This window comes from Meles meles, chromosome 14 (assembly GCF_922984935.1).
Source record: "Meles meles chromosome 14, mMelMel3.1 paternal haplotype, whole genome shotgun sequence".
Lineage (NCBI taxonomy): Eukaryota > Metazoa > Chordata > Mammalia > Carnivora > Mustelidae > Meles > Meles meles.
Genome location: NC_060079.1, coordinates 29,631,821 through 30,744,922, shown reverse-complemented (window position 1 = coordinate 30,744,922; position 1,113,102 = coordinate 29,631,821). Strand labels below are relative to the sequence as shown.

The 1,113,102-nt window shown below is 40.0% G+C and overlaps 5 protein-coding genes and 2 pseudogenes across 15 annotated transcripts; 4 read left to right on the top strand and 3 right to left on the bottom strand.

Moving 5' to 3' along the window:
- The first annotated feature begins 30,936 nt into the window (after window positions 1-30,936).
- DNAJC15 (DnaJ heat shock protein family (Hsp40) member C15) lies at window positions 30,937-111,616 on the top strand. 2 transcript variants are annotated; one of them, XM_045978162.1, is made up of 7 exons: window positions 30,963-31,094; window positions 36,080-36,197; window positions 60,108-60,159; window positions 63,422-63,495; window positions 73,294-73,370; window positions 82,798-82,868; window positions 111,384-111,616. In XM_045978162.1, the coding sequence occupies exons 2-7, from the start codon at window positions 36,168-36,170 to the stop codon at window positions 111,452-111,454; spliced, it is 375 nt and encodes a 124-aa protein (XP_045834118.1). In that variant the 5' UTR covers window positions 30,963-31,094; window positions 36,080-36,167; the 3' UTR covers window positions 111,455-111,616. The 2 variants fall into 2 exon arrangements, with proteins under 2 accessions (XP_045834117.1, XP_045834118.1); XM_045978161.1 differs by lacking the exon at window positions 36,080-36,197 and having other exon boundaries at window positions 30,937-31,094.
- A 97,737-nt stretch (window positions 111,617-209,353) lies between these two features.
- On the top strand, window positions 209,354-213,634 carry LOC123956047 (annotated as a pseudogene).
- A 27,430-nt stretch (window positions 213,635-241,064) lies between these two features.
- Window positions 241,065-822,633, bottom strand: ENOX1 (ecto-NOX disulfide-thiol exchanger 1). 3 transcript variants are annotated; one of them, XM_046028124.1, is made up of 19 exons: window positions 822,361-822,633; window positions 702,582-702,646; window positions 648,582-648,724; window positions 533,620-533,766; window positions 507,285-507,431; window positions 460,433-460,576; window positions 459,219-459,356; window positions 412,380-412,553; window positions 410,926-411,132; window positions 407,115-407,348; window positions 397,171-397,383; window positions 378,437-378,543; window positions 374,249-374,366; window positions 349,707-349,891; window positions 315,530-315,637; window positions 311,007-311,063; window positions 263,834-263,936; window positions 251,781-251,866; window positions 241,065-242,021 (listed from the first exon to the last, which is right to left on the bottom strand). In XM_046028124.1, exons 5-19 carry the CDS (start codon window positions 507,370-507,372, stop codon window positions 241,890-241,892), a joined length of 2,094 nt encoding a protein of 697 aa, XP_045884080.1. In that variant the 5' UTR covers window positions 507,373-507,431; window positions 533,620-533,766; window positions 648,582-648,724; window positions 702,582-702,646; window positions 822,361-822,633; the 3' UTR covers window positions 241,065-241,889. The 3 variants fall into 3 exon arrangements, with proteins under 3 accessions (XP_045884080.1, XP_045884082.1, XP_045884081.1); XM_046028126.1 differs by lacking the exon at window positions 507,285-507,431; XM_046028125.1 differs by lacking the exons at window positions 507,285-507,431; window positions 533,620-533,766; window positions 648,582-648,724; window positions 702,582-702,646; window positions 822,361-822,633 and adding an exon at window positions 501,675-501,761.
- Window positions 822,634-874,036: 51,403 nt separating this feature from the next.
- Window positions 874,037-874,380, bottom strand: LOC123925167 (barrier-to-autointegration factor-like). The gene has a single exon (XM_045978357.1). It carries the CDS (start codon window positions 874,319-874,321, stop codon window positions 874,052-874,054), a length of 270 nt encoding a protein of 89 aa, XP_045834313.1. The 5' UTR covers window positions 874,322-874,380; the 3' UTR covers window positions 874,037-874,051.
- An 11,653-nt stretch (window positions 874,381-886,033) lies between these two features.
- CCDC122 (coiled-coil domain containing 122) lies at window positions 886,034-925,349 on the bottom strand. Its single transcript, XM_045977895.1, has 5 exons — window positions 924,267-925,349; window positions 919,069-919,184; window positions 916,001-916,399; window positions 914,980-915,096; window positions 886,034-886,305 (listed from the first exon to the last, which is right to left on the bottom strand). The coding sequence occupies exons 1-5, from the start codon at window positions 924,334-924,336 to the stop codon at window positions 886,156-886,158; spliced, it is 852 nt and encodes a 283-aa protein (XP_045833851.1). The 5' UTR covers window positions 924,337-925,349; the 3' UTR covers window positions 886,034-886,155.
- Window positions 925,350-926,241: 892 nt separating this feature from the next.
- LACC1 (laccase domain containing 1) lies at window positions 926,242-939,099 on the top strand. Of its 8 annotated transcripts, none has more exons than XM_045977892.1 (8): window positions 926,242-928,384; window positions 928,758-928,951; window positions 929,508-930,123; window positions 931,425-931,603; window positions 932,284-932,449; window positions 935,426-935,651; window positions 936,739-936,899; window positions 937,881-939,099. In XM_045977892.1, exons 3-7 carry the CDS (start codon window positions 929,562-929,564, stop codon window positions 936,896-936,898), a joined length of 1,293 nt encoding a protein of 430 aa, XP_045833848.1. In that variant the 5' UTR covers window positions 926,242-928,384; window positions 928,758-928,951; window positions 929,508-929,561; the 3' UTR covers window position 936,899; window positions 937,881-939,099. The 8 variants fall into 8 exon arrangements, with proteins under 8 accessions (XP_045833848.1, XP_045833847.1, XP_045833845.1 ...); XM_045977891.1 differs by having other exon boundaries at window positions 926,242-928,393; XM_045977889.1 differs by having other exon boundaries at window positions 926,242-928,466; window positions 928,758-928,932.
- A 21,836-nt stretch (window positions 939,100-960,935) lies between these two features.
- On the top strand, window positions 960,936-961,165 carry LOC123925316 (annotated as a pseudogene).
- The last annotated feature ends 151,937 nt before the right edge of the window (window positions 961,166-1,113,102 follow it).

The window sequence follows — 1,113,102 nt, the reverse complement described above, 5'->3', positions numbered from 1 at the left end:
GTTATGTAATAAGATGTTTGAGAATGCTCTGCCAGCAATGTGAAAAGGAGACTGAAAAATGAAGAGACTGAAATCCCAGGGAGAAATTAAGAGCCTGGTTGTTACAATCTAGGTAGGAAATACAGACCTGAACAAAGGGGGTAGCAAGTGAAGCAGGAAGTAGGGAACAAAATCAAGGCATTCCGAATGAAAGGTTAACATGGTTAGATAAAAAACTAGATACACGGGTGCCTGGCTGGCTCAGTCAGAGGAGCAGGCGACTCTTGATCTTGGGGTTGTGAGTTTGAGCCTCACATTGGGTATAGAGATTACTTAAAAAATTATAATAATAATTTTGGGGCTCTGGGTGGCTCAGTGGGTTAAGCCTCTGCCTCATGATCTCAGGTCCTGGGATCGAGTCCCGCATCAGGCTCTCTCTCTCTGTCTGCCTCTCTGCCTACTTGTGATCTCTCTCTGTCAAAAAAATAAATAAAATCTTTAAATAAATGAATAATAATAATAATAATCTTTAAAAAAAAATACTTAACTAAAAACAACTAGATGCAAAAGGAATTGAGCTCCAGAGGTAGCAAAGACAGATGGGGAGACAGCTTTTACAGTACCCTGAAACTCAGCTCTGCCACATACCTGCCCCATGACCAAGGACAAGTCAATGATTTCCCCAAAGGCCCATTTTCCTGATCTACATCATGTGGAATGAAGCTACAATACTTAGCTTGTGGGATACTGTAAAGAATGAAGAGATAGTCCATGTCAGTGCTTCTAAATGGAGTTGGAGTTGCTTTTGCTTCCAGTAGACTTTTGGCAGTGCCCGGAGACACCTTTTATTGTGAAGCCTAGGGTCAGGATGTATCTCGTGGTGTCTAGAGGGTAGAGGCCAGGAATACTGCTAAATACCCTGTAATGGACAGGACAGCCTCCCAGAGCAGAGAATCATCCTGCCCAAGATGTCAATAGCACTGAGGTTGAAAAATCCTGATCTCCAAAATTTGCTTAACTTAGAGTCCCAGTAATTTAATGGTACTGATTGATGGTAACTGTAAGGTCTTAGCTTTGTGTGTGGTTGGAAGGCAGAACTGTTGATCTCAACCAGGAGGAGAGACAGGTTTTTGGCAAAAGTGAAAGACTTTGATTTGGAAACTGTTGGGTTGCAGGTGCCTGCAGGGTAAGAAAGGGTAAGAAAGGCAGTTGACCAGCCCACCAAAAAGTGAATCTGGCTAGTTTCTCTGGAGGCCATTTCCTCAGAACGTCATCTGGGAAAAATACCACTGGAACTTTTGTTTCAGAGGAAAAAGCAATTGTTTTGGTGATTGGATTCAATAGAGAGTTTGAATAAGGGAAATCCAGTTCTTCTAAAGGAGCTAGTAATAGTAATGCTGACCTCTGGAATACGCTTAGTTGACTGTTACGTATTTTGCAACCCAGCCATGGAGCACACCAAAGTTTCAAACATGAGATAGAAATAGAGGATAATAGGCCAAATATAAATCGCTTGATCTGTTCATTTCTCATTTTGCTACAGTGTTAAAAAAAAAATGTGACTATGATTTATTACTGCAACGGACATCTGTAGGCTCCTTTAGGATACTTGAGAGTGGGTCATCTACTTGTGTATCACGTATGCTCTTATGTTATGTGTTTGTGTGAACATATGGACTGACCTCTTACTCGGGCTGCTCAGAGTCATGTGCCTCTGCAGCAATGGCTGGTGGAGCGAAGCATGGTGAGTGGAGAAGGTTCTGAATCCCACCACTGCCTCAGCCAGAGTACTTGAGCCCTTATCTCTTCCATGTACCAGATTGCTGCCTGATTTTGTTTGCACAAGAGTTCTGTGGCTTAAAGTTTGACAAACCATTGTACCAGACAATTACCTGTATGTTTCTTTTTTTGGCGGGAGGCAGGGGTTGGATCATTCTTGATTGTAGCCTGTCCAATGCATCCTGGGATGTCCAACAGCATCCTTAGCCTCACTGGATGTCAGCATTACCTGTATGTCTCAAGGGCTATGGGGGAATCTCTGAAATCCAGTGAGATTGCTAAATTGCCTGAAGTTTGGCTGATTAGAGATTCCTTTAGGAAATGGTTTTCTTTTAAAATGTAACTGCCTCTAGGGGCGCCTGGGTGACTCAGTGGGTTAAGCTGCTGCCTTCCGCTCAGGTCATGATCTCAGGGTCCTGGGATCGAGCTCCGCATCAAGCTCCTCATCGGGCTCTCTGCTCAGCGGGGAGCCTGCTTCCCTTCCTCTCTCTCTGCCTGCCTCTCTGCCTACTTGTGATCTCTGTCTGTCAAATAAATAAATAAAATCTTTAAAAAAAAATGTAACTGCCTCCAGGAAATAATCATTTATTTATTCATTCCTTAGGTAAAGAAGTTTAATCTAAGCAAAAGACATTTTGGTTGGAGGAAAGGAAACCTGAGTGGAAAGAAAAGGAGGATTCAAAAGGCTGTATACAGGAAAATGTTGTAAAATGAGATATTGATAGGAAATAGCAATTTGGGACTACAATGAGCCCAACACACTAGGATAAGATTAAAGATAAGATGAAATCAAAAAGAAACGCCACCAGTTTGGGCTAATGCTAACATATCCAAGTATGTCCTTTATCTTCAAAGGAAATAAGTGAAAACAGAGTGCCTGGTGGCTCAGTGGGTTAAGCCTCTGCCTTCAGCTCAGGTCATGGTCTCAGGGTCCTGGGACTGAGCCTCGAATCGGACTCTCTGCTCAGCAGGGAGCCTGCTTCCCGGTCTTTCTCTGCCTGCCTCTCTCCCTCCTTGTGATTTCTCTCTGTCAAATAAATAAATCTTAAAAAAAAAAAAAAGAAATGAAAACATATATCTGATTTTAAGAGTAGTTGCCTTCTATTACTCTTTCATTATTGTGAATAAATACATAGAGACGTAGCATCTCAGCTGTTTCTTGTCATAAAGTGTCTCAATGAAAATATTAGTCTCTGAAAATTCAAAAATGTCATGCTTCCTTAAGTATGAATCTGCGGTGTAAGGTTAAATTAACACAAAAGATTGAGGAGAGCAGTTATTAAAGCTTTGATTTCTCTCTTCAACAAAGGAACTATGTAAACCTCACCTGCTACTAAGCATCTCCTCACTTTAAACATGTGTGGGGTGGGGGGGCTGACTTGTGTTGTGGCAATTTCATATTCTTTAGAAATTCTTTAAACTTAGGCCATAAAATCATGGAATGGTACAATTATAAGTCACCTTAAGTTCTTGTAATAGATGTTTATTGAATGATAAGCATAGACTGCTCACTCTGTCAGACCCAGGAGCTACGGTGGGGGACAGAACCTTGTCATGCTAATTCCATGTTTAAGGTCATCTAGCCACCTCATTTTAGATGGGAAGAAATGGAGATATAAGGAAGTCAAGTGTCTTGCTAGTATTGTGGGACAATTTAGTGGGAGAACCCAGAATTTGAATTTAGGTCTTCTGAGTCCATGTCTAGCTTTCCACATTTTGGAAAATGATTGTAACAATATATATCTTTTGACAAAATTCAGAAATTGGAATGCTTTTCATTTGTTATAATTTTCCCCATGAGCAGCTATGTATTCTTTTCCAAAAACAGATATGTCAAAGTCTCTAAACCTATTAGAATCAACATTAATAAAAACCATTGTGCTCCAACATTCATCCCTATAATTACATGGTCAGATAATCCTTACAGTGACAGTGCTTTACACAACTTGTCAAATTGTCATAAGTAGCAAACATACTAAATTTGGGTTAGAATTCCTTTTTCTTCAACAGTGTTAAAATAGTGAGCTTTGTAGTGTAGCATGAAGAATTCTACTTAGGAATGGAAAGAGGTACATTTGTTTGCTCTGTTTTTCTGATGACAATGAGTACTGTCACTTGGGGGAAAAGGGGGGGGGAAGTACTTTCAATAATATTTGATATCTTCTGGAAGGTGGTTGCATTGCTTTGTTAACTCTGATCTGAGGCAAGGGTAGTGGCTTCCATCCCTGGGTTCTAACACTACATAGTAGCTGTCACAAGACCTCTGCTAACTGCAAGGATACAAGGAATTTCCCTTAACTGGGGAAAGTTCTGAAGACTCTGTCAGTGGCATGGGAGAGAAATTCCCCTGAAGGGTTCCTTTAGTTGTGATAAATGAATCAAACAGAAACTTTGCACAGCCCTGCTCATTTTTAAACCCCACCACTATGCTTTTTCCAAAAATGCCCACTCTTAGGGAACTCCTAATTGTCCTGATGTTTGAACTCTACGCCAAGTCCTGTAAGTATTCACATCCTTTATAAATATAGCCAGGTATATGTAAAAGAAAGTGTAGTGTAGGGACAGAAGACCTGAACTTGAGACTTGGCAGAGCCATTTAAGAATTTTGTGACCTCAGACAAATACTGAAACTCTCTGAGCTTTGGCTGCTTCATTTGTAAAATGGAAATATTAATCATAATAAGACCAGCTGTCCAATCTACCTTCAGGGGTTTGTGATGGCCAAATGAGATAACATATGTGAAAGTGGTTCCTAAATTGCACCTTGATGCCACATAAATGGAAGGTTGTGTTGTGGGGTTTTTTTGAGCTGTCAACACAAGCGCTTTATGTATGTTTTCTAATAATACTTAAATTTGTCCTCAAAGAGTTCTTAACTTCAGTTCCAGCCGCTCTTGACTTTCAATTGCTAAAACACTACAGAGCTATATTCTCAGTGTGCTTTATCTTGAAATCCCTTTCAGAATGGAAATAAAGCAGTATGCAGTTTTAACTACCAATATATAAATACCTGGCATAAGTGTAGAGTCCCCACTGAAGTGGAACTCTGTTGGCATAATAGGAAGGTACTGAGTACTCTCTAGACATTTCATGACACTATTCCATCCCTAATATCTTCAGGAAGCCAACAAGTGTTCCATTTCTGTAGATAAAACCTAAGGTTCTTCTATTTGAGTTGATTTGTAAAAAGGAGTCATACTAGAAATTCCCATGGCCTTATAGCTTCCAGGAGGGTGATTTGGGCTTGGGACTCGCCACAGGCATACCACAGAGGTTAGAGTTCAAGACTCTCTTGAATAGTCTTCAGGAGCCAACCAACTATATGGCTCTTCTCCCTGGGGTTCCAGTAAAACAATCTCTGACAAAAGGAGGGTGATGAAAATGATTATGATAATGAAGTTACATGCAGTCTGAAGAAAGGCAGTGATTCCCATGATATCCCCCACACGTTTGTCATGCAAGCTTCAGGCTTTGTCAGATCGGCCTGGGTTTAGATCTTGACTCTACCACTTAAAACTGAGACACTTTGGGTGAACTACTGAACATCCCAGGGCTTCGGTTTCTTCAACTATAAAAAGGAAATGAGATATAGACCTACTGAACATTGTTGTTGTATATATAAAGTAAGCATAAAGTGCTTAGTACCATGTATCCAACGTAGTATACTCAATAAATATACTGATCAATACTATTTAAATTGTTTTATTTGTTCAAGATTTTATTTGAGAGAGAGAGTGAGAGAGAGAATGATAGGGGAGAGGGTCAGAGGGAGAAGCAGACACCCCACTGAGCAGGGATTCCTGATGCAGTACTTGATCCCAGGACTCTGGGATCATGACCTGAGCCGAAAGCAGTCACTTAATCAACTGAGCCACAAAGGTGCCCAATACTATTTAAATTCTCAAAAAATAAAGTGAGCTGGGTGAAATACTTGAACAAGCACTTTACATTAAAAAAGAAGAAGAAGAAGAAGAAAAATAAAAAGATATCCAAGTGGCTAGTAAATATATGGAAAGGAGTTCTACTTCATCTATCATGGGAGAAATGTGAATTAAAATAATGGTGAGATACCTTCATACACTGAACAGAATTACTAAAATGAAAGAGAAAAAGTACCATGAGTAAGGATGTGAAACCAAAATTTTCATGCCCCACTAGTGGACTTTTGAATTAGTACCTCTTTGGAAAATTGGCAAAATCTTCTGAAGCTGAATATTTTCTTATCTAGCCATCACTATGTTCACCAAGTCCTGTATAAGAATTTCATATGAGCATGATTCATAAGAGTATAAAACTAGAAACAAATTAACATACCTATCAGAAATGGATGGATTGTAAATCAAACCATCATGTTATGCACTTTAAACTGATCCATTGGTGGGGCACCTGAATGGCCCAGTTGGTTAAGCATCTGCCTTTGGCTTAGCATCCTGGGATCAAGTCTTGCATCAGGCTCCTTGCTCAGTGGAGAGTTTGCTTCTCCCTCTGCCCCTCTCCCCAACTCATGCTCTCTCTCTCTCTCTCTCACTCTGTTCTCTCTCTCTCAATTAAATAGAATCTTAAAAAAAAATTGATCCAGTGTTGAATGCCAAGTATATCTTAAAACTTGGGAATAAACAAGGAAAAGAAATAATAATAGATGGTGGAGTATTCCAACAATGTAATCCTATACACGAGGAGTTCTGTATTTGTTATTCTCTAAGTGCTAAATGGTCATTTATCTTCCTTCCTCAGGCTATTTTTAGGCATGATTGTATTTCTATCTAGCCCCTCTCATGTAATGTATTAGTTAAACTACAGGTTCTGCTGCAATAGTAGAGACTCAAAATAACTGTGGTTTAAACAGCTTAGAAATTTGCTATTAGATACAAATCCCACCATATTCAGGCCAGGGCTAGTGTAGTGATGGTGTTACTCTATTCCAGTGTTAAGGGTCCAGGCTTCTACTGTGTTGCTCTGCCTTCTCTAGCATGTTTCTCTTATCTGCAGCTAATGCATAAATAATCCAGCCAGTGAGGAGAGAGTAAAAGAAACTGCAGGACAAGTTTACCTTTAAGTACACAACCTAGAAATCACACTCATGACTTCCACTCACATTTTGCTGGTCAAATTTAGTTGCCTAGCCACACCTAGTTACAACAAAGGCCAAGAAACAGCCCTACTTCAGTCATTTAACACACACATATTGAGTACCTACTATAAGCCAGGCACTAGGGATATAGTAGTGAATAAACTCATCAAAAATCCCTCTGCCACACGCTTTCATTCTAGATGGACAACTAAGAAAGCAAATAAGTAAGATACGTAGTTTATTATTGTTAATTACAGAAGTAGTTAGATTTCAAGATGGCCTCCAGTGATTCTTGCTTCCTACCCCAAATCTGAGATGAAGTGTACTGCAGAAGTTAACAAGTAATATAAATGATAGTACCTGGAAGTGTGGCATAGTCTAACAAAAACTGCATCTATGGGCTTGGCTTTAAAACTGGTCAGAGGGCAGAAGCAGGAAGGACTCTGGGGAGAATGTCATTGCAAGCTGAGGAGCACTGTGAGGGATCTTTATAGTGTGGTGGTAGACAGCAACCCTGTGATCTGTCGTAATGCAGGAAGTAGAAAACATGCTTGATGATCTGAGTGAGCCAGCTGAGAAGACGTCCAGGCAGAATGTGGAAGATCTTGCCTCTTTCGTTCCTCCTGCTTATAGTAAAGTGTGGGAAGAGGGTTACTAACCTAAAAGGAGCTAGGAATTGCTGGTTTTGGAAGTTCCCAACCTCTCTAAATGGCAAATTATGCTAATTTGGCTTAGTTTGGCTTGCCAAGAAATGGCTCCAGGAAGAGTTCAAGTCAGGGCACCATCCTGAAAGCCTGATCTAAAGTGGAACATAAGAGAGTGCCTATTAATTTGTTCATTAAGACATTAGAATGATCTAAGGAAACACATATCTCCAGGAACCATTCAATCAAAGAATAAAACTTTCAGAAGCTTAGGAATGTTGGCCTTAAATAGTCTAGCAGAAGCCCAAAGTAGACAGAAGCCAAGATGTGTTTTTTGTCCAATGGGATAAACTAAAATTAAATTTGTAAAGAACACTCAGACTTTATTTATTTATTTATGTATTTCTTTAGAAGTAATCTCTGTACCCAAAGTAGGCCTTGATCTTACCACCCTGAGATCAAGAGTTGCAGGCTCTACTGACTGAGCCAGACAGGCACCCCTCTCCCCTTAAGACTTTTGGAGAGAATTGTACTTTCAGAAATGCCACCAGTTTGGAATGAAAGGAATAGACACATAATGAAATGAAGTCTCGCACTGACAGAGATCAGGCTGGGAAAACTACCAACTGCACACTTGGGCTGCCTTTCATGGAAAAGAGAAGATCACTCAAAGAGAACTGAAAGCCCACAGTGTGTAACCAAATGCCACAAACAATGATTCCCATGCCTTGAGTCCTAATCAAGGAAGTGCAAGCCTATACCTTGCTGAATTTCAGAATCATTATAGCCCAGTGACACCTATGTTCTTCCCATTTCCTCCTTTGAACAAACCTATACTGGTTTTGAACAAACCATATACTTTGAACAAACCTGTACTATCCTATGCACATCCTACAATTTTATGTGGGCTATATTGGTGGTCGAGTCTCCAGGTCAAGAGAAACCACACTGGAGAAGCTGTACCTAAGTAACTACACGTGTGGGGTCTCACCTGCCCCAGACTTGATTTAGATAACAAGATTCTAGATTTTGAGCTGATGCCGTAGTGAGCAGAGTTTGCATGTGAACCCCATGGGGACCAGTGGGCATACTGTCTAAGGCAACCTCCAGTGATTCTTGTGTTCTGCTATTCTTGCCCTTAAGTAGTTCCCTCCAACTCTGAATAGGATGGTGTTGTGTAAGCTCCAGCTTCTGTCAAGATGATTATAACTCTAGCTGACATCTTGGTGCAACCTGAGCAAGAATCATGTAGCTAAGCCATTCCCGCATTTCTGCCTCACAGAAACTGCTCGAGAGAATAAATATTTAATATTGTTTAAAGCCACTATATTTTGGGGTAATATGTGATGCAGCAAAGAATAACTAATACAAGTATGAGGAGAAAAATTAAAGTGGAAAGAGAATGGAAAGTAAAATTGGTATGAAATTTTAAATAGGGTGGCCAGAGAATGTCTTCTTGTGACCTCTGAATAGGGATCTCAGGGATGACAGGGCACAGGAAGAACATTTCAGGTAGAAGCATGTCGATACTCAGAATATTTAACAATCAGTATGACACAAGCAGTGACCAGTCACAGCATATGCCCAAACCAATAAAATCTAATGCAAGTCATAAACATCCCCTACTGCCCCATGTTGAAACCCAGCTGAATTTCAACCTTGAGCAATTGGGATGGAGTCAAATGCCCTGAGGTAAGAAAATGTCGGTTGGATAAACAAGAAGGTTGATGTGAGCAGAAGGAGAGAGTAGTAGGAAGTGAGGACAGAAGCATAACATGGGGCCAGATCATATAGGGTTCTTTAAGTCATAGTAAAGCTTTTGGCTTTCACTCTGCAGGAAATAGGAAGCATTTGGAGGATTTGGTGCAGGGAAGTAACGTGATGTAACATGTTTTAACAAGATCACTGGGACTGGTATTTTGAGAATAGACTGAAGAAAAGCAAGAGTAGAAGCAGGAAGGAAAGTTGAGAGGCAATTGCAATAATCCAGATGAGAAATGATGGTGGCTTGAACCATACATACGCGCGCGCGCGTGTGCGCACGCGCGCACACACACACACACACACACACACACACACACACACTAGAAGTGGTGAGAAATGCCCAGATCCTTGATATATTTTAAAAGTCTAATGAACAGGATTTCAAATGAAGGATGAACAGAAACAAATTGGATGTGACTTGCAGAGAAAGAGTCAAGGGTGATTTGAAGGTTTTTCGACTTAGTTGCTGGAAGATGGAGTTACCATCAACCAAGTTGAGAAAGGCTGTGATGGGGGTGTTTCTGGTATTGGTGGTGAGGAAGGGTATTGTCATAAGCTCACTTTGGGACATGTTGGGTTTTTAAGAACCTACTAGACATCCAAGTAGAGTAAGTTGTTAAAGTAGAACTGTGGGTTCAAGGATGATGTCCAAAATGAATACATAAATTTGGAACTCATTGGCTTATAGAGTATATTTAAAGCCAAGTGGTTGTATGAGATTACCTAGGAAGGGAGTATAAACAGAAAAGAAAATTTGGGTGTCCTTTTCCTAGCTTTAAATGATAGAAGCAATTTTATCACTACAGAAGAAGAGAAGAAACAATATCGAAAGAGAACTAGAATTCTCTTCCTGCTTACTCCAGGTCCAGGCTGGTTAGTTAGTTAGAATGCATAGGTGTCTATGGAAAGAACCTAGATGTCCATCAACAGAGGAATGGATAAAGAAGATGTGGCATAGATACACAATGGAATACTATGCAGCCATCAAAAGAAATGAAATCTTGCCATTTGCGACGACGTGGATGGAACTAGAGGGTATCATGCTTAGTGAAATAAGTCAATCGGAGAAAGACAACTATCATATGATCTCCCTGATATGAGGATGTGGAGATGCAACATGGGGGGTTAGGGGGATTGGAGAAGAATAAATGAAACAAGATGGGATTGGGAGGGAGACAAACCATAAATGACTCTTAATCTCACAAAACAAACTGGGGGTTGCTGGGGAGAGGTGGGGTTGGGAGAGGGGGAGGGGGTTATGGACATTGGGGAGGGTATGTGCTATCGTGAGCGTGAGTACTGTGAAGTGTGTAAACCTGGCGATTCACACACCTGTACCCCTGGGGATAAAAATACATTATATGTTTATAAAAAAAAAAAATTGGAAGGGAAGGCAAACCATAAGAGACTATGGACTCTGAAAAACAACCTGAGGGTTTTGAAGGGGTGGGGGTGGAAGGTTGGGGGAACCAGGTGGTGGGTAATAGGGAGGGCACGTATTGCATGGAGCACTGGGTGTTGTGCAAAAACAATGAATACTGTTACACTGAAAAAAATAAATAAATTAAAAAAAAAAAAAAAGAATGCATAGGTGTCCAGGGATGGATATTAGTGAGCCAGGCCAATGTTCCAGTGGTGTGGGGTCAACACTGAGAGTACAGGAACAAACAGACACATCTGAACATATAAAACTCAAGTCCAATTAAGAATACAGTCACAGACAAGGTAGAATAGCTATTGACTAACCAGCAGCTGTGAAGCAGCTCTTTATAGTCTACTCAGTGGTTCTCAGTGTCAGCCATCTTTGGAACCACTTGGGCAGCTTTAGAATCACTGAGGCTTGGGTCGCACCCCAGAATTCTGATTTACTCAATCTGGGATACAACATGGGCATGGGAAGTTTTACATGCTTGCCAGGGATTCCAGTGTACAGCCAAGGCTGAGAATCAACACTGTAGATGAAGCACTACAGTTCATAAGTCAGCTTTACCAGCTTTTTTAAGAGAGCTCTTAGTTTCCTTTTTGTCCAGACAGACATTAGAGAGAAGATACTAAAGTATAACAAAATGATAGCTTAGAAGGCTGAAAAACAAAGTATAAAAAAAAGTCTTGAACTTATATTTTACATTGCTTCTAGTAGGTCATTTCTCAGAACATTAGGTCTAGACCAAATAAATGCTGGCTGCAAGCAGAACAATAATTTGGGTTTCTTTTTTCATAGTTTGTGATAGAGTCGGTGTTGTATAGCATAGAGCAGAATCATCAGCTGGATAGGATAATGACATATGTACACAGAATGTACTGAAACAGAGGCTGTGGCGGTTAAAGCAATACCTGACACTTTTTAGGAAAATGAGGAAAAAGTAAGGATATAAAATTGTTTATTGATGTAAGAAATTTCTAAATGTTTAGATAGTGCTTTCAAAACTCCTTCTGAACACACATCCAGTAAGTCTGTTTGTTAGAGTCTGGTTCTACTGGACCCCATGCAGCTGACCCTGAAGAGGTCACACTGCTCTTGGGTCTGGAGTACAGGTACATCACCTCAATGAGATGAGTTTTGTGACACAGTGTTGTGAAAAATTCAAGTATTTTGAAGGGCAAGCCCACATCCCACTTAGTCCCTTTGCTTTCAATAAATTTTCATGGCTATAAAGTAGGAAGAACAAGTAAAATTCAAGGAAAGTAGTACAATTTGCATTCTGTCAGTATTAGATAGAGGTTCTTTGCTACTCGGTGTAGGTTAAAACAATCCAATAGAGGTTGTCTCAAAACCTCGCATGTTTACATAGAATCTGCCACAAAAGCAAAGTTGAGGGGCGCCTGGGTGGCTCAGAGGGTTAAACCTCTGACTTTGACTCAGGTCATGATCCCAGGGTCCTAGGATCGAGCCCCACATCGGGCTCTCTGCTCTGCAGGGGACATGTTTTCCCCTCTCTCTCTGCCTGCCTCTCTGCCTACTTGTGATCTCTCTCTCTGTGTCAAATAAATAAATAAAATCTTTAAAAACAAAACAAATCAAAAAACAAAGTTGAGACCCAAACAAAAAACAAACAAACAAACAAACAAAAAACCCCCAATGTTTTCTATTTCCTTGTGTTTGTCAGCAATGCCTTTTCTGACGCAAACAGTCTCGGATCATCATGCTGTTAGTCCCTTGTGGGATGTATTTAATCCAAGATAAAACATGCTCCTGGGCTACGGAATGCCAAGATGAATTTTCAACCCACTGGGAGAATAAATGAAGCAATCAAACGTATTCTGTTATAAATAGTAATAAGTGGGTTAGTTCTCAGGTACCATCAACAATCTATGCTTCAAACCAGATGTTTACTTCTGGCTAAGCTGTGTTCTAGACAGATGACTGACAGCGGTATTTTAGGAATTTTAAATAAGTAGGTTGCCCATGTTGTCTCTTCTTCTTAAAAGCTACATGACCTTGAGTGAATTACACAACTCCTCTGAACCTGTTTCCCTCTCTGTAAAACCTTTCTTACCCCATTTGCTTTTATATGATTTCAGGGCCAAATGTGATCATGCCCCACTGGAAATTATAAAGGTGGTTTTTCAGGTCTGTTTTCCAGTTGTTATTTCACAAGTTAACAATGGCAAACCTGACCATCCGGGTCTGCAAATAGGAATTGTAAGCATGTATTAGTGGGGTAGTAACATTTTCATAGATAAGTGTTCTCTGCAGGAGGGTTTAGAAGTTAAAAAGAAATTTTACATTTATTATCTCATTATTTATCCTGACATCCTGTGAAAATGTTAGTTTCTCGATATTAAATTTAAAGCAAGCAACTCAGAATTATTGCATAATAATTCACACACACACACACACACACACACACACACATTTACACTTATTGGATGTGTACTACTGTGTGTCAGACATTGATAGGCATTTTCACCTGTGTTGGGTCAATTCCAAAAGCAGGCTTCAGATCTAATTCATCTAATTCTCTACCACTCTCTCCCCTGCCTCACTGCTTTTTCATATTGGCCATTTTAAAGGAGATGCTATCAAATAAGGAAATAAAAATTAAAAGAGAGTATCATAGTCCATTTGGGCTGCTATGACAAACACCACAGGCTGGGTGGCTTATAAACAGAAATGTATCGCTCCAGTTCTAGAGGCTGGAAGTCCAAGGTCAGGGTGACAGCATGGTCAAGTGAGGCCCCCCTCTAGGTGACAGACTTCTTGTTGTGTATTCTTACATGGCAAAAGGAACTAAGGAAACTCTGTCCACCTCTTTTATAAAAGCACCAGTCCCGTTCATGAGGCTTCCACCTACATGACCTAACTTCCTGCCAAAGGCCCCTACCTAGTAATAGCGTCACCTTTGGGGTAAGGATTTCAACCCTAACACACATATTCTGACCATACCAGACATCATACGCAAGACTCTCATAGGTATGTGGATGAAAGTGATGTGCATAGAAAAATAACAAATACTTTTTATGTGTACATAGAGACACATTATTATATTGCTTTTTCAGTTGCTCTTTTAAAATATCCAGAAAATCATATGCATAAGATGCTGGTGTTAATAGCAAGCAAGCAATTTGGTTTGTCTTCGTTTTCTAGGGCTGTCATCTCAAAGTATCACAAACTGGGCAGCTTGAAGCAACAGAAAGTTAAGGTCTTTTTTTTTTCTCTCTCTCTCTTTTTTTTTTTATTCGTTTATTTGTTTATTTACAGCATAACAGTGTTCATTGTTTTGGCATCACACCCAGTGCTCCATGCAGTACGTGCCCTCCCTATTACCCACCACCTGGTTCCTCAACCTCCCCCCACCCCCCCGCCCCTTCAAAACCCTCTGGTTGTTTTTCAGAGTCCATAGTCTCTCATGGTTCATCTCCCCTTCCAGTTTCCCTCAACTCCCTCTCCTCTCCATCTCCCCATGTCCTCTATGTTCTTTGTTATGCTCCACAAATAAGTGAGACCATATGATACTTGACTCTCTCTGCTTGACTTATTTCGCTCAGCATAATCTCTTCCAGTCCCGTCCATGTTGCTACAAAAGTTGGGTATTCATCCTTTCTGATGGAGGCATAATACTCCATTGTGTATATGGACCACATCTTCCTTATCCATTCATCCGTTGAAGGGCATCTTGGTTCTTTCCACAGTTTGGCGACAGTAGCCATTGCTGCAATAAACATTGGGGTACAGATGGCCCTTCTTTTCACTACATCTGTATCTTTGGGGTAAATACCCAGCAGTGCAATTGCAGGGTCATAGGGAAGCTCTATTCTTAATTTCTTCAGGAGTCTCCACACTGTTCTCCAAAGTGGCTGCACTAACTTGCATTCCCACCAAGAGTGTAAGAGGGTTCCCCTTTCTCCACATCCTCTCCAACACACGTTGTTTCCTATCTTGCTAATTTTGGCCATTCTAACTGGTGTCAGGTGGTATCTCAATGTTGTTTTAATTTGAATCTCCCTGATGGCAGGTGATGATGAACATTTTTTCATGTGTCTGATAGCCATTCGTATGTCTTCGTTGGAGAAGTGTCTGTTCATATCTTCTGCCCATTTTTCGATATGATTATCTGTTTTGTGTGTGTTGAGTTTGAGAAGTTCTTTATAGATCCTGGATATCAACCTTTTGTCTGTACTGTCATTTGCAAATATCTTCTCCCATTCCGTGGGTTGCCTCTTTGTTTTGTTGACTGTTTCCTTTGCTGTGCAGAAGCTTTTGATCTTGATGAAGTCCCAAAAGTTCATTTTTGTTTTTGTTTCCTTGGCCTTTGGAGACATATCTTGAAAGAAGTTGCTGTGGCTGATATCGAAGAGGTTACTGCCTATGTTCTCCTCTAGGATTCTGATAGATTCCTGTCTCACGTTGAGGTCTTTTATCCATTTCGAGTTTATCTTTGTGTACGGTGTAAGAGAATGGTCGAGTTTCATTCTTCTACATATCGCTGTCCAGTTTTCCCAGCACCATTTATTGAAGAGACTGTCTTTTTTCCATTGAATATTTTTTCCTGTTTTGTCGAAGATTATTTGACCATAGAGTTGAGGGTCCATATCTGGGCTCTCCACTCTATTCCACTGGTCTATGTGTCTGTTTTTATGCCAGTACCACGCTGTCTTGGTGATCACGGCTTTGTAGTAAAGCTTGAAATCGGGTAACGTGATGCTGCCAGTTTTGTTTTTGTTTTTCAACATTTCCTTAGCAATTCGGGGTCTCTTCTGATTCCATACAAATTTTAGGATTATTTGCTCCAGCTCTTTGAAAAATACTGGTGGAATTTTGATCGGAATGGCATTAAAAGTATAGATTGCTCTAGGCAGTATAGACATTTTAACAATGTTTATTCTTCCGATCCAAGAGCATGGAACGGTCTTCCATCTTTTTGTGTCTTCTTCAATTTCTTTCATGAGTGTTCTGTAGTTCCTCGAGTACAGGTCCTTTACCTCTTTGGTTAGGTTTATTCCCAGGTATCTTAGGGTTCTTGGTGCTATAGTAAATGGAATCGATTCTCTAATTTCCCTTTCTGTATTTTCATTGTTAGTGTATAAGAAAGGCACTGATTTCTGTACATTGACTTTGTATCCTGCCACGTTACTGAATTGCTGTATGAGTTCTAGTAGTTTGGGGGTGGAGTCTTTGGGGTTTTCCATATAAAGAATCATGTCATCTGCGAAGAGAGAGAGTTTGACTTCTTCCTTGCCAATTTGGATACCTTTGATTTCTCTTTGTTGTCTGATTGCCGTTGCTAGAACTTCTAATACTATGTTAAACAAGAGTGGTGAGAGTAGGCATCCTTGTGTTCCTGATCTCAACGGGAAGGCTGCAAGCTTTTTCCCATTGAGGATGATATCTGCTGTGGGTCTTTCATAGATAGATTTTATGAAGTTGAGGAATGTTCCCTCTATCCCTATACTTTGAAGCGTTTTCATCAGGAACGGATGCTGGATTTTGTCAAATGCTTTTTCTGCATCAATTGAGAGGACCATGTGGTTCTTCTCTCTTCTCTTATTGATTTGTTCTATCACATTGATTGATTTGTGAATGTTGAACCAACCTTGCAACCCAGGGATGAATCCCACCTGGTCATGGTGGATAATCTTTTTAATGTGCTGCTGGATCCTGTTTGCTAGGATCTTGTTGAGAATCTTTGCATCCATATTCATCAGTGATATTGGTCTGAAATTCTCCTAGAAAGTTAAGGTCTTACAGTTCCAGAGGCTGGAGGCGCAAAATCAAGGTGTCGACCAGAACTGGTTCCTGCTGGAGGCTCTGAGGGAGACTCTGTTCCACACTTGTCTCTTAGCTTCTGGTGTTTGTCGGAAATCCTTAGTCTATAACTGTATCACCCCAACCTCTCCCTCTACCATCACATGGCCTTTTTCCTTGTGTCCCTGTACCTCCTGATCTCTCTCTCATCATAAGGTCATCGGTCATTGTATTGAGGGGCTACCCTAATCCGGTATGCCCTCATTTTAACTTTGATTCCATCTGCAAAATCCCACTTGCAAATGAGGACACATTCAGAGGGATGGAGTTAAATCTTCAACATTATCTTTTTTGGAGGGCACAATTCAACCTTCAACAGGATTTTTAAAACTTATTTTTGCTGAAACATTTGAGTGTAAGTTGTAGACACATAGCCCCATTACTCCTAAATACTAAGGCATGCATTTCCTAAAAATGGAGACACTCTTCTACATAACCTTAGTATCCACATAAAAATCAAGATATTAACATCAATACCTGCTGCCATCTAGGCCACAAAATTCCATTCACATTTTGCCACTGTGTCAAAAAAATCCTTCCTAACAAAAACAAAGAGAAAACTTCTTTCCTTTTTCCCCTTTCTTCTTGATCCAGGATCTAGAACAACTTTGTGGTTGTGCCTCTGATCTCTTTCAAGCTGGAACTGGTTCCAATTTTTCCTCATCTCTAGTGACCTTGACATTTTTTGGAGAGTATAGGCTAGTAATTCTGCAGTTTTCTTTGCAAAGGTTTGTCTGGTATTTCCTCAAGATTCAAATAAAGCTATGCATTTCGGCAGAAATACCACCACAGGGATAATCTGTTTTTCTCAGTACATCATATTGGGAAACATACAATGGCAGTCTGTCCCATTATTGGCTATACTGTTATCACTTGGTGAAAATAGTACGGTCTGGATTTCTCCACTGTATAGTTAATGAATAATTAATAAGCAATTGGTATGTAATTCGTGGGAAGTTACTTTGAGGCTATGTAAATATCCCATTCCTCATCAGACTTTTACACACTGGCTTTAGCATCCACTGATATTTTTGCCTGAATCATTTGTGATTGCAAGAGAATAATTTCTAACTCTATCATCTCTTCCACATTTATTAGATAACATTCTGCTTTTAGATAACATTCATTTCCCCTTTTCCTTTACGTATCCAATTATACCAATAAGGACTCGTGGATATCTATTTGATTCAATAGGTTATAATCCATTATTATCATTATTTAGATTGTCACATTTGGCTAATGAGAATCCCTTCATCCTGACCCCTGATCCTTTTGACATGGCCTATCATTTTTTGAGCACTCCTTACTTTCTGTTGCAAGGCCTCTTGTACTTGCCCTGCTTCAACCATAGAATTATCCAAGAAACCCTATTTCCACTTAGTGGGGAATGATATTTAGAAACCATTTGAAAAAAAAAAAAAAAAGAAACCATTTGAGTGCAAGGTGTACTCATTGATCCTGGGGTATCATCGTTTCTAGGCTCTTTCCAAAGACATGTATAGGAAATACACACACACATGTAAACATTTCTGTATCTTTCCACATAGATATTTACTAACCCATTGATATTATGGGAAAAAGAATTCTAAAGATAGCTTGCCTAAGATTCTTGTCTCTCATTTATTCACTCAAACACCAACTGGGTACTGCCGTGAAGGGATTTTGCAGATATAATTAAAGTCCCAAATCATTTGACCTTGAAAAAAGATGGTTCAGGTAGGTGAGTCCTTTAAAAGCAGAGAGTTTTCTCCAGCTGGAAGCAGAAGGAAAGTCAAAGATGGGAAACACAAGAAGGTTTGACATGCTTTTGCTGGCTTGAAGATGAAGGGACAGTATATTGAAGAATACAGGTGGCCTCAGGTAGTGGAGGATGGCCCTGACAGCCAGAAAGAAACAGGGACCTCAGTCCTTGCAACCACAAGAAACATAACTCTGTCAACAACATGACTAAAATAGATGCTTTCCCAGAGCTTCCAGATAAAATCCCAGCCTGACCAACACCTTGATTTTGGTTTTCTGAGACCTTGGGCATAGAACCCAACTGAGCCCCCTTGGATTTCTGACCTACAGAACTCTGAGCTAATAAATGAGTATTGTTTTAAGCCACTAAATTTGTGGTAATTTTATAGTAGCAATAGAAAACTTATACAGATGGGCAATGATATAAATATAAAACTGAATTTACACTGATTCTAACTGAAAACCACTGGGTTTTTCTAATCTTCCCTTTTTCATATCTGAACCTTCAAAAATTAATAACCAATTCCTCTTATCTTCAAGATATTTAGTTATTTGCTTAATCATCTTATATATAACCAACTGCTTTACCTGTGGACCAACCACTTCACCTATGAGTCATCTCCTGACCTTGACCTCATAGTACAGGGGTTGTACTGGTTGAATTCCCACCACTTGTGACCCCATTATACACACTAAACCCAGGCTTTACCATCCATGGGGGCCATGCTAGCCAAGTTATGACACTTGGCCTATGCTCTGCTCCTTCACTCTAGAGATTTCTGTTTAAGTATATTCATTTTTTTAGCATCATTTTAGAGACAGTTCTTCTCTCTTAAAAAATGGTGGTTAGGGGGGCATCTGGGTGTCTCAGTGGGTTAAGCGACTGACTTCAGCTCAGGTCATGATCTCAGGGTCCCTGTATCCAGCCCCCATAGGGTTCCCCACTCAGCGGGAAGTCTTCTTGTTCCTCTGCCCCTTCCCCCGCTTGTGCGTGCACATGCACTCTCTTTCTCTCTCGAATAAGTAGATAAAATACATTTTTTTAAATGGTGGTTATGTACCGCTTCCTATTCTAACAACTTTATTGCTGCCATAAACATGAAACAGCACTTGACTGAGTATCACAGTACTCACTGCTGTGTTAGATGTTCTGATGCACTTCTAAATGAGAAATATGATGCCTGCTTCCAGACTACCATTTTATAATATAATAAGTGGGGAAGAATTACAACCCTGAATTGATAGCTGAACTTTTACTTTGGCTAACATTGTTTTTCCAAAAAAAATAGACTTTCTCATCCAATTCTGAGATTTTTGTTTTAAACAGTCCACATGTTTATTAGTATAAAGGAAAAAACATGCCTGTGTTTCTCCTTTGCTACTCAAGCTGAACCCTTCAGACACTCCTGGTCACAAATGTGTGTGTGTGTGTGTGTGTGTGTGTGTGTGTGTGTGTTGGGGAGTGTGGGTTTCCCCACACCAAGCAATTCTGCAACACCAGCTGGGTGTTCTATTCAATTCAATTCTGACACAACCTAAATACAGCATTAGATCTCAGATGTTAAGGGCTCAGACCCACAGGACTACAACCTCAGTCTCACCTCCTATGGCAGTTGCAAGTCCAGGTTCTTATCCGTGTTTCTGTCTTACTGGCTAGAAATTGGGGATTTCCAAGACTGTCTCCTCAGGTTTGATTAATTTATTAAGAATAATCCACAGAACTCAAAGAAACATTTAACTTTTGTTTACCAGTTGACTATAAAGGATATTACAGAGGACACAGATGAACCTCCAGAGTCCAGAAGAGTGCCAGGCACAGGAGTTTCTATCCCTTTAAAACTGGGGTGCATCACCCTCTTGCATTCACCAACCTGGAAGCTCAACAAATCTCATAGTTCCAGAGTTTTTATAGATTTTAATGTGCAGCCCCCCAGCCCCTCTCTCATTCCCAGAGGTTGGTGGTTGGGGTTGAAAGTTCCAACTTTCTAATTACTTGGTTTTTTGTGACTGGCCCCATCCTGAAGCTATCTAGGGACCCCACCCTAAGCCACTCATTAACATAAACTTAGGCTGCTCAGAAGACATCCCTTATGAATAATAAGGGACAATCCTATTGATCAAGAAATTCCGAGGTATTCAGAATTGTGCCAGTAACCAGGAACAAAGATCAACTATATTTCTTATTATACTACAATTAGGAACACATCTTCCATACATTTCTTCTCTTTTGGAAAGAGAGAGAAAAGGAACGGGCTAGATTTGGAAAAATATAAAACATCATAAATTTTAATTATAATAGGCAGGTAATAGAAAGAACTTGTTTTGCTATCTGGTAGAAAAAGCCCTCCTCTTTCAACTATAAATCTGGCTGAGAGACAAGGACAAAATAATTATATATGCACCTCAGTCTTTCAATAAAGGCAGAAAGAGCTTTCCATTTCAAATTTGTTTTGTTTTGTACCACATGTGGGTTAATTAGATAAAACCATGTCATGTGCCAGATTCAATCAGCCTGAAAATAATCAGAAAACCGGGTTTGGCATTGTTTATGCTGTTCTGGCTCAGATCGACAAAGGCACAAAATGTAAATTGGCTCCAGAAAATAACATATGTGCACTGGTGCCAGGTTTTCTTTGATGGGATTTTCTCTAGCTGGCACAGGAACAGCAGATGCTGCTCTGGGTGACCATTAGACAATCCTACACCATGTAGATCCCCATTTTCTGTGAGTGGACACCTCCACGAAGGGCACTTGTCTTCCTGCCTTTGACATTGGCCCAAACCAGCTTTCCAGCTATTGGCAGCCAGTCAACTGAAAATGCACGTTGAAGTTTAAAAATGAAAATGCATTTTTGTTTGGCTTATCCCCCAGTGACTTGCTTTGGGTTTATTTCTTTGTTTTTAAAATCTCCTGTAAGATTAGAAATATAGTCCTGACACCACTCCCCTATTTGTTTGCTGTAGATAGTTCAGTGAATATTACTAAGGGGAAAATGGCAGAATATTTTCTTGTCTACCTACTTAAGTTCCAAGGGAGGGATAAACATTTTAGCAATTATCCAAGCAATCATGGAATTGAGGTGGTTTTGAAGTATAGGTGAGGTTTGGTGGGGTGAAGTCTGGAGCCAACAACCAAGAAAGAATTCTTGACATGTCTTTGGTGCAAAATGGTGGTTTATTAAAGCACAGGGACAGGACCCACAACAGAAAGACATGCTGCCCTGGGTTTTGAGGAGTGGCTGATTATATATTTGGGAGTTGGGGAAGTAAGAAAAAGGGAGGTTTCAAAATAACTTTTATTTGCTAAGATACTTACAAGATACCCACATGATACCTACAAATTACCAGAGGCCTTGCCATTGCCAAGTTAAGGTTGTTTTCACCTCTAGCAAGGTATTAACATTAAGATAGTTGAGAGATTCCTGGAAGAATGTCATACATACACCACCTAAGAGTAGGGGGTCGGGGGAGGTTACCGGTGTCAGCTTATGTTTTGTCTTCAGCCAGCCTTCTGTTCCCTTATCAGAATGACATCCATTGGATGATAGAATCCAAACTAGCTAGCTTTTCCTTCTCTTTGTGCTATGTAAACTCTCTGATATCAATGCACAGGGGAATAGGAATTGCTCTCCTTACTTTTTTTTAATAAGGAATATATTTTTAGAATATTCTAGAATTTTTTTTAGCATATTCTAGAATGTGTGATGGTGGTGATCACTTCTCCCAGTATGGATGAAACTACTTTGCTCAGGTCACCAGTGAGTACCTGGGTTAGGGAAACTAAAGGGATTCCATGAAGAGTTGCTTTCTTGTTCCTTTTCCTGATTCTATTTTTGCTAGGACCTGCACCCCTGCCCCATTCACACTTATAATATGTCCTCTTTTAAGGATCAAGGAGTTAATGATTTCTTTGGAATCTTCCAACACAGTAGATAACATCTAAGGAGTGACCATGTGAGATCATCATGTATGTTTTCCAGACCACTGACTCCAGACACCTTGACCCCAAGACAGACCCCTAGCTCTGTTATGGAAAATAAAAATCGGCCTGGTGAGAAACCAAGTGACACACGGAAAAGTAGGAGAACTTGGGTTTATTTTATGCAGGTGGACCCTGAGGAGCTCACATTGGAAATTCTGGGCCCTGGGTAGCAGGGTCACAGAACTTTTACAGGGAAGTGCTGGGGGTCAAGTTACAAGGGCTGTGCTGACCCCTGGTAGTTGACAGTGGGGGTTGCTCTAGGTGGGAACAGTGGATAGTGCAGTGGCCTGGAGCTTGTTTACAGAAGCAGAAATGGCTGGTTATCTCTTGCTCAAGTAGGACTCCTGGTTATGTCTCGGTATTGCTAGTAACTTTCTATCTTCTGGGGCTTGAGGGCCCAGGTCTGTCTGAGTTATTTTCCTCTTCAGCTTCAGGGCATAAATGACTTATGGAGGGTACCGGGACCCTTGTTTTTGCTTAAACCAGTTCCGGGATGCCTGAGAGGACATGTACACCAGACCACAATCCTCAATAAAAACCCAGACCCCAAGCAAAGGGGACTGTTAGGTCCGTTATTAAACAAAACGAGACTGAGACAAAGTGAAAGTTATTTAAAGCTTTATTTTATGATAAGTATTAAAAGTTAGACTGATTGATCAGGGGAACAAGACTGAGACAAGGTGAAAGTTATGCAAAGTTCTATTCTATGCTAAGCATTAGAAGTCAGACTGACCAGCCAGGGCTGTCTCGGAAGAGAGCGACCCCTCCCCATCTTACAGACTACCTTTTATAGAGCAAAAGCCTGGCCACACATAGGTGGCCAATGAGATTGTAACACACAGAGAAAGTTGCATAGTCATGTTAGGTCACACACAGGTGGCCAATTGAATTACAGTTTACCCTATAGTAGTTGTTGTGAACTAGCCTGTTACTCTGGTCAGAACTGGCGCTCAGGTTTGGCGCCCAAAAGGCAGGGTTTACATTCTTTGGTGGTTAGGGAGACAATATGTGTACTTTTACTGATTGGATGTCTCCACCTGGCCTGACTCATCCTTGTATCCTGGGCTCTGTTATCAGGAACTGGCCGACCTGGCCTTGTATTCTGGGCTCTGTTATTAGGAACTGGCCGACCATATTTTACTAGTTTCCCAGACTTGCTTCTAAAAGTTTCTCGGGGGTGGGGGGGTTGGGGGCAGGGTCAGTTTAAGTTTTACTGCACAAACAACAAAATGGCTTTTAACCAAGATGGAGTTGCTTTGGCTAAATAGGCCCTTGCAGGGATAATCACCCTCCCCTTAGAGGCTTCCAGATCCTTGGTCCAAATCTGCACTCTCTCTGTGTCTTCAGTAAACTCTGCTCTCACTTCCTTCTGGCTCATGTTTCATTTCAATCCTGTGTGAAGCTGTTGGATCCCCAATGGTGAGTCCCCCAATAATGGGTCTATGGTCAAAGGAGCGAGACTGATACAAAGCAAAGGTCAAGCAAAGCTTTATTTCACACCAAGCATCAAGAATCAAACCGACCGTCAAACAGATCAGTGGGGGCCGCCCCTTAGAGAGAGGGCGACCCCTCCCTGCCTCATAGACTAACTTTTTAAGATTTTTTTTTTTTTTTTTTACAGACAGAGATCACAAGTAGGCAGAGAGGCAGGCAGAGAGAGGAGGAAGCAAGGCTCCCCACTGAGCAGAGAGCCCGATGCAGGGCTCGATCCCAGGACCCTGAGATCATGACCTGAGCCGAAGGCAGAGGCTTAACCCACTGAGCCACCCAGGCGCCGCCCCCTCACAGACTAACTTTTATAGAGCAAAGGCCATGTGGTTGGGCCTGGCCACACACAGGTGGCGAATGAGATTGTAACACACAGAGAAAGCTGCAGAGTCATGCTAGGTCACACATGGGTGGCCAATTGAATTACAGTTTACCCCATAGTAGATATTTGAACTAGCCTATCACCTTGGTCAGAATTGGCACCCAAAAGGCAGGGCCCACACTCCTTGGTAGCTAGGGAGACAGTATGTGTGCCCCACTGATTGGATGTCTCCACCTGGCCCGACTCATCCCTGCATTCCGGCTCTGTTACCTCCACCGGACCTGACCCGCCCTTGTATTTCGGCTCTGTTACCTGGGACTGGTTTCCCCGACTTGCTTTTAAGTAAGTTCCCCTGGGGGGTGGGGGGGTTGAGGGGGGAGGCAGGGTCAGTTTAAAGTTTTACTGCAGAAACAATAAAATGGCTGTTCAACCAAGGTGGGACTGCTCTGGCTAAATAGGCCTGTACAAAGCCAAGAACCCTTTTGGCTGGTCCTGCTGGACCACTTCTGGGTCTCCAGGCCTGGCCTGAGTATGGCATACTTACTTGTCAAATTCAGTGGACACATTTTATCCTCATCTTACTTGGTTGTTCTATAGGTATCAGGCATTTTTCACTATTTCATCCTTTTTGAAATTTCCTTTTTTTCACTCTCTCCTGACTTCTACCACTTTTATCTCTGGCTTTTTATTTGTAGTTCCTTTTCTTTCCCCTTTCTTCTGTCCACTTTTGAGTCTCAGTGTGCAGAGTCTAATCTTTTCTTTCTTTCTTTTTTTCCTTCCATGATTTCCTTAGTTCTGTAGTTGCCAATGGCAGAGAGCTAAGATTCTTGGATTCTTCCCTTTTCCTTAACCCTTCTATCTGCTCAACTCCATGTCTTCTTGACACTATCTCTTCACCCCTTAGATTTCTCCTCTTGGAATAGTAAGACTACTTTGGTTGCAAATATAGAAAATTCCACCAAACCTGGTTTAAAAATAGGGTGACAGTTTCTTCAACAAGTCACTGGGTGATGGACATTAAGGAGGGCTGGTGATGTTGATGAGGGAGCAGAAGGCTAGCTGAAGACAAAACATAAGCTGACACCAGTCACCTCCCCCGCCCCCAACTCTTGGGTGGGACATGCATAATATTCTTCCAGGAGTCTCCCAACTATGGTAATGTTAATACCTCGCTAGAGGGGAAAACAACCTTAACTTGACAATGTCAAGGCCTCTGGTATTTGTAGGAATCCTAGAGGTATCATATCTTGTAGGTTGGTCCTCTTTAGCATATGAAAGTTCTTTTGAAACCTCCCTTTTCCTTACTCCCCCCAACTCCCAAGTATATAATCAGCCACTGTTCAAGACCCTGGGGCAGCATCTCTTTCTGCTGTGGGCCCTGTGCCTGTGCTTTAATAAACCACCACTTTGCACCAAAAATATGCCAAGGCTCCCTGCTAGTCAGGAAGCCTGCTTCTCCTTCTCCCACTTCCCCTGCTTGTGTTCCCTCTCTCACTGTTTCTCTCTCTGTCAAATAAATAAAAAATCTTAAAAAAAAAATCATCTTTTGGTTGTCAGCTCTGGACCTCACCCCACCAAACCTTACCAATATTCCAAAACCACATTAGTGTAATGATGTAAACCACATCAGGGTATTATATAAAACTGATGAGTCACTGAGCTCTTCCTCTGAAACTAATCATACATTATGTTAACAAATTGAATTTAAATTAAAAAAAGAAAAAAGTTTTTTTGTAACAGAAATTTGCATAAGAACTGGATATTAGATGACACTGTAGGGACAAGAGTGGAGTGCCCCAAGATGGACCACTTTGGCATGAACATTATTTTGAGTTAAAAGTTATCAAAACCCAGTACGCTTCTCTGTTCATGCCCAGCTAACTAGAGAAAAAGTTCCTTCCCCAGAAGCACCCAGCAAACATTTTCTGTAACCCCAGTGTCCAAGAAGGGCTATGTGCCCATCCATGAAACGAATCACCATGGTTAGAATGATGAGATACCTTGGTTGGCTTAGCTTAAGCAGAGTCGGTCCTGAGAGTAGGGGGCAGAGTTAATCCTTGGGTCCTCTTTGGGTAGGGCTATGAGGAATTGAATGTGGGGAGGAAATCAATAAAGGTAATTAGACTCCTCTTTGCCATGTCCCTGCCACTGTCCTAGTTTAGCACCCAACATTTCTTACTCAGACTACTGAAATAACTTTCTTGCTAATTTTCCTCCTTTAGTTTTGGCCCATCAAGCCCACATTACTAGCAAAATGATCCTAGCATGCAGATCTGATCATGTCACTGCTACATTCAACATTTTTTTTTTTTTTTTTGATGTCTTGGCTTTACCTATAAGATCAATTCCAAATGCCTTTTCTTATTAGGTAAAGCTCTTTAATATCCGGCCCTTTTCTGGTTATCTGTCCACTCTTATCTATCTATATTCTCTTCTCTATACTTTAAACTTTAGCAAAACTGAATTACTTGTAGTACTGTTCATATGCAGTGCTTTCTCATACCTAGTTCCCCTAAGCCTGCCTCAATCTTATCAACTCAGCTTGAATGCTATCTTCTCTAACTCCTTTCTTTCTTTTCAGACCCATCCTTTTTTATGCCCACTGCACTTGCCACACAGCAGAGCCCTCTTTTCTGATCATACCGGCATAGTGGTTGATGGGTTAACTGAAGAACTAATTAAATTGGGGATCATAACAATAATGATACATACTTTAAACATTATATATATATATATAATAATCTCTTTTAAAAAGATTTTATTTATTTATTTGACAGAGAGAGATACAGCAAGAGAAGGAACATAAGCAGAGGGAGTGGGAAAGGGAGAAGCAGGCCCCCTGCTGAACAGGGAGCCTGATTCAGGGCTTGATCCCAAGATGCTGGGATCATGACCTGAGCTGAATGCAGATGCTTAATGACTGAGCCTCCCAGACGCCCCTAAACATTATATTTTTAGGATTTTATTTATTTATTTAATTGAGAGAAAGAGAGAAGGGATGGGCAGAGGGGGAGGGAAAGAAAGAATCTGAAGCAGGATCTGATTTCAGATTCAGAAAGAATCTGAAGCAGGATCTGCACTGAGAGCCCAATGTAGGGCTCAGTCCTACGACTGAGATTATGACCTGAGCAGAAACCAAGAGTCAGACACTTAATGGACTGAGCCATCCAGGTGTCCCTAAACGTTATTTTTTTAAACATCACATACAAATCACTATTTCTTAGTAAGGAGTGTTGTTTGTTTGCTTGTTTATTTATTTATTTATTTATTTATTTAAGCAAGATCTATACCCAATGTGAGGCATGAACTCACAACCCTGAGATCAAGAGTCATATGCTCTACCAAATGAGGGAGCCAAGCACCCATTACTATGGAGCTCTTTTAGACTTTTTCCAGTAGCACCCTTCCTCCCTCTCCCTGTGTTTTTTAATACCACAACAGACACACACTATATCTATTCATGCACTCTATGGTCTACAGGATCAAGGCCTTTCATTTGGATGTGGGTCCTCTGCCTCAGATTTTTTTCCACATCAATAATCTATCTTATATGATGCCTAATTTTGGTTTGTTTAAATTAGAGGGGAACAAAACATTTTAAAAACAAACTGAATGTAATGACTCAATTGTTATTTTATTCCCATGCCTACCACTTGACAGTTTCTTACACTATGTGTGTGTGTGTGTATAAAACTTGCTGTTCTTAAGTCTTTCCGAAGCTTTTAATTTAGTTTTCATAAAAATAACTTGTTCTCTCCCCCACATTTACACTTTATCACTAAACAATGTCTAATCACATTTTATCATTTCAAAGACAAGACAACCACTGGAGGAGCCAACACTACTGTTGCAGGGGGCAGCAATAAGAAAATATACAGGGGATGCCTGGGTGGCTCCATTGGTTAAGCAGCTGCTTTCGGCTCAGGTCATGATCCCAGGGTCCTGGGATCAAGTCCTGCATCTGGCTCCTTGTTCAGCAGGGAGCCTGCTTCTCCTTCTCCCTCTCCCTCTGCTGTGCTGTCTTGTGTTCTCTCTCTCTCGTGCTCTCTCTCTCTGACAAATACATAAATAAATAAATAAAATCTTAAATATATATATGTGTATATATATATACAGGAAACAAGTGAAATAAGTAATATACAGAAAATAGTAACTATCAGAGAATTTATAAGGTATAAAGCACTGTTTGAAGAGCTTTACAAAAGTCAGCTCGTTTACTCCTCACAACCAGGGCTCTATTATTACCCCCATTTTCCTGATAAGGAGACTGAGGCACATAGAGGCCAAAAAAATTTTTTTTTCTTTTTGCCAACAGTCTTTTTAAACAACAGATGTTTAAAACATCTTTTACCAAGATGTTTCTAAGAAATATTACCAACATCTGCCTTTCTTTCACAATGTCTATTGAACATAATGTAACCTGTTTCTAAAATGGTATAACTAATAAAAATAAGCTGATGAAAATTTAATGTGGCTTCCCTTACGATTTCACTAAAGCGTTCCTCTTCATTCTCAGGGAAACCAAAGGAGTGAGTTTAGCTAAATCAGGATGAGCTCTGTGTGAGGAGAGGCAAGACTTAATTGCTCTTGTTTCCAATCTTTATTAGGAGGGGAGGGTGACCTTAGCAAAGAACCAAAAGCTGAGAACTGATAGTCTTTATGGAAGGTTTTTCTTTAAAACTGATTCCTGCTGTAGGAGCAGATGCTCCATGCTCCAGTCAGCAGTAGAGCTGGGGCAAGTCAGCAATCTGCTTTCATTAGGTTGGGTTTTGAGCTGAGGCACAATCCTGCTGATTGTGGGGAGCCCACCTCCCCAGAATGTTACCATTCTCTCCCCTGCCCCATTATCTTTTCTCTCTTTTCCTGACTTGTGCTATGGAAACTTCCTTCTAGTTCTGGAGCAGGGGCAGCAGCTTCCTTAAGAGGAGCTGGGGCTGACTTGGGTCTTGCTCTAACCGCTTGTTTGCTCTAGGCTGGTAGCGGATGACTGTGAGGACCCAGCTGCTAGGGCACACTAGAACCCTCCCATAGTATGGAATGCAAAGAATCAGTAATCTTACTTACTTGACCCTGGAGGCCCAATGCATAGTGTAGTGTGCAAGACCTAAGAGATGCTAAATACTTACCGAACAAATAAATGGATGGATGAATGAATGAATGAATGAATGACCTGTGAGCCCCAACCTAATTCATTTGCTTAATTCATCAGCATTCTTGATAGTTGTGGATCAGTCTAAGGAAAATTAATTTTTGTAATAAGATTGAAGTGAGAGAGCAGGGTTCTTGTCTCATGGAGTCAAAGAATGAATCTCATGGACAAAGTAGAGTGAGAAAACCTGTAGAGTTTTATTGAGTGAGGATACAGAAAAAGTCTCAGGAATGAGAGGGGTCCCATTAGGGTTGCCATTGAGGGCTTTTAGGGTTGGTCTTTTATAAAAAGTTAACCAGGGAACTTAAATCTTTTTGACTTCTCTACTGGGAGCATCATTGATTAAGGACTAGTGATAACACTTTCAATAGCTTACTTCTTTTTAGGGTCTGCTTATTTTCTCTTGACCACAGGAGACTGTCAAAAATCAGATTTCCCTTTGGACGCCTAGGGCAGGGTGGTGTGGTGCGTTCCCTTATTTCTGGTTTCCTCACACCTCCACATTTTTGGGATTTCTGGGAGTCTGATCCCAGAGCCCCTTATCTATCTCTCCATTCCTAGCCCTGCCTGTCCCTTACTCAAGATCATGTCTCTGAAGATCTTGGCATGATTGCCTTTTTTTTTTTTTTTTTTTAGTCCAGTTTTACATCCCACCTTTGTCATTTCTTTGCATTTGTTTCCAGCTGAAATTTTCAGCCCTCTTCCTCTTCCACCTAAAAATGTCTCACCCATTCTTTACTGACCATCTCAGCAGCTAAGCCTCCACTGACCCTTCTCTGAAACCTGGTTAAGAGTGAACATTCCCTCCCATAAATGCCAATAGGACAGACGGTAACTGTGTAAGTGTATGGTAAGCGCATTGTACAAATTGCTTCCATATCCTTCTCTCCCCTCCCCTTTTGTTCATTTTATCCTTGTAACTTTCTGAGTCATTATGTTAGACAAATATTATTCCCCTTATCCACAGATAAGGAGATTTGGAGAGGTAAATGGGTATTTCAGGGACACAAGCCTAGAAAATTATAGAACATACAGTAGAACTTGTGTCTCTTACAATGGATACAGAGGGCAAAAGCACTGCCTTGTTGGCTCAGGAGTTGGAAAACACTTCACCAGCTTCATTTGTTGGTTAAGTTTTGCTCCAGAATGTTTTTATTTAAAAATTAATTTAAAAAATGGGTCTTTCCACGTCCAAGTCAGCACAAAACCATTTGTGGGGAGTGAGGTTTATTTACTTGCTTGTAAGTTTCTTCTTTGTTTCATCTTAAATATAGCCATTCATGTGGAGAGAAGGGATAGAATAAGCAAATGGCCATTTCTGTCGCTTTCATGGGTGGGAGATTGCGGCATTAAAGAGAAGTATGATCAGCTGCTGGGTGGGAAGAACGGTCTGGTGTGGGTCAAGGACCTTCAAGAACTGCAGCTGGAGTCTCCGGGTCTCCCCTTGATAGCCCTTTGGTGAGACCAAAATCTGACCATAGGGCTTAAATCCCGGTCCTTGGTTGGGAAGAGGGCTGGGGAGGAGCCAGGCTCCACCACACAATGCCCAGGAGACCCAACGTTGACTTTGGGCCTGCGGATCAGAAACAAACAAAAAACACCTCCACGTCCCAGGGGCCTCAGCTCCGAGTCTGACCCTCGGCTTCGTGGGGACAAAGTGGCCCGAGCCTGGGGGAGAACGAGATCTCCCGGCGACCTGCCCTCCACCCGCGAGGCAGGGGCGGCGCCAGCGAAACCCGCGAGTGAACCGCCCTAACTAGTTTGTCCCTGCGGCCGTCTCGTAGGCGACGCCTCGGCGCCCCGAGTCTCCCTGCGTCGTATTGCCATGGCTGCCCGCGGCGGCGTCGCACCTGCGGGCGAGGGTCTGCGCTACGCCGAGTACTCGCCGCCGGCGACCAAACGGCCGGACACGGACGTGGACCAGGGACTGGTGAGTCCCGCCGGCTGCTCCCACCCCTCCGCGGGCCTGCCTGCTGGCACCCCCTGATTCCCGAGGGCGCTGCCTCACTCCTTTGTACCCTCTCACCCCCCCGCACCGCGGTGATCTCGATATTCACATCTTTGTCCCACCTCCTCCTTCGTCCCGCGGAGTCGTGCTCTGTGCCCGGCGCACAGAGTCGCTGTTCCCTCCAGGAGCTCACAGTGTTGTCGGGGGTCCGAACGGGGAGACAAGCAATTGAACCTACTGTGTGATAAGTACTCCAGGGGAGGATTCTCAGAGGAGGAGAGCCCAGTCGAGTCTTGCGGGGTGGGGAGTGAGGTCAGAGGAGGCGTCCTGGAGAAAGGGACGTTTAAAAACGGAACTGTGGAAAATGAGTGGCTGTGAAGTCAGCGGAAGGAGGAGGAAAAAGTGTTTGACTCACCAGTAGTAGTAGTTACAGAGTCGTAGGCCAGAGGACCAGGGCCCCGTTGGAAATCGCCAAGTGGTTTATTCAGGCTGAGCTGCTGAGTTGGAAAAAGTGTTCCACAGAAACATAATGAGAGCCTCGTATATGTCTTTAAGTTTTCCGTAGTGATATTTGAAATCTAAAAACGAGATGACTTTCATTTTAAGTGTATTTTTATTTAACCCAATGTATCCACAATAATATTTGTATTTCAATATTTGTAATCAATATAAAATTACTGAGATATTTTACATTCTTTTTTTTTTCCTATTTTGTACCACGTCTTTGAAATCCAGTGTGTGTTTTATAATAACAGCACATCTCACTTGGGACTAGCCACATTTCATGTGTTCAGCCACGTGTAGCTAGTGGCTACATTATTAATCATTTTAGTTCCCAAAGATTAATGGGAATTAGAACATATGAAGCATCTGGTAAAGCACCTGAAGGAGTTGGGATATCCTGAGGGCAGTGGTACCATTTTGATGAGTTTTAAGCTGAGAAGTGATAGATTGGGCTGTTAAACAAAGCTCTCTCAGGCTTTGTATAAGAAGAATGGATTAGGGGCGCCTGGGTGGCTCAGCGGGTTAAAGCCTCTGCCTTCAGCTCAGGTCATGATCCCAGGGTCCTGGGATCGAGCCCCGCATCGGGCTCTCTGCTTGGCTGGGAGCCTGCTTCCTCCTCTCTCTCTGCCTGCCTCTCTGCCTACTTGTAATCTCTATCTGTCAAATAAATAAATCTTTAAAAAAAAAAAAAGAAGAATGGATTAGGGGATGCCTGGGTGGTTCAGTTGGTTAAGTGGCTGCCTTCAGCTCAGGTCATGATCCCAGCATCTTGGGATCGAGTCCCACATCGGGCTCCTTGCTCAGCAGTGAGCCTGCTTCTCCCTCTGCCTCTGCCCGTCACTCTGTCTGCCTGTGCTCTCCCTCTCTGACAAATAAATAAATAAAATCTTAAAAAAAAAAAAAAAGAAGAATGGATTAGTTGGAGAAAGTCTAGCGACAGGGCTGTTTAAATTCTTTTTCACGGCATTCCATGCTGTGCCAGCCCGCAGTGCTATATACTTTGCCTTTACATGCATAGCACTTATTGTCCATACCAGTTGCTGACTACTCACACACTGTTTTGTGACATCTTTTATGTTGACCTGTCATTTTCCAGCATTTTTCTAAGTTTCCGAAGAGCAGGGACTGCGGATTTACTTCAAGGAAGCACCCAATTTATGAGCACTCAATTATCGTTACTTGATTAATGGGTAGATTTCTGCAGCCATCAGATGGGCTTTCATGGGAAGGTTTCAGAAAGCAATATGCTTTCATTCAACAGACATTTCTTGAATACTGCTAGGTGCCCCGTATTATCCTAAGACCTTGGAATAGATAAAAAAACAAAACAGATTGGGGCGCCTGGGTGGCTCAGTGGATTAAAGCCTCTGCCTTCAGCTCAGGTCATGATCTCAGGTTCCTGGGATCGAGCCCTGCATCAGGCTCTCTGCTCAACAAGGGGGAGCCTGCTTCCCCCTCTCTCTGCCTGCCTCTCTGCCTACTTGTGATCTCTCTATGTCAAATAAATAAATAAATAAAATCTTAAAAAACAAAAAAAGAAAGAAAACAGATAAAAGTTTGAAGTAGCAGGCTCTAAGCTTCTGCTTGTCTGATTCCTTCTTTACCACAACCTTGTGAGGCAAGTCCTTTTTAATTCTCTTTTTTTTTAATTTAGTTTTTTCAGTGTTTCAAGATTCATTGTTTATGCACTACACCCAATGTTCCACGCAATACGTGTCCTCCTTAATACCCACCTCACTTGAGAAATGAGGAGACTCAGTGATGCTTGGGTGGCTCAGGTTAAGAGTCTGCCTTCCACTCAGGTCACCATTCCAGGGTCTGGGATCCAGGCCCGTGTGGGGTTCCCTGCTCAGCTGGGAGCCTGCTTCTCTCTCTCATCCCTACTCCTCTCTCTCTCTCTCAAATAAATAACTAAAATCTTACAAAAAGAAAGAGAGAGACTTAAAGTGGTAAGCAACCTACCCAGAATCATTCTCCTAATAAATGACAGACCTAGGATTCCAAATCCTATATATCGTTTCCACTTGCTGACTTCTTACAAATAAGGCTTTCTGAGTGGAGTGTTCAGTCTGTGATGTAGACTGGATAAATTATTAGGTTAGGTAGAAGGAATCTCTTTATGGAGAGTTGTAAAAATCTCCATACTCGACTGATTTGCAAGGCAGCTGGGAGCTCTGTGGTATTTTGAAGATAGAAGTAATGTTGGTGATCTCTAACATCTGTAGGTACTTCATTTGGAAGAAGATATGTGTAGAATTTAAGATATCAGTTAGGCGACATCTTTAGTAGTCCAGTCACATGAAGGCTAAGATGTAAGCCAGTGATTCTAGTCATTCCTGTCCAACCTAGTGCCCCTTTTTTTATAACCAATATTCTTCAAAGTCTCCTGTAATATCCTAAAATGATACTGACAGGCAATGAAATCTGTTCATAAAATAACTTAAAAATCAGTATAATGCTCTAATTGAGACATAAAGGTGAAGTATTTTATTAAAAAAAACATGTTTACTATTTAAGCATGTAAATGGTCAGACACGATTACATTAGGAGACATAATGAAGTAATCAGTTGCTGGCATTTTGCACCAGTGCAAAGAACCACTGTGAGTGTAACAGCTACAAATACAGACCACTTTTCCAATGTATTATACTGGCATTTCAGATACCATAAGGGCCTTTGTCATTGGCAAACTGATTTTTTCCCAAATTGTTAACAATTTTTGGTAGAATTTTAAATTAAATAAAGTGGAATCTTCCCTCAGTTTACATAAGATTTGTACTTACGAAAAATTCGGTCTTTGTAAAACTGTGAAATGATACATTTTATATATACTGTATTACATAACATTCTAGACTAAGATGATCACAAATAAGCTTTTTACCTACTTCAGTGTATAGTAGAATCTTTTAAAACACTGAGGGATGCAGGTAGTTCTTTGTTGTAAAGGTTGTTTCATACATTTTAGAACTTCTAGGATGAATAGTCCCCCATCCACCAAATACTTGCCCTCCTTTCCAAATTATTATTGCAACCAAAAGGTCCTCACAAATTTTCAAAGTGTCCCTAAGGGCCTATTCTGCTTCTGTTGGAATCATTGGTCCAGGTAATTATGAGTGATGAGTTAGAAGTTAAGAGAACTGATAATAATAATTTGGGGGGAGCTCGGAAATACTGAAAATGATGGAAGGCTGACAAAGGGTAAGTGTTAGGAAAAAATAAATGACCCAGGAGTGGGACATTTTGGCAATCTTACTGAAAACAGTAGAAAATAAAATGTCAAGGAGTTGAAGAAAAGATTTTTCTCATCATTTTTTTTTAAGGTGCAATTTATTTTGAAGTTTTTGAAATATAGCATCTGCAGTTGTAGATGTTAAATAACTCTTGGGTAAACTTTCCCTTAGGGACTAAGAATTATGTGCATTAACCATTTTAGGAGATTAAAAAGATAAAAATGTAGATAAAAGTACTTGGGTAGTACCTTGAATAAAATAGTGTCTTACAAGTACTCATGTAATAGTCAGAGGTCATGGGCAGATTTTGCTTTAGCAAATCTGATTCTCATGGAAAAGTAGAGAAGAAGCTTTAACGTTAGGAAGAGAATATTACCAATTTTTAAAGCATTTTGAAAAAAAACCCAGTTTGTATGAAATGATAACCTTTAGTTTTCAGTATTTTCCCCCAAAGTTTAACTCCTTGTGTTAGTAGGATAGTGTAAAATACAAGAAAATTTGCTATATATACATTTCAGTTGTAGGCCAACTTATAACATGAAAACTAAAAACCTATCAAACTTGTAAATTATTAAGTACTTGCTTATTACTGAAACAAAAGAAAGCACTTCTACTATTATTCATTTAAAATATTAACCTTGAAGCTTCCTTTTAAGAAATCACATGGATTACAGATTGTATATCTTTTTTTTGAGAGCAACAGGGGTGCTGGGTGGCTTAGCTGGTTAAGCATCTGTCTTTGGCTCAGGTCATGATCCCAGGAGCCTGGGATCAAGCCCCACGTTTTCATCATCAGGGCTCCCTGCTCAGTTAGGAGTCTGCTCCTCCTTCTGCCTGCCACTCTCCCTGCTTCTGCTCTCTCTCCCTCTCTTTCTGACAAATGAATAAATAAAATCCTCAAAAAAAAAAAAAAAAGTGACAGCAAACATGAGCTGGGGGGAGAGTGGAAGAGGGGGTGGAGAGAATATTAAGCAGGCTCCACAGCCCAAGGTAGGGCCATCTCAAGACCTAGAATCATGATCAGCCAAAGCAGAGTTGAATGCTCAGCTAGTCGACTGAGCCACTCAGGGGCCCCTGGACAAGAACTTTTATATGCTTCTGTCATTGGCACTGTATTTGACTCATGGTAGTCACTTAGTTATTCATTAAATGAACAGATATTAACTTCTATTACTATTGAGTGACTTTGAATGTTTGATTCTAACATATTGATAAAGGTATTTTTTTCTGTAGGACTTCTCCTTAATGTTAGTGTCTAAAGGAGAACAAGAGTCTTTCTTACTCACTATTCTATCCTGGAACTTAGCACAAGGTCTGGTGCATGCTGAATAAATATTTGCTGATGTATATGGTAAGTGCTAAGTAAATATTTGTGGTATGAGTGAATAGTCTCCATCTTTCCTTTCTCCATCACAACTATCTTCTTGAGGCAGAATAATGTTTTTCCTTATTAATTTCCCACGTACAACTATTGTCTATCTTGAACTTAAATATTATAGTCTTGAGATGGAAGTTTTGGCATTTTATAATGCTTTCAGCAATTTATATTCATTGAGATGGTTATTACTGCTTATTTACTGTTTTGGAAGAATTAAATGCCTTAGGGAATTTGTACACAACTTTGATTCCCTCCCCCCCCCACCACCACCACTGAGCAATAGCTGTGATAGAATGGGCTGTTTTCCCAGTTTACAGACATTCTTTGATTCTTTGATTCATAGTAGTGGAACATTTAATTTTTCTGGTTTGTTTTTTGTTTGTTTTTTTCCAGTGGATATATTTTTTAAAGATTATATTTACTTATTTGTAAATAGGGAGAGAGAGAGAGAGTGTACAAGGGCTGGGGAGGAACAGAGGGAGAGGAAGAAGCAGACTACCCACTGAGCAGGGAGCCCAGCGTGGGGCTGATTTCAGGACCCTGGGATCATGACCTGAGCTGAAGGCAGATGCTTAACCAACTGAGCCACCCAGGTGCCCTGGTTTTTTTCTGGTGGATATTTGAAACTAGGTGGCAGTAACGAGAGATACCATACTTGGCTCATTTGTTGATTTGCTGGTGTTATTTAAATAGTACTTCTCCTTTTTGAAATATGTCTTTTATTTATTTTTAAAGATTTATTTATTTTAGAGAGAGAGAAAGAGAGCGCAAGCAGGAGCAGGAGGGGCAGAGGGAGAGGGAGAGTGAATCCAAAGCAGACTCTGTGCTGAGCTCAGTGCCCAGTGTGGGGCTCAATCTCACAACCCTGAGATCACAACCTGAGGGGGTGCTTAAACCTTCCACCACCCAGGTACCCCTGAAATATGTCTTTTAAATTAAAATTAGAGGGATACCTGGTGGCTCAATGGGTTAAGCCTCTGCCTTTGCTCAGGTCATGATCACAGGGTCCTGGGATCGAGCCCCACATCGGGCTCTCTGCTCAGCGGGGAGCCTGCTTTCCTCTCTCTCTCTGCCTGCCTCTCTGCCTACTTTGTGATCTCTGTCCGTGAAATAAAAAATTTAAAAAAAATCTTAAAAAAATTAAGATTAGATATTTATTATAGGCAGAGATCATGTTTTAAGGATCCTCATTCTCTCAGCTCTTAACATAGTACCAGTACCAGTCACATAGTTACTGCTCCATAAATTTTTGTTAAATGGTTAAATTAGTGGTTCAGTGAAACAACTGGATAGGAAAAAAAATAGAGGATTTGAGAAATGTTTTATAGAATTACAAGCTGATAGCCCTAAGGAATAAAAAGAGTAAGATAAACGAGACTGTCTCTTTTTTTTTTTTTTACTTTTTTAATAGTAAAGGCTAAAATATAAGCATCTAATACATTTTATATACCATCAGAGTACACACTGGGCTTCTGATGGTTTTTGTCATTTTATTGCTTATTACTCCAAAAACACAGTCTCCAAATCTCTTTTTGAAGTTTGTCAGTGCATTCAGTTTAATAAAAAAAATTTTTTTTTGAATAACATACAGGGAGGCTATATACTAGATGTCTGTGGGGCAGATATGGATAAACCACAATTGCCCCCTCAAGGACAGAGGTCAAAAAATTTATTTGGTAGAGGGCTAAATAGTATTTTAGGCTTTGTAGGCTGTGTGGTTGGTCTCTGCTAAACTAAGGAACTCTGCCATTATCAAGCAAAAACAGCCATAGATAATGCATAAATGTAGCTGTGTTTCAATAAAACTTTATTTACAAAAGTAGTTGGAGGGCCAGATTTGGGTGTGGCCTGTAAGTTTGCCAGGCACCCTCTAGAAGGTAAATTGGATCAAATTTAAATACCTAATTCAAGACCAGCTCTAGTAAGTGCTCATTCATTGTTCATTCATTCATTCAACACTTATTTATTGAGTCTCACTTTAAAACTCCTAGAAAAAAACATGGCACTAATTGCTTTGATATTGGCCTTAGCCATATTTTTTAGATATGTCTCCTTGGGCAAAGGATACAAAAGCCAAACTTCCTAAATGTGAGATCTGGAGTCCCATTAGGTAAGGTACTGAGGCTAAGTGCTGTAGTTAAGTACAAAGACACATTAAACATGGGTTTTGTCCTCAAGGGGCTTGAAGAACATTTGATTTTTCAAGAGAAGCTAGAGAGAGAGAAAAGCAAATGTAGCTTACTATCAAAGGGAAAAAAATAAGGAAAAATACATTGGGATTACAGTTGTGAATATACCTGAGTGGCAGGTTTAGGAGCAAGGACCATGTCTATAGGCACTTGAAGTTTTGTAGGAGCTGGGCTTCATGAATATTAAGCCTAGAGAAATGTTTAACAGAGGGGTAGAGGATAGAGAAGCAGAAGAGGGCAGGATCAGTGAAGACTGTATTAGAATGGGCAGTCCTCTGGAGTCTAGAGGCCATAACGGCAGCAGTAATAATAGTGGTAGCCAAATGTTTTTTACCAGGCATTAGGCTAATTCTTTAAATGCATGAACTCATTTAGTCCATGTAATAACCCTGTGAGATGTAGGTACTATTACAACCTCCCACTTACAGATCTAAATTGAGGCATAAAGCAATGAAATAATTTGCCCAAGGTCCCACAGTTGATGTGTGGATGAACCCCAAAGGTATTCTGCTTTCTGGCCTCTGCTTTTAGTCAAAATATAATTCTATCTTCTTTCCCCTTCAGATTTCCTAATTGTGTCAGGGAAGGTCTAACCAGGAAAACAGGCACATCTAAATTACGTAAAACAAAGGAAATGTAGCACAGAGAGTTGGCTTTATAGGTGAAGGAGTTGCTGTGAAGCCAGGCCGGATTGTGAGGCAGTACAGAGGTTGAGAACAGGAAAAAGCTGTTAGCCTTCTCAGGGCTGTGGGGTCAAAAGAAAAGAGGTAGTGTTTTCATAACCATCCTTGGTAACTGGACCACATGGGGTCTGTCCAGTGGGGAGCTGCAGCCACGGAGACACAGAAAGGAAAGAGGAGAGGTACCCTGGCCTTTCCCCTTTACCACCCTCCTGTCTCCCATGATTGTATCCCATTGGTGGGACCCCGCTGGAGCCAGGTGACACAGGAGCCTGCAGGACTTCGCTGTCCTGCCAACGGAGCGGCGTAGGAGGAAGCCGGGGAATGGATCAGTGAATACAGACAGCTCTGGGACGAACACTCTCATGTTGGTTATTTTCAGCTGTGAGGTGATTTGAATTCCACAGAGGTTGAGAAATTTGTAAGCATAGTCTTCTAAAAACACTGTTACAGAACACTATTTTATAAACGGTGTGTAGTCCCTTAGTCCACAGGAGTCTCACTCACTCGCAGTGTAAGGCAGAGTATTCTTTCAGGAATTCCATTTTCACCGTCTTAACGCTCTCTGAGTATTATTTAAATGCTATTAGGGATTAAATAAGCATTTTCGCTCTCATGAAAATCTGATCACCGTGGGTAACATTTTTTCCTTTTAAAATTAAATAGGCTTTTTTTCCAAATACAGATTTAGATTTATAGAAAAGCGAAAAGATAGCACACAGAATCCCCGTGTACCTCACTCAGTTTCCCCTGTTAACATCTTGTGTTAGTATGGTCTGCTATCATTAATAAACCAATATTGCTTAATAACAGTATTAACCAAAGTCTGTACATTTTTCAGATTCTTCATTTTTTACCTATTGTCCTTTTAATGTCCCAGGATCCCATCCACAGTACCACATTACGTTGAGTTTTTGTGTCTCTTTTGGTTCCTCTTGGCTATGAGAGTTTCTCAGACTCACCTTGTTTTTGATGACCCTGACAGATTTGAGGAATGCTGGTCAAATATTTTGTAGAATTTGTCCATATGAAAGGCACATACTATAAACATGATCTCTCACTATATAGGTTAGCCTTGATCTAATGTGATGAAGTAGTATTTTTCTGGTTTCTCCATGGTAAGGTTAACTTTTTTCCCCTTTCTATGTAGTAATTTTTGAAAGGAAGTCACTATGTGTGGCGCACATTTAAGGAGTGGGGAGTTAAGCTTCCCCTCCTTGAGGGTGGAATTCTTTATGAAATCATTTGGAATTTTTCTGCACAGAAGATCTGTCTTTTCTCCCCCACTTATTTACTCAGTCATTTATTTATGTCAATCAGGATTTGTGGATATTTATACTTGGGCGGTTATAATCCAGTATTGTTTATCTTGTAGCTCAAATTGTTCCACCTTTGGCCTTGGTGGCTCTTTCAGTTGGCTCCTGTCCACTTTCGACATACCCCATTGCTGTGGGGTTTTTTTTGAGCCTTCCTTACTTTTGGCACTATAAGGTAAGGTGCTCTAGGCTCATTTTGTATATTTTTGTCCCTGTCCTAGAATCAACCATCTCTCTAAGAAGCATTGTGTGTATTACGTTTTATCTCATGGGAAACTTCATTCTGGGTCACGACTCTGGATCCTAATAGTTCCTTTTTAACCTCTTACCCAACTTTTCCCTATTTTCCTTTTCTTCTCCTTGTATCGCTGATGAAGTATGATAGTAAAAGAGTTCCTTGTCTTGGGGTAAGTGGCTGCCTTTTCAGTCCACCAGAAAGTGTAGCATTTCTCCTGCAGCTTCAGCCATGCTCTTTTTTGTTTGTTGGTTTGGCTTTATTTTTATTTTTCAATGTCTTCTATTAGGGATTGCTAATAGAGGATGCCTATGCACTGTGAAATCAAAGAGAGAGACAGAGAGAGAGAGATTCATCAGTCTTTTTGTATTTATCATTATATTTCAGGTTTGTTACAGAATCTTACTGAGTCAGTGAGCCGAAGTGCCTATTTCTAGGTATAGAGTAAAATATTGCATATTCTCTAAAAGATTTTTTATGATCTTCCAGGGAATAATTTCCATTTCCCTTTTAGCATACCTGGAATTTAACAACAGTTGTTACTACCCCCTCAACTGAAAAAATAATTTTGTATAGCAGGTATATGGAACTGAAAAGATAAGAACTAAAACAGTGATGAAATCAGTTACAGATGGCACTTGCAAAGCACTTTTTCCCTTAAATACTTTCTATCTGCAATGATGCTAAAGTTTTACTCACCAAGAACTTTATAACTCTATAGTACTTAATTTTTTTATTAACATACAATGTATTATTTGTTTCAGGGGTACAGGTCGATGATTCATCAGTCTTACATAATTCACAATTACTTGCCACAGCACATACCCTCCCCAACGTCCATCACCCACATTACTTAATATTTCTAGGTATATTTTATGGGTTTTTGTGAAGAGTTTTAAATAAAAGTTTTAAAAAGTACCATAAATTGATACCTAATTTGTATATTTCCTTTAAGTGATTTGGGGTAACCTGTTTCAGCCTTTACTTCCATTCTAGAAAAACTTGTGCTATTCTATTAAAAAATATTTAAAATATCATGTAGTTTAAAACAGTTGGAATATCATGTAGGAATATCATGACTCATTCATTCTCTTTTCTAAGTGTCAACAGATCTGTTTCTGACACGAATGTTATTGTCTGCATTGGCATCCTCGGGCTTTTTTTTTTTTTTTTTAATATTTTATTTATTTATTTGACAGAGAGATCACAAGTAGGCAGAGAGGCAGGCAGAGAGAGAGAGGGAAGCAGGCCCCCTGCTGAGCAGAGAGCCCGATACGGGGCTCGATCCCAGGACCCTGAGATCATGACCTGAGCCGAAGGCAGCGGCTTAACCCACTGAGCCACCCAGGCACCCTCCTCGGGCTTTTTGACACTGAGATTTTGTAGAATATCATTTTAGGTCTTTGTACTACAAATATACTTTTAGCCAGTATAAGTTTTTTCTAAGTTTGTTTGCCCCAAAACACTGCTTCTTAATCTTTTTTAAGTATGTTATTTTATAAAGTGAAACAAATTCATACCTATCTCCTCCTTCCATAATATTAGTAATATTTTCTATTTTTATTTGTTGAATATATAAAAATAAGATAAAACAGAATGATAGGCATGAAGGTACTGAGTTCATGATGTGCAGCACATAATTGAGGAAGTAAACTAGCACTTAGTCAATGTCTGCTAATTACCAGATGCTGTGATTACATTTTCCCATTTCTCATAATAACTCTGAGAAGGTGGATGTTACTTTTCACCATTTTACATACGAGAAAACTGAGGACCAAAGTGGTCAAGGTCATATAGCTAGTAAGTGGCAGGACTAAGATATGAAGCCAATTTTGACTTGAAAAGTCCTTGACTTTTTCACTGAATGATGTTGCTGCTCCATCATTTAGATATTGGAACCTGATGAAATCCAACTCTGAGAAATGATTTATAGTCCTGGTATTTGTGGTAATTTTCAGTCTTCAGATACTTCAAGATATATTTAAAAATTCTTAAACCTTGCAGCAGAGTTAATTTCATTTCACCTTAACTCAGAAAGGAAGAAAAGAATACTGTGTAATGAAATTTAAGCTGTAAGCATAGCCACTCTAAGAAATTGTTGCCTACAGTGAAATAGCTTATTGTAAGGGAGTAAAAGTTTTCAGAAAATGGCATGATTTCCCAAGCAAGAAGAATAAGCAAAGCTACAGTGTTGCAGGTAAGGTATACATCAGATGTAAGCCAAAAGAGTTTAGGGAGTACTTTCCAGGGACTCTAAAGTTGGTGTAATAAAAGCTTGTAGGAGTACACGATAAAGACGAGGCTAGCTAGAGGTGCAGCAAGATCATTTTTATGATCAGGGTGCAAAATTAAGTGTAGCAATAAAAAGGGAGATGCCAAAGATCAGTGCATTTGGTTTTTATTGAAGAGGGCCAGGAGGAGTTTGTTTTCAAAGTTTATTTGGAAATAGGTCAGAGGGTTTCTGGCTTAAGAAATTAAGTTATTAGGGGCGCCTGGGTGGCTCAGTGGTTTAAGCCGCTGCCTTCGGCTCAGGTCATGATCTCAGGGTCCTGGGATCGAGTCCCGCATTGGGCTTTCTGCTCGGCAGGGAGCCTGCTTCCCTCTCACTCTCTCTGCCTGCCTCTCTGCCTACTTGCGATCTCTCTGTCAAATAAATAAATAAAAATCTTTAAAAAAAAAAAAAGAAATTAAGTTATTAAACCCTTCTGACCAAGTAGGATATTCACAAGATTTTTCTTTCTTAGTAACCTTTATTTTTTCCTCTGACTTTGAAAGAAACAACCGTGTAATAATATATTATAGTAATTGTAATTAATACCTACCATTTATTAAATGCTTATCACATCGCAAATACTAAGTGATATATGTGAATGTTCTAATTTATAAAAATTCATACTTATCTATAATTATTATCCTCATTTTACAGATGAGAAGGTTAAGTAATTTGTCAGAGGTCATGGAGCTGACAAATGAATATTCAAAGGTCAAACCATATTTCTTTGATTTAAAAATCTGTGATCCTAGGACTTTGTTTAAATGATAAAATGTAGGTACTAAGAATATGTAACTACGGTTAAATTTTGGTTTATCTCATTCTGTTTCCTTTTTCTTCTGTGTATATGCTGTACATTCTGTTTTATGATCATTTATTATATCATCTATAACCCTTCCTCAGTATATTATTTGTCAGTGCATATTTCAGGTATGCCCTAATTTATTTAATTATCCCCCTATTGCTGGGTATTTGAATTTTTTCCAGTTTTTATATTGCGAATAGTGCAGTGATGAGTGTTCTCGTATGTAAGTTTTTATGCACCTCTCTGATTATTTTCTTAAGGATAATTTTTTTAAATTATACTTACTGAGCCTAATGACTTGAATATATTTAAGGCTGTTGATTCCAATGATGAAATTACCCTCAAGACAGATTGTCCCAATTTGAATTCCTAGCATCAGTTCATGAGATTTTTTTACTGACTCCCTCCCTCAACAACTTGTAAGACTTGGAGTTGTTGGCTAAAATGTATGTTTCTCATTAGTGGCCTTTGTACTGGAAGAATGACAAGATTGCCGCATGTCCCTATCTAGAAGGAAAGTTTAAGGATATAAGAGTGATGGGGCGCCTGGATGACTCAGTGGGTTGAAGCCTCTGCCTTTGGTTCAGGTCATGATCCCAGGATCCTGGGATCGAGCCCCGCATCGGCTCTCTGCTCAGCAGGGAGCCTGCTTCCTCCTCTCTTTCTCTCTGCCTGCCTCTCTGCCTACTTGTGATCTCTGTCTATCAAATAAATAAATAAAATCTTTAAAAAAAAAAGGATATAAGAGTGATTTCACTTACATACTTATTAAAGTGGTCAGTGTAATCTATTTCCATACTTAACAAACTGAGTGATTTTATATTAAATGTAAGAATATTGAAATTACAACTTCTTGGGGGTGGGTGAGGGAAGATCAAATTTTGTGAAAAAGTAGGGAGTTATAAGAAGCAAGGGCATCAAGGACTGGTGCTAGGATCTAGTTTGGCATTAGATAATTAAATGATATTATGTTTTCTAGGTGATTAAATAATAAATAGGATAAGACATGACAAGGTTTTTGTGAATGGTCATTAAAGTCAGATAGGGATGTTTCATCAAATATGAGCTTACAGTGGAAAGATGGACAGGTTTTTATAATTTAAAGAGTATGGGACTAATTTTAAATTGTTGGTTGAAGACATAGGGTCCCGTATGGAATTAAAATACTTATATTTTGGTTCTAATGCAGACACTGATAACCCCGCTATAACTTGGACAAGCATGTCACTTTTCAGGACTTCAGTGTCTTCCTCTGGAAAATTTGGGTTTTTTTCTATGCTAGATGTTTTTTGTCTTTTGTTTGACCTCTATAATTGTGACTTTGACTTACTGTGTTGCAGTAAGAAATGCCGGCAAAACATTGGACACCCTGTGGAAGCTGTTGGAAATAAAACAGAAATATATCTTTTTGTATAAAAGTATAGTGTCTCTATATCTAGAATAATGTGAGTACTTCTGCTTGCATCTTTTAAGACAGTCAATAGAAATTTTCCAGAAAGAGACAACAAATAAATATATTGAGGGGAGAAGTAGGTGTGGAGTGTGGAGGTGTGGGGAGGGGAAATCTCATTTGAAAAAAGTTAAAAAGTTTAGGGGCGCCTGGGTGGCTCAGAGGGTTAAAGCCTCTGCCTTCGGCTCTGGTCATGGTCCCAGGGTCCTGGGATCGAGCCCCTCATCGGACTCTGCTCAGCAGGAAGCCTGCTTCCTCCTCTCTCTCCGCCTGCCTCTCTGCCTACTTGTGATCTCTCTCTCTCTGTCAAATAAATAAATTAAATTAAATTAAATTAAAAAAGGCTAAAAAGTTTAGACCTGAATTTAGGGATAGTTTAGAACTCTTAATTCAGGAAGTCACTGGACAAAGAAATAATTTAATAAAAGTACAGTAATAAAATGGTAAAGGATATCCATTGGGTGAAAAAGTCCCTTTCTTCCAAATTTTAGAAACAGAACTAAGGATACTCCTTAAACTTGAAAGAGAGAAATTTAGGGCAGTGAAGAAAGTTAAACCAACTCTTAGACCTAAATGAACCTTGAGTCCCTAAAAGACGCAGCTTTTGAGAGCAGGTGTATCTGAAGCTTCAGACCAAAGAACAAGTCTCAAAAGTTATATTTATAGATTTGGCATGTTTAGCATTGGGAAACACAAAGCAAGGATGCAGAGCCTACACTTGTTCTTACTTCTTAACAAATCTTTTCCAAATGTGATAGTTGTTTTTCAGTACCATTCTGAGTTAATTTTCTGATTAGAATTTTGCTTTGAAGATCTTGCCTGCTTCTGGCCGGTTTGCTTAATCTTGAGATGATTCCATATTGTTAAATAGATGGAAGTTGAGTTTATATAAGTTGTCTGGTTGAATCTGTTTAAATATTTCACAGGTAATGAATCTAATCTAGATTTAACATTTTATAGGTATTTAACATAGTTTATAGATGATCCCTGCTCTCCAACACACAGACATATTCACTCATGGTGACCTAAGTTCACAGTGAATTAAGAGCAAAACCTTAATCAGAATTCAGGTTCCCCATCTTCTAACCTTTATTTGTCCCAGTACCTTTCCATTTTCCTCCTTGGCCTAATCTTGACTCTGTCCTTCAGGTTAATCTGGACTCTTCTCAGAAGCCATCTATTAACCCAGAAGCAGAGTACTCAGCCACCTGGCCATCTGTCTGTCTAACCATCTATCCCCGTATGCATCCATCCTGTCACTCATTTAGCCCATGCTCTGTTTTGGGACTACAAAGATGAATAAAGCCTACTTCTTGCTCTATAGAGGCTTACAGTTTAGTAGGGGAGACAGATTATGATGTTGTAGTCTGGGATCACAACAGAAATATACTGGGAGGTAGAGAGGTGGGGCTATTGCAATAGAGGAGTTTCCAGTGGCATTGATTTCTTTCTTATTTGGGTGTTTACTTGATCTTGCTGCCTGTGTAGAGTAGTTCCATTTTTCTTCTTTGCTGTTTAGTAGCTGAAAAGCCATATATCAAACACCCTTCTGTGTTAGGGATAGGGAGTGATCATATCTTTTAGTGAAGGGTGGTGAAACAGAAGGGCAGGGACAAATAGAGTCAGTGAGAGTAGTGGGGATATGACTCAGGTACCTCCACTCCCTTCCTCACAGCCAGCAGCTTCAGAGGAGGGAGAGTTTAGTTTGAGAAAAAGTGCCATGGTCCGGTTAGAGGGTGGGACCAGCTTTCAGGGAAAATGTGTAAGAGTAGGTTCAGGTGTCTTATTGGTGCCCCCTGGTCAAGTATCTGCTGAAGTCATCTTTCAGCCTCTCCATTCCACTGCTCCCTACTACATTGACTAAATTGTAATAAAGATATAAAAATGAAGTCTTCCCATCTTAAGTTAAAGTTTTTACAAATTTTTAGATAATTCCAATTACTATGTTACTATAATTTTATATGCTTAGGGTTTTTGGTTAGTGCATCCTTGTTCCAAAATTGACCGATGAACCTTGTTAACACCAGCAAAGTCTGTGCACTACATTATTCTCCGCACACTGTTATCTCAGTATAATTGTATAAAGCAGTGGATCTTAACCTCAGTGTTCCTGCATGTTAATATAGCAAGATGAGGAAAGGGATGGCATTTATAGCCAGGTGCCTTTGCAAAGAAACTGGAGTATATTTTATCTGGTTTAAAATTTGAGCTTAAGAATGGCAATGTCCTATGTGTCAACTTTTGAGAATCATTGACAAATAGTATTAGCATACTTTTATTATTTCAGGAAGTATTTCTGGCTAAAAATCTAGTAAGTTCTCAAAGGAATTAGATACATTTATAGATAAATAAAATAATTAAAGCAAGCTAGCAAAATTTGAAGACATACATGTTTTGTTTTAAAATTTTCTATCAGTTTATAACTTTCGTGAGGTCATCTTCCTGTTCTATTTCTTTATCCCTAGAGCAGTGCCTGGTCTGTAGTAGGCACCCAGATTAAATGTTTGAATATTGGATTAATTAGTGAACAATGAACAAATTAAGGGCATATGACTAAAGGCTTTATTTTCTGATCCTGAAACACTGCAGAAATCTCTATCAGTCAGGATTTTTCAGAAAACTGAACCAAGTAGTATGTATTATTTATTTTGCTGATTTGGCTTACATAATTGTGTGGACTGGCAAGTCTAAAATTTGTAGGGCAGGAGTGCCTGGGTGGCTCAACCGGTTAAGCATCTGCCTTTGGCTCAGGTCATGATCCCGGGGTCCTGGGTCTGAGCCTCACATGGCATCAGGCTCTCTGCTCAGCAGGGAGTCTGCTTTTCTCTCTCCCTCTGCCCTCCACTCCCTGCTCATCCTCTCTTTCTCTCTCAAATAAATAAGTCTTAAAAAAAAAATTATAGGGCAGGCCTAAGGGCTGGAAACGTTTAGACAGTAGCTTTTTCTTGAGGTTGAAGTTCTACTTCCTGAGGGAAACCTCGGTTTTGTTCTTAGGGCCTTTCAACTGATTGTATGAGGCCCACAATATTATCAAAGATAAACTCCTTTAAAAGCAACTGATAGTAAACACTAACCACGTGTTCGAAATAATCCACACAGCAACACCTCCATCAGTGTTGCATTGACTGACCTAACCAAATGGACATGGAGATGAACCATCTTTGAGTTTAAGGACTTGTAACCAAATGTACAACCTGGTTGGGCAAACCTGTGATAAGCCCAGGAGCTCTTCATATTCTCTGAGGCATCCGCAGCTCCGTTGATACGGGGCGGGACTTTCGACCAGCCACACTTAATATCAACAAAGAAAGCTGCTTATTTTATTAGGAGAAAGTGGAGACAAGGTGGAACACAAGAAAGTGGATCACTGAAAAAACAGTACTTAAAAGACTATTCTTGGGGTGCCTGGGTGGCTCAGTGGGTTAAGTCTCTGCCTTCAGCTCAGGTCATGATCTCAGGGTCCTGGGATCTAATCCCTCCCGCATCGGGCTCTGTGCTCAGCAGGGAGCCTGCTTCCCTTTCTCTCTCTGCCTGCTGCTCTGCCTACTTGTGATCTCTGTCTGTCAAATAAATAAATAAAATCTTAAAAAAAAAGATTATTCTTAAGACATCATTATGTAGGGGCACCTGGGTGGTTCAGTCCGTCAAGCATCTGCCTTCAGCTCAGGTTATAGTCCCAGGGTCCTAGGATTGAGTCCTCCATAAGGCTCCCCACTTGGTTAGGAGTCTGCTTCTCCCTCTCTTTCTGACCTTCCTCCCCCCTTGTGCTCTCTCTTTTTCTCTCTCTCTCAAATGAATAAATTAAAAAAAGAAATCATTATGTATAGCAAGGTTATAAGTTTGGGGGAATTTTTATTAATTATTTTAGAAGTTAGAGAAAAACTCAATTGGGCCAAGCCTGAGAGTTTTGTTTTTTATTATGTTTGGTTTTTGGTTTTATTTTATTGTTTTGCTTTGTTTTTGTTTTGCCGTTTATTTACTCTCTAGTCTTGGTGTAGAAATTAATGCTTGCCTGCAGTTAAAAATAAATCAAGTGACTTTAAAGTGGAGCAAATCAAGATGTAGTTCACTTTATCTTTCCTTTTCTGCTTAATTTAAGGTTTTCAGGGGAATTCGTGTTTTGAGAGAGTTTCACATGTTATTTGTTTTTGGCAATGGATGGTAAAGGCTAAGTAAATTAATGTGTACTGGTCCAATTTAGATATGAAAATCTGTGAAATTCATGCCAGCTTGAAGATTTAAGAGAAGGATTATTGTAAAATTTCTCTTCCTAATGTCATTTTATCATGTCTGACACTTTTTCTTGAGTATAAATTGTCTTCCCCTCTTTCTTTTGATCTGTATGTGCAATACCTTTCTTTTCCAAATTCTGCTGATTTGCCACAGTCTTTCTTGTTTCCTCTCTTTTTTCTTTTTCACTTACGTTGTTTAAATTCAAAGAGCTTTCTTTGTAGAAATTGAACCAAATAATAAGGCAGCATAAAACACTGAGTTCAGCAGAAAGTGATTTGCTTGTGATTAACCCTTGAGAGTTGAGTCACTACAAGATAACAAAGAAAAAATATTTTTTGAAACAACCTGCTCATTCTTCTTTTCCATTCCTAGATGAGAACTTTTTTTTCTCCCCAGGTGTAATGAATTCACATACCGCTTTGCCTGGGCTTTATTTACCATTTTCATCATGGTATGTTTTTAGGAAAAAAAGTCCAGAAGAGAGCTGATGACCTCCTTTTCTCTGACCTCAGTCCTCTCACAGTTTTTTCTCTCAGGCAACTCCATCCTTCCAGTTGTTTAACGCAATAACCTTGACATTCCTTTTTATAACCCAGCTTTATTGAGTTATAATTTATAAGTAAAAATTGTATATATTGAAGGTATACAGTATAATTTGATATACGTATACATTGTGTATGATTACCACAACCAAGCTAATTAACACATCCATCACCTCACATTTTGTGTGTGTATGTGTGTGGTGAGAACACTTAAGACACACTCTTAGCAAATTCAGGTGTAAAACTTACTCATCTTATAACTGCAAGTTTGACCACCATCCCCCCATTTCTCCTACCCCCAGCCCCTGGCAACCACCATTTTAATCTCCGCTTCAGTGAGTTCATGAGTTCAGCTTTTTTAGATTCCAAATAAATGTTATATCATATATAGTATTTGTCTTGCTGTGTCTGGGTTATTTCACTTTGCATAATGTACTCCAGGTTCATCCATATTGTCACAAATCCCAGAATTTGCTTGTTTTTTATGGGTGAATAATATCCCATTGTGTGTATGTGTACACACACACACACACATTTTCTTTATCCATTCATCTGTCATTGGATACTGTTTCTTCTCTTTCTCTGGTCACTTCCAATCTCTCAACAAATCTTAATGCCTTCAGAATGTATCCAGAAGCAGACTACTTTTCCCCATCTTCATCACTAATCCCTTTGGTGCAAGCTACTGTTATTTCTCGGATTGTTTTAATAGACTCCTAAGTCATCTCCCTGTCTCTGGCTTTGACATGTTTATTCTTAACATGACATCTAGTGAATTTTAGAATTCTAAATAAGATAATGTTAGGCTTCTTCTCAAAACAGTCATGCCTCATATCACTCAGAGTTAAAATCCTTATGTTGACCCCTAAGGCCTGACATGATCTGTCCCCGTGTTACCTTCTGACCTCATTCCATAATCCTTCCCACTCTGTCGATTTCTGCTCTGTGCACACTGGCCTTCTGGGTATTCCTTAAACACACCAGGCATACCCTTCCCTTGGGGCCTTCATACTTATTCTTCCTGCCCTGCCCAGTGATCTTTCCTTAGACACTGACATGGCTTCTCCACTTTCTTTAGGTTTTTTTCCCCCCACTAAAAGTCACCTTTTCAGTGAAGCTTTCCCTGTTTACTCTATCTAAATTTGTTGCTCTCAGTATACAAATACACACCCACTTCTTTACCTGCTTAATATTCTCTACAGCACATAACACTTTCTATTATATATTTTCCTGATTTATATTGTTTAATGTCTGTTTCTTGTGCTAAAGTGTAGCTTCAGAAGGATAAGGATTTTGTCTGATAAATCATCAGAACTTAGAATTGGGACTGGCATATAATATAGTAGGCGCTCACTGAGTATTTATTGAAACCAGTCAACCAGTCAAAGATAAGAGATAGCCTCCAAATAGCTACTTGAAAAGTACCTAACTCTTTTATTGGAAGTTTCTTTCTTTTCTTTCTTAAAACAATTCAGTCTTTTCATGTTTTCCTGATTATCTTGATTTTTGTAATGAAATTTAACTGCCACACAGCTCTTTATTTCATTTCTCAGTCATCTGTGAGATTCTTAGATATATTTACCTGGTCTAGGATGTTTAGGGACATGATTATGTGTTAGTGTCTTAGTGAAATTTGATGACCACTGTCTATTTCTTTTCCCATTTCAAATATAATTCCATTCACTAGCAGACACACAATGCAGTATATAAATTATATAGATTCTAAAAGCCATTTGGATAGTGGGGAAGCTTCTTAATTAAGGTCATTTTCATCTCATACAAATTTTTAAAAACTACTTTGTACTGGGTACTTTGTTAGATATTGGAAATCCAAAGAGATAATAGTCCCTACTTCCAGAAAGCTAACATTTTAGAAAGAGTTTGAAATAGACAGGTAAAACCATTGTTAAATTGTGTACCATGTGTTATAATAGATCTGTTAAATACTGTGGGGGCACTAAAGAGTTTGCTTGGGTAAGGAGATGGATGGGGAAGGCTTCCCTGGGAGATAACCTTGAAACAATTTGTTGAGGAGTAAGTAGGAATTTTCCAGGAGGACTGAGCAAAGAGGGTGGAGTAAGAGTAAAGAAGTAAGAGTAAAAGAAGTAAAAGAGTAAAGAAGCACTAGCAGAGATCTGCCACGTTTACAGTGTGCTGGTCAGTTTTCATAACCTTGTCTCATAACTTATTTTGAGCGTACTATGACATAGGTATTCACATTTCCATTGTATAGATGAAGAAATGGGTTCAGACAAATCAGCTTAGGGTAACAGAACCACTAAATGTTGATTTGGATTTTGAGCCTGATTAACTTCTAAGCCCATACTTTCAGGGGTGAAAGGTATGGATAATCAGGGTGGAAGACTGAGGTAGTTCATGCTTGCCACATGGATGAAAAACATGAAGTCTTATAAAAGAATACAAATTTAGGGGCGCCTGGGTGGCTCAGTGGGTTAAAGCCTCTGCCTTCGGCTCAGGTCATGATCTCAGCGTCCTGGGATTGAGCCCCACATCGGGCTCTCTGCTCAGCAGGGAGCCTGCTTCCTCCTCTCTCTCTCTCTGCTTGCCTCTCTGCCTACTTGTGATCTCTCTCTGTGTGTGAAATAAATTTTTTAAAAAACTTTAAAAAAGAATACAAATTTAGAATTCTAAAGGCAAAGAGAAATAGGGGATGGTATGAGTTAAGGATGAGGAGGAGATGATATTGAGCAGATTTGAAGGCCAACGGACATCAGAAGCCATAATGTTCTTCTGGTACCTTTTAGTGTGGACATAAGACTTTTTTCTTCAGTCAGACTTAGCAGTATAAGAAAAGGAATCTCTGTGGTACCTCTCCAACTATTTTGAAACCATTCAATGATTTCGTTGAGATTTTATCATTCATTGGTTTCTGCAATGCTATTATGCATATGCCTGAACATTTTAATATCTAAAGTATTCATGCTTCATGTATGGTCAAAGGTAACACAGTGAAAACTATGTTTTTTGATATTTTTCACAGATAAAATCTAAAGTTGTCCTGAATTTTTAAGAATTAAATATCATTAGGGCACCTGGGTGGCTCAGTGGGTTAAAGCCTCTGCCTTCAGCTCAGGGGTGATCCCGGGGTCCTGGGATTGAGCCCTGCATCAGGCTCTCTGCTCAGCGGAGTGACTGCCTCCTCTTTTCTCTCTCTGCCTGCCTTTCTGCCTACTTATCTGTCAAATAAATAAATAAAATCTTTAAAAAAAAATCTTTCTAAAAAAAATAGAATTAAATACCATTGGCCAATATCACATGAATTTGTTATGTGTATACATATTGATACATATTGTCTTTGTTTTTCAAGGTGACCATAATGAAATTGTTAAAAACTGAATTTCTGAATTGGGGCAAATAGAACGTTTTCTATTTTCCCTGTATAGACCACTGTTTCCAAACACCAGTCTGGACTAGTTGTAAAAGAATTAGTTGGTAGAGTTTCTAACTGATGTGTAATTGATTTAGTTCTTACGTATATATGTATGCATTTTTTCTAAGTTTTTATTATAACCAATTAATTCCAGTTGGTTAACATATAGTGTAATATTACTTTCAGATGTAGAATGTGACTCATCACTTAAAGTATGACACCAGGTGCTCATCACAGTGCCCTCCTTAATCCCCATCATCTATTTCACCCATACCCCCCACCCCTGTAACCGTCAGTTTGTTCTCTGTAGGTAAGAGTCTGTTTCTTGATTTGCTCGCTCTCTCTTTTCTTCCCCCATGTTCATTTGTTTTGTTTCTTAAATTCCTTATATGAGTAAAATCACATGGTATCTGTCGTTCTTATTATCTGCACATTTTTATAGAAAGATCAGCTTCTTTAAGTATGTGCTAGCCTAATTTTGTACAGAGAAGAAAAATGTATCTAAGAATTTATGTAGACCTTCTATGGGTCTAGATAATACTCTTTCCAAACCCATATACATCCGAGTCTGCAGATATTTCAAAACTAAAACTTGCCCAAGGCAGCTTTGTGGATATTTTTAAAAACAACAACAAAAACCATTGTATGGCATCCACATTTACCATCTTCTCTTTCCTGCGTGTGTAGGACAACAATGGCAGTTTTAGCTAGGCGAGAGTAAAGGTATATACATCTTTCTTTTTTAAATACCACTGCCTGATTATTTTTATTTTCAGCACATATTGTAGTTTTCCTAAGTCAAAGAAATAGCATTTCTCTAGTTTCTGTAAAATCACAGAAGTACCATAATGCTAATCCAGTCGCATGAGCAATTTTAGACATTTAACCTAGTTATTGCCTCGTTGTTAGAAAATGACTTTCCTGGTGGTACTAACACTATGCCTGACTCACCCTTTTGCTTTTAAATTGTCTTTTCAGTGTTGTTTTTGTCATACTGTTACTGGCAATTTAGCTTTACAGAGTCATTATTTAAAAAAACATTCAAAATAAAAATTGAAGAATACCATGAGCTTGACACTGGATCAGATACAGTGTTGCATATGTGAAAGAAATTAATTAGATCCTGTTAGCCTGAGGATAGAATACTGAAGTTTAAGTAAATGTGAAATAGCGTAGTAATAAAGCTTATGTGAAATTTTTTCAACAGTTGTAAATTAGAGAAGATGTTGATGGAATTCTCTGATATTTACCCAGTTGTGCCAGGTAACCATGGGCAATTTAAAAGCCCAAGTATGTTTTAGATGTTATTTTACTTTTGAAAATTAAAGCCAAATAAAGGTATGGTTAAGAGTTCTGTGTAAGCTACTTGATGAGATTTCAGATTTGCTCTTCTGTGCTTCCTGTTTTCTGTATTTGTAATTAGATAGTTTCTTTTCCCCATTGGGGTCATTCGCGTATGTGGAGGGCTGGGGAATTTATTGCTCTTTTAGAGCTTTCTCAATTTGTGTCTGAAAAAGAAAAATACCAATGAATTTTTAGTGAATGGAAAACGGTTAGGTAGTAGATAAATATGTTTTTATGGGAAATTGATCATATTCTTATTCTGGACCAGTTAAGGTTAAAGTTTTAACTTAATGGCTTATGGCTAACAGTTTTAGTATTTCCACTGAAAACTTTATGAGAAAGACCTTTGTTCTTATGTCAGAGTACAAAATCTGATTGTGTAAGTAAGATACATGGTATTTTTTTGAAAATCTCAAGTTGAGTTCATCTTCCAAATAATATGTTTTTGTTATCAATTATCTGTGCTTAAAAGCATAAATTATTTTAATATCAAATTAATTGCAAATACCGTTAAAGAGATAAATTAGATATAACACCTTCCAATAAGGAATTTTAATCCCATTAAGGAGAATGAGTTTTTGATGAGCTGTGCTATAGTTTGTCCATTCATTGTGGATAAATAAGACTTGATTGCACAGGTTTTGGTCCTATATTGAATATTTTTATTTGCTCCAGTGATCTACCTAATCTGGGTTTGGTTTTGTTGTTGTTTTTAAAGGTTGCAAGGCCTTTCGTGTTTATCTTTCTGTAACGTTAGTCTTTAGAAATAGAGGTTAACTCTGGCATCAACATTATTTTTCTTATATTACTATTTTGTTATATTATTAATATTTTTCTTGTTAAATGAATGAAAAATGAAATTACATGGCAGGTTTCTGATGTGCTCTAGGAGCTCAAATATATCAGATAGACTGTTACTTTAGTGAGCTTCTTTTTTTACAGAGAGTCTCATACTGGGACTTGTAAACTGAAAATCTTCAGAGAAATCCTTGGATCCCTTCAAACTATATAAAAATTTTGCTGTGTGTATATATTTGTGGTTTTCCAGAATGATCCATAGATTTCATTAGATTTTTAAAGGACACTTGATATCTAGAAAAGCTGAAGGAGACAACACATTTAACTATTAATTAGTGTAATTTTGTAATAACGGTAAAATTAAAAAGGTCTTTGGGAGATTCATGAAAACACTGGAGGCCCACCATGGTCAGTGTCCTACACAGGACTCATTTGATATAGGCCTTTGCCTTGTTCATAGTATAGTGACTGCTGTATATAATGTGTGTATTAGTGAGAGTCTGGTGGTAATGGGTGGTTTTTTTGAAGATAGTTTAATGGAGGGATTATTAGCAGAGGTAGGTATGCTTTAAGGTAACCAGTAATGAATGATGAATCACCCAGAGCCTGGCAAAGGTTAGAAACTTATCCACCCAGGGAAAGGGGCAAGAGGATGAGAATTGTGTTCCAGAACCCAATGAGAGTTGTAGGCTTGGAAGAGGAGCCCTTTAACAGGAGCTGTGGCCAAAGAGGAAGCATAGCAGGGATAAATTGTACCATTACTTCTATCTCCTTCTACCGTTTGCTTTTCTGCTGATGCTTCCTGTTGGGAAGGACTGTCTCTTATGCACAGTATTCGGTCCCAGCTGGCCACATACAAGTGGGTCTTGGGCTCAGAATTCTTCCCTATCAAGAGATGAGGACCTCATATAGCCTGTGCTGGATTTCCCACCTCTGTTTATCTTTCCTGGTTTCAGGCTTATTGAGTGTTTCTTTGCTCCGCTTCAGTATAGTCAATGGCTTTCACATATGCCTCAGATATTTCAGTGTTTCAGACTCCAGAGACAGTGTGGGGTAGGGAGGGGGAAGGTCCTTCCAGCACACCACCAGAGAGGTGGGTGCTTGTAGGCCCATTTCCGTTAAGTCAGCTAACTGCTGGGGGCACCCACTAGCCATAAGGGACTAATGCATAAAACTAGAACTGATCTTTATCTTCTTTAAGTAAGTAAAGCATTATTCAGTGCTTGACTTTACAGTGTTTTCCTTGGCAACTTTGATACCAAGATGCAGTAGGCAGAAGTGTCTGGAGTCCTGCCTGCTATTGGTAACCAATGCTTGGTGTTCTTTTTGACACTTCCTCTCCTTGGCAAAACCCACCCAGAAACTAGAGGGCAAGTGAGGACTTGGATAATGTGGTCTTTAGAAATAAAGGAAGACAGAAGTACAAAGAAAGTCTAAACACAGTTTAGGTTTATGTATTAAAGTGAAAAATGAAAAAAAAAATTAAAAAAAAAAGTGAAAAATGACCAAATGCCTAGTGCTTTAATGTTTCTGATATAAGTACCTTTAAATTAAAATCTCTTTGGAATTGTAGAGACAGCTATTTTTGTTTTGAGTAGTTGAAGTCATAAAAATGACACAATATTAATCTATAAAAATATGAAATTAGACTAACTCAACTTTTCAAGACTTTGTATTTTTTAAATATGCATTTTTTGAAATGTGAAAATTGGGATTATTTAATCTAGAAAAGATCAATTCATTTTCTAGGGGCTACCTCAAATACTACTTCCGTGAATCTTCCTCTAGATGAATTTCAGGGTTTATAGAACACCATTCATACTTCTGTCATACCACTTACATTCAGTAATAGCTAGTTATTTTTATTGATAATATTAAAAGCAGTTCCCATTTACTGACTATTTACTCTGTGCCAACCCACTATATTAAGCCCTTTATATACATTATTATATTTTATCCTTACAATAATCCTGGGAAGTATAGATACTGTTGCTTGGTGCTTAGGATCCCTCAGTAGGCAGAATAAGTTCCACAAAGGCTAGAGATCTTTATATACTGGTATTAATATTTCAGCACCATTTTGTTGTTGTTGTTAGTATCCCCTAGTTACTCTTTCAGTTGAGTACTTTTTATATGTTTTAACCATTTAGATTTTTTTATATGAATCTCCTGATGTTTTGCCCATTTTTCTATTGGATTGTCCCCCTACTTATTATTGATGTGGGGTAATTCTATATATGTCTTTGGATATGTGCTCATTGTAATGTGTTACAAATGACTTCTCCCATTCTGTGGCATATTTAGGCTGAAGTGTTAAGAACAAGTCCTATCTGGGTAGGCAAAGATAAATATTTCTAGTCAGGTGAAAGAATAAACAAGGTTTAAGGAAGGAAAATAAATTCACACATGAAATAGTTGAGTAGTTTGTTTGGACTGAAGTTCATTGAAGTGAACCAGTGGAAGATAAGACTGAACATTTCAAACTATATAGCTTCAGAGAAGCTCTAGAAAATAGCAAAAATATACCTCAAGAGAATATCTTCTTTTAAATCAGTACTCACTTCTCTTCTGTTCAGGACAACCTGTTTAGACAACCTAAAGGGAACTTTGGGAACTATTTTGCCTCTCTCTATAGCTAGCTCTAGGCTTCCACTCCTCTGCCAGGGAAAAATTCTTCCTTTCCTAAAGTGTGCCAATGTACTGCCTGGTGAAAGGTGTGTCTTAGAACTAGAACTGAGAACTATAGATAAACTTCATCTTGTCTATGAAGAGCTCTAGATTTCTAAGAGAGAGCTACTGGATATTAAAGTTAAAGTGCCTCATACAGCTGCTTTTTGTTTCCTGGTGTTTCTCATGATAAAATCTCCCCCTGAAGATTTGGGGCTTTGATTTCCCGAGACTTGTATTCCCTCATGGAACTTGTAGGCTGATGTTTGCAGGGCTTTTTGGTTTTATCATCCCTCTGGTCTCAGCCTCCATCTTACTGCTTATGCATCAATGTGAAATGAATCCATTCTGTTCTGTACTGAGATTGTTCTAGATTTGTTTTTGATGGTCTTTCCTGGATTTTGTGGATTTACCTGTCTCACCATTAATCAGACAGAAACATTTCTGTGGTGTCTCTACTTAATTCTGTATCATCAAAATTTGATTTGGTTGCAAGTGCCTGGAAATAATAGTGGCTTATGAAGCTAGAATTCTATTATTATCTCACATAAATAAAGGCAGTCCAGGGGTGCTGTGGCGGCTCTGTGATAATCTAGGATACAGCCTCCTTTCATCCATTGTTTTTCCTTCTTTATCCAAGATCTGCTCCAGGTAGAATGTCTACATTTCCAGGAAGCAGGAATGGAAAAGTTTTCGAGAAGGACATTTCCCCTGTCCCCGAAGGGCTTCTCAGAAGTTGCACATACCACCACCCTGCTTATTATCTTAAAAGCCAACACTTAGTTAACATAGCATAGTCTAAGAGAGGCTTAGAAATATGTCCAGCTAAAAATAGGAACTCCTGATCCTAGAGAACAAAGGGAGAATGGATGTTGGGGGTGGGGGGGACATTGATCTCTGCTACATAAACCTTTTCTATTGTGACTGAAATATTTTTCTGAGATGGTAAAGGAGAAAAGCCTAGAATAATATGGAGTATATAACCAATTTAAAGTAGATTTTTATCAGAATGAGCTCATAATTTTAGATTCTGAATTCTTGACTCATTTAAAAATTTTTACATTGGTCTAGAAAGGTAGAAATTAACTTTTAAGTTATTCATAATTTTTAAAAATATTTTTAAAATTATTTATTTATTTGATAGACAGAGATCACAAGTAGGCAGAGAGGCAGGCAGAGAGAGGAGGAAGCAGAGAGCCCGATGCGGGGCTCAATCCCAGACCTTGAGATCATGAACTGAGCCAAAGACAGAGGCTTTAACCCACTAAGCCACCCAGGCACCCCAAAGTTATTCATAATTTTTGCTAACTTTTGTCCGGTTGACTTATTTACTAAACATAGATCTAATATTTTGTCAAAATTTTAAATATAGCAAATGCCATTGAGCATTGTAAATATTAAGGAAATATGTGTGTTTTATCTTTGTAGAAGATAAATATATTTAACTGACTATTAAGAATAATTTACAGGAGTGCCTGAGTGGCTCAGTTAACTGAGCATCCAACTTTTGGTTTTGGCTCAGGTAAGGATCTTGGGGTTGTGGGATCATGTCCCATTTTGGGCTCTGTGCTCGGTGTGGAGTCTGCTTGTCCTTCCCCCTCTGTTTCCCCACCCCTCCAAATAAATAAATACATAAATACATAAATAAATAAAATCTTAAAAATGAGTAATCTACAGAAAATATATTATCAATAGTAACATACAAACTCTTGGGTAGAATGAATTCAAATATATGGAAATTAAATGATATCTAGAATGATTTTAGTTTACTGAAAATTAGCTGATATAGTATGCAATATGTAGACTCCCATAGACACTGAAGATGAAAAAAAATTCTCGTTTTCACAGCAGAGCTTGAGGAAAATGTATTTAACATAATTATTTTCATTATTTAAAATGGTTTACTTTAAAAAAGCTAGTGCATAAGACCATAAGTGATATAATCATTTTTTCCTTCATAGGCAAGAAGTTTGATCGCTGTAGGACTGGGTGTTGCAGCTCTTGCATTTGCAGGTAAGATAAATAAAGAAAACTTACCAATAAATGTTGCAGGAGAAATATTTTCAAATAGTTTCTGTAGTGATTCATGAAGAGACCCTCTGTATTCTGAGGTTTGGGTTTTAAGACCTACATTCTCATTTTTTCCTCCATGTATAGTCACTGAACATTTGTCAATGTAGCAAAAACTAGGTAAACCATGTAGTGAAGAAAATTAACAGAGTAGAAGTTAGGAAAACTAGCCCTAATAGTAGTTGACCTTCCTGGCATTTTTTTTTTTTTTTAGTTTGAACTATAGTATACTTTAAAGAAATTCTTTAATAGGAAGCAGTGTAAGTGATATAGGGTTCCTTTAACCTCCCATGTTGATTTTTTTTCTTGCAGGATTAGATTACACATTTCCTGAGCTGTTGCTTGTTCTGATGAGCATAGTTCCCTGTAATGTATTAGTAACTTCATTTTTAACACATTGCTTTAATTTCTTTGATAAACTCAGGAGACTTTCTTTTACTGCCCAAATCACCAAAGAATAGGTATAAAAATTTAAAGCAAAAATTGCTTTCTCTTCCAGGCGTTAACTTACAGTTTTAAATTGCATAGCTATTTCCTAATCATACGTTATCTGAGAACATCTCCTTGTTGATAAAGATTTACAATTTTTGTTTTAGCATTTGTATCTCAAGTTCCATGGATTTGATTTTGCTTTTTAGATCTTCTTAAGTGGGGGCACCTGGGTGGCTCACTGGGTTAAGCCTCTGCCTTCGGCTCAGGTCATGATCTCAGGGTCCTGGGATCAAGCCCCGCATCGGGCTCTCTGCTCAGCAGGGAGCCTGCTTCCCCCTCTCTCTCTGCCTGCCTCTTTGCCTACTTGTGCTCTCATTCTCTCTCTGTCCAAAAAAAAAAAAAAAGAAAAAAACAACAGATCTTCTTAAGTGAAGCTACATACCATTGTGGTATATATCCAGAAGAAAAATGAAACATAAAAAATTGTTGTTTTGTTTTATATGGTACTTAATTTCACACAGATCTCTTTTAAAGCACCTTAACAATAAACGCTTTAAAATCAAGAAGATCAGTGGTTCAGATTCTCTTGGTCTTTTTGCCATCAGAGTCTTGTGTCTTGGCATTATAATTATACTGACATTTCATGAGGAGACTCTCATGTCCAGAAAGGAATTCTGACAAACTTGCCCATAAACATGAAACAATTGTAGTGCTGTTACAGTATCAACTATTACTGACATAGTTATTTTAAAATTCAAATGTAAGGTTTTTATTTGAAATTAAAGATGCTGTACTTCTTCCAGGTTCTTCTTTCTAAAATGAGAAGAACTGGCATGTGTATTGTATATATACCACACTGTTGCCAAGTTCTTATTACTAACTAGAATATTAAGTAGCAGGCAGATATTTTCCAGAGCCAAATATAACTGAATAATAGAATTTAGGAGAAAGTACACTTAAACTTGTTGGAACTAGATCTTCTGGTTTATGATTCAAGTAAACCTCTAGATGTCACTTGTTGAAGGCCTTACTTGCTGTTTTCATTGAGACTGCCTGATTCTATGTGCTTTTAAAAGAATTCCAAAGTAATTTAAAAGCTATGCTTTGTACTATTGTAGAATCAGATGGAAGTTCAAGATGGGATCTGGAGGGAGACAAACCATAAGTGACTCTTAATCTCACAAAACAAACTTAGGGTTGCTGGGGGGAGGGGGGTTGGGAGAGGGTGGTGGGGTTATGGACATTGGAGAGCGTTGTGCTATGGTGAGTGCTGTGAAGTGTGTAAACCTGGTGATTCACAGACCTGTACCCCTGGGGGTAAAAATACATTATATGTTTATGAAAAAATATATGTGCTGCCGAAGCGAGCACTATTTATGAAAAAATAAAAAATCTCTAGGATAAGAGATTTGAAGGAGTTAGGTTTTCACTTATTTTAGTTATTTAATTTCACTTGTTTAATTTATTTAATGTTCTCCTTGATCTCAAGAATTTTTTTATCTTCTGCTTGGGTTGACTACTTCCAATTGTCCATTTCTAGCATCCCGTTTTTCATTTTTAAATGTTGTTTGCACAGGAATAACAGTATGGTTAGACGGTAACTTTTTCTAAAAGATGTATATAATTGAGCTTTCCCAGTGGAAATCTTGATTTGCGAAGAAGGTTATGGCTGGAAATTAATAAAGTCCAGAGTGTCATAATGGGTTTTCTAGCAAGACTTTTGGGAAGAAAGACAATACTATTAGTAGATCTATATGCTGATTAGGGTACAAAAGGTAAATTGGCATGGTAATATTTTATTCTTGTTTTATACCCTTGAAACAGTTTGGAACCTGTTTTGCTATTGAAGAGTCAGAGGAGTTTTAATTAATAGGATACCTAAGAAAAGAAAGCACCAAAATAAAATATGTTCTTAGGATCCTCAGTGAGAAATTGACAGAAAACATCTTTGGTGAATATTTTTTACATAACTGCTTTTTTACTTTAGAGGTAACACCATTAAAATTATTCCTGTGTTGTACAGATCATAAGTAATTTTTGTTTTCTGTATATTTCAAAGTGATTATCACCGAGAAAACCAGTACAAATAACCAGATGTGTAATATACATACGTGAAAGGACTTTATCTATAGTTTGTGGCGTAAAGAGTACTAGGTATTATTTTTTTTGTTACCTAGTATATTGTATATGTGTAAGATACATAAAAATTGACATTTTCTAATCTCATAATCATGAATTAGAACTTGATAAATTTAGAGACTATTTTAATTATGTTAAAATGAATGCTTCCTCTATTTAATAAATTAGAATTTGAGAATAATAGGACTTTCCAAGCAGAGAAAGTAAATTATCATATGGTTTCACTTACTTGTGGAGCATAAGGAATAACATGGAGGACATTAGGAGAAGGAAAGGAAAAGTGAATTGGGGTAAATCGGAGGGGGAGATGAACCATGAGAGACTGTGGACTCTGAGAAACAAACTGAGGTTTTGGAGGGAGGAGGGTGAGGGGATGGGTGAGCCTGGTGGTATTAAGGAGGGCATGAATTACATAGAGCACTGGGTATGGTGCATAAACAATGAATCTTGGAACACTGAAAAAAATAAAAGAAAATGTAATAAAAGAAAAAATAGGACTTTCTGGTAGATTTTGAAATGGTCGTTGAAATAACATATATAGAAGAAGCTATCAGTAAATATTGTAGTTAGTACCTTGTGGGTATTGTGTTTGATTGTAGAAAATATATTTGCTTTTATTCCTGTTATTATTTAGGTCGCTATGCGTTTCAGATCTGGAAGCCCCTAGAACAAGTAATCACAGAAACAGCAAAGAAGATTTCCACTCCTGTGAGTATAAGATGGCTTTAGTTAGAAGGCTCATTTTGATTTTTGTTTATATGCCATATTTGATAGCAATTCAGAAAATGTCTTGGATTTTCCAACATTTGTAGTTTTCTTCATTATATCCTTAGACAGTTTGTTTAATTTATTGATTTTTTTAGTTTCTTGGTCACATTATTTTTATTTCTAACCTCATTCCTATTTTGACATCTAATTACTATATTCCTTTTAGTAGTATCACACCAACTTTGAGGTAATTTATTGTTTTTTGTTTAATTAATACTAATTTATTCTTGCAGTGATTTTCTGTACTAATCCCTGTGGTAGAAGCTGGGTATAGTTAATGAACAAAACAGATATGGTCCCTCCCCTGATGGAGCTTACCTAGGAGTTTATTTCATCCTAAAATTTGAAATGGGTCCCCTTGTACCACCACCTGGTCATCTCAAACACAAAATTAGAAGATTCCAATCCTGAAATCTGTATGATTTCTACATTCATCTACAGGCATTATAGTTACTCTCTGAGCTGAATATAAGTGAAGAATGAGTGATAGTAGGTATCTGAAAAGCTACAGTGTAGTGAACTGGTTTGTAACCACTGGACATAATGCAAAGAAAACTAACTGAAGCGTTACAGCATAAACATTGACTTTTGGGCAATAGAAGTGGATCAACTTGGGATAGATCAGCTTGGCTTGCAGCAATCTGAGAATGAGTGGCTTGTTGTAGCAAAGTCATTACAGGCTTGTGAGGCTTAGTTAGTCATGAACAATGACCACACTTTCAAAGGATGACATACTGACAAGTAATTAAACTCAGGTTCAGAAGAACTGCAAGTGATTTTGCAGACCTAGAAATGCATGTCTGTGATTAGAGGGAACATGTGTTTTTTTTTTTTTTTTTTTTTTTTTGACGGGGAGTTCCTTCTGTTTTCCTATTTATATTTTATTTGGCTGCAGTATTAATAGGTATTTAGCATTCATTCAGTAAATATTCATTAAACTCCTACTACATGCCAGATGTTGTTGTGGGGAGTGGGCTATGGTCAGGGACCATACAAAGACATTGCCCTTAGGAGCATACATTTCAGTGGACACAGGCAATGAACAAGTAAATAAGTAAAATACATGATATGTAGAAGTGTTGACTGCTTTTAAGAAAGCAGGGTAAGAGGTTAAAGAATAACAGCAGTGAGGAATCTATGTTAGATGGATCAGGGAAGACTTCTATGAGAAGATGAGGGACTTGGCCAGGTGAATCTCTTTCCAAGCAGTGAGAACCCTGCAGAGGTCCTGAGGTGGAAATGAGCTTTGCCGTAAGAATAACTCCAGAGGAGTATGAAAAGATAATAGTGGAAGAGTAGGGCCTAGGTCATTTAAAGCCGCATAGATTATAGATAAAAACTACTACAAATTTTACTTACAGTGTAATGGAAGGAAAGCTTTTGGAAGGTTTTAACCGTGGAGGCAATGTGATTTGCATTTTGGATTATCACTTTGCCTGCGGTGGAGTGTAGACAAGAATGAGCCAGAGTAAAAGCTATCAGCGCAGTTAAGAGGGTATTGAGATAGTGCAGGTAATAGATAATGGTGGCTTGAAATCTAGGAATGGAAATAGTAGCATTTCTTTAGTTTAAAGAACTAAAGCATAGTTCTTTAATGGATTGTTATTTATTTTTTTCCATATGTTTATAAATAACGAATGGAGAAAATTTCAGAAATTATTTCTCTTCTGTTAAGATGATCTTCAATAGATATATTTATATTGTAAATAAAAGACTCACAAGTTTTGTAGAACTACATCATTAAACATACAGGAAGAGAGAGCAAGAAAATGAGGAAATTTTCACTGCTCTGTGGAGGCTCACAGATAAGGTGGAATAATTTAAGAGATTGTCATGGGTATACTGAACTTGGTACCTGCATTTCTTAAGGAGTGAGAAATGATGTATCCCTCTTATCCTTCACCTTTGTGGGCCTGAGCTAAGGAACACTGTTATATAAATCTGGTCCTACCCCACCCCCAACAAAGTACTATTCCTACAATTTGCAGTGAAAATATGTCGTAGAACATCTTTATCATCATCACTGTCATCATAATTATACCTCTGTGAAGATAAGAGCATCTTAAACAGTTCTTTAAATATTAATAATTCTAGGGAAACTGAGAAATAAATATATACATACTTTCTATTGGCACTAATGATTTCAAATTGTCAGACTTCGCAAAACACAATGTTTACAGTGTTTTGATGTTGTATGATTCATTATGAAACCAAATAGAGTTGCTAAAAAATGCGAATTGTAATCATGGGCCACTAAATCTCTGTGACTCAAAAGAAAGCCTGCAAGGTTCAAGTTTCTGTGAAGTTTACTTTCTCTGTGCTTTAACATCATCTTGTTCTTAAATCTCATCTTTGCTTTTTCATATCTTTTCCCTCCATTTTTCTAGAATACTGCCTGGAGTAATTTTTTTCATATGGGATGCATGGATGGTAAATGTCTTAAATTCTTCTCTGCTAACAACTTGTTTCTTTTGCTCTCACCATTAATCATCAGTTAGCTGCTGACTCTTTGGAATCTGATGGAATCAGTATGAGAGGAGTATAGAAATCTCTGCTTAGGGGGCTCCTGGCTGGCTCAGACAGTGGAGCCTGCTGCAACTCTTGATCTTGGGTCTTGAGTTTGAGCCCCACATTGGGGGTAGAGATTACTTAAAAAAAAAAAAAAAAAATCTCTGCTCAGATTGAATGAACCTCAGTGCCCACGTACATACTTTCCTACATATTCTTAGCCACATTTTCTGGTACACTCAAGGCTCTCAGCCAGAATTTCTGATGTTCTTATTCTTACTCCTTTGTAAGCTGCCTGTTTTGGTTTTCTTTTGTTTTTTGTGTTTTATGCTTTTGGGTTTTTTTGGTGATTTTTGGTTGTTTTTTTAACTCTGGAAGTTTTGGGGTGTTCTCTTTATTATTGATGTTCTGAAATTTCACAGGTCTTCTTAGTGAAACTTAAGTGAAAATTGCCTATCTTTTATTTTATAAGATTCTCTTAGACTGTTTTTTATTTTTTTCCTTCCATTGTCTCTCTTCTCTGTTCCTGGAACTCTTATTAGAGACACATTGGACCTCTAAGTATATCTTTATGTCTCTGAACATTTTCTTTCTATTTTCAATCTTCTTATCTTTTTGTTTTACATTCCATAGTATTTCCACATCTTATTTTCCAGATCACCAGATTGGTTTTTAGCAGTGACCATTCTCTTATTTAGTCCACCTGCTAAAATTTTTTATATCAGTAATATTTTAATATCTGAAAATTTTCTTGTTTCTTTTTCATAGCAACTTACACTTTTATGGATATAAGATACTAATTCAAATTTTGACAAATCCTCTTCTGGTTCCTGATTTATCTCTTTCCTCCAAAAGCCAGTTGTTATTTGTTCATCTTTGTTCTGCTTTTCCCCCATGATACTGGATTTGTTCAAATGTCTGGTAATCCTTGGTTTTTGGTTCATGTTTGTGAGAACTAAGTTGATTAATATAAGTGGCCTTCCTCAGCAGTTTGGTAGACTCACTTCAATAATTTTATTGAATGAGAAGATTGGTAGTGAGCTGTGAATAGGTAGATGGGATATGTCAGTAGCATGTCTTCCCAAGCAAGGAGCCAAGAGGCAGGTTTGGGACCTCCAGAGAGAGGTTGAGGAGACATTGAGTTCTATGTATATCTTATTCATTGGCATAACTGTGTCCCTCATTGGCATAACTGTATCCCTCCCTGGCCTTGTGGGTTCTGATATGTGATCTGCTAGTACTCCACCTTGCTTCTCTTGGGACCTACCCCCCACAATGAGATACGTCCCAGGACATGCAGTTGTCTTTCTTAGCCTAAGGGCAAAATGACAGGCAGTAGGCCCCTTAAGCTCTGTATTATTGAGGTTAGAAATTGTCATTTCTGCTGTTGTAGTTTAATTAATTATCCTGATACTATTTTATGGTTGATTCTAAAGGTATGGATTTCTTTTTAATTTCCTGAAAAGGGTTTTCTTCTTTCCTCTGGTGTTTAAGGCTGTAGTGATTTTTCCATATGTGCAAGTCTTACCTGTTTTCAGCCTTTCAGTATTTATCTTTAAAGTTTTTGGTTTGCTACTTGTATCATCTCTTGTTTTCTAGGGCTATAATGGACTTTTCTTTTAAAAACATCTCTCTTGGGGCACCTGGGTGGCTCAGTGAGTTAAAGCCTCTGCCTTCAGCTCAGGTCATGATCCCAGGGTCCTGGGATCGAGCCCCACATCGGGCTCTCTGTTCAGCGGGGAGCCTGCTTCCTCCTCTCTCTCTCTCTGCCTGCCTCTCTGCCTACTTGTGATCTCTCTCTATCAAATAAGTAAATAAATAAAGTATTTAAAAAAAAATTTTTTAAAATCTCTCTTAAAAAAAAAAATCTCCTCATTTCAGAGGCACTTTAGAAAGCAAAAGAGTTTTTTTTAATGCAATCTTCTGTTTTGAACCAGTACTTTTTTGCTTGATTTTTAATATGTTAGTATGTTATTAACTTAGCTAATATTTAAGTACCCTTATTTTTTTCCCCTGGGAGGAAAAAACCTAAGTCATTCATCTTCTTTTAAGGGTTTTTACTTTTCTATTTCTGAAAATGTCTTTTAATTTTAATATAATTTTTAAAGAATTGGACTTCCTTTGTCTTTTTTTAAATTTTTTTTATTATTTTTTTATTTTTTTATAAACATATAATGTATTTTTATCCCCAGGGGTACAGGTCTGTGAATCCCCAGGTTTACACACTTCACAGCGCTCACCATAGCACATACCCTCCCCAATGTCCATGACCCCACCCCCTTCTTCCAGCCCCCCTCCCCCCAACAACCCTCAGTTTGTTTTTTGAGATAAAGAGTCACTTATGGTTTGTCTCCCTCCCAATCCCATCTTGTTTCATTTATTCTTCTCCTAACCCCCATGTTGCATCTCCACTTCCTCATATCAGGGCGATCATATGATAGTTGTCTTTCTCCAATTGACTTATTTCACTAAGCATGAAACCCTCTAGTTCATTCCACGTCGTTGCAAATGGCAAGATTTCATTTCTTTTGATGGCTGCGTAGCATTCCATCGTGTATATATACCACCTCTTCTTTATCCATTCATCTGTTGATGGACATCTAGGTTCTTTCCATAGTTTGGCTATTGTAGACATTGCTGCTATAAACATTCGGGTGCACGTGCCCCTTCGGATCACTACATTTTTATCTTTAAGGTAAATAACCAGTAGTACAATTGCTGAGTCATAGAATAGTGCTATTTTCAACATTTTGAGGAACCTCCATGCTGTTTTCCAGAGTGGTTGCACCAGCTTGCATTCCCACCAACAGTGGAGGAGGGTTCCCCTTTCTCCGCATCCTCGCCAGCATCTGTCATTTCCTGACTTGTTAATTTTAGCCATTCTGACTGGTGTGAGGTGATATCTCATTGTGGTTTTGATTTGTATTTCCCTGATGCCGAGTGATGTGGAGCACTTTTTCATATGTCTATTGGCCATCTGGATGTCTTCTTTGCAGAAATGTCTGTTCATGTCCTCTGCCCATTTCTTGATTGGATTATTTGTTCTTTGGGCATTGAGTTTGCTAAGTTCTTTATAGATTTTGGATACTAGCCCTTTATCTGTTATGTTGTTTGCAAATATCTTCTCCCATTCTGTCAGTTGTCTTTTGGTTTTGTTAACTGTTTCCTTTGCTGTGCAAAAGCTTTTGATCTTGATGAAGTCCCAATAGTTCATTTTTGCCCTTGCTTCCCTTGCCTTTGGCGATGTTCCTAGGAAAACGTTGCTATGGCTGAGGTCGAAGAGGTTGCTGCCTGTGTTCTCCTCAAGGATTTTGATGGATTCCTTTCTCACATTGAGGTCCTTCATCCATTTTGAGTCTATTTTCGTGTGTGGTGTAAGGAAATGGTCCAATTTCATTTTTCTGCATGTGGCTGTCCAATTTTCTCAACACCATTTATTAAAGAGGCTGTCTTTTTTCCATTGGACATTCTTTCCTGCTTTGTTGAAGATTAGTTGACCATAGAGTTGAGGGTCTATTTCTGGGCTCTCTATTCTGTTCCACTGATCTATGTGTCTGTTTTTGTGCCAGTACCATGCTGTCTTTACGATGACAGCTTTGTAATAGAGCTTGAAGTCTGGAATTGTGATGCCACCAACTTTGGCTTTGGACTTTATGGTTAAGTGAAATTCATGGAAACAGCACAAATTAAAATCATTCCTCTGTGGCTAAGTGAAATAGATTATTGTAAATAATAGGAATTTATAGTTTATGGTAAATGTATTTTTTCTCTTAAGATTATGGAATGATATATTTCTTTGGTTGTTTGGAGAGTTTCTGTGTATCTAGCTCTTGGCTGAGTAAATTTTCTAATGAAGATTTTGTTTAACTTGATTCATTTCGTATTTCTTTTGATAATATATGGCACTATAGTATTTAATGCTAATTTTAGATGGAAAATGACTTTGAGGTATGTTTATATATATACTCTATGAATAGAATAACACAAAATAATAATTTGTAAGGTGCAGGGTATATTTCAAATAGACAGCAGCATAAAAGTAGTGGAGTCATACTGCTTTTGTTCTTAGAAATTCTATTAGAAAGGTATAACAACAACAAAAAAGTTCTAATCATCCACTCTATTTGATGGAGTTGTTCTATAGTTGTTCCTTATAGATATGCACATACTCACTTATTCTTTGGCAGGTCTGTGTTTTAGGGTATGAGCCTTATCCGAATGCTGGATTTTAAGTTCTGCTCTCCTTTTCCGCCTGGGCAATACTAAAAGTAAACAACTGCTCAGATACAATTCCTACCATTAGGGTTAATGAGCATTGTGACTAGTGGGAGTGACACTTCTTGAAACATCAATTTATCGTGTTTATTATGTTGAAATTTTGGAGCTCCCTAAGCTAAATAAATACTTACAGAAATGTTAGGGAGGAAGGTATGCATCTAGGAAAAACTTTAGTCTGCTGAGAGAAAACGTAAAACCATCTGTTATTTCTCTGTTAAATCCCCTAGTCCTTTATATATTCCCCTCTCTGTGTGTGGAAGTGTACGTGTGTGCATGTGTATAATTTGTCCAGGTTACTATGTGTACTTAAATAATTTGATTCTCTTCCGCCCCTCACAACTTGGAGAAGGGTATTGTTTTTAGTTTTCTTTCTAGATTGCAAATTACTTGAAACTTGAAATAGTATGTAATTTTCCTCCCACCCCTGGTACATTAATAGATTAGCATCTCTGTGATGAAGAACTAAACTTGACCTGTCTCATTTGAAATGTTCCTGGCTTTACTAGGTGCTGAAGTGCTTGTTACATGAATTAATTGCCAGCGAATTCTTACCAAGTAGAAATTTATCACAGGCTGTTCAAAGACAACAGCTTATATAAATGACCAGATCTGGCTCATTTTTTAAGTTCTACTAATTTCCTTGGTCCTTTATTTAGTTCTCCTTTTTAAAAAATTATACAGGTAGCCTGTGTTCATTTTTGAAAATTTAGAAAGTAAAAATAAACATAAGAAAAAAATTATTCATGATGTCACCAACCCAAAATAACATTTTAGTGTATATACTTTCTGATGTTGTTTTATGAAAACATACACTTACTTATTTTTCCTTAAAAAAATAGGGGCTCATGTTTTAAAAACATGTATGCAATACAATCATTGATGCATTTTTTTCCTTCTAAAAGTTGAGTTCATTTTCTTTGTTAAGAACTCTTAAAGCATTGTCTGTACTACTGTTTCCCATTCTTTCCCTCCTGTTCTCTCTCTCTCTCTTTTTTTGTTAAGATTATGGGTTTTTTTTTAATTATTTGTTTTTTGTTTTTCAAGATTTTATTTATTTATTTGACAGAGATCACAAGTAGGCAGAGAGGCAGGCAGAGAGAGAGAGAGAGAGAGAGGGGGAAGCAGGCTCCCCATGGCGCAGAGAGCCTGATGCGGTGCTTGATCCCCGGACCCTGGGATCATGACCAGAGCTGAAGGCAGAGGCTTTAACCCACTGAACCACCCAGGCGCCCCTCTCCTGTTCTCTTAAATCCACCCTAATCAGACTCTCACTCCCACTCCCTGTAGCTCTTGTCAAAGAGTTTGACCTCTTTGATAAATCCAACAGCCAGGTCTCAGCTCAGTCTGACATACCTATCAGAAGTGTTTGAAACTGTTTTTCCCTCCCTTACTTTTGGTGTCTGCTTTTCCTTCGGCCTCACTGCTGGGCCTCCTCAGTCTGCTTACTGACTTGTCTCCATTTCTCTGCCCCTCAAACTAGTAATCCCTAGGGCTCAGTCTTTGGACTTTTTTCTCTTCTCTCACTCCTTAGGTGATCTCATCCAGTGTCATGCCTTAGCAGCCATTCCACAGGGGGCCCACACTCAGGAAGCTTCAGATAGTTCCAGAAGAGCTCATAAGAACCCCTGGATTTAAATGTCAAACGGCAACCCTCTTGGGTCCCCTCCCTCTCTGGGAGCTTTGTACTACCGCTCAGTAAAGTTCCCCTTGCTGCCCACCGCTCATCGTCTGGTCTACCTCTTCATTCTTTGAAGCAGCTTGACCAAGAACTGCGGGCACTAAAGGAATGGAAATCCTGCAACAGTACTTCATTAGGAAGTGCTCTTAGGAGCCACAGCTCCAGAAGGGAAAAGAAGGGAGAAAGGCAGAGGGACAAGGACTGAGCTCTAGAGAACTACAGTGTTTATACCCCCATTATCAACCAGTCATTACGTAGAGACTGCTCTGGGAAAGGGACCCGAACTTGACTTTCTTCAGCCAAGGCAATTCCTAAAGAGTCTTGACAGCTGACTGCTGTCTGCCAGCGATAGCCTGAGCACCCAAAGTGTTAAGTCCTTCACTTCTGAAGGGGAAGCTGCACAGTGTATAGTGTGTTTAGTACATCATCGTCAATCCCTCTCTTTCTCATATCCTTTATTTAATCTACCAAGAAAATGTTAGGGTTGCTTTCAGTATACATCTAGAATCAGATCACTTTTAAACTAGCTCCGCTCTTACCATGTTGGCGCATACCACTATCATCTCTTGACTAGATTATTGTTGTGTCCTCTTGACTGGTCTCCTGTTCCCTCTTGCACCTTTCTTTCTATTCTCCGCATAGCATTTAGAGTAATCCTTTCAAAATATAGTCAGATGACTTTACTCCAGTGCTCTGAGAATAGACTCCTAAATTATTTCTGTTGCTTACAGCCTTGCTCCACCATTCTGGCCCAGCTGCCTCTCTGATTCTACTCTCTTTCTTGCTCATGCCTTTCAGCCACCTTTCAGTGACCTTGCAGTCCTTTGCTGGTCTCCCTTGGCCTGCCTTTCTGCTCTCCTGATGTCCTCCCCACTTTGTCAGTTCCTTTTCTTCCTTCTTTATCAGCCAGTCCAGGAGGTAAAAAAGATGTGTGTCCTATCAACCTTAGTGACTTAGCAAGGTTATCCAAAGAGAAAATTACTGCAGAGCTTAGGAAAAGTTCACGCCTTTTTCTTCTACTGATTTATTTTAATTCTGTTATATCTTAGTGTAGAAAAATTAATGTATTTGAAAGTGAAAAAAATTGTTAATGTTTTTTAAGTTCATTTTGGTCATAGTTTCTTGTAAAGGATCATTGTTTAGTGCTCCTCCCTCCACAGTTTCAAGTTGACTTCTGGTAAAATGCATTACTCTTACTGCAGCTATGATGGGATTGAGGTCATGCCACCTCATACATGGAACTAATTATTTCATGCTCTTTCTTTCCTGTACAGAGCCTTTCATCCTACTATAAAGGAGGATTTGAACAGAAAATGAGTAGGCGAGAAGCTAGTCTTATTTTGGGTATAAGGTAGGTGTGCTGCATAAGTTTTATTTTGTTCTGTAGCCAAGCTTGTTTTGAAAAAAAATGAGAAAATGTTACAATAAATTTATCCTTATATTTTAAGTTATGAATAGGAGGCAGAGGAGAAAATACAAAATTTTTACATTTTAAAACCTCAAATCTAAAAATATATCCTACTCCCACTAAAAATATCAGGCGTGACGTAATATGTCTTTATTTATTTATTTATTTATTTTTAAAGTGTTTTGTTTTTTTGTTTGTTTGTTTGTTTGTTTGACAGAGAGATCACAAGTAGGCAGAGAGGCAGGCAGGGGTGGTGGGAAACAGGCTTCTCCTGGAGCAGAGAGCCTGACGCTGGGCTCGATCCCAGAATCCCAAGACCATGACCTGAGCCTAAGGCAGAGGCTCAACTCACTGAGCCACCCAGGAGCCCCGTGATATGTCTTTATTAACAAGGAACTCTAAATATTAATTTCACAGCAATTATCAAAATATCTCTTATTGTGACACTGAATTTTTTTTGGATTTTTTAGTTTTATAATTTCATATCTGTCATTTTTCTGTTATAATATGGGATCTGTCTCACAGTTCTTTTTCCATAATTTGACATCTAGCATATTTTATTATAATTGTTTCACCTTAATAATCTGTTTATTGTGTGACTTTGGACAGTGTAGGAGAAAGTTAATGTTGTGTGATTGCCCTGTGATATTTTCTTAACTTAGTGTTAAGTGATGTCCCTGCTATAGATTTGCCAGTCGCTAATATTCAGTTTGTTTACCTTATGATCCTTTAGAACTCACTTAAATTTTTGTGGGGGTTGGTTACAGTATGTCATCTACAGCAGATCTTCTGATAATTTAATCAAACAAGCAAAATAGGTCATAAAGCCCTATGTTGAGATAGTCTTTTAAATCTCTTGTAGATCAGCATATTTTTAAGACCAAAACATTTAATTATTTCTTTGACTTAGCAAGAAAGCCAAAGGGGTGGAGAGCAACGGAAACAGCTCTTTCAGCTCGGTGCTTTATTAAATAAGAGATGAATTATCTCACTGGGAATAAGTTTTACGTAGGGGAAACCAAATTAGGAAGTTGGCTATATTGCTGATTATTATTTGCTTTAATATTATTCAGGATGGCATTGTTATTTTTCTTGAACTTTTATTGGACCCCCATACCATTCCATTCATAGTCTTGAAATGGGAATATGAAACTTACTTTAAAACTGAACACAAAGGTTTTTGAGAATATTAGTTAATATCATCAACCAGTCCTGTTGAAACAGATAATTAGGACTTAAGATTTCTGGTTATAAAGGTTTATCCTATTGAACTAGAAGCTGTAGAAAATTTTACAAGGATAATTTGCTAATTAAGATTAAGAGTATATCCTCTAATAGCAGGTGAGTATGAGTATGAATACTGGTTTTATCATTTACTAGCTATGTGACCTCAATGTCATTATTTGTAAAATAGAGATAATATCAGTTTCTATTGCCTAGAATTGTTGTGAGGATTAGTGCATATATAATACATGCATTCTTTGAAAGATTTTATTTATTTACTTGACAGAGAAAGAGAGAGAGAGTAGGAACACAAGCAGGGGGAGTAGGAGAGGGAAAGCAGGCCCCCTGCCAAGCAGGGAGCCTGATGTGGGGCTCAATCCCAGGACCCCGGGATCATGACCTGAGCCGAAGGCAGATGCTTAATGACTAAACCACCTGGGTGTCCCAATACATACATTCTTAATATAAACATGGCACTTAGTAACTACTCAACAAATACCAGCTGAGCCAAACAGATCCTTCTCCTGGTTCTGTCACTGAAGCACCGCATTGTGTGAGCCTCTTCAACTTATTTTTAGCTCTTCTGCCCTTCAGTTTCTTCAGTTTTGAATAGAATTAATATGATTTAGCCTTGCTGAAATAATATAAAATGATAGGAGGATACTATCATAAAATGATAGGAGGATACTTTTTATAAAAGTACCTACCAAACAACAGGTGCAAAATAAATGTTGGTTCCTCTTTCTTCCCATCGATATCACCAACAGAAGCTAAATATTTGCCCTTAACACATTAAATAGAAAGGGAAGCCTTATTTGCTTTCCTCTAGCCTTTCTTTCAATCAGGTAGTATTGTATTTTGAGAAGATTCTTTAAAATATGAATACATTGCCGTGGCTTATTCTCTGTGATCAATGAATCTAAACTATTTAGACTATATAACAAGTAGGCAAAGGAAAAAGGGAGCTGACTGTATTGATGAACTATTAAAAAATTATCTCTGTGCTATTAGATGATTCTGTACATTCTTACATATTTCATGAAGCCTAAAATATTTTACTGAGCTGCCCAGAAAAACTATTACTATACCTGTTACTTTCTGAAATGATGCACATGTGTGATTTTCATACTTTCTGAAAACTTCTGTGGAACTGTGTTCAGCTAAATATTATTCAAAAAGACCAATATGAAAAACCATCAAACCAAAGCTGCTCCATTTGCCACAGGATTAGAGAACACCACTCAGTTCCATGTATCCTACTTCCCAGTCCCAGTCAAATGCATTCCAGGGAACACAGTGTATATTCCTTGATCTTGGAGATGGGTTATTTAAAGTTATACTTTCAGTTTCATGGTGAAATTATCTGTGCTGGAGATACATTTGCTCTTTATTTAATTTTTATACTGTGTTTAATAACTAGGATTCACCCATCTTGTTTAATCTTTAGAATGAAAAATATATTTATTAAACTGTACTGAGTTCCTAGAGACTTAATATAGCAATAAGGCAAAGGGAATAAATTCTATAGGCACACAAGAGTACTTCTCTCATCCCCTATATTTATCATTAAGAGTCTGATAGTTATTATCTTAAGAGTAGAATGTTTTGAATGGCCATACTTGTACATATAAACTCTCCTTGCATTTCTTACTTCCTCTAATCTCTCAGTTCGGTGGTTGACAGACCTCATTGTACATAATGCTTTATGGACTTTCATGTACAAAACCACATGTACTGTTTTTTATAGGTAATATAAGTGATTATCAAGGATAATCTATCAGGTATAATTATCAAGGATAATATTCAAATTTTGTCTCATGTGCTAAAGTAAAGTTTAATATCCAGAATAAGATACAACCTACCATATAAACGCCCCCTCCCCCTAAAACACACACAATGCATATTTGCATTTTACTGGACTTAGAACTTAATTATGTAGTGGTCCACTTTAAGGAATGTTTTTTAAAGCTCCTCTTTTTCTACTTTAAAATTTTCTGTAATACAGTAATGCCTTAGAGTGTTAGTATTTACTAATATAGAGCCATTATTCTTTGAAGGAGTTTGCCTTTTTAATAGCCATTTTCTTTTGGAGGGTGCATAAAATGCATTATTATACTATTATTATACTATTGTGTATTCAATACTAGATAACACCTTTTTTTAAGATTTTATTTATTTATTTGACACAGAGAGAGAGCAAGAGAGGGAACACAAGCAGGGGGAGTGGGAGAGGGAGAAACAGCCTTCCCGCTGAGCAGGGAGCCTGATGTGGGATTCGATCCCACATAGCTTCTGCTCTTTAGTTTAGTGTCCACCTAAGGAGACATATCAAATGTCTACAGAACAACTAGAAAACATAACTAATAAAGGAATGCAATAATACAGAGCAACACAAAAGAAATGATAAATGTATATTTATTACAAGAAACTAAACATACTGGAATTTTTAAAAATAATGTATTTTTCATTTCTTAGTAGGCAGTTAAACAATAAAGTGTTCATAGCCCTGGTGTAGTGTTTAGTGACTTCTTTTTCAAACTTAGTAGTCTTTAGAATCAGACAGTGTCTTGACTGGTTATGTGGGAAGTATCTGCAAACCAAAAAAATAAGTTTGAAATGGTCCCCCAGACGACTTTCATAAATAGCCGAAAGGAATACCCTACTAGTCCTTACAGAAAAAGGCTTTTTTATTATTTTTTTGAACTAAACTTTTTTATTATTCAAAAATGTTTTTTAATTTAAAAATTTTTTCCTTTCATTTTATTGAGATATAATTGACATATAACATTGTATATATATTTTTTAAAGATTTTATTTATTTATTTGACAGACAGAGATCACAAGTAGGCGGAGAGGCAGGCAGAGAGAGAGGGGGAAGCAGGCTCCCTGCTGAGCAGAGAGCCTGATGCAGGGCTTGATCCCAGGACCCCGGGATCATGACCTGAGCCGAAGGCAGAGGCTTTAACCCATTGACCCACCCAGGTGCCTCTAATGTTGTATATTTAAGATGAATAACATAGTGATTTGATATATGTATAATATGTATAGATTGCAAAATGATTACCACAAAAACTTAGTTAACATCCTTTACTTCACAGTGTTACAGATTTGTTTTTTCTTATGATGAAAACTTTTAAGATCTACTCTTTCAGCAACTTTCAAATATAAAGTACAGCATTGTTAACTGTAGTCACTATGCTGTGCATTCCATCCCCAGGACTCACTCATAACCGTAAGCTGGACCTTTTGACTACCTTCACCTATTTCCCCCACCGTCCTACTCTTGCCTCTGACAACCACCAGTCTATTCTCTGTTTCTATGAGTTTTGCTTTTTCAGATTTCCCATATATATGAGATCATACAGCATTTGTCTTTCTCTCTCTCTCTGACTTATTTCACTTAGCGTAATGCTCTCAAGGCCCGTTCATGTTGTCAACAAATAGCAAGATTTTCTTCCTTTTTAGTTGATGGACACAGATTGTTTCCATGTCTTGGGTATTGTAAACAATGCTGCAGGGATCATGAGGGTGCAGATATCTCTTGGAGACAGTGATTTTATTTCCTTCAGACACATACCTACAAGTGGATTACTGGGTCATAAGGTAGTTCTATTTTTAATTTTTTTCAGAACCTCCATACTGTTCCATAGTAGCTGTACCAGTTTACATTTCCATGAACAGTGTGCAAGGGTTCCCTTCACATCTTTTTGACACTTGTTTATCTCAACTTTTTGATGGCAGTCATTCTATAAGCTGTGATGTTGTATCATTGTGGTTTTGATTTGCATCTCAGTGATGTTTAGTGATGCTGATCACCTAATGTACCTGTTTGATATTTTCTGTTTTTTGTAAAAATTTTGTAGAAATTCCTCCACTCATTTGGAAATCAGATCTACTTATCTGTGTATCTAGCTATGCTGTACTATTGAATTGTATGAGTTCTTATTTTGGCAATAACCTCTTATCAGATATATGATTTGCAGATATTTTCTCCCTATTTCATGGGTTAATTTTTTTCATTTTTTTTTATAGTTTTCCTTGCTGTGTAGAAATTTTTTAAAGTTTGATGTAGTCCCAGCTGTTTAATTTTGTTTTCTTGCCTTTGCTTTTCATTTCAAATTTAAAAAGTTACTGCAAAGACTCATGTCAAGGAGCTTTATCCCCTGTATTTTCTTCTAGGGATTTTATGGTTTCAGGTCTTTATCAAGGCTTTAATCCATTTTGAGTTGATTTTCATGTGTTGTGTAAGGGAAGGGTCCAGTTTCATTCCTTTGTGTGTGGCTGTCCCGATTTCTCAGTACCATTTATTGAGGAGACTATATTTTATTTGTTTTATGTTTTTGTCTCCTTTGTTATATGTTAATTGACCATATATGCATGGGTTTATTTCTGGGTTCTCTCTTCTGTTCCATTGATGTATGTATCTGTTTTTTAGTCTAATACCATGCTATTTTGATTATATTTTAGCTTTGTAATATAATTTGAATTTAAGAAGTATGATGCTTTGTCCTTTCCCGAGATTGCTTTGGCTATTTGGAGTCTTCGTGGTTCCATACAAATTTTAGGATTGTTCCATTTTTGTGAAAAATGCCTTTGGAATTTTGATAGAGATTTCATTGTATCTGTAGATAGCTTTGAATAGTATGGGCATTTTAACAAAATGAATTCTTCCAATCCATGAATGTGGGATAGCCTTCTATTTATTGGTGTTTTTAATTTCTTTCATCAGTGTCCTACAGTTTTCAGTGTATAGGTCTTTAACTTCCTAGTCCCATTTATTTCTAGGTATTTTATTCTTTTTTTTTTTTTGATGCAATTGTAAATGGAATTGTTTTCTTTCTCTTTCTGATAGTTTATTAGTGTATAGAGGGGCAACAGATTTTTGTATATTGATTTTGTATCCTCCAACGTTACCAAATTTGTTGATTAGTTTTAACAGTTTTAGGGTTTTCTTTATGTAATAATCATATCACATGCACTTTTCCTTCTTTGTTTCTGATTTGGACGCCCTTCATTTCTTCTTCTTGCCAAATTGCTCTGGCCATGACTTCCAGTACTATGTTGGAAAAAAGTGGTAAGAGCATACAACCTTGTGCTATATCTGATTTAAGAAGAAAAACTCTGAGCTTTTCACCAGTAAGTATGATATTTGCTATTCATTTGTCATATGGCCTTTATCATGTTGAAGTATGTTCCCTCTATACTGAATTTGTTGAGAGTTTTTGTCATGAATGGGTATTGAATTTTGTCAAATGGTTTTTCTACATTTGGAAATGTCATATGATTTTTATCCTTCATTTTGTTTCACATTTATGGTGTTTCACATGGACTGATTTGTGAATGTTGTACAATCCTTTCATCCCTGGAATAAATCCTACCTACTTGTTCATGATACATGATCCTTTAATGTTTTGTTGAATTTGACTTGCTAATATTTTGCTGAAGACTTTGGTATCTGTGTTCATCAGGGAAATCGGCTTGTAATTTTCTTCTAGTGTCCCGTCTACGTATGGTATCAGGATAATGCTTGCCGCATAAAATAGTTTGGAAGCATTTCCTCTTCTATTTTTGGGAAAAGTTTCAGAAGAATTGGTATTCCTTAGATGTTTGGTATATTTCAGTGAAGCTGTCTGGTCCTGGACTTTTCTTTGTTGGGAGGTTTTTGATTAGTGATTCAATTTCATTGTTAATAATTGGTCTTTTCAGATTTTCTTTCTTCCATTCAGTCTTGGTAGTTTATATGTTTGTAGGATTTATCTATTTCTTCTACGTTGTCCATTTTGTCAGTGTATAACTGTTGATAGTATTCTCTTATGATCCTTTTTATTTCTGTGGTATCATTGTAAAGTTTTTTCTTTAGTTTCTGATTTTATTTGAGTCCTCTCTGCTTTTTTTTCTTGTGAGTCCAGCTAATGGTTTGTTTGTTTTGTTTATCTTAAAAAAAAAAAAAACAGCTCTTAGTTTCATTAATACAATAAAAGATAAACTTTTATTGTCTTTTTAGTCTCTGTTTCATTTATTTTATTCTAGATCTTTGTTATTTCCTTCCTTCAGCTAACTTTGTCTTAGTTTAGCCTTCTTTTTTCTACTTTCCTGAGGCATAGATAAAGTTGTTTATTTGAGCTCTTTCTTTTTTCTTAATGTAAGCATTTATTACTATAAACTTACTATAAACTTTCATCTTAGAACTCCTTTCACTGTATCCCATAAATTTGTTGTTATATTTCCAGTTTCATTTCCATTTGTCTCAGGATGTTTTTTCTTTTTTGATTTTGTCTTTGACTCAAGACTTTTTTTTTTATTCATAGAAGAATATTTTATATGCATATTCAGCAATTGATAGTGCGTTTTAACATGCTTGGTGATCTGTTACTTAATCTCAAAAGATTAGAAGTATAAGTAACTGTCAAAGAATAGCTAGACTGGAACAATGGCAGAATCAAGGGTTCACAGCTGATAGCAAGGGGGGCAGTGCTAAAAAACAGACAGAGGAACTTAAATGGAAAGCATTGGAGGACTTTTTAAGGGTGACAAATCTCTTCAGATCTTAAGAATGTCTTTGCTCTTAATTTATACTCAGATTAATACTATTGAGTCATTCAAGAAACATTAAATTAGGTGATTTATATATTTCTAGAAGTGGGAAGTATGTAATATATTTTCATAAACATGCTTTATCTTTATGGTAATAACTAAAGACTAGTTATTTTTGAACACTTTCAATGCTAACTCTCTGCTAGGTCATGCTAATCCTTTTACTTGCATTATCTAATTTATTCTTAAAATAAATTATAAATTATATTTATAAATTATAAATTTATAAATTATAAAATAAATTATAAATTTATAAATTATAAAATAAATTATAAAATAGTCCTGGGAGGTAGTTTAGTATGTTCATTTTACTTATGAGAGAATTTTCGCTCAGAGTTTAAGTGAGCAGGACAGACTTTTTTGCAGCTAATGAATGGTGGAATCAGGATGTTGAACCTATGTCTGATATCTCTAAAAGTATCTGCTTTTATAGCCAGTACAATGTGGTTCATCCATACAAATTAAATTACTTTGAGCTTTGCAACAAGCACTCTGTACTTTAAGTCAGCTGCTATTATCCCAATTTGAGGCCCAAAAAAGTTAAGTAACTTAGATAAAATAATGTAACTATTAATTAGCAACACCAGAATTTTGTTGTTGTTAAATGTTAATTTTGTTTCCTTGCTTGGAAAATGTAATAGTAAGAAACATTTACAATACTGGATAAATTAGTTTTTATTGCAATAATTTTAAGTTGATTTAACTTTCTCAATTTTTGTCTATAGCAAGGGCTTCTCCTATACATTTCTCACAAGTTAAATAAACTACGAGTTATGAAGAGTTTTGAGATGCTCTGTTGAAATATAATAATTAATAATAAAAACTAACTGTTTTGGAACCGTTGCTACATTCCAGGCACTGTTCTAGCACTTTGATGGTTTTAATTAATTTAATCCCTACAGTCTCTCTATGAGGAATATGTTGTTCCTAGCCTTGTTTTACAATGAGGAAATTGAAGTACAGAGAGGTTAAGTTTACCCCATCCTAAGTAGCAATGGAAATGAAATCTGGCTGTCTAGTATCTCTGGAGTCTGGATACCTGTCTGTTACACTATTTAAGCTGCCTTCCCCCAAATAACTTGAGGCATATGTTTTCAAACTCAATCTAGTCTAGAGACAATGCCCCTCCTACCTTGTATGCTGTTTTATTTATTTATTTTAGAGAGAGAGAGGGAGAGAGAATCTTAAGCAGATTCCACGTGGAGCCTAGAGACCAACTCGGGGCTCGAGCTCATGATCCTGAGATCACAACCTGAGCTGAAACCAAGAGTCGGTTATTTAACCAACTGCCCCACCCAGGCACCCCATTGTATTTTATTTTTTAAATTGATTGAAAAAAGAGACTGGCATTACAAAGGAAGAAAAATACATGCATCAGTCAACAGTTTATTTTGATGGTTAGTAGACTTAAGTGACAAGCTGTAATTTCATATTTATCCACAAGATGGTGAAATTCTCATTAGTTTTTAATTCCTTGAAACCCATATAAACTGTTAATTTATAAACTGCATTTGACACTATTTATTATAAGCACTTTAATTTCTTTTTACAGCCCATCTGCTGGCAGGGCCAAGATTAGAACGGCTCATAGGAGAATTATGATTTTGAATCACCCAGATAAAGGTAAGTAAAATTCCTATTATTCATAAAATGTGCATCTGAATCTGCTCTGAATTCCTTTCAGTTTACTTAAACTCATTATAAGTGATACATATAAGTGATATATATATATATAAATATATGTGTATATATAATTGAAATGGAAGTTTATATGCCACATGTATTGTGATTTTCTTATAAATAAATAAGCTTTTGGATTGAGTTAAGTAGCCCACAGAAGTGATGGATTCATATTTGTGCTTTCAAGAACTTAGTTACTGATTTTTATCTATGTGTACCTAGCCTCTATGTGAGGCTCCTAGCATTTTGACTGGGAAAGAGAAAACATGAGTTGTGAACTCTTATGTAAACTGATATGGGCATCATGAATTATGTTTGTTTAACCTTAAACATAAAAGCATAAGATTTAGAGGATATCTTCTAAATCTCTGTACTATGTCATAGGTAATTCTAAATTTCTTAATTTTATTCTGGAAGGCTCTGAGGCTGAGCCATTTGTTTTTAACTGGCCAGGTTTTTAATGTAAATTTATCTTACAGAAAGACAATTATTATAACTTTAACTACACTACAGCTGCTTGAGAGAGAAAGCCCATATGTTCATTACTGTTTCTTCTCTAAAATAACAGATGGTAGAAAGTTGCACTGTATTTCAGAAGTCAAGGGTGCGGTAAGGGGAAGAGAGTAAAGGGTTTTTTGGATTCTTATTTATAGACTTTCAGTTTTCTAATTTTTTTGAAAAAAATTAAAAACAAATTTTAGATTTCTGCACATCGTAACTGACACCAAAGTAGGACATTCTTTTTCACTTTTCTCAATTAATTATATACTATAAAAATTCTTTTCACTAAACATCATCTTTGGCTTTTTATTTGCTGTTCTTTAGTATGAATAAACAAGAGATTAAACTTTGAAAAGAGATTTTGCTTAAAATTTCTAAATAGCCTCAACAGTTACTGAACGATCCACTCAACTAATTTACTTCGCATTGTGGGCTTTCAGAGTGATTGACTCAGAAAGAAATGTGTTTAAAGTGCCTACTTGAAGCCCTCTGTCTCCTACTAAACATCCTTTGTCCTTTCCAGGTCAAGTGTATGCCCTTCTCTGATTGATTGCAGTAGGATCAGGCACTCATGGCTTTCAGATGATTGACAAGTTGTTGATTGTGCCTACTGGGAGGGAAGCAAGTTCTAAAATGTATCTAAGAGAAATTGTATTTTTAGATACCTTTAGTAAAGAAAGAAAATGTGTGTCCTGTGAGCCAGTAATATTTACAGAATTACTTGATTTACTCTGAGGTTATATATTTATCAGAAGTGGGATTGATTGCCTGTAGTATGCTTATGGTTACCCATTCTAGCCCTGTGTAGGTAGCAGGATGTAAGGGAATGAACCTGGAAGCCAGAGGCTGGTGTTTTTCTCTGGCTTCTGCCTTCTAACTACCAGTATGACCATGAATATTCCCTTAACCTCTCCAAATGTCAATTTTATCTTACACAAAATGAAGAGATTTATTTCTTAAGTCCTTTTTGTTAAGTAATATAGTATCTTTTTTTTTTTCAAAGATTTTATTTACTTATTCGACAGACAGAGATCACAAGTAGGCAGAGGCAGGCAGTGAGAGAGGAGGAAGCAGGCTCCCTGCTGAGCAGAGAGCCTGATGTGGGGCTCGATCCCAGGACTCTGGGATCATGACCTGAGCCGAAGGCAGAGGTTTTAACCCACTGAGCCACCCAGGCGCCCTAGTAATATAGTATCTTTATATGCCTATTCAATTAATGAAGAACATGTACCCTATATTTCTATTCAGATCACATTTTTCACTCCAGAAAGATGCTTTTAATCATTTTGGATTATTGTACCCTCTAGGAATGTATTAACAACTGGACATTTCGTTCATATAATTGGTCATTCACCCACAATTTTAAAAACATTTGGAGTTTCAGAATTCATAGATTCCCAACACCCATGCATAAGCTCACAGTTAAGAACTCCTGCTCTAGTAAAAAGTAGGGTAAATTAAGGAATATTCCTTAATTTATTGGCATGACTGGAGGGAAGGTATTCATGGATGATGGAGTTGGGAGATGATAATGCATAAATCCTAAAATGGTCTCTTGAGAAGGAAGGTGGTTTGTTTTGTTTTCTTTTCTTTCTTTCTTTTTTTTTTTTTTTCCAATGAGAAGAAGTTACCAGATTTTAAACAACAATGTCTCATTGCCTTGGATAGAGAAAGCTAGAAGTATTTGGGGAAATATGAGAATAGGCAACTCTTAATTTTGTCTACTCTTTTTCCTAATTTATTATCATGATTTGCTTTGGCCAGCTCAGCACTGACCGAGTATTATATAGGTAGTTTCAAAAACTTAAATCCTCTACTCCATGCTTCTGAAATTCATGAATGTACCCCCACTTCATCCCCAAGTCAGTTTTCTTCTGGTTTTGCTGTCAGCTAGTAAAACAAAGTTAGAACTTCAAATGTGTGATCAACTATAATTCATCACACATTTCATTATCAGTTTATGCAAAGAAGGTGACATGAGAAAATTAGATGTGGAGATAGCTGAAAATAAATTTTTTGTAACTAGTTTGAAATGAGCATTCAGATGTGTTTTGGTAAAAAGCATATTTTGCTATTCAGTTTAGTGAGATAAAATCTCAGTTGATCTAATACTTTCAGGTTAATATCTTTTAGGTTATGCTTTTTTAAATTGCTGAAGAGAGAAGTTAATTGTTAGGAAATAAGCAGTTCATATTATGCTTAATATAAAGGATGACAGACTAGGTAAATTTGAAAAGCTATAGAACCTCAGTGATCTCTTATAAACTTTCTAATTCAGTGCTACTCAAAAGTATAGTTTGCTTGTTCACAAGGGCCAATTTGTTACCGGTATGCAATGAGTTAAGAACAGAAGTCAAAAGAAACCCTTATGGCAGTTTGACATTGCAGTAACATCCAAATGTGTGATACTTTTGTAATTTGTAATGTATTGGTTTACCACAGAATGGAAATTTCTTTACAAGTGCGTCTTCATCATAGTTTGAGAGACACTGATCTGAACAATGCTGCCTACTAAGTCAAGACTGTTTCTGCTGTATCATGGGGACAATGTCCGATTAGTTCTCCTTAAAGATTTTTAGTGGTAGAGAGCTTCCTGCTTTATAGGAAGCCTATTGGTAGGCAGCTCTAAGTACTAGAAAGTTCTTCCTTATATTTCCTGCCTATAGCAGAGATTCTCATTCCTTTTTCATTTATGGCCCCTTTCAATAAACATACAGTACTGTCACTCTTCTTTAATAGTATTTAAATAGGGCGCCTGGATGGCTCAGTCAGTTAAGGGTCCTGGGATCGAGTTCCACATTGGGCTACCTGCTCAGCAGGGAGTCTGCTTCTCCCTCTCCCTCTCCACTGCTTGTGTTCTCTCTTCTCTCTCATGCTCTCTCTCAAATAAATAAATAAAATCTTCCAAAAACAGGATTTAAATAAAAATTAAATATTGGGACTAATAACAAATCTAAGTGAAGGGATTTTCACTAATTACTCTCATTGTAGAAGAAACTAAATTTGACAGAAAGTCCTGGTAATAATATATTACGATTTATTATGATATAGTACATTTAAAAGGTGTATTGTAAACATTTACAAAGAGAGACACATGATTGCCAAGAGTCAAAATGAACTCACTAAGAAAAAGTCATGCCTAATTAGCTTGGTTTCCTTTTTTTGATAGCTGTAACTAGACTATTAACTTCTTTCAAAGGTCTCATCTTTTCTTCCCCTTATTTTAACATTTTAATTAGACTTAAGGTTTTATATTTAATAACTTTTTTGGTAAAAGTATAATTTTGTTTTATCCATATTCATTTTCTTTGATAAATGATGTGATCTTTAAAGGTAAGGGACATGGCTTATTCATTTTTATAATCTCTATTGCTGACACTTAAACTCTTAATTTTTTTCATGAATGAATAAGCAAGTGAATCAAAAGATGGTATACAAAGGAAATGTACAAGTAAAATAGAATTGAGATTGATAACTAATACATAATGATCATATGAAAAATTTTGAAGACTTATTACACTGATATGAAACAACCTATAATTATTCTTTAATTCATTCAGAAAGTATTTACTCAACTTCTCTAATGTGCCAGATATTGTGGTAAACCTTGGAGCTTTAACTGTAAAACAGGACAACTACATCCTTGTCTTCATAGAATATGCATGCTGATGGAGGGACAGACAAAAAAGAAGTAAACCTATTTCACATTGTAGTAAAGGGTGCAGCAGGCAGAGATATAGAATATGAGAAAGAGGCAGCTTAACATAAAGTGACTGGGAAGACCTCTGTGAGGAGAGACTTAAAGGATGGAAAGAAGATATCTCTGTGAAGAATGGTTGGAAGGTCGGGGAACTAGCATATGCAAAGGCTCTAAGGGAGGAAAAAAATAATGAGCTTAAGGACTTGAAAGAAAACTAGCTTGCTAGAGATGTAATATGTAAGGGGAGAGATAGCCTGAAATGAGGTGGTGTTCACATTTTGAAAACTGCAGGTGTGCTTTCTGATAATGAAACACTATATGTGCTGTGTAATATTTGAACTTGATTCTAAAGACAGTGGGACGTTTCCGTTAGCATTTAAGCAGTAGAGTGGTGTAATTTAATTTACTTTTTAAGAAATCACTTTTCTCCTCAATATTTCCTTACTTCTTTTTATTTTTAAATATACTTCATATTGAAGTATATAGTCAGAAAAGTGGACAAATCATTAAGTATATATCTACGTAAATTTTTACAAACACCTGTATAACCAGCCTCCAGGTTAAGAACTAGGACATTATCACACCTCTGAATCCCCTTCATGAGCCCTCCCAGTCTGCTTCATCCCTAGAACGAACACTGTCTTGATTTATAATATCATGTTAGTTTTGCCTCTTTTGAATGTGTGTGGTCATTTGCATCTGGCTGCTTTCAGTCAATATTTATCCTTGTGAGAATCATCCATATTGTAATGTGGAGCAGTAATGTGTTCATTCTCATTGATATATAGCAGCCTTAGCAAAATAATCCTAATCTTTTGGTACCAGTTGAGACCTGATTTGTGACCCATTATGTGATCTATTCTGGAAAATGTTCCATGTGCACTTGAGGAGAATATGTATTCTGTTGCTTTAGGATGGAATATTCCAAATATATCTGTGATGTCTGTCTGGTCCAGTGTGTCGTTCAAAGCCCTTATTTCCTTGTTGACTTTCTGCTTAGATGATCTGTCCATTTCAGTGAGGAGGCTGTTAAAGTCCCTACTATTATTTTATTATTATCAATGTATTCTTTGATTTTGTTATTAATCGGCTTATGTAATTGTCTCCTCCCATGTTAGGGGCATAAATATTTAAAATTGTTAGATCTTTTTCTTGGATAGACCCTTTAAATTATGATAGAGTATCCTCTCTCCCTCCTTCTTACTACAGTCATTGGTTTAAAATCTAATTTGTCTGATATAAGGATTGCTAGCCCAGATATCTTTTGATGTCAATTAGCATGATAAATGGTTTTCCACCCCTTCACTTTAAATATGGGGGTGTCTTGGGGCCCTAAAATGAGTTTCTTGCAGACTGCATATTGATGGGTCTTGCTTTTTTATCCAGCCTGATACCTTGTTTCTTTTGATTAGGGCATTTATCCCATTTACATTGAGAGTAACCATTGAGAGAAAGGAATTTAGTGCCATTGTATTACATGAAAAGTGACTGTTACTGTATATGGTCTCTGTTTCTTTCTGGTCTATGCTACCTTTGGGCTCTTTCTGCTTAGAGGATCCCTTTGACTATTTCTTGCAGGGCTGGTTTAGTGATCACAAATTCTTTTAGTTTCTGTTTGTCCTGGAAGGTTTTTATCACTCCTGTTTTGAATAACATCCTAGTTGGATAAAGTATTCTTGACTCCATATTTTTCTCATTTTTTAAAAAGATTATTTATTTATTTATTTGATAGAGAGAGATCACAAGTAGGCAGTGAGTCAGGCAGAGAGAGGGGGAGAATAAGGCTCCCCGCTGAGCAGAGAGCCCGATGTGAGGCTCGATCCCAGGACCCTGGGATCATGACCTGAGCTGAAGGCAGAGGCTTAACCCACTGAGCCACCCAGGTACCCCATATTTTTCTCATTTAGTACTCTGAATATATCATGCTGGCCCTTTCTGGCCTGCCAGGTCTCTGTGGGTAGGTCTGCTGCCAGTCTAATGTTTCTGCTATTGTAGGTTATAGACCTCTTGTCCTGAGCTACTTTTAGGATTTTCTCTTTGTCTCAGATTTGTAAGTTTTACTATTAGATGTTGCGGTGTTGACCTATTTTCATTGATTTTGAGGGGGGATTTCTCTGTGCCTCCTGGATTTTGATTCCCATTTCCTTCCCCAGATTAGGAACATTTTCTGTCATAATTTGCTCCAATATACTTTCTGCCCCCCCTTTCCTTTTCTTCTGGGGTCCCAATTATTCTAATATTGTTTCTTTTATCTTTTGAATTCTCCCCCTCATGATCCACTCATTGCTTATTACTCGTTTTCTCAGCTTCTTTATTCTCCGTCATTTGGTCTTGTGTATCACTAATTCCCTCTTCTGCCTCCTTTATCCTAGCAGTTAGAGCCTCCATTTTTTATTGCCTTTTTGATTTCGATGTGGTTAGATTTTAGTTCTTTTATTTCTCCAGAAAGGGATTCTCTAGTATCTTCTATGCTTTTTTCCAAGCCCAGATAGTATCTTTATAATCATTGCTCTGAAATCTAGTTCCAACATCTTACTTATGTCCATACTGATTAGGTCCCTGGCAATCAGTACTTCCTCTTGTTCTCTTTTTTGAGATGAGTTTTTCCACCTTGTTATTCTGTCCAGAGAAGAATAGATGAATGAAAGAACAAAATACTAAAATGGTAAAAACAGCCCCGGATAAATAGACACTAAACAGATCAGAATCAACATGAAATCAGAGTTGGGGGAGGAGAAACAAAAGAGATAAAGAGAATATAATCAGACAGGTGAGCAGAATAGAGCAATAGCTGGATTCTGTGTGTAGTTTGGTCTGCTTTTTAGAAAATGAGATCCCATAATTGTAAAGAAAGAAAACTTTATCTGTGTACAAAAATAAAATTAAATACAAGGAAAGTTAGAATGTCTCTATAAAAGTGGAAATTAAGGGACGCCTGGGTGGCTCAGTGGGTTAAGCCGCTGCCTTCAGCTCGGGTCATGATCCTAGGGTCCTGGGATCGAGTCCTGCATGGCCTCCTTGCTCGGCAGGGAGCCTGCTTCTCTCTCCACCTCTGCCTGCCTCTCTGCCTGCCTGTGTGCTCTCTCTCTCTCTCCTTCTCTCTGACAAATAAATAAAATAAAATATTAAAAAAAAAAGTGGAAATTAAAAGGCAAGAAAAAACAAAAGAGAAAAAAAAACCCTTAAAAAGGGAAGGGATATAAACATACAGGTGAACAGAACAGAGTAATACACTATCTTCTGAGGGTATTTTGGTCAGTTTGTTAGAAGAAACTACATCTCAAAATTGTAAAGAAAAATGTATATTAAAAAATAAGATTAATTAATTACTATTAAAAGGATAGAATGTAACTGTAAAGATACATTTTTTAAAAAAGATTTTATTGTTTATTTGTCAGAGAGAGATTGTACAGCAGGCAGAAGGAGAAGTAGGCTCCTGCTTCAGCACAGCAGGGAGCCTGATGCGGAATTTGATCCCAGGACCCTGGGATCATGACTGGAGCCAAAGGCAGGCGCTTAACCAACTGAGCCACCCAGGCATCCCTAAAGATGAAAATTTAAAAAGACTTTAACAAAAAAACAAAAACAAAACAAAAAGGAAGAAGAAAAAGAAAAAAAACCCACAAAACAACAAAAAAAGGGAATATGATCAGACAAGTGAATAGAACAATGCCATACAGTAGATTTTGGATGTATTTTGGTCTGTTAGAAGAAACTTTTAAATTTTTTTAATTTTAAAGAAAGAAATTTTAAAGAAATTTTAAAGAAAGATTTTTTAAAGAAAAATTTAAATAATTTTAAATTTTAAAAGAAATTTTAAAGAAATTTTAAATTTTCTTTTTAAAATTTTAAAGAAAGAAAAACTTTAAAATTTTAAAGAAAGAAAAACTTTTATATATATATATTTAAAACTTTAAATAAGATTAAATACAATGAAAGGGATACAGTGTAACTGTAAAAATGAAGATTAAAAAAGATTTAAGAAAGGAGTTGATAAGAAATTGGTAGAAAAGGGAAAGAAAAAAATTTTTTTTTTTAAATTGAACTTAATGGATTAAATAATCATTGGGGAAAAGCCATGAATTCTATATGCTGTATTCCCTTAGTGCTGGAGTTCTGCAGTTCTCATTGATCAGTAAACTTGGTCTTGGCTGGATGTTCCTGCTGATCTTCTGGGGGAGGGGCCTGTTGCAGTGATTCTCAAGTGTTTTTGCCTCAGGCAGAATTGCACCTCACTTGCCAGGAGGCCTGGCTAAGTTAAGTAATCTCCTGTTTCCTCTGTTTGGCTTTTGTTCCCTGAAGGCTTTCTGTGCAGCTTTAGAGGATGAGAATGAAAATGGTGGCCTCCCAATCTCTGCCCGGAGCTGAAAGCTCGAGGCCACACTCCATGTTCACCAGTCACGGTGTTTCTATCTCTAGCACACAGCCCATTTGGAATCTCCAAACCTTGCACACTCCTAGGGGAGGAAATTGGGGGTGATCTTGCTGGTTCTCCTGCTTACTGGGCCCCTGCTTAGGAGCAGTTGCTTGACTGTGCTGCAGTTTGCAGTTTATGGCAACCCCAAGCTGAGAGCCCATTCCTGGGCTTGCTCTTTGCAGCTGGCTTGCCTGTTCTGATGCCTGGGAATTCTGCTGCACTCAGGCACCCAGTCTTCCTGTGACCCGAGGGTCTTGAGACCACAATGTCCCATCTAGGTTTCCGCCCCCACTTGGCCATCCGAGTGATGTCCCTCACCGGAGCAGACTTCTAAAAGTTCCAATTTTATGCTCCGCTGCTCTACCGCTTTCCAGGAGCCAGCTAACGGAGACTCCCTCCCTCAGGTCCGTCTTCTCATTTATCACCTTGGATTCATTTCTCTGCACCTCCTACCTTACAAAAAGTCATCACTTTTCTACTCGTAGACTTGAGGTTATTCTTTTCTTCTATCTCTGGTTACGTCTGCAGGTGTTCAGAATGATATGAAAGCCTTCTAGCTGAATACCTGGGACCAGGCATAATTAAGATCCCCTACTCCACCATCTTGGACTCACTCCTATCCTTGCTGATTTCTTATTTACCTGCTATGGTTGTATGTTTGTTTATTTCCCCATTTAGGTTTTGTTTGTTTTGCTTTACTTACTGTGGCGATATGATTATATGATTTGGGGACAGATAATTTAGAATTATTATATTTTCCTTGTGGATTGAACCCTCCTCATTTTAAAATGTCCTCCTTCATATCTAGTAATGCTTCTTGCCGTAAAGTCTGCTTTACTTGTAATTATAAATTCATCAGGTTACTTTGGGTTAGTGTTTACATGGTATATCTTTTCAGTCTTTTTCTTCAGTCTTTCTATATCTTTATTTTTGAAGTTTGAAGTTGGTCTTTCCTAAGAAGCATGCAGTTGGGTTTTAATTTTTTTAAAGACTTATTTATTTGAAAGAGAAAAAGCCATGTGCACACACCCATTTGAGTTAGAGGAGGGACAGAGGAAGAGAATCCCCAAGCAAACTCTTTCCTGAGCATGGAGCCCAACATGTGGCTCGGTCCCATGACCCATGAGATAGTGACCTGAGCCAAAACCAAGAATCAGTCACTCAACTGAATCAGCCATCCAGGCAGCCCTGGGCTTTACTTTTTTTAATCAGGTCTGACAATTTTTGACTTTTAATACAAGTTTTAGTTCTTTTACATTTAATGTACTTAGTGACGTTTGAATATATTTATACCATGTTACTATTTGTTTTGTTTGGTTTTTTTTTCATTTTATATTATTTCTTTTTAGTGTTCCAAAATTCATTGTTTTTTGCACCACACCCAGTGCTCCCTGCAATACTGTTTGTTTTCTATCTGGCTCACCTCTTTTTTGTTCCTTCTTCTTTACTTCTTTTGGCATATTCAAAATTTTAAAAGATTGGAGTGTCTTTTTCTTCAGTGACTTCATAGATATACTTAAAAAAATGAGTAGAGTGAAGAGAATGGTGCCATAGAAGCTAAAAGAGAATAAATGAAACCAGTGATCAGCTATGCTGAATATTACTGTGAGAATCATTAAGATGAAGACAGAGAAGAGGATCCATAGTATTTTTGCAACTTTGGAAAACTTTGATGACCTTATAAAACAGTTTAATTGGTGGTGAAAGAAGTGAAAGGAAGATGAGGAAGTTGAGTTAGCTTATATAAACAGCTTTCTTTAGAAGTATTATAAGGAAGATGAGGAGAGAAAAGGAATAGTAGCTGGACGGTAAGGATGTGGCATTAAGGGAAAGAATTTCTTTTGTTTTTTACTTGTAAAATATGCTTTTTGGAAGCTTGTTGAGCAGTTTTGAGCAGGTTTTTATGTCAGTGGAAATGATCAACTAGAGAGATCAATGATTTAGAAGAGATTAAATTTAAACTCAACAGGGATAAAGGTAATGTTCTTTTAGGTCCCCTAAATCAATTGTGTAAATACAGGACGGAGACTTGGCAGTGTTTCAGATGTAAAGGAGCCATGGGGGTATATTTGGTCTCAAAGCCTATAAGACTCAGCAGTGTAAAAGTCACTAAAATATGTCAGTGGATTCTTAAACTGCCTTAAAGGACACACAGTATCAGTATTATGAGACTGAATGTTACTGTAGTCTTTTGTGCTTGTCATTCATTCACTCATTCATTCACCTGATACTTATTTTCCTGCTGTACAGAGCTTGGGCAGTTAGACCTTATGTAAAATTTTATATCCCTTTCTAGATCCCAAATTTTGAAGGATGCTGACAAACTAAGTAGTATTCAAAGGAAAGCAAACAGGATGGTGAAGGGCTGAAAGCAATGTCATGTGAATGGTCATTCATTCATTCAACACACATTTACTGAATATATAATACAAGCCAGACATATACTAGACACCGAAAAGAGAGCCAATCTTGCCTTCACAGATCTTATATTCCACTGGGAGAGACAGTAGATAGATAATTTGTTAGGTTAAAATTGTCTACAAATTCTTTACAGCACCTCACATCAAGAGATGGTCTGTTTTGTTACCCTTTATATTTAGGCTGGCCTTGTAACTTGATTTGACCAATAGGATATAGTAGAGCTCAAGAAGTATTGCAGCTTCAGCTCTTACCCTCTTAGAACCTGGAGACCACCATACGAAGAAAACCAGGCTCAGCTCCTGAAGGATGAAAGACAAGTGAGAGCGGCCTAGCTGTGCAGCCAAGGTCCCAGTCCATCATTTGGCCCAGGGTATCCTATCCAGGTTATAACCATCCAGTTATAGCAGACCTGACCCAACTCAGAAGAACCACCCAGCTTAATCCACTGAGTAGTGAGAATAAAAAACTATTGTTTTTAACCACTAAGTCTTGGGTTAGTTTGTTATGCAGAAAAGGCTAATATGGAAAATGTCCCATGATGGTACGTGCTTTTAGGAAAAATGAAGTAGGGGGACTAGAGATTGGCAGCTGGAGAGAGGCAGTTACAGCCTCCTGTAACTGCAGTATTACTTATAGCATCTTAGAAATTCTCTGTAAGGAGATAATATTTGAGCAGAGACCTGAAGGAGTAAGTTATACAAAAATCTGAAGAAAGAGTATTTTAGGCAGAAAGAACATCAAGTACAAAGAGCATACTATATGTTATGGAATTGTAAGGAGATTGTCCAGAGTATAATGAGTGAAGGAAGGAATGACAGGAGGTATGATTAGATAGGATACCCAGGGTTTAATGATGGTGTAGCTTGCAAGCTATACAAGAATTTTGGCTTTTATTTTTAAGTGTGACAGGCATGATGTTACTTGATTTACAATAATTAGACTACTTAGGTATGGAGAAAATAGGGAGTCAAGAGTAGAAGCAAGGAAGTTAGTAGAGAATATTGTAACCCAAGAAAGAATGATACTGGTTTAGGCTAGGATTTTTGTGATGAAAGAGGTAAAGAATGGTCTATTTGATGATACGGTTTGAAATTGAAGCCAGCGAGAGGTACCTGGGTGGCTCAATGGGTTAAGCTTCTGTCTTCAGCTCAGGTCATGGTCTCACGGTCCTGGGATCAAGCCCCGCATCAGGCTTTCTGCTCATCAGGAACCTTGCTTCCCCTTCTCTCTCTCTGCCTGCCTTTCTGCCTACTTGTGATCTCTCTCTGTCAAATAAATAAACAAAATCTTTAAAAAAAAGAAAAGTAAAAAGAAAGTGAAGCCAATGAAGTTGATGGATTGGGGATAAGAAAAAAGTAAGGAAGAATGACTTAGGTTTTTGGCCAAAACAGTAAAGAACAAGAAACCTTACTATAATGAGAAACTTGGGGGGCTTCTTTGCAACATCTAATATTTAAAATGTTGCACATATGTGTGAAGTCTCTCTTCTATGCCTTTGTGAGGACAGAAGTATGTTTACTGAGAAGAGACCATGAGCAGTTTGAATAGTGGACCTCTATGTGGAAGACTGTTCTTATAGCTGGAGTTATATTAGTTCCCCTTCAAAAGATATGTCAGCTAGTTATTATGGAGTACCTTTTGGGAGCCAGGCCCTTTTCTAGGCACTGCAGCCACAGCAGTGGAAGAAGAGACGTTCAGACAGAGCAGTGAAGTGAACTTGAGATTGAGAACTGCTGGAGGACAATTTGTTAGGGATATCATAGGAAGTGTTCATTTATTGGGTAATGAGGTGTAGAACCCTTTAAGACTCTTCCAACTCTATGTTTCAGTGATTCTCTACACCTGATACACTGAATCAAGATTCAAAGTATTCTTCAAATTCTCCTGTCTCTACATAATTTTTTAAAGCAGCTATATTGTTATATAATTCATGTATCATGTGATTCATCCTTTAAATTGTACAATTCAGTCGTTTCTGATTTATTTACAGATATGTGCAGCCATCACCACTGTTAATTAGACTATTTTCATTACCTCACAAAGAAACCCCATATCCTTTAGCCAAAGCCTCCTTTCCCTCTCCCCTCCCCTTCTCCCTTCTCCTAATTCCCAGTTCTATTTCACTTATCTGCATGTTTGTCCACCAGTTCCACACTATTTTTGGTGACTTTTGCTTTGTTTTTTTTTTTCTCTCTCTGTCTTTTTTAAACTTTATTTCTTTTCAGTGTTCCAGAATTCATTGTTTATGCACCACACCCAGTGCTCTAGGCAGTACGTGCCCTCCATAATACCCACCACTAAGCTCACCCAACCCCCACTCTCCTTCCCTCCAAAACCCCCAGTTTGTTTCTCAGAGTCCACAGTCTGTCATGGTTCATCTCCCCCTCCAATTTCCCCCAACCCACTTCTCTTCATCTCCCAATGTACTCCGTGTTATTCCTTATGCTCCACAAGTAAGTGAAACCATATGATAATTGACTCTCTCTGCTTGACTTATTCATTCAGCATAATCTCTTCCAGTCCCGTCCATGTTGATACAAAAGTTGGGTATTCATCCTTTCTCATGGAGACATAATACCCCATTGTATATATGGACCATATCTTCTTTATCCATTCATCCATCGAAGGGCGTCTTGGTGCTTTCTGCGATTTGGCAACTGTGGCCATTGCTGCTATGAACATTGGGGTACAGATTGCCCTTCTTTTCACTACATCTGTATCTTTGGGGTAAATACCCAGTAGTGCAATTGCAGGGTCATAGGGAAGCTCTATTTTTAATTTCTTAAGGAATCTTCCCAAAGTGGCTGTTCCAGCTTGCATTCCCACCAACAGTGTAAGAGGGTTCCCCTTTCTCCACATCCCCTCCAACACTTATTGTTTACTGTCTTGTTGATTTTGGCCATTCTAACTGGTATAAGGTGGTATCTCAATGTGGTTTTGATTTGAATCTCCCTGGTGGTTAATGATGATGAATATTTTTTCATGTGTCTGTTAGCCATTTGTATGTCTGTTTACAGTCTTCTGCCCATTTTTTGACGTGATTATCTGTTTTGTGTGTGTTGAGTTTGAGTTCTTTATAGATCTTGGATATTATCCCTTTGTCTGTAGTGTCATTTGTGAATATCTTCTCGTATTCCGTGGGTTGCCTCTTTGTTTTGTTGACTGTTTCCTTTGCTGTGCAGGGGCTTTTGATTTTGATGAAGTCCCAAAAGTTCATTTTCGCTTTTGTTTCCTTTGCCTTTGGAGACATGTATGAAAGAAGTTGCTGTGCCTGATGTCGAAGAGGTTACTGCCTATGTCCTCCTCTAGGATTTTGATAGATTCCTGCCTCATGTTGAGGTCTTTTATCCATTTTGAGTTTATCTTTGTGTATGGTGTAAGAGAATGGTCGAGTTTCGTTCTTCTACATATAGCTGTCCAATTTTCCCAGCACCATTTATTGAAGAGACTGTTTTTTTTTTCCCATGTATATTTTTTTCCTGCTTTGCCAAAGATTATTTGACCATAGAGTTGAGGGTCCATATCTGGGCTCTCTACTCTGTTCCAGTGGTCTCTGTGTCTGTTTTTGTGCCAGTACCATGCTGTCTTGGTGATCACAGCTTTGTAATAAAGCTTGAAATCAGGCAATGTGATGCCCTCAGTTTTGTTTTTCTTTTTCAGCATTTCCTTGGCAATTCGAGGTCTCTTCTAGTTCCATACACATTTTAGGACTGTTTGTTCCAGCTCTTTGAAAAATGCTAGTGGAATTTTGATCAGGATGGCATTGAAAGTATAGATAGCTCTAGGCAGTATAGACATTTTAACAATGTTTATTCTTCCGATCCATGAACATGGAATGGTCTTCCATCTTTTTGTGTCGTCTTCAATTTCTTTCATAAGTGTTCTGTAGTTCCTTGAGTACAGATCCTTTACCTCTTTGATTGGGTTTATTCCCAGGTATCTTATGGTTCTTGGTGCTATAGTAAATGGAATCAATTCTCTTATTTCCTTTTTATATTTTCATTGCTAGTGTATAAGAAAGCAACTGATTTCTGTACATTGATTTTGTATCCTGCCACATTACTGAATTGCTGTATGAGTTCTAGTAGTTTGGTGATGGAGTCTTTTGGGTTTCCCATATGAAGTATCATGTCATCTGTGAAGAAAGAGAGTTTGACTTCTTCCTTGCCAATTTGAATACCTTTTATTTCTTTTTGTTGTCTGATTGCAGTTACTAGGACTTCTAGTACTATGTTGAACAAGATTGGCAAGAGTGGGCATCCTTTTCATGTTCCTGATCTCAAAGGGAAGGCTGTCAGCTTTTTCCCATTGAGGATGATACTCTTTGTGGGTTTTTCATAAATAGATTTTATGAAGTTGAGGAATGTTCCTTCTGTCCCTATACTTTGAATCATTTTAATCAGGACCAGATGCTGTATCTTATCAAATGCTTTTTCTACATCAATTGGGAGGACCTTGTGGTTCTTCTCTCTTCTTTTAATGATTTGTTCTGTCACACTGATTGATTTGCGAATGTTGAACCACACTTACATCCCTTGGATATATCCCACCTGGTCATGGTGGATAATCTTTTTAATGTACTGTTGTATCCTATTAGCTAGGATCTTGTTGAGGATCCTAGCATCCATATTCATCATCAGGGATATTGGTCTGAAATTCTCCTTTTGGTGGGGTCCCCCTGGTTTGGGGATCAGAGTAATGCTGTCTTCATAAAAAGAGTCTGTAAGTTTTCCTTCTGTTTCTATTTTTTGAAACAGCTTCAGGAAAATAGGTATTATTTCTTCTTTGAGTGTTTGGTAGAATTCTCTAGGGGATCTTTGTAATAAGTTTTAATTTTGTGAAGTGCAAGTCCTCTTACCATATTCTTCTTTTTAGGATTGTTTCAGCTATTCTGGGTCCCCTGGAATTCCATATGAATTTTAGAATCAGGTTGTCAATTTTTACAAAGAAGTTAGCTGGATTCTGATAGAGATTGTGTTGAATCTGTAAGTCAGTTTAGGGAATATTGCATCTTAACATGTTAGGCCATTGATCCATGGACATGGGATGTTTTCCTCTTCATTTAAATAATTTAATTTCTTTCAACACTAATTTTATAGTTCTAAGTGTGTAAGTTTTGCACTTTTTAAGTTTATTCCTAAGTGTATTATTCTCTTTGATGCTAGTATGAGAAGAATTATTTTCTTAAGTTCATTTTTATATTATTCATTGAAAATGTATAGGAATATCACTGATTTTTATATATTGGTCTTATCACCCGCAACCTTGCTGAACTTGTTATTAGTTCCAGTGCTTTTTTAGTGGTTTCAGGAGAATATCGTGTCACCAGTGAATAGAGGTAGTTTTATTTCTTCCTTTCCTGTCTGGATCCCTGTATTTCTTTTTCTTACCCAATTGCCCTGAGTAGTCTCCAGTACAATATTGAAAAGTTGTGAGAGCAGATAGTCTTATCTTGTTTCTGATATTAGGGAAAAGCATCCAGTCTTTACCCCATTAGTATGATATAACTGTGGGGTTTTTATGGATGCCCTTTATCAGGTTAGGAAGTTCCCTTCTGTTTTTGTTTTTTGCTCTGTAGATGTAATGGATCATATTAATGATCCCTGGGATGAATTTCAGTTGGTCTGGTGTATAATTTTTTAAAAATGTGGCTAGATTCAGTTTGCTTGTATTTCGTTGAGTTTTTTTAAATCCATACTCATAAGAAATATTAGTCTGTAGTTTTATTGTGATGTCTGTGGTTTTAGTGTCAAGATAATGTGGGCCTTATAGAATGAGTTAGGAAGTGTTTCCTCCTCTTCTATAAACCATCTAGGCTCAGCCTTTGCTTTGTGCAAAGTTTTTTGATTACTGATTCAGTCTCTGAAGTTGTTAAAGCTCTCTTCAATTGTCTGTTCCTTCTTGAGTTAAGTTTCAGTAATTTGTATTTTCCAAGGAATTTGTTCACTTTATCTAAATTGCCTAATTTGTTGAAATGCAGTTGTTCATAGTATTCTTTCATAGTCTTTTTTAATTCTTTAAGGTTGATAGTAACATTGGTTTCTAATTCTAGTAATTTGACTGTGTTGTTTTTCTTGGCCAAACAAGCTTAAGGTTTGTATTGCTGATCAACAAGTTAAAGGATTCTTTCCAAAAAACCAGCTTTTGAGATTGTTAATTTCTCTCTCTCTCTTTTTTCTTTTGTTTTCTCTTTTATTTCTGTTTTAACTCTTTCCTTCCTTTTACTTGCCTTAGGTTTATTCTTCTTTTTAGTGTTTTAAGGTTGAAGTTAGGTCATTGATTTAAGATCTCTCTGTTAACATGGGCATTTACAGCTATAATTGCCAGTTGTAGACACTGATTTCGTTGTACTCCATGAGTTTTAATACATTGTGTTTTCATTATCATTTATCTTAAAGTACTTTCTGATTTTCCTTTTGATTTCTTTTTTGACTTGTTGATTGTTTAAGAGTATGTTTAATTCCCACAAATTTATTTCTTAAATATGTCCTTGTTTCTATTTCTAATTTTATACCATTATGTTTGGAAAACATGATATATTATTTCTATCCTTTTAATTTATTCAGGTCTCTTTAATAGTCTAGCACATGGTCTCTCCTGGAGAATGTTTCATATGCTCTTGAGAAGAATGTATATTCTGTTTTTGTTTGGTGAAGTGTTCTGTAGATGTCTGTTAGATCTAGTTGGTTTAAGTGTTGTGTAGTTTTTTGTTTTCTTGTTGATCTTCTGTCCATTAATTGAAAGTGGAGCATTAATTTTTGTTGTTGAATTGTCTTTTTTCTCTGTTTATGTCTTTTAGTTTCTGTTTTTGTGCTCTGTTGTTTGATGCATATATGTTTATAATTGCCAAATCTTAATGAATTGGCCCTTTTATCACTACTAAATGTCCCTTTTAAAGTCTCATTTACATTTTTTGTTTCAAAGCCTATTTTGAGTATATGCACTCTAGTTTTTCTGTGATTGATTTTTTTTTTTTTTTCATGATACATCTTTTTGCATCCTTTGACCTTCAGTCTGTTTGTCTTTTAATCTGAAGTGTGTCTCTGGCAGATAGCATGTAGTTGGGTCATGTTTTTTAAATCAAATCTGATAACTTTTTGATTGATTGGATTATTTAATCCATTCACATATATTATTATTAACATAATTGCATTTATACCTGATTTACTTTTTGTTTCTATATCTCATGTCTTTTTTACTCCTTTATTAATCCTCTTTTACTACTTTCTTTTACACTGAGTGAATGTTTTCTATGTAGCTTTTTAATGTCATTAATTCGTTTTTCATGGTTTTTGAGATTTTTAAAAAGTGATTGGGGTGCCTGGGTGGCTTAGTAGGTTAAGCGTCTGCCTTTAGCTCAGGTCATGATCCCAGGCTTCTGGGATCAAGCTCTAAGTCAGACTGACTGCTCAGTGGGGACTCTGCTTCTTCCTCTCCCTCTCCCTCTACCCCACCCCTTGTGCATTCTCTTTCTGTCTCAAATAAATACATTCTTTAAAAAATTTTTTTAAATTGTATTTATTTATTTGACAGAGAGAGAGATCACAAGTAGGCAGAGGCAGGTAGAGGGGGATGGGGAAGCAGGCTCCCTGCCGAGCAGAGAGCCTGATGTGGGGTTCGATCCCAGGACCCTGAGATCATGACCTGAGCCAAAGGCAGAGGCTCAACCCACTGAGCCACCCAAGCGTTCCTCTTTAAAAAAATTTTTAAGAGTTTATTTGAGCAAAAAAATCTATTTGAATTGGGTATCGCCAAACTGAAATTGGTTAAGAACACTCCACTGACAGGAGCTAGGGGAAATGTTTTTATAGAGAAGAGGCAGAAGCAAAACAAATTATTTGATTGGCTGCAGCTTAAGCATTTGCTTTATTTAGAAAAGCCTAGTTGACTGTTTGTGATTAGTTGTCCTCAGGTTTCAATTTCTTAATGTTAAGGGATTTACAGCCTTAGGTTTTGATTTGGTTATATAGGCTACTGAAGCATTAAAGCCACTTCAGTCTAATGGCTTCTTTATTTAATCAATTTAACACTACTTTCTAGATTTTCTCCTTGTCTTTGACTTTCTGCATTTTTACTATGATTTAGATTTACTATGTTTTTAGATTTCTTTTTATCCTACTTGGTGCATGTTGACCTCATTAGATGTATAGGTTTTTGTTTTTCAGTAAACTATGGAAGTTTTAAGCTATTTTTTCTTCAAAGTTTTCTTTGATTTTCTTTCTCTCCTCTTCTTCTAGTACTCCCATTACATGTATATTTGTGAGTTTAATGATGTCCCACATCTTTCTAAGGCTCTGTTCTTTTTTCTTTTAAATCTTTGGCTTCCTTAATCTCAATTGTTCTATCTTCAGGTTCACTAATTCTTTCTAAACACCAGTTCAGATCTACTCTTCAGCACCTCTAGTGGATTTTTTAAAAAATTTTGTTCTGTAGATCTATAATGACTACTTTGGAATCTTTTGTCATAAATGCATCTGATCACTTTCACAGGTAGTTTCTGTTGCTGCTTTTTTCATTACATATGCATGGCTCATACTGTCATACTTTCCTTTTTCTTTGCATGCCTTGCATATTTTGTTGGAAACTGAACATTTTATATTATGTGCCATAGCAGCTCTGGGTACTTGTCCACCCCAGGGAGGGCTTATTATTTTTATTTGTTTAGTAACTGTCAGTATTATTTTAGTGAAATCTATACCCCCACCTTGAAATGTTCAGCTTCTTACACTGCTCCCCAAGGAGGTATAGCGTTGGGTATGCCATCAGTTACCATGGGATGACAGTGGTATAGTAGGGCACTCTTCCTCTCTTTTCTTGATCACACCCAATTGTAAACTACCCTAATTTCTGACCAATTACTCAGTCATTCTCAACAATGCCCTGAGATATAAATTCCTCTACAAACTAATACAATCAAATAGTTGCTCCTTTGATGGAACAGTTTCTGCGGTCAGTGTTTGATATTTGTTCTGACCCCAGAGGGGCTCCTCTCTCTCTGTTTGTTCCCTGGTTCTGTCCTGTGTACTGGCCTATAATCTATGCTGTATGTTCACTAGGTTCATGAATCTTCTTCCAATTGTTTTTTGTCCCTGTGAGCACCCTCCATGCTATGTTGCAAATGAAGTCTGTTCCTTTGGAAAGAAATTAGGGGCTCTCTGTTTTATGGCCTGTGTATTTCACAGGCAAAATCTCTGCTGGGGCTCTGGAGCTGAGGGTGGAAACTATGGCAGTCTTCTTTCCAAATGAAACCCCCCACTGTTGGAGCCAAGCATGTAATGCAAGGAGCAGTAGTCTTCTTGGCTTGCCTCTTCTGTGTGAGACTACCATGCATGATGGACTGGGAAAAGGGCTCTTGAGACCCAATATTCTAAGGGAGCCACAATTAAGGTATAACTTGTGTATCACTTCCTTAGGACTTAGCCTCAGTGTCAGGTAGCTAGGAGCAGGAAGGGGAATATGGAGAGCCTGCTCCTCCCAAGAAGAAAGTCCTTTGTGCAGGAGCTGAGGAGAAAGGGAGCCCTGCGTTTTTGGCTGCAGCAGTCCAGTGCCTGAGCTGGGAGGAGAGAAGGAAGAAGCTGTTTGGGTTCAAATACCAGTTTCCTGCCTTTCTTACTGAATTTTTCATGGGTTTTCTTGAATGGATGTTTCTTTTTAACTTTTACTTTTAAGACCAATTTTAGAGGTTTTAAGTGATTGGGGTTTTTTACATAATTTTCACCGGTTCCAATGGGGAGCAGATCAGTGGAACTCATGTCAGAAGTCAAACTATCTGCCTCCACATGATTTTACCATCTTTCTTTTAAGAAATGTGGGTGGCCTTTAAGAACCCTTCAAACAGTAGATGATAATACTTTTTACTTCTGTCTCAAAGATTTGGTATGTAGGTATTCATAAGTTATAATGAAAGTTAAAGAATGTATAAAAATCCATGAAAAGATCTAAGAAAGACCCAAGGATATAAGGCAACTTGTATCTTCTTATTCCTCAGATAGGTGTGCTTGTTATGAAACTCACATTAATGGGCCGCCTGGGTGGCTCCGTGGGTTAAGCCGCTGCCTTCGGTTCAGGTCATGATCTCAGGGTCCTGGGATTGAGTCCCGCATCGGGCTCTCTGCTCAGCAGGGAGCCTGCTTCCCTCTCTCTCTCTCTGCCTGCCTCTCTATCTACTTGTGATCTCTCTCTGTCAAATAAATAAAATAAAATCTTAAAAAAAAAAGAAACTCACATTAGTAACAATTATTATACTTGATTAGATATAATTATTATCATCAAATTATAACTAATATTATTAGTTACATATAATTATTAATTCTACCTAGCTTTGAAATACTTGTTATTTATAGAATATTTGCTTATTTTCTCTTGTGCTGGTTAGATTTCTTACTCAGATATTTTGTAGAATTTATTTATTTTTTAAAGCACCTACTTGTAACACTCTTGTTAACCTGTTTTCTGAGTCTTTGGAGTGGTTTTACTTCTGTGAAGCTGGTACCTGATGCAAGAAAATAATGGAATAGTGACTCATCACTTTTCCTACTCCTCCACAAAGAGTATCTCAAGCCCCATCTGTATACTCAGAGCTGTGTTGATAATACATAAATATCTAAGGCAAGATTGCTCTTCAAGGTATTTATTATCTAATGGGTAAATAGACATATTTAAATGATAAATCACAGTCATGATTTCAATCTTTTCCAGGAGGAAGGGAACCTGGGATGAGATTATATAAAAAAGTAGACTAATGCCTAGTCACTGTCCTCATCATCATGGTTTTGATCATAGGTTTGTTGAGCCCTAGTGATTTGGGGAAAGTATAAATTTATAGTGTCACTGAACTGCAGCAGGTCAACATATCTTAGTAAATTTTTTTTTAAGATTTTATTTATTTATTTGACAGAGAGAGAGAAAGCACTAGCAGTGGGAGCAGCATGCAGAGGGAGAGGGAGGAGGAGGCTCTCTGCAAAGCAGGAAGCCAGATGCAGGACTCAATCCCAGGACCCTGGGATCATGACCTGAGCCAAAGGCAGAGGCTTAACCATCTGAGCCACCCAGGCTCCCCTATAGTAAATTTTTCAATAAACTTTAAAAAATTGAAATATGTATATTTATAAAAGTACACAGATCATAAATATACAACTCAATGAATTGTCACAAAGTGAACCAATTTATGTAGCCATTACCCAGATTAAGAAAACCATACCAAACCTCTCCTCAGGGGGCACCTGGGTGGCTCAGTGGGTTGGACCTCTGCCTTGGCCTCTGGTCATGATCTCGGGGTCCTGGGATCGAGCCCCGTGTTGGGCTCTCTGCTCAGTAGGGAGCCTCCTTCCCACCCCGCCCCACGCCTGCCTCTCTACCTAGTTGTGATCTTTGTCAAATAAATAAATAAAATCTTTAAAAAAAAAAAAACACCTCTCCTCAGGTACATTTCCTGTCATTCCCCACTCCCCAAAAGTGATCACTATCCTAGCTTTTATTGCCATAGATCAGCTTTGCCTGTTTTCTGAACTTCGTGTGGGTAGAATCATATAGCATGCAGTCTTCTGTATTTGTCTTCTTTCATTTATTATCTTTGTGAGATTCATTTATGTAGCAGTTAATGCAGTAGTAATGATTCTCTCATTTTTATTGCTGTATAGTATTCCAGGGTATGAATATCCTGCATTTATTCATTTTTTTCTGTTGTGTCATCTCCTTTTCTTATTGGCTTCTGAGAAAATCATATATTTTGGTATTCTAGACATGAGTCTTTGTGTTGTAGGTATCTTCTCTCTGTGGCTTGCTTTTGCCTCTTAGTGGTATCCATTCATTGTGCAGAAAATTTTAAATTTTAATATATTCCAGGTAATCTAATTTTTCCTTTATACTTAGTGTGTTTTGTTTTGCCTAGGAAATTTTTGCCTGTCTCCAGGTCATGAAATAATTTATGAAACCTTTATTATCTTGCATAATTACACTTATAATAAACTAGAATCAATTTTTGTATATCATGTGAGATATTAACATAGATATCCAAGTGGTCCAGCATTATTTATTCAAAAGAATGTTCTTTCACCTGGTGATCTACAGTATTACTTTGTTATAAGTCAAGTAACTAGATATTTATGGAGATCTTTTTGTATTTTCTCTCTTCTTCTGGTTGTTAAATTCTTTGTCTTTATGCCAATACCATACTATTTTAATTTGTGTAGCTTCATAACAGATCTTTATTTTTGGTAGTGTAAATCCTACTTAAGATTTTTTTACTATGTTTGGCCCTTTGCACTTTAATATAAATTAGGAATTAAGTGCACACATACACATTCATACACAAACCTCCTGGGGTTATGATTGGGATTGCCATGAATCTGTAGATCCATTTCAGGAGAATTGACATCTTTACAATATTGAATTTTCCAATCCAGGAGCAAGACATATCATTCCGTTTATTCCGTATGTGATCTTTAATTTGTTTCAATAAGGCTTTTCCGTGTTGTGGGCTGTAGTCATATACTTAATTTGTTAAATTTATCCTTAGATGTTAGTTTTTTAATGCTGCTATAGATTGTGATGTTTCAAAAGTTTATATTGTATAGTCATTTTTTTCTAAGACATAACTATTGAGTTTGTATATTTGTTGTTCTGTATCCAACAACTTGTTAAATTCATTTAGTTCTATGATTTTTGTCTTTAGATCCTTTTGGATTTTCTACATATTCAGTCATGTCATTTGTGAAGAATGACAGTTTCATTCTAATCATTATTTCTTTTTTTTTTAATTGGGAAAGGAGAGGAGCATTTATTAAAATGGCTAGACCCTTGAATATAATGTTAAATAGAAATTATGATAGTAAGCATCTTTTTTCTTATTGCTGATCTCAGAGGCAAAGGTCTCATCATTTTACTAAGTATGTTTGCTATATTTTTTGATGACTTCTGTTACATAAAAGAACTTCCCTTCCATTTCGAGTTTACTAAAAGTTTTTGTTATGAATATGCATTGAGTTTTCTACATCTATTGAGATGATTATAGGATATTTATTCTTTATTCTACTAATGTAGTGAATTACATTGATTCATTTTCTAATGTTGAAGCCAGTCTTAGATTCTTGGTCATGATATTTAGCCTGATTTGATAAGCTAATATTTTGTTTGTTTTTGCATTTATGTTCATCTAATGATCCTTCTATCAGGGTTTGTTATCAAAGATATGCTAGCCTCATAAAAAGTTGAAATGTGGGAGGGGGAGGTTTTCTTTCTTTTAGTTTTTGGAAAAATTCACTGATGAAACCATCCTGACTAGGCTTTTTATTTGTGGGAAGATTTTGATTATAGATCCAGTTTCTCAAAAAGAGAGGATTCTTTTGGTATTCTATTTCTTCTTGTATCAGTTTTGATATATTACATTTTTCCTGGAGTTCATTTCTTTTCTTTTTTTTTTTTTTAGATTATTTATTTACTTATTTGACAGACAGAGATCTCAAGTAGGCAGAGAGGCTGAGCAGAGCGCCCCATGTGGGGCTCGATCCCAGGACTCTGGGATCATGAACTGAGCCGAAGGCAGAGGCTTTAACCCACTGAGCCACCCAGGCGCCCCATTTTCTGGAGTTTATTTCATTTAAAGTTCAAATGCTTTGGTATGAATTTGATCAGTTTTTTTCAGAGAACTAAACTTTAACTCTGTTAATTCTCTTGAATGCTAATTTCTGTTACATTTTCCTTGATGCATGGGTTATTTACAAATATAGTGATTAATTTTCAAGCATTAGGATCCCCTAGGTGTGTTTATTATTGTTGTCCACCTTAATTCTACTGAAGTCAATTAGCATATTTCATACAGTACTTCTCAGACTGTGATAGAGGACTTGTTCCTTTTTCCCAATCTATGTTGGACTAGCAACTTTTAAAAAATACATAAAAATGAATTTATTAGAAAATCAAAATAAAAAGATATATAAGAGCAAAATCCCAGGTTTATTTTTTATTATTAGGTTCTACAAAACGCAATACTATATCAAATGGCTATATTTTCTAAACACTTATTCTCAATATCTAAACCTATCTAGTTGTGGTCCATTAACACCTGTGAACCAGCACTAGTCCATGGGACACACTTCCATGTTGCACTGCTTGTTGTGATTTTAGTCTTCAGAGTTTGTTGAGACTTGCTCTATAACCTTCCACTGGTCAGCTTCAGTAAATGTTCCTCATGCAGTTTAAAAGAAGGCATATTCTATACTTGCAGGGTGGAGTGTTTTACGTATGTTACTTAGATTATTTCTTTATCATGTTTTTTAACTTAACTATATTGAGACATAATTTACATGCAATAAAATATATCTATTTAAATGCACTGTTTGATGGATTTTGACAAATGTAGACATCCAGGTAACCACTAACACAATTAATGCAGAACATTTTAAAACTCAGTGCCAGTCCCTAACCCCAACTCAGGCAATCACCGTTCTACGTTCTGCAGCTGTGGGTTTGATTAGATAGATTTGTGTTGTTGTTGTCGTTGTTGTTTTAAATGGGGAAGAAGGCCCAGAAGGAGAGGAAGAGACAGAACATAGTACAGAGGCCGATGTGGGTCTTGATCTCACATTCCTGAGATCACAACCCGAGCTGAAATCAAGAGTCAGATGCTTAACTGACTAAGCCACCTAGGCACCCCTAGAAATGTCTTTTCTAACATTTCATATAAGCGGAGTTGTATAGTATGTGCTATTTTGTGTCTGATTTCTGTGAAGGATATAAATAGTGCAGAATGTTGGGCTCATTACAATGCATTTTCCTTATCTCTAAGATCTTGACCCTGAAGACCTGGCTGACGTAGAACTCCAGTGCTTTCCTACTAATGTGTTTTTTTCAGCTCTTGTAGTTGGTGTCAGTGGGATGGTCGGTGTAAAACAATAGTTCATGGTAGCCAAAGGCAGAAGAGCTCTGGCAGTATTTAGTGAAGGTACAGTGGTATAGAGATCAGGTGTGAGGGTGAGTGTTCTAACTAAATGGAATTCAGATGACTCTCCCGAGAAATCTGAGCAGGATTAAAAGATCCAAAAGTAGATTATGTCCATTAAATATAGGCTATGTATCATTATATCGGTCAAAAGATTCAGTGCCAGAAACTGGATGTTCTAAACAGGAAAGTGTTAAATACAATGAGTTAGTGTTTACAGATTGTTGGAAGGTTTGAAGGAGTAAAGTCTAGACTTGGCCTACAAAAATGGCTCCCGAAATAACGCTAGAGCTGCTCTGTCAGGGAAACTGCTGCGTCGTGGACTGCTACTGGCACTGCACATGAAGCACAGTTGCTGCCACTACCGGGCCACGATCTCAGTGATAACAGCAAGAACAAAGAGGACCAGCAAGGAAGCCTTACTGTCACTTGAGCCTTCCAGATTTTACAAGATTGCCCTTCACTGAGAGATCCTAATTAGAATCACACATTACTTGTAAAGAATATAGGAGTTGTAGTTTTCCAAGTTTTAGGAAGACAGAATGAGGGTAGAATGAGAGCCAACCAAAGTTTCTACCATGCACATAAATTGAAAGTCCAGTGTGCCTCTGACTTAAAGAGGGAGAGAGGTAATTCAGCCATATTCTAAATTGTCAGTTCTTTTTCTGTAACTCTGCCATCAGTAAATGTGTTTAATGCAATTTTTTAAAAAAGATTTTATTCAAGTAGGCATAGAGGCAGGCAGAGAGAGAGAGAGGAGGAAGCAGGCTCCCTGCTGAACAGAGATCCTGATGTGGGGCTCGATCCCAGTAACCTGAGATCGTGACCGGAGCCGAAGGCAGAGGCTTTAACCCACTGAGCCACCCAGGCGCCCCTTTAATGCATCTTTTAATTTAAGTGTCTCTGTTTTTTTCTGGCTGCTAAATGAGCATATTATGGTCTATGATTTAAATATCCAGAGTGCATATCAATCAATTACAGGTTATATTTGAGTTCAATTAATATTTTAATATCTGTTGAAGACATACAAAATGCCTGGCATCACCTTGGTAACTCTAAACATTCAAACATCTTACCAAGATTGACATTACCTAATTCAAGATTATTTTCAAAGATAATCATGAAATCAGTTTATTTCATAACCAAGTACATATGGAAATGTTCATCAACTTCATTTGTAATTCTTGCTGTATATTCAAGGACACTCCATAATATATCCCATAAGTGTTCATAGCAATTCAGATCTTGATATGGAAATGTCAGTAGTATCCTCAAGGGCAAAAAGCTAAATATAGCTTCCTCTAGCATTGCCCTTTCTGCTATAGCATCAGGTTTGTTGATCTGTTTTCCCTGCTTTCTTCTTCCTGTATAAGTTGGTGGTATGATACTAATAAAAGGCTTGGTTATGGTCTGGACAGTTTACACACCAGTGCTGTCTAGATGTGTTTTGGTTTGTTGTAAGCTACTGAGATTTTCTGAGGTTTTCACAAGCCATAGATGGTTTGTACTCAGGGGGAGAATGAAAAAATAAAAACAAACACAAAGAGACTGGTGAACCGTAGTATGATTGTTAGCTCAAGCATTAAGCAGTGAAAATATTCAGGACTGGAAGTTAGAAGGCATATAATGCTTAAATAGCTTTAATGTGACTTTTGGGGGCTAGTATTTTTGTGTGTCAGATTCTGTTTGTGATTCATAATGATTCTGAATTTGAAATTCAGCTCAGTTTCCTTCCATCTTGCTGTTTGCATTAGAAAGAATTCATTGTAAAGAATTCTAAAAAAAGAACTGATGTAATTTTATTTTAGGGCACAGTGAATCTAAGACTACTCCATAAGTATTCTAATTAGGATCATTTCAGAGAATAGGGAGCACTTCCTTTAACATTATTTTTATTATCTTCATTTATTAGTTTACTCACCTGTATTAATAGTTATGATTTTCAGAACTGGATAGTACAGAAATTGCATTTTCTAATATTTTGTATGTGTGTGTGGAAATGTAAGGCTTGATATGACTCTGAAAGCTCCCTTGAATTGCTTTACCTCCTTCAGAAAGATACCCTCCTTCATAGTTGAATATTCTTCCCTTTACAGAAAAAAGTTTTGGAGTGAGACCATTATTTTATATACCTTACCATCCACTTAATTTCAGAAAATTCTCTGATCAAATATTTGAATGATGACATCTGACCAGTGAAATATTTGAGTGTTTTTCAAATTACTCCTGATCATAGCTTTCTTTCATTATTTTTTTCAGAGGTTATCTTTGATTGTTGGATATCTATAGTGCTTCGCTAAACACATTTAATTTATGCTGTTGTGATTTCTACTTAGCTTATAAAATAATTTGTCAAGAAGATGAATATGTGGGAAAGTATCAGAGAATTCTAATTAAGAGTGTTTTTCTCTACTTGAGACTTTAGAAAATATCAATAATGAAGTGTGTTTTAATCCATTTATTTTTTCTTTGTCCTCTCAGGTGGATCTCCTTACTTAGCAACCAAAATAAATGAAGCAAAAGACTTATTAGAAGCAACCACCAAACATTGATCGATACTTAAGAATCATTCTGAAGGAAAAGAAGGGAGAATATAAAACAAAAAAGTCCTGCAAATTAATCTAAACCATGGTGTTCATAATTTTCATACATGTACTGACCACAATCATTTATTCCACTATTGAGGTATATAATAATAAAAGATTAGCAATCTATCTTTTATTATCTTTCTTTTTAAAGATTTTATTTATTTGAGAGAGAGAGAGAGCGCAAGCAGGGGGAACGGCAGTGGGAGAGGGAGAAGCAGGCTCCCTGCTGAGCAGAGAGCCCGATGCAGGGCCTGATCCCAGGACCCTGAAATCGTGACCTGAGCTGAAGGCAGACGTTTAACTTATTGAGTCACCAAGATGCCCCTATCTTTTTATTATCTTTTAAAGGAACACCTTAAAATTCAAAGACTGATCTTCTTTCTTTTTTTTTTCCTTCCTTTCTCTATGATAGTCATACATTTGAAGTTTTTTGTTCTTTTAGTCCTAAGTTCTCTTGGCTCCCCACCCTCACTCAGTTATTGTCATCAGTAATGTGGGAATTATGAGCAATAAGTAGAAATTTTCTTACTTCTGATACTGATATTCACAATATCCCTTGTTTCCTTAGAGGACTTTACTACTCTGCCTATGTAAGGGTTTGAGGTCAAATGCTGACTGCCATCCCATGAGAAAATGATTGGAAACTCAATCAAATTTACTAAATAGTGTTTTGTAAAATACTGGTTAGGACTTGTTAAAGAACTGTGTTCTCTCTGAGACCCTATAACTGAAGCATGGGAACTTGGAGAGCTACTAAAATGATTAAAGATTTTCAAAATGAGCCCAGTGAGGAAAAGTTGAAAAGTGGTAGGAGAAGTCTGAGGAATTTGTCTTTAATTACAGCCTTCCAGTACTGTATATTTATTCAATTACTCATTCTGCAAATATTTATTGACCACCTATAATGTATAAGGCTCTGTAGTGGGTCCTCTGAGAGTTGTGAACCAACCATGGATCATGACCCCAAAGAAGTTACATTTAGAGAAAAGATAAATCACACTATTAGAGAAGTACAGGTGATATGCTAACGAAGTACAAAGAAGAAAAGAATATTTTAAACTGAGAGCATAAAGGAGGAACTTCATAGAATAAGTGGCATGAAAGCTGGGCTTTAGATACAATTAATAAGAGATAAACCATATGATTGGTGAGTCAGTGTTGTTTCCCCTGAGATCACTCACAATTAACAGCAATAGGATTTATTAGTGTGATTAGAGTACAGAGTTTCTCAGAAGCAATGGACAGACACATAATCTTGAAGGACCAGCCCTTTAATTTACACTGCATGAAATTATTGTCTCCAATAGCCCTCAGTCATCATCACTTTACTGTCCCAAAGGTGAGAAAACAGATTCAGATACAGAGTAACAACATCATTTTCTTTTCTTTCCTTTTTTTAAAAACATTTTAGTTATTGATTTGACAGAGAGAGACACAGCAAGAGAGGGAACACAAGTAGGGGGAGTGGGAGAGGGAGGAGCAGGCTTCCTGCCAAGCACAGAGCCCAGTGTGAGGCTCGATCCCAAGACTCTGGGATCAGGACCTGAGCCGAAGGCACACGCATAACAACTGAGCCACCCAGGTGTCCCAGCAGCATCATTTTCCAGTATTCCTTTATAAATCCTGGGTCATCCCAGGTAAACTGAACCACTATATTTCAACTACCTTAAAATTACTTTTTAAATACTGTGGAGGAGCCTCTTCATGTTGCTGGTAAGTGAGTACCCGCTTTGACTGGAAGGTTGACCAGGGCCATCAACCAGGAGGAGCCTCAGTTGCTCTCCACATAGGCTTCTCCCCAGGGCTGTGGAGAGAAGCATCATCACACGACAGCGGCTGTGTAATGAGAGAAAGTGAAGAAACAGGAAGTGGAAGCTGCAAACTCAAGCTGGCTCCGGTAGTGGTTCCCATAGGCGCCGAGCCTGCCTAGACTCAAAGGCAGAGGGTATAGGGGATCGTGAAAGAACTAGTGGCCATTTTTAACATGTAGTAGGGCAGGGTTTAGATGTTTTCCCCCGCTTACTCAAATCAGTTAAGGCATTGCTTTAAAAATTTTGTCAGGAGCATAGAATTCAAGTAAACTAGAGTAGTTTCAGATGACACAAGTACTAAGGTAGATATTAATTCAGTAGTCATTCTGTAAATGGTGTTATACTTATGCAATTGGGTTTTAAAAGCTACCCACCCTCAACTCCTTAGTATCTGTAAAAAGCTTATTTGAACGGTTACCTGTCCTCAGTAAAGATGGCTTTTACATATTTGCTGTCATTGCATATTCTTCTTAATTAAGTTCTTTGTTGATATTGCAGTTTCTGTTTATTCTTACAACTTAGATGCAATCTGAGAAAGCAGAAAAGACCTTTTAAAAATAAGACAGTTACTTCCCAGATCCAGAGAAAGTGTAAGTCAAACGGACAGTTAATTAAAGGGAGCGCAGGATGCCATTTAGACCGTAGTTGATGGCGCTAATCTCCAGCATAAAGTCAAAAGTGGAGAGTTGTTCAGTAAGGAAAAAGCTATGGTGATTGCAGAAGACATTGTTTTATTTAGTCTTCAGACCATTCCCTTTATTTGGGGGTTAATATTCGGTTAATATAATAATTCGGTTAATATTAAATACTATGTCAGGCAGTAAAGATCTAAAATAAGTACATTCTTAAAATGCATAATATGCTCAAAGTAAATAGAAAAAACAGATTCTTACTTTTTTTTCCCTGATACTGCTGAATTAAGAAATTCTAAATTTTATGACCGGGCACGCTTGTGATTACCCAACATGGTCATTAGATATAACATATTTTATCCAAGGACAGAAATCCCTTGGTTGTCATGGAGAATCTTAAATACAAAAAAGAGCCTTTAGTGACAAATCTTCAACACGTTTGACAATTAGCTTAAGGTAGTTTACTGACATTTGTGGGAGAAGAATCAAAAATACTGAAGGTTCTCTGACTCAATTCACTGAAGATGAGCTGTAGAGGCTGCAGCGCAAAGTTAAATATCTAGATAGGCCAGCTTAGTTTGCACACTGGGAACCATACCATCCACAGGCACTCAGCTCCTCGCCCACAGTCATCTCCTTAAAGGCCTCTGGCTCCAGCAAGGATTTGATGGCATTGAGGGAATGTCAGCAGTGTGCCTCCCTCCTATCAGAAGGGCAACCCAAAGAGCATGTCCCATTAACACTACCTCAGTATCATGTACTTGTCAAAAGCATTCCATGAATTATGGGCCGAATTTTATTTATGGTAGAGTTAGACACATTAGAAAATTAGAATTTTAATTTATTAGCTGGAAAAGTTGAGAAGTTCTCTGGACTCATTTTTTTTTAGGTAGAATCTAAGTGATCTGGATCATTGCCCACCAGTGAAATTGCTGGGCATGATAGACAAAGAAAATGTTCCTTCTAATGGTTTTTATGAGCTGAGTAGCTATTGTTCCCAGTTGAGTGCTCTTTTCCTTTTTTTATTGTTGCTGAGCAAAAGAATTTATAAAAAGCTTTTTTTTTTTTATTAAAAACCCTGCTCAATTGAAATGCAAGTTCATTAAGTACTATTCATTTCTCTTCCTGCCATAATAACCCTTTCCCCCTCTGCTCAATTCACTAGTGCCTAGCAGCCCTGGTCAACATTTTAAGTCTGAGCGGACCATAATATAGATGGAGATACGCAATCTCCAACATCAAGAGAGAGTTTTATTTCACGTGAGCAGAATATGATCACTCAGGCTAGATGTTAGCTGTAAATTTCACTTAAGTACCTCAACTTAGAGGGGGAAGATGCCCCTGGAAAGTTAAATCAACAGTGGGAAATTTAATTCAGTTTTGACAAGATGAAAATCACATTGAAAATACTAGTTCAGGGGCGCCTGGATGGCTCAGTGGGTTAAAGCCTCTGCCTTCAGCTCAGGGCATGATCCCAGGATCCTGGGATTGAGCCCCACGTTGGGCTCTCTGCTCAGCGGGGAGACTGCTTCCCCCCACCCCCCGCCTGCCTCTCTGCACACTTGTGATCTCCATCTGTCAAATAAATAAATAAGATCTTTAAAAAAAAAAAATACTAGTTCAATATTGACATCTAAGCTGTAGTGCTAAAGACTAAGAAATTAGAATCAGCTCGTTATCATAAGTCAGATTTTATTAATCATAGCTAATAGTTGTTGAGCACCTTGTGCCAAGCATCCTGCCTACATTATCTCTTTTAATTTTCACAGTACTCCTAAGAAATAGGTACTATTTATATCCCCATTTTACAGATAAATAAAGGTAAGGTAAGGTCAGAGGAGTTTAGGAACTTTAACAAAATTATGTAATTAATAAGCAGTGGGACTAGGATCCAAATCCAGTTTGACTTGACTCTGAAGCACATACTCTTTACCTTCCCATTATATTGCACTGATTCTAGACATGTGGGAATCACTGTAAAATGAAGGGGCTCACATGGCCCTGTACTCATTCATCGATAACCCTGAATGTTGGGTGATAGGTTGTAAAATGTTTATGGAAGGGTCATGTCATTTAGCACTATGAATGAGGACTGCCTAATGTCTTGATTTCTGCCCTGGAAACGTGATGTGATGCCCGTCCAGCTGCACATAGTGAAAGTTCACTTGTAGAGTTTAGCAGCTGGTTTCTCTGACTTGAGTGGGGATCGATGAAACTTAGAAGAGATTTTATGTGAAACTTTCATGGGCCAAAGCTTCCTAGGAAAACATCAAGAGCAAAGTTCAGAAGACGGCTTGTGAAACTGAAGCAGCAGGCACTGGGAGAGAAATGAAGAAATTGCTCAATATAATAAAGATGAGAATAAGAAGGCTGAACTTACTGAAAAGAACGGGGGTAATGAAAAAATTAAGGTTAATAAGAGAGACAACTGAACCAAGAAGAGACCACTTACAGCATTTGAAAGAGAATTGCCAGAACTCAGTAGATGTCTTGAAAACCACTTTGCAATATTCCCAGTTGTAGACTGGGTTATTTGTTCATGCCATGCTTTTATGCCAAATTCCAGAATTAAAGTCTTGTCTGGTAGAACCCACAGTTTTAAGTCGCTGATCTAAGAATGTGTCTTAAGATTATCACTTAATTTTCTGTGTTCTCAGCTGCTCTACTCAAATGGTGAAAAGGTTCCTAACTTCCAGAGATTTGTAACTCTGCATGACTCTAATATTCATAGTGGATTTGTGAGTTCTTTGAACGTCAGATACCCCTATATTCACGAATAAGTTCATTCCAAAGCCAACTGCCAGATCTCTCCATCTATCTGCTCTTAGATTCCCAGGCCCTTTGCTCTTTCTTTCTGTAAACGTGGACCATCAAGAGTTCATTTTCGAAGTGTTTACATCTTGGCTTCTATGCCTCTGGAGTGGGATGAAATTATCTAATGATGTTTGTCCTGTGGTGGTGGGAAGTCAGATGATATCTGCATCGTCTGCATCTCTTAGGCTGTCCTGGAATGTTGTAGCGCAGCGTGGCAGAGAGAGCAGCAGGTACAGAAATGCAGCCCTCCCTAACCAGCCCCCACTCAGATCTGATGGTATGCTTGGTTCCTCAGCTTCTGTGTACTTAAGTATTCAGTCTTTTACTAAGTATTCTACTCTTTTACACTCTTACACTATATACTCGTTTGGGCTTTTTTCCTTTTGCAAACATTTTTTTGAGCCCAATATGTAAAAATTATATACATACTTACATATATACGTATATACTACTGTGTTTGTTTTGCTTTAAAATTGTAAAGGATAAACTAAGATACTTCTATCTGTCTTGTTTTCCAACACAGTTAAAATTAAATCTGACTTGGTAAAATTGAATTTACACTAAATTTTTTCTGTCATACAACTCTTGAAGAAAATGCACTAATCATATGTGTTGTGTAACTTCGTTTACACCGTGATGACTCTTGCAGGCACTGCTTTTATTTCTTTTATACCTCTGTTTCAGGAGATGCTGGGCCCGGCTGCCTCTCAGGACACAGTATTGATTGATTGGTTCATTTCTAAGGGCTACTATCAGAAACTGAAATTGTAGACACGTAGATTTTCTTAGAAGCCTTTGGTGAAACTTGAGTTTTTACCCTTCATACCAAAATAAGCAAGGGGAAAAAATAGAAATCAGCCCAATAATACTTTAAAATTGATTTGTGTATTTATCTTGTAACACAGATACCAAAGAAAGTACCTATTTCCTTGGTTTATTTCTTTCTTGCCTCAGGTGTATCTCTAGCAGCTTTGGGCCTGCAGCTGCGTAAAGAGCTCTAAGCAGAGGCATTGGTATTCGAAATGCTGGTGCAGCCAAACTGTTACCCTGGGTATTACTGAATATGTCTGCACAAATGCCCGGATTCCACACTTAGTGTAAATGATGGATAGGCTACTCTTCTGTCTCCAACTTCTCACCGACGGGAGTACAGACAGGCGTGCCCTATGTTTCTCGTCTCTCGCCCTTCATCATCTCGCCAGCCCCACACAGACACCATGTGGCGTAAAGTGGTCACTTCGTAATTCTCTCCCAAGGCCAGTTGGACAGTGCACGCCACAGTCACCTAGCCTGGGAGGGTCTCGTGTTGTCATGAGACACCATCCTGCGATGTGTTTGCAAACAGGAAGGGGAAAGAGGACTGACAGTGTTGGGCTAACATAACATGAAGGGTGTGTCTATCATAAAATACGAGCTTGAGTTTTGTTTTGTCAGGAAAGGAATATGTTTTCCACAGCAGTCTGGTGAATTAAGAACAATATACTGAGTCCTACAGGGAATGTGTCCTATTTGACTCTGTTGATAGGATTTATGTATGGAACATCAATTTTCTGTACAGACATAATTGAGTACATATTACCATGATATGAAAAACTGGAGGCATACATATGGTTGTGTAGGCTGTTAAATTTTAAGAAATGTAACAAAGAGGAAAATCAAACCTGAAAACAACACAGCTGATGAAATTATTAACTTGAAGTTTTTGCTCAAGATATATGTGAAGTACACACATTCTATGTAGAAATACAAAGACAAATAAAGTATCTTAATGTGTTACCTTCTTCCTTTTCGGATTAAATTTTTTAACAGCAAGAATGCCTAACGGGCAGTTCCTGGGTCTTATGGATGGCTCGGTGACAGCGGGTTCAACAACAGCTTCAGCCCTCAGGGCTCCGAGTAGAGTGTCTGGTGTCAGGAGGTCCAAGGGCCTTTTGTCCTCGTGCATTTTTTCCCCAAAGCCAGGCTGAAAGTTACTCCTGGGGACAGAAAAAGAACTTGGCTGACCAATCTGTCACCAGTCTGAAAGAACTATGTAGGAATCCTACATGTATAGTAAGTGGGGATCAGCTGGAAGCCAGGCAGTCTTTGTTCAGAGCCTCCTTCATGGCCCATGGTGGAATTACCATGGCATAATGTGACTGTAGGGGAAAATTTGATCAACCAAAAGAGGTTTGAAGATTTTTAGTGTTGGTGTTACAACAAAGGTTCCGATGTTCTGATCCCGTGAAGAAATGCATAGCAACTGACTGCTTATCTTTAGGTGTTGTGTCCCCTTCCAAGCCCCAATAGCAAGCATTTCTTGTTCGTCAAGCGGCCTAGCCTGAGGCCGAGATTTTGGTGTTTGCTCTCTGGGAGTTAGAAGTCCACCATATGGCAGCCAGAGTTTTTCTCTGTCCTAATAAGCCCATCTGCCTTTGTCCTCTCCTACTGTTGGTCTCTTTTTCACTTTCACACCAGCCACAACTTCATCAGGCTGGGAGACTCCCCACTGTCAGGGCGCTGGGTCATGTTTCCTGCTTCGCCATCCGTGAGCTCTGGGCCCACAGCCCAGCACCCCAACCCACCTCAACATGTTTGCTCCCAGGAATACCATCCACCTACCTGTCCATAGAGTGAGACAGTGAGACTAATGAGAAAGGAGTGGAAAATAATGAAATAATGAGAACCACACGGAATGTTCTGGACACCTTCGAGAGAGGTTCAAGGCATTAATATCTTTGCAAGGAACGGCAACGTTGATTTTTTCATCTGAGAACCATTCTGCATGTGTACAGAATTGGAATGTTGAAACTTCCTCTTGTAGGGGCAGTTGGTTAAGCATCTGCCTTCAGCTCTGGTCATGAGCCCAGGGTCCTGGGATTGAGCCCTGCATTGGGTTCCCTGCTCAGTGGAGAACTGCTTCTCCCTCTCCCTCTGCCTGCTACTCCCCTACTTGTGCTCTCTCTCTGTCAAATAAATAAATAAAATCTTTTTTAAAAGAAAGGAAGGAAGGGAGGAAGGAAAGAAGGAAACTTTCTCTTGTAAATGGGCGAAATGCCTCACCCACAGCCTAATAGCACAGACTTTGAAGTCAGCATTTCTTATTTCCAGTTCCACGTATGAATCTCTGCTCCATTTTGTCAGTGGCTGGGAGATAATACTGCTTTCTTTTCAGTTTTCTACCTGGAGCTCAGTGTATGAGTTAGCCAATGTCGAGCACATACGCCATCGTGCCAAGAATGCTCAGTACAGACTCTGTGCTGCAAACTTAGCACACGGATGGATTTGAAAATTTCCTTTGCAACCCAGCCAATCAGGTGTCCGACTCTACCTTGAAGCCAATTAGTATTTTTCACAGAGCCAGGTGCAAAGCTGCCAGGTAACATCTGTAAGTGACTTGGATTGCTCTAATGGGATCTGCATATGTTCAGCCCTATATGAAGATGTTTTTCACTTGACACAGAGTCATCTTTGGTCTTGTTCTCCACCCACTCCATTAAGCAGACACACCTACACATGTTACCGATTTGATTTGCTTTCCAAGGAGGATGGTGCCTAGATTTTCTCTTCCTGATGCTACTATTTGTGCAGATGACTCTTGGAAAACTACCCATCCCAAGTGCTTTCAGAGGGGAGGGGACAACAAATCTTATGTTATTATCAAGGCATTTTTCTCATAATCCTGCATGTCTAACCTAAATTATCCAGTAATGATTTATTTGAGTATCTTGTGTTTTCTTTTTTTAACATAAAGATAGCACTATTCTTCAAAGGGACAACGCACCTGAGTTCCTGTAACTTTGGGGACTGGACACTTGGGTTCTAATCCCCTAGCTCTGCAGCTCATAAGCTCTGTGACTCTGGACAGGATGTAGCCTTTTCTGAGCCACTTGAATTAGCTGTTTTCTAAGAGTCAAGCAGTCTGTTGAAGAAGCACTTGTTCCCAAGTCACACAGACCTAAGTGTAAGTGTCTGAACCACCTTCGATTAGAGTGGTCTTGTGGAAGTTTTGTAGCCTCTCTGGGCTTCCTGACCCATAAAATGGGTATAATAATATGTACCTCAGAAGGTGATTTCAGGAGTTTAATAATTTCATAGACAAGGATGTGCCTGTTTACCAATGCCTGTACATGGTAGCTTCTCCACAAATGTTCGTTTTTACTGCTTATCAATTTGGCTTTACTTTTTGTTTTCTCTCAAGTACTGCACAAATATAACAGCAATTAAAGGATTTTTAAAAGAATGAATAACAAATTACCAATAATTCCAATATCCTAACATCAACCATTTTCTTTTTTTCTGGGGCCCCTTCCTGTGCCTCTTAATATAGATCTTGGGAATTTCTCTTCCAGAAAATGCCTATAGACAAATACATAGATCTCTAGATTGGAAATCAAGCTGTAATATTTTATAATATTATCTCAAATTAAAATGCTTTTACTAGAATGAATACTTTTATCAATGCTAGTGACTAAATAAGAATATTTGCTCTTATTTATTTAACAGCTGAAAAATTGATCCAGGGCACCTGGGTGGCTCAGTGGGTTAAGCCTCTGCCTTCGGCTCAGGTCATGATCTCAGGGTCCTGGGATCGAGCCCCGCATCAGGCTCTCTGCTTGGCAGGGAGCCTGCTTCCTCCTCTCTCTCTCTCTGCCTGCCTCTCTGCCTACTTTTGATCTCTTTCTGTCAAATAAATAAAAATCTAAAATATATATATATTAAAATTTTTTTTAAAAAATTTTAAAAAAGAAAAATTGATCCAAGAGAATCTAGAGAAAGAACAGTCCTTTGGCCAGCTTTACGGCAAAGCAAGGTATAGCAACGGACAATTATTGGGTGCCTCATGTTTGTGCCAGACATTCTTTATATACATGATGTCTTTACTCCCCAAAACAACCCAGTTAGCTAGGTGTTTTTATGCCCATTTCATCCACAAAGCGGGGGGTTCAAGAGCTTAAGCACCTTGCTCAGAATCCCAATTAGGAAGGTGTGGAGTTGGATCTGCTCCCAGGTTGACTAACCCCAAAGTCCGTCCTCTTTCCCTTTTCCTGCTGCCGTCCAGGGAGTGTTCTCAGCCAAGTACAAAACTCCTTGCCCTAAAGATTTTTAGCCTACGTTCCTAAAAACTTCACTCCTGGCTTAAAGTGGATGCTGGGGATTTTATTAAGTCTCCTTGGTGTGGTCATTCATTCCAACATGATCGCAGTCCAAGGACCTCCCTACCTCTGAAAACATTTGTCACTTGTCATGTTGCATTCAGGGTGCCAGAGGAGGCATCCAGCAAAACGAACGGAGGCCCTTTCGTGACCAATAGACTTACAAAGACGGAGTTGGAGCTGGAAAGGACCTTGCAGATCTGCGGGCCTCCTTCAGGCGCTGTCTGATGGATTTCCAGATCCGTGGCGTTTTCTAAGCATTTGATCACAGCAAAGAGGATAAACACTGTGAGTTAAAAGGGATAGCATCAGGCCTGGGGGCAAAAGAGAATGTTACCTCTTTCATGTCCCCTCCACTGGGAACCGGCAGGCTTCCAAGAACTCAGGCTTTAGAGGTGGACTGATGTGGGTTTAAATTCTTGCTCATGCACTTGTGGCTTTAGACAAGTTACTTAACTACTACTTTTTTTTTTAAAGACGTGAGTCTATATTTATTTTTAAGGAATTATTTCTTTTTAAAATAAAAATGGGGCACAAATTACTACTTTGCTAGGTACAGTAACCATTATATCACTCTTGTTTTATCGACTGGTTCTTATTTATTTATCTATTTAAAAAAATTTTAATTCCCGTATAGTTAACATACAGTGTTATATTAGTTTCAGGCGTACAATATATAGTGATTCAACAATTCTATACATTACTCAGTGCTCATCGTGATAAGAAGTTACTTAACTTCTATGAACCCTCAGTTTCCTTCTCTGAAAAATGGGGATCACGTCACCACTTCACAGAATTGCTGTGAGGATGAAATAAAGTGATGTGAGTCAAATACCGGACATCTGTCCAATGCATAGCCTGCAGTCCCTCACTGTGCACATGACTGATTTCCTTTCACAAAGCCAGGACTTCTCTACTTTGACTATTCCTTAGCATCACCTGTGTAGCTTTTACAACTCTTAATGTCCAGGCAGTGCCCCAGACTCTCAGAGTTTCTGGGGCGGGAGCCAGGCCACGGTTTTTTCCAAAACCCCTCCGTATGTCCATGTCCAGCCAAGGTTGGGCATCCTGGGACCGGGTAAAGTGTGAGTGACCCAGCAGGTGCACAGGGCTGAGCCTGTTTGCACAGACTCTGCAGGAGCACAGTGGACTAGGCATCAGGGACTGAGAGCCACAGGGCCACGTTGGGGGGACTCTCAACTCTCCCTGGGAGCTGTGGGCAGAGCTGTCCCCAGGGCCCAGCTGAAGTTAATCACCCTGGGGCCACTCCTTCCCCGCCCCCCACACCCCAGAATTTTTAATCCAAGTGAAACCAGCTTAAAATGGAATTTGAGGGCATCTTGGGAAAGAACCAGGGCCAAAACAGATCGCTTAAGGGGAGATGGCGTGTAAAGGGGGAGAAGAGGCAGCAGAAGGAGATGGTGAGAGCAAGCTGTATTCGCAGGTCCTGACCATGAAGGCACTCTGACTTTCAGTGCAAGGTGCCCAGAGTTACCCTCTCCTTGTCTCTCCAGAGTCAAAGACCAATGGACTCATTACTTTGAATGAGGTCTCCCCGTATCATTGTTGGGAAGTGCAGTGTGGTTAGTCCTGGGACCAGCAGTATCACTGGGGAGCCAGTGAGAAATGCAGAATCTCAGACCCTCACTCCTTGGCCAACCTGAACCAGAATCCTTAGGGGCAGGGCCTAGGATTATGCAATTAATGAGGTTCCCAAGTGAGTCTGATGCTCATTAAAGATTGAGAAGCACAACTATAGTGAAAACAGAACAAGTTTTAGAGGTGAGCAGTGCTTCTAAGTTTGAACCCTGGCTCTTTCACTTACTCTGTGATCTTGGAAAAGTTAATTTCTCTGATGTCTGGTTTCCTCTTCTGAAAACTGGGGATACAAACATTTACTTTAATAACAGACTGCCAAGGGGATTGTGGATGGAATCCGGGGGGTTTACGGACAGGATGGGAATGAAAACATTGTCATTCTCAACAATCTTTAACTGAAATTTAACATCCTGTTTAATTATGAATGTCAGCAACAAATTATGACTTTGTCAATAGTGGAAGTCACAGAAGTTTGCATATCACGTTACAGTTGCGGATATCTCAACATACATTTGTATTTGTCTACTTCAAAATTATAGCTTCAGACTTGCTGCTAGATCTCAATATTTAATGCATTAATAATGAGGCACTTATTAATTTTATTAATTAAACAAAATTAACAAAAATTAACAAAAAACCCCAAATTAACAAAAAAACCAAAATTAATTTAATTTAATAAAACATCATAAATGTTTTAAATCTTTATGAAGATTGTGTTTTGGACTAATTGGTTTTCTTTGTAATTTTATTTATTTATTTATTTTATGTGTGCATTTGAAAACTTTATTCTGAAAAGGGGTTCAGTGCCCCAGGGCACAAAAATGTTTAAGAAACCCCTCTCCTGCTTGCAAGTTGTAATGATTAAACAAGGGAATCCAGTGTCTCTAACACTTAGCAGAGATGTAAATAACAACACCCTGACTGTTCTCAACAACATCATGCTTTGTCCTACACCTGGACCATAGGATCCTCTAGTCTTTCCACATGCACTGTGTCTGGTCAACATTCCCTGTAGGCATCTTTCTGGTTAATTCTGGTTTTATGGAATGAAAGTTATTCCTTACTGAGTGTCTGCTCTGTGTCAGAGAGGTGAAGTGAACTCTCTAGAATCACACTAGCTAGTGTTGGGAAAGAAGGCATTCAACCTTCACATTGCATTGTATATTCCTATATCTAGATGTAGATATAGATCTAGATAGATCTAGATATAGATACAGATCTAGGGGACTAGATTAAGGGTTCCTGCATCCTCCTGGTTCAAAGAGACTATCATAGAGGTGGTATCATCTGGCTCACTGAACACCTACATTCTCTTAGTTCTTGTACATTCAATAAACATGTATAGAAGAACACTTAGGGAGAAAGTTCCTTGACATTGGTCTTGGCGATGACTTTTTGGATTTGATACCAAAAGCAAAGGCAACAAAAGCAAAAATAAACAAGCAAATAAACAAGCAAAAATAAACCAAAGAGTCTGGACAACAAAGGAAAACATCAACAAAATGAAAAGGCAGCCTACCAAACTGGAGAAAATATTTGCAAGGCATATATCTGATAAGAGGTTAATGTCCCAAGTATATTAAAAAACTCGTATAACTCAATAACAAAAAAAGAGAAAAAAGGTGATAAAAAAATGGCAGAGGATCTGAATAGACATTCTTCCAAAAGAGACATATAGCTAGCCAAGAGGTTCATCAAGGAAATGCAAATCACACCACATCAAACGCATAAAAACTGCAAGGAGCTATCACCTCACACCTGTTACAGTAAGTCTATCCTCAAAAGATAAGAGACAGCAAGTGTCGATGAGGGAGTGTAAATCAATGCAGCAAGGAAGGAACACAATGTGGAGGCTCATAAAAAAATTGAAGAGAGAACTACCACATGAACCAGCAATCCCATTTCTGGATATGTATCCAGAGGAAATGAAGTCAGGATAATGAAGAAATATCTGCACTCCCATGTTCGTGTCAGCTTTATTCACAATAACCAAGATACATACAGAAACAACCTTAACGTCTACAACGGATGAATGATTGAGAAGATGTGGTACAGATATATGATGGAATAGTATGTAACTACAAGGCAGAAGGAAATCCCGCCATTTGTAACAGCATGGATGGACCTTGAGGCATTATGCTAAGTGAACTAAGTCAGAGAAAGACAAATATTGTATGATCTTACACATGTAAGATGTAGAATCTGAAAAGGCCAAATCATGCAAACAAAGAGTAGAATGGTTGCCACAAGCTAGGGCATGGGATAAAGGTATTGGTCAAAGGACATTAACTTGGGGCGCCTGGGTGGCTCAGTGGGTTAAACCTCTGCCTTCGGCTCAGGTCATCATCCCAGGGTCCTGGGATCAAGCCCCACGTTAGGGTCTCTGCTCAGCGGGGGAGCCAGCTTCCCCCTCTCTCTCTGCCTGCCTCTCTGCCTACTTGTGATCTCTCTCTGTGTGTTAAATAAATAAAATCTTTAAAAGGGGGGGCATTAACTTTCAGTAATAAGATGCATAAGTTCAGGCGATCCAATGCACAGCACGGGGTCATAGTTAACAGTACTGTATTATACACATCAAAGTTGCTGAGAGAGTAGATCTTAAATGTTCTTACCACACACAAAAAATGGTAATTATATAATGTGATAGAAGTGTTAACTAAAGCCTATTGTAATTATGTTGCCATGATTACGTAAAGAGACCAAATTATCAGCTTGTATATCTTAAATGTATACAAACTTTAGGTCAATTATATCTCAGTAAAGGTGGAACAAAAATAAAATTTAAAGAAATAACAACAAAAAAATCCTGTTAAGTCCAATTGGCTCTATCCATTTGTGATTATGTACCCATGTGCTTTACTTTTTGTTTGGTTCTGTTTTATTACAGGGCTCCTGGCCTGAGGTTCAAGGGTTCTGGGCCTCAGAGATTTTTCTCTCTCAACAATGGTGTATCTTGACTCCTGGAAATTGTGCTGGTTTACTGGACACAGACCATTTAGGGAGCACTGAGAAGTCTGGGGTTAGGGAGAAAGGAAATAACATTTTTTTAAAAAGATTTTATTTATTTATTTGACAGGCAGAAATCACAAGTAGGCAGAGAAGCAGGAAGAGAGAGAGGAGGAAGCAGGCTCCCTGCTGAGCAGAGAGCCCGATGCAGGGCTCGATCCCAGGACCCTGGGATCATGACCTGGCTGAAGGCAGAGGCCTTAACCCACTGAGCCACCCAGGCGCCCCAGGAAATAACATTTATTGAGTGCTTGGCACTATGCATTTTACATTCATTTTAATCTCTAGTTATTAGCACACACAAAGGTATTTACAAAAAAGAATTCTGTCCATTTCACAGACAAGAAAACTAATGTCTAGAGAGGGTAAATGACTTTCCTACATCACCCAGCTAGCAGGAAGGATCAGAGCTGGCATCCAAACTGCAGTGTGTTTGTCTACACCCAAGCCAGTCGAGGCCAGGCTCTTTAAAACCCAGGTGTACCTTCTCGCAGAAGGTGCTTCCTACCACCAGTGGACCCCCGCAGCCACGCCAACCCCTCTGTGAGAGATTACTCTGTACCCTGCTTAAAGCCAACCAGGACCACCAAGCTGTCAAAGAAAGAAGCCCTGGAGTCTCAGCAGACTTTGAAACATCCAACTTTGGTCTTGGTGCAGAGCTTGGGCTCACCCCCGACTCTCTGGGCCTCAGGCATGTTGGGCATCAAGCTCCACTTGACCTTGCTCCGGATCATGTTCCACTGTGTCCCCGCCATCTTGCTCTGCTGATGAGAATGTTACATTGGGCAGAGCTGAGAGCTCTCCTGAAGCCCTGGGAGATTGCATCTATTTCTGCTTCTTTATCTGTGTGTGCTTTCATTCTATCAGACAAGGAAATTAAATAGGTCTGGCACCATTTGCTCTCCAGAAAGCTACTTTGGCTGCTAAATCTACCAAAAAGGGTGGATTTATTTGGGTGTTCCTTTCCGAAATGAGTGAACAGGCCTCTTCAGAGCTGCCCACGATTAGCCAAAAGGCCTGAGCTGTCGTGCCAGGCCCACCTGTCAAAAGGACGGCAGCCAAATGGGGCAGATGGGATCGGACCAAGGCCAACAGATAGCCTCTTAATTTGGCCTCAGAGTCCTTTCCCACTCTGCTCTGAGTGCCCCTGGGAAGAGGAATCCATGGAAGGCAAGAACATGGGTCAGAAAAAACCATCCAGGAGCCCGTGCGTTAAAAACTCACCTCCAAACCACAGCTTAAAACCAAACCACAGGTAATTCTTTAGGGGGGAAGAAAAGCTGAAAACCAAAATTAACATTAATTAAACCAAAATTAAATATTGGTTTTGCTCATGCTTCCTGGAAGGCTCTCCCTTGCCTTGTCCTCTTTGTGAATAAATGTCTACCTCTCTATCCTTCAAAGGTCATCTCCTCTCAGGAGCTTTCCCCAGCACTGCCTCCTCTCCCCACCTCCCCAGGCAGGCCCGCCCATGCTTCTTTGTGCATATTGAAACAACCTCTTGGCATAGTTGTGAGTTCATATTATTGAATATTTTTAATTTTGACATGCTCCAAGAGGGAGGTTACGGTGGATTGCAAATGTACAATTAAAATGTAAAATAGGGGCGCCTGGGTGGCTCAGCGGGTTAAAGCCTCTGCCTTCGGCTCAGGTCATGATCCCAGGGTGCTGGGATCGAGCCCCGCATCGGGCTCTCTGCTTAGCTGGGAGCCTGCTTCCTCCTCTCTCTCTGCCTGCCTCTCTGCCTACTTGTGATCTCTGTCTGTCAAATAAATAAATCTTTAAAAAAAAAAAAATGTAAAATAAACCGCATACTTTAAAGTAGGTGAAAAATCAGGGCATGGGGAAAAAGGTTTAAAACATAAGAAATAATAAAGACTGAGGTTTATGCATAGAATCCACATTCTGGGGTCTTCTACTCAGGCTTCGGATGGGCCCCAGCTTCAACCCTAAGCATTATAGCAACCCACCCAAGCCTTTGAGTGGTTGTCAGCAATGTCCTCAGCAGCATCCTTGGAATGGACATAGTACAGCTCATGGGGCTGTGTTAGGAAACATACTTGACTGTCCACCTATGGCATCACATCTGAGTGCCCTTCGGGGTAAGCCATTCTGCATGGTGGCCCATTCAAGGAGATCTGGCTACACAGTCTTCGCTTGGCCTAGCTAGATTCACAGACAGGCTTTACTGAATCAGAGGAACTGCAGGTCTTGCTGGCCTCCATGGAGATTTGGAGAAGGGCAATGCAGCGGTCAGGAAGGATATTCATTCTCTTCATTACTGAGCATCGGAGCCCCTTCCTAGCTTTGTGGAATTCCCTGAGCTGACATGGATCCTCCCTACCATTGCAGAAGCTGAAAAGGGCAGCTCCTTGCTCCGCCAGCCTCCTTTGCAACTGGGAGGTGGGCAGGTGACCCGGGCAGCACCAACTTGCCCCGGAGTTACGATGACAACATCGGTCCTGGCAGGGGCTGCGGAAGGATGACCTTTTGAGGGTAGCACCGGCACCCACCTTGACTGGTGGCGCGCAGTGACTGATGTCAGCACTATTAGTAGTGGAGATTGTGAACTCCCCATTTGGCTAAAGCCACTATCCTGGCTGCAGGACCCTGAACCTGGTTCCCGTGTCCTCCTGGTGATTCTGTGCACCTCTAAGTATCCTTGTAATGAGTTTATTTTCTGCTAAAATCAGCCTGAGTTAGTTCCAGTCTCTTGCAAGAAAAAGCCTGTGTGATTCATGCAGCTCTTCTCCCCTGCCTCCTGCTACTTGTACACAGAGCAAATCAAAGTCAAATGACTGTGAAAATCAGGGCTGTGTAAGAACATAAGGACACAACCCAGGTCTGCCCACAGAGTCCCTAGATGTGTGAATGGGAGAACTGAACATGTGAGGGGAGACTGTTCCAGCGCCAGCCCACCTGGAATCTCAAACCCTAGAATTGTGCTGACCAATATGGTAGCCAGTGGCCATATTGGTGGTTAAAATATGAATTTAGTTAAAATTAAATACAATTATAAATTTATTTTCTCAGGTGCGCTATCTCCATATCAAGTAATCAATAGCCACCTGAACTTAGGGGCTACCATTTTGCACAGCAAAGATACAGAATAGTTTCAACATTGAAGAAAGCTCCATTGAACTATACTGGCCTATGACCTTGAGATTCCAGGGTTGAGGGTAGGATTACTGCCTTGTTTGGCCACATCCATCTTTCTGGTGGCTGATGAGCCTGGATGTACAAAGGCAATGGGCCAGCAGTTCTGTGCTTCTCCATTCTGGTGGACCTCAAATCCATACCAGCGGGCAGGACCAGGATACACTGGGTGTGCCCTGTGAGAAATGGCAGAGGTATGGGGAACCCCCCCACTACCCTCCTGCCTCTTTATCTGTTTACGTCCCATATGCTGCTTGTTGTTGGCTGCCTCAGAGGGAAACAAAAGTAAAAGCAACTTTGAATCTAGTCTCCCCATCATTCTCATGGTTCTAGGACCTGGACCATGCTTTGCAACCCAGGGAGGGACAAAGGCTGCCTCATGCAGAGACACGTGTGAGTGGTGGGGGCTCTGTGCTTACCCAGGACTGGCGCAGTGCTTGGCTTACTGAAGTACCCAGCAAGTGTTCATCGGGTTGACACAGATCTAATGCAGACCCCCAGGGTCCTGATGTAGCACAGTCAGGTAATTTTCACGCCAAATACTTTTCATTCAGGGGGTAAGGGAGACGGTATAATAATGATGACATGATGGTGTATGAAATAAATGGGAGTTTAGGGTGTAAGTTCATTATAATTGGAACTATGGAAAAAATAGGTTGCATGTGTGAAAATGTTTAGAGTTCTGGGATTTTTTTCTTTTGAAATTCCTTAAATATGATATATATCAGGATGGTTAAGAATATGGTCAAATAGATGTGATCCCTTCTGTGAAATGAGAGCAGTAATAGTGCCTACTCATTGGGTTGTATGAGGAATAAATGAGATAATGCATGAAAAACATTTAGGACAGCCCTTGGCACATGATAAATGCTAAGTACAAGATAGCTATTACTGTGATTTTGCTCTAGAAATCTGCAGGATAATAAAAGATCAAGGATCCTTGGCATCCCTATCATGTTATGGCTTTGGTCCCCTTTCCAGTGGGACAGGGCTGGGAAGGGACCGAGCTTGGGGGTGGTTTCTGGATACTGTCAGCCCCAGCCCTCTGCCCACAGGGCAGCCCTGCTAAGTCTCCGTTGCCCCCTCTCTCCAGGAGGACGCTGCCAACCACTCACACCGCTTTACACTTCTTGGCTTAAGCCATGGAGGTTTGGAGGGATTTTTTAAATTACAAGTCTGTCATTTTTGCAAATGATTTTTGTCTTTTGCAGCAATTCCACCCCAAACAAACACACTCTCCAGTGTTCCTTCCATTGGCCTGTCTCCTGCCTTCTGTTCACATCCTATGGCTATTAATGAGGGCTCAGTCGACAACCTGGGAGGACCCACAGAGCCGCCTCCTCCTCCCTCCCTCTTTCTGTCTCTATGCGTGTTTGTGTCTTTCTCTGTGCATCTGTTTCTGTCCCTCCTCCCTTGCCTGTCACCCTTCTGCTCTTTGTGTCCCTTGAATCTTTAAAACCCCTCTGGGGGCTGTGGTTTGGAATGCAGACACTACAATAAACACCATGCTCCCCTCCCCAAGCTCTAACACACCCTCAGCAGGCATATATTGGAGGAGCAGGAAGGGGGCTGACCATCAGAAAATGGATTCCTAGGGCGCCTGGGTGGCTCAGTCATTAAGCATCTGCCTTTAGCTCAGGTCCTGATCCAAGGGTTCCAGGATCGAGCCCTTCATCCTACTGCAGCCCTGCGTTGTGCTCCCTGCTCAGCGGGAAGTCTGCTTCTCCCTCTGCCACTCTCCCTGCTTGTGTCCCCTCTCTCACTGTCTCTCTCTCTTTCTGTCAAATAAACAAATAAAATCTTAAAAAAAGAAAGAAAGAAAGAAAGGAAGAAAGAAAATGGATTCCTCCTTCCTAGGCAGGAGATCAAAATTCACCCCTCTTCTTACCGCCCTCTCTCTGAAATAGAAATTACTGTACGCTGGTTCCTGCCTGGAAAAACTTCTGGTTGAGGAAGTCCTGTTGCAAAACAAACCTTTAAATATCAGATGTATTGAAACGAAATCTTCGTGGCTGTTTAACTGGTTTAGTCTACTTGCAGACATACAGAATACCTAAAAACAAAATGTTTATAATTATAGCAGTGTGCTGTATCTTAACCCTTTCATAATGTATTTTTTGATATATTATCCCACTCTTTGTCTCTCAGGATAAACTTTTCATAGTAGGAGAGGTGGTATTTTTTTTTTAATTTATGTATATGTTTTTGAGTGAGAGAGAGTGGAGGGAGGGGCAGAGGAGAGGCAGCAGACCCTCCACTGAGCACAGAGCCTGCCAGTCCAGCACAGGCCACAGTCCCACCACCACGAGATCACGACCTGAATGGAAACCAAGAGTCAGACAGACACTTAAGCAACTGAGCCACCCAGGCGCCCCAAGGTGGCATTATGATTATTGTCTCCATTTTGAAGAATGGGAACTGAGATTTGCCCTCTGTCACAAAGTTTCATTGTCCTGGGCCCCCATCCCCTGGGGACCTTGAAGCCTCACTCCCCTCCATGGCCTCAGCTCTTAGACTCTATGGTTCCCTCCAGAAATTCCAAACAACTCAGACCGAACTTGCCCCAGAGAGTCAGTGTGGCTTGTATGCACATGGTGTCCTCCATAAATCCTGGTCTAGGGTCGCAGGAGCTGGCTGGGGCTCCAGGCTGAGCACCGCTCAGAGATCTAATCACGTTCTCGGTTTTAGTCATCGCAGTGAATCTTACAGCGGAGCTGCGAGAGCCAAAGCAGAAACCCTGGTGACAGAAGGAAGTCTCGGAAGGTTTGGTGGAATAAATTACTCAAACACTTGGGTTTCTCTAAAAGCGATGAAACTTAATTTCTGGTATGATACCGGGATAAACGGAATGTAATCTACAGCATTGTCCTAGCTCATCCAAATCGTATCTTCTTTTTCCATGGAAGTAATTGGGGAAAAAAAAATTGCAGAGACCTTCTGGAGCATTATCTTATTTAGATCCGATTTTAACCAGAATGCGAAATATTTCATACTGAAGGCAAGTGCATAGTCGCCTGTAAATGCAAGGCGAAGTTCAAGGTGAAGTAGCTCCCCGGTATGATGGCAAATGCAAATGTTTAAAGCTACTCAACAATTTTCCCCTTGCAGCTGCCCATTTTATCTCTTGCAAAACTAGTAATGATACAAGCAGTTGATTATGGTTTACAATAGCAATAAACCTCTCACAATTGGTTGTTTCCAAAATAAATAGCCATTCTGTTAAATGTTAAATAACAAGTCATAAACTGCTGAAAACAACCAATTTCTTGTGGATTATTGCCTGAATAAATTTCAGCGGGAAAGGCAGATCATTAAGCCGTGAACACCACAGATCAAATATACCGAAATTAAAAAAAAAAATCAATCAATCAACTAATCCATGAAGAAGAACTCCTGTTTTACCATCAGAATCACACCACATATCCTAACATATTCTTTGGATCCTCTCCTTTCAGTGGTCACGGTTAGCTCTATTCTTGCCCGAATCCTTACACACTCTTTCAGAGATGGAGGAGTATCTAGCTTGGTGGTGAAATGGGCCACTCTGAGGGCAGACAATTTCACGCAGCTGCATTCTATAGGCACCATCTGTAAAGTCTACAATATTCCAATTGATAAAGCACAGACCTGTCCACTAAGTTACACATTTGAGTCAAAGCTCAGTGGCAAATGTATTCAAACCGCAGTTCTAATAGAAGCTGTTCTCGCAAGAGGAGCCAACTTCATGAGAGTGATTGACAGAAGATTCCTCGCCATAGCAACCGGGGTTATCTCTCTGGAACAACAACATCAACCTCCTTAATAGCCAGTTTTTCATCCTTAAGTATAAAAGGCAGTTGCATGCATCTTGCGTGATCCTTTATTTTTATTTTTGAGTGAACAGTTAGCATGTAGATAAAATAGGACGAGAGGCGGGGGATCCAGATGAATTTCAAATTTCTCCTGGAAAAATCACGTCAGTGGGTCTTGTGGGTAGAACGGTTAAAGGGCAGGAAGGATGATGGCAGAGAGATTTCTGTTCCTCCATCATCTTTAAAATAGCCTACTGCATTGCACTGATTTGCTTTGGGCATTCGTGCGGCTAGGCTGGAGACTTTTTTCAGATCGTATTCCTGACTCATTCTTTGGCCTCGTAACTCCTAATACATGTGCACATGCTTGCACACACACACACACACACACACCCCACACGCCCCTACCTTAGCTGTGTTCAAGTACTGAATAATAAATGGTCTGTGGAAAACGGTGGGAAAAGCATCTTCTATCTGGGAAAATATGCATATGCTATCACTTTTTTTAACGACATTGCTAAATGGATCCGAACCCCTTTTCATCTTACATCTTGAGTTCTGTGGAAGTCTTAGACGTCAGTGCATTAAAACGTCACTGAGGCACTTCGGCAGCATCTCGCTTAGATCCCATGTCCCCGCTCCAGGCCCTCCTTCTACCACCCACTCTGCAAGTGAAAAGCGGAGCACTCCAGCCTCAAGGAACACTTGGACGGTGATGAGGAGAGATAGACCATAAACATGAATGGGCCGCCGCCGAGTGTCGTTCTCCCCATCTCATATCCCAGCTCAGAATCATTTCCCAAGGGAGCCCGCTTAATTGCAATTGCTACCTTGACAGGTTGAGCAATCTTTCTTGAGGCTTGTGTATCATTCAAAGTCACAATCATGCAGCCTGAGTGCTGAGGGAAGGGACTAGGTGGGAAAGGAAAAAAGGTGTCACCCGGGCTACAGCGAGAGGAATCCGGGAATATCGTATTGAAAACGAGCAGAACAACAGGGGCCGAAAGAGGGGGAAGGTAGCAGAATCCTTCCAGGCAAAGCTTTGACCTGATTTGGATTTAAGCAAACCAGTGAGCCCAAAAGGAATGGCAACAGATTTCAAAAAATTGTTCTGTGATGCCACTTTGTACTAAGCTTGGAAGCAGGAAGAATTTTTTTGAGAAATCCATTGTATTTGGACCCAAACGCTGAAGATCTCCTCAGATTCTCTTTACGACCACCTTGCTCCCGAGGGTGCTGCCCATTCCCTCATCCCCCACAGACAGCGCTGTTGCCTTTGCCAAGCTCTGGAATTGCCCAGATGCCAAGCAGAGGCCGTAAACCTTACAGCCTCACTGCCGAGCTCATTCATCCCAAGTTGCTCTCCACCCTGGGAGTTAGATGTAACGCCACAGCCATGGGACATGGGACCTGGTTTCCTGAGTGGCTGCTGAGGGACCAGATGACACCCGGAAGACCAGGGTGTTGCCCCCCTGGGAGTGAACCTGGGCTCGGGTCACTGGAGATGGAGAGCCTATTCTGTCTCTACCCTGGGGTAGGGCTTCTGCTGGCAAACCTACAGCGGTTGCTTGGGCAGAGCAGCCCGTGTCCTCGGCCACCCACCAAGCAGCAGTGCCTGGGGCGGGCACCGCCACATCTCATCGCCATGGCTCGTCCTCCCTGCCCTTCCGCCGTCTTCTTCTCATTCTCCCCGCTCTGGGGCTTTACTTCCCAAATACAGTAGCTGTCCCTGTCCTCGCCTCAGTCTCTGCAAGCAGGATGTAGCTGAGAAAATCACCTCTAAGAGCCCTACTTCAGGGCTCTGGCAATGTTCTCTAAACAGCTTTTAGGCAAATAAATGGGCAGCGGAAAGTATAGCCCTTCCCTCTGAGTGGTCCAAAGACCCTCCCTTTCGTTTGTTGAATGATTCGTGACCCACCGTCAGCTCTGGAAGCCGCGAGTTTCCTAAAGACTGAGGCAGGAGAAAGAGTTGGTTATTTGGTTTTAAGAAATAGCGTTATGGGCCTTTCTTTCTTTCTTTTTTTTTAAAGATTTTATTTATTTATTTATTTTTCCATTTTATTTATTTTTTCAGCGTAACAGTATTCATTGTTTTTGCACAACACTCAGTGCTCCATGCAATACGTGCCCTCCCCATTACCCACCACCTGTTCCCCCAACCTCCCACCCCTGACCCTTCAAAACCCTCAGGTTGTTTTTCAGAGTCCATAGTCTCTTATGGTTCGCCTCCCCTTCCAAATTTTTTTTTTAATACACATGTAATGTATTTTTATCCCCAGGGGTACAGGTCTGTGAATCGCCAGGTTTACACACTTCACAGCACTCACCATAGCACATACCCTCCCCAATGTCCATAGCCCCCTCCCCCTCTCCCAATCCCACCTCCCCCCAGCAACCCCCAGTTTGTTTTGTGAGATTAAGAGTCATTTATGGTTTGTCTCCCTCCCAATCCCATCTTGTTTCATTTATTCTTCTCCTATCCCCCTAACCCCCCATGTTGCTTCTCCATGTCCTCATATCAGGGAGATCATATGATAGTTGTCTTTCTCTGATTGACTTATTTCACTAAGCGTGATACGCTCTAGTTCCATCCACGTCGTCGCAAATGGCAAGATTTCATTTCTTTGGATGGCTGCATAGTATTCCACTGTGTATATATACCACATCTTCTTTACCCATTCATCTGTTGATGGACATCTAGGTTCTTTCCATAGTTTGGCTACTGTAGACATTGCTGCTATAAACATTCAGGTGCACGTGCCCCTTCGGATCACTATGTTTGTATCTTTAGGGTAAATACCCAGTAGTGCAATTGCTGGGTCATAGGGTAGTTCTATTTTCAACATTTTGAGGAACCTCCATGCTGTTTTCCAGAGTGGTTGCACCAGCTTGCATTCCCACCAACAGTGGAGGAGGGTTCCCCTTTCTCCGCATCCTCGCCAGCATCTGTCATTTCCTGACTTGTTAATTTTAGCCATTCTGACTGGTGTGAGGTGATATCTCATTGTGGTTTTGATTTGTATTTCCCTGATGCTGAGTGACGTGGAGCACTTTTTCATGTGTCTGTTGGCCTTCTTTGCAGAAATGTCTGTTCATGTCCTCTGCCCATTTCTTGATTGGATTGTTTGTTCTTTAAGGGGTGTTGAGTTTGCTAAGTTCCTTATAGATTTTGGACACTAGCCCTTTATCTGATATGTCGTTTGCAAATATCTTCTCCCATTCTGTCAGTTGTCTTTTGGTTTTGTTAACTGTTTCCTTTGCTGTGCAAAAGCTTTTGATCTTGATGAAATCCCAATAGTTCATTTTTGCCCTTGCTTCCCTTGCCTTTGCCGTTGTTCCTAGGAAGATGTTGCTACGGCTGAGGTCGAAGAGGTTGCTGCCTGCATTCTCCTCAAGGATTTTGATGGATTCCTTTCTCCCATTGAGGTCCTTCATCCATTTGGAGTCTATTTTCGTGTGTGGTGTAAGGAAGTGGTCCAATTTCATTTTTCTGCATGTGGCTGTCCAATTTTCCCAGCACCATTTATTGAAGAGGCTGTCTTTTTTCCATTGGACATTCTTTCCTGCTTTGTCGAAGATTAGTTGACCATAGAGTTGAGGGTCGATTTCTGGGCTCTCTATTCTGTTCCACTGATCTATGTGTCTGTTTTTGTGCCAGTACCATGCTGTCTTGATGATGACGGCTTTGTAATAGAGCTTGAAGTCCGGAATTGTGATGCCACCAACTTTGGCTTTCTTTTTCAATATTCCTTTGGCTATTCGAGGTCTTTTCTGGTCCCATATAAATTTTAGGATTATTTGTTCCATTTCTTTGAAAAAAAATGGATGCTATTTTGAAAGGGATTGCATTAAATGTGTAGATTGCTTTAGGTAGCATGGACATTTTCACAATATTTATTCTTCCAATCCAGGAGCATGGAACATTTTTCCATTTCTTTGTGTCTTCCTCAATTTCTTTCATGAGTACTTTATAATTTTCTGTGTATAGATTCTTAGCCTCTTTGGTTAGGTTTATTCCTAGGTATCTTATAGTTTTGGGTACAATTGTAAATGGGATTGACTCCTTCATTTCTCTTTCTTCTGTCTTGTTGTTGGTGTACAGAAATGCAACTGATTTCTGTGCATTGATTTTATATCCTGACACTTTACTGAATTCCTGTACAACTTCTAGCAGTTTTGGAGTGGAGTCTTTTGGGTTTTCCACATATAGTATCATATCATCTGCAAAGAGTGATAGTTTGACTTCTTCTTTACCAATTTGGATGCCTTTAATTTCTTTTTGTTGTCTGATTGCTGAGGCTAGGACTTCTAGTACTATGTTGAATAGCAGTGGTGATAATGGACATCCCCGCCGTGTTCCTGACCTTAGCGGAAGATCTTTCAGTTTTTCTCCATTGAGAATGATATTTGTGGTGGGTTTTTCATAGATGGCTTTGATAATATTGAGGTATGTGCCCTCTATCCCTACACTTTGAAGAGTTTTGATCAGGAAGGGATGCTGTACTTTGTCAAATGCTTTTTCAGCATTTATTGAGAGTATCATATGGTTCTTGTTCTTTCTTTTATTAATGTGTTCTATCACATTGATTGATTTGCGGATGTTGAACCAACCCTACAGCCCAGGAATAAATCCCACTTGATCGTGGTGAATAATCCTTTTAATGTACTGTTGAATCCTGTTCGCTAGTATTTTGGCGAGAATTTTTGCGTCTGTGTTCATCAAGGATATTGGTCTGTAGTTCTCTTTTTTGGTGGGATCCTTGTCTGGTTTTGGGATCAAGGTGATGCTGGCCTCATAAAATGAGTTTGGAAGTTTTCCTTCCATTTCTATTTTTTGGAACAGTTTCAGGAGAATAGGAATTAGTTCTTCTTTAAATGTTTGGTAGAATTCCCCTGGGAAGCCGTCTGGTCCTGGGCTTTTGTTTGTTTGGAGATTTTTGATGACCGTTTCAATCTCCTTACTGGTTATGGGCCTGTTCAGGTTTTCTATTTCTTCCTGGTTCAGTTGTGGTAGTTTATATGTCTCTAGGAATGCATCCATATCTTCCAGATTGTCAAATTTGTTGGCGTAGAGTTGCTCATGGTATGTTCTTATAATTGTCTGTATTTCTTTGGTGTTAGTTGTGATCTCTCCTCTTTCATTCATGATTTTATTTATTTAGGTCCTTTCTCTTTTCTTTTTGATGAGTCTGGCCAGGGGTTTATCAATCTTATTGATTCTTTCAAAGAACCAGCTCCTAGTTTCATTGATTTTTTCTATTGTTTTTTTGGTTTCTATTTCATTGATTTCTGCTCTGATCTTTATGATTTCTCTTCTCCTGCTGGGTTTAGGGTTTCTTTCTTGTTCTTTCTCCAGCTCCTTTACGTGTAGGGTTAGGTTGTGTACTTGAGACCTTTCTTGTTTCTTGAGAAAGGCTTGTACCACTATATATTTTCCCCTCAGGACTGCCTTTGCTGTGTCCCACAGATTTTTAACTGTTGTGTTTTCATTATCATTTGTTTCCATGAATTTTTTCAATTCTTCTTTAATTTCCTGGTTGACCCATTCATTCTTTAGAAGGATGCTGTTTAGTCTCCATGTATTTGGATTCTTTCCAGCTTTCTTCTTGTGATTGAGTTCTAGCTTCAGAGCATTGTGGTCTGAAAATATGCAGGGAATGATCCTAATCTTTTGATACCGGTTGAGACCTGATTTGTGACCCAGGATGTGATCTATTCTGCAGAAGGTTCCATGTGCACTAGAGAAGAATGTGTATTCTGTTGCTTTGGGATGAAATGTTCTGAATAGGTCTGTGATGTCCATCTGGTCCAGTGTGTCATGTAAGGCCTTTATTTCCTTGTTGATCTTTTGCTTGGATGATCTGTCCATTTCAGTGAGGGGAGTGTTCAAGTCCCCTACTATTATTGTATTATTATTGATGTGTTTCTTTGATTTTGCTATTAATTGGTTGATATAGTTGGCTGCTCCCACGTTAGGGGCATAGATATTTAAAATTCTTAGATCTTCTTGTGGGACAGACCCTTTGAGTAGGATATAGTGTCCTTCCTCATCTCTTATTATAGTCTTTGGCTTAAAATCTAATTGATCTAAGGATTGCCACCCCAGCTTTCTTCTGATGCCCATTAGCATGGTAAATTGTTTCCCACCCCCTCACTTTAAATCTGGAGGTGTCTTCGTGTCTAAAATGAGTTTCTTGTAGGCAACATACTGATGGGTTTTGTTTTTTTATCCATTCTGATACCCTGTGTCTTTTGATTGGGGCATTTAGCCCATTAACATTCAGGGTAACTATTGAGAGATATGAATTTAGTGCCATTATTAGCCTGTAAGGTGACTGTTACTGTACATTGTCTCTGTACCTTTCTGATCTACTACTTTTAGGCTCTCTCTTTGCTTAGAGGACCCCTTTCAATATTTCCTGGAGAGCTGGTTGGTGTTTGCAAATTCTTTCAGTTTTTGTTTGTCCTGGAAGCTTTTGATCTCTCCTTCTATTTTCAATGATAGCCTAGCTGGATAGAGTATTCTTGGCTGCATGTTTTTCTCGTTTAGTGCTCTGAATATATCATGCCAGCTCTTTCTGGCCTGCCAGGTCTCTGTGTATAAGTCTGCTGCCAATCTAATATTTTTACCATTGTATGTTACAGACTTCTTTTCTCGGGCTGCTTTCAGGATTTTCTCTTTGTCACTAAGACTTGTCAATTTTACTATTAGGTGACGGGGTGTGGACCTATTCTTGTTGACTTTGAGGGGGGTTCTCTGCATCTCCTGGATTTTGATGCTTGTTCCCTTTGCCATATTAGGGAAATTCTCTCCAATAGACCTTCTGCTCCTCTCTCTGTTTCTTCTTCTTCTGGAATCCCAATTATTCTAATGTTGTTTCATCTTATGGTGTCACTTATCTCTCGAATTCTCCCCTCGTGGTCCAGTAGCTGTTTGTCCCTCTTTTGTTCGGCTTCCTTATTCTCTGTCATTTGGTCTTCTATATCACTAATTCTTTCTTCTGCCTCATTTATCCTAGTAGTGAGAGCCTCCATTTTTGATTGCACCTCATTAATAGCTTTTTTTATTTCAACTTGGTTAGATTTTAGTTCTTTAATTTCTCCAGAAAGGGCTTTAATATCTCCAGAGAGGGTTTCTCTAATATCTTCCATGCCTTTTTGGAGCCCGGCTAGAATGTTCAGAATCGTCATTCTGAACTCTTGATCTGACATATTACCAATGCCTATGTTGATTAGGTCCCTAGCCTTCGGTACTGTCTCTTGTTCTTTTGTTTGTGGTGATTTTTTCCGCCTTGTCATTTTGTCCAGATAAGAGGATATGAAGGAGCAAATAAAATACTAAAAGGGTGGCAAAGACCCCAGAAAAATGCGCTATAACCAAATGAGAAGAGACCCCAAATTGTGGGGGGGAGAAAGGGGATAAAAAGAGGTTCAGAAAAAAAAGAAAAAAATTTAAATAAAACAAATAAAGAAAAAATATAAAAAAAGAAAGAAAATATATATATATTTAGATAAACTAGTCAAAAAACGTTAAAAAGGAAAAGGGTAAAAGTTTTAAAAAATTTAGCAGAAGAAGAAAAAAGAAAAAAGAAAAAAAATTGAAAAAAGAAAAAAAAATTGAAGTAGCCGCAAGACTAAAGTATCATGGGGAGAAAGCCATGAGTTCCGTGCTTTGCTGTCTCCTCCTCTGGAATTGCGCTGCTCTCTTAGGAATTGAACCTACTTTCCTTGATAGATGAACTTCGTCCTGGCTGGATATTTTGTTGATCTTCTGGGGGAGGGGCCTGTTGTAGTGATTCTCAAGTGTCTTTGCCCGAGGCGGAATTGCACCGCCCTTACCGGCGGCCGGACTAAGTAATCGGCTCGGGTTCGCTTTTGGGAGCTTCTGTTCCCTGAACGCTTTCCGTAGAGTTCCGGAGGACGGGAATGAAAATGGCGCCTCCTAGTCTCCGGCCTGGAGGAGCCGAGAGCCCGGGGCCCCACTCCTCAGTGCGCCCCCAGAGGACAGCATCCAATGACTCCCATATCCCCAGCCTCTAGCCACGCTCCGAGCTCACCCAGCCCGCGACCAGTTCAAGGTAACCCCGAGCTGAGAGTTTAGTCCTCGGCTCTGTCTCTCCAGCCGGCTTCTCCGTTCTAATACCTGCGAGCTCTCCGACACTCCGACACCTCTGATCCTTCTGTGACCCTGCGGGACCTGGGGCCACGCTGACCTCACGTGGGCTTCACCCTGGTTTAGCCTCTGGAGCAGTTTCCCTCAGTGGAACAGACTTTTAAAAGTCCTGATTTTGTGCTCCGTTCCTCCGCCGCTTGCCAGGAGCCGGCCCCTCCCCCCGCGGTCTATCTTCCCGTCGTTTTAGATTCACTTCTCCGCCAGTCCTACCTTTCAGAAAGTGGTTGATTTTCTGTTTCTAGAGTTGCTGTTCTTCTTCTCTTCGCTCTCCCGTTGGATTTGTAGGTGTTTGCAATGTTTAGATAAGCTATCGAGCTGATCTCCTGCTACCTGATGTAGTCTCAGCCTGCTACTTCTCCACCATCTTGGCTCCTCCTCCACGTTATGGGCCTTTCTTATTCATCAACAAAGGTATTGAACTGGGAGAAAATTAAGCCTCTTTGCGTCCAAGGTGTTTGCAATTAGTTTCTTTTAAAACAGAAAGAAATGTATTCTAGTAATCCACAGAACAGTAACAACAGCCGCAAAACGCCTCACAAATTGCTGTGTTAGCAGACTGAGGAGACCTAAGGCCTCCTTTAAAAAAAGCACAGAGGTGGCATCGCCTTTCCTGGTTGAGAGGAAAGAACACCGATGCTCCTGCTTTCCCACTCAATGCTCTCCTCACCAAGTCTTGCTAAACCCTGTGGCTCATGTAAATATTTCATTATTTACTTGTGTGTTGGTTTATTCATGTGTCTGCCCCAGCCATCATGTGTCCTCTCTTTGTTTCGCGGAGTCTGTGTGTGACGGGTGGGTGGCAGCTGGTGCTAATGAGGCCAAAGTCTGGGTTCAATCCCTGCGGGGACCAGTTAACTTCACTTTGCTCTCCCGCCCAGGACTGCACCCAGCCACGCTGGTTGGAGCCTGTGCGTGTGACCCTGCGCGAAGGGCACGCCAAAGGAAAGGAGGGAGTGGCAAGAGACAAATGGCTCCACAGGCTGTCTCCACCTCTCCCGGAGAAACAGCAATGCCCCATAATACCTCTACGCTCTGCAAAGGTCCACACTGGTTTGCTCTAAGATTTCCTATTAGATCCTGGGAGGTGACATTTGGGAGATGACTTCCTCTTGAAGGTGATTGCACATGTGTTTTTGGACCGTTCAATTTTCATTAAATGAGCAAGTATTTTATTTGCTGGTTACCTGCCACACATTAAGGACTGTTACACACTTCTTTTGCCTCAATTCCCTGGCACGTTTGTTGTTCACTTACTAGAGTACACCAAAGACTCTGGTGGGGAAGGCGGGGAGAGCAGTTTGTGGACATCAGAAAATAAACTAGGTGGTGTTAGAGATTTTGTAACGGGTTTTGAGACTAGAGCTACGGCAGTTATAGTGTGGGGGTCAATAAGCAATAAAGAGAAAAGCTAGTAAAAAAACAGCGTGTTACCGGATGGTAACTGCTAAGGAGAAAATTCAAGCAGGAGCAGGAATGGAGGTGGCTGGGAAAGATTAGGTGATTATAAAGATGGCGGTCAACACTTAACCTCACAGAGGAGTGACATTACGGCAAGGACCTGACAAGGGAGAGATAGTTGTATGAATAAGAGGTGGGAGAACATTCCAGTCAGAGGGGAACAGCAAAGGTAGAAACCATGAGGGGGAGCATGCACAACATGTTTGAAGAAGAGCGAAGGGGCCAGTGTGGCTGAGGCATAGTGAGCAAAGGCGAAGCGATGGGAGATGCAGCAAGAAGGGAGGGAGGCTCAAGTGTCAGGGAGGGTCTATAAGCACTTGTAAGGGTGTTGGCTTCTTTCTGAAGAAATCAGAAAGCGGTTCATCAAAGACAGTACTTCAGAGCTGGATCTTAAAGGCTGAGACGTGTTAATACATTCTCCCAAGGAAAGAGGTGTTGCCAGACCTACCATGCAATTTGGGAGTTGACATTTGTGTGTATCAGGGTGTATTGTCAGACTTGAAGACTGACTGAAGTTAGCATCTACTCCCTGCCCTGCGCCTCACCCATCCTGTCCCTAAGTGCATCCTCGCTGCAAGCCTGGGCATCGCATGTGGTCCTATGGCAGGAACCTATGCTCTCACTGGGATGACTTTTCCCACCAGCTGGGCAAATGGGGGCTCAGAACAGATGTAGAAGAATAAAGGGCTGAGTCATTTCTTGCCCTGGAGAGTTAGGGTCATCCGTTCATACCTGACCAAGAATCATGAAAATTACGTCACAAGGCAACTCAATGCCAAATGAGTGAGGAAGAAAGCAGACACTCCCTGAGTTCCAAGCAAGAGAGGGTGATCTCAGGGTGACTTGGGTGGGGGTTGTGTGTTGATGAGGGGTTATTGTGGAACACATAGAGGAGGGGAGATTTGAGTAGGTCGTGGAACATGGCTAAGATGTGGATCCTGAACAGGAGAAAGAACACTACAAATTTATGTCCCTGTGTGATGGACAGTAGGCTATTTTGGACATGTTCAGGGTTGAGGAAGACAGCCCAGGCTAGAACAGAATGGCTGTACTGGGAAAGAAGAGAAAGGGGCTGGCAAAGAGTAGGGCAGATAGTGGAAGTCCTGGCATGCCAGACAGAGAAGTTTGGACTTGTCCTAGGGGCGAGTCTCTGCTTTGGACGTCAGGGTTATAGCGGATGGAACCATGTCTGTTCCCTTTACGCATCTATTTATGTATGTTGTAGCCACGCCAGATATCAAATGCAGGAGACCCAGTTAAGTTTGTATTTCAGATAAACAACAGATCATTTTTCAGCATAAGCACATCCCATGAAATATTTGAGACACAAATACAGGACACCCAGGTAAATTTGTATTTCAGATAAACAATGGACAAATTTTTTTTTTTAACTATAAGTCAGAAAGGTACCTGGGACCTACTGAGACTGAAAAAGAAAATCCGTGGTTTATAAGAAGTTCAAATTTATCTGGACATTGGGTACTTTTCTGTGTTAAGTTTGGGAACCCTGGTGTATGGTGCTGAGAAGTGCTGCTTTTTGACCCTGTGAACTCCAGGGCAGGGTCCCCTTCTGTTACATGAACAAGCCTGGAGAGCTCTGCCCCAGGCTCATTTCTCAGCCACCTTGGGTGCTGGCCCAGCTCTCCGATAACTCCAGCGTGTGAATTACCTATGAGATCTGCTGGACACCCAGCTGTCTCCCCAAGGGACGGCAGCAGCTCCCCAGATCCGCCTCTCTGGAGTCGAGCAGAGCATAGCCATCCTGACTTTGGCCCACAGAGCAGTAACAGCACAGAGAAGCGATAGGAAGCCCGACATGTGGAGTGGGCTGGGGTACAAGGGGCTACCCTGAGCCAGTATTGATTGTGCAGGCAGGCTGTCCATAAACCAGGCAGGCATGCTGAAAGCGGATGGTGTCAGCAGCCTTGACGTTCATGGGTAAGACTCTTCAGATATCCCTGAAAGTCTGACAGGCTGGAAGGGAGAACCAGCAACTTCTTTCCATTCACGAATGCAATGCCTGGGGGAGTTACATTATATTCTTTTTCTCCCCGTTTCTTTTTTAAATACTAAGTTGAGGGTTAAACACCCACCCACGTCTTCTCTCCTTCAGGACTCTGTCTCTTAAATGTGGTCCTTCATTCAGTGTAGGCACCAAAGCCAAAAACAGAAAAACGAAGAAAAGTTGCTTTGAAAGTCTAGAATGTGCTGCGTCCTATCATGAGCATTTTTTATAGATTATGGTGTTTTGTCCCTTAGGAATTCTAGGAGATAGACAATACTCTCCCCATTTCAGATTCAGAAATAGAGACTCGGCAAGCCTAAGTGATCTGCTCAGGGCATCCTGCTAGTAGGTCAGAACCTGGGTTCAAACTCGGGTCAATTTGACTTAACGCTACTGCCCGCTCACAGACCCACTATGCTACCAAACCACTGGTTTGTCCCTGAATATTCTGACATGATAAAAAAAATTCCTCTTACTATTGCTGGTTGCTTTTAAAAAGGTCAGGTACCTCTCAGCTCTCAGATGATTTCCTTCCCATTGGTGTTGTTAAATAACCCCTCCCGGCCCCTTTGTGCTATGAAGATGTTCACCTTTCTGCATCTCCATTTATCCCTGAGGTCCTCAAGGTCAGCAACAGCCTTTTTCTATTAAGTGTGTCCCTTTCTACCTGCAGGGCCTAGGATACTGCTTGGCATACAGTAGACTCAAGAAATATCTGCTGTTGGATACTATTATTTCTAATTCTCTTTTCCCATGTGTGTGGGTATCTCTAAGAGTGCTATCGTGTTGATGTGTTTCATTTGTGACTGCTGGTCTTCTGCATTCTTCTCTTTCTCTCTCTCTCTCTCTTTTTTTACAGTGGGTTTTATATTTTCCTGTCCTCACTGAGGACTCAACTCACTGGTCAATACCAATACTGAAAGAAGTTTCCTCCATGGCTGAAAGACTGGACAAGCATGGTTGCCAGACGGCTATATTTGCAGAAGCCCAAGCTAGTCTTCTCAGTTGTTCATCTCTGCCATTTGGTGGGAGGGTTTGAAAAGAAGCAAACCCAATGAGAAACCAAACTTCCTGGACTTAGGATCTTAAGGCCAATGTGCCTTCAGTCACAGTGATATAGGGAGGGAGTATTAAGAGAAGGGGATAGAACACACCGAGGAAAGAGAATGACAGATTAGTTCTGATTCTTCCTCCTTCCGAAAACTTCACAGGAGAAAGTCACCCTAGTTTTGAAAAGAGCATATGTTCCCACAAAGCCTTCTAGGAAGTAGATGGACAAATTTTCTCACGGTTCTGCAGAGGGAAATATGGGTATAAAAGGAAACATGTGATCCCATGTGTAGGATGGCCCTTCAGGGATGAACAGGCTGTGGGGCTGGTAGTTGTTCACGGACAGGCTGAGGAGGTGGCGTGGATCTTGAGCCTGGCCACCGGACGCTCAAGCACGAAGGAGGTCTATAAATGGAGATCATGGCATTTAAACATTTTCCATCTTTGTGGTCCTCTGCAGGTCTGAGGTCCTTCAAGGGGTTTTATGACTCACAGTGATTGCCCTGTCACATTAATTCATTTCACATCGGCTGGTTTTTTTATAGATCCTATCTGGGGCGAAGACGACTGTGACAGAAATCTGGACTTGTTCTTGCTGACAGAGTTAAATTTGGTCTGTGTTTCTTCTGCATAAGAAGAAAGCCTGAATGGCACTGAACAACTGTCTTGAGGGCATGTCCAGAGCTGAGTTTGTCTTGCTCATCTTCAACCTTTTATTGTTTTTGTTACTGTACATATATTTCAGTGATGTCAGGATTTTTTAAGGCTCTACCTTGGGAGAAGCTCAAGAAATGGTCTGTGTTAGCATTGGTGAGGCTAAGACAGTTTTATGCATATGATCCTGGCTGTTTATTGATCCCATGGAATAAGAAACCATTTGGAATACCTTGGCTGTGAGAAATACAACCCCTGACCAGCTAAAGCCATTCGTCTGCCTTCCCTGTCGAGGCAAGCATGTTTAAACGTCCTCACCTGGGAAGAACTTCTTGGAAAGAATATTTCATGTAAAATGAATACACTTCTTAGACTTGAATCGCAATTTGGATAAGAAAAAAATGAGCTCATTACTTCTGGGCATACATTTTGTTAGAGGCCATCTTGAGAGCAAGAGCAAAGATGATTCAAGGGTGCTTGTGTATCACCTATCTTGGAGTAGATTTTGGATATATTTTGCTCCCAGTCCTGTATGAGGGGTTCTGGGCTGGGACTTCTGATACTGTTGATTTAATGCTGTTTGTTGCTAGGGAGGAAGCCCCAGTAAAGTTCAGAATTCTAAAATAAAGTGCTAAAATATGCTGGGAGGAAATGGAGAACATTTCTCAATTGCTATCTTGAGGGCTTTATGGATATTTACTGAGGAAAAAAAAAACCCTCCAAAAATTAGTCAGATTTATACTTTGTATACATTTAGAATTTGAAAGAATGTTACATTGCCCTCCAGAGGTTCTGTTTTGTTTTTTAAACTAGTCACTCTGTGAAATGCATTCTCTGAGGAATGTTGAAGAAACGTCCAATCAATATTTTCAGTTTCTGCTGCTTCGGGGGCACCAACCGTGCCCAGAAATTTCTTCCTTACAACATGCCACTTCCAAATTACTGATCTTGGAAGGCAGCTGACTGAGTGGTCAGTGCTATGAGGACTTTACTAGAGAATGGATTTCCATAGCCCACTGTGAGGTAATATGGGCTGTGGTCCCTGCTAGGGACTTGGTTACACATCCGTTGCAGCCATGAACTTTTTCAAAGTTGGAGGAGGGCGTTTGACTACAGAAACCTTAGATGTTTAAAGAAAAAAGATACACCCCCCCCCCAACACACACACACAGAACATGACCATCATCATCACCACATGGATTTTGAGAAGTTCCTCTTCCAAGAATGAACCAGAGGGGCAAGACTCTTTTGAATGCACGGCCTCTCACTCAGCATGTGGGATGTCGGAAGTGGTGTCTCCTAATGTCATGGACATCATCCAGGGTATGTGTGAAACCCAGATATCAGCACTTTTTAAATTTTTCCTTCTCAAATGCTACTTTGCATGTGAATTCCACAGGAGCTTGTTAAAGTTCAGATTTGGGTTCAGTAGGATTAGGTGAGACCCAAGATTCTTCCTTCCCAGTAAGACCCCAGGTGGTATTCCAGCTGCATATCAAGGATCCACCTTCTCCCTCACACTTAGAAACACAACCTTTCTGTCTGGTGTCAACAAGACTGAGATGGGCATCTCCTTTAGGGTCTGGCTGAAGCTTGGCTACTCAAGTTTGCAATACAAGGGAAGAAACTAAAGGGTTGAAACTCGTTCAGAGAGGGATAGGGTTTACCGAGGTAGAATGGGGGAGATGTGGACACTGGGGAGCTAGAAAGAGGGAGCTGTGTAGGGACCACAAGAAGATTGAGGGTCAGGAGAGAGGAAGAAAGGCGACTGTGAGAAATGCCCATGCCACCAGCATGTTTGACAGGCCCAAACCTAGTCCTTCCTTCCATGAGCAGTCAGTGTCCAAATGAAATCCACGAAGAACTTCTGTTTCTCCATATGGTAATGCTACTGTGAGCTATACCTGACCCTTTAATAAAGACCTTTTTACTAGTTTGGGGCACCTGGATGGCTCAATTGGTTAAGTGTCTGACTCTTGATCTCAGCTCAAGCCTTCATCTCAGGGTCATGAGTTCAAGCCCCACATTGGGCTCCACACTGGGCATGGAGACTACTTAAAAAAAAAAAGACATTTTTACTAGTTCCATCATAATCCTCTTACTACCATACATGTTTCAGCTGCACACAGTGGGGTACCTCCTATTTTTTACTTATCATTCCCGTTCAGTCCTGCTCTTTCCTGCCCTTGGACAATACCTAGGGCAGAATGCATAACCCTTCCAGTTATTTCCAGGTGAAAAATCTCCATTCTTATTAGCAGACATTAAAAACTGCAAAACAATCTGATATCAAAATTGTTATCTCTCATCTTCTGTAAGCTGTCCTCTTCCCTCTAGCTGAAGCCAGATTCAGAAACTTGCAGGGAAGGAAGATAAAAACAATTTCCTCCCCTCCCTCCTGCTCTTTTGCTTTGGGTTCCAACTGGACTGGGTTTGGGGAGAGGAGCAGCAAAGGGAGGTAAAGATCTTTTCTACCTGAGCCCATGGAATCGGCCATTGGGACCCTCTGCATGGCCTGGGCCTAATTGACCTGTTCCCTGACAGTAATTTCAGTAACAGCATTTACTCAGTAATGTTGATGGCACTGTTTTTTATTTTGTTTTGTTTTGTTTCTGTGGGAAATGAAGGTCATCAAAATAACCCACTGTTGTTATTCAGGGTTTGTAAAGTGCTGTTCTCCCTCAAGGAAAGCTCTAGTTCCAACCCTAAAAGTGGGCCTCATTTAGGAGACCAGTAGGCAGGCCTGAGGCATTTCCCTGGGTGACCATGTGCAGATGGCTCTTCACTTCATAAGAAAGTTCTTGGTCTCTCAGTCGCCTGACCAAGAAGTCTGCTCAAGACAGGCTTCTCCACACACCTTTCCTCAAAATACACAGATGATTGGTGGTGGTTGGAATTGAAAAATTTCAAGTCCCCCTGATAAGAATTGGTTGGATCATGTCAAAATAGTATATTCTAGCATTCAGAATAAGATGCCATGGGAAGAGAAAAAAAAAGAGAGAGAAGAAGGGGCCCATGTTCCCCCGTGGGTAGACATTAGTGGCTCTGAGTGGGTCAACCCTATACTGGCAGGGCAGCCCTGACACCCAAAGGACAAATGCCTGACTGGGAACAGTGTCAAGTGTTGACTCTTTGGCCAGAAAAGTCAGATCATGTTCATGCTACAGTCCCGCATACAGAGTAAGAGTTAATCCTTAATTTTGTTCTCATTCACAAGAAGGCATCAAGCTTTTTAAAGATCCCTCTGATATGAGTTGACTTATGTCCCCCCCACATACATTCAGAAAAGATGAGAGTTGAAGTCCTAAACCCCCAACCTCCGATATGACCTTATGAGGAAATAGGGTCATAACAGATATAATCAGTTCATCTGAGGCTATATTGGAATATGATGGGCCCCTAATCTGATATGATTAGGGTCCTTGTAAGAAGAGGGCTATGTATACGCAGAAACACTCAGAACACCCTAGGACCACAAAGGTAGACGTTGGACTGATGCACCTTAAGAGTAAGGAGTCCCAAAGCATGCTGACAACAAACAGAAACTAGGAAGAGAAAAAGAAGGATCCTCTGGTAGAGCCTTCAGAGAAAGCTGGCTCCCTGCCGATGCCTTGATTTCAGACTTCTAGCCTCCAGAAGTATAAGCAAAAAAAATTTCTGTTGTGTTAAGGCACCCAGTTTGTTAAGTGGCCCTAGCAAACCAGTAGGACCTCTTATGGTCCTTAGAGCAGGACAGTAATCTCATTGACTTGTGATCTCACTGAGTAGCCCGGAAGCTCCGAAGACTCCCTACAGCCCACTTCCTAACACAGATCACAGTGCTTGCTCGTAAATATTGGCTAAATGAACACATTTTAGGACTTTAGATCTTAATGGTTTATTTAATACGACTAAAATATAAGAATTAACAAGGGAGAGATGGCTGCTTAAATTGCATTGGTGTGTATATTTTATTCATAACAGCATTACCTAATCTTACGATTTGCACAAGTGAATTATCATGCTATCATTTGAAACTCCCATCTGTGGCTTCTCCTTGCTACTTGAAGGAAACAGAACAGAAGTCTTCGTCTCCCCTCTGGGTGTTAAAGATAATTATTGTGTTTGTCAAATGACAGACCCTGGTCTTTACCCCTCTTAACTTCTTAGCCTCTTCTCCAGTTTCTCACTGGAGCTGGAATGGCTGCTGGGGGACTCTTCCTGCCTATGAGATTTACATTATTGGAGATTTAAAGCAAACACTATTTCGGAACCAGCAGTAACTTCAATAATTGACTGAAGTTAATGCCCCAAGGCAGAATCTCAGATCATCAATTTAACTTACCTGGTTTCTAATTGTTAAGAAGTAGCCGACATCTGGATGATTGCTGTGTACCTCGGAGGCCATGACAGGAGGGACCCAGTGCCTTGGAGGAATTTGTGAGGTTCGTCTCACTGGGTCTTTATTTCTTCATGGATTCTTTTTCTGAATAGCAACTTAGCAGATACTCAAGTTGACAGGGACAACGGGGTGTGTGTGTGTGTGTGTGTGTGTGTGTGTGTGTGTGTGTTCATCCAAGAACCAGAGCCAGCAGAGGTAAAGGACCGGGGAGGACCCACACTGCAATCTTTTTTTTTTTTTTTTAATTTTTTTTTTCTTTTTTACAGATAGAGAGAGAGAGAGAGAGAGAGAGATTACAAGTAGGCAGAGCAGCAGCCAGAGAGGGGAGGAAGCAGGCTCCCTGCCAAGCAGAGAGCCCGATACGGGGCTCGATCCCAGAGACCCTGAGATCATGACCTGAGCTGAAGGCAGAGGCTTAACCCACTGAGCCACCCAGGCGCCCCCCCACACTGCAATTTTACAGAGAATGTGGAAGAAAATATATGGGAGGCAAGAGAAAGAAAAATGGAACTAATTAGAGAGGTTCTTAATTCCTATAATGATTTTGTTTCTCTTTTCACAACTGCTGGTTCTTTGTATCTAAAGATTCTACTTCCATTGGTGATGTCATTTACTTCTTGTTGAAATGAGATGAGCAATGATCTTTTGGGGGACTTCCTGTTCTGATCCTGATAGAGGCCATGCCCTCCAACCTCCTCCTTAAATCTATCACCCAGAGGCACATTTTCTTCAATCTGGCTTTAATTCAGTACAATAAGTATGAGAGATTACTGACTTTATGCCAAATTCAATGTTTGATGGTTGAATACAAAGATAAGTTAAACACAGCTGTAGACCATGAGGCCGTTATAATCTGGAGGGGGCAGTGGATGTATTGCATTGATATGGTAGAGTCCCTTCATTTTCTGTTCATAAAGGTGACTTTTGCCAACCCTTAGAGGAGAGTCAAGAGGTTAAGTCACATTGCCTCCCAAATCTGGAGTCTTATCTAGCATCTCCTGGGTCATGAGTCTCTCCTCTGCAGCTAGCTCTGTAGTTTATCCCAGAAGGAACTCACCCAAAGGGCTGGACTGGGTCTCTCTCTCCCTGGACTACCCTGTGCTTCATCCTCGACCCCGTCCACTACTTAAAATCACAGTGTAGGTGCATGAAATTCCTTACTGGATGCTTATTGATTTGGAGGTTCTGCCTAATCCAGAAATGGTACAAGTTGCCACCTTAGGAATTAAAAGATTGGAGCCACTTTATTGTGGGTCCAGCAAGTGCTAAATGACCTTGAGAGTATAGGTCTTCTGGGCCACTCTGGACTATAGCATTGGGGCGGGGGGAGAGCACCCACGGTCAAATTGTCCTTTCTTACTCCCTTCCCCAGAATTGAAGTTATAAGGCCCCCAGTGAAGGCCAGCTGATCTCCCCATTGAGTCACAGATGAAGGAAGAAGAACTAAGGGACAGACACCTGGCCCAGTCTCCCCACAGTAGGCCCATCTGGTTTGTGACCTCCTCTCCATGCAGCCTGGGGATACAAGGGACACCTCAGCCTGAGCACAGACAGGCCAGGAGAGCAAGGAAAGGGCTGAACCTATTCCCCACCTTTAAGGCCAAGTACCCCTACCTGCTGGAATAGGGGATGTGATCCCAGGAATTTGTCAGGAATTTGTCTTCTGTCAACTCATCAATCAGACCACTTCCTTCTCCTTTGGGAAGAGTGAAGAGAGGGTGAGAAGAGAGGACACAATATGCATCCCAATACCTCTTTCTGATGTTGAGGTGGAAATCCTTTTCCTCCATGAAAATGTGTGTGCCCTGAGTGGAAGCGGCAGCCGGGAACGTTCCCAACAGTGAGACCAGACGAACAACTGCCAGACAAAATCTCTGAAGAGTATTGGCAAAGGGAGAATTAGAACTGAAATTCTAGGTAGACATTTCCTTGTGCCCCACCTTCCAGACTTGGGCCCATACATGGAGGTTGTCCCCTCACATTAGCGCCCGCCCCCCGCTCTGGTCTTGGATTTCTTCCCTCTGTCTATCCACCCTACAGCTGCTCCCCCAGATCCCAGTGCAGGGACCCCACACCCGCACTGGGGAAATGCTATGCCTTTCCAAAGTTTCCTTCAAGAATTCTGTAACCTTTGCCTCCACATGCAATGATCTTTCCCACTCAGTCATCACAGCTGCTGGACAGGGTGGGCTGAGGACGGCTGACAGGCCCAGGGAGCCTGTGGACTGGCCAACTGCCTTACTGGGTCATCTGTGACGTTGTACCTCATGAGTCTACCACTGACTTTCCTCAGAGACCGCACAGCCTAATCCTAGAATCTACAGGGAAAAAAGGGCATGTTTCCAATTTACCTGCTTTTGGTCTTATCTCAGGAATGGTGGGCGTCTGCCCTGCCCCACCCTCCCAGGCCCGGGGCCTTCCTGAGGTCATCAGGAGGGGCTCCCGGGTGCAGAGGGAGACTGGTGCCCTGCCTCGGATTAAATTGTCTTGATCCTGGTCTTCTTCTAATAAAAAGCAGGTTGGAAGCAGGGGCTCCAGTTCACACCCAAACAGACATGTAGATAAATGAGCTTATTCAGGGAAGAGAGGGCAAGGACTCCATGGGAAATGCTGAGAAACTTTTGAAGGTTTCAAAGATTAAAAAGCTGAAATGCAGGCAGGCCCCCCGAGGAGGCACCCAGAGGCGGCTCTCTGGGAGAGAAGTGCAAGTGGGAGAGACGGTGAGAGCGGAGGCCCGGAGCTGAGGAAGCGGGCCCACCGCGCTTCGTTGAATGAGGCTCACGTCTGGCTGTGGTGGGGGCCGTCAGGTCGGAGGTGGGAAGATGGGCAAGCGCAGCGGGCCGAAAGCCAGGCTGTGGGGTCCAGACTGCATACCGGAGGCATCTGCAGCTCCCGAAGGTGTCTGAAGAGAGTGATCAGATCAGAGCGGGCTTCCGGAAGTCAATCCCCCTGCGGTGTCATCAGGACCTGGGGAGAGAGAGGTCCAGGAAGAAGGGGGAAGAGCCAGCTGGTCAGGGTGAGAAGGAGGAAGATGATGATGGAAGGTAAGCCTTATAGTGGCATTCATGGCTTCTGGCACTTTGAGTCCATCCCCACAACACCATGGTGAGGGAGGCTGCTGTTTTCACCGTTTTACAGATAAGCAAACGAAGGGACAGAGAGGTTAAGTCACCAGTTCAGGGTCCCCCAGGTCATAGGTGAAAGACCCAGGATACAGCTAGGGGCACTAATCCGTTTATTCAGGCAAAATGCAATGAGGGCCTGAGCAAAAGTGAGGGGCGGTGGAGGCACGGTGTGATCTCATGGAATCAGAGGCCACCGGGCCATGTGTGATGGCAGGAGGGGAGTGGGAGGGATTGGAGAAGAAAAGGTGAGAAGGATTGCCCAGCTTCTTGCTGGAGGTCTCCAGGAAATAGCAGTACCATCCCTGGGATAGGGGCGCCTGGAGGAGGAGCTGGTTTGCAGAGAAGACGGAGCGATGGTGTCGGGCACCGGCATCTCAGTTCTGAGCTACCACAGCCTGCAGTAGCTTTTGGGCCACCTCCCTCCTTTCTGCTGTCCTACGACCCCTCTCTACATGCTGAGCTCTGCCTGGTGTAAAGCAGGTCCTCTTCTGCCCTGGTAGATCCCCGCAGCGTCTTCCTGGCACACAAATGGATAGTCCGGGCTACTGACTCCGGCCGACAAAGTCTCCCAGTTGTGGCTCCGGCCGGTCCATCTGACACCATCTCACAGCTGGCTCCTGACGCGCACGGAGCCCCGCCTGCCCCTCCTGCCCACTGCCCAGAGCCGGCCTTTCTGGCCCTGCCTTGCTCCGGGACACGCAGGCTCCCATGGACCTTCTCAGGGCAGAGAGCCCTGCCTTGGTCATGTCGCCCGAGGTGGCGCCTCTAGTCACCACCTGTCGCAGCCCCGGGCGTGTCCATCACCCGCAGTCTACTCGTGTTTCCCTGTGCACGTATGTGTTCATCCCCTGTGGCTGCGGAAACCCATCACCACACACTTGCTGACTCGAAACAACGCAAGTGTATCCTCCCACGATTAATGCAGGCCGCAAGTCTGAGGTCCGCATCCCTGGGCCAAAATCACGGTGTCGGTCAGCAAGGCCATTCTCCCTCCGGAGGCCCTCGAGGTGAATTCACTCTTGCCTCTCCCAGCAGCACTCCTTGGTTCGTGGCTGCGAACCTCCAGCCTCCGAGGCCGGCATCTTCTCTCAGCTCCATTTTCACATCACCTTCTCTGTCCGTCTGTGTCAAAACCTCCCTCTGCCTCCTTCTTAGGAGAACATGTGTAATTGCACTGGAGGCCGGCTCTGATCAGCTCCCATACCAAGAGCCTCCCCTTAATCACACCTACAAAGCCCCTCTTTCCGGGCAAGGTGGCATTTCCGGGCAAGGTGGTGCTCACAGGTTCCAGGAATTAGGGCCTGATATCTTTTGGGGACCATTATCCTGTTTCCCGCAATGTCTGTCTCCCTCAATGGCTCCGTGGAGGAAATCCGCTCCACCCCAGGCACCTAGAACCATGCCCACAACGGAGAGATTCTTAGCTCCTATCTACCGAGGGACTAAATAAATAAATATAGGCAAGTGTATTTTATTCTAGAAAGTGTTTTTCATTATATGTTCATAATTTAATAACAATACGCCATACTGTTTTTAACTTCTATAACAATAAAATAGCTTTGATACGACAGTCATCTTACATAAATGAAAACATGATTTAATGAAATGGCATTTTATGAGCTTTAGGCAAAGCAAATGTTTGAATTATCTTGTTTAAATTAAATGGCTCTTTTGTGTTCAATAGTAAGCATCACTAAGTGTGTCTATCTTGCTAATACAGTGGCATCATTATATTCTAAATTATACAATTTAATTACATGTAACTTGAAATTTAAACTGAAGTATTGTTGAGAAACAAGCGTGACCTTTACATCCACTCCTTACTTTTTTTTTTTTCAAATGACGTGACGCTCAGAAGTTAACAAAATCTGATGTTTTCAACCAGCTAAATAAGCAGGAAGATATGGAAAAACCAGTTTGAACCCTTCCTTTGCCACTTACTGGCTGCGTAGGCCCGGGCAGGATATTTGAGTACTCTGGGATTCACAGCTCCCACTCTGTAAAATGAGCTCAGATAAGCACCTAATGTGTGCCTCTCGGTGCTCAGCCTGTGTTCCCTCTGCCTTTACCCTTCTGTTCTCATAAACACACGGGGTTGGGGGCGGCTGAGGTGGGGAGGAAATCCATTTTACCTCTGTTAACTCCACAAACCCACACATATATGGAAACACACTGGCATAAAAATATAGGGCACGAAGCACTAGCCCTTCCGGTTGGAGCCCTGCGTGTTTCTTTCCCGTTGCTCAGCACAGTGAGAAACCACCCCACCCCACCACACCCAGGAGCCTGCTAGGGATTGATGCCTCAGCCAGACGGATGAGGGAAGAGCCATGAGAAGGGTTGGAGTTGAGAACTTTGCAGAGAGGATGCTGTGCGGGGGGACAGAGGGAAAGGAGGGGTTGTCGTCAGAACTGCCCAAGAGACAGGGAGATAAAAGCGGACTAGAGCGTGGTGATCCCCACGTTTCCTTTAAGGGGAAACAGACCACCTGTGGGGTGAGCTTTTTGGGAACACGGAACAAAGGCCAGGTTACCAATCTAAGGCTAAGCGGGCAGCTGTGCCAGAAGTCACAGAAGATATGTCAAAGCAGAGTGGGGTGTTTCCTCTCCCCCCTCCCCCGTACTTCCTGTTATGATGGGCTCACTATTTGGTTTAGGGACTTTGAGATTCAGAGGAGTCCTAAGAGATAATTTGCCTTAACCTCCTTCCCCATGCGGAAATCTTCTTTATGACATTCTTGGCAGACACACAACAAGTGGTGTTGCCTTTGTTATAATTTATTTTCTTTAGTAATTGGTTTTTATAGAACATCATTAACTTAAAGAGTTTATTTTTCAAGTTCCCATTGGAAAGGCTATCTATTTACTGTGTGTGTGTGTGTGTGTGTGTGTGTGTGTGTGTGTCCCATATCAGATTAGACCCTGGGACTTTCTGCTCCCTGGTGGCTCCAACTATGAGTGGGGGCAGTAAAGGGGACAGGAGGTTTCGACGTCTCAGACAAGACTCCTGGGTAGGATTCAGGCCAGGGAAGAGGAAGAGAAGGTCAGGAATAATAATAAAAAAAGTTTTCTAGTTTGAGAAAAGGTTTTTCTGAACTTCACTGATACTGTTATTGTTTTAAATAATGCTAATTGATATTTTCTCCTATAAATAACCCAGTCCAAAGAAAAATTTTAGAGATACATAAAAAGCATACAAAAATCATAAACATTTGAGGATCTTGCAATTCTATGGTTTCTTCCAGTTTCATATTCTTCTCTTTTTACATTATATTGTGGAAATTTCCCATGTTATTCTATGTTCTTTAGCAATGTAATTCCTAATTATGCAGCATAGTCTATTGCACGGCGGTAGAATTATTTACTTAACCAGCCTTAGCTCCTCTCACCTCTTGCCTCTTCCTGCTGGTCAGGGAAGCTGCTTCTGGCATAAGCACTTCTTAATCTGCCTTGACTTTCATCCAGACACAAAATGCTTGTCCGAGTGTATTTGGAAGGGATGATACAATTACAGTGTGTTTCCTGGGAGTAATCACGGTGGTGCTGTGGAGTCCATCTTTGGGCTTTGTGTAGATGATGTGTTAATTATATTCTGTCAAGCCACAAACTTCTATTCCCCAAGCCTCTCTCTGTATAAGCACAATCATTTGTGTTTCACACGGCAAGTGAGACTCAGTCGAACAGGTCCCTTTAAGTCAGGCTGGGCTGCTAACTGTGGGCTCTATTGGCCGTGCTGTGGTTACTGAGAAGAGGACGCCACAGTCCCTGAAAGCAGAAGGCGAACCCTTGCAGTGGGAATCCAGGAGAGTCTCCATGACCCTGTTAGGTGAAAGACATAGTGAGGGATGCTGAAGGTATTGAATCTTGGGCCCCTCTAGGACAACTGGCTTTTTTCACTTGGGTCGTTCGGCCGACAGATACACACACACACACACACACACACACACACACACACACACCTTTAAAAGAAATCCCCAGGGCCAGTAAGTCTCTACTTGTTGGTTTGATCTCTGGGTTCCCAAGTCTCTTTCTCATTTCTTGCTCACCGAACAGCTGTCCAGAAAGCCGGCCCCAGACACTGGTCTTGATTCTGAAATTTTCGCCTCCTCTTCCTACAGATTCACACCCTGGATATTGTCACCATCTTACTTCATCTTACTTCCTCCTATGCTAGATATAATTGCTGATCTCACGTGGGGACACTGGGCATCAGACTATGAGTTTTCACATGAAGGAATGCCCTTCTTCTCTTCTTGGTGATGCAGGGTGTCCCTTGGGCCTTAAATAGTGTTGCTGGTGTTCTGAGTCTCATGATGGCATTGGCAGTGTTGAAGTCTTACCAGGAGGCTTCAGAACCATAGACACAGATGAGCAGGAACGGATTACAGAGGGAGACACGTGTGTAGTGGCCTGAGGTAGCCTTTGATTTTGTCTGACACGCTCTTTCTCCTAGTAATGGACTTTGTCCCCCAGCTGCAGAAACGGGCAAGTGACCCAGGCTCACTAATCATTACTTCCCTTTTCCTGGACACAGTGATGTGTCCGGGCAAGGGCATGAGAGCCACAGAGAGTTCATCAGAGTCTGTCCCTGGGATCGATTCACATCACTGCCATGATCTGTGCCATGTGGGTAAGGACAGAACATGAAGCCAGTACATAAAGAAGAGCAAAGACAGCCGAAATGAGAAACAGGAGGAGAGAGAAGTAGTGTGGAGGCACCGAGCGCTGGTTCTAGTCCCGGGGCCCTGGGCCCCTCCACTGCTACTTGAATTACATGAAAATCATCAGCCTTTTTTTCTGAACAATGGGAGCCAGTTACTTTCTCGTCTTCCATAAGCTGGTTTGTGATGGCCTTGAACACACGTGGCAAAATGGGCCTGACTAATGCACTTTCTGATGCCAGCAGGTGCCAGTTTGATTTGTGAATACAGTTGAGACATCCCTCTAGGGCTTCTGGAAATAACACGAAGACACTGTGAGGAAGACTCGTTTCCTGCAGGCACGCAGGATGAGGCCTCCTGTCATAATAATTTGGATCGTAAAAGGGAAGTATGACCTTGTTTTGTAATCATAGGCCGGTGAAGTCAGGAAAAATGTAGGTTATGCTCTCACAAATTCACACAAATCTCTTAACCAAACTGGCTCGTGGCTAGATCTCCCCCACCGGCCCAGGGCCCAGATGTATCAGACAAGCTGAAACCCAGGTCAAAAACATAGCCCTGGAGATCACTTGGGCTCTGGGCTGGACACACCGTCTGTACTGAACAGAGGGAAGTTGCTAATGGAGAATTGTGAGGTTTCAACAGTCAGGTAAGTGGAGAAAGAGGAGAAGGAGGAGAAAGAGGGAAAGGAGGAAAAATAATCAAAGGTAACATCAAGATTTAAGGTTGAGAAGGGAGGTGCTCGGTGATGGCCCTAGCCTAGATAAAAAATTATTGAGGGGAGAGCAGGTATGTAAAAGATACATTCAGAGTTGGACCTCGTGCAGACAGTGCATGAAAGGCACCTGGGGTCCACTGTTCCTGCTGTTGTAGCAGATCTAGAAACACAGAACTAGAACTTAGGAAAGAGCTAGATGTCATCGGTATGTAGATGGAATTGAGACCATGAGGACTGAATAAAATATTTAAGATGCCTGTACTAGTTTCCTAGGGCTGCTAGAACAAATTGTCATAAGCTGGGATAAAAGAGCAGAGATGTATTCTCTTCTTAGAGTCCAGGAGTCTAGATGCCTGAAATCAGCTTGTCACCAGGTCCATGCCCTAGAGAAGAATCCTTCCTGGCCCCTTCCTACTTTCTGGGAGCTCCTGGCAATTGTTGGTGTTCCTTGGCTTGCAACTGCATCAATTCAATCTCTGCCTCTGTTGTCACGTGGCCTTCCCTCCGTGTCGGTCTATTTTTGTGGGTCCTGTGCTTTTCTTGTAAGGGTATCAGTTATGCTGGATTTAGGACCTGGCCTAATCCGGCATAACCTCAACTTAGCTAATTGTGTCCTCCAAGACCCTAGTTCCAAAGAAGCTCACGTTCCGCAGTTCTGAGTGAACATGAATTTGATCGGGTCACTATTCAATGCAGTGCAAAGGGAAAGAAAAAAGGAAAGAAAGCTAAGGGCAGAATCCTGAGAGACACTAACACTCTGGAGGTTAGAAGGGAAGTGTCAGTGGAGAAATGAGAGGAGAGATAGGGAAAGTAAGAATGAGAGAGGGAGGAGGCAAGGAAACCAGGAGAATAAAGAGTCTTCTGAAAGTACAAGGACGAACTCACATCCACAGCTGTTGAGAGGTCAAGTGTGAGGGGTGCGGACAGGTCACTGCACGTGTGCTGGGAACCTCAGTATGTTGTCCATGGCTGCGGGGGGGTTGGGGGCTGCCTTAGATGCAGGGCGTTCAGCACAGGGCCAGGACCCCCTGGACAGTTGGTCTCCCTCCCTCAGCATTAGCAGTTACTTGTCACTGAGGGTGGAAAGACAACAGGGTTGAAATTTAACAGGTTGGGAAGTGAGTGGGAGTTAAGAAATGTACCTGTTGGGGGTATGATCTTGGCTTTCATGGTTGCACTGTGTTTTTCTGACAATTTCACTACACTGGGAATTTCACTGGTTAGGATGTAGGGCCTGGGTATTTAGTCCAAAGTGAAGTCTTCCAGTAAGGTCAGCTTGGTCTCTAACCACCTGACATCATGGAACAACCACATTACTGGAGATCAGAGTGCCCCTCCAATGCAGTGAAAGCCACTCTGACCTTTCTTGTCTGGCGGGATACTCTAGGGCATGCTATTTAAATGAACACATTTTTGAAATTTTGCCCATCTCTCCTGAATATGATAGTTATCTTGCTCTGCCTTCAGAGCACTTATCTTCAAAGCATTCAACACTAGGCAAAAGTCTTGATTTTTCCTTAAAAAGAAATCATCAGGATGTCTGACTCCATCCAGACCTTTGGATGTATGATTTCATTATTCATGGCTGGAGCTCCTCTTGTGGCTTTTGATCTGTAGTTTACAGAATATGTGCGTAAGGAGGCTCTCTTTTCCATAAACTGATCTCTTTACCCTCTCAGCCCAGAATAACTTTCCCTTTATTCCTCTGATAAAGCGTTGATGCTGTGAGCCGGCATATATTAAATCTATCATTATACAAACACAGCACTAGACTTTTATCCAGCCCAGATCAGCAACCAGATCACTGTCAGGGCTCCTCAAGTGCTTGCTGATGATGAACAGCAAAGGGGACCTGAGGCTTTTCACAACCATCAAATCTGGAGAAGGAATCTCGTCTGAGAACAGTTTGCAGTCTATCGCCAGCGTCCCAGGGCTATTGCTAGCTGGCCAAGGTACCGAAATAAATAATCTGAGCCTTAACTCACTAATATGCATTTTAAAATACACATCAAAACACCACTTCATTTAAATTCTTCAGTGGCTTTTCTGCCTCTCTTCTGATGAAACTCAATCATTAACATGGCTTGGGAGGACCCTGCCATCTCTTGGGAACTCACAAATACATATGTATCTTTTATGGTCCTATATAGCTCTTGTAACCCCATGATTTGTTAAGTACAGACGTCAATGTCTTATCCATATTTCTAGATTATACACTCTTGTCGATTAGGAAGATTCTGTATCTGTTTCACCCTCGAGTATCCCACAATGCCTAACCATGTACTTATAGAAAGTAGATGCTCTATAAAATTTATTAAATTAAGTCATAGTCAAATGATTTTGGAAAGCATTTTCTTTTCTTGTGTATTTCTGAGAAATATAAGAATCTTCATCTTTTCCCCTCAATAATATTGTTAGTAAATGTAATTCCCAATGTCTCTGTTAGTAAGTCATTCAAAAGAAAAGAAGTCGGGGGCACCTGGGTGGCTCAGTGGGTTAAAGCCTCTGCCTTCAGCTCAGGTCATGATCCCAGGGTCCTGGGATCGAGCCCCACATCAGACTCTCTGCTCTGGGGGAGCCTGCTTCCTCCTCTCTCTCTCTCTGCCTGCCTCTCTGCCTAGTTGTGATTTCTCTCTGTCAAATAAATAAAATATTAAAAAAAAAAAAAAGAAAAGAAGTTTATCTAAATATGCATGTCTGTGCTACTTTTGACCCCATAAAGAATCGACTCCACTCCTTCCATTCAATTGAGTAAGTGTTAATTAAATGCCTATGATGTCCAAGGCATGGGACATGAACATCATTTCACTGAAATAAAACAGTGTTTCATTTCAGCAGAATGATTTGGGATTAAAAAAATATATATAGATCTGAACAATTTTGGGCTCCTGAGTCTGACTCGAGCAGTCACCAAAGGATTCTCCCATGTTTACGCTGTATCTCCTCTCCTTCCCTGCCCCCCTTCCTTCCCTCCACCAGACTTTGTTGACCATCTATTAGATATGGTTGTGACAGCTCTGGATTAGATATTTCGGAAGGAGTGAGACAAAAGAAGAGATCATGCTTGTCCTTGCCCATTTGGAAAGAAAAGTTCAGTCAATAAGGCATCTGACAGAGAGCAAGAGACCTGGGGTTAATTCCCACCCCTGTTCTGTCACTAAGAAGCAAAGTGAGCTTAGCAAGTCACTCCCACAGCTCAGGACCTCAGTTTGTTGTCTGTAAAATTACGGCAGCAGACTGATACCTGAAGAATAGTAGGGATTAGAAAATCATTGAGCCAGATGGCTCTCGCCGGTAACTAGAGCTGGAAGGCAAAATACCGCTTTGTGGTTTAATTTTTTTTTTAATTTTGGAAGGATGAACATAAGTAACCAAACTACTGTAGATACTGGAGATGCTTCTTTCAAAGAAGTCTGAGATTAGATCAATTACACGCAGTCAGTTCCAGGTAACTGAAAACCCAATGACTGAAATCATGAGAACATTTGTTGTTCACCCAGAAAGATGTCTGGAGGTGGGTGATTCCAGGTGTCAGAGCCCGGATTTCTATCTTTGCCACTTTCTTGCTTTCTCTGTTGTAAAATGGCCACCATAGCTCCAGATATCAATTCCCTGCAAACTGTAACTACAAGAAGAAAGTAGGGAAGCAGAATAGCCCTGGCCCAGTGTACCTCTCCATTTATTAGAAAGAAAATCACCTTCCCAGAAGCCTTCTCTGCAGATTTCCCTTTTATTTCAACAGCAAAGGAAGCTGACAAAGAAAATACCCATTTGTTGTTTTCAGCTTCTACTTTGGAAGGTATACAAGGGAAAGGAAGATTGGGCATGGCTATGGATGGCCTGCCAGAGTGTTTACCAGAATCCATCTCCTTGGCCACTCACCGTCTCTAGGCCTTTTTCCTCCCCAGTAGCCACTGTGGCTGGAGTGCTGTCACCCATTTTCTTTTCTTTTTTTAAAAATTTTGTTTATTTATTTGACAGACAGAGACCACAAGTAGGCAGAGAGGCAGGCAGAGAGAGGGGGAAGCAGGCTCCCTGCTGAGCAGACAGCCCGATGTGGGGTTCGATCCCCGGACCCTGAGATCATGACCTGAGCCGAAGGCAGAGGCTTTAACCCACTGAGCCACCCAGGCACCCCTGTCACCCATTTTCAATGGGAGAAGAAGTGTGCTGAATCACCCAGTTACTGAAGCTGCCACCAAATCTCGAATCTCTGGCTGGCTGGTAATCTTCTCCATCATGTCTCAATGTAGATTCTTCAAGTGCAACAGCCTCTAACTAAAAAACAACGTAGCCACTTCAAACACAATGATGTAGAAAGAAGAAGATGCCTTCAATAAAATCTTGCATTTGGAAAAGGGCGTAATGGGAAGCCTACAATAATCCCTGGTTTTTAGCACGTACTCAGTACTGTTGCTCTTTAATGATAAGAATGAGAGAGGATTCCATTTCTTCATCAGCCTATCTGGCAACATATGATACAGAACAAGGAGATACGACACGAGGCGAGGAAAATAAGACGCAAGGCAAGGAAGGTCTATGCTGTCGATCAAAGAACACCTGTTGAGAGAGAAAATGGTGAAGTACGATTGGGCAGGAGAAGCCTCCTACTGTGCTACAGATCTGATTAAAGTCTTTGCTAATTCAATAGAGACCTTCAGAGCAAAGAAATAACCAGCCTTGCTGACTCCTGCTGTACTTAGTCATTGACCAGAGGCTTCTCAGAGCCCGGCTCCCAGTGTAAAGCTGGGCCGGAGCCCGAGGGGGCTAACAGCTGGAGGCTATCAGCTAACTACCTTCGCCGTGTGTTCCTTCTTGCCCAAGTGGGGCCCCTCCTCAGCAGCCCCGGCCAGGGATATGGTTGACCAGCTTCAGGTCCACTCTTTACTAGTTTAATGGTGGCAGCCGTGAAGCAGCTCAAAACAAGAGGGTTGGGTGGGGCGGCTCCATTTTTATCAGAACTTTTCTGGCAGGCATGTCTGCTTTGCCTGACAAAGAAAATAGAAACGGTCAGAGTTTGAGTGGTTGGGTTCTAATTTTGCCGGTCTTATCTCTTGCTCTGTCTACATGCCCCTGCTTCTGACTCCAGGAAGTCTCCGAATTGTGGAATTCTCAGTCAATTTAGATTGCTGGTTACCAGCAAAGAACATCCCAGAAGGGATCTTTTTCTTCCCTTGCTAATGACAGATCTTCTCTAACCTATGTTTATCTTCTTGTGGGACCTTACCAAAAGCTGAAAGAGGTAGCCAACATCACATAACATCTTCAATGTTCCTCACTACTTCCCTTCAGGCTATAGCCTCAGTAGGCACGTGCTTATGTTGCTGGCTGGCTGGGTCCAAGGACCCAGAGGGGTTCTGCAGGACCAGCCAAGAGGATCCTTGGCTTCATGCAGGATGGAAATCAAACATGAGCCGAGAGGAAGTGAGAGCAGAATTTACTGAGCATATAGAAAGAGAGTATGGATACAGACAGGGCATCTGAGAGACTTGGAAAGGAAAGTGACTCTCATCTTTGCTCAGAGGCTGGGGTTTTTATTGAGGATGGTAGTCTGGTATACATGTCCTCTCAGACATCCAGGAACAAAGTCAAGTGTTTGGGTGTTTTCCATATGTCACTTATGCCCTCGAGTCAGAGGTCTTCATGAGTCAGTGTCTTGAAAAATGTTCATGGTGACCCTGCCAGGTCACTCCTTAGGTGTTGTGATCTACTGTGCGGAAAGACTTCAAAGAAAACTTCAATTCCTTGACCTTTACAAGGAAGACTTACTTTGTGTGTCTTATAAGGCATGTGTAAGGTGGGGGTGTAGATCCTAGCAAGAATGGAAGCAGGAAAAGGAGGGAATAAAGCAGTTTTCCATGGGGTCCCTTTTGTTTCCCTGTTGCAGTTTGAATCTCAAGGCATGAAAATCAAGAGTCTGAAACAAATGCCTTGTCACCACCTAGTAAGTGTTACCAAAGTCCCAGCCTCTAACAGAAGGCCACACTGTCCCCTGTACCACCATCTTGACTCCATCATTCTGTATTCTCAGATGTATTATTTGTGCTGCTCTGTTTATTTCAACTAAATTTTAAAAAAATCTGTTTGGCTACAAGTAACAGAAAACCTGAAATGTGGGGCCTTAAAAATAAATATATTTTTATTTACTTAACAAGAAGTCTGGAGGGATGGGCGCCTGGGTGGCTCAGTGGGTTAAGCCACTGCCTTCGGCTCAGGTCATGATCTCAGGGTCCTGAGATCGAGTCCCACGTCGGGCTCTTTGCTCAGCGGGAGCCTGCTTCCTTCTCTCTCTCTCTGCCTGCCTCTCTGTCTATTTGTGATCTCGCTCTGTCAGATAAATAAATAAAATCTTTAAAAAAAAAAAAAAAGAAGTCTGGAGGGAGGTGGTTCCTGGGTAAATTTTGCATTTTTGTGATATCAAGACACCAGATTGTCATCTCATTCAGTTTTTTTCCTCCTCCTCATGCTCACAAGATGGTTGCCACAGCTCCAGGCACTATATCCTCACCTAATCATGTCCAAAAGGCAGAAAGGAGGATCACATAAAAGTGTTCCCCTTGTGTGCCTCCCACCTTCTGTTGAGGTCTCCCAGAGACCTCCCAGCATAGTTCTGTTAGCACTACTTCTGTAGCAAAGGAGGTTTAGACATGAGTCTCTGGTATTTTCACTCTTTAGAATGGGAGAAGGGCAAAAGGGAAGGAGGATTTGGAGGATAGCCAGACAACAGTGTTTACCATGGGATCATGCCTATTGATCTTAGTCCTTCAACCTCCAATTTGAAAATAGGGATGAACCATCTGTTTTCGCTTCCTGGGGAGTAGCAACTTATGAATAAATTATGCAGCCAGAGCCCCAGAGAGTCCTTAAAACAAAGTATTGTCAATCCAAGGCCCTCATTTCATTAAACCTATATTAGTTTCTATTGCTCATTTGATGGCATCTGATTGTTCCCTAGGATAAGAACTGGCAATATAGGAGAAAGGAGAAAATTACCTCAAATCTACTCTACCAACCCCCACCTCTCCCCAGTGCTGAATAATCATGGGATCCCCACATCCTCCAGTCATTTCTGTGTAACCAGCAAGCTAACGCTACAAGTTCAGGCCAGGGGACTGACATGTTCCAGAAATCTCTTGGGCTCTTAGAGTGCTGAGAAGACAATTGAAGAGGGATACATTATCAAAGGAGTGAATTTAGCCACCAGTGACAAAGGTGGGTTATTAGGGAGCGCTGTGTCATTAGGTGTCCCTGAAATGACCCCTTTGTAAAGCTGCCCATCCACCTTCCTGCCCACAACACTATTCTTGGCTCTCTCAAAAATTATCTTCCCAGTTTTCTTAATCTTTGGATTTTTTTTTTTTAAATCTCAGCATTCTTAAAAGGGTTTGAAAGCAGTTCTCTGGCTTTCTTGAATGAAAATGGCTGAACATATTTATTTATAGTTTAAAATATCTAAGTTATTTTCTTATCAAAGTGATTTCACAGTGTTACGTATTTAATTTGTGGTTTGTTTTGTCTTGCCTTGTAATCTTTTACCTAGAAAACTGTCTCTTCTTATCTGGGGTGTAGTCTCCAGCGGTCAGGATGGCTCTTCCCCACCCGCGGCCAGTCCAAGTCTCTTTTATTTCAGGAGGGCAGTGGAGGGTCCAAAGCCAGATGCCTCTGTACTTGCCTCTTGTTCTTAACTCAATTAAGAAAAATAAAGGTAACTACCCCCTCCCCCAAATCCTTCTTTTTCAGGAGGCATTTCCTTTGGCAGTAGGCCTGGCTGATGACTGATTATGGACCCACAAGACTAAACTAGAAAGCCGGAATATGCCAGAGGTCTTCAGGGGCACCCTGAAGAATCAGATGCAGTCATGTAATCATGACTTGTCACCTCTGGCCTGAGTTCTCACAGTCCACCCAGGTTTCCTATGCCAAGGGGCTGCGACCATGCAGGCAAGAGCTGTATCTCTGTACCCCTGCACTTCTCTCTCACATGGCCAACCTACCCTTCTTGTTTTCCCCTTTCCTCCTCAGCTCCTCCTGGCGTTGTTGATCTGGCTCAACTGTATCTCTCTGACACAATGTGTTTCTTGCTCCCTGATGCTTGGGGAGTGGGCGCAAGCAGGGACCCCCACCAAGTAACCACTCCAGGCTCCTAGGGACACATACTGCTCTGGTTGGCCTATCAGCTTCCCCAAGCCCATCATTCCAAACCAAGAAGTGGGATCCGAGTTGTGACTGCTTCCTGGATCTTGGAACTTGAACTGGCTTCTTCAAGGTTTTACTGGATTTGGTCTACATTTTTCCTGAACCATGGCCAGTTCCTCTGTTCCCTACTCATACCCTAGCCAGTGCTGTTCTGGCTCCCAGAAATAGAATTGCTGCATGAAGGGCAGCATCCCAATGGGCTCTCACCTCCATGGGCTGCTAGGGCTTATTTGTGAGCCGTGACTTGATACCTGGTTTCCAAGGGTACCAGTAGACTGACACCACCATCAAAATGGCACAGCCCTGAATCCATTAGGTTGAAATGGTGAATCCCAAGGAATTTCCAGCTCGGATGTCAGCTAGGATCCTTATGCCTTTGAGAGTCAAATGACATTGGCTTTTAAGCATGGTGAAAAAAACATGGCTCTCGCTGTTACTGTTAGCTCTGCCTCATGAGACAGAAAGACCTTGTGGGTGAGGTTACCTTTCTTCTAGTAACTATGGCTCCAAAGGTCTGCTGCAGCTACAAGAGGCCAGTGCCAGGGAGTGTCTAGCCATCTCATGCTCTCTGGGTGTCTTGTACACTACCACTCCTATGCTCCATGCCACCCAGATTTCTTTTGTGCCCACTAATGTCTGATCTATAAGGCTGTATATGCAGAAGCCTTCCTGAAGTGGTAGGGCAGTGAGGGGGATGTGTAACGCAGTGCTACACAACCTAGATATAAATATCAGAGAGCAAGTTCCCAGCCTCCAACCCTCTCCCCATCTCTTTACTGACTGCCTCTTTCCTTCACTTCGTTTCTCTGTGTGCTTAGGGTAAAGTCCTTGGATTTTACTTCCTGCACCAAAAAATTCCCAGCTTTTTCTTGAACAAAGATAGTTCTGTAGTCCTAAGAGGAACTCAAGTTGCAGCTTTTTAAACATCAAAAATTCCCCTTTTTATATGTTGATGATGATAACTAATTGTGACAAGCAAAGATTTAAATGGGCACTAATAACAAAATGGCAACAAAACACTACCATTAGCATGTGTTTTACAGTTTACAAAGCACTTTCGAATTCTTTATTGTCTCATTTGAATAAATTTCCTATTCTGTTTATGCCTGGAAGGCTTATGGATAAGAGCTTCATACCAGAGGAGGAACACACACCAGTACCATAAACACAATCATCTGTGCACATGGGGACTCTGTGAGGCTCACATAGAGCTCCATGAGGGACGAGGTCCCTGATCAATAGATAGACAAAGTCATTGGTGCAGTTTTTATTGATCCTGAGTCCAAGGCTGGGACCGCCTGACATGGTGGGCCACCACAAGGAGCTATTACGACTCTGCTCTATTAGCGGCTACACGTATTGAGTTTCCAAAAATTCAGAGAACGGATAGGCTCATCTTCTGCCGAGATTATTGGGTCATTTCTCAGCATGTCTGCAGCCTGAACAAGAGTGAGGCTCTGATGAATCACACTCAGCATCTACAGTTCAAGCAGGAGAAATCTGGAGTTTGAACAAAGATTTGAGTACTTCCAAGTACACAGCATTTCATCTTTAAGGACTAATTCACAGTGTGCATTTTATACATCTTTAGAGTGTTATGTTGCCATTCCTGGACCCTTATTTCTTAGCAAATGGGGGATGGAGTGACACTTACAAGTGAATGCATTCAGTGGAAGAGCTTGCTTTGACATGTATTTCACCGGGAGAGGCCATAAATATTTTCCGCACGTGTGTCTGTATCTGCGTGATGCTTCATTCTGAAAAACAACAATAACAACTGCATCATTAAGCAACAGAGAGGCTAATGTGTCAGCTAGCCTAGTGGGAAAGACAAACAAGGATCATCTTGTCAAGTCATGCAATGGATTGCGCATTGGCACAAGCATCCTGCCGTCTCTGTGTTCCACAGTTCAAGGGCGAATTTAACCTGCGGCTGTAATTCAAGGTATCACTGTGACCTCAGCCAGCTTACCAGCTTCTTTCTGCCCTCTGGGGTCCTGCCACGGCTGGGGTGGGAAGTTCTTGGAAGCCTACAATGTGGACCGGTCATTGCCCAGGACTTTCCAAAGTGTCCTGAATGGAAAAAAAGCACAGTGGTTTGTCAGGCCTGTCCCTAAGGTCTTTGGCACCATCTAAGCTTTCAAACACACATTTAACATTGTAATTGCTGATCACTTCTCAGTCACCATCATTAGATCAAACACTCCAGGCAGAGACTGCCCTATATATCTCCATAGCTCCAGCATCTAACACAATACCTGGCATAATTAATTAATAGGTTTGTTGATTGAATAAGTGAATGGCCTTGTGCCAGCAGGACAAAGGAAATATTTTTCTTTTGAACTAATGTTTCTCCTATGGCAATGCCCAACTCCCCCCAATTTCCTTCGAGTCACTTCATGGCTCTTGTGTTGCATGTACGTAATGAGTACTGAGAACACTTACACTTTATTTATTTACTTTCTCCCGCAACTGGGACACAATGAATACTCCCACCATAAAATCAAATGAAAGGTCAAAGGGAGGTATGATGGATTGGGAGCGTGGGAGAAGGGTTGCCTAAGCTTGTCCTGAGGCCAGACTTGATGCAGATGTCTAAGCATCTTTATCTTGGGGTGGGTCTCAGAATAAGTGGCCCTTAATGGGTGGGGGTCAAGGGTGCTTAACATCCTGTAACACTTGGGTCAATCCCTCTGATGAATAATTTTCTGCCCAAATGCTATTAATGCCCAAGATGAGAGTCATCTTTTATATTGTAAGTTAATTTCATTTCCGGATATGATGTTTCTTTTCTTCCTCCACGCTTTCTTTCCTTCCCTCCTGCTCCCTTCCTCCTTCCCATAGTTACTGAACATCCACTACAGGAAATGTTGGGTGAGCATTATGACTTGGCCTCAGGGATCACAGTCATGCAAGGGAAGACATGACATCTTCTCAAAAAAACAAGAGAACTAGGCAGAAAACCATAACTGGAGAGCGAGTAAAAGGAAAGTGTTACAGGGGACAGATGTGCCTGATGTTTTCAAAGAAATATGTCTTATAAATCAAGATCTGGTTGTGTTGTATAAAACTTTACGGTTCACAAAGGTCTCTCCTATATATTTTCTGGTTTTATTAAAACTCACAATAACCCTATAAAGGTACTTAGTTTGCCCTCAGATTTATTCCTCATTGGTTCTCAGCTCTGCTGTGTACTGCCGGAGCCCTGACCCTGCAGGCCATGCCTTCTCCCTGTTAGCAGGCTTCCAATGCTGAGCTGGCTAATGAGAAGCACCCGTGGGAGGTGGGGTCTCCTCCATTTACGAATCGAGTGGCTGTTCCTGCTCTGGAGCTCCACCTCCCACCAGACATGCCTTTAGTACCTGGAATTGCAAATTCTGCCTCCTTGCCTTTTTCTTTTGCTTCTGCTGTGAACCTGCTTTACCTTACCATCACTTCCGGCTCAGAGCTTCTAGCACCTGAGGAAGCAATTCTTTGCATTAACATCCCTTGGTTCTAAATATTTGAGGGGGGTTGTGTTTTCCTAACAAGGTTCTAATTAGAAGGGAAGCATTTTTTTTTAATCTTTAGAGATAAGGAGAGAAGAATTAAATGACTTTCCCAACGTCAGCTATGTACAGGAGACAAAGCCCAGCCCCGGCTCCTGACTCTAAATCCACTGCCTGGGCTGCCTCCCCTAGAGGTACTAGCAATGAAAAGGTCATATAAAGAGTTCTCTAAGGTCTTATGAAAGCCACATCTGATTGGTTTTCACTGTGTACGTTTAAATGTGAAAGAGCTTTAAGCTTGTATGATGTGGCCTTTGTTTTCATTTGCTCTTGAAGAAGTTAGCATATTGGCTAGATTAGGGGAATGCCTCACAATGCCTTGTGGTCATTAGCTGGCCATTTGGTGGAATAATGCTTGTTGGCACAGTCACGTGGATTAGTAAAATGATGCAAGATAAAAACCAGCCCTCATAGTACTTTATGTTTTAGTATCATAGTGTTGTTCTGATTATCATGATTATCTCACCTCAAAAGAAGAAAAAAGTAGAAGTCATATTGAATATGCTCTGGCTTTAGAAAAGCTTTTAGGCATTTATGAATAAGACATGTTACTATATGCTGGCTATAAGAATGTTTTCATGCTCAGTGTTAGTAAATTAATGACTAAATGTGGGACACCTGAGTGGCTTAGTTGGATCAGCATCTGCCTTCAGCTCAGGTCATGATCCCAGGGTTCCAAGATGGAGCCCCTGCATTAGGCTCCCTGCTAAGGGAGCTTGCTTCTCCCTCTCCCTCTGCCCTTCTCCTCTTACTCATGTTCTAATCTGCTTTGCTCTCTCTCTCAAATAAATAAATAAATATTTAAAAAATTAATAAATGTTACAATCACTTAATCAATTGATTTAATAATAATGAAGCCCTGTACTCTGAAAAGGCCCATGAGGAAGGGCCCCAGTCTGTAGCAAGGGCCTTAAGGGATATGGGCCAGTGGGGAGCTGATCCTGGAGAGATGGACAGGAAGGGGCGGCTCTGTAAGAAGGCTCAGTTTGGGGGTGCTGCTGATGCAGAAGGCTCTTTTGGGGTGGGGGCTGTTTGTTCTGGTGATGCCATGCCTGGACTCCTTTTATTTCTCTTACAGAATAAGCAACTGAAAATAGGAATCCAGAAGTATCATATCACAGTTCAAGAACGATCACTTACATCACACATCAATCAGCTGGCAAATCTATTTTGCCTGGAAGGCAGAGGGGGAGGAGTAGGAGGAAGGCATTTGATGGTGCTATTTCCTTCTTTGCACATGAAACCAAATAAATAGCCTCTTCTTTTTAAAGTGCATGGTATGAAGGTTAAAATATCTGTGTCTATCAAATACGGTGTGATCTCACTTATATGTGGATTCTAAAAACAAATCCCAGCAAACTCTTAGAAAAAGAGATCAGATTTGTGTTTACCAGAATCAGGAATTTGGGGAGGGGGAATCAAAGGAAGGTGGTTAAAAGGCACAAACTTCCAGTTATGTGGTAAATAAGTACTAAGGATAAAATGTACAACATGACGACTATAGCCAACACTGCTGCATGATATACGGAGAAGCCACTAAGAGAGTAAACCCTAAGCATTCTCATCACAGGGGTATTTTTTTCTATTCTTTTTATGGTATCTATAGGAGATGCTAGGTGTTAATAAAACTTCCTGTGGTAACCATTTCACAAGATACGTAAATCCAACCATCATGCTGTATGCCTGAAATGTATACAGTGATGTATGTCAATTATTTCTCAAAAAAAAAAAAGAAAGAAAGAAAGAAAGAAACTGGGAAAAAGTTATCCACTTCTTCAAAGGGTTGGGTTTGGATAAGTTTACGTATAAATCCCAGGGATTCTCAGTTGTGGATCCTAGGATACCTATGAAAATTGGAGTCATTTTTGTTAGACACAGTAGCTAGGGTTGTTTAGTGCATGTCATGGTAGTTGTTAGGACAGTTCCACACAAGGAAGAATTTTTCTAGAACCATCCCACCTCCCCCTCTAAGTGGAACATGTTGTCATCTTATGATTGTCATGTTAAGATGATACAGGTGAGACTACACTTCCCAGGTATCAATTTTTTGGAGAAGAGCTGATTTATCAGGAAAAATTCTCATAGTTCTGTGGGACGAGGCATCTAGGAGTGTTTCCTCTTCAAACAGATGTGGGACCACCTGCCAGAGAGTCAATGGAGGAGTCATATTGTTTTGTTGCCAGGACGGGCCAAGAATCCACAGCAGAGAGGACTTGGGAACTGGTGGAATCATCACCAAATTTCTCTGGACTGTGGAAGGAACAAGTTCACCTATTTCATCTAACTCAACTAGTGAAAGCATCTCTTCCACATTGTTTGGATTGGTGGAAAGTGAGTTTCTCTTCAGTGAGCGTATTACAGGGGTTTCAGCAGCTCCTGAGATCTTGGTGGTGACGGCAGTAATGCCAATGAGAGAGCTCCAAAGGAAGGCAAAACCCTATGGGGAAAAGAGTAAGGCTGCAAGTTTCATTGACCCTTTCCCACTCAGGAAGTCCCCTGTTATTGCCAACCTTGAACGATGGAGGTTTTATTATTATAAAACTATAGCTAGATGCTCATCAATACTATTTCCTCTTCCTGGAGATACTGAAAGACTACATTTCCCAACGTTAGTTGGAGACCATGTAACTGATACAGTCCATAGGATGTGGACAGGAGTAACAAAGGCCCCCTTTTAAAATAATTTTTTAAGAGAGTCAAGTATCATATGGTTTCACTTATTTGTGGAGCATAACAAATAACATGGAGGACATGGGGAGATGGAGAGGAGAAGGGAGTTGAGGGAAACTGGAAGGGGAGATGAACCATGAGAGACGATGGACTCTGAAAAACAACCTGAGGGTTTTGAAGGAGCGGTGGGGGGGGGGGTGGTGGGAGGTTGGGGAACCAGGTGGTGGGTAATGGGGAGGGCATGTATTGCATGGAGCACTGGGTGTGGTGCAAAAACAATGAATACTGTTACGCTGAAAAGAAATTTTAAAAAAGTGAAAAAAAATAAAATTTTTAAAAGACTTTATTTATTTATTTGTCAGAGAGAGAGAGCGCACACAGGCAGAGTGGCAGGCAGAGGCAGAAAAAGAAGCAGGCTCCCTGCAAGGAACCCAATGTGGGACTCGATCCCAGGATGCTGGAATCATGACCTGAGCCGAAGGCAGGCACTTAACCAACTGAGCCATCCAGGTGTCCCAATAAAGGCCACTTTTTAACCTACCTCATAAAATCTCCTGTAAGACACTTAGCTCACTCTCTCTGTGCCCCATCCACCACATGCATGGTATAGAGATGGAAACCAGCCCAATTCCCTCGGTGGTGCATAGAGGCAAACTGCCTAGGAGAGTTGCCTAACCTACACTAGACCGAGACATGAGTAAGAATTAAATTTCTAAGTCACTGATATTTGGGGGTTTATTTGTTATAACAGCATATCCTAGTTTAGGTGCTAAAATGTTGAAAGAGCACTAATCAATGAACTGTTGCCTATTACCTGGGGAAAAAGGGGTATGGTGGTATATGACATGGCTCTGGCTTTGCTCTCTACCTGTTAGTGCTCTGGATGAGGTGGCACCTGGCTGGCTCAGGCAGTAGATCATGTGGCTCTTGATCTCAGGGTCATGAGTTTGAGTCCCACATTGGGCATGGAGCCTACCTTAAAAAAAAAAAAAAATCTGGATGGGGACATTGATAATATGTTGATGAAATTAGAAACTGTATAGGCAACAGGAAGGGATATCTTGTCTACCTGATAGTAACATAAGAATCTGAAAAATAACTAAAAAATTTAGAATAATGGGCCAAAGGAAAGATAAACTTCTTTAGGGCCAAATGGAAACTCCTACACTTATAACCAAAAAGTTAATCTTACAAGTATAGAATGGATGACATCTGAAAAATGACTTCAATTTTTAACATGACAGTAAGGTCAGTATGCGTTAATGTGATGAAAGTATACAACATAATCTTCAGCTACCTTAAAAGGAATACAGAGTCTGAGACTGTAGCTATCAGTCCCATTCTATTTTATACTGATCAAATCAATACTCTACTCTTTAGTTGCCTCAGATTAAATTTTAGGAATATCCCCAAAGAAAAAAGTCACCATTATGTAGAAGTTTGAATTAATGGTATGAGGAATGATTGGTTAGACTGGACATGTTTACTCTGGAGAAAACTTACAGGGACTCTGTTAACCATGTAAAAAATATACATTTTTGAGATATAATTCATATATCATAAAACTCACTTTTTTTTAAAAGATTTTATTTATTTATTTATTTGACAGACAGAGAGATAACAAGTAGGCAGAGAGGCAGGCAGGCAGAGAGGGAGGGGAAAGCAGGCTCCCCGCTGAGCAGAGAGCCCCATGCTGATCCCAGGACCCTGAAATCATGACCTGAGCAGAAGGCAGAGGCTTTAACCCACTGAGCCACCCAGGTGCCCCCATAAAACTCACTTTTAAAAATTATATAATTTAGTGATTTTTAGTATATTTATAACATTTTGAAACTATCACCACTATCTAATTTCACAACATTTACATCACCCCAGAAGAAAACTCCATATTCATTAGCAGTCACTCCCCATTTCCTTCCCACCAACAGTCACTAGCAATCACCAATCCACGCTTCTATGTATTTGACTATTTTGCACATTATATTTTATTTTTTAAAATTTTTCTTTTCTTTTATTTTATTTTCAGTGTTCCAGAATTCATTGTTTATGCACCACACCCAGCGCTCCATGCAATACGTGCCCTCTGCAATACCCACCACCAGGCATTTTATATAAGTGGAGTAATATAATTTGTTGTATGATGTGTCTGGCTTCTATCACTTAGTAAAATTTTTTCAAAATTCATCTACTGTGTAGGATTTACCAATACTTCATTGCTTTTTATGGCTGAATAATATTCCATTATATGGATATACATTTGCTTATCCATTAGTTGACATACATTTAGATTGTGCTCACCTTTTGGCTGTTGGAAATAATGCTTCAATGAACATTGGCCCACAATTTTTTAATGACATATGGGTTTTTTGTTGTTGTTGTTTTATTTGACAGACAAAGATCACAAGTAGGCAGAGAGAGAGGAGGAAGCAGGCTTCCCGCCAAGCAGAGAGCCCGATTCGGGGCTCGATCCCAGGACCCTGAGATCATGACCTGAGCTGAAGGCAGAGGCTTTAACCCACTGAGCCACCGAGGTGCCCCGACATATGTTTTCAATTCTTTTGGGCATACACTTAGGAATGGAAATGCTGGGTCATACGACATTCTCTTTAATGTTTTGGGGAACTGCTACACTGTTTTCCAAAGAAGCTGCACTATTTTACATTCTTATGAGCAATGATGATAGCTCCAACTTCTCTACAAACTGACTTGTCATTGTCCATTTTTTAAATTATAGCCATTTAGTGGGTGTGAAGTAGTATCTCACTCTGACTCAATAGCATTTGCCTAATGATTAATGATACTGAGAATCTTTTCATGTGCTTATTGGCCACTTGTATATCTTCTTTGGAGGAATGTCTATTCAGATGCTTTCCCATTTTTAAATTGGGTTGTCTTTTTATTGTTGACTCAAAATGGGTCTTTCTATGTTCTGGACATTGGGTCTGATCAGACACATACTTTGTCAATATTCTGTCCCATCTTGTGAGTTATCTTTGCAATTTCTTGATAGGGTCCTTTTAAAAAAGTCTTCAATTTTGATGGAGTCCTATGTGTTTTTTTTTTTTTCCTTTGATTGCTTGTGAATAGCAGTAGTGAGATTGGATATCCTTCTCTTGCTCCTAATTATAGGGGGGAAAATCTCCTTCACTGTTAAGTATGAGGTTAGCTGTGGGGGGTTTTCCCCTTAGCTTTATTGTAGTATAATTGACAAATAAAAATTGTGTATATTTAAGGTATATAATGTGATGTTTTCATATACATACACATTGTGAAATGATTACCACAATCAGGCTAATTAGCATATCCATCACCTAACACTGGGAGAGAATACAACATCTACTCTCTGAGCAAAGTTTAAGTATGCAATACAGTACACTTAACTGTAATCACCATGCTGTCTATCAGATCTCCAGAACTTACTCATCTGGCACAACTGAACTTTGTACGCTTTGACTAACATCTCGCCATCTCCCCCACCTCCCAGTCCCTGGCAACCACCATTTTACTCTGCTTTTATCAGTTCAACTTTTAAAAATTTCATATACAAATGAGATCATGCAGTGTTGGGTCTTTCTGTGTCTGGCTTATTTCATTTAGCATAATGTTCTTCAGATTTATTCATGTTGTCATAAATGGCAGGATTTCCTGCTTTTTAATGGCTGAATTGTATTCCATAACAAATAAACCAAGAAGCCAAACATTTATTACACACACACACACACACACACACACACACACACACACCCGCCCCCACATGTTCTTAATCCATTAGTCTATTGATATTAGGTAAGTTTCTCAAATTTGGTTACTGTGAATAATGCTGCAATAAACTTGGGAATGTATACATATCACTTTAAGGTAGCAAATTCATGTCCTTTGGACATATACCAAAAAGTGGGATTGCTGGATCAAATGGAGGTTCTATTTTTAAGTTTTTGAGGAATCTGTTTTCCACAGTGGCTGCATCAACTTACATTTCTACTGCCAGTGTATAAGGGTTCCCTTTCCTCTACATCCTCACCAACACTTATCTTTTACTTTTTTGATAATTGTAATTCTAAGAGGTGTGAAGAGATACTGCATTGTTTTAATTTGTACTTCCCTAACAATTAGCACCTTGTCATATATTTGACGGCCATTTATATATCTTCTTTTGAGAAATGTCTATGTCCTTTGCCCTGTTTTAAATTAGGTTATTTGGTTGTTTTTGCTATTGAGTTGTCTGAATTCCATAACTATTTTGGATATTAATCCCTTATTAGATATAGGATTTGCTAATACTTTTTCCTATCCTTTCGGTTGTCTTTTTACTCTGTGGATTATTTCCTTCATGGTACAGAATTTTTTGGATTGAAGCAATCCCACTTGTCCATTTTTGCTTTGGGGGTAATATCTAACAAAAAAAAAAGAAAAAAATCATTGCCCCAACCATTGTCATGAAGATTTCACCCCTCTGTTTTCTTCTAGTGCTTTTACAGTTTCAGGTGTTACCTTTAAGTCTTTATTTTTTTTAAGTTTTTTTTTATAAAGATTTTTATTTATTTATTTGACAGAGAGAGATCACAAGTAGGCAGAGAGGCAGGCAGAGAGAGGGGGGGAAGCAGGCTCCCCACTGAGCGGAGAGCCTGAAGCGGGGCTCGATCCCAGGACCCTGAGATCATGACCTGAGCCGAAGGCAGAGGCTTAACCCACTGAGCCACCCAGGCGCCCCTAAGTCTTTATTTTTAATTGATTTTTGTACATAGTGTGAGAAAAGGATTCAATCTGGATATCCAGTGGATATCCAGTTTTTCCAACACCATTAATTGAAGGGACTATCATTTCCCTCTTGTGTGTTCTTGTCACCCTTATTGAAGATCAATGATCATAAAGAGTAGATTTATTTCTGGGCTCTGTGTTATGTTCCATTGGTCTGTATGTCTGTTCTTAAATCAGTATCATACTGTTTTGTTTACTATAGCTTTTGTAAATTTTGTAATACATTTTGAAATCAGGAAATGTGATGCCTCTAGCTATATTCTTCTTGACTCAAGATTGCTTTGCTTACACAGGGTCTTTAGTTCCAAGTGACTTCTAGAATTTTTTTCTATTTCTGTGAAAAATGCTTTTGGAATTTTGATAGAGAGTGCATTAAATCTGTAGATCACTTTGCATGGTATGGGCATTTTAACAATATTAAACCTGCTAATCCATGAACCGGGGCTCTCTCTCCATTTATTTGTTTCTTCTTAAATTTCTTCCATCTATATTTTGTAGTTTTCAGTGCATAGATCTTTCATCTCCTTGATTAAATTTATTTAAGTATTTTATTCTTTTTGATATTATTGTGACTCTAATTGTTTTCTTTCTTTTTTAGATAGTTCATTGTTGATATATATATAGAGATGCAACTGGGGCACCTGGGTGGCTCAGTGGGTTAAGCCGCTGCCTTCGGCTCAGGTCATGATCTCAGGGTCCTGGGATCGAGTCCCGCATGGGGCTCTCTGCTCAGCGGGGAGCCTGCTTCCCTCTCTCTCTCTCTCTCTGCCTGCCTCTCTGCCTACTTGTGATCTCTCTCTGTCAAATAAATAAATAAAATTAAAAAAAAAAAGAAATGCAACTGATTTTTGTATGTTTTGTATGTTGTATGTTGATTTTGAATCAAGTCACTTAATTAAATTCATTCATTAGTTCTAAGTGTTTTGATGGTGTCTTCAGGGTTTCCTGCATATAAGATCATGTTATCCGCAAAGAAGGATAATTTTACTTTTTCCCTCTTACTTGGATGCCTTTTATTTTTTTTTCTTGCCTAATTAGTCTGGTTAGTACTTCCAGAACTATGTTGAACGGAAGTGGTACGAGTGGACACCCCTGCCTCATTCCTGATTTTAGAGAAAAAGATTTTAGCTTTTCACTGTTGAGTATGATATTAACTATGGGCTTATCATATGTGACTTTTGTGATATTGAGCTACATTTGTTCTATAGCTCAGTTTTTATAGTTTTTATCATAAATAGATGTTGAATTTTATCAAATGCTTCTTCTGCATCTATTGAAATGATCGTATAATTTTTATCTTTCATTTTGTTAATGTATCACACAGATTGATTTATGGGTGTTAAATCATCTTTATACTCCTGAAATAAATCCCACTTGATCATACTATATAATCCTTTCAATGTTTTTTTGAATTTGGTTTGCTAGTATTTTGCTGAGGATATCTAGCACTATCTTCATCAGTAATACTGACCCATAATTTTCTTTTCTTGTAATGTCCTTGTCTGGTTTTGAATGCACATGTTGGAAGAGAAGAAAAATCTGAAATCAATCATCTAACATTCCACCTTAGGAAACCAGAAAATGAGGAGAAAATTAAATCCAAAGTAAGTAGAAGAAAAGAAAAAAGCATTAGAGCAGAAATCATTGAAATTGAAAACAGGAAATCAATAGAGAAATTCAAGGACACCAAAAGCTGGTTCTTTGAAAAGAACAATAAAATCCATAAGCTCTTGCTAACTAAGAAAAAAAAGAGATGGGGCAAAAATGACTAATATAAAAAATGAAATAGATGATATGACTACAGATATCATGGAAATTAAAAGGATAATAAGGAATAGTGTGAACAACTCTGTGTTCCCAAATTTGATAGCCTAGGTGAAATGGACCAATTCCTTGAAAGACACAATTCTGCTAAAACATACACAGGAAGAAATAGACAATTTGAATATGCCCATATCTATTTAAAAATTTGAATCAATAATTAACCTTTTAAAACAAAAAGCACCAGGCCAAGAGGAGTTCACTGGAAATTCTACCAAACATTTAAGGAAGCATTATACTAGTTCTCTGTCATCTCTGTCAGGGGATAGAAGCAGAGGGAATACTTCCTAACTCATGCTATGAGGCCAGAATTACATTAAGACCAAAACTAGACAAAGATATTACAAGAAAACTGTAGACGAATCTCTCTTATGAACAAGACCCTTCTGCTTTTGGGTCTCCTATTATGCATATATTGATGTGCTTGATGTGAACCACATTTCTCTGAGTCTCTATTCATTTCTTTTTAAAAAGATTTTCATTTGAGAGGGAGAGACAGAGAGAGCAAAAGCAGGGGGAGAGACAGAGGGAGGGGGAGATGCAGACTCCTTGCTAAACTGGGAGCCTGACATGGGGCTCAATTCCAGGACCTAGAGATTATGAACTGAGCAGAAGGCAGACACCCAACCATCTGAGCCACCCAGACACACCTCTATTCATTTTTTTCTGTTTTTTTTCCTATTATTCACACTGTGTAATTTTCATTGACTTATCTTCAAGTGTGCTGATTCTTATTCTGCCTACTCAAATTGGATGTTGAGCCCCGTACTGAAATCTCACTTCAGGCTTTGTGTTTTTTAACTCTAAAATTTTATTCTTTTTATAATTTTTGTCCTTATTGAGATTCTCTATTTGGTGAGACATCATCCTCATACTTTCCTTTAATTCTTTAGACATGGTTTCCTTTAGTTCTTTGGACACATTTAAAACACATAATTGTAGGGGCACCTTGTGTCTCAGTGGGTTAAGCCTCTGCCTTCAGATCAGGTCATGATCTCAGGGTCCTGGGATGGAGCCCCATATCGGGCTCTCTGCTCAGCAGAGAGCCTGCTTCCTCCCCTCTCCCTGCCTGCCTCTCTGCCTACTTGTGATTTTTCTCTCTCTCTGTCAAATAAATAGGGGCCTCTGGGTGGCTCAGTGGGTTAAAGCCTCTGCCTTCGGCTCGGGTCATGGTCTCGGATCATGGGATTGAGCCCAGCATCGGGCTCTCTGCTCAGGGGGGAGCCTGCTTCCTCCTTTCTCTCTCTCTCTGCCTGTCTGTCTGCCTGCTTGTGATCTCTGTCTGTCAAATAAATAAATAAAATCTTTAAAAAAATAAATAAAATACATAATTGTAAAGTATTGTTGTTTTTTTAAAAGTAAGCACAACATCTGGGCTTCCCCAGGGACACTTCTTATCACCCTCTTGTCCCCCCCATTTATGGGTCATACTTCCTTATTTCTGTACATATCTCATAATTATTTGTTGAAATTGGGTATTTTAAATAAAATGATGTGGTGACTCTGAGAAGCAATTTCTCTCTTCTACTTGAGATTTAGTTTGTTCTTGTTGGCATTTGTTATTTTTAAAGATTTATTTATTTATTTTAGAGGGGGGAGGGGCAGAGAGAAAGGGAGAGAGAATCCTCAAGCAGACTCCCCATAGTGCCCAGTGTGGGGCTTGATCTCAGGACCCTGAGATCATGACCTGAGCTGAAACCAAGAGTCAGATGCTTAACCAACTGTGCCATCCAGGTGCCCCCCTGCTACTTGATACTGATGTTGTTTGTGTATATATTACCTGACTTCTGAACTAGTTTTGTAAAGTCTATATTTTTTTGTTATGTGTGGCCACAAAGTCTGTTCGGTTAGCTTATTAGTGAGTTAAATGGTGCTGCGGAAGTAGGATGTACATGTAGAAAATGAAACTTGACTCCTACTCACACCTTCCCCCACCAAACACACAAATCAATTCCTGGTGGATCATAGATCTAAGCATTAAAAAGATAACATAAAGATTTAGAACATTGGATAACATCTACATGACCTTAGACAAATATTCTTAAAATAGTAAAGAATGGTATAAACCTATAAAAGTTGATGTCAACTTATTTTACCATATTCAAGGAAAGAAAAATATAGTTATCTCAACAGATGTAGAAATTCAATGCTTTTTCAATGAAAAAAATACTAAAATCTCTTTGCTAACAGAATAAAGATGAATAGCATCATAGATCAAGTATACTTATATATGTAGGTCTATCTCTAGACTCCCTATTCTATTTCATTGGTTTATTTGCTTATCCTAGCCCCAATACCACACTCTCTTCATACTTAATATTCAGTATCGAGTAGAGTAGGCCTTTAATATTTTTGCTGTTCAGGATTGATTTTTGGACTTTTGTATTTCCATGTAGTATTTAGAATGACCTTGTCAATTTACACAATAAGGATAGATGGGATTTTGTTCTAGATTGCACTGCATTACTGAATCTGTTTAGGGAAATTGACATCTTGACAATTGAGTCTCTTAGTATCTGTATTTGGTATATCTCTCCATTTATTTAGCAATTTCTTAATTTTCCTTTGGTAATGATTTCATCGTTTTCTACGTAGAGGTCTTGCATATGCTTTGTGAGATCATTTTCATAGATATTTTATGCTTTTGGTTGTTATTGCAGGTGAAATCCCTTTAAATTTTATTTTCCTTTTTCTGGGGGGCGGGCCCGGTATAAAGAAGTATGATTAATTGGTCTATTAGAGTTCTTCAAAGAAACAGAACCAATAGGATGTATATAGACGTACATATGAGGAGATAAATTTCGGGAATTTGCTCATGCTGTTATGAAGGCCAAGAAGTCCCTTCATCTGCTGTTTGCAAGCTGGAGAACAAGGCAAATGGGTGTTGTAATCAGTTGAATCTGAAAGCCTGAGAATTGGGGGGGCCAAAGGTGTACGAAATTGTGAGTACAAAAACCAGAGAACCAGAAGCACTGATGTCTAAGGGTAGGAGAGCATGGGTGTCTTAGTTCAGAGAGAGCAAATCTGCCTCTTCTCCACCTTTTTTGTGCTATTCAGGGCTTCCAATGATTGAATGATGCCTGCCTTTATTGGTAATGGAGATCTTTATGCAATCCACTGATTCAAAAGCTAATCTCTTCTGTCAACACCTTCACAGACACACCCAGAAATAATGTTTTACAAGCTATTTTGACATCCTTTAGCCCAGTCAAGTTGACAGGTAAAGTTAACTGTCACAATTGGAATATTTGCCACTTGTGGTAAACATATAAACTGCAGCTTATAAATGTGATTTTAATTTTTAATAGCATGCGTTTATACTTTGAACTTTCTACACATACAATTTTGACTTCTGAAAAAAAAGAAAGGAAAAAAATGTGAGGAAAAATTTTGTTTTATTTCTTCTTTTCTAAAACTCATGTGTTTCTTTTTCTGGCTTCATTGTACTGGCTGTGTTTTAAAATATGAATATAAGTGGTGATACCAAGCATCTTTGACTCACTTAAAATCTTAAAGCCAAATCTTTTTTTTTTTAAAGATTTTATTTATTTATTTGGCAGAGAGAGATCACAAGTAGGCAGAGAGGCAGGCAGAGAGAGAGAGAGAGAAGCAGGCTCGCTGCTGAGCAGAGAGCCCGATGCGGGACTCGATCCCAGGACCCTGAGATCATGACCTGAGCCGAAGGCAGCGGTTTAACCCACTGAGCCACCCAGGCACCCAAAGTCAAATCTTTAAACAATTAACCATTAGCTGTGATGATGACCGTAGGTTTGGATAGATAGATAAAGGATATTTTCTTCTATTATTTGTGAACCAAAGGATTTCTGCATCTGTTGAGATGACAATATTTTGTCTTTTTCTGTTAATGTGGTAAAATACATTGACTTTTGTTTTGGTTTTTGGTTGTTTTGTTCTCCCTTCCAGGTCATGAATATTTATTTCCATAACCCCTTGGGAAAAAAGTAGTGAGGTCTTTTACATCTTTATAACAGAGAGGGGTATACCATACTTTAAGAATACCTTTTTTAAAGAACTGCAAAAAGTTACAATATATGATGATATCCTAATTTTGAAGTTCACTGTTAAACTACTAGCCTTTTCTAACAAAACAAGAGTCCATACCAGAGGTTGCAAACTGGTGCTCTACAGAGAGAATGTGGCCTGCAGTGGTTTTGTCTGTCCCATGGTAGTTTTGAACAACGCCTATCCCCCAACACACACAGTTTTTTACTATACAGAGATTTTACATTTACAACCATGGTTTCTGCCTTCTCTTAAACATGTATCTCTCTCTCTATATACCTATATGTATGTATGTATGTATGTGTGTGTGTATATATATATATATATATATATATATATATATGACAATAATGGGCTTGCATGTAACAATTAGCTGGAGAGTACCCTCTTTTGACAAGGCAAAGCATTTATTCTTTAATTTGCCATTGCTGTGTAATGACATACCAAATGTCTACTTCTAATTTTTTGTACATATTGCATTCTTGGCAGACTACTGGCCATTTCATGAAAATGTTGTTTAGTAAGTAAACAGCATAAAAACATCTACATTTTACACGGCTCTAAAATGCTGTAATAGATAATACCAAAATGGAAAAGGTAAATTAAAGGGGAAGTGAGGGGTGTTGGAACTTGGACTCTTTTTTTTAAAAGATTTTATTTATTTATTTGACAGACAGAGATCACAAGTAGATAGAGAGGCAGGCAGAGAGAGGGGGGAGGGAAGCAGGTTCCCTGCTGAACAGAGAGCCCCATGTGGGCCTCCATTCCAGGACCCTGAGGTCATAACCTGAGCTAAAGGCAGAGGCTTAAGCCACTGAGCCACCCAGGCACCTCAGAACTTGGGCTTTTAAGATTCAAAAGCAAGCTAAACCACAGAAAATGTTGTGTGTGTACAACACAAGGTAGACCCTGAAGGTAACTTGAATATCAGCAGTTTGTAAGGGAAAATAAATCTGTGTTTGAGATAGTATGAGATAATTCACCTCTTTCTCAGGTCACACTACACGAGCCACCCAGCACTGCAGATGTTTCATTGATTTCTGCGGCCCAGTCCCTAAGGCCCTCACAACAGCCTGAACTGTTAGAGGCCAACTCTTGGGTTGCTATTAAAATAGGATTGCAGGACATTAAAAAGGAAAAAAAAAAAGGATTACAGGATGATTATGTTTTTTGGGAAGTCATCACCCAATTTACAAATCACATAAATGGGGAAAGCCACCACTTCCCACGTGTCCCCTTCTCTTCCTGGATTACATCTTCGAGGAATTTGCAGCTTTTCTGCATCCCTCCATTCCACATTCCAAGAATTGCAAAGGGCTGGGTAGGGTACGGAGTAAACAACAGGCAGCCACCTCCACTCGAGGCCTGACACCCAGCAACAGCTAGGGTGCCCAGAATCCAGAAGTGATTCCGCACTGCCCGTGCGGAAGCATGCCTCTAGCTCAGCAACTGCTGGGAGGACATTGTCGGGTGGTTCAGGAGCCACAGAAGGCTGTCTGGTCCTCCAGATCAGTCACAATGGGTACTCCTGGAAAGCTGTCCTGTTGGATCTGTGGCTTTGCATTAGAATACTGACAAAATGGCTCTGAAGAGTGTTGGGGCTGATTCCACTTAAAACCTGTTAAACCCTTAGGGCCTGCCTGGGCCTACTTAGCCATAGTGACTCCATGTTACCTACGTAGCCATTCTGTTGTTTAATAAATGCCTCAGCAGTTACTGATACAGTTCCAGGTAACCCTTACTAAAACACACAGGTAGGAAACATCCAATCAGCCAAAGCCACATACGTAGAGGTCTGCGGTTGTGCCCTATAAAACTAACTTGTAAGACCAAGGAGGGGGGTGTTGCTCTCTTTGGAGGTGGCCCTGACCGGTCAGTCTAACTTCTAATACTTGGCATAGAATAAGGCTTTGCATAACTTTCACTTTCTCTCAGTCTTGTTCCTTTGATAACGGACCCAACAAAGAGCAATGATCTTCAGCACTTTCGGTGTCTGCAGGCAGCCCAACCCCTGAGTTACAACACCGAGCACCCCATCATCCCTGCAGTTAGTCACCATCTCCCCTGGAGAAGGTGGGAGAGACACAGAAAGCACCAAGCCAGCCGGCTGGCTATGATTTAGACCTGGAAGTGCCAGGCACAGGCCTATGTGCGAGGCTGGCACTCTGGTCAGCCCCTACTGGTCATTAACCAGACAGGCACGTGAGCAATCTGTCGGCGGGTCCTGAAGATGGAGAGGTCTGGAGCTGCCATGGCGTCAGGGCCTGTGCACAGGGTATGCACTCCATGCCGGTGTAACGCAGGGGCCAAAAAGTTCTCATCATGCAGAACCTGGCGGCCCGGTTGCTCCCCTCTATCAGCTGGTAGTCGGCCAGACCAAGGCCGCCCACGCCAGGTTGCCAGGAACTGAGCCCACGTGTGGTCCAGGTCACTGCCGCCCAGTACCCACGCAGCAGTGGCAAGCGCGGACATCCGCGTAGCCCCGCGCACAGAGCTAGGTGGGGGCTGCTGCAGCACCGGAAGCGGATGCTCGGGCTTGGTTCCGCCTCTGGTGGGGCTGGGCTCCTTTAAAAGACAGTGCAGGCGCCTCTGCCTGAGGCAGTTCAGGTCTTGCTGGCACACGTGTCTGGTCGGCTTCATCTAGCAAGGTGAGTACCTCCTCTGTGGCAGCCATGACTGTCTTTTCTGGAAACTGCCAGTACATTGGTTTTTTAAGTTATGCAAATGAGCTAATACATTACTACCACATTACATCACTTTTTGAGTTAGAGTAACATGACCTTGAAAACTAGCGAAAGACTTGACAAAGCAAGAGTACATTAAGTCCTACATATATATTTTGGTTTTTAGTGACCGCATCTCGTGTCTTAGGTGTAACACTAGAAAATTTATGGTACACTTAGGATATCCTAAGTTCGGAGTACACTCTGTCTTCAAAAGTGACATATTTAACAGCATTTAAATCGAAAGAGTTTGATGAGGTTTGAAAACAGATAAGCATATATTGAACCAAGTGTTTTAAGACAAAATACGCCAATTGTTTACAGCTTTGGTGTGAGAAGGAAGATGTAAATTCAAGGTACATTTTCCTCTACCTTTAATGTATATTATGTACTTAAGAGTGCAAAAAAGTTTTTTAAACTTTTAAAATAGCAAAATCAGCCTTATTTAATGTTTTAAAATATTCTTCAGGGTACAAAATATCATGTACAAAAAATACTGTAAAAAGATACTCTCTTTTAAGAATAGAAGAACATGAAGAGCTTCTGTAACATTCTGCACAGCCAGTTTCTTCCACAAATTTTCAGTACCCATAAAGATAAGCATAGGATGTTCCTATCCAAATACCCTCTGACTGCAGTTCTTTAGTGAGAACTGGCATAATGGATGGAAAGCAGAATTATTGTCTCATAATATTCATGTCCAGTCCGCTAAGCAAGTTCCAAGATGTGGAGATTCTAAGAGGGGAGAAAAGATTGGAAAAAACCTGACAGCAATGGGAAATGTCGGGAACAGCAATCTAGAAAGATAGAGTAAATAATTTGGCTTTGAGCGCATTTCAGGTGTGCCTAACAGATCCAGCTTTGACTATGGGAAAGAGGACCCATTTTCATTAAACCTCTTTCCAGGTGGGCTCATGATGAGCTTGTTAATCAAAGCTGTAAGTCCTTTAAATGACCAATAGTTCCTTAAGCCATGAGCACTTCACCAGGAAATAGCTGAGCTGCTAATCATGCACCTGGGAGCAAGGTTGTTTTTATTCCAATTAGTTATTTTATACTTTGTTAGTACATTGATTTTTGAATGTTAAAACATTATTTTCTTTCTTAAACATAAATTGTTCATGGTGTGTTATCCTTTCTGCATATTGTTGGATTTGGTAAAATTTTGTGTAGGATTTTTGCTTTTATGTAAATGAGAGAGATGGCCCTCTAATTTTCCTTTATTGTAAATATTCTTGGCAAATTTTTATTTCAGTGTTATACTTTCCTCATAAAATGAGTTGGAAAGTATTCCCTTTTAATGCTCTACCGAATTGGTCAGTTAGATAGAATGTATTCCTTAAACATTTGATGGAAGTGGCTGGTGAATTCTGGATCTAAGATTTTCATTGAGAGGAGACATTTGATTATGGATTTATTCCTTTAATGATAAGGAACTATTTGAAGTTTCTATTTGGTTTTAGTAAGTTGAGCTTCCCTTAGGGTCTATTTCATCTAAAATTTTAAATTAATTAACGTAAAGTTATTCATAGTAAGCCATTATGACTGTTATGATTTTTCTAATGTAGGACCTATAATGAGGTCTCCTGTTTAATTTCTAATTTTTGTTTGTGTTTCTCTCTCTCTCTCTCTCTCTCTCATGTGCACACGCATGCACACCATACATGTCTTGCTCTGGGTTCGTCATTAACAGGCTGGCCAACTGCAGCCTTGTATACAACCTTGTATAACAGGCACAGATATAACCTTGTGTCTGTTTTTGTACATTAAGTTTTGTTGTGACACAACCACACTTACTCACTTATTATCTATGGCTGCTTTCCCACCATAATGCCAAATAAAAAGACATCATAAGGCTTGCAAAGACTGAGAGAAGAATCACCTGGCCTTTTAAGAAAAAGTTTTCTTACTCCTACTCTTGATCATTGCTATTAGTCAACGGAAAGTACTAACTTTTGCCTTTATCTTTTATATGCATGTTTATTTCAATAATTTCAATAACTTATTTTCTTGCTTTTATTATTTTCCTTCATTTGCCTTTTTAAAAAATAACTTCTTGAGTGTTTGCTCAGATAAATTGATTTTCAGTCTTCCTTTACTATTAAGTGACAAATTTCCCTCCACCCAGAGCTTTAACAGCAATCTACAAACTTTGATGTGTTTCCAATACCATTTAGTTCAAAATATTTTCTAATTTCCATTGTAATTATTTAATTGGTGGGTTATTGAGAATTGGATTTCTTAATTCCAAGACATATTTTCCAGTTATTTTTTGTTAATCATTTCTAGATTAATTTCACAGTGGTCTGGCAATATAGTCTACATGATTTTATTTGAAATTTTTGAGACTCTTTCTATGGCTCAACAGATCATAAGTTTTGGTAAATAATGTGTGTGTCCTTAAAAAAAAAGTGCCCTTTGAAATTGTTATGTGCAATGTTCTAAACATGTCAGTTGGGCCAGGTTTTGTAATCCTCTCGTTTATATTTATCCTTACTGATTTATTGTCTGCTTGTTCTTCAATTATTGAGAAAGGTATTTTGCAATCTCTCCATTATGACTGTGAATTTTTTTTACAGTTTTTTTTTTTTTTTTAAGTAATCTCTACACCCACCACAGGGCTTGAACTCACAACTCTTGAGATTAAGAGTTGCATGCTCTACCAACTGAGCCCTCCAGGCACCCCTATGACTGTGAATTTTGTATATGTCCTTTTACTTCTGTCATTTTGCTTTATATGTAATTTTGCCTACAAACAGAGATTAGGTACATAAATTTTTAGGATTGTATATTGTCCTGGTGAATTGACCATTTTATCTTTGAAACATTCTTGTTTGTTTCTGATGGGGCCTCTTGCCTCAGTGCTTACCTGTCTCATGTGCAGCAAGCTATCATGGCTTTGTTTGTTTAGCATTTGAATGCTTTTTTATTCTTTTCTGTTCTTTACTTTCTATTCTTTACTTTGAATATTCTTTTCTATTCTTTCTGTTTTCTATTCTTTACTTTCAATATTTAAATGGGATTATAGTTAATAACTTTTTTATAAGAAGCATATGTCTGGGTTTGATACTCATTCTACAAATCTTTGTATTTTAATTGAGTGTTTAATATAGATGTATAGTGCCCGTGAAAGCTGTTTTCTCACCTGCTGTTTCTTTTTCTAACCTTTATTGACTCCTTTGAATTATTTCGTATAATTCAGATTTTCCATAATATTTACATATTCTATTTAGTGATTGTATGTATGACATATTAAAAAGTAAAATAAATTAATGCCTTTACCCATCCTTAGAAAATATAAGGACTTTAACATACTTTAAAGCCACTTATCCTCTCTACTAACTTCTATGCTATTGTTATGTGTTTCATTTCTATTATAAAATTTGAAATCCTAAAAGTTATTATTTCATAGAATCAGGATTCTTTTGCATTTACCCATCTATTCACTGGTTTACATTACTTAGACTAGTCATTGTTACCTTTGGCATCTCTTTCCTTCACTGAGCCCAAGAACACTTTTTCAGTATTTCCTGTAGAGTGAATCTGCTGTGATTAATTCTCTCAATTTTGTTTGATTACAAATGTCTTTATTATTTTTTAATAAGGAAAATTTCTTTTTCTGCTTTTCTAATTTCTTCTTTGATGTTAGTTTCGGAAGTTTTAGTGTGGTATAACTAGGTATGGCTTCCTTGCATGTATCTTTCTATGGTTAATGGAACTTTGTGAATGTGTTGAGGATCAAGCATTCTGTCCCTTCAGTGGTTCTAGCCAGACTAAGAATCAAATTGAAATGAGACAGATAGGAAAAAAATTAAATAGCATACCTATGGGGAATCCACACAAACATAGAAATTCCAAAGAGAGTTAGACAAAATGAGGTATATATGTCATTCTGAACTAAGGAGAAGGGAGTGGGGGTCTGGGACTTTCAGAGGAAAGGAATGTATAATTCACAGGATGGTAAAAAGAAGAGCAGATGTTTGGCAATTAGCTGTTTGCCCTGGCATACAGATGGGTCATGCAGATAAAATTTTTCTTTGTGGTAACCCTTATTCTGGAAAGATCCTTCACTTTAGATTCTTCTGTGTAGTTAAGGGAGAGGCAGAAGTTTCTCTTGAGCCCCCAGGGTCTCAATGGCCTTTAATTTAGCTTAAAATAATATGCATGCCAAAGTGCACATTCTGGAGGGACCTGTTCCAAATCCCTTCAAATTTGTGGCATAATACTTCCTTTTTGTCTGTTTTGAAGGAACATTCATGGTAATTATTTTCCCATTTTGGACATTCAAGATCTTTATTTTTCCTATTGTTACTTTTGCTCTATTTTCTCCCTCTGAAACTCCCAATTATAGATATGTTAGACTTTTCACCAAATTCCATATTTTTCATCTTTTTATCCCTTTTTGTTCAGTTAATACCTTTTATTTATTTTTTTTTTTTCATTTTATTTCTTACCATGGTAAGTGTACTCTTTAATCCCTTCCCCTTCACCCTACCTCCCCACTCCCCTCTGGTAGCCATTAGTTTGCTCTGTATAGTTAAGGGTCTGTGGTTTGCCTCTCTCTCTTTCTTCCTTTGCTCATTTGTTTTTTCTTAAATTCCACATATGAGTGAGAACATACTGTATTTGTCTTTCTCTGACTGGTTTATTTCACTTAGCATTATACTTTCTAGCTCTATTCATGTTGTTGCAACTGGAATGATTTCGTTCTATTTCATGGCCGAATAATATTCCACTGTATATATATACACCATTTTTAAAAAATCCATTCATCAATTGATGGACATTTGGACTGCTTCCGTAATTTGGCTATTGTAAATAATACTGCTGTAAACATAGGGGTGCATGTTCACTTTTGATTTAGTGGGGCTTTTTGTTTTTTGTTTGTTTGTTGGTTGGTTGGTATTTTGGGGGTAAATACAAATAGCATAGGACAGTTCTATTTTTAACTTTTTTGAGGACCCTCCATACTGTTTTCCATAATGGCTGCACCAATTTGCATTTCCACTGACAGCGGAAGAGGATTTCTTTTTCTCCACATCTTCACTGGTACTTGTTTATTGTTTTTATTTATCTTGTTATTTGTTTAAGTCTTGTTTTTGATTTTAGTCATTCTGACAGGTGAGAGGTGATATCACAGATATTAGATTTGCATTTCCTTGATGATTGGTGATGTTGAGCATCTTTTCATGTATCTGTTGGCCATCTGGATGTCTTCCTTGGAAAAATGTCTGCTCATGTCTTCTGCCAATGTTTTAATTGGATTATTTCTTTTTGGGTATTGAGTTGTATCAGTTCTTTATACATTTTAGATACTAACTCTTTATCAGAGATGTCATTTGCAAATATTTTCTCCCATTTAGTAATTTGTCTTTTTTCTTGATTGTTTGCTTTGCTTTGTAGAAGCTTTTTATTTTTAGTCCTAGGGGTTTATTTTTGCTTTTATTTTCCTTGCCTCAGGAGATATATTTAGAAAGAAATTGCTATAGCTGATGTTGGAGAAATTACTGTCTGTGGTCTATTCTAGGATTTTTATAGTTTCAGGTCTCACATTTAGGTCCTTAATCCATTTCTAATGGATTGTAATGGATTTGAATGGTATATGGTATAAACCAGGGGGCCAGGTTCATTCTTGTGCATGTAGCTGTCTATTTCTCCCAGCACCACTTATTGAAAAGATTGTCTTTTTCCCATTATATTTTCTTTCTTCCTAATCGTAAGTTTATTTGTGGGCTTTCTATTCTATCCCATTGATCTGTGTGCCGGTTTTTGTGCCAGTACCATACTGTTTTGATTACTACAGTTTTAGTATAACCTGCAATCTGGAATTGTGATACCTCCAACTTTTGTTTGTTTTTCAAGATTGTTTTGGCTATTTGGGGTCTTCTGTGATTGCTTATAAATTTTAGGATTGCTTGTTCTAGTTCCCTGAAGAATGTTGTTGATATTTTGATAGGGATTGTGTTAAATCTGTAGATTCTTTGGGTAGTATGGACATTTTAACAGTCTTTGTTCTTCCAACCCATGAGCATGGAATGTATTTTGATTTCTTTGCATCATCTTAAGTGGATTTTCATATAAGGAATGTTGAGATGTGTTTTCTCTAGACCTATTTTACAGAGGGTTTTTATTGTGAATGGATGTTGTACTTTGTCAGATGCTTTTTCTGCTGTTTCATCTTTTGAAATGATCATATAGGTTTTTATCTTTTTTTTTTTTAAATTGGTGTGAGGTATCATGTTGTTTGGTGAATATTGAACCACCCTTGCATGGAGGGAATAAATCCCACTCGATTATGGTGAATGATTTTTTAAATAAATTATATTTGGTTTGCTATTTTGTTGAGGATTTTTGCATTGATATTCATGAGAGGTACTGGCCTGTAGTTCTCTCTCTCCATCTCTTTTTTTCTTTATTTAATTTTTTTTTAAATTTTTTCAATTGTGGTGGCTTTATCTGGTTTTGGTATCAGAAAATTCAGAAGCCAGATACTGGCTTCATAGAATGAATTTGAAAGTTTTCCTTCCTCTTGTGTTTTTTGGAATTGTTTGAGGAGAATAGGTATTAGCTCTTCTATAAGTGTTTGGTAGAATTCATCTGTGAACCTCTCTGGTCCTGCACTTTTGTTTTTTGGGAGTTTTTTGATTACTGATTCAATTTCATTGCTGGTGATTTTTTTGGTATATTATGTTTCTAGGAATTTATTTCTTTGGCATTTATCCAATTTTTTGGCATAGAGGTTTTCATAATATTCTATTATAATTTTTTGTATTTCTGTGGTGTTAGAGGTTATTTCTCCTGTTAGTAAATTTGTTTGAGTACTCCCTCCCCCCCCTTTTAATGAGGTGTGCTAGAGTTCTATCAATTTTGTCAGTCTTTTCAAAGAACCATCTCCGGGTTTCATTGATATCTTCTATTGTGGTTCTTTTTTTCCAGCTTCTTCTTTGTCTTCTTCTTCTTCTTTAATATTTTATTTATTTAAGAAAGAGTGAGCACAAAAGAGTACAAGCAGGGGGAGCGGCAGAGAAAGAGGGAGAAGAAGGCTCCCCACTGAGCAGGGAGCCCAACATGGGACATGATCCCAGAACTCTGTGATCAAGACCTGAGCCAAAGGCAGACACTTGACTGAGCTATCCAAGCACCCCAAAGACTTCTCTTGCTTCTTGAGGTAGGCCTGTATTGCTATAAACTTTTCTCTTAGAACATCTTTTGCTGCATTCCAAAGGTCTTGGACCATTGTATTTTCATTTCCATTTGTGTCTGTGTGTTTTTTTAAAAATATTTGTTTATTTTAGAGAGAGAGTACACATGGTGGGGAGGGGCAGAGGGAGAGGGCAGAGAGAAACCCAAGTAGACTCTAAGCTGAACATGGAGCTTGACTCAGGGCTTGTTCCCACAACCCTGAGATCACAATGTGAGCTGAAACCAAGAGTAAGACACTTAACCAACTGTGCCACGCAGGTACCTTTCCATGTATTTTTTTCATCTCCTCTTTCATTCTTTGGTTGACCCATCCATTGTTTAGTAGCATGTTACTTAACTTCCATGTGTTTATGTTCTTTCCAGATTTTTTCTTGTGGTTGATTTTTAGTTTCATGGCATGTGGTCTGAAAAGGTGCATAGTATGACTTAAGTCTTCTTGAATTTGTCAAGATTTGTTTTGTGGCCTACTATGTGATCTTCTAGAAAATGTTGCATGTGCACTTGAAAAAATATATATATTCTTTTGCTTTAGGATAGAATGTCTTGAATACATCTGTCAGATCTGTCTGGTCCAATTATTTCATTCAAAACTGTTTGCTTGTTGACTTTCTGTTAGATGATCTGTCTATTGATATAAGTGTGGTGTTAAAGTCCCTTACTATCATTGTATTACTATTGGTTACTTCCTTTACATTTGTTATTGGATGCTTAATGTATTCGGGTGCTCCCTTGTTGGGTGCATAAATATTTACAGTTGTTATGTCTTCTCATTGGATTCTTCCTCTTATGATTAAATAGTGACCTTCTTTGTCTCTTATTATAGTCTGTTTTAAAGTTTATTTTCTCCTATATAAGTATGCTACCCTGACTTTTTTTCACTATCATTTATATTATAAATGCTTTTACATCCCTTTACTTTAAATCATCATGTGTCTTATGTATGAATTGAATCTTTTGTAGGCAGCAAGCATATAGATAGGTCTTGTCTTTTTATCCATTTTGGTACCCAGTGTCTTTTGTTTCAAGTATTTAGTCCATTAACATTCAAAGTAACTATTGGTAGGTATGTACTTACATTCTGTTGTTTATTTTATGGTTTTTTTTTAGTTTTTCTCTGTTCCTTTCTTCTCTTGCTCTTCCCTCTCATGCTTTGGTTGCTTTCTTTGGTCATGTACTTGGATTCTTTTCTCTTTATTTTTTGCATTATATATTATTACTGGATTTTGATTTATGGTTACCATTAGGTTTGTGTATAACATATTATGTATAGCAGTCTATATTAAGTGGGTCATTTAAGTTTGAACCCATTCTTTACTCCTTCCCTCTCCACCACACATTTTAGGTATAAGTTTCATACTTTAACATCCATTTGTGAATTTCTTGACTATTTTTTTTACAGAAATATTTATTTTTACTTCTTTTGTGCTTCCTAACTTTTCTTACTCCTACCTTCTTCCCTCTCAAAAAGTTTGCCTTAATAATTCTTGTAGGGCTGGTTTAATGGTTATGAATTCCTTTAAGTTTTGTTTGGGAAACAAAAATTCCCTTTTAGCACTTTGAATATATATTGCCTCTTTTTTTCTGGCCTGCTGAAAAATCAGGTGAATAGGCTTATGGGGTTTCCCTTGTATATAACTGTTTTCTTTTGCTGCTTTTATTTTTTATTTATTTATTTATTTTTATTTTTTAAAGATTTTATTTATTTATTTGACAGAGAGAGAGATCACAAGTAGGCAGAGAGGCAGGCAGAGAGAGAGGAGGAAGCAGGCTCCCCGCGGAGCAGAGAGCCTGACGCAGGGCTCGATCCCAGGACCCCGAGATCATGACCTGAGCCGAAGGCAGCGGCCCAATCCACTGAGCCACCCAGGCACCCCTCTTTTGCTGCTTTTAAAAGTCTCTCTTCACTATTATTTTTTTTGGAATTTTAAGTACTATATGTCTTGGTTGTATACCTCCTTGGGTTGATTTTGCTGCGGGGTTCTTCGTGGGTCCTGGATCTGGGTTTCTGTTTCCTTACCCAGAATTGGGAAGTTTTCTGATATTATTTCTTTGAATAAATTTTCTGCTCCTTTTTCTGTGTTCTCCTATTGGGATCTCTATAGTTTGCATGTTATTACATTAGATGGTGTCATAGGCTGCTCTGTTTTCATTTTTTATTATTTTTTTTCCTCTCCTGTTCAGCTTTGTTTTTCATTATTCTGTCCTCCAGGTCACTGATCTGTTTTTCCTGCTTCCTCTAATCTGTTTATTTCATTTAATGTATTTTTAATTTCAGTTACTGAGTTCTTCATCTCTACTGATTGTGTTTGCTATCTCTTTGGTAAAGATCTCACTGAGGTCCTCCACTCTTTTCTCAAGTCCAGTGAGTATCTTTATGACCATTACTTTAAATTCTCTATGGGGCATATTACTTATCTGTTGTGCATATGTCTGTTGTGTGATTTTGTTCTCTTCTTTCATTTGGGCCATATTCTCAGTCTTCTCATTTTGTCTAACTCACTGTGTCTCCTTCTGTGTAATAGAAAAGTCGGCTAAGTCTCCTACTCTTGAAAGCAGTGGCCTTATGAAGAAGAAGCCCTGTAATGAACTGCAGTGCAATATTCCCTGTTCATCAGAACCTGGGGCTTCAGGAGTGTCTCCTGTATGTGTTATCTGACTTTACTGTTGTGGCTGAGCCATGTTCTGTCTTCAGTTGAGTTGCCTGTAATGGATCTCTTTGCCTGCTGTGGGCTGGAGTGGGTGCATCCACAGAAAGGGCAGGCGTGGGGCACACTGTATTGACAAGTTCTTCTAGGTTTGTTGTAGGAGACCCAGAGCTGAAGCTCTGGAGGAGCTGGGTCTGCAGAATGCAGGGGCAGGGTGTACTGTTACTCAGTTAGGTGGAGGGTGTTGGTGCTGTGCTGGGTGCTGCAGTTGTCTAGATACACAAGCTGGGAGGTGGGGGAAGGAAATGGAGCCTGTCAGCTCTTTTGGTTTTGGAGAAGTCTCCCAACTATTCCTACCCCTCTAGGACATAGTTTGAGATTCATAAATAATACCATAATCATTTTAGCCATTTTTACAACCCCCAAAGACACCCTGTGCTCCCTAGCTCATAGCATCTCATAATCTCCCATCTTGCCTACCCCCAGGCAACCACTAGTCTACTTTCTGCCTCTATAGATTTGCCTGTTCTGGACTTTTCATATAAATGGAATCTAACAATATGCAGTCTTTTGTGGCTGGCTTAATGTTTTCAAGATTCACCCACGTTGTTCCATGTATCACTACTTCTTTTTATTTCTGAATAATGTGTAAATGTACCAAATTTTATTTATCATCCATTAATAGATGTTTGGATTGTTTTAGGTTGTTCATTTATTGAGTTTCAAATTTCATTTATTATATTTTTTAATTATAGGATATTAATTTGGTTCCTTTTTAATATTTTCTAGTTTGAACTTTTATCTTGTTTCATGAGCTTATCAGTCTATGATATCTACAGTTTCTGGATTTTTTGGTTGTTGCTCTGTTTTTATGGTCTGTCTCTCATTTTTCCTTTCTAGTCTTACATACTTAGTCATATTTTTATTAAGTGTCAGACATTTTGTGTGAAAAATGGTAGAGATGATTTGTGGCTCTGGATTATGCTGTCTTCCTTCAGAGAAGATTTATTTTGCTTCTGTAAGGCATTTAGGCTAAGGAACTGATCACCTTAATCCAATCAAGCTGGATTTAAGTGTTTGTGAGGTATGGCTATTTCTGGTTCACCCTTAAAGTGTGGGCCTTTTAGGTTTCCAATCCTGAAAGCCTAGGATATTTACCAGAGTCCCTCCTCCTTAGTCATTTCCAAGTTTTGACCCCTCAGCTTGAGACTGCTGAAGCTCTATTCTGGTTCTCAGGCTCATAGCTGACACTTTAACTTTCAATGTCAGTAATATTAACTATAAAAATGACACTAACTTTATATTTTAAAATTTTTCTTCCATATCTCTTCCCTGCAAATTTCATTTTCTTGGTAGTTCTCTTCTTTTTGTTCCCCTTAAAGATTGATTGATTGATTGATTGATTGAAGAGATCCAGAGAAAGAACTGAGGGAGAGGCAGAGGGAGAGGGAGATAAGCAGACTCACCTGTGAGCACAGAGCCCAATAGGGTGCTTGATCCTAGGACCCAGAGATCATGACCAGAGCCAAAACCAAGAGCTACATGCTCAACCCTGAGCCACCCAGGCACCCCAGGTCTCTGATTTAAAAAGATTTCTTTTAATTTTAATTTAAAAGATTTCTTTTAATACATTTTGTCTAGCTTTTCCGGTTATCCTCAGGTAGAAGGTTTTTATAGTCTTATCAGCCAGTTGTGGAAGCAGAAGTTTAACCACAAATTTTTTAAGAATCTGTTCTCTCAAGTATCTGGTGAAGCAAACATTCCTACACATGGCTGATTAGAATGTAATTTAGTGTATCTTTCTAAAAAGTTGTGTGTTAAAACCCATGGTTTTTAAACAAATTATACTCTTTCACCCAGCAATTTCTATTTTGTGAACAAATCAAATTATTAGAGATGTAGAAAAAAGATTTGTATATAAGGATGTTCAGTACGACATTTAATAGAGAAAATTGGTTGTAAACTATCCAGTGATAAGGACAATAATTATGGTACATCTATAAGATAGAATAATATGTGATGATTCAAAATCGTGTTTTGAAAAGTATTTACTGATATGGGAAAATAAAATGTAAGGGAGAAAACAGTATTTTACTTTTCAAATGGCATGATTTCAATTTTTAAAAAGGGCATATCTTCAGAGATAAAATGCTAGAAAGATGAAAAGCAGTTTTTAATGTGCTTAACTCTGAGTGGAAAGATTAGGGATTTTTTTTTTAGTGGATTTTTCCCCATGTTTGAGATATAATTGACATACAAAACTGTGTAAGTTTAAGGTATTACAGCGTAATGACTTTTATATATTGCCAATTGGTTACCATAGTAAATGTAGTTAATATCCATTATTTCATATAGATATAAAAATGTTTTTTTAATAATAACTCTTAATATCTATTCTCTTAACTTTCGAATACACCACATAGCACTGTTAACTGTAGTCATCATGTATATTACATCTGAAGGGTTGTTTATTTTTTCTTTATACATCTTTGTGTTTTCAAAAGTTTTTTGTTTTTTGTTTTTTGTTTTTCAAGATTTTATTTGTCAGAGAGAGCATGAGTGAGTAAGCACGGGGAGGAGGAACAGCAGACAGAGGGAGAAGCAGGCTCCCTGCTGAGTAAGCAGCCAGATGTAGGACTCCATCCCAGGACCCTGGGATCATGACCCAAGCCAAAGGCAAACCCTTAACTGCGCCATCCAGGTGTCCTCAAAAGTTTTTTATGTGGGGTATGTACTATTTTTATAATCAAGAAAAAGAGTCACTAAAAAATAATCCTAAAGTTCATCTTGAATCTAATGGATTATCTAAACTTTCTTCATCACAAATTCTTTAGCAAGCTAGAGATTCTTTAGAGATTTAGTTCCTGTGTTTCACACTAAGAAATTAAGACAAAGACACTGGAGGCATCCACCTAAGAGGTTGCTGGAGAGAAAACACTGAGCATCTTCATGATGTTCCAGGGAGCAATGTGCTTCCTGGCTCCAGTTGTCTTTTCAGTAGTTGGCAGCAGTTTCCAGTTGTCTTTTCAGCAGTTGGCACAGAGTACTAGTAATTGAATCAGTTCTTTACAGAAGTAGAATAGATTTTTTGTCTTTTTCATTATGAAAGGAATGAATCCAACCAGAGTCTATTAGTTAAATATTTTGTTTTTAAAAGTACCTGATGGTACTCAAAGGAAAAGTGCAAAAGTATAAAAAAAACCCAAAAACATATGAATAATGTTACAGGAATTCTCTTCTTGAAAGCTCTGATAAGAACCAATTTTTCCCTGTTACTTATAGAGTGGGTCATTTGTGGAGGGTCTTCAGAGAGGAAGTCTGAAGAGGGCTAAAGAAGGATGATTCCATTGCTTGACTGATTGCACAGCATCTCCATATGAGACGTTATATTTCACATTCTTGAATTATCTGACGCCTTAGTCCAGATGGGCTGGACTATGTCCAGATTGGGCTGCTATGACAGAAATACCATAGACTGGGTGGCTTGAACAACAAACATTTATTTCTCACAGTTCTAGAGACTGGAAGACGGTGTCTGGTGAGAACTCCCTTCTTTGTTCATAGATGGCTGTCTTCTTGCTACAACCTCATGAGTGGAAGGGGCAAGAGAACAGTCAGAGGTTGGTTTCATAAGGGCGTTTATCCCATTCATGAGGGCTCCACCTTCCAAAGGCCTTACCTTCAAATTGGGGGTTAGGATTTCAACATAGAAATTTGGGGTCTGGGGCACAGTCAGTAGCACTTGGCTTCTGTTATCTTTCAAATGTTGATGAACTACCTCATGACCCCTCTTTTTTCTCTAGCTTAGTTTAAGAAAACTGCAGAACTTATTTTGTTTATTGCTTTAGATATGGATGACTTGGGAACTTTCCAAAGTTTTTCAGTGATCATTTTTGGCTAAAAATTTCCCTGATATCCCCAGGACCCTGAATTCTGCTCTAATTAATGAAATGGTCTGTTTTCTTATTTAAATTTGGCTTGTAAGGGTAAGGCCTTTTTTATGTAGTTAGGGGGTCTGCTACCCTGAACTGTCACTCAAAAGCATATTTCAGTTTTATTTGAAAGCTATTTTTATGTGTATTCCCCCAAAGCACCTTAGCTGAAAATCAAATTTTAGTTTAGAGCTTTATACAGACCAATGTCTCCTTCTTGCTCCTGTATTCCAATAAAATTGTGTATTTCATTTTAACCTCAATCTGCCTGTGTTTAAAATATAAAGGTAAGGTTAAGGGTTTTCACTGCTGGCAACCCTACCTGGGCATCTCAATTTCTAGATAAAATCTTTTACAGAGAACTTTTTATTAGCTCCACAGCTCAATTCTGCCATATATGCCAGTTTATCCTATTAATCCGTAGCTGCGAAAATACCAGGATCATTTATGAACTAAAGTTTGTTTTAGCCCTTTAGTTTTTATGAGCCTTTTTCATGTTATTTCCATCAGCTTGGTTGCTGGGACTGCTCTTTCTCTCTTCCCTCTCCCACTGCCTTTGTCCCTGGGTGGGGGAAGAGTGTTTCAGACTGTAAGAAGCTATAGGACTGTCTACCTGTTGTAGCTGGCCCTTTCCTGTTAGCCCCGTGGTATCTCTTGATACCTCTTGGTGGAAAAGGAGAGTTGAGGCCTGGGAGGAAGGAGAGTGCCTCCTGGCAATTTCTGGTGGGCCTCCAGTGATCCTTCTTTGTTGTCAGAGGGTCTCCTGGTCTTTTCCAGGGAGGAATATCCTGGGAGGCCTTCTCTTGCTAGGTTGGAGATTGGGGGTTCTGTTGGAACCCGCAGAGGAAGGGTGGCCTTCCTCTTTTGGGTTGGGGGGAATGCAAGATGCCTCATCACTGTGTTGTGCCTCAGGTCCTGGGTTCTCAAATCAGCTAGCCTCCTTCTTACCACATTTTGCTCTCCTTGGTGTGTCTTATAAGATTTTCAGGTTTTTATACTTGTGCTTAGTAGAGAGGTGTCAGGAGAATGGGTATACACCATCTTACCGGAACTTTTTTTTTTTTTTAAGATTTATTTTAGAGAGAGAGTAGGGGGAGGGTCAGAAGGAGAGAGAAACCTGAGACTCCCCACTGAGCATGGACATCATGCTCCTATACACACATGTGACCAAGTCTATGAAGAAAAATAGAAGAGGTAGGGATTGAGAGCAACCGCAAAGTGGAGAAAGCATTTTATACACAGTGGTCAGCAGTGACCTGATGGGAGCCATTTGAGCAGTTACAGAGGGAGCCACACAGATATGTGGGGGAAGAGCACTGCAAGCAGAAGGGATTTTAGGTGTGCAGGTGCTGAGCTGGGGGAGTGCTTGGTAAGCCTGAGGACTGACGTTGCTGGAGAGGAGCAAGCAAAGACCATGAGGAAATGAGGTCAGTGAAATATCAGGGGCTAGATCATGGAGGGCCCTAGAGACCACTGAAGAACTTTGAATTTTGCCCTGAGTGAGATGGAAAACGTTAGAGGGATTTATTTATTTATTTTAAGAAGATTTTATTTATCTATCTATTTATTTATTTATTTGACAGAGTGAGATCACAAGTAGGCAGAGAGGCAGGCAGAGAGAGCTGGGAAGCAGGCTCCCTGCTGAGCAGAGAGCCCTATGTGGGGCTCGATCCCAGGACCCTGAGATCGTGACCTGAGCCAAAGGCAGAGGCTTAACCCACTGAGCCAACCATGCACCCCTTATTTTATTTTTATTTTTTTAAGATTTTTTTTATTCATTTGCCAGAGAGAGACATGGCGAGAGAGGGAACACAAGCAGGGAGAGTGGGAGAAGGAGAAGCATGCTCCCCCATGGAGCAGGGAGCTCAATGCAGGGCTCGATTTGGGGCTGAATCCCAGGACCCTGGGATCATGACCTTAGCCAAAGACAGTTTCTTAATAACTGAGCCATCCAGGTGCCCCCATTTGGAGGGATTTAAACAGAGGAATCATAATCTGACATGCATTTCTGTGGCAGAGGAGCCAGAGGGGAGAGAAGAGCACTTAGTGAGCCAGTAGACTGAGAGGTGAGGGGGGTTTGCTGGGGGGCAGTGATGGGAACATTGAGAAGCTGCTAGATTATGGATTTATTAGAAGATGGTGTTGACAAGATTTTTGGATGAGTTAGATATGGAATGTGAAGGAAAGAGAAGAGTTGAGAAAAATACATGTCTGTACCTGAACTCCAGCAGTGACTGTGGCTTAAGTTCTTTCCCAGGAAACACCTCATGCTATCAGTTCTGTTCCATCAGTTCTCCAGGTGCCGCCACACATTGTGCAAGCCCAGTGGTTGTGATGTCCAGGCTTAACTTCAGATCCCTGCTTTGGGAAATGCAGTTCTGGACACAACCAAGTCTGGGAGGCTTTCTCAGGAGAGGCAAAATCTTTGAAGCAATAAAAATCCCTGACCTAGCAACCAGCCTGTATGTACCCTTGTTTAACATGAAAGGGCAGAAAATATGGCATTGGTTCCCCAGCCCCTAATTCCAGCCGATTTATACATTTTTGCCTAGCTCATGAGTATGATGTTAAATCTCGCTATGAGTATGAATTCTGGAACCAAGTTCTAAGACATCTTAAGTCTCTGTTAAATAACTGGTCCAAACAATTATTTACCAGGTTCTATAGCATTTCAACCCAATCACTGCTTTTGTACATGAGCAGAGAACAGTCCTGGAGTTTTCTGGACATGAAAATCACAGAAGATTTCTGCATGTAGCCATTTTATAAATAAGTGTAAATAAAAGAAAATCTCTTAGGTGTGCCTGGATGGCTCAGTCAGTTAAGCATCTGCCTTTGGCTCAGGTCATGATCCCAGGGTCCTGGGATCAAGCCCCATGTTGAGCTGCCTGCTCAGTGGAGAGCCTTTTTCCCCAGCTCCATTTGCCCCTCCCCCTGCTTGTGCATGCCCTCTCTCTCTCTCTCTCTCTCTCAAATAAGTAAATCTTTTAAAAAAATCTTTTATACAGCTAAAAACAGTTCAGGGGCGCTTAGGTGGTCAGTTGGTTAAACACTTGACTCTTAATGTTGTGAATGAATAGAAATGACCTGTACATCTCTGCATCATGGAATTGGAAAGCCTCAGACCTGCAGAATTTGGGGTGCCTGAGTGGCTTAGTCTGTTAAATGTCTGCCTTCAGCTCAGGTCATGATCCCAGGGTCCTGGGATCAAGCTCCATGTTGGGTTCCCTGCTCAGCAGGGAGTCTGCTTCTCTCTCTTCCTCTGTCCCTTCCCCTTCTTGTGCATGCTCACGTGCACTCTCTCTCTCTCAGATAAATAAATAAATAAATAAAATCTTAAAAACAAACAAACAAACAAACACCTGCAGAGTTTTAACCAGTAGCTGAGAAGGGTAATTCTGAAGACTGAGTAATGACTATCTTTAGACCCAGTACCCATGGATGGATACCTCTCTGATCCTTGGAAATCAGGAAGATCCATTTCCCTGAACTGTAAATTATGGGTGCCAAAGAACACTGCTGTGGGGCCACTGAATAGAGAGAACCATTTCTTCCCTTTTGCCATGTATTAGTTTTGTACTTCTTTGCAATATACTACTAAAACTTAGCAGCTTAAAACAACATTCATTTATATTCTCTGATTTCCGTAGGTCAGATGTCCAGGCAGGCATGGCTGGGTTCTATGCTTCGGGTCTCACAATGCTGAAGTCAAGGTGTCTTGTCTAGGGCTCTTACCTGGGCTCTGGGGAAGAATCTGTTTCCGGGTTCATTCAGGTTGATGACCGAATTCAGTTCCTTGTGGTTGAAGGTCTGAGGTCCTTGTTATCAGTCTGGCTGTTAGCAAGGGGCCACTTTTAGTTTCTAGAGGGTACCAAATTTCTCTCTCTGATGTCCCTCCATCTTCAAGCCAGCAACACTATATCAAATCCTTCTTGTGCTTCATCTCTCCTTCACTTCTCCCTGTGCCATGAGCTGGAGAAAACTGTCTGCTTTTAAAGGGTTCAATAGGTTTAATTAGGCTTACCTAGATAATCTTTCCTTTGCCGTATAAGGTAACATTCACAGGAGTGACATCTCATCATGTCTGAAGATCCCACACACACTCAAAAGGGAAGGGCTGCAAAGGTGATGGTCACCGTGGGTCACCCTTAAACTTCTATCTAGTGGGCTCAGTTCACTGCACAGCTCAACACAGCTCAGTGCTGAAAAGTGTTACCTGACAGAGGAGCAATGGTACCCACTGCACTTCTGAGACAAATAGTGGAACTGGTGGGGACGGTTTCGCCTTGACGAAGGCTGGTGGGAAATGAGATACTTCTGGCAGACCGGTGACACTAGCAGGAACAGAGCTACCCTATAGAGACCTGTGGAAAGACTCGAGATGCAAAGAATTTCCAAAGGGCAGGTGATCCTGCAGCAGAAGAGGGACCACAAACAAATATGAGTTATTACTGTTCGGGTGACTATGTTTATATGCAGAGGACAGTGAGGATTGGGAAAATTTTCCCCTGGTAGAGCAAATGGTAGTAACTTAATCTGATGAGGTCCTGAAGATCTAATGTTTGACCTTCTATGGCCTTCTTTTAATTTCAAGATCATAACCTGGTAAGTAGCTAAGCCAGAATTCAACTATAGGCTATCAAACTCAAAAGCCAATGAACTCTCTTAAGCACTCTGCAAGGGATGGGAAATGTGTGGCACATTTGCTGTGACTCACTACTCCCATGTCCTGTCATGGGCTGACCACACAGACCTGCCTGCTGAGACTGGTGCAGTCTCAGAATTAGCTTCTGCTCCCAGGCACCACTGGCAATTAAACAGAATTGAAATCCAGGGCAGAATTCATCTCCCATTCTCTGGACTACACCATACCTGAAACTCCAGCAGTTTAAGAAAGATTTCTGCCTTTTTCTTATGCTGGCTGCAAAATTGCATATTGTAGATGTTAGAGCAACACCTCGTCTCCCTCTATTGTGTGCCATTAGCTGAATCTGACTAGAGAAAGAGAAGTGAAAAGAATTGAAATACTTTTAAAAAGGCTATTACTCAAACTTATATGAATTCTGGGATTCTCCTCTCCTAGCATTCCTCTTTTCTAATGAATGGGAAAGGAATTAAAATGATTACACAGCAAGAGTGTAGACCCAAAAAGGATATAATAAAGCCATTTGTGCTATTTAGCCTTCTTAGAAGGGACGGACGAGGTTGTGGTCTGTTCCCACAGAGAAGCAGGGCAGCCCTGGGAGAGCTGTCAAGAAGCTCAAGCGAATGGAAGATGCTGGGAGCCATGTAATCTGTTGCCAAGAGAAGCAAAGGGGCCTCTTGGGTGGTACGGCTCTTCTGTTTGGAGCTGGGAAGTAGAGAGGGCTACTGGAGCCTTGTCATCCTGTGGTTTGGAACTCAAGAGTTCAGTTCTTTAAGTTGACATTTCTAGAATGGACCTACATATTGCAGCCAGCTCACACACTAGAGATCAGGTATTTCTTTCCAATATTTCTAGACAACTAAGACAAAGAAAAAAACCATGCCTCAGTCTAAAAGAAAGTAAATAGAAGTTACCTTTAACCTGGCCTTCCAGAGCTGGATGACTTAACCCCTACGTCTTCCGCAGTATGTCTCATGATCTGGGTGGGAGCCCTCTGGCTACGAGGCATTCTTCGTTGCTGTTCTCTCTTCCTGGTCTGCTCTCTCCTGACTCTTTGGCTAACTCCTCTTCCTGTCCTCCTATCTCAGATACTCCAGTTACACCCCTGCCTAGAGCCTGTACTTGAGCTCAGTTACACTTGCAGTTACTATGTAATAGCGCTCACTAGCTCGCTAAATCATTAATCGTGTCATTCTTTGTGTAATGGGACTGCAAGTTCCTGGAGGGCAGGATTTTCCTCTTTCTTCATCACTGCAGTATCTGCAGTCTGACTCAGGCCGGGACTTAGTAAATACGTGTTGAATAAATGTTTGAAAGAACCCCCAAACTGAGCACATGACCTTTGGGGCACTAGCTGTGATGAAAGCATGTAGCATGTAGGTTCTATTTTTAGCACACCTTCTCCTTTTCTTGGTGTGTCTGCTCCTGCAAACACCTTTGGATTCTGGGCTCATGTGCGGAGGGCTTAGCTCTTGGTTGGCTGTAAGGTATTTCCTCAGTTAAGGAACTGAACTGACAATGTCCAGGGCTATTTTAAGGTGTTTTTGGAGAATCTTAAAAAACGTTTCTAAGTTTCAGCTGCTTGGGAGATTCTAAATTGGTAATCTAGGTGCTGATCTAGGAAATGTCATGTGCTATAAGGAGATTCTCCCCAGACTGTTAAAGGACTCTTCCAAATCAGGCCATACATAGCAGATGGAGGGTAGGTGAGAGAGAATTTTTTTGTGGTGTTGTAAGTGGAGGAGGTTAGGTCAGATCAACTGTTGTTTGTTTTTAACAGAGAGCTGGGATGCTTAAAAATGCCTGACGAGACAGCTGGCATTTTAGTGAAGTCACCAGCAATTATATATCTCAGTAATATGTGCCTTGCAGGCAAGGGTTCTGTTGGGATTTTCTTTTCTTCTGTGCTCTCCCCAGCCAGCAGTAGGCCCCTTGGGACAGGAAGCTGGTCACCCAGACTTATTTCCAGGGCTCAAATACAGTGCTTCACAGGTCAGTTCTTAAGACAGGCCTGCTGATTTAAACTGAGTTCTCCATCACTACCAAGCCTTGACTGGCCATGGAGAAACAAGTGTAAAACATCTGACCCCCTTCCTCTGTCTGCCTGTCTCTCTCTCTTGCTCTTTCTTGGGAGTGTCCCTTCATCTTCCTTTCCCTTCTTTTTCTTCCTTTCCTTCTCTTACCTTCTTTTTTCATCCTTCCCTCTCCATTTCATTTTCTGTGTCTAAGCTTGGTTTCTCTCTGCACGAGTCTCTTAACCCTTGTTGTCTCTTTCTCAGCTTCCTCCCTTCTGTTTGCCATGTAAAGGTTTGTAGGTTGTTAACTGCATAAGGACAGCTTGCCAGGAAGAGAAATAAAGGTGGAAATGCATCCTATGCTCTGCTTACTGAGGCAGAAGCGCTGGCATAGGGCCTTGTCAGCCTAGAGGAGGCATCTTGTTCTAATTTACACAACAACATTTTTGGGGGGCTAACCGCAGCTCTTTCCTCCCTTAGAATATTCCCAGGGGAAAGCAGTCACTTTGTATTTTTCTTTTGACCTAGGCTTCCTCCGAATCTCAATAGGAACCTGCATTGCCCTCCTTCTCCCACCTGCTGACTAAACCTGGACAGGTTGGAATTGCATTTGTATCACAAACATACCATTCACAAGTGTTCCTGTGCTGTTTTAGTGCTTTCATCTTTTTTTCTGGTGATCTTTATTTTCGTTGGGATGCGGGTTGAAGAGCTAACCTTTCAGTCATTGGCTTTAGACATTTAACTCTCATTTTCTCTTCTTAGCTGTCTGTACAGCTAAACCCTTTTACACTCCTGTTGGTTCATTGGCAGTGGTGGTGTTTCTTTAACAGTGGAGTTCATCCCATAATCTCTGACCAGAGCTGTGAGGGTGGGACACCTCTGATTGGGCAAGCTGCCAAACAATCAGAAAACCATGGACTTAGTTCAAGTTCTGTGAATGCTCTCAAGATTGAGGTCCATTTTTTTTCTTTTTTAAGATTTTATTTATTTATTTGACAGAGATAGCACAAGTAGGCAGAGCAGCAGGCACAGGGAGAGTGAGAAGCAGGCTCTCCACTGAGCAAGGAGCCCAATGTGGGGCTGGAGCCCTATGCGGGGCTCGATCCCAGGACCCTGGGATCATGACCTGAGCCGAAGGCAGCCACTTAATCCACCGAGTCATCCAGGCGCCCCTTGAGGTCCATTTCTAATTTTCCTCTGTATCTTAAGTGCCTGGTACATTGCTTGGCACATAATAGGCATTCAAGACTCTTGGATGCCTGAATCAAGAAGTGCATAAGTAAATCTTCCTCTAAGCACAGGCCACCTAGGAGATTCACCCTGGCACTAAAGGTAGCTGTTATGAACCCACATCAAGGTGGGTACACTGACCCGCACATTTAGTTGACCCGGGCTACGGTGAGATAACACCTCTGGTGAGATGCAAGCAACAGGAACATCCTGAGGTTAAGTCAGTTAAGAAGTAGAAAGTACACAGGGAAAGGCAGGGAGACTGGAAACCAGCTCATTAGCCATGGAGCAAGGCCTCATGCCAGGTTACTCAGGAGAGCAGGTGGACCTGCGTCATCACTGTGGTGACAGCACGTTTGGCCTGCCTCTTGTCCCCTTGACTGACTTCTTGTTCTCCAATTTCATAGCTTCTGCTTGCTGCCTGGTCTTGGGATATCTCTCAGCTTCTGGAGTCCTTCCTCTCTGTAGATCTCACTTTCCAGTTTTTCAGGAAGGGTCTAACTGGGTTGGCTGGCCACATCCAGCAGAGGCCCAGCCCCGTGTGCAGAGAGCTTGTCCTAGGCCGCATCAGGGATAGTGCCCCATATACTGCCAGCCCCTCCAGATGGAGACTGGGGGGTGGGGGCGTAGGCATTCAGGGCTTCCCAGGAGTGGTCAGAGTGCATGGCCTACATGCTTTACTAGGATTGTCTCTTGAGTGTCAAACTAGAATGTTTTTATAAGGTTACAGTCCTAAACTGTTCAACACTGACACATTTAGTGCGGCTTATCCCATGAATACTTTTATGGTACCATATACAAATCCAGTGTGGTCCAGAACCTTCTGTGTAGTCAGTAATTGGACAGTGGAATAGGTCAACCAGTAGAGGGAACACCGTGGATGCTCTCAGCCAGTTGGCACTTGTAGGACCTAGCTTCCCTTGCTTTATAGTCACTTTCATAGGGAGGTGATTTTTCTTTATATCACTGACTCATTGTGCCTGACAAAAGGTGCGAGAGGTGCCTCAGAAGTGCCAAGGAGGAGAGTATCACCCTGGAATGTTCTACTGAAACCTGAGCCTCCTTCAAGAAAACAGCTCAGAAAACAGAATGCGGCCATTTGGGGTTGGCAGAAATTCTTTGATGTGATGAAAGAAGGACATCATAAACTCACTGAAGCATGGGAGGACTAACTAAAGAATATGTGGAATTGGAAGAAATGGTGTTTGGAAGACTTGTCAAACCTCGGGACATTTGATGAGAACAGTCACCAGCCCTTTAAGCATTATGCTGTAATGACTGTGTACATCATGGATTCCTTGGTGCTTCCATTTGGGGGAATGCATTATCTCAACCCCTGCCCCATGCTCCTTCCCAAGAAATGAACACAAGACAGTAAGAGCCTGATCCCTCTCCCATCCTCACACAACTGGCACTCACTAGCATTTTCTCCGCCAGTGTAAGGGACCCGGGGCTGCATCTGTTCTCTTGTTCCACAATGAGTGTTGCCAGGAGTCCAAACACTGTTTCCCTTTTGGAGACTTGGCAGCTTGCCCAAGCCTCCTGCCTGGGATTGGGTCGGGGGGATTATGGAGAGGCTGCCCAGGTCATTGTCCTTGTCCCCCTCGATCTCTCCTTTTAAGTAGCAGACTCAGTCACTGGCGCCATCAATCTAGCACATTTCATAAACAATAAATTCATTTTAAAAACCTGCCACTGAGCAGCCATCTGTCTCCATTTTTGTCAATCTGCTATTATAACAATGCTACTGTACTGTGCGCCTTTCACTAAAGACTTGGTGATCTGAAGGCGAATGTGTTAAGCATGGAGACAAGAGCTATGGGCCAACTGACACCATTTCCACCCGCTGGCCTTTCATCACTGAAGCCTGGAATTTAAATCCTGCTTTTGACCTAAGGTGATGATATTGATGGTTTCTATATTTTGCTGTGTTTGATTTATATTCTTTAAGATTACAAAGTGTTCCAGCAACCTGATTTATTACTTATTAGGTAGGAAGAAGGCAGACAAATGTTGAATATTGCTGGTGGATAAACTGAGGCATAGGTAGTTAAGTGCCCAAAGTCAGATAGCAGAGGAAGAGAAATGGGAATATATTTTGGAACTATGATCTCTCTCTTGAACAACTGAATCATCTCCTTTTATGGTTTTTTTTTTTCCTTGTAGCACTTAAGCATTTCACAAAACCACTACACATGGGCAATTTGCTCTCCAGAGGCCAGTCTGAACATAGCAAAGAGAATTGGAACTAGCTCAGAGCTGAGTTGTAAGAAGAAACTGACACCTGGATCCCAAGCCAGTTTTTAATACATAACATCCTGTAATGTATTTTTGCAGCACTCAGGACCTCTCTCCACTAATCATTTTTATTAGGGAGAAAACACATTAAAGAAAACCAAAAAAACCTCAACAACATAAAATCTCTGAAACCAAGCCAGGGATGCAGACAGCACTGGAAGGGATTGTAGGTAGTGGAAATCCCTCTTGCAAAGGAAGCTCGTTAACTTGTGCTCAGTCCCCACATGCCTTGTCTCTAGATGGAACATTTGCAAGAGCTCAGCATGTATCTTCATGTGCTTACCATCAATGAACACCCTTAAAAGCCATTTGGGATCAAAGAACAGTTTTAGGTGGGAAGAAGGTTTTCAGAGCTATTTAAAACCACATTATTTCCAGGCCGAGCCACACCTTATCTGTTAACATGGAGATTTACCTTAAACAAGTGAAATCTAATTTGCAAGCATGGATTTCAAGGAAGGAAGCCATACTGTTTTGCTCCTTCCTGCAGCATCTAGGGCTGTCACTGCCCAGGGGCATCATTTCCCCTTTGCCTTCCTTTTCTCAATGTGCTTCAGGCTTCCAACACGTTCCTTCTAGTTTTTGGGCTAATCCTCTCTGTGACTTTCTACGGCTTTGTTCTTATTTTTGATGCATTGAGTATAGCGCCTCCTTCTTGCTGGAACGGAAAAGGCCAGCTTCCCTTTGAGCATTCACTGGATACTAAGAACAACACTGCTACCTTATTCTTGTTTCTTGGGGTGATGATAATTAATTTTAAGTGTCACCTTGATTAGGTTGTTGTGCTCTGTCTAGACTAGTGCACTAGGGTTCGGTGAAACGCTAGTGTGGGTGTTGCTGTGAAGGTATTATTTAGATGTACTAATGTTTAAATCAGATTTTCAGTAAAAGCAGATCATTCTCCCTCCAATCTGAAGGCTGCAAGGGCAAAGATAAGTTTCCCAAAGAAAAAGAAATTTGTGTCAAAATTCCAACATAGAAATTCTGCCTGAGTTTCCAGACTTCTGGCCTGCCCTGCAGTTTCCAGTGGCAAGACTGCAAGCAACCTCATCCTGAGTTTCCGCCCACTGACATGCCTTACAAATTTTAAATTTGCTAGCTTCCATAATTGCATGGACAATAATTTAAACTAAATCTGCTGCCCTCTTCCTCTTTTTCCTCTCTCTCCACATATATGTTTTCTGTCTATTGGTTCTGTTACTTTGGACAACTCTGGACCACTGTACTTGGTTAATACCAAACTCTCATTTCTTTCTGTCCAAAGGACTAGCAGGTAATTAAAGCATTCTAGAACTTGTCCAGTCCTGCTTCATAGTATCTGTGTGATCTTGGTCAAGTCACGAACCTCTCTGTGCATCCATTTACTCAACCTTTAAATAGTAATAAAGAGCCTTTCTGCATTACCCCCAGAGCGGGGTCCAACAGAGTTGTTCTGAGTTTTCATCATGACTTCTCTCGAGCCCTTGATGTCCTACAAGTGAAGGAGGGAGTCTCCTTAGATTTCTCGCAGCAGGAATCCACTTAGATGGCACCAACCCTGACTTTCAAATGGATCAGTGCATCTACAAAAGGAAAATGGCATCTACGCCATAAATGTGAAGAGAGCCTGGGAGAAGCTCTGCAGGCAGCTCGTGCCATTGTTGCCATTGAAAACCCGGTGGTGTCATGTCACGTCCTCCAGGAATACTGGCCAGCAGGCTGTGCTGAAGTGTGCTGCAGCCCCTGGAGCCACTCCTGGTGCTGGCTGCTTCGTTCCTGGAACCTTCCGTAACCAGATCCAGGCAGCCTTCCAGGGCCGAAAGTTCTGGTGGCTTCTGCTCCCAGTACTCACCACCAACCTCTCCAAAGCCGTCTCATGTTAACCTGCCTACTGTCACTCAGTATGACAGACTGTCCTCCACCGATGTGGACACGGCCACCCCGTGCAACCACAGGGACCTAACCAGATGGGTCTGAGGAGGCAGACGCTGGCTGGGAAGTTCTGCGCATGTGCAGTCCTGGCTCCCATGAGCTCTGGCGGGAGGTCCTACGAGTTCTCTGCTTCCTCAGAGATCCTGAGGAGACTGACAAGGAAGAGCCGGCTGCTGCTGGAAAAGCTGTGAGCAAGGAGGAATTTCAGGCCGAATGCACAGCCCGGTCTCCAGAGTTCATGGCTACTCAGCTGGAGGTGATGTGGGGTCTGAAGGCACAAGGGTGCCCTCTGGACGCTACTGGCCATTGGTTCCTTGCCGAGGCCTGGGCTACAGCTCCTACCGCTCAGGCCTGAGTGTGGGGACTACTGACCAGTCTGAAGCTTTTCTTCCAGCGACTCTAAACAGAAAGTGGGAATAAGGTTGATGGAAAATAAACAGCTCTGAAAGCTGCCAATTAAAAGGAATAAAGAGTATTTGCTGCTAGGTTATTGTAAGGATTAAATAAGGGTGTACTTGCCACGTGGCAACCATTATATGGTTTTTAGATGAGTATCACCATCTGCTGATTTGGTGTGTAGGCATACAATCATGTCTGTGTGTGCACTGTTGTGGGAGGAGAGGTAGGGGAAATTGTGGAATGCCCTTCATGGTATTCCCGATTCTATTTTTCTTGAAGGAATGCATTTGTGTGGTGGTGAAGGAAATAGTATGAGCATTTGGAGGTAGATGAACCCACGTTCTCCCATCTGCTAGCTTTATGATTTAAAAAAGATGATATACCTTTTTGAGACTCCAGACTTAAGACTTTTAGCTGACCCTAGCTCAGTAGGAGTGGAGGTCTTGAAGTGGGCTTAGCTGAGTCCATAGAGAATTTGCTCTGAAGGAGGAAGAATGGAAAATGCATGTTTTGATACATCTCCTTGGCTCACCATCCTGGGAAGCAAGACTTTTGAATGTGATGTCATGATATGCCATGGGAGTCTTCCCCAATTTTGGCACTAGATGTGTCATCTTTGGCTCAAGATTGGTTGTCATTAAATCCTGGAGAGTGGACTCCCTATTGGAAGCCTGATGAAGAGCTCAAAAACTTTGGTGTGTAGAGTGGCAAAAGATATTAGGCGGTGGACGACAAGTGGGAAAACTACAGAACAGCTGCTGGATTAGGGTCTTTGTTGTGAACAACTGTGGGAAGTTCCAGCTGCACACAAGGACTTGGGGGGAAGCTCAGGATGTTACTTGGTAGTGGTATCCATTTTTCACACAAAAATTGGGATCCCCCCCATACTTTAGAGCACTGGTTCTTATCCATTAGAGATTTTGTCCCCCCACCCCCCAGGGGACTTTTGGAAGCGTCTGGAGTAATTTTGTATTTTTGCATCAGGGGTGGGGGTTGCTGTTATCATCCAGTGGGCATCTAGAGCTGTTAAACATCCTACAATGCACAGGACCACCCCATAATAAAGTATCCAGCTCAAAATGTCAATAGTGCGTAGAGCAGAGAAATCCTGCTCTGAAGGCCCTCCCTCCCTATAGGAAGGAGAAACAACCCTAGTATATACTGTTAGACTGGTAGCAATAGAAGGATGGAAGCCATATTGCTTTTTCTGGAGAACAGGAGACTCATGTATTTTGGATATTTCCTGCAAGACAGAGTATTTCACTGAGTGCCTGATGTGGTGCTGCGGGTACTGCTGTACCAAAGCCAGACATTAGATCGTAGAGTAAGAAATTATTTTGAGACCAGTTCTCCTCATTGTCTCAGCACAATGGTGAGGTAAAGCCAAGATGGATTCCGTAACAGTGAAATAGCTTCCCTGACAAAGTGACCTTGTTTCTGCAATTCAGTTGGTACCTTCTCTGTGGTCTCCTATTACTCCAGATTTTATCTCCCCAGTTAGAGGGCAAGTTTGGTGCATCCAAGGGCTCTGGATTCTCCCTCTGTTGGGCCTCCTGCCATTCCTAACAAAGGGCAAGCCCTCAGGAAAGAAATGTTTAATAAAGGAAAGTCACCACCTAGCTTAATGTAGTCCAACAGGCTGACAACCTGAAAAAAAAAAAATTTAGGACAGGAAGAAGAAAACCATCCTCAGTGATGAATGTTCTAAAATTAGTGTCTGCAGTACACGTATTGTGTCTCCTCAGAATATTAATATGCCCTCAGTGGAATACATCATCGAGATTTCACTGGAAAATTAGAAAGGGCAAGGGAAGAATTTCAGGCTGGAAGGATATTTTGAATATCTTAAGTGATTGAAACAAACAAATCAAAAAATGAATTTGTTATGTTCAGGACCAGATTAATGATAAGGCAGTAAGTTTTTTTTTTCCCATTTTATTTATTTTTTCAGCGTAACAGTATTCATTCTTTTTGCACAACACCCAGTGCTCCATGCAAAACGTGCCCTCCCCATTACCCACCACCTGTTCCCCCAACCTCCCACCCTTGACCCTTCAAAACCCTCAGGTTGCCCCAACCTCCCACCCCTGACCCTTCAAAACCCTCAGGTTGTTTTTCAGAGTCCATAGTCTCTTATGGTTCGCCTCCCCTCCCCAATGTCCATAGCCCACTCCCCCTCTCCCAATCCCACCTCCCCCCAGCAACCCCCAGTTTGTTTTGTGAGATTAAGAGTCATTTATGGTTTGTCTCCCTCCCAATCCCATCTTGTTTCATTTATTCTTCTCCTATCCCCCTACCCCCCCATGTTGCTTCTCCATGTCCTCATATCAGGGAGATCATATGATAGTTGTCTTTCTCCGATTGATTTATTTCACTAAGCATGATACGCTCTAGTTCCATCCACGTCATCGCAAATGGCAAGATTTCATTTCTTTGGATGGCTGCATAGTATTCCATTGTGTATATATACCACATCTTCTTTATCCATTCATCTGTTGATGGACATCTAGGTTCTTTCCATAGTCTGGCTATTGTAGACATTGCTGCTATAAACATTCGGGTACACGTGCCCCTTCGGATCACTGTGTTTGTATCTTTAGGGTAAATACCCAGTAGTGCAATTGCTGGGTCATAGGGTAGTTCTATTTTCAACATTTTGAGGAAACTCCATGCTGTTTTCCAGAGTGGTTGCACCAGCTTGCATTCCCACCAACAGTGGAGGAGGGTTCCCCTTTCTCCACATCCTCGCCAGCATCTCTCATTTCCTGACTTGTTAATTTTAGCCATTCTGACTGGTGTGAGGTGATATCTCATTGTGGTTTTGATTTGTATTTCCCTGATGCCGAGTGACGTGGAGCACTTTTTCATGTGTCTGTTGGCCATCTGGATGTCTTCTTTGCAGAAATGTCTGTTCATGTCCTCTGCCCATTTCTTGATTGGATTGTTTGTTCTTTAAGGGGTGTTGAGTTTGCTAAGTTCCTTATAGATTTTGGATACTAGCCCTTTATCTGATATGTCGTTTGCAAATATCTTCTCCCATTCTGTCAGTTGTCTTTGGGTTTTGTTAACTGTTTCCTTTGCTGTGCAAAAGCTTTTGATCTTGATGAAATCCCAATAGTTCATTTTTGCCCTTGCTTCCCTTGCCTTTGCCGTTGTTCCTAGGAAGATGTTGCTACGGCTGAGGTCGAAGAGGTTGCTGCCTGCATTCTCCTCAAGGATTTTGATGGATTCCTTTCTCCCATTGAGGTCCTTCATCCATTTGGAGTCTATTTTCGTGTGTGGTGTAAGGAAGTGGTCCAATTTCATTTTTCTGCATGTGGCTGTCCAATTTTCCCAGCACCATTTATTGAAGAGGCTGTCTTTTTTCCATTGGACATTCTTTCCTGCTTTGTCGAAGATGAGTTGGCCATAGAGTTGAGGGTCGATTTCTGGGCTCTCTATTCTGTTCCACTGATCTATGTGTCTGTTTTTGTGCCAGTACCATGCTGTCTTGATGATGACAGCTTTGTAATAGAGCTTGAAGTCCGGAATTGTGATGCCACCAACTTTGGCTTTGTTCTTCAATATTCCTTTGGCTATTCGAGGTCTTTTCTGGTTCCATATAAATTTTAGGATTATTTGTTCCATTTCTTTGAAAAAAATGGATGGTATTTTGATAGGGATTGCATTAAATGTGTAGATTGCTTTAGGTAGCATAGACATTTTCACAATATTTATTCTTCCAATCCAGGAGCATGGAACATTTTTCCATTTTTTTGTGTCTTCCTCAATTTCTTTCATGAGTACTTTATAATTTTCTGTGTATAGATTCTTAGTCTCTTTGGTTAGGTTTATTCCTAGGTATCTTATAGTTTTGGGTACAATTGTAAATGGGATTGACTCCTTAATTTCTCTTTCTTCAGTCTTGTTGTTGGTGTACAGAAATGCAACTGATTTCTGTGCATTGATTTTATATCCTGACACTTTACTGAATTCCTCTACAAGTTCTAGCAGTTTTGGAGTGGAGTCTTTTGGGTTTTCCACATATAGTATCATATCATCTGCGAAGAGTGATAGTTTGACTTCTTCTTTACCAATTTGGATGCCTTTAATTTCTTTTTGTTGTCTGATTGCTGAGGCTAGGACTTCTAGTACTATGTTGAATAGCAGTGGTGATAATGGACATCCCTGCCGTGTTCCTGACCAAGCTTTCAGTTTTTCTCCATTGAGAATGATATTTGCGGTGGGTTTTTCATAGATGGCTTTGATAATATTGAGGTATGTGCCCTCTATCCCTACACTTTGAAGAGTTTTGATCAGGAAGGGATGCTGTACTTTGTCAAATGCTTTTTCAGCATCTATTGAGAGTATCATATGGTTCTTGTTCTTTCTTTTATTAATGTGTTGTATCACATTGATTGATTTGCGGATGTTGAACCAACCCTGCAGCCCTGGAATAAATCCCACTTGATCGTGGTGAATAATCCTTTTAATGTATTGTTGAATCCTATTGGCTAGTATTTTGGCGAGAATTTTTGCATCTGTGTTCATCAAGGATATTGGTCTGTAGTTCTCTTTTTTGGTGGGATCCTTGTCTGGTTTTGGGATCAAGGTGATGCTGGCCTCATAAAATGAGTTTGGAAGTTTTCCTTCCATTTCTATTTTTTGGAACAGTTTCAGGAGAATAGGAATGAGTTCTTCTTTAAATGTTTGGTCGAATTCCCCTGGGAAGCCGTCTGGTCCTGGGCTTTTGTTTGTTTGGAGATTTTTGATGACTGTTTCAATCTCCTTACTGGTGATGGGCCTGTTCAGGTTTTCTATTTCTTCCTGGTTCAGTTGTGGTAGTTTATATGTCTCTAGGAATGCATCCATTTCTTCCAGATTGTCCAATTTGTTGGCGTAGAGTTGCTCATAGTATGTTCTTATAATTGTCTGTATTTCTTTGGTGTTAGTTGTGATCTCTCCTCTTTCATTCATGATTTTATTTATTTCGGTCCTTTCTCTTTTCTTTTGGATGAGTCTGGCCAGGGGTTTATCAATCCTATTGATTCTTTCAAAGAACCAGCTCCTAGTTTCATTGATTTTTTCTATTGTTTTTTTGGTTTCTATTTCATTGATTTCTGCTCTGATCTTTATGATTTCTCTTCTCCTGCTGGGTTTAGGGTTTCTTTCTTGTTCTTTCTCCAGCTCCTTTACGCGTAGGGTTAGGTTGTGTACTTGAGACCTTTCTTGTTTCTTGAGAAAGGCTTGTACCGCTATATATTTTCCTCTCAGGACTGCCTTTGCTGTGTCCCACAGATTTTGAACTGTTGTGTTTTCATTATCATTTGTTCCCATGAATTTTTTCAATTCTTCTTTAATTTCCTGGTTAACCCATTCATTCTTTAGAAGGATGCTGTTTAGTCTCCATGTATTTGGGTTCTTTCCAGCTTTCCTCTTGTGATTGAGTTCTAGCTTCAGAGCATTGTGGTCTGAAAATATGCAGGGAATAATCCTAATCTTTTGATACCAGTTGAGACCTGATTTGTGACCCAGGATGTGATCTATTCTGGAGAAGGTTCCATGTGCACTAGAGAAGAATGTGTATTCTGTTGCTTTAGGATGAAATGTTCTGAATATGTCTGTGATGTCCATCTGGTCCAGTGTGTCATGTAAGGCCTTTATTTCCTTGTTGATCTTTTGCTTGGATGATCTGTCCATTTCAGTGAGGGGAGTGTTAAACTCCCCTACTATTATTGTATTATTATTGATGTGTTTCTTTGATTTTGTTATTAATTGGTTGATATAGTTGGCTGCTCCCACGTTAGGGGCATAGATATTTAAAATTGTTAGATCTTCTTGTTGGACAGACCCTTTGAGTAGGATATAGTGTCCTTCCTCATCTCTTATTATAGTCTTTGGCTTAAAATCTAATTGATCTGATATAAGGATTGCCACCCCAGCTTTCTTCTGATGCCCATTAGCATGGTAAATTGTTTTCCACCCCCTCACTTTAAATCTGGAGGTGTCTTCGCGTCTAAAATGAGTTTCTTGTAGGCAACATACTGATGGGTTTTGTTTTTTTATCCATTCTGATACCCTGTGTCTTTTGATTGGGGCATTTAGCCCATTAACATTCAGGGTAACTATTGAGAGATATGAATTTAGTGCCATTATTAGCCTGTAAGGTGACTGTTACTGTATATTGTCTCTGTACCTTTCTGATCTACTACTTTTAGGCTCTCTCTTTGCTTAGAGGACCCCTTTCAATATTTCCTGGAGAGCTGGTTTGGTATTTGCAAATTCTTTCAGTTTTTGTTTGTCCTGGAAGCTTTTGATCTCTCCTTCTATTTCCAATGATAGCCTAGCTGGATAGAGTATTCTTGGCTGCATGTTTTTCTCGTTTAGTGCTCTGAATATATCATGCCAGCTCTTCCTGGCCTGCCAGGTCTCTGTGGATAAGTCTGCCGCCAATCTAATATTTTTACCATTGTATGTTACAGACTTCTTTTCCCGGGCTGCTTTCAGGATTTTCTCTTTGTCACTAAGACTTGTCAATTTTACTATTAGGTGACGGGGTGTGGACCTATTCTTGTTGACTTTGAGGGGGGTTCTCTGCATCTCCTGGATTTTAATGCTTGTTCCCTTTGCCATATTAGGGAAATTCTCTCCAATGATTCTCTCCAATAGACCTTCTGCTCCCCTCTCTGTTTCTTCTTCTTCTGGAATCCCAATTATTCTAATGTTGTTTCGTCTTATGGTGTCACTTATCTCTCGAATTCTCCCCTCATGGTCCAGTAGCTGTTTGTCCCTCTTTTGCTCGGCTTCCTTATTCTCTGTCATTTGGTCTTCTATATCACTAATTCTTTCTTCTGCCTCATTGATCCTAGCAGTGAGAGCCTCCATTTTTGATTGCACCTCATTAATAGCTTTTTTGATTTCAACTTGGTTAGATTTTAGTTCTTTAATTTCTCCAGAAAGGGCTTTAATATCTCCAGAGAGGGTTTCTCTAATATCTTCCATGCCTTTTTCGAGCCCGGCTAGAATGTTCAGAATCGTCATTCTGAACTCTTGATCTGACATAATACCCATGTCTGTGTTGATTAGTCCCCTAGCCTTTGGTACTGTCTCTTGTTCTTTTGTTTGTGGTGATTTTTTTCCGCCTTGTCATTTTGTCCAGATAAGAGGATATGAAGGAGCAAATAAACTACTAAAAGGGTGGCAAAGACCCCGGAAAAATGCGCTGTAACCAGATCAGAAGAGACCCCAAATTGTGGGGGGGAGAAAGGGGATAAAAAACAGGTTCTGAAAAAAAAAGAAAAAAAAAGAAAAGAAAAAAATTTAAAAAATAAAACAAATAAAAAAATATAAAAAAGAAAGAAAAAATATATATATTTAGATGAACTAGTCAAAAAACGTTAAAAAAGAAAAGGGTAAAAGTTTTAAAAAATTTAGCAGAAGAAGAAAAAAGAAAAAAGAAAAAAATTGAAAAAAGAAAAAAAAATTGAAGTAGCCGCAAGACTAAAGTATCATGGGGAGAAAGCCATGAGTTCCGTGCTTTGCTGTCTCCTCCTCTGGAATTGCGCTGCTCTCTTAGGAATTGAACCTACTTTCCTTGATAGATGAACTTCGTCCTGGCTGGATATTTTGTTGATCTTCTGGGGGAGGGGCCTGTTGTAGTGACTCTCAAGTGTCTTTGCCCGAGGCGGGATTGCACTGCCCTTACCGGCGGCCGGACTAAGTAATCGGCTCGGGTTCGCTTTTGGGAGCTTCCGTTCCCTGAACACTTTCCGTAGAGTTCCGGAGGACGGGAATGAAAATGGCGCCTCCTAGTCTCCGGCCTGGAGGAGCCGAGAGCCCGGGGCCCCACTCCTCAGTGCGCCCCCAGAGGACAGCACCCAATCACTCCCGTATCCCCAGCCTCTAGCCGCACTCCGAGCTCACCCAGCCCGCGACCAGTTCAAGGTAACCCCGAGCTGAGAGTTTAGTCCTCGGCTCTGTCTCTCCAGCCGGCTTCTCCGTTCTAATACCTGCGAGCTCTCCGACACCCCCGATCCTTCTGTGACCCTGCGGGACCTGGGGCCACGCTGGCCCCGCGTGGGCTTCACCCTGGTTTAGCCTCTGGAGCAGTTTCCCTCAGTGGAACAGACTTTTAAAAGTCCTGATTTTGTGCTCCGTTGCTCCGCCGCTTGCCGGGAGCCGGCCCCTCCCCCCGTGGTCTATCTTCCCGTCGTTTTAGATTCACTTCTCCGCCAGTCCTACCTTTCAGAAAGTGGTTGATTTTCTGTTTCTAGAGTTGCTGTTCTTCTTCTCTTCGCTCTCCCGTTGGATTTGTAGGTGTTTGCAATGTTTAGATAAGCTATCGAGCTGATCTCCTGCTACCTGATGTAGTCTCAGGCTGCTACTTCTCTGCCATCTTGACTCCTCCCCCTAAGGCAGTAAGTTTTAGGTCATCTTTACGGTGGCAGTTGGGAGAGCCTCAGAAGATTCTTGTGTCCCAGAGAACTGTTCGTCAAAATATTTTCCAGGTTCTTTGAGGTACAAGGGAGTAAAAAAAAAAAAAAAGGTATTTCCAGTATACTCTGCTAAGAAGGTTGTGACCTGCTCAATATCACTTAGTGGCAAAGCCAGCACTAAAGCAAATTTCGTTAAGTATTAGACTATCATCATGTACTGCTTCACGTACCATCTGTCATGGTGTCTGATATTCCACCATTGACAGGTAGGGCAATGAAAAGATGATGGGTGTTTGGGAGCAGGCAGATATGGATATACATTCCAGCTTTGCTGCTCTGCTCTCTTTCTGTGGGGCTTGCTTAACTTTTTTGAATTTGGTTTTCTCATCTAGGAATAGAGAAAATCATCACTAATGGTATTTTTTTTTTTTTATCTGTGCTGTGAAAGCTTCTGGGTCTGCCAAATCTCTCTATTGTAATGCAGTTATTGTAAGGAGTTTTCATAACTTAGACTAGTGCTTCTCAGACTGACTCAGGGAATAGTTGTTGTGTAAGCTATGTTTGAGAGTTTTCTGTGATTAATGTGTTTCATGACTAAATTACTGTGGTAGAGAACAGTTAAACCAGGTTAAACAGACATAGGAATTCTCAGAGTCTTTAATAACTTAATGAGAACTGTGACTCACCTAGAATAAATAAATAAGCAGCATTTCACAAATTTATATGACCACAGAACTCTTTTTCAGTAGAACATCTTAAAACATCTGTGGGACATTGGTTTCCAGAGAAGATAGTTTGGGAATTATGGTAGGTTGATTGTATTGACGGTCTCATCCCTTGTTTCTGGGCTCAGTCATTCACTTATTTTGGCCAGTCAGTTGTTAGCAAGTGTGATGCAATCAGAGGGTTGAAAAATGCATTGAGGCTTGCTCTCTTGCTGCTTTTCATAACCATGATCTTAATCATCTGTTTTCTTTCTCCATCAGAGTCATGATTTTATGCTAAGTCTAATCTCTTGGAAGGATGAGACAATCTTGTGGAGGAGAGATTTGTCATGGGTGAGGTCACTTGAGACATGGTTGTCCCAAGCCAACCACCACTGTAAACATGATCCTAGCCGTTCACCAGCTGACCTAGAAAACATGCAAGTGAGCCCACCCAAGATCAGGAGAAATTCCCAACTTAAATCACAAATCGGCAAATCTATGAGCTAATAAATAAATGATTTGTTTCAAGCCATTCAGTTTTTGGTCATCCGTTATGCAGTGTTATGTGTGGCAATAGAACACTGATACAGAAATTGGAGTGGAAACTGCTACAGAAATGAAATGTCCATACTTTCGTCTCAGCTATTCATTTTATGCTCACATGCAAAATATACTTGCTTCCTCTTCCCAAGATCCCTAAAGATCCCATCTAATCACATAATGCTCAAGGTCCAGGATCTCAACATGTATTAACAGATCCAAATCTGGCTCCTTGAATGCAGTTCCTTTGAGTTCAAGATCTATGAATGAAAAAAAAAATGATTTGTCCCCAACCCTAATTAATTGAGGTAAGAAAGAATAGGTTAATCATAGTACACTATCCCATTTTAAAAGAGGAAGAATGGAACACACTTACAAGGCACTAGTTTATAGCAGCTCTGAAGGCTAGCCTTGCAAATGCTGCCGAGTCTGCCATTCATAAGAAGAGTGAAATGTTCCTTGATCAGGCCTCATTTCTCCCTAAGAGTGACTTTCCAGTCCATTGTTTTGTATAGCTCTGTGCTCCAGCATCTGGGATATCTACTTTTCTACCATCCTTAGCCATTTCTGTGTGCTTTGAACAGTATTCTCAGTCTGCTTCCTGCTTGTGGAAATGGAGAGCCCAGAGGTTTTCTTAATGTTCCTGACAGTCTCTATTTCTTTTAGTATAAATTGGTTAGATGTTTAGCAATACAGTACCCTTGAACTTTTTGTAGGTTTCTTATAAATCTGATGAGCCAAAAGCAACACCTTACAATACTTTTAGAAGTAGAGCTCTCTCAAAACTTACTTATTGGGGAAGTCAGATTCCTGTGGGACAACGCTTTTAAGATTTCTAGTAGCCTTTTTGTCTAGCTTAAAGGATCTTCTAGGTGGTTCTATATCTCTTTCAGAGGTCATAAAAGTCTTAAATATTTGGATACTTGCCCCTGGATATATTTTACTTTGAGAATTTTTTGCTAACTAGAGAACTAGAGATGAGATAGAATTTTATTTTCTAGCCCTGAAGTCCCAGTCCCATTATATTCCCTCTAAGTTTGCTTACACACTGTCAGTTATTTTTCTAAACCTTCTCTTTGTTGTAGAACCTTATCAATATACAAGTAGTGGGAGCCACAGACACTGTGAACATTCTGCCTGGAAATGTTACTGCTCGAATCCCAAACTTCGTTAGTACATTTTCTATCTTCTGAATGATCACATGTGGTGGTTTTACCATTTTTCTTCTCTGCTACTACATAACACAAGTCATTTTTTACATCCTTCTAGAACAGTTTTCTTACTGTTTTTCTAGCCTCTGTATACTGCCTGGTCTCAAAGCCAATGTCACATTTTTAAGTTTGGGTTGTTACAGTATCCTGATTCTAAATAATTTCTGTGTCAGTTATCTATTGCCACAAATAATGCTATGTAACAGGTCACCCCCAAATTCGGTAGCTTAACACAGCCATTGATTTAACTCACAAGTCTACAATCAACACTTGAGGTTGAATTGTACTTCTTGTCTTTGACATGTTTCCTTAAACTATCAACTGGCTTTCAGCTAACGTAGGATAGCCTTGGCTTGGGCCACTTGCCTCAACTGCATAGACTGTTCATTCTCCGGTGGGCGAGTCCAGTGTGTTCTCATAACCGTGGCACAGTGCAGGAGTGTCCAAACCCAGTCATGCATGAAGGCATGCAGAAGCTTGCGTACTCTTGTCAAGCTTCTTCCAACAGCTCTTTGGCCAAAGCAGGGCAAATGACTAAGTTCAGAGTTGGAGTAGGAGGAGATTACAATAGTTATAGGAAACTATATTAACGGCCTGTTAATAATCTCCATCTACTACAGAAATTATTCCTGGGGAAGTATTAGAATCTTTTGTGGTGCAACCTTGCTCCAGTGCCTTCCTGGAACAGGGTTCACTGAAGTCTTCATCGGTTAGCTATCCCAGGTTCTTTGCCTTTTCTGGCTCTTTCATAAATTTGTTTGAAATATTTTCAAATACACCTACATTTCTTGCCAGTGTTATCTTTTCAAAGTTCTGTATGTTGATTACCTACAGAGTTGAGTGGCACTATCTCTTATTTGTTGTAAGTTAATCATTCTCCTTGGAAGAGTAAATAGCTGATGGATTTAAAAAAAAAAAAAAAGGAGAGGGACGAACCTAAGGGAAGGAAATGATTTCCAAAAGCAGAGGGGTTTGAGTGTCAATGAAGTGAATGTGTATAAATGTGACTACATGTACATGTACATTTTCATTGTGTGTGTACATAACAATCTGTTAGTGTACATGTGTGTGAATAATATCTATACACTTGTGCATTAGTGCATGTATATATATGCATGGGGTGAGTATTCCTTTCCAGTTTACTAAAAAATACCCCTGCATTTGATCTGATAAATCAATGAGACATGAGGTGAGTGCTCATGGGGCAAAGCCCAATGGGAAAAGAAAGAAATAGGAGTCAAAAGGGTTCTAAGAACAAAGTAGGAATTGGGGGCTCCTGCATCCATCCTATACTTTCAGATTTGAGAAATTGCAGATGGCAGTTATGAGCAGTTTCTTGGCCCTTCTCCCCCTCTGTCCTCCATTAAACCTGGTTGCTAGGGGAATGTGGGCAATAAATGCATCTGTGTTGTTGCCCTACTGTAAAGTAATGCAAAACAGAGTAGCACAGGATAGATTTTTATCTCTTTGATTTTCCCACAGGATGTCCCATCCTTATTGGAGATAGAAGACTAGGAATAAGACATTTAGTTCTTTCTCTGTCTCAAGAATGGGATATTCTATTTCCTCTGAAATATTTTATATTTGAGAAAACACATCAGGTTTGTCTTCGTCAAGACTCTTTTCCAAGAGGCCTCATTTGAGTTAGGAACTTTGCTGGTTATTCATCCACTCTACGAGTCCCTCAAACCTCCCAGTGAGGCCATGGAATCTGGAGTTCTCTTGAAGTCTGAATTCTAGTTCTGCGCAGTGCACTGGACTCTTGGGACTGCTGGAGATTTCCTGTTATAATATTTAAAATACTTGTTTTTCCAGGGAGGACTCAGGAAGGTGGTTCTATTTGATATGTTAGTGTTAACCTCTGAGGAGAAATACTTTTCAGTTGGCAGTGGTCTGTGTGAGGCTATGAGATTGAAAACTTACTAGAAGAGTTCATAATCTTAGATGACCTAGGAAGGTCTATCAATGGATAAAATTTACAGAAAGACTATGAGATAGGTATTACCAATCCCGGTTTCAGAGATTAAGTCATATGATTACTCACTTGGAATGATTCCAGAAAAATGCTCTTGAATATCTCACTATAGAGCGTCTACAAGCAGGTGATCTACCCCTTCCATGACCAAAAGTCTGGAGTCTTCAGTTACCAGCCCCCAGTAGTAAGCTGCCATGCAAAATACTTGACTGTAGACTGGCAGAGTCTAGATTTCACTGTTTCACCTTGGCTGCCTACAGTTACCAGGCCCAGCACCACAAAGTCTATTCTTTGTCATGCTTTGAACCAAAGTTATTTTAGCTGCTCAAGGAACAGATAATGAGGTGCAGAACATTATTTAGTCACTGCTCAGTTTAGGAAGTGACAAATATCTTAAGAATTCATAGCACTTCCTATGTGAAACTTGATTTACTGTGATTGTAAGTCATAAAAATGATGCATGATATGTTGATTTGATGTAACAATCAATGTCTGTTTAATAAATGGCCGACAATGGTTTTCATACATTATCTCCACCTGAAGACAATGTTTGATTTTTCCAGCCCATACTTCACATTCTAGCTCAAAACATGCTAGAGAAAAAAATCCTCACTTATACATAAACATATTCAAAGGCAAAAGATTTATTTATTGATGAAGGCTTCAAATTGACCAATTTTTAGCGTTTTCTTCTGAAAAGAAGAAAGCTTTCCAAAAAAAGATTGCTACCAGATGTAGTGGATTACACAGCACTTGCTTAGATATGAAAAGCGGATGAAATGGAATATTCTGGTTTCTGATTCAACCCTATTCTTATCTACACATAGCTCTTCTTAAGTGAACTTGACAGTGTTGTGGGCTGATATTAAGATAGACGACTTTAGTAAACAAGAAAAAGGGTTTCACTCCCTACAATAGCAAATGGGCTTTATAATAGAAATTTCTTTGTGCAGAGGAAGATATTACAATTTTCAACACAAAATAAATATATTTTCTAGACAAAAAATGCATTTCATTACATGCAATGCACTTTCTATTGTACATTAACCACTTTCTTGCTTTGTGTAGAAAAGTGCCATTTTCTACTGTAAAATGTCTGCAATTTATTTTTATGAGTCTGCTTTTCCTATGAAGTAAGAATATTCCATTACATAACCGTGTACTGATAAATGTACATTATATAAGAGGTGAAATGTGCAGTATAAACGTCTGAGCTTTTATTGTTTGGGTATCTATATAGTTCTGAGAGCAGAGTTAAAATTTTGGACCAGAACAGCTAATTTTATTAACAACCAGTCTGTAATTGCTAGGTTTACTGGAGTCATTTACTTTCATTCTCTCTGCAACCATAATGGATATATAAAATAATACTATTGCATGCTTCAGCTACACCCACAACTTTTCCTGATGATATCTCTGCTGGGTTAAAAAAAACATAATTAATACTTTATTTAATCCTTGCTTATTCTATACCTTGTTGACCATCATTCAAAGTGGCATGTGCCCAGTTGAAGGTATTTGACCCTGATTACTGTTTACTAGAAATAGCTCAAATAAGTAAAAAAGGACTTAAAACAAAGAATTCCTGCTCTGCATTTTCTCTGTGTTGAGGGTCACAGTGACTGTGACTTCCTGGTGGCCTATAAGAGTTAGGAGAGTCTTTGTAGGTTAGAGAGTTACAGTTATTTTTCTTATGTCTTACACTTGCACATATAAGATGGACTGTTTGTGGGGATGATGCTTGTACTAATTATTTTATTCTTACATTTAGAAACCTAAACACTTTATCCCCAAGGACGGGGTAGTAGGGGAAAGGTCTTGCCTCCTTTGCTTGGTTGGAATGGTGTATCTAGGTACGATTCTTATGTGGAACATAAGCAATAGCACAGAGGACCATAGGGGAAGGGAGGGAAATCCGAACGGGGAGAAATCATAGAGGGAGATGAACCATGAGAGACTGTGGACCCTGGGAAACCAACTGAGGGTTTCAGAGGGGTGAGGGTTTGGGGGAGGAAGTAACAGGGTGATGGGTAATAAGGAGGGCACATGTGATGAGCACTGGGTGTTATACACAACTAATGAATCATTGAACACTACATCAAAAACTAATGATGTCCTATACAGTGGCTAACTGAACATAATTTAAAGAATTAAAGAAAAAAAAAAGAAGTATAATGTTTGAAGGAACCAGTGCCTTCAGTTGGCCTGGCTTTATGTTAGGAGCTGTATGTATCGTATCTTATTTACCCATCACAGCAACCCTATGAAGTAGGCTTTCACATGACCATATCATGAATCTGGGACTAGCACCTCACTAGGCACCGAGTTCCATGCCTTAGTCACAAGCCCAGCTGATGCTGGGCTGGGACTTTACTCCAGCACAATCTGGATATTCTGCTATACAGTATGAAAAATTTCAAAATATTTGAAGCCCAGAAATGAAAAATAAAATCCACTTGAAAGCCAAAGAAGAAACTTGGAGGTGGTGGAACTAAGACACACTATTTCTGGTGATCTAATATATAATTCGTTATGATTTAACTCTGAGATGTTCCTTTGGTGTGCTACACTTAGAAGCACAGGCGTAACGGGGTTACTATAGGTTTGGTGCCAGGCCACAGTAATAAAGTGAGTATCAAGAAACAGTGAATCAGGTGAATTTTTTGGTTTCCCAGTGCATATGAAAGTTATGTATACACTATATGTAGTCTGTTAAGTGTGTGGTAGCATTATGTTTAAAAAACAGTGCACATATTTAATTAAAAGTACTTTGTTGCTGAAACAGGCTAACCCTCATCTGAGCTTCCCAACCCTCTCCTGAGCTTTCCTTGAGTCATATCTTTTTGTTGGCAGAGGGTCTTGCTTGATATCGATGGCTGCTGGCTGATCAGGATGATTGTTGCCAACGACTGGGATGGCTGTGGCAATTTCTTAAAATAAGACCATGAAGTTTACCCCACCCATTGACTCTTCCTCTCATGAATGATTTCTCTGTAGCAGGTAATGCGGTTTGATTCTAGGACTTCTGTAGGACTTCTTTCAAAATTGGAGTCAGTCCTCTCACACCCTGCCACAACTTTATCAGCTAAGTTTATTTAATACTCTAAATCCTTCATTGTCATCTCAACAATACTCACAGCATCATCACCGGGTGTAGGTTCCATCTTAAGCAGCTATTTTCTTTCTTATCCATAAGAAGCAACTCTTTCTTCATTTGTTCTCATCATGAGATTGCAGCAATGCAGTGACCTCTTCAGGCTCTACTTCTTTTTTTTGTTTGTTTTTTGTTTTTTGTTTATTTACAGCATAACAGTGTTCATTGTTTTGGCATCACACCCAGTGCTCCATGCAGTACGTGCCCTCCCTATTACCCACCACCTGGTTCCTCAACCTCCCAACCCCGCCCCCCCCCCGCCACCCCTTCATAACCCTCTGGTTGTTTTTCAGAGTCCATAGTCTCTCATGGTTCATCTCCCCTTCCAGTTTCCCTCAACTCCCTCTCCTCTCCATCTCCCCATGTCCTCCATGTTCTTTGTTATGCTCCACAAATAAGTGAGACCATATGATACTTGACTCTCTCTGCTTATTTCGCTCAGCATAATTTCTTCCAGTCCCGTCCATGTTGCTACAAAAGTTGGGTATTCGTCCTTTCTGATGGAGGCATAATACTCCATTGTGTATATGGACCACATCTTCCTTATCCATTCATCCGTTGAAGGGCATCTTGGTTCTTTCCACAGTTTGGCGACCATAGCCATTGCTGCAATAAACATTGGGGTACAAATGGCCCTTCTTTTCACTACATCTGTATCTTTGGGGTAAATACCCAGCAGTGCAATTGCAGGGTCATAGGGAAGCTCTATTTTTAATTTCTTCAGGAATCTCCACACTGTTCTCCAAAGTGGCTGCACTAACTTGCATTCCCACCAACAGTGTAAGAGGGTTCCCCTTTCTGCACATCCTCTCCAGCACACGTTGTTTCCTGTCTTGCTAATTTTGGCCATTCTAACTGGTGTGAGGTGGTATCTCAATGTTGTTTTAATTTGAATCTCCCTGATGGCTAGTGATGATGAACATTTTTTCATGTGTCTGATAGCCATTCGTATGTCTTCATTGGAGAAGTGTCTGTTCATATCTTCTGCCCATTTTTTGATATGATTATCTGTTTTGTGTGTGTTGAGTTTGAGAAGTTCTTTATAGATCCTGGATATCAACCTTTTGTCTGTACTGTCATTTGCAAATATCTTCTCCCATTCCGTGGGTTGCCTTTTTGTTTTGTTGACTGTTTCCTTTGCTGTGCAGAAGCTTTTGATCTTGATGAAGTCCCAAAAGTTCATTTTTGCTTTTGTTTCCTTGGCCTTTGGAGACATATCTTGAAAGAAGTTGCTGTGGCTGATATCGAAGAGGTTACTGCCTATGTTCTCCTCTAGGATTCTGATAGATTCCTGTCTCACGTTGAGGTCTTTTATCCATTTCGAGTTTATCTTTGTGTACGGTGTAAGAGAATGGTCGAGTTTCATTGTTCTACATATCGCTGTCCAGTTTTCCCAGCACCATTTATTGAAGAGACTGTCTTTTTTCCATTGAATATTTTTTCCTGTTTTGTCGAAGATTATTTGACCATAGAGTTGAGGGTCCATATCTGGGCTCTCCACTCTGTTCCACTGGTCTATGTGTCTGTTTTTATGCCAGTACCATGCTGTCTTGGTGATTACAGCTTTGTAGTAAAGCTTGAAATCGGGTAATGTGATGCCGCCAGTTTTGTTTTTGTTTTTCAACATTTCCTTAGCAATTCGGGTCTCTTCTGATTCCATACAAATTTTAGGATTATTTGCTCCATCCAGCTCTTTGAAAAATACCGGTGGAATTTTGATCGGAATGGCATTAAAAGTATAGATTGCTCTAGGCAGTATAGACATTTTAACAATGTTTATTCTTACGATCCAAGAGCATGGAACGGTCTTCCATCTTTTTGTGTCTTCTTCAGTTTCTTTCATGAGTGTTCTGTAGTTCCTCGAGTACAGGTCCTTTACCTCTTTGGTTAGGTTTATTCCCAGGTATCTTATGGTTCTTGGTGCTATAGTAAATGGAATCGATTCTCTAATTTCCCTTTCTGTATTTTCATTGTTAGTGTATAAGAAAGCCACTGATTTCTGTACATTGACTTTGTATCCTGCCACGTTACTGAATTGCTGTATGAGTTCTAGTAGTTTGGGGGTGGAGTCTTTGGGGTTTTCCATATAAAGAATCATGTCATCTGCGAAGAGAGAGAGTTTGACTTCTTCCTTGCCAATTTGGATACCTTTTATTTCTCTTTGTTGTCTGATTGCCGTTGCTAGAACTTCTAATACTATGTTGAACAAGAGTGGTGAGAGTGGGCATCCTTGTCGTGTTCCTGATCTCAACGGGAAGGCTGCAAGCTTTTTCCCATTGAGGATGATATTTGCTGTGGGTCTTTCATAGATAGATTTTATGAAGTTCAGGAATGTTCCCTCTATCCCTATACTTTGAAGCGTTTTCATCAGGAACGGATGCTGGATTTTGTCAAATGCTTTTTCTGCAGGCTCTACTTCTAACACTAGTTTCTCGGGTTCTTGCCACCACATCTGCAGTTATTTTGTCTACTGAAATCTTGAACCCCTTTAAAGACGTCCATGAAGGGTGGAATCAGCTTCCTCCAAACCCTTGTTAGTGTTGGTATTTTGACCTCTTCCCATGAATCACAAATGTTCTTAATGACATCTAACATAGTGAAACCTTTCTAGAAGGTTTTCAATTTACTTTGCCCAGAGCCACCAGAGGAATCACTGTTTATGGCAGCTATAGCCTTATGAAGTATATTTTTTTAGATTAATTTTTAAAATTTTTATTCTGGTGTAGTTAACATACAGTGTTACAATGGTTTCAGGTGTACAATATAGCGATTCAACAGTTCTGTGCATCATTCAGTAAGCGTCATGGCAAGTGGACTCTAAACCCCCTTCACCTGTGTCACCCCCCACCCAACTCACCTCCCCGCTGGCAACCACCACTTTGTTTTCTATAGTTAAGAGTCTGTTTCTTGGTTTGTCTCTCTTTTGTTTGCCTTTGCTCATTTGTTTCTGAAATTCCACACATGAGTGAAATCATATGATGTTTGTCCTTCTCTGACTTATTTTGCTTGGCATTATACTCTCTGGCTCCGTTCGTGTTGTTGCAACTGGCATGATTTCATTCTATTTTATGGCTGAATAATATTCCATTACATAAATACCACATCTTCTTTATCTGTTCATCAGTCAGTGGACACTTGGGCTGCTTCCATAGTTTGGCCATTATAAAAAATGCTGCAATAAATAGAGGGGTGCATGTATATGTATGCTTTTGAATTAGTGTTTTTGTTTTTTGAGTTTTTTTTGGTAAATGCCCAGTAGTGCAATTACTTGATCATAGGATAGTTCTATTTTTAACTTTCTGGGGGAAGTTCCATACTGTTTTCCAGAATGGCTGCACTAGTTTGCATTCCCACAACAGTGCACGAGGATTCCTATTTCTCCACATCCTCCCAACACTTGCTATTTCTTGTGTTTTTGACTTTAGCCATTCTAATAGGTGTGAAGTGGTATCTCAGTTTAGTTTTGATTTGCATTTCCCTGATGATTAGTGATATTGAACATCTTTTCATGTGTCTGTTGGCCATTTGTATTTCTTCTTTGGAGAAATATCTGTTCGTATCTTCTTCCAAAATTTTTTTTTAAAAGGCATGAGTCTTTTTTTTTTTTTTTTAATTTATTTGACAGAGAGAAATCATAACTAGGCAGAGAGGCAGGCAGAGAGAGGAGGAAGCAGGCTCCCTGCGGAGCAGAGATCCGGACGTGGGGCTCGATCCCAGGACCCGGGGATCATGATCTGAGCTGAAGGCAGAGGCCTTAACCCACTGAGCCACCCAGGTGCCCCTTCTTCCAACTTTTTAATTGGATTATTTGTTTTTGGATGTTGAGTTGTGTCAGTTCTTTATATATTTTAGATCCTAACCTTTATTTGCAAATATCTTCTCCCATTTAATAGGTAGTTTTAGTTTTCTTGATTGTTTTCTTTGCCATGCAGAAGCTTTTTATTTTGATGTAGTCCTAATAGCTTATTTTTGCTTTTATTTCCCTTGCCTCAGAGGTATATCTAGAAAGAAGTTGCTATGACTGATGTTGGAGAAATTATTGCCTGTGGTCTCTTCTAGGATTTTTATAGTTTCAGGTCTCACATTTAGGTCCTTAATCCATTTTGAATTTATCTTTATGTATGGTATAAGCTGGGGATCCAGTTCCATTCTTTTTACATGTAGCTGTCCTGGCCTCCCAGTACCATTTGTTGAAGAGGTTGTCTTTTCGCATTGCATTTTCTTTCCTCCGTTGTCATAGATTGATCATATAAACATAGATTTATTTAGGGCTTTCTATTCTGTTCTGCTGATCTGCGTGCCTTATTTTCTGCTAGTACCATACTGTTTTGACTACTGTGGCTTTGTAGTATAACTTGAGATCTGGAGTTTTGATACCTCCAGCTTTTTCTTTTTCAAGATGGTTTTTGTTATTTATGGAACCACAGAAGACCTCATAAATCTAGGGATTGTTTGTTCTAGTTCTATGAAAAATGTTGGTGTTTTGGTAGAGATTGCATTAAATCCATAGAAGCTTTGGGGAGTATGGGTATTTTAGCAATATTTGCTCTCCCCATCCATACACATGGAATGACTTTCCATTTCTTTGTCTTCAACTTCTTTCAATGTGTTATAGTTTTCAGAGTACAGATCTTTTAACTCCTTGGTTAAGTTTATATTCCTAGGTATCTTATTTTTGGTGCAATTATAAATGGGATTTTTTTTTCTTAATTTCTTTTTCTGCTTCATTATTAGTGTATAGAAATGCAATAGATTTCTATACGTTGATTTTGTATTCTTCAAGTTTACTGAATTCATTTATCAGTTGTAGTTTTTTTCGTGAGGTCTTTATGGATTTCTATGTATAGAGAGTATCACATTATCTGTAAACAGTAAGTTTTACTTCTTCCTTACCAATTTGGATGCCTTTATTTCTTTTTGGTGTCTGATTGCTATGGCTAGGACTTCCAGTACTATGTTAAATTGTAGTGGTGAGAGTGGATATCCCTGGCTTCTTCCTGACCTTAGGGAATACACTTTCCATGTTTCCCCTTTGAATATGATGCAAGCTTTGGGATTTTCCTATATGGCCTTTATTATGTTGAGGTATGTACCCTCTAAACCTACTGTGTTCAGGGTTTTTATTCATGAATAGCTATTATACTTTGTCAGATGCTATTTCTGCATCTATTGAAATTATCATATGGTTTTTAGCCCTTCTTTTGTTATGATGCGATGTAGCACATTGACTTGGGAATATTGAACCACCCTTGCATTGCAGGGATAAATCCCAATTGATCATGGTGAATGATTTTTTTTTTAATGTATCATTGGATTCAGTTTGATAATATTTTGTAGTATTTTGTAATACTTTGTAGTATTTTGTAGTGTTTTTTGCATTTTTGAATTTGGTTCATCAGAGATACTGGCCTGTCATTCTCTTTTTGTAGTGTCTTTTTATTTGGTTTTGGTATCAGAGTAATGCTGGCTTCATAGAATAAATTTGGAAACTTTTCTTCCTCTTCTAATTTTTGGAATAGTTTGAGAAGAGTAGGTAACAACTTTTCTTTAAATGCTTGGTAGAATTTATCTGTGAAGCTGTCTGGCCCTGGACTTCTGTTTACTGGGGGGTTTTTGTTGTTGTTCTTGTTTGTTTTGTTTTGTTTTTGAGTACTGATTCAATTTCAGTGCAGGTAATCAGTCTTTTCAAATTTTATATTTTTTTCCTGACTTAGTTTTGAAAGGTTATGTTTCTAGGAATTTATCCATTTCTTCCAGGTTGTCCAATTTGTTGGCATATAATTTTTCATAATATTCTCTTACAGTTTTTTGTATTTCTGTGTTATTGGTTATTTCTCCCCTTTCATTTCTGATTCTATTTATTTGAGTCCTCTTTTCTTTTTCCTGTTTTTATTGTTTTTTCGTTTTGTGGTTTTTTTTGTTTTGTTTTTTTTTTGGTGAGTGGGGCTAAAGGTTTATTGATTTTTGTTGATCTTTTCAAACAGCCAGCCCCTGGTTTCATTGATATGTTCTATTGGTTGTTTTAGTTTCTATTTTGTTTATTTTTGCTCTAATCTTTATTATTTCCACAAAGTGTATTTCTTAACAAACCTTGAAAGTTAGAATTATGCCTTGATCCACAGGCTAAAGTGGATGTTGTGTTAGCAGGCATAAAATAACATATTCTCGTACATCTTCATCAGAGCTGTTGGGTGATCAGGCACATTGTCAGTGAGCAGTCATATCTTGAAATGAATCTTTTTTTCTGAGCAGTACGTCTTAGCAGAGAGGTTAGAATACTTAGTAAATCATGTTGTAAACAGAGGTGTTCTGGGCTTTCTTCTTCCATTTATAGATAGGCAGAGAAGATTTAGTATAATTCTTTAGGATGCTAGGATTTTCAGAATGATAAATGAGCATTGTCTTCAAGTCACCATCTGTGTTAGCCCCTAACAAGAGTCAGTCTGTCTTTGAAGCTTTAAAACCAGGCATTGTCTTCTCCTCTTTCTTTTATGAAAGTCCTAGATGCTTTTTTTTTTTCCCCAACAGATTACTGCTTTGTCTACACTGAACATATGTTGTTCAGTGTAGCTATCTTCATTAATGATCTTAGCCGGGTCTCCTGGATAACTTGCTGCAGCTTCTACATTAGCATTTGCTGGCTCACCTTGCAATTTTATGTTCTGGAGAAGTCTTTCCTTAAACCTCATGAGCCAGCCTCTGCCAGCTTCAGATGAATTCTCAGCATCCTCACCTTTCTCTGCCTTCCTAGAATTGAAGAGAGTTAGGGCCTCGCTCTACATTAGGCTTTGGCTTCAGGGAATGTTGTGGCTGGCTTGATCCTCTATCCAGACCACTCAGACTTTCTTCATCTCAGCAATAAAACTGTTTGGCTTTACCGTCCATATGTCTGCTGGGTTTTAATTTTCTTCAATAACTTTACTTTTGCATTCACAACTTAGCTATGTGGCACAAGAGACCTAGCTTCCGGCTTGTTTGGGCATTTGACATGCCTTCCTCACTAAGTGTAATGTATTCTGGCTTTTGATTTAAAGTGAGAGAAAGGCAACTCTTCCTTTCACTTAAACACTTAGAGGCCATTGTAGGATTACTAGTTTAGCCAAACTTCAATATTCTTGCATCTCCATGGAATAGGGAGGGAGGTGGGGGAATGGCCAGGCAGTGAAGCAGTCAGAACACACATAACATTTATCCTTTAAGTTTGCCATCTTATATGGGTGCAGTTTGTGGCACCCCAAAACAGTTACAATAGTAACACCAAAGATCACTGATAACACAAACACTAATAATAAAAAGTTGGAAGTATTGTGAGAATTACCAAAATGTGACACAGAAACATAAAGAGCAAATGCTATTGGAAGAATGGTGCCAACAGACTTGCTTGACACAGGGTTGCCACAAACCTTGCATTTGTAAAACGCACAATATCTGCAAAGCACAATAAAGTGAGATGCAATAATATGAGGGATGCCTGTAGTTCATTCAGATACTAACGACAGCTGGTTGAATATTCATGTTAACCTCTTATCTTTTTGATATAAAGTGAACCAAGCTATAAAATTTTAGGCAACTCTAAAATCTCTGTTTTCTCAGTTTATGAGAAGAAACTGAGTTTTGGTAAAAACAGTTCGTATGCTTTCAGGATAAAACATCTCTTATTCAGTGGAACAAACAGAGCAGCCACTTTTGGTAAAAGGATTTCAAAAAAATCTCCAAGTATAACATCCCTAACCCTTACCCAGAAGAAAACCAACTTGTTTATCATATCATGTTTGTCACATGGATATTTGTTTAAACAGTCTTGTTTTCTATACAATTCCTACCAGCGTTTTCTACTTTTGTCCTTTCATTTTCATCATCCGTGATGAAAAGGAGTTTATCCAGATGGAAAAACACGCCTCTCTATACTTTCACATTTTAGTTTTGATGTGGTATTTAATAAAAATATTTAAGGTTTTTTAAACATAGACAATTGACTTTCCCTTGCTGCAGTAGGTAAAGGATACTTAAGCCAGCAAGGAGCGTTCTGACACAATGGCATATTATTTCGTCTCAAAACAGGAATGAGGCTCCGACACGTGCTACAACGTGGGTGAGCACTGAAGACATTGCGCTATGAAAGAAATGAGACAGAGAAACACAAATACCCTGTTTCCATCTCTGTTCTACAGAGTTGTACACAAAGTAGACAAAGAGACACAAAGTAGAATTGAGATTACCAGGGGCTGGAAGGAAGGGTGAAGGGAGTTTTGTTTTTTTGTTTTTTGTTTTTGTTTTTAATAGGTTTTTTTTAAAACCTTAAAGTTTTTTAGTGGGGATGATGATGAAAAATTATAGTCGTGACTGGAAGCATAACTTTGTAAATATATTTAATGTCACAGAATTGTACAATTACAAATGGTTTAAATGATAAATGTTATGTATAGTTTGAGACAATGAAAAACATTTTGAAAAAGAAGGTAAGAATTCTGCTAAGATCTTACAACTGAGGAGCAGAAAGTTCTGGCTTCTATTACTGGGCCTGAAGTCTGAATATGAGCTGGTTCAGCAAATTCGGAAAGTTCCTGTGTGGGCTCCTTCTTTCATCCATTTGGTTCATTCCATTGATAAATATTTATTTAAAAATAAAAAGTCACGGTATGTCATTTAGACTGAGGATTGGAAAGGTGAGTAAGGGAGCCTGTGGGACTGGGAGAATAGCCATTTCACATATGATTAAAATACTGTAGAAAGGCTGCTCTAGAAATACAATGAATAGTGGTGGGAACTTCGGAGAGGAGGTTCCTGAGGGGATCAGGGCTTCATAGAAGAGTCGATAATTTATCTGGGTTTGAACTTTGTGAAGGAATTGGTTGCTTTTGGTATTTTAGTAATAGGCAGTACATGATCACTCATGATTTGATGCCTTGGAATCTTGGATCTAAGATATTTGCAGGCTTTTCAAATATTTCGTGACTTTTTCTCCTAAGGGTACCAGCAAACTGGTTCCTGGAGGTGTGAAGACATGTTGGTTTGTTCTCTGTTCTGTTTTTTAAAAACTTTAAGCAGAACAACTTTGAGAAATAATTCGAAGTAAATGAAACACATTCAGATCTTTCAAAGAGTTTATAATCTAATAGGGAGATAAGGTAGAGACAGCTGGGCGGTAAGGGTCTTAAACAGTCAATGTCGGATAGCTGTGCAGGGGCTGGAGAAGCAACTTCATGGGGGAGGGAGAAAAGTATGGTGGGGGAGGGGGAGAGTCTTTGCACTTACCCTTTAAGGCTTTGTAGAACTGTGGTAACTAGATGTGAAGAAGGTAATTTTATTTGGCTAGAAAGATAGGAGCAAAGCAGAAAGACAGCAAAAACTTGGTCCTATTCAGGGAAGCAGTAAAAAAGCAAGCCAGAAAGGCCCTTTGGGGCCAGGTTATGAGGATCTCCAAACTTTCAATGTTCTGCTTATTCTAGGGGTCTAGGAAGCATGATTTGTAACTGGTAGATTTGGAAGAGAAAGGCTAGCATCTTCACAGCCATTCTCCTGTACATGGGATGGCGGAGAAAAAGGAGAGCAAAAGCGGTGATCCAGAATCCCTGGATGAACGCTGGGCTCCTGGGAGGGGTGGGAATACATTGAACTAGAAACATGACACAGTGAGAACAACATCTTTGGAGTCAGTCAGCTGTGGGTTCACATCCTGTAATCAGCATTTACTGTGTAGACTTTGCCAGATTACTCAGAACTGCTGAGCCTCATTCTCCTTGTGTGACAAATGGGGATACTGGTGTCTTTATGTAGGATTGTCCTAAGAGTTCGAGAATGGGGCGACACACATACGTAGACTCCACATGGCCCCAGGTGATCCCTAGGGTACCTTTTGAATGTGAAATAAATTTGAAAATTTTTCCGGCAAATATAACTTACTCCCGCAATTGAAGTTACATTTTAACTCATATATTTCTAGACAATTAATATAATGAATTTCAAGTAGCAATAAAACCACCACAGCCAAAACAGATTACTCTGGTACAGAAACTTATCTCTGGGAATTACTCAAATATTTTGGAAGCTGTGTTAACTATTTCAGTCCTATATGTTACCATTTCCGCCTCAGAACGATGTGTTTACACAATGGTGTTCTTTTGGCAGATCTGATCTAAGGTTTGTCTAATTGCTTTTCCTGATCGAAGCTCTGTTAGGGTTTTACTCTGCGAAGTGTATCCTGCTAAAGTGACTACAGGCACTACTTGAAAGTGTGAATGCACATTTGAAAACCTCTCCCGTGCTTTCCATTAGAAATAGTCTAGATTGTGGTACCTTGTATCTCTATTAGAGTTTAACTAGTTAGATTATGGAAATATTTTTTTCTAATTATTCTTCAGGCGAACTTCTTAGGTTTTCTGTTTGATGATGTTTGTATATGAGGTCATCTCCTTGCTGATGGTTGTATCCTTATTTGTGTGTCCTGACCTAGAGATAAACATGTCAGGATGATGATAGCGGTGGAAAGAAGGGCCTCTAGTGTTTCAGTATTTGATATGATATTGACATTTAGTTTGAATCCCATAGCAGCACCCTGTTCTATCTTTCTAGTCACCTGGCTCACATTATGTAGAAACCTTTGGGAAAATGTCTTTTTCCTGTTGAACTCTGAGCTCATGAAGGACAGGGTCTTTCTTACTCATCTCTGTATGCACAGGATTAGCACTGAGCCTGAACAAAACATGTAGGTATTCATGGGAAGCATGACCAAGTACCTTAATTTATCAGGGCTCAGTAAAAAGATCCTGAAGACAATATATTTCCTATGTAATAGGAAATTATGAACATATTTTCAGAATTTTGAAGAAGACTCACTATTGAGTAATCTTCCTAAAAAAAAGTTTCATTTAAAATTAATATCTTGAAAACTTGTCTTTTTTGTGATTCTTATATAAGAAAGCAGGAGGAGAAACGGTTTAAACTCTATCCTACAAGTTTAAACCTCTATCCTTAAATAATGAAGGCCCAAATTCTGACTCAACTTTTGGCTCAAGTGTGAATTCTTTAATTCCTTTTCTAACTTGTATGTTTTCCAGAGAACATACAAATAAATACATCCAGGAATTAAAATTAACTAATTGGCTCTTTTGTACTTGCCTCTGCAGACAAAAAACAAAGGTAATATTTATATTGATTGTATTTGGATTGAGGTGTTGGTATTTTAAAATGCTGTGTACCCTAATGCTGTATAATCCCCTTGTCTTGGTACCAGTTTTTATAGATTTCTGTTTGAAATAATGTTTTGTCTCACGTCCTTCATGTAGACAATCATTTAAATACGGTGGGATATGAGATGGAACTGAATAATGGTGAAGAAAGGTATATCAAAGAATAATTTGCAAAACCTTTATGGCAGAAGTCATATTTATTGAAAAAAATTAATATCTTTGCTATAAAATTTGTAACAGGAATATTTACTGAATGTTTATTTTGATGCATAAACCTGAATATTACATACCAAGTACAAGACAGCAGCACTAGCTTTTCCTTTATTTACATTTTATGAAAATCGTTACGCAGTCCATGTTAAAAGAACTTATGATGGAGAATTGTTACATTAGAAAAATAATATTCTTGATAAAGCATTCTCAAGGAGTCCAAGGAGTCCAGTCACATTTTCTGCCTCTTCAATAAGGCAAAAGTCCCTGGAATAGCATATAACTTAATTTACAAAATACAATAAATGTTTAGACACATATTCAAGTTTCCTTTTGGTATGATTTTTCCTCACTGTAAAATTACTTCTTATTTTTATTTTTTATTTTTTTTTTTTTTTACTAAAACAGAAAGACTTTCAGGAAAATGTCATTGAATGATTTCAGCTATACATTACATATACAACTCTGCAGCCTAGCGACAACCATTGCTACACCGTCATTCACCTTAAATATTTTGCTGGGTGAGCTATTCTCAAATGTAGCATATTTTAAGATTTTGCCATCATTAGGACTGTGGAATCGTTGGTTTTCATAGGAAACAGATCTGTCACAGTATGAAGCTTTGTTTTAGGGAACTGGTACACAAGCACATTTCCACTCACAGGAGAACGCCACAGATGTAACTGAAGTCAGGCCCCGACGGCTCCACAGGGGCCCCAGGCTGGACCATCCCCAGCCTCCAGTGCTCACGCTGCACAGCCCTGGCCCCGTCAGGCACCTTCGTTTCCAGAGACTTGCCAGCTCTTCACAGTTAGGTCGTTTTAATTCCTTCAAAGGCACACAGCTTCCACCTTTTTTCCAGTGTTGCTCCCACGCCTGTGAATTCCTGTTTAAACATGCGTGGCAGCCTCATCAGAAGCATTTCGATTTCATTTGCAGATATCTGTTAGGGAAGAAAAGTCACTCTTGGAGACAAGAATCCTCAGAGAGGAGGCAAGGGGTTGGGTAGGGATGCACTTGCCCAGGGAGATAAATGATATGACTTGACTGTCAAGTCATGTGCTTGGGAGAGGAGCGCTGATTAGGGGCTGGATGGGACTGTCCTGGTCTCCAACAGCTGGCGGGGCGGGGCAGGAGATGGGGTGCAAATCCAAGGCTCACCATTCCTGTGCATGGCTAGCCTACTGGGTAGTGTCATGCGTGAACAGCACTCCCCACCCTGATGTAAAAGGATATGAGAATGGGATTTAAGAGGGCTGAGAGCAAGTTCATCACCACTCCTGGTGCCCCCATCCTCTTCAAAATGGGCAGCGCTTTCAGCTAACTCAGTGAGGGCCAGTGGGCTTCTGGGTAGATTTCTGGCCACCCTAACTTCTCTTTATTTAATTTTCACAGAGACCAGAGGATCATACAGGTTTAGAAAGAAATGAAAACCCAGAACCTACAACCTGAAAGTCTCAACATCCATTCTTAAAGTCCAGGTAGTTTTTAAAAAAATTTTTTAGGTTTTATTTAAGTAATCTCTACACCCCATATGAAGCTTGAACTCAGAACCCTGAGATCAAGAGTTGCATGCTCTTCTGACTAACCAGCCAGCACCCTGCCAGGTAGTTCATTATTTCTTCTTTTAAATTAAAAAAATTTTTTTGAAGATTTTATCTACTTATCTGAGAGAGAAAGATAGCAAGAGAGAGCACTGACTGGGGAAGAGGGGGAAAAGCAGGCTGTCCGCTGACCGGGGAGCTCAGTGTGGGACTCGATTCCAGAACCCTGGGATCACGACCCTAGCCAAAGGCAGATGCTTAACCCACTAAGCCACCCAGGGACTCCTATCCCCACCCTGGTAGCTTTTTAATGCAGTTTTTTTCTTCCACCAGTTTTTCTTTATTACATACATTTTTATACCACTAATTCATTTAACCTTAAATAAAGGACAAATCAGCCATGATCCTTCTGATTTAACAGTCATTGTTCTCATCTTCCTGTCTTTGTTTCCCAGCCCATGTGCTTGCATGGGGATCTCCTACAGCAAGGTGGCTAAGACCCTGGAACCAGGGGGCTAACATTTTTGTTTGAATACTGTATCTACTATTGTTATGAGTTAAATGTCTCCAACCAAGATAATTAGTCTCTCTAAGTCTCAGCAAATGGGAGTAACAACACGTAATAAGGATGTATGAAGACTACTGGCTTAGCATAGATTTGGCACATAGAAATGTTTAATGAATCAGACCTATTATTATTTTTCATGGTACTATCACTGGATAGATATCATTTTAGAGTCTACATTTTCCATTTAAAGTTTAAATGTTAAACTTACTTAACATTTATTTTAAAGAGGGACCAAATAGATCAGGAAGTCAAATCAGTTCATCTAATGTTCACATGAAAAAGATTTCACATATTTTCCATATTCCTAGGCCTATGACCAAAAAAACAAAACAAAAAAACAAAAACAAACACACACAAAAAACCTTTCGAGGCAGTCCTGAAAGTTGAAGTAAATTGCATTTTGAAATTTTTGTGTGAATTATTTTGAAATCTGAATGCATTTTCCCCAAAAGCCATGTTAAAGGGATTATTAGATTGCCAGGTCAGCCCACAAAAGCCTATTAAACAGATGATTAAAAGGTTGCATGTGATTTTGAAACTTTTTCTTTCAGTGAGCACTGTGCAGAATGCCTTCACCAGTGTCCTCATTCCACTGGCCCAGCACTCCTGTGACATACATGGGGTGAAATGTTAGGCTCTATCTTCATTTTATAGCCAAGAAAGCAGAGTGAACTACAGAGGGTTAAGTGCTTTTTCAAAGAAACAACTGGGAAAGAGCCCACGGCTTGTGCCTGGGAACTAGGCATTGGTATGCTTCGCGTGCTCTGCATGACTTCAGCAAGCTGTGGGTGAAGAACCAGGAGTGTAGTGCTTTCTTTTGAAATATCAAGCACCTGGGGTTCCTGTTAAAAAAAACTCAAGATTCCTTAGCCTCCTCTCTGGAGACTCGGATTCAGCTGATCTCAGGTGTAGCTCATAGACTCTATTTTTGATAATCATCCCAGGATATTCTTAAGATCAGAATTTTAAAGAATGGGATTTTAAATCAGACAGGTTTGGATTTTAATCTGGCTGAGGCCAACCTGTATAACCATGGGCAGGTCATTTAATAACTGTCATTCTCAGTTGCTTCATGTGTAGAATAGAAATAATCTCTCAGCCTGATCGTGAGGATTATACATGAAATGTACCATGGTGCCTGGCATGAGACGCTCTCTCTATACGTACCAGACAATGCTGATAGAATACGACACTGTTATCAGCCTCTCTGTGGTGGGTGGGTCAAGCTCTGTGCTCCTAAGCCAAAGCAAACAAACACAGAGAAGTGTGTAGTCGAACCCACTTTCACTTGGTCCAGAAGGCAGTTTTCTGAAGCCAAATTATCCTCTTAACCTCCTTTCTTTCCTTTGGAGGAGGACGGCACAGGTCGTCTACAGTAGGCTCTGGTCTCCCCTCAATTCAGGTGATACCCCTGAGAGGAGCTGTCCTTCCCCAGATCAGGCAGAGCCACAGAGAAGCTGCCAGAGCCCCAGGTTAACAGCCAGCCCATCTCAGGTTTATTTTCAGGATAACTATCAGCTCCCATGGAAAAGTAGGGAAAGGAGCTTTGTGGTGTTCATTAGGAAGGAGAGAAAAAGCTAAATTCTTGAGAGTAAAATAAAGTTTTGATGTAAAGATAACTCTATCTATGCCATTAGTGACCCCAGCAGCCCTGTAGCTGTAGCTGATTGGGAGAAGTGTGACAACTCCTAAGTCCTAGCCAGACTCTTGAAAACACTTCTGTTAATTCTCACTATACTCTCGTAAGACAGGGGTTGATTTACAGATGAGGAAACTGAGGTCCAGACAGATTAGGGACCTTGTGCAGGGTAACCCAGGCACTGAGTGGAGCTGAGAGGCAGATCCAGACTCCTTGGCCTTGTTTTCAAACACTGATGCCAGCTGCCATGGGGGGCGGGGGACTGTCTCCCTGTGGGGGAAGGGGTTCACGGGGAAGGGGTTTGTGTACTGGAGGGCAGGTCTGTGATGAACAAGACTTCAGAGTGTTATGAGTGTCAGTAACAAGAAACTCCGAATTTCCAGCTCATCCAGCTCAGACACGCTGCAAGTGCTAACGCTTGGGTGCCCCCACAGAAACCCTTCACCAAAATAGCCAGCAAATGGTGGGGAATCTTGTTTCCCACAGTGCCTTTTGACCCGAGTCTAGGCTAGAACCACAGAGGAAGCTGGAGTAGTCCACCGGAGGAGAGAGGCACCCCCCCTGCTTCGTGAGTCCTCCCTGGGGGCCAGGTACAGAGCATGTGCGTAAGGCCCGTTCATTCTGTCAGCTCTTTAAACACGTGAACAAACTCCTCACTTGGTGGAAGAAAGGAATGTGGAGGGAAAACATTTGGAATCCAGTCATGGAACAACCATTAACCAGCTTCATTGACTTGTCTAAATCACTTAATCTCTTTGGGTGTTCCCTCATTTGTAAGACAAAGGAATGGGAAAGAAATCCCGGGATGTTCTAAGATCTTGGATTTGGGTGCTGGCCCTGCCATCTGTTGGCCTTTCCTCAAGCTACTTAAAATTCATGGGACCGCTAGGTTGCTGCAGAGCTCTCACACTGACAGAATGGGCTAGATCTCCTGTGCGCTTGAAAGCACAAATGGCAACTGATACGCAGTAGTACGTGCTGTGCTGTGTGTACTCTCCTGAGTGCTTCTCTTGTAGTCAGTCATTTATTACACACGATAGTCCATAAAACCCATTTTACAGAGGGTAAAACTGAGGCACAAAGATGTTAAATAAGTGACTAAAGTCCCCACTAGTAAAACTGGGATTTGAAATCCTTATGATTACTTAGTTTGGATGACCAATTAGCCATTTCCTTGGATTTGGCCAGAGCCGGAAATTAGCATAGTGGAAATGAGTGTCCTCAAAAGTAGTTAATGCTGAGTGGCTCTTGGTAGTGCAAGGTAACTGCCTGGATGTGGATAGGGATGTGTCACAAGTACAGACGAGACCACCTCAGAACTATCCGAAATCTCCATTTAATAAGGCTCAAAGATGAATTCCAGAGCATTTCCTTAAAGATGTTTTATATCTCATGCCAGAGGAAAGATCAGGAGAAACTGCTTTCAAGTTAGTTTGATGGTTTTTAAAACTTTCTGTATCCTGACAGAGTAACTTCGATGATATATCACATTTTGGGATTTTTCAAGACAAAGAGTGGATTTAATTTGTCCTTTTTTTTTTTTTTTTAACCCTGTGGCTAAAGAGGTTTTACTTTTGCCTTGACAATATCCTTTATCTTCCTACCTATAATTTCTTGGTTTCAAGAACTGAAAGAGTCCTGGAGTCCTCACATAAGACAAAGCAGCCAGATCTCACTGGTTAAGCTCTGAGTGTGATGTATCCTAACCTGTCCTCAAATCCATTCTGAGCTCAGGACTTCTCTCTAAGTGCCTGTCTGTCCTGGATGGAAGCTACTGGGGGCCAGGGAAGGGGGGACTCGGCCAGCAGGTGATGTGGGGTTTTGGATGCCAAAGCCAGCCCTGTTTTAAGGGTTTAAATACACGTGACCTCTGTATGGCATTATCATCTAGGTTAGAGACCTGTGCTGTGCCTGTAAAATCTCATTTACCCGTAGACCATGTAGTTGGTGCTCTAGAAAGTGGGGACAGGACGGTGGTCACAGATGTGATGCTTTCATCACCCGCTTCCTCAGCTGGCTGTTGTCCGAAAAAAATTGGTGGTCTGTGTGTTTTCAGTCTTTGATGTTGTCAGTGGATCCCTGGCCACTTCTGTTTTGTTTAAAATTTTCTAATTCTGACATCTGTTCTTTTAGAAAGGATTGATTTGTTCTAATTAAGGGGGAAAAAAAAGATGAGAAGGAATAAAGGCTCCATGTAACCAAGGGGCTTGTGTGCTTCTAACACTGTGGAGGTAATTTCTAAGATCTGCGTGATTTATTTTCTGATTTGCTGACTCCAGCCCAAGCCCACTACTTCCTTGCCAGGCCTCTAAGCATGTATATAAATTGACACAAGCAGACATAAATCAGTTTTATGATGGGGATGGTTGGCTCCATGTCCCATATCAGTCAGGCAAGAGAAGCTGAGTGATAAGGGGTTCTTGTTTGAGGCACTGAAAAGACCTGGCATAGGCTTTGTCAAGGCTGAAGAGTCAGGGAAGCCAATTGCAAAACCAAATTTCCTTCCCTAGGATAAACTGTTGGCTTTTAGTGCACATTTAAGTCTTGTTCATTCTTCGTATCCCTGGGCAACGCATGGCACCAGCACACAGACTCCTTGCAGTAAACGTTTGCAGAGAGAAATGTGGAATATGGATGGAGAAAGAAGAGAAGGGAAGGGAGGGAGGGAGAAATAAGGAAAGAAGCTAAACGTAAGTAAGGAATTATGAAGACAGAAGGAAAGAACTAGAGAGAAGAGGAACAGGGAGGGAGGGAAGGAGGAAAAGAAAGGAAGAAGATGAACAGAAGGAGGAAAATGGAGGGTCTGGATGGAAAATGAGAGGAGGAGAGAAGGGAGGGTAGAAGGTGTAAGCTGGGATGGCACTGGCGACAGGACCCCGAAAGCAGGTGTGAGAGTGAGCGCACACTCAAGGATATCTCCTGGTAAATATGGTTCACAGGGACTTCAACTTCACCCTTTCCCAACTTCTGTCCCACTAAAACTCTGCCTGCCCAGTATAGCCCTTCATTAGTTCATGTCTGATTATCCAGTTATTCCCATAAATATTCTGGCATCTCCTCAGTTAGACTACAAACTTTTTGAGAGTGACGTTCTTTCTCAGATTGCTTTTGTGCTCTGGCCATCCTTGTTCCTCCCTCATCCCCAGGACATGCTGGGTTCACGAAAAGCAGTGAATTATCCCAGTGTTCACTGGGTCCCTGGTAACCTTGTCAGTGCATGAGCAACTTCCTTTTTATTCTTTACGTAGCCAAGTACTGTTACCCCCGATGCTTCATTTATCATGTGCTTTCCAGAGGTGTCATCATATCTAAAAACACACTCATTATAGCCTAAACAATAGAAAACTCAGTCACTCATTAAGGTACTATGACAGGTGGCAATTTAGGAGAACACTGGAATATACCTAATACTGAAGACTTTTCAGAGTGGAGGGGGGAACCTTAACAAACACCACTGTGAACATTCCATCTAGCCTTACTGCCTAACGATAGTCTAGGAAGGAATGGTTTCCAATTATGGCAATTTGAATCTCCTTGGAACTGACCAGATATTTTAATTTTGTGTTTCTAGAGGTATGCTCTTAGTACAACATGCAAATGGCTTGTGCCTCTGGTGGGAGATGTACAAGCCTATGGCCCCCAAGCCCATCAGTGAACAGTGGGATCCTGTCAAAACGGCAGGTCTTTGTAAATCCTCCAGTATCCATGGCCATATTATGTTGCTGTTGAGTCTGGTTTTCAGAATCAAATCTACTTGGTGGGCGCGGGGAGGAGGCTATATACCTATGTAGAGGGGACAGCCAGACACATTTAGGAGAACTTAAGTCCAAAAGAATATGTAAACTGGGGGAAAAGCAGAAGAATGCCTCCTCTTGACTGTAAGACAGGATATGCTCATCTGCTAACGCTCAACTCGATGTGACTTTCTTGCTGCTCAGGGTCAGGGAGCGGGCTGACCTGGGGGTTCTCTGCATTGATCAGAAACCATTTCAGGATAGTGCTGCCTTCTTTGAAGAGCTTACCTGCCTGCACCCAGGGCACAGTTTTTAACTCGGCAAAGTTTTAGGAAGCCATCTCCCCCCACCACCCTTCTCCTGCCTTCCTCTGAGTGAATCTTTGTAATGTGGTCATACGGTGACATTCTGCTATAAGAGGGCTAAGTGAATGCGAGTGGACAGTTTAGAAGAGGCTGAGAAGAGAAAAATATGCAAATATCATTATCAAGAGCAGGAATGATATTTAACTGGAAAATGGCCTATTACTGGGCTATACAGTTTTAGGAGCCATGTGCAGTTCACATGCCCAGCATAATTTAAATTAATTCCTGGCTCTCCTTCCATTTCTAATCATTCTTATACTCATATGTGGCCTTTGGGGAAATCCTAATAAAATCAGTTGCATTACAGGCTGGATTGATTGAGCCTGCTTTCCTTGCTCTCGTCAGCACTGGAGTAGCCAGAACCTAAATGTTACTTTATAATTGTCATAATGGTGATGTTGTCTGATATCAAACCGGGCTGTTCTAATCGGAATTTTAAAAAACCCATCCTATAAGAATCAGTGAACCCTCCGTGTGTCGTAGAGGCTAAACTGAATCCATTGCCTTCATGCAACATTAACCAAAACTTAGGGGGGTCTTGGTGACCCCCAACTCCTTCTGATTAACCAGAGGCAGGTGCACCAGGCCATTGCACTGGAAAGCCTCTGAGTCCATGGGCTGGTGGTGGCTCCCCGATTCTGAGCTTTCTGGCAGCTGATACAAGGACAAGGCCCTGGTGGGTACTTAAAGGGCAAACCTCTCATTATTTTGTTTTCTATTTTAAAGCCCCAAGGATATGGAATTCCAGTGTACAGCAATAATTTGGTCTGTGGATTAGAAAGTCTAAATATCCCTTCAGCCTCACTGGAATAGAAAGAATATTTGGTCTAATTGCTGGCATCTAGGAGTTTTAGTCAGAGCACTTTTTCTATGTAGTTTTTACTTCAGGCATGAGGTAACAATCTGACAGCTCTCTTGAACATTTCATTCAGGAGATGGAGGGCTGTGTGGGGAAGACCCTGTGTATTTCCTCTGTGAAGGAAATATTTTCCTCCTTATCTTCTAAAATAAAAGTACCAGTCTGAGATACAGTGGAATTTCCTTTAACCGAATCCCTTCCAGAAAGGCCAGTCTTCTAATGGTCAGAGACCAGGGGTGTGAATTCTCTCCTCAGAGACTCCTGAGAGAGACCACACAAATTTTGCCTGAACAAATGGATGATGGACACTCTGTTCTGATGGTAAGAATAGAACAAAATAATTCATTATTTATCACCCCACCAGGTGATTTTATACCCCCCCCCCCCAACATACACACACACACACAGACTCACAAACTCACATATATACTAAAACAACAACTGCTTCCCGACAAAGGCTTCCCACTTGGGATTTCCAGGAGGGGAAGGAAAGCAATGTCAACAATGCAAGGGAAGGATAATAGCAACAATAGGAATAATTTCTTGAGGACTTATTTTATGCCAAGCCACTCTGGTGAAAGCAGTACTTCATTTTTCTTTCAGGCAAAGGGAGGGTTGATACTAAGAATGAAATTGGTGAGGGTAAAAAGCAAAGAAGCCCTTCAAGAAAGCTTAATTTCAACAAAGTAACACTGTATAGCTGACCCTCATTTTATCTGAGTTAACATAAGCATTTTCTATCCCTCCCTGTCCATGAGACAGAAGGCCACAAAGAAGACAATAATGTGTGTATGAACTTTCAGAATCTTATAATCTCCTCACCCCCTTTCACTCTGTTTTGGTTTACCCTATTATCAGCTGTGAGAGATGAAAAGGGCATGAATCCCTGTGACTGAAAAATACGTTTTGTTCAGATGATTCTCTCAGAGGGGAAGTGTAAGACCCATTAGAAAGGTTAAGCAGTTGTGGGATCATGAATAGGTAAGATAATTTAACTCCAATTGAGAGCACAGTGTAGTCATTTAATTTATACTGGCCATTGAAGATTTAGAATGGCTTGTATGTGTGCGTAGTCAGGGTCACAGAACTGTGGGCCAGGGTCCAGGGTCCTGGTCCTACACGTCCCGTGCACTTTGCTGCACTCTGTGCAAGGGTTTATTTCCATTTTCCCTCCCAGCAGGACATTTAACAAGCGACTCAGTGGCCGCCTTCAATTCTCTGCTTCTGTGTCCATCCCCTTCCAAGGCTTTCCCCAGCACTGCTGCCTAATGACGTGACTTTATTTCAGCAGGGCCCCCCTCATTGTTCACTGGAATTTGATACAGAAATTGATACACACATTGAACCCTTTGTGTCTTTTTTCTTTTAGAACACAACTACTGCAGTGGGTTAGGAGCATAACTAATTTGCAGATGAGGCCAACTGAGCCTCAGAGAAATGAAGAATGATGTCCTGACTCTGGGCGTCACCCCTGGGCGGGGGTGTGGGGCACCACTGATAATAACTTTGTGGTCATTTTTTCCATTTAGAGAATAATGCTGAAAAACAACCATTAATACCATTTTCTTGAGAGTCCTATCAGATCTTTGTTATTTGAGGTGATTTGCCCTCTATCGTGGGGAGTCCTTATCACAGAATCCTGTGAGAATATGGTCTCAGGATAATGCCCCATTAGCCACCCTGACCTGATTTCTCCCTGTTTCGGGAACTTTCAGGCCAACCTGTAATTTTCAGTCCCTCATATGCTTTTCAGAGTAATTTGGCATCTGCTGAAAGTCATTGTCATTTTAGATAACTGCTCTTCTTCCTATAAAGACAAAAGCAAGTGAAAAGAAGACAGCTATCTGCCCAAAACGGAGGTCCTTGTGGAAAAGTACTGATGAAACTCCAAATGCTGTTCTATCCCCAAGGCGGCTCCCACGGGCCCACCGGCAGCCAGCAGTCAACACGCTAAATCTTAGCAGTGCGAGTCCCCCGGAGAAAGAGAATTTACCTTGGAGTCCAGCTGCTGCATGTATGACCAAAGATACTCTATATTGGCTCCAAAAGGATGGACGTGAAGAAACGTTGATATGATCCCTGAATTAAAGAGACAAACAATGGACATCACTGAAAGGTGAGTAAGAGTCGGAGTCAAATAATGTCGTCTAACCCCGTAATGGTTTCATTAGGCTGAGTTACGGTCTCACCACTGTAAGAGCACTCAGCAAGCACTCAGTAACAGCCCATTCCGAAACCTAGAAACATGGCGAACAGAACACTCTAGCTCCTGGAATGATGGTAGTTAGAAAAGCTAGGCTCGGAGATAATATATAGATGAATAAAGGTATTTGCTAAACAAAGACTCCTGGAAGCATTTCAACTACCAATTTTATGCTTGATTTACCAATATAAAATTGTAGTTATTGGGAGGATAAAATTCTCTTTTCTTTCCCTTGGTGGACTTCGCAGTATGAAAATGGCTCATACAGCTGTGTCAGAGATCGCACGGCCTCCGATTTCGCTGATAATTACAGTTGCTAGTTACGAAAAGTATTTAATCCACATTTCCCCTAACTGCCACTGAAGGAAGCTCAGATCCTTTCTGAAACCTTTATTTCCCCCCTGGTTGTTGGTGCTATGTAAACAGAGCCAGCTCTCCCTCTCTCTTCCTCGCTGTTGTAATTTATAGGATCGTTTAAAAAGGCCCAGGAATGGATGGTTTGGCTGGAGTCTGATTCTAAATCAGAAGTCTTTTCAATTGTGAAAATCAGCTGTCAACATGGTACTGACAAATGAAAAGCGGGGTGTTCGGTGTCAGGGCTGAAGTAAAAGCATTCCTGTTCTCTCCTTCCTATTCCCATATCCAGAATCAAGACTCCATAGATTGTACGCTGCTGTTTGCTAGGAAACTGTGTTCAGACTGACATTTTTTTAGTTCTAAGTAGACTTCGAGATGAATTAAATCTGAGGATAAGCCCTCATGTTGTTTATTGGGCCACTGAGAGGCAGTGGTCAAGAGAAAGACCCGCACCTGTCTGATGTGCAGGCAGGACGAGCCCTCAAGGAGGCGTCGCTCTTTGCGTGAGGTCATCCTGGGAATTGCAGGGGGACCTTGGGTTGGTCTGGGATGAGGTCTGGTGGCCTCCTGATCTGTGTGATGCTTGGGATGCTCTGGGATGAGTGTCTGTTTTCAAGCAAAGTTCCCAGTTCAGCCTTTGTCTGAGGATAGAGAACCAAAGGGTCTAGCCCGCGCTCTCAAAGGACTGTCCTCAGAACACTGCTTCTGTGAGGTTTATAGTGGTTAACAGAGAAATGAGGAAGATGGAAATAATTCATTATTTCTCCATTATGCCAAAACCTCAGTTTTCAGAGATTGACCCCATTTTTCTTGAGGTATAAAGAACTACCAATTTATTCTGAGATTATGTTTTTGCTTTTTTTGCTAAAATGCCCTTTGATGAAATAATGGCCATGTAAAAGGTACTAATGGCAGTTTTAATATCTTTAAGTGGCGAATAGCTGTTTTAATATACTGAAGTGGAACTGTTTTGTTCCCCTCCTACCACTTTATTTGTTAATTTATATTCTAATTTTACAGACCTGGCAACTACTTTCCTGTGTTTCTGAGGTTCTCAAATCTGGTGAGGTGGCACAGGAAGTGATTCTCTTACTAATGAGTTAAAATACAGAAGCTCATGAAGGACTTACTTAAAAAATAACTTAGAAGTATTTAAACAATAATACGTATTTGCATTTATTAAGTGGGGGGGGGGGCAGAATTCTTAAGGGGAAAGTCCTATTGCAGGATGGTGAATGGGATTCTCCCTCCTGTCCCAGGCTGAGGGCAAGTGGTGCTCTGTCCACTAGTTTCCACAAGGAGCCTGTGACAAATGGTAGGTGGGCCCTCCTCCCACCTCCATTAGAGGACAAGGGGGAAGAATGAGTAGTCATCTCTGGCTTTGTGAAAGGCGAACCTCTTCCCTTCTTCTCCTGGCATACAGGTTCTCCCAGGCAGGGAGAGGGTGCTCCAAGAGAATGGCTCCGAGAGCCAGGAGGGGTCCTGAAAGACAGGGGCAGTAGTCCCTTCCTTGGTGGGACCTCTGCTTAGGCAGCAGACTGACTGATCAGCCTTTGGGGTGACAAGGATGTGTGTGTTTCCCATGAGGTGAGCAGACATCTTAGAAGGTAGGGAGGTGTGGAGCAGCCTTAAGGAGTAAACTTCCCCAAGGGCACTAGCAGATAAACACACTTTTCATTATTAAAATCTCTACTGAACAGACTCCTCACCATCTTCTAGATAACCCACAGCCTCTCCTATAAATATCCACAGGAATGTGATGTGAAGTTAAATGTCTTCCGTAGAATAAATAGAATGAATCAGAAGAGGGCTGGGATGGGGGGGAACGGGGAAGAGGTTGATAACTTTTGGCCTGGGAGATGATGTACTGAAGGAGGAAATTTAGGAATACCAGTCATGGGAGGACCTGGAGCGGCTGCTTTTGTTGCCCTCTGTGATGTTGATACCCCTCTGCGTACATGCTCCCTCACGAGTTACAATCTGACCCTTAGGCCCACTGTTGGGTCCGTAACCCCTGGGAATTCTGCCCTTAACACAATCTGTGCCTGTTCTGGTTCAGTATTAGGAATATAGTATACATTTAAAATAAATGTATATTGAATGAATTTACCCTCTAGAAGTAAGACTGGCCAGTATACTTCCTTAAAAATTTCTACTATTCTATTGATAAATGGAGATAAATAAGAACCTTAAAAATTGCACAGTAGTTGGGGCGCCTGGGTGTCTCGGTGGGTTAAAGCCTCTGCCTTCGGCTCAGGTCATGATCCCAGGATCCTGGGATCGAGCCCCGCATCAGGCTCTCTGCTCAGCAGAGAGCCTGCATCTCCCTCTCTCTCTGCCTACTTGTGATCTCTGTCTGTCAAATGAATAAATAAAATCTTTAAAAAAATTGCACAGTACTAACCAATAATGTAGTAGTCTTCCAAAAGTCAGGTAACTTTGAGCCATTATTCACTGGTGATTCTTGCCCTTAACTCATCCGCTTTATGGATTCAGGACAAAGCAACCTGAATGTTTTGGGCATGGAAACTTTTTTATTGAAACACTTTCTTGCTCAAAAAGTAAAAAGAAAATGCTTATATGACTTCTATATGTCTTTCTAAAATCAGATTAGAAATCTGATTTTAAAATCAGACATGAATATCTTTCCTTAGGAGAGTATTCAAAACCATCACTGTAGTAGCTGATACCAATAAGCCATTAGCTTTTCTTTTCTTTTTTTTTAAAAGATTTTTTTTTTAATCTGACAGAGACAGAGATCACAAGTAGCAGAGAGAGGGAAGGGGAAGCAAGCTCCCCGCTGAGCAGAGAGCCCGATGCGGGGCCTGATCCCAGGACCCTGGGATCTCGACCAGAGCCGAAGGCAGACACTCAACTGACGGAGCCACCCAGGTGCCCTAAGCCATTAGCTTTTCTTTAAAAAAAAAAAAAAAAAAAAAAATTGAGCAATTGCCACTAGATTCATCTGGGGCCAAAGTAGGTAGTTAAAGGTTTTGTCTTGTTTTTTAATCTTCATTTATTTGACAGCACAAGCAGGGGGAGTGGCAGAGGCAGAGGGAGAAGCAGGCTCCCCACTGAGCAGGGAACCCGATGCAGCTGGATCCCAGGACCCCAGGATTATGACCTGAGCTAAAGGCAGATGTTTGACTGAGCCACCCAGGTGCCCCCAAAGTATGTAGTTAAATAAAGGCTTCGAAGCACTTCCTATGGATGGCAACTAAGCTATTCAGTATTGCTAGAGATACAGCAGAAATGGGAAACATTAGTCATATCCTCCGGAGTACTGCGCCCCTCCTCTTCCCTACTCCCACCCTACCGCTGCCCATCAGTCTCATCACAGCAGCATTAGTCATGCCATCTGAGAAAATGTGGTTTCTAAGCCCTGGTTTGGGATTGGATTCATGGGCTGGGTGAGGTGGGGCTTCCGGAATAATCAATTAAAGCCTCTTTGTAGCTCCTTCAAAAGAACGAGGATATTTCCTGGGAATGGAAAAAAGGACAGGTGTAGCTCATAATTTAATAAGCAACGCTGCAAACCAGAAACTGGAGACTGTTTCATGGCCCTCTGGGAGGGATCTAAGAGCTTGGTTAAACACACTGACAACCGAGGGTGGAGAACGGAGCCAGGACTGAACTGCTGGATCTCCAAAGGGACAGACTCAGTCACTGGTCTTGGATATTTCCATGGAGAAGCAGAAGTCTCCATATTTAAGGATGGGTTTCCCAACTAGGAAAATACAAGTGTAAGTAGCTAATTTAAATAAATTTTGAAAAAGGAACAGAGGAGGCTGTCACTACTCTTGAGCTTTCTGCATATTTCAGGACCTTAAAAATTGCTTTAGGAAGACCTATAGACCAGCGCTGTACAACGTGTGGCAAGCCCCTCATTAGGAAGGCCCATTTAAATAGGGACATACACCATTTTGAGCTTTCTCCATCAAAATCATTGAGTTTATCCTCATTTTCTCACTAAGACCAAGGAAGCAGCAGCATTTAAATTAGCCAAATAGTGCTAGATTTTTACTGCTTCATTCACTCTTCTTTAAGCATTTCCTTAGCAACAGTTAGCTGCCAGAGTGCTAAGGACACAGCATTGCACAAGACAGACAAGGTTTCTGCTCTGGGGGAATTTATATTCTAGGTAAGTTACAGAGGATAAACACAAAGATTAAAAATAAAGGAAATATTTTCAGGTAGTGGTAAACATGGTGACGAAACAGGCTCAAGCTTGGTGCGGTGCTACTTCACACGGGAAGGTGGACTGAAGGTAAATTTTCCTGTGTCAGATGGGAAGGAGCCAGCCACAGGCAGCCTGGGGAAAGATTCTTCCAGGTACAGTCAACAGAATGCGCAAAAGACCTGAGGTGGAGATGAGCTGGCAGGAACATACTTGGCTGGTGAGTGGTGGTACAGCATGCATAGGAAGCCAGATCACTTAGGGCTGTGAACTGACAGAGGAAGGGATGTGGATTAAATTCTAAAAATATCAGGAAACCAACAGAAGAGTTCTTAGTGGCATGATATGATCTGAATTATGTTTTTATAATTTCATTCAAGTTACTGTTTGGTGAATAGATGAAAAGGAAACTGGGAGACCATTTAGAAGTGTCTGCACAAGAACTGAAGTGGTAGGGCGCCTGGGTGGCTCAGTGGGTTAAAGCCTCTGCCTTTGGCTCAGGTCATGATCCCAGGGTCCTGGGATCGAGCCCCACATTGGGCTCTTTGCTCAGCAGGGAGCCTATTTCCTCCTCTCTCTCTGCCTGCCTCTGCCTACTAGTGATCTCTCTCTGTCAAATAAATAAAATCTTAAAAAAAAAAACAAAAAAAAGACCTGATGTGGTAAGCAGTGGTCTGGACCAAAGGGTAGTGGGCATTGAAGGTAGAGCTGGTGGAATGCTTGTGAGTGGTAAGGGCTTGGGAGGAGGAGTTCTCACTGTTTGGCTTGAGCAGCTAGGTGGTAGCATTTTCTCAGCTGGGAGTACCAGGGAGGAGCATATTAGGGCAGAGAAAAGGGGGAATCAAGGGTTCTCTTCTGGGCTTTTTAAATTTGAGATGTCCATTAGCATCTAAATGGAGACACCATATGGTAGTTGGAGAGGGTATCTGGGAGTCAATGGCCACAAAAAGGGATTCAAAGCCAAAGTGCACATTGACATTCCGTAGGCAGAGAAGAGGCCTCCAGCCCGAACCCCAAAGAAGCCCAAAATTTAGAGGTTGAGGAAAACTCATCAAAGGAATCTGAGTGGGAGTGATCAATTAGAAAGAATGGTGTCATGATAGCTAAGAGAAGAAAGTATTTCTGCTCAGAAGATGGGAGGAGTCCACTGTATAAAGTGCAGATGACAAATGGAGTTGAGAAATTGGCAACATGGCATGCTCTGGTCATGTTGACAGAACGACTTCAGTGTGAGGGTGCCAGCCATCCTGGAGCGGTGGCCGGAGAGGGAGCGGGGGGTGGGGGTGGGGTAGAAGCTGTGAGTATAGCAGTGCTTTAGAGAATTAGGCTTGGATGGGGAGGAGGGAAATGGGCTGTTGGAGTCAAGACAAGTTTTCCTTCTCTTTTGTTTTCAAGATAGTAGAGTTCACGTTCATATGCTGAGGGTATGAGCATCTGCCACCCACGTGGCAGTGCAGCTTTCCTAATAGTCCTCATAGATTACAGAGTAGTGAGGTGAAGACGACCATCTAATCAGACCTCCTAGCTTTGGACAGTGTGAGGAATCAGATCCGCCATGGATCAGTGCCTTGCCCGGTGAATTGATGCCTCCATCTGCCTGTACTCAGAACAGGCCTCCCTGGCTGAGGGCTGTTCAGGGATCATCAGGTACTGTGACTTGTCACAAGGCCAAACGATCCCACTCCCATCTTTTTTTCTGATGGACTCCTCCATTTTAAACAAGTTTATTGGTTACCTGTTGAGAACAAAATATCAGTTTGTATATTCATTTTGGTCAGATGGAATCCTACCAGAACAGACTCCCCTTCCTCAGGCTGCTTGGAGTTTCATTCCAAACTCCCTGTGTCAGCTTGTAACATCCTGGCTGAGATTAGCCTTCCCTGTGTCCACATTGGCTGATGGTCTCCTGGGGACTTCAGATATCTCTGAGGTCTGGTGGCTTGCTGGGGGAGAGGGCCTCCCAGAGAGTTCCAGGAACCTCAGCTCTGCAGAGGAACAGCTGTCTTTCTGGATGGTTCTGTCTTGCTGAAAACCAAGAGAGGCCTGACCAGAAGCCAGTCTGAAATGTTCTTGCCTCTTGTTGCAGCCTACAAGGCTTCATGAACACTGAACCGGAGAGGCAACCGGGAGGGTGCCGTGTGAAATCTGGGTTTCCCACTAAGCCACGAGCCTACAGGTATCTGTGAGCAGCTGCAGGGCGCTAAACCGATTATGGGAACTGGGCCGAGGCGGGGCTGTGAGTGAGGGGTAGTCGGACCCAACGCTGTGATTTGTCTCATGCTTCTCAATGCGCTGGGATTCTGAAAAGCTTTCATTTTCCAAAAAGCAGTTTGGTCCATGTATCTGGTGAGTGCCGTACTCGATCTTGCACAGTTAGGTTGTTTTTTGGTTTTTGTTTTTAACGTAAAGAAATTTAAAAAGTCTGTCAGTCTTATTATAACTAAACCCCTGAGACTATATCTGGTCCCTTCAGTACTTCGTTCCTTGTGTCTGAAAGGCCTTGACAACTCCTTTATCCCTTCAGAGAAACTCTGTGCATCCTTGAGGACTTGCTTGACTGTCCCTTCTTCTAACAAGGCATCTGTAGGGTAAGTAGCCCTTTCTCGGGATTTCTGATTTTAGTACAAACCATATTTCATTGTGATTAACTGCTTTCTTTCTCACTAGTCTATGACTTCTTGAGGGAAGAGATCATCTGATCACTGCTGTTGGGGAACACAGGTTCAGGCATATGGCAGGCCACTAGTTCTCAAAACACGGTCCCACCAGTGCCTGTTTGAGTGTCACCTCGGATGCCAGTTTTACAATGAACATTACCTGGGAGGGGGTGAGGCAGAGATTCTGCCTTTTAAACAGACTGCCCAGATGATTCCTTTCCACAGTGAAGGCTGGTAATTTTTTAGTAGGCTCTTGACAAATGTTTGTTGATTTATTGGTATGGACATTTGTGTCTTGGCAGCAAGATTTAGATCAATGACTCATTCTTTACGGTCAGTAGCTTTCAGAGAAGCACACACTTCCCAGATTACTTTTCTCAGGTGCAGCCTAAATACAGCCTTGACTCCATTCACTGAAAACACCAAAACCTCACCATTTAACCTTCTTTAAGTGTATTTCTCTACAGTCCACTCATCTGCTTCCTAACACCCATTATCAGGGGGAATGTTCCTGTTCAGATAAAGACTGGTTGTGCGCAGCCGGGTGAACCAGTGGTAGGGGTGGAAATGGTGCGGGGGGCGGGGGGCGCACTGACGGGAGGCAACATCCTGGTTCCCTGTAACATGTATGTCCTGATCTGTAGAGGAGTCAGGGTGATCTGTAAAGAAGTTTGCCTTATCGTTAAGAATTTTCAGCTGGTTTTAAATCACAGGTCTGAGGAAGTTCTGAAGAAAGATACTTTATCAACAGAGCTGTTAAGGTTTTGACTATATCGGGGTGGGATTTACAGTGATGACTAGCATCGACAGGGTGCCAATCAGGGCTGCTAGGACTGGAAATCTACTTTATTAGAATTACTTAAAAAGAGAAGGTGGAGTGATACAGACACAGAGTTATACTGTTCACATCTCTTCTGAGCTATCTGCCTATCAATAAAAATTCTTTTGATCCATTCTTCATAACAATAGCTAGTGGTTTCCAGAGCTTTGGTTATAAATCAAAAGTATTGTCTCCTTCTATCCCATATAAGTTCAGTGAATGCCAGATCTAAGTGTAGGCCAAATGTGAAGAGGACTAGGAGTTTGGGCTTCGATGCTAGACAACATCATGCCGACCTAATGTGTAGTTACCATAGAGTTGTGAGCTATAAAATAGTACCCTGCATTGCCCTCCATAATCACGTAATTTTAGATCTAATTATATGTTAACCTGTCTTTACAAGGATTGATTATAAAATAATCCAGAAATCAAAATAATAAAGTGCTTTTTAAGGACCCATCTTTTTAGCTGAGTTGGAATACAGCACTTAATCTTCATTAATTGTCAAGCAGAAAGTTTAGCAGAATGGTTGAATTGTCAAGGGACTCAATCCAAATCTGCCAGACTCCCAACTATATCAGTGAAATCCCACTGATCATCTGTGATGTATATTTACCTTATGTCTTAAAGACTTCAGTTTTATAAAAAGGACATGAGAATGTGTGGAAAGAACACACTTTTGCCGGTTACATTAGTGTCACAAATAATTAGCATTGCTTATTGTTTAGGAAGTTCTAGCCCAGAGAAGTTTTACGTTCTCTGTATGTGGAATCTATTTGAATAGCTTATTTCTCCCTCCCTGCTTCTCTTCCAGGAAATCAAGATTTATGCCACTGTGCTTTTTTATATAACATTTATGTGTCCCAAGAGTGTTATCTGAATATATTTGCATATAGCATATAATATAGGTACCCAGATATGATGAAGATTTTGCTAATAAGTATTTCCAATTCAAGGGAGATTTTTGCTGTGCTCCTGGCCTTCTAGGCTGATTTGGAGCAGGCCCATTGTACCCTCTATATGGGCTTAATTATTCCAAGGGAAGATTCCAAGGAAATTGCAAAGAGTATTCCGGACCTCTCCAGATATAGCATTAGTCCAGGGGACTCCCAGAGTCATTCTACCTATAAGTGTTCTTCAGAAAAGAGTAGCCCCAGCACCAAAAACTCCTTTCTCTGTGTAGTTTGGTCCAAAGAAGTTTGGGACCCCATAGTCTGTCATTCTGTCCCTGTCACAACCCTTATCTAAATTCCAGAAGCTGCAGGAGAGGTCTTTTTGGTCCCAACATTCAGGTTTCTACAAAGTATGGATGGCCAAACTCAGCAGAGAGACACACTTAATGGCAGCATCGATTTTGCAGGTCTTAGAAACGGTTTTCTACCTTGGCTTTCCTCTGGATTACTCCGTCTGACGACAAGTGTAAGTACCTCAGTATTTTGGGGGATGGTATGGATTGGAAAACACATCATTTTAAAACTTATATTAAGGTAAAGTAAGATAAGTACCAAGGTAGAGAGGTAATGGAGAAATGAAGGGAAAAAAAGACACTCCCAAGTTTATTTCAATCAAAAAACTTGAGTCTCTAGCCTCCCTTCTATCTAAACATTCTCATATAGTGATCAAAAGGAGTGTCAAAAGCTAATACAGGTAAACCAGTTCGAAAGACCAAAAATGAGGGGGGAAATCTTGGAAAATTTAGAGTTGGTTGTGCCTACTTTTTTTTTCCTTTTTTTTTTTTTTTTACTTATTCATGAGAGACATAGAGAGGCAGGGGGAAAAGCAGGCTCCCTAAGAAGGAGGGATTCTGATGTGGGACTCGATCTCAGGACTCTGGGATCATGACCTGAGCTGAAGGCAGATGCTTAACCATCTGAGCCACCCAGGTGCCCGTTCGTGGTTGCTCTTTATTGAAGATTCTGACTTACTAAATTTTTTTTCTTTCTCATACACTTGTGAATTTTCTAATAGTAAAGACCTAAGCAGAGATAACATGTTATAAATTATCTATTCCTATTAACCTATGTTGTTTAAAGCAGATCATTTCTTAAATTTTGAGGGAGCTGATTGAAAAGAAAAATGTGTATGTGTGTAGTACTATTTAGGAGACAGTGTAACTAAACTTTGGTCTCCAAGCACAAAATACAAGGAGAAGTACTCTTTAGTGAGAGGCATGAAATTATATAAAATGGAGACTGATTCCCATTTTTTTTAAAAAATATTTTATTTATTTGACAGAGAAATCACAACTAGGCAGAGAGGCAGGCAGAGAGAGAGGAGGAAGCAGGCTCCCTGCGGAGCAGAGAGCCCGATGCGGGGCTCGATCCCAGGACGCTGGGATCATGACCTGAGCCGAAGGCAGAGGCTTTAACCCACTGAGCCACTCAGGCGCCCCCTGATTCCCATTTTTTAAAGCTTCAAGTGGTCTGTATTATTCACACTTAGAGAAGGAATGTTTACTGATCATCATGTGCTTTGTTCACACCCTAAAATCATGGGGATATCCCAACTTTGTCACACTGAGCAAAAGAGAAACAGTTGTCAGCATTTGTCACATTTTCCAAAAGAAGAAAAATCCAGTTGCCAACTACATTCAGGTTCATTGTGGGTTCCTGGAACTGATAACACATCAGCATGTCTTATGAAACTTGTGCATGGCACAAGCTGTATTACAGCTGTATATCATCAGAGAGAAAAAAATAATTGGTTTTCCTTGGAGTATCTCTAAGTTGATGTCATATTCAATACCCCTGTAGTTGAAAAATCTATATATGATGGATGAAGTTTGGACTATCTTGAATTTAATTCCTCCTGTGCCAGCTTCTACAGGCCCGGGTGTACCTGTCATTTTGAGGTGAGTGCACGCATTATTTAGAAAATGCAGCCGGGTGCTACTTCTGCTAGAATACCAACTAGAGAAGAACAGTTTGTCTCACATGCACAACAGCCTCATTCTTCACTCTTAACAGTGCCAAGGAGGAGCCGGTTTAAACTTGGAGCCTCACACCAGGGTCAGTGCCAAGGTTCAGCTTGAATCAGTGCTGGGCATCACAGAGCGAGGAGGACAGCTTCTCTTTCTCTAGAGTGAGTACTATGGAGAGAGCCCTTAAACATACCAGCCTCCACAGTGGGGGCCCAGGCACATCACCAACATATCCTCATCATGAACTCTTCCTTGTGAGAGTAAGTACTACTTCTGGATCTGAGTGCTCATGAGGACTCTCAAAAGAGATCAGTTAGAGCTTGGTCTCTGGTCCAGACCAAAAAAACAAACAAACAAACAAACAAAAAACAAAAACCAAACCAACCTAGATGTATTTTGTGGGGCAGATAACAGTAAAATTTTCCCTTCCTTCCCCTTCCTTAGTGGCCGCTCTTTTTATTTATCTTGGTTAAATGGATCCAGACATGGGCAGGGAAGCCTGCATTAGCCTAGTGGTGTAGTCCAGATGTTCCTGTACCATTAGCATTATAGGGCTGACCTCAGTATGCAGCCTCTTTTGATACTGGGGATCTGGCTTGATTTGCAACTTTTGAATTGGATGCAACCTGGACTTCCAAATTTTGGAATTTAGGTTTGTAACATGTGAGATGCAAAATAATCGATCATCTTGCAAGCAGTTCTATGTTGTATGGCCAACTAATATACATGGTTACAGAAGAGCAAAACCCCTTAGTTTGTATGTCCCTAATTTGAAGTGTAAGTGTAATATTACCTTGACGAAGTTAATCTCACCTCTGACCAGAAGGCAAAGCTTTTTCAATTGTTAATGTGTTGGAGGTGAGTTAGTTTAGTATTATTTAAGACAAAGGATGAGGAAAACAATTTCCTTACCGATTAGTAGAGCTTCTTTCTCTGATTTTAAGCCTTGGCTTCTTTTTTCAATATTGTTCTCTCGGTCTTGGTTGACCAATGCAACTGTCAACACATTGATTTCCTATGAGGTTAAAAAACAAAAACCATATAGGCATGCATATAGATTTTGTGCACTTCGATAAAAGCCACCAGGTCTTTTCAACTCAATAGATAAGGTCATCACTTCCATTTATAACTGAACATCAACTTTTATAAATAATTGACCTATGTGCCCAACAACAGAAAAGTAATACTAAAACTTAGGTTCCTAGTTACTGCTCCCAGCAAATCAAGTAACTATGCAAAAGTGGCACATTTGGCATAAATTATCTTAGGTTTTTGTCCAGTGTGTTGATTAAACTCCGTTAGCAAAGACTGTTTGCTTGTAGCTACTTTAACATGTTTTTTATTTCAAATATAAAAGACTTCCCCAAAAGCATGCACAGACTGGTTTATATTACTCTGCTAGTAACTTGTATGAGTGTGTGGGGAAATAGGGCCTATTGGGAAGGTGAGATAGGATTATTATTAGAAGTATTTACATTGAATAAATATATGTCCTTATACACAACTGGAAAAGGTAGATAAAGCAAAGGTTGAGAAATTCTTTTCTTTGGAAACTAAAAATGAAGAATTGTACAACAAACCAATAACATGTAGAACACTGAAGTTGAACTATTTCTAGTTCTTCCAATGGTCTTTTTTATTTAGAAACAGAGAAAAAAATTTAACTCCTATGTTCCCAGACTTTGTATTAGGACTCAAAATGGAGAATGACTTAATAGAAAATCAAATGTAATGACCAGAGACATACATATATGGGTTAGAATCATTAGGTAGTTGAGTTTTGGAGGAAAGTTTCTCACTGAAAGGTCTCAAAGAAGGATGAGCATATTGAGCAAAGAGTTAAGGATACTCCATTAGATGATGTCACAAGGCTAGAGGTTAAACGTAGGGAGGGATAAAGGAGAACTTAGAAGGTCTGGGCAGAAGGTTTGGCAGGTGTTGCCAGGACTAGAACTGGTTACAGATATTGATCTAGTTAATACAAATCAGTAAAGTTGGACAGATAGAAGAATACAGAAAATTGTTGGGAACATGTTGAGCATGTGAGTAGCACAAACCCCATCTGAAGGCATTCAAATAAAAGAAAAAAGAAAACCTTCAGTGTATGTCAGTCTCAAAGTTCCATGAGCTGTGTTTAACCTATGAGCTGGTACTTTATAAGTCAGGGGTAATCAGAAATTGCCAGAAAAGAAGTCTCTGCTAAGAAATTGCAATTGGCAATATTTGGTGAGCATTTTGGAGGTTCCTCTAAAGGTCAGATTTAACTGCTGCAGACAGAGTAAGAGGTGAAGGTGGGTGTAAACTGAAGAATTCAGGGAATCAAAGTGATGTGGTAATAGATCAGAGGAAGATGCTGGTTGGTTAAGAAGGTACCAGTGAGGACTGAGGCTGATAACAGGAATGTGCCCAGGAGGATAGGAATCAGAAAGGGTTTAAGGAATGGTCCACAGAAAGGCTGGAGCCAGCCAGACATAAAAGACCATTAGAGATGAAAGATGCTCTTATACTTCCAAAAAGGGATCTTGGGAACCGGCGCCAGGAGAAAGAGAGTCCAGAATTTTAAAACCAAACAAACTCAATGATTTATGTAGGTGAGCTCAGAAAAGGAGTTTCAGGAGAGGTAAAGGAATTCCCTCTGTGATGAAATACCATATGGATATGTTTTAAGGGCTAGAGGAGTTCTGGAGGAAAGAGATGGAAAGATACTACCTAGGAGGATGATAGTATTATTTAAGAAATAATGATCCCAAGGGATGAATGGAAACAGTATCTTTCAAGAAAGGGTGATCTGTTCACAGCCTGGATGATAACTGGAGCCAAATGAAATTACTCAAAAGAGTTTAACAGACAACAGGCCCACATTAATTGACAAAATTGAGTGGTGTCCTGGAGTCATCACACAGTTGAGGATCCAGGTTTAGTAAGGGAGAGGGACCACAGAAGGCAGGCAGGACCTAAGGAACCAGCAGGAAATGGCAAGGACAGAACAGACAGAGACCATTCAAAGGGTTTATTAGGCACTTGTCTCATACTCAGAGCTGGCAAAATCTGGCTTTGTAATAGGCCAGTTGATTCCAGCAAATTCTACAAGAAGCCAGATACGGCCTACCACTGACTGATTCTGTGATGATGATTTAGGCTTGGGTAAAGGAGAATGGAAAGAGATGAGTCCTAGGAAATATCTTTGAGATTGCATTTTGCAGCAAGTGCTCTGTTGCCCACAAATGTGTTCCCTGGCACGGTCACTTTCAGTGACTCTGGAGTGGACACACCTCCCTGCGAGACTTCAGCAGCATCCACTAGGCCTGGGCCTAACAGAGATCTGAGGCTTGGGAATGCTTCCATCTTCGGGTTCCACTGTGGGTTCTGCCCAGGATGGATATGTTGCTGCTTTTCTTACCCCTTTCTGGAGAAGAACTATTCTGGGAAGTGGTACAGGACCTAATGAAGTGGACCAGGCAGGCTCCAGGTGGTGCTTGCATGCTGTAATAAGCTGGTGTCAAGAGCTGGCAAAAAGGGAACTGTCATTTCCTTTAGAGTGCAAGGAGTGTCCCAGCGAACTGAGAGACCTGGGTCCACAACATCATGGGTAGAGCGGACCAGCCTGTGGCCACTCAAAAGCATTACTATTGGCCAAGTGTCCTGGAGCCCAGGCCTGTCACAGGCATGGTACGGAAACTCAGACTTGGAGGTTCTGGTCCAAGATGGCAACACCGACTCTGAACACACCCCCTCCAGAGAACACACCAAGTTACACCTATTTATAGAAGAATTCCTCCTGAAGAAGAACTAAAGGCTGACTGAACAGGCTCTGGGTGACAAAAGATAGAATGGCAAAAGAGATCAGTAAGAGACCGGTAAGGAAGGCAGCCCCCATCCCCCATGCTGTGAATGCCACTGGGGAGGGAAAGTACTGAAGACCTGGAAGAAATTCCTTATAATTGGGCACAGAAAAAAGCCATGGTTTAAAAGAGTGACTAGTATCTAAAAGAGCCAGCCCCTGAATGCCACCAAATGGTGGAAAAGCTGTGGGAACACACTCTGAGTCAGAGAGACTGGAGAACAACACAGTTAAACCACCATCCCCCCAACTTTAAAAGCATAGACCAGATCAGGGTCCAGTCTCCATAGCTGGCTTGGCCAGCTCAGCAAGCCCCAGGTCTCCTAGGCAGACACCAGCTTCAGATGGTGGGGCACAGGGGAAAAAAAAAAAAAAAAAGCCATAGTTTAAAAGATCAACTGGCCTATTAGAAAGCCATCTCTAAAACTGCCAAATGTAGGGGTAGCTGCTGGGGTGCTCTGCAGGTGGGAGGGGTTGATAAACATAGTCTACACTTACTACCCCTCACACACACCTTAAAAACACAGAATGATGCATGGTCCCAGTGGCCTACTGGCCTGCTGCCTTGGTGAGCCCTAGACCTCTGACTCACACCAGTACCATCCGGCCCACCAAGGCAGCAAAAGGGATGCCCTTGGTTAGCACTACAGCTCTAGCTCATGCCAAGGTCACAGGCAGAAAGCGCCCCAGAACACTCAAGGGGCCTACACCACTTTGGCTTCAGATGACTTACTAGGGTGCCTCCAGTGTAGAGTGCTCCAGAACCTTTTGGCTAACATCTGCTTGAGATCCAACTGCCCTGCCAGGGTGCCCCCAGCATGTAGTACCCCAGGAACCCCCAGCCCATGCCTGTATCAGTTCTAGTTATCCTCTGTACAGAGCACCCCCAAAACACTCTTGCTCACACTGGCCTTGGCTCCAGTTGCCTGGCCAGGGGAGACCCCCTGCACTAAGTACCCAGAGACACCACAGCTTGTACCCAGTTCAGCTACAGCTGTCCTGCCAAGATACAGTTTGTGTAGACAGCTCAGGGACCACGCCATCCCATGCCCAGTTTAGATTTCAGTGCCCTGCCAGGATGCAGTATGCATCCATCTGGGGCAAGTATGCTCCAGAACCTGCTGCCCTATACCCTGCCTCAATGCCATCTACCCCTTCAATGCATCCTCTGTGCCAGGAGTCCTGGAACATCCCAGTTTATGTTCACTTCAGCTTCAGCTAGCCTACCAATGTGCCCTCTGTGCTAAGAACCACAGGTCACCCTCGCTTGCACCCACTTTAGTTTCAGCTATCCTGTCAGGGCACTCTCTATGTAGACAACTCCAAGAACTCCTAGCAAGCACACTGCTTTAGCTATCCTCCCTTCTAGGGCATGCCTTATACACAGTGCCTCAGACACCGTAGGTTGTACTACCCATTTCAGCTTCAGCTGTCTTGCCAGAGTGCCCTCAGTGCATAGTATCCAGGGACACCTAGGCCTGCATCCACTTCAGCTAGCTATCCAGACAGGGTGCCTGCTATGTGGAAAGCACTGGAACCCATAGTCCAGGCCAGCCACAGCTCAAGCCAACCAGCAAAGGTCACCAAGCACACGCAGTCTACCCAGAGGATGACCATACAAGATGATTCCTTCAAATTAAGAAGAAGTAACTGCTTCACTAATCCATAGAAACAAACACAGGAAATTAATGAAAATAGGGAAATGGAGGAATATACTCCAAAATAACAGGACAAGACCTCTGAAAAAGAACTAAGTGAAATAGGGATAAGCAATATGCCTGATAAAGATTTTAAATTAGTGAACATAAAAATGCTCACTGGGCTGGAGAGAAGAGTAGACGAATTCAGTGAGGCCTTCAATGAAGAGATTGAAAATATAAAAAAGAATCAGAATTGAACACAATAACAAACACAGTAGAGGGAATCAACAGATTACTGGATGCAGAAGAATATCAGTGATCTGGAAGACAGGGTAAAGGAAAGCAAACAAACTGAACAGCAAAGGAGGAAAGAATTAAAAAACCCATAGGTTAAGGGAATCTCAAAATCAAGCAAACAAACATTTGCATTATAGGGGTCCCTGCAGAAGGGAGAGAAAAAGGGGTAGAAAACTTAGCTGAAGAAATAATAGGTGAAAACTTCCCTAACCTGGGGAAGGAAACAGACATCCAGGTCCAAGAACCATGTAACATTTCACATAAGATTAACTTGAGGTCCACACCATGATACATAATTAAAATATCAAAGGTAAAGAGAATTTTAAAAGCAAGAGAGAAGCAAAAAGTTACCTACAAAGGAAAACCTGTAAGATTATCAGCTGATCTTCTTTCAGCAGACATTTTGCAGGCCAGAATGGAGTGGCGTGATATATTCAAAATGCTGTAAGGAAAAAGGCTATAACATAAAATACTCTACTTTGCAAGGTTAGGGTTCATATTTGAAGGACAGAGAGTTTCTCAGACAAACAAAAGATAAAGGAGTTTATTACCAGTAAGTAAGCCTTACTGGAAATGTTTAAGGGACTTCTTGAAGTGGAAAAGAAATGGTCAGATGAGATGTAATAAAATATGAATAAAAAGATATACAACAGGATATAAATAAAATATGGAGAAGGCATGAAAAAAGTTTTTTAAAGAATGTGTTTGAACTTAAATGATCATCAGATTAATATAGACTGCTATTTACTTAGGATGTTTATATCAACCTCTTGGTAATCACAAATCCAAAACCTGTAATAGATACACAAAAAAATAAAGAGAAGCCAAACATAACACTATAAACTTATCAATCACGAAGAAAGAGAACAAGAGGAGAAACAGAGAAGAGCTAGAAAACAACTGGAAAACAAATAACAAAGTAGAAATTAGTAAATATCTGTCAATTACTTTAAATGTAAATGACCTAAATGCTCCAATAAAAAGGCGCTGTGTTGCACAATGGATAAAAAAATCAAGACCATCTATATTCTGCCTACAAGAGACTCACCTCAGACCTAAAGACATATAAAGTGAAGGGGATGGAAAAACATTTACCATGCAAATCAAAGCAAAAAAAAAAAAAAACCCACAGGGGCACCTGGGTGGCTCAGTGGGTTAAGCCTCTGCCTTCAGCTCAGGTCATGATCCCAGGGTCCTGGGATCGAGCCCCGCATCGGGCTCTCTGCTCAGTGGGGAGCCTGTTTCTCCCTCTCTCTCTGCCTGCCTCTCTGTCTACTTGTGACCTCTCTCTCTGTCAAATAAATAAATAAAATATTAAAAAAAAAAAGAATGTCAATAGCATTTTTCACAAAACTAGAACAAATACTCATTAAATGTGTGTGGAACCACAGCAGACCTTGGATAGCCAAAGCAGTCCTAAGAAAGAAAAAGCTAGAAATTTTATAATTCCACATTTCAGGATATACAACAAACCTATAGTTTTCAGAATTGTAGAGAGCTCCCAAATAAACCCAAACTTATCTGGTAAATCTATGACAGTGGAGGCATGAATATACAGTGAAGAAAATAGTCTCTTCAATAAATGATTTTGGGAAAACTGGACTACTTTCTAACACCATACACAAAAATAAACTCACAATGAGTTAAAGACCTAAATGTGAGACCTGAAACCTAAAATGTAAAAATCCTAGAAGAAAACACTGGCAGTAATTTTTCAGCATTAACAACATTTTTATAGATAGGTCTCCTACAGCAAGTGAAATAAAAGCAAAAATAAAATATTGGGATTACATCAAAATTAAAAGCTTTTGCACAGTGAAGGAAACCATCAACAAAACAAAAGAAAAGGCAGCTTACTGAATGGGAGAAGATACTTGCAAATAATATTCAATAAAAGCTTAATATCCCACATATGTAAAGAACTTACACAGCTCAACACCAAAAACCCTCCAAACAATCCTATTTAAAAATGGGCAGAGTACCTGAATGGATGGCTTTCAAAAGACCTACAAATGGCCAATACACAGATGAAAAGATCCTCAACATCACTCATGATCAGGGAAATGCGAATCAAAACAACAGTGAGTTATCACCTCACATTTGTGAGAAAGGCTAGAATCAAAAACACAAGAAGCAACAAGTGTTGGTGAGGATGTGGCAAAAAGGAACACTCATGCACCATCGGTAGGAATGTAAATTGGTTAGTCACTGTGGAAAACAGTACAGAGATTCCTCAAAAAATTAAAAATAGAGGAACCTCCAGGGAAGATGGTGGAGGAGAACCCTAAGCTCACTTTGTCCCATCGGACAACTAGATAACATCAGTATAAATAACCTGAAAGATAACCTGAAGACTGGCAGAACAGACTCTCCGCAGCTAAATGTGGAGAGTCCACCACACTGAAGAGGCTAGGAAAGACAGAGACATGGTTGGGAGCAAGATGGACCCATGATACTGTGTGCAGGAGGATGGAGGGACATTGTGGGTGTGGAGAGGGGAAAGAAAAAGACTATTAAACTAGGCACCCAGGCACAGGGAACTTGCACAGGAAAGATGAATCCCTGTAACATGGCTTTGGAAACCAGACGGGCAAGAAATTTCATGAGTTCTTACATTCAGAAGGACTTAACACCTGTAACTTTAAAAGTCTACAGGCTCCTCTCTGGGAGAGCCAGGAAAGTGAGAGGAAACAGAGTCCATGCCCTAAAAGAGACAGCACAAAAACAGCCCTGCAGATACAGAGCACAGAAGCAGCAGTCTGGAAGATGCCTGGGGAATATGAGAGGGAGACAGTTTTCTAGTCTCAGAGCATGTGCTGGAGGGGTAGGGATCACTGGGAGACTTCTCCAGCAATACAAGAGCTGGAAAGTACTACTGCCTTCCCCCTGCTTCCCAGTACACAGACACCAGTGGAAACCAGTAGCGTGCCAAACTCTCCACCTAACTTGCTAACAGGGCACCCCACCCCTTGTTCTCCTGTGGATAAGCCCCCTCTAGCCAGGCCTCTGCTCCAGGTCTCCTTCTACAAGCAGACTTGAGCATACCTAGTTAATATGGCTTTCCCTGCCCCTGCTGTTTCTGCTAATCAGGTCTCTGCCCTGAAGCAGGGGTTTTATAGAGCAGGTCCGGTCCCTTCCCACAGTACACACATGCACTTGCTCACACCACATGCTCCACCCCTGAATTATCCTGCACACATGCCCTTATAATATGTCCCGGGTCAGAGCCCATTCAAAGCTGTGCCACAAGCCTGGCAGTGTGCAAGCACTCCTGATGGGCCAGCACCACTCCAAAGGGACTCCTGCCCAGGGGAGAGTAGAAGATAACTACACACAGCAGTCCAGATACAGGTAGCAGTGGGCTACCACAGCAGTGGGCTGGGGGGCAGATATCTGGTATGAGATTTATTATGAGATCCGGGTATGAGCCCCGCCCACCAATGAAAGCTTCTCAGGGAAAGCATCCTGCGGTTTGGTCCTACTGCCTCTCTAGAAAATGCCTGGTCTGACGACTCAAGTTCAGGACAGGTCCAGACTGGCCCACTAACAACAGAGGGACCAAACCCTGTTCATAACACTCAAAGACAGCCATTGCAGGCGACTAGACTGAGGCATAATGCGGCTCAGGCACAACAGCAGAGCACACACAACACACATAGGAGACACCCCTGAAGCTCCAGGTTCTGGTAAAGAGGGGTCACTGCACTTCAAAGCACTATAAGACATCTTCATAAGGCCACTACTTTCAAGAGTAGTAGATGTAGCTGACATTTCTAACACACGAAATAGACACAGAGAGACAAAATAAGGTAGAGGAATATGCCCTAAATGAAAGAACAAAACCACAGCAAGAGAGCTAAATGAAACAGAAGTAACATGCCCCATAGGTAATTTAAAGTAAAGGTCATAAATATATTCACTGGACTGGAGAAAAGAGAGGAGGACCTCAGTGAGACCCTTAGGAAAGAGACAAAACATAAAGAACCAATCAGAGATGGAGGACTCAATAACTAAAATTAAAAATACATTAGATGGGCAGTGTCTGGGTGTCTCAGTCGGTTAAGCATCTGAATCTTGATTTCAACTCAGGTCATGATCTTAGGGTTGTGAGACCGAACCCCATGTTGGACTCCATGCTGGGTGTGGAGCCTGCTTAAGATTTGCACTCCTCCTCCCTCTTCCCCTCCCCACTACTCTCCCTCTCCCCCTCTTTTTTTTTTTTTTAAGATTTTATTTATTTATTTGACGGAGATCACAAGTAGGCAGAGTGGCAGGCAGGGAGTGAGGAAGAGAAGCAGGCACCCCGCTGAGCAGAGAGCCCGATGTGGGCTCCATCCCAGAACCCTGGGATCACGACCTGAGCCGAAGACAGAGGCTTTAACCCACTGAGCCACCCAGGCTTCCCCTCTCCCCCTCTTAAGAAAAAAAAAAACCTATAGGGAATAAATAGTATACTAGAAGAAGCAGAAGAATGGATCAGCAACCTGAAGGACAGAGTAATAAAAGGCAATCAAGCTGAACAGGAGAGAGAGAAAAAAAGCAATAACATTTGCAGTATATGGATCCCAGAAGATGAAAAGAAAGAAAAGTGGGCAAAAAAGTTATATGAAGAAATAATAGCTGAAAACTTCTCAAATCTCAGGAAGGAAACAAATCCAGATTCAGGAGGCAAAGATACCAAAGTCTAGAAGCAGACAGCTTCACAGATGAATTCTACCTAATATTTAAGAGTTAATACCTATTCTTATCAAACTATTTCCAAAAAACAGAGGAGGATGGAGAGCTTTCAAATACATTGCAGGAGGGCAGAATTACCCTGATACTAAAACCAAATAAAGACACTACAAAAAAAGAGAACTACGGGCCATTATTCCTGATGAACATAGATGCAAAAATCCTCAACAAAAGGTTAGCAAAGCAAATCCAGTAATACATTAAAAAAAAAAAAAATCCTTCGCCATGGCAGTGGGGAAAGCATTCACCATGATCAAGTGAATTTATTCCTGGGATGCAAGGGTGCTTCAATATTCTCAAATCAATATAATCAGAGAAAGAATAAAAATCATATTACCATTTTCAATAGATGCAGAAAAAGCACTTGACAAAGTCCAACATCTACTCATGATAAAAGCCTTCAACATATAGGTTCAGAGGGAACATACCCCACTGTAATAAAGGCCATATATGAAAAACCCACAGCTAACACCATACTCAATGGTGAAAAACTGAGAGCTTTCCTCGTAAGATCAGGAACAAGAAAAGAGTATCTGCTCTCACTACTTTTATTAAGCATAGTACTAAGAAGTCCTCGCCACAGCGATCACGTGAGAAAGAGAAATAAAAGGCATCCAAATGGGTAAGGACTTGCAGATAACACAGTACTCTATATAGGAAATCCTAAAAACTAAAAAACAAACAAACCTACCAGAAAAGTGATAAATGAAATAAGTAAAATTGTAAGATACAAAATCAGTATATATACCTTGCATTTCTATACACTAATAATGAAGCAGCAGAAAGAGAAATTAAGAGAACATTCCCATTTACAGTTGTGTCAAAAAGAATAAAATACCTAGGAATAAATTTAACCAAGCAGGTGAAAGACCCGTAATCTGAAAAGTATGAAAGTAATTGAGATGATACAGATGGAAAGATATTCCATGCTCACGGGTTGGAATAACATATTATTAAAATGTCCATACTACACAAAGCAATCAACAGATTTAAATTGATCTCTATAAAGTAGCAATTGCATTTTTCACTAGAGCAAAGAATCTTAAAATTTGTATGGGACCACAAAAAGACCCTGAATAGTGATAGCAACTTGAGGTATCACAATCCCAGATTTTAACAGTACTGCAAAGCTATAGTAATCAAAGCAGTGTGGTACCAGCACAAAAATAGACACATAGATTAATGAAACAGAATAGAGAGCCCAGAAATAAACTCATAGTTATATGGTCAGTTAATCTTTGACAAAGCAAGAAACAATATCCAATGGGAAAAAGACAGTCTCTTCAACAAATGGTGTTGGGAAAACAGAAAAGCTACATGCAAAAGAATGGAACCAGACAACTTTCTTATACCATGCACAAAAATAAACTCAAAATGGATTAAAGACCTGAGATCTGATGCCATAAAAATCCTAGAAGAGAGAACAGATACTAATTGCTCTGGCATCAGCTGTAACATTTTTCTAGATAGGTCTCCTGAGGCAAGGGAAACAAAAAGAAAAATAAACTAAAAGTAAACTACTGGTACTTCATCAAAATAAAAAGCTTCTGCATAGTGAAGGAAACAACAAAACTAAAAGGCAACCTATTGAATGGGAGAAGATATTTGCAAATGACCTGATAAAAGGTCAGTATCCAAAATATATAAAAAACTGATACAGTCAACACCAAAAATCCCAGATAATCCAATTAAAAATGGGCAGACACAATAAACAGATATTTCTCCAAGGAAGACTTTAAGATGGCCAGTAAACACATGTAAAGTCACTCAACATCACTAATCATGATGGAAATGAAAATCAAAAGTACCCTGAGATACTGCCTCACACCTGTCAGAATGGCTAAAATCAAAAGCACAAGAAGCAACAAGTGTTGGTGAGGATGTGAAGAAAAAGGAGCCCTCTTTCATTGTTGGTCTGAATGCAAATTGGTGTGGGCACTGCAGAAAACAGTATGGAGGTTCTCAAAAGTAAAAAGGAACTACCTTATGATCCAATAATATTGCTACTGGGTATTTACCCCCAAAACAGAAGAACACTAATTCAAAGGGATACATGAAGCCCTCTGTTTATTGCAGCATTATTTATATTAGTCAAGATATGGAAGCTGCCCAGGTGTCCCATCACGAGATGAATGTATAAAGAAAAACTGGTACACACACATACACACACACACACACACACACACACACAGAATATTATTCAGCTATAAAAAATGAAATTTTGCCATTTGCAGCAACATGGATGAAACTAGAGAGTATAATACTAAGCAAAATAAGTCAAAGACAAACACCATATAATTTCATTCATATGTGGAATTCAAGAAGCAAAACAAATGAGCAAAGGGAAAGAGAGACAGACGAACTCAGAAACAGACTCAACACAGAGAACAAAGTGATGGTAACAGAGGAGAGTGGTGGTAGATGGGAAATAGGTGATGGGGATTAAAGAGCAGTGAGCACTGGGTGATGTATGGAAGTGCTGAATCACTATATTGCACATCTGAAACTGATCTAACACTGGAATTAAAATTTTAAAAAGTGAGATAAAATACTAATTAATTAATTAAAACAAAAACCGAAGTAGTATATATGCAACACCGATTCCCTCTTTCCATGTTTTCACTTAGTGCCTACAAACTGAAATTATCATGCGATATTTGTCATAAGAGAGCCATCCTTATGACTGGTTAAGGGGAGGGGAATACAGAGAGAATGTGGAACTAACTCATTTCCCAAGCCAAACTTTTGTGGCATTTCATTTCAGCTAAGCCTCTTTTTCTTTTCAGCCATCGGATAAGTATTTATACATATATAATATATACATATATTGCATGCCTACTGTATGCCAAGTAATGGTAACTTGTTAAGGACATGGAGTCCAGAATGGCAAAAGGTATGTGCTTACCCTGGGGTCAACAGGCAGTTCTTTTCTGAAAGGTCAGTAAGAAAACTCAGAGGAAATGTCAGTAGCTGAAGCTGGAGAAGTAGGTAGATCATGAGGAGGAGTTTGGGTTTTATCTGGAAAGCTCAAGTACTGAAAAGTGCTCAGCACAGGAGTTATGTGAGTGACTCCACACGTTAGGAGCACATGAAAGTGGAGGCAGGGATGGAACCTGGATGGATGGATGGAACCAACCTCCAGGTTGGAGTCTCCTGCAAATAGTCTATTATTTTTCACGATAAGGCTCCAAACCGGGTCAGTGGTGCACAGAGTGCATAGCGTAGGAGACATTTAAGAGGCAGAACTGAGAAAACATCTGGTGAGCTGGGGGGTGAGGTCAGTGCTGGGGATGAGTAAGTGCCCTGGCGAATAGGAAAACAGAGAAAAAGGAAAGTGTGAGAGACAATGCATCCAGTTCTGGAAATGGTGAATTTTAGTTTTCTGTGACATCTTGTCAAGATATTTTGGAGAAAATGGGATATAGAGGTTTTTGAACTTAGAAGCAGGGCCTGACAGCTCTTTTTATGGGCCATTTCTCAGGTTTGTGTTTACAGCCAGCAACCCTGATGTCTCCTTCTGGGACAAAGGAAGGCTCGCTTACTATTTTCTATAAAAGAAGTGGATTCCCCAGGCTCAGTGTTCCTCTCCGGTCACATAACCCATTGCATATGTTTCCATCTGGGCACCTCTGGGGATGATGAGCTTGGAAGATCCACGAGGATAAATCTGGTGAAGCTGGGATGGCCGTTTGGTAGCTCACGATAAAACCTCAAGTGCACACTGGCCAAGACCTTCTCTGAGAACAACCTATTATACTAGTGACAAATTGACCATAATATTAAGCACTAAGAGAGCACATTTCAAGAATATGATTTCAAGTATATCAGAGGATATAACCAGTGTATGCTTCATCTCTTAATTATGGACAAAACATGAAGTTTATGTCTTAGCTTATAAATTTCATATTCCCTACCCAGGATGTTCCAACTTCTCTATTTAGTAATCTGGGACACTTTTTCACTGAGACACTGGTCATAAGTAATAAAGTAACAAAGGCTTTGCCCTTTTCTTTAAAACATCACTGCCCTTATTAATCCTTCTCATCCCAAATCTCTGGAAAGTGGAAGAAACTTTATCAGAATGGGAAAGTTTTATCATTAGAAACATAAAATTCTGGGCACCTGGGTGGCTCAGGTAGTTAAGCAACTGCCTTCAGCTTAGGTCATGATCCCAGAGTTCCGGGATCAAGTCCCATATCGAGCTCCCAGCTCCACAGGGAGTCTGCCTCTCCCTCTGACCTTCTCCCCTCTCATGCTCTCTCTCTCAAAGAAATAAAATCTTAAAAAAGAAGGAAACATAAAATTCTGAAGACTCTTTTTTATCTTTTATCATGTTAAAATCCTTTACCCTGATGATGTAATAAGCCCTGAAGAATTGTGTGTCTTCCAGATGTTCTGGAGAAGGTGCTTTAGTTGCCTGGAGATTGCAAACTGGCTGTGGATAAGAGGAAATGGGATTGCAAGGACGTTATTAAGGACAAACTGTTAATGGTGTATCAAGTGTACAGAAGGAAGGAACATTAGGATGAAGATCAAAAGTATCTTCACAGTGAGATCAATAGGATTATAAAATAATAATCTAAGGGAAGTGGTGGGAACACCATTCACTTGATACAGTAAAAGGCACTCCAGGCTAGAAAATGCTCGATAGGTAACAATTCTGCACTTGGCAAGAGGATTATTTAACAAATCTTTTCTCAGTCCACTTTTTAACTCTAATTTCTGTGAACTTAGAAGGAATCATTAAAGAGCTGGAAGAAGAGGTTTTCAATAACTGGAAACTAGGTATCACAGACTTTTTCAAAGACTTCTTCAAAGAGTCAGCTACCTGAAGGCAGAAATTTCCCTTCTAAGAGTCCTTATCAGTTACTTTGAGCAATGAGCAGTTGATCCATTTCCATAGAAAAGCTCTTTATCAGAAATTTACTGACCTAGAATTGTCTTTGTTGTTTTATTTTTGTTCCTTTCCATTCACCAAGCCCTTAAGAACCAAGAACATGGCTTCCCCAGCTTCAACTCCTGTTATTCCTTTCGCTTCATCATTCCCATGACCTCCTTAACTTTAGTGCTATTCCGTATCAGCTACAAAGCTGCATGAATATGTAGTATATGCCCCCTGTGTCTACTGCCTTCCCATCTCAAAGCTCAGCTTTCTCATCAGTCACCCCATTAACTGTCCTTTGAAAGATTTTCAGAGACTGTGTTTTCTCAGTCTCTTACCATGTGTAATATTTGACATCATTGACATCAGCCCCTCCTAAATCATTTGTCTCATTTGCTCCTGTTACATAAAAGGTCCTGGGCTTTTTCTTCCCAAATTTTGTTTAGTTTTCACTGGCTTTTTAATTCCCTCTGCTGGCCCAGGACACATGGAGAAGGTTACTTTGTTCTTCCTCTTATACTCCAACTTTGGTACTTGCCAGAGTTTACTCACCACTCTTCTCTATTGCCTTTTACCAGAGATGTTTCATTCTCACACGTTCAACTATCATCATGCTTAGCTCTCTGCCTTCTGCTCCTTATCATTCCCTGACCACTGGGCTTGTCTACTTGAACTTACCTCTGCCCAGTTTGAGTTCAAAGTGAAAAGTGACCACGAGGTGGTGCAAGACATACTCCATACTTGAGTGCTGGCCTTCACTCTTCAACAACTGCTTGACCTTGGGCGAGTTACTCAACCTCATCAAGCCTTAGCTCACTTGTCTACAAAGGAGGGTGCTAGGTGGAGCCAGTCATCTCTGGATAATGCTCCGTGAAGCCCTGTTAGCTCTACACAGGTGATGTGGAAAGTTCAAAGAGCAGGTCTTCAGAATTCCCACTCATTTACTGCTTTTTTTCTGTTTTAGATACAGGACTTCTATGTAAATCTTCATCTAAGGAAATTTCCTCATTAAAAAAAAAAAAAAAAAATTCTGAACCCAGGTCCTGCCTAATGTGGTTCTTTTAAAATTCTCTAAAATCTAATTAATCTCACCTGTCAGGCTACAGCCTCTTCTAACTTTCTCATTTCTATTAGTAGCACCATTCTTCTTCTACTTATAAGGGCTTGAAATATCCATCTTATTTTGATTTTTTCTCTCCTACTCCCTAAGGGCTTCTAAGGCCTCTCTAGATCTGAGTCCTATCAGGTCTCTGTGAAATGTCTCCCATGGCCCTTGGGAGCCATGGCTTCCATTTCCACCCCTGGCACTCCCTATTTCCACCACTGGCACTCTGATACAGTTCTGCTAGTTTCTTGCTTTGACCACTGCGAGAACCTCCTACTTAGTCTCCTCCTCTGGGCTTTTCCTCTTCTAATCTACCTTACATGAGATTATTAGACCAGTTTTCTAAAATACCACTTTCATTTTGTTAATCTCCAATTTAAACCTTGGATACTTTCTGGTAACCTGTGGGAAAAAGCCAGATCAAGTGTGGCATTTCAGGCTCAATCCTATCAAAACAGCTTATTTCCTGTATCCATTATGTCCAGATACGTTCTTGGACAGCCTTGTCCTTTTCTTTACCACTTCCGGCTCACATTGTCCACACATTATATCCAAGTCCCATATCTCTCAGGGGCCTTTCTTGCAGGCTATTTGCAAGTTTTCCCTATCGTCACACATATCCTATGTCACTTATGAGGCACTTGATTATTTACACAGTTGGGTAGAACTGATTCATCTGTGTTGTTTCTTCAGTAACACCACCAACTCCTTTAGGGAAGTCACCATTCCCTAGCCAGTGAGGCAGTGTGGCCGAGGGGACTTGTGTTCTCCTTCTGTCACCATTATTTATGTTAACTTTAGGCTCAAAGCAGCTTCCTCTTATGTAAAACATGGATAAGAAGTCAAGGTTGCTGTGAAGGCCAAATGTCCTATGTGAGATCATGCTTTTGAAAACTGCAAACTTTGAGGAAGATACTGTGGCATCATTTTTATCATCATGATTGATTTGTATTATTCTCAGGTTGACTGGATACCGGTCAGGTGCACACTGCATACCTGGGGTACTGAATCCCTGCAAGAACTCTGTACAAGATCTTGACTGCAATTCTATGAAAGCATGCATGCAGAAGTGATAACTGTGACAGTGTCCAAACTGTGCATATTTTCTATTTTTCTATATGTTTGTGGCTGTATTAGTCTACTGCTATTCTTATAATTTAAAAGAAATAGAGGCCAGTGACATACAGACGACATTTGGAAGAGCTCTATGTAAGCACAGCCAGTAGCTGACCTCTTCACTGAATACCATCTTGAATAGACATCCCCACTCCACACCAAATAGGGATACCTCCACCGAGTGACTCCTCTGTGGCACTTTAAGGGCTGGGGGCCTCTATGTCTATTAGTCCAAGGTGAGTGGGACAGTTGTCAAGATCCCCATGGTTTGGATTCTCCATGTCACCTCCCACTCTGCCAGCACCACACCATAAGGCCGCTATTCCTTCTCAGGGTCCCTGAGACCATAGTCAAGATGCTCTAATTAGCTACTTCAATAGACTTTACCTACATTTTTTCAAAGTACCAAAAGCAATCATTTGAGTGACATGATAGTCTGCAATAACTGTCAGGCTATTCCTTATAAGACTGCAGGTGTGGTCAGGGGCAGAAAGAGAATAGAAATGCCTTTCACACGTTTCTTGATGAGCCAGTGACTAAGCCATAGCAGATGCCCTGTGGCTGACAGATGAAGGAATGACCTTAAACGATGGCCTGGAATAGTGGGAAAAATGATGGGTCTGGACACAGATGACTGGTTCTAATTGCTACTGACTTGCTGTGTACCCTTGCTTGTGTCATTATTTCTGTTTGTAAAAAGTGAGATTTGAAACACATGGTATCTGCAGTGTCCTCCTGCTCCAAGATTCCGTGCCTGTTCTTTGCCCTTACCCTTGACGTGGAACGTCCCTTCAGAAAAAGGTAGCCAATTCGGTACAGATGCTGTGTACTTATTTTGGATTTCAGTGGTCATATGAACCAGAAAGGAAGAGGAGACAAGATGGCAGAAAAGTAGGAGACAAGTATCATTAGGTCCCAGGAGTTCAGCTAGATAGTTATCAAACCATTCTGAACACCTACAAACTCAATAGGAGATCAGAAGAAGAGCGGCAATTCTAGGAACAGAAAATCGACCACTTTTCAGAAGGTAGGACGTGCGGAGAAGTAAATCTGAGCGATGGGAAGATAGACCCTGGAGGTAGGGGCCATCTCCCAGCAAGGGGTAGGGCAGCAGAGCACAGAATGGGAACTTTTAGAAGTCTGCTCCACTGAGGGAGCTGCTCCAAAACCTAAGCGGGGGTGGAACCTTCACAAGGACAGTGTGGTCTTAGGATCCACAGGATCACAGAAAGATCGGGGTGTCTGAGTGTGAGAGAGCTGCCAGGTATCAGAGCAGGGAAGCCGGATGCAGAGACAGAGCCGAGAGTGAGTTCTCAGCTCAGGTTTACCTTAAACCGTGATCCAAGGCACAGCTGGACCATGACTCTTCGAGCAGGGACCCCATAAGTGGCAGATCCAGGAAGATTCACCTTCCTCCTCTAGAGGCAGGAATCTGCTGGGTTTGGAGGCTTCAAAAGGGGCCGTGCGCCAGAGATAGAAATGCTCGGTCATAGGCCGGGTGAGCATGGAGTGTGGCTGGAGACCAGGGAGATGGGAGGGATTGACTGTTTTTCTCTGAGGGCTCAAACTCCCTCCCGGCCGGAGATTGGGAGTTCGCCATCTTCATTCCCGTCCTCCAAAGTTCTACGGAAAGCATTCAGGGAACAGAAGCTCCCAAGAGTGAACCCAAGCAGATTACTTAGCCTGGGCCCTGGCAAGGGTGGTACAATTCCGCCCTGGGGCAAAGACATTTGAGAATCACTGCAACAGGCCCCTCCCCCAGAAGACCAGCAAGAACATCCAGCCAAGACCAAGTTCCCCAGTGAGAACTTTGGAACTCCAGAGTTAGGGGAAAGCAACACATAGAATTCATAGCTTTTTCCCCATGATCCTTCAGTCTTTCAAATTTAAATTTTTTTATTTTATATTTTCTTATTCTATTTTTTTAACTTTTCCTCGTTTAATGTTTAACTATTTTATCAATACCTTTTTAAGAATCTTAAATTTTCATTGTTATAGTAACATTTTATCACTTCATTGTATTTAAGCTTATTTGTATACATATAGGTATTTTTTTTTCTTTAAAAATTTGGAATATAATTTCTTCTAATAAGTCAAAATATACCCTAAATCTAGCGCATGTCTTTTTTCTAGTCTACAGACTGATCACATTCTTTTTTTTTTTCCTTTTCCCAACCAACTTACCAATTCCTTTTCTACAATCTTTTAAAGTTTTCATCTTTACAGTCATATTCCATCCCTTCATCATGTTTACCCTTATTTTTGTATATATGTAAGTTTTTTCTTTAAAATTTTGAGAGGTAGTTCCTTATAAGAGACCAGAATAAACCCAAAATCAAGTGGGTGGCTCTGTTCTATTCACCAGTTTCACCAGACATATATATACACACACACACACACACACATATATATATATATTTGTTTTTTATTTCCCTTTTACTTCTCCCCCAGTTTCAGGTCTCCTCTGATTTTGATAGTGTATATTTTTCTGGGGTCTTTGCCACCCTTTTAGTATTCTGTTCTCTCATTCATTTATTCTTATCTGGATAAAATGACAAGGTGGGAAAACTCACCACAAAAAAAAAAAAAAGAACAAGAGGCAGTACCAAGCTACAGACCTAATCAATATGGACATTAGTAATACGTCAGAACTAGAGTTCAAAATGACTTATCAAGGTGCTAGCTGGGCTCAAAAAAAGCATGGAAGACATTAGAGAATCCCTTTCTGTAGAAATAAAATCCCTGGGGAGGAGTCAAGATGGTGTAGAAGTAGCAGGCTGAGACTACATCAGGTAGCGGGAGATCAGCTAGATAGCTTATCTAAACATTGCAAACACCTACAAATCCAATGGGAGATCGAAGAGAAGAAGAACAGCAATTCTAGAAACAGAAAATCAACCACTTTCTGAAAGGTAGGGCTGGCGGAGAAGTGAATACAAAACGACGGGAAGATAGACCATGCGGGGGAGGGGCCGGCTCCTGGCAAGTGGCGGAGCAACGGAGCACAAAATCAGGACTTTTAAAAGTCTGCTCCACTGAGGGACATCGCTCCAGAGGCTAAACCGGGGAGAAGCCCACACGGGGTCAGCGTGGCCCCAGGTCCCACAGGGTCACAGAAGGATTGGGGGTGTCGGAGTGTCGCAGAGCTTGCAGGTGTTAGAACAGGGAAGTCGGCTACAGAGACAGAGCCGAGGAGTGAGCTCTCAGCTCAGGGTTACCTTGAACTGGTCACAGGCTGGGTGAGCTCAGAGCGCGGCCGGAGGCCGGGGATATGGGAGTGATTGGGCGCTGTTCTCCAGGGGGTGCACTGAGGAGTGGGACCCTGGGCTATTGGTTCCTTCGGGCCGGAGGCTGGGAGGCCGCCATTTTCATTCCCATCTTCCAGAACTCTATGGAAAGCGTTCAGGGAACAAAAGTGAACCTGAGCGGATTACTAAGAATGGCCCCTGGTAAGGGTGGTGCAATTCTGCCTCGGGCAGAGAAACTTGAGAATCACTACAACAGGCCCCTCCCCAGAAGATCAACAAGAAATCCAGCCAGGACCAAGTTCACCTACCAAGGAGAGCAGGTTCAATACCAAGGACAGCAGCGGAATTCCAGAGGAGGAGAAAGCAAAGCATGGAACTCATGGCTTTCTCCCCATGATTCTTTAGTCTTGTGGTTAATTTAATTTTTTTTCAATTTTTTTTTCTCTTCTTCTGCTAATTTTTTTTAACTTTTACCCTTTTCTTTTTTAACGTTTTTTTAACTAGTTTATCTAATATATATATTTTTTCTTTCCTTTTTATACTTTTTCATTTGTTTTCTTTTTTTAATTTTTTCTTTCTTTTTTTTTTTTTTGAATCTCTTTTTATCCCCTTTCTCCTCCCCACGATTTGGGGTCTCTTCTGATTTGGTAAAAGCACATTTTTCTGGGGATCTTTGCCACCCTTTTAGTATTTTACTTGCTCCTTCATATACTCTTATCGGGACAAAATGACAAGGCACAAAATTCACCACAAAAAAAAGAACAAGAGGCAGTACCGAAGGCTAGGGACCTAATGAGTACAGACATTGGTAGTATGTCAGATCTAGAGTTCAGAATGACAATTCTGAACATTCTAGCCGGGCTCGAAAAAGGCATAGAAGATATTAGAGAAACCCTCTCTGGAGATATTAAAGCCCTTTCTGGAGAAATTAAAGAACTAAAATCTAACCAAGTTGAAATAAAAAAAGCTATTAATGAGGTGCAATCAAAAATGGAGGCTCTCACTGCTAGGATAAATGAGGCGGAAGAAAGAATTAGTGAATAGAAGACCAAATGACAGAGAATAAAGAAGCTGAGCAAAAGAGGGACAAACAGCTACTGGAACATGAGGGGAGAATTCGAGAGATAAGTGACACCATAAGACGAAACAACATTAGAATAATTGGGATTCCGGGGCGCCTGGGTGGCTCAATGGGTTAAAGCCTCTGCCTTCGGCTCTGGTCATGAGCCCAGGGTCCTGGGATCAAGCCCCACATCGGACTTTCTGCTCCGCAGGGAGCCTGCTTCCTCCTCTCTCTCTGCCTGCCTCTCTACCTAGTTGTGATTTCTCTCGGTCAAATAAATAAAATATTTAAAAAAAAAAAAAAAGAATAATTGGGATTCCAGAAGAAGAAGAAACAGAGAGGGGAGCAGAAGGTCTATTGGAGAGAATTTTCCTAATATGGCAAAGGGAACAAGCATCAAAATCCAGGAGGTGCAGAGAACCCCCCTCAAAGTCAACAAGAATAGGTCCACACCCCATCACCTAATAGTAAAATTTACAAGTCTTAGTGACAAAGAGAAAATCCTGAAAGCAGCCCGGGAAAAGAAGTCTGTAACATACAATGGTAAAAATATTAGATTGGCAGCAGACTTATCCACAGAGACCTGGCAGGCCAGGAAGAGCTGGCATGATATATTCAGAGCACTAAACGAGAAAAACATGCAGCCAAGAATACTCTATCCAGCTAGGCTATCATTGGAAATAGAAGGAGAGATAAAAAGCTTCCAGGACAAACAAAAAACTGAAAGAATTTGCAAACACCAAACCAGCTCTCCAGGAAATATTGAAAGGGGTCCTCTAAGCAAAGAGAGAGCCTAAAAGTAGTAGATCAGAAAGGTACAGAGACGGGGCGCCTGGGTGGCTCAGTGGGTTAAAGCCTCTGCCTTCAGCTCAGGTCATGATCCCAGGGTCCTGGGATCGAGCCCCGCATCGGGCTCTCTGCTTGGCTGGGAGCCTGCTTCCTCCTCTCTCTCTCTGCCTACTTGTAATCTCTATCTGTCAAATAAATAAATCTTTAAAAAAAAAAAAAAGAAAGGTACAGAGACAATATACAGTAACAGTCACCTTACAGGCTAATAATGGCACTAAATTCATATCTCTCAATAGTTACCCTGAATGTTAATGGGCTAAATGCCCCAATCAAAAGACACAGGGTATCAGAATGGATAAAAAAACAAAACCCATCAGTATGTTGCCTATAAGAAACTCATTTTAGACGCGAAGACACCTGCAGATTTAAAGTGAGGGGGTGGAAAACAATTTACCATGCTAATGGTCATCAGAAGAAAGCTGGGGTGGCAATCCTTATATCAGATCAATTAGATTTTAAGCCAAAGACTATAATAAGAGATGAGGAAGGACACTATATCCTACTCAAAGGGTCTGTCCAACAAGAAGATCTAACAATTTTAAATATCTATGCCCCTAACGTGGGAGCAGCCAACTATATCAACCAATTAATAACAAAATCAAAGAAACACATCAATAATAATACAATAATAGTAGGGGACTTTAACACTCCCCTCACTGAAATGGACAGATCATCCAAGCAAAAGATCAACAAGGAAATAAAGGCCTTACATGACACACTGGACCAGATGGACATCACAGATATATTCAGAACATTTCATCCCAAAGCAACAGAATACACATTCTTCTCTAGTGCACATGGAACCTTCTCCAGAATAGATCACATCCTGGGTCACAAATCAGGTCTCAACCAGTATCAAAAGATTAGGATCATTCCCTGCATATTTTCAGACCACAATGCTCTGAAGCTAGAACTCAATCACAAGAGGAAAGCTGGAAAGAACCCAAATACACGGAGACTAAACAGCATCCTTCTAAAGAATGAATGGGTCAACCAGGAAATTAAAGAAGAATTGAAAAAATTCATGGAAACAAAGGATAATGAAAACACAACAGTTCAAAATCTGTGGGACACAGCAAAGGCAGTCCTGAGAGGAAAATATATAGCGGTACAACCTTTTCTCAAGAAAGAAGAAAGGTCTCAAGTATACAACCTAACCCTACACGTAAAGGAGCTGGAGAAAGAACAAGAAAGAAACCCTAAACCCAGCAGGAGAAGAGAAATCATAAAGATCAGAGCAGAAATCAATGAAATAGAAACAAACAAACAAAAAAAATCAATGAAACTAGGAGCTGGTTCTTTGAAAGAATCAATAAGATTGATAAACCCCTGGCCAGACTCATCAAAAAGAAAAGAGAAAGGACCGAAATAAATAAAATCATGAATGAAAGAGGAGAGATCACAACTAACACCAAAGAAACACAGACAATTATAAGAACATACTATGAGCAACTCTACGCCAACAAATTTGACAATCTGGAAGAAATGGATGCATTCCTAGAGACATATAAACTACCACAACTGAACCGGAAGAAATAGAAAACCTGAACAGGCCCATAACCAGTAAGGAGATTGAAACAGTCATCAAAAATCTCCAAACAAACAAAAGCCCAGGGCCAGATGGCTTCCCAGGGGAATTCTACCAAACATTTAAAGAAGAACTCATTCCTATTCTCCTGAAACTGTTCCAAAAAATAGAAATGGAAGGAAAACTTCCAAACTCATTTTATGAGGCCAGCATCACCTTGATCCCAAAACCAGACAAGGATCCCACCAAAAAAGAGAACTACAGACCAATATCCTTGATGAACACAGACGCAAAAATTCTCGCCAAAATACTAGCCAATAGGATTCAACAATACATTAAAAGGATTATTCACCACGACCAAGTGGGATTTATTCCAGGGCTGCCGGGTTGGTTCAACATCCGCAAATCAATCAATGTGATACAACACATTAATAAAAGAAAGAACAAGAACCATATGATACTCTCAATAGATGCTGAAAAAGCATTTGACAAAGTACAGCATCCCTTCCTGATCAAAACTCTTCAAAGTGTAGGGATAGAGGGCACATACCTCAATATTATCAAAGCCATCTATGAAAAACCCACCGCAAATATCATTCTCAATGGAGAAAAACTGAAAGCTTTTCCGCTAAGGTCAGGAACACGGCAGGGATGTCCATTATCACCACTGCTATTCAACACAGTACTAGAAGTCCTAGCCTCAGCAATCAGACAACAAAAAGAAATTAAAGGCATCCAAATTGGTAAAGAAGAAGTCAAACTATCACTCTTTGCAGATGATATGATACCATATGTGGAAAACCCAAAAGACTCCACTCTAAAACTGCTAGAAGTTGTACAGGAATTCAGTAAAGTGTCAGGATATAAAATCAATGCACAGAAATCAGTTGCATTTCTGTACACCAACAACAAGACAGAAGAAAGAGAAATTAAGGAGTCAATCCCATTTACGATTGTACCCAAAACAATAAGATACCTAGGAATAAACCTAACCAAAGAGGCTAAGAATCTATACACAGAAAATTATAAAGTACTCATGAAAGAAATTGAGGAAGACACAAAGAAATGGAAAAATGTTCCATGCTCCTGGATTGGAAGAATAAATATTGTGAAAATGTCCATGCTACCTAAAGCAATCTACACATTTAATGTAATCCCTATCAAAATACCATCCATTTTTTTCAAAGAAATGGAACAAATAATCCTAAAATTTATATGGAACCAGAAAAGACCTCGAATAGCCAAAGGAATATTGATAAAGAAAGCCAAAGTTGGTGGCATCACAATTCCGGACTTCAAGCTCTATTACAAAGCCGTCATCATCAAGACAGCATGGTACTGGCACAAAAACAGACACATAGATCAGTGGAACAGAATAGAGAGCCCAGAAATCGACCCTCAACTCTATGGTCAACTCATCTTCGACAAAGCAGGAAAGAATGTCCAATGGAAAAAAGACAGCCTCTTCAATAAATGGTGCTGGGAAAATTGGACAGCCACATGTAGAAAAATGAAATTGGACCACTTCCTTACACCACACACGAAAATAGACTCCAAATGGATGAAGGACCTCAATGGGAGAAAGGAATCCATCAAAATCCTTGAGGAGAATGCAGGCAGCAACCTCTTCGACCTCAGCCGCAGCAACATCTTCCTAGGAACAACGGCAAAGGCAAGGGAAGCAAGGGCAAAAATGAACTATTGGGATTTCATCAAGATCAAAAGCTTTTGCACAGCAAAGGAAACAGTTAACAAAACCAAAAGACAACTGACAGAATGGGAGAAGATATTTGCAAACGACATATCAGATAAAGGGCTAGTATCCAAAATCTATAAGGAACTTAGCAAACTCAACACCCAAAGAACAAACAATCCAATCAAGAAATGGGCAGAGGACATGAACAGACATTTCTGCAAAGAAGACATCCAGGGGCACCTGGGTGGCTCAGTGGGTTAAAGCCTCTGCCTTCGGCTCAGGTCATGATCCCAGGGCCTGGGATCGAGCCCCGCATCGGGCTCTCTGCTCAGCGGGGAGCCTGCTTCCGTTCCTCTCTCTCTCTGCCTGCCTTTCTGCCTAATTGTGATTTCTCTCTATCAAATAAAATATTAAAAAAAAAAAAAAGACATCCAGATGGCCAACAGACACATGAAAAAGTGCTCCACGTCACTCGGCATCAGGGAAATACAAATCAAAACCACAATGAGATATCACTTCACACCAGTCAGAATGGCTAAAATTAACAAGTCAGGAAATGACAGATGCTGGAGAGGATGTGGAGAAAGGGGAACCCTCCTCCACTGTTGGTGGGAATGCAAGCTGGTGCAACCACTCTGGAAAACAGCATGGAGGTTCCTCAAAATGTTGAAAATAGAACTACCCTATGACCCAGCAATTGCATTACTGGGTATTTACCCTAAAGATACAAACATAGTGATCCGAAGGGGCACGTGTACCCGAATGTTTATAGCAGCAATGTCTACAATAGCCAAACTATGGAAAGAACCTAGATGTCCATCAACAGATGAATGGGTAAAGATGTGGTATATATACACAATGGAATACTATGCAGCCATCCAAAGAAATGAAATCTTGCCATTTGCGATGACGTGGATGGAACTAGAGCGTATCATGCTTAGTGAAATAAGTCAATCGGAGAAAGACAACTATCATATGATCTCCCTGTATGAGGATATGGAGAAGCAACATGGGGGGTTAGGGGGATAGGAGAAGAATAAATGAAACAAGATGACTGGGAGGGAGACAAACCATAAATGACTCTTAATCTCACAAAACAAACTGGGGGTTGCTGGGGGGAGGTGGGATTGGGAGAGGGGGAGGGGGCTATGGACATTGGGGAGGGTATGCGCTATCGTGAGTGCTGTGAAGTGTGTAAACCTGGCGATTCACAGACCTGTACCCCTGGGGATAAAAATACATTATATGTTTATTAAAAAAAAACAATTTGGAAGGGGAGGCGAACCATAAGAGACTATGGACTCTGAAAAATAACCTGAGGGTTTTGAAGGGTCAGGGGTGGGAGGTTGGGGGAACAGGTGGTGGGTAATAGGGAGGGCACGTATTGCATGGAGCACTGGGTGTTGTGCAAAAACAATGAATACTGTTATGCTGAAAAAATAAATAAAATGGAGAAAAAAAATTAAAAAAAATAAAAAAGCGAAATGACATCCCTTTCTGGAGAATAAAAGAACTAAAATCTAATCAAGTTGAAATAAAAAAAGTTATTAATGAGGTGCACTAAAAAATGGAGGCTCTTACTGCTAAGATAAATGAGGCAGAAGGGAGAATTAGTGATATACAAGACGAAATGACATAGAAGAAAGAAGCTAAGGAAAAGAGAGACAAACAACTACTGGACCATGTGGGAAGATCTTGAGACATATGTGATACCATTAAGATGAAACAATATTAGAATAATTGGGATTCCAGAAGAAGAAAAAAGAGAGAGGGGGAGCAGAAGGTATATTGGAGTGTATTATTGAGAGAATTTTCCCAATATGGCAAAGGGAATAAGCAACAAAATCCAGGAGGCACAGGGAACTCCCCTCAAAATCAATAAAAATAGGTCCATACTCTGTCATCTAATAGTAAAACTTACAAGTCCTAGTGACAAAGAGAAAATTCTGAAAGCAGCTCAGGACAAGAGGTCTATAAGATACAATGGCAGAAATATTAGATTGGCAGCAGACTTATCCACAGAGACCTGGCAGGCCAGACAAGACTGGCATATATATTCAGAGCACTAAATGAGAAAACTATGCAGCCAAGAATACTATATCCAGCTAGGCTGTCACTGAAAATAGAAGGAAAATAAAACGTTTCCAGGACAAACAAAACTAAAAGAATTTGCAAACACCAAATCAGCCTTACAGGAAATATTGAAAAATAAGCAAAGAGAGAGCCTAAAAGTAATAGACCACAAAGGAACAGGGACAATATACAGTAACAGTCTCCTTACAGGCAATACAATGTCACTAAATTCATGTCTTTCAATAATTACCCTGAATGTCAATAGCCTAAATGGCCCAATCAAAAGACAGAGGGTATCAGAATGGATAAAAAAACAAGAACCATCAATATGCTGTCATAAGAAACTCATTTTAGACCCAAAGACACCTCCAGATTTAAAGTGAGGGGGTGTAAAAAAAATTTACCATTATAATGGACATCCAAAGAAAGCTGGGGTAGCAATCCTTATATCAGATCAATTAGGTTTTAAGCAAAAGCCTATAATAAGAGATGAGGAAGGACACTATATCCTACTTAAAGGGTCTGTCCAACAAGAAGATCTAACAATTTTAAATATCTATGCCCCTAATGTGGGAGCAGCCAACTATATCAACCAATTAATAACAAAATCAAAGAAACACATCAATAATAATACAATAATGGTAGGGGACTTTAACACTCCTCTCACTGAAATGGACAGATCATCCAAGCAAAAGATCAACAAGGAAATAAAGGCCTTAAATGACACACTGGACCAGATGGACATCACAGATATATTCAGAACATTTCATCCCAAAGCAACAGAATACACATTCTTCTCTACTGCACATGGAAAATTCTCCAGAATAGATCACATCCTGGGTCCTAAATCAGGTCTCAACCAGTATCAAAAGATTAGGATCATTCCCTGCATATTTTCAGACCACAATGCTCTGAAGCTAGAACTCAATCGCAAGAGGAAATTTGGAAAGAACCCAAATACACGGAGATTAAACAGCATCCTTCTAAAGAATGAATGGGTCAACCAGGAAATTAAAGAAGAATTGAAAAAATTCATGGAAACAAAGGATAATGAAAACACAACGGTTCAAAATCTGTGGGACGCAACAAAGGTAGTCCTGAGAGGAAAATATATAGCGATACAAGACTTTCTCAAGAAACAAGAAAGGTCTCAAATACACAACCTAACCCTACACCTAAAGGAGCTGGAGAAAGAATAGCAAAGAAAGCCTAAACCCAGCAGGAGAAGAGAAATAATAAAGATTAGAGCAGAAATCAATGAAATAGGAACCAAAAGAACAGTAGAACAAATCAACGGAACTAGGAGCTCATTCTTTGAAAGAATTAATAAGATTGATAAACCTCTGGCCACTTATCAAAAAGAAGAGATAAAGGACCCTGATTAATAAAATCATGAATGAAAGAGGAGAGATCAACACCAAATACAAACAATTATAAGAACATATTATGAGCAACTATATGCCAGCAAATTTGACAATCCTGAAGAAATGGATGCATTCCTACAGACATATAAACTATGTCTGTAAACAAAACTGAAGCAGAAAGAAAAAGAAAACATGAACAGACCCATAACCAGTAAGGGGATTGAAGCTTTCATCAAAAATCTCCCAACAAGAGCCCAGGGCCAGGTGGCTTCCCAGGAGAATTCTATCAAACATTTAAAGAATTAATACCTTTTCTCCTGAAACTGATCCAAAAAATAGAAATGGAAGGAAAAGTTCCAAACTCATTTTGTGAGACCAGCATTACCTTGATCCCCAAACCAGACAAAGACACCATCAAAAAGGAGAGTTACAGACCAATATCCTTGATGAACATGGATGCAAAAATTCTCACAAAAATACTAGCCAGTAGGATCCAACAGTAAATTAAAAGAATTATTCACCATGACCACGTGGGATTTGTTCCTGGCCTGCAAGATCTGCAAATCAATCAATGGGATACAATTCATCAATAAAGGAAATAACAAGAACCATATGATACTCTCAATAGATGCTGAAAAAGCATTTGACAAAGTACAGCATCTTTTCTTCATCAAAACTCTTCAGAGTGTACGGATAGAGGGTACATACATCAATATCATCAAAGCCATCTATGAAAAACCCACAGTAAATATCATTCTCAATGGGGAAAACTGAGAGCTTTTCCCCTAAGGTCAGGAACACAGCAGGATGTCCACTATCAGCACTGCTATTCAACATAGTACTAGAAGTCTTAGCCTCAGCAATCACACAACAAAAGAAATTAAAGGCATCCAAATCAGCAAAGAAGAAATCAAACTCTCATTCTTTGCAGATATGATACTTTATGTGGAAAACCCAAAAGACTCCACTCCAAAACTTCTAGAACTCATACAGGAATTCAGCAAACTGTTGGGATATAAAATCAATGCACAGAAATCAGTTGCATTTCTATACACCAACAGCAAGACAGAAAAAAAAGAAATTAAGGAATTGATTCCATTTACAATTGCATCTAGAACCATAAGATACCTAGGAAAAAACCTAACCAAAGAGGCTAAGAATCTGTACTCAGAAAACTATAAAGTACTCATGAAAGAAACTGAGAAAGGCACAAAGAAATGGAAAAATGTTCCATGCTTATGGATCGGAAGAACAAATATTGTGAAACTGTCTATACTATCTAAAGCAATCTACACATTTAAGGCAATCCCTATCAAAATACCATCCATTTTTTCAAAGAAATAGAACAAATAATCCTAAAATTTATATGGAACCAGAAAAGACCTCGAATAGCCAGAGGAATTTTGAGAAAGAACACCAAAGTTGGTGGCATCACAATTCTCGACTTCAAGCTCTATTACAAAGCTGTCATCATCAAGATAGCATGGTCCTGGCACAAAACCAACACCTAGATCAATGGAACAGAATAGAAAGCCCAGAAATAGACCCTCAACTCTATGGTCAACTAATCTTTGACAAAGGAGGAAAGAATGTCTAATGGAAAAAAAGATAGTGTCTTCAACAATTGCAGTTGGGAAAATTGGACAGCCACAAGCAGAAGAATGAAACTGGACCATTCTTTACACCACACACAAAAATAGACTCAAAATGAATGAAAGACCTCAATATGAGACAAGAGTAATCCATCAAAATCCTTGAGGAGAACACAGGCAGCAACCTCTTCAACCTCCGCTGCAGCAACTTCTTCCTAGAAACATCGCCAAAGGCAAAGGAAGCAAGGGCAAAAATGAACAATTGGGACTTCATTAAGATCAAAAGCTTTTGCACAGCAAAGGAAACAGTCAACAAAACCAAAAGACAACTGACAGAATGGGAGAAGATATTTGCAAATGGCATATCAGATAAAGGGCTAGTTTCCAAAATCTATGAAGAATTTATCAAGCTCAACACCCAAGGAACAAATAATCCAGTCACGAAATTGGCAAAAGATGGAGTACTGGGTGTTGTGCAAAAACAATGAATACTGTTACGCTGAAAAAAAAAAAATTAAAAAAAAATACAAAAAAAATAATAAAAAAAATAAAAAATAAAAATAAATTCTTTAAAAAAAAAAAAAGAAATGGGCAAAAGACATGAACAGACATTTCTGCAAAGAAGACATCCAGATGGCCAACAGACACATGAAAAAGTGTTCCACATCACTCGGCATCAGAGAAATACAAATCAAAGCCACACTGAGCTACCACCTCAAACTAGTCAGAATGGCTAAAATTAACAAGTCAGGAAACGACAGATGTTGGTGAGGATGCGGAGGAAGGGGAACTGTCCTACACTGCTGTTGGGAATGTAAGCTGGTGCAGCCACTCTGGAAACAACATGGAGGTTCCTCAAAAAGTTGAAAATAGAGCTACCCTATGACTTAGCAATAACACTACTGGGTATTTACCCTAAAGATATAGATGTAGTGATCCGAAGGGGCATGTGCACCCGAATGTTTATAGCAGCAATGTCTACAATAGCCATACTATGGAAAGAACCTAGATGCCCATCAACAGATGAATGGATAAAGAAGATGTGGCATAGGGGCGCCTGGGTGGCTCAGTGGTTTAAGCCTCTGCCTTCCGCTCAGGTCATGGTCTCAGGATCCTGGGATCGAGCCCTGCATCGGGCTCTCTGCTCTGCGGGAAGCCTGCTTCTCCCGGCCTCCCCTCTCTCTGCCTGCCTCTCTGCCTACCTGTGATCTCTGTCTGTAAATAAATAAATAAAATCTTAAAAAAAAGAAAAAAAGATGTGGTGTGTGTATATATATATATATATATATATATATATATATACACACACATACACACTGGAATACTATGGAGCCATCAAAAGAAATGAAATCTTGCCATTTGCAACAATGTGGATGGAACTAGAGGGCATTATACTGAGCGAAATAAGTCAATCAGAGAAAGATAATTATCATGAATTATATGATCTTTCTGATCCTCATATGAGGAATTTGAGAGGCAGGGTGGGAGTTTGTAGAGAGTAGGGAAGAAAAAATGAAACAAGATGGGATTGGGAGGGAGAAAAACCATAAGAGACTCTTAATCTCACAAAACAAACTAAGGGTTGCTGGGGGGCGGGGAGTAGGGAGAGGGTGGCTGGGTTATGGACATTGGGGAGGGTATATGCTATGATGAGTGCTGTGCAATGTGTAAGCCTAATGATTCCCAGACCTATACCCCTGGGGCACATAAAAATAAAATAAAATCAAAAACTAAAAAAAAAAAAGAATCAGAAAGCAAAGAGGAAGCAGAGGGAGAAACACAGTGAAAAAGCAAATGGATGAGAAAGAGATTGATGGGAACGAGTAACTGAATAAGCTTCAAATTTTCTTACGGCTCAAAGAAATGTAAGAAAGCATCAGTCTCCAAGAGTGAGCAGGATCTCAGGAATTTTCTGTGGGTAGGAAGCAGCAAGATCTCCCTAATCTTATCAATTACTAAAGCTTGCTACCATTCGTCCCAAGGGTCATGGGCTCCTGCTGCCTTGTGCCCTTTCCTCAGAAGCCACTGGTGTTCAGGGTCTGCATGAGGGGAGCCTCAGAGAGACTACGTGTGAGTGGACATGTCGGGCTCCTGCCGCCAGCTGCATCACACACACTGCAACCCCATTTTGTGTGCTGAGATGTTCCACTTCATTGAGGTTCAGTTGCTTGACCCAGAGGACATGTGTTACGTCCTGAGACAACTCCAAGAACTGTGTTTTCTAAGACTTCCAATGGCAAAGATGAAGATAGTTGAGAACTGGTTACAGATTATAAAAGGGACCTTTTTAAGAAAGACAAGTGAAAGCTCAGTGTGGGTTAGGTGCCAGAGGAATCCAGATATAGGATTTCTCCTGGTAGCCTTCCTTTCAGGTCATTCTTGGTTATATTTATTTAATAAATACTTCGATAGTGCTTACTGTGTGCAGGTAGTATTATAAGAGCTTTATGAATATGAACTCATTTAATCCTTCTTACAGCCCAATGAGGTATTTCTGGATTCTCATGTTACAGATGAGGAAAGTGAGGCATGGAGAGGCTAATGACTTGCCTAAAGTCACACAACTAGTAGGAAACAGATGCCATATTTGAACAAATGATATCTCACTCCAGAGGCATCATTAACTACAGTGCGAGGCTGCCTTTCTTAAATGCTCTGCTGATACCTTTTACAATCCTTGTCAATTGAAAAATGCCTGTTGAACACTAGGATCAAATCCTTTTCTGAGGACTGCCTCCAGGGCTCACCCATTTGGAGCCAGCCCCGGCTCTTGCACAATCATGAAAGCAAAGGGGAGCAAGGCAGAAAGCCTCAGGGGCCTGGCAGAGAAGCAGTGTTAGCAGGGATGGGGCCTGGCTGCCCGCTATTGTTAGATGGTGACGGACTTCCTTCAGACAAGTGTGACTTGGAACCCTGACCTGGGTAACAGGTAGAAATTCCGAAAGCAGAATGCAGGGGGCCAGTAAAGAAGGTGCCACATGCATGTTCTGGTTTGGAGGAGGTAGGCGGGAGAGGGCCCAGGTCAGAGCAGGACTTCAGACCAAGTGTGGGCCACAGGCAGGACTAGCTAACAGGTAAAGAGGCTCAGGCAGGCATACCCTGGATGTAGCTCCAGCTACACCCCTACCATTGACGTGGTAGGAAAAGAGAAAAGGTGGGAGGCATAGAAGCCATTCCAAAGAAAGAATGGACAGATTCTGTGTGCAAAACAGAGCAAAGGAGAGTTAGAAAAAAAAAAAAAAAATTAAAACAAGTCTGGATGACTAGCAGAATAATGATACTAGAATCAGAGAGCACAGAGTTATGAGAAGTACAGGCTTCAATAATTCAGAAATTCTGGGTTTAAGGTCTTAAAAGGGCAGCTGGAAATCTGGCGCACCAGCTCTGGAGAGCGGTTGCGCCAGGAATGACTTCCAGCCCATCTGTCTCTCTCCCTCTTGCACAGTCCCATAGCACCCCTGTTGTCCCAGTAGTATTATCAGTGCTCCTTGTCACCTCAAGAGTTGCTTGGCCTTTGTGGGACTGCTCTAGCAGCAAGCATTTCTCTGCACCGGGACAACGTCCCTCGTACCTGGCAGAGTCCCTTGCACACAGGACATCTGCAACCAGTATTTTTGAAAGAGTCAGTAGGAGACTCTCAGTAGTATTTGTTGAGTTAAATCAATTGGATGGACCTGTTACTACAGACAGAGAGGATAATCATATGTGAGACTGAGAGGCAATGAGAGGATCTGGTCAGGACCTGGCCCGGAGTGATTTACAAGCAGACTGTGAGGAGCATATCCAGTGGACAGTGACAAGGCCAGTCACCGTTGCTTCAACTGTTTTGCATTTATTCTTTTGGTTCCTAAATGCATTTGGTGAAATATCATTTTCAAGTAAATCATTGCTTTACTATCTCAGGTTGGAGAAAGTAAAAAAGTTAATTTTTAGTTTATATACATTATTAATGCTTCCAATATGTTTTTAATTTAAATACTGACTCTTTTTGGAGATCATTATAAGCTTATAACTTTGTTCTTTTCCTTTCCTTTCCAAAATTTAAGGCAGTTCTCCAGTTCACTTTAATCCTTAGTGATAATCTTTCTTGGTTTTCTCATTACAAATTAAATATATATATTTTCAATATCATTGAAAAAATCATAAAATATAAAAGGAAATAGTTAAATTAACAGAAACTTTTCTACCCAGACATAAGCAGTCTTAACATTCAGATATTTACCTTTTACGTTTTCTACATAACCCTCCCCCCCCACATATATAGAACATCACACACACACACACACACACACACACACATTACTGTTTGGTTCTTATTTGAAAAACAGGAATTCTTCCACGTGTACTTTTAAAAGAGAACAGAGACTTTGACAGGAATGACTAATTTCAATTTTGTAGTGTTTCCCGTTAAATAGTAAGAGCATCACTGCTGCCTGCATCATAACTTAGTTATCGGTATGACAGTTCACACCGTGCTTACGCTGTGCTCTCAAGCTGGCAAAATGAATGACTTTCTTTGACACAGTCTTGTGACAGTCCTATTAAATACACATGATCTAAAAATGAGAAAAAAATTCCTTCATATTCCAATAACTCCATTCATTATTTAATGTGTATGGTGTAGTATTTTGAGTTTCCTATGTGCCATTTCTAGTTGGTCCCCAATACACCTGATCTCAAACACAGCCCTGTGTTTCTCTTCAATATTTAAGAAATGTAACACGCACCATGATACCTACACCAGTACAAACCCTTCACAGCCTGCAGAAGTACTGACATGAAAAATCTCCTTAACCAATAAAAGCAGAGCTCCAAACAGAAGAAACTCAAGTGAACTACTTCTAAATGTATGTATGTGCATCCAGAATTAGTTGGCTTGATTTATCTTGTATGATACTGACTCTATTGCTGGTAGAGATTAATTGTATTATGGTGCTCTTGGCATGTTATTTTCCTAGTCCATTTCTCAGTATGACATTTCTTATTTTTCTCCGCTACAAAGGACCCACTATCATAATTTTCACCTGCTGAGTTTACATTACTAATGATAATATTAAAATTCAGAGTTTTTTTTGACCTTTATAGCAGTAAATTAGGTCATAAGAATAGATGGGATGCAATCTGATAAATGAGGAAGACATTTAATTATTACTAAAGTAAAATCAAATTTCACAAGGTTGGCCAGGCACACTATGAGATCTCAGTAAATGTTAAATAGTCTCCCCTCCCCAACACACTGAAGTCCAGTTCTCTCCTCTGTGTTCCTGCCTAGGCAACACGAGAAATATTCCAAGAACAGAGTGTCTGGATTGCCAGAGAACAGTACATGTGTAATATGAAGTCCTCTGAATAACGAAAAACATGAATAATGGTCATGATGATAATGCTAATATGTAGCCCTTGCTGAATGCTTGGTAGATGCCATATCCTGGTACGATTATTATCCCTGTTTATAGATGGAACAATTGAAGTTCAAATAAGGTGAGCAGCTTCCTAAGTTCAGGGACCTGGAAAATAAAGGCTCTAAGACTGGGACCCAATCAGACTCTGGAGCTATTAGTGTGGCGTGTGCGACCTTCTGTCTGAGTCATCTCTCAGGGAATCATGACTTCACTTCATTCAAGCCCCATGTTCCTTCCTTACTGAGAGCCAGTCTTTGGTGATTTCCCTTTTTTTGTCAGCTGCTCCCTGAGGACAGTGACCGGGCTGTGGTGGCCTCCATTCCCCACACAGCTCTGTGCCTACAACACTGCACTGCCTGGTACCTGCATGAGGGGGGACATGCTCGTTGGAAGTCTGCTGTCTTCTGAGTGCTCTCCGAGTGCATGTGCTTCCTTATGAACCAGAGTCTGGCAATTACTAACTGTATAGTCTTTTCTTTTGGGGGTTTGGATGGCAGAAAAGTTCCACATTTGGACTAAATGAGATCCCTAGACACAGTTTGATTGGAATTTATTGGGCCTCCACCATGCTTACATTCATCAAATATTTTTTGAGCATTGACTCTGTCTGTGGTAGGCTTTGTGCTAGATGAGATTCACAGATGAATAACAGTAGTTCTGCTCTCAGAGAATGTACATGTCCGGAGGATGACAGGCATGTAAAAGATAGTAAAATAAAGTGTGATCTAAGCTATAACATGGCTTGGCCTTGGGTGCTGTGGGCAGCACGTGATCTGGGCAGGTAGAAAGCAGGTGGCAATTAGGCAGGGTGTCGTCTGGCGTCATGTGGGAGTTTATCAGAAATGCAGATTTGCAGGGCCCAGCCCAGATCTGCCCAATCTGAAACTCTAGTTAGTCTTAGGAAACTCTCCATTAGATTCTGTTGCTTGCTAAAGTCTGAGAAATACTGCCTTCCAGAATGTAGACTCATAAGCACATATTTAGGCAAGAAAACACATACTAAATTAAAATCCATAAAGTAAGGGTTAGCTGATTGATCCCTACCACCTCAGCTCTAACTTTCATAGTCTATGAGATTTCTGTACACATTTTTAAAAAATTGGTTTAGAGAGAGCATGTGACTAGGGGGAAGGGCAAAGGGAGAGGGACAGAAGGAATCTCAAGCAGACTCTGCACTGAGCCCAGAGCCTGATGTGGGGCTTAATCTCATGACCCTGAGATCATGACCTGAGCTGAAATCAAGAGTCAGATGCTTAACTCACTGAGCCACCCAGGTGTCCCTTCTGTACGCAAGTGAAGTGGAATGGAATCCATTTACCTTCAAGATCACCTGCAGATAAAATACACAAGGAAGCGTGTGCAGCTCTCATCTAACCAGTCCAAGTGGACTCACAGAGCTGTTCTAGGCTGCCACAAATTCTACGTCAGCTGGGCGCCTGGGTGGCTCAGTTGGTTGGGCATCTGTCTTCGGTTCAGGTCATGACCCCAGGGTGCTAGGAACAAGTCCCGCGTTGGGCTCCCTGCTCATTAGAGAGCCTGCTTCTCCTTCTCCCTCTGCCCTTCCCCCTGCTTGTGTTTGCTCTCTCTCATAAATACATAAAAATCTTTTTTAAAAAAAATTCTACATCAATTAAATCATCAGTTGGTATTTTAACTGTGATATAAACATACCCGCCTATGTCGGCTCATCATTATGGTAGGTTCTATAAGGCATACAAACATCACCTGCCATTAAGGCACTTATGCCTGAGTTGAGGCAGTAGGTCCATCATGGGTTGTTCAGAATGTCTGGAAGGCTGCTAAATACCATGGGAACCTGGAGAAGATGCTAACTGATTTGGGCCAATCTTAGGATAAGGCCCCAAGAAATGGCAATTGAGCTGGCCTTACAAACAGGTGGAATCTGCATGGCAGGCAAAACCTAGCTAGCTCATCAGCATACACTGAGCAGTCTGGAAATGGTCCAGACAAAGGCACTCTGTAATCTCATGGGAAAGCTGACATAACAATAAAAATGACGGTGATACCGAGCACCAGAAGCCACAAATCTCCCCTACAAGGGCAATTTCAGGGCTGGAAAGGCTGAGGTTTATAGGATTTTCTTGGAAAAAAAAAAAAAAATCAAACGAACAGAAATCTGAAAAAAAAAAAAAAAAAGATGAAGTGGTCTAAAGCTGGGGAGTCTCCTCGGGGGAACTGCAGAGGTCTTGGAGAACAGCGGCCATATACCTGACCAGGCACTGCCTGCCAGTTTCCGAGGGACTGGGCGTGTTCACAGGCGGGCTGCTGCCTAGGCGGGTGACCGCAGAGACCTCCGTGCTCCTGCCGGCCACACACCTCAGATCTACTCCCTCATTCCTCCAGAAGTCCCCCCATCTTTCTGTAATGAATCTAAGCCATGATGGCCTCTTCTGTGAGCACCAGCTTCCCTCCCCAGTTCAGCGCGTGCTCTGCCTGAGGCAGGAGCACGTGGAGGGCATTCACCCGGAGGTCTGGTCTGCTGAAATTCTGTGGTACCCTAAGTTAGATTTAAAGCCAGAGTTTGAGGTTCACAACCTGCCTGGAGGTTTGAATACACTGCTCAGTTACAGGTGGCTACGTCAGGGCCTCTGGTGCCCAGGAGAGCAGCTAGGGTGGGCGTCCCTCTGCGCACGTGTGGGGCTGGGACAGGGAGGGGAGCCACACTTGGCGGACAGTGGACTCACAGCCCTCCACGGCCCGGTGGACTGCCACCTCTTGGGCCCTAGAGAGGGAGGGAGGGAATGGAGAGAGGGGTCTCCCTCAAGGCTGGGGAGAGTTTTGAGGTTGAAGGATTTAGAGCACGTTTCCCCTGATTGTCGTGGGTCGAACAGATATCTTTCCAGGTCCAGCCTTGGTAGTTACTCCCAGGAAGCCCACCAATCCTTCATTCGCAGATTAGCACCTCAGCTTTTTTGCTTCGAGTTCAAGAACTGATTTGTGGATCAAGTTTCCACGAAGTGTGTACATCCGTGCAGCCACAAACAGACCTCCGTGCAGGCAGAGCTGGCAAGGCGTGTGTGCCGGCCGAGGCCCCGCTCCGCTCCCCGCCAGGGCTGATTGAGAGGGGCTGGTGGGCAGCAGCAGATGATGGAACAGGAAAACTTCCTGTCGCAGCCTTTCCCGCCCTCATCTCCCTTTTGCTTCTTCCCATCTCTCCACCTACTTTTCTTTTTTGTCATCTTCCTACACATTTCCTCAAAGAAATGCCACAGTCCAGTGAGTTATGTGGCAGGATAATGGATGAGGTCTGGAGATGAGCAGCATGTGTGAAAACGGGGAAGGCCCGCTCTGTTCCATGTCACAGAGCGCCTCTGGCTGAGCCTGGACGAGACCCATGTCGCAGACGGGGAGCTCACCACTGCTGACCCCGGGCTGGCTGTGGCATTTCCCACCTCTCCCCTTCCTGCTCTCCTGCACTATCAGCATGAACTAGAAGTGTGGGGGGGGGGGTCCCAAGAACACTGAATAGTCTAACATTCTCAGGAGCCCCGTGGCACCACAGAGACAGGACTCAGAAGGGACCTTTTCAGGCTGGTGAGTCCCTGCTCCATGCTCTTTTCAGACCACTACTCTTGGTGCTGCGCCAGTGGGAACCGAAGCTGTTTGCGTCTCAGAGGCTCCTGGGACTCTCCCTTAATGTCTTCAAGAGGCACCAGAACAAACTTCTGCTTCTATTCAGCTTTTGGACTCCAGGGTTTTACCCACAAATGTTCCCAGACTTTCTCCCTATTCACTTTTGATCAGCGTATCGGGTAGCGCTAAGCCATAGAGCTGTGATTAAGCCCTCTGGGTCTCTTTGACTTTAAAATGATGTTTCTTGCACTCAAGTCATGCCTGCATGCTTATGCATGCCTCTCTTGTTGATGGTTTGGCCGTATTAGAAATCTTGGCCACATTAGAAATAAAACTTTCATTCTTTATTTGGGATTAGAACTCTTTTTGTTTTTAATTGATCACTCTTATTAATCTCATGCATTTTTCTCCAGAGGGTGGACAAGCCTCAGTGGGGTAGGGGTGGCCTGGTTCTGTGTGCCTGGGTCTGGGATCCACACAGAGAACAGACTCCATAATCCCGAGACCGCCAAGAAGTCTGACCTGCCGTTCACAGCACAAAACCCAAATATCATGTCTTGCTATTATTCTTCTAAATAATTCATCAAGTATATATCGTTTACCTTTCTCTTCAGAAGGCAAATATTCTTGGGAGTTGCATTTCCTCTACTGCTGAGGAACTCAGGAGTCTCTTTCAGCGCGCTAACACCCAAACGTTAGAACTGGCTATGTATCTCACCACTCACCACATAGGTGCTGAGCGCTAACATTTCTAAACAATCCGTGGATCTCCCGCCGTCCCTAAATCCCACTCAAACGAGAATCTCCCACATTTGAAAAGTGAATTAACTAGTATGTTGTTAATGTTCACAGCATACTGTCTGTGACGGCAAGAACAAATATTTTGAGGTCCCATGGCAGGAACTGATTAAAACTAGAGCATATGTGTGTCATGAAGTATGAGGCCGTCATTAAAAGTCATAACTAAAAAAATACTTAATAACATGGGGGAAAGCCTAATGATTTATAAGGGGAAAAGCATAGGCTATAAACTGCCAACGGGATATGCTTCAAGTGTGGTAGACGAGTGTACGTGTGCTCACAGAGATGAAGGAATTACAAAGAAGTGGAAACACCAATTTCTGAATGGTGAGATTGCAGGTGGTTTTCTTTTTCTTTATATTTTTCTGCATTTTCCAAATTTTCCACAAAAACAGATGGTGCTTTTAAGAAAAGAAGCATTCACAGGTATGTAGATCGGCTCTATTTGTCACCGGTCTTCCATTTTAAATAATTCCTTTGCTTCTGCACCAGGCAGGATCATTCAGCCTTTCAGGGAAAGTACATTTGGTTTCTTCAAGCTCAAAAACTTTTGTTTCAGATCTTGGCTTTAGCTATCTTGGTATCCATGTCCGTGTCAGACCATTTTACATAGAGCTGAAATTTAGGTCTCTTTTGCTTACTCTTCTCTAACCTGGCCTGGGGAAAGAAGGTATTTCCACTTCTCTAAGGCCAAACCAGCAGCTTTACTGGACATGTGCTTATTTCGTTACCTGCTCCAAATCCACTACTGGCCAAGCAGCTACTGCCAAGTCAACTCCCATCCTGACAAAAAGGACAGAACCGTAGCCCCCAGGTCCAGCTGGGGAAACACACTGTTGGTTGGCAGTGAGGAGTTTGCTAAGATAACGTCTCAGGTGTTTACTGGAAACAAAAGCACAGACCATGAAGCCAGCTTCTGCCCATTTTTGATGGCAGCTCCCTCTTATCCTTCCCTGGGGCTCTGTGCGAGCCAGAAAGTGGTACAGGGCCTTTTCCAGGCACTGGTCCCTTTCAAGGGTACAGGGTTGGGATGTGTGTGTGGGTTTTTTAAGACAGAATGACGGATTTCATGGTAACAGCACAACATGTGGTTAATTCACAGCAGATAACGTAAGGCTGCTGTGTTGTGGCAGGAGGGGGTAGGAGGGATGAGGATGGGGAAGGGAGCACGCAACGATGCTACAGGAGCTGTAATTTAAGGAGAAGACCAAGTCCTGGAAGTCAGCATTTGGTATATGAGCAGAGTTGTATATTACAAGGTAAAGGGAATTCTAGTCCATTACAAGTCCACCTTCTTGATTTCAAACATCTCCCGAGCAAGGGTTCCCTCAGGCCTACACTGTGGGTCCATGTCTCCCTGAAGAAAGACAAAGTGGTTGCTGGTTTTCCAGTTGAGCTTCTCAAGGGTCCTAAAGCTCCCTGTGTATCTACATAGCACATCCCATTCCTGTCAGACTCTTCTCTCCATGGGGCCAGTCCTTCTGATAAAGGACTCATCTCCAGAAAGTTACTGGAAACATGCAAATAAGTTACCTCAAGTCTGTGATGCCCGCTGTGATACTAACTTGATGGTGGAGAGTGAGCCCTGATAGGCTGAAACATAGGACGAGCAAGTTTTGCTAAGGGTAGGGTGTGTGATAGGAGGTCAGCTCCCCCTGGGCTAGAACCATGTTGACATGACTCACTGATGGATCTCCAGCCTGTGGCGCAGCAGCTGGCCTGTGGAAGGCCAGGGTAATAACAATACGTAACACGTACCAACCATGTCTGCACTGCTATGCCATGCTCACAATGAACCCTGTGAAGCAGGTGTGAAATTAACTTCAATTTAGAAGTGAAAAAAATGTTGGTACAAGGGGGCAGTGATCACTCAAGGTCTCCTGGACAGTAAGGGGCAGAGCCAGCATTGAGGCCAGGCCGCTTGGTGCTGAGACTTGTTCCAAACCCTAATACTCTGCTGCCTGCTTCCCCACTCAAAGACTACTTGATTAACAGAGTGAGAAGAGGATGGCGGGACAAAGCAGAGACTCCATAAGGCTGAGGGCAGTAGGACATGGTGAGAAGAGGTCCGCATGGCTAGAGGAAGTGTGACCTCTGTAGTCTCACACCCCAGTCCCGCTAGGCTCATGCTCGCCAGGTCAGGGGCACATATTGCCCTCATAGAGCCTGTGGGATGAGATGTGGGAAGAGTGGTTCCTTCCATCTTATCTGCTCCCCTTCCAGTTCCAGGTCAGGGGGACCCCCAAGAGCAGGTAGGTAACAAGTTGTTACGGAAGGAAAGGATGGCGCCAAGGTGTCTTAGCCTTTTGAGAATATGGGCCCATTCTCCTGTGGGGCTTTCCTTTCTTCTTTCCTGCCTTATTTACTACACCAGTGTATATTTTTACCTACTGTGTTCGCCAGCCTCAAGGATGAAAGAAAGCCACGTTCCGAAACTGGGCAACAGACCCAACCCTTGTGGAAGTTCCGCCACAGACATCATTAAAATACAGGGTTAACAGTGGCTTTCTGCTGTGGTGTGCAAAACCTGAAGAATGTTCTTCACACAGTTATCTCTTCTCCACACTCCTAACATCTTTACTTTGACAGATTTAAAGACAACTCTGAGGATTTACTTTCTTACAGAGGCAGCGTGAAAAACTGAAAAGTCTTTTCTCTTTTGTGTTTTTGTTTTATTGTTCGGTGCGAAGGGTGTTGTACTTGACAGTGGGAACCTTCAGTATCATGAATTAAAAGTCTCTTCACAGGTTGCAAATGATTCCTCTAACTCCAGTGTGTGAGCCTGAACTGGGCAACCAAAAGACTATGGTGTCTAGGCTTTACTATAGCAGACACAAGGGTGGAAACAGTGGAAATTCATGGAAAATTCTTAGACCAAATTGTTCATAAAACTGCGGGCTTCAGCCACCACTGTACTTGACTCCTCCAAATTCTTTCTACATTTCTCGCATCCTCTCTCTTCCCCTCCACATTCTCACCAAACATTCACATGTAAGGATCATAGGTGGGGATAGCTCTGGGGAGAAGGTCATCAAAAAAGAGATGCAAGATGAGCACAGATGATCTTTTTTTTTTTTAGACTTTGGTCTCTGTTATATATAATTACTAGGGGCCAGGCTATTTGTTTAGCAGTTCTGGGGATTAGGAGATAGCTCAGAGACAGAGATAAAAAGGAAATTCTTAGTTTGCTTTTTAGGAAAGGAAACTAGGTCTGGAATAACTGAAATTTCTAAAGGAACTGTGATCAAGGCTAAACTCGGCTACACTTAGAAAGCTGGACTGCCCAGCTGTCATTAACATATCCAGTTCCAAACAGAAGGAAAAACCTATTTAAAATCAGAAAGTGCAGTGCTCTTGGAAAGCAAGGTATTGGCAGGTGATCTCAGTTTCTGGCTCTGATGGTTTTAAATCAGACCTCAGAAAACTTTTCTCATGCACATGAGCTTCCAGATCTTGTGATAGGGGACAAGGGTAGGTTTTTTAAGGCGCTTCGGTTTGGGGACCTCAGGAATACCAGACAAGGTGGTGATGGTCAGAGAGTTGTTGCTCAATAAAATGTAAACACAGTGGAGAAATAATAGTAACAGACCAAATCTACGTGTGGTTAACATCCCATAAGCCTGACAACTCTTGGGACTAAGGCAACAGAGTCAGTAAATTACAAGACTAGACATATTTTTATGGGTCCCTTCAGGACCACTAATGGATACCATAAGTGTACATCTGCTCTACGACATTCTAAATGCTAACAATTCTGTAAGTCTGACGCTCCCTGCCAGACTTGATGACATGGCTATTAATATACGGTATCCCCCAGAAACAAATATGAAAGATGCCGAACAAGATTTACGGGCATGTTAATTACAGCACTATTTATAATAGTGAAAAAATGAGAAGTTAAATGCCTAACACATAGGCCTGTGGTTCAATTATTGCATATCTGCATTACGCAGTCATTAAGAATCACGTCTTTGAGGAACATTTGGTGACAAGGAAAATACTTAAGATATAATGAGAAATCAAAAAGGTACAAAACTGAAAATAATATGATAATATTTATTTATGGGTTTTTCCCTCTGGTCATATATATGCACATGACTGGAGAGAAGGAAAATAAAACATTAACATGGTTACCTCTGAGTAATGAAATACTAAGTGATTTTTCTTTACCTCTGTATTTTTTTCTGTAATTTTCCAGTTCCATACAAACTACTTCTTTTACAATAAAATGTATTGTTTTTAAAAAGCACTTGTCAACTCTCACAAGAATATCCAGCTAAGCCGGCACCAGTCCTGTATAATTGTTACTAATTAATAATATGCAAAACTTCTGCATATGTGAATAATGACAATGAAAAAAAAAAATCTATATGTCTTTGTCAGTAACCTCTGGGCCAGAGGCTTTAAACCTCATGAATTGCATTAAAATCCATCCTGTCAAAGTTCCGCTTTCTACATTAAACACGTCATGGGGCTAAGTGAAGAGAGGGAACTGATGCTGAGTATGCAGTCTGACCCTGGTGTTTATGTATCTGGTTTCCCTAAGCACACTTATGGATAGGGAAGGTGAAGTTCAAAAAGGTCAAATAACTTGCTCTGGTCACAAGTTTATTCAGGGGCCAAAATGGGACTTAAAACCTCTCAGTCTGGTTTGAAAGCTTTGATTCCTTCTACCACTGCAGAGCTGGTGGAAACTTTAGATGGGACACAGACTTCATAGCAGACATTTAAAAATATCTTCATAAGATATTGCTCAGGGGCTTCTCATTGTGGCCAAAATAACTTATTTTTGTTTCTTTTCATTCACATCACCCCAGTGAAGGTGGTAGAGAAACTGCCCAAAGGAGACAACACTACAGACAAAAGAGAGAAAGACAAGTGAAGAGCCTACTTACTGGGAAACCCCTGAATGACCAGGCAGTGATTATGATGAGTACCCAGCCTTCTGGTCCGTGAGGCCGTGGCCATGAGCAGTGACCAGCAAGTGTGGCTGGGCTCAGCCTTCCACAAATATTTCACCCGTCCCTGGTCACGATGCTGCTCCTCCCTCCTACTTGGCCTGAACCTCATCTCCCAACAGTCATTTCTTCTGCTGATTACAAAGCCCATATCCTGGATTCCAGAGAGGAATTTTTCAAAGCTAAAAACTTCCCTTTAGGAAGAAAAGACCTCAAAGATGATCTTCCATTTTTTTTCATTTAATAATGAACGGATTTTGACATTTCTCAAAATGAGAGCCTAGGGACTAGATATTATGGTAGGCTTATCTTCACAAGTATCGTCAATTTAATTAAACCAACAGATGAGCCCATAATCGTAACTACATCCTGCTCAGAACCTCACAGTTACAAAGTAATTCCACGTCTGTTCTCTCATTTCCTTCTCACCATAAGCCTTATGGAAAGAAAGGCAGGTAACACCATCCCCATTTACAGGCCAGGAAACTGAGGCATACTGCAGTTTTGGCTGGCTTGCTGGATTTATGGTAGCTTCCTTGGAAGGCACAGAGGTACTGACTGAGGGGAGAGCACATGAAGCTTCTGGTTGAGAACATCGCAATGTGTTGCTGGAGGACAGAACCCTGGAAAAAAGCCCTAGGGTAAGAATGGGGCTTATGAAATATTTGAGTAGGAAGAGAAAATACTTCGGTAGAAATATTGCCTGTAGAGAGCGTCTTCCTCTCCTTTTCTACTTTCTCAGCCTCTCCATTCTTCAGAGCCAACCCAAATCCCACAGATCTGGGAAGCCATTTTTTTTTTTTTAAGATTTTATGTATTTATTTGGCAGAGAAGACAGAGAGAGCACAAGCAGGGGGCGGGGCAGAAGGAAACAGAGAAGCAGGCACCCTACTGAGCAGGGAGCCTGATGCCAGGCTTGATCCCAGGACCCTGAGATCATCACCCGAGCTGAAGGCAGACGCTTGACTGACTGAGCCACCCAGAATGGAAAGCCATTCTTAATTATCCACCACAAGGAAACCCTAATACCACCACCTTAAGGTTCCCACGTGCCTTAGCTCATTGCAACATCATGACACATTTCTGAGGGTGGCTTTGCCATGTTTTACAAACAAAAATGAAGCTCAGGAGGGCTTGCCTGCCCCAACTGGCACGGTTAATAAGACGCAAAGTCCAGATTTCAAACTACATCATGTCACAGCTGCCTCACGTTCCTGTACACTTATCACATCTTATGTATCACTCAAGTGTCCCCTCGTTCCTCCACTGAGTTCTAAGTTCTCGGAGAGAAGACGGCAAGCCTTACGTTTCCTTGTAACGGTCCCCACTGCCAGCACTTAGCAGAGCTCCATGTACACAGTAGGTTCTCAATAAATGTCAGACGTTAACTATCTGTTTAGTAGGAACAACAGCTATTAAGAGGGATTTTTTGGTGCTTTGGATGTCAGGCTTTCCGCAGTATATAATTAAAACAAGAGTGAACATGAAATGTATAATTTCTCCTAGCTCTAGCTTAATCAGGCATTCATTACCATGTCTGATTCTGTGTTAGATGAAAAGAACTGCTTAGTAAGCATTTTCTGTGATGAGGATAATCAAATACATACAGATATCAGATCTTTAAAAGACAAAAGCAAAATTATCCAACCCAGGGAGAGACAATGATCTACACGGAATAATGTTCCATCTGAGACTGAGGACCTTCCAAGGCAAAGAGAGTACTTGACTAAGGCTGGCAACTGGATACGCAAGGAAAACAGAGAGGAAATCAGGGTGCTCACTGGGATCTTGTATCAAGAAGATGGACGGACCATGCTACTGTTCTGATCAGAAACAAAGAGAGGCAATGCTTTCAAAGGCTTTTCTGAGAGAAGGAGTTTGCTCTGAATCCTTTCTAGCATAACAATCATTTCATTTCCATCTTCAGTGACAAGCAAACTTAATAAAATATACATGCAATATACAACTTAGTACCCTGTTTGGTCTCATTCCATTTGCCCTCCCAACCCATCATTAGTGTATAGCTTTGAAAATATAAAGAGCTCAAAGAAATTCACTGAGATGAGAATTTTTACAATAGAGATTGGCTCATGTACCTTGAAATTGACGTTTGCTAATCTCAGCTAACAACGGCAGTACCTGTCTTCCACACTTTGTTGCCAAACCATTCACAGTAATCTTAATAAGCCACTGAGAGGTAGGGCTTCTGACTTCCTTGGTGTTATAAATAAAATGCCACATACCTGTGGGCATTCAACCAACATCAAGCAACAAGAGCAAATATCAGGTGAGCGGTACCTACATTTGTGTCCTCATGGCTGTGGCCATTGGTCTCAACCAATTCCTTGGTACCTTTTAACTGCAAAAGAAAAAACAAAATGCCCAAATGAATAAGCAAGCATATCTGTCAAGTATATATCATCCTGTTACTTCTGATTTATCTTGAGGTTGCACTTTATAAAACTTCTGAGAAAAAAAAAACAGATGGAACACATAATTCTAATGAGTCTTATTGAAACCAGTCGGAGACCAATACTTTATAAAACTTAATGGCTGGCAAAAAATAAATGGGTCTTGGTCATTATTTTTTAAATAATAAGATTAGAAAGCAGTTCCATAGGCATAAAATGTATAAAATTGGTTCTTAAGAATAATAAATGATTTCATTTCCTAGTTGTATTGCTATTAATTTCAACCCTGCAGCGTTTGCAAGTTGCCACCAGCTAAATGATGTTATACTAACGATTACTCGTGAATGATGTATTTTCGGTTGTTCTAACATGCTGCAGTGCTACTCTATGTGTCCTCCTTGAGAACATATTTGAATGACTGGCATTGTTTCTGGAGGCCTGAAAAAAAAAGATGATTTTCTTCTTTTTGTAAAGGAAGGATTGGGAAGACATTTCCTTGGTCACTGAGGCATCAGAAGAAAAGCTCTTTCTCAAATGAGATTTTTAACAGTGAACATTTGAAAACACTACTCTCTTTACTCTCTCAGAAGGCTTAGGAGTGATCCGTTATCAGGAGATTTCTGGAAACCTTTAATTGGCATTTTATCCTCGCCCGGCTCAAAGCAGACATTTGGAAGCAGAGAGCAAGGGCAAAGGGTGAGCAGACCTCGCAGCTGCCGACCAGTATTTCTTCCTGCCTTATTAGTGCTTAGGAAGCAGCAGCTTCGTCATCATCTTTTTTTATGCCAAAAATAAAGTATTCATGGCAGGAAATAAATGCTTAAAGTTGGAAAGAAAAGAAGAAAATAAATGCATGTATATTGACAGTGCATCTGATCCAGAATATTGGTTCTGATTATCTGTACATATTGAAACAAAAGTGTCTTGTTTTTTTTAAAGACAATGTCCAATTCTCAGCAATAAAGCCACACGCTCTCCGGGCCAAGAGACGGGCTTTGCCAGAGGAGGGGTAACACGAAGATGCTGAGGCTGGGGCAGCGGACTCTGGACCAGAGGCTCTTTGGCTCATTTGCACATCATTCCCACTTGAGAAACAAGAATTGCGCCCACTGGTCTTCAGGGCTCCCTCACTGATGTTTCCCCACATAACTACAATATGTTACAGACATGAAAAGCAGACGGTGGCACCTGGGTGGCTCAGTGGGTTAAGCGTCTGCCTTCGGCTCAGGTCATGATCTCGGGGTCCTGGGATAGAGGCCCACATCGGGCTCTCCACTCAGCGGGAAGCCTGCTTCCCTCTCTCTCTCTGCCTGCCTCTCTGCCTGCTTGTGATCTTGTTCTGGCAAATAAATAAATAAAATCTAAAAAAGAAAAGCAGAGAAAAGCAGATGAGCCCCACAGTGATAGCAAGACCAGCCAATATCACAAGGCACGGAAGGACTCAAGACCCTCTCTGTGTTCCTGGCGAAAGTTTTCTGTCTTATAGGGATTTTACCCCCACCCCCTTCTCCTCACCAACCCTTTCTGCTCACGCTAGGTCCTGAGGCTCTGCTTCCGTGACACAAAGCCGGCTTAGCAAGGGAAGACTTTGGTATTTTGCTGTGGAAGTAAAGGACCATGTCGTGGAAGCCGGTTCCACCCTTTACAAGTTTACTGGCACGGACAGGCCCACTGCTCTCCTCCCTTGTAAAAAGATTCCATCCTGATGCTCTACATCCTCCTGTCTTTGGACACTCGCTGTTGGCTCTCCTCATACTCCCTGTCTACTGGTCCTGCTCCCTGCCCTGGTCTCCTCTGCCGGAGCTGCCACAGGCCACCGCTCCCTCCCGCACCTGCAGGCTGGTCGCTGCTTTGCCCTCATTGGCCTCCGCCCATCCTTCTCTCCTCTAGCGGCTCCCCTCCTGCAGATGGCGTGGAGGGGCGTCCTGGCTGATGATACCCGGGCTTGGGAAGGAGCTCCAGATGTCAAAAGCTGCGGCTTTGGAAAGGAGGTGAAGGGCAGGAGCTGGTGGGGCCTGAAGGGACTGAGAGAAGCTGCATCCTAACAAATAGGGCAGGCTGGGACCTTCCTTAGGGAACCTGGGGAATAATCCTGCCTCCCCTGATGGGGATGATGCAGGGGCTCTCAGCGGTAAGGGTCTACCCTCATGAGCTAGTCTTTCTTTTTAGGATTCCCATCAAATGGCATCACTTTGAATAGCAAAGTACTCGGTCTTCAGAATAAGGTGGGTCTCTTCCTGTGTGTGTGTGTGTGTGTGTGTGTGTGTACACGAAAACAAGACTAGGCACACAGAGACATACTCCCCAGGAGTGCCTACCTATGCAGGCACTGAACACATGTAGTTACTCCACCTACGTCCAAAGAAAGCCTAATGGGGCAATGCTCATGGCGGTACAGAGGTGCGTTTTCAAGCGTATGTCTGTGCGCGGGTGGTTGGCCCCAAGGAGACAGAAGGAATGTGTCCTCTGTGCTCCCAGTTGCAAGGATGACCGGGGCACCCACCTAGGGGCGCTTGGAAAAACAGTCTGGGGACAGTAGGAGCACCCAGATGTGTTTGCTGTGGTGCCTTCTCAGATGGACGTGCTTTTGATGTCTTTGCTTGAAAAGAGCTATCCCCTTTAGATGAGCACAGCAGATCTAAAAATGATTCCTTCCCAGTCATATTTTCTAGCTCTTTAATGATTTTAGTTGTTTTGGAGTTTCTTCATGTTCCCCATTTTTTTTAAGGAATGGGGATGAAGTGTGATGTTTCACTACTGCCTGTGTATGAGCTTTTTGCTCTCTAAAAATGCAGGTCCCACCAAGAAGATACCAGTGCTTTCTGCAACCCTCAGAATCTCTTTTTTGTGACTGGGGCTCAGACTTCAAATCAAAATACAGGCATAGCTCAGAGGCATCGCAGGTTCGGTTCCAGACCTCAGTAAAGCAAGTCAACAGAACTTCTGGGTTTTCCAGTGAATATAAAAGTTAAGTTTTCACTGTCCTGTGGTCTACTAAATGCGCGACAGCATCATGTCTAAAAAGACAACGTACTGAAAAGATGGGAGTCCTCTGGGACTCCCATGGGAGAAAGGAGAAATCCACCCCTCCCCATCCCAGCAAAGGGAGGAGGCGGGGGGTGGTGGGGGGAGTCGTGGGGGGAGGAGGTGCAAAGGGAGGAAGAGCACAGAACTGGAAAGCTTAGAGCTCTGTCTGATCAGAAGCAAATGTGGACCAAATCAGTGCTGCTCTACTCTTCTGGAAGTCTTTCAGTCATGCAGAGGAGGAAAGCCCAGGGAGTTGGGGGCACCTAGCTAGCCGGTCACAGAGAATTCAGTTTCCATCCAATCGAACTTCACCCCAAATCACACACCTTCAGCCTCAGTCGCCGTTACTCAATCTGTGGTAATCGCATGATCAGCAGTTTCACAAAGCATGTTCCTACGAAGCTTGGGAAGCATCCCACATCTTCACTTTTCACTCAAAAGTCACTTAATACTTTCAGGGGAAAGAAACGGAAACTGTATTTTCCTGCTCCCAAGCCACAAAAATCTAAAAACCACTTGTAAAGTGACTGAGTCACAGCTGGCTATATTCTCCCAACGTCATATTTTTAGAAATATCACTTTTGAAGTTATTTCTATGGTACAAAGAAACTTCGCATAAGCCACTGTGGGTGAAAAAAATGTTAAACAAGCTAAATTTGATTACCCCAAAGGGTTGGGGTTACTCTATGTGATTTTTTTTTTCTGCCTCCCAATTACCATTCATTCCATCCTTGGCAACGTGGGAAGGCCAGAAATAGGAAAGCATTTCAAGAGCTCTCCAGCGCAGATAGGGAGCTCAGATTTCGCTCGGATATCACCCTGCTGCCCAGCAATCCATATTACCCTGCTGTAAGACAATACTTCCAAATCCACTTATCAATGTCAGGCCACACTTCAGTATCAAAGAAAGCCGGGATGAAACGGTCAGATTTACAAACTTCATAGAAAAGGTTTGTTGCTCACTGTGGTTAGATAAGTGCCCTGATGGGCGGGGATGATTTTTTCTTTTTTTAACATCCCTATGAATCAGTCATTCCCATTCATATGTCTGCCTGAGTGCCATGGGTAATGCTGAACTCACATTCCTCGCTGTAACACTTAAGGGGAAACTAGCGGCCTGCTTTGACATATATCTGCATCTCTGAGACTTTAAACTTTATCAAAATCCCTTTGTCTTTTGGAGGAAATTTTCACAGGTCGCTGGCAGGCTCGGGTGGTCCCCATCGGGGCAGGAGTGAGGACAGATTGTGAATTCCAGGCAGCAACGCTGCCAGGAGGTGTGATGGGTAGAGGCAGACTGTACCACAGACGGGCTTCAGAAGCGCCTGGGTGCGGGCGGGGCAGGAGAGATGCACGGGTCCGAAACGGAGCTGCTGCCTTCACTTACCTGCTCCTGGAGGACTTTTAGTAATGCCTGCGTGTGTGACTGCTCTTCCTTTGCTTGTTCCAGTTCTGACTTCTTGTTGTTTAACTCCTCCTGGATGGTCAGCAATTGCTGCCAAAGTAAGAACATTTAAGATAAGTAGGACGGAAGGCCTGGTAACTGTGAGATATTAACAACCTTTCAAACGCATGAGGAGATTTTTGCATATTAATAGCTTAATCCAGACTTCAGTTAACTTTTGTGCACACCCATTCACTTAGTGTAACAATATTGCAGATACTTTTTTTTTTTTGATATTTTATTTATTTACTTGAGAGAAAGAGCGAAGAGGGAGACGGAGAACAATGAGCAAGGAGCCTGATGTGGGACGTGACCCCAGGACCCTGGGATCATGACCTGACCCAAAAGCAGACGCTTAAGGGACGGAGCCACCCAGGTGCCCCAATATTGCAGGTTGTGATGCGTAATTAGGCTGTTGAGATCCTGCCACATGATAAAACAAGTCTGGGTTCGGTATTTATGAAGGCACCCTCGTAGTCCTTGAAACAAATGTGTATTTGTAAAAATATGCAAACTAGTGTTAATAGACAATAGCTCTTGATAGATGAATAAGTTAAATAATTAAAAAAAAAAAAACAAACCCCAAAACTGGATAGAATTCGTCAGTTTGCCCAAGGTCACTTCATCTGCCATCAGCCGGGAAGGCTGGCCTTCTAGCAGCAGCTCTGTAGAGCTATTTCCCGAGTGGCTGGGACCACAAGAGATCCTTTTACTTTCTCTGTTATGACGGTGATGTTTTATTAGATCAGCAGGACTGAAGTCCAAACGGCAATCAATGTATCAGCCGAGAAAACTGCTGATCTAAGCTGTCAAAACACTAAGCTATGGCCTGCACTGCTATTTTTAAGCAGGGCCACTGAAGGGATTTCTGTAAGCCTTGCCTTGAGCTTCCCTGGCCCTATCCACTGTAACTCATGTTGAGGCTTAGCCCCTGTCTGCTGGGAGCACCCGGCGCGAATTCTCGGCAGCGGGGTTATAGGTTAATATACACGCGGGCTGAGAAACGCATTCGAGAGCGTTGCAAAGGGCTGCAGAAAAGGCTGTATCGACTCAGAATTTTTTTTTTTTTTTAATAAATAAACCACATTCACTTTACTAGCATGTGTTGGTGATGCTCAAACATGACCGATCCGTGGTTCTTCGGCATTTACTCAGAAGCTTAACAACAAAGGGCCAGTTGGAAAAGACAAAAGAGCCTTTCTCCCGCTCGCCCGCATGACAAGTGCTGCGCCAATGACAGAAAGTGTGAGCACATTTCTGCCACGAAGGCAGGGGTCCCCAGCAAGGAGGCTGCTACTGGGTGGGCAGCGGCGGCGGCTGTCGCACAGTGCCTGACCGGCTCTGAACACCCGGGGCTGAGGAAATACTGGTGCTGGATTGCTGAGGCTTAAACCCACCAACTGGAAGGATTAAACTAAATCTTTAAAACCTAGTTTTGGGGTATGCTGGGGAGCAGGCAGCACTCAGCAAAACACACTGTGCTTTCTCCTGGGCTTGCCTCTTCTGTTCCCTGCTTTGGCACTGGATATTTAGGAACCTACTTTTGTTTCCCGCCCCCGCCCCGCATGAACAGTGATTTCCTTGCCATTTCCTAAAAACTCAACGCCTCCCGTTTCACCACCTGCGCACGTGAGACTCACAGGTCAGGTGACGCACACGGTCCACATGGGCGCCCTCAGTGCCCCATGTGATTTAATTGTCATCAATCGACTGAAGTACAGAAACCAGAGAGCCCATGTTGTACTTCGGCATCCCGACAAGTACATAGAATGACTGCTTCCAGAGAGTGGGGAGTGACTCTGCTCCTTCACTGTCATTCACAACTGGCCCCTGGAACCGCTCCCTGGGCCGGGGCAGGAGGGGTTTGTGGGGGGGGGGGGGGGATGCTGGTGCTTGGACATTGACAACACCCAGGGAATTTTTATGTATAAGACAAGTTTCAAACCCGATCCTTAAGCCTCCTTTAAACAGGAGCCAAAGGAAGGACAGGAAATCATCTTTGAAGGTAGGTAGCTTGTGTCTGTTCACTGTGGTAGCTGGGACCACAGGGTTTGTGACAGCTAGTGTCCAGCGGAAGAGGGCTGGCTCGGTCAGGGACAGACATCTGTATGGTGGGGCTCCATGCAGTCGGGGAAAACCACAAACGTGTCTGCGCATGGAAGAAGCCCAGAGTACACGGTATCCCCATGGACATGTCAGGTTATAGGAAGGGCTCCCTGAATTTTGCAATGTGCTCGTAGGAAAGGATCTGGATACTTTCCCTGGGTGCGAGGGTTTAAGGATCATTAGGTCAGTTTCACTGATAATTTTCTGGTATGTCTGTAAGGAGCATATGTTGCTTAAGTAGTGTTATTATTACAGCACTGAACAAATAAGAGGGTAAGTGAGATTTGTATTGGAATCTGCCATTTCATCCACACATTTACAACATCACTTTATTCTACCGAAACACACACACACACACACTCTCCTCCCCTGGACCTCATTTCTCATTCCATTCTTTCTGAGAATCACACTTTCTATTATTTTTAATTGTATTTATTTTACTTTTTATTTTTAAATTTTTTTCTTAATTTAAGTATAGTTGCCACACAATGCTATAATAGTTTCAAGGGATGTGACAATTGCCTTGCTCCGTGCTCACCACAGTTAAGTGTGGTCACCATCTGTCACAATATGATGTTGTTATATTACAGACTATATTCCCTATGCTGTATTTTTCATCTCTGTGGAATCACTTTTAAAAATAAAATCTCGGGCGCCTGGGTGGCTCAGTGGGTTAAGCCGCTGCCTTCAGCTCAGGTCATGATCTCAGGGTCCTGGGATCGAGTCCCACATCAGGCTCTCTGCTCAGCGGGGAGTCTGCTTCTCTCTCTCTCTCTCTCTGCCTGCCTCTCTGTCTACTTGTAATATCTCTCTGTCAAATAAATAAATAAAATCTTAAAAAAAAATAAATAAAATCTCTTCTCTGTCATCCTCACTTCCTTCTCCTATGTAGGCAACTACTTTTAATGGTTTGTATCTTTTTTGAGTATTTTTTTCTAAAATATATGTTGATTTCTGAGGATGCGTTATGTGATTTTGTCATATTTGTTGTTACTTATGTTTTTACTAAACATTATTTTTTAAAGACCCATCCATATGATACATACATCCATATGTATCTAACCTGTTGCTTCTGAGGGCTGCGTAATATCCTATGAAGTCCATCCACCCAGTTATACCTGATCCACTCTCCCAGAGAAAGCCACTCAGATTACCTCTAGTTCTCCCCCTATACAAGGTTTCAGTGGAACATGCTGGCACACATCACCTTACAGGCCCGCAGGAGGATTTCCAAGCATGCCTATCCAGTGGCGGAACACTCACCATAGGGTGTGCCTAAGGGGTCAAGTTGCCCAAGATGCTCTACCAAATGGTACCAGTCTACCCACCCACCGGCAGTGATCAAGAATCTCTGTGCCCAGGATCTATAAAGAACTTCTCAAACTCAACACACACAAAACAGATAATCATATCAAAAAATGGGCAGAAGATATGAACAGACACTTCTCCAATGAAGACATACAAATGGCTATCAGACACATGAAAAAATGTTCATCATCACTAGCCATCAGGGAGATTCAAATTAAAACAACATTGAGATACCACCTAACACCAGTTAGAATGGCCAAAATTAGCAAGACAGGAAACAACGTGTGTTGGAGAGGATGTGCAGAAAGGGGAACCCTCTTACACTGTTGGTGGGAATGCAAGTTAGTGCAGCCACTTTGGAGAACAGTGTGGAGATTCCTGAAGAAATTAAAAATAGAGCTTCCCTATGACCCTGCAATTGCACTGCTGGGTATTTACCCCAAAGATACAGATGTAGTGAAAAGAAGGGCCATTTGTACCCCAATGTTTATTGCAGCAATGGCTATGGTCGCCAAACTGTGGAAAGAACCAAGATGCCCTTCAACGGATGAATGGATAAGGAAGATGTGGTCCATATACACAATGGAGTATTATGCCTCCATCAGAAAGGACGAATACCCAACTTTTGTAGCAACATGGACGGGACTGGAAGAAATTATGCTGAGCGAAATAAGTCAAGCAGAGAGAGTCAAGTATCCTATGGTCTCACTTATTTGTGGAGCATAACAAATAACATGGAGGACATGGGGAGATGGAGAGGAGAGGGAGTTGAGGGAAACTGGAAGGGGAGATGAACCATGAGAGACTATGGACTCTGAAAAACAACCAGAGGGTTATGAAGGGGTGGCAGGGGGGTGGGGGGGGTGGGAGGTTGAGGAACCAGGTGGTGGGTAATAGGGAGGGCACGTACTGCATGGAGCACTGGGTGTGATGCCAAAACAATGAACACTGTTATGCTGTAAATAAACAAATAAAAATAAATATAAAAAAAAATAAGAATCTCTGTGCCCCACAGCCACACTAACTCTTAGAGTTGCCCACCCAGCTTCCTAATACTTGTCAGAGTTCTCATATTTGTGTAATAATATAGAGATTCTTCATGAAACATTTTTGTACTTCTTATTTTTTAAATTTTTTTATTTTCTAAATATTTATTTATTTGTCAAAGAGCGAGCTAGCATACACAAGTAGGGGGGACAGTAGGCAGAGGGAGAAGCAGGCTCCCTGCTAAGCAGGGAGCCCCATGTAGGACTTGATCCCAGGACCCTGGAATTACAATCTGAGCCGAAAGCAGACGCTTAACCAACCCAGCCACCCAGGTATTCCCTCCTTGTAATTTTAAATATGGCATCATATATTGCTAGCTGCTGAGGTTTATTCACATTTCTTAGAAGACTATTCAAAGGAAATGGTTCTTAAGTATGGGAATAATATTTTTTATTTAAAGATTTTATTTTAGAGAGAGTGCAAGCTGGGGGAGGGGCAGAAGGAGAGGGAGGGAGAGAATCTTTTTTTTTTTTTTTAAAGATTTTATTTATTTATTTGACAGAGAAAGAAAGATCACAAGTAGGTAGAGAGACAGGCAGAGAGAGCGGGGAAGCTGGCTCCCCACTGAGCAGAGAGCCTTACACGGGGCTCGATCCCAGGACCCTGAGATCATGACCTGAGCCGAAGGCAGAGGCTTAACCCACTGAGCCACCCAGGCGCCCCGAGGGAGAGAATATTAAGCAGTCTCCCCGCTGAGCACAGAGCCCCTGGTGGGGTTCGACCACACAACCCTGAGATCATGACCTGAGCGGAAACCAAGAATTGGATGTTTAACCTGCTGAGCTACCCAGGCGCTGTAAATATCAGGAACTTTTCAAAACCATACTGATTTGGGGGGCCTCAAGAAGAACGATTAACTCAGAATATCTAGGCCATGATAGTTTAAAAGAAAACAGCAACAACAACCTTAATAGACAATTCTAATGTGCAGCTGGGATGAAAACCACTGTTTCCTTGAACGCTCATGTAAGCCTCCTTTTACTACAGCGTGACATCCATCCAGAGTGCCCTCCTCATACTGCTTTTCTCCCGGCCAGCCAGCATGCCAGGTTCTTTTCTTCTTGCTCCATGCCTTCTCTAAGGCATCTGTTCACATCCTTGACTTCAACTGTACATTTCACATGCTTACATTTTACACGCATGACTTTTCAGCCTCTGCTTCATTCCTACTACCCACTAGACCCTTAACTTACAGTGTTTCAAACTCTGCGTATGATCACACTTCCCTTCCCGTACCTGAGTCTGCTCCCCTGGAATCCAGAGTTAAAAGTTTGAAGTCCATCCCTTCGTAACCCTCCCTGCCAACTCCTCTGCCTTTCTCCAATTTTCACTGTCGTAGTTAAGGCAACCCTTTCTCCCACTCTGGATTTGTTTGTTCCCTCATCATTCATTCTAGGCTCCTGAGAGAACTGACCATTTAAAAATTCAAGTGCTCTGATACTTAAAAAATATTACTGGTTCAGCATTTTTCACAGAACTAGAACAATACTAAAATTTGTATGGAACCACAAAAGACCCCAAAGAGCCACAGCTATCTTGAGAAAGAATAACAAAACTGGAGGTATCACAATTCCGGATTTAAAGACCTACTACAAAGCCATAGTAATCAAAACAGTATGGTACCAGGACAAAAATAGATCACTGGAAAAGAACAGAGAGTCCAGAAATAAACCCACGCATATAAGGTCAATCTACAGCAAAGTAGGCAAGAATACTCACTGGGGAAAAGACAGTGTCTTCTGTAAACGGTGCCGGGGAAACTGGACAGCTACACTCAAAAGAAGGAAACTGCATCACTTTCTTAGACCATACACAAAAATAAACTCAAAATGAATTAAAGACCTAAATGGGAGACCTGAAACCATAAAACTCCTAGAAGAAAATGTAGGCAGGAATTTCTCTGACATCGGCCATAGCAACATTTTCCTAGATATGTTTTCTCTGTCGAGAGAAACAAAAGCAAATATAAACTACTGGGACTGCACTAAGGTAGGAAGCTTCTGCATCCTGAAGGAAACTATCAACAAAACAAAAAGGCAACCTACTGGATGGGAGAAGATATTTGTGAGTGATATACCTGATAAGGGGTTGTATCCAAAATATATGAAGAACTCACACAATTCAACATCAAAAAACTGTGGTCTGCCTAAAACTAATAGAACAGTGTGTCAACTATACTTAAATAAAAATAATTTAAAAATACTTTTGGTTCCCCACCCTCTACTGGATAAAAGCCAAACCACTGATCTCATCTTTCCCTGGATGTGCCAGGTCCTTTCCTGACTGTGACAAGGTCACTACCCAGAATTCTGCCAGGCAGATTCCTATTTATTCTTCTATTTATTTATTTTTAAAGATTTTATTTGTTTATTTGACAGAGAAAGACACAGTGAGAGAGGGAACACATGTAGGGGACCGAGAGAGGGAAAAGCAGGCTCTCTGCTGAGGAGAGAGTCTGATGCGGGACTCGATCCCAGGACCCTGGGATCATAACCCAAGCCGAAGGCAGATGCTTAACAACTGAGCCACCCAGACCCCCCTCATTCTTCCATTTAAAGAATGTTTTCAGATGAGCACCACCCACATTATGACTTTACACAACAGAAAACAGCCTCATCCAATAGAGAGCCATGACTCCTCAGTAGGGCACACGGTTAGGCAGTGAAGTGGGAGCTTGATTTAAACCCACTCACCCGTTTGGCCTGGTGCCTTTGTCCACGGCAGCACCTGCACAACCATATGTGGCATCCTTGGGTTCTTCTGCAATAAAGACCTCCCAATCATCCAAAGCTAACTGTCCTAATTTCTATGCTCCCAAAGCACTTCATATGCAATACTACCTTTCATAGCAACTTCCCCAACTAGACTATACCCACCTGAGCCAATCAGGTCATGATCCCAGCATCCTGGGATCGAGTCCCCACATCAGGTTCCCTGCACAGCAAGAAGCCTGCTTCTCCCTCTCCCTCTACTGCTTCCCCTGCTTGTGCTCTCGCTCTCTCTCAAATAAATCTTGAAAAACAAAACAATTAGTGCATCCCTAACACATAGTAGGGCTGAATGAATGAATGAGTAAAAAAAGGAATGAATGCTTGCTCTGGTTTCCCCACTTATGGGATTAAGCCGTGATCTAGTAGAAAAACAAAACAAAAAAACTGCACACATAGACAAAACTCAAAACAACTACAATAACAAAAACTACCTGAGGGTCTGTCACTGGGCGGTTCATTCTCATAGACATCAAGACACACAGGCACACACAGGGAGACAAAGGGAGAATACGGCGCTTTCAGAAAAGAATAGCAGTTCCAAGGAAGACATTTTCATTCCTGATTCTGGTAGTCCCAGATCTCCTCCTTAATCTAGTGGGGACTATTTCTTAAAAGGCTTAGGCAATCCGCTCATGGAATGTGTAATTCTGTAATTTTTCCCTGTGTTCCATCAAAGAGAAAAAAAAGGAACCAAACCACCACTAGAGGAAAAACAAGATTAACAGCCCCTAGACTATTTTCCACTTTCTTCAAGACTAATGTTTTCCTTTGTTTACAAAGCATGAACTCGTGAATCTAATATTTATGTATGCAAAACAGTGGTGGTGCGTCAAAACTGCTATTCTTCATTTGACTAGACGTCCCATAAAAACGAGCTAGTCCGCACCGAGGTAATTTAAGTCAGCCTCTCTGGTTCTTCTTCACTTGAAATGTAGGAGACTGTATCATCTTCTTTCTAGTTTGAATGCTGAAGTACTAAAATGCCTCAATTACAGAAGTTCACAGGCAGCTAGAACTTAATCAGAAGAGTCTCTCGGTTGGATTGGCTGACTGCAGCATAATTTTAATTTAACACTGGAGAGTATGACATTAAACAGATGCACTATTACATTTTTTGGTGGTTACAATCGAGTGTGTTCCAATTAGACAATTATCCATATGCCAATCAAGAGTGAACACTCTGGCAGCCAATAACAGGTAAATAAATGCTGTACCTGACGCATCTTGGTATTTCCAGGCCACTGATTTAATAGGATCATTTGTAATGCTCTTTGGGGATGTAGACTTCCGTGTGTAATGGGTCTTTCTCTCTGACAAATTCAAAGAGCATTACAAATGTTATTTGGAGCCCCGGAATAAGTGAGGTCACATTTCCATTTCTACAGATGGGCGAATCATGGCCACACAAAGGTTAAGTCATGTATGCAAGGCCACTCTGTCTGAGAGAGACCTACCGCTTGCACATCTCAATTTTCCTGCTTCAAACCATGGTTCCCACACTGACAACCACACTGCACTGCCAGCTGAAAATGGAAATCAGGACATGCCAAACTCGATCCTCCTAGCAACAACTTCTACCCAGGCATTCACCACTTCCACTTAAAAGCAAGGCTCCTGGAGGCATGCTTTTGTTGTATACTTTTGTGAAACCCTGTGGTGCATTTAACTTCACTTTAGAAACTGCAACCCCAGGGTGCCTGGGTGGCTCAGTCAGTTAAGCATCTGCCTTTGGCTCAGGTCATGATCCCAGAATCCTGGGATTGAGCCCCTGCATTGGGATCCCCGCACAGCAAGAAGCCTGCTTCTCCCTCTCCCTCTGCTGCTTCCCCTGCTTATGTTTTCTCTCTCCTCGTGATCTCTGTCAAATAAATAAATAAAATCTTAAAAAATATACAAAAAAAACCCCTGCAACCCCTCTCCTTGTCTTTTTTCCTTTAATTTTACAATTTTGCTATCAAGGTGAAGTTTTGATATAGCTAGCAGCTTATGGAAGGTTAGATTCCCTAAAAGCCACAGACAACAGAGCAGGTACTCTCTACATGAAGTGTCCCAGCAACATCCCAGTAGAGGCTGACACTCAGAGAACTGTGGTAACAGGAGTCTCTGGCAGGACTGGTGGGCAGCTGGGAGGTAGAGGTGAGGGTCGGCATAAAATTGAGAGGACCCATGAATAGCACACTGATTTGACGACAGCACAAGATGCTCTAATAATGGCTATAGCCCATAGAGGTTCCCTAGGAGATTTTTGGGGATCAGTTTAGATATTAGGAGAATATGGACCCAGGGGGTCCATTCTGAATCAGAATTCATTCTGTTTATTCGAAATGAGCCACTGAATATTCATGCATCAAAGCCTAGAAATATCTGAACCCAGGGAGGGTCATCAATTTAAACCTAAAGGTGTTTTTGCTCTTTTGATTCAGTTTTAATGTTATTCCATCTCCATAACTTCGCTGTAAATTAGATGCCCTACTCAGTGGGATATGCCTTCGAGGCCGGTCAAATATCTGCTGAGGAAGTGAGGTCTCCAGCCCTCCGAAGTCTGTGGTGGATGTGACTGTCGCTGGGTCAACCGACTGCAACTGGTGTTTCAATACCGGGCGAGCTACGCAGCCAGGCCTGCAAGCCTCCAGCATCACCCTGTCCGTGCACTTGGTCTCCAATCTGTTTTCTCCATTTTAGCTTGTGATCTGAACCCCACCCTGGCCAGCTCTGCCAGACCCTTGTCACTTTGTCCTGCAGTAAGGAGAGAAGATGCACCCATTTATCCTTTCTCCCTTGGTGAGAGCCTGCTACCCAAACACAGCCGGAACCACTTAGGGATGTCAGTCATTAGTCCTGCTGATGAAGTCACCTGTACCTGCTTTCCATCTATCACAGTGAATCCTGAGCCAATCAATCCCTGATTGTTAGGGGAAGTTTGAGATGTGGAAAATCAAGTGCATATGATCGGAAGGTAAGAGCAAGGCTGTGCCAGAAGGCAAACACATCTCGCCGTATTCCGGACAGAGAAGAGCGAGCTGGCTCAGGGGAAGGACAGTCATTTACCACCTGGTAGCAACAACTTTCACTTTTTTCCTTGGGGGGGAAAAAAAAGATGGAATTGAACTAGCCTGAATTTTCTTGTCACACAAGGTGGTAAGACGACTCAAGATCTATTCTAGTTTAAAATGTCATCTGCTTCCACCTGGGGATGAAACCGCACTTCAATTTACGGTAAGGTGTGAGGGTAACCGAGCCTGTGGCCCGTTTTATCAATCGCGATGCCTCTCTGTCGGCCTCCAGCACGGTGACCCCTGAGGGAGAAACATCTCTAGGAGAGAGCTCCACCGTTCAGATGACTGATAACAGGAACACTGGATCAGAGAAATGAAATTGTGCTCTGAGCCTAATATCCTATTACACCAGGCTATACATATTTAATTCCTTGGGTCTTTCCTCATAAATCAATTCCTTCAGGCCCTTAATCTCGTCAATATCTTTTCTGATATTGAATTTTAAATGCCATTCTCATTGCTAGGCAGAAAGGCAATCTCTTTGCTCGTGATGGGATCAGGCTTCATTTACAGCCAAGAGACCCTGGAGTGCCGCCCTATTCCCTGACCTTGCTGTTAAGATCCTAACGCCGACCTGAGCTAAACAGTCCAAGCACAGGCCTGACTGGGGGCTTGCCCTCTCGTAGGTCAAGACCATGAACTGGGGTCATGACTATCAGTCTTCTGGGAGTCTGAGCCAGTTCTGAGAGACTGATGAGAAAGTGAGCATTTTCAAGGGCTTTGGGCTTGGACCCTCAAGGGGGTGTCTGAGACCCTGAGGCATGCGGCTCCCGGCCACCCACTCAGGGCAGTGTGCTCTGACAAGGATTCTGAGTGTATGAGTAAGGGTCTGACGGAAGAACACACACAGTGGGCCTACATCTGAGCAAGATCTCATGGGGCGTGGTGAGATGAAGGGAGGGCACAGGCTGTGGATTCTCTAGGGGAGAGAAGGTGCCTGATCCCAGAGAGCAGGGGGGTTTCCAGGTTCCCAGGGGCTGGCCCAGAACACTGCGGACTTTTCCCTTCTCGGCAGCAGGGGAAATCCCAGAGTTGTGAGTCTTGCAAAATTTCCAAAGGGAGGAAGGAGTGACAAATATAAGACTTCAAGAGTGACTAAGAGGCTGGGAAGCACTGGGAGGCACTGAGATGCAGAACTGCAGGCCTAAGTCTGCAGTCAGTGGTGGGATATCAAGGGCTGAGGCCTGAGAGCTGTCTGCCTCAGCCCAGGAAATAAGCAGGTGCAACTGTCTGAAATTCAACAATAAAAAAATAACTAAAGGTCCATCCACTTATTATCACTGTGTACCAGTAATTCTACACGAAATCAGTGATAAAGTACTCCTGTCTGACAAAAATCGTTTGTTGGTCTAAAATTGCTGCTGTTCCAGTTAAGATTAAATATATATGTAATCTTCAAATTAACATTTTCATTACTTACACTTTAACAAACATACTCTGTGTAGAAACTAATTTGGAACATGTCCAGCTTCTGCTCCTACTCCCAACCCGCCCTGCCCTCCCACCATCTCACCCACGGGCCTTGGCTACACACATCGGCCTCTGAGTCCCTGGAGTTTGCTTTAGACACAGTGACTCCAATCCCATTAGCACTGCATGCATTCCTACACTTGCACAGTAGATCTGAAATAAACAAAGACAGCACAACTATTGCAAAGACTAGGAACTAGAACCTGAGCTACTTCAAGTCATTCCACAGGACCCGAGAAAGAATCTTTAGGTTTAAGAGTTAAACAACAGAACTTGGTGAGAACCATGAGTGCTATTTTTGGTAAGTGTGAACTTCAGTTCATAGGTTAAGTATTCTCACTGAATTAAGAGTATTTCAAAAATTGAAATGCATTCTTTTAAAATTGTTTGCTTTAAAGCTAAAGGACGAATAAAGAAAATGTTACATCAGCGGTACAATTAATAGTTGCCTCAACCGTACCTTTTTCATTTGGTTTTCTAAAAATTCACTTATTTACTGGGAACAATTATTATTATTTTTTTGTTTTTGTTTTTAAAGATTTTATTTATTTATTTGACAGAGATCACAAGTATGGAGAGAGGCAGGCATAGAGAGAGAGAGGAGGAAGCAGGCTCCCTGCCAAGCAGAGAGCCCGATGTGGGGCTCGATCCCAAGACCCTGGGATCATGACCTGAGCGAAGGGCAGAGGCTTTAACCCACTGAGCCACCCAGGCGCCTCTGGGAACAATTATTTATATCCTGTGTACCATAATCAAAGAATCAAAGTTCAAACTGTTTGTTGGATTAAAAAAAAAAACACCGAATAGATAGTTGTGAATTTTTTTCCTTTCATTGTACCATTTTAGGTTTTGGGTTTTTTGTTTTTTTTCTTTTTTATAGGCAAATTATATGTGAAAATCAATAGGAAAATGTTAATGTCTGCATTTCTTTCTTGGTGGTTATTATTCACTTTATTTCACGATTATTACTGAAAATAATTTTGTCATTCAGAGGAGGATGTATAAAAAAGGATCCTTTCCGAGTTCAAATTACACTAGGCACCTCACTGACCAGCAGCCCAGTATCTGAACTGGAGAGGGAGATCATGACCTTGGCTTGCTGGGTGGAGGAGGGGAGGCCAGGTTTCTTCAGACATGGTTTTTAGAGACCATCTCTTTCACTTGACTACCCTTCTGGAAGGGACTTGCATTACAAATGGATACTTTTGGCATTTTATAATCCAGTGGAGTTACTGGTAATAATACTCTCTATCCTGATAAGGCAACATTATTATAAATGTGTGTGGGGGGGGGGGGGGAGAGAGAGAGAAGCATTGTGTGTAAAGGCAAAAAATAAGCCACTGGTCAGCATTTCAAAGGCTAGCGTGGTTGGCTCCCTCACTGTATAACCTGCAGACTACTTTACTGCTCTCATGTCTCTTTTTCTCCCACAATTGTCTCCTGAAGAATAATTTATCATTTGAAAAGTAAAACATCAATTAATTTCTTGAATAGTGAATACAGGAAAAGCAGATGCAAAAGTGGGTTGGAAGGCTCTAAAACCTATTTTTCTTTCTTCACATGATTTTTCTTTTCTTTTTTTTCATTTTCTTTTTAAAGACTTTTAAAATCTGGGGCGCCTGGGTGGATCAGTGGGTTAAAGCCTCTGCCTTCAGCTCAGATCATGATCCCAGGGTCCTGGGATCGAGCCCCACATGGGGCTTTCTGCTCTACAGGGAGCCTGCTTCCTCCTCTCTCTCTGCCTGCCTCTCTGCCTAGTTGTGATTTCTCTCTGTAAAATAAATAAAATATTAAAAAAAAAAGACTTTTAAAATCTTGTTAATTTGAGAGAGGGAGAGAGAACACACCATTGAGAGCAGGAGCAGGGGGAGGGGGATGAGCAGAGGGAGAGGCAGAGGGAGAAGCAGACTCCCCACTGAGCAGGGAGCCCCATGTGAGGCTTGATTCCAGAATCATGACCTAAGCTGAAGGCAGACTTTAACCAACCAAACTACCCAGGCGTCCCAATTTTTCTTTTTTAATAGTGTGATGTGCAGGGTCATTTCGTCTTTCTGGCTTTCACTTTCTTCCCATGTTAAATAAAGATAACAATACTCACCAGTAGGATACTATGAGACTAAAGAACATCCATTAAGTACATGAGGCTCCTTGAATGGCGAGAAGTACCAAGTTAAATCAAAGTGCTACTATTATCTTCTTTGCAAGAATCTCTGGAGAGACTAAGACCCAGCAAGGTCAAGTGACTTTTAACTTACCAAGTGGACAGTCCTGGGGATTAGTATTCAGAGAGAAAGGGCTGTGATTCAGCCCCACCCAGGCATGCTGGTTGCCCTCCTTCAGCCAATTTTCAAAACACAGGACAGCCAACTTGAATTAACACTATTCATTCAATTCACAAGGGAAGGCGTCAAATGCTTTGCTGAAGTAGGAGTATATGTCAGTGATAATTCTCTCCATTGCCTTTGCTGGCAATCCTACTGCAAGTGATAATCCAATTTGCTCGGACTTATTTATGCCTATCACTTTTTTTTTTGCAGTTATATGAGGTGGTCATCACCCCGGCCTCTGGGCACATGTACAGCTGTTAATGTAGAAATTTAAAATATTAACATGCTTTCCAGCCAGGTTGGCCCATTTACTTCAAACAAGAACTTGATTGAACAGCTGGGTCTTGCACTGTGCCCCAAAGGCCAATAGAGATTTGTTCTTTCTTTGCAGGGTTTATAACCCACTCATGGTCAGAGCTTAGAGCTAGAAAACCCTTTATGGGTGACTTTTTTGACCGAAGTCCTGTGGCCATCTTTGGAGGTGGCTTATACAAAATGATCGGGGCCTCATCCAGTTTAGCTCCTGAAGAGCCAAACCATGCTCCTTCTAGACTCATTAACATCAGATGTTACCACCATCACTGACTTCCTGGCTTGTAGTTTTAGGAAAGCAGCTTTTGACTTAATGGTTATGGGATAAGAACTTGTGTTGCGGTCTTCAGAGTTTTTACTTGAATCCTAATGGTGAGAAGTTGTAATGCTCTAACATGGTCTGCAGAACAATGAAGTGAGAGAGCATAGCGGTACGTTCTATCTCTGCGTCAGCCATAGATGCTGAAGGGTCTAGAAGGCCTCCACCACCCACATTACTTACCTGCTAGTCACCGCTGAACTTTAATGAAGCGCATTAATTCAATGATTACGATATTCCCACATCTCCTTTGTTAACACAAGTTACCATTTCTTTATAACTAGGACACTAGGACGTCTTAGGGGCAGGATCAGAAAAAGAACAGCCCTTGAACTTACTGGCATTTTGAATCTTTAGGTTCCACTGGAACAAGCTCTGCAAATAAACGGGCATGTTCATCTATCACAGAGGAGGAATGAGGCAGAGGAAGTCTGCTGGCTTCCCCAAGGGCTCCAAGTTATTTTAATACATTTAGCCTGGTCTGCAAGCCCACGTGTTAGGAATCTCGTTGTAACTAGCACCTCTGGAGAGCTCCACGTTTCCCCCAGTCCCTCCTCCAGGGCTGAGCCCTAGTTAGACAGGTGTGGGCGCAATGAATAGAGCTTCTCTGAGGAGCTTTAACCACCGCAGGTGGTCGGTGTGACAGCTCCAGAGCCCCCGACTACCTCAGGTTTTCTCTGAACTGCACGCTGTCTTTAAGGGGAAAACAACAGCAGCAGCAACAGAAAGCTTCAATACACCCTGTCACTGTGAAGCGTGGCATATATATTCTCAACACCTGCACCTGAACTCTAGCTGGTAAAATAAAATACAGCACCACCCATCTTGCCTGGATCACAAAAGTGCAGACAGAAAACTACCATTTTAAACCAATCTTCTCTGCTACAGAAACATTCAATATAGGGAGCTTTAAAGAAGCGAACTGAATTACTCAGACCCTTTCCCACAAATGGTGTCAGCATGGCCATGAACAGTAACAGCAAGAAAGGCTCCCAAGGTATACAAATGCACAGAAATTAGAGCTGTAGCTTTACACTTAATATCGGTCTACCCCAGGAAGCGTTCCTCCAGCCTCAGCAGTCCTCGTGCTCAAGATCGACGACTACATGCACTTGAACACTACTTGCACCCGTGTCATTTTAACAAAAGTTTCCATCGCGGGTTTGCCAAAGTCAGCTCAAAGACTTCTCCTGACAATGATGGCACAGAAAAGATCATCACCTATGATAAAAAGCTGGTGGAGTGAGCATCCTAGAAACATGGGATAATACCAAAGTTAGTGGTAATGACTTGGAATTTTTCATTTTTTTAAAGATTTTATTTATTTATTTGACACAGAGAGAGAAATCACAAGTAGGCAGAGAGGCAGGCAGAGAGAGGAGGGGAAGCAGGCTCCCTGCTGAGCAGAGAGCCTGATGCAGGGCTTGATCCCAGGACCCTGAGATCATGACCTGTGTTGAAGACAGAGGCTTAATCCACTGAGACACCCAGGTGCCCCAGCTTGGAATTTTTCAAAAAGAAAGAATAGGGAAACCACATTTTTAGGGTCTATTGGCAGACTTTGGGCAGTAATCATTTTTCTGCTTCCAGATGATAATTTAAAAATATAAATTGTGATACAGAGCAAGTCATCCAAAGCAGTTGCATTATAGCCCAAGTAATTATATCAGGATTAAGAAAGATTATGTTGGGGGCGCCTGGGTGGCTCAGTGGGTTAAAGCCTCTGCCTTTCACTCAGGTCATGATCCCAGGGTCCTGGGATCGAGCCCCACATCGAGCTCTCTGCTTGGCAGGGAGCCTGCTTCCTCCTCTCTCTCTCTCTGCCTGCCTCTCTCCCTACTTGTGATCTCTGTCAAATAAATAAATAAAATCTTTAAAAAAAAAAAAAAAGAACGATTATGTTGGTATTACTTGGGGAGGGTTAGAAAATAATCACTTGTTTTGCCACTGAGTTCACTGTGGATCATCTTCAACCAGATAAGAAAATTCTCTTTTGTTTGTTTGCTTATTTATTTATTTATTTGACAGAGAGAGACACATCGAGAGAGGGAACACAAACACAGGGAGTGGGAGAGGGCAAAGCAGGCTTCCTACTGAGCAGGGAGCCTGATGCAGGACTCCATCCCAGAACTCTGGGGTTTATGATCTGAGTTGAAGGCAGACGCTTAACAACTGAGCCACCCAGGCTCCTGAAGAAAGTTCTCTTTTAATCCAAGTTCTTAAATCTTTAGATCTTCCTTTGTTGTATTAGTTTTAAATCATGAATGGGTATTCTCTAGCTATTAAACTGATATTCTGGTTCAATTCTGGTTCAATCCTGTTAATGGGATATATTACATTAATAGACTTTTGTAATGTTGAACTAACCTTGCATTCCTGTGATGAATCCAATAGGGTGGTTTATAAAATACCAGATTAATTTAGCTTTAAAAAAGGAATTTTAAATCAATGTTCCTAAGTGAGACTGACTTATAATCCCCTGACCACCTCTTTTTTTTTTTTTTTTTAACTGTCCTTGCCCCTTTTTGGTATCAAGTATCCTAGACTTATGAATTCGTGAAGACACATTTCCTTCTTTCCTGTTCTCTGAATGAGTTAGTAAAAGACTGGCATAATCCTCCTTGAATGGTAAAACTTGACTGTAAATCCATTCTGGGACTGTTGCTCTGATGCTAAGATTTTAATAATTTTTTTAAAAAAGTTTTATTTATTTATGTGAGATAAAGCATGTGTGTGAGGGGTAGTGTGGGGGGAGGGAGGACAGAGGGAGAGACAGAATCTCAAGCAGATTACCCACTGAGCATGGAGCCTAACATGGGCCTTGATCCCAGGACCCTGAGATCATGACCTGAGCTGAAATCAAGAGTCAGAGGCTCTACTGACTGGGTCACCAGGTGCCCCAAGATTTTAATGATTTTTAATGAGATGGCTCAGGCTTCTTCCTGATTTAATTTTGGTAAGGTATTTTTTTTCCTATAGGAATTTATCCATGTCACCAAAGTTTAAGAATTTGTCATAAAGATATTTCTGATTTTCTCATATGTCTGTAGTTATTCCTCATTTTAACTTCTTAAAAATATTTTATTTATTTATTTAACAGAGATCACAAGCACGCAGAGAGGCAGGTGGGGTGGGGGAAAGCAGGCTCCCTGCTGCAGGGCTCCATCCCAGGACCCTGAGATCATGACCTGAGCTGAAGGCAGAGGCTTAACCCACTGAGCCACCTAGGCATCCCTTTCATTTTAATTTTTAATATTATTTACCTGGTCTTCTTTTTTTGCAATTCATATTACCAAAGATTTTCCATTTTATTAGTCTTTTCAAATAAACAGCATTAGCTTTGTTGACCTTCTGTACTGGAAGACTGTTTGCTCTTTTAGTCATTTCTATCCTTGTTTTTATCCTTCCTTCTTTGAGTTTATTATTTTTTAGAAAATGTTGGATGCTTACTCCTGTTTATGCTTTTCTTTTTTCCTTAAACGTGAATTTAAAAATTTTTATTTTTCCTCTAGGTTCTGTTTCAGCTGCATACTACAAGTTTTGCTATGTTGTATTTTAATTATCAAACACTTGTAAGTATTTTAAAATTACATTTCTGATTTCTTTGGACTTGTGGATTTAGATGTGTGCTTTTAAATTTCCAAATACATAGGATTTATTTTAGTTATCTTTAGTAATACTGATTTCTAACAGTTTTGTTGTGGTCAGAAAATATGATAGTGCTCCTTGGAAATGTGTTCAGATGTCCTTTAATATGTAGTATAATTAACAAGACAATAAACAACAAGTGTTGGAGAGGATATGGAGAAAGGGGAACCCTCTTACACTGTTGGCGGGAATGCAAGTTGGTGCAGCCACTTTGGAAAACAGTGTGGCTTCCCTATGACCCTGCAATTGCACTACTGGGTATTTACCCTAAAGATACAGATGTAGTGAAAAGAAGGGCCATCTGTACCCCAATGTTCATAGCAGCAATGGCCACGGTCGTGAAACTGTGGAAAGAGCCAAAATGCCCTTCAACAGATGAATGGATAAAGAAGATGTGGTCCATATATACAATGGAATATTACGCCTCCATCAGAAAGGATGAATACCCAACTTTTGTATCGACATGGATGGGACTGGAGGAGATTATGCTGAGCGAAATAAGTTAAGCAGAGAGAGTCAATCATCATATGGTTTCACTTACTTTTGGAGCATAAGGAATAACATGGAGGATACTGGGAGAAGGAAAGGAAAAGTGAATTGGAGGAAATCAGAGGGGAAGATGAACCACGAGAAACTATGAACCCTGAGAAACAAACTGGGGGTTTTGGAGGAAAGGGGGGTGGGGGGATGGGTGAGCCTGGTGGTGGGTATTAAGGAGGGCATGTATTACATGAAGCACTGGGTGTGGTGCATAAACAATTGAATCTTGGAACACTAAAAAAAAAAATTAAATTAAAAAAAAACAAAAGCTATTGCAATTTTTAAAAACTTTGTAAAAAAAATAATATGTAGCATAAGATGCATTTTTGTAAACGTTCCAGGTATATTTGAAAAGTACAGTTTTGCATTCATGTCCCAAGCCTATAGGGGCTGAGTCGTATGGAAATGCTTCGTAGACTGCAAACATTAGCAGCAACGGCAAGAGGGAGGGAACAGCAGAGCTGTTTAGAAAAATGTCCTTATTTCCTGACTATTTTAGGGTTTTTTACAATAGAGTGGGGTGGGCATGTTCCCCATTGTCATTCCAATCTCAATTTGTCACATAATGTCACCTTCAACATTAGGAAGAAATATGTTAAGAACTGTACTGTCTGGTTTGGAGGCTTCTTCCCTATGGTTTCTAATCCCTGGTTCCTTAATAAGCATGGTACAAATAAAAATGTCATCTCCTAGGACCCATTAAAGCTGTGAGAGCTTTTGGACCATAGAAAGATGCTGTCTTCACAGAAACATTTGTGACTGCACACACACACAGTCAGCGTGAGTGGATGGCTGGGGCCATCCTCTGGGAGCCCGGAGCCTCACTGGCCATGCTGAGAAGGTCAGGAACTAGTACCCCCAGCCCCAGGGAACTGCCGTGCCAGCGGAGAGCATTTATGACCTCTAAAGACAGAAGGACTTGATCAGTGCTAATATGTGAACCAGTACTTCTCAGAAGGCCAGTTTTATCCAGTCAGTGAGATGAGATTATTACTTGTTTGGGCATGCCTAGGGAATACAGCAGAGATGAGGAAAGAGGGACGCTGGTTGAGAGTTTTCTGTCACACAATAAATTGTGTGTGGTGACTCAACAATTTATTTTCTTCATTCATTTATTCAGATAGTGGTTGGATACAAACGACTACATTAGTCCTAAGAGACTGGTCTCAGGTGCTAGCGTTAGTTTCAACTGTGATGTCAGAAGAAAAAAGAAATGAATACTCGTTTAACCCGTCGGGGGAAAATGGCCCCTGTGCCTCAACTCATTTTTCAGAGGCATGGGAGACAGAGAGATACAAATGAGTGGGTAAGGAAAAGGTTCTCAGAATGTAAGCCAAGGAGGGGGAGGCAGAGTGAGGACCTGAGAACAGGAAACTGGGAGCCCTGGGCAGCCGAGGGGACACGGTGCCGTGGGGGCACTTAGCTCAGTGACTTAGCCTCTCCATTTGATTGTAACTAGGAAGTAATGCTGGATTAGGGGCTCACCAATGCCCTTCCTGGTCTTAATATTCTGTATTTTGTGGTTCTTTTGCCATAACAATAGTGGTAAAACTGAGACCATATATCCAGCCCAGATTTTATATCCAAAACAGAATTTCCATTATCATTTTATTCTACCTTGCTTTTTTAGTGTGAGTGGACCCCATAGCCAAAGCAAAGCATGGATTTTGCATGAAAAATGGCCAGAAAATTGTGGACTTAAAAGAAAATCCGTCAGTCACCAGCTGGGCAGAAAAGATGACTGAGGGCCCGCAGGAGAGGGCATGGACCTGGGAGTGCCCCTTCAGTGACCTGGCAATTCTCTGAAGAGCTCATATCATCAGGTGTAGAGTAGGAAAACTACATTATAACCCAATCCCCCTTTTCCTTCTCCCCAAATGACAAACAGGAGGATTATGGTGGGGAGGATTATCTTGTAAAGAGAAACTCAACACCACAGCTTTTAAAATAAACTTTACAGTTAAGTCATTATCAAAACCTTCCTGAGGTCATTGTGAGTAGCACAATTTAAGACCTACAAACCACTGGGGGTGGTTAAGTGTCTGTCTCTTAATTTCAGCTCAGGTCATGATCTCAGGGTTGTGAAATCGAGTTCTGTGTCGGGATCCAAACTCAATGCGGAGTGTGCTTGAGATTCTCTCCCTTTCCCTTTGCGCCTCCCCCTACTCATGTGCTCTCTCTGTCCAATAAATAAATAAAATCTTTAGCAAAAAATAAAGAAATACAAACCACGGGAGAAGAAATACCAGCCCAGGAGAAAAGAAGACAAGGTGCACAGAGAACTAGCGAAGGACGAAATTGCAGAGTACCAGTCTGTGTTGAAATGATGGAAAAACGTATAATACACGGGCTCAGGAAAGGACTTATTCAAGATAAAATGCAAAGTGTGGGTGAAAATACACACCTTTAAGATCCCCCCAACCGCAATCGCTAATGCAAGTCCTCTGACCGGAATACCGGAGCCATAGCAGGTTTCAACGAATAAGGTGGGGGCGATGATGGATGGAAGAGATGGAATGTGTAGGCAAGGGGGAGGACAGCAGAATAAATTAAGAGAACAAAAGGAGTTATAAAAGTGATAATACAGCTCTGAAATGTCACTCTGCTCGTCGTTCATTTATAAGCACTACTTGTAATACCTTTCCTTGGAAACCTACAACCCGAGTTCAAATAGCCTCTCCCCTCTTCTACCCTCCCAGTATGGCCAGAAAATACTAGAGCTGTTGTGGCTGTTTGCTGAGGGTGTATGTGAGATAGAGAGGGAGGGAGGGAGAGAGGAGGCAGCGCAGACACACACAGAAAGTACTAAAACTGGAGAGGTAACCGGCACCCTGAGGATTCGGCATCAAGATAAGAACTGAGCAGTCCGGGTCTTGCCAGTGATTGAGTGAATGAAGCGGGTGGTCTATCAAGTGAGGGCAAGATTGGGCACTAACTTTGTTCACGTCTCCCTTGATGACTATTCAGAGTGCTTTGTTAAACCGAGGGGAAAACATAGTCTTTAACTAACCATCTAAGATCTCAGAGCTGAATGCCCAATCCCATGCTTGGGGGACAATTCCACAAACGAGAGCTGAGTGAATGTGGATGTTGCGCTGGTCAGTGGGCATGATCTGGGGCACGACGACCCCGCGCTGTGCCAGTGCACCTTAGAGAGGAAGCCTGAGAGGACATACGTAAATGGTTAACAATTGTTGCATCTGGGAGGGGACGTGAGGAGCGCTGTCTCCTTTACAGGCTTCTTTTAGTTTTCCAAGTTTGCTGCACGGAGCGTATATTCTTTTGTGAAAAGGAAAATAAAACAAAAATTAAAATGACAAACCTAGATCCTGAAGAACTGCAACTCCCGCCCACATTCATCTTCCTAAAGAGGATCCCGCCCCACCCCCGGACTCATTCCTCTCCTTCCTTCTTGGTCTCCACGTTGTGTTGTTGCGTCCACCAGGGTTCTCCCTGCATTGGCTCCAAGGGTGCTCCTTTCCCAGGAGGAGGGGGGGGAAGGGGAGGGGAGGGGGGAGAGGCTAAGGAGGAGCGGGGGAGGGGAGGAGGAAGAGGAGGGGGAGATGATTGGCGGGTGTTCCACCCTCCTGTTTCCTCTTCTCACCAGCTGCACAGAGAAAGCCCCAGGGCCTGTTCCCTCCCTGCGCAGCCCAGCATGGGAGCTGGTAATGACAGCAGTCTGGCCGGGAGCATGACACCTGCTGTACAGAGGCGGCAGTCTGTGCCGGCCGGATTCCGGCCGCCGTGGGCAGGAGGCTGCCTCTGCGTGCTGGCAGGCTTCAGAGAGAAGAAGTCAAGGCTAGAGCGCAGGGATTCATTTCAGTGTCCATGGCTGGAGGGAGAGACGACAACGGTCGGACGGAGGGAAAGGCCAATGCGTGTCTGGCGCCGAGGCCCGTTTTGATTTACTACATTTAAGAAAAGATCCATTTCGCTATAAATCTGGTACTGTTGGTGTGCTAGGGCCTTGAAGTCAGGAGGCAATTTCCAAAGGAGGTGGCGGAAGGGAGGGTCGTTTGAAGATCATCCGAGGATTGCAGCTGACAGTGGTGGGAAAGCAGAGTTGCTTTAGCCCGGGAATGGCTGCAAGTCTCCGGGAGATCGCTAGTTCCCGCGGCAGATGTCCGGAAAAGAAGTCAAAGGTAGAAGCCAAACGATTTTAATGGTCTGCAGGGTAATGTCATTATTTCTACCCCTGGCTCCTCCATTGATTCGGCTGCTAGCCTCATTATTTTTAGAAGGGATGATTACTAATGAGGATGCATTTGATGATCACCTTAATTAATGGAAGAGCAGGGTAACTAATTATGAGATGAAGCCTCCCATAGTTAAATTTTATTAGGGCTGCTACTTTCCTTCCCTGAAGTGAAGAAATTTATTTTCCAAGTTCACATTTAATAAATAAAAGCCACATGTATGTTATTTTCTTTTTGCTAGCTCTTATTCGGCTAATGGGAAGACCCAATCTGGGACTAGGATTGAGTCGGAAAATAAGCAGCGGGTTCTTGCCAGTAATATTTCTAGCAATCGACAAGCACAGGAAGGACCGAGTTTTCTGCTCTTCTGCTCTCCTGATGACTACAGGTCTGGAGCACCCCTTACAGAGGACCCTGTGGAAAGTTTTGTTGGAACAGACAGAATGCAGGGGTTGTGACAGACAGACCTGGGTTGGCGTTCTGAGTCCACCAGGAACATTCTGTATCCTGGGCGAATCACCGGACATCTGTCACCATGAGAATCTGAGATAAGCACTCAGAGTTCAAGTGCTGGTGGACTGGGAGTCCTGGGGACAGGCCTCGAGGGCACAGGGGTGTAGGAGCAACAACAGGAGGTCTCACCACCCCACCCCCACCCCCCGCTATCAGGTAACTCCCACTTGTCGATTTGTCCAGACTTGCTCTGCAAATCCTGGGTCTTCTCTTAAACCTCTACATTTCTTCATATTTTATGTACAATGGGGCATTCATGTTGGTATAATAGCTGTCCGAACTATGTTCACCTACATGATATCCTTTGATTGCAACAGCCTCTAACTGAGGGTGGACCACCTGTCGTCTGCAGGAAGAACCCTGAGGTTCAGACGGGCTGACTGATGCCAAGTGGCACAGAAAATAGCCTGGAGCCAACGTTTCCTTCTACTGGTTCAGGGTTTTCATTTCCTTGTGCAAAACCCTGGCATGCTCAGCTAGCAGAGAGGCAGCTAGCTGATCTCCTTCCTTATCTTACCGTCTCTGTCCCGTGAGAGGGGCAAGATATCCCATGGCCCATCCTTGTGTGAAACTGCTAAGAGAAAAAATGCAGGGAGGTTTCCCTCCCTTATTGTTGCTTCCCATTTTTTTTATCTTGTCCAGAGTCAAATGGGAATGTGCTTTTAAAACTTTCCAACCCAGGTGCGATTGTCAGGTATGATCATTTCCAACAGGTAGGGCTCTGTAATGGAAAGTGCTGGAAAGTGCTGGGCCAAGAATCGCAGAATCGCTTTCTTTCTTCGTCTTTTTTTTTTTTTTTAAGATTTTATTTATTCATTTGACAGAGAGAGAGAGATAGACCAGAAGTAGGCAGAGAGGCAGGCAGAGAGAGAGAAAGCAACTTACAGCATATCACATATAATGCAATCAGACAGAAGCAGGCTCCCTGCTGTAGGGCTTGATCCCAGGACCCTGAGATCATGACCTGAGCCCAAGGCAGATGCTTAACCCACTGAGCCACCAGGCACCCCTGACGTTTTTTTTTTTTTTTTTTTTAAGATTTTATTTATTTGTCAGAAAGAGAGAGAGAAAGCACAAGTCGGGGAAGTGGCAGGGAGAGAGAGAAGCGGGGTCCCACTGAGTAGAGAGCCTGACATGGGACTCTATCCCAGGACTCAGGGTCATGACCCAAGCCGAAGGCAAATGCTTAACTGACTGAGCCACCCAGGCACCCTGGTGAATCGGTTTCTATTTCTGGTTGCAAATGTACCTAATGACCTTCTAAGGGTCTCAAACCGAAGTGGGATGTACACACTCTTCAGATGTGCCCGGGACTGAATCTGCAAAATGCTAGAAAATACACATGTTGCCGTTGGGAGGCCACCTGTCACTTTTAAGGAGTCTCATGAAAGGGGTCATTGAATTATAAATGAGGATTATCGTCCTCGTCTCCATCATACTGCATCACCCCAAGACACCTGGCTGACGAATGGGTAGAAAACGAAAGTACACACTCTGGGGAATTGAAGTTAAAAAAAAAAAAAAAAAAAAAGACAACAGTGGACCCCCAATTTGGCTGTGGTGAACCTTGAGGTCCAGGCCTTAAACCTTTTACAATATCTTTTTTTTTTTTTTTTAAGATTTTATGTATTTATTTGAGAAAGAGACAGTGAGAAGAGAGCATGAGTGAGGAGAAGGTGAAAGGGAGAAGCAGACTCCCCGTGGAGTTGGGAGCCCGATGTGGGATTCAATCCCAGAACTCTGGGATCATGACCTGAGCTGAAGGCAGTCGCTTAACTGACTGAGCCACCCAGGCGTGCCAGGCCTTACACCGTTTAAAAGCCCCACCATCGGGGGCGCCTGGGTGGCTCAGTGGTTTAAGCCGCTGCCTTCGGCTCAGGTCATGATCTCAGGGTCCTGGGATCGAGTCCCACGTCGGGCTCTCTGCACTGAAGGGAGCCTGCTTCCCTCTCACTCTCTCTGCCTGCCTCTCTGCCTACTTGTGATCTCTCTCTGTCAAAATTAATAAATAAAATCTTTAAAAAAAAAAAAAAAAGAAAAGAAAAGCCCCACCATCTGAGAGAGATGTGTATATGTTTTATACGCTTTCTGATTCTAGTAAAATGTCAAAGACTTTTAATATGAATGTGGGCAATGTCTTAGGAGTTGTTTTCTAGGGGTGCCTGGGTGGCTCAGTGGGCTAAAGCCTCTGCCTTCGGCTCAGGTCCTGGGATCGAGCCCCGCATCGGGCTCTCTGCTCTGCAGGGATCCTGCTTCCTCCTCTCTTTCTCTCTCTGCCTGCCTCTCTGCCTACTTGTGATCTCTATCTGTCAAATAAATTAAAAAAAAAAAAAAAAAAAGGAGTTGTTTTCTATTCAGAAAGAAAAAGATGTCAGTGAGGAAGCGGAAATCAAATCAGACCAGCATAGGGTGTGTCCCCGCAGCCTAGGGTCCAGATCGGTCTGTGTTTATGTACACACATAGTTTTTGAACTTTTTTTTTTAAGGTCTTTTTTTTTTTAATTTTTTGTATTTTCAGCATAACAGTATTCATTGTTTTTGCACCACACCCAGTGCTCCATGCAATACATGCCCTGCCTATTACCCACCACCTGGTTCCCCAACCTCTCACCACCCCCCACCCCCCACCCCTTCAAAACCCTCTGGCTGTTTTTCAGAGTCCATAGTCTCTCATGGTTCATCTCCCCTTCCAATTTCCCTCTTTTTTGAACTTTTTAAGATTAAAGGTTTTACTACCTACACATGAAAGTCTGAAAGAAAGCCTTTTTCTCTACACTGTAATATTGTGATTTTGATTTCCTTTTTTTCTAAATAATGTGATTTTTCTTGCCCTATGCTATGATACCAAATTATTTTCTGCACTGATGTTTTTGTACATTAAAGATATTATGATAATGTTGTTACAGGCTTCTTCTTGAATGAGTAAACAACCAGATCATTATGTATGTGCTATTTCTTCCTTCTAATGAACATTTTTGAGGTTCATAAACCCTACCGAGAAGGAATCCCCATAATACATTGTAGCTGAAATTCCAAACTTATCAACCCTTAGTTCACTTGTCTAAATATTTCATAAAAGTTCTTAAAACATAATTTACCATTATAAAAATGTTGAATTTCTTTGAGAAAAATGCCTTTTTCCCTTTTTCTTGTTCTTCTATGTTTACATTTCTGCCTTCTTCCTTTTTTTTTTTTAACTACAGAAGAACTCTTCTTCCTACTGTGCCTTCCCTGGCCTCTGCATATCCTTCTCCTCCTTCCCTCTAGAACAGCTTCTCTCCTCTGCTCTGTGCACAGCCCTGTGAGCTGATGCTCAGCCCCCTTCATCCCATCAGGTCTTTTCTCAATTCCCTGCTTCTTTTATTCCCCCAGGACAAAAACCCCAAAACAGAATGGATAAATGCCATTTCTCTATCGTTATTCCAGATTTCAGCCTCTTTCTGTTTGTCTCCCTTTCCTCTACCCTAAAAAACCCTCCTAATTTATTTATCTGCCCCCTTGTCCTGAAGCAGCTATCTTTACTCCATTTCAAATATGCTGCCTTAAGTCCCTATGTCCACTCCTCTCAGACATCTGTAAGATGAGCTTGCGCTTCTCGCTTTCCTCATTTATTTCTGGACAGCCAGAATAAATTGCCGTACCTTCCCCCTGGCCACCTCACTGGCCCACACCTTAACCAGGAATTCATCAGGGACACCTGGGTGGGTCGGTCAGTTACGTGTCTGCCTTTGGCTCAGGTCATGATCTCAGGGTCCTGGGATCAAGCCCTGCATAGCATTTGGCTCCCTGCTCAGTGGGGAACCTGCTTCTCCTTCTCCCTCTGCTTGCCACTCCCCCTGCCCTGCTCTCTCTGTCAAATAAATGAATACAATCTTAAAAAGAAAGAAAGAAAGAAAGAGAGAGAGAGAGAGAATTCATCAGAGGATTAAAGTTCAAAGCCCCTGAAACAGGTTCTTGAACGTCCAAGATGTCAGACACAGAACATGTGTCTACTCTTTGGTTTTCCTTCTTCCAGAAACTCAGTTAAGCTGGCTGTTGGTGAATAAACTTAAAAGAGCGAAGAGAATAGGAAGAGACTTCCAGGGAGTTCTCACATGGGACAGATTCTGGCATTTGCAGGATCCCCAACTGTCCTGCAAGTGATGCCTGGCCATCAGAGCACCACCGCATGGAGCCACGGCTGAGGGGGGGTGAAAAGGAAAGGGGAAGAGGGGGGACGCCCAGCTGGGAACACGCTTGCCCCCATGGCTCCCAGGGGAAGTGAGCCCCACGCTGCTCAATGGAAGCACACCAACCAACACCACCACATGGGAAGAAACCTGCAGCAGCAAAGAGACAGACTGAGACACAAAACCAAAGACCCAATCTTAGAATAAATAGAAATGGCTCTGGAACAAACAGAATTTCAAGTATTCTAATTAGCATTCTCAGAAAGATTTGAAAAGATACTGAAACCAAAAAAATAAATGTGTACAAAGAGAAAATAATCGAAGACAAAAAAGAACACTTGGAAATAAAATAACACGATGATCAAACAGAACCTTCGGTGGCGAGGATAAAAGATACAGTTTAAACAGATAACAGGAGAAAAACGGGTAATGAGCACATTAGCATCAGCCTGGTAAAGGTCTGTTATCTGACTGGTGGGCATTTCAGAAAGAAAATAGAAACTGAAAACAAAAGGAAAAATTATCCAAGAAAGAGAGAAACTCCCATGGCAAACTCCTGCTACATCTGATTGTGTTCTTTGCCTATAACACCTTCCCCAGGCTCTTCCCAGCACCGCCTCTTGAAGCCTGCTGGGAGCAGCGGGCTAGCTGGGCTTCAGATGATTTTTATAATTTTTAAGGGACGTGCTTTTTATGTTTCAGAAAAAAACTTGGTTTTAAATCCTCTGAAATTTTCTGGAATGTGCTCATTTTACCTGTCTTTCCCTAAGATTTTCCAATGGTCAAAAGCACCACCTTCCCCACTGCAGCTGCCTTCAGCCCCACAGTCACCATCACCGCCACCAACAGCACCATTCCTGCTGCCATGATCCTCATCCTGGCTTTGACCTGTGTGTGCGAGACTTCACTGTGTGGGAACGTGGGAGAGGAAATGAGCACAAAATTTCATGGTCTCTTTTACTTAGATTTGTTTATGTTTAGATTGATTTATTTATGTTTAGATTTATTTATTTCAGCGATAGGGAGCGAGCGAACTGGGGGAGGGGCAGAGGGAGACAGAGTCCTTAAGCAGACTCCCTACTGAGCACAGAGCCCAACATGGGGCTCCATCCCAGGACCCTGAGATCATGACTTGAGCCAAAATCAAGAATTGGCCACCAAACCGACTGAGTTACTCAGATGCCCCTCATTATCTCTTTTAAAAAGTACTTACTAAGCAACTGAGTAGTTTAGAGAGGATTCGAAAGAGATGCTTTACTTAAGTGGTCAGATATACTCATCCATGTCACCTTAACAACTTTCTTTTATTTCTTAATAGCTGCCCCCAAGGACCAGTTCTTGAGCGACATTTGGAAAACTACCTGGGGTTACTATATATTTTAGAAAATAACAGTATTATATGTCTCGGTCTCCTTCTTTAAAATTAGTCTAGGGACACCTGGGTGGCTCAGTGGGTTAAGCCGCTGCCTTCAGCTCGGGTCATGATCCCAGGGTCCTGGGATCGAGTCCCGCATGGTCTCCTTGCTCGGCAGGGAGCCTGCTTCTCTCTCCACCTCTGCCTGCCTGTGTGCTCTCTCTCTCTCCTTCTCTCTGATAAATAAAATAAAATATTAAAAAAAATTAGTCTAGATTAGTGAGATTTATAATACATATAGAGAAAATTCATACAAATATTCCTTTTCTAGCATAATGAGAAAAACCCTTGTCAGTTAATTTCTAAAACGCTGTCAATTATAATAATCCTCTTTTCCCCAGGTTTGTCCTGATCTTGCTAAATAAAAGTTGTCCAGACAGCCCTGGTCTTTAACTAATGGCAAGCCAAGAGTGTTAGAAACCTACTGCTCTACATGGGCCAATGGTTTACTGGCCTAAAGACAGCTGGTCTTCAAATGACATCTGCTAACACTATTAAAAAGTATTGGCTCAAAGTATTTATGAGGGACCCTTCTGACATAATCATCATCAGTCACACACAGTTTTATGACCAGCAGCTTATAATGGGATCCTGTTGTTATGTGAATATTCACCAGTCCTGTCAATATGATTTACAAAAGACTTCAAAAGGAATTGATTTTTCAACTGGTTATTTAAAAATATAATATATTGACCTATGCTCACGAATGAAAATACAAGTATTGTTTAAATTTAGGTGTGGTTAAAACCATACTGAGATACCACTCTACCCTTACTCTAGTGGTTAAAAAAGATAAACAAAACAAAACAAACCGACCTTACCAAGCACTGACTGACAAGGATGCAGAATGACTGGAATTTTCCTGTATCCCAAGGGAATGCATGATGGTACAGACACTTTGGGAAACAGTCCAGCCGTTTCTTAAAACAGTTAAGCATACTGTCCATATGACCCAGCAGTTCTAGTCCTAGGTGTTTACCAAAGTGGAATGAAAATTTATGTCCAAACAAAAAGTGTGAAAGTGAATGTTTGCAGCACATTTATTCATTGTAGCCCCAAAGAGGAAACCACCCATATGTCCATTAACTGGGGACTAGATAAACAAATTATGGCTCTTCTTTATCACTATTTAGTCAAAACTACTATCAGTAGTCTGATCAGTATGAACTACTGATACATATGGTTGGGCCATGTGCAGGAATCTCTAAATCATTGTGCTAGCTGAGAGAAGCCAGACTCGACAGTTCTTCATTCTATATACTTCCACTTATAGAACATTCTGGAAAAGGCCAAACCATAAAAGGTAGAAAACAAACCTGTAGTTGCTGGGATTTGGGTTGACTAAAAAGGGGGATAAGGGAATTTTTTGGGGGGGAGGGTGATAGAACAATTTTATATATTGATTGTGGTAGTAGTATCATGAGGCTATCAATTCGTCAAAATTCATGGAACTGCAGCCCTAACAAGAATATTTTTATTATATGTAAATTTTGCCTCAATAAATTCAGTGTGATAATTGGAAGATAAATGAGAGTTTAGGATAGGTATACCCTTTCCTTGCATACGTAAAGATACAAATGAAAGGGGCGCCTGGGTGGCTCAGTGGGTTAAGCCGCTGCCTTCGGTTCAGGTCATGGTCTCAGGGTTCTGGGATCGAGTCCCGCATCGGGCTCTCTGCTCAGCAGGGAGCCTGCTTCCCTCTCTCTCTCTCTCTCTCTCTCTCTCTCTGCCTGCCTCTCTGCCTACTTGTGATCTCTTTCTGTCAAGTAAATAAATAAAATCTTTAAAAAAAAAAAAAAAGATACAAATGAAAGCCAACAACCTCACTCTCCTTGTGGCAGACACAGGTTAACTTCATTGCCAGCTTAAGATCAGGTGAAGGCTACAGTGTTACCATGGATACAAGCTATTATTTCCTTTTGTGTGAAATCTCTAATATTAAATGGTGACTCACATGTAATATCGGGGTAGACTCAGAAACAACCAAAGTCACCCAAGGGTTTTTAGCCTTCGCACCCCTGCCCATAACATTTTCTTCATGAACATAAGAGAAACTATAATGTCAGTGAAAATATCTTTAAAGAACTAAAAGAAGAAAGGGTAAAACTTTTTGGCTAAACTTGAGGGCAATTCTAAAAATGGCCAGCTAGTTCGAAGGCTGTGAAGACTGTATTTTCTTTTATTTGTCACAGAAATAATTTCCCATAGATCAATTGCTGAAACAACAATGTGTGGGAGGCTAACCTGCCCTCTAGCTGTTGACTTTCCCGTGAGAGCATGGTTTTCTAATTAAGAAAGTGGATAGTGGGAAGATCGAGAGAAAATTTAAAAATCAGCAGAATTCTTTGTGGTAGGGCTCAAATTAGCATGTTATGGTCATTTATTCAGAACGATACGAAGGTAGAAATTGACTCCGAAAGAGCACATATTTTTGAACATTATTAAAGCTATGTTGCCAGAAAGGCTGCCATGCAGCCACCTACTAACCACTAAAAATTAAAATCATAGTTTTTGCCACTGAGGGAGTGCCTCCCACGTTACTAGGAGGAGCTACATGTAAATGTACCTCTAGGATGTTGGCTTCCTATATACGGTCCAAGAATCCAGAGGTCCCCACAGGCTCCACGTTAGTCCTTCTTCTGTGCTTCTGTCCATTATTCTGACATTCAACAGGTGTATTTGCCTACCATGTGTTTATTAGTGATTGAATTATGTCCCCTCAAAATTTCCATTTTCAAATCCTAGCCCCCTGTGCCTCAGAATGTGATGTTATTTGGAAACAAGTCATTACAGGTCTGATCAGTTCAGATGAGGTCACACTAGAACAGCACGGGCCCCTCGGTCCTATACAAATCGTGTCCTTAGAAAAAGCAGGAATGTGGATGCTGATGTGCATAGCAAGAAATGAAGGCAAAAAGCAGGGTGACGTGTCTACAAACCAGAGACCACCAAAGACTGCCAGCAAAGCACCGGAAGCTAGGGGACAGAATGGGGAGCAGATTCTCCACACAACCCTCAGCAGAACCAACCCAGCCGACACTTGGATCTGGCACTTCTTACCTCCAGAACTCAGATGACACATTTCTATTGTTCAAACCAAACCCTATGAAACCAAACCCCACAAAACAAAACTGAAGTACACTTCCTATTGACAAGAAGATTCTGTCAATGTCTCAGAGGCTGCAATAGCAGAACATTTCCTCCAAGGGGCTGCAGCTCTGTGGTGACCTCCGACATGGCTCCTGTGTAGACCAGGCTCCCAGGACCCAGCACTGACCCCCTAGAGTGCTTCTCCCTGACTGACAAGCTCCCCCTTATCTCCTCAGACTGCCTTCAGACATGAGTCTTTGAGCATCGTAACAGTTTTATCAACTGGAAAAGCAACTGAGGTCAACTTTCCTAGAGGAAAAGAGGGCCTTTTGCATGAGGTGTGAGATGGTAGCCGTGGTCTCGGCCTGGCATAGCCATCTCTGGGGGAACTGACAGACAGGCTCTCCTGGCAAGGGCGTCGAGGCACACCCAGCGTCGGGACATGTGGACAACCCCGGGAGCCTCGCACAGCAGCTGTTACACCCATTTCCAAGCGCAGGGACATGAGCGGCGACTGTAATGACATTTTCCTGGCGAGCACTGACCTCTGAATTGCACTGATTTGCCTAACACACACTGTGAAACATCAACCAGTTAGGACTCAAAGCCAAGACTCAAAAATGGCTTTAAAATGGCAGGAGATGTTTAAGACATAATTTCAGTGTCTTGGTCATTAACTTGTTTCTATTCCAGTCTGCACATCTTTTTTTTCTTTTTTTTATACCCTTTGCTCTAAATTATTTTTCCCTGTTTGGCTAATGTTTCTGTAGCAGTTACCTCTAATCACTAAGACACTTGTGTAGGCAATTCATGCTCCTGACCTTGGAGAGCAGTCAATATGGACGGGGAATTAAAACAATATCCCACTTACTATACAGTTTGGTTGCCCATCATTCTATTTACATTTCCCTTGTTTAAATAAAAAGTTTTTTTCCCCCAGAAAAGAGTAGTTAGGTTTGTACATTCTGAGGGGCAATACAGAATACCCACGTGTGACGATAATTTATGCCGTATTGTTCCACAGCAACTCCAAGGCTCAAACACCGTAATTCTGTCACAAGTCACTTGAGATTTTCAGACCTCGATCCCGCTATGAATCTTTGATTCTATTCCCCATCTGCTGTGCTGGGGCCTCCCGTCCCCTCAACCCCTCACCCCCACAGTCTGTGCTCCTTCTCCCTCCTCCATTGCCCAGTGGCTCCTGTTTCTTCCTAACAACTTCCACAGACACATCTTTAGCTTCAGCGTGGGAGGCTGAAGTCTGGCGCTCCTTCGCAAAAGCACAGACACCACCCTGTTCCCAAAATTGCCCATTCTGGTGCTTCATCCATTCCATCAATAAACATCTTAAGTCTGCACAGTAGCATGTTCATGAGACCCAACTAGATCCTCACTATGATCCAGAAGAAGTGAGAACAATAGCGTTTACATTTACATGGATCTTGGAAACAAGCTCACCATGCCTTCGTAAAATCCGTTGGCACGCTTTTAACTTAGAAGTTCTCAAGGACAAAACACCATCGCCACGATCCATAAGGATTTTCTGACCATTTGCCACGAGGCTGAATTCCAGCCACAAACCTCTCCACCTCCTCGATTCTCTCCCTTAGCTTCCAACCTCAAGGGCGTATTTCTTCAACATAATTCTTTAGCTTTGCTGTTTCTCCACATTCTGCCCTCCAACACCCACTAGCACTTTCCTTTCCTTACGACTTGGTGTCCAGTTGTGCTTTCTTTTCCTTCACCCTTCCCGGCAAATGGCTGCCATTTCGCTTCCACTTAACACACACGTCCCTCTCCCTCAGACCAAAGAGAACAAAATCTGGGCCTGGTACCTGCTGCATGCCTTGCATGGTCTGCTGCAGGAACTGGAGCTGCTGGTCCTTGGTGACAGTTTCCTCTGTTCGAAAAAGCTGCTCCTTCTCTTGTTTGAGCAGCTCTACCTCGTTCCTGTAGGCATCCAGCTGCCAACGGAGACTGTCGTTCTCCTCCTTGAGAGCGTAGGCCTGAGCGGCCAGGGCTGCAACACAAACAGAGTGAGTTAAAGTCAGTCACCTTCCTGCTTTGACGTAGGGGGGCCTTTCGTGGGAGGGGAAGTCTCTCACCCCAATTCTTACTGTTAGCTCCAGCTCAGAGACAACCCCAAAGGCCTTGCCCAAGGGCTCTTTAGTTTGCGGTTGGTGGGCATGACCACTTTGGGGATTTTTACCTATTCTATTTGCCCTGTTTTATGGAGGAATGTTTCCTGGGGGCACAGGAATAGTTCCTTCCAAAGGCCCGTCTCTTGACCTCTCCCCCAATCTGAGGCTCTAAGAAGTCCAGATGGTGGCTAAGCGGCGACAGCATTGACAATTCCAAGCAACAATCGCACCCACCCCGCTACTGTCCTGTTTCTGCAGGCTGGCGTGGCGGCTCAGGGGCCACTTTCTTCCAGCAATCAGCCATTCCACAGGTGGAGGCCTGCAGCAGTGCTCTCAGGGAGGGAGGAATTGACAGGCATGCCATTCCTCCCTCACAGTGGCTGGGACACATCAGACAGCTTGTTTGCTCACTCCTGTCAGAAGGGTAACCTAGTTCCATTTGTTTCACCGACAGATTAAAACTCTGAGTCCCTACAAGGCTGAGTCGTTACTCAAATACTCCTTCTTGAAACCTAAAACTCCCAGGTGTGGACTTGGACCTCACGCACATCTCCATCTTCCCAAGAGACAGAGACCGTTAACACAGGGTCCTCCACACCTCAGAGCTTCGGAAACAGCAGAGACTGAAGAAGAAAGACTGAGTGGTACAAACAACACTGAAGATGGTTTCCAGCTTAGGGCTTTGTGGCCTCTCCAGTGATGAGAACCATCAGCTGGACGCGTACCAAGTGACAGGCCCTAGACCTAGACCTTTGTTTGGACTGTCCCTGTACCCCTCATCAAGCCTGCTCTTATTCCCCCTCTTCACAGGTGACAGAAGTGAGGCACAGAGAAGTTAGAGAACTCTTCTCATCCCACAAAGTAGCAGGAATAGTCTTGGGGCACCTGGGTGGCTTAGTCGGTTAAATGTCCAACGCTTGGTTTCAGCTCAGGCCATAATCTCATGGATTGTGGGATCGAGCCCCGTGTCAGGCTGCTTGCTCAGTGGGGAGTCTGCTCAAAGATTCTCTTTCTCTGCTCCTACCCCAATTCATTCTCTCTTTAAAATAAGTAAATCTTAAAAAAAAAAAAAAAAAAAAGTAGCATGAACAGTTTTCAAGTCACTGGGCTGTTCTGCCAGTCTGAGTGTGTTTTGTTCTTACTAATTTGAAACTCCTCGCGAATTCTCTCCTCCACTCTCCTACCAGTATCCCACACTTTCTCCCCCTCCCACGGCAAATTCATGCTCTACTGTTGTAAGCAAGATAAAAGTGGAAGAGAAATTTCAAAACTTAACAGACTTCTTCAAAGAAGTGGCTTCCAGTCTGTAAGGGCGGGATGTGAGGCCTACTGTACGGCCGGTTCTCAGTGTGTGCTCATCTCTACCTCTCACTTCCGAAACCAGACAGCACTGGAGGTCAGCCCCTGCGTGTTCTAACTTCACGTTGCAGTACACTGACAACTGATCTTCACAGAGGTGCTCTGAAATCCCTGTGAATGCTCTCCTCAAGTATCAAACATGAAATTATGTTAATAATAGCTTTATAGTTGAGTGGCTTATGGTATTCTGCTTTGCAAAATGATTATGTATAGTACACAGGAAAGACTAATCAAATAGAACATGCAATTAACCAGAAAATTCCCTACCTCAAACCATCAGGGATCAATTAGTCAACAAGCATTTACTGCATACGGACTCTGTGCCCAGGCCTGTCTGGGCATCTTGGATCACAAAAGGAGGAGCCGGAATAGGTCTCTTCTCTCAAGCAGTTCAGAGTATGAGAAACTGATTCATTTGTAAAGAAACTAACACATTCTGGGGAAGAGGGATCAGCCTGATGCCTGGCATATAGTAGGAACTGAATGTTGGCTGACTGAACAAATAAATGGGCAACTTAGTGTCAAGGACCTATAGGAGCTTCCGGAAGAGAAAGGAAGACACAGATCAGAATAATAAAAGAGGGTTTCAGAGGCCGGAAGCCCAAGATCAGGGAAGGATGTCTCAGCCTAAGCAAAAGCCCAGGGAGGAGAATAGGAGAGCTACTCCTTGGGGCAAGGAGGTTCACTATTTGGGGCAGGAAGAAGAGAAGCTCCATCCACAAGGCAAGTGTTGGTCTGCAGGCAGGGAGAGAAAGGTGAGCCAGGTCTGGTGATGAGAGGGGATGGAGGCTCAGAAGTCAGGCTAGAGAGCCCGATTCAGTGCAGCAGCCAGCGGAGAACCACTCCAGGTGCCTCGGCAGTGAAAGGACACTATGAAGCCAGTGATTTAGTAAGATTGGTTTGGCAATGGTGCGTGGAATGAACTAGAGGCTGAAGAGAATGAATAGAGGAAATTGTATTTGGTGTCCATGTGTGTGCAAAACCAAAGAGCAGCCAATTTTACAGTTTTCGGGGACGTATAAAATCAGAAATGACCCAGAATATGGCCAGGAGCGTGAGCTAGTGCTTTTTAACAATACGTGGCCCAACTTTAGATCTTGTCCACACCCCAAGACACCAAGCCCTGACAACTCAGTTTACCAATCTGCAAGGAAATGGCTGTGAGGCATCGTTTGAGAGGGATGCTGTAATAGGGCAAAATTACAGAAAATGCAAATGATGGAAAAAGTGTTGGCACTACATAAGCACATTACTACATTTAGTAGCATTCAAAGACACTTAAGTCATTTCCTTAGGAAGCTCTATTTGGCCCTTTTTCAATTTAGAGTGGCATTTTTATTATCATAACTGATAGCAGGTGTTTGTGAAGAAATCGATTAGTATGCAGGGATGGAAATTACATTTTCCAAATGAATTGCATAGTCTGCAAGATACGCTGAAATCTGTGTAGCAAAATGCAAGCAGCTATAAAGCATGTGCCAGCAACATTATTTAAATAAATTATCGGAACATAAAGACATATAGGAAAGTGCACCATCCATTATTTCATGGGCTCTTCTTAGAAGCCTGTGGAACGGCGCTGCTGACAGCTCTTGTTCTTGGCTGAGGTCAGTGACCACTGCTTCTGCCAAGGAAGAGACAATGCTGTTTGCATTTCTGGAATAGGACAGTGATATCATTATATTAAAAAAAAAAAAAAACAAACCAGCAGTTGTAACTCTGTAACAACCCCCTCCCCCCAAATCAATACCATAGCCAATCCCATCAACGTTTTTGTAACTGAGGCATATAACGAATTTACATTTCTGATTAAATGATTTCAAGCTTGATATTTGAAAAAAAAAACAACAAATGGTTACTCATGTGGCAGCAAAGTGGTTATTTCTGAAGAGTGAGAAATTGTGTATTGACTCCACTTAACTTCAGGACACCTGTTTGTAAACATTATTCAATATCATGCCTCAGCCCTGAATGTAACCTTCAGATGAGGCTTCCTGCAACAGGCTATGTTTCTTTTAGAAACATAATACTGATAATTCCTACCTTAATATCATTTTTTTCAGTATATTAAAAGTTCAGAAACTTGAGAGTTCTGCTCTTTCATTTCTCTCTCCGTTTTTTACTCTTTAGTTCTTTCTGGGACACTGTATTAAACAGTTTTGAAAAATGTGTCATCGAGCTTCCATGATAAAATTTACCCTTGAGAGACTGCATAATAAATTCACTATTCAAATAAGCATAAGGATTAAAAATAAACTACAGTGTGCATCTTTTAGTAAGAATCCCTGAGGAGTGCACTATGTTTCAATAAATGGAATATTTAGCTAAGAGCCACCCTATGTGGATTACCAATTTTCAATAATAATAAAAAAAGAATACAGTAAGACTTCAGTGTAAACTACTCTCCTGACTATAATTAAATCTTCCTCTGGTGATTATAAAGGTGCTCCGAATCCAGTAGTGCCCATGGATTATCATTGGTTCATTCACCAACCAACAGATTATTGAGAGGCTCTGTAAAGAAACTGCGGCATTGGGCGCCTGGGTGGCTCAGTCAGCTAAGCGTCTGACTCTTGATTTCCACTCAGGTCATGATCTCAGAGTTGTGAGATCAAGCCCCAAGCCCCTTGTGGGGCTTTATACTCAGCAGGGCCTCTGCTTAGATTCTCTCCCCTTCCCCCTGTGCACAGTTGCATGTGTGAGCTCTCACTCTCTCAAATAAGTAAATAAAACAAATCTTAATTAAAAAAAAAGAAGCGGCAGCATACACAAGGGGAAGGCCAGTGTGGTTGTCAATTCATACTTGCTCAGGCCTTAGAAAACTTCTGTTACTGGGATTTTCCAAATGGATCGCAAATGCAATAACAATGTAAGAAAAACTCTGCTAACCAAGATTAAATTACATTTCAAAAATTAGCACCGGGCTACTAAAATTACCAAAGTGACATTAGTGTAGGAAATTGATCCCAAGATTAAATTGCACTGCTGAAAGGAGAGATTTAAAGGTATTACAGCAGCTTGCTGTACCCTTTACTGGATTCTATATAAACCATTATTCTTTATATTAATTATGGTCAAAGTGACCTCTTCGTGTCTCCCGGATTACTTACTGTGTTTCCATGGGAACAGACAGTGGCATGCTTAACTTCTTTAAGTAAATAATCTGGTGAAAGCCTGGAAATCTCTCTCTTACTAGCCTGAGCCAGCCTCAGAAAAATAATTAGCACTATATGAAGAATGTAAGTTATTTTGGGTTATGTCCCAGTAAGCTGACAGTATGTTAATATCTTTTTCATGCTCAGGCTAGATGTAACTAAATAATAAAACACTTTAACATATTATTGCTAACAATATCTGGATTTCTCAGGGACTGTTCATCTTGGCTTCTTTGGGGAACTCTGTGTTTAGCATTCTCCCTCTGCTCTGCCAGATGTCCCCCTGGAATGCCGGAAGGGTGCTGTCAAGTGGGTGTTTCTTTCCCACATGCAAAGAGTCTCTTCCAAGGATTTCATCAGCTGCTACCCAGCTAGGCAGTTGTGCTGATAGGTCCAGAATGCAGGATGATGTAGATGGATCCAAAACCCAGAGGACATCCTCACCATACCTGTTGCCTACCAGTCCCTGTGGGCTGGTGACTTAGCTAATCCCTGGACTCCACCTGGCTCCCTGCACCCCACCTCTTCTTGTAGGTTGCCTGGGGCGGGGGTGAGGGGTGGAGCTTGCAGAGACCGCACACTAGGTACCCAAACTCATGCCCTTCCTTATTTAGTGCAGTGCTGTTCCTGAAAGATGACTGCCCCAGAGGCTGCCACGGGAATTTCTCTCCAGTGCGGCACAAGGGAGTGATGTGTGTCTTCTGAATAATCCGTCTCTTCCTGCTGCTGGAATGGGCCTGGGTCTCCGAATTACCATAAAGAAGAAAGGTGCCAAAGACCAACAATATCTGCTTCGAAATCTTCTGTGCTCAAGAATAAACTATTTGTTGCTGTTAAACCCCTGAAAATGGGAGACTTATTAATGACATAGCTGGTGTTTATCTAATCCCAGTAATGGCTTACATCAGGATCTCCTGGTGGGCATGCTGAGACCCAGACTTCTGAGCCCTACCTCCAGAGTTGGCAATTTGGTGTGTCCGGGATGAAGCCTGAGAATCTGCATTCCTCCAGGTTCTCAGGGGGTCCTGGTGTTGTGGGGGTAGGGAGCATCCTTTGAGAATTGCTGCCCAGACTGGCACTCACTCACTCTCTTGGTTCCTGAATTAGGGCGATGGTTGACTTGCGTGGACAGATTCTAAAGGAACCACATGCTTGGCTTGTCATTCCGGTTTCCTTCCTTGACCTTCGTCTGTGTGAGCCCCAGCTCCATGCTCTGCACCAGGGAGGGCTGTCCCGCCCCCGCCTCATTCCTGTGCCCTGAGCACCTCCTCATGGAGTGAGGGCGAGAGCACTCCTTTCCCCATTTTCCCCAAATAAAAGTAGTAACAGCAATGGTGGTGGTAATAGCTAACCATTCTGAGATGATGCCAGGCTACGGGCTAAGCATTTCACCTGCACAATCTCAGTGAACAGAATTACTGTTTCCGTTCTACAGGTCGATGGAGCTGGGTTGGAGAGACACAGGGGCTGCGCAGCTGGCGGTGGTGCAGGGCTTACACTCAGCACCTGTGACTCCAGAACCTCTAGTACAGGACTGGGGTAGCCAGGTGCAGCTCAGAGCTGGTGCAGGAGAGAGCGGGGGAAACCAAGGACACCACCCTCGCAGCAACTTGATGGCTAAAAGAGAAAGAGTAGTCCATTGTGGCAAGGTATGGGGAGTGTTCTGCTTGAGCCTCTACTTAAAAATAGACCACATGTATCTTCCGTGGGAGAATCGCTATGGAAGGACCCTTTGGCTCAGACCACATAGGGACCCTCCTTCTGCTCTGTGTCTCTCTCCGAGATGGCCACGCTGACAGTTGCTAACTGCTGAGCTCTTGAGCCGCAGTCAGTTAATAAGGCTCCTGTGAGAGGGCTGAGTCCATCCCACTCATGCCGATCTTGGGGTCTCTCAACAACCACAGTTAGATGCCCCCCCTCCCATCTGACCTCACTTGCGTTGTTACTGCGGCATGCGCCTTTTGGTAGAGCGCAACTGGTGAAAACCTCCCTTCTCAAAGGGTCCTGTCCCCAAGACCTCCTCTGAATGGGCTGAGGAAGCCCCAAGACAAGGCCCAGGCCCAACCTCAGCGGACCAGGAAAAGGCGTGGGGTCCTCCAATGTCCTGGCTTGGAGCTGAAAGGCACGGCGGCCACCCGCAGCACGGCCAGGCTCCTGCCAGCCAGCCTCCTACCGTCCCGACAAACTGTAATCGATCTGTTTTTCAGTAACACCTGTATCACCGCGGAAGCAGCTCTTCCTCAAATTGCTCACGGAAATTCCTTCTGCTTCATTTTTGCAGGATTATTATTATTACAACTTAGCATTGACATAACATTTTATATTTGCAGTGTGCATTATAGTCTGCACATTAGCTATTATTAGGGAGAGCTAAACAGAAGCACAATGCGGTGTCTATTTCCATCTTTGTGTGAGGCCACTGGAATAAGGGTAATTTGGAGAGTGCAGGTAAGCTAGATCCTGTTATTACAATGGCTTAAGTGTGAGTCTGGAGGCACAACGGGCAGCAGGTGACTCTGGAAAAAAAGAGAAATGCTCTGTTTCTCCCTGCATACAGCTCTTTCTAACGAAGGGGTCTGCTGGGTGCAGACACTACTGAGAATTGACATCAAGTCTTCCTGCTTTGCCACCAAACTTATTATCCTCTGACGCCGCTCCCAACTCCCCCTCACTGTCCTCAGGAGAAAATAAGCAAAGGGAAGAGGCTTGCCCACTTCTTTCAGCAGGCGAGGTCTGCCATTTAAAATACCGTAGAAAGGTGCTCTGTGGGCTGAGGGATGCGTTTCAAGGCCTCAGGCAAGCACCTATCAGCGAGCCCTGCAAATTGTAGCAGAGCGCCTTCTCTGGGCCAGGCACAGCCCCACCTGACCTCAGCAGCTCCCCAGCCAGCTGCGGGAAGAACCTGGGATAGGTGTGGACGCAGTGGCAGCCAGGAGGGGCTCTCCCGACCACGTGGTGTGGAAGGAGGCCCAAGGGAGAGGAGGCTTCTGGCTGGGGAGGGCTGCCGGAGAGAGCCTCTTTCCTGAAGAAGGTGGGGAGAGTGTCTTCAGGTCAAGCTCACTAAAGGGAAGCCTAAGTGGAGACCTCTTTCACAAAGGACCCAGAAGTCTCTAGGAGAAGGGTCCCCCAACCACTCCCCCCAGGCAGCCAGGGCAAGATCAGGGGGAGGGAGGGAGGAAGGGGCTGGGTTGTTGGAACCCTAAATTCACCCCAATTCACCCTTTTCTTTTGACTAAACTTCAGTTTTCTTTTTCACTTTCAATCCCTATGCTGATTTCTAAGATTCAGAGCTACATTTTTTTTCCCCTCTCTAAAGGCTTTTAAATCATTTTTTGTTAAGATTTTATTTTTGTTAAATTTCGTTAAGATATTTTGTTAAGATATTTATGTATGTATGTATGTATGTATGTATTTATGGGGGGAGGGAGACAGAGAGAAACAGCATGGGCAGGAGGGGCAGAGGAAGAGGGAGAGAGAGAACATCAAGCAGACCCCATGCTGAGTGTGGAGACCGTTGTGGGGCTTGATCCCAGGACCCTGAGATTACAACCTGAGCCGAAACCAAGAGTCGAGTGCTGAACTGATTGCACCATCCAAGAGCCCCACCTTCTGAAGGCTAAATTTAAAAATTCTCTTTTAAAGCAGTCAGACTCAGACCAAGGTAAATCACAAAATGACACGTTTCTGGGGGTGGCCACCTCTCCCTTGGCGGTGGCTCCCACGTTCGCAGACAGAGCACCTCCCTTGGGGACGGTACTGCACCACTGGGTTTTGCTCTGTGAGACTTCATCCTAACTAAGCAGCTGGTCTTGGCCAAAGAGAGAAGCTTTAAACAGCAACTCTTCCCTTGAAGCAGTTACTGTGTGAGGACCGTCACCTCTTTCCCCCACCAACCTGCAGATTCCTTTCCCTTTTAACAAATGGTCACTTCTAATTTTCTTCAAGAAAACTTCCCCTCGAGAGGCGATGATTTCCTGCTCTAACAGCCTCTCCCCCAGACACACGCAAACTGACACCCACATGAAACACATCCATACCCTGAAATGTGAAATGAAGGTCAGCCCCAACTTAAACAACGTTCTCAGATCTAGGCACCGTCTAGGGCAAGGAATGTAATTGAATCCACAGTTTTTCTTTTTCTAACACCAAATACTTGGGATAACAAAGATGAGTTGTAAAGAAGCCCTTTTTCTCTCCTCAGTTTTTGTTTGATATAAACTTTATCCAGTCTATCACAAGAGAACCACCAATTTGCTCTTAAGCTTTGGGGGGAAATGGAGGCATGTGAAGGCATGTCCTCTCTACTATCCTGGTCACTAGTGTTGAAATTCATTTATGCACACGTATTTGTGCCTGACATTAGAAAGAATCCCGTCCTCTCCAAACATACCTACCACAGTAGGATGGTGCTCATCTGAATAACTAAGGCCGGTATTCCTCAAAGTTTGTTCCACACACAGCCTTCATTTGTCCTACTTTGATAGCTCTTAAATGAGGATTCCTGGACCCATCCCAGACCCTCTGAATCTGACTGTCTGGAATGTGCAGTTAACTACTTTCTAGGGTGGGCAGAATGCATGCCCACATTTTACAACCACTTCCCTGGCTTTTTAGGGACCAGATCCCCATTTCTTCATGCTTTCTTCTTTTTTCCAGTCTTATAAATATCTCAATATTTTTTTGACACCTGCCTTCTCTAACTGCTTTTCTGTTATTAGAAGGACCTTGCCTGTCCAGCTTCAACCTTTCAACATGGCTGTCTCAGCCTCTCTGCCACCTGCCTTGCCTTCTCACATTTCATGAATCTATCGACCTGTTCCTCTCGGAATGCTACTTACTGCCTCTCCCGCGATGATATTGTGACTGAATGCTTTCATAAATCCTCCAGGCAGTGTCTCCAAAACACATTTTTCTGATCTACTGGGTGTTGTTGTGTATTACTTTTCTTTGCAGGCATATTTCTGGAGAAAGTTCCAGTTGCAGCCGATTTGTGGCTTGCACGCAGGAGACGCCCAGCTCAACCTCTGTGTTCTGTGGGAAATAATGATCCCTTACCAGGACCTCAGACCAGCTTCTCCCTGATGAGACGGGGCCCATCCTGTGTGCCCACTCTCCCCAGACTTGTCGCTGGATCCTCAGAGGCTTTTCTCTTTGGCACGGGGCCAGGCGTCGCTGCTTCCTTCTCTCACCACTGATGGATGAGGAAGCAGTCCCTGGCTATTCTTTTAGGGTCTGAGAAAAGCCGAGACTCTGTTCCTGGCCTTCATCACATCTTTCTGCATCAGGTTACCTTCATTTTTTTTTTCCTTCCTCCCAGCTAGCCTTTCCCCCATTAGCCACAGGATACTTCACGTGTTCCTCACACGGATATGATGAGGGGGGCTGTCCACCCGTTTTGTGTCTGCCATACTTAAACTCAAGAAAGAGCTCTCATTCATTTCTTCTTTCTTCAGTTCTTTATTATTGCCTATGTCAGTCACTTCTTTTCCACTAAATATTTTTATCTTTTACTTCACTTTTATTGTCTTTTCATATTTCATTACCCTACCTCAGCCTGTTTTTTCCCCCTTTCTTTCTTACCAATTATTGACAGACATCAATCCTCAGGTTACATACTGGTAGTTCTCAAGCTTCTGCGCAGCAGAAATACCTGCATGGTAATGTATAACTTCCATGAGTGGGACTGAACTCCCAGGCATTGCTAGGAAAGCTTCCCAGCTCTTTGTCATGTGGAGGCAGGGCCGTGAGCCGCTCACTCACACCTTCTGTTATTGCTCCTCAGTATCCGTCCTTCACACTGCCATGGTACCAGGTATTGGTAAAATGCCATGGAACCCCTTACTTGGTTATTTCTTACAACTTCATATGAACTCTCTTAGGATGAGCCTTATGTTACTACTGAGAAGGCTGAGGCTTGGAAGAAACCCATCATTTGCCAACTCACACCAGAAACAAAACTCAGATACCTCCAGGGCCTCTGACCTCATCTGGTTCCAAGTTACTTCTTTTCTATGTTAAACATCTCCAAGCTCTCTCTTCCTGGGACTCCAATTCTCACTCACGTATCCATTTCTTCAGACCCTTACTGGTGATTTTACCACCCAAATGACCCCCTCATCCAAAGAGCATCAAGGTGAGCTTAGCCTTCCTCAGGCCCAGGAAATAGAAAGGAAATGTGGAAGGAAGTCTTTCAAAAACTTATTTTCAGAACTCTTGACTTCTTATCCATTCAGACGGTTCCAGTTCACATTCCTCAACTGGACACATCTTCTCATTACTTCTCTCATCCCCAAAGGTTGAACACTACAAAATTCTGCTTTGACAAACTATGCATTTATCTTCCCCGAGTCCTTGGGCAGGGAAAAGTGCACATATTTTAAAAACTGCCTAGATGGCTAAATTACAGCAATTTTTCCCTGGGAGAGAGTTGTTCAGATATTAAAACCCTCTATGTATTGAGTACGATAATCTTTCTCACATCCCCATGAAAAGCAGTTTTTGCTTTACTCATAAAAATGATTTGTTTTTGGTTTTTGATGAGTATAATTTTTCAGGTAGCAATGTTTTATTCTTACTAGCAACTCCTTGAAAACCCTCCGTGAGCGCTGAAGCCCCAGTTAAGCACTATTAATCAAACACTAAATGCTTTTAAACAGCTCTACCCCTTTTTCTAATTGAGAAATAGAGCTGTTTGGGCAAGTTTATGAGGTGACCTTGATTGAATTAAAGAGGTCAGGGATGGAACAGACTTCAAACTCATATTCAATGATTTTAAAGAAATGACTTCCCTCCAATTAAGCAGGAATTAGCATGAAATATTTTGTTTCTGAAAGGTTAAAAGAATTCCTCTGAGAAACTAGCTCTCTTGTTTGCTCGCTCTTTATTGAACATGAGAGAGAAGGCGCCATGGATAGTTTTCTGTAACGTGTTCTGTTAACAGGGGGCCAATGATCCAGCATCAATTATAACATTCTTAAGAGTCATAAATGTTGTACTGAAGGGGCAAGGAGTCCAATTTAAGTTTTAGTTTCTATTTCAAAAGCCCAGAGATCCAACAATGTTCAATTACTAAAAAAAAAAAAAATCATCAAGATACATTTTTCCATCTGCATTAATTTCAACATAGTTCTAGGGGGAAAAGTTCCAATATTACTTGGTTTCTCTGGTATTTCTCCTTCTAGCTTCATCCCTCACCTTGCCACAGTCCCCCAACTTTTAATGACCTGAAAGGACGTGTCGTTCTTCCTGCTCTAAAAAGTAACACAGAAGAGTCTTTGTTATAGAATTATGGAAGCTGGATTCCACAGAGGAGGGCAAAGGGACTGACATGAATGGTCCCACACATGGGGACTCCAGGATATTATTTTTTTTTCCTTAAGATTTTATTTATTTATTTGACAGAGAGGAAGAGAGGGAGCACAAGCATGGAGAATGGAAGGCAGAGCAAGAGGGAGAGGGACAAGCAGACTCCCTGCCGAACAAGGAGCCTAACACAGGGCTTGATCTCAGGATCAAGACCTGAGCTGAAGGCAGACACTTAACTGACTGAGCCACCCAGACTCCCCATCCAGGGTACTGTTTCTGAGGAGCAGTAGTCCTGAGAAGAACACAGGCCATGTTACTTTGTGTCCCTGCTCCCATCAACTTCAGGGAGTTGTGCAGACATAGATTATACAGAGGAGGGAGGCAAAGGAGGTAGGACAGAGAGCAAGAAGGGACTTTAAACCCACATTCCTCTTATGAGAGTTGGAGCAAGTTGGTAAACCTCCATTAGACCTCAGGGTCCTCATCTGAAAAACCTGGTCAGTACTGTGAGGATTAAATAGATACTAGATATGGGTTTTTTTTTTTTTTCTTTTGTGTGTGTGTGGGGGGGGGGGGGAGTTTCCTAAACTGGAAAAAAGTCCTTTAACAGATTAGAAATTAGTTATTCCAGGTTTGAATTTCCTATTCCAACATTTCATCCATTCCTGTCCACCTACTGTATACATAATGCCATATGCTGGCCATTCAGAAAGGAAAAGATCTCAAAATAGTTTTTAAAGAACATACGGGGTGTCATCATGTTTCCACTCTTACTTGCTTGAAACAAAACATAAGCCATGGATAAGACAGAGTTCAGATGAACAGATTTATACAACTGCTTCGCAGATAATATCTGCTCTCATAGCTCTTGATGCCAGAGTGTATCTGTTCGCTTGGGCTCTAATTGCAGAAAGTACTGGGGGCAGACCCTGTATGGACCCATGACCCAGGTCTATCCCATGATGATCTATCACATGATGATGTGATATGAGAATTCTTCAGAGTAGATAAGCAACACTCTCAGATTAAAGACTGAGTTTCCATTAGTCTTTTAAGGCTTTGCTAATTTTTCCCTTTAATCTGGCACTGTAAGACAAATATCATGGTCCCATATACATCGTAAAAATTTGGTGGATATTCATTTTATCACGGCTTTGTATTACAACATTGTTTGAGATAATTCATGGAGGCAAAGAGCTAAGAAGGATAGAGAAATGGATGGCTTTAGGATACTCAGATTATACAAACCATACTACAAAGTCCATATGGCAGGTGGAGACAATTCTTTAAAAACTGATAAGTCACTAAAAGAAGAATAAAATCTTATCCTAACCCCAGAAGATTTGCCAAATTGTCACTTATATTGTACCTGAAAACTTGCAATTTTTTTTTATAATGACAAAAACTACCCAATATAAACTTGCAGAATTTATTTATTAGCATTTCAAATAATTATTGTTGGGGGTTAAAAAAAAGCCCCAATTTTTCTCATTAAATTAAAATATGGGATGGAGAGGGAGAGGACCTATTCCTTGTAAGATCTCTTCTGGATCAAAATGTCCTGAGTCTGTGCATCTTCATAGGACTGATATTATTGTAGATGCTGTCCCAGACTGAGATTTATTGAGAAGTACATCTCATAAAAAAGGGGAAAAAAGCGCCCTAGGAACAAAGAAGCTAGGACAGCACTTCAATAAGTCCTGAAATTAGATAGAGAGTCAATAAACTGGTGATCTTCTCGTAGGCTCTCCCAGCCCCTGAGGATGCAAAGGAAATATGGGATGAGACGGGAAATAAAAGGGCTAATACCGTAGCTCAGATCATTCCAGATCAACCATCAAGTCTGTGCCTGTGTTTTGAGAGGTATCTTGATTTTTCTCTTTACTTTTTTAAGATTTTATTTATTTATTTGACAGAGAGAGAGATCACAAGTAGGCAGAGAGGCAGGCAGAGAGAGAGGAGGAAGCAGGCTCCCTGCAGAGCAGACAGCCCGATGCGGGGCTCGATCCCAGGACCCCAAGATCACGACCCGAGCCGAAGGCAGCGGCTCAATCCACTGAGCCACCCAGGTGCCCCTCTCTTTACTTTTTTGGAGAGTTTGGGAATGGAAAACATGAGTTGGGACAGTATGCATGGTTCAGCAAAGGAAATGCATGACAGGGCACGGCTCCATCCCAATGTACTTCACCTCTTCAAAGTATTTCTTTTTCTTGCCTGAAGCCACAGAACAGATTGCTTTTGAGGAAATAAATATCACTCAACTAGAAAAGAGACTGTGCCAATTTCCTGGGTATTTTTAAAAGCTGGCACTGCTGTTGGAATGGGCTTAAGGACAGTTTGCTGGATGCACTGCTTATGTTGAAGCCAATCTCTTTCTAGTTAGTAGAAATACAGAAAATAATGGGAAAACTAAACATAAGCCCCAGTCATATTTGTCTGGAGTAAGTTGTTAAGGTAATCAACTCTGCCATCTACCTCTGCCTCCCAAATAGCCTCATGGTGCCATGCACATCGCAGACGATGATTTTATTTGATTACTGACTCTTATGATTCCACTTAAGGCATTTGGGAAGGTTTTTTTTTTCTTCCCAGCAAACTTAGTGGTGGCATATGAAGGTCACTAACCTGGAAAGAAGGAAACTAGTACTGAGTTCTAGACTTTCTACTTGCTACCCTGGGGAAATAACATAACTTCTCAGCATGTGACTGCACATTCCTATCTGTAAAAAAAAAAAAAAAAGATGGTTGTATAAGATGATTTCTAAGGGTCTCATCCACATCTGCAGAGACTCATCATTGCCACTCCCTGGAGGTAAGAATTCAACATGTCTGCCTGGTTTAGAACTTGAATTATTTCCTGACTCTTAATTTAATAGTTATGTAAATATGATCAGCCCTTGGAATAGGAAATTGTAAGACAATGTGATCTGGATATTAAATGTGGAAATTCCCTAATGTAAAGCTGAAGAAGGCAATTCAATAAACTTCCATCATCTGGTACTGGTTACCATTTGTTACCACTTTAAGTTTTCCTGTATAATTGGAAATGGCCAGCTATTCCCCAACCGATGGGAATTTTATCACATTTTCTCCTAGGTAATTTTAAAATAACTATTTATTACAGTTTAATGATTAAAATAATACAGGTATATTCTGAGATGCACAGAGAAGAAAACAAAAATCACTTATAGTCACACCATCTAAAAATCATCACTCTGAATATTTTGACCTGTATCCTTATATATTTCCCCCAACATACAAACTGTGATGACAACACATACATAAACCAGTTGGAATGATCTGTACACTTATTTGTAATTGATTTTATCACCTAGCACAAAACTGAGAACCTCTCATGCCATTATATAGCCTTCCACAGTAAGATTTTTCTCAAGGCTGCTTATGGATATGTAATTAATTAACCCATATCCCACTGTTAGATATTAATGTGTTTCTAAAATAATACTGAAAACTGAAAATTTAGGTAACCACATCATTTGGCAATGACAAATTTCCTTTCCTTGAGTGGAAAGCAAAAGTCTCTGGGACACAGCAGATTTGGAAGCTACAGTGGGCTCATTAGAGAACCTCCAACACCCTGCCTGAAGTACCACAATGAATACATCTGTCTTGCAGCTTCTGCTCCGGAAGTATTTCTCCCTACTTCTCTGATACTGCTGGGGAATCTAAAATAAAATTTCCTTTCCTTAACCACTTCCCAGAAGGCTGTACACATTGTGTCCTGGAACTGGAGAGGAGTGGCTGAGCCCTTAGTCCCTTCCTGGTATCAAGGACATTCACCCAAGGAAAAGAGAAGAGTCTGTAAGCCGTTTAGACATGGGAGAGATCACTGTAATAATGATTTGAAAACTGTTATAAACTTCAAAGTCTAGGGGCTTCTAAGTATAAATATCATATCATTCAGGTAGAATTTCCAAGAAAGCAAAGAAAGTAATTACTTCTTTCAATTCCTTTTTTCATTAGTTATGAGGCCCCTAACTGTGCATGGCTTCCTGGAATTCTATAGGATGTCCTCTTGTCCTGGCTTACTGTGTTCATACAGTAGACCTAGCATCGTCAGGTCTTTGACGAATGGAGCTTGTGTGCAATAGTGTTAGGAGTCAGGGTGTAATAACTATGTCACTAACTGTGTTTTGATGAACAAAGCAATATGAAAACATAGGAGACTTAAGACAATGCTGTTCATAAACAGTACATCAGTGCTAAGAAGTTGGTAACAGCATATGTTTTAATATAGTCTGGTATTGATTCTTTTGGCCAATGTCCTACTTTAATAGTGTTATAATCATACTTTAAGATTTTTAGATGGAGAGGTATACAAGAAAAATCAATAGATACTATCTTTCCACTACCAACCAGCCTCATATATATAGCCCCTCTGCCACACTCACATTTAAGGGACCTAAAAGATGCTTTGGGGATGGCTGGTCCAGTTATCAGGCTTTTAATAACCTCAAGCATCCACTCTGACCACCTCAGAGGTTAGAGCTTCAGCTTACAAAGACTCATGCAAAGGGGGGGTGCCTGGGTGGCTCAGTGGGTTAAAGCCTCTGCCTTCGGCTCAGGTCATGATCCCAGGGTTCTGGGATCGAGCCCCGCATCGGGTTCTCTGCTCTGCGGACAGCCTGCTTCCTCCTCTCTCTCTCTCTGCCTGCCTCTCGGCCTACTTGTGATCTCTGTCTGTCAAATAAATAAATAAAATCTTAAAAAAAAAAAAAAAGATTCACGCAAAGGAGCCTATGATGATCCAGAAAAGATAACCATTCGTTTTCTCTATATTTTCTATTTCATTAATGCATAAAAAGGAAGCTTTAAAAAAAAAAAACCCATTCACTCTTACAGAAGGAGAGCTGCCTAAAAACAAAATCATATAGAATTATTGTTTTTGAGACTTGAAAAATATATAGATAAGTGCTTCTATAGTTACACTGTGCAGGAGAAAACAGTTGAAAATACAAAACTATCTTTTTAGTATTGTAACAGTTTTCTTCTTTCATTCTTCTTAGTCATTAGATTTTCCAAAATGACCAAGTACAATTTTTATATGAAAAACTGATTTTATTTTTAAAATGTTACATGCTGCTGGAGGGCAATGAGCTGATCCACTTAAAGTATTTTCTGTAAGCACCAACTAGAATCAGTTGATTCTAATGGACACTTGACAAATTATGTCAGTGTTGGAAAGGATGATCCCTGTTTCATGAGCAGAAATCCCTACTTATTATTTACAAACTAAAAGGAACAACTAGGAAAAGGAACACTAAGGAATTCTTTCTTATGTTTAGAAATAAAGAAAAAAAAAAACTTAAAAACTTACCCAGATTCTGTCATCTAAACTCTCTTGAAAATATTCTGATTTTTTCCAGAAGTTGTATAAACCACACTTAAATTCCAACAACACTGTGTTAATTTTGCTCAAATGCAAGCTGAAAACATATTTTAACATCCTGTCAGAATGAGGTACTAAGAGTGTCGATAAAATGACACTAAAATAAATGCAAATTTAGATTGCAGTTACAAGTGGCTGCCTGACTCTGGGAAGATGTTAGGTTGCTATAGTATTTTCCATAGCAACTTTGCATCTTATTACATAAATATTCCTTCAGTGTCCTTACAGCCTACTAAGAAAACAGGATTAAATCTACTCTCCTATGTAATGATCCTGCATCAAACCTTATCAGAATGAAATGCCCAGAAAACATAAGAAACCGCAATCTAGACCACAGTGCTTTGGCAGGTGAGAGGGTCAGAGGGCCACGGGCTGTGCCCAAGCAGCTATGCGTGACCTCGTGCTGCACGCTGGCTATTCATCCACGCTCTACCTGGGTTATGAGCTCTGTACTTCTCCCTTCATGAGGATGGGCTGTGAACTTCCTCACTTTTCTCCTCTGTTTGCTAACTGCCAACAGGGGCTTGCATCACTAGACAAGAAGCCAGAGCGTAACAGAGCTGCAGCGGGCTCCACAAATGCAGCTGTGAGCCCGTACGGGGCTGTCACACAGGAAACCATTAGGAGAGCCACCGCCAGCTCCGAGCTAGTTGCACCAGGCATACGTTCTTTGAGATTCTCGGAGAGGTTCTACTGGGTTTTGTGGGGGTATAGCACAGCTGCATGCTTAGAGTATTGGGCAAAATCTGTGGTCTCCTAGACACAACACAATTTCAGCAGAACAAATCCATTTTACATGAAACACGTGATTATGGAGATCCGTGCCTAGGTGAGAGATGTCAGGAATACGGCACTGCCAGGTACTATATATAATTCAGATTATAAGGGGGCTAAGCTTGAAGGGAGTGTCAAATGTGACTTTACAAAACAGACAGTCTGGCTGGACAGGAGTGCTTCCGTTACAAAGAAATCCTACGCTTGAGGATCAATTTAATGGCATCTGTTTCTTCCATTTAAAAGGTAAAGCAATTTACAAAAATATATCTATTTCTAAACTCTTCAAAGACATGTCCTTTACGAAAAGAGAACTGTAACTGCACATGAAACCAGGGAACTGAAAAATCTACCTGAAATAAGCATTTGTTTGATTTCCTTTGGTAAGACTAGAAAGATTTAAAAGGGAAAGTGGTTGGGGGTGGGTGGCCAGAGTCTTGGCTCCTTGAGAATGAAGCTCTATTTTAAGAGTTCAAGAATGAAGCAGGCTGCTCAGCCCACATCAGAAGATTTATTTCATCATCTTTCAGCCATATTAGTTTTAATTAATCACATTTCTTTGTTTGGCACTTGGATTCCCAGAAGGCATTCTGTTGTGGTTGAAAATAAAAGGCTCGTCTTTAATTCAGTGGTAGCTGATGAACACACGCTGCTGCTCTATTTCTCCTTTGGGTTGTCACCACATGCAGAAAAGTCTGCTAACAGACTATCCTTCCATGCCTCCTCTAGCCACTGGTGCCCCTGCCTTGGGGGTCTGCTGGTACGAGGAGCTCAGCACGGCTGTGGCCTTACTGAGTCACCTCACTTTTCATGTCTGAGCACTCTTGCTCCTCTGCCAAGTTCCGAGTAACTCCAGAGTTAGCCTGCTTAGATCCTAAAAGCTTCTATGACATGTGACATGACATATGTGATATGTCATATGTGACATGGCCCCCTTCAGTGGGTCCCCCATGAGTCGGTGGCAGGACCAGGTGCTGGTGGCCAGTGGCTCCTTCCTTCTGTGCCCAGGCTAGTGCCCACGGCAGCAGTAATCCTCTTCTCAGGCTTGTGACAAACTGTAATCTGTTGTGCATCCTTTATGTCTTTCAAAATCACTCTTGTATAAGAAATAAACCAAAGCAGAAACAACAGTGGCAGTCCCAGTGTTCAAAGAGAGTAAGGGGAGGGGCTCCTGGGTGGTTCACTTGCTCTTGGTTTTGGCTCAGGTTATGATCTCATTGGGGAGGCTGCTTCTCTCCCTCTCCCTCTGCCCCTACCCCTCTGCCATTAAAATCAATCAATCAATCAATTTTTTTTTTAAAGATTCATTTGAGTGAGAGAGAGAGAGCATGCAAGAGCACATGAGCAGAGGGAGGGGCAGAGGGAGAGGCCAACTCCCGACTGAGTAGCGAGCCCTATGCCGGGACTGGATGCTAGGACCCTGAGATCATGACCCAAGCCAAAGGCAGACACTTAACTGAGCCACACTGGTACACCAATAAATTAATAAATCCTTTAAAAAAAAAAAACAAAACCCAAAGAGATCAAGGGGGTAGCCAGAGAGAGCCTAATTATTATTATTACTAATTTCTTTTAACCTCAAGCTTCTAGCTACATACAGAATTATTCAGAAAACCTAATACTGATAATTCCAACTGAACCTGATTATGAGTCCCTACCTTGATTCAGTTAGCTGAAATATTGGGGAAATCCTTGCTGGACATCTTATTGAAGTTGCAAAAAGAAATCTGTACCTACACATGTGAGTTTCCATGGCAAATCAACAACCCAGAAAACACTTTTCATAATTACAAGAATATGTGCTCTCATAAGGAGCTCAGAGTTTGAATGAGGTGTAATTAAAACCCAGAACCTTCGTTCATACGTTATGAAATGTTTTAAGGGTGGTCTATTACATAAAGATATTTTAGTTTCACTCTTCTAAAATTTGTGTTCAATGTACAATCTATACTCACCATATCCTAGACGAGGTGCATCACTGGACAGTAATATTCATTTTGGTTTCTACTGAATTTAAAGCAATGGCTTTAGAATATATTTGGCATTAGGCTTTTAGGCATTATACTTTTGACTTAAAATGCGTATTTCTTCTCTTCAAAAAGCATCTCACACTCTTGAGGGCAGGGGAGATGGTGTCTAGCCCTTTCTATACCTCCTAGATCCACAGTGCCTTGAGCACAAGAAGGGCTTGACAAATGTCTGTTGATAATTAGAATGATGCTGAGCGTCAGCTCTCTGGGCCCTAGTCAATTCAGCACGTGGCGCCGGATTCTGAATGCATAAAAGTTTTGCACATTTTGGAGAAATGAATCATCCTTGTTTGAACAAGCTTCTTAATGCTTGCCATTTAAATTTAGAGCAAATGTTCTCAGGGTTACACCCTTCCCATTAACTTATGGGACAAAGGCATCAAAAAGACCAGAAGAAGGGGATATGCAATTGAAGTCAACAAAATTCATTTACTTGGAGAAAGGCCCAGCCAGGTGCCAGAGGGCAACTAAGGCAAGAGGAGTTCGCGGTGACTGAGCATTTGCTATGTGCGCCACGCTCTAAGTAAGGTTGGAAGGGCTCTACCTGCTTTGACTCCACAGTCCTACAACTAATTCGGCTCCACCACATGAGGCCTAACAATCTGGACAGACATCTTCTTTTCTTCCCTTTTTTCCCTGTGTACTCCTCCCCAAACCCACTGTCAACCTGGAGGAGGGAGGGGAAGAAGGAGCAAAGTTGGACTTAATTCTAGTAAGGGGCAGACTTTGCAGCAATAAATTTGCATTTTTATCAAAAATTATCTTCATAGGCTTTGGAGCAGGATGCCAATCTTCTTGAATGAATGCTTCGATAAATCTGTCTTGATTTTCAAATTTACTAACAAAATTCATTTTCATTTTTATCGGCATCTTAGTTTTGCTCCAGCAAACTCTTTTTCCCCTGTAAGAGTCAACTGATAAGGAATAGTGAGCCGCCTGCCCAGAATTATATGGTAGTGATGGCAATGTCGGGGAGCTCTCCAGCCAAAGACACACTGAAAGTTATTATGTGTGGTAAAAAGCAAAAGTACAACGGAAGTCTTCTTCATAACCAGAAAAGCAGAGATACACGGAAAAACACAGATTTTAAAAAAATAAATAAATAAACCCAAGCTATCACATCAGTCCTCACAAAAAAAATCCTGTCCTTTCTAGAAACCAAAGTTGACTCTCTCCATCTCCCCCTCAGAAATAAAACCCATGCAGCTTGGTCTCTGCGCTAGGAGAGGTGAAGAGCAAGGGAGGCCGAGGGGGACCCGCTTCACGCATCCCCAAGAGGTGGTCTTGTTACAGTCCTCTCAGGCAGGAGGCTCCATGAAGGATGTTCTCTCCTGGAATTCCCAAGAAGTCTTGGGTCACCTGCTTCCCGGGAGGCTGGAGGCAAAAGTTCACTGTTTCAGCAGAAAGGAGGGCAAGGGATTCTTTAAAGAATAGAGGAATTTACTTCTAGGTCAGTCCTTGGCAATTGCTGTCAGTGAATTGGAGCGCTAAGTTTTGAGATGCCTGCTCCTGGGTGACTGACAGATACAAGTTTGCACCTAAAATGAATACAGAGTCACCTAACTTCACTGAAAGGTGTTTCCCTTAGGCTTCAGGGTCTCAATCCTGCCCCTTCCAGCTGTAGTCTGCAGGGATCTGGAGGAAGCTTGGTCAAAGGACAAGATGGAAATCCTTGCTGTCAGGTTATGTCCCCGAATATGCTGGGTAGAAGGAAAAACAGCTGCCAGCCTTTTGGTGGGATCTTCTGGGCCCAGAGGAATAAAAATGTTAGTCACGTTCCCTTCCCTCTAATTGGTCCTGAACTTCCTCCATCAACCACATGCTGCATTCTCTGGCCCATCTCATTTTTGAAAAGCACAAAAAAGACTTTGAACTCCTAGGGACCTGGCATTTGAACTCCAGTTCTTCCATCTCTTCCCCCAGCACTCGGTACAAAACATGCTCGGTGCTGTGTTCATTCATACTGCTGACCAAGGAATAAGCCTGGAAAACTCAAAGTTCAGCTCCTGCTTTAGTCTCCTATTAGATGCTTGGGGAAAAAAAAACCAACAGAGATCTGGGAAGCGGGCTCCTCAGTGAAGCTTCCAGAGAGGATCTCGTGCCCCCGCTGAGCAAAGGGCTCTTTGAGTCCTTCTCCATCAGAGTTCAGGGGCTGATGCTGCTGGTCTGTGCTTGTTGCCATGGTTTGTAAGACTTCCTGTTGGACCTGACTGTTCTGAGCCATTCTTACTCTTGTCCTCTTCCGAGCAGACTAAGAAATTATACATATTCCTTACTTGGAAAATTGACAACTTGTTTAAAAAGAAATGTCACCCCCAAATTAAAAAAAAAAAAAGTCACGGGTTCAAACAAGAATTTCTGATGGATTCAGTTCTTTTCTTCTACACCTACCTTATAAGAATGTTAAAGATCCAAGTTTCATGTAAACTTGCTCCTCATCTAGAAACTTCAAAAATGATGAAAGCTTTCTTGAGCGGAAAAAAATTTATTTATTTATCGGAAGATCTCATTAAATTTAAGAAACTCACACTAAAACTCGCTCTTTTCTTTTGATAAATGAAGGCTTGCAGAATAGAGATTGCCACCCTCAAATAAGCAAGTCCAAGTCCAATAATCAAGCAGTCCTGAGAAATCTCATCTCCACTTAATAAGAGACATACATTGACACATAAATGCTAGGTTCATTTTTCAGACAAAGGATATATGGCTTCAAAAAATAGTGGCATGGTGCCTGCTTTTATGCTAAGCTTCTAAAAGATTTAAATGAGTGGAATTTGAGGATGAAAGGGAAATTTTCTAAGACACTGGTCCTGAAACTTTAGCATGCTTCAGAATTCCCGGGAGGATTTAAATCACAGATTGCTGGATCTCACACCCACCTTTGCCTCCCCTAGAGTGTCTGATTCCCTTGAGTAGGGCCTGAGGATTTACATTTCTAACAAGTTCCTAGGTGATGCTGATGTTGCTGGACTGGGGACCACACGTTCAGAACCACTACTCTAATGAATTTAAAGTCCGTTCTGTAACCGCCTGGATGCAGAGCACTTTCTGGTGATCATCATTTATGTCCCTGGCCCTCTCTAAAGCCTGAAGAAACATAACGCTCTGACCACTTTGCAATCTTGCTAATCTGACCCTGCTGGAATCTTGATTTTGGCTTCTACCAACACATTGTTCTGGATTTTGTTAAAGAGCCTGAGAGGGGTGAGTAGTTGTAGTCACAGGTATGTGTGAGGAGACAGGTCAAATCTACGCAAACCCTCTGATTTTCTTTTCTGGAAATGGTGGCAACTGTGGTCCTTCCCAGGCCCTTTAGACAACACTCTTACACTCAGACAAGCAGTCTCCCTTGGTGTTTCCCACATCTGAGTGAGAATTTCTCTTGCCTGCAATACTGAGATTTACATCTAATTTGAGAAAAGAGATTTCAATCGGCCTCTTGGTTCAGGCAGAGCACATAAAGCAAGGTTCTCACTCAGCTTCTCTTTTTACAACTGAAGGAGTGATACTCCTTTCTTGGTACCAAATGGGGCCACCCTTTGATTACGGGTTAGGTAACGTTTATTGGAAAAACGTCTCATTCCCCAGCACATTGGCTCAGAGGCTAGAAAGCTTCGTCTGAGATTAAAGAATTCCCACATAAGAAGTACACTGAATGAAACCAAATTTTATGTGCGTTTCAGCACCAGCAGTGGCTGCCACGCTCTGGAAAAGGATTTTTATGGGAATAGGCAAATATCCCTGAGAAAAAAACAACAGCCCTAGATCCATGGATGGAGAAACAACTGGAGCAATTTAAATCACCATGTCCCTAAGAAGGAGTTACGAGTTCTATTAATAAAAAGCAGAGTCACACAAAGATGAAGGTTTAGTATAACTCAAATAAAAGTGAGTTACGTGGCCATTTCCTAATACCTACATCCCCACCTGAGATATGGAAGAGCATGGCGGCATCTCATGATGGCGCCTCACAGGGGTGCGTGAGGCAGAGCATGACGGCGCCTCACAGGAGTGCGTGTGGAAGAGCACAACAGCACCTCACAGGGGTGCGTGAGGAAGACCATGATGGCACCTCATGACAGCGCCTCACAGGGGTGCATGTGGAAGAGCACGACAGCACCTCACAGGGGTGCGTGAGGAAGACCATGATGGCGCCTCATGACAGCACCTCGCAGGGGTGCGTGTGTCCATCGTCAGCATTACCTGATTCATCGACTCGCATTTTTTTAGTAGGGCTATCACAGTTCTCATCATCGGACATTTCCATCTCTTCTTCACGGCGGATGCCCATGAGCTGCTCACTTTGAGCGTTCCGGAGCTCCTGAAAGCAGAAGACAGGAGGATTGTCAGAGTCACAGACACACGTCCACACACCTTTTCCCAGTGGTCTTTAGGTGTACTGTGACTGATATGTGAATGCTTAGAACCTGAAGTGTTCCCCTCCCAAACACTGCTCCAGGTAATCTGGAATAAAGTTCTGAGAGCTGTGGGGGAGTAGGAAGACCCCACGATAAACCCCTGCTCACCAGTGACTAGTCAGGGTGTCTTTAGCAAATTATTTCATCTCTTGAGTCTCAATTTCCTCATTTGCCAAAAAGGGGATAATAACATCACCTAGTAGGATTCCACAGAAATGCCTCTTGCCATGAATGGCACATGGGAGGGACTCTGAGCTAATGATAAGAAAAATGCACGATGACATTTATAAAAGGTCTTGTCGACCACTGTGTAAATTCAGGAATGTTTCTTCATCTCTCTAAACCTTGATTTACTCATTGGAATACTGTGATAATAACAGTTTTGAGGATCAAATAAATTAATGCATGCAAAACTCCTTAGGATTATGGTAGACACTTGGTTTGCTAAGTTGATAACATAGACAACTATAATTCTTCACGCAAAGTAGCACCTCTGCGGGGTGTCTGGGTGGCTCAGTCAGTTAAGGTTAAGCGTCTACCTTCAACTCAGGTCATGATCCCAGGGCCCTGGGATTGAGCCGGTGTGGGCTCCTGCTCAGCACGGGGTCTACTTCTCCCTGTCCCTCTGCCCCAACCCCACTTATGATTCCTCTCCAATAAATGAATAACATCTTTAAAAAAAAAGTAGTGCCCTTACATTGTGTGTGCACGCCCACGTGTGATCATACGCACACACTATTCAGATAGCGAAATGGAAAAATGCCAAAGATGCTGGATGACAAAATAGAACCAATGCCTTCTTTTTGGTGTTTCATGTCATCATGTAGCGTCTAGTGTTTCTGTGTGATGGCTGTTTTGACATCACTGAGAGATCTTAGGATCATATCTTACTTTCTCTATTTACCAGAGGAGTGACGGTAGTCAAAGAGTATATGTGAAAACTCACTGTAAAAAGTAACAAGTCACAATAAATTTTTTACTCCCTTGCCAAAAAACTAGGACATTAATTATTCATAGTAAGTAATTATATTAATTTGTATTAAGCTGAATATTGTGTATTTGTGAATCCTTACCAGTTCTGATCTGCAAATGTACTATCCTCAAGAAAACAAAATAAAACAGGGAAAGAACTACATTATTCTTTTTCTCACCTCCGAAATTGAAATCTCTAAATAGAAGTCAAAGAGCTAAAATAATTTTGCTTCTGAATAACAATAAAACTAAATTATAACACCTAATGTATTAATGGCATGATTTTAAACATAGTTCTAGTGTCCATCTAATGGATGTGCATATTTTATTGTGTTACAGGTTCTCTGAACTCTCCTCTCTCCTTAGCTCACAGATTTTAACTGTAGTAGGACCAAAAGAAAATTAGGTCTTGCTTGCAGTATTTTCATGGTCAACTCTGAACCCTGGGAATGAGCCCTGCAGAGGACCGGGAAAGGGGAAGGAGGGCAGAGAGTCAAGGTCCCTGGGAGAGGGACGCCCATCATGGGGAGCCTTGAGAGGCTTCCAGGAGGATGGGCAGTGCCTCCTCACTTGACCCCACTGGCCAGTAGAAAGAGGTGCCAATTCCGCCGTAAATAACACCAGTGGCTCTTGGAGGCGGATGTCACGTGTGATTAGTGGGGACGCCTTTAGGTTGTGTACAGCTAATTTTTCTACTGACAAAGAACCCAGTTCCTAAAGAGGTGGCGTGAAAATACTTGAAACAAGAAAAAGTCAGGTGGAAGGAATAAATGAGGCTGAAAGGGCCTGTTGTTGCGTCCCCACAATTAATGACAAACTGTCATATTGTAGCTGTTCTTGTGTGGAAGGGTGTTGGAAAGAAAAAAAACAAAAAACAAAAAAAAACTGGAGGGGAAAAAAAAAAGCCGAGGGTGTTTCCACAGGGTGCCTCTGGTTCAGCAGTAAATCACTCGTACACTCTCATAAATCTGCGAAGGTGTTGCAGATAATTAACAGATGCTGTACATGGGAACGCGGAAAAAATCAAGCCAATTATCAAGCTTATACGCAACAGAGAAATCATCCACAATGTTAAATTACCAACTGGTATTTAATCAATTAAGCGACATGTAGGAGAGAAAATCAAAGGTAATTTAGAATTCTATTTCCTAGAATATCAAAAGAGGTGGTAGGAGTGGCAGGGAGGCACAAAGCCGCTTTGCAGGAGCACCTTTCGGGAACATGTGCATCCATTTCTGCTACGCCCTGTGGACCCAGCAAAGTGAGCAGAACAAAGCTGGAAGCTTCGTGTGCCCTGCTCAGCAGCGGGGACACAGCTCCCGTTCCTTTGGGGACCAGGGCTAGGGGCAGCAGACCAGGCCGGTGGGAAGTGTGATTTAGATCAATAAGGGATTATTTCCTAACATTCACATACAAATGACAGCCTTTTGATGTCAGATCATTAGCATATGTCAGATCATTAGCATAATGCCACTTGCCTTCCCCTTAACATTTCTTTTAATCATGTTTGCTGTTTATATGAAGGAAAAAAAAATTAGATAAACAATTCTTAGACCCTCTATTCCCAAATCTGTATCAGTTTATGGATTTCAATTTGTGTTTTTAAAACCCTCGATCTGTATATTTCATCTTAAACGAGGACTCTCTCTCCTCCTGAAAATCAACCTTGACGCAGGTCTCAATTCAGTGTCTGGGAGAGCAGCAGGTAAGCACCCTTTGTTTTTCTTCCCTGAAAAATTAGAAGAAATCCCACTTCCTCCTTACTCATAATCCTGAACAGAGGAACAGAACTACATCAGTCACCAGCCACCTTCTTAAGTATTTGTGAACAAAATAAAAAAATGTCCTTCTTAATAAATTGCACTAGCATTTTAAGTGTCCCATTATTGTGGAGTCATTCAGTATTCACCATAATAGTGATAATAAAGGATTCATTTGGTATTCATGTGGATGTTACATTTAGTGCCATTGGTATTTAGCTGTAATTTAGCGTTAGTTAATGGGCACTTAAAATGCTACCCAAATGACTGATGTTATTGTACTTTGTGGTTCTTCAAACTCCAAATAAAAAAACTTATTTTACAAGTGTGAGCCCAAATTATTAAATAAACAAGCCTTACCTTCTATAAGTTTGGGGATTTTGAGAGAGGGGAGTATCATTTAGAGAACTTTAATATTAACATGCTAGAGATGGAGAGGCATCCAAATGGAAAACATTCTCTCGTTAAAAAAAAACAAAACCACAAAACACAAAAAAAACAAATAAGCAAACAAAGATAGTATACTTACTTTTAAACGACAGGTTCAAAGCGTACACTAAACTGTGAAGTTAAAAATAACAGCTGCACGACCAATGACTAATGACACATTCTGGTCTTTCTGGGTGGCAAGGAAGGTCAGGTCTGGCCTCTTTCCTTGGGGTGGATACTCACACTTCACACATGCATTGCTGCAGAAGGTAGACTCTGGCTAGCCTGGACATTCGCTCCCCCAGGGAAAGGCGCTCTGGGGAGAGCTGTTACATACCCGGCTGGCTAGCAAGGGGACTAGGGCATGGTTTATGATGGGAAGGCACAGAAGAAAGGCTTACTTGCCATTTCTAGCCCAAAGAGCAAAGCATCATCATCATGTTGCAGAACACTGGGGAGAAAAAAAAAACCCTCCATATTTATTTAAAAAGCCAGTTTTCTATTTTACATTACACTTTTCTTCAGAATAGGCAGGCAAAGTGTCTTGGCTTATTTCCGAGCTTTTTGCTGTGAATGGGAGAGATGCCTTTCTTCCTTTGCAGGGGTAGAAAAGCACTCTGTTTTCTAAGCATTAAGTCAGCTGCTCTTCTGGCTAAGGCCCAAGTCTGAGCTGGGTTTGGAGCTGACAATGAGACAGGACAACGATACAACAGCTGCCCGCTATAACAAAAACCGAAATGGCTGCAGCCACACTATTCTCTGCCAATCCAGCTGTGTGATGGTGGTTAAAAAGTAATCATAAAATCACCAACCTCCGAGTGCTTTCGCCAAATGTCTATGTTCTTGCGCTGAGCTTTCGAGAAATGGTCCCAAGCTTTTTGTCTGGTAGAAGCGTTGAAAACGGCCACAATCTGCTCAACTTTGGTGAACAAGGAAGTCAAACAAGACAAGTAATTTATGTTGTGATCACTATAGGGAAGCAAAGCAAAGACACTAGGAGTCTATGGATGATGTCACAGTAGAAATAACATCATCAATATCCATCCAATTTGTGCCTTTTTATACTTACATTTTAGCAAGGTTGGGGAGGTCTCCCTTCAAGTCAGTCTCCATAACTTTAGGTTAAAACAAATTCTAAATACGACTGGGAAGACATGGGCATCGGCTTCCAAGCATTCCACAGCTCTTGTTTAAAAATGGGACTTGCTATGTCTATATACCAAGATCTACAGAGATAGCTCTGGAGTTGTCATACAGATACAGATATATGGATAGAGTAATGCCGGTTGGGGGCTTAGAGGTGAAGCCGGGGTGGAGGGGCTGAATGAGGAAAAGCCAAACACATATCTTTTCTCTTTTGGTCTCCATCTCAAGGACTCAACTGCAGTCCTCGGACGACAGAACCATGTCCAAGTTCCAAGCTGGGGCAATGAGTAGTTATTTCATATTGCCCCTCAATCTCAACGGCCATTTTTACTCCTTGGCTCCTTTCTCCTTCCTGCCCCTCTCCCTCCCAGCCCCTGCACTCACTGCAGTCAGCCCTCCAGCCCTCTGGCAGGGACCAGGAGCCATAGCCTCCATTCAAACAGACCAAGGCTCCCCCAACCAGCTGTACAGGCATGCAGATCGCATTTAAACACCACGTGGTGCCCTCTGTAGCTCATCACAATCATGTACCATTCTGTTCTATCATTTTCACTTTCATAAGGCTGCCCTCCCAAACCCCTTGAAGTGCTAACTCTCTCACTTGGACTTCATTTAGTACTTTTGGGGCTCCTGGGCAGAGTGCTACTGGAATGATAAATGTTGGGGGGCTCTGAACAAAGCTATACAGAGAAGGGCATGAGCTCTTAGTAGTGGATCTTAGGCATGGGGCCAACCAACAGTTATTGATCTAATAAGCATGGGATTAGGAAATCATAGCATCGAATTAACCGTACAATTAAACTTGAATTTCTGAATATTTAGTTAGGAAGGCACAGTTAGAATTAGCCTCTCATGGATGCTAATACTCTATCTAACATAAATCCTTCTTAAGTGATTCCCAAGGCTCTATTATAAAAAAGGGCATCAAAGCTCTTCCAAATCTTCCAGGTGTCCAAAGTATGGCAAAGAGTAATAGAGTAATCCCCACAGAAGAACAACAATCTTAAAAAGAAGCCCACAAAACAAACAAGAGTGTGATGGAGCAAAGAAGGAAAGTAGATTCTGTTCACTTATCACACTGTAAATGTCTCATAAGGCTAATGAGCAACCACTTCCTGATCAATGCGTAATTCTCACAAAGGTTGTGATGTTTACTCTTTACTACCTTGAAAGAATCCCAACTCCAAACCTTCCTACTCATCAAACTTTATCATCAGGTCACATGATGAATTGGTTGCACCCAGTTTGCAGCAGGAGGAGGTGCCACCCCCTTCGCTCACACTCTCCATGCGTACACGTGGCTCCCTTCCCCCACCTTGTCTGGACAGGGTCACACAATGTGTGCTGCTCTAGGTGTGGATGTGTACCTGACCACCAGCTCTCAGACCTCTGTTGGGCTCCAGGGCAGCACAGCCGGTGGACGACTGTCTCTGCCCTCATGCCCGGGCTCCCTGCTGTTTTGTCTACATGCAGGCTGGGGTCATGGGGAACTTTAAGCTACCTTCTGCAGGGGCAACACAGAGCAGTCAGCCCAATATGCACTGGTGAAATCCGCAGTCAGATGAGGTTATCTGGCAGGGTGGTAATCACAAGCCTGTTAAAGAGGACCCAACCCCACTGCTTTAAGAGTAGAGCTTTATAACAGCCATCTACAAGAGTGAGAACTGTGGTATCCAGAGGGGAAGGGGCAGTAAGGATTGAGGCTGAATATTTGGGTGGTGGCAGTCAAAATTCTGCCATCAATCAAGAAAGGTTGTTAATAAAGGGAATAAACTAGAGAGAAAATTTTCTGTTCATATATGTGTGTGAAGTAGAGGGAAGGTAAGAGTGGCCAGTAACACCTCTGGAAGCATATGGAAGGGAAAGCACTTAGAAAAAAGACCCAGTGGCCAAATACTGCACAAGTTCAAGGGTAAAAATAGATCCTCTCATACATACTCAAGCCATGTTCTGTGGCAAATGTTTCGTGTTTCAGTTATTTAGAACAAGTTGTTACCATATCCGAGGACATACTTTCAATGCAATCAACCATCCATCCATCCATCCATCCTTTCGTACAGTAAACATCTGAGATCCTCTAGTTACCAAACACTCGACTGACTGCTAGAAATACATAATTAAGACAGTGCTTGTCCTTGATGAGATCACAGGCTCCAGGGAGAAAGAAAGATAAGCAGTTAATTACCCTATGCTAGAGACGTGTGGATGCTATGGGGACACAGTAACTAACTCAGTAGGTGGAGTCAGGAAATACTCCCAAAACTCCCAAAAAGGCATCATTGTTGCTAGGCCTTAAATGATGGATCAATGCTTGCTCCTGAGTTCAAAGGGTAGTATGGAGTCATGAAAGGACTTAGTAGGGTTGGGCAAATGCTGAATGAGGATGGATGAAGAAGGACAGTGGATGCTGAGCCAGCTGGTGAACTTCGTATTGTAGCCCTAGGGCACACATCTGAGTAGGATTTGTTTGGGAGAAATGATGAAGGCTTGAGTTAAAGCAGAGCATTACAGTACAGGCAGGAGCAAGGAGTCATTTGAGGGAGTGAGTTGGTACCACAAGTGGCTGACTTGCTATGAGTCTCCTTTTCAAGGAGAAGGGGAGACAAGGATGGCTCAGGCTGGGAAAGTATATAGAGACCATGAGGACAAGCACAGGAGGAAGTCTGAGAGAGAAGGTAGAGAGTTTGCTTTTGAACATGCTGAACTTGACATGCTTGAAGGCCATCTCGATAGAGCTGAAACAAATACTGGGGGTTCAGACTCAAAATTGAGACAGGTCTTAAATTTTCCAGACTATTCTCAATTTCAGGAATTATGTTTTTTCGGTATGGTAATTAATTAAAAGCAAAACTACATGTGGCTAACTTTTTACTTCTAAGTTTTATACTTTCTCCACATATATTAACAAATAATAAAGAACCCCTCCAAAACCAAAAACTGTGGAACGCAGCTTAGGTTTAAAAAATATTCTCATAGTGTTTCCAAGGCCCAGTTTACTTCTCTCATTTCTGTGCAGACTGCCCCCAACCAGCCATTTGTCTTGCAATGAAAGTTCTTGGGCACACAAAAGGACTCAGAAAGAGTGCCTGGATCAGCAGGAATTCATCATCCTTAGGGAAAAACCACCTCAAAGAGTATGCCTTAATGAATGTGATTTAAAGACAGCAGATTTTCAAAATCATAAATCAGGATGATTGCTGGTGGTGATGTCACAGGTAAAGATCATACACTTTTTTTTTTTTTTTAAGATGTTAAAAGAGAACACGCGTGAGTGGACAGGATGTAGGGAAAGGGAGAGAGAATCTGAAGCCGGCTCCAGACTTGGGGCTCGATCTCATGACCCCGAGATCAGGACCTGATCTGAAACCAAGAGTCGGATGCTCAACTGACTGCACCACCCAGGGGCCCCAGTGTACACTCTTTATTGTCTCCAGCAGGGAACCCCAAAAAGCAAATCACCAAATTTGACCACCACTCACTACTTCCCTGGTATATAATTCATACTACTTGTTCTATATATAATAAAACTGTTAGTAGTTACTAACTGAACTGAATTTTTAAAATTCTACCTAAGGGGTACCTGGGCATCTGCCTTTGGCTCAGGTCATGATCCCAGGGTCCTGGGATCGAGCCCCCCAGTGGGGCTCCCTGCTCAGTGGGGAATCTGCTTCTCACTCTCCCTCTCCCTCTGTGTTCTCCCTCTGTCTCAAATGAAGAAATAAAATCTTAAAAAATAATAATAAAATTAATAAAATAAAATTCTACCAGAAAGCTCAGAGAAGAGAAAAATAGTAAACAAGATGGTACCGGCATTTGTTCAAAAAAGCAGCTTACAGAGGAACAAGTTCAGATCAGCCCCACCCCGTGCCGGTAGCACGCCCGGTGGGCTAGAGACTATGAGGCTCCGAGGTCCCAGGTGAGGCTGGATCAGCCGTACACAGAAATATTTGTAAAGTACTATCAATAGAAAGAGATCAGTTGGAAAACTTAAATCTACATTCACACACCTTGCAAATTTCCCCCAGCCCACTGCCAAATTCTACATTATAATGTTTTGCCTAAATTAGGTTATTTGAGAATCAAGAAAAAATTAAAAGTGATTTTTTTTCACAGTATGTTTGAAAGTCAGTGTTAGATGTCATATGAGATTCTGTAACATATATCCAGCAGGTATAAGTGAACCTAAGAGGAGGGGAACAGAGCTTCGATGAAGTTGCTAATCACTCTTTGCAGCTGCAGACCCCTCGTTAAAAGATTAACTGAGGTCTATTAAAAATCTGAAGAGTTTACTTGAGCAAAATGGATGGAATCAGGCTGTGCCAAACAGGAAGTGGTTAGGAGCACTCCCCTTCTTGGCAGGAGCTGGGGAGAGGCTTTTCTAGCAGAAGCAACACAAGGAAATCATGGATTGGTCACAGCTTCAGGTCTAATTGGCTGCTTGTGATTGGTTGTGTTTAGGTTTTGATTTTGTGACTTTCGGGCATTTGTAGACTTGGATTTGGGTTTGCCTATGTATGCCACAACCACATCAGAGCCACCTCTGTCTGGGGTTCTCCTTGTTCAATTAACTGAATATCCTACTAGTGATTAGTCATTCTTTGCTGTGTGTAAATAGACCCACATACACACACATAACACACATGTGTATATGTATAATCTTCAGAGTTTTTTTTAAAATCCATTAAGAATAATTTAATAATCTTTTTTTTTTTTTTTTTTTTTTTTGTACTTTCCTCCACCTCAAAATGTTTCGACATCTGCTGAGTTCAGAACATACTTCTCACTTGGGAGAGAGCTTTGTAAATTACCATTAGAAGCACTTGCCTTCAGTCTAAGAGAAGGAAAGCTCAGAACAGGACATCCGTTTACCCAGAAACAGGCCCTGCAGAAACAAGCTCTCTGCGGGCCGCCTGGGTAGCTCAGTCCATTAAGCATCTGCCTTCAGCTCAGGTTATGATCTCAGGGTGCTAGTGATCTAGTCCCACATTGAGCTCTCTGCTTAGTGGGGAGTCTGCTCCTTCTCCTGCCTGCTGCTCCCCCTACTTGTGCTCACTCTCTCTCTGGCATATAAATAAATAAAATCTAAATAAATAAAATAAAATAAACTCTCTGAGAAGGATCAGAGCATCAAGCACAAAACTTCTGGTTTCAGGGTTGTACAAGGCTCCTAAATTCTGAGCTCTGGGCAGAAAAGCTTTGGAAGCAAGGAAGAGGGAGGTTAGGCTCCTCCAAAGAACACAAACCCAGCATTTTCCTTGTCCTCCTGACTGCATTCTTCCGCAGTCCCTGCACTTCCTACCTCTTGCACTCTAGCTAAATGGCTGCGAGAGAGCCTTTGATCCCTTTACCGTGGCAAATATCTGGAGAAACTAAGTCCTTCCAGGCAGAAGGCTTGCCTAAATAGAGTATCTCAAACAAGTCTTCCAAGCTCAATTTTTGTTTTTCATGTTATCTGGGCTCACCATAGAGCCTAAGTCTGTAAGTTTCTGAGGAAATGTGGTTTTCCTTTAAGGGATAACATTTTTCCACATCCTCTAAGAATAGCTCAGAAAAGATGCTCAAAGAAAGGCACATAACTAATGAAAGAGTTGACCCCCCCCCACCAGCTTGTTACTGTTGTTTTTAAATCCTAAAAGCTGGGGTGGAATTGATGAGTCTTGGCTCCAGACTGAAGAATTGTAACAGAGAAAATACAGTAAGTGATTCAGGGTCTCAGGACGCCCAGAGGAGCAAGACAAAGCCAGAGGGAGGAGCGGTTAGTGTCTGACAGGGGCAGGGCAAGCCTGGAGGAGAGATTCGGAGAAAGATTCCTGCCTACTCACTCTGGGTCCTGAGCATAGAGAAGCCTGCCAGTCAGCCTGGCAGGAAGCCCGGGAAATAGAGAATTAACACGGTCAGACCCATACATTAGGAAGGCATGGCCTGAAATTTCAACTTGAGGAGGAAAAAGGGCAGTCTGGGGTTTTCTCTGGAGATGAGTGAAAAAGAGCACTGCTGAGTGACACTGTGAATCCATCACAGTCCCATTAAACCTGAGGCTGGACACCCCGGGCCAGCAGCACGTTTCTTAACTTCCTGGCTAGACGAGGCCAGATGGTTAGTTCTTTGGGGGGAAATGGCGATGGAGACAGAAAGAAAAAGAAACATGGTGATCAAATTATAAAAAAAAAGAAATAGGATGCTTTTAGCCAACTTCAAGTAAGCAGGGGCTGGTGATTCAAATAAATGGTGAGGTGACTTCTTAAGTCACCTTAAATGGTGATGACTTCTTAAGCTTTGTATAAATCTGGATACATTTCAGGAACTGGAGATCCCCTTGTTAATGCATATATTCCAACATTTTGAGAAGTATCAAAACAACAATCTATAAGAATATTATAATTTTAATGGCTCCTTACCATATACAGCATTTATGAGGCTTTTAAAATCCAATAAATCCTCCTGGGTAGATTATCCCTATCAACTAAATGAAAGTAATAGATATATATAAGAAAAAAGGAACAAAGCAAAATGTAAAAGGCTACCTTCCCATCCTGGCTGCCTCCCATCCAGTTTCTCTCTTTAAAGGTAACCACTCTTAACAGATGTTTGCATCTCTGTCCAGAGAAAAACCTTAAGCATATGGTATAGACTTGTCTATTTTTCTGTGTACAACATTCCTTTCTTTACACACAAGTGCTAGCATTATATACACTGTGCTGGGACTTGCTTCCACTTAACGTATCTTGGAAATCTACTGATGTGCATGTGAAAGGCACACTTCATTTCACCATGCTTCCCTTTATTACACTTCACAGATAATTGTGATTTTTATGAATTGAAGGCTCCTGGCAACTCTCTGTCCTTCGCATCCACCAACATTCTTTTTCCAACAGCATTTGTTCACTGCATGTCTCTGTGCCATATTTTGGTAATGCTTGCAATATCTCAAATTCTCATCATTATTATATTTGTTATGATGATATTGATCAGGGGACTTTAGTATTACTATTGTAATTGTTTTAGAGGTGCTGCAAACCAAACCCACATAAGATGGCAAACTTAATCAATCACTGTGTGTGTTCTGGTGCTGCACTGACGGGCTGTTCCCCCACCTTTCTTCCTCTCCTGGGGTCTTCCTAGTTCCTGAGATACAACAATATTGCAATTAGGCCAATAAATTTACAGCAGCCTCTAAATGTTCAAGTGAAAGGAAGAGTCAACTAATATGGCAAACTTTACTGCTGTCTTATTTTTTTTTTAAGATTTTATTAATTTACTTGACAGAGAGAGATCACAAATAGGCAGAGAGGCAGGCAGAGAGAGAGACGAGGAAGCAGGCTCCCTGCTGAGCAGAGAGTCCGATGCGGGACTCGATCCCAGGACCCTGAAATCATGACCTGAGCTGAAGGCAGAGGCTTAACCCACTGAGCCACCCAGGTGCCCCCACTGCTGTCTTATTTTAAGGAACTCCCACAACCAACCCAGCCTTCAGCGAGCACTAACCTGAACAGTCAGCAGTCATCAGTAACGAGGCAGGACCCTCCACTAGCAAAAAGATTACAACTCCCTGAAAACTCAGATGGCTAGCATTTTGTAGCTACAAAGTATTTTTATTTTTATTTTATTTTATTTTTTAGAGAGAGAGAGAAACTTCAGCAAGCTCCTTGCCCAGTGAGAAGCCTGACACAGGGCTCAATCTCATGACCCTGAGATCATGACTTGAGCCTAAATCGAGTGTCAGATGCTTAACCGACTGAATCACCCAGGCACCCCAGCCACAAACTACTTTTTAATCAAGCTATGTACAATGTTTTTTTTTTTAGAGACATAAGGCTTTTGCACCCTTAATAGACTTACCACAGGGTAAGTATACCTTTTATATGCACTGGGAAACCAAAAAATTCATTGGGCTCACTTTATTGTGATATTCACTTTCTTGTGGGAGTCTGGAACTGAGCTCACAGTATCTTTGAGGTATTCCTGTATAGTAAGGCTGCAATGAACATCCTCAGACATATCTTTTGACATTTTTATATAAGAGTCTTTATAAGAAATTCTTAGCAGTGGAACAGATAAAAAAGTATCTGAATTTTAAATTTTTGAGAGCTACTGCCAAACTGTATTCCAATTTCATGCCCACTAGGTACTTCTCAGATTAACTGGAAGTTGGTACCTTTTGACGTCCTTCACCCATTTCCTGTACCCTTAAACTCAACCTCTGAAAACCACCAATCCCATAGACTGTTTTAACAAGCTTTCCAGATCATTCCAATGAATGTTGAAGTTTGAGAACTCTGATTTAAACCATTATCTCATTTAAATTTTCCAGCAACCTCTGGGACTGTTCTTCCATTATGCCCATTTCATGGAGAAAGAAACAGATTCTCAGAGAGGTATTATTACTTGTCCAAGGTCATATACTTAGCAAGTGGCGAAATCGGGAATGGAATTGTATCTGTTTGACTTCAACTTATGTATATCTGACCATGGAACAATGCAGGGGTGACGGATACCGACCTGCCCCACCCCCAGTCAAAAATTGCATATAGCTTTTGACTCCCCCAAAACTTAATAGCCTCCTGTTTGCAGTTTATAAAATAGCTGATCAACACATATTTTGTATACCATATGAATCACATACTGTATTCTTATAATAAAGGAGGCTAGAGGAACATTAAGATAGTCATAAGAGAAAATGCATTTACAGTTCTACTGTGCTGTATTGAAAAAAATCTGTGGACCAGCAGTTCAAACCCATGTTATTCCCTGGCCAACTGTATTTATAAACATTCGTATATGGATTTATACTATGGGCAAAGTCTCATGAGCACTGTGGGGTGTACCATGCCAGGCATTGTGCTAGGCACTGGGGATAGGGCTGAAGATACTCCTGGTTCTTGCAGCCCTGGGGGAAGACCACCACTGACAGGACAGAGTCATAGGAGGAGAAGAAGCTTGAAGAGAGCACCCGAGGAGGCAGGAAAGGCTTGAAGGACCCCTGGGCCAAAACATTAAGGTATGTAGAATTTTCTAAAAGGAAGAAGCCAAATAGTTGAGATTGTTATGGGGCAGGAAGCTGACTGACCCCTCTCCCGAAGCATACCAAGGAATCCAGAAGACAATGAAAAAGAGGAGTGTCTGCAAAAGGGCCCCTACTTCTTGTGCATCTCCCGGACTAGAACGGACTTCCCTCCCTCAGCACACAGTCATCTGAAATCCACTCCGCCCTACTTTTGTTCATCACTGTTGTTGGATAATAAACCCGGGGGAGGGGAGAACCTGAGACGGTGGGGCCGGGCTGAGGGAGTGTTTATAGTAATGGGCACTGTGGGGCTGCATGTGAGCTTGAGAGGGGAGGGAGAGCCAGGAAGCCGCGTTGTGGGGGAGTCTGAGCTCTAGCACCAAGCAGCCATGTGGCCTCAAGAAAGCCTCTATGTTTGAGGTCCAAAGCAAAAGGGGATGGTCTAGCTGTTTCTAAATATCCGCCCCAGCTCTGGGATCCTACGGAAGATGAAGGCAGGTCAGCAAGCTTTTTCCACAAAGAAACAGGAAATATTTTTTGCACGTCATACGATGGACACCAACTTGTATTTCTTCATCAGTTGCATAAAAGAGTCCAGCACACATCATCTCTGCCTTAAAGTAACTATACTGACACCTCACTTTTCTTTAGATCTAGTTAAAAGTGTCTTGGCTTTAAAAAGTTTTTGTGGAAAAAAAAATGTTTGCAGGCAGTTTCTTTCCAAAGTAGCTCAGAGATGACTTCCTCATAGCGTATCCTCTCCTCCTCCACCCATGTCCCCCACCCCCCCACCTCCTCCTTACACTTGGCAGTGCCTTCTTTTCCAGTCCCTTCAAGTGGGCTCATATTAAGATGGCAGGGTTTCACCTCTAGCTCCTCCAAATTCTGTCTTTTCTGAATTGCTGTCCTCTTCACTCAACATATACTATATTAACTCTTGAAATCTAGGCTTCCACAATTCCTTATTATTCCAGAGTGTAAGGCTTAATTTCTGTCTCTTATTTTGCTATCAGTAAAACGTTTTTTGTATGTGTGTTATTATCGTAGTGGTATTATTTGGCTCAGTACATATATTTTCAGTGAGACTGAAAGGAGAGAGACCAAAAAAGGCTCAACTCAGATCTGGCAGTCATCCAGTATCCTCTCCTATTGCTTTTCGTATCCTGTGAAATAGGAAATTCTGCGCTCATTCTTGATTTGGAAGTTTTTATAAAAAATATTTTCTCTGGACATTGATTCTCTGAGAGCAAATAGGTTTTTGCTTTTTTTTTTTTTTTTAATGAAAATAATGCTTCCAGCACTTAACACACTGGCAAATATAGCTATCAGTATGATTTGGAGGAGAAGCAGAAAACCTGCCAAGTTGCTAAAGCAGTTAGGGTTCTTTTTTTTTTTTTTTTCCCATGGATGAACGATAGCAATGACGACCACAGACATGGAAAACATTTTAACACTTCATAAAATTCCTTTCCAACAGCAGGAACATAGAAGCCAAATTTCCCTTGGCAAAAATTAAAAAAAAAAAGGTTTAGCTGAGATGTTCCTAAGAAGTGAATGGTTTCAGAAAGAGCTTTTCAGGCAGAAGAAATGGGGATGATACCCATCTGCCTGGAAGCGGGGTCACAGTCCACAGGGAGATCACAGACCCTGCATCTGTCACTCCAGCACTCTGCGTACTACTGGGTATTTAACAGGCACTCAGTAAATATTTGTGGGTGAATTTCATAATGCATTCAAACACCTAAGGTTCTTACGATTTTAATCAAGAAAAAGATGGGGATGAGATAGAGGAGACTGGTCAGGGAAGGTGCAGCCCCCCCAACAAGAATCCTGACCTGTCTAGACTCTGCAGCACCCCAGCAGGGTGCCGCACACAGACTCCCAGGGTTGAAATGTGGTTTGAAATTTGCAAAACTGCCCTGCAGACATGACCTCCACAGTGAGGCAGAAGCGGGGCATGCGCCTAGGAGGGTATAAGAGCCACTCTTCTGTGATCAGCTAAGGAGCTCTTGGCATCCTGGCTGGATCCCAGCAGGGAGGCTGGTTCTGTTTCAGATATTCAAGGAAAAAGGGATCAAAGTCATGAACATGATAATGACTGTAGAATTTTCAAAGTGGGAATGGGCTTTAGAGGGGGTGCTGTCTGGTCAAATCCTTCTGCTACCAAATAGATGGGGAAACGGAGACCCGGGATGCTCAGGGGACTGTCTTAAAGTCACCTGGCTAACTGATGGTAGAGCCAGGATTAGAACCAGCATCTCTTCAGGCCTGGTCAACAGCCTCTCCTCTGTCTGTTTTCAAGATCTAAGATGAGGGTGGCATTGAATCCTATCATAAACACACAAAGCAAATGTGCACGGTAGTCCTCAGCTCTCCGATCTCCAGCTCAACAATATTAATAATAGGGCTGGAATAGCACTACTGCAAGGTGCTCAGCTGAAGAATACCCTGTGTGTTCTACTGGAAGGAGGATGGCATGTTGGAGCGAAGTCAGCCAAGCTCACGGTTTATTCAAACAGCCCAGCATTTAGAACATGTCTTGCAGTTTTTAGGGTCCAGCCCGATTTCCGATACCACCTTCATTTCCATCTACAATCTTTGATCAACAGCCAGTAGTTGTACTGAGGTCTCTGATACAAAGCTGGGAATTATACAGACCGGGGCATGGTGCAGGGAGGAGGGAAAGGGGACAATTAAATGGCCTCTGTGTCACCTAAAGTCTTGCCAGAAGGAAAAACACAAACCCCACAACACGACGTGCATAAGATAATTGGAAAGAATTAAATGCTCCAGGGGATAGGGAGCGTGGTAAAAAGCACTGTTGAGGGTACTGGAGGGGACGGGGGCTGTGAGCTGTATCAGGAGCATGCATGACAGAGGCTCCTGCCTGGGCCCAAGGGAAATACTGGAGGTGAGGGATGGAGCGTCGGCACCAGCGTGGAGGGGGAGAGAGGAGACCGCTAGAGGCAAAGGCTTCATTTCCTAACCAGGCAGCAGCATTTATATTCCTTGTGAAGCCGGCAAGGAGAGTCACCGAACATTTCTTCAACTCCACCTGTATGCTATAAATTTACAGCTATAATGTCTTCTGCTCATTTTTGCTGTTCATAAAAACACACCTAGGCACAGTGGTAGACAGCTAAGTGCACAATGGGCCAAGAGTCCTGGGTTCTGATCTGCCCACAGACTGCTAAATGACCAAGGCGTGTCCTGTCCACTCTAGAACCTCTGTTCGCTCCTCTCTAAAATGACCGGGTATGAGAAAATGGGTCTCTGAACTCTCCTCTTGCTCTGACATTCTAGTTTCTACTTTTCAGTTCTGCTCATTGTATTTATGGCACGTATTCTTAAATTAATATTAATCGACCCTTCTCCACTGCCGTCTGCTTTCCCAATTGCCTTTCCCCCACATTCCTCCCTTACTTCTCTTCTCTCTTACTGGGAAGTGTACTGGGGAAGTACCAAAGTGGGGATATCATGGAGTGTTTAAATTTTCATTAGATGAGTGTGTGTTGTAACAAGGCATGCACAATTGATCATCTTGGCATGCATATTAATAATTGAATGCTGTGGTACATGCTTCCTGAACTTTATAAACAGCTCCTCTCTGAGCTTTGAAATGACAAGCTTTGCTGTAACTGAAAAACAGAAAGTGGGCAGGCCTACGGGGAGTGCCTATGGAGCATACATTTTTAAAAAGCGAAGAAGATCAGAACCCCAAAATCTCTCTGTGGAAAAAATGGGGAAGTTTTCAGCCAAATGGACAGGTTAAGAAATGAAACAAACAGGAATCAAGGATGACCTAAGGATAAGATGACATAAGAGTGAGATGATTCACCTGAGCTGACATTTTTTTTCCTCGTCCTTCTATATCTCGCAGATGAGATCTATCCAGCTGGCCGGAAAAGATGAGAGAGAGCCCCAGCTGCCACACAACGATACATGGCGTCCACCACTAACACCTTTCAGAACTGTACGAACATGGTCTAAAGTAAAAAATGATCCCAAACAGAAGTGAGTGGATGCTGAACTCCCCAAGCTCTTGGTTGCACCAGGTGCTATCCCTTGATGCTTAAAGCCAAGGCTCAGATGGAAACCACGCCTGCTTGATTCTGTTTAATAGCTGCTCCTGGGGTGATGACCAGAGATACAAGGAAGCCTAGAACTTAAACAAATGTTTGCAGGATTGAACACCAACAAGGCTGCTCGAAGGTAACTTCTGGACCTTGATGCAAGCCTTGAAATAAATCACAACTTTTTCATGTTATTATTCATGGCTCTTGATTTTTTCTCCCCTTTGAGCAAATGCTATCTGCTCAAATTTGAAAGCAAGGACAAATATGACAAGCAAAGCAAGGATGGGTGCATCTAATCCAGTTTAATGGACTAATACTTAGTGAAATCTCCCTTTCCTATTTCCAGTAAAATCTATCGAGGGACCCAAACTTTTACCACACTTAGCGTTTTGCAAAAATGTGCCTGAACTTCTCTGGAAGTTGTTAAATGAGCCTTCCCCTCAGGACACCAGGCCAGCCCCATCTGCTGTAATAAGCTAGCTCATCAATATACTTGCTTTCAAATTGCCTTAGAACACTTTCCGGAAAGTCGGAACGTCATGGCTTTCCAATGGAGAGCCCACCATGGGGCACGAGGGAGAAGGGCAGGAGTGCTGTGGAGAACTTCTATGTGGGAGGGTGGACTCAGGGTTACTGCCAAACAACCCAATTTCCAGCCCCTCAGGAGAAAGAAAACTGAGATACCATTCCTGAATCTTCCTGCTTAACAATCATGATCTAACTCTAAATGAGAGAGCTGAAATGTGATTCCTGTGGTGTTTTCCAGAAGCATTAATGCAGACAAAAGGGGGTGTGGCTGGTTCGGCTCTTGGAAAATGCAGCAAGTGTGCCAGTCGCTGTGGACTTTGGCCGTCATTATGTTGGAAGCAGCATCACATACTGATGCCAAACTCCCCCCACTATGCTAAAGGGTTCTGGAATAAGTGGAAAACGTGGTCGAGACAAACAGACGTAACTGCACTAGACGTGAAAGGAGACTATTTAAAATTCAAAGAGCGATGAAATGTGCACACACCTCACTGCCCAGCCAGGTGACTTTTGTCATGACGGATGGTAGGCTTGAGTTCCCCTTTGCACCTGGGGAGTGGTCATCTTTGTGACAGCACATAAGAAGAATGGAAAATTCTGAGCTTGCTCAGTAAGGCAGGCCATCTTCCTGTTCTCCCTCAAAGGCTTCATTCCCGGTTAACACTCACGTTTAAGGTCTCTAAGACCTTGGAAGTTGTCCCGAAGGCCTTAGCTATCAAGGCACATGAAGGCCCCTCAAGCCCTCCGTGGCTGGGATGGGCCACACTGCACTGTGGGCTGTCAACGTCAGCTGGGACTTTTCACAGTCTCTGCTGACCGCTGAAACACTTCCCCAGAAGCCAAGTACAGGGCTGAGGGGGGTCTTTCCCGCAGCAATAGGTAGATGGGAAATGTGTTTGCAACTGAGGAATGCCAACACGAATTTCTCTGTTGACTCCTCCATGCTGACTCCCCTAACGCCCCCCAGCCTGCTACCAGGGGTCTGGGAGAGCACGGCAGCTGCCAACCAAGGCACGGCTAGTGAGTTTTCAGATGTGCTTGGTCACACAAGCAGAGCTGAAGGCCCAGGACCCCGGACCGTGCCGCCCATGCCTAACCACTCTCGGAGGGCCCTGGGAACTTCTGAACTGTCTCCAGTTTCCTTCCTGCCAATCTTCCCATTTACTCATGTGCTCGCTCACTCATCATCCTGAGTCTGTGTTCCAGACACTTGGTATGCGTGCAAGACGGATAATCACAAGCAGACAAATCATGACATCATTGCACACTTCAGTAAGTGCTCCAAAGGACCTTGAACTTGATGAACCTCCTGGGGAAGGGTGAAGCGGAAAGGTCTCTCTGAAGGGTGGGCTTTGGGCCAAGGCGTAAAGGATGGGAGGGATTCACACATGCAGGGTGGGGGGCAGTAACCAACAGGCAGGACAGAGGTGCACAGGCTTGCGGGTAGGAGGCGATTCTGACAGGCTCCAGGGCAGGGAGGCCTGTGGGGATGAGGCACGGTAAGCCAAGGGAAAACGGATGTGGAAAAGGCAGGAATGGAGAGCTTTAAGTCTGGGGAGAGTGAATATTACTATAAGTGCAATGGGAAGCTCCTCAAGGGAGTTAAGTGGGGAAGATATGATGTGAATTATATTAGACGATGTGTGAAAAATAGATTGAACAGGAATAAAAGTGGGAAAGGAGGGACTATATGCAGCAGAAACTGCAAAATGCCTCCAGGCAGCCATCCTCCCCTCCTTCCTTCCTATGAGATCTCCAGTTTTATTCTGGGGAGCAACGTGCCCACTCAAGAAAGGATATTTCCTACATTCCTTATAGCTAGGCATGGACACATGTAATAATTCTGCACAATGAGACAGAAACGAAAGTCTGTTGGGGATCTTTGGGCAATTTTTGCTTTCTTGCTCTAAAGGCACAACCTGGTCCTCTGCTTTTTTCCTTATGCGACTTGAGCGTGTAAAAAAAGATGAGATGGCCCGAGTAAGAGTGGTGATTTTGGACCATCACCTAGGAAAAGCTAATAGCCTCACAGACACCTCAGGCCTGACAGCCCTGCACCCCTGAACCCATGCCAACAAACACCTAAATCCAGATTTTACCGAGTCTGAAAAGGAAAAAACCTCTCTTGTTTCAGGCAAAGTTAGGTAGGGTTTTTTGTTACTCACAGGTGGACACCAGGCCTAACTGAGGAACCAGGCCACTGCCACAGTGCAGGCAGCCTGCCCTTGAATGCTGGCAGTTAAAATGAAGAAAAGCGGTCGTTTTTGAATGCTGACTCAGTGGGGTTTCCTGATGGCCTGAATACGAGCTTTGGTGGAGGGAGATGATGAGGGTAAAAACTACTTGTAGGATTTGGGTTTGAGAATTCCCTAAAATGTAAAGGAAAAATCTTAAACAGAATGGGTTTAAAGATTAAAAGCAAGAATTCCATTTTTGATATTTCATAGTGGGAAGTACTGAAGAGGCATCTAGGACAGGAGTCTCCACTCCTAGGTTTCCGTGAGGTGAATTTCCTTCCAGAATTCCTGGTCCTGCTCCACCTTTTACTTTCTCCTTCCCAGAGAAGGAGCAGCCAGCCTGCCCATACCAACCTCCCACCCCACCCCCATTCCCCTCTGCTCCTCCTCACTGTACAGTGGGGCCCAAGGCTTCTGGGCTGCCTGTGGCCAGATGCGCCCCCTGGAGGCCTTACCGTAGAAAAGTAGAAAGCCTGTTTTTTTTTTTTTTTTTAAGATTTTATTTATTTATTTGACAGAGAGGGATCACAAGTAGGCAGAGAGGCAAGCAGAGAGAGTGAGAGGGAAGCAGGCTCCCTGCCGAGCAGAGAGCCCGATGCGGGACTCGATCCCAGGACCCTGAGATCATGACCTGAGCCGAAGGCAGTGGCCTAAACCACTGAGCCACCCAGGCGCCCCAGAAAGCCTGTTGTTAAAAGGACTTCAACTTCCCTTTCTAGTTCAGCCTCTATCAGTAACCCAATGCTGATGTCTGGACCCTGCCACAAGCCAGACTTCTTCCTCTATCTCTCTCTTCAAACAGAGGCCAGCTCAGTCCTGCATCATGTTAGGCGCATTGAATTTCTTCAGTCACAGGAGCTGGGCCTCTTTTTAATAGGTGCTTCTTTTAATGGATAAGACCAAAGTACAGGGAATTGCTCCCCTATTCTAATGCATGGCTGCCTTCCTACCTTCATTGTCAGGGTCAAGGGTTGAATGTTCCCTGCTGGGTATGACTGTAAAGTCACGGGAGTGAAAATGTATTTAAAATTGATGCTAGCAAACAAAAGGTACCCAGTAATATTCCCATGTTCAGGTACCTGGCTTGCCATCGCTTTGGAGGGACTGTATCAGAGTTGAGTGGCCTTTCCCTGTCTTCCTTTTCTCCATTACCAAGCCAGCCTTACCTCCCTCCACCCACTCATCCATTCCATGCTTCCCTCCTTTTAAAAAGGGAATCAGTATTAGTGTCCTTTATCCTATCCCTAGTAACCCTAACTTCAGAGCTGCTGGGCGTATGTAGTCCAAGGAAGGGCTGTCCCTCACGAGAGATCATCGAGGGAAAGTGGTCTGATGGGGGATATTGGTCTGATGAGACAGCAGCATTTCTGTTTTTCCTTTTCCTTTTCTATAAAGACAGGTGTCCCAGGTTAGTCTCCTACTGGTATCTGGTCACTTACCAGATTTCACGTTTGCACGTTTCTTATATATTTTATGTTGCTGCAAAAAAATGTTCTTCTGACAACAAAGTCACATAAGATACCCTTCCACTTGAGAGCCTGGTTTTTCATGTCCCTCTCTCTTCCCGTCCTAACAGATAGATACGTCATCCCTTGGGTTTACAGAGATGAAAGAGGCGATCGACGTTTTGGCACACTGCATCATTGAAAATATTTCTCATTCTTGGAATGAATATGTAAATTGCATATGTCGCCATCCCACATGGCACTCTGCATCTGGTACCGAATGGAGCGGGCATTGTTACAGTGTCATTCGATGGCTTTAACCAACCACGGGAACATCAGCAACTGTAATGCATGATGCTGCTGTGACGCTAACTACAGACACAGACAGAGTGCCCAGAAGAAAAATATACGCCCTTTTTTGGAATAGAGCCCTGGGTAATTACCCTGACTATTGTTCTATGAGAAAGCCCATTTATACCTCTTCATCAATTTAAGGTCTGGACATGAAAAATCGCCAGCATTAAGCAGTTAAGGCAATTTGCTTTCCAGACGAAGAAAGGACAAAAAAATTAGACTGTAGAAAAATCTCGACTCCTGAGTTGTGCACGTTGACAGCCAAAGCTCACCTCAAATTAAGGATCCTGAGGAGGAGTTTTTCTGATGGTGCCTTCATCCTAAACAGAGCTCAAGGACAATGTACTTGGGGTCTGCTTCCTAGTATTGGCACTAGGAGGCCATGCAGGTCACGTCCTGCATGTGGGGCCAGCCCGCAGGTAAAGGGTGGCTGCCCCACAGGTGCAGTGTGACCTGAGGTGGGTCCACAGCAGGTACAGAAGCTTCTGGCTGCCCTGCCCCAGGGGCCGGGTTTGGTGTTCTGAGGAAAAGCTACAGAAACGTTGCTCACCTTGAGAAGTAAGCTCTCAGGGCAGGGTCCGTGTTCCGCCAAGTTGCCACAGAACATGAATTAGGTAATGAGGTTTGCCATTCCGTATGGAGTAAAATGGGAAATTATTGAACTACTTACCCCCAAAATGAAAACCAAAATTAAAGGAATGCAAAAGAAAAGGCAAAATCACAACGAAAACAAATGGCCCCCAAAATTTTACTTACATTGGGTGAGGATTCCGGTTAAGGCATTTTTAAAATTCTCCTTGGCCTCTTCCATCTCCTGTTCATGGGTGGCTTTTTCATTCATCAGCCGGCGGACGTGGCTATTGGCTGACTGCACCATGGAATAGAACTGGTTTGCGGAACGCCGATTCACCTCCCCACGTTCGATCCAGGAAAGGAGCACTGTGATAGCCTCTGAAAACTTGCTATCATCTGGAAATGGAAAACCACCAAGTACAAATCATGGCCAAGGCAAGAAAATGGACTTGACTTTAGGCTCTTCTCAAAAGACCTAACAGGGACCATCTTAATGAATGCATTTCCCGAACTTCACAAATTATCTCTCCTGAGATGAAGTGCTCTAGCATCCTCTGGCTTCCCCTTCCACCTCTAACTCCATGGTCCCATAGAGCCATCCAAGAAACAAACAGTGGTTCACTCTCTCATCTACGAAACGAGCGAATTCAGTTTGAGGTCTCTTCTGGGCATTCTTGGTAAAACAGTATGCCAAACCCTGATTTCTCTTTCTTAAGACTGGCTGGAAAAACTGTCATTAACCTATCTGGTATCCACTTTATTCTTTCATCAGATATGTTATACAATGATACTACTTTTCTGGCTTAGAATCAGAAGAATTAGTGTCTAAATATGGATGATAGAGTTAACTATTTTAAAACTGGATGTAACGGATGATATTGTTCCCAAGGTTTTACTAGGAATTAGTCAGTTTTTTTATACTACAGTTCAAAACTAATATCATCTTACGTTTAATACAACATATTTAATTAGGCTGAAAAACAGAATATTTCCTTGTTTTCAGCAAAAGAGGACTTGTTATCTGGGTGGTCAATATTTTCTCCGGAAGCAATTTGGAAGCCTATTGGAATGCATTTGAACTTGGTTTGAGGTATAAATGGGGATTTGGGGGTGGGGGGGGAATGAGGTTCTACCTGTAAATAAAAGATAAAGTTTATTTGAAAGAAAACAAACTTGCCTGTTTGGGAATTGTTACCGGAACAGACCTGTTATATGGCTTAGAAGTGGGGGGGGGGGGGGGGGGGGGGGCAAGTTTGAAGGTAATTAAGTTAATTAGAACTGGAAGTTATATGTCAATTATCACAACATTTAATCGATCCTACTGCTGAAGGCTTCCTGCATACTTCCCAGGCAAATTTGAGGGGAGAAGTCTTCCACTTATATTTTTCTACCCTTGGAAAATGTGGCTTGAGAAGAATACCCTACATTTCTCAAGAAAACTAGATAGGCTCTGAATTCTAAAAATCAGGAGCAAAATTAAACTGGAAGATTCAGATTCTTACTTATTTATCTGACAGATACTGAGTGCTGATTATGATCCCTCCACTGGAGGAACATCAGAAAAACCATGTGTGTATATTTTTGTTTGGATATATTTTCTATATTATTATCTATTTTTGTTTATTACATATTATTTACACACACACCCCAGATGACTGGACAGGGTGTGATTCATACTTGGTAGAGGAGTTTTGTTTTCTCTAACACACCACATGTTTTTAATCAACCACTGTTGTTGGTATGTTACACATCATACAAAACCTTCCTTCTTGGGGCTCTCTGTGAATTTCATAGCGCATTACAGAAATACCTTTAGTACTTTTCCTGCCAGAGGCCCCCTCCCAGAAAGGGCACCCCTTCCTTGCGGTGGCTGTTGCCTGCGCAGAAGTACGTGTGCTGAACGAAGGCAGGACCAGCCTGACCCCGTGTGTGGGATGTGCTCTGCTTTCTCCACGGTGGAAGTACACAACGAACACATGCTACTGATCAGCACCCACCAAGGCCCTCTCCCACTGCGGCAGGGGCAGTCTAGGGTTGGGGATCAAAGCCTTTTTTCAGCGCAAACCTGCCCCTCCACCCTCATACCTTCACCGGAGGAGACAACAAGCCCTGGGAACGCCCACAGGGCACCCCACAAAGACACCTTTCCTTGAAAATCTCAATACACAGGCGCAGAACACATGCGTGCAGTCTCACGGCGGGCTCATCCAATTCTGTTAACTCTGGAATTTCAGTCTGAGCTCAACCCTCTGTGAACTCCAGCTGCAGCGGTTTCTTATCTCATTTCATGGACCGGAGCGGCTCGTGTAAGATAAAATCCATCATACAACTTAACATTACGTTCAGCCCATGGAGAGGCCCATAATTTAGCATTATGTTTGTGAGAGGCCCACTGTGACCGTTACAGTCAGAATAAATTTTGCCTCCCGCGCGCACTCTCTACCTCTCTCCCTGCCAATATATGTTAGGAGAATGGACCTCCCAAAAGACAGCACGAATAAACCTAACGCTTATAAGAAATCTTTTTCCCCCTCTTAAAAAATAACAACAACAAAAAAGAAAACACCAACTTCATGTACCATTTTTCCCCTTAGCTGGGATTTTCATCTCTGCATAACACAGAGCAAAAGAAACCCTCCACGATTTTGTTGGGGAGCTAACTAGGACAGAGAACAATGCTGTTCTACTTTTCCCTCCTGTTACTGGTTGTTTTTCCTTCTCTTGCCTGTGGTCACTGAGTTCATAAATACACTAATTTACTGTCAGGGAGAACACACTTCAATTTTAAAAATATATGTTTGTTCAAATGATCTGAAAACCAAATTTTATTGTTCCTCGCTCCTAGACGGAGTGTGTAAGTTCACCAGCAGATCACAGTTAATTGATAGTTTTCAGAAAGAGAAACAGCAGTTTTAGGATTAAGCAATTGAAAATATACAATTTATAAAATAAGGAAGCAAGAGCCTTGCTCGTATTTTAACAAGTGTTAAAAAAAATATGTAACACGAGTAATTGTAGGCAGAACTCGATTAGCTTAAAAGAAGTGTACACTTCTGGTGAAAACTCCCGATTTCATCCTCATTTCTGAACTCTCTAAAACTGCCAGGCCAATGTATAATTGATGTACTGACATGTAAATTAAATGTGAAGACATTAGTTAAGGCGCATTTGGTTAAGTTTGGGCAGTATCTGTTGTTGTGTAAGAAGGGATTTATATTAATTAAGACTAACACAGCAACTCACTCTGAATGGTTACAGGAGTGTAAGGGGAGTGGTCATTTTCAATATCCAACTGTAAATTCAATTTTGTATTCAGTGGCAAGATCATTGAGAAAACAGAAAACAATATAAACTAATTTAAACAGGACTTAGATTGCAGCATTATTAAAGCTATTCATGTGAAAAGAAATTAACAGTGCTCATAAAAATCACATCAAAGATGCAGTTATAAAAATTCCAAATATTTTCTGTGAACATGCTTAGGCATAACTCTGAACACAGGTGCAGTTTAGAAACTAGATGTGCAGAGGTGCTTTTTCCACAGCAAGAATTGGGAAGATCGGTGCAATAAGGACTGAATACGGACCACTTGCTCATTAAAAATTGTGCAGTGTTTTCTAATCAGGGTCTTCGAGACATCACACCCAGGTTACTGCACATATTTGCCCCATGACTTTTCTTGATTTGCATTTTCCTCTTCAATCCATCCCCCATTCCCTTATTGTTCTCCCCTTTGTTAAAAACCATGGCCACACACACCCCCAGCCTTTGCCTGTCTGTGCACTCATCCTAGGAACCTTCTAGTTTCTGGCCCACCTGTTCTGGTTCCCTCACGATTCAGCTTCAGTGCCTTTCATGAAGGCAGCTTTTCTGGAACCCCAACATGAATTATGTGTCCATTTGCTATGTTTCCACAATTCCCTAAATATCCTGCTACTAAAACATCAGTCACTCTATATAGTAATTGCTGGTTTATGGATGGGTCTCCAGTTTTGAAGGGCTGACATGAGAATAAAGCTTCCAAAACATATTTCAATCTCCTGGTCGTTTTGAGCTTTTCTCTTTGCAGTTTACCTATATTTGATACACTATTTCTAATAGACTTGACGTGATTAGAGCTAGAGAGCCACAAATTCAGTGGTCAGGAGTTGGGAAACATCAGTTGGGAATAAACATTTCAATTTTGTGTTAAAGAGTATTTTCACAGTGACTCTCAGAGATAAATGTCCTCCTGGCAGTTAGGCTAGCTTGTCCTTTACCCTTCAGGCCTCTGAGGTCATTACCACTGGCAATGAAAGTTAAGAATGATGTCAGATAATCACAGAGAAGAAGAACTTTCTGCAGTAAGGCACTAACTAACAAGCTTGTCATATGAGTCAAAAATCTTTTTGAAGACATTTTCAGTTCTGGGGAAATAATGACCAACTTTAGTTTTGTGAGAAATAAACAATATTATAATGACTATCATCCCTCAATGTCACGACCTAAAGCCATACCCATCTCAGACTTTATCAATCTCCTTCCCTCTCTTTCCCTCTCTTCCATAATTCTTGAGCACCTGGCACACAGTAGGTATTTAAAAAATTGCACATGGTATAAATCTTTGCTATTCAAAGACTTTAAGCTTGAGCCTCATTTGGGGAGCTCTTTGAAAATGCAGACTCACTCTTACTCAGGCTTCCTGACTCAGAATCTGCACCCTACTCCAAGTGATTCATACGCACATTAAAGTTTTGGAAGCACTGGAAGAAATCAGTCAATGAAAAACCAAAAAATTGGCTGGGAGCTCATCTACGTTAAAAGATAACAAAACCCTGAAATGGAAAGTAGCAGCTGAGGTAGTGGAGAATACTGAAAGGATGTGATGTGATCCTTAGGAGCTTCGTGAATCCCTGTCCCTAACCTCCCCCACCGGCATTTAAGGAAGAGCTGCTTTGGCACCTGGCATCCCCATCCCAGGAAAAAAAAAATGTGGAAAAAAAATTGTCCACGACTTGCAAATGGGCATAGAGACCACTGCAGAGCCTTTCAGTGAAATGCTGGCTATGGCCTAGAGGACCCTCTCCATTGCTCCCACCCACCCCCAGAATTATCTGATTCGATGGGGGGAGTGAATCTTTCATTAATTTGACCAGGCTATCTTATTACTATTTAGGGGCAGGACATAAATTGTGGAGTGCTGGTAACAACACAAATAATTCTCCCTAACAATGGAGATGAATTTTTGTTCAGTAGAAAATATGAATCATTGTAGAGCAAATTCTCTTTTGAACCAGTTTTTAATGTCTAAATGAGTTAAAGAAAATCACTGGCACTGTTCAATTCATATTCGTAAGTCATGGTTCCACAGCCACAATATCCTTTAGCCACCCTTGAACTGTAAATTCCTCAAAGGCCAGGCCCGTGCTATAATCAGATCTGAAACCTCAGGGCCATGACGCAGAGCCCAGGACCCAGCAGGTGGACACAGGGTGAACTTCAGTCAAACTGATGAATAGATAATAAAGGGGAAAAGGACTCAAACTGGTAAGCAGTTTTTTCCTCCCCCTTTGTGTATGGAGGGAGATCTGGCCTTGATTTTCAGAACAATATGTGGGATGAGAGCCAGGCCGTGAACACTGACTATGAAAACTTAGGTGAGATGTAATACCCTTATTTATGGCTGGGTCTATAAAGGAATAACAGGAGAGGAGATTAATGTTTGAATAAAATGTCCTGAGAATGAGATAAAAGGAAGATGTTCTACATCCCCCCCCCCAAAAAAAGGGGGGGGGGAGACAGACAGACAGACAGACACACACACACACACACACACACACACACACACACAGTGAACCACAGGAATGGTGTGCTGATCTAGCTATCACTGATTTCTGCTTCTATGATAGCTGGAAACAGCTTACAGTGTAGAGTCGTATATTGACCCAAGCAGAATGGGGATTCCAGGATGGCCAAGCATTAATACTACAACATCCCTAAAATTTCAACACGTGTCCCTCAACATTGGACATCCCTAAACAAGCCTCCATTTTTTGGCTGCTCAATGCACTATTAAAAGAGGTATAACCTTATCAATCCTCCAAATCACAGGTAGCAGGAAAGGTGATGCAAATGGTTAATGCACCCTTCTCCCCCCAACACATACACACAATCTCCCCCAACTCTCATAGTACCTGTAAAAATGAAAACAATTACAGGTGGTGGCAATACGAAAATGCACTGGTTATTCCAGCGTTGGGGTTAAGCAAGATGTTTCCAGATGCAGTGGCCTAGCTTGCCTCTGTGAAGGTCAATAACGCCTAAGGAAGTGATTCTCAAACAGGCTGTGCTTCTCATTTCCCTTGCCCTAAGAAGGAAGCCTGGCTTTTAGCTAATGGAACTTCCACTTGGCTTACAGCATTATTGATTTTTACTTTCTGGGAGCCATAAATATTGACAACTGTCTCAGCAAGACGCCAGCACCACTACCACCCCTCCTCCCTCTGGCAGGCTGACATGGGCCATTCTATATGCAAATCAGAATCTAGCCCTCCGGAAATTATGAATGCTGATCCCGGGAGAGCTGAATTCATGATGGCACACCAGGGGGACCCCAAGGGCACTGCTTCAAAGCTTTGTCAAAACTTCACCTGATGCACAGAGAAACTCTTCATTTCATCACATAATGAAAGATTATGTGAAGCTTTCCAAAGGGGGAAAAAGTACACAAAAACTTTTAAATGCTCTTGCCAGGAGAAACCTCCAGTGAATTAGGATATAATCTTTCTCACCGTCTAATCAATCTCTTCCTTCCACAGTCCAAACACAGGGTTACTCCAGGGGTGGATGGTCTGTGTTAGACACACTGAAATTCATTATCTCATCTGCCTCGTGCTACTGTTTCCAATAAAGTGTAATTATGGTGTTATTGAGCTCCTTCTCACTTTCTCAAAGCCATGCTATAAAGTTTGGGTCTGTGAGCAGTTACTTCCCAATCAGTCTTCATTAAGTTGAATTGTCTCAGAACAATGTCTATTTAACCAGCAGGGTGCCTGCTACGTTTCTTTTTTAGAATTTGTATCAATGTAACAGACGCTGCTTTAGACACTACACAATTACAACTTGACTTCTCCTCTGCCTTCAAGAAGGCCCAGTGGCCACTGGATCTGGGGTGAGCTGGTCTCAGAAGTTCCGCCCTTGCACCCTGTCCAGCTGGGTTGCGGGTCACTCCTGGGAGCTCCCACTGCACTTCTCACACACAATATCAGCAAGACCCGGTACTTTGTAACTGCCTTCTACCATGTCAGAAGCCTAAACTCTGTGAGGTGGGGCTTGCACGTCGTTGTCTCCCCCCGCAGTGCTTATGAGCACAGTCCCAACTACACCATAAAGATCTCCACAAATATTTGTGCAATGCTGGTGGTGAGCATCACTCTCCCCTGTACTTCCGACCATGCCAGGTGGCACCAGTGGCCAGAAATGTAACATAGCTCAAAACTCCAAATCGCTGAGGGAAGGAGGAAGGATCTCAGCATTTTACTATGCACATAGTTTTAACAACTGGGCAGGATGTAGAGGGCCTTGTGGGTCATAATAAAGAGTTGGCTTGTACAGATTTTGCTAGATAGAGCGGATTTTCAAAAAGAAAACTCCAAGAATAAACAAGTACAATGTAAAATGGGGCGGGGGGTGTTTGTAATAAACCTAAGATAGCATGATTTCTCAGGGGAGAAAAAAAAATCAAATCCAATTAGGTATTTTCAGATCGTATTTCCATCTTCTGTTTTTACTCAGGCTTCTTTACATTGGGTTTTGACTGCATTTTTCTTTCTTTTTTTTTTTAATCTCCACATCAATGAAATCATCTTCAGGGAAGCAGTTTCCTTGGCCCCTCCAGTCTGGCTTTGCAGTGTTATATAGGGAGCATGGAGTGGATTTCCTCTCTGAGGCAGCCAATTTCCTAAGCAATTAAATGCTGTTTATATTCCAAACTCTGTGCTTGGGTTGAAATTGTCAAGCTTGATATTACCTGACTGGTTGCCTGAGATGTATCCCCAGCTAGTTCATTCTACTGTAACTGCCATCTATTAAATTTTCCAATCTGTTCTCTCAAGGGATCACAAAGTACTTGGAGAAGGTGCAGCTCCTAAATTCTGCAAATTATACTCATCTATATAAATATATATTTTTGAAATGGCAAAGCTTGCAAATTACTTCACCCAGTTGACATCCCAATCTGTGATCCTCTCACAGCAAAGGCAGTGCTGCGTTCCTCTCACGTGCATGGACATTTCTGTGCTCGTTCCTTAAAAAGAAGAGGAGGCAGCCAGATTTTTGTAAAATCCCTCCAAGCGGTCACAGAATGAAGGCACTAGTTTTTGTCATGTGTAGGTGTAGCCCATAAGATGATAACGCACAATGTGCAGGATAGTAAAAAACTACTTGTTCCAAAATCAACATTCCTGGCTGAGGGTGGGGTGTTGTGCTCTCTCATTCTGAGTGCTCCTTCTGATCTGTAGCCTGAATGGAAAAGGGAGATGATGCCTGTGTTTGCATTTGGTGTGTTTTTTGTTAAAGGGACACCCGTGGCCTGTGTATTTATGTCTGTCAGATGGGCCCTCCCAGAGCAGCACAACATAGGCTGGTGGCAAAAAAGCCCTGGTAGTTACAGTGGGGGGCTTTCAGCCAAAACAGCAGCTGATTAGGGGCTCCCAAGGCCTGACCAGGACATGAGGGCTAGAAGCAGACATCCTTTTTAACTCTTTTAAAGAAACAGAATGTCAACCTCCTATCCTCCTAAAATAGGTTTTGGGCAGCTTTCACACATCTCAGTTAGTGAAAACATCCAATCCACTTACATGCTGCCAGCAGTGTGCTAGGAGCTATGCTCTAAGACACTCCAAGGATCAATCACATCTCTCTTCTCATAAGAAAACATTAGTGGCTTCTCCACTGCTTATGGAGTAAAACCCCAATCCAGCAGCAGCTTTCAGGGCCCTGCCACACTTCCAGCTGCACCCTGCTCTATAAACTTCCAAGCCGCTCTCCTGCGTGCTGGAGCAGGCCCCCTGCCTTTCTCCTCCCGGGCCACCTTCTTCTCTGCTTCCTTGTGTCTTTTATCCCAGAGCTCCTGCCTCTGACTGGCTGTCTTTAAGGCCCTTCTTCTGGGAAAGAAAAACCTGTTTATCCTGCACGGTTCTCCTGGAAGATTTTCTGGATACTTTCATCAACACTAGCCCACTGTGTTCCCAAAGCCTGCTGCTACTCTGTTGGTTGAGTCAGCCGCTGGCTTTGTCCTAGAGTTACTCATTTACTTGAGACGCCTGGGTGTGGTCAGCTACCCAACCTGCGTTCTCCAGTTAAAACCCGACACACTCAATAGTCTGAGGAAGGTCTGACCACAATTTGCCTGTAAATGCAGATGCTGCTCAGATTACAGGACTCTGATCAATAATGTAAGAGAATTCACACATATGCGTGCTCCCGAGTTACAGTCTGGCCCCTCCCCTATCATCCGCCATTCCCTGGGGCAGGTACTAAAGCCTCCATGTGGCTTTATCCCCCATAGCATCAAACAGGTGAAACGAGCAAACTCTACAGAAATGAAATGTACTCCTCTTAATTCCCGATTATTCTGTAGTGTCAGCAGTGTCCCTTCAACTCCATTTCTGAAGGCAGGGATCCTGTTCCACATTTCGCTTCTACCCTCCACAGACCCCAGCGCTCTTTCCCACGTGAAGGGAGACTTTGAGAAGAGTGCAGGTAGGTGGAAGCTCCAGAACCGGAGCCCCACCAGGACCCGGAGCCCCCCAGGACCCGCCTGCCTGCAGGAGACACTGGCCTCGCTCGGTCCGCACAGGTGGGAAGACAGGAGCCTGCTCTGGGGCGACGGCACATGACCCTTCTCCCCTCTTCTACGGATCGCGTTGCGTGACCCTACACACTCGTGCACGAACACAGGTGAGCAGGGGCCGGGCTGCGTCCCAACAGTGGGAGGAAGCGCAAGGGTCCCCTGCTTCCGGGTGCCGTCGCCTGCACACACCCAGCACGCGGAGACCGAGCCGTCGGGGGCGCTGGGGGATGGCGGTGTTGCCCTGCGAGCGGGCCATGCCTCCCGCCGGGCCGGAGACGCGAGGGCGGCCCCCTACCTTTCAGCTTGTCGGCCAGCAGCGCGGCCTCGTGCTCGGAGTAGTGCATGATGGCCGGCGGCGAGGGCGGCCGCAGCCGGTCCTCCTCCAGCTTGCGCCGGTGCCGCTCCTCGCGCGCGCGCATCCGCTGCTTGCATTCCCACTCATAAAAGTCGTCCCTGGCCTGGGCGAAGTCCACGTGCAGGCGGCCCGAGTCCTTTTTGTCCGTGCTGGACCCTAATCGCATCCGGTAACCTGAAAGCAATGGAGAGGCCGGTGGCGTCATGATGTCACCACGGCGATGACGGCACCGTTTTGGCCCCGCTCTCAAAACACCCGGACGAACCCCGCCCCGTTTTTTTTTTGCCCATAGGAAGGGCACTGCATTCCTTCCATAGGAGGCAGGAAGCAATTACCCTCTTCTCCCAGGTGATAAGGAAGTGCTTCGAAGTTCAGCTTATCCCAGATGTGGGGGTAAACACAGTTCTGGGAGGTGTCCCAGCCATCTTTCAAGCCCACGTTACTGAGATGATGACCTCAAGAACCAGGGCACTTACCATAACTCCTTCTTCCCTCTGGCTTCCAGGGAGCTCAGAAACAAATTTGGCATGTAGCATTTTCCCCCTACCTGCGTTTCTAGGGCCAGTGGTATTATATTTTCAATTTACGGTAACTCTCTTGCATTAGTGTTCTTAAATTCTTTTTTAAAAAAGTCAGAATAGGAGTAAATAAAGAATATCTATGGTATTTAAAAAGATCTACAAAGTAAATTCCACAACACCTCACTCCCAGGTTATTGCTTCATTCCCCTAGAAAATGCTGCTCCATTCTCTCTCGGCAGCTGCAAAAGCCACAATTACCAAGGCAATTTTGCAATGCTGTTTTATTTCCACTTATCCTCTCGGGTATGCGGGAGAATATTTTACCTTCAATCAAGAGGCCTCACCAGCTGCCTTCCTTACAGCCCTGCAGCACCTCATCTAGGATGCAGCCCCACACAAATTGTCCACACAATCTTTGAAGGCCACGGGAGCCTGCGCAAGAGCGCAGAGCTGGACCAATAAAAAAAGGGGAGGGGGGAACCTGGAAATCTTTGGGGGATTTACTGCGAGCTAGCCAACTTATAAAGATGACATGCAGAAACCTGATGGGAGAAATCAACACAAACGGAACTGAACCCAGACAGCCAGCCTCACTTCAGATGAAGACGACTTGGCTTTGAGGCTGCTCTTCACTTTGGGGTACTCAGATTTTAAAAACATAAATTCAGGTCCCAGCAGGATCACAGCTGTTGGGGCTGCCAGAGGAGAGAGCAAAATGAGCACTTTTGCTGTGTAGGGGCTTTGCAAATGAGATACCACTGTGAAATGCTATGCTGCACTAACGCTGACATTCGAAATCTCTGTGGTGGATTTCAATGGATTATCTTGGCATTTGGGCTGAAACTCAGCTGAAACCCTTGCAGAGGCTGACTTCTTCCCTGTAGGGCGCTTCACACCTTTGAGAAGTTACAAATACCAAACAGATCTCACATCTGATTCCTGTTACACCCTTCTCATTGCTAGGTTTAAATGGTGTTCTCTAAAAATGGGAAGATACGACAATACCAACCAAAAACGCAAACATCCGATCACGTATGAGCAAAATTCATGCTAAAGCTGAGCGTGTCTTAGTTCTGGGCCGTAGAAACTTAATGAGTCAGCAGGCCACGGTGACAAATCGGCAACAGCTGAGCAGCCCGCCCCGCCTAAGGCTGGCCTGTGACCCTGACTGGTCGGGTGTCCAGAGCACCACTCTTTCGATAATTCTGGTTCCAAAAATTAGCCTTTCTTTCACCAAAACATCATCATTAAGGCCTTAAAAGAGATCCTGATGAGGCTGAGTCTAAAATTAGCTTGGACTTCAACTATGAACACGGTCCTAAAATTAGGCCTAGCAGCTGGGTATGGACTTGTAGGAGCTCACGCACAGGACGGACAGCCTTCCTTCCCTCCTGCCCCTCCAGTTAATCGGACTTTCGGATCTTCCCTGGACTAATGAACAACGTCCCCAGGGTGGCTGAGGCTGAGAGGTAGGAGACCACTGTACATCCAGGCAGGGAGGCTGGAGGTGAGGCCTTTGTTGTGGGCTCCTTCTGCTGCCAAGAGGCAGACCAAGGGGCAATCAGACGACTGGCTCAGAAGCAGGACCAAGGTCCATGCTGGGAAGTGCCTAGCATCAAGGAAGAAATACAGGAATACCTTTCCCGTGCCTAAATTTGGACCTGTTCATCTTTGGCGATGTCTCATGGGGTTTCTGATCGGGTCTAAACGTTGTGTTCTGTTGGAGATGAAAAGCGGTTCTGATCTACTCTACTGCTCTTATTTCATCAGGTGGAGTAAAGTAATAGTTTTATTGGTAGAGCTGTGGTTACAACCCAGGTTCCCCGGGGCACGTCTGTGAGAAACGAGAATCAGTCCTTCTTTACCACCTTTGGGATATCTGTGTTAAAAACATCCATTTTTGCTCAGTGGTTCCTCCTGCTGCAGGTGTCCTGCTAAGCACTTACTCTCCATTATTTGGATTCATTCCTCATCATGATCCTCTGAGTTAGTACTGGTACTGTACTACCTCAGTTTCACAGATGAGAAAATGGAGGCCAGAGAGAAGGTATCTTGCCTGAGGCATGTCGACCCACGGCCACGACAGAGTCCCCAGCTGTGTGCTAGATTACTCTGATGTGATGGCCCGAGATACATGACAGGTGAAACTCAAAGCTATTTGTGTGTTGTAAAATATTTTTTTCTACGTTTCTTCTTCCACTTCTATTTTAGAATGCTTTCAGATTCCACCCCCCACTCCCCACCTTTGTAAGGTTTTATCGGAATAAGGGTTTTAAAGTTCTCCACAGCACTACCTGGGCTCAGGAAAGTTGCAGCAGCATTGGAATAACTCCAAGGCTTCTGGGGTTTGCAAGGGAATTGCGCGAGGCAATAGCAGCTGCCTGCAGGAATTAAGTAAGCCTGGCAGTAGCATTCAGTTGTTGTTTTTTTTTTCCCTATTCTTTTCTCACCTTCTCTCATTAGCTTTCCGTCAGGAATAGGGAGGTGGTGTGCCCAGCAACAGACTGAAATAAACAGAAGGAGAGCGCGAGAGAATGGCAATCAGTTGATTCTAAGCAGCATCTCCTGAAAACCACATACCAGATCTGTGGTTCTTCGATTTGGCAAAGGCCTCGAGGACAGAGGCTGTACGGCCTCTGTACACTTGCTCCAAGACCCACAGGCAGCACTGGGTCTAATTTCAACATCTGTGAAAATCTCCCCTATCAACTGGCACCAAAGAAGCAGGTATCCTGGGGGTAGGCTTTACCACTCTAAAGGCACTAGCAATTGGGCAGTGAGATTGGGCCTCCCCCTAGGACCTGTGGACTACTTTCTGCAAGGAAACTGATCTTGATGTGGTACCCTGGGGTCTAGAAAGTGAACCACTTCTGAAAAACTGAAATTATGCTGAGAGAGTACTTTATTCCCCCGAGGAATTACATCCAGTAATAATAATGGTCCTCAGTATTCATAATATTGCTTTTCATCTAATAAGCACTTGAGAACATTAATTAGAAACTCAATGGAATTCCTCAAGACTGGTGGTGGGAAACCCTTCCTGCCTGGAGGTGGGCTCTCAGTCTTAACGTGGAGCTTCTGGCAGCCCAGGGTAAAGGCAGAGGTCCTCCTTTTCCAGCCCCAAGCGGTGAGGACTTTATTGTGCGTGAAGGCAAAAGGGAAGTAAGCTCATATTAACATCACAAAACATAACAAAATGCCTCGAAAACCCCTTATGTAATGCAAAGTACCGGAAAGGTAAATGGCTTTATCAACCATGAACTCCTCCGCAAAGCGAATGTGACAAAAATTCTTCTTGCTTTTCCGAATGGCTGTAATATCACCACACTGCTCAAAGACTTCTTGAATAATTTCCTCAGTAGCGTTTTCTGGTAATCCTCCGACAAACACGGTCTTACACCCAGGAGGTCGTTCTCTCGTGGAAGGAGGCGGAAGATCTAATAATCACAACAGAAACAGAGGGGCGTGCTCTTTATTTCTTTGCGCGCTTCCTGGTTCATCTGGCAAAAGGGAAACTCGGCAGAGCAATGTTCTCAACCAAGAGTCCTGATGAATGTCTACTCCGACTTAACACTGATAGTGGCCTGCCCTATTCTTACCTCCTCTCCCCTCTTCCTCCCAACCTTTACTTTCTGGGGTCCTTTCTACACGGGGTAGCTAAGCTTGTCCCAGAACAGAGATAAATGCCAATGTTACAATAATTTCATTTCCCCTTCATAATACAGAAGCCCAGAAAATGGTGGCGGGGGGGGGGGGGGGGGGGGGTAGTTCACAAGGTACAAAGCATGATTAGATGACAACATGATGGGGAATTTGGGCTTATTATCTGCTTTGTCTTGCTGTGGATAATGGATAACGGATAAGCAAGACAGAGAATAGTACCTGCAAGCATGCTTAGTCCTTGCTGGGCTAGGGGAACACCAGGACTGAAAACAACACTTTTTTTTAAAAATTCACATTTAAATGAGCTAACGATTACATTTGGGGGAGGCTGTAGGAAAAGATAAAACGTACACTGTCACAACATTTTACCTAGTTTATATGTAGATTACTAAAGCAATCTCCTGAAAAGTCCACTTCGAAAAGGCAACACTGATTAATATGAATAAAAAAAAAAATTCTCGCTATTTAAGCCCATAAACTTAGTATCTGAGACTAAATTAAAAAAAAAAATTCTGACTCATTTATTTCATCAAATGTAGGTTTCCTTCAAGCAAATGCCATTTGGCCCAGAAACTCTGAGATGCGGCCTTCCCCCAAAATTGCTAACTGCCAAATTAATTCAATTTTCCATCTAGCAAAGCATATTTCAGAATTTTTCTCCCACATTTGTGAAGATGGATAGAAACGCTCATATATTTCACACTATGTTCTGCGGCAAATGCTAGACTTTGTTGCATGCAAAAAGATTCTTAATGCTGGGTCTGTATCTCCACATCACATACACTAGCTTCATGGTGTCTGTTCAGCTCCTGGATAGAACCCATGGACACAGCCCCATCCATTTGTGTGAATCTAGAGACAAAAGCCTCATGTCAAATGGATCCCCACTTGGTGCATCCATGGGGAAGAATTCTGAGTCACATCTGAAAGTGCACGCAATGCTACATTACAAAAAAAAAAAAAAAAGGAAAACTTAAATCTTAAATGGAGGAGCAGATTATTTGTTGCAGGTATCACTTACTTGGATTTTGAGGGAAAAGAGTACAACTTTTGCAGTGGATTATTTCTTTGACGACAGCCACTTCTGTTGGGGGTGGGGGTGGCACCAGCCCCAGGCCTGGAATCATTGGGTTAATGGGCGTAATCCCAGTCATCATGTTGAGGCCTGGATCAAAGCCTGGGACACAGATTGAGTCTGTAAAGTACACAAGATAACATTTTGGCTGGAGGGTCTTAAATCAATTTTCATTGTTATTTTTGCTGTTTTCCTGCAAAGATTATTTGACTTTACACTTTCTATTTTTGTTGTTGTTGTTGTTGTTAGGAATTTCAACTAGCATAGGATGCAGCCTTGTAGAGAGCTATTCCAGAAAGGTAAAGAGAAAATAAAAGATGAACTTGAAACTACATGAAAAGGAAATTATGTCACTTAAAACATTAACATGGCAGAACAGAATACAGCATATTAAAGTGGAAAACCTTGCACCATAAAGCTTTGCTATTGTCGCGAATGTGATTTTCTGTGTCTTAACATCGGCGTATTGTTTATACTTGCTGCCTTATGACCCAGAATGTGGGAAGAATGTCATTTAACATTGAAGTGCCCTGTGAATCTAATTGTCAGTCTGGTTTTCTCAAAAGAGCCTTCTTATCCAAGTGACCTAGATTTAGAAAAGTCCAATTTATATGTGCATACTTTATAATGATGCATTCAGGTCCAACCTAACCTATTTCCCCCAGGAAATAAAAAACAAAGAGTTATTACTATGGCTGGGTTAAGTACACATAGGCACAGAATTAGCTGTATATGCTTCTGCATTCCATTGGATGATCACACTTTCTTCCTATAATTCAGTCAACAAATAAATAATGGACCAACCCTCCTGAAATCTTTATACCCTGTTATTAAAAAAAAAAAATTACACTCTGTATAAAAAAACATAAGGGGGCCGAAAGAATGGGTTTTCCAATATAAGCAATGAATTGTTTTTTTTTTTTTTTTTTAAGCATGGTAATGAAACAAGTAATTTCAATGGTCATATGCAGGGATTTTCTTTTCCTAAAGAAGTCAGATTGATTTACAAGCAGGGGTTGTTAGAATACTGCTAAGGGATCCGTCTCTGAAGAGCACTTCTGTTTGCAGAAAGCAGGCACTCTCACTGGTGCTGTGATGATGCTCAGGGAGACACACAGGAGCACAGATGCCACCAGAAGCCACGGTGACCCTCCGCGACTCCTCGGCAATGAACTCCCTTTTCTTTTCCTACTGTCCTATGTTTTCTCTTTCTTCTTCCTGGATCATTCCCATTCCACCCTCTTGGCTCTCAGGGACAGCCTCGGCCTCAGCCCAGGCGTGGTCTCACTCTGCTCACCTGTGCTGAAAGGTAGGCGATACCCAGAGGCAGATGAAGTGACAGGGACACGCTCTGTTTATGAAGACACTCCAGAGCATACAAAGCACCGGCAAACACTCTTACATTCGGGGAAAAGGCTTTTGATAGCTTTCCCCTATACCCTGGATATTTCTGCTCTTCCTCTGGGTCGAACAGAATAAGCAGGGTGCTCCTGATTTCTTAACCCCAAGAGGACTGCTGTCCCATTTCTTAGGAAATCCATCTAACTTGAGAGTGCACCAGCATGACTTTAATAAAATGAGGTTGGTTTGGTTTTTTTTCAACGTTGGTTTTGTTAAAAAACAAACAAGCAAAAACCACATAAACATAAATGCCAAATAAGCATTCTAGTTCAAAGGCGTCACCTTGACATTCTTGGTATTTCCTCTGTAATTATGGTTCTCAGTTTCTTTGTCTGTAACATGGGACTGTTAGGCTGAATAATCTCTTGGAGCACTAGTGTTCCAGATTCTGTGCTGACATTGCTCAAAACAAGTGAGACAGAAAAGACATAAAGCTTGGGAAGTGACAGAGAAGATTCACCCTTGGAATTTAAAAAGTTTCACAGGTCTTATTCTCATTTTATAGATGAAGAAACTGAGGCATAAAGCAGTTGCATGGAATCCCCAGCATCACAAAGCGGACACATGGGCAGAGTCGGCTCCGTGCCCCGGGTCTTGGTCTCGGTCTCTGTCTCTGGCTCCTTATGTAAACAAGACTCTTGTGACTACCTTAACGTCTCCATATAGAATGACCTGACTTGATGATTCACCTGATACATGTCACTTCTAAAAATTTACTCTGATCCAGCTGCCAGGTCTAAAGGGGGAAGTTCCAGAACAGAAGGGCTTTCAGTGTCAGCATCACTGAAACAACAGATTGGCTTTCAAGGTGAATATATTAGAAATTGAAATATTGGCAGGCTCATGCCTTTATTTAATCTCATTCCGTGCACAGGATTCGTCTGTTCCTTTCCTGGCCTGGCCCTCACTGTTGTTTGCCAACACAGGGTGATTTAAGGCTGAAACCGCTCAGGACAGAGAACCCTGTGAATTACAATAACCAGATGTTGCCCACAAATGAGATGAGAAGCCCAGCGCTTGCATCCTCTTTTAGTTGTAACAGACTTCTGTTTCCTTTCGGAAGGCCAAATAAACACATCTCTAGAAATGGGGACAAAAGACACTACTCTTGAGCGAAATATTTTAATATAGAGCAAGAGTTACTTTGCTTTTTACGAAAACATCAGTATGAAGAGACTCTGAGGTTTAATGAAATCTGCATGGTGAGTGCAGTAGCTTGAAAAGAGCTTAGAAGGAATTAACACTTAAATTATGTTGGACCTCAAAGGATCTGAGATTCAGTATTTGAGAGGAGGAAGTAGGGAAGCATTAGACTTTTTTTTTTTTTTTAATAAGAACCCATTACTTTTTAACAATATATGAACAGATGGAAATTGTTTTCTCAAACAGCACAGGAACCTATTATGTACTAACTCATTAAAGCAAATGCACACTTTTTGGGAGTCTGAGAAAGACACAGGCACAGGAAGACAAAGGTGAGGAGAGAATGCAAGCTCTAAGAGTCAGTTCCTTGTCTTGCTTAGAAAAGCTGCCCCTGTGAACTTCAGAGATAATGAGTTACAATTCCACTCAGAGAAAGGAGGAAGAAGGTTTAAATTGCAGCAAGAAAGAATCCAATTAAGTATAGAGTAGAACTTTCTTTCAGAAATTGTACTTAAATAAGAGGAAGGGTTATTTATTTCCAAGACCAGAGCCCTGTCCAGATTTCCCCTTGTGCTGCAGACAGCGAGCACACAGGAGCCAAGGCCAAGGCTCAGAAAGTATTTCTTTCTCATTGTCTTTTCCCAACTGGACAAGACAAAACCAGAAAAAAAAAAAAATCTGCTTCCTGATTCATATATAGTGCAGTGTTTCTTCAATTAGATGAGCAGGTGGCAGAGGGCAGGTTCGGGTTTGAGTTCAGGGTATTAAGAGGCATGGCAGTATCCTTCTTTTGATCATTCATGTGGCATTTCCTGGGCACGTACTATTGCTGAGATATGGGGTCAGGACTGTAACATGGTCCTTGCTTGGGGAAATCACCGGGTTTAAGGAGAACATGAAGGATGGGCACCAAACTTAGCAGAAGACTTGAGAAGTGTAAACCAAGACTCACGGAGTGGCCCAGGAAGGGATGGGCCGGAGACAGCCTGATAAGCTTGGGGGATGCCAACCTGCTGTCCATGCTCCAGCATAGCGAGCGAGCGACACTGTGACCCATGTCCTGAGGGGCTGCGGGAGTCAGATTAGAGAAGAAGGGATCTTCGTGCTCAAGCTAGTGCATTCTGGTTTTATTCTCACTGGGACAGCAGCCAGCCAAGGTCAGATGTGCCCTCTGCCGGGCAGAGGCCCCTTCCTGATGTGCTGTACCCCATTGGTCCACTGCCCCGAGCAGCGGCTGGCCCCATTCTGCCCTTTCCAACATCAATGCCTCCCTGAAGTCTAATTATTTGCAATGAGAACTTGATCCCCCTTGGAAGAAAGGCAATAGAGGCCTGTCTTGGTCAAGTCTGGGCCTAATTAGGGTAGGTGTGGGCATGGTTGCTGGGCTGGGTTGAGGTTAGGGGGATAGAGGTACAATGTCAGCGCCAGGAACAAGTGTGGCCCAGCAGGCAGAGTACCATGTTCCAAGAGAATATTATTCCAAGAGAATAATAAGAGAAATGAGGCAGCAATCAGGCCAAAGGTTAGCAGTAGCTCTAGTCCCAGGCAGAGATCCTTAGCAGCAGACAAAACACAAGTGCGGGCAGGCCAGCTTCGCCAGGGAACTCTGTTGGCAGGTCATCGGGGCTGAACCACCCTGATCCAGGTTCTAACTCAGTCCAGGGCCCCCTTCCTTGTACCTGAGGCCCAGGTGGGACCTCGAGTCCAGAGAGATGCAAGGCTTGGGGGGGCCAGGGCAGAGCGACAGGCTGGAGGGGCTCTGAGAAACATGTAGATGCTCCTCTCCTTTCTCCAGAGGACTTACTGCCTCAGAATATGATCCATTATCATTGGGCAGAGAAGCTACGTGGTGATATGTGGGCTCATTCTGTTCATTGCAACTGACAGCCTTAGACTTCTGTAATGTTGGTTAAATTCACAGACTATTAAAGCAAATGCTTTTTTCTCACTCCATGTACTCCTTTTCTCTAATATTCTCAAAAATCGTTTCACGATCAAAAAGTCAAAAAAGGAAAGCAGATTCTAAAAAAGGTGAACTTGAACTAAAAGGATCTGGGCAACAGCTGAGGGACCCTAAGGCTGACCGATCCCTCAACCTCTCTGGGCTTCAGGTAAACATGAGCATGAACCCAGACATACTACGTCCACAGAATGGGAGCCTCAGAGAGCACCGTCTGTGCGAAGGCAGCGTATCAACGTGTCAGGTGCCCAAATCCGCAATCAAATGTACCTGGGACCATGTCCTGGATCTCCTACACACTGGCTGTGTGACCTCAGGACCTTGAATCTTCCTAAGCCTCATTTATAGTATCTTCAAAACGTGGATCATCATATTTAAATTTTAATATTCTTGTGAGGATTAAATGAGATTTTAAAAAAATATGAAGTGTTGAATGTAATGTTTGGCACATGGTGAATACGCAAAAAATGGTAGAATTTATGTGCAGTGTGAATACGTATTTCATGTATAATAATATTTATGTAACCTTATATAAATATGTTATTCATATTGTAGACACAGAAAGGATGACGAAGACGATGACGAAGTATTTCTTTTGACAAACGTTCGAGTGCCTACTAGGTGTTGGATGTTCCGCTAGGTACTTCGCCTGCAAAGATGTTATGTGAGTCGCTCCTACAATGAAGGGACAGTCTGATGAAAAAACTCCTGTGCAGAAAATGACAATACAGTATGACAACTGTTGTGAGACATTTAAACGGGAGATGCTAAGCACAGAGAAGGGGAGCACGGAAAGCAGTCTGGGATACAGGCGTGATGGTTTCTGTCGTATCTCTCTGAACAGAGAGGCTGAAGTCATGACCCCCCCGGTACCTGTGATGTAACTTTATTGAGAAAGAGGGGACTGCGGATGTAACCAAGGGAAGACAATGTTACAGCCAATGAGGGTGGGCTCTGTCTGATAGGACAGGTGTCCTCATCAGCAGGGCAGGGAAGAGACACAGGGTGCAGAGAGACCGCCACGTGACAACGGATTCAGTTATGTAGCTGCAAGCCAAGATACCAAGAATTGCTAACAAAAACCAGAAATGGAGGTAAAGGCATATGACAGATTCTTCCCTGGTTCCTTCCCAGAGAGAAGATGGCCCTGCCAACACCTTGCTTTCTGATGCTTGTCTCCAGAGCTGAGAGGATAACATTTCTGTTTGAAGCTGTTGCAGGGTTTGTGGTACTATGTTAAGGCAATTCCAGAACCTAATACAGGGGGACAGGGTCACTATAGGAATGCTGGAGGGGGTGACAGCTGACCTGAGTCTTATAAAGGATGACTTCTATGAGTGTGTAGAGAAGATGTTCTTGGGGCGCTTGGGTGGCACATTTGCTTAAGCGTCTGACTCTTAGTTTCGGCTCAGATCATGATCTCAGAGTCATGGGATCAAACACCACGTCTGGCTCTGTGCTCAGCATGGAGTCTGCTTGAGATTCTCTCTCTCCCTCTCCCTTTGCCCCTCTCCCGCTTGTGCTTCTCTCTCAAATAAATAAATAAATCTTAAAAAAAAGTTATTCTCAAAATATACTTATTAGGATCATAAATACAAAAGATATTTCTAAATGTTCTCTTGGAAAAAATGTTCAAAACCAGTTCCCTGGAGGGAGGATAGCTTTTACATTTTCCCTCTGTGAAAAAACCCGACCTTGAAGATGGCTACATATTTATCAAGAACAAATCAACTCTACAGATTATAAGTTAACGTTACAGTGTACTTTATGAGGTAAGTGAATGCCTACAAGCAGAATCAAGGAAAGTTAACATTGATGATGCTTTTGTGATCTTTCCAAAGAGATCCAAAAGTGGTGAGGTATGTTTTCTATTTGAATGCAAGATATATACCCAAGGTGAGCTCCTGGAGCCTGACTGTGCTCATGCTGTAAACAAAGACCTCATTCAATAAATAAAACCCTCTGTCTCCTTTGACTGGGGATATAATGCTGGCGGGACGGAGGAATGCAGCCATCAACAGGTATTTTAAGTGCTGTTGACTTGAGCGGGGAGATTTGTGTCCATGTTTGAAACTATGACACGGCACCCAGTGAAGAGAATTTCCACACTTCTCACCAAAATTGCTGCAGAGAGCAATGACTGCGGAAAGAAGTCTGTCAGATCTTTCCAGCCACCTGTGCATGGAGCGTGCACTTGAAAACCAAATATAATTGGAGTGAGCAGGAAGTAAAAGCCCATCAGAGGTCCTGTGAAATTCCCTCGCACTGCGGGCTGGGCGATTTGAATTTGACGCCAGCACTCGGTACAGAGGCCTGAACTGTCACACTCAAAGTAAGCCGCTCTGTTTTCTGAGCCTGTGGAAACACACACTCTTCAGACACAATGGGTCTCACAGCTGAGGCATAAAGACCATGCTGGCACACGCTAGGCAGGTGTGGAGGGGCTCACTTTGACAAGGAAGGAAAGGATGCCAGGCCTCACCACAGACCGTGAAGTTTCAAAGCTGAAAGAGACTTTGAGTATTTCCTAGTCTGACCTTCTTGATTGAGCGACGAAAAAATGGAGGCTTCGCAAGGTTAAGTGACTTGCCCAAAGTGACACAGCTGGTTAAGAGTAGAGCTGAAATCAGGATCAGGGGTCCTGCTTGCTTCACCACTGTGCGTTTGAGTTCCCCACATCTCCCATCCTGCCTTCCCTAAGACACATCTAATGACAGATTATTTGCTACTTCCTAAGACAGTCCGTTCCCTTTTCTAACGGGTTCACAGTGAGACATTTACCTCTCTTATATTGCCTCAGGACCTGAAATCCTGTACTAAACCCATTGTCCTGATTCTGCTCTCCTGGGCTATTGTCAGAAGTCTGCTTCTCTGTCCTGGTGCTACTGGTCAGTCCCACGGAGAAGGCTCCAGGAACGCCTGCGTCTTCTCCAGCTCAGCTTCAGTGACCCTGCTTCCCTCAGCCCTTCCACAAGGGACTTCCTCTAAAACCCACCTTTTCTGCAGTCTAGGGGAAGCTCCAGAAATAGGCCCTATAGAATGTGACCTATGGGATTAGCAGTGTTTTTGACCTTTCTTGATTCTGAGCTCTATCTTTGTGGCTGACCTGGTACATTATGATTAAAAAAACAGTGGCCACACTCAAATGCTTGCTTTGGGCCAGGCCTGCACTGAAAGTGTCACATCAGCTCATGAGTGAGTCTTTCTGGCAGTCTCATCGTGGAGTTGACACGTGTCAAATGACCTCCTTCAACTAAAACATGTATGTCTGTCTCTGCAGGGTGCTGTCATACAGCTTTGTGGTTGAAGTTTTAAAACTAAATAAAAGGGTTTGCATTCTCCGTTGGGTTTTCCAAATCTTTTTTCTTAGGATCTCCTTCCATCTTGAGTTTTCCCCACCTGGCCCTCAGTATCTATATAATGGCAAGACAACTCTTTCTTAAAGTTCCTACCCCTTCTGATTTCTCCTTACAGGTCAGACTCAGCCACAGAAGAAAAGAAAACCCTCTTAGACAAATCTATATAGACTCTTTCCCCCTAACATTTACTTCTCCTAAACTCTTGTTGCTTTCTTGTTCTGAGGGACAGAGCCAAATTCTCACTGCACAGGGGAGGAAGGGGGTCACCCTGAATTCCTTGGGTTGGAAGCTCATGCTGAGTAATTTGCTCTGCTCTGTGGCCTGCTGGTACCCTTATGCTTGTGTCTGTGTGCATCTGAATGCCCTCCATAGCAAACCGCTGAGTGCCCAGGTCATCTGCCCTATGCCCGGACAGAGTAACTTGAGGGCTTGCCTATTTTCTTTTAATGGCGCTTCCCCTTTCTCAGTTCCTAGTTTAAAAACCTCCATAGGCAACTTCATCCAGTCACATGCCAAAACCTTCAGACAGAGCTACCTTTGAAAAACCTCTCTACATCATTGCATTGGTACCCACTGCTATGTGGGTTCTTATTAGCTCTCATCTGGAGGATTCCAAAAACCGCTTTGTATGCCCAGAGGCCGTGGCTTCTTTATCTCCTCCCCCCCACCTCCCCACCCCGGTGCCCTTCTTACACCCCTGAACCTTGGATCAACCAGCTGTGCCCACAGGAGACCCACGAGAACAGGCCCTAATTGGGGCCTCTAAATTACGTCTTTCAAACTTCTTTTCACATCCCCATCTCATTAGCCGATGATTAATTTTCTCTCTATACCATGTTATGTGACTTTGTCCAGCAGGATTGTTGCATAATGATAGAACAAAGAGGACTGAATACGCTGTTGGTGTTCTCTGCTTTGAACCTACTGACAGCCTTATGGCACGGGGCAGAACACAGCGGCAAAACACGGCGGAATCGTGGAAAATGGTTTTGAATATTCAGTTAAACATGTAAGAAGCAACTATAATTCTTAGGTATCTATCCATTGATCTTTTTAAGGATGGGGACCCTCTGAATATATATTAAAGTCTAACTGATTTATGTCAACACGTTTCTTTCTGGCATTCAATGCCTCCTCGCTCTGCAGAGCTGTTCGTCTCTGAAGTCAGGCTGATAGCCTGGTGTCATATTGATGGAAAGCCCACTGCGGTCTGTGGCCGGGACAACAGAGGTGGTATTCATAGCGTGTGAATTTCTACACAGGGATCTTCCCTTGGAAACCTGCATCTTCCCAAGATAATAATGCCAGGGCTAACCTTTTGATTTTATTTACCCACCTTAGTTTTAGTTTACAAAGGCATTGGGGAGATAGGGAACATCTCATAAATTTAAACAAGAACAAAGGAAAAACTTATTCAATATGTAGCTTCAAAGAAAACATTCATATCACATTATTTTAAACAATTTATGTAAGTTTCAATTTAAACTTACTGCTTGAAGGGGCTGAAGCAACACAGAGTTTGTCTCTTTAAATAAGATCAGCATATAGCCCTGGGCTGGGGGAGAAAATAGAGCCTCTTTCAAAAGCAAACACATCATGAGCGCTCCTAAAGGAAACTTCGGGTCATGTGTTGTTTTAAAATCACAGACTGATCCAATATTAATTTAATTTTTCTACTTGACTGTGTGGGCAAGGACAACCGGCTGGGAAGAAACAAGAGTCGAAGATGGAAAGAAAAGAGACATCCAAGGGAGAGGCAGCAAGAGGGAGAGGGGAAACCTGAGTACTGGGCTCAAGGACAGGATTTCTCTGCGGCTCAGTGTCCCAACCTCCTTAGGCCTTGGGCCTGAATCTGCGGAAAGAGTTTTAAAAATATATTTATGTTGATAGACTTGTTGTGAGGATTAAGTGAGTTAAAGCATATAAAGGGCTTAAAAGAGTGCCCGGTGGAGGAAGCACTCAGTGCATATTAGCTGTCGTTTGAACCAGGAAGATTATATTTGTGTGCACACCTGTATGTGTGTGCTACTCAGTGTACATGGTTCTACGTCACCGTGGTGTCATTCCTCTTTAAAAAAAGGCATATCTCAATTTTCTGTTGTCTTCTAAATTAATGTTTTCTTACCTATTCTGACTTCAAGAAGTAATTCTTTGGGTGGAAACCAGGAAGGTCTTCTAGAAAAATAACTAACGAGGAAGTGCCATATAGTTTTGCCACAGGAGGAATTTCTCCAACAGAGAAATGTATTGGGGGGGGGGCAAGCAAAAAACCCCTGTCTATCCCCAAGGGCCCAAGATGTTTTCCAGTGCCTGGAAATGAGAATTACAGAGTTCAGAGCTGTTTGCTATTTCCTCCCTGCTTTTTTCTGCCAAGAAGATTAGGTTTTATACCCAAATTCACCAGGTGGACTCACTCAAGTTTGGCTATCCGCTTTCCCCATAAACCTAGTTTTTCCGCTGAAATCCTATTGTGTTAATTTCAGTGAATAGGTCTATGTTATTAAGCTTCTTTACACACATGCACACCTTTCTAATAAATTAAAGTCGAGCAACACCAGATTTCAAAAATACTTTCTTACATCTGAGACCCTGTTCAGATTTAGTTACTTGTATGTTGATAAGCATTTTAATTTAGAAAGCATCAAGGCCACGTCCTCCTCTCCGATAGCCTGTCATTTCGGGCAAAACCCTGAGTAATGCCAGTAGATAATTTTTCAGAGAAGTAAATGAAGGTGGAATGGTTCAAGTATCAAATTCAGCCTCTTGGGTTGAGTGCAGCTAATGTGGAGAAGCGTTTCTCGGGGTTTGGAGCAACAGTGTGTCTTTCCCTACAGGGCTGACCCCTGGACATGAAAAACTCAAGAGAAAAACATGCCCCAAACAGTGGGTTATTTCTCGCATGAAAAGCATACCCCAAACAGTGGTTTGTTTTTGTTTTTGTTTTCCTGGAGAGTGCAAGGTTAGAAACAGAAATTATTACCCAGATTTTCATTTAAAATTCATCATTTCCATCCATTTGTCAATTCAAAGAACGTTTTTGTTCCTCATTCAGGGATCTACATCTCCTTCTTGTTTCCAGAGGTGTCCAGTTTTGAACTGTTACCTTTATGCAATGTTATATTTTCAAAATCCCTTTTCAATCTTTCAATAAGCTAGTTTTCATCACATCTCTCCAAGGCCCCTTTACCCGCACACCACTGGCTTCGCTCATGAACGAGGAAGTAGAGGTTGGGGAGACAAGAGACATCTGATGGCAGCATCCCTGGATCTGGAGGAGAAGCAAACTGTGGTCCCCACTGTCCTGGCTGTGATGAAAGCCCACCTGCCTGTGCTTTGCAGGCCCACACGGCACACGGAGAAACCAGGATGCACCCTATCTGGGCCTTCATCCCATCCTCCCAAGGCTCCTCACCTTCCATGTAAGGCTAAAACCTTCCACACTCACTTCGCATTGTTATTACGGATGCCCAGTTATGTGATGGGCATTTATATGCCAGCAGTTTACAAACAAGGAAATCAATCAATACACAAATGTAAATTATAGGTAGGATTTTTCCTACTGCAAAGGTCTCCGGGGCTCCCCAATGGCACTAAGTGCTAATTTTGTGCAGAAAGAGAATTCAATAGATTATTCTGTATATTTCTGTGCTTTGGAGTATACACAAACCTGCCAGGAGGGAGGAGAAGGAAGAGAGGGAGGAGAAGAGTAAGCAAGAATGTGTGTGTGTGTGTGTGTGTGTGTGTGTGTGTGTGTGCATGTGTGCGGTGTACCCTTGTTCTTCTCATGGAACTCACATTCACCTTAGAACTACGCATTCTCCGTGTCAGGGTCATCTACTAAGTTTTATAGCTGAAAAAACTGAGGAGCTGAGTGGCATACTGCCCTAGGTCCCTCTGATATTTGCTCATTCCCCACTACTAATCATCTACAAGCTTCCTAAGCCATGCTCTAGATGCAGGGAACACGCGGCCAAGTCGGGGTCTCTGGCCCAAGGTGCACAGTGCACGCTGACGCAGACATGTGGGCACGTAGCTGCATTGGAGAGTGGCAGCAAAATTCGGGAGGCATACTCGGCACCTGTGCCATCAGTCCGAAAAGAGCCTGCCACACTCTGAATTACAAGTGGCCCTCCTCACTGAAAGTATCTCTCAAGCTTAGCCGCTGGGTCCTCAGATCCAAGCACAGAGCACTTTGTAAATACACAGCCAAGTCAGAGACCAGCCGTCCCTCAGGACTCGGTCCACACTTTCAAAGAAGTCATTTTTACTGCATTTATCAAATGACGTTTTGAGGGCAGAGGCCTGTCGGGTGTTTTACTTCTCTTCCTTTGGCTATATCATTATATATTTTTCTCCTCTTCTTACTACTGAGGGCATTCTGGATCACCAGGCTTTCTTCAGGCTGTGTTTACATCAAAAGTGCCGGTGGTGTGGAGGTTACAAGGTATGGATTTGTCAGGGACTAAGTCTAAGGCCCAACTTAGAGACTGGGGGACTTCCATTTGCCAGAAACGCCAGAATGGAAATGTTAGCTTGGGCATTCACATCCTTAGTCAATTATTGTTACTATTATTTTTTTACTATAACAAGGACAGATCATTACATTTTCTTCTCAAATACATTTAGAAAGTCAGTCAAGAGAATCTGAAAATCTTATCACAGTTAACTTTCTTCCATCACAGAGTGATGGGACAGAGGCATGAGAGATGTGAATAATTTCAAGCATAAAGTGTTTGTTGAACAAACAGAGCCAAGTTTAAATAAAATAAAATCGAATAAACTGGCAGGATGTATCAAGTGTATATCAGGAGGATTTATCCCAGGGCCTTTTCTGCTCAATATCTTTATTCTGTGTTTTGGACAAAGAACTCTATGACATGTTCATCAAATACTGTCAGTCACCACCAGGCACGTGTGCTCAGGTGTGCCACAGTGACTGGGAACACAAAAAGGTTGAAGGCAAATGTTTGAGCTTTGTGTTGCCAGAGAGACAGAAACCTTCAGTGACAATGAAAGTGACAAACAAAAAAATACCCTCATTTGTTGAAAAATACCCTAAAATGAAATGAAAGGGCAGACAGTATGTGTTGAGCTCATGCCCGACACGTTCATAGTGGATTATGAAGAGAAAGTCCTACGTGTAGGAGGCAAATCCTAATCCTTGAGGAGGAGGTCAGAGAAATCCAGTCCTACAAAGTGTCCTTCACACTGCCCCCCTTTGCCACCATTTGTCAAGGGACTATGGCAGGACAGCTCTGAATTGTCGTCCCTTAAGGAGCAGAGAGGTATGAGTTGGGAGGAGGCATGTCAGACTCCTGCTACACACTTCTGAATTCAGGTGCCTGTCGCCCTGCCTTACCCCTCTCCACACCCGGCCGGGGCTGGCGTGCCTTGCATGGGCCTCTCCTGTGGTGGTGGGTACCAGCTCCCAGGGACCCACTTCACACCAGCCTGACCGGGAGGCTTGTTTCGCTGTCGTGATCAAAACACCTAATCACCCTTCCCTGGTGCCTCACAGTGGAGTCTTTGGGCTCCCCTTCCCCACAGGAGGGGCTTAGGGGGATGGTCCTTTCTTTCTCCCAGGTGGGTTGCCCTCTGAGTAAAACTCTGCTGTTGGCAGAGCACTGAGGAATCCAAATGGATCATGGAGAAAGGTCTGGGAAGGGGAAGGGTTCTCATTACAACTGCGTATATTAGGTGTCAGGCAGGATGCCAGGAACCTTCACATACATCCCCCCCACTTTATCTCCACCACAGTGCAGGGAAAACGAAGGAATGGAGGAAATTTAAGTCCAGGGGTCAGCTAGAAATGTTAGAGTCCAAACTCAAACCCAGGTGGGTCTTACCGCAAAAGTCTTTCTGTCTCACCAGGACTGTCTGTGACAAACTACTGAGCTGGATGGATTCTGGGTCTCATCACTACACAGGACTGACCTTCAGCTGGTAAACACATGTCCAGTTAATGCCGACATCTATCTGTTCTGTTTGGTCAGTGCCCAAACCCCAACTTGTTAAATATTTGGGCATCACTGTTGCCCTTATCAAAATGAAATATGTGGCAAATAACAAATGTTTGACTTCTACTTCTGGCAAGGAAAAGAGTAACAGACACAGGATATACTCCCCCAACTGAACCAGCCAAAAACCTAGATAAAATATGAAATATAGTTTTCAGATATTGGATCTCGGGCAATATAAGACAATGATTCCTGAGGGAAGAGAAACAAACAAGGTGAGCCATAGGATTGCCCAGCCTGGAGACATCATTGCCAAAAGAGAATTTCCAGGCTACAGCCCAGGGAAGAGAAACCCTGGAGGAGCCTGGCAGTCTTCCTGATTAACATTATAGTTGGTAGTTTGAGATGGTTGAGGTCACTAGAATTTGCAGGGCAGAGCACTCAATAGAACCACACACACACATTCATGTGTACACATGTGCTCACACATGTCCACGCACACACACATGTCCACGACTCAGAGATGTAAGGCAGGAATATCTTGAATCTTCAGTTCTCAGCTGAGAACTAATCAGTGTATGCATGTGAGGAACTTGTGCAAGGCTAGGAGAAGAACGACCCATAGGGATTATAGGAATACTTCAGATAGATCACAAAAGCTAAGAAGAGATCATGTCCCTTTCAGCTGGAGTAGAAAAGTCACATAATTCATGAGGTATTGTGTAAAACACTCAGAATGGTACAGCTTCTGTAGTAGGACAAAATTAGCCCTCAATGCTGCTATGGTTTCTTATAACAAAACTCAAAAGCAAGCCTCAGAATGTTCAAACTCTGCCCAATAAACTTAAATCCATCCCATAATAAGCCTCAAGGATTTTATTTTAGGAATGCAAAAATATCCAGCACCTAACAAGGTGAAATTCACATATCTGGCAGCCACTGAAAAATGACCAGATCTGATAGGCTAATCCCTACATCTGTGACTATGTTATTACTTGGCAAAGGGGGATTAATCCTGAAGAGAGCATTAAGGCTGTTAATCAGCTGATGGTGAAATAAAGATAAAGAGACTCCCCTACTAGGAATCCTAATACAATCACTAGAGTCCTTAAAGGGGGAGGAGGAAGGCAAGAGAGAAAGAGTGATTTAATGTGAGAGCCATCGCTGGCTTTGAAGATGGAGGGGACCACAAGCCATAGGATGCAGGAAGCCTCTAGAGGTTAGAAAAGGCTGGGGCCCCTGGGTGGCTCAGCTGGTTAAGTGTTTGACTCTTGGTTTTGGCTCAGGTCATGATCTCATGGGTCATGAGATAGAACCCATACACTGGGATCCTCACTCCACGCGGAGCCTGCTTAAAGATTCTCTCTCTCCCTCGCGGCACCCCCCACCAATCACTCTCTCTCAAAAATCAATCAATCAATTTTAAAAAAAAAAGAAGTTAGAAAAGGCCAGGAAGCAAACAGGAATACAGAGCATGGAGACTCCAGAAAGGAATAAGACCCTGATGACATCTTGACTGAGACCAGTGAAGTTTTCTAACCTACAGTGCTGTAAGATAATAAAGTTGTTTTTAAGTCACCATGTTTGTTGTTACTAGTTACGGCAGCAGTAAAACAAACAAACAAACAAAACACCATGTGTACAATGAAGCAGGAAAAAGTGACCTGTAATAAGGGAAAAAAAAAATTCCATAGAAACAAAACGGAACATAACAAAACAAAAACATAAACGACACAGATGACAGAATTAGTAGACAAAGGTAGTGAGATGGTCATAACTCTGTTCCATATATTCAAGAATGTGGAATAAAGACTGAACATGTTAAAGAGATAGATGGAAGACTGAAACTGCACATCCAAAAATAAAGAGCTACACTGTGTGATGGAAATAAACTTCATGAAATTAATAGATTAGACATTAAATTAAAAAGTTAGGGATCATGTAGACACAGAAATAGAAAATGTCCAAAATGAAACAGAGGGATAAGAAATAAGAACAACAGCGAAAAAAGATCATAAAAAGAGCTAAGAAAACTACCAGCAGCCTAATATATTTGTGGTTAAGTTCTCTGAAGAAAGGAGATAGGGTCAGAAAAATATTTAAAGAAATGATGGCTGAGTCATCCAAAATTGGTAAAACTATTAACTCACAGATACAAAAGGCTTAAGAATATAAGACACAAGAAACATGAAGAGAAGTATACCAGGACATATCATAGTAAGTTACTTAAAACCAGTGATAAAGACAAGTTCTTAAAAGTATCCAGTGAAAAAAGCTGTATTATGTAAAGAGCAAAATGACAACAAATGAAAGCCGATTCCTTGTTGAAAACAAGGTAAGCCAAAAGACACCAGAGTGACACCTATAAAAAAACTGAAATTAAAAATATGGCAACCTAGAGTTTTATAACCAGTGAAAATGTCCAAATGTGGAAATGACATGAAGACTTTTTCAGACATAACTGAAAAAAAATTGATCACCAGCAGATCCACACTATAAGAAATATTAAAGGCAGCCCTTTAGGCAGAGAAACATGATATAAAGTGCAAATCTTAATCTTAATCTACACAAAGGAAGGAAGAACAGTAGGAATAGAAAGCATGTTGTTCAACATAAAAGACTTTTTGTTATTTATTTAAAAGATAATTGACAGAAAAAGCAAAAATACTAACAATGTATTTGGGGTTTATAACATATGTAGAAATAAAATATATGACAGCAGATAATGTAGGAGAAGAGGGGGGAATAAAATCATCCTGTTTATGGTTCTTATATTACACATAAAGTGGTAAAACCAACAAAAGAGATTAAATCAGAATCTTACAACGTAATTCAAAATAAGGCACAAAAATAGAAAAGATGGAATAAAGAACAGAATAGACAAAAAAATCAGTTAATAAGATTTATTTTAGCTGAATCATATAATCATAGTAAATGTAAGCAATACCCCAATTAAAAGGCAGGATTTATTAGATTAAGTTAAAAAAAAAAAAAGCCAACTATATGCTGCCTACAACAGACCCATTTATAAGTTTTCATTCCAAGGGGTGCCTGGGTGGCTCAGTGGGTTAAAGCCTCTGCCTTAGGCTCAGGTCATGATCCCAGAGTCCTGGGATCGAGTCCCGCATCTGGCTCTCTGCAGGGAACCTGCTTCCCCCTCTCTCTCTCTGCCTGCCTCTCTGCCTACTTGGATCTGTCTCTCTGTCAAATAAATAAATAAAATCTTAAAAAAAAAAAAAAGAATATAAGTTTTCATTCCAATAGCGTTAACATCCTGCAATTAGCGCTTTATTAGTTTCAGGTGTACAATATAGTAATTCAGCAATTCTAAGGCACCTGTGTGGCTCAGTTGGTTGGGTGACTGCCTTTGGCTCAAGTCATGATCCTGGAGTCCCAGAACTGAGTCCCACATCGGGCTCCCTGCTCAGCAAGGAGTCTGCTTCTCCCTCTGACCCTCCTCCCTCTCGTGCTCTCTCTCTCTCAAATAAATAAATAAAACCTTAAAAAATTTCAACAGTTCTATATATTACTCAGTGGTCATCAAGAGCCCCATCTCCTATTTCACCCATCCCCCTACCCACCTCCCCTCTGGTAACCATCTGTTTGTTCTCTGTAGTTAAGGATCTCTTTTTTGGTTCCTCCCTTTCTCTTTTTTTTCCTTTGTTCATTTGTTTTGTTTCTTAAATTCCACATATGAGTGAAATTATATGGCATTTGTCCTTCCCTGACTGACTTATTTCACCAAGGGAACATAACAATCCTAAACATTCAGGAACCGAATAAGACATCAAAATACATAAAGTAAAAACTGAAAGCCCAGGAAGGTAAAATAGACAAATCCACAATAACAGAGATTTCAATAACCCTTTCTCAATAATTGCTAGGACAAGTAAACAAAAAAATCAATAAGGATATAGAAAACTTAAGTAACACTATCAACTATTTTGATCTAACTAATACTTGAGAAACAATTCACCCAGCAATAGAAGAAAACCCATTCTTTTCAAGTATCAAGGTACACTTACCAAGACAGGCCATATTCTGGGGCTGAAGAAATCCTCAATAAAATCACAAAGACACAAATCATTAAAAGTGCAGGGTATGTTCTTGGACCATAGTGGAATTACATTAGAAATTAATGACAGTAGGACATCTGGAAAATCACCAAATACCTGGAAACTAAATAACATATTTCTAAATAACTTGTAAGTAAAAGAAGAAATCAAAAGAGGAATAGATAGTATTTTTAACTAGATGAAAATAAAAACAACATACTACAACTCAAGGGATGGGGCTAAAGCAGTACTTAGAAGGAAATTTATGGCACTAAATGTCTGTATTTGAAAAGAGTCTCAAATTAATGACTTTGGTTCCCACCTTAAAAAACTGGAAAAAGAAGAGCAAGTTAAGTCTAATGTGAGCAGAAAAGGAACTAGTAAACACGAGAGCAAGAGTCAATAAAATAGAAAACAAAAAAATTATAGAGAAATTCAATGAAACCCATCGCCATTATTTGTGAAGATCAGTAAAATTCATAAACCTCCAGTCAGCCCCAGGAAGGAGAAGACAGAAGACACAAAATACTGGCAGCAGGCATGACAGAGGGTACTAACTACATACAGGTCCTATAGCAATTATAGGTACAAAGAAATACTGAGAACACATTTAGCAGTAAATTTGACAATTTAGATGTTAAAAGAGAGTCCCGGAGAGACACAAATTACCAAAGATGACTAAAGGAAAAATAATCTATACGGTCCCTATTCAAGAAACAGGATTTGCAATTAAAATCATTCCCATAAAGAAACTTTAAATCCCAGATGATTTAACTGGGGAATTTCACTCTAGTAGAAATTAAATATTAGAGAAAAAATAATGGTTATTCTATTATACAAATGCTTCCAGAACACTGAAGAGGAGGGAATGCATCCCAGTTCATTTTATGAGGCCAGCATTACCCTGATACCAAAACCAGACAGAGACATTAGAAGAAAATTATAGACAATATTTGTCATGAACTTCCATGTAAAATTTTCACAAATTGAATCTAATGATCTACATAAAGGGTAATACATCATGACCAAGCAGGGTTTATCCCAGGAATGCAAGATTGGTTTAACATAAAAAAAAAAATCAATCAATGTAATTTGCCGAACTGGCAGGCTGAGAAAGAAAAAACACCTGTGATCATCTCCCTAAGACACAGATAAAGCATTTTTAAAAATCCGATATCCACTCTCTTAGAAAACTAAAATTTGAAGGAAACTTCCTCAACCTAATGAAGATGATGTATTTAAAACCTACAGGTATCCTCATACTTAATTGCATTTTCCTTATAAGATCAGGAACAGGTCAAGGATATATCCCTATTGACTGGTACTGTTCAGCTGTCCATATGCTTGACAACATGGGTGGATTTTAAAATAATTATACTGAGTGAAAGAGGCCAGATATTGAGCATATTCCTGGATAATGCCAAATAATTTATAGAGACAGGTAGAAGGATCCAGGATTTGCCTGGGGAGTTGAGTAGGTGGGAGGGAGAGATTGCAAAAAGAACAAGAAAACTGTTTGGTATAATAGATATGCTCACTATTTTGATTGTGATAAGGATTTCACGAGTGCGTAGATCTGTCAGACCTTATCAAATTATACAGTTTAAATGTGTGCAGTTTATTGTATGTCAATTATACTTTATTGAAGCTATAAAATACAACAGACTTTTAGGTCACTGTAAGCCTGCTAAGGTGAAGATATCCAAAGTCTTGGTCTCAGCAAGCAATGCATTATAGGAGGGGATGGCCGTTCTTCCTGAGGTGAACTTAAAAATGTGAGGTGTGCATATGCAAAGCTTTTTAGTCTCCCAACAAGACAGAAACTTTATGGATCCTGATTTAGACAGTCAATTTTATAATCTCAGAAGACAACAGGAAGCAGACTGGGGATTATACATGAAATGAGCAAAATTTGGCATGAAACATGGCTCCCGACCTCAGGAGGTTGTGAAAATTGTAGATGATTTGGCAGGATGAGATTAATGCTCACTCCTAACTCAATCCTAGAGAGAAAAATTTCCCAGGCTACATCAGATCTTGCAGGGTTTCAGATGTCACTGTACGTCTGAATTTACTCCACAGAAATTTTCCCAACTTGTTCGATTTCAAGACTTCTCCTTGGAGCCATGAGCAGAATGAGAAACACACAGATGGCTCAAGCCCACCATAATCATGATTCAAGGCAAGCAAAGCCTAAGCTGTTTGTATTTCAGATTAAAATAGAATGGAGGAGAGAAACATCATTATCCTGGGTGCTAAAAGGAGTATTAAGAGAAAGCTCGTTTAGATTGCTAATATTGCAATATTATTGTTTTAGGTTTACAATCCGTGGGAAACCTATATATCCTTCTCTTGCTTCCGTTAGAGTTAGTATTTTAAATAACTTCTACATGCTTAATAAATAAGGTCTATTTATTTGCTCAAAGGCAACAGACCCTATGGTATGATCAACAAAGGCTTCCCTCCTGGTCTCCTGCAGCTCGTGTTTACAGGGCTGCAATTACAGAAGGGCGTTCTCGGCAAAACAAGAAATGACACTATTACCGTCGACAGGAATTCTCCTGGCACTGTGGAGACTCCTGACTGAAAGGAACACAAAGCTGGTTTGTTGTGAGCAGAGCGCATGGATTTTGTGTGGCTGTGGCTTTGCTCCTTGCGGACACCGACCTGCTGGTTAATGACACTCAACTCTGGGCATCTTCCTTTTCCTTCTAGCAGGTGTTTTCATGTCTAAGTGAAATGTCCCAGAACGTGAAGGCTGCCACTCTTGGGGGACAGCACAGCAACGCGCCAGAGTCTGCTGGGCAGGGGAGCCGGGCTGCCAGGGTTCGCGTCCCAGCTGTGGCCCTCAACACCAGTCTGTTCCGGGAGGGACTCCTCAGTCTCTCTGTGCCTCGGTGTGTTAACCACAGCACCTATTTCATAACTGTGAGATGCTTAGGGAAAGATCTGGCACAGACACCACAGAAGGAAGCAACCATTGTTACTAACACAGATTTGCTGACAGGAGAGTGGCTGGGGAGAACAGATGACAGTAGCACCTCCAAGCTGCCCGCTGCTGCAAGCACAGGAGGAATAAGAAAGAGAAGTGCTTCTTCCACCGGTGCAGCAAAATCTTCTGGGACAGAGGACTGGGCAAGCCCAGAGTATCAAATAATAACTACCTAATGCCACCCCTCACTGAGCGCCTTCTGCATCGAGGGCAATGTATAAAGGGCATCGCGTACACCATCTCATTAATTCCAACAACAACCCCATGGTGTAGATGACAGAATTTCCATTTTCCAGACCAGAAAACTGAGGTCTAAGAACTTCTAAGAAGAAGTCAAATAACTGGCTTCTGTTCACACAGCTGGGGAGAACATTTCTGCACACAACCATCTGGCCCTTAGCCCGTGGTTTTTCCACTCTCCCAAGCAGCTTCACTTTTCGATCCAGAAAGTGCTGGTGTATTCTGAGCAAAGGCATTCAGGAGGAAAACATGTCTGTCAGGAGGTGGTGTTCCCTACAGCGCCCAGGCTTTTTGAAATCATTAAAAGGACAAGAGTCTTAAGTACTGCTGGGAGAAACATAGTTTCCTTGTCATACCTGAACATGGAGATAACAATCACCATCACTGGGTCATCTCTGCATGTGAGCAGAATCTACATGAAATGATAATCAAGTTTTTCCTTGGTTCATACCTAGTACTATAATTCAAATGAGGCTGTTCAGTGCTCCCTTCCTCAGAAAAGGGTATTATGCAGAAAGTGTAGAGAAAAGAAATGTATGGCTTGTTAGCACCAAGACATCACAGAGGTTGGAAGGGCCTGTGGCATGAAGAGCTAGAGGAAGTGTCCCTTCTTCCTAGGTGGGAGGGAGAGATTGTCTGAAGGCTGCTTAAATGAGCACACTCTCACAAACATTTGCAATAGTTCATGAATAAAAATTAGAAAGTAATTATAAGCAGGAGAAAATTTCATCTCATAATATCAATAGGCTCATAACTATCAGAGTATTCTTAGGATCAATTTTGAAATAAAACTTGTAATTAACTTTTAGGTGAAGTAATAATTCTGTAAAGCACGGTAACCTAAATTAAACTCAAACCATTACTACTAAAAATAGTCCCAAAATATATAATGTATAAAGGACAAAGTCTTCAGTATATAAAGGACCTTAAAAAGTCAAAAAGGAAACAACAAAAAAAGAATGTTTCAATAGAAAATAAACAGGGAGGGGTGCCTGGGTGGCTCAGTCAGTTAAATGACCAACTCTTCATCTCAGCTCAGGTCTTAATTTTAGGGTTGTGAGTTAAAGTTCCTCTTTGGTGGAGCTTAGAAAAAGACAAAGAGAAAAGAAATGAAATGAAACAGGGAATTCACAAAAAAAGAGATATGGCCAATTAAGATTTGAAAAGGTTCATTTCTATACTCTACCAATGAAGTCACAGATAGAGAAATTAAGAAAACAATTCCATTTACAATTGCACCAAAAAGAATCAAATACCTAGGAATAAACTTAACTAGGAGGTATAAGACCTATACTCTGAAAACTATAAAACACTGATGAAAGAAAGTGAAGAGGACACAAACAAATAGAAAGATGTTCCATGCTCATGAACTTGGAAGAACAAACATTGGTACAATGTCCCTACTACCCAAAGCAATCCACAGATTCAGTGCAATCCCAATCAAAACAGCATTTTTCACAAAACTGAAGAAAATAATACTAAAATCTTTATGGGACTACAAATAAGCCCAACGAGCCAAAGCAACGTTGAGAACGAACACAGCTGGAGGCATTGCAATCCCAGATTTCAAGTTACCTTACAAAGCTATAGTGATCAGAAGAATATGGTGCTGGCACAAAAACAGACAGATCAATGGAATAGAAAACCCAGAAATAAACCCAAATTTATATGATCAATTAATCTATTAATTTTACAAAGGAGGTAAGAATACACAATAAGTAACAGTTTTTTCAGTAAATGGTGCTGGAAAAACAAGACAGCTATATGTAAAACAATAAAATTGGACTACTTTCTAATACCATACACAAAAATAAACTCAAAACGGTTTAAAACCCTAAATGTGGTATATGAAACCATAACAATCCTAGAAGAGAACCCAGGCAGTAGTTTCTCTGATATCAGACAAAGCAACATTTTTCTAGATATGTTTTCTGAGGCAAGGGAAAGCAAAATAAATGATTGGGACCACATCAAAATAAAAAGTTTTTGCACAGCAAAGCAAACCATCAAGAAAACAAACAGACAACATACTAAATGGGAGAAAATATTTGCAAATGATATATCTGATAAGGGGTTAATATCCAAAATTATATATGCAACTTAGATGCTAACATACAACTTACACAGCTCAACAACAAAAAAAACCCAAACAATCCGATTCAAAAAGTGGACAGAGGAACTGAGTAGACATTTTTCCAAACAAGACACCTAAATGGCCAACAGATGTGTGATAGGATGCTCAACATCACTCATCATCGAGGGAATGAAAATCAAAACCACAGTGAGATATCACCTCACACCTGTTAGAATGGCTAAAATCAAGACGATAAGAAATAACCAGTGCTGCCAAGGATGTGGAGAAAAAGGAGCCCTCATGCACCAGTGGTGGGAATGTAAATTGGCACAGCCACTGTAGAAAACAGTATGGAAGTTCCTCAAGAAGTTAAGAATAAAAATACCAAATGATCCAACAATTCCACTATTGCGTATTTACCCAGGGAGAAGTCAAAACACTAATTTGAAAAAATATAGGTACCCCTATGTTTATTGCACCATTATTTACAATAGCTAAGACATGGAAACAACCTAAGTGTCCACCAATAAACAAATGGAAAAAGAAAAAGTGGTACATATAAACAATGGACTATTACACAGCCATAAAAAGGATGAGCTTGTGCTGTTTGAGATATCATGGATGAACCTAGAGGGTATTAAGCTAAAAATAAGTCAGACGGAGAAAGACAAATACTATATGATTCACTCATAAATGGAATCTTAAAAAAAACATGAATAGAACAACAAAAAGCAGAATTAGAACTGTAAATACAGAGAGCAAACTGATGGTTGTCAGAGGTGAGGGGGTTGGGGGTTGGTAAAATATATGACAGGAAGTGGGAGATACAGGCTTCCAGTTATGGAATAAGTAAGTCACAGGAATAAAAAGCAGAGCATAAAGAATACAGTCAATGTTACTCTAATAATGATGTAATGGGACAGACCGTACCTACTCCCGTGAACATAGCATAATATATACCCTGTCAAACCACTCAGTTGTATACCTGAAACTAACGTAGGTGTCAACTATACTTAAAAAAAAAAAAAAGGAAAGAAAGAAAGAAAGAAAAGACTTGAAAAGATTAAAATAAATCCAGATACTTTTACCCATCTCATTAACAAAGATTCAAAACATAATAGCAGGTTTAGAAAGGATCTGAAGAACAGACAAAAAATATGTGTCTAAGTCGATTATTTTGCATCCAAAGAATATTTACTGACATGAGAAAATTGTATCTTTTTCCCCTACTGGTAAGAAAATGATAACCCAAATTTTTAGAATTAAACACATTTGTTTTTACATATGCAGAAAGGCTACTGGAAGGAAATACATTGATATAAGTAGTGGTTATTTCTGCACCTTCAAATTGCACAATTTTTTTTCATCATTATGCCATAATGTACTAAAATTATTTAAATAAGAAAATGCTATTAAAACTTTCCTCTGTACTTTCCAAGTTCTTTTTTCCCTTTTAACTCTATCTTTGATGGGAAATGGATGAGTCAGGATTCACATTACATTGTGATTGTAATTGTCATTACCAAGGCATGCTGATGATGCATAAAATTTCTTTGTAGCAATGTTGTTGTTTCCCCAGGAAGATTATATAAGATTGGTCAGGTAGGCCTTCCAGAAAATATAACTCTATAGAAAATAATTTTTAGAACCCTAAGTCTAGTTCAACACTGGTAGACTCTTCTATGATAAAAGAATGAAGGGAACACAAATTACATTACTATATTTAACATATTATTTTTCCCAAGCAAATGCTATGCTTACTATCTGTTTCCCACTCAATAAATCTAAAACGGTAAAAACTGATTGAAACTAAGGTTCACCAAAGAATGATATTAATAAACCATTTCTCGGGACGCCTGGGTGGCTCAGTTGGTTAAGCAGCTGCCTTCGGCTCAGGTCATGATCCCAGCGTCCTGGGATCGAGTCCCACATCGGGTTCCTTGCTCGGCGGGGAGCCTGCTTCTCCCTCTGACTCTGCCTGCCACTCTGTCTGCCTGTGATCCCTCTCTCCCTCTCTCTCTCTCTCTCTCTCTCTGACAAATAAAAAATAAAATCTTTAAAAATAATAATAATAAAAAATAAACCATTTCTCATCACCCATCATTTAGAGTAAAATTTTTAGCTTTTTGTTCGGATAGTTAAAAAAATAGAAATAAAATTAATTGTAGGCATTTTGAATTAAATGGTACAAGAACATGGTGTCTTGGTGATTTGGGAAATGCGCATTGAAATTTCACCTACTTCTTTTTATTTTTTTATTTAAATTCTAGTTAGTTAACATATAGTGTAATATTAGTTCCAGGAGTAGAATATAGTGATTCATCATCGCTCATTTTAGTAAATAGAAATTCTTCAGGGTGTTCTCTTAAAATGTTTAGAACTGATTTTAACACATTTTAGTTTATCCTTTGCAGTAGCTTTTCACAATAAGCTTTCTAATTCCTACTAGGAATTAGAGTTCAGATATCAAAACTTGCCCTGATAACATTAACTCTAGAAAAAGCTTGGGCAACACCTTTAAAAAGCTGTTAAAAAGTAAACCCCAGTGAATTAGGAACAGGAGAAGAAAATCATATGAAAGTTTGAGAGTCCTCTCAGGCTAATGCTCCATTGATGCTTTTCTTCCCCCCATTACTATTATTTATGTTAGTGTTTTCTGTGTGCCAGGCATTGTTTTAAGAACCGGAGACACAACTTGGAGCAAGACAGACTTGCTGCCTCCTTTCCTGGAAGCTCACCTCCTGGCAGGAGTCAACGGGACATAAACAAGCCTTAAGGAAAGAAGTTACTTCGTAGGAGTGGTAAATGCCAGGATAGGGATGTAAGGGTTACCCCGGGGTGGGAGAGAAGGGGGGAAGCCACTTGGCAGGTCAAGAAAGGTCTCTCTGCAAATGTGACTTTTGATTTGAGCTTCTAATAACAGGCAGCCAGGTTGTGAGAAGTAGGAAATTCTAGGTGGGGAGATTCTGGGCAGGGAGATGGGGAGAACAAAGCCCCAAGGGCAAGAACAAGCTAGCAAGTTCCAGATATACAAAAGAGGCCAGTGTTGGTGGAGCCTGGTGGGCAAGGATTATGCTGAAGAGATGTGATCAATGGCAGGGGACGAATCATGCTTTTGAACAATGTTCCAAGGGCCTCCTCATCCCTGCTATTCAACTAGATAATCACTATCTTTTATGCCTATTGACTTTCTGCTTGAATGATCATTCAGAAGTATTTTAAAGGTTAAAGAGAAATCTTTGAAAACCTCTGTAAATAGTTTTAATTATGTTCTAATTGCTAGAAGATATACAGACACATATACTTATATATACATATGTATGCACATCTCTATACACAACTATATAAACACAGATCTAGAAACATATATACTATCAAATATATACACATAAATATACGCACATATAGATACAAACATACACACACACACACACACACACACACACAAAGACAGGTGCTTTTGAACATTAGGTGAGGATTCATACCAGACAATCAGGCTTAGAAGTCATGGTACGGGGAGTAAAATTGAACATCCATGATTTGGAGGTATTTTAAGCTAGGGAGGCAAAGTTAGCCATAGGTGGGTGGAAGCTCTTCCCTAGCCGGAGAAGCTCAGTATGTCAGTGAAACCAGAGATTACTGACAAAAGACACATGAATGACATGAACAGGTATATTCTGAAAATAGCAGAGCTGGAAAATGCCAACATTAGAGATGGAGTCAATAATAACAATGAAGGCTGCCAGGCTCAAGTGGTTTGGTGTCGCTTAAGAGACATGATCCAAACAGAGAAGAAATTCAACCCACTGTGTGAGTGTGCTTATGGTATTTTGTTGGAGGAGAAACTAATCCTGGAATATGCTGGAAGACTAAACAAGAAGAGACCATGAGGGAAAGGTACCGAAAAAACAAATCAGAATGGCATAAAGACAGTAATGTCTGAAAGCAAAGCATAACGGTGACTTTGATCTGGCTGTTCAGAGTCCTAGGAATGGCCTATACTATGTTACCGTTTGGAGTGAAATCCTTTTGGAGTGAATTCAGTTCAATACAGCCGATAATATTAATTAGTTCTCTCTGTGTGGCTAGCACTGTTCTTTTAGGAAGTGTCTCCTTACAGAATAAAACCTCCTGGAGAGAAAGGGCATGGTGTGAACACCGCCTTGCAGGTGGAGTGTATCCTTTTATAAAATCTTAAAAGCAAAGCCAGTAATGGAAACAAATTAACTACAGTTCGGGGTCACACCATATGAGAAGAGCAATGAGGGCCTTGGGGTGGGTGGGAAAGGGCATGACTGACTTTGGCCAGAGCTATCAGGGAAGCCTATTTGGATGACGTGGGACTTGAAGTGCCTTTAAAGAAGTTGGTAGAATTTAGGTAGGTGGGGAGGCAGGGGAAGGTGTTTCTGAATCATTAACAGCTCAGCAAGAACAGTTCAATCTGATCCAACTGCGGGCATGGAAATATTGCCTAATTATTAACCAGCAGGTGAAAGAACAGAAAATAAACCTTTGGTGTCACTGCCAGGCTTCCATCTGGCTATAGGACCATCAGGAGGCCCTTTAAATTATGGTTCCTGGGCAATAAAAAGTCAACATCTTTCACTTTTACTAAATTAGCAAAAATACTTTCAGTAACACCCAGAGCGAGCAAGGAGGCTAAAATGAAAACATTGAGGCATCTCTGAATATATATTGTATACATAAATACGTACTGAATATAAATTGCAAAACTCTTCTGAAGGTAATTTCGTGATGTCTCAAGAGCAACTGAAATGACCATATCATCTGTTCAGTGGAAACCGATCTTAAGGAAACATTCCAAGTGGGAAATCAAGACTCAAAGATACTCAACAGCGGAATTATCTGCACAATTTGCAAATTGGGAACAGCTAGCTCAAAGACTACCAACAGAGTAGTCAACGTACTGCAAAGAGATGTGGGAGGTCATTTTTCACCCATGGAGGTAGAAGGATTAAACCCATTTAAAAATACCCACTATGGGGATGAGGGTAATATGGATTCAGCTTATGTAGGAGACAATTTGGCAATATTAAAATTTTCAATATACATTCCCCTGAATTAGCTCTAGAAACTTTGAGAAGGTGAATGATTAGATAGTTAAAATATTTAAAGTGTGTAAAGAACTTTATGAACACTGAAGCAACTCTTAATTTCTGGTTTTAAATTTCACAATACACCACACACTTGATCCCTGGAAGAAAGGACAGTGCAATCGTATTATCAATAGGCCGGTTTTCTAACAGGGAAATGGAAGGCCACAGAGATTAAGAGACTTACCCTTACTGGCCCTAAGTAGGACTACCAAGGAAAAATCAAATCTTTTACTAGTTTTCCATGGTGACCATGGTAGGAATTTCACAAGGCTAAATGCAATCATCTTGTTTAGGTGAAAATCTCTCTTCAGGCGTGGAACTGCATTTCATGGAGGCAAACCACTAGGGTCTGGGGGAATGGTCAGGCCAGCCTTATCTTTCCTGCAGGGTAACAAATAACATTGCTCTACACTACATTCTGGAAGTGGGGTGGGGAAGCGGGGGAGGTGGGGAGAGAGAGGGGTGATTTGTTGGTCCTCTGACCTAGCCTGTGACCTGGCAAGAAGCAGCAAAACTAACCTACATGCAAATATAAGATACAGTGTGAATGCTTAAAAGGAGGCGATACCTGGGAGAGCCCTATTATTCAGGAGTGTGGCGTGTATTTGGACAGCAGGTTCCAACAGGGAGGGGAGGCATTACGATTTCATGGCAGGAGAAATAATAACTCTCCTCCTTTCCAAAAGCCATGTATGGACTTCAGTGGTTTCCCCAATAATCAATTAATTAACCAAAGTCAATATTTAGAGTGAGTTATAGCACAAAGGGATGAAATCAAGGCAAATAAATGAGCTTTAGACATGGAAACTTAACTCCTCGGAGGAGAAATTACTCAAAAGGGAGCAGTGGGGTTGCACCAGATGGCCATGCCCAATACCAGCTTCTGTGGACACGTATGAGTGTTCTCTTATTTATCAAGGGAAATGTCTGCAAAGATTCAGCAATTGTATACAAGATTTTGGCAAGTATAAGACTGTGTTGATCAATAATATATTTCATTTTGAGTTTTAAAACCCTCCCTCTCTCAGTGGCTCCGTATTTGATCCGAGACCAAGGGCTCATTATCTTTCTACACTACAGCCTCACTATGTGTACTAGGGACAGGAAAGCTTTACCCAAATCAGGTTTGGGATTCTTTGTTTACACTTACCTCTCAACATACTTGTTTCTATCTGAGGGACTATTTCTGAAAGAGTATAGTCATGTCCCATCAGTTTGTCTTCATTTTCTCTTGAGCCCATATCTGCCCACCCCCGCCAAGTACCTCTCAATTCATCTGCTTCCTTTCTAGACGAACATATTCAAAGAGTTGACCGTATGTTTTTACCTTTCATTTATCATTATTTTTTCTTTCTTCCTTCCCCTCTTTCTTTTATTTTTTTTGGAAGAGGGTTTAATAGTCCAAATTTAAATATGAAACAAAAATGACAAATAGTGAATCCATTAATATCACGAAGGTATTATTACTCATAATAATCTATTTTCTTTGTGTAGCCATGTTTGGCTTTGCACAGGGCCTCCCTAAGCATCACCTCGCTTGACCCTTAAAGTATCATTAAAGTATCCGTAAAGTATCATTCAGTCTTACAGACCTGGTTTCTACCACCGTCCGTAATTCCACCCATATATGACCTCGCCACTGTAGTCTTTCCACTTGATCTCTCAGAAGCCATCAGTCCTGCTGGCTACGACGTGCCCGAGATACTACTGGCTCACATGATATTATTGCACATTTCTCTTTTCCTTCTGATTTTCTGGCTGCTCTCTCTTTTCAACCCCCTCTACTGGCTTAACCTCTTCTTCCCAAACTTTAAATGCTGGGAATGTCCAAGCCAGCTCCTGAAACCCACCTCCCTCTATTTTCTTGCCATTTCCCTCATATCCATGGTGTAGAACATCCTACTTGCTGATGACACATAAACCTTGATGTGTGTATATGTCCGGCACACGTGTCTCTCACGCCAGACACACATATCCATATGCCTCCTTCACTTCACTGCTTAGCTTTCTCATGGGAGCACAAACCTGAGATGGATAAATGCCCATGTCTGATTACATGCATTTGCTCCTCCTGTGTTTTTCTCATTTCGTGAAATGCCACCACCATTTGCCCCATTGCTCAAGCTAAAAACATGCAGTTTATCTCGATTCCCCTTTCTCTTTCACTCCTCTCTCTCTCTCATTTAATCACCAAATCCTAAGGGCTCGACCTCAACAATATATCACAAATCTGTCCTCACCTCTCCAACCTCACTAGCACCCCGCTACTCGAAGCCACACCCATGTCTGGGCATGGACTTGTGCTGCCTTTTTGATGACTCCCTTGTTCCCACTTTTATCCTGTCATGGGTCCTTTTTCTCTCTTCTTAAGATTTTGTTTATTTGCAAGAGCAAGAGAGAGAGTGCAAGAAGAGGGGAGGGGTGGAGGGGAAGAGGCCCCTTTCCTGCTGAGCAGGGAGCCAGATGCAGAATTTGATCCCAGGACCCTGGAATCATGACCTGAGCTAAAGGCAGACACTTAACTGACTAAGCCACCCAAGCACCCTGATCCTTTCTCTTTTAACATTAAATTCAATCACGGAATCCCTCTGTTGAGTGAGTGAATGAATGAATGACCTACAGTTAATCTTAGAATTAAGTTTGAACTCTTTCTCAGGACCCACAGGGCCTTGAACCACATCACACCTCTCACAATAGTCTCCAGCTCTTCCACTAAACTGGCCCTAAAGCAGTTCTTCAAGCAAGTCAAGCTCTTTCTGCCTTTAGCATCCTCTTGGACACTCTTCCATCCTTTTCCAGAGCTGGCTCCTTCTCCTCCTTAGCATCTTAGCTTGAGTTTTGTCTCCACAGAGAAACTTCTATTGATCATGTTAAGATCCACAGTGGAGGGCGCCTGGGTGGCTCAGTGGGTTAAAGCCTCTGCCTTCAGCTCAGGTCATGATCCCAGGGTCCTGGGATCAAGCCCCGCATCAGGCTTTCTGCTCAGGGGGAGCCTGCTTCCTCCTCTCTCTCTGCCTGCTTCTCTGCCTACTTGTGATCTCTGTCTGACAAATAAATAAATAAAATCTTAAAAAAAAAATAAAAGATCCACAGTGGATTCCCCCTTTGCGCTCAATCATTGTGGTATCCTACTATTTCCTCAGAACGTTGTTACAATTTGCATATTATACCCATATTAACATGTCTGTTATCTATCTCCACCATCAAAGCATGAGCTCCATGAGGCAGAGATAACTTTAGTTCTCATAGTGAAAGGTGATCAACAAGTATGGAAGGAAAGAAGGCAGGGAAGAAGGGAGGGTAGAGAAAAGAGTGGGAGAGAGGAAGGAAAGACGGGAGGGAAGAAGGGATAAATGGACAGATGGATGGATGGACTGACAGAGTGTAAGGAATGGATGGACGACTGAGCACGGTCTCACAGGGAAAAGAAAGTAACAAGAATGAGAAATAAAACAAGGAGAAGTTAAGGACACTGATTATAAATGCGAAGAAATAAGCATGGTTCATTAATTTCATCCATATCTCAGTTGTCATATGAAATTATTAATAGTCTTTTCCTTTAAATACACACAATTGTTATAGTAAATGATGAAAACCATTAAGTCTTCCCATTAAATCTTCCGCATAAGCAGCCAAGGTTAGACCTTCCCTGTTTTTCCTTATAACCAGTCAATTTCATTCAGTGAAAAGTACGAGGGCCCTCCCAAACCTGGCATGCTCTTCATCGCACACGGAAGGGAACGGGCGAGAGTCCCTGAGGTGCTCCTCTCAAGCCAATCAACAGTGGTGAGAATAGTCAGGGTAAACTGTCCTGTAGAACTTCACTAAACCTTCTCTGGACCTCTAGCTCCTCATCCATAAAATGAAAGATCCAGTGTTCGCAGAAGGACTCCATGTTTACACTGGTGTTGGCTGCTTGGAGAGCTATGCTGGGACATAAGGACACATCTCCCTTCAGCAGGAAAAAGGGCGCTGACAATCATGTTAGCAATGTCTGCCCCCAGTTCAGGAGTAGTATGAGACACATCGGCCACTGCAGAGCAAAGTGTTACAGCCAAAAAGAAGTATTATATCTGAAGTCTCTCAGATAATGAAGCACTAAATACCAGGATGATATATTACTATTTAAATCCTTTCTAACTCTGGAATCTTCTTTCGACTGAGTTGGTGCTATCATCTTCCTTCCCATCCGGTGGCCACCATATTACAATACATTTTAAATTATCCTCATTTCAGTTATTTTGCTCCTAGTCTTATTTCCAGGTTCTCATTAACACGATTGGAATGAGCTTGGCCTTATTTACTTTTCCTTCCCAAGCATGGAGCCCAGTAGGAGGCCAGTTAAAACAGAATACTTCATTTACTCATTCCAAGAGGGATCCATCACACACAGACTGAACAAAGCATGGCACAGATGCCACATGGGCTCTTCCTCGGTTCGAGCACACGCTCCCGAGGACAGCGATGGCTTTGCAAAGAGAAAGGTAGGTGAGAAAGTGCACATTTCTGATTCCTTCTTACTCATATTTTTACAAAATCCCCCAGTTTTCTGCAAAGAACTACAAATTCATAGATCAGATTAGCAAGACAAAACAAACAAGACCACTCATTTCAGATTTCAGGTGGTCTTTAGCCATGCCCTTCCACTGAGAGGAAAATGCCTGATAAGAGGCACCTCACACACTTCCTAGGCCTGCTGGAGACGCTCCAATTGAAGAGAATGTCCATTCCTCCTCATCTTCGTGTCTGCCTTCAGTTACCGGCTATTCAGTGGTCACCACGGCTATGTCAAAGGCCATGAAACTGCTAGGAGTACATCCTCCCCTCTCTTGCACCTTGTTTCTTCAAAGACTAGAAATATTGAAGTTCCTTACAATGATTCTCCTACATTATTCAAGGGGTTGTCTGTGTGATTAACTCTGTAGGCGCTCTCCAGATCCATTAAAGAATACGCAAACAAACAAAAAACACCACCACCACCAAAAAAGATTACCTTAATTATAGAGATACTCTTCCTGTGGTTCCTGTTAAAAGTTGTCTTGCTTTATTTCCTCGAGATATTAACTGGATGCTCGTCACTCTAGCATTGTGCATATTAATATCTTATGCTCTTGATTTTGGGAGATTTTCCTAAAGCATGGGATTTCAGAGCATTAAGGATGCCCGGATCCCCTCCTTTGACAGGTGGGGATAACAAGTCTCTCAAAATCCGTGGGACTGGCCCATGGTTGCCTAACCAGCACGGGACAGAAGAGAGGAAGAGTAACACCATGTTTTCAGGGCCCTGGCACTCTATTTCCCAGAGGATCCTGGTTGCTTTTTCTGCCCCTGAATGCCCATCTTGGTCTTCTCCAGCCAGTCACGGCCTGCTGCGCCCTGGGCTCCCCTCCTTTTCCCATGCAGAGCCTATGTCTGTCCTCTCCCCTGGCTCAGTCCTGACAAGGATGACATAGAGATCCAGGCAAGGATGAAATCATCGTCTTCCTCTATTATTTCTTTAAATTGCTTTTTTCCTACCCGTGACTAGGCAGTATTTTCTCACAGCTGGGGATGAACAAATTCAAAAAGATGTTCTCAAATACATGATTTCCAAGATAGAGGCCACTGAGTTTTGAAAATATAAAATGAGCATTTTTGAGTGATTGCACAGCTCATAAAAATGTCTCTGGTTAGAACCTCGTCAGCAATGATTCACTCTGTGCGAGGGTCCCCTGTGGAGACTTTAGTTGCCTCACATTAGAGCGCTGAGGCCTATTTTTCCTGCTGAGATAGAATAAATGACTAGGAGGCATTAACTGATGGAGGTCACAAGAGTCCCATCCAGGGAGGGGAGGGATATTTCTTTAAAGATGCCCTCATGGTTGGAACATGTAGTAAACTTGAAGACAATAGTATTTCTCCTTCCCCTTTAGAATAAAGTATCCCTTTGTCTCACAGGCATAAACTTTCTGACGTAAAACTTCAAGGTCAAAACTGTGACTCCTATGCTCAGAAGCAAATGCCCTCGACAAAGAGGAAAATACAGTTTATTATAGTCCAAGGATGTGTGTTTCCATGCCCAAGAAAGCTTTTGCAAGCTAAAACCTGATTAAATGAGATTATACACGTGCTTGAGCATAGTGGTTACTCAATATAGGACTTTTAAATTTGCATCAGCAGGTTCCGTTTAGGTACTTTTAGTCTTGGCGACTTTTACAAAAAAATTTCAGTTGTAAAATTGCATTAGAGTTAAGAGACCACAGAAATGTAGCATCAAACAAGTTTCACCGCCTATTTCTAGGCCAAAAGAAGTTGTTTTGTCTTGTTTCTCCTTTTCCCACTAGCCTAGACCCTGAAGTGCTTCAAACAGCTGTATTCTCAGATTTTCATTTGTAGTTTCCAGGGCCTCATGTTCCAGATAGCTGAAATTGGCCAGAAATCTATAGTCCAGGAAATACTGACACAGGAGATCAGTGGAAAATCCTCTGAGTAATACTATCTTAGAGCTACAATTTGTGGTTGTGTTCTGGGGCATGTGGGAGCCTTCACATGGCTTGTAGAGGAAAGAGGTTGTCACTGCTCCTAGGACAGGATTTGAAAAGTCAGAACATGGGGACCATTTTTTTCCCCTCCACTGGAGCCAAGTCTTCCTCCTTTAATCCATTAAAATTCAGTCATCCAAGGGCGTTCTTCTCCCCTACCCTGCTCTTCCCTAACTGCTGTCCAGTTCCTTGTTCCTTTAAGGAGCAAGGAATCTAACCCATCTGGATCCCTCCAATATGTCCCATACCTTACATCACCAGATTCTGGAAGCTGCTACAATTCTCTGATGTTGATACCATTCCATCCCTCTTTATAGACAAACAAACTCAGGGAAGTTAAATGTGACTTGCCCAAGGAAAAGAGCCTAGACTCAAACCCAGGACCTCAGGCACTAACGCCACCATCTGCCCCTTGCAGAGACAGCTCATCCGTTTCCAGGGAAAAGAATTCTTCTATTACAGATACTATTCTTCCCACCCCCCACTCCTGCTTACCTTCTCTCTTGTGTGAACACTCTCTCTATATATAAAATAAATAAATAACTCTTTAAAAAAAATAAAAATGTGAAGATAGGGCAGCCCTGAGTCAAAAATCTAGGCTTTGCTTCAGTCATTTTCCTCTAAATCTTCACATAGTAGAAACAGATTAGGTACACAGACTAGGATTCAACTCCAGCACTCCCTCTGTCCACCTGAATAACTTTGGGTAAGTTAATTAACATCCCTCAAACTCAGGGTTAATAAATTTTGCTAGCAGAAGATTAAATGAAGTGATATTTAGAGTGCTTGGTACATATTATGTGCTCAGTAGTTGGTGGGTTTATTATCCCCTTTTTTAGCATTCCTAAAACAAGTCACTTACACCATAGCCTTGGATTTATACTGTTTATGTCCCTAAAGAACACACACATTTTTTTTAAAAGACTTTGTCTGAAAACTTCTGCCGCCAGCTATGAAGAAGTAACAAGGAGAGAATTTATCCTCCTGCCTCAAGCAACTTAAAAGTCAGACAAAGTACAAGAAACGACAGTTTCTGGGCACTGGACAAGACAAAGTACAGAACAGTGATAATTGAGAGAGGGGAGACAGGTAAGTAAAAGCTGTGATTGTTCCAGTCTACTGTCTAGAAAGTTTCTCAGAGTTAACCCAAGAAAGAAACTCAAACAGAGTCTGAGAAGTACCTTAGTTCAGTGTTCAGGAGGTCACATCACTTGCAAACAACAGGGAAGAGCCCTGCAGAGGAAGGTGCTGACCAGAGAGCTAGCTCTGAAAATCTTCAGAGGGTTCCCTTCAAGTCTTTGGCTGAGATCAGGTATGTGAAGGACGTACCAAGGCTGAGGCAAAGACCATGGGAAAGGAGCAGGTGGAACTGTTTCTGAAGCTTACAGAAGGACTGAAGACAGATTGAATTTTCCATATCCAGAGAGGAGAAACTTTGCAATATACTACTTTGCAATTTATAGAACTGTCCTGCCTCAGAAGTGGGACAGAATTATTTCTAGTCTATTGAAAGGCTGCCGATCCACCTATCCGGGCATAAAAGCAAGTCTTGAAAGAATTCAACTGTTTCTAAGGAATTTAATGGCATCCCGGAACAGATCTCAAAAACAGTTAAAGGGAAACCAATAATAATAATAATAATAGTTCATCCCCTCACATTGCAAAATTCACAATGTCTGGCATCCAATAAAAAATTACTAGGCATGCAAAGAAGAAGAAAAATATGACCCATCATGAGGACCAATAGAAAGACACTTAGAAACCTTGCAGAAAACAGAATTAGCAGATAAGTGCACTAGAACAGCTATTATATACTCCATGTGTACAAGACGGTAAATGAAAATATACACATGATAAGGAGAGATAGGGAAGACACAGTCTTTAAAAAGAAGAAAAAAGAAATAATGGGGAAGATAATGCTCAATTACGGGAGAAATAAATCACAGATGTCAAATAAGGGAGTTGATGGTTGTAGCTCCCCTTCATATCTGACCATGATTAAAAACATGAAAGTTATACTTTAGAACAGTGTAAAGGCCAGGAAAAAGTGACTTTTGCAAAATTTACACATCTTTATGGAGTTATTTACATAAATGAATCAAACCATACTTTTGCTCCACAGTTTGGTTACAGAGCCCCTGGCTCTGTGTTTGATGATAGAGGAAACACAAAGATGAACTAGATGTGGTTCTTGCCCATATAAATGTACAGCGTAGCACAGTCTATTATATAAATGATAGCCCAATTATATAAATGCACAATGCAATATATATACCACTCAACAATGTGGTATGTAACACACAGTAAATGATAAGGCTGCAGAACAGTAAAAGGAAATAAGAGGAAACAAGATATAGTTGAGGAGAAGTCACTACAGAATTACTCCATATTGACACATAAAAGGCCTTGACATTAACTCAAAACAAAAATCCAATATATGGTGATGTGTGTGTATGTGCGCACACGCACGTGCGCACACTGGATAGGAACATATAAATTAATTTTAAAATAGGAATTTAAGTTTGATTTTTCTTCCTGTTTCCAGTTGCATTAGAATGTCTACTAAGGGGGCACCTGGGTGGCTCAGTGGGTTAAAGCCTCTGCCTTCGGCTCAGGTCATGATCCCAGGGTCCTGGGATCGAGCCCCACATCAGACTCTCTGCTCTGGGGGAGCCTGCTTCCTCCTCTCTCTCTCTCTGCCTGCCTCTCTGCCTAGTTGTGATTTCTCTCTGTCAAATAAATAAAATATTAAAAAAAAAAAAAAAAAAAGAGAGGTAAAGCCATTCGGTAAAAAAAAAAAAAAAAAAAAAAAAAAATGTCTACTAAGGGGGCAGCATACAATCAATTTTCCATTATGTAATGCAAATATTTCCCTTTAGCTCCTGTTGCTGTTAAAGATACCAAAGTTTCTCTATTCCAGCGGAAGAAAAGGAAACCAAGAAAATCAGAGAATGTGTGTGTTTGTTATGTATATGCATATATACACATTACATACTTGTATGTAATATGCATACGTTTAATTTATTGATATATATGTAAGTACATTCAGTTATTTCAAAATATTTTTTCTAATTTTAGTCTAGTGAGTAAGAAAGTGACCAATGTAGTTCAAAAGGCTAGCTGGGTAAGTTGATTGGCACATACACAAGAGTACGACAGACCAAGTAAAGACAAGGCTAATCAAGAGATGGAACTAGTATAAAATTGTTTAAAAATACATTTGTTGGGGCACCTGGGTGGCTCAGTGGGTTAAAGCCTCTGCTTTCGGCTCAGGTCATGGTCCCAGGGTCCTGGGATCGAGCCCCGCATCGGGCTCTCTGCTCAGCGAGAAGCCTGCTTCCCTCTCTCTCTGTCTACGTCTCTGCCTACTTGAGATCTCTGTCTGTCAAATAAATATTAAAAAAAAATACATTTGTTGTGGCCTACACAGGAAGAACAAAATTACACATTCATAATTCAGAAGTCAATCTACAAAGCAAATAAATTCATGTACTTCGTTGCATGGAAGGGAAAAATGACTGTATTTCAAATGACTAGATCACGTTAGGCAAGCATCTGAAAATGGTTTTCATTTTATAACATCTCTAGCCAACAAGGATACAGGTTGTTGTTACTTGTGGAGAGTTATTCGAGGACAAGCCTTGATTTGTTTTAAGTGATGCCAATTACTTTATATAGCACACAGTACAGGAAGCAGCAAATATTTTTTGGAAACAACTTTCTACAAATTCTCTCATCTCCAGAAATACTGTAGACGCACACGTCATGTATGGAGCACTGGGATGAGAGCTCCGGGAGGACAGCCACATGTACCCCCAGCGCCTACAGCAATGCCAGATGCATGGGAGGTGCTCAACTGGGTTATAACCAGGCTATCTACCTGGCTAGTTTTCTGGACTCCCAGCCGCCTTCTGGATATATGCTAGACACCTCTTTTGCCAGCCAACCTGCCAACCCCGCCCCATCTCAGTCACCCCCTCCTACCGGCATACATCATCCCACGTTCACATCCTTGCAGTGGCCAAACTCCTCCTGCTTCAGGCCTTTGCATGGTGCATTTTATACTTCTAGAATTTCTCATCTTCCCAGATCCCCCTTCTCTTCCTGTTCTTTCCTCCCGCTACCTGTAAACTCTCATTCATCCTTGGGTGCTTGGCCCAAATAAATATTCCTTCTTCAGAGCAACTTCTCTGCACACCCCCTCCAATACCTCCAAGCCAAGCTGGGCTCCCCATCGCGCTTTTGTAACATTTCACTGTTGTAATGAAACAATCCCTTACACAGTTGTTTGAACAACATCTGCTTCTTTAGAAATATGAATGCTGCACAGGAGGGTCACCTGTCTGTCGTGCAAACTGCTGTTTCTCTAGGGGCTTGTACAATATGTTGTACATTTTTGAACCTTCTGTAACACTGTGGAGAATGAATGAATATACCGATGTACTGTCCTAATGTCCTGGGGAGAAAAGGGTAAGTAACTGTGGGATGTGTAACTGAGCTGTCAAGAATACATGAAATCAGGGGCATAAATTGTGAAACACAAGTTGAGGGCCTCTTTGTTTTCTGACATTTGATAATGAAAAATCTTTCAGCAAGATGGAAAATAAAAACTAAACAAGACTCTGCGCATCATCCTTTCGAGAGCCCGGCCCCTGTGCACCAGGCTGTCTGGATCCCCTTCATCACGTCTGTGGTCAGAGAGGGCCACCGTTAACATGGGAAGGGGCTAAAGAAAGGAAGCCTGCTGGTTGGAGTGTTACTTTCATCTTAGAAACAAATATGTGGGATGGTTTACCGACAGAAAGCCCATCTGAGCGTCTCTGTAAGCTGATGGGATGGTTTCAGGCATAGATTCTTAGCTTATTGTGTTTTTAAATCTCTGACTGCTTCTTTCTTTCCAGACCTTGGAGCCCACTGATGGGCAGGAATCCAGAGGGTCAGGAGAGGAAACAGATGAAGCAGAGATTTAGAGACTCAGTTTGGGGTCAGACTAACACTTGTCTGAGCCCCTGAGGGCTTATTTAGAATTGCACAGCAAAAGCAAGCCTGGGGAGAGAAGGGAGTCAGTGACCATCCATGGACCAGGACTGCAGAAGGCACATCCCCACTGCCCCTTCTCTCATGAACCCTAGACCCTTAGATCTGACAGTTCTTCAAACTCAACACATGCAAAAAGAATCTTACCATCTTCCCCTACCACTTCTCTTCCAGCCTTCTCCATCACAGCAAATGACCCCAGCATTTACACAATCTCTGAAGCTAGACACCCAGGAGTCACGGCTGATTCCTCACTCCCTTTACATTCTATGAGGACTTGGTCATGAGTTCCTCTTGTTTCTAGAGTTAAACGTCTCCTGGGGCCCTTCAGTTCTCTCCATCTCCACTGCCATGATTATTATTGATTGCCGTCATTATCTCTTATCTGAGTAACTGCTACAGTCCTCCGTCCGACCTCCCTGCCACCTACCTTTCCACTCTCCATCTATTCTCTGCAGGACTTACAAAAGTTCTCTGTAAAAACGCAACTTTAATCACGCTACTCCCTGCTTAACACTCTCTGGTGACATCCTGTAGCCCCCTTTATCTGCTAGTGGCAGAACCACTCATCATGTTGACTTGTATTAGCTTATTTACTCTTCTCTGTTTCTCCCGCTAGGCTCCCAAAGGCCTACGTCTCGTATTCCCAGCATTCGGCACAATGTCTGGCTCAATAAATCCCAGTTAAGAGCGATGCTCCAGGAGATGAAAGGATTTAGCACATGCCTTCTCATATCTGAGCATATTAAAGAGGATCAAGGTGTTCCTGGGAGGATTAAACAACCCGAGGAGGAAACGAGAAAAAATCTTTGGAGCAGGCGGAGAGGAATGAAAATGAATGGAAGCCTGAGTGAGTGGAAGAAGAGAAGGAGAGGATAGAGAGGAGGCTGTGGCCCATCCCGGCCTCCCCATTAGTTCCAAAGCTCGTCTCTCATCTCAGAGTGGCAGAAATGGAAGCAATGATGGTGAAACACTAGAGCTTCTGAAGAAGCAGCAGCAAGGTGTGAACTGAGGGACAATTCTGAGTGTTCACAGATCCTTGTAAGAGGGAAGACCTCTTTTATTGGCTCCAAGTTAATCCCTGATAAGACCGGTGACACTACCTTGTAGACAGTGTTTCTGCAGCTAACTGGGAAGTGGGGTGCCTTTTTGGAACACGTATTTGAAAAACAACAAATGGCATGCCAAGAAATTTGAGGTATGTCAATCAAAGTCAGTAACAGCTAAGGACAGGCATTCAGACGGCCCGTCTGATGACAAACTGTCCCATATACTGGTTTTCTTGAACAAAAATAACATTCAAACTGGCAAACTTCCTTTCTTTAGTCCCTTCACAGATGAGTGGTGACACCCCCTGACCCGGGCGTGATTGTGGGGACACAGAGAGCTGGTATATAGTAGCCAGGCTCTTTAAAAGATGCTGCTCAGAGTCCTCTTTTGTTTTCGGTTTTTATCTCACTGAAAGAATTTGAAATTAGGAAGGAAAACTTCAAAAAGTTCAGAGACAAGCAAGGTATAATCTCATGGCCAGAGAATATCCAGGAAGTACTACCAATTCCCATGCAGGCCCAGGGAAAAAACTTAAAACCTGGGGTCGCAGCTGCCACTTTTTTTGACTCTTCCAGTTGATGATTATAACTTTGGAGAAGAAGCCAGGGTGGATAGGAAGGGAGCAGCTGCCCCCACAGATGGTGTCAAAGCTCACGATCTGAGGTTCGGAATTTCGGCTGATGACACCCGTGGTGGGGGCTCCTGGAAAGTGACGCGCAGCATAGAAAACTGGGAAGAAGGCTTCAGGGAAACTCCTGTCCAACAAGTGAATTATTTTGCAACTGGAGAGTAGGTAGTAACACTGTTCGGTGAAAACATAAACAAAACTGTAAACCAGATCATAGGCAGAGATCATAAATGGCATAGAGAGAAGGACGATAGTGGGAAAGGCTCTCCCCAGCTGATGCGAAAAATCTGGGTTACGTGGCTAGTCTAGTGTCTCATGAGAGAGACATGAGAGTGTCTCGTTGTTTTTTTTTTAAAGCTAAATTAAGTTTTGGGAAGCCTATATATTAGATACTACTCTTTGAAACTGTACTTTGCACATTAGGATAGTAAAGGCTTTAAGGAAACTCACAAAGAAAACAACCTATCTGCTTTAAGCCCTGAATTTGCCATGGCTTTTTGGGCCAGGTAAATACTTGCAGGACATCCGCTCTACCTAACAGCCGTGTGGCACCGATGTTCTAACAGATCACTTTAGAAAAATCTAAAATCTCTATCTTTAGAAATCTTTTCACTTTAGAAAAATCTAGATCTCTATCAACGCACAAAGTATTGAAATGCACAAAAATGAGAAATTTCACAAAACGAAAAGTATGGGGAATAAAATAAACATGAAACAATAACACAGGGAGGTAAACGTTACGTTATACATAAACCGAGACACTGAAGTAGGGGATTTAAGGCTGGGATAAAACAACATAATGGTATGTTCTGGACCAAAGAAACCAATTCAATGCAATGATCTGAAGCAGCACTTGGTAAGAAGAGGGTAAGTAGGGAAGTTCCTGAGAGGGGATGGAATTATGGTGGGCCCATGAGAGGAATGACAGAGGAAAGGAAAATGGAGAAGGGGTCGCTATGGGAGTCACAACAGCACATTAGAAAGGCACGATGAGACAACGACGGTAAGTGATCTGATCTCCTAGGAAACCCTTCTGATAAAATCAGAGGACACGAAAAAAGGTGTGCCTTCCTTTGCTGATAATCTTAGTTCCTCAATAAGCACAAGGAATAGTAAGGCATGACTGGGTATCAATTTAGTTTTAACCAATATGGGAAGACGGGTTGCTCATTTAGAAATATCAGAAACTTTGGGAGAAGGCCAGGTGCTCATAAAATCCAGTGTCTCCATAATCCTGTCAGAGACAGTTTAGCTGAGATGTCTTGGGAGGGAGGCCACACTAAATCATCTTTAAGCCCCTTCTGAGACTGTGGGGCCTGTGTTTCACATTCTGTCTCACACGCTGAACACTTTCAGAGGTGTCCCCAAGTGGACTGTGCGACGAGCTCTGGCTGTAGCGGTGTGGAAAGGAATGAGCAGGAAAGGAATGGGGTACGGTAACAAGAGCACAAGGTAGGTCATATAAATACTCGATCGAGCTCTCAGAGCTGAAACAATGTGGTGCTTGGACAAACACAGATCAGTAGTACAGAGCAGCTACTTCACAAGTAGATTAAAATACACATAACAGAAAAAAAAATACACATAACGGAAGGTCTGATCAAAGAAAGAAGTAAACCAATGAAGACACAGAAAATTGGGAATACCTATCAACTTCCAGCCTGGGCCAGGCATTTCTGTAGTTAGAAATGCAATAAAGAACTCATCAAGGGAAAGTTAAACCTATTTAAAACAAACAAACAAACAAACAAACAAACAAACTGCATTAAGGGGCCAAAAACAGACTAGATAAGTATCTTTTAGGAGACAGAATTCCAAGATTAAAATGCTTAATTGTTAATGACCAAAAACAAAACAAAACAAACAAAAAAAAAACAAACAAAAATTCTCCACCAAGAATTCTGTGTGATAAATGGATATGGTGTGAAAATCATCTATTTACAAAAGAGGAAACAGGAATAGAAGATAGAGAGGGAAAGTAAATAATTTACAAAGGGTAGTTATTAAAGAATTTAAGATCAAATAATAGGATGCCATCTTTACATATCAAGTTAGTAAATAAATATTAAATACACATATATTTTGGAAATTAATTGTCCAGTATTTCATTTTAAAATATTCATTTCTTGTGACAGAGGAATCTATCCAAGGGCAATAATTCTAATTGCTGAAAAGCCCTATGCATGGAAATGTTCATGTAATATTATTATTTTTTTAAAGAGCAAAATGGAAGGAATAAGTTAATATTTAATGAATGCTTACTAGGCCTAGGTACTATGCAGTTTTTGCATGTAAGTAATCATATTAAAATCTCACAACAATCCCATGAAACAGATACAATCATCATTTCTCAGGAAAGGTAAAATGCTTCCACATGCTTGAAGAGATTAAGTTCTCCAAAGAAACTTGGCTAGGAAGAGTAAAGCAATGGAAACACTCTACACAGAAACACTAGCATGGTTAAATAAAGGAGATTCCTTCAATGGACTAAATTTCTTAAACATAAAACAATAACATGGAAAAATAATTTAGGAAAAGGTGTTACTAAAAATGCATCACTGAATAGCTTGCATTTCATATGATTAAACCATTTGGGTGGAAAAAAGACTGGAAGAGAATACATACACACAAAGTAAATAAAACCAGTCCCAACCCTGAGACAGAGTCAGTGGGCAGCCCTGGAAACAAAGCAAAGTGCTGTTCCACTGACGCAGTGCGGACCTGATGAAAGGGCACCCAGGAAGACCCTGAAAGGCTCAAAACAGTTTAAAGCAGGCTGGCTAATACAGGAGATAGAGAACATAATTCAGGGTAGATACGGTAAATCTTCTATAACGAGCAGGGCTGTAATTCTTTTCATGGTAAGTTGCTGGGAAAATCATAAATTGGTCATGGTTAAAATGTCAGAAGACTCAAAATCATAAGAAAAAATAATGAATTATTGAGGTTGAGGCTTACTTTGGAAGTCACACAACATTTTTGGAGAGAAGTGGGAGGTGGAGACGAGTCATTTCTGCTAGATGAATATTTCAATTAGGCAAATGGGAAAATTTGGATGGAAAAATACAAATCTTTGCTCTCAAGTCAGTAGAGAGAAGTATCTGTCTGGGTTAAGCTTTAGGAAAAAGGGGTCTGGATAAACACATGTCCAAACCATAGAAAATGTCCCTTATGTCCATACATATATGTCATGCACCAGACTAATCCTCCCTTCCACGTGAATTTTATAATATTTTGAAGAATTTTATAAATATCCTAAGTACAATGCTTTGTAACTTAATTTTTCGTCTTTTAATTTTACAGAGAGAGGAGGAGAGAGTGCGCTAACCTGCAAGTTGGGAGAGTGGCTGAGGAAGAGAATCTTTAAGCAAACTCCCCACTTAGCTCAGAGCCCAATGCGGCCTTGATCTCAGAATCCTGAGATCAAGATCTGAGCCAAAACCCAGTGATGCTTAACTGACTGAGACACCCAGGCACCCCTGTAACTCAATCTTTGACTTTCCTTTTTCTGTTTCCCACTTTCCCCTACCTGTCTTCTCTCATGTTCTTTCTTATTATATGAAAATATTATATCTTATTATATGAAAAAATAAACCACATGTAAATACCTATAGGTATACACACATGTAATTTACTATAACTAGTTTAGAATTTCTATTTATGGACATTATTAAAAAGTTACAACAACTAACCAACCAACCAACAGATGCTTGGTCAACTCAGTACAAAATATACAAGTCTGTGTGTGTAGAAATGACCTCTCCAAAAGCTGTTGGTTTCTACCTAATGTGTACCATCTATCCTCATCTAACTCAATGGACAAAAGTGAATTGTTCTTGTGACATTAAAACAATGACCAAAACATAATAACTGACTGTTACCTTTCCATTGCAAATTCCAGGAGGGAGGGACCACGCCTGCTTGATTTACAGCTGGAACTCCTCCACCCCCTCATCCCGCACAGGGACAGTAACTCAATAAATACTTGCTGAATGAACCAATGAGTGAGTGAGTGAATACTGCTAATTTTACTTAACTTGTTGGACAGTTCAAGTCCTACCTCCCTGATAATATCTTCTCTTAGAGCCACAGTATTCATCTTTCTGGAAATTACTACATTATTAGCCTGCACCACCACTTAACACCTGGTTCTACATATTAATTTTGTTGCAATTTTTTTTTTTTTTTGCTGTGTTTTGCTATTTAGGGAGACATGGTCCTCAAATGTGTATATATATATGTATACACAGACACACAAACATACACACATATAATTATTAATTAAAAATTTTTTGATTGAAAAATTAATTAAAATTTTTAATTAAAATTAATTTTAATTTGTTGGCTTTAAATATACATTAATTTATATTTAATATAAATAATAAATATATATATTTATTCTGTTTCCCAATGTACTTTTACAGGGCACATGGAAAATCCTCAATAAACATGTATTAAATTGATGGATGAAACCTTTTAACTGGCCTTCCACTTTGTGACATTTCTTTTTTTTTTAATATTTTATTTATTTGACAGAGAGAAATCACAACTAGGCAGAGAGGCAGGCAGAGAGAGAGGAGGAAGCAGGCTCCCTGAAGAGCAGAGAGCCCGATGTGGGGCTCGATCCCAGGACCCTGGGATCATGACCTGAGCCTAAGGCAGAGGCTTTAACCCACTGAGCCACCCAGGCGCCCCCACTTTGTGACATTTCTAAACACTTTCCTTATTTAATGCATTTTATTATGATTCCTAAGTGTGATGGAAAAAAATGTAGAGTCTATTGAGTTGGGTTTCTAGTTCTGCTACTTCAGTGCTGGAAAAGCCAACTAAAGTCTTGTCCTTTGTTTCCCTGTCTTTTAAATGGAAACATTAGTCAATCATTCAATCAATCAATAAACAACAATATCTACTTGCTTCAAAAAGATGACTGTGGAATCAAATGGCATAATGTATGTGAAAGAGTTTTGCGAATTAGAAAGCGAATGTTAGCTCTTCTAAGCAGCAATTTAAAATGTGAACTCGAAACTGCAATGCTATGAAGGTTACACACCGCCTATGGCCTTTTTCTGAGAATAGCTCTTCGGCAGGAGAGCGAGGTGATGAGGAGAAGAACCTCCAGCACAACCTGCCAAACATGGCCCCATCATAAATCACAGACTCTGCTCAACACTTGCGTGTGAGGGAGACGATCGGGCCCCTCTCACCCCCACCCTCTGGCACCGCCGCCGAGTCCCTTCAAGCCCAAGCTTACCGGACACGAGCTGCTGTCCAGGCAGCCCCACGGGAACCATGCCCAGGTTATTCATGGCGGTGGCCCAGGCTGTGGGATCTGTCACGGACATGTTGAGCTGCGTGGTGTCTATCGCTATACTCCCCAAACCATCAGCTGCTGTGGGAAGAAACAATGACTTCCAGTCAACAAGGCGAGAGAGTGTTTGTCTTAAAGGAGAGCACGTTTCTGGAGATGGGAGACTTCATTTAGCACATTCCCAAACCACACAAAAATAAAGCGCTGTAATCGACGGCACTGTTTTCTCCAGATGTAAACATAAAGAGTTTCCGAATACATTCTGGGACTAAACTTAATGACATGTAGTTTGTATTACCCACAGCATGCCATTAAGAAAGGACTCCTGGAGGGCGCCTGGGTGGCTCAGTGGGTTAAACCGCTGCCTTCGGCTCAGGTCATGATCTCAGGGTCCTGGGATCGAGTCCCACATCGGGCTCTCTGCTCTCTGCTCGGCAGGGAGCCTGCTTCCCTCTCTCTCTCTGCCTGCCTCTCTGCCTACTTGTGATCTCTCTCTCTCTCTCGCTGTCAAATAAATAAATAAAATAAAATCTTTAAAAAAGCTTAAAAAAAAAAAAAAAAGGACTCCTGGAAAAACAAAATGAAATAATACTGAAGAACTGCTTCTTTCTCTCAGTGAAAAAACACTAGTTAAGTTCCAAGGTTGAGAGGCAAAGCAGGCTTACTCCTTTGGTAAAACAAGTCGATTGGCTTAGTAGATTAAAAATAAATGCAATCATCTGCTTCTGAGTAGGATTCTGGAGCAGGCACACCTTCTGACTAATTACTAGAATCTTTAGAAACTGTTGTCAACTAGCCAAGCTGGTCCTGACTGAATTCATTAGTGTTGCCTTGTAACGTATTCTTTCCGTAATGTTAAGGAAATGCAGGTGTCTGCCTAAAAGTGTCTTTCAAAATATTTCTTCTAAGGTCAGACTTTCAGCAAAACAAGCAAATAAATAATATTAAAAACAAATAGCACAGAGTTTAAAAAAAAAAACAAACCCTCAACAAAATATGTGCCATTTGACTGAATGCTTCTTAATGTACACTAGCTCCACGACCTGGTTTCTTTAAAGATCCCAGGTTCCTGGGTCAACGCACAAGTTAATGGTCAGGCCAGCTTTCCACTAAATCAAAAGGCCTTGTGTCCTGTGCCAGCTGCCCCCAACATTTACCTGCAGCCATCATCTGAGGAAGCTGCTGGGGACACCGGGTGATGCTTTCAAGGCCACCAGCATCTACTACTGAAGTAGGACCATCCTGGGCAGCAGGAGCGCTCTGATGGCTGAGTGCAGGGTCCCCACGGAGGTCATCGGATTCTGCAAAAGGGAAAGCAGTGTGATGAGTGATCGTGATGGGGACCTGAGGGAGCCCTAGATGGGAGAACCGTTGTTTAGGCAAAAACAGAGAGTGGCAAGGGGCAAGTTCCCATCACAGAGTCACGGGCACGGGCCGAGCACAGGGGCTACTCCCCGTGCTCCAGCAGCCCGCTCCTGCCTGGGTTCACAGCTCCTGGTGCAGGGGTCAGCTGTCAGTTCCCCGGGAGCTGCGCTGCCTGGATAGGCAGCCCCAGGCACCAGTGAGCGGCTAGGGCCTTGCCTCCTTCTGAAGAGACATCACAGACAGGGCTTATCAGTCCCGGTACAGCCTCTTCCACATGCTCCACATAAATGCAGAGGGAAGACTCAGGGCTAAAGATGATTTTTTTTTTTAAGTTAAAAAATTAATTGATGTTGTTATTTTGGAAGACGGTCATCTGTGAAATGTATTCAGAGACAGGGGAAAAAAGCAAGAAAGGAGAAGAGAAAGGCATGAAGCTCTTTGCCTTGAGGCTGGTAAAGGAGTGCACCCAAATTACAATAGTCAGGAAAGGCAAAAGGAAAGAATGGCAGGCGGTGCATAAAAGAAGAGCGAGAGGATGTTGGGGCAGCAAAGGAAACGCAGTTGTTTCTTTTAGTTCTATGGAGATAAAGTGAACAGGCTATATAGTTGGTTTGGTCTGAATTTTCCCTAAAGTCTCACAACACACACACACACACACACACACACACACACACACACACACACACCTGTATTCTTATTACACTTTTCATAGCACTTTTCTAATAAAAACAAATAACAATACATTTAATAAAGTTGCAAAGGAAAGGGTGCCCTTATTGCACACTATTTATAAAATGCTACACCTTCTCTCCATCCTTAAAAATATTTCTTTCTATTTAGGTATAAATTAAAATTTTTTTTTAAGATTTTAGATATTTATTTATTTGATAGATAGACAAGTAGGCAGAGCAGCAGACCAAGGGAGAGGGAGAAGGAGGCTCTCCGCTGAGCAGAGAGCCTGACGCGGGGCTTGACTCCAGGACCCTGGGATCATGACCTGAGCTGAAGGCAGATGCCTAACAGAATGAGCCACCCAGGCAACCCTAGAAATTTTCCTAAGCCATGTTTCTGCCAATAGCTACTGTAGAATTAGAGGTTATGGCCCGTTTGTGCAAAGTTGTGCAAAGTTTGGCCCTTTTATGGTATGCTCTTTTATTTCTTTGATTCTTAGGTAGAAGAATCAGTAATCCCTTTGAACACTATACTGCCAAAGAAAACTCACTGCCTGCTGAGTATAGTTCTAGCTCAAATGGAAGCTCAGATTTCAATACTTCAAGGATAGGTGGATAAAATGAGCAAATTGTTTCCATGGCCTCCACAAACCCCTAGTCTGAGACCAGAGAGGCATGCAAGATAGTGGGGATTTTCCTTAGTTTGTCAGCAAGGCAAACCATCACCAGGCAGTAGAAAACAATTGAACTTTGGGAGCAAACTGGACTCAGGACAAATGTTTTATACCTTGCAATTAAACTCTATTACCCAAATGAATTGAGAACTTGTTTATCTATGGTGAATCAATTATCTTGGGCAATGGATGCCATCGGACGACGTCTCACCATAGAAATTCAACTCAGTAACATAAAGACACAGCTAACCTAAATGTGTGCCCTTTGGCTACCCACACACCAGCTGTATTTCTATGAGGAAACTTCGAAGCACTTTCCCCTCTCCACCTTCAGCCAGTTCAGATCACCACAGCAGAGTCTGGCTACACTGTTCCTTCTTTGGCTCGATTGGCCATGCCGTAGAGTCATTTCAGATCATGGCAAGGTCACTATTTGTCTTACTTATCTCCCCAAATGAAGTTTAGTTGGCTGGCTTCCCTCCAGCTTGGGTTCTCCCCAGATGGGCATTAATCACAGCTTTCTGTCCAGTGAGTCTATGGTTCTGGAACTTTATAGCAGAGAACATCCCTTTACTTTGTAGACTTCACAACTCGTACCTGACCAGCCATATTTCACTTTGTCTTTTTACAACAGTACTTTAGGGATGGTGTCAGCTTTCCATGGCTCCATAACTGTCTGTTCCGATGGCACTTTTTTTCTTTAGTGGTTATGGTGTTACAAAGGGGCATCAAATGTCCCGGGGGCCCACAGCACCTCCGCACACTTTCATGCCCATCCTAAAAGGATGCATTCATTCATGTATTTATTGATTGCATCAGTGAAACAAAAACAAACAAACAAAACCTCATTGCTTTGTTGGCAGGATGTGGTTTGTAAACCTTATTCCCTAAGGAGACTCTGACATTTGTTACATTCTTTAGTCTACCAATCCAATGGTTTCAATGTCATACAACTTCATGTAGCTACCATCTACCCAGAACGGTAACTCTAAAGTAAGTTCTACAACATCTTAGGCATATCCAAGAGTCTCAAGGATGCCATGCAATTCTTTTAAAAATGTTAATTTCCTTGATGCTCAGACGAAAGATGATATTTTTAATTAATTACTACCCAGTAATTTATGAACAGTGGCAAGAGTGATTTTCATACTCTACTAACATCTATTGTTCCTATTGAATACCTGCCTCTTTAGATGACTCAAAGCCATAATGCCTAATTTATCATTCAAATCAATTTCTCTGCCTTAGCGTTCTTATTTCTAAACTATAGAAAAGATTAATATTGCTAATGGTGTTTATTTACACACAGAGATGTGGGGAGTTAAAAAAAATTATAGCTAATAAAGTACTTGGAATATAGTAGGTGCTAATTATTATTATTTTATTTGGAAGTGTAGTGTTTCTATTAAGGTACCCTGGGATCTTACTGTTCTACCGGATAATTATGCAATTAATTCTAAAACAGTGAGTAACACTTGATATTTCTAAAAGTAAGCATTGCCCTAGTTTTCTATGCCACACCTAAATGGTAGCAAAATGTTTCACTTTCTACAAATCCTTTATAAAATAATATAATGTGATTTAAAAGATGTATGATTTTTTTTCCTCCAGGTTTTTTTCCTGTCTATGCAACTATGAAAGCTTTCAGGAGACTGATGGCCCTTTATGAAATTGGTAGTATGAATTTACAGTTTTTAGGGCAATGAGATCACCACAAAATAATCAGAGGTACAAAATGCCAAAGATAATAATGCAGCTTTGTCCAGGGTTCAGCTGAAATCTAACCTGTTCTTTATTAAGGTATATTTAAGTACAAAACCTCATACTCAATTTCATAACTGTTTAAGAAGCTCTAAGCTCAGGATTTATCGATGTGGCAAATTAATTTTTCAAACTGACCAAATCTATGCAAATACTATTTTCTTCTTCCCCCCTCTCAAAAACAGCCAAACAAACAAACAAATGGCACGTGCTTCTCTCACTGTAAATAACACAGCTCTTGCTAACCTGGTCCAACTTTTACGGGTCCCAAGGACACAAACATGCTATGAATAATAAAACCCATCTGTAACTATCCACGAAGCATAGATTGCTATAAAATGGGATGGAGATGCATTAAGTTTTGAAAATTCTCTTTCTAATTTAAAAGAATGATTTTGTTTGAGGTTAAGTCCTCAGGTTCATGCCTACATCAGTAGAAAAATAATTATAGTGAGAAAATCATATTTATTAATGTGTTCTTAAGAGTTGGTTCCAAAAGAAACTTATTTCATATGACATGTGAATCTTATTTTGTAGTAATTATTCATTAGCATTACCATGGCTTATAGTTATAGCAAAAAGAGAAATGCGTTCCCATCCAAAGTTCTACTTTTCTTTTCCACGACGAAGAAAATATTTCATTTTGATGTTCCTGTAATCAGTAGGATATTTTTGAGGTTATAGAAATGTTCCCTAGTTTAAAAAAAAACCCAGAATATTGTTAAAGAGATGTTGCTTCTTTATTAATTCCATGATTTTTAAGCAACTGTCTATGAATAATAAGGGAGACATTTCTGCTTCCTGCAATGGTAAACTAAGTAATTCACACCAATTCTCCCACTGAGAAACAACTAGAAAAGCTTAATGTCTTTTCAGCTGTTTTGTGAACTTCTATTATTTCTTCAAATACAAAAGGATCCCAAAGGACACATTCTAATTACTGTAGAGGGTTACTAGGCTTCTAAGGAGAATGGGTCCTGCCACATACTGGGTCTTAGTGTTTTACTGATCTAGAAAATGAGTGGCCTCTGCAAGTTTTGAGGCAGAGTGGAATTGCTTTGCAAAACATGGTAAGAGAGGACCCCAAGGGTAAGCACACTGAGGGGAAATAAAGAAGGGGTCTTGGTGGCCCCCAGTGGGGAAAAAAGCACTTTGGAAAAGAGAAACGACGAGGCAGATTTTTAGGTGGCTCATTGGGAAGTATACAATGTATGAAAGCATTTTCCTGCCCCACTCTAGACAGAAATGCCTACATGACTCCCTAATTCTTAGATAAGGAGTTATTTTGGGAATTCTGGGTGTGCTTTAGGGGAGCAGCAGATAATGAAGATTACTTAAGGTACCACATGATAAGGCATGATAACATTTTCAAGTCTGTTAAATATACAGGATGTTGGTTATGAATGATCAATATCTCCTGATTAGTGAGAATAAAAAGGTTTCGAAGAAGAAGAAGAGGTTTAGATTTAACTGGATTTTATGAAGAATTAGAGTTTATGGGAGAATTCCTAATGCGAGAATTGTAAAGTAGGAATATTCTATCAAAGAAGGATACAAAGATCCTTCTCAGTGATGGAGAGAAAAGTCACCTCTTGGAGACGATTCTGGGCAGAGGTTGGAACTGAGCAAAGAGCAATTCAGGCAGGGCTGAACCTTATAGCACGTTCTGGAAAAACCATGAAATCAAAAAGGTCTTCTTTAATATCTAACCTGTGACTCATATGTTCATACAATCACTGGCCTTTTCTCAATAGTGTCACAATTTGACATAGACAGCAGTACTGTGCCCCTCAGGAGAGAGGCCATTCCCCGGTTCATAATTTGTAGTTTATTCTTTAAAAGAGAAGGCAAAGGAGATATGTACTCCCCCGCTATGCTCCTATAGCTCCCTGGACCTTTATACCAGTATTTGTGACTTTATATTCAAATTAGTTGTTTATGTCTATGTCCCTTATAAACAACACGCTTACAATGATTCAGGAGAAGAGTCATCTTTGCATAGCTTGCAGCTAGCAAGCACAGTACCCAAAATGTGTATGTGTTTAAACTCTCTCTCTCTCTCTCTCCATATATATATATTTTTTTAATTATCTATATTTTCATTAATGAGGGGGATGAGTTGACCCATTATATGTAATTATACATGTCATGTTTAATGTATAGTTATATTGATTATATATAATCAATAGTTACATATAATACATAATTTGTTATATACAATGTTATAATGTTTATAAATTCACAAAATATATGGAAAATGACATATAAGTTATATGTGTGTATATATACACATTCATACATGTTTTTCAAGTGAATTCAGTCATAGAAGGAAGAAAGGAAATTAAAAAGGAAAATAAGATGAGAAAGAAGAAAATAATAAAGGAGCAAAGGGATAAACTTCAGTTCCAGGGTCCAATTCCAAAGGCTGGAGTTTTGAAAGCTAAAGAACACAAAAGGGGAAATTGCTTCTGGAAACTAGAACACAGACGAATTTAAAGTGTCAAAGGAAGATAATTTTTAAAAATGTTAGATCCTTCCAGATAAGCTTTTGGTGCACTTAACAAGTCATTCTCCAAGATCTAAGATCCCACACCTCCCTGGCAACCAATGCAGGGTCATAATCGGGCTACAGTGAGGATCCCCCTTGGTGAGACTTTTTGCAGCTGTTCTTTGAATGTACCGCAATCTATAAATAACAGCATCTCCAGACCCATTAAGCAGGACAGTGGTGTAATAAGGGCATTGATATACATATATGCTGAAGAAGTGAAATCATCGGAAGAAAGGAAAAATCTCTATTTGGCGTGCACCACAGAGGACAAAAGGCAGGTCTGGCCATTTCTCAAGCACAAAAGGTTGTTAAGGATTTGTGATTATGTCCTCCATTTTTCCACTCTGTCTAGCAGCCAGTTTTAAACTACAAATCATTGTCCTTCCATCTTGGGGAGGACATGGTTATTGAATGGATGATAGGGTTTTACCCATGACATGTCTGTCTTCAAAGAACTCAATGTTGAAAAAGACAGAGAGAGACAGAGGGAGATGGAGACAGAGAGAGAGAATATGATTGAGACAAAATGAGGTCTTCTTCTGAACTCATAAAATGAAACAAAATCACCAGATTTGCCAGAGACAGCTCAACCAGCACAGGCATGAAAGTGATAAAAGCCAATTATCTTCTGACACCAAGAAAAATACAATTTGGCATTATGTTGTAAACGTAGAAAAATGATAAAGGTAAAATTATTTTGTTTTCAGGAAACCTATTCTTTTAAAAATATTATATTTCATATATCTAAATTGAACAAAATAATAAAAGAGAAAGCTTGAGACCTTAGGGAAAAAGTATTTCCCTTTCCATTAAAAATCGAAAAGAAAACATGACAAGATGCTATGGTGACAATATATAATTTCAAAGTCTTCGTATAGGCAAGTTTTAAGATACAGGAGCTTCCACACTTAGATTAGTTCAGATTTTCTGAGAAGGGCAATATTATACCTGAAGGCTATTTATGAAACATGTAATGGGTCAACTCTGACCTCTCATTCATGGATATCCATCAACCACATACACAGTATGTTGTCATACGTTGTTTCCTACCTTCCAAAATACACCTAGCACAGGGAATGTTATCACTGCTGACTCTGCTGGTGAGTGAATTATTAAAGGAAGCAATCTCATCCATAAACAGAAGCCTGGGTCCATTAAAACCATAAGAGTCTCACTTTAAGCAAAGCTTTTTCTAAGTCCCTAACGATTCAGGACAAACACACCAGGTTCACAGAACATCAAGGTTCAAGCCCGAGATTTCATTAATTTCAATTTCTCCTGGGTGTGGACTGCCCACCAAGTCAATCAGACAAATTTATGAATGTGAGTCAGGACATATCAGAGAACCGGTGCTTCTCCTCACCAGACAAGTTGGTTTCCTCTTTGCACAACTCTCTGTTCTCCTCACATTCCCATTCAAACAGTTCTGCTGGTGAGACCAAGCAAATACAATGCTGTAACTACACAGAAACTTCCCTTGAGATGGCAGAGCAATGGGCGGCCAAGAAAGTGCAATAGAGACCTGAAGAAGCAGACCTTCTGAAAGAGAGGTAACACCTCCAAAACAGACTTTGGGCGGACTTCAGGCTTCAAAGGTATGAGGTCCATAAACTACCCATCCATCAAAAAGTAATTTTGTATGCATGTATAGTGTATTTGCATGTATGTGGCATATTGGTTCCACGCTGGTTTTTCCAACCCCACTTCTACACAGAAAGCAAGTTCTGTAAACGTTATTATCTTCTTATATAAGAGAAGGCTGGCAATATCATTCTATAACTTGTGCTGTTTTGAACTCTGTTTTTTCATTATGTACTCATTTTACACATTGCCCCAACCACGAAAAACGTATTAAGCTACATTTTAATTGTAGCGGGTGACTAACTGACCCTTATGTGGCTGCAAACTCAGGTATATGAATTATCTGTTTTCCAAAAAAAGCCCTGATTAGAGCTTTCTAATCTATGGAAATCCACCTGCAGTAAAATTCAGATCAGAGCCTGACCAGCCTGAGCCAGACGCTCATCCTGATTAACATTTCTCCTCGCTGGGTCACAAACAACGCTTTAGTTATTCTTTAAACTAATGTGCTCTTAATGATGCCTTTGCAACACCATGGATGAAGTATTAGCCCTAGAGTCATGACCGCCCCAGGATTTAGACTTAGCAGGACTCCTCACCTCCACTGGGGTACCCAGAGCCAGAGGCCTTGTTTTCTGTTTCCTTAAATGACCACACACAGCCCTTGTTTATGGTCTGAAAACAGTGAACAGGATGGTGGGGGGCCTTGGATTCCTAGGAACAGTCCTTTCCACACAGATGCTGTGGTTACCTCATGGGAGTGGGCCAGCTGGAGAAGGGCTTGCTCCTGGGGCAAATGAATGTACAGCCAGATATCTGACTGGAAAGTTCTAGGCTGGTGGGAAGTGTTCTGAGGAAGTGGTCAAGCCCTGGATGTCCCTGGCTGTGTTCACCAAGCTTCAGATGGAGGTGCTCAGACAAGAGGAAGGTCTTCAGGGCCTGAAAACATGCAGGTTCTTGAGCTTGGAGGTTGCAGGGTGTATAGCAAGATGGTTTTAGCTTCTAGGGACATTGTGATTTTGAAGCTAATAGAAAGATGGTCTTGGTTCTTTTGTGGTGAAGCCTTTATGTTCTAACTGCTGTTGGAGGTGGGGATCCTCAAAGGTAAAGACTTGCCTGACCATCATGATCTTAGTGAGGCCCTTATAACACAAAAATCCTCCATGGAGGCTCCTGCCCCCGAAAAGCAGGGTGGGATAAAAGCAATGGAAGGTTCCAGCACTGCGAACAAGGCTGAAGGTCACTGGAAAATGCTGCTGTCATAGCTGTAACTCCATTTCTGCTCTCAATCTTGGTTACATATTTCCATACAAGGGTGTAAATGTGCTATCCTCCACCCTACCTTCCCCCATTAATACTCCTTCTCCCTGTCAGTAGGAGGAAATATGTGCCTCTTCAGAATGTCAAACAGAAATCCTTCTGTACAAGGGAATGGCATTTGGAGGACTAAGCTCCTCAAATAGCATCTCTTTTTCTACTCCAGTCTTCCAGATCAACAACGCATCTGCCCTGGGAAAGTAGCCTAGTTTTCTAGCTGTGGCTGTGTTATCAATTATGAACTAAAGGCACAGAGTCTCCCATAAAACTGGAGAGCTGAAAACATTTTGTGTCAACAGACAGTGAAACATGCATCACCAGAACCAAATACTTATTTAATGAAACACCAGGAAATGTTGTGTTATGACAACTTCTCTAATTCTCAAATTTAATAGTCATATAGACTTCATTATGATTGAAAATTGGTTGTAAGTGGGGCTTTCTCAGATTGCAAAAAGAACTCCTGAGTCTGCCCTGTTATGGATAAATCAGAGCTGGTTTTTAATGAGAGGAGTCACTCGTAGGAAAATCATTTCAAAAGCAGAATTACAGAAGTTCTGTCCAAAAGTCCTATAGACAAAATGGTATCGAATATCAGATGTGAGTGTATTTTGTGTGTCCAGTACCATGTGGTGGGGGGGGGCCTCCAAAAGCGAGGTCCAGCTGTCAGTCACCCGGGGAGTCTGCAACAGTCTTATTAAACGGCTGCTCTGAGGCCCTGTCTCCTTCCTGCCTACGATGTATGAGATAAACAAGGCTCTATTTTCCCCTTAAATTTGCCAACCTCCATTTAGGATCAAATGCCATCCCCAGTTACTTCTTCACAGACAACTTACATATGATTGGGGGGAAAGTGGAGGAGGGCACAAAGACTGGCCGGAAGAAATGGATACGAGAGGAAAACATCTGGCCTGCGGTACTGACTGTAATTTCATGTTAGCTTTAAAGTAATCATTTTTATTTATGGTTTTCTTATTTATATAAAAAAAGAAATTATGCTGAATGTGCTTTGTGGGAATTACAGAGCATTGTTATTGCTACTGTGGTTTATTATTTTCACAGCAAGATGGCTTAAACCCAACCTCGACAAATACTTTAAATGAATTCCCACTAGTCCTATCGCATCTTTTTTTTTCCTTTTTAGTCTTAATGAAAAAGATATTCTGCTCCTCAAGTCCTCTGATGTTCTTATTCTTATGCAATTCTAAATGTTATGGTTTATTAGGAGATAATGTTTATTGTAAAATAATGGCGAAGAAAATGCCCGGCGCCCAGGGGTGGTTCTACAGCAGCATACATAAGGGTGTTTGACGGGGCAATGGCTGCCAACTCCAGATAGTCGCCAGGCCTTGACCATGAATGCAATCAAAATAATGACTTTATGATTTGCATAGTCAAGTAGACATGTGATCACGTACTTCTCCCAAGCATCAACCCAACACAGTCACTAAGACACAAAGCATTTTATTAGTAACTGACCAACAAGGTCGACATCACCAGGAGACACATAATCAAAGTGGAACTAAATTCAGCATCCTTTCCAGACTTCTCACAGTACATTCTCTGAATACTAAACTCTTACGAACAGGAGACACCATCCTCATTCAAACGGACGCCCCATGCCCTTGTTGCCATTCTAACCCACCGATGCCACAGTCCCTTTTTCTCTGCTAGTGACATTTGTGGTGGTAGAATCCAGTGACATCCTTCCCAATCTGAGAATAAACACCATTATGGGCTTGGTAGATAGAAATGAATATTCTTTCAAGGGCATTTTTATTTTCAAGGTATCGTGATTAACACTAAGACTTTTAATGAGTTCAGGAATCGAACGTCTGTAAGGTAAAGGGAGAATGTCATTCCCTCAGCCCTTCTCCCAGAGGCATCCCGTGGGAAAACAGCTTCTTGTGTAACAATCCCACATCTTTGATCTTATGAAAAATCAATAACCACCTACGAGATAGATGTTATTGGCCAGTTTCTACAAAAGATGAAAAGATTCAGAAAGTGAAGACTTTGGCTCATATACCCAAGGTCACAAAACTAATGAATCGCAGAACCCCAAGGTTCAGTTCATTTTAGCCTGGGCCTCTGTTGTTGTAGATTTGGGGAACTGAGGTTTTCTCCAACAAAGGCCAGACTCAGAAGCCCTTCCTGGTTTGACTGGCTCTAAAGGCACCAGTGTCTGAGGTGAAGGGTTACCCCATTCCCCGGGGGACACATTCACTCAGCAGATCTTTATTAAATTCTTATTGCATGCAGGCAATGTGCTTGAGAGCAAGAATGTAATGGCGAGCAAGACACAGACGCAGTTGTGGGTCTGCAAAATAAAAAAGCATTACCAGACTTGGGCTGGCTGTAGTGTGGCAAACTAGGTATTCCTAGTGATGAGGGAGCAGAAGGCAAGCTGAGGACAAAGAACAAGCTGACACCCTGCAAACCAACCCCCCACCCCAACTCCTGAGTGGGACATGTGTAACATTCATCCAGGAAGCTTCTACCGGTCTTAATATTAATGCCTTGCTAGAAGGAAAAACAACTTGAACTTGACAATGGCAAGGCCTCCAGTATCCTGTAAGTCCTTAACGTATGAAAATCCTTTCGAAACCTCCCTTTTCCTTACCTCCCCCAACTCCCAAGATTATGATCAGCCACCCTCACAACCCCCATGCAGCAGCTCTTTCTGCCCCCGGGTCCTGTCCCTGTGCTTTAATAAAACCAACTTTTTGCACCAAAGATGTCTCAAGAATTCTTTCTTGGATGTTGGCTCCAGACCCCAACCCACCAAACCTCACCTACATTCCAAAACCACATCACTAGGAACTTGCCTATCATAAGAAAACAATAACAACAACAACAACAAGATTCTGGATATAATTATTCATTAGAGTATTGTTAGGCTTGCAGTAAGGAAGGGCACTCACTAAGATTCCTTCCTTCACCCACATTCCCAAAAAAGACAGGGAGGCTGAAACCAAGAATTGCTATGAGCAGAAGTATACAAGAAGCCCAAGTTGTTGGGAGAGAAAATACCAGTATCAGTACTGTGCCAGGAGATGGCCTGCCTAGTCAAGGTAAAGCCACAGTCTGAGGATCCCAAGATAGTCAGGACCCAGAAACTGTTATCTTCACAAGGTCCTTCCCCCAGTTCCCAGTCATCCAAGCTGATCCTTGTACTTCAGTTATAAAAGTAGGCAAGGGAAAGAATTTGAGCGAATCAGAAATCACTGCTGGAGGGGCACCCGGGTGGCTCAGTGGGTTAAAGCCTCTGCCTTCGGCTCAGGTCATGATCCCAGGGTCCTGGGATCGAGTCCCGCATCGGGCTCTCTGCTCCGCAGGGAGCCTACTTCCTCCTCTCTCTCTGCCTGCTTCTCTGACTAGTTGTGATTTCTCTCTGTCAAATAAATAAAATATTAAAAAAAAAAAAAAGAAATCACTACTGGAAAACATGTCAAGACCATTGTTTCATTGAGAAGCACATTTTTCTTAAAGTCAGGGTATTAACTGTGCATTTAGAGAAAAGGATAGTGGAGAAAGATGCTTAAGACAGCTACCTACAGTTGACCTTACAGGTTAGGTTTTACCAAAAAGTCTCACAGATGTCTTGGCCTAAACTGAGCTTAACTTTGTCCAAATACATATATTGAGGGTAAATCTGTGATCAGAGCTGGGAATGTGGTGTAAGCATCATCCCCACCAAAGATGCCCAGAACTGTTCTGTGTGGGTAGCTCCTATGTGTACTGTCCAGTTCACCAGCTCCCCACACCCCCATGATTTTACTACCTAATGAAATACCATACGAGAAAGAAGGATGGCAAGATGGAAAGGCTGCCCTGGGCCATATGAATAGGACAGGTGGGAGGTATTACAGGGACGGGTTACTATTCCTTTCCTTACCCAATTTGTGCTAACTATCCCTCTCGTCCAACTTCTCTAACCTCTACCTGAGGTGCTGTCCCCAACACAGGCTATCTCGTTACCCCAGCAGCTGGCTACAAGGCAGGCCAGGGGTTCAGTTCTCCTTTCTGCTTGACAGCATGAACAAGAGCTACAGAAAAGCAGGAGGTGGAGATCCTGTGCAGCTGGGAGCTGAGTAAACCAGAAATCCCATTGTCTAATCCCTGGCCCAAGAGGTCACTGACAAATGGGAGGTGCTGGAGGCATGAGGATCTGTGTTACTGTGGGACATCCACTTGAATCAGAGTCCCGCCATGTGCTTATCAGAGTCATCATCATTGTGGCAGTTACTCTGCAACCCAGCAAAGATAAACTGTCAACCTGGGCACGGAGCTGGGGACTTCCCTCTCCTGCAAAACATAGCAGGGCAGTTGGCAGCGCAGTTTCCATATCGCAGGACAGCTCCTGCCGCAAATTCCCTGGGGGTCAGTTTCTCCGAGCTGTTCCACTTTGTGCCTTCAATCCTCATCTCCCAAGTTATTTCAGGGGCTAACACATTATGTCTGTTGGAGGAACCGAAAGAAATGAGACATCACTGGCAACGTGGTCAGGTATTTTGACAGTTAAAACCCAGATGCCTTTAGCTAGGTTCTCATAGAGGAATTCTATCGATTCCAAAACAGCAGCATAAATTCCATCAAGGACAATTTTGTGATCCCATCTTCACACTGACTATTCCTCCCCTTCCCCCTGGAAAAGGACATATTCTGGTCTCGTTGGTTTTTCTACCAGTGTCTTGGTTTAATTCATTGCTAGTTCACATGACACCAGAATCACAAATTAGTGGGCTTGAGTCTGAACGTGGTAAGGGTTTGGTAGTAGCATCTCTGTTTTGGTCTGTAAACTCCTGTGCTCCAGCGGATCAGACAGCAGGAAAAGCATGTAGTGGAATCCTGATGTCCTAATACAGCAAAGGAAATTCGGAACAATGGCTGACAAGGGAGGGACCTTTCAGTTAAGTGTTGTTAGAGCACTCTTGGGAACCAAGGAGATAAGCAGGCCAGTTTAAGAAAGGCAGAAAATGAAAGAGAAAACATGAGTTAACACTGAAAATATGAGGCAGGATAAAATGAAAGTTATAGTTGCAGTCTTCTAATCAAAGTTGGATGGGACTCAAATTGTTTCTGAATTTGCAAGCTCCTTGTTGAGCTAAATTGCCAAAATAAGTGTATATTAGGAGAAAAGGTAACTTCTAAAATACATTAAATGTAACACAATGATTGTAAATATAAATGAAATCCAGACAAGTACATTTCCTCTATGCCCTGTGATCAGTTTTTTGTCACATACAGTTATGCATTTTTATAATCTACACTAGTTTTCTTGTATTTGCACATTCTTTTTTTTTCCTTAAGATTTTATTTATTTGACAGAGCAAGAGAGATCACAAATAGGTGGAGATAGAGGGAAAGCAGGCTCCCCGGTGAGCAGAGGACTGGATGTGGGGCTCCATACCAGAACCCTGAGATCATGACCTGAGCCAAAGGTAGAGACTTAACCCACTGAGCCACCCAGATGTCCTTGCACATTTTTTTTTTTAATTTCAATTTAATTTAGTTAACATATACTGTATTATTAGTTTCAGGGGTAGAATTTAGTGATTCATCATTTGCATATAACACTCAGTGCTCATTACATCAAGTGTCCTCCTTAATGCCCATCGCCCAGTTACCCCATCCCCCAACCTACTTCTCCAGCAACTCTCAGGTTGTTTCCTATAGTTAAGAGCCTCTTAGGGTTTTCCTCCCTCTTTGATTTCATCTTGTTTTATTTTTCCTTCCCTTCCCCTATGTTCATGCTGTTTCCTAAATTTCACATGAGTGAGATCATATGGTATTTGTCTTTCCCTGACTTATTTTGTTTAGCATAATATCTTCTAGTTCCATCCACGTCATTGCAAATGGCAAGGTTTCATTCTTTTTGATGGCTGAGTGATATTCCATTACATACACATACACACACACCCCACACACCACATCTTCTTTCTCCATTCATCTGTCAATGGACATCTGGTCTCTTTCCCTAGTTTGGCTATTGTGGACATTGCTGCCATAAACATCGGGGTGCACGTGCCCCTTTGGATCACTATGTTTATATCCTTTGGAGAAATACCTAGTAGTGCAATTGCTGGGTCATAGGGTAGTTCTATTTTTAACTTTTTGAGGAAACTCCATACTGTTTTCCAGAGTGTCTGTACCAGTTTTGCATAGTCTTCTTATTTATTTTTTTAGGAGGGAGGGACAGAGAGGAGAGAGAGTGGGGGGAGGGGCAGAGGGAGAGAGAGAGAGAATCTTAAGCGGGCTCCACACCTAGAGGGGAGCTCGGTCTCACAACCCTGAGATCATGACCTGAGCTGAAATCTAGACCCTTAACCAACTGAGCCACCCAGGCACCCCATGTGTTTGAATATTCTCAACCCAAATCAGTGAAAGCTTATAAACAACAGGGGGGCTCACCATGGAGGCTAACCAAAAGCACTGCTTGTCTTGTCCATTGCCACCAATAGCATGCACTCTATTAACAAGCCAAGTGTGACTTAGGTCTCACTAATGTGGGTGGATAGGCGCTAACCAATGGCAAGGTGCCCCCTCTCAGGTTTCCTCCCTTTCTCTGAAACAACTGACCAGGTCTTTGTTAACAACACACGTAAAGTTTGCTGAGAGGAAGAAGTCAGTGGCTATAATAAGATACAGAGGCTAGCAGAAGACTGTTTGCCCTGTCTCTTCACCTGCCTATACTAAAACTGAATCAGGAAACTGCAGCATATTTGGTCAGAAGGTCTTTCTACTTATACTCGTAATTTCTTTCTTTCTTTTCTAATTTTTTTTTTCTTTTCCCTCAGAGAGATGGGTGTTTCAAAATTCCGATCAGAATTGGCAGTGAGAAAAGAGCAGGGGGAATAATGGTACTCCAGTACTTCTGTGGCATATTCACAAACCCTATGAATTTTTAACGAAGGAACAATGTCCACAATTAGATTTGAAATGAGGTTTTGTTTGTAGGCATGCTTACGGTAAGTGGAGTATGAGTGGATTTTACTTTATATTCAGTAAACGATACCAAGTACAAAAAACAGCATGATTTAATAGAAAATAAAAGCAAATTGTTGATTGTTCACAGATCTCTTTTTCTCCTCCTAGATTTACAGAAGTGTGGCAGTTTCTAAAATTGCATTTTACTTTATTTAAACTCCAATATATGCCAAGGAACTCAATGGTACAGAAAGTCATTTTCAAGAAGTCATGACCTGAAAGCTCTCCTTTTGTTATTATATGGAGAATTTTTTATTTCTGTTATATATATACACATATATGTGTGTGTGTGTATATATATATATATATTTATTTATTTATTTTAGGATTTTATTTATTTATTTGTCAGAGAGAGAGTTAAGCACACGCAGGCAGAGCAGCAGGCAGAGGGAGAAGCAGACTCCCTGCTGAGCAGGGAGCCCAATGGAGTACTCAATCCCATGACCCTGGCATCATGACCAGAGCCAAAGGCTGATGCTTAACCAGCTGTGCCACCCAGGTGTTCTGGTGTGGTATATTTTAAACTATAAAAAAGAATTCCCAACATATACCTTTGGGGAGAAAGATATTAAGCTTCCCCATTAGAAAACTAATCCATCTCAAATGAATATTAAAAAAAGTTAAGAGCAAAGAAGAAAATAGCCTGGGGTTATGGCAACTTGATTTGCATTTTGAAGCCAAAGCTGAACTCTTGTCTTCCTATGGCTCAAGTTTCTGGCATCACAGAATCATACACAAACAGCCTCCAGCACCCCTGGATGGCTTTCAGGGTCCTCTGGAATCTGCCTCCTGGTCACCTCGGCTACCTCAGTTCCTACGGCATCCCCTGTCCCGGAGCCCCCAGGACTCAGGCCTCGTTACTCTTCCTTGAGCCTGCCAAGCAGGGTCCTCGCTCAGTGACTGTGTCCTTGTGTCCCCCCACATCCTGTCCCCCCACTTGCTCTCCTCTCAGTCCCCTCTCTGCTGAAATGTCACCCCCTGCAGACAGGCCCTCCATGACCCACCCAAAACCAGTTCTTCTGTCCTTCTCCCGTCCTTGTTTATCTCCACAGGATTTCGCAGGTTCTGAGGCTGTATTACATAATCACGTCTTTGGGAGGTTGGTCTCCTGTAAGGGCAGGCTGACCAAAAAAAATGTGCTTTTCCTGCTAAATCTCCATTAGCCCAAATGGTGTCTAGTACACAGTAGACATGCGTCCTCCTTTCCCCCCACCACAAATTCACTGAATAAATGTTCTGAGTGTGTTTGTGTACACACATGCTCACACAGACACACACACAGAGTATTAATCGGGTCTTTCATTTTCTGTATTTCCTGATGCAGGAAGGAGCCTGCGTCTGGAGGCTCGGTGGCACTGGAGGGACCACCGCTTCCAGGGCTAGCCCATTCCCGGAGACAGCAAACAACTCACCTGAGACCACACTCTTCAAATGCGAACCTAGAACCCAGACCTCATACTCTCAATCATCTCTGTCCTAGGCGCTCACACTCTAAACCACCATTCCTCTGCCCTCACTGCCCCAGGGCCAGGCACCATATACCCGGAGAGAACCCCTGTACCTCAGGGCCTGCTCAAATTATTCCAGCTAGTCAATCCTAAACCTGCTTCCTCTGCTTCGCTCATTCCCTTCCTCAGAAACCACACTAAAGCTCTTGCCCATATTTCCCCCTCACCCCCCTGGGCTCCCGCTGCATCTTGACTGACCTTAGTGTGGCTCCCGGTGTGGCCCAAGGGCACACTCTGCTCTCTTAGGAACTCTGAGTAACAAAATATTTTTCAATGTATCTCTTGATCTCTTGGCTTAGTCAAACCTAAATAATAATAAAACCTGCATTTTAAAATATACACATACAAATTTGCTAAATGACTCAAACAAATGAAGTTCACTGTGTCATCAAGCAAAATGACATGACCGTGACCAGGAGTCACGGTTTTCCTGGACTCATGAGAAATAAAGTGTCTGTGATGTTTTAAAGATTTAAATGTAATTTAGCCCTCATCTTGGTTCTGAGATTAATTTATGAATTGTTTTTGTGGTCATTATTGTTGAATTCTACTTTGACCCTCAAGCATTTTTTTTTTTTAAGATCTAAATACCAGTAAGTCAACAGAGCAGCCCTGCCTTGTTCTTTTTTTTTTTTTTTTTTTAAGATTTTATTTATTTATTTGAGAAAGAGAGAGAGAGCTAGAGCGTGAGGGGGGGATGGGTCAGGAGGGGCAGAAGGAGAAGCAGACTCCCTGCTGAGCAGGGAGCTGACTCGGTACTTGATCCCAGGACATCAGGATCATGACCTGAGTGGAAAGTGGACACTTAAATGACTGAGCCACCCACGCACCCCTGCCTTGTCCTTTTTTGCCAGACACAAATAATTAACACTAGACACCAAATACCAATAAACTGTCAATGAAGCACACACAAATTTATTCTCTTTAAACTTAAGGAAACAGTAGTCCTACCTATAATTTTCTAAATTATAGTAAGCTTTAAAAGCAGTGAGGACACATTTCCATGACTTGAAGCACTCAGTGAGTTTTTCAAAGAACATTAGAACCATTACAACACAGTTGTTCTCTTCTCATTCCAAAAAAATATAGTTCACGTTGCTCCATGGCCCACCGGTCAGATGCCTCGATGTTCTCTGCTGGCACACACCTTGGGCAGGGTTAAGTCTGGGCCTGACAGGCGGGGCAGTCCCAGAAACTGATCCTGAGAAAGTGACCTTTGATTCACCCTCACCGTAAGCTCAGAGGAATGTGCTGGGTGGTTACCCTTTACTTGCACCTGGTAAGGAGGAAAGCCTGAGGCTGGAGTCTTCAGCACAGTAGGGATGGCCAAAAAGCTACAAAGATGACCACAGGAATGGCAAAAGGAGATTCTAGAATGAACTGAAGGGAGCCTAAGCCCAGTCAGTTGCTGCCTCTGGCAGACAAGTCTTCAGTGGGATTTGATAGCCAGGGAAGCTTACTCTCTATGGGGGAAAGTGCCACAGAACCTTCCATTCCATGCAGCTGTCCTCACGTGGTCAAACTCATGCCTTCTCCACTTACGTTACACAGCACTACATAGCCACGGTCACCCTACTGACACCCATATCCTCCCTAATAGAAATACCTTATCCTGCTTAAGGTATTAGTAATAATAAGAGCATGATTTTCAGCAAACTTCAGAAAGGTCTTAAAACTGTGTTCACATGCTCTGAAAAGATGCTTTCCTAATCTATGCAAGGATTAAAGATTTATACCAGAGGAGAGAGACACACACACAGAGAGAGAGAGAGAGGAGTGCTTTCTCTAGGGAATCAGCTTTAGTTTCTCACCCAAAGTCCCCACTACCTCCCACACCCACAGCAGGGCCGCTGCCCTCAGAGCCCTGCCCTGCCCTCTCCGCACAGCCTTCCTTCCAAGCAAACATGGAAGCCCGCCTCCTCCAGAAACCTGAGGAGATAGACTCTTTATGGCAGCTTGCTCCCTCCAACTCAAGGGTGGTATGTCCAGGGATTTGATGGGAGACGTGAAACCATTAGTTTAACTTTTAAGAGTTATGTTTACTTTTAGCCATGTGAAACTGATGTTTCTGTGGATTTAAAAAATGGTCAAATATTGGAAGTTTCACATAGTTCAACCTCACACGTGTCAAAAAAAAAAACGTATCAGAAGAAAGCTGTATGATTTTGCTGATATTACTGCTTAGGAAGAAGACTAAAATAAATACTTTAGCGAGTCATGTATAAATAAGTAAAAAAATGTTCTGATGGTACAAACATGGCAAAACGTGTTAAACTGATATTCACCTTCGAAGGGCAAACATCTGCATTTTGACAACCAGTGTTTCATATGCCTCTTTGGCCATTTCACATGCCCCATTTTGGTGGTTATTTTCTCTGTGTGTCTATGTGTTTGTGTTTTCTCTTCAACTGGTTTCCCAGACACTCAAAGGCAGGGAGTAATCTGAATGGTCAACGTCTCAGCATAGTACATTGAACATCACAGACGGACTTATCCTATGGACCAGCCGGTCTCTTACAATGGTATCACCAGGAAACACCATTTGTTTAAAGGTTTGTTTGTTTGATTTCTTTGAAGTAGGCTCTATGCCCAACGCGGGGCTTGAACTCATGACTCTGAGCTCAAGCATGGCATGCTCCACTGTCAGAGCAAGCCAGGCACCCTGTTTTCCTTCTTGTTTTTCTAAAGCTGGAAAGCGATTGGCCATGTTATTATGGCCAGGAAGCCTTAGGCCTGCAGCAACTTAAACTGAGGACTTCTAACAATGTGGCACGTTAGAAACTGCCAAAAAGTATTAAGAGGCAGTGTGGTCTACTGGACAGAACACGGGCTGACCATCTGAACTCGCTCCATTTAGCAGCCGAATATGCATAGTTTCCTCTGCTTCCCCATCCCAACAGACAGTGCCACAAAAAGGTAGGAGACGAGAGACTATAGGAAGCCAGCTCCTCCTATGACATGTTCCTGGCCCCATCCTCTCTGTTCAGCTACTGACCACTGCAGCCAGCATTAAGTTCAGTTGAATACTGTCCTTTAAAAAAATGATGCCCAGGGAGGAGTCAAGATGGCAGGGAAGTAGGAGGAGGCACCATTTCAACCTGTACCCCAAAGTGAGCTGATTACCTACCAAAGAACTCCGACCACCCATGAAATCAGCCTGAGATCAGAATTATACACGTCTGGATCTCTACTGGAGCAGAAGACGCCAGTGGCAGGTAAAGCAGACTGGGAGCATCGGACTGATATCGGAAGATAAACAAAAGGGGGAGGGAGCCACCAGAGGTGACCGATTGGAAAGTAACACCCCAACACGAGAGTGCTCTGCGTCTGGGGACCAGCATTAACTTGGAGTCTGGTTGAAAGCACTCAAAAAACAAACAGCAAAGGATCGCGGTGGGGGGGGTGGGTAATAGTGGGAACCTGGGCGGTTAGGGTCAGGGTCTAAGTCCCCGGACCCAGGACAGCCTCCCCAGGCGCAGAGCCAGAGAGAGTGCGGCGGAGAAATCAGGTCTCCGTCCCTGAGCCGCGAGTGCACCTGAACGCCAGCGCGCCTGAGAACGAGTGGGGTCTGGCTCCGGTGAGGGGCTGGGAGCCTGGCCTGACGGCAATCCTGAGACGTGCGCGTCCCACACCCTCCCTTGGGATAGGTGCTCATTAGGCGCTAGCCTGGAGCTCTGGCAGCCGGAAAAAACAGACATTCCCAGCCCGGGACAGCGGGAAAATCTCAGCGCGCGATCTCTGCTCGGAACCTCTCTGGCTGTCTGGAGCTGCCTAGACAGCCACCGCTGCCCTGGTTTTGGGCACAACGAGGAGCTCCTGCATCCCCAGGGACAGTGACTCAGAACCAACTCTGCCAGTAGCTTCTGCAAAACAGTCTGAGGCATCTTTTTGAGAGGGAGGTTGGGGTGCTGTTTGCTCTCCTCTAAACCTCCAAAAACCATCAAAAGCTGTCAAGGCGAGAGAAAGCAGATGAAAGAACATAAAAACCCCCAGAGAACAATAGGCTGAAAAAAAAAAAAAAAAACAGTTTCCTGAAAAAAAAAAAGAGCTCACCCCCTTGAGGGGAGTGGGAGGACCTAACTCAGGGAACATCATTGTCTGAAAACCACGTGGCAGGCCCCTCCCCCAGAAAACCAACCAGGAAGGAAGAAAAAAAAAAAAAAAAAGACTACAAGAGAACAACCACCACTACTTCATAAATACAACTTTTATTTTGAACTCTTTGCCAATATTCTGGTTCTTTTTTTTTTTTATACATACACATAATTTTTAACCTATTTACCATCACACTGAGATGTCCAGTACATCAAATTCTTTAATAACCTTCTAACCTGAACCTTTTGATACATACACCCGTGTTTTTCATTTGTTTTTCTATTTTTTTAATTCTTTTTTAATTTTAACTTAGTTTAGTCTAGTTTATTCTTTTTTTAATTTTTATTTTCTACTACACATATAGAGTTAAACTTCAAGGTAATCCCCTTTCCCCAATCAATGCTACCCCTATAGGCAAACCAGTTTCTAATCCCCCTGTAACTTAGGAAAGTTGAGTCCCTTAACAAAAACATCAAGATACCTTCAGGAAGAATTAAAATAACCTTCCTCACCCACACTGAGAATCTATAACCATTCTCCCAATTTTTCCTTCTGTCAGTGTTTCTGTGAATTTGTGTCTGTCCTGAAAATATATAAATCTTATACTTGGGGTTCTTTCTGAGGAGGTTTTTCCCTTTTTTTTTGCTTATATATACATATTTTTTTCTCTTGTCATATACTTTTATCACTCTTTTTGTCTGTCTGTTTTTGTTTGTATACTCCATAAATCTTACCTTGTGGCCCATTTGGGCTGAGCCTTCTCTTGTATCTTCCCTTTTTTTCCTCTCTCTCTCTCTCTCTTTTTTTTTTCCTTTTTTCTTTCCCCCTTTTTTTTCTTTCTTCTTCTCTATTTCTTTTTCTTTTCTTTTTTCTCTCATTTGGGTGGGGAATCCTGATTGCACAGAAGCGTTCCAGGGTGCACATTGACTGCACCACAATCGATAAGTCCAGCTGCATCTGTTTAGTCATCTCTTACCAAAATGACTAGGAAGAGGAATACCCAACAGAAGAAAAATACAGAGGATGGGCCTTCTGCAACAGAACTAATGGCTATCGACATAGACAATATGTCAGAAAAGGAATTCAGACTAACAATTATCCAGGCAATAGCTAGGTTGGAGAAAGCCATGGATGACCAAACAGAATTGATTAGGGCAGAACTGAAAGCCACCAGGGATGATGTTCACAATGTTAGGGCAGAACTGAAAGCCACCAGGGATGATGTTCAAAATGCTCTCAATGAGTTCCAATCCAATCTAAACTCTCTAAAAGCTAGGGTAACTGAGACAGAAGATAGAATTAGTGATCTGGAGGACAAACAGATAGAGAGAAAGGATCAGGAGGAAGCCTGGAACAAACAGCTCAGAAGCCACGAAAACAGAATCAGGGAAATAAACGATGCCATGAAACGTTCCAACGTCAGAATTATTGGAATCCCTGAAGGGGAAGAAAAAGAAAGAAGTCTAGAAGATATAGTGGAAGAAGTTGTCTATGAAAATTTTCCCAATCTCACGAATGGAAACAACGTTCATGTACTAGAGGCAGAAAGATTTCCTCCCAAGATTTTAGATTCTCGAAAGTCCTCACGGCACCTTATAGTTAGAATGGGGAATTATGTTTCAAGAGAGACCCTCTTAAAAGCAGCTAGGACAAAGAAGCTTCTTACATACAGAGGAAAGCCCATTAGAATAACGTCAGACCTTTCCACAGAGACCTGGAAAGCCAGGAAGGGCTGGCAAAATATATTCAGAGTACTAAATGAGAAGAACATGCAACCAAGAATACTCTATCCAGCAAGACTGACATTTAAAATGGATGGAGAGATAAAGAGTTTCCAAGACCAGCAAGGCTTAAAAGACTATGCAACCACCAAGCCGACACTGCAGGAAATATTAAGGGGGGTCCTATAAAAGAGAAAAAATCCTAAGAATATCATTGAACAGAAATATAGAAACAATCTATAGACAGAAAGACTTCAAAGGCAACACGATGTCAATAAAAACCTATCTCTCAATAATCACTCTCAATGTGAATGGCCCAAATGCGCCCATAAAACGACACAGGGTTGCAGATTGGATAAAACGACAGGACCCATCCATATGTTGTCTACAAGAGACCCATTTTGAACCTAAGGATACACCCAGACTGAAAGTGAAGGGATGGAGAAGCATCTTTCATGCCAATGGGCCTCAAAAGAAGGCCGGAGTAGTGATTCTCATATCAGATAAATTAGATTTTAAACTAAGGACTGTAGTCAGAGATACAGAAGGACACTACATAATTCTTAAAGGTACTATCCGCCAAGACGATCTAACAATTGTGAATATCTATGCCCCCAATATGGGAGCACCCAATTATGTAAGAAAACTATTAATCAAGATAAAGAACCATATTGATATGAATACAATAATAGTAGGAGATCTTAATACGCCTCTCTCAGAAATAGACAGATCATCGAAGCAGAAAATTAATAAAGAAATAAGAGCATTGAATGAAACATTGGACCAGATGGACCTCATAGACATATACAGAACATTCCACCCTAAAACAACAGAATACTCATTCTTCTCAAGTGCACATGGAACCTTCTCCAGAATAGACCACATACTGGGTCACAAAGCAGGACTCAACCGATACCAAAAGACTGACATTATTCCCTGCATATTCTCCAATCACAATGCTTTGAAACTGGAGCTCAATCACAAGGAAAAGTTCAGAAGGAACTCAAACACCTGGAAGCTAAAGACCACCTTGCTTAAGAATGCTTGGATCAACCAGGAGATCAAAGATGAACTTAAACAATTCATGGAAACCAATGAGAATGAAGACACCTCGGTCCAAAATCTATGGGATACAGCAAAGGCGGTTCTAAGGGGGAAATACATAGCCATCCAAGCCTCCCTCAAAAACATTGAAAAATCCAGAATACACCAGCTGTCTCTACACCTTAAAGAACTGGAGAATCAACAACAAATCAAACCAACTCCACATGCAAGAAGGGAAATAATCAAGATTAGAGCAGAGATCAATGAGGTAGAAACGAGAGATACAGTAGAACGTATCAATGAAACTAGAAGCTGGTTTTTTGAGAGAATCAATAAGATCGATAAACCATTGGCCACACTAATCCAAAAGAAAAGAGAGAAAGCCCAAATTAATAAAATTATGAATGAAAAGGGAGAGATCACAACTAACACCAAGGAAATAGAAACAATCATCAGAAATTATTACCAACAGTTATATGCCAATAAGCTAAGCAACCTAGATGAAATGGATGCATTCCTGGAAAGCTACAAACTCCCAAAATTGAACCAGGAAGAAATTGACAACCTGAATAGACCGATATCTAGTAATGAGATTGAAGCAGTGATCAAAAACCTCCCAAAAAACAAGAGCCCAGGACCTGACGGATTCCCTGGGGAATTCTACCAAACTTTCAAAGAAGAAATAACACCAATTCTCCTGAAGCTGTTCCAAAAAATTGAAGCAGAAGGAAAACTTCCAGACTCTTTTTATGAAGCCAGCATTACCCTGATCCCCAAACCAGGCAAAGACCCTACCAAAAAGGAGAATTTCAGACCAATATCACTGATGAATATGGATGCAAAGATTCTCAACAAGATCCTAGCAAACAGGATCCAGCAGCACATTAAAAAGATTATCCACCATGACCAGGTAGGATTCATCCCTGGGTTGCAAGGATGGTTCAACATTAGCAAATCAATCAGTGTGATAGAACACATCAATAAGAGAAGAGAGAAGAACCACATGGTCCTCTCAATTGATGCAGAAAAAGCATTTGACAAAATCCAGCATCCGTTCCTGATGAAAACGCTTCAAAGTATAGGGATAGAGGGAACATTCCTGAACTTCATAAAATCTATCTATGAAAGACCCACAGCAAATATCATCCTCAATGGGAAAAAGCTTGCAGCCTTCCCGTTGAGATCAGGAACACGACAAGGATGCCCACTCTCACCACTCTTGTTCAACATAGTATTAGAAGTTCTAGCAACGGCAATCAGACAACAAAGAGAAATAAAAGGTATCCAAATTGGCAAGGAAGAAGTCAAACTCTCTCTCTTCGCAGATGACATGATTCTTTATATGGAAAACCCCAAAGACTCCACCCCCAAACTACTAGAACTCATACAGCAATTCAGTAACGTGGCAGGATACAAAGTCAATGTACAGAAATCAGTGGCTTTCTTATACACTAACAATGAAAATACAGAAAGGGAAATTAGAGAATCGATTCCATTTACTATAGCACCAAGAACCATAAGATACCTGGGCATAAACCTAACCAAAGAAGTAAAGGACCTGTACTCAAGGAACTACAGAACACTCATGAAAGAAATTGAAGAAGACACAAAAAGATGGAAGACCGTTCCATGCTCTTGGATTGGAAGAATAAACATTGTTAAAATGTCTATACTGCCTAGAGCAATCTATACTTTTAATGCCATTCCGATCAAGATTCCACCGATATTTTTCAAAGAGCTGGAGCAAATAATCCTAAAATTTGTATGGAGCCAGAAGAGACCCCGAATTGCTAAGGAAATGTTGAAAAACAAAAACAAAACTGGCGGCATCACGTTACCCGATTTCAAGCTTTACTACAAAGCTGTGATCACCAAGACAGCGTGGTACTGGCATAAAAACAGACACATAGACCAGTGGAACAGAGTAGAGAGCCCAGATATGGACCCTCAACTCTATGGTCAAATAATCTTCGACAAAACAGGAAAAAATATTCAATGGAAAAAAGACAGTCTCTTCAATAAATGGTGCTGGGAAAACTGGACAGCGATATGTAGAAGAATGAAACTCGACCATTCTCTTACACCGTACACAAAGATAAACTCGAAATGGATAAAAGACCTCAACGTGAGACAGGAATCTATCAGAATCCTAGAGGAGAACATAGGCAGTAAACTCTTCGATATCAGCCACAGCAACTTCTTTCAAGATATGTCTCCAAAGGCCAAGGAAACAAAAGCAAAAATGAGCTTTTGGGACTTCATCAAGATCAAAAGCTTCTGCACAGCAAAGGAAACAGTCAACAAAACAAAGAGGCAACCCACGGAATGGGAGAAGATATTTGTAAATGACAGTACAGACAAAAGGTTGATATCCAGGATCTACAAAGAACTTCTCAAACTCAACACACACAAAACAGATAATCATATCAAAAAATGGGCAGAAGATATGAACAGACACTTCTCCAACGAAGACATACAAATGGCTATCAGACACATGAAAAAATGTTCATCATCACTAGCCATCAGGGAGATTCAAATTAAAACAACATTGAGATACCACCTCACACCAGTTAGAATGGCCAAAATTAGCAAGACAGGAAACAACGTGTGCTGGAGAGGATGTGCAGAAAGGGGAACCCTCTTACACTGTTGGTGGGAATGCAAGTTAGTGCAGCCACTTTGGAGAACAGTGTGGAGATTCCTGAAGAAATTAAAAATAGAGCTTCCCTATGACCCTGCAATTGCACTGCTCGGTATTTACCCCAAAGATACAGATGTAGTGAAAAGAAGGGCCATCTGTACCCCAATGTTTATTGCAGCAATGGCTACGGTCGCCAAACTGTGGAAAGAACCAAGATGCCCTTCAACGGATGAATGGATAAGGAAGATGTGGTCCATATACACAATGGAGTATTATGCCTCCATCAGAAAGGACGAGTACCCAACTTTTGTAGCAACATGGACGGGACTGGAAGAAATTATGCTGAGCGAAATAAGTCAAGCAGAGAGAGTCAAGTATCATATGGTCTCACTTATTTGTGGAGCATAACAAATAACATGGAGGACATGGGGAGATGGAGAGGAGAGGGAGTTGAGGGAAACTGGAAGGGGAGATGAACCATAAGAGACTATGGACTCTGAAAAACAACCAGAGGGTTATGAAGGGGCGGCAGGGGGGGGGGGGTGGGAGGTTGAGGAACCAGGTGGTGGGTAATAGGGAGGGCAGGTACTGCATGGAGCACTGGGTGTGATGCCAAAACAATGAACACTGTTATGCTGTAAATAAGCAAATAAAAATAAATAAATAAATTTAAAAAAAAAAGAATGTACTAAGAGATCCTAAAAAAAAAAAAAAAAAAAAAAAAATGATGCCCAGGTCTTTTGAAATGTGTGGGGATAATTACGGCTCCCATGTTTCAAAACATTAACTAATGTCACTCATACAACCTATCTACTTCACTTTTCATTTAAAAACACAAAATATTACACACAGTTGGTATTCTGAAAGGTCTTGTAACATGTTTCTTTTAGATACAGCAATTAAGAAAAAAATTATGCCTACTAACTGGTCTTGCTCCGAATTGTAGAATGCTAGGTCTTCATAATACCTAGGAGGTCGGTCACAAAGATGTTACGATCAATAATATTTTTTATAAATTATTATTGAAATGTGTGGTGAGGAGAGAAGAAAGATTGCTTTCATCTGGGGTGTCAGGGAAGTAGCACAGAGAAGAAAACTATGGGCTGAGTCTTGAGGGATTAAAAAAAATACCTCAATGGGGAGAGAAAGGGAAAATGGTAGCCCAGGAAGGGAATGAAAAACCCCAGTGTGGGAAATCCAGAGTGGCGGAGACCACTGAAAGGACAGGGTTGTGTCTCTCTTCACTATGTTACAGTTAAGTGGAGTTATTCGATTATATTGGTCTCTGTATCTACAGAATGACAATGGTAGTTTACATTCCCTAAAATGTTGCTTTGAGAAGGATGTGAAGGAATTTAAATTCATGCTTCCTAAATATAATGTTTTCCTCTATAAAGATGCTATCTTATCAACTAGAAAACTGAAGTAAAATTTTTATAAAAAGACAGACTGAAAGGATTAGGAAGGTCTTGAGAATATAAACATACATTTACTCACCAACTCATGAAATACTAAAACTAGGGTTTTACTGCTCAAAGCGTAAAAGGAAACATTTTAGTAGAAAGAAATTAAAGCACATTTTACAGCATAGAAAGTAATCTCAGAATTCACTAACCAAGAGACCAAAATATATACAAAATATATATTTTAAAAGAGTTTTATATAAAGTCATGGAAAATAGATTCATAATGATTTAGTTAAACCAGGTCAGGAATGGCAGGAGTCTGTTCACAACCTTCGAGGAACCCCAATGTGAGCTTTCTATAGCCTTAATATTGACCAGTTGCAAGGAAGAAAAAAAAAAAAGTCAATAACAACATAAAGATTACTGGACTCTTTGAAGAAAGTTACTGTACCAGCCTGATGTTCATAATAGTGAGGACAGAGAACGTTAATTCTAATCGGGTACCCGCCATTGACTTGTGAAAAACATTTTAAAAGTTCAGTGAAAAGGTAAGTATGCTATGAACACAGACATATCAACTCTAATAGAAAAGAGATTCTGAAATATAAAATTTTGATCATATAAAACTCTATAGTCATAATCTTAGAGAAAGAAAAGGGGATGCCGTTACAGAAATCGCTGTCTTTACAAGAACTGCTGTGGTGAATTCTGGTTCTACAAAAATGAGAAGTAAATGGCAACAATGACACAGAAGTAAAGATAATCATGAAAGTGGGAAGAATTCTTAGAAGAATGCTAGAGAGGCCTATCCTCAAAAGGACTGGAACTGAACATTTTGAAAAAATACCAAAGGTAGGGGTACCTGGTTGGCTCAGTGGGTTAAGCCTCTGCCTTCAGCTCAGGGCATGATCTCAGGGTCCTGGGATCAAGCCCTGCATCAGGCTCTCTGCTCAGCAGGGAGCCTGCTTCCTCCTCTCTCTCTGCCTGCCTCTCTGCTTACTTGTGATCTCTGTCTGTCAAATAAATAAATAAAATCTTAAAAAAAAAAAAAAAAAACCAAAGGTGGTACATGGGATATATTTAAACATACCTGAAGAGAAGGAACAAGGACAAATAGAAATACTTCGGGGCAAGGCCATTAACAATGCGCAAAAAACATGAAAAAATTGCTCAATTCCTATTTTGTGGATCTCCCTCTGCAAGCACACAATGCAGTAATTGGAAATGGTATAATAAACCCCCAGGGGCATGGAATTTCAGCCCAGGTGGTAGTAGGAATAGAGAGAGGGAAGACAGAGTATCTTCAGATACTCTCAGAATAAGAAACAAATGTGCCGCTGAATATAGGCGCCAATGAGATAGGATATTAGGTTAAATACTACCCACTTCTCTTCCCTGCAAATCTGAGTTTGTAGCAAGTTTATTAAGATTAGCTCATTTGACCTTGAGAACTTAGTGCCACACTGAAACTGCTCACAACAACTACAGAATTCCAAAGAATGGTGTCGGTTTTGGAATAACAATTTACTAGCTTGGTGACTCAGGGAAAAAAGAGAAAGGGTGAAGCTAATCTTCACATATTAAAAGGAAAGCAAATATAGAAGATAGATCAGATTAGTTAAGTGATACATCAAAGAATGGAATGAGGACCAATGGGATATGGCAAACCCATTTCAGGTTCATTCATTCTTTTCCCCTTTGGCTCAGTGAATATTTAGTTAACTCCTGTTGCATAGCATTGGTTTAAGTCCTACAACCAACAAAAAACTCACTCCAAAGAAGACTGGCCCAGATATATAGGGCAATACACAGGTATAAATGAATGGATAGATAGCCAAACACGTACTTTAATTAAAACATGGGTTTATATCAAGGACAGAGAGGAAGAATCAATCAATGCTCCCAGTGAAGTGATCTTAGATTTTCTTCATGGATGGTTGAAGGTTAAAACTGGAAGGGCATTAACAAGAAATGAAAAGTGTTTCAATGATCAACAACACTATGAACAAAGACACTCGGGTGAAGAGTACATGGCATGTACAGAAATGAGTGTTTTTGTCTGGCTGTAGCTTAAGGGGCAAATGGTGGGGAATGATACTGAAAATACAGGCAGGGGAATGCTAGGGAGTTTGATTTCCATAGGCAATGGGGCCCTAATGGAGTATTTTAAATTGGGAGTGACAGGATCAAATTTGTAATTTAAAACAATTCTTCAAGTGATATAGAGGGGAAGTTCACAGGGAGGAAAGCTTGAAGAGGTGAACCTATTCTGATAATAATTACTAGGGTCCAGGCAAGATATGGCAGTAGCAGAGGAGAGAGACAGTGGGAGTAGATTAGAGATATTTCTGCAGACAGAAAGATAGGACTTGGTGAGCAATTGGAATATGGAGGTAATGATGCAAGAAGTTAATATTCAAATATGATTCTCCTGTTTATGGCTCAGGCGACTTGGTGGATAAAAATAGGGGATTTCCAAGGCATAAGAACAGTTAAAATGTGAGTTTAGTGTGGAAGGAGGAAAATGTGAGTTTTTTTTTTTTGAAGATTTTATTCATCTATTTGACAGTGAGAGAGACAACTAGAGACAGAACACAAGCACAGGGAGCGGGAGAGGGAGAAGCAGGCTTCCGCCTAGCAGGGAGCCCAATGTGGGGCTCAATCCCAGGACCCTGGGATCATGACTGGAGCAGAAGGCAGACAACTGAGCCAGTCAGGAGCCCCAATGTGAGCTTTCTATAGAGCAATCAATTGCCCTCATTAATGGACTTACATAATATATGCAAGCATGTTGTCCCCCAGGCAGATATCTGATTCTACTGACAGCTACAGAGCTAGCCTCTGTGCTCGGAATACAGTGATTCTTGGCCTTTGATGGACACTGGAATCCCCTGAGGAGGTTTTTGTAACTATATCTGGTCTCCACACTCTGATTTCTAAACCCTCAGTGGATCTGAGGTGAGGTTCCAAGCATTTTTTGAAACCACTCCAAAGGAGATTCTCATGTACATCAAAATTTGACAGCCACTGGGGATATAGTCAACAAATAACTGATCCATTAATTAAAAGAGGAAGGGAAGGAGAGAAGGCTTCCTGAGGTTTTCAAAGGAGAAGCTAGTTGCCTCTGCTCAAAGGTATGGAGTTGGTTGGAAAGTAAGCAACATGACCTTTCATATTTTCCAATCTAAAGGTTTCATGAATGTGATGTTATGGTGTCCCTAGCTTTGACTCTTGAAGACAGAGCACTGGTTGAGTGGTCAATAAATCTTTTTGACGTCTTTCTCTTGCATTATTAACGGCCATCCTGCCTAATAGCAACACATTATTTAACTTTGTAATTTTATTTACTTGCCCCAATGCCTGTCTCTTCTAGAATGGAGTTCCACAAGGTAGGCATGCTAGGTTTTTTTGCTCGCTATTGTGTGTCCAGCATTTACCCAGCAAAACACAGATATTCAGTGAATAAATGAGAAATGAGCCAGATTTTTCTTGTGAAAATTTTTAGGCTATACTATATCACTTTCGATAAGCCTACGGACCTGTTCGTGAGTGTATTATAGATCCAGAAAACAGCTTCAGAAATAATAAAAACACATAAAGCAACAGACAAGACATTTTAATATATTTTTTACCTCAAGGAAACACTTTGCCTCCAAAACTTTAAGGTTATATACACAGCTCCTTATAGAAAATAACTGAAAAATATGGAATAAATATCTAAAAGAATGAAACAGGCCCAGGTGTTTAATCTGAGAAATATTTAAACCATGGTCCTATTCCTTATCTAGATCTAGGAAGTCTTAACCTCAAAGTCTGATTGACCTGGGGCTTTCATATCCATTATGTGTTAGTAATCAGGTCTGACAATTAGGTATAAAACAAATACACGAATGAAAGGGTGGGAAGGACGCAAAGCTCAAAGTTCATCTTAGAGCAAAGAGGTAGAAACAGGTGGCTGATGTGAAGACCCCAAAATGTTACAAATCCCTATATTAATTGTGATCGATATGCTTCTATATGTTGAACAGTTAAACATCGGCTTATAGTACTTACTACAGTATTCAACCAACTCCTGACATTTTTTGACATTTTACTGCCCTGGGACTGAATGGGAGTTGTTTGTTTCCTCCCTCCCTCCCTCCCTCCCTCTCTTCCTTCCTTCCTCCCTCCCTCCCTCCCTCTCTCATTTCCCTCCCTCCCTTCTTTCCTTCCTTCCTTTTTGGACAAAAATGATCAAAATCGGAATTCTCCTTTATCTACGATTTGCCAAGCATCTACAGCCTTCACATATGTTAGCTCCTCTAACTGCCACAGCAGCTCGACAGATCAGGAAACTAGAGATCGGAGTGTCCTGATGTATGCCTGAAACTGGAATACCATAAAAAGTGTCCATTATTTAAAAAAAAAAAAAAAATCACTGAAGCATCATTTTGATCCAGGGGAAAATGTATATTCTATGTATAAAAGCACAGTTTTATTCAAATACTAAATATAAACCTCAGTTACGAGAACCATAAAGCACTGTGTTCTAATGATAGAATTTGGCTTCCTAAGAAGAAAATAGTATTGTTTCAACTAGTGGTACCAAAAGGATGTTAAAATCAGTGGTAGGATATACTGACCTCATATGCCTTTTGACCTGGGACACTGAGAAGGATATATCACCTCTGTGATATTCTTGCTAAAACTGTATAACCTCAATTTAATCAGAAGAGAGCATCAGACAAACCCATATCAAAGACATCCTGCAAATAACTAACCAGTACTCTTAAGAAAAAATGTCATGGGTATGGAAGAAAAAGAAATAATGCAGGACTGTTCTATTCATTTTTGGTGTATTTGCATCGTCAGTTTGAAGACCAGTGCCAATACACAGTATTGGAAGTATAAATGTAGGGTTAATTATGTATTGCATCCAGGATATTAGCTAAACTTTATGATGCAAACTTGTTTTAATATTATTTGCAATCTTCCCTAAACAGTTACAATCGAAAGAGGATTCTCTGTTAACTAGAAACTCCAGTTAACGGATTGAAAATGACTTTACACTAAGCTAAATATAGATGTCATTTCTTACAAAGGTTGTATGTCTTCCCAAATCAGTATCTGAGCTCAGAAGATTAGAATCAGGATGACTAGTTCCATTGTCCTAACCAGAGAGCAGACCTACAAGAGAAGTAGAACAAAAAAGGTGGGGGGCGGGGGGGGGGGGGCAGGGATTGAAGCCAGGAGGAAGGAAACACTATTCCCTTAAAACACATTAATTAGCCTGTGAATACTACTAGATGCTCCAGGCTAGAAGTGAGCAGCTTGCTTCTAAACAGATTTTAATTTTTAATCCAGTGGAATAGGTCAGAAGCAGCTCTCCCACCTGGAGGCCCTGGTCCAGAACCTACCTGCCCCCAGGCACGACTGCGGGTCTGCTGGTAACAGTCACCTTTGGGTAAACGCAATCTCCAGGCAGCTGCATGGCTCTGGGAGCTCTGATCCCAAGGAGCAGTAATAAAAGCTGGACGAGATCTCACAGTAGGGTGGGGGGTTTTGTCTTTGGTATTTTTGCAGAAAAGAGAAAGGACTTCATCAATTAAAAAAAAAATTTTTTTTTTTTTAAATAGGAGCGGAGATACCTATGTTTGAAATAAAATTCTAATAAAGATCAGCTTTACTACTTAATTAAATTTGGGTAGAGGAATATGTGTTAGTGCAAACGTGATATTCATGAGACAAACTGTCTGACATGGGGAAGATCTCCCAGGGAATCAAACGTCTAAATGCAGGGGGCCCTGAACAGAGCGGTCCCCAGCATGTCTAGACACGGAGCTAAAACAAGTAGTGATGAACGGAGTCTGACTGATTCCCAAGCTCCTCACAGACCTCAGATTAGCTGGGTATTAGTGCAGCAGGTCTCAGCTGTCCATGGAAAGGAGAACACATTTTAAAAGCTGCATTTGAATTTTAAAGGTATTCAACATCTCTGCATTGTTTACTGAAAAAGGTCAACATGCCTGTGTCTTATTTATGCAAGGCATAATCTGAAATCACTAGGTTTGCCACATGGCATTTGCTAAGAATGTGTTAAATGCATAGTTCCAGAATCAGAGTATTATTTTTCAACTCAGTGAATGCATTATTAAAGGACTACTGCTGTGTCCTTATGGGCAGACAGGAGAGGAAGCAGGGACACTAAGTCACTCACTATAAATTCACAGCCACAACACCAAACCCACAGGACTCCACCCCTCTTCAATTCCCTTTTGGCCAATCTAGAAAAAAAAGAAAAATGGAAACATTTAAATAAAACACATCTAAAACTTCAGAGCCAAGAGCAGGGTCTTTGGTTCTTTGGATAACAAGCACTTCATGGAGATTTGTGCCTGGTGTCCTTTCCCATATTTTGGATCTGTGTGAACATTCACAAGAGTCCTCAATTTTTCCTGCAGATCAGAAGTATAATACACTGACTCCTTCCAATAAGATGTGTGTTAAAATCATGAAATGCCCACACAAGTAATTTTTTATTAACTGAACCTGAAATAATACATAATACATACCAATTTTATGACAGTGAGAAGAGTTCTGCACTGTAGTAAGCTGAGAGTATCTGTTGTATAAATTAAATCTTCTTAGGAGTAAATCCAGTGTTTTAAATAGGCTATGGAAAAGCATGATATTAATGCCAGGCAAGTTTCGACTGGAACACAGGCAAGCCTTTATCATTCTAAGAGAAATACTTCTCTGTAATAGAGAAATTCCCTGATAAATTCAGAAATTATCTTTTTTACATATTTTTCAGTTGGAAAAATGTTCTCTTTAAACTGTTCTCTTTAAACTATGCATTTTTTATACATTATTGGATGCACAGCTATTAGATTTACATACAACTGTTCCAGGAGACATCTTCTATACAAAACGAAGTGAATCGGTGACAAAAATTCCTACCCTATTCTGATGTGGGAAGCAAATAAATGACCAGTATCCCCCAAAGCATGGTACGATATGCCTAGTTTTATGTAACACTTTTCTTTTAAAAATAAGAATATGTAAAAAAACAAAAAACAAAACTTAAGTCTTTGGAAACTTTCTTCAGGAAATTTCAGAAGACTATGGTTTTTAAATTACACTTTAATTGGCTGTATTTTCCTCAACCTCAGAATTCTTATATTAAAAGAGCTGATGCTGACATAAATTGGTCCAACCCTTCCATAGGGACAGTGCACATCACTCACTCTGCTCTGCGTGGGTAAAAGGAGATGAATCAGGCACAGTCCACGGGTCCTGCCTTCCAAGAGCCCACTGCTGGGCTGGCAGGACGGACAGCTAGATACCTGGGGGTACCAGACTGGGACTCTGTTCCAGCAGTATGAAGAACATGCTCTGGCAGCTCAGAATAAAGAGCGAGGATTCAGGAAGGGGACATGGGTAAGGAGGGCAGATGCTCAGCAGAGCAGATGACTTCTGAGCTGGATCTTAGAGCATGAGTAAGATTCGACCAGGCAGATGAGAGCATTCTAAGCTGGAAAAAGACAAATCAGCCCATGCATGCCAAATTTAAAAATCAGACTTTTAAGAGTGTTTGATTTCAGGGGATGCCTGGGTGGCTCAGTTGGTTAAGTGTCTGCCTTCCACTCAGGTCATGATCCTGGGTTCCTGGGATGGAGCCCCTCAGTGGGGCTCCCTGCTCAGTGGGGAGCCTCCTTCTCTCTCTCCCTCTGTCCCCAGCACATGCACGCATACTCTCTCTCAGTTAAATAAATAAAACCTTCTTTTTAAAAAAAGTGTTTTGCTTTGGGGTGCCTGGGTGGCTCAGTGGGTTAAAACCTCTGCCTCCGGCTCAGGTCATGATCTCCGGGTTCTGGGATCGAACCCTGCATCAGGCTTTCTGCTCAGGAGGGAGCCTGCTTCACCCTCCCTCTCTGCCTGCCTCTCTGCCTACTTGTGCTCTCTCTGTCAAATAAATAAATAAAATCTTAAAAAAATAAAAAAGTGTTTTGCTTCAAAAAGATTTAAGTTTGCAAAGCCTAACATGAGATAAGATCATGAAGTGTGGATGGTTACGTTCTCACCAGCCTGCCCTTCTCCCAAGCACCCTAGATGCTTAGGAAGTAGGTATAATTAGAAAGAGCAGAGGACTGAGAGCCCCTTGCTAGAAGCAGAGAAAGTGAGAATCCTTCCGGAACTGAAGTAAGACTGGGAACCAGCACTACATGCCTGTGAGGACAGGTGTTCCTGCTGAAATGAGAAAAAGCATATCACAGTGATCACGCATTCTCGGTCTGCTTAAAATGCAAGTTACTCTCTTTAAGAAAGAGGGCCTGCCAAGAAAAAAGCCTGCAAAGTGCCATTAGCTACAGGGTCTGTAAGAATTCTGCTCTGTGCTAGCGCCTACTGGTCACAAGTTGAGGTGAAATCAAGAATTTCCTTTCAGTGACTGAGTCACTTTGGTGCTTGAGCGCAGGTCAAGATAGGCCTGGTGTTTTGTGCTCTGCCCATCTCCTGCCACAGAGGGAAAAGAGAGGGGAAAAGCAAGGTCAGTAGGCCTGGAGAAGGAAAGGAGTTATGGGAAGTCCCTGTCCTCAGCTGGGCTCTAGGCAACGGCTCTAAGCTCTGAGGATTCTAGCACTCAAGGGAGGATGGCTGGTTAGTGGCTGAGAGATGACGAGGAGGACAGAACTTGGATGTACTTTCATAGTGCCTAGAAGCTAGCCAAATCAGAGTTTAAAAACCTAAGGGACATTTAGGAAGCCAGAACCTAAATATAATAGGTAATATTTTGCTTATTCCTCTTTTATAAAATGAAGTTCATCCATTCATATTGGTATTATTTTCGAAGGGGTATTATGTGTGAGTGTCTAAGTGTGCACCGGTGTGTGTGTGTGAGAGAGAGAGTTTAAAAAAATAAACTGAGCGTCTGGAGTGTGTGCATTGTATATTTTTCTTTGGGCCATCTATAGAGGTAGAGCCAAGTTTCCGGAAGAATATATTTAGGATGCTTGAGTGTCCTATTGTAATTCCCTTTTTATATGGGGAATTATAAGATTATAATTCCCCATATAAAAGGAGGCAGTTTCTGAGAGCTGTGTGATTGGCCCCTGAGCCCGTGGGGCCCTGCATGCCTCCTCCTGGGGAGTGTAGGCTGTGAGGCATGGGGCAGGGCTGCTCTAGGCTCTCAAGGCTTGGATTCTGACTCCCAGTTTTGGGAGGTGTCTGCTGCTGGCCCACTGCATGAACTTGGGCTGGTCACAGTTTTCTCAGGTAAAAACGCAAAGCCAGGGCTTGGATTTTAGGGATTTTTCATGGCTGTTTCCTCCTGCAGTGTTCTCTGACTCGGTAGCACAGCGTGATGTTCTAAAAAGAGGTTTTCATCTTTTCTGGGTTTTACTTACTCACATTTGAGAGTCGCCGTAATAATAACAATGCCCCATCTAGTGTCCAAATGGGGAATACTGGTCCAGGAGTACATGGTGAGGAATGGCTCTCGGCCTTCCGTGGCATCAGGGCACAGAACAGCAGCTGGCAGAAAGGCTGCCCGGGGGGTCTTTATATCTCACTGACCCAACTTGGTGGCAAAGGACATTTTTGAAAAAGCTGGGTTTTGCAACTTCTAAGGATGATGTACAACGCCAGCACAGTAAGACTTTTATTAAGGTTGCCCAGAATGATCTTTCCTAATATTTTTACTGGCAGCGATGGCCATAAACACAGATGAGCCTCAGGGGGCTGGAGATCAGAAGGCAGCAGCTTGCTGATGGACGGAAGGAAGGGATTCTGGGCGTGCCCCAAGCAATCCAGCCACGTTCTGGCATCTCACGTAGATTTTCACAGACAAAATCTGGAAGTCTGGCAGGGTTTCAATTCCCTCACCTTTCCATTTTTGTTTCTTTCCTTCCAAATGCTCTCACAAGGAAAACGAGTCTGATCATTAGCAGCTAAGCACAGGCTCTTAGAACGTCCCATGTTCCTTACCACTCTCTGTCCCCCTTCCGACTGAATGCTACCCCACAGCGAAGAAAGCATGGGAGGGAAGGAACACGAATTCTGGGACAATGCATGTATCAGTTAGGCAAACAGGCCTCCTCCTCCTGTGTTTGACTCTCTTGTGCTTCTTTTTCTTCACTAAGTGCGGGGGCAATTTAATTTTTATATTGCCTTATAAAACTCGCTGCACTGTGGGACCTGCCTCCCTCTGGGAAGCCAGGTCGGTTCTGTGGAACATTTGGGCAGTGTCTCCTGCATGCCAGACACTGTCTTAATGATGTCTGGGCTAAGAGAACATAACGAGCCCAAACTCAGAAATTCTCCATCGGGCTGCCCATCCTGCCCACAGCCCTGTGACCTAGATTACTGGAAGCACGTTTCACTTCTTGTTACCAAGTTCTTAGCAGCAGAGATTTTTCTCCTTGTTTATTACACTTAAGCCTGAATCTCTTGATGGTTGAACTGACCCCAGCAGCTGCATATCTTTTGGAATTCTGCAATGCTGACGCGGGGCTGATGGCCAGAAAAACTCACCTGCCTGTTGACCTGCTTTGATCTCTTCTTACTAAACTGGTTGCTTCTCTGTCACCTCCCTCATTAGTCTGCCTTCTGTCCTTACCTTCCAGTCGGTCACTTGGAATTCTATGATTTACTAGCCCCTTGCAACTTCTGCTCATCCCTGAACTTTGGTTTGCCAGCCAGTTTAATCTGCCTCCACTGACATCCATATTCCAAAAATCACTTGATTCTGGGGTGTCCCAAATTTTCCTGACCCCCCTCATCACACACTCCATATACCTGCTCCATGGTCTTCATGCCCATCCTGAGAGCAGCACGCCCTGTGACTGAGTTCAGAGTGACGATCTCTGCTCAGTCCCACTAATCTAAATACAGGTCTAGTGAGGTGTGGTATTCCTGACTACAACTATCACTTGGTAACCAGCAGCTCAGGAGGTTCAAACAGAAAACTGGCAAATGAAATTTGCCTTAGAGGCCCTATATAGCACAGTGATCTTTGACAGATACTGAAGATAGAAGACATCTGGAATATTTACTGAACATCTAGAATGGTACCTGGTACATGATAGGGATTCAAAAACATTTTTGCAAGTTATATGTGGATATCTTTTAAATAACAAATTATAAATGTTTGGAGTTAGAATTGGATATTGTCAACTCCTTTCGGTTAAAGAATCTATCTGGTTCATATCGATATCCCCAGGACCCAGCATAGTGCCTGCCATATAGTAGGGTTGATAGAAATTTGCTGAATTAAAATGACTTTGCAGAGAAAAGTATGTCAAAATCACTTCTGGAAGATGTCTAATTTCCCAGGAGGCTAGATGTGGTAGGACAGCTTAAGATGTCCAGACAAAACTATCAGATCAGTTGGACCCCTAAATATTCTGGAGACACTAGAGTCTGTGAATCTACCCCATGGGTATGAATCTCAACAAGAGAGGAATAGGAACTCTTCAGTGACCTAATGTACATTCCCCTCCTGCTGGGAGCCTCTGTGCCTTCAGGTTTAACCTGGGAGGTAAAACCCTTCTGGACAGCTGCTTACTCATAAGCAAAACTAGGAAGCTGAGCTTGGCCATGCCCCACTGACACCTGAAACACGGATGAACATGAAACAGCCAGCTATGGACCCTCTAATGGAGCCCAACATAGTTGCCACAACAGCTGGATGGCAAAGGGCCAAGAATGTAATGCTCTTAGTGAATGGTGTAAGGCTAAGTGGTTTAGGACACTTAATTTTTTGTTATAGTTGAAGCTATCCAGAAATGTAGGAAACACTACACTTAGGTCATTCAAGGGTGCAAGATTCTCAGAGTATATTAGAATGTGTTAGTGCTCATTTCACATAAACCATAAAGCATCCATTTTTAAAATACTCATAGCAATCAATGTTTTTAATTGAGCAGAAAAACATACAGAGCTATAGAAATGTTTAGTCTGAGTTGTGGTTCCTGACAGTCATCTTCGGAGATAAATTTCCACAATGGATGTTTCAATTAAGACAGTAATATTTATTGAAAGGTAAACCATAAAGGCATAGTCACTTGAAACATTATTGAACAGAAGTAATTTATACTGCAGCTGGAGCACTGCATTTTAGTCCTGCTTTGATTTTATCAGCATTTGTCAATTAATCAACGTGAACCTTGTAAAACATGTTCTCTTATTAGTGGAAACAAGCAATTGCTTGCAGACTTTGAAGGAAAGGTCACTTAATAATTTGCTAATTGTGCAAAGATAGATTTAAACTTAAAAAGAAAGGCAAACAAACTCCCGTTACTGCTGTGCATACATGCAACTTTAAGTTTAACCTTGCTCACTTAAATGTGGTCCATGATTCCATTTTTGTTTTCATTTTTAACTGAACAGCAGAGAAAGATTAAGACAGAAAAAAAAGGGGCGCCTGGGTGGCTCAGTGGGTTAAAGCCTCTGCCTTCGGCTCAGGTCATGATCCCAGGGTCCTGGGATCGAGCCCCACATCGAGCCCCACATCGGGCTCTCTGCTCTGCAGGGAGCCTGCTTCCTCCTCTCTCTCTGCCTGCCTCTCTGCCTAGTTGTGATTTCTCTCTGTCAAATAAATAAAATATTAAAAAAAAAGACAGAAAAAAAAGTAACCTCAGGTTTTAAAATTTATTTTAAGAAACTTTTTGTTGTCACCTTTACCATTTCAAAGGAGTTGCTGGCCTTGAGGTTATGGTTCTAAAAAATTAACTACATTTTCTTGGAGGAAAAAAAAGAGAGAGAGAGAGAAAAGACAAAGCAAAAGAAATAGAAAACAGCAGCACCAAAGAGCCATACAGTGGCAATGTTCTGTTTCCTTCTTTCTTTTCGGTTTTTTCATGTGCCTCAACTCATCCTTCATCCTGCGAGATGAGATGTCAGCTCCTGCTTCTGACTGCTGGTTCATTTTAAGTTCAGTAAGTGAGCGAGAAGCTGAGTCAAGTTCTCCCGGGGCAAACCCCCGCACCCGCGCACAGGCTGACTTGACTCCCTCCACCCCCCAGAAAGTGCTTCCAATTCCAGCACCGCTACTCTCTGCAGTCACCCACGGGATGCCACATTTAAAACGGGAACATACCTCGGGGAGCAATTTCTACACTGGCGTCTGCAGGACTGAATCGAGAAATCCTCACCATCTTGGAAGTGGCTGTGACACGGAGGACAAGATCACATGCCTCGAGGCATTTGTAAGACTAAGAATTCTGCACGGAGTTTACGGAGAGGAGACCGACATTTGTGGAACGAAGATGGGTGCTGCCAGACCCAGTCTGGGCAAACTGCTTTGCTGCACGGCTCCTTTTATAAGGGTTACGAGGCCCAGAGTTGCTCTCTGCCTGCTCAAACTGGCTTATCAATCCATTCCATTCCGTTCTCCGTTCTAAATAAGTCATTATTTCAGGCACATTTCCCTAAGCAGATGCAAACACTCTTTTCCTGTGTGAGATTCCCTTGGGCAAATTAGGCTTCTTGGAAAAGGGTCAAGGAGCAATCAAACAAAATACCTACTGCGAAATAAGCCTCTGTTTTTGGGGGATGCTGTCAGTCACATCGGCCAGGAATCTGATTTGAGACACTGCCTGGGCCGCAATCTTGAATGTGATAGAGCAGGTGATGGGGCGCAGACTCCTGATATCTGCAGCCCAAGTCTCTTTTTATGGTCATAACCGATAGGCTTATTTTTTCCCCAGCTTTATTGAGGTAGAACTGGCAGGAACAATTATATAAATTTAACGTGTACATACAGTGGTGATAGATACCACAACTTTATTGTGGTAATCATCTCACAAAATTACCTTTCTGGTGAGAAGGGTTTATGTCTCAAGGAAACAAAACTGATAGTCATAAGACAATGGAAAAAAATCTCCTTGTCTAATATTTCTAATTAAATGCTGCTAATCAAATTCTAATTTCTTAATTAAACTGTAATAAAAACTTTTATAAGGGAAAAGTTACTATAAAATTGCTATCTTGTGTTCTCATCATCTTATCTAAAAAATGTGGGATATTTCTGAAATAAACACTCATTCAAGTTTTTTTTTAGTCCGAGGGAGAAAAGTCCCTTCTATGTTATTTGACTATCTGCCTTAATTCACTTTGGGTTCAGGTTGCTCACTTGCATATACCAAGATTTTTTTCCAAACAGGAGAGACAAGAGGCACATGCAAAGGCGGCAGGCTGGCGGCTGGGTTACAGAAGGGCTGTTCCCCGACAGGAGTTATTTCAACATAAACACATATACCACATTACGAAGCCACAGGGAAAAATGAATGGATGTGGATGGCAGGTTTTCATTTGTTTCCCTGACATTCTGTAAATAAGTTTGTGTGTTTCAATTCAAACGGTTCCATTATCTCAGAGGTCTTAATCATTTGTGATAGCAGTTTCGGAAATGCTCAAAGCGGATGCTTAAGGAGCATTACTGGCATTTGGCATAGTCGTGCTACCTTAAGCAGATTTACAACTTTGTTCATGGTTATTCCTGATCATCTCTATTTAAAAGTAATTTCAGGCTCATGAGGTGGCTCAAGCATCTTCTGGTGTTTCTGTCTGTTGGTCAGCTCTCCCCCCACCATACTGGCTCTGCTGGGCACCCTCACACTCTTCCCATGAAACTACAGTGGGCAAGGTGAAGGGGGGGCAATGGTGGCCGGTGGCACTAAACTAGGAAACACATTTAAAGAGGGCAGCCTTGTTTGAAAACGCCCCTGGATTTTGGTTGTATCAGGTAAGGCCAGAATTTTAGGAGATGTTTACCCATTGCTCTATGCAGTTCCCAAGAGGAGGGGGCCATGCAGTGCCAAGAGGGTCTGGAGGCACCAGGGTCAGCTGGAATCAGAGGGAATAAGGGGGGAACTTGTGCAACAAACTTGTTTGTGGTTTCTGCAGGAAAGGCAAAGCAAGGCAAGATAAGAGGTTTAGGGTTGGCTAGTTGGTCAAATTTCAGTGGGTTCTGCCCTTTACGACTGGCTCCCAACTGTCCAGTATCTGGCCTTGAGGTAATTTGGGCGGGGGGGGGGGGGGCGGCGGCGGGGGATAATATTCTGGACTGCAAGAGCCTGAGAAAAGGAGGCAGGTTGGGGCAAAGTCTCAGGATGGCTTGATCTGCACATCCAAAGAGTGTTCCTAGGCCAATTGTTTCAGATCTCTAGGAATTAGCTAACCCTGCAAGGACAGAACCTTCCCCAGGATCTGCGAGGCCCTAGGATGTCCAAGTATCATGAAATACAGAAAATAAAAAACACAGTTAATGCAACCCTGTCAGAAACACTGCCTAAGAAGCATAAGAACAGAGTTTCTCAGACTCCATGGTGCAGAGAAATCACCAGGTATTTTGTTAAACTACATGCGGATTCATTCGATCAGGTGGGGTTTGAGACTCTGCATTTCCTATAAACTCCCTGGTGTCGCTGGAACCACCAGAGAGAACCTAGAGAGAAGAATATCCCTACAAGTCTGCTCTCTAGCTCACCTTCTGCAGAGAAAAGGGGAGGACTTCACATTTACTGAGCCCTGCTGTGAACCATCTCCCGCCGGGCACTGAATATTCAGACTTCATCCTGTCTCACTTTGACAACACCCTCTGCTCCTAGAAAAAATTATCCCCGTTTTAGAGGTAGGAGAACTGAGGCTCCGGGTGATTAAGTCATGTGGCTTGGGTCACTTAGTAAGAAGTTATAAATGTATCTGACCTAAAAACCTTTTTTTTTTTTTTTGCCCCATTACAACATCAGTACAGATGGCACCACTTTGATGGAAAATAAAAAGTCTGATCTGATAAAGTCTTCATAAAGTATAAAGTCCATGGGCTTGAATCATGGGGCATTTATAACTTGACTTCTGAAAAGAAGGGAAATTCTAAATGGTGTTCATTATCTCGGGACCAGAAGTAAATGGTGCTGACTAAATAACTTCTATTTTTTTATGGCCTTTCGAGAAACACTGCAAATGGGACTCCCTCTTAAACTAGTGTTTTTATTTTAAGAAGTGATACGTGTATGCGGTAAGATATATGCAACAGAAGTTACTCTTCCTCCCACGTGCCCTTAGTTCTACGGCTCACAGAGAACTGTCGGTAGGTTTGTGGCCTTCTAGAGACTCTGGATGAATAATATTCTATGCAAATAATGCACTTTTTCATACAAATTCATTCATACAGTCATTTTAAGGCACTGGGGGGGGCAGTAAATAAAACACACAGAAACCCTACTGTACCTTACATTCCAGTAAGGAATATATAGATCATAAACAAAATAAATACATGATATGTCAAATAGGGATAAAAGTTAATGGAGAAAAAGCAGGAGAGGGGATGATTGTGATTGTAAAAGCAGTGGTTAAGGAAGAGCAAACTGAAACAGCGACATTGCCATAAAGACAAGAAGGGAATCCTCCCGTTCCATGCTGACTTTCCCTTCGGCAGTGTGTGTTAAAGCTCTCCCCATAACAGAACTGAACAGGTCTACCTCATTCTCTTTCCTGGGTCCATAGTATGCCACTCTTTGCACATAGGAAGGTTCTAGATTAATCCTGTTGTGTAATTTGTTAAGATAATCAGTTAGTGGTTATAAAAAGATTGGGGCAATGCGGCATCCAACCTGATGAATTAGAAAGGGACCTCAGGTGCTCAGGTGTGAGAAGCTCTGGATATAAGTCCCAGGGCCACTCACAGCTGCTCCCCCCAACCGGTGCTTGTGTTATCCTTGAGTATTGCTGGAATGACTTTTTTAGTGTTCTGGCCTCAGGAGAGGTTCTCCCTTCTCCCGCCTCATCTTAGCCTATGCTACTGTGGATCAGACACAGGGTGATGTCTAGAAGCTCCTCTAGCTGGGGTTGGTGGGGTAGCCAAGGCAACACCCTGTTTGCAATTTTCCTCAATGCCAGGCTACCTGGAATCCTTACAGAGTCAAAGGAAATCTTTGACCCTCCAGGTGAGAAGCTTTATACATCCGCCACAAATGAAGTAGAGCAAACATTTTAGGGAGCAGGTAACCCTCTGGGCTCTGAAGGCAATCTTCCCCTTTAGAAGAAAGCATGTAAGCTTCCCTAAAACAAAACAAACAAAATCCTTACCGTCCAGTAATATTTATTAATGTGGATAGAGATGTTTAACTCTGGGCCATCTGACTGAACAGATTCCACATTTAATGAAAGATTAATTTATTCATTTAATTATTATCTGAGGCGGGACCTGGATTATGTCAGCACTCAGCCAAGCTCTGTAGGAGGAATAAATACCAGTGCAACATGGTTCCTGCCCTTGTCACCTTCTAGCTTTCAGCAAAGACAGGACAAGTAAAAAACAAAACAAAGCAACACAACACAACATAGCAGGACTGTGGTAAGTGGTGCCAAATGCAATACAACAAGGATTAAAACAAAGGGGAGAACACTATGATCCAGGGCTTCTTGAAGACCCTTCAGAGAGGAATCTGAGGTGAGATACAAAATGGGGAAAGTGGAACAGGGAGACTCTGGGACTGGGTGAGTGTGTGTGAATACGTGTGAGCGGAAGGGGAGCACAGGCCCAGCTGAGGGGAAGAACGGATGCTGCAAGGGACCACGCAGTGACCCTGTAGAGCTTCAGTGCTGAATGTGGGGTGTGCTTGTGGATGGCAGGCAACGCTGGCTGGGGTGAGACCAGCAGAGGGTCCTAGGGCCCCGACTTCGTTATTAGATGTGGGATAAATACATTAGTTCCAAAAGAGATCCCAAAAAGCACCATCAGCTTCTTCCTCTGTTTTTGTTTTTTTGTGGTATACAGGAGTGGGGGTGGGTTGTACACTTTGGTTTTACAACCACTACTTCTAATTCCAGTAATTTTAAAAACCCACTTCATACTTCTTAAAATAAGATATGCCTATAGTTTAAAAAAGCTAAAAAAAAAAAAAAAAAGCTATAAGGCCTATAGTTAAAAACAACCATCCCCTCTATCACCTGTCCCCCACCCCCACCCCTTCCTGTTCCTTGGAGGAGACCGCGTTTTTGGCTTGCTTTATTATGAAGGAGAGTTATTTGCCAGAGTGAGCTCGCTACACAGGTAAGTCTTTGGCCCCACCCAGTTAGTTACTCTCAGTTTGGTAAATCTATGTGTTATCCAGAGGAGAGAGACTAACCGGTAACCAACCCCATCTCTCCCCACAAAGAGGATGAATCCTGCCGTGGAAGAGAAAACTACTTTCAACTTCCAAATTTAATTTAAGTAATGTGTACATGCTGATATTTCTCAAGTTACCGTTTTTAGAGATTACCTTCTGTCTCCCTAGTAGACAAAGAAAAACTTAGCAGCCCTGTACCATCACCACCTCCCAGCAAGCTTCCTCCCGCATCTCCCCAGTACATTAAAGTAGCGATTTGGGGTTGAATCAAAACTCTGTGTTTAGATTGTTATGACTGTATAATAATTGTTTACTATCGAGCCACATACTGTAAGAAAACACTTCCTAGCTTGTGCAATATTTAGTTTTTCTGGTGGCTCCCCCTGCCTTTTTGTCTATTACTTATTGCTCCTGCACTTTTTTTAAAGTTTAAACTTTTTAACTACAAAAGCCCTATTAAAACCATTTTTTCTTTCCGTGATCAACACCATGATGTTTCCATTATCAACGGTTAATCTGTCACATCTAGTCTTCCCTCGAGGATCCTCCCACTGAGTGGTCTGGTCTAGTGGTTTCCCAGGCCAGCTGCCCACCTGTTGTCCTGGGGCTTCTTTTTAACACCATCTTGCGAAATCCCTGCGCCTCTCGCCTGTGTTGGGTCCCCCGTTTCCTGGATCCCATGGCTTCCTCTTTCTTGGTTTACATCCTCATTTTTGTAGAGCACATTCTCTAGTAGCTTCCTGAGAAAAGGTACATGGGAGGTAAATTTGTTGAGACCTTCCTTGAGCGTCTGAAAACGTCTTAATTCTACACTCAACACTTGCTATACTTAATCTTGTCATTGAATCCTAAGTAAAAAGTCATCCGCCTAAGCATTGTGAGGGCTGAACTGTCTTTGGGCACATGAGGAGCCTGGTGTCATTGGAATTCCTGATCGTTTATATATGACCTATTTTTCTGGAAGGTTTTAGAATCTTCTTTGTAATCCCTGGTATTCTGAAACCTCATATTAAAGGATCTCAGTGAGGATATTTTCTTATCCATTGTTCTGGACCCTTCAAATGTGGATATGCCTATTGTTTCATTTTGAAATTTCTCTTGTATTATCTTTTGATACTTGTCTCCTCACCATTTTTTCCCGTTTTCTGTTTCTGAAACTCCTATCATAAAATGCTGAAACTCATGGACTCATCCACTGCATTTCTTACCTTCTTTTCCTTCTTCCCTCATTGTCCATCTTTGCCCTGTTAATCTACTTTCTAGAAAGTTTACTTGACTTTATCTTCTATACCTCTGGATTTTTTTTTTTTTTACTGTAAGTTTAATTTCCAGGAGCTCTTATCTTCAGATTATCCTTTTTTTTTTTAAATAGGATGCCCTTTTTATTTTGTAGATCTAATACTGTCCTCTAATCTTTCTGAAGATATTTAGGTTCTTAAAAGTTTTTCTTCTACTTCTGAGTTTTCTATATTTTCACTGAGCAAACTCCCCAACTTCTCTGTTTTGATCTCTATATTTTATTCTGTATTTTATGTTGGGGCTTATACTCACTGGTGATGACTCTCTCACTAATCATTTATATTTCAGACACACACACACACACACACACACTTTGGAAGAGTGAGTCTTTACAAGACTAAGTGGAAGCCCTGCGTGGGTGCAGGGCATTTTTATTACCTGGCAAGCATCTTTGTGGGGTAACTGGGTGGGGAATCCAGTCATTTTGATGGGAATTCCAAACACCAGTCAGGTCATTTCTTTGAGTTGTTCAGTTTCTCTAGATGAGCATCCTTTAAACTCTTATTTAAAGAGCCGGTCCCCAGCACTAGGTGCTCTGGAGCTCTGCTAGGAAATAGTCCAGGAGGGTCAAACTTGTTCCCTGTGGAGTTTAATTCTCCTGACTTTACCTCTCCAGTCTGGGCTGCATTTCCATGAGTCCAGAGCATCTCTGAGTCACTTTAGCTGGAGACTGTGCCTCAAGCATCCAGCACGGATGGAGAACTGGTAGGGATGGTGTGATGCAGGGAGAGGACTAATGCTCACACCCTTCCAAGCCTCCCAGGGTCCTGCAGAATGAATTTGCAGGCTTTTCCCAGGCTAGCTCAGCTCCTCCTCCTCCATCATGGTGACATCTTCCCCAAATCTGCTGACATCTCCTACTTGGCAGCATCTCCTTCTTGGCTTGGTCTTTCTTGCTCTCATTCTCTTTTTATCTTTTTGTCGCTTTTTTGACCCTTTACTACGATTTCAGGGAGATTTTGGGATAAGAAGATATGAATGCATTGTCTTCAATCTGACAGAACACAGGTTTCCAGTCTTATAAATTTTTCCTGGGTTTTATGTACTTATTATGTATTCTATTCTGGTCTAGTTTATTTATCCAGATAATTTCAGGTTACCCCAAATCAATGACTAACTACTTGAAACCTATTTTCAGGGAGGATGTTGCCCAAATCATTTTAATTATCCATTATTTTCAAGGGAGTGTTATGCAAAGTAAGTTGAACTCCTCTAAGAATTTAGCTTTATAGTGTCTCATTGTTATCTTGACTCCAGAAGTTTGGACCCATATTCAACTTGAGGTAGATGCCACATTAATTTCTTACTACAGGGGAAGGAAGGAAAGAAGGGAGGGAGGGAGGAAGGGAGGGTTGAGAAGGTGAGCTGGGGGGACAGAGTGGGTAAGGAAATAAAAGAAACAGACATCAAGAAAAGGATTTTTAAAAATCCTGAAATGACTGGCCCAAATAACTATTTTAAGAAAAGCTGTGTAAGTTGATTAAACAAGAGAAAAGACGGCAGAAAGTCATCTGACTTTAAGATAACTCTAAACAATGCTCACTCACATGGAAGGCATTCAAGTAATGAAATCACTAAGTGTTTAGGGAGAAACTCCATTCATTCATTCATTCATTCATTCATTCAGGAACATGAACCCAAAATTCATAAAAAAAACACCATTATCCATCAAAAACAATCCAGATAAGAAAGCGTCACAATTACATGCTCAGATTATCTTCCAGTTATGTTCCTGTCCTTTTTTTTTTTTTTTTAAGATTTTATTTGTTTATTTGACAGAGAGAGATCACAAGCAGGCAGAGAGGCAGGCAGAGAGAGGTGGGGGAAACAGGCTCCCCGCTGAGCAGAGAGCCTGATGCGGGGCTCGATCCCAGGACACTGGGATCATGACCTGAGCCGAAGACAGAGGTCTTAACCCACTGAGCCACCCAGGTGCCCCTGTTCCTGTCCTTTTATGGCCCCAAAAGCTATCTATGTTTGGTTTCAGAATGCAGGCATGTATGTATGCACTAATGTATATTGTATATATTCCTTACCTCATTCCCAAAATGAATTTAGGTCAGATTACTGGTTATCCTTTTAATATGTTTTTATTTTTCCTGAGTATATTTCTTACAAATTTATCTACCTGAAATTATATAATTCTCCCTATACTATGCCATAACTAAATTACGGGCCAATAACTTTTTTAAAAAGTAAGTATGTTGTCAACAACAATGCTTCTAAAGCAGCTGTGATCATATTTTTGCGCTTGATAAGATGAAAGACTTTGCAGTCAGACCGACCTTGTTTTAAATCCTAACTCTTCCAACTTACTGAATGTATGATCTTCAGAAAGCTCACAATCTCCTTAACAGGAAAACGGACATAATATTATCTATTTTGCAGGTTTTTATGAGGATCAAATCACATAATACATATAAAGAGCCTGACATATTCTACATGCCCAATAAGTAAAAGCCTTTAAAATCAGAGCATAAGAAGAAACATTTAACTCTCTAGAAGTACATCTTTTCTAAGTGAACAGTTTTTACTTCTGTTCTTAAGCATCACATCACTAGTAAGCTGGTCCATTAGAAGGAACATGTGAGTTACTTAGGAGTGATGGGGATAATTTCCATAGGCAATTAGGGAAAGCAATATGGGGGGGCAGGGACTGTGGAAAAAAATTAAAGATAATATTTGACTCTGGATCAGTTTCTTAACCTTTTGGGGACACTATTTAACAGCAAAATTGGGAGGCTAGATGAAGCTCCTTCAGATATTAATGAGAAAGAGTTCTACAGTTAGGTAATTTTGGGAATATGTGTTCATTTCCCCCATTCCAGGGACTGGTTTAGATTTGTTTGACCTGGCATATCACAAACTTATTTGCTTACAAATCATCCCCACTTTTTTTTTTTTTTTTCAGGTACTACTTATTAACATATTGTGGAAAGGATGTTGAGTTGACCTGCAGCTTCTCATTCTATAATGTTTCTCTGAGTCTTATGGCCTCAGCTAAATGGTCTAGATAAGGAAAATATAATGTGTCAGAGGTTTTATTTATTGATTTCTCCTATAGCAGCTTATAACACTCAAGGGAGAAAGTCTATCATGATTTCAAGGAAATTTCTAAGTATAGGTTAACATCTCCTCCGCATGGTACCATCAGTATCTCTGATCACCAACACATTGAATGAACTGCTGCCAATTTGGTAGATTTGATTTGGTGAAGAAGAGAGTCAGATTACTAGGACACATCTGGCAACTTTGGCAATCAGTGAATGAAATGAATCAGCAGGGTAGTGATCGGACTTGCTGCTCAGTGATCAACAGGACCTGGATGAAAAATCTCTGCGGGATAAATTAATCCTGAGGCTACTGGACTACACCGTGAAAACAGAAGAAGACTCAAATGGGCATTTCATGGGCATAATTCTTAATGCTACAATTACAAGTTAAACTGCTAAAACGATTTGTCAACTAAAACAATTTCACTTCTCCGATCAACCTACCAGCATTTACTTTGATCTGAAAGGAAAGGGCTGTGCTGTATGTTGCTGGCAATAAAAGGATATACAGCAGGAAAGAGGCCAAAGAACCTACCAAAAGAGTATCCAAGAGCCAGAAGCTGTGTCAGGAACTTTCCATGTAGCCTTCAATAAGTCTTTGTTTTCTTACTGGTAAAAATAACTATCCTCAAGGAGCTTATAGCTAAGTTGATTATATTTACAAATTTGGGATTTTCATTTAATGCCTTCTTACATTACAAAATCATTCTTAATTTATCTACATAGCAGAGATAAAAGTGAATGAATATGTTGATGTTCTTTAATTAATTACATGAAATAAACCCCCCTCCTTCATCTTAATTGCAGGAATTCCAACACAACCTGTTGCTATATTTTCCCTTTTTTCTCTTGATGTGTCTCTTTCCCCTCAAGGCTGCTAAGGTTTTAAAGTGTTCTAATTATTTCTATCTTTTCATTAAATACTCTGCCTCAAAAGCATACTTTTCCTCCTCCTTAAAAGGAAATTTATCAAAAAAACAACATTGTAGAATCCAAAGAATAAGTGTTTTCGTAGTAGGGTAGCCCAATCATCCTAGTTTATCCAGGACTGATAGGTGTCCCATGTGTTGGGCCTTCCGGGCTAAAACTGAGATAGTCTCTGGCAAATAGTGACAGTGGGTCACCTTGGTTTGTTGCCTGAGTGAGAGGACTGGACTCTTGCACCAGAAAGTTGTAATTTTAATCTCCCTATTAGAAGTTCTCTTCTTTCATTGCCAAACAGCTGTAGAAAGCAATCAGACACCAGATGGATGAATGAATTTAATGACCTTTAAGTTTCCTTTACACCGGTGATTCTCAATTCTGGCTCCTTTCTAGATCATCTGGTTAAGTTTTTTAAAATGATGCTATTCCATGATTTGGTCTGAAGGTGAGTCCCAATCATTAGAATATATATTTGAAATTCCCCAGTTTATTCTAAGGTCACCATGGGCTAAAAAACACTACTTTGCATACATTCTGGGATTCAAACTATAGATCTAATAAGAGCCACTCAAAGCCAGGAGAAATCTACTTTATGGGCACTGACTTTTTAAATATTACATGTAAGTTTCCATCTCACATTTTAAACACATGAGAACCCACAAACTGACTGTACATTTATTTACCTAAGGATCAGGATATATGTGTCTGTCTTTTCATGTTTTCATTCTGACCATCAAACACCACCATCTATTGCCTTTGTGTGTGTGTACCGGGCACTGTGGAGCCACAAAGGTTTAAAACTCAAAACTCAAGCTGCCTTCAGGGAGCTCACCATGTAACACATGAAAGGTGACTAAACAATGGAGTCACCAACCGCAAGAGGAGATCAAAGTGGAAATGGCTATGCCCAGAGACGGTTGGGAAATCTGCACAGGGTGGTAGGTAGGGTTTACACAAGGCCTTGAAGACTGGGTGGAATTTCAATTAGAACCAGGAAAGGCAAACCCAGGACGGAGAAAGACACTTTTGGGGTAGGTAAGAAGCAAATATAAATATAATAGTGGTGCCTGGGTGGCTCAGTGGGTTAAAGTCTCTGCCTTCAGCTCAGGTCATGATCCCAGGGTCCTGGGATCGAGCCCCACATCGGTCTCTCTGCTCAGCAGGGAGCCTGCTTTCCCCTCTCTCTCTGCCTGTCTCTCTGCCTACTTGTGATCTCTGTATGTCAAATAAATAAATAAAATCATAAAAAAAATAAAATAATGTAAATATATATATTTATATTCATTCTACACAATGCAAACCATATCTAGGGAGGCATGTAGCTCAGTATAAGGCCAACTGCTGAGCAAGGGGGTCATAATCACCTAATCATTTTTTTGATGATGATCACCCATGACACTGAAAATGAGAACTGGACTGGTAGACGAAAGATTTATCTTTCATCTGGTTTAAGACAGGCATAAAGTCAAGGTTGGGGACCAAGCCATAAAGTCAAGCTTGGAGACCAAGCCACTGAACGGCAGTGACAGAAGTCCCTTTCCTCTCTTGTGCTAGACCCACTAAAGAGACCTCATCACCCAGACATCAAGTCAAATGCTCCAGCAGTCGTGGCCAAACTCTTGAGGTTCCACCCTATCCAATCAAGTGGTGATTTAATGTTGAAGGACTACAGTTACAATAGAACTTGTGCAAAAGTTACTCATTAGTTGTCATGTTATGTGATTATCAAGCATTGATTTTCAATTACTTTTATAATGCAATGGCCTTTTCTCTGATTTCAGAATTAAAGCACTACTATTCCATTTGTCTTTGCCTCCTAAAAGAGTTAATTTTCCTATTTATTCCAATATCTGGTCTTCATGCAAGATATGAACTAAATGTCAATGAATGATCTGGGTATGCATCATCTCAGGAAGTCAGTGGGCAAAATTAACATTTAGAAGTAGGCACCACTGGTTATTTCACACATTATTAACTTATATTACAATTCAAATAAGCTTACAGCTGGCAAAAAAAATCTCTTCTGTAAAGTGATCTCAAACATAATAGGCTTAATCAGAGATAAATTAAATTAGGCAGCCATGCATACTACAGCATATTAATTCTGAGTAGTTATTAAATACATTTTCTGTTATCAGTGGTGTGAACAACATTATATGCAAACATCCTTCAAGAGGGTAGCAACTAAAGTTTATGTCTGGGATGCTATGTGCCTGACCTTTTCCTATGCCTTCTTACACTTTTAAATAATCTTCTCTGCTAATAGGGGCGCTCGTTTTAGTTCCCATAAATGAGTCAACTTTACTCCCAGATAATTAAGCAAAAGAACAGCAAACAAAACTGCCCGGGGGGAGGGGTGGTTTTTTCCAAAGGGAACTTTCCTTTCTATGGCAATTTTTTTTTTTTTCTTTTTTAAAAGAAGGCACTAGTGAAACACAGCTCGGGTAAAACTGTCCAAAGTATAAGGCAGTGAATATTATGTGAAAAACTGATGCATCTCATTCTGTGTTTTGGGTCACCTGTGTTGCCTAAGAATATCCAAAGAAGGAAATTATTAAGGTGCAAAGTTATTTTGTAGAGATCCTACCATGCTCTCTTTCCTTAAATGGTAGTAATCTAAGCCATCAACTAGCACTTGGATTCTCTAAGCTAGCATACAGTGCTTCTGTGAAAGAAAGTAGATACACCAAAGCCTTTATATACACACGTGCACATGCACCCTCTTCCTTGATTGACTTCTGCCATACTCTCTTGTTCTTTTATTAATCAATCAGGCCCTTTAGTTTCTGTATCCAGAAGCAATGCAAGTAAGTAGGTGTGACCACCCTCCCACCCCCAAGTTGGAGAAAAGCATTTGACACTTTTTGCACTTTGCACATTTAAAACTCAATGTAAGGTGACAGGAACATTAAGCTGCCCGGTGAGCAAAATGTGAGACTAATCACTATCTGTTCTTATCCGTGGGTACAATAATTGGCAAATTAAAGTGCCTGAGAAGAGTTGGCCCACCTGCATCAAAAAGCATCACTTTGAAACGGCTAATGAAGATGAATGCAGCCACCAGCTTTACTGACAAGTCCTCCAAACACCAGCGGACTGTAAAAGCAACATTACAGCCCCCATCTAATGGACTGTAAAGTATGCACCATGTAGACTTTTTGTTATTTAAAGGGGTAAAATCCAAACCCCTTCAGTACGTTTTCTAGACATACTGGTGGAATTAAGTCTAGTATTTATCCCCCAAGACCCAATGTTTTTCTTTTTATCCTAGCAAACTGCAAATAATTCGCCTACTAGAATGTTGAGTTTGTAGCTTTAGAACAGCCAGATTCAAATAAATATAAACGCCACAAAAAAAGGACATAACTTAGTTTTAGTAACCTTGCTACTGTCCATTCACCCACCCAGCCATTTATCCATTTACTTGACATGTACTTAATACCTGCTCTGTCCTAGGTATTTCTTGATATTTGGCACAAAGAGATGAATGACATTTCTTAGGGGGCTTGCCACCCCCAAGGAAGGCTGCCTGCATACAAACAGCGAAGAGTGATGACCCGTTTATCATGGAAATACTGCCAGAGCACCTTCCTCCCCTTAGAGACTTTGGAGAGGAGACTGTTGAGCTGAATTCTCAGATGATCTAGGCATAAAATGGAGAGTTTTTGAGGCTGAACAAACTTGAGAAAAATCTTCTAAGCTAAAAGAACAGCATGGGCAAAATCAACACAAAGGTCATGGTCTGCTTGAAGGAAAGAAATTGCCTTCAGAATATATGATGGAAATAAATACAGGAGGCAGGAGATCAACAGATGATGAAGGGAGAGGGAGGCAAAGGCGAGGATATGAAGGGCACTGGAAGGCATGTCAAGGAGTTTGGGTTTAATTCTAAAGTGGTTGTTTGCAAAATCCGGGCCAGATAACCCTGGAGCCCTAGGGAGGGAGGGAGGTGGGATGAGGATGGAGTGGAGGGAGGGGGAGGCCAGGGAGTCAGGACTCTGGATCCTGCAACTCTACCTGAAGCACAGCAGCTTGGCGAGTATCTCTCTTATACTGGGCCTTCTTAATTTTTTAAATAGCTCTTAAAATTTGAACTAGTTTTATAGAAAAGTTGCCAAGATAGTACAGAGAGTTCCCATAAATGCTTCACTGAGTTTCCCCTAACATTAACCTTTTATATTACTGTGGCACATTTGTCATAACCAAAAAACCAATACCAGTACTGCTATTAGCTAAACTCCAGCCTTCGTTCCTATCCCACCAGTATTTCTGCAAATGTACTTTCTCTGTTCCAGCATCCAGTCCAAGATACCACATTGCGTGTCATTGTAACAGGTTCTCGGTTTTTCCTTGTTACCCATGACCCTGACAGTTTTGAGAAATATTAGCCAGTTTTTTAGAGGAAGTCCTTCACTTTGGTTTTGTCTACTGTTTTCCATATGACCAGACTACAGTTATGGGTTTGGGGAGGAATACTGCAGAGATAAGGTACATTTTTTTCATCAGGTCACAGCAGGAGCTGTATGATATCAACAAGACTTACCACGTGTGATGATAACTTTGATCACTAATGTTTACCAGGATTCTCCTCTGGAAAGTTACTCTTTCTCTTCTTCACAAATTCTCTTATTGGGAGTCGGTCATTAAGTTCAATTCCCACTGGAGGATGAAAGTAAACTTTACTTGCTGGAGGAAGCCATAGCTGCCTTTGCTAGGTGGAATTATATTATAAGGAAGATTTGTCCCCTCCATTCCAGTTATTAATTTATTCAATCATTTATTTATATGGATGAACTCATATATATTCATCTTATACTTTCAACTGTAATCCAATACCATGTTATCTATTTTGTTCTCAAATTATTCGAGCCTTGGTCACTGGGAACTTTTTTAGGTTGGCTCTTATGTCCCTTTTGACATGCCCCCATTCTTCTGGTTCTTGAGTGCCTTATTGCTATGGGGAATAATGCTCCAAGTTTACATTGTATTTTTTCATCCTCAGCCCTAGAACCAGCCATTTCTCCAAATATTCCTAGTTCCTTTTATTGGGGCATGATGTTTAGAAACTAGTATTTGGGCACTGGTGTTTAAGCTGCTATGGGGGTAGCACTGCCCCCAGGGCCTGTCAGCAGGAAGAGCTAGGGAAGGTACAGATATATTCAAGCCAGGTATACACACATAACCACAATTGTTCCTATACCTGTCTGTCGGTATATATATATTAGGTTACATGTTCCTACGTGACATGTCCAACTCTAACCCAGCACTAAGTTTTTCATTCTAGCCTCCCCTCCTTGCTTATCTGCAAATGCCATAGCAGGGAGAAAACTGGCTCTTACCATCTATTTACTGTTTTGTTCAACTCCAGGATTTTAACCTGAAAACAGATTTCTACTACTTTAAAATAAGAAGAAAAAGCCTGAAAACAGATACTGTAAGAGAAGGTCATTAGATTATTTAATGTATAAAGGTACCATAATTATATTTGTATTTTTAGAAATGTTACCCTAAAATGAGTGAGAGATGGCTCAAAGGGGCTGAGCTGTAAGGCAGGATGCTGTGATTCTCCACATGGAGGGTAAGGACCTGCCATAGCTATGGAAATACAGAAGAAAGAATCAACCTGAGAGAGACTTTAGAAGATTAATGCATTGAAGTGATTAGATGTGGAAAGTGAGAGAGATAAGTCAGAGACGAATGTGGATTAAATAATGGGGTGCCCAATGTGCTTTTATCTGCGTTAGACAAGACACAGGGAAGAAAGGGTTCGGGAAGGAAATAACACAGTCTGGGGACTTTTAAGTGGAATATCCATGTGGACATGCTTCAAAGGCTTGCTGGAATGAGGTTCGGATTTCAGGAGAGTTGTCTAAGCTGTAGAAGTGAATTTCAGGGTCTTCGGCCCAAAAAGGAAGATGGAAAACCTTGGGACTGGATGAAAAGGCCAGAAATGTATGAAGAATAAAGAACAGATAGGAGCAACAGCCTATCATGATAGATACATGCTGAATTCTAATACAAATCATAGAAAATGGAAAGAACTTTTGAATTAGATAGTATATAGTGCTACAGAAATGTATAGCTTTATTTTTTTTCTTTAATCATCATCACTGTAATTGTTCTGTTTTCACCAAATCATTTCATGGTTCTTCTAGGCACATAGGAAGACTATAATTCCCACTAGCCCTTGCATTTAGGTGTAAAGGTAACTAGTTATAGACAAAGGAATGTGGATTGCCACATGCAGCCTGAGCCCTGAAAATCTCCTGTGGGATCCTGTACTTAATTGTCTATCCCAGTGTCAATTTCATTGATAATCAGGTACAAGATAAGTGAAAGATTCAAGAATAAAAGAGAAAAACTTATGAGGCACTGAATGGATAAAGAAGAAAACTTTGAGAAAATTAAACATCCATTTATGATAAAACAATAACCAACTAGAAATGGAAAAGAACTTTTCCAATTTGATAAAAAGCATCTCTGAAAATCCTACAGCTAAAATCTTATTCAATTTTTAATTCAATAGAAGAGTCCTCAGGAAATCAGAAGCAAGGCAAGGATACCCAATCTCACCACTTCCTTCCCAGAAGGTTTGAACCACTACAATAAAGTAAGAAAAAGAAATAGAAGATAAACATTGGAAAGAAACAAAACTGTCCCTATGTGCATAGTTTATATTTTAAAATCCTATGAAATCTACCAAACAATAATTATAGCTGGTAAATAAGCTTATAAAATCAGTACAGTTTTATCTTTATACTGAGATATAATTCACATACCATATATTTCATCCTTTTTAAGTATATAGTTCAATGGTTCTGCATATATTTACAAGATTGTGCACCTATTATCCTTATCTAATTTCAGAATATTTTATCATCTGAGAAGGAAACCTGTACCATGAGCACTCACTCCCCATTCCCCCAAGTCCCTGGTAACCACTAGTCTACTTTCTGTCTTCATGGGGTTGCCTTGTCTGAACACTCCACCTAAATGGGATAAGACAACGTGATGTCTTTTTTGTCTGACTTCTTTCCCTTGGCATTCTGTTTACAAGTTTCATCCACATTGTAGCATTTATCCATATCTCATTCCCTTTTTTGGCTGAATAATAATCTGTTGTGTGTATATGCCACATTTTGTTTATCTGTTCATTAGCTGTTTGGGTTTTCAATACTTTCGGCTATTAGGAATAATATGGTGATGAACATTTGTATATGAGTTTTTCGTGTGAATGTATATATATAGATATGTATTTTTAAAGATTTTATTTATTTGCCAGAGAGAGGGTGAAGGAGAGAGAGTATAAGGAGGGAGAGTGGCAGGCAGAAGGAGAAGCAGGCTCCCTGCTAAGCAAAGAGCCAGAAGACGGACTTGATCCCAGAACTCTGGGATCATGACCTGAGCTGAAGGCAGATGCTTAACCGACTGGACCACCCAGGTGTCCCAGTGTGAACATATATTCTCAGTTCTCTTGGTTTTATACCTGAGAGTACAATTTCAAGGTCAAATGGTAATTCTATGAATAACTTTTTGAGGAAATGCCAAACTCTGTTCCAAAGTGGTTGCAGTATTTCACGTTCCCACCAAAAGGAATAATGGTTCAAAATCTCTACCTCCTCACCAACACTTATTATCATCAGTGGTTTGGTTTTTTTTTTATAGTAATCCAAGTGGGTATGAAGAGGTATTTTACTGTGATTTTCATTTATGTTTTCTTAAAAACTAATGATGATATTTTGTGTTATATTCATACATTCGTAGATTGCTATCTCAACAACATTAGTCTTCAAGAACATGTGGTGTCTCTCTACTTAGGTCATTTTTTTTTTTTTTGACATTGCTTTTTTAGTGTTCACTGTCCACATATCATGCTTCTTTTGCTATACTTATTCCTAAGCATTAAAAAAAATTTTTGATGCTATTTTAAATGGAACTGTTTTCTTAATTTCATTTTTAGATTGCTCATTGCTGGTGTATAGAAATATAACTGGTTGTAATACACTGATCTATCCTGCAGCCTTTCTGAACTCATTCATTAGCCCCAGTGGTTTTGTGTGTATGTGAATTCCTTAGGATTTTGTCTATATAAGACTGTGCCATCTGTATTCAGAGTTTGTTTTATTTGTCCCTTTCCAATTCAGATGCCCTTCATTTCTTTTCTTTCCTGCCTTGGCTAAAACCCCCAGTATATTATTGAATAGAGGTGGCAAGAGAAGATATCCTTGTCTTATTCCTCATCTTTGGTGAGAAACATTTTCAGTCTTTTACCAATAAGTATGACGTTAGTTGTAGGTTTTTCATAGATATCCTTTATCAGGTTGAGAAATTTTCTTTATATTTCTAGTTTGTTGAATAGTTTTATTATGAAAGGTATTGGTCAAATGTTCTTTCTGGGTCTACTGAGATGATCACATGGTTTTTGCCCTTTTTTTCTATTAATATGGCATCTTAAATTGATTAACTTTTGAATATTGTACTAGCCTTGCATTCCTGAGATAAATCCCACTTGGCCATGGTGTATAATTCTCTTCACATGTTGTTTTATTCCTAAAGAATATTGGTCTGTAGCTTTCTTGTATTTGTTTGATTTTGGTATCAGGATAATACTATAATTATAGTTTTTTATGTTAGCAGTAAGCAATTAGGAGATAAAAAAATCAAAATTTCACCTGAAGTATTAAAAATACTTAAAATTCTTAGTAATATGAAACAAGAAGCATATAAGAATTTTACATAAAAACTACCAAATATTGCTGATAAATACTAAAGAAGATCTATCAAAATAGAGAAGGTATATATGTTTATAAATTGTGCTTATGAATTATGCTCATTATTGATGATACTCAAATCTTCCCAAATTGAGGCTTAGATTTAATATATTCCCAATCAAAGCCCCACTAAGCTGATTATTTTTAGAAACTGGCAAGCTAATTCTAAAATGTATATAAAATTCCATAACAACTAAGATATCTAAGCCAATACTGTAAAAGAAGAACAAAGATGTAAGGCATATATATGTATATGTATATATATATGTGTGTGTATATATATATATATAGTAATATAGTAAACCTCAAAAATAGAAGCATAAACAACCCAACATAGAGATGAGAAAATAATTTAATGGACATTTTATGCAGGAAGATATATGAATGTCTAGTAAGCACATAAAGAAGGTTTCCAGAAATGAATCATCAAGAAAAACACATATTAGATAAGGAAGTACCACTAAAAACCCAACACAGTGGCTAAAATTCAAAAGACTGACAATACCAAATGTTGAGGATATAGAATAACCAAAACTATCATATGCTGTATGTAGGGATGTAAAATGCTGCAACTGCTTTGGACAAAGACCTGTAATTTCTTGTAAAACTGAATATGTACCTACTATGACTTAAATTCCACTCTTCAATATTGACCTAATGGAAATGAAAGCCTACATTTACAAAAGGACTTGTTCAGGAATGCTCATAATAACTTCATTTATTAAAGTCAAACCTGCAAAGAGCAAAGGTGTTCATCCATCAAAGAATGATCAATGAGGGGGCGCCTGGGTGGCTCAGTGGGTTAAGCCTCTGCCTTCGGTTCAGGTCATGATCTCAGGTTCCTGGGATCGAGCCCCACATTGGGCTTTCTGTTCAGCAGGGAGCCTGCTTCCCTTCCTCTCTCTCTCTGCCTGCCTCTCCGCCTACTTGTGATCTCTCTCTCTCTGTCAAATAAATAAATAAAATATTTAAAAAAAAAAAAAAAAGAATGATCAATGAACTGTGGTATATTTATGGAATACAATATCAGTCCCCAGGAAATAGAAAGTACAGCAAAGGAAACAGCCACCAAAACTAAAAGACAACCTACAGAATGGGAGAAGATTTTTGCAAATGTTTTATCAGATGAAGATGGATATCCAAAATCTATAAAGAACTTATCAAACTCAACACCTGAAGAATAACCCAGTCAAGAAATGAGCAGATGACATGAACAGACACTTCTCCAAAGAAGACATATAAAGGCCAAAAGACACATGAAAAAATGCTCAACATCACTCGATATCAGGGAAATACAAATCAAAACCACAGCGAGATACCACCTCACATCAGTCAGAATGGCTAAAATGAACCAGTCAAGAAATGACAGGTGTTGGCAAGGATGCAGAGAAAGGGGAACCCTCCTACATTGTTGGTGGGAATGCAAGCTGGTGCAGCCACTCTGGAAAACAGTATGGAGGTTCCTCAAAATTTGAAAATAGAGCTACCGTATGACCCAGCAATCACACTACTGGGTATTTACCCTAAAGATACAAGATGTAGTGATCTGAAGGGGCACGTGTACCTTAATGTTTATAACAGCAATGTCCACAACAGCCAAACTGTGGAAAGAGTCCAGATGTCTACCGACAGACGAATGGATAAAGATATGGTGTGTACGTATGTGTGTATATATATACACACACACAATGGATATTACTCAGCCATCAAAAAAAAAACTAGAAGAAATCTTGCCATTTGCAATAATGTGGATGGAACTAGAGGGTATCTAAGTGAAATAAGTAATCAGAGAAAGAAAATTATTGTATGATTTCACTCATATGTGGAATTTAAGAAACAAAACAGAGGAGCATAGAGAAAGGGAAGGAAAAATAAAACAAGACTTGATCAGAGAGGGAGACAAACCATAAGAGACTCTTAACCATAGGAAGAAAACTGGGGGTTGCTGGAGGGGAGGAGGGTGAGGGTATGGGGTAACAGGATGATGGGCATTAAGGAGGGCATGCGATGTAATGAGCACTGGGTGTTATATATGACTGATGAATCACTGAACTCTACCTCTGAAACTAATACACTATATGTTAATTAAGTGACTTAAATAAAAATTTAAAAATTAGAAAAAAAAAAAGAAATGCACTGATAAACTCAGGAACAGAATCATCTCAAAAACATTACATTATTTGAAAGAAACCTGACACAGAAGAGTATGCGGTATATGATTCTGGTTACATGAAGTTCTAAAACAGAAGTGATTTACTCGGATGTGAAGAGGGCTGGGGATTTGCTGGGAAGGGGTATGAGGGAATTTTCTGAGGTGATTCAGATTTGAGCACATTTGTCAGAACTTACAAAAATGTATACTTAAGATCTGTGTATTTTATGTAAATATATATTTTGCCTAAAAAAGAATTATTAAATAAAACACAAAGTTTGAATTCTAGTAATGATATATAACCCAAAGTATTTGGGGGGAAACGGTAGTGATGTCTACAACTTACTTATTAAAATGGGTCCGAAAATAGGATGGATTCGTAGATGGCTAGAAGGACGGAGGGATAGTGGTGGGTACATGAGTGTTCACTAAACATTTCTTCCTACCTTTTTGTATGGTTAAAGATTTTCATAATAAAATGATGCAAAAGAAAAAAATTCTTAAAACCGGAGTCTTTCATAATAAATGAATTTAAAAAAATCAAAAGGAAAAAAGAAAGCAATCCCAGCTTTGTAAGATACTAGCCATGTGAATTTGGCAAACTATTTAAATAGTCTAAGTATAAATTTCCTTATTTATAAAATGTAATGGGATAAATAATACCTCGTATAAAGGATTGGTAAAGGACTAGACTTGCTGATATATGTAAAGAACAGTTCCTGGGATAAATAAGCACTGAGTAAATGTTTTAGCAACTATTTTTAGTGAGCGTGGAGTGCCTGTGGCCATAAACCCACAAAAATAAGATGTCTCAAAAACAGAAGAGGAGGATAGTGTTTGCACATTCCGTGAAAGCAGTTGTTATGCTTGTTGCATAGATAAAGTCAGATTCACTGTGATTTTTTCCAATGCATGAATGGCATTTATTAGGACCTCAAAGTGAATGAGTTAGTAGAAAGGAAATACTATATTTTTGAAAACCCATAAAGCGTATTTTTAGAAATGGTATTTCCTTGACTTTCATTCCAGGAAAATGCTAACACACGGCATGAAGCATGCTGGGCCCAGAAAAGCGAGCCTGCCAGATGCCACAGCAATAAATAGAGTGAGTCCTTGGAGAGGAAGGGTAAAACGAGAACATGTAGCATTATGTCTCCCAAACCCTTCCCATCTGGTATTTAGCCCACTGAAGTCATGGGGTTTTGGGAAATTCACCCTTGTAGGCCACTTTTAATTAATTTTCTTATTTATTTGTTCAGCAAACACTTAAATCACAGCCTACTTACGGCACCGTTCTACTATGCGTTGCCCTCCAGGACCTAACCAAAATGAAGCTGGATAAGGTAATCTTGGGGGAAAAAGTTCTAAGTGCGGTAAAAGAATAAAATAGTACTATTTACACCCCGCCACCTCCTTTTCAAGATTCACTTTAAACATACGATTTTTAGCATTTTTAATCAATAGATGAAGCAACTGCATGTTTTCCTAAGTGACAGAAATTCTCAGACAGAAAAGAAGGGAGCAGAATTTATGTGGGTTATATCCTACTTTGCTGAGAAGTGTATAAATAAAAATACATTTTTATAAATGATATTTTCTATAGTGCTTATAAACATCATTTTTATAAATGGTTATTGTAAATGGAAGTGGAATGTCTTCATGTTATATCTTTTACTAAATTGAAATGTAGCAATGTTTCTAATAAGAAAACTGACCTCTAGAATGTTGAAAATTGTTTCATCTTATTATCGCTGTTGTTTCGGGGATTGTCAAATATATATACTTTTGATAATTCCAAGAAACTGTGATTAATGGATTTTTGCCCAGGATTTTAAAACAACAAAAGAAATTCTTTTAAATGAAAGGAAAAGTACATTCCATTCCCTCAACTCATCTTTATTTTGGGATTATACTGTCTCTGCTAAAATTGAAGATGGAATTTCTAACAGTGATGGCATTGTTCAGTAAATAGCACTCCTTTGTGTGTGTGAAACATTTCAAATGAATAGAAATGGTCTCCGACTTTTTAATCAGAAAACTTTCACCTATAGTATTTATTCAAATCTTGGCCATATTTTCAGGGAAGAATTTAGAAAAATGTCTTTCTCATAAAAATATGTCATTCCCTTGTGTCTATTTAAAAAGGAACTCCCTTTCCTCCCTGCAGTTTGCAGGCACACACACACACAAACCCAACACTATCAATAGAAGCTAAAGATAAAATTAAAGAGACATTGGCAGCATGCCAGATTCTGGGATAAGAGGGAAGAGGAAGCTGGTTGGCAGTCACCTCTCCCTGCTCTTATCTTTTCCTCCCACTTCTCTCTCTTGGGCTGGGGCTCTGGGATGTCCATACTCTATGACCTCTTTCTTGAGTGGAGACGGCAAGCTGGGAGTCAAGTGTCCTGTGCTTTAATGTCTTATTATCCTTCCCCTCAAGCGAAACCTTACTGCTGAGGGGAAATGAAATGTTACATGTAAATGAAAACAGTCACTTGGAAATCATCTTTCTGGGTTCCATCACTGATACACCTGTAATTTTAAAACAGCCTTTTAATTTAAATAGCAAAAATTTGTCAGACAAGTATATTAAGGAGATCTATACTCAAAGTTTACCACTGACTTTAGGCTAATCTACTGTTTTCTAGATTAATACACATTGCTGGGGCACCTGGGTGGCTCATTTGGTTAAGCATCTGCCTTTGGGTCATGTCAGTATCTGCTTGGGGGCTTGGATGGAACCCCCCAGTGGGATCCCCAGTCAGCAGGGAGCCTGCTTCTCCCTCTACCTCTGCCAGCCCCCACTTGTGCTCTCTCTCTCTCAAATAAATAAAAATCTTAAAAAAATTAATCCACATTTTCAGAATGGCAAAAGGCTAAACTTCTGTAATTCCTCTAAGTGTGGATCATCTTAGAATAAAATTATTAGGAAGAAGTTAGGGATTCATGAAGCAGGATAGAGAGGGTTTATGTTGTTCTTGAGATTTTTACTACTGTATTTACTACTGTATCTTCTTGAGAGGTTATAACTACACTGAGATTAAACATCACATAATTCCAACAAGTGTGCTGTCTCTGATTCACCCAGACCAGGCAGGTTTCCTCATGTTAATTTTGTCTCTTTTACAATCATCCTCAAAATTCTTTGTCCTTCCTTAATTATTTATATCTATATCTCAAGTAGTAAGAGCACACTTGAAATTTACGAATTTGCTAGGTTCCTAACACTTATTAGTTCTGTTTTCTGCCTAGACTTGTTAAGCTAATTTTGTCTTCAACACATTCAGGAATAATGCATTCACTTATCTTTACATTTTGCATAGTTGTTTCTATTTTGAAGAATCCAAATTTAGGTTTCAATTTGCTCAAAATGAACTTGCTGATCAAATCTGAATCAAAAACCAGACTGATTTTTTACTCTTTTCCGTTCCATTTCAAATGTTAACATACTTTCTCAAATAACATTTGGAAAACTTATAATCCAACCTACGACCAACTGTCTTTCTCCCAAGCCAGGGATGGCCTGGTTATTTCTTTTCTTTTAAAAAAAAATTCTATGGACTCTGATATAAAATAAAAGGAAACAAAATATAAAGGGATGACAGCAGGCCTATTACTACTGGGTACATTTCCTCATTTTCTTCTGTGGCTCCATGGGGCTGGGATTAGAACCCTGCTGTCCCACTCCAGCTCCTAGGAAGATCAGCCCAAAGAGGAAGGCAAAAAGGCTACCAATTTGGTGACAACTGGAGCTGAGTCCCAGTGCAACACTGTGGAGGCAGATAGATGGATAGAGCAGATATCTTATTTTCTAAAGCAAGATCTGCCAAAATGAAGGGTGTACGATTTGCTGGAATTACACCACAGTTACTAACAAATATGCCAAATGAGAACCTGGGGTCATCTGCAGATCTATCATGATCATGGGTACTGATACAACTCATAATTTAATGTTAGAAGATGGCCCTAATGATCTCACACTGGGAATATTTGTACTACCAGAACAATCTTAAAAACAGATTGAAGATTGAAAGCATTTCCCTGCTCATTCCAGACATATAGCAAAGCCTGAGTATTTTGGGGAGGCCCAGCAGAGCCGCTATAGGTAATGTGTGTAGGCATTTCTGACAGAAGCTCTATTTTCTGAACACTTACACTCAGGTACAAAAGTCTGCTGAAAACTAAACGTGGCCCAAATCTCAACTTAGTAGAACGCCATCAAATACAGAGAAAAATAAAGGTTAAGGGGGGAAAAAACCCTATGGACTTGACTTTCAGAAAAGACCACAGCATTGCTTGCAAGGGAGAACAAAGGAAATCTCAATACTTATTAATCTTTTTGTATAGAAAATTACATTTGGCAAGTGGTAAGAAAATTTACAGTATAATAATTTCCAGCATCTTGAAGGAACTAAATAATTAAAAAGAGTGAGAACTGAACCCAGGAAAGGTTCTGCAATTCTAGAAATAATTGCTTTACTCCTGAATTTTTCTAAGTTGCATTTTGTTAGTGGGGTCAACTGGGTCAGCCCACTGTCATATACAGAAATATGATTTACCAAAAAAAAAGCTTTAATCCCTTAGAATAACAAAACAGAACCAAATATGAGAGGGGCCCAAACTCTAATACACAGAGCTGTTACAATTTTAAGGAAGTAGACACAAGTTTGGCAGCCTGGAAAGATCTGGGAACCCTGAAACTGAGACTTAAATCTAATAACTCTCAAAAATTAATGCTCTCAGTTAACTCTGATCTTTCATTTCTGCTTATACCTCAGTTTTCAATCACAGGAGGTCGAAATGTTGAAGCTAAGTGTTCTGGTAGATGAAAGATGATTACTAGGAAGGCTAAAATACCTCCAAGTCAAATGACCACATAACCTCTACAAATATTTATTACTGTAACCTCTACAACAATTTATTACCCTGTTTATTCATTCAACCATTCGACGAAGATTTATTTAGCACACACTAGGCAAAACACTCACAAGACAGCCCTAAAATCTACTAAAAAAGTACAAATATGTATTCTTTTGAGGATTTTTAATAGTACCCCCTTTTTTTGAAAGCACCATACACTAAACAAACATCTAACCTTAGATCTGGAAATTTTTAACATTATATCTACCTTTAAAAAAAAATCATATGCATTTTTCTAATGTTGTTATGAAACCAAGAGATGAAAGGAAATGTTTGCTTGCTCCATTGGAAAAGAAATGGCTTCTAGGATCAGGGGCCCCCTGGGATGGTGGAGTATAAAACCCCGTGCAAATTTACTTGAAAAACTCTCTCTTGTGGATGCCAACTGAAGGTCAGAATCTGAGGGCTGGAAAGGAATACCTTCTTCCTTCTTGCATTCTCTCTCTGTCTTTCGTCTATTTCTTCTGTCTTTTCTCACAGTCTGGACACACTTATCCTTGAGTGAGATGGAATGGGCAAAGCCACATTAGAAAATGCCCGTCGGAAAAATCAGGAGGGAAAGAGGAAGGCACATCTACCAGTAACAACAGAGCAAGAAGTAGAAGAGTTTGCTGACAAGAAAGAAGAAAAGGTTTATTTACAGAATTTAAAGAACAAGTATTTCCCAAGGGCCTATTCCAGTGGCAGGCAGGATACAGCCACACCAAGTACGAAACCCTATGTCCTCTGTGAACGATAAAAGATTAAAAAAAAAAAAAAAAAGAACCCTGGTAAATGCTCTGTTATGAGACAGTAGATAGGCTTTATTTGGGAGACTAAACAATAATTAGCTACTAAGAATGAGCCAGATGTCCATATATTAACATAATTTTAAAAAGTGTTAAGGAAAAACAAGTTGCAAAGGTACAAATTCAGTATGATCTCCCCCATTTAAAAATAATATTCTAATATACACAGGGACAGACTTATATTAGTTAGGATATATATCTATATGTCAACATCTATACCTCCATAACCAGTATATATAACACATTATAAATGGAATAATAGACAACAATTTTATTAGTGTTAATATTTCGCCTGGGGAATGGATGAATAGGAAGGATGTTGATTTTTTTTTAGCTTTAAAAAAAAAGAAATCCAAAGCAAATATGATAATATAAATACATTAAAATATGGGGGTGGATATATAGGCTTTTTAAATTTTCCGTAGGTTTAAACTACTTCATAATAAAAAATATATTTTAAAAAATTTTGTGGTTTAAAAGAAAGATGCGGTAGAAATTTAGGCAATTAGAACAAACTATTCTTGTAAGTCCAATTTTCTTACTTTTGAGCCTAGAATATACAAGGCTGATTATTTTCCATCTTTAGCAAGAGGAACAATGGAGAGTTAATGTAGAAGAAAAGACTGTCCTTGATATGGTAAGTCAGTGGCACTCTTGGAAAATGAATGGTAATTTCCAGATGGAACTGAATTATCTGAACATAATTATATTGAATCCTCTAGGTTTAAAAGAGTGTTTCAATCATCTACTATCCATGTAAGTCACTCTTTTCTTCCTTATGGGGTATGAATGTGAGGTTTAAGGAATGGATACTGCATTTTCACTGCTGCTAAAAATGTATCATTAGAGTCTGGATTTGGGAATAACAATTTAAACATTTAAAGTATTGATTAGCTTTTCAAGACCACACTTAACTTTTTTTTTTTTTTAACCCCTCATGAATTCTTCCTGTTCTTTCAAAATTACCATAAAGCATTTTCCTAATGTAATTCCAAGGAGCTCACTGGGTCTGAAGTACTCTAGCAGGAAGGAAACTTGAAAACATTTTATTAACTTTGGATCATTTGCAATTCTTAGAATTAATACCAAAGAGCCAGAGAGTTTTTTTTTGTTTTTGTTTTTGTTTTTATACATCATAATGGCAAATAAGCCGGAAATGTTTCACTAGTGAGGCAAGAGTCATGAGATATATTGTTAAATACGAGGGGTGAAAATATATCACAGACACAAGTGGTATTACTCGGTACACATTTTTCTGAAAAAGTAGTCTCCATGCATGAGGATTAGATATATACCCACAATAAGAGGGCATATTGACCTATAATTTTCAATATTACATCCTTGTATTTTTTATTATATGCTATTTTTCAGCTAGTAGAGGAACATGGCCTCATAAAGCTAATATTTATTCTTCCATGTTTATAGAGCTAGTAGTGCATTTCAGGAAATGAGAAACTCTGAGAAGTCAAATATAACTTGGTGTCTTGTGCACAAAAGAAGACAGAACAGGAAAATCACCATGTTTAAAGAATCTGGCTGAGGAACTCAGTCATAAAGCTTTCAATAATTAAATAACATAAGATAAGGGAAGCCTTTGATGCTATTCTTTCTCTCTTCATACATGTATGCATTTTTGGATAGGATAAATCTTCTCATGTAGGATTCCTCAGTTTACTAGAAAACTAGATAGAAAACTAAATAGAGTCCTCTATTTCAGTCTATTTTCATAAACTCTGTACTTAACATGTGTATTTTGTAAGAAGGTAAGGCAGATATTAAGTATAATCTATTACAACAACCCAGATACTCCTACTTAGAATTGTATCTGTAAGTCATGAACCCATCTCATTTTCTTCATAAGTAACTTCTGTACTAGGGAATTATATGATTTCTTACGTTAATTTAAAAAAAACATAGTGAATGAGATTTTATTTTCTATGAAAAGGTACTTATAGTAAATGTCTCAAGAAAGCAGAGCCATTTTAAAAAAAACATTTCAGAGAGAAAGGGAGAGAGCTCTACATACTACATATTACAATATATTTCTAGGGTGTGCTTTTTTAAAAAAGATTTCCTATTTTAGAGAGAGCACATATGCACGTGAGAGAGAAGGGGGAGCAGAAGGAGGGGGAGAGAGAGAATCTCAAGTAGACTCCCTGCTAAGTGCAGTGCCCAAAGAGGAGCTTGATTTCACGAATCCTGAGATCTTGACCTGAGCTGAAATCAGGAGTCTGATGCTTAACCGACAGAGCTACCCAGGAGCCCTGAGAAATCAGAGCCTTAACAGACCTTCTGGGGGAGAAATTTCCTGAAGCTCAATTGTTTCTACATTCTTTCAATTTACAACTTTCCTTGGGACCTTGGAAGGATCCAGAAAAATAAAAGGCATCAAGTCATTTCCCCGTTCTCTGCTTGAAGCATGGAGTAGCAGTCATCAATAAGCAAGTGCAGGAGAGAGGAGAAATGCTGACAGAGGGCGGGTGAGGCAAGGGATACTGGACTGCAGGGAGGGAGAGTTTCAGCTGCAGTCAACAGCCCTTTAATCTCCCCCGAAACTGATCCTGGAATTTCTGGGGAAGCCCGTGACATGGAGTAGGAAGTTGAAACTAGGGTACGCAGTGAAAAGCAAGGGAAGAAATACTCCTTTGCTAATTATTTAACCTTTTTCAGTCTCCCCTCAGATGTCAGCTTTTTTACTTTTTTGAACTAACACCTCTGCAACATCAACCTCATTATTTCCTCTGGGGTCTAGGTCCTGTCTTTCCTCTAAATCTTCGGAGCTGTCGTCTCTTTGCTATTTTCCTGCACTGAGTTCTGGTATTGTCTTTCCCATAGCCATGTTCCCGCATCAAAAAAAACACTGATGTTGTTTAAACACTAAATCAGAAATTCTAGTTTATATATGCACATTACTGTTTCTGGAGAGCTGAGAAATAAATGTAACTAAGCCCAGAATAGAAGTATGATGGAGTGGGCAGAGAATGGTACCCAGTGTTAAAAACTGGGGTTTAGGCTCAGCCCCAGCCTTTGCTCAACTCTGCCAATGTTAGCATCTTCAGTTCTAAGTGAGGAGTTTGTTGTCTGGGCAGTCCTGGTCCTCTGCAGCCAGATGGGAAGGAGGTCAGAACCTGGTTACCTATTGCAATGACTGGAGGCTGAGGGAGCTAACTACACTTTGGTTCCTGGAAACCAGGACCACTGACCATTCTAAAACTCCCGGGACAATCTTGCATCATAAAGAACTGCCCCCATCAAAATGTCAATACTGGCCCCACCGAGAAACATTAATAGATGATTTTTAATGCTCCTTCAATCAGTCTGGATTCCTAATCTTAAATGGATCATAGAGATCTTCAGAGTCTCAGAAGAAAACTGTGAGGATAAGTAAATTTTTGGATTTACAATTTCATAGAAAAAGTTCACAAAATGGGTTCCTTTCTCCTGAAGAGGAAAAGGATGATTTGAGAACTGAGTCTTTGATGAGACAGGGGGTCTCTGATGAGTAAATTCTCTCTCTCCCTGGGAGAAGGATGCGTTGTCATGCTAGGTGGTCAGGGATTGCTTTGGTTTTCTTGACAACAGGGTTTCTAAGAAAGGAGACTCTATTAGGTTTCAAAAGGAAAGAGGATACCTAGGTATGAAGGTTGGAAGACAAATAGATTCTCATTGGTTTCAGACAGTTCAAGTGGGTTCTTCCTTATAGACGAGTAAAGAATGTTTAGGTAACTACTGAAGTCCTTTCTAGCACTTCTGTTTCCATGGATACGCTTATTAGGTTTCTACACCCCACAATTTACTACCAAATGGACAGACTGGAGAGGTAAAGGTGGAGACACAACTTCCCATCTGCCCTCCCTCTCTCCCAGTACGTCCTGTGTGCCTCACCCTTCAGAGTGAGCCACTCAGGCCACCCAGTGAGGAAGGGTGCAGTGGGAGACCTGGAATCTGGGCCAGCACTGCAGTAAAATCTACTTTGATTTATCAGCAGAAATAAAAGAAATAAGAAGAAAACCCACAGAAAAGGGCCATTAGAGGAAAAAACATTGGTCACTGTGGACAGAATAAAAGTCCAACCAAATGAAATAAACACCTTTGGAAAAAGACATGTCATTCTAGGGAAAGTACGATGTTGCTTCTTACTTGCTCTTCATTGAGTATTTGTCCACTCAGTGGGACCAAGCTTTACCCCCTCCCCTTATTTTCCCCCCATGAAAGATGCATGGGTTGAATCCAGCCTTTGGGTAGGTCTTTGTCGGAAAGTACTTTCAAAATAAAAGTATTTTCCTTGGTATGATCTCAACAGCAAAACATGTACTTCCAAAATAAGATGCTTGCTTTGCTAGCAAGCTTTTTTATTGAGTAAGCAACACTATTGTTAGCAAATTTTTAAGCTGTTAATATATACATATATAAAAGCAATAACAACAACCCTGTTCTAACATTATAAATCACAGGGTGAGTTCCCCTTGGTAGACCCAATTGAAAACATTCAGGCCACTGAGGCTTTCTAATTGAAAAGCTGTCATCGTCGTCGTCATCATCATCATCATCATCATCATAATAGTTGATACTGACCAATGCAGTTTTGGTTTTTTAATCCTTCAAGATATAATTTATCTACAAAGTCTCTAATTGATATTATTTAGATACTCAATATAAATTTATTGAATCTATTCAGTTAGAATTTATGAATGAAAAGATAATTTTTTTAAGCCATTGTGGGGGACATTTTATTTCTAATATCCTTACAATACCCAACAGAGCGTATGATAATAAGTATGAGAAGTAGAATATCAAATTTCTTTTCATTTGTATCTATCTCCCAAGGGAATCAAGGGATTATAATCTGTGCATAATCTATTTCAGAGTTCTTATAGAATAAGAGTTCTTATAGACTCTATTTGAGAGTTCTTATAGAATAAGAGTTCTTATAGAATAGAGCAAGATTATGATCCATTTTAAAATATCCCTCAAAATTAATAATATCTTCACTAAGAAAAATAAAAAATATGAACACAAACCTTAAGATTTCCAGCAGATCAGAAGACAAATACGTTCTCTGGGGACCTGGTTGAAACAATATATTCACAAAAGTCTTTTAAATGGAAGCTGTTCACAGAGGGAGTCCCATGGAAGATAACAGTGTGGCTCTGACATGCCAGGTGCTTCTGGAAGGAAAGAAAAGCACGCTATTAGGAAGTATCCAAGTAATCCAGTGACTGCCAGTCTCAGCCATCATGGTCTGTATTAAAACCTACTGTTATTATTAATATAATGTATTCATTTCTGTTATTTTATACCCCCCCCCCATCTTAGTCACAAATGGCAGGGTCAGACGGTACTCTCTCAGTCCTGTATCTAAAAACCTTTAAAGATGAGGAGTATTGAAGAACCGTGCCTGGGGGATGAACACAGAGGCAGCAACTCTGGTATTTATGGAGTGCCCACCAGCATAGCAAGGGGCTCTGCGAGGGGCTGCTTATATCTGGGCTCTTCATCTGAACCACGGGCCTGCCAGTGGAGAGTACTGGCTCCATTTCACAGATGAGAAAACTGAAGTACAGACTCCTGAGGTCAGGCTTAGAACCTGGGTCTGTCTAAGCCCCAAGGCTTCAGGGCTGGCTTTTTCCCTCTTTCACTCCGTGGCCTATGTGGTTTAGAGAAACATTTCACAAGCAGAATTGACAAGACAATAGACAAGGCTGCAATTTATTAAATTAATTCAAATATCATCAAATTCAGACATTTTCTTTCCTAATTTGCTTTAGTTTTATGTATAATCCTGTCTTAATTCAGTCACAGAAATACTGATTCTCTGTTCTCAACAGGGCAGTTTGTCTCCCATTTTGTTCTTCAGGTAAAGAGAGAAAACCCGCTGGCAACTCCGCAGCCCCCCTGTTAAGACCGCCATGTCCGTTTGTGTGCTGTGCACCATCTGGGGGATGCCGTCCTCTTCCTCTGGGGTCTCTGCCTCACCTCCTGTTCCTTCCCCGGGACAGCAAAAGGGGAGTGTGTGCCTGCTACAGTTGAGGCTGGAAGCCGCAGCTTCCATGGCATCTCTGAGTGCTATTACTGTATCTCCTCGTGGCCACGTCCTTCTGAAGGTGACCGGGCAAGGCTCGGCAGGGCACCATCTAGATTTCCATTCTTCTTAGTTAAACAGCGACGTGTCTCTGGTTGCTCTGGTGCCAACACAGAGCAGCCCTCAGCCCACCCTCCACCGGAGGTCCCAGCACCCCCTCTCACAGCGCGTTTCAGGGTCACTGCCCACCAATTAACCACGTCAAAACCTCCCTTGAAGTTCCAGCTTTTAATGCCACTGACTTCTGAGTATTGGGACTTTTAGTTCATATCCACACCACATTTGGGAAGCTCCTCCAAAAAGCTGGAGAATGATGGAGCAGGAAGGTCACACATAACTATAAAAAAAAAAAACAACTTATTTTATTTTTGGCAACAAAAGCTTAAGTCATGAATAAAGAGACAGGGGGAAACGATTGATAGTCCTTTCAGAGTTCTGTAGGACTGGAGCCTGGGATTATTACATGGGGGAAAAAGAAAAAAGAACAGAGCCAAACAGAGCTAGTTTATCTTTGCTTAAGAGAAAGAGGAAGAGCTTGACAAAGAACTGGGAAAACGAAGTATTTGGACCATAGGATCTAACCTAAGTGACAGGGATAAAAATAAACAGAAACTCTTCTTAACACCTTGTATACTAGCATTCTGTTTTCTTCATATCCCTCAAAAGCAAAATTTTAGGAGATATGCTTGTACACCCTGCTTCGCATAAAATCCAGATGGCAGTTTTCAAATTCACTCGGCCACTGTTGACTGCTCATTTCTTTATGAGTCAATCAGTAAGTCAGCAAACTCCAGGAATATGGAAATAAGCAAGGTAGTCCTCCTCTCGTACCTGTTAACTTATCTTGAGTAGGATGTCAAAAATTTTAAGAAGGGAGTGCTAATAAGTGTTTGAAATAATGCGATCTGGGGGCACCTGGGTGGCTCAGTGGGTTAAGCCTCTCCCTTTGGCTCAGGTCCTGATCCCAGAGTCCTGGGATCGAGCCCCGCATCGTGCTCTCTGCAGGGCAGGGAGCCTGCTTCCCCCTCTCTCTCTGCCTCCTTGTGATCTCTCTCTCTCTGCCAAATAAATAAATAAAATCTTAAAAAAAAAAAAAAAAGAAAGAAAGAAAGAAAGAAAAAGAAAGAAAGCAAGGAAGAATGGGGTCTGGACCAGACTGCCTAAGGGTGCTCCTGTTTCAGCACTTACCAGCCATCTGACCTGGGGCAAGGTATTTAACTCTTTATTTACCCTCAGCTTTCTCATCTGCCAAATGCAGAAATGATATATTTCCCATGCAGGTTTTTGTGATCATGAAGTCAGATCACCTAGAGAAAGTGTTTGGCACAATGAGTGGAACATAGTAAGAACCCAGCAAATATTAGGGAGAAGTAATATTCCTGCTGTGTAGCGGACCATGATGTCAGCAAGGCAAAAAGTGTTCCAAAGCTTTAGTGAGTTGGAATCCTCTCTGTAGGGGCTGAAGGCAATCAAGAAGGCAGCAGTGGAAAGGTAGCATTCAAGATCCACCATAACTAAATACGCACAAATGACTAGGCTTTTACAGAAATCCCCTTTAAGCTGGAAAATGAGCTACGTTAGGAAAAAAAAAATAGGTCCATGAAATTAGACATTATTTCCCAGGATATGGTGTGAAAGTAGATATCTACCATAACAACACAGCCAGGGAATGATACAAAGAAGAAACTCTATGTATTGCTACTAAGAAAGATACAGTATCTTGCCGAATCCTGTTTTACTCAACTGTAATCCAAAATGACACCATGGCTTTTAAAGGAACTTGGCAAGCTCTAGACATACCACTTTTAAACTTAGCTTCAAATTTAAATCACAGGGCTTGTGACTCAAATCTCCAATGTGACCTTTATAGGGTATTGTTCAAGAAAACATGTCTGTCATTGTGCAGAGAAACTATACACCCTTTTATTCTGGGAAGTATAATGGAAAGATGTCCTATATTGTTATAAGCACAGAGCCACAGAATGATTGTGACTTTGATTCTTGAGAAGCAATGAAAACAAAGACTTTACTTGATTTTGCATCATTCATTTAGAAATGTTGTCTTCTTCCATTAATGAATATTCTTACTCCCCCCTACTCTGGACTTTTTAACTCAAAAGAAGCTTAGCAGGAATCCCATCATTTATAGATTTAAAATGTCCTTCTGTAGTCTCTTTTCAAGGGCTTACTGAGCCATGCTACGTTGTCCTTTGCCAGACACATACAATATTGCTCTAAACAGAAGAGCTAGAAGCACAGTGGCTTGAATTCTCCCACATCCCCCGCTGCTTTATGGCCCAGAGAGGTCTGCATTAGGAGAATGAATGAGCCCGCAAAGCTTCTGGTAGCATCGTTCCCTTCTCACCCTTTTTCATCCCTTCCACTGAGTTGGGAAATCCTACCAATGCTTCTTCCCATTCATCCAACTCATGACATTATACTTTATGTACTCCCCTAAGCTTCTAGCTGGTTTTCTTTCTTGTAGCTCATCCTGAAAACAGTTCAGAGATCAGTCATCCTCTCTGACTGGTCTAGGGTAGTGTCAAATATTTGGAAGAAAAATGAATGAATGACTACATAAATGAAATAAAATGCAACCCTAATTATGTATATTCACTACCGAAGAACCTACAATGGTGCCCTATTGTCTCAAGGATGAGTTCTAAGTTCCTCAAATTATGACCTATTTGGCGACTGGAATGGTGATTTTACAGAGTTGGAGAAGAAGACCAGAGTTTGAACTCCAGAGTTCCAAACTTGAAATTCTGTAGTGTGGCTCAGAGCTTCCGGCAGGGTTTTGATGTGGAGTTTGATGTAGTGTGTGTCCCTAAAAATGAATGTGGCATCAGTGGTCAAAATGAGGGGGGGGGAAAGGGCAGGACTGCTGCAAAGAGAGTGAATTTGAGAGAAAGCAGTGAAAATACTGAGGAAGGACTAGACAGGAGAAAGAGGCAGGGAACAAAAGAAATTCCATCAATTTGGTAGAATTCATAATAAAATAAGAGAAGTGGTCAAAAAATGTAAGAATAGTTTGAGCCTTGGCCTGTAAGAACACTGACAAAATGTAGAATTCAAGAGGGGATCTGGCACGTGTCTGCATGCCTGGGAAGTGGAAAGCAATAATGAACTCTGCTTGGAGGTGCAGAGTTGGAGAAATGTGACATTTCTTCCTATGCTTATGAATACTGCAAACCCAAGCTTTGATAAATCCTTCCCCAAAGAACAGTTCCAAATTTCAAAGACGAGGTCTTTATTTTTTTCCAACTGGGATATAATTTACATATGGTAAAAGGCACAGATCTTCAGTATACGGTTTGGTGAGCTTTGTCAAAGATACACTCCCAAGTAACCTGCATACTAGTTAAGATAAAGAGCATTTCCATCACCCCACTCTTTTCCAGGCAAATCCTCCCAAAAGGGGAGTTCTGATTTGGGTCACTATAGAGAGTTCTGTCTATATGTGAACTACATATATATAGAATCATGTGGTATATATTCTTTTTTTGTCTGGCTTCCTTTGCTCAACATAATAATGATGATTTATTCTTGTTTTTAAATCTATTAGTTAATCCATGAGAATTACTCCGTTGTGTAAATGTGTAGTATTCCATTGCATGAAAACACCAGGCTCGTATTGACGGACATTTCAGGCTGATCCAATCTGGGCCATTATACACAAAGCTATTAAGAACTTCTTATTCAAGGTTTTTTTTTTGTGGCTATATCTTCTCATTTTCTCATGTAAATAACTGGGCATGAGGTTGCTCGGGCATAGGGCAGGTACATGTTTGGGTTTCAAAGGAATCACCAGTTTCCCAAACGTGACTGTACTATTTTACCCCTCACCAGCACTGCAGGAGTCTCTGCCTCCCCACGTCCTCATAAGCATTTGGTGTCATCAGTGTTTTTATTTTTAGTTATTCTAGTGGGCATGAAGTAGTACTTAAATTTCCATTTCCCTTATGACTAATACTGTCTTTATTACAACTTCAAACATGTTTTGTATATTGTATTTTCTTCTGTGAAGGTTTTGTTCAAGTCATTTGCCCTTTAGGGGAAGGATGTTCTTTGTCTTTTTAAATTACGTTGTAAAAGTTTCTTTATATATTCTGAATTCAATTTCTTTATCATATATATGTATTACAAATTATTTTTCCAGTCTGTGCCTTCTCTATTAACAATGTCTGTTCATGAGCAGGAGTTTTTTATTTTGGTAAAGTCCCCTTTATCAGGTTTTTCCAAGAGTGTTAGTGCTTTTGGTACCTTAAGGTACTGTTGTCATCTTTTTAAAAAATACTCCTACATTTTTTTTTTCTAGAAGCTTTACAGTTTTTGTTTTCATGTAAAAAACTATGATATATCCTGAATTAATTTCCGTGTGAGGTAAGCATTAAGTTTCATTTTGTTTCAATACAGTTAATAAATTGCTCCAATACTATTTGTTGATAAGCCTTTCCTTTATCCCACGAAATTGCTTTGGCGCTTTTGTTGAAAATCAACTAACTACATAATTGCTTCTTTCCTGATACCAATTCTGTTCCACTGATCGACTTTTCTATCCTTATCTAATACCATATTTTCTTAACTATTGATGATTTTATGTAACTCTTGTAATCAGGGAGTAAGAGTTCCCCAGTACTGACATTCTTTTTTTTTTTTTTTTTTAAGTTTGACTCAGTAGGAAAAAAAAAAAAAAGAGGAAAAAATGTTTTAATTCTTTTAAGTCCTTGTACTTCCATACAAATTTTAACTTGTCAATTTTTACCAATAAGCCTTTTTGATAGAACAACAATAAAACCTTTTGGGACTACATTACATCTCTCCATTATTTTGGGAAAAACCAACATTTTAACAATGCTGAGTCTTCCATTCTAGAACATACTATGTATCTCTCCACTTATTTACATCTTCTTTAATTTTTATCAGAAATGTTTTACAATTTTCAGTGTATAGGTCATGTACTTATTTATTTAAATATATTACTACTTTAGGATTTTGATACTAATGTAATTGGTTTTGCTTTAAATTCTACTTCCTAATTGTTTCTTAGTGTATAGAAATAGAACTGATATTTTGCATTGACCTTGTATCCTGAAACCGTGCTAAATTCAATACATTTTTGCTAAGTTCAAATAGGTCTTTTTAGGGCCCTTAGGGTTTTCTAGATACACAATCATGTCATTTGCAAATAGAGACGATTTAATCACTTCTTCCTTTCTAATCTGTAAGCTTTAAAAATTTCTTTAACTGGTTAACTCTATTGCATTGGCTAGGATCTCCAGTACAGTGTTAAACAGAATTAGTGAGAATAGACACCCATGCATTCTTCCTGATTTAGGAGGAAAGCATTCTTTGTTTCAACATTGTTAGTTGCAGATTTTTCATAGACTTTCTTTATCAGGTTAAGGATGATTCCTTTTATTTGTAGTTTTGCTGAGAGTTTTTATGATGACTTGGTGCTAAATTCTGCCAAATGCTGTTTCTGGGTCTACTGACATAATCATATGATTTTTATCCTGTATGTGGACTGATTTTTTAATGTTAATGCATACTTGCATAATTGGAATAAATTCAATTTGGTCATGATATATCATTCTTTAAATATATCACTGCATTCTATTCCTAATTGTGGGTCAAATATTTTTGTGTCTATGGTCATTAGGGGTATCAATGTGCAATTTTCTTTTAGAGTGTTCCTTCTCAGGACTTAGTATTCAAGTTATGCAGGTCTCAGAAAATGATTTGGGAAGTGTTGTCTCTAATTCTATTTGTTTCAGATTTGTATTACTTCTTCTTTAAAAATTTGAAGGAATTCATTAGTGAAACCAGCTGGATCTGAATTTTTCTTTGTGGTAAGGCTTTTAATTATAAATTCAATTTATTTAACAAATATAGAGCTATGTCTGCTTTCTATTTCTTCTTATATCAAAGTTAGTAGATTTTATCTTACTAAACAAGAAATTTTCTATTTCATCTAAGATGACTTTGTCTCTTACTGCTTCTTACACCATAAAATAACAATTCCTGAACTTGCGTCTTTTCCTTTCTATTTCACTTGACCAAACTATATGCATCTCTCCTGGCTTTCTTCTTGACGTATTTAACTAAATCTTATTTTTCCTTTTATGTAAGCTTCTGTAGCCCTTACTGATTTAATATTGTGCTGCTTTATTTTTTGGTTATCTTTCATTAGTTTATTTTATCTCTAAAAATAGGTAGAATCCTTGAAGGCAGAAATTACTTCTTCAACTTCATTGTTCTCCATACCATCAAACATAATTTTTTAACATTAAATAAATGTTATGAGATTATTGATTTGTCTACTCTGTGGTTTACCCTAAACATCTATTGTGGATAAGTTTGGAGCATCTTATAATGCCATGAAGCATGGAAGTGTTGAAAATAATGATACTAATAAAAATTATTATTCAGCATGTCTAAAGGCAAAGGAGCCAACCTGAAAGAGTTCCCAATGGCCAATAGGAGAAACAAAATAAATAATGATAACTTTAGACTATGTAACCCAAAACTAAAATAAATAGCCATGAGTCCATAATGACATAAAAATGATTGAATAAACAAATAAATATGAGAAAAGAGAGAAGTCTTCTTACAGAATTTCAAATAAAAAATGTAAAAGGTGGATATGGGGAGATGGAGAGGAGAGGGAGTTGAGGGAAACTGGAAGGGGAGATGAACCATGAGAAACTATGGACTCTGAAAAACAACCAGAGGGTTTTGAAGGGGCAGGGGGGTGGGAGGTTGAGGAACCAGGTGGTGGGTAATAGGGAGGGCACGTACTGCATGGAGCACTGGGTGTGGTGCAAAAACAATGAACACTGTTACGCTGAAAATAAACCAAAAAAAAAAAAAAAATCACCAAAAAAAAAAAAATGTAAAAGGAACGAGGGAAACAGAAAATAATTAGAACAACCAGTAGTAAATGCTACAGAAAATATTTAATGATGAATACTAAAATTAGTGGGCAAAAACTTAAAGAAGAGCATGATAGTTAAATAGCCTCTAAAGTAGCCCCTCTAAAATATTAAAAATTACCTTAGTAGTTTTAACATATGTCCAAAATATTTTGATGCTCTTCTACCCAGGAGATGCAACTTAATTTCTCTCCACTTGACTGTATGCTAGATTTAGTAACTTGTTCTAAATGAATGTAATATTGAAAAAGAAAATAGTAACTGTGAAGGAAATGGGCAGACATTACCTCATTCAGGTGATCAAGATTCATACCATCAGTAAAAGTCTTGTTGATATCATGTGCCTTTGATATAACAAGAAGGGTACTTCACCTCTGTGGTTCCCTAGAATCCCCAAACTCTTGTTTAATCATGGTAAAACATCAGGTAATAAAAAGTGAGGAAGGGGCGCCTGGGTGGCTCAGTGAGTTAAAGCCTCTGCCTTCAGCTCAGGTCATGATCTCAGGGTCTTGGGATCTAGCCCTGCATCAGGCTCTCTGCTCAGCGGGGAGCCTGCTTCCCCCCCCCCCACCTCTCTGCCTGCCTCTCTGCCTACTTTTGATCTGTCAAATAAATAAATAAAATCTTTTAAAAAAGAATAAGAAAAAGTGAGGAAAATTCTATAAGATATCTGACTAATACTCTTCAAAACTTTCAGGGTCATGAAAGACAGGGAAAAACTATGGAATTGTCACAGATTGGAGAAAACTATGGGGACATGATCCCTGTGGTATCTTAGATGGTATCCTGGAACAGAAAAAAGACAGAAATGAAAAACCAGTGAAGTCCAAATAAAGTAAGGAGTATAGGGGAGATTTTTTTTTTAATTTTTAAAATTTTATTTATTTGAGAGAGAGAGAGAGCATGAGCAGGGGGAAGGGGAAGAGGCAGAGGGACAAGAAGACTTTCCACTGAGTGGGAGCCAAACTTGGGACTCGATCTCAGGACCCCGAGATCATGACCTGAGCTGAAGGCAGATGCCTAACTGACTGAGCCACCCAGGGGCTCCCCTGTCCCCCTCTTTTTTTTAAACATGTAACTAGTTGATACAAATCTAATAGGATTTGTTAAAATCAGTCACATCTAATAATACACCTGAAGTGTTCTTGTATAAAATATCACGCAAAGAAAACAAGATTTATCAATGTCTAAAAAAGTTAGTTTGTTCAGAGACAATCTGACATTACCATAAAAAGTGTTTCCTGAGACATAAGGAAATGCAACATTATTTTTCTTGAACTGTTTTAGCTCAGTATTTTCCACTTAATAAAATAGCTGAGGATCTGAAACTGAGAAAATATATTTGAGTACGAACATCTTATGAAACTTAATACTTTTTTCTTTTTCCCCCCTTTTTTTTGCATCATCAAGAGGGTATTACTAAATTCACAACCAACTTGCCTGCTCAGCATGCATTTCAAATGGGAGACAGACTTCTGTATGGGAGTCTGTATGCCTGCAGTGGTCTAACATGGGCACAGAGTTTTCTCCCCATTCTCTGTAGTAATTTAATCTTCCTAACAGCAAAAGAGGTCACCAGCCCCCATAGACCAAAGGGACTAGAGTCATAGGAAGGGGGAAACATCAGTTAAGCATCCAACTCCTGATTTAAGCTCAGGTCATGATCTCGGGGTCCTAGGAGCAAGCCCTGGGTTGGGCTTCCCACCCATGGGGAGTCTGCTTGGTCCCACACACTCTGGCCCTCCCCCTGCTCATGCTATTTTTCTCAAATAAATGAATCTTAAAAAAATAAAGTATGGTTTTGATAAATGTACTGAGGTTAGGTAACCATGGCACAGGTACCATTAGGGGGTCTGAATGAAGAGTATACACAAACTACCTTTATTATCTTTCTAATTCTTTGGTAAAGTAAAATTATTTCAAAATGAAAAGGTTGTTTTTATTTTTAAATAATAAAAAAAAATCTATTGAATCAGACCACATATTTATATTTGGATTCATTGGAAGTCTGCTCAATTATTAATAGTTGAATTTATGCTCCCTTTTGTGAAATACAGTCTAGGTTGAATTTATAACTACACATAAACAATTTTAAGAAATGGGCTAAACAAGAGTAATTTATTAGAAACATCATCAGTAATAGCCATAACAACTATATCCAAGAAGACACAGGCTACCATAGAGAAGTAAATAATAAAAGTCAATATCCAAAACCATTGTCACTCCAAAAGTCAGTGAGATAATACTGATCCTCTTAGGAAATAAATAAATAAACTTACAGATATTTGGTACAGAAATACCAAAATATTTTACATTTTAACTTCTTAAGCAACTTAAAAAACATAAGAAACTTATACTGGTTCTTAATGATAACATACAGGCAGATTATACAATGAAAAACAAAAGCAATTAGAAACTGTAGGAAAACAAAAAGCTATATAATATTAGACAATGTATTCATAGTATATTACTTGGATCAGCAGATGAGTGATGCATATTCATAGTAATTTTTTAAAAGATTTTATTTATTTATTTGACACACAGAGTGAGCAAGAGAGGGAATACAAGCAGGGGGAATATGAGAGGGAGAAGCAGGCTTCCCACTGAGCAGGGAGCCTGATGTGGGGCTGGATCCCAGGACCCTGGGATCATGACCTGAGCCAAAGGTAGACACTTAACGACTGAGCCACCCAGGTGTCTCTCATAATAATTTTTTATTGATTTTAAAGCTTTAGAATCAATCTACAGACAAAACACTGAAGCCTTAATATGGCTAAAAATAGAATATAAATGTAGAATTAACAGTACAAATGAGAGAAACTAGAAGATATTAAAAAGAAAAGAAGTTATGGAAAGGGCAATATTTTCATCTTACTATGTAAGAAATCATTAGATATTATCTAAAGTTAAGAGAGAAATACAGAAATAAGTTTATTATTTTAGGGATGCCTGGGTGGCTCAGTCGTTTAAGCATCTGCCTTTGGTTCAGGTCACAATTCTGGTGTCCTGGGATGGAGTCCTGCATCAGGCTCCCTGCTCAGCGGGGAGTCTGCTTCTCACTCTCCCTCTACTCCTCCCCTCTGCTTGTGCACTCTCTCTTTCAAATAAATAAAATCTTTTTTTTTTTTAAAGAAATAAGTATATTATTGTAAGGTGTATAGGTAATAAGAGAACTAAAAAAGGGAGTATATTGAGAATAGGGAGCTAGTGGCACAAATAAGCTAGATCCTTATCTATGTGGTAGTGAGTCAAAGATCTTTTTGTGTCCTAAGACTCAATTACCAAAGTGGGGGAGGGTGATTCCCCCCACATCACCAAAGGTATCTGAAGATACCAGCAGGGTGTCTAATAATTGAACTCAATTCTGATACTATCTACTTGGAGATGGCATCAGCTTCTACAGGTTAATGGTTTCATCCTATAGGACTGCCTTCCCCCTGACTCACTTCAGATGATAGTTGCAAGGTTGGGTCTTTACTTATGCTTCAGATCCACACACTTCAGATCCCACGACCACTTCCTTGGGTTTCAGATGCCTGTCACAAGTCCAGATTGTTATCTGCATTTCTGACCAACTGGATATAAATCAGAGGTTCCTAAGGCCTCCTTCTTGGGTTTGATTAGTTTGCTAGAACTTCTCACAGAATTCAGGAAACATCTTACTAGATTATCAGTTTATTATAAAATGATATAATTCAGGAACAGCCAAATCGAAGAGATGAGAGGACCAAATACGGGGAAAAGAGTATAGAACGTCCATGCTCTCCGAGTGCACCCTTCTCCCCAATATCCATGTATTCACTGATAAGGAAGCTCCTGGAACTCTGTCCTTTGGGTTTTTATGGAGGCTTCGTCACATAGACATGAGTGATTAAATCATCAATCATTGCCAATAGATTCAACCTCCAGTCTCTCATCTCCTCCCAGAAAATCAGGGGTTGAAAACGAAAGTTCCGATTTTCTATTTATAGTTGGTTCCCAGGTGCTTCCAAAACTTCACCACATTAACATAAACCCAGCTGAGGTAGAAAGGGGTTTATTCAGAATAATAAGACACCCATTTCGCCTTTATGGATATGAAGCAGATTTCAGAAACTTGGGAAAAGATCAAATATTGTAACCAAAGACACTCCTATTCTTTTATCACTCAGGAAATTTCAAGAGTTTTGGGAGCTATGAGCCAGGAACCATGGACAAAGACCAAACACACGTGAGAAATATATATTTGGCCAATCAGATGATTGATATATATTTCTTATAAACCACACAGTATTATAACAGATAATATCTAAATTTCATAAATCAGGAATTGGTGGTTATAAACACAGACACACTCACTCACACTTGATTTAGCCAATATTACCAGTCTATTTAGAACTTGAAAGGCACTAACAAGAGTATAAACACAGAAACAGAAGAATTACAAGCTTTTCTCTGGGCAATAACTCTGGAGGTGGAATCCAGAACTACAGTTTTTCATTATAAGCCCACTGTATTTTTCAATTTTTAAAAGCATATATATATGTATTTTATTGATGAAAGTAAATGTGAAATATTTATTTGGAAATCCTCCAACTAGACTATGCTTCATGGTGCAGCCCTCAGCATTTAAATAAGCTTTTGGATTTCAGAAATTAAAACACAACATTTTCAAACCTGAAATAGAAATAACTGCTACAAATTCTACTCTGTGGCAGATAGTATCACAGAAACAATTTAGAACACATGACAAAATCGCCTACTTCAGGTTATTAGGTGTTAAAGATATTAAAAACTGTGGTTAGAATATTTGTGAGAAAATAGGAAGTAGGTAAATCCCAGCCCTTGATGACTCTCCACGATGGTACCTAACACATATTACAGAAAGGGTCACATCGGTCTTAATAGCTCACTAACACAACAATAGAAGACTGCTAAAATTGGACCCGTCCTGGGATATCCTGTGCCTGTCATTTATTCCCTCTGTGATTTCCAGTGAGCCAGGTGACAAACTGCCCATCAGAATGAGGATCTGTGAGCTATATCCCCACTTTCGTTTCTAGGACACAATACCTCCACCATCAAACATGATAGAACTCAAATGACTTCAGGCATACTATGACACCACAGAATTTATGTCACCTGAAATTAGGGATGTACCTGATATGGCATGAATTTGAATTTTCTGGATATAACAACTGCTCTCTGTGATAGAGATGTGAAAAAAAGTAAAGTGAAGTGGGAAATTTTAAAAAGAGACAAATGTCAAAATAAGAACGATTGTAGAGTCTGTGGATGGTATTCTCATTCATCTTCAAATTTCCTTGGCTCCATGTTTAAACATTTCAAATGAAGAGTTTTTCCAATGTCATTCGATACGGGCAAACATCTGAAATTCAACAGCAGACTTTGAATACTTCTCATCTTATAGGAGCTGTAAAAATGAATGCTGGCTTGCTTTTCCTAAAGAAAAAAAATATATATGGGCTTTTATCCCCCTTCCTTACTGAGAATCTTCCAGCCCTGGCTAAGTTTCCGGATGTAAGATCTCAGAGTTGGACAGTCCTCTATCTAAAAACTCCTTTTTAGCAAAAATTAGGTCCCAGAAAATTTCCAAGTTGTAACAGACTTCAGATTTCTGTTGGAAGTCATTATGGAAAGAATTTATCTGTACCTATATGTGGATATAACTAGAAGAGGACAGTCTCCATAATGTTTTTGTAATAGAATAACAATTAAAAAGTAAATAATGTCTAAATGTTTTAAGATTGCCTTGCTGTGAATGAAATCAGAGCTTAAAGGGACTCCAGATCATGCCACGTGAGCTTTCACAAGCCTTCCAGAAACAGGAAAGGCAAAGATTTAGCTGCCCGGCCAGCCTACACTGTTGTTTCTGATGCATTCACGTGTAGCAGTGGTTGTTACCATTATAATTACTATACAATCTTTTAAGTAAAGTGCCATGAAAAGAAGGACGTTGTCTCATTTACTACTGTATTCCATAATCTAGAAGAGTGTCTGACATAGAATAGGTATTTAACAAGTTTCTTAAACGAAGAACTCCCTTATAATTTCATTGTAAAGAGCGAAGGAACAAGTTCAGGTGAAAGTGCCTTGCAAAGTCGAAAACACTCTAAGACAGGAGTTATCATTGTTGTTATTCAGCATAATCTAGATCCCACTGGGACCAGTGCCTACAGCTCTGACAGCCATTCCCTGCACTTTGGATCCTGCTGCTGGGCTACGAAATCAGACTCACCTACCGGGGAGAGGCAGAACGGCACTGTTGTCAGGGTCTAAATGAAAACGCTGCCTCTACCGCTCATGACTCACTTCTTGGCTGAATGAAGTTGAGCCAGTTATTTAAAACTCTGTGCTTAGATCACTCATCTGTAAACGAGGCGCTGTAACAGGGCCTAACTAATAGAGCTGTTGTGAGAATTAGATGGGTTACTCCATGCAACTTGCTGAAACAAGGCCCGGTGTACAGAAAGCGCTAAGTGCCACCGTGAGAGCTGAGGCTACAACTTCCGTTACTATAGGGATTCTGGAAACACAGAAGGAAATTCAGTAATGTCCGTGCTGTGATTTTTCTTTTAAACTAATGCCATACAAGTTTAAGGACAGATTTTTTTTTTTTTTTTTCCTGAATTCCTCTGAAGTTTCGGTGTGATGAACTACTCTTCTCCATATTTAGCTCCTTAAGGAGCCCCGTGGAGCCTCGGCTCAGTAGGCTATATTTTGGGGGAGAATATGGATATTAGCAGAGGCATTGACTCACAGAGGAAGCTTCAGGGTCTCTATTCACTCTTTGTGGGTTTTTCAAAGCACATTGCTCAATGTGTTTTCACTTTCATGAAGACCTCTCAATGTGACTTAGATGTGACAAGCTTCTTTACACGTAAAAGTTATACTTTTGATTGAGATTTGCTTTAGGAGCATTCTTTGTGGAGGTAAGCTAACATGTCTTCAGATAGCAGCTTCATTCAGAAGAGCTTAGTTTATTATCATTGTACACATGACAGAGCTTGTGCGGTTATGTTTATATTCACTCTTTGCTCCATTAGTATTGAAATCCAGATGTCAGCTTACTTCAATGTAAACATATCAGACTGACCTGAATTTTTTTGGGAGCATTTAAAAGGAAAAGCCCAAAACAAAACAACACACTATTTCTGAATCATACTCCATGGTGAGCAAGAGCTTTCTGTTATAATTTCCAAATTAGGCAAGGGGTTCTCCTGGGGCGGCGCTGGGGTGGGGGGGATATATAGTTTGCCAAAGAAATTCCAAAATTCCCAAAATAAAGCATAAAATGATTTGCTACTTCACTGATTCTTGTTTGTTCTTTTAGAGCACTTTGGGAAATGTTAGCCCATTGGTCTGCATCATTTCACCTCCTTGTAGGGGAAAAACTGTCAACAGCAGCTGTTGCTTCAGACTTTAATAATCTTCCAGGTTCTTTCTAAGAGATCCAAGAGGATATCACCTGAAATTCTCTTTCCACAGGTGATCATGCCAGTAACCTAGTGTAAAGCTTCATAGCATGTGTGTCTCTTTGTTTATGTATTCATGTATATATACATAATATACATGAGGTGTTATTTACTTAGAGCCCAGGAAGCTACTTCTAATTTTCTTTCCTTCTGACTGTACTATACACTTCTAATTACACAACACTATGAGGTTCTTGTACCATTTTGCACATTTTTATCCCAAAATTCAAACCTATTTCATCCTGAGAACAAAAGCTGGCAAGAAGCACGCAAGCGATGAGTGAACAAAATGCAATAAAAAAGCAACATACTGACATGGAAATGTCATGTGAGCTGCTGAATGGCACACAGCTCCAAAGTTTACCAAAATATTTTGAAACACTTTGCCAATGAACATATAAGACTTGCCAGCACCATTCTAGAGATGTCTAACATACCATATAATAAAGAAAATCATTTACAAAAAATTAAATGTTAAAATACATTTTTAAAGAGCTTCCAAAACCAATGTGTTTTCCCCCATTTTTGGCCAAGAAAATAACTTAGATATTACCAAGCTTTCATGTTTTCATGTTCACATTTTACTTGCTGCCTATTGCTTGCCTTTCTTCCTGACAGTCAAATAAATCATTCAATCAACCTGTATTTATTATTGAGAAACTAAGAAGTACAATTTCCCTGGCTCAAATTGCTATTGGTAAGATCCTGCTTCACGAGGCCAGCATCTGTCCTTCTTTATGAGCATATAGTTTTCCTTCCATCCGTCCACCCATCCATGCATCCATCTAACCATCCATCCATCTATCCATTTTTCCAACAAGTGTTAGTCAAGTGTATCTAAGATGTGTCAAGTGCTGTGCTGGTTGCCAGAGAAATAATGACAAACACGAGGGATTCCCTGCCCTCATGGAGTTTATAGTATAGCTGGGAAGATTCACTTTGTGCTAAGTGCTAGGATAAAGAAAGAACAGCCTTCTAAATGGGGAGTAGAGAGAAAGGTCATAAAGGATTTCTGAAAGAAACAGTGTTTGTCCTGAGGCTTTATGAATAAGTGGTACGGGGTCAGAAAAAAAAATGAACAGTGTTAGGAACCAGAAGGAACAGCACAATTAAATGGCACAGGGGGAAAAAGGTAAAACATTAAAAACAAACAAACAGGGGCGCCTGGGTGGCTTAGTGGGTTAAGCCGCTACCTTCGGCTCAGGTCATGATCTCAGGGTCCTGGGATCGAGTCCCGCATCGGGCTCTCTGCTCTGCAGAGAGCCTGCTTCCCTCTCTCTCTCTCTCTGCCTGCCTCTCTATCTACTTGTGATCTCTCTCTGTCAAATAAATAAATAAAATATTAACAAACAAACAAACAAACAAACCCTCATAGAAGGAGGGGCTGGTGTACAGAGACAAGGAGAGAAGTGGCAAGAAATACGATGGGAGAGGTGGGCACAGGTTAGGACTACCCCTATCTTTCTGAGATTCATCCTCCGCCCTCAATCCCTCTCCCCTGACAATTTATCACTTTAATCAATACTGGGTAGGATGACTCTAATGATACACCCTGAAGTAGCAATAAACAATTCAAGTGTTACTCCAGTATTCTTAACATGAACCTCTCCTTGCAACGCAGTGAACCGTCTACAACTAAACACAAGCCACTCTCCACCCACTCCACCGGAGAATTCTGGAGAGCTTTTTAAGTGACAGGTCAAGCATTATGGCCATGTCACCATCTGTGATTTACACTTCCTTTCTGAAACTCAGCATAATGAGGAAAAATAACACAAAACAAATGAGCACTTTGAATGTCAAGAAATAAAAAAGGAGAGGCAACACCAATACTCCTTTAACTTCAAGTAAACGTTCTTCCTTGGCTATCGATCACAGTTTGGAAAACGAGTTTTCAAAGAAAAAATAAAGATCTCAGCACAACAATTTGCCATTATTTCATTATATAAACAATGAAATGTTTTCATAGAAAACATCAAAATCTTAAATTATGAAATTCATGTATTAATGCAATGCTTGTTTATATTCAGACACGTTGATACATACATTCATATGTGCATGTATTTCATAATAGGCAGTGGGGGGAGCAGTAATAATTAGCTTTTATCTTTGTGGGTTAAGTCATAATCACCTCTGAAGACAGAGAGGCAATTTTAGGTTTCAGCTCTTTCTCTTGTTGGATTCATTTAAAATTAAAGTAGAAAAAAGGGTGATTCAAATCAGTTTTACATACCCTAATTTCCAACTGAGAGTTTGTTTTTAGTACTAAATATTTTGTTTCATAATAGTAAGTCCCCAATGGGTAGCTGCTAAATTCCCAAACCAGAAGCAACTATATTTTAGGAAAATATTTGTATCTAGCACCAAATTTATTTTTATCTTAATAAATGATAAAATGTATCCTGTCCTTTTGTTTTCCCCATCCTCTTTTCTTTTCATTTTGGCATGTGAACTTGTAGCTACAGCCAAAGACAGTGGTTGAGAGTCAGTACTCACTGAAACAGCTGGATAGGAAGATGGCATGAAGCTTAGCTGGCTCCCTTCACTAGTCAACCCTCCTTGAGCTCTCCCCACCCAAGTTCTGGGTTCTGGCCCCACTCAATCCAAACAGCCTGTTCTAATTAACCCTTCCACAACCCAGTTGTCTAAAACGATATAGCAAAATCTATCAGCAGGCCCATTTTGGCTTAATCTGTTGAACCTTCTTACAACCACAGCTGTCTAATAACTGGGACTATTTATTTCATCAAGTAGTAACTCCCCCTCACCTATATGTCTGAGCACCAGACTATTAACTGGATAATCGATCAAGATGCCACAGAAGAGACAAATGGTTTCTGTGGAGGAAAGTAGCCAGAGATTCAGCTTCAACCACACCCCACGTCCCCAATCATAAAATAACCTTGACATCAGGATGGAGATTTCCTGTCTGCCCAGCTGTGGGTTGAGGCCCCCCTAGTTCCAGTAACAAGATGACTTAACAGTGGTGTCTTTCAGACACACATCTTATTTCACCTTCACAGAAGTCCAATGATATTATTCCCAGACAAAGAAATAGATGCTCAGAGAATTAAATCACTTGTCCAAAGTCAAACAACCAGGAGTGGGAGAGCTGGAACCAGAACACAGGGTCTTCTTAGTCCCTGGGGGTCTTGTGCTCTAGAAGGGCAATGACTCAAGAAATATCTCAAAAAGATTCCGGGACAGGCTGTATGAAACTCATTATGGGTAATTTCAAGAAATGCATATTCCTGAATTCTGGCCAAGGGCTATCAATTAGATTCTTGGGAGGTAGGGCCGAGAATCTGTATTTCAATAAGCTCTCTAGATGTTTCTTATTCACAGGAGAGTCAGAGAACCACTAATCTAAGTCTTTCTTCTATCTCTAAACTTTGGAGGTTTAGCTTTTCATTAGGGACGCTCTTGGGATTTTTTTATTCACTATTTGGATATCTTTTATGAATAAGCCACAGCCCTGGTCCTCCTAGTCTCACATTTTTTAAAAATTTATTTAACAGATACTTATATAGTATTTACTACATGCTAGACACTACTGATGATTCGATTCTCACCACCTTATGTATTAGATAATATTATAATCCTCATGTTATAAATGAGACATTTATGCACAGAAAGGCTAGAGTTTCTTGCCTCAAGAGTCCCAAGATGTGATCCTAGGCTGTCTGGCTTGAGGCCATGTGTCAACTGCTACAATGTGTTCCAGACAAAGACTTGAAGCTTCAGCCAAGATTTACAGTTGTAATGTGAAGTACTGGAAGAAGATGGCTTCCCAGCCCTTGATGTGAGCTCTGTGGAATGGCTTCGAGTTCCTTAAGATGTCCTCTTGCTCCCTATCCTTGTGCCTTCATGTGCTCTGCGCTCTCTGCTAACATGTCCACCACGCCTTCCGCACATGGCTCATTCCTCCTCATGGGACAAATCTAAATGCTATTGCTGGATGTCCAGGTTGAATTTGATTCCTGTCTTCTTTACTCCCAGGGCGCAGCGCTCTCTGGCCCCATGCGCTGATTACCCACACTCTGCTCCCACCTTCCACAGGAGACTGTAAACCCCTGGAGGGCATACGCTGGGACTTACTTATTTTCTGCTCCAGGTGTCTAGTGATGAGAAGGTGCTCCATAGGTGTGTGCGGCAAAATGAACAGTCATATACAATGTAAGGGAAGGTTATTCGCTTTATGACAGAATTTACCAAAGGCTTCCAAACCCCTGTGTTCATTTACATATCATTAATTTCTGGACAGAAAGCCTGGAGGGTAGAAAGTTAAAGTCATTGCCAACTGGAAGGCAATCCAAATTCCAGATAAAATGTCTCTGAAATTATAATTTAAGTCAGTGGGAAATCTACTATTGATCTATGAAAATGTGAATTAGACACAGGTTTTCAGGGACCCTCCTGTTGCATAAAGGGATGTGGACACATTAAAGTGTGTTGGCTTTGGTGCTATAAATGTGTAAGCAGATGGGGGAAGTGAAGCTTGGCTTGTGAATTCAGTCCTTTCCTCTCCAGCTGGCAGAAGCAAGAAATTTTGAGAGCTCTGCTCTCCTGACTACCGAAGGAGGATCAAGTTTCCTTGCTCTGCAATGACCACTGAAGCCATCTGGGGAAAACAAAATTCTTTCACACAAGAAGAACATAAGGAACAATGGGGAAGCTGCAGTTCTTTGGTTCTTCAGCTCCTGCTTCTAGAAAAGTCTAGCTGGTGTTTTATCTAGCTTATCTCTAAGTGGCCCAGTAAATCAAACAGGATAGTTGAAAATGTTCTACAATCTTAGGGTAAGAATTTCTTACATGCCCAGGAAGCTACTAGAGTTATAATTAAATTCCTCAAACAAGCAAAGCTGCCCCAAACAGACTATCAGCTTCCCCATTTTGTGCAGCTTCCATTCCTGAGATTGTGTACATGCTAAACAGACTTGCTGACATTTTTCTTTCTTTAAGAGAGATTTAGACTTTTTCCCTCACATCAAAGAAAGTATATCAAAAAATACAAAGCAGAATATGTGATTAGCCGAAACAGACCATATTAATTTTTCCTTCTAAACAATACCCTAAGAGGAAAGCAGGCTAAACCCATTATGCTAATTCAGTGATGGAACACTCAGATTATCCACAAAAATAAACAATGTGCTTCAGATAAAACAGACTATGCTGCATCTCCCAATTATATTTCATGGTAAAAACAGGTTTATGGGGGCACCTGGTTGGCTCAGTGAGTTAAAGCCTCTGCCTTCAGCTCAGGTCATGGTCCCAGGGTCCTGGGATGGAGCCCTGCAGCGGGCTCCCAACTCAGCAGGGAGCCTGCTTCCCTTCCTCTCTCTCTGCCTGCGTCTCTGCCTACTTGTGATCTCTTTCCGTCAAATAAATAAATAAAATCTTAAAAAAAAAAAAAAAACCAGGTTTATGAAGCTTTTGGCCTGGTGATTTAAGGAAAATGCCCCACATACTTCATACGAAACATGCAGTTCTATGAAACCCATATTTAAGGAAATCAAGTCCAGTCAGTATTTTTGACCAAAAGTTTAGAAGTACCTCCTGGTCAATGAATGCAGCGTTACTTTCCTGCAAAACTGATCCTATGGGACAACCTCATGCATGATTAGAGAGAGCAGCCCCAAACAAAACCAATGGAAACAATGCATTCCTCACTAAGGAGAACTCATCAATCCCATGAATAAATTTTCCTTTTTCTTGAAATGTCCCCCCGAATTCATTTCCTTCTCAAGAAATGTACTGTGAGGGGTGGCTCAGTGGGTTAAAGCCTCTGCCTTTGGCTCAGGTCATGATCTCAGGGTCCTGGGATCGAGCCCCGCACTGGGCTCTCTGCTCAGCGGGAGCCTGCTTCCCTTCCTCTCTCTCTCTGCCTGCCTCTCTGCCTACTTGTGATCTCTGTCAAATAAATAAAGTCTTTAAAAAAAAAAAAAAAGAAACGTACTGTGAGATCTGATCTAAGCCAATCTGATCATTCCTCAGTATGCGGTTCCTTCTGGTACGTGGGACCTGGAGGTCTCCTCTCCCACAAGCCTGTGCCCAGCTGTGCCACACCCCCCAACACATATTCTGCACATATTAGTGAGCAGGTATGAAAACAGTTATGCCAACAGCTCCCTGAGAAGTTCCTCTTTGCTCTTCTCAGCGTTCCATCAGCATTTCGGATGAAAAGTTCAGTGCAGACAGATATGATCTTCTAATACAACATTTTGCTCTCTTTCAGTTAGTTTAGGATGATAGTCTCGCACACAGGATGGTCCAGAACTGTAAACCTAGGGTCATCTTCAAAAGGGCACTGGGGGCGCCTGGGTGGCTCAGTGGGTTAAGCCGCTGCCTTCAGCTCAGGTCATGATCTCAGGGTCCTGGGATCGAGTCCCGCATCGGGCTCTCTGCTCAGCGGAGAGCCTGCTTCCCTTCCTCTCTCTCTGCCTGCCTCTCTTGTGATTTCTCTCTGTCAAATAAATAAAATAAACAAAATCTTTAAAAAAAAAAAAAAAGGGCACTGGGTCCCCCACCCTTGGTTCACTAGATCTTAACATCTTGCTCTTGTCATGGTATGGAATCCACAGATCTTAAACTCCATTCATTTCCACCACTGTGGGAAATAATAATTCTAAATCTCCCTTGTTGATCAGAAACAAAGATCACTGAAGCATTTATTGTAACCATTTCATGAATCTTTCAAATACTAGCTAAACACCCTGAACTAAATATTCTCAATTAGGTGTTGTAGATATTAGTTTGCCATCTTTGAGATGCAGATTAATTCACATGCAACACACATACCCTACAGTGTCTCCGCTGAAGAATTTTAAAGTAAATTACAGAAAACATAATCAAGTGAAATCTCCATTCATTTTAACATCCTTTTTATTAAATTTAAGATTGACGTTAGTGATTCTAGGCGATACACGACAAAACTCTCCCTTACTGAAGTCAAGAATCCTTGCTAAATATTCTTTCCTTTCTACTGACTAAAAATGACTGGGCGGGGGGGGGGCGGGGGGCAGCTAAGGAGGACATGGGTGGAGGACACAAAAAGCCTGGGTACTACTTCTACATATGCACATAACCATGTGATTCCTTTTAGTTAAGAACCTCTGTGCTAAAATTTCCCTAAAAGGTATTGTCAGAGCAACTGAGATGCATATTAATTCATACCAAGACAAGTGTAACAGATTATGTTAAAGTCAATAATGTTACTTCACACATGTATGTGTTTCTCCCAATCTAACCACCTACCCTATATACCCACCTCTGACCCCTTAGCCTACAGCACTGCATTAATCATATGCCAATTGAAAAACAAACGAAAAACAAACTTATCTGTCTACTAATAAGGAACAGATTCTCTGGCCTAAGAACAAAACTCCAACCTATCTCTAGCCTAATTGACCACCACTTTGACCATTTCTTCCCATTTCCTGCATCTGTACTTGCCTCAGCTCCAGCTGTTCCCAGCACTTGAAATGCCTTTCCATGCCCTCTCCAGGATCTCCCTCTACCTAGCTCTGAGACTGTCATAAATTCATCTCTGTTTCCCCATAACACCTGGCAGAAAGCCTCACTGGGCACATGGCTGGCTGCCAGACAAACTGGGCTGGGGAAAGCAGAGAGCGGGAGACCCCAGACTACAAGGCAGGTCCTCAGAGCAGGCCTTAGGGAGAGAGAAGGGAGTTAGTCAGCAAGAGGAAGCAGAACCCAGCCCAGGAAGTCCAAGAAATCCTTCATCCCATATGATCAGGCTTGTGCCATAACTCACCTGCTTGGCAGTCTCAGACTTGTACCCAATGCCTTTGTCTTCTATACAAGCCACCTTTTCTCTCCATGCCCTTGACTTAGATGAGAGGAGTGGATCTTGACTTCCCATGGGTTCAGTGTTCCTCCTAGGCCCCCAACAATATGAACACTATCACCATCCCTGAACATTTACACTGCCTTTCTGAGTGCCTACTCATGTATCTGCCTCCCCACTGGGCTATAAGCTTTCTGAAAGAGCAGGGACCTCATTCATCTTCATGTTCTCAGAAGCATGCAGAGCACCTAGCCCATAGTAAATGCTTTTTTAAAAAGTTCATCAAATAATTGAACAAATAATTGAACTCTAGTTTAGAAATGTGACCGTGCCTGTTGAAGGACTGTTCCCTGGCTTAGTGATCTGATTTCATCCCAATGACCCTGGACAATACCCATCCCCTTACTAATTCTCCCATAGCAGGTCAGAAACAAGTTCTAGAGCTGCTTCCCCAGCAACCTTTCCTGGAAGGTTCTTCATTGGTATTGTCCCTGGTTATTCTCTATATTCCACTATGTGTAATGGTCACCCTGCACAGGTGATGTTCCACAGGTTCTTGATGTTCCAATGATCTTACTAGTGAACTACCTAAAGTAAAAGGCAGTTTTTAAAAGGATTTCATAATTACATTTTATTTAAATTCTGAAAAGTTCTCTAATACCATTGCTACGGTCTGAATGTTTGTATCCGTCCAAAATGCATTAAGTTGGAACCTAATGCCCAATACGATGGTATCAAGAGGTAGGGCCACTTCGAGGTGACTAGGTCACAAAAGGCAAAGCCCTCATTAATGAGATTAGTGCCCTATAAAAGATCCATTGCCCCTCTGCCATGTGAGGTTACAGTGAAAAGACAACAGAAAATGGGCCCTCACTAGACACAGAAATCTGTGAGTGCCTTGATCTTGGGCTGCCCAGCCTCCAGGACTGTGCAAAAGGCATTTCCATTGTTTCTAAGCTGGTCGATGTTATGGTATTTGTGTGATAGACAGCAGCGTACAGAGACTAAAATAATTACTAATTACTAACAAATACTGCCTTAATCTCCTATGTGCAAGAAACTATGCATGAAACTAGCTAGATGGAGCCTAAAAATGACAAGACGTCATATTTCTTTTCACAGGGCCTTGCAGGTCAAGGAAGCGATTGCAAGCAGGATGCTCTGTGGGCAGGAAGAGGCAGGGGGCGGGCTCTGAGTTAGGATCCACGGAATCAGGGAATCATGGGAGCCGGCTCACCCCAGGGCTTCAACCTTCACTCTTTAAAGGCAATCCTTTCATGAACCTGCTTCCTCTTTAGACATCAAGATAAAAAAACAAAACAAACAGAACAAAACAAAACAACAGTTTACTAAACTGAGACAGCTAATAAATATTCTAAGCTGCTGCAAACTTTTCAGTGTGGCATTTTTCTATTGAAGAAAAAAAGAAAAACACCGACCGAGAGGAAGTGGAGTTCCAGCATCGCCACGGAGGAGCCCCAAATGGCCAAAGGCTGAAGCAAACACCTTAGAAGATGAGCAATGACAAGGGACCACATGTAAAGGTGAAGGGCACAACCATGTAACATGGCAGAGCGCCATGTTTTTCCAAAGATAATCTCCGACCACGTGTAACTGCATGTACCCATTCTTTAGAAATTCAACTTTAAAGGTCTAGTGTAAGAATTCTAAACCACTGCATCTCTTTTCATAGACACAGTATAAGATAATAGCATCATGTCTGAACTTTAGTTGAAATTAAGTGACTTTCTTCAACACAGAAACCTACATTCCCCCCCTTTATTATCTGCAGAGGGTTTGTGCTTCATTTCTAAATTCAACAGGAGATCCTTCCTACTCCAAAAAAAAAATGTTGTATTAATTCAGGGAGTTGAAACATAAAGGCTGCACCTACTGACCACAACTTAGAAAGAATGCAGCCATTCCCTTTCTCTCACTTATAATTATACTAGGTGAGAGAAAGGGAGGGAAAAGCAACTTACTGATTCCCTTATTTAATTCCTACAACCCTGTAATAGGTTTGACTATCTTCATTTTAAGAGATGAAGGAAGTGAGGCTAGAGGAGTAAGTTGTCCAAGGCCACAGAACTACTACGCAGCGGACTTAGGACTCAATCCCACCTTGAGTCCAGAACCTCTCAGGTCCTTGTTCACATTTAAACAGGAGCCAAGCACCTTGCTGAGCTTGGTGGATGATGTAGGAAACAGGGACAGATGTAATGTGTATAGGAATTAGCAAGAAAGTCATAATTATACCTATCAATGCTATTTTTATTTTTATTTATTTATTTTTAAAGATTTTGTTTATTAATTTGACAGTAAGGGAGACCGAGAGAGAGGGAACACAAGCAGGGGGAGTGGGAGAGGGAGACGCAGGCTTCCTGTAGAGCAGGGAGCCCAATGGGGGACTCCATCCCAGGACCCTGGGATCATGACCTGAGTCGAAGGCAGACACTTCATGACTGAGCCACCCAGGCTCCCCTAGATGCTGTTTTTAAAAACAGAATGTGATGTCAAATATCTCATTACAGAAAAACATAACTACTCAGTTAATTTGGCTCTCTGAAATGACCCAGGCTGGCAGATGTGGAGAGAAGGTGGTCTCTTTCAGAAGAGCTTACTCATTCACTCTGTTGCTCCTCATTGACCCCCAGCTGTAGGAATAATAGCTCACTGATTAGAATGGGAAGGAGGGAAGGAAGCTCTTGTGTATAAACTTCTAGGAATCTGGTAACGTATATACACTTTGCCAGAGACAGATTTCCTTAACATAGGGACACATGAGAACAATTCACTGCTTTCCAAACAAACCCCAAAAGTGCATGCTGTAACCCACTCTTTCCTTTGGAGCTTTGTGGAGAAGCAAACGTAATTTGAGTTTTGCCTAGACCTGCAGGAGGAACACTGAATAGTACAGGTATGACATCTGGAAACCAGCTTTTTCTCTGTAAGAGAACAACTAAATTCCATATTTTATAGGTACATTATGAAAGACACAAATCGATAAACTCTAGTGTTTTACTGACATGACCAATTGAATAATAAAACATTTAGCATTGATTTGAGAGCAATGAGATTTCCACCCTTAGAAGATGTGTTCAGGTGCAGCCCAACGAGACGCTGCACGCTGGGAGGGATGGGACAGGCTGTGTAGAGAGAAGCAGTCAGGACTGTCCAGACACTGCCTCCAGAGGCTCATCGCAGTCAACTTAACAACTCCTCTGGGGCCAGTGCTCCCACTCCCCCCAGGGATAGCACCCAACTTCTCTTCCCCAGGAGATATGTGACTACCCTCACCTGCACACAGAGGGCTGTGAAGCTTCCCTAAGCCCTGTATAGCGGGCACACAAATTCAGTCCTTTGGTGCCAAAGCAGTGCTTTGTTCCTGACGCCTACAAGGAACCCTTACATGCCTCGTTCTGAAAAGGAAGGATAGGGAGCAGGGCTTCCCTGAGCATTCTCTGCAGGTTGGGTGGGGGGTGGGGGAATGGGGGAGAGGGGGAGTGAGTGGGTTGAGTACACCTGTGACCTAAAGGTCCGGTCTGCACCAGAAGATTCTTTGCCCTAAAAAACCATTGCTTGGGGACACTCGAGTGGCTCGGTCAGTTAAAAGTCTGCCTTCAGCTCAGACTGGAATCCTGCGATGGAGCCCTGCATCGAGCTCCCTGCTCCACAGCAAGTCTACTTCTCTCTCTCCCCCTCCCCCTCCCCCTGCTTGCATGTGTGCTCTTTCTCAAATAAATAAAATCTTAAGAAGAGAAAACATTGCTTAGAGCAAACATGAATACAAGTTTGAGTACGAAGACTGAAAATATAAACTTTCCACCACCACATTTATGCCACGTTATAATGATTTGTCTGTAACCCTAACTGCTCTACCGGGTTGTGAGCTCCCTGAGTCTGGGGCTGTCCTCAAGGCCTCACCCCCTGTTTGGCAGACAGTGCAGGCTCACTACATGCTTGCTAATACAAGAAAAACATAAATGCTACAAAGGCACAAGAGTTGCCCCAAATGAAAATGTGAGTTTTAAAGCTCACGCGGCATTGAAGAATTCATGAGAGCACAGCGACTGATTTGTATAGAATCACGAATAGCATCTGATCCTAAATATCTGAAGATCTGTGGACCAGAGGACTGGAACATGACTGCGGACACCAAAATGGGTCCACCTGACAAGACAGAGATTGGTACTCAAAGACATACACCTCTTGGCATCCAGTTCCTGAACGAGGAGGAAAAACTCTATTTAGAAATAGGGAAATTGAAAAAAATGGGTCTTGCATTAACTAGATTCAGATAATTCAATATTTCCACTACTAAACCACAGAGATCTAGATTACGAGGGAATAGCAATTGCTGTGAATTAAATATCACTCTGGGTAAGCCAGTGTTGGCTTAATGAGTTTTTTGTGTACCAGGCTTAATAAGAAATTGTGTTAGTCATTTCATACAAATATGGTAGAGTTGATGAATTACTCATAATGAAGGAAAATAACCCCTAATCCTTTTTAATAATTCCCTTATTTCAAAACAGAAATTTATCCTTAAGCATATAGAATCCTTGATGATGATACAGGCCCAGAGAAATGAAGTGATTTGCTAAAGTCACAGAACTAATTAATGATGGAGGTAAGATTAGAATGTAGGTCTCACAACTCTGTGTCTGGACCACTTTCCACCACATCAGTGGTTTTCAATCAGTGTTCCACGGAGCCCTCTAGGGATCTGGACAGGGGAGGGGGGCCTTGAAGGGCACAGTTCCACTGTTTATCTCATGGTTTCTGTTCAGCTAAACACATTGGGCTTTAGTACCTAGGTATCCAGATTTGTGGATTTTGTGCTACTGAAAAAAAAACAACCCACGTATAATTACCATGATGCCATAAAACAAGGGATGTTTCACTTGAACATTAAAAAACATTTTAAGGGGCGCCTGGGTGGCTCAGTGGTTTAAGCCGCTGACTTCAGCTCAGGTTATGATCTCAGGGTCCCGGGATCGAGTCCCGCATTAGGCTTTCTGCTCGGCAGGGAGCCTGCTTCCCTCTCACTCTCTTTGCCTGCCTCTCTGCCTACTTGTGATCTCTCTCTGTCAAATAAATAAATAAAAAATCTTGAAAAAAAACAAAAAAACAAACATTTTAAGATGAGATATTTTAATACTAAGGACTTTTAGAAGGATAGAATCTCAATAAATGGCGATTCTTGATAAAACATAATGTTTTCCCACATTTTACTCATTTGACTACGGGTCACAGAAAAAAAAAGCCCATATGAAAAGTCACTTTTCTGTGTATCTGAATTTGGGAAGCAATGGTTTTGTCGAAAGAACACAGAATTTAGGTCTCAAACACATCATAGTGACAGGACATCCTTAGGTGTCTCCTTTTGATCTGCCTTTTATCCACAAAGTTCAGTAATTCCTGACCCACCCACTGCTAGGGTTATTCCTTCACCAAAAAACAGGGTTTGGTTATTCTCAAAATGTGGCCTCAGGACTTCCTGCATCAGAATCATGTGAGGTGCATATTACAAGTCCAAGTTCCTTGGCCCACCCTGGATGCAGTTCTCAGGAATGGGGTCTAGTTCTAAGGAATGCAGGCTTCTTATTTTTCAAATAATAGTTGATAAAATCTGCTCTAATCTCCACGGAGGCTGGTGGCAAGATTATAAGGATATAATTCCTTTGAGAATCTTCAGCAGCTGTAACAGCGGAAAAGAGGAGAACAAGAAAAGGAGAAAAAGAGTGAGAAGGATGAGAATAAAGAGAATAGCTGAAGAAGGCAAATCGCTTATGTTCACATTCTGTGTTCTCATCTGACAGACAAGGGTTATGAACAAGACTGGGGACTTTTTAACCCCCCTCTTAGCAGCTCAACTATTTTCAAACAATATCTTTCAAGGAAGCATTGTCTTTGGATACACTCAGAGCTACTGTGATGGAAGTGACCTGGAGCCCTGTCCCTTCTGCTCCCCTTTCTCTGATACCCTCCACCCTCCAGGTGACATTTGAGACCCCCCCATGCGAGACAGTAACAGAACAACTCGGTCTTTGAGGTATCATTCTGGCTCCAGAGAGGGTAAATCTAGCCACGGAACACCAGTCTTCAAGCAACGCCACTGGTTTGATGATCATCAGCACAGAACATGAAGCCACTAACTCACCAGACGTGGGCGTGCAAGGGTTGCAGGTGTACAAGGGAAGTGGCATGGTACACCACAAACAGCATCAACCCATCAAAAGAAATTACCCTTAACTTTTTTTGGTAATCCATTACCATTCTTAACGCAGACGTTCTAACCAAGTATTTTGCCCCCTTTGTTTCTTCATAGTACCTATGGAATCTGTTTCTTCCTTTACATCCCTCATGGCTACAGGCACAGTACAAATCTCTAGAAACTCTCTAAGCCACTCAACTGCCTTCCTCACCCTGTCCTAGCTTTCAGACCCCTTAGGTAAACACAAGCCTTCTTTCTGACTCATTGTCTTGATAACGACAAATCCAACTGGGATCAGCCTTAAGTTCTTATCCCACAACCTTCACACAGATACCTACCCATCGGCTGCATTCCCTAGCAGCTTTCATTGACAAGCATCTTTGCCTAGTACTCTTACTGATTAATCAGGCTCCAGGCTCTTGTTCCCCACCCTTGACATGTGTTACATTCCAGGTCCTCATCTTGGCAGACAGAAGATTCCACCATTCATCTAGGTGAGGTGCTGAGGTCAAGTCTTTGGACTCATTCTTTTTTTTTTTTTTTTTTAACATTTTATTTATTTGACAGAGAGAAATCACAACTAGGCAGAGAGACAGGCAGAGAGAGAGGAGGAAGCAGGTTCCCTGCTGAGCAAGAGCCTGATGCAGGGCTCAATCCCAGGACCCTGGGATCATGACCTGAGGCGAAGGCAGAGGCTTTAACCCACTGAGCCACCCAGGCGCCCCCTTTGGACTCATTGACACATGTGCTGCCTTCACATTCTAACCAGCTCAAGTCTGTCATAACCATGAAAATATGGCCACTTTACCCCTTGCTCAGCTCACTCTGCTCCAGCTTCCTGGATTCCTTGTTGTCCTCAAGGACACCAAGCACATTCCAGATTCACAACCTTTGCCCTTGCTGGTTCCCCTACTTGGGATAATCCTCCCCCAGATATTTGCATGGACGTATCATTCTTCTCATTCAGGTTTCTGTGTAAAGGTCATCTCTTCAGAAAGGTCTTAGCTAACTAACCACTCTGGTTAAAACAGTGCTTCTATTTCTTAGTCTTTACCTGATTTATTTTTTTCATAACATTACCACCTGAAATTCAATTATGTGTACTTTAGTTGATATGTTTATTATCTGGTTGTGCTCTCCTGAGTTATTCAGCAACATGAGTTCTGAGCTGTAACTTTGTTTTTAACCCAATATCCCCGGTTTCAAGAATAATATGGGACACATAGAAGGTGTCTGATAAATATTAGCAAAAAAGAAAGGAAAAATTTGATTTTGTTTTTAAAGCCCTCATTTCATCAAGTACCTATTCATACTTAATGTCAATGTACGTATATTTAAAATTGTGGTAATATACACAGAAAATCTACCATCTTAACCATTTCTAAGTGTACAGTTCAGTGGCGTTAAGTACATTCACACTGCTGTGCAACAATCACTATCCTCTATCTCCAAAAATCTTCTCATTTTGCAAAACTGAAACTTTGTAGCTATTTAAGAACAGCTCCCATTTCTCCCACCTTCAGCCCCTGGGAACCACCATCCCACCTTCTGGCTCCATGAAGTTGCTTATTCTAGGTACCTCATACAAGTGGAATCATGCAGTATTTGTTTTTTTGTGACTGGCATATTTCACTGAGAATAAGGTCCTCAAGGTTCACCCACATTGTAACATGTGTCAGAACTTCCTTCCTCCTTAAGGCTAAGTAATATTACATTGTGTGTACAAACAACATTTTGTTTACTCACTCATCCATCAATAGACAACCAGGCTGCTTCCACGTTTTGGGCATTATGAATAATGGTGCTGTGAACACGAGTGTACAAATATCTCTTTGAGACCCTGCTTTTAATTCTTTTGGATACAGACCCAGAAGTAGAATTGCTGGATCATATGGTAATTCTATTTTTACTTTTTTTGAGCATCTGCCATGCTGTTTTCCATAGCAGCTGTGTCATTTTATATTCCTACCAGCAGTGAACAAGTGTTCCCTTTTCTCCCCATCCTCACCAATACTTGCCATTTTCTGTTTTTTTGGATGGTAGCCATCCTAAGGGGTGTGAGGACATAGCTCATTTTGTTTTGACTTGCATTTCTCTCATGAATAGTGATATTGGGCATCTTTCATATACCTGTTGGCCAGTTGTATATCTGGTCTTTAATATTTATTTATTTATTTATTTGAGAGAGAGAGTACATGCAGTGGGAAGGGCAGAGAGAGAGGGAGAGAGGGAGAGAGAGGGAGAGAGAGAGAGAGAGGGAGAGTCCCAAGCAGACTCTGCACTGAGCATGGAGCACAATGTAGGGCTTGATCCCACAACCCCACGATCATGATCTGAGCTGAAACCAGGAGTCAGATGCCTAACTGACCGTGCCACCTGGGAGCCCCTGTATATCTTTTTTGGAGAAATGCCTCTTCCAGTCCTTTGCCCATTTTTGAAGTTGGGTTGTTTGGTTTTGTTGTTGTTGTTGAGTTGTAGGGGTTCTTTGTATATTCTCGATATTAATCCTTATCAGATGTATGATTTACAAATATTTTCTCCCATTCAGTGGGTTGCTAAATAATGTATATTTTTAATTTGTTGAACTTTTTGGTGTGCTTTTAGCCTGTCCATTCTATTTCAGGTGGTGAACTTCTAGAGAAGAGAAGTGGTGCCCTGATTTGACCCATGCAATTCTTAGCAAACAATGCTCTATGCAGGCTTTCTGAGGATGATTACAAGGCAACGTGAGATACTATTTGGTATCACTTTTCTTTCAATAGTGGCTGACAAATGGAAGTACAACTGCTAATTAAAAGCACATAATGTTGCCTGATTATGAATAAAATGTCCCCAGCTCACTAGAGCATAATTCCTACAGCATTAGTGAAGAATTAACTAGCTTTATTAAAGATTTAGAGGACTAGTCACTTTTCCATCATCCTTTAATTAAAACCTCTACATCTTGTACTTGGAAGCATTTGTTTCTTACCCATTATTTTCATTCTTTATTCTGTCTTAAAAAAACCAGGATGAAAAATAAAAAAAGCACTAAAGTTTTTAAATGAGCTTTTCATGCTCTGTAATAACAGAACAGCATAGTTTTCTAAAATATTGAAAAAAAAACCAAGATTTTTAATGTTCTTTGAACCAGAAGACCAAGAAAAAAGAAGAAAAGCAGTTTGGTTAGCAGAACATTTGGATTTCAAGTTCTTTTATAGTCCAAAATAAATTCATATTAATATAAAATTTCTTTCCCTCTCCCTATCTACATTGAATTAAAGATACCATAGTTTAGAAGCATCAGTTCAAAGTCTGAAAGCAGAAAATTACCCAGTAATTACCCAGTAAGCACACCTTACTTTATCTTCTTCTTCACTTGAAATAATTATTTGCCCTCTGGAAATGGTACAGCAATACAACTTCCCTCAACCTTGGTTCCTTTCCCCTCCTAAAGACCCACACATGAGTGCCTCACATAGTGCCAGACACCCAGAGACACTCAGTAGAAGTTTGTGAGATAAATTAGTAATTTAAATCTATTCGCCAGGATCTTGTTGGATATTATGTGCCAGGCTTCATGCTGTGTGCTGCACAATCATGGTGTCAAATGCCACAAGCAATTCTTGTTGCTTCGTGATCACTAAACTATTCTACACTCGATTCCACATTTTCCCCCATAAGCCCCCAGTTACGGGCTTTTTCTCTTCGAAAAATTCTACTGTATACTACTTAAGGAAAGGAGAACTTGCTTGGTATTTTTTTATATGATTTTGGGTCTCACATCTCTAAATCCTTTTATACAAGTAAAGTTTATTACATAGCTAATTTCAGCCCGGCTGAGAAGAAATCTAAGAATAATATATTTATTTCATCTTCTGTTACTGAATGTAGCCTGATGTATCTTGCAAGAAGAAAAACGGATACTATGTATGTGATAAAGAGTATGAGTGATAGAAAGCAATAAGAGAGCCAGCTAACTTTCTACACCAGAATTATTATTTGTATGATTAAAATATAAAGACACCTGAATTTATTTTTTCTGTTTATGCTGTTTGGGTCTCATTAAGTCTATGTTTCTGCTTTCTTCTAAATATTGTTTTCCATATTTCAAACATCTAATTAAGTAAACAATGCAAAGTGAGATGATATATTCTTTGGAAAACCATAAAATTACAGAGTAGATAGACTTCCATAATAACCCAATTTTCACTCTGTCATAATTTTCTAAAAGGGTTTCCTTGGGGGCTAAAACTTTCTAAGCTTGATTTCAGCTCAAAACTGAATGTCTTGATTCACCTGAATCCAGAAAAGGAGTCTTTTCTCTGTTGATCACATCAGTTGTTTCCTATAAAAATAGATCAGGCTTAATCTCCTTTTGGATAATGCAGCCTCTGACAGACTTCAGAAGCCTCTCTCCTTTTGAATTCTTGGGCACTTAACGCACTTATTTGAGTCATGCAAGTGGTACAGAAGATGATGACATAATGATGAGATGGTGTTCTTTGCCCAGTCTCTGCCCAGGCCTACACTTGGCACAACATACACCTGAGTACACAGCCTTTCTATATGTAGGAGTACATACATATTTTCTTATTATAGATACTTGGAACTGTTGGATCAATTGGAATGTGTATTTTATTTTTTTGAAGATTTTATTTATTTATTTGAGAGAGAGTGAGACAGAACACATAAGCATAAGCAGCGAGGGGGGACAGCGAGGAAAGGAGAAGCAGACTCCTTCTGCCCCACAGAAACAGGGAACCCAAGGCAGGGCTCAATCCCAGGACCCTGGTATCAGGACCAAAGCTGAAGGCAGATACCTAATATATTTTACCAAAGTATCTTCCAAGATGACTGCATGCAATTGGTATAATTTCACCTAAAGTACATACATGAGAATACCTATTTCCCATATTCACCAACACTGGATATTATCATTCTCTTGGATAAGAATCTCTTCATTGTTATTTTAATATGAAATCCCAAAACTGTTATGACCCTGCTAACATAATGCTCTTTCTTAGGTTGCTTCTTTCTTCTTCTTCTTCTTCTTCTTATTTTTTTTTTCAAACAGAATTTTTTCTTTATCCAAGGAATTCTGAAATTTTATCAAGATGCACCTCACTATGCATTATTTTCCTTTCACTGAGCTGGAAATCTGCCAAGTCGTTTAATCTCAAAACAGAACTCTATCTTCAAGTTAGAGAATTACCTTCTGTCATTTCTTTGATGATTTCTTTGAATATTTTCTTATCTACTTTCTCTGTTCCTTTCTAGAACTCCTAGTCAATAAATGTTTGACCTCTTGGATTGATTTTCCATGCCCCAGTTTTCTCTCATGTTTTCATCCTGCTTTCTTGCTGCTTTGTACTTTGGAAGGACTGCCTGAAGTTCCCAAATCACCATGCTGGCATTCAGCATATTTATTTTCTTCGTCAGCTGCCCCATGGATTCTTCTAATTTGGGAAATTATACATGTACCAGTATCTTTTTCTTGTTCTCTGATTCTACCATTTCGATTCCCTTAGTTTCAAGTCTACAAAGGATCATACTGTCTGACACTTGAAACAGATCTTAATGAGGCCAGAGTATACAAAATTTGACTCCCAAACTATGGGGACTATAATATGGCATTTGAATGTAGGATGCTTAACACACAAATTTGGGGGAATTGTTTAACATTATTGTGTGCTTACCGATATAAAGAATTATAGTACTACGAATAATAGTCCATATATATTAAAGAATTTCTTGCTTGTCTTATTTTATATGTATTAACCCATTCAACGCTCATAGAAACTCTATTATTTCTGTTTAACAGATAAAGATATTGACTGAAAGTGGCTAACTTTCCCAAATGATAATATTAGAAGTAGAGGAGCTGGATTTAATCCCAACTAGAGTATCTCCAGTGCCCATTCAATTTAAAAAGCCAATATTCTAATAATTGTTTGCACAACTATTAAAACAGCAAACTATTAGTGTAGCTGTCACACTGAGCTGTCCAACCTGGAATAGTCTGAGTTTAGATGCCAAAAATGCCTCTGACTCAGGATCTCTCTGAATCAATTATTAAAGCCAGGATGACTCTCCTGTGTGTATGTTTTAATATTCATCTAATATTTCATGTGGCATGTGAGCGAAGGCTATCTTGGAGCAGACAGGAAATAACTAAACAAAACATCCTATGTTCATAGTATTTCAAACAATACCTATCAGCTTTCATAAATCATCTATTTCAATGGAGGTAACAAGCTTGACATAGATATCGTTAAGAACTGAAGTACATAATCAGAGTAGACAAGATGTCTAGGGGATTTACCTTGTGATAGACAGAAAGAGTAAAATTTCTCCATAAAGAACTAAAGTTGAACAAAGGAAAGGTGCTGCCATTCAATTATTTTTTACTTATCACTTCTGATAGGAAGCCACCTGGGAGTGACCCTGCAGAGTCTATGTGTGTTAAAAGTGCCCTCATCTAGAGCTCATCATACAAGTGATGTTAAGAAATGAAAATTATATGGTTTAGCAAATGGTTGTAGCTGAAGGCCAACCAGCAGAAATCTCTCCTATGTAGACATAATGCGACACTAAAATTTAAAAATAGTTAGTTCTCCATATTAGCCCTAAGTTGTGTGTGGAATAAACCAAGTTGAGAATGACTGAAATTAAAAGAATATATTTACAGCAACAATAACATTAAACAAAACTGACTAAATTAAAGCATCTTTGGCTATTTTTAAATCTTTAAGAACAAACAGAAGCTGGCTAAACCATTAAAATCAAATTAGCATAATTTAATATCTAAAATTATTAGAGTATTAATGTAACAATTACATTTCTTTAAACCTAGTTAATGAAAAATCATCATTACTTCCTTTTAGAAAAAATTACATTAACTAATATCATTGGATACCATTGAGATTAGCCAGTTCATCTCCATATGAACCAAAATTTGTAACACTAATTAGAATGCTAATATTTCATATATAATTATAATGAACGCTTCTTGACAATATACAGCACTAAGTGGAAAAATGAATTTTCTATCACTCTACAAAAAACACTCCTCAAAATACAAATACAAATGAATAAAAACTAAAATGAACAAGAAGTAAAAACAAATAAGCTCTAGAGATCTGTTGTACAATATTGTGTCTATAGTCAATAATGCTATATTGTGCACTTAAAAATATGAAGGGGTAGATCTATGATAAGTGTTCTCATACCATAATAAAACAAAAAAACAGTATTGTTAAGGTAATGGGACTATAGGAGGTTTTGTATTTTGCTTAAATTTTAAAAAACACTTGATTTCTAATATGTTAAAGACTGAATTAATAACTTTATTCCCTTGTGAAATATTTTCTGCAGGAGGTTCTATGAAATAAACAAGGAGAAGAAAATGAATTATCCATAATTCTTCTATCCTGAAATAATATGTTTAACAGTTTGATATACACTTTCAAGTTTTTCTACAGACTATAAATATTTTTATTTAAAAAATGGAACGCTTCTATCCCTTTATTACTGAACAATACACTGTGGAATTTTTTCAGCATTTAAGTGGTCTTCCATAACAGCAATTCTCTAAGTACAGACTTCAGACTTCTAGGTGTCCCTGAGATCCTTTCTTTGGGTCTGGGAGGTCAAACCTATTTTCATAATAATATTAAAACATTATTTGCTTTTTTCACCATGTTGACATTTCCGCTGGTGAGTCAAAAGCAATGATGGGTAAAAACGCTATAGCTTTACAAAGAATCAAGGTAGTTTTTGAGTTCTGGCGCACGATCAAAGAAAAATATCCACAATGATCCAAAAAGGCTATTAAAATACTCCTTTCTTTACAGCAATATATATATTTGTGGAACTGGATTCTTTTTATTGTTCGACTGAAACATCAAAACAGACTGACAGGGACAAGAATCCATATGTCTTACAAATGGCTAACAGACATGTAAAATATGCTCCACAGCACTCAACATCAGGGAAATACATATCAAAACCACAATGAGATACCGCCTTACACCAGTTAGAATGGCAAAAATTAACAAAACGGGAAAGAACAAATGTTGGCGAGGATGTGGAGAAAGGGAAATGCTCTTACACTGTTGATGGGAATGCAAGCTGGTGCAGCCACCCTGGAAAACAGTTTGGAGGTTCCTCAAGATATTAAGAATAGAGCTACCCTACAACCCAGTAATTGCAGTACTGGATATTTACCCCAAAGATACAGATGCCATGAAAAGAAGGGGCACATGCACCCCAATGTTCATGGCAGCTATGTCCACAGTAGCCAAACTGTGGGAGGAGCTGAGATGTCCTTCAACAGATGGATGGACAAAGAAGATGTGGTCCGTACATACAATGGAATATTATTCAGCCATCAGAAATGATGAATACCCACCATTTGCATTGACATGGATGGAACTGGAGGCGATTATATTAAGTGAAGTAAGTCAAGTAGAGAAAGACAATTATCATAGGGTTTCACTCATATGTGGAACATAAACAATAGCACAGAGGACCATAGGGGAAGGAAAGGAAATCCAAAGGGGGAGAAATAAGAGCGGGAGATGAACTATGAGAGACTATGGACCCCAAGAAACAATCTGGGGGTTTCAGAGGGCAGGTGGGTGGGGGAGGGGGTAACAAGGTGATGGGTATTGAGGAGGGCACACACTGTGATGAGTGCTGGGTGTTTTACTTAACTAATGAATCACTGAACACTGTATCAAAGACTAATTATGTACTATACAGTGGCTAACTGAACATAACAAAAAAATTTAAAAAAGAATCCATATGTCTTCTATTAAACCAGTCAAGTAAGATATTAAAGAGATTTGCAAAAATGTCAAAGAACGCTAAACTTCTAACATTTTTTGTTTTGAAAAATACATGTTCCAAAAAGTGTGTTGTTTATGTTAGCAGGTAATGTCTGCTGTTTTTAAATGGATAAATACACAAACATATTCAAGTTTTCTATATAATTTCTAATATAATAAATATTGATAGCTATAAACCACATGAATGAAAGTTATTTGGAAACTTCAATAACTTTTAAGAAGTCTTGAAACCAAAAAGTTTGGGATATGTTGTCTTACAACAAGGCTTTTATCAAACATATAATGGACATCCTTAACTTATTTAGCTCCAGAATATACAATTCTTGAAAGCAAACACAGCTATGTAAATCCTAAAGTACAGTAAAGGGACTGTTCCCAGTGAGTAAATGATTAAGTAATGCTCAATCAGGTTGAATCCTGACCACCTTAGTTTTCTTTTTTTATCCCTTTCCAAACTCACTGCTTCTCAGTCAAATCACTGGAGATCTGCATGGCCCTAAATGAGTCAGAAGTATTATTTAATCAGCCTTTTTTTTTTTTTACAAGTTTAAGAATATATTTATAGAAGAACTCATGAACTGGTTTATCTTGTAAATCTGGATTTTCTTAAATGAGGATTATCTACACTAATGAACTGATTTTTAAAATTAACCCAGGATTTAAAAAACAACAAGGCAATCCACACAGTCCTAAAATGCCATTCTCTTATGTATTAATGTTACTTTTTAATGAATTAAATATATAGAGAGTTAGCCTCATTAAACTCGAACGGTCTCTGGGGGTCTTACCTAAATAACTTTAAACCAGACTATACTCCCTGAAACATTTTTCGCTGTACTTGGGAATTTTCATTGTCAGGCTCTCGAGTACCCATTTTAAGTAGTCGAGGGTATCTGTGCCAGAATGCTAAAGAGTAGAGCTAAATGACAGTACAGCCACGTAAGAGTCTCAAAGTGTGAACACTGGAGTGCAGAGCCTATATTTTAGTGCAAAATGAATAGGGGAATCTTTATCAGTGATATTCAAATGCAAAAGCTGACTTTCCTCTCCAAAAATCTACACTGGCTTTTCCTATCTTAAATTAAAACACACCCTTTTGTGGGGGTGCCTGGGTGGCTCAGTCAGTAAGTGTCTGCCTTTGCTCAGGTCGTGATCCCAGAGTCCCAGGATGGAGTTCCGCATTGGGCTCTCTGCTCAGCGGGAAGCCTCCTTCTCCCCCTACCCACAACCGCAGACCCCATGCGTGCTCTCTCCCAAGTAATAAATAAAAAAATCTTTAAACACACACACACACACACATTCTCTCTCTCTCTCTCTCTCTCTCCTGTCCAACATACCCTTTCTATTTTATGATTCAATCACAGATTTTGGGTCCTCAATAAATGGAGATTCTAAAGAAATGTAGGAGCAGGGTATGTAACCACCCACTGGATCCTCCTCCCACCTCCCACTGGGCCTAGGACCCAGGCTTGTGTTCTCAAGACTCAGCCTAATGCTGCTGCATCCGACCGCCGGATTATACTCTTGCCTCCGGTATGACACCCTTCCTCTATGGCCTTATTCCTCATTATCACCATTTCCTCTCCCAGGATTAGAAAATAATTTTCTTGGGACAAATTCTTGTCATTTTCCTGGGATAATGTTTTTGCCTTCTCTCATCTTCTATAACAGAAGGGAAAAAAAAATAGAAAAAACAAAAATCATAAACTGCTCCCAACCTTATCCCCTAAGCTCTCAAGCGTGAAGACAGTGGTGGCCTCACAGCAGGTGGTAAATATACCTAAGGTAGATCTGCCAATGAACGGATCTTGAAGCGGATGCTGTCGTAATATTCCCAGATGACCGTCGTAGGAATGGATACTTCTCCAGTAGAAGCCTAAGGTGACCTTCTAAGGTCTGCACTTCTAAACTGGCCACAGTTTTGCCAGAGATAATTTTGGTCATTACAACTTGGAAGGGGGGGGGGCACCCACTGGCTTCTAGTGGGTATAAGTTAGGGATATTGCTAAACACCCTCCAAGACAAAGGACAACCCCCACAACAAAGTATTATCCAGCCACAAATGCCAATGGGTTAAGAAACCCTGTCCTAGTCTAATGCCAAACACACCATTTTAGGAGCCATCTATATAAATGGGATTACTGCTTTCATCATTCAATAGTTCATTCCAGTATTCGCACTTTTATACCATTTTCATTATTAGAGATCTCTGATCCCCAGTTCTAACACTTATCAGTTGTGAGACCTTCAACAAGGAGCTTAAACTTTGCACTTTATATACCAATGTTAAGAAGTAATGCCTCCACACAACTGTTGTGAAGACTGCCTTGGATAAAACTTACAAAATGCTCCATGATAAATGTTAGCTGCTGCTACCACCACCAGCAGCATCGTCCGCAGCAAACACTTAAAACTACCAGGTGCCCGACACTATGTTGTGATCTGAAAATACATGAACGAATAAAGACTTGGAATGCATCACTAAGGAGATCACAGACACACTCAGCTAAGCAAAAACACAACAAGACATATCTCAAAGTTCTGAAATCCTGAAGAATTGTCCCCAAGCAAGGGGCACTCCTCTGCCCCATGACTGCTCAGTGAGATACACCTTTTCATTCTCCACTAGCCACAGAGGAAGCCACGCTTGTTCTAACTCGGCTTTCTCAGGCTCTGCTTCTCTGCTACCTCTCCCTCCCAACAGAACCCCAGATTCTCCAAGCTGGGACCTCAGGGGTTTAGTGGTGGAAAGTTATGCTCACGGTGAAGAGCATGTAGCACGGAAATGGGGTGATTTCCCATGGGCCTCGGAAAAGGGGAGGGTGAGCAGGGTCACCATGTCCAAATTCAAGGGTCAACGTTTCAGCCCAAGAGGGGCATGTGGTCAGAACATACCATCAGGCTTCCTGCTCCCTGTGGCATTTTTAGCATGTATCAGCCAGAAATTCTTAATTTAGCAGAAATGAGCCATCTTTTAAGGAAAAAATTCCCCTGGCTAAAAAATTCTTCCTAATTTATTTTCCTTATTGTATCAAATGACTTTTACTTATCCCTCTTCTGTCACCTGATACAGCTCTGCTCCTTGCTCTGTGCAAGAAAGTTATAATTTGCACATGCACGTTATAATTTGCAACTGTACAAATGACTGAGGTGTCACATTCATGAGAATAACGACCTGTAGCATAAATAAATGGGGGTTGTGAGGAGGGCATGCGCCTTGCGAGACTATCCTTTAAGCTCTGCAGTTCAGAAACGAAGTTCTGTCTTGCACCATTCCACACATTGAGCAGCAGGAAAATTACTTGAAAGGTAAAATCTCCATTTAGATGTTGCATATTTTTTTGTTGATTTGGATTAAACCCAAATGATTATTTTTAAGTTAATGCAGAAACACTGTGGAAAAATGAATCATGTTTTAATTGCTACAATGCTGAATCATTTACTTACACTAGAAATGATTGGTGAATCTGGGTTGGGGGTACGTCCTAAAGAAGCCAAATAGTACACAGATTAACCTCTGTAATCACTCTTCAGCCAATTGTTTTCCATAATTTTTTCCAAAGAATTTATTTGCACTCATGTTTCCTAATGAGACAGGTAACTAGCCTTGCATTTCAGGAATTTGGTTTTCTAGCATAAAAAAACTAACATTATTTCCTTTGGAGAAATTTATTGCTGATTTACTTGCATGTAATCCTAAAGTCCTCTATTCTGCTAAAAGGCAGCATACAAGATGGCTAGTTTGGGGACTATTAGAAGAGAGTTTCACTTAAAACAAACAAACAAACAAACAAACACAACCCCCCCATGGTTCCAACACTGTAAACCCTTCTTTAAGAAAAATACACATTCCACACCAGAATGGTAAAGGAGGGCAGAGACATGCCTGCATGACAGACTTCCTCCTTCAAAATATAGCATCACCTTTCATAACATCTATGATTCTGGTCACTCACAATCTTATATGTTCAGGAAGGAATATTTTTTAAGATCTAATTGTAAAAAGCACTAAAATGTTTCTTTTTTTGTTGGGGCAGCCCTAGGAGTATACATACTTATGCCCCATATATGAGCTAAAGCCCGCGTGTGCTCGGAGTCAGGTGAGCTATTATTTTTGGAGGACTGGGAGGTAGATTCTCTCTAAACTAACCTACACAAGGAGGAGCTTCTGAGGATAAAAACAGAAGGGAAAGTAGTGACGAGGAAACTATTTTCTTCTAGGACAAGGAACCATACAAGAAAAAAGAAGCAATGCTGAGAACCACAGAATGTCTACTCTTTGAATATGGGAAGGCATACCGGGGTACTGCGTAGAAAAATTTCAATAAATTTAACACTAAAAAATAAGAGTGAGTTGTCTGAAATCTCAGCAGGGCACTAGAAGATATTAGTGTCATTTGTCCAGTACCATTTCTTAATTTATGACACTCACGCTTGGGCTGCACCTAGTTAATGCAATTGTCGGTGTTAATATAGGCTTTCCCCACTATATGAAAGTAAAGCATTCCCTTGAAAACTTTCCTGACCCAAAATGGTGTAAAGCAAAGAAGCATTTATCATTAATATATATGGAAAAATTTTTAAGCATTCCCAGACCCAAATGTTTTTCTGATACTTAAGGACACATCTTGCTAACATATGCACAAAATAAATCAAGATAAAGCACAGATGCTCACAGATGGAGTTCAAAGCTTGACGCTAAGATGTTGAGCACAGTTCCCAGGGAAGGAGCTTGGTGGGGGGCCACTCTGCCCCAATAAGGGCTTGCTGTAGAAAAAGTGCTATTTTTCACTTTTCACCTTTTTACGTAAAGGCAGAAATCCTCTCTGGACTTTTTTTTTTTCCAGTTAATGAAAACAGGCAGTAGTGTAGCTTTTTCCTAAAAGTAAAGTGGCATAACACAAACTTAGGAAAATAAGGGGATACCTGTATAGTCCTGGATATGAGGTCTGTCACCCTTGGATGGGTGTCAGTAGGACTCTTAGTTATCAATGACATAGGGACTGCATGTGCAGTCACATGACTGGAAACCTTGCCCAGGATGAAGGGAGAATCAACTTGCTGGTGATGAGCAGTCATTGGAAGACTCACCCACACGTGCATGAAAGACACTCCTTGAGACTCCAAAGCTGTTTGGGAGGGACCCAGGACAGCTAGCTGAAGCCAAAGAAAGGCTGTTGTGTAACTTTTGCTGTGATCTGTTTTTATTCCCAGGATGGAGCAGCTTGGGAAACACAGGAAATGGGCAGAAATAGAAATGTTGACTATGGTAGTAGCTACTTTATTTTCTACGTAGTTGTCTGCATTGTTTCTGTGAAACAGGACAACTGTATCAGGATACTTCAGTGGAAATTAATAAGCACACAAGTTAAACTCTGTGACATGAGACACAATATCCAAAAGTACTGACCCAAATGGAGGAAACTGCTGAGAATCAGTGTTCCCTCTACCTCCTCATGATGATACACCATGGACAAAAACATTTCTTGGTTTATTACACTTTGTCCCCAAGGAGTAGAAGAACTAACTTCGCCTCTGTCCCCCAATCATTCAATAGCCCTGTCTCTAAGTGAACTTAAATTTCCTGTGCTCTGGACCCAGCCTTCAGGGATCTATGACAGCTCCTCATCTTCTCAGTATTAGCTGATTTCTCCCAGCTTGTCCTAGGGCTTGACCTTGACCTGTCTTCTGGATCTGTCCTGCCCTGCCAATTCTGTATTCCTGTTGATACTGTTATTCTCTTGCTTGAGAGAATGCCTAACTTAAAATTATATCAATATATTTAACCTACTCTTACCATTTTCTTTTTATTTGTTTATTTACAGCATAACAGTGTTCATTGTTTTGGCATCACACCCAGTGCTCCATGCAGTACGTGCCCTCCCTATTACCCACCACCTGGTTCCTCAACCTCCCACCCCCCCGCCCCTTCAAAACCCTGTTTGTTTTTCAGAGTCCATAGTCTCGCATGGTTCATCTCCCCTTCCAGTTTCCCTCAACTCCCTCTCCTCTCCATCTCCCCATGTCCTCCATGTTATTTGTTATGCTCCACAAATAAGTGAGACCATATGATACTTGACTCTCTCTGCTTGACTTATTTCGCTCAACATAATTTCTTCCAGTCCCGTCCATGTTGCTACAAAAGTTTGGTATTCATCCTTTCTGATGGAGGCATAATACTCCATCGTGTATAGGTACCACATCTTCCTTATCCATTCATCCGTTGAAGGGCATCTTGGTTCTTTCCACAGTTTGGCGACCGTAGCCATTGCTGCAATAAACATTGGGGTACAGATGGCCCTTCTTTTCACTACATCTGTATCTTTGGGGTAAATACCCAGCAGTGCAATTGCAGGGTCATAGGGAAGCTCTATTCTTAATTTCTTGAGGAATCTCCACACTGTTCTCCAAAGTGTATTCTTACCATTTTTATAGGCAATACTGTATGGTTTCAGAAATAAAAATATTTCCTTCATTGTTCCTTTATTTCCTTTTTTTTTTTTTTTTTTACAAAATCATAAAGAAGATGAACAACTTAATGTGGAGAATGGCACAACACAGGTCAGAACGGGGCCAGAAATGGCCCCTGATAGGACACAGGCTTTAATTGTAGATTTGGGGTGCAAATACATAAACTATACTGTAGATTTTGGTGTGGATATCTTTTTTGGACTAAGAAAACTTCCTTCTCTTCCTGGTATACCAGATGCAGGGCATCTGGGTGACTCAGTTGTTAAGCGTCTGATCCCGAGTCCTGGATCAAGCCCTGCATCAGACTCTGCTCAGCGGGGGAATCTGCTTCTCCTCACCCTCTGCCTGCCTCTCTGCCTACTTGTGATCTCTCTCCCTGTCAAATAAATAAATAAAATCTTTTAAAAAAAAGAATTATTATCATGAACTAACGCTGTTTTAATAAATATCAGTATATAATAAGGTAATCATATGGTTCTTCTTTTATATAGTGTGGAAAATTACATTAAAGCAATCTTGTGTCTCTGATTTGAAATCAATTTGCTCATGTAGGGGTATCTTGGGTGGCTCAATCGGTTAAATATCCAACTCTTGGTTTCAGCTCAGGTCATGATCTCAGGGTTGAGGGATGAAACCCTGCATTGGCCTGTGCTTCCCTCTCAGTACAGAGTCTGCTTGTCCCTCTCCCTTCCTCTCTGCTGCTCCCCCCAACCCTTGTACTCTCTCTCTCAAAAAAATAAATAAAATTTTTAAAGTCAACTCTCTCATGTATTAATTTTTTAATATATTTACAACTTGCTAATATTTTCTTCAGAAATTTTATACTTAAAAAAACAAAAAAAGAAACTTTACACTTATTAAAGTTGTTGATAATATCCTTTTACTATATTTTCAATGTCTGCAAGGAACTATGATGATATTACCTTTTATCATTCCCATCACCAGGTTATTTAATCTTTTTTCTTGTTTGAGCATGCCAATTTTAATAGACTTTTCAAAGAACAAAATTTTGGCTTTGAGGAAAGTCTCTGCTATGCATTAGTTTTTTGTTTTTTAATTTTATTTTCTGCTCTTCTCCTTTCTTCTTACTTCTACTTTCTTTCAGTATAGTTTTCCTTCCTTTTTTCCTTCTTTTTTATCAGTTTTTGAAATGGATGCTCAGTTCATTAACTTTCAGTTTAAATATTCATGTAAGGCTATAAATTTCCCTCAAATATGGCTTTAGTTGCATTGTATACAATTTGATATGTCAAAATTTCATTACTATTCAGGTGCAAATATTTTCTAATTGAAATCGTGATTTCTTTTTTGACCCTGTATCTATTTAGAAAAATAATTCTTAATTTTTAAATATGGGAATATTCAAGATTTTACTACTGTTCTCAATATTACTATTGTTGATTTGTAGCTTAAATGAATAGTGATCAACTTTTAATTCCTCATAAAATTTTAATCCTTTTAAATACAAATCAGTAAGAGAAGAGAGAAGAACCACATGGGCCTCTCAACTGATGCAGAAAAAACATTTGACAAGGTACAGCATCTGTTCCTGATTAAAACACTTCAAAATATAGGGATAGAGGGAACATTCCTCAACTGCATAAAACCTACCTATGAAAAACCCACAGCGAATATCATTCTCAATAGGGAAAAGCTGACAGCCTTCCCTTTGAGATCAGGAACACGAGGATGTCCACTCTCACCACTGTTGTTCAACATAGTACTAGAACTCCTAGCAACAGCAATCAGAAAACAACAACAAAAAGGTATTCAAAGTGGCAAAGAAGAAGTCAAACTCACTCTCTTCGCAGATGACATGATACTTTATATGGAAAACCCAAAAGACTCCACCCCCAAACTATTAGAATTCATACAGCAATTCAGTAATGTGGCAGGATACCAAATCAACGTACAGAAATCAGTTGCTTTCTTATACACTAACAATGAAAATACAGAAAGGGAAATTAGAGAATCGATTCCATTTACTACAGCACCAAGAACTATAAGATACCTGGGAATAACCTAACCAGAGAGGTAAAGGATCTGTACTTGAGGAACTACAGAGCACTCATGAAAGAAATTGAAGAAGACACTAAAAGATGGAAGACCATTCCATGTTCATGGATCGGAAGCATAAACATTGTTAAAACGTCTATACTGCCTAGAGCCATCTATACTCTCAAGGCCATCCTGATCAAAATTCCACAGACACTTTTCAAAGAGCTGGAACAAACAATCCTAAAATTTGTATGGAACCAGCAGAGACCCTGAATTCCTAAGAAAATATTGAAAAAAAAAGCAAAACTAGGGGCATCACATTGCCGGATTTCAAGCTTTACTACAAAGCTGTGATCACCAAGACAGCATGGTACTGGCATAAAAACAGATACATAGACCAGTGGAACAGAGTACAGAGCCCAGATATGGACCCTTAACTCTATGGTCAAATAATCTTTGACAAAGCAGGAAAAAATATACAGTGGAAAAAAGACAGTCTCTTCAAAAAATGGTGCAGGGAAAATTGGACAGCTATGTATAGAAGAATGAAACTCGACCATTCTTTTACACCGTACACAAAGATAAACTCGAAATGGATAAAAGACCACAACATGAGGCAGGAATCTATCAAAATCATAGAGGAGAACATAGGCAGTAACCTCTTCAACATCAGCCACAGCAACTTCTCTCAAGACATGTCTCCAAAGGCAAAGGAAACAAAAGAGAAAATGAACTTTTGGGACTTCATCAAGATCAAAAGCTTCTGCACAGCAAAGGCAACAGTCAACAAAACAGAGGCAACCCACAGAATGGAACAAGATACTTGCAAATGACACTACAGACAAAGGGCTGATATCCAAAATCTATAAAGAACTCAAACTCAACACACACAAAACAGATAATCACAACAAAAAATGGGCAGAAGACATGAACAGACACTTCTCCAAAGAAGACATACAAATGGCTAACAGACAGATGAAAAAATGTTCATCATCATTAGCCATCAGGGAGATTCAAATCAAAATCACATTGAGATACCACATTACACCAGTTAGAATGGCCAAAATCAATAAGACAATAAACAAATGTTGGAGAGGATGTGGAGATTCCTTAAGAAATTAAAAATAGAGCTTCCCTATGACCCTGCAATTACACTACTGGGTATTTACCCCAAAGATACAGATGTAGTAAAAAGAAGGGCCATCTGTACCCCAATGTTCATAGCAGCAATGGCCACAATCACCAAACTGTGGGAAGAGCCAAGATGCCCTTCAACAGATGAATGGATAAAGAAGATATGGTCCATATATACAATGGAATATTACACCTCCTTCAGAAAGGATGAATACCCAACTTTTGTATCAACATGGACAGGACTGGAGGAGATTATTCCGAGTGAAATAAGTCAAACAGAGAGAGTCAATTATGATATGGTTTCACTTACTTGTGGAGCATAAGGAATAACATGGAGGACATTGGGAGATGGAGAGGCGAAGTGAGTTGGGGGAAATCAGAGGGGGAGATGAACCATGAGAGACTGTGAACTCTGAGAAAGAAACTGAGGGTTTTGGAGGGGAGAGGGGTGGGAGCTTGGGTGAGGCTGGTGGTGGGTAAGAAGGAGGGCATGTATTGCATGGAGCACTGGGTGTGGTGCATAAACAATGAATCTTGGAACACTGAAAAAAATTAAATTGAATTGAATTATGTTAAAGAGACTACAATATTCTAAAACAAACTCAGTATTACTAAATATCCTTCCACTGAAGATTTTCTCCAAAACAAACAAACAAAATAACAAACCTGTAAGCTCTTAGATGCTACTTCAGAGAAAGTTAAAAAAAATACATTGAGTGATGGCAGCCTCATAACAATATACCCACAGGCTCCTAATGGACTTCTTCAGAAGAAGCAAAGCTCATGACATTTGGCTTGGGACAGTATGTGGGAAGGCTCTGAGGCAGAGAGGGTCTCAATGAGTTCGAGGGATGGAAAGGAGGCCAGTGTGGGAAGAAGAGGTGACTAGTGATGGGGTCATAAGTGATATCCTGGAGAGCTTTATGGGGTTATTGACTGTGTTAGAAATGTACTTTCCAGTATATAGGACAATGTGGTATGATTTATGTTTTTATAGTTTACTTGGACAGCTACTGATTAGAGAAGGCAAAAATGGAAGTGGGGTGGAGGATAAAGGAGCCATTTCGGAACGTCTCCTAAAGACATACCCACCCTCCACAAAATGTGGTGGTACCTTTGACTTGAGAAAGAGAAGCAGGTGGACTTGAGGTATTTCTGAGGAGAGAATCGGTAGGACATAATAATGCCTCATGTGGGGAATGAGGGAGAGTGTGGTGTTAAGGAGGGTTTCAGGATTCTGGCTCAAGCAACTCACCCATGGCAAGTGTTTATAGTGAATTTGTAGCTACAATGAAGTCTAATACTTATAGACTAGTTACCAAATCTACTGCTTATTATCTGCTTTTCAGTATCTTATTTCCATCACTTAATAAACTTTAAAAATTGCAAGTTTGTGAATACCTCTCATAGTTCCACAAACTCCAATCTCTCTATAGTATTTTTCCTTTGCAGTATTGTGCTCAAAATGATTCTAAGTAAAACTGAACGGTGTACCACATACTATATTATTCTTCTTACAAAAGACACTATAAGGTTTGAGCAAAAACCCTAAGTGGTTCAGACCAGGTTAACACTAACCACAACAACAACAAAATCCACAAAAACAACAAAAAAAATTGCATTTTTCAGGAGAAAACAAAACATTTCAATACAATTCTGATGGAAGACAATCTGTTTTTCTACAACACAAAACTTTAGTACCATTACTTTCAGAAGAAGCATTTCTATTATAAAAAAAACCAGCATATTTGTAATTGAAATGATAACCCTCTAATCATTCCTTGGGCATACATTTCATTTAGGTTTCTAAGTTTTGACCTTTCTCTCTAAAAGAAAAAATTAAGTTCTTAATGGAATTGTAAGACTGTTGAATGGCAAAGATTTTCTTCTTTTTCTAGTTATAAAAGGTATGTTGAAAAGCATCCAGAATTAGGACTGTTTCCTGACAACGAGAGAAGTGTCATTTACTGGGGGAGAAAAAAGTCCCTTCAGCAATCACAATCTGCAGAGCACCAATAAAGAATGGGACACTCTCCCATCTGCAGAAAAGGAAGGGGATAGATACTGGTGGTCCCTTGTGTTTGAAGCCCCAGTCTGTGTGGAGGGTGAGAGGAGGCGCACCTGTGTTGAACATGGGGATGTAGAACAAGGAAGAGGGGGTGATGAGTGTCAGTTCTTCTATTTTTACTAGGGATGTTTGTCTTGGGGTTGAGGGATAAAGAGAGGAGAAGGGAAAAAATTGAGGGATTAGAGCCAGCTTTGTTTTTCAAACACTATGCTGTGAGCAATCAGTGAGTAGATCGAGACCAGAATTTGTTTTATGAGCTAGAAGAGAACATACCAAAGTATACTGTTTATAATAGAGATAATATTTCATTAGACTCTGTCTCACATCTATGTGACTATATTTTGTGGGATTATATAAATACGTATATGTTGATTTGTCATATAAAATGTTTCCAACTCTATGCTTTGTAGTAAAAAGTAAATCAGTGAGCTACATTATATAAGATTCCCTGCCCTCTCCTTCTGACAAAAAAGGACCTCTATGTTAAAGACTTGCTCATTTTTCACTTGGGCTTTATACCTTCAAAACAAAACACTATGTTTCCCTTTTATTTCTGTTTCCAGTAATGGAACAAAGACAAAAACCTTGATTCCAACTTCTCAGAATTTTTCCCTTCTTTGTCTCATTCGGTGTCATATGTTGATTCTCTGCTAAATAGTTCTCAAATCCTTCAGGCACAGTGGATCACTGATCTTTGAAAGATTATGAAGATCATTTCTTTCCTTTGCTTATCTCTTCTGTAGATGGTATTAAAAACTGGCGTATGAGCTGGCTGCATTTATACATTCCTGTCTAAATTATTGTCCAACAGAAAAAAAAAAGGGAATGAATCAGAATCACTTCCTTGCTGTATAAATTTGGAAAGTTATTCATCTTCTCAGCCTTAGTTTCTTTGGCTGTAAATTAAAGTTAATACTATCTCTCTAGCCAGACTGTTGCAAGGAGTAGAGATGATTCGTGCAAAATGTCTGACAGAAGTTAGGCATTCAATAAATGACTATTTTGAATTATAATAAAATAGAACACGAGCACGCAACTGTTTCTCATCCTTCTCATATATAAGCAGGCATCTTGTTCTCTGCCTTCCTGAAGAGCATTTTTCATCTCTTTTCATCCCCCGAGTGCAACACATGGCCTGACACACTGTAGATGCTTGATAAAAGTTGACAGAATTGAATTAAGAAAAGGTGCTGTTGTTGCGTATATTTATTGCAAAATAATTATAAAAGCCAATCTTTACGCCCATATTAGCTTACGGATTTTTTTGGACTGGGTGTGTAATCCCAATAGGAAACCCCCAACTCCCAAATGGCCCAACTACAAAGAGAGCCAAAGTCAAGTTTCATCCGGTAGGCTTCATGTTCCCTGACAGGAATTTAAACGCATCTCTCCACTCTGGGAACAAGCCAGTAATTGAAAACACCTGCCAGTCAAGACAAGCAAAGCACCTAGACTTGAGGAAGCTGTGATATTTCTGCTTATCTTCAAAAGGGAAGAACGAGCCGATAAGATATAGAACAGCCATTTTGCTCTGAAACAAGCCTACAAAAAACCATATTAAATAGAGACCAGTCCTTGTTTTCTTTTCAAAACTTCCCTTCTTCTGATCCCATCTATATAAACACACCTCACACTCCTACTCCTACCGCCACCACTGTTCTGTGCTTTAAATCCGTAGTCCCTTGAGGTGACAAGGCATCTTTGCACACCTGACCAGCTGCCCTCACTGGGGGCTCACTCTCTCATGACCCGCCTATGTCTGAGAGAGGAGGGGAGCATGCTGGTCCACATTTGTCATCTCGGAGGAATTCCAGATATCATTAAAACCAAATGCCTGTGCCTCTGAATAAAACAGGTCACATATGTTTCAGTAAATGGGACAGTCATCTCTAAAGGACCCCTAGGTGTATGAAGCGACTGCGTTTTTCCCATCCTACCATCTTCAAAGTAACAATGAAAATGCAATTCTTATACATCTAGCCTTTCCAACTGACCCTAGGGTGGCATTCACTGTCTATTCTGCCATTAAACTGCCTCACAAAAATAATTCTTTTGGTCAAGTTTTTGTTTCTTCTCTTACACACATGAATAAGGGGCCCCAGGGGAGGAGGAATGTTTGGGTGGGGAGGGATGAAAGGGAATCCTGAGGACATCCTCTGTCAGCGGCCTGGTCTACAGGCCCCAGGTCCCTGCGAAAGGTCTGCTGGGAACGCCAAGCTCTTTCCCAGAACCTGCCTCTCTTCCTGCCAGGTGGCATGATTATACATTTCATAAAACAAATCCAAAGGTCACAGATGGAGAAATGGCAGAACACTTCAAGGACTTGTTAATTTTCAAAAACTGATGCATGTGCCATGTAGCCACGTGCAGGCTCCCTGGGGGTGGGGAGAGGGTGATCCCTGTTTGCGTCCAGAAGATGCTTCAGGGGAATGTGTCCTCCCTCCCCCAGGCAAGTGATACACGTTTCATTGTTAGCATCTACTGTTCTTGCTGTTCTTTTACTCAGTAAAATAGACTGCCTTGTCTGAGCTACTAGGACCTCTGACAGGTGTGGGGGGGGGCGGGGGGAGGGATGCCATTTCAGGTGGCTGAAGTTTCCCCCATAATGGCAAGGGGGAACTGCTTATGTGTGGTACATATATAATAATGGATCAGACATCAAATAGGTCTAGAAAACTCAAAAGTTCATTGTTAAAAGACCATCTATATTGTACCAGATGATGCTTAAGGGCAGGGAATACAGTGGTAAACAAGGTCTCTCCCTCATGGAACATGAATTCTAGTAGGAAGAGATGGAAAATAGACAAGCTAAAAAATAATTTCAAATAGTGATAAGCGCTACGAAGAAGGTAGAACATGTTCACTGCATAGAGTGACTGAATATGGACTGGAGGCAATGGCAGGCAGGATTAGAGAAGGCTTCTTGGAGATGCTGCCATGTAAGCTGGAAGCTGAAGGATCCGAAGGTGCTGCTGAGATCTGACTGTGGTCAAGAGCATCTCAGGTAGAAGATGCAAATGGCCTGTGGTGGCTGTAGAGGGGAGGCTGGTGGATCCAGAGCCTGCTAACCAGTGAGCAAGTGACATGACCCTGAGGTCACAAGGCAGCAGAGCCAGATCCCACAGGGGCTTGTAGATCCTGGAAAGGAGTTCCTGTCACTCTAATAGCAAAGGGAAACCACTGGAGGGGATCTAAACCCAAATAAATACCCTCTGCTTCTTCACTGCATGTCTCCAGCTCACCCCCTTCTAAGGATCCATGCCTTTCAGGCCTCTCTAGAATCAACAGCACAAAAATATATTCTCCATACCCCAATTTCTGCTTTATCATTATTGGTGACTCAACTGAGACTGAACTTTGATGACAAATTGCTTACATTTAAATAAACCTATCATTAAAAAAAAGAACTCTCACCTACCACTATGCTCTCACTTATCATTCTTATACTTCACAATGACTTTTTTTTTTAAGATTTTTTTAATTTATTTGAGACAGAGTGCAAAAGAGAGAGAAAGAGAGAGAGAACAGGAGCAGGATTGGGGGAGGAGTACAGGACAAAGAAGAAGCAGACTCCCCGCTGAGCAGGAAGCCAGAGGACCGCTGGACTCAATCCCAGTACGGTGAGATCATGACCTGAGCCGAAGACAAGATACTTAAACCAACTGAGCCACCCAGGTGCCCCCACAATGACTTGAATACTAAGGAAGAGGAACCAGAAAATAGTTATCTGTACAAATGAATCTAAATTACTCTTCTCACCACATCCTTGAGAATGACTTGCCAAGTACATCATCACATTGGATTCCCTAGAAGTAAGCGCCTTCTGCAAAGTTTCACAGGCACGGATAAGGCAGGCTGGGCTGAACTGCTTTTCTTCCCAGATGAGTTGTCAACATCTCCCTTTGGACCAATCAAGGACTGTTGTTTCAACAAGGCAAGCAAGCTCGTTGTTTGTTAAGCTGCATCAGCCCACCATTAAATCATGTGAGAGGCATGCCTGGCTCATCCTCTTGCCTCTGGTCTCCAAGAAACCACCTGCCCCCACCCTAGGTCCACAGACCCAATGGGGAGGAAGGCTCGTTAGTGAAGTCTGAGTTCTGTTTCCACGAGGAAAGATGTCTCTAACACAATCAACTACTTCTGTCAAGTTAATGTTCTCAAGTCTATATCTGCTTTGGTTTCCTTAATGAAAACAAACTAGAAACCAAAGTAAGGAAAGGAAGTGGTTTCAGACAGCCAGAGAGCCCCTAGAAGAGCATGCTCATTTAATTTGTACTGCCAGATAAATGACAAGATAGGTGTACAGGGGAAGCCAACTTTTAAAAAATTCATTAACGATGTGTGAAGATAAAAGTTATCTTTGATTGGAAAAGGTAACTGATAAAGACATCAAAGAAGAAGATCTGAAAGTGCACTTGCTAAATAATCAGGAGATAAGATTGAGGTAGGCACAATTTTGGTTTACTTTGGTGTGTAGGTTGAAAGGGAATGCTTTTCATTTTGAAATGGTGAGCAAACAACTCAGGAAAGTCTACTAGTCGAAATGACTAGTTTAACAGTAATGATCAGATAGTCTAAGACCATGTTCTTGCCTAAATGCATCTGCATATCTTCAGGTGACACATAGAACCCACAATGAGACTAAGTAAGAGGCAGTTTCCTCAGAGGCATCTCTGGAAGCTGGACATCTCTGGCATGGAGATTGCAAAGCCCGAAGGGAGAGGTCTGGGCTTCCATGTGCTTTCGGGCAAGGCAGGGTGGACCCAGCATGGGTGTGCACGATCAACCATCCCCCCGCCCCAGGGCACCATGTCCAGAAACCTAAATCCTCCCCACCAAGAGGGTGGCTAGAGAGTCTACACACACACACACACACACACACACACACACACACACACACACACACACAATTTTACGTGACATTTTACACAAAATTAACGGCTTTCAAAAATGCCTACAATTTGGGGAAAGCCTTCTTTTCTTTTGAGTGTAATCAATATAAAATGCTCCTCTAAAATAAGGTAGTAGTTTTAGAATGGAGTGAAATTTTCTGATTATTTGAACATATAATAGAATGAAGAAGAAATAGGTTTCCCTTTCAGAGGAAACACGCTTATTTGGAAACTGCCACAGTTTCTCTTTAAGCCAAAACTAACAAAATTTCTTAAAAGCAAAATAATTTCTTAAACAAATGAACAAACAAACAAACCAAAACACTTTATTAGAACTATTTAGGTTTCAAATGACAGAAACCCAACTCAAGGTAGCTGATGTGCAAAAGGGAATTTATTGGTACATTTAACTGAAAGGTCCAAGGGATAATGGATTCAGCTATGGCTAAATCTAAGTGCTTAAATTATATTATCAGAAACTTTCTCCATCTCTTCATTCTGCTACCCTCTTCATTGGCTTCATTTTCAAGTTGGTTATCTTTACTAGAGGCAAAGTGACCACCAGAAGCACCAGATTTATGTTCTATCATGTAACAACCTTAGTTAAAACAAAAACAAAAGCAAAAAGAAAAAACACCTTTTCCACAAATTCATCAAAGCTTTCAGGGTTGGGTCTCACCCATCTAGATTAGTTCACATACCGTCTCGGTAGTCTGTGGGGGGAGAGAATAATACTCTGAACAGTCAAGTGAGTGGCCCAGGGGGTCTACCCTCCCACCCTCTAGCTGGAGGATGAGGATAGCACCAGTTGAATTTCACAGGTTAAGAAGAGACCTGATTCCCCAAGGAAACGTTAGGTGCTGCTACCCAGGAAGGAATGTGCACTTCTATGGGCGGCCAACAGGTATTTACCGTATCATGTCCATGCTGTTCCCTCCCTTTAATTGTTTCCCTTCTCTTTTCATCAAAAAAGTCATCAAAACTGAGTTCAGGGGCGCCTGGGTGGCTCAGTGGGTTAAGCCTCTGCCTTAGGCTCAGGTCATGATCTCAGGATCCTGGGATTGAGCCCCGCATCGGGCTCTCTGCTCCGTGGGGAGCCTGCTTCTTCCTCTCTCTCTGCCTGCCTCTCTGCCTACTTGTGATTTCTCTCTCTCTCTCAAATAAATAAATAAAACCTTAAAAAAAAAAAACACAAAACCTGAGTTCAAATATTCCCTTCTGCAAAACGCTCTCCCCAAACTCTGATGAAATATTCACTTTAAAATGGTTAATTAAAACAAAAACAAGGTATCAAAAAGAGAGCTGCACCCCCACGTTCACTGCAGCATTATTCACAACAGTCAAGGCATGGAAACAAACCTAAGTGTCTATCCACAAATAAATGGATAAAGAAGATCTCTCTCTCTCTCTCTCTCTCTCTCACACACACACACACACACACACACACACACACACACACACACACGGAGGAATATTATACAGCCATGAGAAAGAAGGAAATCCTGCTATTTATGGCAACATGGATGGACCTTGAGAACACTCTGCTAAACAAGGTAAGTCAGACAGAGACAGAAATGCTGTATGATAAAACTCACATACAAAATCTAAAAAGCCAAACTCATAAAAATAGCAAGTAGATTGGTAGCTACCAGAGGCGCGGTGAAGAGTGGGAGAATTGGGGAGATGTTGAAGGGTAAAAACTTGCTACTAATCTGTAGTAAGTCCTGGAGATCTAGTGCACAGTGTGGTGATTATGGTTGATGATACTACATCAGAAACATCAGAGTTCTCACTACAAAAAAGAAATAATAACTATATGACAATAGAGATGTTAGTTAACATTATAGTGATAATCATATTACAATATATAAATGTATCCAAAAAAACATATTGTATAACTGATATTTACAAAATGTTACAGGCCAATTATATCTCAATAAAAACAAAGAAAAACACAAAAACAAACAAACCAAAATCTCTCTTCAGACTCTTACCCTTTGGTTTAAGAAACCCTTTCTGGTATTCCCACAGACAGTGGTGCTTCCCACTATTGCTGAGTTTACTACACTTTTGGAACCACTCTGTTTATGTGTTTGCCTTAAATGTAACAAATTCCCGAAAGGCTTTTTATCCTTGTCACCTACGACAATCCTTAGCACAAAATAGTAAAAATTTATGGAATTAGACTGTTGTTGCCAGGGCGGTTCTTCCCCTGAAGACTGATTGATTGGTATATCCATCAGTCACTGTAATATCAGTTACCCTGAATTTTTCTGAAATCATAATGACATAATCTCTAGCAAAGCTTCCCTCTTTAGTGTTTCTATATTCTCAACAGAAATTAGAAAATTCAGTTAAATGAGAAATGCATTTTTACCTAGTCACTAAAGCCCAAACTTGGACAAGAAAACAGAATATTAACTGCCTAAGTATTTTAAAATGATTCATTAGGAAGTGCTGGTCCCTGTATTCAATCTAAAATCTAGTAAAATAACTTTAATTCATCTCTAACTCCATTTATATTTTCAGTTCATACTCTGACTTCACAAAAGCAGATATTTTGTGTTTCACTGTGATGAAAGATGCTTCATGTAAAAATAGCCTATGGACTAGCAATGCATGTTATTTTTAACATTACTTCAATTCACCATTACTTAAAATATAAGCGCATAAGTAGATTCTAGAGGATACTTCTCTGTATCCTGCAAACGCATATGTGCTCTGCATCTCATTCCCTCCTAAGTCTCCTCCTCAGCACCTGATGAAAATGAGCACTGTCTCCCAGTAACCCAGTTCTAACACCTCAGACTTCAGAACCATCTACTTCAAGTGGGACTCTCATGGTCAAGGCCTTATGGCTGTACTATTATGTCCCACTTTCAGGTCCTATTGACAAATTCTCAGGAAAGGACTGATACCAAGGCACTAGGGGCAAGGGAAAAGGGAAAAGGAAACTAAGACTGCCTATAAAAGACACACTGCTGGACATCTTACACACATGTGAGGTCCACCATATGCAAGGTTTCATCCAACATGGTGCCTTCCTCCAGAGCTCATCATTGGCAACCACCAGTCTCATGCTGGAGGGATGACGGGCCGTGCACGATGTCCCAAGGGATAGTAGAAATAGGCGAAGAACCACACTTGCTGTTCTTTATGGAAGATTTAGGGGCATTTAAAAAAGTACTTTAGCCTACATATCTTTCTCAACTTGTACTGATTGCAGGTGATGTACATCTAATCCCTAATTGATATAAGATGCAACTCCAATGCTCAGAGCCTCAGTCGACCATCACAACAGCTCTGAGAGTTAAATTATTACTGGCCAGTTTATACATGAGAAAATGGAACCTCAGAGGGGTTGAGTAACTCTCCCATAATTGTGTGCTTTAAAAAATACAATTCTCCTCCTTTCGGGGAGATTCTAAGAGCCATATTCAGGATACTTGTACTATCAAAGATGCACTTTATACTATGTTTAAAAAAAGTGTTAATCATTTTGGTGATGAACCTTCAGAGGTATTGCAACAGTCATTTACATCACCATTTTATTTGATTAAGGCAAGGGTTTGACATCGCAAAATCTGTCTCAAATTGTTTAAAAGTTTAGATCATAAACAACCCACATCTAGATCAAATCCTAGTATAATGATGTTTGTGCTCAGCAACATCTCTCAAACACTCTAATAACCCAAGAGACTTAAAAAAAAAAGATAACAACTTTAACAACTTCAGATAACTCTTAAAAAAGACACACAATCCTAAATTTAATTTCACTTGGCTTTTAAAAATAAAACAAAAATTGTGAATGCTGTCTCCTCAAGAAATGCTTTCTCAAATCCTCCTCCAAGCATAACACACCTAACACAGAACACAACTGACATTTGCTCATGGTGAGACCTCAAAATGGAGCAATTAAGTCAAGTTGGGGGGGGTAGTTATTTATCTTCTAAAAACTACATGACATATTTCTGCTCCAGAAAGCCACTGAGCTTTTAAAGCAATTAAAAAAATAATTCTTTTATCTTTAAAGGTACATTGCAATTGAGTCATATTTGATGATCCTAAGTTTAATTAGCTGAAATAGTCGATGACTGCATTTGATAACAGGATGGCTGCAAAGCAGAAGAACATTTGGTGTCTGAACACCACGCGGATTGTACAGGACACCACAAGGGCACAGTTAGCCGCGAAGCTGTCCTAGCCTCCTCTCTCCTTCCAGGGAGGCGTTCACCAGGGCAGGAGAGGATGGATCCATTGCCGCTGGGTGTGGGCCCAACTCACACCAGGAGAGACTGTTTTGACTTACTGTGCGTGCAGTAGGTTCAGTGTGTTGAGTTTCTCTTTACAAACACTTAAACATATACCCTCCCTCTCCAGCCCCCAAGCCCCCACCCCCATTGCTTCTTCAGTTTAGAGGACACTGATTTTTATCAGGAGCTGGATTTTTGTTCTCCACCTTTCTGCTGCCTGCTCTGGTTTCTGCCTGATGCCTCGGTGCTTGAGGGGTGAGGGGTCTGAATCTCTGCTGGGAGAGAGCAGGGACCTTCAGCCCTGCCACCCCAAGGGATTTTTGAACTCTTATAACCTTCTTTGAGAGTTCTGGCTCAGGAAAGAAAATGTGGACATATTTATTGGCAGCCTCAACTTCACCATGGGAGGCCTTCTCTGATGTCATGAAAGGGGCATGCCAGTGAAGCCACATACTGATTGCTTTTTTTTTTTTTTATTTTGTTTATTGGTTTGTCTGATGGTGGACATGAGTTATTTCCACCTTTTGGCTATTGTGAATATTGCTGTACTGAATTGAATGTTGGCACGAGGACCTGTTATTGTCCCATTCTTAATTCTTTTGTTTACCGAGCAGTGGAATTGTAGGTCATATTCTAGATTTACCTTTTCGAGAAACTGATATATCGGCTTTCACAGTACCTATACCATTTTACATTTCCATCAGCTACGTAGAAGGGCTCCAGTTTCTCCACATCATCAGCAAAAGCTATCTTGCTTTTTATTGCAGACATAGTAGTAGTGTGAAGTGATATTTCACTGTGGCTTTGATTTGTATTTTCCTAATGACTGATGTTGTTTCTTATGTTTTTTTGGCTTTGTGTATCTTTGATGAAATTTCTCCAAGTCCTCTGTCCACTTTTTTTTTTTTTTTAATTTATTTTTGTTTATTTACAGCATAACAGTGTTCATTGTTTTGGCATCACACCCAGTGCTCCATGCAGTACGTGCCCTCTCTATTACCCACCACCTGGTTCCTCAACCTCCCACCCCACCCCCCCCCCTGCTGCCCCTTCATAACCCTCTGGTTGTTTTTCAGAGTCCATAGTCTCTCATGGTTCATCTCCCCTTCCAGTTTCCCTCAACTCCCTCTCCTCTCCATCTCCCCATGTCCTCCATGTTATTTGTTATGCTCCACAAATAAGTGAGACCATATGATACTTGACTCTCTCTGCTTGACTTATTTCGCTCAGCACAATTTCTTCCAGTCCCGTCCATGTTGCTACAAAAGTTGGGTACTCGTCCTTTCTGATGGAGGCATAATACTCCATTGTGCATATGGACCACATCTTCCTTATCCATTCATCCGTTGAAGGGCATCTTGGTTCTTTCCACAGTTTGGCGACCGTAGCCATTGCTGCAATAAACATTGGGGTACAAATGGCCCTTCTTTTCACTACATCTGTATCTTTGGGGTAAATACCCAGCAGTGCAATTGCAGGGTCATAGGGAAGCTCTATTTTTAATTTCTTCAGGAATCTCCACACTGTTCTCCAAAGTGGCTGCACTAACTTGCATTCCCACCAACAGTGTAAGAGGGTTCCCCTTTCTCCACATCCTCTCCAACACACGTTGTTTCCTGTCTTGCTAATTTTGGCCATTCTAACTGGTGTAATGTGGTATCTCAATGTTGTTTTAATTTGAATCTCCCTGATGGCTAGTGATGATGAACATTTTTTCATGTGTCTGATAGCCATTTGTATGTCTTCATTGGAGAAGTGTCTGTTCATATCTTCTGCCCATTTTTTGATATGATTATCTGTTTTGTGTGTGTTGAGTTTCAGAAGTTCTTTATAGATCCTGGATATCAACCTTTTGTCTGTACTGTCATTTGCAAATATCTTCTCCCATTCCGTGGGTTGCCTCTTTGTTTTGTTGACTGTTTCCTTTGCTGTGCAGAAGCTTTTGATCTTGATGAAGTCCCAAAAGTTCATTTTTGCTTTTGTTTCCTTGGCCTTTGGAGACATATCTTGAAAGAAGTTGCTGTGGCTGATATCGAAGAGTTTACTGCCTATGTTCTCCTCTAGGATTCTGATAGATTCCTGTCTCACGTTGAGGTCTTTTATCCATTTCGAGTTTATCTTTGTGTACGGTGTAAGAGAATGGTCGAGTTTCATTGTTCTACATATCGCTGTCCAGTTTTCCCAGCACCATTTATTGAAGAGACTGTCTTTTTTCCATTGAATATTTTTTCCTGTTTTGTCGAAGATTATTTGACCTTAGAGTTGAGGGTCCATATCTGGGCACTCCACTCTGTTCCACTGGTCTATGTGTCTGTTTTTATGCCAGTACCACGCTGTCTTGGTGATCACAGCTTTGTAGTAAAGCTTGAAATCGGGTAACGTGATGTCGCCAGTTTTGTTTTTGTTTTTCAACATTTCCTTAGCAATTCGGGGTCTCTTCTGGCTCCATACAAATTTTAGGATTATTTGCTCCAGCTCTTTGAAAAATATCGGTGGAATTTTGATCGGAATGGCATTAAAAGTATAGATTGCTCTAGGCAGTATAGACATTTTAACAATGTTTATTCTTCCAATCCAAGAGCATGGAACAGTCTTCCATCTTTTTGTGTCTTCTTCAATTTCTTTCATGAGTGTTCTGTAGTTCCTCGAGTACAGGTCCTTTACTTCTTTGGTTAGGTTTATGCCCAGGTATCTTATGGTTCTTGGTGCTATAGTAAATGGAATCGATTCTCTAATTTCCCTTTCTGTATTTTCATTATTGGTGTATAAGAAAGGCACTGATTTCTGTACATTGACTTTGTATCCTGCCACGTTACTGAATTGCTGTATGAGTTCTAGTAGTTTGGGGGTGGAGTCTTTGGGGTTTTCCATATAAGAATCATGTCATCTGCGAAGAGAGAGAGTTTGACTTCTTCCTTGCCAATTTGGATACCTTTTATTTCTCTTTGTTGTCTGATTGCCGTTGCTAGAACTTCTAATACTATGTTGAACAAGAGTGGTGAGAGTGGGCATCCTTGTCATGTTCCTGATCTCAACGGGAAGGCTGCAAGCTTTTTCCCATTGAAGATGATATTTGCTGTGGGTCTTTCATAGATAGATTTTATGAAGTTCAGGAATGTTCCCTCTATCCCTATACTTTGAAGCGTTTTCATCAGGAACGGATGCTGGATTTTGTCAAATGCTTTTTCTGCATCAATTGAGAGGACCATGTGGTTCTTCTCTCTTCTCTTATTGATGTGTTCTATCACACTGATTGATTTGCGAATGTTGAACCAACCTTGCAACCCAGTGACGTATACAGAACATTCCACCCTAAAACACCAGAATATTCATTCTTCTCAAGTGCACATGGAACCTTCTCCAGAATAGACCACATACTGGGTCACAAAGCAGGACTCAACCGATACCAAAAGACTGACATTATTCCCTGCATATTCTCCAATCACAATGCTTTGAAACTGGAGCTCAATCACAAGGAAAAGTTCAGAAGGAACTCAAACACCTGGAAGCTAAAGACCACCTTGCTTAAGAATGCTTGGATCAACCAGGAGATCAAAGACGAACTTAAACAATTCATGGAAACCAATGAGAATGAAGACACCTCGGTCCAAAACCTATGGGATACAGCAAAGGCGGTTCTAAGGGGGAAATACATAGCCATCCAAGCCTCCCTCAAAAACATTGAAAAATCCAGAATACACCAGCTGTCTCTACACCTTAAAGAACTGGAGAATCAACAACAAATCAAACCAACTCCACATGCAAGAAGGGAAATAATCAAGATTAGAGCAGAGATCAATGAGGTAGAAACGAGAGATACAGTAGAACGTATCAATGAAACTAGAAGCTGGTTTTTTGAAAGAATCAATAAGATCGATAAACCATTGGCCACACTAATCCAAAAGAAAAGAGAGAAAGCCCAAATTAATAAAATTATGAATGAAAAGGGAGAGATCACAACTAACACCAAGGAAATAGAAACAATCATCAGAAATTATTACTATTGTGCTTAGGATCATACTGTGGGAGTTACAACCTCTATATATTGAATTTGGGAAACTTGCATTGAGAAGTCTAAAAAGTCATGGCGAAAGTTAGTAGTGAATGGAGGACTACTACAATTCCACGACTGTTTTAATTTTCGCAAACAAAACAAAACGAACACCAAAAAATGCTACCCCATAAGATGGCCTGGACTTGACACTTGGCTGCCCTGATGACAAGGTCTGAAGAGAAAGTCCACATTTCCCTGGGGTCAAAGTACTTATCGAGTCCTTACAACTGGTTCACATAAATCTATCTACCTTCTTCCTTTTGGAAGTCATTTGTAGGATTCAATTTTGCTTTGGTTTCTGGTTTTACAAATTGCTAGTTCCTGCAGATAATGACAAGTAGAGGGATTCAAGGAAGTAAAGGATAATGAACAAACGAAAGGCACAGCATAAATCAGGCACACAGTGATATTTACTTCAGGAAGATATGTTGAAGTACTGGTTTGTTGTTGTTGCTGTTTCCATTCGAGGCCCAGAATACTGTGGGAAAGCACAAAGCCTCTTTCCAAGAGCATCAATGGTACTTGGGGAGAATATAGATAATTAGAAGTGGATCCTGGATAATGAGACATTCTTTGTTATTTCCAAAGGGATTCCATAATCTCTGGAAACTCCAAAGGGATTTTTTGTCCCTTCCAAAATGTATATATAGGGATGACAAAGGCATGTGCACAAGCATCCAGTTACACTTCTAATCAGAAGGAACAGCACACATCCAAACAGGAAGCAATGTTACTGACTTAACAGCAGTCTGGGTTGCGATACTACTTCTACCTACGTTTATCTCAAAAGAAATCCTTCACTGGCCTTTATGTAATTGCAAATGATTTTTTTTTAAAGTTACATCCAAAATTATTAGCATAAAATAATTCTGTAAAGTCACAGGATACAAATTCAACATACAAAAATTAGCTGCATTTCTATACACTAACACCAAATTATCTGAAAAAGAAATGAACAATCCCATTTGCAATAGTATCAAAAATAATACCTAGAAATAAATTTAACCAAGGAGGTGAAAAATTGAAAATTATAAGGCACAGATGAAAGAAATGGAAGAAAACACAAATAAATGAAAAGAAATCTGATGTTCATTGATTGGAAGATACAATATTGTAAGATATCAATACTACTCAAAGTGATCTATAGACTTAATGCAATCCCTATCAAAATCTCAGGGTTTTTTTTGCAGAAATGTAAAACTTCACTTTAAAATTCATAGAGAATCACAAGAAACTTTGAGTAGTCAAACATTCTTGAAAAAGAACAAAGTTAGACATTTTTCTCAGGAAGACATACAAATGGCCAGCAGGCACATGAAAAGGGGCTTGAACTCATTGATCACTGGGGAAATTCAAATCAAAACCACAATAGGGCGCCTGGGTGGCTCAGTGGGTTGAGCTGCTGCCTTCGGCTCGGGTCATGATCTCGGGGTCCTGGGATCGAGTCCCGCATCTGGCTCTCTGCTCAGCGGGGAGCCTGCTTCCCCCTCTCTCTCTGCCTGCCTCTCTGCCTACTTGTGATCTGTGTCTGTCAAATAAATAAATAAAATCTTTAAAAATAGAAAAAAAAAGATTTAAAAACCACAATAAAATATCACCTCACACCTGTTAGAATTGCTAATATCAAAAAGAGAAATGACAAATGTTGGCAAAGATGTGGAGAAAGGGAACTCTGGAGAACTTTGGTGGGAATGTAAACTGGTATAGCCACAAAGCAAAAGAGTATGGAGGTTCCTCAAGAAATTAATAAGAGAACTACCATATGATCCAGCAATTCCACTTATTGGTATTTACTGAAGGAAATGTAATTACTATCTCGAAGAGCTGTCTGCACCCCCATGTTCATTGCAGCATTATTCACAATAACCAAGACAGGGAAAAACCTAAATGTCCACCAATAAATGAACAGATAAAGAGAATGTGATATATATAAAAATATGCATATTATATATTAATATATAATATAAAATGTATCATATAATATATGTATCATATAAATATATAAAATAGAGTATTATTCAGTCATATATTTTATATATTTCATATATAAAATGTATCATATAAATTTATAAAATATATAAAAATATATATAAAATATATATTTTAAAATTATACAAAATATAATTTATTATATATTTATAATTATATAATTTATAATTATATAAAATATATATTTTATATATATTTTAAAATTATATAAATTTTATATATAAATTATAGATATATAAAATATATATGAATATTTAAAAATATATAAAATATATATAAAATGTAGAATGAAATTCTGCTTTCTGTGACAACATGGATGGACCCTGAGGACATTACACTAAGTGAAATAAATCAGATAGAGAAAAATAAATACTGTATGTATAGAATCTAAATTATATAGAATCTAAAAAAGCTGAACTCATAGAAATAGAGAGTCAAATGGTTGCTGCCAGGGACTGGAAGTGGGGGAATAGGGAGATGCTGATCAAAGGGTACAAACTCCAGCTATAAAATGAGAAAGTTCTGGGGATCTAAAGAATGACATGGTGATTATAATTTGCAACACTATATTAAATACTTGAAATGTGTTGAGAGGAGATCTTAATGGCATCACTACATAAAAAAAAGGTAAAACATGTGAGGGGATGGAATATTAACTAATTTATTGTGGTTATCACTTCAAAATACATATGCATATCATATAATCATGTTGTGTACCTTAAATTTACATATGTTATATGTCAATAATATCTCAATAAAGCTGGGGAAGGAAGAAAATAGAGAGTTATATCTCTATGGTATTTTGTAACTCATGAAGTAATTGGGTATTCATTATTTCCTTTGATTCTTTTATATATATAAAAGAATAAATAAAACTATAAATATATAGTTCTAGAATAAACTTACAAATACATAGTTTTGAATCTGTAGTTCCAGGATGATGAAATTGATACCTAAAACACCTGTGTCACCACTACAAGGATGCACAATGACTTGTTATAAAGTCAGGAACCAAACTTGGTCTTCTGACTCCCAGCCCAATACACTTTCTGTTATACCAGCCATGTTTTTCTTATTTTCAAAGCTGGATTAACTGTACCTTGAATGATAGTTAAGACTTCTAAGATATTTTGAAAATTTAAAATAGCTTTATGTGTAACAAAACGATACTCACATTGTAATGTTATTTTTCTACCCAAGAGCTCAGTGTTAAATGATGTTTTCCTATCCATTGGTGTCTTGAGATACTAAATTCTGAAAAAATGAATCTAAAATAAACCTGAAACCCACTAATATCCCAAAGCTTCTCTAAGTAAAAAGAAGTTAGGGTCAAGGAGAAAAGCTATAAAGGAAAGGTGCTATTATTACAACATCACCCTAGCTGTGTCCCAATCATCATATAAAAGACAACTGCTATCAGTAATATGTATGTCCTCAACAACTGGTGTTCTCAACCCTTGCCTCTTTGCATTGTACCTAAGTTTGCTAATTTCACAGTGCTATACAATACTTCTTTACATTATACATAGTACTCTATTTAGACATGTTGACTTCACTAATGAGTCTATAAATACTTGACTTTTACCCACTGCTTTGATAAGTGAGATAATTGCAGAGGAAAGGCCAAAGCATTTATGGTCAATCAGATGACGAGGAAAGGAATATGGTCTTTCAGCTAAGTTAAGTGTAAAACATTATGTGGCAAGGCAGAAGCTATTAGCAGGATCAATATTTCTCCTAGTACCTTAATAAATCATTATATCAAAGCTCTGACACAGGATGGGGAAAATCTCAGTCTACCTACATGGAAGCTCCCTAAATGGAAAATAAAATTCCATTTAAATTACAAAGACTTAACTGGTATACAAAGGAAATGACAAGCTACAAAACCATTCTCCAAATACTGGATGTGTTAAGACTTTTTGAATCATTAGTGCAGGAAGAGAGGAAGAAAGACAAAGAACACTGCTACTCTCCAGGCTGCACATTTATAATTTGTGACTGGTAAATATGTATGAATCTGTTCCACGCAGCTCAGGATGACATACTGCTTTACAGAGATAGCACAGAGCAGAGAAATCAAAGTCGGGGAAGGTTCAGCAGTTATAACCCACCTCCTCCCACATTTAACAGTTTCCAATCTTCCCAAATCTCTGCTTACTTAAAATACTCTCCTTTGGGGATGGTTTCCTAAAATGAAAAGTACCTTGATGCCAATGGACGTTCAAAGCATAGCAAAAAGTGTCTCGTGGTGAGCTCTAACTGTATCACAAAGCGTAAATCATAGTATTTTTTTTCCCTAAACGCTTAACTGCTCCCATTCTCTTTGATGATCCCTCTAGGAAAATAAGCAAGCAATTAAAAAAAGTTACCACACTTAGTTGTCCAATTATTTTAACCCTAGAACTCATGATTTTTCTTTTCTAATATGTTGCAAAAAATAAAAGAAACGTTTTACGGTGATCGATACCAGAGAACACAATGCTTTCCCTTAAGGACACCACATTATCTTATTTATAGAGATGATAGTCAATAGAGACACTATTTTAACTATGCTACAACTTTTACTTTATACTTACGATGTTTAATTTAAAATATTTTTTTCCTTATAAGCTCATATTACTTTACTGTAACTCTTTCAACCCTCAAAGCAGGTTAAAGCTGAGAACTAAGAGGTCACATCAGGAAATTTGTGTATAAAGGTCACAGCTGGCAAGTTGGCAACAAAAGAAGGCACGTCTCCCAAACATCTTTAAATACTTATTCATGATTGATTGATTCTTTCATTCAACAAACACCAGACACTTAAATATCAGACACAGGCTTGACGATAATTGTATTAAAAAAAAGTTCTCAGAAGGTTCTACCCTTAAAGAGCTTAACAGTTGAAGTAGATATATAAGGTACACAACACTTAAAAAGTCAAATGGCACTAAAGCTTTAAATTTTAATATGAAATAAGTTGTCGTGACCACTGTATATAATTATGGAAAGGAAAGGCTACATTTAATATGTGTAGAAGTCTCTACTGGCAGGAGTTTCCAGGGAAGGGACTGGAGGAAGGATGATGAGACATGGGCAAGACAGGATTGGAGTAGGTGAAAAAGAAAATGACAAATATTCCAATCAGTAGGAAAAACAACGACAAGGAGGTGACAGCACACAGCCTCACTTGAAAGCCAGAGACGGTTCCCACACGGATCAGTGGTGGGTAAGGGAGAGAAGGCCCACCTCAGCAACCAGAAGGAGAGTGGCAGGACTGCATGAAGCTTTTGACTGAAGATGGGAGAGGAAATGGAGTCAGGAGAACGTTCACACCATCTCCAAGTCTCGGAACATTTGCGATGGAGGAACTGTAACGGAAGAACGTCTTCTACATATGAGGCATGGATGTAAGAGGCAGATTCCACTCATGGCCAGCAGATGACAGGGAGAGATAGAATCTATAAGGAAATCTTTGGCTTTCAGGAAATCTGCTTTCTATAGAAAATAGGTTCTGGAAGACGTAGGAGTAAGCTACAATTTCAGGGAAGGGTTACAGGGAAGATGGTCCTGGTAGAAGGAACTCCCTGAAAGAAACAAAAATGAGTAGATGAGAGAGGACCCCCTATCTCGGAAGGCTTCCACATCCCGAGGAGCAAAGATGACAGAGACAAAGAGCCTGTGGCTTTGACTGATCTTCTGGTTCTGAATGGAATCTGGTGCTATGCAGGTTCAAGAGTTTCACTCCGTGCTCGAAATAGCACCCTCCTCTGACCTCACCTGTTGCTGGCAAGGATAATATCCTAAGATGCCTTTCAGTTAAACCTGCTAGCTTCTAGCAGCTTAAGGACTTGGGCTGAAAGCAGGAGGTTCATTTTGTGGCTCAACGTAGGGAAAAAAAAAAAAAAAAGGCAGGAATGGTGAGAAACAAATTGTGGGAGACTTATTGGTTAGAAGGTCATGGCTGATGGGGCTGTACGATGAGCTAGAACTGAAAGTCTTCCACACTCATTCTTACCTCCTGCCTGAGAGAGTTGAAGCAAATCTAGGCCCAGTATCCCACCATGGTAAACCATGACAAAGAGAATTGTTGAAGGTCCGGTCCCTGAGAGCTGCAACATGAGCGCATGTTACTTGGAAGGGCTGCCTCTGTGGTACATTCTGAGAGCCGGGGAACCAACATGGTACCGAAGGCAGCATCTGCCAGTGTGGGCACCTCTGGGCAGATCAGGCAACGTCTTTGCTAGGCTTCTAGTTGGCAGCTGCCTTTTTCCATCCCATAAGCACCTCTATGACCACTGTCAGTTTTTCAGCAGAAAGGCCATCAGCTGTGGTGTTGATGACAGGGCTTGACTGGCTGGAAGAATTTTGCAGTCTCCAATATGAACTGTGCCTCTGGGTGTCCTTGCTCAAGTGGCAGTTAAGTTGAAAACCATTAGCTGGCTGCCTGCTTCCTTGGAGGTGTAGTGAGGCTGGGTGGGCTACTGGGCTGGACTAAGATTCCAACACAACACTCAAAGAGGCAGAATGTTTCCAAGCTGGCTCCAAGTTCGGGCTGACATCAAGGGAAGGTGAGCATTTCTACCACAGATCACAACAAATTATTCATTGATCTGCCTTAGTTGGTCTGCTAGGTTTTCATTTATTTATATTCACCTCTATGGTAAGGAGATACTTCTACCTTTCAACACTAAACGGATCAGACAATTATCCATTACTATGCATTCTTTTTCTTTTTTCCTACTCTTCAAGGTAAAGGATAACATGGATCATTATGCCAAATTATACACAAGAAATCAACAATAGATGCAAAGATGAAAGAGAAGTAGATTTTTTTTTTTAATTTATTTATTTTTTTTCAGCGTAACAGTATTCATTCTTTTTGCACAACACCCAGTGCTCCATGCAAAACGTGCCCTCCCCATCACCCACCACCTGTTCCCCCAACCTCCCACCCCTGACCCTTCAAAACCCTCAGGTTGTTTTTCAGAGTCCATAGTCTCTTATAGAAGTAGATTTTTATAAGAAAACTATTGGATTTGTTTTTTAAAATATTTTCATGTGGCAGACTTCCTTTTGTCAGCTGGCCAATGTGGTCTTTGGGAGTGACAGCTTTCTGATAAGGGTATTTCTTGTCTGCCACTTGAATGTTTAAGTCTAACTTCGAACCATGTTCACTCTCTATCCCCTTAAAGAGGGCAAAATGCAGCATGAGAAAATGCATCTCCTTTCCGCCTCCCTATCCTTTGACCCTCTTTTCTCTGCACACCATTTGGCTTCCACAACAAAAAGGTACCACAAGCAGGTGAAAAATATGTTCCTAGTGACTTTCTCAATTCATTGCACCACTCACTCAGCTAAATCTGGCAAACTCGCACACCTCTGGCCTACTGGTGAGTCTCAGTAAAATTCAGCTGGTGCCTTCACAAGGACCCAGGGGGATAACATTTAGTCAGACCCACCCTCCGGCTCGATAATGCCTCCGGTGTGCAAGGGTCACAGGCCACAAATAGCCCCTCCAAGCAAATGAATCCTTACTTGGCCTTTTGATAGTTTTATTTTTTTCAGTGTTTAATTCTCTGCTTTAAAAGCATTTTTGTCTTTTGGCTCTTTATAAAAAGCACTAGACTCTGGTGTTCTGTGCACCTTACTTTCTGCACAGCATGGACGAGAGTGCAGGATTCAAGGGGACTTTGAATCTACGGATGCCAAACCCACTGCAGATTCTATAGACTTAGACTTCGCTGCCTCTCAGGCAATTGAGATGACTTCTGAAAAGGAGTACTTACTGTAAATATGTTTCCCTTCATGCTCTTGGGGTATACATAAATTATCCCCAATCATACATTGCCAAAACTAGGAAAAGGAGCACAAGGATCATAACTGCAGCGGATGTGTGGAATTTCCTCCTTCAAGTCAGTTGTCAAAGGTAATACAATAGAAAAGGAACCACCCAGAACAGTGGTAGCAGAGTCATGGAGGAAGACAGCAAAATGCGTGGTGTTTATAATTTATAACAAAGAAAACTTTAATTTCTAACAAGAATTACAACGTGTCAGGAGCATGGGCCACAAGGAAAATTATCTAATTTTTCAGGCCAACTCACTTTTTAGAAATGCCAAAACATCTTCTCCTTTGGTAAAGGGCTTTAGATATACTCTAACTAGGGCTTCTCTTTAAAAGTAATGTAAGAGTTGGGGCCCCTGGATGGCTCAGTGGGTTAAAGCCTCTGCCTTCGGCTCGGGTCATGATCCCAGGGTCCTGGGATCGAGCCCCACATCGGGCTCTCTGCTCAGCAGAAAGCCTGCTTCCTCCTCTCTCTCTGCTTGCCTCTCTGCCTAGTTGTGATTTCTGTCAAATAAATAAAATATTAATAAAAAAAAGTAATGTAAGAGTAAAGCTAAAGTTTCAATGAGCTCAAAAGACTAAGTAAGAAATGCAGGCTTGCCTCCCACCACAGTCCCACTTTATAGAGCTAAGAACCATGAACAGTTTAGTCTACAGCCCATGTATATAAAAGCATGCATATCTGCATATTTACACATGTGCATATTTGCTGGTATATGCTTAAACTCTAAGAAACATGCTATCTTATCTAAATACGCTCCACTGTATATAAAACTCAAGCAACACTGTTCCGTATCATTTGCACAGATTGGCTTGCTTTTTTTATTTTTAAAATATTATTTATTTATTTATCAGAGAGAGAGAGAGAGAGAGAGAGAGCGAGCATGCATAAGCAGGGGGAGCAGCAGAGGGAGAGGGAGAAGCAGGCTCCCCACTGAGCAGGGAGCCCGATTTGGAACTCGATCCCAGGACCCTGGGACCATGACATGAGCCAAAGGCAGACATTTAACCAACTGAGCCACCCTGGTCCCTTGACTTGCTTTTTTAAAATGGCTACATTGCATCCTATTGAAAAGGTCACTGTAGAGCCTGTATCCCTATTGGTGTATTTTTAGGCTACTTCCAACTTCCAAATGTTACAAAAGAAGACGCAATATGCTTTCCTATAGTGACAGCTACATATCTGTATAGACAGGACGGAAACTCCTCCAAAATGTATTTCGCCAAACCACACTCCTTCCAGCAGTGCAAACGCGCCTCGCTATCACTGGAGAGTAACAGCTGCTTAACTTGTTTTCAATTGACAAGTGCAAAATACTATCTTATCTTTTTTTCTCTCTCATCATTAATGAGGCCATGTTTCTGAGAAGCCACTGTATTGTTCTTTGAACTGACCATTCATATTCTTTACTCATTTTCTTCCACTGGGTTGCTATTGTTAATTGATTGATAAAAATGAGCCATGTGTTTAGCAAGGAAATGAGCTCACCGTCTATCGTATGTATTGCGAATACTTGTGATTTTTCATTTGTCTGTGGCTTTTGCTTCTGCACTGGGATGGGGGTATAGTCTTCTTGAAAAGACATTTTAAGGAATCTGTCCATCAGTAACTGTAAGACACAGATTGCATGATGCTGCGAATGACCTGCTCTGTTCGGGCGTCATGCTTAGCTTAGTTAACAGGTCACTAGGACTAATCGGTGGAGACCCCCTGCAATTTTCAGTCATGGAGTCACTTACAAAGTGGTCATTCTCACCCAGAAGCCTCTTGCCTTATTCTCAGTTGGGATTTTGACCAAAAGAACCAGCTTCTTTTATCCAGAAGTCACTCAGAAGGCAGTTAACAAAATTTCTTTGCTCTTTTGTTTCCCCTGTTCCCTTACTAACAATTTTAGATGGAGTAGAGGAGAACATAAAGTGTGCAACCAAAAGAAAGGTCTAGAAAATTATTGCACTGATGAGAGAATTTGGCTAATCCCCAGGATTTCTTTTGCATGTTCACACTGATTACCCCAGACTTTATATTTTGGGGGTTTTTATCCCACTCCTTACTGTGATCATTAATGTACATTTATTGAGAATGTCCTCTGTGTAGGGTCCTGACAGGACTCACCTGTAGTGCATAAAGAATGTCCGGGCATGAGCCCAGCTGGCAACAAGCTTGTCTGTACTTGTACAGATGGGGAGCCAGCTGCAAGGTGCAAATCCTGACCCTACCCCAGCCTCAGCCTGCCTCAGACTTGATCATTGTATTACCCAAAGCCAGGTAACCTCTCGGGGCTCAGATTCCTTATCTGTAGGATACAGATGAGCAGCTACATTAAAGGATGGCTGTAGAATAAAAGGGGTTACTCAGCAGAGCAGTGTACATGGCCAGTTTTACATAAACATGGCCCCAAAACAATAATTAATACAGAAAGAAACGTAAGTGAGAGAGTCCAGTAACCCATACTCCATACTCTGTGACTGCAGAAAGGGTAGCCCCAAAGGAGCAGTCAGGAAGTGCAGCTAGCCAAAGGCAAGATGTGAACAGGATGACCTAGGATGAGCAAAGGCACAGATGTGGTCCCAGGTGGGGAAGGGCCCAAGGGCCCACAGCAGCACCACAGTGGCAATGAGCACCCTAGTGTAAGTATGACAGAGGACTGTGTCCGGACAGAAGGAGGAAATAACTTTCAAAACATACATGGCCAAGGACTTAAATAAACACCAAGCATTCAAACATCTCAACTCTGTTTGTTTAAGTAAGAAAATGTTTACTTGTTCTTTGCTCTCAGTTAATAAATGGAATCAACTCTTATCACAGAAGCAGAGCTAATCCCTAACTTAAGAAAGAAGAGTCATGGGGACGCCTGGGTGGCTCAGTGGGTTAAGCCTCTGCCTTCGGCTCAGGTCATGATCTCAGGGTCCTGGGATCGAGTCCCACATCGGGCTCTCTGCTCAGCGGGGAGCCTGCTTCCCTTCCTCTCTCTCTGCTTGCCTCTCTGCCTGCTTGTGATTTCTGTCAAATAAATAAATAAAATCTTTAAAAAAAAAAAAGAAGAAGAAGAGTTGTGTTCCAAAACTTTATCTCCAACGCATGTATTTGAGAAGAGAACACCTGCCCCACAGAAGCCCTGTGGTAGGGTGGTGCCTGCAGCCCCAGACCAAGAATGCTGCTAAGGCAGTGTTAGAACTCTGTCATCCCTCTCATTCATTCGTTCCTTCCTCTGTACATTCCATCTGATGAATGCCTACCACCAGTGCCTCACTGTCCTAAGAGAGGGCAATGGTCCTGAGCCAGGAGAAGCAAGGTGTCTACTCTCAGGAGGCTTGTATTTCAGGGTTAAGGGGGGAGGCAAGGAACACAGAGCATAAAAATGACCAAATAAATGAGTGAGATTACACCATGAAAAGTGCTATGAAGAAAGTAAAAGTGAGTATTGTCAAGGGGTGGAAGGCCACTCTATGTGGAAGGAAGTGTGTGATACCTGAATGATGAGCAGACAAGTGGCAGGAAGTTCCAGGCAGAGCAAACAGTGAGCACAAAGCCACAGCGGCTGGGAAAAGCTTGGGGTGTTCACTGAACAAAATGGCAGCCAGTGAGGCTGCAGCAGAGGGAGGGGAAAAACTCCAGGGGCAATGCTTCATCAATGGGAAGGAATTCTGAAGTCCAGCTTTGGGCAACAAACACACACCTCCTCTTTCCTCCTTCCTTTTGTGGGCAGGGCTGGCCAGAGGTTGAGCAGCTCCTCAGCAGTTGACAGAAAATGCATGAGGCTGGGGACCTCAGAGGCTCTGGTGACCTAAGGCCTTGGGCTCCAGAGGACATGGTGGGAGGAGAGTGGGAGACTTGGGTGAGCCAAGTCCAACACAAGGATAGCGGCACCAGTACCCACAAAGACACACTTTGGAGAGTGAGGGTAGGGACCTCAGTCTCTCTCCGACAGAATTTTAGGGCATCTTGTTTAGTTAGGGGAAAGAGTTCTGCCTTTTCCTTACCTATTTTGTCTGTGAACTTCCAAATTAGCACTTTGTACAAAACTGGGAATAACAGAAAGTACGAAGTTATTTCACTTTAATATTGTCACCAGAATTCCTGTAATTGCACAACTGTTATTTTACAGTGTAGACAAGAATTCAGCTCTAGCCTGCTATTGCTTTAGATATATATATCTCTGAAAAGCCAAAGTGGATCAGAATTGCCAAAGGATTTTCCCTGTCATTGTTGGATACAATCTACTTTCTTTATTATTGATAGGCACATTGACAGCCTCACTTAAAATTCTTTCTACAGGAACAGGTCTGATTTCAGGACTACCCAGTCAAGGATCCCATGAATGAAATTCCAGTCCAGACCAGAGGAACAAAGATAATTGCTGGTTTTATCTCTACCCTTTCAAGATTTATAAAACAAAAAACAACAAACAAACAAACAATGCCTTCGTAGTAAATGTCCCTTAGGGTCTCTCTGAAAAGCAGAATAAAAACCACTGATGGATGGAAAAGGAGTCTCACCTATTAGGACAATTTTCCAGAGGTTTTTCTATTTTTTCTTGGCCTCACTTTTAAATGCTGAATCTTTATAATCACTATTCATATTATAGTATCAAAGTAACTTGTGACTGATGATAATTAAGAATAGGAAATTTCAGAAGTGCCTGTTTTTCTAGGCCAAGTTCAACTAAATGTTTTCACTACTAAAATTATGCTTTTTTAAAATTTTTAATTAATTAATTTATTTTTTCAGCGTAACAGTATTCATTGTTTTTGCACAACACCCAGTGCTCCATGCAACACGTGCCCTCCCTATTACCCACCACCTGGTTAAAATTATGCTTTCTTATACAAATGTTGAATAACGAAGTTGCTCTGGAGATGTTAAGGTTTATATTTTTTCTCACTTCTTATTTTCTAGCCTGGATTAATCTCCCAGTTTATATTTGACACTAGATTTATTTATTCTTAAAATAATCAGGCCACATTTCTCAATGAGGTCATACTACTTTCTTGTAATGAATGATTATTCCTCAGTCGTAAGAGGTAAAAACTCAGCGATCCTAGCCACAACCATCAGTGTGTAGGTCCAAGAATTTTATACTTTTATATCACATGAATTCTATTCTACTACTATTTCTAAGTAAGATGAACACCCAGGGTGAATAAATGTATTTTATTTCTGGATTTGGAATATACAAACTGTTATTCTCAATGGCAACAGCATATCCGTTTTCTGCTAGAAAGTGATTTTTTTTGAGGAACGCCTGGGTGGCTCAGTTGGTTAAGAATCTGCCTCTGGCTCAGGTCATGATCCCAGGATCTCAGGTCATGATCCCTGCTCAGCAGGAATCCTGCATCTCCCTCTCTCTCTGCCTCTCCCCTGCTCGAGCTCTCTCTTGCATTTCTCTCTCTCAAATTAATAAATAAAATCTTTTTTAAAAAAAGAATGTTATTTTCTGTTAAAGTCCTTTTATCTGCAGCAAAACAGAGGGAATACTGGTTAATTGAGGAATAAAGTATTATTTCTGAAAGACAAAGAGCTAAGACTAGAAGCTAAGAACATTAAGAACCTAGTATTATCTGGACTGGCATCATTTGATAGTAGTATAATTAGAAGACATTGTGTCCACTCTCAGAAGAGTATAGATCTTTCAGAAGCTTAATAACTTACTGAACTGTACTTGTATTCTAAATCAAATGAATTCAAATATTCATATGTCTGAAAATGATTTTCAAATTATAAAATACTGTTAAAATGTAAGGTCATACCATTATTATTACTGGAGTTGTTCTATTATGCCAACTATTATGACGAAAGTCCTGTCATTATTTTTCCAGTGATCAGGCCCGAAGCATCTTAAATAAGAATGCATGGAACAGTTTACCCTCCTGAAATTAGAGATAGCCAATGGAAAATGTTATTGCATTCAATAAATCAATTGTGTCCTCCTAATTTGAATGAAGTACCTTGCAGTCAATTTCTGATTGGTCTTTCCATGAACTTTTTTAAAACTTACCAGAACTGATGGAAAGAAAAATACAACTAACACCTGACAGCGTAATTTGTGGCTTGAAAGCCTAGAGGAAAAACCACATCATAACCAAACCCTTATCAGGAAGGTCAGTATCAGGGCATATTCCTTACACTTAACTCTTCAGAGTTATCAAAGTAACACATCAGAATCCAACGTCAGCATCAAGTGTTTTCCTCCATATCAAAGTTCACTTGTAATCTTTCTGCCTCTATATATGTTTCAAAAATCATGCCCTCTTCAGTCCAGAGTTCTATCACTTTATTCTAACATTTAGATAATAGTTTTCAATCTTTTTATGCTTCAAAATGGACACAATTATATCCATTAAATTAAAAAAACATTAAAATTGACTAAAATAATAACCATAATTCCTAGAGTTAATTTTACCCCGTCTAGACATGGTCCAAGGATTTCATTGTTGTATACTTAAGAAAAGTAGGAAAAGGAAGATCATAAATGTCCCTAATTTAGAGGAAAGAAACTGAGGTCTGAAGGGATAACTACCTTGCAAAGGAGGGATGAGTACTTAATCCACAAGTCTACTCTGTGCCCTTCCCACATTCAGAGCTGCAAGGAGGAGAAACAGAATTTGTAAAGTAAGATTTTTAAATCATGATAAACATGAGTCAGGGTACAATTATGTAACTTTAAACATCGCTGAATTTAACAAGATAGAAACCCAAATCTTGATGTTTATTGAATTACTTACATGCCTTTTCCTGGTTTCTTGTTTACAATAAATTTTATGGGAGGATATTTCAATTTGTGACTTCTAGCCAGTCTGTTCTCTAATGAGACTACAGCCTGTTTGGGTCTTAAAGCTTTCTGACATTTAAAAGTGTTTACTTTGGGTCTCTAAAAGCCACAGAGAAGGCTTCCCTACTATAAAAATGATGATCTGCTGCACTTTCAAAACATAGTATGAAAAACCCCGAGGAGACAGATCTTTCTTTGTGATAGAATAACACTTTTTTCAAACCTTTGACAATTGGCACTATTACTTATAAACTTAAGTTAAACTGGATAGTATATGGCTGCAGCCACAATATTTTGACCGAAAGTGTCAGATAAATGCTTTTCCTCCGAGGATAATCCAGAAGCCCTCTCCTCCTTCCCTGACCTGCATGAAGCCTTCTGAAACAGCTAGCAGATAGTGCACGGCCCAAGAGGAATGACACGCATGAAAAGCACCCAATACATGAATTACAACTTCAGCTTTTAACAGGGGGCAGTTGTCCTCAGCAAATATGTCGGAGTGCCTTTGGAAGAAAGTCAGACTCCACGGGCCATTTCAGACATGAAGAGAGAGAAACGTCGTACTTGAACCAAACCGAAATCAGCATGACCACCTCCTCCCAGAAACTCTGTTAGATCTGCCCATTCCACCTAAGCTTCGAAGGGTCAAGTCAGATCACAAGTTGGGAGAAGAGAGAGCAGCACAAATAAGAAAGAAGCGAGCTCCTCAAATAATGCATCCAGATGGTCACCAGTCTAGCCTTAGCCGCTCTTTCACCCAGAGCAAGTCCGGGAACTTGCGTTTTTCTGGGTCTGCCAAAATTCAAGTTCCTACATTAATCTGTTGATTTCAGTCCATTAGTATAAATATTATTTTCATCACTGCAATCATTAGGTTTTTAAAACTCATTGTATTGATGAGATTAGACAGAGAAAGGCAAACAGACTCCATTTTGAAAGCCAATTTTGATCTATTAGCAGTGGCTGGCTGGCTGAACTAAGAAGAATTCTGAGGCCGGTATGACGGGAAAGTGCAACATAATGATTTCATGCTTCCATTATGGATACAGGTCTGTCAAATCCCCAGGACTTACAGCACACGTAGGTAATCAATAAGTGTTTAATGAAACAATGATTTTATGCAATATGGCTGGGTTCTCTTTGTCAGAGCAGCTTAAAACACACACACACACACACACACTCACACACAGGTAACGGAGTAAATAGCTGTATGCTCTTAGGTATAAATGTGTTCCTTCATTTATTCATCCGCTCACTTTACCTTTCACCTGGAGTACTTCAATAGTTCCTTAAGGAGTCTTTCTGTCTCTACTGTCACCCCTGTCTAAGCCACTGCTATTAAAATGACCTTTTTCTATAATACTATTAGATCATGCTTGCCCTTCTCATCCCTGGTTCTTCACTCTCATTGGGCTCTCTTATGAAGTATGCCACACAAGCATATAAAAACCAGCCATAGCAGACAGATAAATAAATTGTGTGGATGGCTGGCTGGCTGACAGGGAGGGGGAGACGGAGAGCTAGACAGACCCCAGATATTCAACCAGGAGCCTCCATTAGTCAATTCACCAATTACTCCCTCTTCTCTGTTTCCCTGAATCGCCTTTGCTTTGGCTCACAGATCTTCTTAAAAACTCTGATTTCATGGAAATCCATAGGCTTGGGTCAAGGTGCGGGAGGCGGGGGAGAGACTTCCCTGGCATTTCTGCATGGAGAGGCATATTGAAACAATGTCTCTTCCTTTACGAAAGTCTCTTACATGAGGTAAGACAGGACAAGCTCCTTAGCAGTGCACAAACCATCCTTCCCCATCTGGCCTTTTCTGCTCTGGCTGAGCTTCATTTCTGCTCTGGCTGAGCTTCATCCCCTAAGAGTGAGCCCCTCATAACTCCCTGACTATACCATGATGTTTCCAGTATCAGGTCTTTTTACAGGGTGTTTTTGCTTATTTGTCTGCTGGACGAACTCCAGCTTGGTTCCAGTAACCCAGTTCACAAATTAGCCCACACCACACCCTGGAAAAAGCTAGTCATTCCCTTCTTTAGGTTAGCTCTGTATCTCTCCCATAAATATTTCATCACTGCACCAGTCACGTGCTCTGTTAATGAGTTTAAAGTAAGATCTGAGAGCTGGTCGAGAGTAGGAACTTTGTCTTAATTTGTCTCTGTTTTCTTAGCTCCCAACACAGTTTAGGAGACACTGAATATAACAGAGGACACCTTCAAGGTTTTCAGTTTAGGAGGCAAAGGAAACAGTAATGACATTCATTGAGAGATGGGAAGAAACCAGAAGAAAGTCAGGAAGTCTAGACCTAGGACTAGAAAAAGGGGTGGGAGCTGAAGGTAGCAGAAGTCATGGGTGGGTAAGGAAGACCTAAGAAAGGGGGTAAGGAAAAGAACCCTGCAGGAATGCTCTGGAGAATAAGATACCAAAGAAACTAGAGGCCAGAAGGAAGCCAAAGGCTGGAAAATTTAAATAAGACAGGACCATGTTAGTGTCTCATAATGATCGAGGGGGATGAAAACCAAACACAGATGGTGGATTGGACAACTGAGAGGAGAAAGTACAGGGAAAAGTGAGACATCACGGAAAATAATTTCAATGGAGGGAAGGGAACAGGAAAAACCAGACTGCATTTGGTCAGAGTGAATGAATATCTTTCATCCATACTCATTACAGAGACTAGGAGTTTGAATGAAAGATGGCTTGAGCAGGAAGCTGTCAGTGGCCGGTGGCCGCCTGAGTGAACAGCAGAGGGAAAGAAGAAATGGAGAGGCCTGGAGAGAAGGAATTAGCAAATGAGCAAAGCGGGAAGAATTTTACTTTTCCCACTGCAATATGTTTCATATTTTCTATTTTGGGCAAGATGTCCTTACGAAAAAGTTTCCACAATTCCTACTGGGGATGAATGCTTACCTGCCACTCTCCCACCCCCTGCCATTCCTTGTGTTTCCACAGAAAGGAGGGAACATCAACTTCACAAGAAGATATCATCTCTGCCTTCCTACTCACTTCCTCTGAGGAAGGAGTCATTTATCTAATTTTTTAGTTTGGGAAAAGGGATTGAGCTTGCCCAGCTCATCATCCTCTTCCCTTAAATTCATAGGAGGCCTGCCACAGCAGAGGGGCAGAGGTCGGCTAGCTCTGCCCATATTTGAGGGGTCAGTTTATATCAGAGGGCCAGGCTGTATAAGGAGATCCATGTGGTCTCAGATGTAAGCCATAGTCTCCAGTTCAGCCAGACTGGTAATAAACCCACCGTGTGAGCTCCCCTTATCTGTCTCCAGAGTTAGCTTCTCAACTGGATCTGAACTCAAGTGGGGGAGTCCACACCGCAAAACTACAAATGAGATTATTAAAGACAAAATACAGAAATACAACAGCTTTAACTCGTGTGGGAGATTTGAAGGGGTGGAAGTAGATAATCTCCTAAGCACCCTTCAGCAACCTCTGAACATGTTGTCCATGTGCATATCAGACGAGTAAGGGGAACCATGAGTCAGAAACTTCTCAGAAGCAAAAGGGGGTATTTCAGTAGAAGCTGATGGGCAGCAACAGCACAGCAGTCAAGTCGCCTGGGACAAAGACAATTTAAGAGACTATAGGATACCTTTTCAGGAGCCTTCTCAGAGACAGAAAGAGATCAACACAATATTTGCAGGCGCACATACAATCAATACATTGTATTTATATAAATAAAACATATGCTCCAATAAATGCACAAAAATATAGACAAACAACAACAACAACAACAACAAAATATAGAATCAAGCTTGAGAAAATTCCAGTTCCTACCAGCTGGAATTCTATGCTTACATAAGCTTCTTCCCCAACTAGATGATAAGATTGTACTTTTGCACCTACATTTGCCCCAAGAAAAAACGAGTAGCCACAGTATGCTTAAAAGAAAATGCTAAAAACTGTTTGGCTAAAAGAACAGAACAGCTTTTAACTAAACTGAAGACAGTAGAATATTATTTTGCTCTCTTGTCCCTTGGAAGCCCTGAGACCTTTCCAGTTGCAACATTCCACATACCAGGGGCTGAGGCCGGGAGGGTTTCCAGGCTCTGAGCTCGAGGAAAACAATGAAGATCCAGAAAACAATGAAGATCCAGCACCAGTCCCTGGCACTCCTGGTTTAAGGACTAATGGATTTTATCTGATTCATCAGTGAGCACCTTAAGGAACAGAGGAGAAAAAGCAGTTTTTTGCTTTTTGGTGTTTTTTGCTTTTGTTTTTGTTTTTTTCTTCCCGCAGCTGCTGTAAACAGAAATCTCACTCGGCCTCGTCCCAAATTCTTGCACGGGAAATCTCTGCTCACCTGCCTTTTGAGACCCAGGTCTCCAGTAGGCACTCTCCAGAGGCAGAAGGAAGGCGTGTTCCGCGCAGTGCAATCAGTGGCTATGTGTTCCATTGTGGCAACCGGGATTCACAAGGGCAAAGCTGATCCACCGCAGCTTTCAGCTATAATCCCCCTGGAATCTGGCCCTGCTGTTAGAGGGATAATTATCTGGTTATCCCTGAGGCCAGTTCTTACAGTTTTCACATAAAAATCACCTCTTGCATAAGACATGAAATTTAAAATCATCCCTTCACAGATATCACTGAGTCACTCCATTACCTTTGGGACAGATATAAATTATGCATTCTTTGATTCTCTTTAAAATTTTAGAAGCACATGGGGACAGAGAAGGATCTCATTGGTACTAAAAAATATAAGGCATTCCAGAAAGAAACAATAACTTGTGTGATATTAACTGCTACTAGGGCTCCAAAGGCTCCCCGCTTGGTCAAGAAAATCACATAAAGCATGAAAAACTAACAGCAGGCTTGCATACTAATGACTGCTGGTGACAAGGACTCATTGAATGTCACTGCTTCACGTCCTCATGCTGCTCATTTTTCTTATCTCGGTGACTTCTCCTTCCACAAGACTGATGTACCCCTATGAATTAGCGTCCTTCTGGGTGTCTGCAACCAAGAAGGCACTCAGGAATGTCTGTGATCAAAGCCCATGCGCTCTTAATATCTTTCCCTTCCCCCTGGTTCCACTCCCTAATACTGAGAGAATTTGTATCATGGAAATGGTATTGTATGAATCCTGGGCAGCTAGTTTGGTTTTTACCTCTAAATGCTGCCACGGCTTTGCTATCATACATGTATTCATATTTAGAGAGGGCGTGACATTTTCATAATTAGCATGAATAAATGCAATGGCTGTCGCTGCGAGAATAAAGAAATCCGTGTGTTCGCATGCTCTGCTGCTGCGATGACCTATTTCACACCAGCATCTGTTCCTTACTGATGAACTATTCCAGACACAGCTCGCAACACAGGCCCGCACGTATGTTACCCACACAGACATGGCTACAGAGGTTCCTTTCCACGGTCCACATTCGTTATTAACCTCCCTTCCCCCATTATTATTCCACTGAAGGAACATTCCGTAAGGATTCAAACCCAGTTTACTGTTCGCCTCAGACGCCTGAGAACTTGAGGACAAATAAGAAGAATGGCATCCAAAAAAAGTAAAATCAAATCAAATCAGTCCTGCCACAGAAGTTACTTCAATTGCGTGGTCCTCACAGCTGCTGATAAGAGTTTGAGGAGTTCTCTGACTTATGGGAGAAGTGAGACAAACTTCAGTATCCTGTTTTAAAGGCTTTCCTGAAGCAAAATGCACTGAGCAATATTAATTTTTCAAGCTAAAAATTAGAGGCATTTGAAAACTATTGTTCCCCCCAAACAGGAAAGAAAATCGCTGTTGAGAGACTAAAATGTGTACCACTGTCACCAAAAACATATGCCAATTCTACACAAAATGCCTTTAAGCCCTTGACCTAATGAAGTTAGTGACAGGATATGGATGACTAGAGCAGAAAACGAAACTCAGGAAGAATTTTGTTCACGAACTGCCATATTTCTCCTGTCTTTTAACCAATTTTCCCCCTCAAAATTAGAACATGGACTGCAAATCTCCATGGCTCCTGCTGCATATGACAGGCTAAGTGCTATTTAAAATGTAATGTTATATGTGTCAAACTGGTAGGGAAAAACAAGAGTTTGCGGGAAGGACTTTTCAGATAGGTAGGGGTCTTAAAACGTTATAAAGATGCCAGTCAAGACAGTGAAACACAAAACAGCCTTTCCCATCCAATTAGAAAACATGCAATATTATCTCCGAGTTCTGCAAATGCAAGAATCCTTTCAGCCTGGGCACTCACTAGCACAGTCCCACTCTATTAACTTGACCTCCAGTGTACAATACATCACTTTCTACTAAAATTAATCCTTTGGGTTAAAATCAATGCTTAGATAACATGAATGAAAATGATTTAATGGATGCATCAAGCATGCTATTTCCAAAGTTTTTAATCTTTGTAATTTGCTGTAAACCCAAATCAGGAGCGGTGGAAGGACCATCAAGGGTTGTAACACTTCCACTGCTGAGTAGAACATACGCTTCCATTTTCAACTTCAATCCCAGCCAAGGCATCTGTGCTACCTAAACACCGTCATGCTTGAGTTCTCAGCAAAGAGAAACCACTGGTTTTCTACAAACTACTTTATCATAGTAGGGGACTTTCTTCCTCAAGAATCACTCCATTAGGGCGCCTGGGTGGCTCAGTGGGTTAAGCCACTGCCTTCGGCTCAGGTCATGATCTCAGGGTCCTGGGATCGAGCCCCGCATCGGGCTCTCTGCTCAGCAGGGAGCCTGCTTCCCTCTCTCTCTCTCTGCCTGCCTCTCTGTCTACTTGTGATCTCTCTCTGTCAAATAAATAAATAAAATCTTAAAAAAAAAAAAGAATCACTCCATTAGATATTCACATGGATGCACCAAGAGACACAGGGTGTGGAAAATCCAGGTTATTCAAGATTCTTCCACAATGATTGGCCACCCATGTTGAAAAACACTTAACTGCATTATGCGTATACCTACTTAATGCTTTAGCAACTAGATACCATTTGAAATATGACAGGAAGGGAAATGGGCCAGTTAAAGATGTAAGTTTTTTCCTTCCCTCGTGGAAATTTCTGCAAAGTACGGTCTGAAAATAGAGACAAGACTGGAAGTTTGCAAAACTTAGACTGTTTTCATTTTTTTTAAAGATTTTTATTTATTTATTTGACAGAGAGATATCACAAGTAGGCAGAGAGGCAGGCAGAGAGAGAGAGGAAGGGAAGCAGGCTCTCCGCTGAGCAGAGAGCCGGATGCGGGGCTTGATCCCAGGACCCTGAGACCATGACCTGAGCCGAAGGCAGCGGCTTAACCCACTGAGCCATCCAGGCGCCCCAAAACTTAGACTGTTTTCATAAAGCAAACAGGTGAATCATAGGGAACTGCACTACTGCTGTGTTCTCTCCCCCCACCTCCTCAACCTTGCCCCTCTGGAAATGCAAAAATACTTCAGCTCCACTCTGGACAGATGCAGTAACATAGAATTCAGGAGGGGGCTCCTGATGGCTCAGTGGGTTAAAGCCTCTGCCTTTGGCTCAGGTCATGGTCCCAGGGTCCTGAGATCGAGCCCCACCTCGGGCTCTCTGCTCAGCAGTGAGCCTGCTTTCCCTTCTCTCTCCCTGCCTGCCTCTCTACTTGTGATCTCTCTCTCTCTGTGTCAAAGAAATAAATAAAATTAAAAAGAAAAGAAAAGAAAAGACTACAGTAGGCCATATTCAGTCCGTATCTTCCAATCATCTATAATCAGCTTTACTCAACTGTTCCTAAGAAGTGCCTCTGCCTTCCTTTAGAGCCACCAATCTTGAAATTCTTCTCAAGAGGCTCATGTTACAGGCTGTGTTTACACTGGGGTTACTAGCAAGTAACCAGCAGGTCAAACTGCAGGACCAGGAGAGCAGAAGAATTAAACACAGATTCCTCAGGAATTTAGCCAAGTGCCACCTATGGTTCTCTTCATCCAGTGAGATGCCTGCCTGGCCATTTGGAATTGTGTGCCAGCTTCCTCATCTGTAAAATCAACCTACAGAGGTGGCCAGATAGTCTGCTGTGGTTACAAGGGATGGAGCGTTACACCTTGATGGGATCCAGAGGGTAATGGCCCAGGCAGGGGAGAATTCAGAAAGCACATCCTAGGGGCGCTTGGGTGGCTCATGATTCTGGCTCAGGTCAGGATCTCATAGGTCCTGAGATCGAGCCTCGCATCAGGTTTTGTGCTCAGCATGGAGTCTGCTTGGGATTCTTCACCTTTCCCTCTGCCCCTGCCCCCATACTCACAAGCGCGCGTGCTCTCTCTCTCTCTCACACACACACACACTCTTTCTCTGTCTCTCAAATAAATAAAACTTTTTTTTTTAAAAAAAAAGCAAGCACATATCAGAAATATGTTGTAATATGCAAGTTCCTAAACACTACGAAGAAAAAAACGGAATAATTTACAATACACTGAAATACACTGACCTTGTGGTCTAAAGGGAAACTTGTGAGAGAAGATAATGGAACACAAAATATTTTCTTCAATTTGAAAGACAAGTCAGATAAAAAAAAACGTTAAGAAGGAAGAAAACTCGATCTTAAAAGCAGTCAGGGTAGTTCTCTAAGAATTGCATATCTAATCCCAACATTTCTCTACTTAGCTGGCCCCAAATCCGTAACATGAACTGTTGTCACAGGATAATAGAAGCTATTTAAGGGTTTTAAACTAGCAGAGGAGGGGAGCATAAAATCTCTCCTTCTGCTTATAAGACCCAATCTACTTGTCATTCAGGTTATTGCTTTCTCTAGGAAACCACCTCACACCTCACCGTGAGATCAGAGGCCTACGGTATGATCTTGTAGGAACCTGTACTTGGTCTTGATATATATCTCCGTTGTCATTATTTTTCAGTGTCTCGCTCACCCCCCAGTGATCTGTGCTGTCCAGTATGGCTGACACTGGCCACTTGTGGCTAGTGAGCACTTGAAATATGGCTAATTCAAATGGAGATGTCCTTCTGTATGAAACACATATCATATTTGGAAGACTACTACGGATTTCTCCAGAAGGAAGGTAGCCCTGCTAACACTTTGATTTCAGCCCAGTATTCCAACCTTAGTACTGTGAGAGAGTAAGTGTAGGTTGTTTAAAGCCACTGTTTGCGGTCATTGTTACAGCAGTAGTAACAAACAAATACATGTAGGTACTAGAATGTTTCCATATGTCGATCCCATATTCTTTGTCTTGGACAGCCCTGGGTTCAGTGGTAAACTCCAGGAAGGCGGGGCCGCTTCTATTCCATTCACGGCTCCATAACCTGCGCTCAGCACACTGCCTGCTCCTGCTGTTCAGTCCCAAGTCCTGGGAATGAACGTAGCACTTGAAATCAAGGCAGTTCCTCTCCTTTCAGAAAAGTGTAATCCATTCATTATTCTAATAAACATTTATTAAGCACTTACTCGAAGCCAGGTACTATGCAAGGCGCTGAGGACACAAAAATAAATAAGCAGTGGTTGCCAGGGGCTGAGGGGAGGGAGCAACTGCTTGACGGGTGTGGGGTTTCCTTTGAGGATGATGAAAATATTCTGGAACTAGATAGCAGTGCTGGTTGCACAACACTGTGAACGCACTAACTGCTACTAAATCGTTCACTTTAAAATGGTAATTTTTGTTATGTGAACTTCACTGCAATAAAAAAATAAAATAAAATACATAAGATGCATGATCCCTGACCGCAAGGATCTCAGCGTAGCTCAGAGCTGCATGTATATAAGCATGTGCAGGCCAGAAAGCACTAGAGGTCTGAAGCCACAAGGCCGTATCCAGGACACAGCTGCTTCAGAGGGAGGCCAAGGCAAGGAAGAGGATATGTCTAGATAAGGAAGTGGGTGCCAGGAAAACCTTGAAAACATGAAATGGGGGTGTTTGAGCTAAATCTTCAAAGATGAATAAGATTTAAAACAAACAAACAACCATGCAAACCATGGAAGGAGGTGTATTCCAGCCAGAGAGCACAGACATTTATAGCATCTCTAGATAACTTTCAAACTGCTGGCATTCTGCGTCAATTGACAACTGTCTGCTTCCATGTCCCTATTCTAACTGAGAGTCCTTACAGAGTAAAGCCTTAATCCTTAAAGTCACAGCTTCTGTAATCCACAAACTACTGTACCCACAATCACAGAACCTACGGAGCAAAGAGCTTTTTAAAATGGGAAACAATGGAGAAAGGAAATGGAAACCAGAAACTTCATTGACTTTATGGGTGATCCAATCAAATGTACATGTAATATATAATTAGAGACAGGGGGAAAAGAAACCCTAGTTTTGCTCAGAGTTTGACCACACAAGACAGTCATTTGAAACCATCTGGCTTCTGATACAAACAAGATGTATAGACCAAAACATAATTTAGGAAGTACACCAAGAAGTTATCAAAATCACAGGATAGACATCAAGGTAGATGAAGCCTCTTGGCTTCTCTTCTGGTTGGGAAAGATATAAATACAACCTGAGAATATCAATAACAGGGATCTCAACTAAGAACAGATTCAAACTCAACTGTATTCTGGATAAAGGAAAAGCAGTAAATTGGGGAAAATGTATTATATTTATGCTATAGGAGGATTTTATTTTACTGTCAAAATTTCTGACACACTTGAAAACTTTTACTTCTGATTCTTAATAATAATAAATGAAATACCAAATATTTTTTCTTAGTTCAAATATTAACTCCCCAGAAAGTAGAATACCTCCTGCCAAAAGTAGAATCACTCAATAGTTTCAATCAAATCACCTTGCTGGATTTCCCTGTGATCGTTAGGTGATACTTTCTGGTTCACTATCTGTTTACCTCTGCCTCCCCTCTCCAGAATGTGCGCTCCCTTAGGGCATGCTGGTATGTCTTATTCCCTGGGTCATCTGCAGCACCTATAAGGGTGTCAACCCTTAGTAGGTACATTTGTTGAATGAATAAATAAACAAGAAATTCAAATATTTCCTGAATTAATTCCACATCTCATCTCTCCCCAATGATTTATAAAATTTTATAACTGAAATATTTGTTAATTTTATATCTATTCTAGAGATTATACTAGATGTATTGAATACCGTAGGGTCAATTAAGAGCATGGGAACTAGAGATCCTATGGTCTAGATAGGAGTCCGAGTTCCTTCTAGTTTTGTGGCCTTGCGTAGTCTACTTAACTTTTCTATAACTTGGTTTCCTCACTGGTAAGATTAAGTTATTAATATTAGCTATGTCATAATGTTTTTCTGAAGACTAAATTTGCACAGAATATTTCCTGGGACCTACCAAGCAGTCACTAAATATAAACTCTATAATGGGTTGAAGTCACAGAGAAAAGAATAGTGGTTTAACAAAATACAGAGTTTTCTATCCTCAGCAGGTTTTAGGAGTGAGCTATCTGTACCCAGAAGTGTTCAAACAAAGACTTAAGTATACATTTGATTGAAATATTGAAGAGAGGATTTATGCATCATAAAATAATTTATATTGGATAACTTTTAACATTGCCCTTTCTTCTCTTCAAAGCCTAAGATCCTATGGTCATGACTAACACTGTAAACTGAAATCAAGAAGTATATAACACAGTTCCTAAATGCAAAAACAAGGACCATTCAGCCTCCCATGTCCAGAAGATGCATGTGTACTATTTTCACAAGAGAGTCAATCTCTTCTCTGGACACAGGGAACTTCCTGTTGACCTCTGACCCCTGACATTACTGATCTCCTCATGAGACCACATGGAATTAGAGATGGAAGAACACGGGAACTGAAGCCCAGGTGTTCTTGGAGACACAAAAAGTTAGGCTTGCCTAGAAGGCTCAGGTTAAAGAAAATTTAGAATAAGCCTGAAGGAGAGAAGCTGCAAATGAGCCAAAACAAACAAACAAACAAACAAAGACAAATAAACACTACAGTTCTTAATAGGAGAGTAAAATTTAATTGTAACCAAATCCAAAGAAGCCCATTTCTTGATTGAAGATAGCGGGATAGGAAACAGGGAAAAAGCTGACCTATCCCAAAGAGGGCTTATGCGTAGGGAAGAATGGCTTCCAGGGGTTCTCTGAAAGGACCACCAATAGGACTGGCACAAAAGGTAGGAACAGGCATCAAAAACTGTGTACACGGGGCAAGCATCCAGATGCAAGGGGCTGGTGGTTAGGTCTTCTTAAAGGAAGGGGAGACCTGAAAAATCTAAATCCAGGCTCTGAGGGAGAGAATGAATCAAAGGGCTTCTTTCAAATTTGTGGTATCAGAACATAACCTGGGATATGTCCTTGAGATACAGAAGACTATAAGTGGCTTGCTATACCAGAAAAGACCAATCAAATGGCATTCTGCATTTAATTTTTACGTGAAATGGATTTTTATCATACTCCAGTTGGCTACAAATTAGCAGTCTGTGCATACTTAGTCAGCTGACCTTCAGCTTGTTTTTATTTTTTGTAAACAAGAATGGACCCTTTCAGCCCCAAATAAGTAATGTTATGAACATTCACAGACATAGTACAACTTAATTCTCAGCAGTGGTAGATTTAGAGCAGCTTCTCTGTGAGGTATTTTCAAGAGCTGACCAGAATAGCTGTGCCAACAACAGCTCCTGTATGCTCAGGTGAATACCTAAAAATACACACTCACTCTCCTTTCTATAGCAGTGAAAGTCATTTCCAGTGACCCTACAAAGGACTTTGATGTCAGTGTGTGTTAGACTCAGCTAAGTTGTTCAAATCCTATATACACATTGGGCAGGGGAGGGGCTTCTTTGAAAATTCTGAGGAGCTAGCCAAAAGTTATTTTGAAATTACTCTATTTCTTCCACATTGTTTGCACACAATTTTTAGTAAGCTCATCTTCAGCTCAAAGAACTTCAGTTTATTTTTACAGGTAAGGTTCTACTCTGTATCGATGGCACGCTTTTTTGTGTGTATATAAGCCATGTGTATAGAAACTTGCTTGAGTATTTACGAATTTAGTTGAGAACCTTCAGAAGTTTTCAATGTAATGTATATATGTTATTGAGTATGCTGTGTTTATATTCAAGAACCTGTCGATTTAATATGGCTTGCCCATTGGGAGATTAATTGCGGCAGATGGTAATAAAAGTTAGGACTCTGTGTTGAAATATGATATACAGATTTATTTTAAGGCTATTGGAAGAGTTAGTTTATTTGGTAGACCTTGTAGTCTCTTGTACCCAAACATAGAGCAAAATACTGGAAGGGGAAGGTTTGACCCGAATCATTTTAATAATGATTCCTTATTATATATATATATTTTATATATATATATATATATATATATATATATATATATATATATATGGGTTCCTTCTGGCATCACTATTTCACTGGTTTCGGCCAATTCCCAGAGAGGGAAAAAAAAAAAAAAAACAAGAACAAAAAACAATTTCTTTTATACACAATTAAAAACAATTTTTTTAAAATTTAAAATTTTCTCACAAGTCATATAGAATTATCACAGAAATGGAGAAGTTTAAAAAGCATATTTCCAACCATAAGTGGTTCTAAATTATAAATGATAGTGTCCCTAGCATCTTAATTGGTGTTTTTGGTTATCACAATAAACTGGAGGACTCCACCGACCTTTACTACATAGGAGCCAAGAAGGCTCAGCATCTTGCAGTGCACAGGACAGTAATTCACCATGGGAACTGTCCAACCAAAAATGTCACAAAGAGAAAATATAGAAACAGATGAAGAGCAGAAAATCCTTTCCTTCTGTTCATGATAAATCAAGTGGACATAAAAATATATAATGATATATCGTATCATACCATAATGCCAGAGATCTACCATAGAATACCATAACTAAAATCACAGATCTACTTAGTATATATCATATCTACACCCTGGAAACAGATAAAGTATCCTTCCTCTCCAATATCTGTCAAACAGGCACAAAATTCAACAATGTATTATGCCACAAATAAAACATCGATACATTCCCCCAAAAAGGAAAGTACAGAAAACATTCTCTTATCATAATGCAATAAAACTATCAATTACTCACAAAACTAGAAAAAAATATTCTCTGACTTCTGACAAATTTAAACCTGTCTCTTAATTCTGGAGTCAAAAAAAGGAGAGCATCTAGAAAATACCTATGTAAAAATAAATCCATGGAATAGCTAAAGTAGTGCTCAAAGGAAAATTCATAGATTTCGGTAGTTTATTAATAAACAAGGAAGAATAAAAAATAAAATAAGTATCTAAGTTAGGAAGTTAAGGGAAACAAAAACCACAGAAAGCAGAAAAAGGAATTAATATACATAGTACAAATTAATTGGAAGAGAATAGAGGATTAACAAATCAAAAAGTGGGTACTTCAACTGTTAGCTAATCAAATCAAGGGGGATGACGAAGGAAACTGATTCAATTAAAGAAAATAAGAATCAATAAGAGACAAATAACACCAATATAGAGGACATTTTAAAAAATCGTTTAACAGATTTCTCTGCTCAATTCTGTGCAAATAAATCTCAAAACTTGGATGACAAAGATAATTTCTAGAACATATGGTATGCCAAACTGCTTCCAGAAGAGAGAAAAGATCTAATCAGATAATTACCATACAAATAAAGGAAGTAGTTAGTTACCACCAAAACTGGGAACACACACACACAGCCTAGATGGTTTCAAGGTGCAACTTGCCAAACCTAAAATACAGGTTAATTCCAAAACCATTTAAACTATTCCAGGGCACCTGGGTTTCTCAGTTGGTTAAATGTCTGCCTTCAACTCAGGTCATGATCCCAGGGTCCTGGAACAGAGTCCTGCATCAGGCTCCCTGCTCAGTGAGGAGTCTGCTTCTTCTTCTGCCCCTTCCCCTGCACGTGTTCCTACATGCTCTCTCTCTCTCTCTAAAATAAATAAACTCCTAAAAAGAATTTTAAAAATAAACTCTTCCAGAGTTTACAAAGCAACAGTAACATTGATACCAAACCTGACAGACTGCACCAAAAAGAAAATTATAGAGCAAACTCAGTTAGGAATAGCAATGCAAAAATCCTAAATTAAATACTGACAAATAGAATCGGATTTAAATAATAATGTGCCTGGCCAAATGGAATTTATTTCTGGAGTGTAGAGAATAAAAATTAAAAAAAAAAAAAGAACAAAAACTCAAGAAAAAATATATCAGCACCAAATCCCTCACTAGTCGGACATTCGATGCCTTTTAGAGTATGATAGTTTTTATTTCCCACATTAACGTCACCGGTCCGATGACATTCAGTCTCCTGCGTACTTATACCATGTCATATCTCTTGACCTCTGCCAACTTTGTGTCTGTGTTTGGAATGTCACAAGACCAAACTTGCTCCCAGTTCTAAAGGTCCTATCCTCCCATCAAAACTAAATTTAAATATTAACTCATAAGAAAAGCTTCCTTGATTCTCCCCACAATCAGAAACTTTTCTCCTTTTGTTGAGCAACCGAAAGCTTTCTCCCTCTCTCTTACGGCACCATCACAGTTAACGGTTTAGTATCACAGGGGTCCGTGCAAAGCACTGCTTCTCCTATTGACTGGAAACTTTTTAGAACGTAAGGACCATGTCTTATGTTCCTTTGTAGGCCAATCCCTGCAAGCACAGATCCTTACATACTTTCATGTTTTGACGTACAAACGCAAAAGTCCAGGGCACAAAAGCAACAGGAAGCTGAAGACTGACGAGTCGTGGTTTCCCTATAAATGCTACTGCATGTGTACAGAATGAAGGCTTCAAATCTGCACATCAGCAGGGCGGTGGCCACGCCAGCCCCACTACCGTCCTGCGGCTGGAGTCAGGGCAGCACTCAGCACTGGATGCACTCTTGCTCCAGACTGAGAAACTCTAATTACCCTCAGACTGCCAGAAAGCAGACAGCAGGAGCTACTGCAGAAGCCAGAAAGCAGCTAGAACCATGGATGCAGGGCATGGAGGTGACGGGGAGTAAAGAAGTCAGGATGGAATTACTGGTTTCATTAGACTGTTGGTTTGGAAGCAAGTGCTTCACACACACACGCCGACCCAACCATACACATGCATCCCCTTCCTATTTCATTTTCCTGAAGTCCAAATATTAACCCGTGTCCTAAAATTTCACTGAAAATGTATAAGCTTGTGAGACAGTCATAATGTCGAGTTTCAAATGTATGTGTAATTTGTTATGTGCAGCAGGGTCAACAGTCCTATCAAAATTGCACCAGAAGGTTTGCGAAGAACAGAATATTAAACAGAGCAGAGACTATGGGATTTAACGTGAGAAACTGACATTAAGTTAAAACGGCACTAAAAGGCCACATTCCAACCATGGTTGATACACTATTTGAGAATTGGACTTTCAATGTAAACGTGTTATTCTGGGTACAACTTCAAAAGCAATGAAACCCAATGAAATGACAAATTTCTGGTTCATTCTGAAGACAAGAGTTACAGTTTAAGACCGTGTCAACAAAGAAGTTACATGGTTGACACTTTCCTGTAGGGAAATCTAGCAGTTGTTGTTTTTTTTTTTTCCTCCCGTTTTTCATGTTGCTCTGTCCCTCCTTCAGAATGTGCCCTTTACAGATGTTCAAGACTTGTGCTCCTGGTTTTCCTTCTACTTCACTAATGCTCCTTCCTCTTTGCAGACTCTCCACATGCCCTGATAGCTCAGTAGCTGTCAGGCCTCCATACTCAGCTCTCATCTCATCCCACTCTGCACACTTGGCCATTTCAGAGCTCACAGCTATTCACAGCTTCAACACTAACCAGCAATAACAGTCTTATTGTCCCCAAAATCTATCTCTGGGTAAGAATCATATAACTAAGTATCCAGAGCTCATCAGCCTCACATACACAAATTATATTCACTTCCTCCATCCAAATTGGGAGACACTGAAAGATGGTCTTCCAAATATGTCCATGTCTTCATGTCCAGAACCTTTGGTTATGTTACCTTACATGGCAAAAAGGATTTTACAGATAGAATTTAGTTAAGGGTCTTGAGATTATCCAAGTAGATTAATGTAGTCACAAAAGCACTTCCAAGAGTCAGTGTTAGAGTGATTCAATGTGAGAAACTCTTGACTGGCCATTGCTGGTTTTGAAGGTGGAAGGGAACCATAAAGCCAAGAATGTAAAGAGCCCTTAGGAGCTGGAAGAAGGAAGGACAGATTCTCCTCTAGAATGTTCAGAGGGAGTGCAGCCATGCTATGTGCCTTGATTTTGGCCCAGTGAAACCCATTTTGGACTTACTACAACCATAACTGTAACATAACAATGCTGTATTGTTTTAAGCCACTAAATTTGTGGTAATCCGTCACAACAGCAGTAAGGTACTAATACCACCAATTTTCCCAATTGCCACTCTGCCACATGACTTGCCAAGACCTATTGATTCTTCCTCCTAAATCCTTTATGCCTCCTGCCACCCATTTGTTCTTATTCCCATGGGTGCTTCCTGAGAAGAAAAATGTATCCTGTGAGTCTTCGCTAGTCTTCCTGTGTCTACTCAGGCCACTGCCTCCTCCAACCCTAACCTGGGCAAGATCCGTCTTCAAACTGCCCCCAAAGACCTTTACAAGACACAAATCTGATAGTCTCAAGCCAAATGGCTCACTATTGACAACAGGGTGACAAATTACCAAATAAAAGGGCCTTCATATTTTGACACTTACCCAACTACCCAATTTTAATCTCTGTCCTCTGTCCAATCCTGGTGCCCCACCCAGCATTCCATTCACACTTGGTACTTCATCTTCACTCCATACCATGTTCTCACTACCTGTTTAACTGGCAAACTCCTGCATACCTTTGAATACTGATTCAACTTCGTTGGCAAGCTCTCGAGAATGAGCTCCTTGAAGGCAAGGACCTCTCTCCATCTCTTCCCCACAATGCCTAGCCCAGCCCTCACTCTGAACAAACAGAAGGAACAAGTTTTCCCTTCACATGACCTCTGGCATATGCCTGATCTATCTTTCTCTTAGTTTTGGCTCATATTTGGCTTTGGAATTGCTTTGAGAACAACCCCATAAGACACCATGCCCTCATAGGCCTATATTTTCAAGAAGCAGGTGCTAGATTTGAGAACTAGTACTCGAACAACCAGCCCTGGCATCATGGCCACTTCTTCCAGTGCTAAGAACTTCACTTTGAAAGACAGATTGAGAACAAGAGGCACCTGTCAGTCCCAATTCTGCGACAGGTAAGACTGACTCAAAACTCCTCTCATGCCCCCCCTTCACTTTCCCTTCTCGGTGAGAAAGAATTCCACTTTCAGTTCGTGGCATAGTAAGTTCTTGTACTTTCACATCATTTCATTCCTTTTCTCTGGCCCTCCTCCAATTTCCCAATATTGTGTTTAAAATATGGAGATGAAAATGAGACTCAAATATGGGCTTTATCAATGCTGAACACTGTGAATGGATTATTTTATGATTCTTGTGTGTTACATTCTGGCTAATGCAACCCCAGATCATGTTCTCCTTTTTGATAACAGCCCTATATATTGCTGACTCATATCCCTGAGTGACAGGGTGAGACTGGCTTTTTACCTGCAGAATACTTACATGTCAATTCCATTCTTGGCTAGGATAATCTATCAGTATTTTTTCCCAGAAATAGAAAAACCTCACACTTTTGCAAGAACTATCTAATGCACTGACAGTAGAGCTCATCTTGACTTGATGTTCCAATCTCTAATTGGAACCATTAGACTCGAATCAAAGCCTCACAAAGTTCTCTAGCCACTTTCTTCATTTTTAAACATATGTTATATATTTATGTGGGTAACATTTTAGTTCAAAATAAAAACAAACACACTATTCTTTACCTGTCAGTTTAGAAGCCGTGCTTCATTTTAGAAGCCATAAACAGCAGAAATAATGAGTTAGGCAGACCACGTGGAAGTAGTTTCAGGGGCTATCCTCTGATTCCATTAACTTCTGTGCATTTTTTTCTTTTAAATCTATGACTAGAAAGACACAGTTGAAAGCAGAGGATGCTTTTTAAGTTAATCTGCCTCTCTGATAAAGCCATAGAAATGGAGGCTCAAATTATATTTCTGAAGTAAATGGAATAAGATAAACAAAAAATTTCATCTCTAATTGGCTCCTGGGGAAAAAAATCTCAATGCAGATTAAGTATGTTTCTATTAATTCAAGTAAATTAGTTCATTTTACTTTCTCACATTGATGTGATATAATTGAAGCATGCACATTTAAAATTTTTTGACATACTTTAAAGATAAATTTAATATTATCTCATTAAAACAGATATATAAATGAGTGGATTTGGAGTGGAAAAATCTGAATCACAGTTTTAGCTCATTTGTTTACTATCAGATCAAAAAAGTCCCATCACCCCTTCTAGATCTCCATTTCTTTTATTCAGTAATGGCGATCAGTAACACACTCACTAAGTTTATACCTCGTCTTTATTCCTTTCTTGTGAGTATGAGAAAACCAAACTACACTTAAAGGAATGAAGAATAAGATAAACATACAAAGCTGTAGTGCGGACCAGTATAGGATTTAGAAAAGGACCTCGCACTCCAATGCGGGGAAAGTGAGGTTGAAATTTGAAGCTGAAATTCTTACTTGCCCCCCATTTCTTATGCCTCCTAGAATAGGGCTTCTGAGCTATAGCTTCTTCATCAATCCATCACACTAATGGCACCCATTTCAAAACTTTGTTCTTACAGCAGAAAATCTACTCAGAATCTTAAAAAATAAATGATAAAAACAGGGCTACTCTAGTGATACAAAATGTGTGGATACAGGACCTTTCTCAGTCTAACTCAGCCTCAGATCCACATATAGCAAAATCTTAAAATCAACAAATGAGATTTAAATATTGTTGTTCCAATACTGAGGACTCAGTGTATCTAAACTTTGTGCACTTGTCCAATGTGGAATGAGGAAGTGGTATTTTAAACACAAAGAGCACTGTGTCAGACTTGTATTTCCAACTGTTGCTGGACTAAATACTCAGAAAGTCTATCCTGTCAGAAAACACCTACATATTGGATAAACTATAACTAGTTCACACATAAACACATTGCTGAGCTCTCCAGAAAACAAGGGTAGCTAATAAAAAATGGAATCCATAAACTAAAATCATAAAGTGGTAAGAAAACCCTGAAGTTAAGGTTTCCCTGAGGACAAGTGACTAAACCAGGTACCCACAGGTGGATATTATTAATGAGAGAAGAGGAGGGCTATTAAGTCTGAGACTTCTAAATTGAGCTTGTACTTGAAGAAAATGCACCCTCAGTATGTATGAGCACTAGAAGCTAACAACCCGTAGCAGAGGAAATAGATAGAAAGCCTACCTGTCCCTAGGATAAAAAATGCAAAAATGAATATAATAACGTAATAGTCTTCCCTTAAAATCTACACCAGGACACCAGATCTCACATGGGTGTGGTGTTCAAATTTACATTACTTGGGCTTTCAGGAAAACCACAGGCCAAATAAATAAATAAAAGCTGCCCTAAGCACTCTCCGATGCCTGGCTAAAGAAGAGGCAAGTCTACACTGGAGAAAAACCAGCATCCTTAATGCTTAGTCATCTCAGGCTGCCATAACAAAATACCATGGACTGGGTGGCTTAAACAACTGAAATTCATGTTCTCCTAGGTCTAGAAGCTGGAAATCTCAGATCAGGGTGTCAGGATGGTCAGGTCCTGGCTTCTAGACCGTTGCCATCTCATTCTGTCATCCCATGGTGGGAAGAGAGACAGAGATCTGTCCCTTCTCTTTTTATAAGGCTACAGGCCTATCTGCTTAGGGCCCCACCATGAATACCTAATTTAACCTCAATTACCTCCTAAAGTTTCTATCTCCAGGTACAGTCACACAGGAGTTAGAACTTCAATATATGAAGGGGGGGTGGAATTCAGTCCATAGCAATTAATATCATTCTTCATAATTTCCACAGATTAAGTTCAGCCAAATATGAGCTCACAATCAACTATTATAAAATGAAGATAAGAAACCAAGTCACCATGGGTACCAGTCAGAAGTACCATAAGTCAGAGGTTTAAAACTTCAGTGGCCTCAAATATTAGCATGACCCAATACAGAATATAAAAGAATTATGTTCCAAATGGAAAAAGAAATAAAGAACATTTCTCATGAGCAAAAAATAACACTATCAAAAAATATTCAGTCAAACTTAAAAGATAATAAAATAGATGTTTATGGAAATTAAAAAGAAAATCTTTGATATTAAAACTCAGTGATACCTAGGGGTGCCTAGGTGGCTCAGTGGGTTAAAGCCTCTGCCTTCAGCTCAGGTCATGATCCTGGGGTCCTGTTCTGAGCAGGGAGCCTGTTCCTCCTCTCTCTCTGCCTGCCTCTCTGCCTACTTGTGATCTCTGTCTGTCAAATAAATAAATAAAATCTTAAAAAAAAAAAACAACTCAGTGATACCTAATACCACAAATTAGCACACAATCAGAAAGAAAAACTAAGTGAGCTAGAAGGCAGACTTAAAGGACAAAGACCACGGCACAGTGTTACAAAGTAACCACGGGGAATGTGAAAGAGGTACAAGATGGGGTTAGAAAATGACAAGAAATACATCATGATCAAAAGTTTCTTTATCCAGAGATGCCATAAAGAGAGGGAAGAGTTAACCCACAAACCTGGTAAAGGTAAAACCCACAAAGGATTTTAGTTAGCATACATAGAGAATGCCTCTCCATCATCCATAGATGACCCAACAGAAAAATGGGCAAACGTCTGAAACAGATACTTCAAAGAAGAAGAAACACAAATGACCCATAAACTTATGAACAGATGGTCAAATCCTAACTAGAGAAATATAAAAGTAAACCATGAGATATCAGTCAATACCCAAGATTGGAGGGTGAGAGTTAGAAAACCTGTGGTTTCCAAATATTGACAAGATGCAGAGTATTGAGAACCACTGTGAATTTAAATTTGTACAACCACTTTTTTTTTTTTTAAGAGAGAGAGTGTGTGTGCACATATATGCAACCGGAAGGGGGAGGGGCCGAGGGAGAGAATCTATTGGAGGCTCCCTGCCCAGTGTAGAGTCTGACTCAGGGCTTGATCTCATGACTCTGAAATCATGACCTGAGCTAAAAGCAAGAGTCCAGCACTTAACCAACTGAGCCACCCATGTGCCCCAAATTTGTAAACCACTTTAGAAAACAATTTGGCATGACATTTGAAGATATACATATCCACTGAGAAATCATTTCAATTGATTAAAGCTACTTCCTAGGAAAACACTTACACATAGGAATCTGACTTGAGAAAGGTCAAAGGTCTTAGCAGCATTGTTTGTTAAAGAAAAAAAAAAAAACGAAAAAGAAAGAGAAAATCGAACTATGAGGAGTTCAAATGAAGTCCACCAACAGATCACCAAAAACTATTGGCATACTCATACAATAGAATATCTCACAGCGTGAAAATTAATGAATTGTAGCTACACTAATCAACATGGGTACATCTCAGAAAAATAACGTTGACTTAAAAAAAGCAAAACAGGGGCACCTGGGTGGCTCAGTGGTTTAAGCCTCTGCCTTCGGCTCGGGTCATGATCTCAGGGTCCTGGGATCAAGCCCCGCATAGGGCTCTCTGCTCAGTGAGGAGCCTGTTTCTCCCTTTCTCTCTGCCTGTCTCTCTGCCCACTTGTGACCTCTCTGTCAAATAAATAAATAAAATAAAAAAATAAAAAAAAATAAAAAAAAGCAAAACAGAGCTGACTCTGTATAAACTTTGAAAATCTGTAACAATATATTGTGTACAGATGCATGTGTAGTAAAATCATAAGACAGAACACTGTAATCACAGAGTGGTTTGGTGGGAGAGGGAGGTGAGAGAAACAAAGCAAAGATGGGGAGACAGAAGACATTTGATTTATTGCTGATACTCCCTTTCTTCAGCTGAGTGGCACATGCACAAATGCTGTTTCATTCTTTTTTCATAATGTAAATATATGTGATGTATTTTTCATTGTATGTATAAAATATTTCATGAAAATTCTAAAAAGAGCACAGGGGAAGGGGGCGAGCAGCAAACTCTGAGCAAATCTGGGGACCTGACTGGGTATGTCTTTGGTTTCCTCCCACCTGCGTCTTTTCTCAACCTTAAAGGCACATCTAATAGGTTCCACCCACAAATCCTGCCAAAGGATTATGTGATAATCATGGTTTGCGCTAATAAAAGTTTGAGGTGACTTTTCCAAGGGAACCTTTGAAGTCAAAACACCAGCTTGGGCTTTGAAGCGCTCCCCATCACCTGCCCATCTGCCGGGTGTCACCTTCCCTCCGCAGCTCCCACCACTGCCGGGCTCTCAGTGGAGGGGACTGGAGGATTGGCCTGCAGACCACTTCAAACAGTTTCTTGGAGCTGATTTGAGATAGCTAATTACTCCTAATTATCACAACACTATGTATGTATTTTTTACAATATGTGGTCGGCAAGTTTTTAATCATTCATCTTAGTGGGGGGAAAAAGGCACTTGAACATCTTTTTGACTAGATATGAAACGTAAAAGGACTCTAGGAAAGTGTACCAGTCCAACTTCTTGTAATTTGATTACCATTTAAGCATAGTGAGTTTTGGATTCAAGACTTTTGTTACTGCATGTCAGCTAATCAATGTTTCCTGAAACATTCAGTCTTTATAAACATAACTTACTGTATATGCGGTAACAGACCATCTGGGACAGGTAAAAAAAAAAAAGTGTGATTACCTTATGCGAACATTCATGTGGTTTTATTCACAGATGCTTTAAAATACAATTATTGTTGTACTTTTTAAAATAAAAACAAATCTACACAGAATGGGAAAGGAAATCCTAGAGGGGAAAAAACATTAAGGACTGGGCCATTTGATTTTTCCTGATTAACTTCTGTATTTAATAGAATATCAATATCTATTAGTAGTTGATTTATACTAATTAATCAAATTATTTTGGTTGAATTTTCATTTTCATATCAGAATGTAAAGCTTATTGGTATAGATTTTTCTATGCTGCGTCTACGGCCATACCACCCTGAACGCGCCCGATCTCGTCTGATCTCGGAAGCTAAGCAGGGTCGGGCCTGGTTAGTACTTGGATGGGAGATTTTTCTATGCTGCAAATTTAATCTTAATGAAATATAATATGGAAGGGAAAAAAAGAAGGGAGGAAAAGGAAGAAATTAAGACTTCTGCTAAAAACAGCCTACATGACAACTAAGCCAACTTGTACATTGATATCAGACTGCTATCCTCCTCTGCAGTGGACAGGTCCTAAATACACTACTATTTATCATAAACTCTTCTAAAGTCAATTTTGGTTTTGATGAAGTTGATGATTATTCAACATTCTGAAAATCAATCTCAAGTAGTTGCTGCTCATAATGATTTCTTTGCCAGGTAACTATAGAAAAACAATTGCAGAAACTATTAAAGTTTAGTATTCTATATCACCAAAGTTTTCAAAAGCATCAGTAGCTATCATTATAGTTATTCAGTAATCATATTTGGCTAGTGTTTCATATATGAACAGAATAAATGCCAACTAATTCTAAGAATTGCTAGTATAAAAATTTTGCTAACAATTATTTTAGAGGAGAATAACAGCCTAGGGTCTAATAGAGACTGTGTCCTAGAGTGACTTCCAGGGAGTCTATTTATCTTCCTGTCATTTTTGTGGATTACTTCATTGGCAACAAAGAGATTCTCCTATTTTGTCCAAACTGCATGTTCAAGTCTACACATATCCAGGGAGAAGGACCAAAAGGAAAAAATGATTCCATAGCCTACCTCCTGATGGGGTTAGAAATAAAATTCTTTGGGGATGGGGTAATTGGGAGCTTGAGGGGTAAGTGGGAGTCTGGGATTGCGGGAGGAAGCCCCTTCCAGATCTTTGGAGGCAGCTGCAATTTCCCCAACTTTGCTCTCTTGGTTCCCCTGCCTGTAGTGAAACCTTTAAAATAAAACAAAACAAAACAAAAAGCCCTTCAAAGCTTACCTGGAAGGTGAAGGGAAACGAGGAGTTGCTACAGTGAGTGCTCATCACGCAGCAGGAGTCAGAATGGGTGGGGGGGCAGCCTCCCCCATGAAGACCCACCTGGATTTACAATTCTGCTGCTCTCCTCCACTGCCCCCAGCATATACTAGGACTCCTTCTAAAACAACTCATCAGCCTTCTCTCAGGAGAAGTTCTTAGACTGTTTAAAATTCAACTCATAATGAGGATGCTCAGTAAATAGGAGTTTTCTTAACTGCTCCTCCTCCTTCCTTCAAATCAATGACTTATTTTGTACAGAGGAAGCTGAGTGAGTTGAAAAGTGCACTAAAACCGGCATTTCAGCCAACTGAATCTACTTGGGTTTTTGGACTGAAGTCCAGTCCTCCTGTCTTCTACAAGGTCAGCCAGGAGCTGTGCCCTAATGTGCCCTCTTCTCTAGGACTGAGCCCTATCCAAACCAAGGCCTGACTGTGCTTGGGTGAATGAAAGTGTGTGGAATTGCAAGAAAAGGGGGCAGAAGAAATTCTCCCAAGATGCTCAGGTAATCTGCTCCTTCAGACAGCTCTCTTCCCTCTGCAACCTGGAATGCTCTATCCAGAAGTGTGGACAATTCTTTGAGGAGGGGACTCTGATTGTCAGCAAGTGAATGGCAGCCATGAAAACAGCAACAGGCCTAGGTCTGTGAATGGAGGTCAAGTACTTAGCTAGACTATGCTTACCTGCTGTCAATAGTAGGAATAAATCTTAATCCGTACATGTATACACACACAATCCCTCAAAATAGTATCTTCATATAAGTAGAGTTACATTTGTATAAAACAAAGTATTTAAAAATTATAGGCAATGTAGCAACAATTCTTGCATTATCCTTTTGTTTAGTTAGTGCTTTAGTTCACAAGGCTAATTTGGATTTTGTTTAAGTTGTAGGAAGAGGCTGACATAGGACCCACACTATCTCATCTTTGGCTAATGCAGCAGGTAGCTGGGACAGGCCAGGTACTGCCTATTTATTACCTCCTTCTGTTTATTACCTCCCTGAACTTTCACAACAACCTTGGGAAGTAGGTATTATTATGTCCATTTTACAAACAAAGAAACAAATGTTGAGGGAATTTAGATAACTGCTCATGGTCCTGCAGCTGTTAGAAGAGCTAACATTCAAACTCTAAATCCTGTACTCCTGACTAAAGCACTAGTCATCAGGAAATGGCGCACGTGGTGGACATGGAGGTGCCCCTTCCAGTCTCCCTTTAAGAGAAGCCACTACAGGAGCACAGCTGATGGGACAGTTGCTGTCACTTTGCATGCACAGTGGCTTTCCTCTGAGACCATGGTTCCCTGGGGCTAAGCATGGGGGCGGGTAGCAGAATTGGCCCATTCCTACTGGACCCCGGGATTGCCTCTAGAGTTGCATTTGGCAACCACTAGCCTTATGTGGCTACTGAGCACCCAGAATGTGGGTAGTGTCACTAAGGAACTGAATGCTTATTTTTATTTCATTTTAATTAATTTTAATCTAAGTAGCTCCAAGTGGCTCTTAGCGATCATGCTGGACAACACAAACATACAACCTTTCTGCTGTTGCAGGAAGTACTATTAATCTGTACTGCCCTGAAAGGACAGCTTTTGCTTAGGGAGATCACTGGGGTGAACTCTACACAGATCCAAAAGAGAAAGAAGAGAGACTTCCTTCAGAGGCACTTCCTTTTGCAACAGTGAGCAATGGACACCAAAAAAGGCTGCCAGAGGAAGAGCTCAGGCGATCCCACAGGAAGGGGTGTGGAGAGTAGAAAAGGAGAGGGTTGGGGGGGCACAGATCCCAGATGACTCAGGGATGCCCAGCCTTCTTGATCGGGACCCACAGGTGAGGACAAAGGGGTGCCACAGATAGGGGAGAGTGACATTCCCATCAAAATGGGGTTTGGTGGGCAGGATTTTATGTTGTGATTGAGTGAGATGGAAAACTAGGGCCCAGATGAGTAAAGGTTTGAGAAGAAAGGAGTTTTATAGAGTATTGACCAATAGGAGTTATATACATTTTCCTCCTCTTCAGTTTCTCCTATGCTCTTCTTTGTCCTTGACTATCTGACTCTGATATCTTAAAAAAAAAAAAAAAAACCTTCTTCTCCCTCTTCTTTTACCTTCCAGTCACCAGAAAAAATATATAACTGCAATAAATATTTTATTTCGTCCATGTATTAGACTTTTATGTTCATTGTTCTTCACACAGATTAATTGAACATTAAAATTTTTCTTTCTCGAGAAGAACTAACCACTCTTTTAGTGTGTATTATGGCCCTCAGTTAACATTCCTTTATAGGGTCATTGGGTCAATGGTGAGAGGAGGCCACATTTTTTTACTTTCATCAAAGGTATTTTCACAGGAAAATACAGGCTAACAGTTTTCTTGTGTAAAACAAAAATAAAACACTAGTGGAAATAAAATATAAAATATGCATATAAAATTTCACTTACTGAAGAGCTAAAATCAAGGCAAAGGTTTTTTTTTTTTTTTCTTGAAACAACCCACTTTAGGAGTTACTTGCAAATTAGAGTCTCTTTTTTTCTTTACTGTACAGAGGAAAATGAAAGATTCATATTGACAGTTTTAAACTCTGTAGTCTCAATGACCAGATATGCTCTTATTAATGGGATCTATGAATTCTTTTTCAGAATGTGTGGAATTAACCAATTCGACTGGAAAGGCAACAGAGTGTTCATATATAGCTTGAAAATACCAATTTCGAAACACAGATGTTCTACCAAATCCTCGCTTGCTTATTCTCAGCTCAGCTCAGCTCAACCTCTGAGCTTTAAAAAGATTTTCTAAACTGTTAAGGACAAAAAAAAAAAATGACATTATACATTTACATCTGGCTCTATCACCATTTAGGGCATGCTATTACACACATTAAACATCTGGGCAGGGGGAAAGGATCTATTTGGGAGCTTCTGGCTACCGTGACAACAGGAGGACACAGTCTCTCAAACCATTCAGTCTCTGCACCTCTACTTTTGACACCACTGCAACCTTTCCATGTTTATTCCAAAAGCCGAGAGTAGGTGCCACTTTAAAACCACAATCATCACAGTAAGCAATATTGATGTATGGAAGGTAAGTTCCTAGGGGATGCTTTTCTTGCTTGTGCACTAGTTCAATATTATGGATAAGGCAAATCCCTTCCTTTTGCAGCAATGTTGTTAAAATAATTTGGATTTTATGGCTTTTAGATGTGGAAGTCTTCTATTTCTGAGTTAAGGGATGGCTCCTAGTGAAACGGTCTTAACAGAAATGGTGAAAATTTGCCACCATTATTTTTCCTGTTAAGAAGTCTCCCTTGTGGATATTCGAAACATTTAACAACATTTTAAACGGCATCGAATATGGACAATAATTACAGCTTCCATGTATTAATGTTTCATGTACATTGAATGTATAATGCAATTTGGACACAGCATTTTTCCATTTATTCTTCAAAACTCAGTATTATTATTTAGACCTCACAGTTTCAGAAACTGAACTGTGGACAAAGGTACATCAACATTCACTCAACAAACTATTCACTGAGTACCGACTATGTGGCAGGCTCTGTGCTAGGCTATATCCTATCCCTACCTTCGGGGGGCTTACCATCCATGAGCAAGGTCTGGTCCAAAGGGAAACAAACAGTTAGGGAGGAATGCAGGCAGAAAGAGAATCTGAGTCTGACCTCAAAACAAAACACAAAAGCTCAGGTCTGACTGACTGACGTAGATACCAAGAGCCTCAGAGTCGTCTCTGACTCACCTCTGCCTGCCACACTACACATCCAATCCGCTGAACAGATCATTTTGGCTCTGACATGCAATAAATCCAGAAGGTGACCACATCTAACCACCCTGGTCCAAATCACGGCCATCTCTCACCTGGGCTATTTCATGGGCTCATGAAGAAACTCCCAGTGTCTGGCCCTTTCTCCACTTACTCTCAAGAGACCAGTCACCCGGGGTCTGGCTGAAATGTTTAATCACACCATGTCACTCTTCTGCCCAAGACCCTCTGACTCGTCACTCAGAGGAAGAGCAAAGTCCTTACTAATGCACTGCAGACCTGGCTCAGCGTGGGTCCGTCTCACGTCATCTCCTGCCCCTCACTATCTCTGCTCACTGGTGTGGGCTTCAGGACTTCCCCGCCCACACCGAACACGTCCGGCGCTTTTGCACTTCAAAGCCCCACACTTGCTGTTCCCTCTGTCTGGATCTTGCTTTCCAAGACATTTGCATTTGTTCCCTTACTTCCTCTGGCCTTTACCCAGTGTACCCATCTCCACAAGGCATTCTCTGATCACCATATTTAGGAATGCAACCCTCCCCAAACATTCCTTATTCTCCCCTTCCTGCTTTATCATCCTCCATAGTACCAATCCCCACCTGACATGTTACACATTCTACTCATTTCCTCTGTTTATTGGCTCCCTCTCTTAGCTCTCTCCAACTCCAGATAGTCTGAAATCAGACACTAATAATTAGCTTTCCCCCCCCGAGAGCCAAATAAGTAGCATAACACTCTCCTCCCAGAAATATCTGGCAGTCCCCCACAAACAAAACAAAACAAAACAAAAAACAAAAAACAAAAAGAAAAACACGCTTCAGGAAGCAGAGTTTTTGTCTGCTTCGCTCAGAGCCTTCTCCACATGACCTATAGTGCTTGGTACATTGTAGGAGCTAAAAATTTGTTGAATGAATTAATATTTCACTGTATCTCCTATACACAAGCCAATTGAAAGAGCACCAAAACTCTAAAATGCTATTGTCAGAAGTGCTATAAACACATTTTGTGGTTTGAATAGTTGGGCCATTTCCCTGAGCTTACTTCATCTGTTCATAAATGAGACTTCTAACCACCTGCATGGCTCACGAACACAAGATACAGGGATTGCTAGTGAATCTTAGACTCTGGAAATACTTCTAACTGACAAAGGCAAATGGTAAATTGCAAAAAGCATGACACAGCTGGTTTTCATCTTTACTGCAACTTGTTAAAACAATATTAAACTACAGGTGATGCAGTGTCCTATGTATAACATTGTAGGAAAGGGTTTAAGCCCCCTTAAAATACACTGTTTAGAATGTGAAACCATTTTTTTTAAGGATTCCAGGAGTAGTTTAACAGGAATTCTGAAGGACACCAAGCTGACAAGAACCTACAGAAGAAAAACGCTATTCTCTCTCTCACACTAAGGACAGCTCTGTGGTAAGTAAAACGTTGCTATCAGAGAGAGAACGCTGCTGACCCACTTACAAGTGTTAGTAGGATCTTGACTAGATTTAAGTGAAAATACTAGAGTGTTAGTGAGCTTACTGAATGAATACCAGGGAGGCCGTCAGGATTCTGTTGAGAAGGTGGGAGAGTCTGTAACGAAGATAATAAAGTCAAAGTACTAGAGGAACTGGCGGAAGAGTGTATAGTCTGTGTTTCTTGTGAGAAGAACTTCCCTTCTTACGAATAACACTTTTTCTTTTCCTTACTTTGGAGTTACCATTTACCCTAAATAACTAATTTGTGACTGTAGACCTTATTAGTAAAACATTCCTTATAATCTCCCTTACTTTTCAACCAGTATCAGCAGTAATAAATTAATGCATCCTTGGGAGCAAAGCTACTAAAAGTTGGTCTGGTCACAGAGAGAACTGTGGCCCAAAGCGCATTTAGCACCTTGAAATCCCTCCAGTGCGTCACACATATTATTTCTTATGATCTGGCCAACAATCCTGTAGGGGAGATATCAGAATACTCATTTTATAATCAGGAAAACTGAAGCTCATGGAGTTATAGTTCAGATGGGGCAAATGTGGTCACTGACATCCTAGCCCATGGACTCCAGAACCTACAGCTCTTTCTACTGCACAGCATGAGTTCTCTTAAAGGAAAATTAGGTCTCTTCAGAGATGCATGATAGGTCTAGATAGAGATGAGGATGCCTTGGCCATACTTCAGGTAGAGGTATCTTAGGAAAGGTCTGTAGTCCTTGAACCTAACTTATGTCTGTCTAAGTCCAACCTTGAGCTTAGGGTATTGTATAGACTTGCGCTAGCAGCTTCCAACTCACTGAGCTAAGAACCAGGTAGGCACAGGCACGAGTATGCCTGGCACCTGTGATGCAGAACAGCGGAGAACAGTTCTTCATGGGACACTACCCTGACAAGACCTTCCTCTGATCAACATTCCTAAAAATGTCTTAGAAACATATCCTCTCTGTTACTAAAGACACTTCCATGACCAAGTCCTTAATTCAATACATGGAAACATCATCTTATTTTGTGGATTAGAAATGGGTAGGAGTATGGGTAGGGCAAAACACCATTTCTGGTTGAGTACCCAGATAATGGGAATGCTGAATTTTAAACAATGCAAATCTCTTCCCTCAAATCTTAAATTATTTCTGTTCTGTTCAGTGTCACAAATATTTTACCTTCTATGTGAAAAACATTGTGCTAGGTGTCAAGGATATAAAAACGAATAAGAGATGATATCTTACTCTCAAGGAATCATTAATCTCATGGAAAAAAAAGGAAATCTTTCTCAAATAACATCTTTTTTTTTTTTTAAAGATTTTATTTATTTATTTGACAGCGAGAGAGAGAGAGATCACAAGTAGGCAGAGAGGCAGGCAGAGAGAGAGAGAGAGAGAGGGAAGCAGGCTCCCTGCCGAGCAGAGAGCCCGATGTGGGACTCAATCCCAGGACCCTGAGACCATGACCTGAGCCGAAGGCAGCGGCTTAACCCACTGAGCCACCCAGGCGCCCCTCAAATAACATCTTACTTGTATCTACCTTCTTTAAAAGTGTCTACTGAATATTATACTGAATATTTCTTTGGTGATTTAAGGTCAGCATTATGAACATTAGCTGATGTCCTGGGCCACACGATAGGCACAGGTATAGTGAGAACCCAATGGGTCACAGACACTAAGGGCTACTGATCATAGACTTTAACTAAGAACTGTTAACTCTAGTAGTTATCTATACTGGTAACTCCAAAAAAAGTAACCACTAACTGTCCATCTGTCCTCTGCCTTCTTGAATTGGGCAGATGGATGGACAGATAGATGAATGGAAGGAACAACAGACAGATGGATATAAACACCCCTGATGTCCCTCTGCTTTCTGGTGTTTTCCTGTTTTTTCCACCCCAGATACAAACTAAAGACATGCTGTATGGTAAATGTGCTTTGAATAAGTATAAAACTGCCTTTAGTCACCACTAAGGCACAGAAAGTGGCTAAAGCCTTCTGCTGAGCACCCTTCCTTCCGAGTGCCCAGAACTGGCCTGTTATTTCTTATTGCTAAGCCACTTCTCTGACATTACTGTCAGCTCCCCACCTCCTTTTTATCGCTTGAATTTCCAGGAGGCTTGCACCAGCCCTTCTAATCTCTGTCCATTACTAGACTATTCATCATGCTCTTTGTTCTTCTCAAATTACAACGTGCATTAAATGCCTAGCAGTGAGCTGTCACAGAGCAGGCACTCAGTAAATGCAAGGACCCATTTCCCATTCACAGGCCAATCTTTGATCTGACACTGCCCCCAGTCTCTGAGACCATCAGGTTGACCCACATAGATACTGCTCCTCTTTGTGGTCAACAAACCATGTGGTCACAATCCATCACTTTTTATTGGTGCATATCTGTGAATAAAGCTTTGTTTTCTTTAACCCCTGCATAAGACAACCATTATGCTTGTAATAACTCATTTGTAGCTGTACAGTCTGATAGCTTAGAAGTGCCTTATTGTTTTCATAAATTTTCTCCACCCAGTGGTTCTCATTTAATAAAATAGTCACTTTTGTGTTATTTATATTTTTATAAATAGTTTGTGTTTTGGTGATAATGGATAACAATGGGTCTCAGTTGTGTTAGCGTGGATATACAACTCAAGCTTTCTAGAAGCAGCATTACTACCATTCCAGTGCTGCTTCCTCTCATCCAAGGACGGCAAGCCTATAGAGGAGATGAAAGCCTGAGGTTCATGTCTAAAAAGTAAAGCGATCATAAAGTATGACACATGTGGCATCTGATTATTTCTCCCCATACACCGCTACAATTGCAACTGAAAAAAAAGCTCTTATTTGTAACATAAACCATGTCATGGAATCTTTTTATATTCATCTCTTTGCAGGCTCTCATTAAAGCTAGCACACATATTATAATAGCATTAAAGAGGAATAACTATTACAGTACTATGACACAAGAATTAACGGAATGTGCCTCAACCCAAATATCAAAAATGACTGTTACTAACACAGAAAAACATTACTCCATCACACTCATTATTTTAAGATTTTTCCCATCTCCTGTTCATCCAGATAAGACCCAGATAAATTACAGTCTCTGATCCAAACATATCTTTTACTAGTAACATTGTTTTCTCAGAAATTAACTTCCTATGATCCCCCCCAACAGGTTCTGAAATTTTGCACCCTCTAATAACTATATGAAAATCCTAGCATTCCACTTCAACCCATTTCAAGATTTACATGGCAGAGTTCCAAATGCTGAGAACTGCAAAGTGTCCATTCTTAATGCATGATATCAACCGTTTACCCTGGCCATCAGGACAGAGCCCAGATTTTTCTCCAATGTCATATTATAAAGGCAAAGTGCTCTCGGTATTTATGTCAAGTTTTTGTGAAATTTGCAGGTGATAAATAAATTCTAGCCTTCTCAAACTGAAACCCATCTCGCATGCGAGTACGTTTCCTGTGCTGTGTATTCAATTCTGCATGCTTGTACTAGCTCACACATGTGGCTCTGTCTCCAACACACACACACATACACACACACACCACACACACACACACACACAACACATACACACACAAACACACACACACACACAATCTGCCAAACAGAGATTAAATCGTGGAAGTGTCCTCTGAAAGGCTAATTTGGTAACCATTGAAACCGTTATTTTTCAAGTATTACTGAACATTTATGAAGTGGAATTGGGAGAAAGTTATTTTGTATTAACAGAAGTGTGTGTATCTCTTTATAGTTTATAGAATTAGTTATTCATACTTACCAGGGCAATGGTAAAGTACACAGATATAGTTACAAAATGGCTTTCAAATTCTTTTGTTTGTTTACTTTCATGTTGTCAAAACACTTTCCACTTTTCCATGGTCCTTTTTTCAGTTCAGCTTCCTTTTATGATTTACCAAACTCAAAAATTCTTGGAAAGCACACTAATAACTTTTAGATGGAAAAAAATAATAAATGCTATGGTGACTGTAGTTAATAATACTGTAATATAAATTTGGGAGTTGTTTAGAGAGTACATCTTAAAAATCTCCATCACAAGAAAAAATTATAATTAAATATGTTAATAGATATTAACTAGACTTATTATGGTGATCATTTTGCAGTATATACATATATCAAATCATTAAGTTGTATACCTGAAATTAATATGATGTTACATGTCAATTATACCTCAATAAAGTGAAATAAATGTTCAAAACTAAACCACTCATTTCTAATAAACAGACCTATACAATATAACATTCAGTATAAGAATTTCAACTGACTGACGATTGCCAAAATCGAGTGATTCCAAACTAAGATAGTGGTGTGGCTTGCTGTAACACTCTGCAAAATATTCAAAAGAGGCAATTAGGCAATGCCAAGAGTTTTTCACTATTGTTACGAAAATATTCAATAGAGATAGTTCAACAGTGGCAACAATTCTTAATGCTATCTTGTTCCCTGTCCCTATGAGGGAGTTGGAATAAATATTGTCTTACCAACTGCCTGAGTGTTACATGTAGAAATCTGAGTTGACAGGTGCCGTGTTTACTGTCTACACTAATGATGTTCCACTGGTATACAGTGATGCCTGTGGAAGCTGTCATTCCTGAATCTAGCTCCATGTACCCAGACATGCACATGCTTCCAACGATCCATCTGTTAGGCATCAAGAATTACCATACTTAAGAAGAATAATCCTTCAGTCTAAATTTAAATGTTAGATGCTAAATGTACACTGAAGGATTTGAAGCAAGCAATACGCAACTATGACTCAGTCTCACATCTGGTCCAGCCCCGTCCGGATGTCAGAATGCATCAGTCATTTTGGATTTATTCATAATGAGAGAAATCAAGTCATAGCCCATGTGGTCTCAGAGGCCTACTTAGATGATGATGAAGACCTATGATACTCCCTGAAGTATGGCAGACTTTCCAAGCTTATTAAGTATATACGTTTCTGACATTCTAAATATCTTAAGTCAGTGATTTTAGCCACTTGGGAAAAACAATGTTGCTGCATATAATTTAGGTTATTTCAACAGAGCCAGTTCAATCTTAAATCATCATTTCTAATGCATCCCAGTATTGCTACTTTTGTAAAGCCACTTTGTAAAGCAACCACAGAATGTGACTTAACAACCAATTACTCTGTAAAGTGTGCAAAACAAGTAAACCTCCCAGCAGTTGGGAGCTCTGCCCAGAGGCCTGAGCTTATCCCTGGCATGGGACCTTGCTCTTCTTCATGAGTTTCAGCAATGTCACATTGCTTGCCAGACTCACGCACTGGCGTCATAAACAGATTCTCTAAAATATCCCCAAGATTCTGATGTCACATTTGGGGTGGACACTTTCTTTTCCTTTTTGCCAATTCTGCATATTTTTTTTTAATCATTCATACCTAGTCAATCACTGTCAATAGCCATCCTCACATACGAATGTTAATACTCTATTTTTTTACTTTTTAATTTTTTTTTGGTGAAAGAGCTTTATTTTTTTATTTTCTAACATCTTAATTTTATTTTTTTCAGTGTTCCAAGATTCATTGTTTATGCACCAAACCCAGTGCTCCATGCAATACATGCTCTCTTTAATATCCACCACGGGCTCCCACATCCCCCCACCTCTCTCCCCTCCCAAACCCTCAGTTTGTTTCTCAGGTCCACAGTCTCTCACGCTTCGTCTCTCCCTCTGATTTACCCCAATTCACCATTTTTAAGAATTCTTGGTAATTTGTTTCATAGGGGAGGGTGACCATAGGAAGGCAAACCAAAGAAAACCCACTGCAACTACTCAAAGCTGACCTCTGTGAGGCAGTGACAGAGAAGAGACTTATGTCCCACACAGGCTCATTTTGAATAAGACAGTGTGTACTACAGATAGGAAGGGCCAACAAAGTAAATCTCCGTGGCCCAACTAGTTAACAGTAGCAGAAAATGTTAGAGGTGAAAACACAAATGCACCCCAAATGGATTACACTCATACTCTTGTAAGTTACTAGTTCGAGATTATTACATTTAAGATACATCACCTCACATCTGTTAGGATGGCCATTATAAAATATAAACAAACAAAATAGCAAGTGTTCTGTAAATGAATGAAAAAGGGTGCAGCCAATGGAGAAAACAGGATGCAGATTCCTCAAAAGACTACAAACAGAATAACCATATGACCAAACAATCCCATTTCTGGGTATGTATCCAAAGAACAGAAATCAGGATCTCAGAGAGATACCTGCACACCTGTATTCACAACAGCGTTATTCACGATAGCCAAAAAGTGAAAACAACTGACAAGGCCATCCACAGAAGAATGAATAAAGAAAATGGAGTATATACATGCACTAGAGTACGACTTGACCATAAAAAACGAAATGCTGACCCATGATACAACATGGATGAAACCTGAGGACATAAGGCTAAGTGAAATAAACCACTCACAGAAAGACAAATACTCCATGATCCCAACTCCAAGGGACAGAAAATAGAGTGGTGGTTGCAGGTTGCAGGTTTCAGGGAGTATCATAGGTCTGGGGCTGGAGGTAAAAGGAAACAGGGAGTCTCAGAGGCTATAGAACTTCAGCTTTATGAGTGAACACAAAGTTCTAGAGATCTGCACAGTATTGTACGGAGAGTTAACAGTACCAGACTGAACACTTCAGAACGCCTTAAGAAGGCAAACATCATGTTATATGTTTGTGTGTTTTTACCACAGACAAAGATATGTGCATCAGCTCTCCTAGGGATGAAAAGTACCAAAATTAGGAGCCACCGCGCATTTCGTGCTTTTCTTCGTTTTCCCTGACAGTAACAAGTCCTATGTCTGTGATGGCCGGAGTCGCGGGTGTGGGAAGGCACCTCTTCAGAGCTCCGCACCCCACACCACCCCACCAAGGACGTGCAGGAGCATCACCGCACAAGAGCACAATGTCAAAAACACCATGCAAAGGCTTTACCGTGGGCTGAGGAACCTAGGGAACGCCGGACGTGCTCAGCTCCTGAGAATTCCCAGAAGAGGTCACAGGTCACAGGTCACAGGTCACAGGTGGGCCGGCCGCCTGCTGGGAGGGCTGTGGCTACACACAGCGTGCCCTAAAGCCTGAAATGGAAGCAACGGTATGTGTGAGACTGGAGTTGAGCAATTCTGAGGGTCTTCCTCTACACTCTGGAATTCCTGCAAGACGAACTCCCCGCCTTCCCCGGGGCTTCTGAGGCAGGCTGGAAACGACAAGACTCTGCCCAGCTCCTTTACTCAGACCGCTTCCTCAAAGGAGCTCAGCTAGAGGTGGGCTTTTCCTCCTCACGAGGGCTCGCTTTCTGGCTCTCAGTCGGCCTCCACTCACCCACTGTCCTCCGCCGTGTCTGGCGCTTCAGGCAATCCAGGTCCTATATTTGCATTCCCACTTACGTGCTCACCAGCCGCACCTAAGAGCCACAGCCTGGGGGCACCTGGGTGGCTCAGTGGGTTAAAGCCTCTGTCTTCAGCTCAGGTCACGGTCCCCAGGTCCTAGGATCAAGCCCCACATCGGGCTCTCTGCTCAGCAGGGAGCCTGCTTCCTCCTCTCTCTCTCTGCCTGCCTCTCTGCCTACTTGTGATCTGTCTGTCAAATAAATAAAATCTTAAAAAAAAAAAAAAAAAGAACCACAGCCTGGAACATTCCCCGGCACCTTCCATGTTGAGGGCCTGGAGGTACCTTCCGGCTTCTGAGGAGGGGTTGCCGCACACAGCTTGGAAGGGGTGGGGCCTCGCTCTACACCAGGTGTGGTCCGCGGACCGGCGGCGCCGCTTTCCCATGGAGCGTGCTGAAAACACGCACGGTGCTAGACCCCACTCCAGACCGACTGCATCAGAACCTGCATTGCCACAAGATCGCCGCGTGAACTGAATGCTGAGCGTGCGTTCAAGTTCAGGAAGCCCTGAAGTGAAATCTGAATATATTTCGAAGCCAAATTTCAGAATTCGGAGGAGGGGTACAGTTTCTATAAGTGTGGGGCTATTTCTGGAATAAATAAATAAATAATATTAATCAAATTCTTATTCGTTGAATGAATTACTTTAAAAATAATAGAAATAAATAAATCCAATTATTATATGTATAGGGCCTTGAAGTGTCAATAAGTTTAACAACCTTCCACAGTAAGATTTAAATATGTATTCTTTTCCTTTGTATTTTAATGAACCTGTCTTCAAGACATCTTTAAATTGCTTTATTAACAAATAGTTAGGTTGTCATAATTTAACAATTTTGAGCAATAATTCCCCCTAAAAGGGAAACAGGGCATAAGAAAAGAAAGTTTATGTGTCTAAATAGGTAAATTTAACATGAAATAAAAGGAACTTTAAGTGCTAGGACCCTCCATTTCCAAATGCCTTTCCAAGAGCCAGTAAATAACATTGTATTAAAAATTTTGTTCTTTTTCTTAAAGGCAGACTCAAAAATTATATACCTTTAAAACTTCACGAAACCTGATCTAATTAATTATTAAAACTCTTTTTAAGTTTGTGATATACCACTTTTTAAGTCTTTCCAATATACTAGAAAATACTTAGAATTATATCATGATCATTCAATCTATAAATGAAAATAACTGTATTGAAGGATGATCTAGAAATAATTCTACTCATATGTAAGAGAAGTTCTTTGTAAGATTGTAAGATTCATATCTTTCAATGTTACCTTGTAACACGATTAAACTTAACAAGTACACAGTTTATTTATATTTCTTTATCTTCCCTTGTTTTTCTTCCATTTTAACTAAAATCCCTGAATAGTGCTGAGTGGGGGGTGGAGATAACTCTAAGAAATATACAAAAAGGCTGTTCTGGCACTTTTGTTTACTTGTGTTTTATTATTTTTTTCAGGTATTATAAAGTCATATCTCCCTGTGCTTCCTTGTTTTTTTTAGAAATGAAAGGTAAAACTGAAAAAAGAAAAAAAATACACAGGAAAACTTAGATAAATTCTGTTAACATTTTAATGACTAATGTCTCAAACTATTTAGATACAGATGTTCTTTATAATATGATTTTGAGTATGTATTTTTAAGTGTGTGTGAATGTGTTTACATAAGATGTAGAGATCTGGGGTGTCTGGGTGGCTCAGTGGGTTAAGCCTCTGCCTTCAGCTCAGGTCATGATCTCAGGATCCTGGGATTGAGCCCCGCATCCGGCTCTCTGCTCAGTGGAGAGCCTGTTTCTCCCCTCCTCCACCTGCCTCTCTGCCTACTTGTGATTTCTCTCTCTGTCAAATAAATAAATAAAAATCTTAAAAAAAAAAAAAAAAGATGTAGAGATCTAATATTGTTACTTCATTCACCAAACTATTTATATTGCATTCCACACAAAGAAACATCTCCCTGCTTGGTGTATCTAGCAAATTGGTATATATTCCTTATGTATCATTATGAGTTAAATAATCTTTCAATGTCGGGCATTTAGTTTGCTTCTGATTTTTCATTTTTATAAATAAAGCTATTATGAAAATCATTATAGATGTTCCCTCTTACATTTTTCTCACTGTATCCTTAGGACAAATTCCCTTAATAGAAATTGTTAAGTAAAATTTTGAAACACATCACCAGTTTGCCTTCTGAAAACTTTTACATTTATAGTACCATCAAAAGACAACTTCAAGGGGCGCCTGGGTGGCTCAGTGGTTTAAGCCTCTGCCTTCGGCTCAGGTCATGATCTCAGGGTCCTGGGATCGAGCCCCGCATCGGGCTCTCTGCTCAGTGGGGAGCCTGTTTCTCCCTCTCTCTCTCTGCCTGCCTCTCTGCCTACTTGTGACCGTCTCTCTCTGTCAAATAAATAAATAGAATATTAAAAAAAAAAAAGACAACTTCAATAAAAGTCTTCACCAATATGGAAATCAAAAAGTGTTATATTTTTGTTTGTATGTTTTAAAAACTGCTTTTTTTTAAAAAAAAAGATTTTATTTACTTATTTGAGAGAGAGAAAGTGAGAAAGAGCATGAGAGGGGAGAAGATCAGAGGGAGAAGCAGACTCCCCGTGGAGCTGGGAGCCTGATGCAGGACTCAATCCCGGGACTCCGGGATCATGACCTGAACCGAAGGCAGTTGCTTAACCAACTGAGCCACCCAGGTGCCCCTAAAACTGTTTTCTTAAAGTAAAATATGCATATAGAATAGTATACAGCTTAATGACCTATCACAAAGCAAACACACCTATACTACCACCTAAGATATGGAACATGAGCAGAGTCGTGGAAGCCCGCTCATGTCCACCCTGCCAGTCACGACTCTATCCTTCCTCTTGAAAGCAAACCACCCTCCTGACATTTAACACCATGGACTGGTTTTGTAAATAACTTCTTTGGATCAACATTATATCCACAAAATTTATCCATGCTGCTCCTATAGTTTATTCATTTTTGTTACTGTGTAGTAACTAACTATGCAAATATACCACAATTTATTTTCCATTCTCTTCTTAAGGAGCAGTGTCATATCTTTTGATGTAATTTATATATTTGGACACTTATAGGCATACAAAAGAATAAACTTATATATATTTAATATATATATATATTAAATCTGTCAATCTTTTTCCTTTGTGATTACATTGCTGGTGCTATGCTTTCAAAAAACTTTCCCTACCCCAAGATGATGAAATATTTACCTAATATTTTTTTCATTGTTTACAATTATATATTCATGTCATTTGGAATTCATTTAGATATAAAGAGTTAAGTAGTTGTATGACTGTTCATCCTCCCTTAATGGCTAGGCAGTTTTCCCAAGATCTTTCATGAAATAACACATCTTTTCCCCTTACTGTCATAAAATGCTTCCTTTATTATATACTAAATTCCCGTGTGTGTATGTGTGTGTGTGTGTGTGTGTGTGTGTGTGTGTGTGTATACTTGAGTCTCTGGATGTTCTCTTTTTTTTTTTAACATGCTCATATATTCTTCAATTGGTCATAGAAATACAATGTACAAAATTCAAGAGGAACAACAGAGTGTATATAGATAGTGAATAAGGGTTCAATCACACCAGCCCACCAGACACACAGCTCCTCAAGTTCATCCATGGTTTTGAGTCACTTATCTAACATTCCAAAAGTAATCCCTGCATATGAAAGTGTAAATATAGACACTTGGGTATATTAATAGGTCATTAAAATAATGTACCAAAGCATGGTTTTGGAGTATGCATTTCCATATGAATCAGTATATTTGTGCTATCTCATTCTTTGTAACATCTGCATTATATGAATTTATTTAAAACCTATGTCCCTTGGGGCACCTGGGTGGCTTAGTGGGTTAAAGCCTCTGCCTTCAGCTATGGTCATGATCTCAGGGTCCTGGGATTGAGTCCCGCATCAGGCTCTCTGCTCAGCAGGGAGCCTGCTTCCCTTCCTCTCTCTGCCTGCCTCTCTGCCTACTTGTAATCTCTCTCTGTCAAATAAATAAATAAAATCTTTAAAAAAAAAAACAACTATACCCCTCGATGAACTAAAACACTCTTTGTAATCTTTGCTATTATAACTAGACCTGAAATGATGATCTATGGCTAAATCTCAGAAGTACAATTCAGGATCAAATTATATATGTATTTGTAAAACTATTTATTTCGAAGTAAGTATAGATACATGCCTTTGTAAGAAATAATACAGACATAAACTGTACCCTTTACCTAGTTTTCTCCAATGATAACATCTTGCAAAACTATAATATAATATTACAACCAAGATATATTTTCACTGAAACAGTTAATATACAGAATTCATCCATCACAAGAAATGTTCATGTTGCCCTTATATAGTCATACCCACTTATCTCCGTTATCCCATTTGTAGCCCCTGGGAACCTACTTGTCTCGTCTCCATTTCAATATCCTTGTCATTTAAAAAATGAATGTTACAAGGATACGTGTGTGGCTCAGGTCCTGGAATCAAGCTCCATGTCAGTCTCCCTGCTCCCACGGAGCTCCGTGGGAGCAGGGAGACTCGCCCTCTACCCTCACATGCCCCCAATCATGCTCTTTCTTGCTAATAAATGAAATATTAAAAAAAAACAGAAAATAAAAAAATGAATGTCACATAAATGAGAGTCATGTAGAATGTAACTTTTTGAGATTGGCATTTTTCACTCGGCATAATTCTCTGGGGATTCACCAAGGTTGTTGCCTGTATCAATAGTTCAGTCCTGTTTTATTGCTGAGTACTATTCTATGGCATGTATGTATCATGGTTCATTAACCAAAGGGCCTTTGAAGGACATTTGGGTTGCTTCCAATTTTTTGGTTATTACAGATAAACACGCTACAAACATTTGCCTGTAGGTTTCCCTGTGATCATAAATCTTCATTTTTCTGTGATAGATGTCCAATAATTCAATTGTTGGTTTGTATGGCAGTTGCAATGCTTAGTTTTTTAAGAAATCGCCAAACTGTTTTTCCAAAGTGGCTGTATCATTTAACATTCCTACCAGGATTATGTAGGTGATTCAGTTTCTCTGCATCTTTGCCAGCATTTGATGTTGTCACTAGTTTTTATTTTAGCTATTTTAACAGGTTTATAGTGAAACATCTTTGTGATTTTAATTTGCATTTCCGTAATGACTAATGATGTCCAACATCTTTTCACATGTTTAGTGACCATCTACATATACACTTCAGTAAAATGTCTCTTCATGTCTTTTCCCCATTTTCTAATTGGATTGTTTTTTATTATTGACTTTTGAGATTTCTTCATATATTCTAAGGTACTAGTCTTTTCCCAGTGAAGTGGTTTGCAAATATTTTTCCCAGTCTGGAGCTTACATTTTCATCTTCCCAACACTCTTGCAGAGTTAAAAAAATTTTTTTTAATAATGATTAAGTTCGATATATTGATTTTTCCTTCTAAGAATCATGCTTTTGGTGTCAAGCCTAAGAATTCTTTGTCTATTCCTAAATCCCCAACATTTTCTATTTTATTCTAATAGTTTTGTAGTTTTAAGTCTATGATTATTTTGAGTTAATTTTGCATACTATGATGAGACTGCAATTGAGGTTCATTTTGCCTATGAATTTCCAATTGCTCCACCACGATTTGTTAAAAGGTTATCTATCTCCATGAATTTCATTTGAACCTCTATCAAAAGTCAGTTGTGCATATTTATGTGGGTTCTTATCTGGGTTTTCTGTCCTCTTCCATTGATCTATGTATCTATCCCTCCACCAATACTCCAGTCTTGATTATAGTGGCTATGTAATAAATGATGGAATCGGGCAGACCAATTCCTTCCATTTTATTTTGCTTTTCTTCAAAATTCTTAAACTAGTTCCTTTGCTTTTCCATATAAAATTAAGAATAATCCTGTCAACATCCATAAAAATCTTCTTGAGCTTTTGAGAGGAAATTGCTGTCAAAACTTATATATCACCTTCGGGAGAATATAGATCTTCCACTCCATGAACATGGCATGTCTTTCCCTTTATTTAGAACTTTTATCTTTCACAATAACTGTGTATTTTTCAGCATACAAGTCTTGTATATGTTTTGTTAGGTTTATAACTATTTCTCTTTTTTGAGCAATTGTGACATTGTATTTTTAAATTTCTGTGTCAAAATATTCATTGCTAGTACACAAAAATAAAATTGATTTTTGTATATTTAGCCTGTACTGTGACCTTGCTGAACTCACTTATTAGTTCTGGGCTTTTTGTTTTACAAATTCTTATATATTTGCTGTGTACATAAGTTATATAATCTACAAATAAAGACAATTTTTATTCCTTCCTTCTCAATATGTGTGCCTTTTTTCCCTTTGCTTGCCTTGTATCACTCTGTTACATAAGAGCGTTGAAAGCAGATATCCTTGCCTTGTTTTCAATCTTAAAAACAAAGTATTAAATCCTTCACCTTTAAAAAAAAAAAAAAAAGATTTTATTTATTTATTTGCAGACAGAGATCTCAAGTAGGCAGAGAGGCAGGCGGGGCGGGGGGCGGTGGGGAAGCAGGCTCCCCGCCGAGCAGAGAACCCAATATGGGGCTAGATCCCAGGACCCTGAGATCATGACCTGAGCCGAAGGCAGAGGCTTTAACTCACTGAGCCACGCAGGTGCCCCAAATCCTTCACCTTTAACTATAATGTTATCTGTAGCAATCTTTTGAAGACTGTTATATATTGAATGGAAAAAATTTCTTCTATTCCTATTTTTTATGAAAGTCTACTGTGAATAGGTGTTGAATTTTGTCAAATGCTTTTTCTGTATCAGTTGACATGGTCATCTGTCTTCTCTTCTCTAACCTGTTAATATAGTGGATCACGGAGGTTGATTTTCAAATATTGAACCATCCTTGTATCCATGGAATGCATCCCACTAGGTCATGATTTATAATTCTTCTATATATTGCTGAATTTTATTTGCTACTATTTTGTTAAGGATTTTTGCATGTCTGTTTATAAAAGATAATGGTATGGGTTTTTCTTTTTTTGTACTGTTTTTGTCTGGTTTTGGTATTAGAGCAATACGACCATCATCTAATACATTGAGAAGGCTTCCCTTCTGTTCTAGTTTCTGGAAGAGACTGTGCAGAATTGTTATTATTTCTTTGAAGTGTGCAATAAAACTCTCCAGTGAAACCAGCTGAGCCTGGAGATTTCTTTTGGGAAAGCTTTCACATTATGAATCCCATTTCCTTAATAGTTACAGGACTATTCAAATTATCTACATCATATAGGGTGATTTTTGTGTTTTTTTAAGGACTTGATATCTTCCATCTAAGTTGTTAAATTCATGTGGGTAAAACTGTTCATATTACCTTTATTTCTTTTTGATGTCTGCAGGACCTGCAGTGATATCTGCTGTTCCAATCCTGATATTAGTAATTTGTGTTTCTCCTTGACATTTTTGCTAAAGTTTTGTCAATTATATTGATCTTTACAAAGAAGTTTTTTCATTCCGTTTTCTCTACTGTTTCCCTGTTTTCAATTTCATTGATTTTTTTAAGGTTTAAGTATTTTTTTTAAGATTTTATTTTAGTTTACAGAGAGAGAGAGAAGGAGAGAGAGAGAATACAAGCAAGTGGAGCAGCAGGCAGAGGGAGAGGAGAAGCAGACTCCTCACGGATCATGACGTGAGCTGGAGGCAGATGTTTGACTGAGGCTCCCAGGTGCCCCTAATTTCACAGATATCTAATTTTATTTTTATTCTTTTCTTTCTTCTGATTGCTTTGGGTTTAGTCTGCTATTCTTTTTATAGGTTCTTCAGATGGGAACTTAGATTATTGATTTAAGACATTTCTTCATTTTTAATACATGAGTTTATTCCTATACATTTTCTTCTCACAACTGTAGTGGCTGCTATCCACAGATTTTGTTATGTTGCATTTTCATTTTCATTTAGTTTAATGTATTTTTTAATTTCCCTTGACACTTCTTTGACCCATGGATTATTTAGAAAAATGTCAGTTAGTTTCAAAGCATTAGATCATATTATCTTTCTGTTACTGATTTCTAGTTTAATTTTATTGGGGTCAGAGAACATACTCTACATGGTATCAATTCTATTAAATTTGTAAGATTGTTTTATGATGCAGGATGAGGTCTTTTGTGCTGTATGTTCAATAGGTACTTGAAAAGAATATGTACTTTGCTATTATTAGGTAGTGTATTTTGTTATGAATTTTTCTATCCTTCCTGATTTTTTGTGTAGTTGTTTTATCAGCTGTGAAGGAAGAGGTGTTGAAGTGTCCACCTATAACTATGGATATGTTGACTTCTCCCTTCAGTTCCATCAGTTTTTACTTCATATATTCTGTAGCTATGTCGTTTGGTGCAGTTACATTTAGGATTGTTAGGTCTTTTTGGTGGACTGACCCTTTTATATAATGTCTAGCTCTGTCTCTGGCAATTTTCTTTGTCTACATTATCTAATAATATAATCTTGAATTCCTTTACGAATTTGCATAATATATATATGTAATTGCATGATTTTATATATAAATTCCTGTACCTTTTATTTTCAACATGTCTAATTGTTATACTTGGTTTTTTTTTCATTGTTATATTTGAAGTGAGTTTCTTACAGATAGCATATAGTTGGTTTATATAATCCACCCTGAAAATTTATGTCTCTGATTTTTTAGATTATCTCTCTTAATGTAATTATTGATACACTAGGACTTAGGTCTGCCATCTTATTTTTTATTTTCTGTTCTAGTTTTTGTTTGTTTTTTATCATGTTTCAAGTGGATTAGATGGTATTGTAGAATTCCATTTTGATTTATCTAGTATTTTGGAATATATCTCTTTGTATAATCTTCTGATGCCTGTTCTAGGTATTACACATATACATAACTTACCTATTTTTGCCAGTTCAAGTGACATACAGGAAACTTACCTACTTTTATGTCCCTTCCCCTTCTCTATTTAAAATAAAATTGTATTACATATTTCTTCTATACTCATTTAGAACCTTCATCAGACAGTATTGTAATTTTCATTTCAACCACCAACTATAATTTAGAAACCTCAAGAGAAGGAAAGTCTAATGTATTTACCCATACTTTTGCCTTCCACGTTTTCTTGATTTCCCAGTTCCTTTTTTTGCTGTTTCCTTTCTGTTCAGAGAAGTTCCTCAAGCTACTTTTTGTTTTTAGAGAAGGTCTGCTAATATCTAATTCTTTTAGTTTTCCTTTTCTGAAAATGTCTTGGTATCTTCTTCATTCCTAAAGGATATTGCACTGGACTTAGGTTGTGGGTTCATAGTTCTTTCAGCACTTCAAAAATACTGTGTCATTTCCTTCTGGCTTCCATTGTCTCTGATCAGAAATGTGCTGGGGGCACCTGGGTGGCTCAGTGGATTAAGCCGCTGTCTTCGGCTCAGGTCATGATCTCAGGGTCCTGGGATCGAGCCCCGCATCGGGCTCTCTGCTCTGTGGGGAGCCTGCTTCCTCCTCTCTCTCTCTGCCTGCCTCTCTGCCTGCTTGAAATCTCTATCTGTCAAATATATAAATAAAATCTTTAAAAAAAAAAAAAAAAAAGAAATGTGCTGTCCATCTGCTTGTCTCCTGTAGGTAAGGTGTCATTTCTCTCCTTGCTTTCAAGTTTACTTGACAATAGTTTTCATAAACTTAATTATAATATAATAATTGGTGTGGATTTATTTGCTTATTCTGTTTGGGACTTTCTCCGCTTCTTGAATCTAGGTTTATACCTCTTGCCAAATTTAGCAAGTTTTCAGCCATTGTATCTTTTTTTCCCCCTGTTATAATTCCAGGTACTTTTTTAGCACTGTCCTCTTTCTCCTTTCCTTCTGGTACTTCAGTGATATATATATTAGATTTCTATTATAATCCTACAAGTCCCTGAGACTGTGTTCCCTGATTTTTATTCTATTTTCTCTGTACTGTTGAGATGAAGTTAGTTTCTCTCATTTTGTCTTCCACTTCACTAGTTCTTTCCTCTATCCTTTCCATTCTGCTGTTGAGCCCATCCTTATTTTAGGTTTTATATTTTTAGTTCTAAAAATTCCCTATGGTTCTTCTCCATATTTTATATTTCCTTACTGAGACTTCCTATTTCTATTTTCTATTTCTATTAAAAGGCCGGGGCCTTCTAATTTTTCATGTATTTCAAGTGTGTTTGTAGTTGCTCGTTGAAGCATTTTTATCATGGGTGCCTTAAAACCCTTGTCAGTATTGACTTTGAGGAGTTCTTTATAGATCTTGAATATCAGCCTTTGTAGTGTCATTTGTGAATATTTTTTTCCCATTCCATGGGTTGCCTCTTTGTTTTGTGGACAGTTTCTTTTGCTGTGCAAAAGCTTTTGATCTTGATGAAGTCCCAAAAGTTCATTTTCACTTTTGTTTCCTTTGCCTTTGGAGACATGTCTTGAAAGAAGTTGCTGTGGCCAATGTCAAAGAGGTAACTGCCTATATTCTCCTCTAGGATTTTGACAGATTCCTGCCTCACATTGAGGTCTTTTATCCATTTCGAGTTTATCTTTGTGTATTGTGTATGATAATGGTCGAGTTTCATTCTTCTACACATAGCTTTCCATATTTCCAATGGAATATTATGCCTCCATCAGAAAGGATGAATACCCAACTTTTATATCAACATGGATGGGACTAGAAGAGATTATGCTGAGTGAAATAACTCAAGCAGAGAGAGTCAATTATCATATGGTTTCACTTACTTGTGGAGCTTAAGGAATAACACAGAGGACATTGGGAGATGGAGAGAAGAAGCAAGTTGGGGGAAATCAGAGGGGGAGACAAACCATGAGAGACTGTGGACTCTGAGAAACAAACTGGGGGTTTTGGAGGGGTTTGGAGGGGTGCTTGGGTGAGCCTGGTGGTGGATATTAAGGAAGGCACGTATTGCATAGAGCACTGGGTGTGGTGCATAAACAATGAATTTTGGAACACTGAAAAGAAATTAAATTAAATTTTTAAAAAATCCTTGTCAGATAACTCTGACAGTCACTCAATGTTGGCATCTCTTGATTATCTTTTTTTCATACAATTTGAAATCTTCCTGATTCTTTTTATGAAGAGAAATCTTCACTTGACACCTGCTCAGAGACTCGGGGCCTTATTTAAACCTCTGGTTTTTGTTTGTTTGTTTTTGTTTTTTTAATTTATTTATTTGCTAGAGAGAGAGAGATCATAAGTAGGCAGAGAGGCAGGCAGAGAGAGAGGGGGAAGCAGGCTCCCTGCTGAGCAGAGAGCCCGATGTGGGGCTCGATCCCAGGACCCTGAGATCATGTCCTGAGCTGAAGGCAGAGGCTTTAACCCACTGAGCCACCCATGCGCCCCTAAACCTCTGTTTTAATTGGCCTTCCCTGACACTGATCTTATAGGGGAAGGGAGGATAACACCTCATTATTGCTCCCTTGAGATCCAAGTGGGAGTTTCTCATTACTGCTGATCACACTTGAAAGTTCTGGCTCCCTATTGGGTCTCCTAAGACACTGAGCTGGGAGTAGCTTCATTACCACTGGGCTATGGTGAGTCTCCGCCAGGTCTCTCTGTCACAGTGTGAGCAGGAAGAGAGAGGGATGCCTAATTTTTTCCAGGTGGAAGTTGAAGTCTAGACTCTCCATTTCCATTGATAATGCAACAAGGAAGGGAAAAGGAGCAGCTTACTACTGGCCAGTGGGAATGAAAGTCCTGGCTCCCTGTTGGGTCTCTGACAGCACATAATTAGGAGTATTGTTACAGCCTCTAATGGGTGAAAGTCAGATTCCCCACTCGGCCTTTCCTGGCATGGATCACGGCGGTGCTAGTTTTTTTCTGCAGTGTTTGGAGGAGTAAGGTGGTTGTTGTGTAAAAATATTGTCTTATCCACTATTTCTTTCCTATCTTTCTGGATAAAAAGGGTAGACTTCACTGGGATTTCTTTTTTATCTGTAGCCATTAGCACTCCATGTTGCTGGCTTCTTCAGTATCCAGTCTTCAATATACTAGACAAGGACAAAATTTAGAGAATGCACCACTGGGTCACTAGTCTGGTCCTCATGTCCTCAACCAATTTGCCTCCTTGTCCTTTTCAGAACCTTGTCTTTGTCCTATGTGTAATGTCCATGGTTTTCAGTTGTACTTAGTGAGAGGAACGGGAAATAGTATATCTACTCCAATTACCCAAAAGTCTACACTTTTATTTTATATTAGCATTTGCTGTTCCCTAATTGCCTTCCATAGATGTACCAATTTACATTTCTACAGAGTTGGTCTTGTTTTCTATGGTGTTCATCGCAGAAATTGCTCTTTATCATTTATTTTTGCCCTCACATCTAATCTGTACCTGCCATTTTAGAGCAAACTTAAGAATTTCTTAAAGGAAATACTTCTTATAGGGTGAAAGGACATAGGTACTGTCATTCAGAAGAAAGCTTTCCATAAATGTTCTCCTTCTTTCATTTGTCTGCCTCCTATCCAGCCCTATTTCACCTGATTTGAAGACTGTTAGTGAAACTTTTCTAAACCTGCCCCACCTACAGAAATAAACACTGCATGGAGTCCTGGGGAAATTTTATTCCAATTCCTGATGCCTTCTTTTAATTTTTTCAAAATCAGACTGTATTTTACAAAACTTCCTTGATGCTTGTGGTATTGTATCAGGATAATTCTCTAGTCCCAGCATTCCCTCCCATCCCTATGCATGCCTCTTATTGTCCATTTTCATCAGCATTTTTGAGAGTATGTGAATTGCCACCTTTCAGAGAAGCCTCAAGTGGACGCTTTTTATAAGTAATTTTTTTTTTTCAGCGGCAGAAGATACTAACATAGGTAAGAAAATTGAGGCTGAGCAACAGAAATGTTCGTAACTGAGTGTCCATTTTCAGTTGTTTGCCCTCACACTTGATTATAACACATCTTTGTTTTCCAGACTTTTGTGCTTCGTAAGTCATTAAATGCTACGTTCAACACTAGTACTAACAGCATATTCCAAGAGGAAGAAAGTGGCAATAAAGTGTGGAAGACTTATCATTTGAAACAGGAATACAATGAAAACATCTTCTCTCAGCTAAAGCTTACTGCCTTTGATACAAAGTGTTCCTAGTGAGTTTTGCCTGTTGCTGTGTTTTTAACTGAAAAGCTGAAGGTCCTGCTCTTCTCTACAAAGAAACATACACACACAAGATAAAAAGATTAACTCCCTGTGTACCCCAATGTAGTATATGATAACTATTTTCTTCTGATAAAATATTTGCTCACAGTAAAATATTTGGGGCAGAAAAAAGAAATGCATAAAAATATAACTCCACATAATACGATTTAGCTATAAACTGTTAGATTTCCTTTGGAATATTCCACTCTAGTTTCTTCCTATGCACTTTTTCCCCTTCTTTTTATAAAATGGGCTCATACTGTAAATACCATTTGAACCCTGCTTTATTCACTTAACATAATAATGCTTTTTCTCATTTGGTTAAATGGTGTTTTAAAACATGAGTCTTTAATGGCTATAATAATATTCTACCTTCATGAAGGTGCCATAATTTATTTAAACATTCTTCTATTTGAGGGTAAGCTTCTACATTTTTGCTGTTTTTAATAATGCTGAATGCATATTATTTTACATGAATCTTTGATTCTTTTTTTTTCCCCCCCTTAGGATAGACTGCTAGAATTTGGATTACTGGATTGCGGCCACTGGCAGCACAAGGCTCCCTCCTAGAGCAGGAAACACTGCAGTGGGTCAGGACCAAGTTCACTACTCATCATGGCACTGAAAAGAGATCACAAATTCTGCATCTTTCTAGCAACACACTGTTGAGGTTTCCTTTCAAGTACTTCTTTCCTATGCAGCAAGTGTGGCCAGGCAAACCAGAGTTTCCTCCAGCTTGCCAAAAGATTTACCTCCTCTGCTCCTTAGGAAAGCTGCTAGGAACCAGGGAAACTGAGTCAAAAACTGAGTCCATTACTGGAGTAGTAAACCAGAGGAGATTGTGATTCAGCAGAAAGGTGAGACATTTTCTGCCCGAAGTCTCATCTACTGATTTATTTCAGAACAGAAGAGTTTCCATGCTATAAGGCCACAGTATCTTTAAAACAAAATTGGAAACACAGTAACTATACATAAGTAGTCTTTTTATTATTTAGTTGTCGTTTTTTGTGGGTGGGAGTAAAATTGAGAAACTCTATGGTTTCACACTATGTGACTGTAATGGTATCTCTGACCACATTTTGCTTTCAGTAAGGCACTTCTGAAGCTGTTTTCTTTTCCTTAATAAATCTTGTAAGTTATTTAATTGTAAAAATGTGGCATGTCCTATACTACCTTCTAATATTACATTCTCTAAAACAAGAAAGTTTTCTGTTGCTGCCAACACAAATAGCAGTATCTTTTCACAAAAGGAGCTCTCATCTGTCAACTAACTTTTAAACACCCAATTTCCATCAGCTGTTTGCTCTTCTTGGAGCAGCCCTAGCAGGGAAGGATTTACATTTTATTTATTCATGCTCTTTGCTCATTTTTCTATTGAAGTGTTAGGGTTTTTTTTTTCTTATGGATTTGAGAAATTCCTTTAAATATTGATGATATTAACCCTATGTCTCTCATATTTGCTGCAAATATTTTTCCTAGTTATCAGGGCCATTTGATTTTGTACCTGGTGCCTGCCTGCCTTCCTCCCACCCTCCCCCCTTCTTTCTTCTTTCCTTCCTTCCTTCTTTTTTTCTTCCTTCCTCCCTCCCTCCCCCCTTCTTTCTTCTTTCCTTCCTTCCTTTTTTTCTTCCTTCCTCCCTCCCTTCCTCCCTCCCTCCCCCCATCCTCCCTCCCTCCCTCTCTTTCTTTCTTTCCCATTCAGAGATGTTTAAATTTAGTATGTTAAGGTATCTTTTGCTTTAGCATTTTCCTTTCTTATAGTTTACACCTTCCCAAGTCCAAAATCATATGTATATTAAGGTATATTTTCTTCTAGTTTTACTATGATTTTACTATTTTATTATGATTTTAAACAAAATATTTTTGAGAAATCATTTGATTTATCATTGATTTAGATGTCATCTTTATCATATACTACATTATTTCATTTATGGCATATTTTATAGCCCTTCTAGTTTGCTACTGTGTTGCCTTTTGATTCCTAGACTGCTTCCTGGGAGTGTACTGAATATCCTGACTATTTTTCAGTCTTTCTTCCACTGCCATCGAGCTTTTCTTTTCCTCAAAATCTCAACTAGCTGACCCATTTATTCTTTGAAATGGATTTTAGGACCAACAATTCAAAAGAAAAATCCACTTATATTTTAAACATTAGACTTAAACTTCATAATTATTAAAGATGTTTATTACCAGTAGACACATAAAAAGGCATTCAATTTTATCACTAACCATAGCATAACAAGTAGATAAAAATTTTGAAGTTTGATAATGTCCAGTGTTGGCATAAATATGGGGAAAATGGGCATTTTCATAAACCACTGATGAGAAAGGAAATTGGTGGTTGATTTAGAGGAAATTTATATCTATCAAAATGCAAAGTGTGTATACTATTTTTTGTTTACTTGCTTGTTTTTAAAGATTTTATTTATTTGACAGAGAGAGAGCACAAGTAGGGGGAGCAGCAGTCAGAGGGAGGAGCAGGCTCCCCACTGAGCAGGGAGCCAGAAGCAGAGCTCAATCCCAGGACTGCTGGATCATGACCTGAGCTGAAGGCAGATGCTTAATGCCTGAGCCACTCAGGAGGTCCAAAATGTGTATACTAATTGAGCCAACAATCCCCTTTCTAGGAACCTGTATCACAGACATTCTTACACGTGTATATAAATATATAAGGCAATTCACTGTACCATTGATTGTAATAATCCCATGACGGAATTCACATAAAAGTCCACTTACAGGAGAATGGTAAACTATAGAGTATATATACGATCGGATATTATACAGTTGTGAAAAAGAATGAAGTATACCTATCTGCAATAATACGGAACAAAATGAGATATATTAGATAAAAAAATAACTTTCAGGGCAAATATGACCAACATAATGCTGGTTATATTTTTAAATCTCTGTCTTTGTGTGTGTAAGTAGATAAGCTGTGTGTGTGTGTGTGTGTGTGTATGTATATATATACATATATTATATAAAAGGTATTTAGAAGGACAGACCCTAAAGGGTAATTGTATTTAACGTTTAGGGAGGTAACTGAGGTTAGAGATAAAAAGAGATTATAGGGGCGCCTGGGTGGCTCAGTGGGTTAAGCCTCTGCCTTCGGCTCAGGTCATGATCTCAGGGTCCTGGGATCGAGCTCTGCATCGGACTCTCTGCTCAGCAGGAAGCCTGCTTCCCCTTCTCTCTCTGCCTGCCTCTCTGCCTACTTGTGATCTCTCTCTCTGTCAAATAAATAAATAAAATATTTTTTAAAAAGAGAGATTATAGTTTTTAATCTAAGTATTTCTACATTATTTTAATTATCCATTACATGCATGTGTTCATGTACAACTGCTGTATTTTAAATAAAATATTTTAAAAGCAACATATATTAATTATTTACATTACATTCTGCTGGACCATCATTTTGGATGCCTTTCTGCTTATTCACTCTTGAACTAGAAGAAAGTTACCCATACTTGAAGTTGGCCAACAAGTAATACATATAACTCCTGGCTTACCAATGGGTAAGGCCCATTGGATTGTAGTTTCTGAACCCCCTCGAGGTCCTACCCTATGGGTACAAGTTGCTCTAGGCATTTTGGGTACTTACCTAGCATTCATTGTGGACTACCCTAAGTGACCAAGGTAAGATTTTTTCCCCCCGTCATTGTATATTTCTCTACTCCAAGTCCCATCAAAGAGTACCATAGAAGCCACAGTCCATGCACTCAATGCAAGACAAGCTCTTTCTGCCTTCACCTACATAATCTTGATGGTGTGTTAGAACAGGGAGGGGACTTTACCACCTGGGATGGATTTTATTCTTCCCCTCCAACAGCACCACTAAACAAGGAGGTACAGCCTATGAAGATATAAAAAATTAATGCAGAGGAGAAGACCTGCTTCAATATTTTGTACGTGCCAGCAAGCATACAATCTACAGGAGACAGCTGCTTGGGTTTTCTGACTGAAACAGAAACCCAATAGTGGCCGACAGTGTCTATTCTCAATTCAGCTCCATCTGCCTTGTGATCAGTGGAAGTTCCTCCAGGAATCCTGCAAAAGGCTATGGGTCTTATTTTCCACTGGTATTATGCTTTTACCTTTTTCTGTGTCACCATGGTTATTTAAATACAAAGTTGGGAGAGGCTGCTTCAAGACCTATCAGCCAGATGACACCATAAACATGTTCTTTTGTAAATAAAAGTAAAGTTCAAAACACGACATACCCATGCTAATGGACAAAAGAGGCCATGAGCACAAAAGGTGCTTCTGTGGACAAACACAAGCCTTAGAATACCTGTTTATGCTCTGGTGAGTGTAGCTGCCACTTACTAAGCAAGCTTGGTGGCTTTCCAGGGTATTAATTCTGGTAAGGAGCAAATATCTGTTTATTGTGGTGTGTGTGTGTCTGTGTGTGTGTGTGTGTATGCAGAGAACGGCAAAGGTTTGTGGCAGCTGCTCTACAGATCAGGAGCAAGGGGAGAAAAAGGAATGAGGGGAGAATGAAGGGACACAGAGAGGCTGAAATCTGAGTGGAATGAAGGCAGAAGTGGGCATCAACAGGGGATTAATACCTGTGAAGGGATGAAAAGGACAGAGTCCAAGAAAGGGTGCAGGAGGAAAACTCTATCAAATTATCCATGGAAAACAGAAATGACATTCAGCTTAATTTTGGGGGGATTTAAAACTGACATTTAGTGGCATCAGAAAATAGTAGGTAAGCATGAAAGCTGAGGTAACTGGTCATTTCCACTGATAAGCATTTCTTGATTTGAACAAATGTCCACTATATAAAAAAAAAAAAAAATCCGCAATGGAATTAACAACCCGGCTCACAGTGATTGTTCCCAGTAGGGAAAAAACAAACAAACAGACAATCAAACAAACAAAACCTGAGGAAAAAATACACTGTAAAAATAGGGAATATTTGATTTTTTTGGTCTTCTGACAGAGATAAATGTGCTAGAGGGGTTATCTTCCACTTTTTACTTTAAACGTAGAAGTATTTGCTCAGTTCATATACTTCCTATAATCTCTACGTGTGAGAAGTGAGTATCTAAAGTTATCCCCTATCAGTAAAACAGGAGGTAGGTGAGGGTTTTGTCTGGTCTTCTCAGCGACTCCTAGCGAGAGAAAGCAGCCAAGGAAGGGAACGTGGCCCTGGGCTTGCAGCTGGACCGAGTGTGGGCACACGGGGCGAGGCGAAGCCCACTGTACCCTCCCGCTTCAGTTCAGGGCAGAAGGGGAAAGAGGGGGTGCCAGGACCAGGGCGGTACACTCTAAGTGGGCCAGTCGTCCTTGGACAGCCTCCTGCCACGTCGGCAGACACTTATCTGTCACCGAGGGCAGCGGCAGGGCCTGTCACCGGGTCACACCTGTGGGCTAGCACAGCCCCAACAGAGCCACGAGGGGAACCAGGGTAGCCAGGCAGGGCCTCTGTCCTGCAAAGGAGACCAACTGATTGAATGAGAAGAGGGTTCAGACCTGGACCCCACGGAAGGTGCCTGAAGTTTCAAAAGTCAGGCACAGAGGTCGGCTACATAAAGAGGCGTCGAGAAGGGTTAATGCGGAATGAGCCGACAACGGGTTGTGAGCACTGGGAGCCATGCCCGGGGTCACGTGCATCACAGCGACACAGAGCAAGCCCTATGAATCTCCTATTATTAACAGTAGCATAACACCACATCCTATCTCAAATGACAGAATCTTCTCAAAGGAGATATTCTGTGTTTAATGTCTGTGGTGAACACAGTTTCATTGCATCATGGGAAAAGGACTATGGGAGAGCAGATAGACCAGCAGCTCAGGCTCCCAGACTGCTGCCATCTGTCCGGGCCCTGGGGTAATCTCCCCGTTAACTCTGAGCATCATCAGCTAACCTTCCAGGGCGTTAGTATTCTCATCCCAACAGTCTCCACCGCTACCTTGGAAACTTCCGTGGAAGCCCGTAAATCTTTAGTAGGAGGCTCCTATTACAAATATTCTTAGTTAAGATTATCCTGTATTGTGACATTGGAATTACTCAACAAATCTAAAGGAAATAACCACACTCCATGATGGTTGTTCAGAACATTCCAGCTTCTGTCACCAAAGCCCTTTGAAACATAGACACAGTAACAAGCAAACCACAACCTTGTAAGACTAGGAATGAAATAAACTGTGTTAATCCAGGCTTTGTGCAATCTCTCTCACCTTTCTATGCCTCAGTCAGTCTTCCCCGAGGCAAGAGCTGGCTCTGTCCCAGGAGTTGGGGCCATTGTTCCTATCTCCCATCTGCCTGCTGGGCACAGCTGTGGTGAGGCTGGGCAGCAGGACACTGTTGGCTTTCATGAGGAGGCAGAAAGAAGAAAAACTGCTCTTAGAGGCACCCAGAATGTGGCGCTGGGCTGGGTATGAGGGACGGGGTGCACAGAGCATCTCATCCCCGCCATTAACTGTGGCAATAGGCCCTCAGCTGGGCCAGGGTAACCCAATCAGAAAGATTTCTCGATAGACCCAAATTTCCTGGTATGGGTTTCTCCCAGTTCCCACAGGTCAGTGCTACTTCAAACACAAGGGAAGACCTGACATCCCAGAGACCGGCAGCAGCCTGGATGTCTACATGAAGAATTTCCCTGGCCTAACCCAGTCATCATTTCACTACCACCTTGGGACCAAAAGGGGAAGACTGGAAAGAAAAGGGCAAGGTGGGGCGAAACCATTATGATCTAACTTTATGGAGAACAGCACCAGCTTTCTAATGGTGCTGCTAGGGAGTCCCACTTCCTAAAGCCCAGAGTCTCAGCTCACAGCCCCTCCTCATTTACGGAATCCCAACCCTGGCCTGACACTCATACCTGGAAGTTATTCAGAGCCAACTTCCCAAGAGCGCAAAATATTGTGCACAAGTATTCATTTTTATTAATCTACTAAATCTCCACAAAGTTCCTTTCCCTTTGGTTAATCTCTTAACGCCTTGTTCAACTGGCGGGGCATGATTTAAAGAAAACAGACACTCTACCACAGGCTATATAGAAAGTTAAGGAGGACACTCAGAAATACTGGTCCCTAAAGGAGAAAAAAAAATCAACAGCACATTCACAAGTCTTTGCCCCTGAAGCTCCACAGGCCACATGACGTCCAGGAAAGGCCAGGCCCACTCCCAGCCCTTCCTGGTCTCAGACACCGAGGAAGCAGGAGGCACGTTCAGGGCATGTATGGATTAGGCTGTTCTGATCTCGGGGGCGGTTGTCATGTGTGAATTCAAGTCGTTTCAGAACAACACTAACAAATGCTCACTGAGGATCTTGGCTTTATCTACAGAGATGTTCAAAAGCGCTCTTCATCTCCTGTTTCTCCCCACTCTTAGTAACAGTCTCCCCCGACACCTCCAGTGCTGTCCGTCCCTAATGGCTCCTCGACAAATCAATCTGAAAATGGTAAGCACGCTTCACCTCTGTCCTGCCAGGATTTCACAAGGTTGAGAACGTGGGTTTAGTTCAAAACTCATCATTACAAAACCGACCTCACCCCATAAAGGGAAAAACCCCAATCGTAATTCTCTGCTGAGAGTCATTAGAGAAAGCCCAAGAAAGAACCGGGGGAAGGGTCAGAGAGCGACTCTTTAGCTTACAGAAGCACACAAAACTCTATTCAAGTCCTCTGCTAACAAGCATATATATGGACTAGGAGATTTTTATCACTACAGCTTCATTCTACAAAAGAGCATTGCATTTGCTCATCTTTCTGGATGGCCATGAAATAATGGTACATCTTGTAAATGTAGGTTGGTTACTTCGGAGAGGGGAGTAGGAATTAATTTTAAACCTATCACATAGTTTCAAGTTATTTCCCATGAGATTTCATACCAGGCCACAGCACTGGAAGCCATAATTTCCATATTTATTGGAAACAGCATCTCAACCAAAGTGGTGCATTTTGTTCTCACAGTGAGACCTCACTGGGGGAAATAGAATTAACTCACACTAGCATCGTAATGTCCAGGGCCTTTTTTCAAAAACCTGTAACATTTGATCCCCTAATTCAAGAAATTTTCTTCAAATCCACTGCACTTTAGCAAGGACAATAATTGGAGGAGCTGATTTTAACCCTAATAAACTTCTCTGCCAAACTAATTGAAGAAGTTGAAATCTGTGTTGTGCAAATGGCTATTTTTTATTTTTGACTCAAATGTCTCCTAGCATTATTGCTTAGCTGGGTCTCTGTTTATCTATTGTTATGTATTTTATGCTCCAGTTTCACAATCTGTTAAAATAAATTTTTATATGAAAAAAAATCTGTTTTCACTATGTATTTTATATGTGAAAACTACATGTACTCGTGTTTGTTTACATGTGCTCATGCGTGTGTCTATATGTGGGTAAGAGTGTATAGGCTCACATATATTCTAACTGCAAAGAAACAACTGATGAATAAAGAATGCTCTATCTGGGGCGCCTGGGTGGCTCAGTGGGTTAAGCTGCTGTCTTTGGCTCAGGTCATGATCTCAGGGTCCTGGGATTGAGTCCCGCATCGGGCTCTCTGCTCAGCAGGGAGCCTGCTTCTCCCTCTCTCTCTCTCTCTCTGCCTGCCTCTCTGCCTACTTGTGATCTCTCTCTGCCAAATAAATGAATAAAATCTTAAAAAAAAAAAAAAAGAATGCTCTATCTGTTTATCTTCCTTCCTTCTTTTCCTTTTTTTTTTTAAAGTAGGCTCCACACCCAGCATGGAGCCCAACCCCGGGCTTGAACTCACAATTCCAAGTTTAAGACATGAGCTGAGATCAAGAGTTGGACCCTTAAATCAACTAAGCCACCCAGGCGCTCCTGGAATGCTATGTCTTTCACATGTAATATATCTGAATATTGGATTTTAAAACCACTGATGGTTGTCATTAGGTTATTAATTCATTGAGGCTTCCAGCTCGGAATACAACTGCCTGTAACTTTGGATTTTTAGTTTTAGTTTCCTTTGTTCGAGGAATATTAATACCTTTTTAGAAACTACAGACAGCACAGGGTGGGCATGAACATGAACACATTCACCACAAAACTTATAACATAAAAAAACTCTTGCATGAAAAGAAAAAGCTTGAGATATTAGGTAAAATTAGCTAAAGAGAACAAACTGGATATTGTATAAAATTGTTAAGAAACCAGTATTTTCTTAAAAAGAATTGCACTAATACCATAGATTGGTATTAGTCTTAGATCACCAGCATGGATTCCGTCCATTCATGCTCATTCATTGATCTTTTAATAAATTAATTAAATTGAAAATAAACAGCATTGATCCAGACAGTCTGAGTGAGGAACAAGCACTGACCTTTGGGGTTGAAAATGGTATTCTCCATAATATATCTTGTGGTAGCTGAGGAATCTTATCCAGCATGGTTTTTGGTTTTTGTTTCTAAAAATCCCTTTTACATCTCTAAGTGGTTTATTTAGAAAATTTCCAATGCTGTTTTAAATAAAAATCTTTTTGTTATTTTTTTTATATAAAAATATTTTGTCAGAGGGGCGCCTGGGTGGCTCAGTGGATTAAGCCGCTGTCTTCGGCTCAGGTCATGATCTCAGGGTCCTGGGATCGAGCCCCGCATCGGGCTCTCTGCTCCGCAGGGAGCCTGCTTCCTCCTCTCTCTCTGCCTGCCTCTCTGCCTACTTGTGATCTCTCTCTCTGTCAAATGAATAAATAAAATCTTTAAAAAAAAAATATTTTGTCAGAGTTGCAAAAATAATCTTAAAATACTTCCCAAAAAATTACTACATTCAGAGTAGAATATATACCCCCTAAAAAGAGAGTATTTCTTTTTATCTCTGAGTAGCTAAAACCATGTAGTCTGTTTATTCCCCACTTAAAAATGTCGTATTTCTAAGGAAAACAAATGAAGTTTTCAGGTTCATCATTAATCACATCTACTTCCACAGCTCCTCAATTCCAGGATTGGCATTTTTTTTCCACACTTAAGATTTTCGGTTTGGGGGCACCTGGGTGGCTCAGTGGGCTAAGCCTCTGCCTTCAGCTCAGGTCATGATCCCAGGGTCCTGGGATTGAGTCCCACATCAGGCTCTCTGCTCAGCAGGGAGCCTGATTTCTCCTCTCTCTCTGTCTGCTTGCCTCTCTGCCTACTTGTGATCTCTCTCTGTCAAATAAATAAAATCTTAAAAAAAGAGAGATCAGTTTGTTTTTTATTAATTTGTTTATTTTAGAGAGAGAGAGAGAGAGAGAGCTTGCAGGTGCACACACCAGCAGAGGGGGGCAGACAGAGGGAGAGAATCCTCAAGGAGACTCCTGGCATCCCAAGGGTGGAGCCCCATGTCTGCAGGATCCCAGGACCCATGAGACCATGACCTAAAATGAAATGAAGTCCCACGCTCAACTGACTGAGTCACCCAGGTGTCCCCGCATTTTAAGGTTTTTGAAAATGAGAAACATCTTAAAATAACATCTAGATTCAATGTGAGTACGCTTTTCTTTAAATTCCAAAAGACTATATTGTGTCTGGCGATCCACAGATTATTATACATGAGAAAATACATGATTTGCCCCATAATTTTTCTACTGCAAGTTTCTGCTAGATGCTTACTATAACAGTATCTCTAACACAGAGAAATCCCTAGAATCAGATTTGATGATGGCCTAAGACCCACAGTCAACCCCCCTTTCCCTTGAGACGAAAAGTGGTGGCAACGGTAGACACTAAAAGGAATGGAAAAGTGAAATGCTTTCTCCAGCAAACCCTTCAACAAGCAGTGGTCATGTGACTCTGTTCTGGCCAATGGGGGGAAAGCTGGAACCTAGTAGTTCCAGGAAAGCTTGCATTTTATTTCAGACGAAGAGAAGAAACTTGGCTGGTGTGTCCCCTTTTCCTCTCTTCTCACTGTCTTAAGGATGATGGCACAAGGCTTAGAGAGGTCAAAATAACTCCCCCAAACTATGTAGCTGGTAAGCGGCAGAGCCAGAGGCAATCAGCCTCAGGGCAGTAAGCCAATTCCTTTGGAGCCCATTTCTTTATAGTGCTAAAATGTTAGTCCAGTGATATGCATGAAGCAACTCAAATTTCATCATGTAACCCTTCATGCAACTAGCAAAATATAAAAACAGCACTCTCAAATAGGAAAAAGTCTGTCTCTACCCACTCACCCACCCACCAAAGAAAACCTGCCCAGAATGGTCTGTCTCGTTGGAGGAACCCACTCTCACTGCCCGCTAAAATTCTGAAACCAAATAAGCACCACTGGTGTTCTTTGACTGAAGCAAGGGAGATATTTTATTATCTAATATGTCAATCTTTTAATACACCTCCCAATTACTTGCTGGATCGAGAAAGCACACACATGCACACACAGTCTAAAGTAAAATCAAGAAAAACTAAAATAGCAAAACTTTCACCTTTCAGTATTTTTAACCACAGATCATTGATCCTGCTTGGACCAGAGAAAGTAAATAAATTAGTGAATCTGTTAATAAATTGTGTTTTCATTACTGAAAATAATTTCCCTTGTGCCTCCATTAAATATGATTGAACAGATACTGAAAGAATAGAGATTTGGGGGGGAACCCAGGTACCTTGGACCCAATCTCAGCAGGGCTGAAACTCAAATCTCAAGTCTTTCCGCCTCCAGATTTGGCTTTAGGACCTCAGAGATCCTGAGTCCAGTAAGGCAAATCAAGTAACCTCATTGCTAATAAGAAACAAGAATTAAATCCAGACCCAGATTGTTGTCCAAATTGGTTGAGTACCTGCTGTGAGTAAAGTGTTTTCCTAGAGATGATGGACATCAGGATAGAACATATTCCCAATGCCAAGGCCCTCGAGCCTCTCTGACCATTGTGTGATCTAAATCGATTCAACTGAAATCAGAGACACAATGAGTAATAGAATATTTTTTAAAAGAAGTGCCTCTGAAGATATCTCAAAGTAAAAAGAAGCTAACAAACCTCTAAAATATAAATAGTCAAGATAAAAACGACTAGAATTATAATGGTCACAATGATAACATTTATTATTGAGCACTTACTATGTACTAAGCAATACTTTAAATGCTTTTCAACTTTGAATACACAACTAGACCATTTAGATACTAGTATCCTAATTTTACAGATGAATGAACAAAAAAGATTAGAGCATTACTTAATAACTTGCCCAAATTTACATATGCTAATAATCACTACACAATTCAGTCTCCAATTTCAAAAGATTCTGCCACTTCCTATAAATAGTTTTTTTGTAAAGGGGTAGCAACTGTCACACACACATAGTTTTATCTGTCTCCATGTGTTTGTTGATTTTGAATATCTCAAAATTTAGTCAATATCAAGAAAAAAAGCTAGGAGCTAAAAGCTGAAATACTACCCATTCAGAATTGGCCGTTTGTGATAAATAAATAAATTGATATGGTAAAGAATACAAAGACTTTAAACGAGAGAGTTTCCAATACATTTTTCTTTAATTAATTGTGAACTGAAGAAATTATTGGGAGAAAAAGAAGGTACTTTTAGAAAAGCAATTAAACTTAGCCTGTGGGTATCACTGACAGTAAGGTCATCCCAACAAAAAGGATTTTCGAAGTAATAGAAGCAAATCTTAGGACACAGACACCCAAAAGATGGCTACTACAGAATCAAAGACCAGTTTGCCCCAATGTTCAAGGAGAAGAAAGTATTGACCTCATTTCCCCAAGATTCCACTGGGATTGGATGTCTTTACTTAATTAAGTACTCATGCATGATACCATCTAAAAAATGCTGACCCCACAGCTTTGTGCAGATAACTTGCTGTAGCCTCAACAGCTCTATTTATTGGAATATCCATTTTCCTGTCTAATAGAGCCCAGAGTCTGAACTTCCTCCACGTGAGCTGACATTCTACTTCTTCATTTATGTTACAGCTGCATTTGTACTAGAATGTGTTGGATATTTGTATCCATGATTATATGCAGTCCAAGGTAAAGAAAAATATAAGTAGAATATAAAATGCAGGAAATACTCCAATTTCAGTGTCTTTCAAAGTAAAACACTTGTAATTACGTAGCAAAAAAAAAAAAAAAAAAAAAACCCTTTAAAAATTAACTTGGTTTGTAGACAAAGAAAAATTGTCACAAAGATTTAAATGTGTGTATGTGTCCTGTCTCACCAATGTGCGCTTTTCCCTACCATATCATAATGTTCTTAAGAGCAAGAGTTAGATTCAGAAACCTCATCTCACAGGGGATGCAAGGCCTGAGGGTGGGTACATGGTTTGTGTCCCCAGGCCCTACATTCTGGCTGTGAATGAACTGAGGAGAGAAGCTAACTATCATGATCAGTTTAGTTACTACAGACCCTACCTATGGTAAGAGCTTATTTAATATGAGTTGGACTAAATAGAAATAATGTCATCGTCCAGTTACCTCCATTGACAACCAGTGGAGACTAGTTTTGATATATCTTGCAAATCGTTCATCCCCTTCCACCCTCAGAATAGCTACTATCTCAGAAGTTTAGGCATGTGGTCATATGTACTTAGCCAGAAGGAAAGGTTTGACCCAATCTCTAAGTAAAGCCTTTAGCATTTTCTATGGAATCTGAAGACACAGTGAATTGTCTAAATATGACATTTCCCCTTTATCTGCAGTTTTCCTTTCTCTAGTCTCAGTTATCTGTGGTCAACCATGGTCCAGAAGCAGATGGTTCTCCTTCTAATGCGTCATCCGACGGTCATTAGTGCCTAACACTGCCTCACGATATCGGCCTCATTCACTTCACTTCATCTCATTACACAGGCATCTATCTTCTCACATCATCACAAGACAAAAAGTGGGAGTATGTTATAATAAAATACTTCAAGAGAAACCACATTCATGTAACATGTATTACAGTTTGTATTGTCATAATAGTTCTATTTTATTATTATTGGTAATCTCTTACTGTGCCTACTTCATAAATTAAACGTTATCATAGGTATGTAGGAATAAGGAAAACATAGTATAGATATATAGGATTTGGTATTATCTGAGGTTTTAGACATCTAGTGGGGTCCTGGAACGAATCCCTTGCAGATAAAGAGGGGACCACGGTACACACACACATTTGGCATAAAGGCTGTTTTCATCATATAGTGCTTTTTTCTACATGTGGCAGTGAGCAGAGATTTACATATTTGGAGGAGGCAAGTGACTTATCATTTATCTTCCTTCATCCCATCGACTGACATACAATTTTCCCCTCTCTCACTCCCTATCTCCTCAGTCTTGGCCACCTTTATATTGAGAACACAGTAGCTGCTCATTTTAAAAAGTACAGAATTTTACTTAACTCTCTTCTGCTTGTTGTGTTTTCTCATTCCATTCCCCCTGCAAAGCTCTTAAGTTGTTTGTCAAATCTAAAATATCTCTCCTACTTTTCATTGGAGAGACTGATTAAATTGATAAAAATAGAATCCCAAATTGTCACAGCTCTTTTAGTCATCTTAATTAATTGTAATTAGTTTTTTAAATATTCAGCTCCTGATTTCCCATAAAACGGAGGGCATCACACACATGCGAGCTGTCATTATTTCTTAATACCAGCACTGGTAATAGAAAGGTACCCGTCCACTCTTCCCTGTGGTCTCTCATACTTACAACCCTGATTAGTATGTGTGTGGCTGGTAAGTAATTGAATTAATTTTATAGTGAGTGACATATTTTGAAATCTGCAAAGCATCTTATTCTGGGAATTTAAGCCAACCCTTGTTTTTCCCTAGGTAGCTCTCTGTATGCCTCCAGTAGTAAGTGGGAGCAGGTTCTTGACTTTCCCATTAGCATCTAGCAATTTACGAGCATTTGATATCCATGGGATGATTTTTAAAGGATGATTTTAATTCCCCAATGCACCTAGATAACTAGAAAAATAATAGACAATAAATGAGTACTTTAGAGAAGGAATTTAACTAAGAATTTAAGGCTTCACCCAAGCTGAAAGTAATCAAAAAAACTTCGTAATGGTCCTGAACTGACTTCAATATTCCCTTTACATTATTAAAGGAATGTGTCAGCTTTGAATAACTTATTTCACTTAGGCTGTACAACTATCCCACGAACCAGTCGTCACCATCCACGATTTTTAGATGAGGAAATCGAGGCTCAGATATTGTAGGTAAATTACAGAATTAGGAAGTAGCAGAGCTGGGGTTCAATCCAGATGCAGCCGTATTTAAAGCCATGTTCAGAGCACTATCCCAGCCCCCAGGCGGAATGTGGGTCCTTAATCTCCTGACATCTACAACACCAGTAGGTCCTTTTATCAAGTTTACACCTAAAATATTCAAAGTTCAGTTATTTCATGGATATCATTTGGGTTCAGTTTATGCCTGACAACATACTATGTAGGCAACGATAGGGCTATAATTCTTAAGCATGGCCAAAAATAAAATTTAACACATCTGGAGAATGAAAAAATCAAATATAAAGAAACTTGTATATCAAATAATAATTCTCCCAATAAGAATCTGCCTAGAAAACTGAAGATTGAAATGAAAGGAAAAGCGTGTGTTATTCTAAGCAAAAATCTTTGCATAAATTCCTATCAGTACCATCCACTGTCACAGCATAAAATTCTTACTGTTGTTACTCCTGTAACCAAAGTTGATCGAAGAGACAATCAACCATATGCCCTCTGCATACTCCACGTAAAGAACTTTTGATCGAAATATCATTTGATTACCAATTCATTGGAAGTTCTGAATTCCATGGTAATTATTTAAGCAACAAGTTTGGCTGGATCGCCATCCTAAAATATTGAGTAGAACTCACTAGGCGAAGAGAATTAGAAATGGATTTTTTTTTTTTCTCAGACAGAATTCATATTATATCCACTCACAGATACAATTCTGTACATTGAAAGACAAATACCTTCCATAGGTCACTATTAGGAATTCAGCAGATTATGTACTAGTTTCTAATGGGAGACTTTGCTACTTGTCTCATGACAGCTTTTATTCCAGACTCTCTTTTCAAGGATGTTTGTGAAGCAAACAGCCTGGAAGGATGAAGACAGTGTCTCCCTCCCTGACAGGACAGATTTGTTTCCTGACCAGGGTGATAAAGGCTGGGCAAGTTTGCCAGTAGCTCTTTATAAAACTGGTGATTTCCTAAACTCTGTGTTCCTCAGCTGTGACACAGACCCACCATGGCCTGGTCTGAATTGTCCCCTCTGAGAGCTGGGGGACAAGGGAAACCAATAGGAACAGGAAGCCATATCATGAGGAACAAAGTCCTTTGTGTCTGACCCAAAGATTTCCTGTCTTCTGCCAGCATCTAGGAAGTGGAGGCAGGCGCACTTATTAGCTTACAGGCAGGGTAAATTTAAAAGCCTTTGCAATGCTTGATGGTTGTGTATTACTGATTATCTGAGTAAGTATTTTAAGAGGCTCACTAACTCCAAGGTAAATTTCTGTACCTCCTTCTGAAGCTGTCACTTGTGCTCAATTACGTCAAACCCACTAAAGAATTCCACTTCAATGCATGAAATTCTTGGAACTGTCTGGCCACACTCTAGCCACCACAGTGAGGGAGGTGGACACAAGTGGTGGAGGCCTACCCTTTTGATGACCACATTTGGATTATCAGAACTATCAGGACCACGGGTCTGGACACTAAAGACAAGCTAGCCGCCGTACGCCCTGATTGATGGCTTGCCTTCATAGGCTGACCTGGAAATCCCTGCCATCAATGAGTCTCTCTCACAGAGGCCACAGGAAGATGTCCTGTCTTGCCCACACCCTCCAGTTTACTCCCCAGGGCAACGCAAACCAGACACCTTTTGGGTGCTCATACGAAGTACTTTTCCTCACGCTGTTGTTTAGGCACATGGACAGTAAAGACCAATCTTTAGAGTCCTTCACAACAACGATTTGATCTTTCTCCCTCCCTGGAGATGTGGACAAAAAAGAATTTGTATTTTTTCTTCACAGAGGCTCAGTGTGTTGACCCAGGCCTAGATCTGGTAACTGATATAGTGGACACTAAACTCAGGGCTTCTGACTTGTCCTCTGTTCCATTCCAGTCTTTGTACTTCATGAAACTCAGATGCCCAACGGATGGTTCAGCCAGTTGTACAGTGGAAACAGGAACTGCTGGTGAGCTGCGAGGTTCTGCGACCTCCCAAGCACAAACAGCATCTTAGCCTCTCCGGACTCCAAGTGGCTACATCGGACATACAGTACGGTCTTCCCTATGCTTCCAAGGCAGAAACCACAAGGTCCAAACAACAAGCAAGCCTGCACACCCGCACAGAAATGGAGGCTCTGCTCCCCGGCACCCACCTCTGTCCTCTCACGGGCTCCTTCAGCCACCCTATAATTGGCCCCATGAGAGGTAGGAGAGTACAGTGGGAGCAGAGTCTAGAGCCAGATGGCCTCGGACTTTGAAGCCTGGCTCCGTCACTTATTAGTCTGGGGTGAACCTGTTTGTGCCTTAGTATCATCAGCTGTACAATGGGGACAATGATAGTACCTCTATCACAGGACCATTGTAAGGATTACATAAATGAAATAAATCCTCCAAACAGGCCTGTACTCAATAAATGTTGTTTATTGTAGGTAAACAGTATTACCTGTTATCACTGTCCCCACTACCATGCTGCTCTGAGTCCTCTTTGGGCCCACCGATCCCATTCTGGTTAGCACCCCAGTCTCTATCAGGCCTAGTTCTGAATTCAGGTGAGCTTCTGCAGGGTCTCCCAACCCAACAAAACAGCAGTGTAGGCTGGCCCAGCCCATCACCAGAAACAGAACTGTCAAGGAGAATATAATGAGCTTTACAAATATTTGTTGAATGAATAAGAGAGTTGGGAATTTTCTTTCACAGTACATATTCTAGAAGAGAAATGAGGCTGTCCCTCCACCTCTCTTGTGAGTAGATCCGTGTGGTAGACAGAAGAGTGACACCTCTTCCCCCCACAACGTGTCCACCGTGTATTCCCCAGAACGAGAATATGTTCCCTAACGTGGCAAAGGATACTTTACAGGAGTGATTAACATTAAGGACATCGAGATGAGAGATTTTCCCAGATTATCCGAGTAAACTCCGTTTAATCACATGAGTCCTTAACTCATAGCTCTGGAAAGTTGGAGATATGGCAGCATGAGAAAGACTCTACCGCCCTTGCTGGCTCTGAAGATGGAAAGGGGTCCCAGACTACAGAACGCGTGCAACTTCTAGAAGCTGAAAAAGGCAAGAAAACAAAATTTTCCCTGGAGCCTCCAGGAAGGAGAGCAGCCCTGCTGACACCTTGACTTTAGCCCAATCCCCCTTGTGTTGGACTTCTGACTTCCAGAACTTCAAGAAAAGAAATCTGCACATTTAATCCACTAAGTTTATGACAACCTGTTAGCACAACAATCCCCCTCGGGATTCTTCTACCAGGAAAGACCAGTTTCTGGGCACTGTCCTGTGGGATGAAGCAGATGAAGCAACAGAAAAGCACATATTTACCCACTAACTCATCCACTGATTGCTTCACTCACTGAATTTATGGAGCACATCCCGTAGGTCACGCACGGTTCTACGTGTGACAGAAAACAACAGTCAACCGAGAGCGGGGCTGGCTTCTGTTCTCATGGAGCTTCTGTTCCAGGGGTAAGACAGAGAGACACTACGCAGGCCAGTAAATAAATAAAATAATTTCAAACGGTGCTAAGTGCTGTGAATGAAGTAAAACAGGGTAATGACAGGGATCACAAGAGGCAGAGTTGGGGGGAAAGGAAATTGAAGGCTGGGCGGGAGGAAGGTTCTCTGAGAAATGACAATTTAGCTGAAATCAAAGAAGTACAAGAAGCCTGGAAGACAAAGACTCAAGTCAGCTCCAGAGCCAATAACCACAGCTGACCTGGCCTTCTTAAGGGTACTGTAAGAGATGAAATACCCACTCTGAGGAATTGACAGGACCTCTTGCTCCGAGGGAAAGTGCACTGAGTGAATTGCTACACTCATTTTCCTGTCCTCACTCTTCACAAGCATGACTTTAAAGGCTTTATTTTTTAACATATTTTATGAGCAGTGTAAAAGCAGCATTATCCCAGAGTCCCTGGATATCATTCTCCAGGAAAGCCCTGAGTGCTCTCCTTCTGTGAATATGGATGTGGTTAGACTCCTGGAGACAGCTGGATTGCTGGTCTATGACGGATCCCCCTGGGGCCGGTGGCTGCCTGTCGCTGGGACGCTGGCCCCGGGACTGAATCCATCGCTCAGCTTCAGACTGTGATGGAGAGCCACAGCCTGTGCAGACCACGGCCAGCTCCCCTGCACCCTTCATTACGACAGACTATCAAAGTACGTAGGTGGTGGGCAAATGCATAACATCCTCTCTCGTACCTATCCTGTAGGAATGACGGTCTTTGATATCTAAAACATACAGACACAGAACAGGTCACTCAATTTATCTATTGCATAATGTCTTGCTCTGACGTCTATGATAAAACAGTGAAAACAGCTCCAGTTTGGGTAAGGGTTGTCACGGTGTCATTAATTATTTCTCGCAACTGTTCCCTTCATAGGTTCTGAAGGTCAAACTTGACTTCAAGTAATCTGTCTCAGCCCAGAGTTCCCAGAGCATGCAAATGACGCCAGACACCCCGTCAAGAGCTTCTTCCACGTGTACTTGTCCATGGAGAAGATGGCAAAGCTGAGGTACACAAAATCTGCCGGTTCTAGGGCTGTTCTGCCATTTCTGTTGTTTTTACAGTAATATAATGAACTTACAAAGAGACTTTATATTAAGCAAGAAGGCTTTGTGTTAGGGGAGAGGGGAGCAGAGACAACACTACATAGTGATAATTCATTGACTCTGAGAACGCTGCCCAGGTTTTAGACCAGAGTATCTGGGTTTGATTTCCAACTCCATCATATAGTAACTATATGACCTTGAACAGGACACATCTCTGACCAAGCATCAGTGCCTTTTTTCTCTATAAATTGAGGTCAAAAGCAACATCCTTCCTGCCTGCTTCAGAGGGTTTTCATAATTACAAAATGAGACATACCTGGTAAACTACAGAATATAAGTATAAACCAAAAGTCCCCCTGGTGCCTTCTTGTTCATGATGCTGCAAATATGTTGACTTAAGGCAACAGACTAAGTCCCAATTCCCTACACAGCACCCACGATTTTTCTCCTCGGTTACTCCCTCTGGGATGCCCTGGGGGTGGTGGGAGTGAATGTCGACCACACACACAGACCTGAGGCCTGCCACTCGACAGCCCTCCCCTTCTTTGCTTTTCCTCTGCTCCACTGACCCGTCACTCTGCCATCCACCAGTCACAATCAACGCTGCTGACAACATTGTCTGGGCTAGTGACTTCCTCTAGAACACCAGTCCCAAGGCCCAGATATCAGGGAGACCATTTCTAGTCTTGGGCCTTGCTCTTCCAAAAAAAGGGCCACTGAAAAAGAGCCATTTTATCAATCAGTTCTTGGTAGGGGGCAGCAAACGTTATCTGTTAAGGGACAGACAATAAATATTTTAGGCTTCAAAGGCCTAACTATTGTCTCTGGAACACATTCTTCTTTGCTTTCTTTATAGGGCTTTAAAATTTGAAAACAATTCTTAGCCCTTTGTCCTTACAAAAACAGGCCACAGCCTGCATCGGTCCCAAGGCTGGCGTTTGCTGACCCCGGCTCTATGCGGCAGCCCTCACTCAGGCCACAACATACTTGTTTTTGTGTGTGCGAGGAGGGATCTGCCCTTGGTAAGGGGAGTTGAGGGGAAGCTGATTAGATCAGAGAGGGTACCTGGAACCACTGCTCCCTCAAACATCCAGACCCTGTCGCTCAGTCTCCTCCACTCTGGCAGATGTCTTCACTCATGGCTTTCTCTCAGGGACCCCGTCACTTCCCTCGACCCAGCCTCTTCTGGGGACTCCTAAGCCATGGGAGAGATCAGTACATGTGTGAACTCCAAAAGGGTTCAGTTCTTACACTCAGGCTCCTGAGCTGTATGTAAATCAAGCATGTGGCCGCCATGTCCCTAAACATTCTATGACAGTTAGAAGCCACCACTCTCCCCACGGCACATGGGACCTTGCTCTGGAGTTACCCAGGAGACAACCAGCCTGGTAAAAATGCATCTCTGAGCCACCCAGAACACTGTATGCATTTATTAGCTGCTATGCTCATTATCAAAAGAGGAAGAAGATAAGGGAGAGTGGAAGTGAGGGAGAGAGAGAGAGATGAGGAGGAATGGAAAGAGAAACCACTGTAGAATATTTTATCTGGACATCTTACTGATCACAAAGTTATCTTTACTTGGCACTTACATCTGATTCATCACACACAGTCACATAATTCAAAAGTAAAAGCAAGGTCCCCGCTATTTATGGTTTGTAAAGGGGAGCGAGTAGATTTGGTTTTCCTTTTAATGTTTTCCCCTCTTAACAGAAAACTTCACATTGTTTCTCCTTGATTTTCCCATATGTACTGTAAGTCCAGGCATCTAAAAGCTTATAGGGTACCCAACTACAAATGATGTAAACGACGCCCTTGCAACTCCCTGGTGGGTTAGGAGATGGTGTCCCTTCTGCTCTGGGTCTCGTATGATTTGGCTGGTGGGCGGTGCCTTTGTTGGGGAGGACTCGGGGTGGAGTTCACCCCCTCATCTGGCAGATCCAGCTGTGGCCCAGGACACACAGTTGGTGAGCAGACCCAAGACAGATTCTCATCCCAGCTCGTGTCCTTTGCCAGGCTGCCCAATGCCACACAGGGTGTCTGACCTGGATCTTGTGTCCACGTCCACAGGCCGGATGAATCGAGTCCATTTTGTGCATCTCTTCGTACGAAGCTGACGCAGAGGTTACCAATGGTATTTATGGTGGTGGTGGTGGTCGTCCCAGTACAACTTGTCAGCTAGACAGTCTTTGCTCATTATCACTTAATTAGGGCTGATACTGAGGTGGAGGAAGGTAACTCAGGTCGAGTGGTCTGCAGTGTTGGCAAGGTGCAGAAAGAGGGGGACTAATGGTCCACGAAGATGTGCGGCTCAGCTAGGACACAGAAGCAGACTGCTGAAGTTGAGAATGAGTGTCTGCTCCCCACAAGGGACGCTGAACCACCACGAGGTCTAAACCGAAAGATGTTCTTTAGTAGTGGGGAGGAAGGATCATGAAGCCTTGTTGGAGCCGGACAGAAGAGGTGAGTAAGCAGCTGAGAAGCCACGGGGCCAGTGAGGAGGATTCACTTGTCCCACTGGAAAAAGTGGCTGTGGCCGTGGCCTAGAGATGTGCGAGGAGGAGACAATCCATCGCCGCCTGGGAGCTGCCTGGCAGAACCCTGCGACAGATCGGAAGGGGAGAGGAAAAGGTCATGGCCCAGTCAAGGATGACTGGAGCTCCCCGCCTGAGGGAGGACGGATGGCTGTGTTTATGTTGCCAAGACAACAAGCCTAAATGGAGGCCAGAGAGGCGACAGAGTCTCTCTCTGGGATTCTCCCCTTCTTGGTTATGAAGTCCAGAACGGCTCTTCCACTTAAAAGTACAAAATGCCGCTCTGTTACGTGAGGGGAGCTCATCAGCTGAGATGACTCACCCCCAATCATACCAGAATGCTGCAGGTTGCAATCCTGCTTCAGAAACACGTTTTTCAGCACGTTAATGGAAACCAACATCTGCAACACCTCATCCAAGCCCATTCATAGGAAAGATAAATACATAAAAACAGTGTAACCTTTAACATGATGCATAATTTCTTTAAACACGGAGAGCTTTGTAGCGGCGATCTACCTTTCCAGGAGAGAATGCACTACGTATTTTTCTCTCGAAACTAAAGATACTACATATAAATTTGAAAATATATATTTCTTCAAAGTATTAATTTTTAAAGCGGCCAAAATTGCTAACAACCAGGGAAAGTACCGATTTATAAATTATGTTCTCGGCATAGAGTATACATTGTGAATTTGCATGCATATTAAATGCAAATAACCAGAAGAGCATAACGTTAAGGCTTTAAATTTATATGTGCAAAAGACAGTAAATTCTAACATTAAAATTCTTTCCAGAAAATATTAACTCCCCAAACCCCACATGATTGTCACACAGCCAGCAGAGCAGTCTCACTTCAGGGCTTAAGAAATCCATAACCTCTTACATCCAGGCTCACACGCCCCCCCCACCAGGCAGAGCGGACAGGATCATTTGGCATCGTGTAGGACAGAACAGAAGGACTCTGACATCGCCCAGCCTTTCAAACAAGACTTTTTTTTTTTTTAAGGATTTTATTTATTTATTTGACACTGAAAGAGAGAGAGAGCGTGCGCACAAGAGAGAGGCAGGGGAGAAGCAGGCAAAGGGAGAGCGAGAAGCAGGCTTCACACTGAGCAGGGAGCCAGATGTGGGGCTCGATCCCAGGACCCTGGGATCATGACCTGAGCTGAAGGCAGTAGCTTAACCGACTGAGCCACCCAGACACCCCTCAAACAAAATGTTTAAAATAACTCAACATAACAGAGGTATGGTGAAACTGCCACCATAGAATCACTCAGAGAATCTTTTTCCAGTGTAAAGATTTCAAATTGAAGCAGTGAGGCAAAATACGGCTGACTCTGTTCTTTCGCTATAACAAAAAAAAGAAATTTATGACGGCAAAATTTTAGACATCAGCCTGGTAAGCTACAGTGCTCAGGTATATGTTCCAACATCAGTACAGATGTTGCTCTAAAGGTATTTTGTAGATGTGATTAATATTATTCATTAACTGACCTCAGATGAAGAAGATTCCCCTGCATAATCAGAGTGGGCCTCATCCAATCAGTTGAAGGCCTTAGGAGCAAAAACTAAGTTTCCCCAAGGAATTCTACCTGAAGACAATAAACATCGAAATTCTAAGTTTCCAGCATGTCAACTTGTCCTATAGATTCCAGACTCAAGGCTCTATCGACACCTGCCTGTCTGGCTGTCCTAGGAGTTTCAGACTCACCAGCTGCCACAATTACATGAGTCGATTCCTTAAAATAAATCTCTTCATACATACTGTATATACACACACATATATGTGCCTATCTGTTAATTCACTTTCTTGGAAAAGCCTGACACAAGATTCAAAAGCACTTCCAGTTTAGAGAACTAACAAAACGTACAGTGTTCTAATCCATCCCAGTGGGCAGGTGAGTGCTGGTTGATTTTATTTACAATGGAGAAGCTAATGCTTTCTCTTTCCAAATTTTTTAGTTGAGCTATAATTGATATTAGTTTCGGGTGAACACCATAATCCTTCGATATATGAATATACTGCGAAACGATCACCACGGTAAGTCCAGTTAACATCGCTATGCTAATTACAAGTTTTTCTTCTTGGGAAGAGAACTTTAAAGATCTCCTTTCTTAGCAGTTTCCAAACACATGAAACAGTCTTGTTAACAGTAGTCACCATGCTGTATGTGCCATCCCCAGGACGTCTTCGTTTTACCACTGGAAATGTGTACCTTTTGACCTCCTTCACCCTCTGGCTAAATCGCTCCACCACCATGGAGTGCAGAATTTTCTTGACAATTTCCTGACATCCACCTAAAGAATTCTCATGGTGCGATCTTGGAAGAAACGAGGGTCAACTGTATTTGTTTTTTTTTTTTTTTTTTTTTTTTCCCCTTTTTATTAATTTTTTCAGCGTAACAGTATTCATTCTTTTTGCACAACACCCAGTGCTCCATGCAAAACGTGCCCTCCCCATCACCCACCACCTGTTCCCCCAACCTCCCACCCCTGACCCTTCAAAACCCTCAGGTTGTTTTTCAGAGTCCATAGTCTCTTATGGTTCGCCTCCCCTCCCCAATGTCCATAGCCCGCTCCCCCTCTCCCAATCCCACCTCCCCCAGCAACCCCCAGTTTGTTTTGTGAGATTAAGAGTCATTTATGGTTTGTCTCCCTCCCAATCCCATCTTGTTTCATTTATTCTTCTCCTATCCCCCTACCCCGCCATGTTGCTTCTCCATGTCCTCATATCAGGGAGATCATATGATAGTTGTCTTTCTCCGATTGACTTATTTCACTAAGCATGATACGCTCTAGTTCCATCCACGTCGTCGCAAATGGCAAGATTTCATTTCTTTTCATGGCTGCATAGTATTCCATTGTGTATATATACCACATCTTCTTGATCCATTCATCTGTTGATGGACATCTAGGTTCTTTCCATAGTCTGGCTATTGTAGACATTGCTGCTATAAACATTCGGGTACACGTGCCCCTTCGGATCACTATGTTTGTATCTTTAGGGTAAATACCCAGTAGTGCAATTGCTGGGTCATAGGGTAGTTCTATTTTCAACATTTTGAGGAACCTCCATGCTGTTTTCCAGAGTGGTTGGACCAGCTTGCATTCCCACCAACAGTGGAGGAGGGTTCCCCTTTCTCCACATCCTCTCCAGCATCTGTCATTTCCTGACTTGTTCATTTTAGCCATTCTGACTGGTGTGAGGTGATATCTCATTGTGGTTTTGATTTGTATTTCCCTGATGCCGAGTGACGTGGAGCACTTTTTCATGTGTCTGTTGGCCATCTGGATGTCTTCTTTGCAGAAATGTCTGTTCATGTCCTCTGCCCATTTCTTGATTGGATTGTTTGTTCTTTGGGTGGGTCAACTGTATTTGTAAAGGAGTAGTGGCTCATGGATATCTCTCTGGCAGCTGAACTTCTGCTTGGCCAAGCTGCTTTGGGCGTTTGTCTTGCTGTGTTTTTGTTGTGAGGTCTCTCCGGATACTCAGTCTTGGGGGATGGAACCGCCCCTTCACTCATGACCTAAAAGCCCGATTCATACTGTCGGCTCTAATGAAGCAGATACCTATTTCAAGTTTAGATCAAACAATTTCACGGGTTTGCTGCCACCCTGACCGCTCCTTCTCTGGCTTCTTTCCTCCCTTGGCCTTCTCACAAAGCGTTCACAATGTTTGCGTCCAAGCCTCTGCTCTTCCCTCTCTTCTCTGTGATGTGGAATGCTTATTCACACACCCAGATCCAGTTACAGCAAATGCACCAAAGATCCACAGGCCTGTGTTCCCTTCCCTAACCCCTAACTCTTAGCACACTCCTTTATTTACTGATGCCTGGAGGGTCTCCTGGGAGCTGGTGGAATTAGGGGAAGGGTCTGAGTGCCTCCAAATGAGAACTGATCAACTTAACAAACTCCTGTCTTTCGCAATCTGTTCCATTTCCACTGTTCCGTGACTTGCAGGCTCAGAAGAGAACTGACACATTCCAGAAAGCATTTGGACATTTCTTCTGGATACCCTGTTTTGTTTTGTTTTGTTTTGTTTTGTTTTGTTTTGTTTTGTTTTGTTTTGTTTGACTTGCAGGGACTGGAGGAGTTCTCCAAGGAAGTAGCCCTAGGCTTGACTGAAAGTTACCTGTAACTTCTCTTTCTCTTCTATCTTCTCTGTGGATCTTGTCACCAAGTGCAAGCCCTTCTCCTTTTTCCTTCCCCAGGGGCAGTCCTCCTCATCATGCACCAGGCTTCTTCCTCTTGTGAGTTATTTTGTAACCCACAGCAAGAACCAACCTCCCCCAAATGGCATTTTGATCATGTCACTTGTTGCCAAGTGTGCCAAATGTTGCTTTTGAAATTAAATTTCCAACCCCAGATTTACAAATCCACCAGCTGACTCCCTTCCTTCCCTGACTCTCCCCTTCCCAGCTGTGCCCCACTCCCTTGCCGTAGACCTGTCTGTGGAGCCTCTGCTCTCCAGGCAGTGGTGCCAACACTTCTGTCCCACTATCCTTCCCCATGGTATGTTCTTGCTCTCCTTTGAATCTCCACTTAGAACAGCTCATTTCCCACCAGGCAAATTCAAGAGCTGATGGGTTTCCTTGATTCCATATCCCAAAAAACTAACTCATCATGGTTTTCCACCGTTTGGTTCGGATCATAAGGTCTGGACTCACACCCAGCTCACAACCAGGAATCCTGGGGCAATAAGCTGGTAACCGCCTGATTAATAACTACCTTGACCTCATCCAAAAGCACTCTTGCTCTTATCATTCTCATAACAAAGTCTTAAATGAGAAATGTCACCCAAATTTCACCTTTCCTCTTGACAAATTCTCTGAGATACATAAACCCACCTACACAAGTATTACTAGGCAAGCATATCAGAATACATTTCCTATTGTGATTTATGCACATGTTACATACAGGTATAGATTATTTTTGGAAAATTGTTTTTTAAATATTTAATAACCATGACATGGGTAAAATAATACTCTGTTCCTTACGGAACAGTGAGAAGTCCTTCTAGCACTTTTTGCAAGAATTTGCAATTGTAATCAGTAATGTGGGCAGAAAGAATGCCAATGTTTTTCAATCATCACTGGTAAAAATGTAAATTTTTAAAAATTAAGACTCTAAAGTTCACCTGAATTAATCTATGGCTAATGCAAGCCGGGACTATTTCCTAGGATTCTGAGTGGCTTAAACATCATCAAGACATGTCACAAGCTCCCTCCAAATTATTCAGTGCACACCATGCATTATTCCGAACCTCTCAGAAGATGAAACAGGGAGAGGCAATGAGAGTGTCTGGAGAACAAAAGGAAAAATGAAGCACGGGGACCTCAGGCTAAAAGTATAAAACCCTTGAGAGTGTTTTAAGGACATATTAGATGTCTGAAAAATGAGCATAAATCAGCAGGTCCATTAGCTGAGCAGCGAATTAAAGCACCATTGTTCCCAATTTCAGCCTTGACTATGGAGGGCACCAAATGGACCACGCGCTCTGTCCCCTCTGCATTAGGAAAGAGAGAGAGTTCTCCACTATGTATTCTCAAGTGTGTTTCTTCTTTCCCAGCTAATTTAGTGAAAAGAGTGACTATCCATTTCCTAACTCTTCTCCTAAAACATTATTGCTAACTTCCCCAGAACAGCAGGAAAACAATAAACTAAAGATTCAAAACACAAGCTATATTCCCCATTAATTTCAAATTCTCTTCCCACTTCATGAAAAATGAAGTTTGCTATCCTCAAAGGTACTGTCTTTTCCCTTATCTTAATTTTTGAGACAAAATGGTGAAATACAGCATATACATAATCCACAAGCTGTGCGGCTCCTAAAGTGTATCCCGTTTCACAACTGCATACATTTCACTGTTTCGTCACATGAAAACAGAGTGGAAAGCACTTCTTCCCAATGCCTTGATAAGACAAAAGGTCTAGAAGATCTGGAACACATGAAAGATGTTTTCTTAAAAAAAATAGTTTGTATTAAGGGAAAAATGAAACAAGATGGGATAGGGATTCTTAATCTCACAAAACAAACTGAGGGTTGCTGGGGGTGGGGGGTAGGGATAGGGTGACTGGGTGATGGACATTGGGGAGGATAAATGCAATGGTGAGTGCTCTGAGATGTGTAAGCCTGACAATTCACAGACCTGTACCCCTGGGGCAAATAATACATTATATATTAATAAAAATAATTTAAAATATAGTTCGTATTTATACCCACTGATTCATACCACAGCTTCAACCATTACATCATCCTGGGTCCAGAGCTTAAGTGCTTTCAGGTTTCTAGGTAATTATTCTGGACTTGGCTGCCACAGCTGGAAATCAGCGCTCTCCAACCAGTAGCAGGTCCTGACACACTGCTGTGCTGTGAATGGGTTCCAAGTTGGCCAATGCCCCTTGGCCCCTCGGAAGCAGGTGGGGGGCGGGCAAGGCTGGGGCACCTGGCACCTCTGGACAGGTGACAACAGGACGTCAGTTTTGCCAGAGACCAAAAATGTGGTACTCCCTGCCTGGCTGAGAGGCATTAAACATGTCCATAGATCCCCACTTCAACAGTGTCCCTGCCCTTTGTGGAGAAATGACCCATGAAGCTGGTAAATGAGCTTGGGGAAGGGGACCCGGTGGACAAAGCTACAGAGGACAGCTCCCCAAATTCTCTCCATAAGGTTTCCTGATACCTCTTTCCATCTGGGGCTCATGTACTCTTTCATTGACAACCAAGCTACCTACGGGGTGTCTGCTCCCAACACTGAACATGAACAAACATTTTGCAATTAAGGCCTCCTCATTATTTTTCATTATTTTATAGGAAAAAATTCAATGGGGGCTATCAGAGTATAGCATTTAAATACTAAGACAAAGGATTAAAGCTATTGATTTTTTTAAATTTTAACTTTTGTAAAACTTGGGATAGTGTTGTGAAATGGCTTGAATTTTTTTTTTTAAATCACTGCTTGTGTAGTATCCAATAATGACTAACAAGAATTTAGAGAATCACTAAAATCTTAATAAAGAAACGTGTTTAGTAGGGGCGCCTGGGTGGCTCAGTGGATTAAGCCATTGCCTTCGGCTCAGGTCATGATCTCAGGGTCCTGGGATCAAGCCCCACATCGGGCTCTCTGCTCCGCAGTGAGCCTGCTTCCTCCTCTCTCTCTGCCTGTCTCTCTGCCTACTTGTGATCTCTATCTGTGTCAAATAAATAAATAAAATCTTAAAAAAAAAAAAAAAGAAACGTGTTTAGCTACTTGAGGCATGTATGCAATATTTAAAAAGTTATGTTTGTAAAAGCAAGATCAGGTTTCTCATTAGAAAATCTGAAAAGGGGGTGATTGAACGGCTCAGTGTGTTGAGTGTATGTCTTCAGCTCAGGTCATGATCTCAGAGTCCTGGGATTGAGCCCTGCATCGGGCTCCCTGCTCAGTGGGGAGCCTGCTTCTCCCTTTCCCTCTGCTCCCCCTGCTTGTGCGTGCTCTCTCTGTGTCAAATAAACAAAATCTTTTAAAAAAATCTGTAAAAATTCTATCCAGAACTTTCATATCTATACAATATTCTCCAAATGGATGTCCTAAACTCGCTGCATTATTAAGTATCAGTTTCTATGTGTGCTATAATGAGGCAAAACTGATAACTGATTTAAATAACATGCTTATAGTACCACTTCTAGGTGTCTCCATTTCAGGTACTGCCTATTGGTTTCCCAGTGAGAAAGAAGAGGGTTAGCATTCTTTCACACACATAAACATGCCCCATGACCCCGTCCTCTCAAAATTCTACCACAATCTTGGTTACCTTAAACATCAATTTTGAGATCATTATAGCCGTAGGGGTACCATTAGTATTTGAATCATGTAATAATCTATGATTATATTTCTGTTTCTTATTTTTTGTCTTTCCTGAAGTTAATCACTGTTACATTTAATTTGGGTTAGTTTCCTATATACTTTTCATGAGGTTATCCCCATAGCTTCCCCAGACTTGTAACTCTCAACTCCACACAAACACAGCAAGAGCTTTATCAGTTTTTCCACGTTGAGGAAGTCTCTCCCAAGCCCCTCTCCCCACCCCAGCTTCCATCAGAGGATCACTAGTCCCGCTGTACTCCTGGCTCTTGTGTTGGTCCTGTCTCAGGGATCCTGAGCCTTCGGATTGGCTCACTCTGTCATTTACTGGAGCACATCATCATTTTGTAAGTTTCATGAACACGTATTGGCAAAATCTCTTGATTAGAAATTCCTACCTCTGATTGTAGGAAATTTTGTTAAACTATCTCTTTGATAATTTTCTATACTCATTTTCTCAATCTGGTGTTAACTATTTTTGGACACAGGACCTCATGAACCACTCCTACACATTTTCTATCTTTTTATATTTTCTATTCTTTTTATTTTCACTCCACATTCTAGGAAGTTTTTTTTTTAATATATTTGTATATATATACAAATATATAAAATTTGTATATATTTGTATATATAAAATTTGAAACTTATATTTGTCTCCTATCTCTTATAGATTCTATTCCTCTTTCATGGTTTTAATATGTACTTTTTTTTTTTTAAAGATTTTATTTATTTATTTGACAGACAGAGATTTCAAGCAGGCAGAGAGGCAGGCAGAGAAAGAGAGGAGGAAGCAGGCTCCCCGCGGAGCAGAGAGCCCAATGCGGGGCTCGATCCCAGGACCCTGAGATCATGACCTGAGCCGAAGGCAGCGGCTTAATCCACTGAGCCACCCAGGCGCCCCTGGTTTTAATATGTACTTTATCCCTCCAAAGATACAGATGATTTCTTTTTTAAGATTTCTTCTTCCTACAAAAGGTTCAGTTTCCTCCAAGCTGCTTTTTTAAATGTTTGCCTGTTTTAGTTTTTATCTCTCATGATACTTTTCTTAAATGTCTGATGATCCTTGGCCATGTGCTGATATTTAGAAGTGAAGAACTAGAAAGTCAACAGTAAAGTTGCAGGGCTGTGTTTTTGGTTTGGGGTTTATTGTAGGATTGTTCTAGTTAGGTCTCTTCTTTGGGGGAACCCTAGCTGTCAGTATCCTTGAGTTTTATTTTTAGCTCCTAACCCCAGGGAAGTATCCTGGAGTCTCCTTCAGGTAGGGTATCATCCTGGCTGCCCTCAGGCTACGGTGCACAGAGAAAGAGGCTGTGATTCTCAGGATTTGGTAAATTAATACAATCTTCCTGATTTCAAGACAATATAATGCCACTTTAAACCTCTCCTGATATCTGCAAATCCAGAAACCCGTTTTATCATTTCTACAAGAAAAAATAATCTCCATTCCTCTGTTGGGAGGGGAAGAGGGGAAGTTACCTGCTTGTATACAGTTGGGAAGCAGAACTGAACTTTCAATCAAATACTCCTATTGTTACCCCTATTTTCACTTTCATTTCCAAGGGGTTCTTGTTGCTGAGAATTCCTGAGCTTCTGCAGGTTTCGCTAGGGTAAACTGGGCTCCTCCTTCCTTTCTCCTCTGCCAAATTAAAACTCTGCTTTCTGGGGCGCCTGGGTGGCTCAGTGGGTTAAAGCCTCTGCCTTCGGCTCAGGTCATGATCTCAGGGTCCTGGGATCCAGCCCCACATCAGGCTCTCTGCTCAGCAGGGAGCCTGCTTCCCTTCCTCTCTCTCTGCCTGCCTTTCTGCCTCCTTGTGATCTCTGTCAAATAAATAAATAAAATCTTAAAAAAAAAAACAACAAAAAACTCTGCTTTCTGAGGCCTGCTCCATAAGCCACTACTCATCCAGCTGTATATCCCAGATTCTCAAACGCTACCGCTGTTGCCTTCTTTCTTTGTTCTTATAGGTATGTGCCTTAAAAAAAAAAAAAAAAAAAAAAACCCTTAAAAGTCATTTTAATGGAGTTTCAGGAAGGACCAGGAAGTAAATAAAACATGTGCTCATCTTTAATCTGAAAACTGTCAATCACTCTTCATCCTTTCACATTGAAATGGGCATTATTTAATTTTTCTTCACCATTAAGACAGGGATGTCCAATGTTCAAGAGGAACGGGAAGAAGGAAAGTTAGAAATTGGGATTTTGGTGGAACTGAATGTGATGACTGCATGCTCTTATAACTGAATGTACCTCACTGTCTTAACAATGTGTTTAGCACTGTGGGAAATAAAAGTGTGTCTCTATTTCAGAACAGCCTGGAAAAATTCTCAAAAAGGTTAACTATTTAAAGGGTCCTTGAATTGATAATTAACCAAAATGAGAGTATTCAGAGGGAAAAACCATCAGCCAAAGGAATGGAATAGTCAGAGGCAAACCCAAGGAAGGCAGCTTTGAAAAATAAACACTTAGAAACATTTCTTTTGTGGAGTTTGCATAATGTGTATTAGATACAAAGTGATCAACTGACTGAAGAATGAGGTTTACTTTATGCAGAGGAAGGCTGCTGGCATACAGAAAAAAAGAAACTGTTCTGCTTACAATACAGCTGCTTTAAAATCTTTATTCTGTATTTTTCACCATAGCAGGTAATAAAGATGTGAAATGATTTTTTTTTAAATACCAGTTTAGTGCCCTGCAACCTTATGAAAAGAGATATAGTAAAACGTTATATTTTTTCAGTGATGTGCTGGTTTTAAAGTTACAGTCTTCTACAGATTGAAAACACCATCATCATCATCATCATTGTTACTGAAATAACTGCAGGTAAAATAACTGCAGGTAAAACAACTTTGTTTCTGTGCCCCTGCAACTCTCTAATCCCTAACGCCAATTATCCCACCGAAATAATTGTCTTCATAACATGGGTTCTGATAATGAACAAGTTTAGGAATATAACTACTGCCTGAGACAGAGCGGGCTTTTAATTGGATGCATACAGCTATGAGAGGAAGGACTCCAAGGAGAATATTGCACATGTTCAAAAACGAAGACAAATCTGTCTTCCCCTTCGGATCTGGATAGTAGGTGGTGGGAAGGGAAGTGTGGCTGAGAGGTACGGATGTCTGAATGCAGAAGCTTCCCAAAGCCATAGAGTAGGGAATGAACTCAGAAGTACAATGAATGCAGCGGCGCCTGGATGGCTCAGTTGGTTAAGCATCTGACTCCTGGCTTCAGCTCAGGTCATGACCTCAGGGTCTTGAGATCAAGCCCCATGTCGGGCTCCACACTCAACAGGGAATCTTCTTAAAATTCTCTCTCTCCCTCTCTCCCTGCCCCTCCCCGCATTCATGCATGCGTTCTCTCTCTCTAAAAAGTAAATAAATAAATCTTAAAAAAAAAAAAGAAAGAAAGAAAGAAAGGAGTACGATGAGCCTGTAACTTTGTAGACAAAGAGAAGGCACAGAACAAGGAGTACCATCATCAAAATGAGGTTTCAAAAAATGTAATCTGCCAGTACACTATGGGGCAAAAAGTCTAGCCACAGAAAACAGCTCAGTCATTGCAAGGATCCCAGGCCACGTGAAGCTGGCCTAGATGGCTTGGCAGTAAAAATGTGAGAGACTCACTTCCCAGATCAATGGCATTGAGGCATCCACATTTACAGTCATGTGGATAGAGCCAAGCGAAAGGAACAGACTGGATTAATACTGATGAAGGGGCTTACCCAACGGTATCCTTTGGTTTTTAATTCAAGAAACATTTACTGAGTATCTACTATGTGTGAGGCATATAGTCTTTTCTCATCATTTGTCTCATTACCTTATAAGCCAAATGTAAAAAAAAAAAAAATCCAGTTAATTGATTTCACAGACTGATTGATGTTCTTCTGTAAGAACAACAGATTGATTTTTTCATAGACAGCAATACTAATTCCTCCATTACGTCCTCCTCCTCCTGTGCACACGGTCCAATCGACTTCAGAGCCAACTCAATACAAAGAGCAGAAGAAAGGCATTAAGAGAACAAGGCCCATTAGGCCCAATATTGCCTCAATTACTTTAATTCCATTATTCCTGTTCATATTACTTCTTTAATCAATATCTCCTTTCAGTTATTCATGTTTACCCTTTTCAAAATCGCAAGTAATAGGATTATGGTCTTTTGAGCTCAGTAGCAACAGACTTTCATAAATATATTTCTGAATTTGTGATTGTCTCCAGATCTGCAACTGAGGAGTCTGAAATTGAATCAGGTCCTCCAGAGGCCCTCTCATATAAAGACGCAGAGCTTCTTAATGCAATATAGGTGCTCTTACCTGTTAGGCCATCTGTCACTCCCTGTCAAGACCACTCACGTAAGCTTTAATGGCGTTCAAAGTTTCTTCTTCCTGTGTCTAAGCTCCAGGGTCATGTAACTAGTTTTCAGAATGGATCTCTTTTCCGTACATATTCCTGCTTTTCATTGCACATAATCCTTCTACCTTCCACTGACAATTACTCTGCCCTGCAATAGTTTCATCTGGACATGACATGAGCCACAGCCACTCCTGCATGACAATTAATCAACCCCTCTGTAAGAGCTCTAGAAATTAAAGGAACTCTGTTCCTCTCCATTCTTCTAACAAACATCAATGCAGTGCCTACTAGATGCGAGAAGTTGCTCTTCAGGCTTGGACAGGATCTGTAACGGGCTGTTGGCCCTTCCCTATAACAAGCACCAGTCCTCCCAAAGTGCTGTCAAGAATGTGGGATTTATTATTTTTTTTTAAAGATCTTATTTATTTATTTGACAGAGAGAGATCACAAGTAGGCAAAGAGAGGGGGGAAGCAGGTTCCCCGCTGAGCAGAGAGCCCCATGCGGGGCTCAATCCCAGGACTCTGAGATCATGACCTAAACTTAAGGCAGAGGCTTAACCCAGTGAGCCACCCAGGTGCCCAATAACATGGGATTTAAAGAAGCGTGTGAAATTGTGATGTGAAGAGTCCCTCAGAAGTTCTCCTGGAGTTCAGAGGGTGTAAAATCACATATGAGCAGAGAAAAGCTTCATAAAGGAAGTGAATTCGAGTGAGATCTTGGAGGATGGGAGGATTTTGAAAAGGGAAGCTAGGAAGAGAAAGGGACAAACTGTGTGTGAAAAGAAAGGCAGCAGATTTAGCTGGGGGTCAATGATTTTCAGACCAAATGCAAGAGAGAAATGGCTGAGATCCTCAAGGGACAGGTGAGGAAGGCCTGACTTCCTCGGGAAGCAATAAGACCAGGGAGGTGCGAGGCAGGACATAGCTCTTCCTCACACAGCCTCATCACCATATGCACGATGAATTGAAGGCAGCTGCAACTTACAGACACGAGGCAGGAAGGCAGGCAAGGCAAGATGCAAGGGGATCTCCTCTCCAAGATGTGATTCCTGCCCACCCTACCTGGCCGCACAGGCTCTTTCCCACTTCCTGTTCCACGAACACCCAAACGTCAAGCACACTCCCTGCTCTGCATAGTTCTGTGCTAAGCTGCCCTCCCTCTGTCTCCTTTGGAACATTCTCTCTCCACCACACTAGTCCATCTGGCAGTGTTCAACTCCTTCCAATCTCTGCTCAAAGGCTAACTTCTCTATAAGGCATTTCCTGACTGCCCCAAGCCAAACCACTTGCTCCGTTCCCTTGTGTGAGGGAAAGCTACTATGTAGCTCCATCAGAGCAACTGTTCCTAAAGGATCATCTCCCAACTGAACTATAACACCCTTGATATTACCCCCAGAACAATTATTGGCACATGTGGGAAGGACAATACATGAGTGAATGAATGAATGAATGAATGAATGAATGAAGTGAATACTCGTATGAACAAACAAAAGAAAAAGAAGACTACAAAAGGATGGCCATAGATGAAAAGGAAAAAGAAAGTAAAACTATGAAAGAATATAGAAACCTGGAGAACTTAGTAATAACTAAATGTAGAATAATTGGGGGCACCTGGGTGGCTTAGTGGGTTAAAGCCTCTGACTCCGGCTCAGGTCATGATCCTAGGTTCCTAGGAACTAGCCCCACATACAGCTTTCTGCTTAGCGGGGAGCCTGCTTCCCCCTCTCTCTCTCTGCCTGCCTCTCTGCCTACTTGTGATCTCTGTCTGTCGAATAAATAAGTAAATAAATAAATAATCTTTAAAAAAATAAATAAATGTAGGGTAAGCAAAACAAGGAGAATGCCAAGCTTCTGAGTTCTCTGCCAGAAGCCCAATGCTCTTCTTCATTGCTTTTCACATTATCAGCTTAGAAACACTGAGCATAAACATTTGGATTTAAAAGAAACAAAGAAGGAACCACCAGGAGATGGAGGCAGGGAAGAACCCAGACAGAACAAACACTAAGATTCCTATTTTAACTTACTCGGGTGTAAACATTTTCTGAGAAAAGTTTGATAGATTCTTCATTCAAAGTATAGTTTCTTGGGGCGCCTGGGTGGCTCAATGGGTTAAAGCCTCTGCCTTAGGCTCAGGTCATAATCCCAGGGTCCTGGGATCAAGCCCCACATTGGGCTCTCTGCTCAGCAGGGAGCCTGCTTCCTCCTCTCTCTCTGCCTGCCTCTCTGCCTACTTGTAATCTGTCTGTCAAATAAATAAATAAAAATCCAAAGTATAGTTTCTTTAATTAGAAGAGTTTCCATGTAACATAAATATACTCTAATTTCAGAAGCATAAAAAACTACCATGTTAATTATTAACTACCTAAAGGGACACAGAAAATCATTTCCCCTTTGTAAAAATCAGAGTTTAACAATGAATATATTATTATCAATTCCATAGAACTCTTACATCTGAATTTTCAGAAATCTAAGGTTAGGGAAATTAGAGAATATAAAACAGAAGGGGGGAAAGGACTAAGCAACAGTAAATTAGTTTTTAATTTTCAGGGCACCTGAGGTTTTATTTCTCATGTATTTTCTCTTTAATAGTAGGGAATAGTAGGGAAGTTCTGGTACACATAAAATAACCTAACTATTAAAAGAGGATTTATTAGAATGTTATAATTGTACTAACATACCATAGAGTACACAGAAAGGTATTTAAGGACAGTCTAATGACCAAAATGTAATTGCTCACTGAACTCTACATGTAATTGTCAAAGGGCTATTCCATCATCATTCAGACTTAATCCCTATGTGACAATATAAATTGGTTGTTTTAATTTCTTTTCTTTCCTTTTTTTTTTTTTTCATGTAGTCTCCACACCCAGTGGGTCCTGAACTCCTGACCCTGAGATCAAGACCCAAGCTGAGATCAAGAGACAGATGCCCAGCCAACTGAGCCACCCGAGCGCCCTGGTTCTTTTAATTTCAATGAAGCCCCAAAGACACACTCTCACCAACCAAACAAGGAGATTCCCATGGTAAGTCACAGAGGGCCTCTAACTAAGGGTAGCAGGCTGTTGAACAAAATGAAGTAGAAAAGCAAGCAATGGAGGCGCCAGGATGGAGTTTACATCCATACACAGCGTCTGGTAGAACCATGCCTGCGTGCATCATACACTCCATAAATATCTGCCATTGGATTCACCAGTTTTCTTTGGACTAATGTCGGTGTGAAAAACGGTAAAATGAATTTTTACTTTCATTTTCATTTTCTACTGCCTGTCATCATCTTACAAATCCATGCTGTCTAGGCCAATGCTATCACTTGGCCATGGTGCAGGGTGCAGCCCCACCCCCAGGAACATGAAAGCCTCCATGGGAGTGAGAAGACGGTAAATAAATTATTCCAGCCTGGCTGCTGTACAGGTTTCCGGAAGGCCAGGGCCTGAGACCCTCAGTCCCTCGTCGACTTGGCCTGCCAACCTGTAGTAGGTAACACCAATGCACAGGCTCCTAAAGATGCTTACTTCACCCCACCTTCCCCAGGAGGAAATCCCTCCTGGCCTTTGACTTCTCTCAGCAGGAGACTTCCTTTTGATATAAAAAGGTAATGCTCTCCTGGAAGTAAGGTAGACATGGCCGGAAAGCTCTACCCTTACAGGAAACAGGGGCTTTCTAAATAGACATTTCTAAAGAATGGGTTCAAAGCAGCAATGTCCACAGTCACCAAACTGCGGAAAGAGCCAAGATGCCCTTCAACAGACGAATGGATAAAGAAGATATGGTCCATATATACAATGGAGTATTACTCAGCCATCAGAAAGGACGAACACCCAACCTTTGCATCAACATGAATGGGACTGGAGATTATGCTGAGTGAAATAATCAAGCAGAGAGAGTCAATTATCACGTGGTCTCACTTAACTTGTGGAACATAAGGAATAACATGGAGGACATTAGGAGAAGGAAAGGAAAAGTAAATTGAGGGAAACAGGAGAGGGAGACGAAGCATGAGACACTGTGGACTCTGAGAAACAAACTGAGAGTTTTGCGGGGAGGGGGGGGTGAGCCTGGTGGTGGGTATTATGGAGGGCACGTATTGCATGGAGCACTGGGTGTGGTGCATAAACAATGAATCTTGGAACACTGAGAAAATAAAATAAAATAAAATAAAAATTTAAAAAAGAATGGTGATCAAGGGCTACCTGGAGACCAGGATCCTCATATTTGATCAACACTCAAATCTAAACACTCAAAAGAGAACTTTTAATAATTTCGAGCTGAGGAAGAACAGAGGGGGAGATGGCACAAGAGCAGATCTGTCTCAGATAGCCTTCATGGATTAGTGCTAGGGAGCAGAACACTACATTTAATAAGTGCGAGGCAATGCGGCAGGGAAGGAAGAACAGCCCGACTAAGTATGATTTAAGTGGTACTGAATTAGCTGGAAAGCTATCTTGATGTACTGATAGGGGCGGCATGTAAATTGGCAGTTCAGCCTGAAATGAGAAGGCACGACTTGCTCACACAGAGGGCTCTATTTTATAGAAACTGCAGTTGCTATTACTTTTAAAGGGAAAATCTTAGCACGTTCATGACGTTGTTTAACTTGGACTATCCTGAAAGTAAGCGTTCGCCGAAGCCAAGTATCAGCAGAAGACTTGTCCACCTCTGATGGCCACATTTATTTTTTCAACTTAAATTTGACCAGGGCCATTATGGTCTCTGTTATTCATTCATTCAACCAATATTAAGCAAAAGGCACTGTGCTCGTTTCTTTAAGGGATACGAAACGAATTAAGTGTCCTTTCCTAGGATGGTGTGATGGGTTTTGAAATGTGTACGCCAAAGGGATGTTGAAGGCCTAATCTCTCATACTTGTAAATGTGACCTGCTTTAGAAGTAGGGTCTTTTTAGACGGTCAAGTTATGATGAAGTCATTAAAGTGGTTCCCAATCCAATGTGAAAGTTACCCTTGTACAAAGGGGAAATTTGAACAGAGAGATAGACACACATAAAAGGAAGACAATGTCAACACCCAGGGAGAAGGATGGCCATGCACATGCCAGAAACACCAAAGGTCACCAGAAGCTAGGAGAGAGGCATGCAAAAGGGTCTCTCTCACAGCTCTCAGAAGAAATCAACCTCACTGACACCTGGACGTCTGGCCTCCGGAACCACCAATGATAAGTTTAAGTCACCAGGGTTTGGGCTACTTTGGTATAGCCGTCAGAAAAAACTAATATAAACTGGGTCACAAAAGAAGTGAGGCCAGTGACAAAACTGCCAGGAAACAGAACTCTCTGAGGGGGTCTTTCCACAGATGCTCTGACTCGGTGAAAGCGGGCAGGTTCACTCACTGGACCACAGGTCACCCCCTTCTATAGTAGTTCCATAAAGGTCATCAAAGAAAAATATGGTTTATATCCTATATGAAGGCTGACCCAATGGGAACTGTTTAATCCTCTAAAAAGATGATTAGAAAGAAACAGAAGCAATAAAGGTTAATGGAAAATTAATCTTGGTGACCTATTTGGGCAAATCAAAGTTGTGGGACATGCATTTATTTAAAAAGAAAATGCAAAGAATATTTAGAACGGCAACTCCAGATAAGGGGACGGAGATAAGACTTTAATTAGAAGAGTTTCAATACTCACATATTTACAGACATGTTGAAAAGATAAATGCCTTCTGATCGGGTAATAGAGATGAACAATAGTGGTAATACTACGTTAACTCTGCAGAAAACGGAAAGAGAGTTCCGGTGACTAGTCCTATTTCCCCACTGGCTGTGTACAGAGGCCCTATTGTAGGGACTTTGCAGGTGCTCCTCAAAGGCATGCTAGTTCCCCGAGCTCACCGAGGACTGGTCCTCTGCACCCGAGGTGTAAGGGAGTGAAACACACAAGAGAGAATGATGTCAATGGTATAATTAAGCTGAATCACCTCTCCCGCAGTGACAAACAACATGCCACTAGTCCTACTTGTCACTCCCTGGACACACCATCCCTTTACCTGAGCATGGTGAGCGCTCTCTCTTGCACGTCTTACAGAGATGATATCATGCTGCTTCCGAGGACCTGTAAAATAAAGGGCCATCTTGTTAGAAGAAACTCCAAACACCGAATTCAGAGAGCTGTTTGAACCTGTGGAGGCAGACGCAAGGTTTCACTTGCAAAGTTTGAGCTGAACGCTGCCCTTTCTTATTTCTAGCCATTCCAACTGACTGCCCTTGGAGAACGTCTCTGCGTGATGCTAACCCGGTAACAATCAATAAATGAAGGTCTTATCGTAAACCCAGCCCACGAGCCATCAATCTTCCAAAGAGTATTTCTGCTTTGAAGGTAGTCCTTGTTGCCAAAGTAGCTCCGGCAGGGCCAAGGCTAGAGCCAGGGCCTCCCACATCTAAGAAAACCTAAATAAATAAAGCTGTATATTAATTAAAGGCAGTACAACGTAGAGTATCACTCCAGAGTTGTTCTGGGGGCTGACTGGTATAGGATTAGCATGTTTAAGTGTGGGAAAGGCTTCTTCCAAATTTCTAAGATAAAGTAACAGAAACATAGAAGTTTCCTCTCAGAAAGTCTGCTGTGGTGCAAACTATAAAAATGCATCTAGACATTTTCATAAGATAAATCCCAACCTTATTTTCTAGAAAATACTTTAAAGTCCTCTTACTCCAGCTGGATCCATAGACCAGCAACATCATCATCACCAGGGAGCCTGAGAACCTACCTGAGACCTACTGAAATTGAATCTGCATTTTACTGAGACCTTCAGGGGGTTCCCATGCATATTCAGGTCTGAGAAGCATGGTTCTGAAGTGCATTATGCATCTGGCCTGTGATTATTAGAATCACAAGAACGAAGTCACCTGAGACTTCTAAGACTGTCCTCTGGTCTCCAGGAGTTAATGAAATCAAAATCCCTTTACTACAGTTGCATGAATCTGGGAACCTACTAAACTCCCCAGAAGCCACTTCCTGCTGCCTACATCAGCTTTTCCTTTCCAGAACATGTTATGCTAATTATCAACTGATATCTAAAAGCATAATATTATTCTGGAAGGATTTTGTTTTACAGTCCAAAGACCATCATCATAGGTCATTCATTCATTCTATATAACCAGATAGTAAACATCTACTCAGGTGATCTATAATAACCAACATTGTTCAAAGAACCCAAAGTCTACTGGAAGGACAGAAATTTCAACATTGAATTGTAGGTCTACTATGGAAAGGTCAGCACAGAAAACCAGGCTGCAGAGGTGGGCAGTGGTGCATACTTGGGAAGCATCTGACCCAGACCTGGAATACTGGGAAGTCTTCCTGAGCTCAGCTTTGGGGAAAAAAAAAGATGAAAGATTTTTCAAGAAGCAGCCCACCTATAGGCACAGTGAGTGTGGTATTGGGTTATGGCAAGTACCTAGACCAGCAATGAAAGAGGCAACTACCTTACTTAGAAAAAACATTGGATTGCGATTGTATGGGGGTTTTTTCCCAACTGCTTTGAATATTTGTATGCATGAGCTATAAATGTGGCGGCCCTTAGGAACATTTTTTTCCCTTTTAACTCTCCTACCTGTAGACAAAGAGGAATGGCAAACATCAAATGCAAGAAACACAAACTCAGAAGTCTTTGGAACATTGCAAGGGGGCAGGGATAACAGAACGGTGCCCTCCACATTTGCTATTTGATCACAGAGAGTGTCAATGAAACTGCAACCAGCAATTCGGGGGCCTTAAAGAGAATTGCATTAAAGTTAATACAAAAGTCAGGGAAATGTCTCAGGCGAGGGACACTGGCTGTTTGGCAGGTGCACTGCTGGGAGCAACTGAAAGCTCTCAGTGGGACACTGAGTGCACACCTCTCTCCAAGCCTGTCTCTTCTCTGTGCATTTAAATAGTTCTTATCCCATCTCCTTCCCCCTCACTTACTCTTGCGATTTCTCTCGGTCATTTTCCTTCTCCCCTAGTACCTCCAGGTGCCCTCCAGTCTCTGATTCAACTCTCATCTATTTTGCTTCTAATCCGCCTGCTTGTCCACACCCTCCTTTTGTGAGGAGATAAGGGACAGAAGCAAGGACAACCAAAAACATCTTTCTACTCTCTTCCCTTGATCTCTCTTCCCTTTGCTCCACTAACATCCCCACACTTCTGTTCCCCTCTCCTACACTCACTTTCCTTGCCTAGAGTTGATCTCCATTATCAGTATGTAGCCAGTTCTTCCAAGCACAGAGCTCAGAAATGACAGATCTGCGGGCGCCTCTACTGTTCCAGTATTCTGTCTGTCCCAGATTCTCCTAACCTGCCAGGTCAACAGTTGAGAAGAAAAAAAAAATATTTTGAAAATGTAGTAATGTAACATTTTCTTAGTTTTAAAATGTAGAACAATTCTGGATTATCCAGCTGCTGTGCTAAATGGGTAACAAAGGTATAAAGTATACTAGGCAAAGGGTTTCATTCTAACCCCGGTTCTCCTTAAGTGCATTCCCTCCGACCCACCATGAATCCAACCTTTTCATTACTCTTCTCCCTCTTTGTACAGATCCCCTACACCCTCTTGGAATGACTGAAATGTGCCTCATTACCAGCCCAAGGAAGATGAATGACACAGGTCGGAGTTAACGGAGTGCTTCTTGACAAAGACACAATGCAGCACACGAAAAGGCTCATTTAACGCCCCATCAGGAAGCCTTACAAGTTACAGCTTAATAAATATATGAAGATTATTGTAATACAGAAAACATCTAGTACCGCTTCCCACGTGAAATGCACTTACAGAGAACTCTACGGAGCAGGCTTTGATACGGCAATCTCACACTTACTCTCCGAATTGGAGAAAAGCAATTTGGTTTTCTTTAGGCATTTCACTCTATTTTCAACCCCTGTGGATTATTTTCAACCCCTGTGAACTATCGGCAAAACTTTGTAGACAAATCCCTGTCTTCTATCCCAGTCCCTAGATGTAGCATATGCCCCTCGCATATAGTATATGCTCTCCAAATTTTTGATGAATGAATGAGTTAATTCATCAATTAACTTACTGATCAGTGTAAGCCTAAGCACAACAGAATTAAGTAGAGGAAAACACTATCACACACTAAAGCACTTTGAAAAATTCCAAGGTTTTGGCATTGTCATCTAATCATATGGTCAACTTAGAGTCTTGGATGTAACTTGCCTCTGAGATCTAGTAAAGGGAAGAGGGACTGGTTGGGTGGGGACACAGAGTTGTCCAGTGGGGAAGAGGGACTGGTTGGGCGGGGACACAGAGTTGTCCAATGCCATGACAGACATTCTAATAGCAAACAAGCAGATATAAAAACTCTAAGAAGAGGACGAAAGTTCTCAAAAAATTTTAAAAATACAGTTAGCTTGGGATAAATTAGTGAATCTTTCCATGTGTTCCCATGATGCACACCCCTTTATTACTGATGGTCTCATCACATCATTACCTCTCCTCAACAGTTTCTGTGTCACACGAGGGAGTCAAGACCAGGGCACAGCCCCCCAAGATTTTTTAGACAAGCCAAGAAAGCTCCAGAATGGATTCACTGTAGGCCGTGATCCTATCTTAGATAAGGGGAAGAGGAGACACAACAAGCTGAGCTACGCCTTAACAGAAGGAGTCCCCATCTCCTTGGATTCACCTCAAAATTAGCAGTTCCCCCAACTAGGGACTGCCAGTCACTCCTCTCAATCAAAGAGGAGTTAGAGGCAGAGCTGGCCTGGCCTGCAGTGGTAACTTGTTATATTTTGCTCTGTATCTCTTAATAATTTCTTAAAGATCTATTTCATTTTATATAATCAACAGTGTTCCAGAAATTAGAGTTCCTTTCTTTATGTTAAAAACTGTAAGAAGAAAAAAAACCAAAAAAACTGTAAGAGGTTCTTTTTAACATTAACACCATTAATATCGTCAGGGTGAGATGGTCATCCCTCCAGAAAAGAATGCCTCAGAATCCTATCTAATCTAATCCCACAGGAAGAGCTCCCTGTGCTAACTTTCAACTCCATTGCTCCCTCAGACTCCAGTCAGTTTTAACAAATGCCCTGCACTCACATTTGAAAAGAAGGATTTGACCCCTTGAAGAAAAAGCTTTGACAGCTCTAGGACACATGTATTTTAATTTAAATCTGACCCAGAGTGAGACGTTTAAATGACCCATCAATGGAAAAAAGAAAAAATATATTTGAAAACAATCCCTAGTTATTACTTATATTACTATCTCTGCATATCATAAGACACAGATGTGTTACCATTCAACAGTGTTTTCTAATAATAAAGAACTGAAGAAAAGATATCATATTTTAACTTTTTTTACCCCCTCAATTTCATGTTGAGGGTTCCAGCAATCTAGTTTCCTAGCAATATAGGAATCCCAACTCTACAATTTAGTCATATCTATACAGTATGAAAAGCATTTCCAAAAAGAAAAAAAATAGATGTATTTGCCATCTGTACTCACTACCTTAAGTTCTACAGCTATGTTTTTGCACTGGGGTGTTGAAAACAGCGGAGAGAAGGTGGGGAGGAATAGTTCTGAGTGTCTTCTCCCTCTTTGATTCACATGGTATCTTTTCAACACCAATTCTCTGTTCAAATTATCTCAGTATCTTTGGATTTCTTCTATTCTCATCCCAATAAGCTAGTATCTTTGGGAGCAATTAAAAAAAAAAAAACTACTTCCACAATATTTGCGTCCGTGTGTGTATATATGTGGTCATCTGTCATATGACTTCCAAATCTGAACTTAAGACCAAAGAGTCAAATAGTACATACCAACTATGAGCTACTGAATGAAAACAGGTCAGTGAAGGAGTCCTGCCACCACTGCTACTACTACGTCCCTGAAGGATATAATCTGGAAAAGCTACTTCCCAGGCCCTTGATCCAGCCAAGCCCTCCATTAAACAGACCTTCCAGACAGAGGGGACTGGGTGAATGCCTCCGTAAGAGATCACCACATATTTTCATAGTTTACAAGGATAAAGCAATTACAGCTTTAGTCGTTCATGAATAAAGCCTCTTTAACATTTTAATGAGAACATTAAACTCAGCTTCACTTGGTTTGTTCTCCCCAGAAAGTCTGTTAGCCTAAGAGAAAGTTTCTTTAAAAAGCAGTAATGAAATTGCAGGCCTGTCTGTGTCCCCTAGGGCATGACTCGGCCACAAACACTAGCTGTGTTATGTCCCCACCCCCCCCCCACCCCCCGCCGAACAAGTCTATATATTTTGATAAGACTATAGTTAGAGAAATGAGAGACGGTCTCTGAAGAAACACCCCCCTCTCCGTAGTACTGGTGTGCTTGTGTGTGCTCACTCATTTTATCTCTGACTTGTCTCCTAATTCGCTTTTATGTTATACACAGCTTTGACTACAATGTGTGACTCAATAAATGTTCAATCATACTTTTCTGCTATTTTCCCTTAATCATTTTCTACCAGCTCTGTTCTCTCTTGCACTGTGACTGATTCCCACCAAGGCTACCAACTGCTGTTCGCCTGGAGACCCATTAAATTCCGCAGACAACCAAGAGAGCTTCAGAAGCAAAAGGTGAACAAGAAATCATTCTCAGACTCAGTGACTTAGCATGAATGTCTGCCTCTTCTTAACAAAACCTGAAGCAGCGTAAGAGAAAGAGTTTGTCACCTTGAAAATCGAGTGGAAGAGACGAGTAAAACCAAAGGGGGTTCGTCTACAGGTAATGCATGACATTTCCTGAACACCAACTGTGAACGAAGAGCTATTTTAGGTCCTGGGGGGACAGTGAGGAATGAAACAGACAAGACCTCCATTCCCACTGAGCTTAAGAACTAGCTGGAGAAACAGGGAGTAAACAAACAAACGTATCAGAAGGTAACGAGGGCTACAAAGAAAATAACAGACCCAGGGGATAAGACAGACCAGTTAAATAGGATGGACAGGAAAAGCCCAGCAGAGCAAAAATCTAGAACAAATCCTTAACGTCATGAAAAGACCTGGAGAAACCTGAAATGCAGGTTACTAAGTGAAAGAAGGTAATCTGTATAATTCCAGCTATGTGACATTCTGGAAAAGGCAAAACTCCAGTGGAGATAGTAAAAAAGATCAGTGGTTTCCAGGGGTTGGGGAGAGGAAGGGATGAACAGGCAGAGTACAGAGGAGTTTAACACAGTGAAACTGTTCTGTACAATACTTCATAATGGTAGATACATGTCATTATACGTTGTCAAAAGTCATAAAATGCACAACACTAAGAGCGAACCCCGAAGTAAACTACAGGCTCTGGGTGATAATGACATGTCAGTGTAGGAGCACTGCTGTAACGAAGGCATCACTCTGGTGTGGGATGTCTGTCCTGGAAAGGGCTGTGTGTGTGGTGGGGTAGAGAACAGGAGACATAGGAGAACTCTCTGTACTTTCTGTTCAGTTTTGCTATGAATCTAAATTGCTCTAAAAAATAAACTCTTTTTAAAAAAATCCTTAAGGTAAGAGAGTGTGGTGTGTAGAAGAACTGAAAGAAGTTCAGCTTCGCCAGAGTCTAGTGAACAAGGCAGAGAAGAATGACATCAGGAGAGCCAAGGAGGTCATGGTTAGAAGTCTGAGTTTCACCCTAAAAGCACCAGGAGCCACTGTCTGGTTTTAGGCAGGGCCTGTTTTAATGTGTTTTACATTTCTGAAATGTCATTCTGGCTACTGTGTGGAAAATGGTTACAGAGAGGCAATAAACAGAGGCTGTTAATGGTGGTCTAACTGGGGTGGGAGAAGCGGGCCGGTTTGAAAGTGCATTTCGAAGAGGAGCTGACAGGATTGGTGATGGGGGCAATGGATATGGGGCGTGAGGGAGAAAGAGAAATCAAAGATGATTTCTCAATGGGAGGAGACAGCCCTTCCCGAGATGGGGAAGTTCCCCGGGGAACTACCTTGAGGACCACACAAGGTGCCATATGCCATGTGACAGACCAACGGAAGCCATGGGAGTGTCTGGGTCCACCAAAGACACATGTGCCTTCATGTGAAAAGCAGATGGATGTATGTGCCAGTCACAGACACACATACGTTCCCCGGTCCAGGGAGATGTACGTGAATATATATAAAGGTTAGTAAATTGTCTCTGCAACTTAAAGCAAATGTAACATCACTTCCGGAATCTTTCAAGGACTAAAGAGAAAGATTATCGGTATTTCCATTAACTTGTAAGGAAGCGGAAGGCAAATAACACGAAGGGTCTCGCTGAGGGTCACACAGCCACTGGCCAGCAGAGCTGACACTAGGAACCAGGTTTCCGGGCAGATCACACCATACATACATCACACACGCCTGTGTATCCTCCAGAACATGAGGACACACGTGCTGGATGCGGGCAGGGCGCCGCCACACTGCCTGCACCTCAGCCTGTGAGATGTTATTCAAATAATCTAGAAAATGTGGCTGACAAAACTAAAAAAATGTCCATAACACAGGAGCAAACCTGACACAGAGCAAATCAAACACTAAAGTGAAACATGCCACAGACTTTTAAATGAACACCCCAATGACAAACACCGCCGTCTCCTGTGCACAAGCTCTTCAGAAGCCCTCGTCAGGGTTACACAGACGGAGCTTCCTCCAAAATGGAAGACACGCACATGCCCATGACTCACTGGCATAACCTTATCTCCTCATACACTTCATCTGGAATTCCTCTTCTATTCCTCAGGTTTCTAAAAGGGAACCAACAGCCCGAATAAATTTTAGGAAAAGAGAAAAAAAAAAAAGCTAGAAGCCAAAGAACTGACAGGTCTGGTTTTTGTACCATTACCTCAAAGAGTAAAATTCCACCAGGTGAAATTACCACTAAAGTAAGTCAGACCATATTTTAAAAAGACAAACACCATAGACAGGACTGGGAGGCCTAGACATGCTGTTTAGTCTGCATACTACCTATACAAGTTTTTGTTTTTGTTTTTTTTAAAATAGGCTTCTTTCTGCCAGGCTCTCCCTCAGAAACAGTGAGGACTCCCACTTCACAACATTTAGAAGTCTGAAAGGGAAAGAGTGAGGGGGTGTCTGCCTCTGTGTTTGTCCCTGTGAGTCATACACTCTCTGTTCTTACTGAATGTGGGTTGTTTGTTTTCTTGTTGATTTGCAGACTTCCTCTCTGCTGCTTTTCTCTACTAACGTTTTTCCAAAGGACCCCTCCAGAGCAAGAACAGCCCACTAATGGACAACATGGCCACAGTCAGTGGTACTCATAATACCTAGACTGAGAACACCCGAAGAAGGGGGTTCAGAAAAAGAGTTTAAAATGATTAGTCAGATAACCCCATTCTCTAACCTGAGAAAATATGTTTCAGGGCTAAAATCATGTATAAAGATGGGAACCACTCTCTTCAGCCAGTGATTTTCTTACCAAGTGCTTTCATGAACCCACACAAGGGATATGCTCTCAGCACACAGAGAAGGACAGGTGACACTTGCCCGGTTGTAAGAGAAACACTCAGAGGGCTCACTCCTGAACTCCCCACAGGCTCTCACTAAGCTTCCATTCACATCAAGATCCCCCACCCAGACCTGACCTATTCCTGTCCATTCTGCTCTATGGAATGGTTTTTACTGTAGGACACTCCACCCTCCCATATCATTCGATTTTTTTTTTTTCCTTTTTGGGTAGGATGGTAATTGAGATTTGCAACGAGAGTTCAGGAAAGACGGATGGCAAGAGTCAAGGCAAAATGGGGTTAATTCATACGAACCTGACTCACAGAGCCTGCTCCTAGGCAGGGCCTAAGCTGGTGATCAAGATGGAGGCCTGGGGAGTGCAGACAAATACATCAGGAGCAGTGACTGGGAAAAAGCAGTGGATTGGAAACCAAGGAGGCATGCAAGGCGGTGGCCACTATAAGACATCTTAGAGACAACTCCAGGGGCCAGGAGCAGAGGCTGCAAGGATGCCAGTGGTACCTGTTACAGGAAATGGTGAGGAATCAAGCAGGCAAAAATCAGGTAAATAATGGTACCCTTTCCCCTTTGTAGTCAAAACCACCTCATTCCATTTATTTTTCCATAGTCTTCCTTCCTTCAGAGCCTGAGCTCAATGTTAAACGTCCTATCTTCCTCATACAACACCTGAAACCCTGGCCTGCCAATTATCACAGTGAGGATCCTATGAAGATCTGCGCACAAGGACACATTGTAACATTCCTTGCAAAGCACCTTTCACTTCTATTGTGTCATTTAATTCCCACAACACCATGTGATATAAGCACTTAAATAAATAAATCCAGGCCCAAAGAGACTCACCTTGCACAGAGTAAGACCCTTCATTCAAACCCAGATCTTTTTTTTTTTTTTTAAGATTTTATTTGTTTATTTGAGAGAGAGAGAGAGGAAGAGAGAGGGCGTGTGCATGTGTGTAGGAAAGGGCAAGGGGGTACAGAGAAAAGATCTGAAGCAGACTCTGTACCGAGCGTGGAGCCCCCATGAGGCTCAACCCCACCACCACGAGATCATGACCTGAGCCAAAACCAAGAGTCAGACACTTAACTGACTGAGCCACCCATGTGGCCCTAAACCCAAATCTTGTGACTTGAGATCCTGTGCTTCTAGAATATGCTGTTAGTGCATTTCTTGTTCTCTAAATTGATGTGCTATAAATTACATTAGTGTAGAAGTCACAGATTTAGAACTGGTGAGGCAATAAAATAGCATCATGTGATCCCCCACTTACTTGGGAATCTGGGATGTGCTACAGTAAGAGTTGTGCTTAAAATATAGGTACAGGATATTGGACGGGGCAGCTGTCCTGCACCCTGAAGGTGCAAAAAAAGAAAGTCTGCCCTAGTTTAGTCGATCTGAGCCAATATCACCAACTTAGCACCAACATTCAACTTGGAAAAAAAAAAAAAAAGTGGGGTTGCCTTCGTGGCTCAGTCTGTTAAGCATCAACTCTACTCATGATCATCTCAGGGTCATAAGATTAACCCCCCCTCCCAGCTCTACGCTGGGCGTGAAGCCTGCTGAAGATTCTCTCCCTCCCTCCTCCCTCCCCGCATCCCTGCCCTGGTTGCATTCACTCTCTCTTTAAAAAAAAAAAAAAAGTTCTAACTACAAATGATAGAAGTCTGTGCTCAAGGCTAATCAATGTTTTTTGGTTTTTTTCTTTTATTTCCAAATATATATATATATAAGGTATGATCTTCAAGTAATAGCACTGAGTCTATAAGCTGAAAGAGAAAACAACCACCCTCCCATGACTTCCAAGTACCTTAAAATGTCTCATTTTATCCTGTAGTTCAAATTTTCTCTTAATTCATATCTGGCTCTCCTTAACAATTATAGCATAAAGCTGGTTTTCAAATATTTGTTGAGAGGAGGGATGGAGGGCACATAAATGAAAGAATTCACGTGTCCATCAAGCTACACTCCATGTCAGGCGAAGGGTGAAATGCCACTTGAGTCAGACCCGGCAGACTAAAGCTGGGCTTTGCCATCATGGAGATCCTGCTGTTTGTCATCAAATCCTGCTGTTTGTAACTATATTGCTGTGAGGAATTCACTCAACTCCTAATTCTAGGCTTCCTTGTGAGCAAGACGGGGAGAGCCCTGAGTACCACGCAGAACTGGTGTGCAAGTTAAAGTCACAGATTTGACCACTGTCTAGGTGGCAGAAGTTTCTGTACCTTAGGAATCCTCTCCTCTCTCTCTATCCCACAATTAAGGTGACCGCTACACACCCGTTCATAACAGTGCTTCTCTGCAGAAAACCCTCTTATAAAGCTAATGGCTAAATGTCAACTTTATTTACAGTGATGGTCAATTTCCCCTCCATGAACATCAAACTTCTCTATTCATGGTCTAGAGATAAGCTGTGCATAGTTAGTATTCAAACAAATTTTGATGCCTTTTGAGTAAATGTTCCAGAGATGTGAACCTCACTTTTATACACCAATACCTATATTTGAAAGCTTTCTAAAATGTATTAAGCACTTAACCACTTTGGTAAAAGAGCAGCCTGAAAGAGCTTTAACCTTTTTTTGACTCAGGGTTTATTGTCATGGACTTAAGACATAGCACTGGCATGAAAGATTTTAATTTTTTTAGAGGCTTTTTTTTAAGTCTGTGGATTTTCTCATGTTAAATATTCTCAGATTCCTACACTGTGATCATTCCTTTCATTTCTTCCTGTGGTCAGCACCTTCATCTCCTGGAAGGCATGAGACACTATGGAATTTACAGAACAAAGTCCCTGTCATCTTCAAAGTGTTCGCCAAGAATCATTCTCAGATCTTTCTCATCTGTGGCCTCATGAACACACATTTGGGAAGAGTGTCCAGGAAGGTCTACATATTTCCTGGTCTAAGATGGACTGGTCTGTCCCTAATGTCTTTACGTTTTATCCCTCTACATTATAAGGTACTCAACAAATAGTTATAAAATGAATTAACAGCATTTATGCAACATTTGTAATTAATATTTTCTATATGAGACTTTGTTCTAATCCACATCTAGTTTCCTTACCCATCTGAGGCCATATTTTTTTTTAAAGATTTTATTTATTTATATATTTGAGAGAGCACACACATAAGATAGAGAGAGCATGAGAACCACAGTTCCCACTAAGCAGGGAGTCTGACATGGGGCTCGATCCCAGGACCCTGAGATCACGATCAGAGGTGAAGGCGGTCATCCACCAACTGAGCCACTCATTCACCCCGGGACTGTATGCTTTTATCTGCAAAATAAGACAATTTGGTTAAATTATCCCCAAGGTTTTTTCCAACATTAATCTCCCACGATCCTATCCCTCTAGGCACATATATGTGTTCTATGAGAGAGAAATGCTGGAAATCTGACCACCAGATAAGTGAAGACTTAGAGGACATGGTGAATAAACAATGCATCCTTTGCCCTGTAATTGAGAAACCCTAGCAAGAAGGCACTTATCCTTATACATGGCAGCAAATATAGGAAGAATGAACTCTCTTACTCATTTCTCCCACCATTAATATCTTATATAGGAGTAGAAATATTGAACTTGGGAGTGTAAACATATTGATTTGTGTGTGTGTGTGTCAAATGTTCATAGGTGAAAAACCTAGTATTTCTCAAAAGAAGTCAACTACAACCAGGTAAATAAAACTTTAACAGAATTTTTTTTTCAAATTACTATATCTAGGGCTTCCACTGACCCTTTGTTCCAAGCTATTTCTTCAAATATCACTTTGTTCATATACTAACTTATCAGCTACATTTGTTTCAATAATACTACAGTTTCACTATCTGCACAGAAATTCAATTCAACTTCTATAAACTACAGTCTAACTTTCTCTGTTAAAACCAAAATCTCCAGGGGCGCCTGGGTGGCTCAGTGGGTTAAAGCCTTTGCCTTCGGCTCAGGTCATGATCCCAGGGTCCTGGGATGGAGCTCTGCATCAGGCTTTCTGCTCAGTGGGGAGCCTGCTTCCTCCTCTCTCTGCCTGCCTCTCTGCTTACTTGTGATCTCTGTCTGCCAAATAAATAAAATCTTAAAAAAAAAAAAAAACCAAAATCTCCAAATTAAAGGAGTTCATGGGTTTTACCCAGAAAGAAAGTAGATGCAAAAGTCGAACGTTTATCCACAAGCACACTTGGGAAGGCATTGGGAATATGACTTTTCCCCTAGATTTCCCCTAGAGGCCCAAGGCATGGAAGCCATGGACAGCTTTCTCTTTCAGGCAGGATGGTGTTCCTTCAATTCAATTTTACATGAATTCAAGGTATACTTTCCTCAAGCACTGCACCAAATTCTCAAGAGAGTACAAAAAATGAATATACATCATCTCTGCCTCAGAGGAGATGCAGCGAAGCCAAACACATAGAAGGAGTAACACTAAAAAAGGACTACCTAGGACAGAATCCCAACTTTTCCATAATTAGCTGTGAAACTTGGACAAGTGACTTTACCTTTCTGATGCAGTGTCTTTATCTACACAATGGTGATGACAACAGGACTCACCTCACAGTGTTGGAGTGAGGATGACATCAGTCATTATGCCTAAGGCATTAAGAGCAGTTCCTGGCACAAAGGAAGCACTCATGGTTCGTATCATCATCGTGATGGTCATCAGTGTCTTTATAAACATATATTTCATAAGCGAAAATTTTTCATTTTGTTATTTATTAAAATTGAAGCTACAACAAACTCTAGGAAATGCAAGGGGAGGGGGAAACAAACTGAAAAACTATTTTTCCAACAAGCTGCTTTATCTACGCTGACAAATCCTAACTACACCTACTTCTCAGAGAGATGCAAAGATGGCAGAGAGTAAAGAAACAAACATGACAAAGAAGAGAAAAAAGGAAAAAGAAAGGGTGCAGATGGAAGGGCATTTCTGAGTTCTTTAAAGATTTATTTTTATTTATGGGGCGGGACACAGGAGAGAGGGGCAAAGTGAGAGAGTCTGAAGCAGACTTGGCGGGGACCCCTACATGGGGCTCAATTCCACAACCTTGAGATCACAAACTGAGCTGCTCAACCGACTCTGCCACCCAGGCACCCCACGTTTCTGAGTTCATTAAAGCCACCAGACAGGCAGGAGTTGAATGAGAGAGAGAGAGAAGGGGACATTTGCTCAGCCCTGCTGGGACTCTTTCCCTTCTCTGCTCAGAAAATCCTTCCTCAAACATTGAACTACCTCACTTAGCTTTTCCTTCCCATTTTCATGCATTTATTTCCACTGTTTATACTTTGTTTCACAAAATACTGGATGTATGAAGGACTTTAGAAGTCACTTAATCCAATTCTCTTGATTTTATACATGAGAAAAACTGAGGGCCAATGAGACAAAGTCATTGCCCCTGGTGGTTCAACTTTAAAATGGAGCTCCCTGTGCCCCAGACCTGGGTTGTCTCCCTTAGGACAACAAAAGGAGTACATTTACCAAAAAGCAGTCTTGCTGGCCCTGTTCCATTTGGCAGATACACAAATTTTTATCTTGGGAAGAAAATCTTGAGAAATATTTTTAAACGAATTAACAAGAATCACACTGTTTTTAATTCAATAGACATGTTTTATTATTAACTTCATTGCCTGCTAAGCCTGAAATTAGGTTTTTCTATGCTTGGGCAGGTCCTGTCTAACCAATAACAGGACAATCAGATTTCAATTAAACAGATATTCCCACTTGGGCCATACACATAAACACACACACACACACACACACACACACACACACAATCAAGAGGCACTTAATCAAAACAAAGTTTGAGCCCATTTTTGTCATTCTCCTGGCCTCAGTTTAGGAACAGAAGATATCAAACATTTTAAGATAAGGCTCTCCTAATACAGAAATTTCAAATCATTTATTTTCCAAAAGAGGACCAAGTTTCTTGCTATTGCTCCATATTCTATTTCTAGTCCAACAACAGAAGGCAGCCTAACCACAGCCTTCAACACGCTCCCACATCTGGCTTCCGAATGTCTTCAGTCTGGTCCGCCCAAGCCAGGTCAATAGTCTCCTACGTATTCAATTTCCTCACTCCCGGCTTTCAATTCCACACTGGAAGACCAAAGCTCTAAAACCAGAGGCTTTCAATACCCTTTAATAACGTATTTAAAAATAGACGCTACATCTATATTCCTGTTGTTTATCTCAAATCTTCAAGACAAACACTTTGAAACCAGGAAAAAAAAAAAATCTTAAAAAAGACCCTTCTCTTTCCCCTCTATCTGAGTAGCACCTTCTGTCTCATTTGCTTCACTCCGTGGGGTTTCAAAGGTATGATCTCACTGTGATTAAGGGAAAGATTCAGGCATTCGTCTCACAGCTGTTTAGACTCCAGGAACATCTGAATCTGGGCCACTAAAAATAACTCAGCCCTGCTGTCTAAATAGGTGTTTACCTTTAGCAGCCTTAGACACATATACGGCTGATGGATTCGCACTGTGTTTGGTGAGTATTATTTACACGGATCTATGCTCTACTACTACTATGCGCTTTGTTTTTCTTTTCTCTTCTCCTTTCACGGTAGATAGAGGCTGGACACTGGCACGGGTGGCAGCTGTGGCTGCCATTCTCACTCATATGACATTCGACAATAGGGAAAACAGAAGCCAACATTACAAAAACAAATCGCACACATCGAACGCTCAGCTCTGGAGGAACGGAACCAAGATTCGAAAGTTTCCGAGCAAGGAAAAGAAAAAGTTGTCTCATCCTCCCACCCTGGATGCCAACTAGCAGTGGCCGCTCAGTCTCTCCAGATGCCTCGCAAAGAAAGAAACCCACAAATGTAACAGGAGTGGAGATCCTGGGGGAGCCAATTAGATTTAAGCTGCTTTCAAAATTTTGTTTAAAAAAAAAAACAACGGAATTAGAAAAGAAACTTGGCACTTGAAATGACATTTCATGTGTGCTGCTTAGAGCCTGTGGAATAGTACTCAGATAATGACTAGTTGTCACACTTATAAAATAAACCTTGGGTTTTTAATATCGTGGAATAAAGTCATTAGCTGGAGAAACAAACCTAGCTTCAGAGGAAGAATGTGGCACATCAAATCTAATAGGTACCTCATCCTTCATTTCTGGAATTCCCAGGCGAAACATGACAAATTAGGCCAAGGTCAATGGCAGACAACTGCGGAGAAGCTCCTGCAATAGCTGGCCGTGTACTCCTTTGAGGTTCCTGCAATTGCCTGGCAAGGCTAGGGTGGGGAAGATCTGTCAGAGAGGAGGGATTTTCAGATTCCATGCCCTGCCTGTAATGCAAGCTTGATGGCCTTTTGATAACCTGTGGCAGGAGAGGCTGGGGCCGAGGAAGAGGAGGAGCTCTCAGAAAAATGACAAGTGTCTCCGCAGTTGCAGATTAGCCGGAGAGACTGAACTATCACTGTTAATAGGCGGGCAGGGTAGGAAAATGCAGCAATTTTTTTTTTCCTTCCTTAGAAATTTTCAAGTCTTTGTTCAATTCTTCTCACGGTTAAGCATTTGATTTTTGCAATTGTTTTTGTACACTGGGTTCTGTTTGGATGGGTTTCAGCTGTTGGTGGGAACAGAGAACCTGGTGTCCCTTGACTCCTGGATCTCTCCAGAGCTCACTACACTAATTTGATGGCTATTTGTGAATCAATTAGACGCATAACAGATGTGTTGAAGACAACAGAATCAGGGAAAAAGATAGTAATACTTAAAACAGCCAATTTCAGTTGAGGTTCTGGGATGGTTTCTCTTTATTCAAGGATGAAGTAGCCACAGATCCATCTCCAAAGATTATGTAAAAGCAGACTCTACCCTTGAGGCCCTCATTGACTCCTTTACTGCCTTAATGTAACATCAAAGTAACTGGATCCAAAAAGCCCACAAAGAAGTAAAGGAAAACAGATCCTCTTGAAAAACATTCCAGGGTTCCTGGGCAAAGATACACTTCTGTTCTATGAGGTGGTGTAATGGTTCAGGCGCATCACTTCAATCCTTCTCCTTCTAGAAGGGATGCTAATTTTATTGTCTCTACTGACAAATATGGATGAGGCACCTAGTCTGTGTCAAGCACTGAACCATGTGTCAGGAAGGACAGTAGGAGAAAAGAACACATATTCAGCCTCCACAGGGACTGCTCTAAGCTAATGAAGATGTAGATGTCTCTTGGAGATCAGCCTTAGCAACTGGATACATCTTCTCAGGGAAGCGAAAATGAAAATAAACTACCTCAAACTAAACAGCTTTTTTGCACAGAGAAGGAAGATATCAACCAAACAAAAAGACAACCTACTGGATGGTAGAAGATATCTGCAAGTGGTAAATTCAATAAGGGGATAATATCCAAAATATATAAGGAACTCATATAACTCAACACCAAAAAACAAAACAAAACAAAAAATAAATAATCCAATTAAAAAATAGGCAGAGACCTGAGTAGACATTTTTCCAAATAAGACCTGCAGATGACCACAAGGCAATTGGAAAGATGCTCAACATCAATAATCATCAGGGTCATGCAAGTCAAAACCATAACATCACATCTTACCGGTAAGAATGGCTAGTATCAAAAAGATAAGAACAAGTATTGAGGATGTGGAGAAAAGGGGCCCTTGTGCACTGTTGGTAAGATGTAAATTGATACAGCCACTACTGAGAACAGTATGAACATTTCAAAAAAATTAAAAATAGAACTACCTTATGATCCAGAAATGCCACTTCTATTTAATCAAAGAAAACAAAACTATTTAAAAATATATATGCACCCCAGTGTTTACTGCAGCATTATTTACAGTAGCCAAGGTACAAAAGCAACCTAAGGGTCCCCTGACAGATGAATGGATAAAGCGGATGCGTTATATATACACAGTGGAATACTGACCATAATAAAGAATTAAATCCTACCAAACATGACACATGGATGGATCTAGAGCGTATTATGCTATATAAATCAGACACAGAAAGACAATACCATATGATTTCACTTATATATGGAATCTAAACAAATAAAAATAAAAACAAAACAAAACAAAAACCCCAGAGAACAGAAACAGACCCATAAATACAGAGAACAAACTGGTGGTTGCCAGAGAGGAAAGGGTTGGGGGAGTGGGCAAGATAGATGAAGAGGATTAAGAGGTAGAAACTTCCAGTTACAAAGTAGGTAAGTCATGGGATGAAGAGTACAACACAGGGAATATGGTCAATAATATCGTAATAAGGTTGTATGATGACAGAAGATGACTATACTTATGGTGTTGAGCACTGGGTAATGGATAGAACCGCTGAACACTGTGCTGTACGCACATCTGAAGCTAATGTAACATTGCATGTCAAGTGTGCTTCAAATAAAAAAGTGTGCATGTCTCTTGTGTCTGTGCAAGGGGCAACTCACCTTTCAAAACTGATGTGTTTCAAGTTCTACCTTAAATATAACCTATTCCATGAGATTGTTCTGAGGTCCTAACCAGAAATAACAACTCCCTTCCTTGAGCTCCTCTATCTTTTGCTATTTTGTATTTTAACCGTTTATATAACTCTCTTGTGAACCCCTTAAGTTCTTTAAACATATTACTTAATGACTAGAAAAAAAGTATGTCAGTAAATGTCAAGTTCTTGAATGTATGATAAAGATGTGTCTTTAGTTACTGAAGTCAGCAGAGAATTCATCTAGCTGTACCCAATAGGACACTAGAGTTGAATCACCAAAGAGAAGAAAGAAGAGCATATCTACACTAAGGAAGAAAATAAGCAAAAGCCTGATGTCCTAGGATGTCTCTTAACACAGACATTTAAAATGTGGCAGGTTCTGATGACCCTCTGAGCAGCCATGAGGGGCAAATCAAAATCCAAAGATGGGACCATCAATCCCATGACAGTGTTCCTACTCCACACCAGTGGCTGGGGAATAATAGTATCTTTGTTTTTGAGGCCCTAGAACTCCTCTGAGAACCATCACCCTGCAGAGAACAGGTAATTTTCGGAAACAATTGAATTCCCCTGTTTGCATTTACCACACTGAATGATATGACCTCTTTAGAGAGAAGGAAGGATTAGGAACTTAATTAAACCAATGCTGTGTTATGCACACCAGCTATAGCCAATCACAGACGGTGGCCAGCTTTGTCTTTCTATGGACTTTTTTGAACAGTATTTTCCCTAGATAATTACAAAATGGGAACACATACATTATATCAGCCAAATCCAAACATTTCATGATCATAACTAAATAGTATCAATACAAATGTTTGAGCTGTGGAATGGTTTTCAAAGAAAGAGCATTTAGAAAGTCTCTTTAGAGCAGACAGTCTTTAGAAATTACTGTTCCTTGGGGAGGCGAACCATAAGAGACTATGGACTCTGAAAAACAACCTGAGGGTTTTGAAGGGGCGGGGGTGGGAGGTGGTGGGTAATAGGGAGGGCACGTATTGCATAGAGCACTGGGTGTTGTGCAAAAACAATGAATACTGTTACGCTGAAAAAATAATAAATTAAAAAAAAAGAAATTACTGTTCCTTAAGCACTTAACTTTCTTTTTGGCCCCCTTGTGTAAATCATGCTGCTGTTCCTCAATTTCCCAGGATCCTCAAGGTCATTCTCTACAGTGTTTGCTTTAAATGCAACTTAGTGCCAAGATTCTGCCTCAGCTTCCGGATTCTCTTGGATGACCCTTTCCCACGCGGAGTCTCTTCATACTTCCCTGCATCCAGATCTAGCTGATCTGCATTTTCTGCAAAAAGTTTCACTTCCTACTAACTGCAATCTGCCTCTTGCATAGTTTCTTTCCATTCCCCTGGGTAGGTCCCTGCCAGGAAGGCAGAGAGTTGGAGTTCTTTGATGCTAATGAGGCCTCAGTGCAGGACTCCAAGCTAATGGTGAAGAGCCCAGTATGGGACTTCCCTGGGGAGCCCAGGTGAATGCAAGTGTAAGGGCACAGCTGAGAGTCATTTGAGCACCTTGCTGTTAGCCTAAAACAGGTATTCCAACATCTGAGCAGTGACCTGTAAATGGCTTACATAATGATGAGTCAGTGTACTTGGCAATTCAGACCTGAACTACATAAGGTATTAATTCAAAAGGAAACCTGAGAACTGTTAAATGGTGATGGATGTTTTTTTTCTTTGAGGTGCTGGTGATAGAATAAGGGTTCATAAATTATGGACATCAGAATTCTGCTGTTTTCTGTTGTTGTGAACTTTTAGAGGAGTGTGAGGTCCACATTGTGCCCAGTTAGTCTTGCCTCCTGGGTATGATGGGGAATGAGAGCACCATGGCCTGCTGAGAGCCATACCCATTATTATCAGATTAGCCCACCTCTGAAACTGAAGAAACTTGCCGCAGTCTTTTAGAAGACCGGGAGGGGGGATGCGGGGAGGGGGTGTGGGGTGGGGGAGGTGGAGATCATCACATGGTTTTAAACACGGAGAAATCTCCAAAAATAAGCCAAGTCTCAGCCAACCCACACCAACTGAGGAGTCAAAGTCACATATGAGAACCTAGGGTAATCTTTCAGTAGGCTCTTGCCACAGTCATGGTTGGAATGACAAAGGAAAAGTGCCTGCTATTCTAAAGAGAGAAGGAACATAGGCAAGTCTTACCCTTGGGGACCTAATGATAAACTGTTAAGGAGCTCTTAGGATATAATACCAGGAATGTATTTGCATTATCTCATTTAATCCTCATGATGATTGTGTGAGTTAGATGGTAACATTAATACTCTCATTTTTAAAAAGGATTTTATTAGAGAGAGAGAGGGAGAGAATGAACAGGGGGGAAGGACAGTGGGAGAAGCAGACTCTCTGTTGAGCAGGGAGACCAACACCAAGACCCTGAGATCCTGACCTGAACTGAAAGCAGATGCTTAACCAGTGACCAAGCCAGGTGCCCAATATTCTCACTTTGAAGATAGGGAAACTGAGGCTTAGTAAGCTTAATTAAAGTAAATCATCCAAGTCTCCCCAGTGAATAAGTGGCACCGATGGGATGTGAATCCAAGTTATCAATTACTAACACTATCAGTAACCAGGGAGTTTTTCTATCACAATTCTGTGAGCAGAAAAAAATAAGAATTCCTCAACAACAGCAACCACAGGACTCTGACAAGAAAAGAAAAAAAAATCTGAGGAAAACACAGAATTTCTGCAACTACACTGTCAGTTCACTTCTCCATTATCTGACTTCATGAGGCAAAGGGAGATTCTGAAGTTGAAGCATACAAATGTTTGCCCACAAAGACAAGTTTGTCTTTTTTTTTTTTTTTCATCTTATTTATTTATATGACAGACAGAGATCACAAGTAGGTGGAAAGGGAGGCAGAGAGAGAGAGGGGAAAGCAGGCTCCCCACTGAGCAGAGATCCTGATGCGGGGCTCGATCCCAGGACCCTGGGATCATGACCTGAGCCAAAGGCAGAGGCTTTAACCCACTGAGCCACCCAGGTGCCCCAAGTTTGTTCTTAGTAAACCGAGTCATCAGTTAAAGTTTCCCATGTAGACTAAAACTTCACTCATATGGTATCACTCTTATTCAAGTATGACTTGTTCCCATTTGGCTATTTCAAGTGGTCAACGCCCAGGAACCAAGTTTTTCCTACTGTGTCTCCTCCTTCGGGAGGCTGGGGAGAAGGGGTGGCATCATGGGAGCAATCTCTGTGTGTTCTGCTATGACTCAACTGAGTATGTCACTGCTAGTCTCCCAGCGATGCATGAATTATTCCATCTGCCAAGCAAATTCTTATGGAAAACAGTACTCTCTCCATCCCAGCCCTGAAGAAAAGGGGAGAAAGGCAGCAATAAGAAATTACTCGAGCAAAACTACACAAGAGAAGTGAGCGTCACCCATTCCCTTCATGCCTCACACACAGAAAGAACTCACACATTTACATTTCATATTGCCAGAAACAGGTAAAAACAGAATGTACTTCCTCCTCTGTGCTCTCATACTACTCTGTACAAATTGCTAAATTATAGTGCTCACCATATTGTCCTGTAATTATATTTTAAGTGTCTGCCTTCCCACTAATGTAATAGCTCCCTTTCCCCCTTAATATCTGTATCCAATGCATCTGGTATCAGGCTGAACAAAGATTTGTTAAACAAACAAATGAAAGATTGAATGTAACAATGAATGAATGACAACTTGTTCAAAGGCTCTGTTTAACTAGGGCAAAAAGTAATGTTCTCTTCTCTCTACTCTTTATGACTAAAGATGGTTGACACTGTCATGATTAGACTGGGGGGTGGATCATGTCTGTTTATAGTATTAGGTTTCTAGAATGTTTTGGCACTTACTGAATGTGTGTTGTGTGTGTGTGTGTGTGTGCGTGTGCTGTAGGCACACGCTCCTATATTCTATAGAATTCGTCTCTCTAACCTTAATATATACCAAGCTTACCTATCTCATAACTTGCTCCCTTAATCACTGGTTTTCATGGAACCTAACTAATTGAATTAGTATCTTTACACACAAAAAAAAATCTTTACTCAAAAAAACTTCTTATTTTAAGTTCTTATTGTAAGTTCCTAGAAAGAGGAAAGGGCAGCAAATGTGAGTTGGTATTACCCCACGTTGCTGCCTACAACCTGCCAGCCATGTCCCAAGTATGATGGATGCTGGATATTCCACAAGACTCAATACAGACATGGCCCGGCCTTTTGCAGTATTTATAGTTAGTGGGAAGAAGAGAGATAAATAATAAGGCAAGTAAAGTGTAGTAACTGTAATGACAGAGGAAACACAGGGTGTTACGGGAGCATATAGGAAGGAGATCAGACCTCCTTTGGAGATCAGGAAGGACCTCCTAGACAAAGTATCTTTTACGTTTTGGCTTGGGCAGATAAATGAGACTTAACCAGGTAAAACGGGAATGTGGGAATGAGAGAAGGTCCAGAGACAAGGGAGTACACAACACAACCAAAACACTGAAAGAAGGTAATGATGGTGAGGATTTAAGTCAAGAGGCAAGGGTGGACCTTAGCTATTTTATTCGAAAGACAATGGGAAGCCACTGAATGATTTTAACCAAGGTGGTGATAGTTGAATCTGAGATTAAAGAGAGAGACTTGGGTTGCGGTTAAAAACACATAGATTGGGGGAGCGGGGGGAGTCAAGATGGCAGAGGAGTAGCATACTGAGATGACACCAGGTTGCAGGAGTTCGGTTAGATAGGTATCAAACCATTCCGAACACCTACAAATTCAACAGGCAATAAAAAGAGAAGAAGAGCAGCAATTCTAGAAACAGAAAACTGACCACTTTCTGAAAGGAGAGGTGAATTCAAAGCAATGGGAAGATAGACCGCAAGGGGAGGGGCTGGCTCCCAGGAAGCGGTGGAGCAATGGAGCACAAAATTTGAACTTTTAAAAGGCTGCTCCACTGAGGGAAATTGCTTGGGAGGCTAAGCAGGGCTGGAGCCCTCACAGGGACAGCGTGGTCTCAGGTCCCGCAGGGTTGCAGAAGAATCTGAGTGTCGCAGAGTTGCAGGTATTAGAATGGGGAAGCTGGCTACAGAGACGGAGCCAAGGAGGGAGCTTTCAGCTCGCGGTTACCTTAAACTGCGATCCATGCACAGTCAGGCCACTGCTCTTTTAGGAGGGACCCCACAAGTGGCAGATCTGGAGAGACCCACTGAAAGAGCAGAGCGGCAGGAATCTGCTGGGATTGGACTCCAAACGGCGCTGTGTGCCAGAAACAGAAACGTTCAGTCATAGGGTGGGTGAGCTCGGAGTGCGGCCAGAGATCAGGAGTGATTGAGCGCTTTTCTCTTAGGGCACAAAGAAGAGTGGGGCTCCGAACTCTCGGCTCCCCTGGGCCAGAGATTGGGAGGCTGCCATTTTCATTCCCGTCCTCCAGAGTTCTACGGAAAGTGTTCAGGGAACAGGAGCTCCCAAGAGCGAACTGGAGCAGATTATTTAGCCTGGCCCCTGGTGAGGGTGGTACAATTCTGCCTCGGGCAAAGACATTTGAGAATCACAGCAACAGGCCCCTCCCCCAGAAGATCAGCAAGAACATCCAGCCAAGACCAAATTCACTGATCAAGCAGAACATCAGAAATCCAGAGGAGGAGAAAGCAAAGCATAGAATTCATGGCTTTCTCCCCATGATTCTTTAATCTTGCAAAGTTAAGTTTTTTTAATTTTATTTTTTTCTTATACTAATTTTCTTTAACTTTTCCTCTTTTAACATTTTTTAACTAGTTTATCTTAACAATACCTTTCTAAAAAACAAAAATCTTTTTAAAACTTGATTATTACAGTCATATTTCCTCCTTTATTATACCTAACTTTATTTTTTGTATACATATAGGGTTTTGTTTTCTAAAAAATTTGGGAATAAAACTTCTTTTAATAGATCAAAATATACCATAAATCTAGTACAGGGTTTTGTTCTAGTTGCCAGACTGAGCAAATTCTCTCCACTTTCTTTTTCTTTATTTTACCAACCAACTTATCAATTCCTTTTTTAGAATTTTTTAAAAACTTTTTATCTTTACAGTCATATTCCATCCCTTCATTGTGTTTATCATTATTTTTGTATATATATAATTTTTTCTTTCTTTAAAATTTTGGGAGGTAGTTTCTTCTAAGAGACCAAAATACACCCAAAATCAAATGGGTGACTCTGTTCTATTCACCAGTCATATATATATATATATATATATATATATATATACACAAATATATATATATACACATATGTGTGTATATATATACACACAAATATATATATACACATATGTGTGTATATATATATATACACATATGTGTGTATATATATATATATACACACATATACACATATATATACACACATATGTGTATATATATATTTTTTTAATTTTTTTAAAAAAAATTCTTAAACTTCTCTTTACCCCCTTACTTCTCCCCCAATTTGGGGTCTCTTCTGATTTGGCTAGCATATATTTTTCTGGGATCATTGCTACCCTTTTAGTATTTTATTCTCTCATTCGTATATTCTTATCTGGATAAAATGACAAGGCAGAAAAACTCACAACAAAAAAAAAGAACAAAAGGCAGTACTGAAGGCTAGGGACCTAATTAAAATGGACATTGATAATATGTCGGATCTAGAGTTCAGAATGATGATTCTCAAGGTGCTAGCTGGGCTCTAAAAAGACGTGGAAGATATTAGAGAAAGCTGTCTCGAGAAATGAAAGAACTAAAATCTAACCAAGCAGAAATCAAAAAAGCTATTAATGAGGTTCAATAAAAAATGGAGGCTCTTACTGCTAGGATAAATGATGTGGAAGAGAGAATTGAGATATAGAAGACCAAATGATGGAGAATAAAGAAGCTGAGCAAAAGAGAGACAAACAACTACTGGACCACAGGGGGAGAAATCAAGAGATAAGTGATACCATAAGATGGAACAATATTAGAATAATTGGGATCCCAGAAGAAGAAAGAGGAGGGCAGAAGGAATATTGGTACAAATTATAGTAGAGATTTTCCCTAATATGGCAAAGGGAATAAGCATCAAAGTCCAGGAGGCACAGAGAACCCCCTCAAAATCAATAAAAATGGGTGCACACCCCATCATCTAATAGTAAAACTTATGAGTCCTAGTGATAAAGAGAAAATCCTGAAAGCAGCTCAGGACAAGAGGTCCGTCACATAAAATGGTAGAAAAATTAGAATAGCAGCAGGCTTATCCACAGACACCTGGTACGCCAGAAAGAACTGGCATGATATATTCATAGTACTAAATGAGAAAAACATGCAGCCAATAATACTGTATCCAGCTAGGCTATCATTGAAAATAGAAGGAGAGATAAAAAGCTTCCAGGACAAACAAAAACTAAAGAATTTGCAAACACCAATCTAGCCCTAGAGGAAATATTGAAAGGGGTCCTCTAAGCAAAGAGAGAGCCTAAAAGTAGTAGACCAGAAAGGACAGAGAAAATATACAGTAACAGTCTCCTTACAGGCAATACAATGGCACTAAATTCCTATCTTTCAATAGTTACCCTGAATGTAAATGGGCTAAATGCCCCAACCAAAGACACAGGGTATCAGAATCAAAAAAAAAAAAAAAAAAAAAAAAAAAAGACCCATTGTATGCTGTCACAAGAAACTCATTTTAGACCCAAAGACACTCCAGATTTAAAGTGAGGGGGTGGAAAAAATTCACCATGATAATGGACATCAAAAGAAAGCTAGGGTGCCATTCCTTATATCAGATAAATTAGATTTATAATAAGAGATGAGGAAGGACCTTATATCATACTCAAAGGGTCTTTCCAACAAGAAGATCTAACAATTTTAAATATCTATGCCCCTAACATGGGAGCAGCCTATTATATAAGCCAATTAATAACAAAATAAAAGAAACACATCAACAACAATACAATAATAGTAGTGGACTTTTACACCCCCCCACCACTGTAATGGACAGATCATCTAAGCAAAAGATCAACAAGGAAATAAAGGCCTTAAATGACACACTGGACCAGATGGACATCACAGATATATTCAGAACATTTCATCCCAAAGCAACAGAATACACATTCTTCTCTAGTGCACATGGAACCTTCTCCAGAATAGATCACGTCCTGGGTAACAAATCAGGTCTCAACCCGTATCAAAAGATTAGGATCATTCCTGCATATTTTCAGACCACAATGCTCTGAAGCTAGAACTCAATCACAAGAGGGAATTGGGAAAAAACTCAAATACATGTAGGCTAAAGAGCATCCTACTAAAGAATGAATGGATAAACCAGTAAATTTAAGAAGAATTGAAAACATTCATGGAAACAAAAGATAATGAAAACACAACTATTCAAAATCTGTGGGTACAGCAAAGGCAGTCCTGAGAGGAAAATATATAGTGCTACAAGCTTTTCTCAAGAAATAAGAAAGATCTCAAATACACAACCTAACCCTACACCTAAAGGAGCTGGAGAAAGAACAGCAAAGAAAGCCTAAACCCAGCAGGAGAAGAGAAATAATAAAGATCAGAGCAGAAATCAATGAAATAGAAACAACAACAACAAAAACCCAGTAGAACAAATCTACAAAACTAGGAGCTGGTTCTTTGAAAGAATTAATAAGATTGATAAACCCCTGGCCAGACTTATCAAAAAGAAAAGAGAAAGGACCAAAATAAGTAAAATAATGAATGAAAGAGGAGAGAGCACAAGCAACACCAAAGAAATACAAACAATTATGAGAACATATTATGAGCAACTATATACAAGGAAATTTGAAAATCTAGAAGAAATGGATCCATTCTTAGAGATGTATAAACTACCAAAACCGAGACAGGGAAGAAATAGAAAACCTGAACAGACCCATAACCAGTAAGGAGATTGAAGCAGTTCTGAAAAATCTCCCAACAAATGAGAGCCCAGGGCCAGACGGCATCCCAGTGGAATTCTACCAAACATTTAAAGAAGAATTAACACCTATTCTACTGAAACTGTTCCAAAAAATAGAAATGTAAAGAAAACTTTCAAACTCATTTTATGAGGCCAGAATTACCTTGATCCCAAAACCAGACAAAGACCCTATCAAAAAAGAGAATTACAGGCCAATATCCTTGATGAACACAGATGCAAGAATTCTCACCAAAATACTAGCCAAATACATCCAACAGTACATTAAAAGGATTATTCACCACGACCAAGTGGGATTTATTCCTGGGATCCAAGGTTGTTTCAACATCTGCAAATCAATTGATCTGATACAATACATTCATAAAAGAAAGAACTCTCAATAGATGCTGTAAAAGCATCTGACAAAGTACAGCATCCTTTCTTGATCAAAACTCTGCAAAGTGTAGGGATAGAGGATACATTCCTCAATATCATCAAAGCCACCTATGAAAAACCCACAGTGAATATCATTCTCAGTGGAGAAAAACTGAGTGTTTTCCGCTAAGGTCAGGAACACAGCAGGGATGTCCACTATCACTACTGCTCTTCAACATAGTACTAGAAGTCCTATCCTAAGCAATCAGACAACAAAAAGAAATTAAAGGCATCCAAATTGGCAAAGAAGTCAAACTATCACTCTTTGCAGATGATATGATACTTTAGGTGGAAAACCCAAAAGACTCCACTCCAAAATGCTAGAACATGTACAGGAATTCAGTAAAGTGTCAGGATATAAAATCAATACACAGAAATCAGTTGTAGTTCTATACACCAAAAAGAAGACAGAAGAAAGAGAAATTAAGGAATCAATCCCATTTACAATTGCACCCAAAACCATAAGATACCTAGGAATAAACCTAATCAAAGAATCTGTCCTCAGAAAACTATAAAGTACTCATGAAAGAAATTGAGGAAGACACAAAGAAAAAGAAAAATGTTCCATGCTCATGGAATGGAAGAACAAACATTGTGAAAATGTCTATGCTCCTAAAGCAATCTACACGTTTAATGCAATCCCTATAAAAATGCCATCAGTTTATTTTCAAAGAAATGGAACAAATAATCCTAAAATTTATATGGAACCAGAAAAGACCTGAAATAGCCAGAGGAATGTTGAAAAAGAACGTCAAAGGTGGTTGCATCACAATTCCAGACTTCAAGCACTATTACAAAGCTATCATCATCAAGACAGTATGGTACTGGCAGAAAAGCAGACATATAGATCAATGGAACAGACTAGAGAGCCCAGAAATAGACCCTTAACTCTATGGTCAACTAATCTTTGACAAAACAGGAAAGAATGTCCAATGGAAAAAAGATAGTGTCTTCAACAAATGGTGTTGGAAAAATTGGACAGCCACATGCAGAAAAATGAAACTGGACAATTTCCTTAAACCACACACAAAAATAGACTCAAAACAGATGAAAGACCTAAATGTGAGAAAGGACTCCATCAAAATCCTTAAGGAGAACACAGGCAGCAACTTCTTGAACTTCAGGGGCAGCAACTTCTTCCTAGAAACATAGCCAAAGGCAAGGGAAGCAAGAGCAAAAATAAACTATTGTGACTTCATCAAGATCAAAGCTTTGCACAGCAAAGGAAAGAGTCAACAAAACCAAAAGACAACTGTCAGAATGGGAGAAGATATTTGCATACGACATATCAGATAAATGGTTAGTATCCAAAATCTAAAAAGAACTTATCAAACTCAACATCCAAAAAACAAACAATCCAATTAAGAAATGGGCAGAGGACAGGAACAGACATTTCTGCAAAGAAGACATCTAGGTGGCCAGCAGACACATGAAAAACTGTTCCACATCACTTGGCATCAGGGAAATACAAATCAAAGCCACAATGAGGTAACATTTCATACCAGTCAGAATGGCTAAAATTAACAAGTCAAGAAACAACAGATGCTGGCGAGGATGTGGAGAAAGGGGAACCCTCCTACACTGTTGGTGGGAATGCAAGCTGGTGCAGCCGCTCTGGAAAACACCATGGAGGTTCCTCAAATAGTTGAAAATAGAGCTACCCTATGACCCAGCAATTGCACTACTAGGTATTTACTCTAAAGATACAAATGTAGTGATCCAAAGGGGCACATACACCTGAATGTTTATAGCAGCAATGTCCACAAGAGCTGAACTATGGAAGGAACCTAGATGTCCATCAACAGATGAATGGATAAAGAAGATGTGTTGTATATATACACAATGGAATACTATACAGCCATCAAAAGAAATAAAATTTGCCATTTGCGACGATGTGGATGGAACTAGAGGATATTATGTTGAGTGAAATAAGTCAGAGAAGGGCACCTGGGTGGCTCAGTGGGTTAAAGCCTCTGCCTTCAGCTCAGATCATGATCCCAGGGTCCTGGGATTGAGGCCTACATGGGCTCTCTGCTCAGCGGGGAGCCTGCTTCCCTTCCTCTTTCTCTGCCTGCCTCTCTGCCTTCTTGTGATCTCTGTCAAATAAATAAATAAAATCTTTAAAAAAAAGAAAAAATTCAGAGAAAGAAAATTATCATATGATCTCCCTGATATAAGGAATTTGAGAGGCAGGGTAGGGAGTTGTGGGAGGTAGGGAAGGAAAAAATGAAACAAGATGGGATCGGGAGGGAGACAAACCAAAAGAGACTCTTAATCTCAGAAAAAACTGAGGGTTGCCAGGTGGAGGTGGGTAGGGAGAGGGTGGCTGGGTTATGGACATTGGGGTGGGTAGGAGCTATGGTAAGTGTTGTGAAGTGTGTAAGCCTGACAATTCATAGACCTGTACCTCTGGGGCTAATAATATATGTTAATTTTAAAAAACAAAACAAAACAACAAACACATAGATTTGGGAGGTGTGTTAGTAGAGTAGGCTAAGAGAAACAATAAACGGATCTTCAGCATTTCCCATGTAGCATTTCCCATGTATGACTTTGGCTGCCGTATGGAGGATGGATCATAAAACTGTGAGACAACATACACAGAAACAGTAGTCCACATGAGGATAGGAATGACAGTGGCAACGTAAAGAAGTAGATGGGTTCAAAAGACTGTTAAGAAGACAGAATTAACAGACTCGGGCAATTTGACTAGACCAGGGTTGGCACAATTTTCTGTAAGGGACAGATGGACAAAATTTAGGCTTTGACAGTCATATGGCTTATGCCACAATTACTCAACTTTGGTGTTTTGTTGAGAAAGGGGACACAGAAGATATTTAAGTGAAATATTTAAGGGGACACTGCATACCAACATTTATTTATTCAAACAAACAAACAAACAAACAGGCAAATGGGCCAAATTTAGCCCGAGACTGAAATTTGCTGACCCCTTAGACTGAGGGATGAAGCAGTAAGAACAGCCAAAAAGGACTTGGAAGTATGTCAGTTGGCATCTGGTTGGCTGGGCTTACCAGTTACAGAGAAAGCAATATTAGAAAAGGGATGGGGTCAGAGAGAGGGAGGTAGTGGTCAGGTTTTAGACAAGCTGAGTTTAAGACACCTAGAGGACATTACCCACGACATGTCCGGTAAGAATTTAGATGTTTGGATCTCAGTTAGGAAAAGACCTGGGCTCTAGGTAAAGACAGAGAGGTCTGGGAATTGTCTTAATTAGGGCAGACTAAATATTATTATCAGACCACCAAAAATCAGTGGCTTTAGTTAGAAGTTTCTCCCATGGGGGCACAAGGATCTCAGATGAGGGTGGGAAGACAGTCATTCCAAGAGCCTGTCCATCCCACTTAGCTAGAGAAAGAAGGTTCAGAGAGGAGCCCCTGGAGGGCTTTCCATGGGCCAGCTCTAGAAAGGGCTCATGCCATGTCTACTCACATTCCCCTGGGGAGATCTCACTCATGTGGCCCCCTCCCTACCGGCGAGGCTGGGAAATGCACTAGGGCTGTGTGTGTCTAGGACAAAGGTAGAATGGTGGGTAGCTATCAGGATCCACCAGAAGAGTCAAAATTACACAATAGGCCAGGAAGGCATGAAAATGAATAAAAGGGACTCAGACCACTGCGAAGAGTGAGGACAAGTTCAGAGCTCTGAAGAATGCAAATGTCAGAAGATGACCTGAGGAGGAAGCAGAGCCAACAAAATAGGACAATGACAAAATGAAAATTAAACTGGAAGATTGTGTTAGATATTTAATGAACATAAGTAGAAAGTGCAAATTTAATTATTAAGTATTGATCCCATCTCTGACAAGCTGACACTTACCTGGTACCACTGATACTATGAAAAAATGGTATGAAATAGAAGCCAAATTGCATTTAAGAGAAAAATGACAAAATCAGCTCCTCAAAAGAGCCAGATTTTCATTACCATTCAGATGGACTGCTTTAGGGCTATGCATTGCAATATTCACTTTTTTCATTCAATTCTGTGTCTGTAAATCAATCTATATAAGTAAAATATATATTCTGTATCAAAATTTTTTGTGATCTTATACACACATGAACATATTAATATAAATATGAATATATAGCTGCATACACATACACACTCAGCACTCACGGGATTCGTTACCACAACGCATTTCTGTTTTGCTTCCATTTTTTGCAATTCTCCGTGCTCTCTGCTTTGCTCAAGGCTTCTCCTCCAACTCCCAACCCACCTGTTTGTATGGCTGTTCCTGGCTCCCGATGAGAAGACCAAGAAAACAGTTGGATTCTACCCTGATAACACTTCATACATTACTTCACTATTACCAAATACGAGACAGCCTGTAGCTTAAATAAACAAACAAACAAAATCCAGCCCAGAACATTCATGCTTGCTTTCTGGGCAATTCTGCATCAAGCGGACTTCAGCGAGGACAAGAACAACCTGAGGTTTTGCAGAGCTATCGACCAATCTACCCTCTTCTCTCTCTCTTTGGAATGCAAAGTTTGGGGGGCAAACTTTTTTTTTTTTTTTTTTTTTTTTGGCAGAACAGCCAGTCTTGCTTATAAATAAGTTAAAAAAAAAAAAAAAAAAAAAAAAGACAAGCAGATTTAAAAAAAAAAAAATTATCTGCCCAGGAGGTACACAGATGGTAAAGAAAACAAAATTAGTAACCTCTTCTACTTGCTCAGCATAAATTATTAGTGTACTCAACCTGACCAAGGGACTATTTATAAGCCTGACCTCGAACATCGCAGCATTCAATAAATATAAATTGAGGATGGTGACAATGCTCCCATTTCCTAACTTAATGACACAGAGTTGGCACGTCAGTGGCACAAATCATATGCATTTTATTCTTCCTCTACTGCTCTCCATACTCTCTTATCAGATGTGAATCTATTAGAAATAGTCATCCAATTAGCAAAATTAACTCCTCCTTTGATTTGAGAGAGGTCAACTAGTGCGTACACATAAAGAAAAATTTTGGAAGGAGCATTTTGTCCCTGGCTTCTGTGAGGAGATTTTCTGTCAGCTCCGACAAGTCTTTCTTATTGCTGCTTTTACAGGGTCATCATTATTCAAAGTCGGCTAGCTTCAAATATCATCTGCAAGGCACATCTAGAAATTTAGCTGCTGATGCAGACAATGTACGAAACTGAGAAACTGCAACTTGTCTCACACTGGCGAGGTTAAATATGGAGCTTTTAAAAAAAATTCTAGACTCATAGCTCGTCCACAGGGGAGTTAGAGAAGGGCAGGAGTTCGCCACCAGGACGTGTATGTAACCTGTGGAAAAGCCGGAAGTGTTTGTTCGGAAAGAAGCCGGGAATGTGAAACTCACAGTGGGAACACCCTGTCTATGGCCTTCAAATGGCGTCGGTTGCGGAGGTCCACCAGTTTTGTCAGGTCAGATGGTTCCCTCATCCCTGTCTGTCTCCTAAAGTCACCAAGTTTCTCTGTCATCTCCTCCTCTTCACAAGACAGACTTGTCTCCTCCACATCTAGAAACTTGAGGCCATTCACCAAGGCTGGAAACCTGGAGCCAATTTTCACTCTTCTGTGAACATCACCAGCCATCCTTCACGTAGCTCACCAAAACGGGCCTCTCATCTGACCTTCTTCTCTCCTTCTGTGATGCCACCTCTGTTGGTTCAGGTCCCTGTCACCCTTTATTTAGATGACTACAGAAATGTCAGTGATCTCTTTACCTGATTTCTCTAGAAGAGAGCATACATGGGAAAAGAGAAAGAAAATCTCTCTAAAACTCAGACAGTGTCAAGGCTCTACTTAAAACACCTTAACTATCTAAATTTCTTACACGGTTGAAAGTCCCAGAAGCATTAGGCACCTGACCACGGCTATGACTTTTTTTCTCATGGCATCTGACTCATATTTCACATAACACCCATGTGCACGTGCACACACATGCCATTCTGCTACTTCTCACCTCTGAGACCACTCACGCTAACATCTCTGCCTGGACTGCACTTCCCCATTACCCCAACCTGACCCTCACTTGTCTTAACTGCTGCTACATCTTTACGGTTCATTCAGGGGTCACCTCCTGGAAGCCTTAGGAATCACTCTCAATACTCCTCAAATACTCTCCACCTAACTATGTGAGGGAAAGTTGGCCCTGCTTCATGATCAAGTGTTTTTGCATCTCTGAGTTAGTATCATGGTAATCGATCTGTGGAACAGAACAGAGGAAGCAGAATTAGATCCAAAAACCCATGGGGACTTTGTATATGATGAAAGTAGCAGGGGACACTGAAATGCCAGTGCTGGGCTAATGAGTTAAACATGCAGAAATTATAATTTTGGATCCTGCCAAGTATCTGTCCCCAAAACTAATTCCAGATAGATTAAATATCTAAATATTTAAAAAGTCACAAAACTGAAAGAAAATTCAAGGAACAATTTCTATACTCTTAGTGGAAGAAGATTTTTCCAAGCATGCCTTTAAAGCCAAAAACTATAAAGATTAACACATTTGACTAAATAAATAAGTAGCTTTTGGGGAGGGAAATGCTATAAATCCAAAAGAAAAGACAATCAACAAATTGAGAAAAATGCCTTTTGCCCCATTGCCTGGGACCTAATTTAAGTAATTTGATTTATATGGCAGAGGGTTCCTCTCCCTAATACATAAAGAACTCTTATGAACCAATACAAAAATGCAAATCTTTTATGAGAAAAAGCAAAATAAACAACATGACCAGGTTCACAGAGTGCCTCTAAATTTATGTAAAGTTTTCAAACTTTCAAATCAAGGAAATTTAAACTTTAAAAGGTATTTTCCATTATCAGAATGACAAAAATTTAAAAAATACTCTGTTACTGAAGGTATGAGAAAATGGGCACTGTTAAATACCATTGATAACAAAGCCCTAGAAAGTGGTTTAACAGTATCAAAAATTTCACCCCAGGATTTTCACCAGAATTTATCCTAGAGAACGCCTTAAATGTCTATCAATTGGGAGTTGCTTAATAAATTATAGTGGATCTTCATAGTGCAATACCATACACCTCAAAATGAAAGATATATGTATATTTAATTTAATAGAAAGCTATGCATAAGCCATGCATAACATGTTACAAATGTTACATGCTTCTAAAATTGGGTTAGAAACAATGTACCTGTATTAAAATATATTTATTTATACACAGAGAAGAAAAAGAAAAAAACAAAACAAGCACACACTTGGAAGGATATTTACCAAAATGGAAATAATTATTATCTCTGAAAAGTTAGGACTATAAATTTTTTCTTCACACCTATGTTTCTTCATACCTTTTCATATTATCCGATTTTTTCCCAAGAGCATGTGTATTTTTATAATTAAAAAGTAATTACCAACAGTATGACTATTTCCATTGTTGAAAAAGAATAGATAACATGGGGAAAGAAGACAAAAACAATGTTCCCGAATAGACTGGGAGAGCAGGGTCACGTGTGTAAAGCATGGCAACCGTAACTAAAGGCTCACAAACGCCAACTAGGAGCTGCCATGAAGTTGATCTGTTTCAGGTCTGCCAAGCCCAAACTAGGGCACACCAAAGGACCACCAAAACCACTGCCTGCATACCAACATTATAAATTTATTTCTCCGAATCTTTCTCATACACAAGACAAACCACCAGCTATTCTGATCCCAGTGAGCATTAAAAAAGGGATGAATTGTTAATCTTTATAATAGAAGAGGTAGGACTAATTTCTTCTCTCCTTCTCTCTGACAGTTTGCCTATTTTTAGTCAGGAAAAAAAAAAAAAGCTGAAAGACCTTTTGGCTGTAAGGATAAACCCATGAAAAGGTTATCAGAACATGCTGCAAGTCTTTACATATGTTTCCTTTTTTTTTTTTTTTAATGTCTATGATTAGCTAATAGTTCTCACAAAACAGATGGAAATCAGAATATGGTTAGAAAAATGCAACAAACAAAATGTCAACTAACTAAACTTTAAATTCTACAGATTTTGTCTCCCAATATTTGTTTAGGCCCATCATTTTAAAATAGGGCCCTTCGACCACAGGGAGCAGGACATAGCTAGGACTGCCTGACTCGTCTTTCTGAAAACAAAAGTAAAAGTTATTTATAGTGACCTTTTAATGTTTACCTTAGAGCTGGCTAATCAGATGTAAATTGTCACCCATGGATATGCATAATCAACTTTATTCCCTGTGCTAATTGAGAAATAGAGCTGTTAATGTCAAAAAACATTTGAAAAATGCACCAAGCTTGCTCAGTGGAGCAAGTTCTTTATAAAAGTCAGACTTTCCATATGGCAAAATCATGGAAATTAGGCTAAGGGGGGAAAAAAAAACTAAGAAAGACTAATTTGTTATTGAGCTAGTCTGTGCTGGAACAAAATCAGTCTTAAGGACCCTAAATGTGGGATTTTTTTACCACTTTTACGTTCAAAAATAACTCCGTCAGTCCTTATGAAAGATCATTCCATCATCTTAGTCCAAAGTTCCTCTCCTGCTGAGTTTATGCCTTTCAAGCTGGCTGTGGCTCCGGCACATTGTTGATAGACTTCCTTACCTGGGGAACATGGTTCACACAAGTCAGCCCCTTCCCCTTCTCGAACTCTCCTGATATCTTCTAATTTTTTTAAAACATTTTATTTATTTATTTGACAGACAGAGATCACAAATACGCAGAGAGACAGGAGGGGAAGCAGACTCCCTGCTGAGCAGAGAGGCCGATGTGGGGCTCAATCCCAGGACCCTGGGATCATGACCTGAGCTGAAGGCAGAGGCTTTAACCCACTGAGCCACCCAGGCACCCCTTCTAGTTTCTTTTGAAACGACTACAACAGATCTGTGCCTCTCACTTCAGTTGTGCAGAAAGAGAACAATGTATCACCTTAAGTAACGCTTCAAGATGGCTTCCACTTTTATAATTCCTGCAGAAGTATGCATCATTTTAACTTATTGATGATGCTGGGAAAGATAGGGCTGAAGCAGTGGCTAACCACAAAGGACCACCCTGACTTCTATTCTGAGACAAGACTCACTTCCACCCTTATTCACTGACTCCCTTGCTTTATGAAACCCAAGTGTTCTTCCTCCTGAGACAGTCCTCATTAAAGAACATTCTTTTACAACAACTTGAGTAAAATCCACTCCTGAATAGTCGGTGCATTTTGTGTTTCATGTAGTGCTTTTCAGAAATTATAGACACCCCGAATCATAGGCCCCAACCATTTTCCTTTCACAGAGATAACCAATAATTACTCTGTTTTGAGTAAAGAAAATACAGGAACATAGTAAGCTGATCACAGGCATTAATAGCACACACATCTATAGCACTATTTAAGTCACCAGAAGCAGACGGGGGGCGGGGGGGTGCTTTAAGTCCAGACTTCAAACTAACAGTCATCAGGCCTCCTTGAGCAATATGTTCACTAGACATATCTCATATCAGGTGTACGCTCTTCTGGGAAGGTAACAAGTGGAAAACGCATGTGTTTTGAATGATTCCTTCAGTCATTGCCACCACACACTACAAAATGTTAAGTGGGTTAATTTCTCTGAGGCTTCATTTCCTCATCTCCTCATCAGTCTAACCAGTCAGAGGGCTCACCTTGGTTCAATGAAACATATTCAAAACCTTTCTCCTTCTTTAAATTCTCTAATCTCTTCTTCTTCTTTAAGATTTTATTTATTTGAGAGAGAGAAATGGGGAGAGAGAATGAGTGAGTGTAGGGAGGGCAGAGAGAGAGAAGGATAAGCTGGCTCCCCATTGAGCAGTGAGCCAAAGCGGGGCTTGATCCCAGGACCCCAAGATCATGACCTGAACCGAAGGTAGACACTTCACCAACTGAGCCTCTCAGGTGCCCCTCTTCTTCTTCTTCTTCTTTTTTTTTTAAATAGCTTTACTAGGGTATAAATTCACATGCCATGAAAGTTTAACCATTTAAAATGTATAATTTAGTGGATTTTAGAACATTCAGGGTTATGTAACTATTACTACTATCTAATCCCAGAACACTTTCATAATCCCCAAAAGAAAACCCATACCCATCAGCAATCACTCGCCATACTTCTATCACAACCTATGGCAACCACCAATGTATTTTCTGTTTCTAAGGATTTGCCTACCATGGACATTCCGTATAAAGAGAATCAGAAGGTGGCCTCTGCGGCTGGCTTCTGCGAAAGAATTCAGTGAAGGAGAACAATGTGTTGAAGAATAACCCTTGTTCTAGCACATGTCAGTACTTCACTCCTTTTCATAGCTGAATAAAAGTCCACTGTATGGATATACTCGTTTTTATTTTTCCGCTCATCACTTGATGGACATGTGGATTGTTTCCATTTGTTCGCTATTATGAATAATGCTGTTATGAACATTTGCATAGAGGTATTCGTGGGGACATATATCTTCATTTCTCGCGGGTATATACCTAAGAGAAAAACTGCTCCATCATATCCTAACTTATGTCTAAAATTTGAGGAACCAAACTTTTTTCCAAACTAGTTAGACTGTTTTCTTTGCTTTTTTACTTCTTTTGGTTCCTTCTGTGTCAGCTTTCTGGTACTTTGAGCTCAGCTGGGAAAATAATTGGGGTGATTATAAAGACATTTTCTATAGAATGGGCAATTTGGGGCCATTGCAGGTAAACACAAACACAACAAGGTGGTTGATGTGAGTTTGGGGAAACACAAAGCTGTGCTAGAGAACACACAGACAGAATAACCATGGCAGGCAGCAGTGATGCCTGCAGTGCAGGAACCAACTCAGGAAGTTCTGAGAGGGTTTGGATACAGTTTAAACTTTTATGCTCTAGACTTATAATGATAAACCTTATAAATATAAGCACATCCCTATCTTTATGTCAGGTGCTTACAATAGAAAAATACAATAGGAACATAAATAATGACACATATGGTTAAAAAAAAAAAAACTAATATATGAGAGATTCATTCCAGTTAGGCACATCAGGGAAGATTATTTTGGAATGGAAGGCATCTTTACTAGCTGTCAAAGGATACCCAGGTTTTAAAAAAGCAAAAGTGAGGAGAAACTGCATTTCAAACAGAAGAAATAGAATAAACAAAAAGTGCAGGGTGAAGGAATAAGAATGAGGAGTTAGAAAAGCAGAGGAAAGACAACAAAGAAGAACTGATGTTTGGGCAGTTGGCTAAATGTGAAGTGAGGCAGAAGAGGCAGGAGAAGATGCCCCCCAGCTGCAGCAAAAGCTGTTCTGAGAGGGAAGATTATAGCAACACAGGCCTACCTCAAGAAGCAAGAAAACGCCAAACAACTTAACCGTACACCCAAAGGAGTTACAAAAAGAAGAATAAACAAGACCCAAGATGAGCAGAAGGAAGGGAATAATAAAGATTAGAGTAGAAATAAGTGAAGTAGAAACTGAAAAGTAATAGAACCAATCAATGTGGGTCGCCTGGATGGCACAGTCAGTTGAGTGTCTAATTCTTGATTTTGGCTCAGGTCATGAACACAGGGTTGTGAGATCAAGCCGCACGTCAGGCTCCATGCTGGGCATGGAGCCCGCTTATGAATCTGTCTCTCCCTCTCTCTCTGCTCCTCCTCCTCCCCCAAAACTAGAACCAATCAATGAAACCAGGAGTTGGTTCTTGGAAAAGATCAACAAAATTGATAAACCTCTAGCCAGATTCATTAGGAAAAAAAAAAAAAGAAAGAGAGAATACAAATCAACAAAATCGGAAATGAAAGAGGAGAAATAATAACTGACATCACAGAAATACAAATGACTGTAATATTTCACAATATTCATTGTGAAAAATTATATGCTAAATATTGGACAACCTAGAGGAAATGGGTAAATTCCTAGAAATATAACCTACCAAAAATGAAGCAGGAAGAAATAGAAAATTTGAGTAGACTGATTATCAACAATTAAATTTAATCAGTAATCAAAAAACTCCCAACAAACAAAAGTCCAGGACCAGATGGCTTCACAGATGAATTCTACAAACATTGAAAGAAAAGTTAATACCTATTCTTCTTGAACTTTTCCAAAAAAGAAAAGAGGAAAGAAAACTTCCAAGTCCAATGATGACAGAATTACCTTGATTCTAAAACCAGATAAATACACCATACACACACACACACACACACACACACACACACACACACAGAACTACAGGCTATTATCTCTAATGAACAAGGATGCAAAGATCCTCAGACAAATATTAGCAAACTGAATCCAGTGATACATTAAAATACATGCACCACCATCAAGAAGGATTTATTCCTGGGATGCAAAGGAGGCTCAGTATTTGCAAACCGATCAACGGGATACATCAACATTAATAATGGAAAAGATGAAAACCATCTGATCTTTTCAACAGATGTAGTAAAAGCATATGACAAAATACAACATCCATTCATGATAAAAACCCTCAACAAAGTACGTTTAGAGGGAACATACCTCAACAAAATAAAGACCATATATGAAAAACCCATAGAAACATCGTACTCAATAGTGAAAAACTGAGAGTTTTCCCCCTAAGGTCAGGAACAAGACAAGGATGTCTGCTCTCACCACTTTCATTCAACATAATACTGGAAGTCCTAGCCACAGCAATCAGACAACAAAAAGAAATAAATGTTATCCTCATTGGTAAGGAAGAAGTAAAACTTTCACTATTTGTAGATGACATAATACTATATATAGAAAATCCTAAAGACTCTACCAGAGGATTACTAGAACTGATAAATGAATTCAGTAAAGTGGCAGGATACAAAATCAATGTACAGAAATCCATTGTATTTCTATACACTAATAATGAAGCAACAGAAGGAGAAATTATGAAAACAATCCCATTTAAAATTATGCCAAAAATAATAAATACTTAGACATAAATTTAACCAAAGAAGTGAAAGACCTATACTCTGAAAACCATAAAACATCAATAAAAAAACTGAAGATGACACAATGAAATGGAAAGACATTCCATATTCATGGATTGGAAGAACAAATATTGTTTATAATGTCTATACTACCCAAAACAATCTGCAGATTTATTACAATCCCTATCAAAATACCAAGAGTATTTTTCATAGAAGTAGAGGAAACAATCCTAAAATTTCTGTGGGACCACAAAAGACTCTGAATAGCCAAAGCAACCTTGGAAAACAAACAAACAAAAAAACCTGGAAGTATCACAGTCTCAGACTTCAAGCTATTTTACAAAGCTGTATTAATCAAAACAGTATGGTACTGGCACAAAAACAGACACATGAATAGAGTAAAATAGAAAGTCCAGAAATGAACCCACAATTGTAAGGTCAATTAATCTTCAACAAAGAAGGCAAGAATAGGCAATGGGAAAAAGACAGTCTTTTCAACAAATGGTGTTGAGAAAACTGCACAGCTATGTGCAAAAGAATGAAACTGAACAACTTTCTTACAACATACACAAAAATAAACTCAAAATGGGTTAAAGATCCTAATGTGAGACCCGAAACCATAAAAATTCTGAGGAAAGCAGAGTCAATAATTTCTCTGACATCACCCATAGCAAAATTTTTCTAGATAAATCTCCTGAGGCAAGGGAAACTGAAATAAAAAGAAACTATTGGTACTACATCAAAATAAAAAGCTTCTGCACAGCAAAGGAAATAATCAATAAAAGTAAAAAGCAACCCACTGAATGGGAGAAAATATTTGCAAATGACATATCCGATATAAGGTTAGTATCCAAAATACATAAAGAACTTAAACAACTCAATACCCTAGAAACAAATAATCCAATTAAAAAGTGGGCAGAAGGCGTGAACAGATATCTCTCCAAAGAAAACATCCAAATGGCCAACAGACACATGAAAAGATGCTCAATATCACTCATTGTCAGGGAAATGCAAATTAAAACCACAATGAGATATCACTTCACACCTGTTATGGCTAAAATTAAAAACTCAAGGTAACAAGTATTGGTGAGGGATGGAGAAAAAGGAACCCTTGTGCACTGCTGGTAGGAATGCAAACTGGTAGAATCACTATGGAAAACAATATGGAGATTCCTCAAAAAATTAAAAGTAGAACTACTATATGATCCACTAATTCCACTCTTGGGTATTACCCAAAGAATATGAAAATAGCAATTCGGAAGGATATATGTACCCTTATGCTTATTACAGCATTATTTACAATAGGCAAGATACAGAAGCTTCCAAGTGTCCACTGAATGATGAATGGATAAGGAAGTCTCACACACACACACACACACACACACAGAGAGAGAGTGGAATATTATTCAGCCATGAGAAAGAATGAAATCTTCCCATTTGCAACAACATGACAGATCTGGAGAGTACAATGCTAAGTGAAATAGGCCAGTCAGAGAAAGACAAACACCCTGTGACTCCACCCATATGTAGGATTTAAGAAACAAAGGAACAAAGCAAAAGAGAGAGAAATAAACCAAAAAACCTGATTCCTAATTACAGAACAAACTGACAGTTACCAGAGGGGAGGTAGATGGGGGGATCAGTAAATTAGGCAACCTGGATCAGCAAATTAGGCAATGTGGATTAAGATTGCCCTTATCATGAAGAGCACAGAGTAAGACACGGACCTGTTGAATCACTATATGGTACACCTAGAACTAATATAACTATGTTAACTACACTGGCATTAAGATAAAAATAAATATTCAAGAATAAATTTTTTAAAAATCAATATTAAAAAAAAAACCCGAAAGAAAGAAAATGACTCCGAGGGTTTTAGCATAGCAGACGGGATAAACGGGAGCGCCTGGGTGGCTCAGTGGGTTAAAGCCACTGCTTTCAGCTCAGGTCATAATCCTAGGGTCTTGGAATCGAGCCCCGCATCGGACTATCTGCTCAGTAGGGAGCCTGCTTCCCCCTCTCTCTCTGCCTGCTTCTCTGCGTACTTGTGATCTCCGTCTGTCAAATAAATAAATAAAATATTTAAAAAATAAATAAATAAAATAAAATTCATTTCCCCTCTTAAAAAAAAAAAAAAAAGATGGGATAAATGATAGTGCCATTAAAGGAAATAATGGGAAAGCCTACTGGAAGAACTAGTATGAGTGGGAAGGCAGAGTCCAATTTCAGACATACATTGAGTTTAAAATACCAGAGGAACGTAAGTAGGTGGGATCTACCCGGCAGATGAAAATACAGAGTTGGAGCTTAGGAAATTCTTCTAATGGAGATCGCTGCTAAAGCCTTCAGAGTGGGTGAAGAGAGAGAGGGAGAACGGCCTGTTTTAACTCCCACTTCAACAGGAAACAGTCTACAGGGGAACCAAAGGTGGCCAGGACTAGGTAGGGCGAGGGTTTGGGAAAGTGACCAAACTTTAGGTCTTACCCTTGAGGTCGTTCAACTACCAAGGTGTGAGGGACACAGCAAATTCAGCTTAACTCGGGCTACTGCTTTAGGTTTAATCTAGCAGGCCAGGCTCAACCATAAACATTTCCCATTAGAGAGTTTAGCATATTAGAGAAGATCTCTGTCACTGACCAAAAAGCTGAAAGGCAGAGTCCAGCCTCTCAGGATGAGCGAGAGCTGGACAAAATACCCAAAATAGCCAAGTTTCATCCAAAGGGATGTGTCCAACAGAGGCGTGGTTCACACAGAAGGCATAGCAGCCTCCGGAGTAGAGATACAGCTCGACGTGGATGTAGCTCCTCACTCTCCACATCGCCTTTCACAGAGCAAGACTGATCTGGAGCCCCGTACGCTATAGGAAATGAAGCTCCCATTATTGTTTCCGCCCTGCTCAGGAAAGGCTCAGAAAGCAAGCAAAGCAGAGCTAGACGCTCAGTTACTCCAGAGTCGGGTTGAGGGACAGAACCATAAAGAACATGCACATTTGTCAGGGGGAAGAAGGAAGAGGGAGAAAAAAGACAAGGCAGAGAAAACATTCAAACGACACTGTGCAGCAGTGCAATGATGGTGAAGCCGACCAGAGAAATCCAAGGAGACAACTTGGAAGAAATGCATGGGTCACCCGGGGGCCCTACTGATCTCACTGGTTTTCACCAAAATTTTCATTTCATGTCAGTGATGTGCTCTCACAAATGTTTTGTTGGTTGGCCCATTTTAAAAAGCTGCCCTTTCTGTTTTGGCAACCAATATTTAAGAGTGGGAAGTCCTATAGAAATACCTTTCGGTAAACACATGCAATCTTGACCTACAAGCTAACTTAAAAACCAAGAAAAGATCAACAATAATATAAAATTGGAAATACAGGCCTCTAAAGGCCCTAATTCCTAGAGTAGTGGGTAAAATATCAGAAATCCTGCAGAATGCCAAGTCACAGAGCAAATAACAAAATACAAAACTCAGTGGTTACAAAATAGATTGTGAGCTAAACTTTAGACAAATAAACTATATTATAAAAAGGCACCTTTGAGTATTTAAAACATGACAATTTTAATACAAAACAACAAACTCATAAAAATGAATAGTTGGTTTTTCCCCCTTGTATTTTATTGAAGCAAAAAGTAAAACAAAAATTATCTTAACACCAAGACCAAAAATAGAAAATTTCAATCAACACCGCACTTTCCACAAAATTATAACAGGCTGAAAGCTGCAAGTAGCACATGTCAAGTCTTTTGCACATTTCACTAAAGATATATTTATTCAAAACAAAATGTCTCCCAATAATCCTGCTCTAGAAGGAACATGAGTCATCTATGCTGAGAAGCTCTCCTCACAGTTTTAACCTTTTGGGGAAAAAAATGCAGAGCTTCCAACCCATACACTACTAAAGAGACATGTGAAAAATAATTTCACAGTTTTAAAAAGCAAGACTCACTTTGGCACTTTGAGACCTGATATCCAACATTTCAGATACAGAAACAAAGAACTCATTACTGCCTTATAACTTGGAAAGCAATTGCATAATGACTCATTCTGGAACCAGTTCAGACACGGGGACAAACACCACAAAACTTGTCAGGGAGCAAAAAATCCCGGTAGGTAAGAAATCAACATGGTCCCTTGGGACCTCTATGTAACATCTCATGGAAAAGCTTGGTGACCCCTGACGTCACACTGGGGCATTGGTTTAGAAGGGAACTGATGGCAGAATGCCACCTCTGGAATGATCAGCAAGCCAAATAAATCACTTCATGTTTACACACGGTGGCTTCTGGTTCAGAGTTTTGATTTGAGGCTCTACAGAGGAACGAACACACACACACACACACACACACACACACACACACACACACACACACACACACACACACACACGCCAGGGAACAGCAGCAAAGAAAGAGATTTGTTTTCTCCTTCTCTGTTGGAGAAAGTGCCCCACTACAATAGCAATAGCTACAGGGAAGATATGCTTCAGAGCTTTCCTAAAGTTACTCCTTTTCTGAATACTAAAGAACTTTTCTCAGGCTTTTGGAATGAGCCAAAAACCAGTTTTGAAAGATAAGATATTAAACCATTTCTATAGGGAATAAGAACACTGGAGATTATTTACTTTACTGTAATTACTCTGGCACATAGGGAGATTAGCTTTCAACTGCTACTAGGTTTGCATACAGAGATTTCAATAATGAAGAAAAATTAGTTCATGTTTTGAATATTTAGGGGCTTGAAGTATATATTACTACTAAAGAGCGAACACTAGTTAATACCTGTGCAGTGAATAATAATTACCCAAACCATTCATCGTTCCTAAGTCTGAACTTCTTTCCCTCAAACCAATCACTTGTTTTTAAAAAACACTTGATTTTATTACAACCAATGGTAAACGAAAATGTATTTTTATATTCACAAACGAGTGCAAGTTTCATTAAGTCGGATTTTAAACCAGGAAGCAAGGCAGCCAACAGTCTCATCCAGTAAGGGTAGAAATAAAATCTGCTTTCAAGTTAAAAAAAATAATAATAACCTTTAGCAAGAGATAGATGAACTTTAAAAATTCATTCTTGACTAGGGTATTTTCTTGGGTTTTCAAGATTATCTGTGTCATGATTTTAGCAGAGACTAAATATATTACAGCCAAGTCTCTTACAGCATGTCCAGCTTTGTAAGTTTTAGCTCCTCCCCCTGCTTGTTATCTTTTAAGTGAGGGGGAACTTAACTGACACTATTTGCACAGTCTGGTTTTTTTTCTTACTTTTTATTTGAAATAATTTTTGACTCACAGAGAATTATAAAAATAGTAGAGAGTTCTGTGTACCTATAGCTCAGCTTCCCCCAGATAGTAGCATTCTATGGCACAGTATCAAATCCAGGACAACTGCATTGGTGCAATACTATTCAGGTCTTATTCAGGTTTTAGCAGCATTAACATGGCTTGTGTGTAGTGCTTGCATATAATTTTCTCCCCTGTATCTATTCATGTAACCTCCATGCCAGGCAAGATACAGTACTCTATCCCCACCAAGGAACTCTCCTATCTGCTCCCCTACCCCATCCCTGTCCCCCGGTCACCGTCAACATACTCTCCATCTCTAGAATTATGCCATTTGAAGAATGTTATATAAATAGAATCATATTCTACATAACCTCCAAAGATGGGCCTTTCTCTCCCTCGGCACCTCGGCATTATTCCCTTTAGATCCATCCAAATTGTTGCATGTTTGAATAGTTTGCACTGTTTTTTAGTGCTTTAAAAATACCGTTACCATTTTCATCATAATTCAAACTGGGTACAAAAATATAAAGTTGGATTTGCAAGGACTGACAAATAACACTCTGAAGTTTCAAACAAAATAAGAAGGTAAATGAAGCAGATAAATAGGGGATAAAGATATCAGTGTTTTACTGTTCAATCTGATTGGAGAATATGGCTTTATTCGTACTTACCGTCAAAATGGCTGGCTAATATTCTACTAAAGGATTAAATTTACCCACTGGCATAGCTGGAAAACTACTGGTGGGAGATCTCAAAGTCAGGGGCATGCAGAGTTTCTACTCCCTAACAAACCTCTCAGAGAGCTTCAAACCCAGCAGAAGAGTAAGTGAGAAGTCACAGTGAAATGGAGCGCTCCTCCCATAGTCTTCCTTGCTCAAGCAAGTGTACAAATGTACTTTTCTACAGAAACACGAAGAGTCGGGAATAATTGTTCCCATCCCCAAATTTAACTTCCTTCTCTTGTTCCATTCACTTTCTTTTTACTTATCCCCTTCCCTGATGGGTAACCAGAAATGTGGTTGTTCCCCTGAATAGAGACCACTTATCAGGACCACAAAGGCAGGACCACTCAGGCAGCCTTGGGTGGTATTATCAGTTACCTTTCTTAGGCTTCTCCGGGATTATTACACGTATTTCCTCTATTGTCCAAAAGCCCAGCGATGAGCCTATTCTTAACTGATATCTATAGAATATCTCAACGTTATTTCTCAACAGAGTTTTACTCAGTAGCTGAGACACTCAGAGGAAAACTTAAAATAAGCAGATGATATGTTAGGAATTAAGAGAATTTACCTTAAATTTAAAATGAAGATTCTGTTTTCTCCTAATGTTTGTTCAAAAAGGAATCACTGACTATAAAAAATACACTGCTTACAATTCTATACTGGCCTTCCTTTAGAAGCTGTTTCTTTATTAGTTTCTCAGTTTTACGTTTTAAAAAATGACCCTGTATCTAATGGAATGTTTTATTTTTAGAAAGCTATATGCAAAATGGTTAATTATTAAATGCTATTGTATCTTTTACCCATGCTCAAACCTGAAGAAAATATCCTTGAGAACAAAGACCTAAAATTCTAAAATACCAAAATGACAGGGATGGAGAAAAATACCAAAGACACGTGTACTGCTATACACTGCTTGATAGGGAAGATCACAGATAACAATTAAGATATTGACAGAAAAAAATGAAAAACAGGTAAAAAAAATCACCTAAGGAATAAAAATCGAGTAAATATTTTTTTAAACAAACAAAAGAAAATCTGATACATTCAAAGGAATTTAGAAAAGAGGGGTAAAACGAAAAGAAAAAAAACAGTAAATATAAAATGTGAATATGATGGCAGAAATAAATCCTGCCATAACAGTAATTAAAATCATTGTAAATGGTTTAACGTCAGCAACTAAGACCTTCAGAAGTGTTCTGACTTCTAATAATGGTAGAGTAGCTCTTTTCAGACTAAACCTCCTGCTGAAAACAAGTAAAAACTACACAAAATATAAAAACAACTCTTTTGAAGGCACTGAAGAGAAACCAAACAAAGAGGAGAGCTGACCTTTGAAAGGAAGAAAAAAAAAAAAACCACACCAGGTAAGATCTACTTTTATACATCTTTTCCCTTAGGGCAATGTAGACAGAATTAAAGTAGAAATCCATAGTCTTATTAATCTGAGGAATCAGAGGACAGAGTCTGAGGCTGACAGAGCACTTACAAAGTGCTCATGGTTGGAATAGGAATCCAGGAAACAAGAAAGCCATAGAAGGAAAACATGAAACCTACAATCTACATAAAAACCCTTGGGTGATTATTTAATTGTACAGGCGCTGGGGCAAGACTTCAAAAAAGCACAGGAGAAAACCAACCAATGAAACACAGAAAGAACCAAATAATAGATTTTAACAGCTCCTTATCTCAAAGGAAACAGAGTTTGCAATTCAAAACTTGCTAACTGAGGTCTGGCTTGGGAAACAACTTGGGCTTTCCAGTGACACCACAGAAGGGCCACAACTTTGAAGAGAAAAAACTCTTGTCCTATTTGTCCGATTTGTCCTAGGATTAAAGGCAAAACCAAAACAGGCCTAACCTAACAAAATCTAATACCAAACCTCCAAAAGTTTAACATAATTATTATGAAACATAATTGGCTACTCCAAAACAATTCAGAAGTATTTAAAGGAAAATAACATAATACAGAGTATCTACAACATATCCATGATTATTAGTGTAATAAAAACCCACTCAGTATAAAAATACATAAGAAAATGTGACAGTCAAGAGAAAATTCAGGCAATAGAAAAAACTTTGGTGTTGGAATTAGCAAACCAAAAACTAATGATGTCTAAAAGATGACTGGTTGGGGAATAATAGGAAAGGTATAAAAACTGTAAAAACAGACACACAGAAATCCTAAAGTGAAAAACAGAATATCTCAAATTAAAATTTGGAATTAACAGCAGATGGGCCACAAAAAAAGAAATCAATAAGCATGAAATGAGATCAACAGAAATCATCTAAGCTAAAGCATAGAAATCAGAAATAAATACATTTATTATTATTACAGTCTTAACAGGCTGAGGGTAATCACAAAGTACTCTAACATACCTGCAATTGGAAACCTCAGATGAGCAAAGAGACATATTGGAACAGGAAAACTATCTACAGAAAAAAACACTGAGAGAAAATTTTATAAATTTTCTTTTAATTTGTAATTAAATTTAATTCTTTTAATTTGTTATTTTATAAATTATAAGAAAGAAATACAAAAATTTCTTATAAAAACAACAATGGCAAATATAATATAAATAAAAATAAAACTACAGCTTGAAAAAAATCATATTCACACCATAAAAAAGGCAAATGAAATGAAAAATAGTCTACATACACTCACACACACACACACACACACACACACAGGAAGAGAACAGAGAGGAGAGGAGAGAATTGTAACAGGTCTACTGTTAGAAGTAATGAAAACCAGGAGACAATGGAATGACATTTTTTGAGTGCTGACAGAAAAACAACTAAAATTCTGTATTTGGGAAAAAATAGCTGTTCAGTACTTTTCATTTCAAAAATGAAGGCAAAATGAAGATACTTCCAGATAAACAAAAGCCATTTATAGCAGATCTGCATAATAATAAAGACTTTTTGCTAAAGAGAAATGGTACTGACACCATTTAAAACATTACATATTGGATATTGAAGTCTATAGGAAAGGACAAAAAGACTGAAATAATTAGTATATGGATAAATATAAAATACGACCTCTTTAGCTCGATTTTTAAGTCAGTTCACTAATGCTCAGCAATAGAAATAATGATAGCAACATATTCTGCTTTAAAACATAGAGAAGAAAAATATGAGACATCAATAGCACAAAGGCAAAGAGAGATAAAAATAGAAACAAAGTGCTACAAGGTCCTTCCATTCTATATGCATTTTATAACATTAATTGAAGGTAGTTTGTAATGAGATAAAACTAAGTACTGCAATGTCTAGAGTAATTATTAAAAAATAATTCAAGAGATATAAATAAAAAAAGCTATTAAAAAAGAATAGAGATGACAAATAGATGATGGAAGGATAGATTTAAAAAGAAAATAAAAAGCTGTTTATGCTTTACCAGGACATTATTTAATTTATAGGTTTTCTCCAAATTTGTTTCTCCAAATCTCATACCTTTTTAGCAGTAAATGTTTCATTTTCACCAATTATTTATGGAAACATCTACTTTGAGGAACTAGAGGCAGCTGGAGAATTGATATGACTTCCAATTATAAGTTTTCTATCACTTAGAAAAAAATAAAAAGTTGAGGTTATAAAATGGGATATCAAAAATATTCAATTAACTAAAAAAGGACAAGAGAAAAGGAACAAGAAAACATAAGAGAGAGTGGAGAAATAAAAACCAAATAGCAAGGTTGTATAAACACAAACATCAATAATTACATTAAATATACACAGAATAAATCATCAAACTACAATGTACAGATTGTCAAACTATATAAGGAAGAAAACAATTACACGCTCTATAAAAAAGATGCACTTTGAATACTTTGAATGTAAACACACAGGTTAAAAAAAAGAACGGGAAAAATATATATCATGTCATATGACACATAAGAAAGCTAATGTGGCTATATAAATATCCAAGTACTTTAAGCCAGTGGATATTGGATATTGAGTCATTTTAAAATAATAAAGGATATGACAGAGGACCACTTCATTAATAAAAAATAACAACCCAAATATATATGTACTTAAGAATTTTAATATACATATAGTAAAAAACTGATAGAAATTCAGGGTAAAATGGAAAAATTCACACATAATTGGAGATTTATAAAATCTCTCAGGAGCTGATAAAAATAGAGAAAAAACAGTATGTATATATAAAGTTTGAACAACACTATTTACCAAATTAACTTAAAATATACATAGAATACTAAAGTCAACAATGCAGAATTCACACATTATACATGCTTGTCAAGTACTTTAAAGAATATTTAATAAAAAATACCATATATTAGAACATAAAACAAATCTCGATAATTTTGAAATATCATACAAAAGATTTATAATATCTACCTACAAATATTTAAAAGAATTTAAATTAAAAATCAATATTAAGAGGTCTAGGAATTCTGATCCAATTATTTGGAGATTAAGCAACACCCTTTTAAATAGTGTGAGTCCAAGGAAGAAATCATGAGAAATTAGAAAATATCTATAACTTTATAATAATGGAAACATAACATACAAAAACTTGTGAAATTAAAGTGTGCTTAGAGAAAAATCGGTAGCTTTAAGAAAAGCTTAACTTAAAAAATAGTAATGGTTTAAAATGACTGTGCTTAAAAAAAGCTAGAAAATAATTTTTTAAAACTAAGAAACTGGCTACCCACCCTAGAAACTGGGGCAGCTGGCAGATTGGCAGATACATCCCTTGCCTTATCCCTCTAGCTAGCTCCAAGTCAGCTGTTCTCCTTAGAAGGTCTTATACCAAAGTGTGGCATCTTAACTTTTGTGGCTACTGCCCAGGGAACAGAATCTGGATCACCTGACTCTGCAAGTCAATGGGGTTTATACTCATGAGTCCTATAGGACTGTAGCAAACAAAACAGTTATTAATGGGCAACAGAAGTACCCCTACTCCCTGGCACTATACACTTGGAGCCACTGCAGAAGGAGCAGGCAAAAACACTCATCTCCCAATTTGTCCCTAAAAAGGACTTAACTATATACTTTTCTAGCTGCTTTCTATCACCTTCCATCTAAGTACTGAATGTTGTTTTCCCCTATGGAACACTGACAATTCTTGGTACACCCTCAACTGCTGGGAGTGACTAAGAACAAAGAAGGCAGTTTGGACAATCACAAAGGTTTAGGATACAACAAGGAGTTTGGGCCAGGTTGATTGACAAGATTAACCTCTCATACAAGTCTGTCAAACCTCTCATACCACTCTGTCAAGACTAGGAGAGGTGGATACTTCATATAACGTGCAGAAATCATGGCACCCAGCAGGCTCAGTCAGCAGAGATGTGACTTGTGATCTCTAAGTATTAAGTTCAAGCTCCACACTGGGTGTAGAGATCACTTAAAATAAAATCTTAGGGGCATCTGGTTGGCTCGGTTGGTTAAAGCATCTGATGCCTGATTTTGGTTCAGATCATGATCTCAGGATCATGAGACTTGAGCCCCACATCAGGCTCCATGCTGAGCATGGAGGCTGCTTAAAATTCTCTCTTTCCCTCTCCCTCTGCCCCAATGCCCCAACAGTACTCACATGCTCCCTCTCAATAAAGAAATTAATTAATTAATTATTTAAAGAATCTATATTAATGTGCAGAAACCAACACAGGGAGCCAAGTGAACTGAAAAAACATGAAAATATATCCCAAACAAAAGAATAAGATAAATTTCCAGAAACACATCTTAATGAAATAGAGATAAGTGATTTATCTGATAGAGTTCAAAATAGTGGTCATAAATATGCTAAACCAAAGCCAAGAAAGTAATGCGTGAACAAAGTGAGAGGTTCCACAAAGATAGAAAATATTAAAAAGTGCCAAATAAAATCACAGAACTGAAAGATACAATAACTAAACTGAAAAATTCAATTGAGGCTTTCCACAGTAGACTAGATCAAGTAGAAGAAAAGATCAGTGAACTCAAAGACAAGGCTATATAAAACACCAAAAGATATAAATTGTATCTTATGGATGCACAAGATAAAAAGATACAAATTGTGATATCAAAAACAAAATTTTCAAACACAAAATTTGAAAAAATGTAGAGCACTTGCAAGCATTGAAATTAAGTTCTCATTAGCTTAAAGTAGACGGTTTTAAATATAACATGTTTTATGTAAGCCTCTGGTAACCACAAAATAAATACAGTAGGTACAAAAAATTATAATAAAGAGAAAAGATTTAAAGCATACCACTGTAGCAAATCATCAAATCACAAAGGAAGAAAGCAAAAAAGGAATAAGAGGAGGAAAGGAATCCCCAAACAACCAGAAAACAATTAATAAAATGGCAATAATAAGCCTATACATATTAATAATTAAATAAAAATGGACTAAATTCTCCAATTAGAAGACACAGAGTGACTGAATGGACAAGAAAAAAAAAAAAAAGACTGAACTATATGCTGCCTATGAAACACTTATTTCAGCTTTAAGGACACATAAACTGAAGATGAAGTGATAGAAAAAGATATTCCATGCAAATAAAAACCAAAAGAAAGCTGGGACAGCTATACTTATGTCAGACAAAACAAACTTTAAGCCAAAAACTGTTAGAAGAGACAAAGAAAGTCAGTATATAATGATAAAGGGGACAATTCATCTAGAGGATATAACATTAGCAAATATTTATGTACCCAATATAGGAGCATCTAATTATATAAAGCAAGTATTAACAGATCTATAGGGGGAAATAGACAGCAATACAATAATAGTAGGGGACTTCAATACCCCTCTTTCAACAATAGATAGATCAACCAGACAGAAAATCAATAAGGAACCACTGGATTTAAACTACACATCTGATCTAATGATCAGATGGCGCTAACACTCACAAAACATTTCATCTATCCAACAGCAGCAAAATACATTCAAGCACACATGGAGATAGATCATATAGTAGGCCCCAAAGCAAGTCTTACTAAATTCAAGAAGGTTGAAATCATATCAAGTGTCTTTTCCAACCACAATGGTATGAAGCTAAAAATCAATTACAGAAAGAAAAATGGAACAAGTATGTGGAGACTAACTAACATACTAGTGAACAACCAACAGATCAAAGAAGAAATTAAAGGATAAATTAAAAGAAAAATCTTAAGACAAATGAAAATTGAGACACAACATACCAAAACTTACTAGATGCAGCAAAAACAGTTCTAAGAGAAAAGTTTATAGCTATAAACATCTTTATTAAGAAAAACTAACTTTGGGGCGCCTGGGTGGCTCAGTGGTTTAAGCCTCTGCCTTCGGCTCAGGTCATGATCTCAGGGTCCTGGGATCAAGCCCCGCATCAGGCTCTGCTCAGTGAGGAGCCTCTTTCTCCCTCTCTCTCTCTGCCTGCCTCTCTGCCTACTTGTGACCTCTCTCTCTGTCAAATAAATAAATAAAATATTTAAAAAAAAAAAAGAAAAGAAAAACTAACTTTGCACTTCAGAGAACAAGAGAAAAGAATAAATTAAGCCCCAAATTAGTAAAATAAAACATGTAACAAAGATCAGAGTAGAAATAGAGACTAAAAAGTAACTGAAATGAAGACATGGTTTTTGAAAAGATAAAAAAGAAATAGACAACATTAAGCTAGACTCATCAAGAAAAAAAGAAAGTACTCAAATAAATGAAATTAGAAGTGAAAGAGGAGACATTACAACTGATATTAGACAAATAAAAAGGATTGTAAAAGTCTACTATGTATAATTATATGACAACAAATTAGGTTAACCCAGAAGAAAGGGATAAATTCTTAGAAACATACAACCTAATAAAACTGAATCATGAAGAAACGGAAAATCTGAACAGACCAATTACTAATAAGAAGATTGAATCAGGAATTTAAAACCTCCCAACAAACAAAAGTCCAGGACCATATGGCTTCACTGGTAAATTTTACCAAACATTTAAAGAAGAATTAATATTAATTCTTCTCAAACTCTTCCCAAAAAAATGGAAGAGGAGAGAATGTTTCAAATTCATTTAACAAGGCCAACATTACCCTGATACCAAAGCTAGACAAGAAAACTGTAAGAAAATACAGGCCAATATCCCTGATGAACACAGATATATAAAAATTCTCAAAAAATATTAGCAAACTGAATTCCACAGTACATTGAAAGAATCATATACTATAATCAAGTGGGATTTATGCCAAGAATGGAAGGATGTTTCAATATCCATAAATCAATCCACATTAACAAAATGAAGTATAAAAAATCATATCTCGGGGCGCCTGGGTGGCTCAGTGGGTTAAGCCTCTGCGTTCGGCTCAGGTCATGATCTCAAGGTCCTGGGATCGAGCCCCGCATTCGGCTCTCTGCTCAGCAGGAAGCCTGCTTCTCCCCCCCTTTCTCTCTGTCTACTTATGATCTCTGTCTATCAAATAAATAAATAAAGTAAAAAAAAATCATATCTCAACAGATACATTAAAAACATTTGACAAAATTCAAGATAAGTGATAAAATCTCAACAAACAGTATAGACATAATTTCCTTCATAAAATAGGCCATGTGTGATGAGCCCACAGCTAACATTATACCTAATGGTAAAAAGTTAAAAGATTTTCCTCTAAGATCAGAAACAATACAAGGATGCCTACTCTTGCCACTTCTATTTAAGATAGTACTGGATGGGGGCGCCTGGGTGGCCCAGTGGGTTAAGCCTCTGCCTTTGGCTCAGGTCATGATCTCATGGTCCTGAGACCCACGTCGGACTCTCTGCTCAGCGGGGAGCTTGCTTCCTCCTCTCTCTCTCTCTGCCTGCCTCTCTGCCTACTTGTGATCTCTGTCTGTCAAATAAATAAAATCTTAAAAAAAAAAAAAAAGATAGTACTAGATGTCCTAGCCAGAACAATTAGGCAAGAGAAAAAATAAAAGATATTTAAATTATAAAGAAAGAAGTAAAACTGTATCTATGGATGATATAGTATTATACTATATACCTAAAACCCTAAAAACTCTATCAAAAAACTATTAGAACTTATAAATGAATTCAGTAAAGTTTTAGGATACAATACCAATATATAAAAATCAAGTGCATTTCTATACACAAGCCATGAAGTATCAGAAAGAAATTAGGAAAACAATCTCATTTACAATAGCAAGGAAGAATAAAATACTTAGGAATAAATTTAACCAAGGAGATGAAAGATCTATATACTAAATACATTGATGAAATAAATTGAAGAAGACAAAAATAAAAAGAAATTCTGTGCTCATAGACTGGAAGAATTAATATTGTTAAGAGATTCATACATTTTACAGATTCAATGTAATCCCTATCAAAATTCCAATGGCACTTTTCATAGAAATTTTTAAAAATCGTAAAATTTGTATGGTACATGAAAAGATTGTCAATGCCTCTAATCATCAAAGAATGCAAATCAAAACCACAGGATGTCACCTTATCCCTTTTAGAATGGCCAATGATTAAGAAGACAGGAGAAAACAAATGCTAGTAAGAATATGGAGAATCCCTGTACACTGTTCCTTCAGATTTCCTCTATAAACAATCATGATGTTTGGAGACAAAGAAAAACATTATATTTCACACACACACACACACACACACACACACACACACTACTGTAACTCAAAAATTCATTTAGCAAGGTGAGATGATAGTCACTACATAAACCTCAACTGTATATACCAGCAATGAGTAATTGGAAATGAAATTTGAAATAACACTTATAATAGCATCATAAAACATTAATACTCAGGAATAAACATAAAGAAAAATACGCAAGACCTCCATACTGAAAAACCACAAAATATTAGAGAATAAAATAAAGACCTGCATAAATGAAGAGATACATCATGCTGTACACTCAAGAACTGGAAGTCCTGATAACATTAAAATGTCAGATTACCCAAAGCTGATCTATAGATTCAATGTCATCCCAATCAAAATCTCAGCAGAATTTTTGTGGTAACTGACAGCTGATTCTAAAACTTATATGAAAACATAACGGATTTATAGTCATCAAAATAATCTTTTAAAGAAATAAAGTTGAATAATTTACAGAACATGGTTTCAATTTTTAAAAAATACTACAGTAATCAAGAAAATAAGGTACTGATGTAAGGACAGATAAATAAATGAAACTGAATAAAGAATTGAGATACATATGTGGACATATGTGACCAATTAATTTCCAGTAAAGACACCAAAATAATTCAACAGAGAAAGTAGAATCTTTTTAACGAGTGATGTTGAAACAGCTATAAATCTATAATGAATAAATGAGCCAAAACATATAGAAGAAGTAATCTAAGATGTTTCATAGACCTAAATATAAAAACCGAAACTGCAATGCTGCCAGCTAGAAATACAAGACAATACTTTTATGTCCTTACAATGACAAAAAATCTTTTTGCACATAAACTCACTAAGGATTAAGCAAAAAGTTCACCAAAATCAAAAGTTCTGTTCCTCAAAAGACATCGTTAAGAAAATGAAAAGGCAAACTATAGATAGGAAAAATATTCAAAACATACATACCTGACAAAGACCTCTTTCCAAAATATATTTTAAAATTCTATAATTCAATAATAAAGAAAAACAATACAACAAAAATGGACAATATAATTTAAAAGTACCATACATAAGAATTTAATTTAATATAATATATATTATATAATATATATTTACATATATTTTTATAATATATATTTATTTAATATATATTATATATATAATTATATATAATTTAAAAGTACCATACATAAGAATATAAAGATGTTAATTAACACAGGTAAAGATAATCTTTTAGATATCTATTAGAAGTCTATACGAATTAAAATCATAAGGAGACCTACCTATTAGAATGGTAACTAAAATGAGCATATGAGCAACTAGAACCCTCAGGCATCACTGATGGAAATAAAATGGTGTGACAACTTTAGAAAACTTTAGAATAAAATGGTGTGACAACTATTTGGGAAACACCTGAGTGGCTCAGTTATGCATCTGTGCCTTCAGCTCAGGTCATGATCTCAGGGTTCTGGGATCAAGTCCTGCATCCGGCTCCCTGCTCAGTGGAGAGCCTGCTTCTCTCTCTCCCTTTGCTGCTCCCCCTGCTTATATGCTTTCGCTCTATCTCTGTCAAGTAAAGAAATAAAATCTTAAAAAAAAAAAAACATTTGGCAGTTTCTTATATACCTATGTCATGACTCAAAAACCCATTCCTAGGTATTTACACATTTCTCCCCCATCCAAAATGGGATTGCACACACATATACAGCAGCTGTATTTATAAAGCCAGTTAATCAAAACGACTAAGAATTCCATCTGTAGGTTGATGGATGAACAAAGTGTTTCTTTCCATGCAACCAAATACTGCCTAACAATTCAGGAATAAGCTGCTGATTCTGAAAACATTCTGGAGAAGTCTCAAAAGAAGCCAGACCTGAGTGCATAATGTAGGGGTGCCTGGGTGGCTCAGTTGGTAAAGCGTCTGACTTCAGCTCAGGTCATGATCCTGGGGTCCTGGAATCAAGCTCCGCGTCAGGCTCCCTGTTTAGTGGGAATCTGTTTGTCGTTCTCCCTCTGCCCCTCCTCCCACTCACGCTCAGACGCACATGCTCTCTCAAATAAATAAATAAATAAATAAAATTTAAAAAAAAAACCCAGCACATAATGTATAATTTCATTTATATGCAGTTCTATAACATATCAAACTAAGGGAAATTGATAGATACAAGAAAAGTTGGGGCACCTGGGTCGCTCAGTTGGTTAAAGCCTCTGCCTTCTGCTCAGATCATGATCTCAGGGTCCTGGGACCGAGCCCTGCATTGGGCACTCTGATCCCTACTTCCTCCCCTCTTCCTCTCTGCCTGCCTCTCTGCCTACTTGTGATCTGTCTGTCAAATAAATAAATAAAATCTTTAAAAAGAAAAGAAAAAGCAAAGTGATTATATCTGTGCCTCACAGCAGAGTATGAAAAGTGACTGGAAAAAGGTACGAGGATCATCCTGGGCAACTGGAATTCTTTATACTTTGATTAGAGTGGTAGTTACATAGAAGTATATACATTTAGCAAATTTATCAAACCATTCACAAAACCAGTGCAGTTTATTTGTATTAGTTTTATCCTCCTCACCAAAAACAGAAATATTGCCTGAATGACTTTACAAAGCAAGCAATACCTTGTCTGTAAGAATCACAGTTTTTAAAAAGGGATATAAATAGGGGCGCCTGGGTGGCTCAGTGGGTTAAGCCGCTGCCTTCGGCTCAGGTCATGATCTCAGGGTCCGGGGATCGAGTCCCACATCGGGCTCTCTGCTCAGAAGGGAGCCTGCTTCCCCCTCTCCTCTCTGCCTGCCTCTCTGTCTACTTGTGATCTCTCTCTGTCAAATAAATAAATAAAATCTTAAAAAAAAAAGGGGATATAAATATAGAAACAAAAGGTATACACCAAAAGAAAGCCAGCATAACAACATTTGGCATAAAATAGAATTCAAGGAAAAATCATAAGGGACAAAGAAATTACATATTAGGAAAAGGAACAGTATGTTGAGACTATAAATCTATCATGTTCATGAAGGCACTTAATAATTTTGCCTCAGAATATTCAAAATAATCATTGGAAAATATGGAGAGAAGTAGATAAATCTAAAATCATAGCTGTGATATTAACACACAATCTCAGGAACTGATGGATCAGACAATAAGGTAGCAAAACAATAGAACAGGATAACACAACAAATAAACTGAAATTAACAGATTTAGATAAAATACTGCATTAAAAAGAGAAATGTGCATTAGAATCTTCTGAAAAATTGATTTTGTAATAAGCCACAAGAAACAATAAATTCCAAAGGATAAACATCATATGAAAACATGCTGTAACCATAATATGTAATAAAATCAGAAACTGATAATAAAGGGAAAGATAAAAATAAAGCAAAACAAAACAATCTATGTCTGGAAAATAAACAGTATACCACTGAATAACCATGATAGAGGAAATCTTAAGGGAAATTATAATTTTAAATATGTTTTTAAGCCAACAAAAAATGCTGAAAGCAAACAAATTAAACATCCAACACAGGAATCTGAAAAGAGCAATTAACAAAATGAAGAACACAAAGAGGAAATAAGAATGAGAAGGACAAAAATTCATGCAAAACCCACTTATTTATAAAGGGAAGAGAAGGAAGATGGACGAAGAAAAAGGGAAAGAAGATGATTAATAAAACCAAAGCTGGTTATTTGAAAACATGCTTAAATTAAATATTATCTCAGGCAAATCTGAATAAGATAAAATAATGGCTAATTAAATTTAAATTAAAAAAAAACAAAATCACAGATTAACCAAAAAAAAAAAAATAGAGTTAGAGGTGGACAAAATGGGTGATGTGAGTTAAAGGTATAAACTTCCAATTAAAAAATAACTAAGACCTAGAGATGGAATGTACAGCATGGTGACTACAGTTAATAATATTGTACTATATATTTGATAGTTGCTAAGACAGTAGATCTTCAAAGTTCTCATCACAAGAAAAAAATTTGTAACTATGTATGGTAACAGGTGTTAACTAGACTTACAATGGTAACAATTTTACAACATATACATCAAATTATTATGTTGTACACCTGAAACTAATATAATGTTATGTGCCTACTGTACCTCAAGCAACTAACACATACATATACAACTACAAACAGTAAAATTTAAATAAGAAAAAATATTCATCATTCTTAAAGATATTAAATGTCAAAAGTGAGATGAAGTAGAAACCTTAACTTAAAAGATAACCATTTAAAAATAGAAATAACAATAATTTAAAAAGTCTCTTCCACAACAAAAAAAGGAACTGATAATTTCACCAGTAAGCTCTACTTTCAAGGAACAGAAAACTCTTACATAAATTGTCAAAGTATACAGGAAAAGAAAAAAAGCTGCCCAACGTACAAGGTGAGAACAGTTGTTATCTTAAATATAAAACTTTAGGGCATCTGGGTGGCTCAGTGTGTTAAGCTTCTGTCTTCGGCTCAGATCATGATCTCAGGGTCCTGGGATGGAGCCCTGCATCAGACTCTCTGCTCAGCAGGGAGCCTGCTTCCTCCTCTCTCTCTGCCTGCCTCTCTACCTACTTGTGATCTCTCTCTGTCAAATAAATAAATAAAATCTTTAAAAAATATATAAAACCTTATGAGGACAATGCAAGAAAATTCACTAATAACACAGATGCAAATATCCTAAAGCAAATATTTGCCAATCAAATCCAACAGAGTGTTAAATAAATAAGGAGGCAGAGTCATCATGGTCAGATATAGTTTATCCTGATATCCACACATATTATATGTCTGGAAAATAAATATCCTGGTAATTCAAGGACAGTGTGACAATAGAAAGTCTATTAATCTATCACATTAACAGATTAAATGATAAAATCACACAATTATACCAATAAATGCAAAAAGATCTGAAAAAGTTTAGTAATGATTCGTATTAAAAATTCTCAGACTGGGGCGCCTGGGTGGCTCAGTGGGTTAAAGCCTCTGCCCTCAGCTCAGGTCATGATCTCAGGGTCCTGGGATCGAGCCCCACATCGGGCTCTCTGCTCCGCAGGGACCCTGCTTCCTCCTCTCTCTCTGCCTGCCTCTCTGCCTAGTTGTGATTTCTCTGTCAAATAAATAAAATACTAAAAAATAATAATAATTATAAAAAAAATTCTCAGACTACTAAAAATAAGGGTAGCTCAAGATTATATACCAAAATTTACAGCAAACATCATAATCAAAAAACTTTAGATCTCGAATGCTACCCACTCTTGCTACTTCTGGCAAACATAATGAGACAAGACATCAGAGGTGTATGACTGAAGGAAAAAAAAACTGATTAGCAGAATTATGACTATCAACATAGAAAAAGTACCACAATCAACAGATAAATAGAAAATGTGAGCATCAACATAAAAAAACACGAGATAAGAAACAACAGAATCAATATGTAAGTAGATTAAAAATAAAAAATAGTAAGAAATGAAAGCAAGGTGGTTACATTCAAGATTGGCTTATAAAAATCCACAACAATGTTCTACAAAATAATAACCAAGTAGGAAATATAAAATAAAATAAGATACATGCAAAAGAATAAAATATCTTTAAATTAACTTGAGCATGCACAAGGCCTCTATGGAGAAACTATAAAGCTATGTTGAGATAGGCTATAGTGGATACAACGAATTAATGGAGAAACATTCCGTGCATAGGAATTGTTGTTACCATCTGATTTTTTTCTTCCTACCACTATCCTCTTTCATCTCCTCCTGAAGCCTCAGGATCTAGTTTTAAGCTGATCTAGATATAAGACAATTAGTATTTAAGTTCCCACTGGCCATTCTTCCATGAAGATATGGAGCTAGTCACCCTTCCAGATACTGGCTTTCACCAAGATTCCTAAGCCTCATACACTGCCTCTTGGAAGTCAGATGTCCTTCAGCAGTGACAACCGTGTTCTACTTCCCACAGAGCTGTAGCGCTCCATACCTACCCATGGGTGCACACAGAAGCATGCGCTCATTCACATACATGTGCACACACATGTTCAGGGTTAGGTCTGCGCTTTGGTGTCTATGACTTTGTCTTGTGCTAGCCTACCTCTCAGCCTGGGAGCTGGAGCTGTTCAATGCAGTGACTGAGCACTGAGGCTCCCCCACCCCCTATCCTCCCCAAACCAATGGCAATGACATAGTGGTTGGGAAGCTGTGAGATAGGGAGAAAATCACAGGTGAAAGGACTGGAAACTAGAAATGCACCAAATCCTAAGGCACTCACAGACAAGATGCCTAAAGTAAACCCCCAACACCACAGCATAAGAAATCCAAAGCAGTCACCACCAGAGGACCCAAACACAGCTTACCAATGATGGAGAGCCTCGAAGCATGCGACAGTGCAGCCAAAACTCTGAGAGACCAGTTAGAATCCTAAAAGACTTTCCCATGCCCTTTGGCCATGGACCCAAAGGAACCATACCACACCCTAATCCTTGGTCTGTCCAGATAAGTAAGTCTCCTGCCCAAGAGCTCCTGTCTCAGGCTGCTGGAGAAGGAATCAGAACTCACATGATATCTCTCAGACAAGATAAAGGCAACATTTTAAAACTCCCTGGAATTTTCACATATAGAGAATGAAACCTACATCATGTTCATGTAATCCTTTCTTTAAGCAGATATACTTGAAAAAAATTGAAGATTTATATCTCTAACTGTAATCATTCTAAAAGCAAGACAGAGAATTAATGGTGTTTCATTGTGTGGGGGGGATTGTCTAAAGTTAATATAAATTACTTACATTATTATTGAAAAATCACATATATAAATCTAATGTTTCTCTTAGGACTATGTTTGCAGATTTATAGACCCTATGCAATATAAATGAGAATAAAGAAGCAAGGATCTCATTCAATTACTCTTGTGCCACACAGAGTAAATGTTCTATTAACCTACCATGTTCCCTTTGCTCAGGCCACCCCGGAATGTAGCTGCTCCCGGAATTTGAGCTTTGTACTTCTCTCCCCCCATGTCTTAACAAAATTTTTCACTCCTATAGAAACCCTTTTAATGCCTCTCTTTTTTTTTACAGAGCTATAATTGACATATAACATTATACTAGTTTCAGGTAAACAATATAATGACTTGATATGTGTATCTAGTGTGAAATGGTCACAACAGGTCTGGTTAGCATCCATCACCACGCAGTTACAAAATTTCTTTCTTCTGATGAGAACTTAAATGATCCACTCTCTTAGCCACCTTCAAGAATACAATACAGTGTTGTTAACTGTCATCAGTGCCTCTGTTTATCAAGGCAGTCTCTGGATGGCTACCCAGACATTACCTTCTCCCTGAAACTCCCCAGTCTCGCCACTCAGCTAGAGCTCAGCTTCCGACTGTCTTGGCTTACATTTCTCCGTGTCCACAGCAGGCAGGGCCAGCATTATGGACGTGCTACCTGTGCAGTCACACAGAGCCCTACTCTCAGAAGGGCCCACACTTGGTTTAATGCCCATCTTTCAACATCTTCAAATTCTCCATAATTTTTTCTTTCAAATAGCCTGTTACAAATGAAATCCGATGAGACAATGAGTATGTCCATAGTTCCTTTCCACCTCACTGCATGTAGCTTTCTTGACGCCCCATGAGAGGAGAACTCCAGGGGACCCACAATGGGTGGGAGTTTCGCAAGACTCCAGACAAGTACAAGGTAAGTGTGTTATGTTTAAAACTGAGCAGTAAGGAAGCAAACACACAGATAGTCCCAGATAACCATGCTTTCCATCTGAACCAAAACTTGATTTGATTACAGAAAGAAGGAGATAGTGTTCTAAATGTGAGCCAACTATTTATGCTGAAAATAATGCCATAGAAAGAAAGGGAAAGAGAGGGTAACTCACAGTTTGTTTTCCTTCCAGGTCTTCCTTATTTCTCAGTAAGCCAAAGTAGAGACTGTAAGTAGAATGCACATATCAAGAAATGAAATAGGGGCGCCTGAGCAGTTCAGTCAGCTGAGCCACCTACTGTAGGTTTCAGCTCAAGTCATGACCTCAGGGTCGTGGGTTTGTGCCTGCATCAGGCTCCATACTCGGAGTGGAGTCTGTTAGAGATTCCCTCTCTCCCTCTCCCTCTGCCCCCCCACTCATGCACTCTCTTGCTCCCTTTCTCTCTCCCTAAATAAATAAATCTCAAAAAAAGAAAAGGCAATAAAATAAAAACAACCAAGGCAGTTTCGCAATGTTTCAACTATTCTGGTAAGAATGGAAAACAATCACATAATTTCAGCGATTCCACCTATAAGTTTAGTGACTTATATTTGCATTTAAAACCAGCATTTGCACAATATAAAGAGGAATGGTAAAGTTCATGCTAATAATCTAAATTTTTAATCAGTCTTTATTTAGAACGACATTAAATTGCAAGGATAAAAATAACATAAGTCAAGAGACTACAGAAGAAAGAAAAAAAACTTTGTATTTTACACCTTTAAAGGCCCTTGTTCCCCCTGCTTTTCTGAACAAGGGGCCCCACATGTTTAATTGAACTCCAAAAATCAGCTCTGCCACTAAGACAAAAGTTCTTTAGGGGCATGGGTTCTGCTTTATTCATGGCTATATGATTGCTGCTCTTCAGCTGCTGGGTTGGGCTCATTCCATATTCAATAAACATTTGTTAGATAGAGAATGTGGTGGGTATAATAAATAACAAAAGACCACAGGGTCTCAAACTACGAAAACAATAATCCTACTCTTTACTCTGTGCTGCACAGACAACACCTGGAGTACTAAGCTCAGTACTGGGGGCCATACTGGAAAAGGAATTTAGAGAAGAACTCATCAAAAGGTATCGGGAGGGAGACAAACCATAAGTGACTCTTAATCTCACAAAACAAACTGAGGGTTGCGGGGGGGGGGGGGGGGGGGAGGGCGGTTGGAAGAGGGGGAGTGGGGTCATGAACATCGGGGAGGGTATGTGCTATGGTGAGTGCTGTGAAGTGTGTAAACCTGGCGATTCACAGACCTGTACCCCTGGGGATAAAAATACATTATATGTTTATAAAAAAATGAAAAATAAAAAAATTTAAAAAAGAAAAGACCTTAAAAAAAAAATTTACTGGGTTCGCATAATGTTGACATCCTATTAGCTACATAACCAAAAGGAAATAAATTCACCTTTGTGACCCTCAGTTTTCTCTTTTGCACAATATGGATAATAAGGTGTAAACAATACCTAAGAGGAAAACAACTATGGACTTCTAACAGCTGAATGTCTGTCACCGGGAAAATAGAAGAAGGTTTAAGACTCACAGGGACCACTGGGGAGACATGTACACAGAATACCAAGATGAGGAAGAGTTTCTGAAGGAGGCAACATGGACCTGCCTGGGGACAGAATAAGCTCCCTGTCCCTTAAGAGAGTAGAGGAGTATTGGGGAAAAAACAAAAACAAAAACAAAACTTTAAGAAACATGTAATGTCAGATAAAGACTGGTCATTATCATTATTTTATAAAATAATGATGATAATCATGGTGGGAGGTACTGTTTGTTGGTGCATGCTAAATGCCAGACATTTTGAGAGGCAGTTTGTATGTATTATCTTATTACATTATAACAGCCAATCCATGAGTTGGGTGATAGTCCTTTTACAGCTCCTATTCTTACTTAAGTAATGTATTCAAGGTCACAAAGTTGGTATGTTCTGAAGCCAGCCACCTTTCACTGGATTCTCTTCAAATTCTGAGATTCAGACATTTGGGGCAACATTTACCCAAATGTTAAAGGAAATCAGAGTCATTACAAATCCCTGTTCTGCATGTACAAGATTCCCAGAACAGTCCCTTCAACTTCATACAAACGTGACAGTATTCATCTGAATCCTTAGGAGGCAACCTAAAAGATACACTCAATCTGTTAGGGAGAATCACATCCTTATAAAGCAGGGCTCTGAAAAATCAAGGAGCCAGAACGGTTCACTTTCTTAGAGCATCATCACAGTAACTGAGTTTCCAGGCTTCCCCATACTGTTCCTCCATCTGAAGAAACGAGAGGTTCTGGAGTTCTATCACGATGCAGAAGATCCCTAAACACGGCCTCAGCCTCCGCCTTGGCAGAGGGAGTGAGAGCCCGGGCCTGCCAGACAGCAGCTTTGTCCCATTTTAAGATAGGTTTTGTAGCTTTTTATACTTAAACATCTTGAAAACCACTCTAGGGACGCCATACTTGGCACTTGGAAGTCTAGCAGGTGTGAAATTCTCTCTGGGTGGGATACTGTTCACTGTCTCTAGCTTGCCTCCTACCACTTCAGCCCTGAACATGACTGAAACCAACATCTGTAAAGACCAAAGCTGGGATTCTTGTTTAAAGGCTTAAATTTTCTAAAAATTACTTGGGAGCCATGTAAATGCTCTGTATTCTACCTGTTAGTATTGTTTTGAAATGACATCACCACATTTTTCAACTGAAAATTAGGAACTGGAAGACAGCCGACTCTGCTATTCCTAAAAGCACTTCAAACTCTTAATCTTCTTATACTCATTTCAAGTAGGCAACAAAGCACTCTATGAGTACAAATGCATTTTTTAACATACTTTTGCAAAAGCGAAAGCCCAGGACAAAGTAGGAGTCTGGAGACACTCAGAGTTAGAAGTAAGTTGATACCAGAGCTGTAAAAGGGATCCAAGACCCTTCCCCAGGTGTTGCTCTCCTTCCAATTGGTGGTGGCACTTTAAACATCTCAAGAAGTGTGTGGAGAAAAGGAAAAAAAAAAAAAGACAAAAAAGGAAGGAAAAAAATGTATACACACACACACATACATGTATGTAAGAAAGAAGAATTAGACCAATTCTTCAAGGTACAAGTAGAAAAAAAGGAAATTAGACTCCTGAATGTTTCATTAGGATAAAAATGTCCAAATATAAGCTTTGCCACCAAAAACAGTTATTCTGGGCTATCTGATCAGCAGTACAACACCTTATCTCTTCACATCACTAGGCAGTTTTTATATTTGAAACTACATAATATATTACTCTCTAATACCTATCTGCTTTGAACACAGTAGAAAAACACCTACACAGCATAAATCATACATGACATCACATTAGGTCTTTTAAATAATGCTGTGAACACCGGGAAAAGATTCTAGGGATCCATTTTTCATGTTCTTTTTGCTGTTGCCCGAATCGAAGTGCCTACTTTGCCTCTCCTTTAAATTACATAAATCAAATGTATACAAAGGACTTTTCATGCATGAAAGGTAACACATGCTTCTGCACAAATAGGAATGGCGTATCTGTCTTCCCCAGGACCCCGAATGTGGAGTGCAGGCCTGATCTGTCCTCTATGAACTGAGTCCTGTATATGTCTGGTACCTGGGTTCTCCTTCGGCCCTCCTTCTGCCCTCCTTTTGACATCTCTGTTCCACCAAAACCTCCAACCTATGGATGCATGGACTGAAGAGGGAATCCTCAGAGCACATATGCTCGTCTCCCCTTGGCAGCACTGTCTACCACACTGATGAAATCATCCATTTGTCTGTACCTGAGAAGGAGTGTTTTATTCACTTGTGCCATCTCCTCGGATTAGCACAACACTAGAAGCCCAATAAACACCAAGTGCACATGCAAAGGTTAAACAAAGACAGTCAAGCTGACCTTTGCATTATAACCCTGGTAATAGATTTTGAAGGAAACTCAACTTTTAAAAAAATGAACTTCAAGATTCTAGGTTGGTTTTATTCATAATTATCTAATTCATCTTTCCTCAAAAAAAAAAAATCCTCTCTTTTTCTCTCTGCCTCCCCTTCTCTGTCCTTCTCCTTCCCTCTCTCTTTACACACACACCTTCTATTTAAATCTATGCATAAAATACATTTCTATACGAGTTATTTAGTTACCCTGCTTCATCTTGCTCTGGATGCAGCCCACATGAGGTAACCACAAAAGCCCAGTGATCTGCCTCTGTTATTCTCCCCATGAGAACACAGACCCACGGGGACAAGGGAAAAGAGACAGCAGGACGGACCCACTGAATACTCAGCTGCCTGACACAACAAAGCTAAGGTAACATTCTCTTGCATATCAGGAATTCAAACGGTATTCCACGAGTTGTTTGCCCCAACTTCCTTGATTATTAAGCTGTAATTATAAAGCATTTGACTTTGGCAGGAAAAGATAAGCTAAGACTTTCCCGACTGGTATTTAGCAAGCACGATGGAAGCATTTTATTGGTTAATTCTGTTTTTATAAGGAAGTCAGATAGGGTCTCCTTTCCCACTGGGTAGATAACGGATCACCCAATCAGTCTGAGCCTGGTACAGTGACTGTAAAGGACCCACTTCCCCAAAAATGCTTGAATGTTAAGGAATCAGACCCCCGTTAACTGGGCCTTTCTAATCACCACCAGTCTAAAGGATATGGACTTAAGGAACCACACATAGTGATGTTCTTGTGCTGTGAGGTATCCCAGACAGAGGGCTCGAAAGAGCTAAACCTAGTGTCAGCCAGAGTCACGCTCTTCTCCCTGGGATGAGGGCAGGAACCAAGCAGCAAGAATTCTATAAATAAGAGCCTATCTTTTGTCTCCAGAGTCAAATTTATCTTGCAGAAATCTCTGCAGGCAGAGTGACTACTATTTTTTCCAGAGGCACCTTCCGTTCCTGACCAGCTACGAGCCACTTAAAGTTAGTTCTGAGGCTCATAACTTTTTCGGTAACAAGATACTGTCCAATGATGACAATATTACTTTTCAAAGCAAACAAAGGAAACACAGCTTTGAAGCAAACCTAGTCATACAACAAAGCAATGAAACAAAGTATGGTCATGCAACGGAAAAAATGTAAACCCAAAGAAAAGCACACACCAAAGGACAAAAAAAAAAAAAAAAAAACAACTTAAGGTTTTCAACTCTGACTTTTGTTATGCCATTTTTCATGCTTCAACTTTAATTATTTAGTGACCATTCTATGAGTCATGAGACTATTGGAGAAGACCTGAATCACCCAACAAATCATAAACACACTCTAAACAATAAAGACCAGTGAGAAGAACTGGCTTTGTGGGTAAAGAGAAATTGTCCTCTCATCAGAATTCAGCCCTTAAGAGACTGAAGAGACATACTTCTTCTTTTAAGCAGAAGTGTTTGAACTTTGCCTTCAAGGCACACCCTGAAGTTCTCTGCCCCCCACAACTCCCAACCCCTGCCCCAGTGCACATGTCAGTCCTGACGTTCCAGCTCTTTCCGGGAACACTTTCACTACCTTAGCCTCTAGAGCAAAAGCAGATGTACCCCTGATCATTTGAATGGACTCAAGATACATCCTTTTTTATTAACATTCTGTGGCTAACTCCTCATCATGTGTTAAACCAGATGGGAATGAAAGAGCAACACCTTCTTGCAGACCCAGCAATAACAGGTAATTCTACACACACACACACACACACACGCACACATACTCTTTCTTTCTGTCTCTCTCTCTCTCTCTCTCAGCAGAAGCTCTGGACATCCAGGACTGTGCCATCCTTCACTCTCAGTGGACAACAGATTAAGCAATCTACACATAGAAAGAAATGAATTCAACCCATGTTCTTTTCTACTTGACTAGCAGACAAGATAACTAGGCTGTCATTACAAAGTTGGTCTAGAAAGTTTGTTCTAGGTATGGGGACTCCCCAGGGTCAGGGGGTTCACCACCACTAGGAGAACAAGGATAGCAAAAGATGGTACTGAAATCCATGTGTGGATGCTGAAGGAGGAACAGGGGAGAGAGGAAAGAGACAGAAAGAGGAGAAGGGGCGATATGAATTCAGTATTTTGCTAGATGGCCAAGTGAAGACGACATTAGGCAGCCTCTCTCTACTCTCCTTCTCATCCTCCCTTCCCTACTCCCCCACCCCTTCAATTTGAACCTAGTATGGGACTCATATCTCTGGCGTTTTATGCTCTATCCCTTCAGTGAACATTCAGAGTGCAAAGATATCATTGTTCCCCATAAAGTGTATTGAGATCAGTGGCTCTCTGGGAAGACAACAGATTCTGAGTAAAACAGGAACTAATAAATCCATTTGAGAGTTACTAGGTTAAAAAAAATGTGTTTGCTTACGTGAGAACTTTCTTGGACAATGTGAAATTCATTGGGAGTTCCTAAGAGAGGGAAATAGTAAGTAGTTTCTGACTAAATCTGACATATCTGACCATGAATTCCTTTAGGGTTACATGTCACTGATCAATGTTTTCTAGAATGGACGTTGAAGAAAAAATGGGCCACGTATTTATAATCCAATTATACACATTTGTAAACTATTGTCTACAGTATTTTAAATGGTAAATGGAGGTGTGGAGACCATCATAAGGGACTGATGGTATTTCTTCCCTTTCTTTGGCCACGTGAGCTCCCAGTGAGTTCCTTGGCACACAGCTGTCTTCTAAATGAGCTGAAGCCCCTCTTTCAGCTTTATTTATTCAATCAGGAATAATAATCATAATAACAACAAAAGCCACTGACTTAGTCCAGACCTTTTTTTTTATATATGTGAGAAGACTGAGGACCAAAGAAGTTATCTGCTTTGCCCAAGGTCATTCAGTAAGAAAGCAGAACTTGGAAGAGAAAATCCAATATTCTACCATATCCAACATTCCCCCAAATAGTATTTACCCCATATATACTATAAATATAATTACATATTCTTAGATAAAGTAGACAATCTAAATAAATATCTATTTAACTCAGATTAAAATGGTACTCTTTTGATTAAAGTGCAGCAAAACTTCTTAACTATACTCTGCAATTCTGGCATGTGAGATAATGCAGCTAGGTCTAGGTAAACATTTCCCTTTCCTCATTTATGAAGAAGACACATGTCTAATGTAAATAGGATCAGGAGTGGAAACATTTAATTAGTATATGACAGACAAAAGATGATTTTCAAACATCTTAATAGTAACCCACCAGAAATTCATGTTTTTACATCTGTTAAAATATTTCTGTAACATGGTTTGTGTTGTTTTTGTCTTCATAAATAAATTGATACTAAAAATACTCTGAGTCCTAGATAAACCTGGGTATTCTCTGCTTCTCTCCCCATCCCCTTCCGGCAGTCATTACTTTTTGAGAGACAGACAGCTGTGTGTGGCGGGGCAGAGGTAGGGAAGGAGAGAGAGAGAGAGAGAATCTGAAGCAGACTCCAAACTCAGCATGGAGCATGGGGCCTGATATCATGAACCCAAGATCATGGGCTGAGCCGAAACAAAGTGTTGGACATTTAACTGACTGAGCTACCCAGGCACTCCAGAAAGTGGAATCAACCTTTACAAGTTAATATATTAAAGGCTATTTCTGACTTCAGTGTTTGTACTCAGTGCTTTCCCCTCATCCTCACCTTCATTCTGTAGGATTCAGCTCAGGTGTCACCTCCTTCAGGAAGCATTCCCTGACTCCCAATCTAGACCACAGCTATCCATACTCAGTACTTCTCTGATACCCTGTAACCTGTCACCACTCTTTAACATGGCTTCCTAACTCTCTATGCTGTGTCTCACCCTTGAGGGCAAAAGCAGTGTCTTACTCATCTGTGTCTGCCCAATCCTAGTACAGTGCCAATTACATAAAGGTGACCAGTAAATGTCTACTGAATGAATAAAATGAGAAATCAATTATGACAAACACAGACCCACCAAGCCTACCTTGTGTCTGAGTCCCTCCCCACTTCTCAGAACCCCTGCCAGTTCCTAGGCAATGGTCCTGGGTAATCACATCAATTTGCCATACACTAGAGATTACTCTAATTTAAACTTCACTAATTTGGCTGGCCTTTCCAAGTCAGTTTTAATTAATGAGTTTTTTCTCTGTTTCACATAGAGTGTTTTGGACTGAATTATTCCAATATGTGCCTCATTTCTCTGTCACTTTCCATGGACAGTAAATGACAGGGTTTACAGTTTTTTTAAAAAGTTCCTATTAAAGATATTCCTAGGAAGAATATTATAGCCACCTGTTTGCACTCAATCATAATTCCCTTGCTCAGCCAAACCTCTTTAAGCTTGGTTCCAGTCTTTTTTTTCCTTTCTTTCTTTCTTTGGGAATAATTTGAGAAAAAAAAATCCACTTAGCCATTCTGGAGTCAGAGGAGATAGAATATGATTAAAACATACTTTACATCAAAGGTGTAACGGCTTTTGGCTCAGAATAACCAACATAATTCAAAAATACATTCAAACTACATTTCAGTTTAGTACCTAGCTTAGTCTTCCTTATAAAATCACTGTCTAACCAGCTTAAAGCAAAATAAAATATTTTCAAGCTAAAAAGGACTAAAGCTATCACTTGTGAGTAAATGCAACCAGCATAGTATTTGAGCAGAACATCATGATTATTATAAGACATAATAATAAATATTTCTGCCATTGGGATCCTCCAAGCTGCAGAGAAAAGAAAAGGAACTTATGCCACGGGCTTATAGTCTAAATTAAAGTAGCAATACGAGCCACACAAGTTTCACATTCATTAACATTTTATCCCAAGCAGAGAAGGAAAAGGAAAAGAAAATTAAAATCAATATTAATAGCACCAGAATTCACTTCAAATCTTATAGGAGTCGTCTGTAATGTGAATATAATTTAAGAGGTTCACACCACCACCAAGCCCAGCCTGATAGGCACTTGCGCCTACAGCTAACCCTTATAAAAAAAGGATATGTGCAAGGCTGATTCCTGCACAGCCTCACACAGCCAAGGGCAGACCTGCCTGAAGAGACAGGACACAGACCTGCCTGGACACACAGATAAGATAAACTCCAGGGACCTACTCCTGTGTTATGACTCAATAAATTTCTCTTAGTTTTTTGTCTTTCCCCTCTCCTTGTGACTAAGCATCCAATGACAGAAAACAGTGAACCTGTGTCTACCTCATACCAAGGTTATTCCTAAGTACACACCCTCAAACACTCATTACATTTCAAACTGATGTAGAACAAAGTAAGCTTCTGGAATTTACATCCATTTCCATAAAGCTAGTGTCCTTTTCTACCAAGTCACTAGAACACATGTACCAAATAAGGATGAATGCCCAATCAGTCCCTTACTATTTAAAAAATAATAATAATAAGCCAATTAGTTTCCACTGCTAGCACCAAAGAATGAGTACCGAACAGTCCGCCCTTAAAAAAAAAAAAAAAAAAAAAAAAAGACAATGTGCTGTTAGATGAAAGAATACTAAGATGGATTCACCTTAAATCTTACTCCAAGATGTTCATAAATGAGAATCTCCAAAAGAATAAAGTTGGTGGATTCAAAAAGCTCAGAGGGTAAAGCATAGGTTCGAGCAGCATTGCCTATTAATTTTTTCCCCCCAATTTACTGGCCCTCAGCACTCACTGGATCCTCTCTGGCCTTCACTCTGCCCAGAAAGCCAAGACAAAGCAAGTTCCCCACCTGTCTATCAGGCTCCGCATGTGGTAAAATCAGCAGCCAGGCTGCTCACAGTGACAGCTCATGTCACTGACACAAGTTAGATGTAACTGCACAGGGACACAGAGTAACAGACAGCCCCCACCCTGTAGGCTGGGCCAGTCATCAGATACATCTCACTGTTAACTCGTCCCTTCCTGAAAGCCTCCCTCCATACTTGGTAAAGGGTAAACCTCTTTGCAAGCTGCACATTTGTACCTGGATGACCAGATCCCATTCTGCACAAAAATTTTATGTTACTGTGGTGGATGGGGAATAAAAACATAAGAATTTCACCCACCCTAAATAATTGTATACCATCTACATACTGGAGCAATAACAACAACAAAATATAACAAGTGCTACATAGAATACCTTTTGTAGCCAAGAAAAGAGCAAAGATAGCAATTGCTCTGTGGAAGGTCCAGTAACTGTGTGATTGGAAAATATCATCAGCTCAGTTATTTTCCACACAAAGGACGGAAAGATAATGACCTCTATGCACAAGTGAGTTTTGGGCTTTGCAAACATGTCAGAAGCATCAAAAGGCATTAGAGTAAGCCACATCCATGTGGTGATTTATCCTTGACTTTGTCTGATGCTCCAAAGAAACACAGAGACCCAGTTTTTCAATGCACCAAAAGTACTATCTTTTTAAAAGCTTTCTCATTTTTCCTCGTACCAGAGACTTGTTTTCCAATTTCAATTGTTTGGATTACTGATCTTCAGGCTGACCCCTCACCACAAGGCTCTCTGCGTGTTAGACATGAAAAAAAGCTTCAGGGTTAATACAGGCTGAATTGTGTCCTCCAAAATGGCATGTCCAAATATCCAGTGTCTCCCAAGATGTCCAATACTGTGATCCTGACCTTATTTGGAAACGGGGTCTCTGAAGCTGTGATCAAGTTAGGAACGAGGTGATTCAGGCAGGTTCTAACCCAATACAATGGATACTGTCATGAGAAGTGAACAGACACCTACCCACGAAGGCAGCACACCACGTGACCACAGAGGGTGAGGCTGACTTGCAGCAGACATGCTGGGGAAGGCCTCCTACTGCCAGCAAATCATCAGAAGCTAGAAAGAGGCAAAGAAGGATTCTCCCCTACAGGTGTCAGAGGGAGCATAGCCAACCAATCCCTTGATTTCAGACCTCTGGCTCCAGAATGAGAAGACAGAAAAACTGTCCTTTTGAGCTCCTTGTTTGTGGTTCTTTGTTACAGCAGCCCTAGAAAATTAATACAAGGGTCATCTCTTCCATTCTTTTTCCTTCCAGCTGGACTTCATGAAAATTAATCCTTATGGGTAGACTAAGTTAAAGCCATAGAACACCCCCTGTAACCTAGGCCAAAGGATAAGATCCCCTGAAATCAGAAATTAGTACCTGCAACCCAAAGAGAATTGAAAACACATTACTGCCACCCACCACCTCCAAACCTGAAAGTATCTTTGGAAATCGTGGAGGTCACTCTGCCTTCCTCTCCTGCGGGAAGCATCCTGGAGAAGGCAATGAGGCAAATCCAGGAGCACTGCAGTCAACTTCTGACCCTTGTTATTTGCTTTTCCGAATGCTCAGATCTAAAGGACTTTTGGTAATTTGATGTTCTAGCATGTTTGGGTATGAGCACATAGATGAAGGCAGCCCTATACTATTTAATTGAATCACGGCCCGTGCCACCAGCAGCTAGGAAAATGGAGCGTTTCTGTTGAAAAGATTATAATAAAAATGTGATGCAAGGGAAATTCCAGTTTGCTCTGTTTGGAACAAAGATAAATGATATACATCCACAAGGACAGAGGACAGCTCTGGAAGAATCCGAGAACTTATTGTTAGAGCTAGTTGGTTTTTTAGAGATCTCATGTCATAATTCTAAAGATGAGAAAAATCATGTCGAAGGCATATCTTGAGGACGCCATTGCCAACCCTGGGCTAGGCAGACCTTCTACCAGACGGCCATCAGTCTGCTTCTCTATATCCAAAGAAGGGAGTGATAGTTATTTGTTCATAATATGCTTTTAGATATCCCAGCTCAAGCCAATTTTGTGTCAGAAAGCAAGCAAGAAAGGCCTACCATTTTGAAGTGGAAAATGGGTGTAGGAAAATAGAGAACATATTCCTATGCCATGAAAATTAATCAAAATACTTATTGTTGAAATGTATCAGAAAGCATGACATTTACAGTGACAATCTAGTAACTGAGCCTCTAAAGACCGCAATTACAACTTGGCTTTTCGGAACAGACATAAAAAATTCCTCCCTGCTCTATATAACAAAACAATAATATAATCAATAGAACACATTACAGTATTTACCAAACTGAAGCAAACAATAAAATTTACTACCAGTCATTTTAAATAATACAAATACTTGTGGGATTGAGAGGCATGAAAGGAAAAGGCAAACTTGGAGCAAAATTAAAATAAAAGATGAAAGGCCATGGAGAAAAATAATTCTTAACCTCCCAGGTGGAAGGATAGTTAATACACAAATATCCAATCAATCAGAAGGTCGTTCAAGGTGAAGGCTTAAAACAGCATAGACCTTCCTTTTAGTACTGACCACGGCACCAGGCGATGATGGGAAGAATCCTGGCTTCCTCAGCCTTCCCGTAAAAGTACAACATTATAGAAGGTAAAGTGAGCAATAGAGAATGATGATCAAAACCCATTTTTAGGACTAACTCCTTCCATTTTCCTCCTTTCATTGATTTTTTTTAAACCCACTTCACACTCTCTCAGTCAGCTTGGTTGCAAGGAACATCATTTAATGTACCTTATTGATTCAATCATACACATTTATACTTGCATAGAAACTTTTGGTATAGTGCATTTATTGATCTTTTAATTATTAATGTAGGCCAGGAAACCTGAAGAGCTTTATTGTAAATATTTTTTATTTCTCAAATTATGGCAAGAAAATTGTCAAAAATTTTCAGCAAATGAATCATGGTAGTTTGCTTATTTCCTCTAAAAGTGCTAGTCGATGGGTTATGTTTCAGAGGTGCTGTCAATAAGAATTTGGTGGGGGTGGGGGCACCTGGGTGGCTCAATCATTAAGCGTCCGCCTTCAGCTCAGGTCATGGTCAAAGGGTCCTGAGATCCAGCCCCACGTGGGACTCCCTGCTCAGCAGGAGGCCTGCTTCTCCCTCTCCCACTTCCCCGTCTTGTGTTCCCTCCCTCCTCTTGTGTTCCCTCCCTCGCAGTCTCTCTCTCTCTCTCTTGCCCTGTCAAATAAATAAGTAAATAAACAAACAAACAAATAGATATCTTTTAAAAAAAGAATTTTTTTTCTCAAAGTCAGAATTACACAAGAATGAAAAACGTACTGGATGAAAATATGCTGTTTGTTGTTGTTGTTGTTTTATTTTCTAGAAATACGACTGACGTACCCTGAATTTGGTTCTGGGAATGGCAAGCAAGCTTTCCACTTGAGTGTATTCAGAGGACATGGAGCTCATCACAGGGCATGGTTTTTCAGGCAAAATGGCCACAAGGATAAGATCCTGAGCTAACACTTTTAAAGTGGCATGTATTGTCCGGTGAACTGCTTCAACAGATTTGCTTTCATTCTTAACATTTTGTTTCTAGTCTACAGGATGGTCCTCTACTCCCAGGGAAAGACTCATTTCACCCAGATACTTGGTACAGGGTTAAAAACAAACATTAAGGAGACTGTCTGAGTGGGAAACTCTGCAGAATCAGTCACAAGGCTATAATGAAAGGAGGTTTCTGGGGCCTTTCATATGAAGAGGATGGTGCAGAGCCCTTACTTAAGACCATGGAAAGCAGCAAAGCTTCAAGCTGAAAAAGAAATGAAACACTGGCTTATCATCCTTTCCTACCCGAATCCTCATCTCTTCCCCACATCCCACTTTGGGTAGTTTCACATATGAACGTCAACTTAAACTTAGGTGAATCAAGTGAACCAGAAGATATGGTCCTAATGCAGACCAGGTCTAATTTGTGATGTGCTTTGAAATACAAACATTTTTTTTTATTTTGATGACGTCCCAATTATCTTTTTTCTTCTGACACTGTGCTTTTAGTGTCATACCTTAGAAAGTACTGCCTAGTCCAAGATCATGAAATTTACACCTGTGTCTCCTCCTAAGCATTCTGTAGTTTTAGCTCTTACATTTAGGTTTTTAATCCATTTTGAATTAATATGCAAATGTGGTGTGAGAGAAGGAGGTGTAACTTTATTCTTTTGCATGTAGAAATCCAGTGGTCCCAGCACCACGGTCTGAAAAGACCATTCTTTCCCCCACTGAACTATCTACGCACCTTTGTTGAACTAAACTAATTTTAAGAGGATTTGTCTAGATGCTGTACTGAAACTAAACCAGATGAGGAAGAGCAGAAACGGAGAGCAAGTAGGAGGCTATTATCATAACCGAGTAAGAGATGATGGTGGCTCAGCCATGAGGGGGATAACAAAAGTGGTAAGACGCGGTCAAATTCTGGATGTGTTTTGAAAGTTGAACTGATAGAATGTGCTTAGAGATTGAATGTGGATGTGAGAAAGATAGGGCTCAAAGCTGACTCTGATATTTTTGGTTTTGAAACGGAACAGGGTACAATTTTGGAAGACTGACTTGATCACCCAGACCGCTGTGTTGGAATTAGATGGTAAAGGGATCGAACAGAAGCAGAGGGATCAGTGAGAAAAGGCTACGTACGATGATAATCCCACTTCAGAATTCATTTGAATTGTCACTAGTACTTCTTAAGAGATGTGATGATAAAATTCAAACAAATAATTAATTGCCTTGACTACAAATCTCAACAAAGTTCAGTAGGGAAGATAGTATAGGCTTGGTGGGATTTTAGGCACCCTTCAAATCACACTCCTCCAGAACATTTTCACTGGAAGACAAGAAAGCCTCATTTCCTATTAACTCAGAAATTCTTTCAAGCAGCTTTTGTAGTGGACTCCGTCGTTGGTCCAGCTCAGGGGGTTCTCGGGCATAAATCCTCAAGTTCTATTAAAGCCTCTTGAGAAGATGGTCAAGGCACAACTAAAATAGTTCATACCACTGCACTGGAAAAAGCACTGCAGCTCTAGTGTCCCTTGAAGAGACTTAATCTTCCTCCCCTGGCCTCAAGAGAGGCAGGAGAAGCAGGATAAGTACTGTAACACACAGGGAGGAAATAGAAGCATTTAAGCTGTCTCTTTCTGCATAAAAACAGGGTGATTTTCTTCTGGATTTAGCAGCTTTCCATTCTCTTCTCTCCTAGGCAAGATTTCCATTTCAGTGAAAATCTACTGTGACCACAGGGCACAAGGGATAGTTAGCATCCTTTTCAAGAGAAAGCATGAGACTTCGAGCCTTCTCTGAAAACAGGTTCTGGGCAACCCTGAACTAGTTCTGAGAACCTGTTATACAGACAAAAAGAGCTCAGTTCAAGATCCTAATAAGCCCCTCAAGTCATTTTTCCTCAGTGAACCAAAGCTAATGAGGAAGCAGTGCCTCTCAGCACTGGAGATATTCAGAGGAAAGGAGGCCAGGGTACCATGTCAAGGATTTCCAAGGCATACAAAGGAAAATGTAAATCTGTCCCCAGGCCTGGAGACAAGACAAAGACCAAATGGAATCCTGGAATAGGCTGCTAAGCAGTTATGTGTAGAGGAATGGAAGACATGTGATGAACCACTCCAAGAACTGATAATAAAACAAACAACCCAAATGTAAATATGAAGACTATTTGCTTCAATTAAGTCTAAGCTACAGAAGTGTGAACTTTAATATTTCCTCAGTGTACAGCTCTGCCAGGCTTCTACCATTATTAAAGTGTGTTTATACAGGGTTTGGCTTTTCATCTATTATGGAAAAATTACATCTTGCCAACAGCACTACAGAGGCCTAAACACAGTAAATCCTCCACAGATCTTGAACCCAAGCTAAAGCAAACAGTCACTCTCCTTGGTGCTGAACTGCCTAACTAGAGTCTCGTATAAATGGCTGTGAATATAAATTACTCCTACAATGAGCCTTAGCATTTATGGATCACCAACAGAGTACATGTTTTCCCAAAAGGTAGTATTTGTAGAGGCACCACAACATGAAGAAAACTCTTAGGGAGATAATTGGGAAGGCACTCCTTCGCAAGTGATGGTCATATATTTATGGAGCACTAAGAGTGTGCTGGTTCTGGAGGGTCACAGAGGAGATAGCAAAGCTGCAGATGCCTCTGGTCAGAAGGTGTCACAAGAGTGGAGAAAGAAGAAGCTGCTTAGCAAAGGACACGCAAGGAAAGAAGCCACTGCAGTAAAAAGCCTGGATTGCTAAAGCACCATGGGACAGACAGAAGAGAAAGCAGAAGAGCAGAAGAAGACAAAAACATCAGTTAGAGTATCAGTATAATGGAAAATGACATTTCCATTAGAACCACCAAGAAAATTTGTCAACATGGAGAAATGTTTATAAAATGATTCTAAACAAAAAAACGCAGTATGTAATATGATAAATGCGCCATGGTTAAAATCGTGTATACAAAAAGCTGAAGTCTGGAAGGGAATAAAGAAAACTCAAAATCACTACATGAGAGGTGAATTATGGACATACCAGTTTACTTATGAAAGTTCCTTTAATCTTGTTGCCAAACACATAGGTACACATACACACTCTATCTTTATAGGCAATTAGAGTATATGTGAGCATTCACTACAGCTCTGTGATGGTTAAAAAATGATACACAACTCAAATAGCCATCTATAAGGGACAGGTTATGTGAGTCCTGGCATAGACATAAGATGATCTCCTACACCACTTTAAGGGTACCTGGCTGGCTCAGTCAGTAGAACACACAACTCCTGATCTTGGGATCATGAGTTCAAGCCCTACATTGGATGCCGAGATTACTTAAAAACAAAAAATCCTTAAAAAAATCTCCTATACCAGTTCAAAAATTGAGGTATATCTATTCTCACTGACATGAAGATAGGTCTATGGTTTATGGCCAAGTAATATTTTTAAACAGAAACTTGTAGAAAAATATGCATGTCATAATCATATTCATATAAAATAAATAACGATATTAATATATGTGGGTATAGATTCAGGAAAGACTTTGGAGTAATAGACCCTAAATGCAGGGAAAATTATGGAATCATATATTTTCTCTTCCTATGTTAATCTATTTCTGTAATATCTGCATTTTGTGTAAACTTGTATTACAGGTGTTATTGGAAAAAACATTTTAAGGAGTAAAAATTGAATTAAAAAATTTTGAAACCTAGCATATGGGGACAAATTTTAGAAGTTTATCTTTGGGAAATGAGAGGTAAAATCTAAGAGGAGTTTTGAAGAGCGGAGGGTGGTTGTGGATAGATAGAGTAGTATATAGAAAGACTGCGTATCTAAGGGAATGAAAATAAATGGTTGTGCTGAGCTCTCTAAGTTGGGCAGGATTTACCCGGTGACCCTAAGTTGAGGGATAGCAAGAATGAGAAAACAATCTGAAAAGAAAGTTAGGGAGAAGATTTTGATCGTGTACAAAGGATTGACTGTTCCTTCTGAGTCCTGAGGAAAAGTGATGGGGAATTTCAGAAAGGTAGAAGGGAAGAGGTGGCAAAAAACATGGAAAAGAGAGGCTGAGAAGGAAGGGGTGACCGTGAATAAAACAGCACAGAAGAAAGACGGGAGGAGAACAAACAGAATGTATGAGGAGACTCGTAACATATGGCTGATTTACCAAAAGCCAGTCAAGCACAAAGTAATCCAGCTTAAAACCCATTAACTTGAAACCTGCTTTCTTGCTTCCACACAGAAATCTGAACCTCAAAATACAGTGTGTCTGCCCTTAACAAGTTCAGCAAATTTCAGTTGAAAATCACTGTTCCTATATATCATGTTAGTCTGTGTCACCACGTCTCAGATGTTCTTGGGAACTGGAGCAGCTAATGTGTTCGGGCTGGGAGACCTGACAAGCGTATGTGGTACCACTCCATATGAAAAGTAAAATGATTGGCTCCACTATTTACAAGCACATTAAAATGACTACACGCTTTAGATTCCGAGTCTAAAAGATGGGTATAATTTCAAAGAACAGTGAGATTCAAATGATAGACAAATGATAACTCAGTGCCTGGGACACAGCAGACACACAATAAGTATTTCTGAATGAAAAAATGAACCGATGTGGTGGGGACCATAAAGTATAATTCCTGTGCGGAGAGAGATGGTATGGGAAAGGTAAACTCCTGTTGGATTCTAACTCTGCGATAAGGTCCAGTCACTTCCTTTTAACAGTAAAGTCTCCCATTTACTGCTTCTATTTTTGGGACTGGTCTTCCTAAGCAAACTTCCTGGGCATCTGTAAGCCCTTCTCAACTTTGAAAGTGTCGCTCTGTGATTTTTGCCTTCTCTCTTTAGAACAATAAAATCTAAAACGGCAATGGCTGTGTCCTTATACCTCGAGAACAGGCAAATAACCAACTAATTCTAGAAAGCCAGGAAGAGAAGGAAAGTAGTTCTAAGCCTTCCTCAGATCCAGGGCAAACCAGCCGGGGCTGCTCTGTATGTGGGGGCAGTACAGGGGATCCCAGATTATCTGGCCATGTTGAGACAAAACGATTTTGATTCCAGTTGTGAACAGCACATCAAAAGTGATAACTTTCGCTTGAAAGGTATAAGATTAAGCAACACTCTCTGGACTAGAGTTTGCTCCTCTAGGTCCATGGATCCCAAAGAGGTCCATGGACAGAATTCATGAAAGTACCTATACTCAGATAGGAAAACATTAGATCTGTATTTTCACCAACTTCTGGCTAAAATGTAGCATTTGCTTCCATTATGAACTTGGGCAACAAATCATGGTATCATGAGTGGTACTTCCATATTTGTTGCAACAGAAGTGGTAGCTATTTTCATAGCTCTTTGTAATTGTTGCTGATATTTCAAAATGTCATCTATATCATCACTTATAACCAGTTTGAAATTACAATGGTCATTATACCATACACTGCTAGACGGAATGCAATGTGTTAATCAAAAAAACATACGTACCATAAAGGACTCTTAATCTCACAAATCAAACTGGGGGTTGCTGGGGGGAGATGGGTTTGGGAGAGGGGAGTGGGGTTATGGACATTGGGGAGGGTATGTGCTATCGTGAGTGCTGTGAAGTGTGTAAACCTGGTGATTCACAGACCTGTACCCCTGGGGATAAAAATACATTATATGTTTATAAAAAAAAAAAAGAAAGAAAGAAAAGAAAGGATGAATACCCAACTTTTGTTGCAACATGGACGGGACTGGAAGTGATTATGCTGAGTGAAATAAGTCAAGCAGAGAGAGTCAAGTATCATATGGTTTCACTTATTTGTGGAGCATTACAAATGACATGGAGGACATTGGGAGATGGAGAGGAGAAGGAAGTTGAGGGAAATTGGAAGGGGAGGCGAACCATAAGAGACTATGGACTCTGAAAAACAACCTGAGGGTTTTGAAGGGGCGGGGGTGGGAGGTTGGGGGAACCAGGTGGTGGGTAATGGAGCACTGGGTGTTGTGCAAAAACAATGAATACTGTTATGCTGAAAAAAAATTAATTAATTAATTAATTTTAAAAAAGCATATGTGTTATTACAAAACAAATTTGTTTTAAGTTTAATAACTCTACTTGGGACAAAATGTGATTCAGTCAAGATTCAGAATTGGTTCCTTATCATTTTATGTTTTTTATTTCATGCATTCACATGCTTTACCATCCTGAGAAGCAGGACATAGACTCCACCAAACTATGAAAGATGTCCATGACATGAAAAAGGTAAAGAGAACCTGGGGCTAGGTTTTCAATTGTCCATACATGTTACATACACCCCAATCCCATTGCTTGAAACACTTTTAAATGTGAAGACAAAAACATTTGGGAGTCTGCTACCATTATGATATGTAAGAGTTATTTATATTGACTAAAAAGTTCAAAATTAATGGCATGAATTACATAATAGAGCAGCCTGTGAATGAAACAAGCCCACTTGAATTCCTTTTATTGCCTTTAAGCATAGGGTTAAGAACACAAGTATTTGAGTCAAGGACTTGGCTTTGAATCCTATTTCAAATTTACTATCTGGCCTGGGGCAGGCCAGTAAACCTCTCTAAGCCTCATTTTTCTCATCTACAAAATGTGAATGATAAAACCTGCCTCAAAGCATTATTAAAAGGATTAACTAGTACGGCAAACCACTACATAATGCATGCAAAGAACTTAGTCCAGTACCTGACATAGTAAGTACTCAATAAATTGTAGTAATGGTACTATTTTAGTTTAGTTATTAATGCCATTTAAGTCATAATTTATATTGAGTCTTTAAGATTCCTTTAAAAGATTATGTAATTAAGAGCCAATATAATACACTGCTTCGGAACACAGACTCCAGCAACAGACTGCCTAGGTTTGAACTTTCCTCCCCTGTTTACAAGCTGTATAACTTCATTTCTGAGATTCAGTTTCCAGATCTGTAAAATAGGAAAAATTTTAGTATCTACCTAAGAGGATCTACCTAAGAGGATCAAATTCATATCTGTATGTGAAGCTCATTAAAAAGTGCCTGGTACACAGTAAATACTTTATAATTATCAGTTGTTTGTATCATCATCAATAGTTATTATATAATGGTTTCTCATCAAGTTATGGTCAAGAACCCTTTCTCCCTCTTATCTGAGTTTCAGTGAAGATTTATTACAAATGAAGTAGAATTAGTCTCATTTTAAGGAAAGTATCTACATGACTCTATTTTGATATTAATAAGAACAAGGCAAGGAACAAATTCAGTCACAATTATGTCCTTGGGGAATAAGAAAGACCCCACTTCCCATGGTTTTGTAACCAAGTCAGAGCTCACACAGAAAAGATCTTTTTAAAGTATGTTTCTTTTATGGCAACAGATCTGTGTCATATAGAGATAAACATAAGTTTACTTCTGTACCTTTAAACAGGTGCAGAGAGGGGGCCTCTGTGGCCCGGGCTGGATGGAGCTCACCTTGGAGAAAGGAGCCATGGAAATGCTGGGCTCAGTGACAACAGCAAGGACCAGAAATGCACCTGTTTCCCAGCAGGGGACCGGCCTTGCTCCTCACCAGGCAATTAGTAGGCTTTGACTTAACATAAAACCTACACAAACCACTAATCTGAGAGTGTGACAACGTGACTGATGTTATTTTCTGAACTAAGAGTTACAGTACAAACAACAATAATGATATTAAACACATCCACTTCTCATCTTTTAAGGTAGTTGAATAATTAGTAACCAACAATTAGTAATCACAGCAAAATTATAAAGGCCATGAAATTATTCTCACCATCAATTCATATCATTTTATTTCATTTTTATTTTGTTTTTTACTTAGGAGCTTTAAGAAGTCAGGGTTCTTTGCTGAATATAATACTAACCCTCCCAGCGTGGAAGATAAAGAAAACAAAAACCAAGTTATGGTACATATCACAATAATTCTAACATGCAGTAAAATCAATGCTCATCACATCCCCAGTACTCTACAAAAATCTTAAGTGCTAGATCTGATTTGAAAAAAAAAAATGATCAAAGGATTACTAAACCACCAGTGTTAAAAGTCAGAGGCAATAAATCTTTAGTTTTTCCCTAGATACACACAGAGTTATCCTTTGGAGATTTAGCTTTCCAACACATACGGCTAAAGGTCTGTTCCCAGGAGGCAACAGGGGGCGGGGGTGGGGGTGGGGGGAAACACCAAGAAGTTTTTCCTAACAGGAAAGCAAAATTTGGCATATTCTGGATTTACTGACCAGAGATTATCAGGGAGTGGAAATACTTAAGTGGAATCAAAGCAGATTGGGGGGTTCTCCTCTTGAATGCTCTACTCATGCCAGTATCGTTATTTCCAACATCCCTTAATGGGTCCAAAGTAAAACATTCCAGCTGAGGAATTAATAGTTGCCCTTGCAATGCTGACTTTTAATACCACAAGGGGCTTTTCAAAGCACCCCAGGGAGGGGTGAGCCTGGTCTTTAGTGCTTAAACACACGGAGATGCCTTCCAAATATCCAGGCTGCTGAGTTCGGATCTGAACTCCACTCCAGTGAGTCTGGAGCCCTTTCACAATTTAGAGTAAGGCAAGACATCTGATCTGGAATCTTTCGCCCAAAAAGCCTTGGAACAAGACTGCTGAATGTGCCCTAATATCAACAGGTGGGGTAAGGAGAAGACAGGACAGAAAGTCAAGAATGTTTATCCATGCGTATGCACCCACACAGCTGGCATTTAGTGTCTAATCTCCATGTGATCAAATTTCTTTCAGGCCCATTCAAAATAAAATACTTTCATAGCAAGTGTTCATATTGAACCTTTAACAATGGAAAAGTCTCTTCTTATTTAACTAAAATCCTACATAGCTTCTATTATCATAGTTAAGTGTTCATTCTAGTATGAGAATAATCTTCCTTAAAATAAATAGGGCTTGTCGCTGCCCAGATTAAACCTTAAGTGATTCCCCTGAGTCTACAAGCCAAAATCCTAATACTTCAAGATGACAAGCAAGACCTGATGGTCTGGACCCTACCTCTTGTCTAGTTTCCTTTACCTCCATGGCTGCCAGGATACCCAACCTCTCAGAAACTCCTCAGATTTTTCTGCCAGGCTTCTTCATACCTCTCAGCCCTCACCAACACTAGCTCTGTACTTGGAATGCTTTGTTTTTATAGCAGTAGTGACAACTGCTTATTCTTCTTTCCCAGCTCAGCAAAGATCACCTCCCCTGTAAAGTCTTTGCCAACTCTCCTCTGCCAGGAAAGACTGACCCACTCTTTTCTTTCATACTCACAAAGTGTCCTGTCCACTCCTACCCTCCTGCCCACCATAACATTCTACAGTACTATTTTTAATAGCCTTTTGGAGAAAACATTCAAATTCAATATACTGCACATTTTGAAGCATACAATTCCACATGTTGTAACCTATGGTTATTCCTGTGAAACCATCACTACAATCAAGTTAATGAGCAGGTACATCCACTGCCTCTGAAGTTTTCCATCTTTCCCTCTCATCCTTTCCTGCCTTTCTCTATCCCAAGGCAAACACCGATTTGCTTCTGAAACTATGTATTCATCAGCATTTGCTATAGTTTTAGAGATATGGAATTATATACTATGGACTTTTTTTTTTTTTTTTGCTTTGCTTTTTCACTCAGCATAATTATATCGAGATTCATCCGTGTTGTTGAATGAATCAATAGTTCATTCGATTTTATTCCTGGGTAGTTTCAGCATAGATATGGACATGCTGCAGTGAGTCCCTCCTTTCCTCTGCGGATGAACATTTCATTGTTTCAACTTCCTGAGTATCACAAAGTATTACAAAGTGTGATGCTATGAACATTCATATATAGGTCTTTGTACAGACACGTGTTTTCTTTCCTCTTGGGTAAATATTTAAAGGTTAGAAAGGATGAGTCATATGTTAGGTGTATGTTTAATTTTTAAGAAACTTCCGAACTACTTTCCAAAGTGACTGTGCCATTTTACATTCCCACTAACAGTGTATGAAAGATCCATTTCCTCCATATTCTCACCAATATTTTTTATAGCTAGTCATTTTCATTCCAGTCATTCTAATATGTCTATTATGCTTCTCATTGGGGTTTTAATTTGCATTTCCCTAATAATTAATGATGTTCAGCATCTCTTCATGAGTTTATTTGCCATCCATATTTCTTCTTTGGTGGAATATCTGTTTCAAATTGTTTTCCCATTGTTTTTGGAGGGTTGATGATTTTCTTATGAAGTTTTGAGAGTAGGGAGAAATCGGAGGGGGAGACAAACGATGAGAGACTGTGGACTCTGAGAAACAAACTGAGGGTTTTGGAGGGGATGGAGGGGGTTGGGTGAGCCTGGTGGTGGGTATTAAGGAAGGCATGTATTGCATGGAGCACTAGGTATGGTAGATAAACAATGAATCTTGGAACACTGAAAAAATCCATTATCAGATATATTTGCAAATATTTTCTCCCAATCTGTGGTTTATGTTTGCATTTTCTTAACAATATCTTTTGAATAGCAGGAAACTTTAATTTTGATAAAGTCCAATTTATCAACTTGTTTTTCTACAGATTGTGGTTTTAGTATCATATCCAAGAAATCTTTGTCTAACTCAATGTCACAAAGACTTTTTTCCCTATTCCCTCCCCCCCTTTTTTAAAAGACTTATTTATATTAGAGAGGGAGAGAGCAAGGGAGCATGTGTGAGCTGGTGGTGGGGGGGAGAGGGAGATAAGCAGACTTTCCCCTGAACAAGGAGGCCCCCTTCGGGCTCCACCTCATGATCCTGAGATCATGAGCTAAGCCAAAATCAAGGGTCAGATGTTTAAGTAACTGAACTACCCAGGCACCCCTATGTTGTTGTTGTTTTTTCAACAAGTTTTATAGTTTTAGGTTTTACATGTATGTTGACGATCTATTTTGTATTCATTTTTAAAATATACTATAAGTATGGTTCAATATTTATTTTTCCCTTTATGGATATCTACGTGTTCCACAGCCATTTGTTAAAGAAACAATCCTTTCTCCACTGACATGCCTTTTCACCCTTGTCTAAAATCAATTGTCTGTATACACACGGATCTATTTCTGACTCTCTGCTTTTCCAGTAATCTATTTGTCTATTGGAACACCAGCACCTCACTTTTGATTACTGAGCTTGAAATCAGGTAGTTTTAGTCCTTCATCTTTGTTCTGTTTTTTTTTTTTTCCCCCAAAGTTGTTTTGGCTAGTCTAGGTTCTTTGCATATCTTTGTGACTTTTTGATTTGTCTTGTAATTTCAAAAACTGCTGGCATTTTGAGTAGGGTTGCAGTGAATCTATCGATCAATTTGGAGAAAGCTGACACCATAACAAAATTGAGACTTCAATTATTTATTTAGATCTTCTTTTTCTCGGTAATATTTTATGGTTTTTCAGTGAAAAGGTCTTGCACACCTTCTGTTAGATTTAGCCCTAAGCATTTCATATTTTTGGTGCTACTGTAAATGGCATTTTTATTTTAATTTCTTATTGTTCATTATTAGTATACAGTAATATAATTGATTCTTATATATTGATATGCCATCCTGGAATCTTGCCAGAGGACAATGGAATTAAGAATTAACATCTCAGTACCTAGAGTGACAAAGGAAGTTGATCACAGTTACATATAGGAAAAACTGTGCTATGGAGATATTTACCTATGCTAGGGGGAGAGGACAAGTGCAGATACATCTTCATCATTTCTGTTTCTATGTTTTTGGCCTAGATGGTTTGAATGAGTCTTTGAGCTTATTAGCCAAGTGGTATAGGAAAGATTCTCCTACTTAGTACATATGGTCCTTCCTACACAGTTTCTGAAATGTGAGAGTATAATCCCTTGCCACCAAAGAAAAACCCCAGGGAGACCAGCAGCAATAATGTTTCACCCTTCTTTTGGTCTAGAATCTTTTAGGCTGGTTTCTGCTTCTTTTTTTCATCCTGCTACAACCAAGTTTCCTTAATAGGAATCTAGTCCTTACATTTCAGAACTGGCACTTAAACGAGTATTTCCTCTATGTCTCTACTTGGGTTTTGAATGATTAGTCTTGGGTTCCTGCCTCTAAATCGTACATATGAATTCAGGCTGACTGCCGGTATAACTGAATCTGCTCGTATCCTGTCGACCTCACACCCATAAATAGGATGCTTGTTTCACAAGGCAGCATAGCCTGTCTGCTGCACTCATTCTCCACACTAGGAAACTCAGAGGTCACATGCTTCCTCATCCTTCACATTGCCAGGGCTCTATCTGCTCTGCACATAAAAGAAAGGATTCTATTGTTAACAAACCCCAGAACACAAACCACTTCTCCATTCCACACTGCACAAAAAACTTCAAAACATGTTCCTAATTGAAAGAATTTTGGGTTGAATATAAGCACTTTCAGCTACCTCTGTGTCTCTAGATGACCATCACTGTCAGAAGCATCATCTTTGAGTATGAATGACACACTGAATGAAGGGAAGAGAGAAATAGAGACACCAGGGGCACTGTATACAGAATTAACATCAAAGAACGAAGTCCGGTCAGAATTCCCTAAACCTGCTTTCTCTATATATATGTTAACATAACAGTCATGCAGGAGGCCTCTGTCACTGCTTTAATAAGGGTCTTGTACATTTGAGGCTCTAATACCTCTTACATTCATGCTCCCTCTCTGGTTATAAATCGTTACCTATGAACCCTAAATTTTTTTCATATAAATTAAAAAAAAATTTTTTATAACAAAATACATTTTTACTGCATAAGAATAGAAAACCCAATTAAACCTAAATAAAAAAATAAATCATCATTAAGCATACCAGCCCGAGATTACGAGTCCTAACATCTGATACATATTCTCCCAGACTTTTCTCCACTGTTACAACATTTTCAACAAAAATGAAATCATAAAGTTATCCACTATTGTCTTCTAAGTTGTCAGGCAGATAATATAGCACCAAGGCATATTTCACTTTTCGGTGCAACCTTAGCGAAAGAAGTCACACGTTATAGAGAGCATTAGAGTTTCAATGAAAGTTATAAAGTAATTATGGTGTGAGACCTGCACTGCCTCCAGCCTGCCGAAGCAGAATTAACTAGCAAATGGAGAAATCTCCTGCTAGTTAGGAAACCATAGCTAGAACACTGCCACTCAGCCAGGTCATGTGAGACACCTGTCCACAAAGTTCTAAGCAACCTACAGGGACAGGTGGTTGCACACTTGGGGTTGGAAGGGTGAAAAGAGTTGAAGCCATGTCATTACTGGTGAGAAGGAAAGTGTCAGATGTCCAGAGAAAAACATGCATGAGGTGGGAGGTGCAACATAACACTTGCCATTTTTATGTGCATCCATGTCTTATTTCTCCTTTCTATCCCGAGTGCCTGGTACGTAGTAAGGATTCACTGAATGAATTTAGAGGCTGTCTCAGAAGCAGCTTAGTTGGAAATGATTGGGCGGAAAGTAGCCGATGTAGCACATTACAAAAAAAATGAAAATATCATCTCCAACTATGACTGTCCCATTTTGATTTCAAAGGAAGTGAATCCTTTGGATTCACTGGAATCACTGGAAATGCTCTGCATCTTAACGAATCAGTCGGTACCCCAGCTGTGACACTGTACTATAGTTCTGCAAGATATTACAATGTAATATTGTAAACTATATAAAAAATATGTTAGAGGTATATGTTAAAGGTAAGTGATGATAAATAAGGTGGAAAATATTAGGGCTCTGGGCAACCTTAATTCAATTTCTTACACACACACACACCATTTGCCAACTCCAAGTCAAATATATTTTCACTAAGGCACACTGTTTCCAAGGTTAATGTGTGTTATGAAGGGGAAAAAAATGGGTGAAAGATAATTATACAAGATGCCTGATGTGGTATATAAATTTCGAGATGGCCATCAATTCCCCAAAGTACCCATGCTCTTTGATATTTGACTCTGCAGCTTCTCTCATCAAGAGGCAAACAGAGTCTACTTCCCCAATCCTTGAATCTAGCTTGGCCTAGTGACTTGTTTTGAGCAGGGAACACAGGGGAAGTAAAGGTGTGCCAGTTCCAAGGTCTCAAAAGAATTTTTGTGCTTCTGCTCTCTCAGAACTCTGCTCCATCAACAAGCTGGACTCCTGGATAAAAGGGCATGCGGTCGGCCATCCTTGCAACCACCAGGTGTAGGACCATCCCACCCTGAGCCTTGTTTCCCCGGGAACAGAGGTATGACATTTCACCAAAGAATTTGGAAAATGCAAATTAAAACCACAATGAGATATCTCTAGATATCTGTCAGGTAGCTGAATAAAAAATAATAATAATAATGACAACCCCAAATGCTGGCAAGGATGTGGAGAAAACACACCACTCATACATTGTTGGTGGGAATGTACAAGGGTACTGCCACAGTTTGGCAGTTTCCTATGAAACAAAACGTAAAAACTAGCTACCAATTGCACTCTTGAGGATTTATCCCAGAGAACTAAAAGCCCGGGACATGTTCAAACTAGAAACCTATCCACGAACGTCCATAACAACTTTATTCATAGTAGCCCAAAACTGGAAACAACCCAGAACTTCTTTGACAAGATAATGGTTAAAAAGCTGAGCTACATCAGGGAGATTCAAATCAAAACCATATTGAGATACCACCTTACACCAGTTAGAATGGCCAAAATTAACAAGACAGTAAATATCATGTGTTGGAGAGGATGTGGAGAAAGGGGAACCCTCTTACACTGTTGGTGGGAATGCAAGTTGGTACATCTACTTTGGAAAACAGTGTGGAGATTCCTTAAGAAATTAAAAATAAGGCTTCCCTATGACCTGCAATTGCACTACTGGGTATTTACCCCAAACATACAGATGTAGTGAAAAGAAGGGCCATCTGTACCCCAATGTTTATAGCAGCAATGGCCACAGTCACCAAACTGTGGAAAGAACCAAGATGCCCTTCAATGGATGAATGGATAAGGAAGATGTGGTCCATATACACTATGGAGTATTATGCCTCCATCAGAAAGGATGAATACCCAACTTTTGTATCAACATGTACAGGACTGGAAGAGATCATGCTGAGTGAAATAAGTCAAGCAGAGAGAGTCAATTATCATATGGTTTCATTTATTTGTGGAGCATAAGGAATAACACAGAGGACATTGGGAGATGGAGAGGAGATGTGAGTTGAGGGAAATTGGAGGGGAAGACGAGCCATGAGAGACTGTGTGGACTCTGAGAAACAAACTGAGGGTTTTGGAGGGGAGGGGGGCATAGGAGGTTTGTTGAGCCTGGTGGTGGGTATTAGGGAGGCACATATTGCATGGAGCACTGGGTGTGGTGCATAAACAATGAATTCGGGTACACTGAAAATAAATTAAAAAAAAAAAAAAGCTGGGCTACTCCTCAGCAATAAAATGGAACAAACTTTTGGTAAACATACTCTGGCTGAATCTCCAGGGAATTACATTGTGTGAAAAAAAGCCAGGCCCAAAAGTCCACGTCCCATATTTACAGAACATTCATGAAATGACAAAATTATAGAATCTGGAAAATAGATTGGTGGTTGCTGGGCCCACTATGAGGAGGGGCAAGAGAAGAGGTGGGTGCAGGCATAAAAAAGAATAGGGCAAAGTGGAGGACCCTCACGGTGGTGGAAATGCTCTGCATTTTAACGAATCAGTCAGTACCCCAGTTGTGACACTGTACTATAGTTCTGCAAGATATTACAATGTAATATTGTAAACTATATAAAAAAATAAAAGAGATCCCTATTATTTCTTATAACCACATATGTATCTAATTATCTCAAAATAAAAAGCTTAGTTTAAAACGAATTACTTGAGGGGCTCCTGGGTAGCTTGGTCAGTTAAGTATCCAACTCTAAGTTTCAGCTCAAGTCATGATCTCATAGTTGTGAGATCGAGCCCCCTGTCCATCTCTGTACTCAGGACAGAGTCTGCTTCAGATTATCTCTCCCTCCCCACCTCTCTCCTTCCCTCTCATACCCCCTCTCTCTTTGTCTCTCTCAAGTAAATAAATAAAATTGTTAAAGTTAACAACTTGAGTGGTTTTGGGCAAGTTACTGAACTAAACTGTAAGCCCTGGTTTCCTTACCTGTAAAACAGGGACAAAATGGTACCTATGTAACAGAGCTTAAATTAGATGATTAAAAGAAATTATATTTATAATACCCTTATAGGATGATTAGTATTCAATAAATGTTGTTATTGATAATATTAGTAGCAATAGTAACAAACGGTAACAAAAATAGTAAACATAGTCACAAATAAAGATGTTTTTGTTTGTTTAAAGTCCACTCAGATATTGGGGGCATGAGAGCAAGGCAAATGGTATGAGTTCATGTTGTCAGGGTGCTAACTAGAAAACAGACCTATAGCAAGGAAAAGGAGGCTGTACTTGCTCAAGGACCTGGAAACAGAGAAAGGTGGTTCTATTTTAGAAAAGGCTCTAGAACGGATCAAAGAAAATATGTGTCAGAAAATTAAGTAAATGAAATCCTGTGCTGGAAATTGACTATTCTCTATAATATGCCTAAAGATACACAATTAAACATATAACCCAAGAGTCACAGAATCTTGGGGTTAAGTTTAACTTATCCCCCATTTAACTTCTAAATCTCTCCAGCTATGCTGAAATTGTCTCTACAATGCCTAATAAGGAAAATGTCTCACTTAAAAAAAAAAAAAAGTGATGGAGATGAGGGAGAAACCACTGTCTATCACAGTACTGTAAAACTCTAAATCGGAGGTGGACATTCCAAGCTGCACATGAGAAGCAACTAATAAGCACTGATAGTAAGAATCAAAGGTTTCTACACATACAGCACTTTGTATCACTTCATATCACCTTGGAATGATGAAGAGGATGTCTCTTCAGTATGGGACTGCAAGCAACACTTGAAGAAAACTACTTCTTTGATCGTGTCTGAGTCGAGCCAGGGTACAGAAGAGTCAAGCTGCACTATCTTTAGGTAAACCCATCCATCCAGTCAACAATCACGGACCATCTTCTCGGTGATGGGAACCATAGTAGATGCTGCAACTACAACTATGAACAAGAGGGACATGGCCTCTGCCTTCATGCAACTTACATCCTTTCAGGAGAGTAATCCAAGTGCTTAATCATTCATAAAATGTACAAGGATGGGGAGTCAGAGGGGCTTTGGGAATACCTCACTGGACGCAGAAGGATCTGCTCATCTGAGAGTCTTCCACTGGTGTCTAAGACTCTCCTTCATATAATGATAGACTGTGAAAACAGACTGCAATTATTTATGTGTTTGTTCATGCATTTTTTTCCATTTACATAGTGACAATCAACACCTGATTTATCTGGCACCATCAAAGAGTATTCTGGTCTATTTAGGTGCACTTTCTAGACAGCAAAAACTATCACCCTGGGTTAAATTTTTATTTAAAACTTCCAAAAACTGGGGCATCTGGGTAGCACAGTAGATTAAGCATCTGCCTTCGGCTTGGGTCATGATCTGGGGTCCTGAGATCGAGCCCTCCATTGGGCTCCCTGCTGGGCAGGAAGCCTGCTTCTCTCTATCCCGCTCCCCCTGCTTGTGTTCCCTCTCTCACTGGTCTCTCACTATCTCTCTCTCTCTCTCTCTGTGTCACATAAATAAATAAATAAATAAATCTAAGAAAATAATAAAACTTCTAAAAACTAAATTCTAAAAATGAGCCATCATGCATGGCTTCGCATCCCTAAAAGAGACAAATGATTGTAATTTTCTTTCAGTGGCCCCTGGTGACGATTATGAATGTCAGTACCAAGAGCTCACTTGGTACTCTCCTGAGGGGTTTGGAGGACCGAAGTCTCACTGCCTACTACCACCTGCTATCTGTGCACACCCCCCTCCCTGTAACTGGGGAGTGCATGTTTGCCTCACAGGACACATCCTCCATGCAGGGAGGCTTGGTTTCCTTTGGGGCCTGATCACCCCACTGGCGGTGGCCACACAGCCTGCCTCTGCTATCATTCCTTCCCTCTAACCTGCTCCCTTGACTAAATGGTTCTCCTCCTCCTTTTTATAAGCTAAATCAAAAATGGAAATTTCCAAGGGAACCCAAACAACGGGTACCATATATAAATTTTTTTTTTTACCATATATAAATTTAAAGTAAAAAGACACTTCGTAAGACTGATGATTCACAGACCTGTACCCCTAAGCAAATAATACATTATATGTTTATTTAAAAAATAAAAAATAGGGGCACTTGGATTGCTCAGTGGGTTAAAGCCCCTGCCTTCGGCTCAGGTCATGATCTCAGGGTCCTCGGATTGAGCCCCATGTAGGGCTCTCTGCTCAACGGGGAGCATGCTTCCCCCTCTCTGCCTGCCACTCGGCCTACTTGTGATCTCTCTCTCTCTGTCAAATAAATAAATAAAATATTAAAAAAAAAACAAAATTAAATTAAAAAAATAAAAATAAAAAATAAACATGAGAAAATTGAAAAAAAAAAAAAAAAAACCCTCTCCCAAAAAAAAAGATGCTTTGCCCAAAATGAGTCCAAATGTACCAGGTTTGTAGAAAAAATTTTCAGGGAAACCAAAGGATACTATGCTTTCCTTTTTCTTTTTCCCTAGGATCACAAATTTTCTAGAGCATTACTATAGAAAAAAAAAAAACAACAAAGAAACAAACACTACCTGCCTGGCTGAGAGTGTTTTACATCAATTATGATTATATAGCATTTTCCCTAGAAAGAGTTCAAATATTTGTACTGTTATCTCATTTATTTTCCCCAAATCCCCAAATTTTTACAGACATGTAAAAAATTACATGTCTGTAATTTTTAATACTTGGAAAAAGAAGCTGTGACTACCAAGATTCGAAGTGAGTTGCCCAAAGTCACAGGAAGAGACCTGAGGGTCTGTGTTCCTGACTCCCTGCCCCCATTTTCTTTTGAGGAAAAAACACTTCCAGAGCAGAAATGCCCACAGGTACCTAATTTTCCTCTGAGACAGAGAAACTGAGGTTTAAAACAAAACAAAAACAAGCTCTTCAGTACTAAGATCAATAAAAAAAATTTTTTTAATAAATGCTTTCAGTCTGAAGGAAACCACCTTTATTTCACAGGAAAACTAAAGGAAAGTACCTAAAACATAGGAAGATACTCTCATCTTGCTATACCACCACATGAACTTGTCACCTTTCCATACACCTTGAAATTACTTCAGGTAAATGCAGTAACTCTCAGGGCACGTTTCATATGGTTTAAAAAAAAAATTCTATGACAGTATATAAAACTACACACCTTCACAGAAACAACTGCATTAGCATGTTACAAATTTCAATTCCCTGCCCACCATCTTCAGATGTCTCCTTACTTTCAGACATTAGACTGGACTGTTTTCAGATGAATTTCACTCTATTAGGACCAGCCTCTACTTGCTTTTCAACTAGCAGGACCCTGGCGCCTCTTCTTTGAAGCTCCTCATTTGTGTCTGCTGAATCACCCAGGGTTCTCACTATGTAACATTTTTAAGTGTTCCCAATGTTCTCACTGCTTTAAGCCAAGTCCGTGTCACTTTCCAGCCTTGATTAGTAAAATACTACAAACTTTTACAAAAGAGGAATTAGAAACACTTTCCAAGAGTCCGCGGAACAGGAAGAGAAACAAAACTAAAATAAAAGCATATGTCTCTGCCCTTCTCTAGGTTATGCTGCCTCCTCCTGCAAATCTAATTAATGCACATCCTCTCCCTCTCCTTTCCGTACACCTAATGTCAAATAAAAAAATACTTTTTTTTGGAGGCAAGAAATCTAGGTTGTGTTTCTACTTCTTTTTTTTTTTTTTTTTAAAGAGATCTGTTTATTTATTTAGAGGGAGCACAAGTCGGAAGGAGGAACAGAGGGAAAGGAAGAGAATCTCAAGCAGACTCTGCTTAAGACTTACTGGTGCAAGGAGAAGAATCATGCTTAATGTGTCTCGTTGTATCTGGGTTGGGTATGACTGCTGAGATCTGTCCTGAGGGTAGCTCAGTGCCCACAAAAGTTCAAAGAATTCATCCGGCAATATCTCCCTTAGGTGAAAAATTATTAAAGGGACTCTGGGACAACTTAAACTTTCTTACCACTTCAGTCTCTCCTGCTTACAGTGTGCTCCCTCTTCTGAGCTCTGGGAGAGATGTGAGCTAACCACGTACCGTCTGCATTTCTGGCACACATACCTCCCCTCCCATTTCCCCTGAATCCCCCGTGCCGTTGACAGCCTACTGTTGAGAAGAATGAAGAGAAGGTGGCCAGGTGGCAGTTATCACTCATTCTACAGGTCATCCAAGTCTCAGTGTTCTGTGATAATTGGGGGTGCCTAAGTTGGCTTTAACTCTTAGAATCCCAATTTTCTTCCTTATCAACTTCCTCAACTGCTTCATGAACCATGGGATAAAATCTGAATTTAACTCTCTAGGACTGCTCCTGTGTCTTTGAACCAGTAGTAACTTTAGTAAATACTGAATTAGACAAAACAATATAGAAAGAAAAGTGGCTCGGTTGGTTAAGCGCCCAATCCTTGATTTGAGATGAGGTCATGGTCTCAGGGTCAAGAGATCGAGCTCCTGTGGGGCTCTGCACCCAACATGGAGTCTGCTTGAGATTCTCTTCCTTTCCCTCTGTTCCTCCTTCCAACTTGTGCTTCCTCTAAATAAATAAACAAATCTCTTTAAAAAAAAAAAAAAAAAAGAAGAAGTGGAAGCACAACCTGGATTTCTTGCCTCCAAAAAAAAGTAAGTCAGTGGTGTCCGCTGTCACCAGACAGAAGTTAATAATCTGGGGCAAGCACTAACTTGGAATCCAACAGTCCAAAAAAGGCACTGTGGGGAGCTATGGGAATTCGGCAAGATACTTACTCTTTCGTTATTTACAATACACAAAAATACTTCCTATACCTAGAGTCAGAAAATATTTTTAGGAAAAAAGTGTCACATAATATGAAGCCTGTGGAGTAGTACATGAAATATTTATTCAATGTTTATATTTTTTTAATGTAATTAACGTGTCACAATGTTTCATTCAGTTCTCAATTATATCCACTAATGTGGTTGATTGATACACTAGTTTAAAATGGCAGACCATGTAGTTTTACCACAGCTAATAAATCCACACTTTACTGTTAATATATAGGTGCACTGAACAGCTTTTTAATTTAACAGAGTTCATCATTTCAGAGCAGTGAGAATTTTAAATGGTCATTTTATCCAACCCTCTTATTTTATGCTTAAGTGAAGTTAGGCTTAAAAGGTTTAAGGGACTCAAACAGTTGTTCAATGGAAGGGCTGAACCTTAATCTAACTATTCCAACTGACATCATGAAGAAGAGCCATGAGGACCATATTCAAAAGAAGCCTGAAAACCAATTAGCTGCCTTAGTTAGTGTCCTCCGTCCCTAACCCCATCCTTTGTTCAACCCTGAGGACTTCCTCCCCAAAATACCAACAGCAAAATTCCTACTGAGAACCTCTTGTGTATAGGCTCAGATTTACTTGATACTCCAAATTTAAACAGAACTTAACAACCTTTTATTCTTCTGTGGTTGTTGACTGTTATCTTCCATGAAGAAGTAATTCACAGTATGACTCAAAGAAAATTTTATTGAAAATTGCGAGCTTGGAAATAAGCAAAAATGCTTTTGTAAGTCAATAATGCAAGGAGGATAACATAACAACTTACAAATAGAATATAAACACCATCTAGAAGTAGGGTTACATATGTTATCACAGTAGATAAGACTCAGAGAATTGTGCCCCAAACATAGGAGAATTTATCCTGTTCTTGAAGAATTTCAAAGATTCGCCAGCTTTTCACAACATTCTTTAGCAGCACATTTTAATATTTACCTCTGTCACCAGCGTCGTAAAACACCCCGTTAAAAACCTACCTACGGCAGCTTAATAGGCACAGTGCTTAGTGTAATTTTGCCAAAATGAGGTTGGTGAAAATAGAAACATGTGCCTCCCGAGTATAATCCAGAAGAAAAAATTCCCCAAACCTGCCCCTCCTTAATCCCAGCCCACACCCCGAACTATCTATGAAAACATTTTTAAACATAAAAAAATTAAAATGATGGAGAAAGTTAGACAAATCCCTAGATGTTTGTGAAAAAGATACTACTGGAACAGAAGGCCTTGTATTCCTCATAAAGCCGGGTTGAGCCGATGGAGAAAGGAGCTTCCTTAGAACACCACAACCAGGAGCCAAGATAATTACAATAGAAACACTTTATTTCAAATCCTGAAAAGAGTTATACTTGATCTTCTTGTTAGCAGGGGCTGTGCAGACAGCAACATTTACTGTGACATGTAAGGGCAGATAACAGCCGATTTGAAAGGGGATTGTGTAAATCTAGTTAAACAGCAACTTTAGAAGATTATTTTCAATTACTGAGATAACATCATGGCTCTCAGAAAAAAAAAAAGGAAAGGTTCGTTCTTTACAGCACATACAGTGTACAAAATCTAACAAAACTGCCTGCTTTCAAGCAATAACATCAGCCAGCCGCTAATATGCCTTCCCTCCACTTTACCCTCCTTCTTTAAGTCATTTTCAATTATTTCTAGCACTTACTCAACTCTGTGAACAAAAAGTCATTTTCAACCTGAGAAACAGCTTCAAAAAACCAAACCCTTGCAAATAATTACTAAAGACTTTAGATTTTCAAGTGCCGAATACACATAACATGGGAGACCTCCAAACTGGGGCTGGGGTCATGCAGCGAAAATGCACCTGTCTGTGGCCGGTAAAATGGCATTTGCCTCTCCTGCCAGAATGTTTAACTGAGACCATCTGGGCCCCAGTCCCCAGTCACTGCACCTTAATACATAGGAGGACACACGTATTCATACACTGACCAAAAGACAAGCTACACCTCTCAAGCCACATGAGATAACCTTGTCACCTGAAATCCCTAGTTGTCATACCTTCAACACGGCTCGCATAGAGGATGTCAGTGATGTATTTAGAAAGAAGAAAAGAAAACCTAAATAAGCAACAAAGAACCTAATGTAAAGGAGAAACATCATACTAGGAAGCAGACAGCCCTGTCCCTTTCTGGCTCTGTCATTTACAAGTTACATGACCTTTCCAAAGCCTCATCTCCTCTGCTTATTCTCAGTGCTCCAGCCACTTCACACCACTCTCCCTGGGTACACGGCACTCTTCTCTGTCTCTGTGTCTCAGCTTTAGATGACCTTGCCTACTTGGAGAACCTCTCCGAAGCCTCATTCTCATTCGCACAAATGGTACCCTCAGTTCCCTCATCTGAATGAATAGCACCTTGCTATGGGAACCTTGAACACCATCTGCGGCCAAACGCTGACCACACAGCATTATCTGTGCCTGTCTGCCCACTTCCTCGACACTGTCTCTTCTCCTCGAGGGCAGAAAGCATCTCATCTTTGAACATTCAGAACTACCAAACATTGAGAAGCTCTCAGTGTATGCCTGTGAAATAAAAGATGGATCGATGAAGGGATGAATAACAAACTGCCTCAAATTTCATCACCTTTAAAACAGGTTGCCTGAAACAAAGCCTGGGTGGCTTAGTCAGTTCAATGTCCACCTTCGGCTCAGGTCATGGTCCCAGCATCCTGGGATCGAGCCCCGCATCGGGGTCTTGCTCAGTGTGGAGCCTGCTTCTCTCTCTCCCTCTGCCTCTCCTGCTGCTGTGGGAGCGCGCACACTCTCTCTCTCACTCAAATAAATAAATAAAACACTTTAATAAATAAATAAATAAAAACACTTTAATAAATAAATAAATAAATAAACAGGGATGATAATAGTTACTCAGTTCATTAAGAACTTATGATGATCACAAGATGAACTGGTGCTTTACAATTTGGTAGGTGTGGTACAACTATAGTGATTATGATAAAGATGATAATATTGGGACGCCTGGGTGGCTCAGTGGGTTAAGCCGCTGCCTTCGGCTCGGGTCATGATCCCAGAGTCCTGGGATCGAGTCCCGCATGGTCTCCTTGCTCGGCAGGGAGCCTGCTTCTCTCTCTACCTCTGCCTGCCTGTGTGCTCTCTCTCTCTCTCCTTCTCTCTGACAAATAAATTAAAAAAAAAAAAATTAAAAAAAAAAAGATGATAATATTAAGAAGCCATAATGTAGAAATACAGTATGAGGGCTTCACATACAGCAAAAAATAAAATTATTATCCATATATACCATGTACCTAGGCTCGACCCAATTTTGATTATTTTTTCAGAAAGAGATACTAAAAAGTTAGCAAAAAGGACACTTTACTGTCCAAAAACTCTTCTTACGAACTAAAACCAAGTATCAGAACTCAGAGAATCACTTTGCATATGGTTCTCCCTCTATTAATGATGCACATTTGTCCTCATGGACGTGTGGGCAGAGGCAGATTCTGCTCTGTGATGTAAACTGGAAACCACTTGTTCCACCCCCATGCTGCCATCTCAAAACATTTTATAGGCAAAACTGCACTTCTCTGGAAGAACAGGTCCATGATGCACCAGAGGGTCGGGGCATCATTTTAAAGAGAAAAAGAGAACTGAGGGATTTTGAAATGGAGCAACAGCCAGATAAGGAGCTCATATTTCAGCCATAGGTAACTTAGGATTGTATGTTAAACATTTCTCTTCAAACACTGCTGTTCTTTCTAACCAAAATACTCTCTTATCATAGAGAAAGAATGCTCGCATTTAATCAAGACCACTACTGTGACAATAATAAATTCTAAAGCAGTTTCATGAGCTGGAAGAAGCCCAGTATCTATCCTACCCATGCGCTCAGTCCAGAGTACTGTTTCTTCTTAGGCCCTAGGACAATGCGGCATTATCCCTGGAATAGCTCAATTGCAGAAAGACCAGCTTTGGTACACTGAAGTCTAAAAACTACTTAATGTCCATGTCATGATTATTCTAAGGTGACAGATTACTGTAAAATTACGTTTAAGTCCCAATGTTCCCATTATGTAAAAGACCTAAACAGATTAGACCCAGACAAAGTCAAGCTCTGGCCAGTCCAAATCCTGCAAGACAGTTAAATTAATCTCATCATCAGCTCAAAAGTTAGGAACTGAGAGTTCTCACTATAAGGACAAAAACGCTGTCCCAGCTGCAAGTTATCATAAGCTACTTGGCCATCATCTGCCCAGCTACAGCTGTGGCCAACTCTGTTCACCCAAAGAGATTCACACTCTCGGGGTGCCAAAATGAGTGTCTCTCTTTAAAAAAAAAAAAAAAAAAATGCCCAATTGAAAATAACTCTCTAATCTGCATCCTTTCAATAGAACTGAAGTGCACTTCACCAACACAGAGCACGGGCATCTTGAATTAGCAGAGAACTATTTTTAACACATGAAGGATAAGATATGAAATTAGTTTCATGGGGAATGAGAACCTTGGAGATTATTTACTTTGCCTTAATTACTTTGACTCACCATTAATTTAGCTTTCCTAGGGTACTAAATATTTCACGCTAAGATTTTGAGACTAAAGAAACTTGAGCACAGATTTGGAGCTTTGGAAGCCCGCTTCACCATCCTCAGCACTGAGGCACAGATGCCCCCGTTGGGCACCGAAGTCCATTCACGTCACGCTGCTCAATGACATTTTCAGTTGCCGTTTCTGTATTGTTTTAACCCTGGGACTCGAAGCTCTGCCCCAACTATACAGGGAGTCAAACCTTATTCAGCTTCTGTTTAACTCCTCAGCCAATAACATCACTAGGGCTCACAGCTACTCTCGCGACTGCCAAATAGGGCGAGTAGCAAATGCCTCGAGCCAAAGAGAAAAGTTTAGACTGCACCCTTAAAAGTTTTAATGATTAGTGCAATTGGGCAACGGAGTCAATTCCCAGTAAAGGAGACCAAGGAGACATGAGAGCAGATATTCTGTAATGGGTTCATTACAGCCTCAGTGGGGAAGAAAGCACTTGGTTCCCACTAAAGCACCTACAGAGAGCAGGGTCTGCTGTGGACAGCTGGGTATTTGCCAAGGCTCTGTACTCTCCCCCCGGCTCTTAATCAGTTGTCCACTGGCAGACACCACAAACGGGCAAGGCAGGGCAGCCAGCAGGAACCCAAGGACAGCAATGCACTTGTTGCCAGATGCAAAACAAGACTCACTAGGACCACTCAATCTGTCAGAGCCCTCCAGCTCCACCTGGCACTGGGCAGCTTAGAGAGGGGGAGGGTAGTGAGAGGCTGGGAGAGCGGGAGCTCTCCTTTTGGCCCCTGCCCACAAACAAGTCTTCCTTATTCTAACTGGCAGAAGCACCGACCCCACGTTACATAATTCCATTCCTGTGAGGTTAAGCTATCACTTTTCTCCACTAAACACGCTACACCCTAACAGTTTCTTTTTTTTTTTTTTAAGATTTTTGTTTTTATTATTTACTTGAGAGAGAGAGGAAGAGAGAGAGAGAAAGCATGAGAAGGGGGAGGGTCAGAGGGAGAGGCAGACTCCTCGCTGAGTAGGAAGCCCGATGTGGGACTCCATCCTGGGACTCCAGGATCACGACCTGAGCTGAAAGCAGTCTCTTAACCAACTGAGCCACCCAGACACCCCCAGTTTCTTTTTTAATAGAAATGAATTTTTGCTCTTTATTTGTAAGTTGCCGTTTTTTCTTTTTCTTCTTGATTAGGACACTGTTTGACTTCATTGAGGCATATCTGTCTAGTATTCTCAACACAAAAACAGAGCAGCCAAGTTCACACATCTCCAAAACTCCACTATTTCTCTACTTTGTAATAAAATTCTGTCATGAAAATAGGCTTCCATGATAAACATTTCTAATTTAACAATGATTTCTACTTCTTTAGCATATTTGTAGCTTTGGAACATGCTCACATATCCCACACACTTTATCTTACTTATTTTTACCATTTGGCCTCTTTCTTCATGTCTCAAGCTCATGGGAGTCCCTACCTGCAGCCTCCACGGTTAGCCTGCTCCCTCTGTCACTATTGATCCAACTTCCTTGTTTTCTAGGTCACAGACCTCATTTGGGCCATTTGCACTTTGGGCTCGTTTTTCCCATTTACAATTTTAAGGTGAATCTCTCCAATGCCATCTTAATTTTAATACTAGACACGATACTCCTTCTTTCGTATCATCAGTTAAAATAAAACAAAGCAAGTTGTTACCAATAATTTTTATCTGAGACAGAAGGAACATCATAGAGCAAAATGTGGTGAGAGAAAGGCTTCATAATTCTTGCTTCTTCCACATACTAACTGTGCAGTGGACTAGTTAATCTTTCTGAGTTTCTGTTTCCTCTTGCTGTTGACATAAAAAAGGTCATTATGGGGATTAGACAGGATGGCATCTACCACTGTGCCAAAAATACTCAAAAGACATTCTCCATAACCCTGAGATTTTCTACTATGTTTCCAGTCAAATGCTCCTCTCATTCACATTAATAAAGGCCATCCTGGCAAATAGCATCTCTCTGTCATTGGTTCCCTGAAAGTGTATAATCCATGAGCTTTCCCATTCATTTCCCCAAAAGGATGACCAAGGTCCTGCCATCCCAGAGGTCACGAATTTCTAAGTTAGCTTTTACTACCAAATCCAAGTGTAAGAATTTCAGAAGTACAATAGTTGAAAGTGCAAACTAAACGCATGAGTGGCCCTCATCTCCCAGCACTTCCAATTAGGTTTGGCTGGTCTTTATGACTTGCATCGGAATGAGGACATAGACAATACAGAGTGACTGCAGGGCACATGCCAATGGGAACATACAGGTTGGCATTCCAGGCACCCAGTCTGTTCCTGAGCCGTCATCCACCAAACAGCAGGTGTGCAGATCTACCCAAATTGGAAGCAATCAGAATAATGTCATTCCCCTGGTCACATTACCCAAGATGGTCCAAGTAGAAGCAGCCTAGGATTTCAGTTTAATGATTGACAGAGGCTCTCTTTTTCTGGATAATGAGCCCGTAGAGCTGTGGCGATTTTGTTACCATGAGGATCATGAAAAAGAATATTATAAAGAAATAAATCCTAAATCCTGATTAAATCATGTCTGAAGCTCCTTCCCACTGGATTTCTCAATATACTCTTACTGTTTAGTTTTAATTCTTATTATTACTTCATCCTGGGATTTGTATTAATTGCATGAAAAGTAGCCAATAAGAGCATTCCGTCATTAGAAAGATAACATATATTTACTGAAATGGACAGGTGTCCACCACACACTATTAGAAAAGCATAGCAGGTTACAGAATATCACATGTACAGAATATCTGTACATGATGTGTGTGAGTAGACATACACACACACACACACTCACACACACACATATATAAAGAGAAAGAAAGAGACAGAAACAGAGGGCTATACTTGGAAAAAAATTCATGAAAATATCAGTAATGGCTAACTCTAGTATTTCTGAGGAATTTTACTTTCCTTTTTGTATTCTTCCAGAATGTATGCCCTTGTACAACGACATGCATTTTTGTGGAATAGAAAAATTAAGCTTTAAAAAAAAAAAAGCTGGCTGTTTACTGATTCTGTTTGTCTTTAGTGTAAAATAAATGGACAGCTTTGCCTCAGATCCCTCTCCAAACTTAAGTGGTCTAGGGAAAAAGATCAAAGTCAGGCAGGCACTCAAAATATTATTTCATTATAAAATTCTATGATGAAGCAATGAAACCACTCTAAGATCTGAATTTGTACATGCTGAAAAGGAAACACAGCCAGAGGTGCCCAAGTGTCTTTCTAGAAGGCTGGAAGTAATATTAATCAAAATGAGACATCTTGTAGAAGATGAGCACTTCTTATTCAAAGAGAGAAGCTGCGGGGAGAGCACCACGCTCGGCTGCCGCAGGAAGAGCCTTGCATGGAGGCCAGTTAAAAGCTACATGGGGTGGGGGGGGGGCCTTGTCGGGGTGCTCTTGGGCTGGGTAGAGTAGAGGGCTTACCTCTTGACTGCTGCTGGATATTCACACTCTTTTCTCAGCAGGAGCCTTCTTTCAGTTACTTTTAGATCTCCAAAGGTCACAGTTTCCAAAACAACAACAGCAGAAAACTAGATTCTCTGTGACCTCTTTCAGTTCTAAAATTAAAATACAACCAAACATATTCCAGAAATGGTGGTGGGGGAGGGAATTATTTGAATGGGATAGAAACATCTGCGTGTTGGCAGACTCCGGCTAGAAGTAACAGCTCTAAGAGTGCTGTTAGAAAGAGTGCTGGGTTAGGAAAATCTACCAGGCAAACAGAAACCAGAAGCCAAAAAAATCTTGATTTGTTGATGGGTGGATTTTTACTACAGTTTGAAAGATTTTTGACTTTCAAGTCTCAAAAGCCTGGCTTCTAAAATCAGTTAATTAAGGTGAATGTCTCTCTAATAGGAATCCTGTAGGTACAAGGTAACTGCAAAAACACTAGGATGGTTTGTTTTATAAGTTCATCTTCAGTTGTTATAGGTTTCTTTTTACAATAAATTGCTACATTGTACCTACATTATACTTCATGATAATGCCGTTGTTCACAGCCAGCCACAGCTTGATTCTGGGAGAGTCACAATACTCCAAGAAAGAAACGAATCAAAAACAAACACCACCCCATAAAACTGTTTATATTCCATATTTGTCTTTAGAATCAAATTAAAGTTGCATCTCCAAAAGGCACCCATCCCACTCAAAATTATGAGCATACACTAGATTATCCATTTGTCTCTCCCGTGTCTCATTCTAATTCATCTCTCCTTGAAGGACTGTTGGCAGCCTGCAATCTTAAAGGGTATCAGAATGAGAAAGGAGACAATAGGTAGTTCTCAAACCTTGGTTCCAGAAAGAACCCCTGCGGGTCCCTCTCTAGTCTATTTGCATCTGCACTTTGACATGGGCTTCAGTATCTGTACTTTTAACAAGCAGTCTACCAGATCCAAATAGGAGATGGATTACTCTTTGGGAAATAGCAATGTAAAAAAGCCATTGAAACAGATAATCAAACTTGCTTACAGAACCCCATCCTGGATCATTTTCCTCTTCTCCAAATCTATGGTCTCTATTCTTATCCCTTGCCTGGGAAGCCACCACCACCCTCTGTCTCCAACTTGACCACTATTTCCCAGTCTGCTGCCCTGCTCCTGCTCTTGTCTTCTCCAACCCTTTCTCCAGAAACTTGCCAGAAATATCTTATATACTACAAGTCACACATCGTTCCGCTTAAAACTCTTCAATAATAACTGCTTAATGGGGATGGGGTTTCCATTTGGGGCGATGAAAATGTTTCAGAACAGATACCGATGGTGGTCAGACAACATCATGAATGTATTAAATATCGCTGAATTATTCAATTCAAAATGGTTCCTGTTATGTGAATTTCATCTCCATTTGGAAAAAGCAAAACCAAAAAAAAAGGCAAACCTTTCAATGATTTCTTACTGCAGTTAAGATAAAATCCAAAGTGCTCGACATGGCCTGGTAGGTCTGGCGTGAGCAGGCCCTGAGCCACCTCTCAGCAGCCTCATTCCCAGGTACTGCCACTCACTCTCTGCACTCCACCCACCCTTGCTGTCTTTGAACGGCTACGCCACCCAAGCTCTATCTCACGTGTGGACTTCACAAATGGGACTCCCCATTTGTAGGGCATTGGGGATTGGACTTCCCAATCATTCTTCAGATCTTATAAATTATTTTCCCACTATGAACCTTCTCTGAGTATTTCATCCTTTCTATACCCTTTCAGAGAAACCTGTTCTTTTCCAAGTTCTTATCAAGAGTTCCAATAACAGGAATATTTGGGGGTTACTTAATACCCTTTCCAGTAAACTGTGGGCTCCTAGAAGGACAGGAACAGTGATTCATTTTTGTTCACTGATATATTTCAAGCCCTGGCATGAACTTGGCACAATAAACGCCTATCCATTGGGCACAAGGAATACGTATAGCATGCTTTCCTCCAAAAACATCAAATCTCTACTACAGAATGAGTATCAAGCTAGGTTGCAGTAGTATGTGAGGTTTAAAATACATCATCCAACATTATTTGTTTAATAACTAAATGAGAAAAATCACGAACCACTTAGGGCCAACTCAATACCATACAGCACACCAACCAACACACAAAAACAACTTCTCTCACTTCTACAGAGCCTGCTCTGCGCTTCTTGATAGAATCAAGTCCCTACTGCCCAAGACAATTCCTTTTAAAACCTCTCTTGTCATGCCATTGCACATTACTGAGCAATGAGGAAAGAAACAGGGACTGACTCTATCTTTGCAGAAAGATGCAACTGAGGTGAGTAAAAGTCCAGGATTTAGAAGGATGTCATGGGAAACCGTTAGCTGCTCTCACGTAGGCACCACTTCTCAGAGTAAAAGTGTATGAAGTACTACTAGGGAAAAAGGACCGGAACCCAGCCAGTTCTGAGAGGTGATGGGAAAAGGGGCATAGAGGAGAAACTCACCTATGAGCAGGCACAATTGGTGTTTTGTTACTAAACAAACTGTTCTTTAGAGATTATAGGTGAGCAAGTGATTTATTTTTACCAGTCTTGCTCCTGTATTAACTAGAACCCTAATTTGTCCATGAGGCTGAAGTATGTCTCAATTAGTTGCCTTCAAAGCTTATGCCCATTTAAAATAAGCTTATTTCTTTTCCATTGTCCGCTGGCCCAGAGCCGCCTAATCTACAGTTCTGCCCAGCACTCACCACTTCTGATCATTATGGAGAGCAGACGCAAGCAAGGAGCCTTACAGGCAGCTTCCAAAGAGATCCATCTGTTCATAACCGTGTGTGCTGGCCCACAAAACACTCTCCAGCCCTGTGTCCACCGCAAGGACAGTAGAACACCAGGACCTGAACACATCCATAGCCCATGCTGCAGGCTACTTTTCAATATTGAAATTCTTCTTTAGCTAAAGCTTTGGGTTTTCCCAGGCCCTCGTCCAACAGGACGTGGTTTGCACGGCTGTCCATTTAAAGAGCATCCCCACGTGTGCTGCAGTGCCTAAAGGTACTGTTCCTGGCCTCAGAATTGAGGGCCACCTACAACTGCATTGTTTGTGTGACCTTTTGGACATCTCAGTCAGAGAAGCTTGAAAGCTTTTTCGTTGCTCCAGCTCCCAGCTCTCTGTCTCAGTTGGGGACCCCCTGGAGAAAAGACAAAGCTGCCTGATACACCCAACTATGGGACCCATATGGTAAGAACCAGCAAGACTGCTCTCCAATGGGGTGTGGCGGGGGGAGACACTGCGTGGTCACTGCACTGTCCTAACACCTTCCCTAAGCATACGAAGTTTCTCTTTCATGTCCCTTCCTTAATGTAGCATGTGGCCATCATGGTGGCTCCCAACTTTGCTTCCGGGGACAGGGCTTCTAAATGTGCTTTATACTGGAAGATTCTACTGTGTTCTCTTCCCGTCTTACAAAAGCATTCTTAGTCGCACTGTTACCATTGTTTTTGGAACAGAACCACATACTTCCATGAGAGACGAGCTGGAGGAGCTGGTAACACAAATAAACAGCACATCCCTGTGCAGAAAAGTGAAGCGGCAGCAAAGCCAAATCCTAATATAGCAGACAGATGTCCCAGACACCAAAGCACATTCCGGAGCACGCCACGAGACCGATATGTGAACATGGGCATAAGGGTATTACACATGGAGATGAGGTCAGAAAGAACTGTTAGCAGAAAACAATAGGGAAGGTTAGTAAGAGAGGGGCCTAAGGACAGAATTACAAAGACACTAGGGGTAACTGTCAAAATCCCAAATATATCAAAGGGAAATATATCAGACACTAGGGGAAACTGTCAAAACCCCACATATATCAGACAAAGGGAAGTCAGTGTTGGAAAACCAGAGACTGGGAGTGGCTGAGTAACTGGTCAAGGAACTGAGAATCTGGGTGGGAGAGGTGAGGTTACAAATGCAGGTGCTTTCTACCCGGACTGGAGCTAGCGAGATTTTTCCAGTGGAAGAAGCCGGAGCGACAGAAGAAGAAACCCTCGTCAGATTTATATCAATGTCTGTGCTTTGAGAAACTGCAGAACACCTAACTAGGAAAACAGAAATCTCTCCAAGTATTTTTTTACAAGGGAAATTTAATATAGAGAATTGGTTACTCAGGTGATGGTGGAGCAGACTGCCTAGCAGGATAATGAGGTAACCCGAAGACCAGCAAGAGTAGGAATCTGCCACCTCCCCAGGGCTGAAGAGACAATAGCAAGAGGTTATGTGTCTGGAGTCCATGGGCCAAGGTCACTTGTGAGCGGCTAGAACCAGAGCCAGTCTGTCAAGCATGAGTGGTGCTATGGCAGGAGGGATTCCCACTGCCAGGGATGCCGGGGAAAGAAAAAAATAGCCTGAGGGCGCCTGGGTGGCTCAGTGGATTAAGCCGCTGCCTTCAGCTCGGCTCGGGTCATGAGGTCATGATCTCAGGGTCCTGGGATCGAGCCCCGCGTCGGGCTCTCTGCTCCGTGGGGAGCCTGCTTCCTCCTCTCTCTCTGCCTGCCTCTCTGCCTACTTGTGATCTCTCTCTCTGTCAAATAAATAAATAAAATCTAAAAAAAAAAAAAAAATAGCCTGGCTTTGCCCTTCTCCCTTCCCTCTCTTACCAGTGTCTCCCACAGGCTAAACACAGTGAACCAGCTAACTCAGAAATCCGGGAGAGCAGCCTGAAGGGGTGCGTCCCCTCCAACACAGCGAGGAAGAGGGGAGGGCAGGGAATGCTGGAAGGAAAGGACAGAAACTCTGGTACAAGGAAGATGAGTTACAGTAAGTCTTGATAAGCAAGCTTCGTTTGCAACAGATATACTTTTAAAAGGTTTGCTTATGGCCATGTAATGGTGCCAATAATAAAGTGGTCACGCGGTAATAAAGTGGAAGATATACCATGGCTTACTAACCTTCCTGCCAGGTTAGGCGACCCCTGAAGCCACTCTCCAGAATCCCAGAGTTAGAAGGGGGAAAGGGAATTTACTCTCTATTGCCCTTTCTTCAGTTACCAGTAAGCCTGGACTGGTCTAAACAAGCGAATTTTTTTCAAAATTTTCATATGAAAAAGACTCTTACTTTTAAAAGTAAAAAATATTGTAAGTATTGAATAGAAGGAAACTTTGCGTGCACATGTGTGTGTGTACACCCAGATGATTACAAGTAAAACTGGGGAAATGTGAACAAGATTGATGGATTGTAACAACCAATCTCCTGGTTATAATATTGTGCTATAGGTCTGCAAGAATACTATCACTGGGGAGAAAAGGTAGAGTGTACACAGAATCTTTCTATGTTATTTCTCAAATTCCATATGAATCTAGAATGATCTCCAAAGAAAAAGTTTAATTAAAAATATCATAAATACTGGGGCGCCTGGGTGGCTCAGTGGTTTAGGCCGCTGCCTTCGGCTCGGGTCATGATCTCAGGGTCCTGGGATCGAGTCCCGCATCAGGCTCTCTGCTCGACAGGGAGCCTGCTTCCCTCTCTCTCTCGACTGCCTTTCTGCCTACTTGTGATCTCTCTCTGTCAAAATAAATAAGTAAAATCTTTAAAAAAAAAAAAAAGAAAAAAAATCATAAATACGTGCATAATACTCCCCGTTAATAAGGCTGCATCCCTTCCATTGTGTTTCACCCATGGTGTCTCCAGTATTTCCACTGTCATCATCTGTTCTGTTAAGCAAGGCCCAGGAAGCTCTCTGCTGACCCGTTCTACTTCTTACAATTCAGTCTCCTCCTTGCCACTGGCTCAGTGCTACTTTTGCAGAAATATGATGGTGTCAGGTTGCTCTTGTTTGATTATTCAGCCTTTGCATTTCTGACTACAGACAGAGCCAGAGTGTGAGTATTTATATATGGGACAATTAGAAGGCTGCCTAATCTTATTTCATATCATCTAACAAGCTTTAACCTGTTCATTTCATGATTAAGCATTTAATTCAAAACAGCTCTCTCAGCGGATTTATTCTTTCCTTCTCCCACCTTCTGCACCCTTTGATCTCCTTCGGGAGCTGGTGGCCTAAGAACAGGCAGGAGAAATTGCAAAGAAAAGCCTGGCATTTTGACAGAGCAAGAGAAAAGAACCAGCCCCCCCTCCACCCCCACTCATTCACTTAGCTAAAACACAGGCTATCAGAGAAGCAGGGAAAACAATAGACATAAGTACACACTAGGTCTTCCAGAAACTGATGGTAGATGAAAATCACCTCTTAGTCTATAGCTTGGGGGAAAATCACTGTTCATCACAAAATGGACATGCGTCGCAGGCATTTCTGCAACTCTTCTGTTCTATATAACTCCACAAATCCTTCCTATAAAATATAACTTTCTTCCTTTAATGATCTAGTAGTGAATTATTTATATTCTTCAATTTATCTTCCTGTCTTCTTTTATTTATTCCCAGACTTGTGCTACTTAAGTCTAGAAAGGCTGACCAAGGTTATAGACAAAGCACAGGAGTCTCCAAAGGGTGTCAAGCCTAATGCCCAGAGTAGGGCCATGGTGCACAGCAGAGCAATGAAATCTCTTTCTTGGAATGGCAGCCAGCTAAAGGGACCACACACTGCCAGCCTCCATGTCATGACAGCTTTCCAGCAAAATCCATTTTGTGTCCCCACAGTTACTAATTTCGCTTTGGTGGGCATCATTGCTTGCCTGGGCACTGCCACCTCCCAGTGATCTCCATGCTCCTGACTCTCCCTCTGTCAATCCACTCGCCAGACACCTGCCAGCATAACCCTCCCAAGATGCAAATCAAAAAGGATGATGTCCACGTCTTAATCCATCAGTAGCCCTCTAGCACATGAAGCACAGGTTATCTAGACATGGCTGTTGCGGCAGATTCACCAGGGAATTTGGGGACATAGTGCAGAACGTGTACCAGAGGGTCCAAGATGCAAGATGCTAGTGTGTCACCTCCCAGCTTCCTTCTGTCATTGGTTTAGGTCCACTCCTGAAGCCACTAACTTCACTGCCCTACCAAGCTGCCCTACATGCGGGAGAGAAAACCTTCAGGCAGAGAACAGAGGTGCTTACAGAAAAATTCTGCAGACATATATTGGAGCAGTGGGCATTTGGGCAAACAAGTATGAAAGTGACCATGTCTGCTCCCACAGGCCATGTCCCTGAAGTTTCTGATTCAGTAGATCTGGGGTAGAACCCAGGGATCAGCAGCATAGCAAATGTTTCATGGGATTGTGTTGAACAAACAGATTGTAAGAACATTGACTAATATCATTAAGCTTTTCAAAAGCTTTTCATTGTCTGTCTGCTGTTCTGTTCTCCACACCTACTGACCCTCCTTCACAGTCACCTTTAAACCAAACCAAATTTGTGCACTATCCTGCAAATAGCATTATCTCTTCCATGAGCAGGAACTGTGCCTTAAGAATCTTTATCATTCCCAGGGCCAAACACTGTACCATTCACATAGTAAATGTTCAATAAATTATTTTTAAAGAAATAATCGTAAAAGTAAATAGTATACTATTTAAGTATTCCCTGAACAAAAGTATCTTCCCTATGCGTCAAAACAGTAGGTACAATTCTACTAGTGAAATTAAACAAATATATATTGAGCACCTAATGTATGCAAGAGACTCAGGAATCCCTCCAGAAAAGTACTATAACCTTTTTTCAGTACATACCTTAACATCTTTTCTTCCCCCTAAAGTGGGGTCTTTTAATAGAGATGGGCAAACAGGGAACATGATTCAATTCCCCCCCCTTTGGATGTGGTACCTCCCTCTCCCCAACCTGGTATGGCCCCAGGTGCGACATAGAAAGGTGTTTTTCAAAGACATGGCAGGGCTAACTCGCCACTTTCACAGAAAAGGGGAACACAGGAAAGCAATCTGTTGGAGCTTTGCTGATATGAAACTACTAATGAATCCCTACAGGGGAGATAACCAGCAAGGTAGTGGTGGAAAAGTGCAGGATGTTTAGGACTAACTGGAAGCATGTCAAACTTAACCTACCTTGTGGTTTTGCCAGAGCTGTCCGTAAAGACACTGTTACTCTCCACCTACTTCCAAAGATGGAACAGGACAAAGAAGAAAGGTCCAAAGATGGAACAGGACAAAGAAGAAAGGTTTATTTCAATGTCACTGAACTCTTGGGATTATGACTTCTTTCAAGGACGCCAAATTTGGTTCCTGGGATCTAGTGGTAACTTTGGGCTCTACCCCTTAAATTGCAAAAGAGCTGCTGTGGTTTTTAAGCTACTATAAAGGTGCTCTCTTGCAAATGAGACCAAAGCAGAGGTCTGGCCACTTGTCGTCACTAAAGACCTCATCCATGGCTTTTTTCCCCACTGTTTGGGACATTAACCACAGTCCCTTGGCCACATTCCAGTCTGGATAATTACATTGGGGCTAGCAAACTTCACCCTCCAGCTCCAACTAAATAAAGTATTCCTTTGGACTAGCTGCCATAACCTTTGTTCTGCTGCTGTGGGCTATTAAAGAGCTATTCTGTACTTAAGATGGCTGTATTTGTGAAAAATCAATACCCCTGGTATAACTTCCTGCACTGACAAGAAGATATTCCACAATAGCTCACTGGCTAAGTTATTTTTTTAATATAATACCAGAAACAATTAGAAAACCAGAGTAATTTCTTCTCTATCTTCTCAACTTTTACAATTCACATAGATACAGACTGAAATGTTTGCAACATTATATCAAGAAGGAGGGCAGATGTATATTCCACAAAATACACACTGAATGTCTACCACATGCTAGGCTCTGTTGTAGCTACTGGGTATTGTTATAGAAGCCATGGGTTATGTTCTCAGCATAATTTGAGAATTTTCTGAAGGGAATAATTCAATTTAGTTCTTCCTGTGCTACTGTATTTCTGAAAATCTGGATATATCCACTTTACTTAATATATCAGCATTAGCATGCACAGGGCTCCCAATAAAAACACTATTTCCATCCACTCTTGAAAGTGTCTAACAGGGCTGGGGCACTTGGGTGGCTCAGTTAGTTAAGGGCCCACCTCTTGATTTTGGCTCAGGTCATGATCTCAGGGTACTGAGATTGAGCCTGGTGTTGGGCTCTGCACTGGGCATGGAGCTTGCTTGGGATTCTCTTCCCCCACTCCCCTTCCCCCACCTTGCTCTCACTGTCCTCCACCAAAAAAAGATCTACAGGACCTTAAACTCAATGTGTATGTAGATATGTGTGTGGAAGGATATGTATGTCTAAGAATGAGAAAATATGCTTTCCTGGTTAGCTTGGAGGATAACAAATACTGCTTGGATATATATTTATTTATTTGCTTGTTTTTTTAGTAACCATCCTACTTGTGTGGGTGAGAGTTTACAGGTTATAAAAGCAGAAGCAGACATAAGGAAATTGAAAATGTAAATATCTCATTTAAAGCTTTTTTTACTGTATGGAAAAAAAGCATAAATTAAGTCTTTTAGTGTTCTATTATAAGGATGAAAACAACAGAAGGGGAAAAAAGTAAGTATTGTGTGTTTGTACATTTACATACACACATATTATCCTGTACATGAAGATGGGAGAGTATCGTTAAATACCAAAATTCCAGTGAGCTAAATTATGGGTGAACAACAGAATATTTCACATCATTCCCTGCAAGGAGAAATAGTTCAGAAATAAAAAATAATAATAATAACAACCTTAAAATTCAGATTAATCCTACAGGATCCGAAACAAGTACTTGCCTGGACAAACTATAATCAGACAGTGGAAAATGGTTTAAAAAATCAGTGAAGTTCACTTGAAATCTGCCTAATTATTATTCTGTTTGAAAATCCTCCTAGCTAGAACAAGTTAATAGCAGGCTTCTAAAACTAGGTTAAACATGCTGTAAATCAATTTATTCCCCCCTACAAATCTGCTAAAGTGCATGCTTTTCTGGTGAAAATGGTTCTTTAATGTTACTTAATACTGTCACTTTATTGTTTCTCCAAGCAGTCCACTTCAAGTTTTTCTACCTAAGTTGTTAAAGTTAAATGCATATGTTTGACATAAGTAATAAACAGTGAAATACACATCATTTAAAATAGCATAAGGAACCTCAAAATGTATCACACAGGCAACACATTTCCTAAGTTTTAGAGGAAATGCTTAATAATGCATATGTGATCCAAGTTTGCCACCCAATAACTTATTCATTATCATTTTACTGAGGGAAGAAACAATCGGCACTACTACCATCTCACACAGATCAATGACCTGTCCTCCACCAACATGCTTCAGGTAGCACCTTTGGCAAGACAGCTTTGATAAAAGACTGAAATGAATTTTATGCAGAGAGACACAGTCTGTCCCATGTACTTTCAAGAGCCCAAATCACTACACCCACAGTATGTCTATCACATTGCAGACAGAAGACCAGAACAGGTGATTAATTAGCTGTACTGTTTAAACTCTCACCAGCATACAAGCTGACCAACACAATCTTCAATCTTATTCCTGTTTAAAATTCACACAGAGAATAATGGATCATTAAAGATTACACAAAGGTGGGGGCGCCTGGGTGGCTCAGTGGATTAAGCCACTGCCTTTGGCTCAGGTCATGATCTCAGGGTCCTAGGATCGAGCCCCGCATCCGGCTCTTTGCTCCGAAGGGAGCCTGCTTCCTCCTCTCTCTCTGCCTGCCTCTCTGCCTACTTGTGATCTCTCTCTCTGTCAAATAAATAAATAAAATCTTAAAAAAAAAAAAAAACTTAAAAAAAAAAAAAGATTACACAAAGGTGTAAACAATTAGCAAAGCAAGGACAGGGCTTCCCTATTTTGGAGAAAAAGGTGGGAGTCACAGTCCTCCCATCTGGACTTCCATAGATGGGAGGAAGAACACAGGATATACAATGCATCTAACACCAAAATCTAGCCTGATGTCAATACTAAATTTTTACGCCCAAGAATTCCTGTGTTTGCTAAGTATCTTTATCAGGACAAAAATCTTTTTTATATAAATTTTATGTAACTCAAGAACAAGAGTGATTCCAGGGAGGAAATGGAAAAAATTTCCAAGTGTGACCCAAGGGAAGACATTCTGGAGATGGCTTAGTCACCAGGGTCAAGTCACATCACTTCACTGTGCCTCAGTATCCCATAAAATGAAAGAGGCCACCACATGAATCTCTAATTCCCTGCTAAGAATAAAATCCAGCTATCTATTTAGGTATCATAGAGAACTCAAGTTTTTATAAAATCCTAAGAGCACCTGATGGCAGCAGAAAATGTGCTTACAGTGTTTAATGACTATAAAGGGAAGAGTGAGAAGGGTCTAAACAGTCCTCCCAATCTTGCATTTTTCAGTTTATACTAGGCTTAAGAGGGCAATTGGAATTAGATGCTTCACTTCATCCCACAATCACTATAATTCTTATTACAACAAAAATTTTAAATACTCTTTTTAAAAACATCCCCCAAAAGAAACAGCTTCACCTTACTCAAATGAAACTTAGCTCTGTCTCACTTGGAGGATTTCAATGCTTGAGCTACAGTATGGGTATCAGGATGTGGAAGCAGCTGTCACTGCTTTGTTTTTCATTCACAGTAGGTGGTTGCCAAGCAACAAAATACTATTGTCTGTTTCCATGATCTATTGGCCAATTCTACTCCTGGTAATGCTTTCTATGTTTAAAACAGGGCCACCTTTTGGACAAGAAGAAATGAGAAAAAATTTTAAGAATGACAATAACATATAAATAAATACACTGAGTGTACCACAAAATTATGTATATACATATACAGCTGTGTGTAGATATACATACATATATTTTGCATTTATGCATATGTATATGTGTGACTATATACACTGTTTTCCTACCTACCTCAAAACCTATCTAAATTTGAGAGGCCAAAAACTAGACTCTAAATCCCTTGAAGGCAAAGCAAGGCATGACTTAGGAATATGAAAACATAGTAAGAATTATTTTTTCAACAATAGCAATAATTTCCATTTTGCCACATGTATCAAATATGTCCCTTGAATCAAAGTCCTACAGTCAGGAAGCAATTCTGTCTACTTACATAAAAACAATAATAAATGGAAAGACTACTATCTACTTTAGAATTACCTAAATATATTTAACATGCTGTGTGACTTATCATGTGCTATCACTGTGTACAAAGATAATAATTGAAATAGAAAAATTCGGTTGCTATTTACACCCAAGAATCCTAAAACACATTCATTTTTAAAATAATTGAATTGTTCTCCCTGGAATAACCTCATGTGATTCTCACTTTGTTTTGATATGGGTCCATGGGGAATAACAGTCATGCTATGTTATTCTTGCATATTTCACTAGCTTGCAAATAAAATACACAGTGTACTCAATATAAAGTTGTCAACATTAACTTGCTTCAGTTGCTGTTTGTTTTGCACTGACAAGGCTTCTAAAGATAAGAATTACAATATTCTTAGATGTACAGACACAACATCAAAACAGCCTGAAGGAATTAAAGCCTGAAAATGCTAGAGGCAATCACGTTCTGAAATGAAGAAAAATCAGTATCATTTATGCATACATATATATTTCTGCAAAGGACCTAAATAACGCCAGAACAATCTTTGGATTTTATGCAATGCTCATCCGTCTTCTTTCACAATATTTCAAAAGCACTTTGCCTTAACTATTTAGTGCATCCCTCTAAAGGAACTTTTAAAATTCACTTTTTGAAATTCATTACCACTTGCACATCTATATATTACAACAAACTGGAATAAACAAAATCTATTACATGAATTGACATTATTACTATAAAGTCTCATATCAAAAGGACAGCACTAGCAAAACAGAAACAAAGTGTGCTAATAATGATCAAAATATTGTCCAAAACTACCCCTTTTCTGGGACAGAGCCTTCTTCAGCAGAACCCACGCGCCCCCCCAATACCCATCCGGGTTTCTCCTTCACATTCACCAGGTAAGTGACCCATTTTTTCTCCCTCCGCTTCCCAAGCTCGCCCACCTGTGTCCTTCCTTCTCACAAGGAACAAAATCCATCCCACTTTCTCCATCCTCTTCAGATCTCTTAGCCACCCATTACTTTCTCGGAACTACTGGACTCAAACCTGCAGCCCAGTTTGCCACGAACCTCTGCATACCCACTTGGAACCCTCATTCTTCTAGATGTGCTTTAAAAACCTCTACCACTGGAACGAATGCAGTATTAATAAAAGTAGGGTTGCAAGCCAATTTTTAAATTCGTTTTTTGTTTTGTTTTGTTTTGTTTTTTAATTACAGCAGTAGAATGTTGAGAGACAGAAAGGGAGAAAAGCAGGAGTGTATTTGGAGGAAAGAGGGTAGGTGAGTGCTACACACAGCGGTGTAGACGCAGGGACCCTACCCACCCGGATTCCCCACCTGTCGACCCCACTTCCCCCATGTGCGCGCCGCGGGAGGACAACCACAACACTCCAGAACCACCCCCCTCCGGGAAGGAGGCGGGGTTACGCCTTCAGCCAATCAGAACCCGCGAACTCCGGGTGTCCAACCTATGGGGTGGCCGTGGCCGTGCAGGGGGAGGACGTGGGGTGGTCGGGGAGGGGCCGCGTCCGTGGGAGGCGCGCACGTGTCGAGTCCAAGGAGGCAGGGAGGCGGCAAGGCGGCAGGCGTCCAGGACCTAAGGCGCGGGCTCTGCACCCTGGCAGCCACCGAGTCCAGCTGCCCAGTGCCTCCTCTGCCTCCTGCTTGGCGGGCCAGGACCGCTCCCGCCGAGAAAGACACGTCCAAGGTGTCTGAGTTCCCCGTGTTAGGGGACAGTCACAAATAACAACACTACCTAGCGCAGAGAAGGGGAGTAAAGTTTCCGGCCCGCACCAAAGCGGAGTCCGCCGAGACAGTGAGGACAAGGGATACAGGGCGGGAGGGTGACAATCGGAAAGGAAGAGGACAGCCGGAGGGCTGCGCGAGCAGGACGCCGTCCCGGGTGCTGTGCAGCGGGCGGCGGGCGGCTGGGTGCGCTGTCCAAGGTGCAGGGGAGGTGGGAAGCGCGCGACGGGCGCGGAGCCCGGAGCCACTACCGGCCAGCGGCGGCGGCGGGGAGAGCGGGGAACAGCAGTCTGGGGCGCCGGGCAAGCCCCGGCTCGTAAAAGTGACAGGGCTGAAGCTAGGATAGGGTGGACAAAGGCACGGGGGGCTGCGCGGAAGCCCCCAAGCTTCCACGCACCCCTCCCCACCAGCCTTACCTCTAGCTCCATTCCCCTCCCCCTCCCCGGAGCCCACTCCCCTCCAAGCCTCTGTCCCGGACCGTGGCGGGGGCGGGACCGGCTAACCCCGGCTCCGAGCTCGGACACCCCAGGGATGCTGCGGGCCCTAGGGCTGCTTGCTTACCTGGAGCTGCGGTACCGGGAGCGGGGGCAGCCCGCCGCGCGGAGCCGGGAGCCGGGCGCTGGGCGCGGCGCGGCTCCTCCTCGCGTCGGCGTCCTCCTTCTCGGCTTCTCCCAGACTCCGTCCCGGGCACTGAGCTGCAAGACGCGTCCAGGCTGCAGCTGCGGTTCCCAGTGCTGCCTCCGCCGCCGCTGCCGCAGACAGAGGACGCCCCGTGGCGACTGGAAGGAAGCCTGTGTGAGTAGCGGCGCCCGGGAGAGTGGGATCTGCTGGAGACTCCACAGCTCGGGGCGCGCGGGCGTGCGCACGCGCGCCTGCGAGTGTGAGTGTGAGAGTGTGTGTGTGTGTGTGTGTGTGTGTGTGTGTGTGCGCGCGCGCGCGCGCGCCCACGGGGTGGAGGAGTCGCGAGGGGAGGGGGAGAGAGGCCAAGAGATGCTCGTAGGGACCGAGGCAAAATTCTTTGCCCCCGGAAATCCGTAAAGCCAGAGAAGGAGGATCGAACACGCGTCTCGCGGGGGGGCGGGGGGAGCTGCCCGCGGGGCGGCGGCAGAGGGGAAAGGGAAGGCAGCACGGAGCGCGGGCTCCGGATCCGAGCGGGTCGGAGCCCAGCGGAGCGCGCAGCCACGGATGCAGCAGAGGCGGTGCCCGCAGCCCTCGGTCGCGCTGCCCCTCTAGGGAGGGGCCGAGCTGCTGGCTCCCGCCACCGCCGCGGCTGCACCGGACTTCTTGGCTGAGCGCGGGGAACAGAAATCAGGACCCCATGGTTGCCACTGCAACCTTGGAGTCTCTCGGCCCACTAAGGGGCCGAGCAGCTGACCCGGGCGCACGTGGCCGACTACCGGCTGGAGTCGGCGTGTGCAAGTGCTGCGGGAGTGGAATGGGCGGTGGAACCCCACCGAGTGCGGCCCACTGCCTCTAACGCGTAGGGATGTGGGGCGGGGGCAAAGGTGAGGTCGGTAGTGGGTGAGGTGAGCTTGCACGGTCCGGAGGAAGGGAGGGTGTTTCTCACTTCAGGTAGAATGCTGCCTCTTTTTCTCCTGGGAGGCCACTTTTCCTCAAAGTTAATCCACTTCCCAGGTAAAAGTGCCGGTCTTTTCTTTGTTCGGATTCAGCTGTGTGCAGGCAGCCGCGCACTGCCTCTTTGAAGTCAGGCTCTGCCCGGAAGCGGCCCGAGCTGCCATCCTGGGGCCGCTGTTGGCCTGTTAAACCCCACACTCCTCCATTCATCCAAGCCACACTGTATACACCTTAGAAATAAAAATCTTAAACATATTTACACCCCCTCCCTCCTAAAAGATATATCGTCCTAGCAGTATTCTTTTCCACGCTTATTTTAAATTATAAGTGCAATTTTATTCATCCAAGAATTTCTTGAAATATCATAAGGTCTGAGTAATACTTGAAAATACCCTTCTTGTCAGGATTCCTTTGCGCAAGGATTGTGTTTTGCATACCTTTGCCCTCCAGTACTTAGCACAGTACCACGTACGTTGTGTACATTACATTAGCACAGTACCACGTACATTGTGTGTTTTCTATAAATGTTGAATGAATGACATTATTTTCTAGCTTCACGTGTCCTGAAGGCAAAGACTTGGATGCTGGGAAAGTCATTACCACCCCACTAGGCTTACTTGATTTTAACTTGCACCATTTCCCTGTGTGTCGCTATTTTCCCCTCTAGCAGCTAGAGCACCAGCATAAAAAAAGACTACAGGGAATACGGACCCGTGGTGCTATCTTTTACCCAAGGGGGCAAGAGAACATGCTGCAGGGAACCCAATGGGATATCCTGGGTGTAAGGCTAAAGCATGCTTTATTTCAGTGCTAGGGAAATCTAACCTCTTAAAACAGGAAAGTCACTGTTCATTAGCAATTAATAATGTCCCTTTTAGAACAGAAGGACAGGAAAAAAAAAGTTTTCAGAGAAATGCACATTCCTACTAGCTTGCTAGTTACAAGCTTTTCTCCTGTAAAGAGATTTACTTGGTGGACACTGACCAATATATGCAGGGTCAACCCAGACTACTATTTCTGCTATAGCACCAAGCCCACGTTCTTCAACCTTGGTATTTCTACAATCACCGTCTTAGAAGTAAAAGTCCTCAATTTTACATTCCATGCTAAATTTCAATTCCTTTGAACTCAGCCTCTTCTATGAGCTGCTTCTCTCTCCACTCATGATATCACAGCTTTGAAATATAACTGAAATAAAGTGAAAATTAAAATGGATTTATTTGGGAGCTGCCACTGTGTTCTCTAGTGGGGATCCCTTTAAATAACTTCTCTTCTGTCCCTCAATTTACAGTCTTCTTAGGAGCCCTTTGTTGTGATATGGAATTCATGTGCTTTTTTATGTTGAACACAAATATATGATATTTAAAATTTTTACTTGAAAAGAAGCTCTAGAACTTGCAGGGGGAGCAGAAAAACTCTGACACCCCCAAATAGATTCTTGACAGTCAACATTTTAGGTATGAGTCAAAATCTTACAAAATAATTTTAAAACTCTGTTTTCCTTAGAAAGTTGTCTTTAGGCTTTCCGGGTGCTTGTCTTACTGAGTGGGATGAAGAATGTAACAAAGTTTTAACTTCTCTGATGACCACCAAAGAGTGGTCTTTATAAAAATAAACACATTTTTAAGAAGCCAATATTTAAAAATAAGCAGGCTTATAGCAATCTTAATTTATGTTAGTTTAAAAGATAAACAATAGAAAGGCTAACATCATAAGATATGTATAGTGTTTATGACCACTTAAGGATACAAGTTTGGAGGAATAGCTAGAATTAAAATGCTATAAATCATAGGTCCTCAAGCTACTTAAACACTAAATGATAAAATGGGCTACTAAGAGATTCACTGTTACATGTTATTATAAGTTGGACTGAGAATCAATAGCATAATCATAAATGTCCTATTTTTCTTCCTAAAAAGGACTTGCTCCTTAACATAACTGCTTTTTTCAATTTGCAGCAGTGCAATAAACTAGTGAAACATTAACTTTCTTAACAACACAGTATTGGGGAAAGGTGGGGTATGCAGAGAAACACTTTAACCTGATTTGACCACAACTAACTAATCCATTCTGTTATTCTAAAAAAAAAAAAAAAAAAAAAAAGCTTTCTAACTCTGACCTGGTAAATTTAGGCTTAGATGAGATGTCCCAGGAGTCCAAAGTCAACTCCTCATGCTGGAAGCCGACTGCCCCAAATTTCCTGAAGTGAGGAGGCAGGAACCGTTAGCTGAGGTGCTGCGGTTGATTTGAGTGTTGTGAGCACGCATAAGGAGACAGGTAATTTCTCCCATAATTAGGTTCCAGATCACTTCGTCCATTCCAGTTTTATATGATAAGAATCCTTGACCTGCACCTAGACACAAGTGCCAACTCAGTACACAGAGGATAGCATGAGAACAAGGAGAAGGTTCAAGTTATCGTGTTTGCTTTCATGCTTTTATAACTCACTTGTTCCAGGCAGCTTAATTTTAACTGAAAATCAGCCATCTTTAGCAAAGTCAAAAGTCAGAGAAAGAACAACAACAACAACAAGGAAATCAGAGAAAGAAAGCAGACAGGTTTTTGTCATCATCAGTGCTGATATTTAGGTTATGGGTGAATATATGAAATACCACTAGTTTTAAATAGTTTATGATAGAGTGATGGATTTCCTGGAAGCAGAAGAAAGCTATGTATCCTCTCCTCAGGAAAGCAAACTTACGAATATATAAAAAAAATTTTTTTAATAAAATTTCAGGAGTTAGAAGAATCTCCTCTGAAACTGAGGTTAAGAACCCCTGCCTAATATACACCCTTTGCTCACTGACATTTAAAGCTACAGAGAGATGAACTGGTAGATTTACTAATACCCTCACTTTTATTTTTAATTTGATAATTTATTTGATTGTCAACACCAAAAAGATGCATAAGCAAATCAGTAAACCAAACAAGTATTTATTGAGTACCTACTTCATAATCAGTTCTATTTCTCATGCTGTGGTTGTTACCAATAAAATATAAAATGCCATCTATCGCTGCCTTTAAGGAGACTACGGTCTAGCTATCATTATTCTTAGGAACAAAAAAGTGAAACTAAGCATAATTTAGCACTTGACCATGAACAACAAATCTTGATTTGAATTCCCAATACAACTTACTAAGCCATTTGTTAAATAAACCATCCCATTGAAAACTGATTATTAGTTGCCAATGTCTATATGCATATTTTCATATTTGTATTCCCTAGTAGTAGTCACGTAGATTATTGCATGATGTGTAATGTAAAAAGCGAGTTTATTGTATGTTAGATTGAAGATATGAAGAAAATTACTGACAAGAAAAAATGGACTATGTTGGCCATGGGGGTATGGATTATCTACCACAGGATCCCTCAGCAAAGTGGAATTGATTAGAATATACTAGAGGGGCGCCTGGGTGGCTCAGTGGGTTAAGCCGCTGCCTTCGGCTCAGGTCATGATCTCAGGGTCCTGGGATGGAGTCCGGCATTGGGCTCTCTGCTCAGCAGGGAGCCTGCTTCCCTCTCTCTCTCTGTCTCTGCCTGCCTCTCTATCTACTTGTGATCTCTCTCTGTCAAATAAATAAATAAAATCTTTAAAAAAAAAAAAAAAAAGAATATACTAGAGTTCATAATTCCATTCATCAAGGAATTAATAGGGGTACCTATGTTTTATGAAATTTCTAAATCTACAAAGACCCAGCAGTCTATTCTCAGAGAATTTTACATAATATTTCATTTAAAATTATAAATAAATATAAAATTAATATTATAATATTTATTATTTAGCATAATATGTTAATGTAATATTTTATTAAGTACTCTCCTTAAAATTCCTTACTCCCAGGACCTTGGGATCATGACCTGAGTTGAAGGCAGACGCTTAACCCACTAAACCACCCAGGCGCACTGGTAATATAACTTTTAAAAATACAACTCCTGCACTCAGTTCATGACAAAATGATGAAGAACAGTAAGGAAACAACGCAAGGAATCGAGACATTTTCGTGGTGAAGGCAGTGTCACCATGATCTCCCCTCCCACTCATAGGGTGGCACAGACATAAAGTCAGTCATGAAATTAGACCCATGGAAAGCCCAGCCATCGATGTATATGGACACTTTACATAGCCTGCCTACCCAAGGACCCCAGAGGCTTCATGTGGGGAAACCAAGAAGTCAGTCATGTCTTTCTACCCTTCTAGAGGCTTGGTGTCATATGAAAGTAGCACTGGGCACCATGTCATAAGATCTAAGTTCAATCCTAACCTGGCCAACAACTTCCTGTGAAACTTTGGGCAACTCACTTTCTGAGCATCAGGTGGTCCTCTTGTGTCATGTGGAGAATAACAACTGCTTCATTTCTTAAGACAATTACACGAAATAATGTGAGAAAGGGTCCCTCTCATTGTAGGAGCTAAGTGACTCTGTGCAATTTTGGATCTAAATAATTAAAAAAACATACATGTGGCAGAAAATTGGAACACATACATGAATGGGAGGTTCCCACAGAAATTCTGGGAGCTTTTGTTAGATTATAACTTAAATAATGTTGAACTGATTTGATGATTCCCAGGAGTCCCTTCCAAGGATATTTTAGGAAAACCACAGACAACCAAAAGTTGGCAGAAACAGACATATGCAGAAAATTGTGGGTTTCATAATTCTAGAGGTGCTGTAATTCTATAAATTCTACTGCTGTGGCAAAACCCAAGCTTTTGTGTTCATTTGTTTTTGATTAGTCTCTGTTTTTTCTATCACACAGATTCTGCCTCCCCAGTGCAGCTTTGCCCTGCTAATATAGCTATACGAACATTTATTTTACAGATTAATACCAATAATAATTTTTTAAAACAAGAATATTCACTGTTTTCTCTCCTTAATTGTAAAAGCAGTGTGTGTGCTCACTGGGGGAAAAAATAGGCAATACAGAAATGTATAAAGAAGAGAAAAATTACTGTAACATCACCTCTCAGGAAACAACCACCATTACTATTTTGGTATATACCCTTCCAGATATTTTATTGGCATAGATTTATTCTTTTAAAAGTCATTCAAGTCAATGTTCAGCCATTTAAATGCAAACTAGCATTTTGGTAAAAACAGTTAAACAGTTTCACAAAAAGATTCAAATGTGGAATTTTTCTTCCCTTTCATACTCTTTCTTTTCAAGATGGGCCCTTAGCTTTAGTCCTTTAAACAGGATTTTAACTAGTCATCTTTGGAAACTCCCCTTCCAATTTCCCCACTTCTGCCACTTCTAACAATGAGTACTTTTTAATGACCCTTTAAAAACTTAATCTCACCTTGAGCTGACATGATCTGGAGTCACAAGCCCTGCTCCTTGGCCTCTGGCCATTCTGTGGGTGCTTTGCATTACTTAGCCTCTACCCCCAAGATGAGGTCCAGCTCTGACCTTGGATCTGGTACTGCATTCCCTGATGGAGCAAAAAAGATTCTTGATTTCAATAAGTAACCAGAGTGTTAGTTGGTGTGACCATCTACTAGTTCTGCAGAAGGTTGGCATAGTAGTGAATTATTTGAGTTCATGTTTTATGTCAATTGCTGCAGGCAAAATTTGGAAAGCTTGTTTTATTTTGCTTTGAAGAATCTAAAAACAGTCCTTCACAATGCAAATGCTGGCTATGATTCCAGTAGAATCTCCAACTTTTGCAGTTGAGCATGTTCACTCTTTTACCCAGAAGCTATCGTTATTAATGAAACATAGAACAGTGTTTTCTAATTTTGCCAGTTTGCTAGTTGTACAGAGGGTTACAGGTTCCCTAAGTATAACCACCACAACCCAACCTACCCTGCAAATCCAAGAGACCAGGACCTCTGGTGCCACTCTTTTTTTTTTTTTTTTTAAAGATTTTATTTATTTATTTGGCAGAGAGGCAGGCAGAGAGAGAGAGAGAGAAGCAGGCTCCCTGCTGAGCAGAGAGCCCGATGCGGGACTCAATCCCAGGACCCTGAGATCATGACCTGAGCCGAAGGCAGCGGCTTAACCCACTGAGCCACCCAGGCACCCTCTGGTGCCACTCTTAAAATGAGAGCGAAGGAACTGACAGTAGGAAGGAAGGGGAAAAAGAAAACAAGGTGAGATTAATTACATACAGGAGTTCTCTGAGGAATATATCCCCTACATTGTGAATTATGAAAGTTTTAAGTAAATAAGTTACAACATTGTATGTGCAACCCATAAAAGAAAATAATGAGATAATAAAATGTAACATATGAGACAAGCTATAATCTTAGAAATTGTATACAGGGAATAACAATATGTATTAAAAAGTTTTCAAGGATTGATAGCCTGTCTCCAGCATTGATCAAGGGAGAGAGCCATCAAATTTAGCAAATTAGAGAGTTTCTGCAACTAGAAAAGTATACTCTTATTGCACAGGATCCCTTATTTTGATTCTCTCCTGTGCTACATACCATAAGATGCCAAATTCACACCATTCAATCTGAAAGGTAAGGTGAGGGCAGAAACAGAAAATCTGAGACTGGGAGGAGACCAGTGCTCCAGAACATGTCCTTGAGGGTTGAGTATGTAAGTGCCCTGTGTGATAAACGGCTTGGTCCAAGCTCAGAGATGGATGCTGTGTGCTTTTCAATCCGTTTGACTCCATTCTCAAAAATCAGTCTTTTAAGTTATTATAATAAAAACATATTTGACCAGAGTAACTAAGAAATGTGGAAATCAGTACAATAATAGTTTTAATTTAATTGTTTTCTGGTAAAATATAGTGTGTTTCACATCCTTTAACCTAAACTTCACAAAATAGAATCACTAGAGCAGTTTTTATAGTTAGCATAGAAAAGGAAAAATATGTGATTTAAGATCAGATTAAGCTAGATTTAAATCATAGGTTTGTCACTCTTGGAGTGAAATTGGGTAAGTTTTATCTTTAACCTTTTTAGGCCTCCATTTCCTCATCAGAAAGTAAGGATAAGTTAATACCTAACTGTTAAAACCTTTTGTGATGATTAATGAGACAATACCAAGCATTTCCTTTCCTGATGTTAACATGCCCCTGGGGGATACTGAGAGTACATAGAGTTTACTCTCTGTGATGGTTCATTTTATGTGTCAACCTAACTGCACCATAAGGTGCTCTGAGATTTTGCTAAACATTATTTCTGTGTGTCTACAAGAGTGTTTCTGGATGAGATTAGAATTTCAGTCAGTGGACTGAGAAAAGCAGATTGCCCTCCCAATGTGGGTGGGTATCATCCTATCTGCTGAGGACCAGAACGGAACAAAAAAAGCAGAAAGGAGAATTTACTCTCTCTGTTTGACCTCATTGGTCCTGATTCTCAGGCCTTTGGACTCCAACCAGACCTAAACCACAGACTTCCTTAGGTGTCCAGCCTGCAGACAGCCAAGCATGGGACTTCTCAGCCTCCATAATCACGTGAGCCAATTTCTTCTAACAAATCTCTTTAAATATGAATATTGGTTCTATTTCTCTGCAGAACCCTGACTAACAGATCTTCCTCCATCACTGAATGGACCTCTGAGTTCCCATGTCTGCTTTCTGATATTTTTTCAAGATGTCAGCTGTCTCTTCTCATTCCTATCAGTTACATTAATCATAACTTCTCATCTGCTCCAAAGAATTCCATTGCACAGATTTGGAAACATCTATTTTTCACCAGTCTCCTTTCACTTCCCATGTCTAGGCTGTATTCTGAATACATAAATTATTATTGGAATCAGTTTTTCAGATACAATGATATCTGAAAAAGAACAACCCAACAGAAAAGGCTTATATCTGCCCTTCCTCCTTCTTGCTCAACTCAATACCCCTCATATGGTACCACGTAGTCACCCTTGTAAATCAGTTTCTTGTGATTTCAGCTAGTGTGAATCTGTTCCTCAGAACCAGACCACTACTCAGTTTTTTTGCAGCTGCAAAACTGTGGCCAAACCCCAGACCATGAAGGTTTCATTAAAGGTTACATCCTGTGTGACCCAGCCTGAAACTTTCAGTGTTTCATGTCATAAAAATCACAACATGACTTTTTGAAAATTAATGAACCAATTTCTTTTTTGTATTTTAACATACTACTCCAAGAGTTAAGTGTTTACATGCAAAGTGTATATATTTATATTTCTTAATCTTTAGTATATAAGGGATTTAATCGAAGTATAAAGAAACGTTTCCTGACAAAGAAAATGATTCTATCCAAAATGAGTTAAGAAAGACAGTGGGACGGAGTATTATGCCTCCATCAGAAAGGATGAATACCCAACTTTTCTATCAACATGGACGGGACTGGAAGAGATTATGCTGAGTGAAACAAGTCAAGCAGAGAGAGTCAATTATCATATGGTTTCACTTATTTGTGGAGCATAAGAAATAACATGGAGGACATGGGGGGATGGAGAGGAAAAGGAAGTTGAGGGAAATTGGAGGGGGAGATGAACCATGAGAGTCTATGGACTCTCAAAAACAATCTGAGGGTTTTGAAGGGGCGGGGATGGGAAATTGGGCCAGCCTGGTGGTCGGTATTATGGAGGGCATGTATTGCATGGAGCACTGGGTGCGGTGCATAAACAATGAATTCTAGTACACTGAAAATTTAAAAAATTAAAAATTAAAAAAAAAGGCAGTGGGATTGCCCTCTTTATGTATATTCTCATACATACACACATACATATATATATATGTGTGTGTGTATATATACATATATATCCTTAAAAATGGGTCTAAATAGAAGTATTTATGCAAAGTACTTTATAAAGTCAGACACTGATGATCAATTAAGTATTTTTTTAGTCAAATGATTCTGATGTTATAGAATAGAAAAATCCAGATTAGATTGTTATTTTGATACATTTTAATAGTTTTATTTTCATGACAATTATAGAAGGAAAAGTGAAAAGAAATGGAAATTGGCCTTTAGCAGATATTTCAGTGAGATAATCTCCGTTTTAGATTTCTAGAATGGAGACAGTAGTCTGGGAGAGAAGAAACAAGATTTTTTTCTTATTGTGGTAAAAGATCTTGTATTAAAGTTTTGTTCCAATTGTGTGGAGAGAGAGAGAGGGAAAATGATATGCCAGGCTACCTCCTGTGGGCTGAATGTTTGTGTCTCCCCCAAATTCACATGATCCTAACCCTTAAAGTGATCATATCGGTATTAGGATGTGGGGCTTTGGGGAGGCCACATCTATTAGGTCATGAGGGTAGAACCCTCATGAATGAGATTGCTGTCTTTACAAGAAGAAATAAGAGAGCTTGTTTTCCACTCTGTAAGAGCATGAGGAGATGGTCATCTGCAAGTTGAGAAGAGAGCCTCCACCAACCCCAGGGACTGCCAGCACTCTGATCTTGGATGTCCTAGCCTTCAGAACTGTGAGAAATAAATGCTGGTTTAAGCCACCCAGTGTATGGTTTTCTTTTATAGCAATCTGAACTAAGACACTACCCCAAGAATTATTGTAGTAGTTGTGTTTTACCTTAACTGCCATGTAGTAATCTGTTCTTAGACTAGAAGACTGTTAGAATTTCCAGGGAATCATTAACGTCCTGCTAACAACCATGCAGAATTATGTGAATGTGTAAGTGTTTTACTGGTATAGCCTTGTCATTAATACAGTTAACTAGAATCTTGTTTTCATTCTTAAAGTGGAAATGTCAATTATGACTTTGGGTTTAGCTTGTATTTTTCTAAAACAATTTTTACTCCCTTTTCAGATTTCATGTTATACATGATTACCTATAGCTAGATGCAAACAAAATAGATGCTTCAAACCTTTTAGTGAGTCTCACAATAAGGCTCTTTTTTTTTTTTTTGAGTGTCCTAAACATATGAAAGAAATACTTTCCATACATATGCAGAGCCACAATCACAATTAAACCTTCACAGTTTAATTGACATCCCTTAAGAAGGCAGTGTTTACCCAGAACTACCATTTCACAAAATCCTTCTAATGACTGCATCACTCTGGAAACCAATGCAATTAATTGACTTGTAAATTCTGCAACTGGAATAAGATGGGGTGTATGAGGGACAATGCTTCCAAATTCAATCCACGCTTTGAATTTGCTTTTTATTTTCCAGGTTTTTTTCTTTTTCTAGCCTGTTAGAATGGTACTTTATTGTAGGCTGTTGACTTATTTATGAGGAATGAAGATGGAAAATAGACCCTAGTGCAAGAAAGCCTGGGTTCAAGCCATTGGATCTCCCATTACTGTCTTACTTTACGTAAATGATTTGCCCAACTCTTGCTCAGTTTTTTTCATCTTTAAATTAGACATATATGGCAATGCCCATCACACAAAATTATTAGGAACAAGATTAAATTTTTCAATTAAAATTTATAAAATCTAAGGTGTCGTGTAAATGCTAAAATATCTGTGGGGTGTTGTTATGGTTATTACTGCTTTAAAACATTGATATTTTCAAAGCTAAATATAGTAACACAGTCAACCATGAACTAATTTACTCAGCATAGTTTCTAGAGCAAAATAAAGAACTCACTTGCAAAGTGGGTTGCTATTCATCTCATGCCCCTGTTTTACTCAACTAGGGCTCAGATTGTAGTAAGGTGTTCAGTATATCATGTTATTTATTCCCATCTTTTAAATTAACTTTATTTCTTCTCAGTCCTCCTGTACTTTTCTTCTTATTTTATGTTGTGGAGATTTATTTTATTTTTTTGGCAATAAGCAAATATCCTAAAAACTGTATGCCCACAGTATCTTCCATCTAAGAACCACATAGGCCCTTTATAAACACATTAATGATCATCACACAACATTGTCTGCCTTGAATGTTTTCACATCTTTTTATCATGCACGTCTGCCTCGTTTAAAATCACAGGGCAGGAACTCTGTCTAATTCTATTTGTAAATCAGGGAGAGAGCATTGTTGTTCAATAAATGCCAAGAAGCGACAGCATCCATGTGAGGTGAATAGGTGGAAATTATTATTTCTGTGTATAGTGAGGTGAAAATAAAATGGCTCCTTTACAATTTTCAAAGCATTCTCCTATCGATTATCTCGTTTGTCCATCACACCAACACTTTGAGGGAGCTAGAGAGGGCGGTTTTGCTGTTAACCTCCTTGTATGAAGACAGAACCTGAGACTAAGAGGTTAAATGCCTTGTCCAAGGTCCCACGGCAAGACAGCAATGCAGCTAGAGGGGAATCAGGACCTGCAGAATCTCTGCCCAGTCTCTTCTCACCTGATGCTGCAGGGACTTCATAGCAGGAACAGTGACTGGTCTGGGAGCATGTCAAGAAGCATCCAGAAGATTATCTATTTTCTTCCCTTTGCATCTCAGAGCTTAACTCTGACCCTGGCTTGCACTAAGTACTTAATAAAGAGTTCTTTAATTAATTAATAGTATGGATATCCTATCAGCGGGACTCAAGGGTTAATTGTTGAACCATGACATCCTTGCTGTCTAACCTGCTGCTCAACCCACAAAAACCATTCTGTATTGCTAATCTTCTGTTCCTGACCCTTGTGATGCCAATTTTCAGGACTCTTTTCCAGTCCTACCAATACTCTTGCCAAGTTGCTACCTCTGTTCAGTAGCTTAGGCACAGAGCCACTTCTCTAGTAGACTCAACTATAACCCGCAAAATGCAATAAATGGAAGGGCCTTAAAAAGCAAAAGGTTATCCCTTCATTTCATTAAGAAAACGTGTGATGGTCTGGCTATTGTAGACATTGCTGCTATAAACATTTGGGTACACGTGCCCCTTCGGATCACTATGTTTGTATCTTTAGGGTAAATACCCAGTAGTGCAATTGCTGGGTCATAGGGTAGTTCTATTTTCAACATTTTGAGGAACCTCCATGCTGTTTTCCAGTGAAATAAGTCAATCGGAGAAAGACAACTATCATATGATCTCCCTGATATGAGGACATGGAGAAGCAACATGGGGGGGCAGGGGGATAGGAGAAGAATAAATGAAACAAGATGGGATTGGGAGGGAGACAAACCATAAATGACTCTTAATCTCACAAAACAAACTGGGGGTTGCTGGGGGGAGGTGGGATTGGGAGAGGGGGAGCAGGCTATGGACATTGGGGAGGGGAGGCGAACCATAAGAGACTATGGACTCTGAAAAACAACCTGAGGGTTTTGAAGGGTCAGGGGTGGGAGGTTGGGGCAACCTGAGGGTTTTGAAGGGTCAAGGGTGGGAGGTTGGGGGAACAGGTGGTGGGTAATGGGGAGGGCACGTTTTGCATGGAGCACTGGGTGTTGTGCAAAAAGAATGAATACTGTTACGCTGAAAAAATAAATAAAATGGGAAAAAAAAAAAAAGAAAACGTGTGATGTGTTTACTATGAAAATCTTCTGGGCTGACCAGAAATCAGGAACTGATATCAGGACACACACGACTTGCAATTGAGAGCCTGCTTCGAATGTCCTCTGTTCATGCTAATGGCATATGCAAGTTCGAAGACTTTTGTGTGCTATATTGAGTTCTGGAAAAGCGTTGGGTATAGAGGCTGAATTGTCAGTAGGTGAGTTGTGGAATAGTCGTAATGAAGGGAAGGGTAAGAGAATGGCTGTGCACTTAGTGGCTGCCTTTCTTAGATGAGGCAGAAAACATTTGGTAATCCAGTTAGCTAGACCAGATTTGAGTTAAAGGAAATGCTCACATGGTAGTTGCTAGAGTGTCCTACAGCCTTCAAAGGTGCTAGAATCCAATGACAGTGAACGTGTTTGATATGTATACTAGCTTAGAGACCAAGTCATTATCCTCAACATCCTTTCTATGTGTGCTATCATTTTACAGATGTATTTTAGTCATTTAGTAACATTTTGGCTAATTATCTTTGCAAAATGGTTCATCAAGGAGGGCTGCTTGGGCTTACTAAGTTTTATTTCTTAGAATCACAATCAGCTCAACAGACTACCCGTTCTCACCCACACAGCCTCTATTAAACACACGTATTGTTGAATTACAGCTAACATCACAACTCAGTTCAGTTTTTCATTTTCCGGAAAAAGCCACAAAACATCAAACTGTTTCGGGCTCTCTGCTCAACAGGGACCCTGCTTCCTTCTCTCTCTCTCTGCCTGCCTCTCTGCCTACTTGTGATCTTTCTGTCAAATAAATAAATAAAATCTTTAAAAAAAAATCAAACTGTTTCATTTTAAATAGAAAATCTTATTTCAAATGAATACTTTATAGTATATTCTAATACCATTTTGAATAATTATACAATATACAATCCTGGATTCATTAATGCATCCAGTATCAAGATGTGGTAGTTCAATTTTGTTAACCCCTCATTAAAGCCATCTGAGACTTTAGGTATGTTTCCAACTTTTCCTATCAAGTGAGAGGTCTGAGACACATGCAGAGAAGTGGGTCTTGACTCCTTAAGTCTTCTGTATGTTTATTGTGCTTGACCTTTAATTTCCATATACTTACTAGGCACATATTAGCTAATGTCTCTGAACAGGGCAAAAGAATATATACACACATACTTATTGACACTAACTAAATTAACAAGCCTAGATATCTAAATATATTAGCTTGTCCTATTCAAAGTAAAGCATAAAAAAATACTTGTTAGGTGAGGTACCTGGGTGGCTCAGTCAGTTAAGCAGCTGCCTTCAGCTCAGGTCATGATCCCAGGGTCCTGGACTCGAGACTTGCATTGGGCTCACCAATCAGTGAAGAGCCTGCTTCTTCCTCTCCCTCTGCCTGCTGCTCTGCCTAGTTGTGCTCTCTCTCCATCTCTCTAATAAATAAATAAAATCTTAAAAAAATACTTGTTAGGTAATACTCAATTAGGGGAAATTCATTTTTATTAATAGAAATGAACAAATGAATGGCCTAGAAGCAACATAATAATGCCTTGCTCTTTGGTGTTCTGTTAATTCTACAGTATATTCCACTGTACTTACATGTTTTATACAGCATTGTTTTTGGTAAATTTCAAATGTATTAATAGATGCTTTTATTTATTTTTTTTTTAAAAGATTTTATTTATTTATTTGACAGAGAGAGATCACAAGTAGATAGAGAGGCAGGCAGAGAGAGAGAGAGGGAAGCAGGCTCCCCGCTGAGCAGAGAGCCTGATGCGGGACTCGATCCCAGGACCCTGAGATCATGACCTGAGCCGAAGGCAGCGGCTTAACCCACTGAGCCACCCAGGTACCCCTAATAGATGCTTTTAAAGGTAATGATTCTACTGTTATTTCTTCTTAAAATTGTGTTTAAAAATAATTATCAACAACTAATTTTTTGTTGTTGTAAATCCAGATTTTTGCATATGAAATTGTTTAAGGGCTCACCTCTGCTCTAATTTTTATTTTTATTTATTTATTTGTTTATTTATTTTCTGCTCTAATTTTTAATTTGAGTATTGAGCATCTCCTACATTTCAGGCATTGCGATGAAATACACCAATCACTTCCTATAGGGCATGTATTATTATTCTCATTTTTTACAGATGACAAAGCTCTGCTTCAGAAAGGATGTTTCCAAGGTAAGAAAACTAATAAGGGTTAGTATTCACCTAGGAATCTAGATCTGTCTTTCTCTAAGGCTTATGCCTTTGTCAGTTTATCCTGTGGGCTTTCAAATTTGAAAACCATCAAGGACATGCTGGCACACATCCATATATACAAGCAGAATTGGATTCTTTCCTTTTTCAACATAGTCTTGGCATCCAAAACATGAGAACGACATGAGCATTAGCAGTGAACTTCTGACAATTTGGAATATACCTGCCTTGGCTTAACCTTTGCAAAATCTTAATGAGCATTAGGTCAACCTTGATGAATCATCTTTGCTTGTAGGAAAATGTGATTTGTGAAAGAGTTTCCCATTCTCTGCACTTTTAAACAGTTGTGTCATCAGGTATAAAAACTACCAGTAGATTTAATAAGCTATTTATTTCTATAATGAGTGAAACCCTTATTATTCACTAGGAATAGACTGCATTTGGGGATACTATAATAGATGTCAGAAACAACAATTGAAATTCTGAACACATTAGAACCACAGTATGTTGCAGACCAATTAAAATTGACAACCAAGTGAAGCAAATACACATGGATAAATATAGAAAATTCAAGTTGTTGTGAGGGTGGGTCCCCTCCCCTCTGCCTTTTTCTCTTTGTGAGGTGGTAGTTTTCCATCTTCGGAATATGCCTGTTCATTTTGTTAATCTTTTTCTGCTTGGCTTCTGAGTTTTAATCAAATTGAATGCTTACAGATATAAAATTTTATTTCATAGAACCCCTTTGGCACTTTGATGTATTTAGTGCCCTGATGTTGGGAAACTATCACTAACTAGAAATCCTAGCTTTTGTAGATAATATGTAATTTTCATAATCTTAAACCAAGATGGGAAAAATAGATACTGTGCTAAATGTTTCAGCCACATGTTCACCTCTCTGTATTAAATTAGTATTGGCAGCTGAGTAGGAGATTACAGGGTACAGCTGCTTTAACCTTCAGCAGTAAATGGTGCTTGCTGAATTGCCTCCATGTGCCTCTAAAGCCCAAGAAGCTTAAAAATACACCTTTGATGCTGAAGATGAGAAAAAACAGTAAATTAGCAACACTTAGGTGGGGTGGGGGGAGGGTTAAGACTAAATATATTGTTCATGGAGATGATGGAATTTACTTTTCTGAAGTTCTTGAAGACAGTTTTGCATAAGGCCTGCCTGACTCTAGGAAATTAAGTTTGATTTAACAGTATATACAACAGCACAGCTTGAGGACCTACTGTGGACCATGCATTGTGTTCGATGCTTGCATTATCTAGTTTCATTTCCATGGTATCCTAATGGATATCATGTGATTTGGGGAAATTACACATGTGATCAAAATGATGCTCAAAGAAGTTAATTCTGTACCCAAAGTCCTTTGATAAGAGGTTGTACGATTAGGACCCCATACCAGTGCCTCTTCTAATGTCAGTGACCTACTACCTACATCACTTGCACATTATTAGTTCTTTTTTATGTCAAAAAATACAATAAAGTGTCTGTTCATAAATGTATCATAATGTTTGGTTATGGGGGGGAAGGTGTGCATGGACAGCCAGGTACAACCCTAATACAAACATAATGTCATTTAAACACAGGTGTAGTTCTGGCCTGAAATTGATTTGAACCTACATTTTTTTGAAGAAGGAGCATCTGTAATGTATATGGAGGCTAGTGGGGGAGGAGAAATGCAGCTGTCTTAGCAGCACTGAAAGAAAAGGAGCAAGTTAAATGCTTTCTACTCTCAGACAAGATTAATAATCCTTAAGTACTGTTCTGTTTAATAAATTGTGACAGAGTTACTCAATGTGAGTCTGGAAGAGGACACAATGATTGGGCTCCTTGTAAGTAATGCTCTTTAAAAATGGAGGTTGGATTTATATTATTGTAAAAACAAATAGGTTTAGGGGTGAGGGGAATGGTTCTTTATTGAATTAACTTGTAAAAAAGTAGCAAACAGTGCCATCTACTGGGCTTCGATGTTCTCTTTGTTGGAGGTTTTGCCGATGATCATGAATTGTGCACATTGGATACGTACACACAACACAAATAAGACATAAATTTTAAAATCCTTTGTTATCTGTCATGAAGATTGCAAGAGTTTTTTAAGTGGCTGTGTTTTTTTCTTTACCAGTACATTTTAAGTCATTTTCCTACTGGTATTTAAAAAAATTTTCAGTAAAAATAATTGCCTTCACAGAAATCTACTTTGATTAAAAAAAAAAAAAAAAGTTCTACAAGAAAAGTTAAATGGCCTTACACGGAAGCATAATCAAATACAAATTAAGAAAAACCTCCACAGGTTTGTGAATAATCCTTCTCTGCTCAGCTGACAGCTCTCCCCTCTACCTTTAATCCGATCTACCTCAGAAACTAGCATATTACCTTCTTTACAAAGAAAAGGAGGAAAAGAGGAACATTTTTCTTAGTGAAGAGGCTCAGGGGTATGTACACATGCTCATTTTATGCTACCCATATGGAGAATAAGGGGTTGGATGTGTCGTCCCTGACATTTTCCCCGGGAGGACTCCGCGTGCTGGGTCATCTGGCTTCTCTCCCAGCCAGGGTGCACTCAGTTGTGCCCCAGATGGCTTGTGAGCCATGCCCTGGCAACATGCCAGCACAGTGTATCTCAGATCATGGTCCTCAGACCACCTGTATAAGCATCATCTGGGGAGCTGGTGAAAGACACAGGTTCTCAGCCTAGTCCTAAGGCATGCTAAATCCTAAACCTCTGGTCTAGCACCCAGACACTCATTTAACAGGCCATTCTCATGCATGTTGGAGTTCGAAGATCGCGGTCTCGAACTTTGGAATTTTTACTCTGTAGCTTTGCTGGTGCCTAAGATCAAACTGCAGGTGTGTCACCCATTCTAGGCTTTTTTTGGGGGAGGAGGTTCTGGAACAGTACATGCCTGCACATCAGTACCATCTGTGGTACTTTTAAAAGTTGTACACTCCTGGGTCTCCTCTCAGTGATTCTGATTCACAGGGTAGCTGTGAAAATTGTGTATGCAATATTCCTGCTGCTCTAGGCAAACTCCAGGACCAACCCTACCAAGTTAGCCTTCAGGAAAACTATGGAGCAAACAGCATTTGTTGGCTGTCTCCCCACAGCCTTTTGAGTGCACCCCTTCCTCTTGATACTCTGTTTCCCCTGTGGGCCCCTCTTCTGTCTTTTAGTCCTCAGACTCAGATTCCTTTCATTCGTCCCATTCTTGATGGCAACTAACCTCTCCCAGATCAGATATTGAATGAACTTACATGCACACAGGGTAGTCATACAGCCTGAAAACAAATATTATTTCGTCAGATATTGTGATGTAATAACCATAAACCATTTATTTGATATCTAACTATGTTTTCAGATGTGGTGCTGTTCCCTTAGTTAAAATGTCAATGGCATGAACTTGTTAAAGACATTCAGGTTTTTATGGTGATGGACAGGTGTGGATCACAGAGCACGCTGTGAATGGTGTGGCCATGTGGACAGAAGCTTGGTTAGCCGACCTTTTGTGGAAGTCTGCTCACATGAGGTATTGCTCTCCTGGCAATGCTGGCGTACACCATGGAGGCAGTGAGGCCTCCTGAGCATCGGCAAACCATTCCTGTCTCTGACTTCTCTGACAGACAGCAGTGACACCAGGGAAGCCATCTTCAGCACTAAGAACTCCCTCTTTTCTCTTATCTGTACTCAATTCAGCCATCAAACCCAGTCAGGGTCTGAGCTCCTATAACATCTTGTCCTAGGTCAGTCCTGTCCATAGTGCTCTCTTCTTTCTCTAAAACCATGGCACTTACTGTCTGAGCCGCTATGTGACAACTAGTTACAGACTGCTTTTAAGATTTTATTTATTTATTTGACAGACAGTGATCACAAGTAGGCAGAGAGGCAGGCAGAGAAAGAGGAGGAAGTACTTGGCGCCCCACTGAGTGGAGAGCCCAACTCGGGACTCGATTTCAGGACCCTGGGATCATGACCGGAACCGAAGGCAGAGGTTTAACCCACTGAGCCACCCAGGCGTCCCTACAGACTGCTTTTAAACAGCTCTTAAGTTGTGGTAAAGAAGAAAGGTATAAAGAAGAACGATTTAAATGTGAAAATTTGCAAACAAACAAAAAAAAGTGAAATTTTGCAATGATTAGTAACATGAGTATTATTATTACAACGATCTTTCCAGCTCCTTGGAGGCAGGGCCATGCCCTATATTCATTTTTATCTTCCATACTATCTCACAAAGGCCAGAGGCTTAGTAAATAGTTGTTCATTTGATGCAACTTTTCTCTCATACCTCCCCTCGGGAATAAGACATGGATAGCAATTTTTGAATTCTCAAAGGCTCTTTTAATGTAGGGTCTATTGGCTATTCTGCAGATTGGTGATTACAAAGTCAGATCAAAATGTGCCTCAGATTAAGAGAAACTCTGAACATGGTTATCTTTCCATTCAAATTCAGCCCCATCCCAGACCAAGTCCTTCTTGCTTAGTGGTCTTAGACACCTATGTCCTTCATTCAGTCAAGCTCTCTTTGGTTCTCCACACTATTCCCTGTATACAGAACTGCTCCTGAGGCAATTCCATTCTCATCCAAGCAGAACTTTTGTCTTGTTCCCCAGAGTCTTCCACAGCTGTAAGACACATGCCCTTCTCAACCATTGTTGGTTTATCTTTTCTAGTGGGTCACAACTCTAGCTACACATCAGAAGCATTGGGTAATTTTATAAAACGCTCGTTCCCAAACTTCCAAAACAAGTTTGATTTAACTGATTTGGAGTGGGGCCAAGGATTCAGTATTTTTTTTTAATCTCTCAGGTAATTCTTTTTTTTTCTTTTTAAAGGAGATCTCTCTCTCTCTTTTTTTTTTTTTTAAGATTTTATTTATTTGACACACAGAGAGAAAAATCACAAGTAGGCAGAGAGGAAGGCAGAGAGAGGGGGAAGCAGGCTCTCTGCCGAGGAGAGAGCCCGACGCAGGGCTTGATCCCAGGACCCTGAGATCATGACCTGATACGAAGGCAGAGGCTTAACCCACTGAGCCACCCAGGCGCCCCTCTCAGGTAATTCTAATATGCACCCAGAATTGAGAACACTCCAGTTTTCTCTTCTTTTCTTTTTTCTTTTTTTAAAAGATTGTATTTATTTATTTGACAGAGATCACAAGTAGGCAGAGAGGCAGGCAGAGAGAGAGGGAGGAGGAAGCAGGCTCCCTGCCGAGCAGAGAGCCCGATGTGGGGCTTGATCCCAGGGCCCTGGGACCATGACCTGAGCCAAAGGCAGAGGATCTAACCCACTGAGCCACCGAGGTGCCCCAACACTACAGTTTTCTTACACTCAGCTAAGAAGTTCCTGTTTTGCCTTTATCTCCAAATTTAAGTCAAAATTCCTGGCTTCAGGTTTAACTATTAAAAATTAAAAAATGCAAGTATAGACATTTACAAAAAGTTAGCAGACAGTGATACAGGGTATCTCTACCCTACTTCCATTACCTTAGGGAGGTAACTGGACTCCAGATATTTTAAAGGTTTCAAGGCAAGAGATGCCTTGCCTTGGGTTTAAGAACTACTTACTTAATGCATTAAGTATAAAGTAGTATGACATGGAAAGCTTGGTTAAAAAAAAACCAAAAACACAAGATTGTGAGAATCTTCACCAATACTCTCATTTCTCCCAATCTTTAATGTGGGAGAAATAAAAGAGTCAAGAGATGTGATTTTCTGTGAGGAGAGGGTTGCCTTGAAAGGAATGTAGAAACATGACTCCCACTCAAATGTGTCGCCCGATGGGTGATGTTGCCAGCTATCACATCTAACCCAATTTACTGCCCACTCAGTGCACTGTTTCCAGGATTTTAGATGTTAATTACCATCTAGTATAATAGCATGGGTTATTTCTCAGCCCATCATCATGTTTTGCCTGGCACATAGGTGTCTGGGGGATATGTGAATGGCTAATAAATATATGGGTGCAATAGGTTTCACTAAAATAAAATGCTTCATATTTGGATAAAATGCCCTCCTCCATCCATCTGCAGTTGTTTTATTTAATTTTATTCTACTCTATTGAATCCCTAATATTTCTGTCAGTAATCAATGGAAATGATGATGGCTTAAAATTTGCCTGTTTAACATTTTATTGGGAAAAATTAGCAGATCTGAAATCCATAACTAGTTTGTAAAATGTGTTTTTGAACACATTTAAAGAATGTGTTCAAAAGAGTTTTATGTGTTTAAAGAGTTTTTAATCTGCCATTTTCACTGAATAGGCATTTATGGGTGTATAGAGAACTTGAAGGACCATCATAAAGGAACTCATAACCATTGAGGGATGAGCCTGAGAACAGTAGTATGAAATACTGACCTGAAATTGTTATGAAACTATGTCATCCTCCCAAAACATATGCGCTGGGAGCTGAGAACAGCCATTTCTATTTCTGTTCCACCTTCCTTGCTTTTTGTTTCTTTTTTGAGAATTTTAACAGATTTGCTAGCTTTAGGTTTTGTTACCTTTCTAAGGATTCAAAAATGTGTAATTGAAAAATCAAAAAGATTTGACAAGTCAGGGAGCCAGAGTGAGAGGCAGAACACATAGATGTGTGATTCTTGAGAGACTCCCAACCATGCTGCCTTCTTTTTAATTTGCAGACCCATTATGTAAGTTTCTTTTCTTTGTTCTCTCTTTCCCATTAACTAAATATGTCAAAGTTGACCCAGCAGCATTTAATAGCTCTTTAGAGATAAAGAGGAATCTAGTGACACAACAGCATCATATACTTTTAAGTATTAAATTTTATTCTTTTAAAACTGGGGAATATTGGGTAAAAATGCCCAGCTAACAGTTTTTCCTCCCTCACACGGACTACAAGGCTTTCTTGCTAACCCATATTGAAAATTATCAGAGAAGATCAATGGAACAGAAAATTTTCACAACACGATGGTCCTCTGCTGCCACAATAAGGACAAGATAAAATCCAAAAAATGGATGGTGAACAGAGGCCAATTTTGTGACAATTAGTGATTAGCAGTGATTTGAGGATTTTGAGCTACTACTGATCAATTGACAAAAGAAGAAAGAGGGAGACCAGTGGGAGGAGAGGAGGGAAAGAAACTCATTCTCCATATTGTTCTACTAAAGAAGACTTTTTTATTCTTGTTATGAAGGGCCCACATGTTTCTTTGAAGTTGGAATAGATTCTGGTTGGGAACCGCTGTGCTGTCTGTTCTGGCCTCTCTTGTGTCATTTATCATTTTGTTTCAGTTTCAGTATCTGTGACATGTCTTACATCCTCTACAACTTTTTAAACCATGCAGCTTTTTTGAATCCCCATGGCCCCTGTATTCAGTAGGAGCAGAATAAGTGTTTATTGAACAAATAATTAAAAAAAAAAAACAAGACGGTTTTTAAGCCCTTGAATGAGAAACCAGGAGATACTTTTTATTGGGTACCATAATTTCCATGGTTACAGATTAGTTAGAAAGTAAATTGTACATTTAGCCTCCTATAAGACAATGGCAACTGACTTATCTTTCTCAGCTACTCTTTCAAGAAAGTCCAAGGAAATTTATTGTAATGGGCAATGACCTGGCATATGTTAATAGATTATTAGGGCCATATGTTATACAGTTCCAAAGATGGCATTTAAATAAGGGACTTACCATTTTAGCAGGTGGGACTCTCTCAAACCATAAACACAGAAAAGTAATAAATAGTCATTTGTTTTCTATAACTCAACTTAATTTCTGACTCCAGAATTTCTATCATTCCTGCTTAGAGAAAAATTTAACCTCTTCCTCTCTTGGAAACCTCCCCTGCCCCCAAAGGTGTCATTGTTCTGGGATTTTTTACATCTCCAAGTTAACTCTACAGGGGAGGCAGGGTTGAGCCAACTCAAGTGACAGGACCCCAGCAGAGAGGGTGTGTGTGCACCACTAGGGGGTGGCAGCTTTAGAGGATGATGGGTCATATGGAAGGCATCCATTAGAGAATGGTGCAGGCTAGATTTCCTTGAATGGGGTGGGGGGGGGTGTATTTAAATAATCTGCAAATATAACCTAAGGGGGAGAGTCTGCATTTGACAGAAGTACAAACAGCAACCTCTGAGTAAATAGGTTTCTGCTCTTTCTACTCAGCCCTCCTCCTCCACACTGAGGTGGCAAGGAGAGGTGCAGTGTTGGCAGTCGGTATTTAGAAGACAGCAGTAGAAATAGCCTGCATGTCCTACTCCTGTGACCCAATCAAAGGCTGGAGTCAGACCTCAGTTGACAGGAGAAGGGAAGCTTTAGTCAAAACAGGAATTTAAAGTTAGATTTATACTTACCTAATGATGAAACTCTAGCTATGGTTGAAAATGTCCAGAAAAGCTCTAGGATCTCCTTAAGATGATGTAGGGAGGAGACGTCCACTGGAACATGGATGAAGACAGTGGTATCTCGATTGTATCCAACTGCATTCACACTCGTTTTCTCATTCCACATGTTTGTCCCTTCCAGTCTGGTAGCCTCTCATGCTTCCATGCTCTCCCGCCTTGACAGTCATAGCCATTCTGCACCAGGCTCTTCTGCCTCCCTGGATGTTTCCAGAAGATTGCATCTAACTTTGTCTCTTGGGGAAGCCCTTTTCTTCCTTTTACTTTTTTCAAATTTTGCTCCTGCAAACATTTTTTCCCTAATGAATCCTCTACAAACAGTGTAAGTTCCTCTGTGGTCTTAGTTTTAATTTTAGAAAGAAAAGCCAGAAATATGGGGGCTACTTTACTTTCTACACCTGAGGAAAAAGAGCACAGAGCTGGTTTATTGGCTTGAATACGGAAGAGGGTAAGGGGAGAAATTAGGTGAGAAAAAAAAGATAAATCGTGCATAAAAATATTACCCAGTTCCACTTTGATTTCTGGTGGATTTTAGTAATCCTTGATTTGATTGAAATTTGCCATTGGATGCAGAAGAGAAATGCACTTAAACCAATCACAGCATATTTTATAGCTTGATATGCTTTCTTCTTCCCTTATGCTTTATATGGACCGTGTAACAGAAGCATCAGAGCATGGTGGTTGAAAGCACCTGGGTCCAAATCCTGGCTAAGGCATTATGTCATTGTGTGACCATATGAAGTTACCTGGCTTCTCTCTGCCTCAGTTTCCCCACACGTGAAATGAAAGTGATTATATTAATTGCATTTAGCTCATAGGGAAGTTATAGAGTTAATGTTTATAAAGTGCTCATGAGAGTGTATGAGACATTGTAAATGCAAAAGAAGTATTTGTTGATGATAATTTGCTTGTTCTTTGCATTCTAGAATTTCTATGGGGCAATGAATTGCTACATATGTAGCATTCCTTAGTTGGACAACTTAAGATTTCCTTGAATCTCTAGACTAAGTCATTCTCTTAGGGGTTCCCTGTATTACTTCTTCAGAGCACTTGCCATCTTTACAGTTCAATAATTAACCTAGTTGTTATTTAACATCTGCCTTCCCTGCTCAGTTGTAAGCTCCGTAACTTCAGAAACCATATGTGTTTTTCTACACTATATCCTACTAGGTTGCACAGAGTGGTTGCTCATAAGTATTTTTGTTAAATGAATGAATCTGTTGAAATGTTAGGTGTGGTGGGAAGTACGGGCCAAAAGTTGTGGCACTATGGGCCAGACTACCCATCCTGCTGCTTTGTATGAAGAGCCAGGGATTTGGGCTGTTGGGGTAGCGGGCAAGTAAGCCTAAATTAAATTGACTCCTGAGACCCCTTACAACGCATGCAACTATCTGGGGTTTTCTGTCGGAGTCAATATGGTGTTATATCTGACTTACAGTAGGTTTAGGGGTTATAGGATATGTTCTGGCAGGTTTTATTCAAGCATTTGTCAAAATAAAATTTACTAGGCTATTTCTTTTTACTCTCAAGAGATACAATAATATGTTAACAACTCATTAGCTACTTTTAGAACTATAAACAATAAAAATATCTGAACTCAGTTTTGGGCTCTAAGAGAGAAACTTGAAAATTTAAATTGCTACCTCTTCATATTTATTTAGTATATTTTAAGATTTAAGTAATAAAAAAAAAAGTCTAGGTTGCATGAAGGCCTTGTGACCTGTTCCAAAGATAATAGTTTCCTGTTTAACTTAGACGAATGGGTAGGTCAGTTGGGGATTGCTTGAGGAAGAGGAAAGTATATGAATGATTATAGATAGCACTGATTCTTACAGACTTCATGTTTTGAAAATCTTTATGGTGGAATGATAGTCATAGAATGCTATATAAAGAAGCATGGCACAGTTACGGTTTCATATCCAAAACAACTTAGAGGAGCTACAACTAGCAAGTGAACCAATGGCGTAAACCCTCAGGGATAGGTTTCTGTTCTCTCCTTGCACCAAGCAGCCCTCCCACTCCCACCTAGCCTCTGAATCTCAGTATATCTGATTCAAGCATTCTCTTTTATCTCTTCCCCAAAGTAGTCAGACCTGTGTACTTTAGTCAATCCTGTACACAACAGCTGTGGTTTGAAACAACCAATCCTTTCCTTTCCGCTTCATCCAAATCCTGTCCATCATTCCAAAGATAACTCATGTTCTTCATTCCTCTGAAAATTTGTGAAACAAAGTGATACTTCATTATACTTACCCTTTCGATGCTGCTCAAGTGACTCATCTGTTTCATGTCTTACTGGCACAACTGGGTCTGAGATAGGAGAGAAAGAACTATGTACCGCACCTCATATTATGTTACAGAGGGATGCAGTTAGTAGATGTACAATTGTTGAATAAATGATCCAGATTTTTTGAATAAATGGCTCAGAACTTTGGAATATTTAATTAAATCAAGTTGCATATTTGTGTGGTGCCCAAACAAATGTCCAGCATTTCTTAGGTGTTCGATAAATATTAGCATTCCACTTGTAATCTGAGATATTGAATTTAGTTTTAAAACAAACCAACAAATCAAACAAACTACTTCCAAGGTATGTTTTGAGTTTAGCCTTATCTTTTATAACTTATATATTTAGCACTATACTACCATATTAAGAGAATAGCTAAGTAGGCGTGCTTGGGTGGCTCAGTTGGTTAAGCATCTGCTTTTGGCTCCGGTCATAATCTCAGGGTCCTAGGATCCAGTTCCCTGCTCAGCGGGGAGCCTCCTTCTCCCTCTCCTCCCTGCTTGTGCTCTCTCTGTCTCTCAAATAAGTAAATAAGATCTTTTTAAAAAGAGAGAGAGAGCATAGCTATTTAAAATAACAGCCCTGAGCTAAAAATCCATAATTATTAGGAAAGAAAAGTTAAAATATGTTTGACGTACTGAATTTATTTAATACAATTTCCATCTCATCTTTTGCTGTGCCTCCTGATCCTAGACAACAGAACATAGCAGAATAAAAATAACAAAACTGAGTTTAGTAGGCTCACCATGTATTTACTCTAATCTGTTATCATGTAGATCATTAATGACAATCTCTTTTTTTCATAGATTTATGCACCATTTCATTCTCCTCAAACATGCTAACCCTACATCATCACCCTCTTATCCCTCCACTTCATCTAAACAAGAACTCCTCCCATTTCCTTCCTTCTCTAGAATTTCCTTTTCTTTCTCTGGCTTATTTCATTTAGCACAATACTCTTTAGTTCCATCTACATCGTTGCAAATGGCATTCGCTCACGTAGGATTTAAGAAACAAAAAAACAAACAAACAAGCAAATGGAAAAAGAGAGAGAGGTGGACGAACAAAAAAACAGACTCTAGAGAAGAAACTGATGGTTACCAGAGGGAAGGTGGGTGGAGGGATGAGGGAAAGAGGTGATGGGGATTAAGGAGGGCACTTGTCCTGATGAGCACAAAGTGTTGTCTGGAAGTATTGAATCACTATATTCTACACCTGAAACTAATATTAACTGGAATTTAAATAAAAACTTAAAGAAAAAAATTTCTTTTCTTTTAGTCATCCTCAGATTTCCTTTTCTTTTAGTGATTCTCTTTTTTCCATTCTTTCTCGGATGTGATCTTTCTCTTCAAGGCTGCTCCCTTCCTCTCTACCCTGGAGCCTCTTCCCATCTGGCCTACCAGGATCCACTCTATGAATTATAGTCACAGTCTTGGATCTTCAGTGTTGCCCTTTTCAAGAGCTCTACAAGCAGGGTCAGATTTCCCAGACCCTAGAAAATCCTTTTCTTCTTAGCCTTCTCCCCTTCCCCCTCCCGTCTTCCTCCATCTCTTCCTCCTCCCCCTCCTTTTTCTTCTTCTTTTAATATTTTTTATTTATTTTTTTTTGTGTGTGCATGTTTGGGGGGCGGGGGAGAGGGGGATGAGGAGCAGAGGGAGAAGCAGACTCCACTCAGCAGGGAGCCTACTGTGGGACTCCATGCCGGGACCCTGGGATCATGACCTGAGCCAAAGGCAGACAGTTAACCAACTGAGCCACCTAGGCACTCTAGAAAATCCTCTCCTTAACCCTTTTTGCTACCTTATAAACTATTGTATTTCTGGTTTTTTATTTACTATCTTGTTTCTGAAAAATGCCATCAAAATATGTTATCTCTGTTTATTTGTATTCTTGTTTTGATGCATGGCATTCCTCCAGTCCTCACACCTGAGACCACTGATTCCAGTCCTAAGGTGAGTTTGTGCTTAGATCCTAGGTTGAATCTACTCAACAGAAAGCAACTATCATCCTTTTGATTCCCAGTTTGGAATCTCTGTGTCAAATGCTCCACCCTAGAAGTAGATTCTGTTTATGTCACTACTACTAGAACTTAACTAAAGCCAATCACCTATTATCTTCAAGCACTGCCTATTGCTGACCCTGTTACACTCCTTTCTCCTCCTTTCATGATTGAACAAATAGACAGCAAAATATTAACTTCATTATTGATAAAGATGATTGAAAAATATGTCTGTAGCTATTTGGGCAAATAGCTTTATTAAGCAGAATTTTGCCCTATTACAGCAGCCTGGAATGTACCCTCTCTGCACTTGATTTGCAGGCTAGCTAACAAGAAAGAGGCAGGGGCTAAGTCTTCTTCCAAATTAATAAAAAATATGTCACTCATCTGTTGGGAAGAGAGATAAGCTAGAAATGTTCCTCCCATAATTTTCCATACCTGGAGAATAGATTGGACATTCTCCTCCCTTTATAGAAATATGAGTCATGGGCAATAATTGTTCTGCACCACCCATCTTCTGCCTCCCCGCTGGGACTTCTCCTAACTCCTGCTATGCCCCAGAAAGCTTGTCTAATATTAGCCACCATGCCAGCCCTGTTGCTGCCAAATACACTCACTCCTTAACCTCAGACACTGTGATTTCTGCCTCAGAAATCAACCATAAGATCTTAATTACTTGATCTGGTCACATCTTTTCAGTCCTTATCTTCCTCTGACTTTTCTGTTCCAAAATTTTTACCACTTTCTATTTGACTGTAGAAAAAGAGGCAAACATCATGAAGTCATGCATTATGCTTTTGCTCTTGTGTAATTGCCATTATTTCTAATCAGAAGAGAATTCCCTTAATAACCATGTCCCTCTCTTGTAGGCTTTTATAAAAATCAACATTCATGTAAAAATGACTTTCAACTAATATAGTGGAGGGATAGGAACTTCGGAGTAAAAACAAATCAGAAGTTAGGTTTAAATCCTAATTCTGATACTTATTAGTTATATGACTTTATCTACTTTGTCATTGATTCAGTAATTTTATTCATAAATTGAGAAATTTGTGAAATAATTACTACTAATTTTAATAACAGCAGTTAATATATACTGAATACTTAATTTTAATCTCTAAAGACTTTATGTACATTATCTTATTTAATTCTCCAAGTCCATGATGTAAATCCTATTATTATTCCTGTTCTACAGATTTATAATTGAGACTGAATGATGTAAGAAATTTGCCCAAAGTCACACCACTAGTAAGTGATAGTTTGGAATGAATCAAGTAAAACATGTATCAGAACTCAGGCTTATATAACTTCAAAGTTAAAACTCTTCACAATTGAGTTTTTCTTCTTTCCTTATACTTATTGTGTACAAAGATCTACAGTGCTTTGTACAGAATATGAAGTCATTCAATAGCTAGCTATTATCATTATCATCCTCATCAGCAGTAGTGTTATCACCATTCCTATTAAACAAAAGGTGACATTCTAACTTGGTCAGCAGTCCTTTACCAATTTGGTTTATTATCATGTTTCTGCTGAAAGGGGTCAACTCTTTTTCTCTGAAAACCTTACAGTATTATTCATATACTAGAAGAAAACATGGCATGTTCCTTCATAAGTAAGCACAGGGAAACATTTCTTATGACAAGAAATTCAGAAACAATAAAGAAAAACATTGATAACTTTAACTACATAAAATTAAACAACTTTTCCATAGCAAAAATTAAGTAACATAAACAAAGTAAAAAGGCGAATGACAAACTGAAATAAATTTTTGCTATTTGCATCACAAACAAAAGATTATTCTGGCATCAAGATAGACGCATTGACAAATGAAATAGAATACAGAGCCTGGAAACAAACCTCTCCATATATGGTCAAATGATTTTTGACAAGTGTGTGAAGACCATTCAATGGGGAAAGGAGACTCTTTTCAACAAATAGGGCTGGAAACTGGATATTCCTATGCAAAAGAATGAAGTTGAACCCTTACCTTTCATCAAATACAACAATTAACTTGAAATGGATTAAAGTCTTAAATGTTAGAACCAAAGCAATAAACTCTTAGAAAAAAACATAGAGGTAAAACTCCATGACATCGGATTTGACAAGGATTTCATGGATAAGGTGCTAAAAAGCACAGACAAAAAGAAAAAATTGATAAATTGGATTTTATCAAAATTAAAAATTTCTGCACATTGGAGGACAGAGTGAAAAGTCAACTCATGGAGTGGGAGAAAATATTTTTGAATTACATATCTGATAAAGGATCAATAATCTAGAATATATAAAGAATTCCTACAACTCACCACCACCAACAAAAACAACTCAATTAAAAAAATGGACTAGGACTTGAACAGACATTACTCCAAAGATATACAAATGGCCAATAAGCATTTAAAAAGATGCTCTACATCACTAATCATTAGGGAAATTCAGAAAAAATCCAAATGAGATATTACTTTATATTCATAAGGATGGCTATTATAAAATAAAGTGCTGGAAGATGTTGAGAAATTGAAAAACTTTGTGCATTGTTGATGGGAATATAAGATGGTACGGTAGCTGAGGAAAAGTTATGGTGGTTTTTTAAAAAATTAAACATGGAATTACCATGTGATGCAGAAGTTCCACTTCTAGGTATATATATATGAAAAAAGAATTAAAGCAGGGACTCAGAGACATTTGTACATGAATGTTCATAGCAGCATTACTTACAATAGCAAAAAGGTAGAGAAAAACTCAAATGTCAGTGGAGGGATAAATGGATAAAAAAGTGGTGTTTAGGAGGGGAGAAGTCAAGATGGCGGAGAAGTAGCAGGCTGAGACTACATCAGGTAGCAGGACCTCAGCTTGATAGCTTATCTAAACATTGCAAACACCTACAAATCCAATGGGAGATCGAAGAGAAGAAAAACAGCAATTCTAGAAACAGAAAATCAACCACTTTCTGAAAGGTAGGACTGGTGGAGAAGTGAATCTAAAACGACGGGAAGATAGACCGTGGGGGGAGGGGCCGGCTCCCGGCAAGCGGTAGAGCAACGGAGCACAAAATCAGGACTTTTAAAAGTCTGTTCCACTGAGGGACATTGCTCCAGAGGCTAAACCCGGGTGAAGCCCACGTGGGGTCACCCTGGCCCCAGGTCCCGCAGGGTCACAGAAGGATCGGGGGTGTCTGAGTGTCGCAGAGCTCGCAGGTATTAGAACAGAGAAGCCGGCTACAGAGACAGAGCCGAGGACTGAACTCTCAGCTCGGGGTTACCTTGAACTGGTCGCAGGCTGGGTGAGCTTGGAGCGCGGCTAGAGGCTGGGGATATGGGAGTGATTGGGTGCTGTCCTCTGGGGGTGCACTGAGGAGTGGGGCCCCGGGCTCTCGGCTCCTCCGGGCTGGAGACTAGGAGGCCGCCATTTTCATTCCCGTCCTCCGGAACTCTACGGAAAGCGTTCAGGGAACAGAAGCTCCCAAAAGCGAACCTGAGCCGATTACTTAGTACGACCCCCGGTAAGGGCGGTGCAATCCCGCCTCGGGCAAAGACACTTGAGAGTCACTACAACAGGCCCCTCCCCCAGAAGATCAACAAAATATCCAGCAAGGACGAAGTTCATCTATCAAGGAAAGCAGGTTCAATTCCTAAGACAGCAGCGGAATTCCAGAGGAGGAGAAAGCAAAGTACCCATGATTCTATTGTCTTGCGGTTAATTCAATTTTTTTTCAATTTTTTTTTCTTTCTTTTTTCTTCTTCTGCTAAATTTTTTAAAACTTTTACCCTTTTCTTATTTAACGTTTTTTTGACTAGTTTATCTAAATATATATATTTTTTCTTTCTTTTTTATATTTTTTCTTTATTTGTTTTATTTTTTAAATTTTTTCTTTTTTTTTCTGAACCTCTTTTTATCCCCTTTCTCCCCCCCACAATTTGGGGTCTCTTCTCATTTGGTTACAGCGCATTTTTCTGGGGTCTTTGCCACCCTTTTAGTATTTTATTTGCTCCTTCATATCCTCTTATCTGGACAAAATGACAAGGCGGAAAAAATCACCACAAACAAAAGAACAAGAGACAGTACCAAAGGCTAGGGACCTAATCAACACAGACATTGGTAATATGTCAGATCAAGAGTTCAGAATGACGATTCTGAACATTCTAGCCGGGCTCGAAAAAGGCATGGAAGATATTAGAGAAACCCTCTCTGGAGATATAAAAGCCCTTTCTGGAGAAATTAAAGAACTAAACTCTAACCAAGTAGAAATCAAAAAAGCTATTAATGAGGTGCAATCAAAAATGGAGGCTCTCACTGCTAGGATCAATGAGGCAGAAGAAAGAATTAGTGATATAGAAGACCAAATGACAGAGAATAAAGAAGCCGAACAAAAGAGGGACAAACAGCTACTGGACCACGAGGGGAGAATTCGAGAGATAAGTGACAGCATAAGACGAAACAACATTAGAATAATTGGGATTCCAGAAGAAGAAACAGAGAGGGGAGCAGAAGGTCTATTGGAGAGAATCATTGGAGAGAATTTCCCTAATATGGCAAAGGGAACAAGCATCAAAATCCAGGAGATGCAGAGAACCCCCCTCAAAGTCAACAAGAATAGGTCCACACCCCGTCACCTAATAGTAAAATTGACAAGTCTTAGTGACAAAGAGAAAATCCTGAAAGCAGCCCGGGAAAAGAAGTCTATAACATACAATGGTAAAAATATTAGATTGGCAGCAGACTTATCCACAGAGACCTGGCAGGCCAGAAAGAGCTGGCATGATATATTCAGAGCACTAAATGAGAAAAACATGCAGCCAAGAATACTCTATCCAGCTAGGCTATCATTGAAAATAGAAGGAGAGATAAAAAGCTTCCAGAACAAACAAAAACTGAAAGAATTTGCAAACACCAAACCAGCTCTCCAGGAAATATTGAAAGGGGTCCTCTAAGCAAAGAAAGAGCCTAAAAGTAGTAGATCAGAAAGGTACAGAGACAATATACAGTAACAGTCACCTTACAGGCTAATAATGGCACTAAATTCATATCTCTCAATATGTTAATGGGCTAAATGCCGCAATCAAAAGGCACAGGGTATCAGAATGGATAAAAAAACAAAACCCATCAGTATGTTGCCTACAAGAAACTCATTTTAGACGTGAAGACACCTCCAGATTTAAAGTGAGGGGGTGGAAAACAAGTTACCATGCTAATGGGCATGAGAAGAAAGCTGGGGTGGCAATCCTTATATCAGATCAATTAGATTTTAAGCCAAAGACTATAATAAGAGATGAGGAAGGACACTATATCCTACTCAAAGGGTCTGTCCAACAAGAAGATCTAACAATTTTAAATATCTATGCCCCTAACGTGGGAGCAGCCAACTATATCAACCAATTAATAACAAAATCAAAGAAACATCAATAATAATACAATAATAGTAGGGGACTTTAACACTCCCCTCACTGAAATGGACAGATCATCCAAGCAAAAGATCAACAAGGAAATAAAGGCCTTAAATGACACACTGGACCAGATGGACATCAGATATATTCAGAACATTTCATCCCAAAGCAACAGAATACACATTCTTCTCTAGTGCACATGGAACCTTCTCCAGAATAGATCACATCCTGGGTCACAAATCAGGTCTCAACCGGTATCAAAAGATTAGGATCATTCCCTGCATATTTTCAGACCACAATGTTCTGAAGCTAGAACTTAATCACAAGAGGAAAGCTGGAAAGAACCCAAATACATGGAGACTAAACAGCATCCTTCTAAAGAATGAATGGGTCAACTAGGAAATTAAAGAAGAATTGAAAAAATTCATGGAAACAAATGATAATGAAAACACAATGGTTCAAAATCTGTGGGACACAGCAAAGGCAGTCCTGAGAGGAAAATATATAGCGGTACAAGCCTTTCTCAAGAAACAAGAAAGTACACAACCTAACCCTACATGTAAAGGAGCTGGAGAAAGAACAAGAAAGAAACCCTAAACCCAGCAGGAGAAGAGAAATCATAAAGATCAGAGCAGAAATCAATGAAATAGAAACAAACAAAAAAAAAAAATAGAAAAAAATCAATGAAACTAGGAGCTGGTTCTTTGAAAGAATCAATAAGATTGATAAACCCCTGGCCAGACTCATCAAAAAGAAAAGAGAAAGGACCCAAATAAAATCATGAATGAAAGAGGAGAGATCACAACTTACACCAAAGAAATACAGACAATTATAAGAACATACTATGAGCAACTCTACGCCAACAAATTTGACAATCTGGAAGAAATGGATGCATTCCTAGAGACATATAAACTACCACAACTGAACCAGGAAGAAATAGAAAACCTGAACAGGCCCATAACCAGTAAGGAGATTGAAACAGTCATCAAAAATCTCCAAACAAACAAAACCCCAGGGCCAGACGGCTTCCCAGGGAAATTCTACCAAATATTTAAAGAAGAACTAATTCCTATTCTCCTGAAACTGTTCCAAAAAATAGAAATGGAAGGAAAACTTCCAAACTCATTTTATGAGGCCAGCATCACCCTGGTCCCAAAACCAGACAAGGATCCCACCAAAAAAGAGAACTACAGACCAATATCCTTGATGAACACAGATGCAAAAATTCTCACCAAAATACTAGCCAATAGGATTCAACAGTACGTTAAAAGGATTATTCACCACGATCAAGTGGGATTTATTCCAGGGCTGCAGGGTTGGTTCAACATCCGCAAATCAATCAATGTGATGGAACACATGAATAAAAGAAAGAACAAGAACCATATGATACTCTCAATAGATGCTGAAAAAGCATTTGACAAAGTACAACATCCCTTCCTGATCAAAACTCCTCAAAGTGTAGGGATAGAGGGCACATACCTCAATATCATCAAAGCCATCTATGAAAAACCCACCACAAATATCATTCTCAATGGAGAAAAACTGAAAGCTTTTCCGCTAAGGTCAGGAACACGGCAGGGATGTCCATTATCACCACTGCTATTCAACATAGTACTAGAAGTCCTAGCCTCAGCAATCAGACAACAAAAAGAAATTAAAGGCATCCAAATTGGCAAATAAGAAGTCAAACTATCACTGTTCGCAGATGATATAATGCTATATGTGGAAAACCCAAAAGACTCCACTCTAAAACTGCTAGAACTTGTACAGAAATTCAGTAAAGTGTAAGGATATAAAATCAATGCACAGAAATCAGTTGCATTTCTGTACACCAACAACAAAACAGAAGAAAGAGAAATTAAGGAGTCAATCCCATTTACAATTGCACCCAAAACTATAAGATACCTAGGAATAAACCTAACCAAAGAGGCTAAGAATCTATATGCAGAAAACTATAAAGTACTCATGAAAGAAATTGAGGAAGACACAAAGAAATGGAAAAATGTGCCATGCTTCTGATTGGAAGAATAAAAATATTGTGAAAATGTCTATGCTACCTAAAGCAATCTACACATTTAATGCAATCCCTATCAAAATACCATCCATTTTTTTTCAAAGAAATGGAACCAGAAAATACCTCGAATAGCCAAAGGAATATTGAAAAAGAAAGCCAAAGTTGGTGGCATCACAATTCCGGACTTCAAGCTCTATTACAAAGCTGTCATCATCAAGACAGCATGGTACTGGCACAAAAACAGACACATAGATCAGTGGAACAGAATAGAGAGCCCAGAAATCGACCCTCAACTCTATGGTCAACTAATCTTCGACAAAGCAGGAAAGAATGTCCAATGGAAAAAAGACAGCCTCTTCAATAAATGGTGCTGGGAAAATTGGACAGCCACATGTAGAAAAATGAAATTGGACCACTTCCTTACATCACACACGAAAATAGACTCAAAATGGATGAAGGACCTCAATGTGAAAAAGGAATCCATCAAAATCCTTGAGGAGAACGCAGGCAGCAACCTCTTTGACTTCAGCCACAGCAACATCTTCCTAGGAACATCAGCAAAGGCAAGGGAAGCAAGGGCAAAAATGAACTATTGGGATTTCATCAACATCAAAAGCTTTTGCACAGCAAAGGAAACAGTTAACAAAACCAAAAGACAACTGACAGAATGGGAGAAGATATTTGCAAACGACATATCAGATAAAGGGCTAGTGTCCAAAATCTATAAGGAACTTAGCAAACTCAACACCCAAAAAACAAACAATCCAATCAAGAAATGGGCAGAGGACATGAACAGACATTTCTGCAAAGAAGACATCCAGATGGCCAACAGACACATGAAAAAGTGCTCCATGTCACTCGGCATCAGGGAAATACAAATCAAAACTACAATGAGATATCACCTCACACCAGTCAGAATGGCTAAAATTAACAAGTCAGGAAATGACAGATGCTGGCGAGGATGCGGAGAAAGGGGAACCCTCCTCCACTGTTGGTGGGAATGCAAGCTGGTGCAACCACTCTGGAAAACAGCATGGAGGTTCCTCAAAATGTTGAAAATAGAACTACCCTATGACCCAGCAATGGCATTACTGGGTATTTACCCTAAAGATACAAACGCAGTGATCCGAAGGGGCACGTGTACCTGAATGTTTATAGCAGCAATGTCTACAATAGCCAAACTATGGAAAGAACCTAGATGTCCATCAACAGATGAATGGATAAAGAAGATGGGGTATATATACACAATGGAATACTATGCAGCCATCAAAAGAAATGAAATCTTGCCATTTGCGACGACATGGATGGAACTAGAGGGTATCATGCTTAGTGAAATAAGTCAATTGGAGAAAGACAACTATCATATGATCTCCCTGATATGAGGACATGGAGATGCAACATGGGGGGTTAGGGGGATTGGAGAACAATAAATGAAATAAGATGGGATTGGGAGGGAGACAAACCATAAATGACTCTTAATCTCACAAAACAAACTGGGGGTTGCTGGGGGGAGGTGGGGTTGGGAGGGGGCGTTATGGACATTGGGGAGGGTATGTGTTATGGTGAGTGCTGTGAAGTGTGTAAACCTGGCGATTCACAGACCTGTACCCCTGGGGATAAAAATACATTATATGTTTATAAAAAAAAAAATTGGAAGGGGAGGCGAACCATAAGAGACTATGGACTCTGAAAAACAACCTGAGGGTTTTGAAGGGTCGGGGTTGGGAGGTTGGGGGAACAGGTGGTGGGTAATAGGGAGGGCACGTATTGCATGGAGCACTGGGTGTTGTGCAAAAACAATGAATACTGTTACGCTGAAAAAATAAATAAATTTAAATACTGAAAAAAAAGTGGTGTTTACATACAATGAAATATTCAGCTTAAGAAGGAAGGAATCCTGACATATACTACAATATGGATAAACATGGCATTATGCTAAGTGAAATAAGCCTGACATAAATGGACAAATGGCATGATTCCACTTACAGAGGTACCTAGGATAATAAGTTCCTGGAGACATAGAATGGTAGTTGCTAGGAACCAGGGGGTGAAGGAATGGAGAGTTACTATTTAATCAGTTTCAGTTTGAGAAGATGAAAAAGTTCTGGATGTGGTTGGTAGTGAGAGTTGGTGGTAACAGTACAATGTGAATGTACTTAATGCTACTGAACTTTACTCATAAAAATAGTTAAGATGATAAAATTTTTGTTATGTATATATTACCACAATAAAGAACAACAACAAAGGAGTATTATTTTTTCTATGAGTTTCCCAAAAATTGAGAAGAAAAAACTATCAACTCAATTTCTAAAAAAGATTTTATTTATTTGACAGAGAGAGAGAGAGTACAAGCAGGAGGAGTGGCAGGCAGAGGGAGAGGGAGAATCTCCCTGCTGAGCAGGGAGCCCAATGTGGGACTTGATCCCAAGACCCCGGGATCATGACCTGAGCCTAAGGCAGATGCTTAACTATCTGATCCACATAGGCACCCCTCAAATCAATTTTTTTTAAAGGGAAAATATAAAAAGAATTCACAGATAAAGAAATGCATATGTTTAAAGGCCTTTAAACATATGAAAGATGCTCAAATTCAATTTTTAGGGAAATGCCAATTAAAATGCATTTATGGGGTGCCTGTGTGGCTCATTTGGTTAAGCTGCTGCCTTTGGCACAGGTCATGATCCAGGGTACTGGGATGGAGCCCCACCTCAGGCTCCCTGCTCAGTGGGGAGTCTGCTTCTCTTTCTCCCTCTGCCTGCTGCTCTGCTTACTTGTGCTCGCTCTCTCTGTGTCAAATAAAAAAAATAAAAACTTTAAAATGCATTTATATAAAAGTCCACTCTCCTATCATGTGAGCAAAAGTCCAAAAACTTGACAATGTACTCTGATGGCAAGACTTTGTAGAAGCTAGAAGTCTCATACATTGTTGTTGATGGGAATACAAAATGGTTAAGCACCACAGACAAAAATTTGGTTATCAACCAAAATTATATATATACCCATATATGTATAAGTTATATATAAAATTTAACTTAGCAATTCTACTTCTCGGAATCTATTCCAAAGATATACTGGCTAAAATAGAAAATGACATTTTGGGGCATCCTGTGTGGCTCTGTCGGTTAAGTATCTGACTCTTGATTTCAGTTCATATCATGATCTCAAGACTGAAAACCAGCCCTTCCTCAGGTTTCCTCGCAGACATGGGGCCTGCTTAAGATTCTCTCTCTCCCTCTCCCTTTGCACCTCCCCCTCCTCTGCCTCTCCTGCTCTTCAAAAAAAAAAAAAAAAAAAAAAAGACAGGTTTACCAGGGTGGCTCAGTCAGTTGAACACAGGAGTATTCAGGTTTTGGTTCAGGTCATGGGATGTCAGGGTCTTGGGAATGAGTCCTGCTTTGGGCTCCATGCTCTGGGGAGAGTCTGCTTGAGATTCTCTCCCCCTCCCTCTGCCCCTTCCCCCAATCACATTCTCCCTCTCTCTCTCTCTTTAAAATAAATAAATAAAATCTTAAAAAATGACATTTTCACAAGGAGGCCATCATTATAGTACTATTTATAGTAGCAAAAGATTAGAAATAACTCAAATGTTCATGAAGAGTTCAATAAGCTATATGGGGATAGGGAGGGTATAGAAATTATCAATATCCATTAGAATGGAAAGCTATGTAGTTATAAAAAAGAAATTAGACTCTACATAAAAAATTAATCTTAAATTATCTTATTAAAAATAACATCATTGTTATTTTAAAGCAATAAATATTCATATTAATGTGATTTAGCAACTAAGATTTTCAGCATCAGAGGAAAAAGATATGCATATGAAATTGAAGGTGTTAAGCAAATTACTACATGTAATCATTGAGTTGAAAATACAGTATAAGTTCATGATTTCTTTTTTTTTGCCCCAAAATACTGATATCTCCTACCTCCATCCACTGAAAAACCCAGGAATAATGACAAACAAGTTTCCCTTGTAAACTTAGGTTGCATTATTAGAAAACAGAGTCTCAAATATAGGATGAATAGGCTTCTACAAACAGCTGATCAGACTATACCTAAGTATCAAATTCTGGTCTATACCTTTCGCAGGACAATATCAAGGCAGAGTGTAACCAGACAGGTGTGACTAGAACTTGAAGTTACATCACATGATTTGTTACAAAAGAACTGGGGATACTTGGGCTAAATATCCCTAGCTTCTTGAAACACAACCCATAGTCACTTTTTAAAAAATGTAATTAGAATATATTGTTCATAATGTTTTGTAATTTACATTTTCTCTTAAATCAGTCAGTGAACTCATACTCTTGGTAATATGTATATTAATAAACACCTTTTCCAGTATTTAATAAGGTATATTTGGACTTTCATTTTTTTAATCACTCCTCTCTAGTGCCCACTATTTTAAATAGTGCTACATCTTAATTCAGATTCAAAAAATGCTTACAATTTCAAGGACTTGGGAGAATATTAAACTTATTTGTCTAAATCATGATGTATTAGCAATTACAATAGTTAATATCACAGAATACACATTTCCCTTTAGTACATGGATTATTAAACCATGTTACTATGCTTACTTATCAGCTACTTGGTGCTTTTCCATTTCTCTATGTAGATTATTTTTCAAATAACCCTGGTTAAAGCCACCATAATGGTACTAAACTGTATCTGAAAATTAAAGCATCTGGGAAGCATTCTAATGAAAACTCAAAACTCCCTTTGTAAGAGAAAATTAGCACTCTCTAAGGCCTAATAAGCATGGTTAAGGATACCTCTGATGCCAAAAGTCTGAGAAGTGCTCAAAACCCCTGTGCCATCAGCTAATGGAATATTGTTATTCTAAGGGAAAAAAGTAAAGAATATTTGAAAGCGATTAAAAAAGACGCTATTTTCAGTGGTGTAAAGAGTAATATAATAGGGCGCCTGGGTGGCTCAGTGGATTAAGCCGCTGCCTTCGGCTCAGGTCATGATCTCAGGGTCCTGGGATGGAGCCCCGCATAGGGCTCTCTGCTCCGCAGGGAGCCTGCTTCCTCCTCTCTCTCTGCCTGCCTCTCTGCCTACTTGTGATCTCTCTCTCTCTGTCAAATAAATAAAAAAAATCTTAAAAAAAAAAAGAGTAATATAATAGACATAGAAAGCTGGTTTCCTGAAAATGATTTTGCTACAAATGTAATTAGGAAAGATATAAAGTGTGGCATTGGGAAAATTATATTAAAATTATAGTTAAAATTCATAATTATGTATAACTCATATAGAAACAATAAAAGCAAAATGAAAAGTTCCCCAACTTACGCTAAATATACATTAAATTTATGATTAATGTACAATATTCTACTAAGAGAAATGTTCTGATTTCCATTTTTAATGCATATTTTCTTTCAATTTCCATACACTCCATTTGTTGAGTCATATTTTCATAAAGCTTATTATAGCTTTATTTTTTAAAGGATAGAACATTTTACCTAATTTTTCAATATATAAAACTCTTTAAAAAGCACTGTTCAAAGTATTTATAATTGAAGAAAAGAAAAACATACTTCTTATCATTTATCATTTATCTAGAAAATGAAATTGTATGTTTACTTTCATTAGAGCTAAACTAAAAGTACAATTTCATTTTCCAGGAAAGCATTTTTTAAAATATTTTATTTACTTATTAAACACACAGAGAGATCACAGGTAGGCAGAGAGGCAGGCAGAGAGAGAGGGGAGGAAGCAGGCTTCTTTCTGAGCAGAAAGCCCGATGCGGGGCTCAATCCCAGGAGCCTGAGATCATGACCTGAGCCCAAGGCAGAGGCTTAACCCACTGAGCCACTCAGGCGCCCCTCCAGAAAAGCATTTATTAAAAAAGTTTCACATTTTGATTTAAAATCATAAAAGTCGATTTTGGAATAGTCATGGAACAACTAATTTTTATGTTCTTTTATAAATGATAAATGAATTATCTGTTATTTGGTATCATCCAAGTAATTCCATGACAGACCATTCATCATAAAGCCCAATATTTAAAAGTCTAAAATTATTTCAAACTATTTTAAACAAGGAGCTCTACATAAATTCTCTTGGTTGTAAGCCAGTAGTTATTTTGATTCAGAAATCATGATGTAGATTTCTTACTACTTCTAAGCTGTGGCATGACAGAGAAATTGCGACTGGTGGCTGAGTTGGAACTGATTCCTGAATGTGGGCGTGAGAACTTTAAGGCAAAGAGAATAGTGTATGAATATACATGCTTACAGAAGAGTTCAAATTTTGTTTTGGCTGGAGTATAAGGTTGTTAGGTTGAGTAGGAAAAAATGAGGGGGAACAAGCAGATTGGGACAGATTTTTATGTGTTTACTATTTAGTGATCAAAGGGATTTTGTATCCATAGAAAGTTTTGCTTTTTTCTTTCTTTTTAGAAGAGACATTACATACTCAGTGTTTACTCAAAGGAGAGAACTCAAGCAATAGCATTAACAGTAAGACTAGAGCCAAGAGAGACTGAAAATAGAAATGTTGGGAGATACTGATAACAAGAATAATAGTTGGTTATCTTATTCACTAATACATTCAACATACATCAAAGTACCTTTTATGCATGCCAGGTATCTGTAGCTTGTAGAGATGCAAACAGGAATAAAATAGAAACTTTCAGGGTCTGATGAGTGAAACAGGCACAAGAACTATAATACTTTGCAGCTCACCTGAAATGTCACCTCTTCTTTTAAGCTTCCCTGACTCCATTTGGAATTAAGTGTTCCTTATTTTGTGTTTCCACAGGGTTTGGTTTATGTTTCTATTACCAGATGTTTTACATTGCATTTGATCCTACGTATATGTCTCTCTTGCTAACTAAATTGATCTCCTGGATGGAAAGAATCATCTCTTATTTATTTTTGCAGATATCTAACACAGAGAAGATAGAACTTGAAAATTGTTTCTTTGCCATCAGTTCAGTGTTTTGAGCTATAACCCATACCAGTCAGCTTCTGTTTTTAGACTATGTTACAAAAATGAAAATCTATATTCAAGTTTTGCTCCTATTATCAGTCCCCACTTCTGTAAATGTATGACATTTTGTAGTAGTTTTAAATTATTCATGTATCAGTTAGAAGTTTTGAGGACAAGTAACATTAACTTTAAAAGTATTTTGAGGTTTGCATAAGAGACTATGGACTCTGAAAAACAACCTGAGGGTTTTGAAGGGGCAGGGGTGGGAGGTTGGGGGAACCAGGTGGTGGGTAATAAGGAGGGCACGTATTGCATGGAGCACTGGGTGTTGTGCAAAAACAATGAATACTTATGCTGAAAAAATAAATAAATAAATTTTAAAAACATGAAAAAAAAAGTATTTTGAGGTTCAGACCAAAAAGTGTTGTATCTACTTTAGCTTAGGATAAAATTATTTTTATAACAGCAATAATTGTTTTTGAGAATTATTGTGTATTTTAAATGTTGCTATGGTAAAAATGCCACAAAGATATTATAAGATATTAATATCAATACTCTCAAAGGTATTATATATTTTAAAAACCATGATCACAGATGCTGTGATTTTCATATTTATAATGTTCTGTCTTGTAGCTCTGTATTTCCTTGTAATTTCCTGGGTTAATTAATTTTTAAGAGGAAGAAAGGGGGGTGGGGGCAGAGGGGGAGGGAAAGAATCTTAAGCAGGCTGCAAGCCTAGTGCAGAGCCTACCCTGGGCTCGATCTCACGACCCTGAGATCATGGCCTGGGCCAAAATCAAGAGTCAGATGTTTAACCAACTGAGCTACCCAGGCACCTCAATGTGGCAATACGTTGATATGGCAACACATTTTTATTCTAGTGTTCTTGAGCTGTAAGTAGGATAATGAGTGATTAGAAGGGAGAACTGGTAGATTTAGAAAATGGAAAAGATGGGAAAGGATGGCTTGAAAGAACCAGAGTGATTATAAAAAGAGATAGGTTCTGTGGATAAGCACACATGATTTATTCCTGTCCCTGTCTTGTTATCCGGTTGGGCTGAGAACAATGAATATGTTTTCCCTTAATATCACCACTTTTGTCTGGTTGGTTGCATGAGTCTTCTAACTCATCTGTATGAAGACATATGACCTTAACACAGTTGAAAACATATCCTAAACTTTTAAATTGGAATCTCAGAATCAAGATTTATTTAATAAATTATTATATGCAACAACATGGTAGTTCCTAAGAACACTAACATCAAAAAAGATAGATGCAAAATATGTTTGAAGGCTAATAGTGTACTTTTATATTCACACTAAGTATGTGGAATCAAGTTTGTGTCTTTTGGCTTTCTTTTTAGATTTAAACAAATAAATAATATAAAAATTATACTAATGGGACAGTGATTAAATTCCAAAGGCATAAGTTTCTCCCCCCGCTCCCCAACCACCTCTTCTTTTTTTTTTTTTCCCCTGTTGCTACTGTTGCTATTGGGACTAGAATTGATCTGGAATGAGCAGCAGGAATAAAGTAATTGTCATCTCTTGAAAATAAATTTCAGTGTGTGATTATTTTTGCAAGGGGACTTACTTTGGGATTCCCAGAAGCGGACTCTGAGCAAGTGATTTATTACTGAAGCCCTCCCAGGTGAAATTGGTAAGGGAAGCAAGACTGGTAAGGAGAAAGAAGTCAAGCAAGGTTGCAGTATCAGGCAAACTATTTTTGAGAAAAGAATACCTCCCACAGAAAGTCTTATGTGAGAGCTATTGGAGGCAAAAGCATGCTTCAATTGGGAGAGGGGTGCTCAAAAAGGATAAAAAATATATCTGAAAGGATTTGGGCAGAGCCCTGACCATGTCCACTACACAGTGTTTCTGAGAAAGCTAATCTCTGTGAAGCATTTCAAAGTAAAGAAAAGATAGATTCTCTTGCATAAGCAGTTATAAACGAAGAGATTTTTTCCAGTGTTCGAAATCTAACTTTAGTCCATGGATTAAACTTTGGAGTTACAACAAAAAATGAGAACTGGAGCCTGAAGATGATACAGCTATGGCCCTGTAGAAACTGAAACAAGTGAGCTCTGAATGAGGACATGGCATTTTAATGGAAAGAAATTTAAGAAAAATGAGAGAGTTATACTAGTTATTAGAAAAACTGTACAGGAGTGAATTACATTGACAGATTGAGACTGAAAGGCTTGGAAGATGAATAATCCAAATTACTGAAAGATTAGAAAATGATTGGACCTTTCTGGAAAAGTGCTTTATATAAATCTTTATGAACCACAGATTAAAATAATATCAACATTATCTAATAACCCAGCAAAGTTAATGTTACACCTAAGGGATGGAAGTGTCCCCAAAGAGGTCTCACTCTAAAGAATGACAGACTCTTGAGGATGGCTCTACACAGTCTGTGTGGGAAAGGTGGATGAAAAGAAAAGTATGTGATATTTTCAGCCGAGTAGATGTGCTGACATCTGGCTGGATCACTGCGCATGAGTTGGTTAACATTAGGCACTGAAGATAAAACAACTCATGCAGACTGCAGGCATGCTATTTTATTTATTTATTTATTTTTGCCCTGCCATATACACAAAGAAGCACTGCGGACTCAAGGAGGCATAGTCTTAAGAACATCTTGATGAAGCTTCTTCAATATAAACCCAGGGATTATGTTTGTCTTACTGTGTCAAATAATGTCAGGAGGAGTAATAAGTAATAGTAGATGAGATGGGCCATATGTCTTGACTTAAACATTTTGGACAAAAAATATTTGAAAATGTACCTTAGATTGTCAGTGTATTATCACTGTCTCTAAATTACTTTGTGCCATATGGACTGAACAGTATTGGAAAATGTGTAATTTACGTGTTTTATTCCAATTTTGACATGATTGTTATGCCAGAGAGCTTTCTGGGTAAGAAGCCTTTTAAAACTCTTTACCACATAAACTCTGATTTTACTTTTGGAATACATCATCTCATTAATTAAGAGAGTTGAATTTCAATACTTCATGTCCATCTTCACTAGATTATGTAAACAGCTCTGTCATTACCAAATCATATACTATTTTTATACTTCTAAAGATTTATATCCCAAAGCCATCATTTAAATGGAAAATTACAGAAGAGAGAAAGCAATTTGAGCATCCCATTCTTAGCTATGTATTGAATAAAGCTATCCTGCTCTTTGTATCTTTTTCAATTTATTTTTTCTGGTTTTGGTCATAGTTCAGTAACATTCAGGAGAAAGTTATGTGATAACTAATGTGATATAGAAAACCCATTACTTACACTGCCAAATCTATCAGAAAAGAAAAAAACCCTTTACTCAAAAATATATTATAAATTCAAATAAACAAATATAGCGTAGGTTATTTTTGACAGGCATATAATTTTTAGCTCCTGATCATTAGCTTTAGTAATCATTAGCTTAATGAAAAACAAAATATTTATAATACTGAAAATATAAGCAACAAATCAAGCAGTTGCAAAGCTACAAGTTCCGAATCTACTGTTTCCTCCTGCAAAAAAAAAAAAAAAAAGAAAGAAAGAAAGAAAAAAAAATGTCCCAAATCTCCATAACATTAATGTGTACCTTAAGGACTTTTATATGAGCATGTTCAATGTTAGGTGATATAAGAATTTAGGGTTTTCATTGCAATCACCTATATGAACTTTAAAAGTTTCCAAAGCAATATTTATAAACAGGATTCCATTATCCTTAGCCAAAATGTTTACTGATACTGACCTTCCCATAGTGTTAACTATGCATTTGAATGCTTTTAAAAAAAAATCAACTTTTATTTTTTAGAGAAGTTTTAGATTTACCACAAAATTGAAAGGAAGGTAGAGAGATTTCTCATAAACTCCTTGTCCCTGTGCGTGCATAGCCTCCCTCATTATCAACTTTACTCACCAGAATGGTGCCATCATGTCACAATCACCCCAAGTTCATTGTATACTTTAGGGTTCACTCTTGGACTTGAATAAATGTATAATGACATATATCCATCATTATAGTATCATACAGAGTATTTTTCACTGCCCTAAAAATCCTCTATTCTCTGCCTATGCATCTCTCCCCTACCCCTCCAACCCTGGCAATACCTGATCTTCTTACTGTCTCCATAGTTTTACCTTTTCCAGAATGTCTTGTAGTTGGAAACCTGCAGTATTGTTGTCCTGTCGGATTGCCTTCTTTCACTTAGTAACATTCATTTAAGGTTCCTCCATGTCCTTCCATAGCTTGATAACTAATTTCTTTCAGCACTAAATCTTATTCCACTGTCTGGATATACCACAGTTTATGTAGCCACTCACCTACAGGATATCTTGGTTGCTTCCAAACTTTGACAATTATAGATAAAGCTGCTATAAATATCTGTGTTTTTGTGGGAACATCAGATTTTAACTCCTTTGGATAAATACCAAGGAGTGCAGTTGCTGGATTGTATGGTAAAATTATGTTTAGTTTTATAAGAAACCACCAAACTGTCTTCCAAAATGGCTGTACCAATTTTGCATTACTACCAGCAGTGAATGAGGGTTCCTATTGCCTCACATCCTCATTAGCATTTGGTGTTGTCAGTGTTCTTGACTTTGGCCACTCTGCTAAGTGTGTAGTGGTAACTCGTTTAATTTGCACTTTAATTTTCACTAGTGACATATAATGTGGAACACCTTTTCCTATGCTATTTGCCCTCTGTCTATCTTCTTTGGAGGTGTCTGTTAAGGTTTTTGACCTATCTTAAGAGTTCTTTATTTCGAATAACAGTCCTTTAACAGAAGGATCTTTGGCAAGTATTTTCTCCCAGTCTGTGGCTTGTCTTATCATTCCTTGTGACATTATATTTTAATAGGAAAGAAGTTTTTAATTTTAATGAAGTCCAGCTTATCAATTATTTATCCATGGATTGTGCCTGTAGTGTTATATCTAAAATGATAAAAACCATACCCAAAGTCATCTGGATTTTCTCCCATGTTAGCTTTCTATGTTAAGAGTTTATCGTTTTGCATTTTATGTTTAGGTCTATGATCCACTTTGAATTAATTTTTGTGAAGAGTCTAAGGTCTGTGTCTAGATTCATTGTTTTGTATGTGGATGTCCAGTTGTTTCACTATCATTTGTTGATGGAACTATCTTTGCTCCATTTTATTACCTTTCCTCTTCTGTCAAAGATCAGTTGATATATGTATGTGGGTCTGTTTCTGGGCTCTCTATTCTGTTACATTGATGTATTATTTCACCAATACCACCCTATCTTGATTACTGCAACTTGATAGTATTTCTTGTCATCAGATAGTGTCAGTCCTCCAACTTTGTTCTTTCTCTTCAATATTGTGTTGGCCAGTCTTTAGTCTTTTACCTCTCTCTATAAACCTTATTATCACTTTGTCAATATCCATGAAATAACTTGCTGGAATTTTGATTGGGATTGCATTCAATCTATTGATCAACTTAGGAAGAGATGACATTTGGTTATATTGAGTCTTCCTATCAATGAACATGGAATATCTCTCAATTAATATAGTTATTTTTTGATTATCTTCATCAGAGTTTTGTAATTTTTCTTATATAGATCTTGCATATATTTTGTTATATTTGCACCCAAGTATTTCATTTTGGGGGGTACTAATGTAAATGGTATTGTCCTTTAAATTTCATAATCCACTTGTTCACTATTGGTATAAAAGAAAGCACTGACTTTTTATACTAATAAATATAAAAAACTATGCTGCAACTATGCTATAATTGATTACAAACAAACCCAGGAGGGTTTTATTTCCAGTTATTTTGGGTTTTATACCTCGATGATCATGTCATCTTTGAAGACAGTTTTTTTAATTTTCCCTCCCAATCTGTATACATTTTCTTTTTCTTGCCTTATTGCATCAGCAAGGACTTACAGTATAATGTTGAAATGGAATGGTGAGAGGGAGCATCCTTGCCTTATACTGATCTTAGTGGGAAATCTTTTGAGTTTCTTATCATTAAGCATGATGTTGACTATAAATTTTTTATGTGTGTTTGGTCTTTATCAAGTTAAAAAAGTTCCCCTGTATTCTTACTTTACTGAGTGTTTTTATCATAAATGGGATTTGGATTTTGTCAAATGATTTTTATGCACCAGTTGGAATGATCACATAATTTTTCTTTTTTAAGTCTGTTGATAAAGTTTATGTTAATTGATGCTTGGATATTGAGCCAGCATTGTGTACCTATGAAAAATCCCAAATGGCCATAACATATAATCTCTTTTATACTTTTTTGGATTTGGTTTGCTCATATTTTGTTGAAGATTTTTGCATTTACATTTGTGAGAGATATTGGTCTGTAGATTTTATTTTTTATAATGTCTTTATCTGATTTTAGTATTAGGGTAATGCTGTCTTCATAGAATAAGTTAGAAAGCATTCCTTTTGCTTCTATCCTCTGAAAGAGATTATAGAGAATGGGTGTAACTCTTACATGTTTGCTAGAATTTACTAGTGAACCCATTGGGCTTCATGCTTTCTGTTTTGGAACATGATCAATTATTTATTCAATTCCTTAATAAATATAGGTCTATTCAGATAATCTGTTTCTTCTTGTGTGAGTTTTGGCAGATTGTATCATTCAAAGAAATGGTCCGTTTCATCTAGGATATCAAATTTGTGGGCATAGAGTTGTTCATGGTTTTCCTTTATTTACCTTTTAATTTCCATGAGATCTATGGTGATGTCCCCTCTTTCATTTCTGATATTAGAAATTTGTGTCTTGGCCTTTTTGTCTTAGTTAATCTAGTTTAGTTAACCTAATCTTAGTTAATCTAGAGTTTCAGTGATTTTTCTGATTTCTTTAAAGAACAGGATTCTGGTTCATCGATTTCCTCTGTTGATTTCTTACTTTCAATTTCATTAATTTTTGCTCTAATTCTTATTATTTCTTTTCTTCTACTTACTTTAGAAATAATTTACTCCCCCCCCCATTTCCTAATGTGGAAACTTAGAGCATTAATTTTAGTTTTTTCTTTTTTTCTAATATATGCATTCAATGCCATAAATCTCCATCTAAACACTGATTTTACTCCATTCCACAAATTTGGAAAAATTGTGTTTTCATTTTTCATTTAGTTCAAAATATTTTAAAATTTCTTCTTTGATGTATTTATTTTAACTCTGTAATTCAATCTCTACCTATTTGGAGATTTTTCCAGTTATTTTTTTGTTATTGATTTCTAGTTTAGTTCCATTGTGGTCTGAGAGCAGGTATTTTTGATTTCTACTCTTTTAAATTCATTCAAGTATAATTTATGGCCCAGGATGTTGTCTAATTTGATGAATGTTGCATGAGAAAATATGTATACATGAGAAAATATGTATTCTCTTTTTGTTGGATGAAGTAATGTATAGGTGTGAGTTGTATCCAGTTCATTGATGATGTTGTTGAATTCATCTGTGTCTTTACTGAATTTCTGTCTAATGAATCTGTCCATTTCTGATATAGTGATATTGATGTCTGCAACCATGATAGTGGAGTTATCTACTTCCCCTTGGCAGTTCTATCAGTTTTTGCCTCACATAGTTTGATCCTCTGTTATTAGATGCATCCACATTAAGGATTGTTATGTCTTTTTGGAGAATTGACCCCTTTATTACTATATAATGTCCCTCTTCATCTCTGGTAACTTTTCTTACTTTGAAGTATGCCCAGTCATGAAATTAATATAGCTATTCCTTTTTTTTTTAAATTTACTAATGGCAGCATGGTATATTCTCTACCCATTCACTTTTCATCAGTATGTGTCTTTATATTTTAAGTGGTTTCAGGGATGCCTGGGTGGCTCAGTCAGTTAAGTGTCTGCCTTTGGCTCAGGCCATGATTCCAGGGTCCTGCGATTGAGCCCTGCATTGGGCTCCCTGCTCAGTAGGGAGTCTGCTTCTCCCTCTCCTTCTGTCCCTTCCCCTGCTCGCTCGCTCTCTCAAATAAATAAATAAATATTAAAAAAATAAAGTGATTTCATATACACAACATATAATTTGTTGTTTTTCTGGTCCACTCTGATAATCTCTGTCTTTGATTAGCACATTTATATCATTGACATTCATAGTGATAATTGATATAGATGGATTAATACCTGGCATATTTGCTAATATTTTCTGTTTGTTGCCCTTGTTTTTGGTTCCTAATTTTTGTATCTCATTCCTTTTCTGCCTTTTGTGTTTTAATCAAGCATTTTATGTGATTAAATTTTCTCTTCTTAGAGAATATCAGTTATACTTTTTTTTAAACTTTTCTTAGTGGTTGCCCTTGAGCTTGTAATATACATTTACAACCAAACCAAGTCCACTTTCAAGTAACACTATAAAATTTCACTGATAGAGTAAGTATCTTGTAATAACAAAATAATTTTAATTCTTTCCTTCATCCTTGGTGTAATTGCTGTCATTCATTCAAATGTAGAAACATTAATAACATATTTGTATATGTATATAAGCATATATATGAATATTGTTGCTAATATTAGTATTTTGAACAAACTGTTATCTGTTAGATTAAGAATAAGAAAGGTAAAATTTTTTATTTTACCTTCATTTATTCCTTCTTTGATGCTTTTCCTTACTTTATGTAGATTTAAGTTCTGACCTATATTATTTTTGTTTTCTGTAAAGAACTTCATTAACATTTCCTGTGAAGCAGGTCTACTGGCAACCATATTCCCTCAGTTCGTCTGTAAAAGTATTTATTGCTGCCTCACTTCTGAAGGATAATTTCACAGGGTACAGAATTTTAGATTGATGGGGGGTTTTTTCCTCCTCCAACACTATTTTATTTTATTTTATTTTGAAGGCCACTGACTTTATTGATTTTAAAAAATTTTACAAGGACAGTGACTGTTCTGCCAAAAAGGAGCCAAATAGCATAAAACAGACCAGTGGGGGTGGGGGCGAGGGAAGGAATCCACTTGGAAAAGCCGATAATTGTTTCAAAAAAGTTGAAATTGTTGACATGAAGCTAGCAGGGGAAGGAGAAGGGAGATGCATGCAAGAGCGAGAAATTCAAAAAAGTTGAAATGGAGAGAACTCCCCAAAGACCTTGAAGTACATCAAAGTGAGTATGACAACAGCAATCTCTTCCTTTGTAGAGGACAGGGGAGGAGTCCCCACGTGGCTGCAAACTCTGGAGACTTGATGCTGGGGCTAGGGGCTGGGGGCTCCCCAAGAGAGCCTCACAAAAAGGCATCGCACCACTCTTGGAGGCACCCAAAGCAGTCTCGGGACTGCTTGGCATTGGCACCACATGTGTCCTTCAGCCATTCCCGGAAGAGATCTTCATCTTTCTTTAGCACCAGAAACTGGCCGAGGACAACATAGGCCTTGTCAAAGCCCCTTTCCTCCAGCTTCTTGCCCAAGACTTCACCAATCCCCGCCAGGCTCCCCACTGGCTTTTCCCCCATGGGCTCTGCCACAAAGTCTCGGTGCTTTTGGGAGGTTGTCATCTTGATCAGCTGGATCAGCAGCTCCGGCTTCTGTAACGGCTCCTCCTGCCACCCGGCTGCTCCCACCAATATCTCAACCCACTAGAACTTTCTTCCACTTCCCCCTCCTCCAACACTTTATATATTTCCTATTATTCTCTGTTTGCTTGCGTGGTTACCAAGAAGTCAGATGTAATTCTATTATGGAGGTAAATCTCACAATATTGTGGGAACCTCCTTCTGACTGGGTTTCCCAGTTTTTAACTCTTAGAGTTGTCTACACCAAGACTCCAGAAATTTTGTCAATTACACTTAGGATTTCCTGTCCTGACACTATTTCTCGTGGTGGTTTGTGAGTCTCTGCTCTGGTCACTCTGACTCCCTGTATGTACCTACCTGTCTCTCCAACTTCAGAGACAGTGATTTTCCCCGTGTCCTTACCTCTTTTAGGGATCCAAGAGGAATTATTGACTTTTCAGCCTATCAGTTTTTCACTTGTTAGGATGGTGTGGTGAGTTATATGTGAACACCCCCCCCCTTTTTTTAAACATTTTTTTTGAGAGAGAGAGAAAGGGGAGGGGTAGAGAGGAAGGAAGAGGAAAAGGAAGAGAGAGAAGCCCAAGCAAACTCTACACTGAGTGCAGAGCCCCACAGAGGGCTTGATCCTATGACCCTGAGATCAAGAGTCAGATGCTTAATCAACTGAGCCACCCAGGTGCCCCTGGAACCTGTTTTTTAATCATAAGATTTCTCTCTTTAATTAAATTCATCTTATAAAAAAATGGGGCAATGAATTTCAACTCTGCCTCTGATGACCTGTGTGATAGGAGCTTAAGCAAGTTACTAAGCCTTAGTTGCCCCCTTTGTAAATCAAGGATAATAGTATATGCCTAAAGCAATTATTCTCATTATTCTGTAAATGAACTAATGTATACAAATGGCCAACTAGGACAAAAGATAGTTACTCGGTCTGTTATTAAAATTGCTATTTCACATCTGCAGTGTTTTGGAAAATAGCATGGTTAATCAATTGACTGGAAGAACACGGCCTAACAGATAACATATAGATCATTTATATTGGCCATGACAGTGTCTATGATGGCTACTTTGACAACGGAAATCACCACTGTTAATATATGGCTTAAAAGCAGATATCAATTTCTTCACATTAGTCAACTATAATTTGCCCACAGATTGCACATGTAGTAAGTAATATTTTGATATATTAACTATAGGTTTTTTCTCTCTCACTGCTTCCTTGCACTAGTTACCTTTTCCTGATCATTTAGGTAATAGAACCTAGCAGGCTGGAGTCAGGACAGACACTACTCAGAGTTAAGAAGTCATTTATCAGCTTTGAGCTTCACATTAGGCCTTTTAAAAAGTCCACAGTAGAATCAATATTGTTGAAATTATAGCTTTCCTTTGCAAAAAAGGGGCATTTTGAGAGAAGAATTTGCTGAGTCCCACAGCACTGAGAGAATTCAAAGACTCATTTTATACCAGGAATCAGAGTAAGGAAGAATGCATGAGTAGAATAACAGGCCTGAAAAGAGGTAAAATCTGGCCTGCATACAGAAAAAGAGAATTAAATATGACCAGAAGAGGCTTTGTGATTGGGTAAGGAGGCTGACCACATTGACCAAAGAAAACAACCATAGGTACAGCATAGACGAAAGGTAATGCTCAAGACCAAGAAGATGGATTATACTCCTGCAGAGGCCAGTGAGAATGGCACTTGCACCAGAACCCTTTCCCTGATGACAAAACAACATAATTGTACCCCCTAATCCCTGTCCCAAGAATTTAGGTTACTTCCAGGAAGAAAATGAGAAGGGGGATTCTAAACTGAATGATAACCCAAAAGAGACTTAGTTTAAAGGGAAAACTGTGTGTGTGACAAAGGCCATTAAGCAGAAGAGCTCATATTCTAAGCTAGGTTCAGTTATAGAGAAATTTTTAAAATTAATTCATTTTCTAACTTTAGAGTTTGCAACCATGTTGAGATATCACATCCACTAACTACATGATCAGGCTTGAGGATACCTCAAGCTTTAGTTTTTCTTGGCTAATCTGAGAGCCTCCATCATCTGAAATGATTTTCAAGATTATAAAGGGCAAGGAAAGGAAAAACGTTCTTGTTCAAATAATTCTTTCATCTGTCACAAAGTTTTAAATAAAAGTTTTAAAAAGTTTTAATAAAAATGTATTATTATCATGAGTATTTCAGAACACTACACTGAAAATTACTTTCCCAAATAAGCACATTATCTTAAGCAGATTAAACCTATTTTGTTATATCTTTTTTTTTTTTTTTAAAGATTTTATTTATTTATTTGACAGAGAGAGATCACAAGTAGGCAGAGAGAGTGAGAGGAAAGCAGGCTCCCTGCTGAGCAGAGAGCCCGATGTGGGACTCGATCCCAGGACCCTGAGATCATGACCTGAGCTGAAGGCAGCGGCTTAAACCACTGAGCCACCCAGGCGCCCCTATTTTGTTATATCTTAATTGAAAAATAACTTTTACAAATATAACCCAAGTGTTAGCTATCAGGTACAAATATTTTGAAAGCTATTATAAACTTAAAAAGAGTTTAGAAAACCAGAATTTTTCTTATACAAACTTTAAGTAAAATTATGAAGTATAGTTATAAGAATAGCATTTTAAATATGCAAATTAAATTGAAATATTTTTATACAATCAGGCTTAAAATGTTTCAGTCTTCTCTTAAGCTAAGCATTGTGGGTACTCTCTTCAAACTGCAGGTTTAACCATTTTTATTATTACTGTTATTTTATTTTTTATTAACATAAAATGTATTATTTGTTTCAGGGATACAGGTCTGTGATTCATCAGTTGTACCAGTTGTACACAATTTGCAGCACTCACCATAGCACATACCCTCCCCAGTGTCCATCACCCAGCCACCCCATTGCTCCCACCCTCTTTCACTTCAGCAACCCTCAGTTTGTTGCCTGAGATAAAAAGCCTCTTATGGTTTGTATGCCTCTGTGGCTTCACCTTGTTTCATTTTTCCCTCCCTCCCCTATTATCCTCTGTCTTGTTTCTCAAATTCCTCATATCAGTGAACTCATATGATAATTATCTTTCTCTGATTGACATTTCTTTTTGCGTAATACCCTCTAGTTCCATCCACATCATTATAAATGGAAAGATTTCATTTTTTGATGGCTGCATAATATTCCATCATATATATATACACCACATCTTCTTTATCCATTCCTCTGTTGTTGGACATCTAAGCTCTTTCCATAGTTTGGCTATTGTAGACATTTCACCATAAACTTTTGGGTGCATGTGCCCCATCAGATCACTACATTTGTATCTTTGGGGTAAATACCAGTAGTGCAATTGCTGGGTTGTAGGTAGCTCTATTTTCAACTTTTTGAGGAACCTCCATATGGTTTTCCAGAGTGGCTATACCAGCTTGTATTACCACCAATAGTGTAGGAGGGTTTCCTTTCTTTACGTCCTTGCTAACGTCTGTCATTTCCTGACTTATAATTTTAGCCATTCTGACTGGTGAGAGGTGGTATCTCATTGTGGTTTTGATTTGTATTTCCCTGATGCCGAGTGATGTTGAACAGTTTTTCACATGTCTCGTGGCTATTTGGATATCTTCTTTGCAAAAATGTCTGTTCATGTCTTCTGTACCTTTCTTGATTGGATTATTTGTTCTTTGGGCAATGAGTTTGATAAGTTCATTATAGATTTTGGATACAAGCTCTTTACATGATATGTCATTTGTCAATATCTTCTCACATTCTGTCAGTTGTATTTTGGTTTTGTTGACTGTTTCCTTTGCTGTGCAGAAGTTTTTATCCTGATGAAGTCCCAAGAGTTCATTTTTGCTCTTGTTTCCTTCACCTTTGGCAATGTTTCTAAGAAGTTGCTGCAGCTAAGGTTGACGAGGTTGCTGCCTGTGTTCTCCTCAAGGATTTTTACCGATGCCTGTCTCACATTGAGATCTTTCACCTATCTGGAGTCTATTTTTGTGTGTGGTTTAAGGAAATGGTCCGGTTTCAATTTTCTGCATGTGGCTGTCCAATTTTCCCAACACCATTTGTTGAAGACACTATCTTTTTTTCCACTGGACATTCTTTCCTGTTTTGTCGAATATTAGTTGACCATAGAGTTGATGAAGGTCTATTTCTGGGCTCTCTATTCTGTTCCATTGATCTATGCATCTGTTTTTTTGCCAGTACCATACTCTCTTGATGATGACAGCTTTGTAATAGGGTTTGAGTCTGGAATTGTGATGCCACCAACTTTGGCTTTATTTTTCAACATTTCTCTGGCTATTTGGGGTCTTTTCTGGTTCCATATAAATTTTAGGATTATTTGTTCCATTTCTTTGAAAAAAGTTGATGGTATTTTGATAAGGATAGTATTAAATGTGTAGATTGCTCTAGGTAGCATAGACATTTTCACAATATTTGTTCTTCCAATCCATGAGCGTGAAACATTTTTCCATTTCTTTGTGTCTTCCTCAATTTCTTTCATTAGTATTCTATAGTTTTCTGAGGACAGATTCTTTGCCTCTTTGGTAGGTTCATTCCTAGGTATCTTATGGTTTTGGGTGCTATTGTAAATGAGAATGACTCCTCAAGTTCCCTTTCTTCTGTCTTGTTGTTAATGTATAGAAATGCAATTGATTTCTATGCATTGATTTTTATATCCTGACACTTTACTGGATTCCTGTATGAGTTCTAGGAGTTTTGGTATGGAGTCTTTTGGGTTTTCCACATAAAGTATCTTATCATCTGCAAAGAGTGAGAGTTTGACTTCTTCTTTGCCAATTTGGATGCCTTTGATTTCTTTTTGTTGTCTGATTGCTGAGGCTAGGATATCTAGTACTATGTTGAACAGCAGTGATGATAATGGACATCCCTGCCATGTTCCTGACCTTAGCGGAAAAGCTCTCAGTTTTTCCCTATTGTGAATGACATTCGCTGTGGGTTTTTCATAGATGGCTTTGATGATATTGATATATGTACCCTCTATGTCTACACTGTGAAGAGTTTTGATCAAGAAAGGATGCTGTACTTTGTCAAATGTTTTTTAAGTATCTATTGAGAGTATCATATGGTTCTTGTTCTTTCTTTTATTAATGTACTGTATCACAATGATGTTGTGATATTGTGATGTTGAACCAACTGTGCAGCACAGGAATAAATCCCACTTGGTCATAGTGAATAATCCTTTTAATGTACTGATGGATCCTACTGACTAGTATTTTAGAGAGAATTTTTGCATGCATGTTCATCAAGTATATTGGTCTTTAACTCTCCTTTTCGATGGGGTCTTTGTCTGGTTTGGGGATCAAGGTAATGCTGGCCTCATAAAATGAGTTTGGAAGTTTTCCTTCCATTCCTATTTTTTGGAACAGTTTCAGGAGAATAGGAATTAGTTCTTCTTTAAATGTTTGGTAGAATTCCCCTGGGAAGCCGTCTGGCCCTGGGCTCTTGTTTTTTGGGAGATTTTTGATGACAGCTTCAACTTCTTGACTGATTATGGGTCAGGAAGGTTTTCCATTTCTTCCTGGTTTGGTTTTGGTAGTTTATATGTCCCTAGGAATGCATCCATTTCTTCCAGATTGTCTAATTTGCTGGCATATAGTTGCTCCTAATATGTTCTTATAATTGTTTATGTTACTTTGATGTTGGTTTTAATCTCTCCACTTTCTTTCATCATTTTATTAATTTGGGTTCTTTCTCTTTTCTTTTTGATAAGTCTGGCCAGGAGCTTATCAATCTTATTAATTCTTTCAAAGAACCAGCTCCTACTTTCATTGATTTGTTCTACTGGTCTTTTGGTTTCTATTTCATTGATTTCTGCTCTGATCTTTATTATTTCTCTTCTCCTGCTGGGTTTAGGTTTTCTTTGCTGTTCTTTCTCCAGCTCCTTTAAATAGGGTTAGGTTGTGTACTTTAGATATTTCTTGTTTCTTGAGAAAGGCTTATATAGCTATATACTGTCCCCTCAGGACTGCCTTTGCTGTGTCCCAAAGATTTTGAACAGTTGTGTTTTCATTATCATTTGTTTCCATGGATTTTTTCAATTCTTCTTTAATTTACTGGTTGACCCATTCATTCTTTAGTAGGATGCTCTTTATCCTCCATGTATTGGAGTTCTTTCCCAATTTCCTCTTGTGATTGAGTTCTAGTTTCAGAGCATTGTGATCTGAAAATAAACAGGGAATGATCCCAGTCCTTTGGTACTGGTTGAGACCTGATTTGTGACCCAGGATGTGATCTATTCTGGAAACTGTTCTATGTGCCCTAGAGAAGAATGTGTATTCTGTTGTTTTGGGATGGAATGTTCTAAATATATCTGTGATGTCCTTCTGGTCCGGGGTGTCATTGAAGGCCTTTATTTACTTGTTGCTCTTTTGCTTAGATGATCTGTCCATTTCAGTAAGGGTGGGTGTTAAAGTCTTCTCCTATTATTGTATTATTATTGATGTGTTTCTTTGATTTTGTTATTAATTGGTTTATATAATTGACTGCTCCCATGTTAGGGGCATAGATATTTAAAATTGTTAGATCTTCTTGTTGGACAGACCCTTTATAATATAGTGTCCTTCCTCATCTCTTATTATAGTCTTTGGCTTAAAATCTAATTTGTCTGATATAAGGATTGTCACTCCAGCTTTCTTTTGATGTCCATTAGCATGATAAATGGTTTTCCATCCTCTCACTTTAAATCTGAAGATGTCTTTGGGTCTAAAATGAGTATCTTGCAGACAGCATATTGATGGGTCTTGTTTTTTATTTATCCAATCTGATACCCTGTGTCTTGATTGGGGCATTTAGCCCACTTACATTCAAGGAAACTTTTGAAAGATATGACTTTAGTGCCATTGTATTGCCTGTAATGTGACTGTTACTGTATATTGTCTCTGTTCCTTTCTGGTCTATGTTACTTTTAGGCTCTCTCTTTGCTTAGAGGACCCCTTTCAATATTTCCTGTAGGGTTGGTTTGATGTTCACAAATTCTTTTAGTTTTTGTTCGTCCTGGAAGCTTTTTATCTTTCCTTCTTTTTATCTTTTATCTTTCCTTCTATTTTCAATGACAGCCTAACTGGATATAGTATTTTTGGCTGTGTATTTTTCCCATTTAGTGCTCTGAAAATATGCCAGTCTTTTCTGGCCTGCCAGGTGTCTGTGCATAGGTTGCTGTCAATATTTTTATTGCTGTCAATATTTGTCAATATTTGTCAATATTGCTGTCAATATTTTTAACATTGTATATTACAGACCTCTTGTCCCAAGCTGCTTTCAGGATTTTCTCTTTGTCTCAGAGGCTTGTAAGTTTTACTATTAGATGACAGGGTGTTGACCTATTTTTATTAATTTTGAGGGGGTTCTCTGTGTCTCCTGGCTTTTGATGCCTGTTTCCTTCCTAAAATTAGGGAAGTTCTTCACTGTAATCTGCTCCAATATACCTTCTTGCCCCCTTTCTCTTTCTTCTCCTTCTGGGATCCCAATTATAATATTGTTTCATCTTATGGTATCACTTATCTCTCAAATTCTCCCCTCATAATCCATTAGTTGTTTATCTCTTTTTTTCTCAGTTTCTTTATGGTCCATCTTCTATATCACTAATTCTCTCTTCTGTCTCATTTATCCTAGCAGCTAGAGCCTCCATTTTTTATTGCATGTCATTATAGTATTTTTGGTTTTGACATAGTTAGATTTTAGTTCTTTTATTTCTCCAGAAAGGGATTCTCTAGTATCTTCTAAGCTTTTTTCAAGCCCAGCTAGTATTTTAATAATTGTCATTCTGAACTCTATTGTTGACATCTTACTGATGTTCATAGTGATTAGGTCCCTGGTAGTTGGTACTGTCTCTTGTTCTTTTTTTTTTTTTTTAAGATTTTTTATTTATTTATTTGACAGTCAGAAATCACAAGTAGGCAGAGAGGCAGGCAGAGAGAGAGGGGGAAGCAAGCTCCCCACTGAGCAGGGATCCCGATGTGGGGCTCGATCCCAGGACCCCGGGATCATGACCTGACCTGAAGGCAGAGGCTTTAACCCACTGAGCCACCCAGGTTCCCCCCCCCCCCCCCCGCTTTTTTAGGTGAGTTTTTCTTTTTTGTCTTTTTGTCTAGAGAAGAATAGATGAATGAGGGAACAATATGCTAAAAGGATAACAATGACCCCAGAAAAATATACACAAAACAAATCAGAAGAGACCTGAAATCAGGGGGAAAAGAAAGGGGAAAAAAAGACTATGATCAGGCTAGCAAACAGAACAGAGCCACACACTAGATTTTGGGTGTATTTTGGTCGGTTAGAAGAACTGCCTCTCAAAATTTTAAAGAAAAACTTATATGTATAAAAAAAGAATGATGAAAGGATGGAATATGACTGTAAACATGAAAATTAAAAATTAAAAAGGATTTTTAAAAAGGAATTGATAAAACAAGGAGTTGGTTGAAAAAAAGAAAGAAAAACATTTTTAAAAAAGGAGAGAATGTGATCAGGTAGGAGACTAGAACAAAGCCATACAGTAGATTTAGAGTATATTTTGGTCTGTTGGAAGAAACTGTATCCCAAAATTTTAAAGAAAGACATATATATATATATAAAATAAGGTTAAATACAGTGAAGGGATAGTATATGATTTTAAAAATGAAAATTTAAAAAGATTTTTAAAAAGTAATTGATAAGATGTTGGTTGAAAAGGAAAGAAGAAAAATTTAGAAAATAGAAAAAGAAAAAAGAAAGAAAATTTTAGAAATTAACTTCAGGGGCACCTGGGTGGCTCAGAGGGTTAAGCCTCTGCCTTCGGCTCAGGTCATGATCTCAGGGTCCTGGGATTGAGCCCCGTATCGGGCTCTCTGCTCAGCGGGGAGCCTGTTTCCCTCTCTCTCTGCCTGTCTCTCTGCCTACTTGTGATCTCTGTCTGTCAAATAAATAAAATCTTAAAAAAAAAAGAAATTAACTTCAAGAGAGTATAGAATCATGGGGGGAAAGTCAGGAATTCTATGTGCTGCTTTCCCTTAGTTCTGGAGTTCCACAGTTCTCATTGATCAGTGAGCTTGGTCTTGGCTGTATGTTCTTGCTGATCTTCTGGGGGAGGGGGTCTCTTGCAGTGATTCTCAAATGTCTTTGCCTGAGGTGGAATTGCACCACCCTTGCCAGGGACCAGGATAAGTAATCTGCTTAGGTTTGCTCTCAGTAGTTTTTGTTCCCTGAACACTTTCCATATAGGTTTGGAGGAGGAGAATGAAGATGGCAACCTCCTAATCTCTGACCAGGAGGAGGTGAGATCCCAGGAGCTGCCCTCTTTAGTGAGCCCTCAGAGAAGTGCAGTCAACCATGCCTGTCTCCAGCAGTGTTCCATGCTCACTCAGCTTGTCACTAACCGTTTCTATCTCTGGAGAACAGCCCCATTTGGAGTCTCCAAACCCAGCAGATTTCTTCAATGTGCTCCTGCACAACTCCCCCAGAGGAGGGGGGGAGTATCCCTTGGATCTACCACTTGTGGGGTCTCTACTCAAAGAGTAGTGGCCCGACTGTGCATTGGATCATGGTTTATAGCAACCCTGAGCTGAGATCCACTCCACGGCTCTGTCTTTGCAACCAGCTTCCCTGCTCCGATACCTGGGAGCTCTGCTGCACTCAGACATCCCCAGTCTTTCTGTGAATCTGAGGTTCCTGGAACCACACTGTCCCAGTGAGGGTTCCACTCTCCACTAAGCCACCAGAGTAACATCCCTCAGTAGGGCAGACTTTTAAAAGTTCTGATTTTGTGCTCTGCTGCTCTGTCACTTGCCAGGAGCCAGCTGGCAGAGCCTCCCTATCTTCCCCAATACCCTGCAGTCTATCTTTCCAAATATTGCCTCAAATTCACTTCTCTGCACATCCTACCTTGTAGAAAGTGGTAGCTTTTCTATTCACAGGGTAGCTGCTATTCTTTTCTTCGATCTCCTGTTGAGTTCATAGGTGTTCAGAGTGGTTCGATAGCTATCCGCTGAATTCCTTGAACCAGATGAAATTGAGGTCTCCTACTCCTCCACCATCCTTCTCCTCCCCTGGGTTTAACTGTTCTTATTTGTAACTCTATCTCTGAGTTACCTGCCAAAGTTGATTGTGTTATAGCAAAGCCATTTGAAGTTAGTTATAATAAGCCATGTTAATTCATAATAGGATTATTAATGTTAGACATAGCAAGATTATTAATATCAGGTTCTTTATCAGCTCTCCTCTTACTTAGTCTTAGGCATGAAGAAAGGTGAAAAGAAAATGAACTTAAGATACCTTTTTGGTGTCGTTATTTTGAAAGGATTTAATCTAAAAAGTAAATATTTGGGGTGCCTGGGTGGCTCAGTGGGTTAAGGGCTCTGCCTTTCACTCAGGTCATGATCCCAGGGTCCTGGGACAGAGCCCCGCATCGGGCTCTCTGCTTGGCAGGGAGCCTGCTTCCTCCTCTCTCTCTCTCTGCCTGCCTCTCTCCCTACTTGTGATCTCTGTCAAATAAATAAATAAAATCTTAAAAAAAAGTAAATATTTAAAGACCATTATATTCAATAATATTTTTTTTATTCCCAAATATTTGATTCAGTGGAGCCACAAAAAGGAGCACTTTTATCTTAACATGGACAAGTTAAATTTTGAAATGTTGCCATGGACATAGCATATGACTTACAGTGAGAAAAAAAATACACAGTAGTCTATATTTATTCACATTCCTCTTTTTTTTTTTTTAAACTAAGAGCTGGTATTTACCTTACATGATGTCATAACTTCAATTTTGTCACAGAATAGTACTAAAGACAGAAAATTAAACAGAAAGTTTTATACCTTGCAACACTCTAAAATTGTGTTATTTAATAAGAAAAAATGGTTGCTACCTTCTGAATGAAAGAAAAAAGGAAAATACCTGAAGCATTGAACATGTATTATTGTAAATGTCAATATTTATGGACTACCATGAAGACAGTGGTAAAAAAACAAGTTTTATAAAAAGTTTGAAACAGAATCATTTAAAATATCTTAACAATTTAAATCTTTATAACTTTATGCATTTCTTTTCTATATTTTTGTTTCATATGATAGTGAAGGCAACATGTTTATAAACGGGCATTCATGAGTATAATTATATCTTACATACTCAAAATATTTATACAGAGTCTTCTACCAGACTTCTGTCAGCATTCTTATTGTCTATCTACTCTTATCAATTGCAGGTTTGGAAGGCACTATAGCAAAGAGATTAACTGATTCAAAAGAGAGAGAGAGAGAATATATGTGTTATTAAGACAGACCTTTCTTAGTAGATGCTGGTTAAGAATCCAAAGAATTGGAAGATGTGGTCCATATACACAATGGAGTATTATGCCTCCATCAGAAAGGACGAATACCCAACTTTTGTAGCAACATGGACGGGACTGGAAGAAATTATGCTGAGCGAAATAAGTCAAGCAGAGAGAGTCAAGTATCATATGGTCTCACTTATTTGTGGAGCATAACAAATAACATGGAGGACATGGGGAGATGGAGAGGAGAGGGAGTTGAGGGAAACTGGAAGGGGAGATGAACCATGAGAGACTATGGACTCTGAAAAACAACCAGAGGGTTATGAAGGGGCAGCGGGGGGGGGGGTGGGGGGGGGTGGGAGGTTGAGGAACCAGGTGGTGGGTAATAGGGAGGGCACGTACTGCATGGAGCACTGGGTGTGATGCCAAAACAATGAACACTGTTATGCTGTAAATAAACAAATAAAAATTAAAAAAAAAAAAAAAAGAATCCAAAGAATTTTCTCAACCTTTTGTCCTATCATTTTTGTTAACATAGTCTGTGTTCTACATTGTCCTTTGGCCATGTCAGTCTTTCATTCCAATGCGTTTTCTTAGTTCAGCTGCAGTTTTTTCCAGTTGGTGAATGTTCCATTGCCATTGTCTTTTATTTGACTGAACTTTGTTCACCTGACAATGCAAACGCTTAAGAATTGCACCATATCTCTTATGTTGCACCTATTAAAAGAACAGTACACATCAATAGGGCTTGAGAAGGATAAGTATAAATAGCCATAAGGGATATTTTGACTCCTTTAAAGAAGAGAACACTTGATTAGAAATTACTCACTGTAAATAATAATGGTAATAAAAATCAACAGTAATAATAACTATTCAAAACTTATTACATGTTAGATACTACACTGAGAGCTTTAGTCTCATAACACCATATGATGTAGATGGATATTATTATCTCCATTTTTGTACAAAAAAACCTGGAGATCAAAGAGTTTAAGTAATTCAACCATGGTTTCATAGCTAACAAGTAATGATATTTGAGATCTAAATTCAAGCAAAGTATCTGTGATGGAGTGCCTTCAAGTTATCAAAAACAGTTACCAGTTTGGAATAATGGTTTCATTCCCTATATCCAGTGGTTCACTGAAACACAGACCCATCCATCTCAAAGATTCAAAAGATCATGTAGTCATAACAGTAAGTAAAGCAGTATATTTATGCTGAGCTAGGCAAGGCTACACTGGAAAGCAATGAAGTATGGTGGAAAGTGCAAGGTTTTTGGTGTCAGGCCACAAGAAAAGAGAAAGGAAAAAAATTCATGATATTAATGTTATCTAAACAAAAAATACTTAATCTTCTTTTTTACCACAGCTTTATTAAGATAAAATTCATAAACTATACAATCCATCCTGTAAAGTGGACAATTCAAAATGGGTTTTAGTACATTCACAGAGTTGTACAACTGTTACCACAATCAATTTTTAGAACATATTCATTATGTCAAAAGCTAATACCTGCTAGCAGTGACTTCCCATTCCCATATCCCCACTCTTAGCACTAGAAAATTACTAATCTTTCTCTTTATATAGATTTGCCTATTCTGTATATTTCTTATAAATGATATCATACAGTACTTTTTTTTTTGTGACTGTCTTCTTCAACGTAGCATAATCTTTTTAAGGGTCTTCCATGTCGTATGTATGTATTAGTACTTCGTTTCTTTTCATTGTCAAATAATATTCCATTATAGAATAATATCAAAATTTATTTACCCAATTCATCAGTTGATGGACATTTGTTTCCAGTTTTTGGCTATTATGAACAATACTGTTATGAACATTCATCCACAAGTTTTTGTGTGAATTTATGCTTTCACTTCTCCAGAGTCTATACTGAAGAACAGAACCAAGGGATCATTTGATAATTCTGTGTTCAACCACTTGAGCAATTGCCAGACTGTTTTCCACAGCGACTGTACCATTTTTACATTCCCATGATTCCTGTGTGTGGGTTCAAATTTCTCTACATCTTGAATCTTCTCTCTGCTTTTCTCCCAGCAAAGGTTACTCCTTCTCTGTTTCCAAGCTCCTCCCTCAGCACAGTTTCTTTACCTTTACTATGCCACGGGTTCTTTCAACAGTATGATGAATACTATGGACTCCTTAGAATAATGTTTTTAATACATAAAATAAAATAGTCATGATTACCAAGGAAATAAGTTATATTGAAACAACTCTGCAGCAGTAGCAGGGGAACAGGGACCAAGACACTCTAAGTATTCCAAAGTACTGCTATAAAAATGAAGTGAAAACTTATCAACAAAAAAATTCACATAAGTTCCTATAAACTTTCTGTCTTTTTAAATGTCCAATTTTTGTTAATTCTGTGAATTCAGATAATTCATTGAAATTGTGGAATTAGGCCTGCTAATATGTTGGCAAAATAAAAAAATGACTTGAAAATGATTAGAAATAAATTAGAATAAACTGAAACATCATATTAGATATGAAGCTGATTCAAAAGATTTTTTAAACATTGAATATATTTCTATATTAAAAATATATATCACTATACATAATATGTATTCATTGGTGTAGCCAATAGAATATATATCCAATAGAAGAGGGAGAGTATAGTCACTAAATATGTCCATACCCGTGTTCATAGAATATATTCATAGAAATAAAATAACTAAAACAAATTTTTGGTTAATCAAAAGCTTTGGTCAGTTGCATAGTAGCATTCTTCTAAAATTATTCTTCAATAGTTAAGCTATGAAACTAATACACAATAGATCAGAGTAGAGCTGTGCAAAGTCCCTTAGGGGAAATCCAGATCATCAGTCATAGCTAGATGTCACAGAAGCTTTTAATACTTCTAAAGAAAGAATATATCTTTAGAAGAGGTTTTGTGGAGAATGTAGTATATACATAGGTGAAGGAGTCACCTATGTATATAAGGGATTATTTATCTGAGAAGTGTAACTCTGTTATGGAGATTGGCTCTTTGAGTACCCAGAGCCAGAGGCCAGGAACAGTCAAACTCAGATAACAGCTTTGATTTCCATGCTCACTAACTAAACTTGAAATAACTTGAAATAACTTGGCTTTCAAGGTAGGTAGTTTCCTTATAGGAAGAAGAAGCACTAATGACTGATATTTATCTGGTTTCCTTTAGAGTTTTATTATTATAAACTAATAAACTGATACTTGAGCTTTATATGTCAGTTTCTTATGGACTGTACTAACATCTCTCCATGTCTATCAAACTCTGGGACACTAACAAGAATAAGTTTCTAAGTTTCCAAGGCTAAAAGGCAGTTTTGATCAAGAAGTGACTATTTTTTTTCACATGTCAATATTTCATTTATCTTATTTTAATTCCGGTTAACATAGAATTATATTAGTTTCATGTGTATAATATAATAATATAATAATTCAACAATTTCATACATCACTCAGTGCTCATCACACCACAGGTACACTCCTTAATACCCATCACCTCTTGCCTCTATCCTGCCACCCACCTCCCCTCTGGTAACTTACTGGAATTTAAATAAAAACTTGAAACTAAACAAACAAACAAAAAACCCCAAACATAACAACCAAATAAAACATCACACACACACAGACGCCACCACAACAACAAATGCACAAAGGGAAAAAAAAAAAAACAAGAAAGAAAGAGGGAGGGACCAGACATGACTTTATAAAGGCCAAGTTTGCCTTGTGAGCCTTCTTGAAAGACAAGCATTTGTTCAGCCTCTACTGGTAATGTTCAGACTTTGAATATCTGTTTGAATATCAAACTTGAATATCTGTAGGCACTAAGGATGTAAATGGTTCTGTATAGAACTGAACTTTCTGCCTCCAGGAAGTGGACGGGCTACTAATCTCCTTGGTTACCGTTGCTGGCGAGGCAGAAATAAGAACAGTAGTGAAGTAGGGGTGAGGTCAACAAAACACAGTGGCAAAAAGAAAACAAGGCCCTGTAAAAGCCAAAATCTGACCTCATCAATGCTTTTTTCTGCATTCCCTCCACTCCAGTCACCCTGTTCTTCTATTCTCTGAGCCAAGGTATGTTCCATCTTAAGACCTTTACACTTGCTTTTTCTTTTTCCTGGAAATCTCATCCTCAGATCTGCATGGATCTCCTTCACTTTTAGGATTTTGCTGAAAGAGTCCTTCTCAGTAATGCTTTTGATGGCTGCAAGATCTAATATTTCATCTTCTCTTTCCCTGAAGTACATGTATTACATATTCCCTTCTCTGTTCCATTTTTTTTTTGTCCTTAACACTATCCTTAGCTAATAGGTCTTACTTACATATCTTTTTTGTCTGTCTCTCCAACTAAAATGCAAGTTCATAAAGACATATATTAGAAAGTGTTTTGTGACGAATGTAGCACATGCATAGGAAAGTGAAGGAATCATGCACTATTTTATTCACCACTCCATTATCAGAGCCTGAAGAGTAATTAGCACATAGTATGAGCACAATAAATATGTTGAATAAATTACTGAAGAAATATGTGAATAAAATGAGACAGCTTTTAGAAATCAAATGATGGCTACCCTACTTTGAGAAGAATGTTATATAAAATATATTGCTAAATTCTGTATTGTTCAGAATGTAACAAAGACTCATAAAATGCCATTGTTTTACCCTGGAGAAAATGCTCCACTTAAAAGACTTGGAGATCACTGTTCGTCATTGGAACATGTCTTATAACTTCTCTTTTAGTTATTTAATCTAAAAAGTATGGTTAAATATATTTGTGGAAGTATAACTACACAGATTTTTAAGGCTATGGTTAAATGACTTTTGACAAATGTATACACCCATATTGTGTCAGTATTTCATTCTTTTTATCACTGAATAGTATTCCATTATATGAATATTCCTCAATTTGTTTATTCTTTCTGTTTTTGAGGGTCATTTGTAGTGTTTCTCTTTTGGGGCTATTATGAATAAAGCTTCTATGAACATTCATACGCAAGTTTTATTTTAAGACATTTTTTTTTCCCCTTGAGTAAACACCAAGGGATGGAATTGCTGAGACACACAATGTATTTGCTAATTTTTAAATAAACTGCCAAACCATTTTCTAAAGCAGTTGCACCATTTTATAATCTCACCAAAAAAGCAAGAGAGTTCCAGTTGCTTCATACCCTTAACAACATTTGGTATTACCATTTTTGTAATTTTAACCCTTCTATTGGTTGTGAAATGATATCCTATTGTGGTTTTAATTTTCATTTCCTTGGTGGTTAAAGATGGAGCATCTTTTCATGAACTTAGTGGCCATCCTATGTCTTCTGTGAAATTTGTTTATATCTTTTGCCCATTTTTAAAATGGAGTAAGAGCTTTTTATATATAGGCCCTTGATATAAGTCTTCTCTGACCTATATGTATTGCAAATATTTTTACTCCTATAATTTTGTCTTTTCGTTCCTCCCCCCACCTTTTTAAGCAGCATGTGGTGTGGGGTGGAGGTAGAGGTGGAGAGAATCTTAAGCAGGCTCCCCACTGGGCATAGGGTTCAATCTCACAACCCCAAGATCATGACCTGAGCCCAAATCAAGAGTTGGATGCTTAACCAGCTGAGCCATCCAGGCACCTCAGTCTTCATTTTCTTGATAGTGTCTTTTGAAGAATGAGGTTTCAAAGTTTAAGTTCCAGTGTATCAGTTTTCTTCATTACAGTTAGTGCATTTTGTGTCCTAAGAAGTCTTTGCTTAATCCAAATCTTAATAAAGATATTCTCTTATGGTTTCTTCTAGAAGCTTTAGAGTTTTAGTTTTACATTTAGATCTCTGATCTATTTCAAATGCATTGTTATGTATGTTGTGAAGTAGGCACAGGGGTTCATTTTTTCCAAACAGATATCCAATATCCAATATCCAATCAAATTGACAAAGTTATTGTTTTTTGAACTGTGTTCTCTTCCATTGGTCCATTTATTTATCCTTTAATCAATACAACAGTTTCTTAATTGTAGCTTCATAATAAATCTTAATATCAGTTAAGGTGGTATTACAACTTTATTCTTCTTTTTCAAGTTTGTTTTGGCTAACTAGATCCTTTGTATTAGCATATATATTTTAGAACAGCTTGTCAATTTCTACAAAAAATATCTACTGAGATTTTTATGGAATGCTGTCAAACCTATAGATAATATTTTGGGAATGTTGACATTAAAATATTGAGTTTTATAGATCATGAACTTAGTATATCATTCCATTTATTTAATGTTCTTTAATTTCTCATTAATATTTTTATTATAGAAGTTTTATAGATTTTTTCATGAAATTTCTTAGCAAATATTTTGTGTTCTTTAGTGTCAATGAAGAGTTTTATTTTATTCATTTCACTTTTCAGTTGTTTGTTGCTACTTCTTGGAATCTATATAGTAATAAAATCGATTTTTTGTCTTAACTTTTTATCCCGTGACCTTACTAAATTTACTTGTTTATTAGTCTTTTTGTAGATTCTTTAGGGTTTTCTACATAAGTAATCATTCTGTCTGTAAATATAATTTTACTTCTTTACAATCTTTATGCCATATTTTCTCTTGTCTTATAGCACTGATTAGGACCTCTTAATATAATGTTGCATAGAGGAGGTAGGATAATACATCTTTGTCTTATTTCCAATCTTTGGGGGAAAACCATTCAACATTTTATAGTAAATATGATGTTGTTAGCTGTAAGTTGTTTTATAGATGCCCTTAAATAGGTTAAGAACATTTCCTTTTATTCTTAATTTGCTGAGAGTTGTTACTATGAATGGTGTTGAATTTAGTCTAATGCTGTTTCTGCAACTATCAAGTTATTTCTTTTTAACTCCTTTGATTTTGTTAATGTACTGAATTACATTGTTTACTTTTTGAAAGGTGAAAATCAAAACTTTCTCTCACTCTCTGTGTGTGTGTGTGTGTGTGTGTGTGTGTGTGTGTGTGTGTATTTGAATTCAATTTGAAAGATTTCATTAGGGATTTTTGAATCTATATTCATAAGGGACATTGGTCTCTCATTTCTGGTAATGTCACTGTTTGTTTGTTTGTTTGTTTTTATATCAATGTTATTGTGGCCTCCTCAAATGAGTTGGAAAGAATTTCCTCCATTTTCCAAAAGAGTTTGTGTAGGCTGGATGTTATTTCTTCTTTAGATATTTGATAGAATTTACCAGTGATGGCATGTCAGTCTGATGTTTTTCTTATGGGAAGGGTTTTACTGATAAATTCAATTTCATTGATTCCTACTTCACACCATTTATAAAGCTTAACTTGAAATAGATCATAAGCCTAATCACAAGTGATTTCTTGTGTTAGTTATATGTGTGTTTTTCTAAAAATTTGTCCATTTCCTCTAAGTTGTTAAATTTACTGACATAAAATTGTTCATAATAGGACTTTATCACCTTTATAAGTCCACAGTACCTGAAGTAGTGTCCCCATTGTTTTCTTTCTTTTCTTCATCCATATTGCTATGGTTTATCAATTGGATTAGTCTTTTCCATTTTTGGTTTTGTTGATTTTTTTTCTCCTTTTTTCCCCCTGTTTTCTAATGATTTCTGCTATTTATCATTTTATTTCTTCCATTTCATTTTGGCTGAATTTATTCTTATTTTTCTAGTTTCTTATGGTAGAGGCTTAGATAATTACTTTTAAAGTTTTTTTCTTTTCTAACATAGGCATTTAAATATATAAAATTTCCTCTAAACACTGCTTTAGCTACAACTCCCAATTTTTCAAATATGTTTTCATCATCAATAAATACAAATATTTTCCTTTTAAAAACGTTTTTATTTATTTATTTAAGAGAGAGAGAGAGCATGAGCCAGGGGGAGTGGGGGAGTGGCAGAGCAGAAGGAGAGGGAGAAGCAGACTTCCTCCTGAGCAGGGAGAATGAGGTGGGGCTATATCCCTTGACCCCAGCAATCATGACCTGAGCTGAAGGCAGATGCTTAACCAACTGAGCCACCCAGGCACCCCTAATTTCAATTATTTTCCAATTCTTGTGATTTTATTTTTCCACTCATGGGTTATTTAGCATTATAATTCCCAATTTAAAATGTTTATGTATTTTGTAGCTATCTTATGGTTATTGATTTCTAATTGAATTCTGCTGTGACTGAGAGCTTCAAATTGTTTGCAATGTATCATCTAGTGTATTGTTTATCTTGGTGAATGTTCCATTGGCACTTGAAAATAACATACAATCAATAGTCAGTTGGACTATTTTATAAATATTAGGTTAAGTTAGTAGATAAGTTGTTCAAATTTTCCATGTGCTTACTGATTTTCTCTACTGTTATAGCAATAATTCCAAAAAGTTATTAAAATCTCCAATATGATTGTAGATTTCTCTCTCTCTCTCTCTCTCTCTCTCTTTTTTTTAGTTCTGTCAGTTTTTCTTATGTGTTTTGAAACTCTGATTAGGTGAATTCACATTTAGTATTATTATTCCTTTTTCATTAATTGACTCTAGTTTAGTAGTCTGTCCTCTGAAATCTACTTGAAAATAATAAAACCACAACCAGCTTTCTTTCTTTTAAGTTTTTATTTTATTTCGTTAACATATAGTGTTATATTAGTTTCAGGTGGACAATATGGTGATTCAAAACTTCTTGTGTTGTATGTCATCCTGTGCTCCTCACGACAAATGCACTCTTTAATCCCCATTATCTACTTCACTCCTACCCCCACCCAGCTCCCCTCTGATAACCATCAGTTTGTTGTCTGTAATTAGGAGTCAGTTTCTTGATTTCTCTCCCCACCCTTTCCCTATGCTTGTTTTGTTTCTTAAATTCCACATATAAGTAAAATCATATGGTATTTGTCTTTCTCTGGCTAATTTTGCTTAGAATACTCTCTAGCACCATCTGTGTCATTGCAAACAGCCAGATTTCATTCTTTTTTTACAGCAGAATAATATTCCATTATATATATGTATGCATATGTATATATACCATTTCTTTATCTATTAATTGACGGGCAATTGGGCTGCTTCCATATAGCTATTGTAAATGATGCTGCTATAAACATAGGGGTGTATGTATCCCTTTGAATTAGTGTTCTTGTATTCTTTAGGTAAACACCAAGTAGTGTGATAGCTGGATCATAGGGTAGCTCTATTTTTAAGGAATCTCGAAATCTCTTTTGAGGAACCACCATATTGTTTTCCACTGAGGTTGCACCAGTTTGGATTCCCAACAAGAGTGCACAAGGGTTCCTTTTTCTCCACATCCTCGTCAACACCTATTGTTTCTTGTGCTGTTAATTTTAGCCATTCTGACAGGTGTGCGGTGATATCTGATCATAGTTTTGATTTGCATTTCTCTGAGGATAAGTGATAATGAGCATCTTTTCATGTCTATTTGTCATCTGTATGTCTTCTCTGGAGAAATGTCTGTTCACATCTTTTACCCATTTTAAAATTGAATTATTTGGGTTTTGGGTGTTGAGATTTGTAAGTGTTTTTTTTTTTTATAATTTGGAGTACTAATCCTTTTTTTTTTTTTTAAAGATTTTATTTATTTATTTGACAGACAGAGATCACAAGTAGGCAGAGAGGCAGGCAGAGAGAGAGAGGAAGAGAAGCAGGCCTCCTGCTGAGCAGAGAGCCCGATGCAGGGCTCAATTCCAGGACCCTGGGATCATGACCTGAGCCGAAAGCAGAGGCTTTAACCACTGAGCCACCCAGGGGCCTCTTGAGTACTAATCCTTTATTGGGTATGTCATTTGCAAATATCTTCTCCCAATCTATATAGGTTGCCTTTTAGTTTTGTTGATTGTTTCCTTTACTGTGCAGAAGCTTTTTATTTTGATGTAGTACCAATAGTTTATTTTTAGTTTTGTTTCCCTTGCTTCAAGAGACTTAACTGGAAAAATGTTGCTATGGCCAATGTCAAAGAAATTATTGCCTGTGTTCTCTTCTTGCATTTTTGTGGTTTCAAGTTTCATAGTAGGATCTTTTGTCCATTCTGAGTTTATTTTTGTGTATGGTATAAGAAAGTGGTCCAGTTTCATTCTTTTGCATGCAGCTGTCCTGTTTTCCCAGTATCATTTGTTGAAAAGACTGTCTTTTTCTCATTGCATAATTTTGCCTCCTTTTTGATGATTAATTGACCTTATAATTGTGGGTTTGTTTCTGGGCTTTCTATTCTGTTCTATTGATTTATGTGTCTATTTTCGTCCAGTATCATACTGTTTTGTTTCCTAAGCTTTGTAATATAACTTGAAGTTGGATTGTGATACCTCTACTTTTGTTTTTTGCTTTCAAGATTGCTTTGGCTATTCAAGGTCTTTTGTGGTCCCACAGATTTTTAGGATTGTTTGTTTTAGTTCTGTGAAAAATGCCGTTGGTATTTTGATAGAGATTGCATTAAATCTTTAGATTGCTTTGGGTAGTATAGACATTATAACAATATTTGTTCTTCCAACCCATGAGCATGGAATGTCTTTCCATTTATTTGTGTCATCTTCACTTTCTTTCATCAGTGTTTTATAGTTTTCAGACTACAGGTCTTTCACCTCTTTGGTTAAGTTTACTCCTAGATATTTTATTATTTTTGGTGGAATTATAAATGGGATTAATTTGTCTTTCTGCTGCTTCATTATTAGTGTATAGAAATGCAACAGATTTCTGTATATTGATTTTTTTTATTCTGTGATCTTACTGAATTCATTTATCAGTTCTAACAGTTTTTTGGTGGAATCCTTAGGATTTTCTATGTATGTGGTGTATATAATGTCAGGTCATCTACAAATAGTGAAAGGTTTACTTCTTCCTTACCAATTTGGATGCCTTTTATTCCTTTCTCTTGTCTGATTGCTGTGGCTAGGATTTCCAGTACATATTGAATGAAAGTGGTGAGAGTAGACAACCTTGTTTTGTTTTTGACCTTAGGGGAAAATTCTGTTTTCTACCATTGAGTATGATGTAACTATGGGTTTTTCATATATGGCCTTTATTATGTTGAGGTATGTTCCCTATAAAACTACTTTGTTGAGGGTTTTTATTATGAATGGATGTTGTACTTTGTTTAATGCTTTTTCTGCATCTATTGAAATGATCATATGGTTTTTATCCTTTCTCTTATTTTTAATTTTTTTCTCTCATTAATGTGATGCATCATGTTGATTGAGTTTTGAATATTGAACCATCCTTACATTCTGGAAATAAATCCCACTTGATAATGGTGAATGATTTTTTTTTCCATTTTATTTTTTCAGCATAACAGTATTCATTGTTTTTGCACAACACCCAGTGCTCCATGCAATACGTGCCCTCCCTATTACCCACCACCTGTTCCCCCAACCTCCCACCCCTGACCCTTCAAAACCCTCAGGTTGTTTTTCAGAGTCCATAGTCTCTTATGGTTCGCCTCCCCTTCCAAATTTTTTTTTTAATAAACATATAATGTATTTTTATCCCCAGGGGTACAGGTCTGTGAATCGCCAGGTTTACACACTTCACAGCACTCATCATAGCACATACCGTCCCCAATGTCCATAGCCCCATCCCCCTCTCCCAATCCCACCTCCCCCCAGCAACCCCCAGTTTGTTTTGTGAGATTAGGAGTCATTTATGGTTTCTCTCCCTCCCAATCCCATCTTGTTTCATTTATTCTTCTCCTATCACCCTAACCCCCCATGTTGCTTCTCCATGTCCTCATATCAGGGAGATCATATGATAGTTGTCTTTCTCCGATTGACTTAATTCACTAAGCATGATACGCTCTAGTTCCATCCACGTCATCGCAAATGGCAAGATTTCATTTCTTTTGATGGCTGCATAGTATTCCATTGTGTATATATACCACTCTTCTTTATCCATTCATCTGTTGATGGACAGCTAGGTTCTTTCCATAGTTTGGCTATTGTAGACATTGCTGCTATAAACATTCAGGTACACGTGCCCCTTCGGATCACTCTGTTTGTATCTTTAGGGTAAATACCCAGTAGTGCAATTGCTGGGTCATAGGGTAGTTCTATTTTCAACATTTTGAGGAACTTCCATGCTGTTTTCCAGAGTGGTTGCACGAGCTTGCTTTCCCACCAACAGTGGAGGAGGGTTCCCCTTTCTCCACATCCTCGCCAGCATCTGTCATTTCCTGACTTGTTAATTTTAGCCATTCTGACTGGTGTGAGGTGATATCTCATTGTGGTTTTGATTTGTATTTCCCTGATGCCAAGTGACGTGGAGCACTTTTTCATGCGTCTGTTGGCCATCTGGATGTCTTCTTTGCAGAAATGTCTGTTCATGTCCTCTGCCCATTTCTTGATTGGATTGTTGGTTCTTTGGGTGTTGAGTTTGCTAAGTTCCTTATAGATTTTGGATACTAGCCCTTTATCTGATATGTCGTTTGCAAATATCTTCTCCCATTCTGTCAGTTCTCTTTGGGTTTTGTTAACTGTTTCCTTTGCTGTGCAAAAGCTTTTGATCTTGATGAAATCCCAATAGTTCATTTTTGCCCTTGCTTCCCTTGCCTTTGCCGTTGTTCCTAGGAAGATGTTGCTGCGGCTGAGGTCGAAGAGGTTGCTGCCTGCATTCTCCTCAAGGATTTTGATGGATTCCTTTCTCACATTGAGGTCCTTCATCCATTTGGAGTCTATTTTCGTGTGTGGTGTAAGGAAGTGGTCCAATTTCATTTTTCTGCATGTGGCTGTCCAATTTTCCCAGCACCATTTATTGAAGAGGCTGTCTTTTTTCCATTGGACATTCTTTCCTGCTTTGTCGAAGATTAGTTGACCATAGAGTTGAGGGTCTATTTCTGGGCTCTCTATTCTGTTCCATTGATCTATGTGTCTGTTTTTGTGCCAGTACCATGCTGTCTTGATGATGACGGCTTTGTAATAGAGCTTGAAGTACGGAATTGTGATGCCACCAACTTTGGCTTTCTTTTTCAATATTCCTTTGGCTATTCGAGGTCTTTTCTGGTTCCATATAAATTTTAGGATTATTTGTTCCATTTCTTTGAAAAAAATGGATGGTATTTTGATAGGGATTGCATTAAATGTGTAGATTGCTTTAGGTAGCATGGACATTTTCACAATATTTATTCTTCCAATCCAGGAGCATGGCACATTTTTCCATTTCTTTGTGTCTTCCTCAATTACTTTCATGAGTACTTTATAATTTTCTGTGTATAGATTCTTTGCCTCTTTGGTTAGGTTTATTCCTAGGTATCTTATAGTTTTGGGTACAATTGTAAATGGGATTGACTCCTTCATTTCTCTTTCTTCTGTCTTGTTGTTGGTGTACAGAAATGCAACTGATTTCTGTGCATTGATTTTATATCCTGACATGTTTCTGAATTCCTGTACAAGTTCTAGCAGTTTTGGAGTGGAGTCTTTTGGGTTTTCCACATATAGTATCATATCATCTGCAAAGAGTGATAGTTTGACTTCTTCTTTACCAATTTGGATGCCTTTAATTTCTTTTTGTTGTCTGATTGCTGAGGCTAGGACTTCTAGTACTATGTTGAATAGCAGTGGTGATAATGGACATCCCTGCCGTGTTCCTGACCTTAGCGGAAAAGCTTTCAGTTTTTCTCCATTGAGAATGATATTTGCGGTGGGTTTTTCATAGATGGCTTTGATAATATTGAGGTATGTGCCCTCTATCCCTACACTTTGAAGAGTTTTGATCAGGAAGGGATGCTGTACTTTGTCAAATGCTTTTTGAGCATCTATTGAGAGTATCATATGGTTCTTGTTCTTTCTTTTATTCATGTGTTCCATCACATTGATTGATTTGCGGATGTTGAACCAACCCTGCAGCCCTGGAATAAATCCCACTTGATCGTGGTGAATAATCCTTTTAATGTATTGTTGAATCCTATTGGCTAGTATTTTGGCGAGAATTTTTGCGTCTGTGTTCATCAAGGATATTGGTCTGTAGTTCTCTTTTTTGGTGGGATCCTTGTCTGGTTTTGGGATCAAGGTGATGCTGGCCTCATAAAATGAGTTTGGAAGTTTTCCTTCCATTTCTATTTTTTGGAACAGTTTCAGGAGAATAGGAATTAGTTCTTCTTTAAATGTTTGGTAGAATTCCCCTGGGAAGCCGTCTGGCCCTGGGCTTTTGTTTCTTTGGAGATTTTTGATGACTGTTTCAATCTCCTTACTGGTTATGGGCCTGTTCAGGTTTTCTATATCTTCCTGGTTCAGTTGTGGTGGTTTATATGTCTCTAGGAATGCATCCATTTCTTCCAGATTGTCCAATTTGTTGGCGTAGAGTTGCTCATAGTATGTTCTTATAATTGTCTGTATTTCTTTGGTGTTAGTTGTGATCTCTCCTCTTTCATTCATGATTTTATTTATTTGGGTCCTTTTTCTTTTCTTTTTGATGAGTCTGGCCAGGGGTTTATCAATCTTATTGATTCTTTCAAAGAACCAGCTCCTAGTTTCATTGATTTTTTCTATTGTTTTTTTTTTGGTTTCTATTTCATTGATTTCTGCTCTGATCTTTATGATTTCTCTTCTCCTGCTGGGTTTAGGGTTTCTTTCTTGTTCTTTCTCCAGCTCCATTACGCGTAGGGTTAGGTTGTGTACTTGAGACCTTTCTTGTTTCTTGAGAAAGGCTTGTACCGCTATATATTTTCCTCTCAGGACTGCCTTTGCTGTGTCCCACAGATTTTGAACTGTTGTGTTTTCATTATCATTTGTTTCCATGAATTTTTTCAATTCTTCTTTAATTTCCTGGTTGACCCATTCATTCTTTAGAAGGATGCTGTTTAGTCTCCATGTATTTGGGTTCTTTCCAGCTTTCCTCTTGTGATTGAGGTCTAGCTTCAGAGCATTGTGGTCTAAAAATATGCAGGGAATGATCCTAATCTTTTGATACCAGTTGAGACCTGATTTGTGACCCAGGATGTGATCTATTCTGGAGAAGGTTTCATGTGCACTAGAGAAGAATGTGTATTCTGTTGCTTTGGGATGAAATGTTCTGAATATATCTGATGTCCATCTGGTCCAGTGTGTCATTTAAGGCCTTTATTTCCTTGTTGATCTTTTGCTTGGATGATCTGTCCATTTCAGTGAGGGGAGTGTTAAAGTCCCCTACTATTATTGTATTATTATTGATGTGTTTCTTTGATTTTGTTATTAATTGGTTGATATAGTTGGTTGTTCCCACGTTAGGGGCATAGATATTTAAAATTGTTAGATCTTCTTGTTGGACAGACCCTTTGAGTAGGATATAGTGTCCTTCCTCATCTCTTATTATAGTCTTTGGCTTAAAATCTAATTGATCTGATATAAGGATTGCCACCCCAGCTTTCTTCTGATGCCCATTAGCATGGTAAATTGTTTTCCACCCCCTCACTTTAAATCTGGAGGTGTCTTCACGTCTAAAATGAGTTTCTTGTAGGCAACATACTGATGGGTTTTGTTTTTTTATCCATTCTGATACCCTGTGCCTTTTGATTGCGGCATTTAGCCCATTAACATATTGAGAGATATGAATTTAGTGCCATTATTAGCCTGTAAGGTGACTGTTACTGTATATTGTCTCTGTACCTTTCTGATCTACTACTTTTAGGCTCTTTCTTTGCTTAGAGGACCCCTTTCAATATTTCCTGGAGAGCTGGTTTGGTGTTTGCAAATTCTTTCAGTTTTTGTTTGTTCTGGAAGCTTTTTATCTCTCCTTCTATTTTCAATGATAGCCTAGCTGGATAGAGTATTCTTGGCTGCATGTTTTTCTCATTTAGTGCTCTGAATATATCATGCCAGCTCTTTCTGGCCTGCCAGGTCTCTGTGGATAAGTCTGCTGCCAATCTAATATTTTTACCATTGTATGTTATAGACTTCTTTTCCCGGGCTGCTTTCAGGATTTTCTCTTTGTCACTAAGACTTGTCAATTTTACTATTAGGTGACGGGGTGTGGACCTATTCTTGTTGACTTTGAGGGGGGTTCTCTGCATCTCCTGGATTTTGATGCTTGTTCCCTTTGCCATATTAGGGAAATTCTCTCCAATGATTCTCTCCAATAGACCTTCTGCTCCCCTCTCTGTTTCTTCTTCTGGAATCCCAATTATTCTAATGTTGTTTCGTCTTATGCTGTCACTTATCTCTCGAATTCTCCCCTCGTGGTCCAGTAGCTGTTTGTCCCTCTTTTGTTCGGCTTCTTTATTCTCTGTCATTTGGTCTTCTATATCACTAATTCTTTCTTCTGCCTCATTGATCCTAGCAGTGAGAGCCTCCATTTTTGATTGCACCTCATTAATAGCTTTTTTGATTTCTACTTGGTTAGAGTTTAGTTCTTTAATTTCTCCAGAAAGGGCTTTTATATCTCCAGAGAGGGTTTCTCTAATATCTTCCATGCCTTTTTCGAGCCCGGCTAGAATGTTCAGAATCGTCATTCTGAACTCTTGATCTGACATATTACCAATGTCTGTGTTGATTAGGTCCCTAGCCTTTGGTACTGTCTCTTGTTCTTTTGTTTGTGGTGATTTTTTCCGCCTTGTCATTTTGTCCAGATAAGAGGATATGAAGGAGCAAATAAAATACTAAAAGGGTGGCAAAGACCCCAGAAAAATGCGCTGTAACCAAATGAGAAGAGACCCCAAATTGTGGGGGGGAGAAAGGGGATAAAAAGAGGTTCAGAAAAAAAAAGAAAAAATTTAAAAAATAAAACAAATAAAGAAAAAATATAAAAAAGAAAGAAAAAATATATATATTTAGATAAACTAGTCAAAAAAACGTTAAATAAGAAAAGGGTAAAAGTTTTAAAAAATTTAGCAGAAGAAGAAAAAAGAAAGAAAAAAAATTGAAAAAAAATTGAATTAACCGCAAGACAATAGAATCATGGGTACTTTGCTTTCTCCTCCTCTGGAATTCCGCTGCTGTCTTAGGAATTGAACCTGCTTTCCTTGATAGATGAACTTCGTCCTTGCTGGATATTTTGTTGATCTTCTGGGGGAGGGGCCTGTTGTAGTGACTCTCAAGTGTCTTTGCCCGAGGCGGGATTGCACCGCCCTTACCAGCGGCCAGACTAAGTAATCGGCTCGGGTTCACTTTAGGGAGCTTCTGTTCCCTGAACGCTTTCCGTAGAGTTCCGGAGGACGGGAATGAAAATGGCGGCCTCCTAGTCTCCGGCCCGGAGGAGCCGAGAGCCTGGGGCCCCACTCCTCAGTGCACCCCCAGAGGACAGCACCCAATCACTCCCATATCCCCAGCCTCTAGCCGCACTCCAAGCTCACCCAGCCTGCGACCAGTTCAAGGTAACCCCGAGCTGAGAGTTCAGTCCTCGGCTCTGTCTCTGCAGCTGGCTTCTCCGTTCTAATACCTGCGAGCTCTGCGACACTCCGACACCCCCGATCCTTCTGTGACCCTGCAGGACCTGGGGCCACGCTGACCCCGCGTGGGCTTCACCCTGGTTTAGCCTCTGGAGCAATGTCCCTCAGTGGAACAGACTTTTAAAAGTCCTGATTTTGTGCTCCATTCCTCCGCTGCTTGCCGGGAGCCGGCCCCTCCCGTGGTCTATCTTCCCGTCGTTTTAGATTCACTTCTCCACCAGTCCTACCTTTCAGAAAGTGGTTGATTTTCTGTTTCTAGAGTTGCTGTTCTTCTTCTCTTCGCTCTCCCATTGGATTTGTAGGTGTTTGCAATGTTTAGATAAGGTATCGAGCTGGTCTCTTGCTACCTGATGTAGTCTCAGCCTGCTACTTCTCCGCCATCTTGACTCCTTGGTGAATGATTTTTTAATGTATTTTTGGATTCAGTTTGCTAATATTGCTAAGGATTTTTGCATCTATATTCATCAGAGATATTAACCTGTGGTTCTCCATTTTTTTTCTGTGTTTTTATCTGGTTTTGGTGTCAGGGTAATTCTGGTCTCATAGAATGAATTTGGAAGTTTCCTTCCTCTTCTATTTTTTGGGAAAGTTTCAGATGAGCAGATATCAACTTTTCTTTACATGTTTGGTAGAATTCATCTATGAAGCCACCTGGTCCTGGACTTTCATTTGTTGGGAGTTTTTTGATTATTGATTTAATTTCATTGTTGTTAATCAGTCTGTTCATATTTCCTTTCAGCTTTAAGAACTTTAGTTTTTCTTGTAGTACAAGTCTACTGGAAGCAAAGCTCATCAGCTCTGATTTAACTGAATTAAATGTTTCACCCTCATTATTTCATTAGATAATAGATTTTATATGGAGTTCTTACTTGACCATTTTTCTTCTACCAGTAATTTAATGATGCCTTCCATTTGTATTGGCCTCTATGTCTATGCTTTTACAAACTCAATAATCAATTATAGCAAGGTTGCAAATTATAGAATGTTACAAAAGTTACAAAAGTCAATCATTTTCCTATATGCCAGTAATGAACAAGTAGAATTTGAAATGAAAAAAACTTACCATTTACATTAGCATCTTCCCCCAAATGAAATACTTACCTCTAAATCTAACAAAACATGTATAAGATTTATATAAGTTAAACTACAAAACCCTGATGAAAGAAATGAAAGAATAAACAAGCAAAGAGATAGTCCATGTTCATGGATAGGAAGACTCAATATAACCAATATGTCAGTTCTTCCCAGCTTTATCTGTAGAGTCAATGCAAATCCAATCAAAACCTCAGCAAGCTATTTTACAGATATCAATAAACCGATTCTAATGTTTACATGACAAGGCAAAAGACCCAGGATAGCTGACACTGAAAACTGATACTATCCAACTTCAAACTTTACTGTAAAGTTGTGGTAATCAAGACAGTGTGGTACTGGTAAAAGAACAGCAGATAGATCAGTGTAACAGAATGGAGAGCCCAGAGATAGACCCACATAAAAATAGTCAACGGATCTTTGACAAAGAAACAAATGTAATACAGTGAAGCAAAGAGAGTTCCTTTAACAAATGGCATGGAAACAATTAGCCATCCACATGCAGAAACATAAATCTAGACAAAGACTTTACATCCTTCACAATAATTAACTCAAAGTAAATCACAGACCTAAACATAAAATGCAAAACCTCTTGAAAGATAATTTAGGAAAAAACCCAGATGATCTTGGGTATGAGTGATGACTTTAAGATACAACACCAAAGGCAAAAGCCATGAAATAAATAATTGATAGGCTGGACTTCATTAAAATTAAAAACCTTGCTCTGTAAAAGACACTATCACAAAAGAATGATAAGAGAGGCCACAGACTGGGAGAAAAGGTTTTAAAAAGACACATCTGATGAATGACTTTATTCAAATATACAAAGAATTCTTAAAAAATCAACACCAATAACAAAAATTAGATTTTAAAATGGGCCAAAGACCTTAATGGACACCTCACTAAAGATGATAGACAGGGGGTGCCTGGGTGGCTCAGTTGGTTAAGCATCTGCCTTCAGCTCAGGTCATGATCTTGGGGTCCTGGAGCAGAGCCTCACATTGGGCTCCCTGCTAGGCACTAAGCCTGCTTGTCCCTCCCACTCTCCCTCTGACCGTCCTCCCACTTTGTGCTTTCTCTGTCTCTCTCTGAAATAAATAAAAATATTTTTAAAAAAGATGAGAGATGATAGATAGCATATGAAAATATGTACCACATCATACATTATCAGGGAAATGAAAATTAAACAAAATTAATAAGATACCACTACATACCTAATAGAATGGCCCAAATCTGAAACCCTACAACACAAAACGTTGGTAAGGATATGGAACAACAGGAGCTTTCATTCATGCTGGTGAAAATGCAAAATGGTACAGCCACTTTGGAAGACAGTTTAGTGGTTTCTAAGAAAACTGAATACACCTTTGATAGACAACCCAAGAATTTCACTTCTTGGTATTTAGCCAAAGGATTTGCAAACTTATGTCCACATAAAAACATGCACATGGATGTTTATAGAAGATTTATCCATAATTGTCAAAACTAGGAAGCAACCAAGATATCCTTTACTATATGAATGGATAAATAAACTGGTGTTCCCAGACAAGGGAATATTATTTGGGGGCACACACACACACACACACACACACACACACAATGTCTATCAAGGCATGAAAAGATATGGAGAAACCTTAATTGTACTTTAATAAGTTAAAGAAAGCCAGTCTAAAAAGTACAAAGTGTATGATCCAACTATTTTGTAAATAGTCATTTGTAAATAGTCATTTTGTAAAAAGCAAAATTAAATAAAAATATTGGTGGTTGACAGGGGTTATTAAGGAGGTAGGGATGGAAGACAGAGCACTGAGGATTTTTGGGAGCAGTGAAACTCTTCTGTATGATACTATATTATGGGTACATATCATTACATTTGTCAAAAACCATAAGAAGTACAAAGAGTGAATCCTAATGTAAACTACAGACTCTGGGTGATAAGGATGCTTCAATGTAGGTCCACAGTTATAATAAATATATCATTCTAGTTGGGGATATTGATAATGTGAGAGGCTGTGGGCAGAAGCAAGAGGTAAGGGAACTGTCTATACTTTCTGCTCAATTTTGCTATGAAGCTAAAACTGTTCCAAAAATAAAGTCTATTTAAAAAAATCAATTATATTCTTATCACTGTTCTTATATATTTATAGGGTTTTTTTCCTAGTTGCTTTTAAGGCTTTTTCTTTGTATTTGGTTTTCAGTAGCTTGACTATAATTTACTTTTATACTCAGGGTTTGCTACGTATCTTGAATCTATGTGTTATTTTTTTAGTCAAGTTTGGAACATTTATGGTCAATATTTTCTCAAATGCTTTTTTTTCCCCATTTATTTTTTTCAGCATAACAGTATTCATTGTTTTTGCACAACACCCAGTGCTCCATGCAAAACGTGCCCTCCCTATTACCCACCACCTGTTCCCCCAACCTCCCACCCCTGACCCTTCAAAACCCTCAGGTTGTTTTTCAGAGTCCATAATCTCTTATGGTTCGCCTCCCCTCCCCAATGTCCATAGCCCCCTCCCCCTCTCCCAATCCCACCTCCCCCCAGCAACCCCCAGTTTGTTTTGTGAGATTAATCAAATACTTTTCTGTTCCCTTTTCTCTTTCTCCTCTCCTTCTGGGACTCTGATTACCAATATGTCACATTGCTTAACCTGGTTCCACAGGTTATTTAGGCTCTGTGCATTTCTTCAAAATTTTTATTTTTCTCTATATGTTTGCTTTGATGATTTCTACTGAACTGTCTTTAAGTTCAAGAAAGATCATATCTTCTGTTATGTATAACCTGTTGTTAACTTCACCCAATAAATCTTTCAACTTTTTTTTTCAATTCTAAATTTCCTTTTTTTTTTAAATGACTAAAATTCTCTCTTTTTACCCATTTATCCACCTTTTTTCTTTAGAATATTTAATATATATATCACAATTTTCAAACAACTTCTGAGTCAACTGTGATTCTGTTTTTATTGATTATTCTCTTAGTTATGGGTAATACATTTCTATTTATTCACATGTCTAAGAATGTTTCATTATTAACTAAATATTGTATATATATTGTAAACCCTAGATTCCATTATTTCCCTCTGAAGTATTGAATTTTGCTCAAATAATCAGGTAAGTTTCTGATAGATCGTACTGACCCTGTGAGACCTTATTTAATATTTTTGTTAGAGTGTCTATTTCAGTTTTGTCCTTAAGTCTAGGCCTTGCTCTTAGTCTGGTTTTGTCTTAGTTCTTAGTTCTGAGTGTGATCTTTATTCCTAAGGTGTGGCAGTAGAGAGGAGTTGGCAGATGCTGTAGTGGGCAGATGCTGAAATTCCAGCATTCTTGCTCCTTGGAATTTTATTCCCCACGCATATTCAGCTCAGGTTAAAACCATGAATTTGAAGGGAGCAAATATGGAACATAGAGGCTCCCAATAAGGTGAAATTTAATATTTACTCAATCAGCCTCATGAGGAGGAGGGTAAAGATCCATAAAGCAGTATTAAGTGATTTCAAATTAAGATGATATTATTAGTCATAATATTGGTAGAAGTAATAGAAGTAGTTGTGGTAGTGGTGATAATTATTAGAAGAACATATTAAAAATTGGAAAAATCATGGACCTTACCTTATGATCTAATGATTTTGCTTCTTGGTGCAAAGGGTGTGTACTATAATGTTCATTACATTATTTTATTTTTTAAGATTTTATTTATTTATGAGGGAGAGAGAAAGAGAGGTAGGAGGAGCAGAGGGAAGAGGAAAGTAGACTCTATGCTGAGCACTGAGCCCCATGCAGGGCTTGATCCCAGGATCCTGAGATTATACCTGAGCCAAACCAAGAGTTGGATGCTTAACCAATGAGCCACCCAGGCACCCCCATTACATTACTTTTAATAGTGTAAACTTGGAACCCATTGAATGTCTATCAGTTGTAGCATGGTTAAATAAATTAAGGTATAGCTATATTGAAGTATATTTTGTAGCAGTTAGAAGGACTGAAGTAGGCCCATACATACTAACATGAACAAAAAATCTGTGAGACAGGTTTTTAAGTAAAGCAGTTGCAAAATTACATGTGTGGTACATTTATGTAATCTTCCCTTACATAGGAAGTGATTTCACATACATATATATACACACATACATATGCACATTAATTTAAATGCACACACACACACACACAACTTGAAGGATATACACTAACCATTTGTTACCATTAATGAGAGGTGAACATGATAAGAGAGAGCAATGCAATGGGAAGTGGTCTTCAAAGGAACTATAGCCTTCTCCCTAATGCTTTAATCTTTTATAAGGAGAATGCACTCCAATTGAAATGAAACCATTTTTTAAAAAAATTGAGAGAAGTGAAGTACAAAAGATTTGAATTCACATCCTACTCTGTCTCTAAGCTAAATAACCTCTTACAAGTTATTTAAATTTCTGAGATTTTGCAAAATAGGTTATGAGAATGTAAATGGAATAGCTTATGAAAACTGCTTGAAAAATACCAGGCACTCAATAAGCAATAGAGTCAATACTTCTGAACATTTCTTCTTGTACATTTTATAAAATAGAATAATAAAGATAATAAAAATTTTTACCATGTAATCTAGATATCTGAATAATTCTTATCCTATCTTTAGCTCACCTTTTAACCTTTGTGTCTCTGGATTTTTCTCATACAACTAGATTTTTAGTTGCAGAATCATTTCTGTGGGTGACCTCAATAAATGAATGCATTAGTTAATTGTATAACTTGCATGTTATATTATATCAAGTAAAATATATTTTGCTCCTGATCCCTAGTAGCTCTTAAAACCCTCTAAATTTTCCCTCTCTTTTTAAAGTTGGAGCTCAGATCCTACAAAATTTAGTCAAGATTAACCCTAGTGAATCTCAAAATATTTCACATAATATCCATTATCACAAAATATTGCTTGTAGCACTCATTTGTTAAAAATTTCTTTACTGCCAACTCTCCCTTCCCTGCAATTTGTTGGCTTTGCCAAAGAACATTTTAATCACTGAATGCTGCTTTGAAGCTTTGTGTTTTTATGGTATTTTGCTTCCCCAGTTTTTCCACCAATTCCTTCTTCCAAAATATATATAAAGTCAGACAATAGGCTGGAGAAAAAGGCTTTTGGGGATAAACATTTAGAAATAATTGTTTCATTCAGATGTGGCCTATAAATACAAAAAACATCTATTTGACAAAAAAATGTGAAATTCAAAACCTATTTTCATTTTTTCTGAACCAAAAATTAAAAAATCAACATTAACATCAAAACTAAAACACGCAAAGTACAAAATGTTTGAAAGCATTTAAGATTAGAACAAAAGAATGCTGTAATTCAAGTAAGAGATAACCATGAGCTGTACCAAGGAAATGGCTAAAGACATGCAGAAAAGGGGAGAAAAGAAAAGACTCAAAGACAAAAAAAGTAATAACAATATTCTGGTATTTGAATTTATCTTCTTTATAAAACTGGCTGTTTTGAGAAAGAAGTTAGTCTTATTAATATGCAATTCTCATCAAGCAATAAGAGAAATTGTTTAACAGAAATGCAATGTTCTCAAGACAATGGGGTGGCTGTATTTGTCTTTCAGTTTTATAATTTAGTTTGGATAATTTCTAATTTTTGAAATTTGCATTTATAGAACTGAAGTCTATTTTAAAATGTATTAGAGATGACAAAACTAAAATTAAAAAGCACTGAAGAATCTTAACAAAAGTATATCTATTATGAAAGCTTAAAAACAGTTTAATAAAATTCAGGGCAAAAAGTTTAATGATAAAAACATTAAAAAAATCAAGTCTTGAGCTCAATGACATTCCATCTAAATCTAATATTAGTGACCACTTACTTTACTCTTTACCATTGGAAATACCCATTTACATTTCTGCCTCTTCCATATGAAGTATATGTACTTTAAAATATCTATTTCTCTTGTTAAGTACAACCAAATTAAGGCTACAAACATAAGAAGCTTCTAAAAGGTGGAGAGAAGAGGGCAAACTGACTAGTGACCTCAGGACCCGAGGAAAGATATGGTGGTGAGTTCCCTGGCTTTTTATTTTGCCTCAAATATCCCAAAGTGGATATTAGAGAGGACAGCTACCTGGAATTGTCAATAGGTGTAGAAAAAATAAAAAATAAATAAAACTCTAAGAAACGCCTGCTCTCTAGCCAAAGAACCAGGAACAGGGCTACCTAGCAAGACAGAAACATTTTCAGTAGTAACCACTAAGTCAAACATTGCAAAAAATAAGGCATCCGCCACTCCAACACCAGTAAAGACTGAGTGGTAAGCCTATACTTCCACCATTGCTAGGCTATAACATGGTACCTCAATCTCCCTGCTGGGGTGTTGTCAGAGGGTGCTAATTGGGAAGCCAGGGATTTTCATCTACACTAGAAAGTAACAAATCATACTCTGGTATCAGTGAAACCCATTTGGGGGTCCTGGACTTCTACTCCTATCTGATGGTAAAAAGGCATTCTCTCCATCTTACCGAGTAATGTCAGAGAAGGCCTACTAGAGAGTTAGGACCTTCACCACCACTTGGTAGTAACAAGGCCATTTTTACATGTTGTCAATAAAGGCCGCATTAGGAGCACAACTGAAGTTCCTGTCCTCCCAGCCAGAAGGTTATCAGTAGAGACCTAGTGGGTAGCCAGAACTCCCATTTATGACTACAAGTGTCAAGAAGCCTTCTGTCTTCCATGGGTGTCAATGGAGACAGAGTGGAGAATATGAACTTCCTTCACCACCTGGAACTAACAATGAACCAGAGGCTTAAAACACAATAACCAACATGTCCATATTTCTAGTAAAACAGTCATCCAACTGAATATGAAATAATCAACCTATGCCAACACAAAGAAAACACAGAAATCAGAATGATCTGACAAGCACTTTAAACCAGTTATCATAAAAATTCTTCAGTGAGCATGCTTGAAACAAAAATACAGAAAGTCTCAGCCCAAGAATAAAATATATAAAGAACCAGATGGAAAAGATACAATACCAAAATAAATAAAGGGAATTGAGGAAAGAATCAGGGAAAGAAAGACAGAACACTGGAAATTGCTCAATCTGAATAAAAGAGAGAACAGACAGAAAAATGAAATAAGAGAGTCTCAGGGGTCTGTGGGACCATAAAAAAGATAATTTGAGTCATGAGAGTTCTGGAAGGAAAAAAGAAAAGGGGCAGAGCTGAAAAAGTATTCAAATAAACAAGAGCTGAAAATTCTCAAATTTGGCAAAAGACATAAACCTATAGAATCAAGTACCTAAGAGTATCCAAAGAGGATAAATCCAAAGAAATTCATGCCAAAACACATCACAGAGAAACTTCTGAAAACTAAAGACAGAGAAAATCTTGAAAGCAGCAAGAATCAAACACCTTGGAGTGATGCTGGCTCCTTCTGGGGACATCACTAATCATCAGGGAAATGCAAATCAAAACCACAATGAGAGGACACCTCATAACTGTCAGAATGGCTAAAAGCAAAATACCAGAAACAAGTGTTGGTGAGGATGTGGAGAAAAAGGAGCCCTCATGCATTGTTGATGGGAATGCAAACTATGGATATACAGTATATATATTACAACTAAATTACAGTATGTAATTTCCTCCATACTTTGGAAAATAGTATGTAATTTCCTCAAAAAAATAAAAATAGAACTACCATATGATCCAGTAATTCCACTATTGGGTATTTACCCAAAGAATATGAAAACAGTAATTCAAAAGGATATATGCACCTCTATGTTTTATTATAGCATTATTTACAATAGCTAGGTTATAGAAGCAACCCAAGTGTCCAATGATAGATGAATGAATAAAGAAGAAGTTGTTTATATATACAATGGAATAGTACTGAGCCATGAAAAAGAATAAAATCTTGCCATTTGCAACAACACAGGTAGATTTAGACAGTATAATACTAAGTGAAATAAGTCAGAGAAAGACAAATACTATATGATCTCATGCATATGTACAATTAAAAAAAAAACAACAACAAAAGAAAGAGACAAACCAAAAAATAGACTCTGAAATAGGGAGAACAAACTGGTAGTTGACAGAGGGAAGGTGGTGGGGGACATGGGTAAAACAGGTGAAGGGAATTAAGAGTATACTTATTGTGATGAGCACTGAGTAATTAATAAAATCAATATATTGTATACCTGAAATGAATGTAACACTGTATATTAATCATACTTCATTTTGAAGAAAGGAAAAGAATCAAACACCTATGTATAGGGAGAAAAACAATTTGAGTGACAGAGGATTTTTCATCAGAAATCATGGAGGACAGAAAGAAGTAATGCAAAATAAGGCCAGAAAGAAGTAACACAAAATAAGCATTTTTCAACTCTGGAAAGAACTGGCAACTCAGAATTCTGTATGTAGAAAAAATATCCTTCAGGAGTGAAGGGGACATCAAGTCCTTCTCCGATGTAAAAAACTAAAAGACTTTGTCACTAGCAGACCTATCCTAAAAGAGTTAAATTGGAAGTATCCTAAAAGAGTTAAATTGGAAAAGATAGAATTTTAGAGAATCGGGAAGGAAGAATATGATAGAGAAAAAATATAGGTAAATAGACAAATGGAGAGGTCATAGCTAATGGGTATGGAATTTCTGTTTTGAGGTGATGAAAATTTCAAAAATTAACTAAGGAAATGGTTACAAATGGTCTGTGAATATACCAAAAATCATTGAATTATGCACTTTCAATGGGTGAATTTTATCTCAATAAAAATCACAATAGTAGTAGCCTAAGGAAACGGGCACAAAAGGATTTCCTAAGCATGAATGGGCAAGTTTTATATCTTGATCTAGGTGATGGTATCATAGGTGTAAATACAGATCTTAGTCAAAATTAATCAAACTATACCTTTTAATTTGTGTATTTACTTTTATAATTATACCACAATAAAGAATATTAGAGTCGAATTCCTTTCCAAAATGCTTTTTACCAATTTACATTCATAGCAACAGTATATTAAAATTCAAGTGCTCCACATATTACCAACTATAATATTGATTATCTAAGGGACTAAGTATGGGACCCCATTGTGGTTTTAATTATCAATCTGTTATTGTTATTTAGGTTAGTCATTTTCCCATTGTTTTTTGGATATTCATGTTTCAAAAAATAAGAATTTTCATATCAATTACTCAGTGTTCTACTGGCTTCTTTGACATCTTCTTATCTCTTAGTCACTTTTATATAAGTCACAAATACCTTCTCTCAAAATGAGTTTTGTCTTCTCTCTTGTTATGGTGCACTTATTATTAATAATCTAGAAATTTATGATAGTGTCAAAAGTAATATTTAATCATGCAGTTTGTATGTGTCTGTGTCTTTTAAAAGAAATACTTCTCCAAAACAAGTGGGTAAGTTTGTCTCCTATATTGTCTTTAATCTTCCTGGAAATGGTTATTTGTGTGTGTCATAAGATAGAAATACAATTTTATAGCAGCAATGTCTACAATAGCCAGACTATGGAAAGAACCTAGATGTCCATCCACAGATGAATGGATCAAGAAGATGTGGTATATATACACAATGGAATACTATGCAGCCATCAAAAGAAATGAAATCTTGCCATTTGCGACGACGTGGATGGAACTAGAGCGTATCATGCTTAGTGAAATAAGTCAATCGGAGAAAGACAACTATCATATGATCTCCCTGATATGAGGACATGGAGAAGCAACATGGGGGGGTAGGGGGATAGGAGAAGAATAAATGAAACAAGATGGGATTGGGAGGGAGACAAACCATAAATGACTCTTAATCTCACAAAACAAACTGGGGGTTGCTGGGGGGAGGTGGGATTGGGAGAGGGGGAGCGGGCTATGGACATTGGGGAGGGGAGGGGAACCATAAGAGACTATGGACTCTGAAAAACAACCTGAGGGTTTTGAAGGGTCAGGGGTGGGAGGTTGGGGGAACAGGTGGTGGGTAATGGGGAGGGCACGTTTTGCATGGAGCACTGGGTGTTGTGCAAAAAGAATGAATACTGTTACGCTGAAAAAATAAATAAAATGGAAAAAAAAAAAAAAAAAAAAAAAAAAAAAAGAAATACAATTTTATTTCTAAATTTGCTTTATTTTTCCATATGGCTGACCATTTTGTTTGTACAATTTATGATAGATTTTATCTGTGTTCTTTTTTCTATTTCATTAATCATTTTATTTCTATTTTGATGCCACTGATACTGTCTTACTATTTATAATTTTATAATAAATATGGATCTAGAATGCAAAAAAACACCCATTTATTTAGATTATTAGAAAAATGCAAGATAAAGTAATGATGTTTCTTAAATGTTTTGTAAGGAGGAGGATTTTTATCTTTGAATTCCTTAGATGCTTTATTATTGTGGCAAATTAGCCACAAGCAAATGTATTTTTTTAGATTTCAAATTAATACCCTAAGGGTGAAAATTATTTATTTGCCCTCAACAACATATTATTTTCCATTTTGCTCTCCATTCATTTAAACAATAATGACCATAGAAATCTATTAGTGGTACCTTAAATTTAATCTTGCTTTCAATTTTGTATATCAGTTTTTTTATTTGATTCTTAATAATAAAAAATATGAGGTCAGAGAGGTTTAGAATACTAATGACTTCCATTGTCTCTTACTCTAACTTAAGGAGTTTCTGATAGCTCTCTAGTAATGGTCATCCTTTTTGACTTGATAATCTGTTTTCTAGACATTAATTGAGAACAAAAGTATTGGTGGAATGAGACCTGTAGTAATTTTAGGCCACATTTTATTAGGAATGAGGGCTTGCTTTGTTTGAATACATTTCACATACATAAGTATCTGAATGAGGGAGCTATCTCTATTAATGATTTGAACTTTACTATTTTATAATTTTTTCCCTCTAGCTGTTTTAGAAATTGAGAGTAAACTATGGAAATTATAAATATGGTACCAGCTTAAGAAATGATACCATAAAACACTGAAATCAGATAATGAAGACTTACCTCTATTTCTTTTCTTAATTTTTCATGTGTCTTTTTCTCTTCTTCAAGAAAACAAGCTTTTTCAGTGATGGATTCTTTTACAGTTGTAATTTTATCCCTTAACTCTGTAATGTCTTCCTATATGTTTACAGAAGTTTAAAATATATGAGTCAAACAATGAATGGTCAATATAAGTCCAACATTTTCAGTATATCTATAATTCAAAAAAACTAGCCATCACATTTAATTTTGGCAAACAGGATTAGAATATTACTTTTCTAGGTACAAAGAATAAAGAACTGTTACTCAAACAAATAAACCTTTGATTTAAAAAATTAAAATTAAAACTAAATGCAAATAAGATATTTTAAAAAGTGGTAGTCATACTGGCCATTGCACAGGAACAGTAACTAATAATACAGTATATGTTAATTAAATTGGATTTAAATGTAAAAAGGATAAAAACTTAAAATTAAAACAAAATGTAAATAAGATGTAAGAAAAGTAGTAGTCATAGTGGCAATTGCCCAGCAACAGTGTAAAGGAATCTTTTAAATTCTCTAGCAAGAAACAAAAGGTATTTTAAGTTTATATCTCCCATTGTCTTCAAAAAATGGTATAAAGTAAAAAAATTCTTAAGGCACTATTATTAATTGATATTGTTTGTAGAATAGCATTAAGCATACGAAATTGATTTGAATTGGTCAGATCCATTAGTCTAGGAAGTGAGGGCTTTAACACTTTTGTGGGTCACACTTTCTGAAACAAATGGATTAATTGTTCACTGTAATTTTTTTGACTATATATTTTTATTAATCCACAGTGGATTTGAGAAAAACTCCCTTATGTATCTGTACTTTTGGTATAGTTGTTATATAACTCATGTATTTAAGTTTTTAAAAGTTGTGAAAATAATTTCTGAATCTAGTTAAGACAGCTATGGACATTTTATTAAGTTAATGATAAGTGTATCACTTAATAAGTAAGTATACTTGCAAAAAAAGGAGTAATAGAAAAAACTTTGATAAAGGATATTTCAAACCTGTACTTGTTTTATGTGATTTCCTTCTGGATTTTGGAGATTTTGCACAAGTTCCTCTTTCATTCTTTTTAGCTTTTTAACAAGATCTCGTTTTTCATGAAGTACAGTCATGAATGACCATTTGCTTTCTACCTCCCCCAAACCATCTTTATGCTCTTTTATTTTTGCATAGTATTCATTATATCTTATCATGTGTTCCTCGAAGTCTTCTTGGGCTGCTTCTATGTCAAATTTAAGCTTTACATTTTCTGTATGTAAGGATTTGATTTGAGTTTCCAGGTTCCCACACTGAAGTTTGGCATTCTCTATGGCAGCATCTTGCTGACGAATTTGCCTTTCTGTTTCTTTAGTTTCTGCAGAGACAGATGCTATTTGTTTTTCAAGCTCATGGAGTTCATTCTGTAAAATATTTCAATATTATTATTATTAATTCATGATATTCAACATTAGAAGAATGTTATTGTTTTGATCCATATGTCTGTAGCAAAATCACAACATAAAAATACATATTTATCAGATAAAGAAAAATTGATATACAATAAAAGGAACCATTCAATAAGTAACAAAATTATTTTATAATGTTAGAGGGAGCCGAGAGTTATATATTTCTTACTTTTTAATGTTCATCTAATTCAAAATATTAAAATTTTATAATTTATGTTAACATTTTATAAATAAATAAAAAGTTTTACTTCTTCCTTTCAATATGGATGAAATTATTTATTTTTTATTTATTTTTACTATTTATTTATTTATTTTTCTTTCATGATTGCACTTGCTTGAACCGCCAGTACCATAGAAAGAACAGAAGTGGTAAGATCACATATCCTTGCCTTCCTTGTTCCTGGTCTTAGGAGAGAAACATTCACTTTTTCACCATTAGATAAGTTGGCTATAGGATTCATAAAGGGATATATATGTCCTTTTGTAGATTATGGAAGTTGTACTCCTAATTTGCTAGTTTTTATCATGAATGGATGTTGGATTATGAAAAGTATTTTTTATGTGTCTAGAATTCTCTTTCTAAATACAAATGTACTAATTTGTTCTCTTGTTTAAATCCTGCCAAAACCTTCCCATTATCTTTAGTATAATGTCCAAGTTTCTTATCATAGTATTCATCTCCCACTACTTCTCAAAACATACCCTATACTATAAGCCACCAAACCACATATATAGTTGACCCTTGAGCAACACATGCATAGGTCCACTTATAGGAAGATTTTATATATCTAAACAGTCCAGTACTATAAATGTATTTTCTCTTCCTTGTGATTTTTTTAAAAAAAGATTTTATTTATTTGTTTGAAAGACAGAGTGAGCGAGTGAGAGAGAGAACAAGCCAAGGGGAGAGGCAGAGGGTGAAGTTGACTCCACCCTGAGCAGGAAGCCCAGTGTAATGTGCAACTAAGGGCTTAATTCCAGGACCCTGGGATTATGACCTGAGCCCAAGGCAGATGTTTAACTGACTGAGCCACCCAGGTGTCCCCTTGTGATTTTCTTAATGATATATATTTTTTTCCCTCTAGCAGACATTATTGTAAAAATATAGTATATAAAAAAGTAACTTAAAATATGTCATTGGTAAGCCTTCTAGTCAATAGTAGACTATTGTAGTTAAATTTTGGGTGAGTCAAAAGTTATATGTGGATTTAACTGGCTCAGGGTAGCACTCCTAACCTTCACATTATTCAAGAATCAACTGTAGTTCTGTGAATGTATCAAATGCTATTTCAGGCTTTTGTGAATTTTCTCAGGATCTTCTTGCCCAGAATACCATCCTTCTCACACCCAAACCTTAAACCTGTCCTAGATAGCCAATACTCAAGTGAACTCCAGCTGTCTTCTTTTTTTAAACTCAACAGAAACGTCACTTTGTGATCATTCCTTTAGCATTAAATGTGTTCATGCCTTCATTATTGACATTACTACTCTGTGTATAATTATTTATTTATTTCTCTCCCTCTTCAATAGATGAATGAGGACAGTGTTTGGCAAAATGCTTAACAAAAAGTAGGCTATTGATATAAGTGAAACTTATATACCTGTGAAACTCACTGGAGAGTGAGAAATTTTACAGAAAATTTCTTTATAAAGAGCTAAGACATTATTGTTTTATATTATATTCTCTTGTAAAAAATGTATTCTTTTCTAAAAGTAACTACACAATGCAAATATTTATGAGATCCATATTACCATGGTAGTATAATTATTAATAATCATATCTCTGCTGATGCATTAATACCTAAAGCCAACATCAAAATCTACCTTTACACTGTCTACCAGGGCCCCAGCAGGATACTGTACATATATTTACAAATATTAACTCATTTAATCCTCATGAAAACCTTGTAGGCAGGTCGTACTATTATCTCTATTTTACAAATACAAAAACAGAAGCACACAAAATTAAACAATGGAGCTAAAAGCAGCAAATCTTGCCTTTCAAACTAGGCTGCTGGGTTCTAGAGCCTATTTTTCAGTTCCATAATATATTTAATGATAATCTTTAAAAAACACATACTAAATATACCATTTCAATTTTTCTTTGGCTATATTAAGAGTATAGTTATATCTAATTGGGCTGCATACAAAAAACAAGTATGGCTTCCAAATTCCCCACAGTGGAATCATGAATACATTATGAAGCATAAGGAACACAGAAATGTTTCTCGTCATCTTGTAATGTTCACTACTAATAGCCATGGCTTTAAAAACACTGGCTTAAAAACTTAACCTTTCTTCAATTTAACATTTTAGGAAAAACTGAAATAGAAGTGAATTTAAAATAATTCTATGGATACATTGGGCTTTATATGTACATACTACAGTTCTAAGGACATTGCTGAATCCTTGTATATTGGGTGTGTGAAATGTTCCATGAAACTAAAATACTTGTATAGACTTCACTTTGGAATAATAGAATAATTAAGAAGGAGTAAACATGAAAAACAGGAGTTTCAAATAGCCTCCCAAATTAAGTATCCTTCATAACTTCCCTGTTAATAATTCAATATCATTTTAAAGACAGTATTGATTCATTTAAAAGACTATATGAAGTAGATTACCTGCAAATGGAACAGAACTTTTTTGTTTTTTTCTATTTCTGATGTTTGTGATTGTTGTTGCTTTGCAACTTGCTCTACAGCGTCAGTTAATGAAGATGTGCCTTGGTTAGCCAGAGCTAGACAAAAGAATAAAGTACATAAAACCATAAGTTGCAAACACTCTAAGAAAGTTATTGTTTCTTCACTCAAAGTCATGAAAAATGTGATATGTCTCATTAATAAAGTAGATTTAGAATTGGTAATCTTCCCTTTCTGACTATAAACAAAACCAAAATCAAAAGCCATAATAATACACAATGCAGAATAGCCTACTGTAATGTTATACCTGTTCCTGTACGGAACAGTATAAATATTTTGATCGTCCTCATTTTTTTTTATCCAGACCACTTACACATATGCATAATTACAGTGCTACCATAATAAGTATACCGCAATTATAGTTGATGAATTTTCATTAAAGGCCTGTTGTTATGCCTTTTCTAAATACCATCTAATTGTCCTCCTGGAGAAATTTAATAGCTTCCTTCTATTGTATTTGGCTATACACTTTAACACAATTATCCTATCATACTACCTTTTTGTTGCCGTTTATCCTTTAATTATTTTTTTTAAATAATTTATTTCTTAAGATTGCTTCATTACCTTCTTCAGGAACTCCTTGACTCTTCCTTTCTTTGTTGCTTGACATTCTCCTCTCTTTCTCTCTTTTTGGCTCACTTTCTTTATGCCTATAAAATAATCAATATTGATAAATTTTCACTTTCCTTTCTTTTTTTCTCCTGTCATATATACTGGTGATCCTGAAAACAACTGTTCACTAAAAGGACAAGCCAGAATCTTGCCTTCTCTTTTATATGCTGCATGCAATTCTTTTAGCAAAACTTATTGGTTCTACCTTTACATTATATTGGAATCCACTCACTGCTTACCACTTTTAAATACTATTACTAGAGAGGCTTCCGTCATAACATTCTTTAAAACATGACCTCTCCTCCTTCATTTTCCATTTCCTTATCCTGCCTCATTTTTTTTATTCATTATTTTTATTAGCATACAGTGTATTATTTGCCCCAGGGGTACAGGTCTGTGAATCATCAGGCTTACACACTTGGCAGCACTCACTATATCACATACCCTCTGCAATGTCCATAACTCAACCACCCTCTCCATACCCCCTCCCCTACAGCAACACTCAGTTTGTTTTGTGAGATTAAGAGTTTCTTATATTTTGTCTCCCTCCCCATCCCATCTTGTTTCATATTTTCCTTCCCTACCTCCCAGACCCACCACTCTGCCTCTCAAATTCCTCGTATCAGGGAGATCATCTGATAATTGGCTTTCTCTGATTGACTTATTTCACTCCGCATAATACCCTCTAGTTCCATTCATGTCATTGCAAATGGCAAGATTTATTTCTTTTGATGGCTGCATAGTATTCCATTGTATATATATACCACATCTTCTTTATACATTCTTCTGATGATGGATATCTAGGTTCTTTCCATACTTTGGCTATTGTGGACAGTGCTTCTGTAAACATTCGGGTGCAAATGCCCCTTCGGGATCACTACATTTGTATCTTTAGGGTAAATACCCAGTCATGCAATTGCTGGGTTGTAGGGTAGCTCTATTTTCAACTTTTTGAGGAACCTCCATGCTGTTTTCCAGAGTGGCTGCACCAGCTTGCATTCCCAAAAACAGTGTAGGAGAGCTCCCCTTTCTCCGCATCCTCTCCAACATATGTCATTTCCTGACTTGTTAATTTAAGCCATTCTGACTGGTACGAGGTAGTATCTCATTGTGGCTTTGATTTGTATTTCCCTGATGCCAAGTGATGGTGAACATTTTTCCAAGTGTCTGTTGGCCATCTGGATGTCCTCTTCGCAGAAATGTCTGTTCATGTTTTCTGCTCATTTCTTGATTGGATTATTTGTTCTTTGGGTGTTGAGTTATAGATTTTAGATACTAGCCCTTTATCTGACATGTCATTTGTGAATATCTTCTCCCATTCTGTCAGTTGTCTTTTGGTTTTGTTGACTGTTTCCTTTGCTGTGCAAAAGCTTTTGAGCTTGATGAAGTCCCAGTAGTTCATTTTGGCCCTTGCTTCCCTTGCCTTTGGCTATGTTTCTAGGAAGAAGTTGCTGTGGCTATGGTCAAAGAGATTGCTGCCTGTATTCTCCTCAACTGCCTCATTTTTCTTAATAGCATTTGTCACCATTGATATTTTATATGCATTTGTTTCTTTTTTTATCTCCTTTTACTGATGTAAGCTCCATAAGGGTAGAGACCTTAGAACAGTGCCTGGCACTTACTTAATAGGTGTCTATTTGTAGTCTATCTCCGCTCCAGTTTACCTTGTTCTAATGATAGACTTATGCTCCTAAAATACTGTTCCCACCATGTCAACATCATAGCCAGTCTTTCAACTCCATCATAGATGGCATCTTCTTTAAGAAGTCTTTCTTGGGGTGCCTGGGTGGCTCAGTAGGTTAAAGCCTCTGTCTTCGGCTCAGGTCATGATCCCAGGGTCCTGAGATCCAGTCCCGCATCAGGCTCTCTGCTCAGCGGGGAGCCTGCTCCCTCCTCTCTCTCTGCCTGCCTCTGCCTACTTGTGATCTCTGTCAAATAAATAAATAAAATATTTTTTAAAAAAAGAAGTCTTTCTTGGTATATATGATCCTTCCGTCTCTTTAGTCCAATTGTTTCTATATCTCTATTATACCATGATAACAGTTTAGGTCATAGAGTAAGATAGAACTAGCCTTGGACTCGGGTTGTACCACTTACTAATTCATAAGGTAAATTCTTTCCAATATGGGCCTCAAAGTCCTTATCCTATAAAACAGAAACAATAGTAATACCTATCTCATTGGGAGGACTAAATGAAGTAATGCATGACAGCATTTAGCAAATTCCTGCTACTCAACAGTTTTTATTCTTACTATTTCCATTATTATATACTTTATCTCTCCATTAGACTGTAAGCACCAGGAAGACAAATATAATGTCTTATTCATTTCTGTATTCCTTAAAGAATTTGGTAGTGAAATGTAAAAAATGGAGAAAATTAAATTTACATCATAAAAAATAACATAACTGGTATTTCTTGATCTCTATATCTGAGGCAACATAAACTGAAAAACTCTTGGGTGTCATTTATTTTAATCAATTGTGAAATTGATTTGAAATTGTGAAATTTTATCTAATTGTGAAAGGGTAACTACTTTAAAATCGGGAAAGTTAAAAAAATAAATAAATAAATAAAAAATAAAATTGGGAAAGTTTGAGGGTGCTTGGGTTGCTCAGTCAGTTAACTGTCTGCCTTTGGCTCAGGTCATGATCTGGTCATGGATGGAATTAAGTACCAAGTGAGGCTACCTGCTCAGGGGTGGAGTTCGCTTCTCTCTTTCCCTTTGCCCCTCTTCCTGCCACTCCCCAACCCCCAAATAAACAAAGAAAATCTTTAAAAAAAAATTAAATTGGGAGTTTTATTTTTTTCTGGATCTCTATTGTAGAATGGACAAAAGATAAAAATGAAAATAAACTACTGCCATCTACTGATAATGCATTACAATTGCTTAAATTAATGAAAACAGAGTTTAGACTAGACAGCATCAATTACTCTTTCATTCAAGCCACATATGTAGGTACATATAATATGCAAGGTATTGTGAGCAATATAAAGATGAATTAAGTGACTCTGATTAAATAAACAATATCTATAGTATTCCATAGTAAATGTCCAATTTACATATAAAACATAATCATTTAGAAAAAATACTTTCAACTAAAATAATTAGTTTTACAGTAAACAGTATAATGCAGATGCTATATTAAACTACCATTCTTTTATAACTATAGTCAATATTTATTGAGTACTTGCAAGTAACTAGCATTTTTCTAGGTGCTTTTACATGAATTATCTTTATTTCTCCTCAGAGCAATCCTATGGGCTAAATTCTATTTTTACTCATATTTTGTAGATGAATAAACTTAAAACTTGGAGAAATTAAGAAATTAGCCAAAGGCCACACATCCAACAAGTAGGAAGGATGTAATTTGAAACTATTAGGATCCAGATTACATTTATTAGGCACTCAATATGTACTAAAGCACTGGGATAATCATGATTTGTGCATTGTCTCTTTTGCACTGAAGAGGCAAGGCCCTCTATGTAACCCTTGGAAGAATTTGAAAAGGCCACGTTCTGAGTTTTTGGAAACTCATCATCTGGTACCTCTTCCAACTTAATGACCAAAATAAAGCAAGTTTACCAAACTACTCTGGGGCCTTTGAGAGCTTTTAGCTTAGAAGAATTAAGAGGAGACAAATGTATATGTGCACCCATGTCACATAAGCACTGTTTTTCATTCTGAATGGAAAAAGCTGTCATATGAACCTGCTAGGCAGTTAAAGTAGTTAAGTTTATAATATCATTCTACCCTCTTAGAATAGATACTTTATCAGAAAACAGATACTTTTTCTTGTGTGAAATTGTTTTCTAAGTGGGAGGGGGGTTTAATATCTAAAGCTGATATTTAACTGAGAAAGCCAAAAATTAGCCCGGGGAAAGATGAGATTAAAGAATTTCCTGGTATCAAGCAAATTTTAAATTATGATTTTTCAGAAACATGATGAAATCAGATTTGAGTGGTTCAGTTCCAACAAGATAATAGTGAGAAAAATGTGACAAACTATAAATGAGTAAAAACGTACATTTCAGGTAAAAAACAACAACAACATGTCTTTTCAACCATATGTTTTCAAGAGAAGTTACAACATTGTCAGAGTCATCCAAAGGAATTAATTAACTGAATCATAAAAAATGTATTCACATCTATTATTTACTTGTGTGTTAGGATTTGGTAGGGCTAGGCATTACCTCTTTTTTGACTAGGCAATGTGACTAAGGTTTCAGACTGCTCAAAACAAAACACCCAGAGGATTTATACCGTTCCTTAACTTCCTATTAAAGACAATACAGGCAACATTAATACATTATCCACATTGCTTTTAGCTTTCCATCAAAGATGAGATTTCTCTGAATTTCCTGATAGTACTGGACTACCAAATGTGTCCTTTTAAAGTGTAAACATACAGAGACTGATCAGCAGCTGGAATCCAAGCTTTAAGGGATGGCTGGACCACTATTTCAAATTGAAATGATAAGCCTATGATGAAATCCAGTCATAACCTACCTGCTTGCTTCATTGAGAACGGTAAGAAGCAAGATCTTCTGTTATCTTCTGTTACTCTATAAGTAAGCATGATTTCAAAACCACAAGGAGCTTGTAGTGGGTTGAACAGTATACCCTCTCCCCCAATATGTCCATGTCCTACGCTCCAGAACCTGTGAATGTGGTCTTAGTTGGAAAAATAGTCTTTGCAGATGTAATTAAGTATCTTGAGATCATCCTGGATTTAGGGTGGACCTAAATGTGCTTAAATTTAGGGTCCCACCTAAATCCAATGACAGGTAAGAGACTATCTATGCAAACAGTGGCCAGACCATGTATAAATACAGCACTTTTACTGACAACCTGCAGCAACAAATTCAGGAAGTCAGATTATCTACAGTAATCAGACTAGGAAGCCATTCTGCTATCTATGTCAGACTTGTAGGAAGCTAGACCACTATCTCTAATAACAATTCCAGAAGCCAAACAGTAAGTCCTGTAACAATTGGCTCCAGATGACCAGTATTTGATGAATAACTAACAGCTCCCCTAATTGGGACCAGAGAAAGCCAAAATGTACACTCTTAGCCAATCACATAGGATGTCCCATTTCTAGTTAACTTACCTACAACTTTCCTATACCAATAGTCTCCAATCAGGGTATACCTGAAGATTTCCTTTTTTCCCCACGATTAAAGATTTCCTACTCAGCCAACACACAAGTGATAGTAGCTGACTCCCTTGACATAGCAAACTCTGAATAAATAATCTTTGCTGTTCTCATATGGTTGGTCATTATTTCCACACAGGTGTCCTATAGCAGAAAGGTAGAGGAAGATTTGAAAATCAAACACACATTAAGAAGACCATATGAGTATGAAGACAGAGTCCCAAGTCACCCAGCTCCAAGCCAAGGAACAAACACCTGGAGCCACCAGAAGCTGGAAGAGGCAAGGAAAATAAGACACTTTGAAGGGAATATGGTCCTGACAACACCTAGATTTGGGACTTCTGTTTCTATAACTTTGAGAGAATGCATTTTATAATGACTCTCTGGTTAAACTGACTAAAGAAAAAAAAAACAGATTTAGAGAAAATTTATATACTATCAAGTTCCTTATAAAGTGTACACTTATACACTTTATAAAGTGTACACTTATACACTTTATAAAGTGTACACTTATACACTTTATAAAGTGTACACATTATAGTGTTTAATTAACTTTTTCAGTTTATTGCTAGGCTCTGGGTCCAGACTACATCAATGAAACGGTTTCTTTTGTATGAACAAAATGCTAAGGAAGAAGCAATTAATTCTGTCTGGTGAGGGAAAGGGGATTCAAGGAAAGTTATGATTGAGCTTGGAAGATCTTAACAAGTAGCAGTTAGACAAGCATAAAAAGAGAAGGGTATTCCAAAAAGGAACAGCCTTTAGTTTGAGTGGCTTGGGAATAAGGCAGTTGTTTTTTTAAAGCTAATTATGCATCTGAATCACCTGTATAGATTAAAACAAAATAAACATCAAAGAAAAACATGCCCAGACTTGACTCCTAGAGATTCTGATTCAAATATATATTGAATGGAATCCCTAGATTATTTTAAGTTCTGTTTGTAGTTCTGATGTGCAGCCAGAAGAACCACTGGAATGGGGTGAATGGAGATGAGGTAACAGAGTTAGGTGATGAGGCTAGATAGTCTAGGAACAAATGGTGAAAAGAAATGTTATGTGAATACAACACAATGACAAACTCTCTTCCCTGGCAGCTTTCCTATTTTGAAATACTTTTAAATTTTTTACTGTTGGGTGCCTGCGTGGCTCAGTGGGTTAGACCTCTGCCTTCCACTCAGGTCATGATCCCAGGGTCCTGGGATGGAGTCCCGCATCGGGCTCTCTGCTCAGCAGGGAGCCTGCTTTCCTCTCTCTCTCTCTCTCTCTGTCTGCCTCTCTGCCTACTTGTGATCTCTGTCAAATAAATAAATTTTAAAAAAAATCTTAAAAATTTTTTTTACTGCCACTACTGTTTAATGAAAGGAAATGAATTCCCATCATTGTAAAAACATGGATAAATGTTTTAAACCAACTCAAAAGATCTCTATTTTGCTTAAGGTAGTATTTAACATAAACTCAGAGAGTGAGGAGTGCACCCTCTGATCACGGGTACCATCAGCCGAAGGCTCTTAACGAATGCCCCACAAAAATCATGAAAATACAAATTTTGACAAAAACACCTGCTAGGGATACTGAACAGCGAGTTTCTATTCTGGGTTGGTGATCCCAGCACCTAGTCAAATAGAATGGAAGCACTTGCCCACCTCCAAGTGCTCTTCCAAACTCCCAGATATGTAGGACTTGTACTCTTTCAGGCAAAACTTCTTCAGCATTTATCGTCTGAGCAACAATGAAGACAAAGGGACCTCTCCTTCCATCATAACCAGTTCCACAGGAAGCGCCCTTTCTCCTACTCTTCGAAGGCGGGACAGATTTTCCCTTTATCTTAGCATCTGCCCTCCATGTAGTAGCTGTTCGATATTTCTAAATGAATGTTATACTCATTGAGGTTAGACAAGGGATGCTAATTTATCACAATTCTGAGAGTTACTGCCTTCTAATTTTCTGCTAGTGGCACGTATTTTTAAACGGCTGTACAAGACTTTGTCAGTGCAAGTAGAGGAGCTGTAAAGAGTGTTCGTCCCGTCCAGTCAGCAAGTAAGGTGGAATCAGCAAAAAGGCAAAGGAAGGTTCAACCAAGTGTTTCTGGGAACAAAAAAAAGCCACACAGTGTAAAAAACAGCAAGAAGTACAAACTAACTCCACCCAAGGAGGCGGATTACTTGAACCCTGGATGGGGCAAATTTCCAAGTGCTAACACAAGCTGGTTCTCAGGGTTGGGCTCCGGTGATGAAACCAAGTGTCTGACCCACACGGCTCGTCCTCGAGCGTTTGGGGGAGTGGGCTTGGGGAGAGGGCTTCCACTCTCAGGAGGGAGTCTGCCATTTGCTCCCCGGGTCCCCGCCTCTCCTTAGGGGACCGCCTGCCTTCCCGCGGCCCCGCTCCCCTCACCCGCCCGCCAGCCTTCCAGACGCCCCTCTCCCCTCACGGGCCCACCGGTCCCCCTCACTGACTCGCCCTCCTTGCCCACCTGCTGCTCCCCTCGGCGGCCCACCGGCCTTCCCGCTGCCTTGCTCCCCTCACCTGCCCAGCAGCTTTCCAGCTGCCCTACTTACCTCTCCAATCCGCCCCCCTCACCTGGCCCGCGCTCCCGCCCGCATGCTCCATTCTCCAGCCTGCCCTCCTGTCAGGGGCCGGCCCACCGCCCGCCCCCTCACTGGCCCGCCAGCCAGCCTGCTGGGCGCTCGCCCCTCTTAATGGTCTACCTTCCTGCCGACCCCCTCTCCTCGCCCGCCAGCCACCCTGGCAGCCGCCCCCCTCCCCTAACCCGCCCGACTTCCCGCGGCCCTGCTCCCGGAACCAACCTGCCTGCCAGCCAGCCGTCCTGTCCCCTCACAGGCCCGCCCACAGCCCGCCCCTCACTGGCCCGCCCCCCTGCCCAGGGTCCCGCCCACCAGCCGGCAGCCCTGCTCCCCTCACCCGCCCCGCAGCTTCGTAGCCGCCCGGCTCTCTTGAGGGGCCCGCAAGCCTGCCAGCCGCCCGGCTCCCTTCACCTGCTCGCCAGCCTCTCAGCGGTCCCGCTTCCCTAAGGGGCCCGCAAGCCTACCAGCCGCCCCCGCTCCCTTCACCTGCACGCCCGACGTCCCTCCCCACTCAAGGGCCCGCCCGCAGCCACGCCACGGTCACGGCCTGCCTCCCGCCCAGTTCCCCTCACGGCCTGCCGTCCCGGCCCCGGCAGCTGACCCGGCTGGCTCCGGCTAGAGGGCTCTGGTTCCTGTTTCTCTGGCCTCAACCGTGCGGCGTAGGACGGTCTCGACGGGCTGAGCTGACCCGGAACTGCTAAGGCGGCCGCGGGGGCCCGCGCTGGGCTCCTCTCGGGCTTTCCCCCCCGCGCCTTTCTGTACCCAGCCTTCTCCGCTCGTGCCTCCCTGCAGGTCGTCGGCCTGGCTCAGCCCGGTCCTCCGCAGCCGCTGGGCCCCAGCCGTCGTGCCCACGTCTGGCGGGGCGCCCGTGGTGGGTCGGTGGTGAGGTGGGTGAGGTGGGTCAGGCGCTGCAGCGGCGGAGTCACGGATCGGGCTGAGAACTCCAGGTGCCACGGTCGTGGCTTCCGGGTTCCGTCCAGGCTCCGGGTGGGGGGGTGGGCGGTGGCGGCGCTGGGGCGCCTCAGAACTCGCGGAAGCCGGAGGGTGCAAGCCCAGGCTGAGCGCTGAGAGGCGGGACGGGGAAACCTGCCTGCGTTGGGCATCGGTGGGATCAGAAAGTCTCAAGGGGGCGGGGAGGAGGCGGCGGAGGCGCCCGGGTTGGTGGAGACCCAGCACGGGATCGGGAGGGGGACAGATGCTTTTGGTGGCATTTCCCAAGGCAGAAGGGAGGATGGTTGTGACTCCGCTCACTTCTCTCAGTGTTTTTCAAATCTGACGAGATGAACTTCAGTGGGAGCCCAGTACCGTCCAGAGTGGAGGTTGGGAGTGGAGAAAAGCGCCCTGGGCCGCGGGGGTCACCACCCAAGGCGGCTCCTGAAGAGAAACCGGCTTCCTGGGCTAGGAGCGGAGAAGATCCGCGCGGGGCGAGGGCCAGGTCCCGAGTAAGGAAGCAGGTGGGCAGTACGTCTGTTCCAAATCGCTGACCTGGAGTGCTGTGTCAATCCTAGAATCGTTTCAGCTTTTATTCCCTTAAAAACGTAAATTTTATTGAAGGCCCCGATATTTCATATGAAGGGGTGTGGACTAACATGCCAGTCATGTCAGGATTAATGATACACATATACCATAAATTGACACCCTGTAATTAAAAAGCAGGACTTTGTCTAAGTTAAGTAATTCCCTACTTAAAATTTGCTGTGTGAAAAAACATCACACACACACACAAACACACACACACACACACACACACACACACGCCCCGCCCCCAGGAGCTGTTGCTGTACTGGAAAGATGTACAAATCACTTTCACAAAACGAATTGAAAGATGGTTCTACGTTCATGGTTCTCTTAGGACAAATAATGGACTAGCTTTTCTTGGAGTCATCTAGATCAACTGTTTTATTTATGTTTTTAGATCGGTAAAACTTTTTTTTTAAAACGTAGGTACAAATTTGTAACTATGAGAAGATTGATATAATTTTGCATTCTTAGGCTAATTTTTCTTTGTAGGTGATTTCTTAGGAGGCACAGAAATCTTTGAAGGGCCTTGTACCCTCCTGAAGGATGGCAGAAGCAGTGTTGATTGATTTCTTTGGTTTGAAATTTAACTCTCAGAAAAACAGTCACCAGGCATTTCTGAAGACATTGAATGCTGTCAGATACCACCATGCTGCCAAGGCCAAGTTTCTTTGTATAATATGTTGCAGTAACATCAGCTGTGAAAGGGATGGTGCACATAATAACTGTGAATTAGAAGCAAGCAATGGATTATCAACTCTCTTGAGAGAATTTGAGATTGTTAGCAATCCTAGTATGGCTGCCTCTTTGTATAATATTAAGCAAAAAATTGATGAAAAAAATTTGACCAGCATTAAAGTAATTGTATCCATGCACCGGAAGACATTACTGAAGGCTTTTATTGATCAGCTCTTCACCGATGTTTACAGTTTTGAGTTTGAAGACTTACAGGTGACTTCGAGGGGAGATCCTTTGAAACAATCCACTGAAATAAACATGATCACAGCTCAAGAAGTAGAAGCAATCCAGAATGAAATTCAAACATATTTGAGAAGCCTGCCAGCACTGAGAGGAGAGTTAACCATTATCACATCTCCTTTAATCTCAGGTGTGTTAAACACTGTGTTGTTTCTGCTGTATACATGAAAAACGAGTCTTTCTTTAGAGGTTGTTCACCTTTTTCCCCCCTCCTTTCTTTCATAGACTATAGGTTTATTAGCTCATTGACATCAGTTGCAACATGGGAGTGTGAGGGATGTCAAGGAATACCAAGGGATAGCCCCTTCAATGCCACCCTTAACAAATAAATTTGCTTTATGCAAATTCAGTTTTAAGACAAATTCCCCAGCCTTCCTTTAAAATGAGATTTATGACCCTAAGCATCTCCTATTTAGAAATTCTGATACTTTAACTCATTGGCACCTTCACAGAAGAATGAAATTTTAAAATATGAATCTTACTTCTTGGTTAAATATTTACTGTGGGCTATATGCTGTTAGGAATAACAAAGACAAATGGGACAGAAGATACTCTTTAAAGAGCAATAATCCCATGGGGAAGGTAAAGCAAACATAAAGCCATATATAACAGAACACACGAGGTACACAGTACTGTAGAAATAGGAAGCTAGAAAAACATGCAGCTTGAGGTGTCAGGGAAAGTCTTGCTGAGACACTGGGTTTGTAACATTTTATAGTCTTTTGTATAGCATATTTTTACTCTTTGTTACTTCTATTCAACAGATATTTTCTTTTTTTTTCTTTTTTTCCCATTTTATTTATTTTTTCAGCGTAACAGTATTCATTGTATTTGCACAACACCCAGTGCTCCATGCAAAACGTGCCCTCCCCATTACCCACCACCTGTTCCCCCAACCTCCCACCCCTGACCCTTCAAAACCCTCAGGTTGTTTTTCAGAGTCCATAGTCTCTTATGGTTCGCCTCCCCTTCCAAATTTTTTTTTTTTAATAAACATATAATGTATTTTTATCCCCAGGGGTACAGGTCTGTGAATCGCCAGGTTTACACACTTCACAGCACTCACGATAGCACATACCCTCCCCAATGTCCATAGCCCCCTCCCCCTCTCCCAATCCCACCTCCCCCCAGCAACCCCCAGTTTGTTTTGTGAGATTAAGAGTCATTTATGGTTTGTCTCCCTCCCAATCCCATCTTGTTTCATTTATTCTTCTCCTATCACCCTAACCCCCCATGTTGCTTCTCCATGTCCTCATATCAGGGAGATCATATGATAGTTGTCTTTCTCCGATTGACTTATTTCACTAAGCATGATACGCTCTAGTTCCATCCACGTCGTCGCAAATGGCAAGATTTCATTTCTTTTGATGGCTGCATAGTATTCCATTGTGTATATATACCACATCTTCTTTATCCATTCATCTTCAACAGATATTTTCTTACATGGATTTACTACAAGAACGGGTGGAATATCCTACATCCCAACTCTTAGCTCATTCAATCTCTTCAGTAGTTCCAAAAGGAGAGATCCCAAGATTGTTGTTCAAGAAAATCTGCGTAGGTTGGGGGATGCTGTAGGATTTAATGTGGAGAAATTTTACCGAATAAAGGTAAAATTTTGTTTCATGTTTTAGAAGATCTAAAATATATTCATGACTGATGACTGTGCTAATGATTACATAGACTTTAATCAAGCTATTTAACTTTCGCATCTGGTGTTTTATCTAAAATTTTAGGATAATGATATGGTTGTTTTTCTTGTATCTAAAAGTACAGTTAATTCTTATAGTACCACTGCCCTTTTTGATTTAGAAAGAAGATTCCAGAATGGTGGGAGAGAAAGGCCATTATTTTCTAAATTAACACTAGGAGGAACTAGGATCACTATTGATGCCTTGTTTGTTACAGAATTCTAGCTTTATTTGGGCTAGGAAAAGTAAGAATATCTTTAATTTGGTAATTAATTTAACTTCTTTCCATAAATAGTACTTTATGGAAACTGCTGCAAGTAGAGATTTACCCATCTCTAGTAGGAGATGTTTGTGATGGACTATATTAAATTATTAAGTGTTAAAGTCTGTTTTCCTTTGAATAAAATATACAGAGATTATAATACCAAAAGTTAAATGACAAGTAAATTTGTTATTTTACTATCGAAGTGGTATTTTTAATGCTTGCTAGTAATATTAAACTGGTTATATAATTTTGTACAAAATCAGTATTTTCAGAAAAAGCTTATGGTATCAGAAACTCTACTTTCAATATTTTTATCACACATCTTTGGTATTAGACTGATCATGCCAATGACGTCTGGATTATGGGAAGGAAGGAACCTGAATCTTATGATGGAATCACCACAAATCAGAGGGGAGTCACAATAGCAGCTCTTGGTGCTGACTGTATACCAATTGTTTTTGCTGATCCTGTCAGAAAAGCATGTGGTGTTGCTCACTCTGGTAAGTGTACTTAATTAAGCCTTTAGGATTTTGCCAGTTTTGTAGTATAGGAAAAGTTATAATTTCTTTCTAGTGGGCATGACAGTTAATTACCTTACAGGTATTAAATATAAAAATATTTAATTTTTATTAAATTAATACAATTTAAGGAGTAGAGCCAGCATACTTTTATTATAGGAACAGATAAAAGTAGTACTTAAGTCAAATTACATGAATCAGAGTAGAATTCCCAAAGGAAGCAGTACCCAGGCTGATTCCTGAGGAATTTGCAGGACTTGACTAGGTGCCAGGGTTTCTCAGCAGGGTTGCTATTAACATTTTGGGCAAGATAATCTTATATTGTAGCTTGCTTGGCTTTCAAAATTTCTAATGCCAGTAGCACCCCAGTTGTAATAACAACAACAACAGCAAAAAGCACCTCCATGCTTTTCAGAACACTCCAGAGGGAGTGTTACTGGCTCTTGTTGAGAACCTTTAAACTCTAGGCAATGGGGACCAAGAAGATAAGTATGTTGGAGAAAGGTATTCATGGGAATGAAGGTGCAGCAGTATATATGTAAAGGTATGGAGGTAAGAAGCAAGGTATGCTTGGAAAACTGAATTTAGTTTAATATGTTATAGGCTAGTGCCTTTAAATATTATCTAAAGTTAAGAACAAAGGATTTTCGTTGTTGTGTTAAGGTTATGGAATTTTGTTTTCTGAAGGTATTTTAAAATGCTATTTAGATTATCCTGTGGCTATGACGTTGTGAAATGAGGGATGACTTTTGATATTTTTTTCTGCTTGTAAATCTGACTACTGTGCTTTTTAGACAAAAAAATAAGGTGGCATATTTTTCTTCTGATCTAGCTAAAGTTATGGGAGTGGATGACTAGAAGTCACATTTATGATTGGACATTGTCAAAAAGTTATTTGAGTCTTAGATTTTGGATATAAAAAGAGAATCTTATTTGTTACTTCTTAGGTTTTGAAACATTATTTTTAAATATCAAAGATTAAAGCTGTCCAAATGAGTGCTTGCTTCAGCAGCACATATACTAAAGCTGTCAAAATGTAACACTATTAAATAAAGTTAAAAGTCTGACATTTTCTGATTTCAAAACTTGTTATAAAAATATATTTAAAAAGAGCCCAGAAATAAACCCTTGCATATATGATCAAAAGATTTTTAACAAGGTACCTGGACTATATAGTGGGGAAAGGACAGTCTCTTCAACAAATAGTACTGAGAAAAGTGGATATTTACATTCAAGGAATTATGTTAGATCTTTATCTTACATCGTATATAAAAATTAACTCAAAACAGGTTAAAGACCTAAATGTAAGAGCTAAATCTATAAAACTTATTAAAGAAAATGTAAATCCTCATAAACTTGGTTTAGGCAATGGCTTTATAGGTGTGAAACCAAAAGCACAAGAAACAAGAGTAAAGACAGATAAATTGAAATTAATCAAAACTAATAAACTGCATCAAAGGACACAGACAACAAAGTTAAAAGGCAACCCACGGAATGGGAGAAAATATTTGCAATTCGTATATCTGATAAGGGGTTAATGTCCAGAATATATAAAGAATCTACAACTCAACAAAAAAAATAACCCAGTTAAAAATGGGCAAAGGACTTGAATAGATATTTTTCCAAACATGATAAGCAAATGGCCAACAAGCAAATGATGAAAAGATGCTTAATAATATATATATATTATAATATATATATATAATATATATATATAGATCACTAATAATTAAGGAAATGCACATCACAACTATAATGAGATATCACCTAACACCTATTAGGATAGCTAATTTTAAAAAAAGAAATAAGAAACTAGCAAATGGTGAAAATGTGGAGGAGTTAGAACTCTGATGCACAATTGGTGGGAATGTAAAATGGTGCAGCTGCTATAAAAAATAGTATGGTGGTTCCTCAAAAAATTTAAAATAGAATTACCATATGATCCAGCAGTTCTACTTCTGGGTATATATCCAAAAGAACTGAAAGCACACCTGTGCTTATAGCAGAATTATCCATAATAGCGAAGAGGTGGAAGCAATACAAGTTTCCATAGATGGATGAATGGATAAGCAAAATGTGATAAATGCATACAGTGGAATATTATTTAGCATTAGAAAGGAAGGAAATCCTTACACCTGAATGAGGACCTTGAGGACATTATGCTAAATGTAGGAAGTCAGTCACAAGAGACACTGTAAGATTCCGCTTACATGAGGTATCTGAAGTAGTCAAATTCATAGACACAGTGGAATGGTGAGTACCACGGGCTGGGGCAAAGTGGTGATGGGGAGTTGTTATTTAATGGGCATTGAGTTTCAGTTTTGCAAGATGAAAAAGTTCTAGAACTTGGTTGCACAACAATGTGAATATATTTAACACTACTTAAGTATACACTTACAAGGAGTTAAAATGGTAAATTTAATATTATGTATATTTCCTCCCCCCAAATTTAAAAAAAGTGTCTAAAAAAAGTGAAGGAGAGAGAGAGAAGACTTATAAAGTATAATCAATCCCACTGGAAACTGAAAGTGTAGAATATTTTTAAAGGAAGTGGAAGGGACCTTCCATTACATATCTCTCCCATGTCAGGTGGTTTGCATAGTGTACCTCATTTAAAAACCAGTGTTTTAGGGGTGTCTGGGTGGCTCAGTCAGTTAAATGTCTGCCTTAGGCTCAGGCCATGATCCCAGGGTCCTGCTTCTCCCTCTCCTCTCCACTCTGCTCTCTCTCTCTCTCTCAAATAAATAAATAAATAAAATCTTAAAAAAAAAAAAAGAAAAGAAAAACCAGTGTTTTTGTTAATTGGTTATTTAGCTTAATTAATTGATCTTGTGGTTCATTGCTATTTCTGAACTTTGAAAAATACGCAAACTAACTCTGCTCATTTTTAAGTTAGATATAAATTAAGGTGAAATGCTATGTTTTAACTTCCCTTATCTTTTTCTTCCTTTTTACCAGGTTGGAGGGGTACTTTGCTAGGTGTTGCTATGGCTACAGTAAATGCTATGATCACAGAATATGGGTGTAATTTGGAAGACATTATTGTTGTACTGGGACCTTCAGTAGGACCTTGCTGTTTTACTCTGCCAAGGGAATCAGCAAAGAAATTTCATAATCTTGATCCTGAATGTGTACGGTTATTTGATTCACCAAATCCCTATGTTGACATTCGTAAAACCACCAGGTATGTTTGATTTCATTCCCAAACTGCAAGTTTGGTTATTGCTTATTGTTTCTAAAATGAAAATCATTTTAGACAACAGTTAATAACTCCAAGAAAATTGAGGTGGCAGATAAATAAGTAGCTGACATACGTATTTTATACAAAAACATATTTTGATTATGAAATCTATTCTCATTTAAGTTTGACTAACAGAAATTTTCCTGTTATCTCTTACTGACTTAAAAGTGCAGGAAGCTATTATTTGACTTACAGTTTTGAGAGATGTACTTAAACTTCATATAGAAAAGTTGTTATGTGCTTCATAGTCTTTCTTCAGCTGAAATCTGTAATGTTATAAACTATCAGGAAGATGATATTTTAAAATTATTTTTATTCTCTAGAGGAATATATTTCTTAGCAAAAATGTTAGATAATATAAGCACATAATCACTCTCAAGCTTTCTATGGTCCCTTTCAATTTTGAATTGCGAAGTTTTGCTATTAAAAGCCATGATTTGTTATTTCTAAAAAAGAAAATTGTCTGATTTTAATTGTTTCTATTCTAGTCAACAAAATGTTGCCCAGATTCTGCCTCATTTAGCATATAGAAAGGATTGAAATTGATTGTTAAATGTGACTTGTGAAATTAATATCACTAATTTATAATCATATTTCATATTGTAAAGTATTTATGGAGAAGCAGTTTCTCTGTGAAAATCTGTTAATAGGAGGACAAGAGGTGGGAGGGCCAAATGACTAAAAAGCATCTCTATCTGAATCAGATGAATCTTGTCTGCAAATATCCTTGTAACTTTAGATGTTTCTTCTAAATAAGTACTTGATTTTGATTATAAAATTCTGGACCCAGGTCATGTCTGCAGGACAATATAGAAGGTTTTACAGTTCATATGTAAACTTAGTGATTAATGGTGATAAAATCTTCCAAATTCCTGATTTGTTCATGTTTTGTATCTGAAAACCAATTTTCATTGTTCCAAGCAAATCTTTCCCAGAATTCTTTTACACCAATATTCATATGTATGTATTTTTTACTGCTTTGGCTAGGTAAAATAAACTCTTGGTATCTTTGAAAAATCTTTATCCTAAGGATTCTTCTAGAACGGGGAGGAATTCTACCACAGAATATTCAAGACCTGAACCAAGATCTTGACCTCTGTACGTCCTGCCATCCTGACAAGTTTTTCTCCCATGTCCGAGATGGCCTTAATTTTGGTACACAGATTGGCTTCATATCAATTAGAGAATGAGGTACAGCGGGTTCTTTCTCTCCCTTTACCTCTTTTCTTTCTCCTCTTTCCAGCTTTCCCTCCCCTCATTTTAAAAAATAATTAATTATATTTAACTTTGTCCCCTTATTCATGTAGGAAGAATTAAGTTTCTATTTTTAGTGAGGCAGTAGAGGTAGAAGAGTTAATTTTTAGGGACATGCTCTAATATAAAGAATAGCCACTCCTTTTCCTACTTAAGTAATCAGGCCAGCATACAAATATACAAATAAAATAATTTATTTAAAAAATCCTGTGTGTATACCATTTATCTCCTATGTACTTGACATCAGTATATTTCCTATCATAACATCTTTAAAATTTTCTTTTTTATTCTTTTGATTATTGAGAAGAAATCTTTGCATAAAGATTCTAAATTCTAAATTCTAGAATAATAAAAAGTTCTCACATATCCAACATTTCAACTAGATTTGCAACTGATTATCTGTAGCAGGGGTTGGCCAATTTTTTTTCAAGTTTAGATAGTAAATATTTTTAGGCTTTGTGGTACATACAGTCTCTGTCTCAACTACTTAGCTTTGCCATTGTAGAGCAAAAGCAGACAGTAACAACACAAAATGAGTATGACTGTGTTTCAGTAAAACTTTATTTTTAAAAAACAGATGTGGGGCCAGGCAGTTTTGGCCTACAGGCTATAATTTGCTGATACATGATCTCTAGTCATAGAGTAAGACTGAGTATAATTTCATTAATTTAGTGTTTATTTCAGATTTTTTTTAGAGTTATACAAAATATTTCATGACAGTGAGTTAGTGCTGACCCTTTAGCATATATCTAATTTTCTTTAAGTTTACTTTTTAACTGAATTAATATTATTTTTAAGCTTCACAATGTCTTTAACTCTTTAATATACAAAAGACTTTAGCAGGCCTAATGATCCTTACCTTGATATTGTAATAGCACTAGTAAGTGTCTTACATTTGTTTTCTATGTATTTTTACAGATACTTGACTGGATTTTTATGCAACTGTTTCCTGCCTCCTTCTAAACTGACTACGAGAGAAAAATTTAGCTGTTTGATTTACTTAAAACCGAGAGGATTACAAGGGATAATTCATCTTTAGGTATATTTTCAGTATTAATCCAAAGCCAAATGAGTTTCATTTGATTCTAGCAAAATCTAGATGAAGATTATTCTTTAGGTTTGTTCTGTTTGTTATATAAATCAGTATTAGGGCTGTTCAGTTCAGTATTTACTGGGTATACCCTATTTGTCAGGCATTGTGTGAAGAATATCTGAATCAAAGTGAGTAAGATCTTTTCACCTTTAGTCTAATGCAGTAAAGGAGATAAACACTTATAATACTTAAATTTAATTTTGATAGCAGCAGAAGAGTACAGAAGAAGGAAGGTTATGGAAGGTGCCATAGAGAAGATGATGTATCACATGGGCCCAAAAGATGTACAGGCTTTTGACAAATGAAGAACAGCCATAATAGGTAGAGGGAATACCATGAACTAGGGCTATGAAATTGAAAGTGTAAACCATGTTCTAGAGAGAGAAGGGTGTAGGCAGAAGTTACTCGAAAAGCAGGTTGGAAAGAGATTAGTTAGTCTCAAATGCCATGTCAAAGAGTGTAGGGTTGATTTTCCAGGTAAAGAATAAACACAAAAAAACAGGGTAGTGTTATTATTTCCTCAGCATCATTTGTAACAGGATGGGTTTAAATTGTGAGAGACCAAAGCAGAGAGACTTATTTAAGAGGCAAAATATTTTTAAAAAGAAAGAATTAAGGCAGTGGAAATTAAGATGGGTCAGACATAGAGCCAGTAGATCCTCTTAATAGAAAATGAAGATGACAGCTAAGGAGGAGTGGAGAAGTCATTGATGACTCTAAGCTTTCTGCTTGGTTGTCTATCAAGAACAGCAACAAAGGGAAGGAAAATGTTTGGGAAAAGAGAGAAGAACAGTGAGTTTGCCATGTGAACTGAAGTATATCCAGTGGATATATTTGGTCACTGACTAGAAATACAGACGTCACATCTTGGTGGGAGCTGGTAGAAAGATACAGATTTAGAAGCTGGCTGTGCAGAGATGAGGCCCAAGTTCGCTGGAGTAGGCTGAATCATCTAGGCAGAACTACATGGTGAGAAAAAAGGAGGTTCAAGGGTGAAACCTCATACAACACATACATTTGAAGAATAAGAAGCTGAACAAAGTTTAAAAAAAAAGATGAATCATCAGAAATAAGGGGAAAAAAGCAGAGTATACTTATTTTGAATAAAGAAGCCAGTATGAATGTGAGAGGGACTTGGAATTTCCAGAGATACAAGGTACAAGAAATTTTCAGAGATAGAATAAAATGTGGAATGAGAAGGAAACCAGTGGATTAACCATATCAAAGCTGTTCTACAAGTAATGGTGGCAGAGTCCGATTTCAGTACCTTGAGGAGGAATATGCATAGATGTCCACTCTTCTTTGATAGTATTTAGCAGAGAAAATAAAGCACTGGGAGCTGTGTCTTGAAGGAAGGGGTAATTTTTTTCTTTCTTTTTTTGACCAGTACTTGTTAAGTATATTTGTAGGCTGAAGAGAGAAGTCAAGCTGTTTCACTTGGGAGAAAATGGTGTGACATGTAATATATGACATGTATTTTTAATATGAGTAGTTATATTGCATCTTAAAAATTTTCTTATTTTATACACTTGTTCCTAACTGTACATGCAGTAGCATAATGGAAAATTACATTTGTTAGGTATTTACAAAGGACTTTTACATACATTACCTCATTTTAGCTTTATAGCTACTCTGAAATACATAGGTCAGTTGTTACTCTCTTTATTCAGATGAGAAAACTGAGTCTCATTGAGGTGGAGCTTAAAATCATATAATTTGTGGTAAAATAAGATTTGAACCCACATCTTGTGACTTAAAATCTCATTTCAGATTTTACAGTTAATCAAAGCTATCTAAGTTGATTTTTATTTTCAACTTTTTTTAATATCATCCATTCAACCAAAATTTTGTTGAGATTCTAGGATAGGTTAAAAAAAATACAGTTGTTATCTTTCAGATGTTTAATATCTAGTGAAAGGTGGCAGTCAATAAACCAGCAATTTCAATACTGTGATTTATGTTGTAAAGTTGTCACAATCTGATACCTTGTTTATTTGAATTCTGTGCCACTCATAACTCAGTGTAAAATTTAAATAAAATACCTCATTTCTTCCAGTTGATGGAAGGCATTAAATAAAGAGCATAGGACAATAATTTCAAACTCATGCAAAACACTTTTATGCTTAATGATAATTATAAAGATAAAGAATAATTTCACACATTTAGAAAGCATGATAATTTTCCAATTCTTCACTGTGCATTATTTTGTTTGAAGTTTACAAATTTACAAGAGTTTTAGGTGGCTGGGGCACCTGGGTGGCTCAGTCAGTTAAGTGTCTGCCTTCTGCTCAGGTCATGATCCCCAGGGTCCTGAGATCAAGCCTTGTGTTGGGCTCCCTCTTCAACAGGGAGTCTTCTTCTCCCTCTGCACTGCCCCCCATTCACTTGTGTGTGTGCTCTCTCTCTCTCTCAAATAAATAAAATCTTAAAAAAAAAGTATTAGGTGGTTGTATTTCACTTTATGTACCAAATATTCTAAAACCAAATAAAAATTATGTTTGATTAGCTGTGATTTTAGATTATGTGCTTCAGAGTATTTAATGAAAAGTCTCCTTGCTGTTTTATTGAGTAACAATGTTTTACTGACTTACTCAGTAACTCAGAAACAGAATGAATAGGTTGTTAAATAATCATATCTTATTAACTCTGTAAGATCTCTGTAAGATCTCTGTCACTCTCAAGCATTTATATATAGGTTTCTGGGACTTTGAGGGTACAGCCACAATGATAATTTTTATTTTTAGTAAGTTTTGTTTTTAATCTAAGTACTACTACTAATTGCACATAGGGAGTATTGGTTGTCATTTTACTAAGAAGAGGAATTAAGTTTGTAAATCAGATGAGAGTTCATGACATTCTTTTGGAGGTACTAAGTATCAAGCTGAAATTGAATTATAACTTTGAATTGTGAATAATGGCATAGTGACTAAATATGCTATACTCCAGTGCTTTATAAAACAAATTTAAAAAGTGATCTTTCCACTAGGAGGCAGTATTTCTACAAGTAGCTCTGTTCTGTTTCTTGACAGAAAGTTGAGCCAATCTATTCTCTTGTATTTACTTATACCAAAAAAAGGGGGGGGCATTTAAACTTAATGAATGTATCGCTCCTACTTTATATGCAAATTTTAGTTCAAGTATATAAAATCATTTAGGAGCCCTGACCCACGTGGAACTATCTCACTTCTTCAGAATCTCCATACTTTTTCTATAAGTAGATTTTTTGGGGGAAAAATTCACAGAAACTTATTCTGTGATACATGGCAAGAACATAAATAATACCCACGGATTCAAAAGCTGGAGGATAAGATGACAATTACATATGAATTACATTATTTTATATCCCAAAGTGGATTTGATATGGTTTTCACTTGGTTGTTCTAAAGTTATACTTACAATATATCCATCCTACTTTTTATGTGAACTCTTGGAGAATGCCACCAATCTACAGAAGTTAAGCACTTTCAAGAAAGGATAAGATGACAATTACATATGAATTACATTATTTTATATCCCAAAGTGGATTTGATACAGGTTTTCACTTGGTTGTTCTAAAGTTGTACTTACAATATATCCATCCTACTTTTTATGTGAACTCTTGGAGAATGCCACCAATCTACAGAAGTTAAGCACTTTCAAGAAAGCCCTTCTCAGTTTTCTATATGTTTGTGTGTGTATGTATGGATCTGAGTGTTCATGCTAAATGGCAAGTCAGAAATATGTATGTGTTGTATATGATATATAGCCTCTTTGCCCTAAATATAAATCCACACAAAACACATTGGATGGGGGCGCCTGGGTGTCTCAGTGGGTTAAAGCCTCTGCCTTTGGCCCAGGTCATGATCCCAGAGTCCTGGGATCGAGCCCCACATCTGGCTCTCTGCTCAGCAGGGAGCCTGCTTCCTCCTGTCTCTCTACCTGCCTCTCTGCCTAGTTGTGATCTCTGTCTGTCAAATAAGTAAATAAAATCTTAAAAAAAAAAAACCACATTGGATGCAGTTAAATTACAGATTTCTTTCTATAAAGTTTTTGTAAATTGTACAGTGAATAATGGGAATCATGGTTTATGTGCTTACTATATATGTTTATGGGAACTGTGATCTAAGAGCACCTATGTTTCCATTGTAGGCAGTGTTTTTAAGCTTGTGATTTCAGAGATGGGGCTGTTGCTGCAAATAATACATTATTCTGTACTAGATCTTTGTTTAGTGAAGGAAACAGAATCTACCAGTACTATAGATTAACACATTTAGTTTGGACACATGATGATCCATGTCTCCATGTGGAGACAAATTTTTCCTACTTTCCTTAGATGCATTTTTTTTTTTAATGGAGAAATAAATGCTTACACCGTATTTCCTGTGTCCTTGTACCAAGTGCTTGTGGTAAACTATGTCCTTTCTATATCTGGAGCAGGCTTTTTGCTTTATTTAATTCTCGGAAGGCTGGGCTGTCCAGTTACGTATTTTATTAAACAACTACAATTTCCAGCAGACTCGTTAGCTCAAAATGTCACTTTCTTTCCAACAACAACAACAAAAAGAGTACTCTCATTTCATGAGAAACATTTGTAGAAAATAGATTTGTTCATGGTAACAATTGAATTTTGAGTTTTTAACGTCCTCCATTTTCTTTCTTTTTTTTTAAATTTTTTTTGAAAGATTTTATTTATTTATTTGACAGAGAGAGATCACAAGTAGACAGAGAGGCAGGCAGAGAGAGTGAGAGGGAAGAAGGCTCCCTGCCGAGCAGAGAGCCTGATGCGAGACTTGATCCCAGGACCCTGAGATCATGACCTGAGCCGAAGGCAGCGGCTTAAACCACTGAGCCACCCAGGCACCCCACATCCTCCATTTTCTTAATTCTTAGTTTTGTGTTGCACATTGCTTCAGTTTATATCTTACACATACTTTCCTATTCCTTTACTTTCCTTAAGTATGTTTTAGAGTTATATTTTCTTATCCCCCATCATCCTGGTTTTTTTTTTTTAAGATTTTATTTATTTATTTGACAGATAGAGATCACAAGTAGGCAGAGAGGCAGGCAGAGAGAGGGGGAAGCAGGCTCCCTGCTGAGCAGAGAGCCCAATGTGGGGCTTGATTCCAGGACCCCGAGATCATGACCTGAGCCGAAGACAGAGGCTTTAACCCACTGAGCCACCCAGGCGCCCCAATCCTGGTTTTCATAATTGATGTTTCATATTCATAAGGTAACATAATTTTTGAATTTTATACTTTCAAATACATATTCAGACTTAGATATAAAGTTCCTTATTGGACATATCCTATGCACTCCTCAAAACAATATCCTCCATCTTACCATTTTCCCTCCAAAATTTGTTCCCCTCTCCTGTTCTGTGTCAGAGAATGAAATCATTTTCCATGAAGTAGCCCATCCAAAAATCTTAGAGTGTTTCTCTAAGATAAGGTAAAGGAAAGGGGAATATTACCTTTCCTTTACCTCTTCTTTTTCTATGCTTCTTCCTTTGTAAACCTATCATCTGTTCTGTGTCTCTATCACAACTGCCAAATAGATCATCGTGTCTCACATGCATCATTTGAGCAGCCTTCTAACTAGGCCTTCATTTAATCCCTTCTTTTACTGCTATTATTGATTGTTCTAAAATCCAAGTCTGGTCATATTACATCCCTCTGAATTATTTTATGGCTTTTCCACTGTCTCCAAGATAAAGACCTACTTGCTGACTTTTATGAGTGCTATTATGATCTCACCCCTGCTTACCTTTTCAGTTTCCACCACTCCCCAGTCTAGATCATATATTCCAGCCATTCTACTTTTGTTGTTGTTGTTGTTTTTCCATTTCCTAGAATATACATAAAGCTAGGTCAGACCACAAAGGTTGGTTTGTATTCAAAGATTGACTAGAAGTCAAATTAAGTTTAAGGTTACTTTCACTTAGGCTTTCTACTAAGTTTGAAAATAAGTAGCACCAAGGACATATGATATAAACTCTAAGTTCACTCCAGTGTCCCCCCTAGTTTCTTAGGGAAATATGACCAAAATTCAGATGTCAATGTAGTATATATTCAGTGAGTAGTGTGCCAGGTCATATATAGAAGAAGCTCAGTAGTTTTTGTTCCATTAGGCAGGGTAAGGGGCCATGTTAATGTTCAAGGGTCTACTTTCTACCATATAACAAAATTTTGCTATATCTAAACATGAATTTTTTTTTTTTTTTGCCATGTCATTGGGCTCACAGCAGGTCTTACCATTATTTTTCATAATGGTGATTTCTCTTGCCTCCTGGCTTTGTACCTACTGCTGGCTCTGTGTGCATAGTTCTCAAACTCATTTTTCTTGAATAACACGCAACCATTCTTTTTTTAAAATTTTTTATTTATTTCTTATTTTTTTATAAACATATAATGTATTTTTATCCCCAGGGGTACAGGTCTGTGAATCGCCAGGTTTACACACTTCACAGCACTCACCATAGCACATACCCTCCCCAATGTCCATAACCCCCTTCCCCCTCCAACCCCCCCCCAGCAACCCTCAGTTTGTTTTGTGAAATTAAGAGTCACTTATGGTTAGTCTCCCTCCCAATCCCATCTTGTTTCATTTATTCTTCTCCTATCCCTCTAACCCCCCATGTTGCATCTCCATGTCCCCATATCAGGGAGATCATATGATAGTTGTCTTTCTCCGATTGACTTATTTCAGTAAGCATGATACCCTCTAGTTCCATCCACATTGTCGCAAATGGCAAGATTTCATTTCTTTTCATGGCTGCATAGTATTCCATTGTGTATATATATATATCACATCTTCTTTATCCATTCATCTGTTGATGGACATCTAGGTTCTTTCCATAGTTTGGCTATTGTAGACATTGCTGCTATAAACATTCGGGTGCATGTGCCCCTTCAGATCACTACGTTTGTATCTTTAGGGTAAATACCCAGTAGTGCAATAGCTGGGTCATAGGGTAGTTCTATTTTCAACATTTTGAGGAACCTCCATGCTGTTTTCCAGAGTGGTTGCACCAGCTTGCATTCCCACCAACAGTGGAGGAGGGTTCCCCTTTCTCCGCATCCTCGCCAGCATCTGTCATTTCCTGACTGGTTAATTTTAGCCATTCTGACTGGTGTGAGGTGATATCTCATTGTAGTTTTGATTTGTATTTCCCTGATGCCGAGTGATGTGGAGCACTTTTTCATGTGTCTGTTGGCCATCTGGATGTCTTCTTTGCAGAAATGTCTGTTCATGTCCTCTGCCCATTTCTTGATTGGATTGTTGGTTCTTTGGGTGTTGAGTTTGCTAAGTTCCTTATAGATTTTGGATACTAGCCCTTTATCTGATATGTCGTTTGCAAATATCTTCTCCCATTCTGTCAGTTGTCTTTGGGTTTTGTTAACTGTTTCCTTTGCTGTGCAAAAGCTTTTGATCTTGATGAAGTCCCAATAGTTCATTTTTGCCCTTGCTTCCCTTGCCTTTGGCAATGTTCCTACGAAGATGTTGCTGCCGCTGAAGTCAAAGAGGTTGCTGCCTGCGTTCTCCTCAAGGATTTTGATGGATTCCTTTCTCACATTGAGGTCCTTCATCCATTTTGAGTCTATTTTCGTGTGTGGTGTAAGGAAGTGGTCCAATTTCATTTTTCTACATGTGGCTGTCCAATTTTCCCAGCACCATCTATTGAAGAGGCTGTCTTTTTTCCATTGGACATTCTTTACTGCTTTGTTGATGATTAGTTGACCATAGAGTTGAGGGTCTATTTCTGGGCTCTCTATTCTGTTCCATTGATCTATGTGTCTGTTTTTGTGCCAGTACCATGCTGTCTTGATGACAACAGCTTTGTAATAGAGCTTGAAGTCTGGAATTGTGATGCCACCAACTTTGGCTTTCTTTATCAATATTCCTTTGGCTATTCGAGGTCTTTTCTGGTTCCATATAAATTTTAGGATTATTTGTTCCATTTCTTTGAAAAAAAAAAAGGATGGTATTTTGATAGGGATTGCATTAAATGTGTAGATTGCTTTAGGTAGCATAGACATTTTCACAATATTTTTATTCTTCCAATCCAGGAGCATGGCACATTTTTCCATTTCTTTGTGTCTTCTTCAATTTCTTTCATGAATACTTTATAGTTTTCTGCGTATAGATTCTTAGCCTCTTTGGTTAGGTTTATTCCTAGGTATCTTATAGTTTTGGGTGCAATTGTAAATGGGATTGACTCCTTAATTTCTCTTTCTTCTGTCTTGTTGTTGGTGTAGAGAAGTGCAACTGATTTCTGTGCATTGATTTTATATCCTGACACTTTACTGAATTCCTGTACAAGTTCTAGCAGTTTTGGAGTGGAGTCTTTTGGGTTTTCCACATATAGTATCATATCATCTGTGAAGAGTGATAGTTTGACTTCTTCTTTGCCGATTTGGATGCCTTTAATTTCCTTTTGTTGTCTGATGGCTGAGGCTAGGACTTCTAGTACTATGTTGAATAGCAGTGGTGATAATGGACAGAAAAGCTTTCAGTTTTTCTCCATTGAGAATGATATTTGTGGTGGGTTTTTCATAAATGGCTTTGATAATATTGAGGTATGTGCCCTCTATCCCTATACTTTGAAGAGTTTTGATCAGGAAAGGATGCTGTACTTTGTCAAATGCTTTTTCAGCATCTATTGAGAGTATCATATGGTTCTTGTTCTTTCTTTTATTAATGTGTTGTATCACATTGATTGATTTGCGGATGTTGAACCAACCCTGCAGCCCTGGAATAAATCCCACTTGGTCGTGGTGAATAATCCCTTTAATGTTCTGTTGAATCCTATTGGCTAGTATTTTGGTGAGAATTTTTGCCTCTGTGTTCATCAAGGATATTGTTCTGTAGTTCTCTTTTTTGGTGGGAACCTTGAATCATCAAGGTGATGCTGGCCTCATAAAATGAGTTTGGAAGTTTTCCTTCCATTTCTATTTTTTGGAACAGTTTCAGGAGAATAGGAATTAGTTCTTCTTTAAATGTTTGGTAGAATTCCCCTGGGAAGCTGTCTGGCCCTGGGCTTTTGTTTGGAGATTTTTGATGACTGTTTCAATCTCCTTACTGGTTATGGGCCTGTTCAGGTTTTCTATTTCTTCCTGGTTCAGTTGTGGTAGTTTATATGTCTCTAGGAATGCATCCATTTCTTCTAGATTGTCAAATTTGTTGGCGTAGAGTTGCTCATAGTATGTTCTTAATTGTCTGTATTTCCTTGGTGTTAGTTGTGATCTCTCCTCTTTCATTCATGATTTTATTTATTGGGTCCTTTCTCTTTTCTTTTTGATAAGTCTGGCCAGGGGTTTATCAATCTTATTGATTCTTTCAAAGAATCAGTTCCTAGTTTCGTTGATTTGTTCTATTGCTTTTTTGGTTTCTATTTCATTGATTTCTGCTCTGATCTTTATTATTTCTCTTCTCCTGCTGGGTTTAGGGTTTCTTTCTTGTTCTTTCTCCAGCTCCTTTAGATGTTGGGTTAGGTTGTATACTTGAGACCTTTCTTGTTTCTTGAGAAAGGCTTGTACCACTATATATTTTCCTCTCAGGACTGCCTTTGTTGTGTCCCACAGATTTTGAACTGTTGTGTTTTAATTATTATTTGTTTCCATGAATTTTTTCAATTCTTCTTTAATTTCTGGTTGACCCATTCATTCTTTAGAAGGATGCTGTTTATTCTCCGTGTATTTGGGTTCTTTCCAAATTTCCTCTTGCGATTGAGTTCTAGCTTCAGAGCATTGTGGTCTGAAAATATGCAGGGAATGATCCTAATCTTTTGATACCAGTTGAGACCTGATTTAGGACACAGGATGTGATCTATTCTGGAGAAGGTTCCATGTGCACTAGAGAAGAATGTGTATTCTGTTGCTTTGGGATGAAATGTTCTGAATATATCTGATGTCCATCTGGTCCAGTGTGTCATTTAAGGCCTTTATTTCCTTGTTGATCTTTTGCTTGGATGATCTGTCCATTTCAGTGAGGGGAGTGTTAAAGTCCCCTACTATTATTGTATTATTATTGATGTGTTTCTTTGATTTTGTTATTAATTGGTTGATATAGTTGGCTGCTCCCACGTTAGGGGCATAGATATTTAAAATTGTTAGATCTTCTTGTTGGACAGACCCTTTGAGTAGGATATAGTGTCCTTCCTCATCTCTTATTATAGTCTTTGGCTTAAAATCTAATTGATTTGATATAAGGATTGCCACCCCAGCTTTCTTCTGATGCCCATTAGCATGGTAAATTGTTTTCCACCCCCTCACTTTAAATCTGGAGGTGTCTTCAGGTCTAAAATGAGTTTCTTGTAGGCAACATATAGATGGGTTTTGGTTTTTTATCCATTATGATACCCTGTGCCTTTTGATTGCAGCATTTAGCCCATTAACATTCAGGGTAACTATTGAAAGATATGAATTTAGCTCTATTATATTGCCTGTAAGGTGACTGTTACTGTATATTGTCTCTGTACCTTTCTGATCTACTACTTTTAGGCTCTCTCTTTGCTTAGAGGACCCCTTTCAATATTTCCTGTAGAGCTGCTTTGGTGTCTGCAAATTCTTTCAGTTTTTGTTTGTCCTGGAAGCTTTTTATCTCTCCTTCTATTTTCAATGATAGCCTAGCTGGATATAGTATTCTTGGCTGCATGTTTTTCTCATTTAGTGCTCTGAATATATCATGCCAGCTCTTCCTGGCCTGCCAGGTCTCTGTGCATAAGTCTGCTGCCAATCTAATATTTTTACTATTGTATGTTATAGACTTCTTTTCCCGGGCTGCTTTCAGGATTTTCTCTTTGTCACTAAGACTTGTAAATTTTACTATTAGGTGACGGGGTGCGGACCTATTCTTGTTGATTTTGAGGGGGGTTCTCTGCACCTCCTGGATTTTGATGCTTGTTCCCTGTGCCATATTAGGGAAATTCTCTCCAATAATTCTCTCCAATAGACCTTCTGCTCCCCTCTCTTTCTTCTTCTTCTGGAATCCCAATTATTCTAATGTTGTTTCGTCTTATGGTGTCACTTATCTCTTGAATCCTCCCCTCATGGTCCAGTAGCTGTTTGTCCCTCTTTTGCTCGGCTTCTTTATTCTCTGTCATTTGGTCTTCTATATCACTAATTCTTTCTTCTGCCTCATTTATCCTAGCAGTGAGAGCCTCCATTTTTGATTGCACCTCATTAATAGCTTTTTTGATTTCAACTCGGTTAGATTTTAGTTCTTTAATTTCTCCACAAAGGGCTTTTATATCTCCAGAGAGGGTTTCTCTAATATCTTCCATGCCTTTTTTGAGCCCGGCTAGAACCTTCAGAATCATCATTCTGAACTCTAGAGCTGACATATTGCCAATGTCTGTGTTGATTAGGTACCTAGCCTTCGGTACTGCCTCTTGTTCTTTTTTTTTTTTTAATATTTTATTTATTTGACAGAGAGAAATCACAAGCAGGCAGAGAGGCAGGCAGAGAGAGAGAGAGGAGGAAGCAGGCTCCCTGCGGAGCAGAGAGCCCTATGTGGGGCTCGATCCCAGGACCCTGAGATCATGACCTGAGCTAAAGGCAGAGGCTTTAACCCACTGAGCCACTTGGGTGCCCCTTGTTCTTTTTTTTGTGGTGAATTTTTCTGCCTTGTCATTTTGTCCAGATAAGAGGATATGAAGGAGCAAATAAAATACTAAAAGGGTGGCAAAGACTCCAGAAAAAGGCACTTTAACCAAATCCAAAGAGACCCCAAATTGTGTGGGGGAGAAAGGGGATTAAAAAGAGGTTCAGAAAAAAAGAAAAAAGAAAAAATTAAGAGAGGAAAACAAATAAAGAAAAAATATAAAAAAGAAAATATATATATATACATATATATATATTAGATAAACTAGTCAAAAAACATTAAAAAAGAAAAGGGTAAAAGTTAAAAAAAAATTTAGCAGAAGAATAAAAAAGAAAGAAAAAAAAATTTGAAAAAAAAATTGAATTAACCGCAAGACTAAAGAATCATGGGGAGAAAGCCATGAGTTCCGTGCTTTGCTTTCTCCTCCTCTGGGAATTCCGCTGCTGTCCTAGGAATTGAACCTGCTTTCCTTGGTAGATAAACTTCGTCCTGGCTGGATTTTTTGTTGATCTTCTGGGGGAGGGGCCTGTTGTAGTGACTCTCAAGTGTCTTTGCCCGAGGCGGAATTACACCACCCTTACCAGGGGCCGGACTAAGTAATCTGCTTGGGTTCGCTTTTGGGAGCTTTTGTTCCCTGAATGCTTTCCGTAGAGTTCCGGAGGATGGGAATGAAAATGGCGGCCTCCTAGTCTCCGGCCCGGAGGAGCCCAGAGCCTCCTCAGTGCACCCCCAGAGAACAGCGCCCAATCACTCCCGTATCCCCGGCCTCCAACTGCGCTCCGAGCTCACCCAGCCTGCGACCGGTTCAAGGTAACCCCAAGCTGAGAGCTCAGTCCTCGGCTCTGTCTCTGTAGCCGGCTTCTCTGTTCTAATGCCTGCGAGCTCTGTGACACTCCGACACCCCCAATCCTTCTGTGACCCCGTGGGACCTGGGGCCATGCTGACCCTGCATGGGCTTCACCCCGGTTTAGCCTCCGGAGCAATGTCCCTCAGTGGAACAGACTTTTAAAAGTCCTGATTTTGTGCTCCGTTCCTCCGCCGCTTGCCGGGAGCCGGCCCCTCCCCCCGCGGTCTATCTTACCGTCGTTTTAGATTCACTTCTCCGCCAGTCCTACCTTTCAGAAAGTGGTTGATTTTCTGTTTCTAGAATTGCTGTTCTTCTTCTCTTCGATCTCCCGTAGGATTTGTAGGTGTTTGCAATGTTTAGATAAGCTATGGAGCCTGAACTCCTGCTACCTGATGTAGTCTCAGCCTGCTACTTCTCCGCCATCTTGACTCCTCCCCTTGCAACCATTCTTTAAGGCTCAGACAAGTGGTCATCTCTTCTAGAACATTTTCCTTGGTCATTTTACTCACTAGCATCCTGTGCATCATGTTTTATAGTCCTCAGTGTACTGACTTTTAAATGTTGGTCTGTTTACTTGTCTACTAGTAAATGTAAGCTCCATCACAGTAAGGACCTGGTCTTACTCATCTTCACATTTTTAATATCTAGCAAAGATTAACATATTATAATCACTTATATCTATAGAAGGGAAAAGGGAGAGAGAAGGGAAGGAATCTTTTAATGTTTCAACACAAAGTCCAAAGATAAAAATAATAAACCATTCTGGGAGGATGGGTGTTGTCATTTTTACCAAGTAGTTTTCTATCTTTAATATTTAGTTGAATTTAAGTAATTATGATACATTAATGTCATTTTAAAGAAAGAGTATCTGTTTTAAAGTGTTCAGCCATATTTCTTTTAAAAAATTAGAATTTCTGGGGGCGCCTGGGTGGCTCAGCGGGTTAAAGCCTCTGCCTTCGGCTCAGGTCATGATCCCAGGGTCCTGGGATCGAGCCCCACATCGGGCTCTCTGCTTAGCTGGGAGCCTGCTTCCTCCTCTCTCTCTCTCTCTGCCTGCCTCTCTGCCTACTTGTGATCTCTATCTGTCAAATAAATAAATCTTTAAAAAAAAATTAAAATTTCTGGTTTCCAATTTGTGTAACAATATAAACTTTAAGTTATTGCTTTAAAATGCATGTCTTTGGGATGCCTGGGTGGCTCAGTCAGTTAAGCATCTGCCTTCGGCTCAGATCATGATCCCAGGGTCCTGGGATTGAGTCCCACATTGGGCTCTCTGCTCAGCAGGGAGCCTGCTTCTCCCTCTACCTACTGCCCCCCCGGCTTGTGCTCTTTCTCTCTTTCTAACAAATAAATAAATAAAATCTTAAATAAAATACGTGTCTTCTATGGGAATGCTGTATGTTAGGACCAATATGTATTTTGCAAACTCTTGATTTTTTTCACTCCTATAACAATATACTTTCATATTTATTTTATATTACATAAGAGCCATGGTCCATGATGCCATGGAACTTACTTATTTACATCCTGTTAATGGAATGAATACAACCATTTAAACAAATCACTATGACAGGGACCTGGAGAGTAAGATCAAACAGGTAGTTCTTGATGAAAATTAAATTAAATCTTGATGAAAATTAAATAGCTTTTCAACAGCTCTGTTGATATTTGGAAGTTAAATAGTAAAGTTGTTTTGTTTTCTTTGTTTTAGTAGACTCTATCTTTAGAGCAATAGTTCTCAGCCTTGTCTACATGAATAGAATTAACCTGGTAAACTTTTTTTTTTTTTTTAGAATTTATTTATTTATTTGACAGAGAGAGAGATCACAAGTAGGCAGAGAGGCAGGCAGAGAGAGAGGGGGAAGCAGGCTCCCCGCTGAGCAGAGAGCCCGATGCGGGGCCCGATCCCAGGACCCTGAGATCATGACCTGAGCCGAAGGCAGAGGCTTAAACCACTGAGCCACCCAGGCGCCCCTAACCTGGTAAACTTTTAAAAAACACCCAAAACCAGGGGCACATTGTTGGCTTGTTGGTCAAGCATCTGACTCTTGATTTCAATTCAGATCACGATCTCAGGGTCATGGTATCCAGCCCTATGTTGGACTCTATGGTCTGCATGGTGGAGTCTGCTTGGGATTCTCTCTCTGCCCTACTCCCTTCTCCCCACTTGCATGCTATCTCTCTCTCAAATAAATAAATAAAATCTTTAAATAAGTAACACTCAAAACCAATTCAGTTAGAATGACAGGTGGTGTTAAAACCAGGCATCAGGAAAACAAAAAACAAAAAACAAAACCAGGCATCAGTGCATTTTTAAAAAAAATTTTATTTATTTGACAGAGAGAGATCACAAGTAGGCAAAGAGGCAGGCAGAGAGAGAGAGAGAGAGAGAGAGAGAGAGGAGGAAGCAGCTCCCTGCCTAGCAGACAGCCCGATGCAGGACTCTATCCCAGGACCCCGAGATCATGATGTGAGCTGAAGGCAGAGGCTTAGACCACTGAGCCACCCAGGCGCCCTGCATCAGTGCATTTCAAAGCGAATTTTGAGAACCTGTCACCAGGTACTTGTATATCCTCATTTAGTTGAATTTATTTAAATAATGATGTACTAATGTAGTATAAAGAACGTTTGTAACAGACATCTGTCTCTTTCAGCCATGTTTTTATTTTTTGTTTTTACCCATGATTAGACTCTCCTGTTTCCAACTTGTAGTAAATTTGAGAATATTGAGTCCAATTTAATCTAAATTTAGAGTTTAAATATAAAGTTTCTTCTTTTCCCAACTTGGACCAGACAGGCATTTCTTGATCCCATTGGAAAAAGGTATACCTCCTTACCACTTAAAAAAGTGGATTCCCAAAATTCGGTATTCTTATCCTAGGACATAAACTTGTATACACAAGAATATACCTGGATCCCTTTCTGGTGCCCCCATGGGACTTTGGCAGCTAGGGAAACTAACTCAAATGTACTATACATTCTATTTGCTAATTGTGAATAATGAAGTCTTTTGTCCCTGCCAAAGTGTGATAGAGTGTGATAGTGTGATAGAGTATCACAAAGAGTGATAGGCTGTTTATTAGCAAATTTGTTAGCTTATAAGCAGGGTTAGATAAAGAAATTCTAGACCCAACAAAGAAGAAACACATTTGTTACTGGACTTCCTATTTAGAGGTGTTCATAAGTGAATGGATAAATCTCTTGATAGGAATAATGTCTAAACAACCAAGAAATAAAGCCCAGACTAGTTTTCCTTGGACTTCTAATGTCATTACAATAGCATGAATTTTGGGGCACCTGGGTGGCTTAGTCGGTTAAGCATCTGCCGCTCAGGTCATGATCTCGGGGTCCTGGGATCCAGCCCCCACATTGGGCTCCTAGCTCAGTAAGAAGATTCTTACAGAGTTATCCAATGAAAAGGATATTGTTGTGCCCCTTCAAGCTGAACCACTAGAAAATCGCTCCATAATTATGACCTCAATACATAAGGGAACCAACTTCCGTCCATTGTCTCTGTATATCCCTATTCTAATAAGCTTTTTAAAAAAGATTTTATTTATTTATTTGGCAGAGAGAGAGAGATCACAAGTAGACAGAGAGGCAGGCAGAGGGGGGTGGGAGCAGGCTCCCTGCTGAGCAGAGAGCCCAATGCAGGGCCCGATCTCAGGACCCTGAGACCATGGCTGGAGCTGAAGGCAGAGGTTTAACCCACTGAGCCACCCAGGCACCCCTCTATTCTAATAAGTCTTTACTCACTTTCAGATGAAGGGAAACTCAAAGATTATTATGCCAAAAATGTAATTGAGTCTAGACTTTGTATCAAAGCTCTTAGCACCTGGGGAACCAAGATTTGAATCTCTAATCTCTGCCTTGAGAACCCTCTTTATGGCTTATTGTAAGTTAAGTGTCTCTGACTTGTTTTATTGGAAATTCATGGACATAAGTTTCACTAACATTAATGAGACTTTAGTGTCTAACATGGAGGTAAGCACACTCAAAAAATATTTTTCTCTCATTGCTGAAAGCCTCTGATAATGTTTATCAGAATACTTGGAAAATGTGGTTCGCCTCCCCTCCCCAATATTAAAATCTAGTCTGGCATTCTAAAAGAGTGGTGATTCAGTTTGGATCACCTATGATATCTGGCCTTCACTGAGCATAAACAAAGCTTTAACACTACCATCATGGTCATAACCTCTTACAGTCTTCCTTTGTCTTTCCGTTTATAAATGTTTTGTGCGTCATGCACATTCATCCACTGGGTGGCAATATATACTCAAGAATGTATACTGTTACTAGTCCTCTATTCCAACCCCCCCCCAACCGAATTTAAGATGTCAAACTTTTTAAATCTGGAAAATAGCCATTGTATCAAATCATAAAAAACAGTTTTGTCTATATTCAAGCTCCTACCCAGAAGTGACTGCAGAGATTTTTTTTTTTTAATTTTTTTTTTTTAGATTTTTTTTTTAAATTTATTTATTTGACAGACAGAGATCACAAGCAGACAGAGAGGCAGGCAGAGAGAGAGAGAGGGAAGCAGGCTCCCTGCTGAGCAGAGAGCCCGATGCGGGGCTCGATCCCAGGACTCTGAGATCATGACCTGAGCCGAAGGCAGTGGCTTAACCCACTGAGCCACCCAGGCGCCCCAACTGCAGAGATTTTAATAATGTTAATACTTCCTGCCATTTATTCTCAACCACATTTTCTCTCCTCCCAATATGTTCACACACACATTGGCAAAATAGAAGATCTTTCATGGTCTTCTCATCCCTCACCATTTTAGTTATTCATACCTCACTCCTTAAACATACACATGCACTTTCTAAATTCCCCTAACCTATTTTTCAGCTCTAATACTCTTAGTATCCTAACTCTTATTTCTGTGGCTCTTGCATGACAATAGTCTTTTCCCTTTTTCCATATATACTTACTCAAAAAACCAAATAATATAATGTTAAGGGATTTTTATATATCATCAACTTTGACTACCTAATTTGTTTTCTAGATGAGCATACTGAAGTCCCAATATAAAGTCAGTAATGTTAGTGCTGGACACAACACTAGAGATCACCTACTTAGAGACTCTACAAACACTAGTGTTGAGACCCAGAGATCTGGTAACTTTCTAAGGTCACCCCGTAAGTAATAATATGGAGCTGTATGTTTACTCTCTTGATCCTTAGGTCAGAGCTCTTTTTCACCACAGAGCTTTGTCTTGTTTAATCATTGATTTATACATTCAACTCATTCATCTATTCATCAAAAAGTGTTTATGTAGCTGCTCTGTTCCTGGCACTGTGCTAAGGTTTGCAGGTACCAATTTGGAGAGTTAAACCACTTTAAAGAGTTGAAGCTAAAATTGAGTAAACTGCCACCAGGTGGCATAAACCCTCAGATTGACAAGGACATTTATAGGTAGTTTGTAGGTAACCATTCAGTTTCCCTTCTTAGACATTTTTTTTCCAACTCAGATGATGAGAACTGGTTTGAATGTACAATCAGACTTATTTTCTGTTAAGGTGCTGCCAATATGCTAACCTCCCACAAGTCCTTGAGTTATTTTTCTGTTTCATATCATGATTTACTCACTGACTCACTACTTGTTCAAGCTCCTTTCTTTCCTCACCTTTAGCCCCTTTATAAAAGCCTGCAATTTAGCAATGTCAGGAAAATACCACCTTGGGCTAGTCTCAGCCTACTTCAAGTTCACTGCTACTTCTGAGCCTTTATTCCTTTTCTTGTAAAAGAAATTCCTTTTCTTGTAAATTCATCATTGACTTAACCAATATTCAACAAACTTTTGAGTGGCTATTATGATGCTGCTGATATATAAGATGCCAAACTATGTACTCTATTTGCATACCAGAATCTGCTATGACCCTTTCTACCCTTCTGAGAGTAAAGAAGATACAGTTAGTAAAATAGGTATATGAACAAATAGACTGAAGGCAATTACCAGGCCTAATGATGACCAAAGTATCAGCCTTACAGGGGTGGTCAAGAAAGAAATCGGCCCTTGAATTAGGTCTGGAGGTAACTCAAATGGATACAGAGTCAAAGATGGTTTTATAGAATGAGAGGAAATGGCATGGTATTTCAAAGTCTGACAATTTTAGCATGATTAGAAGCTATAATGTATATAAGTAAATGGCCAAAGTTTATATTAAAAAGAAAGGGAGGGACCAGATTATGAGGGTCCTTGAATGACCTGCAAGGAAGTTAGGACTTTATCCTTTAAGCATTAAAAGTCATTACAATATTTAGGAAGGGGGATGACACAAATAGATTTGCATTTTAGAAAGATCATCCCCAGCTATATGTGGCATGGATTGGAAAAATGTGAGAACAGATATAAAGCAAACAGTTAGGAAATGACCATAGAACCTGGGTGGGGTTGCTAAGGCCTGAACCAAGGTAAAAACTGTGCTGAAGAAGACGCAGGGATAAATCTGAAAGCATCACAAGAATTTGATAATATGATATTGCGATTTATAATAAGAAATATATATTTGATCTTAGTCCCCTTTCCTGGCAGCGCTCTCCTAACACCCATGGAATTTTGTAAGTGATGAGAACCGAAAGGTATCTTTTGTTAAGTTGATGAGGTTATTTCTGAAAAACTGTGTAACCAAAGGATGGGCACTGATGGCCAGGAGAAGGAAATGATTAGAGGGTTGGAACTTTCAGTCCCATCCCCTGACCTCAGGGGAGGAGAGAGAGGCTAAGGGCTAGAGGTTGAATAAATCACCAGTGGTCAATGACCAATGATTTAATCAATTGTGCTATTAATAAGGCCTCCATAAAAACCCAAAAGGATGGAGTTCTGAGAGCTTGCAGTTTGGTAAACACATGGAGATTTGGAAATTCCATACTCAAAGTGTGGAAGCTCCCTGCCCTTTCCCCATACCTTGTCCTAAGCATCTCTTCCATCTGGCTATTCCTGAGTCACATCCTTTTATTATAAACCAGTAATCTGCTAAGTAGATTGTTTCTCTGAGTTTTGTGAGCCATTCTAGCAAATTAATCAAACCTGAGGAGGGAGTCTTGGAACCCACCAGTATAGAGCTGATTGCAACAACCTGGACACGGGACTAGCTAAAGTGGAGGGAGTGAGGGTGAGAATGGGAGTTGGGGGTGAAGACATTCTTGTGAGACTGAGCCCTTAGCCTATGGAATTGGATGCTCTCTCCAGGTAGTGTCAGAACTGAGTTGAGTTGTAGAACACCGAGCTGGCGTCTGAGAATTGCTTGGTGGTGTGTGGGAAAATTTCTCCCCATACAAGTTGAAATTCGTTCCAGAACCTTTAGGTGAGGAATAAAATTTGAAAGTAAGGAGAAAATGCTAGATGACCACAGGTTCCTGGCTTAGGTCACTGGGTGAATGGTGATGTCATTAAATAAAAAGGATACAGGAGGCCAGGTAGGTTTTAGATGGTGGTGAATGTCTTGAGTTTACATTATGACATATTATCTGATTATTTGCACTAATCAATCTCATACATTATTAACATATAAGCTTGGATGAAAGATCTAGGTAAGAAAAAACTCCCTTATAAAAACATTCATCAATCAGTATGTCAGTCAAAAATATTTTTATAAAAAAATATTTTAGTGTTTCTTTTATGTCTTCTAAGGAGTTAAGTGCAATGGGTGTGTGAACCACACCTCCCAAGTTTTCCGCAATAGTTTCACTTTCCTACAGTATTATTTTCAACAAAGGCAATTCATTAAATATATAATTAATGTGATTTAATTTTTGTGTCTTGTTAGACTTTTCTCATAAATAAGTTCATAAGTTATTAAAAGGTTTAAGGCATGAATCCTGAAAATAAGAAATCTGTAGTCTAATCCAGAAGAACTCAACATCTCTTAAACATTTAGTGGTAAACTTTGGTGTTATGAAGGTTCATGGAGCATCCAGAAAATGGCTGTCATTTTTGGAAGGAGGAATTAGAGAGGGCTACAGTTAAGGTGAAACTGTAGGTGGAATTGCAGCAATGCTCTAAAGAATGACCAGTATCTGAAAACTCAGGCAGTGGGTGAGGAGAGCAGCATTTGGAAAGACACCAAGCTGGATATGACCCAATCTGTTCAAGGGAGATTGAGGACCATGGCCTGTCTTGGTTTGTCTTTGACTGTGCCACAGAGAGCAACTGATAGGGTGTATGACTCCTATTCCTGCTTTCCCATGTCTACCTCCTCTTCATGATTCATTTTATTATTTTTCTCAGTTATAGTGAAGATTTCTAGTTGTATGGTTTCCGTGATCTCATTTTCCATTCCCTTCCTGGCTTTTGTCAATTTACATTTCTGCTTTTCTGGCCTTCATCCTAAAAGTTTTGCTAAATTTTATATTCCTAAGCACCTTAATTTCTATTTTGGTAACATTCCTGTTCCCCTGTGAGGTCTACATGCAGCCTTTTGAGACAATGTAATTGAAATTCCCATTAGAATTAGCTGTGTAATAAGAGGTATTCTTCTAGCATATTTTCAAGAGCTGTGGACAAATAAACATGTGGCACTGAAAAATCCATCATGTGAGAAAGATATGTATTAGTGCCTCCTGCACAGTAGACATTTGATAAATCTTGCCAAATGAATAGATTTTAGGTAATAGCCTGCTAATAAAAAAAAGAATAGATCTTTCCTAGTGCACACTTTGCATAGCACTTTTTACTATCAGAACAAGAAATACAGTAAGAGGCTTAAGGAATAAACAGCAAGGCCATGGTTCTTCTGGATGTGATTTCCTCTGTCTTCTCTTTCAGTCAAATCAAGCTGACTTCTATGCTCTGAACGGAGATGAGAATCAAGGGCGTGGTGTGTCAGCCCCCTTCTGTCCTTTGGGCCCTAGCCCAGCGATCTGTATGAAGCATATCAAAACAGCAGTCCAAGTGGCTGATGTCCACTTCAGCTATTTGTTCACAAAAAGGAGTCCTGAATGCTTTGAAAACAGTTTGTTCTTTAAATTTTATGAGCATTCCTTTTACAATTTGTTTATACCGTTAGGTGAACAACCTAGTGATGTCTCTGTTAGAGCAAAATTAAAATTCAGTTAGGCTCACTTTGATGGTTGATCATAAATTCTAGATTAGCAAAGTCCAAATTAATGAGATTTAATTATCTAAATAGGTATATGTATATATGTATATGTGATATATGTGATAGCAATTTCGAACTGGAAGGAAATATAAAGAAGAATTCTGTTTAAAGCTTACATTTTACAGATGAAGAGATTTGTGACTGGTAAATTGTTCTTTCTTCTTGTACTCAAGAGACTAGTTCTATATTTAAACCCAATCCAGAAATAGTCTCTTTACAGATATAATTTGCTACGATTCCATGACTCTCTGAGGAACAGGTTACGTGTTATGTAATGCTCTTATTTTTATTAGCTGTGTCTTATCTCCTGTAGATCTATAGGAACTTTGAAGGTAGAAATTTTGTTTTATTGATCTTTGCATTTTCCACAATACCTGCCCCAGTACATCCCACATTTGGTACTGGATTGAGCATGAAGCTATCTGCAGGCAGCCGTGATCCTGCACTGAAATTAAGGAAACAGGCATTAAGGTGGTAGGTCTCCTGTGGGCTTAGCACATTTTCTTTTGGTTCAGAACATCTGATAGTTTCCCTGGATAACCTTGTTTGCTATTTAGAGACCTGCAGTCTATGCTCTTCACCTGATCATTATAAAGCTGTCCTTATATTCAGACCCTCCCATCCCGTTTTCTCCCCACCCTAAAACCAGTATCTGCATTGGACTGGACTGGATTTGCCATTCCCTGGTTTGGACACAAATTAGAACTACCACCACTGTACAGGGCCTCCTTCTTGTGCCCTTCAGCTCATCCTCCTTCATCCTGGAATGCTGAGTGTAACTCAGGCATCCTGCTGTAATCCCACTCTGAGAGCTAAAGCTATTGCTTGCCTATCACTGTTGTGTAAAATAAATCGGTGCTGAACGATCTGACAGAATGAATTTTGTCATTAATTATTCACTTGATAAATATTTATTGAGTACCTAATATATATCATACTACATGCTATTTGGGTGCTAGAGATACAACAAGGAACAAGATCAAGTCCCTGCCCTCCATGGAGTTTACATTCTAGTCTAGAAGGGACATGATAAGAAAATAAATCAGTAGATATATAATATAAAGTCACTGCTAAAAAGTAAGTGGGGAAAGAGAATAGAAAATGATATCATTAATCAAAATCACTAACATGAAGGAAATTTGAATCGAAACCACAATAAGCCTTCACCTCATGCATGTCAGAATGGCTATTATCAAGAAGACAAGTGTTGGCCAGGATGTGGAAAAAGAGAGCCTTGGGCACTGTTGGTGGGAATATAAATTGGTATAACCCCTGTGAAGAACAGTACAGGGTCCTCAAAACATTAAAAATTGAGCCACCAAAACTGACTGGCTGAAGCTGCAAGTGAGATGCCAGTGACCGTGGGGCCTAAGAACAGTCTCAGCCAAGCTACTTCTACCACATGAAGATGGGCTTTGTGATGGGCTGAGCAGTGGGCATCATGGCTGGGGTGCTCTTCTACACCTTTTCCTATCTCAGGATCTGAATGCAGGATCGGGAGCTGATGTGTGTCATTGGGAAAACCATGAAGAGTGGTGACACCTTTGACACATTCACGGCCATTGGGATGGGTATCTGATGCTAATCAGGGCAGTGGTTGCCTACTACATCTACCCCTTCCCGTCAGTCACAGCTAATGTACTATAATAAAACAAAAGTCTTTGAGTAGTTGAAAAAAAAATAGAGCCACCATATGATCCAGCAATTCTTCTGGGCGTTTATCTGAGGAAAACAAAGATATTAATTTGAAAAGAGAAATATACCTCTATGTTCATTGCAGCATTATTTATGATAACCAAGATATGGAAACAACCTAAGTGTCTATCAATGTATGACACAATCCACACACAGTGGAATATTACTCAGCCATAAAAAGAAGGAAATCCTGCTCTTTGCATCGGTATGGATGGACCTCAAGGGCATTATGCTAAGTGAAATAAGTCAGATAGAGAAAGACAAATATCATATGATCTCATTTATATGTGGAATCTAAAAAAGCAACTCCCCTCCCCCCAAAAAACAAGTTCATAGATAAGAGAACAAATCAGTAATTGCCAGAGGTAGGTGGTGGCAAATGAATGAAGATAGTCAAAAGGTACAAACTTCTTTTTATAAAATAAATAAATCCTGGGGATTTAAAGTACATCATGGTGACTATAGTTAGTAACACTATATTACACATTTGAAAGTTGCTAATAGAATAGATTTTAAAAGTGATTCAAAAAAAGAAAAAAGAAAAAATAATAGGAGGGTATACTATTTTAGAAAGAATGGTCAGGGAAGGCCTGGACTAGAGACATTTTGAAATCATCTGCATATAGATGGTACTGAAAGCCATCCATCCATAGGATGGGTAAGTGAGATCATGTAGAGAATAAATGTACGTAGTGAAGAAATGTCTGAGGTCTCAGCGCTGGGGCATTCCAACATTACAGGTGAGGAACCGAGGAGGGTTCAGGAAAGAAGGTCAAGAAAGACTAGCCACTGAGGTAGAAGGACAGGCTAGCAGGAGAGTGTAGAGATCTGGAAGTCTAACTGAGAGAGTATTTCAGTAAGGAGGACAGTTAGCTTAGACCATGAATCGGGTTCTGAATTTAGCAATTAGAAGTTAATTGGTAATGAAGGAAAAAAACAGTTTTATTGAAATGGAAGGGACCCTGATAGGAGTCCACTCAAGAGAGAATGAGAGAAGAAGATATGGACAGTTAATGTGCACAAAGCTATAAAATGAAGCAGAAAATGGGCAGTAATTAGAGAGAGCTGTGACCAAGAGAAGCTTTGATTTTTCTAAAATGGGAGAAATAAAACACCATTTTTTGAGCAAAGAACAAAGATGCAGCAGAGAGAAAATTGGTGATGCAAGAGAGGGGGAGTTATCATATAGGCATGAGACAGTGAGATTCAGTGTGCATGCAGAACACATTTTTTCCAGTAAAAACAACTTTCAGCTAAAGACTAGAGCATTGCAAAATAAGGCAAACAGGCAATGGTAAATTAATCATTTTGGCAATTGTGCATTTCATTTCTGCTCTGTTTTGCTTTCTCATCATTAAATTAAGTGAATAAGTAAAGTTATACTGATAGTAAGAATGTTGATATACAGAATTTTTTAAATTTACTTTTTAAAATTAACATATATTATTTGCCCCAGGGGTACAGTTTGTGAGTCATCAGGATTACACATTTCATAGCACTCACCATAGCACATACCCTCCCCAATGTCTCTAACATAGCCACCCTATCCCTCCCACCATGCCCCCCAACAACTCTCAGTTTGTTTTGTGAGATTAAGAGTCTCTTAAGGTTTGTCTCCCTCCCAAGTCCCATCTTGTTTCATTTTTTTCCCCTCACTAACCCCCATGACCCACAACCCTGCCTCTCAAATTCCTCATATCAGAGATCATATGATAATTCTCTCTGATTGACTTATTTCACTTAGCATGATACCCTCTAGTTCCATTCACATCGTTGCAAATGGCAAGATTTCGTTTCTTTTGATGGCTACATAGTATTCCATTGGGTATATACATATACATATACATATACATCTCACATCTCCTTTATCCATTCATCTGATGATGAACATCTAGGTTCTTTAGATAGTTTGGCTATTGTGGACATTACTGCTATAAACATTCAGGTGCACATGCCATTTCTGATCACAATATTTGTATCTTTGGGTTAAATACCCAGTAGTGCGATTGCTGGATAGAAGTTAGCTCTATTTTCAACTTTTAGAGGAACATCCTTACTGTTTTTCAGAGTGGCTGCACCAGCTTGCATACCCACCAACAGTGTAGGAGGGTTTCCCTTTCTCCACATCCTCGCCAACATTTGTCATTTCCTGACTTGTTAATTTTAGCTATTCTGACTGGTGTGAGGTGGTGTCTCATTGTGGTTTTGATTTGTATTTCCCTGATGCCAAGTGATGGTGAGTACTTTTTCATGTATCTGTTGTCCATTTGGATGCTTTCTTTGCAAAAATGTCTGTTCATGTCTTCTACCCATTTCTTAATTGGATGATTTGTTACTCGGGTGTTGAGTTTGATAAATTCTTTTTAGATTTTGCAGACTAGCCCTTTATCTGATATGTCATTTGCAAATATCTTCTCCCATTCTGTCAGTTGTCTTTTGGTTTTGTTAACTGTTTCCTTTGCTGTGCAAAAGCTTTTGATCTTGATGCAATCCCTATAGTTGAATTTTGCCCTTGCTTCCCCTGCCTTTGGCAATGTTTCTAGGAAGAAATTGCTGCAGCTGAGGTTAGGAGGTTGTTGCCTGTGTTCTTCTAAAGGATTTCAGTGGATTCCTGTTCACATTGAGGTTTTTCATCCATTTTGAGTCTATTTTTATGTGTGGTGTAAGAAAATGATCCGGTTTCATTCTGCGCATGTGGCTGTCCAATTTTCACAACACCATTTGTTGAAGACACTATCTTTTTCCATTGGACATTCTTTCCCACTTTGTCGGGAAACCATAGTGTTGAGGGTCCATTTCTGGGCTCTCTGTTCTGTTCCATTGATCTATGTGTCTGTTTTTGTGCCAAGACAGTACCATAGTGTCTTGATGATTACAGCTTTGTAATTGAGCTTGAAGTCTGGAATTTTGATGCCACCAACTTTGGTTTTCTTTCCCAACATTCCTGTGGCTATTCAGGGTCTTTTCTGATTCCATATAAATTTTAAGATTATTTGTTCCATTTTTTTGGAAAAAAGTTTATGGTATTTTGATAGGGATTGCATTTAATGTGCAGATTGCTTTAGGTAGCATAGACATTTTCACAATATTTGTTCTTCCAATCCATAATCATGGAATATTTTTCCATTTCTTTGTGTCTTCCTCAATTTCTTTCATGAGTACTTTATAGTTTTCTGAGAACAGATTCTTTGCCTCTCTGGTTAGGTTTATTCCTAGGTATTTTATGGTTTTGGGTGCTATTGTAAATGGGATCAACTCCTTAATTTCTCTTTCTTCTGTCTTGCTGTTGGTATATAGAAATGTAACTGATTTCTGTGCATTGATTTTATATCCTGACACTTTACTGAATTCTTGTCTGAGTTCTAGCAGTTTTGGAGTGGAGTCTTTTAAAGTATCGTATCATCTGCAAAGAGTGAGCATTTGACTTCTTCTTTGCTGATTCAGATGCCTTTTATTTTCTTTTGTTGTCTGATTGCTGACATAGGACTTCTAGTACTTCTAGTACTAGAATAGCACTGGTGATAGTGGACATCCCTTAGGCCATAAGCCTAAGGCCATGTTCCTGACCTTAGCAGAAAAGCTCTCAGTTTTTCCCCATTGAGAATGATATTTGCTGTGGGTTTGTCATAGATGACTTTGATGATATTGAGGTATGTACCCTCTATGCCTACACTGTGAAGAGTTTTGATCAAGAAAGGATGCTGTACTTTGTTAAATGCTTTTTCTGCATCTATTGAGTGTATCATATGGTTCTTGTTCTTTCTTTTATTAATGTACTGTATCACATTGATTGATTTGTGGATGTTGAACGAACTTTGCAGCCCAAGAAAAAATCCCACTTGGTCGTGGTGAATAATCCTTTTATTGTACTGATGGATCCTATTGGCTAGTATTTTGGTGAGAATCTTTGCAAACATGTTCATCAAGGATATTGGTCTTTAATTGTCCTTTTTGATGGGGTCTTTGTCTGGTTTTGGGATCAAGGTAATGCTGGCCTCAAAAATGAGTTTGGAAGTTTTCCTTCCATTTCTATTTTCTGGAACAGTTTCAGAAGAATAGGTATTAATTCTTCTTTAAATGTTTAGTAGAATTCCCTTGGGAAGCCATCTGGCCCTGGGCTCTTGTTTTTTAGGGAGATTTTTGATGACTACTTCAATATCCATACTGGTTATGGGTCTGTTCAGATTTTCTTTTTCTTCCTGGTTCAGTTTTGATAGTTTATATGTTTGTAGGTATGCATCCATTTCTTCCAGATTGTCAAATTACTGGTGTATAGTTGCTCATAATATGTTCTTATAATTGTTTGTATTTCTTTGGTGTTGGTTGTGCTCTCTCCTCTTTCATTCATGATTTTATTAATTTGGGTCCTTTCTCTATTCTTTTTTGGTAAGTCTGGCCAGGGATTTATCAATCTTATTTATTCTTTCAGAGAACCAGCTCCTAGTTTCATTGATTTGTTCTACTGTTCTTTTGGTTTCTATTTCATTGATTTCTGCTCTGATCTTTATTATTTCTCTTCTCCTGCTGGGTTTAGGTTTTCTTTGCTATTCTTTCTCCAGCTCCTTTAGGTGTAGGGTTAGGTTGTATACTTGAGACCTTTCTTGTTTCTTGAGAAAGGCTTGTATAGCTGTATTCTGTCCCCTCAGGACTGCCTCTGCTATGTCTCAAAGATTTTGAACAGTTGTGTTTTCATTTTCATTTGTTTCCATGGATTTTTTAAATTATTCTGTAATTTCTTGGTTGACCCATTCATTCTTTAGTACGATGCTCTTTAGTCTCCATGTATTGGAGTTCTTTCCAACTTTCCTTTTGTGATTGAGTTCTAGTTTCAGAGCAGTGTGGTCTAAAAATATGCAGGGAATGATCCCAGTCTTTTGGTACTGGTTGAGACCTGATTTGTGACCTAGCATGTGATCTATTCTGGAGAATGTTCCATGTGCACTAGAGAAAAATATGTATTCTGTTGTTTTGGGATGGAATGTTCTAAATATATCTGTGATGTCCTTCTGGTCCAGTGCGTCATTTAAAGCCTTTATTTCCTTGTTGATCTTTTGCTTAGATGATCTGTCCATCTGAGCGAGGGGGTCTTAAAGTCTCCTATGATTATTGTATTATTATTGATGTGTTTCTTTGATTTTGTTATTAATTGGTTTATATAATTGGCTCCTCTCATGTTAGGGGCATAGATATTTAAAAATTTTAGATCTTCCTGTTGGATAGAACTTTTAAGTAGGATATAGTGTCCTTCCTCATCTCTTATTATAGTCTTTAGCTTAAAATATAATTTATCTGATATAAGATATCAGATATAAGATTGCCACCTCAGCTTTCTTTTGATGTCCATAAACATGGTAAATTGTTTTCCACCCCCTCACTTTATATCTGGAGGTGTCCTTGGTCTAAAATGAGTTTCTTATAGACAGCATATCGATGGGTCTTGTATTTTTATCTATTCTGATACCCTGTGTCTTTTGATTGTGATATTTAGCCCATTTACATTCAGGGTAACTATTGAAAGATATGAATTTAGTGCCATTGTATTGTCTGTAAGGTGATTGTTACTGTATATTATCTTTGTTCCTTTCTGGTCTATGTTACTTTTAGGCTCTCTCTTTGCTTAGAGGACCACTTTCAATACTTCCTGTAGGGCTGGTTTGGTGTTTGCAGATTCTTTTAATTTTTGTTTGTCCTGGAAGTTTTTTTTAATCTCTCCTTCTATTTTCAATGACAGCCTAGCTGGATATAGTATTCTTGGCTGCATAGTCTTCTCATTTAGTGCTCTGAAAATATCATGCCAGTCCTTTTTGGCCTACCAGGTCTCTACGGATAAGTCTGCTGCTATTCTAATACTTCTACCATTTTATGTTACAGATCTCTTGTCCTGAGCTGCTTTCAGGATTTTCTCTTTGTCATTATGACCTGTAAGTTTTAAGATTAGATGATGGGGTGTGGACCTATTCTTATTGATTTTGAGGGGTGTTCTCTGTACCTCCTGGATTTTGATGCTTGTTCCCTTTGCATATTAGGGAAATTCTCACAATAATTCTCTCCAATATGGCTTCTTCCCTCCACTCTCTTTCTTCTTCTTCTGGGATCCCAATTATTCTAATATTGTTTCATCTTATGGTATCACTTATCTCTCTATTCCTCCCCTCGTGGTCTAGTAGTTGTTTGTCTCTTTTTTGCTCAGCTTCTTTATTCTCCATCATTTGGCCTTCTATATCACTAATTCTGTCTTCTGCCTCCTTTATCCTAGCAGGAAGTGCCTCCATTTTTGATTGCACCTCATTAATAGAAGGAAGTTGAGGGAAATTAATAGCTTTTTTGATTTCAACTGGGTTAGATTTTAATTTTTTTATTTGTCCAGAAAGGGATTTTATTTCACCAGAAAGGAATTCCTTAATATTTTCCATGCTTTTTTTGAGCCCAGCTATCACCTTGATAATTGTCATTTTGAACTTTAGTTTTGACATATTGCTAATGTCTGTATTGATTAGGTCCCTAGCCATTGGTACTGCCTCTTGCTTTTTTTGTTTGTTTGTTTGTTTTTGTGGTGAGTTTTTCTGCCTTGTCATTTTATCCAGGTAAGAATAGATGAATGAGAGAACAAAATACTAAAAGGGTAGCAACGACCCCAGAAAAATATACACTAACCAAATCAGAAGAGAAGCAAAACTGGGGGGAGAAGAAAGGGTGAAAAAAAGAGAAAAATATATATATGTATGTATGTGTGTACATGTGTATGCATACACACACACACACACACACACATATATATAATTAGACTGGCGAATAGAATAGAGCCACATAGTTGATTTTGGGTGTATTTTGGTCTGTTAGAAGAAACTACCTCCCAAAATTTTAAAGAAAGAAAAACATATATATACAAAAATAAGGGTAAACACGATGAAGGGATGGAATATGGCTGTAAAGATGAAAATTTAAAAAGATTCTAAAAAAGGAACTGATAAGATAAGAAGTTGGTTGAAAAAAAAAGAGGAAAGAATGTGATCAGGCTGGAGACTAGAAGAAAACTATGTGCTAGATTTAGGGTATATTTTGATCTATTAGAAGAATAGTATCCCAAAATTTTAAAGAAAAAAAAACCCTATATGTATTCAAGAAATAAAGTTAAATACAATGAAGGTATAAAATATGACTATAACAATGAAAATTAAAAAGGATTTTTAAAAAGGTATTGATAAGACAAAATAGTTAAAAAACTTTAAAATAGGAGAGAGGAAGAATTTTAATAAATAAAGTAAGATGGGGTGCCTGGGTGGCTCAGTGGGTTAAAACCTCTGCCTTCAGCACAGGTCATGATCCCAGGGTCATGGGATCAAGCCCCACGTCGGGCTCTCTGCTCAGCAGGGAGAGTGCTTCCTCTTCTCTCTGTGCTTGCCTCTGTCTACTTGTGATCTCTGTCTGTCAAATAAATAAATAAAATCTTTAAAAAAAATAAAATAAATACAATAAGAAAAAAATAAAATAAATTAACTTTGAAAGACTAGAAGATCCTGGGGAAAAAGCCATGAATTCTTTGTGTTGCTTTCCCCTAGCTCTGGAGTTCCACAGTTCTCATTAATTGGTGAAATTGGTCTTGGCTGGATGTTCTTCCTGATCTTCTGGGGGACGGGCCTGTTGCAGTGATTCTCAAATGTCTTTGCCCAAGGCAGAATTGCACTCCCCTTGCCAGGGGCTCGGCTAAAGTAATCTGCTCAGGTCCCCCCGCTGGAGCTTTGTTCCCTGAATACTTTCCACATAGCTTTGGAGGAGGAGAATGAAAATGGTGGCCTCCTACTCTCTGGCCTGGGAGGAGCTGAGAACTCAGGGTCCCCCTCTTCAGTGCACCCTCAGAGAAAAGCAGTCAATCCCTCCCATCTCCCTGGTCTCCAGCTGCACTCTGAGCTCACCCAGCCTGAGATGAGTGTTTCTATCTCTGGGGCATGGCCTTGTTTGGAGTCTCCAAACCCAGAAGATTCCTGTAGCTCGCTCCCACACCACTCCTGCTGGAGGAGGAAGGAGGGGATCTACCTGGATCTGCTGCTTGTGGGGTCACTGATTGAAGAGCAGTGGCCAGACTGTGCCTTGGATCATGGTTTAAGGTAATCCTGAGCTGAGAGCCCAGTACTCAGCTCTGTCTCTGCAGCCATTTTCCTTGTTCAGATACCTGGGAGCTCTGCTGCACTCAGGCACCCTGGTCTTTCTGTGACCCCAAGGGTTCTGAGACCACACCATCCCCACAGGGGTTCCACCCCCCCTGCTTAGCCTCTGGAGCAACATCCATCAGTGGACCCAACTTCTCAAAGTTCTGATTTTGTGCTCCACTTCTCTCACTTGCCAGGATCCAGTCTCTCCTGCTGCAGTCTATCTTCCCATCACTTTGGATTCGCTTCTCTGCATGTCCTGCCTTCCAGAAAGTGGTCAATTTTCTTTTCCTAGAATTGCTGCTCTTCTTCTCTCCTATCTTCAGTTGAGTTTGTAGGTGTTCAGAATGGTTTGATAACTATCTAGCTGAACTCCTGGGACCTGATGATATCTCAGTCTCCTACTTCTCCTCCATCTTGCTCCAATTCAGCTGATATACAGAATTTTAGACAATGACTCATCGGTGAGGTCAATGGTATCTTAGTGAATTATTTGTAGTTTCTAATCCTAGAGTAACTTGAAATGTACCCTCTTCAGTGTATGGTAAATAATCTGTTATATTACTGTAACTAGAACCATGTCACTAAAGCAATAGCAGTTTCCTTTTTGTAGTGTGCATGCTAATGAGGCTTCAGTTTTCTTGAGGAAAGCCTCAAGAGAAAACCCAAATGAGAAAAGTATGACCCTATGAACAGAAAATACAACATTTCCTCTTTGGGTTTTTCTCTTTATAGTACTTAAGTTCTAAGTTCTCAGGCATGAATAAGGGTAGAAACTGACCTAAAGTCCAAAGTACTTTTTTCAAAAAAAAAAAAAAAAAAAGAGATTATACAGGTTGAAAAATTCAAATGAGATAAATAAGAAACAAGATTTTCAGGACATCAGTTGGGATCAGAAAGAGGGAGCACCCTCAGTGAATGTAAAACCTTAATTAAGACAGGTGTGATGAATTCCTGTTAATGTAAAACTAGAGAATTTCCAATCTAGAGAAAGACAATAAAGATCATCTATTCCAACCCTTTTATTTTACAGATGAAGAAACCCAGGTGATTAAATGACTTACATGAAGATACAGAGGTGATTATTTGGCTGTGTTGGGTGAGTTTTAAAATTAATAAAACAAAAACTAGACTGGTAATAGTAATAATAATAGTAATATTTATTGAGTGCTTTCATATACCAGGCACCTGCTGACCACTTTACAGTCATAACCTCAGTGAAAATTTCCAGCAATTGTATGAAGTGGAAAGTAAGAAATTTCTTAGGCTGGTCAAGTTTTTTTCAAAAATTTATTTCCATTTATCTGTCTGTAATCTGCAGGCACAATCTACATTCCTGTCAGTATCACCTAAGAACTTGTTAACAATGGTGATTATCAAACTATGCTCTGACTCCAAGGCTTGATGCCAAGTGTCTTTCACCCTCCTTGGACTAGTAGCTACTCCAGGCATACTTATCTTACAATGAAAGGCAGGAGTTCGCAAGAGCAATCCCAAATGTGCAAGTTCATTTCAAACCTCTGCTCATGTCATGTCCACTAATGTCGTGTTAGCCAAAGTAAATGGCCAAGCCTACATTTAAGGGGTGAGAAAATATATTCTTCTCATTAAGGGGAGGGATGAGGGTGAATATTTGATAAACAATGATCTAATCCACTATCTGAATTTAAAACTGTTATTTTCTTCTTTATAAAAATAACCTTTAGAATATTGTTATCAAAAGCAGTGCAAATAGTTGAATTGATACCATTTAACAAATATTTATTGAGTGACTTTTATTTGTTGGTGTGTGTTAGATATTCAAGATATAGAGATGGATGAGACAGTCCCTGCCCTCAAAAAGCTCAGAGACTGGGGCGCCTGGGTGGCTCACTTGATTAAGTGTCTGACTCTTGATTTTGGCTCAGGTCACGATCTCAGGGTCATGAGATCAAGGCCTATCTGCTTGAGATCTTCTCCCTCTGCCCCTCCCCCAACTCACATGTGTGCATGTGCTCTTTGTCTCTCAAATAAATAAAATAAATCTAAAAAAAAAAGTTCAGAGACTAACCTATAAGCAATTCAAAATTTTGTGTGATGAAGCAGCAAAGGCATTTACAACTCTCTAGGTTTGGTGTTACTATTTTCATTTTATACATAAGAAACTGAGACCAAGATTAAATGATTTATACAGTATTATATAACACACAAAACTGAAATCCTACCCCTTTTTAGGGCAGAAGATTAAAAAACTAAACTTCCTGTCATTCCACAAATCCTTCCTCAGAAAATGAATCTGAAAGTGATTCAGTCTAATACTTCACTTGACACTGAGTTGTTGTATCCTTAAGGCAGCAGAAAACCAACATCTCAGTGAATTGAACTCCATGATAATAGATGTAAAATGGATTACATATCTTTCTGTTGTTTTGTAAATCTTCCCTTTTTACTATTTGACTTAGATTCCCATCAAAATAACCTTTATAATATTTAAATCATAAGTCAGATTTGCATATCTATCCTGGGCTAATGGGGATCTGAGATGCTTGAAGATTCTTTGGTCAGTTTTAAAAATATCTGAGTCACAGGCCATAGTCTTTTAGTGGATTGAATTTTTGTTAATATAAATGATTTTAATGACAAAGGGAAAAACTAAATGGACCATTGGAGCTTTCATTCCTGAGAAATAAAAAGGATTATGGGCAGTAATAAGGTAGCCTAAGGACTGAAAGGTATGTATAATTATGACTTTCAGCCCTGTTATCCACTATGAAGCTATTACTATAATGTTCTATATCAATATTTCATAGTATATAATAACAGTTTCAATATGAAAAGACTCTTCATATTTTTCAGAAGACTATCCATGAGCTAATGTTTGCAGAACATTCACCATAACCCTGTTAAGGCAAATTATAGGTACCGTGTTACTTTTCCCATGTTAAAGAAAGAGAAACCAGCACTTCACTTGGGTAAAGTTACAAGTCATTGGAAGAGTCCAATATAGCACACAAATCTAGTGACTACTAGCCTGGATAGCAGACGTTTGGCTCTTGAAACTAAACTTTTGGGGGAATGTTAAGAGCACAAAAATAAACCCAACCACTAAGGCTTAATTTTATGTGGCCTGTCAGAAACTAATGAGCACATTTAATGCTTGGGGAGGAACCAGGATAATTATGAATATTAGAAAAGATAAGAAAGCTTAATGAAACAGAAGAAGTTTTCTGTGCCATCATTTACACTGGAGGATGTTTGTATTCTGTTCATTTCTTGCAGTGAGTTTCATGTTGGTTATTTAGGGTCTTGATTTTGGTTCACTTTAGTTATAGTTAATGTAATACTAGATGCCAACATTTTATTACTTCACTTTTCCCTCTTCTTTCCGAGTTCCCAAGCTTGTCAGCCCTAGAGGAATCCCTTCCACGATGCTTAGTACTGAAAGTCTGTCTCAGTGCTGAGAGCTTCTTATAAAAACAGAAGTCCAGTCAAAGCTGGGTTCAAAGCTACAAACATTGTTTCTGCTTTTTGATAACTGAATATTGGAGCTGAATTGGTCCAGTTCTTCAGGGAGTTCCCAACTAATTAATCCATTAGAAAATATGCATGGTGATGATCTCAATCTTTTTGTACTGGTTGCAGGCTGATTTGTGACCCTGATCTATTGACACCTAGTCTGTTCTGGAGAATGTTCCATGTACATTCATAAAGAATGTGTGTTCTTCTGCTTTAGGATGAAATTCTTTGAGTATATCTGTTAAATCCTTTGGTCCAGCATGTCATTCAAAGCCATTGTTTCCTTGTTGATCTTCTACTTATATGATCTGTCCATTACTGTGAGTGGGATGTTAAAGTCCCCTACTATTTTTGTATTATTATCAATGAGTTTCTTTAAGTTTGTTATTAATTGATTTATATATTTGGCTGCTCCCAATTTGGGGGCATAAATATTTATAATTGTTAGATCTTGTTGAATAGACTCCTTTATTATGATACAATGCCCTTCTTCATCTCTTATTAGTCTTTGATTTAAAATCTAGTTTGTCTGATATAAGTATGACTACCCCAGTTTCTTTTGATGTCCATTAGCATGAGAGATGGTTCTCCATCCCCTCACTTTCCACCTATCTTTGGGTCTAAAATGAGTCTCTTATAAGTAGCATATCAATGGGTCTTGTTTTCTTACACATTATACCCTATGTCTTTTGATTGGGACCTTTAGTACATTTACATTCAGAATAATTATTTATAAATATGAATTAAGTGCCATTGTATTACCTGTAAAGTTGCTGTTCCTATAGATTGTCTCTGTTCCTTTCACTTTCAATGGACCTCTGATAGAATCTGGAAAATTGTGACAAGGAAAAAAATATACATCACTCTTAACTTCAGGTCTAGATACTCAAAGAATTTTTACTTATAGTCCGCAAATATCTTTGGAGAGTTTTAGAAGCTATTCCCACCTGTTGAAATAGAAACGAGGTCTCAGGTTGCTTGTAATTCCTGGAGAGAATATTTGTTTACACGAAAGAGAGGTGAGGTGATTGCATGAGATGTTAGAATGACTTCTCCATGATCATACATGAACAGGCCACTAGTATAAAGAACTAGACCCATTAGGAATCAATATATTATCTTTTTGTTATTTTTCTTTTTTGTCTTATTTCTAAAAAGATAAGTAGATAGAAAAACTCATTAGCTCCCTTTATTTGGTTGAAAAGGTAAACATTCTCTCATCTTGGGATAAATTATTTGGAAAAGGGTCAATGAAAGAGAATAATTTGCGATGGAACACTTTAGCCTATCTTTATGCCAATAATGAATATTACTTCATGTCAGTGTTTGTGATTTTCCTCAGCCTGCTTGTAAGGGCTGGAATTGATAAATTCAAGCATTTCCATGACATAAGTTTGATATGTCTCCATCTGAATTTCACATAGTTGTTTCTAGCTCAAAGCTAATTTTTCTAGCTCTTTATATATTAAAAAAAAAAGGTTAAAATGGCAAAAGTTTCCAAGATCATTTCTACGTTTTTTAGTCTCTATTTTGATAAAACTACACTGCTTCAATAGGCAGCTGCCCAATTAAATGATTATATCCTTAATTATCCCTATGATTTGCAGGATTATAGTTTTAAAAATTAAATCCTACAGACAACTCATGTAACTTGCCCTATGATCTTTTAGAGATTAGATCCTTTAAAAAAAATTCTGCCATTTTTCTCTCCCATAGAGATTGAATTACTTTTGTACCCTTTTTGTTTTAAGGCAAACTATTCAATTTCTTTCAGGCCATTGATTCAGTCATTATATTCTCCATTATAAGTATGACTCAGCTACATTTATTATTATGACTCTTTGAAATAAAAACTTCTTTCTTTTTTTTTTTTTGGAGAATTGAATTGGTATGCTAGTGTTTTTCTTTCCAGTGGGAATGCCTTGTAACAGTTACATTGTTTCCCAATTTGTTTGGACATATCTAGATATAATTTAATTATTTTATGTGGTTGGACTTCTCCTTCCACTGGACTGACAACTATTCTGTGCCTTTCCCTTTATGTACTTTTATCTACTCATGATTCAGATGATACTGCTTGTCTATCTTTAGAAATCAAGCAGTTTTCAGGTGTGATTCACGTTTCATTTATCCTGTAATAGGGAAAGCAGAGATTATTATTTAATGGAGAAGTATATAGAAATGAAAACTAGAGACTGAAGTGGGTGAGCTGTTTTTCAAAATGCCTTCAGAATGCCAGTATCAGGGCCAGAAAGCAACCTCTTCTCTGATTTCAGATCCTAGCTTTGTTTATTGGCTCTGTTATCTCTCTTCATTGACCAGTCTCTGAGACAGAACAATGAGAGAAATAAAAGGAAAGGAAGCTAGTTTATATATTCCAGGTCAGATTTGGCCCTAGTAACTCTACGTCCTTACCTGAGTTGTTGGAAGTTCATTGGCACTCTGAAGGAAAGGCATTAGAATCTTTCATCACTCATCTCTTAATTAAATCAATATGCATTACTGTTTACTATGCCAGGTACTATGGATATGCAGAGATAAATACAAATAACAGCTTCCATTTATTAAGCAAACTCTTTTCTAGGAACTTTTCATATCCTCTTTTTAATCCTCACAACCATCTTTCAAGAGAGGAATTGTTTATCCCCATTTTATAGATGTGTAAACTGAGACTCAGAGAGATAAAGTGACTTGTCCAAAGTTACACAAAATGGCTGAATTGAGATTTTAATTCAGGTTTATCTGACTCCATACTTATTCTCTTTCTCTTATATCACATAACCTGCTCATTAACTCCTTCTTCCATAAATAGGATTTGTCTCTACGTGTAAAAGATTTATAAGTACATAAAAGGTCATATATTGATTGAATGGTTCCACTTATATGAAATGTTCAGCATAGGCAAATCTACAGTGACAAAAAGAAAAATTAAGGTTTGCCTAGGGCTGGGGGTATGCAGGTGCAGAGTGACCACTAATGGTACAAGATTCCTTTTTGCAGTAATGAAAATGTTCTAAAATTGTTTGTGGTGATGGTTGCACAACTCTGTGACTATACTAAAAAACATTCAATTGCATACTTCAAATGGGTGAATCATGATATATGAATTAATCTCAATAAAGTTGTTATTTTTATAAGGTAACAATATAGTAAAGAAGACATATCTATAAACAGCTAACATGGTACTGGGAAATGTGAAACAGATATGAACAATGCATTCTGGAAACTCAGAGGAAGGTGTAGTTATTAAGTCCAGGCACCTGAGATGGCTTTATGAAGTAAACACATTGGAGCTGAATCTGAAAGCAAAATTAGAATGTCATAGACAGCAGAGACTAGAGGCTGAGAAGATAGCCTGGGCAAACTCACAGATAGGTGCAAGGACTGGGTTTTTCTGGGGGAGTGGCAAATCATGGGAAGTCTTCGAGTTGGAAGTTGGTGAATGGCGAGTAGGGAATACAGAAAGAAAAGAGGTTGGAAAGGGATCTAGTTGGAGGGTCTTGAAGGCCATGTTAAGGAGTTAGGCTTTATTCTATAATCATTTGCATGTGGGAAAGAGTAAATTTTTTTTTTTAATTTTCAACTTATTGGGTCATCTGGGTGGTTCTATCAGTTGAGGGTCCAACTCTTGATTTTGACTCAGGTCATGATCTCAAGGTAGTGAGATAGAGCCCTGCATCAGGCTCCATGCTGGATATGGAGCCTACTTAAGATTATCTCTCCCTTTCCCTTTTTTCCTCCCCCCTGCTAGTGTGTACTTGCTCTCTCTCTCTGTCTCAAATTAAAAAAAACTTTAAAAATTTTTCTCAGCTTATTGAGGTTTAATAGACAACATTACATGTATTTATAATGTACAAAGTGATGATCTGACATACATATACTATGTGAAATGATTACCACACATCCATCACCTCACATTATTAGCATTTTTTATTTGTGTGTGCTGAGAATGCTTAAGGTCTATTCGCTCAGAAAATTTCAAATGTGTACGGTAGTATTATTAACTATAGGCACTGTGCTGTACTGAGATACTCAGACTTATTCATCTCATACCTGAAGGCTTGTACCCTTTGACCAGCATCTCCCCATCTCCTCTACTTCCAAACCCCTCATAACCCATCATTCTAGAGAGTGTACTTTAAAACTGGATCTGAGTTGACATTTTTCTATATGAGAGTTTTATTTTCAGCAAATCAGTACCATACATTAAACTAAATTAGTGTTGCAAATTTGAATTTTACTAATTTTGTTTTAATATGTATAATATGTAAGTATAAGTTTCTTTTGGTTTTATAGTTGTGTAAGTATTTAAAGTGTAAGGAATTTATATCTAGCCCCACTTTGTACTAGGGGACACTACTCTATGTCCTTTTCAGCAGTGCTGAGAATCTGTATCTAAATCTTAGCACCATGGGTACATTAGAGTTTTCATAGAGTAACGAAGTAAGACTATCGTATCTGACCTGTTAAGAAATGAAAATTTAGATAGTTGAATCATTTGGAGTTGTACAATGCATGATCTTAATGTAGGATGGAACCTTTGATATAGATTTTATTTGATGATTTGAACTTTCTTTGGAAGTAATATTGCTCTAGTCGCTATAAGTAGCATAAGGAATGAATGGATAAATATCCTGCAATTTTCCTCCCTAGTCTATTCACTAGATTTAACATTTAGACAGACTCATTTGACAAAAACAGATTGGTTGATCATTTAGCCCTTTTACAAAAAGAAGGAAGAAAGGAAGGAAGAGAGAGAGGAGGGAAGGAGTGAGTATGGGATACAGGAAGGAAAGAATGGAAGGAAAAAGAAGAGCCTCACAGTATTTTATTTAACAGGCATTGGTAAGTAGTAAATCCATTTTCCTTTCTTTATTTCGAAGAGACAATTGCTGTGACCTTAAAATACAAGCTCAGGATTTATTTTCTTGTCACAAAGATACAGGAACTTCAAAAATCAACAACGACAACAACAAACGTGTTTCCCCTCATCTCCTTCTATATTTCAAGTCTGCAAATTGTTGTATCATGTTGCCTTTTGAAATAATGCAAGAAACAATGTTAGTATATTTTATCAAAAGAGACCTTGTTAAAACTTGAAAATTTCTAGATAACTTTTCTAGGTAACTACATTTTTATGATTCTTTAAAACTTAAAAATTAAAGCATTAAAAAATTCAAATGTTTATATGTTCCTTATTGTCAACATTTAAATGAAAACATCACCACAAATTCAGTAAAGAATAGGTAAAAGGAATAGGAGGGAGAGGTTTTTTTATAATCAATTTTTATAAAAAAATTAAGTTTGTTATCCATACTAATTTCACTTGTTCCTCTTTTATTTTTATTGGTATATCTGACTCCCTTTTGGTCACTTTTTACCTCCCCCATTTTCTATCTGCTTTTCTCCTTTTTATTTCTCTTTATTTATTGCTTCCTCTCTCTCTCTTTTTTGTCTCCTCTTCACTCCCTTTTCTCCCTTCCCCCACTTAATGGACCATACTTGGGACTAAAGGGAAATTTTTAAGGGTAATTTAGAAAAAATTTTGTGTATTGAATATGATTTAATATTATTTATTGTTCTCTTAAAATGTGATGAGCTAAGCTTTTTATGTTTTTTCTTCCTAAGAAAGCCAAGCAATTAAGTTACTTTTCTTTTATATATAGCCATTTACAAGAACAATGGACTCCAGTATAAGGGGTGATGAGTTGCATGTGTGCAGGAATAATACCAGCATGCACTCATTGTAATTTTCTTTAGCTGAGAGAATTCTTTGTGACTATTAGTACCCATATCAAGGTCTTTTCTTTGCCTTCTTCTTCCTCTCTACTATGGTCCTGGTATGCAGTGTTCATCTGCAGTTAGATTATATGAATTTAGTATGAGTTTTGCTTGTATATATAGACCAGTTCATCTTCTCTTATTCTAAAATCAGTGTGCATATCTTGGCCTAACTGCTCCCGCATTGGTGAAATAATCAGAAATATACAGCAATGTGTGGGCACTCCTTTCTGATATTTTGGCAACATTTCTGAGAACGGGAAGTAGAGATTTCTCAATCTCTCATCATAATAACCTTCCTTTCCTTCTAGAACTCATGGATTGAGCCCTCCCTTACCTCTCAATCATTTGAGACCTCAAATTGTCTCACCAAGACATCATTATTAAAACTCTTGCACATATATATATATTTTTGTTATTGATTTTTAATTGATTTTTAATTTAATTCAATTGGAGTTAGTGAATAGATTATGTTATTTCAATCTTTTAAAATTTATTAAGACTTGCTTATTGGTCCAGAATGTGGGCTAATCGGGTGTCATGGGTTGATCTGTGTCCCCCAAAAAGATAGTTCAAGTCCTAACCCTGTGAATAGGACCTGATTTGGAAACAAGGTCTTTGCAGATCTACTGAGGTCATACTGTCTGTGAGAGAATAAATTTCTATTGTTTTAAGTCACCTAGTTTGTGTGTGTGTGTGGTTTTTTTTTTTTGGTAGCCTAGGAAACTAATACATCTGATAAATGTTCCATGTACATTTGTAAAAAAAAAAAAAAATGTGTATTCGGCTGATATTGTATATGTGCTGCCGAAGCGAGCACCATTCGGCTGATATTGGATGGAGTCTTCTGTAAGTATTAATTGAGTCAGGTATGTTGGCAGTGCTGTTCAAGTATTATACACATTTAATGATTTTTCTGTCCACCTATGTCAATTTTTAAGAGAGCACTCCCACAGTGGTATTGTCTATTTGTTTTTCCAGTATTAGCAGTTTTTGCTTCATGTATTTTGAAGTTCTGTTAAGAGGTACAAACACATTTAGAATTGTAATGCCCTCTTGGTGAATTCCTTCTCTGCCATTATAAAATGACCCTCTTTATCCCTGCTTTTATTTTTTCCTTTGAAATATACATTATATGATATTAATACAGCTACTCCAGATTCCTTTTCATTAGTATTATCATGAACTGTCTTTTTTATTCCTTTCGCTTTTAACCTATCTGCCTTTTCATATTTAAAATGTGTTACTTTTTTTTAAGATTTTATTTATTTATTTGACAGAGAGAGAGATCATAAATAGGCAGAGAGGCAGGCAGAGAAGGGCAGAGAAGGGCAGAGAAGGGCGAAGCAGGCTCCCCGCTGAGCAGAGAGCCCGATGCAGGGCACGATCCCAGGACCCTGAGATCATGACCTGAGCCAAAGGCAGAGGCTTAGCCCACTAAGCCACCCAGGCATCCCCTAAAGTGTGTTTCTTATAGAGAGCATACAGTTGTTTTTGATATCTGATCTGACAATGTCTGCTTTTTATTTCATATGGCTACACCAGTTATAGTTGATATAATAAGTGCTATTGTTTAATTTAAATCTATGCTTTTTTCTTATTTACCTTTTATTTAAGATCGTACTAAATTACAAATTTGAGAAAGCTGATAAATACCTCAAGAAATCCAGAAATAAGTAACATGTTTTTAGTTAAATGACTGCTAAATATATTTGGGTTGCATATCCATTTATCCTTTGATTCTTCATATGACAATAACTTTGATAATATTTTCTATAGAAATATTAGAAAGATGATCCTCTTTGTCATCTAGTATGGTTAATTAAAATTATTTTTCTTCTCGATAATTTCTAGAACATTTTATTTTAGTTTCACAAATCATTATAGGAATAATCATATACATTTTTAGTGTTACCAAATTTGGAAAACCTCAGTAATGTTTCTTTCATAGGCAATTTTAAAATTTAGAGGAATTTCCCATAGACTAGTCTCTGGCTCCAGACATTTCACATCTTATTTCACTTAGCATAGTGGCTTCTGGGTCCATCTATTGCTGTTGCAAATGGTAGCATTTCCTTCTTTTTTAAGGCACAGTAATATTCCATTGTATGTACGTGCCACACTTTTAAAATTCACGTCTGTTGATGGACTCTCAGGTTGTTTCTATATCTGGGCTATTGTAAATAATGCTGCAGTGAACATGGGAATGCAGATATGTCTTCAAGATCTTGATTTCAATTATTTTGGATACATACGTAGGAGTGGGATTGCTGGATTATATAGTAGTTTTGTTTTTAATTTTTTGAGAAATTTCCATACTGTTTTTTACAGTTTCATTTTTTTACCACTTTCATACAAACCATTTGCCAAATTGACCCTCTGCCATTCTTTAAATATTGCCCACTTTCCTACTTCTGGACTATGGCATAAGCTCTGGACATCACAGTATATTTCCTGAAACATCTCTAGATCTGCTTCTTGTCCTTCTACTCATCCATCAGCAGTCAACTCAGTTGTCACTGTCACCCAGTTTCATTCAGATGCCCCCCTTTGTGCTCTTATAGTATCCATATCACACATTTATCTTTCTAACCAGACCACATGCTTCTGGAGTTGTTTTTTAATGCCATAACATAATTTCTACTGTAGTCATTGATTATTTTTGCATTCAAACAAAATAAAAGAATTGTAAGGGCATACTTATTGAGATGATTGGTGAATTGAGCTGCAGAAGAGAGTGGCATGGCAAGGTCAGGTGAGCAACTGACATGATGGGTCATGATAGCTGTTCCAGGGCTTTCATGGTGAAATGTTTTGATGTTCATCTGGTGGAGATTGCAGGGAAGTAGATTTCCTCTTGATATAAGAAAGATGAACAGAATTGTCTGAAGAAAGAGAAAGTTACTGGGTAAGGAGGAAGTAAATGAGTCACTGCTGGATCTACTTAGAGAAATGTACCATGTCTCTGATAGAATAATTTTTCTGTTGGAGGGAGGAAGTCAGCTTCTTCTAGAGGGTTGGGTCAGTTGGCCTGTAGGTCTCTTTCAACTTTTGGATTCCACTATTCTTTTCTAAAGAAATAAACAAATGAAATGGCTTCTCTTGAAACAATGTGATACTACTACATATTTTTTAGAGTGGCCAAAACTAAACACTGACAACACCAAATTCTGGCAAGGATTTGGAACAACAGAAATTCTCATATATTGCTGATAAGAATGCAAAATGATACAGTTACTTTGCAGGACAGTTTGGTGATTTCTTACATAACTGAACATACTTTCACTATATAATCCAGCAATAGTGCTTCTTGGTATTCACCCAAATGAGTTGCTGCACATGGATATTTATAGTAACTTATTCATAATTGCCCAAACGTGGAAGCAAGATTACCTTTAGTAGATGAATGGACTTTTTAAAAAAACACTGTTGTATAAACATGCAACAGAATATTATGCAACACTACAAAGGAAATAGCTATCCATTCATGAAAAGACATGGAGGAAAATTAAATGCATATTACTAAATGAAAAACCCAACCTGAAAAGGCTACAGAGTATATGATTCCAACTATAAGACATTGTGGAAAAGAGAAAACTATGGAAGCCATAAAAAGACCAGGGGTTGCCAGGGTTAGGGAATCGATAGGCAGAGCAGAGTTTTTAGGGTAGTGAAAATACTCTGTGATATAATAGTGATATTATATTATGATATATTATGACATTATGATACATTTGTCCAAATCTCCACAATGTCCAAAACCAAGGGTGAACCCTAAGGTAAACTATGGACTTTGGGTGATTATGATGCATCAGTGTAGGTTCATCCTTGGTAAAAAAATGTGCTATTCTGGTGAGTGAAGGTGATAACAAGGAGGTTATATACATGTGAGTTCAGGGGACATATGGGAAATCTCTGCAACTTCCTCTCAATTTTGTTATAAACCTAAAATTACTCTTTAAAAAACTCTTAAAGAACAAATAATGGCTTCCGTACACTTAACACTCTTAGCACAGATTTACCAACATAGCACTCACTATTCAGAGGGCTCTAGTGTAGACAGAGGAATAAAGGCCCTTTTAGAATACAGATTTGAACTTATTCATTGGAGAAGTGTTTTCTAGAGCCTCCTTTCCTCCTTTCTGTTCACTCTTTTTCTCATCACCATCTTGCTCCTAATGGCCAACATCTAACAGTATAATAGTAAAGAGTGATGTCATGTATATCTTAAGACACTTGTTTTACTCTTCCTTATGTTACATTCCTTTTTGTGCTCAAATTTTCTACCCATTTAGATTGTTAATTATGTATCAACCTTTTATTTATCTTTTGCAGTGTTTATACCTGTCCTTAGCAAGGATTCCATAAATGATTGTTAAGGTGAATTGAATTTAGGCAACAGGGCAAAACAGACCCAACCAATCCATTCTAAATACTGCAGTAATCTACCAGAGGCATTAAAATAGAAAACAACAATAACAAAAACAACAACAGCAAAAACTGTAAACATGGGGCCTGAGTATGCTCTGGCGTACACGAAAGCATTTCCTGAAATGTGGCAAATTGTCAGTCCTGGCAAAGTGAGAAGGTAGGTATGTCAATTACAGGTTGAGAGGTGACTAACACCACTGAGAATTAGGAGCAAGAACATAAACTCAGTTCCTGGGGCACTTAGGTGGCTCAATGGTTAAGCATCTGCTTTGGGCTCAGAACATGATCCAAGCATCCTGGGAATGAGCTCAGCATTCCCTGGTGGCCTTCCTGCTCAGTGGGGAGTCTGCTTCTCTGTCTTCATGCTCTTGCACTCTCTCTCCCTTTCAAATAAATAAATAAAATTTTAAAAAACAAAACAAAACTGAGTTCTCATGTCCTGACTTAGCATCAGTGGTCCTCAGTAGAATCTGACAGGCAGAACACCACCCATCCCAACACACACACTGACATGTGAATCCAGAAAATAGTACAAACCCAGGAATTCTGTTCATTGTTAATGTTGAACAAGAATCATGTACAGTATGAGTTAGAAAATACCAGAATTTACAAAGTAAGAATGTTTCTGCCTCTTTTCTAGGCATCTAAAAATGGAATTATTTGCCAATGGGAAGGAAAGAAGGAACCAGATTTTTTAAAAGGAGAGGAAAAGCTTTGATTCCTCTTTTTTTTCTTACTGATTTTCTGTGACTAGCAAAACTATGTTTATAAGTCCCTTGGGGTTGACAGCAAAATATCGCACAGTATCCGCCAGGTAGTTGTTGAATCTGTAAATCATCCGCCTTTCCCAGATTTGTTACATTCAGAAAGACTCTAAGGGGCAGCATACTTCTTGAAGCTGAAAATAATTGCTTATCTTTATAAAGGCAGAGAGAGGCCTGAGGGAAAGAATAATGGGGTTAGAGACTAGCCGCAGTGGAAAAAGGAGAGAGTGGGTGGGGAGGGGGGTAGCTTGCATTTTAGGGGCAGTCTGACAGTTTGCACATTTTCTTCAGAACAAGTCTGCACATCCAGTCCTGTTGTCTGGTCTTCTGTAGCAGCAGAGATGGGCGATGATGACCATGTTGTGTGAGTCCTGGGTTCAGGAAATGTGTTCCCATGCTGTGTCCCATGGGAACTTCTAGCTGATAGCATCACCTATTTCAAAAAATTAATAATTTTTTTCTGTGCTTCCAATCAAGACTGAAGCTGAGAAATTTTCCTGATGGTGTGGAAGTTGTAGCATGCGCGGTCTGTTAGATTTGCTTTCTTTGTTCAGTGAAACATAAAGTCACTACTCTACCAATAAACCTAGGATATTCTCTGTCTTTCTCTCTTTCATACACACACTCACCCCTACCTCCCATGTGCATGGATTTGTACACACATTATTACTTTAGAATCAGTCCTCTCTCTATATATGGTTATAGTTATGGATAGAGTCTAATCTCTCTCTCTCAATCTTTCTCTCTCTCTCTCTCTTTCTCCCCCCTCCCTGTCTCTCTAATGTTTCCTAGATTAATGGCTAACTTTCTACCTACATTTGGTACTTTGAGGGGCACCCTAATAGGATGAAGACTTTTTGCCATTAAGGATATTTAAAAAAAAATATGCCACCAGGCCTTATGGCAATACCAAAAGGTCATTCCAAACAATTTTTTGAGCAGGGATTAATTGCTTTAATCAGTGAAATAAGTGACAATTTCACCCAATGGCTAATTTGAAGGAGACAAAAGCACCTGGAAATAGAGTTTGGCGTGCTTGATAAAAACAAAAACAGTCTCCTTAGTTTGTAATTACAGCTTGTATTAAAGGTTTCTTCCTAACGTGGAGGTGTTGCCAAGGCAATAGCTTGGCAATCTTCTACATGGCTGCTTTTCACATTAATCCAATAGGCTCCACAGATATTAATCTTTATAACACACCTATGCTGTCCAGAAGGGCAAAATACATTTTTATCTGTTTTTCAGGGTAGGGAAAGAGCATTAGAAGGCAAGGTTTTCTGGTTTCCCTTCTCCTTTCCAGGTCATGCCAATAGAACTAGGCCATGAATTTTGAAATTGCCTTAGTACCTCAGCCCAGGTCTATGGGGAAAAGAGAGCAGAAGACCTTAAGGACATGCAACAAACCAGATCAAGGACACAGCTGATGGTCAAAGCTGGAAATTCTGCTACTGAGACAAGGTGGAAGCCAGGAGGAGGAAGTCCAAGAGGAATCAGAGCCAAAAGTCACAGTTAGCAAAGCTCAGGGCCAAAATAAAGAAGCAACCAAAGGAGCAATTAATCTTGAGCAGGATTTAGAGTTGCTGACAATGTGTTTGGATAATTCACAAGAAATGGGGCCATTTTGTGATCCCTCTTTTCTCAGTTGGCTCAGAGGTACAGACAGATTAAAAATGTGATTTCTGTTGGTGAAATAAATCAAGGGGAATCAGAGATACCTTGGGAGAAGTAACACCGAAGGGGTTACCACTACTAAACATTATCCCAGCAATGCACAACTGGGAAACCAAAAACACACCAGGATCTGCGGCAAACCCTTGAATCTCACTTGCCTGGTGACCACGCTGAAGTTAAGCCTCCAAAATGTGGAGTTGTTTTATTCTGGCAGCTGAATGTACTGGCTTTCAAGTTTCAATGAAGGGAAGGCTATGGACAGAATGAAATTCTAAATTTGCACGCTCCTAATTTATAATCTATGGCATTCGTTTGCTAATTATGTTGGTAAAATATATAACTAGCAACTATTATACATTGTTTCCATAACTCTCTTCAAAAGAAGGTGTCTTTTATGTCTAAGTAGCCTCTGTCAACAGGGCAAAAAAGAGAAGGCCATGTGGCCATAACTTCTATTCCTTTGTCAAGGAGAAAGAGCTTCCTGGGGACATGCCATTGCTTCATGTTTCTTTAATATTAAATCCAACAAGTTCTGTGTCAGGTTTAAATCTCCAGTCTGGCCTCATCCCAAAGGAGGCCTAGAGCCTGTCAGGTCTTAACAGTGTCCTGACTTTGTTGATTGATTCTGCTTATTGAAATTCAGCAGCAGAGGAAGAAGGTGCCTCTTCCTGCAGCCAGCTCCTTTCCCTGAGCAAACAAGACTGCGGCTCAAAGGCAATGTAAACCAAGGTTTCCATGGCCAATTTCAATACTCAGTTCCTCCCTAAAACCAGTAACTAGACCCACACCAGAAGGCAGACACACCCATCTAGATAAAGAATGTATTTATTTGGGTTCATACAGAAACCAAAGAATGAAGAATAGGGTAATGAGAAAATCCTATTCTGGACCTCACAGCTGAGCTGAAAGCTATTTCATGGAGCCTGGCTGACCGCTTCAGCTTGCTTCTGTATACATATCATGCCTTTTAGACTTTGGCATGACTTGAGTTTTCAGTTCGATTTTGGCATTTGCCGTTTGCATGGATTTTTCTTCCTTGTATTTTCCACATATCTCATGCCACTATTAAAAGTGTGTTTTGGATAGACTGGTCCTAACAATTGAGTAAAAAATTATGGCTCTGAAGAGTATCATTTTTAATATTATTTCACTATCTGGAAACCAGCTGGCATCTAATATATCCTTACATATCTATATATGTCACTGTACATAGATATATAGGTAGTTTTACACATAAAATGTTAAGTATATTTGCACGTGTTTTTCTTTAAGTAATTGTATGTAAAATCTAACCTCAGTTCCACTTGGCTTGGGCAATAAGCTAATCCTAATTCTAATCCAAAACAGAGCAAATATCAATGAAGGTAAGGTCGTTTGTCCTTCCTTACTTCCTTGCTTCTTTCCTTTTTCCCTCCCTCCTTTCTTTCTTTCCTTCTTCTTTTTTCACCCCCAAATATCTGTTATCCTGAAGATGATGTACAAAAAAAGAATGACCTTGAAATACTGGGTTGTGACTTCTCTAGACCTTTATATTCTGTCTTTGAGTTGATGTGGAGATAAAAAAATGTTGCCCTCCCCCTTGCTGATACTTGATCTATCTCTTAAGGTCCATTGCAGCTTCAGAGCTCCCTGTAGGGTTGGCTCAGACCTTTGTTGGGGCTGGACTTGTAGCTCAACTTCTCCCTTTGTCAAAGCCTCTTATTTTCCTTCCCTTCATCAGATGTTGATCAAGAAAATCTCTAATAAGCTTCCTACAAGCAAAGCCACTACCCAGTCTCTGGTTCTAGGGGAACCCAAACTGCAAAAGTGCTATGAAAAAAATAAAACTGTCTTTTGGAATACATTTCAGGACCAGGAGGGGCTGCTTTAGTTAAGATGGTCAGGTAAGGCTCTTCTGAGCAGCAGATATTTGAGTTGATGTGTGAGTGTGAGAAAGGGCACAGAAAGAATTGAGGGAGTAGCATTCCAGTTGGGTATGAAAACCTTGAGGTGAGAATGAGTTTGATATGTTCCAGAAAAAGAAAGAAGGCTGGTATTAACTCAAGCATGGTTAATGAGAAAGAGACTGGCAGAAAGAGTGGCTGGATCATGGAATTTGAATTTTATTCTGAATTCAATGAGGAATTATTAGAAGTAACTAAAAATATCACTTTGACTTCTGTGTAGTGAATGACTTGTAGGAGTTAAAGAGTAGAATAAGAAAGAATAGTGAATTATGAGACCATATAGTTACCCAGGGAAAATATGGGTTTTTTTGGAAGAAGTGATAATGGTGAAATGTGGTTGAATTTTAGGATTTTTTTTTTTTTTGCAGGGGAATCCAAAAAAAGTTGTGATGGATTATATGTAGGACAATAGAAAGAGAATAAAGATGACCATTAGGACTGGCCTGAGCAACTGAACAGTGTCACTACTAAGAAAGACTAGAAGAGGAGTATGTTTGGAAGAGGGAATTGAAGTAACTTAAGGTTGTATATGGGTTTGATCTGATTTCAAATCCACTTGTTTATGACAAAAATAAAATTGTTAATAGTAGTATTGTTTTTGCTATAAGAGTAAAGTCCACTGTGATAGTTTTGTCATCTCATCTATTGCTGGTGATAAGCTGAGCTGCTGAGGGGGCCCCTGGGAGGCTTATCAATAAAAACATGAAGAAGCAACTATGGCAAGGGGACATTTAGACATAAACACTGAGTGTTTGTGAGGACTATCAAAGAGATGTTCATTAGCTCCTGCCAGTAAAGGCAACTCTTCCCTGCAGTGATGAAGACCATGGAGTGGCCTCAGAGCTCTTCTCGCTGGGCAATGCCAACACCATGGCCCACGTTCCCTAGCAACATGCTTTAGCAACAGGGGACTCTTACACTAGCAGCTGGACATCAGTGCTCCTATAAAGGGTACACCTTAACTAAACTTGGACTTTATTCCTTTCATCTCCCCTTGCCTGGAAAAATATTGTGGTTAATCTATCATTAGCTTGGAGCATATTACTTCTTTATTGCATATTAAGAGATATCATTCTGTCTGATATTGGCTTGTGGAAATTTTCCTGGAGAAAAGGAATAGATTCAAAGTTAGATTATATAATTAAGTAGTGAGTAAACCCTGTCAACACTTTCAATCTCTGTGTACCTCAGTTTCTTAGTTTTCCATTCTTTCCTCGGCACCTATGAGATTTGGCAGACCCAATCTCAATTATCTGTAAACTGGTTTGTATTTCTTAGAGATTCTGCATTTACAGCAGCCATCCGGTGACACTAATGCTGTAGACATTCTGAACAGCAAAGGTTCAAGTGAAAATAGCACTGTCGTGTCAGACCCAGCTTTGAATGATTTCCTAGCCAGTTATCAGTTGTATAATATTGGGCAAGTTTAAATCTTTTCAGAGCTTTAGTTTCTTGTAAAACCAGGAATAATATACCTACTTCATAAAGTTTCTGGGAGAATTAAATGTCGTGTCTCTAGAGCATAAGACAAGTAACCCAGTTTCTTACTCACAATAGGACTCACTAATTTAGTTTACAATCCTCTCCCTCTCAAAAAAGGCTGTATATTCCCGAATTATGTTAGAATTTATAAAAATCATTGTAAGACCGTTGGCATTTAGAGAATTAATATGTGCAGTTTTGACAATTGCTAAGCAATTCCAATAGTCCATATAATGTGATAGTTTGAATTTTGCCGATGTACGCAATTGAATCCTACATACCGAGAGGAGGCTAGTTGGTAGGAGGGAGTCACATTCCTCAGGTGGTGCCTATCCAATGCCAAACATCCTCATCTCAACTTGACTTTATGGTTCTTAGCTCATCCCCCCATCTGTGCACCTTCTATGAAGCAAGAATCTGTATTTTATGGAAAGTGCCCCTACTAAACGAAGAAACAGAAACAGAAACAAAACAAAACAAAAAACAGACAACCAAAACCAACCAGAAATAAAAACAATTTTGTTGTGGTGCCTGGGTGTTCAACTGGTTAAAATTCTGACTTGATTTCAGCTCAGGTCATGATCTTGTGGTCATGGGATTGAGCCCCGTGTTGAGGAGATTCTCTCTCCCTCCCTCTCTGCTCCTCCCTCACTAGATCAGGCTTTCTCTCTCTCTCTCTCTCAAATACACAAACAAACAAATAAAATCTTTAAAAACAATGTTGTCATGGTGTCAAGAGGAAGTTAAACAATCTAAGAGGTAGATGATGCTTATACAGAGAAATAGATGCTTGGGATAAGTTATAGAGGGGAGTGCAACATTGGTAGTGTCTTGGGTCCATGATATGAATATTTTTACCATGTGCTCCATAAGGAAATAAGGAAAGGCAATTCACAAACTATTTCAATAAATTTTCCAGACAGAATTTATATTGTTAGCTTTATAAATGAGTCTAGTCTTTATTTATAGAATTATAAACGTCTTAAGGGATCAATTAAAAGTTTTTAGTGATACTTGACTGAAATTTACAAGAGAAATTCCATATTATAAATGGAACCTGTGAATTGAGGAGTTTGTAAATATCTCAGGACATATATATTAAGAATGCCAGGGCCTACTGCGATTATTTTTACTACTACCACATAGTTCCTGTAAGTTATAAAATGCAAATTATTAAACTACCAGGTTGGTAATCAAATCACTTTGTAAATAGAGAATTTGCATCTTTAATTTCTTATTTTACAATAAGGCTATGACAGTTGCCAATAGATAGTCAACACCATGTACACAAGGCTTCATGCTACCAAGTACACAGGCAAATAAGACATGGGTCCTGCCCTCTTTTGAGGAAGAAAAACTCTGGCTCCATGCACAAATATAACCCTGAGAACTGGGAGGGTAAATTGTCTTGGGAAAGAATGGTAGGATCTATGACCTGCAGAGAGCCATAATATTGGTACATTTAAATAGCTGTTAATATCCTGGTAATCATCTAGGGAGAAAAAAGGGAACTATCACTTATTATGATACTGAAAGCACAGAGCTATCTCTAAGAAGTCTGACATATCCCAGATGTGATCAGCAAATCTCAGCACTTTTGATATCTGTGAAGTCACTTAACTTTGATTGGATACTCCCTGTGGTAGTTAGAGCTAACACATCTAAAGATAGATATATTTCCATGAAAAGTGATTTTTACCCTCACATTCATAGGAAATAGCAGTCTCATTTTCATAAGGCTCCAAGCAGTCCTTTCATTTGAACTTTGTAGTGTAGGAACAATGATCCCACATTGCATTGTTGTTAGAAGAGTCTGAGCTGAATTCTGTGGACCATTTAGGCTATGTTGCAAAAAGACTGGTATTTCTTGGGACAGGTTAAGGAGAGTCAATCACAAGACTGATTAAAATTCAGCTGGGCACTAATTTCTTCATATTATCTTCTGAAATCCTAATTTAAAATGCAAATACTCCAGGGAGGATAATACATTAAAAGGCATTAAGGAGTAAATCTATCAAGAGAACTGCCAAGGCCTATTACTATCCTACTTCTAATGACTTCCACAGGATGTCACTCAATCTTAGAAATCTTTTCAAGAATTCACTTGGAAGTCTTATCAGAGATTTCCTGGTCTCCGGGAGGAGGTCCCACTGGTATTGTCCCAGTGAGGTGGGGGAGGGAAAGTTTACTTAAGACTAGTTTACTTAAGACTACATGTAATCATGTAGTCTTAATCAAAGGAGGGAAATAAACTTTTGTTGAAGGTCTCCCATATACCTGGCTCTGTTGTGTGTTCGGAATATGCCATTTCATCAAATCTTTCCCCAATGCCATTATGCTGTTAATCACTGTTTTATGGATGGGAAACTGAGGATATGGTAGGTTAAGTAACTATAATGAGGAACTAATAAGTAGATTTTGGAGTCAAGCTTGACATACCTCATTTCAAAGCTCATACCCCCCCCCCCAAAAAGGGCTCTTACCAATGGAAGTTTTTCTATAGCATTTTGGTTCTCTTCCTTACCACCCAGATCTACTTGATTCTGGCTTGTTTTACAGAGGAGTTTAGAGGCTCCTTCAAAAGAAGAAATGTAGATTAAAATGTGAAAACTTGAACTGTTCTGAGATCTACTACTAAGTAGGACTGAGGTAGTGATGGAAAAAAGGCCATTTCCAATGTTCTGTTCTGAAGAAGTACCTCATTTCTTTGTATTTACAATGTTTAAAAAATTATCTATCACAAAGTTCTTACCGTATGACCTGTACCCCCAGGTATTTACCCAAATGAATTGAAAACTTATGTCCACAAAAAACATGCACACAACTGTTTATAGCAACCTTATTCATAATTGCTAAAACTGGAAGCAACCAAGATATAATTTGATAGGTGAATGGGTAAACAAATTGTGGTACAACCAAACAATGAACTATTATCCAACAATAATTTTGTAAAAAGTGCTATCAGGGCATGAAAATACATCGAGGAAATTAGTGCATATTGCAAGTGAAGAAGCCAGTCTGAAAGGCTATATCCTATATGATTCCAATAATATGACATTCTGAACAAGGCAAAACTATAGAGAGAATAAAAATACCAGAAGCTGCCAGTAGTTTGAGATGGGGAATAGAGGTGGAGGAGGGAGGTGAACAGGGGGCTACAGAGCATTTTTCAGATATGGAAGCTATTCTGTGTGATACTGTAATGATGGATACATGGCATTATGCATATGTCAAAACCCATAAAGGGCACCTGGTTGGCTCAGTTGGTAGAGCATGGCTCCTGATCCTAGGGTCATAAGTTCGAGTCCTGGATTAGGGATGGGTCTTACTTAAGATTAAAACACTATAACATTGTATACCACAAAAGGTGAAGCCTAATGTAAACTATGGGCTTTAGTTAATAATATTGTACCAATAGTTCTTCATCAATTGTACTACACCAAGGCAAGATGATAATATTAGGGAAACTAGTTAGAAAGATTGGTGTCCTCGAAAAGGGGTATATGGGACTCTCTAGTACTTTCTGATCAATTTTTCCCTAAACCTAAAACTGCTCTAAAAATCTATTAAAGAAATTATTTTAGAACTATGTCATTCTTCATGTCTTTTTAAATTATAACAGATACAGGTGCAGAGAAAAGAAGAAATAAGACTAGTGTAAAGGAAAGAAAAAGGTATAAAAATATGAAAATTACAAAAATATAAAGAAAATGAAATTTATGCCACCAGAAAAAAATTTTTTTAAAAAATTTACAGTCACCCCTCACACCTGTTCTCTGTGTTTTTCTTTTCTTTCCTTTTCTTTCTTTTTTTCTTTCTTTCTTTCTTTTTTTTTTGTGGATGGGGGAACTTTGGGTGAAGAAGAGGACTTCAGCAAGCTTAGAATGTGGAGTAAGATGACAGCATGGAATCTTAAAAATAGTCTTGCAGTTTCTCCAAGAGCAGGTATTTTACTTAGGGCTGATGGAAGGCCAGGATATCTGGAACAGTAAGCTTGAGATGGTTAAACTCTAACTTCTGAGTAGTTGGGGGAAGAAGGTGTTTAGTGTTGTGACACTGGAAAGTATCTAAGAGTAAATAGGGCAAACAGAGGTGACTGGAAACTAAGAGTAGTGGCGACAAGGAGACCCTGAGGGAGGTGAAGGAGCTTAAAAAGATGTCCCAAAAACAAACTTCTCTTTTCTATTGAGGTATAAAAATATATGTGCATGTTTGACTTCCCAGCCACATTGCTGAATTCTCTGCTGTGTGCCACCTCTTTACCCGCATGGCGTCTCTGAGCTACCTGGTAACTCTGCTTGTAGACTGATTTACTCTGTCTTGATGGAATCCTTTTAGTCTGGAGCCTGAGAGGGTTTTATCAGAGGAGAGTTTGCCATGAGGCTAATGAAGTTTAAACTCCAGATTCCATGCTCATGTGGGTTCCTGTGGGATGCTGGGAGTTGTAGAATGTTCCAGATGGAGAGAGGAAACAGGTTGCAGTCAGAAAGCATTTCTATGTAATCATTATGTTACTCAAGAGATCTCAGAGAAAGGAACTTGAATCTCTAAAGCTTCCGCATTTTAGGGTGATTTCTTGTAACGTTCTAAATAAATGTTTATTTTTATGCCTAAAAAATATATATATATATAATATATGTGCATTAATCTTAGGTGTGTAGTTTATTGAATTTTTATTTATGACCATACATAAGGATCTACAAGACAGATCAAAATACAGAATATTTCCAGTATCTCAGAGGACTTCCTTGTGCTTCTTTCCCATCACTATTTCTGTCCTCAGAATAATTACTATAATTTGTATTACTAAAAATTTATTTTGCTTAGACACCTCACATAAATGGAATCATGCTATATGTACTCATTTGTGTCTAGCTTCTTTCACCCAACATAATGTCTGTGAAATTCATTCACATTGTTGCATTTAATGTTGGTTTGTTCTTTTTAATTGCTACTTAATATCCCATTGTAGCAAAATACCATTGTTTATCTACTCCATTGCTGATGAAGATTTGGGTTGTTTCCAGTGTTTTTCTTTAATGGATAAATTTGCTATGAACATTCTCATATGCATCTTTTGGTGGATGTATGCATCCATTCCTCTGGAACGTATGTGTTACTAGAAGTGGAATTACTGTGTCATAGATACTGAAACAATTTTCCAAAGTGGTTATACAATTTAAATTTCTGCTAGGTAGATGTTGCCCCCCTTCATTACCTCCCTTCATCACCAAATTTTGCTATTACCTGTCTTTTAAATGTTAGATGTTCTGGTGAGTACACAGTAGTATTCTGGTTTTAATTTGCATTTGCCTAATGAGTAATGAAATTGAGCACTTTTCTCCAAATAAATATTGCCCATGTGGATATCTATGTTTTTTTTTTTTTACATTCTTTAAAAAACTTTTTTTTATTTTTATTTATTTTTTCAGTGTAACAGTATTCATTGTTTTTGCACAACACCCAGTGCTCCATGCAATACGTGCCCTCCCTATTACCCACCACCTGGTTCCCCCAACCTCCCATCCCCGCCCCTTCAAAATCCTCAGGTTGTTTTTCAGAGTCCATAGTCTCTTATGGTTCATCTCCCCTTCCAATTTCCCTCAACTTCTTTCTCCTCTCCATCTCCCAATGTCCTCCATGTCATTAAAAAACTTTTTTTTCCCCCTTTTTATTAATTTTTTCAGCGTAACAGTATTCATTCTTCTTGCACAACACCCAGTGCTCCATGCAAAACGTGCCCTCCCCATCACCCACCACCTGTTCCCCCAACCTCCCACCCCTGACCCTTCAAAACCCTCAGGTTGTTTTTCAGAGTCCATAGTCTCTTATGGTTCGCCTCCCCTCCCCAATGTCCATAGCCCGCTCCCCCTCTATGTTTTTAAAGTTCTTATTCAAGTCTTTGCCCATAAAGTTTGGGTTGTCTACATTTACACTATTGATTGGTAGTTACTTATATATTCTAAATTTAATCCCTCTGTGACTTGCTTTTTAAGTGTTTGATTAATAGAAGTTCTTCTTCTTGTTGTTTTTTTAAATATTTTATTTATTTATTTGAGAGAGAGAGAGACAGTGAGAGCGAGCCTGAGAGGGGAAAAGGTCAGAGGGAGAAGCAGACTCCCTGTGGAGCTGGGAGCCTGGTGAGTGACTTGATCCTGGGACTTCAGGATCATGACCTGAGCCAAAGGCAATGGATTAACCAACTGAGCCACCCAGGCACCCCTAGAAGTTCTTAATTGTGATAAAATTTCATTTATCAATCTCTTGTTTTATAATTAGTGCCTTTTTTATGCTACTTAAATCTAACCTCAAGTTTACAGATCTATTATTCTGTTCTCTTCTAAAAGCTTTATTTTTTGCTTTCAACTCTCTAATCCATATCTAATTAACTTTTGTATATTCTGTGAGGTAAGGGCCATGGTTCATATCCTCCCTGCAAATGGATATTCAATTAGTTCAACCCTATTTATTGAAAATTTCCATCTTTCCCCCCTAAATTACAGTAGTGTTTCTGTTGTAAATCAGATGACTGTACATATATAGATCTTTTTCTCTATTCTACTTTGTTTCATTGCTTTATTTATTTATCTTTATGCCAGTAGTGCACTACCTTAATTATGAAGCTATATAAAAAGTATTTATATCTTGGAGCACCTGAGTGTCTCAGTCAGTTAAGTGTCTGACTCTTGATCTCAGCTCTGGTTTTTGTTTTGTTTTGTTTTCTTATTATGTTCAGTTAGCCACTGTATGGTACATGATTAGTTTTTGATGTAGTGTTCAGTTCATTAGTTACATATAATACACAGTGCATATCACAACACGTGCCCTTCTTGATACCCATTGCCCTGTTACCCCCTCCCCCCACCCCCTTCCCTTCTGAAACCCTCAGTTCATTTCCTGGCATCCATAGTCGCTCATGGTTCATCTCCCTCTCTGATTTTTCTCCCTTCAGATTTCCCTCCCTTTCCCTGTGGTCCTCCCTGCTATTGCTTATGATCCACATATGAGTGAAACTATACAATTGTCTTTCTCTGCTTGACTTATTTCACTTAGCATAATCCCCTCCAGTTCCATCCATGTCAGTGCAAATGAAGGGTATTTAGCCTTTCTGATGACTGCATAATATTCCATTATATATATGTACCACACCTTCTTTACGCATTCATCTGTTGAAGAGCTCAGCTCAGGTTTTCATCTCAGGGTCGTAAGGTTAAGCACTATATTGGGCTCCATGCTGAGCCTACATTTTAGAAAAAATATCAGAAAAAGTATTTCTATCTTGTATTGGCTGTTCTCAATACTTGGCCTTTCATATGCATCTTAGAATCGTCCTAATTAAGCTCTTCTTTATAATTTCTATTTTTATATTTAATTTTACTTTTAATCAAAATTACTTATGTACACAGTTTAAATTGCTCTTTAAGTTTCAAATTGCTCTCTAAGGCTTTCAGTAAAAAACAGGGTCTCTTTGCCTCTTTCTATCCTATTTTAATTCCATTTCAAGAAGCAGTCCCCCTCATCTTTTAGTTTTCTTCTGTTATTTAATTTCATATTTCTCAATAATATGTTTCTGGTTTTACTACTTGATTTTCAGCAGTAGATATTATCCCCTCACTTCCTACTATGGAAGATAATTTAGCTCTCATATTTTTGCAACGTAATTTTCTTAGTTCAGTATTCATTAATTATATTATTATTCTCTTGTAAACATTATTCACAGCCTTCTTTATACCTTTTTGTTTTCCCTACACTAATCACCTTCTTCAATTTTAAATTTTATGTATTGTTTACTACCATTAATTCATTCTTGAACTTCCTCCTGGAAATACAAAATCTCCTCTATATTCAGTTACATCAGGTAAACTATCACATTATATATATTTTTTCTTGAAGACATCTCTTGTAACCTTCTATCTTCCTTCAAGTCTGGACTGGTAGTCTAGACCTGCTACACAGGTGTTGGCAAAGCATATTCTTTCACTACTCTTTTTGAGATTTCCTTTGCCTCTCTCCTCTGTTGGACCTTGGACCATACTGTTTTCTAGATTTTGTGTCTTCATCTTTCTTGGCTTCCTCTGTTGTTTTTTGGGAGCATGTTGTTTAATAACTTCTTAGGAAAGAGTTCATAGGACATTTTTTTGAGAACTTTTGTCCTTATTCTAGTCTTGTAATTAAAGTTTGTTAGAAAATCATTTCCCTCAGGAGTTTGAAATATCACTCCATTATCTTCTAGATTCTGATGTTGCACTTTATTTTGCAGTTGCTGTATTAAGGTGATGCAATCAATGTGAATTTGATTCCTGATTCTTGTATGTTTTTTACTCTCTGGAAGGTTTTAGGATTTCCTTTTTGTCATTTAGCACCTAAAATTTCCTGACTAAATGAACTGACATGGATCTTTGCTCATGTATTGTCCTGGGCATTTTGTGGGTCTCTCTCTTTACAAGGTAATATTTTTAGCATTGACACATTTTCAAATTATTTCTGTAATAATTTCTGCCCTTCTGGTTTGTTTTTTCTTTTTCAGAATATTCCATTAAAATGATGATGGCCCTCCAGATTGATCCTCTTAATTATTTTTTCATTCTTCTGATTTTCTATCTCTTAAACCTATATATCATACTTTCTACTTGACTTAGTAAACTTCATCTTATATTCCTTCAATTAAAATGTTTGTTTCAGCTGTGTCCTCCTATTCCCAAGAATTTGTTTATGTTCAATAAATGTTGCTTTTTTTGTAGCCTTCTGTTCTTGTTTGGAGGATGCTATATCTTTTTCATTTCTCTGAGGATTACGAGGATTAATTAAATTGTTTGTTTGAAGTTTTCTTCTGTTGCATTCAGTACTTCTTTTCTGATTCTTGTTCATTTGTTTTGCTTTGTTCAATGCACTTTATATCATAGGGTTTTTTTTTTTTCCATATTCAGAGTTATTGGTGGTGTGCTCATATTTTAGGCACCAAAAAATGTTGCTTTTAAACTCTAAATGAGTGGATAGGCCTTCTTGAGTAGTGGGCTTCAGTGTAAATTAATCTGGCTGAGATGTTTTCTTAGAGGATCCCAGCTATCAATATCAATGTGCCTTTCTGGGGGCTCAGGTTCCCTAGAGATAAATCCTCCATTTTCATGCCTTGGGGTTTTGAGTTCCTGCCAGCTTTTGGGACTAAGTGGAAAAAGAGGTTGGGGTAGATATGGAGGAAGTTTACCTCTCAGAAGTTTCATAATTAATCAATTCTCCCTGTTTTTAGTACATTTCTTTTGTACTTTGTGGCAAAGTGAGGCTGGAGACTCTCTGGTTCAATTTCTCCTGTGAGCAAACCTTTTGTATTCTTTCACAGTGAGGGAAGTGGTTATTTGGCTGAACAGTCTGTGAGAGGAGATCCATGGGGTTGTTTCTTATACAGATTAGCAACTAAGCTTCTGGTTTTCTTCCTCACCCTAACCTCCACCTTCAGAGGTGATTGATACCCCAAATACCCAGGCTTTCTGTGGCTTTAGAACATGCATCTCTTTGTTTCTGAAGTTACCTTGAGGTTTCCTCACTTCAAACCACTTCTGGGCTTTTTCTAGCTTCCTAACTTAATAACCACTCATCCATCTGATTTCAGCTTTCAAAATTTTATTTTCATTTCTTTTTCCATTCTTTTTATGCTTGTGGATGTATATATCTTAACACATTTACTTCCTTCTTAGTGAGGTTTCTAGAGAGAAAGTAAATTCTTGTTCAATCTACATTTTAACAGGAAGCTTGTTAGTCAGTATTCAAAAATTGAAAGTCAGATCTTGCCTGAAAATAGAGTGACCATCTCTTGAAGTCTCTGAGACAGAAGTAAGAACTGCTACTTTTCCTACTGTTGTTCTAATAGCTAATTGATAAAGAAAAATGCCTCTATTTAGCATACCCCTTTGGGGGATATGATAGAATGGAATGGGAGCCAAAATGGATCATTGCCAAGGAGACAATTGGGGGCCGGCTTCTCTAGTCATATTTAGGATCAAAACCTCACAAGAAGGTGGCAACATTATAATGTAAAACTGCTATTCTGGATTTTTTAGCTTGATTATTACAGGGTGAATACAAAAGAAATAACAGAATATAATCATTATTGAGCACATGGTCTTTATTTAGGACTGATTATTTTATTCATTTGTTGCAAAGATGAGAAACCTAATTTGGAATATCAATGGAACATTCAGACTTAATTTACAGGAAGTTCTTCAAGCATTTGAGTGTACTTTAAAATTTTCTCTACTTACAATTTGAGTCTTCACAGAATTATTTCCATATTTTACAGATAAATGTTACTTGTGTTGCAAAAAGTCATAGGTGACGATGCTAGATTCCAAAAACTACACATTCTTGAGAAACCTAATACTAATTTGTGATTTTTTTCCACTTTGCTTTGTGCAGCTGGAAAATTAGGCTGCATTTTTTTAAAAAGAATGAAATAAATCTTGGCAATTGAGGGAGCTTAGTAACATGTGGCTCACATGCCATCATTTGTGACTTGTACAGCCGTGCCTCAGATAACTGCTTTATTAGCTTCCATTGTCATGAATGAAGATTTTTTCCCCCATCAATAGGGGAAAGTCTTTCATTGCCAGATTTAGATGATGTTATGATCAATATTACATAGCCACAAAAATTAAAAGATAGGAAGAAAATGTAGCTCAGTATGTTTGAGAGTCTTAAACTAATAGAAACAGTCGTAAAACTCCTATAAAGAGACTTCAGAAACTTGAAATTTTTCACACTATCCAAACACATGGAACATGTAAAGGTATAGAATGTGGAGAGTAGCTGAAAGGGAATGATTTTAGATATGTGACCCTGTTTGTGGGAGTTCGTGAGTCAAAATAAAAGTGAGAATGAATGGAATTACACTTAATTAGAGGAAAAGAGACATGTGAAGAGTGTTGAGTGAGTTGGGGAAATGCCTGGACACGGAAGAATGTCTCGAGTGTTGTGTAGGTATAGTGAACTTTTTAGTGAATGACAACTGAAGTTGTAGCTGAGAAACTGACAGAGTGTTGTGGAATTTAGAGTTTGGAGCTGATACAGTACTTATAAAGCTATGACCCATGGGGTCCTGTTCCTAAGCAGTGTCACATTTACAAAAGCACAGATCCATTTCATTAAAAAATATTTTCCCAAATCCAATCCCATAAAGTCATACATGATTAAAACATAGAATTTGGATGAAAAGTCAATATCAAAAATTATCCTTTATTTTAATTTTTCACCCTTGAGAAATCTTAGAGTAGATTTATGACTCTTTATAAAATCAAATCAGAAGAATAAATATTTATTAAGGACGTATGATGTGCCAGGATTTGCCTTAAGTCCTATGGGAGGAACAAAGAAGGTTCCTGGCTTCTTAAAATCTTGTAGAGGAAAATTGTTGAAGATTGAAAGTTTAAATAACATCATAAGGATAAGTAATACTTTAAGACAACAGTGGAAAAGAACATACAAGGGCGATATCAATACAAGTCAGACATTAAAATTCCTTTGGATATCAGTAATTCAGTTACTTAACTAAAGAACAGGAGTTTTTAAAAATGGTTCAGGAGATAAGCCTAGAAAGATAAACCGGGTTAAAATTATGCGCTTAAATGCCAGGCTAAGGTTTTAGAACTTGATTTTATAGAGAAACCATTGAAAATTTTAATTCTATACTGAAGTGCAGAAATGACAAAATCAGAGCAGCATGTTGGGTAGATGAGTAGCTCAGTCATATGCGGACTGGACAGAGAAACTTCAGACACTGGGAGGGACTAACAGGCTACTTCCCTTTTTCAGATTGTTTAAGTCACTCTATGGATACAAGATAGACTTCCCACCATGCAAAATTTGGTTTGGCTGTCTAGACTGAAGATGCCACACACACACACTAAGAGGGTATGAAAAGGTTTACTATTCACATAATGAGGCTTTCTAGGGAGAGCAAGACAAACTACCAAGCAGGTCCACAAGTGGCTTAGGAGTACAGAGAGGGGTGACACCTTGGATTTTTATGGTGGTTGGAGTATAAACTGGAGTGAGTATTCCCTCCTATGTGTTGAGACTTGCATTGTTTGAACTTCCTGCTGGTGCCAAAGGAGAAAACACCCAGACTTTCTTATCAGCTTGTCCAGACATGGAGCAGAAACAGAAGGGGAATGATGTAGCTTCAAAGCTGTCAGCAATCAGAAATCAAAAATAGAGTCAGACTCTTTATTACAGACACATAGAGTGGTAAGAGTGATAAAGTGTTGAATGAGGACACCATGTTGATATTATAAATGAACTATAAGCCACCACCTGATGGAACCTACATTATGGAGGCAAAGCTCTGGGAGAATGGATTTTAATAAGCATGTGGTTATATAATATTCAATTTACAGCCCCACTGAGGGCGTTTGGAATGTCAAGGAAGTCTCTGGGGCTTTGAAATAAATATCCCAGCAACCCTTGACCTTTTGTTCATTGCATTTATAAAAAATCTGATATATTGTTTATGCTTTGGAGAAAGATTTTTTTTAAAAAGATGCAAAGCTAAATGGAAATTTTGTGCATCTGAGATCAGAACTGTAGATTCTACTGTTCAATAAATCAGCCAGTTTTGGTTTGAGTGCCAGTTACACGTTGTCAATATGTTTGTGCAATAAAAATCATCTAGGAAACTTATTTAAAATGTCCATTACTGCCCTCAACACCAGTACGTGCCCTCCCTATTACCCACCACCTGGTTCCTCAACCTCCCACCCCCCCCCCCCGCCCCTTCAAAACCCTCTGGTTGTTTTTCAGAGTCCATAGTCTCTCATGGTTCATCTCCCCTTCCAGTTTCCCTCAACTCCCTCTCCTCTCCATCTCCCCAAGTCCACCGTGTTCTTCGTTATGCTCCACAAATAAGTGAGACCATATGATACTTGACTCTCTCTGCTTGACTTATTTCACTCAGCATAATCTCTTCCAGTCCCATCCATGTTGCTACAAAAGTTGGGTATTCATCCTTTCTGATGGAGGCATAATACCCCATTATGTATATGTACCACATCTTCCTTATCCATTCATCCATTGAAGGGCATCTTGGTTCTTTCCACAGTTTGGCGACCGTAGCCATTGCTGCAATAAACATTGGGGTACAGATGGCTCTTCTTTTCACTACATCTGTATCTTTGGGGTAAATACCCAGCAGTGCAATTACAGGGTCATAGGGAAGCTCTATTCTTAATTTCTTGAGGAATCTCCACACTGTCCTCCAAAGTGGCTGCACTAACTTGCATTCCCACCAACAGTGTAAGAGGGTTCCCCTTTCTCCACATCCTCTCCAACACACGTTGTTTCCTGTCTTGCTAATTTTGGCCATTCTAACTGGTGTCAGGTGGTATCTCAATGTAGTTTTAATTTGAATCTCCCTGATGGCTAGTGATGATGAACATTTTTTCATGTGTCTGATAGTCATTTGTATGTCTTCATTGGAGAAGTGTCTGTTCATATCTTCTGCCCATTTTTTGATATGATTATCTGTTTTGTGTGTGTTGAGTTTGAGGAGTTCTTTATAGATCCTGGATATCAACATTTTGTCTGTACTAGGACCAGGCATTTTTAAGAGAACATGAGGATCTAGAGTGGCAGAAGGAGAGTGAGATGGGGAAAGGAGATATGACTTGGGGCTAGGGGAATGTATCTCCTAGATCATATAGGACTTTTGGGGTCATGGTCAGAAATTTAGTTTTTATTATCAGTACAGTGAGAAACAAATGAAGTGTTTTAGACAGGGGAGTTAGTAGTCTTGTTTTATAGCTTTTAAAAAATATTTTATTCATTTATTTGAGAAAGAATGAGAGATGGTGGGGAGGGGCAGGGGTAGAGGGAGAAACAGGCTCTTCACTAAGTAAGGAGTCCCTGACTGGGGGCTCCATCCCAGGACGCTGGCATCATGACTATAGCCTAAGCTGAAGGCAGAGGTTTAACTGACTGAGACACCCAGGGTCCCCTCTCATTTTGTATCTTAAAAATAGCCTTTTGGTGACTATGTGAAGAGTGGAAGAGAGGGAACGGAATTGAAGAGGAGAGATGAGCAAAAAAACTCCATTTACCTAAAATCATTAGTAACCCAGTGGGTGATGAGGATTTTTGCAGAGGGAGTGGGGGAGGGTAAAAGAAGATGGATTATAGGCATACCCAGAAGACTGTTTCTTTTTTCTTTTTTTTCCCCCATTTTATTTATTTTTTCAGTGTAACAGTATTCATTGTTTTTGCACAACACCCAGTGCTCCATGCAAAACGTGCCCTCCCCATTACCCACCACCTGTTCCCCCAACCTCCCACCCCTGACCCTTCAAAACCCTCAGGTTGTTTTTCAGAGTCCATAGTCTCTTATGGTTCGCCTCCCCTTCCAAATTTTTTTTTTTAATAAACATATAATGTATTTTTATCCCCAGGGGTACAGGTCTGTGAATCGCCAGGTTTACACACTTCACAGCACTCACGATAGCACATACCCTCCCCAATGTCCATAGCCCCCTCCCCCTCTCCCAATCCCACCTCCCCCCAGCAACCCCCAGTTTGTTTTGTGAGATTAAGAGTCATTTATGGTTTGTCTCCCTCCCAATCCCATCTTGTTTCATTTATTCTTCTCCTATCCCCCTACCCCCCCATGTTGCTTCTCCATGTCCTCATATCAGGGAGGTCATATGATAGTTGTCTTTCTCCGATTGACTTATTTCACTAAGCATGATACGCTCTAGTTCCATCCACGTCGTCGCAAATGGCAAGATTTCATTTCTTTTGATGGCTGCATAGTATTCCATTGTGTATATATACCACATCTTCTTTATCCATTCATCTGTTGATGGACATCTAGGTTCTTTTCATAGTTTGGCTATTGTAGACATTGCTGCTATAAACATTCAGGTACACGTGCCCCTTCGGATCACTGCGTTTGTATCTTTAGGGTAAATACCCAGTAGTGTAATTGCTGGGTCACAGGGTAGTTCTATTTTCAACATTTTGAGAAACCTCCATGCTGTTTTCCAGAGTGGTTGCACCAGCTTGCATTCCCACCAACAGTGGAGGAGGTTCCCCTTTTTCCACATCCTCGCCAGCATCTGTCATTTCCTGACTTGTTAATTTTAGCCATTCTGACTGGTGTGAGGTGATATCTCATTGTGGTTTTGATTTGTATTTCCCTGATGCCGAGTGACGTGGAGCACTTTTTCATGTGTCTGTTGGCCATCTGGATGCAGAAGACTGTTTCTAATTAAATATTCCAGTAAACATTTTTCTTCTCTCACATCTCACTCCTTGATCTTGGTTGCCTCTCTTCCTCCTTGATGCTTAGCTTTTTTGCTTCCTGCCTACACTTTCCTGAATGTTCATCCACCTTTCTCCCTCTGTGTCTATCTTCACTCCCTTCTTGTGCAGAGCAGTTTCACTCCTGCCCTTCTATCTGCTGGCAAGTAACAACCTGTGTGATTGGTTTAGTGAGCAGGCTGGATGCTAGGGTATAATCCAGAAGTCACTTTTGCTCCTCTTGCCACTCTTTTCAAACGCTGTGGTGTCTCCTTCCTTTCCCCCTTGATGACAACCACAGATTCCAAACAAAGGATTGAGATGGGATTCTCTCAGTGATTGTGCAGATCTGCCAGGACTAATGAAATAGCATGATGTGGAAAGAGAGACCAAGGTAAAGTCCACTGAAAGTCACTCAGAAACAAGGGACCAGCGGGATATTCAAAAGACAAAATTCCTTCTCCAAAGCAAACTAAGTGGCTAACCAGGTAAGATCTCTACAAAAGTAGGCACTGCTCAGCTTCAGTTCAACAGCTAGAATTGAAGATGCAGGTGCTCCATTATTAATGAAGTTGACCTGTATATGTATATATGCATCACTTAAGGGTATTGATCTGCTAATGATTTTTGATTTGGGGAAGCTGCTTTCAGGACTCTTTCTTAGGATTAATGAATGAAGATAAGATCTTAATGGTGAACAGAAAGCCTGCAGATCTCTGAGCAGATTCCTCTCTTTCTCTGAGGATGATTTAGAAAACAGGCTGGGCTGTGAGGATGACCACAAGCTGACTGCCCGAGGCAGTAGTTCAGGGTGAGAAGTGAGGACAAGAGTTAGTTATCTTTAATGTGTGGAGGCATATTCCTGATCTTCCCCACCCTTGACTGGCCCACTCACACACTCTCAGGAGCTCCCTCAAGGGAGAGGAGGCCTTTGCTGGCTTTCGTCTCATGAGGAAGAGAGGTCCGAGGTGAGACACAGATGGATTCTTGCAATACAGCCAAACAATGTGATTCAGAAGATTTAACGAAATCACTTTGTTAACTGTAGAGTATTATATAAATGTCACTGGATTTAATTTTAATTTTCTGAGTGGCTGGTTCACAAGACTTAGGACGATTAATGTAATTGAGCACTTAATTATGTAAATGAGTACATATAATGACAACTTTAGGTCATTGCTTAGAAATGATTGACATGTATACCTTAAGTGATGATTTCACATCTATGTATTTGAGCCTTTCATAAGTATGAGGACCTTATATGCAGAGGTATATTTGTATGTATAGTGTAATTTTAGTCTTGCTTGTGAAGAGCAAAGGGACTTAAAAAGCTTTGCAAATAAGAAATTATAATTATGGAGTTTTAAAAGACTGACTTCAAAATAGAAAAAAAAATGCCTTTTATTTTCCTTCTAACCAGAAAAATGTAAAAGCCTATAAAAATGTCCAGTAATTCAGACAAGTATAAGGAGAGAGTTAATAATCATCTATAATTCTATGGTAAAGAGATTATTCCTGTTAACACATAAACATATGGAATCATGTATAAATAAATCATGGGTGGGTGCCTGGGTGGCTCAGTTGGTTAAGTGTCTTCTGTTGGCTCAGGTTATGATCTTGATATCCTGGGATCAAGTCCTGCATCGGGCTCCACGCTCAGCAGAGAGTCTGCTTCATCCTCTGCCCCTCACTTCACTCTTGTGCTCATCCTATCTCTCAAAATAAATAAATAAAATATTTAAAAAAAATAAATCATGGGTATTTTTCCATTTTACTAAGCATAAATCCTACATTATAATTTTTTAATTTATTTTGAAATAATTTCAAACCTAAAGACCACCATATTTTCTTTGTCCAGAACCCCTTATATTAGCATTCTACCACTTTTACTATTCGATTTATCTCTATATGTATACACACACATATGCACACTCACATGCATATATATCTCCATCATCATTAGTCTTTTTCTGACTCATTTGAGAGAAAGTTGCAAACATGATGCTTCATCATTTCTAGACCCTCCAGTGTGTATTTTCTACCTCTATCCTCAAAAAAAGAAATTTTCCCATGTTTCTGGCATATAAACCAATGAATTAGAAAATTAATATTAAGGCAACACCAACCCTCAAAGTCCAGACCAATTCACATTTCCTCAACTGTTCCCCAAATCTCTTTTTTCTTCTGATGTAAGACCCAATCCTTAATTATGTGTTGCATTTAATTGTTATATCTCTTTATTCCTTCTCTCTGAAACATTTCCTCACTCTTTTCCGGTATTCTATGGCCTTGAAATTTTAAATTCTCTAACTGTATTTCATTCTGTATTCATTCTGTATAATGTCTCTCAACCTGGGTCTGTTCAGTGATTCCTCCTGTCTAAGAGTCAGGCCATGCATTCTTGGCAGCCACCATGAGGAATGCTGCTAACAGTGCTCCTCATGGGGCATCCCACAGGAGACAGTGTGATGTTGACCCATTCTACCAGCGATGTAAACCTTCATCACCTCATGTGGCAGGCAGACTACTGGCTCCCAAAGATGTTCTACCCCTAATTCTAGGAACCTGTGAATATGATGCCTTAAATGGCAAAAAGGACTTTGCAGGTGTATTTGAGGTTAAAGACACCTCTGTCAGACTTCTGACCTACAGAACTCCGAAGATAACAAATTAGTATTCCTTAAGTCACCAAGTTTACAGTGATTTGTTACAGCAGCAATTGAAAATGAATATACTTGGTCAAAATGTCATTCTTGGGTAGACCCTTCCCTTCTCTTCCCCTCTTCTTCCTTCCTCCCTCCCTCCTTCCCTCTCTCCCTCCATTTCATCCACCCTTTCCTCTCTTTCTTTCTCTCTTTCTCACCTTCATTACATTCTTTTTCTCTTTTTTTCTTTTCTTTTCTTCTTTCTTTTTCTTTTCTTTTTTTTTTTTTTTTGGCTTTCTTACTTTCTTACTTTTTTTGGCTTTCTTACTTACTTACTTTTTTTTTGGCTTTCTTTCTGGTCTCTTCTCAGTCTTCATGAAAAATAATGCACATTCCTGGGAAGTTCCCCAAATATGAGTTGCAGATTTTCCTGCCACATCTTGTACTTACTGCCCACTCTGCCTGAGTCGTCCCCTACCCTTCTATCCCTGGCAAATCACCACTTGCCATTCACGACCAAGGTTAATCCTCTGAACTTTCTCTAAGTCCCTTAGGGTAGATCACTTTCTTCATAGAGGCATTACTGTGCCTTCCCTATTTCTCAACTGTAGTGCTATGTTGACATTCTTTCTTTCTTTTCTTTTTATTCTATCAGATCTTAATCTCCTTTTCAGAAGTTACCTTCAGTGACTTTGCCTTATGTCTGAGCCATGGTTGACATTGATTGAGTGGATGAGAGACTGCCAAGGACCCTTTCTGAAATCTGCTAAGATTGGTATATCCTCCTAGCAACCTGCATATGTAGTTCATTATAGGAATTATAAGATGTATTTCACAGAAGAAGAAAATGTTTTCATTTATGCATATCCTGCCCCAGGCAACAGGTCTAAGCAGAGTTGCAGAAAACAAAGTGGGTGAAAAGGAGGCAAATGATTCTGAAGTTAGTTACATTTTTTCCATAGGTTCTTTAAAGGGTAAATACATTTAATATTACACCCCCCCACACCTCCTTTAAGAATCACTTCTGTAGGGACTAGGGTGGCTGATGCAAGTATGCTGCTAATTTCATTTTTTTGTTATGTTGTGGAGGCGTAGGAACAGGGACTATGAGTCCTCTTCAATCAGATTTTAATGTTGAACAGAACCTTCTGGAAGAACCTGAGCACAGGCACTGTTACAGATAAGGGCTTCAAGGAACACAGAGAAGAGTGGTCACAAGAGCATCAAAAACTTACAAAACCAGAATTAATCTGTTAGTGTTGTGATTGCTTATAGAATTATAGAATAAAATAAAATTTTGGAGCTGGAAGGAACTGTCACAAATATTTACAACAGAGCTTTACTCTATCAATTGTAGTGAATTATGGATTGAGCTTCTTGATGGGTTGCCATGTTCCTCTCACCTTGCTTTCCTGGCACTGCCAGCACAGGAGCTTCTGGTAAATCCCTGTTGTAAGAGCTGGAACATGGAGTCCTGCAGCAACCTGCTCTGCCCATGCCAAAGATAGATCCAAAAGATGGAAATAGTGGAGCCCTAAGCATAGGCCATCCCCATTCTTAAGGTCTGGTCATTTATCTGCATATTATTTACCCCTTGTTTTATTTCAAAAATTATTTCAGGTTGTCTCTGAAAACATATATATAATGCTGCAGGATAACTGTACAGAAATCAGAGGAAAGGAAAATAAAGTAAGGCCAGAGACAAGATTAATACACAAAATTCTTGAAATAGTAGCCCAAAGTGGTTTTCAGATTTGCCTCTGAGCTTCCTAGCTGCCAAACAAAATGAAACACAATTGATTATAATGTTTAGGGTGTCTAAAAATGAAAACAAATATTTTTTTCAGAGAAGTATCGCTCTTCCCAATATTGACAGCTGGCGGAAACATCTCCTGTAACTTCTCAAGGAAATCAATGTCCTTAACAATATTTCTGCAATAAATAAAATGGCAAGTTTGGAATGACTTCCTCTTTTTACCTCCGTGTATGCAAGTCAAAGGCACAGTGCTGAAGCATAGTTTGTCTATGAGGGACAAAAAAGCAATGAAATATAAAGCAATTTTTTTTTTCCTCTTCAGCTCTTTTAGATAGAAGTGGAAAGAGTGGACTCTATAAATTTACAGTAATGTTCCTTGTGCAATATTTCTTAAAGCCAACCTTTTATTTAAAAAAAAAAAGTTCCATGAAGAATTCATCGTATTTTGTATATTTAGAACCCAATCTCCAGGTTACTGATAAGAGGAAGTTTCCTAAATACATTTAGAGAATAAACTGAGAGAAGGGCAAGTTTGACTTTTCTGCATGAAATTTTATAAATATTAGGGAGTCCAACTGGGGTGGCAACCTCACCCTCACATAGGGGTTGGTAAATCCTTAGGTAGGGCCAGATTTTTCCTAGAAAATTAACTAATTGTTTAACTAATTTAATTAATTGTTTCACTTCACTATACAGACAGACAATCTAGAAGTATTATGGGATAATACATACCCACAGAATTTTTAACATCATGAATAATGTTACAATTGGGTGATATTGATCATCTGAAGTATCTATTAGAAAACCAAAGATAACCTAATTTAAAGAACAAATATAAAACTATTTAATACAAACTAACTAAAATTTAGCGTTTCTGAACTCAAAATATTGGATTTTGGAGCAGTTGACGTTCATTTGTTCTTTCTGTTAGTAGGAACAGTTGTCTCGTTTATGACACTAAACTACGTCATCAGTTTCCAGCTATGATGGAATAGCTTGTGGCATAACTCTGCTCCCATTGAAAAATGAAAAGACATTAAAAATTATTTTTGAAGTCTTGCAAAAGCTAATAGGGCTTAAGGTGCTAAGACCCCAGGGAAAGGGAATAGCAGAGGGAGGAATTGACTTCAGTGTCTGGTTTTCTCCTTGGGTGTTTGCTGATTCTTGGTGGGGAACAAGAGATGAGAATCTGGGCGGAACTGCAGGCAAGAGGCAGATGATTAAGTAACTAAAAATAATAACTCTTGGGGGAAATATAAATATGGAGAGATAACTATGTGAAGAAAAAGTGAAACAGAGGCTCATAAAAGTCACTAATTAGATAACAATATTCAGCCACTGTACTGACATGTGTGTCCTGCTCTGGGCAGAGAAGTCAGTCTCCCCTTCCCACAGGATTTCTTTGTTCTCCCAACCCATTGCTGATGGGTAACCCACAAGGGATTGCAACCTCTGCACTAGGATGCACTCAGTATGTGGTTTGGGAGATGGATGAGAATCTCCCCCGTCCAAGGGAACTGCTTAGGGCACTGTGGTACTGCCAGCCCAAGATGGGAATGCCACCACCACACCGTGTCCCAAGAAGGTTGATTCTTCTGGTGTCTAGGCTCCAGAAGGGGCCCGAGGGCAGAAGAGTCCTGGGAAAGGGCAGGTAGGGACAGATGGGAGTGGCCTGAGGCACTAAGGAGTGGAAGAGTAGGTGGCTGAAAGCCCAACTGAGGGAGAAGTGTTGAGAGGGAAAAGACAGTTATCATTACTGGCTTCTTTTGGGCTGAAGCTCCAGGTCACCAGAGCATGTTCCATTGTCTCAGGAGACTTCATTTTAAAAACACAAATTCAAAGATAAGATGAACAATTTCAAGATGATAACCACAGAATATTAAGCCCCACGCACAGGGCCAGTGTGAGTGTGGGGCTTTGAGAGACAGCATTGGTGGCAAGTTCATGAAGCCAGCTTTATTTGGAAATGAGTTAAAGGTCATGGAGCCCAGTAATGATCTGTTGTTTCTGTCCTTCTCTTGAGCCAAGTTCTTTCCTGATTCAGCCTTTGATTTTTGATGCATCCCACTTCCATTTAATCACAGCATTCTTTTTCTTGCTGGTAATTAGCTTCAGCATTTCCCCATGTCTGAAATCTTCCACAGAAAAACTAGAATGAATGTACTGCGAATGTTCAGGGATAGTTCATTGGTATTCTTAATTTAAACAGCAGCAACAACAAAAACCATTCTTGTTGATTTTAACTGGGTTGGGTTAATTTCTGTGTCTATGATTCCTCATCCTTTCTATATTTTGATCATCAAAGGCAGTATTTTATTCTCCAAGAGACCTATTCTGACATACTAGTTTTCATGGTTTATTTTGAGTGGAAAATTAAAATCTCACAGTAGTTTGAAAGTCTGGGTTTGATGAATGAGAACATTGTAGGTTGAAGGTCTATTTGGAAAAATACATTTCAAACTCCCAAAGAGATGAATATGATTGTTTCACTTGGTTGTTTTTATTTTGTTTTCAAGATTTCTGATAAACAATGCAATCCAAAGCCAAATAATCCTACTAAAAACACTTTGGAATAAGATTGACTAATTCCTATAAAGCCCTTCTTCTACAAACTTGTATAATATTCTTACTTGGGCAACCAAAACAAGATCTTGAAATTATACCTTCTCATGGCACAGCTGAGACACTTTTGTTTCCTGGCTCTAAAGCAAAATATAATCTTAACATGTGTCCAGTACCTCTTAAAATATACTCTGAGTCATTCCCCAAACACCATGCCCCATATTCCTGCTGTAAATTTGATGTCTAAATACAAATTGAAGGCTCAGGGGAATGTGAGCTGGGGTAGAGTTGAGCCCTCCCTGTAACATGCAATCTCCATTTGTTTTCCTTATCTTTCGGAGAGATTTCTGGATTCTTCAGCAAAACTGGGTTGAAAGTATTGGTGAGAAACCCAGTGTAGGCAATATAATGGGGGAAAAGAAGCCTTTGAGGAGGCGATGACCCACGGCAGGCCAGCAAGATTGGACGTGAAGCATATAAAACTGAACAGAACAGTTTTCTATAAGCTTAGCAACATCTGGAACTCATTCTCTAGCTCCCATTTTCTCTTTGCTAACTGCCTCCAGAACCACTTTGTTTCTTTTGTAGAGTACATGGGTTGGGGGCAATAGCTAAAACAATGTGGTATTGGGAGGTCATGGTGATAAGAGGAGAAAGAGGTTTTGAAAAAATTGGCTGGTATGTCCTCATTCAATGTGATGCTGGAGAAGGCTTGTATTGGCTTAAGAGAGATGATTGTTTGGGATACTGGTAGCTTAATTATGGCCATGCAAATTGGTATATGTTACAAACAACCTCCCTCATCCCATCCACTAAGGGATGGTTAACCATTACGAGACATTGTCTGATCTGTAGTCAGATGCATTATCCATTGTGCCACTGGCCCCTTACGACACTGTCTGATTTTAAGCTTAAACCACTTTTTAGATCTGTTCTCTGGCTCACTCTGATTACTCATGGCACTTTGGCTCTTATCTCCAGTTATCATTACTGTTTATGTACCTGCTTCAATTCCTGGCTGCATGGGTCACTACTCTCGCTGCATAGAGTAGATGCTTAATAAATGTCTGTTTCATCAGGGGACCCATAAAAGGCACAGTTTTCACAATCACATTAAACTAAGAAAAGATACACCTTCCCAGCAACATTTTTTTCATTCCTTTTTAACTTCTTAACGCTTAATAAGCATCTATCTCATAATGATGTACTCTGCCCTGCAGGATTTACCAAATAGTAGGGCATGCTTCCTTTCTTCAAGCTCACAGTTTTCTGGGGAAGACATATCCAAATAATCACACTACACTTAAAATCTATGTACAGGTTTTGCTGCTATTTGAAAGTAGAGCCTTCTCGTGATAATTTTCTTAAGCTGAAATGGCATAAATCAAAGAAACAATGACCTTAATTGCTATGGAACAATTTTTGAGTGTTCTCATATCCCAAAAATAACTCCTGTTAGGCTTTTCTGATACCTTAGGACACATCTTGTTAACAGATGCACAAAAGAAATCGAGATAAGACACAGAAGCTCACAGACTCTCTTTAAAGCTGTAACAGCTGGATGCTGAGATGCTGTGTAGCTCCTGTGGAAGGAGCTGAGCAGAACCACTCTCCTGGCTGTTCCTGATTACATGGCCTCCATAAGGGGTTGCTGCAAAAAAAAAATGCTGAATACTATTTTCACTTTTTGTCTTGTTTCCCAAAAGCGCAATTCCTCTTTGGATTATTTTGGGGCTATCGAAAACAGGTACTAAAGTAGGTCTTTTGTAAAAGAGAAATGGCTAATGTGAAATTTTTGAAAAGTGGAGGATACTATATTAATAATAAAGTATGAATAAAGATAGTGTTCAATTTTAAGAATGAGTGTGTTAGAGTGTGAGTGAGTTAAAAAGAGTGTGTTTTTATAATGAGTGTGTTCAGGATCATTTATAATAACATAAAACTTGGAACATTATAAATATCAATCAATAAGGGACAAATTGAATAAATTATAAAATACAATAAAATGGAATAATATACAGCCACTAGAATTAAGTAGACATATATACGGCAAGAATCTCAAAGATATATTTTTTAAAGGAAAGAAAAGCACAATGAAAATTTGCATGTATATAATAATCCTTTTTTATTAAAAGGACATATATAGGGGCGCCTGGGTGGCTCAGTGGTTTAGGCCTCTGCCTTCGGCTCGGGTCATGATCTCAGGGTCCTGGGATCGAGCCCCGCATAGAGCCCCGCATCGGGCTCTCTGCTCCGCGGGGAGCCTGCTTCCTCCTCTCTCTCTGCCTGCCTCTTTGCCTAGTTGTGACCTCTCTCTCTGTCAAATAAATAAATAAAATATTTTAAAAAAAAAAAGGACATATATATTTGTATGTACATAAGAATGCTATTATATGCATAAAAAAACTTGTTAATGGAAACTCAAGGTAATTTCCTTTGGAGGAGATTGTGGAGATGTAGATTTTTTTTTGTATTTATATATTTTTATATTTTTTGTTTTTATATTTATATATTTCAATTCTGTATTATACATTTCAGTGGGGACATATTCTGTATTATACATTTCTGGGACATATTTGCTTTCTTCTTCACACTTTTCTATAATGAATAACCCCTAAAAATTCTTCAGAAAAGGGTAAGAGACACTATCAGTATGTGTTTAAGTTTATATGACCATTTGGTAATACTTATCAAAAATTTATCAAAAATATTTATCAAAAAAGCACCTATATTTAGTTCTGATTTTTTAAAAAAGATTTTATTTATTTATTTGACACAGAGAGTAAAACCACAAGCAGGAGTAGCAGGCAGAGGGAGAGGGAGAAGCAGGCTCCCCAAGGAGTAGGAAGCCCATGGCGAGACTGGATCCCAGGACTCTGGGATCATGACCTGAGCCGAAGGCAGCTGCAACCAACTGAGCCACCTAGGTGCCCCTGTTTCAGTATTTTGACTACCAGGTATGTACCTACCAATATTCCCAAACAAGAGCACAAAGGTTTATGTAAAAGGATGTTTGGAGCATCACCTATACTAATGAAAACCTGGGGTAAAATGCTTATCAACAGGAGAGAGACTAAACTCTCTATGTACATCAAACTATGGTATATCTAAGCAATGGTATATCAGGGAGTGGTGAAAAAAATTACGAATTAAATAAAAACTTGCAAAAGTGCTCATGGTTGCAAAGCAGTATAATACACTCTCATTATAATAACAAAATGTATTTATATATGCAGTGGAGTTACATTCAATGAAAGGTGTGATCCTGAAGCAAATTCATAGCAACTATAGTCAACTTCGCAGTTGTGGGCACTAGAACCACATTCAGCTCCATGAGATGTCCATCTTCCACAGGCCTGGAAACTTAGCTCTCCCAACAGACAGCAGAATCATGCCTTGCATCCCAGCCTCTCTCAGGATTTGGTGCTCATTGAATAGAACAGTGGTCTGAACTTCTCTGTTTACACTGCTTTCTTTTTGTATGTTTCTCTCTGTCTGTTTCCGTATTTTTTGTGTTTGCATGAGTGAGTGATAATGCAACTCCGATATACAAATATTCCTACACTGAGGAAGATGTAAAGGCCTACCCACTAAAGCATTAACAGTTTATTCTGAAGGGAAAGAGGTGGAGATAGAAGAAAATGTTTTTTTTTGTACCATTTATATTGTTTGATTTTTGAGTGTGTATTACTTTATACTTAAAATATCTAAAATGAAAAATTTAAATCGATGTGGTTAACACAAATTCAAGGATGTGTAAAAGGGCATGAAACAAGAGTTTGGATTTGATCTTGTAGATAATGAGAATCACATGGAGATTTTTAACCTGAAGGTGATGTGATTCAATCTGGATTTTTTTGGAAGATAGCATTATAGGTAGCATTGGTGAAAGGGAGACTGAGTTTAATGGATTAGTTCTCTTCTAATCTTTATTTGTGTAACATAAGTGTTTATCTAGTTTTGGGTAGAAATAACTTGCACTAGGTTCATAAGGTGTGAAACTCAAGTAATTGCATGTTTGTACAAGCAGGCACACAGTCCAGACATTGAGCCTGTTCTTGCAGCTCTAATGTCATCCCCGTCTTGTATCCTGCCAGCCCTCAAATATTCACAGGTATCTTAGTAGGGAGAATTCAGTCTGCTTCTGAGCCATATGTGTGACCAACAGTGGTTAAGGGTAGAAAGCTCCTAGTAGAGGTTGACTTTGCTGGAAATACAGAGATGGAAGCTTTCTGTTCCTAAGGTAGTCAAGAATGTCAGGGATGGTATGGGTTGTACTCAGTGGCAATGACTTCCAGCCCCCTGACTAGGTCCCTTTGCATTATAATTTCAATTCCTTCACCTGGTGACATTCATGTGGTACTAATCTCCTTTAGGGCATGTTCCGATGAAAATCATTGTGTGAATTTAAGGTAGAAGAAAGCCCATTTGGGGTAGCAACCACTGTTTTTTAAGCACCTCTTGTGGAATGAAGTGACCCAGAAACCCTGCAAAAGAAGAAGAGTCAGGCAGGGAGGGGAAGTACAGTTTGTATATTAATTTGACTCCAGAATGTTGCCCACTCTTGTCGGTAAACCCTGGGTGCTCTTCAGAAACATGCAGTGGGGCTGAGTGAGATCCTTTTTGTTGGTAGAACCCTGTCCTAACCTCAATAAGCCTTTGAGGGAAGGTCATTTCCTGTCCATTGCTTACTTGAGATAGAATCAGTCTATAATAAGTCTGAGATTCACACTGATACCATTCATACAAATTGTTTCTTTGTTTATATATCCAGCCAGTTTAAAGGACTGGCCTTCCCAGGAAGGATGGATCAAGACCAGTTCTAGTGTCTTTCACATCACAGAAATTAAACAATTATCCCTTTCTCTGTTTCTAACTCATATCCAGGGCTAATCTATTGGCCCTATCTCTTTCTACCTTTGTGACAACTTTATTTTGGCCATTTTGTTATCCTCTCTCCCTACTGACCTTGATTGGTACCACACTAAATAGATCTTTCCAATTCATTTATTTATTCATTCACTCATCCGTTCATCTCTTCTACAAGTACTATATTTATTGAGTGCTAATGTGGTTCAGACACTATGTGAGGCCTTAGAAATACAAATATGGGTAAAGAGAGTCATGGTCTTTGACTTAATGTTGCTTAAAGCCTAGAGGAAGATTGAGATATTAACAAGAGTAATTATATAAACATAAAGTCACAACTGTGATAAGGCAGTGACAGAGTGGCACAGAGAGGTTATATAAAAAAAGAACCATCTGGTCAGGAAAGTCTGGGAAGGCTTTCCTGAGGGAGTGATTCTGCTGAGTTCATCCTTCAGGGGTAGGAAAGTCTGGCTTCTGGCCATGTTGATCCTACCAGAATGTGGAAGTCATTTTAAAAACGAGAGAAATAAAGGAGTCCTGTTATACTATAGCTCTAGTTCAATGGGGCTTACTCAGCCATATTCATATAACCGAGTTCTGCTCAAGTGACTCTGAGGGACAAAAAGAACAAACAGAAAGTAAACAGATGTACCCTGATTTTATTTCTTAAAATGTTGCTTAATGTTTATATAGTATCACTGAAGGGCATAGTCCCTTCCTGACATCTGAATCTGTAGGGCTAAAAAGTTAACCATTTCCACCTAGTCTGGGCACTTTTTTACCTCTAAATGTTTTGTTCAGTAGCCAGCCTATTGAAGCTTATGTCTAATTTTTCAATGTCCATCAGGATTTTGATCAGCAATTATTTCTTTTCTCCTCATAGAGACATGCTGTAAGTTGTCTACAACTAGAACTGATTCAGTTAATTATAATGCTGAAGGAACTTTGAGAGGTAAATATAGTTGTCACCTGATAAATTATGCTTTCTGGAATTCCCAGGTTGGAATTTCCAGCCACAAATAAGGGTGCTGTTTGGCATTTCTGGGCAGAGAGTCTGACAAACAAGCTCCCTTCTCAGGAACTAGGAGTGCCTGTTGCCTGGCACTAGGTATTAGCAGTTGAGGGACTGTGCCCCACCAGTGATGTGTTGCAAATTTCTCTTTAGAATTCCCCCAGCTGAGAGAAGACTCATGAGTCACCGTGTTGGGAACTACATGTTTAGACACCTTGATTTTCAGGAAAATTTGTCTGGCTCAAAAACCACAAAAGTTAATAAATGCTATCTATTTAGAGAGAGGTAGAGAGATGTGTAGGTGTGGAGAAATTTAAATGGGTACAAACATACATACAGTAACTCCCTATTCACTAAAAAGACCCTTAAAAGTAAAGGCTTCCAAGGCAAATGGGTGAAAATTATTACAATTAGTTTGAAATGTTAACATTTTTTTATAAGTCATTAGACACTGTATAAGAGTCACAATGCAGTGGACTCACAAATTAAATAGGATTGATTTGGAGTAAAAGAGCAAATTAAGCAATATAAGGGAGAGTTCAACTACTGCTGAGAAACTGACCAACTCTAACACACAGGGGTATTAAAGCTAATTCGCAAATAATGGAGCTTATTATATTGCAAACGGGAAGACACAGTCCAACTGTATTTGTATTTATTTAAAATACATATATTTTATACTTAAATTGTGTATTAATTTTTATATCCATTATTCATTGTAAGCATCATTATGATCCCTTTTTTACATGTTGATACAAGTTTATTTCTCATTTCTGATTATAAACAAAACATGTTTCCCATGAGTAATTCAAAGAGATAGAAGAAGAGACATTAAAGAAATTCACAGAGAAATTCCAACTGAGATCATTACTGCTAAGAATTTTGTTAACATCCTTGCAGCCACTTCTACATAAATGTCAGTATTAGCAGTGTAATAACTCTGCGTTTACTGCAAAGTTAAGACATTGTAGTATATACATAGTCAATCTCTTTTCCTTCTAGTCCCTGGGAAGGAAATTTTGTTCACCTGGCATTTTCTTCTTCCCCCACTTTATTATTCAGATTATGGTAATCAAGGAAGAGAGAACCAAAAGAAAGTGGAAGAGGGACAAAAAGATGAGTGGCTGGTCAATTTAGGGGCATAGTTTGTGGTTGAGACTAGGAAAAGGCTGTTGGGGACAGAGAGCCTTCGCTGAAATGTGTTAGAGATAAAGGAGAGGATGAAAAAGGTAGAATCAGAGGGTATTTTAAGATGTGGTGCTGTGGGTTAGGCATTATACGTTCCTTAATGTTTTCTGAAAGTTGAGAGCAAAGACTAAAATTACTTTGTAATGCCTTTTAGTAGCTGAGCTGTTTCTGTGAAGGCAACACTGCTGAGGTGGTTCGCAGCAGGATCTGGGATTTACATCAATGGAATTACATCAACTACACTGCTTTGTAATGCTTTTCTTTCAAGAATATGTCATGGAGTTTCTACTGAAGTTGATGAGTACAAATCTCCATGATTCTTTTTAGTAGGTGTATAGGTTCTCTTATAGGACTATCCCTATCCCATCTTTTTTCACCAGTCCCTTGTTGGTGGATGTTGAGATTGTTTCTAATTGCAGGGAATATTTTTGTAGATCCTTGCATATTGATGTGGTTTTCTCATTGGGATATATTGTGAAGTATAAGATTTTATTTATAAAATGATACATGCATTTTGAGCTTTACTACATAGGGTCAACAGAAAGTCATGCTAATATACATTCCCACCATTGAGTGTAAAAGCCCCATAGCCACAGAGTTTCGTTCTTATCATTTATTAGTTGGTGATATCTAAGGCATGAATATGAAGAATATGAAACCCAGGGAGGTGAAGGAACTCTCATTTAAGGTGTTAGAACTGAGATAGTTCCAGATTGTTGGCCTCTCTAGAGGTATCCTACGCCTGGGAGAGCCGAATGACAACAATCTCTCTTAGGCCACATGGAAAATTATGCCACCCAGAGGGTAAAGGAAAATACTTAAAACTGGCAAGCGAAATTAATTTCAGTTCAACTCATCTGTGTAACAGGGCCCACACACCATGGTGTTGATATGATGTGTGTAAAAGTACTTTAAATCACTAGAGATTGAAGCACCATTTGAGAAAGCAACTACCCCCCTTTATCTGAATAGTTAGGACTGTGTGTGTTTCACTAAAAGAAAGGAGCTCTAAGCCTTGTGGTTTGACCTTGTATTTCGGTGACATTTTTATCTTCGTCCCAGTAAATAGCAAAATTCCCAGTAAATGAAGCATTTATTACAAAAAGCGCTGACAGGGTCAGTGCCAATCTGGACCACTTTTCCTTGTGATATCCTAATGATTAAAAGACAGAATGTTCAATTCTGTACTGTGTAGCAAATGTGCTGTAGACAGTATCTTCCCCTGTATATCCATGTCCCCAGGTTGCATCTGACCTTGACCCAGGAGCTCTGCTGACTCCATGCTTGTTTGTGCTCATTTTGTCTCTAGAAAAGCTGGTTCAGACAGGCTTCTCTGAGTTTATTTTACCAGCTCAGGTCCTGCTGGACCCTTAAGGATTTCAGACACCAGAACAGCTGTGTTTAACCTTCTCTGTTAGTCCCTGCCCAAGAAACCCATCTGAATTGGCAGTGATTCTCATAACACAAGTGACACCAAATTACAAATGGAAAAAGTGTCTGGGTTAAAATAAACTGTCTCCAGACAAAAGCTTTCTCCTTCCATTTTCTTTTTTTCTGAACTGGCGTTGGTCTTATTCTTAGATGAGATTTGTTGTTCTAACCTTTTTAAAAGCACTTATCTCAGAATTTCTGATCAAGTATCAGAAAGGGGAACAGTTATCTGCTTGTAGTAATAAAGATCCAAATCTAATTTTGCAGTTCTGCTTCTATTTCGAAATAGAGTAGCACAGAAAAAGTGAATTGTGGACTTTGCAATTGGAGCACGTCTTATGTTGCCTGGTTACTGGGACTCTCTGGAGATTAGATTGTCAGGATATTCAGATGCACAGAAAAGCAAACAAACAAAACCCTTTTTTTTTTTTGGTTAGTGTTTTTTTTTAAACTTAATTTTATTTTTTCAGTGTTCCAAGACTCATTGTTTATGCACCACACCCAGTGCTCCATGCAATATGTGCCCTCCATAATACCCACCACCCAGCTCACCCAACCCCCATCCCCTCCCCTCCAAAACCCTGTTTGTTTCTCAGAGTCCACAGTCTCTCATGGTTTGTCTCCCCCTCTGATTTCCCCCAATTAACTTTTCCTTTCCTTTTCCTAATGTCCTCCATGTTATTCCTTAAGCTCCACAAGTAAGTGAGACCATATGATACTTGACTCTTTCTGTTTGACTTATTTCACTCACCATAATCTCCTTCAGTCCTGTCCATGTTGATACAAAAGTTGGGTATTCATCCTTTCTGATGGAAGTATAATACTCCATTGTATATATGGACCACATCTTCTTTATCCATTCATCTGTTGAAGAGCATCTTGGCTCTTTCCACAGGTTCGCGATTGTGGCCATTGCTGCTATGAACATTGGGGTACAGATGGCCCTTCTTTTCACTACACCCAGTAGTGCAATTGCAGGGTCATAGGGTAGCTCTATTTTTAATTTCTTAAGGAATCTCCACACTGTTTTCCAAAGTGGCTGCACCAACTTGCATTCCCACCAATAGTGTAAAAGGGTTCCCCTTTCTCCACATCCTCTCTAATACTTGTTGTTTACTGTCTTGTTAATTTTGGCCATTCTATCTGGTGTAAGGTGCAAACAAACAAAACTCTTACCTTTCTGGTACTACCTCTGCAGGGATTGGACAGCCTCTAAGGTTGGAAACCTTCATAAGCAGGGAAAATTGTTTCTGTTAGCAGAGGATGATGAATAGTAATTATTTTCAACTACGTCTTCCCTAAAAGGTGGTCTTACCATCTGAGAGACATGGTCAGTGGGAAGTGCCTACATTCAATATGATGAATTTCATATTGCTTAATTCTGGGAATCTTCAGATGATTATACACAGGCCTCCTTTTCTTCAAAGTGGACATAGAGTGCAATCTGCAAAATAAGAGAAGAATGTCTTGTAACTCACTGGTCTTGAAAGAAGTAAAATAGAAGCAGGCTTTCAAGTATCCCTAAGGAGGGCACTGTAGGATTTGTGTTAGAAAGGGATCTGAAGACCAAGGAGTGACTAGCAGGTCAGAAATGTAGCCAGGTGCCAGTTCTCTTCTATCAGCTAATTTAAAACTGTCTAAGCTTCTGCCAAACGAGGCTCTTAGCACGAATCATCATTCCTCTTTTCTGTAATCTGTCCTGCATCACAGAAGAGGCTCAGAATGCCATTTTTTAAAATCCTTTCCTGTAGAGTTCTGAGTTCAACCTGCAGATGACAGGAACTTAGGTGAGATTTGGAAGGCGAAGAGGAAAAGGTAGGGAGCTGTGATCATCACCGATGACTTCCCTCAGCTCTGGGGTTCCTTTAGACAGGCAGCTAAGGACATCAGCAGTGCCTTCCTTGTGATTACTGCAGGTCTTCTAAAGTAGCCTCTTGACCCTTGCTCTCCCAGCTTTTCCAATGGTATGTGAAATTTGAAATTTCTATATTAAACATCTCTTCACTCAAAATTTATACAGTCACTTTTTCCTCCCCAAATAAACCTGAATGACACAAAGGCTTAGACACAAAGGGCCAATACTTTGGTCAGTTGTGTTGATAAATCTGAATTTTGATTAGCACCAAATTATGACCAATATATGGCTTAATGGATACAAAAGATACATATGGTGTAATTTCATCATAGTAATGTTCAAAAGCAGACTGATTCACGATATTAGAAATAAGGATAATGTTAGGGAGAACTGAGAGGGTGATAGCTGGGTGGGCCCTGAGGAAGACTGGGATGCTGGTAAGTAAAGTTTGATTTCTTCATCAAGGTGGGGCTTAGTTGGTTGAGTTCTTCTTTGTGATAATTCTTGAGCAAAATAATCATAATTTATGCATATTCTTTGGAGATATTAAATAAAAATTTTTTTCTGAAATTTAAGGTTTGCAGGAATTTTTTTTTAAAGATTTTATTTATTTATTTGACAGAGATCACAGAGAAGCAGGCAGAGAGAGAGAGGAGGAAGCAGGCTCCCGCTGAGAGAGAGCCTGATGTGGGGCTCGATCCAGGACCCTGGGATCATGACCTGAGCTGAAGGCAGAGGCTTTAACCCACTGAGCCACCCAGGCGCCCTGGAAATTTTAGTTTTTAATATCATTCCTAAATGACAGTTTAATCATTGAGTCCAGTCTTACTCTTTGATACAACTGAGGCAGCAAAAAAACCAATGACTTGCTCAAAGTCTGCTTTTAAGTCCAGTTTTCTATTTATAATCTGGCTTAATGGTGAGAATTTTTAAAAATCAGGTTTTCCTAATTAGTTTTCCTCCATTTTTTTTCTAACTGTAGTCTAATACAAATAAGCTTTACATAAGAAATAGATAAGAGGAATCATTCCAAGCTGATTTGTCCTCTCAGGCATTACTTAAAAAATATAAGTCCAGTGAAAAGGTTTATGGGTAACATTGGTAGAGAATGTGCCAATCTTGCCAAGGTATTTGGAATTTAGGTCTAGAAGGCAGAGAAACTGCTTCAACAATGGACCATTGTGAATTGGACGTGGCTCTAAATCAAGCAAAAAACACATATTGTGAAATGTCACCAAGAAAGGTAAATTGGATACTGCTTGAAAACCTGTACTAATATTGTCCATTTATCCATTTCTCATAATTTTTTCTATATTTTTGCCATCTTGATAGTCATCTCTTAAGGCTAATGTACACAGTGTTAATTTCCCTGCCATTCTTGCCCTGAGAATATGTGCTGACCTATAAATGCCCATTAAATGAACCCTGTATGTCAAGGAGTTCCATCACAGAAGGGCTACTTTCCTGAGAACCAGGAATTTCATAGTTAACAAAGGATGAGAAGATTCTTTCTACAGAGTTCTTCCTCCAAGCCGTCCCCTCACAAGGGCCTGAATTGTAATATAGTCTAGGACATTCTAGTTTCATTACAACACAAATATGGCTTTGAAATCTTTTAACTCATTATTTTCAAAACTAGCAATAGTGTATGCTTTTGAGATTCTCAGAGTTTTCTAAGCTTGCATCCAGCACAATTCAGAAAAGTCTACTTCTCATAATCAGTTGTTCAACATTTATTTGTTGAACTTCCACAGTAAACCTGGCATTGAGCTAGGTGCTGAAGTCACATAATAAATAACATGCAGTCTGTGCCCCCAAGAAGCTCACGATTGGTTGCAAAACAGTCATACAAAATAGTAGTTTAGGTACAGGAATGAATTTTGGTGCTGGTTAAAACATATCATTTCCGTTTGAACTATGAGTTTTAAATTCTGTTTTCTTGATAGCTCTTTTCTGGTGAACATCCAATATGAGGCTCACTATGAATTTGGACAAAAGGTTATTTTGAAAATTCATCCTGCTTGACTTCATTTAAATGTACTTAATGTGGGTATAGTTTGGGGACATTTCAGTTCAGATGATGAGAAGAATATACCTATAGGAAATAGGCTGGGATTTCTTGCTTAAAATTGATACTGACTAGAAGTCTTGGGAGGAGGGAATTTTGTAGTAAAAAAACTTCTAGCTTTTTTTAGTTACTTGTACACTGTTTGAGAAGGTTCCAAGACATACTGATGTTGTTTTAAAAGAAAGTTCAAATATAGTATAAAGTATGTTTAATTGTCACCTATCTATTATTAGACAATACTTCACAGCAAGCAGCTCAGAACATGGAAACTTAAGGGTAGCTTTCCCAGACTGTGAGTTTCCATATCTTTCCAGAGCAGAGAAATTCTGTCTTAAAACAAGGGATACCTACTTGCAGTTATTCCTGATTTGCTGTTAGGGAGATCTATTATCTGCCAAATGTTATCAGATACTTGAACCAGAAGAGATTATCAGTCGCTCAGGATGTCTTTGACCTAATTTTTATTGCCCATAGGTTTAAATGAATCAGTATTTTGTCAAAAAAGTTTGCTACATGACTCTCCTTCAGGCTGATGGAAAGATCTGGTGATGAATATTCAAAAGACCAGGTATCACAAGTAATGTGACTTGGGCCAGATGATGGGAATGCAGGCAATGAGGTTGAAGTGGAGGGTACCCACCCTGTGTTCAGGGGTAGCCTCTGCTTAGCTGTGACCAATCACTGCATATGGAAAGGTAGGCCTCGTATGTTCAAGAGAATCTACTCTAAAGGGAAGTGGGAAATCTGCATATTTTGGGAGGTTTCCCTAATTTTTCATAGTTGTCAGTTAACGCAAAACCTAGAAAAAGAGAAAAGGAAAAGATGTGTGCCTCCAGCTACACTATAGAAAACTATGAAAGCCCTTTGTTCTCATGGTAACAAGAAAAACACATACAAAACTCAAATCATACTTTTCTGTGCGTCTAGCAAAAAGCAGTGTAGACACAGAGCAGAATTAACAATTCTCCCTCCAAACCGAAATTTGGCTGAGAAGACAACAATAAATGAAAAGATGGTAAGCAGAAAGGAAATAACATATTACCTTATGTTCCCATGGTAATTGGATTCTAGGACCCTGACTGAGTTGAATCTAAATGTGACCGCTCCCCCTAAATAAATAAATAAATAAATAATAAAATAAAAGTGAACCCAAACTACCTTCAACTGCAGCCAACCTTTCTTATAGCTCAGATATTGAAAAGATCAAAAGGCAGTGTGGCAAGGAAGATTGGGTTTTGGTCAACAACAGTTTTCATCAGAGAAATGCAAATTGAAACCATAGTGAAAGAGATAACATTTTGTACCCACTAAAATGGTTAAAATTAGAAGTATGACATCAAATATTGGCAAGGATATGAAACAGCTGGAAGACTTACACACTGCTGGTGTGAGTATGAAATGGAATAACTACTCTGGAACACTTGATGGCAGTTTCTTATGGTGTCATGTATGCCTATCTATGAAAAAGCAATTGTGTTCTCCAAAAGACTTGTTAACAACACTGTTCTTTGGGGCGCCTGGGTGGCTCAATGGGTTAAGGCCTCTGCCTTCGGCTCAGGTCGTGATTCCAGGGTCCTGGGATTGGGCCCCATATCGGGCTCTCTGCTCAGCAGGGAGCCTGCTTCCTCCTCTCTCTCTGCCTGCCTCTCTGCCTACTTGTGGTTTCTCTCTGTCAAATAAATTAAACAAACAAACAAACAAACAAAAAACACTGTTCTTTGTAGCGACTTTATTCCTACTGGCCTAAAATACTCCTGAAAATAACAGGTGTTATTTCCATCAAATCCCACCAACAAAAGAATATGTAAATAAATCATGACCGCCACACAGTGGAATACTCTTTAACAATAAAAAGGAGAAAACTACTGACATATGCACCAATAACACGAACAAATCTCAGGAACGTTATATTGAGTGAAAGAAATCAGACACAAAATAGTGCATATTTATAAATTTCATTCCAATGAAGTTCAAGAATATAAAAAACTAATATATGATGATAGAAATAGTAATAATGTTGTCTTTTGCAAGGAAAGGTTGGTCTCTTTTTTACGATTTTATTTATTTGTTTGACAAAGAAAGACATAGAGAGGGAACACAAGCAGGAGGAGTGGGATAGGGAGAAGCAGGCTCCCTGCTGAGCAGGGAGCCTGATGCGGGGTTCGATCCTAAAACCCCAGGATCATGACCTGAGCCGAAGGCAGACACTTAATGAGTGAGCCATCCCGGTGCCCCAGAAAGGTCAATTTTTGAACAGAAAAGGGCAGAAGAAAACTTTCCAGGGTAATGGAATTTTCAGTATTCAGTGTGCTTAAGTATATGCATTTCCCTTTGTAAAATTATATCACAAGAAGAAATAAAAATCTAAAATAATAACAATCATAATAACATGTGGGTCAGATAGAACAGTTTTATGACCTTTTTCCACCTGTGACTGCAGTCTGGTGGACAAAAGAGCCCTGCCTGCAGGCACCAACACAGGGATTTATGGATGGAAGAATGACCAATAACCACTCCTCTAGGCTCAGGAGGATCTCCTTATTGTGTGGGCTACTAAGAGATGCCCAGAATTTTTCAGCAAGAAGATACATAGGAGTGATCACAGTTTCTGGGGCCCTTTCTGTCATGACCTTATGCTCATCATATCCCCTTGTGGCCTGGACTTGAGAATGAGGGTCTGCTGGCTTTCATCTCCCTGGCTTGATTTCTGGGTTATGATGCTCTCTTGAGCAGCCTGTTCCTGTATTTAGCTCTTCTAGAATGTTGCCTAAGATCCACTATGTTTGTATCCTAAAACAGTTCGCTTGAGTCACAGCCAAGTTCCTCTCTAAATCAGGCGGTCTTCACCTGAGTTTGACCTCTAATGGATCTCTGGATAGAATTCCAGAACTTGAAAGCAAAAATTGCATCTTTATTTTATTTATCAGTGATGAAAATTTGAATTTCCTTTCATTATGAATGTAAGCAGCAAACTATAATAATATTAACAGTACCTGTGACCATAATGATTAGAAATCACAGGTAACTTATGCTATGTTATAGCTGTGCAGGTATCTCAAAATGTTGCTAATGACCATCACTATTTCAAAATTACAGTAATTATATTTGCCACAAAATCTTATTTAGTGAATTTATATATATATATCATTTTAAAAAACTTAGATAACAATTTCAATATAATGGCTTTCTGTTGTAACACTATGCATTTTATTTATGCATTTACAAACATTTCAAGAAGCGGTCTATATTAGTTTTCTATTGCTGCTGTGAGAAGTTACCACAAACTTAGTGATTTAAAACAACACAAATTAATATATTGTTCTGTAGATCTCACTGGGCGGAATCTGACATGAGTTTTACTGGGCAGAAATCAAGACGTCTGTTGGGCTGTGCCCCTTCTTTAGGTGCTGGGGAGAATCTGTTCGTTCCTTCCCAGCTCCCAGAGGCTGCCTGCAGTCTGTGGTTCAGGACTTCCTTTTTCTGTCTTCAAAGACATGTTTGAGTCCTTCTCAAATCCTATCATTCCAACATTCCCTTATGCTTCCCTTTTCCACTTATACTTTTGTGATTACATCAGACTCATTTGAATGTTCAGATCTATTTCTCTATTTTTTTAGGTCAGCTGACTAGCAACCTCAATTGTCCTTTGTCATGAAACGACATATTCCTATGTTCTAGGAATTAGATGAGGACATCTTTCAGGGGCAGTATTCTGCCTGTCATAAGGTTCATAGATTTCATCAGACAGCCCAAGGTGTCAGGGGTGGGAGGTTGGGGGAACAGGTGGTGGGTAATGGAGAGGGCATGTTTTGCATGGAGCACTGGGTGCTGAAAAAATAAATAAAATGAGAAAAAAAAAAAATTCTAACACCATGCCTAAACCATGGTCTGACCAATGTTGCCTTGTGCAGGCTGTCCTGCTGAATTGTGCCAGCCTCATTTCAGGTACCACTGCAGCCAATTGGTCAGAAACCCTGGAAGAGGCACATCCAAACCAAATCTGGGGAAGCCCAGGGTCTGAGAGAGGAAAATTGCCTGGATTTCATTACAAAGTGTCCTAGCCAAAGTGTCTGGGAGATTGTTACTGTGGGTAATGCTAGGGAAATGGCCCAGCATCCTGCTGAATTTTGTCATGGCCAAGCCAAGATCCTATTCTGGAACTGTGGATATTACAGGGACAAGGGACATGGAAATGCCTCCTCCGTTGACATATGACAAACTTGAGACACCTGTGAGCTGTCAGAGATTCCCAGAACATGGAGCAAAGAAGGGACTGGAGTTCTGAAGTAGGATAGACTAGATTTCTGAACTTTCTGTTGTTGTTGGACCATAAAGTCTTAACCTTTGCAGTCCGGGTTTATATGCTAAGTTGAATAGAGGGATATCCTGGTTTTAAAGAAAACCTTAAAAGTTGAAAACAGCTATTAAAATGAGGAGAGCACATGGTCCTTCAAACTAGAGCCTTAAATGATAGTTTGGTAACACCGTTAAGTTTCAACGCCACCTAAGCTTCATGAGAATATAATGGTCTTAAAGGTATGTTGTCCTATATTTCTTTGCCTGATGATTTTAATTGTTATTTTCCTCAATAAAATTGTATGCAGTGCTGAACTCTCAATCATCTTGGTCTAAAAGTGAAAATACCTGGATTTAGACTTGGTTTTACCTCTAACCAGCAATATGGATGCTAGCAAATGATTTAATGTTACTTGAAGAGCTTTTTAAAAATTTAGGTGCCTGGGATATCAGGCACACACGTTTTGAATCAGAAATGTCATTGAAGAGCACTGTGTATTGAACATCTGTATATTGAAAAACACCTGATGATTCTCACCCTCAAAATACCACTGGATTCAGTAACTACATTCTGGTAGTGGGTGTGTTCACCTTCCTAAAGAAAATCACCAGGAGTCTTTGTGCTTAAAATAACAAGGCACCAAGGGGTCAACTTTGGTTTTGCTTCCATTGGTGAACAACTGGGTGGTACAAATGGTGTTTTCTTGCAATGATCTCTTTAATCAATGGCAAACTTTTTTCTTCTGGCAATCAATAGTGGGGATTAGTTTGGTTTCTGTCTTGCATGGATCGGGAATAAAATTAAGTTTGAAGTCTTCCTTCATGAAAACAAGTTTGCAAAATCAATCTTTTTAGCAAACTGTTAAGATTTAAATTGCACTTTAATATTACTTTTCCATCTTCTAGTTTAGCCAGAAGATTTTTGTGGGAATAAAAATCTGAAACCTGAAGGAAGGGATGAAGTGGGAGGAAGACAATATCACAGGTTTGGCAGACAAGAATTGGCATGCTAGCCCATTTGTAGTGTTTCTTCTTCTTTACTAGGGTTAAATTAGAAAAGAGTATTATTTCTCCAAACATTTCTTCTGATCACTTTTGTATGATTATCATTTACCCATCTTGTAGCTAAAAGTCTGAACCCAGAGAATTGACTTCATTTCTGGGTTGTTGATTGAAAGAGAAAAAGTATGCAAGTGCCATTGGTACTTTCATTTAAGTAGACTGATTGCATCCCTTTTTTTTTTTTCAGCTGAAGAGATAAGGAAAAACAAGAGAAATATGTGGAATGAATTTTTTCTAAGTCATGAGCACACATGTGCTTAATTGTGCATGCATGTTCATGTTTATACCCATAAACATGAACAATGTTCAGGTTAGCAACCTCCATGTTATGATAGGAGGCCAGGAGACTTTCCTATTTATTCTGGCAAGTGAGTGCATAAGGATGCAGGGCAAAGGCGGGCAAACTGCTCTATGTTCTTTTCTCTGATAGTAGTCTGGCTGGTGTGCAGAGGCTCTTGGGAAGTACTGTTACAGGTACTGAAATCAATCCCTGTGAAGCCTGTCAGGCTGATGGATGGAAATGAATCTCAAAAGTCTGTCACCTCTGCCTGTCAAACGCCTGCCAAGTGTCTTAAATGGAAGACATGCCAGGCTGACTCAGCAAAAAGCTTAGCATCGTTCAGCAGGAAAGGCTGCTGGAGGAAGTGAAGGAGGACAGTGGGAGGGAAATAGCACTGATTTTACATGGGAAGAAGAATCTGTTTGACCTGTTAGGTATGATTTCTGTGAATAAATTCTGTGAATTTCTGATGATACCAAGTTTTTCTTGGTGTCATTTTTTATATAAACATATAATGTATTTTTAGCCCCAGGTGTACAGTTCTGTGAATCCCCAGGTTTACACACTTCACAACACTCACCATAGCACACACCCTCCCCAATGTCCATAACCCTACCACCCTCTCCCGACCTCCCTCCCCCCAGCAACCCTCATTTTGTTCCGCAAGATTAAGGGTCTCTTATGGTTTGTCTCCCTCCCGATCCCATATTGTTTCATTTATTCTTTTCCTACTCCCCGGGCCCCCCACGTTGCATCTCCACTTCCTTATATCAGGAAGAGCATATGATAGTTGTCTTTCTCTGATTGACTTATTTCGCTAAGCATAATACCCTCTAGTTTCATCCACATCGTCACAAATGGCATGATTTCATTTCTTTTGATGGCTGCATAGTATTCCATTGTGTATATATACCACATTTTCTTTATCCATTCATATGTTGATGGACATATAGGTTCTTTCCATAGTTTGGCTATTGTGGACATTGCTGCTATAAACATTCAGGTGCACGTGCCCCTTCGGATCACTGCGTTTGTATCTTTAGGGTAAATACCCAGTAGTGCAATTGCTGGGTCATGGGGTAGCCCTATTTTCAACTTTTTGAGGAATTCTTGGTGTCATCTTAACTACCTTCTGTGCAAAGGGGGAAAAGGCAGTAAGTGGCAACAATTAATTTTCATTATCAATTGATGATGATTATTATTTTTCCTTCTAGGAATTCTTCTGACTCACCAAGCATGTTACATAGCCATCTGTTTTCCTCTAAAGATGAATTCTGTTCGATCTATTCATTTCTGTCTCCTCAGAAGAAGTACCAACATGGCCAATAGTGGTACTATTATAACTATAATAGTGGTGGAAAGGAAGGGGTGGGTATTTGGTGGTTTTTCTTTTTCCTGCTGGTTAAGTTTTGTGTCCCTTGAGGGAACCCATGTGTCCCTTTCTGGTCTCCAGACTCCAGTATCCATTCTGACATAGGACCAGACGCTATGTAGAAATCAGAGCTACCCTGGGGCCTAGGTGGAAAAGAACCTTTCTCAAGGAATTGAAGAATTCATTTAAATGAAAACTTCAAAGGAGGAAGCAGGTCTGGATTCTTTTAGGGACTGGCACTGTTTTTAGAAGGCAGTTTTTATTTTTTATTTTTCTTAAAAAATGGAGGAGAGCAGTACATTCTCCCTCTTTTTGGAAAAAAAAAGTCAATAACAAATGAACACAGTCATCTTCTGCTTTCCCACTTTCTGGTTTCTCCTTTTTGCTTATTCATACTCTAACAAAAGTCAAGTATTCTCACCTCCTTAACCCTAACTGAACAGTTTCAGCTAATGTCTGAGTAGGGAAATTTTTGCATCTCTGTAGTTGGGGGCAGTGGGCATGCCCGGGGTATGTTTGGCTTACAGGGTAGATTTTGGCTCCAAGACTATAATCTGGAGTCGGCTGTGTCTGAAGCCAGGAGGGGAGGGTGCCTGTTTGGGAAGTGAGTGTGGGAAGTGATGTAATAAATGGCTTATAACTCTGTCCTTTTATCTTTCAGTTTTAGCCCCCAAGGACACTGCATCTTCCCATTTTCTATACATGCCTGACTCTGAACTCCAAGATCAGAGTCGGCAACAGAGGAGTTGCATGGCATCTATGCATGTACCAAGCTTTGGAGAATTCCCAGCCCATACTCCAAGAGACAACTAACTCTACTCCCCACACCCAATAAAACCTAACATAGTGTCCTGTGCAGAGTAAGGACTAGACAGTATTTAGTATTTGTTGAGTCAATAAGAAAATGGATGCAAAAGTGAGCCAGGAGAACATGCTCTGGCAGTGGATGGAAATCAGCAGGCTTTTTTTTTTTTTTTAATGTTGTGGAGAACAAACCAGCAGATCTGAGGCAAAGCCCTCATGCAAAGCCCCTGAGTTCCTTGGGCACTGATAATGATGAGATTTAGAAGTAAGATCTGTGGTCCAGAGCCCTTAGAAGGGTGGCTTCTGGGGATCCAGAGCTCCTCAGCCCACTAGCTTGGAAATCCTTAACAGCAGAATTAGTGGTCAAGCAGGCAGTGGGTCAGAGGGGAAGAAATTCTCAGTTCCATTCAGGATTTGGTGATGTGGTTTATGGAAGAGATTTCTTTAGATAGTGAAATGATAAAGAATGGTTGTTACTGTGCGCTTGACTAGAGAATTCTGTGAGCTCTCCCCAAGACATGGATTTGTACTCTGGCTGTGGAGATAAGAGTGCCAGGGCCAAGTAGAAGTTTCATTCCCAGAAATGTGAATTCAAGTCTTGTACTAGCATGCAGTGTTATAACATCTAACCTTTGGATATCACTGCTTGGATCTTTCCTGACCTGTTCTGTCTCATTAAAGGTAGGGGTCTTCAGGAATCATCTATCTAGTAGCTCCTTGCCTACTTACAAACTCCCATGGGCACCAAGTTGCTTCTGTAATTTCTGTAGGAAATATATGAGCAATATGACAGTTAGCAACTCACCATTCTTTAGAGGTTAGCAATGTGGAAATAACTATCTATTGGTTTTATTATTTGAGTTGGAGAGCATCTGAGACTCTAAAATAGGATACACAAAATGTAACAAAGCAGAGGAACAATTCTTTTTTTAATAATACATTTGGTTATCAACTCTCTGGATGGGCTGTGGGTAAAATCTCTGTTTAGGACTTCCCTCTTCTCCAGCTAAACACATTTTTTGCACGCTTGGAGCAGCTTACCCCCTTGTGCACATTTCAGTTTTAAATTTAAATTTTAAAATTAAATTTTAACATTTAAAACTTGTCCCACAGCTTCTATACCTCTTGAGATGTTTTCAGAAACCTCCTTTCTATGTCTTTTCACTTTGGTTGGCTTTGCCAGAACTTGTTTGAAGCCATAATTAACCATATATGTGATCTCTGTTTCTTATTTGCACACTGCCATGTCTCTCCGTTTAGGCTAACTTTTATTTCTGCTCCAGGTAGGCAAAGAAGTTTCTTTGATTTTGCCATGATCTGAGAAGCACGTTCTGTACATGGCAGATGATGTTAATGGCATCTAACGGATCGACAAGATGAGGGGTCAGATTTAAGTTGGCAGAGAAAAAAAATGAGATGTGAAGGCCTGAAAGCAGTGTGAAAAAAGGGCTGAGTTACCTAAATGGACTATATTCCCTTTCAAGTTCCTTGTTCAAATGTAAGAGAGAACAGTGGCAATTCAGTGCACGAACGTTCTCCCATCTGATGGATATTTAGCCATTTCCTGCTCTAGGCTCTCTGTCCCGCTCCTAGAGGACATATACCCTCAGACTTCAAGTTTCAGTTACAGGGGAATTACATCTCAAAAAAAAAAAAAAATGGTTTCCAGAAATATAACTAAATAAAATCCAGTCCTGCAGGGAGGAAGAAAGACCAGTCTCCTGATGCTTTAGTTGAAATAGCTCCTCTAGCAGGCAGGACACATTTTGTCCAGTTCTTTCATGAAAGACAGATTGGAGAAAGGAGAAGCAGTTGAGTTTGAGAAATTAATTACCATATTTGTTAAAGGCTGTAATGCTTTACCTCTAGGATTAGATGGACATCATCTGAGGATGAGGAGCTGAGAGGCAGCATGGAGGGAGGAAACAAAAACAAAATATTCTTGAGTCAGGCATTTAATCAGCCCTCCCGGACAAAGGACAACCTTGTGTTACAAGCATTCAGGGTTACAAGTGAAAGATGTGTTCATTCCGCTTTCTCATATGTACCAGGGGCATAATCTGACCCAGGTGTAACCCAACCTGTGAATAAAAAAGTGCCTTATAACAGGATTTAATTGTACTTGTCTGGAATTTTGCCCCTCATTCCTGTTGTGGGATTTAATTAATCCTTACCCAGAGGTCAGTCACTTCAAGGCAAATGCCATAGAAGGGCAAAGAATTATCTTACTGTGGGTTACAGTTAGATGCAGGCAGTTTTCATGTTATTACTATTATCAATTGTTGAAAGGACTCTGTTGAATGATTTCATTGTACATGTGCCTTGAGGCTTTCTAGAACAATTTGGAAAATACATTATCGAATAAACCACAAGTTTATTAAAATGATTTAAACAGTATGAGCCCAATTTTCAGCAGAGTTTGTAATACTCATATTTACTCATATTCATCCACTTATATAATTATTCACACTCCATATTTCGAGGACAGAATTTATAAAAATATGTCCCCACCTAATCATCTCACCCCCTCCTTACCATCTCCCCTGCTTTATTCCTGTTCTTTCTTGTTCTATGAAGCAACTTTCTGGCCTCTAGCAGGAGCCCACAGGGGAACTTCAGAACTACAGGCTGAGTGATCTAGATGAAAATACCAGAATCAACCCTTCACGTGCTTTCCTTTCAATATATCTAATGTTTTTCCCTCCAAGGAATACCTTTTGAAGAAAATAGAGTGGGTTTGTTCTCACCACAGTTGGCAAAGGATTAAATTCAAGGTTTCTTCCTACTGTTCTTTTATTGCCTGTTTCTTACCTGTTTCTGTCCCCAATTTCCCTGAAGCATTAGAAGTTGGGCTGGAACCTCTGGTAACTGCCACTGAGCAAGGTTGGAAAGGAGTGAAGTGAGAAACAGCTCCCCTGTGGACATCTGTGTCTGGTTCCAACCCACTGTGGTCCTAGGGGGCACAGGAGCAGATCTGAGGTGACTAGCTCAAAAAGGTTGCCTGATAACCTGTTTTGGACTAAACAAACTACAGTATTACATATGAAAGTTGAAAGGAAAGATGTTTTAAGTCACTTTTAATCATTTCATAAATATATTCTCTTGTCCTTCTTTTCTTTTTTTTTCCTTTTTTTTTTTTTAAGATTTTACTTATTTTTTTGACAGAGAGAGACACAGCAAGAGAGGAAACACAAGCAGGGGGAGTAGGAGAGGGAGAAGCAGGCTTCCAGCTGAGCATGGAGCCCGATGCGGGGCTTGCTTCATCCCAGGACCCTGGGATCATGACCTGAGCTGAAGGCAGATGCTTAATGGCTGAGCCACCCAGGTGCCCCTTGTCCCTCTTTTCTAATTTGTCTTGTTTTTTTGCCTCTCTCCCATATCAATCGTCATTAGATGTATTTCAAATCAAGAGCTCTATCACAATCCCTTCCTCATATCCAGACAAAATGTTGGAGATGGGGTGATGGTTTGTAATAAAAACCTAAAATAACTAGGGTGCCTGGGTGGCTCAGTGTGTTAAGCCTCTGCCTTAAGCTCAGGTCATGATCCCAGGGTCCTGGGATGGAGCCCCACATCAGGCTCTCTGTTCAGCAGGGAGCCTGCTTCCCTTCCTCTCTCTCTGCCTGCCTCTCTGCCTACTTGTGATCTCTATGTCAAATAAATAAATAAAATCTTTTTTTAAAAATACATACTATAGAAACGTAAAGTACAGTGCCTGGTAAAGTGTAGTGTCATAACCCGATCTCATGGTTTTTGTTTGTTGTTTGTTTTTTTGTTTGTTTCTACCAAAAAATAATAATAGCCAATTCAGCACTGTGATAAACGGTTTCCACATATTTATTTATATAATGTTTGGGTATTATTACCATCTCCACTTACAGATGAGAAAACAAAGACACAGAGAGGTAAAGCAAGTTGCCTAGGGTCACAGAGCTGGTCCTGGGGGCCTGCAGTGGGTGGATTGCATTTGTCCCCTAAAAACATATCTCCAAGTCCTATCCCATGGTACTTTGTAAGTGACCTAATTTGGAAAAAAGTCTTTGCAGATAGTGACCCTATTTTATAAAAGGCTTTTCTATTAAGTTGAGGATCTTGAAGCAAGGTAATTCTGCATTAGAGTGGGCCCTAAGTCTAATGTGAATGTCTTCGTAAGTGATAGAATGGACACACAAACACACAGAGGGAAGAGAACCATGTGAACTTGGAGGCAGAGATTAGAGTGATGCAGCCACAAGTCTAGGAAGGTCTGAGGCCACCAGAAAGTAGAAGAGGCAATGAAGGATTCTTCCCTAGTACCTTCAGAAGGAGCATGGCCCTGCCAACACCTTGATTTAGGATTTGTGGGGTCCCAATTCGTAAAAAGGTACATTTCTGTCATTTTAAGCCCCCCCTTCCCCAGTTTATGGTAATTTGTTATGGCAGCTGCAGGAAACTATTAATGGTGCCCCAAGATTCAAACAGCGAGCACCTGATTCCAGAGCATTAACACTTGATCATTTTCTTTTTTCTTTTTCTTTTACTTTTTTTATTTTTTGGAATGTAAGTAACTTAAGGAAGGAAGGAATTATCCAAGTGAATCTGATATGAGTGTTTTGGGAAATGAAATGGTTAATTGTGGGAGTGTGCCCTTGTATAAGCTGAGATGTTAAAATCATTGCTCTGTAGGCATGGGGCTGTAGGAACTCTTAGTTTTTTAAAATGTCTGGTTCAGAAATTGCCTAGAATAAATTTTAAAAATTAAAATTAAAATCACTTCAAAATGAGATATAGTACATTAACACTGAGCAAGGATAAGCAAAGTTACTAACAAGTAAATCCAGTAAAAGCAGAGTGCAAGAACTTTCTACCTGGTGAGCTGAGGTTATCAGTTTTGGTCAATATTGTCTCATGTACTGAGAGGAAAAAAATGATGTTTCTTAGAGTTGTTGGGTTTTGAGAGCCAGACTAAAACTTCTGTGAACCCTCTATCATTTCCTAGCCATGGCTAATGTAAATTTGTGTTCTAAATATTCTCTCCATTTCCACTCACTAAAATCACTTGTATGACTTCACTTGTATCATTTCACAATGCACTGTTAGATAGGTTTTATTTTATTTATTAATATTTATTTTTTAAAGATTTTATTTATTTATTTGAGAAAGAGAGAGCAGGGAGAGGGAGAAGCTGGCTCCACAATGAGCAGGACCCTGAAATCATGACCTGAGCTGAAGGCAGATGCTTAACTGACTGAGCCACCCAGCTACTCCTAGAAAGGTTTTGAAAATACAATTGGGTAGAGGTTGGGGAAAACTCAGGGTGAAGGCTGCCTCTCTTTAGCTGGGCCTCTTGGATGTCAGCTTTGCACAAGGGCAGCCAAGCTTAGGCAGCTCAGGAATCAACTTTGCACACGTGCCTCACCTTTCTCTGAGAGCAAAGAGCCTCAGGAAGTGAGAAAGTGAGCCCCATAGCTGGGACCCCAACCCATCTTTGGAAGTATCTGGAGCAGCTACTAAGCTTTGTTTTTTTTTTAATGCTCAGTAAAACTGAGTCAGTTTTAGCTAATTCTCTACCTCAAGCTCTGATGTCTTTCCTAAGCTCTGAAACCATATTTGTGACTATTTGTTCTCAAGCTCCCCCTTGGTTTTCTGCTAAGTCCATTAGATTCACATGCCTGTAATGTAGCCCTTTCTTTCCCCTTCCCAACTGAATCCCCATCTGGACCTTCTCTTGAATTATTCATGCTACTAAGGATAACACTATTCTCCCTGGAATTAAGTCTCACAGCTTTTCTATCATCTTTGATTCTGATCCCCCATTATTTGTGCTTCCAATCAGTTACCAGGACTGCTAATTATATTCCATAGTATCTTTCATATCCAAACTGTCCTCTCCATTCCCACTGTCGTTACCTGCCAAGGTCAAGTTATAACCTTCTCCTGCCTGGACTAGGGAAAGAGCCTTTTTTCTGGCTCCAAATGCTTAGACTCATTTCCACTCAATATATCACACCTCTGCAATCATTATTTGCCTATGCTCTAAAATTTCCCACTTCTCTCACTCATCTTCAGGCTGAATTTTAATTTCCTTTGTTGGTTACTGATGACATTTCATAGTTTTGTCTCAGACTACCTTTTCAGATGTGGTCCCTGCTACTCCCCTTCTTTCATATAGCCAGACATCAATATCTCCTCTTTCTGCAATAGCCCTTTCCTGCTTGCTTCCCACCTTCTTTTATTTATGTTTTGAATGTCTGAATTTCATCCCACGCAAGCATTTCTCAGATGCCACCTCGTCAAGGACTGCAGCACTGCTACCCAAAGTAGAAGTAAAACGCTAGATACCAAAAACACAGAGGAAAGAAGCAGCTTTTCTTAAGTTTTTACAACAGTGGAGAGACAGGGAAGTCAGCAGACAACTGAATCCGGAGTGATATGAAATCAGATGCTCTTGTGCGGCATAAAGGCCATCTGATCTCAGCTTGGTGGAGAGGACACAGCAACAAAAGTGAGGCTGCAGAGAAGGCCTGGTAACAGGACAGACCATCAGTAGCTCTGATGCTCCAGATGCTGGGTCCCATTTCCAGAGTCTCCAGGATCCAGCCTGACAGTAGGTCTTAGCACCTGTTTCAACACTCTGGCCTACATCCGTTCTGATTGGTCAAACTTCGCCATTTTATTTATTAAATATTTTGCACTCCCCCCTACCCTCGACCCCAGCTATTTCACTAACAGCAAATGAAATGTGGAGATTGGCAGAGATGGTGATAGAATTAAAACCCCTTTTGACCAGGGCTTCGTCCAACTCTTCCCAATTTGGTTGCTCTTTCAGGGCCGATGCCCTCATCTGGAGCAGCTGCTCTGTGATCAAGAAATCCCATGCTATGTCCTTTTCCCACAAAATATTTCTCATCCTCATCATTTCCCATTATTCTGCTATTTTCAACATTTCTGCATTTCTTCTTGTTTCTTGTGCATTCAAGACCCTGCTCTTGACTTCCAATTCTTGGAAGTACCATCAACAAATGTAGAGAAGTAATTGAGTCATACGAATTTGACCCATGACTTAGTTATGTATTCAATAAGAAGGCGTTCACCCTTTTCTTCCAGAAAATAGGGTTTCTTTCTGATGACACATCTTGCTCCAGTCATTGTCCTTCTTCCTCTGTGTCCTCTCTGCCAAGCCTGGACTCTTGACATCCAAGTAAATCCAGAGACCTGGATGGAATTACTAAAAGAGTTACTGTTTGACTCGACAATCTCACTATGGTCTGCTGAAACATTATGGGTAAGTTCAGGTGATAGCTGGGGTGCCTGGGTGGCTCAGTGGGTTAAAGCCTCTGCCTTCGGCTCAGGTCATGATCCCAGTGTCCTGGGATCGAGCCCTACATTGGGCTCAGCGGGGAGCCTGCTTCCCCATCTCTCTCTCTCTCTTCCTGCCTCTCTGCTTACTTGTGATCTCTGTCTGTCGAATAAATAAATAATATCTTTAAAAAAAAAAGTTCAGGTGATAGTTGGAGAACATAGCAGAGAAAAAATTTCCATGATCAGAGGTCTCAGTGACATGTTTTCACCATCAGGGTTCTGAGGGGCAGGAAATGCAAATAGGTTGAATTGTGGTGAGATCAAACATCAACTGACTCTCTCAGCATGCTGTCAACACCATGGGCTTGCCAAGTTTCTTGAACAAATTGCTGCTGTTCTGGGGCTCCTGAGTGACTTGGTTGGTTAAGCATCTGATTCTTGATTTTGACTCAGGTCTCACGGTCCTGGGATCAAGCCCCAAGTCAGGCTCCCAGCTTGGTAGGGAGTCTGCTTGAGATTCTCTGCCCCTTTCCCAACTTGCTCTCTCCCTCTCTCAAATAAAAATAAATAAATCTTTTTTTTTAAATGCTGCTGTTTTTTCTCTAAAGCAGCTTATGTTCTCAGCAGTAAAGCCAAACAAACTCAGTTTGCTTTTGTGCCTTATTTGGGGATGGGACTTGACTTCTGCAATCCACAGAGGCTTGGATGTTTGGGCATAATCCTTCCACTGGTTAAAGCTTTAGGTGTCTTGCAGGTGGGAGCGGTTCCCACAGCCCTCCAGCTGGCTCTTGGGCTCTGGTAATTAGCTGTGCTGTTCATTATTTCCCACTGGCTTTTCCCCTTTCCCTGCCCCATTCTGGAGCGAAAATGCAGACCTGAGACTGCCGTCCTCCAGCCTGCTGGCACCTGATCATTCCTCAGACACTTTTTGTTAGACAAAACCAAACACAACACAACAAACCAATTGCAATACCCAAACTCAAGGAAACATAGTATAAAATGAGACATGTGTGTCATCAGTCCTTAGATCTTAAGGGTGTTCCTATCCTGGTTTTTTTTTTTTTTATCACTTTTGAAGCTTTTGTACTCCAGTCTATATCCATCTAGTTCTGCCCCCTCCTTGAGGTTGGAGCTTAAGCTCCCAGCTCTGATTGGTAGCTGTTCTGGAGATATTTGTCCTGTGTAATCTGTCATCTATCTATCCATCTATCTATCATCTATTTTATTCTTTGTTTAGCTTCAGAATTCTCTTGTGATTCTCTTGGTCAGAACTATGCCTTATTCTATCTGTGTAATACCTAATGTGTACTACAAATAAGTAACTTTATAACTAATACTTTGTAGAGTAGTAGGGTCATCTTTTCCCCTTCATTTGCAGTAGCAACTGAAAGTAGCACCTAACATGGTAAACATTTCTAGCAGAATAGTCTGCTTTCACAACATTTTGTCAAAATTATTCTCCTTGAGTGAGGTAACAAAGGCAGGTTTTTGTAGACTATTTTTTGTCACTGCTTCTCTGAAACATCTTTATTCTTTGTCCTTGGACATCAAAATGCTCTAATAATTTGAGTTATCCTAAGATATTTAAAGCATCTTTTGTTTTGGATTTTTTCCCCCAAGTTAAACTTTTCTTCACTGAAGTAAAGCACACATATAACATTATATTAGTTTCAGCTATACAATGTAATGACTCAATATTTGTATATATCACAAAGTGATCACCACGATAAATCAGTCAGCACACATAGTTGCAAATATTTTTTTCTTGTAAAGAGAACTTTTAAGATTCTTTGAAGTTTCTCTTAGAAACTTCCAAGTATGCATATAGTTATTATCAACTATAGCCACATGCTCTGCATTGTATCTCCAGAACTTATTTATTTTATAATTGAACTTTGTACTATTTGACCTCCCTTCACCCATTTTGCTCATTGTCTATATTTTTAAATATACTTATCTTCCAAACAGACTGGTTCCAAACTGACCACTTCATCCCTTCTCAGGTGTCTCTGTGCCTGATACGTATCCCATATTTTCCGTCTTGGCTAATAATGTTTTCATCTCGCCTGCACCAAACTAGAAATATCAGTGTTATTTTCAAAGATTCCCTTTTTGTTTAACCTACTACATACCATTTGTGGCCAGTCCTGCAGATTTTGCTTTTAAAATGTCTCCACGGAGGCGCCTGGGTTACTCAGTCAATTAAGCATGTCTGACTCTTGATTTCAGCTCAGGTCATGATCTCAGGGTTGTGAGACCAAGCCCCGTGTCGGGCATAGACCCTGCTTAAGATTCTCTCTCCCTCTATCATTCTCCTTCTCCCTCTCTAAATATATATATTTATATTATATATATATAATATATATAATATATATAATATATGATATATATTTATATATTAATATAAATTATATATATAATTATAAATTATATATATAAATATAAATTTATATTTATATATATTATATATATATATATATATATATATATATATATATATCCATGTAGGTCCCTGTTTTCCAAGTCACTGCTCCTGCCTTGGTCCATGCCCTTATCATGCTTACCTGGACAAGTGAGCCTGTCTTGACACCCACCCCACTCCTGTCTCCTCAGGCTCTGGTCCTGTTCATTCATCATTATTTTGTGTCTTACTCTTTCTGTTTTCTCTGCCCTCAATGCACTTCTCATTTGTAAACATCCTAATTAGAATTTCTTCAAATCCTCTTTGGAATATGGCAAGATAGGAAAACAAAATAAAGCAAGCTGCACAAACAACCCAAGAACAGAGAAGTCTACTTGTTCTTCAGAATTGGATTCCAACGCTGCTTTCTTGGAGTCCTGCCTGATCCCATGGGGCAGAGCAGGTCATTTCTTTCTGGTGCCTTGGCAAGACTGTCAGACACTGGCTGCTTCTCTTGTGGGCTTAGAAGTTTGTTGACTACAGAAGGACAGGTATCATGTCTCACCGACCCTTCTGTCCTTCTTTTCTAACCTGTGGTTCACAGTCCATGATGGGCAGGTCCTCCTGTGTCTGGGTGGCTTCCATTGGACTAACAGCTGTTTCTGCTCTCTGGAAGCCCCTCTGTGCCTGGAAGACAGATGCATTTTCCTGTGTGAGACATAGGTCCTTCCTTGTAGACTCCAAGCCATGGACTTTCTTTCTTTCTTTTTTTTTTTTTTTTTTAGATTTTATTTATTTATTTATTGGACACAGAGAACGTGTGTGCATGCATGCGAGTACACAAGCAGGGGGAGGAGCAGAGGGAGTGGGAGAAACGGGGTCTCCACTGTGCAGGGAGCTGGATGGGGGCTCAATCCCAGGACCCTGGGATCATGACTGGAGCTGAAGGCAGACACCTAACTGACCAAGGCACCCAGGCACCCCAAGCCATGTAGTTTCTGTTGCCATATCATTTCTTTACTGGTAATTACCATGATTCTTTACTAAAACACCCTCATTTTCTCCAGAATCTGTTCTATGTCTGATATGAGCATGGGCACTTGCTCTCTGTCTGGTATTGCGATTTGAGGACTTTCTGGGTGAGCTTGTTGAAAATGTAGATTTCTGTGGCTTGCCCTGAAATATTGAGATTAATATCCCTATAAACTGTGATATATGCTTTCCCATTCACATCTGGAGTAGAAAATGGGCATTCATCTTTTGCTTCACCAGAGAACCCACATCATTAGCTTTACTCTGATTAGCACTGCTCACACCCAAACCAATCCTGATGGCCAGGGTGATGTGTGGGATATAGACATCCAAGCTATTAATTTATCTGTGTAACTTAAAACAAAGGGCTTAACATCTTTAACCAACTGGACAAAATTTAATTGACTTTGTGTAAACATGATAACGAAGGATAACATTTGGACCCTTAAAAGTTTAGGGAGAAATAAGTACAATTGGTTCAAGAATAACCATACATTTCCATGGTAGTGGCAAACAGCCAGAATCAGCCTGCCAGGCTACACAATTTGGAAGTCTTACGGAATTATATTTTGTTGAAGCTCCAACAAAATCTAGAGCAGCAATTGTCAAATCGATCACAAGGGTCATAGGAGGTGGTCATGAGAAGTATAGATTTCCAGGTCCTCCCTTAGCTATTCTAACTTAGTATGTCTGGTGGGACTGGATATAAAATATAAAATCTGTATTTCTAATTAAAATCTCTGGGTGATTCTTATGATCAAGCAAGCCTGGGGACCAAAGTTCCAAAGAAAGACTGAATTACACTGCGGTGGAAAGAGTAAGAACCCATCAAGACCAAGGAAGGGCTTTAGCACAGATACTGATTAGAAGGTGCAAAATCCTCTGGAGGCTCCCTCTTCCTGGGTGGTAGCCCCTCTCCACACACACTGGTTTCAGCCCAATTTGGTTTAAGAATTTCAAGTCTCTTTAGGCTTAAATGAAAGCTCTGGGATAATTGCTCAGATTTATGGATTTTTTCCCCCTTTCCTTGGAACTCTCTAGAAGGTTGTGTTTGAGTAAGGGGAGAGTGGTGTGGCTCACATAACCTCAGGGCATGGGGAAAGGGGGACCATTGGCTTTTTGCTGGACATTGAATGGGCACTGGGCATCCCTTGCTGAAGGGAGTTGGGTCCATTCCATTGTTGGTGTCTCTGGCCGATGACTTCCTGATTATTTTATTCTTGTCTTGCTCTGGTCCAGGACCTCCCCTTGCCAACACTTCTGCTCTTGGCTTTCCCTGACACATAAATTGCTCTGAGTCTCTCCATATTTAGCCTCTATTGCTTCTATAGGATTATCTGTCCTGTCTTTACCCAGCCCCTCGTGTCAGGCCCCACAGTTCTCAGTCTACTGTCCGTGCTACCCAGAAGATGCAGTAGGTTTAGGAACATCAAAACCCATTTTCTGCTTGGCCATGCTCTCCATCCTCTTCACCATGATGGGCCTCTAGGAGGGAAAAGGATAGGGAACAGAAGCTCTTCTGCCCCTGGCATTTCCCTTAGCCCGTCAAGGACACCTTCTGGCTCTACACTGAATTCCCAGGGTGTGAATACCAAGTTATGACTTTTCACATCTCTTCCACTGGCACACTCTCTCAGGTATGGATTTTCTGTGACTTCCTCCTCCTGTTTTCTCAGGCCTTTACTTATACAAAACAATGATTTTCTCTTCCCAGTCAACTTCCTAATTAAATGGGGTAAAATTAATTTAGGAAATCCTTCCCCTTTGATAATGCCAACCTCTCCAGCTGATTGTCTTGCTGCAAAAATCCTAACTGGACTATCAGGGAAATTTGTCAACCCTACCAGCCCCCTCTGCCCACCAGCGCCCCCTCACCCATTCCATCTGTGCCCTAGGGGACCTAGTCTGGCCTACAAGGGGAAGAGGGTCACATAGTCAGAAAAATCTAGTAACAGTTTAAAAATACTGACTATCCTGATGGAATAAAAAAATAAGTTTTTCTTTTCAGTTTGCCCTCGCAAGTAGGCAACGTTTAGTTCCCATAATCTTCATCTGATACCGGTTCCTGAAATACTTTGATATCAGATTCTTTAATATTTCCCTTTTTTTCTCCCCAAAGAAAATGTTTTAAATATGAAATCACAATAAAGATGATCTGAGTTTTTGGGCGCCTGGGTGGCTCTGTGGGTTGGGCCTCTGCCTTGAGGTCTGGTTGTGGTCTTGGGGTCCTAGGATCAAGTCCCGCATCTAGCTCTCTGCTAAGCAGGGGCCTGCTCCCCACCCCCCACTCCTGCCTCTCTGCCTACTTCTGTCAAATGAATAAATAAAATCTTTAAAAAAAAAGATGATCTGAAGTTTTTTTTTTTTCAACAGGGGTGGAATAGTGAAAAGAACACTAAATTTGGAGTCAGATATCTTTTTTTTAAAATATTTTATTTATTTATTTGACAGACAGAGATCACAAGTAGGCAGAGAGGCAGGCAGAGAGAGAGGGAGAAGCAGGCTCCCCGCCGAGCAGAGAGCCCAATGCGGGGCTCGATGCGGGGCTCGATCCCAGGACCCTGGGATCATGACCTGAGCCAAAGGCAGAGGCTTTAACCCACTGAGCCACCCAGGTGCCCCTGGAGTCAGATATCTTAGGTCGAAATGCATGCCCTTCAACTTTTGGGCTTGAGTTATAACATCTCTGTTTTTGGATAATGAGGAAACTTTGGGGGCAGTTGTGAGAACTATTTGAAATGGTGCTGTGGATATTCTTTGAAAACTTTAAATCATGTTGTAGATTTTTTTTTAAATAAAAAAATTAAGTTCTAGTATATGTATGTTTGTAGAGTATCAAGTCTGTGGGTGTAAGTAAAGAGAATTTCTGGGAGTAGCCCTATGTCTTGGTTTCCACTGTTCTGTATCAGCTCCCTGGTGCCAAACCACAGGCATCTTTAGGACCCTCATGTCTGTCTTTAACTGCCTGAACACCCTCACTGGAGAGGTCCTAGATTCTCAGCTTTTCTTAACCTCTTCTTTTAGAGAATAATTACCTCTCTGTGGGCCATTTCTTGACCAAAAAATAGGTTCATCCAGTAGATCGGCTATTTTAGAAATATTTGGTTACAAATGTCAGAAACCCTATTCAACTGAGGCTCAGCAAAATGTCAGGAATTACTGGCTCCTATAGCCTGCTTCCCCCACCCCACCCCACCTGTGCCTTATCAATCTGTCCACACCTCTACTCTGCTTTCCTGCAGGTCAGACACTCTCCCTGTAGTGGCCCTGATGTGTTCCATCCAGACTTACAGCTGCTAGGCTTGCAACCCCAGATAAAAAAGTTTCTCCCTCCTGACAGTTACAAAGAATGTCCACATCTTCCTTATGTGTGTCTCCTACCAAACTGTAAGCCAATTACCGTGGCCAGGAAAAACAGAATGGAATGTGATGCTTTATCTAGCCTGGAGTAGCAGTAATGTATGCACTGACAGGGAGTCCTGAAAGGAAAATCAAGGTGCTATTACCATAAGTAGGGGATGAACATCAAGCAGACAAAAATAACATGCCAATAAATCTTTTAAAAGAAAAACGTGGGCAGCGGGGGCATTGGCTGCATGGTGCAATCAGTTGAGCCCAGGACTCTTGGTTTTGGCTCAGGTCATGATTTCATGGTTGTGGAATCCAGCCCTGCATCAGGCTTTGTGCGCTCAGCTCCAAGTCTGCTTGAGTTTCTCTTTCCCTCTCCCTCTGCCCCTCCCCTGTGCTCTTTTCTCTTTCTCTAAAATAAATAAATCTTGAAAAAAATAACAGACACCACCACATTGGTTAACATATAAAGGAACCTGGACCAGTGTATTGCCACATCCAGGATATTTAGCCTTTGAACTCCATGAAAGTGCATGGGTCTGGGGCGCCTGGGTGGCTCAGTGGGTTAAAGCCTCTGCCTTCAGCTCAGGTCATGATGGGATCAAGCCCCACATCTGCTTCGCGGGAAGCCTGCTTTCTCCTCTCTCTCTGCCTGCTTGTGATCTCTGTCTGTCAAATAAATAAAATCTTAAAAAAAAAAGAAAAAAGAAAGTGCACGGGTCTGCACAGGCGATTTCTGCCTCATTTGAGACAGACAGGGGAAGTGATCTGAGGTCCATAAGCCCCGGTTTCCCCAGGTGTAGAGGTACAAGTACTTTGCTGACAAGAGTGGAAGGTATTCATTGTTATTCACTATGCCTTCTTATTCATCTTTATGTCCAATCACTAGCAGGTGCTTGGTACATGATTAGAATCCATTATATGTTTGTGGCATGAATGGATAAATAAGTGAATATGTCTTTATTGTAAGGATTTGAGATGTCTTGTAATAAATTTTTCAAGTCCTCTAGTGTTTCATTTACTTAAAATTTCATAAGGTTTTGTTTTGATGTGTTTTGTCCCACGCTGAACATCTTTATGGTTATGTAATCTAATGATCCAGAAAAATTAAAGCATTTAAATAGTCCACTACCGAGAGACATGCAGTTGAAGGAAAAGTTTTCAAAGGTAACCAACAACAGAACTCCCATGTTGGGAGTAATATTATGATTAGATTTAGCCCAGTGCTATGGTTTTGTTATTAATATCATTGTTTTCAGTTTTAAATGTGCAGGATATTAATTTAACAGAGTTTGTTGTAAAACAGCAACATCAAATGTATGTTTGCTGCAAAATACCAACTCTCCTAAATGGAATTTACTTTCTTAGATTTCAAAGTTGATATTAAGGAGCGATCACTTTTTAAATTTATTTTTTAAATTAATTTCAGAGGTCGAATTTAGTGGTTCATCAGTTGCATATTAACACCCAGCTCATTATGTCAAGTGCCCACCTTCATGCCCATCACCCAGTTATCAGTCCCCGACTCCCACCTCCCCTCCTGCCACCTTTACTTTGTTTCCTAGCGTTCCATGGTCTTACGGTTTGCCTCACTTTTAATTTTCAGGTTGCCTAAATATATCCTGTAGCAAGGTGACTGTGTCACTTATACATTGCTTCATACTAATCTGTTCTAAAATTTAGTTACTTAAAGCAACAATAATTTTTTTTTGTACTCTTTCATTTTATTTATTTTTTCAGTGTAACAGTATTCATTCTTTTTGCACAACACCCAGTGCTCCATGCAAAACGTGCCCTCCCCATTACCCACCACCTGTTCCCCCAACCTCCCACCCCTGACCCTTCAAAACCCTCAGGTTGCCCCAACCTCCCACCCCTGACCCTTCAAAACCCTCAGGTTGTTTTTCAGAGTCCATAGTCTCTTATGGTTCGCCTCCCCTCCCCAATGTCCATAGCCCACTCCCCCTCTCCCAATCCCACCTCCCCCCAGCAACCCCCAGTTTGTTTTGTGAGATTAAGAGTCATTTATGGTTTGTCTCCCTCCCAATCCCATCTAAAACAACAATAATTTATTTTGATCTTAAATCTGCAATTTTGTCAGGGCTCAGCAGGGACAACTCATCTGCTCAAATGGGGGTCAGCTTGCATAGCCTGACTGGGGGCTGGTGGATGTATTTTCATGATAGCTCATTCAGATGGCCGGCAAATTGGTGCTACCTATTAACTAGAAGTTTAGTGAAGACTATGGACCAGGGACCTCAGTTCCTCTTATGTGGGTCTCTTTATGTGCTATGTGGGTTTTGGGTCTCATATCCTGATAGGCAGGAAGTGAAAGCCCAGTACCCTTAAGATCTAGGTTTGAAACTAGCATAGTACCTTTTTCTCTGAATTCTGTTAGTTAAGCAGTCATAAAGCTCCAGACTTTATGGAGAGGAGATATAAACCTATCTTTCCATAGGAGGAATGTTAAAGCATTTTATGGCTATGTGACTCTTGCCCATAAAAATAAAGCTTCACTGATAGGTTGAATTGTAATAATAACAGTTTGGTAAGACTATCAGAACTACTTCAGCTTCTTAGAATATGAGAGGGGGAGTGGGCTATGGACATTGGGGAGGGGAGGCGAACCATAAGAGACTATGGACTCTGAAAAACAACCTGAGGGTTTTGAAGGGTCAGGGGTGGGAGGTTGGGGCAACCTGAGGGTTTTGAAGGGTCAGGGGTGGGAGGTTGGGGGAACAGGTGGTGGGTAATGGGGAGGGCACGTTTTGCATGGAGCACTGGGTGTTGTGCAAAAAGAATGAATACTGTTACGCTGAAAAAATAAATAAAATGGGAAAAAAAAAAGAATATGAGACATCTCCCTTTGATTCAAGAAATCTTGAATTTGGTTCTTGTGCTTCAGTGAAACAATTCCTGGGATGCATATACTTCCCCTGGGACCTCTGTTAATTAACTCTCATAGGTCAAGGTGGCCCTGATCACTGTCAGCTGGAATTTGGCTCATGGCTATAATACCAATTGCAGCAGCTAACGTGAGAGCTCAGATGGCAGAAAGACTTGTCAGGCAAGTGATGCCTACTTGAAACACTTCAGTTCTTGCCAGAAAGTTATTCAAAACAATTCAAATGTGAATTCTTTATGGCACCTCTTTGCTTTAATTTATTTGGGGTGTGGTTGGGTAAGCATAAAGTGAACACACAAGCAGCTTCCCGAGAAAAAAAACAGTGGGGCTATTCAGAACATTCCCAAGAAACAAAACCCTTTTTGTAATGTTGGATATCTTCCTGGGAAAAGACTTCAGAGATCATTTAATCTGTGTTTCACCTACCAGGGAATTATGCCAAAGTCATTAGTACCAAACAGACATAAGAATGGGACATGGGGGTAGGAGAGAATAGGGGTATATTTCATTGTAACAACCCGAAAAGTTCAATATGTCTTCCTGGTATGCATATGTTCATCTAACAGGCAAAGTTGTGCAATGGATTTGGGAAATATTTTCTTGAGACCCAGCATGATCTAGGATACAACAGAAAGAAATGCACTTTTTAATTTTACTCTTCTTGCTATTTTTCTGCTGTGAAGATTCCTTCTAGGGGCTTCCTCATGCTGACAGAAGACAGTTCTGGTCACTGTGTTTGATTAGTGCATGGTATCCAGATCCTGGAAATACTGTGGTCCTAGTGGGGGTGGGAAGGGGGATGAAGAACAGCGTGACTATTGTCTCTGGCCTTTGTCTATCCCCAAATTTATACAACTAGGAAGGAGTGAAATCCTGGAGACTTGTTTCACAAATGGAACCTTTCATTTTTCAAAGAGATATGCTATTCTGGACATTGAATAAGTAAAGTTTTTTATGTATATATAGGAAAGCACTACTCAATATGTACAAATTTCCATCCCCTAAATTTGGCCAAGATCAGATAATACAGATTATGATTTCTTATCCATTCCTTTCTCATGGGTTGACATTCCCCTGCGATGTTCTATTTTTGAGCACAAATTTATGCCAACATTCCTACAAAAAAACCTGTTTGCTCCCTTGTGTGATGGTGGTGGAGTGTCAGACTCTCTGAAAAGGTAGAACACAACTTCATTATAGCTCCTTTTCAGGAAACACCCACAGCCAATTTGTCAAGGAAACTGGAAAGAAATCTAGGTTAAGTCTTTTGTTGACTGGGGTACCTGGGTGACTCAGTCAGTTAAACATCTGCCTTCTGCTCAGGTCATGATCCTAGGGTTCTGGGATCGAGCCCCACATCAGGCTCCCTGCTCGGTGGGGAGCCTGCTTCTCCCTCTCCCTCTGCTTGCTGCTCTGCCTACTCGTGCTCTCTCTGTTAAATAAATAAATAAAATCTTAAAAAAAGACTATTGTTAATTTTTTAATTAATAAGTCAGAAAAGCCTATAATTATGAGTAACTAGTTCTTGGAGTCATACCAAATTTATTCAAAAACAAGAAGTACGTATTCTTACTACCTTTGAAACATATTGTCCCTGTATCTTCAAATTCGAATATACTTTGACTATATCTCCAAAGATTTCTTATATAAATGAATTTGTTGTATCTGCTTTTAAACTCATACATTTATTGTGCTAATGTATTTGTTTTAACCTGCTATTAGTATTTTAAATATCAGATTTATTTCATTACTGTTTTATGATACCTATTGGCATGGTCACTGGGTTTTCTTCTTCACTATGTTAATATGGACACAAAAGACCCAGAAGTTGCATATTCCTGTTGGTCAGTCTTCTCAGATAGAGGGGGACATTTCTCTTCTTGCTAAGACATAAATTTCTACTTTTTTTTGTTTCATCTCTTGTTTCAAGTTATTTGTCCTATGCTTTAAGGTTTTAGACTTTTTTTTTTTTCAATTTTCTCTAGGAGACCACTCCTTACTTTGTTTTCAATTTTTTTTTCATTTTATCTAGAACATTAGATAAAAGTTCTGTCTTCTTTGTGGCTATTGTCTCCATGTCCTTTTTTTTTTTCTTTGGTTTATCCTGGTTTTCTTCCATATACTTTTATTACCTTCTTGAACTGCGTTGTCCAGGCCTAACTATTTATAAATCCTGAGTTGGTGCCTTCTGTTTCTTTCTCACAGCAAGGAAATGTAGACTGATGGGTAACCTGTAGACATGGAATTGGGGATGACAGATTTATACTTATTAAGAAACTGACTGACAGGATCACAGGTTGGGGGGGCTGTTGGATTACATCACAGGTGTTATATTATTAGGCAAATATGAATTCTTTCCAGGAAATTTGCTTGTAATGTCTATAGAAAGGGGGCTGCTGAGGTAAAGGGCCCAATGATGAAGATGCTAGATGAACACCTACAGAGGATAAAAGAAAAGGACTGTACTCCATGATTAGAAAAATCTGGAGGGGGAAAACTAGTCATCAGAGAAAGAACTTGAAGTAGGGTGGAGGTCAAGGGTGAGGTGAGGTGATAATGTTCTGATCATAAAACCTGGCAGATGGAGGAAATTGGTACTAGAGGTACAGAGAGGGGGTTGACATTAGCCTCACATAAAGGAGAGTGTCTCTGGAGTCCCATAGAAAAGAGCACCTCTAGAATGGGAGCAGAAGGTAGGTTGAAACAGGAGAAAGCCAGGCTTGGGAGTATGCTCTGCAGAGTCAGCAACCAGCTGCATACCTATAATTTAAGCCTCCAGGTAGAATTCATCACCTGAAATAGCAAGGCCTCTAAGAGAAAGTAAAGTTACAATGTAGAAGAGTTGATGTTTGAAGTTGAGATTTAAGCCCTGACGACGCCTGTAACAGCTGCGTAGTCTCTGCAGAAGCGAATTTGGGATCTCAGCGGTTAAGGGGGTCCTAGGCAGGTATTGTTCATTATTCTTTCATTTCCTCTTCATTTTGCTGCATTCTCGGCCCTGAATCACCTATAATAATTAGAGGAATCCTTGCGTTTTTCTTCTCTCTCCCACTTGTTAGGGGGACCTTGTAAAGATTGAATGACATACAGCATTTAGAAGTGCTGTGTGAGCAGAGGAGCCACAAAGGTACACCATCTGAATTAGGATTGGTTTTCTAGGATCTCCTAATTCCCTTAGTTCTCACTCTTTGGATTTAGTAAGATAAAGTAAACCTAGAGGGTAACATCATTTTTGGTTGATACATTTTTCAACAAACATTTCCTGAGCCTGCCTGAGGCATTTAGACCTGGGTTAAATAATGGAACTACAAGATGAAGACCTGAGCATGTCTACAGGGGAGGCTGGTAGAAGTCAATGCAATTTACGGCTTTCTTTCAGAAAAAAATAGATTATGTCACAAATAGAAATTTCAGCATCAAAGAGAAATTTTATTCAGAGTGAAAAAACAAATTCTATAGTATTTTTATTCACTAACTGCATAATAAATTTCTAGTACATTTTCCCCTATATGTTTTGGCCATATACTCTTTGATTGCCTCTTCATATGACAATAACTTTTATAACCATTTTTCGTAGATGGAATGTGATTCAGTCATTCCTCTAGCATAGTTCATTGAACGTAATTTTTTGTTACTGATAATGTTGACTAGGTGCAAATGAAGATGGAATCACTCATAATTTTATATATTTAAAAATTGGGAGAAAATTTGGTACATCTCAAACCTTGGTTCATCTGCTCTCATAGTCCCAGTGCCCAGTGTGGCAAGCTGTTCTTATTGTGATTCAGCCTCTGGCCTCTTTGCTTCTGAGTGTCATGGGGCAGGGTGAGTCAGCCCTGTGGGCAGTAAGAGTATTCCTGGAAACCATTCCTACACCAGGGCAGCTAGTGTCCCTTGACTCTACATGTAAGTGTTTATGAACCATATGAATACATCTGATGAAATGAAAATCAGTGTCTCTCTAACTCAACTCCCTGAACTGGATCCCCCAAATCCCTTCAGATGCTCCAAAGTAAGTAGGATGGGGGCAGTCAGAGTGGCAAGAGACAGTTAACTTATTATAATTAAGATAGATTACATCAGCAAATTTACAAGGACAAGTGTCCTCATGAACACCTGAGGCCCAGGGCCTTTGCAAACAAAGTGCCCTGTTGCTTAAGTTTTATTAACTTCCATGTAAATCCACCTTTGAGGAGGCAGGCAACTAATTTGAGTGGGGGAACAAAGTGGCATCAAACTTGGAGCTGAGTCTTGAAAGATAAGAAGACCTTTTTGAGGTCAGTGGGAATCGCCAGGCCTAGTAGGAGGTGTCAGGAAAAGAGACAAAAAGGCAATGGAAAGAGTGAAAGGAGGAAAATTGGTGAGAATGGTGCATTTGAAGAGTTTTAGAGAAAATTTCAGTAAGGAATGGTTAAATGCTATATTGGATCCAAGAAGACAAGAAGAGGAAGGAGTCTATTGGATGTGGCAATTATAAACCATGTGGAGATCTTTGCCACAGAAGTCTCAATGATGTGGTGGAATTTAAGGCCTGATTTCAATGGGCTAAGAAGTGAATAGATAATGAGCAAGCAAACATCTTGATTCTATTCCTTTAAGAAGAAGTGTTTCTGGGGCGCCTGCGTGGCTCAGTGGGTTAAAAGTCTCTGCCTTCGGCTCAGGTCATGATCCCAGGGTCCTGGGATCAAGCCCCACATCGGGCTCTCTGTGCCGCGGGGAGCCTGCTTCCTCCTCTCTCTCTCTCTCTCTCTCTGCCTGCTTGTGATCTGTCAAATAAATAAATAAATAAAATCTTTAAAACAAAAAAAGAAGAAGTGTTTCTGAGAAGGGAAGAAGAGACCATCTGTAGCTATAAGAAAATTTAGAGGTGAGGGAATCTTCATTTGTATTATTTTTTTTAATTAAAGCAGATTGTGACCAAGCATGTTAAAAATGTCATGTGGGGCAGGGGTGCCTGGGTGGCCTGGTCAGTTGTATTGGACTCTTTTTTTTAATTTAAATTAAATTAATTAACATATAGTGTATATTAGTTCAGAGGTAGAGTTCAGTGATTCATCAGTCTTATATAACACCAGTGCTCATCACATCACATGAGCTCCTTAATGTCCATTACCCTGCTATCCCATTCCCTTATCCCCCTCCCCTCCAGCAACCCTCAGTTTTTTTCCTATGATTATGAGTCTGTTATGGTTTGTCTCCCTCTCTGATTTCGTCTTGTTTTATTTTCCCCTCCCTTCCCCTATGATCCTCTGTTTTGTTTCTTAAATTCCACATATGAAAGAGAACATGTGATAATTATCTTTCTCTGATTGACTTATTTCATTTAGCATAATACCCTATAGTTCCATCCACATCATTGGAAATGGCAAGAATTCAATTTTTCAATGGCTGAATAGTATTCCATTGTATAGATACACCACATCTTCTTTATGCATTTAACTGTCAATGGACATCTGGGCTCTTTCCATAGTTTGGCTATTGTGGAATTGTGTTGAACTCTTGATTTCAGTTCAGGTCATATCTCAGGGTCATGAGATCAAGCCCTACATCAGGCTCTGAGCTGGGCACGGAACCTGCTTAAAATTCTCTCTCTCTCTCTGCCACCCCCCCTCCCCACTCCCACTCTCTCTCTTTAAAATATTAATATTAATATTAATGTAATGTATAACAATTGGTAAGTAGAGAGCATTTTCCCTGATCTGAGCAGAGGGCATGTGGTCTCCATCTGTTCATAATTTCACCCACCCATTTCTCAGAATTGCAAAATTGTCTAGAATATCAGCCAACTGAGCAATTGGGCACATAGGCAAACTCTCAGAGGAGTCTGTATGTTCTCACCTCAACATTCCAGCAGTAACCCACAACTCAGCCCTGCCTTACCATCCCACCTATCAAAGGTCTCACCCCTACCCCCAGCCCTCTGTCAGCCCTCTGTCTCTGTCTCTCCCTCCATACCCCTTCTTTGGTGATATGAATTATTTCCCATGCCATTGCTGTTCTTCAAAGATAAAGCTTTGAGCGGCTATATAGTGTTCTGTAGCATGAATTAGCCATTACTTATCCTAAATCTCCTGTTGGACATTTGGTTTGTCTCCACCTGGTTGCTCAGTTATCTAAATTTTTGTGTACAGTAGCTACTTACTTCCTGAGGATAAATTTCAAAAAATTCCAAGAAATGGAATCTCTTGTTTTTATGGCTTTTGATACATATTGCTAAAATGTTTTCCTGGCTTCTCAAATGCTTGATGATAATGAAGCACTGAGAGACCATAAGCATCTGCATTTGGTGAAATGTATTTGAATAACACAATAGTATGAAAAAATTGGAACAGTCATGTGGTGCATTTGGGTAAAAACTGGAGTTTTTTAAAAAAATTATTTTTTATAAACATATAATGTATTTTTAGCCCCAGGGGTACATGTCTGTGAATCACCAGGTTTACACACTTCACAGCACTCACCAGCATATACCCTCCCCAATGAAAACTGGAGTTTTGATTGTTTTTGCTCATATTTTGAATTTACTCAGTAATGGAGAACTGACTTCCACATTTTCCACTTACTGTGAAAATGTATTAAGATTAAATTAAATTGCTTCAGACTTGCCATTGGATTTCTCTGGTTCCCAGATTGTGGTTACTGCCCTGACTGGTCAGCCTGGGGTGAAAAACACTTCCTGGCAGTCAGCAGGCACATTATGGGATCTAGAAACATGAGAAGCAACATGAGGAAGGCTTTGTCCATGAAATAAATAAACTGGGATGGTAGATGCATAAGGATGTAGCTAGCCCAGAACAATAAACCTAACCTCGGGGAGAGGTGGAAAGACCTACCCCCTGCCTAGCAACCCAGGAGGTCCTGAATCCTGACCCCTTCCTGATCATTCCCTGGTCCCCAAGTTCTAGGATCTTGCTGAATAGCCTGAGGACAAATGAGATGCTACAAATAGACCTTTCCAGAGGCTTCCTCCCAGAAGGTCTTGCCAAATTTCTGGGAATTTATAAGAAACTTGAGCCACAGAAAGCCTGGGTAATCCATGAATACAAACACATCACTAGGGGAAATCCAGCTTTATACTTTTTAACAAAAGCCCTTTTAAAAAATGTCTTGGTTTTCAAAATGCTGCCTTTTCCAAATTACACTTACATAGTGGCATCAAACAAGAAAGCTCTTTGACAAAATTCTGCCTAGTTCTAGAAGAGCAGAGATGAGAAATATGGGGATGGGAGCCATGTTCGCTCACAGCTCCTTAGCTACTGAACTTTGATCATTTGGGATAAGACCAATTTGCTACCAATTCACAGCCTCAAACCGAAACTTGTTAACAAGTTATGTCTCATCTACTCCATTAATGATCAGTAAATGATTGGAAGTCTGGCCAAGAGGCCCAGAGATCAGGACAGAGTGTTAAGTAACAGCTGACACTGTCAACTAAAAATAGTGCTTTGGATTTAAATGAATGACTCAGATTTGATTTCCTATGCTTACCTCAGATAATACTGTACATGGGAGGGATCTTTTAAAATGTTTTCCTTTTTATGTGAAAGAAGAGTTTTATTGCAGCCATCTGGGCAATGAGCTCAGACTCAGCTCTGTGGGAGATGGGTGCACCCAAACTTCCACCTCCAAGGCTCCGGGGCCACTTGGCACTGTTGGCTTCCTAAGCACATCTGTGTACTTGACTCTCCAATCCGGGTCACCAAAGAATAAGAGGATGGTTCAGGAAGTTATGTTAGTTTTATATCATTTCCAGAAACTTCTCCCTTTGTACTCTTCCCATAATTCTCCCCCTTCATAAGATGGGAGCAGTTAAAGGCTAACCAGTCAATGATGAATGACGCAAGCTAAGTAACCCTGGGCACTCCTCAGCAGAGAAGTAAACAGAAGAACAAAATATATTTTCCAGCATATGTCATATGTATAATGAATTTATGCATATGCTGGTGAAATCAACAAGATAATTTTTAATAAAGTCTATAATAAAACATACATTTGTTGTTCATTGCCGTTGAATATTTTTTCGATCAAATTTGTTTATTGGTATTGGCTAATCAGATTGCTTGATGTACTTTTCCTAATTTCCATCAGTATCACTATCTGTCAGGCCAATGAAGAATGTTTAAGCCAAGCATTCTAAAGGTGTTTGCCACTATCAGATGTTTACCTTTTAAGTTTCTGGTTTATGTGCAAGTTTCTCCTCCCTCCAGATATTTTCCCACCCCACAGCCAATCACCAAATCCCATTATATTGAGGAAACATATTATTTGTCTACACTCTCTGCCTAGCTGTTGGTGTCTTAGGTACCTCCTACCCATTAAAGCAGAAAATAGAGCCTGGAGAAAATTTCCAGATTTCCAAAAAGAGCCAGATTTCCACACGGATTGCGGGCCAGCAATGGCTATTCTGAACCCATTTACCAGTTCCAAGTGGGACAGCACAGGAAAGGGACACTACACTAAGGAATCCACTGGAGTAGAAGCTGAGTAGAATGACGTGTGATGAGATTCAGAGTTTAGACCGTGAGGCTTCAGGAGAATTCACGGAGCTCAGAAGTCAGGGCCGCTTTATGGCAGCCTCACAGGCCTCAGGCATAGGTGTGGGAGGGGCACATAAGGAATGGACACAAAGCAGGCACAGCTGTTGGAGACATTAGAATTTAGAATGAAAGCCCCTAACAAAATTTTACAGAGTTTCCAACTTATAGACCCTAGTCTAAATAAAGGACTCATCACGCAGAGGTGCAAGGAGTGTGGTAGGTCTGTGGGCTTTAGGATTCCTTGGCAGTATCAATAACTCCACTCGTTCCTGGTCTCACCATTAGGCTGAGGTCAGACAGGCTAGTGAGCTGGGTAAAGCCTTTTTGAGGTCCAGAGGTCCTTTGTATGGTGACTGGGAGCTCCATAGGAAGGGAACAAACCCTTTGTCCTTACTTCTTTGTGAACCTTGTTCTCTGCTATCACTTTTACCTAGGACATCTGTCATCAGACTCTTCCAGCTCCTGAGCCAGAATGTTAAGACCTAAAGGAATTCCTCAAGCATATCTGCTGAGTGGCCTGTCTCTGCAAGTGAGGCCATTGCTTGCCTGTTAGGGTCTGGGGCCACTCTTGCCCATCCACCTTTGCCAGTCCCACATGAAGAGCCTGTTGCTGACACCTCCTTGCTCCAATGTCATTTGTGAGTCTTTGCTAACATTACAGAGCCAGAGCTTGAACCATGTGTAGCAAGCATAGCCCCTCCCTGGAGGCTGTTCCCACACCCTCCCCAAAGGAAGAAGAGTGGACAGTTATGCAAACAGGAATAGGGACCATATTATGTGTCCCAGGAAGGGTGCACCCCTAAGAAGGGAGAAATGGCACTCTCTTATTGCATGGAACAGTTGTGATTCAACTATCTTTCTCCATCTGACCAAAGGCAGGTAAAGGGCTTCTCAGAAGGAAAGGAGAAGGGAGGAAAGGAATCAGGGAGAGAACGGGGCAGCAGGCAGGGCAGGGAATAACCCCTCATCTTGGTATTGTACAAGTGTTACAGAAAATGACAATGCCTGGAAAAATGCAAATAAGGCAGCATGTACCCTATGGCTCGAGGTGGGAATGGGGATGAATGATGGGGTTCTTCTTTAAAAACTGATTGGTGGGGACTTACAAGCTTGTGAGTCATGTAATCTTTCAATAGGCTGGAAGGTGAATTGGTTACTTCCAGGGATTTTGCTCATTCCTTGAATTCTTTCCTTGGTGGATCTGTGATAAACTGTTGAGTTATAGTGCCAGGCAGGAGCTGCAAAGCAGCCTAAGTGATGCTAAATGAACATCAGGGAAGACCCAGAAAATGGCAGGATGTGAGTGTTTTGGCACCAAAAATAGAAACTGCAACCCGGATCCTATTATTCTGTTGGTTTTTACAAACCCACTGCTACCTTGTCTAGTTGACACCTTGGAATTTCCCTTTACTACAAACTTTCAAATGACTCTGATCATTTAAAATCTAATGGTAATCCGATTTTTCATAGGCACATTTGACAATATTATAAAAGCCTAAAAGTGAACTATAGTTAAGATTATGGTTCTCTTGCACATATGATATCCACATGACGTTTTCTTGCTTGAAGATAGATTTAAGAGCACTTAGAAACTGATTAGATAAGAAAGATGATGGTAACTATAATATTCTAAATAAAAATGGCCAAAGAAATAGTTTTCCTTTATGGAAATAGAAAAAAAACCCCGGGAATTACTGGCTTGGGAGAAAGCTGACTTATCATATATTGGGTGTGAGATGTTGGTAAGGCACCAAATTAGAAACAGTACCTTGGAAGTAGTGTCACTTGAAGGAAAGTTTGAGAATTAGCCATATGACAGAAGCAAAGGAAGTAGATGAGATCAAAAAGGAAGAGATGGCGAGGGAGCAGAGGAGGATGAAAAGGGAGCATCTGGAAAACCCAACTCTGAGGGGATCAGCTGAAGACGAAAGCCCTGGAAGAAGCAGCAGAGGAAGAAATTGAAGAAAGAACCAGCAGAGCACAGTTATGGAGACCAAAGGAGGAATGTGGTAAGAGAGCTTACATACCCAAGATGGCAGAGGTCTGTTAGCTCTCTGGCTTCCTCCCCTAGGATCCTCCCCTCAGCATTTTCACATGTGCTAGCCTCCTTGCCAGTCCTTGAACACTCAGACATCCCTCACCTTAGGGCCACTGGGCTGGATCTTCCCTCTGCCTGAAACACACTCCCATAGATGGCCATATGGCTTTCTCTCTCATGTCCTTCAAATCTGCTAAACTGTCACCTTCTCAGTGATCTCTGCTTGACCACTCTTTAAATGCTGAAGCCTCCCGATACCTGCACCTTCCTGACTGTCTTACCCTGCTCTGCCTTCCCTTTTTTTTCTTTAGGACTATTTAATATAGCAAGTAATTTACTTACTAATTTGTCTACGTAATAATAATTTGTTATTTACATTTTTGATGTCTGCCGCATAAAACATAAACTTCACAAGGGCAGGAATCTTTGTTTTATTAAAATGTCCGAAGTATCTATTACAGTGCTTTGTATAAAGAAATACTCAGCGGCTCTTTGTTGAAGAAAAGAATGAGCAGTGTTGGGCAGTGCTGGGAAGGCAAGGAGAATGAGACAAGGAGAATGGGCAAAGTCACCAGATTGATATTTTTGGAAGTCCTTGGCAGCTTAGTGAGAGTAGTTTCAGTAGACTAATTGGGAGCTGGGTAAGTGGGACAGGGTAGTAAGAAATGGAAGAAGCAAGAATCATAGAGCAAATTAATAGTTGGGTGTAATTTTTAAAACTCTAGAACTGTAAGTAACTATTAACTCTTTCTGCTGCTGGTATTAAAAGACAAATCAAAGGCACACACTTGGCTGAAAATCACGATGGGTTGGCGTGCATTTTAGTTGCTATTTAGAGGGTGGGATGTGACCTGCAGTGTGTCCAAATCCATGTGATAATGAGCTGTTCTATAAGGGATGTACACAGAGTGCTCGGCAAGACCTATTTTAAGACAATCCGATTTTTGCAAAATCCAAACCTACGTATCACATGCATTAAGGGTGATGGATTTCAGACAGAGATAAGAGAGGAAGGGGAAGAAGGAAATGAGGAATACCACAAGGGCTCCACACAAAGCACAGGAAGAAGATTGTAGGGAGAAGACACCCCCCTCTGAGGGAAGGCGACAGTCTGGGGCTGTCCTAGAGAAAACAACCCTGTCCTCGAGGCCACAGGGGAGGAGAGGGCACAGGGAGGAAGCCATTCTCGGAAGTTAAGACAGCCAGAGGAGAACAACAAGCTCAATTATAGACAGAGCTGCAGGAAGAGGATTTGCTGGAAGAGGGAGTATTTGGAATTTGAGACAGTGAATAAGCCAGAAATCAAGGAGTCAAAGAGGATAGGGAAAGAGAAAACCCTGAGGGCAGCCAAAGGAGGAGTTAAAGCCATTTCAAGAACATGCTCTAAGAATAGGAGAAGATGCAAGGCCACAGAGAGGGCTAAGAGAGGAACTTGAGAAATAAAACAAAACAGAAATAAATACAAGGAAGGGAGTAGAAAATCCGAGTCCCGTTTGTAAGAGAAACTGGAAAGTGTTCAAGTGTGTGTGGCATTTGTTTGATGTTGGGTCATGAATTCATTCTGGTGTGCCATGCCTTTCTATATAACCTATAAATGCCCTGTGAGGGTTAAATGAAGAGAGGTGGCACCTAGGAGGGGGGAAAGGATGTCCAAGTTAGTGTTTGACCATAGAGACCCTGGAAAGTAGGCTCTCTAGAGTCCATTCATTACCTGGTGGACATTGGAGATTTTGGGGAAAAATTCACGCTTTTCCCATCTCAGATATAAAGCCTGAGTATCAGGGCTAAACCAGCTTACAGTTTATATGAGTGAAAAACCATCTCCTTTGATTGACCTCAGCAGTAGGTAGCTCTGGGGTATTCAACAATTGTGGAGGTGCCCCCCTGTCTTAGGCCTTTGGCAGGTTCTTCTTAGCAATGATCACACAAAAATAATAGTTAACATTTATCGTGGGTTCCATGTCATGCACTGTTCTAGGCTCTTTATAGATAGTAGATCCACATTATTTGCAGATTCCATGTTTGCCTACTCACAAAATTTATTTGTGACTCCCAAATCACAGGCTTTTGTGGCCTTTCATAGAGAAGTACAGGGAAAAATTTGAGTGCCCTGTGTGTTCCTAGTTGAGGTCAAAGAGGGTAAATCTATCTTCCTGTAAGCAAGTGTCCTTTTGCTGTCATTCTAGTACCATGTTTTCACAGTTTTTGTGTGCTTTTTGTTGGTGATTTTGCTGTTGGCTGTGGGTCCCAAATGTAATGCCTATGTGCTATCTGGTGTTCCTCAGCATGAGAAAGCTCCAATCTGCCTTAAGGAAACATAGGTATGTTAGGTAAACTTCATTTAGGCATGAGTTATGATGCTGTTGGCCATGAGTTCAATGTGAAGGAATCAATAATATACATGAAATAAAGTGTTTTAAATAGAAACACACATAAAACAAGGTTATGATTTGTTTAGTTGACAAAAATGTGACCAGAGGCTAACAGGAACCTAACTCTTTTTCTTAGGAGCAGTGGCTCAATATTTGCTATTTAAATGTTAACAGGTGGCTTTATAGAACAGAACTACCAGAAATAATAAGAATTGATTGGACATTACTTCACTTAAGTCATAGTTCCAGAAAACAAGGCTATAAAGTCCACATTTTACAAAAATTCGGGCCTAGAGAAATTGTAGTCTCAGAAATGTTAAATACTCTGTTCAAAGCCATAATACTGCAAGGAAGTAGAACCCAGCTCTGTCTCTATCTCCAGCGTGTGGAAATTGTGCTACTCTGATGTGAAAGTGGATGTTGAGGGAAGTGGTGGATTCTACACAATGTAGGGAGGATTTTGTTCATAAACAAACATGATCCAGCCCCAGGAGTCTCCTAGAAATTGTTCAATGGGAATTTAAAGTAGAACTGGAATTTCTGAAATCACAAGTAGACACAGAACCAGGAAACTATTATTTATTCTTGATACTATGACCTTAGTTTATATTCCTGAATGGTACAGTCTGGAAAAATTTGGGGCTACACTTTGAAGAGAGTGAAACACTATAGAGAAATGTAGTATGTTAGGAAAACACTGAGCTGGAAGCAGGAAGTTCTAGTCCTTGTCCTAATTCTGCCAGGAACTTGCTGTGGGGCTTCAAGGAAGTCCTCTTTGTAGCCCTACCCCTTTGCTGCTCCACCAGCAAAATGAAAATGTTGATGGAAGTTTCCCTCTGCTTTTAGTTTTTGTGATATGAAAACTACATAGCCCTGGATGGCTTTTAGCTAGATGACTGTAAGCCCTATTTTGCCTAGAATAGGGTTGGTTTATTCCTTTTGTCCTGGTATGTTATTAATAGCATCTTTCACTCTCCAAAGTGTGCCAATTTGGACAAACATATTATGCAATTGTCTTATGCTTAACCAGTATTTGTTCCTTGTGTTTTTTCTTGGCTGGATCAGATACAAGAAAGTCCCAACCTTTGCCTTGGTGAAAACCAGCTAGAATTACTTCATCCAGACACAATTCTTGGTATCTGGTTGTTGACTTACTTGGCTTCCACTTGTTGCCAGGTTCCTGATCCATCTAACCCGGCTCTTGCATCACACCTTGGGTCTTTAATATGAAGACCTTGCTGCCTAAGCCAGGAGAAATTCTGTTCTGCCTTTTGCTCACTGTCCCACCCCCTCCCCCAATTATAACAGCTGAACTGTGAAAAGGAAGTCTTTAATATGAAGAAAAAAGTAATTTGATATAGTACTGCCAATTCAAGGCTGTAGTATGTCACAATACATCATTCCTTGTCCTATTATATTTGATGCCTTAAAAAAAATCCAGTTACTTACAGTTGTAATATAATTATGTGAATGTTGATTGAATATAACACAAATTAATTAAAAATTATAGAACTAAAAAAGCTAGATTGAGAAGGAAAAAGTTGAAAAAAACTTCTGAAAGTCTTTTGAGTTTTTCTAAACGTACTGTTTCATCTTCTTGTTCTAACATAAGAAAATTGCATGAATCACGATGCAAAAACAAATCAAACTTCACTTTTAAACAAAATGTTATATTCTCCTTTACCCATTCAAATGCTATAGAAATAAAGCATAAAAAATAAAGTAAAATACTTATACCTTATTCTTTTTAGTGGGTTAAAAGCACTATGGAATTTATTACATACACTATTAATTAGCTTAGCAAAGTATTTCTTCCCATATAGTGCAATGCAAACTTTAGGGTAGGCCATATTAAATAATGCTAAATCATCCTGAACTTTTTCAGTGTAGTTTGGAAAATTATGTGATCGATTATTCTAATTCTTTAGTGTGTGTTTCTGGTTCAAACTCTCCTCTTCTAACTTTCTGGGTAACTTTCAGCTATTCAACGGGGAAAAACAGAATATGTTAATGATTAAACAAACATCACCAAACTGGTATCTTAATAGGAACACTGTGTTTTCATGCAGCTCACGGGTTAGAAAGAAACAATTTCTCAGTAGCAATTGCTTGTTTTCCGAAAAGACCTATCTTTCCGAAAGAAACATTAGAGAGAGCCTGAATGGACCGCAAACCCAATCAACTAACTTGTGTCTGCTGTTAAACTTTTTGGAACAATGTTGAGATGGGTTACAGGCTAAAACATCATATTCCTTGGAACTTGCCAGCCAGAAACTTAAATGGAAGCCTATGCCCTTGAGGCCCTGAAACAAAGATGTTGAAATAGCCCGATGCTTGTTCGTGGTCAGGAAATGGCCTGAGGAAGGTCCAAGGCCTGGCAGGGCCTCTGCTGGTCTACACCCTAAGAAGGAAGAAACCACCAGCAGATTTTATTGGGTTTAGTTCAGAGTTTAAAATATCATTCCCCTGTCTTTGCCCCAAAAGGGGCACTCTGATCTTATGAGCAAACAGTGAAAAGCATTTTGTATTAAAAGCACGCACACACACAAAACAAAACATTGTTTGTTGTTGGTTTCAGTATAACTGTTTCGCAATTATCTTAATTTGAAATGCTAAATTTTGTTAGGACATTTTTACTTTGTTTCTGAGACACGTATTAAGTAAAAACCTTTTATGATGTTGGCCATTTATGCTTGATCTGTTTTCTGTTAATAATCTCATTTGATTATGAAAAACAAAAGAAAATAAATGTTGTCTCTCTGCCTGGTGTCTGGTTCAAGATATTTGGCTTTTAAATGTTGCCTAGGGGTGCCTGGGTGGCTCAGTGGGTTAAAGCCTCTGCCTTCAGCTCAGGTCATGATCTTGGGGTCCTGGGATCGAGCCCCACATCGGGCTCTCTGCTCAGCAGGGAGCCTGCTTCCCCCTCTCTCTCTGCTTGCCTCTCTGCCTACTTGTGATCTCTCTCTGTCAAATAAATAAATAAAATCTTAAAAAAAAAATGTTGGCCTAAAGGGAAGAGAATGCAGTTGCTATTTGCTGAACTTGGAACTATGGAATTTGCTAAATGTTTGCTGAACTCATTGGTACTGCTGCCTACTTGCTACCCAGTCTCCCTTCCAGCCACTTTCTCATTCTTTGAAAATTTCACCAATAATACCTCATTTTGGGTACAGTGATGTGTGTAGTTTCATCTTTCTCTTTTACCCAACATTTCCGGTAAATAAAAGTTATATGGAACCAGTTGGCATCTTGAACCATTGGCAAAGATTCACTGGTCCAAGCCCAGAGATACAGACCATGTTTAAGACCAAGACAAACAATCGCAGTAGGTGCAAATCCAGGCTCAAAGCCAAGGAAGCACCCATAGGCTTGATGTGATGTGGTAAGTTATGAATTACACCCCATAGACTCTTCTCTAAGGTCAGGGATGTTTTTTCGTCCTGTCTTCGATTTTCTACTATGAGCAGGTGTCTTTGAGCCCACCTCAGGCGAGCACTCCTAGTGGGAGTAAGGGGCCACAAGTGTTCTCTGCCACCACTGGAATAGAACAGGTGCTAGGAATCTTTGAGAGTTTTTGCTCTCATAACTTTTATTTTCTCATGGTTATAAACATGTAAGTCATTCTGTTTAATGGAAGTTAGGAAAGGAAAAAAAAGGTGAGTAAGAAGTGTTTCAAACCAGGTGTGGCCCATAATATTCACATAATTGTAAGAGGATGCTAGGAAATGAGAATATCCTATACAAGCAAAAAATAAAAGTGAGTCCTATAAAACATTCCTGATGAACCGAAATATATTTAAAGTAACAAAAAGAAGAAGAGTGCTCTTTTGGAATCACAAAATTGACAGAGTCATCAAAAAATGAATTCTGCGCTTACGGTAAGGTGTTGTTAAATGGAGTGGGGGGAGGATGGGGAGAGAATTCATTGAATGAGTTTAGGGAGTGGACAAGGTTAATTTTCCTGACTGGAAGGAAATTATCAGAGTGAGAGGCTTAGGGGAGAAGGAAACATATTTTGATCAGGTTTCTTGTTCTTCCTCTATGATCTGGCCTTGAAAAGACAAATCATAGAGTAGGAAAAAGAGGGAGAGAGATGGGTAAACAGATCTCTTTCAGAAAAAGTGAAAAATGGCAAATGGTGGGGGGGAATGAAACCTGTAATAGCTTTCTAGTAGGAAAACAGAAGGGGAAAGAGTAGAGAGAATTTCATCCCCAGCTACTGGAAGTCCCAAGACAGGATCAGGATCTGGGACATGATCATGATTAGCAAGTGTAGGTATGTGATGAATCAGAGGGGCCTCAGGAAAGGAAAGGAGAGAGGACTTGGCCTTCTTGCAGTAAGTGATGACTGGTAATCATTAAAATGTGATAAAGAGGTGACGTTATATTTAAGGGTATACGCCTTGAACTTTTATTCTGTATTACGTTGTGCCTCATTTGTGAAATAGTTTAATATAAAAATGAAATTGCTTTCTGTAATGTATTTTTTTTATTTTAAAAAACATTAATTAGCTGTTTTTTTCTTGTACTAGATTTTCCTAGTTAAGGAAAGCCTGTCTACAAACCCTCTCTCCCCGAAGGAGACATCAGTTTCTACATAGTGGCATGCACTATAGTCTCAGATTGAGTGCACAAATAATCAGCCCCCATCAGACTGGCCTTGAACATCTATACCTATTAAGTGATGGCAAATCTTAAACCTTAGGAAAAACAAATACCCACTTGGATCATCCTAAGGGATAGAATCCAAGTTTTGGAGTGAGAGAGAGAGCTGGGCTCAAACCCCAGCTACAGAGTAACCAGCTGTGTTCCTGTAACCTCTGCAAGCTTAGTTTACCATCTGTATTGACTACAATTCCAAAGAAGCTGTACTGTTATAGGAATTAGATGTAATATATTCAAGGTGCTAACATAGTGGCACACAGAGTTTTAGGACCTGACTAAGAGCTTGTTACTGTTATTACAGGATACTCTAAGACCATTTATATTTTAGAATTATGGATACTAGCTAGATATATTGAGTATTCTAAACCTACTGATTTTAAAGCCCTTTAATTACCTAATAAAATCATAACACAGCTTTCTCAAAAACAGTTTTTAGGAGTATTAAGAAATCAAAATTTCCCTTTAAGCTAGATATATTTTTTTAGCCCCACCTAGAGTGACCAGCTGGTCTGTTTTGCCCTGAATTGAAGGAGTCATTGTGATGTAGATTTACCTAGAAACTTATTAAGGCAAATCCTTGAGACCCAACTCAGACCTACTGAATCAGAAAGTCTAGGGATGGGGTCCCACAATCTGTGTCTATATAAGTCCTCTAGGTGATTTTGCATACATGCGGTGTGCTAAGGTTTGAGAAACATAGGTCTTAATATGTCACTTTCACAAGATTAAGACATTTTACAGAGAAGACTAGAAAGAAGCAAGGAATTAAGTCTATTTCCATTTCTTTTAGACACATGAGTCAAAATTTTCATAGCTAGTAGTCCCTGTTATTAAAATTCCCCAGGTTCTCTGAGGAATAAGGAATGAGCAAAAAGACAAGGGGCCACAGCTAGCATAATAGTTCAGCTCAGGAAGGAAGGATTGCAACCTTTTGAGGGACGTTTGCTAAGGAGAATGGAATTACGCAAACTAAAATGCAGGTTATAGTCGCCTATCACCCCTATCTTTGCAAGATGTCACTCAGTCAGTATCCAGGAGTGGGGCTAGGGCAGGATATGTGTGGGTAGGGCTAAATAATAACTCTGGAAGTCTTCCAAGAGGCTTCCAAACACCCAAGAACTTCCCAAACTAATGCCATTTAGTTCCTCCAAAAACCACACAAGTCAGTTCCTCAGGAAGACTCAGGTTACTTTTGCAAAGCAAACCAGGGGCATTTGCATAATCCTATTTCACTATGTATGACTTCAAGTATTTGAATGTCTAGGACAAGACTGTGCAACAGTTCCTGTTATCCCATGATACTGGAATCTTCATAACAAGCCTCTTAGCAGCTAACAGAGTTTTCTCACTGAAGGGCTACTTCTTTCTGTGGGGGATGGGGAAGAATAAAAAAAAACAGCCAATTAATATCAAAATGATGAGTGTAGATGATTAGTGGAACAAGTGTAAAGTCTTTAAACTCTAGCTGTCATCATTATTCTAATGGGATGGGAAGCAAATGGGACTGTTAGCAAATGACCAAGGTGATACAACTGAATTATTTTTCATTTATTGCCTTGATTTTTGCATGAAAATATGACATAAGTACCTATCATGAAATTTGCCACAGATCCTATTTTCCCCTCTAATCTGAGGCCTAATCATGTCCTTCTTTCCTAAGAAGGACTGTCTCTCTTTGACCAGGCAGGAAGTAGACCGTGTCTTCCTCAAATCGTGTACCTTCCTCCCTTACCCCACCGTGAAGTCCTAGATGTCAGTCCTTTTCTTGCTAAACCCAACGAAGGCCAATGCCAAAGTTGCAGCGGGAGTGCTGCTAGCCATTGTCTCAGTTGAAAGCATATGTCTTTTCTGTTATGCTATGGAAATTTTGGAAACATTTGACTCAGAAATATGATGTCACCAGCTTTATATCTACTTACGACTTGTCAGGTCTTTCTGTTTGATCCTAGTGAGCTAAGCTGTGTTCCAGGCAGGCAATGGTTAATATCGTTACTGTTCCAACAAGTCGGTTCAATTAGCAATCTCAGAGGCAGTCATTAATAGTGGGAAAGCTTTCTATGGTATCATAGTATTTTCATTAATTACTAATGAAAAATAGATGTTGGAATTTCTTCACAATGAAATAAGCTAACATTATAGGTTGGAGATATCCACAGCTTGTTACTTGAAAAATTTGGAGTGGCATCTCTGCTTTGTTTTAAAACCTCAACCCTTGTGGCAGTTCAAAAGTTATGGCAGACATAATCCCTATGCCATTTTAGGAAGGATGGGTAAACATTGAGTTATTGACCTTTAACACTAGAAGGTATGACTACACAGGGTGGAATTTGGGTCTTTATAAACATTCCCTGTTTCTGTTCAATTCTACTTTTCCTAACCTTCAAGTGAGGAAGAGGGTAGAGCTATACCTTTGTGATTCTTCTTAAAGAACAATGTTGAGTTTTGGACAGAAAGATGGACTTCTGAGGGTGGTTGCGGATGGACTGGAGAAAACAGAAGAAACCAGATGGTGTGTCTCTCTCCTAACTGCTAGACTCTTCATCCTTGGCTCAGGCACTCCAGAATTCAAGGAAATAAAGTTGTTTTTCTATTATTTCTCTTTTCCTCGATCTGGAATCAATGTAGGAAGAAATCAAAAGGTAAGAGTCCCACATGGGGCGCTCTCCTCAGCAGGGGGCCTGCTTCCCTCTTTCTCTCTCTCAGCCTGCTTCTCTGCCTACTTGTGATCTCTTTCTGTCAAGTAAATAAATAAAATCTTAAAAAATAATAATAATAAAATAAAATGCCCTAAGTAATGCTCAGCTGGAACCACCATCATTTCCTATCATTGTTAGGATTGCTAAGCTCTAGCTTTGAGCCAGGAATCAAGCAGAACCCTTCCTGGATCTGTCTTACTGAGTATTTGCCTCCATAAAGCTCCACTCAAGACTGGCTCACATCCTGAGGTATAGCCTTTGTAAACTCTGTGATCAAGCGGCCCTGTAATTTGTGTCTTCTGACCTGGCCCAAGCGCAGGGCCTAAAAGCAGAACTGCCAAGATCCGTTTGCTGGCACTAACTACTTACTGACTCCTCTGTCACACATCGGTTTGTTACATTTAGTTACAAAGGGAAAGAGAATCAGGCTGCACATCCGTGACGAATGTGCAGCTCTCATCTGTCATCTGTTGTTTGCTTGTTTGTTTTTGGTATCTTTCTACATGAGAAGACATTTAATCATGGACCCACTGGGAAAATAGCATTGTCTGGCCTTTGAAGGCTGAGATTTTTAGCTCTTTTATCAGGACAAATGTGAAAGAATTGAATAATAAAATTCAAGTGATATTGAGTTGCTTCAAATCTAAAGATATTTTAGCCCTTTCTCTCTGTCTTTAAGTAATCTGGTATGCAAAAAGAGGCCAAATTAATAATTTTGAAGTCTAAAAGACTTAACTTATTTTACATGTTCAAATTTCTTCTTTGCAGTTCCTTTCAAGAGCCTAATTATTATGATCTAGTCATGTGATTAAAAAATTACATGTTGCTGAAAACAATTACATCAGATGCTTCCAATGGGATAAATATGCTCAAAGATTGAAGATATGTAGACCAAACTTACAGAAGATACCAACTCTGTGACACTTATTTGTCCAAATTTAGTTTTATTGCCAAAACCTGAGAGATATTATAAGAATAGAATTAAATTTTTGCCATGAGAGACTACAAGATGGAAGAGATATATTTATAGTAAAAACGAGTCATAAAAGGTGGATGGTGACTAAGAGAAGGAGAAAGGGTGGGGGGAGATGACGATGTTAAACCCTTATTGGGCCTCAAAAGATTTAAATACTTTATCTCATTTAACTGTCAAGCTGGTCCTGTACTGGGTATTAACATTCCCACTTTGAATTGAGGTAATTGGGAGTTGGGAACTGAGACAGAAGAGACATAGAGATGGAAATAAAACCAATGGTTTTCATACTGATAAAAATGACTACAAAGCATGGCTGTACATGTGCGGCTAAATGGGCTTGCTTTAGTCCATGGACAATTAGAAATTCTTACCCTCCTGGTTCTCAACTCAGCAGGACCATCCCAGGGCCTTCCCCTCGAGGGCAGAGATTGCTCTGGAAAATTTACCATGTAAGTGAGGGAACCAGTGAGTGGGAGACAGGCTGGGGGAAGGAGAAATCAAATTGTGGAGCCAAGTACACTGGGTTCTTTCTCCACTTCTGTATCAGAGAGTTTGTTCCTCTTCCTCTAAGGAGAAGATCAGTGAAGGAGGTAGAGTAGCAAGGATATTCTTCCCATCCTTTCCCTCCTAGAAAGTGGGTAGAAATCGCTTGTCTAAGGAAACACGAGGAACAAAAAAATACTGTTGCTTCTTCAAGCAAACCCCTCCACCACACCGTTTCCAGGGACTGAGGCCCATGCACTACTACCGAAGTGTGCCCAGAGAGAACATTCCAGTCTCTTTTCTCCATTCTAGTGGTGGCAGTGTGGCTTGGTGATTAAAGGCATGGAGTATTGAATCACTGATGTCGTTTTGAATGCTGATTCTTCTAGTTACAGGGCCTTAAAGCAAGTTTCTTAATCTCTGTAAGCCTCATTTTTCTCAGTTAAAAATAAAAATAGTTATCTCCTCAGGGGTGGTTGTGAGGACAGTGACTAATACTTAGTATGTATTTTATATGTTAGTCAGCTATTGTCCTGGACATAATTTCTTCTAAGCAAAGCCTCTAGCAAGCACATAATGAACTAATTACAGTGCCTAGTTTAAGCTCTGAGCGGTCCTTGCTTACAGGATTCACTCTGTGGTAGATAGGAAGAAATGAGGTAACAAGTTTAGACAAGGGAAGGCGTAGGAAAGGTGAGCTGTGTTTGCCAAAACCTCTAAAGTGTTCCTTCCACGTTCTCTCTCTTCAGTATTGCAGTTTTTTCTCCTTCCCCTGCCCTCCCCTCCTCTGCCTATCCCTTCCTTCTCCTTCCCTACTCTTTTGCCTCCTTTTCCCTTTCCAGGAAGTTGAATTCCAGATTTGATAACCATTCATCTCATCCAATTCAATAAAGCAAACGTCTTCCATTGTTCCTTCCTGATTTAATTGTTGTAGGATCAGAATGTAACTTCTTCCTCTGGAAAAAACAATGCACACACACACACACACACACACACACACACATTCAGAGACAAAGTTTTTAAGCTAATTTCACTGTTATTAAGAGAGGGAAAGGAGGAGACTCATATAGAAGAGACACTGGGCAGCCCGGTGTGGTTAAGCCTGGCAAAATCTTTAGGTGTTAGGTCTTAGTTTGAATCCAAATTTGAAAAGCATTATTTTCTAAAAGCCTTGAGGGTTTGGGCCCACAAAAGTCTATGTGAAGTGTTACTATTTTGAAAAGAATTTATGATTTTCTGGAACTAAAGAAAAGTGAAGTTTCAACTGCTACCTTTTCTGTCCTACTATAGGTTATCTTTATTCTATCATCATATTAGACCAATCCAAGTTGTTTACAAGAGTAGCCATTTTTAATTTCTTGCCTCACTAGCACTTCAGCTCTAGATGAAAGCTCAAAGCAGCCAAAGGAGTTTATCTCCTCACCATAGCAGACTTTGAGGTCTCCTTCTGAGTTAAATCAATGCCTTCTGGAAGACCCCCTATAGATAACTCTTAAGCATGACTATTAAAAATAATTTATCCTTGACCATCAAATAGGGAAACAATATACCAATTTCCATATCATACAAGCTTGAGTGACCAAACACAGTCTCATCCTTTCTTTGGAAATCATGACCTCTCTAGTTTCTTAAGGACACAGGTATGAAAGAGAGGAAGAGAACAATTATTGTTTAATTCCCTGAATTCCAGGAACAGAAGGGACTGAAGTAGTATTTAATGAACACCTGTTGTATGACACTTGCTTTGCATATGTTATCTTGGTTTATCCTTACAATCACTTTATAAAGTAGATACATTTTATTCCCATTTTAAATGAGGATATCACAGTTCACAGCATTTTGTTAATGCTGTTAAGTGAAGGGGTCAGGATGTTAACACATGTCTCATTGATGTCAAAGCCCATGGGCTTCCCAGTGTGAAATGGTGCTCCTCAAACCAGAGTGGAGCCCGGGCTCCAGTTCTGAGCTTGGATTTTCCAAAGCAATGAATGCCTTCCCATAATTCATAGTAAAAGCCCTTCCATTTACTTTAGTTGAACTATTTGCAAAGTTATCAGAGTGGGCTCAATTGTCCTACATGTACATGTGTTGGCGCAGCTGAGAAGATGAACAGGTTACTGAGGTTCTTCCATCCCAGAATGTTTCTGAAGTCTATTCCTTCCTTTGCAGCTTGAATCCTGCATTCCAAGGCTCAGACCAAGTGAGGCTCAGACCTCACTGCCTTAGCAGCTGCCCTTTTGCTTGAAGTGAGATGATCCCAGCTCTAATCACTGTACCCTAGTTTCCTACTCATTCCTCTTACCCACAGCCATGTGTACCTTATAGCTTGTAGTTTAAAGTCAGATACCCAGGAGTCTTGAGTGTTTGGACAGTTTCACTTGTGACCAAGCCTCTTCAGTAACATCAATCAGGAGTTCCTCAGTGTATACATTCCTAGGATTGTTGTAATAAATTACCCCAACCTGGGTGACTTAAAACAATAGAAACTGATTCTTTCAAAGTTCTATAGGCAAGAAGTTCAAAATCAAGCTATTAATGGGGTCATGTTCCCTCTGAAGGCTCTAGAGAAGATCCTTCCTTACCTCTTCCTAGTTTCTGGCAATCCTTGGTTTGCAGCTGCTTCACTCCAGTCCCTGCTTCTTCCCTGTGACTCTGTGTCCCTGTCTTTACTCTTATAAGGATATCAGTCAGTGGATTTAGTGCCCAGTCTAATCCAGTACGACCTGATCTGAACTAAGTACTTCTACAAAGACCCTATTTTCAAAGAAGGTCACATTCTCAGGTTCCAAGCCAATACAATTTTTTGGAGGGGAGGCACTTTTCAACCTGCCAAACTCAGGGACGTTACTGAGCCTCCCTCTCTGCACAGCTCCACCATACGGGTTCGCCTGGGGGTGTTAAGCCTGACAGCAAAACCATTGTTTGTCCTGGATTCCAAACTGACTCTGAAAGACCCTGGGAACCATTTTAATATAGAGTATTATTTCTTACTGTGGAGAGTACAACAGAATATTCATGGCTTCTTGCTTGTTATGAAACAGGTGATAGACTTCACTTGCTTTGAAGGCTAGAACATATTTTGCAATATCTGATATATGGTTCATTACACTTTAAAGCAATAGAAAAAAATACCCTAAAGATGTTGAAAATAAGGCATAAAGCTCATATGGCAGTCAAGGAAGAAATACATCAATTTAAAAAATGACACAAATAGCTTTTTAAAAATTGCCTTGACAAAAAAAGATAATGAATTATAAATTGTGCTTGCCAAAGAACAGCTCTCATAGGCCACCATGCATATGATATTTTTTCCAAGTTGAAAATGAATCAAGGGGTTGAAGTCACTTGAGATTTTTTTTTTTTAAATTCAGTTACATCTAAGTTGTAGCATTGCTGCCCACCCTCATAGACAATGCCAATGGAAATTCTGACAAGCTGGTCAACACATGTCTGAAGGCAGAATCAGGTTTTGTACTATACAGCTGAGTTATATTGGGAAAAAGGCAAGGACACTTTGCTTATTATCCTCCATTAGCCAAGTTAGATTTATAGCTCAAAACAGCAATCACAAAAACCTGGAGAGCAGACTGGGAGCTTGGATTGATGCAAATCACTTCAATTTAAATAAACCTTAAGAAGCTTGCTGGATATAATTGTTATAATAGCTTTAAAAATATCACTTCACCAAATGTTTTTTTTTTTTTCCCTTTAATCTGAAGAGAAGTGAACCAGACTGGAAACAATCTGGAACATTTTACTTTTGCTATATTTACCTTTTTCCATAAGAATGGGAGGGCTCACAATGAGGATGTACAGGGGCTTTGGGAGAATCTGTCCCTGTCTAAATTTACAGATTTGCAAAGAAATGGGAGAAACAGGTATTGCTAAAGAGGCAGGGGGCATGAACGCTTTGAAGCTCGTTTTAAAATTGTGCATGCTCTTGGACTATTGAGCTTGTCTCCCAGACTACAATAACACCTTAAATAATGTTTGTCAGGAAGCACCATAGATGAGTTAACAGCATGAACTTGAGAAACAGACAGACTTGTGAATAGGCTCCTCCTATGTTCCTATGAGTAAAGAAATTAGTTTCTCTGCCTTTCATCCTATTGAAACCAGGGCTTGTGAGAGTATTACATAAAGTTAGCATATAGCTGAAATAAGATAAACATATACAAAATGAATACCACCTAGGAAAGTTTCAGTAAATGTTAGCATTTACTAGGAACCCTTTCCATTTTTATTTTACTTTTGGAATATACAGAGGCTACTTTGTAAACACTTAGTTAACTCAAGCACAATGTAAAGATGTATCTTTTCAGTGGGATTAGTACTACAAAATGCATAAGCACGTTGCCCAGAAGTTTGTGTTCCTGGTTGGGGTACCCTGAACTGTTTTGTAATGGGAAGTGCAATGAATCTAATGCAGAGTTAGAAAATCTGCATTGGAGTCCTGCTGCCACTACCAAGTCAGCCCAACCTCTTTGGGCCCAGTTCCTCATGAGTAAATGGAGCCATTCTAGCTCCAGAATGCTAGGTCTAGAGCTATAGCTAATACGACAGGTGAGCCTATAGAGAGGACAGGTGAGAGGCTGTAGAACTGAAATGAGGACAGATGTCCAGTAGGGTTAGGATACAGGTAGATAGTAACGTTTAAGAAAAAAGGGAGGAAGGTGAAAGAAGGGAAGAATCACATGGTGATCCCTACGAGGGAGGAGAAAGATAAAGGAGGAAAAAAGAGGGAGAAGGGGAAGGAGACTGGAGAGAAGGAACAAAAAAGAGGATAGAGTAAGAATCTCTGTTCTGGGGGCACCTGGGTGTCTCAGTAGGTTAAAGCCTCTGCCTTCGGCTCAGGTCATGATCCCAGGGTCCTGGGATCGAGCCCCACATGGGGCTTTCTGCTCTGCAGGGAGCCTGCTTCCTCCTCTCTCTCTCTGCCTGCCTCTCTGCCTACTTGTGATTTCTGTCTGTCAAATAAATAAATAAAATCTTTACATTTGGGAACAATAAAACATATTTAAATTTCCAAGAGGAAAAACAGGTCACACGATAGGCTGGGAATTAGAATGGCATCAGTTGTTAAAGGTTAACAGTGAAAGTTGGAAGACACTACCACAATGCCTTCTCTTCTGCCAGAAACGAATTATTTTTTACATGTTTTATTTATTCATTTGACAGAGATCATAAATAGGCAGAGAGGCAGGTGGAGAGAGGGGGAAGCAGTCTCCCTCCTGAGCAGAGAGCCCGATGCGGGGCTCGATCCCAGTACCCTGAGATCATGACCTGAGTCAAAGGCAACGGCTTAACCCTCTGAGCCACCCAGGTGCTCCAAGAAACTGATTTCTGACCTAGATTTCTATACCTAAATAAATATTTAATTAAGCATTTTCAAATATAGTCCATCTCAAACATTTACTTTCTACACACAGTTCCTTAGGAAGCAACAAGATAATGTGCCCTATGTTATTAAGAAGGAAGGAAGGAAAATAAGAAGGGAGGAAGGAAGGGAGGAAGGAAAGAAATTGATTCAGGAAACACGGTTCAGTCACAAGAGAGAAGCACAGGGGTTTATGAGTCTGTTGGTAAGGGTAAGTTTTCAAGGATCCTATAAACAGTGAAGATTGGACCAGAAGACAAAGGGCTGTAGGCAGGTTGTGGAAGGGGAAAACTGAAACTGGTATTACCTGATGCATCTGATCACATTGAGCAGCTATTTTCAGTTCAGGTGGAAATTTGGATAAGGAATTAATGAAAAGTAAACATAAAATGGAATAGATACAAAGTATAAAAATACCACATGAGAGAGGGAAGAGTTGCTTAATGAAAGAACAGGATCATACTAAATTACATGGCTCAGCTCTGAACATTTTTATTGTCATAACAAGAATTAAATACTTATTTAATCACAAATTGTGATATGACTATTTTGGGGGGATGTATAAGGGGAAAGTATGTGTGTTGAGAGTGGCTTAGGAGAAGTAAATTCTCATATTCTAATTTGGGAATTCAATATATAGTAACTAAATGTTGGAAAACATCCAGAAATAGATAGAAGCATATTACAAAAGTGACTTCAAAGACCAAATAAACAGAGCTAAGAGATTTAATAGTGGCTGTCCCTGGGGAGCAGGAATCTGAAAAGAAACTGCCGCTTTTTGTTATTCTTTTGAAGCCATCGTAATATTTGAGTTTTTAAAATTTTATGCGCTGATCACTATAATGAATATATAAAATAAATTTAATGTGTATTTGGAATATAGAGAAAAACATACCTCACTGTGATGACAGATGTGAAAACTCAGAAAATCCCTAACAGATAAACACTGTATCTTCACTTTACCTGTGAAAAAATTGAGGCCGATAGAAATTTTGCAAGTTGACATAGTTACAAAATGACAGAGCCAGGAACTAAACCCAGTCTTTTCGATTTCATATTCAGGCTTCACAATATCTGCTGCTTCTTATTATCTTTTACCTTAAATTTGCCACACTGCTTTAAATATCACCCACACAGTAGCAACCAAAAAAACTCTGAATATACAAAATTACATCCTTCATTAGTCATGTCTGAACTAACTGAACAGAATCGAATATTATCTTAGGTCTCATTTGCACCCTCAGTTTAGTGACACTCTCGGGAACAGACATGATCATTCAGGTGGGTAGTAGGTACAGCTTTGGGGTCTAAAGCTTTTCCTAACAGATAAATGCTTCTCATTAGATCATCCCAAGACACAAGGAATGGATTTCATTGCTTTATAAATGTTCTTAATTGGATTCAGTACACCTGGGAAATAACATTTCTATTTGCTCTCAAGACATGATTGCATTAAACCTTAATGATGTACTAGATGTGGGGTTAGACAAGATTATTTTAATGAAGTGTCAACTATGTTATTGGAGCACTTGTCTAGATTTACTTTTTCAAAAAGCTGTAAGTTTTGACGAACTCTCAGTTCTCTTCTGTTAGTTTGATAGAGTCCCTGAAAATACTGCCTCCTTCCACAGCACAAGGCTTCACTAGCTTTCTCCTTGGTAACCAGATAGCTTTTGTCTCCTTCAGCACTAGTTCCTGGAAGTGTCCTGATGATGTCTGCAATTTGCAGAACTCAATGGCTGCTCCAGTAAAATAAACAAAATCTGATTATGTCAAAATTGGGCCCTGCCTGAAGTAGGATGATTAGTTTTCATTCTATATATTATATGAGCACCCAGAAAGATGGTAAATATCAAGATGTTTCTTAGAAAACTTTATAAAGAGAATTAGTAGGGAAAATTTAGACTGAGGCTATGTATCCTATCAATTTGATCTTTGTAGTCTCAGTCCTCGGGTTTTAGGTTTATGAGCCTTTGGAATTTTATGCAAAATGAGCACAAATGCGCATTTTGAAAAAAGATGTTCCAGAACCTCTGCCAAAATTGTAAAAAAAATTCATAACCCCCAAAACATAAAGAGTCATTGCTTTATATAAAGAAATGAAGTCTATGTGGAATTCTTTAATTAGATTCTTCTTGGTGGAAATATAGAATTTTTTAAACAGGTACTAGTAGCTTTTCAATAGATAGTATTAATTATGCCCTCTATCATTATTTTTCAATTCTCTCCTATTTCTGGAACTATGAAATTCAAAATTCATCTATAACATATTTTATGTACTCTCTCACCTCACCCCCCCCCCCCCGATTTCTTATTCTCCTAGCTTTTTTAAGATGGTAAGTAGGCATTCTATTTTTTTAAATTTTTTATTTAAATTCAATTTAGTTAACATGTGCTGTATTATTAATTTTAGGGGTAGAATTTAGTGATTCATCAGTTGTATATAACAACCAGTGCTCATCACATCATGTGAACGTGTGATCCTGAATGCCCATCACCCAGTTACCCCATCCTCACACCCACTTCCCTCCAGCAACCCTCTCTTTATTTCCTAGAGTTCAGTGTCTCTTATGGTTTGCCTCCCTTTCTGTTTTCATCTAATTTTATTTTTCCTTCCTTTCTCCTATGTTCATTTCTTTTGTTTCTTAAATTCCACATATGAGTAAAATCATATGGTATTTTTCTTTCTCTGGCTGACTTAATTCACAGCCTAATACCCTCTAGTTCCATCCACATCTCTTTTTTTTCCTAGCTTTTGAAGATTCATATAAGATTATCAATAAATAGTACTTTTTTGTGGCTTCCTAATTAAATTTTCTACTTATTTCTCTGGTTGCATATGAGCATATTTAATAGGAAAGTAAAAATCTCAAGCATTATATTATTTGGGGATGTCATCCATTTTGCCCTTCTCGTCTTTCTCGTTGTTTCATCGATCAGAAGCAGCTGTGTGCCATCTCTGCTAGAGCTCTCAAACAACACTTTCCATTCAGCAGTTATAAGGAATATAAAGAGCCGACTCAACAATAGATGTGTGGTCTGGCATTTTGCACTTTCTTTTTAAGAGATTCCATTATTGTTAAATTTACTTTCTAACAACCTCGAAGCATCACATAAAACTTCAAAGAAGATAATGTAATTGATTATTCTGCTTAATTAATGCTTTCCTTTAATATTTTAAAGATAAAATAGGGACTAGCTTATATTACTAAGAAACACAACACATACTCTCGGAACTTTAATAATCTACTGAAAACAATCTGTAAAGTTTAAAAGGAGATGATCTGTATGGTCAAGTTAGATTTTCAGGCATGTCAGGATAGCAGATGAGTCAACCTGTGGAATCACTCTTTTGCCTTTCCGTGTCCAGAAACTAAATTTGAACAATGCATCTAGGCTTACTGGTTTCTTAGTCATCGACCCATGCTAACAGAATTAATGAAAATTAAAATATAAATCAGATTTTGAACTGTTGTGTTTTCATTATCATTTGTTTCCATGAATTTTTTCAATTCTTCTTTAATTTCCTGGTTGACCCATTCATTCTTTAGAAGGATGCTGTTTAGTCTCCATGTGTTTGGGTTCTTTCCAGCTTTCGTCTTGTGATTGAGTTCTAGCTTCAGAGCATTGTGGTCTGAAAATATGCAGGGAATAATCCTAATCTTTTGATACCGGTTGAGACCTGATTTGTGACCCAGGATGTGATCTATTCTGGAGAAGGTTCCATGTGCACTAGAGAAGAATGTGTATTCTGTACAAGACTGAAGAAAGAGAAATTAAGGAGTCAATCCCATTCACAATTGTACCCAAAACTATAAGATACCTAGGAATAAACCTAACCAAAGAGACTAAGAATCTATACACAGAAAATTATAAAGTACTCATGAAAGAAATTGAGGAAGACACAAAAAAATGGAAAAATGTTCCATGCTCCTGGATTGGAAGAATAAATATTGTGAAAATGTCTATGCTACCTAAAGCAATCTACACATTTAATGCAATCCCTATCAAAATACCATCCATTTTTTTCAAAGAAATGGAACAAATAATCCTAAAATTTATATGGAACCAGAAAAGACCTCGAATAGCCAAAGGAATATTGAAGAACAAAGTCAAAGTTGGTGGCATCACAATTCCGGACTTCAAGCTCTATTACAAAGCTGTCATCATCAAGACAGCATGGTACTGGCACAAAAACAGACACATAGACCAGTGGAACAGAATAGAGAGCCCAGAAATCGACCCTCAACTCTATGGTCAACTAATCTTCGACAAAGCAGGAAAGAATGTCCAATGGAAAAAAGACAGCCTCTTCAATAAATGGTGCTGGGAAAATTGGACAGCCACATGCAGAAAAATGAAATTGGACCACTTCCTTACACCACACACGAAAATAGACTCCAAATGGATGAAGGACCTCAATGTGAGAAAGGAATCCATCAAAATCCTTGAGGAGAACGCAGGCAGCAACCTCTTCGACCTCAGCCGCAGCAACATCTTCCTAGGAACAACGGCAAAGGCAAGGGAAGCAAGGGCGAAAGTGAACTATTGGGATTTCATCAAGATCAAAAGCTTTTGCACAGCAAAGGAAACAGTTAACAAAACCAAAAGACAGCTGACAGAATGGGAGAAGATATTTGCAAACGACATATCAGATAAAGGGCTAGTATCCAAAATCTATAAGGAACTTAGCAAACTCAACACCCAAAGAACAAACAATCCAATCAAGAAATGGGCAGAGGACATGAACAGACATTTCTGCAAAGAAGACATCCAGATGGCCAACAGACACATGAAAAAGTGCTCCATGTCACTCGGCATCAGGGAAATACAAATCAAAACCACAATGAGATATCACCTCACACCAGTCAGAATGGCTAAAATTAACAAGTCAGGAAATGACAGATGCTGGAGAGGATGCGGAGAAAGGGGAACCCTCCTCCACTGTTGGTGGGAATGCAAGCTGGTGCAACCACTCTGGAAAACAGCATGGAGGTTCCTCAAAATGTTGAAAATAGAACTACCCTATGACCCAGCAATTGCACTACTGGGTATTTACCCTAAAGATACAAACATAGTGATCCGAAGGGGCACGTGTACCCGAATGTTTATAGCAGCAATGTCTACAATAGCCAGACTATGGAAAGAACCTAGATGTCCATCAACAGATGAATGGATCAAGAAGATATGGTATATATACACAATGGAATACTATGCAGCCATCAAAAGAAATGAAATCTTGCCATTTGCGACGACGTGGATGGAACTAGAGCGTATCATGCTTAGTGAAATAAGTCAATTGGAGAAAGACAACTATCATATGATCTCCCTGATATGAGGACATGGAGAAGCAACATGGGGGGGTAGGGGGATAGGAGAAGAATAAATGAAACAAGATGGGATTGGGAGGGAGACAAACCATAAATGACTCTTAATCTCACAAAACAAACTGGGGGTTGCTGGGGGGAGGTGGGATTGGGAGAGGGGGAGCGGGCTATGGACATTGGGGAGGGGAGGCGAACCATAAGAGACTATGGACTCTGAAAAACAACCTGAGGGTTTTGAAGGGTCAGGGGTGGGAGGTTGGGGGAACAGGTGGTGGGTGATGGGGAGGGCACGTTTTGCATGGAGCACTGGGTGTTGTGCAAAAAGAATGAATACTGTTACGCTGAAAAAAAAAATAAATATTATTAGTATATTAAAAAATATATATATATATAAATCAGATGCAAGTGTTTTTATTGGTTGAAGGAAAACATATCTATCAATGTCTATTATACTTCTGTCTACTACTTTTTATACTCACTTCCAGGAGTCTGGGAAACAAAACAACTAACAGTTGAGAACAGAGTGTAGAAATGCAGAGTGTAGAACAGAGAAAACTGGCTGCAGGAAAATGAACAACCTTGCCTCCACTAAAAACAGCTCTCAGAGATGAATGGTTTTATAATTGCCTTGGTGACTCTTGGGCCAGATCTCCTGCTTTGGTAAACTGGATCTGCCATTTTCTTGCAGTGAACTCTTAGATGAGATATTTAGCTTTTTTGAGCCTCACTTGGCTTAACTTTTATTAGGGGAACAATAGTATCTACTTAGTTGAAATAACAAATGTAATGAACTTAGTATTGTGTTGGTGCATAGTTAATAAATTATATCTATAGACCCTTTGATTAATTTCTTTTGTTCCCTCTTACCCTTACATGTTTTCCTTTCCTTTCTTCCCTTTGTTCTTGATAAACTACATCAATTTTTCCCTTAAAAATAAGAGATAAAAATGCATCTGAGAAATATTTAGCATTGTTTTATACACATGGTTTTAAATTTTACATAAATGACATTGTGCTCTAAATCCCATTCTGTTTCCTACATTTCTCATGTTACTATATGAGAATTTAATTCATCATCTCTGACTGTTCCATAGTATTCTGTCATGTCCATAAACCATATTTTATGTATCTATTCACTAAGTGATGGATACAGGTAGCTTCCATTTCTCTGCTACTCCCAAGCAACTCTGTGAAACAAATAGGTATATAGTTCCTTATGAATGTGTACAAGCTTTGTTCTGAGGTATATTTCCAAGGACAAAATTGCTGAGTCATAAATGCATATGCTTGTAGATCGCTTACTTGGAAGGACAGCATATATATATATATTTTTTTTTAAATTTTAATTCTGGTATATTAGTTTCAGATGTACAATATAGTGATTCAATTTCATACATTATTAAGTGCTCATCATGATAGTGTCCTCTTTATTCCCCACCACCTACTTCCTCCATCCCCCCCACCCACGTCCCCCTTGGTAATCACCAGTTTGTTAAGAATATATATATTCTATAGTTAAGAATCTGTTTCTTGGTTTGCTTCTCTCCTTTTTTCCCCCTTTGCTCATTTATTTTGTTTCTTGAATTCCATACATGAGTGAAATCATGATATCTGTCTTTCTTTGACTGACTTATTTCACTTAGCATTATACTCTCTAGCTCTATCTGTGTTGTTGCAAATGGCAAGATTTCATCCTTTTTTATGGCTGAGTAATATATGTATCACTATATATATATATATATCATATCTTCTTTATCCATTCATCTATCAATGGACACTTGGGCTGCTTCCATAATTTGACTATTGTAAATAATGCTGCTATAAACATAGGGGTGCATGTGTCCTGTCGAATTAGTTTTGTATTCTTTGGGCAAATACCCTGTAGTGCAAAAACTGGATCATAGGGTAGTTCTATTTTTAAGCTTTTTAGAAACCTCCATACTGTTTTCCACTGTGGCTATAACAGTTTGCATTTCCACCAACAGTGCACAAGGGTTTCTTTTCCTCCACATCCTTGCCAACATTTGCTATTTCTTGTGTTTTCGATTTTAGCCATTTTGACAGGTGTGAGGTGATATCTAATTGCGGTTTTGATGTGCATTTTCCTGGTGATCAGTGATGCTGAGCATTTTTTCATGTGTTAGCCATCTGTATGTCTTCTTTGGAGAAATGCCTGTTCTTATGTTCTGCCCCTTGCCCATTTTTAAATTGCATTATTTTGGGGGGGGGTGTTGAATTGTATACATTTTTTATATATTTTGGTTATTAACCCCTTATCAGATGTCATTTGAAGCTGCCTTCTCCCATTTAGTAGACTTTTAGTTTTGTTGATGGTTTCCTTTGTTGTGTGGAAGCATTTTATTTTGCTGTAGTCCCAAAAGTTTGTTTGTGTTTTTATTTCCCTTGCCTCAGGAGACAAACCCAGAAAAATGTTGCTAAGACCAATGTCAGAGAAATTATTGCCTATGCTCTCTTCTAGTATCTTTATGATTTCAGGTCTCACATTTAGGTCCTTAATCCATTTTAAATTTATTTTTGTGTACAGTATAAGAAAGTGGTCCAGTTTCATTCTTTTGCATGTAGCTTTCCAGTTTTCCCAACACCATTTGTTGAAGAGACTATCTTTTTCCCATTGCATATTCTTACAACAGCACATACTTTTATTTACTTTTCCGGGAAGGGGGATGAATTGGAGAAGGAGATGAAGGAAAAGTAATAGAACAAGTCAAGGACTTTCTTCAGGTGGGTGCTAATAATAAGTGTTGGACTAAAGAGCATAAGCAATTCAGTGCTGTGTGTCTGAGGTCTTTAAAACGAAATAAAAAAGACTGTGGCTCAATGCATTATCAGTATAAATCTAACACCTACTGCTATGGCTTAGCATCCCCATCTGTGCTACAGGGCCAGGATGGCAGCTTTCTACTACCTTATTAAGATGCTGCAGAAAATCAAGAGATGATGTTTGTGAGGTCCTTAAAACTCTTGAGACTCAGGCTCTATAAAAACATTACAAAATTGTTCCTCTGCATAGATAGTTCTCAGAATCTTAATTATAGATCTCTTTGTTAATCAATATTGAAGATAATTGTTCCCAATTAGCCTATAAAGATGTCTTATAAGTGTACTGTTTTGACAATTTCATCCAATGCAAGATTGGAAGGGGATTATGTTATAAAATAAATAAATCAGGGGGATGAAAAGTACAGCATAGGGAATATAGTCAAAAATAGCTTAATAACTTTTCATGCGGCAGAGGTAACTACATTATAGTGGGGAGCATTTTGTAATGTATGTAATTGTGGAATCACTATGTTGTACATCTGCAATGAATATAATATTACATGTCAACCACACTTCAATTAATTTTTTCAAATTATACTCATAAATGGCTATAACATTGAAAAAAAGGGAACAGACGGTCATTCAAGTAACTGTCTCTGCCAGAAAATTGAAATAATTAAGCCTCTCATTTTCAATAGCACTTTTTGGTTTTTCATAGGTCCAATGCTAACTGACAAGTATGACAGTCTCTCAAATCTGGATGAGCTGATTATTTCTTCAGGAGCTGAGGATAGACAGATCTCGAAAAGTGGTCATAATGGTTTTCTTCAAAATAATAAGAGAACCAAGTGAAAGAGATGAATCTTCTCTAATATATGTCCACAGGCAGGTTAGCCCTTTAATTCAGAGCAGGATTATTTTAATATTTAATAGTTTAGGACATAATAGACAAGTTAATTAAATTAGCTCACTTTGCTCAAGCTGTTATGATATTAATCCATTGTTATTTTTGGTAAAGCATATCACTATAACTTTTTTACAATTTAGAAGCCAAGAGTACACAATGGGATAATGTATTTAGAAGGAAACACCGCTAAATTTTTAAAACCTTTTCCATTTTATTGAACTGAGTTTTATTTAAAAATTTTTCTCTCTTTTTATCTTTGTCATTATTGTGTCTGAAATATTTATATTCCTCAACTCTGATCGGTGTATGTTCTGTTTATAATAAATAAATTAAACATATAAATTTTATTTTAGTAGTCCATACAAAAATTAACCTATGTATTCCAGAAAAAGGAAATTTGAAATGTGGGTTACAAAAGGTTAATTTTTAAAAATTATTTATTTATTTATTTATTATTTTTTTAAAAACATAATGTATTTTTATCCCCAGGGGTACAGGTCTGTGAATCACCAGGTTTACACACTTCACAGCACTCACCATAGCACATACCCTCCCCAATGTCCATAATGCCCACTCCCCCTCTTCCAACCCCCCCTCTCCCTGACAACCCTCAGTTTGTTTTGTGAGATTAAGAGTCACTTATGGTTTGTCTCCCTCCCAATCCCATCTTGTTACAAAAGGTTAATTTTATGTATAAATACCATTCTTATTCACTTATCTTTATCCAAGAAAGGCAGCTCTTCACCTGTAAATCCTTTATAAGAGTTAACTGTACATATACTGGAGGTGAAGGAGGGGATTTTGGACAATAATTTGTGGTTAAATCCAATCTTTTCATCCAACTGTTGGGAGTTGCCTGTGAAACCCCCGTCCTCAGAGCTTTGCTTCCTTTTAACTCTAATTAATTATATACTTATTGATTTGGGGAGCTGAGAGATATTCGCCTCCCCACATAAGACGCTTCCTGAATTAGAATCCTTTTAAAGGGATGTTTGACATCTCACACAGGCCCAACCATTTTAATAGCAAGTAATCACTGGTATAAAAGCACAAGTTAAACCTGAATTTCACCTCTATTCCACATACACCATTGTTTACATATCCACTATTGTTTATCTGAAATAAAGCCTCATTTTGCAAATATAATCTAGACTGATCCCCTTTTCCGGGCCAAAACAAAACAAAAAAAAGCAACTTGTAATCTCTCCATCATAACCCTCAAAGAATATCTTCTGGGCTTGAAAGTATGCGGGAAGTCCTGTGTTTTGGCTCACACAGCTCAGCAGGAAGTCTGCAGGGAATTTACCTCCCTGGTTCCTCTGTTACACCAGGAAATACGTCCCAGAAAGCTCATCAGATTGTCTTCATTCACCCGTCTCCTGCCTTGTGTCATTTAACCATAAGAAGAGATCATACTGTTCAGAATAGGCATACCTTAATTCTATATTTAAAAATTGGAATTTGACACAAAAATTTTTATAACTCTAACAATTCTAGTGGACGCTGAGAGAAGGAAGAGTTTTGTATTTTGTTTTTTAAGTATGACCCAGCTATTTTCTGTAACTGAAGCATTGATAACCACCCAGTCACTGGCCAGTGCTCCACTTTGGGTCATCTGAAGCTGACTACAGCCATCCTTGGAGGTAATGACATGCAACGACATGCCCATTGTTCCCACTCATTTAGGCAAGTGGTTTTCTGAACAGGGAAACATTTCACCTATTCCTGACCATACTAAATTAACTCAGGAAATGTAAGGATTAGACCCTTTGTTGTTTATCTCTACATCTCAGCTGTCATCTTGGGACGCAAGAACCCCAGCGTCTTTTCGATCATAAGAGAAGTGGTGACCCTTCAGAAGAAGCTAAATTAACTATTGTTAGGTCATAGGGATTTGGAAGCTAGAGCATATTTGGTGGCATTTGCGGTATTGCCTTTGTAAAACTGATATCCTTTATAGACAGCAGGTGGAGCTCTCAAGTGAATGGATGACCTTTGAGGACCTGTCCTCAGTGTTAGCACAGCTCCAAGGCAATCACTGTCCCTCAGCTCCAGGTCAGGCTGCAATGCTGGCCAGGGGCCTGAGCTATTACACAGATGCTGGCTCGGCTTGAAGGCCTCATTTCCCTACTACCAAGCACAGATAAACAAGGGAGAGGCTCCTTGCCTTCTAGAGTATGAAGTACTTGAGCACTGACGGAAGCTACCATTTCCTGGATCTGGTAGAGCTGGAAAAGAAAGGCATTCTGGAATATAAGACACCAGAGACTCGGGGCCTGGTGAGGATAAGAAACAGGCCAAGTCACAAGGAAGACAAATACTGCATGATTGTACTAATGCGAAGTATCTAAAATAGTCAAATTCACAGAATCAAAGAGTGGAATGGTGGTTGCCAGGGGCAGGCGAGGGGGAAGTGGGGTGTTGCTAATCAGCAGGCATAATTTTTCACTGAAGCAAAATGAGTAAACTCTAGAGAGTTATACAATTCTGTCCCTGTACAATACCGTACTGTACATTTAAACATTTGTTAGGAAGGTCGGGCTCACGTTTAGTGCTGTTATCTTAATAAAAAAAATATTTAGAGGATAAAACAATAGAGCCAGATTTGTCAATACTTACTTAGTATCCTTACTATAAGAATCTTTATCAACCATTCTTAAAGAATGACTCAGCCCTGGGGAAGAGAAAAATAACAAGAAAGATGATTCTCTTTTCAGAATAAGAATTCTTTGCCTTCAGAGAATGCTGGATGCCTCTGTAGCCCCCATCCCTATTGTGAAATGCTTTTCTCATCTACTGAACACTGTGGTTTACAGTTTACCTGAAGCTTGTTATTGTTTCTCTACCTAATAACACACTTTTATGATTTCTTCTGGAAGAGCTGCATTGATGGAGATGGAGTGTAACACCCGAAATAATAGGATTTTACAGGAAATAATGTAAATGAAGCCTTTTGCCCTTAATGACCCATAATAAAATGCTCTTGTTACCAAGCTCTGCGGGCGAACCCAGTGCAGGTTGCCATGGAAACGCCCAGCTGCGTCTCCACACTGTTGCTTAATGATCAGTGTGATGTCAGGCTCTTGAGATAACCACAAGCTTAGACAAATCTTTACAGCCACAGTAACAGTCCGCTCGGGACTGCAGTTATGTCTGGGTGAGGGCTCCTGTGTCCAGGTATAATTAAAATACATTCAGACCTATGATTGGAAATGCTTTCAGCAGAGAATTAGGTCACCTTTTAAATTCTCCATTCACTTTCATTTCTCCACATGATTGCCCAGTTGGAGGTGAGCCAGAAACAGGGTAGCCAGCGTGCATTACGGAAGATGACGCTTCACGAGCCTCTGGCCAGGCTTACCCTTTGCACGGGTGGGCGAGTGGCTGGTCCACCTGGTCCACACCAAAAAAGGACATCATGAAGAACTTTTTGTTCCTTCTTCCCATGTTCCCCGCATCTACGTTCCATCATGACTGAACCTGAAATTCTCTTACTCATTACTTTGATTTAGACTACAAAGCCAGGCCCTTTTACCCAGAATATAATGCTCAACATTTATTTATTATCTGGAAGGAAAAGAAAGGCCCTAGGGAATCTGTCCTTTTCCTTCCTTCCTTCTATTTCCCTTTCCCCCATCACTCTTTCTTAAAACTGTTTATTAGATGCCTATTATCCGCCAGGCAACTACCAGAAACACAACGATGAATAAGGTTCAATCCCTGCCCCCTAGGAATCCGCAGGTTATTAGACAAGGACATGGCATGTAAGCAAATGTGTAAGCTAAAGAGACAGGTGTCAACAAAGGCCCAGATGGATAAATCTCTCCGAGGGAGAGCAGGACAGGCTGGGAGATGAGGTGATGTTTGGGTTAATTTTGAAAGGAAATTAGAGAGATTAAGTGAGCAAGGTAGAAAGGAAAATGTGAGAAAAGAGTTGAAGGTGTGGAATGATCCTGGGTGTTTGGGGAATTATAAGCAACTCAGAATGGTTAGATCTTTGGCCATGAGAACAGTCAGGGAGAAATGGCATGCGTTCCATGTCAAAGGCACATCAAAGAGACTGACTTTATCTTGCAGGCAAATAGGAGCCACTTAAATTTTAGGAAGAGAAGACAGAGAATTATAATTGCCATTTTGGAAGATTATTCTTTGACAAAAAAAAGCATGAACTGAGGGAAACATGGGGCATTTAGGAAATTATTGCAATAGTGAGACTATTGCATCTGTTTTTATTTCATTAACATTTGGGGGGGGGGGACATCTGCCTTTTAGAAGAGAAGTGCCCTGGCCTTAGTCCATGGCCCACACTCACAGGAGAAGTGGATATATGACCAAAACTCAGCCTATTATAATACCGTATCACTGTTCACTGTGATTGGCCCAGGGCTGGTCACATAATCCAAGCAGCTCCAATCAGATTTCTCCTGTGAAATTTCACTTATGGACTCCGGAACATAGGATTATTTTTCTTTCTTTCTTTTTTCCTCAAGATGAAAGGATGTAGCTTTTGGCTTCCAGAGGCTATCTTTCCTTACATGGAGAGGGCTTTCTTATCATTAGGCTAATAGAGGAAAATGCACTAACAGTTGGGGAAACAAATTTATTGACATTATTTGAGATCCTAGAATCTAGGACAGAGATCCAGACGTGTCTAAAGTCAGTATATCAGTGGACTTTCAGTTATACACACCAATAAATTCCGTTGTGCTTAAGTAAGTTTGAGTTCATTTCTTGTCACTTGTAACTGAATATTTCTTAAGGAAACAGATAAAAACAATGAGAAACTGAATAAAAGCTGGGGGGACTGGAGAAGCTGAAGTGAAATTAACTTCAGTGAATTAATTAATTCATTAATTCACGTATTGGAGAAATGGGCTGAGTGAGAAGTGCTAACAGGGGTACCCACAAAGTGCTGGGGACACAAAGGTTGGACGCATTAGCCATGCACCTTCAACTCCTGCAGGGAGTTGTAAAGCTTCTGCTTTGGGAAAAGGGTTGGTAAATAACGTTTCTTCTTTTGATGAAGACTGTCTTCTTTGGTGTGGCCTGATTTATAGGATGTTTAACTTTATGTTGAGTTGATTCTGTCTTCATGTCTCTCACTGGACATCATGGTTCTGTTTGCCAGGTCCTTACAGAATACAGTATCTCCTATAGAAAAGCCTTCTCACATCTTAGTATATACTCTGCATGTCTCTTTCATTTTCCCCCTCTAGACATCCTGTCTCTAGTTCCCTTCCATTGTGCTTCATGGGACAGAGTTTGGGTAGTTTTTAAAGTAAGTTACCAGTATATAAAGTTACCTTATCAACTATTGTTCATCTTCTGTCTTCACTAAACAGTCATCTCCATGTCAGTAGGGACCTTGTGTGTCCTGTCCATCATTTATCCCTAGCACTGAAATCAGTGACTGAAACATAGGCACTGATATACATTTCTAGTTCATCAGTGGGTCTCTTGTTTGTCTATGGCCCAGCTAATATGCAGTGTCCAGTACAAAGTACAATACTCTGATATTCGCAGGCCCATTGCAGAATGGAAGGGGATAGTTGCCAATTTTATCTGGATCCATATATGAATATGATGCACCCCAACACAGCACAGACCTTGAGGGAATTACATCATATTGTTATCCTATATCAGTCATCTAAAACCATTGAGTCTTTTAAAAAAGATTTTATTTATTTATTTGAGAGTATGTGTGTGTGTGCACGTGTGTGTGTGTGTGTGAGAGAGAGAGAGAGAGAGAGAGAGAGAGAGACAGCACAAACAGGGGGAGGGGCAGAAGGAGAAGGATAAGCAGACTGCCTGCTGAGCAGGGAGCTCAGTGGAGGGCTTGATCCCAGGACTCTGGGATCATAACCTGAAAGGAAGGCAGATGCTTAACCAACCAAGCCACTTAGGCTCTCCCCACTGAGTCTTTTTAACGAAATAGTTGCTAAGCTTTATCTTTCCATTTTGTTAATGGCATTATTAGATTATTATATTTTTTTGGACCTTAGTTGAGAACTTCACATATATCCCTGCTAAAATTTAGCCCAATGAATGTCTGCATGGTTTTTGCTTATGATTCTGTTGTCCAGACTTTACTCTTCAGGCTTTCTATAGTCAGCATAATTAATGAGTCTGACTCCAGGCTCCCAGAGGTCAGTCAGGCTTTCTGCATCATCCACACTGCTATCTCCAAATCCTAGCACGTGGCCTGCTGTCCAGAGCATACTCAGTTAAATGTTTCCTGGACAAACTAAATGATATACCTTCTCTATTTTTCAAGTTTTAATTAAAATTAAGAAAGGATGCATATTGTAGCTTTCTTCCAGAAACACCCTTCTTTTGGTATCTTTCTCAATGTCTACCAGCCCAAATCTACTTGAATTCAGCTCATAGTCCTCCTTTTTTTGTCATAAAGAAAGTTTCAGGGTGTTTTGCTGTCGTGAAGATACACTGCACTTATACTATAGAAACAATTTTTTTTTTTTAAAGATTTTATTTATTTATTTGAAAGACAGAAATTACAAGTAGGCAGAGAGGCAGGCAGAGAGAGAGGCAGAGAGAGAGAGGGGGAAGCAGGCTCCCTGCCGAGCAGAGAGCCCGATGCGGGGCTCGATCCCAGGACCCTGAGATCATGACCTGAGCCGAAGGCAGAGGCTTTAACCCACTGAGCCACCCAGGCGCCCCAGAAACAATTTTGATGTAAAATAAGTTTAGACTGACATAGCTTGGTATTAAGGAAACATACCAGTTTCTGGTGATTGCCAGTTCATCTTCTGCAGGTGCCCCGTCTGTGGGCAGATGTCTGTGGGCGGAATGTCTTGTGAGCCCTCTTGTGGACACTGGTGGGGGGTAAGAATTAATAGGAGTTAGTCATGAAACTTCACTGACCTTTCAGTTTGCAGATCGGAATTCATGGGGGGGGAAGCTGGAGTAGAGAAGTAGCTACAAAAAATGTGGAGGGCATATTTTAAAAGCCCATTGTTAGAGTACAGGAATTTTCATTTTGTTTAGAAAAACATCATACATGCAGTATCTATTTCAAAGGTACCCATTGATGAGTGGAAACAAGGATGTTCGCGATTTTGTCCTTTCTTTAATATGAGAATTACTTCTGGCTGACAGTTCATCTGTCTAGATTTGGGCAGAGGATTTGAGTGGAGAAGGCCTGAAGTAGGGGTGGGAGCTTACTGTACTCCACATTCCAGTCTAGAGCCCTATTTGAGCTGAGCATGTTGGTTAATAAGCACTACTTTCTCTCTGTGCCATAGTAATGATTCTGGAACACTATGAAGGGCTTTTCTTGGGTCTGGATGTCCTCTGAAAACCGAAGAGCATATGGCAATAGGCCAAGCCAAGAGCCCCTTTCGACATAAAACAGCCTGGTCTGGCCTTTCTGTATCAAGTGCTTTCCACCAGGATCCACTGGCAGAAAGTGTCACATTTCCTTGAAATGCACAGGACATTTAATAGCAACCACAGTATCTCCTCCATGATTTATGGCTGCCTCTTCTCTGTGGGCTTTGGCAAGAAGAAGGGAATTCGGATTTGGCTATATATGGGCCAATTCCATAGGCTTGTAGCTTCGTTTTGTTCGAGCTAACTTGAGGAGACTGTCACTTTCCCTCAATTCTGTGGCAGTTAGCATGATTACTACCACATCTCTACTATCACATCCCTACTCTCTATAGGCTGTAAATTTGGAGTGGATAAAAATGCAGACAGATTACAGAGATGTTATTTTTTCTCTTATCGAGATGTTTTAGGCACTCTTATGTGGTTAACTGAAAAATATTTCCCAAATTATAATTTTGGCTTTGTAAGGCATAAGACAGTTTTTTTTTTTAAGATTTTATTTATTTATTAGACAGACAAGAGATCACAAGTAGGCAGAGAAGCAGGCTCCCGGCTGAGCAGAGAGCCCCACGCGGGGCTCGATCCCAGGACCCTGAGACCATGACCTGAGATGAAGGTAGAGGCTTAACCCACTGAGCCACCCAGGCGCCCCCACAGTTTCTTTTCCCTCACCCTCCTATCCTCTTTCTTTCTCTTCAGAAAATGCTCAGAAAAGCATATTCATTTTCGGGTCAGAATATAACCATAAAGCAAATTTACTAAAATGAGCTACGTGGTAACCTCATAGGCTTAAAGAGTCTCTGCCTTGTACTGTGTGTTGAATCTGTTGCTGGAAAATGACTAATCTGTAGGAGAGCTATTAATTATGTAGTATTTCACAGTCCTTTTGGGAACCTGTATATTCTAATAGTATGGTCCTTAATGGTACCAAGTGCCCCAATGTGTCTTATTGAATAAAAATGATGAATAATAATAATAACCCATTAACATTTGTTGACTGATGAGTTTATGGTTTCAGTGAAGTCACTCTTGGTTCATTACGAAACTACTTCCTCATTTCTCCACCAGATGGCAGAAGAAAGGCCAGATTACTGAGTTCGAGATATCTCTGATTCTTAGATATTGAAATGTGAGATGTTACTCAGAGGCAGGAAAAAAATGCCAAAATATATTGCTATAATTTTATTTTTATTATACTTCCAACATAGGAATATCTTGAAATAAAGAAAGGATTGTGAAGAATTTAGGTGCTAGTTAGTGGTTAAACATTAAGCCAGGGATTATGGACTGAAGAATGTACTAATATTCTTTCTGGTATCCTCATAAAGTGGGCAATGGGGACAAGAAAATTACTTAGTGAAGGTTTTTTACCCATCTTCTTCCCTCTGCACTTGGAAATATAAGTATGGATGTAAGATATGTTCTCTTACCCTTTGCTGCAATGGCTGTTGGCTTTATAGGAACCACATTCTCTACTACTGTTAGCATTAATTTTGAGGATAAACCCTTAAAATTCATCTCACATCACACATCTCTTAAAATGTGTGAGGAAATAAAAAAGGGTTAGTCAGGGACCAAGGGCCATCAGCTGACAAAAAAGAAGCATTGAATTTGTACAGCAGAAACATGTTTCACATCTTGGCACTTTCAAATATTGCCCAATTTGCTTCCCAGTTCTTAAGGTGGGAAAAAATATTTTATTATACTTATACAGATGTACTTAAAAGGGAGATTTGTAAAAGACTGTGTTTCAACCAGAAAACAACTTCACTGACCTCCATTCTCATTGACATGTCTCATCCATATCTAAAATCCAAAACGTTGCCCATGATTTACATAGTCTGTCTTTTGAGATAAATAGCTATTAGATTACAGTTTAGAGAGAAAGGGGAGTGAGTTGAAAGAGACTGCTTTTAGAATATTCTTTTTAGATAATAACCTGCATGCTAGAAATGGAAAATTCACTTCAAGGCGGTGGTTCTAAAATTTTTAAATCCATATGTGAGAAGAGTATTTTAAGAAGCACACACATATTTATGATATTTTATTGCTCAGCCACTCTGTTTTCTGAGGCTTTGGCTTTAACCTTTTCTAGTCACCATGGCAACAAGGACACAAATAACGTCCATACCATGCACTGGATCTATGAGGAAGAATTTCCAACTGTATACATAGTATGAATATTTGACCTAAGCATTGCAAAGAGAATTTAATGTAATTTTAAATATAGTAAATTGTCTGAGTGAGTCATAATCTGGAAATAGTGTACATGGCTAGGAAAATGTAGTCTCATAATTGAACGAAGGGAAAACAATGTTGGATTTCTCCTTTCTAGAAACTCCATCTTGCCTTCCCACATCTCCCCTTGCTAATGTAAAGAATGTCAAGGAAACCTTGAAGAAAATCATCTTAAAATTTCATTTTTCTCCTTTTCAAAATCTAAGCCTAAAATAAACGATATATTTTTAGACAAATCATAAACCTGTAATCTGAGACATTGTTCTTGTGAAAACACTGCACTTCCAATTACTGGCTGTAAATTGCTCTCCTAAAAACCCTTCTAAAACATTCACTCTGTGTTCTCAAGGAAGAAAACAGACGCTGAAATTTCACCCCTCTAAGCTTCAAATACTGGCTGGGATGCTCCCGTGAATGCAGGGTTGGGTACATAGATTTACAGTGGAATAAGTTCTGTCCTGGACTTTGTATTCAAAGACTTGGGAAGGAGCAGATAAGTATCAGCAATGAGATCCATGTGCACTGGGGAGTTTTCTTGGGTGGGGGTGAAGAGCCACAGAAGAGAAGCAAGGAAGTGTGAATGCCAGAAACACAAAGAGAAGCTCCTGCCTGGAGCCTTCAACTGATGCTTAATAAATGCCTTTTGATTTGAATGAATGATCAAAGTGTGGGGTTAGTGTCAGGCAGGCAGCCTTAGCATGAATGCCTTGGGCAACCCAAATCTTGGTTTATTTTAATATCAGACTGTCCTAAGAGATGCCATTCCCCTGGGCTCTATGTGAATGAGAGTAACACTTCTTGCTTGAGCCACATTTCTCCACAGAAAGCCTTACTGAGGACTTGCCCTGTGAAGAGCAGGTTAGGGTGTATTTTTGACATTCTATGGGGGTTGCTGCAACTCAGCACCTCAGTTTTCTGATGTCTAAAATGAAGAAAAAATAAATTAATAATAAGTAATAACATTTATGTAAAAGGTCTAACTCCTAACATTGTGTGATGCTAAATAGGAGATTTCACACACTGTAAAAATTTAAGGTTGTTTTCATCAGAACCTTCTCCTGCTAGCATCCATCAAGGAGGTGGTGTAGCTGAGTGGAAAAAAGGTAGTCCTGGGAGGCCAGAGAAGGAAAATCAAGTCCCAGCTGGGCAGGGACCAGCTGTGAGATCTGACAGAGCCTCTCAGACCCTCTGGTGTTCAGTTGTCTCAATGGCAAAATTAATATGCTGATCTAGAGGATCATCTACCTAACATTTTATTTTTCTAAAGAGAATTAAAAAAAGGATTGAGACCTTAGGTCAGTTTTACTTCGGACTTCCTTAGATAGCCCTCTAGACATCTTGATATAGACGGAGGAATCTATACTCCAATTTGAGAAATCAGAATAAAAGATAATACATTTTACATGCCCAGAAACATGGCCCTAGGGTGGGAAGGAGAGGAAGGCAATTGATATACAGCGTATGCCCACCCTACCTCCTCTCTTGTCCTGCCCTGGCCACACACATCTCTCCAGATGAACCATGGGAGATGGCAAGCAACCAAATAGCCAGGTGCAAAAAGAACATGGGGTTGGAGGAGGGCAGAAAGAAAACAGGTTTTTCCGGGCCCCGGGTAAATAGGATTTCTTTGGTATTGAAGGGAAAGGATAGGCATTACTATTGGTCACTCAACTTTGGCTTTTTAAGACTTTCAACACTTGCAAGGCTTTCTCAGTTAAAAAAAAAAAAAAGGAAAGCAAGTTCACATTTATGCATCATATCCCACGTAAGAATCCAACAAAAGGGCTCATCTCCTCCCTAGTGGGCCATCTCTTACTCTTATTTTCTACATCTTACAATTTGCCTTTCACCATTAGGCATAAAAGCAGTGGCAGAACTCTCTCCTTGGGGTGCCTGGGTGGCTCAGTGGGTTAAAGCCTCTGTCTTTTGCTCAGGTCATGATCCCAGAGTCCTGGGATCAAGCCCCACATTCGGCTCTCTGCTCAGCAGGGAACCTGCTTCCCCTCCTCTCTCTCTGCCTACTTGTGATCTCTGTCAAATAAATAAATAAAATCTTAAAAAACAAAACAAAACAAACAAACCAAAACCCCCCCACCTCTCTCCTAGATGTTCTTCTTGATGCAAACACTCCCTTCAGCCCACCCTCTGCTCTAGGGCTCCCACCACTACAAGAAGTAAGGACAGAACTTGAGAATTCTAACTAGTTTGAGAAAATTGTAAACACCCAAACTTTTTACATTTGCTACTGTTTCCATGACAGATTTTTCTTTTCAGGAGAAAAGAATATTTCTGAAAGATCAAAATTAAATCCCTTTGAAGGATCAAGAAGGATGGTGGCTCTGGGAAAGTATTAAAATGGAGTAACACTGTGTGTATCTAAAATTGTAACATTTATGAAATTCCTAAGGACTTCAAATCTGCTAAGTTTAAAACCAGTCTTCTCCTTGTGTGTTTCTTTCTATTGGCACAGAAAAGGCAGATATCTCTTTTTTTTTTTTCCCATTTTATTTATTTTTTCAGCGTAACAGTATTCATTCTTTTTGCACAACACCCAGTGCTCCATGCAAAACGTGCCCTCCCCATTACCCACCACCTGTTCCCCCAGAAAAGGCAGATATCTCTTTAACTCTTTGGTGATACCATAACATTTGGATTCGTGAAGGAAATCATTGCTGAGTGAGGTATTTCATGCTAAAGAGGTAGGTGATCGCTTTTTGGACATAGAACAGAGAAGGTACATCTATGTGTGTGTATATATATATACAATTTTGTATACTCATATTATTATATATTAATATTATGTTATTTTATATATAAATCCTTATTCAGACCAAATTCCTCTTTGCCTTCCCCATATTATTTTCCAGTTACTCACATAAGAATGTTATCACCATCAATATATTTGCTATTTTTTTAATATAATGTAAATATCAGTTTTGGTTCTCTTTCTAGAAACTGTTGTGAAATGTTATATGATGGATGTTAATTCATATCTGGAAAAGATATTCCTCCTTGGCCAAAATAGACAGGATTGGACACTTTGGGGAGATCTGGTTGAAACTACATAGGAGGCTGCCATCACAACACACACACACACACACACACACACCACACATTAACACAAGAGCAAAACAACTCCCGTCTCTTCAGTTCTCATCTTGTGTTTCTTTCCCGGATCTGCCACCAATACAATTAGAGATAAGGTAAGAGAATGGGATAAAATAAGAATGGGAAAAAATTCCCATTCATGGTCATATAAAGCAGCCCATCATCAATTATAAGCAACTTTGAATGAGTTTACCATAGTCTCTGGCCCTGACAACAACAACAACAACAAAAATAACTTGTTCTGAACCACCTAGTGCCTGAAAAGCACATGGAAAATATTAGGAAAAAACATTGTGAGAGTGAGGAGAGCATGGACAGAAGGAAGAGAGAGAAGGAGTTGAAGAGAAACTTCACGTATTCTATGGAGTCTAACAGGATGCACTCCTTCACCGAATACTTGTTTTGTATGCTGGAGTCCCTTATTTAGTCTCTATGATCCTCAGGCTGAAAAAGAATAAAATATCTGTGTGACTGGATTATTTTAAGGATTATGTTAAGTTGTAAGTAAAAAGCATATAATATAATTCCCTTAAAATACTTTATTTTCATTAATTTATAATTTCCCAAGGATAACAGTTATGCCCATATAATCATGGAAGAAGTTTGAAACATTTCTTGTTTGATGTATGGTAACTAAAAGAATTCCTTATTCTAAAAAAATTGAACATTTGGAGGGTAAGTATCTATAGAAAAATGTGTAACATAAATGCCCAACAATAGAGAAATAAAAAGCAAAGTATGGCAGGTTTATGCTACAAGAGACACCCTTAGATGTACCAGGCAAACAGTAACCACAGAGAGCTGGAATGGCTGTACTAATATCAGACAAAATAGACTTTAAGACAAGGAATATTCTTAGGAAAAAGTAATGGTAGTTGAAATGCTAGTAATCTTAATAATGATAAGAGGGAAGCCGGGAGATGTAACAATCATAAATGTAAAACTCCTCACGACCAAGCTACAAAATACATAGAGCAAAACCTGACAAGATGATAGTAGAAATAGACAAAACAATAATTGTAGTTGGAGATTCAAATACTCTGTCTCCACAATTGATAGATGAGAAAGAAAATCAATAAGGAAGATTTGAATAATATCAACGAACTTGACCTAGTTGACCTACATAAACACACTGTCACCAGCCCCAGGGTACACATTCTTTTTAGGCTAAGTTCATAAAACAATAATGAATTTAATAAGACTGAAGCCATTCAAAGTATATTCTCTGATTCCAGTGGACCTAAGTTAAAAATCAGTAACAAAAAATAATCTGGAAAATCCTCAAATAACTGAAAATTTAACAGCCTATTTCTAAATAACCCGTGGGTCTAATTTCTCACAGGAGAAATTTGAAAATATTGTGAACTGATTAAAAAACAAGAACAAACAGTATCTAAGCTTATGGAACACAGCTGAAATAGTGCTTAGAGGGGAGCTCATAGCTATAAATGCTTATATTAAGAAAGAAGAAAGATCTAAAGTCAATAATCTAAGTTTCTATCATAGGAAGCTGGGAAAAGAAGAGCAAATCAAATTCAAAGGGCGTAGAAGGAAATAAAGATCTGGACAGAAATACGTAAAATCGAAAATGAAAAGCAATAGAGAATTTCAATTACATTAAAATTTGGCTCTTTGAAAACATCAACAAAATAGATAAACCTCCACCTAGCCTGAACAAGGAAAGGTAGAGCAGATGGAAACTTTCAAAATCAAGAATGAAAGAGACACATTAACACAGGCCATAAAGAGATTAAAATAATTATAAGGGAATATTATATACAACTTTATGCTACAATACTAAATAATTTAAATGAAACTAATTGACAAATTAATAAATTCCTAGAAGGACACAAATTACTAAAATGGACTCATAAAGAAATAGTAACTCTGAATGGATGTATATCGAGTAAAGAAATTGAATTAATACACAAAAATCTTTCCATATAGGAAAGCCAAGTCCCAAATGATTTTACTTATAAAATCTATCAAGCATTTAAAGGGAAAAGATAACAGTAATTCTACAGAAACTCAGAAAATAGGGGAAGGAATACTTTTTCTACTGACATAATAAGGCCAGTACTAGCCTGATATCAAATTAAAACACATGTCACAAGAAAAATAAATTAATAAAACTATGGAATAATAACCCCCATGAGTACAGACACAAAAATCCTTAGCAGAACATCGGCAAATCAAATTCATCAATCTATGGAAAAGATTATAAACAATGAAAAAGTGGGATTTGCAAGATTATAGTTGAAAAATCAATCTATGTAATACACAACATTAAGAGGATAAACGGCAAAACCAACTCAATAGAGACAGAAAAAGAATTGAAAAAAAAAAAAGCCAATACCTGTTCATGTTAAAAACTCCCAACAAACCAGGAATAAATGAGAAATTCCTTAATTTAATAAAGAGTATCTATAAAAACCCTCACAGTTGGTATCATACTTACTGGTGAAAGACTAAGTTCTTTCTTACTTAGATTGGGGAAATTCACTGTATTGGAGTCTCTAGCTAGTGAAGTAAGGCAAGAAAAAAGAAACTAAATGCATATAGGTTAGAAAGGAAGAAATTAAAGTGTTTTATTCACAGATGAAATGATCTTTTGTGTAGAAAAGTTTAGGACTCTAAGAAAAAGACTAAACTATTAATAGAGTTTAGCAAGTTTATAGGATACTAAATGAATATATAAGCAGCACTGTATTCCTGCACTCTAGCAACAAATAATTTAAATGTAATTAATAAAAATACCATTCACAATGACAACAAAAAGAACAAAATACTTAGGAATAATTTTTTGAACATAAGACTTCTCTATATATTGAAAATTATATTACTGAACAAAATGAAAGAAGAACGAAATAAATGAGAAATATATTATGTGCATGGATTATAAAACTTGACATGGTTAAGATGTCAATTTCTCCCACACTGATCTAGAAATTCAAAATAGACCCTACCAAAATCCCAGCTGGCTTTCTTTAATGAATATCAATAAGCTGATCCTAGGATGTATGTGTAAATGCAAACAACATAAAAAAGAGTCAAAACGATTTTAAGAAAAAAGAACAAAGTTGACTCAAACAGCTTGATTTCAAAAGTCAACACAAAGTAATAGTAGATAAGACCATGATATGGGCATACTGATAGGTATAAAGATCAACAGTGCAGAATAGTCCAGAAATAAACCCTACCTATATATGGTCAATTTATTTCCAACAAATGTGCCAAGGTAATTCAATGAGGAGAGATAGTCTTTTCAACAAATAGAGCTCCATCCATTTGCAAAAACAGACAAACAAACAAACAAACACCTCCTCAGCAAAAAAACCTCCCCAAACTTTAAATCAATTATCATAGATATGAATGTAAGAGATGAAACTAATTCTCAAAGAATACACAGGAGGAAATGTTTGTGATTTGGGGTTTGTAAATATTCCTTGGATATGACATCAAAAGCACATCCATTAAAATTTGATAAATTGGACTTCATCAAAATAAAAAATTTTGGCCTTCACAAGATATCACTAAGAAAATAAAAAGAGAAGACAGAGACAGGGAGAAAATATTTACAAAACATTATCAGAAAGAAGACTTAGATAGGATAAATAACTTTTACAACTCAATAAGAAGACAAATAATTCCCTTAAAAAATGAGCAAACTGGAAAGAAAAAAAAAAAGAGCAAACAATTTGAATATACATTTCTCCAAAGAAGATATACAAGTGGCTAATAAGCATATGAAAAGATGCTAAATGCCATTGATCACTAGAGTATGCAAATTAAAACCACAAGCTACCACCTCACACCCACTAGAGTGGCTCAAATCAAGAAGACTAAGATTTCCAAGTGTTGGTGAATACACATCAAAAACATAGTGCTAAATGAAAGAAGCCAGATACATTAGACTATGATGATCACATTTATAAATAATTTCTGAAAAAGACAATACTGCCTGGGATTAGGGAAAGAGCAGGGATGACTGCCAATAGTTTAAAGAAATTTTTTTGATGGAAATGGGTTAAAACTGGATTACTTCTGAATTCTTTTAGCATCTTTTCTCATAATCACCCAACCCTGGAAACAACCAAGATATTCCTCAGTAGGTGAACAGATAAACAAACCATGGTATATCCCTATAGTGGGATATTACTCAGCCATAATAAGAAATGTGCCAATGTGACACAAAAAGACATGGATGTATCTTAAATGCTAATGGCTTTATAAAAAAAGCCAGTCTGAAAGTGCTATATACCATACGATTCCAATAATGTAACATTCTGGAAGAGGCAACATTATAGAGATAGTAAAATGATCAGTGGTCACCAAGGGTTCATGGGTGTGGTGGGGGGCAATGTTGAATATGTGAAGTACAAGGGATAGTTTAGGGTGGTGAAATTACTCTGTATGATATTGTAATTGTGGATATAGCATTATGCATTTGTCCAAACCCATTGAACTTAATAGCACAAAGAGTGAAACTTAGTTTATGTAAAAGTTTAAAAAACCATCTAGAATGTCAGGGGATACCAGGGAGGAATGTAGACTATCACAAAGGAATTGAACTGTGTTACAGTGTATGAAACAACCTCACCAAGGCAGGTGGGGAAAAGGTGCTGACTTAAGTGATTTAGGGAATGAGTGGAATCCATAAGATTTAAAGGCAAAAGAAACTATACAGAAGCACTGTACTCTGTTTGGTAAAGTTTTCCCCTGTAAGGGGAAATATAATTCTTAATAATTTTGAAACTACTATACATATATACTGAAATTGAACAGTCAAGTAAATGGATAACAGATGGTGAGAGCCAGGTTTCTCACTGTGAGAGTGAAATTTTACCAATAAGCAAGAGGAGGGAGCCACAATGATCCCTCTGATAATGGATTAGGGTTGGAGATATCAGTATGAACTCATGTTAGCTTACTATAGATAAAGATGGCTATATATAAAAATATTTTTTATATGTGTAGATACATGAATTAATACACATATATTCTCTTGTTTTGTCAGCCAGTAGGCCCCAGAAACATCAAACCTCCATAGCAACAAGCATACCTACCACCCAGATTTTGGTTTCTCCAGTATCATTCTCCTATAATAAGAGGAGCCAGGACTCCTTGGAGAAATGGCTGATTCTAGGGCTGAGAGAGGAAATGAAACTGGAGCATCTTATAGTGGTAGGAAGTGTTAAAAAACCAGAAACGAAAACGGAGTAAACAAAATCCCATAACGAGAGAAATATTACAAAGGGACACAGGAGCCAACTGAAGGAGCTTCCAATGTTCAAAGCTGGAACAATTTGGGCAAAAACTCAAAGTAGTATTGGACTATAATCCAAAGTATGAAATGAATGTTCATGGGCCCGCAACGATATAGATAATTTAATAAATTATAATTGGAGTGGAGAAGAAATAACTCCCACACATAAGAATTTCAAATAATTTATGTAGGTACTCCATCTTCAAAGAAGTGGGGCACAACCCCTCACCCCTTAAGTGTGGCTGTATATTCTGCACCCAGTGCCTTCCTTCAGAAAAGTGCAGTGTGAAAAGGAGGAATAAAAAATAACTTCACAGTACAGAAGCCTGACCAACATTGCCTCAGCCAGGTGATCAAAGTGAAGAGCAGCAATGATAAGTCACGGTGACAGAATGAATCCTTCACATGATATGGTGAAAACAGTACTTTATCTCTGTGGTCTTTCTCTTTAAAACCCAGTCTCACCATGAGAAAAATCAGACAAATTCCAACTAACGGACACCCTACAAAATGCCTGACCAGTACTCCTCAAAACTGTCAAGGTCATCAAAAACAAGGACAGTCTGAAAAACTGTCACAGCCAAGAGAGGCCAAAGGAGACATAATGAGTAAATGTAATATGGTATCATGGATGGGACCCCAAACATAAAAAGGACAATAGGTAAAAATTAAGGAAAACAAACTAAATTGGAGACCTCATGGAATAATGAATGTTTCAATGTTGTCTCGTTGATTGCAATAAATACGTAAGAAGTTAATGACAGAGGGAACTGGCATGGGGTATATGGGAACCCTCTGAACTACTTTCATAAGTGTTCTATATATCTAAAGATGAAAATTCTCTTTTCTGCAGTATTACTGAACTGATGAGAGAAGATCTATATAGAAATCGGGGATAAAATTAACTGATAGAACACCTACCACACAATGTGTGCCATTGGCTCTGTGCTGGCTTAGTGCTAAAGTGACAGCTAGAAAAGGTTTAGAGTTAGTATTATCATCATTACATATTTGGCAGAAATAACCATTATTAGCAGCTGAAAAAACATGACGTGGAACTCTTGAACAGAAATGAAAAGGAAAACACAAACTCTTTCAACCTTGTTTTCTATATACAGCTCACATCTCCTATGAAACAAAGAGCTTGATTTTTCTTTTTAGAGTGTACAAGGCTTGTTTCTTTTAGGAAAATCTAGCCTTTATAATTACACAATGCTTTCCAATGCTCAAAGCCTCCTTAACTCGTTAGATGTCTAAAAGGACTCTGTAAAATGAGTTTTATTATTATTATATAGAGAAAGAAACAGGTTCAGAGATGATAAATGATTTGCTCCAAATACATAAAAAATAATGGAATTGGAATTTAAACTTGCTCTTGAAAATTAAAATCTAATACCCTTTCTAGGGTACCTGGGTGGCTCAGTCAGTTAAGTGTCTGGCTTCGGCTCAGGTCATGATCCCAGGGTACTGGGATTGGAGCCCCATGTCAGGGTCCTTGCTCAGTGGGGAGTCCACTTCTCCCTCTCTCTCTGCTCCTCCTCTCCCTCCTGCTCTCTGTGTCACTCACTCTCTTTTTCAAATAAATAAATAAAATCTTTTTTAAAAAGATACTTAAAAAAAAAAAATCTAACAGCCTTTCTACTACTAAATGCATCTTAAGAAAGCCTTGGTCTTCTTCTTTGGCACATGTCAGCAGACAACAGGCATCTATAACAAGATGTCACCTGCTCAGTGAGAGTACAAAAGTGGGCTTTGGCCTTCTAAATGGGCACCGCTACAAACAACGAGGAAATTCTTCTAAGCATCACCAAATCTCAGTTCCAATCATTTATTTTCCATTTTCCCCCTCAAATGCTTTCACCTTCTCTGCTTCCTAGTTAAGTCTGATCAGACTTTTAGGTTTCTGATTCCTGCTCAGCTGGTGAGAAGTTGATCTATGCCTTAATCAATTCTGCTTCCACACTATAATTGAGCTTTTTAAAAAAGTTATCTTTTTTTGTGATAACATTTAAGTTCTACCCTCAGCAAATCTCAATTATATAACACTGTGTCATCAACTATAGTTACCATGTTTTACATTAGATCCTCAGGCCTTATTCATCTTACAGCTGAAAATACTGCCTTAAACTTTTTACTTACCTGTTTGATGCTGAGGTCCTGGTCCCTGTCCCTGTTTTGCCTTGATCCTTGGTCCTGGCCGGGAGTGACACGTGGCAAAGTGCATTAGACTGTTATAGATGACCCAAATGCTATTTTAAATAGGCTCTCTGGACTATTTTTAAAGGTTCACTGAAAAATGAAGTACTTGAGAATTCACAGAGTTATTATGAATATCTAATTCTACCTCATCTCTCTTCTCAGGGAGATAGGTCTTAAGTATCATTTCTCTTGAAGGAGATGAGGAATTGGGTCATTATTTTCAATCTCACAGTAACATTTCACTGACCTCTAAAAATACCTACTATTAAAATGGTAGAGAAACTAATTCTTTAGCTGAATCAGCCTTTAATAGAAGAGAGGAATAATACTCTGTTTTGGAAGAACAGCTTTCCTTCGGAATGGGATCTTGGGGTTTAATAATCTAACCCGTTCAGGTACAATGGGACACTCGGAGATGCATCAAGTTCCTATTCTGTTGGGGCGTATTGGCAAAGAGATTCACATTTCACACAGGGGTGTGAAGGGCCTGGGGAAATGGAGTTAATGACATTTGAAGTCAGTCTTTTAAATCCATATAGAAAATGAGATTGCATATTAAATCATTCCAGTACATTAAAACTCATTTCATTTGTGTTGCCTGAGTGCTGACTGTTCTCCTTGTGCTGTATTTTGTCAGTTCTCACTGCCTTTTGCCACTAATTCTAAACTTGAATCTATGTCCTCCAAGAGGACGTAGAACTTTATATGCAAGAGATCGCCGAGCCAATGGTTTTGTCTCCATGTGATTATCACTGAATGGCAATGTCCTCTTGCCTCAAGAGGCTGCCAGGTGGCCTTGGAAAGCATGCTGGGAGGGATGAAAATTTAGAGCAAGGGGGTAGGGAGAGGGTCTAGCTATCGGTACAGAGAAGTGTCATTTGACAGACAGAACACTGCTTTGGAGAGTACGGAAATAAGCCATGGACATGGGGAAATGGAGACTGGAAATAGGAAGAGTGTGTTGAAGGGTAAGGAACTCAAAGCAAAATAGGAGGGAAACTATGAGAGACAGGCAGAGAAAGGCAGGGAAGACTGAGGTAGGAAACTTGGAAGTCCACCCAGACAGAAAATACAAAACTTTTGTTAGGAAGTAATAGGGCTTCATCTCTCCAATCAAATTTCAAAAATAACATTCTGATCTCTGACTAGTCCTGGTGGCTAGGGGACAAAGAGGTGGGCAGGCAAGTTCAAGGCAAGATTTGGTACCAGAGACAATGGCCAGAAAGTCAAAGATGTGTTACCAGGGCCCATGGGGTAGGAGAATGGGGAGTTAATGTTTCACGGGTACAGAGTTTCAGTTTGGGATGATGAATAAGTTCTGGAGAAGGATAGCAGTGATATTTGTACAACATGAATGAATTTACAATGTGAGTGGACAGTGTACTTCAAAATGGTTAAAACAGGAAATCTCATGTTATGTATATTTTACCACAATAAATGAATTTTCTAAGAAAAAAAGTAAATGAGAAAAAAAGAGACAATGCTAGCATCAGGTTTCCAATAACTCAGGCATAGTGGTGAGGGAGAAGACCATGTCTCAGAACTGGCCCAGGAGGTGGAGACTAGTTCTAGACAGAAAGACGTCTCTACACAAGGCCAGAGTGGACTGACCACACATATGACTTTGTGGGGAGATTCAGGGTGTGTTCTGGAACATCTAGCTGCTGTTTAAGCCTGGGGAATGGGAGAGCCTGAAATGGGGCTTATGCAGTCTCATTCATAGAGGGAGAGGAAACCTAAGAGGCTGGATATTGAGCAAGACTAAACCATGTTGTCTTGCTGTGATCTCATTTTCATGATGTAAAACCCACGTTGGGAAGGACAACGAGAAACATCAGCCTTGAGGAAAACTAGTACCTACTGAAGGAAATAATGTGACAATGAATGGAGTGGAAATAGGATATAGAGTTCCTAATATTTTAGGCCAACTAACTAACTAACTGGTAGACAATTCTTCCTTTTAAAGAACTCTGTGTCTTTTCACTAATAAATTCGTGTCCCCCTAGAGTCATAAAGGATGAGAATTTGGCCCAAATGTGTACTTAAATTGGATCGCCTTGTAAGAATGCTTTAAAAAATAAAATGCAGCCACCTGTGACCTATTAAGACTGTTAATATACTCATTGACATAAATACCTGAAGGGTTTCTACAGCAGTTGGAACATGGCTCAAAGACCTTTTGTGTCTGCTTTTTAATGTACTTCCAAAGTGACTTCATAAAATTGCAACCACTCCCACCAGTGGGACTGAGGTTTTATTCAACTCCCTGAGGCCTCACCTTCCACCACTACTGATGTCAGTGATTATTAATGCTGTCTATGTTAAGTGTCTTGAGGATAAAAATCAAACCCCAAATAAGTTACTGATTGAGAGACAAGGCTTAAACAAATCAAAACCTACATGTGTCTGGCTACAATGCTCACATGATGGCATTTTTCTAGCTCTGTCCTCACTCTGTAGAATCTTTAGCCCCCAGAAATTCTTCCCATTTGGGTCCTAGCAAGGCCCAAATTCTTCCCATATGGCACTACCCGAGGGTTCAAACAACTAAACGTCTTGGCCCTGATGGACCCTGGGATGTCCAGGCTTCCATGGTGTTGTATCTCTCTCTCCTGTTCCTTAGTTGAGAGGCTGGCCTCCACGGCCCACAGAAAGGCTGATCATTGCAGATGTCTACAGCAAGGCTAATGGTGACCAAGGCAGAGGAAGCGATTTCTGGACTGTTGCAGATCCTGTACTGTCCTCATAACTGTTCCCATGCCATTACCCTTGAGCTTTGTCCATACCCTTTAAGTCAACAAATGTTTGTTGAATATCTATGAGATGTTGAGCACATGGCTCATGGTGCACAGTTAGGAGCAAAACAAGCATCACGGAAAACAAATTCATACATGGACAACTATCTATATGAAATGCTAAGAAGGAACTAGTCGAGGTGTTGTAATAAGGAACAACAGCTGATAAAGTTGTCAGGACGTGTCCTCACTCGGGAAATGACATGTAACGTGAACCCAAAGGATGCGAAGAAACGAGGTGGTGGGTGAAGAGTTCTCCAGGCAAAGAGAATCACAAAGAGCACAAGGAAGAAAGAAGCATGGTATATCTGATGGTATATAGTATACCCAGTGCTTTTTAGGTATATCCTAAAATAAGCTTGGAGTGAGCATGGCTAGAGTGAGTGAGGCAGGAGATGAGATTGGAGCAGTCAGGAATGGCTAGCCTGTGTTTGGTTTTGTGGGTTGTACTGAGATAGCCATTAAAGAACAGACCAGAGGAATAGCTCTCTTTACATTTTGTAAAGATCATCTTGACTGCTCTGTGGGGAATTAGTAGTCAGTTAGCAGTTTAAATAACAAGTAGAAGGGAACAGAGTGAAAGCAGGCGGAGCAGACAGGCTGTGATCTGCAGTCATCCAGGTGAGAGATGAAGGTGCCTTGAAGGACGGCCGTGACTCTGGAGATGGCTCTATCAATAAACGGAAGAGGTGTTCTAGAAGGATTTGCAGACAGATCCAATATGGAGGTCCAGGAAAGGAGAAGAGTCAAGACCAATTCTAAGTTTCTCGGCAAAGCAATTGGATAAATACAGGTGCATTTATTAAAATGAGAAAGATGAAGAGCAGACTTCAGAGGGGGAATCAGGAATCTGCAACATAGTTTGATGTGCTTATGAGTCCCTGAAGTGCAACATTTGCATATACTCATTTACTTATCTAACAAGTATTTTTTGAGTTACTGTTGTGCGCAGGTACTGGGCCAGATTCTCTAGTAAAGCAGTAAACAAGACAAAGATGGTCCTGACCTTCCCCAATTTACAAGCAAACAGGACAATAACCAGCATGATGTAGGTACTGATGCAGGAGTCCCCAGGCTTTGAGAGGGAAGAACGAGGGACGCTGAGTCTGGGTGGCTAGCAAAGGCTTCCCAGGGAAATGAGATGTAAACTCATCTCTGCAACATAAATGAAATTAGCTCGGTATGGAGGTGGAGGAAGAGTTTCAGGCAGAACATGTGCAGAGCATATGTAGAGAGGCCTGGAGGCAGGAGAGATTAGGTCTTTCCAGGAAAGAGTCTTGTAGTACTGATTCTTTCCCCAGAGATCCTCTGTCCTCATGAAAACAGCTTGTAGTGGCCTGGTTCCACCTATCCTCCAGACAGGCTGGGGTGGCCATAGGGACCCCACACTTGTACCCAAGCCAGGACTCCTGCTACATACACTCTAGTTAAAAAATCTAAGCTTATTTTGTAATCAACAATTTCTGGAGCTCCTAACTATGGATTATGGAGCTCTAGATGAACTTCTTGCCTTTAAGAAAGAACTTGTCAAAAACTTGAGCAAAAAGTGTTACATTAAAATGATGTATGGAATGATGGGGAGATTGAACAAAGAGTGACTCACTCCCTGGGGCCAAAGAGAAGACGTCACCGAGGGAGAAGAGGGAGAAAGAAAGAAATGGGAACCTTGACATTGGAATGAGCACATGGGAAACATGTGTGAAGGAAAGATTTATGTGCTGGGGAAATGGCAAGCAATTTAGGGAAACAAACCACTCTTAGGAACTTGATTTATACAATGAACGTAAATAATTTCCTCTCCCAAATACATTCTCTTCTTCCTTAACACTCAGTAGACTTCTCTGAATTTAACAATGGCTGTGATTTTATAACTGGCAAGTTTCTCCAAGGAGAGAGCCTAGCCCTGAAGGCCAATAAAATGGTCCAATGCTAGTGGTCATATGAGTAAAGGGGGAGGAAACCCCCAGGAGACAGCTAAAGACTTCAAAGTTTACTCTCCCTTGTCACATTTTAGTCACCTTCACAGGTGGTAAATAAGATCGAAACTCTCTCCTTACCAGGAATGACAAGTCATTCACTTAGCAGTTCCTCTGTCCCCATCCCCACAGAAAGACTCCCAGGCCTTTGGTGGCTGTCCATATTCCCTACCCCCCACCCCTAATACCCATAATAGAGCCTTTACTATTTGGAAATCTTCAAGCACAGCCTCCTCTCATAACTGACTGGAAAAAATCAATTTGCTTGTGATTGTTTCTTAATTAAAGTGGCATTGCATAAAAACAGAATTAGAAATCTCAGTAACTCCAACTCGTTAGAAAATGAAGATGAGAAAAAAAAAAAAAGTGGGAGTGGGGAGAATCCTAGAAGGAGGAAATGAATCTATGTGAGAAACGATTTCCCAGTGAGTCCCCCTATTCATCACAGCTTTCAGATGTCAGCCTCTGGGACCACAGCTGGGTGATAATTAGGAATCTTTCTGAAAGCAATCTTTCTGAAAGGAGAACAAGATGGAACATCTTGTTTTTTTTTTTCCTTCCTTTCTTTTTTTAAACCAAGAAATGTGTTGCGGTTCCTTAATAGCTTTGAAAGGCAAGAATATTCAGCCTGAAGATAATGTGTTAGGAGTAGCAGAAAACTCACACATGGACTTTCTCATGTCTGTTCTGGGAAGCGTCTAGTCACCTAGTCACGCAAAATTGAAACACTCCAGGGACTGTCAGAGGCTGCAGAGAAGGAAAGAGAGGTGAATAGGTAGAGCACAGGAAAATTTTAGGGAAGTGAAACTATGCTGTATGATACCCTAGTGCTGGATACATGACATGATGCATTTGTCAAAATCCATAGAATGTACTCTACAAAGACTGAACCCTAATATAAGCCATGAATTTTAGTTAATACTAGTGTATTAATATTGGTTCATCAACTGCAACAAATATGCCACACTAGTGCAAAATGTTAATCACGGGAAACTAGAGGGAGGAGAGGAAGTATATGGGACCTCTCTGTACTTTCCGTGCATTTTTTTCTGGAAAAAAAAAAGTGTTAGTTTTATTGTTTTGTTTTGTTTTGTTTTGTTTTTGAGAGAGAGAGAGCCAGCGTTCGTGTGCAGTGGGGTGTTGGGAGTGCCGAGGGGAGGGCCAAAGGAAGAGGGAGAGAGAGCATTTTAAGCAGGCTCCATGCCCAGTGCTGAGCCTGATGTGGAGCTTGAATCTCACAACCCTGAGATCATGATCTGAGCCAAAATCGTGAATTGGATCCTTAACTGACTGAGCCCCCCAGGAACCCCAAGAAATGAAGTCTTTTAATTGAAAAACTTGAAATACTCTGAAAAAGAATCACTGACTCTGATCCTTTTACTTCATTCAATATTCTAGGACATTTATTGAATTTCTAGTATGTACTATTTCTTATTTTAGGCACTCAGGAGTCAACATTTAATGACACAAAATCCCTGCTCTTTTGGTATTTTATTCTGTTTGGGAGACAGACAATAAATAAACTTATAAAAACACAAATCATGTCAAGCAGTAAGAGCTATGGAGGAACATGAGTAGCACAACACAACGGCAGTCAAGCAGACGCAGCATTGTTTTAGATGAGGTGGTCAGGGTAGTGTACTCTCAGAAGGGACATTTGAGGGGAGCCCTAAGGAAGAGAGAGAGGATCCATGCGGGCTACGCACAGAGGAGTCCTGGAAAAGGGGGAAACAGCATAGATGTCATGGAAGCTGGGGTGGCTGGAGGATGGTGAGGAGATGCTTAATAGGCAAAGAGGCCAAGGTGATGGCTCAAGGCCAGACCATAAAGGACCTTCTAAGCCATGGTAAGGACTTGTGATTTTCTTCCAAGCATGATGAAAAGCCGTGGTGGGGAGCAAACCAAATGTCCATTGACAGACCAATGGATAAACAAAATGTGGCATATACCTTATAAGAAAAATGTGGCATATCTGCAACGGAATATTATTCAGTCTTAAAGAGAAAGGGAGGGGCGCCTGGGTGGCTCGGTGGGTTAAAGCCGCTGCCTTCTGCTCAGGTCATGATCCCAGGGTTCTGGGATCGAGCCCCACACCGGGCTCTCTGCTCACCAGGGAGCCTGCTTCCTCCCCTCTCTCTGCCTGCCTCTCTGACTACTTGTGATCTCTGTCAAATAAATAAATAAAATATTTTTTAAAAAAAGAGAAAGGGAATTCAGGCACACGCCGCAACATGGATGAACTTTTTTTTTAATACCTCAATTTTTTTTTAAATTTATTTCTTTTCAGCATAACAGAATTCGTTGCAACATGGATGAACTTTGATGGTAGTATACTAAGTGAAACAAGCCAGTCACGAGAAGACAAAAACAGTGATTCCCCTTACATGAGGTCAAGTCCATAGAGACAGAAAGTAGAGGGGTGGTAGCCAGGGGCTGGGAGGAGACGGCAGTGGGGTGTTGTTGTTTAATAAATACACAGTTTCAGTTTTGCAAGATGAAAGGAGTTCTGGAGATGGGTTGCACAACCATGTGAATATACTTAACACTACTGAACTGTTTGAATGAGGTCACGACTTCTGTCTGGCTGACAGCAATTCTGCCACAATTATTCCATGCATTCTGATCTCAAAGAATTTAAAATGTAAAGAAGAAAGGATAACCATATCTGTTCCCCAAGGCTGCTGTCAAAAACTTGAGGACTTAAAACAACACAAAGTTCGACTCTACAGTTCTGGAGGCCACAAGTCCAAACGGTCTCACTGGGTTGAAACGAAAGCCGCATTCCTTCAGAGGCTCTAGGGGAGAAATCATTTCCTTGCCTTTTCCAGCTCTGAGAGCTGCGGTCCTTGCATTCGTTAGCTTGGTGTCCTCGCCTCCCTCTTCGAAGCCAGCAGCATCACCTTCTCTCTCTGTAGTCAAATCTCCCGTTGCCACCTTCTTACAAGGACACTTGTGATTACATTTAGGGCCCACCAGAACACCCGGATCCATCTTCCCATATGAAGATCCTAACCCAAATCACATTTACAAAGCCCTTTCTGGCACATAAGGTAATATTTACAGACACCAGGGATTTGGGCCTGGATATCTTTGAGAGCCACCATTCAGCCTCCCACAGAATCTCAGGCTTGATGAAATATGCAGATACTATGTAAAGCCACAAGTCTGGGTGAGATGATCAAGAGAGTGAATATGGATAGAGAGGAGTCAGAGGACATGCCCCCGTGGACTGCAACATCCAGAAGTCAAGAAAAGGAAAGGAGGAGGAGTCTTAGAGGAGCCTAAGAAGTAACAACTTGTGAAGTCTGACACAAAATAGACAATTATTGTGTCCCTATAGCCAGTTAAAGAAGTTTTTAAAAAGTAGGGAATTATCAACGACATCAAATGCTGATGATAAGATGGAGATGTGGTGTTGACAACTGGATTTGATGCCTTTGATAAGAGTAATTTGAGAGGAGGGGTGCCACACAGGTCTGATTGGCTGGGATAGGCTTAAGAGGGAATGAGTGCATAGGGAGGGGCATAGGGAATAGGAAGAACAAGCATACAACACTCAAGTTTTTCTAT

Coding starts and splice junctions, on each gene's coding strand:
- ENOX1 (XM_046028124.1), bottom strand. CDS start 507,372: ATGGGATCCAGGAAACGGGGGACCCAACACAGGCGAGAGGCGCAGGGA. Junction 459,357..460,432: donor TCCTCAGATGATGGCTGCAG/GTAAATGTTGGG, acceptor TTCTTCCCACAG/CAGCTGATGGTTTGGGGAGT. Junction 378,544..397,170: donor AACCGGAATCCTCACCCAAT/GTAAGTAAAATT, acceptor TGTTCACCAAAG/TTGAGCAGATTGTGGCCGTT.
- DNAJC15 (XM_045978161.1), top strand. CDS start 30,990: ATGGCTGCCCGCGGCGGCGTCGCACCTGCGGGCGAGGGTCTGCGCTAC. Junction 31,095..60,107: donor CGGACGTGGACCAGGGACTG/GTGAGTCCCGCC, acceptor TTTCCTTCATAG/GCAAGAAGTTTGATCGCTGT. Junction 60,160..63,421: donor TGCAGCTCTTGCATTTGCAG/GTAAGATAAATA, acceptor GTTATTATTTAG/GTCGCTATGCGTTTCAGATC.
- LOC123925167 (XM_045978357.1), bottom strand. CDS start 874,321: ATGACAACCTCCCAAAAGCACCGAGACTTTGTGGCAGAGCCCATGGGG.
- LACC1 (XM_045977894.1), top strand. CDS start 929,562: ATGGCAGAAGCAGTGTTGATTGATTTCTTTGGTTTGAAATTTAACTCT. Junction 931,604..932,283: donor AGAAATTTTACCGAATAAAG/GTAAAATTTTGT, acceptor CTTTGGTATTAG/ACTGATCATGCCAATGACGT. Junction 935,652..936,738: donor GACATTCGTAAAACCACCAG/GTATGTTTGATT, acceptor CTTTATCCTAAG/GATTCTTCTAGAACGGGGAG.
- CCDC122 (XM_045977895.1), bottom strand. CDS start 924,336: ATGCTTACTTATAGAGTAACAGAAGATAACAGAAGATCTTGCTTCTTA. Junction 915,097..916,000: donor ATCACATAAAACAAGTACAG/GTTTGAAATATC, acceptor GTAAACATATAG/GAAGACATTACAGAGTTAAG. Junction 886,306..914,979: donor AATTAAGAAAAGAAATAGAG/GTAAGTCTTCAT, acceptor TTCTTTTAATAG/GTGCAACATAAGAGATATGG.